The sequence below is a fragment of the Aythya ferina genome (assembly GCF_964211825.1).
Source record: "Aythya ferina genome assembly, chromosome: 18".
Taxonomy (NCBI): Eukaryota; Metazoa; Chordata; class Aves; order Anseriformes; family Anatidae; genus Aythya; species Aythya ferina.
In genome coordinates this window covers 1,478,956-2,582,009 of record NC_140317.1, presented here as the reverse complement: position 1 = coordinate 2,582,009, position 1,103,054 = coordinate 1,478,956, and the positions used below count along the sequence as shown (strand labels likewise).

Here is a 1,103,054-nt window from a genome sequence, read left to right as displayed (position 1 = left end):
CTATATTTTCTCCTGCAAAATGTTTGCTGTAGGGCAGGCAGGCTAGAAAGCTCTGTGTGCGATATGCGGTTTGCTTTGAGCAGAGCAGGCTGACACGCAGCAGCTCCCCTCCGTACTGAGCGGGGACTGGCAGGTGGGTTCAGCCTCCACCGGGACCTGCAGCAGTGCAGGTACAAAACCACCCAAACACCCAAGGCACTGCTCCACGGTAAAACTGTTAAATGCCATGATTCAGTTGTGTGCTTCTTGGCAGAAAGAATGGCTTAATTTGGATGGGTGCAAATGCAGCAGAACAAAAAATAATGCAGATTAGCCCAGAAAATGTGTTCATATTCTGGACGTTGGACATGTTGTCAAAGTGTCATCGGGGTGAAAAAGTGGATGTTACATGGCATAGCTACAAAATATGCATGGACACTCCTGACTTCATTTGCTCCTGTATTCCAAAGAAGGCTACCCTACATTATTAAGCTATTTCCACAGGAAAGTTACTTTTCTGAGCACTACATCACAGGGACCAGGACGAGAGGAACACAATGACCTTGCAGCAATGTTCTGATCTCAATGTGCAAAACCATCAGAAGTGAAATGGGAGCTCGGTCTGCTGGGAACGCCCTAGCACAGCTGAAGAAACCTTGCTGGGGCTGGCAGGAACACCTGCACCAAAGGAACAGATAAACACGGTGCATTTTGGGGCACTAGTGGCTATATCCCGATTTTGTGGAGCTGGAAGATGTGGGGTGCAGAAAGTGGGTTTTTGATCTGGGGAGGCAAATTCCTGTTCATAGCTTGTTGAGGATCTGTGGGGACACACAAGGGGTAGAGGTATCTGGCTCATTCAGTAAAATGTTTTGTTCAGAAAGACTTGTGTCGATGTTGTGGGGCTTTGGGAAGGCACAGTGCAGTAACTGTAGGACAAACAGCAGCAGTGTTTGACCTGCAGAGTTTTAGCGGTGCAGAAGTAGCCATTCCACAAATAGGAGAGAGTCCACCCTTCACAAAGGACTTGCTGCCATTTTTAGGGCTAGCCTCTTCCCATCACAACCACCCACTGCCCAGCTCCGAGCTGCTGTCCCTGGGCTCTGGGGACAGACCTGTCCTAGGACCCCCGGCTCTGTGCCCACCCAAGAAAACTCCCCTCAGGGCTGAGCCAAGGGTCTGGGCAGCCTGTGAAGCTGTTTGGGAGCCAGAATAAGCAAATCTGTCCCCAAATAATCAGCTCTGACCTTTAGCTCCGATCTTTCCCCTGCAGCTGCCCTTCTGCTGCCCATGGATGGAGGCTTTGGGTGTGCTGACCTCCCCCTTGCTGCTTGCAGCTGATGCAGCCTCGGTGGACACCAGCGTGTTCCCAGCGGCTGTTGGCCCTGGCACCCATGGCAGGCACTGGGAGCTGCTGGACATTATTTCAGTAGGAAAACTGAGCTGACTGAGAAACATCTGCCTCCAGGTCCCATCTGGGGAAGAACACAGTGAAGTTTGTTCCTCTTGAGTCTAGGCCAGTACTACTCAAATGAAAAATGGTCTTTTTTTCTTGCTGCTTTTACCTTTGTTAACAAAACTGGAGCAGCAATGAAAACACAAGGTTCCTGGAACCCCGATGGAGAGGGAAACCAGTCGGTGTTATGGCAGTGACTAAACACTGCCCAGAGCAAAGGGAGAGCAGCTGGGTTGAGCTGGGACAGTGAAACCACTGCCCTGCTAGGGCAGGGACATTGCAGCGAGCAACGTGCAGCGAGCAATGCTCCTTGAAAACAACAAACATGCCTTTAAAATAGCTAATGGGAGCAGAGACAGCTCCTCACCTACGTTACAGAAATGTCTTCTGGGCACAATGGACACAATTGACACCAGCCTGGTGTGGGATTTTCTTTGGGACTGGCACCAGAAAGTGGCTCTGCAGAGGTTTCCTACCTCGATGGAGTCTGCCCAGGACAGCCCGAGACGTTCATTTCATACAGGACCTGTGAAAGGCTGGGGAGCTGAAGCACTGAGCTTCTTGTTGGGAATTTTCCTCCCCGCTGAGTCAGAATAGAGTCGTGAAAAGGAATTTGATCTTCTTAAGCCGATGTTAGGCAAAGATCGGACCTGGGCAGAGAGGGCGGGGATGGAGGGCACACGGCTGCGTGGGGCCAGGGCAGGCAGAACCGAGGGTACCCCAGCTGCCTTGGGAGCAGGGTTGTTCACACACACACACATATCCCCAGAGCTTCTGAGCCACCTAATAACTCCCTTCATCAAATGATTTACTCCTCTCCAGCATTTGCTTTGGAGGGATGAGGGGGCTTTTGGGGCTCAGCTCTGTTTGTAGTGGTGGCAGTGCCGTGCAGGCTGTTTCAGCAGTGCAGGTGATGGGGCTGCTGCCTATCTCTGTGTGTTTCAAAATAATAAAGAAATAAAGGTTCCAGAAAGCATCCTGTTCCCTCAGGCACAGTCACAGCGTGGTGGGGGATCTGCAGGACTGAGCCAGCAGGGTCTGTCCTTGGGGCTGAGCAGCGGGCATCATGCAGATGGCCAGGGGGACTGCGAGCACACACCTTCCTTAAGCAGAACGCCCTCTTGTCACATGAGGGGTACAACGGGTGCCAGGGGACTCCCCAGACCCCAAACCACTTCTGCACGGAGAGGCTGCCGGGAGCAGCGGTGTCCCCACATGTGGGGCTCGGTGTGGTGAGGGCACGTCACCCAAAGGACAGCAAGACACGGCTTTTTGCTGAGCCTTACCCAGAACGCTTCGCAGTGTTCGCTCTCTTTTTGGCAGCCATCCTAACCCAATTATAATTAAGTATGTATTAAGCTGGATGAAGTGGCCTTCGAGTGGCTATAACCTTTTAATAGGGGAACCTGCGGAAAGGCAGTGGGGTGGGCTTCTCTGGCCGGGCAGCGAGGCACGGGGTCAGCCCCAGCTGCAGGGGCTGGGGAAGGGGCTCTGAGCAGCCTTCGCCTGCCTGCATCGGCCTCCGGGGAAGCAGAGCCTTGCTGATGGGCCCGCAGCCTCCCAAACCCACCCGGCATTCCTCCTGTCCAAAGGTAGGTGGGTGGCTGTGTTCTGGCCTCAGTTTCCCCAGGTGCTCAGCAGGGCAGTGATGTTTGTGCTCTGGGTAAAGCTCTGCTGCCCGTGGCAGGAAAGGCTGCTATATGCCAGCTGGTCACACTCCCCAGCCCTGCCCCCAGATGCCTTAGTAACAAGGGGTGAGAAGAGAGAAAAGCTCATTTTTCTGACCCATCCCTGCCCTCTTTGGCATCAATATATAAATATTTTTAATTTTTAAAATTAAATGTTTTAAAAAAATATTTTTATAAACTATTTTTCAGTGTTCATTGTGTGCTAGAGAAAAGTAAATCCTGTCCTCCCAGAACACTGCCTGGTTTTGATTCAGCCAGAGAACAACCTTATCTGAGGGGTCCTGCCTGTCCCTGTCCCCAGCCCACAGGTGGCCCAAGGATGCACACAGATCCCTCAGAGGACAAATTCCAGCTGTCTCCAGCTCACTGCTACCAAACACTGCACCAGGGTCTCACTGCTCCCTCCTGTCCCTGACACTGGTCTCCTGGTCACTTGGAGGTGTCCCCAGGTGTGTGGGCACAGACACAGAAAAATATGACTTCTGTGAGATTCGATACACGGCGTCGGCTGTTCCTGTGCTGCCCCAAAATGCATAGATGAAGGTGCACATCTCTGCACCACCTGAGACCCGGAGAGCACAAAGAGTGACACAGCCACCCCTGCTGGCCTCCCGCTGACTGCAAGGCTTGGATTTACACTCATGTTAAAACATACGAATTTGCAAATCCGAGCCGAGAAATGCCAATGGATTTCCCAAGCACGGAGCAGCTTTAAAATAAATGAGAATTAGAGCACCAGGGTGAAACCCACCCCTGGGGGAAGTGGAGTTAATTGAAGTTTAAAGATTTATGCAGGGCAGAGAGGCCGAGGGGGTCTCCTGCCCGGGGGAGGAGTGAGGGTCCTGCACTTGGTCCTCGCCCAGGGCTGCCCCCTGCACCTCCCCTTCTCCACCCTCCTGCCCCGTCCTCCCCGTGGGGGGACCCAGGGGCTGCTCCGGGGCTTTGCCGGGTTGCCTGCACCAGCCCTTGGCAGAGATACCTTACCAGTATAAAAAGCTCCCAACAGCTATGCGTTGCCTTGCAATGCGGTTTTTCAGCCTGGGAGAAATGTTGAATAGCGTTTCCTCCAGCTGACAAACAGGTCTTTTGTTCCTTCTCAATTTGGGGGACAAAAGGCCGCTCATGTTGCACCTTCCCCACCCTCCTGACTTGCTTTGCACCTGCCCCTGGGGCCTGAAAGGGAAAGGTTTAACATCCCAACAAACCTCCTGGGAGAGGACGGCTCCCAGCGACACCTTCCCGGCTGCGCATATCTGCCTTTCCCCACCCCGGCCGCTGGGCACTGCCACCTTCAGGGGCTGTGCTGGCTGCCTGCCCTGTCCCCGGCCCCATCCCTGTCCCCTTCCCCATCCCCTGCCTTTCCTCACTTCCCTCCCCGGAGTTTCTGAAGCCTGGGGCTGGTGAAGAGGAGCAGCCTTCGGTGGGTACCTCCGAAAGAACAGGGAGGTGCCGTTGCCATCACACTTTGCTCCCCAAGCCCCCAGCACCCTTTCATCCGCAAAATGCCAAACATTAAATACACGGCCGAAACATGTTTGAGTGAGCGAGGTTTCAGCAGCAGCTCAGGTGCATCATCTGGAGGGGAGCTAGAAGGGCTCGCTGCCCGCAGGTTTCCCCGGGGCACGTCCTCAGGACACTGTCACCAGCAGTCCCCTGCCTCCCGCAGCCCCTGCGTGCTCCCAGCCGCTCAGGTCGAGCCCTCCCCAAACCTTTGCAGAAATCCCCTCCAGCTGGTGTTGGCAGCTACTTTGTCCTTCCAGGAGGAGCGGGATGACCCCAAAACCTTTCCCATCCCGGGCAGCAGCGACCTCAGATGCCTCGGTGCCGCGCGTCCCCGGCTGCAGCCCGCGGCTCCCGGCCCGGCGCCACCGCTGTCACCACGGGCCCTGCTGCCACCTGCCGGGCACCCAGCGCCCAGCTCGGGGAGCAGAACGGCTGGGGAGCCCCGGGAGCCCCTGTCCCCAAAGGCTGGGCTGGCAGAAAGGCTTTGCCACCAGTTGTGGGGAGGGGCAGGAACCACCCGCGGCTCCTGCCTGCAGCTCTGATGTTCCGGCTTTGATGCCTCGCTCGTCCATCACAAAATGCGGCTTGAAAATGTGCCTCTCCCGTAGGGTGGCGGAGAGGACGGCAGCACCCCAAAGCTGCCCCCGGCCACTGCGCAGGGAGGGGGGCACGGCTGGGTGGCACCGCCTGGGGACCTGGTGGCCCCGGGTGGCAGCCAGGGCTCCTGGCACAGCGTGCTGGGGGCTCAGGGCTGCCTTCGCCTGCTGCCACCTCCACGTCTGACCGGGGGCTGCTGAGGGCTCCCCCCGACTCCCCCCAGCCCCGGAGCAGCACACTGCACTGCCAAAGGAGCACCCAGAGGACTTCTGCAGCCCCACGGTGACCCGGAGCGAGGTCAGCTGGGTATGGCCGCGGCTCCAGCCGCAGTGCCCGGAGCGTGTTCCCAAATCCAGGCTTTGGCACCCGAAGGCACCGATCGCTGCGGAGGGGCTCGGCGGGAGAGGGGATGCTCCAACACCGGGGTGCTGCGGGCTCAGGGGTGGCCGTGATAAAGCTCACAGTGCACGCAGCTGCCCTGGCACCCCACACCTCTCCTCCGTGCTGACCCCATGAAGCTGCTGGAGGCAGAGCCCCCCCGGGTGGGTGCTGTCCGGGGGTGCAGGACCCCGGGTGGGTGCTGTCCGGGGTCGCAGGGCGCACCCCCGGGTGTTGCTCAGCATCCAGCGCTGCAGTTCTGCGGCAGGACGCAGGGTGGAAGCCTCAGCCCGTGCAAAGCCAGCCCTCTGCCAGCCCCCGGCCTTCCCAGGGCTCTGCCCCTTTCCCCTGCCCCCTCCCAGGGGCCAGGAACAGCCCTGCTGCAAAGCCCTGGGGAAGCGGGCATGGGAGGAAGCTCCGAAAGGTCAGGAATAAAAAGGTCAGGTTCCAGCTTGGGGAGAAAGTTTTGGGCTGGGATAAGGCCGGCTTTCTGCATGCAAGGGAACTTCTTACAGGAGCGTCTTGCCCCAAGGGGTCGTGAAGTGAATCCCAGAGGCAGCAGCTTAGCAGGCACAGCCCGGTGTTGGAGCAGCTGAGCATCTTTACCTGCAAAATGGCAAACATCCAAAGTGAGTGGTGAGGAATGGCAGGGAAAGATTGTGCAAAGCAATCTGCTCAGCTCCACGCCATGGAAAGCATGGTCCCTCAAGGTCCAGCTGTCTCCCCTCGGTTTCCGTGTCAGCCCTGATTTCTGCACCCCTTTGTTTGTAGGAAAGGAGGACCCCATCCTGTTCCACGCCTCTGTCATTCTGTGCCAGCTGCAAACCTGGTCCTATAAAGAGCACGGGCCACTTGTGTAACAGTGCACAGCTCACCTGCAAACCCCAACCACGGTGTGATGTGGCTGTGGGGGCAGCAGGGTGTGTGTGTGTGTGTGTGTGTCTCCTTTGCTCATAATCATCCCTGCGATTGTTAATATCACGGTGGGGAAGATGTTTGATTTCCTGCATCAGACTCCTTCCCAGATTGTTCCCCGGGTCTTCCTTCTCCCTGTGACAAGCATGGAGGGCTTCTAGCAAGCACCAGGTTGGCTTTGGGTGTGCTGAAGCCAGAGACTGAAATGGAAATGGTCCCGAGGGCTGCAGGAGGGCCAGGATCAGACCTTCTCTGTGGAAGAAGGGACTGGAGGTGGAAGGGAGTCAGGGTTTAGCAGGGGTTTGCTCCAGATACCCCACGCCCTGACTTAGCACACAAAGTCCACCTGCACAGGGCAGGAGAGTGTGGGTCAGACAAAGTTTGAGTGGAAAGCACGAATGCTGAGCGCTCTCTGGGGCCCTCCACCCCCAGCCCCAAACCTTCAGCTCTTCACAGGATCAGGTTGTTTAAGGTCACATTTTCACCTCCTGCACGGAAGGCAGAAGGGGAAGGTCTGGGGTCAGGTCTGCCGCCACCAAAGCCTATGGCCCATTTTCGTTTCTCAAGGGTCAGATTCAGGTGGTGTTGAGCAATCTTTCAGTATCCTTTAAATTGCACCAGAGAAATGAAAAACACAAGTCGTGGGAGGAACCAGAGAGAAAAAGCAGGTTCCCTTTTTGCTGGATCCTGCTTCCCCTTCCCTCTGAAGCTGTGCAGGCAGCGGGCAGAGGCCTGGGGTGCTGAGCTGGGGCTGTGGGGCTCTGTCATTGTGGGAACGGGCAGAGAAGGAAGCAATGGGCGCACCGAGAGCCTCTGCAGCCACGGGCAGAGCAGCCCCGGGTGCATCTCTGGGAGATGTGAATGGATCCTAAGGAGATGTGAGCACATCCCTGGGAGATGAGAACACAGGTCTGGGAGATGTGAACATATCCTAAAGAGATGTGAGCACAGCCTCAGGGGATGTGCTGGCTGCAGTCTGCAGCTGTTGGACCGTGTTCATGGTCAACTTCAGCTTGATGACTTTGTGGCCTTTTTTTGGAGCTAAATTTTTGCATTTCCAATGTGTGGTTGGGCCTGAATCCATCAAGAACACCCCAGCACCTCTCTGGCTGAGAGGACATCCCATCCCATAGCCGGCTTTGCTCCCTGCCCTGGTCATTCCCTGGCTAACATTCAGCTGAGCCCTGCCCTGATGCAGCCCAGGAGCTGCCACCAGGCTCCAGTGCCGTTTCTGTGCTGGTGTGACCCATGCAAGGATGATGTGCCAGTACCTCCTGCACTGGGCTGGGGTGGATTTGGGGTGGGGGAGAGGCTTCAGGGCAGATGTGGGACAGCATGGGGGAATTTGAGGTGGCGAAGGGAGATCACAGCCTGCACGGGGAGAGTTTCTGTCTGCAGAGGTGCTGCCCGGGGTGAGGGGACATTCCACCGGGCTTCCTGCAAAGGGTCAGCGGGGCCAGGGACACAGGCGTGCAAAAACCCAGTGGAAAGCTGCTGCAGGAAGGGGGAAGCCTGTTTGGGACATTCGGGCAATTCCCAGCTCCTGAGCTTGCTGCTCTCCCCTCACTGAGACGCAGGGACCCCTAAGCTGGGACGTGGACGAGCTGGGCGATGCATCTGTGTGATGGGGGGCAAATCCCTGGGCAGACAGGGGCTGTGGAAGGAGATTCCTCCCCTCTGCCTGCTGCGGCACTGGCTCAAGCCACCTGTAGCTGTCACTGCACCCACAGAGCTCCTTGTCCCTGAGGTCCCCATGCTGCTGTCCTCTGGGCAAAAGGGAAGCACTGCTGTGGGGTGGGGGGGCACAGGGGCACGCAGGCACAAGAAAAAAACATCTTTGAAAAGGGGCATTTGCAGAGAGTGTCATTAATTGCTTCGTTTGTAACTTCGTGTTGAAACCTGTGCTGGTCTTGCTGCAGAAGTGGAGGTGGAGAACAGAGTTTGTTAGTGCCCCAACAAAAAGCTCAGCAACTGGGCTTGCCCCACAAGATCTTTTTCCACCTAGATTTGAAGCATTTTTATCAATAGGACAATCCCAACTGAACTAATCGCTCTGACTGGCAGCCATCAAGAATAAACATGCTGAGATGTAGCCTGTAACTACAGTATTCTAAGCAGAAACCGATACTGCAATATTTGAGACAGAAAAACTGCCTTCCAGGAATTTCTCACACTGGTCTGGAAATGCTCCACGCAGCTCAGCCTGAGCTGGCAGCGCATGGTGGATTCAGGGAAGCACATCCCTGCCTGCTGGGAGTGTGTCGGGCAGAGAGGGGTGGGATGATCAGCCAAATTTCCAAGCACCCCTGCCAGCTAGGGGAGAGCCCATTTTGAGCAGGCAGGTGGTGTCTTGGGGTTGGTTTGGAGGAGGAGGAATGAAACTAGAAGCTGGTAAAAGGAGATTTGGGTTTGTGAATTCACATTGCTGGAAATGAGAAAGGATTTGATGGAAGGAGACTGACTGGGGACTCTCACAGGGAGTGTTTACAGCCCACTGCCCCTCACACACCCCAGTCCCTTTGCATGTGTCGGAAACCTGATTTGCTTAGAAATGTTCGCTATGGAAATCACTTTCTATCACCAAAGAGGTTTTGTGCGGCAATTACTCTGCTGGAGGAAGTATTCCATTCCAGCCAGGAGCTTCCACGAGTTGCTTTGGAGTCACTTGTGGAAAGTTTAAGCCTAAATACTTTTATCTTTGAGTCTTGTATCTGCTCTTGAGCATCCTTTGGAGCAGAGGTGGTGTCCTGTGGATGTCTGGAAGTGGAGAGGTTGCCGGGTCCCCAGGCGGCACCCAGGCAGCAGCGCGACGGTGGCAAACCTCCACCTGGAGACCCGGGTGTGATCACCAGATCTCTGCTCCCTGAATTGATTTGCATGGGCGGGGGCTTTTCTGTCGCCTTCGCTGGAACTCAGTGTGGTACCGAGAACCCACATCTCTAGCTATTGGTGTAGTCAGAGCGCGGCCTCAGCCACCCCGTCCTGAACCCTGGAGCATGGCACAGGTGTCCCCAGGGTCTCCTGACCTCAAATTAGAAAAACTCAGTGATAAGGAGGAGCACAGTGCTCAGGTCCCTCTGGAGCCCTTTCCCCCAGGTGGCTGCTCCAGCCCGGTGGCCACCACACTGCTGTTTGTCATCCTTGTCACTGTGCACTGCAGCAGAGGCAGGGCACGGCGCCTCCCTGCACTGCTCCGCTTCCTTCCGCCCGGCACGAGCCCCCTGAGTCACCAGTTTTGGTAACTTCCTCATGCTGCGTGCCCCGAGGAGCAAAACAAGCCGATGACGGCATGCACAGTGCATGGGGTGGGACCCGGAGGGACAGGGGGGACGCGTGGCAGCCCCAACAGCCTGAGCAGTGCGGCCTCTGCTGATCTTGCCTTCTGCCATCCCGATTCCTCTGGCTTGGGGATAAGCATGAAGGGATGGGGCTGAAATGTGGAGGTGGGATTGGAGCAGAAGGGATGCCAGAGGTCAGATTGGCATCCCCAAAATTGACACCGGCCTGGTGCCCAGCAGCCTTTCCCCACCCGACTGCCACCCTTCCCAATCCTGTCCTCGCAGAGGCAGCAGTGCAGGGCGCTGCACCGCTCCCACCTCCCCTGCTCCACCTGGGTGCTGTGCTTTGTGAGGCAGGTGGCACGGTGGCAGACACCAGACTTTCCCCTCTCTGTTATTTTTGCCGAATTTCTTCCGAATTGCCAGGGCGGCTCAGCTGGCGAAGGCCGAGCTCTGTCCCCTCACCGCAGGGTTTCACCCGGTGCGAGCCCCAGGGTGCTGCAGGGCGCGGGTGGCATCGGGGGCTCAGGGCACGGCGTCCCACGAGACGTTGTACCGGGGATCAGCACTTATGGGGGATTTTGGCTCTGACTCTGGTTGCTTTTTTTAAAATTCACTGGAATCTCACTGCGAAACCCACATCTATTTCAGTGCCCGAGCGGTTTTCGAGTCTCAGAGCATCCGTAGCAGCGGTCACTCTCTTCTGAAAAACGAAAACCCGCAAGGAAACCCAGAGCTGGATCCTTGCTGCTGCCCACAACATCAGCTGGGCTGGATCCGGCCCCGTGCAGCAGAGACACCGTCGGAAAGACATCGGGGGAGAGCATTGCCTGTGGTCAATGCTGGCACGGGCCCTTTCTTAGGAGCTCCCTTGAAGACACCAAGGAAAGGCCGCTTCCAGGTGCCACCAGAGCAGCAAGCAGCATCGTGTCCCCAGCCTGCTGTCACCCAGCCCAGCCATGGGTGGCTTCACAGTAATGGGGAGGTGCCGAGGGATTCTCCAGCAGGGAAAAGGGGATGAGCAGGGAGGGAAGGAGAACAGGGTCAGATAGGGTGGAGGAGTGGAGGGGTGGAGGGATGGGGCAGCAGAGAGGTGGATGGAGGGACAGCTGTAGGGAGGGAGGGAGGGATGGAGGGAGGTATGGAGAGATAGAGGGAGGGATGGAGAGATGAAGGGAGGGATGGATGGAGGGATGGATAGAGGGGGATGGAGAAGTGGATGACTGGAGGGAGAGAAAGGGACTGATGGAGGCAAGGGGAGGTGGATGAATTAATGGCTGGATGGTTTGGTGGGTGGATGGATGGAAGAATGAGGTGTCAGAATGGCAGATGGATGAAGGGATGGATAGATGGGTGAAAGGAAGGAGAAGGTTATGAAGGGAGCAGTAGATGAATAGAAGAACAGATGAATGGAAGAGAAAGGGGGGGGACAGAGTGGCTGGGTGGATGGATGGATGGAGGGATGGAGGAGTGGATGGAGGGGTGGATGGATGGATGGATGGATGGATGGATGGATGGATGGATGGATGGATGGATGGATGGATGGAGGGATGGATGGAGGAGTGGATGGAGGGATGGATGGATGGAGGGATGGACGGACGGACGGACGGAGGGGTGGGTGGCTGAGCGGTCGGATAGTTGGATGGAGGGGGCGGTGTGCGGGTGGAGGAAGCGGCGGCCGGGCGGGCGGAGGTGCGGGCGGGGCCGGGGCCGGCCGGGCCACACGTGCGGGGCGGGTCCCGCCGCCGGCCCCTCCCGCCCGCCCGCCCGGTGCCGCCGGTGCCGCCCGCGGGGAGCGCAGCGCAGCGGAGCCCGGCGGGGAGCCCGAGGATGGGCAGGGAGCGACGGCGGCAGCCGCCCTCCAGGTGGGGACCCCCGGGGCCGGGAGCGGGGGCGCTGCAGCCCCCCGGGGGCGGGGGGGGTGTCGGTGTAACCGGAGGGGGCCGTGCCCCCTGCGTGTGACCGGGAGCAGGTTGTAACCGGGGGACTCTGTCCGCCTGGTGGCTCTAGGGGGGCGTCCTTGTAACAGGGGTGTCCGTGTAACTGAGGGGTCGGTGGGTGCTGGGGGTGTGTGTGTGTGATATGGGGGGGTGAGGGGGCTTCTAAGTGGGGTGCTCAAATAAATGCGTGGGGGCAATGATCCCCCATGGAACTGGAGACCCCCCGTCAGCTGGGAGGGGTGTGTGTGCCCTGGGAGAGGCCCTCTGGCTGACGCCGCAGGGGGGTTCCCTGAGGTCTCTGCAACCCCAGGGAGGACCCTGCACCCGTTGGTGGGGGTCACCCTATGGCCCCAGGGTGGGGGTCCCCTTGCAGCCTGGGAAGGGTGCACCCCCCACCTTGCCTCTATCTGGCTCCCTTGGCAGCCTGTGAGGGTCCGTGGCCAGGAGCAGCTTGTTGTGCCTGCTGGTGGGGACGGGGCCCCACTGCCGTGACTCATTTCTGGACTGCGTGCTCTTGTTTTTCTCCTGCTGCCCCACAGAGCTGCTGCCTGGGGCCCAGGTGTGGAGCTCGGCCCCCAGGGACCACCCCACAGCTCATGGGTCCCCGGGAAATCCCAGGGGCTCTCCAGCACCCGGCTGGAGTTTTGGCAGAGTCTCTGGCGGGGGTGGCAGTGAGTCACCTGGTGTCACCGGGAGCTCCCCCTGCCAGGCTGGAAGGACCTAGTGCCCTCAGGTCACTTGCTGCTCCTCGCACCCTCAGGACTCCAGCGTCCCCTCAGCCCAGCAGGGCAGCGATGTGACCCTGGCAGGGCTTTGCTGTGGCAACAGGATGTGGTTTGGGATGTGACAAGCCCAGCGGCATGTCATCCCTCCGGCACTGGTGTCCGGACACGCGCCAGCCCCGAGATGTCCTCGTGCTGCTTTCCACACTGGCCTGTGCTGATGCTCGTGCCCAGGAAGGAGCATTTTGGTCAGGTGTTTCCAGGGCCTTGTTGTGCCACCAGCGGTCCCCATTTAGTGGCCAGCACTGACCAGGGGGCGCACGGATCCATTCTGGCCTCCTGCTCTGCTCACTTCTGCAGCAACCTCCACAAAAAGATGTTTAGCTGCTTTGGATGGTGTAAGCCCTAGGGGAGGAAAAGGCCAGGCTGACTCAAATCACTAACGAAAGCGGGAGAAAAGAGATTTCAGACCTTTGTTTTCATGTTTATTAAAATCTCACTGTTGCCCCAGCACCCGTTAGCTTTGCTGGTAGCTTGTTTTCGGTGCTGATGTTGCTACTCTGAATGCAGCGAAAACATGCTCAGGCAGCTGCAGGCTGCTGCTGCTTATCCTGTTGTTGAAGGGGCTGAGGCTAAGCAGCTGCAATTTATTTAGGTTTTCGATGTGTAGTAATTTTCTAAATCTTGGTTAGATGCAGAGGCTGCAGACTCCAGGGATGTGCAGGATGTCAGTGTTTTGGTTTTTGTGTGTGTGTGCTGGGGATGGGTCTGCTTGGCTGTTTCATGCTCATAGCAAAAAAATTGGATGGAGTTGCAAATTGTTTCCACAACACAATCGCGAAGTGTTTTGGAACTGCGGGTGTTGCTCAGATTAGAGCATAAACCTAGAAAGATGAGAGGATAAAGGGCGAGAGCCTAGCAGCAGTGGTTGCAGCTGTTGCATCCCTCGGTTACAGCAACTGCAGGAGGTTGGAGGGCGACAGCCGGGGCGCATCCTCTGGAGCTGGGCTGGAGGGTGCCCTGCAGGTGTCCGGGCAGTGCAAAGCACAGTTTGCAGCACTGTGAGCTGAAGGTGTGCGTGGTCCAGGGCTGGGTTAGCCTTGTGCTGCGGTCCTGCCGGCAGGCAGCGGGGATGCTCGCTGCTCCTTGCTGCACTCTCCTGCAGCTCCACAGCCCGACAGGGGCAGGAGGAAGAGGGGACGGCTGAAGTGCTGGAGATGATTTGCAGAGGGAGAAGCTGTCACAGCAGGGTGGATGAGTTTGGGGTAGGGGCTCTTCACTAGTGCTGCGGGCTCTGGTGCTGTAGGATGGTGCAGCTGGCAAGACCCTTCCCCCCCACCACCCCTGCAGATCAGGGCACCCCAATTTGGGGAAAAGCAAACCAAAACTGTCACCTCGTGCCTTTTGCTGAACGTGAAAATCAAGATGTGAGTTTTGTACCGAGAAAGAAGAACTGAATCCAGATGAAAGCACTGGAGAGAAGTGCTGTACACTGCCCCAGCAGAGTATGCTGCCCACACCACAGTGGCCCTCAGGGCTGAGGGATGTGGTGGTGGCTTTGCCGTCAGCACGATGCTCCAGCCGTGATGGGGACCAGGCTGTGACACCCTTGTAATGATGCAGGGACTGCTGCAGGCTTGCCATGCCGTAGCTCACCTGGGACAGTTTCAACTTCTCTTTTTGGGTGACCACTGAGCTGTTCCTGCTTCGGGGCTGCCTGTTTTTGCTTTATTATTTTGCAAGTGGAAAATGTGCATGAATTATCTGGGGGAGAGCTGCTCAGGTGAGTGCCCCAAGGATGGTTTTGAGTGAGGAGAGTCTCCTGCTGTTTCTAAACTCCTCTTGTCTCTGCTTTGAACTTGCCCTGGGCAGTAAGTAAGGGTAAGTTCCCTATGGAAACTGTGCCCCCCACAGGCATTGCATCATAGCCCAACGCTTTGCAACTGTGCTCACCTGACAGGGAGGTGTTTGGGGCTGGAAATGTCATTCCTGATTGCAGTGGAGAAAGATGTGACCTGTGAATGTGACCCAGGTTCTGCTGCTCATGCTCTTTCTCTGCTCTTCTGCTTCCCTAAGAGGCTCAATATTGCGGGACTCCTGGCATGGCTGGAGGTGGTGTGGGGTCACCTTTGTCCCCTCTCCATTGCCAGCCCTGTCATTGCAAGGTGCCCACCCACCCAAAGCCATCACTGGAGGTCTCCAGAAACCACCCAGGACTGTGTTCTTCCCATGTTGTGTGCATCCAAGTGGGGGTTTGCTCTCCTGTAGGCACAGCTGGTTATGGAGTCAACGTGCCACGGGCACGATGCACACGAGGGTGCGGGCAGGACCCTCCACCAGCACCCACGCTGGCACCGAGCCCTCTCCAGCTGCCTGGGTGGGAGCTTGGGGAGAAGCTCAGTGCCCTTCTCAGCATGGGGACTGAAACCCCCTGAAAACCGGTGTTCCCTTCCTTATGATCTCGTCTTTGGCCGCCAATTAACACAACGTGAGAACTTGTCTCCCCAGTGACATGTCTGTATGACTCCTCGGATGCGTTAATTGCAGGGTTTTCAGCAGCCGGAGCGCGATGAAATGGTAATTGTTGTGCTTGTGCGCCGTGCGGTAACGAAAAGACGCGGCTCTTTGGCAAAGCTTAATTAGGAAATAGGGACACTGTCAGGAATGGCTCTGCGATGCGATTTTCCTAATGAAAGCTACTGAATAGGCAGCCTTGTAATGAAGAACAGGCTCATGAGGGGTACTGCCAATTGCTCTTCTCTAGTGTTAATTTTGTATTTCCTCCCCATTGTTTCTAATACCCTCTTGGAAAAGCTTGTAGATAAAATGCTTTATTTTCTTACGGCTCGTATCCTGTTTGGCAAGCCGTGATTATAGCGTGTGCATCTGGAATACATGAGTGGACAGGCGTGAGCTCCTTCAGACCCGTTCATCTCTGATTTCAAGCCCTGCCATTGAAGGAAAAGGAAAAAAAAAGCCACCTCGGCTTGCGGTTGGGTGATCTGCTCCCTCGCTGCGGCCTGGCCGTGCTGCAGGAGCTGGAGATGCTCGGCTGCTTTTGCAGAAGGCAACAGGAGGAGAGCTGGCTCCGAGGGGTGCGAAGGCAGCCCGATGCTGCGGGCGTTTGGCGGGGTTTCATGTTCGAGGCTTGCCTGTTTTCGGCTCAGATGTGCTCCCCTCTCAAGTGTGATTGCTGTATTTAACCTGCCCCATCTGAGAGTTCACCCAGGTTCCAGTCTCCTGCTGGTAAGAAAGAGCCCAGTGGCCGGATCCTGCCTGGGACAGCTGCGTGGTTCAGCGCCCCCACCTGCACTGTGCCCTTCCCGTAACGGGGCCGGGCGAGCCGCCGGGTGCTGGAGCAGGCTCCAGCACTGCCTCCCAGCTGTGCTGAGCAGTGAAAAGTGCTGCAGATGGTTTTGGCCGACAGATGTGAGCACAACCCCACTGCTGAGTTAAAAGCAGAATTAGAAAATGCTACCTGGCTGGATGATGCTGCGGGGCTGTGACAATTCTTAATGACTCCATGCTGTTGGGAACCATTCCTGGCTCAATGGGAATGGGGCTTGGTTTTCCCTCAAATGCTTTGCTTCTTTGCTTGAAATTCCGGTAGTGCTTGGGGTGAGAGCAGCTCCTGAAGTGCTGCTGGTCCTCATTTTGGGTGGCGATAAGCAGAAGTGAACAACTCATGTGACGAGGGCGCCTGGGAATGCAGGGCGTGCTGGAGCATTGTCCCCCCGCAGTCATGATGTCAGCTTTGAGCCTGATCTTGTGACTGTCTTTAGCAGTGCTGTGATAGGGAATCTGTCTCCCTTTTTATCTTGTGTCGGAGGGTTTGGGGCTGTAACATCAAGGCATTTAAAATATTCATCCTAAAGCCGTGTTAATGTTCAAACACAGCACGTGGGTGTACGTCTGGTGTGTGCACGCTTAGGAAGGACAGTGTTGTCTTGAACTTGCAAAAGTGTTTTTCATCCCTTCCACAAAGGCCTATTCTTTTTTTTTTTTTTTTTTTTTTTTGTCTCAAATTAGGATGAAATATTTCCCCTTTCAGCTGCTTCCCCCAACGCTGTGTCTATTTAAACCCTCGGCTCAGAGGCTTCTCTGCAAACAAGCTCTCGTCCTTTCAGGTGGCATTTCCCTTTTCTCATTGTTTCTGGCAATCTGTACATGTGAAACTTCACAAATGTTTCTTCATTCTTGGTGTCCTTGTGTTGATAAACCTTGCAAATCGGTGCACGCATGTGGCTGTGCGTATGCACTGGTTACGGTGGTGCACGGGGCGCGGGTGCTTGGTGTGTGACTGAGCGGTCTCCAGCCCTGCAGACCCAGCCTTGGGTGACCTCACTGCTGCTCCTTGGACATGGCTGAGTCCTGCTCATCTCAGAGGCCTTCTGCTTGAGGTTTGCCTCCCTGGATCAATTAGCTGGATTGCAATCCATCCCATCAAGCCTGAAGTCCCCAAAGGACTGCTCTTTAGATGCAAATTACTCTCAGGCTGATCTGGTCTGAATGCTGGGGGGTGTTTGATCCTTTAGGGAACTTGGGCAGAGTCAAGAAGTGTCCGTGTGGGTCTAAGTCCATGTTTGCTGGGCACGCAGCACACCTGGAGCCTGGGGACCTTGTTCGTGGTGGCCCCTGAGCTGCTGGCTCACAGCACTGGGCACTGGTGGGTGTTCAACAGCCTCCCACCGGGGGTCTCTAACCAGGACGCCATCACCAGCTGTAGGATGATGCTGTGGGGTGAGGGGGGAAGCCTTTGGCTCTGTGGAAACTGTGCTTAGGAGTCTCCATCAAGCCACTTCCCAGGAACTCAGCTCCTTGTGAAGAGCTGGCATGAGGGCTGTGCAATACCACCACCCATCCTGGGAGGAACCAAGGGCTGGAAGGCATTCAGGATGCATGTGCCATGTGAGTTTGTGCACCTTTTGCTCCTGTGGTGTGTCACTGGGAGGATCTGGTGACTTGTCCTGCACGTCAGAGCTGGTCAGGGCTGTGCCTACCTGGCTGGAGGCGATTTGGGGATGGATGGGGTTCTCTGTGCCACTTGTGGTGGCACGTCACCTTCAAATACATTCAGTGAGCCAGGGAGAAGGGATACAGAGTGTTGGATAGGGCCTTCATGTGGTGAAGAGGATTCCTCTTGGCTTGTCTTCTCCATGGCTTTTTGGGCTGGTGAAGATGTTGCTCTGGTGGCCATACTAGGCCAGACCAAAGGATGGTCCAGCTCAGGGTTCTGCCCTCAGCGAGGGAGAGCTCAGGGTCTTGGAGCTCACCCACCACTGCGGGACTGCCAGAAGAGCTCTGGTCCCAGCACCTTCCCTTTGTGCAGCCCTTCCTTCTCCAGACCTTCAGGGTTTGGTACATCTGGGGTGCTGTGGTGCCTTCCAGCAGAGCTTGGGCCTGCTTCTTCCCAGAGGTGAACACAAGGCTTGGAAAGGCTTCATGCCACGGGCTTGTCACTTCTCCCTACAATGGAAAATGCAGAAGCTGCTGCAGTATTTCAGTGTTTTAAGGTGCTTGAAGATGCTTGGGGCTGAACAGCATGGTGGGGCTGGCATCCTGCTGTCGGCTGGACACCCAGTCCTCCATGGTCTATCCCCTCACCTGGAGATTCCCTTCCTTCTCGTGACTGTGATGGTGCTGCAGTTGTATCGGTGGTTCCTCTGGTCAAAGTGGGGCTCAGACCTGTCCCTGAGCTTCGGAAGTGAGTGTCAGTCACTGCCTCGCTGCCCCAGGCTGATGGGGAACGGCCAAACCTGTCCTCACTGTCATCTGTCTTTTGTGGAGCTGGAGCCAGCGGTGCTGGAAGCAAATCTGAAGTTTTTGGGCAACCAAGCCAGGGACTGAAAAGGCTCCTGGGTTCCCAGCAGGGCCTCCACAATGGCAGGAAGTAACTTCTAAAGCTTCCTTTGGATACACAGGGCCTTGGGGGAAAGATTTACTTGCTTGTTTATGCTGTAAGTTAATCTATTTAGTGGGCTTGGCATTAAAGCTCACAAAAAGCCCTCTGAAATGGTCACGCTGCTTGTGTGTAGTGCTTTGTCTCTCACTTGCTTTGTTTCACAGCTGGAGTAGTTAAGCAGAGAGGGAGCCAATTGAAATCTCACGTGTAAACTTGTTTTTCCAAATAGGCTGAAGAAATTAGCATCGTCTCTCGCTGTGGCACAGGGGGAAGGCAGTGTGGGGCAGAGGTTGGGGTCTCCACCATGGGGGACTCCTGGTTGTGTGGGCTCTGCTGCTTGACTCAGCTGGGGGATGGGGAAGGTCCTGGACCCGGCTGGGGATAAAGATGCTTTTGGAATGGGAAAAGGTATGCAAAAGGAACCCCCCCAGAAATACTGAGCTGTTACTCAGTGTAGCAGAGTAATGTAATGGTTATTTGGGGGTGGACAAGAAGTCTTAGGAAGAGTTTGGAGAGGCAGAAGAAAGTGCCGAGTCAGTGGAACAATGAATAGCTGATGGTGATTTTTTGTGATAAGGCGGTATCACTGTTTCCACTTGTTTGATGCTATTCTAAATGTGATAGTGCACCCACATGTAACCTTCCACAGGAAAAGTGTTTGTTTTCCCCAAGGGTCATGCCTGAAAAAGTCCCACGTGCCCAGTGGCGGCCCAAGGCAGCACGTGGGACACTTGGGGTTGGGGCTCATGCCCAGAGGTAGCCAGCACCAGGCTCCCTTCCAGGCTGGAGATGTGGTTGCATGGTTTTGGGAGGGTCTCTTTGTTAGGTATGGGAGCACCTGGAGTCTTGTCCCCTCTGCCCCATGTGAGTGGCCCCCAGAACCCTCCCAAAGGGACCTGTTGCATTGTCCCACCGGCTTGCAGCCACACCAGTGAGCGTCGGGTAGAACGGAACCGCTTGATACTCTGAGTCGTGTTCTTCCCTTCCTTCTTGGCAAGGGCAGCTTGGGTCACCACCTTTTTTTGTGGGAAGCACCTTTTTCCTCTAAATTCTGCATTTGGTGATTTTTTCCCTCCCCCAGTTGTCTCCTGTGACACACAGACACGGCTTTCCCAACTCCCACATCCCCACAGAGCAGCCTCGGTGCTCCCAAGGTGCACACTGCCAGTACTCAGTGCCCAGCCAGGCTCTGCTGAAGACCATCGCTGTCTCCAACCTAAATCTTCCTGGGGCTTCACTTGTCACCGAGCTTGTAATCGGCTGTGGTGTTGGGTGAAACTTCAGCCTTCACTCTCAGGATAAGGGGTGATAGGAACTAAAATTAACTCTTGCATCATGTGGTGAGGGGTTTTCATAATCAATGCCAGGAACAAGCACGTTTCATCTCTGAGGAGTGAGTATGTCTAACTGGCCTTTTCTTACTCAGATCAGATCTGTGTAATTTCTGCTGATTTTTAATGAGAAGAAGAAGCTTCTCTTACCCTGGCTGAGTTCTGCCAAGCCCATGCAGTCTTTTGAGTGGTCGTGGGTGGGGCTGTGGTTGCTGATGTCCTGGCCCAGCCATCTGTGCCTGGCAGAGTCTGGGCAAGGGCAGCGTTCGGGTACCAGGGAGGTGCAGGTGCTGCAGGTGGCAGAGCTGCTACTGCCAGCACATGCAAGAGGAGAGGTCAGTTTGGCTTCTGAGAGAGAAGCTCGAGGTGCTGACATCCACTGGCCTTGGTCTGGTGTTTTGGATGGTGAGGAAAGCGTTGACAGAGAAGAGATAAAAGGAAGCATAGAATAAAGCTGGATTTTTTTTTATTTTTTTTTAATTTTTTTTAAGGAAGTTATTTTTTGGTGTTGCGATGTATTTTACAATGGTGAAATCCAAGAAATTCCACAGATTTCTGGGTCCTCACCTGCCTAGGGGCAGGAGGATTGAAAAGGTGATGGGGACGGAAGGCTGCAAGACTGTCAGGGCCACTGGGCGTCTCTCCCTGGCCTCGGGCAGGGGCCACTTGGCTCATGTCACTTGATTCAAGACTGTTGCTGCTTTTTCTGCCCTTAAGAACATGGGTATAGACTATTCTCCTCCTCTTTACAGCAGCCTTTTTTGTGATTGCATTTATCCCATTTTCCGCTCCCAGCAGGGCATGTTTTCTCCCTGTCCTGCAATCTGAAGCTTGTCTTTCAGCATCTCCAGGAGTGGGACTTTTGCAGTTTCCTTCAGAAATCACTGCAAGAAGTAATTGACCTAATTCAAAGAACAGCGGGGAGACATGTTGCTCCCTATGCTTCTCACTTCCCAAAAGCTTGAGACTCAAGCAGTTCATGAGCACTTTTACAAGAGCTGAAAATAATGGAATATGGAGATGAAGGGTACAGCCCATGGTTCAAGCTGGAGATAAAGGCAGCGTCTTGCCAGTGGTAAGAATATCTCTGATTGAAAGGACCTGCCATGAGTCACTGAGGTTGCATAAAGAGAAGTGTCTTTTAGGAGAAAGGGGGAAGGCACCATCAGAACTGTTCTCGGTGATGGTTCGGTGGGACTAATTTAGAGATTCTTATTTTTCGGCATCAAAATACATCATGTCTTCACAGGGGTAGCAAGTGGAATTCCCCCATTATCTGTTTGTCAAGAATGCACGAGATCCTGTCTTGAAAAGTGGTAATTGCAAAAAAGAACATTTTAAAAATAAGCCAGGAGGAAGTCTCAGTTTGCAGAATAGTTGGTAGGGAGGTCAGCAGACAATTCTGCACTGGACACTGTCTCACTTTTGTGGTTTCAGTTTCCCGTCAGCATTACTGCTGGAGTCAGGGCCTGATGGGACTCTGGTCTCCATGCCCTGTTCACATCGCTAACTTTGCAGTGAGGGAATTGCTTGCTTACAGAAAGTTCCAGGATAATCTGTGAGTGTCTTCAGCATGTATGAGTCTGCCATGCATCTCAGGCTATTTATGTTTCTGAAGGAAATGCATAGTTGCTCTCAAGTGCAGGCCTGAACATGGAAGCAGCAAACCTCCAATTGACTGGTCTGAGCCCTGGTCAAGACGCAAAGTCGGTACAAAATGCTGCAATCCTCCCTCAATTGAATTCTGTCTCTGGGAGATCCCTTGGCTTCCTAAAGCTACTGCTGGTCTGCTCAGTGTCCAGTGTTAAGGAGTTTGGGTGCTGTGCCCCCACTGCAAATTGAAGATGCCCAGAGGGCTGAAACCAGCACCCACATCTGTGGCTGCTGTTCTTGTGCCTCCCATCAGCTCCCCTGAGACCCCAGGGCTGGAAAAGGGCTCTCCTTTATTTCTACCTCATGTTTTCACTTGCTGCCAGCACTGCTGATGGGGAAGGTGGTAGTGATGCTGTGAAACCAGCTAGTACTTGCTTCTGTGATCATATTTATCTTAACTAGCTGAGAATTGCCCAGAAGCTGCTGGCAATGCCTTCAGCCCTGCCAGCTCTGAGGCTGCTAGTCTACATTCAGGTTTTGGGTGTCTGCTGTGACTTTCTCACTACCAGCGTGTTCCTCTGGGTGTGTCCTGGTGTGGCAGCTATCTGCACCTGCCTGCGAACTCAGCCCACATCCAGCTCTTGCACCATGTTCTGCAGTACGCTATACTGTGGTATCTCTGGTAAAGCTTAGGAAGAGATGTTTTTTTCTGCTCCATAAAGTGGAAATAAACTCTTGGTGCAGCTCCCTGGAGCTGGAGTCAGTTACATGGTGATGAGAAGCTCATCACCAGGAGACGTGGTGGTTTCACTCTGAAATCACTAAAATTTTGCTGCGGTTCCATTTTGTACACTTACAGGGTAGCCCCACCAGATTAATTTTTTAACTTAAAAAATGACTGAACCTTGAGAAGAGGAGTGAGCCTTGTGTGGTGACAGCCCCACAGGGCAGTGCTCCCCTGTGATCCCCTCGTGGCAACTGGGTGCTGGAGCCTTCCTTGCTCCTCTGCTGTGGGTTCAGACCCTGCTTGTGTCAGTCAGCCTGGGAGGTCGAGGAACAGACTACATCTGTCGCTCTGGGAGAGGTGGATGGAGGCTTGGTTGCAGCACGGTTCAGATCTCTTAAACAGCCCCAGGGAGGGCTCCGATTGGCCCTGCCATGGCTGATGGGGCTTCTGCTACTGACTTCAGCAACATCTCGTGGCTCTGGCTGAAAGCTAATGCATCCTTGGGTGGAAACCACACCTCTGCTGCCTTGTGCCATGCATGCAGCCTCTTGGTGTTTGTGACTATCTGTTGCTAGCCTTCACGTGTTCCAAATAATTTTGCATTTATTTGCTCTTATTTGTCTGTGCTTTCTGTATTCTAATGCAGTTCATCAGTGAAATGGCTCCATTAAATGGACCATAAGCAGTTGGAGGCCTGGAGGTCTTGAACAGACAAAGTCACTTGCAGAAACATTGGCTTCTGCTTTTATTTGTTATGAATCAAGTTTGGGGGTGAAAGAAGTGAAAGCTAAACTGAGTGGCTCTACTGCAATTTCCATGTTCCCATTATTGCGTTGTCTGAGGTTGTTACAGGCTCTGAAACATTTGGTCATGCAACTGCTGGGTAAGGAAGGAAGTGTGGTTATTCCTGCTTTGCATGTGGGAAACAGCTTTGGGGAACAAGGATGGGAGTCATCTTGCATAAGGATGCTTGCCTAAAAACGTGGGCTTCTAATGTACCTTATTCTGCTGGCTGCCCATGGAGGGGTTCAAGCTGGATGGGATGAGCTGACGTCTACATCAGGTGCTCTCACTGTCTGTAGATGTTTCTTTGCTTAGAAATTCACCTTATTTTTGTACAGGTGAAGTTGGAGGAGATGAATCCTACCCCTGGGGTGGACTCGGTGTTACTTCAGAGTTTTATAGTAGAGCAGATAGTAGATGTGGATTCTCCAAAGTCACCAGATGATCTTCTTTCTTTTTTTTTATTTTTTTTTTTCTCAGTTGTCTTGCTTCATGCCTTGGATTCCATTGTTTTTTGACTGGATGGTAATCCTGAAGTCATCAGCTTTAAATACCTTGATGGAAGAAACAAGACACCGAGAGTTTTTGCTGATCTTCCTTGCCTTGATATGTTGGTTGTGCAGCAGGTTCATAAAGGTATTATTCATGGCTTTCTTTGTTCACTGTGTGCTTCAGTGTGTTGGTAAGAGCCTTTATGGGGCTGCCAGCAGGGCTGCTGGTGTTCAGAGAAGAAGGTGGAAACAGCTCTGGCAGAAAGGGAGCAGCTGTCCATAGGAATAAACCACTTCTGGACCTGACCTAGCCATCAGCCAGCTCTGGGTGGCTTAATGTCATCTGAATCCTTGTCATGGTCAAGCATTTTATGAGCAAATAATGTCACAGTTGCCTGTTTTGATGGTGGTGAGTATTGACTCAGTCTTGCATCGCACAGCAGTTCTCTGTTGCAGCAGCTGTGCTATGGGGATTTTTTGGAGGAGAACCAAGCTATCCTACTCAATCCACTCTTCTAGCAGGGTTGTCCTGCCCAGTGGTGGTGAGACCTGTGTGCTACCTTTTCCTAGTCCAATGCTCTGAGGTTGCAGCTGGTTATCGCAGCTGATGGTCTCAGTGCAGGCAGCGGGGATGCGCAGGAGGTCCTGTCTTGGCCTGAGTTACTCTAACGCTTCCTTGCCAGTAACTTTTACCTGGTGGAGGAAGCTTGGGAAGAAGAGAGGGTGGGGAGGGTGAAGTCAGGCTATGAACTTCTTGAGGAACCGTCAAAATAGCTGAGGAAAGTGAATCTGTCCATCTGTATTACTGATCAATGTAAAACTCCCTAGTCCTAACTAGCCGTGAAGGCGATGGCTCCAGCTCTCAGATTTAAGGTACCCCAGGCATCCAAAAGGCTGAAGCTGTGTATGTCTGCTGGGGAGTGTGAGTGGCTGCTGGTACTAAAACATAAACATGTTTCCATAGTGGTTTATCCCGAGGAGAGCAAATGTTGACCACCCGTTATTTTTTTATTATTATTATTATTTTTTACCTGAGCCATCAGACTGATGCATTATGGTTTAGTAATCCCATGAATTTCTTTCTAGTGACTGATTCAACATGGCCAAGGAGCACCCATTGAGTTTTGCAGTCCTTGAGGATTTGGGACATCTGAGAAATTAAATTTGCTAATGTTTGTTTGCGGGAAATGTGAACCTCTATGCTCGGAACTCTTCAAGACTTTAGATCTTGTGATGGCTCTCGTATGTCCTGTTTTCTCAGTAACTCCCAAGGAAGTGTAAATTATGGATGTTGCTTTGTGACCTTGTGACAGTCAGTATGTGCCTCTCTGCTAATTAATGCACTGTAATTCCTGTGCCAGCAGATATTACCTCTAAAAATATCTAGAGGTGCCTCTCTGGTGATAAGGTTACAGCAGTAAGTTTAAAGCAGGGAATATGTTAAGCCTTCTCTTTCTGTGCTGTAGGAAGCTTCTGATGCTGGGGCTTAGCAAACTCTTTCAGAGAAGGGAGACGGGGGATTTTGTCCTCTAAAGATGATGATTCTGTTGTTGTCAGCAGACCCTCAAATTCTTATGACTGTAATGAGTCTTCTCCATATAACTGTTGGAGTGATCCTTGGATCTGCTAACCAGATTAAAGGAAAGACCTAAGCTTTGTGGGAGGTGTGTGTGTATCCTGCCCTTGGCACCTCCCCTGAGCAAGTGGGTGGAAACCCCGGAGATAAGCGGAGGCAGGAGTCTTGCCTTCAGGTGTCTGTCAGTGGTGGTTGGTTTGTCTCTTTCCTGGGGATTGTGTGAGCCCAACCAAGCAGTGCGTGCTGCAGTTTTGGGGGAGTTTTGCAGTTTTGGACACTCTCTGGGTGTCAGTGCACAGACCTGGGCTGCAGCCTTCCCGTGTGGTTCTGGGCCCGGCCTCTCCGCTGCCCAGCCGCACACCCGCCTTGGCGTCCTCCAGCCTAGCAAGTGCCAAGGGGCAGCGCAGTTACTTCTGTCTGGGTCATTTGCCTGTGGTCTTTGTTTTCATATTTTGTTAAAAGCCTTTGTTCGGCTTCCTGGAACTGCCAGGCCCAAACCAGAGGTCTTTGCATGCTAACAGCCGCACAGCTTGCTGGCGTGGCGTGGCGGGTGCCACGTGTGGCTCTCGGATGTGGCAGGAGACTGAAATCATTGTCCAGAGTAGGAAATGGTGGCACAACTTCCCCCGGCGCCACAGCACTTCTCCTTTTGGCACCAGCGAGCGCAGGAAGGTGAAGTAAGAAGATCTCCGTAGAAAATGCAGAAGTGTGGGTTGCTCTTGGAAACCATCTCGATGTGTGAGCCCCGAGCTTCAGCCGGCGGGGAGGGGAATGTTTTTGTGCCGAGGGGTTCAGCCGCACGCCTTGCGGCTTCCTCTTCAGACGGGAAGTCTGCTCAGTGCGTAATGAGAGCTGGGGGCCGGGTGGGCTGCAGCCGCGACAGCCTTTGCTCTGGAGAGCTGCTCTCGGCAGTTCTTCCGCCCTTGGAGACTGGAAGTCCGTCTCCTTGCTTGTGCTGGGCTTGCTTAGATGTCAGCCCGGCTTGTGGCCCATCGCTTGGTCCCATGGGGTTACTTCTGCTGCTGGAGGAGGGACAGGGAACATCCGCACATGGACTATGCTTGTTTGGATGCCGGTGGCTGCTGCTGGGGAAGAACTGAGGCTGCTGGGGTTTTGGCTGGAATTTTCTTTGACCTCATTTGATTAGCAGGTCCTACGTGCTCAGTGGTAGGGAGAAAACACCACAGGGAAAGTAGCTTATGCAAAAATACATAAAGCCAACACATTTCCAGATACACAAATGACTTCCCAAGGCCACAGGGCAGATCCTGCAGTAGACCCCGAGCATCATCCACAAAATCCTTGAGAACGACTCAGCTGTGGCATAAGGCAGCTGGTAGGGCGTATGGGGCCATTGGAAGAAAGTTGTTGTGAACACGTTGGGGAAAGCAGACATGTTTAGGGGCGTGCTGTGGCTGAAGATAACTGAGGGTAAGTCACTGCGCTGCTGTGGGTTTCTGGTCCATGCACAGCCACAGAGGACCTGTCCTCCTCCACGCCAGGCATGAGTGCCACCACCATGGAAGCACCAGGGGTTTGTGGGGCTGGGTGGAGGAAGAGCATGTGTCCCTGCTGAGGAGAGAGTGGGCTTTGCATCCTTAACCCCAGCCCTGCTACTGGAGCATTATGATGTTGTTTGGGGTTAGGAGGGGCTGGAAGGAAAGCTGTGCACTGGAAGTGCTGTCTGTAGATCAGGTGCCATCACTAGGGATGTGTCTGTGCCTGCTGGCAGGGAGGGCAGGCAGAGGGACTGTCTGTGAGTCCAGCACCATGGCTGGTACAGGACCTGGTGGTCTCTTCCAGGTCTACCAGGGGCCTGCCCTAACACCTTGGGTGAGTCACTTTTTCTTCTCTCAGCTCTTCTCAACCCTTATTCTTACCAAGAGCATGCTGGCCCAGCAAGTCTGAATGTTCAGGGCCCTGTCATGGTCTGCCACCAGCATTTCTGCTGAGGGATGTGAAGGGGGACAATGTACTGCAGACAGTGCCAGGCTGCAGGTTGTCCTAGTGAGGATATGTTATTCCTCTAACTTGTGCTTTTCCTACTTGAGCTTCTTTGCAAGAGAAGGACTGGACTCGATAGGAGATTACGGACCATGTAGATACACATACACTGGATATGTTTGTGATCTCAGTTAGAAGAGTCTGGCCAGTCCTGCCAGTATCATGGACGCCATCCAACATGCAAAAAGCCCTGATCTTGATCAGCTGCTGCTGGAGGACTGAGGCACCCATAGGGCTGATCTGCTTGGCTCCAAGCTGAAATGGTCGAGCCCAGGCCATGGGCTGGAATGTTAGATTAGGGCAGATCACAGAGTACTTTCAGTTTTTGCCTCTTTCAGGGTTGCTAGCTTGAGAAGGCATGGTTCGGCTCCTATCACTTGCTTGGTTGGGTTGTGAATCTCAAGCCAAGACCTGACTGCAGCTTTGTCTGAGAGGTAAGGGTAAGCTCCAGCACGTGGAGCACCTCTCTGGTAATGTTTGAACTTGAACTGGAGCTTTTGTCCTTGAAAATCAAAGCACAACCAGCAGAGCCACCTCCAACCCATCGTGACAGAGAAGTCCATGCGAGTGCTGCTGCAGGAGTGTCTGCAGAGCCAGGTTTCTCAGCTCTCGGTGCAGCCACAGCACTGTTTATGCTGAGCTGCTGTTGTGGGTTTTGGTTTGCAAATAGGCAGAGCAGTCCAAATAAACACTTTTTTTTTGGATTGTTTAGGCATTCCTTTTCAGTGTGCAGATTACTGCTGAAACTGCTGACCTTCTAAGAGAATGTCTTCATTTTTGACAATATGAAAGGTATTGGTCTTAAGAATAAGTGTTGCCCGATCATTGGGTCACTTTGATAGCAGCAGATAGATTTAAACCCAAATCTCTGGTATCCTCATAGGCAGCTTAGTTTGCAAGCTATTCTGTCCTTGCTGGGGATGCTGCAATGGTGATGAGAGGACCTATGAGTAGAGAACATCACAGAGATGGAGCAAAGGTTTTGTTTGACACCAAAGCTTTCAGTGGTGGTGTGGGGAAAGGTTTCATGCATACAGGGCTGAGCTTTCTTCCCAAAGGCAGGAGGCAGATGCGTGAAAGTGCCCGCAGAGGTGGTGCAGCCTGGAGCCTGTCCTGTCTATCCACCTCAGGCGAGCTCCTGCCTGCCAGGGGATGGCTGATACAGAGTGAGAAGCACTCCCAGCCTGGGGCTGTTTGAAAGCTCAAGGTTTCAAAGGTATTTTCTTCCCCGGCTCTAATTTTAACAGCCACACTTGGGATAAGCGCTTTGAAGCCTTAATTGCAATTATGAATCTTCCTCTGTTCCCAGGTTTCCCCTAATTGGCTTCCTGTGAGAATTTACAAAGCTGGTAAAAACAAAACCGCTGTTTTTGTGAGGGAGTTGGTGGCGTGAGATTCCTGAGCCCAAATAAACCGCGGCTCAGCTGGGACTTCTGCGCTGCGACGCGGTGCTGTAAGCAGACCCGCAGCCAGACGCTCACAACAGTGGCATTATACAAAGCGTAAGCTGATTTACATGCTTGCATTTGGAAAGTGCTAATCTATTTGGATTTTTTTTTCCTCCTCTTTTTTTCCTTTCACCCTTCTCTAATCTTCTGCGATCCCTGCCAGGTTCCCAGCTCCTTTGGCTGGAATAGGGCCCCAGCTAAATCCTTTATCTGTCTATTTGGCAACGCTGGGTGAAGTAGTTAGCAAACGAATGACACTTTTTTTCTTTTTTTTTTTCTTTTTTTTTCTTTTTTTTTTTTTTTCCTGGCTCATTAATTAGATTTACAGAGCTGAGTGGCTGCTGCAATAGTCTGGGCAATGCAGTTCTCTATTTTGTTTCTTAGGAATTTGGATTTTAAAAAACAGCTTTGAGGCAGTTCTGGTGCTAGCGGTCGGACCTGCAGCTCCCCTGTGTGTGCTGCTGTTGAGAATGTGTCCCTCTCACGTGCAGCTTAATTTCTCTGATTTGCTGCTGCCCGAGCTGTTCTGATTGTGCATCATCGATTTTACTGCTGGAGAGGTTCGAGGATGGGTATCTGGGTGCTGTGCTTCTGAGGTGTCCATGGCAGGATATCTTGATTAAGGCAAGTGGTTCTTGTGGGTTAGAAATAACATCTGTGAAATTATATATATACATATATATATATTTAATATGCTTTTTGATATGGCCTGTTTTGCCAGCCTTACCTGCCAGGGTCATAAATGGGATTGGGAAGGCTACATCAGGAATTAAAAATAAGGGGATGGAAGGAGAATAATGCTGCCACCTCCATCTGCTGGCGCTTCGCACATGGGCTGTCAGGGCTTGCTGCAGTGGGGGCCTTGCCTCTGCATTCAGAGAAGGAAACTGAGGCCCAGAGAGGTCACTCGCCATGCCATGGCACCGGGGCTCTTGGTTTCTATTGCGGGCTTTCGGTTCCTTTTGTAACCACCAGACACTGTCTTTTCTCGGGTCGAGGGCTGAGCGGTCTGGCAGGGAGGCGAGTGCTGGGGTCTCGGTTGCTGATGCCCAGTGCTGGGGCACCCCGCAGGTGCTGACTGATGCTTGTGATGCTGCTGGTTCTCTCATCCCATTTATAAATGGGCATTTGGGATATGCAGAGCCACTTGGCTTGTGTTGGGGAGCAGGAGGTGGGTCTCTGCAGAGGAGGGTGATCTTGTGCATTGCCCACAGTGATGGAGGCTCAGCACAGCTTCCATCACTGGGGTCCACATCGGGGGTCTGCCCCACCATCTGGTTTCACCTTTCTGGTTGTTTAGGGGACATTGCATCCCCTGTCACTGGCTGGGAGCAGCGGGGTGAAGCGCAGCGAAGCCCCTGCTCATGGAGAGCAGGTCAGTGCTTTTAGCACAGGCTTCCTGATGTGACCACAGTGTAAACTTTTATTGCGTAGTGTCCAACGGGAGGCAAATATTCAAAAGCTCTGGAGGGAGGAGGATGCTCGGCAATTTTTGAAAGTCATGGTGGGTGCCAGCTTCAGTGGACACAAACAGGCTGCTGGGGCTGTCAGCGTTGCTGCCTCGAGGGAGGCGCTGGCTTTGCTGCATCCCTCAGCTGCTGGATCCACGTCGCTGCTGTGGGGACCAGGGATGGCTGTAGGCAAACCGGGCCATGGACACTGTGTGTGCTCTGCTCTCCTTATGCTGTCTGCTAACTTGGCCCAAAGTGGGATGGATTTTGCCTCGGTCGATGCAAAAATCAAAGCCCTAGGGTGATGTGGGCCAAGCGCTGCTTGTGCTTGTGAAAAGGATGGCAGCATTTAGAAGCAGAGAAGTGCAGTTGCTAGAAGGAGTTCTGTAGGCAAAGAGTTGAGGGGGAGGGCAGAAATAGCTGCAAAATGTTAAAAAAAAAAAAAAGCTGTGACCAAAAGCAATTTGCACTCAACCCACTTGAGAGTTGCCCTCCCAGAAAAGTAGATGCTTATCTGCCCAGCCCAAGGGACCCACCGCTGCTGGGGTAAATTGCCTGCTAATCTCTGCTAAAGGCAGAGCGATCAGGCTAACTAATTAGGCAGGTATTTACACTTTCCCAATTAAATGTGGGGAGTGGAGCCTATTCCCAAGGGAACACAGACTTCCCAGGGAGGTGCCTGGATCAGTGTGCTGGGTCTTTTGATCCCTCCCAGGAGCCGGCAGATGTGAGACATGACTGTCTAAACCAGAGACCTGCTAATTTCGAGACAACGTTTGGAAGTTAAAAGCAAAGAAACCACTTAGGGTTTCCCTGGAGGTAAGACGGAAGGAGGAATAAGTAGCTGCTGGCCAGGGAGCACTGAGGAGGAAAACCAAAGGTCTTTTTCTGAGCCCTGTCCCAGCAGAGCAGAGTGGCCTCGCTTTGCTGAACTTGTGCTGTTTCATTATTAGTGGTAGTACTGATTTTCAATGTTATTATTTCATATATTGAAAGAATACATTATTCATCTGCATCATTGCAATATATTATTATTACTTTCAAAAAATACTATTTAGGCACTTTTTGTAAACAAGAAACCATCTTCAAGTGACCGCCTCAATTAATGTGTCCTGAGCAGTGAATGTCGTAGATAAAATAGGGTGAAAAAGCTGAGAAAAGCCCAGAATGAATGCAGCGGCCACATTTTGTAGCAGCTTTCAGAGGGTGAAATGTGCTGGGTTAAGTTGGTGCCAGGACACCAGTGTGGTTCTTGTCCTGCCACTGCCTTCCTGTGTCACCTGGGCAAAGTCACTTTGCCTTCCCCATTGGCCTCGGTTCCTATCACCATGTGGCTAGCAGCATGTTTTTCTTCCTTGAAGTAGTGGTTTGAGAATAAGGGTGTCCAGATCTGGTGCTGAGGGAAGGTGGGGGGTGAAGGTTGTGGTTCTGGTTGATCTGGGTGCAGGGTCCTGTTGGAGGCTCTGCCCAGACCAGTGCCCATGGCTCTGATGCAGCATCCCAGTTTCAGCTGCTCCATTGGATGGCTGTGGCAAAAGGACACGGAGGTAGGAATGGAGCAACAGACAATGGAAAGGGTCAGGTATGAGGCTGAGAGGGAGCTGAAAGCTGGTTCAGGGTGCAGGATGGAGCTGGGGGACCTGCAGGTTGAAGCCAAGGTCAGAGTTGTTGGAGCCAGGCAGGGACTGCGTGGAAAGGAGTGCAAACAGGCCACTTTGGGGGCTCAGTCCTCATTTGCTAAAAATACAGCTTCTGGTAGCCTGCCCCAGCAGGATGTCTGCTTGTGAACTGCAGCTGGAGCACAGCTCGCTCCCATCTGTGCTTGTGGCTTGGGGCTGGCGAGGGCTCGTTCTTACAGTGACCCATTGGTGCTGCTGCGCGGGGTGCAGTTGGCCTCATCCTATACCGGGCTGCCCCAAATGGGCTCCAAGCTCTCCTCAGACCCCCTGGGGTAGGGGATGTGGCTGGCCCTGCCCAAGGGCATCAGCGCTGTGATGGGAGCAAGGGGGAAGCAAGGGTGTCCCAATTGTGTCAGTGCCCCATATCCTTCAGGAGCCCTGTTGTCTCTGAGGGCTGATGGGTTTTTCTGGCCTGCCGTGGCCCCAAACCAAGGAGCATCAAATCCCCAAGCTGCCCGTGGGTCACCTCTTGGACTGATGTCTGTTGTCTCGGTGAGAGAAGGATCCTGGCAGTGAGCCCACCAGGTACATGAGCAAGAAGTCTTGGGGTCCAAGACTTCTTGGCACCCACCTCCTGGTGAAGCCATCATTCCTGTCCACCTTGTGCTTGGGACTGGGGAAAGCTCTGCCAAGTGGGTGCAGGTGCCCAGCACCAGCTGGCCCTGTGCCAGCTCCGCGATGTCCTCGGAGAAACCTACAATGAGGATTTGGATCTCAGTTTGCAGATTGGCTCCTCAGCCCTGAATACATGCTGCTGACTAATCCCATCATCGCTTGGACTGGTCTCCCAGTATGCAGAGCTGGTGGATTCATCCTAGGAGAGGTGTCCCTGCTGATAGCCCTGTATCTGGGAGGGCTCTGCCTTCACACAGTGAGCTCTGGAGTTAATCTCCGCTCCAGTTCAGCTTATAAGCAAATGTGGGGGTCAATGTGCTCATGGCTTGCTTTGGGGCTGGGGTCTCTGTCCTTTTATTAGGTAAGAAAATGAATTGGTTTGTACTTCAAAGCAAGCCTGTGTCATTCAGACCAGGTATTGCCATTGCACCACAATTTTAGAACAAAGAAAGAAAACAGAGACAAAACTAAAAACAGGAACCAGCAGATAAACAATCCACCCGTGCCGCTGGCGCTGAGCTGAGCCGAGCTCCTTCCTGCTCTCAGCCATCTGGCAGGTCAGCCGCGGCGCTCAGGGCTTTGCTGGACTTGCGGAGCCAGGCGCTCCCGGTCAGCCCTTCCCAGAGGGGCAGCCAGCTGGGAAATGATTGAAAGTCTTTTCCATTCATAAAACAAAATAATATTCTCCAGGGTGCGAGCGGAGCACCTGGCTCTCCTCGTCTGAGCATGCCCAGGTGGGATGCTGCAAGTTCACGCTCTGGTTCCTCCTGCCTGTGTCGTGGGGCTGACACCAGGGTTTCCATACAGGGGGTGGTTGGTGAGCCCCTGAGCTGCAGGAGTGGGGTCAGGGCTTTGGGCTGCGGCTGTCTTGGGGTGCTGGGGAGGGGGAGCTGGCACAGGAGCGTCTTTGGTGGCAGGCACCTGCCGGGTGCCAGTGCCCCCACCCGGTGTCATTGGAAATCGGTGTGGGGCTGGTCCCCGGGAGAGCTGCCTTAGTGCGGGCTTGTTCACGGCAATGAGAACCTAAATACTAGTGTGTGGAGGAAAATGTCAGAAATGAGAAGTTTCATTCATTTCTGGCTTGATTTTTACTTTCTGAATCACAGTCAGATGAGTGCAAGCGCTGTTTCGAAATGATGGGTTGAAAGGTTTTGTTCTGAGTCTTTGAGACCCCCTCCACTCCTTGCCTTTCGCACCCTCAAGCAGATGAGTTTTGCTGAAATTCAGACCAGTTCACTGAGGAATTTGCTCACCTTGAAACAGTTTATCTGATTACTTTGTTCTCTTTGCCAAGTTTCTTGCAACCCTGTTGTTGCTTCCATGGTGATTTAATTTGTTTTTGTTAAACCTAACCCTAAGCAGCATCCCTGTGATCGTTGGGGCTGGTCCTAAGGCCGCCTGTCGTGGTGACTCGCAGTTGGTACCCAACTCCCAGAGCACATACAGGCTCACTTCTATAACGTGATCCCTGCTCCTGGCGCTGCAAAACATATCTGAGACTTTGCCAGCTCAGCAACAGCAGATCCCAGGGTAAAAGACAGCAAAGGTGTGTGGTATCAGGACTGATTGCTCCTGTGTTTTCCCATGGAGCCTTCCTCTCCAAGTCTGAAATGAAAAGTGGTGGTGGTTTGGAGGTGATGTTTGCACCTCTGGATTTTATTTTCCTGGAGCTCACAGCCTCTGCACCCCATAAGCCTTAGCCTTAAGCTCTGGCTGCTAATACAGGTAATCCTGGGAATGGAATTTGGGAAATCCTGTTAAATAATTCCCATTGCAGCAATGCAAAGGGCTCAGATGGAGATATCTGTGCAGGGCTGACACGTCTTAAGCATTTCTCAGCTTCCTGTTGGCTTTCTCTTCTATCGGGTGTACTTAGTGGCAGCTGAGCAGCGCAAAGCTGTACCGGAGGGAGCTGGGATAACAAACCACTTGTGATAACCACCGAAAAGCTCCGGTACTGCAGGATCCACGGCCCAAAACCCAGTTGCCCTACTTCAACGGAGGCTCAAAATACTTCTCCCCCGCCACCCAGGCAGCCTCTCCTCCTCCCCCAGCTCTGCAGGAGGCCACGCGTGCGCAGCGGAGCTGCGGTGGCCGTGCAGACCTGCACCCGTGGGTAACCTGCTTTCCACGACCGCGCCGCCTGTGCTTTCTATGCACGGGGACCTGCCCGCGGTGTATTTCTTTTTTTGGAGTTGCTGCTCAGGGCTACGTGATGCTGAGTGCCGCCAGCTCCCACGTCACACACCACACACGTGTGTGTGGAGGTTCGTGGTTGTGATGTTCCTCCCTTTCTCCCCCTCCCTTCGGTCTTGCTCTTGCTGTGTTTACCTCCCTGGTGCGGTCAGTCACTCTTCCCTGAGAGCAAAGCGGGGCTGGACAAGTTGCACTGAGCGGTAAAATGTCAGTCCTGCCTGGTGTTCTGTGGAGTCCCTGCCTGGACCTGTAATTCTTCCCTGCCCTTGGTTCCCCTGCCCGGCCCTTGGCACGTGGTGCTCTGTATCTTCAAGTTTTAGCTGCTGTATGATGTCCCAGATGCTTTTCCCAATGGGTTTGCTGTTGCAGACAAAATACTAGATGCAAAATTGATGACTGCAGGCTACTTATTACAGGGAAGAGGCAATTTTCCTGGTTCTCTCTCTCTCCTGAATGTTTTTTTCTCACCACCATTGGGGACAATGCTTCATCTCTCGGTTTCACTGGTGTTTCTCATCTCCTTTCTAAGCTGGGGACCTTTCCCCTCTGACCAGAGATGTTTCCTTTTGCTGTGCACTGGTGTGCTGTGTCCATGGGCCAGGTCAGCAGCCTGGCAGGAGGAGCGGCTGCAGAAGTGGCCGACGTGCAGCTGCGGAGTGGCGCTTGGCTCTGGAGCATCTCATGGTCTGCTGCTTGGGGAAGCTCCCTGTGCCCTGGCTGCAGACAGTCAGATGAGCACCACCGAGCCTTCCCATGGAGCCGTTTTCTTTTGCAGATGTGTATAGTGAATTAATTTGGGCTTCATTCTGCAAAGAAGCCATCTGTGGTCTGAGTCCATGGCTGGGCTCATCCAGCCCAGCTCTGCCTAGCTGCTAGGGGTGATGCCTTGGAGCACCCAGTGGAGAGGAGCCGTGGGACCAAGGGAACGCCTCCGATGCCCCTCGGCTGGGCCGAGCAGCCCCCGGGCAGCCAGGTAAACAGCTCACAGAGGTGTCTGAACTGAGCTGTCTGCACTTTGCCAAGATGAATCACATCTCACATTTCATTTTCTCGTGCTGGGCTGAGCCCCCCCTCCCCACGCTGCTGCAAGGCGCTGCCCTGGCCCCCAGCCCTGCAGGACCCCTGCTGCCTGCTGCAGGGCTGCCCATGTCTGCATGGACCTGAGGCCTGGGTGCTGCTTCGTCCCCTTTGTGTTACCTTCTGGAGGTGCTCTTTGATATTAAAAGGACGCCGAAACCGCTTTTGCACGTTAGGTGCTTTCCCTGCTCTGTGGTGGGAGTCTCTCGTTCAGCCCCGTTCTCAGGCATGGTGAGAACAAGGAGTGAGCTCTACGTCTTAGTAAGCTTTCCAGTTCTCACGAGTGCTGGTGTAAATGAGCCCCTGCAGTTCAGCAAGACAACGTTACCCTTGTGTTTGAGGAGTACTCAAGTCCCAAGGTGTCCATGCTGCTGTATGCTGAACAGGCTGCTAGGCTGGTAATAACTCAAATCTTAATTTCTTACTGCTGCAAAGCATTTCTTGCTGCTTCATCTGCTCCATTCCTGTTGTGAAGTGTCCCTCAACGTGGTGATCCTTCCTGACAGATGCTGTTTTCATTCTAGATGCAGATTTTCTGGTACCACAAGTTTTATCTTCTGCTTTAAGATGAAAACACCAAAATCCTCTTTCCCGTTTCACTTCCAAATACCATGGTTTTCTCAGAATCCTGTGTTACGTGGAAATCCCACAACAATTTTAAAGTCACCAGTTCATATAATGTCTTGTCACTTATCTGTTGCATTCAGACTCTAGATGTGCTGCTCCAGCTATCCCAGAGCAGGGGTAAACTGCTGTGAAAATCTTCTTCCAGAGCAGATCAAGGCACAGATTGCCTCAGATGCTGCTGGGATCTCCCATCCTTCCAATATCCAATTAAATTAATATCCAGTAAACCCAATATCCAATTCACCTGTTGGTGGTTTTGCTCCTGTGAAAAACCACCCTGGTCTTGATGTCTCTGCCACCAGCATGCAGTCAGAACTCTGTTCGAATTTCTCTCCTTGGCATGTTGCTCCCTGCACGCATACTCGCCACCAGACCCCTGAGTCTGCCTTGATCCTTGGAGCTGCTCTGCTCTTTTTGCTCACTGGTGCCCTGAAGGCAAGTCTTCCCAGCCCCAGTTGTGTTGGGTCCCCCCTCAGCCTGCTTCCCAGCCCCGTACCGGGTGATCCTGTCCCGTGCCTTTTCCTGACAGCCTGAGTCATTTACCCCTAAATCCTGCTCTGGATGTGCCTAGCTCACCCATTGATAAGGTTTTTGTGTCCCACTTTGGAGCAGGGTATGCGTGAGCTGGCCACGTGCCTGTACCCCTCTCCTGTGCTCCCTGTCAAACCAGATGGAGAAAGGTGACAGAGCTGGGCTTGTGCAGACAGCATTAAATTACAGGTTTTTGCTTCAGATTCTCCTTCCTGTCCTTGGAGAAGATCCTTAATTTCTAGTGTCTTCCATTGCTCCCTCCTCACCCCAAGAAAAGGGTGGGGGGGATAACAACATTGTCTTCCCTGTTGTTGTATGATTGCATGATGGTCTTTTGCTATGTGCAAGTGCAGCAGACAGCATCATGGGGTCTTGGTGTGTTTCATGTTTGTAGTGTGCCCTTGCTCCATGGATAAGGAGAGAGGGGACAGTCCTTTAGGGTGCAGGACTGGGTTGATGCTACCGCCGACTTCTCAAGAAATCAAAGCTAAGGGAATTTTTTCAGCAGTGTACTTCATTCTCAAGCCTGCACCTTTACTTGGCAGCTAGAGAGGTGGTGCTCTTAGCAAGCTGATGTGGTGTGGGTGGGTGAGGAGATTCACGGATGAGATGATGGGCAGAGATGTGGGCACTGACACCCAAGCAGATCTCTCTTGCATTTGCCCTCTGTGGCTTCATCAGTGGTTGGTTTGGGTTGGTTCTTCAATGCCAGGGTTCAGGAAGGGCTCGCGCTGGGTTTTGACAGCCAGTTTTCGGAATAGCTTCTCCATTGCATAGAATCACAGGGTGCTTTGGGATGGAAGGGACCTTAAAGCCCCCCTGGTTCCAGCCCCTGCCCCCAGCCCAGGCTGTCCCTAGCCCCATCCGGCCTGGCCTTGGGCACTGCCAGGGATGGGGCACCCACAGCTCCTGGGGCAGCCTGCGCCAGTGCCCCACTGCTCTTATTTCACTTCTCTGCTGCCTGCATCTCTTGATTTAAGGAGTGGAGGCTCCCTGGAGGTGGGGTTTTGCAGTCCACATAGTGAAGGTCAATCATGGTCCCTGCCATGTCTTGGGGTGCTCTTACTCCTTGGGGTAAGAGCAGCGTTCGTCCTCGCTCAGCAGGACAGGAACCCGTGGGCCTGTAAAGAAATAATGCGGTGCCGGGTTGTTTGTGCGGTATGTTCTCCTTTGCGAGCACCCTGAAAGGATGTTTGTCAAACCAGTTGCCTCCTGGATCTTTTGATACGCTGCCTTTGTGTGGTTTGAACGAGCACCTTATCACCTTCATCTCCCTGCTCTTTGATGCACAGCACTCACTTCAGCAGTAAACAGATTATGGTTGAAGCTTGAATCTTAAATATTGCAGGTTCCTCACCCCTTTGCCTTATTTTCTACAAAGACTTCCTCCAGCTGCTCCCGTTCTCGGCTCTGAGTTTCTATCTTTGGCTGCTGTACAGGCGTAGAGGAGGCAATAAAATCTTGCAAGCTAAGGATAGTTAAAACCAAGATTTCAATGTAATCTAAGAAAACCAGACACTTTCGCTGGAGGAGCAGGTGCCATGCGTGCTCTTGTTCCACTGCGCGGCACAGCAGTGGCTCCTCCACTGTTTTGGGGATGCATCTCCTGGGGGTCCTGTGCCGTTCTGCTCCCCACTGCCTGCTTTGGTTGAGCCGTGGAGGAGGTGGGAAGTTGACATATTGCTTGAGGGAGGTGACGACCTTGCCTGAAGTCCCTGCTGATGTGCTTGCATGAGGACCTTGACCTGAGAAACAGCTCTGGTTCAAAAACAACTGCTTTAATTCCCAGTTAAGTGGTTTTCCTTCTATTGCAATATCAGCCCAAGCTCCTTTTTTCTTTTTTTTTTCTCCTTTTTTTTTTTTTTAATCAGAATTATTGCCCTTTTGTCCCTGGTGCCCTAAGCCCTACTGCAGCAGCGAGCCAAGATGCTAACAAATGGGTTAGCATCTCCACAAAACAAATCATGTCTGTCCTCCCACCCGCTGCCATTGCCAGCGGACCTGGGCAGCGTGTTTACAGGCTGGTCCCGTGGGTGAAGGGGCTTGTTTTTCCTCTCCCGTTTCCTGCCCGGGATGCTCGGCCAACGGCCTCAAAACAATCGGGGCAGGAAAGGGCGTTCTCCTGCCGTGAAGGTACCCGGGGGCTTTCTCTGGTGCAGGCGGAGCGGGGCCGTGCTTCCCTGCTGCAGGTTTCCCTCCAGGAAGGTAAAGGATTCTCAGCCAGGTCCTTTCCTGTCCATAGGCGTCTTGAGGAGATGCTGCTGGGATTTGCTGTCATGGAAGGGGAAATCTCAACTTATTTCCTGGTTGCCTGTGTTTCCTCTCTTCAGGAGGTGGATTAGGGCCAGCAGGATGCTGGCTGGGGTGGTGCCTCCCCAGGGCATCGCACTGGAGCTGGGCAGGGGTTTTCCCTGCTGGTGGGGTGGCAGTGGATGGTGTCCCCAGAGGGATGGTCTAATTTCCATCACTGCTTGGCTTGGGAGCACCAACACGAGACTTGATCTTTGAGCTTTTTCCCTCTGGTCCCATCTAATGATGGTGTCATGGGCTCGACCATGACAGGAGGAGATCAGAGTTCTTTGGATGCTGGATTTAGGACTCATGCGGACTTAACACAGAACAGAACAGCAGATGTGTGACTCCCAGTTGATGTTCTCACCTGCCCTGTCCAGATCATGTGGACTAAGGGTGGTGGCCTTGGTGATCATCTCGATTTGCCTGCTGCATGCAGAGAGGCCCTGTGCACCTGGGGCAGCATCATCCTGGGTGTGAGGGAGATGAGGGGCTTTCGTTTGCTCTGACACTGAGCAAGAGGGAAGCTGAGAAAGGGAAAGGTCTGAGAGCAGTGAAAGCGAGCAGAGTGACCAGAAAAATACTTAGATTGACTGATTTTTCATATGCTTTGAAAACTTCAGGATTTTGGAACACTTCCTGCCTCAAAGCAGGACAACTGAAAATTAAAACACAATGATCAGCAAACTTCCCTCTTTATGGCAAGAGATAAATGTTTACCCATTCAATGTTGGTTGACAGGAACAATGTAATTTATCTGCCCACCTTTATAACTGTGACAAATAGAAGAAAATATCCCAGTTGGAAACCTTCCAAAGATCTCACACCCGTACAATGTGCTGCATCAATTTCACAAATTCTCCGAGATACTTTGTCCTGTGCCTGTGGCATTGCTAAAATTGTTGACCATTTGCCCAAAACAAGATAAAACCTTGAAGCAAATTGGTTTCAAGAATCCCATGTTCTGCCGGAAGTCAGAGGGCTTAAATGTTGTCACGGCTGTGGCTGGACACGGGTGATGTTACCAGCAGGATGTGAGGCTAACTGGAGTGAGCCTTGCTGTCCGCCTGCCTCATCCCACAGAGGTCACCTCCTGCACTGGATCCATGCTGCTGTGGTTGCTGGTTCCGCTCTCGGTCTCTGTCAGTTCCTGCTGCCAGCTCCGTCGGGGCAGCCCACGGATGCTCCCTGCTGACGCTGTCATTCCTGCATGGCAGTGATGGCGAGGAAGGTGCTTGCTGGGAGGTGCCGTGGCAGGGGTTTGTCTCGGCTAACCAGCCACGTGTATGGACAGTAGTGATGTGAGGCAGGGGACTCAGTCCAGATGAGGTCTGGCTATCTTGTTTGAAGACGTCCAGCCCTTTCTGACTGTGCTTTTGCGGCAGGAGGATGCTGCGGAGGATCAGGAACATGCCTGGAGGGCTGAAGATTTGTCTTCTCTGATATCTGTGCCACAAATCACAGAGGAACAGCGGAAAAACTGCTTAGCTTTTCCAAACATTGGCTTCTCTGCCCTCTTAAATGGGGACTATATGTCTTGTACAGTGCTTGGAGGCTGCTTTTAAGGTGTAAATTTATGGGAGAAAGGAAAGAAATCTCATCTTAGGGGACATCCAGGGCTTGAAGCCCCACAGCTGATCTTGTAGGGCAGTGTCCAACACGAGCGATGTGTGGTGGGACAAAGCCCTTCTGCCCGCTTTGCCCAGGTCCTGCCAAGGCTGTGCAGAGTGGGAGCAGCAACCTGACCTTGCTTTTCCACGTGCAGGAGCAGGGCTGAGGGCAATGCTCAGTGTTTGCCTGGGGCTGTTCTTCGCAGCTGCAGTGGTGTCCCCTCTATCCCTGCTCCTCAGAGCAGCACCTCTGGGTGCTTCACGTGGGGACCGTGTTATGCTGTCTGCAGAGTTGCTGTCAGCGGGCGTGTGACAGTCCAGTGTCAGAAAGCTTCTCATCATCTGCTTTTTTGGCTTCAATTTGTCCCCAGACCTCTTCTCTCTTCCCTGGGTGGTTCTTAGGCTCTCTCTTGAGTGTGCTTGGCACCTGGTAAGAAGGCAAGGGAACCCACATCCTTAGCAACGTGCTGCTCTGCCTGGAAATATGCAGCCAGACGTGGTCCTGTCCTCTCCACCTGCATCAAGTCATCGAGTCCCTCACATCAGCTGGCCAGCCTGTGGTTTTGACAAAGATGCAAAGATTTAACAGTTCTGCTGCTGAGAGTCCGGATGGAGGGAGATGGAGAGAGGACAGTTGTTTATTTTTTTTTTCCCCCCAAAGTTGGTCATCACTTAAACACCCTCACAAAACATTGATCGAAAAACGTTGACCTCAGCTGATGTTGTTACCTAGTGCTTGTAAGTTTTTTGACAGAGGTCTGTGGAAAGTCTGATTACGTCCAGAACTGTCCCCTGCCTTGTCATTTTGCTCAGTGTGGGCGGAAAGGAAGGGAGAGTCTGGGGAATAAACAGCAGAGGTTGAAAAGTTCCTGCTTGGTTGTGGTGGGCGCAGAATCCTCTCCCATGAAAGATGCTTCCATAAGCACTGCCTGGGGAGAGGAGGTTTAGATCCATGTGTGGTCCATAGCACAGCAAGGAAAAGAAAACAAAGGCTCTGTGTGTTCTCTGGTGTGAGAGTTGTGATGATATCTTTGTCATATTTTGTCCTTAAATTCCCTGCTTGCTCTGTGCAGGGATACCAGAAACACCGTGAAGGGGCGGCTGGGCTGGTGCAGGGCTCACTCCTAGTGCACGTCGAGGAGCGCGCTCCCCTCCAAGGACCGAGCTGTGCTCTAAAGCAAGCTGACGTGCAGGGAGGTGTATTTTTGTGAGCTGGGTGTTGTAAAGGGTGCTTATGAGTCATTGCTGTGCTCTTAGTCACTGCTTTCCTCTTGCCACAAGTCATGACTAAGATGCTGATGTGCAGATTCGCCACTCATTCAGTCCTCGGCACAGGGGCAGAGCATCTTGCAGGCGCTCCTCGTACTGACGCTGTGGATGTACAAAACTTTTGAGGACCGTAATAACAGGCTGTGGCAGCAGCAGGCAAGGCAAGGCAGGAGCCCATGGGCCTCTTCGGGGCAAAGGAGAGAGCTTGCATTTAGCAGGTCAGAAGTTCCTCAGGGGTTTGCTTTTACCTGTTTGGAGCTGCTGGTGGCTTCTCTCTGGTGTAGGGAGGGATGAGTGGTGGGGCTGAGCCTGCCTTGGCTCTTCGGGAGTCCCAGCAGCTGGGCATGGCTTTACAGAGCCCTTTCAGGGGAATTGCTGGGAACTGGGAATGGGTCAAGGTGGCTGTGGAGGTGCTTCCTCCAGCAGGGGACCAGCTGGGGACCGGGTAGAGCCTCTGCTGGGATCACAGTGACAGTCGTTCCTGCCAGGGAGGAGCTGGGAGCTGTGATGGGCACGGCCACTGCTGGCTGCTGGGCATCATGCATCGACTAGATAAGCAGAAAACGAAGTGTCTTGGGGTAGGTTTGGGAAATGCACGAGCATGTGGCAGAAGTAAAGGAGTGTGCTGGTCAGGATGAAGGTAAAGGTTTCCTTGGAAAGTGTTTTTTATATTATCGGTAGGTTTTATTTCTTCTTCCTGGGTTATTTTCATACACTTCTGTTGCCTCTAACCAAGAGGCAAAGTGTCTGTGGGATGAGCCCGTCTCTGTGCACTGGGGGAGGGGAGGTGCCTGTCCTGGGGTCTCTGAGGATGCTGGGGATGGCACTTCAGGGAGCAAGGGACTCTCCCTTGGGCACCAATTTGCTTCTGGTTTGGGCACAGCTAGGAAGTACATGTTCTGGGCAAGGGGCCCTTCTTTTCCTGGTGTCCCAGACAGATGCATTTGAACTGGGTGGAAAGGATAAAATCTTGCCTGCAACACAGCCTCTCCAGGCTGAGGTTTGGGCTGGCACCCTGAGCCATGGAGGGGAGGTGGGACAGCGCCGTGTTGTGAAAGGGGCGCAGCTGGGCACGCAATCTGTGCTTTCACAATGTCCTCGGATGCTGAGGCTGAGGTGCCCTCGGTGTTTTCCTGCATTGCCCCATGGCCATGGGGACATTTTCTTGACGTTGGCTGAGCAGCAGCAATGTCACAGTGCTGGGGACTTTCCTGGCTCTTCTGGCAGGTATGAGGCCGGCACCTGGGGGTGCCTTTGTGGCTGCCACCTGTGGCCACCAGAGCCACCAAGGGTGCTCCGTGCGTTATGCAGGCAGGGGAAGCTCGGGGTCTGCCATCACTTTTTCCACCCAAGCCCATTGCAAGGTGCTGCAGCTGTAAACTCTTGCGGTGTTATCTTTGATGGAGGCTAACCCAAGATTACCTCCTTGCCACAGCCACGTAAGTGAGACTTGATCTGTCCCGCAGACGGAAGCTGTGAGACAGCAGATATGCCTGCACTGGGTCTGGATGGGTGCCGTGGTCCTACAGCCTCTTGTGATCGGGCCATGGATGTGTGCACCCACTTTTCTTTGCCAAGGCTGAGAGGGACTGGGAGAGAAGATGCCAGCTAGCAAAGGGAGCTGTGGGGTTAGAAAAGGTGACAGGAGGCAGTAACAGAGATGTTTTACCAGGACTGTCTTGTCTGTGCTACAGCAGTGTGACAGTGCTGTCTTCTTTGCACTTAGCTAAGGGCCTGGTATGCTAACTTTCTTCCTTCTCTTTCCTTAGGAGATGAATTAAAATGCAGCACACCACGTGCACAGAGGACAGGATCTACCACGCGCTGGAAAGATGTCTACACGGGCTTAGCAGAGATGCTGTCTCCAGCAGATGGGCTGGTAGGTGACATGTTGGCCATGAGCCTGACCCCCTGACAGCCTTGCTGGGGTCAGACTTTTCTGTCTGTGCCTGATTTGCCCTCTCATTGCCAAGCTACCTGGGTAGAAGAGACCTGCAGGTGCTGCTGGAGGCTTGGAGGCCTTTTCTCCCCTCCAGCACACAAACTTAGAGGTGGGATCCAACCCATTCCATTTCCTGAGCCTCTTACTGCAGAGGAAGACGTACCCAGTTGCTGAGCAAGTTGTGTTAGGTCTTACGTAGATAAAGACTGAGCAGAGGAGTCATGTGTCTTGCCAGTTGTCCATGTGTGAGCTGGAAAGAGGAGTTGTCTTCGCTCACCATGAAGAAAGAGTCCTTTGTGTAATCAGCCAGACGTGCCTTGCTTTGATGTATAAAGACCTCACAACCTCTGGGTGTATCTCTGCTGCATTGTCAGAAGCAAGTGTCAAGATATTGTTATCAGCTTTGTTTGAATCTGGCTTAGATACTGTGGTGGCCATAAAGACATGAGCTGTGGAAGGGCTGTGGAAGGCTTCGAGTTGGCAGTGTGAGGGCAGAGCAGTAACGAGCAGAAGTCATTCCTACACCTGACACTTTGACTTCTCATACGTGCGCTTTTAGGCTTCAGTTAAATCACTCCCTTATCCTTTTGTGGCTGAAAGAAATGAATCTGAGGGGCTGTCAAATCCAAATTTATTTTTTTTCTGTGTAGTTCTTCTGCTCTGGAGTTCACCCCCTCTGTTTTTCCATTGACAGTCAAGAAAGAGGTGACAACCATCTCCTGTCTGCTGAATCCTGGAGTGATGCCTCTGGCCATGCCCATTTCCTCACACCCCAGAGCAATGCCAGCTCCCTGTGCTGTAACGATGCCCCAGGGCATGGTTCATGCAGTTATCATCAGCCTTCCTGGGTCCTTCTGGTCCCCACATTCTGGGATTCAGTCCCCAAAGCATGTCCTACATTGCTGGCTCCTGGAAGAGTGACCGTACCTTTGGCACCACTAGCATGTGTCTGAAGGAGTCCCTCTGGCCAAGTGGCTCACTGTGCTGCGCAAAACTCACCTCTTCCTGCAATTATAATTAATCAGCCTCTGTGTCACTCACAAGCTCTGCCTTTCAGTAATCCCAGCCCCTTGGCATTGCTTTAGGTAGCCTCGAAAAAACGACTTTGTAATGTTTCCAGCTCATCAGCAGAGATGGGTCTGAGGTGGTGGCCGTGGGCTCTGCTGGACGCAGCTGTGCTGCCCGGGGGCTCCTCATCGCTAGTGCTTTCCCCCACCTTTCCGCACACTGATTTTCCCTTTGTGTGGGTTTTGTGGAGTTTAGTGGGGTGATCTGGAATTCCTGGGTGAATCTCAGGCGCTTTTCACACCAGAAAGTTCCCTTTCATCAGCCGTGCTTGTGTTGTGCCAAAAATCTTGAGTGTGACCGGTGAGCCCAGTTGCTGCAGTCATCAGATTCAATGCTTCCAGCTCTGCTGTGTCCCAGCCCGGGCACTTTTGCTGGGCAGCCCCCAGGGCAGCGTTTCATGGTTGATGCTTTCAGTGCTCTTCCGTGTGGGCTGGTTTTTAAAGCCTTTGCTTTGAAGAGCTGCTGCTTCACATCCTACCCCCTTGTAATCGGAATAGGAAGCATTTTGTTATCTCAATAACATGTGATTTAGGGAAAGCAGAGCATAATGCACAGATATCACCACACCCCTTAATAGCATATCCTATTTCTTTTCAAAAACAGAGTGGAAATGTTTTTATGTTCATGTCTTTGGTGTTTTACAAGCATTACAGTTTTATTACTGTGGTCCTGTGTCAGACGCAGGCTGCTATTTATGGCAGGGTTCTGTTCCTCGTATGGTTGGTGAATCTCTCCATCTTGTTCTTAGCTGTGCAGAAGCCTTCTCCTTTCTCATTTTCAACTTCTTATATCACTTCTGTTTCCCAGTGTATTTGCTTTCCCCTCCTTTTCCCCATTTCCATGCACCAAAATAATGCACTCCAGATTGCAGCTCTTTGGGCTGGAACCCAGCTGGAATTTTGTTCATTTTTCAATTATTTGAGGCTTTGTTTTTATACGATAACTTTATAGAAGGTTGCTCTGGAGCGGGTGAGTAATCACTTCCGATGTGGCATTTTTCCCCTGCATGAGTGACTGAATTGCGGAGGTTTGTGAAGTCAGTGAAGGGGAGAAGTGAGAGTGCCTTGGCCATCACAAGTTTATATCCCAGAGGCCGCAGTGGGCTCTGGGGTCTAAATTGACCATCTTTCCTGAACTGCAGCCATCATGAGAGGAACAAAATAGAAAAGAGCTAGGAAAGGTGATGTGCTTTTCCTCATGGAGATCTGCTTTGGGAGGTCTGGTTGCTTTCTTCCACATTGCTTGAGATGTTAGTAAAATCCAAACATGCTAAAGGAAGAAAAATATTTTCTTGTTCAGTAGAGAGCAATGAAACAGAGTGGTTTTGGTGGAGGAGAGTGCTGGGGCTGGCTGCCTTAGGGGATCAGTGGGGTGAGAAGGGCTGCAGGAGCTGGGGAGGTGCTGGGGAGGCCGTAGGGCAGCCCAGTGCCCCAGAGGTCCTGGGGATAGGAGGATGCTGTTGTGTCTCTGTTGTGGGGCTGCATGGAGCCGGGAAGGAGGAAGGATGCTGGTGAGGAAGGTTGGAGAAAGGATGAAGGTCACTGGTGTGCTGGAGAGCCAGAGAAATGTTCAGTGGTATGTTTGTGGGCTTAGGGAGTTTGGTCTGCTCAGCTCGAATAAAAGGATGCTTAAGACACTGCTTGATTGCAGTCATCCAAATGTCTGCATGGGGAATGCAGTCTGGTGTGGGGATGCTCCAGGTTAGCAACCGAGTAGCGACCTTGCAAATTTCAGCCACTGAATTGCTTTCAGCAGCCTTGTGGTGGGCTGTCGGGCTTGGATCTCTGCCTTCCCATCCTCTGCCTTGTCTGGGTAGAAGCACCACTCGTGGATCCTGCCCGGGGAGGTGCCACGGTGCCCTGCTTGTGTGGCTCTAAGCAGCTGCCAGGCAATGGGGGCTGCAAACTGCGCCCCAGTGCAGCCTGGGGAGCTTTATCAGACCCCTGCCCCTTCCCCGGGGGGATGCTGTGCCTGTGGGGATGTGCTCTGTGCACCTCGAACCCACCCACGTCCTCCAGCTGCTACTGGAATTTTTCCATCCCTCGTGGCTGTCCATTGCAGAAAATCAGCTTAATCTGGTAGAAAGAACAGGAGTGGGTCTGAGGGAGGGAAGAAATAGAGATTTCTGCTTTTCACCCCTCCAAGTGCGTCACTTCTGACGGCATCAGGAGCCGCTCACTGGGATGCTCGCCCCTCGCACTGTGGGCGAAGGCAGCTCGGGCACGTACTATTTCTCCTTTTCTTCTTTCTTTCTTTTTTTTTTCCGATTTGACAGTCACCCCCTCTAAAAAGTGGCAGAGGGGAAACGGTGGCTGCTGAGGTCAGGAAGGAGTCGCTGCGGGAGGCGGGCGGCTCGCGGCAATTCTCAGAAGAGAAATCGTGAAGCCTCATCCTTCCGAGGCCGCCCACGGGGACGCTGCTCCCGACCTCCGGCACGCTGCCGGCCGTGCCGATAGCGATCGAAGACCCAGCTCGCCCGCGGTGCTGCCTCTGCTCCCCTCGGGTCCCCGTTCCCAGCATTTCCTTTGGGTTTTCCTCTCCCAAAGGGAGATTTTTCTCAGGGTCTGCGTAGGGTTAAGCACGGGTCAGTGCTTTGGGTCTGCATGTTGGAGCCCCAGCACAGCTCCAGGCTGCACTGTGCTCCGGGGTGCCTGTGGAGCTGGTGCATAAATCCAGCTCTTTCTCCGTACACAGTGGAAAACCAACAGTGCTGGTTTGCTGTTCTGCAGCAAAACTTGGCAGGCTGAGCGTGAGGGCGGGTGGATGTAAGCAGAGTTTAGCTGTGGGGCTGCTGCCCTGCTGGGGGGTCCTTGGTGCTTCGTGGCCCAAATTGATTTAGGGTCTGGAAGGTGAAGTCCTGGGTTGTGCCCCCTGCACAAGGTGCATCAATAAAAGCTGACCTGGCCCCCACCAGTGCTTGGCCAACCCGTCTGAGTGGAGGTCATGGGGAGCAGGGCTCCAGGTACACTCCTGAGCTACATCTTCCCCACAGACCCAGGGCCTCCCTTGCATCTCACAGCGAGAAAAGTGCTTTTGGGGAATTCAAGAGCAAGTGCCATGTCCAGGAAAGTCTGGTTCAAGCTTTCTGTGTGCCCTCGGTGCGCATTCTCCCCTTGTCTGCAGTGAGCCATTTGCTGGGCTGCGCTGAGATGGGTGAGCAGCTGCAAATAAAACCTTCTGGATGTGGTTTCCACCTAGCCACAGCCTTTCCCTGGCCTGGAAATAAACCCAGTGCTGCCCTGCAGTTTGTAGAAGTTCCCAGCACCCAGCTGTGTCCTGGCTGGTCACCGGGCACCTGTAGGAAGATGGAGATGACACTTGCAGAGCAGTGGCTTGTGCACTGTTAATGTCACCGGGGACCCATAAACATGAGAAGCATCACCTTCAATGGCCAAATAACCTTTTTGGTCTGGATACAGGGGAGAACTCCGCTCCCAGTGCTTGGAAAATAGGTGCTCATGAACTGGGCTGTGCACAGAGGGAAGGGAATTCCCACCCAGCTCAGGGTCCCATGTCCTGACCAATGCCCAGCGGTGCCAGCACTTTGCTTTGCTGCGCGGTCTTTGTTTATTGTGTCCAGGATTTCCGAGCTGCATGTTGTGCTGGAGAATATTTTTAGCGAGGATGCAGCTGTTTTGGTGTGTCTTTGGTTAATGCTGCATCGCCCAGCTTAGGAGCTGGGCTCCTGGCGGCCTGCTGCCTCCCAGCACTGGTTTGCTTTGCTGTGGGTAATCCCAGTGCCTTTCTAGGACTGTGAGTCAAACAGAAATTCCTCTGCTCATAGCAGTGTTATTTAAATAAATCTTGCTGCATCTTCATGCTTTAGCTCAGATTTCCTTTAGAACACACAGAAATGGGTCAGAGGCCTCAGCCCTGAATCATATTCGTAAGCTGCTTCCCTGCAGCCCTCCTCTTGCCCCTGCTGCCTTCCCATCCCTCCCAGCGCATCCACTGTGCATTTGCCCCAGCAACTCTGCAGGGAAGGAGCCCAGCACCTCTCCCTCCGCCCCGCTGGGCACCGAGCAGCAGTGAGCCGTCACCGCCGCTTCCTCCTGCCTCGCTAGAAGCGAGAGGAAGGAAGGAGCCCGCGCCTTGCTCGGGCTATTTGTGCTCGTGGTCGCACTCGCGCAGGAAGCGGCGTGCTCCTCAGCTGGTGATGCACCGAGATGCACTTTGGCTCTGCTGGGCTGGGGTTGGGCTCTTCTGTGCACAGCAGCTTGAAATAACCCCCAAAACCTCCCTGCTGAAGCAGGAGTGGGTGTTTGAAGGTGTTCTGTGAGCCCAGCCACTGCTTGCTGAGGTCAGCAAAGCTCCCAATGGCTCTAACCACTTCTGCCGGGACAGTTGCTTGCGTGAGCTCACTGCTGCTGGAGCTTTACCTGGAGGATGCTGCACTCTAGGACAGCGTTGACTTATCTGAGCGCATGTGTTGCTTGTCTTACCATCAGCCTTCTTCCAGCTGCACTACGGCAGACCTCTGCTGCTTTAAATTCCCCATTTCACATCTAGTTAAGTGTATAAAGGTAATTTTACGGCATGAATTTGTAGCTTCTGCAGCTTGGGAATAACAGGACAACATGGCCTGTAGGTTTGTGAAGGAACACCCTGTCCCCTTGCCAGCTAATGGGGTTGTCTCTTCCTTGTTAGCTCCAAAGCTACGGGCAACGCATGTGTGTTGGTGTTTGTTATGTTTCTCTGCCCCTGCATAGACCATGCAAGTGAAAAATGGCTGCATTTGTATTTGTTTTCCCTGATCACTAACCTGGCTTCCCTGCAGCGAGAGAGACTTGTTTTTTCTTGGTTTTGCTTTCTGTTGACTGAGTTTGGAAAAGCCTTGATGCCAGCACCCCAAATCATGCCGTGGCTGGTGCTGAGCCGAGCAATGTCTGCACAGTGTCTGCTCCTGCTGCTAACATCCATGGAGAAATGGGCCAGGAGAGATGCAGACAAGGACCCTTCCAGATGTTGATATGTTAGGTGTTGGAGATTTCTCCATAACTTCCCTCCATGGGACTGTGTGCGGTGCCTGGGTCCACAAGGAGGATGGGGAGGATGCTGTTCCCTCCTCTGTCTGCAGACCCTGACCCCCTCTAAGCCAGCGAGCAGCCCCTCCTACAGGACACACGGTCAGGATGAAGGAGCTGCCCGGTGCCTTCATGCAGATCGTTTCCTCTAAACCATCTGGGAGGGCTGGAGGTGGCCCCCACCACCAGGAAAAGCCACAGCTTTGGGGAGCGCCTTGGGCCATTGTCACCAGCGGGGTCCCGGCACGTGTCTGAGGAGGGAGGCCGAGGAGGTTCAGCCAGCTGGGGTGAAGGACCCTCCATCCCTTTGAAGTTCTCCTCTTTCAATATCTGGCTAACCCGGAGGGGTTTTAATATATTTCATGACAGTTTGGAGGCATTGAGGAGGTGGAATAAATGCTGGGCAGGCTTAGCAATGATGCTGATGTGTTCAGCAGCTGCAGTGCTGCTGTTGTGAGCTCTGACTGTGCATCTCCAGGGCCTGGAGGAGCCAGTCAGTGGGATGGGCATCACTCCTTGGCTGTGATGCAGCTGGAGGGGCTGGTTTATGCGTGATGGGGACCTGAATTTTGTGTTTGGTGCACTGGGCAACAAGAGCACTGAGATGCATGTTAAAAAGTGATGCTGCTGTGATAAGCACCATTTGCAGAGCTTTAATCTGTCCAGATCAACGGTGCAAGGTTAATTTTCCTCTGTAGCAATATGACCCAGGTATATTCTCCCTGATCCCTTCCCACTGCTCATCCCTCCTGTGGGTGCTTTGGACTGGGCTGTGGGTCACCGTGCTCTGCTTCCCTTGCAGCGGGGCTGTGCCTGAACTGCTGGAGCCTGCAGGAGCTGGTGAGCCGGGATGCTGGCAACTACCTCATCCTGGTGGAGAAAATCCTCTGCAAGGCCAAGGAGGTGAGTTGGGGGCTGCTGGCTTTGGAGCAGAGCTTTGCAGAGCTTGGTGGGTGATTTGGGTTTGGGTCAAAGCATCATTAGAGCTCAGGATGTGCCCCAAAGTGATGGTGACAGCCACCTTATGCATCCCACCAGATTTTAGCACGTGGGAATGGACAGAAAAGCAGCCAGCTCCCATATCTGCTCTTCAGGCAGCGCTGCAGGTCCTTGGGGAAGGGTTTGGGTTTCTGCAAGCACTGTTCAGCGCCGTGCCTTCTTCAGAGCTCCCCAGCAAGCCTGGAGCTGCTGGTCCGGATCAGAGCAAACCAAAGGCTTCCCCTTGTTTTTGATGGAAACTTTGCCACTGCTCTGCCTGCAGAGCAAGGGACAGAGTCAGGGCACTGGGGACAGCAGGCAGGGTCTGCACCGATCAGCATGGCATGGTCAAGCAAAACGGGGAGGAGAAGCATCAGTGGGGCCGATTGTATTGGCTGCCGTGCCCCATCACGAGCAGGAGAAGCTCGGAGCTGCTGCGGGGATGACCCGGGAGGAATCCCTTGATGTGGAAGGAAGCAGCGGTGTTTGCTGCAGCCTGGGATTCATGTGATGGGGTAAATGCTGCCTTTCATTTTGGGGGAAAGAAAGGCTGCCTAGCTAATACGTTAATATGATTACTGCTATTCTGTTTAATCTTTTTTTTTTTTTTTTTTTTTTTTAATGGCTTGGATTGATCTTGTTGTGGATGACGTTTTATTACGTTAGGGTTTATTTATGTAAGGGTTTATTGGACTTTGTGCTGTGCTCATAAACAAGGGGAGACAGTGTCCACAAGCCTGCTCTTGAGCCATCACCACGTTCCCTGGTGAAATAATCCTGCTGGCTAATTACTGGCAGAGGTTGGGACAGAAATGCACGCTTGGCATCATTCTTTGCCATGCCCTTGCAGTGGCTGGGCTGCCTGACCACCACCCCAAACTGTCTCCTTTGAGCTGCTTCCATGAAATTTCGTGTAACTCTGTGAGGATGGAGAGCATGGGAGGGCTGGGAGCTCAACTGAAAGCTGCTTCTGGAGGCTAAAGGCAGCATGTGCTGATCTGCCCCTCACATCTGTGAGGGTTACTGGTGCCTTAGGGGTTACTTTCTCATGGACACAAGCGGTCTCCATCTGTTGAAGATGGCGACACGATGGTGTGGGTCAGGGTGCTCAGATTCACAGTGTTGGGGAGCCTTCTGACACCACTCCAAGGATGCTTTTGGGCAATGCTCACGGTGAGCAGCCTGGCTCATCCTTCCCCCTTTGCACTGTTTCCTACAGGTGCAGGAGAAGTGCTACTACGACCTTGTGATGCCCCTGGCTCTGCTTTTCTACTACGCGGTCCTCTGTGTAAGTCTGCTGCACATAGCATCGCCCTGGCCCCGTGGGACAGCCACGGGTGCCTTCCATCTGAAAGGTCCCAGCCTGCTTTGATCAGCTCATCCCCAAAAAGGTCCTGTGCAAAGCTGCAGGGAGCAGGAGCAGGCAACCGCTGCACAAGCTGAGAGAGATGAAAAGATGTGCTTCAGTGTTTTTAATCATTGCGTTTAAAGACGGGTCAATGAGAACGGGAGACAATATCTCTCTGCAGAGAAGCAAACTCTTTTCGTTACCCTTTATACTCGGGCAAAATGTGTGGACAATGCTAATGAAAAAGAGTAGAGCATTCACAGGAAATTGTTTTTTATTATTATTATTATTAGCACAATGCATCATTATCCCGAGGAAACCACTGCTGCCAGATCTTGCAAAAGCACAGGCTTTAACACGAGTCATCTGTATGGATCTGTGGCTGTTAAAAATAAATGGATGTACAGGCTGTGGCGCGTGAGCCTGAGCCCAGAGCCTGGGGAGGTGCAGAGAGGAAGAAGCTGTTTCAGGGCTGTGCCCAGTGGGACGCTTTGGCTTTTCCTTGGAAGAGGATGGGATGTCATGGGGTGAACCCCTGCTCCTGTCTGCTTCTCCTCCCCCCATTCCAGCCTAGCCTCCTCTCCCCAATACCCCCAGTTTTTATGCAGGGCTCCAGCCCCGGGTCCTTGCTCCCTTCCTCACCAGCTCTCCCTGTCCCCACAGGCTCCCTACATCCCACCAGGCTCCGAGCTGCTCCTGAAAGCCGCCAGCATCTACCACAGCTTCCTCACCTGGCCCGTGCCCTACTGCGACATCTTCCGTGAGCTGCTCACCTTCATCAGTGATGAGCTCAAGGCCCCGGGTAAGCGCTCCTGACCCACCAAAGGGCTCCTGTGTGCTGCTGGTCCTGTGTCCCAAAAATCCCCCATCTCACACGGGGTGCAACCAGGTTTCTCCAGAGGAGTGCAGCAGGATGCTGGGGATGTGTTTTTTTTTGGGGCTGCCTTGTGTGTGAGGCAGCAGGAGCATCCCAAGGACTCTCAGCTCAGGACTGATATGGATTAGCAAAGATCGTGGCTGTCTGCTGGCTGCCTTTCAGTCTGGTGGGTCTTCTGCACGGCCAAGCACGTGCCGCCTGCTTCCGCCGAGCCCTGGCCTTTGCTCGAGACGCTCAGCGGCATAGCTGGGGTGATAACAGTGGGTCCATTCATCGGCATCAAGGTGGCAGAAGCCCTTGAGCCTGCCGTGGCGTGGAGGTTTCCATAGGGCTGCCGACTCCCCGGCTGTGTCCTTGCAGCCGAGACGCTGCCTTGTGGTGCGGCTTTGGGCACATTATCGGCAGCAGCAGTGCTCCTCTTAATTAAGCGCCCCTTGTAGATGTCCTGTTGTTCCCAATGGAGCAGCTCTTCCAATTATTTCGCAAAAGCCTTTTCTCCTAATCTGCCCATCTTTCCATGGCTCGTGGGGAGCTGTTACTGCACAGAGCAGATTTCAGCCCTGTTTAATCCTGCATGGGGCTGTGATCTGCTCTCAGCAGGGCTGGGGAAGGCGCAGAAGGGCACAGGGGCTGCGGCTGAGCCTGGTGTGATACTTCCACATGCCCTTGAACCAGGCAGCTGGTTTGGAGAGCCCCGATGGGAACAAATGCAAGGCTCCTGTCCGTGCAAAGCCACAAGGGGCACGTTGTCTTCATGGGTTAATCTTTTAATGAGCCAAGGGGAGATAGGGATGGGCGCCCTCCATTAACCCACTCTTTGCAAGTTTCTAAGGAGACCCCAGCCACCACGGGAGGTCTGCCTGGGTCACCGTGCTGTGCCCAGCCTCCAGCTCGGAGCTGCAGGGCTGGTGTGGGTGTGGGGATGCTCGTCCCATGCTGCTGCAGCCACGGACTTTCCCAGTTCCTTCCTGGTCACTTATTGCTGTGACATCGGTTCGGGCCCTGTTTGAAAGGCCTCTGGGAAAGCCCCAGCACTGGGGATGTTGCTACATCCTGCTCTTGTGCTGTCACCGGTGCCCAGGGCTGCAGAGCTGGGGACTTTGGTCCGAAGGCTTTTCCCCTCCTACAAACAAATGGGATTCCCCTGCCTCTGCCAAAAGATGCTGCGTGGGAGGTGTTGGTGTGTGGGGCTGGGGAGCCCAGGGCCGCCCCTCACCATGGCCTCTGACCCCGCTGGAGCCAAGAACAGTGAAAATGGGTCCTGTGCTGGAAGGCTGCCTGGGACTTCCTGCACAGCCTCTGTGACTTGCCGTGAGGCTGAAGCAACAGCGTTTTATTGAGATGGGAGTAAATATTAACTGAGAACGAGCTGCTGTCAATATTTGCCAAGAATGCAATAGCTTTTATCTGCAAACTGGGCTGATGTCTCTCGAGGGTGGTTAACGCAGCTGTGCTTGGAGGGAGCCAGCAGGGATCCCCATGGGGGCTGCCCCCACCCCATGGGTGCTGCTCTGGGGCTGGTGAGCAGTACCTGGGGTGGGGTCATGGCTGCCTGCCATGCGCAGGGTGCTGGGGCTACCTGATGCTGCAGGATCGTCCCCAGGTTTCCCTTCTGCTGCTTGGGGGTGGGATGGGCTTTGCTGTTGTCCCCCCATCACAGGGACTGCGGCTCCAGGTCCAGCAGATGTCACCCTGCAGAGTGCAGGAGTCTGAGACCTGCTGTCTGTAGGTGACATCCAGGGCATGGAGGGGCTAAAGCAAATGGCAGAAGCTGCTAAATATCCCCAGCGTGATCCAAACTAGATCCCACATCAGGGCGGGGTGGAAGGGGCTGGGGATGGAGCAGCTCTGCCATCCTGTCCTCTGGTTCCTCTTCTGTCGCTCCCTTGCTCCTGGGCTCACCCCCCTTGCACGCTGGCCATGCCTTGTCCCCAGCGGGGCTTTTGGTGCTGCCACTCCTGCTCCAGGCTATGGTTCAGCTGGGTCAGGACAGCTTCAGGAGACAACACCAACGTGCTCATAAGGCAGGGCAGCCTGTGGTGCCCCCATTGCTCACGTCCTCTGCTCTCTCCCCCAGGGATTTCCTTCCAGAGGCTGGTGAGGACGGAGCAGGGGCTGTCCGTGAAGAACTCCCAGAGCTCCACTGTGTAAGTCAGGCACTGCTGGCCTCACTCTGTCTTATCTACACTGTTCTGTGCTTTTGCTGCAGCACTTCAGGAGCAGCAACAGGGTTGCAGTGAGCAGCATCCCCCAAATTGTGGTGGGCACTGGGTAAAAGACCTTAGAGAGCAGAGCTGAACTGAAGGAAGGGCTGGGGAGTGTGACTGTGGCATTTCCACAGCTGCAGGTGAAGGTCTGTGGGCATCAAATGTTGGTTATCACCGAGCAGGGATGCAGAGCTGGGTGCAGACAGGTACGGAAGGCAGAAGCTGGAGCCACCAGCCTGAGGTGAGACAGGAGCAAGCCCACCCCAGTGCAGTGCAAGGCTTGTGGGTTCAGACACACTTTGCACCTTACTCGAGGGCTGAACCTTTCTTCCTGCCAGGGCACCTCATTTGTAAATAGGAAAATGAGCCCTGGTGGTGCGTGCCCGTCCTGGCTGCAGGGCCACTGCGTCACAGCCACCTCTGCTCGGGGCAGGACAGCTCTCCTGCTGCTCTGGCTTCTCCCCGCACGCTGCACAGCTCCGGGTCTGTGCCAGCATCCCACCCAGCCGTGTGGGTGCTGCTGTGCTGCTTTCCCAGTCCAGCTGCCCCGCTCTGTACCAGCACGGGTGCAGGCACCCGTGGCTTGCAGCGAGATGTCTGTATTTGCATAAAACCCTGAAAACCTGGCACAAAGCTGCACACAACTGAACCTTGGGTTTTTTTTTTTGAAAGCTTGGCCCCTCTACATGAGCTTTCTAGAACCAAACACAACTGAGCCCATCCTTAATTCAGAGCTGTGTTCACTCAGTTAGGAGCACTGTTCACGTCTATAAACCTAAGCGTGTATCTGTGTGGTCTCCAGGCTATGGGCTTGGGAATTTAAAGCCTGCTGGTGTTCATGTGGCCATCCAGAATAAAATTCCCTTTGCAGCTGAAGGCTGTGGCTCTGATCTCCAACAAGGGCAGAGCGGGCATCGTTAGGGGCGGCAAAGCAGGAGGAGGTGAGCTCTGGGTGGAAGGGCTTCCCCTCACAGCCTCACGTGTTTTCCTCCAGAAGCTCTTACCAAGGACATCGTGGCTGGTACCTGCACCATCTCACTGCTGCAGTCCTTCAGATAGCTTAAAGCTTGGCAGCACCTTAAAGCTCAGCAGGGATGCTCCGAGGTTCACCCTGAAAGGGAAGATATTTTGGGGGCCCCTCGCATTTTCTGCTCCTACCTCCTTCATCACACATGCTGGATGTCTACTTAGGTCGACCAGCAGCTGGGCTGGAGCCTTTCCAGGGCTGACCGAACAACCGTCGGGCTGGCAATATTGCAGGAGAAGTGGTGCCAGGGGTGCACGCAGCAGCAGGACGGAGCATGCCCACCCTTCCCTGCGCCCAGCAGCAGGGCTCTGGCACCCCTGCGCCACCCCAGCTGCAGCTGATGCGAGGGGACGCTGCCATCTAGCGTGACTTTCTGCAGGGCGCTGTGCCACCAGCAGCCTGCCTGCCCGTCTAACTTCTGTCCCCGTGTCCCCAGGACTGTGCTGCTGCTGAACCGCTCCGAGGTGCAGAGCGAGTTCCTCTCCATCGCCGAGAAGCTGAGCGGCACGGAGCCCCCGCGGCACGCCACGCTCGTCCTGCTGCTGGAGCACCTCTACCAGGCCACCTTCGGCACCCGCTGCGACCTCGACAGCCTGCGCCGCCTCCTGAAGGTGGGCACAGCCTTCCCCTTCTCTTCTCGGGGTAGACCTCAGGTCTAGGCTCCAGTTTTGTTTTCCTGGCCCTAACTGGGGAGGGAAAGAACCTCCCCCCTTGGTTGAAATGCAGCAAAAACTTGCTCCGACCAGAGAAACGCTTTGCTTTGGTGTCTGTGGGAGGTGAACGCTTGTGGTGAAACCCTTTAGGTGTGTTCCAGTACATGTGAAGCGAAGAGGGAGGTGCTCGTTCTTTCCCCCTGGTTTGTAGTGACAGGATGCATGGGAAGGGCTCAAAGCTGCATCAGGGGAGGTTTCAAGACAGCAGAAAAAACTGCTTTACCGAGAGGGTCAGACACTGCAGCAGGCTTCCTAGAGAAGTGGTTGATGCCCCGTGCCTGGCTGCGTGTAAGGAGAGTAAGAGGTATTTGGTCAATGCTCTTAATGGCAAGTGTTAACTTTGAGTCAGCCCCAAAGCAGTCTGTAGAAGTGATGATCTTTGTAGGTCCCTTCCAACTGGAACTTTCTGTTCTGTTTTTTCTTTTTTTTTTTTTTTTCATTTGTATAAGATCTGGAGGAATTTGAGTGGGTAGCAGAGGGAGAGAAGAGATTTAGTCATTTCAACTCGGTGACCTTCCCCAAAGACCCGTGCTCCCCTCCCTGGAGGTGCCCCCTTCATCTCAGCCTCTGCTCTCGCCCCAGGCCAAGCCACTGGAGGAGCTCTCCGAGGTCTACGCCAGCGCTGCAGAAGCCCAGGAGATCGCGGCCGCCAGTGGTGACCCTGCGCTGGCCCGGGAGCGGCTGCAGTGTGTGCTGCGGGACCTCGCCGGGGCGGCCGCCCTTCCTGCCATCGCGGGTGAGGAGCCCCCGCGCCCCCCTTGCCGCCGGGTTTGGTGCCAGCTCAGCACCAGCCGTGGGCTCCCCTGCACTGGGAGCTGTGCTTTGAAGTGCGAAATCCTGTTTTGTGCAAAGCTGCGACCGAGCACAGCAGTAAGAGGGAAAAAAAAAAAAAAAAAAAGCCCAGGCCCTATTTCATAACCACGTGATGAGCCCTATTTTTTTTCTCATCTTTCATTAAAACAACAACAAAAGCCATCTCCAGCCTTTGTGGGTGAGATGAGAACATTCAATCAGAAACTGGCTGCAGCAGCGATGCCTGCCGGTGGCTCTTAGAGGTGTGAAACATCCTCGTGTCCCCGCTGCGTGACTGCATGGGACAGCGATGGTGTGCTGCTTGGCATGACCTGGGCTGTGCAAATCAGCTGCTGGGGTGGGCAGCATCTCCCCCGGGACCGCTGCAGGCCTCCTGTGCTGTGCTAGCAGTACGGGGAGTGTTCCCACAGGCTGACTCCTCTCCTCTCCTCTCCTCTCCTCTCTCCCCAGGGGATGCTCAGCCCCGCAGGCTCCAGCCCATCCCCATCCCTGCCGCCCGCTGCTACACTTACAGCTGGGACCAGGATAACTTTGGTAAGCAGAGAGGGGCCCCCTCCCCCTGTAGGAAGCTCCCCTGCGAGGAGTAAAATGTGACAAAAAGTCTCCCTGCGGAGGGGCTTTGCGTCCCAAGATCCCTTGGATGTTGCAGCTCTCTGGGGTGCCCAAGGAGGGGGTTCTGGCCGAGCAGGAGGTTTTGCCGTGCTCTCAGCCCAACCACAGCAGTTTTGCAGGGGAAGTGCGGCTTCCCCTTCTGCTGAGCTGGTCTCTCTGGCTTCCCCATTCCTGGAAGACCTCTTCTGGTCCCAGGAAAGTTGAGCATCTGTTGCCCACTGGCCTCAGCAAGCTGAACCTGCTCTCTGGCTTGGGCTCTGCTGCCTCCCTAATCATTCGTTTGGGCTTTGACTATCAAAGCACCTGAACTCCTTGCCTCTCTTCTGTTCTCTGGTTAAACCCAGGTCGGATTCAGGGTGGGACGGAAGCAAAGCCCCAACTGCTGTTTGCTTTTTGAGAACCCAAACAGAACCTGACCTCAGACAAGTTTTGTTTTGTCATCAAATAATAAGCAATATAATAATAAAAATAAGCATGTTATGAAAATCTAAAAATGCTCAGGGGTAGGTTTTTTGGTCCTTAGTTTGAATCCATGTGGGATTAAAGAGAGTGCTGGCCATGCTGCCGGAGGGTCCTTGTCTGGGGTGTCCAGTTTCCAACAGAGCCCATGCCAGACCTGATCTCCCTCCTGTGCCTTTCAGACGTCCTCAACGATGTCCTCAGCAAGGAGTGCAACTTTGTCGAACCTGTGGCCTCAGAGAATGAGGAGGATGAGGAGGAGGAGGAGGAGGAGGAAGAGGACGTGGAAACGGACGGCTGTTCCCCAGAGCGGGACTCGCTGCTTTCCCCCATCTCCACCATTTCCAAAGACTCCATGTACTCGGCGCTGGCAGAAGAGGGACCTAAGCACTCACGCATGTCCCTCTTCACTGCTTCCAAAGACTCCATCTCAGAGCTGACGGTGGTCTCCAGAAAGTCCTTGCGCTCTTTTGTCTCCAGCCTGAAGGACTGCATGGACAGTGGGTACGCAGAGGACAGTGACGAGAGCTCCCTGGACATGGTTGGGCGGCCGGAGCTGAAGGTGGAGAAGCCCCACCACAAATACAGACACACGCTGACCAACAAGATCTACAAACTGTTCAAAAGCAAAAGCCAGCTGGTCCTGAGGAGGGACCTGAAGGGCTGCCCGGACACGGGCTCGCTCCCACTGCGTCGTGCCGAGAGCCTGTGCCACCCCCAGGCCAAGCACCGTGTGCCAGCGCGCTCCCGGCGCGCTCACTCGCTGCCGCAGCACGTCCTGAGCCAGCGGCTGCAGGCGCTGCACGCCCCGCGGCTCCTCAGCCTGCCCCGACGGCCCTTCCTCAGCTACGACGAGGACGCCAAGGTGTCCACCCTGCGCGTGGTGGTCTTCGGCTCCGACCGCATCTCAGGGAAAGTGGCCCGAGCCTACAGCAACCTCAGGTGAGCTGGGTGGCACGGGGACCTGGCTGCAGGTATTCAGCCCTTGATGTCCCACTGGTGGGGTCACCAGAGTCCTGGCTTTGGGGTCACTGCTGCCTTCGAGCAGGGCTCCCTGGTGCTGAGATGCGGCAGGGGACATCCAGCTGCCCTTGTCTGGAGGTGGAAGTGATGGGAATGCTTCCTGCCAGGTGGCACTGCCATTAAGTCAGCGAGGCACAGGGATGTCCTTGTCCACGTGCCATGCGCTTTCATGTTCCTTCCATTGCTGCCTTGCTCTGGAAGGGGACAGGATCCCCCAGATGCCACTGGGGTCTAATTCTGCACATCACCTCCTGCCTTGCTGGGATGTGCCAGAGGACTTTGCTCACCCAGCCCTCTCCCATGTTCTCCTAGGCTGAAGGAGAGCACCTGTCCCACACTGACAAGGTACTTCAAGCTGCAATTCTTCTACATCCCCGTGAAGAGGAGCTGCCTGGCTCCAGTGGCCCCGCTGACACATCCTCCCCCATCCCCAGGGGACCTGCAGCTCCGGGCTTCGGCACAGGCAGTAGGTGTCCTGCCCACCGCTGGGCTTGTGGTGCCACCAGCACTCTGCTCATCCCACCAGCAGGCCAGGCAGGGGGAGCGCTGGGGGCTCCTCCACCAGCCCCAAGCGATGGGAGAGGAGCATGGGGGGCACAGGGTGACCCCGCTGTGTCTGGTTTCAGGAGTCCACCTTGGCTGGGGTGGAGAGCAGCACCAACGACATCTCCCACTACATCGGCATGTTGGACCCATGGTACGAGAGGAACATTCTTGGGCTGATGAACCTGCCCATGGACGTCCTGTGTCAGGTATGTGCGTATTGGGTGGTAGGGCCTGGTGTCCCCCTTCCTGGTGTCCCCCTTCCCCGAGGAACAGCCCCGTCTGCTTAGCACGGTGCCACCACGTGGTGGCCTGAACCTGTACAGCAGGCTGCGCTCCGTGGGCATGGGATGGAGATGGAGATGGGTGGCTCTGGTGGCCAGGAGGAGGGCTTCCATCTCCAGGGGGTGGGATGGGCAGTTGGTGGTGCTGGGCTGTGGGTGCCACAAACACCATCAGGGTTGTGACTCGCCCCTCACCGCAGTCTGCCAAGCCGGAGGCTGAGCCCCAGGGGGACTCGCGGGAGCAGCTGCCCATCCTGGCCGACATGATCCTCTACTACTGCCGCTTCGCCACGCGCCCCGTCCTGCTGCAGCTCTACCAGACAGAGGTAAGCAAAGGGGCTCAGCACGGGGGAAAGTGTCTTCTGCCTGTGTCACCAATGTGGGGCCCACCTGGGGGGAGGATGTGGGTATGGTACAGCCACCTTGTGCTGGTGAGGCTGAGCTTGGTCTCCTCGTATTCTCCTGGGGACCTTTGCACGTGAGCTCACAGCGCTTTGGCTGGTGCTGCTGGCTCAGGAATCAAGAGTGCAGGTCCTGCTCAGACAGTTCTTAACTGACACGAGCAGTTTTCCATCCAAACACCATTCCCCACCATGCAAGAGGGACTCCTGGCAGTGCTGACAGGTCATTAATGTTGCTGGAAGTCTCTGCTTTCCAGCCAAGCCCCTCCACAAAGCCCATTCTGCATACCTGCTGTATGCCCAGAGGGAAAATTTTCACTTGCACCACTTCTGCAGTGGTGGCTTTGGCGGCCCACTTGCTGGTGGTCTGTTAAAACAGCCTGAGGTGTAGCTAGAGGCGAGTGCCACCCAAGGCAGTGGTTGAAAAGCATATTTTGAAAGCCCAAAGGATTTGCCCATTTTCTGCAGAAAGGAGCAAGAGGGGCAGGTTGCACCCCCCAGCTCCATGTCTTTGTGAGGTCTCCTCACCACCACATCTCCTTCATCTCTCTTTTCCCCCGGGCAGCTCACCTTCATAGGGGGGGAAAAGATGACTGAAGTCTTCATCCACTCCCTCGAGCTGGGCCACTCGGCGGCCACGCGGGCCATCAAGGCTTCAGGTCTGTAACTCATGTTCTGTGCGCCGCTGCAGCCTCGGGGTGGGAGTCTGCAAGCTGCTGGGCTGGGTGAGGACTGCCGGGGGACTGGAGGGAGTGTGCCCAGGGGCTTTGGCACCACACATGGGTTGCAAGAGGGGTCTGAACCCAGGCTGCAATGTGAGCAAAGATGCAGATGTGTTTTCACAAGTCTGGAGTTGAACGATCATGGTTTCTGTGCTCCTCTTCAGGAGCGAAGCTGTGGCAGTGCCTTGCTCTTTTTACTTCTCTTAACTCTCCAGGTGTATTAGCTGTAAAGCAATTTCAAACCTTTTTTTTTTTTTTTTTTTTTTTTTTTCCCTGCTCATCAGCACCTGGCCAAGTGCAGCTCTTCATCTTTTATTTGTCGTGCTTTTTGTTGTTTATGCTTTGTCCAAAAGCATCATTTATCCCTTGTTCTATTTCCTTAGCTTATTGGGCAAAACAATGTTTGTGTGTGTGCTTGGAGCCTTCCTGCAAGAGAGATCATGTGCTTTTAAACTAGAAATTTATAAAATTATTACAGATAGAAGTGATGACAGAAGCATCTGCTTGCAGTGCGGTCTTCAGCTCTCTTGTGGGTACCAAGGGTGGCATGCTGCCTGGTGCAGCTCACAGAGACATCTCATGGCCGACCACCATACTGCATTCAAACACACTGCTTGATATTGTTAACCAACTGCTTTTCTGTGAGCTTGCCTTGTCTTTCTGAACAGAGCTCATAAAATATCCTCCACATAAAGTGTCACCACCCTACTGTCCCAAAATACAGACTTGGCCAGGACCTCTTCCCAATAACTCATGAAACCACCGATCTTTTCTGACTTTGAGTTTTCCTTTGGTTTTCTGGCAGCACACTACTTAACATCTGCAAAAAATTATCCAGGAAAAAAATGTTAGTAAGTGTTGGGCACAGTATTTCAAGGCTAATTTAATGTGGGCACAAATATGCCCTGAAAAACAGGAGCTGGGTTAGCAATGCAGCCTTTTATTGCTTTGTGTATTCCCTGGAGCACTGACCCTGCTGCACTGGCTTAGCCAGCACTGCTTTCAGTTTGCAGAGCTGTTTGTTGTGCTTTGTGCTGTAACTTCTGCACTGGAATAATTGCTTTCTGGCAGCTTTTAAGCCACCTTTTTCTTTGTTGCTCTGTAGCTGTGTTCAGCAAACCAGGATTTTTCCCTTCCTGTACGTACCGAGTGTGCTGCTGTATCAGTAGCCCTCTGAAAACTGGGGAGAAAAGTCCGCCGAGTGACATTTGCTCCTTGTTTGTACAGGTCCGGGCAGCAAAAGGCTGGGCATAGATGGAGACAGAGAGGCAATCCCACTAACACTACAGATCGCCTACAGCAAGGTGAGTGCCCGGGACTTGCGCAAGGACAAATGTGGCAGAAAACCAGTTAAGTGCTACCCAAACGTGTCTCAGCTGGGGCTGACAGAGACAGACACTGAGAATGTGCTGAAGGAGTCCTAATCCAAGCCTGGGGGATTGGAGCAACCTAATTGTCTACTTACTGGCTAATTGGAGGTGGCTTTCCAATCCTGAGAAGCCTGGTCAAATAGGGAATGTGCAGCCAGCTCTCATAGACTGGACACGTACTGGCTGCCAGTTTACACTGGTAGACTCCCAGGGAGCAATCTCTTGCTGATCACAGCAGTCTTTTTTTTTTTTTTTTTTTTTTTGTTCCCTCTGCAATTACTTAATGTTAACTCTGGACAATTTCTGTAATGCTAAGGTTAAAAGAATTTTAATGCCTACTCAAACTTTGTGCAGCCCCAGGTAAAAACAGATCAGGGCTAGCCCAGCCAAAGGGTTGGGTTGGGAGGTAGGGTGGCAGCCTGGAGCCCAGCATCTCACAGGCTTCGTTTGGTCCCTGCAGACAGCTGTCAGTGGAAGAAGTCACTGGAACGATGTTGAGAAGGTCTGCACATCCGTCAACCTCAGCAAAGCCTGCAAGAAGTACGAGGAGCTAGGTGGGTAGAGCTGGTCTTGGTGGCTTTGTGTAGGAAGCAATGGGAGGGACAGACAGAGACAGAGGACAGATGAGAGCCACGCTGGATCTTCCAGCCAGAGCACAGCAGGAATGTGTGCATGCAGAAAATATGTGGGAGATGCCCGGTGTTCCCCGGGGCATAAGATGCTGTTCTCCTTGGCTCTCCTTAGCGCCATGTCAGGGTTGAAGGATGTTTGGTTTCTCATTATCCTGAAGCTTCCAGCCGGGAAATCTTTTGTTGTGTTGGGCTGTCCATCAGAGAGGAGTCTATTGCTAAATCAAGTCAGACCGAGGGAGGGAGTGCTTGTCCTGCCACCACAGCTGTGCCCTGCAGCCAGCTGTCAGGCACTCACAGGGCTGCTGCTGCAGCTTGGTTTCCTTCCTGCACTTGGAGATAGCTGCCTGCCACATGGGTTTGTTTCATCGTTTCTTTTTTATTTTTTTAAGTTCTGGTTCCCAATGGGCTATGAATAAAGCTTTGAGCCTTTTAAAGGCAGCAAGGCTTTCATCTCTTAGTGTGCTGATTTAGAAGCAATATCTGTTTATTCTTGCTTGAGCTCTGCTGTTCTAGCAGACACCCAGTTCTGAGTAAACTGAGGATTTTTTTTAATTCCTCTTTCTTTGTGCACTTTATGTGCGACAGATGTATATCTGTGAGCAGAGCAGTCAGGGAAAATGACTAAAAAAATCTACCAAATAAGCTACCAAACAGCTCCTACGTGCCCTGTGGAGCTCAACCTAAACTTCTGTCCCTCCTCTTGGTGCTTCATCCTCGAAGCCATACAAACAATCTCAGAAAAACTCCAGCAGGATTTAATTGCTCATCTCCTCTGTGTATTTTGAGTTGGGCATTTCTGTGCTAGTTCAGAAGCTTCACTTGCACTGCCAGTGTGGTGGGTTTGTTTCAGGGCATGGGCAGAAGCTCCCAGTCTAGGGAGAGGCTTCCTTTTCATGAACCTCCTTCCTTACAGAAGAAACCTGGTCTCCTGCTCATCTCTGTCAGTTTTCACACTCAGCAGTTTGACCACAGGATGTCACTGTAATTCCAGACATGAAAAAGCATCTCCAAGGGGCCTGTAGGAAGGGCCATAGTGGGAGACCTAGAGTTTCCTCATCATGATGGGGCAATGGCTTTTCTCATGTTTAGTTGCTAAGATAGCTAAATGTTCTTTGCTGCTATGTTTGGAAGATTACCTCTGTCTGATTGCTTTCTTACCATGTGGCTTTTCATGGGTGAGGGAAAGCTACAAGCATGCTGTATTTTCCTGCAAGTGGGGCCCTGCTGGGAGCCATTGGCTCTGGGATGCTTTGATGGGCAGAGGGACTGCCTGGGTACCCACCAGAAGCCTTGAGTGATAACAGTTTGCTTTTTGTTACAGCCTCAAAGACAGAGTGTCTCAACTTGACCATGACAGAGGTGGTTAAAAGGCAAAACTCCAAATCCAAAAAAAGTTTCAATCAGGTAACTCAAGTCATGGTGCTTTTACATTTGGTAACAAAAGGTCAGCCTGGCCCAGCTGGGAGGGAGACAGGGTGGGAGATGGAGTTTGTGACCTGGGGAGCAGTCAGTAACTCCTTGGGGGATCCTGTTGGCCACCAGTTTTGAGGTGCCCTGCACAGGGGTAAAGTACAGATCCTGGCAGCTCCTTCACTTGGACTCACTTTCTCTCAGCAGCTCAGCGTGTCCCAGATAAAAGTAGACAAGGTGCAGATTATTGGTGTCCAGTCCTCCTTTGCCGTGTGCCTGGACCAGGATGAGCAGAAGATCCTGCAGAGTGTGACCCGGTAAGATCTGCAATGTGGCAGGCTGCCTGATGCAGTCAGCATTCCCAGGATGGCGCACCCTCTGTGTGAGGACTTATTTTCAAAGTATGGGTGGCCAAGAGAGGGGACAAGGTCCTGAGCACCGTGATGTGTTTATGCCAGATGCCCAAGCTGGTGTGTCATAGCTTCAAGCTCTGCAGTGCAGCTGAGCTCAGGTGGGATGGCTGGTCCTGCTCAGATCCTAGTAATATTTCACCTTTTATGACTGCCACCATTTAAATGGTGGTCCCCAGTCAGCTGGTCAACTCCATGAAGACAGATAGTTCAGCAAGACAGGGGAAAGTCATGTAAATTGAATGAGGTACCTGGAGAGCACTGAGTGTGTGAGCAGAGCCTTCAGCTCCTAAACCTCATTGGGATCCTCCATCACCTTTAACATACCCATTGCAAAAGGACCCCATGATCTTCATGGGTGAGACTGGGGTAGATGGAGCAAGAATTGTACATTTGTTTGTTTATCCATCAGTCATGTCCCCAGGGCACCAAGCTGGCTTGCTGAGGATGGGATTTGGAAACTCACTGGAGGCAACATGTTTCTGTGGGCACAAAGAGATCCAACCAGCAGATCCACTGGTCTTAAAAACGTGCAAGCGTTCTAATTTCTCCCTCAGGGGGAGCAGAGCTCTGCAAAGTTATGCCGCCTAAAATGGAAAGAGATTTCAGATGTTACTTCTTAAATGTCTTAAATAGGAACTTTTCTTTAGGAGCTTAACTTGTTTGTTGTGTAACCCAAGGGACTAATGTGATAGTTTAGTGCAAGAAATGCAACAGGAGCTATTGCCACTTCTCCAGAACAGGGGGGATGCAAAAGTTCTCATTTTCCCTAACGAGTTTCAGAAAATACCCTGTGTGGTTACTTCTCCTCTAGATCCCAATCAGAGCTAGCATATAGGACCTGAACTCTGGGCACTGTAACTCCAGTCCTGCACTGATTAAAGATTGCACTGATTCCCGTTTGTTTGCAAAGTTTCTGCTGCACCCCAAGACCCTGGTTCTCAACCACACACCTTGCTTACATCTTGGTTTCTTTTTATTCCCTTGCAGGTGTGAGATCTCTGTGTGCTACAAACCCCGGGACAGCGATTCCCTTGCACTGAGCAGGTCCTCTTTGACTCCCCAGGACCCCTCCGAATTTCATTCTCTCCTGTGTTTACCCATTTCCACCTTCAGTGGAGCACTGCCGTAGAAGAACTGTGCCCTCTCAAGATCAGACTCGCATCCAACACTGAAATAGCTGCAGGAAAGGGAAGCTGACTCTCCCCTTTAGAGCTGGATACCCAGCCATTCTTGCCCAAGACATCCTGCAGTCTGAAGTGTTCACCTGCTGACTGAGCTGCTCCTGGCCTGGGCTTGGTCCATCCTTCGGAAATGGGAACATTGGTGTCAGGTTCTGGTACTGCTCAGGATTCCTTGGGAGAAAGGTGGCTTCCTTGAGATCTCCACCTGGTTCAGCAGACTGCCAACATTGGGATTGAGAGAGAGGCAAGGACAATGACATTTTCCTGCCAGCAAATGGTGCTGTGGCTGCACTTGACAGTGACTTCAAAGTCATTGTGATCTTGGGCAAGCTGGTATGTGGGGGGGACGCGTTCTGGAGTGTGGATGTCCTTGGGGGTAGCTGGCCTTCTGTGCATGTGGATTTGACCACCCAAACAGTGTCCTGATGACTTTTCACCCGTAACAAGTCAGAGATGCTTGGGGTAGTTCTTTGGGGATAGGGACAGGTTTTCTCAGGGTTTGCTTTGAATTATGAGTGATGGGCATCTTGAAGAGAAACAGCACAAAGCAGAACAACCCAGCTGGGGCCAAAAAGAGCCCAGCAAGGGTTGTAGACTGCTGCTTGTGTCCCAGTGAATCCAGTGCAATAGGCTGTTCCGGGGCATGGGTGGCTTGTCGTGCATATGTGTGTTTACTGTAAATCCAGGACCTGCAGGAGATGAACTTCCAATCTCTGCAGAATTTCAGAGTTCATCCGAGAGGGAGAAGGACTCCCTGTTCAGGCTGTGTTCTTGCATCCTGCTCACCAGCACTGAATGCAAGAGACATCCCAGAGGCTGAACGCTCAATAGTTGCTTGAGATAGAGCAGGAACCATGCTCACACTCATAGGAGGGAGGGAGGTACTGGGAAAACCACTAGGATTGCCATAAGCTCACCTGACTGGGTGGCTTTGGTAGAGAAGAACCCAGCACCAAAAACACTAGTGACACTTGCAAGCAATGATAGTATTTGAGATCCCTTCTTCCCTGCAAAGAGAGGTTCCCCCCCTCTTCCTTCTCTCTGCAAGTCTGTAGGTACAGAAAGGTGCAATAGTTGGGTGTATTTAAAGGTATTCTGACCCCAGGATCAATAAATGAGGCTGGAAAAGCCTTGCCTGGTTTCATAGCCCTCAGGGTTTCTCATTTAGTTGTTGGTCATTGCACTAAAGATGGCTGGCAGAAGAGCATGCTGCCTGCTGCAGGGTACAAGGATCCTAATGCCAAGGATGTGCTCCCTGGGATGCATCTGGAAGGGACCCTCTGTGCTGCTGGAGCTGCAGGACTTGGCCATGGTGAGATCAGCTACGTATGGGTCCCTTGCTCCTCCAGAAAATGGGGCTTGGCCAGCTCTTAGCACTAGTTAGAAATGAGGCTGGGCTCTGTCCCCGAGGGCCATTGGCACGACAGCAGGGTCCCCTTGGTGGTGACCACGTTGAAGGTTGAATCTGCCAGGGAAAGGGCCAAAGTCCCCGGGCACTTCAGTTGCTTTGGAGGAGCATGGGCTAGGCTTGTTTGCTGTATTCCTCCGCTTCCCTGCTGGAAGGGGTTTGGGGATCCCTCCGATCGGACTGCTGATCCTGGCCCTGCTGTTTGCTGGACCCGATTCCTGCCCCCTGCCTCTGCTGTTGCCCAGGCACAGCTGGCAAACATCTGGGGTTGGGAAGGTGCCAGCTGGCTCTGCATGTCCTCAGCAGGTTGGGATGCAACTTCTGCTGCTGACCAGAGAGTGAGACAGGAACATGCTCCTGAGGCCTCTGTGCTTCATCCTCCTACCTGAACAGGCCATCCCAAGGATGGTGTTGCCTTGTGGACTCCCAGGAAAGACCTCATGCAAGGCCAGGCATCACTGGAAGGTGTGCAGGTGCTCTGGCCCCCCGTGTGGTGCAAATGCATCTTGGACTCCAGGCAAGGACCCCCCTTCCCTGGCCCTGCAGTGACTCTGGGAGCACCCGTCCTCTCCTACATGGAGCTGTGACCTTGCTCACAGCAGGGACACCAAGCCACTGCTGGGTGATGTGGAAAAGCATGCTGAGGTCGCTGCTGGGCATCTCTCCTGCACATCACTAAGTCCAGTAGGCTCAAGGGATCAGAAACAGACTTGAATAGCTATTTCCACCCACTTGGAAAAAGTTTTCCCATTGATTTAATTCCCAGACAGGTTTGTGTGCATCATTTCAAACGGGGCTGAAATTTGACAGCTGTTTTATTTTCTGTTGTTGTTATTCAATACATTAAAATAGCACCTTATCCTGTCAAAACATTTCTATTTGTGATCTTGATATCCGTGGCTAAATATACCCCTGCCGCTGTTAATGATACAAACCTCTTTGGTTTCAGCTGGCCCTACAGAAATACTAGAGAAGAGAGTTTCCACACACTGGGGAGGAAAAACAAGCACAGGCTCTAGGGACTCGTAATCCTGGCTCATTTTTTGACCTCTGATGCTTTCTGGAAATGAAAAGAAGGAAGTCGGAGGTTCCTTCAGGCCATCCTTGTACATACGTGCAGCCTCACCAAAACTGTGTCATGTCTGTGCTGATCTGTAAAATACTGTTCAAAGAACTTTTAACGTAATTGTAAGATATTAAATGTTGATTTATTTCGAGTACAAGTACGGTGTTTGTGTCGAGTAATTCCCAGTGCAGAAGACATGGCTCCCATCTCCACACGGAGGGCAGGGTGCACCTGGTCGTTTGCAGAGCAGTTGACCCGAGAGCAGGAAAAAGCTCATAAAGTCACTGGTTCGTTAACCTGGTCCCAGAGGGCATGACACGGTGACCTGCAGCGGCTAATTGAGCTCCTGTTTTGCCAGTAAAAAAACATTTTTGATGCTGCAAATCCCAAACTAGCTTTATGTTGAATTAAGGAGGAAAGCTGGCAGAGCCTGTGCGCGCAAGGTGAGGTCTGTGCATAGCTGTTCCTCCTAGGAGGCTCCCTGGCCTCCTCTGGGTCGCTCTGCAGAGGCACAAGAGCTGTTCTGTGGCCAGGCCCCGTGGGCAATGTCCCTGTGGGCATCGTCCCTGTGGGCAGGGTTTGCCCAGCAGTGGGATATTGGGTTTATTGCAGAGCCCTTCTGCATCTTTGGGGATGCAGGCTTTGCAGATGAAGCCGCTGCTGCTGGCAGAGCTCTGAAAAACAAAGTGGCACTCACAAATGTCCTGCTGTCTCAGGAGTCACCCTTCCCTTCCTGGGACAGTCAAGGAGAGAGGCTTAGTTGGTAGGGGTGAGGGCCAGTGTGTTGTATGTGCATAAACAACCAGGGAGAAGTCATTTAGGAACAGATAAGAATAACTTCTGCTGATCAGCACTTTGCTATGAATTACCTTTTTTTTTTTTTTTTTTTTTTTTTCCCACTGATTAGAGAACAGCAAAAGGTGTTCGTTTATTCATTTTTTTTAAATCAAAAAGTAAAAAGACAAGGGTCACTTGAAAAGGCAAATTGAATTCAAACAGGAAATAATTTGTTTTCCAAACTGGAGTAATAATCTGCTTTTATTTGTTCTCAACAACAGCAACAAAAAGCCCAAACCCTAAGCCACAAATTCCTTTTTCTGTTCCTTCCTTTTTAAAGAAGAAAAAATGGAAAGAGGAACAAGCATGTTTAAAACCACAGCAAAAAGTTCTTTGTTCTAAGCAAGTTCATTATGAGAAGTTTGGGATCAGGGTCCAACTCTGATCCTTGTAGCGTCACACAGCTGGGGGGGTTGGTTTTGTACGTACAAAAGATTTGGCAAACAGCTTCTGATGAAATAACCAAAGTTGGATTTTCCAGACTATTTAACAAACCTGGTTTTGCCTTTTGTAGACAGGTTCAAATCAGTCCAAAGGTGTTTTCTGTGACTCTTGCAGCATCACAGCTGAGCTGGCCTGTGGTCCAACTGGAAGACAGTGGGTAAGGTGCATTTGGTGTTTTAGCCTGGGAACATGGACTTACGCTCACTCCCTAAATGAGATAGATTATACCAAAACTGTGCCTCGGGGTTTTGGTTTGTGTTAGTTCATCAAGGTGCATTGGCAGCTTGAGCTGATGTCCCTACTCAGAGAGTGGTTGTCATCTCATGGTCACCTCAGCTGAAGCTGCTGTGCAGGATGTGCTCCACTGGCGGTGAGCTGGGACATGGTGAAGGGGTCTGGGAACACACGGTGAGTTAACTTCTCATCACCCTCCATCCTCTGGTCCTTCTCCAATGGCACGTTGTGCACAGGTGCTCCTTATCGTTACCCGTGCGACCCCCCAGGTTTTCCCCCCAGCACTCCATGATGCCCGCATCAGGCACCTGCATGTCACAGCAGCCGGTTGAGAGCCACGTCTGCTGCCCCAGGGCCACCGGGGCTCAGCGCTGGCTGGAAGCAGAGCAGAAAGGATGCTGGCAATGTCAGGCTGCTCAGTGTCCAGCCAACATTTGGATAGCTTCAGGGATGGAGATGTTATCTAGAGCACGAAGTAGAGAGCAGCATTAGCCAACACTCGGCTGAGAAGGGTTTCTTGACTGGGTGTTTCTCAGCTGGTGGCTGATAAGCAATACAGAGTGAATTAGTATCAGTAGGCAGGAATGAGCCTGCCTGTGTTGGAACCACTATTACACAGATTAAGATATGCCCCTGAACAGTTGAAAACACAGGTGCCATCCTCTTTTGGCAGATGTGGGCAATCAAACCTCCTGTGCTCTAAGCAGGCCATCAGCAGATTGTCTGAATAGACACATTGCTGTAGGACATTGGGAATGCTCCCACACTGTGACGGTCTTATCCTGAAGCATCCTGGGTGAAGGAAAAATACATTTATTCCAAAATACTGTGTTGGTTCAAGCTGGTTTTCCTTAGCTCTATGGGCACGTTGGGCAACAAGTCTGTTTGCAAAGCTCCTGTGGTCTATCGGGGGTGAGCAGAGGTCTGCTCACGATCCAGGCTGCCTGCAGAACCCAGAGCCTGTACCTGGGCTTGGTGTGCTAGCACAGAAGTGGCTCAGGCACCGGGGTGGTGGCCACAGGCCATGGTGCTTGGGTGTGGGGACACGCCCATAGGCGTGTGCAGCTCAGCACCTCTAATCCCTTCCTCATGCTCATCGAGTTGTTTGTTGGAAGTGCCCGGGGAAACCTTCCTCTTGTTCTTTTGCTTCCTGGTAGACAAATGTGCGATGCCATAGGTGGCATCTGCAGTGCCCCCGGCATGAGGCCAGCAGCTGGGGGGTGACACGGGATGAGGAAACCCACAGGGACCTTGGGACTTGGGTGGTGGGGTCTAAACTGGGATGTTTCTAAGGGCTCTTTTACAAGGAGGTATTTCAGAGGTGCTCGCCTGCTCTCTCAGCTGTAAGGAGAAATAGCAGAGAGCAGAGTCAGGCTTCCTGGCAGCTCTGTCCTTGCATGCCATTAGGGAGGGGAGGGGGGAGGAGGATAAACGTGCCCAGGCTGTCTCCTCGGGTAGAGGTCACAGCCCCAGCAGCGCTGTCCCCTCCTGCATCTCGAGTTACCCTCAGCCCTGCACCCCAAGCTGGGCTCGCTGCCACCTGAGCCTCTTGTGACGGCTGGCTCCATCCTCCACTGGGACAGTCCTGGGCAGCGGGAGGGTCTGCCTGACCCAGAGGGGTTTCTTGAGATAATTCAGCAACTTCTAAGAGGAAAAAGGAGAAGACAAAGAAAATCCAGGGCATGTCTTCTGCCAAGCTCCCTGCCCTGGTTCCCTTCTGGGGCTGCGAGCTCCTGTGCTGGCAGAGCAGGTGGTTTCTAGTGCTCGTGATTCAGCTTTATGCTTTCAGGCAGTTGTGAAGTAGAACAGATTGGAAGTTTTCTGCAAATTTCACTCATTTCTGAAGGACTTTGGCCACTGCCAGTGACTGACTCCCTGTTTGCCTCGGGACAGACCTTTGCTCAGGACTAGCAAGAGCAAAGGTGGGCAAGCGAAGCGCTGGTGGCTGCAGGAGGCTGTTTCTCTCTCCTGGTGATGCCTGCTGCTCCAGTGTCCTTATCTTATTATGCTAATTAATGATCAATTAAAAGTTAACAAGGCTCCCTGTGCCTGTACAAGGAACAGTTTTCCTGGCAGGGAAAATTCACTTGAGAAGAGTACCAGTGTGCTGGCAATGGAAAGCTGCACAATGAGCCATACGTTCAGGTGCAGCACATGTCCTACATAGGCCTGTGGGCCTGTGCCGGTCAGTGCTGACAGTGTGAGGAATGGGGTGGGCTTTTCTGTGCCAGTCCCACACCCTTCTTCAACCAGTGTTCACCTCTGTGCCCCTGTAGTCCCTTCTCCTCTCCGCACACATCTCTGCCGCAGCCCTCGCAGAAAGCCCCATGAAGGCTGGAGGGTTGCAGCCAGAGCAAACACGTCTCAGGACTGAAATCTAAACCAAAACAAGCATGAAGAATATTTTGTGGTGCTTACCCAGCCCTTGGCTAACCCAAGCAGGGTCTGACGGCATGAAATCTTCTGGGCAGCAATGGGCCAGTGCAATGCAGCGTGTTTAGCCGGCGTTTCCACATGTGGAGAGGTGCACGGGCAGGGCCGCTCCGACCCCCTCTGTGCTCGCCAGGATGGGTCCTGCTTCTGGATGTGTCCCCTCTTCTGCGTCAGTGCTTGTGTCTGATCACCCCATGGACGAAAGAATTCAGTTCTTGCTGAATCAGTCTCCTGTTGGCTTAGGAAGCTGAAAGGCTCACGGAAAGGTCCAGGCCTGGCGCAGCTGGGGAGTGTGCACCCCGGGAGGTTGCACAAACATTGTCATTGCTGCTGAGACGTGAGTCAGCTCAGCACACCTTGCCCATACCCTGATGTTTGCAGCATCTTTCAAGGAGGGATCTGTGGCCTGCAGGCTGAGACATCACTCCTGTAATCAGAAACCAGCAGATGGATCTGTCAGGAGTCCCAGGGCTCTGGGTTCTCTGCTCTCACGTCTACTGGGAGACCTCTACTGACCATGGGCTCTGCCCCATCTCCCAGGAGTGGGCCATGGGGCGCTGCTCCTCTGCACCCATAGGCACTGGCAGGTTGCTGACTCATGGGAAAGAACAAGACCCTGAATCACTGCGGCTTTTCCTGTATAATGGTGTGTTTTTTCCTGTTGTTGGTTTCTGTGTTGACTTACTGTCAACTGTGGGCCAGGTTAAACCACCTGAGAACAGGACACTCTTGTGAGAGGCTCCTAGAAGAAACTGTAAAAAGTTCAGTCCATTGAGAGTTTTCCTGCCCAGGAGCCCATCTGAAATGTCATCCTAAAGGTGTTTAAATTTTTGCTGCTCTTTTATGGGTAGTTTTAACGGTGCACTGGGCACTTCCATCAGCAGGAAGCAATGGGGTAGCTCCAGCTTTGCCGAGTCTCCAGCAGCCAGTCCCCAGGAGATTGGGCAAGGGACAAAGGAAGGGATGTGTCCTGTCTCTGCATGCTATAAGAGCACCATCAGGACCCCTTCCTGCTGCAGCCTGGGTGGCCAAGAGGCGTGTGGCTCTGAGATGGGGCGCAGTAGAAAGGGCACGAACAATCTGGGTACAGGAGAGATAGAGCCATGGCAGAGATTCCTCCTCTGTTTAACTTCACAGCCATCACAAAAGGACGGATGTGCTAATCTTTGGTGGGAAGCCAGCTTCTGCCCATCAGAAGGAGCCATCTGTGCGTTATCATACAGCTCGAGCCTGTGTGCAACTGAGGCGCTTCGAGCAGTTGTGCCGGTCCCTCAGGCCAAAGACTGCCCGGACAGGGAGGGGTGAAGCCTTCAGAAACTGGAGGGACGCTGGTGTTTGTGCTGCTGGCTCTGCTTCCTCACTGAAGGAAGTGCAGGAGAGGCACTTGTCCTGAGCAGAACTGCTCAATTAAAGATGCTTTGGTAAGGAACAGTGCCTGGGTGGAGATGTCTGGCTTTTACCTCAACTCTACTTGTTCCTGGTAGCCATCAGTAAATGCATGACTGTTTTTGTGTGACCAAGCTGAAGCCTTCCCGCAGCCTTCCCATGCTGTCCTCTGCTCCTGGGGAGCTCAGGATCAATGACCTCCATTGCAGTGAGTGAGCAGCCCTCTGGGCTGCGTGCTGGGGACTGGAGCTAACTGGTGCCCCCAGTCCCATTCCAGCTTGACCATGGTGGCCGGGCTGAGCGGTGGTGTCCCCCTTCCCACGGCCATTGGGGTTGGAGGATCAGGGAGGGCCAACGCTGCCCTCCGTCCCCCCGTTCTCCAGCACGGAGATTGGTGGCCATGTGGACGTGAAGCTGGAGCTGTGCTGGAGGCGGGTGGCCACAGGGTGCCTGCAGCCCGTAACTGATGCTCCGTGCTGACGGGCAGAGTGGGCGTGGGTAACGGCTGCTGGTCGGTGACCATAAACCATGGCGAAAAGCAGGCTGTGACACTTCTGTCTTTCTCGTTTTCTGTTAGGATGTGTTTACAAATAGTTTAAGACAGTGGGAGAGATGCTTTCTGAATGCTCCCAGTATGACTGGTGTGTCTGAATGTGCAAGCGGTGGGGCTCTGGTTAGCATGCGCTGAGCCATGTTAGTCACCCCAACGCCTTCCAATACCCCTGGTGCATGCAACCGTGCCAGGAAATCCTCATAGCTGTACTGCTTATCTCTGCCTATCGTTGCATCACTGCCGTAACACACACGCGTTCGACCTGCGTGTACGTACGTACGGGTATGATATATCTGCTGTGATATAAACGACACATCCAGCACAGATGTGGGCAGGTGGGTGGGAGTTCACCCACCCACCGCAGATTTGTAAAATGTCTACATGCTTTGTATGGTTAAAAAAAGAAAGTTTAGATGTGTGTGGGTCTGTGTGTAGCGTGAATCTTTCTTACTTAAGAGATCCACCCTGCCTGAGCATGTTATTAAAGTACAACAAACAGGGCAACATGGGCAGGGTTTGGGTGTTGACTTATGGCCGTGCAGAGCAGGGAGCTGCACGTGCACACACATGCTCTCACTGCAGAGTTTCTCTTTCAGTAGGCATGTGAAAAACAAAGCAAAACAAAACCTCTGCAGCCTGTTGCTCTGCCCCCAGCCAGGCCGTGCCAACACGTGCAGCCCCCGACCGTGAACGTTTTGCCCCGGTGCATGCAGCTCCCCCCGCAGCGGGGTGAGGATGGGGGGCTGCGTTCACCCTGAGGCACCCACTGCCCCCGGAGGCTACCCAGCAGGAACTGCTGCATCCCGAGGGTGCTGCATTGTTCCCATGGCCGAGGGGAAGGTGAATTTGGGCTGCCAGCAGCTGGAGGGGACTGAAGAACTGGGACATGACCTCCAAATAGAGGCTGCATCATTGCACTGTGGGGTGCAAGAAAGAGGAGATTCAGCTATTCCTCCCAAATTATTATTATTATTGTTGTTATTATTACTATTATTATTTTCAATTGTCTTTTTTTTTTTTTTTTTTTTTTTTTTCCTTGGGAATTTCAAAGCTACATTTGTGATGTTTTTTCATTTCACCTCTGTGGTTTTTGACCATCTTTCTTCTTTCCAGAGCTCTCCATCCCTGGCTTTAAAAAGCTCCAATATATAAAATCCCCAAAGTGATGGGCAATAGGAAGAAGATGCCTGCCAGTGAGGAGATGGGAAGAGAAAAAAGAAAACAACAAAGTAATTTGTCATGTTGTAATGCACATCAGACAAATCTGGCATTGCTCATTGTGGTGTCCCTGTATAAGAAACGCTGGGCTGGGCTGTGAAGCAGAGGCTGACCCAACAGAGATGTGTTGGTGCCAGCAAGGGGAATCCAGTGGGGAAATTCTTCAGGACCACAAAATTAGGAGAGAGCAGGTGGTATCAGCATGCACTTTTACTTCTGCAGGCAGCACCTTTCTGTATCTGATGGTGTCAGCGATTCCTCGCTCCCATTGGGTGACACCAGCAGGTCTCCCCATGTCTCACCCGAGAGGACAATGCCCCTTGCCCCACCCTACAAGTGCAGATGATCCCACTGTAGAGGAAAGAGGATGTGCAGTGCTGGACCCATTCATCAAGCTCCTTGCTCACCTGCCATGAGAAAGAAGGACATGGCTAAGGCAAGCAGGTGAGAAATAGCAGACACGGGATGCTGAAAGGTGTCGGAAGGGTGATGTTGGAAGTGCCAAAGCTGTTTTGGAGTGAGTTGCGAGGAGCCCAGCTGGGAGCTGCAGGCTTCTGTATGACTGTCAGCTGCAGGGCTAAGTGGACCCAGGTGGGCTAAGTGCTGTAAATCACCTGAGATGAAGAAATTCCTGCTCAGGTGTTTTCCGAATGAGCCACGGGATCCCTCTTGTGGGGACTTTCAGGAATGGGTGGGGAATAAATGAGGTTGAGACTGGAGGACAAGTGAAGGACCAACTTCACCAGGGGGAAAGGAGCTGGAGAGCTTTCACCTTAATTCACCTGCTGGGAAAATGTCAATGCAAACACATCAACTTTTTGCACAGACCTGGGAACAAAGGGAAATGAGGGATTGGTGGTGCTGCCTGTAAGGGAGCCAGGAAAACACAGACGTGGCGCAGCCACCTCAGGCTGGGTGGGAGAGTGGTGCCCATGGCCTGAGCAAGGTGTCATTGCCAGGCTGGGGGACGGAGGATGGAGACACAGGGCTTGTGCCACCTCTGTGGCTTTCTGGTGTGATCATTGATGAGAAGGAGCAGAAAACATCCGAGTTATCCTCCCAGGTGAGGCTGAGCAGAGGAAGATGGTGACTACACTGGAGAATCATGATTTAAAGTGAACTGAGCTGACACCATTTTTTTTTAATTTTATTTTTAACCTACCCATAGGATGCTGTTCAATGGAGACAAGCACCAAGTTTCTCCTTGGGGCAAGAGTGGCACCTACACTGGTGTGGCCGGGGAGGTGGTGGTTCTGCTGGGAAGGTCACGGGCTGGCTCCAAGCTGCTTGGTCCCCCCAGGGAGTGAAAGGCCACCAGGCTTGGCCAGAGGAGCACCACGGGCATGAAGCAGCCGTGCCCACCCTCCTTCCTCCAAGAGCTGCCAACTGATGGACACAGTGGTCTCCGAGGCGAGGTGTGATGTTCAGACCCAGCTGGAGAGGGCCGCGGGGGATGTTGCCAGGATTGCTCAGGCCAGGCAGGGTGAGCAGGCAGAGCTGCTCATTGTGCTCGCGTGGGCATTGGTGCTGGATGGCTTCTGGGGCCTGACCTGGGGTTAAGCAATAACCTGCCCCCTTCTCTGCCTCACCCAGTGGGCTGGAAGCTGCAGCGGTGTTTCGAAAGCCCTGCTCGTGCTGCCTTAAACACCTCCGTAAGAGCAGCGCTGCTGCCTGGCTTATCAGCTCGCTGAGTGAATTGGAACAGAGTGGCTGTGATTAAAAAGTGCTATTTCCTGCTGCATGCTATCGCTGGCAGAGCTGACAAGCTCGAGGATTTGATCTTGTTCCAGAACTGTCACCTTGGCACCCCCAGGAGAGCTGTAATTTCTGGGAAGAATCTGCTGGGAGGTGTGGGCAGCGGAAATGTACAGCCCTTGGCTTGTGGGCACGCAGCACTTAAGATCTGGACAAAAAGCCATCCCGTGTGGTTTCAAGCAGCTGATCTCTTCCGCAAAACAGGCAGTTACTGGCTGTGCACCCAGCCCAGTGGCACGAGGCAGCTGCAGCACCCAAACCCATCTCCTCCTCAAAACGTCCTGCTCACAAGCAGTGGTCTTTACCAGCGGTGGCTTCTCCATTGCTGGCACTGCTGGGTACATGCCCAACACGTTGGATGGTGAGATGGAAAGGAAAAGCTTGCTGATTTCTTATCAGCTGCCTGCTCAAGCTTATCACAATCATTTTGCTTGGATTTTCAAACCCATAATTAACCTGTAGGTGAGCAGTTGTCTCTCCTGTTGCTATTATCTTTATCAGATAAGGCAGTTTCTACCCTTGCAGGGCATGCCATGAGGCTTCTCAGATGTGAAAAGTCCATGGTTCATTATTGTCTTGTACTTGCTTCTGTTTTCTTACCATGGACTTTTTCAAGACCTTAAAAAAAAAAAAAAAAAAAAAAAAAAAAGTTGTTGAAGATGACTTAGTTTGGACAAATCAAAAAGGCAAAGGTAAGGACCACAAAACTGGCAGTTTGCTTGGCTTCCCCTGTCCCCAAATACCCCTATCCTCATTAGAATCAGGCTGAAAAACAGAGACATTACACGAACATATCAGTTGGTCTGTGACCTGCTCCCTTATAAACTGGAAGAAAAGCATCCCTTGACTAAAGCGTTGGCGATTCGGACATCTGCCAGTGGAGCTTTCCCTGCAGGCTGGGTGGTTTGGGAGGAGCAGTGCTCAGACAGCGTCCTTTTCTTTGTGCAAATACCTTTGCTTCCCTCAGAAACCCAGTTGGCTCTCTAGGTCTGTTATTATAGCAGCCACATAATGATAGAAAATTGAAGTGGGGAAAACTAAGCTGTCCCTGAATAGAAAGCAGGGCAGGAGGAGAGGTGCCCAGAGCTCCCATTTGACCAGGGAAGCTGCTTTGTGCTTAAACTGGGTGTGAAGCAGGAACCAAGATGGGAACCAGACAGCAACAGGGAGGAGAAGCGGCTCCATCCCCAGCGGCCCCAGCACCGCTGCTGGAGGTGGGCGCAGGGCCCTGCTGCAGCTGCAAGCACTGGAGCATGACGGCCGGCACGGAGAGGGTCCCACCAGCGTGTCACGGCCCGCTGGGTGTGCAGCACCGTGCCCATTGTGCAGCACCATGCCCCTGGGCTGTGCAGCACCATGCCCGCCGGCAGCAAGCTGCTGTTGCTGGCATGGTTTCATGTGTTGGCGGCTGTCCCAGCGCAAGAGAAGCAGGCTGTGTGCTGTTCCCCCAGCAGGAAAGCCCCAGGCTGGGCAGCAAGTTCCCCTCCGGGCTGGAAAACCCCTTTTGAATTAGTGCTTCAGGTGAGTTCTTTGTATTTGTTTTAGCTGGAAAGATTTCTTCTACAAAAGGAGGATTCAGGGATTCAGAAAGCATTTTGTATCCCAAGCATGCACAGAACTGTATAGGCACAGCCCTTTATGGTGCTCCTACAACGCCTGTAAATCCCCAAGGATGGTGTTGTGGGACAAACAGCTGTTTTGTAGTGGGTCTGTGCTGTTTGCCACACAAGAAGTTCTCTCTCTTCTCTCTCTCCTTCTTTTGGTTGTTTCCTCTTGTTTTTTGTTTGTTTGTTTGTTTTGTTTTGTTTTTTGAGCTAAATGAATTTTGGGTCAGGATCCCAGTGATGATGACATTGAGGAGGCTGCTTGGTGTGCATGGCAGAAATGGGGCAAGGGGAAAGCCAAGCTCATGGCATCCTTCTGCTGTAGCTGTGTGGTGAGAGAGGGTCTGACAGCAATGAACATATGTCAGGGGTGAAGGTTTGGGTCCTTCAGAGGCTGACTGGGAGGGAAGGGGTGAAAATGTCCAGCAGCAATGGGAGATCCTGGCCTTGAAAGGTGCCTGTGGAGCATCACCAAAGCAGGAGCACATCCAAGGAAGGGGTGCAAGGAACCCGGTGCCAGCCTTTGCCCCTCCTGTGATAGTGCATGGGGCTAATCCCATCATGGTGTCAGTGTGCTGGCTTCAACCCTCTCTTTGCTTTGCAATTTGCATGGAAACATTTTTTGTATGGACACTTCTGCCTGCAGTAGGGGTTCCTGCATGCTGGGGACCTCCTGCTGGAGGACAGATGCAATGTGGTGTCAGGACATAGAGACAGGCATGGGAAAATAAGGTATTGAACAGCACTGCCCAAACCTCAGCCATAGCATGCTGAAGCTCATCTTGATCCTAGTAGGGAAAACCCTTTGCAAACAGGACCCCACATTCACATGCCACTGCTGTGCTGCCCATGGGGCTGCTGGCACTGCCCCTGCCACGGCCACCAGGACACGTCCGTGGGTCCTTCATCAATGGGAGCGAGTGTGGACGAAGCCAAGAGAGGGGAAATGTGGGTGTTATCACCCAGTGCTGTGTGTGGCTGCTGCTTCCCTGGAGCCTTCCTGCCTGTGGGGTTGTGCGGGGCGGCGAGCCCCTGCTGTGGAGATGCCTTGGCACCAGAGTGACCAGTGGGGACTGGAAGCAAATTGCGCCGACAGCCAGCCGAACGGCCACCTCCTGCCTTTCCCTCCAGGCCAAGAAGGAAGTAGGTTATTTTTAAACCAGGGGCCCAGGTATGTAACTGTACCTAATGCTTTTTCTCATGTAAAAGAAGATGGGAAGTGATACGGTGTCGGCTGCTGTTCCCACGCTCCCTCTCGCAGCACGTTCCCCCACCCGAAGCCCTTACCCCAAAGAAGCTCAGGGCCTCAAGCATCGCTGCAGGTGACACTTGGGGGCTGAACTCACGAACTGGGCCCCAGACATGAGCGGGGGCAGCCCTTGTTGAGGCTTTCCCCAGCTGAGCTGATGCAAATGTGCAAATGGGCTGCAGTCCTAGCAGAGCCTGGGGCCCCGCAGCAGCCCCAAGCAGCCTCACCTGGGGCCTCCCCCCCCTGCACGGCCCCATTTCGGCTCAGCTCAGCTGCTGCAGCCCCGCCACCGAGTCACGAGTGGTGACAACGTGACGCCCCGCTGAGCACAACCAGACCTGCTCTGGCCAAGGACGCTGCCAACGCAATGATGAATTTCCCCGTGACCCCTTCCCCGGAGGGGCCGGGTGTCCCCTGCCCTGTCCGTGTCCCCGTGCTGGCACCGGGCAGCCAGGGGCTGCTGGGGGCACCCGTCCCCACGGCGGGGGCTTTGTGCAAAAAGCAGATGTGCACGGCGTGCTCCTGGCTGCAAGAGCTGGCAGGGGCACAAAACTTCGTGCTGGAGCTGGAAAAGCCTCCCGCTTGGACAGACTCCTCCTTGTCTCTGTAGCAACCCTGTTTATTTCCCGGCACGGGGTGTGCAGCGTCAGGCACTCTCGCTGCCCGGGCTGGGAGGCGGCAGCCTCCACGCCAGGAGGCCCGAGCCCTGGCTAGGCTGCTCCCCAGCAGCCCGACCTGCACGGCTGGTTTTTGGGGATTAGGGCAGGGCAGGGCTGGAGCCTTCTTCCACCCGCTCCTGCACGTCCAGAGAGTGCTGGGTGAGCGCGACCCACGCGGTGACAGCTTTCTCATTAAGGGGCTTCTGTTTGAAAGAGGAAGTTGTCTTGAAATAACTCCAGCGCTTCCCTTTTCACTTTGCAGACTTTGAAGCGTGCAGCCGCCCCGGCGCTGCCCCTGCACCCTGGGCAGAGCGGAGCCCCTGATGGCTGCCCCTGGACCCTGCTGTGCCCCTCCGTGCTGGATGCGACCCCGGGTGCACGCCTGATGCTCCCGCTGCCTGCCCCACCAAGCAGGTAGGGTCTGGATGGAGAGCATCGGGTGGCTCTGCGTGCACGAAATGCTGTGCTCGCCCTCCTGCCCTGTCCCTCTGCTGCTCCTCTGGGAGACCCCCGCTGCTCTGCTGCTCCCTGAGGAGGTCTGCTGTGCCGTGCTTTTACTGGGCAGCAGTGTGTATGTCAGAGGTTGGAAGTGTGCATGTGTGTGTGTGTGTGTGTGTGTGTGTGAACGCTGCATCCCCCCGCATCTTCCCTGGAAGACCCTGGGAAGCGATTGAACAGAGTTGGTGTGGTTTTCCTGCCTGGGGCAAGCAAGGGGAGGGGGGCACAGATGGTGCTGGAGAAGGGGAACCTGCTGCTTATCTGCAGGAAAGGAGAATTTGTGCAAGCTCGCCCTGCCAGCCAGCATGATCCTGGTGGGAGGCAGCGTTTGCCCTGGAGCCTGTCCCCTGAGGCTGCCGGCACCCCGGGACAGTCCCGGGTGGGCTTGGTGTTGGTGGTGCTCTTGCTCCGGCACTCATCCGAGCCCCCCATACACCCTCCTGGCAGCCGCTCAGCCCAGATGGAGCAGCTTACATCACCGATCTGGGGCCGTTTCAACGCTAGCTCATGCTTATTCATTTTGCTCTGTGCGAAACGGCTCCCTCCCAGTTGCGAGGACCGGAGCTGCTCCCGGCTGTCACCCACTGGCGGCCGCACTCCGGCTGCTGCTTGCGGGTGGCTCGCGCCGCGCTGGCTGTTCGTGTAGTCGTGTGGCCGCCCGCCTGCCCCTGCCTTTGGCCCGCTGCCTCAGACCTCCCCTGGGGGCCCCGAGCGCTGCGGCGGTGACATGGCAATACACGGTGATGGCAGCGGTGATAACGCGGAGAGCGCAGCAGCCCCAGCTGGAAAGGAAACTAAAAAGTGAAGTGCTGGGGGCTTGGGTTTCTAAAACAAAGCAGATGAGTGAGCTGTGTACATGAGGCAGGTTTTAGCTCTTCCTCTGCATCTTCTGGCAGCATCCTTTGGCTGCCTGTGAGGCACCAGGCCCGAGCGGCCTCCTGGAGATGCTGTTGCCCTCCCAGGGGAGCTCTCTGGGTGTCCATCCAGCCCAGTGGCCACGTTTCTTTTGTGCCCCTTGGCTATGCCTGAAGGAAACAATTTTGTCTGGGCATCAAGGGCTGATTGATCACCTCTGAGGCTTGCACAAGCTTTTCCATGGGTGCGTCTGGTGCTCTGATCCTGCAATAAGTGCGTGGCTTCCAAGACTCTCAACCAGTATCCAAGTTCCTCTGTGGATGGCCCAAATCCACGGGACATTATTCAGCCTTTACAGCTGAGCATCCAGAGGCATGTCCTACATCCACAATGGTAGAAAATACGTGTCATTCTGGGGAAATATATGTCATGAATCTGTTCTAACTATGCAGCTTTCTCCCAGGTTTGATCAGAGGAAAGAGCTTGGTGCCACAAAGCCTCTGGGCTGTCCTGGTGAGACCTGGGCTCGCTGCTTCACAGGGCTCTGCCCTGCAGCCCCTGCCTCCAGCCCTGAGGTGCTGGGCCTCCAGCGGCTGGCATGGAGCTATCCTAACATTAAGTGGTTTGGGGCTGCTATAAACTTCATCTGGGATTGTGCTTCCACCCCAGCACATCCAACTGGCTGTTGGGATGGGGGCTGCAACAGCATCCCTCCCCAGCAGTCCTGTGTGCCCAGCCTCGGGGGGATTTGAAACAGAGGAGCTCTGATTGTCACAAGAGATGACAGCTGCTCTTCTCTTTTGGAGGGAGCTGGCCCAAGGAGCCTCTTGGCTTGGTTGTGCTCAGCCTTACCAATGCTGACCACGTCACCTACCCAGAAGCGGGGGCTCTCAGGACTTTCTTCCAGTTACTTTCTTGGTTTTTGAGTTTTGCTGGTGCTAATGGCTGTGCTGAAGGCAGATGCCGTGTTGGCTGAGTCACGTTGTTCTATTTTGAGGTGTGACATGCCTCGAAGACAGCACCGTCCATCAAACGTGGTTTGGGCAGGAGCTCTCCAAGGGAGCTGTTGCTGTGAGTGAGCTGTGCCCCATGGGTTTGGGTTGTTCAGTCCGGAGTGGCCTTACCGAGGGATGTTCATGGTCCTGCTGAAAGCAGGGGGTTCTGCTGTTGGATGTACCATTTAATTATGTACCATAATTACACCTCATTGGTGGGCTTGCCCTCATGGTTCCTCATTATATGCTTGCCTCTTCCTTGCTCTCTGTGTCAACCCTGTGCCAGGAGGCTGTTTCCTGCTGCCAGGGCAATGCCAAAAGCACCCCATAGCCCTGTCCTCCACTGATACGGGGCAAAGGTGCCATCCCCACCATGCTGCTGTCACTCTGGCTCTGGTCACCCTGCCCTGGTGGCCCCCCAAAGCCCCATGCAACCATTCCACCCCCCTGCAGCCCCAGCAGCTGCTTGTGCTGCACCACAGGATGCTGAATGTGCCCTGAAACTGCTGCTAAAGCCCCAGATGCCTTAGTAAGGGGTCTTAGCAAATCTTTAGCAAGGATTTGCTGTCAACATGCAGCTGCTTTATCCCAGCTGGTGATACAGCGTGTCTGTAGGGTGAAGGGACTGTGCCGTGTATTTTATTTCCCCCTCAGGCTGTCAGCACTTGCCTGGGCTGTTTGTGCGAGCAAACCTGGCAGCGGTTTTCAGAAAGCGTTTATTTTTTCCCTCCGATTGTTTTTCCAAAGCCGACTCCGGGAATGGAAAGAGAGATGCTAAATCTAAAAAGCTGATGCTTCCGGAAAACTCGTTTCTTCCCTTAGAAAGAATGAAACGTGACGTTGGCGAGGAAGTCTCCAAAGAGCCGTTAGTGTCCAGGAAGCCGCTCCACTTCCACGCCAGCTTTAGCAAAGGGACTTGGGGCTCGTTTCATCCTGACGGGCAGATGAATATCCGCAGTGGTGTGGGCTGTGAAAGTGTTTTGTTACTGAAGAGTGTCCCTCTCGCGCCCTCGCTCCACGGGCATGAGCCTCCTGTCAGGGACGCGCCTGCCGGAGCAGCCGGCAAGGAACTGGTGCAGCACAGTGTTGCTGGAAAGCAGAGGCTGAGCTCGAGACATCTTTCCTTGGCAGGGAGAGCCCAAGGGAGAGCATCTGGTTTCGTATCAGAGCTGCCTGAAACCACGAGCCCTGCCAGGTTTTGGAGCAGAAACTGAAAATGGGTCTGGAAGGCATCATGCGTGGTCCCCCTGCTTCTTCTGCAGGTCTCCTCCGCCCCAGCAGCCTGTTTGAGTGGGGACAGAAATAAGGCTCCTCAACAGACTCTCCCAGGTGATTTTTATGTTTTTTTTTTTTTTTTTTTTTTTTTTTTTTTTTTTTTGAGTTTCATAATGAGAGTTTGGCTTAGTTTTCATTTTAAATGTGGCACATTGCGCTCAGGTGGTTGGTGTAAGGTGAAATGGAGCTTGCCCTCAGTGTTCATCCTTGGCCATAGGTCGGGTCCTTGGTGGGGCCTGGAGCTGTTGTTACCCAGATGGTAAGGGGGTGCAGGCTGGATTTGGCTGCTAAAAGCAGCCACTCCCCTGGCAGGTGGACATGGTCTAAGAGGAGGGCACAACCAGGAGGGCAGAGCTGCTCTGATGGACAGCACCGGGAGCTCTTACCGTGGCATCGGGTTGGCCCGGTGTCGGTGGTGACCCTGGGTCCCAGAGGAGCAATTACACGGTATTTTGGGGCTGTCAGCCACACTCCGAGCAGCCCAGGGGATGTGATGTCAAATGGGCAGGTCGCCTTGGGGTAAACGTCCCGCTCGGAGCTGCCTCCAGCTCCCGCAAGAGAAAACCGCCTTTGGCTCACGTTCGATCCTCCTGCTCCAGCCGCTCTCGCCAGAGCTGGAAGGAAACCCGGGCTGGGAGCCGCCCCAGTGCGAGTGCTGTGTAACGTTAGACTTTTGGAGGTGCTGCTTCCATAAGCGAGCTGGCCTGGAGCCACCTGCGGGGAGCAGGGGGAGGGCAGTGTGAGGGGTGACGGGTGCTGCTCTGCCCCGCAGGACGTCTGCCACCGCATGGCACCATGCCGCGGGTGATCCCGTGCCTCCCCCCCAGCTCCGCACCTGCTGTTTCTCCCTTCAGGACGCCCCTGTGCAGCACAGCTCACTCGCTGCTGCCGATGGTATTTGCATGATTTTTCCTTGCTCTGGCTCCTTTGGGGTGTCTGCTGTAGGATCAGGAAGGGCTGGTGGCTGGCAGTGGGACGGGGAGAAGGGAGAGGAGGAGCGTGTCCAGGGAACAGCTTTCCATAACCTGCTCCTGGGCAATACATGGGTTTTTCTTTTCAAGTGTCTGTCATTGAGCTGATAAACTGGCACAGGAAACCTCAGACATACCCGTGTAGTGAATTTGTAACCAAATACAGGGCTTCAGAAGGCGTGGAGAGACAGTCTTTGGAGCGGGACTAAATATATCTCGGAGAGAGCAAGCGTGTGTGCATGAGCTATGCTTACCCTGCTTCGTCACTGGTGTCCTTGGGCAAGCTGGGAGAGGGGACATCCCCCAGCACTGGGCATGGTCAGCAGGTGTCCAGGCAGTGATGCTCAGGACCCCAGCCAAGGTGTGCTGGGCAGTGGAGGATGCTCGTGTGTGAGGGCAGGATGGAGCGACTGAGCTTCACACCTGGCTTTGGGTTTTCTTCCATGGTTTTAGGTATTTCTGCCTCACTCCTTCTGTGTCTTGTGTTTCACATAGTCTAGGAGGTTGTGTTTTTAGCAATTTCTGCCATCCTTTGACAGTCTGAGCAGCAAGTCTTTTGGGGATCTTGGGCATCCCGGTGTGGAAGGTCACCAGGGGATGGCCGCTTCCCTGAGTGTGGTGGGGGCTGAGACGACTCACATGGATGGACAATTTTCCATCCATCTGCCATGGCATTTCCAACCCCACCCCAGGCAGTGCTGCATGGGCTGGGGGAGCTGGGCTGCTGCAGGGTGAGACGTGGCCTCCTGGGGCTGAGCTCTGGTCCTGGTTGGGCCAGATTCCCCTGTCATTCGTGGAGGCACTTGGGTGCTTGTTGGCAATATGTTGGCAGCTCTTCCAAAACCCCTGGCAGCCTTGGTGGTGGCACCATGACTGTGTCACGCCGTGCTCCAAGGCTCGCTGCTCAGGGCTTTGAGGAGCCTGGTGGGCAGGGGGTGCTCCACCACAGGTAGCATGGTGCTGAGCCCAGACCTGGGCCCTTTGGGACCATAGGTGACACGTCCTGACACTCACAGGGACACTAACTCATGTTATAACTGAAACGATCCATCCTGGGCTATCTCAGTGGTGCGTGGAGGGTGGGCTGATGGATGCTGAGGAACAGGCTCTGCTCACACTTTCTCTGCCACCCTGGTAGCTTAGAAAAGGAAGACGTAAAGACCTTTAACCTGTGATCTTATCTGTGTGTTTCTGGGGTGAATTGTGTTTTCGCTGCCAAGATCTTCATTTTCATGAATATAGACAGATGCTGTCCATAACTACCTCCAGCTCCTGGGAGAGGTGGCTTTGGAGTCACGCAGGTTTTATCACTAAAAGCCTCATGGCTATTGAGAACCGAAAGGAGGAATGTGGCTTCCCTTCTTCGTTCCCTTTCTCTTATTTTTTTTTTCCTGTAAATGAAATAAAATACAGCTGATGCCTTGGGTATTTTAAGAATTGCAGAGAGGAAGCAGGGAACTGCAGCTCTGCAAAGAAGTGGGATGAGTGCAGAGAAGCCTCTGGTCTTGCTGAGCTGGCAGACAGCAAAATAACCAGTTACGGGATGAAATGTGTCTCGTGTCTGCTGCAGGGAAGAGAAGAGATGCATGGGGAGGAGGGGGACAGAAAGCGGAGGAGTGGTGTGGTTCAGGGAACTGAGCAGCTTCTGCCTCTCGCCAACACTTTTGCAGGGCCAGCGTTTACGCCCCGTGCTGCCGTATTTCCCCTTGGCTCCGTTCTCGTCTCCCCACCATCGTGTGTGCTGGCTGGGGCCTCTGAGCCCTTCCTGTTTTGGGGTAGAAAGCTTGTGGTCACCAGTGAGCAGCAGGCTCTGACACATGCACGCAGAGCAGAAGCGAGCCCCGGCAGGGTTCAACGTGGGCTGCCGGTGCCGGAGCTTAGGACTGCTGCTTCACTGCTAGCTCCTGCCTGCATTGCCACCTCCTCCTCGCCATGAGCCTGCTGGGACCATCCTGTGCCCTGCGGTGACGCCGGGAGCTGGAAGGACGCAAGGGAAGGTGAGTGCAGCCCGGAGCGAGGTTGGGGATGCTCTTTCCTTGTGTGGTCCCCCCGCTCGCAGCGCAGCGGGGAAGACGTGGGGTGGGCATGGGGTGGGAGGTATGTTCCTAGCCTTCTGGGAGGCGTGTGGCCCTGTCTCTTGCGGGCTTGAGGTAGTCTACCAGGTGTTTTTTTTCCTGAGAAATGGAAAAAATACCTGCTTGTATAGACACAGGGGCCAGCAGCAGTCCCGTGCTGCTGGGTCTTGGGATGTGGCACCGTTGTTTCTGAGGGCCCCCTGGCTGAGAATGTCCCTGTGTGAGATGCTGGGCCAGCCTGGGAGAGGGGACCTGGGTCAGAGAGGGGCTGCGGCACATCTCAGACACATCGCTGTGCCAGCTCTCCCCACTCAGCACCAGGGCTCACAGCATATGTGGATCAGGGCTTGATGGGCACAGAGGTGGCTGTCACCAGGGCCTTCAGCCCCACTGGCGTCTCCTTCCCAGGGGTCTGAAGGTCTTTGCTCCCTGCCAAGCTGAGCTCAGCTGGCGGTGCCGTGGCCATCTGGCACAGACCAGCCTGGCTTCATTAATGTCACCTGGGCAGCAGCCTCCAGCTGCACGGCTGAGGGAACGGGGATGTGGCTTTGGCAGCCAAAAGCTCTTCTGAAGGACGGCTGAGCCAGTGCACTGTGTCTACAGAGGCCAGCATCTCCGGCATTCCCCGTCAGCTGTGTTTGCTTTGTGCAGGCAAACGGAGGTGTCTCCCTGCTGCTGCTCCAAGCAACAGCTCGGGCTCTGGTCTGAGAGCACTCTGCACAAGGCTGAATTAGCCCTGGTTGCAGCACAGCCTCCTGCAGCTTAAAGCCCTCCTCACCATGCCGCTGGGCTCGGCTTTGTGCTTGTTGCTGCCAGGGAAGCCCTAGTGAAGCCCAGGAGGGGAGGTGGGAGCGTGCCCACCCGCGGGCTGCTGCCGTCCATCTCCTGCCATCTCCAGCCCCACCTCCCCTCCCAGGGGGAACCGGGCTGACCCCAACCTTTCTCACCAGCCTGCTTCTACCCATCTCCTTTTGTGCCTTGTACAAAATTTGTCCTCCTGATGGACTCTGAATATGCCGGGGAGTATTTTGGGGAATTTTATATTGAATTTTCTTGGGAGACTTGAGTCCTTGGAGCAGGCAGGCAGGCTGCTGGCCCCATCTCAGGTCTTTGCAGACAGCGAGGAGCACCAGCACTTCTTAAGCAAGCAGGCGACTGAGAAGCAAAGTTTCTAGGGCCTGGAGCAGCTCACACCACCCCGAGTCCTTTTCTAAATCTGGAAAGCGAGCGCCGGTGCGCTGGTTCCCTCCCACGTGTGGGTAGGTAGGATGCGGATGTGGAAAACCACCGACACAATTAGCAGCCGCCTGCCTTTCGCTTCGGCAGACGCCTCTGCTGGCCCTGAAGAGCTTGGCATGCACCCAGCCCCATGAGGGGACTTTTTCCCCACAGGAAATATCCCTTTGAGAGCCACGTGCTGACCAGCCCACCAGTGATGTGTGGTGCTGGGCAAGGAAGGGATTAGGGCATCCCTCGCTCCTGTAGCCAGTGGCTGGGGATGGTACTGCTGTCGAGGAGATAAACACAGCCAAGAGGAAGCCCTGAGCACGACGACACCCCTGAAATAGGGCAGCACCAAGGCAACCCTGAGGTGTTAGATTCTCCTTGGCAGCCTCCTCGTCCCCTTGCTGCCACCCCAGCAGTATCTGGCCATGCTGTCCCAGGAGGTGGCAGGAGATTGGGGATGCAGGGCTGGCACCAGGTTGGGTGCTAAGGGTGTGCCGCAGGAAGGAAAACCCTGCGGGCATTCCCACCACTCACCCACAGGAAAGAAATGGTTTTATGGGCTTTGTTTTTTCCCCCTGCCCCATCACATGTTCTGGGTCTGCAGACGGGGGTGTTGGTCTCAGAAGAAACCACACGTCCATCCCCACAGTGATGTCCACGTGCTGCAGAGATGCAACTCCCAGGTCAGCATCAGCTGAGCTGGGGGGTTGGAATCACCCCCTGCTCCCTGCCCTGCACTGAGCCATGTAAGGAGAGGCAGGGGTCTCCTGTCATTAGCCCCTGGGCTGCAGCAGTCCCTGTCCTTGCCTCCCTTGTCCTCTCTGCCTTCAGTTGCTCGAGGCTGGGAGCTGCCCAGCGGGTGGTGGAAATCTGCAGTGGTGGCTTGGAGCCAGCCCCAGAAATAAAGTCCCGGCAGCTCTGGGGTGGGTGCTGAAAGCTTCACTTTCTTCAGGAAGCTTTTAGTGAGCATCTGGGAGCAGCTGAGAGCAGGATGCTCTTGGGCACGAGTTGTGTGTGGTTGGGAGAGTTCCTGCAAGTGTTTGTCCATCTCCTGCTACACTTGCTGGGCTGGGTGGGGGATATGTACAGATTTAGGGCCTAAATGGGCAGAGATAGATCTTAAATCTATAAATTAAATGGAGAGATTCCTAGATAGAGCAAAGACATGAGCAGGAGTGTGGGCTGGTGGTCTGACTATGCTTGGAGGGGCACAGAGGACTGATGGGGTCCTATGGGTGGGGAGAGGGTGGTTGTGGGGACGCTGCTGTGCCGTGGGCACTGGGTGGCCGTGTCACAGGCAGATCTCCCTTCCTTCCTCCTCCGCTTTCTTTTTCCTCTTTCTTTGGAGAGAACAATGCTCGATGGCAAGGGAAGCCGTCTGGCTCCGGGCTGGCTTCCCTCTGGAGTGTAACTGGCTTCTGGGCTTTCCTCAGGTTTTGTTTCTCTAGGTGCTGGATAGGGATGGGATAGGGATGGCAGATCAAGGCAATAAATTAGAAACCTCATGGAAGTTCAGCTTCTCTTCTTTATTTATTTTTATTCCTTTTGGACTTCACATTTTGGTCTCAGTTTGATTTAACCTGAATATTTCTTCGTAAATCCTGGGGAGGAGAGGACTCCTGCTGCTGCCCTGCCTGGCGATGCCCATCCGTGGGGGCCTCTTGCTGTGGGTCCCGAGCACTTGGGTGGGTTCAGCTCCGAGCCGAACCTTTCTGCCCCAGAAACCCCAACCTGGGGCTTGTCCTCGGGACTCTGCCTCACAATGTGCTCCTGCCATCCCCGCCGCCTGCCCCAGCTGACATTGTCCTGTGGTTCTGCAGGCGAGACACCGGACCTGAGGCCATGCCCGAGCAGAGTGAGCAGCAGCCGTGCACTCGCCCATCGTTGCAGCCGTGCCCGTGCCCTGCTGCAGCCCCGGCCCGGCCATGGAGAGCACAGGTGGGTGATGCTGCTGCACGAATCCTTCCCCACCCCATTCCCTCCTCTGCCCCAACAGCCCCAAGAAAATACCTGGCTATCTAACGAGGACTGATTGTTGCTGGGCAGAGCGATACCATGGGGCCCTGCACTTAAACCCTGATGGGAAAATGGCAATTGTGACATGAAACACCTGAGGAATGGTCAAAAGATTTGCTGTAGAGTGCCACCAGGTCTGGTAACCAGCCAAAGTCAGATTTTAAAGCAATCTCACATTTTGTTATCAGTATATCAATACTGAAATGTTTTATTCCACTTACAAGCCACTGCTGGCTGTTGCTGGTGGGCTGAGAGCATTTTTAGATCAAAGTGCCCCATGTTTGTGTTGGAAGGGGTGTTCTGACGCTTCGCTCCCCACCAAGAGACCTCAGCATATCACGGCTGCAGTTGCTTTGATTTACAAAAAGAGGACACAGTATTTATACCAATGCTCAGGAAAAACTTCCCGTAGTCATTAAAAATATACAGAAATGAAAAGAATGGGAAGTTTCATGTAGTCCATTACAGTGTGTAATCCCTCAGTGCAAAAACAATGAACACAGTAGTGAAAAGGAGGAGCTTTACCAAATCACTGCAGGGAAAACAAAAAGGAGAGAAAATGCAGATTTCTAAAGTAAAACTTTAACATTTCCTCAAATAACACTTCCAGAATGAGAAAGATCCCATTTCAAAGGACGCTTCTGCACTGTAACTGTACTGTGTGGGTACGATGGCACGAAGTATGCTGGCCAAGATGGGATTTTCCTCATGCACACACACAGCTTCAGCAGCACAAGATGAATAATTCTGAACCCAAACGTGTGGTTGTCTTCTAACACAGCCTAGACTGCAGTCACAGCAGTAAGTGCTCCTCTGCAGAAGTTTGGATTCCATGGATCCCCTGCACCAACATCCCTAATGGGGTGTGCTTCCCTGGGTAAATAGGATATTTTGGCTGTTGGGCTGTGTGGTGCTCAGGAATGAGCCATTCCCAATACTTTAAAGTTTGCATTTCCCAGTCCAGTTTCATCCAGGGCTTGTGCCTGGTGCCCTTGGTCAGCATCTTGTTGGAACCTTGTCATTGTAGCCTTGGGCTTGGGGAGGGCACGAGTGGCTTGTCATCGGTCTGGCCATGCTGTCTGCATGGGAGCTGGGGCTGAGGGGGCAGCAAGGATGCTAGGGTGGGCTAAAGGCTCCTGCCTCCCTCCTGTGCATCGCTGGCAGGGATGCTGGCAGCCCTGGGGTGCCACTTGATGCTGCTGAGAGATGCAATAGGAAGAGACAAAAAACATGTCTGGTTCTTGCATCAAACCTGCCCCGAGATGGGGTAAGGGTCTGCATGGGACAAGGGGGCAGATGCTCAGAGCTGCCCCATCTGCTGCAGGATCATGTCCCTGCCCGTGGGAGCCTCAGGTTTTGGCTCTCTGGAGATGCCTCTTGCAGCCCCTGTGTGGCTGAGTCTCCGGCTGAGCTGTGAAATCCTCCCAGGGTTTTCTCCTTGTAGCTCCCAACCCATCTCCCTCAGGAGAGGGGTTACCATGAATACTGAGGTCCTGCCCTGGATCAGGCCATGTTCTGGGTGCTCCAGCCTGTAGGCATCACCTGATAATAGCTGACTGTATAAAGAGTTTCTTACTACAAAGCAGCAAAAGTCCTTTTGTTATGGGGGAAGAGAACCCAGAGCAAGCAGGGTCACACAGCCCGGCCATGGTGGAATAAAGGGATCTTGCATCTCCAGGCTGATCCCCAGCGTGCCTTCAGGGCTGGCTTTTATTTCACAGCTGCAATGTTCCAGCGCTGACACATGAACTCCCTCCCGATCACATGTCCCCACCCCACAGCCGAGTCATGCCCCAAATCGGCTCTGAGGTTGTCAGATTTATTTTTGGACGAGAGCAGGATGCTGCTCGGCTCTGACGTGCACAGAGCGGGTGGCAGTCACTGGGCTCGGACCCTGCCTCGGGGTGCTCCAGGCCCATGGGTGGCAGCTGTGGGCTGGGAGAAACTGCGAGAGCCGGGTGGTGGGTGAGGGTGAGGCCGAGTCCACGTGCTGCCAAAAAGCAGAGGTGTTTCTGCTCTTGCACAGTGCCAAGCTGTGGTTTTCTGCCTTTAGCTTGTATATTTAATGTGCAATTTTGTAATTCAACAAAGGGAGAGGGATTCTGCAGAGCCTGTGCAGAGCAGTCCCCTGCAGAGTGTCTGTGCCACCATGTCCCTCCGGTAGGGCTTTGCTCCCCGGTATGGCTCCATGGGCCACCGGTCCGTGGGGTGGCACTTGTCCCCCTGGCTCCAGTGGCCCTGGGGAGGGCTCTGACCTGTTGCCATCAGGGCTCGGCCAGGTCTGAAGCCTGCTGCTATACCCATCCTGAGATATGTGCACTCAAACCAGTGTCATTCCCCTTGGTTGACCTGGGTGCCGGTGTCCCAGAGGTGCCACCCAGGCCACTCACGTCCTCTTTGTCCCTGCAGAGGTGGAGTCGGACATCCTGCGCCGTGTCCGCACGCTGCTGCGAGAGCTGGACGGCCACCACCCCTCCTGCCAGCATGACCGAGGTGAGGTCCTGGGGACAGCACCGCTGCCACCCGCCCTGCGCACCGGGCACTGTGTGGTCCCCCCTCAGATGACACCAGGGGACACGAGGTGACCTCCGGTTCCTCTGCCCCTTCCAACCTGCTCTTAGAGGTGCCAAATGTTTGCCAACTTACTGGTGCCTCCATGCACCAACGCCGGTGTTTTCCATCCCTCCTCCACATGGTTCCTCACTCTCACCTCAGGCAGGGGTCCAGCACTGGGGCAGGACACGAAATGTCAGAGCCTGGGGCTCTGTTCCCTGCTCTGACACCAACTCACCCTGCAGCCCCTTCCAGCTCGCTGATACCGGAGTTTCCCAGTCCCACCCTGCGGGGCTATTGCTTTGCCACACATGGCTCAGCTCCGTGCTAGGGAGCCAGCTGAGATCCCTGCATCACCGTAGGGGAGAATAAAACTCTACTTGACCCAGCAATTGGACTGCTACAGCTCGAGGAACTTAATTGATTTTGAAAAAATGATTTTACTTGGAGCACACAGGATATTTTAGTGTTAATTAAATCTGATTTTTTTTTTTTTTTTTGTCTGGAATGAGCCTCGACAAGTCTGCAGGGCTGAAAAGCTTTGTGGTCCTTGTTCTGAGCGCTTGGGGTCGGCAGCCAGACCGTGGCTCAGGTGCTGCATGCTGGGACCAGCAGGAACCCCAGATCCCTGGGGCAGGCAGTGAAAGCAAGCAGGGAGGGAACAGAAAAGAGACTTGATGTCATTTAGTCCATTTTCATGCCTTGCTATTCTCCAGCTCCCCAGTCCCAGTTTTTTTGGGATGCTCTCCCAAGCATTTGCTGGTGCTTGACATCAATGCTGCATCCAGAGTGAGGGCAGCGGTGTGACATGTCCCTGCAGAGGGTCACTGAATGAAGCAGAGGGTGGAGAAGCCTGGGTTAGCTGTGAGAGTGATCCCAGTGGTGGTTTCTGCAGCAGCAGTGCCTGGGTCACCCTATTCCCCTACCACACGCGGCTCCTTGCCCATCGTCCTCTGCAGGGCAGCCTCACCTCTTGTTTTTCCTTTCTCAGGGATGCTGCGATGGACATTGCACAAAAAAATTGACCAGAATCCCAGTAGTAGCTCCATCCTGGTCAGGATCTTGGTGAAAGAGTTGGAAAGGGTGAGTGCCACCTCACACCGAATGTCCCTCGGGAGGTGGTCTCACCTCCCCTGCGGGGCTGTCTCCATCCTGGGGCATCCCTGGCCTGATGATCCCCCAGGTAAAGGGTTTTTAGTGAGTTTAGGGTTTTTGGAGTCTGGCTGGGGACTGTGGCTCACAGCCACAGGCAGACGGTGTTTGCAGCTTGCAGATTGCACAGCACAAAATGCTTCCGACCGCCCCCAGGTCCCCCGCAACCCCCTGGGCCAGCCGTGGCCTCAGGTACAGTGGAAATTTCTCCTCCCTGCCACTCGTTTCCTTCCGAGCGCTGTCAGATCAGAGCCGTCCAGCCCCGTATCCTGTCCCGAGAGCACCTGACGGAAACTGGGCGATGCATTTTTTGATTCATTGACTCGTCTCACTTTCTGAACTCGGGTGAACCTTTTGTACCCGCAGCAACCTGCGGTGACCAGCTTTGTGGTTGGATGTGATGCGATGTGACGTGATGAGCTCGCACCTTTTCTTCACAAGCACACCTCAGTTCTTCCGGTGCTGAGAGGAAGAGCCCACTTCCCCCAGTCCTCCCCAAGTGTGGGGACACATCCCCTGCCCTCCCCAAGCAAGGAGCCCCCTGCACCCCTACTGTCAAGTGGCTTTTGCACATCCAGGTAGACAGGAATGCCCACATCACCCTTGGCTAGCGATGCAGGAATTCCCCTGGTGGGGCTGAGGTCTGCTTTCCCCTGCAAAAGTCATCTCAGCCCCTCCCTGCTATGCTTTTATCCCTCTGCAGCTCTTATTTTTGTGTGCCCAGGAGGGATGTCAGGCCTCCTGGTCTGTAACTCCCTTTGTGTCCCTGAAGCTCCCGGAAATCAGTGCCATGTTATTTTTTTTTCAGCCTGCTGGTACTGCAGCAGCTCTGAGCAGGCAGTAGCAACCACCGATAACAATTCAGAAATTTCATGCTTGAGCTCTTCTGGGGCTCTGCCCGGAGATCAGCTGGGTTCAGCAATTCAGTATTACTCATTTCATTGATCGTTTCAAAAGCTTTGCTGCCATCGGTTCAATTTAACTCGGACCCATCAGCACATCATCCCTGAAAAGAGGTGCAGAGGGAGGCTCCCTGGGCACCAGCAGCAGCACAGTGAGGAGCTGCAAGCTCTGCGATGCCTTTCTGTCTGTCCAGCAGGGCTACAGGAGTGAGGGAGAGCATCCAGCCCGAGGCACCTTCCTGCTGAAGTAGCCCCATTTCCATTAGTGCAAAACAAAACTTGATAAGGCATTGCCCCCTCCCTGGCAATGAGGGTCTGTGATGTTTTTGGGGTGGAAATCCCTCTGTGAGGTTTATCTGGGGCTGCTCCTGCTGTTGGAGTGGTGCTAGAGCCGGGCCAGGCTGTGGGCACGTCCTGCTGGCTTCCCACAGCCTGGGACAGGGATGCAGGAGCAGCTCTCCTCCTGCTCTGGTTCCACACCCACCAAACTCAACAGGGGCTTTTCCCAGGGATTTTGTATTTCCACATGGATTTTGGCATCAGAAAGGCACTCCCCAGTGAGCTCAGTTAGAAACTTTTGTTCTCCCTCTCCCACCACGGGTGCTGTGCCTGCTCTTGGTGGTCCATCACACACCCATAGCAGCTCATGGCCAACTCAGGCAGCCCACCAGGCAGGACCTGACCACCCCAGGGACACCCTGCCCTCCCTGATGGCCCATGGAGAGACCCCAGACCTCACCCTGGTGCTGGGAGCATCCCCCTGCACCCAGCACATCCCAGGGCCCACGGTAGATGCCCCAGCACTGACTGTGCCTTTTGGTCCTGCAGGCAGAGCGAGGCGACTACCGACATTATATCATCCCCCTGCTGCACACGCTGATGTACACCCTGATAAAGGTAACTGCTCACGGGCTTCACTGGGACAGAATCCCGGGGAATCAGAAAAATGCACGTCCACAGCCCTATGGTGGGTACTGCTGGAGGCTTCCAGACCATGGCAGTGCCTGGAGCTGCTTTGCAGATTGCATTTCAGCCCAGGCTGAATGTGGTGTAGCTCTGCACCCCGTGGTCTGTTGGGGGGAGAGCACTCTTCGGGGTCTTTGCCTGTGGCATCTCCTTACCTGCCCCTTTCTTGCCGCAGGCTCCCTGTATCTCCGATGAGCTCTGCAGCAGAGTGTATGACTTCTGCAAGAAGCTGCTCACCCTGCCCAAGCCTTTCTGCACCATTGGTTTGGACTACGCTGTCAGGCTGAAGATGGAAAGGGCAGCACCGGGTACGATGGCTTCCCTGCTCTGCCCCCAGGTCTGGGGGTTTTCCTTTGTCTAATGCAACCAGCCATGGCAGGGATTTCTGCATGGGACTAGCCAAACACCTGGGGTCTGCAGGATATGCTTGTGTGGGAGGGTTCCCCTCTCCTGATTTCAGGTGGTTATTGGCAGAAAACCTCCCTCTGAGAGCACCACTGAAATCAAGTGGGGTTCCTGGGAGCCTGAACCCAACTGCATCACCCTCACTGCTGCTCCCTGCTACCTCCGGAGCTCCGAGGTCCCCCCCAGCAGAGGTTTAACCCAGCTAAGAAAATAACTTATCTGGGGAGCACCAGGAGGCTCATGAGAAGGTTACACACTGCATTGGGTGCCTGAGCACAGTGGGGTGGGTGTGGACCCTTGGGTTATCCCCACCCCAGGGCCAGGTGAGGGTGAAGCACATCACTGCCCACTCTGAAATGTGTCGTGCCCTTCGTATCCTTCATGTCCTCCGTGCCCAGCGCTGTCCCCCGATGTGGCCCCAAGGCTGTGGCTGGAGCCGGACTCTTCCTCCCACTCCCGGCCCCCTCCTGAGCTCATAATCCACTAAACAAAGGAAGGGAAATACAGGAAATTATCCCTGAATAGAAGGGCTTTTCTTTTTCTGTAGCACAGCCTATCTTCGTCCTTGACTATTTTTAACCTGGGGCCTGGCTCTCAGCTCTCGGCTCTCACCTCGGCTCCCCAGTGCTGGGTGCTGTTGTTCTGCCTCTACTCTGACTCCTGCCTCTTGGTCTTCTCACCTTCACTAGGTATGCTCTACCAAAGAATGGTGATTTCCGAGCAAAGTCTAAAAAGCAACCCGTACCCTTACCAGGAAAAGTGAGTAGCATCTCTTCAAAGGTGTTGTGCCTTCTATCTCTTCTATTGCCTCACTGCTCTGTAGTGAGTCCGTCCCTTTCCTGCACCCTGGGTCCCTGTTGGATGCAGACGCTGCATACAGACTGCATGGCAGGAGGCAGTCACAGGGTATGCAATTTGGAGGCATCCAAACAAGCTTTGTGCTGGGAGGAGCACGTTCCTCCTACCTGCCCCTGTTTATTTCCGTGGCCCTGGGAGGCATGCGGGGAGGGAGTATGTGCCGTGCCCCTTCTCAGCGTGGGCAGAGGTGTGAGCTGCATGCACCAGCCCCAGTGTCAGTAACGGGGAGTTCTCATCTCACCCCATCTCACCTCCTCGTCCCCCTCTGTTCCCACCCACCCACTCCACACAGGATTTTCATCTTTGCTGACCCAGAGCTGCTCTCCGAAGCCATCTGCAACGCGCTGGTCACCGACACGCAGGCGGCTCAGCTCTCCCAGAGCCCGCGGGTGTGCATGTGCTATGTAATCATCCACGCCATGCAGGCGGCCCTGGGCGAGGGATGCGACCTCAGCGGCTTGAGGATGAGCCTCCAGGTAAGCAGCAGCACCAGCACGGCACCACGTATGGTTTTCTAACAACCCCACTCTTGCTGGGCACTTTGGAGCAGGGAATTGCTCATGGCAAGTGGGGAAACTGCCCCTGGCACCTGGGTGCTGGTCTCCATCCCGAATACCCCCAGTGTTACTTGCTGGGCTGGGCAAGGTGAGGTGGCTGGGCAAGCAGAGGTGGAAATAAACTAAAAACCCTTTGAAATATGAAATAATTGCTGCAGCAAGAGCCAAAGGTCTTGAATCTTCAGGTTTGCACAGCAAAGCTGGGCTCTGGAGCTGAAACATGGGCTCATCTGTGAGCCCATCTTCACAGGGTGCATTTGCCCCCTCCTGACACCCTACCTGAGGAGCATCTCCTCTTTTCACACCTCTGGGCTTTAACAGCATCTCTGTGACAGGACATGCCCATGAGCGAGGTCGAGCACTGGTTCCAGCAAGTGGTGGCAGCTGTCGAGTGCGCAGGAAGCGAAGCGAGTGTGGACCGCGAACAGCACGTGGAGAGGCTGGAGAAGATTTACTGTGCCCTCCTTGGCTCCTTGCCACCAGGTGAGGCCCCTGCCCTGCTGCCTGTCCCCACCATTGTCCTGTTGTCCATCCCCAGCCCCCTCTGTTCCAACTTCAGCAGCAGCCATCACTGGGACCAGTCCTTGCAACCTGGCTCTGCGTTGCAGCCCCATGTTGGGGATGGGGTTCAACAGTCACAGCTCTGTCATTTGCAAAGGGAGCTGTGGGAACTCCCTGTCAGCCAGGGCTGTTTGATCTGCAGTGCTCTGCTGGTGTAAGGTGCCTCCTGGCATGATCCAGCCTGGGGACACACCACTCCCTAAAACCTTGCACGGATGTGGAGGGCAGCGGTGCTGCCTCCTGCCCCCACAACAGCAGCGCTCTGTCCGAGCGCGGTGACACGGGGGCCACACAGACTGTGACAAACATCCCCATGTGCCCTGGCTGTTCCTGGTGCAAGGTCCTTATGTCCTCCTCATCTCCCCAGAAAAAGCCAGAGGCTGTCCCACAGCTCAGAGACAGGAGCAGCAGACAGCGGTGCAGGAGAGGAGCAGGACCATCTCCTTTCAGTCTCACTGCTTCTCGCAGAGCCCTAATGGGGCAGAAACAGCCAGCAGTGGTGGGGTCAGAGGGTCCCTTCATCTCAGCTGAGATCACCAGGAAAGCTCCTGCCACCTGGGTTGGAGGCTCAGTACTAGAAAAGGCATTCTTTATTCTGCAGTCCCTCTGCTGTCTGCAGCAAAGCAAGGTCCTTCAATTGCCCGTGCCTCAGTTTCCTCATCTTCACTTCTCCCTTCCCCCAGATGTGAAGGTGCTTTCTCCTGGCACTCAGAGGGCTGGGATGACATCCTCAGGTCTGCCCAAGGGGTGACCAGGGTGGGAGAACCCCAAGGGCCATGACAACCAGTGGCTAAAGCAGAGCCCTGGTGAGGGTTTGTGCATGGCCTGTTCCCATGTGTTACGAGCACCCTTTTTTCCCCCAGGTGATTCTCCCCTGGGGAGGCTGCAGGACATCCCTCTGCCCAACCCCAACATCAGCTTCCACCTCTGGAAGGAAGATGACCAGCTCTGTGAGTGGGGCATCAGGGCTGGATCGGGGGAGCTGGGGGAAAAGGGATGAAGGAGACAAGTGGGGCACCCCTGTGAGATACCCTCAGAGCACCTAACGTGATGCTGAGCTGTTCATGGTGGAGTGGGAAATGAGGCTGAAGGGGGGATTTGGACCAGCTGTGGTTGGTGTGAGAAGAGGGAAGCTGGGGCAGGACGAGGACTCAGCCTGGGTCTGGCTGCATTTCCCTCCCTGAGCTCCCTTCTGCCCACAGGGAAGGAGCTGGTGCTGTTTATCCGCCCGCTGTCGCAGAGCTGCGAGCCCGACCGTCTGAGCCAGGACCTGGACAACTTCGAGATCCAGGACATCATTTCGGAGTGCGAGTGCTGCGAGCAGACGCGCTTCTCCGTGCTCTCCACCGACAGCGGCATTGAGCGGGACCTGCCGCTGGCGGCCGAGGAGCCCTTCGCCCCGTGCAGCGCCGACACGGAGCAATCCCGGCTCCAGAGGAAGGGCGGCATTAAGAAGAAGCCATCCCCGCTGGAGAGCATGGCCTTCCTGCAGACCGGCTGCAATGGCCCCGGGGCGAAGCCGGCGGCCAAGGCGCAGAAGAGGACGGGCGTCCCCGCCAAGCCCCCGGCCCCGCTCCAGAGGCTTCACACTGCGCGCGTCGTGCTGCTGGGGGACGACCGGCTCCTGGGGCGCCTGGCCCAAGCCTACCACTCCTTGAGGTGCCTGGCTGGTGGCCATGGGGGAATGGGGTGGGGGCTTCGCTCTGTTGCAGCAGTCAGGGTGGCCGGGGATGGGGTTGGGCTCCAGCACTGCCTGGGACAGGATGGGAGCTGGGTATTTTGCACCCAAGTGCATCCATCATGGAGTGAGTCACAGAATGGGTTGGGTTGGAAGGGACCTTCAAGGGTCAGCCATCCAACTCCCTGCTATGGGTAGGGGAATCTCACAAGGTTGCTCAAAGCTGCTTCTAACCCAGCTTTGAACAGCTTCAGGGATGGGGCACCCACAGGTTCTCTGGGCAGCCTGTGCCAGGGCCTCACCACCCCTATGGTGGAAAAACATTGTCACTGGCTGCACTGCCCAAATGATGACATGGGGAGTTTTTCCCCTCTGTGCATGAAATGGATTAAAAAAAAAAAAAAAAAAAAAAAAAAAAAAAAGAACAAAGCAATAAAACAAGACAAGATATTTTCCAATGCACAAGGGGAGAACCCTAAATGAAAGCTCCTGGCCCAGGCTGGGGCTGGGCTGCGGTGCAGAGCTGGACACGAAGGGGTGGCTGGTCCCAGCCCAGAGCCCACCCATGGGACACCCCTTTCCCCATCATCTGCCCCAGGAGGATTTGAGAAGCTGGGGGCTTTTCTGCCACCTGTTGCACTGGGCCCAGGAGGCGAGCGAGGACGGTGCTTGCTTGTGTTGCAGAGCTGCTGTCGGGAGCCGTTTTCCTCCCCCTTCACCTCTGAGACATGGCTATTTCTTCTTTCCATGTCAAGGAAGCGAGAAACGCGGCGTGTGTTCCTGACTCCGAGGCTGAACCTGCAGTTCTACTACATCCCGGTCGTGACGGGGCAGCCGAGCGCGCCGACAGCTGCGGTGAGTCCAGTCCTCCGGCTGCCAGGAGCTGCTGTTTTTTCTGGAGCAGGAACAGGAGGCTGCCAGGATTCACACCGGTGAACACCTGGTTCCTAAAAACAAGGAGGGTGGGAGCCAAGGTGGAGCAGCTGGGCTGGGCTTGCAGGCTGCCTTTGGGCATCCATCAGCCTGGGAGATGTTTGGGTCGCTCCAGCCACCCGCAGGGGTGATAACTCACAGCCCAGACAGGGTAGGAAGTTCTGTCATGCTCCAGCTGTGCCCAGTTTTTGGGGGATAAAAGGAGCTTTGGCAAAGGGACTGGTGCTCATCTAACCTCCCAGGCTCTCAGAGGAAGCGGTCGCCTCTTTCTGAGAGCTTTGCCTGCTTGGTGGGGCCCCAGCTTTGGTTTTGCAAGTGACCACATTGCAGTTTATCTTGGGCAAACTTTGAGCTTTGAGACAGTCTTACTTATTACGATATTTGAAGGAGGCCCAGAGCTGGCTGTGGGTCCTAATGGATTTGCCATTATAAAAATGAGTATTTCTTCTTTTAATTCTTCACTGATTTTCTGTTCTTGAGCACCTGCTGAGTGAGTGCTGCAGAAAATGCTTTGCCATCTTCTTTGGATCAAGCAGAAAAGGGGGTCACAAGTGGACGGCTGCCCACGGGCAATTTGCTTCCCCTCTGCCTCCTAGCATGGTTTCCCCAGGAAAAGCCCCCGTTTCTGTGGCTTCAGGTATTTTGAGCTGTGGTTGTGCCCTGAGCTGTGCATTTCTCCCGCAGACCCATGCTGCTGCCGGCCCCGAGGAGCTCTGCGAAGTGGCCGGGTACCTGGGCAGAGCCGACCCCTGGTATGAGAGCAACATCAACACACTGTGCCACATGATCCCCAAGCTGGCCACCATGGTACGAGGAAACCTCCCCACTTCCACAGTGCTGCCTGAGCCTGGCCCCTTCCCCAAGCCCCTGTGGCACCCAGGGATGAGCTCCTGCTTGCAGAGCCCTTATGGTGCAAGTGGCTGACTGCCCCAGCCCACAAGCCCCATTTGCTGCGATGTGTTTTTTTGGTCAAGGGACAGGAAATGGCAGATTTCAAGAAAGCAAATGTAAATGAGGCTTTTGCTGAAATACCCCAGCTATCATTTCCTGGCAGTTTGAGCCACCATCGATAACCTGCAGAAAAGGCTGGCAGTCAGGTGCAAGCCTTTGCCTCTTCCATTGACTTTGGCTAAGTTGCGGCAGAACAGCTACGCTCATGGCTCAGTAATTAGTAGGAAGGTGTGCGGGTTTGTGGCAGTGTTTTTACGAAGTGAACGTGGCTGATCCACTGCATGATTTTCCCCCAGCCTTCCTCTCCGAGCAAGCATCTTGTGACTGATCTCTTCATCACCGATGTGATCGCCTACTATGTCCGCATGGGTGCCCAGCCCGTCTGCTTCCAGGTCTATGCAGTGAAGGTGGGTGCCCCATCTCTGGTGCTGCCCCATGGCCCTGCAAGGCTTCTTCCCCATTGCTGGAAGTGCTCTGCAAAGCCCCTGGGGTCTTTGGGCAGCTCTGGGCCTGGATCTCTGTGCCCCCCCAGTCCTTCAGCTCCTTGCCAAGCTCCCAGGTCCGGTGGCTCCACGTAGCACAGCTCAGCTGGAGTCAGTGATCCTGGGAAGGCTATTTCAGGATTGTGAAGGTCAGCAAAGCAAACCATAAAATCACCCCACACACCCATATGTTTCCTGCTCTGCTCGACATGGGTTTGCTGAGGAGCTCTGTGCCTCCTGATGCTTTGGATGCTGTGGTCAAACAGGAGTTTTCAGGGTGGCTTTTCTAAAATCTTGCTATACCTTGTAGGGGCTTTGCAGGGTTTCCTGAAATGCTGTCTTTCTTTGTTTCCTGCCAGCTTTTCTCTGAAATGGTATCAGAGTGAGACCTGGCACTTGTTACGAGAGCAAAGAACTACTCTATTTGGTCATGAAATACTAACCCCCCATCTCTGGCAGTTTTCCCCCGTCAAAGCTTAAGGTGACACCAATGCACATATCTCCTTTTAATCTAACTGTGGCCAACCCAGTGAGCTATTGCACCAAAGGAGCAGCAATTGCACGGGCAAATTGGCACATGGCTTGCAAAGAGCTGGAAGAGCTTTGGGAATTACTGGTAGAGCATCACCCAGACTTGATCTAATAACATGTAACTTATAAACACCTGGAGTGCCTGGTCCTCAGCTTGTGTGGCGGGGGATTTTGTTCTCTCTCTGAATATTTTTCTACTCATTTCTCCTCCATGACAGAAATCAAGAGCAAGTGAGAGAGTGGGTGACTCAAGCAGGGGAAGAGGAACTGACTCCAGATGTGGTTTTCAGATAGAGGCACCTAAACTACCCTGCTGTCATACAGGGTATGATTCTGGAAGCGCTGAGCCTGTTTTGCCTTTTTAGTTAAGACCACGCTGTTCCTCTTCAGCTGCAGAGAACTTTCTTGGAAGTGAGGGTCAAGCCCCACAAGAGCTGGATGTAAGCAGAAGCTCTCCAGGACATAATCTCTATATTTTCTCAAAACAAGCCCATGAAAAGAAAAATAACACATAGGTCTTAAGTGACCAGTTGATTTAGGTGTATTAGAGAGAAATTACGTGCCTTGAAGCTAAGCCAGAGTCTGTGGTCAGGCTGCCCTTGACGTGGGTTGCCTCTGGGTGCATGGCTGGGGACAGACTCATCCGTGAGTGTGCAGTGACACCCAGTGGCAAGGGACACTGCCCATGGCTCTGCCCACTGCCTTGTGCCCTGGCAAGGTCTGCCATGCTCCTGGGCTTCAGAAATCAGATCTCTCCATCCCATATTCCCCTGGCTGCCATGGGGAGGTCATAGATTCCCTTTCACACCTGTGTGCTCTGGAGAACCTTCTCATGTCACGACCGCAGTGTGATGTCACAGGGTGACTGAGGACAAGGTGTTCTTAAGAGTTTTTCCTCTCTTTTAGGTTTTCTTCAATGACCCAGCACTGGAGCCAGCTGAGGACGTCTTCCTCACCGAGCTGTGTGCCCAGGTGCAAGACAGCATCTCCCACAGAGGTGTGTGTTTCCTCCTCGTGGAGCCCCACAGCTGGGACTGCCACCCTGGGGGGGTTTCACCTGCCCCAGCTCCCTTCCACCCAATCCTCAGCCTGCAGAAAGCAAGGCCATGCCATGGGGCCATGGGGCAGCAGCCCTCATTCCTCAATGAGCAGGAGGTTCCCTCAACTCCTCTGTCTCCTTCCTGGGCAAGTGATGCCAGTCTAAATGAGACATCTTGTGGTCACTGGCTCCTGGTCAACCAGGTTTTACAGGGGAGACTTTGGTTGGATCCAGGACCCCCTGAGGTTGGACCAACATTTTATTCTGGCTGAAAGAACAAGCTGATAGCTTTAAAAACATCCCCCTTTCCAGATATTTTCCCTGTTAGAAATCCTGCTTTCTTGAGTTGCCAGTGATGGGACAAGGGCTCTTGAAGGCTGGTCGCATCCAACACCCCAGTCTGATCCAGTGGATGCTGGGCACAGACCCTATACTGAGTCCGTGGATCTCACTCACTGGACCTTTTGAGGGCACAGAGCCCAGCTGCTGTAGGCAAGGACTGGGGCTGGTGTGCCCACCTGCAGCTGCTGTGTGACGGAGGGATGGCTCGTCCCACGGGAGGACCACTCTCCTCTGGCTGCAGACAGGTGGGATGAGAGAAACCTCAGTTCAGAGAAACCTGGTTCCTCCCTTGCAGAGTTAAACCTGACCAAGAAGAAAACAACCCTGGAGGGCCCTGGCATAGATCTTGCAGTAACATACAAGAAGGTAAGTGGGGCTTTGGGCAGCCCAACACACCACTGCCCACACAGCTGGCACAGATCTCCCCAGAGCAGTGATCAGGCCCTCCTCCTGTCCCCTGGAACTGCACTCTGGGGGAGGACAGAGAGGTCCCGATGAACTTTAAAAGTCTGTTAGCTAACCCTGTATTTGTGACAAACTGTCTCAACGCTCCCCAGGTACAACCGCTGAATTAACAGAGCCTTTCCTGCAGGTTGTGGTGAGTGAGCGGGCAAAGGAGGTGTCGGCGTCCCTGCGCTCCACAGGCCTCGTGATGAAGGCCATCCCTGCCGATGAGGCTGAAGGTGGGTTCCTCCGGCTTAGGAGCATGTGAAGGAGGTTTGCTGAGTTTTCTGGTGCTCCACAGAGTAAATCTGACCATAGTACTTAGTGCCAATTGTGCCTGGGCAATGGGGTTAAATCTGTGACGTACAAATGCTGGTGTCACCATGGCCTGTGGTCGTGTTTTCTCATGAATGCCGTGCATGGAGCTCCATGTAACCCGGGGTTCTGCTTAACCGTAATCTGGTCTTGGCAGCACCTTCCTCTTGCTGCAGCCTTCCTCTTTCACCTTGCCTGAAGCACAGCCTTTGAGGTTTCACCCTGAGCATGACCCCATGCAAACCCCTGCCCACAGAGCTTGCTGGAGTCCTCCTCTTCTGCCAGCACATCCCATGGCCCTCTCCCAGGCAACCTGATATGGGATGAGGCTTCATCCCCGTTTGAAGCTGAGATTGTGCCACTGTTCAAGGCTAACACACTGCTTCTGTTGCAGATCTGTTGTGTCTGAATGTGAACGTCACTGAAATCATTAAGATCAACAACTTGTCGGGACGATCATTTTCAGTAAGTAGCTGTGGATGCTCCTGGCCCTGGAGGGGTCAGCCTTATGGAAAGTTCTTATTGCAATGGGAAAGGGGGAGCTCTCCATGGGGATAGGAAGGTTCTGGGGCCATCCTGCGCTGAGAAGGTTTTCCATGGAAAAGTCCAGTTTTTCAAGTGAAAGCCCCAGGCACTGTCCCTGCTGCTTGATACCACATCAAATTATGTGGACACCCTGAAGGACTGAACTGTCACCGGGATTCTGTGACCCAAGGGACAAAGCGGAGAAAAAAGGCTTAGCCCCAGACATCATGACCCTGCTTGGGTAGGGGAGGGGATCTGTAGTTCTGAGATCAACCCCATTAGCTCCACAGCTCCAGCAGCAGAGTCCTCTCCAGACCACTTGTGTCAGCCACTTCGGGGCCCACCAGAACCGAGGCTGTTGGGGAAATGCTGTACCAAAGCATAAAAGGGAAGCAGGAATGTCAGTGAATCTAATCAGCACCTCAGAGAAATAGATATGCAAGAGGTAGGACTGAAAAACAGGGCTCCTGTCCCTCTTGTTTTACGTGAGATGAGACGCTGTCCTGTGGGGGTGTGTCTCTGCAGTTTGGGTTGCAATATTATTGTATTATTGTGCCTTGGACATTTGGAGTTGCCCTGGAGCCTTCAGTTTCTCAGCTGGTGTTTCCAGATAGCCAGAACTCTTTTGCTTGTTTTCACTCGGCTTTTGGAGACACCATGGTGCTGTGGCCCACTCTGCCCACCAAGGTACACCAAGGCCCAGGAGAACTGGCCAGGTGTCCTGTGAGACACCCCAAGCCTTGCAACCTCTGCAGAGTTTGCCAGTTTGCGAAGTCTGCCCTTGCAAGCTTTGGCCAGGTTGTGATGTCAGAAAGTGGAAGAGAGAGACACTTCTATCTTTAATCAGCTACCTGAGGTTAAAACCGAAAGAGAAAGGCATCATTTATCCCTTTCATACCCAGCATGCACACACCACCAGTCACCGCGTGGCACAGGGCCTGGAAGTGAAGCACTCACTGGGCTCTTCCTCCTTTCTCAATCCAGGCTGTGGCAAACAGGTTGAAAACACGCGATATCAAAATCAGAAGCACGGAGCAGAGGCCCTTCACAGTGTGCCTGGACAAGGACAGCAGAAGAACCTACAGGAATGTGATCAGGTGAGGATGCCCCATGTCCCAGGCTCTGCACACCTCACCCATTAACTTGCATCCCTCCCAGGAAGAAGGGCTTCCAATGTGGAAGAGCTCTTCCCCATGGAGTCCTAGTCCTAATGGGTATATATCTGATAAAAGACCTATAGGTAAATACATTGCTTTTCCAGGGAAAGCAGGGCAGAGTGGTGCTCTCCTACCTTTGCATTTTGGGGTGGTAATGTAAAAAAAAAAAAAAAAAAGGATTCTTCTACTTTAAGTAAGGCGCTGTCATTAAGATGGTAGAAGGAAAGGTAGATCCGAGATCTTAGATCTTCTAAATTGTTTTGTGGAGCTGATGCTCTCTACACTGACTGCAGTCCTCACTGGGGTATCTCAAGCATATGAAGGTGTGGGGAGAGTTCAGTCCTGCTAAAAGGGCAGGGATTGCTGTGGCTATAGTGGTGGCAGTGACATATGATGTGCTGGAAGTGAACAGTCAGGGTTTGTGGTTCGTGTTTCATAAGCCATGTGGGGCATAGGTAAAATGTGAGTTTCTGAGAACTGAAGTGAGCCAGGCTAAGGCCACTGGTTTTGTGGTAAATGCTAATATACAGCAGCTCATCTTCCCAGCCAAAACCAGTCTGAAAGCACAAAAGCAGCTGTGTCTCAGCACAACAGCCCTCCTCTGCAGGCAGCAGAGAGACTTGAGGTTTAGTCTGAGTTCAGACTCTGGCCCTCAAGGGCAGGTTCGCATGAGTGGTAAATGTGTTCTTGTACTCTTGCAGCGTGGAAGTGTCGCCCTGCCTAGAGCCCAGCTACTGCTTGCAAAAGACAAGGACAATGAAATCCAGCGTGCACGAAGCAGAGGATGTGGGCCTTGTGAAATACATGCCCAAGTCTCTGCTGTTGCCCATCAACACGTTTGCAGGCATCATCCAATGAAGCAAATGAGAAAAAGATGATGTGAAAGATGTGACATCTGGGTCCTCAAAGAAGAGATGGAAAAAGAAAACACACTAAGAAGCCACCAACAGTGATTTTACGACCATAATGGTGTTTCTAGAGCTGCAAAGGCAGAGGTGGAGAGGGCTCAAGGAGGACAGCTGCATGCTGGTGAATGGCAGTGGTGACCACAGCCAAGGACCCCTGTCCAGGGGCAGAGCTTTCCTGAAGAGCTGAGGTTTTCAGCCTTTTGCACAAGTCAGGAAAAACCTTTGAGCTTTTTCATTTCAGGAAAATGACTGAGGAAAATACAGCTCAGGTGATGGTGTGTGCTGTGTTGTGGATCAAAGAGCAGTTGCTATTAGTAATATTTATTATGGTGGTATCTCCTGCCCTGGCAGACGATCAGGGATTGTTTTGCTGGGTTCTGCACAGCAAACTCAGTTCTGGCACAGGATGATGTATTTGGGCAAACCGGCAATTGCTCCCCTGACTCAACCAGGAAACCTCGCTGCAAGCCCGACCACAACTGGGAGTGTGTGTGCATGTGTGTGAGACTTCCAATGCAGGAAGCCAGTGGGAAACCTGCTGTTGGTTCAGAGGGGCTATAGAAGATAAAGACAGATGGTGTGAAACAGGGATGTGGGAAATCTAGTGCAATATTTGACGGTGCTGAACTGGACTAGAACTGCTCAGGTTGCCGAGATTTTGCTCTGAGAAGCAACCTCCTGCGATCGATGGAGAAGCAGAACACCTGGAAGACTTCTCTGTTCCTTTCCTCTGCTGCTATCATGGTGTAGAAACCCTCCCCTCATTTGCAGATGGGCTCCACCTAACCCACTTTTATGGATGGTCATGTCAGAGGCCTTGTCTTCATTCTAGCTTGTGGATGACTGAAATAATGGAAGAAACGAGGTGTGTATTTATTGACTCTCTGAATGCGGTCTGAGGTATCTGGGGTGTCTCCAGGGAATCTTCCAGAAATTCATGTTGGAAGGGATTTGGGATCAGTCCTTCTATGACACTATCATTTTTTACTGTCTCAGCTCCCAGATAACTCCTTACCTGGGTTGCCTTCACTCAGAGGTGCTTGCTTGGATCTCCCGCCCAAAGGAAGTGTCCTTTGGCTTTGTCTGTGTGTGTAGCAGCTCCTCCAGCTCTGCCTGTCACCCATGGGAAGTCCCTGAGGCCAGCTCTGCAAGTATGAGGTGGTGCTCTGTTAGCCCTGATGGCTTGTGCCAGCCGGAGAAATGCTGGTGTGGGCTCAGTTCCTGTAGCCAACCAGGAGTCAAACTAGTTTAAGGCTGTGGTGACCAAGGGCAGACAGGAACCTCCTGAGGACAGCTCAGTTCCTCCTTGGGAAAGATGCTGAAGGTGAGAGAAGAGCCAGCTTCAGCAGGGGGAGTCCCAGCCAGCAACGACATGGGGGATACTGGGAAACGCTCCCCCCGAGCCATTTCACCCATGCCTGGAGCAAGGTGTCCACCGCTACCCAGGTGTCTGGAGATCCTTCCCCTGACCCCCCACAGTGGAATCCCCCCACTGCTGTCCCTCAGGCTCACCTTGGCACAGGAGGCGTTTTGCCTCTTGTTCCCGAGCTCAGGGTTTATTCACTCTCATTTTGAATGCCCCATGCAGACCCAAATCAGCACTGAAATACATTACTGGGAGTAAAGCAAGTCCAAAGCTGTGGGTGGGTGATGGGTTAAATAGCAGTGTAAAGCACCTCCAGGTCCCCAAAAGTATTAAATCACCAAACCAGCACAAACAGCTGAAAGATCATGTTGGGCAACAGCAACATTGTCATTTCCAGTCCCCAGCCTTAGCATCCCCCTGCAGGAGTCACAAACCCGCAAGAAGATCTCAGCAACTGCAGCTCTTCAGTACTGTTTTCTGCCTCCACTCACTCACAAATCAAGAATTGTTGGTGCTCACCAATTCCAGGCTTAGTCAGCAAGCATTTTGGCCCTGAAGGAAACTGAATTTGTAGAGGAGGCTCGGGAACAAGTCAAGAAACACGTTCTTGCACCAACCATCTTCCTCCATGAGCTGCTGCATATGCTAGCTTTGGGCTTAAGGGGGTGGCAGTGGCTCTTCACACCTCCGCTCCCTTGGGGCTTCATTTTTTTGGGGGGGTCACACACCCCTGGCATGCCTGGCTACTACTTACAAAGCCATGAGACCATACTTTGGGTTGGAGCTTGGTCTGCGGTGTCCAGAGTTGACTCTGTACCGTTGTAAATGATGTAGATGGATTATAAGTTATTTGTACAGGTGTCAGAGATGGTCTGTATCAGAAGGTGCGATCCTTTTAATGGCGATTGAAAAAAATTAATATATATATATATATATATAAAAGCACAGCAGAACTGGACAGAATTGTTGGTGTTTATTTTTTATATTTGCATACAGCTGGGGTGAGTGAGGAAAAAGTTGGTAAAAACTACCAAAAAAGAATAAAAGGACCTTTGGACCCCTATGACTGATGTCTTCTCCTCCCCACCCTGGCACTTCCTGCTGTGTAGGTAAATGCTTCATTTCCATAGTGATCTTTTGTGAAGGGACAGTGTCGTGGTTTAACCCGACCGGCAGCTAAACACCACGCAGCCGTTCGCTCACCCTCCCCCCTCCCTCTCTGGGACGGGGGAGAGAAATGGAAAGTGAAGCCCGTGAGTTGAGATAAAGACAGTTTAATAAGACAGGAAAAAAAAAAAATAACAAAATAATAATAACAATAATAATAATGATGATACAATGGTGATAATACGAAAGTAATAATAGTATGTACAAACAAGTGATGCACAATGCAATTGCTCACCACCCGCTGACCGATGCCCAGCCTAACCCCGAGCAGTCCGGCCCCCTCCCCCCGGCTAGCCACCCCTATATATTGTTTAGCATGACGTCAGATGGTATGGAATACCCCTTTGGCTAGTTTGGGTCACCTGTCCTGGGTCTGTCCCCTCCCAGCTCTTACTGCACCCCCCAGCCTGCCTGTTGGCAGGACAGAGCAAAGGCTGAGATGTCCTTGGCTTAGTATAAGCACTGCTCTGCAACAATTAAAGCATCGGGGTGTTATCAGCACTCTTCTCATTCTAAGCCAAAACACAGCATTCCACCAGCTACTAGGAAGAAAATTAATTCTGTGCTAACTGAAACCAGGACATCTATCCACCCCTTATTCCATACCATTTATGTCATGCTCAGGTTACACTCTTTTCCATACATTCTAATTAGTCACCTATAGTAATCATGGTAGTGATAACATACAGTATAATATACTATTTAACATGGTGCAATTCAGTTCATGGGCTATTCTCACCCAGTATTAAATCTCCTTGAGGTACACACCGGACCTCTCTGTTCTTTTGCATCACCCACCAAGTATATCCAGGTCCCTGAGCGAAAACAGTTCCACGAATAGGTTTGCCTTTTCCTGAGGCAGGAGTAGCCCAGACTGTTTTACCCAGCATATTTTTTACATGCACTACAGGAACTTTATCCCCATCTACAGTACGTAACAGGTTTGATTGGGCAGGTCCAGCTCGGTTGGTAGATCCCCTAGTATTGACTAACCAGGTGGCCTTTGCCAAATGCGTATCCCAGTTTTTGAACATCCCAGCGCCCATTGCTTTCAAGGTAGTCTTTAACAGGCCATTGTATCGTTCAACTTTCCCGGAGGCTGGTGCATGATAGGGGATGTGATACACCCATTCAATACCATGTTCTTTGGCCCAAGTGTCTATAAGGTTGTTTCGGAAGTGAGTCCCATTGTCTGATTCTATTCTTTCTGGGGTGCCATGTCGCCATAGGACTTGCTTTTCAAGGCCCAGGATGGTGTTCCGGGCGGTAGCATGAGGCACAGGATATGTTTCCAGCCATCCGGTGGTTGCTTCCACCATTGTAAGTACGTGGCGCTTGCCATTGCGAGTTTGAGGGAGTGTGATGTAATCAATCTGCCAGGCCTCTCCATATTTATCTTTCAGCCATCGTCCTCCATACCAAAGAGGCTTTGACCGTTTGGCTTGCTTGATTGCAGCACATGTTTCACAGTCATGAATAACCTGTGCTATAGCGTCCATGGTCAAGTCCACCCCTCGATCACGAGCCCATCTGTATGTTGCATCTCTACCTTGATGGCCTGAGGTGTCATGGGCCCATCGGGCTATAAATAATTCACCTTTATGCTGCCAATCCAGGTCCACCTGAGCTACTTCAATCTTAGCAGCCTGATCCACCTGCTGGTTGTTTTGATGTTCTTCAGTAGCCCGATTCTTGGGCACATGAGCATCTACGTGGCGTACTTTCACAGCCAGGTTCTCTACCCGAGCAGCAATATCTTGCCACAATGCAGCAGCCCAGATAGGTTTGCCCCTACGCTGCCAGTTGTTTTGCTTCCATTGCTGTAACCATCCCCACAGGGCATTTGCTACCATCCATGAATCGGTGTAGAGATAGAGAACTGGCCATTTTTCTCGTTCAGCAATGTCTAAAGCCAGCTGAATGGCTTTCACTTCTGCAAACTGACTCGATTCACCTTCTCCCTCAGCAGCTTCTGCAACTCGTCGCGTAGGACTCCATACAGCAGCCTTCCATCTCCGATGCTTCCCCACAATACGACAGGACCCATCAGTGAACAGGGCATATTTCTTTTCATTCTCTGGCAACTGGTTGTACAGTGGGGCTTCTTCAGCACGACCCACCTCCTCCTCTGATGATATCCCAAAGTATTTGCCTTCTGGCCAGTCCATGATCACTTCCAATATTCCTGGGCGACTGGGGTTTCCTATTCAAGCCCGCTGAGTAATCAGTGCAACCCACTTGCTCCATGTAGCATCAGTTGCATGATGCGTAGAGGGGACCCTTCCCTTGAACATCCAGCCTAGTACCGGTAATCGGGGTGCTAGGAGGAGCTGCGCTTCAGTACCGACCACCTCCGAAGCAGATCGAACTCCTTCATATGCTGCCAATATCTCCTTTTCAGTTGGAGTATAGCGGGCCTCAGATCCTCTGTATCCCCGACTCCAAAACCCCAGAGGCCGACCTCGAGTTTCCCCAGGTTCTTTCTGCCAGAGGCTCCAGGTGGGGCCGTTCTCCCCGGCTGCAGTGTAGAGCACATTCTTTACATCTGGTCCTGTTCGAACTGGCCCAAGGGCTACTGCATGGACTATTTCCTGCTTGATTTGTTCAAAGGCTTGTCGTTGTTCAGGGCCCCATTCAAACTCATTCTTCTTACGAGTTACTTGGTAGAGTGGGTTTACAATCAGACTGTAATTTGGGATGTGCATTCTCCAAAACCCCACAACACCTAGGAAAGTCTGTGTTTCTTTTTTGTTAGTTGGTGGAGACATAGCTGTTATTTTGTTGATCACATCCATTGGGATTTGACGACGTCCATCTTGCCATTTTATTCCTAAAAACTGGATCTCCCGTGCAGGTCCTTTGACTTTATTTTGTTTTATGGCAAAACCGGCTTTCAGAAGGATTTGGACTATTTTCTTCCCTTTCTCGAAAACTTCCTCTGCTGTGTCACCCCACACAATAATGTCATCGATGTACTGCAGGTGTTCAGGAGCTTCCCCCTGCTCTAGTGCAGACTGGATCAGCCCATGGCAAATGGTAGGGCTGTGTTTCCACCCCTGGGGCAGCCTATTCCAAGTATATTGGACTCCCCTCCAAGTGAAGGCAAATTGTGGCCTGCACTCTGCTGCTAGAGGGATGGAGAAAAATGCATTAGCGATATCAATTGTGGCGTACCACTTGGCTGCCTTCGATTCAAGTTCATACTGAAGTTCCAGCATGTCCGGCACTGCAGCACTCAGTGGTGGCGTGACTTCGTTCAGGCCGCGATAGTCCACTGTTAGTCTCCACTCGCCATTAGACTTTCGCACTGGCCATATGGGACTATTGAAAGGTGAATGAGTCTTGCTGATCACTCCTTGGCTCTCCAATTGACGAATTAGCTTATGGATGGGAATCAGGGAGTCTCGGTTGGTGCGATATTGCCGCCGGTGCACAGTTGTGGTAGCAATTGGCACTTGCTGTTCTTCGACCCTCAGCAACCCCACAACAGAGGGGTCCTCTGAGAGACCAGGCAAGGTAGATAATTGTTTAATGCCCTCTGTCTCTAAGGCAGCAATACCAAAAGCCCACCGGAACCCTTTTGGGTCCTTGCAGTATCCTCTTCTAAGATAGTCTATGCCAAGGATACATGGAGCATCCGGACCAGTCACAATGCGGTGCTTTTCCCACTCATTCCCAGTCAGACTCACTTCAGCCTCCAATACAGTCAACTGCTGAGATCCCCCTGTCACTCCACAAATATAGATGGGCTCTGGTCCTTTATAGCTCGATGGCATTATAGTACATTGTGCACCGGTGTCTACTAAAGCCTTATACTTCTGTGCGCGTGATGTGCCAGGCCATCGAATCCACACAGTCCAATAAACTCGATTGTCCCTTTCCTCCCCCTGGCTGGAGGCAGGGCCCCCCTAATCCTGGTCAGAATCTTCCTCGTTTCTGTGTTTGAAGGACTGTCTGCTGGAAGTTGGAGCAGCAAACTTTTCGGAGAATCCCTTTTTCCTGATTGTTTTCTTTTGCAACTCACGTACCCGTGCCTCTAGGGTCGCGGTAGATTTTCCATCCCACTTTCTCATGTCCTCTCCATGGTCTCGTAAGTAAAACCACAGGGTGGCACGGGGTGAGTACCCACCATATCGTCTTCCTTGTGTGGGTGAACGCCTACCCCTGACAGCTGAGACACTGCTTTGTACAGGTGCGAAGGAGAATAATCTCTCTTCAAGTTGGTGAACCTTTTCAGAAAGTTTCTCCCAAGTGTTCTCCTTTGGTCGGTGGGCACTGGTTGGTTCAGGTGGGGAGGACAATAGATTCTCTTCAAGTTGGTGAACCTTTTCAGAAAGTTTCTCCACAGCTGAGACGCAGGCCTGTAAGGAAGAGGAGAGACTTTCTTCGTACTGCCGGAGTTGTTTAGCCGCTTCACCCACTGTGGGTTCCTCATCCTCTTTCCAGGCCATTATTGCCAATGAGCTGGCATATGATGATGGTGCACTCCGTACAAACTTCCGCCACATGGGTCGTGTACACTTGACTTCATCTGGATCTGTGGATGTTTGTTTGAGGTCTGGATCCTCATAAATCACTTCCCGTACGGCTAATTCCCTCAGGTACTGGATTCCCTTCTCCATAGTGGTCCACTTGCCTGGTAGACATAAAATATCTTCCTTGAAGGGATACCTTTCCCTCACAGCTGAGAGGAGACGCCTCCAGAGGCTGGTGGGTCGTGCTCCATCTGCAATTGCTTTGTCAATGCCGGCGTCTCGAGCAAGGGATCCCAGCCGCTTGGCTTCCCTGCCGTCTAATTCCACACAATTGGCTCCAGAGTCCCAGCACCGGAGCAGCCAGGTGACAAGCTGCTCACCTATACAGCGACCAAAATCTTTTCGCACATCTCGTAGCTCGCGCTCGTTTAGGCTTCGGGTAGTTACTGTTGCTCTTTCGGCATCCTCATCTTCCTCCTCCTGAATCCTTGACGGCCCAGCGTCGTCATCATCTTCGTCATCTCTATACTTAGTTTTGGCAGAAGCCTTACCTGGATTGGCAGAAGACTCTCTGCGTTCTAAACGACTTGAATTTCTATACCATATTTTCACCTTCTCTACAGGGGCAGCTTGCACTGCTACTGCTTGTTTCTCTGACTTTGTTACAGGGTCTGCCACAGGGGTTGGAATGCCCTCTGCAGGGTCAACTTGCACTGCTACAGCTCGTTTCTCTGACACGGCCACAGGAGCTGGAGCGGCTACAGGAGCTGGAGTTGGAGCTGGAGCAGTTGCAGGAGCTGGGACTGGAGCAGCAGTAGGAGCTGGAGCTGGAGCGGCTTCAGGAGCTGGAGCTGGAGCGGCTTCAGGAGCTGGGACTGGAGCAGTTGCAGGAACTGGGACTGGAGTAGCGGCCGGAGCTGGAACTGGAGCGACTGCAGGAACTGGGACTGGAGCAGCTGCAGGAGCTGGAGCTGGAGCAGCTTCAGGAGCTGGGACTGGAGCAGTTGCAGGAGCTGGAGCTGGAGCGGCTGCAGGAGCTGGGACTGGAGCGGCTGCAGGAGCTGGGACTGGAGCGGCTGCAGGAGCTGGGACTGGAGCGGCTGCAGGAGCTGGGACTGGAGCGGCTGCAGAATCCACCGTAGGGGTCACAGTGGCCGTTGGATCTGTCACAGGGTTTGGAGTGGCCGCAGGGTCTGTCACTAAGTTGACAGCAGTATCAATGGCAGCTCGATAGGCATGAGCCAGGCCCCAGCACGTTACAATGATTTGTGTTACTTTGGAACTGCCAGAATCATTACACCTTTTTTTCAAGCATTCTGCCAGTTTTTGAGGATTTTGCCATTGTTCAGGGGTGAATTTCCAACACACTGGGGGTGCCAACTGCTCTAGATGCCTGCCCATATCCACCCATACTCCCTGCCACCCACAACTATACTGCCTCCGGGCAGATCTCCGGATGAGCTTCATAAGTAGTTGTTTAACTTTAAGCAGAATCTGAAGTGCATTCATGAGGCAGAACAACAAGACTATGGTATTCTGAGTATTCCAGAAATATTCAATATCTTGGAGAGCTATTGTGACAAGCTCAGGGGATAAGAGGGTGGTGAAGGAGGAAGGCAGAGTGACCCAGGAGGATACAGGGGTGGTGAAGGAGAAAGGGAGAGTAAGCAAGTAAGGAAAAATATCCTCCCCTTTCCCCTCCACAGATTGACTCTCTAATGGAGAAAAACAATAGGTATAATTGCTAATAGTTCCCAAGATGCTGTTTCCAAAGTACAGAGTCCACGATGTTACTGAGTATAAATACCAAGTTAGAGTCATGACCAGATATCTTATCGTCTCATAAGCCATTGCTATAACACTTAGTACCATAATGGTCTGAAACCAGGGCCCGGAGAGGAGAAACAACACTACAGAGAGCAAATACGGAAAATAATGTACTATAATACTCAATTTGGAAAACAGGCGCAGCAGAGTTGTGATTAAAGCAATCAGCATCATGACAAGTGACTATTAAGCAGGTCTAATCCTTACACCAATTTTAGTTTAACACACTCTGATCAGATCTGCCGTTATCTCAACCTTTCGGGCCCCACGTTGGGCGCCAAAAAGACTGTCGTGGTTTAACCCGACCGGCAGCTAAACACCACGCAGCCGTTCGCTCACCCTCCCCCCTCCCTCTCTGGGACGGGGGAGAGAAATGGAAAGTGAAGCCCGTGAGTTGAGATAAAGACAGTTTAATAAGACAGGAAAAAAAAAAATAACAAAATAATAATAACAATAATAATAATGATGATACAATGGTGATAATACGAAAGTAATAATAGTATGTACAAACAAGTGATGCACAATGCAATTGCTCACCACCCGCTGACCGATGCCCAGCCTAACCCCGAGCAGTCCGGCCCCCTCCCCCCGGCTAGCCACCCCTATATATTGTTTAGCATGACGTCAGATGGTATGGAATACCCCTTTGGCTAGTTTGGGTCACCTGTCCTGGGTCTGTCCCCTCCCAGCTCTTACTGCACCCCCCAGCCTGCCCGTTGGCAGGACAGAGCAAAGGCTGAGATGTCCTTGGCTTAGTATAAGCACTGCTCTGCAACAATTAAAGCATCGGGGTGTTATCAGCACTCTTCTCATTCTAAGCCAAAACACAGCATTCCACCAGCTACTAGGAAGAAAATTAATTCTGTGCTAACTGAAACCAGGACAGACAGGCAGAAATGGAAAAAATGCAGAAATTTGGAAGCAGGAGTCTGTATCCCCCATGCTGGCTGCCCCTTGACTCCCAGCTGTGCTGCCGTAGTCTGTCCCCACAGCCCGGCCCCCTCCAGCTCTGTTTCCCCCAGTCTGAAACACCGCCCTTCCCCAAGCATCCTCCAAATCCCTTGTACTGATCACCGCTGCTTGTTGATAAAGCGGAAAACAATTCATCAGCTTGTGTCAATGAATTAGCTCTGCGGTGAAAAAGCCTTTCACAGGTAGTTTTATTCACCCCTGGAAATCGCAGGCAGCTAATGCAGCTCACAGAGCTCCTTAGCACAGGGGCATTGTTCTGGTCTCCCCTGTGCCCTGGGAGCTGCCAGCTCTGGGACAGCTTCGTCTTCTGCACAGGGGCTGGGCGAAATGCCTGGAGGAACGTGGCAGTTTCTCAAGGGGATAAGGGGGGACATAACTGCCTGGCGGCTTTTGGGGTTGTGGCAGCTCTGTCTTCATCTCTTTGCACGCCCAGCATGATGCTGAGAAGATGCAAAGCTGTCTCCGGTGGGACGATGGGTGACACCAAGATGGCTTGCCTGGAGCCTGTGTGTGTCCTGGCGCGGTGGCCTGCTGTGTCACCCCATCGTCCCAGCTGTGTCACACTGAGGCTGGCTCCCAGCGTGAGTCACTGCCTCCTCCTCCTGCATAAACCCACAGCAGCCTGGGCAGCCAGCAGCACTTGCAGGTGCCAGCTGCCTGAGCTCTGCATCCTGACCAACCTCCTCCTTCCATCACTGCTTTGGACAACCCCAAAACACCCACTGGCTACAAACCATTCAACGCTTTGTGAAAAGGATAAAAAACATCTTTTTTCCAAGAGCATTCTGCACCAAAATGAAAAACTTTGGAGGCAGAATGAACCCAGCAACAAGAAATCCCAGTATAGATCACTTTATATACAGAAAGGAACCCCACAGCTGACTGAGGGGGAGGAGGATGCTGTGCAGGCACCATTAACAGTGGATGGATGTGTCTTCATCGCATGGCCTCCCTGCAGCACTGCTGGAAGGTGCCAGGAGTAAATCAGCCCTAACAGCAGTGTTCACAGCCCTATCCATCCATAATTCGTATCCCACTGGGGTGATTTCGGAAGCTCACTGCTCAGGCAGCTCTTTCCCCTTTTGGCCACACTGTGACCCCCCCCACCCCTGCCTCCCTGGGGGTGCCGTCTCCTCCCCTTGCCTGCGTAGGACTAAATCTGTGTCCTAAACTGAACCTGCTGGCTCCAGGAATGTCCTCAAGCTGCCTTACCTGTCCCCTTAAACTCAACAGCACACAGATTTCATCACCTTGGCAAAATTGCTTGTAAATGAAAATTTGCTGGGCTGCACTCATGAAGAGATCTGTGTCAGAACTTGAATGGGGCTGGGGACAAACCCCAGTCCTTAGGGGCCTTTCAGCTGTCATCAAAAGCTGTTGTTAGTTTAGTAGCTGCTTCCCGGGTCACAGGGCTACAACATCCCGTTGCAGAGAGATCCGTTTTAGTGACATCTCCCTGAAGTTTTACAAACCAACTGCAAAACCCGGAGTATTTGTCTAAATACATATTGGATGTGTAACATGCAAGTGGCATCGTGGTCTCTCACCCTGCTGTGTCCTGGATTTGGTAGAAAGTTGTGCATAATCTCTTTCTGTGCATGCATTGATTACAGATTATCTGCACATCAAATGCTTTCAGTGTAATTAGCTCCCCTTTCTCTGGCACAAATCCACTAGGCCATGCAGAATAACCTACCAGAGTGACTATAGATAGACTTGTCCTCGAGCCAAGAATAGCTGGAACTCTTCATTAAGTCGCTGCTTTCTCCCAGGAATTCAAACTCAAGTTGGGAACGATTTTAGTGTCAAGAATTTATCCCAGCCTTATTACCATACAATACCTCAGGAACTCTAATTACGCGTTAGTAGTGTTCGTAGCTGCAGTGCTGTGTGAGCAGCACACCCCGGAGCCCTGCGCACAACCACGAGACGGGTGCTGCAAAAATATCTGCGATGCTTTAAAATGCTGTGGCTCCTTCGGCCAGAAGTGACAGCCTTCGTTTGGGGCCAATTAAGGGGATTGCATGTGCTCTCTCTATCTGATTCCATGAAAAATCAGGCGGTGTGGTTCAATCACCACGGGGAGAAGCCTTGCAGGGAGGGGTGGTGCCAGCTGTGTGGCCCCCATGGGGGCATCCCCAGAGCCCCGACCTCCCTGGTTCCCCTGGCCAGAGGTGTTCAGAGCTGTTCAGCCACCACAGACACAAGCAGTGAGCATTTAAGATACAGCCCAAGGCTTTGTTTCAGTGTAATAATAATAATTACTAATTTATTATTACTATTATTAAACTAAACAGCACATTTTGTCCCGATTCAGGGAAGGATTGTATTTATACAGTTCAAAATATGTTCTGAATTGCCAACCATTATGGAGGTGAGTGAGGCAGAGGGCTCATTTGCCGAAGAAATTGCACCAGTTTGATTAAATTAGCCTCCGCTGTACTTTCTGCCGTTTGTGTGTGAGGACTGTACAACACGGGTGACTCAGTTTCTTCTCTGGTGGTCACAGACTCTGCAAGCCCCAAGGGTAAGGAGGGAGATGGACTTGAACTGGTCTGTGTGAGACAGCTTCACCCCGAGCTGGGCTTGCTGAAGTAAGCAGGTGCCAGGCATTTGATGTCACTGGGAATAAGAAGCAGCACAGAAGAACCAAATTGCCTTTGGGGAAAAGATGGTGTGTTTTCAGCCACATCAGTTGTTACTTTTGCATTACTTTGTAACAACTGGCCAAAAAATTTGGTGTTGAAACTTCTGTTTCTGTAAGTTTTATTCTTAAACAGCAAATTGTAAGGCAAAAAGTGATTATAAAATAATGTTTTATAATGTTTTTACTGTTTGCCTACTTGACAGTGAACATTAGCACGTTTCAGATGCTTGTATAGAAATCCTTTTTCTTTTTTAGCCTCTTGGTGTCAGTCCAAGGTCTAGGCTGGGCTGTGCACTTCTCCTCTGAATTCAATTTGATTTAATTATGCTCAGGTGGAAAACCATCATTAGTGCTGGGGAACGTGTTGTGCACAATGACAGTCTTTGTAGATCGTGCAGTTCAAATTCCACATGGATCAATACTCTGTGAGATGTTTCAATGGGTCCAAATAAAGCAGTTGTAGTAGGTGAGGCATCATTTGCCAACAAATGCCAAAGGTCTCTTTGCTTTTAGTGGCACGATGTGCAGGAGCGGCAGGTGGTTCTGTGTACGGCTGCTGCAGATGGATGGGAACCCAAGCAACTCACTGAACTAAACACTTATCTTGCATTCTTTTATTTTTGTTCCCAAGTTACAAGGAAGCTACTAAAGTCACAGATTCTGTCTTTCTGGCAGTTATTTTATGCCAGGATATTGCAAATCTTCCCTTCAACTCCCATCCATGTGCATCTCACGTCCGCAATTGATTTACGTAGCGTGGCTCTCTTGGAATATGGAATCAGGTGAAGCTCAGTGGGCACCAATCTCTAAATGTTCGTTTTTCTTGTGGATCTGATTAGAATAGTAAGATCCTCTCCAGCATTCTCCAAAGGCATCTGTAATTCAACAGCAACCACAGCGTGCTGCTTCATGGACTGTACTGAAACCTGTCCAGATGAATTTACACCTATTTTTTGTAATGAGTCTTTTCCCTAAATTGTAGCTAGATATCGTCCATTTACAGTAAGTCCATTTAGGTGTAATTTAACAAGATCAGGAGAGCGATGTTTTTGAGAGCTGTGGAGTTATTCTGCATGTTCTGCATCTTAAAAGTGAGAGCTCCTGAGTGGTCTTTTCTTCCACGATGGATCTTAATGCCTCTAGGGCATGGTTGTGCTGCTGTGGGTGCCCCTAGTAAAAGTGCTCCTCATTTTGGCTACCTCTGAAGTACAGGCAAGACATTACCAGTCTGATTTGAACTCTTGGGTGAATTATGATTGCAGCACAATACAGGAATTCTGTGCCTGTAAAATATGGGTCCCATTTACACACCTCAAAGTATCAGGCAGCTCCCGACCATTGCTGGGGTGAACACTAGCTAGTGCTAATGTAGGGAAAAAAAAAAGGATTTTCTCATGAAATATCTTGGCACTCTCAGCTTGACATCTGTATTGCTGCATTTATCAAGAGGGAGCCAAAGCAGAGGAATCTCTGCTCTCTCTGCTAACTTAGATTGTACATTTCTCTGTGAACAGATACATTTTTTGTGCATGGTTTCTCCCTGGGGCCACTGGTTTTGCTGTGATATAAATTACTTTTCCGGCCAAAGGCAATTTTTTTTTACTTGAAATTGGGTGTGTTGACACCATAAAACTGTGAACCCAGACATACAGCTGAGTATGAGGCAACTTTAAAATTAAGCTTTGCTTCACCTTTAATATTTAGAATCCCTGCCTGAAGAAACCAAGCTACAGAAAAAGTAGTTATCTCATACTGACCTTATCAGTACAACAGACTGGGAAGTTGTTGGTACCAGGGCTTTGGTTTTGAAACTTTGAAAACATTTCTAGCTCTCATCAGGTTGAAAGGTCAAAACTACGGAGGTAATTACAACGCTCAGAATAGGAGGCTTGTTCTAACATGGTTTTTTATCAGCAGCAAAAGGAATTTTGAGCCAGGAAACACAATCACGTGCTGAAACGATTTTAATAGTCAAAGCATGAACTGAGAAATGTGAACATGAATTTTTGACAAATCCTACAGAAAATAAGCTCATTAAAAAACTCCAGACCAGTTATTCTGACAAGATATGGATGCTGCCCTGAAGCATTAGGCATTCAGGTCTTCGGGACCTACCTGAGGAGGTGCTTTCTCGAGAGGTGACAAATTGAAATTCTAAGCTTCCTTTTATCATCAAGATGTGCCTAATTAAGCTGGCAGTGAAGGGCCTTGCTCACATCACTTGGAAGCGTTTTTGAATACTCTGACTTTCTTGCACATGCTTTAAAGGTACCTGCTGTTTGCTGCTACCTGCTCAGGTTGTTTGAGGGGCTTCAACAGACCTGGTCCAGCCCAGCTTTCTCCAAGCTGCAGTTTCATGCTCTTTGTATTTGCCAGCACCTGGCCAGGGTCTGGGAGGTTGTATTACTGTTTCCTGATAGTGGACAATATTCTATTCCAAAAAATTACAATGAATGTGCACTTTCTGTTATGTAGGCATTTGATTTCCACAGAAGTAACTGTGTGCAGGGAAATATTTTGTGTTTTTAAGAAATATTCTGCTAGTGCCTTGAAAGTATTGCTGTCAGCAATGCTCCCCTTATGTAGACCAATGTGAAAATCAGCTCAGGATCCATTAAAACTTCTTTGCTGTGGATTTGAGGATGTAGAGCCTCTTCTGCATTTTCTCTGCAAAATGGATTTGTATGTAATGACTGCATTCAATACAGCAGACCGAGTAGTGTGCATTAATTGGATCACAACTCTGTGCATGACTCTGGACTGCTAAATGTAATCCCATGTTTTTATGGAGAGTAAAGCAAGCACATAGAGTGCTTTAAATTTAAAGTGCAGACCACAGCAGATCTGGCTACTCATGGCGAAGGTAATCCTGTAGAAAATTTGACTGAAGAATCGGTTAAAATATTTACATATCCATTTTCACTGCATTGTGGAGTAATCAAAACAAGACGAGTCACTTCAGATCTGAGTTCATAATTGCAGCAACAGTGGATGCTCATCAATTAATGAGCTGAGGAACAATCAGCTGGTGGGCTATTCTTACCTTTGGCATGAAATAACAAAACCACAAAATTCAGTGGCTATATATGTGCAGGAAAAAAATTATCTCTGAGTTCAGCTTTGCCTGTTTGAGTGGGAGCCTAAGTTAAAAATGACAGCCATACATAGATCAGAAAACTCTGGGTATTCCTAGACAATTCATTCGAATCACAAAACTCAGTCTGTTTCAAAAAACACTGTTTCATCTCCTGCCAGGGTTACACAGGTTCATGGCTTCATGGCTTGGCACTGCTCCTGCCCGAGAGCTGCTCCTGCATTTGCAAACAGTGGCTGGAGCAAGGTGCTGCTGTGCTTCCCCTGCTCTGAGGCACTGCTGCTGCCTTCCTCGCTCAGAGCAGCAGCTCCCACGTCCTTGGCTCATGCATAGACTCTGGATTTTTGTCTCCTTGCTTTGCTGCTGGGTTTATATGCCACAGTTCGCCTCAGTGAATGAGGCACTGCCTCCCTTGCAAGTGTTTTGTTTTAAAGTACTGGAGTGGAACAAAGCTAAACAGCTCTGACTGCATGGAGCAGAACACAGTTCTCTGGTTTTTGCACTTGGGAATTCCAAGATTTGGCTCAGTTTATAACAGTGGCAGCAAGGACTAGCTCAGCAGCCTGTTTCACTTGGGGGGAGCAGTTCGACAGGAGGATGCTGCAAGGTTCTGAGAGCAGGTACTGCAACACAGGCTTTTGTTTGCAGGACGTGATATTTTGGACCCATCCCTTATGTTGCCATGCTTCTATTTTGCTCACTGGCAGCTCATTTTACTGCAGCCTGGGCTGCTCCCTGGCCCAGCAACTTTGTGTTTTCCCAGGGTGAAGGAATCCCCTCCCTGAGCCCAGCTACACCTCTTGCCTTGGACCCTGCTCCTGGGGACATCAGTGCCAGCTGCAGGCACGTCCTGGCAGAGCAATGTGTACAAGCAGAGGGCCTGTGCCCCCTCTATGTGCTTTGGGCAAGGTGGTGCTTATCTGGGTGTCATCGCGGAGGACTGCAGGTTGTGGATCCCTCCCAAATGGAGCGGTTGCTTCTGCTGTCAAGAGTCCCAGTGAATGGCATTCAATCCAGCTGACTACTGGCACCACCAAACACAAACACAAAACAGTTTTCTTTCACATTTTTATTGGTGATTTGGATGAGGGGGTGGAGGACACCCTTAGTAAGCTGGCAGATGACACCAAGTGACAGTTGCTTGGGGAGACAGTTGGAAAGGAGCTGGGCAGAAAGGTGCCCTGGGGGTGCCGGTGCACAGCCAAGAAGGCCAGCGTGACCCCAGCTGGCCTCAGGACCAGCACAGCCAGCGGGGCAGGGAAGGGTTTGTGCCCTCATGCACAGCACCGGTGAGCCTGCACCTTGAGCACCGTGTTCAGATTTGGGCCCCTCAGCGCCAGAAGGGCACAGAGCTGCTTGAGCCTGGGCAGAGGAGAGTGGTGCAGCCATGAAGGGGCTGGCAGAGAGGAGCTGGGGAGAGCCACTGGTGGAACTGGGGCGGCTCGGTCTGGAGAGGAGGCTGAGGGCAGGCCTCCGCGCCCAATGCAGCTGCCCTACAGGAGGCTGCAGGTGCGTGCCGGTCTCTTTTCTCAGGTGGCAGGTGATGGGAAGAGAGGCCATGGCATCAAGCTGTGCCGGGGTGGGTTACATTGGATATCAGGAAGGATTCCCTGACCTCAGTGCCAGGGAAGCTCATGGAGCAGATCCTCCTGAGAATCATCATGCAGCACTTGCAGGGCAAGCAGGCGATCAGGCCCAGTCAGCATGGGTTTATGAAAGGCAGATCCTGCTTGACGAACCTGATCTCCTTCTATGACAAAGTGACGCGCTGGATGGACGAGGGAAAGGCTGTGGATGTGGTCTACCTTGACTTCAGCAAGGCTTTTGACACCGTCTCCCACAGCATTCTCCTCAAGAAACTGGCTGCTCTTGGCTTGGACTGGCGCACGCTTCGTTGGGTTAGAAACTGGCTGGATAGCCGGGCCCAAAGAGTCGTGGTGAATGGAGTCAAGTCCAGTTGGAGGCCAGTCACTAGTGGCGTCCCCCAGGGCTCGGTGCTGGGGCCGGTCCTCTTTAATATCTTCATCGATGATCTGGACGAGGGCATCGAGTGCACCCTCAGTAAGTTCGCAGATGACACCAAGTTAGGTGCGTGTGTCGATCTGCTTGAGGGTAGGAAAGCTCTGCAGGAGGATCTGGATAGGCTGCACCGATGGGCTGAGGTCAACTGCATGAAGTTCAACAAGGCCAAGTGCCGGGTCCTGCACCTGGGGCGCAATAACCCCAAGCAGAGCTACAGACTGGGAGAGGAATGGTTGGAGAGCTGCCAGGCAGAGAAGGACCTGGGAGTGATGGTGGATAGTCGGCTGAATATGAGCCAGCAGTGTGCTCAGGTGGCCAAGAAGGCCAACGGCATCCTGGCTTGTATCAGAAACAGTGTGACCAGCAGGGCTAGGGAGGTGATCGTCCCCCTGTACTCAGCTCTGGTGAGGCCGCACCTCGAGTACTGTGTTCAGTTTTGGGCCCCTCGCTACAAGAAGGACATCGAGGTGCTTGAGCGGGTGCAGAGAAGGGCGACGAAGCTGGTGAGGGGCCTGGAGAACAAGTCCTACGAGGAGCGGCTGAGGGAGCTGGGCTTGTTCAGCCTGGAGAAGAGGAGGCTCAGGGGCGACCTTATCGCTCTTTTTAGGTACCTCAAGGGAGGCTGTAACGAGGTGGGGGTTGGTCTGTTCTCCCACGTGCCTGGCGACAGGGTGAGGGGGAATGGGCTTAAGTTGAGCCAGGGGAGTTTTAGGTTAGATGTTAGGAAGAACTTCTTCACTGAAAGGGTTGTGAGGCACTGGAACAGGCTGCCCAGGGAAGTGGTGGAGTCCCCATCCCTGGAAGTCTTCAAAAGACGTTTAGATGTAGAGCTTAGGGATATGGTTTAGTGGGGACTGTTAGCGTTAGGTCAGAGGTTGGACTCGATGATCTTGAGGTCTCTTCCAACCTAGAAATTCTGTGATTCTGTGATTTCTTCATGGACAGCATGGGCAAGCACTGGAAGGGGCTGCCCAGGGAGGTGGTGAGGTTCCCATCCCTGGAGGTATTTACAAGACGTGGTGTAGTGCTGGGACGTGGTAGGTCAGGCTGATGGTTGACCTGACAACCCTGAAGGCCTTTTCCAACCTAGGTGGTTTCATGACAGTATGACCAGCATGAAGCCCTACAAGCAGAAAGGTTTTAAGTCCATGCCAATTCCCCAACGTCCCAGCAGTTCCAGGCTGGGACAAGGCACTGAGGCGGTGACACTTGTCCTTGCGGCATCCCACAGAAGAGCTCCATGGCAGGAGAGGAGGAGCAGCTCACAGCCACGATCCCCGTTCCAGTGGGTGCTGCCAACAAACCTTTGACTTCCAGACCATCGCGTATTTTTGAACGTTTTTTAAACACTTTGCTGTTCTGTTTTTCCCCAGGGGGCAGTTACTCTTGGTGCAAAGTGCAGCTGCCCATGCCCACCTCCTCGCCCTGCTTTTAGGGGCCCGACTGAACCCCGCATCCCCCCGCAGCACGCCCCATGCCGGCTCTGCACCCCCACATCCCCATTCCTGGCAGGAGCCCCAAGCCCGGGGGGGCTCCCGCGGGGCAGCACCTCCCAGCCCCACTGCTGTGACCGGGGGGCGGGGGGGGAGGCTAATTTTATTATTTTATCCTTTATTTCATTATTTTACGTGCTGTTTGCGAGGCGGGAAGGGGAGAGGGGGAGCACATGAAGGACGAAAGCGGGGCCGAGGAGCGGGGCCGGGGGGGGCCGGGGCCGGGGGGGCGGCGGCGGCCGGCAGGGGGCGCGGCGGCCCCGGCGGAGCGGAGCGGATCGGGGGGGAGCGGCGGGAGCCCCCCCGGCCCCGCCCGGCGGAGCGGAGCGGGCAGGGCAGGGCCGGGCAGGGCCGCGCCGTGCTGCGGCATGGAGGGGACGCGGACCCCCCCCCGCTACGGATCGCTCGAGTCCACCCGCTGGCCGCAGCCAGGTGAGCTCCAAACTTTGCCCCGGGTGGCTCCGGTGCTGTCCCCCCGCCACCCCTCCGGTTCTCCCCCCCCTCCATCCTCCCCACGGACTCGGGTACCGGAGCCCCGCGGGGCGCCCGCAGCGGTAGCGGCCCCAAGGGGAGCCGGGCACGGGCCGGGGGAGCCCCCGGGGAGCCCCCGGGAATGGGGCAGGGACGGGGGGACGGGGTGCATGGGGAGGGAGGGAAGGGGCGGCTGGGGGAGAAGGGGTGGACAGCAGGGGATGGAAGGAGGGAGGATGGAGGGGAGAGAGGGTGGAGGGACCGAGGGCTGGCTGGAGGGGAGGAAGGATGGAGGGAGGAATGAGCCCCCCCCGGCTGATGCTGCCCAGAGAGGTGCAGAGCCGCCCTGGTCGGCAGGCTGGGTGCCCACGCTGCCCTTCGCTGCCTTTTCCCATTCTGACCAGTTCCTCCAGAATGAAACGGGGTGGGCCTGGGGGGGGTGGGGGGTCTGACCAGGGGGATCACCCAAATCATAGGACCTGGCCTTGGGGTGGGAGGTGATATCCCCCACACCTGGGCTGTGGGCACCCTGGGGAAAGGAGGCTCCTGCAGCCGGGTCGTCCTTCCAGCTGTAGTCCTACCCTATGGATAGCACAACCTCTGCCCTTCCCCGTCCCTTTCTGCTCCCCGTTAGCCCCTTGCACCCAGCAGGATGGGGACAAGCAGCCAGAAAGTCATGGAGGGAGGCACGGAGCAAACTCCAGCACCTTGCTTGATGCTGCTGTGGGGTTGTTGCCCGTGAAGCTGCTCGGCTCCACAGGGAGCTACCTGAAGTGTCCATCGTTCTCCTTTGTGCCTTCCAGAGCAGTAATATTTATCCCCACCATCTCCCCCTGCCTGAGAAGAGTGTCTGGGTGAGGGCGTGCAGGGGTCTGAGCTTGTCCCGCAGGACTGGGGTGCTCGGCCGTGCACTGCAGGTTCTTGAGGTTCGTGTCCCTCTGCTGGGCACCCCAGGGGACAAGCACTGTGCCACCTCTGTAAATGCTGCCCCAGAGCCGGGCAGCATGTTGTGGTTGCTCTTGTTATCAGACTTGCGGAGCAAGGGCTGGTGGTGGTGAGCTGAATGCCTCCTGCCCACGCTGCTTTCTATGGCAGGGAAAAACCCACAGCTGAGTTAAAGGCCTCTTGGGATGTGGCCCAGGTAAAGGGCCCTGACCCCCCTCCTTGGGGCACTGTCGATCAGTCGCCCAACTTTAATCATCGCTCACAACTCAACCCTGAACTGGCTGCTGCTGTGACTCATCCCAGACTTGCTGCTGGCTGTCTAAATGTTTTCACCAAAGCCATACGGAGTGAAAGTCTCCAGCTATTATACTCCTCATTAACGATACTCTCTTCCCCTGGGCCATGCGTGATGATCAGAGCATCCCCAAGTTGAGATCAAAGCTTTCTCCCCTTACTGGGTTTCCCAGCTGGAAATGCTGCCTGTCGGGGCGCTTTGCTTGGGCAGCGTGGGGCAGATTTCTGTGTGTGGGGCAGATTTCTGTGTGGGGGGCAGATTTCTGTATGTGGGGCAGATTTCCATGCCTGGTGCCACTGCCGCCTGTGCAGCTGTGGGAGCAAAGGGGCCCTGGGCAGCGTGGCTGCACATGTGGTCATCCTGCTGCCTCCCTGAAGGGACACTCAGACTGTAAGCTTGGACACAGGTTTAATGAACGCCTCTGCTATAGCCCCTACTTGGTGCCAGGCACTTAGAAATGGGTGTTAGAAACCCATTCTCAGCTTGGCAAAACCACCTCTGGGGACGTCTTTGGCCCAGCTGTCTGCAGGATGTGCTGGGTTTTACTCCCTTGTGAGCTCTGAGTGTCCACGCTTCCATCTGTGATGGCTTTGTGGAGTCGCTGCCATCACACAGGCTGCGCGGGGAGCTGTGGTGTGGCCTGTGCCTGTAGCTGGGGGGCTCAGGGATGTGGGATCCCCTGCGTCTGCCTGGAGGAAGCATCTCCTGCACTCGCAGAGAAGATCCATGTAATTCCTATGTATTCGTCACAGACTTACCTCATCACATGGAATCACAGAGGAATTTGGATCAGGAGGGAGCTCTGGAGATCTCGAGCCCAACTCCCAAGGATGAGATCCCTTGACCTCTCCAGTCCCAGTTCTTGTTTCCTGAAGGGAAAATGTTTTCCTGCAATCTAACTGGAACCTCCAGTGTTCCAGCTTGTGTTCATCATCTCTTGCCTGATCTTCGCACACCTCCAAAAGGAGTCTGACTCCCTCTTCTCTGCTTCCTCCCATTAGGTAGCTGAGGACAGCCATGAGATCCCCCTTCACCTTTTCTCCTTCGGGTTGAGCAAACCTGCTTCTGTCAGCCTCTCCTTGCCCATCTTGTGCTCCTGTCCCTGCCCTTGCTCAGATGTTCAGCTCTTGGCAAGACTGCCTGTGGTCCTGGGCAGATGCTGGTGGATGGAAGGGGTCTCCACCAGCAAGTTAATCCTATCAGCATCCTGTAGGATAGGGCATCCTATCAGTAGCCCTCGGGTTGCTGTCTGTACGGATTCACTGGTTTCTCATGAGGGTTGATGGATGTTTTTCGTGCAGAGGATTAGCTCTGTTTTCCATTGCCCAGGTGTTTCTGCACCCCACAGTGTCTCCGGTCCTGCTTCCCAAGCCCTTGTGTTTTCTTGGTGCCAATCAACGTGAAGGATTGGCTGATGTTGGGCAGGGTCTCACCCTTACCAAAAACCCCAGCAGCAGCAGCGTGGGGTTTCTGATCCCGAAGACTTTCTCCATTCTTCACTGAAAACAGAAGGGGTAAGGAGGAGGTGCCTGTGACAGATTTTAAGGAAGCAGAGGGAAGCGTTGGGGGCTGGTGGAGGCCCGAACAACAGTGGCAGAAGGGTGCTCCTGCCAGGGGGCTGTGTCCATTTTGCAGGAGCTCTCACCTGGGGCTACCCTTGCTCCTAAATTAAGCAGCTCCAGGCACACCACTCCCTGCTTAGAGCTCTTCTCCAGGACGTACTGCTCCGGTGAGATCTTCCCTGCCGTGCTGAGGACACGTCTTGCCTTAGGGACACTGAGTGCCCTGTCCCAACCACACCACCAAGGGGAGCTTCCAGCTCAAATCCTGCAACCATTGCTCTGCTGCATGGCATAGACCTGTCCCTTGTCCCCACCCCGTGTGTCACTCCTGACCTGCAGCCTCCGCTGTCCTGCAGAAAGGTGGCTGCGGGGTGCATGAGGGCAGCTCCTCCTGCGCAGTGTGTCCCCAGCCACGCTGAATTCCCTGTTGTTGATGCAAACCCACCCTGAGCCGAGCCAGCAGCTCTCTCACCCCTGTGGGCAGCTGCCTGTGGGCTGACATTGCCCACCACTGCCTCCTCCTTCCTTCGTGTACACAGGCGAGGATTCGCTCCCGCAGCTGGGATGGCTGCGGCTAATGAGGTTCTGGGATGAGAAGGGAGAAGGAGCGATGCTGACACCTGTTTCAAGCCATTGTGCTCACTGTTGTGGGTGGGAAGCAGCTGGCTGATGACCTGAGCCAGGTACTTCTGCCACCAGTGATCAGAGCTGTGCTGGGTGAGTCCCCCACCCACCCAGGCCAGCAGTGACAGGAGCTCCCCCGAGCCCACCCCTGTGCTCCAAGCAGGGCTCAGATCTGTCCTCGGCTAATGAGAGCTGCAGTCAGCTTGTGTCTTTGTTTACTGGAGCATCTGTAAAACAAACAGCCTCGTCATTTCAGCCTGGTCACTGAAGGGACACTTGGAGCAATGCAGCTTTTTCCTGACAGGTCTAGAGCCGCACTGAAGTGTAGGCAGCACCCCAGGGAGCGGCTCCTTCAAGTGCACGGTGGCCGTTCTGTCTGCACCCTGGGGTGTGTTACCTGCTTGTCTGCTGCCTTCTGCAGGGAGGTGTGAGCAGGGCACATATACAGAGAGGTGTGAGCAGGGCACACCTGCAGGGAGGTGCGAGCACTGCCCCCAGCCCCCTGCCCATGGCCAGGTGCAGCAGCGAGGCGCTGCGGGGTGGCAGTGCAGCAGGATGCTCGGGATGGGAGCTCAGCATCCCGGTCCCCTAGCAACCGAGGTCCTGTCCCCTAGCAACAGCAGCCCGGTCCTGCAGCAACCGCATCCCTGGTCCCGTAGCAACCCCAGTCCGGTCCCCTAGCAACCCCTTCAGGCCGATGGAAAGCAGGCTGGGGGCTTGAGGGGGGGTCCTGGGCTTGTTTGCAGCAGAGGCAAGAGCTGATGGGAGGCAGCACATCCAGCCTCACGTTGTGTCCAGCCCACATTTCCCTTGATCTGTCCTGAGCGGGCGCTGGCTCCTAGGAGCATCTTGAGAGTTCAGGATGGGGAACGACTGAGGATTCGGCATGCTGGTGTTGGCTGAAAGGGTCCTGGATGGCTGCTGGGGAGGGAGGCATTCTCCGAGTAATCCTCATTAGTTTCTAAGCCAGAAAGAGAGGAGAACTATTCCCCAAACCAGTCATGGTAACCTAAACTACTCATATTGCTGCTCTTAAACCTTCTCCACCAGCAGCCTTGGAAACATGCCTCACTCTGGGAACAATTTCTCCAGCAGTTTTAAGTGATGAGCAGAGGACCAGTGAGTGCGGGGTGCTTTGCCTTGTGCCTTTGTACTGATCTCTTCCTGCCCTGCATGGGCAAAGTCCCAGGGCTGCAGAAAGGCAAAGTCTCATAGCAGAGATGTGTGCACTGTGGAGATCCAAAGGAAGCACAATTTTCCCCTGATGTGTGTGATTGTTAACGTTGTCTCATAGCCTGGCTTTGCTGTAGCTGCTGACCCCCCCCCCCCCAACCTGTGCTGCGCGTACATCACAGGAGAGCCAGATTAGCCTGCGTGTGATGAATGCACTGCTGCACGTCACTGATAACAAGCTCGCTGACATGATGCTGAGAGCCAGACTGGCAGGGAGCAGGGAGCTGGCCTTCTCTATCCCATAAAACAGGCTGGGGGTTGCTGCAGGCTGTGCAGGCTTGTAGGCACTGTGTGAATCAGTGGGACATCAGTGGGACATGGGTGGAGGCAGAGCTGGTGGTCAGAGCAGGATGATGCCTGCTGGACTCTCATCCTGCCCATTCCCCCGGCTTGCCACCACGCTCTTCTGAAATACGAGAGCCTCTTTTTCCCATATTTTGCTGTGATGTTTTTGGCTCTTGTCCTGAGTCAATGACATACCCTTTTCCTGACTGTTTCCCCAAGTGGGTTTCCCAAAGTACTCTTTCCATGAATGTGTCGGGCTCTTTCCTCTTGCAGCAGCAACCTGGAAAAGAACTTAAAACTGCACACGCTTACTGGTGATGCTGTCTGGTGTTTGCAGGGGGTCTGGGAAACGCCATCATCCTCAGCACCTTAAATGTCAGCTGATGGCTGATGTGGCTCCATTTTCCTTTACAGAGGATGAAATTGTTTCCATGGCCGACTCCACCACCACCATCGATGACATCGAAGGGGAACTCTTCAAAATCGAGAGGATCAGGGAGATCCTGGTGAGGAGGGAGTCGGAGCTGAGATACATGTGAGTGCTGGGAGCCAGCCTGTTTCTATGCAAACAGAGTTGATGGCATGGGTTTAACCAAGCTAAAACATGCCCATATTCCACCATGAGCACCCCATCTTCTCAGCAGGTTCATGCTCAGCTCTTGGGCTGGGATTGGGAAGGGCCCTGAGGTTTGGTGTCTCATTGCTGCTCTCTGGAGATACTGCTTTGCCCCAGCACGCAGATCTCTGGCTGTTGAACAGCCATGTGGCTGCAGTTTTCCGTCCCCACGCTGCAACGTTACGCATCCTCCCAGCTCTGATGTGTCTGGACCAGCCTCAGTCCCTCGTTCCCAGCACAGCCTTTGCAGCTAGATGTGGGGGGAAGGGTTTTCTCCAGGGCTCAGGGCTGTAGTCAAAACAGTTTTGGAGTAAAATTCTGAATGCCTTTCATATTTAAGGCAATCAATAGTCACTGTGCTGCAGTGACTGAGGGTGATGAAGAACATTTTCTCAGGATATATATTGGGATCTGCTGTGGTGTGGGAGGAGAAGGACTGACTTACCCATGCTCCAGATTACAATGGCACAATGGTCTCCACTGAGTTCTTCCCTTTTGGAGTATCAGCACGGAGAATTTGGGTGCACAGAGTGCCAAGATCAAAGTGGCACAAAAAGAATCACAGAATCTTAGAATATCCAGAGTTGGAAGAGACCCACAAGGATCATCGAGTCCAACTTCTGGCCCCACACAGGTCTACCCAAAAATTCAGACCGCATGGCTGAGAGCACAGTCCAAACGCTTCTTGAACTCTGACAGGCTTGGTGCCGTGACTACGTCCCTGGGGAGCCTGTTCCAGTGTGCGACCACCCTCTCAGTGAAGAACCTCTTCCTGATGTCCAGCCTAAAGCTCCCCTGCCTCAGCTTGCCACCATTCCCACAGGTCCTGTGACTTGTGATTAAGGAGAATAGATCGGCGCCTGTCCCTCCACTCCTCCTCGTGAGGAAGCTGTAGGCCGCGATGAGGTCTCCCCTCAGCCGCCTCTTCTCCAGGTTGAACAGGCCCAGTGCCCTCAGCCGCTCCTCATACATCTTCCCCTCTAGGCCCTTCACCATCTTAGTTGCCCTCCTCTGGACACTCTGCAGCAGTTCAATGTCCTTTTTGTACTGTGGTGCCCAGAACTGCACACAGTGCTCAAGGTGAGGCCACACCAGAGTAGAGCGGGACAATCACCTCCCTCGACCGACTAGCGATGCTGTGCTTGATGCACCTGAGGATATGGTTGGCCCTCCTGGCTGCCAGGGCACACTGCTGGCTCATATTCAACTTGCTGCCAACCACAACCCCCAGATCCCCCTCTGCGGGGCTGCTCTCTAGTGTCTCATCGCCCAGTCTGTACAGCCGGGGTTGCCCCGTCCTTGGTGCAGGACCCGGCACTTGCCTTTGTTAAACTTCATGTGGTTGGTGATCACCCAGCTCTCCAATCTCTCTGGATCTCTCTGCAAGGCCTTTCCACCCTCAACAGTGTCAACAACTCCAAGTTCAGTGTCATCAGCAAATTTGCTCAGAACACCTTCTAGTCCTACATCCAAATTGTTTATAAAAACATTGAAGATGACTGGTCCTAAAATGGAGCCTTGGGGGACCCCACTGGTGACAGGCTGCCCATTTACCACAACCCTTTGAGCCCTGCCTGTCAGCCAGCTGTTCACCCATCGTATGATGTTTTTATCTGGCTATATGCTGGACATTTTGTCCAGTAGGATCTTATGAGAAACTGTGTCAAGAGCTTTACTGAAAAGGCAGAAATAAAGCCAGTTTGATGCAGAGGGATGGCCACAAGAGAAAAGCTCATGAAGCAAAGCTGCGGCAAAGCTGCACAGCCCCTCTGGGGCCGCTGGGGTCTGCAGTCCTGACTCTGGCTTAGTGGGCAGAGGCAACTGGGAGGCAGCTGAGAAAAAAAGCAAAGATCCAAGGGGCTGGAAGGCTCACTGCAACATGAGATAAACAGGTGGCGCTCCCAGCACAGCTCTGCATATCATGCGCATGGTTTCCAGCTTGCAAAGACCTGCATGCCATCAGCGAGAGGCAAAGCAGGGTGCTTGGCCAAGACGCCTCTGAGCCAGAAACATAATGAGGGACATACCCTGGGTCAGCTCAGAGCTGCAGAAAGCTGGGTCAGACCCATGGAAATGGGGCTCCCAGCTCCCTGCACTGCCCTAGGGCAACCCTCAAAGTCCTGGTGTGGGCGAAGAGGGAACATGCCATGCACGTGGAAGTGAGATGTTATCTGTCGGCCTCATTAAAATCTCAATGACCCAAATCAAAATTCAACAAGCAGTTATAATTTGAATTGCGATGATACTAGCATTCATGGTCTGAATTGATTATGCTTTTTAATATCACTACCTTGCTACAGTCAGCCCAGTCCTGAGCTCCCGTGCGGTCAGGTCAGCCGCAAACCTGTGATTTTTTAATGGTAATTGGAAAAAAAAAAAAAAAAAAGTATTTACTGGGCTACAGTACTTGACATGCTGCTATTTTAACATGTTTGGGTCTCCACTGGTGCCTGCACCACAGGGATGACAGGAGCCTGGCAGTGCCCATGTAAACCCGCTGCCTGCAGTAGCTGTGAGCTGGACTGTGGTCTCATGGCTCAGATTTGGAGTGATGACCTCTGTGAGGGATCAGCACAGTTCGTCCCAAATCTATTGCTGAAACGGATTTTTGGAAGTCATAAAAAGTGAAGTACTTAAATGCTTTCCATGGCAACCAGTACCTAAATCTCACGGGTGCTGTCAAAACTCACAGCTCTTGGTTTTCTGTATCCCATTATTTGTTTTCTATGTCCTTGGGTGGGTACGGCTGCAAAATTCATCACTGGGAAGTTTTTGGAGGCACCAGAATTGCATGTCTGAGCAGCTGGGAGTCACTGCCAGGGACAAGGGAACTCCCAGGCCTGGCTTCTGCATGGTGGGTTTAGACAGGATGGGGCTGTGGGGCTGCAGTGGGGCTTATTTTACCAATGGGGGAAAAAATAGGATCAGTTGGACTGTAGGTCTCAGGGAAATGGACATCTCCGTTGATGTGCCACCAAGCGGAGATGTGACTTGTCTGGTCAGTCCATAGGGACTGGTGTTTTCTTCTTGCTGGAGATGTCAACCTAAAATATTACAACATTTCTGTGTTTAATATTTAATGTTCAATATTTACAACATGTCTGTGCTGTGGAAAACAATGACACTCCTGGCATTTCTCCCGTTACAGGGCAAAAGAAAGGTCTGAATTTCCTACGAGAGGTGCAGCTTCACTCCTTACCTGCTCTGTGCAGAAGTGACCTGCTCTGATCCCAGAGCCAGGCAGGGCAGCACGGCCGTGGCTGATGCTGCAACATTATCTCAGGTGGCAGAAATAATCCCAACTCCAGCAGCAGCCTCCTGGGTGCTTGCCTTTGCAATCTCTCCCAGGTTTTATTGAAATGACAATTTTTATTACCACCCATTCATTACTTTTATTATAAGTTTTCAAATGATTTAATTCAATTTTAATTTTGATATTTCAGTTATCATTTGACTCTTTATTTTAATTTTAATAAGTCTATCACCGTTGATCAGCCAGTTGCCCATGTGTCCTGTGCAGCCCTCCTGCTCGTGCTCTTTGCAGAAGCTCAGGGCTCAGCCACCAAGGCACGAGGAGCAGGTGATACAAGGACAGACAGAGCTCCCTCTTCTCCCTGCACAGCTGCCAGCCGTTGGCATTGGTGGACCTGCGCAGTGCAGTCTGCAAACAAGTGAAGACACTGTCAGATGGAGCAAGGGAATAACAGAGCCAAGAGGAAAGACTTCCTCCGCCTGGGATGTTCTCCTCCTACAGCGATATCACACGGGGTCCCTCTTCATCAGTCTGTTCGTTTTCCTTTCTCTAATTAATATTTCTGGTGTCCTCGGCACAGCTGACAAATCTGCAGCTTCGAGTAGCTCTAGCGTGACTCATCCCAGATGGGTGGACGGCGTGACTCAGTGGAAGGGCCGGCAGGATTACCGAAGTTGCAGGCAGGGCTTTTAATAACAAAGGCACATCTGTTCAAGGTGGCACCAGCTCGTGAGTCGACTGTGTATTATCTGTAGACACAGATCATGTTTTAGGGTTTCTCATCACTCACAGATGTGGAGCTTGCTAAAAATATCAGCTGAGTTCTTCCAGGTTGGATGCTTTGCCATGCACCCTGCACAGCATCCATGGAGTGAGTTTTCCTGCCTTCAGGTCTTGGGTGACCTTGGGAAGCTCATGTCAAGATGCTGGAGTGCTTGGTAGGGCTCAGGAGGACGTACAGAGTCTCTATCAAGGTTAAAAAAAAAAAAGGGGGGTTTCTGATTCCTTGATTTCAAATGAGCCAGTGGCCCAAATCCCCTGAGTAGGGTTCTCTGTTTCCTGGGTGCCTCAGTGCCATTGGAGAGTGTCCCAAACCCTTCAAACTGAGGCATTAAAGTTCACTGTGACCAGACATCATCATTCCTCGGTCTTGTCCAAGTGGGGCTTTAGTGAGGGCACAAGCATGTGATATTTTTGTGATAAATCAATGAGTAAATTGGGTTAAGCCTTCTCCACTAGCTGCACTCACACCGGTGCACCTTTGGGGGTGGCTGAGCATCTATGGTGCTTCCTCCTCCCCGGGCATCACCACACTGCCCCAGCACGGTGTGTGCCACCCTGCTGCTGACACTTGAGCTAAGCTCAGTGCCGCCTTGGGCTTGTCCTTCTTGGTGTCTTGCTGCTGCCGTGAGATGGTTTCATTGCCCACGGCTTCAGCAGGCACCTTTTCTCCTGTTGAAATGACCTTGCTCCTCAGCAGGCACCTGCAAAGTTTGCACACTTTTCCCCTGTGTTGTATTTCATTTTTCTGACTCTTTTTTTCATTTCTGCAGAAAGCTGGTATTAAAAGTGTCAGACTTTTCTTGGTGGTGGCAGTTTCTCTTTGCTTTTAGATTTTGCTATTTAAGGATTTTTTTTTTTTTTGAGAAGAAACACAACTGCTATTGCATGTGCCAGGTTTTAATAAGGTATCATTGTCATTAGAGTGACAAAACTTTTGCTTTGCCAACAGCCGGTGACACAACCCATTTAGCTGCAAAAGCTGCTCTGAGATGAAGTGGCTGCCGATTCCCAAGGGAAGGCAGGTAGATCTGTGCTCCCCACCGTGGGCACTGAGGGCATGTGCTGGGTTTTGCTCTGGACATTTTACACCTTTCCTCTCCCAGCGTTTCCCTCAGTGGTTTCATTTGTGTCTCTGCAGGATGGATGACATTCAGCTTTGCAAAGAAATCAGCCGGCTGAAAAAGGAGCTTCAAAAACTGATAGCCCTTCCAGGTAAGGCTTTGTAGAACTTCAAAGAGCTGCACCCTGCCTCTGCACTCAGCAGAAAGATTGCCATGAAATCCAAAAAGCTCTTCACCATGTCCCCCCTTGGGACGCTCCCAGAGATGCTGCGGCTGCAGGCAGAGCATGAGCAGCAGGAACTTGGCTCCTTTGGTGTGACCCAAGGTCTTTCTCGGGACAGGGAGACCTCGTGCAGGCCTAAGCTGACAGCAGAGGAAACAGAAGGGGAAGAAATACAAGTCCTCTGAGGAGCAGCGTGGGTCTGGTAGAGGGGGAAGACAGGGAAGGGTTGAGTTAGGTTCCAGTGAATGGTGGGACCTGCTGCGTCCACTGAGAACATGGCTTGGGTGAGTTAAGGGGAGAAGCAGGGGACATTGTGAGACCACACCTTGGAGGCAGCGGGATGAGAGAGACCTTCAGAGGCCTCAAGAGCATGGAAAACAATGAATTGGTGCTATGACCATGTCAGAGATGTCTGTCAGCAGCAGGGCAGAGGGCAGCATCTGCCAGGACAGGGCTCCTGGTTGCAGCCATGGTAAGATGGGTGCTGGGTGTCCCTGTCACAACCAGACCTGCCCTTCTGTGGCCAAATCTTAGCTCTCTAAAGGATCCCCTTCAGCCAAAATACTTTAATGAAAGCACACACCAAACAACTCCAGGTTCGAATGAGAAAGAACAAGAAGGGCTTCCTCACACACTTGCCATCACTGCTCATCAAGCTGTGCCTCCTCCTTGGACATCCCCATTCAGCCCCAGGAAGGACTCTGGCTGTGTTTTCAGGACCAGGTGGGAGTCAGGTCCCTGCTTACTCGTACTCATGTGAGCCTTAAGATCCGGACCTCGGTTACTTCCACCACAGGTACCTCGCTGAAGATGCTGTGCTGAGACCACGGAGTGGGTAGCAGGGGGCGATGCCTGGGCCCAGCTGTGCACATCTGCTCTCCAGAGCAGCTCAGCTCAGCAGGTCTGCGCCCGAGGTTATCCCCAAGCCAAGGGTGGCAGAGACCTTTTCTGCTGCCATAGTGTCGCTGTGCTGTGTGTGCTTGTGAAACACCAGACTGAGGCAGGTTAGAGCCCAACTGCTGCTTAATATGCAGGTCTTTGTCAGATTAATATAACCTGGCCACATCAGAGGGAGGTTCAGGCTTGGGCGGGGGAGGATTCTGCCATGAAGACAGGAGCTGCATGAGAAATGTAGACCCACATCTCATAGGGATTTTTAATTCAAACAGCTTCTAGTTTGTAAATTAAGGCATGACTTAAATGGTGGCTTAGGAACAGAGTTAAACTTGTTTTCTGAAGATTGAGGAATGTGGCTGGCTTTTCTTCATCTGCTTTGGTCTTTAATTTCATGTCTTTTCATTGTTCCCAGATTCAGCTGAAGCAGGAATGCTGCTTACATGAGGGATGCTTTTTTTGCCTTCTTTATAACTTGGCTCAAATCAGGCCGTGCTGGAAAAATCCTGCAAATTGCCTGCTTTGTGAGACTGTAGCAGCAGATCATTCATAAAAATGGGTGTTGAGGTTTGGTTCAGAGAAGGATTCAAAGACGTCAGTGCTTACTCAGAGCTCATCCAGACCTGTGGCATGAAATCTCACCAGACCAAAGTGCCTTTAATAATTCAGAGAGATACCGTGGTCATGATGGACTCTGACATCAGCAGGTTGGAAAAAAAGGTGCAGTGTTTGTACAGTGGGTTAACTCTGATGTGCTGTAACTCAGGAATGGAGACTGCTAACTAACTCCAACTAAGCCGTTATGTTTGTGGCCAGCCTGATGATTCTGATTTTCACGGCAGCCTAATGACACTGTGCTTTAATTCCCAGCAGACAGGTGGGAGCTGCTGCAGGAGGCTGTGGCAATGGCCCTGTGACTTTCCATTAACTCTTCATGGAGAAAGACCCATGTCTGTGTCCCAGATCAGCTTTTTCTGCCGGGGAGCTCAAGCTCACTCCCTGCACAAAACCACAATTGGAGGAGAAGCCTTTGTTTTCTGGGGGTGTTCCTAACAGCATGATGATAATGAATTCCTTCTACTCAGACCCCCACAGCAGCACCTCCCAGCAATTCATAGCAGACTTTAAACTACAAATCAATACACAGTTTACGTAACTGCTGAGACCCTGCTGACAGGGTTTGCTCCATACTGAGAATTTTGCTGCATTTTTATTTAGCTGAAGAAAAACTGGAGATTGATCCATCGTGTGCTGGATTGATTTTGGAGCTGGCCGCTGAATTCAGAAATGGTGTTAAATAGCTGCAGCGCAGACAGTCACAATTTCCTCCCAAGGTAGCTCTCCGTTTAGATCTAACACTCCTCTATCTTATAGAATCATAGAGTGGTTTGGGTTAGAAGGAACCTTTAAAGGCCATCTAGCCCAATCCCCAAGGATCTCCACGTATCCTGCTTACCAGTATGTACCAATTTATATGGAACATGACATCACAGTGATGTGAGAGTTTCCTGGGTCTTCACTAATTCACTGCCCAAAGATACGTGGCACAAGTGCTTGAGTTAGGTCAGTGTGGGTGTGCAGGTGACAACCAGGGCTAGTACATTCAAAATAGCCTGGCAGACACTTGCAGTCATCCTTGTCATTGGGGGTGGATGGAGCCCATGTAGGCTGACAATGTTTTGAAAGGTCAGATGCACTGGGTAAGATCACAGGGACAGTGCTCAGCAGGGAATAAGGCTATGAAAAGCAGTGGATTGTGTTTGTTTTCATGTCTTTCTCTATACAGGATGGTGGTGCAACATGTTCCCAGAGCATATGGGCATTGCTGATAATTCCCCCCTTCTGTTTTTGAGTCACTTGGATCCCTGGCTGTTTTCTCAAGGACCTGGCTGAGTGGACATGGTTGGGTGTTCTGGCATGGGAAGTGCGGGTTAGGCACATCCTGGCAGAAGGATGATACCTGAATCTGACATTTTTGAGCACCTTGGGACCAGGTGTCCACCCTCTTCAGCAGTGACACCTAGAGAGCCATGGTGTCCCACCAGTGAGGCGACTTTGCTTAGCAACCCTTTCTCTGTTTTGCGAAGCTCCCAGTTGCATCTAGCAATGCTCATCCCCATGGAGTTTTGGTGAGAAACTCAAAATTCAAAGTTTGATCACACCAGACCCAGGTGGTTTGAGATGAGGTTGTCGCTTATTTAGCAGCCTGTATCTGGGTCCAGGCACTTTGTGTTGGATTTTTCCCCTGCTGTTATATCTGTTTCCAAGTGGGGCAGAGCAAGCTTGGCCTTGGCACGGGAGTGTTGACCCCTGCTGTTGTGTAAAATATGCTCCTTGTGCTGCAGAGACCGAGAAGTCCAACGAGGAGAAGCAGAAGGAGGAGGAGCTGGTGCAGCAGATACACAAGCTGGTGGAAACTCGGGATTTTCTGGTGGACGATGTGGAGTTTGAGAGGCTCAGGTAGCTGGGTACAATTTATTCCTTGCAATGAGGACAGTGCAATCTGTCCTTAGATCGGCGTTATGCTTTGCCAGATGCCTCGCTGCTCCTTTCCCAGGTACTAATCAATCTCTTTATCACAGGGAGAGAGAAGAAGACAAGGAAATGGCAGAATTCCTGCAAAATAAGCTCTCCAAAAGCTACCTCCAGAAAGCAAGTAGGTGGCTGATGAGTTTTATTCCTCCCATTGAACCTCCCTGCCAGTTTCTCCCTTCTTTAAGCACTTTGTTCACAAGAGTTCATTGTTCTTTGTGGGGCGAGCTTACCTGGAGGCTGTCTGTTGGTGGAGGAGGGTGTGGGGAAATGGCAAGTTTGGGGTGCTGGTGCTTGAGATCATATTGTGGAAGCATCACAAATCAGTAGATGCTGTGCTTCCGTTTACCCTCCTGGCACTTCTCAGCCAGCATGGCCTATGAGGACTAGGACAAGTGGGTGTCCTTTCATGGTTCATGTACTTCATCTGACCTTTTTGAACCATCCTCTTCCATTTCATCACAGTTAGCTGAGGTCACAAGTCACGGTATCCATCCAGCCGTCCTCTCTTCATGGCCTTTGGTGGCAGGCCAGCCTTCCCTGTGCCTCCATCAGTGCTGGAGGAACACCTCCCCAGCGTGGTGGGTATCTCCTGCCCCGGGTCCCTGTGCCTCTGCGTGAGGAGGGGCAGCACCACAGCCCTGAGAGGAGCTCTCAGAAGAAGCAATGGGCCTGTGCTCTTGTCAGCGAGCAGACACCAACCCTAAAGGTAACAATGCCTCTCTCCATAGCTCCTGTCAAAGAGAAGAAAATGACTTCCAGAGGGCAGCAAACCTCCGCCCCGTATATGACCAAGACAGGCCTCACACTGCTCAAGGAGTGCTGTGGCTTCACCTGCTCCATCATGTAGCCAGTCCCCAGCTCCTCTGCACAGGACATGACCGTGGTAGTGTTCGCCTCCTGGGCTGGGTGACAGGGGTTCCCTGGAGTACTGGGGCTGCCTGTACAGGGTGGGTGAGCGCTGATATATGGGACACAGAGCTCCTGGCACAGCAGGAATGGGGTGCGAGGGACCACCAGGCTGCAGCCCATGGGGCTGGAAGGGAGGCAGCAGTGGTGATGGCTGGAAGGAGGCCGAGGAGATGGAGGGAAGCATGAAGGGAATAATGTGGTTGCAACCCTTGGTTTCCTATTTCTTTCATTTTCTCCCCAGGTCTCCAGCCAGAGTCCACTACCTGCTGTCCTCCGAGAGTTTCAACCTCCTGTCATTATTCATGCTTCCCACTGCAGCACCGCCACTGAAGAGACTTTCCAAGTAGGCTGGTGCAAGCTTGAATGATGGCATGTCTCCTTGGTGCCACGTCAATGGTCGTCTCCTCCATGACATCAACTGAATCCCACCTGAGCTCAGCTTGGCAGAGGTGTGTGCAGCAGTGAGCCCACGACAAAGAGGTTCTGCACCTGCCGGTGTAATAAAACAAGCACTTGGAGCTAACGTTTGGAGAACATCGTGCTCCACCATCCAAGAGAAGCTGTTGCCACAGATCTCATCCTTGGCCTTGTACCTTGTACCAGCTTGTGAGTCTCTGTGGGATGGTTCCTAAGGACTCTTTGTGGGGAATGTCTCTGGTCTGGGTTTTGTTGCATTTGCCTTGATGTTATTGCCAAGTCCCCTATGGCTCTGGGTAGATCTGTGGGAAGTGGGAAGGGCATTGCCTGGGGCCGGCTGAATGAAGGGCTAATTCTTGTGATGCTTTCACCTGAGCACAGATGTAGTGTGTTGAACTACAGGCAGATGATCTGCTTTCTCCACCTCGCTATTACTGGGTTCAGTTTCAGCTCCAAGGAAAAAGAGGAAATCAGAGAAAAAGAGGAAAGGAGACAAAATCAGAAGAACAGAGCAACATGCAAAGGAAGATGAATCCAAATGGGAGACTAGAAATGTGGCAGGGAAGGTTGAGAGAGCAGGTGAGAGACACCCTCAATGCCAAGAGGGCACTCGGCCCTGCCCTCCAGTGCCCATCCAGTGCCCCCAGGCTTAGCACCATGAGCTGGACCTAAGTCCTATGTGAAAGGCTCACAGCACCCCGAGGTCACCCAGTGTTTCAGTCCTGCTGTCCCCTCTGAGCATCCCCATGTGGAGATGGCACAGACAGAACTGCTACACCCACTGCAGCAGGACAGGGGCTCTCCTCACAGGCTGTGGAGGCCTCTCACATCTCGAGCCCTGCCTGCCCTGTAGGGTGGTGTCGTGTCACTGGGTGGCCCGGGGTGGCCTCCCCTTTGGGTGGCTGCCCAGGAGCTTGTGCTGCCCTCTGGCGAAAGTGCTGAGGCCTTCAGCTCAGCCCTGCTGCAGCTTGCCGGTGGGCCTGGAGGTGGTGGGTGCCTCTGCCTGGCCCAGGGCCCGGCGTGCCCATGTCAGAGAGGTTGCAGCCCACCTGTCTCTTCTCATTGCACCTGAAAGCACATTCATCCCTATAAAACCATGCAGGTGGGACCCTTCCTGGTGCAATGTCACAAGCAGGTCCAAGTTCCTCCTGCATTTCTCTATCAGCACTGCCAGAAATCCCAGTTCTCTAACCTTTGAAAGGGGGTTTCCACTCACTTGTCCTTCCTGAGCAATCTTCTCTCCATGTGGTTCTTACCAGCAGCAATGAAAGTCCACGAGCTCTTAAGCAATCCCTCTGCACACTCACAGGCCGGGGTGCAGGGCCCCAGCAGGCTGTCACTGTACCTGGTCACCTCTAGCAAACTTGACCCCACTTTGGTTCAGGTCTCCTCTGAGCTGACCTCAATGGTCTCAGTCTGAAGCCTGCTTACATTTTGTGCTGCTTATTGTTAACGACCTACTGCACCCCTTGCCGGTTCCTGGTGTTCCCCTTGCTTTGGGGAGGCTCCACTGCAGGCTGGAGGGAGCGCCCCATGGAGCTTCCCTCCACTTTGCCAGCTGGGTGTAACAACACGAGGTACCTCCGCACCGCAATACACGGCTGGGGCTGTTGCTCAAGCAGCAGTGACAGGCCAGCAGCAGTAGCATCCAGCCTGGAGCTGGTGGGACAGATTGGGCCTCTCTACTCTTCCAGACACTGTCCCGTGGCTGCTGTGCCTGGCGGTGCTGCAGCCAGGCGTGGAGCGATGTGGGTGCTCGCTGAGACCCACACAGACCCGGGGCTCAGGGCCTACAAGACCCCTCGCACTGTGCTCACCTTCCCCAGGCCTTGGGAAGGGTGAATTCCTGAGCCAGGATGTTTTGTTGGGCCAAGAGGGAGCCAAAGGCCGGGAAGGGCCCTTGATCCACTGCTTGGTCCCCAAATTCATCACTACCTCCACCCCTCCAGGCCCCAGGAGCCAGACTTCAGCTGGTGTGCAGTGCTTGGGCAGGCAGGGAGGATGGCCAGGAAGGAGATGGGGAGGATCCCGACCTGTTTTGCTCTGTGTTTGCCGGCTGTGTTTGTGTGGCTGGTTGTGGAACAGAAGGCAGGCTGCTGTCCTGGTCATATGATCCTATTTGGCCTGTGTTTTACCTGATGGCAAAGGTGCGCAGCACACGGGAGCGACACTCGTTCATGTGCATTGACTTCAACTAATAAATGTCTGTTGGAAGCTTGGTTTGTAAATATCTTCTCCTGCTTGAGGCCTTGGCAGAGATACGTCAGGCAGTGCTGCAGCAGGGCAGTTGGAGTGGAACAGAAAGAAGGTCCCGAAAAATCAGGCTGGGTTTTGGAGCTCCCTGGTATTTTACGAGGACAGAGCAGCCCATGCCACAGCAGTAAGATACCTGACCCTTCCCTTTCTGGCTGGTGACCTAACATTCACTTTTGGGTCAGGCTGAAAAGTCCTTGGAAAGGCAGGAGACTTCCTTTCTGGGTGAATATCCTCACATTTCTGTGAGCACTCAGAACTCTGCACTGGGTTAATATCCTTTAGCACTCAGAGCTCTTCATGGGTTTGGTGTATTTATTCATTTATTCACTGACACAGGTCTCCTGTCCTCGCCAAGCCTCAGTGGTACCATTTGTGGGTGGCTTGTGGCACATCAAGTGTCTTCTACACGTGATGCTTGGGTCAACGGATCTCTGAAGGGATCTGGTTGCACCAGCTTTCCTCCTGGCCCCCAGCTTGATCCCTCCTGCCTCCCCCCCAGGGTGCTCTCTGGAAGAGGAGAGCGCCTGCAAACTGTAGGTTCTCATGGATTTTGGTGTTGCGTGTCCTCAGTGAGTCAAGAAGAGGAGAAGCACCTTGTGGTGGCCGTGCTGGGGAGGTGGGAGAGGGGCTGGGTGGGAGCAGAGAGCAGGACAGCCTCTGTGCATTGCTGCAGATGCGTAGCACCAGGGAAGCTCAGGGTCATCCACGGACACAATGTGTGCTTTGGTGCCAGCGACTGCTGAGAGGGGGCCAGGCAGCTCCCGCACCCACACCCTCTCTTGGATCAGGCAGCTGAAAACCGTATGTGCAGAAACAATGCTCTAATTTGTGTTTAATGACTTTCATGTCTGCCACCTGGCACCCGCTGGTTCTTGGCGTGCCAAGTCCTGGGTGAGTGCTAATTAGGGGGTTAACAAGCCAGTAACATCCTCTGAAGTCATGGCTGAGGACAGCAGTCGCTGCTAGCACAGGGCCGTGTCCCTGCCTCCTTGCAGAGTGCCTAAGGGGAGGCAGCAGCCTGCAGGTGAGAGCACCAGGAGGTGACAGTGCCCCTCTGTACGGCCGTGTCGGAGCACATCGTGTCCTTCGGGCTGACGGTGGCAGCAGGCGTTTCTGCTGCTCGGGGGCACAAGCCCCTCCAGTGGAGATCCCACTGTCAGCGGTGGGACAGGAGCAGTGGGGACCAGCATCTCAAGCTCTTGCCCACGCTGATGGAATAGCAGGCTGCTCCAGGGGAAATGTTGACAGAGTCCAGATTAAACCAGTAACAACATTGCAATGTGCTGGGGATTTTCCATCAACAAGAGGCAAAACAGACTGTGAATTTAGCCAATACTTTAATCATCTCTTCTCTGTGCCAAGAGAAATCTTACAAAAACAAAACAAAACAAAACAAAAAAACCCACTACCTAAATCCAAAAAAATACAACGCAAACAAACCCAAACCCTGCAATTCTCCAAGAAAAGGCAGGGTATTAATACAAAAAAACCTGTTTATTATACACAGCATCACAGAACTTAAACCCTGATACCTGATTAGGTAATTTTAGTCTCTGCTTCCATTTCCCACGGCATTGTGAGTCACGTTGCTTTTGCTTCACCCCCCACAAGAACGCAGATGGGGCTGGTAGGAGTGCATCTCTGATGTTCAGCACGCTGTGCTTGGGGAGCAGCTCCTGCCACCTCCTTCACTGGTGCTGAGGTGCACAAGCCAGCAGGATGGCTCCAGCGGAAGGAGAAGGGGAGCACAGGGGATGGTGCAGGGAACCCTGCCAGCTCTGATGGTCCCCTCTGTGGAGCCGGACTTAGGATTTAGGACTAGTGCAGCTCCAGCATGGTATCTTCTGAAACCTTACAAATACTGAGAGCAGAGCTTGTCTTTTTGCTAGGCTGGGAATGCCTGGACTGGCTTTGCCTTGGTGTAGCTGAAAGGATTTCCTCCCCTTCCAGATCCTCAGGGAAAGAGCAGAGGAAGGATGAGTTTCCCAGGCTGGAGCAGCCAGTGCCTGTCCCCCACACCCATGTGTTCCCTGATTCCCCTTCCAGGCAAGTTCATCCAAGGATCCCTTCATTCCAGCCGTGGCAGCATCAGCGCACACCTGAGGTACCACCTTATGCCCCTAGCCCCGGGGGCACCATCTCTTGCCAGGGCTTATTGAAGAGGTGTCTTTGGGGGCTCCTGGTCATGAGAGGAGAGGTGAGGATCTCAGGTTATTTGGATCTCTGGCAGTCATCCAGGGCTTAATAGCCTGGCCACAGCCCCTCCAGCAGACCCATCTGTACAGAGACTGAGTCATTTGGGGCTGGAAAGTAAAAAGGTGCTGTTGTGGGAGTCACACATCTCCGAGTGCTGCTGGCTAGGAAGACCACCAGGCATGGCTCAAGCAGGCATCAAACCTCCTCTGGAGTGCTCAGGGAAATACCTGAGCCTCCTGTCATGCCTCAGCTTTGTCCCACCACCCTGCTCATGACAAAAACCTCCAACAGGTCTCTGGGGGTAGCTCCTTTCCCCTGCTGTGCCCACAGGTGGGGCTCCCTGGGCAGGTTCCTCACTCCTCTAGCTTGTCTGCAGCCCCCGTAGTGCACAGCCTGACCTTGTCTCTTTACAGGAGCTTTCTCAGCCATTCAGAAGATCACAGGCTGTGTCTGAGGAGCAACACCATCTCTCTGGCTCTACGGAGGAAGGAGAGGAGAGGAGGAGGGACCTGGTCAGATCGGTGGCTCTTGTTCTCTTTCTTTCCTTGTGCTGAAGGTTCCTCCAAAGAGCTCAGCTCAGGCATGCAGATACAGGACAAGTCACTGAACAGCCCAGCACTCAGTGTCCAAAGAACTTCAGGAGAGCAGGTCCATCCACCTTTGCTCTCCATATGCCCAGCCTGGAACCAGCCATACCCGCAGGCCACCATGTGCAGAGTGGCAGGCTCAGAGCTGCAGCCCCCCATTGGCCTGGACACAACCACTCCTCTCCTAACTAATGGCACCAGTGAGATGCGTTAAAGTGGGCTAGGTGGTGGCTGTGGGTGGAAGGAGAGGGGACAGCTGGGTCACCTCTCAGGGTGGGTATAAATGCTTCTGGTCCCTTTGGCTGTATCACTGCCAAGAGGAGATGCAAGGACACAAGCACACAACTTCATCTCTGCTGGGATGAATCATGAGCTGACTTTTCCAGTGCAGGCAGCAGCTTTTTACATTGTCACCAGTGCCTTTACGAGACATTTGCCAACCTCTGGGCCTCTTGAGGGTATCAGCAAGATGTGCTCTCCTGCCTGTTTTTATCTCTCCCTTTGGCTGCTGGGTGCTTGGCCTCACAGAAGAGCAAGAAAGGCCAGGACATGAGGCAGTGCAAGATGAGGAGATGCTGCTGACTGGGCTGAAGGCTCTCAGATTCAGCCCTGGCAAGGAGAGCTGCTATCCAGGGAAGTTTCCCGCAGAGCAGATTGCCACGGTCTCCACAAGACCCAGCCGGAGGTGAGCTCTGGATCTCCTCATGCAAACAAAAAGGAAGATGTTTGCTTCCCATTGAGAAATCGATTTTCACTGGCCTCAAGTGCTCTGCATGGCTGGCTTCCCAAGGCAAGCTCTGCAGTCCCAGCCAGGGGAAGGTTTCTGCTTGCTGGAGAGGCCTGGGCATGGCAGCGGGCAGGGGCTGCCCTGTTAAGGGTTTGCAGGACTTGCAGGTTCCTTGCACTGCAGACCCGCAGCCCCAGTTACCAAACCAAAGGCCTCCCACTGTGCTCACCCCACCTCTGCTCAATCCCTCCCCGAGCACCCCTTGGGACACTGCAGTCCCTAAGTCATGCTCCACTCTGCTGAGGTGACAAGTAACTGCCCCTTGGTACACATACACCAAGCAGAAGAGAGCCCAGGCCACGGTGCTGGTTTCACAATGACTTTGGTAGGACGTTGATCTGTGCTCCTGCCACAGGAAGGACTCTGCAGACTTCAGCACAGTGGGGCTGTGTTAACGGCAGGGCTCTCAGTGCACCCATGGGCTCTGCAGCCTCTTTCCCCATCCCAGGGTTCTGGTTGCCTGTGCTCAAGGCCAGCCCTGGTGTGGGACAGCCATGTAACCTGGGATCAGACTGCTGGAAAAACAGATGAGGTGTGAGGTGATGTGTGGAGCCTTCACTGGAGATTCCCCCACCTTGCCTGGGAGCTGCATTTACATTTAGGCCCTTGCCCTTGGTCTTTGGCTTGCCTGTGCCTGTCTGATTCTCATCTCAACTTGCCAACTTGGCTTTCTGGCTTGATCTTGGACCTGCCTCATCCCAACAGAAAAGCCTGTTAATTGTTGGCCTTCAGCTGTGAACCTCTCCTGCTTTTGCTCACCTTCCATGCGGCACCATCCTGTTGGTGAGATACTCTCCTGCCTGCCTTGCTGTCACCTTCACTGCTTCCCTTGAGGAGCAGCCCACTCTCCTGCTCTTGCTCCACCCTGACAGTTATTATCCCCATTTTACAGAATGAACATAATAAAATCATTAAAGTGTGGGCACATCGTGGCTGCATAAAGTTGTAACATCTTTTACTTTTCCTTGCCAGCTGAAATGCAAACTGCCACTCACCTCCCACCGCTCCGGTGATCCGCTCAGAAGAACACCGGGCACGTCTTGGCCCACACTGCATTTACACGTCAAGGCTTCAGAAATAAATGAGCTCTCTTTTCACATATAGCAGCTAAGAAGCAATTACTACCCTTGCCTCTGCAATGGAGGCTTTCGCTGTTGTGTTTTCTCCTGCATGCTGCACAAGGGCATCTTCTGCAGCTGGATGGTAGCTCTCTAAGCTCCACTTGGCCCAACATGGGGCTGAGCTCAAGAGGTCTGAGAGAAATTGGGTTCCTGTATTGATCCTGTTAGTGTACCCAGTGAGCAGCCAAATGCTTCCTGCAATGCCTTTGGTTGGTTTGTCCTTCACCTGTAACTATTCTCCATGCTTTTCCTAACGGAAGTGTGGGGATGAGTTCTGGCAGATAGTGCATGGCTGTGCAGAGAAATCTGCATCCATGCATGTGCTGGGTGTGGTGGCTCTGAAGTTCTCCTGAAGCACAGTCCCACATGCCGCTGTGATGTCCCTCTTGCATATCTCAGAGCTTAAGGTGGGTGGTATGTCCAAATGTGAACACCAATCCCTAGCTGAGCCTGTATGCTGATACCCCAGCCTGCTCTTGCTGTCTTGCATGTTTTGCTGGGACGTTGTGTCCTGCAACCAGATTCCCATCTGCTGGACAAGGCATCATATTTACCCCTGGGCTGAAGCTGTGGGATGGAGTTGATCTGATGGTTCCAACCCTCCCAAGAAATGGAGGCATATTAAAACACATTGCTATTTTTAATAGAATGAAAAGGTCTCAGTGACTACAGGAAAGAAGAACCAGAAAGGTATGAAGCTTCATTGGCATAACCTATGGTGGAGTCTACAAGATCCGTGGGGCCCTCTGTCCTCTTGCCCTCCCACCCTTCTGGGACTTTGCTGGCAGACCAGGTCAGGGTGGCACATCCCTTATAGTTCTGTAGCCTTAGCTGCTTGTTGGTGTTTCTGTATGTCCTTCCTTTTCACCTCCAGAGAGATGTCTCTGAGGTCTTGGATGAATTGCTGAACCTAGGGTGAGGAGGAGAGATGGGAGAGCTCAGTGCTGGGGGGTGTCCTGCAGGGATGGGAACAGTAGGCCCTTTGCTGGCCCTTTCAGAAAGCAAATTCTGCTGACCAGGCTGAGCAGGAGGAGAAGGCCTTTACCTTGCTGGATCTGCACCACCAGAATGGGCTTTTGGGGGTGAGTCTGAGTTCAGGGCAGAACTGAATGGATCAGACCTTGGCCATGGTTGATCTGCACCCCCTGCCTGGCCTGCCTCCTTGTGCCCCAAAGGGCCCACACCCTTCTGGGCCTCTGTGGACAAGACAGGCCTTCCTGAGGTCCCCTGCCCAAGAGGTGAAAAGGGAGGAACCTGCTGGGCACCTGGAATTCCCTGGGCTCTCCCCTCCCTCGGGCAGCTGAGGGTTATTGCTGCTCCTCTTTCTGGGCAGGGAGAAAGGGTCTGGGTTGGCTCTACCATGTTCAGCTGCATGTGGTTGTCATCCGCTGGCACGCTCAGGCTTCTTTTCATCTGCTTGCAGATGCAGTAGAAGAGGTTGAGAATGGCCATCCTGATGGTCCCCAGCTCCAGGGTTCTCTGGGTAGCTATCTTCTGAATGTGGGCCCAGCGAGACTCCTGAGGGAAGAGGAGATGGGCAGCATGTGGATGTACCCCACAAAGACACTGCTTGTAGGGGACCCTGACTTGGAGATCTCAACTTTCACACTCATCTGGTTTGCTAGGGAGACCATGAACTTGCTGAAGGTGGTTCAGCTCAGGTGATATAAGCTGACTGAGGAACCACCACAGCTGCTCCTTGCCCCAGGAGCTTCTCCATCTCAGCCAGCCCCTGCAGTCCTCATCTGGTGGGTCTCACCCCATTTGCAGTCCCCACAGCAGGGCACCCTGAGAGCAGCACATCCCACTGCTGCCCTCCCAGCCAGGCTCTGCCCCATGGGACGCAGCTCCTGGAGCACGAGATATCCAGTAGGGGGATTTGGGGAGGCCCCCTCAGAGCGATGCAGGTGGAGCTGAGGGCTTTTTTGTGCTCTGAGAGGGGACTACACATCGATGTGCCTCATTACAGCCCATTTTACCACAGGTCAGGTCATTTTTGGTCTGTGTAAGGAGGGAGGAGAAGGGATGAGCCCTGATGGGCAGATGCTGTGTGAAGCATGAAAACAAATAGGAATAAAAGCCAGAAAAACTGATTTAATTTCAAGTCCTGAGCCACGAGCACTGGAGACCACTAGATGTGCCACACTGAAGCCCCACCGTGAGGATGCTACTGCAAGGAATGGTGACTGGAGGTGGGTATGACCAGGTCAGGTAAACCTGAGCAATATGTGGCAGAGCATGCCTGGGTTTTGTGCCAAGCAGAGCTCCCCAAAGGCTGGCTCACTTTTCTCTGCTGGCTGAACTCAGTGTGAGTTCAAGCAAGGGCTGAAAGATTGTGATGTATTGTTATAACCCCTGATGTAACCTGCCCCAGACCTGGCCTGGCTTTCTTCAGTCTACAGCCCCCTGGAGGGATGAAGCCCCATTACAAGGGGCCTTGCCATGATCCTATGGCTTTGGGATGAGCCATCAGCTGGTCCTGACACAGCCAGGCCTTGGAGATCTTCCCCTGCCCACCTCACGTTTCCTCACCCAGGTGAGGACATCACTGTGAGCCTCATCAAAGCGCAGTTTGAGCTGAGCCAGCTCGTTGTTGTACTTCAGGATCTCTTCTTCTTTCTCTTCAGTGTACTGGGCCAGGAGCTCCTTGGCTTGCTCAGATGCTTCCCTGCGCCCCCGTTCTGCCTGCAGCAGGTCTTTGTTCATCCTCATCAGCGTCTTGTAGCGCCAAATGACTTTCTGGATCTCCTCAAACTGCAGAACAGGGCTTACTAAACTGCAGGGGTTAGTAACCCCCTGCCCTCCCCTCACTGTGAGCAGCAACACATCCCTGGTATGAGAACTTCCCACTGTGCCAGTCCTAGAACTGCCACGTGTGCTATTGCACCTCTCCCCCAGGAGAGCAGTGCTCTGATAAAACACAAAGCACTCCTGCAACTGCCTGCGCCGAGCCACCTGGGCATGGGCAGGGGCCAGCTGGGGTTTCAGGAGTATGGGCAGTACATGGAGGGGTGCCCAGGCACCCCTGAAAGGGCAGATCCCATTTGCAGGCAACCTCTTCCCAGCCCATTTGAGGTCTCTGGGTTTGACCACTGCTATGATTTCCTTGGGCGTGTCTTATCTCTTTTAGGTCTGATGCCCGTGGAAGGCCCCCCCTCTTCTCACCCTCCCCCCTGAAACCATGAGCTATCTTCCTCATGGCCAAGCTCACGTGCGAGGTCTTCACCACATCCTCCAGGTACTTGCTGAAGATGGAGTACTTCTGCACTCTGTCACTGAGTTTCTGGTGCTTATTTTTCAGGGCTTCCAATTCCTTCTTAGCTCTCAAAAGCTCACTCTGCTTTTGCATCTTCATCTCTCTTTCCCTCCTGGCTTTCTTTAGAGCTTGGGTTCGCATCTTATCATTTTCCTGTTGGTGTATCCTCCACCAGCACCCACACACACATAGGGAAAGAAGGAGCTGGGTCACTCAACAGCACTGGCCCCAGTGACCTTCCCAGAGGAGAGCCCAGCGCTGGGGCACCCCTGGGAGCACCCTCACTCCCCATTTAACAAGGCCATCTCTCAGCACTGACACTTTGGGCTCGGAGACAACCACCTGGAATGGCACTCCAATTTTCAGACCTACTGGTATGTGTCCCTGGGTGCCAACAGTGGGGACAGGCTGAGACCCTTCTGGGGGTTGCTCAGGGCCCTCAGGGCATCCCCCTGGTGCACAGTGAGCTGCCTCCTGCACCAGCCCTGCCAGGGCTTTCCATGTCTGTGGTGCAAAGCCCTGAGCTGCCCTGGTTCCCCTGCCCCCCTAGACCTGTTCTTCACACCTCCAGCCTTAATGGAGATGTGGGCAGACAGCGGTGCCCCCAGGATCTCTTCCCGAGGGAGGACAGGAGCTGGTGGTGCAGCCCGGGGTGGTGCTGGCTGAGCTGAGAAGGGGCAGCTGTACCTGTAGGACCCTCCTAGATTTCTTCATGTAAGCTTTCAGCTGAGCCTCCTTGATCTGCAGGTCCCTCCACTGGCAGGCGATGGCTTCCATCCTCTCCCTGAAGGCCTGGCAGGACCAGAGAGCACTGCATGGCTTCTGTGCCTGCAGCCTGTGTGCTGCCACCCTCCAAGAGACCACCAGCCAGCCCAGCCACCACCAGGACCCTGCCGTCCTTCTCACCTCCTCCTTCTCCTCTAGAGTCTTTTGCATCTGTTGGGCTTGTTTCTTCTTCTCCTGGAGGCGGATAAATGGACACAGAGAGTCCTCCTCCGTCAGTCTGAGTTTCCTGCAGCAGAAATTTTCGCTGAGGTGAACGCTGGGCTCAGCACCTCGGTGGGGTTTGCCCTGCCCTGCCCTGCCCTGCCCTGCCCCGGACCCGTCTCAGGTCTGGCCCAGCAGCGTGGGTCTGCCAGGACCAGAGGGGATCCCACGGAGGGAGCAAGGGGGTGTTACAGGGAGGAACAGGGCTGGGGAGGGAGGCACAAGGGAGAGCGAGGTGGTGATGAGGAGGAGAGATGAGTTTGCAGTGGTGGAGATAAGGGATGGGAGTGCGCCATGGGGGGCAGGAGGGGTGGAGGAGGCAGGGGAAGAGGATGGGGCAGGGTGGAGGAGATGCCTCACTTCAGCAGGGTCAGGAGATTCTGCCTGTACTGCACGCTGAAGTAGGCCGGCAGGTCCTCACTGCCTGTGTCAGCCATTGCTCCAGCCACCAGCAGCTCCCGGGGAGCCTCCTGGTGCAGCTTGGCCCTGAGGCACAGCCCTGCCAGCCCACGGGCTCAGCGGTGTGCAGGAGACACCCCCAGGTAGGGCATGGACTGGGGGGCTCCTGCCTCTGCTCCCCCAGGGCCTTCCCTTTCCCCCTCTGTGCTGGTGGCCGCTGGCTGCTGGTGGCCGGTTGGCCCAGAACAGCTTCCAGGGGCAGTTGGAAGGTGTGTGGGCAGTTACACGGCAACCGAATTGGGGCTTTTTGTTACAAACCTGGAATTACTGTCAGGCAAACATCACCCTGTGCTCACTACAGACCAGTAAGCTGGGGGAGGGCTGCCAGATCTGCCCCCTTTAAGCAGCAAGAAGAGGGATGGTGCAGGTGGGGACCACTAGGGATCCTCCCTGGGAAGGTGCTCCCTCCATGGACTGGAGGAGCTGGTGGTCCCCAGAAGAGCAAGGGACCCTGCAGGGTGAGTAACCAGGAGGGGAGTCCCAGCACACCCAGCTTCACTGCTGCAGAAGTGGCAGTGATCTGCTCCATCACACAAAAAGAGCTGCAGAGCCATGCGTGTCCTCATCCTCCTGCACCTGAGCTGTGCTCTCTGAAGTAAAACATAAAATAAATAAATAAATAAATAAATAAAGTAAAATAAAATAATAATAATAATAATTAAAAAAATAAAGACACCACAATTTTGGAGAGAGCAGTCTGAGGCAGGTGCTGGGCACTATGATCAGCAACTGAGGCAGTTAAAGTTCATTATCATTATGCATAACTGGAGACAGACATTTCCAAGGGGAAGCACTGGCTGACTTCCCAGCCTCACTGCGATTCCCCCATACGTGACACTGTCACATGCATGACAGGCAGGATCCGGGGAGCAGGCACTGCCACCAGCCACCCTCCTGCCTGAAGGCACGTCTATCACCGAGGGCTGCCCCGAGCCTTTGGATTCACGTATTTAGTTGTGCCCTTGGAGCTGCTGATCTTCCAGAGCACGAGGAGAAATTGCAGCCCACTATGAAGTGAGACGGCTGGCTGAGTGCAGGACTGGTACCTCCAGAAGATGTGGGGGGAGATGCCCCGTGTTCCACAGGTGATGTCTGCTGGGTGAGCCCACCTTGCACACCCTCTCCTGAGCACCCAGCTGTCCCGGGGGGTGCCAGAAGGGCCATGGAAAGCTGCCCCATGCCAGCTGTGAGATGGGAGCTCACACGTTTCATCCAGAAGATGCCAGCCCAATGCCTGTCCTGCAGGAGCTGTGATAGCCAATGCTTTGTCCTGTCCTGATGGGAAATCCTGAGCTGGGTCCTCTCCCCACCCTCAGGGAAGGCGTTTCACTGCAGTGCAAGTGCCTGCAGACAGCTTTTTTTTTTTTTTTTTTTTTTTTTTTTTTTTTTTAATGTTCCTAATCACTGATTGCCGCTTTTATCCTCACACCGAGGTTTTATCTTTGACAAACGCTTTCCTCCTCAATAGGCTATGCATTAAAAAAGAGTTTCTTCCTATTATGCTCTCCATAGCAACTGCATCAGCTTGCCATGAATAAATTACCCCTGACTTGACATCCCTTATTAGAATATAGAAAATGCCATTTCTGAGTCATAGCTACCCAGTAGGAACCTTCTCTCTTGATCCCTTAGGTACGTCCCCCATTTTTTACTCTTTGAAGGAAACTATTTTTTTTTCTTTTAAATTTCCTGTGCTCCTGAAGACTCTGGAGTTGAAGCCTGATGGGAAGCTGACAGACTTTCCCTTCCAACCATCAGAGCTCCCATTAAAAATCGCTTTTGGTGATTCCTCCAAATCACACCAAGTTCTGTATCAGCATGACTTTGAATGACTACATCTCTCCATAGCACATTTCCCCAGTTCTTATGTCCCCAAGGGATGCGCTGAAGGGAGGAGATGACCCTCCAGGGGGAGCGTCCCTATGCCTTGGGGACACAGACACCTCGGGGATGCTCGGATACGGCTCTCCACCAACTGCTCCTCCCTGGACAACTCCAATTAGCCAAAAGCACTTGAATTCTCCCCGGGACCGTTGTGAACACAGCCCAGGAGAGGGAGCACTTACTAAACAAGTGTGCAGTCCCCGCAGCATCCCAGTCCTGCCCCGTTCCCCTGCCTCAGCACTGCCGGCAGCCTTCCCGAGGGTGGCAGGAGCCCGGCCCTGGGGCACAGCCCCTCCTCGGCCCCTGCCCGGCCATGTGCACGCAGCTGGTGCTGGTGGCAAGGCAGGATGAATTTGCTGATCTATAAGGGAAGGGGTGGGGGAGCCTGACTCACCGCTCAGCGCCTCTCCCCACGCCACTTTGCTCCCCTGCTACCTTTTCTGAGTCATCCGGCACAGCAGGATTTCGGCTTAACCCTGCAAAGCCAGGGCTGTCGGAGGTGCCCATCTCCCCTGGGAACATCAGTGCTTCTTCCACAGGCTGGGCTCTGCTCTGCAGAGCAGAGGTTCTCCATCCCTAGGGTTTGTGGGCACTGATTTGTCCCAACATCTGCATCTGCACCCCAACCCGGGGGCAGCTCGGGGTGCACCTCCCATGCCACAGGCTGGGAGGAGGCGCAGGCTTGGGGGCTGATGCAAGAAGCAGCAGGAGACAGAGCTAAGAAGTGGTTTCCAAACAGCAAGCTCTGCACCTGCTTGCAAGCCAGCACACCCTAAAACTGACGTAGTCATTTCCAGGCACCTGCAAGACAGTGCAGGCTGATGGGAGAGCACAGGGCAGCCATCAGACAGATGTCTGGACATGGAAAACCCTTCCTGGCTGCTGTTTCTCCCACCTGGAGCAGGGTGAGCCTTTCTGATGCAGTTTCAGCTTCCAGCATCCATCCTGGCCCCAAACCAGCCTTTGTGGTGTCTGCAGGGCAGCCACTGTGGGTGGCCCTCTGAAGGTGACAGCAAGTCAGGAGCACCAGCACTGCCAGTGGGGTTGTGTCATTGCAGGCTATGTCCTCATTACATCAGGGTTTCACTGCTGGTCCCTGTGTGTTTATGTAGGGACTTCTAAGCCCTGAGCTCCTGGAGTCATGGGATTATACAAGACTATTCAATCTCCATGAAACAGAAGTTCCCAGTTAAAGAACACCCCACTGGAAGCTCACAACCCCAAGGGTTTCTGTGTGCATCAGGCTCTGCTGTCAGGACAGCAATCTGTCCAGCTCCCCTCTTGCAATGTCACCTCTGTTCTCATTTAGCTGGGTTGCAAAACTTAAACATACTGCTGAACCACTGATGGAACTGCACCTGGGTGTGTAGGCTTAAATGGACAGAGTTGTTCTGCACCTCCCTGCCGTGCCTGCTGCTTCAGCTGCTGGTCCCATCCCAGCCTGGTTCGGCCTGTGCAGGATGCAGAAGGCAGCAAAGCCAGGAGATGGAGAATATTTGCTGTGAGCTCTCAGCACAAGGGAACAGCAGCCTGGATATTTAGGTGAAGAAGGGAGAAAGGGAACGCTGTTTCCTGCTGCAGAAGGCCAATTCAACACAGGCATCTGGGGATGTTTCCATTTTAAGACTTCATTTGCTGAACACATCTTTATCGCAAGTGAATGAGACCAAAAAGGACAGCTTGCTCGTTTGTGTACAGAGAGCCCCATGAATCAAAAAAATAAGGACGATGCAGCAGGGACGAGAAGCAAACTATGACTCAGTGTCCAGACACCCCCGCGGCAGCAGCGAGCGCTGGACCATGTTAAGATGGGTTTATTCACTTGCTGTGTGACGCCTGGCAGAGCGGGCTGGCTCTGCTTCCAGCCTCTAGATATTGCCTCTTCTCCCAGGCAGGTGCCACTGCCCCTTCCCGGGTGTTTCTGGGCAGCAAACTGCCCCTTACCCTTGTTCAGTTCAAGCTGGAGTCTGGGTTGTGTCTGCAAATGGCAAGTGTTAAGGGTAATTATCCAAAGTCATGGTAGATGTCTTCAGTGGAGACATCCCCATGGGACAGGGCACCCCAGGGTCCCTTGGTAGCTGATGAGGGGGTAAGCACTGCCAGGGAATAACCCTTCTGATGCCCAAATCACTTTCTGGAAGTTTCTGCTTCCCTCCATGGCCTACCCAGGGCACCTACCATGACCAGTGACACATCCCATTCGGCCACCTCGAGCACCCTGGCTGGGCCCTGCAGCCCCTCACTTGACCTGGCACCTGCTTTATTGTTGGGTTCAGCCCCAAAGTGTCCGAGTTCATCTTTTGTGGTGCAAGTCATCTCCAGCCCAGAAGCACCAAGTGCATGGTTGTTTCCCAGGGAAGCTCTGACAAGTGCAGACAGCATTGCGGCAGCATCAGGAATGCAGAGGGAGCATCGCTGTGAAAAGAAAGGGTCTCCTTTTTGTCTTAGAAGAGTTTTGCCTGGGTGAGTCAAGTCCTGGCCATAGCACCAGCCTGAGGCAGTTCTCAGGCTGCCCATGATGGGGACAGGGATGGTGATCTGATCCTGAATGTTCTGGGCAGAGAGACCCAGCATGAATCGATCCCCCGGCTCCCACACTGTTCTCCAGCACATCAAATTGCTGCAGAGATAAAGAATTTCTGTGCTCTTGCATCAGTCAAAGCTGCCTTTCCTACCATGGCTGCTGGGAAGGCCTTGCCCTCCTCTCTTCCCCATCAGAGGTTTGGTCACAGTTCCACAGGAGCTCAGATGCTCAGCAGGATAACTGCAAGCCCCAGGTTCTCGGATCCCTTGGGCTGGGTTCAGCTCTCAGGTAACCAAGAGGAGCTCAAAGCTTTTTCCAAGCATTCAGCCCTGGGTTCATTCTTTCTCTGGGGCTTTGAAAACTTTCCTGCCAGGCCTGGTGGCACCAGAGCACACCTGACTCCACTGAGCCTCAGAGGAGATGTGGGCACAGGTGGGACTGCGAGGGGCCGGTGAGCACCCCTCAGAGCACAGAGGTGCTGGCAGGAGGAGGAATTGAGCCCTGGTGTGGGCAGAGCCCAGGGACAGCCACAGCGGGGTGCCTGTGCCCGTGTCCTGGCAAGGCCCGGAGCTGAGATACGTGAAGTCCCTCTGGGGATGCTCAAAGCATGGAAGAAGGCTCAGGCTCCTCGCAGTGTGCAGAGCCACCTGGCCCTCGGTGCTGCAGCACGGCTCAGACCCCGAAGCAGAGCAGCTCTGTCCTGAATCACGTCGCCTAACCCCAGATGTGCAGGGCAGGATGTTTCCCTGAGCCATGAGGCTCCGCTGGTGCTCCCAGTTGCTGAGGAGGGCACATTTTTGTGTGCAGCTGGGGCTCTTCTGAGTGCTGACAAAGCAAGCTACGTGGTCAGTCAGCAAAGCCCTGTCTATGGTGTTGCCTCATCCTCCGTTGCAGCCCATATAGGCCTGTCTCTGTCCCACCATGCAGGACATAAACCCCTGGGGAGGATGCAGTGGTATGAGAGCTGCTTGCGGGCTGGGGTCACCTCTGGGAAGGGGATGCTCAGGACCTGACACCTGCCAGGAGGCCAGGCTTTCCCCACAAATCCCTACAATGGTGCAGAAGCCTTCTCAGGTCCTTTCATGCTGCTCTATAGTTGTGCACCGGATCCCTTCTCACTCCTCAACACAAATCCTGCTGAAATCAGTCCCAAGTGAATGACAGACGGGCTTCAGAATTAGACCCTGCAAATGCCCGGTTTTGCCCAGTTCTGTTTTTAGGCACTGCAGACTCCTCTTCACCCTGTGACCCCCCGAGCACCTCCCTGCACACACACAGGCAGTGCTGCCATCCCCAGGATGTGTCCACATCACCTCCAGACCTGCATTTCTCACCCTGAGTGCTTGCAACCCCATAAAGCCCAGATGCACACATACTCGTGCATTACAGCTGCACCATCCAAACCAGGAGAGAAAATATAGCCCAGAAACACAGGGCCAGCCCCAGCAGGCTCCTCTGAGCTCTCTCTGCAGCCAAACCAGGTTTTGATGGATGTGTTAAGCTGCCATAATCCATCTGTGATTCTCCTGCAGACACAGCCCAGCCCCTCGCTCTCAGCTGCTCATTCCCAGCCCTTCACACCCCCACGCTGGCACAAGTGTCTGGGTGGCCCTGACCTGGGACTGGCTGCCTGGAAAACAGCATGGCCAAAGTAAAAGAGCAGCTCTAGAGCCCATAGAGCACTCGCATGGATGAAGATTGTGCCCAGGAATGGGGCAGTGCTTGCAGAAGGGCAGGAGATGGCTCGTGCCCCAGTGGGTGTGCTTCAGGCTGCTGCCTCCAGCCTGGAGATCTGCCCCAAGCAGGGCTGACGCTGGGGCTGGGCTTCCCATGTGCTCTTTGGCCATGCCTGGCAGCCCAACGTGCTGATACAGCTCGCAGCATCACTTCTTCCTTTCTGCCGGGTCATCAGGCCTGAAAAGCAAGGACACGGGATTCATTGGGAGTGAACTGATCCGTTTAGAAACCATTTAATAATTCCTCCTGACTTGGCCCAATGTCACTCTGGTGATGTGTTCGTGGTCCCTCTCCTTTTTCTGGCCAGATTTTCTTCTTTTCATCATGCCCACTTTGAAGCATCCCCATGAGCTCCCCCAAAATGAGTACATCCCATGCACCCACCTGGTCTTTAATCCTACCTCTTCTCTTCTGCCTGTTTTCTCTCCTCCCCTTTCATTAACTCTCTGGTCACGTCTGGATTTCTATGAGGATTAAAGCTAAAAAAAGAAACCACCAAACTCTTCTGCATTCCCCACATCCCCCTCTCTTAGTTCTCCTTCCCCACTGAGCAGCGAGCTGAAGCTCTTCTTCATCTTCCTCCCTGCAGGCGTTCTTCCTCCTGCCTGCGGTGCCCCTGCATGCTGCAGCCTCTGCTCTTCCCTCACATCCCCCTCGCTTTGCTACCCCTCCACATTCAGATTTGCTCGTGTGCAGATCTTTTCTCATGTCTGAGGGCTTGTGCAGCCCTCTGGCACCTCTCCCAGCGCATCCTTCCGTGCTGCGATCACTTCCCCTGGCAATGAGCTGAGGTCCTGCTCAGCACTGCCACCTCTCCTGCCCTCCTTGCCCCCCAGACCTCTTCCAGGAGTGTCCCGGAGGGCTGATGCCCACCCGTTTCTCTGCTGTCTGTATGCCACAGCTCTTGTCCTTGGTTTTGTATCCTCACATTTCAGATGAAATTTGCCTGTGTACCTTTCCCCTGCTCAGCCCTTATTTAAGCTGAAAATGATGAGTGAAGAGCTCTGATTTGGATGTGGCACCTTTTTTTTTCTTTTTTCCACCCAAACTGGCCCCATCCACACCCTCTCCCTCTCAGCAAGGTGCAGCAGGGCTGGTACAGAGGACAGGGAAAGCTGTGTGCATCCAGCTCCTCACCACGGCGCCACAACAGTGAGCAGGTGATGCCATCCCCAGGCTCGGGGAAAAATAGCAGAGGCTTTGAGCAGCGAGGAGGAGACGGGAGCCGAGGCGCACACCCAGGGGCAGTGGGCACTGAGGGTGAGGAACCAGCTCTACTTTCCACAGCTGTCTCCTCCAGCACACAGCCCTGGGGCTCAGCACCCCCATGTACTCTGCAGAGGGAGCAGTGCCGATCTACGGTGACATACAGCTCCTCCTGCACCAGCTGGCCCAGGCTTGTGCCCTCCCAGCACATACTGGTATGTCACTGGGAGCCCCGAACCTCCCAAATCTCTCTGCAGAGCCTCCTCTCTGCCACGCTGCAGGTGGAGGTGTGACCTGCAGGGCTTTGTGCTGCCCTGCAGATGGAGAGGGCAGGTGGGCTGATGCGTGGTGGTCCACGGCGCTCAGGGGACACATGGATGCCCAGGCTGAGCCAGCAGATGGGTTTCACGCACAGATCTGGGCTCTCAGAGCCTGGCAGGGAAGAATGTGTCCCAAATCAGGCAGTTTGGATGTCTTCAAGTGGTGTGAAGCGAGCTCTGAGCCATATGGACGAAGCTCAGCTGAGGGGGCCGCTGGGCAAAGGCAGCTCCGTCCTTCCCTTGGTGGAGCTGAGGGAACTGGGGGCAGAGCAGGACACCGGGTCTGAGAGAGGGCTGCAGCCCTCCCTGTCCCTTTTCTTCCCCTCCTCCACTTCTGCTGAGCCCCCAGACCTCGTCCCCTCCCAGGGACCTTGGCAGTGAGGTGGCCAGGCTGCCCCTGGGGTTTTGGAGGCCCCATGAAGGGCTCGGGGCCAAACCTATAAACCAGGGCTGGGATCCCCGGGCACTGGGGCCTCTTCTCCCCCCTGGTTCCTCACCCCATACTGCAAGGTGATTTATCCATCCCCTCCTTTCTTGCTCTTCATCCCCACATCCTGTCCCAAAAGCAGTTGCCACCAAACCCCACAATGCCACAAAAATGAACTGGGAAAGGGGGGAGCCAGGAGGCTCCCATGGAGCTGGGAGCTCAGTGCATGGTCTATGGGGAGAGCCTCCTTGGGAAGGGATGGAGACCTCTTATCTCAGAAAAGTTCACCCACCAGGTACCTGCACTTGTGTAATTCCCTGTGTGAGGGCAGCACAGCAACACCCCTGCAGGGGCTGTCACAGACCTTCTGGGGCGTTTAACGGGGGAAGGACCCCCAGGGCGGGGTGATGGGGGTTTCCTCCTGTCTGGTCCTTTTTTGCAATCTGTACAGCTGGAAGTCTATTAAGGCAGCTTTATGGGAACTCACGCTGAGAGCTCAGATTAATTATCTGGCAGCATTGCTAATGAACTCTGTTGTGATGAGATGTGCTGGGAAATGCACAACTCGGAGGGCTTTGGGAAGGGGGGTGTGGTGGTGGGCACAGTCCCCCTCCAGCCAGGCTGTGTCCTCGTGCACAGCCGTATCTGTTTGCTCCACCAGGGCAGCCGCAGCCACATTCCCCTGTTTGTCTCCCCTCCATCCCATCCATCTCCTGAGATCCTGCGGCAACCAGCTCAGACAGCCTGGGAGCATTTCCCTGCTCTCTGGCCCTGTGGTGCTGTAGCTTGGAGGCCAGGCTGAGGCTGGGGCTGCTCCCACCACTCCCTGGGTGGCAGCAAAAGGGGTCTGGGAGCATGAAGGATTCCTTCAGGCTCCTGTCTTGTCCTCTGGGAAGAGCTGGGAGCCAGGAACCTCACACCAGGAACTTCACCTGTCCCATTTGCTCCCATTTCCAGCCCAGGTCTCCGTGGCAGGGACCTAGGACACCATCAGCTCCCGGGTAGAAACTTGTCTGACTTTAAGAGCACCTGAAGTTTGCAGGCTGCCCCTTTCTCACTTCCAAATTTGCACCCCACTGGTGTTATCGAAGCAGTGCTCCCCCCAGGGTCACCTTCTCTGTACAGATGTTTGGCAAAAGACAAGTTTCATTTGCACCAACAGTGTTGTACTTCTGCCTCAGGACAGGAAAGATGCCAGAAAAGCCCCAGGAGCAAAGCAGCATGCCGGGTGCTGGCAGGCACACAGCTGTCCCTGCTCTCCTTCCCCTTGTCCCCCAGGCCGTGAGGCTGGGACAGGCTCCATCAGCAGCCCAGGTCCATGGGTGCCTGTCCCATCTGAGCATCCGTGGGGTAGAGAGACAGACTGCAGCTCGTGGGCAGGTAACCCACAGCCCATGGAGCCTGGATGCCAGCTGATGGCACGGGGCTGGTCTGGGCTCTGCAATGAGTTTCCTGCCCTTCTGAGCCCCAGCAGGCTCGGGACTGAGGTCCCACAGGGCTGTGAGGACTCCAAGCCTCCTCTGTTGGCCGCCTCCACGTTTCAGATCCTCACACTCATAAATAACCCGGGGCCACACTCGGAACCACGGGGCAGGCTCCCGGCCAGGGGCTCCCCGCAGCTCCCCGGCTCCTTCCCTCCTTGGCCGCTCTCCGCTGGAAGGACGGACGTGTCTGGGAGATGTGAGCGCTTGAAGTCCTGCCCGAAAACAAAACGTTTCCCATGCTAGGGAGCCAAAAGAGACAAAATGGCCAGTGCTGAGCGCTGGTCCTTAGCCTGACAGGAAGGGGAAGGCAGGGGAGCACCCAGCCTGGCCAGCATGCCAGAAGCCACATGGATGCAGGCAAGCTGGGAGAGCTGGGAGGAGGAACTGGTGCCCAGTCCATGCCCAGTGTCCCATCCCAAGGCACATCCTCCACATCCCAGCTGTTCGTTGCAGGAGCTGCTCTAGTCCAAGCTGGGGACAGCAGGATTTGGGGGGCGGTGTCTCCCACCCCATGGAAAGCAAGGGATGAGGCAGCAACCCAACTGCTGCCTGTGCTGGGGAAGGGCAAATAGGTCGGGGGGCAGCAGGGCAGGCACGGGGGGTGGGCATGGACGTGCCTCAGAGCTGCTGCCACCACCCTGCAGGAGATGCTGAGCCCTGCCAGCAGGCAGGGATGTGCTCCAGAGCCCCAGGTCTCACTGGGGTGGCATCCCAAGGAGATGGCCACCACCATGAGGAGCCCTGGGAAGCACCACGGGCACCCCTGGAGGGGTCTGTGCCCCCTGGGGGAGGCTAAGGGAAGGCAAGGAGGTCCCGTCCCACAGAGTTCAGCGTGTCCCCTGAATCACAGCAAGGAAATTCGAACTATGCTCAGGGCAGAAGAGTTCAGAACAAGCCCAAGTCCCCAGCCAGCCATAAAAGTCTGGCCAAGATGAGGCAATGCAAAAAACTCATCATTCAGGCAAGCAACAGACCCCGAGAGGAGCACAGCAGCTCGTGGGGATGGTGTCAGCTCACCTCTGCCTCCAGGGTGAGGCTGGGGTCTCTGGCAGTGGGTCTGCATCAGGTCCCAGTGGGCAGCACAGGCAGCGAGGATCTCTGGGCACTGCTCAGCACCACCAAGGTTAGGATAAGGCCAAGGGAAGAGTGGGGGCCTGACCTGCTCCGCTGAGCTCTGGAAGACGCCGAGATGCAGCTGGCATCTCCCCTCCAACTTCTCCAACCTCCAACCTCCCCTCCAACTTCTGCTGAGACCAGGAGGGATGTGGAGCCCTGGGCTGATGCTGTCTGCATGCTGCTTTGGCTTCCAACCCCCAGGTTTGCTGGAGGGGCTACAGGGGACATATCCCCAGGACACCCTGATCTTGGTGAAGGCTCTCAGGTGGAGCAAGAGGCGGCAAAGAGCTTGGCAAACCCAAGCTGAGGAGCAGGGCTAGGCACCAAGGCAACCCAATGTTGAAATGAAATCCCCCAAGCCCTCTGAATCCTTCAAGCAAGCCATAAAGCTGGCCAGGGAGGGACCTGCCTAGGAGCAAAGGGCAGAGGAGCACATTTCGTGTCTCCTTACCCGTAGATAGGGAAGCGAGTGCTGCCTGGTGCCCCTGCCCCTGGTAGCAGGGTGACCTCTGCCCCCCCACCAGGAGGCTGCACACGCCGGGTGCGACCTTGCAAGAGAAGGCTGAAGGAAACCAAGCCAACCTTTCTCCAGGCACACGGGCTGCCAGGGCCTGTCCGGGAGGTCAGAAGCAGAAGGAAGCCAGGAATTCAGAAGAAGAATGTATTTGTTGTTTGCTTTTTGGGTAATGTGTTCTGGGTTGTGGCTAAATCCTGCTTCCAAAGTGCTGAGCCTGTTGTGAGAGCTGGGAGTGACCCACGGACGCAGGCAGGGGAAAACCCACAGCACATTCCTTTCTCTCCTGGGCAGGCAGCTCCGTGCCCCTTCTGCTCAGCTTTCCAAACCAGGAGAAAAATTGCTCCAGGGACGCTGGTTGGACACAGCAGCCCCAGGATGTGGAGCCCCAGAAGGCCCCAGAAGGTCCCAGCAGGTCCCCCATACTGGGGAGCAGCTCCCCAGCTGGAGCAGAGCCCATTCCTTCCCAAGACATCACAGCCCCGAGCCCGAGCTCCTCAGATCCCACTTTCAGCAGACTCCAACTGATCTGGGGAGCCCACCGGGAGGCACAGAGCCCGCTCCCCAAGTCTCAGAGGTGCTGAGCCCTGGCACAAGCAAAACCAGTGCTGCTGGGGCTGGGAGCATGCACCGAGGGTGAGCAGGAGCAGAAGGAGCCAGACGGATGTTTCTGAGTGGGAATACTGCTTACAAGTGTGCACGAATGCTGTTGCTTCCCAAGGGACCCCAGCAGTGACATTTACTGCACTTCTTTGGAAGGGGCCCAGACAGGCAGGAGGATGGGATCCAGTGCAAGGTCCCCGCAGGCAGGCTGCGGGGCTGCAAGGCCCCAGGGAGGAGGAGAGCCGAGCCCATGTCCCACAGCCTCACCTGGCACCAGGTCACCCCCAGAGCGGCAGCCCAGAGAGATGTGAAATTTCTGTTTTGGAAGGGGATCATTCGAGGGGGCTCAGACCCAGCCATGAACCCAACGTGGCCATTGCAACCCACCACGTCTGCAGGACACGGAAGGGGCCCTGTGGGGCTGTGGCATCCCCACGGCACTTCTCGTCCTCACTGGGAGGTCCTGGCGGAGAGGGGAGCAGAGACCTGGGTTCAGGACCTGCTGCTGCGGTGCTGCCGCCCTGCTTCTGGCACGTCCCGCCACGAGAAACCAGGTTTGTGTTTGCAGCCGGCCTTTCCCCAGGGACACCCGCCACAGTGTGCAGCCCCCATTGTCCCCGTGCCCCCCGCAGGAGCAGGGCAGCCCCACGGCTCCCCCCCGCCTGTCCTGGGGAAGCACCGGGGGAGCAGGCATGGGCAGCAGCCGCTTCCCGGCAGCGCTCGGGGCCGTGCGCCCCACTCACCTCGCGCTGCCAGGCCTCTCGCTGTAAATCAGAGGATTTCCCCAGCGCAGCACTCCCTCTGCCAGACCGCAGCTCTCGCCTTTGTCTCTCCTTCCTGACTTCCTCCCTCCCGTTCTCTTTGCCTTTGCTCCGGAGTTGAACCCCCTTTTTGTCAGGGTGCGTTGGCAGAGCCCCGACCCATCGCTGCGTGTGTGTTTGCTTGGCCCTGGGTGGGATACGAAGGCAGGAGCCAAATCCATGCCCACCAGCACGGAGAGCTGGCTCTGAGCAAGCAGCTCCAGCAACAGTGGCTAAATTGTCCAGTGTTGGCTTCCATCCTCACACATTTTTCACCTCCTGTGGTTTTGAGGCATTTGGGGCATCCTCCGTGTCCAGCCTGGTGTGTCTGCAGTGCCAGGGGAGGGCGCTGGTCACTGCCCTGCTGCCGGGCAGGACAGACGGACAGCAGAGAGGGCTGGGGATCACAGGGCTGCCCACACCTTGGGTGGTAAAGGAGCGATGTAGGGCGCAATCCCAAAGTCACTTGGAGCAAATTCAAGGGGTTTGCAGCCCCACAGCAGTGCTGCAGCCCGCGGTGCTCCCACCAAGTGGGAAGGGTGCCAGGGCAGGGCTATCATCCAGGGACAGGGCAGTGAGGGGCAGTCCTGTATCCCGGCCAGGGCCTGCAGGGACAGAGAGGGGCAGGGAGATGAGGCACAACATGGAGGGCAACAGAGGCAAGCTCCTCTGTGCCTAACCATGGCCTGAAGCTGTCCTCTGACCACCCAACGCGTCTCCCCTGGGACTGCTGAGTCTGCCCTGCTCGCGGTACCTGTCCTGTGTCCTCCTGGGGCTGGGGCACAGAGAGGTGGCACTGGGTCCATCGGTGACAAGCCAGCCTTCCCTTGGGCCTCAGGAGAATTTAGCTGGGGCTGTGCAGGGCTGAACCCGAGTCACTTCTGTCTGCAGGGGTTGAACTTCCCTCCGTGCCTCCACGCTAGGAGGAAGGGAGTTCATCACAAAACAGCTCAGGCAGCAATCCTCGCTGAGGAGCCGTACCCAGAACCTGTCCCGGCATGGCAACACATGAGACATCAGAGCAAATTCTCGCTCCTGGCGCCGTGCGTTGCACAAAGAGCTGTGGTCAGCCCCGGCAGGACCTGGCCATGCCCGGACACCGCCCGCCCCAGGGGTCTGTCGCTGGGGACAGGAACCAGAGTCAGGAAGGCAATGGATGCTGCTCGAGGGGCGTGAGGAGGAAATCAGGAGCTGAAAAGTATCAGCTCTGAGCCTACCACTTTGCTAGCAGTGAGGCGTGCGGATAAGGACAGACACAGCTCCCTGCAGCTCCATCAGGCCAGGCTCTGCAGGCTGCACGGCAGGGACCCAATGCCACCACGTGCCCAGGTTGGTGCCGAAGGTGCTGTGACAGCAGCCAGCCAACCTGCTGACCAAGATCCCTCCCATGAGAAGGAACAGAGAGAGATGTCTCCTGGCACTGCATTTTGTTTTCCTCCCTGGGGAGGGCTCTGACACAGCGTGACAGGAACCAGAAACCTGGCTCCTCGCCGCTCGCTCTGCCCAGCTCCAGCCCAGCTCCAGGCGCCGTGCTCAGCAGAGGGTTTCTGCTCGTCCATCCACCCCTGCTCACTGACTGGTGGTATCCCGGCCAGGAGGTGGCTCACAGGTGCCCTGGACTTCCATGCTTTGTCCTCTTGGGGTGGGTTGGCCCAGCCTGGGCACTCTGACCCAGGTCACACTGTGCAGCAGCCGACGTGTCCGTGAGGGTGTCTGCTGCCACCCTCCCCTCCCCTGGGGCTGCAGGTGCCTGGTCCCCCTGCCCAGCTCACCGCTGTTCCTTGGGGGCTGACAGAAAGGGGCTTTCCTTCGCTACAGCTCTGCAGCCTGCAGAGCCCGAGGCGCTGAGGAGGGGCCCTGTGCAATGAGTTGGGTGGTCGTGGTGGTGGGACCCTTCAGCAGAGGGGAAAATCCACCACAGGCTCCAGAACTGCTTCAGACTGCTGGAAGGCTGACAAGATGGGAAAGGAAAAGGAGCTGCAGGCTAAGAGGGAGTGTTGGGTTTTCACTATTAAATTGCAAAGCAAAGCAAAATTCAGTGTTTCCACTCCATTTAGTGTCCTGCTCATTTGTCATTGCAAACTGAGATGAAAAATAGGATTATTTTTTTTTTTCTGCAAGACTTTTCCCACATTCCCCTTTAGAGAACACTGGTGATATTGCACTGGTTAAAAGTTAACTACCTCAGATGCCCTTCCTCAGGAGACGGCTGCTGAGTGGCCCATGCTATGGTCCCTTCCTTGTGATCCTGTGGTCCCCAAGAGGCTCCACACGTGTAATTGAGACATGTTCAGAAACTGAAGAGCATCTTCTTACCTCCCTGGTAATTGCTGTCCTCTGCTGGGCACTTGTGGGGCCACTTCCCAATTCGTGTGTGCAGTTTGGGGGCCCAGGAGCAGCCCTGACAAGCTGGATTAGGCTGAGAGGTGGCTGGGGACCTGGAGCACAGGGCCCGTGAGGACAGGCTGGGAGACCTGAGTTTGTTCAGCCTGAAGAGAAGGTGGCGGGGGATTTACAGCTAACATTCATCTCCATCCATGCAGATATCCTGAACGCAGACTTCAGCCAGCCGGACTGTGTTGACCCCACTCAGAGCAGGGGTTGGACCAGAGGTCCTCTGGACATCAAGTCTTGCATTTAAAGAGGACTAGCCATGGGGCCTTGCTCAGGGCAGCACTAAAAGGACTTGGCTGCCTACCCACCTCCGTGGCCCGTGAGCCTCAGAGATCCCAGGCCCTGCCGGAGGAGCTGCCACCAACAGCCCTGGGGTGGGAGAGCCCAGACTGCCTGGGGGTCTGGGCCCACCTGCCCCGGTCAGAGTCTGGCTAGGCTGAGCTGCATCTCCTGAGAAGATTCTGGTCCTGAGACTGGAAAAATAGCTGAATCTGTTCACATAACTCATCCTAGAGGAAAGGGATCAGCATCCAGGAGGCCCACTTGGCAGTTACCTAGCTACTGGGCTATAGGATGGCTGTAGGAAGGCTGTAGGAAGGCTGTAGGAAGGGCTATAGAAAACCCTTATATATATCTGCTTCCTAAACAGCTTTTAACCAGAAGAGGCATCAACACCAGACTCCAGGGGTCCAGGCGTCCAGGCTGTGGGGACAGAGGGCCGTCAGGCAGAGAAGGAAAAGGCAGAGACTCAACAGGGGTGGGCGCTGAGCAGGGTTACATCCTCCCGTCCTGCTCCCACCTGGGCTCTTCCTGCCTCCCCGCAGAGCACCACATCCTGCACGTCCCCATCCCTCACCGGGAGGCTCACTCCCATCACGGCCCGGGCAGCCCAGCTCGTGGCAGCCTTTGGGCTCAGCTTTGCTCCCTGGGTCTGCCCATGGACAGGCACCAACCCCAAGGGGCTGGGACAGTCCCTGCCCGCACACATCCCATGTACTGGAGGTCGGCTGCTGCCTCTGGCTGCAGGATTGAAGCCCCAATGCGCAGCGTCGTGGTGGGAACCACTTTTAGCCAGCAAATGGCTCTTTGCAGATGCAGAGAGACAGGAAACATCTGGATTGTCATAGCTGGCAGGTTCTCCGTAAACACAGGATACGTTCATTAAACAGCCAATTTCCCTTCCCTGCCTGCGGTGGGTGCCAAGAAGGCCCTTGCCGAGGTGGGGCGAGCCCCAGTGTGGTCTCCCCTTCAGCACCGCACACCTCCAAGGGCAGGGGGCAGGTTTGGGGGGGGGGGGCAGGGATTGGGGTGCCCCCAGTGACCCAGCTCTCAGCTCCACCGTATCCAGAATTTGGCAAGGATGGGCTCTGCAGATGTCTCCTGGAGGGGGACATGGTTGGTGATGTGCCGTGGGTGACCACCAGGGCAGATGGACAGAGGTCCCCATTGCTCCTGCGTGGTCTCATCTCCTGGTGGCCCACACACCAAACCCTCAGCACTGCCTGGTTTGTACAGCCTTTCCAAAAAGGAGGGCAGATTCTGGTGCAACCACCCACAGCCCAGCCTGAAACACCACCCCAGGAGAAGGCACAGTGTTGGCTTCCTTCTCTGGTCTTGTTTTGGTCTTTGAGGGAGCAGAAAAGGATTCCAGCACTGAGCACCATAATAGTTTCAGCAAGACCCAGCAGAGAGTTATTGCTATCTTTAATACCAGTGGGGAGAATTTTTTATGGAAACTTCATGGTTAGGGGTCGATGGGATAAGGGAGTTGAACCTGGAAGTTTTAGTGAACTCTTCACGTCTCAGCCCCTGCTTTCCCCAGTGTTCCTGTAAGATGTGCAAATGGCTGAAAGGACTCCTGAAGGAGTCATTCAGGACAAAGCAAGGCTGGTGCACGCATCAAGCACAGCACTGTGGCACCACACCTTTGCCTTCCCTGGGTCGGGTTTCCCCCACAGTTCCTCGCAGCGGTCCCTGAGGATGCTCCAAATTGGATCTCCTGGCCCTGGAGGGTCTGCAGAGGGGAGATGCAGCAGAGGGGTGGCTGCCTGGCAGGTGTGGTTCGCCCTCTTTGGAGATAAATGGAGGACTCTTAGTGCTAAGCTAAATTAACCTTGAAAAATTCATGTCACAACTGACTGCAGCAATTAGTTGCTTTTAATGAGCTGCTTCACCCAGGCTGATGTGCGAAGGTCCTGGAGGAAATCAGCATTTTCTGCACATGTCCCGACGGCTGGTGGCTGATAGGAGCTGGCAGCCCCCTCCCGCTTCCCGGTCAGGAATTCCCACGTTTCAACTTTTGCACACAGATTTGTAAGCACAAGCTCTGCGATGAAGGCTCCTGAGTCTTCATTTCTGGTGCAGCAGTGATTTTCAGGAGAAAGGCAAAGACATTAATTTATTAACAGATGCTAGGGAAGGACGAAGCGTGGCAGCATTTATTGTCAGATCCCACCTACTGCACTGTCCCAGGATGTCTGCCCTGCTGGGATGTTTCTCTCTGCTGGCCAGCCCAGCTGAGGCGCTGAAATAAAGCAGCAGCCTTGGTTCTGGAGGTAGGAGGGGCACCAGGTGTTGCTGGCTCTGTCTGGGGGCCCTGCAGAAGACATCTGCCTAACCCATTGCCCTTGCTTCCATTCCTGTGCTCTGCTCTCCCCCAGCAAGAGGAATGCAATGCACGGGCATGTTTAGGGCCATGCAATGGTTTGGGGTTCCCTGGGGAAGCCAAGCTGTCCTGCCACCCTCTCAGGGGGCCATCATGTGGGCGAGCTGCAAGCACCCCCAACCTTCCTCCCTCCTGCAGGGGTTGGTGCCCCAGTGTTGCCTTTTCGGGGAATTCAAGAGCCCACACAGCTCCTGGCGAAGCTCCATGGCTCGTCTAAACCCGCTTGCAGGCTGAGGAGCCGCTCTGACAGCTGCTGGACCAGATGTCTGGCTCGTCTTCCCCCGCCTGGCTCTGCAGGTCGCTGCTCCCACGTTGCATCTCCCTGCCTGCTCTCGGCACCCCATCAGGGGCCCCGTGCTGCTCCTTGAAGTTCACCTCTATCTCCCGCAGACTCCCTGGGAGGCACGGCTGCTCTGAACCAAACCCTCTGTCCGAACCTGCCTCGGCTCCAGTCCCTGCCCTGAGTCCTGGTGCTCGGCTTTGGGCTCAGACACGCAGCAGCAGTGCTGCTAGGTGCCACATGTGCCTTGGAGCGGCGAGATTTGCTCTCACAAAAGCACTGAATAACCCCCTGTCTTGCATTTTGCTGTTCACAGATCCCGGTTGGAATAAATTTCTAGAGATTCCTCTGAATATAGTGTAAAGTAAACATGAATAAATCTAATATGGAATTCTTCTAAGTGTAACCACGCCTGGTGCATGCCCTCTGTTTGGCACACAGACTCCTAGTTTTCTGTTTTAAAAGTTATAACCCCATAAAACATCTCCTGTACCAAAGATACAAAACAGATTAATATCTACCCATTAGCCATTGGAAGAACACAAATGTTTTCTTTTCTTTTTCCCAGCGCAGCTCAGAGAAACCCCTGCTCATGCCTGCACCTAGGACAGTGGGTCTGGTGCGAGCTGACACCTACCTCAACACCCCGCAGCAGCAGATTTCTCTATCCCTACCAGACACTCCACGAGCAGAGAGGGTGTGAGTGGGTAAGGACTGTAGAAGAAGGCTTTTCACAAGCAGTGAGACTGCCCCCATCCCCAGGGTGTACATCCCTGGGGTCAGGAGGCCACTGCAGCACAGCCTGAGGGTGACAGCACCACATTTTGGGGGGAGCTGCTTCCTAAAGTCACCCTCTAGCCGCTGTCTAATAACCTTGGAAGTAGTGGCACCAAACCCAGATTCCTCAAGCATGGGGCAAACCTGGATGTAATTGAGCCTTGGAATCTGCTGCGGTGTCAGATTTTAGTGCCAGAAGTGTCAGAGAAACAAGAAGAGCTGTGGCAGGATGTTGTATGTTTTTGCTGTGATTCAGCAAGCCGCATGCAAAAAAAATAAAAATCTGTGCAACAACTTGAGATTCACCAAGCCAAACTCCAACCCATTTGTTTCTCAAAAGCTTTGTCATTTCCTGGACAGTGTCATTAGAGGGGATTGAAGTGTTCAAGGCTTGCTCCAAATGTGGCAGATGTTGCAACGCACCCTGGAGCTCTTTCTAAGTACGCACGTGCTTTGCAAGCAGAGCACTCCAAAAAAGGGCAAATCCTTCTAGGTTTGGCATTATTTTCTCAGATTTACTTTTTGGGAGTTGCTTACCACACCTGAGATGGAGCACCCAGGTCTGAATATCACCAATGTCCCCCACCAGGCTCTGGAGACCTCTCTGCCCCTGTGCCTCGACACCCCCAGACCTACATTTCCCCTGCTCCTGTCCCGAAGTGCTCCTGGACTGGAACCAGCAGCTCTGGGTCAAGCCAAGGCTTGGTCCGGCACGGCCCCGGCAGGCCTGGCTTGCCTTAAGTCTAGGGAGGAGCCGGGACTGGCGGAGACCTGCTGGTGCCTTACACACGCACACAGACGGGGCATGGCGGAAATCCCTGCCCCGTATCCCCACAGAGTCAGAGCCTGCCCCAAGGTTCTGGGCTGCCAATCCCTTCTCCAGCCTCCCGGGGTGCAGCACGGTGGGGACCCCCTGGCCCATCCCCACCTTGGCTCCACCAGCCCTACTGCTCAGACCCCACGGGCCTCCCACAAGCCCAGGACAGGGCTCTGTCCCCAAATAACCTGTGGGGTGCCGGTTTTCTTCTGTGGCTTTTCGGTGCCTGGCAAGGGGGCTGAGCACGCTGAAGGTTTTCTCTTGGTGGCAGCCCAAGCGTGGGTCTCTCCCCCTTCACACATTTTCTTGCAAGAATAAAACTCTTTTTTTTTTTTTTTTTTTTTTTTTTTTTGGCATTTTAATGTCTCTGTTGAGACTAGTAGGAAGTGGTCAGCATATTCTAGCTGACTGGAGACAGCAAACAGGCGGGCAGAGAGACAGCAGGACAGTTTAAGCCTCTGTGATAGAAGTGTTTGCTGCAAACACTAGCAAAGCAATCCCATCCCCCCTTACTGAAGTTCTTTTTTTCTGGATTTTGCATTTTACTGCAAGAAAATAATATTAATTCTGAGTTACCTTCTTTTAAACCAAATTGGAAACATTTATTTTTGTATTAAATAATCCAGGTGAACTTCCCCCACTTTAACTCTTCTCTGAAGACACAATTAAGAGCAAGTGACAGAAACAGTCTTTCCTGTAAAACTGGAGTAAATAAACTAAACATTTTCTTTAGAATTGTTTGCATTGTCAAAACTGGAATAATTAAACCCAAATGGAAGTGAAATGTATCTTTGATGAGAAAGTGTTACAGGAATCAGATAAAAGATTTTGAGGCCACGTTTGAAACCCCATGTTCATCTCAATGGATCTGTGACTGGAGCTGGTACGTGGCTGCCTGCCAGCAGGCTCGTGCAGCCCCCAAATCCCATGGCCCCATCTAAATCCAAGCCATAAACATTTGGGGGAAATATCCGTTCTGTTTTCTGAAAAGCCCAGTGCACTGGTGAATGTTGAACAGACACTAATGACAATAAATATGGCTTTATATATGATTTAGACTTTAAGCTCCTGGAGGTAGAGTACGTTTCCTATTCAGGGAGTTTAGGACCAGGAAAAGGCAGTGAACCCCTTTACCTTCTGTATATGCTCATTTTGATCCATATTCAGCCTGCAGCTTCTCTCCTGGGTAAATCACACCCTCAGCAAGGTCTGCAGAGTGGGGGACACCCTGAGGTGGAGCATCTGCCCCTGGTCCAGCCAGCTGTGACCAAGCCCCGTGTCCTGGGAAATCCACCAGGGCTTCAGCTACCAGCAGAGCCTTCCCCAGGGCTGCCCCATGACCTGGGGACAAGACCCACACCAAGGCTTGCTCCATGGACCCTTCATTAGTGAGGTGGAGCTCGTTATCAGTGGGTCCAGCCCAGCAGGAGGTATGAGGAGCATCCAGCTGGGACGGGTGCAGCTCCGTGGGGTGGGTGTCTGCCTGGCGGCACCCTGTGACTCAGGGGCTTGCAGCGTCTCGACTGATACAACGGAGAGGATGAAAGGTGAATCTCGGGTGAATTCCTCCCACAGCAAATTTGTCCCAAGCTGGAGACCCACCTGCTCCATCCCTCTGGAGTGAGCCCCTCCTAAACAGCCTCCTCCTGCATTGCCCCAGGCTCTCCCACCCACATTTCTGCTTGGAGTGGCCCTCACCCAGGCACCAGGACATTGCTCCAGCTATGGATACACGTGTTTGTCCTGGGATTACCCGAAGATGTCTAGCCCAAGTCTCCTGGATGCCTGAAGGACCACAAGACTTCTCCTCTCCTTGGCGCACCCCAGGCTCTCCTGGGGCAGGCAGCTCCATGATGTGTTTCTTTGTCTCTGCTGCATCCCTGTCTGCCTTCCTGAAGGCCCATGCCTGATCCAGCAGGATCTCACCTGCCTGGCATGGGTCACTGCTTTCTGGTGCAGGCTCCTGCTCTGACACCACTCGGGAGGGCCCAGGTCTGTGAAGGTCTTTGGCCCCTTGCAGATGGGAGCAGGAAACAGGCAAAGCTTCTGCTCCTGGCACAGCACAAACCTTACGCAGGTTTAGTTCCCTGCATGACTCTGGAGGCCACGACCATTGCTAAGGCTCTGCTGAAGCCGATTTCTCTGCAGGCACAGAGGAAAACCTGGGAAGGTCACCCCCAAAACTGTAGAGATGGCTTCAGGGCCACCCTGGTGCATGCAGGAGGCTGGGTGCTGCTCCAGGTGGCTGTCCATGGCTGTTCCTGCTGTCACCGGGTGCAGAGCACAGCCTGTGACATCTCAGACACTGGTCTCCACTGGTGTGACAGATCCAACAGCAACAGCTGAGTGACACAGGGACGGTCACAGCAGAAAGCAGCACCGGGCTGCAAGTCTGCAGTGACCCACTGTCCGTCCCTGTGGGGCCTGGAGTGCCATAGCGGGAAGAAGGGAAAGCACAAAGGAGCTGCGGAGATGTCTGACCCCACAGAGGCCCCAAGCAAAGAGAGTGGGATGGGGTGGGGTGGGGTGAGATGGGATAGGGTGGGGTAGGACAGGGTGGGATGGGATCGTGTGTGATGGCCCAGGAGCATGCTGAGGACATCAACAAGGGGCTCTGGCTGTGCCTGGGTTATGCAGCCAGAGATAAGCCCCCTCCGGTATGCTGACTCCAGATAACTCCCACCATGCGTGCTCCATCAGCATCTCCTCCTGCCTGCAGAGCCCCAAGCACATTCCTTGGGGTTTAATCAGCTGGGTGATGGGGGCAGGTTCCCAGGGCAGGGATAGGAGAGAGGAGAGGAGAGGAGAGGAGAGGAGAGGAGAGGAGAGGAGAGGAGAGGAGAGGAGAGGAGAGGAGAGGAGAGGAGAGGAGAGGAGAGGAGAGGAGAGGAGAGGAGAGGAGAGGAGAGGAGAGGAGAGGAGAGGAGAGGAGAGGAGAGGAGAGGAGAGGAGAGGAGAGGAGAGGAGAGGAGAGGAGAGGAGAGGAGAGGAAGATGACTGCTCTGGGAGCAGAGGAGCCAAGCTGTTTTAGGTACTCTGCATGGCCCTGGTTGGGTTATTTATAAGGTCTGAGGTCAGGATCTCTGGATCGAAACTCACTCATTTCTGCTGCATGTGCTAAGGGCTGCAGGGCTCCAGGGCCCTGAGATCAGCTTCCAAATACAGCCCGGTCCCCGCAGGCACCGAGCCACCCCGCCGGCCCGGCGCACGTCCCTGCTGCTCCCAGGGCTTGTACAAACGCTGCCCACTCCCCCTTGCCGGGAGAAGGCAGGTGTGGGGTGAGACGAGGCAGAACACAAACATCACGGTAATGCTGGCTGGTGCTAATCAAAAGCTGGTGTTGCACAGCCCGGCCTGCAAACATTGCTGGGGATCTGTGGGAAAAATGGGAGCCGCGCGGCAATTCGCGCCCCAGCTGCTGCCTTATCTGCTGGAAACGTTATCTCGTGCAAACTGGAGCTGGAGCTATTTTTTTTTCCAGCTGAGTAAAAATGTGTCAGTTTTATATTTATATATGAGGCCACAATCCCATGGGAAATTAATTTGCCCAACGGCAGAAATTCTGTCATCATGGGCATCAGTCAGTCTGGGAATGGGGATCTCCAAACCAGGGCTTGAAATTGGGGGAACAGCTTAAAATAATAACCATGGGAGGATGCAGAATAGTGAGCAATTTATGAGTTCCTTCCTAAATGTAAATGTATTTAAGGTGCATTTTGTCCCCACAGCCACCCCAGGCATCCATAGCAAACTGGAAACCTCCCTGGAGACACCCTCGGCTGCGCATCCCCAGGCACATCCCTGCAGAAAAGGGTGCAAGGCACAGGAAAAGCCAAATCCTCACCTCTGCACGGGGCTGGGGCAAGCCGGTCCCCAAACCCTGCCTCCTCCCTAGACATTCAAAGAGTTTTCTCCTTGTTCTTGTCCTTGAGACAGTAAAGAGCATGGGCTGTCGGGAAGGGAAGGGAAGGGAAGGGAAGGGAAGGGAAGGGAAGGGAAGGGAAGGGAAGGGAAGGGAAGGGAAGGGAAGGGAAGGGAAGGGAAGGGAAGGGAAGGGAAGGGAAGGGAAGGGAAGGGAAGGGAAGGGAAGGGAAGGGAAGGGAAGGGAAGGGAAGGGAAGGGAAGGGAAGGGAAGGACCAGTTCTGTGACAAAAATGGGAAAGACAACTTCTCCCCAGACCCATGTCCCCATGCAGGACCATGCCCTATCACTGCCTTCCTCTACTTTCCTGCTTTGGTAGTTCTTTCTTCAAAACCACAAGCTTCCTCTAAGCCTGCAAATGTTGCTGGGAGCTTTTATCCTTCCCTCTCTGCTCCATCCTGCATTGTGAGCCTGTATTTACAGACCTCACTGCGGCCGTGCAGAGTGCACAGGCTGGGCTCAGGCACTATTATCTAGCCAGTTAATAATGCAGCTGAATCCCTGAGGTTTAATGAATAAATCCAGGCTGTTTTCTCATGGAGACACTCCCACCATTGAGAGTACCCAAAGTGAGTTGGCGGCAGCCTGATTTATGGCCAAAAAACAACACGGCCACGCCAAATGCTTTTTCTTCCCCTCTTTTTTTTTTTTTTTTTTGGGGGGGGGGAAGCCATTCTCAGGGACTGGCACAGAGGGAGATGCTCCTGCAAATAGTGGGGTTTGGTTGGACCCAGAAGTTTGAGTTTCACACGGTAAATGGAGACCGGCAGCAGCGCAATCCCGAGCAGCTCCAAGGCTGACGTAAGAGCAGCCCTGGAGCTGGCTTGCTCACCACATACCTAATTTTCCCATATAAGGCCAAGGAGAGCAATAACTCTCCTGGCAAGTAGATCAATAAAAACAGATGGTGGGCTTACAATTAGAGATTAAGCACATACCAATCCAGAACAAACAGGCCATAAATCATACGTGAAGGAGGGTATTTATAGTTTAGATCACATTCCTTAATTAATTCAAAATGGCCCAGAAAAGAAAATAATACAAAACTGCTCTTTTCTGCTTTGTTCTTGCCTTGGTTTTGCAAAGCTGCATTCTTTTCTTGGTGGGGGGGTGAGAAGGGGATGGGGCAGCCCCGGGAGCTGCGGCTCTGGGAGGAACCTGGCCGATGGCAGGAGGGCTGCAGAGCAGCACAAGGTGTGCAGGGAGAGGGCTGGAGCACGGCCAAGCCCTGAATTTACCTGCACACCTTGGGTTTGCATACATGCACCTCAGAGCCAGGTTGATCACTGGTGGGACATGATGATGGATCCATGGGAGGAGGCTGCAGCAGCTCCAGGGGCATTGCCATGGTTGTCGTGCTCTCAAGCCATAAGTAGGGATGTCCTGAAGGACAATACAAGAGATCATCCATTAGTACAAGTCCTGCTAACAGGGCTTTTGATCTTTACAGCAATTAATGAGCCCATTTTGCATTTCATTTCAATAGTTTTATACAGAAATTAGTCCACTAAATTAGTTTGCACTACAAAATGATAACAAACACCTTGCTCTGGAGGGGAGTGCTAAGCTGGAGGCAAGCAAACAGGACAGAAAAGAAATGCCAGCCAAAAGGGTATCAGCTCTGAAAATATACCTGCAGATGAAGGGTCCCAGGCTTTCTGAAGCACCTCTGTATTCCAGTCCAGACCTCCAGGATAGTTTGTAAGTATTAATTTTAGTGTGAATGAGGTGCCCAAACCCCTCCAGCAGTCCAGGCTTCAGCAGCCATGTCCTGCAACTTGTGCTCTTAGCTCCAAAATCATGCAGCTGTCTTAGAAGTCTCCTTTGCACCCTCCTCCCTTGTGCAGGGACTGCCGGGGGGCACTGTGCCCATTCCACGATGTAAATGATGGCTTTGCAGATTGCACAGGCACCAAGATATTTGCATTCTTGCCACAGCTCTTCATTTCACAGGTTTTGTGGGGGTTTTGTGGACTCAAGGATACAAGGTGTGATCCCAGCCATGACACCTTCTCGAGATAGCCATCATGCAGGCATTGACTGACAAGCAAGCCTAATCAGCGTGATAAGAGCTCATTAGCTGCCCGCTATCAAAACCAATCTGATGACAGCCGAGGATGGCGTCATGAATCAGGAGTCCCGATCAGGAGGCTGTGGTGGGGCTCTGCACGCCGCCTGTGGGACGTGGGTGGCAGCCCTGCAACCGCCCAGCGCATTGCCAGACAAGTGGGGCCTCGGTGGGGTGGGCGGCAGGTGACATCGGGTCCGCTGGAGGTGACACTGTTGGTCACACAGTTGTTGGTCTGGGTGGGCTGCACAGACAAGAGGTTCTGTCACTGGGCAGGGCGTGGATCCCCAAACCATCGCTGGGGCTGTTTCGTTGGCAGCCCAGCTGCAAGGACCATGATCTTCACTGGGCAATAATTAATTTACCAGCAGTATAGAACTGTAGAATGTCCTGAGGCTGGAGGGACCCACAAGGATCATCGAGTCTAACTCCTGGCTCCACACAGAACCACCCAGAAACCAACCCCTGTGTTTGGGAGCTTTGTCCAAACACTTCTTGAACTCCATCAGGCTTGGTGTTGTGACCTCTATCCTGGGCAGCCTGTCCCAGTGCCCGACCACCTCTGGGTGCAGAATTCCCAGGTCCCGTTCTGGGGGCTGCTCTCCAGCCTCTCAGTCCCCAAGCTGTACATACAGCTGGGGCTGCCCCATTCCAGGTGCAGAATCTGGCACTTGCTCTTGTTAAACTTCATGCTGCCCATGATTGCCCAGCCCTCTAATTTGTCAAGATTTCTCTGCAAGGCCCCTCTTCCCTCAAGGGAGCCAACAGCTCCTTTTAATTTATCATGATCTACAAACTTACCTAATAAAACATTCAAGTCCCGTGTCCAGACCATTTATAAGGCTGTAACCTGTGTACCACCAAGTCCATGAGCTGGCTTCACTTTCTGGGGCTCTCTTCCAGCCAAGACAGGACCCATAACTGCCACTGTTGTCCTGGCCCTGCTGCTTATAGGGCATTTGACCCTGCTGTGTCTCCAGCTTCCCCATCAGCACAGCCACCACTGCACATCTCACACACACCTCAGTGATCAACTTTTCCCATGAAATACACCAAAAGATGCCTTTGTGTTTTTGCTGGATGGATGTGGAAGGAAGCATCCCCTTAAAAACTCTTTTGGGGGAAATGGTTTAACATTGTTTTTGTTTTGTTTTTGTTTTTGCTCTTACCAAACCGAAAAACATTTTTGCCTTTCTTCTGTACCCTGAACCATGTCTCCATCATTTCCATTCTTCTATCCAAAGTAAAAATATGTTGATATTTTTACAGAGAATTCACAAAATTTTGACCTACCAGAGGAGATTTTTCCCCTGACCAGCTGTGACAATTCCCTGTGACCACTGAGTCAGGTGTTCAGAGGCACAAAGTCCTTTTAACCCTGAAGGAAAAGCAGACCCTGGTTGTGCTTGGTGCTGGGAACCGCCTCTGACAGATGAGCTGAGGAAGATCATGAAGCATTTTGTAACAGGAAAGAAATGCCACAGGAGGTGCCCACAATTTAGCAGGGTGCCACACTCCGGAGCTGGACCGGGTCTGCTGAGACCCGGCAGAAATGGGTCTGCCTACTGGGAGACGTCCATAGGATCTGCCTGGGGTGATCAGAGGGATGGTGCCTCCTGGCTCTTTGCAAGCTGCTGACATCCCAGCCCCAGCCCTGCTGCCTGCAGAGGTGGGGAGCTGCATAGTGAGGAGCTGTCGGCAATCCCCTCCAGGCAATATTTGGCAATTCCTGGCACTGGGGATGCAGACGGGCACAGCACCCAGGGGCTGTATCTCCTCCTGCATCCCTGGAGTGATAGGGGCTGTGGTCCTGCTTCTGTGCTGGACTTGCTCCCTGTGAGCAGGTGAACATCCCCATTTTCAGCCCCCTCCACCTCCACAGAAGTCCCCTGTGTTGCTTTCACATGGGCAAACCACAGATGGAAATGCCTCCCATCCCATTTCCATTAGTCACAGCTGGGCAGTCTCCACCATTTTGGGCATCTGCAGCTCACAAGCCCAGCCCAACACTTCCCCTGGGGACTTCTGGCAAGGAAAGGATGTTCTCAGTGGTGTCCTGGACCCACAGCAGGTGGGATGGCTCGTGCTGGGGAAGATCCAGACCACAGTGGAGAAAACAAATGCCCAGAGCTGTTGTTTTTGCCCATGACTCTTCCTGCTGTGACAATCATCCCAGTGGCACATGATATCCCTGAACCTTTGCAAGATCTGGGCTATATTTGCAGTCCCAGCAGCATGGTCCACTCTATCCTGAGGTGCAGCAGATCCTATCTGTCTGCTTTCATCTGCTATTAAATCACTCCAGGAATCCTCCTCTAGCAGTTAGGCAGCCTCCTCCTCCCTTCTGGAAAACAACAAAAAAGCTGTTTTGTCAGTAAATGAGATAAAAATCTTCCCTTCATCTAGATTCAAGGAGAAGCTAATCAAAATATTTTCACAAACCTCACAATACTGCACTTGCCAGGGTTTTTGTGGTGTCCTGATTGCAGCAGGTTCCCCTTGAGCACTGCCCCAGCCCTGGGAAGGAAAAACTGCAGCCCCCAGTGCCCAGGGACATCTCCCATTGTCCCCATGGCCGTGTCCCTGAGCTCACCATCACCATGAGGTGCAACTGTCAAGCAGCCGAAAGCCTTGCCCACCTGTGGGTGCGGGGCTGGGGAACAAGTTCACTTGCTCATCTGGCTGAGCTAGAGCAATTAAAAGAAAAGCAGGTTAAAACCTGCCGTTCTGCACAGCACCGGACAGGAGACAGCGTCTCAGGTGAACCCAGCCGTGGTCTGCCCGGTCCCATGCTGCCCACCCAGCTGTGGCTCTGCTCTTGCACATCCCTTGCCCTGCCGAGCCGCTGCCCATCCTGTCTGGGGCATGTGGGTACCAGCAGCCAGCCCCTGCCTGGGTGGGTGTTGAAATTGTGCATTGCAGCATCCCACGGGTTGGCACCCGGGCGTTTCTTCCACCTCTGTTCACACAGTGAGATTCAGAGTGATGCAAAGAGGCACGTCTCAGCCAGTGCCGCTGAAAGTTAGTATTCCCTGTGTCCCAGGTTGTGAACAATGCTCGTGTAACAGACCCACAATCATATCAGGCTCAGAGGACTGGGCAATGCCCAAGGGACATCCCCGTCACATGGATCTGCTCATCCCCCCCGGGCTACCAGCCTCCCTGCAGTTCAGCAGCTCTCCTGCCACCCCCTCTCCTCCCACCATACCCATCAGCTCTGTGTCTACCCTGCTTCACCCCACCAAACCCAGCAGGTCTCTGTCTATCCTGCTTCATCCATAGCCAGCATTCCACCCCAGATGCTATGCTCCATCCTACCTTGTCCTACCCACACATTCAGCTACTGTCTCCAGCCGTGGTTGCTGCCAGAGACTTTCCTGGATGAAATGCCCCTGGTGGCCCCTTCTTCTCAGATTAGCAGAAGATCTTGGTAGTTTTCTGGGTCACCCCTTGCAGAATTGAAGGCAGGCTGCCTCCTGCAGCACCCTCAGGGCAAACATAATTGTCCCCAGGCAGACACAACCAGAGAAGTTCACCAAGCCATGGCAGGATGACCGAGATGAGGCCGAGATCTTGTCGTGCTTTAATTGACAGCTCACACACCTCCAAGCCCCCTTGGCACCAGGTTCTGATAACATCACCAGCAGATGGGAGCTGCCTTCCCTGGTACCGCTGTGTACTTTCACCGTACAGACTGCTGCCTGCCTCCTCACTTTGCATCCGTTTATGAGGCTGCGGTAATGAGGATGGGATGTTATGTTTCCATTTCCACCTTTCACTGCAATTTGCTTAAATGTATTAGCACTGACGTGTGGCCCAGCCCCTGCCTGGCCAGGTGAGCCACATCCGCCAGAAATGCATTTCATTTGCATCCTCAGTAGCTGTGGTGGATCTGGGAAGGCTGCTTTAGACACCCGAGAATAAGGATCTATGACAGAGTCATATTTTTCATTTGTTTTTCTAAACAGTATAAAGAAATCTGTGCTGCTTTGCTCCTGGAGATAATACACTTTTCCTGTGTATTGTTACAGGCTATTTTCCTTCATGTACTCTATTTTTGGCACATGCAATAAGCCCTAACATCCTCCCCTATCTCTATGTTCACTGGAGTCCAGTTTGAAACATTTCTGCCCTTTATCTTTGCTTTTCCAGTGCTGAAGTGATACCATATATCCTTTAGACTTTATTTTTGTCTTATGAATCACCAACCTTTAACCAGGATCCTACTGGCTATAAAGAACCCCCGTTCAACAACAAACAGAGCAGGGGCAATACCGCAGCGACTCCCCGCAGTCTCCTCTCCAGCAGTAGCTCTGGCAGCAGTTTGCATCCTGCCGGAGTCTAGACAAGCCTGTTTGATCCAGCAGAGAAGTATGAGTTCAAGCTCTGGACTTTGCTCCCACACATTTTTATCAAATACTCTCGAGGTGCATTTGAAACCTCTAAATCTTCCCGTTAACAGCCCATTTGCAGATGGAAAAGGTATTTCTGCAGTCTTGCGGGGGCCATTTGTCAAGCAGGATTCACTAATATTGGCTTCCTGTAAACAAAGGTGTCAAATATTTGTGCCAATTTCTCCTCCTATGGAAATGTTGATGCTCCAGCACCACACTGCTCTCTGGGTTCAACTGTGGCAGAGATGGGTATCGGCGTCCTGGGGTCTCACTGACTGGTGGCCTGGGGAGGCATTTGGAAAATACCCAACTCTTGGGCAGCTCAGCTCTGCCATCATTCCTGCTGGAAATTGCGAGCTTCACCACCAAAGCCTGGTCTAGGGGTGGCAGAGGACTTTCCCTCCATGCAGACCTGAAAAGAGACCCCCGGGGGCTGCTCTTGCTGTTCCTTGCATGCTGAGCTTGTTGGGGTCCCTGGTTCCTAAGTGGGAACCTCTGCGCATGGGGTTCCTGCCCTGCACCAGGCTCCTGGTGCTTGGCAGTGGGCCACTGGCATCTTCACGGTCCAGGAGATGTCCTCCATCCTTGCATCTCTTTGCAGTTTTGTGCTTGTCTTTTGTCTCCTGGGGAATAAGACACATTTACCATACTGTGTGGGCAGGCTGAGCCTCGTGCCTGTTGCATGCCTGTGTGATACAAGCCACTGGGCTGGGGACATGGTTCCCAACACCACTCACACTCTTGAGGCTCTCTGTACCCCATGCCTTCTGCATCTTGTTGTAATAAACTCTCACTCAGGCCCTTTATTTCCATTATAGATTATTTATTCCATCATCTTTTGTTGTTGTTGTTGTGTTTTATTTATATATTTTATTTTTGATTGATACTCAGCCCAGTAGTTCTGGCTGCTTCAGAGTGCCTAAGACCCATGAATCGTGTTCCTCTACTGCTTCTTTCCAACTGAAAACGTCACCTGCATAAAGTGAAATGCCCCCAACCCCATTAAAAATGGTTTTATTTTACTCTGCAGCCCCCTGGTGCTGCCTGCCACCCAAATGGCAGTGAGGTCATTGTATCCTGAAGGAGAGCTCTTTGCTTGTAAGCTCGCTCCTGTTTTTCCAAGCCTACCTGCCAGAGCCCTGCTAATGCACACAACGTAAAAATACTTGGCATAAGTCACCTCTCCCAGAATTTTTCCCCTTGAAAGCAGTGGAAATATTCCTCCTACATACGCAGTGCATAGGGTCTGGGTGTGAGTTGTGTCAGACGCTTTCCCGCAGTGATCAGCGCACACCTCCACCCCTGTGTGGGCGTCCAGAGTGATGTGATGCCTGGCTCTTCTCTTAGCCCTTCTATGGGGACAGGCTGGGGCCCCACTGGGCTTTTCCAGCTCCTTGCAAAGAGATGGGTGTTTCTCTGGCTGGGAGAAGACATCTTCAGGCTCCTCCTCTACCACCCTGGCCTCCTCTCCCTCCAGCTAGCAGTTGTTCTGCTAAGGAGTCTTTGCCCCTTGCACTTTTTGCTTACTTGCAGGTACCTCACAATACTCTCAGTTGTGTATTTTTCTGTTTGTAGCTACTTTTATGCTCAGATTGCACAACTTCTCCTCCACGGGGATGAATCTTTAATGGCAAATCTAATGTTTCCCACATGCCTACATGTGTGCCTTTCAGTTCGCCACCTTGGAGTCTAACTTACGGATAAAAAATGTCTTGACTGCAGACAGCCTGCTGGTCTGCTTGTCCTCCTCACCACAGCCCACATCCCCAAGGATTTCCCAAGCTAGAGGATGCACTGTCTGTGTTGACACAGCCCTAAAAAGCAACGGGGTCCCAAGTAACTCCTAGATGTGCATGAGCTTTGTTTGTTGTGTCCCAGGTGGCCTGGGTGCAGAGATGGCAGAGCTTTCTGCCTTTGGTCCCCATCCCTGCAGTGCTGGGGCCGCACTCACTGCCAGACTGGCACGAGCCCCACAGCTGGAGGGCTTGGTGTGGACCAGGTTTCTTTGCTTACCCAAAGCCAGCTCTGGAATTTTCACCCCCTGTCTCTGTTGCAGTTTGGTGTTGTGCTGAGGACTTGGTTTGCCTCCTTGCCAAATGGCACAACTGGCTCTCAGCTGCAGCCTGGTCCTCACCTCCTTGCATCTGCTGCTCTGAAAGTATCTCCCCTGGTCTCATGCACCTGCTGAGCTAAGGATACCTGAGACTGCTCCAATAGCTTCGTTGTGACTCAGTGAAGAGTCACATGAAAGCTGTGAAGTGTCAAGTGCTGAAACCTCGCTGCCCCACCTCTCCCTCCCCAGTGGCCTCCATAGCCTGCAGCTGCAGGGGGAAGCACTGCTAAAAGTGCTTCCCACTGAACTGGGAAGGGACCTCTGGGTCCATCTGGTCCAAACCCCTGCTCAAGCAGGGACACCCAGAGCAGGGTGCCCAGGACCAAGCCCAGATGGCTTTTGGAGATCTCTGAGGAGGTATTATTAAACTGCTCCCCTCCTACTCCAAGTGCTAAGACCCCAATGGAGGCTCAGCAGTCCAGGCTCACCAGGGCTGTGGCAGAGACCTGCTTGGGTCTGGTGGCTCTGCTCTGATGCATCCAGAGAGCACCTCCTGCAGCTCTGGGCAGTCCCACATGAGGAGCGAGGCTCTGTGCATGGGTCTCTCTGCACCACAAACACAGCAGGAGCAGCCTGGCAGCCCCCCAGGGCTTGGTGGGCATCCCAGACCTGCTGGGGTGCGGTGCTCATTACGTGGACATCCCTACCGCAATGCAGCTCTGTTCCACCCGCTCGTGGGGCTCAGACCCAACACCTCCATGCCCCTTGGCCACAGCTGCAGAGCAGAGGGCCTCCAGGCCTTGCCCTGCTCACTTCAGAGCACAGCAGATCAGCTGGACCTACTCCAGCAGCATCGCTGCCCCTTGGCAGAGGGTTTCGGTGCAGATTCCCAGACTCGCGATGAAATCACCCATCAAAAGGCAAGCAGCGGTGCTCCCGCCAGACATCTGCTGTGGGCTGCTGGGGAAGGAGCTGGGAAAATAAACACATCATCCTGCACACGTCTCCTGTGGCTGGGAGGATGAAACCAAACCCGTCCTCGTGGCCCCAGCTATGAGCTAGGTCGGCTCAGCTCCTGGGCCATCAAACACACACGTGTCCCCAGTTAGCAGGTAAGAGATTCACCTCCCAGGCAGGGACTTCCAAGACCACAGGCAGAACCTGCCTGGCCAAATTTTGAACGTATCCAAAACAGGAGGTTGTTATGGGCTGGGTAGAAGCAGGATGGGGAAGGAGAGAGGAATTCAGGAGAAATACCTGGTGAGGATGGCCAAAAAAAAAAAAAAACACAGAGCACAGGGAGATGAAGGGGAGAAAGAAAAAAAAAAAAAAAAAGAGGGCGAAGGAGTTACAAGATCTGACCCAGCACCATGAGGACACCCCTCCTGGCAAGGCCCAGGGCAGGTGAGACAGCTCCCTGCTGCCTGTGCCTGGCCCCTTGGCATGGAGAACCCAGGACAGCACCGCAGCAGGATGCAGGCAGAGCCTTGGCACGGCTCCTGGCAGCACCGGGGCCAGGAGCACGGTCACTGCCCCCTGCAGCCACTGTCACAGCAGTGACGTGACCAGGGAAGGCTCAGTCCCCGTGTGAAGTCCCATGGGATGCTTTCTGCCAGGATACTGGGGGGGTGGTGGGGTCTGTGAGCAGAGGGACAGAGACAGCACAGGGCAAACCCCAGGAATAAAGAGGAAAAAACACTTCCTGGGGTGCTCCTTCCCTGTGAAAATGGGGTTGCTCCTCTCATCCCAGCGTAGCATTCAGACTCCAGCTCTGCCCCTGCTGTCCCCTCTGCACAAAGGCCACCCAGCTCCTAGCACCCACCACATCCCACGATGTCTCTTTGTTCCAGGAAGAGTTTCATCTTCTGGAAGACACGAGTCAGCTCCTTAATGTATTACAAGGTAACAAGCTTGGACAAAGCAGCTTCAAGTTTCCCCCCAGGGGGATTCAGCGAAAGCTGTGATTTATCACGTTCTGCATGCAGCACTTCCCCAGGCCGAGCGCCAGCCCCAAACCATGCTAAAAATGTTCCTCCTGCCGTGGTTGCTGACCTGAGTGTGACTCAGGGAGCGGGGGGAGGACTGCAGCGTCTCGCAGGGGTTTTATCCCTTCATGCAGGAACCCTTTGGAAATATCCATCACCCCTCTGAGGCACTGGAACACTGCTGCTGCTTTAGAGGACAAAAGGAGTTAAGGATGATAAAGTGATTGTGTGTGCTCACACTGGCATGGGTTCAGGAATTATGGGGGCCCCAATTCTGAAGAAGGAGATAAGTTTTGAGGATTTTGCTGCCATTCCCAAAGGTCTTCCAGTAACAGAGTACTCCCAACAAGGCAGAGAGCAAGAATCTGTTTGTGTTTGCAAACCAGAGAGCTGTCTGAAATCCCTGCCATTGCTTCCAGATATTTTTCTTGCTGATCCTGTACTTGTTGCAGAGCTCCCAGGATGCACTTGTGATCACAGTGAAATGTGCTAATTACTTACCGGGAACTGGTTATGTTTAGGATCATGAATTTATGCTTCAGGGTCCTTTCAAGTTAACTGTAACAGCCTCTATTAATCCTTTATTCACAGTGAGCCAATCTGGGTGGAAACAAGCAGAGAAGAAGAGGATCTGGGACTCTCGGGTTCAGTTCCTTGCTCTTCAGCTCAGTCCCTGACCCTAGGCACTGCTTGGCAGAAGAAGGCAGGCCTGGTGGTGAAGATGCTAAACCGGGCTTTAGGAGATCTGCAGCCAGTTCCAGGCTTTGTGGCAGATTCTCTGATGACTTTAAGTGAGTCTCCCAAGCCACCATCCCAGTCCCAGGGCACGCAGAAGGAGCAGGTGCCTGCAGCATCTCCAGGGTCGGGATGTCGTCTCCTGTTGGGTGAGGTGAGCACTCTGCATCCCTGGCAGTAGGGTGGGGGGCCTGTGCCCAGCCAAGGGGCCCAGCACCGAGTGCCCACTGCGTGCCCACCCCCGGCACGGATGCCCTTTGGTTGAACATCCCATGTCCTGGCCATGGGAGGCAGAGCAGCACTGAGCTGCTGGAGCTCTCCCAGGGCTGCCACAAGGAGGAGATGATGTGGGTTTATGGCTTTATGGGCAGCACATTCCCAGTGCCCAAGCAGTGGCCGGTACTGGTGAGAAGGTCTCGGCCATCTCCAGCTGCACAACCACAAATCCGCATGTTCTGCCTCGGTCCCAGCCCATGCTGGGGCTGCAGCGTGCAAGCAGATCAGCCAGCAGGCTCGTCCCACATTAAAGCTGCTGCAAGTAAAACCAGAAAATACAGTTGTCTCGCCAGCAACCGACAAGGCAACGGCCAAACCAGCCAAGCGGGATGGAAACCGGTCAGGTAGCACCGCTCAGCCCAGTTTGGCTGGGCTGGGAGCAAGGCAACGGGCAGGTTCAGGAACCACTCATCAGGATCCTTCCAGATGCCTCCATTTGCACACCCAAAAGTCGCTTTCGAAGGCATCGACTATGGCCAAGGAGGAATGTGGGCGGCCTCTCACTGCTGGCCCCAGTGGAACCGACCACAGTCCTGGGGACACAGAAAGGCAAGGCTCCTCCACCTGAGAGCTGCCTGAGGTGGTGGTTAGATGTGATGGAGGAGTGGGTTTGGCTTGCTGGGCTGCACGATGAGGGGTAGGAGGAATCCGCTGTGCCCTAGATAAGGACTGGGGCGCACACAGGAGTGTTGGTGTAAATGACATTACTTGCAGGGCCTGCTCAAGCTCCACTTGGCTAAAGACCTTTTCCCCTTTTGGTGGGCAATGACTTGAATTCAATTATTTGCTCCTTCAGCTCTTCTGTGGTGACTTCTGCAATAGGAGCGATGCCATCGGAGACATTCCTCCTGGACTGGAGGTCTGGAGAACTCAGAAACACCCCCCAGAGTGGAGGGAGGCTGCCGTCCTCCACTGCAGGAGCTAAGAGCCCCCGGCTGAGATAGCAGAAGCCAACCATGGGAAAAATGCATGTGTGGTTTGTCCTCTGAGAGCTGGTGGACCTGGGGAACTCCTTGCCAAAGGAAGCTGTGGCTGAAGAAGGTCTTAATGGATTCAAGGAGACTGAACAGATGCTTGAGAAAGAGATCTGGTGAGATCTGCCAAACCAACAAACCACATGAGGCTCAGGAAATCTTGTGTGCTGAAAGAATCTGGAGGCCGGGAGAGTATCTAGGGAACCAACTGTATCTGCTCAACCTAATCTTACTCTTCCCCAGTCACTTATGGCTGCTGTTCCTATTGGATTTCACCCAAGGCTTGGGTGTCAGCTCCTCCAGCAATTATGAAATCCTCTTCTTTTCCCTGGAGTCTTCAGAAAGGAAAAAATATGTGATTATGGAAGATGACCAAGAGAGAGAGAAATCAAATGATAAAAACTCTTAAACTGGGGACATGGGGTGGGGGACACCAAGCTAAGCAGCCCCCAGGCTACATACCCCCTGAAAAGGCTCTGCTTGGAGATGTGGTGGGAGAGGGATGGAAATGGGTCCCACTGTCAGCGGGACTGTCCTGTGGAGCTGCCTCCTGCTCCAGGAAAAGGTCACCTTGGCTGGGGCTGCAGAGGCAGAGAATCACAGAATCACAGAATCATCTAGGTTGGAGGAGAACTCGGGTCCAATGGCACAGTGGGTGTAAGTAAGAAGGTGCAAAGAGCTGCCAGAACCTCATCAAGAGGCTCAGGAGGAGCCAGACCATGGCTGAAGACAAGCAATGGGCAAAACAGATATTTGGTCTAAACCAATAGGAAGTTCAGGAGCTAAAAATCCTCCCACATCTTCAATTATATCAGCAAAAAAAAAGCAACTTGGACCTTCTTTTTCTCAACTAAACACATGGCAAGATCGTGTCAAAAATATTTTCCCAGCCTGCCCGTGTCCTCCTGCAGAGATGGGTGTGCGAGGAGCCCCAGCCAGGCCCCAGCAGCAGGGCTGGGAGGCATGAGCCCTGACCCCAAGCTCACTCCCTGCTGCGGGGAGCGTGCAGGGCTCGGCTGAGAGCAAGGCGCTGGGTCCTGTCCCGAGAACCTCCAGCATGGTGGCAGGGACCTCAGGCAGAGAGCTGAAGCTCCACCAAAGCAGGCCTGCAAGCATCCAAGATGTGTTGGATGTGAACTCTTTCATCCTTAATTTATTTTGTTAGTGTGTGACCGTGGCATAATGGGAACCACCCATGAAAATCCCTCCTTCCCCTTTAATCATTAGGGGGCTACTCAACAAAGAGTGCTGTGACCTGTAACGTATTACAGCAAAAAAAAAACAAAACAACAACAAACAAACACAATAACAGACATCTGGACACAATCAGCCCCATGCAGCCATCAAGGCTGGGGAGTGGGACCCACTTGTCCCAGTGCCCTGGGCAGGAGCAGCACTGAAGGCAGAAGGGGCAGATCCCAGACTTGGGTCCGCAGCCTTCCCCCAGACTGTCTGCCAAGATATCAAGCAGTCAGAAACAGGAGTTTAATGCAATGACAGCACCGTGCGATGCTGGGCTGGGTGCAGGATGCACACACAGACATGGGGCCCCTGACCCCGGTGATTCGGGATGGTTACTTTTTCTCCTTGAGGGATAATTTCACCTCTTGGTCTTTTTTGTTTTTACAAAATCTGAAACCTGGAACACTTTCTGTAAAAGGAAACAAAGGCAAAAATATCCTGGTTTGGGGACAAAGTTATTTCCAGTGGAAAAGGTTTTGCTCTACTCTTGCCTGGAGGAAATTGCAGACACGGCATAACTGGAGGGAACGTGCTGATGGGGAGCAATGGGTGGGAGGTGGAAATATCCCCATCCAGCTGCAAATACCCTCAACCAGGGATCCTGGCTCCACCTCTGTGGCCACGTCCTGGACCAGAGAGATGGTGGAGTGAGCCGTGCTCCTTGGTCCCGTGGTGACTCGGTCTCCTGCCCTCAGCTGCAGGAGCTGGGAAAGCTCTCGAGAGCCGTCCCCCAGCCCTGCAGAGGAAATCGGCCCTGTCCAGCCACCCGGGGCTTGCTGACGGATGATTCTTGTTTCTGACTTGGCTGCCACCGCAGGACCATCTGCTGCTGTGTGGTGTCCTGGCTGGGGGCTGACCTGCTGGAGAGCAGCTCTGCAGAGAGGGACCTGGCCGTCCTGGTGGACAGCAGGCAGACCGGGAGGGAGGCAGCATGTGCCCTTGTGGCCAAGAAGGCTGAGGGGATGCTGGGCTGCATTCGGAAGTGTGTTGCCAGCAGCTCAAGGGAGGTGATCTTCCCCAGCTGCTCGGCCCTGCTGAGGCCACACGTGGAGCATTGTGCCCAGTTCTGGGCTCCCCAGTACCAGAGGGACATAGAAGTACTGGAGCGAGTTTGGAGGAGGGCTCCTAAGACGATGAGAGGACTGGGAGGGTGACAGAGCACTACAACAGGCTGCCCAGAGAGGTTGTGGAGTCTCCTTCTCCAGAGATATTTAAAACCCACCTGGGTGCCATCCTGTGCAAGGTGCTGTAGGTGATCCTGCTTTGCAGGGGTTGGGACTGGAAGATCTTCAGAGGTCCCTTCCAACCCTGCCCATTCTGGGGTTTGATGCCTCTGTGACCCTGCAGGCCTGGCTAGGAGGAGGCCAACGCTGTCACTGAAGCATGAGGCTTGGAGTCCTCAGCCACCAGCCAAGAGATGGGCCAGGGTGAAGCACGGCCAGGCCGTGCTCAGGCTGAAGGGTCCCATCCTGGGAGCCGAGCACAGCAGGGGGCTCAGCTGGGAGGGGGATCCATGGCATGGGGCTGGGGATGGAGCAGCCAGGCTGGGGGAGGCTGCAGACAGATGCTGGTGGGTGGCCACCATAATGCTGAGAACCCACGGAGGCTCCAGCGCAGGGTATCCAGGACCCCTCTTGCCCGGGTGGTCTCGCTAACCACAGGCACTCAAATAATCACCAGTTCAGCGTAAAAATAAACAGGAGCATCTCGACTATCCAGGCCTTCAGGGCACACCCGATTCGTATTTTGAAGATGGTTTCTTCAAAGGGCTTTTTGCTGGGAGAGAGGAGAGGTCCGTGGCACCACAGTATTTCCCTGCAGAGTGGATGATTGTCCCAGCGCGGGTCAGCAGGGCAAGGGGTTGTCACCACCTGCACACGGTCCTCAGCACGGAGCATCTCCTGACATGCCCGCGGTGCTCAGTCCCCGCTGTTGCCCTGGGATGACCCCAGAGGGGCCGGCAGTACCGAGCCACAGGCTGCAGCTGGCCCAGCCCCGCTTATCCCCAGAGGCCACCTCGGAGGCGAAGTGATGGTTGGGCTGATAGGGACGTGCTGAGCGAGCAGTCAGGGTGCGGGGCAGGTGGTGCCCTGCTCTGACTCATCCCCAGCCAGGCTCACATCGATGTTCCACCAAGGCTACACAGCCAAGCTCACCGCAGTCACTGCTGGCACTGGAGAAAGGCAGGATTCAGCCCCATGATCCTGTCCCAGGGGTGAAATGCAGCCTGGATCCAGCTGTTCCCTCTGCCACTGCGTGCACCAAGCCAGAGAGGAGCCACCAGCCCCTCTCCCTCCCGGCCCAAGAATGGGGCTGGAGCATGCTATAAAACACACACAAACATTTGCCTTCGAGGCTTTCTACCCTTTACCCACCCGCCCTGAAATTACCACCATGAACACAACTTTTTCCAGCAGCAGAAAAAGTTGTTGCTTTGCTCCAGCAGCTGGAGCGAAGCAGCATCCCTCAGAGCAGCCTCCGGAGCCGCGCTGCTTCACACCCACCGGCAGCACGGCCGTGGGGCCCTGTTTCTGGGGCGCAGCGGGGCTCTGCACTGTGGCACAGCGCCTTAGAGATGTTCAAGGAACTTTTTAAGTGCTGGGATGGGACGAGCTAATGGTTGGGAGTCAGGTCCAGCGGGCACCTGGGGAAAGGCAAAAAAAGAAACAAAATCATTGTCCTGCAAAGGTATTTGTGCAGGCTGCCGATGTGTGCTCCCAGCTATGGGATGAGGGGAAGGATGGCTTAGATGCATCCAGCAGCACAGCGCGTGTGTGAGACGGAGAGATTTCTCATTAAAAGCAATCTTTTCCAAGCTACTTTGCCCTGAGATATCAGGTTTAACAGATTTCATAGAAATGGAGAACTGAAATTCTTGAGGCAGCTTGGGCAGTCATAACAAATGTATATGTTACATGCACAGAACGGAATTAAGCTGGAGTTACAGGGAAGCTCAGATATCAGTAGTCTGGGGTGAATAATATTACAAGTTCATTGCTATTAACCTAAGCCCAAATACTATAAATCCAGGAAATTCGGAGCTGAGGTTAAGCGTCAGGGAATTTCAGGCATGCCAGGAATGCAGCGATCCGGCACAGAACACCTGTAGTGCAACCAGGGAGGGGAGAAATGAAGGGGGTTACATCTAACCCAGCCCAAGTGGGCGTGCGGCTCCCCAGTGTCACCACGGAGCAGCGAAAGCACCTCCAGCTATGCAGAGAAAAGTGGGGGGGCATGGTTGTGAATTAACAAATGCATTTGCACACAGCTCCCGTGCATGATTTTGGGTGGTTTGGCCTGCCTGCACATGTTCCTCCTGCTGCACGTGCAGACTTTGGTTATTCTTAAGCAGAAGTCAGGATATTTTAAAAGAACCAGAGAGCCAGGGGACTAAAAAGAAGGAAAATTGAATTTTTGTGCCTATGAAGGGAAGGCTGGAAATGTGAGCAGTTTGGCTGAGTTTGCAGAGAGCCAAACCAAAGCACGTGGCTTCAGACCGGGTGGATCCGCGCCCTTTCCCTCCCACCTTCCAGCCAGGGATGCTGCCTGGATGCTCCTGCAGCAGGGGCGCATCTGGCCACAGCAGAGCTGGCAAAGCGGGGACCAGCCCAGTAAAAACCAGTGGGAACTGGGGCCAGGCAGCTCCCTTGGGAGGCTGAGACCGGAGGCTGGTTGCGAATGGGAAATCCCAGCTCTGCTCCAGGCTCCTGCTGAGCTGCTTATTGTGGGGCACTGCCCAAATGTGCTGGGACCCCGAAGTGATGCCAGAAGGGCTCGGTCAGGGCTGCAGACACAGCGCCCACCATCAGCACGCGATGTGGGGGCTTCGCTCGAGGCCACCTCTCTCTTCCAGCTGTCACTCGCTGTTTGCATCCAGTCCCTGCACCCGTGCAGCACCCCGGGAAGCCTTGGACTGTCGATTAATCCCCCGCGACAGCTCGCTGCGGGATGCAGGAGCGTTAACCCCCCCGGTGCTGGCGGCAGGCGCGCAGGGGTTAAGCAGGCAGAGCCGTGCAGTGGTTAATCAGATCGGAATCCGGTTTAATTGCAGGTTGCCGTCAATCCTTGATGCCTGCTCTTACAAAGTGATGGAAAATGACAAATATTTATCCCTGCTGTGGCAGCAGCCCTTTATCTTCCCACACTGTCATCAGGCTTTTCCAGCCTGGCTTTCGGTAGGGAGCGTGTGAGCAGATACTATATAAGGGTAAAAGCTGGTTTGGGCAGCTGTCAGCGTTTGCATTTGCTGCATTCCTGGGAGGAGAGGCTGGGGGAGGAGGTGTGAGGTGAGAGGTAGCTCCTGGGCACCCAGGTGCTGCTGGAAGGGGACCCGCAGGTCCAGGGAGCAGGGCAGCAGCGGGACCCTTGGTGGGCAAAAAATGAGGGGTACGTGGGACCCTGGCCAGGGGAAAGGGGTGCACCTGGTGTTAGGTGCCCCTTCACGGCCCTTTTAGCTGCCTTCTTTGGAGAACCTGGGCTGGGAGCTGTGAAAGCATCTCCTGCTGGGCAGGACCTGCCTGGCCATCACCAGATCATGGCTATTCCAAGCTTCCAGGAAAAGGGTTACTTCAAAAAAATAATAATTAATAAATAAAAAAAGGAGAAGAAAAAGAAAGGAGGATTATTTGAAATCTCTCCCTTCACCAGATGCCTTCGAGGGAGGGCATTTTTAAGTACTGGAAACAAATAAATCGGGTGCTCCTGCTAGGCTGCCCAGCAGTCCTTTGTCTGTGACGCAGCTCATCAGCCTTGTGCTGCTCATGCATTACCTTGCTACCGTGGGCAGCGATATGATCCCAAGCGGGTTTGTCTCCCAGACATCCTGCAATCTCTCACCTCCCGTCAGGCTCTGCTTTCTTTCCTCCACAGCCATCTCTGTTTTGGGTGGCCGCCAGCATTAAACGCTACCAGAAGGGCTGGCGGGCGCTCAGCCCGGACTCGCTGCAGGTCCCAGTCGGCTGGGGGTGAGGGCTGGCTTCGTGGGGACCCCAACAGATAATTTACATTAAAAAGGGAGGAAAGAGGGGATAGAACCCTACAGAAAAATGGAATTCCTGAGAAGGATGTGTTTATTAAACCCCTCCATCAACGGCACCTCCCGTAGTGAACCAATAGCCCTGTCCCCTGCAGCATGGGCTGCCACTGTTGAAAGCAGCCCTGCTAATTGCACGGGCGTGCTGGTGGCTTGGTTATCCCACGTGTGCTCAAGCTGGGGGTAGGGGGTTCTTTATGCACCCTGAAATAGTGACTTTGCCCCCTGGGGTCACTCCATTCCCCAGCTGAATTTGGGGGATGTCCTTCAATTCCCTCAGCTCTTCTCAGCTCTTCCGTCCTCTTTGGTGGCTGCACCACGCAGAGCCATCGTTTCTCCGTGAGCACTATTTAAACACAGTGCCTGTGAGAGCACAGTCCCCCCGTGCTGACTTCCACGTGATTCTACCCTAAAAAATCTCTTAACTCCACCAAGCTCTCCTGGAGGCACAGCAGCACCGGTGGAGGTTGTCTGAGCAGAAAAAAATGCAAAAAAGGGGTATTTTATTTCTCCCAGAATAAGGTTTAGTTTCCCCCCAGTGACGAGACCTGCTGGTGCTGGAATAATAACACGCATATAAAATCACAGCTAAGGAAGAATAAATAAATAAAGCAATGGAAACAAAATAAATAAAAAGAGCTACTAAAAGAGGTGAGGATTTGATCAGCCTCCTCAAACCCTAGGGTGTAAATACAGCGCCCGCAGGGACGTACTGTGTTTCCAGGCTGCATGGAGCTGGCTGGGCTCAGCAGGCTGGTGCCGTTGGGTTACGGGGACACTTCTAAGCTGGTTGCAGATGGCTGAGTGCAACCGCTGGGTACTTGCAACCGCTGCTGTGCTGCCGTGCCATGAGTTGCACCAGGGGCTGCGCCCGGTCGGCTGAACCCAGCAGGGTTCCTCCTGCAGTGAGAGCAGGCCTTCCTGCGGTGCCTTCCAGCAAAGTCAAACAAGACCAAGGTTAACATCCAGGATAATTAATAGCTGCGTGTTTGTTTTACAAACAACCCTTTCAGATGCTCAGACCAATCTCATGCATCTTAAACAGATGAGAAAAGGCACTAGTCCAATTAAATATAGAATCATCGCATCATTTGCAAATCACCTTTATCTTCTTCCTGAGGCTCTATAAAGGATTGCCACCGTGGTGCTTGGCCTCTCTCTGCACTGGTGAGCTGGGAGCAATTTCTGAGGAATGCCCACCAGCCCCTGGTTTCTCCATGCCCCGACAAAAGCTGCACCCACACTGAGGTGGGAAATGGGAATGCTGCCTGCAGGGGAGCAGGACGATGACCACGGGAGTGGGCAGTGATCACTGGAATGAAGAGATGATGATGGGAATGGGGCAATGATCACAGGAATAAGGAGATGATCATGGGAATAGGAAGAGGACTGGGGAAATAGGGACATGATCAAGGGAACAAGGTGATGCTCCTGGGAAGGAAACGGGAAGATGAGCAGGGGAACAAGGCGGTTCTCCTGGCAGTGGAGTGATGACCACGTAGGAAGAGCCCTACGTTCTGTGATGCTCTGCCCTTTCACCCCTGACACCCCATGGGACCAGGCCCACAGCAGTGGTGGTTTTGTACCTCTGGGCACCATTTCTGTGGTACCCAAACCCTTCAGGCCCTTCCCTCTGCTTGTCTGCTGCCCTTCCTCTGCAGTACCACATTTTCTGAGCTCACAACAGGGCCTCTCAGAGGGCGGGCAAGCAAGGGGGGTATTTTAAAACTCAAACCAAGACTGCACACAAGCTGAGTTGCCCCTGCTGAGGTGGACAAGTGCCTTGGGTGCTCTGCTCCGTCCCTTAGCTGATGCTGAGCCCTCCTGCAGGGCATGGGGCAGGCTGGGTCTGTCCCCACTCAGCCCGGGCACATGGCTTCAGGTTGCCATCTGGGGACGCCTGCACTGCAGGGACAAGCCACACCAGTGATCGCCGTGGCCTTAATAGTGCTGTGAAGACTCATTTTCCCTCTGGGGCCAGGGGAAATGCTGGTGCCCAGCAGATGCTGGAGCTGGCCTCCAGCAGGGCAATGTGCTGCACAGCCCTGCCAGGGGTAACTGCTCCTGGCCCTACTCATCCTCACCCAGCTGAGGGATTTCGGAGCAGGGACTGGTTCTCCCGTCCTTCTGCCCAGCGCAGGGAAGGGGTTGGCACATGGCCGAATGGCTCCCAAGTCAATGACCAGCTGATAGCTGAGTATTGGCTCGCTAATTAAACTGGTAGGGTTCAGTCAGTCATTAAATTGGATTGAATTAAATTGAATTAGATCGTGGCTGGGGGCTAGCATCCCAGGGTGAGCCTGGCTGCCAGGGCTGCGCTGGGAGCTCCCTGCACAGCGTATCCGACAGAGCCGGCGTGCTGGAGGCCTGAGGTTTGCTGCAGTACGGATGTGGTGGAGGACTGCCAACTACTTCCCCTGGCAGGAACATCCCCCGGGAATAACGCATCTCCCAGCCCGTGCTCTGGGCTCAGCTGCTGGGTTTCCAGGGGAGGGGGCTTCCCCGCTGGCCCTGAGCCTCCTGCTGGGAAGCCAAAGATGAAAGAGGCACCGGGGAGGACTGTGAGGAGGAGGACTGTGAGGACCAGCTGGATTGTAAAGGCCAGGTCTTTGACTATGATATGGTAAGAACAAACTGCATACGATAATGATAACGGAAGGAGAGCGCCTTTTCCCCCTTCCAGGCACCTTGTGCCTTGCAGAGTGGTGAACTGGCTGAGGAAAGATCCTTCCTGCCCGTAGGACCCAGAAGCAATGCATCAGCATGACCTGAAAGGACTACTTGCAGCAGAAGATGAAACCTCCACACACTGGGTCTGCCTCAGCCCCTGCTGGATGCAGGAGGTGAGGGTGGCTGGGATGTGCTCCCCTGGCCCTGCCTCTGTGAGGTTCTGCTGAGAGAGCTGGGCAGCATATCCTGCCCGCCCTGGAGCTCCTGTTTCACAGCAGAAGATGCGATTTGTACCCTGCAAGAAGCACTTACACGTCCATGCTGGAGCACGGCTCCCTTGCCTGCAAGGGGTGAAACCCTTGAGGCCACCCAAGTATGCCTGGGGCCACGCTCCCAGCTGGGCTGTCCCCAGGCACTGCCCCAAGCCTCGAGGATGGCAAAGGCACCGCTGAGCCCAAGGGTGCTCCTGCAGCCTGACAGAGAGCAGTGGCAGGAGCTGCTGAGCAGGACAAACATCTCCTGACTGCCTGTCCCCAACACTCGCATGTATTTGGGTCCTTTCATGGACACCTGGGTGCCGGCCCAGAGGGCGAGAATAATTTATTTGAAGACAGGAGAAAGGCCAGGGTGCCAGGACGCTCATGCGAGCAGGCAGCAGCTCCGCTATAAAAGGCCCCGCGATCGCCTTCCAGACTGGTGATTCAACAAATGCAAAAGTAATATTCAAGCTGCCTGCTGTGCCAACTGCTGGCTGTCGGCGGCAATAAAAATGCCATAAATCAGCTCCAATTAAAGGCAGGAGGCTCCGGCTGAAGCCGGGAAACTCCCCGACACGCCGAAATCGCCAAGGCAAACCCTGCACGCCGTTACTTGCCGCTTGCAGTGGGCGATGGTGCAGCACTGCAGCTCTTTGGGTTTCACAGGGTTAGGAGAGTTGGAAGAGACCATGCCTGAACAGAAGGCAGGATTTGGGAATGCTTTCTGGGAATGCTCTTCCACAGTTTTCCAAGGAGATGCAAGCTCCTGGGGTCAGGTCTGGAGGAGGGGAAGTTGCTACTATCTGCCGAGAGTGCTGATGGTCCCATGGGACCTTCTGGCGAGCCCCCTGGCCCCAAGGAGCCCACCCCTCCTGGCACAGCAGGGAGGCTGCCCGAGAGCAATATTCACCTCTGAAACAGTCCCAAGGCTCTCAAGCAGCCATCAAATCTCTCCTTGGCAGGTCCGTCAGATGCCAACCCCACCTTGCTTTTTGGCCGTTTGCTCCTCAGAGAGGGCCCTGGAGAGTTTTTCTCCTTCGGGGTGTGTTGGGGCGTCTGACAATCCCAAGAGGGTGGGTGGGAGGCCGGGTGTGGAGCTGGGACGTGCGAGGGCAGGCTTGGTTTCCAGCGTGGGTCCCATCCTGCCTGCCCTTCCCCTGCCTGAAGCCCAGGGGTGCCCATGCAGCCGAGGGCAGCCCCGTCCCGATGTCCCCACGACTCTCGGCATCTCACTGCCCCACCACGGACACGAGGTCACTGCGAGCCCTGCACAGAAAGGCTGATTTTGTCCTGACTCTGCTCCTCCACTTTCATGGAGGAGGGCTTTCACTGAGGGCACTGGATGTGCCCCAATATGAACTTTTTACTTTTTTGTGTGTGTTTGTTTCTTTCTTTGCTGATCCTTTTTTGGGGTAAAAACGAATGGTTTTAGTTACATCTTGTCTAGAAAAAAGCACTTGGAATGGAAGTTCTGGTCCCAGCAGCAGGATTTGTCCCCTTCAGAGCGGCCAAGGGCCATCTTCTACCCCCCAGCTCTGTTCCCCTGCAAGGGTTTCAGTACTGTGAATTATTTCAGGGGCAGCCACCTGACGTCTGCCCAGCTCTTGGCCAGCCCAAACCTTGGGCCATGTGGGGAAATCACGTTCCTCGGCAGCACTGCCATATGTGACAGATCTTAAAACCACTGCTGGGTTTGCTCAGCTACAGCTGTGCATTTGTTTCATATCAGAAAATGTTCTGGCACCATGGGTGGAGGGGTAGGTGGGACAGGGGATGGACAACCAGGGGATAAATAAGATTTCCAGTGGGGGTAGCCAAGGTGGCTGCTGTACGGGTGCAAAGGCAGGAGCCCTGCCTATGGGCAATGGAGACAGTGCACGCTGCAAACAAACAAACAAATGCCACATCCAAAATATGCAGAGGGGGATCTTCCTCATCCCGTGAGAGCTGTGTGGCGTGCTCATCCTGCTGGCAGCTGAGCACCTAATCTTGCACTTGGGCTGGGTTCTGGATGAGGCAGATCTCCCCTGCTCAATGTGCCCTTCACAAGTGGATCTCTGGGAAAACACCATTTTCTTTTGGGATTTTGAAATCTACAAAGGGATGGCTGGGTTGGAGTGGTTGATCTTCTGAGGTCTGTTCCAGCTTGAAGTGCCCTATGACCCTGTGATGCCTGAGAAAATTTCCTTCTGGCCTTTCCACTATCTAACAGCTGAATCATTCTCCCTTAAAAACAGTACAGCAAACGAGAAGTGCTTCAGCGATGCAAACTGGTGTAAACTGGGAGGAATCGCAAGCTCCCAGCTGGCCAGCTGGGCAGGGGCAGCTCCCCAGCCCTGCAGCACGCGGCTTTCCTGGGGACAATTTCCGATCTCAGGGCGTGGTGAGCCAGGCGGGGGAGGAAAGATCTCGCAGACAAGTTCCTGCTTCGAGGGGAACGGGAGGTTCAGATTTCGGGCTGTTTTTCGCAGAGGCTTGTGAATGAGCTCTCCTTTTCCTTGAGGGAAGAGAAATGCATGCCAAACCCTGTGAGGAGGGTGGAAGGCATGGCTATGAAAATCCTGTTCTACCTTCCCAGCCTCTTCTCCTTGCCAGGGCGTTGGATGGAGGAAAAGGGAAGGAAGAGGGAAAGCAAGGAGCAGGCGAGCACAGGTCCTGGTGTGTGGCCGGGTCTCACTCCTTGCAGGGTCGCAACAGGTTGATCCAAGCCAGATCCCATCCCATGTCCTCTGCGTTGTCCCTTTCTGGCGCAGAGGCCAGCTGCCTTTCTGCAGAGCATCCCGTGTCCAACACGTTCCTCAGCACACAGCCCACGGCTGTCAGGGGCTCGCAGGGAGGGAACGCAGACCTTTCGCTCTGCTGCTCGGATCTTGACTCAGCTGCTGCAGAGGTGGCTATTTTTGCTGATCTGACATCAGGTTCACAGCAGCCTGCCCAACGATCTGTTTTGCAATCCCCCTTTGTGAGTAAGAAGCAGACTTTCCATTCCTGATTTAGCTAACTTTTTAAACTATCCAGGGCTAAAATATATGATGGGTGAGACAATGAAGCTCATATTTGGTGCTGATCCCTGCGAGGCCCGGGAGAACACCTCCTGTTTCAGAACGTTTCCTATTGACATGGGAGATAAAAAAAAGGCATGGTCCTGGATGGCAGCATGCTTCAAGAAATAAGTCTAACCTCATGTTATTGTAATTTATGACATCTCGGAAGGCTTTGAAACTCAAGCATTAAGCATGAGGCTTAAATTTCCAATTCTTTTCAAGCTTCTGCCATAGAAATGCTTACTATAAAGTCATTTCATTGTGGAATAATTTTTCTTTTATTCCTACACTTCTCTGTGTTTTGATCCCATGCAACAAAGCAGCCGTTTTTTTTACATGAGCAATTCTGCCTTTCCCTCGTGCCTTCTTTCTGAAGGTGTCAAAGCACATTATGCATCAAAAGTGCTCTCACCTCTGAAATGGCCAAGGTGAGAACGAAGCCTCTTCCTTTGCACAGTGAGCGAGGGCAGGGGAAGGCACCGTGCTGCCTGGAGTCACAGCAAGCCAGGATTTGAATTAGAAACCAGATCCACATGAATGTGGTCCACGTGTCCCCTTGTCACCGCTAAGCACAGGCCAGGTCTGTGCATACAAAACTCCTGTATTTAAATCCTTCATTCCGGCTCGGTAATGTTCGGTACTTGAAGTTACCGAGAATGATTTGACCCAGAAAGACGCTGAAGTGTCCTGCTTAGCAGACACATGGGCTCCTGAGGGAGGCCAGAGCTGGCTCCGTAAATCTTGGAGATGCGCCCAAAACCTGCCGCAGTCAGAAAGCAGGGCAGGCAGGGAGGGCGCCGGCCTCTGCAGGAAGCAGAGACGTCAAATAGTCCAGGGACAAGAGTTGTTGGCTTGTGTGTGGATGCCGGTAGGGACACGGGGCCGAGCAAACAGCTGCTGCGCGTCGGTTATGTGTTTTCTCCTTGCAGAAGTTTGTTCCCCCAGCAATGTGAGCACCCATCTCCCCTAATGGAAATTAGCTTCTCGGTACATGCCAACAGCCGTAAAACCTCTACATTAAAAGTGAGTGAAAAGCATTTTTCCCTAAATCCTCCACATTGTCTCAAAAATCTCTAGCATTCCCTTAGACTTAAGTGGTATTTGTTTACCTGCTTTGGTTCCAGCTCTGGAAACACCCTGGGCAACATGCTTGGCTTTAAGCATGTGAATGCCCTAGTAGCAACAGTATCATTAGTCTCATGTTTAAAGGTAGGGAAACAATTTTGGGATTAGGAAATAGCTGAGTTCCTATTTCAAACAAAAGGGTTTTTTTCTTTTTTTCTTTTTTTTTTTTTTTTTTTTTTTTCCTTTTCTTTTCTGCTCTTTCCAACCTCCCAGGGAAGATAAAAATATCATCTTTCCTTCCATGGGTTAAAAACATTCAGTGGATTTGGGGAATTCCTTCCTAACACTGGTCTGGATAAAAATAATTGTGTGATAAAAATAATAACTTAATGCTATAACCCTGACATGCTCCATGTGGCATCTATGGGATCCTCAAAGATTTTCCGTGGAAATCATTTTCTAAAAGAAACTAAAGTCTTCAGTGGCTTGTCACTAGAAAAGCGTTTTCTGCGTGATGCTTCTGTTTTTCCTTTACAAGATGTTGGATGCCTAAAAATGGAAGTTCTGTGACTGAAGCAGGACGTGTGGGTGCCGCGTGCCCAGCGCCTCCCATGCTGCGGCCCGAGCTGCCCCAAAGGCGGTGGGGACCGGCACCCACCACCGCCCCGAAATGTGCTGCCGTGTGAGCGGGCGGCTCTCCCGCGGGGAGCAAAGCACCCGTTGGGATGCTCCATCACAAAGAGAGGCTGGCCCTGCTCGGTGAACGCCGGCCGAGCATCTCGTGGAGGCCTGCTGGCCGAGCAGGGGGTGGCGGCAGGTCCTGTGGGGTGCCCTGTGCCAAACGCCTGTGTGGGAGCGATGGGTGTCTGCACGGCGCTGGGCTGTGGCCGCACGGGGCAGCTCGCCACGCAGCTCCGCCGTGCCGGCCTCGGGAGTGGCAAGGCGAGAAACAGCCGGGGAGTAACCAGTTCAGCCTTTCGGCTTTCATCTACCTGCGTTTGCGAGTCAACACCCTTATTTTTCTGTGAAACAGGATGTACGAGACCTCCCACTGCAATGGTAATTAAGAGGGAGACTTTCATATAAATCCAGGTGCCAGGAGTTGCGCAGGAGCTGATTTGTGTGCTGAGACGAGCAGAGATGACCGAAAGATTTCCCGTTCTGTGCCAAGAGCCTGGCTCCCCACGGCTCCTCGTGGCTCCCCTCACTGCCTCCCTTTCTGCCCCAGACACCCAGTCGCACCCATCGGCACGTGCTGCTCCGGGACGGTTCCACAGCCCCGGTTCCTGCCCAGGGCTGACACCCTGCCTGCCCTCCCCGCTTGCTGCCCTGGCCAGGGCGATGTGCCACAGATCCCCACACAGAGCTCAGCTCCTGGGCTGCTCACGAGTGCGTTGGGTCTGCGCGGGGCAGCGGGGCTGCAGCTGGGCCGATGGAGCCCTGTGGTGCTGGGAGCAGAGCCCCTGCCCTGTGCCTGGTCCGGGGCACCTCGCGCAGCCCCACGCCGTGCACGGAGCCGAGGCTCTGAGCTCTCGGCCTCGAGTCGCAGGGCCCAGCCCAGAGCCCGCAGCGGTCACCGAAGGCTCTGGGCGCCCACGGCCTCGGTGCCGTCCCAGGGGCGCTGCCACCGCCTTTTGTTTCCTGACACAGTTTTCGGCTCGCCCGCTTCGCCCAGAGTAGAGCTCAGGGATATGGTTTAGTGGGGACTGTTAGCGTTAGGTCAGAGGTTGGACTCGATGGTCTTGAGGTCTCTTCCAACCTAGAAATTCTGTGATTCTGTGATTCTGTGATGAGGGCAAAAAAAAAACCGGGACCGGGCTTCGGGAGGCGGGGGCAGGGCCGGGGGATTCTGCACAGGGGAGCGGCGGGACCACGAGGGCTGGGAACGGCCCCGGGACCTGAAAGTGCCGGAGTGGAGATGCGGGGTGCGGGGTGCGGGGCACCCTGCGGGGCGGCGGGGCCGTGCGGGGCCCTCCTGAGGGGGAGGCGCGCGCCCGCCCCGCGCTGCGGCACCGCGCCCCCCACCCCCCCGCTCCGCTGCAGCGTCGGGAGCGCGCCGCGCCCCCCGCCGGGCGTGCTGCAGCGCGGGGCGGGGCGCCGTCCTGACAGACGCGGCGTTCGCCCAGTGAGAGGCGAGCCTCCGGCCGAGCGGCCAATCAGTAGGGGGGGGACGGTGCGAAGCGGGGGGGGCGGGGCTCGGAGGGTAAGCGTGTGGAGGTTGCTATGGCCGTAACCGCGGAGCGGCCGCGCGGCGGGCCAATGGGAGGCGGCGCCGCGCCGGACGGACGGGCGCGGCGCCCAATGGGAGCGCGGCGGCGGCGGGGGGCGGCGGCGGCGGCGGCGGGCGGGGGGCGGCGGGCTCGGTGTGGCGCTAAAGGCGCGCGGCGGGCGGGGGCGGGGCGGCGCGGGGCTGAGCGGCGGCGGCGGCGGGAGGCGCTGCTCAGGTGAGGGCGAGGCGGCGGCCGGGGGGGGCTCGGAGCGGCCCCCGGGCTCCGCAGAGGGGACCCCGAGCTCCCGAGGCGGCCCCGGGGAGCGGGGCTGAGGCGGCGGCGGCGGTGGGGCCGCCACACAAAGCCCCCGTTGTGCGGGCCGCGCCCCGCTGCGGGCAGGGGAAGGGGCGGGCGGCGGTGGCCATTTTCTGCCGCCCGCAGCCCCCGGACGCGCTCCGCGATCGTGGCCGACGGGGCCGGGCCCTGCACCGGAGAGGGGTGGGGGTGGGGGGGCGCTGCGGGACCCGCCGCTTTGTTCCGCTGAGCCCGGCGGGTTCCCGGTTATTTATTTATTTATTTATTTATTTATTCATTTTTTGTGTCTTTTTCTCCTTCTCCGGGGAATGCCGGGTGCCTGCGCGATGAATGCGCGAGGCTGCGGCTGGGCGCTATTGTGAGGGGCACGGCCCGGGGAGGGGGAGGGGGGCGTTAAACAGGGGGGGAGGGAGAAAATGGGGGGGGGGGGGCTGCAATTAAACACTGCGGGAATGATGAGGGGGCTGCGATTAAAGCACGGGGGGAAAACGATTGGGGGGGGGCTGTGTGCGATTGAAAAACGAGGAGGGAAAATGCGGGGGGGGGGCGGCTCTGCAATTAAAACCCGAGGGGTAATTGATTGCCGGGGGGGGCTGTGCTGTCCGAGCCCCGGGGAGGTGCCCGATGCAGCGCAGAGCTGCTGTGGGGCCAGGCCGTGCCCCCAGCCCCGCCGCTCGGGCTGTCACCCGCCTGTCCCCGCCAGGTCCCGCTCAGCGCCCTGCAGGAGGACGGGGCCGGGCTGGGAACAAAGCCGTCCCCGGAGAGGTGTCCCCGGCAAGGGGAGCAGCCCCAGGAAGGGGAGCAGCGCTGCTTGGTCTGCACTGGACCCCCAGTGGTAATCCAGCACAGGGGAGGCGAGCGGCTTTGTGAGCTGGGGTAGGAGGCTCACATGTAATAGCGGTGGGCTTCTCGTGGCTTTCCTTGACTGATTTCTAGCTGCTCCTGGCCAAGAAGCCCATTTATTGCTTATGGGGTCCCTTTAGCATTTTCCTTTTTCTCTCCGAGGCTCCTCTGAAATACTTTAAATGTTGAGTCATCACCTCTTGATTTGAATTAAGCAGTCTGTAGTAAACGGTCTGCTCCTCAAACCTCTGGAGGATTCAATGACTTCATGCTTACTTTACATTAAAGTTGGACAACGTAACAATCCTCCTTGCCATAGATGGAGACACAACTATTGTATTTAATTACACGTTCTTCTGAGGGCGGGCATGTTGCAAAACTTCCAACAGTGCGCATACCGTAGCATGAAAGATGACAAACGCGGTTTGCGAAATCTCCCTTGCTTTTGAAGCTAACCTCTAGGTTACCTGCTGGAAGAGGTTACCATTTGCTAATGGGACATTCTCCAGCAGAAAGGATCTAGTGTGTGAATAAGCAAGATTTTAATGACCTGGGCAGAAGGTGTCTGGCTCGACCTTGTTGCTCTCGGGGTGGTTACAGATAAAACTGCCGAGTCTGGGAGTCCTGGATGTGCTGGGGTTATTAAGGAAGGATGCAGTTGCCTCTTCCTGATAGGTGCAGATTGGTAAAATGAGTGCACGTGAGCCCTTGTCAGCAGCTTTTCATTCACCTTCAAATTACCCGTGAAGCTGCTGGAAAATCTAACTTTGGTAGTCCTTGTGCCTTGCCTCAAGGTAAACCTGAGAGCTAGAGATGTTGTTTGGAACACGGCAATGTCAGTGTTCACAACTGCCAACAGAAGCAGGCTGTGAAAGTACAAAGTCTTATGTCTTTAGGATGAAAATGAGCAAGGCTTAGCTAGCTGGGAGGCTTGTGGAACCCCCAGGTGTCTATGAAGTGCTCATCTGTAGCTGGAAGTTGGCTTTTACAAAGTAAACGTTCTGTTATCTCACGTGCTGTAGATCACTGTGATTAGCTGTGCGCTGAACACTCCAATGTTCACTGTTTAGTGGAATTTGTGCTGACTGGCTAGCTTATGTTAAAATTGATACTCTTCTTTCTTTAAGCACCGAAGGCAAGTGTGTATTTTTCTTTTTTATGGTTCCCACTTCAATTGCAACGTACGCCAGCTAGGAAGAGATGGCTGGGTTCAGTTTAAACTGTTTTTCCTGCAGTGGATCTTTGGGTTAAATATGGAAGACCACTTTCAATGTATACAGCAGTTTGATTGTTCAGAAGGCCCCTGTGTATGCAGGGGCTTCCAGGTGCACGGCACCTTCTTCATACCATGGAAGACCTCCACAGTGTGTGGTCATCCGAGGGGAGATGCAGGTGTTGGTGACGGAGCATCTAATTGAGGGCAAAGCTCCATTCCTCAGTAGGAGCCTGGTGTATAACGTGCTTCTTGCTTTTCTCCTTTCCAATTTGCAGGGTAACTGGTAGCGGACACCTTCACTTCCCACAATGGCACAGAGATCGGGACAGGAAGATCCGGAGAGATACCTCTTTGTGGACAGGGCTGTAATTTACAACCCTGCCACCCAGGCTGATTGGACTGCTAAAAAGTTGGTGTGGATTCCTTCGGAGCGCCACGGTTTTGAGGCAGCCAGCATCAAGGAGGAAAAGGGGGATGAAGTGTTGGTTGAACTGGCAGAGAACGGAAAGAAAGCACTAGTGAATAAAGATGATATTCAGAAGATGAATCCCCCCAAGTTCTCTAAAGTGGAAGACATGGCAGAATTAACCTGTTTAAATGAAGCCTCTGTATTGCATAATTTAAAGGATCGGTATTACTCTGGGCTCATCTATGTAAGTACTAATTACTAGATTCATTACGGTTGCTAATTCAGCTAAACCTTATCTGATTCCCATTCCTTTACTTATTTGAAATGGAGGAAGTGGGTCTTGGCTCTGATTTTGATAACGTAAATACTTTGTGTCCTTCGCATTTAGATTAGTCCAGGGTCTTTTTCTGTGCTGTGTACAGGTCAGGAACTCTGTTGTCATAAAACAAATAATAAAAATTTCTCCTATGGAAATAATTCTGCAAGCATCTTTCAAAAATAGAATGCTAAATGGCAACTCTGGGTGCTTAGCTCATGCCGCTCATTAGAGTGCTTGCCTCAGACATGCTTAACTGATACAGTGAATAGTATCAAATGGCTTGTTTGAACTGAGGGCAGATTACAAAACCTAACTTTGCTGAATTACTGCCGTTTAATTGCTCATATGAATAAGCATGTATCTTGTTTTAACTTGCTGTGCATTAAAAATGCTAATAAGAGGCTATGCTATTACTTAAAAGTTGAAGTTGGAAAGTGCTAGGAATGCAAAATGTCTCTTTGGAATCTAATATCAACTTAGTGGGCCAGGAAAGAATGTGTTCAAGTGCTTAAAATAAACCAATAAGATAAAGCTTTATTTTTCAGTGGTTTTGAAGCGCTCGTTGGAACATCTGGTTTATTGCTATCGTTCTATCGAGTCAGAAATCACAAAGCCATTGATGCTGCTTTTGACCCCGTTCCTTCCTTGAACAATGTTGAATGAGTGTCTGTGGCACACAGCTAAGAGTAGCTCCTTGTCTCTTGGCAAACCACTTGCATAGTGACTTGTTGAGTCAGAGTATCACTGAGAGCTTCAAGTAGACTTTCTATCTTAAAAGAAGCTGCAACATCTGCTTAAATACTTGGCTCATTTTAATAAACACTTGTTCTAAAGCTTAAATCCATCTTATTTAGTTCCTCTAGTTAGTTGGCTTGTTTCCCCTTTCTGTCCAGGTTCTAGTCGGGTATGTCTTCTGCTTGACTCTTGGTAATATCTGGATGTAATAAAAAATCATACGCGACTTCAAAATATTATTCGTACCTGTGCTTCTGTGTTAGTTTCCTATGTGGGCTTCTGTTTTTTACTATTTCAAAGTCTTCCACCGAGAACCTTACAGTACAGCTCAGCAAAAAATACTTCTGGAAACCGCCCTGCAAGCTTATAAGTAAACTAAATGGCTAATTAGTGAGGACTGGATTGAAAATTAGAAGTAAACAAGTTGATAGTTCAAGTCGTGAGTGTACGTGTGAATCACAGTGCTGGCTATGAAATGCTGATTACGATACTTGTATCAGTGTAATGAGAGTTAAAACCTGCAGACTTTAAATGCCAAAGCAAGCTTTAATCTAAGGACTCCGCACAGGAAGCGTAGCCACAGATACTTCTGGAGGATGGCGCTGAGCACCGGTCGCTCTTCTGTATACACAGGTGTTACACTGCTGGGACACTTTGGACCACTGACAAGTTAAAACACTCTCTGTCTTGGCGGGAGGCTGGCTTATCATACATGTGGAGTTCCAGTGATACCATACAGGTGGCTCACCGCTGTGTCCCCCCACTCCGCTTCCCAAAAAGGTGCTCTGTGTTTTCACGCTCTCAGTGCTGAGGCAGGCTCTAAAACTTGGTTCCCTGGCACCGAGCAGCTGCTGTCACATAGGAGGATTACTGCATCAGTGTGTTACTCATGACCTCCCCGCCCCCAGGCTGGAAGAAGTTGGTTGGGATCAAGAAGCTAATGGATTTGTTGGCCTTAACTGGAGGTCTGAGTTCCAGCGGTGTTGCTGGAGGATGCCGCTATTACCAAGAATAGTTACGGCTTGTTTGCAGTTAAACCCCCACTTACTTTGGGGGTGTGTGTGCAGGGGAAATCAGTTGTGAGCACTGTTGGAGTAGAAGCTGAATATTGGCAAAGATCGATAGGCCAGAGAGAAATCTCATCGGCAGTTGGAGCTGATGAGAGTGCTAGCAGGGTTCTGGTTCTTATCTCCATCAGAGATCCCTCAACTCCTTCAGCCTTGAACTGTTGCTGCTGCCTGTGTAACCCCCTGATGTAGGCTCGGTATGGAGAGCCAGAGCTAATGGGGCCAGTGAAGTGCACTATGGCCAGCCCTCCATGGCGAGGGGCAGCTGAAGGCATGTTTGTGTTTCCAGATAACTAATAACCAAACTGGGATCTTTCATTTTGGTGCTGACCGTGAACAGTTAAGGTATAGAAACCACATCAGATTCACCATCTCCTAATTGTTCATAGGCAGCTCACAGTGTTGCCTTTCTAGGAAGCAGAAGGTGTTGACTGAAGTAGACACCCGTTTCCTTTCAGTCCCTAGAAAGGAAACAGGAGCTGGGGAATTTGGCCAGCTGTCTAGTCATCTGTCTGCAACCTACCTTGTCAAGATGAGACTGCTGGAGGACCAGGAGGACTGACTAAAGCTGGCTCACGCCAGTCGGCATGACCTGACCGGTGGTGCCCATCTCATTGGCAAGAGTTCCAAGTGACATCTAACAAGGGGCGGTGAGGAGCTCTGGCACTTCTGATAGCTGCCACGTGCCGTGACCATGGCCTCTGAGTTGTGTTCGTGGTGTGCTGGGGGAGATGGATACAAATGGAGAACGGGAAGGCCAGTGGCTTGCCAAAGGTTGTACACGCTTGGTTCTTTATTTCTTTCTCATCTCCTCATGACAGCACAGAGGATGAAAGGAAGCAGGACTTGTACAGCAAATGCTGGGCAGAAAGGTTGGAGTATCAACGTTGGTGATTGCAGTTCTGCTTAGGAGATGAAATGACGTCATTTCTTGCTCCATTTTTAACATCACCTACTCAGTTTCTTGCTGTAAGGTTTATTTTCAGCATAGCTGAAGAATCTTAAAGCACCTTTCCTAGAGAATGTGTACTATTTCGGCAAATTATTCTGAAGTATACTACATATCATCACCCCGAGGAGGGGCGGATCTGTCCTTACAGCCCCTTGTGCTTGGACTTTTTCCTTCTCAACCCGCTGATGACTCAGCACAATGCTGCCCAGTCTCCCAAATGATCTGTGCTCATGTTTAAGAGGTTTGGTCGTTGTGAAGTGCGAGTGTTGGTTCTGTGGAGGTAGAGCCTCCAGCACACTTCTTCATTCCTGCTGCATTTGGTGGCAGTTTTCACTCTGGTTATTGTAGGTGATTTTTTCCAGACTTTGTGCTAGGGATATCAGCATTTCTTATGGCAAGGATGTATCACTTGATCACTGATATTCTTTGGTGTGTAATTAGTAATATTCTTAAGAGCAGTCAGAATCTGGAGGTATTCATTGTAAGGTGCCCAGGAGGACTACCGAAAGGCTGGGGATTATTCTGAACGTTTGGCGTGAGTATGGCTTTGCTCAGGTTAGTCTTGTGGTCATTTTTCAATATCCTCTTGCCTGATGAGCTGAGGTCTAGATGCATTTCTGGGGGTGTTGCTGTAAGAAAGGGGCGTCATAAGTTCTGGTTCACTCACTCAAGCTGCAGACCTTGGTGACCATCTTTATTTTTACGAGACCTGGGTGTAAGATGCCCCTGTGAAGGCTTCCAGGTGTCAGCCCTAGATTGTAGTTTGTGGTGAAGCTGCATCAGGTAGACAGGGTCTTTAAATCAGACCACAAAACGGAGGCACCCCCTGGATTTTAAGGGTCCATCAGCCACGAATGCTGTGCCATTCTCCGGACCACCTGCCTTAATGCTCTGTGGCAAGCTGCGAGGTTGCTTGCCGTGTCACTGCATCATGAGGTTCCCTGGGGGCCAGCTTCCAAACTCACAGCCCAACCCTGTGTGTGAACGTGGGAGGTGGGTGCTGAGCTGTGGGCTGCCACGAATGGCTCGGGTGGTGTGGTGTCACTTGGCTGTTTTGGGGCCGGGGGGCTGAAGTCTGGCTGAAGCAGTGGCTTTGGGAGCTGTAGCTGTCATCTCCAGCTGAATCCCTGGGGTGAAGGGAGGCGTTAGAAATGGGCCTCTCGTTTTGGTGGGAAGGGATGGGGCTGGCAGGAGAGGTCACCAAGAAGGAAGGATTTTGTCAGAAAGCAAAGTGCTGGGGAGAGATGCTGCACTTCACGGTACGGAAGGGCAGAAACTTTGCTGCTTTGATGGAGAGCTACAAATAAGGTCTGAAGGCTGCAAAGGAGCCCCTGGTGTAGGAGGAAGCATTTTCTCCATCTTGTTTCTCTGAGCATTTTGCTATCAGCAACATCACGGTCTATTCAGGAAGGTTATACATAGACGTGTCAGTTATGTTCAAAATTAGGTTTCTATGTGAAGTTTGCTACCCAAGTTGACTCACAGGGCTGGTCTGAAGGAAAGAACTGAGGGAATATATTTACTGTTTTCTTCTCTCTGCACTTGGAAGAGAAAGAAGTTGGTTTGATGGCTACTTACTGTGCGATTCAATCATTTGTTTTCACTTCAGAGCAATTTTTTTTCTAAGCTCTGGATTGCAGTACACTTCTAGGGATGCTACACTGCTCCTAGGACTCTGAACAGAGGGCAAGAGTGTTCCCGGTCACTAAATGTCTCGGTGCTTTGTTAGGCAGTGTTCTGGATGCAACTTACTTAGTATCTTGAATTAAGTCACTTCAGCTTTTCAGATGGTCAAAATGCAGCTGGCTGCCAGGATCAGGAATGCAAATACCTTATTTCTGCTGAATGGAAGGTGAGCTGTTCTCAATGTTGCAGGCGCTGGCAGTGGTTGAAAAGAAAGAGCTAATGACTTACGATTTCTAAGATGGGGGCAGGAGGTAGGTGAAACTAAAGCTCTGCTTTTGTGTCAGTACTTCCATTTTGATGGAAAATGGAAGGGCCTTCCTTGCCTTCTTAAGCATGTTTCAAGTGTTCGTGTGTTAATAAATACCGTGTGAATGGAAAAAGAGCCCCATGCCCATCTTGTGAACGAGCATTTTGTTAAAGCAAAATGGATTTCTTTCTAAATACACCTGCAAACACTAATAGCATGGATCCTGCGTGGGCTTGGCACAGCTTCCTGCCTTTCCAGGAGAGGAGAAAGCTGAGGGAAATGTCTGAGCACATGACTGCATTTTAATGGTCTTGATGGATAAATGCCATCTAATATCTGAAAAGCTCCTGGAAAGGTGGGTAATTGTCTACCCGGGGCTCTGTAAAAGTTCCGGAGTTTGATTTTTGTGGTCTGATTGAAGGAAGATGCAACAGGACCAAAAGTCTCTTGCTTGTGCAGTCAGAGGTTCGTGCTCCTGTCCCCACTAAGATGGGATGAAGGCATTGCTCACTTAAACACGGAGTCTATAAAGCCTAAAAGATGCTGAGTTCGTTACAAATCTATTCCAAAACGTGTTGCTCCCTGGGTTCCACCCTAGTCCCAGCTCTCCTGGGTGAGGAGGTCCTTGCCCACAGTTGTCTCTGGGGCTTTGGGATTCCCCCGTAAGTCACTGCTGAACCACTGAACAGCTTCCTGACCTTGCTCAGACAAAAGGATTAAAATGAACTTAATAAAAGTCCTCCAACACTTGACTCCTCTTCAGCCTGTGTCAGTGTCTGTCCCACCTCTTGCCCTGGTGTCCCTGGGGGATGTTTCCTGGCTGCTGGCAGTAAGGGAGCCTGTGACTGAGATGCAGAGAGCCCAGACCTGGCCCTGGGAAGGCTCGGTGGGGACGTGTGGCTGAGGCTGCCTGCACTGCAGGTGAGGTTGAGTTGGAGACGAGCGGTTTTGCTGCTGTTTGAAGAACAGAAGGCTGGGGAAGCGGTGTTGGGGAAAGGGTTAGATCCAACTCTGAAATCTTCCACAATTGAACTATGGATTTTTACCACCCACCCCTCAGTTTTATTTTAGCAAAGACTCTTCCAGAAGGGTTGGAAAATGTTTGTGTGGCTCTGAGAGCCTGGAGAGCTTTACAGGGAGAGCAGTAATTAGCAGCATGTGCCCACTGGTTTATTCCTACCAGCAAAGAAGAAAATGTGCTTGCTGCTGTGCAGTTGCAAATACTTCAGCAGATATTTTTGATAATTACAACTATTATTTCTGTAATTGGTCTCTAGCCATGTGCTACTTCCATTTTTTTTGCTGTACTTTCTATTTTATTGAGGCAGAAGGGGGGACGAGTGAGAATTACACTGCAGCCCCCAGTTCCAGGGCCTGCTGTGGGTGGAAGGTCTCATCAGACCGTGCTTGAGGAGCAGTCTGTAACTGGTTTCTTCTCTTACGCTCCTATTCCTGTGAGGCCAGAGCATAACCTAGAACAATCTGTGTTGTTATATAAGCTTCTAATTGCTTTAATTTTTGTGCTGGTCCAGCTGGGAGTGCTTCACATTACCACATATTGCAGACTGGTAGTAACAGAGCCTGCAAGAATCTGGGTTTGTAACTGGCTTCAGCTTCTCCTCAACACAAACCAGTTGCTGGCTCTGGTACCTCATAGGCTCTGGTACCTCATATAATGCAGCAGAAACACCAGGGTTCAAATTCTAAGTGCTACTTAGACTTCAGACCTTGTTTTTAGGTTAATTCTGACTTTTGGAACATGATCAAGTTGAAAGAGTTCAGTGTAGCTTTCCCTTTGCTAGAAAAATCTAAGGGATTTCTAGGGGATACGTTCATATTCCTTTTTGCCCCTGGGCAAGAAGAGGTACAAAGAAGTGCATGTTCTTGTCAGATATTCTCTGCTTCTATTAAAAATGGTGGCTTAGCAGCCTGAAAGGGTGCAACAATTTGGTTCCTGGTCTCCTGTTTAAGCGCCCAGCTGAAGGAGCACACGGTGCTGAGGACACCCCGTCAGGCCATGGGTCTGCATCAGCACACCCGGGTAGCCCGTGCCAAACTTCTGCGGGGCAGTCGGGCTCCAGAAGGCCGTACAGAAGCCTTGTGAAGGGATATTAATACCCCTCTGGCCCGGGTGCAGCCCGGGATCATGTTTGCCCTCGTAGTGGTGGTGTGGCTGAAGCAGCCGCGGTCGCACAGCGTCAGCCTCAGGGAGGGGGAGCTGCCTGAGCGGGAGCACAGCCCGCACTGCTGCCTTAAACCTTGTTCTGTCTTTGAACAAATCACCTGGAGCCTATAAACGTGACAGCACAGCACTGAATGCCCTGGCTGCAGGGCTAGCTGTAGGGAACAGCTGTAGAGAAGTCTCCTCTGCAGTTTGGGCTGTGCTTCTGCTTTACTGGCTTGTGTACGGGCTGTGCTCCGTCCCTTTCTCATCCCCTGAAGCACGGGACTTGCAGTTCAGCTGCCCTCAGTAGCAGCCTGTGGCTGTTGCTCCCCATCGAGCTGCAGCCTCTGTCACAGCGGAGGCTCCCCCTGCCCTCAGCACCCCCTCACCCCTGCTGGCATCCCTGACCCTACTCGTTGGGTGCCCACAGGGCTGGTTTATTTTTAGCCATATGGGCCTGTTTGTACGGAGATGGCTGGGGTAGTTCTGGGGTTCCAGGTTGCTGACAGTGCTGGGGAGCACAGCCTTGGGGTGGTGATGGGGCTGTGGGGCTGGGACAACCATGTGGCCTCCCCAGCCCTGTGGGGAGGAGCGCGGGATCTGTCTGAGCTGCTGTGCATGGTGGAGGTGTTCTTCCCCGGGCTGCAGCCTTTGGCTTTCCTCCCCCGTGAGACTGAAGAGCTGCCTCCCCTTCTGTGCAGCTTGAATTCAGGCTGGAGAGCTGTATCATTGGGGTGGGGGGCGGTACGTGAGAAAACTGCCAGGTTTGGAGGGTTTAGTAGGGCTTGGAGTGTGACAGGCACCTCTGTAACCTTAGGAGGGGTGACTGGGCAAGAATGATGTTATGGCAGTGCGACTTCCCAGTCTGGAGAATGGGCTGTACAGCCTGTACATGGGGTGCAGTTCTTTTCTAGGTAAGAAACTGGAGGTTCACAGGTCCATACTGCAGTTAACTAACCGTAGGAGATGCCTAGATGCTTATTTCACCTTGGTTATGTATGTAGCCATAGAGTAACTCTGGCGTTTCCTGTATTTGAAGAACTGCAGGTAAATGTTGAGCCTCAGCTGAATTGATTCTTACAAATCAAAAAAATGACCCGCATCTTGCTGATGCGCTCTGAAATGACTCTTCAAAGAGGCTTTTTGATATTGCAGCAGAAGCTGCCGCCTGAACAGTTGCAATAGCGTCCTCCTTGGTGCAAGAACTGCGGCCCACACGAGTGCATCTCCTCCTCGGGCTGCTTGCTGCTAGCAGCGTGCTGTCGTTTTCAAACAGGCCTCTGCAAGGAAGCTGAACTCCGCGGTCTGGGATAGCTTACCAAGATCTAAATTACTAAATGATATACTACTGGATAAAAGCTTGTAAGCATCTGGAAATATTCAAATGCCACAATTAGTGTCCTGAAGGAGAGTTTGTATAACAAAGCTCTGTCAGAGCACTGCTTCACTATTTGTCTCTGGAGCCTTGCCTGGAGCGCGCGCATTCCAACGTGCCGAGCTGCTGCTGGTTGCTGTTTGCATCCTGTCCCTCTGCAAAGCAGAAGTGTCTTTCAAACTGTTAGCTTGGTTGCAGCTGATTGCCTGATCCTGAGCCGAAGAAGGATCAGCACACAGACCTATCCCATCTGCTGAAACCTCCCATCTGGTTCTTTGTCCAGACTGGCTGCTCTTCACTGCTTGATTCTCGCTGCAGCTCAGGTTCCTGGCGGTCCAGGCAGAGTCCAGGTACTGCAGGGCAGGGAGGAGGCTCAGGGCATCGCTACCCCACCTGTGTGTTAGAGCTTTGGGCACCTGTAAGCAGCTGCCTGGTGGAATTCAGTAAGCAGGGTGTTTTTTTCAGTGGCTGATCACTGAGAACCTTTTCAAGGTGTGTTAACCAATCTCAACTTTCTCATGCCTTCAGCTTGCGTGTGGGAAGCCCATACCTTTTCTTTTTGTGTTTTCAGACTTACTGCCTTATAATAATGCCCTGTGAAACTTGCTGTTACAAAATAGCTGTATAAAATACTTGGTGCCATTTGTCTCCCTCCCAGTGAAATTTGACTCAATAAAAGCAACGCCCTCCCTTCTCCCACTGTGCTTCTATTGCCTAGCAAACCAAGAAAGCTGTGTTGCCTTTTGGAATAGGTGACAGGAAATTTGGGACCCTTGTAGGAGATCTTGGTTCCATCTTTCCTTGAATGAATGAAGACTTGATAGTATAGTGATGTTTTGACAAAAGCGTGACTCTAAATTCTGCAGGGAAATGGCTGGAGAGCAAACCAAGTGACAAATATGCAGGAAATCAGGATGCTGGAGTTAAAGATGCTGCATGTGAAAGAGCTCTGTCATGGTAAAGACTTCAGTGGTCAGTGGTAAAAGCCTGTTCTCTGGGCCTCAAATAAATGAACCTCAGAATTGATGAAACTCGCAAGTGGTTCATTTGCTTATTGCCATCGCTCCAGGTTCACTGATCCATCCAGTTTCTGTACCGGGACATAGTCTAGAAAGGCTGCTGGGTTAGGTATCGTTGACAGAGCTCTGAAGAGTAGTTGAGCTTGCTTTTATAAACCACGTTCCATATGTACGTGAACAATGGTAACGCTCCTTGCGATGGAGAAACTTGTTTCTCCATCCAGAAGCTAAAGCAAGCTGGGAGAGGAGCCGTCAGGTGGGTGTTCCTTCCCTAGCACTTCTTCTTTCAAACACTCTTAACATTTTTGTTCTTTTTATTTACAAGGTCACTTTGTTCACATCTGGGGCAGGGCAGTGATACTGGAAAACTTCCTTATGAATATAAAAGGACCAAAGCAACTAATCATGCTTCAGATGACTTTGGAGAGAACAGAGGTGTGACTCTGGGAGCCCTGGTGGCGCAGTGAGTGCGGATCCCACAGCCTAACCATCAGTTACTGCCCAAGGGCCGGCAGCCTCGGTAGGATGTAGCCTGCCGGGGTAAACTGCCAGCCTGTGATGCTGCCTGGGGAAAAAGAGTAGGGCTCAGGAGTGCTGCTGGGTGAAAGGGTCTGGAGTCCTCCTGGAGGAGGGAGGGCCCCTGGCTCATGTGAATTCATGCTGCTGTGGTGGCCAGAGGATGTGCTGGGACAGAACTGGGAGCTGGCTCTGGCTGGATGAATTCTTGCTCATGAGCAGGCCTCGTCTGGAGGCAGCAGGAAGCGAGCCTCTGTCATCAGGCGAGGCCGTAGTGGAGAAGCAGGGCATAGCTGGAGCTGGTGATCGCTGGGTGGCTTGATGAATGCGTGCCTCTTCTAGCTATCCTTATTTGAAGGCTAGAATGAAAATCAGGTTTGTGATTTTTTGATGTCTTCAAGCCACTGGTGCTGCTTGTGGCTGAATGTGGGTGACCTCCTCTGAGCCCAGCAGGGAGGATGGCTGCTGGGAACAGGCTCCGTATCGATCAGTTCCCAACTCAGCTGTACCAGGCTATTGAAACAGCCGTGCTGCCTTCCTCCGCCCTTATGATATCACCAGTAGCCACGAATGAGACTGGTCGGGAAGCTCGTTCCGTTACTGACCAATCCATTCTTGACACTTGCTCTCCATAAAGAGAAAGTGCCAGCTCCGTGAGTTACTGCAAGAGCACCGGGGCTGGCAGGAGGGGCGGCTGTAGGATTGTGTACTTGGGAGGGAGGCCAGGGAGGAACTGCCCTCCCCAGCAGGCCCACGCTTACCTTGAGTTAATGACTGATAAGTTGTTCTTTGTGCTTGGGTCAGTTGAACTGATAACATCTGTTCCCTTTCTCTTGAGAAATAAATGTTATTACCAAAGATGTCTGGCTGGGTAAGGTGCTGCAGTGCTTATCGTCCAGCAGATCTGACCAAAGCAGAGAGATTCCTTTCCAGTACGGGCATTTGACGTAAGATCAAATTCTTTTTCTTTATTGATAGCTCCTGACTCAACTCAGATCACCTGCTGTCTCTCTTTCCAGGATCCCTTTATGTGCAGAATGAACAGGTTCCTTTTCTTCCAGATAAAATCAAATACATACATTATAAAAATAAATTGGGAATTTAAAATTCTTTGTTCATACAAATGTACCAGAAAGAAAAATTCACAAATCAACAAATGTAGGAAGAATCTTGAGTTACTGCTCCGTGCTGTGCAGGCCCCCAGCAGCTGGTAATGCTGCCTGGCTGTCTCTGTTCCTCCCTCCTCTGAGACTGCAAGGCAGGAGAAAGTCTTTGTGGCCCCCAGAAGGATGCTCACTGCTTCTGTCAAAAGAAAGCTGCTCTCTTGCTAACATTCCTCCAGTAGTAAAGGTGTGAATGGTATTAATGGCTAAAGTAACACTGCCAAAACTTGCTTGATTTTTCCTTTCATTTAAAAGAAGAAAAAAACAACCAAACAAAAACAAAACAAAACAATGGATTTAGAAGAGATGGGAGCCACTAGTGCTTTGGGTGCCTTGGCACTTTTGGGTGCTCAGGGTGACACCATGACTGAATTATTTGTTGGTATAGCTCAAGGCTGTCTTGCTGTGACCTTACCTTTGACACTTAGTAAAGCCCACACAGCTGGACCAGATTCAGCTGGAACTCCTAGTTGACAAAATGAGTGGTTTGCTGTATGTTTTTCTTCCATCCCTATATAATAAGTATCAGCAGCTTTATAGGTATATGTGTGTACATATCACATACACGATAACTTCTGTAGAGCAGCGATTGAACCGTTCTCCAGTTATCTTTGATACTTAATTCTTACAGAAATGTGGTGCTTTAAGTATCGCTTGCAATGTGTGCTGAATTTTATAAAAATTGATTTTTTTTGGTGTAAACAGAAATCCCTCGATAAGAGGACATTACTCTTTGAATTCAAAACTTGTTCTTTAATCTCTTGATGATAGAGCACTCCTGATAGTGTTAAAGTTAGTACTGACCAGAAAGCAGGTTATGAAACGCTGCCCGCAGTGCCAGCTGCCAGGCTATCCATCACCTGGGAGAGGGAGGTGATGCCTCCAGGAGGAGCTTGCTTTGGGATTGAGAGAGACCGAGCAGAAACGAGATGCAATAATAACAGGAAAAAAGTAGGACAGCAGAAATAATTGGCTTTTTCCTTATCTAAGTTATTTACTAGAATAATTACTACTTAGTGCAAATAAGGGTTTGCTACTTGCAGAAGGTCTCTGTTCTCTGTTCTTATCCACCACTGGCAGTGCCAGCTGAAATGTTTATGAAGAATATGTCGTCTTTCTACTTCTTGAAGTCTGGTCTTCCACACGTTATATTTCAATGTAATATGTATTTCTTTAACATTGTGAAAAATTTTAAGATATTTAGTAGTTGACTTTTTTTTCCCCCTCCATACAGTGTGATGCAGAGAATGTCTGGCCCCTGTTGTAAGCTCCTTATCTTTGTTTAATTTAAAAATTCATACAAGAAGATTATTGGAAAAATCAAGAATATTGATTCCTCCAAATATGAAAACTGTGAACAGGCATTTTACTGAAAGAGCTGAACATCAAAAGATGTTCATACTTCTGGAACTTTGCAGGTGGAAGGGAGACTTAAATATCGGTAGGAAAGAGATCATATGCTCTACTTTATAATTATCCACGTTTATAATCTATAAATTACTCTTTATGCAGGTAAAGAGCCTTTTAAGGGACCTAGAAACCAATAACTTGAATATAGCTTGTACTTAAAGTTGGTTAACAACATGGACCTTAATTATGTTGTAAGATAAATGTTATAACCTGTGAAAAAGTGTCTTGCTCTTTACGGTTTTATTTCAGTACTGTATTTACTAACAAAGCCCCTTTTTTTTTTCTTTTTTTTAAGACCTATTCAGGGCTGTTCTGCGTAGTTATAAATCCTTACAAGAACCTTCCGATTTATTCAGAAAACATCATCGAGATGTACAGGGGGAAGAAGCGCCATGAAATGCCACCGCACATTTATGCGATATCAGAATCTGCATACAGATGCATGCTGCAAGGTAAGACTGGACGATGTTAATTCGTTGATTGCTCTGAACTCCTTAATGTACCTAAAATTCCTGAACTTTGTTTGCCAGCTGTGTATTAGCTTCTAACACAATCAGAATTTCTTGTAGTATTCTAAGGAAAAGAAAATGCTTTCTACCTAGAACCTTAACCTTTCAGAATAGGAATAACTTGGAGCCTGACCCCTGTTGGCATGCTCCTCTGGCTTCCTGAGGCACAGAAGCAAACTGATGCTAATAGGAAGTGTACTGTGCCAGCTGGGGGCACTGGAAGTTGTAAGAGAAATTCTTTCTCCTACAAGGAAAAGAGATAAGATTGATGTCAAGAGCTGTTAGTGCGCTCTCTTTGAAGTTTGAATGAAGTAAGAATGAAAAAGTGCGACTGGAAAAGGGAAAGCTAAAGTCTTAACATCTTGTTTCTATACTCCTGGAAAAATGTTGACATTTTGGCCCCTGACAGAACTAATCCAAAGTGACAATGAAACGGTGTGTTTTGAGTTCAAAGAAAGGTCAGTCAAATGCCTAATCCTGAAGATTTTTTTCTCCAAGCGGTATGGGTTTCATCCATAGTATAACAGTGTAACGTTACGATGGGCACACACTTTGGGTGGAAACTGAGAATTCTGACACTTACGTGAATGTGTTGAAACAAAAACACGCTGGCCTTGTGCAGTTGCTCTTCTGATACAGTGTATGGTGGAAACACAGCTGACACCGTCCTGTATCGGTTCATAGTTGGCTCTGGGGGTGGCTGTCTGTGCTTGGGATACTGAGCTGAAGACATCTGCATGCAGAATCTAGAAAAAACGTGTGTAATGAAGATGCAGGCCTGAAAAATCTGCTGTGTTGTGCTGTAGGCCCGTTACAGGCATCCTGGGAGTGGGTTAAAAGCTCTTTTATTCAGACAAACTAAGAAACTGCTTCTGCTACCAGGTTAACAAACCATTAATATGTAACAGCTTTTAGACAGATATTTCCTGTCTTTAAATAAATTGTATTAAGCCTTTGTTTCTTAGTTGTGCCCCTGTTTGTAGGGCTGCTTAATAAGAAACTGTCAGTTGTGTTTTTGCTGGGTGCTGAGCCCTTTTTTCATCCTAGGAACATCTCTGCCATCACCACTGAGAGGGGAGATGAGGGGGCACAGGCAAGCCACAGAAGAGCAGCAAACTGGGGTGGCCCAGATTGTCATGCTTCTTAACGAATATTTTGGGCTGGGTTTTACGTTATGCTGTGGGAGAAAAATGACGGCCTCTTGACCAGAACAGCCCAACAGCTCAGGTCAGAGGATCCCTAGAAGTACACATTTGTGACAGAACAGAACAAACTTTAAAGGTCATCTTAATGAGTTCATCCATTCCTCAAAACTCGGTTTGTGGATAAGGGCTTCCCAACCCAGAAGCACAGTGTCTTTTGAAATTAACTTATGCTGTACTAGATCAGTACTGACTTATATCTCTGGAGATCTTGCCATGTGATGTCTGGAGATCTTGCTATGTGTACAAATTTTACAGGTTTTGGAAGGTGAAGCAAAACTTCTTTTGCATACCTTGGGTTAAAATCTTGTTTTCTTTCCACACTGATACAAAGGATTTTATATTTTGTATCGGCTCTATTCACATCTTTCTACACTTGCTTTCTTATTGATTTTGGTAGTGTGAATTGTTTTCAATAGGAAAAAATGAGAATGTAGATTGGAATAAAAATAGCTGGAAACAATGCAACAGAAGCGTTTTATTATAGAATAATTTCTTCAAGGTTAACTAAATCTGTGTTTCTGGTGTCCTTCACCTGTTTGGAGCTGTTCCCTGTTTATTTTAGAAAGCGGTTGAGATCAGCCAGGGAACTTTCCGTTGATGGCTTGCCTTCGCAGCTGCTTTGCTAAGGATAAGTAAAAGCTCTGGAATAGACGTTAGCAATTCTACATTTGGCAAACGTTTTACTTAGCAAACTGTTCTTGCCTGATTGGGTTAGTTTGGAAGAAGAGACCTCCAGAGGAGGGGAAAAAGAATGCTTCTGTTTTTTTTTTTTTTCTAATGGACTTGGTGAAACTGTTTACAGACATTGCTTTACTTTGGAGGAAGGTGGGGTGCAGAGTTCTTCTGGACGTGTTTGCCTGAAGTATGAGACACATTGCTGATTATATTGGTGATTTCTCTGGCTTCCTGTATTCTTGTGAAGCAGTGATGAGTGATGATGATGAGACTACCTTGTGAATATTTAAAGTGGGATAAGTGGGAAGAGAGGTGTGGCACTACCATGCTCACTACTGGTCCTTCATTGCTTGCAGAGACTCTTGATGGGAGCTGGTGCAGAGGAACAAAGCAGCACTTGAGGGAACAGAATTTAAGGCTTCAGATAATGGAAAAATTACACTTGCAATTATAACAGTGGAGGTTATTTGGAGCATCAAATAATACTTGTCTTAACAGTAGGAGATTATTACAATATTCAACTTAATTTCTGTTTATCAGTTGCAGCACAAGGTCAAGTACTCAATGTACCAATAATTTGGTAGGGAGAGCTGGATTTTCCCTGCCAGCCAAGGATTTAACACAATGCAGTGTCCTTCATCTTCCAACTTTTTCTTATCTTTTGCTAGACTCTCCTAAATAGACTCTCCTAAATAAATGAAACAGAAAACTTGTGTAGGAAAATTTTGGCTAGTAGAAATAAGTATCTAACCAAGAACTAGCTGTTTTAATCTTGATGCTTCAGATTAAGTCATCAACAGTCTCTACTAACAAAGCTTTACTTGAAGCATAATCCTTGACAAAGATGCTTTTTCTGGGAACTTACTAACATGTGCTTATGGAACTTTCTCTACAGTTCACATCCATGTTAGTACACATAATTGCTTTGGGAGATGGGATAGTAGAGGGAGAGCAGGTTGGAGGTAGAGTTCTTATTCCAGTTAGATTGCAAATCATTATTTTGCTATTAAAGCATATTTTAGTTTCTTTTGATATGGGCGACTACTGTGTTTCCAGTATTTGACTTCTAGAACTTAATTAGTAGGATTCAGAACTGAGATTGAAACCATAGGAATGCAATTTCTTTAGATAATATGACCATACCCTTACAGAAATACCTTAACCATTAATTTGGTTGTTGGCTGCATTTTCCTGGCCTGCTCAGTGGTATTTTGTTCAGTATAATCATGTTTACTTTCCTTGTATTCATAACTACTAATTCTGTAGGTATTTGAGATGTGTTTACACTGATTACCAGGATACCTGGACCTGAGCTCTGTGTCTAAACACCCTGACTTCTTAAAAGGCAGTTTTTCTGTGCTGGTAGTCAAGGGCAGAAAGTAAGCTTGCTCATGCTGGGGCAATTAAGGCTTTCATGCCTTTAATTCAGAGCCCAGATGATTAGAGATGAACTTCAAGTTTCTGCTAATCTGAACCTTTGTATGTTTAAGACAATATTAGGGCTTACCCTAAAGCAGAAATCTTTATTTTGTTTATGAAAACAAAAAGGCTGTTGGTCAGCAGAAACAGAACTGGTGCATCTGAATAGTTACTCATCGTAAATGGTGCTGGGAATGCTCCATTTTGTTAAACTAGTGATACAAAGCTCGCCTGAAAGGGCTGTATGGGAGCACTGCTGGCTGCCAGTCATCAAACTGCTGCTCTGTTCTTGTCCCCTGGAAGAATTTCCTGCCGAGGACCTTCAGCACTGCAGGCATCCCAGGTCAGCTCTCATCTTGCCCTTCAGTGAGGAGGAGAATGGGCTGGAATCTGTTCTGGTATTTGTTAAGCAGGGAGGACAAAGGGTGGGGAGGGGAAAGAGCCAGAGAAACAGAATGTATTGAGGAAGCCCAGTTTCTCATTTCTGAGAGCAAATAGTGTTCTGTGGGGAGATGTATCACATTAGTGTTAGCTGTCACAAGAAGGAATGGGGTAGAAAATTGTTTTTAATGGCTGTGTTGCAGATGGACAGCTCAGCGGTGGTGCAGCCATGATGCGCGAAGGATTTGAGACAAACTTTGCAAAGCAAAGCAAACCTCCAGGGACTCCTTCATCTCCGAAGCACTGACTGCTCTGCAAGCGAGCCTTGCAGTAAAGATCGAGTGTGAACAGTCTGTTAGTACCAAGCAAGACTTCGGGTGCATTCAGATGATGACAGTCAGGATTTCCCTGCTGGAAAGGGCTCATTACCTGCTGTCCTGACCTCAGAAGGCAACACGCAATGTAGCTTTACATACTGGGTTTCCCCTCTCTCTCCCCTAGTAATTATTTTTCAAAGTAGTGTGGTAGTAGGCTAAGTGTTACGCAGGTGGTTTAGTGGATTTCTCCCATGCTTTCTCTTCATTTTCCTAATGTTATGTTGGAGCAGTGAGCGCACATAACCCAGGGGCTTCTAGGCACACTGAATTGTTTAGCCCTAGACAGAAATCCTGTGCGTTTATGCATAGGGTTGGAGTAGGCATGTTTCACAAAAGAATCCCAGACAGCTTCTCAAAGCTGCTGGATAGTTGACATGGTCATAAGGAACTGGTGTCCTAATCCCTGTGACAACATTGACCTTAATTCTGTTTGGTAATACAATTTGCAAGACTTGCTGATGTTCTTCTGTACTGCTGAAAATGACAGGCAATGAGAAGCAAACATTTTGACAGGGACTAGGATTTTCACTAAAAATCTGATTTAGTATGGCTGAGCGTTCCCTTAGGACTGCCTTTTTCTGACTGACAATGGAGGCTTGACCCGATCGTGTGAAAGCAGCACTAACCTAAGTGGTAAAAGCACTAGAGAAAACTTGGCTTTCTCTTCTCCCCCTGTGCTTCTAGAGGAAGTATGGCAGTGTTTTATTAGGCCTCTTTATTCATTGACTCTTAAAAATGCTTTGGAGGAAATACTAAGGGAAGTTTGTTTGCTTTCGGTTGCCAAAGACCAGCTTGCCTACTGATATTACTCTTGTATAATTATACTTAGTCTCTCCTTTTTATCCTGTTTCCCCGAGGACGTCTTGATGAAGCACTAAATTAGCGCTGATATTTTAGGACTGCCTTTAATCCTGTTCCAGGGAAGGTTTATCGGAAACTGCGTAATACGTGAAGTGAACACTTGGTGTTGGACAAGCTGGCGCTGCCTGCAGGTGCAGTGTTTCTCTCCGTAAAACACCAGATTGACTTACATTTTTAAGTAATCTTGACTGAAGTCCTTCCTTTGGGGAACTGTTTTTTTTTTTTTTTTTTAAACAGAAGAAAATAATGTAAACTAAAGGGTGGCAACCCTTTTCTGTAAAGGACTACTAAATATTCAAATGGCAGGGGAAAAGATTGCTATGAGATTAAGGAGCCTGGGAGCCATGACTAGCATTCTCATGTGAAGAGCACATAAAACCTGTTATATGTGCAATTAATATTCTTGGTATTTTCATAATAAATACTCTGACTTCTCAAAAGATTCCCCGAAGCTTTTTAACTACTCGCAAAGTGCAGGGTGGCAGTTTCAGCAGAACCATCTGCTTGGTAAGTGCAATGTGAAGGATTTGCAGGTCTCTTCATTGTTACGCTGATTTGTGTTTTCATTTTGTCTAATCAGGCTGGAACGGAATATGAATGCTTAGGTGACAATAACACAAAAATCAGGATTGCTTTGTATGCCAAATGGGATGTGATGCGCAATGGTTTTAATGGCTGGAAGGAGGGAAGGAGAATCTTAAAGGAAGAAATCAAGTAGAATAACTGAAATCCATCATGCTGAAACAGTCTTCCGCCTCATTATTTCTGAGGTTGAAGCAAAATGAGAAATGCTTGTCAGCCAGACTCATTGAGCAGTGCTTCATCTTTCTCTCCACTCTTCTGTTCCTTGGTGCCTGTCTACTTCAGTGACTCTGAGGTTATTTTGATAGCTTCATGCCTTATTAGACCATCTCTGACTGATAGCAATAGCAATCATTTATTGAACAAACTCAGCTAAGCTTATTTTCTAGGATGAGACTGTATCACCACAGTCTTGGCTTTTTTCAATGTTATTTCTGTTTGAGAAGCTTTCAGTAGGGCAGCACTTCGGACAGCAGTTCCTAACCTTTCTTTGTGTCAGAATGTGTTTGGAGCCCTGCTCTAATTGTTGTTCAACTTCAGGGTTACAAACTTAATTAGGCATAATGGTATTTACAATAAACTACTCTTTTCTTAACCCTCAGTTGCTTAGAAGCATTACTTGGAGTGGTTAACTTAATTTGCGTGTGCGCAACTTCAAGAAGTAACTTTTGCATACTTAAAAATGAGACAGGAGTGACAAAGGTTACGTGAGCGTTCTCAGTTCCTTCAATTCTTAATTTCTTCAGTGCCTGGTGGCTTCCCCTGCTTTGGAGAAAGCAGCAGGTTAGCCAGTTCCAGTGTCCTTTTAGTCCATCATCTGACCAAATGATAACTTGATGATGTACTGTGTAAGCTGACCTCAAAACTGATTTGTGACTCTGATAGCCTACAGACAGGAATTCAAGACCAAGTGCATTTAACTTTTGAAATCATTCATGAGATGAATGATTAACCCTGGCTGCACGTACAGACTGGGCGATGAGACGCTGGAGAGCAGCCTAGAAGAGAGGGATCTGGGGGTCGTGGTAGACAGCAAGTTGAACATGAGCCAGCAGTGTGCCCTGGCAGCCAGGAGGGCCAACTGTGTCCTGGGGTGCATCAAGCACGGCATCGCTAGTAGGTCAAGGGAGGTGATTGTCCCGCTCTACTCTGCGCTGGTGCGGCCTCACCTCGAGTACTGTGTGCAGTTCTGGGCACCACAGTATAAAAAGGACATGAAACTGTTGGAGAGTGTCCAGAGGAGGGCTACGAAGATGGTGAAAGGCCTTGAGGGGAAGACGTACGAAGAACGGCTGAGGTCACTGGGCCTGTTCAGCCTGGAGAAGAGGAGGCTGAGGGGAGACCTCATCACAGTCTACAACTTCCTCGTAAGGGGGTGTCGAGAGGCAGGAGACCTTTTCTCCATTAACACCAGTGACAGAACCCGCGGGAACGGGGTTAAGCTGAGGCAGGGGAAATTTAGGCTGGACGTCAGGAGGGGGTTCTTCACAGAGAGGGTGGTTGCACACTGGAACAGGCTCCCCAGGGAAGTGGTCACTGCACCGAGCCTGTCTGAATTTAAGAAGAGATTGGACTGTGCACTTAGGCACATGGTCTGAACTTTTGGGTAGACCTGTGCGGTGTCAAGAGTTGGACTTGATGATCCTTAAGGGTCCCTTCCAACTCAGGATATTCTATGATTCTATGAATCATTTCGTGCCGTTACTCAACCAGCACCTTCTGTTAGAACCCTGTTCCACAGTTCTCCTTCAGTTTAAACTCCACTTATTTCTAGGTAGTTGTGAAATTAAAAAATTCCTTTCTGCTTGTCTATTTGGTTTTATCCTTTAGATGCCATACTTGCTCCTTGTGCAAAACTCATAACTGTGCTCTGATCTTGAGAGCGCGTTGCGGTGTCACAGCGCTGCTAGGCGATGCGTGGCTCCACACAGTCGCTGGTTTTTGTCACTCACATCTGTGTTCCCCTGGAGTGTTGAACTAAGAGTTGAGCTCCGCTGTAACTGCTGCCAATATCAACTGCAGGAGCTCCTCTGCCCTCCTGCTACTACATTTCTTTGCTGTGTTCTGGTGAGGAAACAAGTAGGAGCAAATGGAGAGAAGTGGTGAGGGGCTGGTGGTGTGCTGCTCTTCGTTGTCAGTACTCCAAGGCTCATGTCACCAACATGGTTATCAATGTGCATCTCAGTGCAAGCTTCTGGTGCTTTTCTAGCTTCGTAACCAGGAGCAGTAGTATCATCTAGGATCCTTTTGCTTGTCTGCCCTTGATGCTTTCAGGTATTTGGCTGCTTAGATACTCCTGGCAGCCTTGGTGCATTTTCTTCAGTGGCTCAGAGTTGCAAGGTGTTTTGCATGTGAATGGAAGGCTTTCAGAATGGCTTTCCAAATACTGGGGGCAATAGGATTCTTTTTATTCCAGGGCTTTTTTTTTTTTTCTGGGGGTGCTGGTAAGGCCATCAGCTGACGTGTGGAAGGAAAATTCAGAGAATTTTTAGAAAAAAGAGAAATTCAGAAAAAAAGAGAAAGCAAAGCAATCCTAGCTCTGTCTTTGCTAGTAAAGAACTTGGGGAAGTTCTCAGGCTGGGAAGTTTTTCTGTTTTTTGTTTTAGAAAGATGATGTCAGAATCATCCTGAAGTTGCAGGGTTAGTAAACAGCAAAATGATGGCAGTGCACTGCAGGAACCAGGTTCTCCATGTCGGAGGTAGCGGCTGCACACAAACACGTGGCACGCAGCTGCCGTGCTACCGAAGCACCCGGATGGTAGCCACGGGTCACGGTCTCGGAGATTCCTTTTCAGATGCAGGAACCTGAAGAGCAGCACGTGTCATCTGCCAAACGTGTTGGTGGAAGCTGCTCCAAAGTATAAATCCAGCCTTTGCAGGAACATATACGTGTACAAAGGCCCAGTCTGGCTTTTCTAAGGAGACATCATGCCTCTCAAACGTGCTGACCTGTGAGTGGGTCTGCGTGGACAAGAGGTCATCTAACATCACGTTATGTAGCTTTTCAGAAGTAGCTTGCTAATGATCCTTACAACAGGCTTGTGGGTAACTGCAATGTGGGGAAAGGCCACAGCATACGTGAAGGACTGGCTAAAGACCACCCAGTCCTATTCACTCTTTTCTGCTTTCTATGGCTTGGCGGAGTCACTGCTGAAAATCCCATGGAACATCTGCTTGTGTTCGTGCTCCTTACTTACTTTTTTTTTTTCCTCTGGAAAAAGAGAAGGGGTTCTGTGATGAACCTTGGCTTTTATTTATTTTTGGGGTAGCGAAAATAAGTGCCCAGTGTGAAGGACTGTATCTCAGAGCTTACAGTATTCAAGTGGCACATGGGTTGTACTGCGAGGTATAAGCTTACCTTAGCGATGTTACTGCTTGGAGCTGTTACTGCTTTAGTAGGAGCTCTTGGATGAACCAGAGCTGTAGCAATCTAAATTCATTGGTCAGCAATAGTTAAATCTCAGGTAGAGAATGGGATCAAACCAGGGAATGCTGTGCCCTAAACTTGAATACGTGTGCATCTTTGGTGCTTTGTGCAGCTCTGGCCTTTCACTGTCCTGGGAGGAGAGGAAATAAGACGGGAAAACATTCAAAGAACAACTCGAGTTATCAAAATTGCATTCAGCATGGGAATGATAACTGAGGTCAGAAAAAACAAGTCTAAATCTGAAATGGCACAGGGAGAGGGAACCATGATCGTGCCTCCCACCCATCTCTTCCTATGCAAGAACAAAGGGTCATTAATTGAAATTCACAAGCGACATGTACAAAACAACAAAAGCAATCTTTAAACAGCATAGCTAAACCACGGTAGTGTGTGCCTCAAGATACAGTGGCTGCTGAAAACCTGTGCTTGTCAAAAAAGCAATTTGAAGAATTCATAAACTTAGAGCCTGAGGCTGACGGATCAGGAAGCTGCAGGAGAATGTGCTGGCTACTGGGAAAGTGTTCTGGGAAAACATCCTTACCTGCTCATTTTGGTCGTACATCCCAGCTTCCACCCGCTGTTGGAGTACGACACTGATACGGTCCTGCTCTATCTGCCTAGATCAGGAGGCTCACCTGTAACCTGCAGACAGAAGGGCCTGAGGTCGGGGTGTAACAACTGCCCGCGCCTGCCTAAGGCTGGTGGCTCTGGAGCACGGTGGGTGAGCGGGTGTCCTGCTGAGCAGTGTCTGGTGGGGCAGGAGGCTGCTCGCAGCTGGCTCCAAGAGCTGGCGAGGCTGTCAGAAGCTGTATTGCAGTTCTTAGCTCTATGGCACCACATTAAACTCAGTTACTTGTTCTTGGGGTCTTTCCTTAAGTATTATTTCTCACTACACTGAAGTGTTAAACTGGCCATGAAGAGGCAACTGGTGAAATGGCATTTTCTTTCTTTAAATAGTTCTTCGTGATTGCATTCAACATCTCAAAGGAAATAGATCTAAAAGATGAGGTGGTGGTTCTATTTGCCTTTACAAAAAGCATAGGGAAGTGTTGTCTTCATCATGGGGATGAAATCAGAGTTGTCAAAAATTATTACAGTGTTTATCAATTTTTCTTATCCTTGTTTTTTTTCATTTCCCTTTCTTATTGAAGACTAATGCTGGAAGAAGGGGCATTAGGTGCTGGAACTGTGAAGAGAAAAGCTGTAGCTGAAGGGGAAATGCTGTTCCTTACCCCTCTTCATGGTCTTCATAGGGGTGTACTGGCAGACTTCTTTTCCCCTCTTCGTTGCACATCAGATTTTTAGGTGGAAGCGGTGTTAGGCTACGTAAGCAGCATTCAAAGTTATTTTGTGAACAGTTAATGAGCACTTCTGATAGGGAAATTAAAAAATACTTAGCAGCAGATACAGAAAACTGTCAGATGAATGTTAATCCTCTATTCTTCCAGAAGCAGCTGTTTGCATCAGGTCTGTGTGCTCGAGGGGGAGAGAGCGAGGGAAGGTTTTGAGACTTTGCCCCCAGTGACTACCGTAAGGAACAGGCGGTGCTCGTGTGTAGTCAGTAGTTGAGGAAGAAGTGCCTGCACACATGCATGTGAGTAAAAGCTCTTCTGGCCATAAGGAAATGAGCATCTTGGGAGTTGTTTCATCTGAAGGCAGGATTTAGATCATGAAACTTCAAGTTGTTGAGGTGAAGAAGTTTGAGAACTTGCTGATGATGTAGGTGGGAGGAGCAGGGTAAGTGTGGTGTTTGTTTTCAGCTTCTGGCTTTCTTTAAAAACTATCAAAACTTAGGCTTCAAGGAAATTTGTTTAGAACACAAGAAAGCAGCCTTAACTTGTGTCCTTTGAGGAAAGGATGCCAATATTTGGCATTAAAGACTACCCACCCACCCCTTACGATGTTAATTGGTGAGAAAAGCAACAAATCGCTGCAGGACACTCGTGAGTGGTTGCCCTCTACCCTTCTGTACCTAGAAGATACCCTTTAAGCACCGCAGTGCTGGGGCTGGCATCTCAAGCTTTTGTCTCTTGAAATTCTTTGCAGGACAGTAACCGTGGCTCGTACAAGTTGCTTAGGACAACATTTTGGAATTCGGTAGTGTTTGGTGGTTCAGAGTTACAACAACTTCATTGCTGGAGAATGGAGATGTGGGAGGCCTGTGCACCAGGCCTGGGACTTGGGATGGTTTCAGTGAAACCCATTCCTCAAAGGGCCAAGGACAAAAAGCCGAACTGCTGGCCACGTTGTGTTCAAGTCGAAAAGCCTGGCCATGTCCTGTGATCACACTTGCTATTTTCCCGAACTTGTAGAGTTCAGGCAGAATGAAATAGCTTAGGAAGAGCCCACTAGAGTGTGTTGGTTCGTAGCCAGTTTTGTTAAGTGGTTTGTGCCTGCTTAATTGTTTGGGAGGGAGAGGAGCAGAAGTAAATTAGCGAGCCTAAATGATAGATATGACTGCTCGAGGACCTCCCTGAATCATTGTTTCGGTTGACAATGTAACCTTTGTCTAGACAAAATTGTACTACATGGGAAACAACGATTTAAGCAGGGTTGATGGAGATTAGAAACCACTGCTATGCTGAGTACTCTACAGTCTAAATAAACCTTTTCCAGCTTGTGGTTGCCAACTACTACTAATCTTATGTTACTTCTAAGCAGTATGCAAATATAACTGAAAAGCAAGCACTGGGATGACCTGAGTCGGAGATTTAGGAGTTGCTCATTTCTACTGGGAAAGCTCATGGGGAGCCGCAGATCAGGCTGGGAACTGTTCATCTGTATCATCTGGGGAGCAATAAGCATAAACAAGTCCTTGCAGCTCTAGCTGGGGCAGTTTAGGAACTTGCTGCCTTACGGATCGTTAGTGCCCTTCAGCGAAGTTGCGTTAAACCCTGGTGTGAGAACCAGTCGTTGGCTTTGCCGGGGTTTCAGCGACAGGAGTTGCTCTGGCTGGCCTGACAGGCACACAGCGCAGTGCTGGGAGCGCTCTCCCAGCCGAATTGTGGTGCTGCTGTGCCGCTGGTACTGGCAGGGCCTTCCCCTGGGCCGTCCCGCAGCGTGCTCAGCCCGCGGCGCTGTGCTGCATCCCTCGCCTTCCTGCAGGCTGAAGGCTGCTGTGGTTCTCTGCTCGCCTCCTGACCTGCCGCAGCTGCCCTGCTCAAACACCTGAATAAACCCGGCGTTACCTTGCAGGCTGGGGGGGTTGTAAGTGTTACAAATCCATAGCTGCTTGAATGGCTTTGTTAGGGAAGAAACGTCTTGTCTCGTAATTTCTCTTCACAGATGTAGCAAATCTGTTCTCATCTCTAAGCTAGGCTTACCAGGCTTCCCCTGGAGTGCTAAATAAAGCAAGGGAGAGACTGACAGTGAAGGCATAATGCTTGAGCTTCTTCAGACTTAGAAAATGATTTTTATTCTTTCTGTCTCGTCCACACTATCTGGTGTATAATGGAGAATCAACCCACGGTTTCATTAAGTGGGCAGGATGTAGTCTGACAGCTATTTGTTTTCTCCTTTTATGCTGATTAAGCCCTGGCTAGCAAATCTGAAAACAAATGCCACATTTTTTCTTTAGGAATTTGGGTAATTTCAAGCTAATGTTGCCAATGCCTAACACTCGACTTCTAAAATAGCCTCAATTCATAGCTTGCTTCATTCTTCCAGGATTTGAGGATGCTGTGTTAGGTTGGCTGTTTGTGCAGCAGCCTGGGCTATCTGGGGTGAGGAATAATGAGTGTGGTCATGAACTCGGCTGCAGACGTGCGAGAAATTCTTGTCTGCAGCGTATGGTTTGCCATAAACAAGTTGTAGGGTAAACCATGGCTGGGTTTGACTGACCTCTACCATGCTTCATTTAATAATAATTAACTCGAGGTACTTAGCAGTCAGTCAGCAAGCAAAACCGAAGCGTGGCTGTTGTGATTTATCTCAGACCTCGCCTCCTCTAGAGTAGGGGATAGAACCATGGTTCTTCATGGCATTTTTTTTGAACTTCACAAATTATAGGAACACCTATGTGGTTTCTTTATCAGTGTGCCTGTCCCCGTAGTGATGAGGTGCTTTCTCAGCCCTTCATGAAAGGTTTGGATCTATTTGGAGCATGCCTTGGCATAAGTGTATGAAGAACACTGGAGGCCAGACAGCTCCTGGTCTGTCAAACGTGGTTTGTGGCAGTTCCCTGCGTAAGCTGCCTGGCTTGTAGGCAGAGGAAATGTAGCAGACACAGTCTCCCTGTCTTGTATCGTGTTGTGTGGGAAATTCTAGGTAAACAGCCACGGTTGGGAATTAGTAATTGATTTAAATACAACAGCACTGTGCACTCCTGTCTTTGAAGTGGACGGCACGGGGCTGGAGGACGAGGTAGGGTGTAATTCTTTGTGGACTGGTGTCTGGGCCACTCCGGGGCTTTTCCAGTGAGTTGTGTGGAAAAAGTGGGAGTGCTGATGAAACTAAACTATTAAGTATTATTATTCTAAATCTTAAAGCCACTGGATAACATCGAGGAGTGGGAGTGCATCTGAATTTGATCTTCTGGCATAAACTGCAGCATTACACATTTTAGGACAATTGAGAGAAACTTGCAGAAATTCTTAATAGTTTCAAAGCAATTTGACTTAAAAGAACTTTCAAAATATGAATAAGCCAATGGTGACAAGAAGGAAAAAAGTAAATGTAGTTTCAGGGTGCAATAAGGGAGATACTTTTTCCCCTAAAGATAAGGGTGCAGGTGCCCTTGATCACTGTTGATCTCCAGCAGTTCCTTCCAGCTTGTAGAAGAATAGTGCAACTGCCCTAGCTGCCTTTCTTGAAGATGGCTGTGATGTATCCCTGTGTCACCTGAAACCTCCTGAAGAGAGACAGTAACCTCCCAGAGATGTGGTCCAGCACCCTGAGCACTGGGTCGGGTCCTTCGGGCACGTGCAGGCTCAGGTTCCTGAAGTTGGTAATGGCTGATTAAATTTAGGTGCTATAGTTGTAGTGTCAGCTTCATAGTGTTAGCAAATTACATGCTTTCTAAAACATTCACTTGCATGCTTAATGGGTTACTGTTGGCAAAATACTGACTGTGTTCCTATAAGCTGCCTTTGTCTCTGTGGAGTTGCAGAACATACACCAAAGGACGATGACTAAGCTGTACGTAGCAAGGCTATTGCACAACTGAAGGTAGAGGTGAAATGTAGGATAAGCAGTGCTATGGCAGGAATCTCATGGGGAGCAGAAGCGTCGGGTATATTTGGTCTGCAGTAAGGTAGGTCCTCAGCAAACAAACTTGTGCCTGTCAGTCTTCCTGTTATGCTCTGGAGATGTTTGTTGCAAGTCGCTTCGTAGTGTTAAGTGTTTGGTAGTTTATGGAGTAACTAGGCAACATTTTAAAGATCAACACAAAATATACAGTCATGCTTCATCTCTGTAACCAGATCTTTTTCCATGCTTATCAGTCTAGTGGGACTTTTCTTGATTTTAAAAAAGTTATTCAAAGCTTGAAGTCCAAGAATGGCAAATTGTCAGACCACCTGTCTCCTTTATAATTTTGTGGCTTTTATTCACAGGATTGGGTCATACTCTGCAGCAAAATCTGTGCTGATGGGAAGGTCTCTTTCCTGGAGGCAGTGACCCATTTTCACAAAACTTGTCAGGAATTCAACTTTTAAATCTCTTTGAATTGACTGATATCTGAGCCTGTTAACCTACAGTAGAGGACAAATATCTGTAGAGCTTCCAAGCCCAACAACATCCACAACAAACAAAGGAATTAGCAAGGTTATCGAGCTCCTCTTGGTTTGGCTACTACACGTGAATATTAAGTGCTGTCTAAAAATAAAGCCCTCTGTTCCCCCTACACCACCACCCCTTTTGGGGAAGATAACAATTTGTCCCACTGGAATAAATCGCAGAAGTCCCTCTCCTCCCCGCCAAACAAAGCAGCAGCCTCTTTAGTTATGCCTGCTACAGAGTCGAGGCTGGCCTTTGCTCACTGCTGGGCAGGTATTTGATGCTGTGGAGAAATAAACGGGGAGGAGTGTCAGAATGGGTGATTTGGAGGAGTCTTGGTGTTGAGGGATGGCCCTCAGTGTAACCGCAGATGAGAAGGGTGCCCTCTGACCTCCTCCACTGGCAGGAACAGCAGGGAGGGGTGTGTAGTCCCCCATAGCTCTGTCTTTAACCTGTCTTGGGAAAGCAGGTTAAAACTCCTATTTGTCCTTTTTCTAACTAACCTTTTTATCTCGGCACGCTTTTTTTCCCCATGTTCCTACCAAGGTGTTCTTAACCTAGATGCTCGTAAGTGGAGAGGGAGGCGCCAGTCTCTGCTCCCTGGTGACCACGACGGGACACAGGGGAGCGGCCCAGTGCTGTGCTGGGGGCTCAGGCTGGGCCTTAGGAAAAACTCATTTTCCATCAGGGTGGCCAAACACTGGGACAGGCGTCCTAGTGAGGTGCCCGATTCTCCATGCTGTCCGTGAGGGCTCTGGGGCAATTCCCTTGTTAATACCCTGAACTTCTGGTTAGCCCGAAGAGGTCAGGCAGGTGGACCAGATGATCTTTGTGGGCCCTTTCCAACTGAACCGTTCTCATCTAAATAAAGACCAGATGCAGAAGGGAAGGTGCTTATAGAAAGTGTGGGGTGCTTCTGAGAAGGTGCATGTTTGTATGAAAGCTACAGCATTTCGTGGTGACAGCAAATCATACCAAAGTAAGGAGCTCCATGAAATCTGAAAGCAGGTAATGCAGCTGTGGAGCTGGTTTGATAAGCCTGTCTTCTTGTTAATAGGGTAGCTCACAAACTGGGCTTTTTAGTAGCGCTTTTCTTGTTCACTATGTGGGGTAGCCCTGAATGATTTTTCATTCATTCAGAATCAGATCGAGGTGGTGGATCTGGGTGGTGGCTGTATCTTGATGTAGTAAGGGGTAACCAGAGCAAAGGCAGTTGTAGAGGGCGGGCATCTGTTTCCTTGCAAGCTGCTCTGTGGTAACATTTCTGTGCCTGCAGTGCTACTGCCTTTAGTTTTGCTACGAAACGTGAAGACAGATTCATCCTTTTCTGTGTGCTTATCTTCTACCAATTTATGAATGGCTGTAGTGTGACCAAAGCAGAACCAAGACAAGCTTTTAAGAAAAGCTGCTTTGTTAAAATACAGCCATTCCTTTGTAGGCGGGCTCTATAGCTTTGAGCTATGACTTTTCTGAACATCCTGCCTGAACCAATTACCCAACAAATGTATTTAATGTACATCTGGAATCTTCCCCAGAGTTAACAGGGGTTTTGTTAGGTCTGGTCTGTTATGGGGGGAAAGTTCTTCTATGGTTTGGAGGGAGGGAAGAGGAGGAGTAAAACATGCTTGTGTTCTAACAGTCGAAACTTATTTTACATATTTTCATGGTGATGTAAACACCAGGATCTATTCTTACGAGACACTCAAGCAGGAAAATGTGGCAACTTTTCCAACGAGGTTTGTTTGAGGAGCTGCCAGCTGTCCCCACAGGAGTGTACTCTGGGGAGATGTGAAGTAGGTTTAAGAGGGTATAGGAGAAAAAAAGCTTTCAGAGCTGCAATTCTGCTTGTCTTTGTTTTCTGGTGATTCTCCTTGGCCTCTCTTTGAGGAGTCCAGCAGCCTGCACCGGGGAGGAGGCTCTGGCTGGGCAGTAGCAGGTGGTAGCACAGCGCCTGGCTCCTGCCCTGGGGCGTGAGTTTCCTCTGGGTGGGGGGGAGAGGAGAGCAAATGGTGAGCGGTGCTTCAGTGCCCGATACCTCCAGCTTCTAAATGTGTAAGTGGGTAGCTTAAGCTGATCTAGGGATTAGCTGTTCCCAAAAGAAAGGCCAAACATCACCACATCTCACTTATGCTAGCTACTCTTTTTTCCATTTTTATATAATTTTTCCGATAGGATTAGTTCCCTGCTGGTGTGAGTCCCTGATCTGCTGACCATAGGCCAGGCGACCACCCTCGCCAGCTCAAAGGATGCAGCAGGAACACGTGCTTGGGACGGGGGAGATGACACCTTCAGGTGGCAGAAGCCATTGGGTTGGGGACTGTCTGCAGCTCACCCAAGCCAGGGAATGGGCTTCTGTGGGGGCTTTAGGGTGACCAGAGCGTGGGCTGCTGCTGGAAAGGGGGGTTCTTGGGCTTTTTGTACGTGACTTCCAGTGACGGTGTGGCAGTGGTATAAACTGGATGCTCAGGGTGCTGGGCTGGTTGAAAATGAAACTTCGTTAGCTGGATCAGCTGCTGGCACTAGCAGGGCTTGCCTCTGTGCAGTTGGTTGCTGCTTCAAAGGGGGCATGGGATGGGGAAACGGGGCAGGGGAAGAAGCGACACCGGTTGCAGCTCAAGTTGATCAACAGCCCTGGGGAACTTTAGCCTAAGGTTAGCGCCAGATTGTGTTTCTTTTTTGCTTCCTAATTCTGCCCATTTTAGAAGAACTCATTACTCGGTAGAAAGCTTACTTCTCAAGCAGAAAATTGAACTTTTTTTTAATTCTTACTTAGACTGCACAATTTTGGGACTTTTTTCCAAATTTGAATTGCACAGGTGTACTATAATATTTTTAATGTTAATCTTTGTAATTTGAAGACCCTGAGAAATATTTACATCCCAGCTGTATCCCTCCAAAGTGAAGCAACAGGTTCCAATGGGACTTCCTTGTTCCTTTAATAACGAAGGGTTGGTCTTAGGGTCGCGCTGAATGGAGGTGAGAGGGGGTGCAGGGGCTGGGCTGCTACCACTCGCTTGTCTCTGTGCCTGTGTTTGCCTGAGCCAAACTGAGTGGTTGTGTTGGGTGAGCACCTCTGAGCAGCGAGCTGGGATGCCTTAGCGTGTGGCCATGGCTGCTCGGGGACAGGGCTGTGCTGGCGTGGCAGGGAGGCGCATGGGGTGCCCTTTTCCTGGAGACTGGAAGCTGCTCGTTTGTCCCAGCCTTCGGGTGAACGTCCTGGGTCCTGCGGGGTACCCTGCAGGATGTTTGTGCTGGTGCAAGAAATGGTGTTACTGAAGCTGTCTTAGAGGTGCTTCCCCCGGCACAAACGGTGTGCTAGAGCACGTGCTGGAGGTGTAAAGCACTTGTCGTGACTTTGCCCGGAGTATCCTCATCGTGGACCGAAGCATCCTCACCTGCTCCTGCAGAGCAAGAGAGACAGCTAATGCCGTGCTTACCGATACTTGTCATGGGACTGACTGACTTGTGTTTCCTAGGTCAGCTGCTATGAAGGCTGGCAACGCAGATAGTCTAATCTGGTCTGCTTTTTACTCCTGAAACTTGCTTATAAACCCCACGGGATTTTTTGGTCTAGTCTTTACATATTTCTGCAGCTCTGTCTCATGAGGCATGTTATCATACAAAGGCCCAGTTAGTTCTGGGACTGTTTTTAAGAATCACAACACTTATGTGGAGATGTTTTCATAATATTTTCATGTTTCCATGAACAACCACCTCAAAATTCTGTGACATTTAAAAAACAAAATTAAAACTATTAGAATTATTGCAAGGGTTGGCAGATTTTTTTTTTTTAAGACTCAGACACATTCTGTCATAATAATCTGTTTAATGGGCTCACTGTTGCACTTCAAGTTGAAATTGAATGAAAAAAGCAGTCTTTTAAAAATACTGAGATGTGTGTCCAACATGAGAAGTGCAGTTCTTCTCGCCATCCCAGATGATGAATGTCCCAGCAGTGACCGAGGAGGGCTGAGCTCTGGGACACAGGCTAGCAGACGTGGCCCGTGCTCTGGGGATGCTTTAGGAAAGGGCCCAGCTGCTTTGAAAACAAGACCCCGAATTGTTTTGTCTGGGGAGGAAAAAAATCAAAGCAAATAAACTGTAAATCACTCTTCCCCGTTAGTCCTTTTGCCAGAATGTTGTCCAGAGCGGATCCAGAGCGATGGGCTCTCCTCTGGGACACAACTCAGCTGCTGAACCAGGCGGCATCCTGAGCCCCCGGCTGTAACGCCCTCACTGCCCTTGGGTGCTGGATGCAGCTCTGGCCATTACCATGAGCAATCAGAGCTTGGAGCTTGTGGCTGTCTGTCTTTCTCTACTTCCACCTTAATGGCTTGTGACTTTCAGAGTCCAGATGGAGACAGTAAAACAGATTTGCAGTAACAAATTGGAATACCCACTGCCTTCCTTAAGACCTGTGCCAACTCAGGCTCCTCGATGTAGAAAATGGAAAGGTTTTCTGCACTTGCTGAAGTTCCTGGTAATGATAAAATACCTACAGCTGTCTGGACTTTCAGACACGCTTCAGGACAAATGGGGTTGGAAAATTCATTTATACAGTGCCTTGCATGCTGTGGAGCACAAGCTTCGTGTGGTGAACTGACAGGCAAAATGGGGGATAACGCAGAGCACTAACACATGCTGCTGCTTTCTACTGAACTACTTCTGTTTTTGAGGCAAATGTTATCTGTGTTCTTAGCATTTTAAGAAGTAATAAACTAAAGAGCTGATGTTTAGAAGAGGTTTTATTATTTGACAAATTGCATTGGCCTAGCTGCAGTGACAAAATTGCAGAAAAGTTCTTTTTGGGGAGTCAAAAGGGAAAATTGAATTGTCGCTTTAGAAAATGTCTCTGAATATTAAAGCAAGAAATACCAACTTTGCACTCATGGTACCAACTTGGCATTTGTTCAGCTGTTTCTTCTAAAAGAAAAAATAACTTGTGTTGTCCTATGATATCTTGATTTTGCTGCCATACGGTGTTGCCTGTGAAGTTTGCAAGTCAGGGTTAGCTGTGAGTCAGGGTTAGCTACCCCTGGAATCGGGTCAGGGTCAGAAAGTTGCTCTCTCTTCAGCTTGCCCTGACAGCTGGCTGCGTGGTGTGAGTACTGGAGTTCTGTGCTTTGTCTCCTGCTGCTACCAAGAAGCAATTTCTGACTGGGCTTGCAAGACCAGCTGCCCTAAATCAAAGCCAGAAGAATGAAAACCTTTTCAGGCTATGCTCTGAGCATTTCTGCTGTTGTACTTCCCCTGCTTTTGCCTACTGTCAGCTCTTAGTTCCTGCACTCAGAGGCTTTGCCCTTCCTTTTTGGTGAGCCTGGGCAGAGCTGCTGTGCATCACAGGTGGAGGAGGTCTGGTACCGTCCCTGCAGCATCATTGGGAATACTTTGAATCTTACTGTCTTGCCCACTTTCACTTAAGTGACTTGTGTTCTCTGCTGAAGCATCACCCCAGACCGTTTGGGTGTTAGTTGTCTGCACAGTGGCTCAGGGGGATCGCTGGTATTTCTTGCCACTTCTGAACAAGCAGGTACGAGGGGTTCAAAGCGCAGCTGTGTGCATTTTCACACTTCCCCTGGGAAAGCACCTTATGCTTTCCTTCGTACTTGACATTAAAATGAAGCCTAAAACTTGCCAGTGGTGCAGTCCGCAAGCCCCCGCTTTAGCTCGCTGTAACAACATGCAGTAGCATCTCCCTGCTTTGAAGGATGTGAATTCAAGGACTTTAAAACTTCCTATTCACAGACTAATTAAAAGAGCAATGTTTTGCTGAGACTAGGTCTTTTTTTTTTTTTTTTTTGTTCTGCCTGCCTTTTTTAGGTGCTTTGTCGATATAAATGTAGCTGTTTGATCTAATGCAGTTTGGAGCTGGAAAAGGGATCTCAGCTCTCTCCCCCCACCAGCTGAAGTTTTGGGGCAGTTGTGTCCTGATGTGTTTTAGGGCACGGAGTCAGCTGGCCACAAATCGGACCAAAACCCAGCACGGTCCAGCCTGCTCTCCTGCTCACCTCTGGGCTGCCTGATGCTGACCTGAGCACTGGCACAGCTGGAGGAGGAAACCAGGACGTGACAGCCCCTCTGTTTGCTGTGCACCCACTGCCTGTGCCCATCTCAGCCCCAACCCCGGCCTCGTCCCTGCACCAGCAGCCCTGCTGGGCTGTGCCGAAACTCCACGGCTGCTGCAAGCCTGCTCTGGGGCTGCACCAGCACTTCTCAAATCCCAGGTGCTCAGCAGGCAGCGTCAGGGAGGGAAGTGCAGGTCACTTGCTGGCTTTTACATGCTGGTGAGGGTTGAAATTCTACTTCAGCACTGATCTTACACAGCAGTGGTAGGAGCTCGGCTCGCTTCGTGCGTAGGGTGACCGCAAAGCTCTGCAGTAGCTCACGGCACGGGTTAGCAATAGCTTCTCTGGACCCAGTTAGAAGTGATGTAAAAATGGTTTACATTACTCTGCTTACCTGAAGTGTACGTATGTATGAATATAGGGCTGTTTCAGAGCTGTTAAGCATGTTGGAGAGATGCCTTGTAGCAACTGAAGCTATTTGTTGTATTGGGTGTGGAATCTGTGTCCTAGAAGGAATTATGGTCATCGTGTTGCCTGTCGCTCCCTCCCTGTGCTCCGCCACAGCTCATGTTTGAGGAAAACGGGTGGTGGGCAGCAGGGAGTCTAATATGTAGACCCAAGATTTACATTTCAACAAATCAAAGCTTGATTTTGCTCATTGTAATGCAATCCATTACAAATGACCGATCAGGAAACAAAGTGTGTGAAGTCCTTAGTTTGCAGGAGGCAATTGTGCTCTTCCTGGTGTAAGTGACAAAGAGCTGAAAACATAAAAGCAGCAGGAACTTTGTGATGCAAATTTATGAAAAAAGTTGAAGCAGGGGAAGAGGGCACCTCTATCTGAGATGTTTTACTTTCTGCAGGTATACTTGAATGTTTTGATTATATAACTTTTAACATGCAGTGTATGATGAAATAGGTTCTGTACATACCCCGTAATTATGAAATACCTCTTCTAGGGTATAACTGACCTTCAGGCATTCTTTTCAAAGGTCGTAAGCGCAGCAGTGGGAGTCACAAAAGTGCTGAGCCACACCGTGTTGTGGAGTTAACTCTGTTCAGTGTTTCTCTGGATGTCCTTTTGACGAGCCTGTAATGAATAAGCTAGATCATGGAAGCACTTCAGGCGTGCATGTTAATTAAAAAGAATGAAAAGCACTAGAGGAAAGCTCTTGCTTGCTTGAGATGTTCCTCCTATTTCCAAGTAGTCATTTCTGGTCATTAGTATTGCGTACATGAAACTGTTTTGCCTCTTGCTTAATGCTTAGTATTTGAAATTCTTTATTCAATGAATTTCAGATGAGACAATAAAAGATGTAGGGTCAGCTTTGTCTGAAAATGTTTAAAAAGTACTGTGTGTTATTAAATTTAATAGAAGATTTTTGTTTCATGACATGTGGCAGGACTTCTGTGAATGTCTAAGGTGATGCTGGCTGGGGTGTGTGTGTGAGAGCTTAAATAATTAAGGGATATTATTAAAACTAGTGTGAGAGTGCCCTTAGAATTGTTAAGCTAAGAAGCTAAATTATCTAAATACTCCTTCCAAAGAAACTGTCTTATAAATTAAGGGATAACAGACACAGACCTATAACCATGTTCATTCTTGTTTTTGCAGACCGTGAGGACCAATCAATTCTCTGCACGTAAGTAAATGCTTATTTTCTTTGGGGCATTTTGGGAAATTCTTGTTGTCAAAGGGGAAGGTCTCAAGTTCCTGGGGGTCTTTGATACAGCTATGGTAATCCCAGTCCTGTCTTTAATCTTGTCAGGCAGTGACTAATGGTTAATGATGTAGCGTGAAGTCATGTTTTATGCGGGGAAATACTCTTTTAATAATGTAGTTCACCTTATGGAAGGCTTTATAGGCTTATGTGGCATTTAAGAACTGTAGTTTAAAAATGTCAGTTGAGATCTGAATCAGAAATAATCTTTAAAATGTACGTATCTGTCTGAAATACTGTATTATATCTACTCTGTGTAGCCCCTCAGGGGGACATGAATCAAAGTTGGTCTAGAAACCCTGCTGAGCAACTGCATAGCCTTGGATCTGCTTCAGACAAGAGAGCTCTGAACAAGCTGACACTCAGTTTCCTTCCTGCCTCCTCTGTGTGTGCCTGGGTCTGCCCCATCCAGGAGCAGATTTCTTGCTTCAGCCCAAGCTTCCTGGGGATCTGGAAACGAAGCGGTGCACGAGTCAAAGCAGCCTGAGTGCGTGTTCTGCTCATGCCGCCACAGAGCCTGTCTGTTGTTGGGCTACTGTTAGGAGGGGCGATCCGATGTCCTCCCCCTTCCTATGCAAGCTGTGTGTTTCTGCTGCCTATCTGGTTAGCCCTGGGAGTTGGCACTCAGCGTAAGCCGGTTTGGGGAGCTCAGCTAGCAGAAAGCCGACCTTGGCACAGAATGCTGCTTTGGGGTCTGCAGGCCTGCACCCTGTGCAAAGCGCAGAGCTGGGGAAGTGCCATCGCTGGTCCCGGCCTGGTGGCTGGGCTGCTTTGTGAGAGCCCACCCGGAGTACTGTGCTCAGCTCGGGGACCCCGCTATAAGAAAGGCATGGACCTGTTCAAGTGAGTCCAGAGGAGGCCACGAGGATGCTCGGAGGCTGGAGCACCTCTCCTGTGGGGACAGACTGAGGGAGCCGGGGCTGTTCGGCCTGGGGAAGAGAAGGCTCCAGGGGTCACCTCACAGCGGCCTGCCCGTGCCTGAAGGGGGCTGCAGGAGTGCTGGGGAGAGACTCTGTGTCAGGGGTGTGGTGGTAGGACAGCGGGTAATGTCTTTAAGCTAAAAAAGGGGAGATTCAGGTTAGATATTTGGAAGAAATTCTTTACTCAGAGGGCGATGAAGCCCTGCTGCAGGCTGCCCAGAGGAGCTGTGGGTGCCCCATCCCTGGCAGTGCCCAAGGCCAGGCTGGATGGGGCTGGTGGGAGGTGTCCTTGCCCGTGGCAGGGACTGGAATTAGATGGGCTTTAAGGTCCCCTTGTCTAGGTCTCCGGTCCCTGCCCTTAGTGGCATTGTGTTAACTACTTTATGTGCAATGTACAAAACAGCTCTGAAAGCAGGGATAACATCCCAGAGTGAAAAAGGCTTTGTCTTCTGAGTTTGTGGATGTGCTAGCATGTGCTTGCCTCACGTGAACTCTTTTGAAGTAGCTTCATGTTTTTTTCTGTGTATGCATGAGCTTTGTACTCTTCAACATGGTCAGCCAAGGTTGGAGTGGCAGTGCTACAGGATTTAGTGCAGGTCTGATGTGTTTGTGTATAGATCAGAAAGCCTTTAAGATATATTGTTTTCAGGTTTTTTGTTACCTCACCTATAGGGTTAATGTAAGCTCTTGATCTTTCTGGGCTGAAAAGGCAGTTGGATCCTGTTTTATATCTGGAGCAGCACTTCAACGTGGAATATTTGGAGCTTGTGACAGGTTCCATGTCTTGGCTACCAGGCAGTTGGTAAGCTGCTTAGTTGCACATGCATTTGCAGAGAGGAATACAAATGATGAGGAGGGGACACGCTTTCTTATGGCCAGACCTCAGGAGAGTGTGACCACATCTTCTGAAGCCTGGAGCTGCTGGGGACTGCTCTGAAAGCTGCCATAAGATCCTTGGAGACGGTCCCACTTCTGTCAACTATTTGTTAACAAATTTACTATTCCATCTAAAATCCCAGAAGCAGTGCTAAGAAGCAATGGACAGTAGATCTCATAAGGATTCCAACACTGTTCTCGAATCATATTGCAAAATGTGGTATTGAAACTGTTATTACCATGACTCTGGACAAGTTTTGCTACCTATAATTTGCTGTCTCGGATGTACCAATGTTAAGGACTAAACTTAGCAGAAGTGTGGCAGTGTCTGACAGAAGCTGAGATTCTGAGCAACAAATTCCAGGCTCTGTTGGCTGCCTTGTTTTTTTTAACTTGCATTTTCTCATTGAAGTGCTTACGCAGCAGCATGAAGAACCACTTACTGTGTATTACAAAGAAATACAAGTTCCTTCAGTAATGTGGACAGGTCTGTGCCCTCAGCATTATGAAGGTAAGGTACCTTACCTCCAAACTTGACCTGTAGGACCAAATAACATCCAATCAAGGTCTTGCCTTGTGAGAATGTGAAGACACATCAGTTGTTAGGCTCCAAGGGTTCTGCGCTCTCGAAGTTGACCACCTCAGCTTTACCGGCCCAGGAGTCCTTGCTGATGCAACACTGTTATCACCGCTTGGATGCTGACTGTAGAAAAGCATCCTAGGTATTACCACATTGCTCTTCAGGTTAACTTTTCTCTTGAAACACAGTTGCCTTGGTGCTTCTCTCCAAATTGGATACAGACCTGAAAAGCAGCACATCAAAAGCAACTGCATTCTCTTGCACAGGTCTTTTTGAACAAATTGGTGTGAAGACGGCTGTCTACTGTTCCTAAGCAGGTTTCCCCATGGGCTTCATGGCAGAGCCATATTCTTTTGTCAGGTTTGCATTATAAACTCATTACTTGACACCCGGTCAGCTGGGATGTTAAATGACCTCCAGCAAGGCTGTGGCAAACTTGTTTGTGTAGTAGACCAAAAGGATGCCTAATGCACTTTGCTCAAGGCTGAGCTAGTGTCCAGGACTCCTCTCTATTGCGTTGCTGCTTCTGTGGTGAAAAGGCGAACTGGACATTTTCCTTCCACGCCACTGGTTTTACAGGTCTTAGACTAAGGCAGGCATAAATAAGGTGAAAGGAGTGTGTCTTAACTGCACTGGAGGTGGTTTCAGAAACTTCTTTGGCAGTTCATAAAAGGCTTGATGTCTTCTAATCCCAGACTTGTTGTCTCAGGACGTCATTCATCTGATTGACCCCAATCTTCAGTAGAGCTGAAAACCTTCAGAATATTTTTTTCTCTTCCCCAGTAGCAGTAATTCAAAGGAGTATTTCAAGCTAGCTGTGAGAAAGGAAACATCACAGAATCATAGAATGGTTTGTATTAGAAGGAACCCTGAACACCATCTAATTTCCAGCCCCTGCCATGGGTAGGGTCCCTTCCCAGCAGTCCAGGTTTCCCCCAGACCCATCCAGCCTTGGGCACTGCCAGGGATGGGGCAGCCAGTGCTTCACACTTTCTGAGAAAGGAATTTCTTCCTCATATCTAATCTAAATCTCCCCTCCTTAAGCTTAAAGCCATTACCCCCTGTCCTATCCCCACACCCCCCGACACACAGTCCCTCCCCAGCTCTCTTGCATCCCCCTTCAGGCACTGGCAGGCCGCTGTGAGGTCTCCCTGGGGCCTTCTCCTCTCCAGGCCGAACATCCTTCAATTTGTGCGTGCAGGTGAGTGGGGAGTTGCAGTGTGCCTGCCACGCTCATCTCTCCTGTTGCCTTGGCTGTAACTGCCTTTCTGTACAGCCTGGAGAGAGATCTCTCCTCGTACTCGGTGAAGGTCTCCCTGGTTAATATCTTCATTGATCTCTTCCTACCTCTAGTTGGTCAAGTTTCCTGGTTTTACAACTTGCTGAGAATCACCTTAATTTAGTTTTCCCAAGAGGATTGTGCTGAAGAATAGCCTGTCTCATTGAAATGCTCATCTAAATGCAGCGTGTGGAATAGGCTAGACTGATGGAGAGTTCTTCAGGCATGCCTCTCATTATATCCTGCTGTTCTGGAGGTAATGGGATTACCTGAAGGTTTCCTGTCCCAACCTAATCACATGCTGACGTTCCCTGAGGAGCTTGAGGTCTGTCATGCCCAAAAGATGAGTTTTGCATAAACTGGTGATATTAAAAATTACTAATCCCTTCTCAAAGTTGAATCTAACACCAGGAATGGAAAAAACTACTGCTGCTTTCTCTGGATGCTTGTGTCAGCAGAACATCATGTCCTTTACCTGGCATGGAGGCTGCCTCTTTAGGAGGGTGTTACTCACCGCCAGCTGGTGTGGCTGTCACTCAGTTCTCCCACCCAGACTTGCTGACATAAATGAATTTTTGGTCTTGGTGTGGAAACGAGTTGCCTTAGAACATAAAACAACACTTCTTCTCTTCCTCTTTTTTTTTTTTTTTTTTTGCTATTGTTCTCTCTCCCTTCTTTTCATTTGTTTGCCCATTCTCCATCTTTAAGGAACCAAATGCAGACAGTGGTTCCAGTAACTTCATGTTCCTTCTAGCCTGTAAGTACCCTGTAAGCCTGTATTAACCCTGTGTCCATAAGAAGTCAATTACAGAGAAGTGCTAACTTTACACTGTGCCCACACCGAAATGACAAAATAGACAGTGAGGTAAGATGTGACATTGCAATGAGAAGCTGTGCAGGCTTTTCTCTTTGAGAAGCTTCATCTGCTGGACTCCTGGTACGATTTGATGTTTGTCTTTGATTACTGTTCTCTGTTAATGTTAAATAGGAGCACGTGTCAGGCTGCTGGAGGCTGATGATCAAGATGAAGAAACTTTTGTTATGGCATATTAGAATATGAGAAATATCCAAATGTCTCCTGGATTTGTTCTCTTTAGCTGCAAGGTGGCTTCTGGAAATTCAAACATGCAAACATGCCGTACTGCACTTTTTAAGCAAATAGATTCTAAATTTGAGAATCTTACTACAAGCTTATGGTATTCTCAAAACTGAGACTAGGTTTGATAAACAGTCATTTAGCAGATGCTTGCAGCCATACAAGGATATCTAATCTGAATTGGCTTCAGTAGGAGTGGTGGGGCGTGGAGGGAATAGAGGCTGCTTATTAAAGGACAACAGCAGCAAATACCAAGCATTTTTGTATACAACCTCTGGCCAGAGTCCAGCTTGTAACATTCCCTAGACAACTGGTGTTGAGATGATGAGAAGCATCTAAAGGGGAATGGAGAGGCTGTAAAGCAGCCTTGTGAATAGTAAAGCCAATTAATACTCCTCTGTGCTAGCCCAAACTATCACTTAGACCTCTTCGTTACAGAAAATTAGCCAAGTAATTAAAGCGTTCTTTTAATTACAGGTCTCAACTGTAAATATCTGTTTATAACTGGCAGAAGACTTGCTCAGTTGCATCTGGGAATAAGTCCCTTCTGTTCTTCGCAGCCGTTGCTGTGAGGAGGACAAAGGCCTGTTGTTGGGGCTCTCACTTACGCAGTTACTTTCTCCTACAAACAACTTAAGTGCATGCAGCCGTGCTTTGGTGCCGAAGTGGCCACTTGGTGTGAATCGAAGCAGTGCTGCCTGCAGAACTGCGCAGCAGGTCGGGTTCCTGGTAATTGTGGAATCAGTCCCCAAGGAGAACTTGCCCAGGTGCCAAGGTGGGGGTGCCGTGTCTCCTTCTGCCAGGTGTTCAGCTCCTATAGGGCCTCCTGCCCCCAGGTTACCGTATTGTCCCAGGGCCTCCTGCTGATCAGCAGTGACAAAGACTGATCCTCCTGGGGCAAGGGAAAGGTCTGAGTCCCAGCATGGAAAAATACGGGCTTGTTTGGCTAGTTTTCAGTATTTTAAATCACTGAGAGGTGATCTGTAATAGGGTAGATTAGACAAACTTAATCAGATCACCCCTATATATTGCAGATGCTTATCTTCACAAACCTTGTTCCTGTGCAGTAGGGACTGTGTGTATGGGCAACAAGATGAGGAAGTCTTTCACAATTTCAAAGCTTTCTTTGTACCAGTGTGTGTCCTGTCCTATGTGAGTGCCAGAGCTACATCTCAGGTCCTGCATAGCCCCTGCTCTGCAGGGGAAATCACTGACTCACAGTGGGATGTCAGCAACTTTAAACTACTGCAAGTGTCCAGCAAACAGAAATTGCCACTGTAGGCAGAGGTGGTGGTGTAGCCTTGTCCTGCCGTCCTGAGAGTGCTGCCCCTGTACAAGATGTGTAGCTGGCAGTAAGAGGAGCAATTGTTTCAGTGCTGTTCTCCTTCGGAACAGTGCTTCTGTTAGGGTAGGTCTTCCACAGGCAGGCATTTGACCTGCTGATACAATAAAAGTTGTCCCTATAGGTGAGCCATGTGGGACAAGCACAGTGCTCTCCTGGAAGTCAGACCTTGCCTCCCATGCCTGGATGTTGCCTCTTTGCTTTGTGACCTTTGAGTCATCTCCCACTGTGTTCGTTTTGCATGTGCTCAGATGGTAATCTGCTCAGCAGAGGAAATGCCTTCTGCTGTGCGAGAGTTAGGTTGGAGTAGCTTGGGGAAAAAAGGTGCAGCTGGCTGAGAAGTCAGTCGGTAATTCTTGCTAACCAAATTGTAGCTGAGATGAATTTGCCTGAAGAATACTTTCCTTTATTGAAAAATGACACTGTAGGTTCACATCCAGTGAATTTAAAATCATGTAGAAACTTTAAAGTGTTCTTGCTAGCTAAGGTTTTCCTACTTTACATGTGCTTGAAGCTTATTCAAAGCAGAAGCTTTGCTGCTGTGGGGAATGGTGCTTTAACTCCAGATAATGCAAAAATTTGCCTGTGACCCTCAGACTTCATTTGACCTGTCTCTAACGTAGTTTGTATGAAGGGAGAGAGCTTTCAATCAGTTAATGGAATAAGCTCATACATCCAACTTGAGCCTAGTGCTAAAGATGGCTTGCTTGGCTGATTCCACCTGGTGTGCTTGGCATATTCCATAGATGGAGCTGAGATGTGAATTCAGTCTCATTTTTTTTTCTGTTAGTAATGGAATTGAAACCAAAATAAGGGGTGAAATTATAACCTACTGCAATCGTTAGCAAAGTTGCCTTTGACTGAAGTAAGGCTAGGATCTCAGCCAAGGGTTTCCAGTGTTTAATTTATGGTAACATATTAATTGAGTTGTATTAAAACAAGGCTTTGAAAAAGTTAATCTTTAGCTTCATGATACCGTTTCCATTTCCATAAATATTGTACATTGTGTTACTAGAAGTTTACCTTTTTTGGGCAGGTTGATAGAGGTAGAAGATCTTAATTTATTTTTTATAACTCATGTGTTTGCCCTCCTGGGAAAGAACTAAAGCGTGAAGATGTCCTTATGCCTATAAATGAAGAGGACTTTATCCTAAATCTTCTAATTCTTTTAGAATATATGGCAGCAAAACTATCTAGCTCTGTATCCTGCAGGAAATATTTGGCATACTTGTAAGCTCTAGGGAGAGGAGAACTAGGATGATAGCATCCATTAGTATTGCTTTTGAATGAGAACTTGCATAAAGACCTCTAAAAAATCTCTATTAGATTTAAGGACTTTTAGCAAAAGGAATGTATTGCAAGCTTTTGACCTTCCTGTGCCACACGAAGCTGTGCTGGTGTGTGTGCCAGAAAAGCCTCTTGATTAGTGGACTCCTCTAAAGCTGGGTGCTGCCCTTTAGGAGGCTAACATCTGGACTGTATTTACTGTGCATTTTCTTTTCACTGGATGTGTCAGGGTAGGTTTTCATCTTTAAAATTTAATAAACTGTTTCTGTAACTTAACAGAAAAGATTATTTATCTAGTTTTAAAGTCACAGCTAGCAATGTGTTCCCAAGCTCTGATGACAATAAAAACAAATTGTATTGGTTTAAAATGTAAATGTATGTTTTGTTGTACTTATTTTCTTACTTCTGTTACCTGCTGGAGTAGTTCTAGCATTAAGAGTATTTTAATATACACTTAGAAACAGGCAATACTGCTTTTATTATCACTTGTAGTCATGAGTTATGTTAATATGAGCATTACACTGAAGGAGAAACTAGAAATAAAGACAAATTGGGAAGCAAGAATGGGCATCAGAAGTATGTTTTCTGCTTATTGATCTTCATGTTTCTCTGTTACAATTTTCTATGTAACAAACATAGGGACCTGGTAGAAATGGGATTTTTCACTTAATTAAAAAAAAAAAAGTGTATTTCCCCTTGTAGTGGTCCCAAAGTACACCCAGTTTGTGTAGCATACTGATGGTATCTTGGCAAAAAGGAAGCCCAGTTATTCATTAGCTAATTCTTGGAGTGGTTATCTATGTAACCAGCTCTCCAGGTTATACATTCCACGTTTATTTTCCATGCATCGAGCAAAGCTGGTGTAGCTAATGCGTTTTGAGGGGCCTGTCTTCTGCTCCTGCAAGTTTTTCAATAGTCAAGTATTTGTGACTTCTGCATTTTTCTTCTTGTGTTCTTTTCCAATTATATCCATTTTCTCATGAGGAAAACCAGAACAACAATGGTTTGACAGGACGAGGTGGGTGCTTCTGAGCTGCAGATGCCACCAGTACGATCTGGTGCCCTGGGTAACCTCCGGTATGGCAGACTGCAGTCCGGTAACTGGGGCTGGGGTCGCATCCCATAACCTGTCTGCACAATCGTTTCGTTCAGTGCTCTCAGCTAATGGTGTCTTCCACAAAACCTGGTCGTTGTCCTTCCAGGTCAAACACATCAAACACCACCAGAACTTCATGCCTAAACTAGGGGCTGCTAGGAACTGAGCACCTGAATAAGTGCAGGCGAGCTGCAAAGCTGGCACACGGTGTGGTGAGGGAAGGCATTAGGAAGACTGCAAAAGAAAGTGCTTGAATTCCCCCCAGCGAATTCACACTTCTCTTTCAGAATCGTAGCTGAGAAGCTTGGAAGCACGTGCAATGTATCCTTGCCACATTTCTGGAGTAGTTGGTTTCCGAACATTAACTTGAACAACCACTGAACGACAGAAGAACTTCCCCTCTCCCATTGCAGCCCCACATAATGAAATGCTTTTCAGTTTTGTGTCCTTAGCACTGCCGGTGGCAGGCTCCATCTTGTGTGGAATGGGCTTCAGCAGGACTGAAATGCCGTTAAAACGTGGCTACATGAGACCTGGCAGTCCCCTTGTGTGGATTTATTTAATGGACTGTATTTAACCAGGTCTAGGTTAAAAAAGACTTGTGCCATCGTTTGTGGTCGCTGTGACAGCAGTGGTCAGACCTCTGCCTGTACCATCGAGGCAGCTCATTGCTCTGAGTTTGGGATGCCCCTTACGTAAATCTGGCACTAAATTCTGTCCAACAATCTGCTTTCAGTCGCCTTTGTCTTAGTGTTCCACATCTGCAGTCCCTATTGATCTGTGTGCTGTGCCACTGCCCTAACTCACCTGGTGCTGAAGATGTAGCCCCATGACGGTAAATGTATTTGGGGCTCGCTAAGAGTGAGGTGAGCAGTGCAAAGAGGCTGGAGGTTTAAAATATTTTACTGGGGTCTGGAACTGGCTTCTAGAGATGCTAAGCGTTTCCATCAGCCCAGTAATCCTCATAACCGGGTCCTGGAATATAAGATACACTAACTGTTTAATAATTTAAATATATATCCGCACTGTGAAAAAAATAATCTGTCTCAGTCTTTGTGATCAAGGCAAAGAACAAGTCTGTTTCTCATTACTTACGGTAATGTATGAATCCAGGCATACAGTCAGAAGCTTTTAATCAAACTAATGTTGTATATTGTATCAACATCCTAATGCCGAGGAGATCTTTAGGATGTAGAAGGTATTTTAAACAAATACTTTGCAGTTCCCTGCCACACCACTGCTTTTGGATTTAGATGGTTACTGGGGTTCTGTTGCGTAGTCTAAGCCATAAATGGAATGAAATGAGGTTGTTTTAAACAAAGAATTGATATACTGTTGAAAATTAACTTTGAGGAAAATGTTTAAAATGTTTTCCAGAGGTGAATCTGGTGCCGGGAAGACTGAAAACACTAAGAAGGTTATTCAATACCTTGCTCATGTTGCTTCCTCCCATAAAGGAAGAAAGGACCATAATATTCCTGTAAGTTGGGAAATCTTTTGTTTTTTTCTATTACTCTTTTGGTAAACTGCCATTTCTGCTTGGAAAAAAAACAAAACCTTTTGAATCAAAGATAAGCTGTAATATAATCCCAGTAATTTTGTTCACCTATTATTTTCCCTTTATTAGTGGCTAAAATGAGTGGTTATGTCAAAACTTCCAGTTAATGTTAGCTGTTTAACTGCTTTTGTGAGATTATGGGCTTTTTGCAAGAATTGTAACTAGAAACAGTATCGAAACTTTGCTACCTCTACTTTGTTTTCAAAAAAAACTTCATTAACTCTGGTGATTCCTGGTGGATTTATTTCCCATTACATGCAGCTTTTAGTACTAGCACATGTGAACAGAATTTGTTCTTTCAAAACTTAACTTGGGGAAAATCAAGTTTAAAAATTGCCATAGATCTTCTATATCTAGAAGTCAGCAGCTAATGAAAAGCTTGGCTTTATTGCATCACAAACATGCAAACTTGTTTTTAAGTTGGAGAATCTTGTTTTCTTTTTTTTTCCTGTAGCAAATCACTAACTGATCTATGCAGAGCTTTATGTAAATTTGTTGCTAATCTCTTCCAGAATTTGCACTGAATTGTTAGCAATTCACAAAACATGAATGGGTTGAAATGTCTGTTACTATGAGGACTTGGAACACTTAGCAGCGGAGTATTTATTTAACTTTACTACAAGCAAGTAGCTAGCTCCAGTCAGTGCTGGTGTATGCCTGCTTTTTCTCCAGGAGTACCGCAGGCATCTGTGGTGGTTGGAAGCTCTCAGGCTGCATCTTCTGGCTTAGCAGAGACATCTGTAACTTCTATTGTGTATGGCATGTAGTGTTAAGGTGCTCAGTGGAGTCATAGACTTGTTCGGTGTGTCAGGACTCAGACTCCTGGAGAAACAGGAGATGACTTTTGACCAATTTGTGAAGAAAAGAAAACCAAGAATTTAAGGGGGAGAGGAAGAAAACTGCTCTGCAGGCAGACTTGGAGAAATCTAGCTGAACGAATGGAGGGAACATCAGTCTTTAACTGAAAGCAAATAACGTGACCCTATATATTGCTTATTGAAAGTGTTGCTTCTTTGTTACACAGGGGAGATGAAAAGTAGTATTTCTCAATGTACATCATGCAGTCTGAGTGGGCTGCAGGTTGTGCCTACAGCAGTCACAGGCCTTAAAAAGAAGTTTCTTACAATGGAGCATCAGCAGCGTTGGGCATGTGTGCATGGCATTGCATGGAGAGGACGAGGCTCTGCAGAAAGCTATTCAGAAAGCTATCCATCAGACTTGATTTTCTGCATAGGTTCTGGTTCATGGATATTACTGGTTTTCCGCTGCATAACTTTTAACAAAACCAGCAGCACCTTCTTCAGTTTCTACACGAGTAAGATTGCCCACAGCTTTCTGGGGGAAAGTGAATTACGCAGTGTGGGTTTGTAGCAACTACTCTTAAAGCAACTACTCTTAAATATTCTACTGATAGAATATCTTGGGATATTAGATATGCTAGATACCTAATTAGATATCTCAGGATGCCTCCATTTGAAAGAGTTCCAGAAGTCTCTCGTCCAGGTGCTTTTCAGAATGGGTCTCTCTTCAAAGTCAGATTACATTGCTCAAGACCTGGCTGAGCAGAGGATTTTGAAAATCTCAAGGGATGAAGATTACGTGACCTCTCCAGGAGCCTAACCACTTGAAGCTCTCTTTCTGAATGTCTAAAACGTACTGGATATTTCTTTGGCCTTTTTTGTGCTGTATTTCCACAAGCGCTTGGTGCCAGTACACTAGCCAGGAGAAGCACCCTTCCTGAGCTTTGTCAGCACAGCAATTCCTGTGGCTGCTTGCTGGGCCTGGGAGCTGATGCAGGCTCAGGCTGCTGTTCTCAAAGTCAGCCTGGCTTTAACTGAAACTTGTTTTCTCCATTGTGCATATTTTGTGGCTGATATGAGGTGAGGGGATGGAAAGAGAGGAAAGTTGGGGTAGAAAATGTCAGGGAGGGGAAGGATGAGTTGTCTTTTTTAATGCAGTGTTGGCAAATTCAGTTTAAACCCCTGGCTGAGCTGCAACTTAATTCTGTACTTAGCAGTGCCATCAAATAGGGCAGTGGTGCTCATCTCAAGAGTTTAGGAGATGGTTGTTGCAATCGGCTGCTCTGTGAGCCATTGATGACTGGCATGATGGAGACTGGAAGAGTTTCATTCTTTGTAAAAGGCAGCTTAGGCACAAAAAGGAACGGGTTAGTGTCCTGAATGAAAGTTTGGTGCTCTGATCATGCACTTCATTCACTGCAGTGCCACAGTAAGCACCAAGTTAAGCAAATACTTACGGAGAAATGCAGATTGTTTAACCAAACCAGCCTTGAAAATACAAAGGAGTCTTCCTTTTTCTGTATCGATTTGTTTTAATTTATGGCAGACAAAGAATGTCCAACCTCCCCAACTAACTCTGAAAAGCTAAGTAGTGCCAGAACTGCAGTTAGATGTGCAGTCCTTGTTCCTTTTTATGTATTCACCAGCAGGCTGTAGAGGGCTGGTGGTGATCTGTAACACCATTCTGTACAGCATTTGTCTTCTGCTAAATAGCCTTGTTAGACTGCTAGTCATGGATTTATTTTTATCCATCCTGATAAATAATTATTGCTGACTTGTATTAATGATACTTCTAAATGCTGCAAATGCTGCATGGATTTTTTTCAGAAGCATTTTGCATACTGATGAATGAATAATTATTTTCCCAACACTATTCTGAAGGTGAGGGTGGATTTTATGCCCGTTTTGCCTGATGGACCGTTGTTAAGCTGTTAGAAAAAATGTAGCTGACAGTTTGACGCCTCAGGCCACGGCCAGAGTAGCACTGGTGTTCTGCCATGTCCCAGCCACTCACCAAGTGCAATTTTGAGAAGACCAGGTTGTGAAAGGCTTGGCTTATGCAAGGAGCATCACAAAGGAGCTGTGCCTGTCCCATGGAGGACAATGTTGTCACCTGGGGCATTCAGCTACTTGTCCGTGAGACTTTATCTTCCCGACAGTGCTCTCTCCTCTCCTGCCAGCTAGTAGCGGTGTGCCCACAGATGAGTCCTGCCAAGCCCCTGGCATGTCACACTCAGGCAGGGTGCGGTGGGAAGGGAGTCAGTACCACACTGTAACCACGGGGAGAGGAAAATACTGTGCTGAACAGCCTTAAAACTGCAGCTTCCCAACTCAGTGCTGGAGTCCATAGCCACGCTGTCTCTCTCATTCTCTGCTCAAGATTCTGTCCTGGGTGCTGTGCTAGGAAGTGAGGGTGGGAGGTGATGTAGATGACGGGCAGTGTTATTGTGGGACTCAGCAGAGCAAGGTGAGGCTAGGCTAGCCCCTTAAATTAGGAAGAGAGTCTAGGCTTTCTAGGGCCAGCTAACGGATGGGAGGCAGCTGTACGTGCACTGAGTTATGAGCATGGCCTCATCTACAGATTGAAGGTGGGAGGAAAGTGAGCCTGAATCCTTGCCCAGGGCATGCTTGATTGAGCTTGGGAAAGGGCACGTGTACAATCCCCTTGGTGTGGAGCAAGGGAGAGAAGCTGGCAGGTGTTTGTTTAAATCACTGAAAGCTTTAGCTTCACATCCCACAAGTCTGAGCTCTAAAGAATTCGGGTGAGTGGGATGTTATGAACTTTGCAGGTAAAGCTGAAAGTTTTGCTGGCAGAGAGCATACCATGGTTTATTCCGTGGTTATGGTGCTGGGTGTGGAGCAGCCTTACAAAGATGAGCATCGTGCCATGGCTTTGGCATCTCAGACCAAAGGTGACCCTGCTGGCATTAGTTGGTCTGCTCAGCTGCCCCCTGTTCCTGGGCCACAGACAGTGCTGCCTTCGCTCTCGTTTGCCTTCTGTAGGCCCAGGAGGTGGGGGAAAAAGTATGTTTGGAGGAAGAGAGCAAGGACAGGTAACTGGTGAGCTTGGGGAGGAGGCTGATCTGTCTGGAGAGGAGTTTGGACAGATTAAGCAAGGAGACGTGGAGGGAAACGAGTTCTTGTGAGCTCATCACTTGCCTGTATACTGAGGTGGGAATAAGAAAGGAATGAAATTGTGGTGTTGAAGGAGCGTGTTACAGAGCTGCTTTAGTGTGGTTAAATAGCAAGCCTTAATTCAGGCTCTTGGGTTCTGCTTTAGTTTGCAAACAGGTTTCGGATAGGGAGGAAAGTCGGTGCAAAATAGACGAAAAGCACCAAAATGCACACCTGACCTGGCACAAGAAGTGCTGGCTGTCGCTTGCTGCCCACGGTGGTCATTAACTGGTGTGTGCTGCTGGGGAATGGGCTGTGCTTGTAGGCTGCGGAGGGGCCTGGACCCTCTTCGTGGTCAGATAGGTGAGAGCAGCAGGTAACAGACGGACTGCCAGGACTGAAAGCAAGCAGCTAAGTTCTATGAAAACCGTATCCAGCCATCGCTGACTCCATTTCCACTCATCTGAACCAGAGCTAGACAATGCCAGGATGAAAAGAATTAGACTTTTTTTGTTTTTTTCCCCTGCACCAAAGCCCTCCCACCCCACAAGACCTCTATTTTCACAAAAATCCAGCTTGCATGATGGTGCTGCTTTAAGTTTCAGAAACGACTATAAATACTTTCAGGTTTGTGACTGCATTTATTTGCCTCTGCAGCTGAAATGCTAAATGGTTTAATTCCTTTTATTAAATTCAAAGAGATGAAACTGGTTTTGAAGTACTGGATAGTACTGGTAGGCCAGTTCAGGCTGAAACTTCTCCTAGTGAGGATTTCCCAGATGGGCTTTAACTGCCCTAATTTAAGTGCCGGGGAGTTGATCTGGTGCTGCTCAGCTCTACTCCTGGCGAGGGCAGAAACAGAGACCCTGAGAGAGCAGCTATCTGCTCTGAACATGGGTAAATGAAATGCCTCCTGGGTGTACCTGTCCTCTTCCACTGAGTGCAGCTCTAGTCTCCTGCCGGAGCAGCTAACCTTATTTTTAGCTACCTTAGCTGTTTTCCAAGCGGGCATGATTCAGCTCTGCTGAATTCACCCTGCTTAGCTGAACGAGCCAAACCGTTGCCAGCTGCTTTGAGGACCTCTCTCCAATTCTGTTACTTTGTGCTAAAACAGTTCTAGAGCTTTAAAATAATAGGCATAGAGGAAGTGTGCATTTGGCTTGGTATGAAAATCTCTTCCCCATATTTCATGGCATTTTCCCCATAGGCTCTGAGATGTGAAGCTCAAGATTGGAAAGCTTGCAGACAGGGGAATGGAAGTAATGATGGGATTGAAAATCTGAGCACTTCTGCAGAAACTCTGTTGAATTTTGAGGGCTTTTATTTTATTTTCCATCTGTACCCTTCTTCCTGGCAAAATTTGTAGGTTTTCAGTTTAAGATCTTGCTTCTTATGTGGATGGTCACTCCTGAAAGAAAGAAACGAGACTTCTGTCTATTGTAAGCTTTTGCAGTTGTGAAGTTCATGTTGTACAGCACAGAAAGAAAACCTCAGGCTCCTTCAGGATGGCTTTCCTCCTAGGTTCTGTCATAACCTGCATGGTATTTTTGAAGAATAATCATCTTATCCATACCAAACTACCTTGCAAGGGCTAAGACTGGAGAAAGTTACTTAGTGTTGTGGGTTTCTTTGTTATTTGGCAAAAATGTGGAAAACCGTGTGAAACTAATAATGCTGTCGCCCTTTTTCCATGTTACTCAAGGTCCATCTGTCATCTTGTATTTTATTTGGAATTAGTTCTTTGCATAAACACAGGTTTTAGCATTTTGCGCATGCAATGACAAGTGAATAACTTTCTAAAATTAAATAAGCTTCTATGAAGTGAGTTTATAGTTAAACTAAACCTACTGACATTAATAATTTGGGATGTAACTTGCAGCTGGAATGCTTGCTTGCTAACATATGCGTTTGTTTGTTTGCAATGAACAGCCCGAATCACCTAAACCCGTGAAACATCAGGCAAGTGTTTTTCTTTATGCTTCTAAAGTTTTGTAGGTGAACTTAATACATCATTTCTACTATTTTCTGTCCATTTGTATTTACCTGTATAAGCTTCCCCACATACTTTATTCAGCTAATAGTAAATTTAGTAACTATTTAACTGGTTTTGTAAGAGAATGGGCTGCTGAAGAGCACAGAGGCTCCTCAGCACCGCCGAGCACTCCCACCCACCGGTGGGGGCTCTGCTCCTCTCAGCTGAACTCCTCTAGCAGGCTCTGCGTCAATGTGCTGCTGAGAGTACAAAACTTCTTAATGCTAAGTAACCTACTAAATAAATGGTAAGGATCAATGGAAGTGACAAAATACTTCTGGTTAACATATGATTTTGCCTGAATGTTTTTATAGCTGCTTGGGTAACCAGAGAAAGACTTTATTCTCAAGTGTGTAAGGCTTGGTGCAACCACTCACCTGAAATCGGGCATCTCCCCTGACCTACCGAGGTGATGCTTATTCACTGTTGCTGCCTGAATTAGCGTTTCCTTGTTGGAGCTTCAGCTGCACTTAGCTCCAGCCAGCCCATGGGCGAGCAGCTAATGCTACCTGCTCCCCAGTCCTAGCCCACAGGCAGCAGGAATCACAGCGCTGCTGGGGCATAAAGGGGCACAAAGAGGAGGGCTGGGTGGAAGCTGAGGGTAAGACTGTGGAAAGAGATGAACAATTTGTTCCCACATGTTATGCAAGGTACACGTTCCAGTCTCTAACCTGAGGTGGTAAGTGATGCCTTTTTGTCACGGGCACAAGCCTTTACATAGAGATAAAGCTTTGCAAGAGCTCCGTGTGGTGTAACCAAGGCCTGGTAACTCAAGAAGCTGCCACGAGTCAGTTCAGCTGATTGTATTCCTCCCCTTGCATTTTCTGAAAGCTGGCTGTGGTGCAACTTGCAGTGGGGAGGGGGGAGGAAAGAAACTGTGGTTTATTGGAGACACAAGTCCCATGGACAGCTGTGATGCCTTTGCTAGTGTGTGGTAACTTGCTAAGCCTCTGTAACCCAATCATGTGTGTGAGCCCCCATGGTCTCATTTTCAGAAGTTACAGACATTCTTAGTATTTAACCTAATCCTTCCTCCATCCAAACCTCAGACAGTTCTAAGTTTTTCTGTTGTTTTTTTGCTAAAGAATTTCTCTGTTCCAAAAATAAATGAAAGAATTGAGTTTAACCCTCCTTTTGCTTAGAATTAGCCTGCCAGGGTTGAGATACGCTGCTTGTTGCCAAACATTTGAAATGTGTCAGTGGAAACATGCTAATCCAGAAGTGTTGATATTGCATAAACCATAATCATTAACATTTCTGTTTCGATGTCATTTTGAACTACAGAGTGGATCCCTGTTGTATGTGAGTAGCATGTAGTTTCCCTGCCTCACCCAGGCTTCACAATGAACCGAGTCACTGGGATGCTGGTTTTTCTGAAACTGAGACAATAAGCTCTCCTTATCTTGCCATTGCCCTGCATGAAATGTTGCATGACTTCACTTTTTCCACAATGTTGCGATACTGCTTTTTCCAAGTTCTGGTTAGATGCCTATGCTGGAGATATGCCTACAGGCCAATATTAAACTCTTTCCAAAGCACTAAATGCTTCTTCAAATCTTCTTCAAAAAGGTTTTTGAGTGTAAACCAATCTATCTAGAGATGAAAACTACGAAATCCATTTTAAAATTCCCACCACTATTCTTCTCTGAAGCTGTTCTGTGCTGCGCGAGAGGTTTGCTCTTAGATGGCCATGTGAAGTCTGCCTGTGAACAACTGCAGCGGCTCGCTAGGCTGTGATCGCTGCTTGTCCTCACTGTTTTCACCCACGTCTGAGGACACAACTGAATGTTTTCTTCAGATCCCATGGGATGCACATAGATGTGCTCTTAAGAGCTCTTTATTCAGTTGCAGAACTCGAGTGCAATTATTTTATGACTTGCTGCAGAAGTTCCCGTGCACGAAGCTGCATTACTGTTGTGGTGCACAGAGGCACTTCAGAGCTTGGCATCGAGTGCCTGGAGTGCGCTGCTTGCATGCAGCACCGTGATGCTCTTCAGTGGAGCTGCATTCTGAAGTCAGTGTGCTTTCTTTTCCAGAATAGCTAGAATTTGAAATGTAAGCTGTGACATGCTTGCTGCGTTTAATATACGTAATGTGGCTTATTTCAAGCTGTGTACAGCATGGTAAGCAAGCGTCCCACTTCTCGTTTAGTGTCTGAACAGGAGCTGGTCGTGTGGCTGGGAGAGGGGACGGGTGGAGTGGTGTCAGCAAATGCTTTTTTTTTTTTTTTTGTAAAAAAAAAAAAAAAAAAAAAAAAAGGCTGCCTTTGCACAGCAGCCTTTTGAATTGCAGATGTCCATATAGCGGCTATAAGTGATTTAGTTTTCCTCCAGTTGTGATTTTTTTTTTTTTTTTTTTTTTTTACAGTCCTTAGGAGCTCTTTTAAATAGATAAAGGTGGTAGACCTGACCTGTGGTGTGTAGGCACGCCTGTGGTGTGTGGCCTGACTAGCGGTGTGTTCAGGGCTGAGATGAACACATCCATTTCTTCTTTAGTTACTGTAGAGTTCAGAGAATTTGTAGTCCCAAAGGGAATACGTTTGGATGTAGACAAGCTTTGGGCAGATAGCCTGAGGTCCCATTAGAGAATGAGCAGCCATTTGTTTGCAGGAGGACTTGAAATATATTTGAATATAAAAATAAAAGTCTCTTTCAGGTGTTAACTAGTGACTTTTTAAAATTCCTATGTAAGAATTGACCTCGTGGAAGTCTCAAGAGACTTACTTCCATTTGTAATTGCTCAGTGTGCGGTCTTCATCCATGCTATAAATAATTGGAAAAAGCAGGTTTATGAACACAAACTTCATTTTTTTAAACTACATTCCAGAGACATACCGCTTCATTTTTTTTTTCTTAAACCATCCCTCAGAGCAGGAAAGCAATATCATATTTTCCTATGTGCATACATGCCTCTTGGGCTCATGGAAGCAGCACAGACGGTTTTTGTTACCAGACCTCTTCATGCACAGCAGTTGTAAAAGCTGTTGTGCAATTTCCTTAAGATAAGTACTTTGATTTCCACATCCATTGGCCTGAACTTAAGGAAGCATTAAAAAAAATGCATTAAAGCTGCTGAGCAATTTTGGCTGAATTGGGCAATTTGTAAATGATCTTTGTGTTCGGCGTTGCTGGGTTCCCATTATGCCATTGCGGTGTACTTTTCAGGTGCATTCACTTTAGGTCAGATGTTGCAACGACATGAATGTAAAGCTGATGGAAAATGAGCACTTTGCTGATTTAGAAGTTGATATAAAAAAACATGAGTAGGTTGTCAAATCACTAACGAGACGGTATATGAGTCACCTTGCACTAAAATCTTAGAAGTTAAATTTAATTTTATTTCTCTCAAGCACATGAAGTCTGTGCCTACTTTCATTAGCCCTAAATGTGAATTTTGTTTTCCACGTTCAATGATTTGTGACATCCATTGACCCCTGTTTGGTCACCTCTGTGTGTGTGTACGTGTGTGTGTGTGCGCTCTTAAATGACAACACAAAACACATTCTTCACTGGTTGGAAGAGACTATTGGCAGATCTAGCAGTGAGGGGGAAGGATGGTAACCTCCTTCTGAAGATGGTATCACTGCCACAACCTGGGTAAAATGACTGTCAGGAAGAAGCAGATTATAGGAAGCCTTCATCACATGAGCACTGTGTTTATGTCCATTCGCTTCTCTGTTTGTATGGTTTTTAGGGGGAGCTGGAGCGTCAGCTTCTTCAGGCAAATCCCATTCTGGAATCCTTCGGGAATGCAAAGACGGTGAAAAACGACAACTCCTCCCGCTTTGTGAGTTACTCCTTTTCTATTTACAGTCTGTAAATCTGGATTACTGTTCATGGAGATACTCCTTTTTAGGAGCTTAAGTAGTATCAGAAGTTTTCTTTGCTCTTTCCTCAGTGACTTCAGGTTTGGTTATAAGGCTGTCTGCATTGTGTTGCAGTCACTGAAGATGCATCCTCGTTGGCTTTTGGCAAAACTTGCTTTAATTTTATCTAGTTTCCAACCTCCACTATCCTTGAAATGATAATAGCATTAGTAACATAATGAATGCAACTATGCTGTCAATATAAACTGTGGTTTGCATTCGCAAATTACTGCTGTATGTCTATAAAGGGTGAAGGAATAGAGCATCTCTAGGATTTGGCTAAATAAATAGCTCTCCTGTCAATAGCTGTGACTGTATCAACTGATTTAGAGAGAATATCCACAATTAAAATAAAGCACCAAACTTACATATAAAAACACTTCTAAATCTCGGTGTGCTTCTGACCCCTTTGCTGAAGAGAAGCCAGAAAGACAGCGTGACTTGACGTCAAGGTGTAGGGCATTCTCACACAGTAGGTTGAGTTTTGTTGGGTCAGTGCCTCGTTTTGTTGGAAGTAACTCTGTGTTCCATTGTTCTGAAACCAGTAGTGGAATTTGGGATAAATAGCTATTTAACACTTAAAAAAAAAAAAAAAAATTCCCTTAAGAAAAAAAAAGCAGTCTCCTATTTTCAGGGGAAAGAGGCTTTTAGTACTGCTTTATAACTGTGTGGGAGGCTTTAAGTCTTTTTTTTTTTTTTTTTTTTTTTTTTTTGCAAGAACTGAACTTAAATTTACAGAACAAATGAAAGATTTCTTGGCTGCCTTTATGTTTCGACGGTTGCTTGGATTTATTTGTATGAACTCAGCTCAAGCGATAAGGACTCTGGAAAGTTGCATGATTAAATCCTTCAGATTTATCAATCAAGGAGGGAGAGCAGAGTACTGTAGAAATTCAACTTCAGTAACTTTTTATAGCCACATTACTTAAACTACTGGCTGATGCTCATATAAGTTGCATTAGTATTCATAATATCAACAGGTTTCACTGTGCAATAATTCTTTATTCCGTTTCTCGAATCCATCAATTATTGTACTAATTTAATGAAGATACTTTTTTCCTGCAAGATGTTAGCATCTGCTCTGCGTTATGTTGAAGCCTGCATTGCCATCATGAACATGATCACTCAGATGGCTCCAGCTCTATTTTTATAAAGGAGCAAGTATAATGCATTCCAGATGGTGTGTCTTTATGCAAATAAAAAAAAAAAATTTGACTTAAAAAATGTCTTCCCACAAAGTGAGAACTGCTGTTGTTCAGCACACACAGGCTTAACAGTCTTTACTGTGCAGCGTGAAGAGGCCAGGCTGTGCCCTGTTTGCTGATAATGCCCGGTAACACTGAAATAAGGCTAGTGTTCAGTCACTTTTTTCCCCTCACCTCTACAAAATGCTTGTATTTCCTGTGCTTCAGGAAATAAAGCCAGGAGCTTGCAGTGGATAGGGAAGTTTTGGAATATGGACCTGACAAGACAAATGCTGCTTCCCTTCCTACACAGTTTAAAAAAGGCCGTGTACTTCAGTGCTCTAAGGGTAGTGTAAACAGGATCCCGTTGGAGACTAATGGTGGTCATTAGCTGAGAGATTAAAGACTTCAGAGCAAGGTTTGCCTGTGCTCATTGAAAGGGCATATTCATATTTCACTCTCAGGAAGATGAGCTAGGTCAGTGAGCTCTCTAGTATCGGCTTCAGTGGTTACTGAGCTTGGAGGCTGAGGAGGTCCCCGTCCCCTGGGGGCATCTGCCTTAACGGGCTGTGTTGCCTCTGTGTTTCATTCGTGGGGCTGGGGGCTCGGCAGCAGCAATGTAATAACTTTGAAGTGTGAAACAGAGTAGAGCAGTTCTGAATTATACCGGAGTTACACCAGGCTAGACCTTATGTAGTGCTTCGTGCTTGCTCTCACACAAGACATGACAACCCAAGCTGTGTCACTCTGAGAGGTATCTCTGTGACCCATGGTGGGAAAAGCTGCCAGCTGCCTTGCTGGACATGCAGGTACTGACGTGTGGTATATCGAGCTTATTGGCTGAATTTCAGCAAAATGATGGTTTTATCTGTGTAACAGTTACAACTGTAGCTTTCAGGATGGTTACTGAACAAAAAATACAGTGCTTTAGTTCAAAGTTGAGCTTAGAGCATTCTGTTTCTTCATACCCAGAAATCTGTGTTCAAGTGCCTGGTCTCTTATCGGGTGTGCTTGAAAACAAGCCCCGATCTTTCCAGCAGTTGTTTCAGTGCCACTGACTTTCCAACCAAACTGCACATTAAGCAGTAGGGTTGTAAGCATTGAAGCCAATGTGAAATACTCCAACAGTTTTCCTAAATCTTGGAGAAATCCCTGAGCTGAGGGTGTGCAACTGAGTCAGAGCAGTTGCTGTGCTCTGAGGCCGAGTCGAGGTAAGGCTGGCTTGGGTGTTCCTTTCTCTGGGTGCCCTGGCCTGGCTGGGGAGAGAAGCACAGTCAGTCTTGCACACACAAACCTTTTTGGTATGAATGGGCCACCAGGGAACCAAGAGGTCAAAGGTGTTCTGGTAAGTGATGGTTTGAATGATTGCGGTGACTTGTTCAGGTGTTATAATTCTGCAGCATGGCAGTGCACTGCAGAAACACTTAGTGGGTCAGGCCATTGCTGGAATACATCTATTCTCCACATTGTAGAGCAGAATATTTAATATGGAAATCCGTAGTACATTCCCTGAGTGAAAGGGTTCTGCCAAACAGGAATTCTCTTTAACATACTAGTAGCAATAATCTGTCAGACTTGAGATATGGGAGGCCCTGGATAATGATTTCAAGAAAGCTTTCAAAAGGGCTCCACAGAAGATATTAGTAGGTGACTTTGAGCAGATATCATCAAAAGAAGCATTCAGCTGGCTGTTAGCAAATTGCTGTGATACTCCCTGAGCTCCAAAACCTGTTTCTGTGTAGATAAGACTCTAGAAGTTGGATGTGATGAAAATGGAGATCCTGGTGTGGTTGCAGAATATTCCCACTGGTTTCTTCAGACACTTGCATCCAGGGAAATACTTACCAGTTTCATGAGCACAGACACTAGAAGTGGTCCAAATCCAAGCCAGAACCAGTGGGGAACATTTGTGGCAAGCGACAAACCAGGCTGGGAAACTGAAATAGCTTGAAACTGATTAGTTTCAACTCTGAGACCCAGTACCATGTGTTCACTTGCAACCAGTTTCTTCCCAAAAGCCAGTGTGTGGGGGAAGTATGCTCTGTATTTTCTCCTTTGTGGGGAAAAGGAGATGTGTGTGGAAGAAAGGGGTGCGTTGTCTCTCTAGGTCCCTTCTTTACCACCACTAGACAAGAGACCGTGGAGGTAGCAGGCAGCCCAGTCCTGGGGCAGGGAGTAGAGTCGTGATGTAGGCAGCGTGTGGAGATTTGGGATTGTTGCAGGTAGAGCAAATGCGGGCGTGCCTGAGGATGTTGGTGTTCGATAGAAACGTGCACACTGAAACTCTCAGCGTTGCTCTACTGTCACTTAACGTGTTCTGTCAGTGTGAGAGCCCTGGTGCGTTGGTCTTCAGAAGGTGTTTGAATGCAGAGTGATGCGTTCCACTGACGTGACGAGTGCGCTGAATGGAGATTTCATTTGAACTTGTGTGAAATGCTTATTACCCAATGTGCAGGTTGCATTGTTTTCATACAGACAGCTGAGTTGTCGTAATGAAAAAATAAGTACTTACAGAAATCTTTTTTCTTTGCAGGGCAAGTTCATTAGGATTAACTTTGATGTTACTGGTTATATTGTCGGGGCCAACATTGAGACATGTATCCTCCTTCGTGCTATGTCAGTGTGAAATGCAAGTTTCAAATGTTTTTTTTAACCCTTGAATTTGTTGGAATGTAGTGAAAGGTTACCATATTTCTGGATTCCATTGACAATGTCTCTCTTTTGTTTCAAAATAAGTGCTTGAATGTCATAAAGCCAGCATGCTTCCTCAGGCTTAGAAATTGGATATACCAACGCTTAGCACTCTGAAATCTGCTGCAATTTTAGGCTAGACTTAAAAACAGGGTTTGTCAAAGGAATTATTTCAAGTGTGCTTGCTCTACATACGTTATCGTTTTGGAGGGATGCCAGTAAAAATACACTTTCCTAGCTGGAACCGCTGTACTGTGCCGAAGGCTGCCGCTCAGCGCTGCAGGAGCAGCTCTCCGCCAGGATGGAGATGGTGCTCAGCAATGAGTGACGGCGCTGGAGGTGCTGTCCTGCCCATCACCTTCTGGTTTCACGGGGCTTCTGGATACCAGGGAGGTTTGGCGACACAAGGCTTACTACCAATTAATGCTGAAGCCTAATTCAGTTGTAGTTCTAAGGTCCATTTTTATGTGTGATTGCATAAGAACAAGTAAAAACACTTATCCTGAAAGCCTTCTCTAAAGTTGTTTTCTAAGAATGTGTAAACTTTCCTAGTCTGTTTAGCTGCTTCTCTGTGGGGAATAGAAACAGGGTGGCCATAAAGTTATGAAATGAAGAGCCTTGGTAAACAATATCTTGTGAGTATTAATCATAAACATTGATGCAATTAAGCTTTCATTCTGTGCCTGTGAGTTAAACTGCTTCATTTTTAAGGATAGTGTGTGTGTTTGGTACTGTCATAAAATATAAAAATTTCCCAATAAGGCTGGGAAAAACCTGCAGTTATTCAAAATGTGCTTTAATGTTGAACAATTTTTTTTCAGTTTGGTGCTTAGGGACAGGAACGAGGGCAATTCTTGCTTTTATGAAAGTTTCGAATAGTTTTGTCCAGAGGTTTATTAGAACAGGAGGACTTATCTTTTAGGGAATTCTTTCTTCATCACAAGAACTTGCCCTTGTGTCATTTCAAATAGTGGTCCCACATTCGTTTTACAATATGGAATATCAAGACATGAACATTTAAATAACACAACAGCTTGTTGCAGCTTACTAGAGACTATCAGCTGCACAAATTTGAGTTTGGAAACTTTTTAAAGGCAATGAAGAATAGTCTATTAAAAAAAAAACAACGTACTTGAAAGAAATGCTGAATGCACTAGAAAGAGTACTTTAGTGTTCAGCAGCTGCTGGGTTTTTGTACTTCGAGTAGGACTCAAGTCCTAATAGAAGAATGATTGAAAAAGAATGAGACCAGCTCCCCCTCCCACTTAGGTCTCAGTGATCCCTTACAGACATCAGCTGCGTGTGGCGGGGAAATGTAGACAGAATCCAAGAAACGAGTTTGCTGGAATTAAATGTGGGCTTCTGTCTGTCTGAATTTGAAATCCCTCATTTCAAGTTACTGAAAGTTTGTATTGGATGTAGTCCTGTCATTAGTATTAGAGTTCCTTTTGGTCCTTATGTAATTATATAGGCTGCTTTGAGTTCTGTGTGCACTGGGTGGCTTTTTTTACCCCAAATTTTAGAGCATCCTTGACTCTAGCTGTAATCAGACTTGTTGGAGAAGTCTCGTGCTGTTCGTCAGGCTAAGGATGAGCGGACATTTCATATCTTCTATCAATTGCTAGCTGGAGCAGGAGAACACCTCAAGTGTAAGTTAAGAATCTCACTGTTTAAATCTGTTGCATTTGTGTGCTGAGTTTGTTATTCTAGTGTTAACGCAGTTGAGTTTGAACTATTGTTTGGTATTGAAACAGCGAGCTTTAAAAGAAGAAAGAAATGAAAAGCCAGGTGGTTTGATTTTGAAGTAACTTCTGTGTTTTGTCAAGTATGCTGTCAAACAACTGTTGCATTTCAAGCAAACGGCTACTACTTGACAAAGTCTTGTTTGGGCAGGCTGGTGTCTTCAGTCTCTGGCCAGGAATCGCTGGACTGAAACGGCAGTGTGCTCCCAGCTGATTAATAACAAATCTGGTTGGCAGTGCCTTCAGACTAGGGAGAATAGCAGCCATTTTGTCAGTACATAATGAAACCATGAGGTTCGCCCTTTGCAGTACTGTGCTGGTTATCTTCTACCCTTTTCTCCTGGTAACTGGGGATTCCTGCTAGGCTGTGATAAGTGAAAATGTTTGAAGGTACAGACTTCAGAGAACTGACCCACTTTTTGTCCTGTGTTAAATAAACTTGCATTTAGCATCCTTGATGTGTTTATCATCAATACCCAACTCCACTTCTGCTTGTGTCTGTTACCTTCAATAGACTTCCAATAGAGATGCTTGTTTTAGGGTACTTTAAATAGGGATTTATTATGCTAGACCTGAGTCAGGTAATGTTCTTTTTACAGGCATAATACATTAAAGAGCTAATGTGGGATGCTTCAGGTAGGTGTTCTGGGAATCTGGCTTCAGCTTTTAGGGTATATTCATGTTTTTAGTTTTAAAAGAATGAATTACTAAGCTGGTATGATGGCTTGTAGCCATAGTTGAGGAACTGATTTGTAAAGCATAGGCTGTATGTTTAGTGAAAACGGTGTGCAGGTGGGTGTGAACAGCAGTTCCTTAGCTTGTTTTTCTTCCTCTTCTCCTTTCCCCCAAATACAGCTGATCTGCTGCTTGAAGGATTTAACAATTACAGATTTTTATCTAATGGCTACATCCCCATTCCTGGGCAACAAGACAAGGATAACTTTCAGGAGACTATGGAAGCAATGCATATCATGGGATTTTCACACGATGAGATCTTGTGTAAGTTAAGCCTCTTAGATTGTTAAAGTGTACTTTTTGTCCTGTACATGTGTGTACACACTTGCAAATTTAGTCAACAGATTTAACGTTGTTTCAGTGTCTTGACAGCCTGCATAAATGTTAACGTAAGCTTACAGCTGAGTTAAAGCCATTTGCCTAAAATGTGTGATATAAAACTATTTCCTTTCTGAACTTGTGCTTCAAGTTTGGAAGGAAAATGATGTAAGTAACTGAAGAAAAATTTGCTAAGTTGAACTCTCTTCAATTAAACTGGTGTATATGTCTCTTGTTAACACAGCAATGCTGAAAGTGGTGTCTTCAGTGCTACAGTTTGGGAATATTTCCTTTAAGAAGGAGAGAAATACCGATCAAGCCTCTATGCCAGAGAATACTGGTAAGTTGGTCACGCTTTTACGGCTTCCTTTAACTTGAGCTGCAGTTTTCTTCCTATCGTTTGTTTAGTGCTTATCTTTGAGTACAGAGCAGCCTTCTGAGCTTCCTTGTTAAAATTTTGTGGAAAAAAGGTGCCATGATTGCAATGGTAGTAGCCAACAGGTAATTATTAAAACTCGCATCTTCCATTCTCATAATGCAGACAAATTCAGATATCCATCAACAGAAATGATGCCGTTTTCATTGCTTCTAAACTTTAAGTATTTCAGTTGTAGTCCTGTTTATTGCTATCTACAAAGACTTAAGCACTAGGAAAAAGTGCATGCTTAAATCCATTTGTTTTCTTTGGTTCCTGACAGCAGTTTTCTTGCCAATGATAAGAACCCTGGAGCCAAGCACAACTTCCATAGTGAAATGGCTGAACATAAGAATGCTGTATTTCAGAAAACCTGATTTCTGAAGTGGTGTGGTAGTGTGACTAAAATTTATCAGTATCCTAAATGCAATGCAATCAGCATTTTGAGGAGTTCTTTCTTTCTTCACTAAAATAGCTGATGAAGCAGTTCTCAGATCTTGAATTTAGTACTTCAGTTGTGGCCTTTTAAAGGCTGTCATGGAAAGTCAGCTTTGAGAACTGACCTCAGTGCACGGAGCAGTAAGAATCATTCATGAGACCTGCTGCACATGCACGAATCAAATTCTTGTCTGTCTTGTTTGATAATTGCCCTAAATTGCTGTGTGTGCGTACTGCTTGCAGTGTCCAAAACTTTTGTGATTTCCCAGGGCAGTGACCTGCTGCTCCAGCGAGCAGGTATGGATTAAAGCTCGACAATCACTGACTGGACATTTGGCTTGCAGTTGTCATTTGGGGTTTTGCAGGGAGGAAGAAAGCTTGGGTGGGGGACTGGGTTTTGGGGCTTTTAGTGTCAGCTGAGGCAGTTCAAAGGAGTATGTTTCCATTTAAAAGGTGGAATGTATAAAAGATATAAATGCCTCTTACTTTCTGACTATCTTCACTTTTGTTTTATTACTGTTGTTTTTGGACATAGAATTCTAAAGGATAAGTATATCTATATAGATATATAGTAGACCTATATCTCTATCTGTATATCTATATCCAATAGTGTGCTATTGAATATAGAATTTTAAATAAAGTGAAGATGCTGAAAAGATCAAATTGCAGTTAAGGCATGTTGCTGTTCTGCATTTAAAATCTAATCTACTAGGTTATCTGGTTATATTTTTTACCATATCTTTTTGAAGATACTGAATAAAACTGATCTTCATCAGCTTGTCATCTGTATTGTCACATCTCACTGATGGGTTTTCCTAGTATACTACAGAGAAATAAGTGTCATGACAGTGACGAGTTTAGAGGTGTGTCTGAAATAGGGCAGATTTGTCTCCCCATAGACAGGAAGGAATTCGTGTGGGTAGTAAAGGTGTGAACCTAAACAATGTGGATGAAAAAAAGGAAATAGTTAAAGACCCATTTCAAGTATAAACATAAGAGATAGCAAAAAGTTCATATAGTAGTCCTGGAGGAAGGGGGGAGGGAAGCTGTTTTTACAGAACCAATTCACACTTGTCAGGTTTAGAAGCCTTTCTTCTGAAAGGTTCATAAACAATTTCATAAGGTTTGTACTTGAACTACGATACAAGCTTTTCCAGCATCTTTGCCTTATCCAGAAATTAAAACTGAAGTTGGATAGCCAGGGCTTGCTACAATCAGTAGACAGTTAAGTGGACATTCCTCAGCTGTAAGTGAACAAGACAAGTTGTATGTTGTTTTTGGTGCAACATTGATCAAGAGTAAAAAAAAAAAAAAAAAAAAAAAAAGAAACAATCCTACATGTCAGTGATGGAAATTGCACAGAGCTTTTAAATGGTCTGACTGAAGGAGGGAAACCAAGTGAGTGAAGTAGCATGGCTCGGTGTTGTCTGCCTTTCTGGGCTGCAATTGCACACGCTGCCAGCTCATGTGGAGCTTCTCATCCACCAACACCCCCAGGTCCCTCTCCCCAGGGCTTCTTTCAGTCCATTCCCTGCCCAGCCTAGATTTGTGCTTGGGATTGCCCCAGCCCAACGCAGCACCTTGCCCTTGGCCTTGCTGAACCTCACGAGGTCTGCACAGGCCCACCTCCCAGCCTGCCCAGGCCCCTCATGACGGCAGCCTTCCCTCCAGCACATCGACCGCACCACGCAGCTCAGTGGCATCAGCAGACTTGCTGAGGGTGCACTCAGTTCCCCTGTCCATATCCCTGACAAAGATATTAAACAGTGCCGGTCCCAGTGCTGACCCCGAGGAACACCACTCATTACTGATCTCCACCTGGACACTGAGCCACTGACCGCAGCTCTGAGTGCAACCATCCAGCCAGTTACTTACCCACCCAGTGCTCCGTCCGTCACATCCATGCGGCTCCAATTTAGAGACAAGTGTATCATGGGGGACAGGGTCAAATGCCTTGCACAAGTCCAGGAGGGTGATGTCAGTTGCTTTTCCCTTATCCGCCAGTGCTGTAACCCTGTTGTAGCAGGCCACCAAATTTGTCAGGTGTGCTCTGCCCTTAGTGAAGTCCAGTTGGCTGCCACCAGTATGGCTTCACTAAGGGCAGGTCGTGCCTGACAAGTGCTCGTGTACGTAGCTAAAGTGAAAGGAATAATCAGTTGATGCCATGCTAACTTCACTGATGCAGCTACGTTTTGATGTACGAGCCATTGTAATGAAGGTATAGCAGAGAGAATTGCAGACTTTAAAACCAAGTAGTAGCATTTTGAATACCATACAAAAACATCCTCTGCTTTTATGTTGGTATTATCTTTTTTAATGTAGGTTTATAAAAAAAAATTTTATTTCAACAGTAAAACAATGAGCTGCTAGACTAGAAAGCTAGAAGGTTGAAATACTTACTGAATACAGTGTGGAAAGCTTCCTGCTAAAGGGCAGCACTTACCCAGACCTAAAAATATCTTTAGCGTCACTTTCATTTTTAGAAATTTGGAATCATAAGCACCTAGCCTATTGGAAAGGTTATTTGGAAAAAGGGGTTGATGCAGTGAGAATATCTGATGAGGGTGTGTGTAATGCATAATTTCAAACAATGAACCAGGACACCAGGAGAATTCAAGCTGTCTAAAAGTGAGCTGCTGTTATTCTAAGCAATTTAACACATGGGTTTATAATATTTTGTATAAACAGGGTATTCTGCTATAGTCTATAATACGAGCATTCATAGCATTATGCTGCCATACCTGCCTAAACTGAAGCACAGGTTTTTAAGGAACCTTTAATGTGATAGAGTTGACGTGTGACACCATGCTGTGCTTTTTTTTTTTTTGGAGGTGAGAAAATGCTCCCAGTAAAGTAATAAAATGAAGACCTGTGTGTGGGCAATAGGCTGCTGCATGACCTCCTTGTAACTTTGTGAAATGTAGCATTTTCCACATTCCCTTAAAGAAGTTCAGTGGGTACTTCTGTAGACATTTGCGTCAGCTTTTGGGATGAAGTCCCACAGACACAGGCTTTGCAGTAGGGTAGGTCTGTCCACAAGAGAAGTGCATCTTCCTGACAGCTATTTTGAATAGCTGTTAAATTTTTCAGTTGGTGCATGAATGCCTTTGTCAGTAGCATGTTTCACCCGTGTTGCTAGCTGCTGTGGAGGATTTAAGCACTTACATTTATTACTTCAATTTCCAGTTGCACAGAAACTCTGCCATCTACTGGGAATGAACGTGATGGAGTTCACCCGGGCCATACTGACACCACGCATCAAAGTCGGCAGAGATTACGTTCAGAAAGCCCAGACCAAAGAACAAGTAAGTTGTGGTGCTTTAAAGATGAAACAGTACCTCATCCTGATTCCTCCTTAATAAGAAAAGGTGGGATTAAATGTTTACTGCCACTAACGTTTGCTGTCCTCACTAAACATCCTTTAAGTGGTAAAAGTCAGTGGTAGAGTAAAAGAAACTTCCTTTTCCTTAGCCTTCTGTTGGTTTTATCCTTTCATGTAGTTATACATACTAAATGCATAGAGCCTTTGTTTTTATGGTACTGTTTAGAAACACATGACCATAACATCAAGCTGCATACTGTTTCGTCTGCTTGTTTTCTTTCCCCAGGGGTATTAACGCCATTGAACTTCTTTTGTTGCTCAGTTATTTTTGATAACATCCATGTCCATGTTCTTTTGATGACTTTTCCAGAGTAAATAAACTTTCCTGTTTGCATTTTCAGGCAGACTTTGCAGTGGAAGCTTTGGCAAAGGCCACCTATGAACGCCTCTTCCGCTGGCTTGTTCACCGCATTAACAAAGCTTTGGACAGGACCAAACGACAGGGAGCGTCTTTTATTGGAATTCTGGATATTGCTGGATTTGAGATCTTTGAGGTACTTTAAAACACTGATCAGATTTTTCTTTTCCTCTCCATGTTATTGTGCATTCAGGATTAACTGTAGTGCTACTAAACTCATGCATGTTTCAAGGCTGCAGAAGGGTTTTGGAGTTTGTAGCACATGAATGCTTTGACAACCCTGAATTACAGTGCCAAAAAATCAAACAGTGAACCGTTCTCTGATATGTGATATTTCTACAACAATTATGTTTCCCTATTACGTGCTAGTTCAGTATAGGTACCAGGGAACATAAGAGACTGAATAATCCTTTTTCCACTTTTCTTTACAATGTCCTTGAATGTTGCAGGGCTTTCAGGGAATTTCCTTACAAGGTCAAATTTTTGACTTCCAAATGTGGTAAATCCTGCCACTGAATTATTCTTGCTTACGAATGTTATTTTTGTAGTTGAACTCCTTTGAGCAACTCTGCATTAACTACACCAATGAGAAGCTTCAGCAGTTATTCAACCACACGATGTTTATCCTGGAGCAAGAGGAGTACCAACGAGAGGGTATAGAGTGGAATTTCATTGACTTTGGACTGGATCTGCAGCCTTGCATTGACTTGATCGAAAGACCTGTGAGTTTGTGCATTAATAATACTCTAAGGAGAAGGGGTTCGTCTCAAGCGTTTGTCTTACAGACTGTAGGACTGTACAGAGATTTCTTGCAAAGCTATTGTGGAAACAGTTAACTTGAATGCTGAATTCCAAGGCCTAAAATGCCATGTATTAATAAAAAGGATTTATCCTTAAGGGATTTTGACCCGGTGTTAGGGTAAAACACTCTGCTGAAGATATTAAGCAACTATTTTTATACCTTTTCCCTTGTACTAACGAAGTCTTTAGTCCTTCCACTTTCATATTAAACCGTGGCAGTGCATTATAGGAGCTGTAGTGTGGTGATTTAGTAAGAAAGCTTTTCAAGTCTTAAGGTAAAACTTTGAAATCAATAGAAAAAATTCTGAAACCCCATTTAGGATAAACTTTCTTGCAAATCTGCCTTTTGAATAGGACAGTAATATTTTAAAGGTGGTGTTATCACTGCACTTTGATATTCTGGCTGCTCAATATATGGAAGCTGAAAAAGACTTCAAAGCAGTACGAACAGCTGGTTTCAGGAAGGGACTGGGAGAACTGAGGATCATAATTCCTGGAAGGTTCTCTTTGTACGTCAGAAGTATGCTGTCAAAGTTATTTTATGACTGTTTAATTAAAACTAGAGCATTGCAGTTACTGCTCTGTACATTCATCTGTGCGTACTCTAGAGTACCCAAAGTTGGCAGTGCCAATGATGCTGTGCATCCTGAAGAGCAGAACAGACACACTCTGGCATTGGTGGTTTTTTGTTACTGCAACACAAGAAAACAACCAAACAAAAGGGAAATCTTATTTCAGTTATCAAAATGTTGCATTTTGAGAGTGGAACTTAAAATTCTGTCTCCTTGGAAGGTAAAATCTCTGCCAAAAAGACTGGAGGCTTCAGAATGGGGGTGTTCTCAATATGCAGATGGTTTAAGTGAATATTCTAAAATGCATTAAAGTACTTTTTTTTTTAAAGGAAAGGTCAGCATAGTCTTAATTGTTCAGCAAATGAAGTATGTGATGCTATGTAGTAGGCAAATATAAACATCTTCAAATGTTTAATTTCTGAGTTCATTAGAAACTTTTGAAATACAAATCTTTATGAACTATTTTTCCATTCTGTTCCTGTGTATATTGGTCTGTCTTCCCTGAGGAAAATGATTGTCAAACAATTCTACAGCTGTACAATGCTAGTGTTGCTTGTTCCCTACTTCATTCTAAGAATAAACAAACCCTCTAATGGAGTAGTATATGAAACTGCTGGCTGCTGAAGTTAAGCCTGCTGAATCCCTCTGGATGCTGCTACTGCATATCAACACAAGGCTTGGCAAGGGAAGGCCTCATGGCTGCCACAGTAGTATCAAGTGGCTGGGAGGGATAATTGTCTTCAGTTTTGCCAACATTAAAGCATGACAGTAACTACTGTGGAAACCTGGGTGAGCTGCTGCATAGGTATGTGCTGTAGAAATGTTTGGAAGGAAACTCTGGAGGTCATCTATTACAGTCTCGTCTGAAAGCAAGGCTTCAGGCAGTACTAGGTCAGCTCTATCAGAGTCCATATACATTGGAATGAATTGGTTTGAACCAGTCAAAATGCCTTCATGGAACTGAATTCCCCCACAGTTTGCTTTAATTTATATCAAACTAGAATCAACTTTTTATTGTGGCATTCAATTACATGTTTTGAATACAAAATATTATGAAATATATGCATATTAAATAGTAACACAAATAAAATACATCTGAATTTCAGGCAAATCCTCCTGGTGTGTTAGCATTACTGGATGAAGAATGCTGGTTCCCTAAAGCTACTGACAAAACATTTGTGGAAAAATTGGTCCAAGAGCAAGGAACCCACTCCAAATTCCAAAAGCCAAGACAGCTCAAGGACAAAGCAGACTTCTGCATTATTCATTATGCAGGGAAGGTAAGAGTTAAATATTAGATACTTGGTTAGAAACATTGGTTTAAGAAAAGTATTATGAGGTGCGAAGCTACCAAATTTAGAAGTACTTGTGCAAGAAGATGGCCTGGTTTTGTTTTTTTGGACATGCGGGAGTGCTCTGATGGAACTCTTGTTACCAAATAGCAGACAGAAGTTAAAAATAATAATATTAAAATAAGTAAATATTTCAATTCCCTGAAATTTTGTTGTCAGGTCTTAGAGGTGAGTTTTTTCAGGGCTTACTAGAGTGGTCTATTCTGAGTATGTTTCCAAGTTGATAATGCATAAGTAGGACTATGTCAGTACTATCTTGTTCAACTTTATTCCCTCAGTTCAACACAAGACTGTTTGTTCCCTTCTATAGCTAAACTGATATCTTTTCACCTTTACTGTTAATTCAACCTTCATTTTTCTGCTGAGGGGCAGAGCGTGGATGCAATGTAAACTGGTCCATGAAGCAGCCATGTAGTCCTTGTCAGCATTTTGTAGACATTTCATGATCACCAAGTCTATTCTGTAGGGTCATGCTATGTAACCAGTTTCATAAATAGCTAAACTTAATCCTAGTACCATTTCTTGAAGAGCTGGGTGATCACCAACCACATGAAGTTTAACAAAGGCAAGTGCCGGGTCCTCCACCAAGGACGGGGCAACTGTGGCTGTACGTACAGACTGAGTGATGAGATGCTAGAGAGCAGCCCCGCAGAGAGGGATCTGGGGGTTGTGGTTGGCAGCAAGTTGAATATGAGCCAGCAGTGTGCCCTGGCAGCCAGGAGGGCCAACCGTACCCTGGGGTGCATCAAGCACTGCATCACCAGTCGGTCGAGGGAGGTGATTGTCCCACTCTACTCTGGTGTGGCCTCACCTCGAGCACTGTGTGCAGTTCTGGGCACCACAGTACAAAAAGGACATTGAACTGTTGGAGAGTGTCCAGAGTAGGGCAACTAAGATGGTGAAGGGCCTAGAGGGGAAGATGTATGAGGAGCGGCTGAGGGCACGGGGCCTGTTCAGCCTGGAGAAGAGGAGTCTGTTCGAGTCTGTTCGAGTCTGTTCTCCTTTAATTTCAAATATTATTAATGTTATCTATTCATTAATGTTTGGTGGTGCCAATTAGATAATTGTAGCAAAATAAAATAAATGTGTTGCTTCAATATTTAAAATAGTAACTTTAGAAATAGTCAATCACTGTTGCTACAGTTAATAGTAAATTAGCTGTGAAACAAAAGATTACCTTTAGGTAATCAAAATGAAGTAAAACATCTTGGTACCAGAGTACAAAGAAGTAATTGTTTGGCAGCAGCCAGCCATTCTTCAGAACATTGCAGGCATTTCTGTGATGCTGACTCTGCATTGACTTACCTTCTTCTGACAGAAAGTGCTTTTCAGTTACCAGTCGGAGCGTGTATGTCCTTCAAAAGTGAAATCCTTGTAAAATATCTTTCTGCAAAAAAGACTAGGATGCTCTCATCTGATTTTAGATGGTGGGAGTATTTGAATTTGGCTTGCCTTCCAAAGTCCTTATTTAGAAATAGCTACCTTTTGGTCTTGTTGAAGCAAAACCATGCTACCCAGAGGTTGTTAGATTTTTATTTTTTAGGGCTCTCTTTTGCATTGTGATGAAGTCCATGTTGGTAGCATGGAATTTGCAACTGCTGAGCTATAGTTTCATGGCAAAACCACAGAACTGTTTCTTTCAAAGATAAGATCTCTCCTTGTTTTGTTTATAGAACAAAAATGTTTACGTAGATCTGTTATAGTGAAACTAAAAATTTATTTTTTCAGCACGTTCTCAGTTTAACTTAGGCATTTATGTACAGTAATTAAGGTCTGTGTCGGAGTTCTTTCTACATCTTCACAGCAAACAGCAGAGCCTTATTTTGTCAATACTGCCAAGCTGAGAAATGTATGCTAGCTACTAGTAAGCAAAAAGTCAGATGAAGTTTAAATTAAATTCATTATTATTTACTTTTACTCTTTCAATAGATCAATACATTTTAGTGGTACTTTGAAGTACTCTAAGGAGAGACAACTAAGTTCTGCCAAGCGAATATTTAAAAGAATGGGAGAAGAGTTATCAGTATACTGTTTCGAAAGCTTATTTTTAAAGCTAGAAAATCTAAAATTAAGGCTGGTAGTATATTGTGACCGTTTGCAATTTGTCTGCTCTAAAGGTAGACTACAAGGCAGATGAGTGGTTGATGAAGAACATGGACCCCCTGAATGACAACGTGGCTACACTCTTGCACCAGTCTTCTGACAAATTTGTTGCAGAACTTTGGAAAGATGGTAAGAGGTCATGCTCTGAGTACAGAAGTTGTTGTAGATTTCTCCTTGCTGGATTAGTTATCTTTTTGTGCCTGTTCTGTCCTCACTTCCACCTCTTCATTATAAATATCTACAGTGTTTTCTCTATGGTTTAGTACCAAAAATACAAGAGGGAAGCTGCGTTGCTCTTAGTATGGTCCTTTGCACATGTACCATTTCTGAGTAGCTGCTTCTCATATTCATTATTTGAACTGATAACTCACCTACTACTTGTTAACCTGTGTCAAATTTTATCTGTAGAATTATGTCTAAAATTCTTGACATGCTGCACTGAAGTCCTGAATATAAACAGCTGCTTCTTACATGAGCAGTACAGTGCAGGGGTGGGTGGGTGACACCCTGGAAAACTTATTTCCTGAAATAAAACTCATTAACAGCTAAACCAGTGCTTATATATTCCATATTAAAATCAAATGCAATATTTTGCCTACTGAACTGCACATTGCTGTTTAACCAGTTTTACCTGCACGTCAACAAATTTTTTTCCCAAAATGCTCCAAGAAGCAGAAATAACCAAATAACTACTAAGCAGGGACTGTTACAGTTTTTAACATCACAGTATATTAATATCAGTATATTTACATGTCATAGTGCATAAAGCCTGTACTTTCTTACTCCAGGAAAAATTCCAGCTTGTGATACAGGTGTTGCTGTAGGTTAATACAGAGTTTCCATCTTCTCAGGAGTACTTACTTGGCTCAGCTGCAGAGAGCTGTTACAATGAATATATTAAGAACTCTTTGGTTGGGGATCTGCTCCTTTCCTTTTGATTACATGTGTAGAAATGAAAGTGGTTTGATCCAAATATTCAAAACCTGCTTCCACAGATAATTGAAATATGCATGGAATATGTTGTGGCCTAATGGCCTTTGTAGCACAGTTAAGTCTGCTTGCAATTGATAAACCTGTTCTGTATACTAACTGAAGTGTCTTGTGTGTCTGCTCTTCTGTCTTTCTGTTTTTGCTGTTTCTCTGCCTTAGAGATTCAGAATATTCAGAGAGCCTGTTTCTATGACAATATTACTGGTCTTCATGATCCACCAGGTGAATGGATATAAAAACCATAGGCCTCCTAAAGGCAGGGCTGTTGTATCTACAGGAAAACCATTTTTGCTCGTAGGCTTGCATGAACTTTTTCATTTCATGCTAAATTTAGGTATACCTCCACAAGGCAAATGTTCTGAGTGCATACCTATTCAGTTGCTGCTGCATACATATAGCATCTATATTATGCATTGCATTTAAGCATTGCAGATGAAAAGGTTTGTTGCTTCCTAGTTCCAGAATTGCTTCTTAAATGATAATTCTGGTAGCTCTAAGTATTTGAGACAATGCATAAGCTTTATAACACTATCAAGCTTCTTTCTGCAGTCCAACATTGACAAAACTCTGGATATTTTAGAATGTAGGTATGGTTTTTGAGAAGGGGAGGTGAAGAATCTATGAAAACTATCAGAAATGCTGCAGTCTTGTTAGTGGAGTATATAAAATAAATTTCTCCTTGACTTATCAGAGTCGTTCTATTTAAAAACATGTTTAATATTTCCCCTTGTAGAAATTGCATGCTTTTATTAAGGTATTAAAATTAAACCACTTACTTAGGTATTTTGAAGAAGTTTTAGATATTTTTATCCAACCTCTTCATCCTCCCCTTCTTCCTCTCCAAGTTTTGAAATGTGTGTGTGAAGCTTGTGCCTTCAACCTTTGCAATTTTTACTTGAAACCTGCTATTCTCGATATACTACATACTTCAGGCTGCAAGTGCTGTTTACTTAAAAATAATAATAATAATAATAATTACTGAGTGTGAGTTCAGAAGTTTTAGCCAATAGGTAATTTCATTCATGCTGTTCAGTGACTGCTCTTAACCTACAGGGAAGACATATGAACTTTAATATTGATTATTTCAATATAAATAACCTTAATATAGTTGGAGGACAGAGGGGAGCAAAAGACAAATCAAAAAGACACAAATCAAAATCGATTTATTCACAACATTGTAAAACTGTACGCGGTCTTAGAGATGCCAGATGCCAAAACGGAATGATGTCCAGTCGTTAGTGGTGTCTGTTGGGTATGTGCTGTTACATTCATCTTCTGTAAGATGAATTTCTATCCCCTTTCTTCTGTAGAACTCAATTAAAAAAACTATAGCTTCTGTAAACTTCCAGTAATTTCTATCCCCCTTCTTCTGTAGAACTCAATTCTGCTCCAAAATAAATATTTGGGATATGCACTTATGAACAACTTGCTACAGACTTATTCTTCTAACTCTAATAAGCCACATAGATTCTTGCATTTAAAACTGTGTGTGGAGGATCTGGGCTCTGCTCTGTACTACATGAGACTTGCAAGTGGTTATTCAAACTTGTTGCCCTGTATTTTTCTGCTTTTAATCTTCCTGTTTTGTATAGACTTTTGAAAGCCATGTGAGTACAAGTATGAAATAAAATACTGACACTTTCTGATTCTTTATATACAAAACTAATTCTGGTAGCGTTTCCCTTTGCTTTCATGTAATTGAATGTGAAGATAACATTACAAAAACAAATTACATATAATCTCTTGATTTCATGGAGAACCAATGCATGCTGTGTATTTATTCAGTACTAAGAAGTACCAGCTATTATTAAGATGTAAGCCACCTTATTCCATGTTTAAGCAAGCTGTTTAAATAACTGTTGACATGCACGTGGAATCACAGTCTTGTTCATGTTTTTGGCGTAAGGGTCTTAATGATGACAGTCAGATTTGGAATGCGTGCTTCTAAAGAAGAAGCCAGGGAGATCCTTACCCAAAATGTTTCAAAATTAAACAAAACCTTTCTCTATTCTGATGCTTTGTGGCAGCTTTGAAGTGCATGGGTGTGCAGTTTTCCTGTTTTGAAAACCCTCTTTTGGTGAAGGGGAAATCTCCACAGATTTATATACAACTTGAAAGAATTATTCAAAATCTCTGACTAGCAAAAGTTGGGCAAATACTTTTTCCCCTCTTGTCACTGAAGTAATACTATTTCCAACTCTTCTGTAAATCATTGTCCTCAAACAAATTTGAGCATTCAGTAAAACTCATACTTCACCTATATGATTGTCATAAGTGGCTCTTCATTTTAAACAAATATGAACAGATAACTAATTCCAAATGTTCAACTCAAATATTTCATATTGTAAGAATACGAAGAATTGCCAGTTTCAAGGCAACTGTCTTTCTTAAAAGTTTACTTAAAGAAAATGGCTTTACTGGTCATGTAGAACTGCAAGTAAAGAGCTAGATACTTTAGTAGGTTCCTACTAAAGCTACACTACTCTGCTGTTTAAGTTTGTGGCTTCTGGTTCCACTGCTTCTGCACAGCGTCCCTAGTACCTGCTGACTGCCTTGCCTACTGATGGCATCTTCTGTCATTTGTTCCACAAAGCTTTTGCTGCTGCACTATTGCTCTTCTTTCTGTGCATCTTTATACCAGACAAATATTAAGGTTCACTTATTTACTTTCTCTTGTCCTTCCCAGTGGATCGTATTGTCGGTCTGGATCAGGTCACTGGAATAACAGAGACTGCTTTTGGCTCTGCATACAAGACCAAGAAGGGCATGTTTCGTACTGTTGGGCAACTGTACAAAGAGTCTCTCACCAAGCTGATGGCAACGCTCCGAAACACTAATCCCAATTTTGTTCGCTGCATCATTCCAAACCATGAAAAGAGGGTATGTGCTACAGACTACTCCCTGAATTCTTTCTCCTTATTAATAAGAATATTTATGTGCACTTTAAATTATGCATGCTGTCTGGGTATTCACTTTGAAATTCGAAGGCAGGTGTTGCAAAGCTTTCACACAGACCAATATACTTTGTGCTACCTGATCTAGTAGTTGCTTTGGGTAACTTGATCTAGTGGAAGGTCTCCCTGCCTATGGCAGCAGGGTTGGAACTAGGTGGTCCTTAATGTCCTGTCTAGCCCAAACCATTCTATGAATGTCTTCTCAGTATTCCCAAGCGCACCCTGGATTTAGACAGTTGATTTTGTAGAGAGTATCTTGAAAAATTTAAACTGCAATTTTTCATGATTGCAAATTAAAAATTTAAAAATCATGTTTTTGTTTGTCCAGGCTGGAAAATTGGATCCACACCTAGTTCTAGATCAGCTTCGTTGCAATGGTGTTTTGGAAGGAATAAGGATTTGTCGACAAGGATTTCCAAACAGGATAGTCTTCCAGGAATTTAGACAGAGGTAACAATGTGCATAGTCTCTTGAGGTTTTTATTTTTGAGGTGAAGTTTCTTGTTAAATTATTGGAAGAAAAAAAAACCAACAACAAACACAAGTAGAACAAAATCCATATCAGTGTGTGATGTCTTGAGGGGGTTTGAACTCAAAGCAGTTAAATGCTTAGTTTATCCAAAAGAGAATGAGGAAGGGAAAGCAACCTAAAATGGACTTCTGGAAAAGCTTTCTGGAGGAACAACTTAGTCATGCACTTGGTGGTAATACCTGTATGGGTTTATAAAAATAAAGATTACTGGTAAATATACAGACTTTTTTTTATTTGACTTTAAGGTATGAGATCCTTACTCCCAATGCAATTCCAAAAGGTTTTATGGATGGTAAGCAAGCCTGTGAGCGAATGGTAAGTATTTATGCCTAAATATTGTTAAAACACTGAAAAGTTAAAACAAAAAATGTCCTTTTCTTGACGTAAAAGCCATATACTTGTCTATCCATGTAGATCAGAGCCTTAGAGCTGGACCCCAACTTATACAGAATTGGACAGAGCAAGATATTTTTCCGAGCTGGTGTCTTGGCACACTTAGAAGAAGAACGAGATCTGAAGATCACAGACATTATCATCTTCTTCCAGGCAGTCTGCAGAGGATACCTGGCTAGAAAGTATGTGTGCTTTTATGACTGGATCTGCTTTTGATTACAAGTCTCTTTGATAGGTAGCTAGGCTTCAAAACTTCTATCTAAGGACAGACTTTTCTTAAGAAAGTATGTTGCCTGAAATATTGTAGTTGTGTCCAAGGGAAAGAGGTAAGTCTCCACCTACTAATTCTAATAAGACTTTGTACCTTCATTCCATAACAATATCTGCTTTTCTAGGTCTTGGCTTTATGACACATGGAGCAGTTTACTTCAATATAGCTAATGATTGCAAAAAATCTCTCCTGCTCCATCATAAGTTCTCAGAAGTACTCTGGAAAACTATTTTTTGAAACAAAGGGGGGCGGTTCACTGTCTAATCCATCCTGATTTTTATCAATTTGAGGAAAAAGTCTTAACAAATAGCATTGGTAAAATGGAATCCAGCTCTTGCCTATAACCCCAAGCAGAGCTACAGGCTGGGAGAGGAATGGTTGGAAAGCTGCCAGGCAGAGAAGGACCTGGGAGTGATGGTGGACAGTCGGCTGAATATGAGCCAGCAGTGTGCTCAGGTGGCCAAGAAGGCCAACGGCATCCTGGCTTGTATCAGGAACAGCGTGACCAGCAGGGCTAGGGAGGTGATCGTCCCCCTGTACTCAGCTCTGGTGAGGCCGCACCTCGAGTACTGTGTTCAGTTTTGGGCCCCTCGCTACAAGAAGGACATCGAGGTGCTTGAGCGGGTGCAGAGAAGGGCGACGAAGCTGGTGAGGGGCCTGGAGAACAAGTCCTACGAGGAGCGGCTGAGGGAGCTGGGCTTGTTCAGCCTGGAGAAGAGGAGGCTCAGGGGCGACCTTATCGCTCTCTATAGGTACCTCAAGGGAGGCTGTAGCGAGGTGGGGGTTGGTCTGTTCTCCCACGTGCCTGGTGACAGGACGAGGGGGAATGGGCTTAAGTTGAGCCAGGGGAGTTTTAGGTTAGATGTTAGGAAGAACTTCTTTACTGAAAGGGTTGTGAGGCATTGGAACAGGCTGCCCAGGGAAGTGGTGGAGTCACCATCCCTGGAAGTCTTCAAAAGACGCTTAGATGTAGAGCTTAGGGATATGGTTTAGTGGAGGGCTGTTAGCGTTAGGTTGGAGGTTGGACTCGATGACCTTGAGGTCTCTTCCAACCTAGAAAATTCTGTGATTCTGTGATTCTGTGATTGACTTATGATTAAGTCAATATAGTCATTAAAACTTTAAATAAATAAATAATGGTCTGCAAGTGCTCTAGAGTTGGGTAACCTTCGTAAAAAAATCAAAAACACAGATGTGTGCATAGCTGTTCTTAACATGAAATGTTTTGCTCTTTCTGTCTTCAGGGCCTTTGCAAAGAAACAGCAGCAACTGAGTGCACTGAAAATCCTGCAGAGGAATTGTGCTGCATATTTAAAGCTTAGGCACTGGCAGTGGTGGAGAGTCTTCACAAAGGTTTGTTATATTCTGTTATTTTCTTTGACTTTTGTAAATAGGTCAATCCGATTTCTCACTTGTTCATTTCAAAATTTTGCAGGTGAAGCCCCTTCTTCAGGTGACTCGTCAAGAAGAAGAACTTCAAGCCAAAGATGAAGAACTAATGAAAGTGAAAGAAAAACAGACAAAAGTAGAAGCAGAACTTGAGGAAATGGAAAGGAAACATCAACAGGTTTGTGCTGCAAATCAACTTTTTAATATGTGAAATGTGTTGCACTATATCCTGTGTTGAGGGAGGTGTGTAGGAGAGGCCTCTGATCAAAATACTGTTTTTGTCAGATGAGTTAACTGCCTTCACGCTTGGCTAAAAACAGGAAAATAAAAGTTGAGCATTCCTTCAGGAACGTGGAGATACTGTAGTAAAGGAAAAAGAAAAAAAAGGCAAAATAATAGTTCTGTTAGCGTTCCCTGGCTTTGAAAGAACCTCAGTAGCAGCAGCATTTTACTCTTCAGTTATGCTTTCAGGGTGGGATATTTCCATGCTGTGTCAGGGGGACATGGGGAAAAAATGTTGAACGGGCAAAACATAAATGAATTTATAGTAAGACTGGTACCAATTTGAAGAACAGCTGAAAATGTGTCAATACAGACAGATTTGTATTTGTCACTGTGGTAGTTGAGACATGATAGAACTGTGATGGATATCTAGAATGGAAAAATTTTAATTCCTATTCTTGAGATTACACTGCGAGAGGTAATGTTTCAGTTCTGTTCCAGTGACTGCAAGAGCCAGCCTCCCTCCAGCTACCTATGACACTGCTCTGCTACTGTGCAAGGATGAGGGATGGTTCCAGCAAACAGGCACTTCCCTCATCTTTTTGTTGCTTGTAGAACAGTGCAAGTAGGGCAGCTGCCCTGGTGGGGTCTGTTCCTTAAACTGGGCGAGGCAGTTGAGTGATTGTTGCTGTAGCTGTGTTCCTGGAGTTGGGGTCTTCCGGTCTGCTGATAAAGCCCTGTGATAAGTTTCCACTTTTGGATGTGAACCAGGTAGTCTAGAATTGGAACAGAACTTAGTATTTAGAGAACTTTTTGTAGTTGTCCTATGTGTGTAGTTTCACAAGAGACTTCAAAACATCAAGCTTTCACTGCTTTACAACTTTGTACTACTTGTCTAATATTTGCAGCTTCTAGAAGAGAAAAACATTCTTGCAGAGCAGCTGCAGGCTGAGACGGAGCTCTTTGCAGAAGCTGAGGAGATGAGGGCTCGCTTGGCTGCCAAAAAACAAGAGCTGGAAGAAATTCTCCATGACTTGGAGTCCAGGGTAGAGGAGGAGGAAGAAAGAAATCAAATATTGCAGAATGAGAAAAAGAAAATGCAGGGCCATATTCAGGTATGTTTCTTGGTGTCTTGAAATGGAAAAGCATGCAAACAAAACAGTAAAAGGTAGGAAAGCTTACCACCTCCCCAGCAAGGAGGAAGTCAGTTCCTTAGCACCACATATGGAATAAAAAACAATAAATCAAATTAATTTATCTTATTGTGTTCAGTGTGTTTAGATTTCTGTGGGTTCCAAAGGTGTGAGGTTGAGGAAAGAAGAAGAAAAGCCAAAATGCACTGTTCTATCTTTTGTGTATTCAGATAGAGGACTAAGGCAGCAAGCACTTCTGAGTGGGCAGGAATCTGGAATACCTGCATGGGTCTTACCTGCTTTCTTCAAGAGACTGATGGGATAATATCGGTTGTGGATGCCCCAGCCCTGGAGGTGTTCAAGACCAGGTTGGATGAGGCCCTGGGCATCCAAGGGTGGCATCCCTGCCCATGGCAGAGGGGGTGGAACTAGGTGATCTTTAAGGTCCCTTCTAACCCAAGCTGTTCTATGATTCTATAAGAAAACGTTTTTTGATTTAAATCCAGTGATTATCATGAAGAATATTCCTCCTTTGAATTTTCATGAAACAAATTAATCTCCTTTGAGGTGTTTTCTGTGAAGACTTCAGGTGCTTCCTTTTGAACACCTGAAGACCTTAAAATCCTTATGGGTTCAGGGGATCCATAACTTTACTATTTTTCAAAATGCTAATAGTACTTGAAGGGGAGATAAATCCCACAGCTTGTGATGACTTTTAATAAGTATTGATGAATGAAGAGAAACACAATAAATTGATACTTTTCTGCTAGTATTTAAGTATCTGTGCCAGTCTCTCTGAAATTGTTCAGCTGTAATGTTGAGCTCTAGACTACAGGAATTCAGTCTTCTGATTTCAGTGTGAGTCTCTTCCCAGACGACTGCACTGTTATACCTGAGGCCCTATTCAAATGCAGTGTGTTAGGAAGTATTTGACATAAAACCCAATCTAACTTGTTTGTCATTAGGTAGTGCTGGGTCTAATTTCCCTCTGTGGTGGATTTTTATTTTTATGTGCAAAATCAGGAAGGTGAAAGACTGTAGCGGAGTGAGTATGTATTTCCAAGACAGCATGCTTCAGCCAAATCTAAAATACAGAGTACAAAAAAAAAATTTCATGTGTGTCACATGGCCCTTAATTTCATTACCAGTTTTTTAGATTCATTTACAATATCAATAAAATAAAAGTATTTTTTTAGTTTTATTTAGGGCAACTGGCTCTTCAAAATAAGTTTTCCACCCAGCAAAAGAATAAAATGTTGACACGTAGATAACCTGGAAAATACACACATGCACTTGCCTTTCTTCCCAGGACCTAGAGGAACAGCTTGATGAGGAGGAGGGAGCTAGACAGAAGTTGCAGCTTGAAAAAGTGACAGCTGAAGCTAAAATCAAGAAGATGGAAGAAGAGATCCTACTGTTGGAGGACCAAAATTCCAAATTTTTGAAGGTGAGACCAGTATGCATGGGTGGAGATTCTGCTCATAAGTGTTAGTAGTGCAAGTGATGGTTCTCAAAACGTTTGAAGCTGCTGCTATCTTACCGTTAGAGTTCCTACGTTGAAGACTTGTGGGGTTTGAACAGGCTGAAGCTAAGAGACTTGGAGTTTTTCAGAAATGACCTTTAAAAGGGTGGCATTTGCCATGTGTTCTTAATGGTTTCATGAGTCTTCTAATCTAAGAGCTTTAAATGTTTTGTCGTAGCTACAATTGTTCTTTGCTAGCCATACAGGTGCTACCATTATTTTCTCTGATCTATACAGATGCTCTTGGATGACAAGTGAAAGTGACCTGGTTTTCCAAAAGTGTGCAGTAAATGCCGTACAAAAACATGCCTGAAATTCCAAATCTCTCATTCCTGGGAAAACAAATGTTCGTGTTTCTATACTGTTCAAATTGATCCCTAAGATTGATGGGTCAGTCACATGAAATAAAATGTATTAATACAATGTATATGAGACCTCTATATGGATTTCATACATTCAGTTATTCGTGCTGTTTAGAGACTCCTTGAGTCATCTTTTGGAAGTTATTCTCTACATACACCCCTGCCCTTTCTTGTAACTAGGAAAAGAAGCTGATGGAGGATCGAATTGCTGAATGTACTTCTCAGCTGGCTGAAGAAGAAGAAAAGGCCAAAAACTTGGCCAAACTCAAGAACAAACAAGAGATGATGATCACCGATCTAGAAGGTTTGTTCTTACTACATTTGCCTATTAACAACTGGGAGGTCACACCAGAGAGGATGGATCACCTGTCACAGTGTATGCAGTGTCTGTCCCAGTCTGCTAAACATACCCTTACATGTGGATACCTTAATAGCTGTTATTTGTTATCTATCTTGTCAGATACTGTGCTTTTTCAAGGCTTGTTGCATCTGGCTGCTCCATCTTACTCTTCTTTAACTTGTTTTTCAGTTTTGAGATTGTTTTAGTTAGATGCATTCTGAAATTCATGATGTTAAAGTCAAACATCTGCCTTGTGGAATTGCTACAGTTTTCTAAATAACATACTAGGCAAATATATTTCTGAAATAGTGTTACTAGCCAAAACATACTAGAAGCCTAAGCAAATCTGAATTGTTTTGTTAATGTTTTGTGTATCAAAAATAGTTTAATTTCTCTGTCTGTTTGTTCTGGATTATTTAGCTATGTTGTCACAGGCTAAACCTGCCCTATATGTAACCCTTCTTGATTAAAAAAAAAAAAAAGTTGAACATAGCTATTACACAATGTGAAGAAACTGCCAAGTCAAAGCTGTAAAATATAAGGCAAAATTGCTCTTTGTGTCCTAATTTGGAAATAGTTTTTAACTAACTTTATTATGGCATGGCTTACTACATCTTTTAAAACGGTTGTGCTTATGGGAAGCATAGCAAAGCTTAATTTTCTGTTATAAGTAAGTATTGAACTAATAGGGATAGTAGAGGATTGATGTGCCTTTTCTTTAAAAATCATTCGGAGACCATAAGGTGAGCATAAGTAAAGCTTGTTAACTGGAAAAAAATGCTTGAGTAGTTGTTTGCTCAAATCAAGATTAATGTTTTTGAAGATATTTGACAGATGGGTTTGGTTATGGTGCCATTCCAAGACATATTTTGGATGACCAAAAAAATGGAAATTAAAGCTTAACTATAAGGCATGCAATTCATTGGCTAGTGAAACACTGTAGGATAATATTTACTGTTGGAGATGGTTCAAGAAGCCCTTAAGCTTTCTCTGCTAGGGTCTTGGCACTGTTAGGCACTGAAATTTGGACCAAAAAATAATTCAGTTTACTGTGAACTTTCTCAGTTACAAAACTGGGTCTTGTGACAATGTTCTATCTAAAGCTCCTGAGAACTGTAATGTGAAAACAGAAGGGAAAGTGCAATTTTTTTGGTCAAGAATTGTTTAGAGAGACTATTAATCTTTTTTTCTGGAAAATCCTAAATTGCCTTGGGTGGCACTAAGAGGTGGTTCTTGAGCATGGCTCTCTTTCTGTATAGAATATGAGGTCTTAATCCAGGATGTAAAAGAAATGTGTACACAGAAGACCCACAAAATATTGACTAAGTCTAATAATTTATGATAATATATGTAGAATTGTGTTAATACTATGCTAAGAACTAGTGATTTGGCAAAACCTTCCTGTTGCTTCAGTTTATTAACATACCTAGCCATTAGCAAACTGCTAAACAATGCAGTTAGGAACTATCTTGTTCAGACAACAGGCAGATAAACTAAATGCATTGTATTGCTATGGCACTAATCAGTGGATGTCTTTCACAAAGAAATGCCTCAGGGCAAGAGTATATCAGTTAGAAAAGCAAATTACTTAAAGGGTCACAAACCTTGCTAAATACCAATGTGATGTGACTTAATGGCACAGATGTTTCCAAAAACTGTGATTGTCCAAGTTTTCTTAAATCTGTATTATTTTCCAGTAGACCTTTTGGAGTCTTGCCTAGCCCTTCAAAAACTATGCAAACTGTAATTTTTTCCAAGCCTTAGCCAATCTTCATTTTTGAATCTGTATGTCCATTATCATCTGTCCTAACAGCTCAAGCTGTCCTTCTCTTAGATTCTATTCCTTATTTTCTGTCAAGATTAAGTTGTTTCTGTTCCCCTCAAACTTTCCTTCTCTGGAGTTGTCAACTTTTTTCTTAATTTTCTATGTCGTGAAGCTCTGCTTCGTTATTTCAGTTTTCCCTGTCGGCCTTCCAGTTACAGACTGAAGAAAGAATTGACACAGTATAAACTAAACTTCCACCCTTCCTGCCACCCCATTCCCCTGCCCACGAACGGTCTGAGGGTAATTGGAGAAAAAAACAACACTGATAAATCTATGTCACTTTCCTAGAGCGCTTAAAAAAGGAGGAGAAGACCCGTCAAGAATTGGAAAAAGCTAAAAGAAAACTTGATGGTGAAACAACAGACCTACAGGACCAAATAGCTGAGCTGCAAGCCCAGATTGAAGAACTGAAGATCCAGCTGGCCAAGAAAGAAGAAGAGCTGCAGGCTGCTCTTGCTAGGTAAGGGCACCAGAGGGCTTATGACTACAGAAATGTGGTGGAAAGCTACTCTACCAGACTGCTTTTCAGTTGTATAGAACAGGGAATATTAACACAAGCCAGTTCGTATTTGTGCTAGGGCATCTGTAGCCATCCATGTGCTGTGAGTGGACGTGGCAAAAAATGAATTTAGTGTTTTATCTGTGTCCTTGCTCTACAAAGCTGAAAAAAAAAAAAAAAGTATACTTGTGAAACTAGCATTGGGTTATGCAATAACTAGCATAAGCTTTTTAGTCTCCAGAGTTCAGGCTTAAGAGAGAAAAACATGAGATTGTCAGTGAGTTGTCTTAATGGTCAGAGTATTTCCAGTGATTGGGATAAATTACCAAGACTTGTGCAGTAGCCTTTCTCTCACATAAAAAATAGAAAGGGTGTTTCTATTATATTGAATAATGATCTGTTATTTTGTAGAAAGAAAATTCTATAAACAGGGTACATTTTTGGAACAGTATTTAGTGGCATCTACAAAACTGGAATACTTGGATGTTAACTTGAAAGGTTGATGATTCTTACAGTGCATATTGAGGCACTGTGCTTGTCAAGACTTTAAGAAAACTGCTATTGTGCTGTTATTCTACCTAAAAAGTTTTACAAAGTCTTTTTTTTTTTTTCTAAACTGTCATTTGTGTATATAATTAAAACCAGACTGTTATGAGAATAGATTTGAGGTTAAAAAATATTAACTGCTGTGCCCCCTTTTTAACAGAGGTGATGAAGAAGCAGTTCAGAAAAACAATGCACTGAAAGTGATAAGGGAGTTGCAGGCTCAAATTGCGGAACTCCAGGAGGATCTTGAATCTGAGAAGGCATCACGAAACAAGGCAGAAAAGCAGAAAAGAGATCTAAGTGAAGAGTTGGAGGCTTTAAAAACTGAACTGGAAGATACCTTGGATACCACTGCAGCACAGCAAGAGCTGAGGTAGGGTCATACACCTGTCTAAGGCACTAATAAAACTAATCTTTAATTTACCAAAGACTAAAATGTTGATTTTATTTTTATTTTTTATAATACTTGATGCTTGCTCTAGGACAAAGCGTGAGCAGGAGGTGGCTGAGCTGAAGAAAGCAATTGAAGAGGAAACCAAGAACCATGAAGCACAGATCCAGGAAATCAGGCAGAGACATGCTACTGCCTTGGAAGAGCTCTCTGAACAGCTCGAACAGGCCAAAAGAGTAAGCAGAAAATGAATTACAGAAATGTATTGTTCTGCCTCAGGATTTTACATAAGTAATGTAACTGTTCTAGTCCCTTCCACTGACATCTGCAGAGCTAAGTTGTCTTTCTCTTTCCATATGTTACTGTTGTAATTGAATCAAATACATCACACATGTAACTATTAGACACTCTTGGCATCTGTCTGAAAAGTCTTCATTAGACTTGGAAACAGTGCACCTAGAGATAAAAGTCACGTGGGAATTATCCAGCTGGCCACATGCTTATTTGATGAAAAGCAGTTCTCAGCGTGAGAGAATAGCAGAATGCTTCCGAATATGGTAATTATAGCATCAGGACTGACATATAACCAAGTAAAGTGCAGGTAGTGTAATCCAGATACTCTTAACTTAGCACATGTCCTGTGAACTCCAGTAGTAGATGTCTGTGGAGTGTCTTGCCTATTTGGGCAGCTGTAATGTCTTCCCTGGTAACCAGAGCAGGTAGGAGGAGGCACCACCTTGTTACTGCACTCAGGCTACACTAGTAAGAATAATGCTGCCTGAGTGTCTTGTTCCAATACTGACAAAAAATAAATAAATCTTTAGGCAATTATAGTAATGGCTGTTCACAAATTTATTCGTGGACAATTCGTATATTGTAGTAATATTTTTATGTAGGGACTTCCTTTAAATACTGAGAAATGTAGCAGTTAATGCTGAGGAACATTAACTTTTTCACCTGAAAATTTTTTCACCTGAAGATCTCATGCATATACTCTCTTCTTGTTCATTAAATGTCGTCAATAACAGTATGAAAAGATGGAAGAATACCCCACAATTTTAAACAAAGGTCCTCTGAGATGGTGTCAGTTTTGGTGATATAGTAGGAACGGGACTTAAAGTAATTGGCATAAGAGATATTTCAAAAGATTTTTGACAAATGTCAGAGCAGTGGTAAAAAGTGCTTTGTTATGCACTTCCAGGCTGCTATGCCTACTAAAATCAGGGCAGCTTTAGTTAATATCTTTCCCTTTATTTCTGTGAGATGAGCCATGCTGATCTGTTAATGGGCACATTCCTTCCTACTTACAGTGTTACTCCGTCATTTTACAGCACTGATGTCCCAGTTCTTGTCATGGAAGTGTCTTCTGGTGCTTGCTGATACCTGTGGTGTCTGCAGGTGGATTAACGTGCTTTAACTTGTCTTTGGCTAACATACACGGAATCTCACATGGCGACACTTTAAACACTCTGCTTGCAACGTGCCAAGCTCTTGTTTTATCTTCAAACTTGTAAACCAGATTTGCTGGACTGAATATATTTTTTAGCAGAAGACGTTATTGATGTGTAACAGTGTTGAATTTCTTTCTTTTTGTCTTTCCTAGTTCAAAGCAAATCTTGAAAAAAACAAGCAAGGCCTAGAGTCTGACAACAAGGAGTTGGCCTGTGAAGTGAAGGTATTGCAGCAGGTCAAGGCAGAGTCTGAGCATAAGAGGAAGAAGCTTGATGCTCAGGTACAAGAACTAACTGCTAAGGTCACTGAAGGTGAAAGACTGAGGGTGGAGCTGGCGGAGAAAGCTAACAAGCTGCAGGTAAGGCTTTATGAAAGTCCTAAACTGCTGAAAAATGGGCAAGAAAGTAAAAGCCTCAAATGTATACAGAAATTACTAGGAAAAATATCTTTCAAAGATGCAGTTATGTTTACAGGAGCTGGGCTTGTAGCTGCCATGGGAGGTGACCTCAGTCATGCACTTGTGTGTACTCGAGTGGTGGTGTGCATCAGAAGCAGACAGCCCAAAAACTCAGTCTTAATGTCATGGCTGTCCCACTGTGAGAATTATGGTGATTTTTAAGTATATGGCTTCCCATCCTGGAGACCAAATCCTACAGGAGGTTCTGTATAGTCCCACTGCTGATACCTAGCCTTCAGGTTTTTGGCTGGGATATAGGGTTGAGAAGATTAAGCTGAGCTCTTCCATAGTTGTGAGCAAAATGTGCTGATGATGGCCATGGATTTTGTTCTGTGCTTCAAAGTTGAGAACTTGACAGATACAGATTGTAAGGCCCATCCTTTTGGGGAAAAGGAGGAAACGAGCAAAAAGGAGCCAGGACTGACTTTTGAACTATGGCAATGAGTGCTTTAACTCAACCTAAAGCACTTCAGAAAGGGGATGGCCTAGTTCTTCTCAGAGGAAGATTTCACACAGTCTCTCACAATATCCCATAAGTAGCATAGCCTAAAATAACAAGACTTGGCACCTGGCAGTAACCTTTGCGCTGATGCTTTAAACCCAGCTGCCACCATGATAATCCCTGAATCCATGATCCCGTAAGGTATATGGCCCTATAATTAAAGATAGCATTTAACTCTGAATGCAGGTATTGGCATGCAGATAATAGAACAACGTGCTCTGCTAAATGGCGTGCCTGCCATGTTATACTACTGAAGTTCAGGTTTGACTTCCAACTTTGTTTCTAGTCAATCTTCTATATTTTTAGCTGGTGGTATCTATCCCTCTGCTGGGATCTAATGTTGTCTTGCCATGCTTGGGATTTGTTGAGTTTTGTTTTCTGAAGCTCCAGCTCCCAATGGGATGTAGGATTTGCTGTGAGTCAGCTGCGTGGTGTTACCTTTATACTGCTTGCTTTACAGAATGAATTGGATAATGTCTCAAGTCTCCTGGAGGAAGCAGAGAAGAAAGGCATCAAGTTTGCCAAGGATGCAGCTAGTTTGGAATCGCAGCTTCAGGATACACAGGTGTGTGTGCAGTGCAGCTTGAAATTTGTTCTTAGGCTTTGTTCCTCATTGAAATGCTAACTGCATGGCAGCAAATACACTTCCATGGTTCTGAAAATCCCCTGGGTAGAATCTGTATGTCCCATTGAAGTCTAGTGAAATGTGATGTATAATGACTTTTCAGTTATGTATGGAGCCAATTTTGCACAATCTAAGATTCTGTACTTGATAGACTGTAGCTTTTCAGTTTCTCTTTTATTTTTGTCTGTGGAAGATAAGTATTAAGTCAGGAAAAACCTTTTGAAGCAGAAGGTTGTAATGTAAGTAAATAAGGTCCTTGGGGTATATGAAAGGTATGAGAGACAATACTGTTGTTTACTTGCAGCTTAAGTTCTTAAAACTACCACTTTTTTATTTTATTTTAAATATTTCACCTTTATTCATGTAGTCATTGCTCAAATACACTTTTGTTATGTATAAAAATGCTGATAGTGATTCCTAGAATAGCGCTAATCGTAATTATTAGCATAGGGATCTGTGAGGAACAGGATTAGGGGTTGGGGGGAGGTTGTTATAGCTTTCATTAATTTCTGTTATGACAGAAGTTCACATTGCCAAATTACAATTATCTTTAAACTGACCTCTATGTTTATGCAATGCAGAAAACTTGGAAGCATACTACCATTGCAGTATTTACTGCTGTATTTTCTTCCTAGGTGTGATTTTTAAACAGGTACTCTGATTTGTCCTAAAGAAGATAAGTAAACTTTGAAAGTGACTTCTGTGTTCATTCATTTTTATTTTTTTTTTAAGTATCATCTGTGAACTTCTAGAACGCAGTGGTATGGATTCCCTAATCAAAAATGTCTTAAGTTTGTTTGCCCAGAACAAATGAGTACTTTCTTGGAAAGCCAAACTGCAGGTGCTTTTCATAAGCATGTCTCTGTACAAAAATATCGCAAGAAAATAATTAAACATGAAACTCTTATGGAGTAATAGAAGGCGTTATTCTAAAGCCAGGATCAACCAAACTGAGTTTTGAATGTGCTTGTTCATGTAACAGGAGCTTCTCCAGGAAGAAACCCGCCAGAAACTCAACCTGAGCAGTAGGATTAGGCAGCTGGAAGAGGAGAAGAACAACCTGCAAGAGCAGCAGGAAGAGGAGGAGGAGGCCAGAAAGAACTTGGAAAAACAAATGTTAGCCTTGCAGTCGCAGGTAAGTGGTTGTAAATGGCACGACTTCTGCAAGGCCTGTACGTTCCAGGTGAGATGGAACTGGTGCCCCAAACCTCTTGGAGAAATGTCATCTTAAGTTGCTAAGCCACTATCCAATTTGCTAAGCTGCAATCCATCATATCTGAAAAGCTGTGGTGGTCAGGTGAAGCCCCAGAGAAAGCCAACCATATCATGGGCTGCATGAAAAAGCAACATGGCCAGCAGGTTGAGGGAGGGGATTGTCTCCATCTACTCCATCATTTGGACCCCACCTGTAGAGCTGCATTCAGCTCTGGGGCTCCAGTGTAAGAAGCACGTGGACATAGAACAGGTCCAGAGGAGGGTCACGAGGATGATCAGAGAGGGCTGGAGCACATCTCCTATGAAGAGTGAAGCTGTGCAAGAGTTGGGGTCGTTCAGCCTGGAGAAGAGAAGGCTCTGGGGAGACCTCACAGCGGTCTTCCAGTGCCTAAAGAGGGCTGCAGGAAAGCTGGGGAGAGATTTTGTCAGGGAATGGAGTGATAGGACAGGGGGTGATGGCTTTAGATTAGATACAAGGAAGAGACTATTTACTCAGAGGGCAGTGAGTCCCTGGCCCAGGCTGCCCCGAGGCGCTGTGGGTGCCCCATCTCTGACAGTGCCAAGGCCAGGCTGGATGGGACTGGGGGCAGCCAGTTGTTGGTGTAGTGGAAGGTGTCCCTGCCCATGGCAGGGCAGTTGGAACTAAATGATCTTTAAAGATCTCTTTCAACTCAAGCTACTCTATGATTCTGTTACCTAAACTTCATGTTGTTTAGTATGCTGCTAGTTCACAATTCTTGTGCTGCTTCTGGTTTTGTACTTTGGACCTGATGCTCTTGTTTGATGCTTTTGTTTCCTTCTCATGATGTACTAAGTATCTTTTTCTTTTGATAAACTTCAGTTAGCTGATGCTAAGAAAAAGGTAGATGATGACTTGGGAACCATAGAAGGCTTGGAGGAAAATAAGAAGAAATTACTGAAGGATATGGAATCCTTAAGCCAGCGCCTCGAAGAGAAGGCAATGGCTTATGACAAACTCGAAAAGACAAAGAACCGCCTGCAGCAAGAGCTGGATGACTTGATGGTGGATCTAGATCATCAGCGCCAGATTGTCTCTAATTTGGAGAAAAAGCAGAAGAAGTTTGATCAGGTAATCTTGTTTCCTGTCATCTTGCTACTTTGTATGAATTTTTTAAACGGCATCTTGTTTATATTTACAGTACTCATTTATGTAGTAACTATAGAAGGATCCAGCTAGAAGAGTTCTGTTACTGGTAAATTTGATGTGCGCAGTTTGGCCCTTGCTATGAGAAGGCACTTATGATTTCAGTGAGCTAAATTTCATGTTAGAGTCTTGTTAGATTAAGAAATAAGCTCTTTATATATATATATATATATATAAAAAAAAAAAAACAAACCTATATTAGGAACAAAATCTTGACTTAAAAAGCATTATTGTAATTCCTTGTGATAGACTAAGAAAGGATGTGAAGACCAAAAGATCAGAATAATGTAAAACTTACATAGTCTTGAATAGTAGCTTCCTTTCCTCATCTCATCCCAGAACAGCTTTAGTTGTTTCCTTACTAGCACTTTGATAAAGTCCTAAGAGGCCAGCAAGCTTCTGAAGGCCAGTTAAGCTTTGAGCATTAACCATTTGATTGACTAAAACACAAGGCGGAAAGGACCTGATTATAATATTTGAGATAAATTAATTTATTTCTTACGTTCAGATGCTGGCAGAAGAGAAGAATATTTCTGCCAGGTATGCAGAAGAAAGAGATCGTGCTGAAGCAGAGGCAAGGGAGAAGGAAACCAAAGCACTGTCTCTGGCTCGAGCCTTGGAAGAAGCCCTTGAAGCTAAGGAAGAATTTGAGAGACAGAACAAACAGTTGCGTGCAGATATGGAGGACTTAATGAGCTCTAAAGATGATGTGGGCAAAAATGTAAGTATTTTTCCACACCTTATTTTTGTTATATACTGCATGGGGAATAACACAGTAAAACTCTCTAATGAGAGAAGTATGTTTGACACTAAATTAGAATTTCCATTTTTTGAAGCTGATATATAACTCAAGGTACTGGAGAGGTGAGTACTTAAAATATGGGGTTGGGGTAGTCATTCAGGCTTAATTACCATTATCTCTTGAAAAGATGTGAAGGATGTGCAGAGTAGAAAGTTCTGGCCAAATGACTTGTGGCACTGGAGATAGATTTAAGAGCTTATTTCACTACTACTTTTTCTTTGTCACGTAGACTGTCACACTAACTGCACAGCTCATCTGTCTAATAAATTGCATAGGTTTTTGCTGGGTTCTCTAATACAGACTTAAAAAAGCTGCTCTGCCTGTTCTGATTTGGTGTCAGACTTAGCATGCAAAGCATAGTGTACTGTGTTCATGTAATGCTTTATTTTGCTGTACTAAGTGCTTTTGTTGAGATACCTGAAGGAGAGGGTCTGATAAATGTTTGTGGCTTAGGTCCATGAGCTGGAGAAATCCAAGCGGACTTTAGAGCAACAAGTTGAAGAGATGAGAACTCAGCTTGAAGAACTGGAAGATGAACTGCAGGCCACAGAGGATGCTAAGCTTCGTTTGGAAGTGAACATGCAAGCTATGAAAGCCCAGTTTGAGAGAGATCTGCAAGCCAGAGATGAGCAGAATGAAGAGAAAAAGAGGATGCTGGTTAAACAAGTATGTCTATTTTACTGCACTTCCTAGAGGGAAGGGTGTGAGGTTCTTTTGCAAAAGCTCTGGCTTTGGTGATAACTTTCTACTAGAAAAATAAAACTATTTGCTTAAAGATCCCATCCCATAGAAGTCCCTAGCATTGATCTTCACAAATAATAAAATTGTCTTGTTGAGGACTGGCCACTGTCAACTGTTAGCCTCGGAGTCTTCTACTGAGGGACCTTGCAAGGCAAATGGTTTCTGGTGTCCTAACCAAAAGCACTCAATGTGCAAGCAGAGTCTTTGCTATTGCTGCAATACAGGTGTATTCCAAGGTCACTGGTATGTCATTTGGACTTTCAAGCCCATCCTGTTTGGTATAGAGTAACAAATCTGTGGATCCTGACCTAGACTGAAGGACTGTAAGTGAACTGCTTCCTAAATAACAACACTGGAAAAGATTTCAGATTTTCCAGGCTTAAAACCTCTAGAAACATGAGGCAGATCCAAAGACTCAAGAAATGCCTTTAAAATTTCATATTTTAAGAGATGTTTCTAATTAAATTCTTCTAAAGCTTTGTAAAGTAAAACAACAGTATTTCAATATTTATCACAAGAAAACAAGAACTTAGTTACTGAAAAATTAGGAATTATCAATGTAAAGATCTTGTAGAAACAAACACAAGCGTTGGAAGGCTTTTAAAGTTTTACAGTGCAAAATTGACACTTACTGGCATAGGATGAGAACAGAAACCTTGACCTAACATGAGGAGGGAAGCTTAATTCAGGGATTAAAAATACATTATTTCATGTTGGTAACCTGTGTAATAATGGCATTTTGTGTAAGTCTTATTTTTGCATACGTTTGGCTTAGTTCTTGTTGACTAGCTGCTCAGCTACTTTGCTTTTCTGTTTTGTTTTGGGGAAAAAAAATAGTGTACAGAATGCTAGTAGCACTGCTGTTTCTAAGAGAATTACTTCATTTTTTTCCTGGAGGAAAATGAGGTGATTCTACTTATTTTCCTTTTAGTCGCTCAATCAGAATTAGTGACATCTGCCCCAGAGTGAAACCTAAATGTGAATAGAAGCACTGGGCAAAGAGGTGATCACTAAATAGCTAAACGGATGAAATAGGAATGCTTCAGACACTGAGTTATTGTCACAGTTTTCTCTTCTGTCAGTTCAGAGATCTATGCTTCCAATTTGTGGATTTGTTTTTGCCATCTGCAGTGCCTTCTCCTGTAGATTACCTTCTGCATTCTCTTGGTCACTCAATCAAGTAATGCTCATTCTGCTCTACAAAAGCCTTTTGGATTTTCAGACCGTTTGCTAAGATTTCATGTTTATTCCATTCCTGGGATGGAGCCTAAGTGTCTTGATTTCACAGGTGCGAGAGTTGGAGGCAGAACTGGAAGATGAGCGCAAGCAGAGGGCTCTTGCTGTGGCAGCCAAAAAGAAAATGGAGATGGATCTGAAAGACCTGGAAGGTCAGATAGAAGCTGCAAATAAGGCTCGAGATGAAGCAATCAAACAGCTACGTAAGCTCCAGGTAAGTACAGCTAATCAACTGAGCTGCTTTGTCCCCTGGTGGCAATCTGTCAAGGGTGATGCCTTCAAACTGCAAATGTATCTAATGGAAAGCAAGAGGAGTATCTGGCTCAACTGTGCTGGCATGTGTCAGAGAGTATCTGGCCTGAATTCATCACCGGTTCAAAATTCCTCTCATCCTTTTGTTGGTAAGGAGTTAAGGTTGTCCCCGATGTATTGTTATTCAATAGTCAACTTTTTGTTTCAACACTTTGCATAAAGATTCACTGAGTATTGCTTTACAGACTGCATTTCTTACATTGTGTGTCTTTGAATTTACTGATTTGGGCTCAGCTCTTCCTGACTGCTGCTTCCTAAAATGAACATGTTAAGGCATTTTCAGCCAAAATGCTTTAAGAGAATAAGGAGTAACTTTCAGTTGCTTTAAAAAAGTCTGCAAGAAGCCCATTCTTTTCTGTTTGGCAAGAGAATGCAGCCCATGTGTTGAGGATTTGTTTTCCATTCCCAGGAAAATGTTGAGCATTCGGTAGAGTTCCATTTTACCAAAGACGTTCAGTGCCATGACCCAAAGCTTGTAAGGCATATGGCAAATTAAATTGCCTTTCTGCCCTGTCCTCTCTATTTCTTGTCAATCCAAGCAAGTGAAGACAGTTCCTGAACTGAGTTCAGGCTCTGGATGAGGAACTGAGTCCAGGCTCTGGATGAGGAGAGGCTAGGTTAAAGCAAGAGGTAGTGGTCCATGAACGATATTGTACTCCTCTACTCCAAAAGAACAGGTCAGATAGAGAGCTGAGCTGTGTACACTTTCATAAAAATCAAATCACTTAAAATAAGTGATTTTTTGCTCAGTGGTATTCCAGAGATGCAAGTACAATTTAAATGCAGTTTCCCTCCAACTTTTATACTCTTTTAGCATCTTAAGTCAAACTTGTGAAAATTGATGCACACTGAGATCTTAACAGTGTGTATTAATTGGAAGCTAAGCATGTGCTACTAGGTTATATGTACAAAATGGTGAATTGCTACTTCTGGACTGAGAGTAAAGTCTTAGCTTGCATACTTGCAATAAGCTTTTTCAATCAATTAAAGTATATAGATTTTTTTTTCCAAGTCATTCCAAGCTTCACCTTGGAATTCCAACTTCCACAAGTTTCATGCATGATTTCAGTTGAGCAGCTCTTTATTTGAGGTCTTTTCTCTACAAGAAATATACCAAATAATTGAGGTAAAGCCCTGTAATGAGATTTCTGACAAAGAATGAGTGATGCAGAGATAAGAAAATTAAGTTTTACTGTAAAAGTAACTGAAAAACGCATTTAAGTGGAATGAAGTTACTTTGAGGGGGGAGGCCTTTCCTCTTTAGGAGATAAGAAGCTACAGAGCTACGAATCTCATGGTTGTCTTAATGCAACATGGCTGTGGTTTTCTTCCAACTACAGGCTCAAATGAAAGACTACCAGCGGGAGCTGGAAGAAGCCCGTGCATCCAGAGATGAGATCTTTGCACAGTCCAAAGAGAGTGAGAAGAAGCTCAAAGGTCTTGAAGCAGAAATACTCCAGCTCCAAGAGGTGAGATTGAAATCCATGATTTTTTTTTTCTTGATAAGAGTACGAGGAAGATTAGGAGGGGGAAACAGAAGTAAAAATCTATACTGGTAAGCTGAAGAGAAATAAGAGACAGCAGACCTTTCTCTTCCAATCCCCTCACCCTGCTTCCTGCACCAGATCTTCAGTGAGCTTATGGCTAAAAAGGAATTGTTCCAGTAGCCTCCAGTTCATTTCTCTGGTCCACATGAAAGCTTTTCTACTGCTTAAATAGACTTGATACCTCACAAAACATGCAAGGTGGTTCAAAAGTCTATAAAGGGTGTGGTGTACAGTGTCAGTACTGAAACTGATGACTGAAAATACTAAAACCTGAGAATCTCTCCTCAGTGGCCATTTAATTCTGCAGAGGCTTGTCACTGTCATCTTGGTTCTTCATCCCTCCCTTACAGGCATGTGTTCCCTCACTGTTGGCAATCTGTGTAAGAGCTCTAAGACTTGCTCTGCATCGCTTATCCATCATTATCTCCTTGTTCTGCCACAAGGTCAAACATTAGCAAAATTTCCTTATATGACTTTGCTTTGAACTTCAGTTTGTAGCTAATACAGGACATACACAAAAAAAGAGGCAATCACAGATTTCACTACTTTAAGCCTTTACAGGTGGCCTACAACTTAAGGGAACTGCTTCATGCGTTATTCTCTTTTGTGGACTTCAAATTTGTCAGTCTTGCACTTGCAATGCATTTAGTTATGCTTCTTAGCAAGTGCCGGGGTGTTTCTTCCACACGATATAGTTGATAATACAAGATTCAGTGCTGTTTTCACTATTGTGCTCTAATTTTCTGTATTTTTCTTACTTTCATGCTATGTACTCTGGAGGTGTAAGACCCTAAATAACTAAATTCAGTGCTCATTTTGCATTAAATATGTTTATATTAGAGCACGTGACAATGTTTTTTTTCTTACTGTTTAGGCCTTGAGCATCGCTAACTACTTTCTGCAAGGAACACACTTGTAATACAGTATGAATAATACTGAAGTGGTTTTAGAAAGGATGAGTGAAGCATTATCTTAAATACTGTCGGTGTTCACCATTTGGGGATGGAAAAAGTAAATCCACTGCAGTCATATGGCAGTTAAGGGGGAAGAAACTTCATGATGATGTGGCTGGTTGTTACCAGCTAGCTTCAACAGCTGCTGCTCCTGCCTATCTATTAGAAGACTTCAGGGATATTGCATATCACAGCATCTCCCAGAAGTTGTTGTGAGGCTAAATTGATTAAGTGTTGCAGGATTTCTGAGATGTATAACAGGTCCTTCCTGAAACCTTTGCAGGAGTTTGCTGCGTCTGAAAGAGCCCGTCGTCATGCTGAGCAAGAAAGGGATGAGTTGGCTGATGAGATTGCAAACAGTGCTTCAGGAAAGTGAGTCATCAAATGTATTAATTGCACATCTGAAGAACTGTGGGCACCAGCAGCTGTGGCTCTCAATAGCCTGCTTGCAAATTCTGTATTAATCTGTCCTTATGAAAAACTCCCTTGTTACGAAGGGAATTGCCAAATTGCTTCTTGTGACACTTGCGATGCCTAGATTATCAGAAGTAAACTGGCTAGTTGCTTTGTATCGAATCTGAATGTGTCTTGACCCAAATACTTCCTTTCTAGGTCAGCGCTGCTGGATGAGAAGCGCCGGCTGGAAGCTCGTATTGCACAGTTGGAGGAAGAGCTTGAGGAAGAGCAGAGCAACATGGAGCTTCTCAATGAGCGCTTCCGAAAGACCACCCTGCAGGTGTGAATCTGTGGTGTTGTGCTTCAATGTGTGGTTAAGTGTGGGCTCTGACTAGCACCAAATGATCTATTTTCCTTTTCCTCTGGAAGGTTGACACACTTAATTCTGAGCTAGCTGGAGAGCGGAGTGCTGCCCAGAAGAGTGAAAATGCACGGCAGCAGCTGGAAAGGCAGAACAAAGAGCTGAAAGCCAAGCTTCAGGAACTGGAGGGATCTGTGAAGTCGAAGTTCAAGGCAACAATTTCTACTCTAGAAGCCAAGATTGTTCAGCTAGAAGAACAGCTTGAACAGGAAGCAAAGTAAGGAAAAAAAAATCTGTTTGCATTGTTTCCTCTGTCAGTAGAATCTCTGAAACCTCTGTGCCTTAAGTTATTGTACGGCTGAGATGCAAGCTTAAAATGCAAGCATTAGGTTTCATTATTTAGAAACCTACTGTCCAAGGGACAAACTTCAATGAGATGGTTGAAAAGTGACTGGGGTTCATGCTTTCAGAATCTGTGCTCTTTAACTTAAATTCCTGAATTAATTTGTGAAGTTAAACAGGTGCTTGTTCTGACAGGTAGTCTCAGGATCCACGGGGTGCTGAAGAAGTTTCTTGAGATAAAACATCCCCTTGGGATACTGGTCTCTTTGGCTTGACAGCTTAGATAAGTTGAGATATTCTGAAAATAAGGACCACAAAGATGCTGAAGGGACTGGAGGGGCATCTTTCCTGTGGGGAAAGACTGAGAGCTGGGGCTGCTCAGCCTGGAGAAGGAGGCTCAGGGTGCTCTGATCAATGTGTGCAAATACCTTGGGGGGGATGCAGAGAAGAGGGAACCAGGCTCTTGACAGTGGTGCCCAGGGACAGGATGAGAGGCATCGGGCACAAACTGAAATGCAGGAGGTTCCATCTGAACATCAGGAGGCACTTCTGACTGGGGGTGACCAAGCCCTGGCAAAGGCTGTCCAGAGGTGGTGCAGTCTCCTCCCTGGAGATCTTCAAAAGCTGCCAGGATGTGGTGCTGGGCAAGCAGCTCTGGGGTGGCCCTGCTGGAGCAGAGGATTGCACCAGGCGACCTCCAGAGGTCCCTCCTAGCCTCAGCCATTCTGTGAGATGCCACCAGTGCTCTGCAGGTCTGCTTTCCACTGAGAGTGCTCCCATGTCTGTTCTTTCCATCTCAGTCCTTGGAGGACTGTTTTTTGCTAGCTCATCCTAGAAAGACTGAAAGGAGACTTATATCACCATCTCCATTCCTTCTGGCTCTGGCAGAGGACCATGTTATTGGTCAGCAATAATCCTAAAGCTGCTCTGTTGAAACATTGTGAAGAAGCACTTTGCAGTCCCTCCTTCTAGCCTGCAAACCATACTTGTACTGCTTCCGTGCTAGTACTTTGCTTTTAAAGCTGCCTCCCAGCTAAGCCCCAGGATATTAAAACTGAAGTCAGTGCTGTTAACGGTGATGGGCTTGTTAAGAGGGCTTAAGCGTTAGTTGCACAACGTCCACTGTTCTGGAAAGTACAGATCTCCTGCTTCCAGCCTCCATGTACTGAAACAAATTGTGGCTTTTGATTATTCTAGGGAAAGAGCAGCTGCTAACAAATTGGTGCGCCGCACAGAGAAGAAATTGAAAGAAGTCTTCATGCAGGTGGAAGATGAACGTCGACATGCAGATCAGTACAAGGAGCAGGTAGGTGGAGTGGCTTAGCTTTGGATGTTTGTTTCTCAGAAAAGACAGAAAACTTTGAGCAGAGGAGCGCTGTTAAGAAGTGCTTTAATGAAATCACCTGAGGGAATTCTAGCCTTGATGACTAAACTGCTAGAGTAGTTCCTTGTTGGCTCCCAGCAGTCAAAATCTCCCTGTGTTAGCTCTGTTGTGACGATCTGTTAGGCATCCTGGTCTCCTGGACCCAGGAGCTCTATGGTGTTTCCAGGAATCCAGACTGGAGTCTGTAGTGAGGTGTCATATCCAGCAGGGGTGGCTGGGGAGACAAGGCTGGTAGCTCACCTCTTCGACCTCTCAAGTTGCAGGGTTGCAGCTGCTGAATTCAATCCCGATGACCTGGTTTTGTATTTTAGATGGAAAAGGCAAATGCCAGAATGAAGCAGCTCAAGCGCCAGCTGGAGGAGGCTGAGGAGGAAGCCACACGTGCAAATGCTTCACGACGTAAGCTTCAGCGTGAGCTGGACGATGCCACTGAGGCCAACGAGGGCCTGAGTCGGGAAGTCAGCACCCTGAAAAACAGGCTAAGGTGAGTGGTGCCAGCACCAGCAGGCAGGGGTTTGTCTGGGCCCCTGTGTGCCCATAATGTGTCTCCTGACCATCCAGCTGTGGGACTGCAGAAGCAGACCCAGGGGATGGGGCCAAATGGAATCTGCTGGAAATGGCTGCCTGAGCCTGACGATACCAAGGAAGTGGCCAGGCCACAAGAATGTTCCTGACAGCTCCTGAGCCTGAGCTCTTTGAAGCTGAAACAGGCAGATTCCCCTGGGGCTGGTGGTTCAATCCAGCAGTGGGTCAATATGCCAGAGACGAGACAGGCCTGTCAGGCTTTGCCAGTGGCAAGCACCCATACCCTTTTTGCTGGCCCACCCTGTGGTTCAGCACCTTCTTTGAGAGCAGGTCTTTGAGATCAACATTTGTAGCGAGTGCAGAGGGGGTCAAAGGAGGTGGTGCTAGCACAGGACAAAAACCATCCTGAGATGCAGAGAGCAGCTGAGGAGACAGGAGGGTGCAGTGCAGCACTTCACAAGCAAGCAGTTGTGTTTGTTTTTTTTGTTTTTTTTTTTTTAAAGAGCCCGCCCTGTCTAGTACTTGGTCAGTGCGTGGTGCTCACACAGACGACATTTTTAGTTACTTGGGACTTCCTAAATTAAAGTGGTATAAACTAAGAAATCCTGGAGTAGCAGCGTGTGTTTGACTGCAGCATGATGACCACTCTCAGAGAGGGGTGGTTTCAAAACACCTCTCCTGGAACTTGTGGTGTGATGTTCCCTTGCAGTGCAGCAGGGAGCTCTTTTGGGGCAGCCACCAGCACCGTGGTGCTGGCTGTGAATGGGAGGTGATGTCTGCAGCCGCATTCTGCTTGTTGTTTGCAGGAGGGGGGGCCCCATCACCTTTTCCTCGAGCCGATCCGGGAGGCGCCAGCTGCACATCGAAGGGGCCTCCTTAGAGCTCTCAGATGACGACGCGGAGAGCAAAGGCAGTGACGTGAACGAAGCGCAGCCAGCCCCCGCTGAGTAGAGCCCCTCACACCATTTGCATGCAGAGACCTTTTACACAGTAGTCGGCAGAACGAGGAGGACTTTCCTGACCACCAAACTGCCTTGTGGCCCTAAATCTGCCTTACAAAATGTCGGCATGCTACAAGGTTACTTATCATAGGTCAACTATGTCTTAAGGCTCTCCAGCCTCACCATACTGTACCCTGCTTCAGATATAGGTACAACTGCTTTTTTATATATAGTAAACAAAATGGGATCGTCTCTGTTCAGTGCATCTATTTTCCAGATACTCATTGTAAAGCCATTTTATAAAGCATCATGTGAAGGATGAAACTTTTTTTTATCAATACAGAAACTTCATTCCCAGAGGGTAGGTGGTTGGGACAGGCCCATTGTCATGACTATGCATGCTTTGTTGTACGGACAACATCCTTCCATTTCTTCTGTGCTCAGACGGCCTTGGCTGTGTTGAGTCTGTTGGATCATTGAAGACCAAACTGCACCTGCATCTTTCTTTTCTCCTAATTGTTGTGATCAGCACACAATCAGTGAGTGAACTGTGAAAAGGCGTTGGGAAGTGTTAGAGGGAAATGTAGGGATGAATGAGTAGTGTCCATTTTTTAACCTGCAATATCATTTTGAAGTGTTCTCAGCACCTGCTTCATCAGTTAGTGTTCATGCAGTACAGGCAAACTGAAATAGCGTCACCGTTCCTCTCTGTACAGTACTTCTGCGTTCGTAGTGTCCTGCTATTACCATGCCCAACAGATCTGTATATATATTAAGGCTAGTATAATGTGAACACCAGTGGAAAATAAGCATACAACACAGGCAAAATAATTTATTAACTTATGGCTGAGTAGTTGTCAGGACATGGAGCCGAGGGGCTGCACCGTGAGACCGTGGCCAGCCTGTGCCGAGGGCAGCGGCGCCGCCTGTGCGGGGCTCCCGCGGAGTCTGTGGTTTACAGGGGCTCGGAGATGGATGTTGCCTGCCTACGAGTTAACATGCCAGTGGATGTGAATCCTTTTTTTTTTGTTGTTGTTGTTGTTTTTTTTTTTTTAATTTTGAACAGTATTACAGCGAGTAGTTAGCATTCTTTTTGTTTAAATAGCTGAAAAACTGACATTACAGAAAGTGCCTTAGACACTACAGTACTAAGACAATGTTACATATAATTTGCCTATATAACAATGATTTAATGTATTAATTTTGACTGTGCTTCATATCATGTACCTCTCTAGTCCAAGTGGTATTATTGATATTAGTGACAATGAATCAGTGTTAACTAGGAAACTTCCTCTGCCACATGCTCAAAAGACATGGATTTCCTTTTTTTGGTTAAAAGCTTTAACATCTGTCGCAAAGGTTTTGTTGTGTGTGTTTGGATATTTTTAATCAAACTGGCTGTTGACCACCAGGCATCTGACTGCAAATATCTTGTTTTCTTGTATACCCATATTTCTAGACAATGATTTTTGTAAGACAATAAATTTATTCATTATAGATGTGGCCGCCTGCTCTGTTTACTTACAGGAAGAGCTATCTCCTGAGGCTGGCATAGACCTTAATAAATAAGAATATGACTGGAAGCTGCCTTTTCCCTTCTTAGTGTTTTGTGGTTTTTTGTTTGTTTGTTTGCTTTGTTTTTTTTTTTTTTTCCCTCAAATACAGTGTAAGTTACCAGTCAGGCCTGAGCCTTTGCCCTTGAACCTTAAATGGCAGTGCAGAGCTGGAGCAGAGGAGTTCTGACCCCACCTGCTCATTTTCTACACCATGGCACAGGCACAACGCCTTCCTCTGAGCCCCATTGTGATTTTGAACAACGTCTGCTCTCTTTACTATTTCCTTGACAGATGAAGTTTCTGTTTGTGGAAGCGGTGTGGTGCCTTTTACCCTCCCTCAGCCCTGGTCTGGTGGCCGGAGGCAGCAGGCTCCAGGCAGGGCTGATCTCTGCAACCTGGTTCGGGCTGGGGGGAGGCTGTGGGCTGGGTCTGCTGGAGGTGCAGAAACCAGGGCAGGGGCTGGGCCTGTTCCATGAAGGGGAGTTGGGGGCATTTGGGAATGTGGGCCCACATCTGGGGCCCAACCCCTCTCTGGTGGTTCCAGGCATGAGGGGCTCTGGCCTCAGGACCCCTCCTGTGCCTCCACCAGGGCTGTACCTGCTGCTGCTCGTCCTGCTGGCAGGGAAGGGCTTTGCCACCCTCCGCAGTCTTCTCAGCACTGCAGGGTTGTGCCTTTGTCCCTTCCATCGTCCACATGTCACAGCTGCCTCCCTGCAGTGTGCAGAGCACTCAGGATCCACGTGCGAGTAGTTTTTGGGGCTTTCTAAGGGATGGCTGGGGGGGTGACTGCCTGCGACAAAGGTGTCTGGGTCTGTCCCTGCGCCTCAAGGGGGCGGGTGCCTCTCCCTACCTCCACTCATGGGGCACAGGGCAGGGACTGGGGCTGCTGGTACCAGCCGGGAGCAAGAGCAGTGCCCCTGGGGCATGTGTGGGGCTGGCCTGGGCAGCAGCAGGAGGGCCTGGGGGCTCTCAGGGGCTGTCCCAGGAGCACCGGGGCTGAAGCCGTGCCCAGGCCTGTGAGAGCAGCTGTGCCCATGGGGTGCTGCTGGAGGCAGCGCTGGCACAGCCCTGGAGGGGGTGCACGGAGCCAAACGCTGGAGGCTGCACCTGGAGGCCTCAGCCATGTCCCCAGGCACAGCTACATGACAAAATACAGCCACGGCCACCTTTTCTGCAAAATCCACAGATTCCACATTAAAAGAACTTTATTTCTGGAAGATTACTTGCTCAGCTTTGTCACGTTGCTGTTTTTAAACTGCATCACTATCCGTGTCACCTCGGTGGTATGGTACACTGTCCTATTGAAACATGCCATATAGATTTTGAATAAATAAAGCTACAAAGCCCAAGTTATGTACAAAGATCTTAGGCAAAGATATTATGTTTACAAACCTATGTACAATAAAACAAATGTAAACAGTCAAATGCAGCAGAGGATGCACAGGAAAGGATCATACAAGCCCTAACAGCAACGAGTGATGTTCCCACCGCCCTTTCGCTGGGGGCAATGTGTTTTTTTCTCAGCGCTTGTAAATAAACAAACTTAGAGCTGCAGAGCCAACGGAATGTGATGGACCAAACTGGGAAGATCTTTTTAACCTACTGATCAAACCCCAGCTGGGCTTGCTGGTTCATTTTTGAAATCCACCAACTCTGAGGCACATAGACAGAGAACTCGCACAAATACATTGCTTGAAAGACCCACAAGGTACACAGTCGCCCAAAACTGTCACAGAAGCCTGCAAGTGACACTGTAAAATCCAGTCATATATTACACAGATCTGAACATGGTTTCGATGGTTATGGGGTCCTGGGAGGGGGCATGTCATGGGCAGGGCAGCCCATGGGCTTAGCGGCTTCCTAAGGAGCTGAGTGTCTCTGTGTGGAGGCAGGGAAGGCTTGATGCAGGGGGCGGCTTCCCAGGGCTGGGGGCGTTGGGGCGCAGGCACCCCACAGACCCCAGCTCCTGGCAGCAGCCCCTCGGTGCTGCCCCGCTGCCCGATGGGGCTCAGGGCTGGGCCTGGGCCAGGTGGCCACAGGGCTGCTGCCACCCCTCTCCTTGCCCAGCCCCAGCCCCAGCCCCAGCCCCAGCCCCAGCCCCCCACTGCTGGGGCTGCACAGGCAGGGCTGGGGCTGCGCTCCTCCTCCCCTGCCCACACTGGGGCTTGGCTGGAGGCAGACACACAGCAGCTGCACCCTGCACAGCCACAGTTTATTAAGCTACAGTAACTCAGTTACAGACCCAGACCTGATCCCCAGATGCAGATGTCTTGCCACCTCCCTCACCTTACCCCACATCTCCTTTGAGAGGTTGGAGCCTGCTGGGGAGGAGAGCAGCTGCGTGGGTAACTGGCAGGATCGTGAAGGGGGCAGGCAGCGAGATGGGTGGCCTTTAAGAAAAGCAGCAAGTGTTTCTGTCACGCCAAACCTAACTTAGAGAAGAGATAAAGTGGCAGGTCAAGGAGCACCTGGCCGAGGTTTTGCAGCCCCTGAAACAGAGCACTACGTGGCTCAGCTTGTGCGACACGGCGTGGGGCCAAGTCAGAACATGTCCACTACAGCAACAGGAGGAAGTTAACTATTAACAAGATGCGAGGGGCTGTGAGCACAGGGCTTCCTCCAGCAGCAGCCAGGCAGGGACTGCTGCACACCACAGGGCAGGTCGTGTTCCAGCAGGGCGGGAATGGGGAGGAAACTGAAGCAGTTCTTCTCTTGGTGGGCTGAGAAAAGCATCCGCAAGTCCAAACACAACCTCGCGCTGACTCATACGCTCAGGGGGAGCATGCCAGGTGCTGATGAAGGTCTGGAGGCTCCCAGTCCAGGGGAACCTTGATCAAAGCCGTTTACTGCCCTGAGAAGAAACAAGAGACAGGCAGGTGAGTGACAAGCAACCCCAGGAGCTAGTCCCGTTCACCCCACCCACCACCAGGAACTGGAAGACAGACCCACCGCCTTCCTCCTCAGCCCCCTCACAGCCCCCTCCCCGAGACACAACAGGGACAGGGCAGGGGCTGCAGGGGGAGCCGGGGGGCCCCAGCCTCAGGGGTACGCCTGCACTGCGGGCCTGGTCCCCCCACAGCTCCCCTTCCCCGGGGGGCTGCCAGCTGCAGCCACTGCCAGGCACAGAGGGGCACGGTCAGGGGCAGCTGCAGGGCCAGCTCCAGCCAAGCCCCCGCGTCCATCACAGATGGCTCTACGCAGGCTCTTGTAAAGCAGACAGGGAAGGAGGTACGTGTAGATACACACACATACGGGTGTCCACACGCAGCTACAGAGCAGCCACACAGGGGAGAAGGGCTCTGCGAGGGCCAGCTGCAGATGCTGCAGCACAGCAGAGGCTGGGGGGCAGCCGGGGCTCCCCTGCAAACCCCCAAATCCCCAGGAGCCCAGGGCTCCCCCCTCCCAGAGCTGCTGTGGGAGGTAAAGCACGCAGAGCCTAAAGCACGCAGAGCCTGCTCCCTGCGGGCTGGGAGAGGAGCACCTGGCTACAACAGCTTCTCACTCCCTACGTGGCTGACACTGACATCTTCTCTAATTAGGCTCAACTCACAGCACCTGGAGCTCCACCATCACCACAGCCTCACGGCCAAGGAGCAGTTCAGTTCTTTCCCTCCCTCTGCCAGGACAGCTCGCCCACCCCTGGCTGCCCTGGAGCGAGCCCCTCACCCCTTGTGTGCTGCCAGCCCCAAGTGGGAACAAAAGGAAGCTGGAGGGCTCTGGGAGGAGGCAGAAGCAGCTGACCTGGGAGCTACCTGCTCTGAGGCCTCGGGCTGCACCCAGGGCAGTGCTCAGAGGAGCACAGCCTGGTGACCTGCCAGCAGTTCACATGAGCAGGGCCTCGGGGCTGGGACAGGCTCACGACTGGCCCCAGGACAGACGGCTGTGGGTTCCACACAGCACTGGTCCCGTGCTGCTCACACTCACCGCTGACCCTACACCTCCCAGGTCTGGGCTGTACAGACCCTGCCAACAAACCCAGAAGCAGCTGCTGTTGTGTTGGACAATTACAGAACCCTTCTGGAAGGGTTGAAGGATGAAGAGCTCAACTGCACTCTCGCAAGCAAGGTCAGATTCCCAAGATAACCTGGGGCTGTGCTGCAGGGGCTGTGCTGCTTCCCACACCAGTGCTAAAGCAGGGAGAAAACACCTTTTCCATCTCCTCCCCACTAAGCTTGAAATTTTGAGCATTACTTTGATACATTTCAGAGACAAATGCCTCCAGGAGCGCCTGCAGCAAAACACTGGAGGAGGCTTAGGGGCAGACGCATTTTGCTAACTGATTTGAGTGAAGGGGCAGGAAGCCAACCTCCTCCCGACATGACTCTGCAAATTACTTATCAGCTAGAAAGCTGCTCTGCCAACTAGACAGGGGAGAAACAAAAAACAAATAGGATTAAAATGTGGTAGTTTGCTTCCTTTTGAACAGAAAACTGATGTTGAATAGCAGCAGCATGGAGGGGTCATGTCTGGCGAGTCACGTTAAACCAAAGCTCTGCAGGTTCGTCATGGTTCCCTGGGCAAAACCCAGAGCCCTTCTCGTGACACACAGACGCTGTCCTGCTGTGCCCTTGCTCCATGTGCTGTGTGCCCTGCCCAGGATGAGGTGGGACAGAAGTGATGGCCGTGTCCTCACAAGGCAGCCATCAGCTGCACCACGGCATGAAGCCGAGGGCAGCGCACACAGCGGGGGCTGCATCCCCACGGGGCCCCAGCTGCACTTGCTGCCCCGCACTGCCTGAGGGATGCGTTTGAATTAAATCCCAACACCTGGCATTTGTGCATGGCACTACACCAGAGACCGGCCAAGCCAAGCAGCATCCACTTCTGGTATTGCTACTTTTGGGGCACTGGCTGCTCCCAAACAGGGTTTCACCCTGTGGGGAAGACTCTGCTGCAGCCACCCCCACCCAACAGACCTGTCCGTGCAGGCAGCTTCACCTCTGAAGGACTCTGGGCACGTCTAGCCCTCCCCAGCTCCTGCTCTGAGGCTCATTTGGCAGCGTGGGCCCTTTTCAGTCTCCCAGAGGTACACAGACAAGGCCAGAAGCCACGAAGCCATCGGGCACTCTGCACAGACACCACACAGCTGTGAAGGGACCCAACCTAAATCACCGGCATTACAAATAATATCCTGAAGCCTCAGACAAAAGGGAGAACGATCCCCGATCCCCATCTCAGAGCCGGGGGCAGCAAGGGGATGAATGCTGCAGCCCCAGTGCTGTGCAGCATCCCCCATGCTGGGGCAGAGGCCTGTGGGCACCCCCAGCCTGCCCAGGCACTGCCTGCAGCTCCTGCCCTCGCGGAGCGCCCTGCTGCCTGATGCACTGGGGAGAGGCCAGGGACTCCCTTCTGTGTCCTGACCTCACTCTCCAAAGTGGGACCAACACCCTATAACCTATCTTTACAGAAAAGCTGTTTTGCTGTTTCAGGCAGGTGTGATGTGGATTTGCTGGCAGCAGTGCGATGAGAAGTGGTGAGCATGAGGACATCGGTCACGTGAAGAGGTGCCAGCACTGTCCAAGATGGGGAGTGCTCACAGCACTACGATGCACAAGGGAGACAAGCAGGCTCTCTGATGAAGATGGAGAAGATTAAAACCTTGTTTAGAAGCTTTGTGAGGTTTCCCCATGATTTGCTAATTAAAAGAATATCAAGACAGAGCAGAGCGCTCGTTCGCGGCAGCAGCTTCTCCCAGGATGAGCTCCCAGTGAACCCGCACTGTTCCTTGTGTACTGCTCGCCCAGACTTGCCCTCGGTGCAGAAACAAAGATCAAGCAGCAGCTTTGAATCGCAGGAAGCCAGTTCAGTAAGTGGGGCACAGAAAAAGGCTCTGAACAGTATCAGCAAATGAGGGGATGCTGAAAGCTGGCATTATGGCTCAGTTTATAGATGTTTTACCAGCCATGGACTTCTGTTGTTAACAAAAATGCACAAAAGAAATAAGTTAGCATTACTGCAGTTAGAAACAAAGGAAAATAAGTTAAGCAGAGCAACTCTTAAAGAAAACTGTAGTGTGGTGGATGACTACTGACCAACGAGAACAACTTGGGAAGGGAGGTCTTGTACTCAGTCTCTGGGACAAAATCCTCCACCATGACACACCCAGAGCCGGGAGGAACACGCACATCGCTCCATGCTCGCCGCTCCATCCAGGCTGACACACACATGGAGTGACCGCACACAGAGCTGGTGCTGCCAGGCAGCCCAGGGACCTGCCCTGGGTGATAAATCCCAGCCAGGTCGCTCGCTTCCTGCTGCCAGCACTTTCCCCAGTCGCTCAGACCCGACCCAACACCCTGCAGTGCCTGCCCGGTGCTCCTGCTCAGGGCCCCTCAGGTCAGGCTCTGGTGCTTCCACCTGCTCTCTGTCCTGTGATTACTCAAGACAGACTTTTACTCACTGATCTGTATTTCGAGATGTATTTTGTATTTAGCACAATGTCTCTGGAAGTCCATCAACCCGTAAGTATCACACAGAACCTCACCAGCAGATTGTCTCACAGCTGAACAACCCAGCCCAGGGAATACACCGATGTGGTCAAAGCACACTTGGAGCCCAGCTTATCAAGGAGCACGAGGAGGAGGTTCCCAGGCAGAGCAGTGCTTTAGCTTTACACCAGTGCCCTGGGGTCCTGCTCCCACTGCCAGCAGGGCAGGGGGCTCACAGCCCTGCTCCTGCCCTCCCCCTGCTCCGCAGAGCCCTGTGCAGCACCTTGGTGCCTGCCTGCTTTGCCATGACCACAGCTACGGCAGCTGAGCAGCAGCCAGCCAATGTCCAATGCAGTGCTGAAGGAAGAACATGACCAAAGGGCAAAATTCACAAAGTTTCAAAATGAAGATTTCACCAGTATTTCAAAATTCACTAAGTTAGCAGCAATGCTTTGTCCCATATCTCTGATGTGTCTGGTTCAGTCAGAAGCATGCAAGTATTGAAGAAATATTAAACCAAGAAAGCAAGCAGCACTCAGTCTTATAGTTGCAACTGGTCACAGCACCAGAGAAGTTTATCTAAAGTAAGGAGAAACAGAGATTACAGCCTCAGGCTTTGCTCATTGCCTATTAGTTCATAACGCTAGAACTACGTCATGCAGTTAGCACAACCACCAACGCTGCACCTCCAAGCACCAGAGTTAAAACGCATGCAGCTTATCATGTAAATGAATTCATTTACCCATGACCAAGGTGGGGAATATGACCTTTTCACGCCTAGTGGAGAAAAATTGAAACAGTTTATGCACACACTACAGACATTCTTGGGCATAACCCTGGATGCAAGCAGCGGGGAAAAGCAGGGGTGCTGAACCAACCCTCGCCTGCTCTCTGCTGTGACCCCTGCGTAAGGACGCTGCTCTGCACAGGCAGGGGGGGATCCCTCTTCAGTGACCACCAGCACCCCCACCACGCTCCAGTGCTGAAGTGCATGACCCAAATAAAAGCTTGGAGCACCTTACGGGATGTGGATTTACTCAGCTGCACCTGGTGTACCCACATTTAAGAAGGTTTCCTCTTTTCCTGGGATTTTTTTTCTTTTGAAAGGAAGACTAGGGAACAGCAAGAAGACCCAGTTCCTTTCTGATGTATTACAATCAGGGCTGGGGACATCAAGCAGAAGCACTTTTCGCATTTAAACTTTAGCTTGCTTTTTTTTTTTTTTAATAGGGTATTTCTGTGAATCTACTGGGCTAAGAATAAACACCAACTGCAATGACTCTGACGTGCCGGAGGAGCAGGGTAGAGGCCAACAAGCAGTTCGTGCCCCAAGGAACAAACACCCGGTCTTGGCTCGCTGCTGTCCCAGCTCAGCTGTTCTAGTGCCAGGCCTCTGCAGAACCCATCAAGGTCAGAACCATTTTATTCCCCAACTGGATCAAAGTTCGTAACAATTAAGAACAATCACAACGATTACAATTACAAGAAGCAAGCATCTATTGGAGAATGTTCTCAGGTGCTGTTCTGCTGGGTCCTGGTGCCTGTGCAGAAAGATCATGTTCCTAAAGGAACGACTCTGGAGGAAACTGATCTTATGCTACACTTGGTAGAGCACGGAAAAAGAAGAAAAGCAGTAGGTAAGTCCTGCCTCCTCCAGTTCTCCAGCAAAGCTCACTTGCAAGCCCAGCTATTCTCCAAACATCCCCCAAAGTGACGCTGAAGTAACTGCTCCTATCCTTGCTCCCACCACACCATCTCCTGCACGTTGAGCTTCCTGCTCAGCTCTACTCAGCAAGCAGAGAGCAGGTGTTTGAGGAGAGATGGAGGTTCATCGAACATCTTAACCAACAAAATGGGAAAGTAAATGGAAGTGTAATGACGTGACTGAATTACCTCTGTCACAATCCCACCACCCAGCAACTGGCTGTTCATAAGGCAGCAGCTGCAGATTGGACCGGGTCTACGAGCACACGTGGCTGATTCAGGCTCCAGCGACAATTTGGGGCAGGGAGGAGAGTACAGGGGCTGGAGAGAAAGGAGGAGAAGAGGGGAGAAGAAAGGGCACTCCTCAGCTCAGCCCCTCGTGCCCAGCCGCTGTGACGTGCAGGGGACCAGGCACCACCAGCAGGCAGGCACGGTGGGGCCGAGCTCACCGCAGTGAGGGCTCTGTCCAGGTACTGGTGCAGACAGAATTATTCAGGCTTTACACGGGAACGGTGCAGTGTGCGTGCAGCACAGACACCGCATCACCCCCAGACCACGAGAGAGGCAGGAAGACAAAGCGAGGGGAAGGGGCAAGCCCCTGACCCCAGCAGCACATACGAGAGGAAGAGAGAGAGAGGATAGAGCCCAGCAAGGGTCTCACAACTTGCAGGTGTGCACAGTCATTTCCATGCACTTTTCTAGCCTGCTAACATCCTCCGAGTGTGCTGTAGAAGTGCTCTACCAATAGGCTGCCTTCCTAAGCCTTTTTCAGCTCCAGCCTGCTCTGAGCTGCAGGCAGCCAGCCCAGGTAACAACTGTGATGACAATCTGGATAATTAAAAGTGACCCCCACCCCAAGCAGCAATCAGCTTATTTGTCACACCACAACTCAATATAGCCATGCTGCCTGTTAAGAACAGCTCTAATCTCCCCCTAGCACTATCCTGACAGCTTGCACACGAAATGAAGCCTGCATTGAAAGTGTGAGCACTGCTGTGGGGGATGCGTGGACCCCGGTCAGCCTCCCAGTATGCAGACAACCCTGACGTCTGTCCAATTTGCAAATGACAACGACCTTGTTAAGTATCTGAACACTTCCTTTCCAAAAGCAACAAAAAACAGTTGCTCTAAGAACTCTGTATGCCAGTTTCTAAGCAGCAGCTTGCCCTGCTACCCACATAGCAACATGATTCAGCTCACAGGAGAAGAATTGCAGAAGCCCAGCTTGACTGTTGTCTATATGGCACTCTTTAGGTTGCTAACAGCTCATTTAATGCTCTAAAATAAATTCTAGATTGAGGGTGTGCTGAAAATCAGCATTAAAATTGAACTGGCTTAGGGTTTAACAAGGAAGACTAGCACCACGGAGGGAGCATGCAGGGTGTTTAGCCCGGTGACACCCAGCACAGGTTTCAGTATCACCGAGTAGCACCGGAGGAGCGCTCGGCTGCACGTCCTGCCCTGCAGTGCTGCTCACCCAACCACAGGGACGGGGAACGTCCTCCTGCTGAACCACTTCCCCATACGAAGGGAAGTCACGTGAGAGTGGTTTTTCCTGTGAAAGCAGTTTCTGGCCCCCCGGCTGATGCGCAACACAGCCGGGAGGAGTACAGCTGCCCCTTCCATCAGCCAGAATTACACAATCAGTGACATTTTCTTTTCCACTAGTAGAGGGGGAAGTAAAAAGAGGGCCCCACCCTCCAAGCGAGCCTGTGCTGCCCACACTAAGCTGTTCGTACCGAGGGAATCTCCAGAGTTGTGGTTAAGGTACTCCCCACGCACCAGTAGCTATGGCAACTCCACCACTATTTCCTTGAGATCCTTCTGAAGGCCGTGGTGTCCCCACCAGCTGAGAGATGAGGCAGCAGAGGGGCAGAACTGGTGCTGACACCCTACCAGCTGAGAGGTCACACATTTGCTTTTCTCTTTACCTTACCTAAGTCTACATTATCCTTGCTTCTCTGTCCCCTTGAGAATTTGGCTCCACAAATTATTTGTCTTATTGGATGAAAGCTGCGGTGGGCTAAAAACAAGCCCAAAAAACCCTCCTGCTTCACACAGCATCCTGAAACACACTCCCCCCTCCTTTAGTGTAAAAATAAACCCTGACTTACCCTTTGTCGAAGAAGGAAGTATGTCCTGGATGAGGGTACTTTGCACCATTGCTGTTTATCATGCTGCTGTTAACATTCCCTGAAATATAGGATTTCCGTGATGCCTGGTCCTTTGCAAAATTTCTGCAAGCAGCTAATTTGGATTCTAAGGCCTGTGAAAGGAGAAAAAGTAGGATTAAGAAAAATGTTTTGCTGCTCAAGTTCAGGCTTTGACATGACCACAGATCATCATGATCTGTGTGATCACCCCAACGTAACCATCTTTGGCAAAAACTGAACTAAATGGGAACAAAGCTGTCATTTTCTGTCATCTGTCCATAATTGAAACCCACACAATGAGATGCTGATGCTGACTGCCAGGCACATTTTGCTTCCATCAGGGCTAGGATTTTATAACATATCAACTCCCATTTAGGTACCAAATGTAAAAAGGTAACTTGGCAGAAGTTACTGAAACCTCTTGCTTTAAGAACTTGAGTGAGGCTGGCGTAAACTAACCAGAGGACTCAGAGAACCAAAAGCAGAATCATCAAGTTTTGGGAGTGACCGTACATTTGGAAAATTGGAATTTTTCCCAGGACAATGTCTTCTGGCATTTCTTTCTTAATCATTGTCTGAAAAACATGGCTAGTTTCTTAATCCTCCCTGATAATCTTCGGCAGAAGAGGTGCTACTGACACAGCATAAGACAGCAGCAGAAACAAAGGCAGCTAAGCCCATCCTCAGGGTTTCTACCTCATCTCTACTACTTCCAAGCTACCCTGGAAAGATCTTTTTCCCCCTATGCAAGGTAACAGACCTTAACAGACCTGCCTCATCCACTGACTCCTGGCAGGAAGGAGACCCAAATCCTGATTCTCTCCTCCACTTCAGTACATCACCTGCCCTTTCTGTCATTTATCACAAACCGAGGTTTAACTTGGTAAGACTGTCTGGTTCAGCAGAAAAACCTTGCAATTATTTGCTATTTCCACCCTGCACGTGTATGAATTCCCACACTCGCAGGCACATGGAGACAAAATTTCAACTCCATAGTATATGGGGCTGTGTCAGATTCCATTCAGTAAAGTACTCCATTAATAACTTACTGACGTACTAAGAGAAAGGGAATACTAACATCTTCTTCTAGAAACCCCTTTAATCTTCCTTAGTGACTATATATAAAGATACCTATCTATCTCTTGGTCTCAAAGCATCTTTCTACTGGAAATATCCAGTGTGATCTGCATCAAGTAATTTGCTGTCTCACAAGCAAACAAGAAAGCTGAAGGGAACTTCTTGGAGAGAAAGGGAGTCTGAGGCATGGGAGAAGGTATCCTGCGTGTAGCCAGCCCAAAGAAATCCTGAACATCCTATAATTATTACTAAACAAATGCATGAGCTGGAATTCTGCATCACTAGCAGAGCGTGTGTTTAAGAGTAGGCTGGGAAAGAAGCATGCTTATTTGGCATTTCCTGTCCTTGCAGAGTAATCACACAGGATTGTGATTAAGCTCCCTAAATCCCCTGCAGACTCTTACTCACAATGATCCCATTTTAAACATGCCACTCCATAACTCTGAGTCGTCCTGTTGCCCTTTCAAACCAACTTTGAGCTCACTGGCTCCAAATGTAAGCAAAGATGTCATTTTTAGCTCAAACTTTGCTAGAACTATCTTGACTGCAGCTATTTCTGTTTTCCTCATTAACCAGAAGGGAGAGAGGAAAGCCAGCCCTGAAGGCTAGGCACCGAGGCTACCCGTGTTTCCACTCGAAACACTAACCACTGTGGCACTTCAAACAAGCTTCTCATAACTCAAAAGTCACGTCTTCATTCAACTGGAAAGCCTGGCATCCTAAGCAACACCGTAACAGATGTTTAAACCACTTCTTCCCTGCTTAGAGTTGTAATCCCTTTAAAGGCTCACACATTTCACTTCCCGTTTAACTACATAGGGGGAACATTTGGCTTTCTCCTGATTTATTTTTTCCCTTTCTTACCCAAAGGGCTCTTTTCTAAAATTTATTTCATTTTTCAGCAACACTTGCAGATCTCCTCAGGCACAAGAAGAAACAGTGACAGTCTGATTTCAGCTCACCTGCTGTGACATAAAACAACTATGCAGTGGACACCCCAAGTCTGAGGTTCAGTTCTGAGCCCTGGTCTCATTACAGAGAAAGCTGCAGGACCCATTTGAAATATGCACAAGTGCCTGATGATGTCTAGCCCAATGTACCAAAACATTGAAGGTTCTTTTTACTCCAAGTAAAAATTTCATCAATAAATCTGGCATCAGAACTTCAGCAAACCTGCTCTACCAATCAAGATACTTAAAAATATATATATTATTACATACTAAACACTAAATGTGGATGATTTGGAAGAGAGACATTGGAAACTACAGCATGAACTCAACATGGGCCACAGCCATCTTTAATTTGCTTACAAGGATGAGAGCTCAGTGATATCAGCACAGAGCTAGAGATACTTCAGTACAGAGCACTCACCCCCACTTTCCGTAAGAGATCTCCCACAATGTTGAGTGCAGATATTCTAGCTGAAGGAGTAAGAGGGCTGGTACCAAATCCGTTTGGAATAGCTGCAAACAAACATGTTTGATTATGTGAGTTGCTATGTGCCTTGCTCCTCCTCCACAGTTCAATTTTTAAAATAACTTCAGTATAAAAGGGTAAATCCAAAATCCTACTGCAGGCTCTTCATACAGTTACTCCATGGTAACACAGGCTGCATAACCACTAGCCATGGAAAGAATAAAAGCTTAATTCCTGTTCACTGCCTCCTTTTCCATTAGACCTACATGCAGAGTTCATGCACTCTGCATCTGCAAGGCTTCTGCCTGCAATCTATCTAATCCAACCAGAGCTTCCCTTGGAATCTACTCTAATTTAGAAAATAAATGTCATAATCCTTGTGATTGTCCAGAGCCTTCCAGATGGGAAGAGGACTGGACTAACATCCTACTGCCTCACAGAGAAAACAGCACCCCTGAACGCAACTGTGGTAACAAAGGCAGTCTAGACTATCACAATTACTACCCACGATTTACCCACCACTGCTACCCTGCACTTAAGCTGAAATATCAGTCACTGCACTGCCCTGCAACCCCAAACGTGCTCTACTGCAGGCACCTACTGCAGAGTACAGTCCCTACCACCCCAAAGCAGTAGCTCAGCTTCTGAATCTTTCTTTTCCATAGCATTTGCTCATGACACTCAGTAAGCAGGCCTGATGCTGGCCCATGATTTAAAAATGCAATTTTTAAATTACATTTATGTAATGCCTGTTGGATCCACATGTACCATGTTTACTTAAACATGTGGATCATATACCACATGATCCGCATGTTTACTTAAAGTTTACTAACAAGGACCTGGTCTGAAACTATTTTTGACAAGCAGAGCATAATCTCAAACAACTAGGCACAGCTTCTAGGAACTCTACCTTTTGGGGAAGGAAAACTATTTTCTGATCCTTTTCCAACAGGTGTAGCTGGCAAGGAGAGAGACGCCTGGACAGCTGAATCCATCTTTTCACAGTCTAGAGTCGGAGAACTAGGTGCAGACTTTCGGGTGACTTCTTGTTGCCTTTCCCGTACCGCAAGCTCTTGCCGCAAGTCTGAAGTTGGAAGAAGGAAAATACAAAAACCACACATTATATTAGCAACAGATTTCTCTAACATGCTAATCGTTTTTTGAGAGGGGAAGAGGGAATACTTTGTAACAACCAAACACCAATTCACTGTTGCTGGATTTCTCCAGCAAAGACCCCCATCTCAAATCAGACAGCTCAATACCAGCACCTCCCATTACAGCTGGATGTAAGGAGGCAGCAGAGATCCCCCAGCCCAGAGAGCTGCACGGCCCCAGAGGGCACAGCAGGTGACTTGACCTCAGCATTCTTCCCCACTTGTAGTTTGGTTCCATGGAAAGTGTGCTTCGAAATACTTAGCTGGTTACAAATGCCTGCTGAACTGCATTCAGCTTCTGCTCAAATAGAAGCTGGGAAAACAGATTAATGACCTAGTTTTGTGTTTCTTGTGTTATTTCTCCAGTTAATTCACAGGACTGCACACCAGCCAGAGACAGTCAAAGGGCTGTATCCAGTGTTTCTTGACTCCTCAGCAAATGAAAGAGCAGGCTGAAGAAGCCAGTAGTCCAAACGAAAGAGAATCACAGAATACTCTGAGCTGGAACTGACCCACAAGGATCAAGTCTGTTGTACAATATGGCTTTTAAGTTATCCTGAATTTTTAGGAAAGATTTTGAGGAAAACAGCACAACTGAAATGAAATCCGATTTGGATTCCTAGAAGAGTATTTGTGGCTGTTCAATCAGAAATGTTATATTTGACTTTGATACCATATCTGTTCTTTTAGTGCCTAGCATTCCTGCTTGCTTACATGGGAATAACATGCAACTTTTCTATTCCAACAAACGCTAAAAATTTGCAAAGAACTCATCCAAGACAGAGGATGTCTCATGTGATGATTCCCCCAGTGTTCTAGAAAATAATCCCCTAGGTTTTGCTGTCTTCTCCAGTATTATTGCCCTAACCCTAGACTGCAATACATACATATCTTCAGAAAATTCTTAATCTCCCTTTTCACATTTATTATAAATAAAACTGTTTTCAATAGTGGCTTTCAATTTGTGAGGCACAAACTTGCTCCAAAGAGGCTCACGAAGAACACCAACACAGAAATCCCAGCCTACTGTCAAGTGTATGGCCTTACAGTCAGATTGTTGTTTTCATTGAGGAATTGTTTTAGAGAGCTTCACTTTGGAATGAACATTGAAAACACTAAACTACTGCAATGGAAGGCTTTTGAGCAGATTGTCCCATTAGAGAAGTCGTGTTCCCCAACCATTAAAAAAATAGAATACAAATAAAGTTTCCCCCATGTCCTCTATGTGAAACACACCAGGGAATTCCCAGCTTGATTATAACCCAGAAGACTATCTTAACATCTCTGATCCTACAGGTCTAACCACAGTCTTTACTGGAATATCTTTAATATGCCAGGTGATTTCCAACAGATTTAGAAAGTACACAGTAGACAGAATTTTTAAAGATAGTTGTTTGCCATTAGTCATGCATTTTCCTGTCATCTCCTGTATTTTCCGTTCCTATACAAGGCACAAAACCACAGACAGTGGGATCTTTTGGAACACAGTACTCAACTCTGTTAGATCTGCGAAACAGTTTTTTTTCTGGTCACATTGGTTAAAAATTCTGAATGAATCTGATATTAATTCAGCCCTACATGAAGATTTTATTTTTTTGCTCTTAGCTACAGTGAACATACAAAGAATAGAGAAAATACTGTTAGTAAGCAAATCCCAATGCTTACATTACAATACCAGTTTGAGTGTCATTACATGAGCCTTTCTATAAACACAAGCTTTGGATGCTACACGTCTCTGTTAGCAAGCCAACAATGTCCCAAGACACAGAAGTAATCAAGAAAGCCATACCTCTCGCTTCATCCTTTAATCGCTGTACAGAAACTAGCAAAGATTCCTTGTCATCCAGTTCACTTTCTAAAAACGCATTTCTCTCAATGGCCTGGTTCAGCCTTTGTTCAAAGTCCTCCAATGAAACTATTGTTGCCCTAGAAACAAAATCCAGAATATTAGGTTCTTTGGCTCAACTAACATAAAAGTGTATTCAAAAACATAATAGAGGAAAAATGTTAGCAGGGTCTACATTCAAGTTAGTCATCTGAAAGCTATGGAAATGCTTCTCTGAAAGGACTAAAACTCCAGAGAAGCCAGGGATTGAGATGAAAAGAACACGATAGCATCTGGCTCTCTGAGATGTACCAAAGAGCTGGAAAAGAGCCAGTCTAGCGCACCTTGCTCCATTCTTCCCAAGCCATTCCGCAAAGCCATATATTTTATCAGTGAGTCACCTCAGGAAAAACAGGCAACAGCCCAGAAAGCAGGGCACTGGGATATTCGTTCCATGATTTCAGTGGGACAACTCATATGTGTCAAAAGTTAGTCATGAGGTTAAGAGCCTTGTGGAAACAGGGCCTCAGCTCTTAGATCTTTTTGCCAGATAGCCGGAGGCTCATTCCTGGTCCTACTGAATCAATGGCAAAATTCCCATTCAGCAAAACGGAAGCATGATCGACTCCAAAACTGGGCGTTTCTAACAGCAGCCTGTTCATTTTGTGCACTTACACAGGCCACATTTGTTCCCCACAGTCATTAAGCTGTTATGCAAGGAACAGGAGACTCCTTTGGCCTGTTCAATTTAAAAGGGACTATGTAAAGCACTAGCTTCTTACTTCAAAGGGGCTTTGAGCTACAAGGATCACAAATACAAGTCACCCAGCTGGTAGTATCAAAACCAGTGCACTGGCCTAGCTTGCTCTGAGCCTTCTTGTACTGCTCAGTTCTTACATGAGCATGAAGCATTTTAGGCTTTCCCACTAGCTTTTCTTGATGTAATATAACACTACCAGCTGACGGAGGTAAACTCCAGGAGTAAAGTTGCACTGTACAAAGAATCAAGCATTTTTTTAAACCATGTGCTTTTTTTTTTCCTCTTTAGAGAAATAAAGTGATGAATCTGAATAACAAGGAAAAGATCTAGTGAATACTTTAAGGAAATCAGAGGACTGCAGCCTTCACCTCTTTGCACGTTCCAAGTCATCGTTGGCCTGTTCCAACTCCCTCACATACTTATGTAGCTGATCTTTAATGGCCCTTGTCTGGCTCAGGTCATCCTCTAACAACGACACTTGCTTGTAGCTTTGTGCATACTGGTGCTCCAGTTTCTCCTGAAAGAAAGAGAAGTAGTGAGATAAACATCAGTAGCATACATTCTCCAAATTATCAGCGGTAAAACTGGGCAAACAAAGTGAAATACTAGCTGCAGTCTGCTGATCTGGGATTACTGGTAACACACAACAAAAAGCGTAAAGGCAGAAGGAACATACTCTGAACATCAATACTGGACACAGGATAAAATGACAAACACCACATTGTGCATTGACTTCTCATCACAACCCAGCTGGCTGTTCAGAGATGCATCCCTGCATCTGTTCCTAACAGCCTGCACTGACAGCTGCTCTGATGCCTCAAACATCTAGAAAAACAGAAATCTAACTGCACAGCCTCCCCTTCAGTGCCTCTCTCCCCTGACAATAGCCACACTGTTACCAGAACGCATCTGATGTCTCCATTACAAATGAGAGCCACTGAAATCTGTTACAAAACCTCCAGGTCCACAAGCTTATCTTTGAGATACTGGAAGAATCAAGTCTCAAACACACTCTCACCAGCTCCAGAGGGTACAGACAGGGTCTTATGGAAGAACTACTGACCTTAAAAAACACATACTGGCCTTACAGACATAACCAGGACTGGATATGTGAACAAGTAATCCCCAAAACCCTATTTCCATTAGGTAAGTTTTCCAACCTTTGCCTTCAATAAACTAATCTGAGGTTACCAGAAAATATACTTTTCAAGACCCTGAAAGAATTTGTTAACACAGAGGGGTTAATTAAAATGCACCATCTGAACACACACATCCTTATGCAGTTCCTGTCTTCACAGATATGGCTGTTAAGAATTAGGAATAAATCTCTCAAAGATGTGCACAAATCACCCATCTTCAGCTTTCTTTAAGGTCTCATAAAACCAAGGAGACGTTCTGGAAAAAAAAATAAAAAATTGCAAAGAAAGATGACAACGCAATGGCCTGACAAAACATACTTGTGTTGTCCACCCTGTTGCTATGCTGATGTTGCCTGGGTAAATAATAAAGCTACCACTTGGCAAAGCCTAGAGAATTCAAATAAACGAGCACAAACTCAATGACAAGAGTTTAATGATGTGAACAAGAAAAATTCCTCCAGAAATTTCTCTGGTAGGTTGCTGCCTTATTTGGAGCACATACTGGAGATCCTCAAGACGGGATCTTAAACAGATGACTCCTTTACTTCATTTGGATATTCAGTGGCCAAGAACAGAACAGACAACCTAAAATAATATCCAAGACATATCTGTAGGAGAGGCAATGCCATTACAGACAAGACCTACCTTTAATGTTTCCACTTCATATTTCAGTCTTTGGTTATCTGCTTGCAAATCCCTATTCCTCTGCTCGGCTTGCACTAGCTGTGCCTCCAACTCAGCTTCTAATTCTCTGCTTCCCTCCTGAAATTCAGCCAGCTCTTCTCGAGCTTCCTGGAAGCTGTAAGGAGACAGTTTTGTCAATCGAAAATGCAGCACCTCTCAAGTTAAGACAAAGTCCATGGCTCGTTAAAAACAATCAGCTGAAAAAACACGAGTTTTAAAGTACTTAAGCGTCATCCACAGACCTCTGCAGGGGAAAATGAAAAACAGGGAATAGAGAAATCACATTAAGTTTAGCTATAAAAGGAAATTCACTCCCTAACATCAAAAAAACCCTCAAACAGCTACATTAAATACATGTGCAAATACAACCTTATCAAGGCTATTTCCAGGAATCACAGAACCTGATGAATACTTTGAACTCCCCTAGCTTTCAGTCTAGCAGACTTGACAGAGTCACCAAATAAAGTGAGTTTGTAACCTGATCTGGTCAGACACTAACAGAATGAGTTACTGTATTTCTGCACTACCTGGAAATTTAATGTTGCTGAAAAGCATTAAGCTTTGAATCTTAGGGTTACTTAAGCACTTTGGAAGGAAGCCAGCACTTACTAACCTTGTACCACTGCAAGGTATTAAATTGCTAAAAGCAGCCACTCCGCATACTTCACTTATTAATTTTTCATCTTTACCAAACGTCATAGCTCAGCTCCTAGCAAGCTGCAGAGAAAACTAACAAACTTTAGGAAACTACATACCCATTGGCATTAAAGGGAGACTTTTCTGACACCCAAGAACAGCCCAGGAAACCCCACATGTGAAGGGGCCTGCCCTTCAGATTCCCACTCCCATCCCCATCCCCAGGAAAAAAAAAAAAAACAGCCAAACAAAAAAGCAACTTGCACGTTGGGCTCTTTGGGCTTGAGAGAGGTTTCACTTCTATTGCACACAGGTAACACTGAGTGCAAGAAAAGCCTTCCAAAGAGAACAAAAGCTGGGAGCCTACAGTCATTTTTTGTAACCAAAAAGCCTCGTGCCCCCTTAAAACACACAGTGGCACAAACACAGGCTGGACGATGAAGTACAGTGCATTTCAATAAATGGCAGCAGCCACCAAAACAGTCACTTTTTATACCAGTAACTAAACTGCAAGAAGCCCAAGGGACCAGTAATGATATCATCAAGCCCAAAGGCAGCTACTTGCAATAAAATGTCAAGTTACTACTCAAAGCAGCACTTTAATTATACAAATATGCACATGATAGCAAAAGGGGCTCTTCTCTTGCTCAAACATGCCCAAAACATAGCCTTGAATTCCTGGCATGGTAGCACTAAGGAACACTGCGCTTCCACAAGGATGGGAACGTAAAAGCTGGATTTAAAGCTGGAAATAAAGAGCTCTTTTTTAAACAGACACCTAATACTCATTTTGGTAAAATCTTGCAGAGAAACAGATTAAGCCACATTCTGATCATCAAGAACTATCTGCAAACCTACAACAGTACCTTTGTTTGTACTTCAAGGAAAGCTCTTTCCAATACGCGGTTTCCTCCTTTGGACTTGAAAAAGTTGGGATTTCTTCACTGTCCATGATCAGTAGGTCCCTGCAGGGCACAAACACAAGAATGTGCTCAGGATAGGCAGACAGGCCCCGAAACTGCTGCTGGGCTTCATGGCATGGCCTGGCAACAGCATCCAGGCTTGGCACTGGCCAGCAGGATGTTAATGATCATCACTCAGCAGAGACCTGCCGCAAGTAATGAAATATCATCCGGCTTCGGGAAAGGCTTGTGCAGCAGCCTGAAATGAGACCAAAATTGTCGGCTGCGTGCTGTAGCTGTCACTGAAGCATTAGCTAATGCCACGTGCTCATTTAGGACCACCACTGGTAAGGACATTGAAGTTTACAGCTATCACAGTTTCCACTTCCATTTGGAAAATGTTCTAAGAGGTTCTGCCTGCTGCCCTTCCTGTTATGGCAGCAGAGACACGAAACAAGCAAGCCCAAACGCTCTGAGGTCAACAGCCAAGGAGCTGTGCTGTGGGCATTAAAACTCGATTTACTCTTCCCAGGTTGAGCCCAAGCTCATTTCTGCTTCCGTACCAATGAGGCAGGTGCCAGCAGCCACCCTGAGACTCTCTGTGCCCTCCCCAGCCACCCTAAAACAGCTCTCCCCAAGCCCCATGCCCCCCAAGGCCAGCAGCTCCTGCCAGGGATGTCTCCGGGTGGGTGGCAGCCGCGCTCTGCAGTGCAGGAGCTGCCCCCGGGGTGTCACGCAGACATTTGGGAGCTCTCTCCGAGCTCCCACGCAAGGCAGTCATTTCTCTCCCCCCTCTCCAACACCCAAGACTCCAGCTCGGTTATGAATTCCCAGAAAATAAAGGAATAAGCTGAAACCAACCTCTTTGCTATGGCAGAGGCTTCAGACAGCGCTTGCTCCAAGCTCACGCTGGCAGATTAGCCAGTAACAGCTGACCCGTGAGTCCCAGCCTTCCCTCTGACAGCCATCAATAGCCACTGCTGTCCCTCCAGGCCCAGCCGTGTCACACTGACACGTCCTGCATCGCCGTGACCCACATTTCAGCCACACAGAAGTGGGACAGAATGCCCCAGCGCTTTCATCAGAGGGCAGCCAGGCTCATTCCCCAGCCTGGTCCTTAGCTCACAAAGCGCGGCACAGCCGCTCTTCAGCCGGGACCGCAGCTGCCACCACCCAGGGCACGGGACCAAACTCACCCTGCGGGTGCTCGGCACCTCAGAAGCACCCCGACTGCCTCCCTGTGCTTCCTGCACCCCACGCTGCTGTCAGGTCCGAGCTGGCCATCATCAGCCAGGCCCCCACGCCGCTGACACCTGACCGTGTTTCCTCTCCTACAATGCCCTGAACTGAGCACAGCACACGTGAGGCACCGCCAGCCCTCCCGGCACATGTCTGTCCAGTCCTGCTGTCCCTCCAGACAAACATGTCTTTGGCGTACGTGCTTCAGCTGCTGCACCTGTTGGCAAGGCAGTTTAATGGTAACCCAGGAACAAACGGCGCCCCGTGCAAAGTGCCTGTTTACGGTGGATGCGGAGCCCGTGAATCACCTCCCGAGCCGCCAGGGTTTCACAGCCGGCTGCAGCAAGGCGAGCAGACGTTGCTGTGGCTCAGGCACACGTCAGGCAGCTCCTGGGCTGCTACGCTGATTTGGGGGAAGAGAAAGCGATGAGCAGTTTGCCTTGGTTACCACTGTGTGCTGTCCGTAACACCAGTCCCACACGGATCACACTGGAACCACTTCAGTACAAGTCTCCGGACCTTCCCCTCAGTCTCTCCAAGAGGGCCAGCTGAGAGCACAGAGCAGCAAGAAGCACGTTTTCCCCAAAACAACACCTGAGGTGTAGCGCTGAACGGGGTCAGCTCCCAGTGCTCCGGAGGAGCCCTTCTGAAGACGTAACCCACCAGGAAGCCCCACGTCAGCAAAATTCAGGATGCGTTGAGAAGAAAGCTAGCATGAGGAAGCGCCTTGCATCATTTCCTAGAAGCAGGCGCCACAAGGCGCGCCTGGGCCCAGGACTGCTTCCTGCTGCGAGGGTGGGGAGGGCAGAACATGGGGGTTTCCACCCCTCATCCAAGCACCACTTCCCTGGAGACACCAAAGGGAGGAGACTCGCCCTGCGGTACCCCAAAGCCGGCAGCACCCCTCGTCCTTCACCACTGAGGTCTCAGAGAGGGACGGCGCCGACCTTCCCAGGCCTGTCTGCGGCCCCTGACACATTTTTTAGGCGGTGGCAGCTCGCACCCACCCCTGCTCAGGGTCCTTCCTCGTGCCCAGCTGTCAGCCCTGATTTTTCACCTGCCTCCTGCCCTGCAGAAACACCTCCCTCAGATGCCAACATGCTAAGCTCTAGCACCCACAGCCTGGTTTGCATGCACGATGCTGTAGCTCTTGCTTTCTCTCACGTGCACGAGGCCAAGAGCAAGCTAAGAGCACACACACTACACAAACACGGCAGCTTGGGGCCAGAACACTGCACTGAGCATCAGGAGGGGCAGGCAGCTTCACGGTGCAGAAAGCAGCCCCCCAGCACCACCAGGGCACGAGCGCCCAGCCTGAGGCACGGACGCGTGGGACGGCATCACCCACGGCGTGCCAGGGGCTGGACAAGGACGGCTTTGCTGCTGCACGGCGCCAGCTGCCCGGCTCGGGGCTTTGTGCGAGGGGCTGAGCCGCAGCACGCCGAGCCCTTCCCATTCCCGGGCTCCGTGCAGACGTGGCGCTGCCAGAATCGAGCCTTTGACAAAGAACACTGAGGCTTTCAGGACATGGACAAGACAATGCAGCAGCGTCTTCCAGGGAAAATGAGAGCAGGCTTCTGGTGATGCCCACTCGGCATTCATTACAACAGCTCAGCATTCATGCAGCGCCCTGGGAAAGCTCGGGCACGCGGGCATAGCTCCAGGTCCGAGCAGCACTAAAACAAGAGCTGTGTTCAAAGCACCGTGGCTGCTTTCAAGCCCCCAGTACGCAGTCACTGGGACCGAGTAACTCTCCTCTTAAAATGGAACAACTTTTCGATGCTGTGATTGTACACACACACACACACACAAAAAAAAAACAAAAACAAAACAAAACTGCAGCTTGTAGGTTAAGGACTTCTCTAACTGCATCTTTTTCTTTTTTAAGATGGGACAAACGTGGTTTCCTCACCTCCAGAAGCATCCTGCCAAGTGGGATGCTCAGTATTTTCTGAGCCCCACATGTGCCAGAACAAACTGAACTACCAGCTAGACAGTACTTTCCTCAAGGACATTAATGGACCTTGCATTCAAGGCCAAACTGAAATCTTCAAGGAGCCACCTCTCAGCTGAGCCATTAAAACACAAACACAGCACCTTAAAAAAAGCTGCCCGGGCTCCCCATGTGACTGGAGGCTGCAGCTCGGGCTTGGATCAGATGTCAGAGCACAACACAAGGCTCCACACCCAGCGCAGTGCTTGGACTCCTCTCTGCCCCTTCCCACAGCTCAGAAGCTGCTGCTCCGACCCTCAGCTCATCACAAGCTACAGAAGCACATCCAAAGTGACTCAGAGCCGTGCTCAGACGCAGCTGTGATCACCCAGCACTTCCAGAGAGCACTCACCGAGGAGAGGGGAGGCACAGCAACGTCACCGAACACACCAAGCTGCGGTAAAAGGCGTCCCACATCCACGCTTCACTTCCTGACCCACCACCAAATGTGGCACAACCACCAAGTGACCTTTGGAACTGAGCAAATACCCACCTAAAATAGGACCTGGCAGAAATCCTGCCAAGGTCACATCCGGCCTCCAGCTCCCTAGGCTGTCAGAGCCCTGGAGGGGCCGGGTGCCTGCCCCTTGGTGCCGGGAAGGGCTCTGCCAGGAAGCGTCGCTGGGGCCCAGCAGGCAAACCCAGGTCTTCCACCTCTTCCCATCATCTCAGAAAAACAGAAGAAAACTTGTTTCTGCCATTTCTGGTTGTCAAATCCCAGGAACCAAGAGGTAACCCCCGAGCTGGCAAAACTCTGGATTTGTTTATTTTATCTCAAACCCAATTTTGGACTTAAAGCACGGCTGGGCACCTGAGCACTCCAGAAAAAAAAAAGAAAACACAAACTTGTGTTGTCTTTCACTTATAAGAATATAGAAAACAAGCAAACAAACAAAAGCCGTGGATTAGGTTTCTCCAATCAATTTGGGCTTGTTTTTCTCATCCTGAAATAGGAGCTGGAGGCATTTTCATACGCGTGTTGGAAGGCTGCCTGCTTCCATCTCTGCTTCGGAAAGCAAACCTCTGTCTTTTCCTGCAGTACTATTTTTGAACTGAATGTTCTCTGGTGAACCACAACAAATGCCTCCTTGCCTCTTACAACAGCAGCAGATGAGCTTTCGGGAGGAAAAAAGAAGTCAGAGAGCACAGCGTCAGCACAGCACTCCCTCCCTGGCCGTAACCATCAGTCCTGCCTTTCCAAGGTGGGCAGCACGGCAGGCAGGAGAGGACCAAACCTACCCGCAGGATCCTCAAGCCAGGCTCAGGATAGAAGCCTCTGGAACAGCCAGACACCGTCCAGTAAAGCCTTTTCATCCTGACAGCCACTGTGGAATCAGCCTTATTGATGTACTACAGCCAGCCTGTTTTGCACACATGGCCAAGGCTTGCACACCTGGCAAACAGGATACCTGCTGGGGGAGGCAGGGACATCCACCCCCCACCCCCCTAAAGCAAAACCAAACCAATGTTGCCACATTAGCCAGCCCTGCGATGCAAGCAGGGAAAACAGAAGGAAGGCACTAATATGGGAAGCCTCTTTTCAGAAATCCAGCTACAACTACCAAAGGCATCAGAATTTCCTGTTAAAACCATTGTTTCCTTCACACACCTGGCAGTGTCAGACAACCTGCCTCTGCTTGCTCCCAGCAGCACCACCGAAGCATCTCCTGCCCAGAAGCAACAGCCTCACCCGAGAGTTTAAGGCAAACACAAAGAGCCTGTGACAGAAGCCGGCAGAAGTCCCTGGAGCCTCCCCATTATCTCAGCAATTAATGCCATCCCCATGATGAAATTCCCTGGAAAGGCAGTGGCCAGAGGGCTACGATGCTTTTGGTCACTGTCAAACAATGAGTGACTGGGAAGCTTGAAGGGAAGAGCACTTGGCGCAGGTTTCTCCTAAGGTGAGGCAATCCTCTGTTGCCTTTTAAATCCCTTACAATCCGGCAGTGCCAGGGAGGGAAAACCTTTCTGAAAAAGGCCACCCAGACACAGGTCACAGGCTGGCCATAAGCAGAGGGACTCAGGTCCCTTCAGCAAACACTCAACGAGATGAAAGTTTTAAAGAAATCGCCGAGCTGTGCTGTGATCGGGGCAGTGAAGCTCAGCGGGCTGTCCCCGCAGAAGGCCCCTCTGGGGGTACAGCCCTACTGGGGAAACCACACTGCTGGCAGCGGCTCGTCCTGCCCCAGGGCGGGCACAATGCAGTGGTGAAAACGCACTTTGCTTGAACGCACGTCAATTTTATCTCGATTACGTTCACGGGGACACAAACATCTGAACACTGTGCGGCTCTCCTTTTTTAGTCCAACTCCCCCCACTTCTCCAAAATACCCGTAAGAGGCTGAAGGCACACGGAGTGCTTCGCTCCCTGCTTTCTGGCAGCCTCGTGCCAGCCGCCTCCAGTGCCAGCTCTCCCCGTGGCACCAAGGTCACAGCCCCACCACCAGCCCCATGTTCTCCCTCCCCGGCAGCGGGGCTGTCACCTCACACAGCCGCAGCTCCACACGAGGAGGAAAGGAGGGTTCGAGCCCCGGGAGCCGGGGAGGAAGCTAAACCCGCACGGACACACACCCGCACCTCTGTACCCTCGGTAAGGGGCAGGACCCAACACAGCCAGAGACACCCCGAGGGCCCCGGGCACTGCCCGTGCCACTGCGCCCCCCCCGCCTGCCGCCACCCGCGCCGAGCCCGGCAGGCCCCGGGGGGCAGGGGCAGGGCAGGGGCAGCCCCTTCGGGACCCCCCCCCCCCCCGTTCCGTCCCCTCAGGGGGCCTGGGGGGGGGGGGGGGGGGGGCAGCGGCTCGCGCAGGGCGGTGGCCGCGCAGCCCGGCCGGTCCCGACAGACGCGCGCTGCGCCCAATAGCAGGCCGCGGAGCCGCGCCGCCGGCCAATCGCGCGCGCGGGGGGGCGGGACGTGCCCCGTTGTCAGTTGGCAGCCAATCGGCGGGGCCGCGCCGGGCGCCCCAGGGCCCCGGACTCAGCCCCGCAGCCCCCGGCCGAGCCCCGCAGCTCGCCCCGCAGCTCCCCCCCCCCCCCCGCTCCCCGTCGCTCCCCGTCGCCCCCCGGCCCTTGTCCCGGCCCTTGTCCCGGCCCCGCCGCTCACCGGGGCGCATCGCCCGCCGCAGCCGCCCGGCCTCGGAACCGCCTGATCCGGGCACCGCGGGGCGGGGCCACGTTATTACGCGCGGCGGGGGGCGGGGCGAGGCGGGGGCGGGGCTACGGCGCGAGTGGGCGGGGCTACGGGGCGAGGGGCGGGGCTGCGAGGGGCGGGGCGGAGGGGTGGGGGCACGGCTCGGGGAGGGGGCGCAGGGGGGGTGCAGGCCCCCGGGGGCTGCGGGTGTGCTGGGAGGGGCCTGGGGCGGGCTGGGGCCCGTCGGGCTGTGAAGGGAGTGGGGTGCCCCCATGTGTCCCAAGAGCTGGCCGGGTGCCTGCACTGAGCGCTGGGGCAGGGCGGGGGGGGGCTGCTGTTCCCCAGGGGTGGCTGGGCACAGCGCGTCTTCTGACACACACAGAGTCACAGAGTCACAGAATTTCTAGGTTGGAAGAGACCTCAAGGTCACCGAGTCCAACCTCTGACCTAGCGCTAGCAGTCCCCACTAAACCATATCCCTGAGCTCTACATCTAAACGTCTTTTGAAGACCTCCGGGGATGGAGACTCCACCACTTCCCTGGGGGGTTTTAAGAGCCGCCGTGCTGTTACTCCCCCTGAGAGACACTGCCAGTGGCACAGGTAGCCCCAGGGACTGCATTTGGGGGGAGCGGCTTGTCCAGACAGGAGCATGTAGGCTGGGGGGGAGAGGGGCCAAGGGGGCAGAGCTGGGAGCAGCCCGCAGCAGGGACAGGCCCCCAGAGGGGCACACGGGGCCGTCAGCATCTCCCCTACCTCTGTGCCTTCCTGCTACCGCCAGCACCGATCCCATTTCCCACTGTAAGGAATTTCCCATTCCTCATAGAGCCAAAGCAGCCAGGTTCTGGGTTCTGCAGAGCCTTAGGGCGAAGGAGGCTTTGGGAAAGGAGAAGCCAGGACGGGGTGCCTGCCCTGGGCTGCGCTGGGTGGCACCAGCGAAGCCTGCTTGTGGCTCTGGAGCTGTGAGCGTTTACCCACGGGGATGTGGGCTGAGGACCAGCAGCTCATTGTACCCAGAGCCCTTGGGAGCTCTGCGGTCATCCCCATCCAAATGCCACACCAACGACGGTGGCAGTGTTTCATCCTTGTAACCCAGTGGGTTGAATCGTGGCCCTCTGAAGCCATCACCAAATGGATCTGGGCACCAGGCTGGCAGGAGGTGGCTCTGGTGGGGATGGGGCCGTGCACCCCCAGCAGGGGCAGCAGGAGGGGGCTGGCGAGGAGGCAGGGATGGGGAGGGATGGGTTGGGGAAGGGAGCAGGGATGGGGCTGGGAGGGACATGGGAGGGTATGCAGGGAGGGGGGGGCTGGGGGGCTGCAGGGTGTGCAGGTCAATACAGGAGGGTGGTGTCAGAGGTGCCTGGCATCTAGGAGGGCTTTAGGGGTCCCCAGGTGATGGCTCGGGGGGAACGTGGCAGTGCAATGGCTCTGGGAGGGAGGCTGCAGGGACAACAGCCCAGGCACAGCCCTCGGTGCCCCTGCCCAGCCCCTCCAGCAAGGTTTTGCCATCGGGGCAGCTCTGTCACGGGGCTCGGTGACAGCATTTCCCCAGCAGCAGCTCACTTGGCACAGCCGTGCCCAGCACCCTGCAGAGTGGTGCAGCCACACGCCGGGCAGAGCATCCCAGCCCCATGCTCCATGGGTCGGCCAGGGCAAAGGGCTGATGCTACCGAGGGGTTTCTTGCTGCATAAAGGCAGAGACACTTAATTTTTCCTCATTTTACACCCCCCGCCCCGAGCTGGTTGCATACATTCACACAGAGGCTTTTTTAGATGAAAGCTGCTACTTTTACTGGCTAATCTGAGTGCTGCCATTGGTGCCTGGGCGATATTTGCCCAATTGTTTCTTTTGACAGACTTTGCCAGCAGTTCCTGAAAAAAGCTGTTCACAGCTCTGCCTGCCTACTGAACGCTCGGCTGCCCCCCAGTGATGATTTTTCTTCTTGATTTTTGCCCTGCTGCTCACTGGGTGCAGGGGTTACCCCTTGTGCACCCCACATCTTTCGGCACCCATCTTCCTGGGGGTCCCTGGGTGGGGATGGTCCAGGAGATGCAGGAAATGTCTCCAGAGCTCAGCCCTGGTCACCCTTCCCTTGCTGGGCACCTTGGTTTGGATGCGTAAACCCAGGCACGGCAGGGTGGGGAGGATGCCCTTGAAGCTGAGCATCGCATCTCAACAGCCCCCCGGGTGTCTGGTGGGCAGGCTGCCAGGCAGCCCTGGTTGGCAGAGCAGCTCTGCACGCACACGCTCCCTTTGCAGCACTATGTGGTCATAAATCCCAGGAAAAATCATTAAATTAACCCAGATCATGAGCACCGCCATAAGTGAATATCAAATGCTCCTTTTACTGAGCCTGTTTTTCCTTGTGCTGCTCCGAGGCGTGTGTTGCAGCAGGAGCTGGAGGCTGACCTGTTCTGGCTCCTGTTAAACTGCCCCGCTGCTACCCCAGCCCGCTGGGAGCTGGGGCTTGGAGGAAAATATCAAACTGCAGCAGTCCGGCAGGTAAAACCACAGAGAATAACTTGTTTTGGTACAGGACCCCAAAACCCAAGCCCTGACAGCCTGTTCTGCTGACATTGCAGGGTGTCTGTGCCTTGTCTTCCAAAACATGGCTCAAAGGAACTGACAGCAAAAAAGGGGTGAGCATCTGAGGCGGGGTGTCCCTGGCACCTTGTTGCCTTGCCTGGCTCTCTACCACACTCGCTCCTACCTGTGCCAGCAGCCAACGTACAAGGGATGAGGTTTCAAACCTTGGGTGCATCCCAGACTCCTGCAATGGCCCCGTTGAAGCCTCCCATGCCAGAAGCAAGGGGAAAATCCACCTTTGCTGGCCATGCTGAGCCAGAGGATTTGATGACAGGTTCAGCAACCTGCTCCCCACTCCAGCCCCATTCCCAGGAAGGACCTGCCCATCCTTGGGCTTGCAGGACGCCCAAGCCCCTCTGCCCTGACCACTCCAGCCCCGGCTGAGCAGATGCTGCCTTCTCCCCCTGAGTGTCTTCCCACTTGCTTCAAAGCCGTGTGGTTTCTCTATTACATGGGAGATGCTGTGGATTAGCATTGCAGTGGCACCTCCTCCCCTTAACCATCTCCCCAGGGCACTGGGATGGGAGGTGAGGTGGGACCAGGGCAGGGAGGGGATGCTGGAGAGATGGGGAGGCAGAGGGGACGTGGGCTGACACCCCATTCAGGCCTTGCTCTGAGGACTGGGCCCAGGGAAAGCCAGCTTCTGGTGCTCTTGCATCTGTTTGTGGTAGCAAATAATTCACCAATACCTATTTGTTTCTGACTTTTGGGGCAAATGGTGGCACAGCCTGTGTCCCTTGTGTCCATATGAGCCAAGCCTGCCCTGCAAAGCAGGGACCAAGCCCAGGTGTGCAGTGGGAACTGGCACAGCCCCGGCACTGTCCCAGTCCCCATGGGGATGGGGCTGTCTTTGGGATGGGGACTAAAGACGGGGTCTGTGCAGCTCAAGGGAAAAAAAAAGCCTTCAAGGAGCCTCTGGAGACCACAGTTGCCCTACAAGGTTTGGAAAAACCCTATGTGCCCAGGGGCACATAGCAAAGCTTAGCAAAGCAGGCAGCATCTCAGCAGATCCGCACCCTGGTGCGAAAAGAGGAATCGGAGAGGGGCTCGGGGAGGCTCCAGCTGTTCCTCGGTGCCGACAAGCATCTCTCACTCCGAAGGGCCAGACCCAGGATGCCCCCGTCCCACCCAGCCGTGGCACCGCCGGCTCCGGGCCCCGCCGCTCCGCAGGTGCGGGCTCGGGGCTGCTCCGCGCAGCCGGGGCTGGATTTTGGGAGGCAGCCAAAGCACACACGAGAGCACCACCTCCTGGGCAAGGCACAGAGCGCCGAGGAGGCCGCTGATGCAAGGGCTCCTGCTGCTGCTTCTGGGGCCTCGGGCGTGCTCCCCTGAGCCTCTCCCCAGGCTGGGAACATCTCCGCAGGCTAAAACCAAACGCGGGTTTACTTCTCCCCTCTTAACCTCGGCTCCTTCTCGCTGATGCCAACCACTTGCTGTGCTTGAGAGTCGCCTGGGAAGAGGTGGAAAGAGAAGGGGCTGAGCAGAACCTCCTGTAAAGCCTCAGACCAGCAGGTTGAGATCTGAACATGAAATACAAACCATAGTAAAATGCTGAGTAAAACTTCCCAAACTGGATGTCAATTATAGATGTGGGCACAATTATTCCTCCTTCTCCAACTGAAGACTTCACCTGGCTGAGTGGCAAAGCTCCCTGTGTGCATCTTGCCACCAAGAATAAATTGGGATTTTTCTCACCGGGATCCTGGCCCCAGCTGAGCAAATGGGTAGGGAAACACCTGGGCTCATTGGAGACTTCCCTGTTCCATTGGTTAGAAGCTGCAGCATGGGCTTGACATGGAAGTGCTGAGACCTATGGCACCAAACTCACACAGAGATCAATCTTTTGTCTATAAGTGTGCTTTGAAGATAAGCAATTTTATGTAGCTATATATAATAGCTTTGTGCCTCCCGTCTGCCTGGTGGTTGGGAGTAGGAAGTCTGGGTGATGCTAGTGAAGATTTGCAGCATCCTTTCATCCCTGTAAAAAGCTGCAAAGATCTGCCCTGAATCTGTCACCACTGCAGGGAGGGGACGTCGGCTACCCCAACCCCACAGCCAGGGCTGTGTCCCCTCCTGGGTCAGCAATGTCCCTTGTCTGCGGGGAGCAGGTCCTGGGCAGAGCAGCTCTGGCTGTGATCATGGGCCAGGAGCTGAGCCTGGAGCCACCTCCTCACCTGGAAAAGGCATCCTGGACCTGGCTTTGTCCCTGGACCTGGTCACTTGTCCTTCAGGCACCGTCAGACCAAACCCTGTCACCCAGCAGAGACGCGGCTGCACGTGGAAGTGGGGCAAAGGCACCGGGAACGGCCGTGACCGGGAGAGGACGAAACTGCTGACAAAGCCGGGGCCGCGATACACCAAAATCCCTTTGATTTCAGCGAGGCCAAAGCTGCCGAGGGAGGCAGACTTGTTTTTCCAGTGCCTATGTATAGTGCTGTGAGCTCATAGTTTCCGATGGTGGAGAGTATCCGAACTATGGAAGCAGGAATTTCCACCCCGCCACCGTGCCGGCTGGGAAGCTGCAGGTGGGGGCAGCGCGGCCTCCCCGCATCCATGGGCACTGCCCCTGTCACTTCTCCCCCTGCAGCGCCCCGGTGGGTGCGAACAGCCCCAAGGAGATCAGGCGGGACAGGGGTGCACACCCCAAAGGTGCCTGTGGGACCCCTGCCCTGGTTCAGTCTGGAGAGCTTTCAGCCTCCACCAGCCCGAGAAATTTGGGGTAGCGAGGGGAGTGGCTCTGTCCCCGACCTGCACAGCAGAGGGGATGGGGATGGTGTGCTCCGGATCTCCCTACAGCTTGCGATGGGATTTCATGGCACGAGGTCCCCTGGGCACGACCCCCAGCAGAGGCACCCTCTGCAGAGGCTAGATGCATTTTGGCAGCTGTCCCATGGCACAGCATGGCACGGTGAGGCTGCACCCTCCCTTTTGCTTCCAGAAACCATCCCCGTGTTGTAACCACTGCGCCCACGGGTGACTGATACTGCTGCCCACGCCTGCCACCCGCTGCCCTGCCAGGGCGTGAAACTGTCCCTGCTCCCATTGCAGCGACTCTGGGGATCCATTGATGGTTTTTTTAGGTGCAAGGGGTGCATTAATGTGCTCATCCACCCCTTTTCTGATTGTCCCATAGCTCCTGGAGTGCCTTGGGCACCTTCCTGAGGTTGGAAGGGTGCAGGACCAGGGATGGTTGTGCAGAGCCTCTCTGCCCCCAGGCAGGACCCCTGCTTGTTGTCCAGGTTTCTCCTGAACCACAGTGGAGGCTGCAGGTCCCCAGGGCATTTGGGTCCCTTGAAGCCAGTTTGGCCACCCTGCGGCCACCAGCTGGTCTGGGGAGGCTGGGAAGAATTGAGGTGGTGACAGGAACCATCCACCCTCCAAACGCTTTTTGGGAGGCTTTGGAGGGAAGATGCCTCTCGGCTCCTTGCCTGGGTGTCAGGTGAGGAATGACAGCACCCCAGGACAAGGGGCAGGGCCACAGAAAACCTCTCTCTGGGTTTCCAGCTCTCATGTGGCCAAGCTGTGACTCATTGCCAAGTGCAGGGGTCCCACCTACCCCAAATCTGCAGCAGCTGATGCTGGAAACCACCAGGCAGGCGTGAGGTGCCAGTGGCTCTAGTGTCTGCTCCTCTGTGAGCTTTTGGGGCTGCCCCCAGCCATGCTGGGGTTTGGGTGAGCAGCCAGCAATGTGGCTGGGGACCAGCATCCCCTCCACCCCCTGTTCCAGCAGAGTTTGATCACATCACACAAAGGCAAGCAGGCAGGACCGTGCCGCCCAGCCCTGCCTCCGACGCCTGACGCTGGCTCCTCACCCACTCCCTGGTGAGGATCAGGGCTTTAAAACCCAAACGAGTTCCTCCACATTCACTCCCCGGGAGCTGCCCTGTCCCCGCTCCTGCTTTTACGCAACGTGCCCGCATGAAACGCGCGGCCGCCAGCTCCGTGTTATATAGGCGTCCTGGTCCCCGTCCCGGCTGCTGCTCGGCGCTGGGGACAGTGGTAGAGTGCATGGAGAAGACCCTGCCCAGGTGCCCTGCAGCAGGTAGGGGGGCTCCGGGGCACAGGGTGCGGGTCTCCTGTGGTTCTTTAGGGAGCATCAAGTCCCTAAATCGGAGAGGAGTTGGGGCTTCCTCCTTTTGAGCAGGGAGGGGATGGCTTCTTGTGTCTGCGTGGCCAGCCCGGTGCTGGGGGTGGCTGCTGGGCTCTGAGCGGGGCTGCGCTGCCCTTCTCTCCAGCAGCAGGGGGGATGACAAAAGCTCCAGAAATATCTGTGAGGACACCCATGGGTGCAATCAGGCTTGCAAAATTGGGTACAGATTGTGCTGGGTCTGAAAGCACTGCTGGGGCTGGAAAGTTGCCTGCTTTATGGAGCTCCAGCTGCTGAACCACTCTAGGAGAAGGGAGCTGAGCATCCCTCCTTCACCTTTTCTCCCTCTCCCTGTCCCTCCCCTGACCCCATGCTCCCTGCCCTCAGAAGCACCTGGGTTTCCTTTGGACCCAGCCCACGCAGGGGTCTCAGGACCAAGGTGGCCCTGGTGGCCCTGCACTCCCTGGTGCCCGAGGCCAGGGCAGGGGCCGCGTGAGGTGTCGGGGCCGGGCTGTGCCCTGCCCGCGCTGACTAACAGCAGACGCCACTCTTGGTGCTCGCAGCCCGCACCGTGCTCCAGCAGTGGCCTGGACACTGGGCTGGGATGTCCCTGGAGGGAGCCTGGTGTGGGGCTCGCTGCCTGGCCCCACGCGCTCCATCCTCACCTCCCTGCCCCACCTGCCCATCCTCCCAGCTCCTCCACATCCCCTGGGGTGGGAGCATCTCCTTTCCTCGTCAGGCTTCTCTGTGAGATGGGAGCTGACAGCAGAGCACAGAGGCACTGGTGCCACGCACTGAGCTTGCTCTGCCTGCAGCAGGGTGGGTGCAGCCCCGTCCAGGGGCTCTCACCTTTTCCCTTTTCCCATGGAGTTTTGCAGCTGGGGCTTGTTGCTCCTGGTAGGTCCAGAGCTGAGGTCCTCCCGTCATCCCTCTCCTGCACAAGGTTCCAAACAAGGGGGTTTAATACCCCTAAAAATTCCCTGCCTCATGGGGACCGTGCCTCAATGCCACCCGCACAGATGTGAGAGGTGAGAGGGTGAGGGCAAGAGAGCAGAAAGGAGAAGAGGTGGAGGAGAGATGGAGCATGCCAACCATTGCACCCCAGACCTTATTAACCTTATCAACCCCCCGCATCCTTCCTCGCAGCTGGGGAGCACCCAGGGATGTCAGAGACCTCGTCCAGCAAGGAGGCTCCCCCAGCCGAGTGCCCGGTCTGCTACGAGAAGTTCCAGCCGCTGGAGCACACGCACCGCAGGCTCAGCTGCGGGCACACCTTCTGCCATGACTGCCTGGTGAAGTGCCTGCTCTCCGCCAAGCTGGACGGCCAGGTGCAGAGCAGCATCATCTGCCCCGTCTGCCGCTCCGTGACTTTCCTCAGCAAGAAGAAGGCTCTTTGGCCCAGCAACCTGCTGGCGCTGGAAATGCCCCTGTCACCTTCCTCCTTGTCCCAGCTGGCCAAACTGGAGCCCAGCAACACCTTGGTGGTGCCCAGCCACTTTGTGATGCCGGTGCAGAGCTTCGACCGGTGCCGCGGCATGGGGAGCAGCCCCGGGGACTCACAGGGAGAGCTGGCACGGGAAGCCCACATCTTCGTCATCAGCAGCCACGGGATGCCGCTGGTGGACACGGACTGCTCCTCCCTGGGGAGGAGAAGCCTGGCCGAAACACGCAGCACCGTGTCCTCCAGCTCGGCCCTGGGCGTGAAGTGCTGTCAGTCGCCCATCGCCCTGGCCGTGCTCCTCATCCTGACCGTGGCCATGCTGGCGGCCGTGCTCCCTTGGCTGCTGCTGGTGAAGAGGGACTCGTAGCGGGGATGGGACCGGCTTGGCTGCTGCAGGGCTGCCACTGACGCCGGGGCTGGCACCTCCTGGAAAATAGCCCTGGTGGGAGCTCAGAAGCAGCTCCAGGGGAAGCTCTTCCATCTGGCCAGGGACTTCTGGGTGTTTCTGAAGATCTCTGGGTGCTCACATGCTGGATTTTTTGCCTTTTGGCTAAAACATGGCTTCTCAAGCCCTGTTGGTGGATTTTTCTGGCATTTTAGTGGCACAATGGGGCAGGAAGGGACCCATCTCGCTGCCCACGCAGTCCCAGCCGTGCCCTGCTCTTAGGTTCCCAGAGTGGGGGCCATGCTCCTGCTGCCACTGTGTCCCTTCTGCTCTGGGCGTGCAGGGACAGGCAGCAGGGCAGGGGGCGAAGCCAGGTCTAGGCTGTGCCAGGAGCAGGTTTGGGAATCCCACCCTGCTCCCCATGGTGTGGGCATCGGGGATGTGCAGCTGAGGTTTGGGAATTTCTGTGCCCTGTCTAAAGGAAGGGCGAGCGGGGGCTGCTGTTCACCCCCTGCCAGAGCTGCCAGGGGTGACGGGGACTTTCTCCTGCCACTCTCCCCCCGTGGCTGGGCACCCCAGTACTGCCTTTGCACCCTCACCACCACCTTTGTCCTCCTGACCCAGTGCCCAGCCCCATGGGCGCTGCTGGTCTCACTCATTTTGGAATGTGCCCCGAGGACCTTGGTGCTTTGGGACTGCCTGACCCCTTTGGAGCAGGAGCAGGGTGTCCCTCACTGTCACCTGCAGGAGGTGGCGGCAGGCAGGAGGGTGGCACATGGTGATCCCCGTGCTCCCTAAGTGAGATTCCCACTGCCTGGATGGGCATCAGGTGGCCAGAGTGCCACCGAGACAGCTTTGGGATCATCCAGGACATTTCATGGGGACAAATAAAACCGACCTGGGGCTGGAAATGCTGCTTGATGGGAAAGGATCAAGGCAGCCCATGGCCCACTGCTGGGCAGAGCCAGGACATCATTCATCCACCCCCGTGCCTCAGTTTCTCCACCTGCGCGCTGACCCCTGCACGAAGCACTGGGCGATGACCTGAGGAAAAAGTGCTTGAGACACTGCACTGGAATGGAAATCCTATTTCATAACAAATAATGACCTGACAATAACGCGCCTATGCCTCATCGTTTAATAATTACCCTTGTTATGACGCCATGTGTCGGGGGAATTACTGGAGGGTGCCAGGGAGCCACCCCTTTATAGGGGCTGCCCGGAGGTGGGCAGGCGTGGAGGAGCCCAATTCTGGCTGCTGCTGCTGGAGTCTCGGGGATGCTTGCCAAGGGGGTGGCAAAGAGACCCAGCAGCAGCTCTGGGGTGCGGAGGGACATCCTGGGATGCGTTGGGGTGACAGCAGGGCAGAGGGGACCAGGAGGTGCCACCAGCAGGGACAGGCAGTGCCGTGGGCCTTGGCTGGGAGTCCGGGGGCATCCCCCATTTCGGGCAGGAGGTTGCCACAGGGTGGCACTGCTTGGCCAGGGATGGGTGCCGGGGCCGGCGTGGTGGCAGGAGCAGCCCTGGGTGGCGGCACCCTGCGCCTCCAGCCCCTGCCTTGGTGGGCGAGGGTCACGGAGCCCCCCGGGAAGACCTGCGGCCAGCACACCCCAGCGAACCAGGGCCCAGGGGGCTGCGTGCGTCTGGGAGGGTGATCCCAGCCCCGTCCTGTGCGGATGGAGAAGGTGCCAGCATCCTGTTTGCTCGTTGTTCGTGCTGATGGCTGGAGCCAGACCTTCCTGAGCCCTGTCCGGCTGCAGGTCCCTGGGGGAGGTCTGGCTCTCCTCACACCACAGCCCCCAGCAGGGGCATGGCAGGGCTCTGAGGCCGTTTCCAGCTCGGCACTGAGCCGCCTGGGGCTTCAGCTCCTTGTGATGAGCTGACCATTTCAGGGACAGGCGCAGCTCGGGGCCGTGCATCGGGTTCCCTGCAAATGTTCCGGCCCCCCAGCACATCACCTGCCGTGGGGACACTTGTGTAGTCCTGCCTTGCCCCTGCCATGTCCCTCAGCAGACACCAGCACTGCTCTGTGGGCGGTCAGTCACCCACTCATGTCCAAATTCTCCGGGCAGCGTCTCCTTGCAGAGTTACTGCAGGCTCCTGGCACACCGCTGGTGCTTGCGATTCAGAGTGGGAGCTGCTGGAGATCCCTGGGGTTGCCCTGGGGGCCCTGGCTCCATCCCAACCCCTTCCCCTTTCCCCCCTTTTTGTTGCTGGAGAGGGCTGGGATGTCCCGTCCCTTGTTCCCTGGTGACACGGGGGCCCTGTCCCCTGCCACAGCCCAGAGGCTGTGGTTTTCACGAGCAACCCCAAGCTGCCCAAGGCAGGAGCCCATTAGGGCAATTATTTTCTAAGTGCATCCGGGAGGGAGCTAATGACTCTCCTGCAGATAAGGAAGGCCAGCATGCATGCACACAAAATTAAAGGTCAGCTAACAAAAGGGGCAGAGACATGTCCTCCAGGCAGCTCTGGTGGGCAGGGGCTTTGTAGGACCCTGCCATGAGGACGAAGGGCTCACGTGATGGGGCAGGATGCCAGGAGCTCTGATGCTGGTCTGGGACTGCTCTGCAAGCATGTGACAAGAAATAAAGCCCAGCTTGGGCTGGACTGGGGTAGATTGTGGGCATTTGGGGCACTGGGAGAGTGTCTGTGCAAGTGTGTCTGTGTGTCCTCATGTCCAGCAGGCAGCTGGCTGTGCTCAAGATGCAGTTGGATGTGCTTCACTATCAGTGCACAGGTTTCCATGCCTGTTTTCATGCCTTGTATTTTATTTCAAGCAGGTGCCGATGTATGTGCATGCCTCAGTAAAGGTTTCCAGAGACACTTGAACTGAAGTGAGTGTCTGGGCACCTTCCCCCCACCAGTCCTGGGGCTGTGGCACCAGCTGTCCCCACAGAAGGACATCTGGCTGTGCGTGATGTGGAGCCTGCTTGTGCTTTTAAAGGAAGTCAAAGTCCCCTCTTCACTGTCCTGCTCTGCGTGGGTCAGCTTGGGGTATCCCTTCCCTCCGGACCCTGTGGTGCCCACAGCTTCACGTGCTCCAGCAGCACACCTGCCCAGCCTGGTGGGGATGGAGCTCTCCTACACCCTGGTCCTGGGCAGGGAGATGGGGGTGGAGGTGCCAGTGGACCCCAGGAGCTGGTGTGTCAGAGGCTTTTCCCCTTCTCTGTGGTAGGAGAGGTCCCCAGGCCATGTCCCTTCCCAGGAGCCCTGCAGCTTGGCTGTGGGCTGGATGAGCACAGAGACAGGGCCCCGACTCGATGAGCAGCACTGGAAGGGCATCGCTCTTGGGGTGACCACCTGGCACTGGTGGCATTCCCGGTGCCAGACCTCAGCCTGCTCGCAGTGGGCACCAACTCCTGCCGTGGGTGCATGGCTCTATCCATGCTGGGTACCCCAAAAGCTGCCTTTCCCACTCACCCATGGCAATGAGGTGCACCAGGCTATGTGACCCCGACCCAGCAGCCCCGCTTCAGGCAGGATGCTTCGACGTGCACCGCCGGGTATTGCTACTGTCTGGGCAGGCAGCCTGGCCTGGGGACCTGCCCTGGGCGCCAGCTGGCTAGGAAAGGGGTGGGGATGTGTGTGCCAGCTCAGTGATTTGATCAGCATGGCCATCTGGAGCAGGCTCGGATCTCCTGCTGCAGGTTTCAGAAGCCTGTTGAGAAAGGACTCAGGCACAGCTGCTGTCTGCCCAGGCAGGCGCTCCTGAGGATGCCTCTGACACAGAGAAGGAGGGTGAACAGGTCCTTTCCAACAACACGTCCTCTGCCCTCCTGAAAGAAAACTCTCCTGCACATCCATAACTCCTGTAGGACCACCAGCACAGTCACCACGAGCACAAGGGCTTAATGCTCTCTTTTTAGGAGAGGGAACAAAAACCACGCCAGGGCTGATGGGTTTCTCCCAGGCAGGGAGGAGTGATCCACGGGCAGAGCCCTGCTCTGAACTAGAACAGCTGGGTGAGGAGTGCGTGGTGATGGGGGGGTGTTAGGTGGGTGGTGGGGCTCCAGGTCAGTGCGAGAAGGGCACTGGCTGGAGGTGGGCACAGGCTGGAGGTGTGCCTGTGGGGAAAACAGGTCGTGGGGGGAGACTGGCAGAGTAGTGCTTGTCCACATTTCTCCATGCTGTGTGGACAGCAGAGAAAGTGGGCATGAGGATGACAGACAGGACTCTGTAAGGTGACCTGAGCCTTCCCACGGCACTGTGGCCCTCACAGATCCCCTTTTGGTTAGCTGGCACCCTGAACTGTGCATACACCAGGGCTGTGCTTGCAGCCCTGCCAGCTGGTGTGGGATGTCCACATGGAAAGGGTGGGTGGGAGTCCCAGGAAACCCTGGCCAGTGTTGCAAAGAGGCAGGGCCTGAGAAGCCATCAGGCTGGCAGGCAGTCCTGATGCATTTAAGACATTCTCCTGCACAATGTCCAGCCATTAGCTTTGCCATTCCTGGCCCACCTTCCACCAGTGACCCCATGGAGTCATCTGACCCTGCAGGTGGATGTGGTGTGCAGCAGCCAGTGCAGCATGATGCTAGCTGCTCTGCGTTACCCGGGGTGCTGCTGGTCCCAGTGTTTCCCAAGTCGTCTCCTTCTCTTCCTCTGCCTAAAATTGCTGGCTTGGCAACCCGCCATCAGTTTCCAGCGTGGACAGGATGCGAGGAAGATCCCTGGCAGCTCTGGTGTGTGATTTCCCAGGCTGGAGGGCACGCGCTGCCCTTCCCACGCCAGTAGCTCAAGGTCTTTTCCTGGTGGCAGCAGGGCTGTGTACTCTGGGTAATGGCTGCATAATGCATCATTAGCAAGAGAAGGTGGTGCTTTCATGGCTCAGAGATGGGAGAGGTGGGAATTGTGCAGGGCCCAGGAGTGCTTACTGGCCAGACACGTCAGCAGGCTCCATTAGGAGCCAGCCTCTGAGAGCCCTGGCTGCATCAGCTGAAATCTTGGCATGAATAATTGAGAAGAAGGCTCCTCTGAACTTCCTCTCCTTCCCTGCACCCAGCCCATGAAGGCTGGAGTGGGGCTGGCCTGGGTTGTCCAACTGGTGTGGGACATGGACATGGTGACACTGGCCCAGACGGGTGTCCCCATGCCACGGTCTCTCCAGCCAAGATCTTCTCAGCTCCATCTCCAAAAACACAGCAGTCACCTTTTCACTTCTTCCACCTGTGCATATGGGGCATGGCCCCGGGCTGGGCTCCTCTTCTGGAGCCTTGCAGAAGAGTGGGGTTCTCCAAACCTAAAATGGGCCTGGCAGTGCACGAGGTTGCTCAGCTGGTGTCCCCCTGACACATAAATGCTCATGGCTACAGTAGCTCACCGGGACCAGGTGCCCATGCCCTGCTGAAGGTCTGATTGCTTTCCTGTGACAGCCATTCACAGCCCTATTTTGTCAAAAACTTAGCAACCGGACACAAAAGGCACCAAAAGCCCGAAACACCTTCAGATCCCGGCACAAGCAGGGATGGGTGATGTTGCAGCAGGGGTGCTCGGGGTGCTGTAGGGCTGGTGCTAGGCTCCCTGCTCCCTCTGCACAGACAGATCCTGGAGCAAGCATGCAGAAGCCCTTACCCTGCTCTGGGCAGCTGGGCTCATCAGACATCACATGCTGATAAACACGTGTGTGTGACGGGAAGGTCTAATGTTAATCTAGTTGGCTCTAAGATGTGGAGCCTCCAGGAAAACTTCTCCTTACCTGCTCAGATCCACCAGGAGTTGGAGCTGCTGGGCACTGATACAGGGCAGGATTGCAGGCAGCTGCTGGGAAATCAGGGATGTCCAGAGACCCTGGGGAGAACATCCTTGGGCTGTTCCCAGCCAGGCCCCAGAGCTGCAGCGAGCCCCAGGGAAGCAGAGGGATGCCAGCTTTGCACAAGGGCTGCTCTCACCAGGAGATGCTCTTTAGCTTTATCCCAGCCCCTGGGTGAGATCCTCTGGCTGCTGGTCACAGCCACTTCTCACCCATCTCACTAATGACTGCAGAACTTTCAAACGAGCACCAATTAGCTTCTGGCCAGCACTCCTGTGCTGATCCATTTGGAAGCCAGCCAGGGCTCAGGCAGGCATTAATGGAGCTCAGCTCATTAGTGGAGGCTGGGAAGAGGAACAGGGCTGGGCTGTGGGCTGGGAGGGGTGGCAAGACTCAGGGGATGCTGTGCTGCTCCCTGGGCAGGATGGCACATCCATCCCATCCCAGGGACTCTGGAGGATGTAAGGGTGTATCTGCTTCTGCTGGCAGCTGCCTTTTCCCTTCCTGATGACAAACAAGCAGGATCATGCTTCCCATCCTGTAAGTATGACCACAACCAGGCCTGAAGGGCAGCTGAGGGCTGTGTTGTCCCAGCATGTGGCTCCAGGTTGAGGTTCTGCCTCTGCCTGAGAGGGGACGAGAGATCTGGGCTCAGCCCAGCCATGCGCTTTCTCTGGCTCCTGTCGAGCATGTGAATGTTGCTGGACATTAGGAAAAGCACACACTTTTCTTCTGCCCTGAACCTGAGGGGAGGTCTGGAGGGCTCAGCTGAAGCCGAGAGTCTCATCTAGAGGCTCTTCAACAGCTCAGCCCTTGTCAGCTGCTTGAAGGGACATTGCCTGTCCAGGAAGATGGGACAGGCAGCAGCAGTGTTTGTGGCTGCACGTGCTGCATGCCCTGAGCGTGACCGAAACCAGCATCTGCCTGCAGCAGCCCTGGGTGGGGACAGAAGCGAGCCTGCGAGTTGCAAGGCGGTGCCCAGCCCCGGGAGCTCAGCGAGATGGCATGAGGGCGATGATGGCACGAGAGCAATGTCAGCACCAGGCTGGCACGTGGAGGGAGGAGGCATTGCTCTGCCTGCTGCTTCCCACCCTGCAAACCTCCTGCTGGGCAGCTGCAGAAGGCAGGGGGCTGGGGGGGCTTAAATCCCAGTTTGGATCCCGCAGCTGTGCGGGGAGGGGCAGGGCTCACTGCAGGGTGCTGTGTGGTGAGGGAGACCCAGCTCCTCCAGCACACCCAAACCCCGCTGCAACCCCCCTGCACCCGTCTGCACCTATCTGAGGGTCCTGGTCCTCGCCTTGGGTCTCCTTCCCACAGTCCATTCTGCTGTCCTGCCTCTGAGCAGAGCTGGCTGTGCCCACGGGTGAAGCACAGATTTAGCCAAATTGCTGCCTAGGGGCTGGGTCCTTGCTTGATCAGCCACGGGTGGGTGTCAGCTTCAGGCTGGTGGGATGCCCAGGAAGGTCGGCTCCTGCCCTGGGCAGAAGGCACTTGCTCAGAGCTGGTGTCCCAGTGGTACTGCCTGGGGTCACTGTCTGTGATCTGACAGCAGCTGATTCTGAAACGTCTCGGCCCCTGGAGTCACGGGGATTTGTAAGAATCATGGGAGCCCTCTTAACGTGAGCTTATATTTGAAGGAAAAAGGATGTGCCCCGCCCCTCCGTGACTGCAAATGCAGAAAAACCAGCAGTGACACGGTGACTATTTTTATAATGTACTTCCTTTTTTTTTTTTTTTTTTTTAAATAAAAAATCTTACTTGCACAGGAGGGGGTCTCCCTATATTGCCTGAGAAGGATTAATGCTGCTGCTGTTTGCTACTGATGTTCTGTCTCTATCTGGCATATTCTACACATTTTCCAGCTCTCACTCTCCCCTGTGTAGCAGCCACCCGTGGGCAGAGTTACCACAGCCAGAAGTTCCCCCTTTACCCCACCACAAAAAAACAAAAGGCTTTGAAAAGGAAGGCAGCAACTTTAATGAAAATGGTCCAGGCAGGTAACACCAAAACCCTTCCTCCAGAGCAGAGCAGAGTGCTGCAGAACACCCTGCACAGGCTCTGGTCCATTTCATGTCCCCAGGACACAGCCTCACACCCTGCTCAAAGTGGTTGATGCCACCCCTTGCTATGGGGATGCTCTGGGCCACGTTCTGGGGTGATAGGAGGTGGTGCCAGTTCTACCTGGGGCAGGATCAGGCCCCCAGAACACCTGAGTTTCCTACGTCAGTTCCTTGGATGCTTTGAGGCTGTGGTGTGCAGCACGTCCATGGGCTTGAGCAGGAGCCTTCCTGCCCAGGGAGGGCATACGGGGTGGTTCAGTGGCTGCAGGGCTACCAGTTGCTGAGATGCCAGCCCTGACATCAGGCTCATGAGCCCCAGGAACTGGGGGCAGAGAACTGCTGGGTTCTCCCAGACCACGAGTTCCCATGATGACAGCTTGCCCATGAGCCCTACTGCAACTGCTGTTGGCCCAAGGAGATAAGTAATAAGGCTGACATGGACAGCAAGGGCCTGATAGTACCCGTAAAGCATTATTTGGTCCAAGCTGCTTTCTAGGCAGTGGTGAAGGTGGGCATCCTCCCCTCAACCCTCCTGTGGAGACTTGAGTGTCCTGTTCCCTGTGTGCACCCCCTGGCAGCTCTCTGACTGGGCAAGAAATAGCTGATGGAGCCGGGCTGAGTGCAAGCAGCATGTGTGCAAACAGCACCTCCATCACCCATGGGAGCCTGTGGAGGTCTTTCTGAAGTGGTGGGGAATATCTCTCCTGCAGCACGTCAGTACAGCTCTGCTCTGAGCCTCTGACAGACGAGTCCCAACGAGTGCCCTGTCCAGCGGTGTCCAGAGGGAAGGGCTGACGGGAGCACCAAACTTCACCTCGGAGGGGAAGTCACAATGGAATAAAGCTTGGTAATGACTGAAACCAGATGTCTGTAATGGAAAGTGCTGAACAACTCATTGGTGGGTGTTACGAGTGTTTCCATCCTGCACAAAGTCTCTGTGGACTGTATCAGGAACATAGGAGGAAGGAGACGCAGACCTTTTGGTTCCCTCCCACCTGAGAGCTGTGCTTTGAGTCAGCAGGGAGCTTGTTTCGGTGTTGAGCCACCACCAGTTTGACAGATGAAGCACTAAATCCTTTCCTACCTCTGTAGCTCCAGTAGACCTTTAAACAGAGACATTCTGAGCATTTCAGTAAGTGCCGTTTAGAAAGTGCCTGAGAGCTTGCTGAGATTAGCTGAAATGTATCTTAGACCTCCACCCAGCCATCAGCTGGATTTTGTTTAGGAAATCCTCTGTCCTGCTGAATTTTGTCGTCTCCCTCTCCCAGTGGGTGCACACATGTACAGACGAGGTCCCAAAGCTGCACATCGGATCTGCACCTCAGGCCAGCCCCCCAGCAGCGAGCCCTGCTGAGCCTGCTCTTCACATCCACACGGAGAGCTTGGCAGCCCTGGTCCTGCCTGCCGGCCGGATCCTGCCAATCCTCACCTGGCCCCTGCCAGCACAGCTTGCAGTCGTTCTGCTGCCACCAGGTTGCTCCTGTTGGGCTCTGGCCGTGGGTCGCAGTGAGCATGGTGTGTGCAGGGGGGATGTGAAGGCACCGTGCGGGGTGGCTGCGCTTCTCATGCCCAGGGTGGTATCGACGCACCCGGCAGACCCACATAGTGCATCTCTGTGCATTTTCAGTGGCAGGTTTGCAATAGAAGACCATGTGTAAGGGTGGTGGGACGGAGTCCTAGTTTGGTGCTACTCCTCTCCATCTGCTCATTCCTATTCCTCATATTCTGGTCATCTTCTGTTCCTTATAACAGATAACAAAAAGAGATGTTAATAATTTAAAAAAGCCTGCTGATACCTGAGAAATTCAGGATCTATCCAATTAGGACATGTAAAATTAAAACTCTGGATCTCAAGGGACCATTGACTACCAGCCCTATCAGCTCTGGAAGTACCAGCAGACTTCTGCCTGAGTGACAACCAGGATGTCCCTGGGCTCACAAGGGCAGCCAAGCCAGTTTGACCTGGGCACTGTGATACTCAGGACCAAACTAGATAAGGGTACAAATAGGGCTGCTAATATTTGGTCACAAAAGGAGTTTTTCTTCTGGAGGATCCAGACAAACCACCACAACCATGACATCAGAGGGGTTGATGTGCCCCCCCACTGCCACCAAGGTGCAGAGGAGGGAAGAGCAAGGCTGTGATACAGGGGCCAAGCCTACTGGGAGCATGTACAAGCCACGGATGAGGACTCCTGGCATGCACTTGTGTAACATTTTGGGGTTAAACCAGCAGGCAGGAAGAGCCAGAGGCTGCTTGTTTTGGTGAGGAGCAGTCCACATCAGGGGGGTAACCATGGGAGCACAGGAGGAGGGCTGCTGGTCCCCAGTGCCCTGCACACACGGGCACCGAGCCCCAGGCTGCGACCCCCTCCAGCAAACAGCGAGAACAAAACCACAAAAACCCCAGGCTGGGAGATAAGCTCATGGCTCAATAGGGCCCTGGACTCAGGCCAGCTCTCCTGGTGCTGCACAGAACGGAGCCTCCAAGGGACAGGGATGTGCAGATGCTTCCATCGTGCCTGTCCTCCCCTTGGTGAGGCCGGCCCAGCTGCAGACCTGCAGGGGCTGAGTATGCCAGCCAGAGTGCCCTGGGGACAGGGGAAGAGGGGTGTCCCTGTGTCCCTGGGGTGGAAAGGGACATCAGAGACTGGTGCTAGGGCATGCAGGCTCTTGGGTGCCCGCCATGGGAGAGGATAGGACAAGGAAGGTACCAAAGGTGGGAGAAAGCCCTCGGTGCCCTGCTGTGGGCACGCCATGAGAGGCAGGATTTTCTGCTGGTAGCTGTGCCTGGCTGATTGCTGCTGCCCAGAGGTGGGAGCCCTGAAGGCACCAAGCCCTGGCTGTGCCCGTGCCCCTCCAGAGGCTGCCCAGAGGAGGAGAAGGGCACTGGAGGCACCTCGCACACCCACAGGTGTGGGGACACGCTTGTGATTTGTGCCCCAGACAAGGAATGGTGCCCACCCTGCCCAGAGCCAAGCACACTGGCGAGCATCAGAGAGCAGACAAATTGCAGAGGGGAAAATGGACGAGCAGGTCACACCCCATGGGGACCACCGCCTCCCAGGGGTCTTCACGAGCCTGGCAGTCGTGGTAGTGGGGACAGGTGGTGACGGGGACCTTGCACCCATTTCCACGGGGTGTTGTCCCCAGGCAACGTGACGAGACCTGCACCCAACAAGGGACAGACATTGAATGGTGACAAAGCCTCGGCCAGGCTTTGTGGCTGGATCGAACAGGCTTAGCATTCGCAATTAAAAATCCCAGAGCAAATAAAGGAGGGTGTTGTTAACCGCTGCCCTTCCTCATGTATAGCTGCAGTATCCAACTAATGCTTGTTACAGGCTCTTATCTGGAGGCGCATCAAGGAAATACTTGAAGGAGGTAGTCCAGTGGCACCTGGGTGGAAGGTAAAACTGAGGTGCTGGCCGGGGCATCCCATCAAGTGCAAGGGCTGTGAAACACCGTGACCCGGGCTTCAGCTTCCCCACCATGGGGAGTGCAGGAAACATTGGGGCTGCCTCTTGCAGTCACTGCCCTCAGGATGAGAAATGCTGAAAATCAGTAAATAAAAACTTTTATCACTAACTGTGAGTGGCTTTATCTGCACAAAATCATGTGAGCAAATATCTCCTTGGAGGCTGATGGTTGGGGATCTCATCATTTGGCAATCTTCCTCCTGCACTGTGTTTGGTCTGTGTGTGCCTGGCTGAGATGTCAGGGCCAAAGGGAAGTGAGTCTGGTCCCAGCGCACCTGCAGTGGGGGCATCACCCTCGTCTCTGCCTCCTCTTTGTCTCACACATTGCTATAAAACCTTTAGGTCCTCGGGGCGAGGTTGGCTCTGGGGTGTCCTGCCATCATCATCATGTGGCATACAGCTCCAAGCACTGCAGGACTGCTAGTAATTAATTCAATCTAATTGGCTCCAGCAGCCACACCGGCTTGTTGGTGAGGAGGAACATCCCCTTGGGACACCAGGAAGGAGGCAGGACACCATCTGCAGCGGTGCTCACTCAACACATGGACGTTTCCACCTCTGTTGGGTTCTGCAGTGAAGTTATTGCTCGCAGGTGAGGCCAGAACTGAACCCTTTGCAGCAGCTCCCGGCCAACCTGGAGGTTTCTACATTACCTCCATGGGGCTGATCTTCAGCATGGGCCCAGCGCCACACCGCCTGATCTTTGTGCCCACTGGAGAACAAAGTCTGGGGCAGCCTGATGTTACAAGAGTGTAATCTCAAAGCCAGTGCTCAAACATGGCACTTTGTACCCAGTTTCCGTGTGTTCAGCATTCGTCACCAGGCTGTGTGTTGTACCAGTGCTGTGGTGACATGACCTTCCCTTGGCTTTTCCCCATTGCCTTACTGGGAACGCACCCCCCTCTGGAGGAGCCTCGGGCAGCCCTGGAGCTCACGGCAGTGTCACACGGGTGTGCGGAGCTGAGCTTGGCCCCGGGACCATCGGACATGCTCCTGCCCCTGTTTGCTTGCTCATGCCCAACTTGCACAGAGGTCTCAGTGTGGGTCTGCGTCATTCTCAGTGACTTTCTCTATTTGCCCAGGCTGCAATTATCTCTGTGAGGCTGCTGGCACTGCCCGTCCCTTGGCCACTAAGAGCTGTCACGAGACAGCTGTGGCTCTCCAGGACCCACAGCTCACAGCATGGTCTGTGACCGGTGAATGTAGCAAATAAACCCCAGGTACAAACCCCACTCCCGGTTTCCACCCAAGCCACCTTCCCCAGACTCATTTGCACAGGCTCCTCTCATCAGACTCCTGCCCATCATTAATCCACCCCAGAGCATTTTACATGTAATGTTGCTCCTGAAGCATGGCTATCACTGACAGGTCCGGCTGCCCTGCCAAGACCTTGGCGCTCCCCACAAGACCTTGGCACTCCCCACAGCTAGCGAAGCGTCCCTGTGCGTGCCGAGCTGCAGGTACCTGTCCCCCGGGGGTCCGTCTGGGCGGGCAGTGCTGCAGGGAACAGCAGACCCTTCCTTTTGGCCTTTTGGGATGCTCTTCACCAGGTGAATGATGCATTGGAGCTTGTTGGCAGGTCAGAATGCTCTCCCAAGTGCGAGTTTCCATTTTGGCTTTGCCGGCACCATGAATCAGTGAAATCCCAGCTCCCTAAAGGGTACCTCGATGTTGAATGTGTACCAGAAGACCCAGAAGACGAGGCTGAAGGCGAGCAGCAGTGACCCCATGTAGATTAAGAAGTCCCAGTAGCTTAGAGGAGCAAAAATCCCCACCAGGAGGAGGATCAGGCCGACCACGTCGCACAGCAGGGCCAGCAGCAGGATGGCAGCGCAGCGCCCAGCCAGCCCGCGGAGGGCCATGGTGCAGCCCCCGGCGCCAGCAGCATCCCGCGGTCCCTCCCTGCAGCCCGGCGCTGCCAGGAGGAAGTACAAATGTCACAACACACCTTGCAGAACAATCGGGAGGGAGCGCACGACACGGCTTTAACTGTTTCGTGGCCCTGCTGTCACTGCCTTCACTTCTCCCAGAGAAGATCTCAGCACTTCCCTCGCTTTTTGGGGAAACTGAAGCAGCGGGGCTTTGTCCGGAGAGTCAGAAATACATCTCCCTTGCAACATCTCCAGAAAGCAGGTCTTGCTGGAAAGCTAGAAATCAAACAGCCTGTGTCATCGCCCATCCCCAGAACGAGAACCGTCAAGGCAGTGACGTGTCGCTGCATCAGGCAGGACTTCCCAGAGCTCCCAGCTTGTCTCGTTGCAGCTGGTGTTGCTTGGTGCAATCCCAGACTGATGCTCCCTGCTCCCCCTTTGCCGTGTAACACTGGGCGCATCTTTCTCCCCTGTCCATGCCTGCTTGGCAAGCAGGGAGGGGCTGGGAGTGGCGGAGGCTCCTGGGAGCCCTCGACTCTGGAAAGAAAAGCCCAGGGCATGACCACTGCAGGTGGTAGCCACCCACCCATCTCTCAGCCACCCTGAGGCTGTGAAACCTCGAGACAGGACCCTTGGGTGCAAGGCTGGCGTCAGGGACAGGCTGGTGGCCAGAGGGACGGGGACACCACCTGCCTGGCCCCAGGTACTCTGCAAACCACAGCGTGAGCTGCTCTGCCTGCTCCAGGAGGCATTTCATTTATTTATTTATTTATTTATTTTCCTTCTCATCTCAGAACAACGATGGCTTTTGAATATGCAAATAAATAACTGCTCTCTTCTTTGTGCATTGTCCCCCTCCAGGGCCTGGGGCAGGATCTGCTCCTTGCCAGCCCTGGATCAGTCACCCAGGGGCTGGCAGGAGGTGCTGGGGCACAGCTGCTTTCAGGACCTAAGCACCCTGTTTTCAGGAGCCAGATACATTTCCTGTGGTCTTTCAGTGGGCTACTGTGATAATGGAGATGGACAGAGGATGGAAGAGAGGTTTTGCAGCCTGGTTTAGCTGCATTTTGATGAACCTGCTGGAAGTTTAGCACTGGCCCTAGTCACAGTTTTTCTATGAGAGCCCTGTCTCTCTGTTCACCCTCTGGAGGGACCTGCTCATTGTCTTCCCTTCTCTCCCACAGATGTATCCATGTATTCAGTTCCCATTTCTTTTTTTTTCTTTTCCTTCCCCCCCACCCACACAAGGCTTTACCATTTGTTTGCTGAATTTCAGAGAGCTCTTCCATTAAACAGACAGTTTTTATCATGGGACAACCCCTGAAGATGCCTTGAGACTTTTCTGTCCCTTCTAGCCTGCCTTTCTCCAGCCTCTGATCCCAACAGACATCAGCCACAGGGGACAGGGCATGACCCCAGGAGTCCCCTCAGACCAGCGACATCCTCCAGAGCAAGCAGCTCAGTGAAGACAGATCTGATGCAAGGAGCTCGAGTCAGCCCTGGCCTGTCTAGCCCCGTGCTACAAAAGGCTGGTGCCACCTTGATCTCATCAGGTCAGACCAAGAAGCCTTCTCCTCTTTCTTGTCTTGGGTATGAAAAAAAGTCCAAGAAAACTCATGGAGCTCATTGAAAGCCTGAAACAGGAACAGCTGACCCCACTCCAAGCGTGGAATGCCTCTGGCACCTCCGATCCCTCTGGAGGAGATGCTGTGTGGTGGGGTGGCCTGTCCCATGCCTCCAGACTCCCCAGAGGCTTGCTCTGAGGCCTGGGCAGCTTTTATCACTCAGTCAAGGCTTCCTTCAGGCCCTAAAGCGACAGGTGGTGGGCCGGTTTCAGCCCTCAGAGGAGGAGAAGGAGGAGGTGGGCTCAGAGCTGGCTGGGGCTCACGCACCCAAATGTCTCAGTGTGGGGAGGTGCAGGGGGCGATGGAGGCTACTGATGGGAGATTTCAGCAGTGCCAGCTCTCCCCTCTCTGTTTTCCTCCTGGCTTTGATAAGCCAAACATTGCACAACACATTGGGGGATACCAAAGGTCCAGCTTGGATTTGCTCTGCAGGAGGAAGGTTTTTCATCTGGGTGCATTTCAGTGGTGCTGAGCTATGCCAAGCAGTGTGTGACAGCAGCGATTTGCCCATGATAGCACTTAAGGAAATGCGACACACTAAATAAAGTCACTCCCCTGGGCTGGGAAGGAGCCCAAAGGTTTCCAGAAGTTCATTCACCTCCAATTAACAGCTCAGAAAACTGCACCAGCTGCATTTTGTTCCCAAGGCATTAAATAAAAAAATAAAAAACAGACAGCGCTGCCTACCTCTTCTGCCTTTTTCTAGCCCAGTTCTGCTGTAGCTGGAAAGATGATATTGGAGGAAAACGCTCGCTCCCGGAGCTGGCCCAAAACAGGTTTGCAGAAGTATGTGGCAGGAGCAAACCAGTTCTCCAAAGGGAGCAGCGAGCGCGGCTTCCCCCGGTTACACACAGTGCGAATTTGAGCAGGAGAATGGAAGTGCTCTGACAAAATCTTTGCCTAACAGGTGTCAGTCAATATTTGTTTAACTACAACATGGGGACAGAAATCCTTAAAAATGGGCACGGAGGGGCTGCTTTCCTCAAGGCTGGCCCCTGTGACAGATTCAGCAGGCGAGAGCTGGCTCAGACCTGGACGCTGAGACCCAGTTGAAGGGACAGCTCACCCACTGCTCCTCCGGGACCTGATGCAAGCAGAGATGGAACTAACGTCGCTGCCTTATCCCAAACCCAAGCACTGTGCAAACCTTGGTGTCGGCCATGGGCATAGCAGCCAAAGGTGGGACCCTCGGGGGCTGTCCAGACATGGGCACAGACCAGACCCAGCGTTCTACACCCTCAGACCCTGCAGATCCGCCCAGGGCTGGGGGAGAACCCACAGAAGAACCAGAAAGGGTCTGGAGCCCTTTCCCAGCAAGCACGGGGGTAACCAAGCTCCCACCTCCCACCTGTGCTGTGAGCACCAGGTGAAGCCAGGGAAGGCTGGTGGCACCGGCACAGGGAGGGGCTGCAGCTCTTCCCAGCGTGGAGTTAAACTGGGAGCCTTCAGGGCCGGTCTCTGCTCCAGTGCCTCAGCCCCTCAAGCCAGGGTACCTCCGAGTCTTCACACACCTGAGCAAGGCAGGGAACCTGCGAACACAGAACTCAGCCCCATCTGACCATCCTGGGAGCACGGCCAAACTGATTGCAGATTGCATCCCTCTTGTCCATCCCATCCTTTAAATCCCCAGCTCAGTGCTGCCATCATGCAAGACCTAAGCCTGCACATTCCCATCTCCCTCCCCGTTTTATGCCTTTGCCAGGAACAGCCTTGGGGGCCTGACCATCACCGTTTCTGCCTGCATCCAGCAAGGACTTTCTGAGCTGGTTTCAGCTCTGCAAACAGTTTGCCCTTCCCACACCTGTGCTCAGCTCTACACTTGTTGAGGACAAAGGAAATGAAAGCACTTTATAATAAAATAATTATTTCCACCCAGAGAAGACAGGCAGCAGGGTGGTCAGGAGCCAAACCCAGCTGAGACCTCCAAGGGCTTTGCCCAGAATCAGTGCCGTGGGTTAATTCTGTGCAGGATTAAGAAGGGTAGAGGAGGGAAAAGCTTGGGCATGAGCCAGGCTATCTTCATGGCAGGGAGGCAGAGCCGTGTCCCAGCCGATGCTGAAGAGCTGCACCACAGCCCCCACAGCACCCTTGCTGCAGTCCCATAGCCCTGACCCAGGGTCTCCCCAAGCAGCACATCCCAGTTTCTTCAGGAAACATTTTGATATTGATCCTCCCACCCCCAGCAGCTTCCATCCCTTGTCACAGGTGGGTCCCTAGAAGATGACCCCACATCTGCCAGCTGTAGAAACGCCCCAAGGATCTGGCTTTAACCCATACAGGTCCTGCAGAGATCAGCATCACCAGGGCATCGCCACCCAGCTCCTGGGATGAGGCATGGGTGGAAGAGCTGAATTTCTTGGTCTCTGCTGCCTTGCTCTTCCAGGACCTCCCCAGGCAAGGTGTCTTGGTGTGACACGGACCAGCACAGCTCTGACCGGCATGGCTCCGACTGGCAGAGGCACGTTATGGAGTGGCACAGCACGGCACAGCATTGACCGACAAGAACCAGCACGGCATCACACGGCACAGCACAGGCACGGACTTGACTTGGCACGGACCAGCCCCAGCCCCAGTCCCCAGCCCTCAGCCCCAGCACATGGGGCTGGGGGGGCACTTCCAGGCCCGGCTTTTCACTGCCTGCGGCCCCTGGCCTGGCGGCGGGGTGGCTGCCCTGTGGCGCTGGCTGCAACCTGCTACCCCGGCTGAGTTAAAGAAAGTTAAAAAAAAAAAAAAAAAAAAAAAGGAAAAAAGAAAAAACAGCACTGCTTATGTTGCTGCAACACCAGAGACTCCGGGTAACTCACAGCCCAATGTGGCTGCAGGGCCTGAAAACCCTCGGTCACGGCTGCATCAGGCCGATGACCGGATTTATTGCCTCTGTCTGCGTCAGCCTCCGCCTGCGTCAGCCTCCCCTGGCCTCAGCCTCCCCTGGCCTCAGCCTCCTCTCGCCTCCCTCTGCAGGCCGAAGGGGCGCAGCCAGGCTGGGCTGGCTCACATCCACCTCTCGCAGCACGTGTGTCCAAGCTGGTGTGACAGCTGTCATGCTCCAAGTGCCGAGATCTGGGATTTTTTTGCCAGCGGGAGTTTTCTGGGAGGTTGCAGCTCACCCAGCAGGATGCTGCCTGCACCCCGGGCTGTGAGGAAGCAGCAGGAACACCTCAGGATGCCCATGGAGGCCAGTAGCACATTGAGGCATCAGCCGGCCCAGCTAGAAAGGGGCTGGGAGCTTGGAGGTGCAGGAGAACCACTTCCTCCTTGACCTGCTTGGCAGACACGATGAATTTTGCTGTGGATTTCTTTTCTTTTCGTTTCTTTTTTTTTTTTTTTTTTTATAGAACAGGGGAAGCAGATTGCAGCAAATCTAGCTGTAGTAAGAGATGGACATAATTGCATTTGTAGCTAACCTGATATTTCCCTTAAAACATGGTGGGGCTTTTTGGTCTGATCCAAAGCATCCCAGCAGGATTCAAACAGGCTTCAGCGGGGGTGGAGAGGAATAGTGGGGAGCAGTGAGACCCACTTTGGGGGTGCATGGGAACGACCCAAAGGAACAAACTGCCCTGTTGTCAGGTCCAGGGTCCTTCCAGCCCAGTGCTGTCTCCAGCAGTGTCAGGAGATGCTATTTGGGGATGGCCATGATGCTATAGGGTTGTCCCTTTGTATTTACTGTCTTGTGGGATCTGCTGTCCATAACCCTGCTTTGAGCCCGCAGACACCTCCTGGTTCCGCAGCCTCCCATGCATGGCAGCGGGACATGGAAGTTCTCTGGTCCCACAGCACAGAGGCAGGATTTCACTTTGTGGAAGCCCTGTGGGGTTTGGCTGGGCCACAGAAGGGTGACACAGCATTACGTGTCAGCTCCTAACAAAACCCTCGAGAGCAGCCTCCAGCCTTGCCTGCACCTCCTTCTCCTTAAGTCGCTCCCACCCAGCCTCTCTCAGCTGAAGACGACCATGCATTTCCAGGGCTGGGAGCAGTTTGCATTGTGTGCACAAATCCACCCAGCCTCCCAGGAGCAATCAGGCACTTATACTTCATGCAGCAAAGAGGAGAGCTGGACTACCGTCTGCCTCTAGAGCTTCAAGTTGTTAATTTAGCTCTCCCTTCAATTAATATTTTGTCCCTTTACCCCAGTGACCCCCTACAGATCTGGGTAGCAATTGCTAGGACGCATGGGATGAATGCCCCCTCCTTAGGAGCTTTGCTGATCCCTGGGCTGTTGCTTTCATCCTCACCTGGGCAGGCTCTGTCCTCTTGCTGTCTCCTTCCCGTGCCACCCACGCTCCCCTCTCACACCTCACGAGAGGTGTCTGCCAAGCAAACCCACAGACCTGAAACCCTCACCCAGGGCACGTGGCCAGCACTGAGCAAACCTGCAGCTCCAGTTCCTTCATCTTCCCCCCCGCTGTCCCTACCTGGTGGCCCCTCAAGGCCACAGCATCCCCCATCACTCACCTGATACTGCAGCTTTCCCTCCAGCATTAGCTATGAAACACCACACATGAGACCACAGAAGCAAGGTGAAAGTCCCTTGGGATATTTTGCTTTAATTAAATTGAATATTCACGTTATAAATGGTCAGCTTGGAATCCCATTACATTTGTGATCTCAGTGACTTCTTATTAACACTTCACTGACCTCCTTGGTTGTGAGACATGGAGGACAGGACCCCCTGCTCCATCTGCCTGCACAGTTTGGTGCTTCGAGTCCTCCTTTCACATCCCTTTGGGCAGCAAGCCTGGCCAAACAGCCTCTGGCTGCCCAGCAGAGCTATTTGCAGCTGAGGCCATCCCAGGTGCCTCCTCCAGCCTGGGCAGCGCCCGGCACCAGACCTGCAGGCTGGAGCCAGACGGGGAATGGGATGTCCCTCGGGTTGCTCTGTGATTTCTTCCTTGCAAGCCCTGCCATTTGTCTCTTTTTCCAACTGCTGCTAATCCTCGAGCAGCAGCTTGAGGTGAGCTGCTTCTGCCCACTGCAGCTGAATCAATAGAGACTTCAGCCTTGTGCCAAGCCAGGGCTGAAAAAAATAGCAGTGCACCACGCAGTGGGATGAATGGCTGAAGAATGAACAGAGGTTTGCTGGGTCCAGTGCCAGACCACGCACCTCCAACACCCCATTCACAACCTGGCACCAGCTGGCTGGGGATGGACGCATCTACACCGCCCAGGAAATGCAGTCTTGGGTGAAAGGACGTGTGTTCCTCGAGTACCCATCACCCAGCTGTGCCAGCAGCCAGCTGCCTCTGTGCTGTCCCCTTGCAGGCCTTGGGGCTCTCCAGGCACTGGCCCACCTGGATCACATCCTGGAGGGAGCCCAACATCCTAGCTCAATCAGGTCACTTGAATGCTTTGGGCCCTGGGTGCCCCCAAGGCTATATCTGCAGGCAGAAATGCTGAAGTGGCACTGTTTTAAGGGAGTTCAGCCAGAGGTGGCCAGGAGGTTAAATAATTCCACATGGTGAGTCAGATCTGAGCCCTGAGCACAGTTCCCACAGCTCCAGCTTCATGGTCCTTGACTGCAGTAAGCATATCTCCCTTTTATCTGACCGTCTGGGCTCCTGACGGCCTGCAGCAGCAGGATCTGTTATCCTCCCCCCTTTTGCTGCATGTCTTGATGTTATCCAGAGCTCCCAGCATCTCCGGCTATCGCCTCTGCCTCGCTTCAACTCTGCCGGACGCAACATCTGAGATGATGGAAAGTTGTTCAGGCTGCGTTGATACCTACTATCCTAATTCAATACAAAATATTGTAGAGTTTGCTGTACCTCTTTTCCACACTGTCCTTCTCAAACTTCATTGCCAGGAATCTCCCACTGCTTTAACAGGCCTGATCCGTGGGAGAGGGTGGGAACGCTCTGTGGAGGTAGATGGTGGCACCACCTGAACTTTGATCCCCAGATTAGAGGACTTGGAGGGATTGTGACAGCCCGTGGCTTCAGGATGTCGCATATCCTGAAAGTCCAAACTGATCTGAAGAAGTGGTCAAAACAGGAGGAGTAGAGCATGTTGGCTCTATTAGTGCTAAACAGTGGTCTGGAGCAAACTCTGCCTTGGCTCTAAGCTGCTGGAAGGTGGAGACAAACCTGGAGAAGGGTCTCTGTCTGCATGCCCTATTCGTGGGACTCTTCTCTAGCATTCCCTGGGAACTGTTGGTGGAAGTGTGGCACAGAGTTACAGAAACCTACAGGCTTACAAAAGCTTCTCATTAGCAGTTACTGGAGATTATCAGGCCCTGGCTATCTGTCAAATACATTGCAAATTCTCTCGGAGCACCCCTGCTGGCTTTTCTGCCTCCCATGGCATTGGAAGAGCAACCTGGCTGCCTCAGCTTTATGGTGGAAATGCAGACTGCAAAGAGCACCTCGGTGGGGTCTCCTCTGCTGTGTTCCTCTTCTGCTTCTGGTCAACACCAAGCCATGTCCTGCCCACCCTTGGGGGTGCTGAGTCCTCACCCCACCATGGGAGTCAGGGCACCCGAGCCTTAGCTTGCTGAGCTGGGGACCTGGCCAGAGGTGCAGACCTGATAGGGGCTGCTGTGGGATCCAGGATGGATCAGCTCTTTGGTAAAAAAAGCAGATTCCTGCCCAGAGTTAGGAGCTGGTTGATGTTGTGGACCCATTTATGTCAACCCAGGTTTTGCTGTCCAGACAGAGACCAGTTCTTCAGACTGAGAATTAGCATTTCAAATTTCTCTTCTAAGGCCTGCTGAAAATATGAAATTAAAGCAAAAACCATGCAGATCCTTGCTTTCCTTGGTGAATTGCCTCAGAGCACACATTTATTAGGACAGAAATACAAAGTGGTGGAGAAAGGAACTCTTTTGCTTGCTTGTAGTCCAGTTCTGGGCTCATGGAAGAGCCAAAGCTCAGGTTTTGGGTGGCTCTGGCAGAGAGCATCAGCACAACCGGAGAGAAGCTGCAAAACAACTTAGTCCCTTCAGGCCTGGGGGAACAGCCTTGCTTAAACACCTTCTGCAAAGGGGAGCTAAAACATTCTGCTAGTGGTGCTGCTCCTCACCTTGACCCTGTAGAGGAATAAATACGTGTGAACACCACACCCCGAGCCAGAAGTGAGCTCTAGTTAACAGCCGTGTCTTGGCCAGCTGTCATAATAGATCCACATGTGGGAACTGTAGGCCATGAACATCACATCTGCTCTGCTCTGGTGACGTGCGTTGTCCATTTCGGTGGCCTCCTCTGATACAAAGTGTTGTGGCACCGCCTTGTCCCGATGCCCCTCTCCGTGGCTCTGGGTGAGCGGCCTTGGGCCCGCCGCTGTGTAGGTGTGGCGTGCCGACTGCAGGCAGCAGTGCTCACACTGGGCTTCACCCCCGTGGCGGGGCTGGCCGGCTCCAGGATGCAGAGTGCTCTGACCTGCCATGCTGGGCTAGGCCGCCGCGTCCCACTCTCTTCTTTCTGGGATTCCTTGGGTAAAAGGCAAAGTTTGCTTACACACCGGGCACCTGTACAGTGTGTTCCGCCTGTAGGGAAGAGACTGTCTGGGGTAAATTCCTATAGGAGGGTACAAAAGCATGTTTCTTTTTATGCCTAATCAGTGGAGGAGGGTGGAGGGGAGGGAGCCTTCCTGGGAAGGCCATGGGCTGTCCTCAGCGGTTGAAGAAGAAGGACTTGAGGCTCTGCAGAAACTGTGACTTCTGTCTCTGCTTCTGCTTCTTCCGGATGATGGGGATCCAGACTAAGCCACAAACAAGGAGCATCAGTCCCATGGACAGAAAAGCCGGGCCACACATTTTGTAAACATTTTTGTTCTTGATTTGGATGCAAGACAGGCTGGTGATGACCATCCCGAAGAGGAAGACGGCTGCTCCGACAGACACAACAATGACAGGCTTGTGGTATATTTCCCACTTGCTCCGGGACGCGCTGGTCCAGACAGACTCGCTGCGGGAGCTGATGCAGAGGGTGCTGGCCGTGTTGCTGGTCAGCAGCTCCTTGGACGGAGGGGACTTCTCACTCCCATCAGGGCTCTTGGGGGGGTTTTCCATGGTGACAGGGTCTGAGGAGGAGACCTGAGATGGAAAGAAGAAAGAGCAGTGCAGGACTACTGCTGGAGGGTGGACTGAGTGCTTTCCACCAAGTCATTAATCAGTAGCATGGCCTCTGGCCAAGTCAAATGAAAGTGGAGAACAATTTGGGAGTTGATACAGGGGGAGGAGAGCACCACGCCTATCTGAGCAGTTAAATGAGGAATAAGCAACTGAGTCCTGCAGGTAGGCAGGACTGAGGGTACCTGCAGGAGTCCTATTGCCCACCCATGGGTCCCAGGACAGATATGTCTGTTCCCCAGCTTCCAGCTCCCACAGAGACGCAGTGGTGGGATGAAGGTATCTCTGGAGCTGTTTTCCCTCCCAGATCCCCACTTACACCTCAGCACCTTGTGGCATGGTCATCTGGAGGAGAGGAGGCTCTGGGGAGACCTTATTGCACCTTTTCAACTTATAAAGTGGACTTACAGAAAAGACAGAGAAAGGCTTTTTACCAGGGCCTGTGGTGGCAGGACAAGGGGAAATAATTCTAAACTTGAAAGAGGGCAGATTTGGACAGGGAATAAAGAAGAAATTTTTCACCATGAAAAATGTGCTGTGGCACAGGTTGCCCAGAGAAGCTGTGGATGCCAGATCCCTGGAGGTGTTCAAATTCAGATTGGATGGGGCTTTGGGCAACCTGGTCTGTTTGGAGGTGTCCCTGCACATGGCAGGGGGTTGGAATTAGATGATTTTTAAGATCCCTTCCAACCAAAACCACTTTGTGAATCCATGCTCTCTTCCCCTTGCATATGGAGAAACTGAGGCAGGGATTCACCACATCAGGACCACACAGCGGAGACCTTGAGGCACCTTCCTGGGGGCTGAGCACCTGCTTTAGACCCCTGGAGTTGGCTGTTCCTCACTGCCACATACAGCTTGGACCTGTCAACTCTGTGCCCTTGGCACAGGAGCATTTCCTTGCTAAGTACCCAGAAAGGGAGGCAGGGAAGCTCCCATCACACTGTACATATTTTCCCAGCTCTGTGAGGGCTCACAACTTGCACTGAAATGCTGCGCTTTGCGGTGGTGGGGTCAGAGATGTGGCTGCCTCAGGGGCAATGCTCTGCATTGTTTTTTCACCTACTCGAGGAGGAAATGCATTTTCCCAGAAACAGCATGCCTTTAGCACACAGAAACCATTATGGTAAATTGGAAACAGTGTGCATTATGTTAACCACCATTTCCTCGGGGCTCTGCAGAGGAAAACAGGGCATGAAGCTTGCTGGGGAGTGCTCACCAGCCTGCAGGGCCCTGCACACTGCTGAGCGGCCCTGCAGGGATGAACCTACCAAGCTCAGCTCTTCCTGGGTACCATGCGAGCTTTGAGCCTGGCACTGATCCAGACCTGCTCAGGCCCTTGTTTGGCACAGCAGGCTGGGTGTTTTCCTGCCTGTCAGACGGCTCACAAGAGGATGCACAACATGGGTGATGCTGGCCTGGGTTTGCGTCCCGCTTTGGCTGCAGCGAGGTGTAGAGGAGATGAGCACAGAGCCTGGTGCCTCCAGCTCATTTCTCACTGCTGCTGATCAATGCCAGGGCTTGCACCGCGTCATGGCAGCTGCATGGAGCTGCAAAGCTTCTCCAGAGGCACAGTCATAAGGAAACCCATCCCTACCTGGGCCATGCTGGGCCCAGTGCCCACCTAGGGATACCGGTGGCTGGGTGCCAGCCAGCACCTCCCTTGTCTTTCACCCAAGTTGCCTGCCCAGATTTCTGGTTTATTCTGATGCAATTTGTCAGTTTATCTGCCTGCCAAAGCACTGGAGCACTGTTGCAGAAATGTAGCCCTGGTGGTACCGATGCATTTTGTGCTATTTCAGGTTTGCTTAACTTGGGACAACAAACAAACAAACAAAAAAGACAATCACAGTGGGCACAGTTTGCGCCCCTCCCATCTGCAGCTTTCCCCCTTCTCTGTTGAATCAGGAGACGCAAGGGCACAGCAGAAGACACCGCCCCCTATACATCAGCAACAGCGCTCCATCAGGGGGGATCAAGCACTTGATGAGTCTGGCCACAGTAGCAAGCCCTGGTTTCCCCATTTCTCCTCCTTTTGAGCTGCTGATTCTCTCTGCAAGCCGGTGCAAAGCCTTATCATAGATGTCATTTTGATAGGTACTACCATGTTAGATACAACATGCTCCTGTCAGCGTCTGTGATGCAGCTCACTTCATACTCTTATAAACTGAGGGTCTAAGCTGCCACAGGGTCCCAAGACAAAAATACTGAGAGCAATGGGGCACATCTTCCTGCAGTGTCCTGGGGACAAAGCAAGGCAGGTTCTGCACGGACCAAAACATGCCCAGAAGTCAGCCCAGCCCTCCGAAAACATCCCCAGTTGCAGTTCTGCAGAGAAGTGCCCAGATTCTATGTAACTGTTCGGCTGGAGTGCGCAGCCTGTGCACCAGCCTCCTTGCTCTTCTAATCCAAAGCTGAGCTTTGGCAAGGCTCTTCTTGAAATTTTGTCCTAGGCAGCCATGGCATTTCTTGTCTTTCTCCTTCTAGCATCTGTTGTGGAGAGGTTTTATGATCAAGGCACAGTACAATTTTAATTTGGCTTTGTAGCTGGAAATTTGCTCTCTCCCCTGGAGCGGTGCCCACGTCTCTTATCTCAGCAGCCTAATGCAGCCCGCCCTGCCCAGCTTCCAGTCACCCTGTTCCCCGCTTGTCTCTCTGCTGCTGCCCTGCCTCTGCCTCTACACTGAGCTCTGCAGAGAGCCTTCCTCTCCGCTTTGTGGAGTGTTAATGTGGACTCCTGCAGAAACCATCTTCTTCCTTCCTGTCTTGCATTTGCACTAGAGTGGATTTTTCTCTTTTATTTTCTGGTGTAACCATTCCTCTCACCACAATTCCCAGATGCTGATTGTTTTTCTAGCACTTCCCAGCAGAGAGTGATTTTTTGATCACACTCTTCTCCACATTTGGTCTTTTTCCTCTAATTTAGGTACTCTGCTTCATATTTCTGTTTGTGTTTTTGCATGAGGCTCTACATATTTCTCCCCTGTTAGCTAGGGAAGGATTTCACTCCCTGCAAGTAGCTGAGAATTTGTTACCAGCTCTGCATGTGTCTGCAGCTCTTGGAAGAGCTAATGTGATTTCAGCTCCTACTCTGCCCATGCTCCATCCTTAATTCATCACAGATGTGCTCATACTTGAAGATGCAATGCTTATACTGAGCGGCCAGGCAGCATAATGCTATCAGGTTTCCCCCACATTTTTAATAATTATTGTTGTAAGGAGAGTGTCAGCAGATGACCAGTTGCTGGCTTGAAAATGCCTCCAGAGCATGTATCAGATATCATGTCTGGGCTGCTGCTGCTGCTGCTGCTGCCTCTGAAGCCTTGGGAAACTGTTGGTGGTGGAGCTAAAGGACAAGCCTCGTGTGTTGTTGTTTCTCCTCCTTTTGCTTTTCCAGTGCTTTGTATGCAGATGCTCGGTGTTTGAGCAGGGGGCTCAGATGGAGCACACCTGCTGGTGGTGCTAAGGACCCGAGTGCCAAAGCAGCGCAAGAGGTGCTTGGGCACATCCTGGACTTTGTGGGCATCTCACGGTGGTGCTGGGGAGGGAGCCTGTGACTGAGCAGGGCACCCCAACCCTCTGTCCCCCATTTCTCTGCCCACCCATCTGTGGAGGGGCCTCCACACCCACCAGCACCCAGCAGCAACAGCTCTCATCTGGGTGGCCAAAGCGAGGGACCACACGGGGACCTGCCTGGGGACCACCGATACACTCAGGAGGAACATGATGGGATCACGGGCAATCTGTCCTTCTCAAACAAGCGTCACCAGCCTCACACAGCCAGAGGCAGGAGGTGGCCTCATGAAATGCTGAGATGGATCCCCAAGAGCCTTGATGAACCATCTCATTACAGGTGATTTAATTTGCCTGTTAGTCTGTGTTCTTACAGGGGCAGCAGTCAGGACTGTCTGCAGCCATGGGCACCAGAAATCCTTTAGGTGCCTCGAAGTCTGAGACCAGTGCATATGTCCCCAGGCTCTGGGGGCCCAAACAATCTACAGATGTGGCCAGAGTTGTGCTACACCTGGTGACACAGCCCGGTCTGAAGGCCCTGCTCCTGTCCATGGGCTTGTGCCCTCCTGGCAATACAAGGGCTAGATTTACTTCTCCAAATCTTCAGCCTTTTTCTATGGGGAGGCAGCTGTGATTCTCTGGGAACTTCCTATATGCTCCCCTTATCTCCTTGCAGCACCCAATTTCTGCCACTTTGCACAGCCGAGAACACCACAGCTTCCCCAGCTGGGAGAGGAACCACCTCACCCAGGGCTTGGTGCCCACCTCCACCTGACCTGTCCTCTTGGGCAGCCCTCTCAGCACCCCCAGGTGAAGCTGATCTCCATCCCAGGGCTAAACAAGAGCCGGGAGCACCGGTGGTGTGGGTGAGCGTGGCACTGCCTGGGGCTGGGGGTGATGCTGCTGTGCGCAGGGCAGTGCTGAGGGGCTGTAGCACGAGGGGGTTCTGCCCAGACTTTTGCCACACAAATCACTGGGGAATAAGTTAAGGATTTTGCAAACCACCTGCTAAGTTTTGTTGGAAATCCAAGTTTCTCTGTGGATATATTTTTGCCATCCTCTTTTGTCAGGATGCCTCCACAAAGAAGGTGTCCCACCCCACCGCTGGTGGCACCAGTACCACAGCTGGGTTTGGGTGAATGGTAGCTCTGGTCAGATGGAAATTACCCGAACACAGATGTGCTCATCCTTCTCTTACCCATCCCTGACTGTGATTTGAAATCCAGATACGGCCACACCAAAGCCACGGGCTGTCCCACTGAGAGTTTCCCCCAGACCTCGCATTGCCCCACGGCTCTCTGGGGTTTCCCTTGCCTTGGGGAAATGGTATCAACAGGTCCTCTGCTGAGCCTTGGGGTGAGACCCAAAGGGTTTGTTTGTCCTTCAACCAGGAGAAGTCTCCTGCCTGCCTCCCCAGTGGGTGGCCAGCAAAGTCCTCACTGGTGAGTCACAAGTGGGAGGAAGCCAAGCCATAGGGGAACTGATGAAAACTGGGAAAGGTTTTTTGGGCATAGCTTTTCCTGATGCTCTGGGGTACCTCTGTCTGACTCTTCACTGAATCCTGCTCTACCCTCAGTACAGACCCCGCAGATGAGAGCCGTGGGTCCATGTTTGCCAGGAGAAGGGATTAGCCACATTAGGGAACCCATGTGGGATGGAGGGGTGGGGGGCAAGAAGGCTGCCAGAATGATGGGCACATGCATGCTCTTTGCAGAAACCTGGTCTTGAGATGCCTTGCCCAGGTCAAATTTAATTCAGAGTGGCTGTCAACCAGGTCCAGAGTTAATCAGAGCAAGGTGCATATCCAGTGAGCCAGCGTGCCCAAGTTCCCCTAAAAATGAGAAAGGTGGGCGCTGCAGGACCCCCATGGCCGGGAATCCTAGAGGAGCACTCAGCAGAGGACATAGGAGGGTGTTGGGTGGGACAGGGACCCCAGGGGAGGGACCGAGCGCCACTTACCATGTTGTGCCTTGCTGGTCCCAGCCGGCTGCACCAAGCATCCCCTGGGTGCGTGGGTGGGAACCCAGCTGCCAGGGGGCTTGCAGGGAGTGGTAACGAGGGATGGATCCTGCTGGGCTGAGCCGGCTCTGCGCTGGGAGAGGAAGGAGCTGTGTCAGCACAAAGCACAGTGCTAGGGCCCCATCCTCTCTCCTGTCATCCCCACGACCCCACTGGGGCTGGTGCTGGCCACGTGGGCAGCGTCCCTGTGGAGAGGCAAGCTCTGCTCTGCAACCAGGGCTGGAGAAATAAGGCAAGGTGTCAGGGGGACTGCACGCCGCCTACAAGCCCCGCCGCATCCTGGATGTAAACTGAGCCGGAGCCAGCGTCCATTTGCTGGTGTAGTGGATCTGGGTTGGGCCCAGCCTCCAGCATCCCTTGGGAGCAGCTTTTCGGCATCACCCAGGGTTTGGACAGTTCCACCAACATGATCAGGCTCTCGATGAGTGAAGAGCATCTGCAAGCCCTTTTTCGGGACTCAGCAAGAAGATGACCCCAGCCTCACTGTGCTGCATCCCCTTGCCCTTTCCACCACCCCCAGAACCAAACTCATGGAAATCCACCCTACTTACGTGGCTGCCCGCCCCACCGGCAGCAGGACAGGCTGCAGCTGAAGGTCCTGCTCTCCTAACCCATGCTCACTTCCAGCCCCGCATCCCTCCGGATGTTGTCTACCAGGCTCTGTTGAGTGTAATGAGCATATCCCAGCTCTGATGAGCTCACCAGCCCATCAGGATATCGTTTAACTCTTTGTTTCCCTGCCTTGGGCTCCTGCGAGGCTGACTTCTCGGCAGCTTGCCTGGCAGGACTTGATGAAAGGCCGTGGCTTGGAGGCAATCCAGCGGAGTGGCAGGAGGAGCAGGGTAGGTTGGGGGCTGGAACAGGGCTGGGGCTTGCTGACTTGGACTTTGGTCATCAGAAAGTCCCTGAAGTCTCTCCAGGCTGTGATTTCTGCAATTCCCATGCAGGGGATGGTAGCCAGTGTCTGCAAAACAATTTGGGGCTCTTGTTGAGACATTTGATGGATGCAAGATATTAGCAGCTAGCTATAAATTAACATCCTGAGCCCATTACAAGGAAGGGGATGGAACGCAAATCCACAACCACACTTTAAAACCCTCTTACATCAGCGTACTTGCTGCAGGAAAGGGTTCCAGACTGACACAGACATTGCTGGTGGCCAGGACTGGGCTCCAGCATCGGTGGCCAACGCCAAGGGCTGCTCGTTGGCTCAGTGCAGTAGCAGCACCCAGAGCTGCACTAGGGTCACGGGCAGGGAGCAGGAGGGCGGGATGGGGGGGCAGTCATGGAGATATGGGGATGGACAGGCCTTGTGCAGGCAGTGGGATGGGTGCAGAGCACCCCAGGGCAGTGCATGGGGCTGGAAGGGGAGGAGGAGGGTCCAGAGGGTTTTGTGGTTGCAGGCAGAAGAAAAGCGTCTCAGTGGGGCGTGGGGAGCTCTGGCAGGAAAATCAGTGAGTTTGTGTCAAGATGAGGTCCCTCAGCTTGGCTCTGAGCAGACCTTTAGCCAGGGGTGGTTAGGCATGGGCCGGATTTGGACCCTTTCAACGAGGAGCAGTGGTCTCACAGGCTGGGGCAGGGGCAGAAGCAGAGAGGGACAGAGGCGGGACGAGATCAGCATCCTGCTCTGTGCTCTGCTAGGGCTGCCCTCACCTCCTGATGGGAGGCGGCTGTGTTAGCGGAGCGCAGGGGCCAAGCCCCGGGGAATAGGGTGGCTCCATGGCGTGCTGACCTGAGAACCGTGCCAAGGCAGCCTGCCCAAGGCACGGGGGTGTCCTTTAGGGCCGGGCTGTGTCCCGAGGGCTGGGTGAGCGGGGTGCCCCCACCTTCGTCCCTCCTGCAGCCGCAGCGGTTGCAGATCAGCGGAGGGGGGGGGACCCTCCGCTCCCGCAGCCCGGCCGGGCTCCGCGTGGGCTGTCCCGGCCGCTGGCCCCCGCCGCAGCCTCCTCCGTGGGCACCTGCTGCCCCCTCGCGGGGCCGCGGGGACACGGACCCGGCTGTCCCCGAGCTGCCCCCGAGCTGTCCCCGAGCCCGGCGGGCCCCCCCCCACGCGTGGACGGGTGCACAGGAGGGGGCGACAGGGCCCGGGGGTGTCGGGATGCGGCTCCTCAGGTGCCACCACCCCGCGGTGACAGCGGAGCAAAGCACGGGCACCGCCTCGGCTCCTGGACGGGGCAGGTCCCCCTGTCCCCAGACACCCCAGCAGAGAGGCAGCAGAACCCCTGGGTCACGGAGGGCAGGATGGGCACGGCGGCACGAAAGCTCCTCATGTAGCCTGACCGGGTGTCACTGGGTGGGGAGGGCAGCCAGCCCTTCCCAGCCCGAGGTTTGACTTTCACCTTCCAGCCGTGGTGCTGGCAGCCGGGCCGTGCCTCTTGTTCTGCTGCTGGTGCTGCTGCTTGATGGGGAGCTCTGCACCCTGCCTGAGGGGGCTCCTCCTGTCCTCAGAGGCCACGTTCACCACCATGGACGTGGCGATGGAGAGACTCCTGCCCCTCGGCACCCACCACTCTCCTCTGCTCCTTCCCATGCTGATGTGATCTCTTTCAGTAGGCAAAGGTGTCCTGGGCTCCTGAGGCCTCCATGGCACAAACTCACTGCCCCAAAAATGGGTAGGGACATTCACCCAAGCAGTGAACAAGATCGGTCCCATGGGCTCCTAGCGGGGGTCTCAGGCCCAGGACTCACAAGGATCCAGGACAACCAGCTGCAGGCATTCAAAGGAGACAGTGGAAGCAAATAGGGAACAAAACAGGTCTCTTCATCTTCTACAGCACCAGAGTGGGATGTGAGTGACAGGAGACCAAACCTCCTGTCCTAGCCTCAGGGATGTGCATGGGCACTGGGGCACCTGTCCCCAGACACCCCTTCCTCAAAGCAGCAGCTGCCCCTGAGCAGTGCTCCTGGGCTCCAGGAGGCCAACCCTGGGGTCTGTGAGACCGATGGGGAGACAGGCAGGAAGGCACATCGCTGCTCATGCCATGCAAAAGTCACTTTATTTGGGTTAAATAGATAAAAACAAGGGTCTTTCTCCATGGGAGAGAGCAGGGACCTGGGCAGGTGCCTGGGAAAGAGAAGGGAAGGGAAGGGAAGGGAAGGGAAGGGAAGGGAAGGGAAGGGAAGGGAAGGGAAGGGAAGGGAAGGGAAGGGAAGGGAAGGGAAGGGAAGGGAAGGGAAGGGAAGGGAAGGGAAGGGAAGGGAAGGGAAGGGAAGGGAAGGGAAGGGAAGGGAAGGGAAGGGAAGGGAAGGGAAGGGAAGGGAAGGGAAGGGAAGGAAAGGAAAGGAAAGGAAAGGAAAGGAAAGGAAAGGAAAGGAAAGGAAAGGAAAGGAAAGGAAAGGAAAGGAAAGGAAAGGAAAGGAAAGGAAAGGAAAGGAGCTATGCTCTTCTTGTGTCCCATCTGGGGTGACAGGTGGGGTGCCCCACCTCTGTCCCCACAGCTCTGCCCGCAATCGGAGGCCACTTTCCCAGGGGCTGCTGCAGGGTCCGGCCAGGCAGAGGACGACATCCCAGCTCTGGGGAGGAGCGGGGCTGCGAGCTCGGTCCCTGCAGCAGTAGGTGGTGCTGTCGGCCTGCTGGGATGGGGCTGCTGCATCCTTGTCCAAAAGCAGCTGAAATCTAACCCGGCATCTCGGGAGTGCTGCGCCCAGTACGGGGCTCTGGCAGGGGAACCTGCACCCCAAAAAGCCTTTTCCATCCCCTCTTCCCCTCTCCGCGCTAATTGCTCTATCAAAGCCTGTGCTGCAGCTGGCAGGCACTGCTCCTGCAGGGCTCTGCTGTGCAGGCTGCCCTGTGCTGGGCCAGCATCCCCACCCCAAGTGTGCTGGGACACAGCATCCCTCTCCCAGGTGCTTGCCTCATGGCACATGGAGCTTGTGCGTCCCAAGACGAGGTGACAAAGGTGGCCCCAAGCAAGCCCAGCAGCAGCCGGTGTCCCAGCTGCACATCACCTCCTTCCCTGGGGTGCAACTGAGACCTTCCCTCCAGCGGCGGCACATGCAGCAGCGTGCTCAGCAAGGCTGGGGCACTGATTTCCCTGCCCCTGCACAGGTCTCCTGAGGTGCACAGAGAGTTTTGACCCATTTTTTTCCTGTTTTGGCTGTGGAGATAATACTGCACAAATCACATTTTGGTGTTGAAAAAATGTTAAACTTGAACAGTGAGACAAAGCAAACCAACATTTTAAGCCAAGCTACAGTGGGAAGTCTAAAAGGTCAATTAAAAATTCAGTCCCATAATGTTAAAGGCACATTTTTCCATACGTCCCCATCGAGGCCAGGAGAGCCAGCTCAGTGGTCCTCTGGGAGATGTTTCTGCTCATCACTAACAGCAGAAAGCCAGCAGAAGAAGGGCTCATGGTCAGCTTAGTCATCTGCTTCACCCTGTTTTACCAGCACCCAGAGCTGAGGGTCCCCAGACTGCTGCCCTGGGAGCAGGCAGCCAAGTGAGGGGCAGCAAGGGACAGGTCCTCGAGCTGCACAGGGACGAGAGGGGCTGGTAAGCAGGTGTTTCATTCAGCACTAGTTACCACTGAGGATTTGAAGAGACAATACGTATCATGGCATTTTTCTACTACCATTCCTCCTGTGCTGTGGTTTTATGTGGGCTATGCCCTGAACAATTGTAGAATGGGGGAAAAGAAGATACGAAGGAAGATAACTGGGAACAGTGCTGGCCTGCAGTGCCTCTGGAGACCATGGCCAACAAAAAGGGATGTCCAAGGGGATCTGTGTGGTAATCTGCAAAACAGCAAACCGAGCCTGAGGCCACTTTCTTTCTAATTTCCCTGCTCTCAGGGTCCTGCGGCAGCTCCAGCCCATATCCCCAGCCCCTGCATTGATGAATACCAGCTTTCCTACAGATCCAGGGTGGGAAACGTTGAGGTTGAAGGGATTGGGGTACAAAAGAGGCCATGAAGCACCTTGAGATCTCCAGCTCACTGGAGTCACCATCCTCCGTGGCAGCGTGGGGCAGATGCACAGAGATGCTCAGGATTTCACTCCTGGACTGGCTGCAGGGACTTGATCAGGGTGGAGGAGAAGGGTCCATACTTTGAGTACTTTTGCCCTTGCTCATGGAGGCCAGGGAGGCCTCAGCACCTCTCAGCCCATGCTGGCTGCTCGGGCTCCCACCCAAGTCCCAGCCCAGCATGGGCCGTGCCTCCAGCTTTAGTGCAAGCAGAGCGGTGATGTGAGTGAGCCCCTGCTGATATATGGCAGGATGTCACATTTTCCAGGTTTGGCATCTCAGATTTGTACTAGGGTCCTTCACTAGCTGACAGGGAAATGTTCTTTATGTTTGAATTACTATGGGGGGATAGATAACAACTCCATAATTAGGTTTGCACCTTTGAAATCTTATATTTCTCTTGCAGCTTGAATATTTATGCAATCACTGAGCTTAGTGCGTCCCAGTTCTCCACATTATTTATTTATTTATGTTCAACAAGGCCATAGTTGTTAAATCACAATGTTTTTCAAAAAAAAAAAAAAAAAAAAAAAAAAAAAAAGAAAAAAACATCCCAAGCCCAGAAGTGTTTTTCCTTCTTTCCTCCAAGCTTCAAGCTCTTACCTTGAATCCTTTCTAGGTAGAAGCCCTGGAGAACTGTTACCTTCCTTTTTGTAATGTGTCTTAAAAATGTATAGAATTTGTTTCTCTAAAAGAAAAAAGCTTGTCCAAAATGGGAGCTGGGGACTTCTTGCTGAGCAGTCCCATCTCCTACAGTGACCTCTGTAACAGATTCCAGCAGCACCAGTTACCACCGTGGGTCTGGATCTCAGACATTGGGCTGCAGAGGAGCTGGGGAGTGAAGATCTTTGCCCTGATCCACATCTCCTGGGCAATAGCACAAATACAGCAGAATGATAGACTGGAGAGTCCTGAGACAGTGCTCATGCTTGGTAGGAGAATATGAGGCTTTCTCTTCTCCTCTGATACTACATGACCTGGTTCCCGGGAGAAAAGGCAGGGGGATGTGCTCCAGGGAGCTCTTGAAAGCCAGAGTAGATGATCAGTGCAGGGAGTCTGTGACCAACAATGAAAGGAGGAGGACCATCAGCTGCATGGGCACCAGGACAGATATAGTCAGGGGAGAGGGATGGGCTCGCTTGGTCTGCATCTGGCAGAAGCAGCTCTAACCACGGCTGAATAAGGCTCTGTCTCCATGGCAGAGAGTGGGACACAGCAACAGAGAAACTCCAGCCACAGTGCCATGATGTTTCTGAAGCTTCCCAAACAGGCCTGTCCTTCAGGGATCCTTGGTCCCCCACCTGCCCTGTCCCCTATGGCAGGAGGCTCGCGTAGTCCCACTCACTGGCTTGGACCTCTCCTGCTCTGCTGTGACTGTCTGTGCAGGGCATGCAGCAAGCGGCTGGAGAAATTGAGGGCATTACTGGCTGGGAGGATTTCTGTTTGGAAATACTTCGTACATGGATTAGGGATTAAAATAAATTTATGAGACAATTGCCCACTTCAATTAGACAAGGACATTAAAACATATTTACCCATGGCTTGCTCTTAGCTGCTAAGTGGGCTGCAGAAGGACATGGCTTCTTCAAAGTGTCTCATGTATTTATCTTTTTAATCGCTTTTTTAAGCATACATGGTTTATTGCTTTATTGATTGAACAGAGCTTTGAATAATCAATATGGCTTTAAGAATTCACTGAGAATGACAGAATTGCAATTAAGTAGAGTATGTGGAGAGAGTGTTAACCCATCTCATTAATTAATGAGGTCACTTTTTCAAGTGTTTCATAGGAGCCGTTGGGAAGAAGGTGGCAATTTATTGTAGTCCCTGGAGGTGTTTTTCTCCTTCCTTCTGCACGGTTATCTCAGACTCCCTGCTCTGTGCTGATGACCTTCATGTGTCCTCCTACAGCGTCTTTGTGCAATGCAGGGCAGGACCAGGGCCAAGAGGAATCACAGCCTGTCCCAGGGCCAGGGCCTTCTGCTTCGTGCCTGCTGCATCCCTGGCCCTGGGGAGGGATCTTGGGGATGGAGCCAGCTCCATGTCCTCGCCCTTCTGAGGCTGGGACAGGCAGCAGCTGCTGGGAGTCTGCTGGGTGTACGTGGGCTGTGGCCTCAAATGGGCTCCAACAGTTTGGGTTGTGCGAGTAGCTTGTTTGAAGCAGCCTGCCCCGCTCTGGGTCCCACAGATCTGCCCAGAAAGAAGCTCTGGGGACCATTTCTTACCCGCTGTTGACAACACTCCGCATCCATTCGCAAGCCCTTTGCAGATGGAAACTTGGGGAAAAACACATGTGCCTGCACCTTGAGCCAGCTGAGCATTTAGGAAAAAGAGATTTATGTTTATACTTACAAATAAAACACCTATTATGTCTCTGCTTGCACTTTGCAGTATGTGAATTGTTCAGGTAAGAGGAAAACTGTTGACAGCTCACAGAAAGGTTTCCAGAGTATGAGCACTTCAGATATTCAGTGTTTGCTTGTCTGAATATCCTTATCTGAACATCATCATTCATCTTTCCCTTATATACAGAGCTTTGGTCCCCACCTTCTAATAAGAAGCCAAAAAAGTGCTATTTTAGGCTTTCTCAGTGAATTGTTTGTGATTAAAGAGACCAGTTGGGAATAGCCTTGGAAGTTGAGAAGTCTCCACATGAAATATTGAGCAATTCTTAAGACAGAAAACTTTGCTGAGGTATTTGTGGCACAGAAATGGGACTGGTCTAAGCATGACAATTAAAAGGAGGCACAGAAAGCAGGCTCAGGAGGAGAAAATGGTTTCAGCAGGGCCAGGCTGAGATGGACAAAATCTCTGGGTCAAGTTAGGCACTCGCCTTCATGCTGGGGCTTCATGCTGCAGCAGTCCTTCAGTGATGGTGACTGTAGGAAAGGGCTCGGGAAGTGCCTCTAGATTGTGGTGACATGCAGCTTCAGATTTTAAAAAGGAAATTCGTCTTGGTGGAAAATGGATTTTGAAAAACCTAGTTTGAAAAAAAATTTTTTGTTGTTGTTTTTTTTGTTTTGTTTGTTTTTTTTTCCTTTCCCCCAAACAAACAAATAAATAAATAAATATATAGGTGTGTTTTATGGAAATATCACCCTGGTCAAAACAGCTATTTTTCTTATTAAACTTGATGCCCCATGCTAGCATTGCTGCGCTGAGAGCTTCCTGCAACGTGAGCTCCACCTCTCCAAGCTGAGTGAAACCTGCACTGCATCTCCAGGGATGTCAAAGGCAAAGCCCTCTGTGAACAGGGACTGCAAAATGTAACTCGTACTGGCACTGCATTTGGGGGAACTATGTAAGAAATCTCTTGACGACTTGAATGCAGTGAGGTTTCATTCAACCCTGACCTTGCCATTCCCATGAATGCCCTGGGGTGGTCTGAGTGCATCCGGATGGAGACCCAGGAAGCCTGAAATCCTTCTTGCAATAAGACCTCCAGCAGCAATGTAGTGGGGTAGACCACAGGGCCACCTCACCCAGAGTCAGCAGCAGACAAAAGCAGATGCTTTTGTGGGTATAATACAGCAGCAAGCAGAAAAGCTAGTCCCCAACCTTGCAGGAAACCTCAGCTCATCATGCATGACCTGGATAGGACCATTTTGTGCATAAGGCAGACTTTAGTCTGTACTCAAAGACCTACTTTATGCCAAGTTTTTGTACAGGAAAAAAACATCTCCATGAGTGGTGTGCCCTTCTTAACCTGGCACCTCATTCGGCTTCAGCAAATGCGGGATCCTTGTGAATCCTGTGCGCCTGGAGCTACTGTCCAAGTATCCTGGGTCCCTTCACAAGGCTCCAGGAGCTTTTCTGGAGAAGCCAGACCCACCATGCACTGCACAGTGCTTCTGGACCACTCACTGCCAGCTGCAGAATTACTCAGATCCAGCCCAGGCCCTACCTTGGACATCTCTGCAAGCAGATGGCACCCAGTGGCTCTAGGGACAATCGCTTGTAGGACACAGTTACATCAGAGCAACCACAATTTATTTTCCTCCGATGTCTTCCTCTCCCCAGGCAGTGGGACTGATGTAACCAGGCCAATTTCTACTGCTTGGCAGACTGACATAATTAAAACAAGAGAGCTGCCGCATGTTGACACACTTTTAAAAGGGAAGGGCTGGTGAGAACCTAAGCGACAATGACAAAAATATTTATGTGAATATTTTATTTATTAAAATTCCTCCTGAATGATTCTAAGTCCCTGATATTTATTGATGGCCACCTGAGGATTAACTAAATGCAATGAAGATTTTTGCATATATATTGTGCAGGCACACACTTCTTCCATTTGAGTGTCAAGATGGGTGATAAATAGCATGTATTAAATCCATAGTGGTCGTGAAGAATCAATCCATCTCCTCTGGGAAATTAGCTGTGTCAAGGAAGGCAACGCCGAGGGAAAGGCAAGCAGCAGGCATACCTGGGGATGGACAAGGGCTCCTGTCATATTGATCCGTGGAGGAGCTGCTTTGTGGCCAGGAGAGGGGCTGCCTGGAGCAGAGTGAGAGCTGGTTCTGCTGGGATTAGATGTGGAGCCATGTGATTTCAGCTAAGCTTTGTCATGAAAGCTGAAGCAGAGACATAAATACCTGATCCTTGGTGTGACTGCTGGCTGTGTGCCATCTATTGCAAGGCTGGACAATCCAGTGTGACACATCTCACCCAACCTGAGTGATGGGACTTATTTTCTCATTGAGATGTCAAGTGTAGGAACCTCCACTTGGGCCGTGTGATCCTAGATGGAGCAATACAGTTGTTGAATCTGGATGAACATTTCCTCTGTGTGTACATGACTGAATCTGCTCTGCTGTACTCCAGGCTCCTTTCAGGTCTTTTCTCAGCAAGCTTTGTCTTTCCCTAATAAAGACTATAGCAATTTCATGATCTGTTTTCCAAGTTTCAGATCTGCCATGTAAATAACTGTTTTATCATTTCAGATTTCCATTTCTCCATGATTGTTCCCCATTTTTCTAGCAAGCATCAACGAGAATCATGTGGAAACAAAAAGCAGGTCAGTGGGACAAATTAATTCTCTCTGTCCTCTATGCTAAGACTTTATGACAAATGGCTAATCATCTTTGATTCCTCTGGTACTCCTGGTAATAACATTAGCCACGATCAACTCATTTAGCTCATCTGAGGATTTAATATCTAATTCAACAGCACATAAGAAGAGAGCAGGCAGCAATGTTCAGGGAGCTGTAACCCTTTTTCATGTGCTTGCACTTTTTAAAAACAGCTTACAATGACCTTTTGAAATTAATTTATCAGTTGTGAGAATCTGCTAGACCTCAGTCATAAGGTTTTTGCCTCAGGGTCTCTGCAGATGAGTAACAGCATCTCCTGCTTTCCAGTAAAGGGCAGAGCAAAGAACCTTGCTTGCTGCCCTAGAAAAGTCTGTCTGGGCTCAGCCAGCCTCCTCCCCCTTGTTCATCATGTGTGGAGCAGGATGAGACCAGGTGTCTGCCCATCACTACAAGTTTCCTAACCTCCCAGGGGCTGCAAAACCTTTAATTTCTCCTTGTCTTGGTCTACCACAGAGGAGGTCCCGTGGTGCTGTGCCCATTTCCCACTCAGCCCAGGGAGGCGCACGGTGGGGCCGTGATCTGCAGGCTGCACCAGGCATGCCGTGGCGGAGGATAACGCTAAGCCTATTTGAGCTCCAAATGGCTCCATTGTATCTGGTTTACATAAGAAGCTATAAATATTCATTCCTGCTCTCCCGCTTGCTTGTTTTCCTTGTTTGCATTTTTAATTGTTGTGGCAGCTGTGGCATTTTTAAATTCAGTGGTGAGATCTGTGTGGCTGGAACGTGCTGGGAGGATGTCTGACACGAGTCCCTTCAAGCTGGGAAGCAGCTCCCAGCATGGCCACATCGTGTATGTTGCCCTTGGGCTTCAAGAGCAGAAGGATCTGGCAGAGCAGAAGGAATGGGGTCAGTCAGTGGCTTCCTTTGGTATGTCTGGCCCTGTCTAGCTCTCTCATTACAGCATCTTTTCTCTTATTTGGACAGAAAGAATGGTGTGAAGTGCCTTCCTTGGCTAGTTTCAGAGCCAGGAGCCTTCACGTGCTGGGCTTTAAGAGTGCTTGGCTTTGCCAGGCAGCTCTGGTTGGTAGCAGGAGCACCCTGCCCTGCTGCCAGCAGAGCTCAGTGGTCCATGAGGCAGCTGCAGGGCTCGCCCAGCCCCTGGGGTGGGCATGAGCTGCAGGGCTCAAAGTAGAGCCCCAGCTGGCTTTGGGTCTGGGGCGGGGAGAAGCAAGGTGACGACCTTGATTTTTTAATTATTTCAGTCTGACATAGGCTTGCACAAGACTCCTGCACACCTGAGTACTGCATAAGGGAAAGGCTCGGGTCTGTCCTGGGACCAGCAGATAGATCCTGATCCTGGCTTTGTCCTTGTTTGTGGGGACTCGTAGAAGCTGCTTCCACACTCTGCAAGCACAGGCAGGAGCCTTCTCCGAGGGAAGGGACCACCACAGGGACTGGCATTGAGAGGCCCACGTGGGTGTGTAAAATCACAGCGGTGATAGGGATTTGTTTGAGAATGGTGTTAATAGCGATATCTTTCATAATTAAGACATCAATTAAACACTTGAAAATTAGGCGGAAATATCAAATAGCGCATTAACTGGAAAATTTCCAACCAGTATAATCCTATGGCCCTGTGATGGGTGGGTTAATTATCCCTCATTAAATGGAGCTGAAATCAATGTCAGCATCTCGCTATTATTTCACTTTCTCAAAGGGGAGGAGAGTTTCTTGTCTCAAATTTTCTGCCTGCTGTACCTGAGGTGGGCAGGTCAGGCTCCCAGGCACTGAACCACATGTGCCCAATGCCCCCCTCTTTCCCCACTGCCCAGCACTGCCCAGCCTTTGGAGCTGTGAATTCTGTCCCTGAGGGACAAGAGAAAGAGCTTGAGGTCCCATCATGCTCATGGGAAAGTCAGATCTGGAGAAATGGCATGAGGGGCCAAACTCCCAAATGCCCATGAGTTGCATCACTGAGGTCTGCACCCACATCCCTCCTGTAGCCCCTGGCTTCTTCCCTTTACAGCAGTCCCTGTAGATCATGGTCTTGCTCTGGCATGGTCTGGGTACTGTAGGTCACCAAATCAGTCCCTTTCATTGATGGGACCACCCCAAGTGAGTCCCTGATTGAATATCATACACGAAAACCACAGCACACCTAGGCTGGAGCTGGAGGCTTTCTCTCATGTTCCCAGCCTGACTGTCTCTCTGGCAGTGAAACAGGGAGCCTGTGTTAATCAGCACTCAGCTTTTAGTAATTACATTATTTATTGTAATATGAAAACAGAATAATAATGATAATCACAAAAAGGAATTAGCCTGGCCAGAATGAGGCTGTTAATTTTGCTGTGTCAGGTTGAACAGGATCACTTTCTGGAGCATTTTTCTTGGAATGGTTCTGCCTTGTCTAAACTCACTTATTAAAAGCTGGCTGCGCTGCCCCTGCTAAGCCAATGTCTCAAGGTCAACAGCAAATGTCCCTCTATGGGGAGTGCAGTAACACAGGGCCCGAGGTCAACGGATGAATAAACACACCTTTCTCTTATTATAAATCTCTTTTATCCCATCTGCTCTGAATGCAGCTACCTTCCTTTGGCTCCAATCTGCAATTTATATGGCAGTGTTTTCACTGCTGGAGGAATCGATACACCTGGACAAGACTTGAAATCAGCAGGATCCAGCACTGGCCAGAGGAGAAGGATGGAATTTATTCAGGAGGTGAACTCCCACACTTTGTCTGAAAACTAAAATTGTTTAGAAGAGCTCTGGGGACACACGCCCCAGGGTCATGGAGACCCACATTGGGTTTGCTGGAGCCCAGCTCCCATCCCACTTACCTTTGCCATTTTTCTTGTGGGTCTTCAAAAGAAATTAGCTCTGAGCTCAAATTCTCCCTGATTAGCCCCAGGTTGCAGTGCCTTTCCTTTGAGTCTGTATGAGATACTGAGTTAGTAAGAAAAAAAAAAAAAAAAAGACATCTATGTCTGGAGGTGGGAAACACAAAGCTTTCTATGTCCTTTCAGGCAGAGATACAGTGCCCCGTAGCTGTGGCTTCCACCTGAGGCAGTTTTCAAGCTCTAATGAAATCCTCCTCTCCCTCTGAGCAGAAGACATTAAAAACAAACAAGCAAATCTTAGATAACTTGAAGGTGGCATTTCCGATGTTGTCACCTCTGGTGATTTTAATTGCAAGTTCTGAGATGCTGGGATTTTCTTTCAGTCCTGGTACCATGTGACAGTGATCAGGCTCTGCTTCATTTTTAAGAAGTGGGGTAGAAAATGTAATCTGTGAATGCTCTGAAACCAGAACAATCACCTGGAGTGGTCTAAAATGGAGTTTCTTCCCATACATAATTTTGGAAACTGTAGAATCCTCAGTTTTCTGCAGTATCTAGATGTCCATGCTCTAAGATTAAAGTTTTCAGACAAATACTTCAGGTTTTAATAAGGACTGTAATTTCATTTTATCTTTTAATTGCAGACTTCCAGTATGCAGTTTTATAACTCCAGCTAAAGACTCGGGGTTGGAAAGGATCTTGGCATGGTGTGGTCCAGACCTTTTGTAGAAAGCAAGGGCACATGGGTGTTGGCTTTCATAGCAGGCAGAATTGGGCAGTTAAGCAGGGCTTAACTAACTGATTAAATCTCATCATTATCATGGTATTTGTATTTAAATGTGGACAGGGGCTGTTTCTCTCTACACGTGACAGTGATGACCAAGATGTGTGCGCTGCTGCCCTGCCAGGCCAGGAGAGCTCCTCCTGATGCACCCACAGCTTGGCTGTGCCATCTTGACAGGCATGGGACTCTCTCAGCGCAAACTTCTCACTATCATGAATAGTCCTTGCTCTCCTTTTGCTTGAGACTTTCTGTTGAATGATCCAACAACTAACCTTGATGATGGAGAGCCTCTCACCTACCAAAAGGCATGTGGAAATTACATGCAAAAGGCCTTCCTGATCCACTTTCTTTTTACCCTCCTTCACTATCCAGGTTCATGAAGTCATTGTTTAGTAGAGAGGATCTGTATGAAGAGCTACCAGTCTTCAAATGATGACAATTTATCTTCTAAATTGAAAGAAGCCATGTAAATAAACTGCAGAGGCCTCTTGCCTGTGAGGTTAGCTGTGCAGAGAATGAAATGCAGCCAGCCTTCACTGGGAAATTGTCTTGCCTTGAATCTTGGCTAAAAAGGAGTCAGATTCCAAATGTTGCTGCTTTCCCAGTTAGTCTCCCAGTTAGTCTTTGGGCAGTGTAGCTCCACAGTAATGGGTTAAACGTGTCCCCTGACCGGACTGCAGGAACATTAGGATTAGTGCCGCACCCAGGTAGCGCCATACTCTCACCCCCATGCATGGTGATCTTCTGCTTCATACACGGGGAACCCTCAGCTCTCCCAAGCCTATTCCAAAGGTAGGACAGGGTTTCCAGCAGGACTTTCAGAGGATCCTGAACACAGCACAGCTGGTATCTAATGATCTGGGTAAGCCTGTGAAGTGCAAGCAGGCAGTGAGCCATGGAGCGGAGACTTTAGTTCACTCCATGGTTTGGTTCACACTGTGTGGTTTGCGATGAATGTGATGGGGTTGGGGCAGAACCCAATTCCTCCTAACCTGTCCCTCTCCTGAGCACCAGACTTGGTCTGGGCTGCAGCCAGCGCAGTCACCACGACGGGGAGGTGTCTGTGGCACTGAGGCCTTGCACAGGGCAGGAAGCATGTCTGGGATCCCTCGCTTCTGCCCTCCCTTCCCCACCTCATAGGTGAAGTCTGAAGGGATGTTTATACTCCTGCAAGGGACAGGTTACCGTCTTCCAGGGAGGACCACAGCCCAGTACTGCCCAGCTCCAACCTCTCCTGAGGGCAGAAACCAGCAGAGCAGAGGTCTGGCCATGGGGCAATGGGCTGCAGGTGCAAAGGGGTGGTGGGGCCAAGCCAACCCTCCCTTGCTAGGGGCCAGCAGATGACCCAAGCCCTGGAGAGGAATGGGGTCCAATGTGCTGTTCTTAGCTCTGCTGGATAATTTAGCAAAGATGGTCTGTTTGCCCAGAGCTGGCTGTTAGCCCATGCAACCATGCAAAGCAGAGTTGTTGTCGTGGGGGTGAGCCCTGTAGCAAAAAGCCTTGTGTTTCAGCAGGGGTAGTGAAGCACAGCAAGCTCTGTGCTTTCTGACTGTGCATGCAGAGAGCAGAGCTTCTTCAGTTAAACAAAACCAGTTAAAATTCATTTTATCCTAGCTGCCATTTGGGGGTAGTTAGTGAATCATACTTCAACCCAAATGAATGTTATGTCCCCACATGGTAAACAGGAGCACACATTATCTTTGCAGTGATGAGTCCTAGACAGACCACAACAAAATTGATTTTTCTTGAACCGAGCTTTGCTTGCTGTAAGGGAAGTTATAGTGCATAGATCTTGGGACTGGCAAAGTGGGAGCCGACATTAGGCTCTTCTACTTGCGATCCCTCATTGGTATCACAAAGCCAAGTGTGAAGCAGGTCGGAGGAATCTGGCAGAGTTTCTGACAAGACAGATGGACCTCTGGGAGAGCACAGCAGGGTCACTGGATAAGGATCAACGTTATGGATGTTGCTGGTTCTCTAAGAAAACAATTTTCCCTCAACTCTCCAGATTTGAGGATTCATGAATCAAGTCACGTCAGCCTCCTCAGTCTTTACTTCTATCTAGCTATCCACCCCAGTGCGATGAGAGGCAATTGTCAAAGTCTGGGCAATGGCTTCAGTTCCAACCCCATCAGCAACTTCACAACAATTTCTCCCTACCAGCATTAATCACAGAAACGGTAAAATGCAGCATAATGCAAAGCACTGACCTGGGTTTGGAAATGCATAGTCTGAAAACACAAGTGGTGTGATCTCCCTGCCTTCCTGATAGTCTGGGCTCATCAGAAGGGAATAAAAACCTATTTTACTGTGTAACAATATTTAGCAGCCCAAGTTCAGAGCTGAAGGTGAAGCAAAGAGATTTTGGACTGAAGTCCTTCAAAAATACAGGGATGGCAGTAGAATTATAATTAGCACTTCTTTTTCTGAAATAAAAGCAAAAGTTTTTTTCTAAATTTTAAATATGCAAAGGTGCACTGTTGTCTTTGAAAATCTAACAGATCTGATGCATTTTAGTTGTTGACAATTCCATTGGACATTTGAATGGCCAAGCTACTACATTTCCACAAAAACTCGCACCTAGATTTCAGACATACTTTTGAGAAGCTCTACATCTCCCAGGCAAATTTATTCAGGCTTTTAAGACCCTTTTCTTTGTGTTCCTTGCATTGCAGTGTGTGCGGTTTGTTCTGATAAATCTAGTAGTAACTCTTTGGTGGGGACATGGATATCCTGTGTCCTGTACCAATGTGAAAGGCCAGTGCTGAAATGCAGACATTATCCACTGTCAGCGCTGTGGTTGCTCGTGCCTACTAGACTGATGCTAGCGCAAGGTGGAGGTTGCATGATTATAGGGTAGAAGTAGTCCTGATGTCTGCAGCCCAATTATTTCTAAGATGCATATCTGCTGCCCTAGATTGATCCGTGCTGCTTGCACAGTGAGGCACTGCTATTTGAACACAGTGGGATGGAAGCAGTGGAAAAACTGCTGGGTTATTATTAGATTTATCTCTTAGTCCTGAGCAGCAGGTGGGGAAGGGAAGGGGACAGCTTATTTTAAAGAGATGGAAAATCCCTTGTTCTGGGAGGTAAATCTGAGGAGGGAAAACAAAACAGCATTTCTCCTCTTGGGAGAAGAAAAAGCTTCAGGCCTGCAAAAAGCCCGCAGAGAAGAGAGATTGGCGGTGTCATCCTTTAGGCGAGTGAAGCACTGATGAGATGAGACATCTCATTCTAGCCAGGTTGGGAACTGCTGCTGGTCTGGACCTACATCCCACGGCAAACACCAGGACATGCCAGGCTGTTCGGAAGGTACACTGCCTCCTGCATGAGATGAGCATCAGAGTTCCCTTCCAGCCTAAGCCATTCTGTGATTCTGTGAATCTGTGAAATGTCCTTGTGCTGTGGCCACTTCTGAGAACTGTTTTCTGGTTTTCAGTCACCCACCATGTAGTTAACACAATGTAATTGCCTATAAACCCGGCTCCTCATCGGAAAGGTTTCTTTGCTAATAGAACATAGTGCTTGTGGCTGGGCACCGGGAGAGCAGGGCTGAGCTGTGGAGTCCACTTACGCACTCCTGCGAGCTCAGCAAGACACGCTAAGAAATAACCCTGAGCCTTGGAGTGGCTGGAAGAAAAGGGTGAGAGTTTTAATGAAATGCACGTCACCCATTTCAGATGGAACAGAAAGGCCCCCCAGGGATTAATTGTATGCAAACCACAAAAGAATGGCCATTAATTTTCTCCCAGCTCATAACATACAATTTTCCACTAATATAAAAGCTTTAATAAGACTACCCATAACCTTTATGCGTTCAGTAGCGGTCCTGGAAATTGCAATTATCTTGTGCTCACCACAGAATGTGTAATCCCATCAATAGGAAAAATGTCATCTCGTGAAAAGGTTCCCAGCCGAAAGCCATCATTACTGTATCGTACAATTTGTTTGGCTGTGGTTACTGCACAGCTATGATCACCTTGGGCATGGGTTAGGACTCGGAAAGGGGGCTTTAATGCTCTCCTAATGGAGTCACTGCACAGAGGCTGGCCGTAGCCGTGTGTGTCGCTGCGTTTTGGGCAGGTTGTGGCTCTGGCCCCAGGGCGGTGTTGTCTGAAGGAGAAATTTTGGTAGCCCCGCTGCTGAATTGACTCATTGAAGGCCATTTTTCTCACCTCCTGCCTGGCTTTCCTGGGCAGATGGCAAAGCAGCACGCTGTCCTGTCGCTCCGTCTCACTAGGTGGAGATCTTTAGTTGTCCACTGCGCCGGGCTTTGTTTAGCAGTCTGCAATCAAGATCTGCTGAGAAACTCGGCTGTAGATTTTCAGATGATGCTTCAGATCTTTAATTTTCCCCTGGGATATACAGCTCCCTTTGCCGAGGACATATGGGCTGCCAGGAAATAGGTCTTTTTGTGGTTCCACATTTAGAACAGTCCGTGTCGGATTTTTATCATTTATTGACTGAAGAGAATGGAAACACTTGAAAGGAGATTTGCCTAACAAACTAATGAAAAGGAAACAAGAGCATAAACAATGAGCAAGGGCAGCTCTCTGCTGCCAACTCAGGGGCTTCAGAGCCACCCTTACCTAGCAGGATGAAAACTCAGCACAGCCCCTCTTAAGTTGAGCTGCTCCAAGTTTTACCACGTTATCTTGAATGGAATTTTGCTCCTGAGCATATAGCTTGCTTAAACCAGCCCTCAGCAAATAAAGTGGTACACACACTCTTATTTTTTTAGAGAAAGATGGGGAGCTCACATTGGCAGGACCAGCAGGATTAAGCATCACTCTGTTTCAAATTTCTAGCTAGCAATAGCAAAGAAAAATGAGATCCCATGGGTGGAAGGTCAATGTTTTTCAACAGTAACTCTCTCCACTGCAGCCAGTAATTAATCAGGAGGCTGGCTGAACCCCGAGTTTGTTGTTGGAAGTTGAATATTAATTTGCCCAGTTGAATATTAATTTGGATGCACACTGCAGGGTGTCATAGATTTGACAATAAAATTTCTGGTAAAACAAAATGATAAGTGACAGAAAGGTGACAAGGATGGGGTAGCCACACGGGGCAGGTTTATGGACTTTTGTTTAGAAGTTCCTGTGGAAAAAATGGATGAAAAAGGGAAGATTCATTGAAAAGAAGTATTTTTTATTTTTGCCACAAGGGAGCATTAGGAAGTATCTAGATCTTAACTTGAAAACAAAGATGTTCTGCTGGAAGCTTGTATCTTTTCAGAAATGTTTTAGAAACATTTAAGCTCAGGGGCAAATCTGTTCAACTGATTGCTAAAAACTCTTCAAGCTGTTTTCTTTTTTTTCTTTTTTTTTTTTTTTTTAACTGAAAAATGTCACACAGAGGGATATTTTTCTAGTAAGTGTTAGCAAAATGCTTTTGAGTAGATCATTGCAGCCTGCAACTGGGCAACTTGCATTGTGAGGTCCTGTTTCATCTCTTCATCTGTTTCTGAAGTATCTGCACAATGGGTGGCTCTGTTTTTAACTCAGGAAAGCTAAAATATCAGTAGGTAAGAAAGGCAAACAAGAGCAGAATTGTTGGATGGTGGCTGTGGGGATGATGGAAGGTTGATCCTAGAGTTGAGATGGTAGGTCTTCATTGGAGAAGGATGCGGAAATGCTGCAAAGCTAGAATGTGGAGGAGGAGGGAAGAAGGTGGCAGTGCAGAGGAAATGTGGTGCCGGGGTGGGAGCAGAGTGGCAGGGAGCTGGGTCTGGGCATGGCTCTGATCTGTGACGAGGCTGCCTGCTGGATCTTGGAATGGCAAAACTTGTTTTGAATATTTCTCAGCATGGGAAAAAGGGTGTACTTTTCAAAGAAAGCAGTATTTGGGGAGATTTTCTTCTTTGTAGGAAATCAGAGCAAGCTCCCAAAAAGGTTGTCCTTTTCCTTTCCCCCCTTCTCCTTTTTCATTTTCTTTTTTATTTGTCTTTTTGCCTTTACCTTCTTTCTTTCTTTCTTTCTTTCTTTCTTTCTTTCTTTCTTTCTTTCTTTCTTTCTTTCTTTCTTTCTTTCTTTCTTTCTTTCTTTCTTTCTTTCTTTCTTTCTTTCTCTTTCTCTCTTTCTTTCCTTCCTTCCTTCCTTCCTTCCTTCCTTCCTTCCTTCCTTCCTTCCTTCCTTCCTTCCTTCCTTCCTTCCTTCCTTCCTTCCTTCCTTCCTTCCTTCCTTCCTTCCTTCCTTCCTTCCTTCCTCCCTCCCTCCCTCCCTCCCTCCCTCCCTCCCTCCCTCCCTCTCTTCCTCTCTTCCTCTCTTCCTTTCACATTCCCTCCTGGGATCAGCTGTGATGCTTGCATTGCAATACTTAGATGAGGCAAGCACATCTCTGCTCTTTGCAACCATTTCTGTCAGAAAGACTGATGGACACATGCAAATGAGGACAGAGAAATTACTTTGTGCCACAGATTTGTAAAAGGAACTGATTCTCAAAGACCCTGACTTCTGAAAATGCAGGGTGGGCAATGGGTGGGAGGGTGATGGATATCTATATTTTCAAAGCAGTAAGAAGAAAATAGGGACGTGTAACAACTCATTATGGGGACAAAAATGAATTCTCAGTTTCCTTGTGCTGGGTTTGATGTGTGTAGCTAAATGTGGGGAAGAGATTAGGCTCTCCAGTAATTACATTTCCAGCTGCACTGAGTGTCTGGAGCACCATGTGGCCTCTGGGGAGAGACCCTGCTCCTTCTGAGGGTCCTTCCTCCCCAGTACCTTCAACAAAGGAAACCTTTACATAGCCAGATTTTCTCTTTAGAAAATCTCTCATCTCTCATCTGCCCATCTTTTTTCCAGTGACTGCAGGGGGAGCCTTGACACAAAGATTAGGACGGACATCTAACTTTCAGAGTTAAAATGGGTGAAAGAAATTATCACTTTTGATGGAAATCTGTGAATTAAGCCTTAGGTGGGAGATTTTTAAATGCTCTCCAGGAATCTGTAGTACAGTCACTAGCCAACAGGCTGGTACTTTGCTACTCATAGTAGAGCTTCACCAAGATAAGGAGGGTGAAGGTTTTTACCTTGCTCTGAAAACAAGCTAATAGATGCCTCAGAACACCTTTAAGTTGTCAAAGCTAGGGAACAAAACCTGAGCAAGAGGCCACCTGGTATGCAGCTTCCAACAGCCCACAGCCTGAGAGTTCATGTAGGAGCATTTGATGGGAGACAAAGAGAGAGAGTGTGACCTATTTCTAGGGTTACTAATTTCTAAACATTTTCTGTCATCTTGGTAGCAGATGTCTTGTGCTAATCTGTGAAGATGATGTGTCTTTGTTGCTCCCACCAACCTGGCTCCCTGTTTCTGGTTGGGCCTATGGAGACCATATCCTAACTAATGAGAACCTGACCGAAGCTCCAAGAAGGAACAAACCCAGTTTGGGTTTAAGATCCCAGCTGGTTTCCACCAAAAGAGATGATTAGGGGGATGTACAGATTCAGACTGTGAGAACAGAACCTGTTCGGTCTTGGGAAGAGAAGGAGAAAGGTAGAGAGAGATCTTATTGCTGCCTTCATCTCCCATGGGAAGATGTAGAGAAGACAGACACAGATTCTTGGAGGTACATGGAGTTTGGCTAAGAGGCAAGAGGAAATAGTTACAACACAGCAAACACTGATTAAACATTCAGAAAAATATTTTTCTGAGTATTAGCTGTGGGGGTGGTCAGACACTGGAGCAGGGGTCTGGTATGTCTGTGGGATCTTCGTACTTAAAGATATTCAAAACTCACCTATGCTAGGCCATGAGAAACCTGCTCTAATTGAGAAATCTGCTCCGTCTGCACAATCTCTGTTTTGATGATTTTCATCTTGCCAGCACTTAGCAGAGGGCAAACATGAGAAGGAGCAAGAGAAGGGGTTTATGCCTGGATGCCAGAAGAGGCTGTTTATCAGTCAGGCTGGGGTATCCTGTCCTTCAGAGGCTCCACAAATATGCCATTCAAAGCAGATACTTTTAGTGAAATGTGCAGAAGGGAAGATGAACCTGACACACCAAGGTGAGTCTTTGAATGACTTATTGTCACAGACTGGCAGATGCAAGGCAGGGTGAGCAGTGCCTCTTCAGGGCAATATATTTTAACCGAAAACATTTTTGGATTAAAAACAGCAGTTAATCATATGGAAAAGTTAGACTCAATAAGAAATTGGGCTTTTCTGGAAAGAATACACTTTAGAAATCCCTGGTGAATACACTCATGCTTCCTGAACTACTGAAGATGCAGCAAACCCCAGGATCCAACAAAGGGCATATTTTCCTTGTTCTCAGCTGACTTCAATATAAGCTACAGGGAAGTGGAAGAGGTTTTGGCGCTGGTCCCACAGCAGGACATTATGGCAGCCAGAAAGATGTAAAGCCCCCCAGGTCCTGCTGCCCAGCATCCCACAGGGCTATACCTTTAAGAACTAATTTGTCTGTTATGGAGGCTTTGCTTTTCTCCCCCAAACCAGCAGGCTGCATTCACTTAGTGGACAAGGTCCTGAAGTCCCACTCCAGTGCCTCTAGAAAAGCTCTTCAGGAATTCCCGGTGTAAAGCCTTTACTCTGGCCTTTACCCTTAAAAGCATCTCCTTGTTAATCCCCCAGTTTGCTGCAGAATGGGGCCTTGGACAAAGATTTCTCCATTGCACTGCACACGAACAGCTCTCAGGGCACTGTCTGCACACAGGATGGTGCTCTCTGAAAAAATGGCATTTGCATTATGCACCTGGCTGGGAGGTGGCGGCGTCTTGCAGCAGGACTTGCAGAGGTGGCTCCTGACAGCACGGGTACTCAGACCGGGACTGTGGGGCCCATCAGGAGAGGCAGGAGGGGTGCAGCAGGGAGGTGGCCTGCAAGGGGATGTTGCAGGTCTCTGGGGATTTGTGGTTTTTGACTTGCTCAGTGACAGAAGTGTTACCATGATCCACGCGCAGCACAAAATGTCCTGCACTAACAATCTGCTGTTATCCTTTCACCGTGGCTGAGAACTGAATACTTCAGTCATGCAGCTGACCCATTTGCACAGGAGACTTCCCCAGCCTGCTTCCCGGGCTATTCCGAGGTACATTTCTCTGCAGCTGAACAAGAAAACGCTTCTCCAGTGTGATTTGCATGAGTACACCCCCAAGAGCCACAGCAGAGCAGACCCTCACCTCCCAGCTGCCACTGACTGGGATCCACTGGTTTGCCTGCCCAGGAACAGCCCAGGTGACAGGACAGGAGAGATCCAAGGTCCCAGGAACCAGCACTTCCCAGATCTGGAGGTCTGACCATTCCAGCGATGGTGAAGTTCATCTCTGTCGTGGTTTAACCCGGCCAGCAGCTAAACACCACACAGCCATTCGCTCACCCTCCTCTCTCCCTCTCTGGGATGGGGGAGAGAAATGGGAAAGTGAAGCCCGTGAGTTGAGATAAAGACAGTTTAATAAGACAGGAAAATAATAGTAACAATAATAATAATAACAATAATAATAATAATAATAACAATGATGATAATAGTACTACTAATAATAATGTATACAAAACAAGTGATGCACAATTCAATTGCTCACCACCCGCTGAGCAATGCCCAGCCTAACCCCGAGCAGTCCGGTGCCCCTCCCCTGGCTGGCCACCCCTATATATTGTTTAGCATGATGTCAGATGCTATGGAATACCCCTTTGGCTAGTTTGGGTCACCTGTCCTGGGTCTGTCCCCTCCCAGCTCTTGCTGCACCCCCAGCCTGCCCGTTGGCAGGACAGAGCAAGACGCTGAGACGTCCTTGGCTTGGTATAAGCATTGCTCTGCAACAATTAAAACATCGGGGTGTTATCAGTACTCTTCTCATCCTAAGCCAAAACACAGCATTCTACCAGCTACTAGGAGGAAAATTAATTCTGTTCTAACTGAAACCAGGACATCTATCCACCCCTTATTCCATACTATTTATGTCATGCTCAGGATACATTTTTTCCCATACATTCTAATTAGTCACCATTTTCATCTAGGGTATATAGTAGTCATGGTAGTGATGACATACAGTATTATATAGTAATTAACATGATACAATTCAATTCATGGGCTATTCTTACCCAGTATTAAGTCCCCTTGAGGTACACACTGGACCTCTCCATTCTTTTGCATTCCCCACCAAGTGTATCCAGGTCCCTGAGCAAAAGCAATTCCACAAATGGGTTTGCCTTTTCCTGAGGCAGGAGTAGCCCAGACTGTTTTACCCAGCATGTTTCTTACATGCACTACAGGAACTTTATCCCCTTCTACAGTACGGAACAGGTTTGATTGGGCAGGTCCAGCTTGGTTGGCAGATCCCCTAGTATTGACTAACCAGGTGGCCTTTGCCAAATCTCCAGGAGCTGACTGGCCTGAGGGCTCAGCCCTATTTTTGTCCATGTTGTGGCTGCATTAGCAAATGTTCTGCCACAGATTCCCAGTGCCACCATGGAGGTGCTGCCTCCAGCTCTGCTCAGCTGGCACTGGAGTGGGGAGCATGCTGAGATCAGCGTGTTCCCACCTCCAGGACATCAGTGGGTGTCTGCAAGGTCCTGTGATGTCAGCTGGGGTTGAAGGGGTGCAGTTCTCTTCCCTGTCTCTCCTCTCACTCTGGGGACCCACATCTCCACATCCTTGCAGCTGAGGACAGTCACCTCATTACTGAAGCACAGAGACAACACTGGAGTGGTGGCTGAAATTTATCATTCAACATCATGATGGGGTGGTGCAGCTGTTCCCCACTACTTTTTCTCATCTCACAAAATTCATGTATGAATGACAGTTTTGGCTTCCCCCAAGGAAAAAGAGTGTGGAGGAATGGTGTTTCTCTTGCAGAAATTGGGAATTCAGCCCTGGGGTGGAGCACTGGTTGTCCAGACCCACTACCAGCAACATCTGTCTCTGCTGCAACCCAGGGCTTTGAGTTTCAATGTGCAGCAAAGCCTAGTGACCTGCCACAATCCTGCAGGAAAGTGGCACCAGGCATGGGGGCAATTAACAGCTGGGCCCACTTCTATAAATTGCCCACCACAGTCAACAATCCCCATCACTGAGGAGTAACCTGATGTCTTCAGATGCTGTGATTCTTGCCAGGATTAATTTTCTGGTTGGCAGAGAAGGCCAACGTCAGAAGCTTTTGCCAGGAACAGTGGAGAACAATTCCTGGGGTGGTCGATCTGTTATTCAAGTCAGCACTATTGTCACAGGTGGTGAAGAAAGCAATTAGGCTGCAAACACAACAAAATAGAATGGAGACTGAGATCCTAGCAACAAGACCAGGAAAGGACAGAGCTGCCTTGCCTGGCCATGATGACTACATCTTTCTTCCTAACCCTGCAGCACAATAAAACTCACCCCAAACTGGTGCAGGCTTCCATGTTGATAGGGGTTGGGGCAGTTTCTGTGAATGTAGAAGTTTCCAGTTATGAACAAGACTGGGTCTGGAAGGAATTTTTTTTTTTTTTTTTTTTTCATTCACAATCCTTCTGCTTCCTATTGCTTTATAAAGTAGCTATTGCTGCTGTCACAGTCCCATGCAGCTGGAGGTCTCAGCAGGTGCAGAGCTCCACTGAAGTTCTTCCTGGCTGGAGAGGAGCGGATCAGGGCTGGATATTGTGGAGAGATCAAATCTCAAGGTGCAGTACTAGGATGCAGAGACTGCAGCCAGGCGTCTTTCACAAAAGCCCCATGTGGTTCTTGCCATCCATTGTACACATGTGCACACCAGGTCTGTGCCATATACCTGAGCACATCCTTGCAATAGATGGCACTGGACACTGCAGTGGGTTGTGTCCGCTCCCATTCAGCAGTTCTGTGGGGACTGGCTCACCACACAGAGGAGGGACTTTCCTTCCCAATGATGAAAAGACCAAGCCAGGACTGCATCTGAGCTCAGCTTTGCTGAGAGCCAACTACCTCAAAATGTTTAGGGTATAAAGCAAAACCCAACCAAGTAATGATGAGCAGAAGCTCTCTTGCTCTGAGTCCCACATGCAAGGCTTGATGTAAGTCTGAATCCAGGACTTAGTGAAGCTTGTGAGCTATCTGCAGTCTGGGTGGAGCAGCCGTCTTCCAATCCAGTGTGTCACCTTGACCCTGCATCTTCTCCCATCCCTTGTCCTTGCTATTTCCTTACCTGCTTCCTATGGGCTTGTGACCCAGATGATGAGGCCACTGGGATCCATTTCCCCCTTCTTTCTACTATCCAGGTAGATATTATCTCCTGGCCAAGGACAAAGCATGCAGCTTCTTTGGCTAACCTCAGAGCTTAAGACATCTGTACAGCATAACTTTTCTGTGACACCCAAAATCTCCAAAAAAACAAGATGTGAACAGGAAGCAAGGCTGAGACAGCTGCCTAGTATTCCTAGTATTGGATCTGGTCTCCTGTCTACTCTTTCTTTATCAGCCATCATATGAATTTCTGTCTGTGTCTTCTTCTTCCTTTTCATTCATGAAGAAAATGGTGTTGTAAGTAATTCCTTGTAAAGGGCGGTATGGCTAATGGTAGCTTTGGGTGTAAAACAAGGAAAATATGAGTCAGCAACATGTCTTGCATCTGTGATGGCCAATTGCCTTCTGGGCTGCATTAGGAAGAATTAGCAAGAAGGTTGAGGGAGGTGATAATTTACTTCTATTTAGCACTTTTAAAATTACATTTGAAGTGCTGTGGTTAGTTTGGGGGCTGGAGCTCGTGATGGTTGTGCTGAGACACAAGAACAGGCTGAAAGAGCTGCATTTGCTTGGTGTCAAGAAGAAAAGGCTGAGGGAGATGTTACTGCTGTCGCCAACACCTTAAGGGCAACCACAAAAAAGCAGAGCCTGACTCTTGGTGGTGGTCCATTGCAAAACTGTAAGAGGCAAAAGACACAGCAAAGAGGAGTGACTAAATATGAGGAAAAACAAAAAATTTGAAGTGAAGGACATGGAGCCCTGGAGCAAAGGCACAGTGATGCTGCTAATGCTGTCCTTGGATACTTGGAACTTGACTGGATGAAGCCCTGAGCAACCTGCTCTGACTTTGAAGGCACCCCTTCTCAGAACAGGGGCTGGACTGGAGGCCTCTGGCAGTCCATCCTGACATGAATTATTCTATGAATCTGTGATTTTCAGGCTGTCTGAAGAAAAAAGAATTATGCTGGAAAAATGATCCCAGCAGGGGCGAGTTTGCTTAGCCACTAATCAGAAAGGAATTGCTTTCCTAGTGTACTATCGTAGCTTTACACACTTAATCTGCATCTTTGCTGCAGGAGATGGGAAAATAACTGATTCATTCATAGAGGAAATTCAATTAGGCAGCAGACCCAGCCTCATGAATACTTAAAGGGCTGGAGATGTGCTGTGAAGGGCACTGGTTGGCTGGCTGTGCAGAAAATCCCTCATAAGTCTTTACTACAACTTTATGAGGTAGGGAGCAGCTCAGCACTGAAGAACTAGACTTGATTTCCCCTAGGAAAGGGGGAAGAGCCTGTGACCCACTCTGGGGCTGGGGTGGTGAGAAGATGGGGTCTGAGGTTGGACCACACATTTAGCCCAACCATGGGTGTTAAAGCAGGGTTTCTAGCAGGAAAATCTCCCCGAGCTGGCTATACCCACAGACATGGTTTGCTTGTGTGATAGTACTTGCTTGGTGAGAACAGTGCTCATGCAGATCCTGGCTGCTGCTCCCAGTCACTCCTGGACCTTATATATTCCCATGCTGTAACCTCTTATGTCACACCCCAACCTTCCTGCTGTGTAGGTTCAGGGGACAGGAGGGAGCCCAGGTTTGAAGATGGAGATGGGTTGAGCTGGTCCACATCAGCAGAGCCACAGAAAATACTTCACCCAACTGCTTCCTAACAGATGAACGTCAGCCTCCAGCTCCCCACTGAACAGGGTTGTATGGATGGATGGTGCATAGTGCAGCTTAAACCCTAGCAGGCCAGACAAGGTGAGATGCAACCAGTGCCTGTTGGCCCCATTGGAGCAAAGTGCTTGTCACATGCCACTGGTAGGGCAGAGACTCTCAGTAGCTCTTGTTTCTCCTTCACTTCCTCTTTTGAAACTGAAATTTATTTTTTTTCCTGAACATCTCACTTTCTACTACACAAGCATAGCAGAGCAGAAACTACCCAGAGGAGGCAAAATGGCAGCTCTTCTGAAGGACAACACATCAGACTGCCCAGTACGCTCCTGCCAGCTCCAGCTCCTCTGACCTAGCCATGCTGAAAACACATGGACCCAGTGTCCCCTACAAGCAGTTTGGGAGAGCCCCTCACAGCTGGTACAGCATGCATGGGTCACAGCCAGAGCTTGGTGAGCTGTGCTGCCAGAGCTGACACAGGGCTACTTCTCAGACAGGAATTTGCAAGTGTAAAGTCCTGGCTTAGGCTTTGCTATCGGTGACACATCCAGAAATATTGTCACCACACGGTGGTAATCAGCCCAGGGTGATGGCTTCTTCCCAGCTGCTTGTGCACCCCCAGCCTCCATACTGGCAGGGCTGCAGGAGAAGCAGAAAAGTCCTTGGTTCCGCATAAGTACTGCTCTGCAATAGCTAAAACATTGGGGTGTTATCATCACTATTTTCACAAAAAAAAGTCCAAAAAGCAGCATAGTATGAACCTCTAAGAAGAAAGTTAACTGTATTCCAGCCAAAACCAAGACAATGCACCATCTTGTGCCATGAACTGCCATGGTTTCAGTTTTATTCAGTAAATCAAGCACATATTTATCAGGCTTCTGGGTGACTTTACTCATCAGTATGCATGATTTTCAGGTCACAAAGATCTGTTGCATGGCAGAAAACAGCTAATGAAGCATTACTTTATTCTTCTGGGGCTTAGGCACTGGTGGTGCAGGTACAGGAAGACAGTACCACAGCAACCAAATGATCTTCCCAGTGCCTCTGTTTACCTTTCCCCATGATCTGTCCATAGCAGTTTTCAGCCCTTCCTCACTTACAATTCCAGAGGTGTGTGCTCCAGTCAGTGTCACTAATGCTTTCTGCATGTGTTTCTTTTGCTGTTATTCTTGTTTTGGTTTGGTTTGTTCATGATTCTCCCAAAGGAACTACATGAAAATCTGTATCTGCGCACATAGCTATGTCCACACTGATCCGTATCTGTATAGGATGATAATATAGCCTTGCATCAGTGTCAGGTGTGACCAGTGATCCATCCTGCACAGCCCACTGTCTCTGAAAGGCTTCTGCAGGACATAAGGACAGGCCCAGCATGAGGTGAAACTTTCCCAGAGCACCTTCCCAGTCTCCTTAGTCAGAGTACAAGGCTTGTTCCACAGTCTGGACTTGCCCTAGTTCTTGCACAAATGAGATTTGCTCTCAGCAAGGAAGACCCCATCATTCTGGAAGAGCAGAGCTGTCTGCTTGAATCCTTGTCCCAGCAATCTGTGAGATTTAGAGCTTGACATGACAAAGTTCAAATTAGCTGTCATGTTTTTCCCCAGAACTGCCATGGTGCATGAAGTCCTGACTATGTTGCTCATTCAGACACACCTGTAGAGCTGTCTGTCAAGATCTAGCTTTCGAGACGAATCCTTTGGGATGGAAGATGTGGAATAATATCATTATTATGTATCTGATTCTGATGTTAAAATCAAGTGCCTTGGTGCATTGGAGAATTTCACTGTATAGGTCTTTGAAGAATAATCTGCAGGGTAAATCCCTCTCCAGCTGAAATCTAGGATGAATAGACAAATGCTGTCCTTAGCTGGAGCAGGGAATGTCTAGGAAATGGACCTTGAAGAAGTGAAATAAGTAAATGCAGCAGTTTCTACTGCTGTGCAGCTGCTGAAGCAGTGAAAGACAGAGAAATATGAAGGACAGGCTACCGTAACATATGAGCTCTGTCAACAAAAGAAATGTCATGTCAGCCTTGGATGAACACACTCAAATCAACAATGGACATTGGATTGACTCAGCTGGTGTCAGGATGTCCTATAAAGAGATGGATGACTTCAGAGGAAGAATTTCTCAATCCATTTATATGAAGGATTCACTTCTAAATTCAAAAGGAGGTTCAGAGCAGAATTGCTTTAAAATTTATAACCCAGCATCTGTATCTCTTTTGTTTCTCTGGTGAAGCAAGAGTCAGGAAGGTGAAATATTCCCAGAGGATGGCTGGACCTCACACCATTGCTCAGACCCTCCACATTCAACAGCCCTCCTACAGCTGGGACCCATAATTCTTATCTCTTCCTGTCCCTGGTTGAGCCAACATAATCCAGAGCAAGATCATCATTCTGTTACAGGCTTGGACTCCAGATAATTATGCTAGGGTCATAGGCTTTGAGAGATGCAAGTATCTTCTGTCTAGGATGGCTTGCTTGTCCTAAAGGCATCCTAGAGGCAGGAAAAAAAACATTTCTGTTGTCAAGCTGGGGAAGGTGGATGAGGAATTGCCACCTCTCCAAGACCCTTTCAGATTTCATATGTGCTCTTTCTTCTTTTCCAAGTTTGCAGGGCACCAGAATTACTTTTTCACTCTTCCACTGGTATAAATTAGCATTAATACACTAAAGGTAACTGGCTGAGCTCATGTGGCATTTAGACACCTAGTGACATTCCTTTGGTCCCTGTTAAGCCTTTTGAGGCATGGGCTTGGCATAATCCCTGAGATGCCCAAGTCCCCATTGCTACATATGTGCATGGCGACCAAGGACCCAGCAACATTCAGAGCTGCTTGAAGCCTTATTCCTACCTTACCCCTACTTCATCTTTCTCTGCCTGTGGTGGCTTGATCAGGTCAGAGCTTACAGCACATGAGGTAGCCACCAAATGTGGTCACAGGAGTGAAGGCAGTCAGTAGGGCTTTCCTCTGAAACGGGTGAGACCTTGCTTCATGTCCTTGTCAGTATCTAGCCTCGAGAAGGTCTGGGGTAGTTGCATTCTCCTGCTATCCGTTTTCATGGGATAATTAGTGCTTACTGGGTAGAGGGAAGGTGCTCCATGTGCTAGCTAAGTGCAGCTTGAGAGTGATGTAGGAGAAGAGGCAAGGCAAGGAGAGGCAAGGCACACCTGGGCTTTTGACCTTTCCTGATGAATATACTGTTTGTGAGTGGAACTGCTCCACCCTCTTGTTCACTGAGCTTCTCTTCTAGCAGACAACCCTGGACCATTTATTTTCAGTCCCTTATTTACCATCTGTGATCTCAGCACAACCTGATGTGAGATCAGCAGCCCCTTGTCTTCTGGCCACATCCAGTTTTCCTGACTTTATTTTTTTGCAAGTGATCACATGGCAAATACCACGCTGGACTTTGATGTCCTCAGGAAACTCGTGGTGTAGATCCTTTTCCAGCAAATGCTGAGTACTGTCCCCTGCCATTTCTGCCTGCTTGGTTTGATGTGTTAGCCTAAATCCTGATGTCTCTGACCTCACAAGCAGAATTTCAGGTCGCTCTCGAATGACCTTTTTGTCCAAGGATGAATTTAAATAGGGCTGGTCAAAATCACTCTCAGAATCAGTAATGCTTTGTGAATTTGTCAGGCTTTCAGGTTCTTAACATCTGCCTAGGAGCTCAGTGAGTTAAATCAGATTCAGAAGATGTCAGCAAGCTCACTGACGTACAAGAGAAATCAGGAGGGCAGAGCTGCAGAATGTTGGAGGGGGGGAACAGAATTTGAAAGGACCTCAGCAAAAGACAGATATTGACCAAGAATGGGCTGTTTTTCAGTTTGCTGTAGGAAATGATTTGAGGCTTCCGAGCCAGTATGAACACAAGTCAGGAAGGCCACACTGTGGGGCTCTCTCCTGTTCCCCAACCCATGCTGGGGCAGTGCAGACCATTTCTGCGGGTGAGTGTTGTGCCAGCAGGCTCAGCTCGTGCTCTGGCCTCCACCTGCAGACACTGCTCAGCTGCTAGTCAGGCTCCTTCTCCTGCTCTGCTCTTCAGGTCTCTGCTGATCTGGGCCTCCCCCAAAGCTGCACAGCACTGACACTGCTCCGGCGGTGGGTAGGGCTCTGACACAGAAGGAAGCTTGGCTGCAGGTTGCAGCAGCAGGGGAATGGCTCTTCTGTCACCTGTGAATCACCAGAACTTCATGGATGGGGAAGAATAAGAAGTCATGACATCTCTGAAGGTATCTCTATTAGTTCCTTGTCACCTGTCATGGTTACAGCTGGCTAAAAACCTGGAACTTTGTAATATATTTCATTTTTGTTTTCTCTGAGGATAGGGAGAGCTGGTAGCTGTCCGTGACCCCGCAGGGACCTGCCACCCAGAACACCAGCCGGCCCCAAATGCTCAGCCTTTGCCTTCCAGGCTGTTTCATTAAAAGGGGTGATGAGGGGGCTATGCTAACCCATTAAATCCAAGGATGAGGTGTCTGGGTGTACGTTACCCCCCCCGTCTCTGCAGCTTGCCTTTACAGTTGGTGATTCCTCCCCTGCACCAGGTGTGTTCTGGGGGTCTGGTCCCCCATGACAGGAAGAAACCAGAGCTGACCCACTCCAGATCAGAGCAGAGAATTTTGTTACTGTGCAGTTGCTCCCCATCTTGGTGGATAAGTACTCAGGGAGTGTCAGGGGAAGACATGCAGAGGACGTGGTGTGGAGGCTGTGTTGGCTATGGGCTTCTCTGCCTGGGCTCTCTCACTTCCATCTTTCTTCTCCAAGGGTTCAATGGTGCAGTGAAGAAAGGAAGCACAGACAGCAGCTACACAAGTGAAAAAAATAAAATAATGATTATAAAGCCAGGAATGTTGATGGCAATTAATATATGTTAGAAGTTGCGAACTGAAGATAACTGTCAAGCTGATGCATCTGGGAAAATCAGTGACTGGCACAACAAAGGGATAATAAAGCATACATTTTGAAGTATATCATAAAATAAACCTGTTCTGAATTTGGTAAGAAGCGAGGTGAATAGTACATGAGGATGATGAACTATTTTCTGGTACCTTGACAACTAAAGATGATGTTAAACAGCATTTGTCATCAGTGAAAATATTTATATCAGCAAGCTTAGAAAACTTTTACTCAGGGGACTTGAAAGAGTTGTCTTCCTTGGCTAAGAGCATGAATTGCCAATAGGCCTAGAAATGCTGGAGACACCATTCAAGGTAAGAAGAGCACTACTGGTCTGCCAAAACTGCAGCTGGGCAAATGCCTGTGGGCTTGAGAGATGGATGCCAGTCATACAAACACCATAAAAAGTGAGATGGGATTCTGTCAAGAATGAAAATGAGTATATTTAACACCAGTAAACAACCTTAGAGAAAGTAGGTCTCATCTGACTAACCTGATTTTTTTCTTCTTCTTCCTTTTTTTTTTTTTTTTAACAATACACAGATTTCATTGGTAATGATATCTACAGAGGTGTGATAAAGATAGATATTTCATGACACTGTGATGGAAAATGAGCTGTCCCCACAATAAGTAAAGCTCAAGCCACGGAAATGAGGGATCCAGCACCCTCTGAAGAATGATGTTGAGAGATGAGTCTCACCAGAAGGAGATATTTCTCATGGGGTTCCAAAGGAGACTGGATTTACTGCATGTTTGAAGGACTTTATTTCAAGCTATTTAGTGGAGATATAGCTGTAAGAGTTAAAAGACTGCATGAGGAAACAGATCTCTGGTTCCCATCCCAGCTTGGCCACAAGATTTGTTAAAACATTAGGCAAATAACATCAATTTGCTGTGCTTTAGTTTTGCTGGCTGTACACCAGGAATATGTCTGAATAGGAAAGGGGAAGATTAATGTCCATATATCCCTGGCCTGGGATATGGTATGCTCCACAGCATGGAAAATGAAAGTAGAGTTATATACGTTCCGTTCATTCCTGCTGGATGAAAATGCATCCCAATCCAACCCATGGGCAGCAGGAATGTTTGCTTCATCCTTGGCCACTTGGCCATCTTTCTTAACTGTTGGTCTTAAGAGAGGACTCACTCTCAGATCATGGATTTACATAAAATACATCCTATGCACCTTTTACCATTATTTTTTATTATTATTATTTTTTGCATGTTCCTTCTGTTGAAGGAACTGAAGATATCACTTATAGCTATGTCCTGCTTTAGGATCCAGGCTAGGGCTGGCCTCCTTTAGGCAGAAGTATGCAGTGACTTGATGAGAAGCAAGTGACTTTTCTCTTTCCCCTTTGACATTGTTTATTTGTCACTCAAGGTTGTAAAAGTTTCAGCTCAAGAGACCTTTTATTATACATTATTTTCTTTTCCAATTTTTCAAATCACTCACAAGAACACACCATGACTCTGTATTTGCCATCAATGTTTATGCAATCTATCAGACTCCTGCCAAACATACAATATTTTACTAGGTTATCAGCCCCGGTTCTAAGGGTGCTTTCCCAAAATCCAATAATACCAAACTAAATTACCAACTTCTCAAAGGACCTTTTTAAGAAAGTGCTTCCATTTCCCACCTATCCATTAAACTATATTTCCCTGGGTTTGGAGCCCAAAGCTTCAAACCAAACTACTGCATAGCAGGTGTTGTCAAGACAGCCCACTGCTGTCTGCTGCCTCCCACAACCATGTCTAGCATTGCTTATCTCACAGATACATCATGTATACACTAAATGACATATATAGCAATGACATTCCCTATTAACTCCAATTCTAACTATTTGGAAGAGTAACACAGAGCCACTTTGTCATTTATCTTGGTATAACTAAAGCAATCTGGCCTGATCACACAGCTGAAGTGTTTGGAGCCTGTTTACCTGCGTATATCACAATTTAGAGTTAGTTCTACCTTTTCTTTCTGCATGGTTTGTAGCAGTATCAAAACCCATTTTTGCATTTCCTTTGTAGTATTTGTCTCTTCTCCAAGGCTTTGACTTCTCCTTTATCATGATAATATTTTTCCTTAGTTCTGCTTTTTCTTTATCTCCCTTCTTTCTTGTTTTGAGAGTCTTGTGTCCTTAGCAGTAAAATTTCTGTCTGAGAGACCTAGGGCAGGACTCATCCAACAGATTTAGACATCTTCAGTGCAAATATTTACTTCTGAGCTAGTCCATATTCCCTTTATAGTTGACAGAAGCTCTAGGTATTTTAATGCACCTTCATCTCATCCTTAGGTAGGCGTCTACGTTATGGCAGATGAATCATGCTCCAGAAGTGTCTCTTCTCTCCTCTGGCTGTCAGGGGAGTCGAGGGTGACTAGCTCAGATGTTGTTTTCTACAACGAGGTGACAAGAGTCCCACTCTGTGCAGGAAACATTCTCAGCCCTGAAATGAATGTTCTGCTTCCCCAAACTATTATGAAATTATCATCATAGCATTCAGTTTTACCTCTAAGTCAGCTTGTAGACTCACACAACGATTTTCTCATTGTTTGATTTGAATTTTACATCTCTTCAGTCTGACTAGGCTTTCTCATCACTGGTTTTAGCATTTTCAGTTGCAGCAGGAAGCCCTACATCATTGGCTAGTGTTGAAATAAAACATAAAGCATGACATCCCGATCACTGGATTAATGAAAGGTTTCTGCATATAATTTTGTTCTTTCCCTTATCCTTTGTACTTTCTTTCTGCTTTGGTGTTTTCATTCCTTTAGGCTTTTGTAAAACAATAGCATTTTTTGCAGTTACTATGCCTCTGTCCAAAAGCTGGCACTGTGTAAACTATTGTGTTATTTATTATTATTAACATATATATATTTGATGTGTACAGTCCTGCCTTCAGCTTGTCACAAGCTTCTCTAATTCTTTGTTGCTGTTCTGTCCTGGGGATATGGTCTTTTGATGTGCTCTGCACACTCCTTCCGTTTTGATAACTCAGTCACCTGCAGCTTCTTCATCTTCTCCCCCTCCCCACCCCATAAAATAAATAAATAAATAAATAAATCCATAAGATGATTTGACATTTTCTCGCGACCTGTTAACTCAGTTTTGTTAAGTTTAAGTGAAGCTTCAGTTTTCTGGAGTTGCATTCCCATGTTCAACCGCAGCTCAAATTCAGAACTCCAAAAGGATAGGAACCACTGCAGCTCTTTACAATCCTTGCACTGCCTCATATGACACATCAGTCTTAGTGCTCTTCAGCCAACATCATTGCTTTTTTTTCCAGTATCTCCAAGAATTGCCATGAAAAGTTGAACTTTTATTTGATTGCGTTCATTACCTGACACATTGCAGGAGAGCATTAGCTGTGTTTGTACCCTTGGCTTCTCCACTGTGCTCTTCTCTCACCATTCTTCCACTATAGTGTTTCAAGGTGCACTTTAATACTTTTACCTCCTTCCCATGCCACACTGAGGTATGAGGTGAGGGTTAAGAAATTAAATCAAGCAGAACTGTGAGGAATTTGTGAGGGATCAAGAAGTTCCTTTATGATGCTCTGTCAGGACAATTGCTCTGCTTGACATTGGTAGGAGACTTTGACATGGAAGAGTGTGTTTCAGCATCCTGGGGAACCAGTTGCCTCTACACAGCAGAAAGAAGGAAATCATTTGCCGTGAGAAAGATTAGGGTTTGTTGTCTTCAATAATTAAATCAAAAACAACCTTTTTTTTTTTTTTCTTTAAATTTTGGTCAGTAATTGCTAGAACATGTTAATAAATATTGTCAGGCTGTTAAGTCTTGCACTTCATACTACTACCAAGAATGGAACATTTTCTTTATGTATATTTATTTAAGCAGTTATATAGCTTAACACACATTTATCAGGCTGACGAATGCTATTCACATTAAATTATGCATCTTTAATTGATAATTTGTGTTAAGCTCACTTGAATAGAAATTAAAATTCAATTAAAATGCATTAAACTAGTATTATAAAATGATCTTGGAATTAACAGGATACAGGGAAAAATCTGTCTAAACTTGGTCTGCATTTAAAATGGATTTATCAAACATTGCTGCATTGTTTGTGGTGATGCGGTGAGAGAGTTTCTGGTTGCCATATTCTTCAACACTTGAGAACTAGAAGAAGGTCTTCCTCAGGCACCTACATTCTTCTGCAGAGAAGCTTTTTTTCTTTCTTGATAATCACAGTCATCTTTGCCTGCTCTGGGCAGTATTTTGAAAGCTTAGCATGCCCAGCCCTCACTGGGATATACTCCTTTCTTCAATGACTTTAGAAAAGCTCTTACTGACTCCTCAGGTCCTTGGCTGCAGGGATTTATTGTGAATTTTGTTAAAAAAAATAATATTGTATTAAGTTATAATTACACCTTATGGTTATCTGTCATAATTCTACTTTCCTTTTCAGTTGCTTTTAAAAGGTTATCTTTTTTTTTTTTTTTTTTTAATGTAGATTTTCTTCCAACATGCAACATTCAGAGAGTGGAGTTCATTCACCCAAAATTAACACATGAGAAGGTAGGGAAAAAGACTTAGGACTACTGTACAGGCATTCCCTGTGGTCACTGGCAGGAGGCAGACTTCCCTTGGGCTGGTGTGTCCCATCCTATGGCAGACATGGGAGGTAGGTAAGTGGGCAACAGTTTCCCAGACAGGGTGGACACATCCTTCTGCTGGCTTTGGGGTGCCACAGATTCTGGGAGTTGGGGACGGATGCTTGGCTCAGTGAGGAGCTGGCCGTGGTGCAGCAGGTTGTAGGACTGGTCTCGCAGCTGGCACCAAATAGTTGTTGATGCAGTTATTGTGATGTGCTGGGTCAGATGCTATGACCAGCTTCACTGCTGCTGACTCCACCATTCACATGAAGCTGAGGTGATCCTCCCCAGCTGCTCGGCCCTGCTGAGGCCACACGTGGAGCATTGTGCCCAGTTCTGGGCTCCCCAGTACCAGAAGTACTGGAGCAAGTTCAGAGAAGGGCTCCTAAGATGATGAGAGGACTGGAGCGCCTGTCGCACAAGGACAGGCTGAGAGAACTGTGCCTGTTTAGCCTGGAGAAGAGGAGACTGAGGGGAGATCTCAGTAACATATATATAGATACCCGAGGAGAGGGTGTTGAGAGCATGGGGTCAGTCTCTTTTCAGTTGTGCCCAGTGACAGAACGAGAGGCAACGGGCACAAACTGAAGCACAGGGGGTTCTGGCTCAGCGTGAGGGGGCACTTCTTTACTGGGAGGGTGACAGAGCACTGGAACAGGCTGCTCAGAGAGGGTGTGGAGTCTCCTTCTCTGGAGATATTCAAAACCCACCTGGGTGCCATCCTGTGCAAGGTGCTGTAGGTGATCCTGCTCTGCAGGAGGGTTGGACTGGATGATCTTCAGAGGTCCCTTCCAACCCTGCCCATTCTGAGGTTCTGTGAGAGCCTTTGTCAGTGACCGTATGTGGGTTTGGCTGGTTGAATAAGAGAAATGCTCAGGCCAAAAAGCCATTTCAGGAGGTTCTTGTTTCCTGTGCCAAAGGACAGACCTCCCTCCAGCCTGCTGCTGCAGCTCCAGGCATCAGGCTGCAGGCTCTGCATGGCTTGGAGGTTTTTGTATGAGTTTCCTTTCATGCACAGTGACTGAGACATGTCAGGGTTGGCACTGGCATTGTGCTACCTAATGAACAGTGAGTAGAGCTTTTTAATTCAATGTTATAAACTGATAGCAAATGCTAGCATGCAGAGCAGGGTATGTTTGGCCAAATGTAAAAATCCAGCAGCATCACTTCACCCATAAACAGGCTACAGCAACCTGGCACAAAGCACCTGCTGAGGTGGAAAGGACTCTGTTACACATGACAGACCCTGCAAGAGTTCTGTTGTAGAAAGTGTCCCCACTTGCAAGAGATGGGAGGAAATGAAGTACTTGGTCCAGAATTACTGAGCTCTTTAAGCAGACTTTCCTTTGCACGAAAATCCCAATGCTTTCATCTAAACCTACTCAAAAAGGTCTGTAGATTTTGGTGTAAGAGGATTTATTTCTTGGTAACACCTTCCACTTTTCACTTTCCACATTCAGTTGGATTTCAAAGGAAGAAAAGGTTTTGAAAGAGATACCAAGTAATTCTATTGGATAATTTTGGTGATAACTAGATGATAATGTCTTTCCCTCAGTGTAACAACTTGTGCTGTTTATGAAATGAGAAGCCTCTTCAAAGATGTCAATTTGGGAACATTTTGTAATGAAGATGAATATTTGTATAATAAAATCAGTGTATCTGTGTCCTGAGAGATAGATACTTAATATATTGAGTTTATCAAGGTCACTTAATGCTGCAATTGCTCTCTAAAATAAAGAGCCATGTAAGTGTAAGCATTAGTTATATTAATTGGGGAATTAGTTAGTTATCTGACAGTGCTTAAACAATTTTCTTACCAAACTCAGAAAGACCAGAGAAACCTCTGCAAAGATAATTAAGATGAGACAATGCCTCCTTTAATGATCATACATGATTTAGACTTTCTTTAAGAATTAATTGTGCTCAGAAAAAAAAATATTTTGAAAGCTGGTGGACTGAGTACATAACACAAGGACTAAAAAGCAGAACGTCAATTGCCTGTAAAGATCTGACAGAACTGGAGGGAGATGTCAGAAAACAGCATGAGCGTGTGGAAAAAGCCCCACTTTAAAGACATACCATGGAATACCTGCAGAAAATTCTTAGGAGACAGTTCCAGAAATTGCAGTGAGGCAAAGGAAATGGTGGTAGGAGGCAGCTGTAATGATTGCTTTGGGGAAGCAGCCTCCTGTGAGATGACAAGCAAGGACCTGAACCTCTCTGAAGCCCCATGCAGCAAACTCCTGGGCATCCCTTGGCCTCTGGGCTGGGTGTTGCATCCTCCCCAGCCCCGCCAGCCAGGTGGCTGCTGCCAGGAGCTGGGGAGCTGGGAGGAGGCAGGATTTGGCCATGGGATGAATTTGACCTCCTGCACTTTTCAGCTTCAGGGCCAGGAGTAAGAGGTCACTTCTGGGGGATTTAGGACATTTTGCTTGCAGCAATTTCATTGGGATGCTAGGATTTGTGGTTTTAGTAGCTCCCAGTTGACACCAAGCTGGGAGGGAGCTGGGCTTGTGTAGCGTAGTGGTGGGGAGCCCATGAGGGGATCTAGCAGCACTGCTGCACTGCTCAAGGTGTGCCCATAGCAAGGACAGGGGCACAAGGATGGGACAGGAGGTGGTGGTTAGAGATGGCAGCCATAAGGGTGGGAATGGGTCATTTAGATTATCTCCATCCCTGGCAGATCTCCAGATCTTGCTACACATATCCATGACTGCCTGACCTAACATGACTGTCCTGCTCAAAGTGGGATGCTGGACTGGAGACCTCCAGCAGTCCCTGCACATTGAGACTTCCATGTTTCTATAATCCTTCCATGAGCATTGAAATAATCTGTCTACCCTCAGAGCATCCTTTCCAAGATGGAAAGGCTCACCACACTCCTTTACACTACTTGTAAACCAGATTTTGAGCAAATCTTCACACCTCTGGAGAGAAATGGAAAGATTTCTGCATCTCTTCAACATCCAGAAGCACCAAGGCACAGAAGGATGAAGATTGTATGTCCAAACAGTGATGGATCCAGGGACAGAAACCAGGAGTCCTGTCTTCCTTGGGAGACAAACCCCAGCCAGCAAAAAACAGGATCCAAGAGACCTGTCTTTCAACCAATGCACCATAAGTTGAATTTTGTTCATCAGATTTCACATCACAATAAATTTATCTCTAATTAATTACAGTCCAGCAACCTCTTCATGAAATCACTAAAAAATATGACATGGGTCAGACCTTTGCTCAAAGGTCCTGGTGACTATGAACTTTGGCTCTGCATCTTCCTTCCTCATGTGTTTATAAAGACCCCCAGAGCTCCTGGAAGGGCAGGAGAGAGCCTGGCATCCAAGGTTGCACGAGTCCCTGTTGCGGGACGGCGGCATCCCCTCCCCAGGGGACACCAGGTGAAGAGCATAATGGGGTAGGCATGTTCTGTAATGAAGAGGCAGTTTGTGGTGTCTGATAAGAACTACTTTACAACGGAGCATAATCTACTGTAACACTTTATTATGCCTAATGCAATGGGAGAGTAAACAGGGCTGACGAGAATTAAAATCAATTGCATTCTCTTCTCAATAGCGATATCAGTTTGTCGGTAATTACTTGTTTGTTGTCTTCATTGTGAATCTGAACAATTCCAAGGTTGTTAATGCTCCGAGAGAGAAAATGAAATTACATATTCAATTTATTCTACGCAGAAACAAATTACCAGGAAGAAAAGAGGGGATTTATTTGCATTCCCGTGGTGGAGTTGGTGACATCCTCCGTGATGGAGCTGCCTCGCTGCTGTGTCCCCGGGGAATCGGTGGTCCCCACACAGCCGTGTTGGGCTCTTGGCTGGATCAGGGCTCTGGCCAGGAGCTTTGCTGGTGCCCGGCCTTTGGGAGCTGCCTGGAACTGGAGCCCACATTCCTTGTCCCTTCTCTGCATGGAGGAGAGGACACCTGGGGGTCCCTGCTAGGGTAGCATTGCTCTCTGGCACAGAGTGGTGAAACTGACTATGCTGAAGTCACAGTCATCTGGACTTTCACCCACCTGTGCTTTGTGATGCTCAGGGCATCCCAAACCCATTCTCCATTACACCAGTGCCACCAGATCTACCTGGTTTTCCATGGGCATGAATGGATTGGGATACAGGGACAAGGGAGACGGTTTCTGCAATAAAGTATGTGAATTAGTTTAAGCTCTTTACTGCAGGAAATGATATCTTTACCCAGTTAATTTTTACAATGCTTAAATTTGTATTTCTTCATATCTAACTTAAATATTAATGATGCTTTGCATTTCTAGTGTCTTTCATCTGGTGATCTTAAATGTACCTCTGAAAGAAAAAGTGGTTGGTGGTGTGGAGATTTTTAGAATGTCTTACAGATACTGAAATGCAACAAATCACCAGAAGAACCTGCTTCCACTCCAAAGCACAGAGGCTGCATTTTACCCTCTTTGTGCCGAGGTCCAGCCTCAACGAGCCTGTCCTATGGTCTGATGAGCAATGCAGAACAGGACATCTCAGCTGGGGAGGGCAGAGCGCTTCAATGACACCTCTTCTAATTAAATATGGATGTTATTTGAGCTGGGATGTAATTAAGTAAGACACGCCGTGAAAAAGTGTCTCTTCCAGAGAGAAGGTCACTTGTTTGATGGCCAGAAGCAGGAAGTTGGTCTGTAAGGAGGATCAGGACAGCCTTGAGCTTGTCAGTGTACAGAGCAGTACAAGACAGTGATGGAGGGGGATATATATTCCTCTGGGAGGGGGGAAAAGAGTCAATATGTCATACAGCTGGGGGAAGGAGCTGGACACGAACATGCACAGGGCAGAGGGATGGTGAGAACATTCCTTAGGAGCAGTGACAAGGAATGAACTTATGCAACATGTATAGAGGAGATAGGAAGAAGGTGATCCCAGGCTTTTGGGACCTCTTGATGGTTGTGGTTGCAATTTGGGCCCTCTCTGGGTGCAAAGACTTGCAGTGGCTGATGCTCCATAGACCAGCAGGGAGCCTAGTCAGTTGCTCACATTGATTCAGGCACAGGACCAATGAGACTCCAGCAAGCGGCACAGCCCTCAGAGCCCACAGAGATTCAAGTGGCTGCTAAAGCAAGGCAGCTGCTGTGCATTGAGTCTGCTCCAGGCCCAGGGAAAATGACAAAACGGGAACATTTGCCAGAAAAGAATGCAGAACTAAGTGGGGAAAATGCATTTTAATGAAATGCAAATATGTTTCCCAGCATCTAGGAGGGAAGTAAAAGCATAAATAAATAAATGAAAACCAGGAGCAAGCATTTGGCACCAGGCTTCAAACTCTGCTTAAAGGGACCATCCCAGCCCAAGCTGCCTGGGCACATCCCTGCCTCTCCTCCTGCCACCGCACCTCGCAGGGCATTGCAGGAAAGGAGCGAGCACTGTTGCTGGCTTTGCAGGCTGTTAGGTCTGCTGCCAGCACTGCGCTGCTGGGGACTCTTTCTAGCCCAGCTGTGCTTGGACAGCTCTAGTGCTTAACTTCAGTCTAGCTCAGGTGAATCTTACAGGTGGAGGAAAAGCCAAAATACTTTCTCTCTTAGAGTGCATTTAGACAGAGACCCTGCCAACGCTACTCACCCCAGGTCCGAGTGAGCCCTTCTCTGTTTTCATGGTAAGGGCTTAGTACATTTTCCCCCCACTGTGCCTTTCCCAGAACAGCTTGGCAGGCAACTCCTCAGGTGAACCCATCCATCCCCTTCTCTCCTTTATGTGTCTTTAGCCTCTTTATATCTCTGGACAGGAGATGGGCTCACATAGTGCCTGTGCCTCTGAGCTAAGCCATAACTCAGCTGCACTGCAGCGAGGGATGCTGCTGTCCCCACTGCTACTGTCCCACTGCCACTGACCCCACAGCTGCTGTGTCTCCCTCCCCCCACCTCGCCTGCTCCCTGCTCTCCTGTCCCCAGCCAGGAGCACAACAGGTCAGTGGAAGCAGCAATCCTCCCCTGCAGCCTGGCACAGCTCCTGTGCAAACGTTTTGCCTCTTCTGCCCTAATTCAGCTCTGCTGCAAACCCCATGAGGCATCTATCTGGAACTTTAGGCCCAAATAACTTTGCAAGTGTTGTTTTCCTGAGCAACATTATTCTCATTTAAGACTACCCTGTGTGCATAAAAATCTCTCTTAATGATTTCCCCGTCAGCTGTTTCTTTTCAAGACCTTTTTCTCCTTCCTAGAAATGCGTGACACACTATGGAAATTATGTAAAGCTCCTGCGCTCTGTGGCTATGAATAGTGGTTTCTATTCTGTGGTGGTTTATATTTGGGTTTTATAATCACACTCATATTTTAAGTTTAACCAAGGCAAAATTTCTCTAACAAGGGCAGCAAACAAAGGAAAGGAGTTTAAGCTGAGCAAACGAGCGCAGGAGTGTATCCTTCACTTTCTTAATGCTTTCCTGCTTCAAATTATTCCCTGCGCGTTCCATTTATACAACGTATACAAATGATTTGTAGGAGTTATTCACCCTCGAAACATAATAACACAGCAGGGCTGTGTCACTTGTAGCTCCGTTCCTGCTCGTTTCAGAGCAGCCACGCGCTTTTGTGTGGAACTCTTGCCCATTTGTTCTTTATTAAAAAGAAAATTAGCATGAAACCCAGCTCTCCGCTTAATAGTCTCCAAAGCTGCCTAGCAAATGCTTTTGTTAAACCAATACAAATCTCTGCTGTAATTCCGCTCTCCTAAATGGAAGAAGTGCACAGAGTAGATTTAAATGTTGGCCGTGACTGGCGACAAAACAAGGTAGCTGTGCTTGAAGCCGTGCGTTATTGGCATGACGCAAGACCTGAGCTAATGGGAGCAGGAGGGAAGCAAGGGCTGGGACTGGAAAATAGCATCTTCCAGAGCATGGTCTTTTTATTTAGGCTATTGGGATTTTCTGTGTGGGCAGTGGGCCTTGTATGGCACTTGAGAAGGGATTTGCCAGCCCTATTGCAATCATAACTGTTCTCCAGCAAACCAGCTGGCATATTGGTTACTCCCTTCCTTAGATATCTACAAGTCCAGGCTAAAAGTTCATCGGGTTGTGGTCACCAGAAGACAGAAACTTCAGGCAGGCTTTCTGCAACGGCAAAAGCTGGCCAAGGAGAACAGAGCACCAGTCTCTGAGCTAAAGCTGCTCCAAGGATGCCAGACTACCTTGGGTTATTTGATGTGGAAAGCAGTTTGTGATGCTCTGGAAAGGCATGGACTGTGTGGCCATGGGAGCTTCTCATCCAGGTTTGCCATAATCACTGACAGAATAGAAATGATCAGTACTTTTTGAATCCTAAATAAATTTTTTCTACACAAATCTTGTACGACAGAGAGAAAGTGCCTGCTTCAAACCATTTGCTTGTTTTTTTTTTGTTTTGTTTTGGTTTGTTTTCTATGAATTTCAATTCTGTAAGGAACTGGTTTGTGAAAGAACAATTTAATGGAAAACTACTTAGATCAAGCTTTTCTTCACTTTTTGTCATAAAAAAAAACAAATCAAAATAAGAAAAAGAACTTTGTTGTTGTTGTTGTTGTTTTCTTTTTCTTTTTCTTGAGAGAAGCTGGAACCAAATGTGATTTTGTTGTGCTTTTTCCAACAGTTTTGGTCAGAAAGGGACAAGCTGTCTTCATTACAAGTGAAAGTTTCAGCTGGGCCTTGGGAAGGCTTAGTCATTTTAACAATACTTTTACAAGGATACGTCTCCCAGGCCCTAATTCTGCATATTAATGCTGACAGAAGACAAAGTGCCTTGGCACATTTAACCTGTCTCTCATGCTTTATACTTGGATTCCCAGCTGCTACATGGTCAGATAAATCACTTTGAAAGTCAGTGCCCAGACAGGTTTTCTGTCTCCCTCTTGCCTCGATACAAAATTGACCGTGGATCTTTGAAAACCCATTTTGGAAGGTCAGACGTAGCTATTCCTCATTCCTCCTCCCTGGTATAAGTACAACCCTTGCCCTAAGACAAGACCTTGGAGGTCAAGTGTTGTCCCTGACTCGTCTGCCTCTGCCACCTCCTGGACTTGGAATGTTGGCCTTGGCTCTACCGAGTGCTAAGGTCTGCATGCATTGACAGATGGAGGGACTGTACCCAGGCAGATGGAGAGCAGGAATGTGGGAGTTAATGGAGGAAAAACAAGGGCCAATGTGGTAGATAAGGGCTGATACAAGGGTATGATGCCCAGGAACATCCTTTTTGACAGTGATTCAGAAAACCCAGGTCTTTGGGTAAACAGAATAAAAGAAACAAACAAACAAACAAATAAATAAACACCCTTCAACTGGTCCAGAATCATGATGTGAAACTGGAGACGCAGCCTTAAGGGAAACATAACCTAGTCCATGCCTGCTTCGTTGTCCTTCCCCCCACAAAATCACTGCTCTGCCCCATGATGCACAACTCACATCCAGCCCAGCTGCTTCTTTGGTGGTGACTCGTCCTAGGGGCAGATTTTGACATGTGGTAAAGATGAGATGAGTTACTATGTGAAGACTCAGCGGTGAGGGTTAGAAATGGAGAGTCAGGATGGGACAAGTCTCCTCTCCCTTCTGCTAGCATGCAAGGAGCTGAGTGATCCCATCTGCTGCCCGTCCTGCAGCTGTCCCCAAAACCTAGTACCCAGCTGTGTTGGGGCCCTGCATGTGAACAGGGAATGGAGCAGAGAATGCTGTCACTCAAGAGCCACGGAGCACATTTTGTAAGGAGGTATGTCATAATTCAGCAGAGGAAAGGAACCAGCAGTTGCCTTAACGATGTGTTAATTACATGAGTGTCACCATTCCCCGTCAAAAGCACCTAATCAGGGGAGAATGCTGAATACATGTTTTTAGATGCCTCATTATGTGGCTTGCATAGAGCTCAGTGAGCCTTAATGAATGGATTTATTAGATGGAGGGAGCCTGCAAGTCCCAGGTCTGCCCATGGCACTCCGCAGAGGATGGGGACAGCAGGAACCTGGGTAGACCAACCTCTGCCAAGGCGACTTCTCTAATCCAGACCCTCATCTGTGGTGCCCACAGCTCAGCTACTGCAGATGTGACAAGAGCATGGGTGATACATATGGACATGGGCATGGCAGGCCATGGGTAGCTTCATTTCTCTTTTGGACTGAAATTCTTCTAGCTGGTTGCTTCTGTCTGAATACACATGGCCCATCAGGGGTGACACTGCAGTTTCAAGCTGGGGTCTGCCTGTGACCCTGTCAGCAGCTGCCCGTGACCCTGTCCCACCTGAAGCCGTGGAAGTGCTGAGTGACCAGCACACAAACCGGATCATGCTGTGTGCAGGAAGGCGCTGTTGCAGGAATACAAGGACATGAAAATTCACTGCTACCACTTACTCTGCTGGCTGCGGTCACTGCAGGCCAGGCTGGGATTTCTGAACCATCGCCTGGCAGCCTGTCCACCATAAGAGAGACCAGTCACATCCAGACCTGCCTAACGCACGTTAAGGTCCCACCTGCCCCTGTCTTCGCAGCAGCTCTCTGAGCTGTCCCACCTGCAATGGGACCAAACTTTCAGTAACCTGCCCATTTATCGGTACTTACTGATGTCAGACCACAAGGGCAGACAATGTCCCCTGTGTCCCTTCACAACAGGCAGGGGAGTTCCCAGCAATGACCACTGTCAGGTAGTGAAAAATGTTATCACTGAGCACATTTCTGCTCATTATTTCCATGTTTTTTGTACTGCACCAGATGGATCTTCATTAAGGTGAATATAAGTTTTAGGTTGAACCAGCTTTCTTTTCTAAAACCACTCTTCTAGCAACCCTGGCAGTTTTATTGAGGTTTACAGGAAAATGACCAAGAAATATAATGGCCAAATCAAGATATCTGTAACCAGACAATTTCCTGCTCTTGAAAGTCTGTGCAAGTGGGAAGCAGATTACAAGTGGCTCTGAGTTAGGTTGAGAGACCTGGTTAAGGAGCACAAATCACAGCTGGATGGGTAACCCTTGGTGTGCCCATGGTCCATCACCTGGCTCAGTCTCAGGATGAGGAACCCCAGGACACTGGGAGATTGCAGGAGGCTGTCTGCTGAAGGTCCGTGGCTAACAGCTGGGAGGGGCAGACAGTTTGTACAGGACTTCCTGGGAATTTAATCTGACCTGGAAAACATCCATGTCAAGTCCCAGGTAAGACTGTCTGGGAAGAAGGAGGAAGAGCTGCTGCCTGCTATGCATGGTGTTCCCCAGTTCACGTGGACACTTGGAAATGGTTTGAGGGCTCCTGAGAGGAGGTGGCTGGGCTGGGAGCAGCCTGAGACATGGGGACCCCTGGAGGTTGAAGGTCCAAGAGCAGCTCAGGCCTGAGATTGACTCCCAAGTCCTGATACCTGCAGCCTCAGCCTGGACGTGCCCTTCTGGTCCAGGCCAGGTGGCCTGAAAAACACCTTTCCCTGTCTTTTGCCAGGGAAAAGGTTCATGCCAGGGAGTCCCCTTCCCCTCCTGAGTAGGCAGGGACACCTGTGTGGCCTAGAGTGACAGTGAAGTGACAGCCACAGCCCTGCTGTGGGAGCACCCTCAGATTTATTATTTGCAGGAGCAGAGGCTGAACTGATGCACGGCCCCTTGGAGCTGATGCAAGGAAAGCCAAGAGGACAAGACACCAAGTATTCTCCTTGCATGTATGAGAAGATCAGCTGGTAAAGACACCAAATGGTCTCCTGCTGCAGGCACTGTGTCATCAAAAGACACCAAGTCCCACTCCTTGGACTGCAGAGCAGCGAAGCTCTGTCCTTCAGCGAGTGGTGGGGCTGGCTCTTCCCTGCAGGAGCGTGTTCTTGCAGCCCCTATCACACTAATTGCAAACCAACCTGGCTGCGTAGCCTCCTGGTGGGTTTTCAATCCCCTTCTGAGCTGCTGCAGGTTTTGTTTCCCTTCAGGATCCTTTGGCAGCCCTGTTATTTTGTGCTCTGCATGTGTCATTCTTTATAAGCTGGAACTGCTCAGTGCTGGGATAGAGGCTGATAAATGCTGAGGAGAAAGAGATTTGGAATACCTCTCTTTTTTTTTTTTTTTTTTTTTCTTTTTTCCATTTTTCTCTTTAAGTGTCAAATCTTGTACTGTTCCAGACTTCCTTTCTGCAGCCCAGTTTCCTCTCTGGAAGCATCTGCTGAGGCAAAAAGGAAAGCTCTGAGTACAGAGAACAGGACAGAGTAGATGTCTCTCTGTAATGAACTGTGTCCTTTGAGTCAGGAAGCTCTCACCCTGAGGTTTGTGGACATGGGCCTCACAGACCCACTCTATTAGCATATAGTTGCTGTTAGCCCAGGGCAAGACTTGTCAGCTGTGTTAGAGGAGGGGAACGCATTGTCCTGCTCTCTGGAGGCTCCATGCTGGACAGTTCCACCTGGATGGCCTGTCAATTGCTCAGCTCCTGGGCATGTTCAACTCAGCTCCCCCCTTCAGACCAGGATTCACTCCAGGAAGGCCCCAGGTGTGACACAAACATGTGCAATCCCATTCCTACCTTGTTCCAAGGCTAAGCCAGAAACCTCCTGCCCCATCTCCTGTGGTGGTGGCAGACTAGGTTTTGCTCAGACATGCAGTCAGGTTCCTCTTTGGAGCCATCACACAGAACAGCAACGCAGACAGACACTGAGTGGGAAATAAAGGAGAGCAAAGAATGCCAGAGGCATCTTCTTTGCTTTTTTGGAAGCTTTGATTATTTGGATGCCTGTCTGTTCCCAGCACAGGACCAGAAGAGATCAGGCCATATCCTCTGCCTTCTCTTATGTGATATTAGTTCTGCACCTCCTCTTTCCTGCCACATTTCTCTCTAAGCACAGTGCTAAAACCTCACAGGCCATGAAAAGTCATCATTTGAAATCACCTTATTATACATGTAAAATTCATTCTGATCTGAGATGTGCATAGCCCATGTGTGCTGTACCCCAGTGGTGACATGGGGTAGGGAAGCTTGGTTGGGGAGCTCCTTGCCATCAACATGCCTGACCTAAGAAGAATCCTTCCAGGGATCTTCTCACAGGTGTAACAGATCTTTTTATGCTTGCTGTTATTTTTCTGCCTCTCTGTAATCCCAGTAAAGTTTCTCCACTGGAGGGGTGAAGGTGTTTGGAAGCAAGCAATTTTTGTTTCTCTGGCTGCAGAGAGAAGCTGAGCTGCTTATCGAGCTCAGCATCTTTCCATCCCCATGGGGAATCTCCTTTTCTATCCATGCTTCAGATTCAGTTGGCTTGCTGTCAACTCTGGAGTTTAAATCTTCTTTGCTTTTCCATACTGATGGGTGTCAAGTCACGCATAAGCACAGGAGTTGCCCCCATGATTGCATCTTTTGGTTCTGGTTTCCTTCTCATTAATTGTCTCTTCATTTTATTGGCCCATTTAGCCCCATCTCAGTAAAGAAGAAAAGACTTTGAACAGGGTGCTGACTAAATACTTCTGGATCTTGCACCTTTGCCTGCTTTGTTTTCATCCCATTGCATGAAAGGATCAAAAGAGAACAAGTTTAATCATGGAAGATGACAGCAACAATGCTGAAAGCGCTGGGAATGTTACCACAGAGGCACAACCTCGCTCAGGAAGCTGTAAACATCCCTTTCAACTCCTAAAATAATGAAGGTGCCTGCCACCTTTTTGTCCTCTTTGATCTTTGCCATCAGCTTTGGCTCTGTGGGTGACAGCGGGTGATGTGAGCAGTGCCAGAGGGTGCAGCATGGGGAAGGCAGGAGCCCGTGTCCTGCTGTGGGCTCCCCCTCTCCATCCCTGCAGAGCAGGGCCTTTCCCTGCATCGAGGTGAGGACCCTGAGCCATGGCTGGGCACTGTCACCGCAATCTCTGGAGACCCAGCAGGGCTGGAGGGTGACTCCAGACTGCTGTCCCCATCCAGACAGGATGCATGGGGCTCTGCTAGAGGAGCCACTTGCAGGCAGCAATACAAATAGTTCAGAGGACTCCACAAAAAGCCTTCAACAAGCCTCAAACTTTGCTCCCTGAAGCAAAACAGGCAGCGAATGAATTTTCACGAGCCCACGAGCTACCATGGGACAGAGCTGGCAGCAGTGCAAGGTGCTGGCAGTGGTGAGGATGATTGTTAACTACCAGCTGTTCATCTACAGGTGGAAATTTCTTTCTGCTGTATGCTGACTATACAACCCAGTGCTGATCTAAGGGGAAGCTCCCTCTGGGAATATAAAAAGCCCCAGCTCTGCTTACCCATCCTTGCAAATCCCAGCAGCAGCGTGGGAAGAAGGAGCAGGAAGCATTGCATACTCCTCTTGAGAGAAATCACTAGTTTTTGCTAAAAGGGAACAACTCTCATCTCCATCGAGCAGGATTCAGCCCTGCATGCCTCCAGGTGAGATATTTGCGAGCTCATTAGCAAAGCCCTGAGGTCTAGCTAATAAGTGCTGCTTGCTGTTCCAGCATGGGAAATCAGGCTGCCTTTCTAGGCAGATACCTTTATTAAATCAATCTGTGACCTTCGGGACACTTAGGCAGACACTGGCTTCCACTCTCTGTGCACAGCAGAAGTGGGTGTCTGCTAATCGCTGCCCTCCTGGGTCCTCACATCGAGGGTTATAATTTTTCCCCACATTTAGGAGTAGTTACAGGGGGGCTGAGCTGTGAACTCCATGCCCAGAGTGCCAAAAGGGAAAAGGCTTTGGTCTCTCTCAGGTATTTCTGACAAATCTAACAGCTGTACTACTCCAGCAATAGTGGGGGTGATTGGAACTCAGCTGGGAGGTCCGGGCATGCTTCAGCTGGTGAGAGTCCTTGTCTTGGGTGGAACCCTCCCTGCGATTCAGGGCATGATTCTGTCAAGATAGCATCGGTGTCTGTAGAGCTCAGCTGGTGCTTGAGTGTTGCACGCAGATAGATCAGGTGGGTTTGTAGGGGCTGGTTTATAGGGAGCAGGGCAGAGGGGTGAATGCTCCAGGAGCAGGATGGGAGGTGGGGGCTTTCTGCAGGCCCCAAGGAGCAGAGCACAGGGGAGGGAAACACTGACATGATTAAGGGAGATGCTACACCACTTTTCATCCACCCAGCATCTGTTTTAATGTTCTGGCTGGCTTGATTGAAAACAGTAACCCTTCACACCCTGGCCCCCTGCCAGCTGTGTCTTTCCAAGAGCTGCTGCTTCTGCATCTGGCTGCCAGGGGAGAGATCGCATTGCCTCCAATCACCTCAGCCATTCACCACTAAATGACATCAGGCATGGCATGCATGGCTGGCTTCCTCCAGTCATCCTCCAGTTTAGCACTAAAAGCTTGGATTTGACTGCAGATGACATGGCTTTTTTCCTCGCCTTGCTGCTGAGCTGATCATGTCTCTTTGTGACTCAGTTTCCCCACTGCAGATTAATTTCACTTCCTTTGGTAGCACATTGATAGCCACTGCAGAAAGTGCCACACATGGACAAGGGGTCACTATTCTGCTACGGAGATTTAGATAACTGGTCAAAAATGTATCACTCTGCCAGGAAAACAAACCCACTCTATTTCTCTTTCACAAAGTCCAGATTCTCTAAATTTATTGTGGGAGGATTATTATTATTTATTATTACCTATTATTAGCTATTATTATCAATTATTTATCATTATTAATCATTTGCCATTATTATTACTTATTGTTATTATTATTGATTATTATTTATTATTATTATTTAGAGAAAGCTTTTTACATTTTATTTTAAGTATCAAAAAATTATTGGTTTTCCCCATTTTGCAAATTTTCTTTCTCCTTGTTCTAATTTTCTGCAGAATTTTGCCAGTACTGGATGGCTGGCAGACATGGGCAGTTTCAAAGCTCTCTTGTCATTCTGCTATTATGCAACAGTGAGGGTTTGGAAAAGAAAAAGGGGGAAAAATAGAAAGACACTTTCTGCTGGCAGAGTAAATGGTTGAGGAAAAGATATAAAAGATATAACTTCAAACAAATGTAGAATTAAAAATAAATCTAACAACTTTGTTCACTTTCCAGAAGTATTGAAAAATATGTCCTCAAGAATGGTGTCCTCCATCAGATCAAAACCCTCTGCAGCTCACAGAAGACCCTTTGCAGCTTTCAAAATCTGTGATTTTGAAAGATGTAAAAATATTTATTTGAGAAAGCTTCTTGTCCCGATGTCTTGGTTTGCGTATTGTGTCTGCATGTAGGTGCAAATGGCAGCCTCTAGAACAACCACAAGAACTAGCTCCAACTACATTGAACAGGGTATTTTCTTTCTCTTTTTTCTTATTTGCCCTCTACTATGTCCTTCTGGAACTTTTACTTTTGGGGCTGAAACACCGTATTTAGGGGAAAAGGGTGCATTCAGAAAAGAACAACATTGGATCCAAAGCATTCAGGGCAAGTGGTCAGAGCAGAATCCTTCTTTTGTAAGCTGTCAGGGTGACAGGTCTGGATGACAGGGTGACAGATCCTGCTGTCTGTCCCCATCAGGGCGCTGTGCTAGAGCCTTCTGTGCTGTGGGGCTCAGCGCTGGGCTGGTGGTCCTGCCGTGGGTGGGCGGCACTGTGCCTCCGTGCAGGGATCACTGTGCCTGCTTCAGGCAGTGGTGGTCTGGGACTGAGTCCTCCTGGAGATGTCACACCACAGCATTGCTCTGGACCTTGTGGCACATCCTGAACAAGATGCACAAGAGGGGCCCCGTGTCCCCCGTCCCACAGGAGTGTATCCCCAGCCAGCGTGTCCCACGGTGCAGGTGCTGGTCAGTGCGCAGCACTGTGCATAGGAAACCTCACAGTCACGCTAGTGAGACTCTCCTAACACTGAATTGTCAACACTTATCTTAACCATCATGTTATTACCACTCCTCCTCTTCAGTACTCATGAAAACCACCATAATAATTTTAAGAGCATCTTACTTAGCCCACGAGTGACCTTGAGGCAGGACTCTGCTGCATGCATTCCGTACACAGCCAATGGTTTTGTATCCAGCTCATACCACACCTCTAGCAATTTTGTGGAAACTGCAAACTCTAAAGCAGATAAAAATATGCCTTTGTAGGTTATAAAATGCCACATCCAACAATTTTTTCTCCTCTAGAAAATGGACAATGAATGAACAGTGTTCTTGATAGGACATGAAAAAAGAAGGTGGCAGCTGGACTATTGAGGGGGAGTAAATGACAGAGTGCAGCATATCCCAGGCTTTCATCCAGCGTCAGCAGTTGTCTTCTGGCAGGGACCAGGGAGATGCCCATGCCTCCACGGGAGGCTAAGGTCTCCTTGGCAGGGTGGTGCCTACAGTGGCTCCTGGAGCACCACTGCAGGCCTCCCCACTGCGCCCTGGAGCTCTGTGCTGCTGGGACTGAGGCTTTTCCTGCAAAACTTCCTGTACTTGATAAAGTTAGGTCCACACTTCTGCTGATTCTGAACCCCTTATTCCTCCACCCCTGTGGCTGCTGAAGTCAGTGTGCCTGTTTTAGCACTATGTTGAGTCTCCAGTTGTTTCCAGCTCAGTGGGGTGAGGGTTTCCATCCACTTCCACAGCTTCTTTCCATTTTTAGTTGCACATGGTACAGGTCTATGTATCTGCTGCAACAACCCCTCCTGGGGAGCTACACTTCTGACGAGCTCAGAGCAGCCACAAAACCCCATGGTACCCACTGGTGAACCTCACAGCCACTTCTTGCAGGAGCAGATCTGTTTCTGGTCCATTCAGTGGTGCACCAGCCCCATCCCAGCTTTTCCCTGCTTGGCAGCTAGCTCACATTGCTATTGCTTCATGAAAAATTTTCTTTCTGGGAGCTGCTGCCTCCAACAGTGGCTACACCAGCTGCTTCCCCATTCTCCTCCTGCTTTACCAGGAGCTGTTTGGCACTGTCTGTCGCTCTGCAGATATCTGCTGCTGTAGTTAATGCTAAGTTTCCACAATTATCTAACTCTCCATGAATGCCCCTCACAACGTGTTTATGGACACTGGAAAAGGCTTGTTTCTGTTTTTTGATTTTTTTTTTTTTTTGGCAGAACCTCCATTCCCACTAAGTAACCAAAATGCGGGTGGCACCATGTGGCAGGCGAGTGGTTTATAAAGGGCAAGGTCTGCAGTTCTGTGCATCTTGTGACTCGTTTCAAGTCTATTTACAATCTCATATTACAGCTGGGTATGAGGAAAAACTGCTTTATAATACCTTTCCCAGGAGTGATCTCCACCACACTGATGTTTTTTAGTTGCTCTTCTTCCAGCATATGCCAACACACAGAAATGCTCTAGTTTTGGTTGCTTTCCCTTAAAATCTGCAGCCCATCTTTGCTCACACCCCTTTTTTCTTTCTCTGTTTCTGGTGCCCTGCACGGTTTTTATTGCCAGCTGTGCACTGAGACTCTCTCTGTTCACCGCCATCAGACAGCTCCCAGAGCAGCAGAAACAGGGCAGGCTGTTGGTTGACTGCCCTGTTCTCTGGTCCCGCTTCTCACGCAATTTCTTCTGTCCCACGAAGTGTGGAGCCAGGAGACTCACCCAGCACTGCTTTTTGTGGTACCCCTCACCAGAGTGCCTGTCCCAGCCCTGCTCTGCCTTCTCAGCTCACCTGTGCAGTTGACCTGCTGCCTTCTGGCAATGAAGCTTCATTTCTTTCCTCTGGCAATGTTTAATTAACCTCACTAACCCATCAGTATACAGCCTCACCTCGGTTCCCACAGCACTTGATATATGTTAGATGCAGCGAGAGGATGCTCCATCATCACAGCTTTCCTCTCCTGAGCAGGAGCCCAGAGGACACAGAGCGCTCTGTGCTGGGGCTGCGGGGCTGCAGGGGACAGCACATCCTCTGCCCCTGGGCATTTGCTGTGGGGACAGCTGTGAATTTGTGTTGCTGCTGCTGCCCTTTGGTGGTAAGAGGATGGTTGGACCAGATGAATTTGGAGGTCTTTTCCAACCTTAAGGACTCTGTGATTCTCCCTGCCTATGAGTGCAATGGGACCTGGCAGACTGAGAGCCTTCCCCCCACCTTTCCCAGCTCCCCGGCATTCAGGGATGGATGATTTATCCTCTCATGATTATCTCAAACCCGGTGCCACCACCATCCAGAGAAACAACAAATGCAACCCCTCCTCTCTGATCCTGCTGTCGCACCTCAGGTCACTTCACCAGAGGAGCCCTGTGTGGTGTAAAACATCTCCCTGCTTGCCCAGTGCCCGTGGAAGGGCTGTGGAAGGAAAGAAGAGCCACGGCTCCGAGACGGGAGAAATGCTCGGCTGTAGCAGATCATGCTCCTTGTGCAATGAGTTCTCTCATATTTTATTTTAAATTAAAACAATGCTTAACCCTGATAAATTGTGATTTAAGCTTATAAGAAAATAGACTCAGGAATAAATAGCTTGCTCCAGCGTGAAATTGAATAAATCCGAGTTGAATCGCAGAGTGTTACTTACAGAATAACAGTAAATGATGTGTGTGGTTTATTGTTAAACAAGAGCAGAGCTCTGGAAATGAGGTTAAAAGGAAAGCTGTCAAGGGTGTATTTTGCAGCTCTTTTCCAGGAAAAAAAAAAAAAAAAAAAAAAAAAAAAGAGAGAGAGAGAAAATAAAGAAAAAGAAAGAAAACTGTTAAAGAGGAATTTTCACTTATTGATTGGAAGTAACTCGTAGCAAGGCAAAAACTAGCAATATCAAGAAGGTGAGGGAGTCAAGGGGCATGATCAGGTTAAAAAAAAAAAAAAAAAGGAAAGAAAAAAGACAAACCTGCAGAGACAGAGATAATTCCAGCTTCTCAAAATATTTGCAAGATTTATGACATATATGTGACCTCTCTCCATCCTTTCTGGTGCTACAGGTCCCCTTGAAGAACAGATTTTCTGAAGCACTTAGCACCGGAGAGCCACCAACATGGAGGGAAGGGGAAAACAAGAACTTGTGGGTGCTGAGTAGGTCTTGGAGCGTGAGCAGCCACGTGGGAAGTGATGTGGGGACTGTTGGCACCATGTGCCTTCAAATACAGCCCCTGAAAAACAACTGGGCTGCTGAACCCTCCCCTCACCTTGCTAGCTCTGTGCTGGGTGGGTATCAAGAAGAAAGCCTTCCTGCTCTCTCCAGCAACCAGCATGCTGGCTCTTGACACTGCCTGGTCAATAAATCAGCTCTGAGGTTTCTTGATATTGTAGCAGCTGGGATGTGAGTAGTTGTAAGAATCTCATAGGAGTTTTCCAACACTATTTTGCATCTTTTCTCCCTGCTGAGGAGCAGCTGAATGCCAGCCCTGCCTGCCAGAGCTGGAGGAGAGCCCTTCCTCGCCTGCACTGGGATGTTCCTCTGGTAGGGGAGCTACAGTGAAGTCAGTAAGAGCTGCATCAAACAGCTCACACACCTGGGGAGCTGTTCCCTATGGGCAGTGCTGACAAGGTCTCGCTGCCTGCATGAACAGGAGGTTAGACCAGGGAGACGTGGGGGTAACTGCTCATGATAGTCAGAGCTCCCACTGCCAGAGACTGGAGCATCCCTGCATGGGAGCACAGGCATGGACCTCGCCTGCTCTGTAGAGGACACATCTGGGGAATCTGCCCCTCGTCAGGTGGGTGTATGGGCAGGAGAGGGAAGGCATTCTGGAGGAAGCATCTCCCACCACCCGGGCAGTGCAGTCCATTTCAGTCTCTGCATCATGGCTCTCTGCTTATGAAGTTTGAACTTGGAGGAGAAAAAGAACTGGGTACTGGATGTCCCACATCTTAGTACTGGAAACTTGTACCGCAGCTTTGATTCCTGGAAAAGTAATTAAGGAGAGTAGCACCTGGAAAATACATGGAGGTGAGTAATAGCCAGCCTTGATTGTCAAAAGCAAATCATATGAAACCCTTCTAATTTATTTCCCTAAGAAGGCAACTGATCTGTGGGCAACACAAAAGCAATAGATAATATCTGATGCTGTGGCTGCTGTGGCACTTTTAACTCTCTCAGTCATTAAATTCCCATAAACAAGCTGAAGAAATATGTCTGAGATGAATTTACCACATGGTGACACAGAACTGGGCAGACAACCAGGCTTAGAGAGCAACTACCGACAGCTTTTTTTCAGCCTGAGACAGCTTACACATAAGGCCTTCTCCAAGCATGTTCACCATCCTCATTTATGAGCTTCCATCATCATGGAAGAGAAGATATTCAAGTTCCCTGTGTTCGAATATGGCCTGAGGTGGCAAAGGACTGAAAAGAACTTTAAATGAACTTGACACTGAGGAAACAACCAAAAAACAGTCTGAAGTTCAGTAAGGATGGTGCAAAGCACTCCTTTTAGGTGGAATCTAGCTGGAGGAGAAGACCACTGCTCTGGCCACCAGGTGCAGCTGGGGGACCATGCCCAGCTCGGGGAGCTGCACAGTGAGACGATCACAGTAACCCAACAGCATCCACAGATAAAAGCCAAAGATGATCAGAAACCTAAAATCCTGGAGTAGTCACATTCATTGGGGTTGCTCAACTTTGGGAAAGAGAAGACAGTTGTATACTCAGCTTGGAAAAGGCTGCTGTGAAGGTGGGCCTTGTGCCAAGAAATGGTGGCCAATAAATGTTTGTCTAATGGTACAATCAGCATTGCACCAGATGAACTGCATGAGGAGGGTCTAAGCTAAGTCATCAAGGAGAAGCTAGGCAAGAGGTAGAGCTGGTTTTACTTTGGGAAAGGTGTGGAGCAGACAGTTAAGGTCCGTGAGATCCTTCACAACCTTGTGGGTCTGTTTTTTGGTACAAAAGAATAGACAGCATCCCTGCTGACAGCATCCCTTGTTGGCTCCAGGCAGGGAAACACAGGAAGAGCCTTTGGCCGTTTTTGGTGTCTTTTGCACTCTGCAAACACCATGTGCCCCGAAGCCCATTTCACAGCTGTGTTACCCCTCTACAACAGAGAATGGAGACAAATCCTCAAGTCCATCTGGAAGTGCTGCCAGGACAGCCCCACAGTGAATTACCTGGTCCTATTGTCCCAAGGTCCCCAGGAGCTGGAGGATGGCAACTCCTTGCCAAGGGCTGAGTCCCTGTGGCCAGCTGGGGAAGTGTTACAGAGCACTCATCCCTTCCCAGCTGCAGCTCTTACAGGAAAGAATGATAACGCTCATGGTATTTTCTACTCCTTCAGACAAGGCTGGACACCTGCTATGCAGAGTCATCTAGAAGCTGTTTGTAATTACTTCGCCATGTTGGGCACTGACCTATAAAACTGATGGCATTCACCTGTCATGCAGTGAAAGCTTGGCCACACGCTGCTTCCAATGTGACTGAAAACACCTCTTTCTGTCTATCCCCACTTGTGCCTCATGTGCTGTTCACACTGTGAATGCCCACCAAAGTGTTACCAGTAGGTCTATTTAAAATTTGGGTAAGCCTTGCTCTCCTGTCCTGCCTAACCCCACTGTGATGCATGTGTTTCCTTCTTGCCAGCTTTGCTGTTTGAAGTGGCCTCCTGGGTCATTCTGCTTTTTCACCCCTTGGTTATACTTGTTTCTACTTCCCCTGCTCACATCATTGCCTTTAGGTAAAATCTGTACTTCAGGCAATGGTGTAAGCACAGAAATTGCTAGCTGTCCAGCTTGGCTCCTCTGAAATATAGCTGGTAGCTATCTGCAGGGGAAGATAACAATTTTCTTACCATATTCTCTCATAACTATGAACCAGCCTTATGCTGAATCTTCCCTGAAAATTGCTCTCCTGAGTTTTAGCAAAAATGCAACAAAAATACATCCTGGGCAGTGAGAGATGCTTCAGAAATTTCTCTATGGGTACATTTGTGCCCAGGAGACAAATTTAGGTAGGGCTGCCCACCTACTCTGGGCCCTGGAGTGCAGAGGGGGTCATCTCCATGTTCATGGCACTTCAATGATTTCATGTCAAGGCTAGAAGTGGTCAGGAGAGAAAAAATTGTGGTTTATATCTCTTTATTCGACCCAATTAAGCCTGTGTTTTCCCATGACAGTATCATCTTCCCCATCTTTGAGAGTGCTACGACACCCCTTCAAGCAGCTTGGGCTCTGGTTCCCAGTATCTGCCCAGAGGGAAGATTTGTTAGTACTCCTGGAGCTTGGAGAGGATTACATTTCACTAAAATCAACAGGACCAGGGTACTGATGTGGTAGTAATACCTGCTCCAAAAAGCTCTTGGATGCTCTACAGCTTCCATGACTCCAGTCTGTGCCATTCACAGCAGAGCAGAGCCTTAAGAGCACGAGGCATTTTGCATTGTCCAGGATGCTGTCTTCATTGCTGCTGAGCAAACTCAAGCAGTGAGTATGTTTGGAGTTAATTGCTTGCTGTTTGCAAACTAGCCGATGAGTGTTTAATTAGTTTCCTTAATTTAGACATGATCATCTAAATCTAAGGGAGAGTCATTGAAAAGATTTCTACAGCTAGGGACTTGGAGTAATTCATTCAGTATTGGTACTTCCTTTCATAATTTTTAACTGCATACATCATTGTCTTTGTTTGGGTTTTGAGGCTCAGAAAAAAAAAAAAAAAAAAAAAAAAAAAAAACTTCTTCCAATTGATCTGTGAATCTTCTGTTTACCCTCAACAACCACAGCAGCAGTGACTAAGCGTCCTGATTTGCTGCTTGAAGTCTTGGCTCAGCACTGCTCTCTGATGAGGTATAAGGAGAAGCAAAACAACTCTCACTGACTCTCTAGCATTTAGGGTCACCTCTACAGAGCAACCAGCCTTTGGCAGGCAGCAGCCGAGCAGGTAAGATGCAGTATGTCCAAGCATTCAGCATCAACCACATCTGTGGGCTTTCCACTTGTGAAAAATCCAACTTCAGGCTCATCACAGTCACTGAAAGTCTCAACAAAGATTATACTGAATATCTCTATTCCCCAGATAAATCCAACTTTGAAGTCAAGGTAGGGCATCCTTAGGGAGATCTGCCTGTGCTCAGGGACACACCTTTTCTTGCCTCTCTGGGATATGGTCACATTCACATTTTAAGCTTTCAGAAAGTGAATTGTGCTCACACTAAACAGTCATTTGCTAGTGACTGAACTGCCCTAGTGCCACCTGCTCTGGCCATGCTCCAGCCCCTACAAGTCAACGGCAGGTTCTCCTGATTGACCTATCAAACCTCAAAGCCATTAAAAGACCTTTAACAGATGTGTGATCTATTACTGACAGGAGTCAATGTAAAGACTGATGCTAGTGTTTTCTGGAGCAGGTCCTAAAACACTTATTATTTTAAAGCATCCATGCAATCTAGAAGCAGAAAAAAATGGAGAGAATAACTACAAAGCCAGCCTGCTTGGGAAGTCGGTGCTGTCAGTGCTCAGCTGTCAGTCATGGGTAGATGAAGAATGGGAACTATCAGGAGGAAAAGCAGGGCTGAAGCCAAACACTCATTTAAGATAAAAAATGTGCAGTTTTGTAGCGAGAAAAACTAAGATCCTTGCAGTTTGGCACTAGCTCTACCATTCTCTCCACAGTATCGAAGTCTTCCTGACCTTTGCTGAATACAGGATGTCTTCTTGGGATGGAAAGCCAGCATCTGCATTATGTATGTAAAGGGGGTAGAGCTGGGAGGGACCTGCATGACCAACCTGTCTGACCTCCTGTGCAGGCAAAATAGGACTGTCCAGCTTCAGGGATGATGAGAATATGTCCCAGGTGTTGCTGTCTCACTTACTGACACCATTACATGGTGAAATCACACGACATCTTCACTCAGGTGAATGACATAAGATGTTTATCATTGTACTCCCTCTCAGCAAGTGACAGAGGTCATGAGTGGAACAGCAAAGTGAGCTGAGACTTCAGGGAGTGAAAATGGTACAGCTGGACAGCCTCCGGGGCTGTCACTGTGTCAAGGGCAGTGCTTGATTGACTCTAAGTCTTGCAACAGCAGCTGGAAGAGGGGCTCAGCAAGCCCCAGCTCAGCAAAGCATGACGTGCTCAGGACTCCAGATGGACCTCAGCCTCCTTGGAAGTAGGTCGGTGACAGGCCACCTAAGCAGAGATGCCTAATGCCTCTTGAGGTGCTCTAGGCCATCCTGCCTGTCCTCCAGCTGTCTTTCCAGAAAGACAGTCTCCTGAACATACTGTGTCAGATCTGCCCTGAGCAGATGTCTTGCTCACCCCAAGATTCCTGAAATGGGACTGGACCTGTTTTGTTTATGGCATTACAGGAGAATCAGTCTTGAATTTTGAGTGAAGCAGATGCTTCGCTTGAAATCACCTGCAGATCAAAATGGTTCTTCTGTGTATTCAGCCTTTGTAAACTGTACCATCTTACCAGCAGAGCTCCTCAGGGTTGCTCTAGGCTCATTCTTTCTTTTTATTTTATTTTTTCTCTTTAAGCATACTAGGAGCTGAGTGCTGTGAGGTGGAAGCTGAAATCAGAGCACTTCCTTTTCTGTAGTTACAGTGATCTTGGACATCTCATGTAACCTGTCTGTACTTTGGGTCCCAACAACAAGGCTGGAGATAAAGAAATGCAAGACTTCCCTACTTCATATGCTTGAACTGTTATGAAGCTCTTGTAGGACCTTTCCACTAGCTGTTGGAAATGTGCAAATCCAGTTCATTAATGGAGATATTCACCTTAGCTCTGCACAAGGTTGTTGTTCATTAGTTGACAAAAACAAATTGAGAAGCATTAGTTGAGCAAATGTTTGATCAGCTTTGTTGGCCATTTCCACCACCAGTAGGTGATACACCTTGTGTTGGCCAGAGGCTTGTAGGACATTCCTAACATCCTAAGCTGGATGGAAATGACAGCTAGAAACTTTATGAACTCTCATCTCGGGGATAATTTACTTTCTGATCATGTTACAGCAAAACCCACCACCCACTGGCAGAGGCATTTCCTCTCTTCTATCATATTGTGAGTGTCTCTCGTGTCTGAGAAACATAAATATGATGTAAAACACCTTTTTTTGAGACATGCAGCACTTTGTAAAGGAACAATGTGTGTGCACGCACAGATCACAGCAAGACATTACATTCTGCACTGCAGTCTGGCCCACGGCAGCAGATGAGACAGTGTCTTGGTGGTGCAGCTGAAGTGGGAATTTCAAACAGCAGGGAAGCTGGAGAACAGAGCAAATAGCTTTGCAAAAGTCCCAAGTCTGAATAAGCAACCTTATGAGTCTTCAAAATGAACAGAAGGGAAGTGGATTGTCTGCAAGATGTGCAGTGACAACATTGTTTGCATTTCGCTGTCTTCTAGGAAGTATTATCATTTTACTAGTTAGCGCTTCTCAAAAGGACAACTCACACATTTACTATTTGAATGAGCCATTGCTGTCATATCCACCTAAGCTGCCAGTGTTGTTGCTAAAAGATTTTACTTATGTATTTTGCCTTATGTGCTAGAGCATTTCTGAGTAGACAGCCCTGAATTTGATCTATGTACATTAACTTAGAAATAATCATAAATAGCCCTAGAAATACGGTGGATTTCATTCCCATGAATAAATGGAAGATCTCGGCCAGATCATAGTAGACTGGTAGTCCAGCCAAGAGGCTCAGGTGGCCCTGCTCTTGTGCAGAGCTCCTCCACATCCAGGTGCAGCAGCTGAATACAGCCGCATCACTCAAGCAACTTGTTTGTGCATGACCCTGTTGTACATGTCACATTCAACCCAGACCAGGAGACTCATTACTGAAACAGGATCCTACAATAATAACTTCCTACTTCGGTCATAAATATTTAGGGATTCATCCTTGTCTGGTAAGTAATTTTTCTGTAAATTGACCTTGACAGACCACACTGAGTCAGTGCAATATAGCATCATAAAGAGGACAGCACACCATGTATATTGGAAATCAAGAGCTTTGTTAAATATGATACAGACATTTCATTAAAGCAAGTCAGATACACAATCCTGCAGAGGTAATGCAACTAACTTCACAAACTTAGGCATTGAGTCTCTGCATTTTTGCTGAGTCCTGATTCAGGCTCCCAGACACATTTTCAGAACGGAGTCCTCCCTGAGAAGCTGACCCAACAGAGGTAAGATAGATACCAGAAGAAGCCTACAGGTGGACATCTAGACACAGACACCCTGATCTGGAGCTGAATCTTACTCTGCATGATGACATGTCAGATAGCCATAAGAAGGGGGATTGAACCCCTTGATGTCTGCTGGATTCAGTTTATAACATCTTAGCCCATGACTGTATTTCTGGGATTGATGCTGATATGCATGGTCTGTGCCTGCAGCTCCCTCCTTTACCCCTGGCCTTCCACAGGACTGCAGAATCCAGAACAACAGTTTGCAGCAAATTGTGTTCAAGATGAGTTTATCCCCTTGCTAGTCATTTGCAATGCTAATCTTGATGGAGTGCATACACCAATAATGGGCAGTTAATGGGCTGTCTAAACTTGCTTAGGTCTCTTTCAAGGATGAGGTTTGCAGTAATAACAAAAGCTGAAGCACTTCACAGGGTTAGAGGCAGGGACAGTTTGCCAAGTCATACTCTTTCCTCATTGAGAAATAAGGAATAGTATAATCTTTAAAAAACTCTTGGCTCTTACTACTCAGTTTCTTAGAACTTAGGTTGAAGACAGCAGCATGCCCTGCTTTGATTTTATTACTCTTCCTTCCTGTTGGCTTGCCTGGAGATTTTGTTTTTTGTTGTCCTGTCAAGAAAAAATGTAAATGAGGCAGTATTGAGTTTGCTTCGTTGTTTGCACAGCTCAACACAGGTTTTTGGCACAGATACCACAAGGCACATGTTTCCCCTTGATTCATTTCTCTTGTATTTAATAATCCTGCCCAGCTTTCTAACTTAGGAGGTTCAGTAGCTGGTGGAGCTCTCTAATTCCTATATCTTAAGAATGAATCAGTAAAAAATAAAATAATAATAAAAAAGTATATATATATAACACACACATACAAACACACACGCACACATATATATGTATAACTTTTCAGATGTAGGGGACCCTTCCCAAAAAATACCTCTCTCCAGTGTTCAGTTTCCTCTCTGGCTGATTTGATGGTGAGTTTCAAAAAAGGATAAAACTGAAAATCTGTCCTGACAGCAATAAGACAGACATTTTATGCCCAAACACATTAAGACACTCCACTACAGAAACAGCAATTAAGAACCAAGTCCCTTTGATGTGATGTACAACAGCAAATCCTGAAGCTGCAGATAGGAAGACGGAAGACCTGCTTGCTAGTAAATAAAATCAAGGTGGGTGACAGGAAGAAAGATAAGGCAGAAGGAACCCACCATGGGCACTGCAACTAATGTCAACTGCCTGGCGAGCAGCAGGACACTGGGACGGCAGCAGAGCACTAGGCCGCAGCGGTGGGGTGGCTTCGGCAGGGTCCTCTGGGGGGCTGAGATGGGGCCAGGTCCATCTCCGGGGGGCTCCCCTCTGCCCGCTGCCTGTGCTGCCCCTGAAGAGATGAACAAGCCGTCTCCTCTGGTGGCTAAGTCCAGCAGGGCTGCTCACACGCAGACTGCTTCTGCCTGGAAAAAAAGAGGGTTTCAGGGGAATGGCTGCCAGGGGGAAGCACTCGGGAGAGGTCCTGAGCAAAGGTTGGTTTAAGAAGAGCAGGGAGGAAGCCCGGAGAAGGGGGACAGTAGGAGAAACTGTTCTTTGTAGAAACCCAGCACCACTTACTGACCTTCACCCTGCTAGAAATCCTCCTGAAACATCACCCTGGGGCACAGGGAGAGGCACAGAGGCTGGCTTATGCAAGGCCTGAGTTCTCCAAGGAAACATCAGACTGAGCCGAGCCATTTTGGCTGGGAGACCTCAGGATTTCCAGGGGAGTCAGTGTACCCCAGGTGGGTTTCGTGGCTGATGCTGTGTGACTTGAGAATCACAGCCACTTAAGATGAGCTAAAAGAGCAGCCACTATCTGTTTGCCTGTCACAATGGCTTATTGATTTACTGTGCCAAAAACTCAGCAAGTATTACAGGGGAGACATGAGAAAATATCCCTCTTAAAAGAAAAAATGGGAGGGGGGAGGGAAGAAAGAGGCAAGAGAGTGCCTTTCTCCCAGTTGTAAACTGTAACTGCTCTTCACTGTCACTTGCCTACTTAAGAAGTTATTAATCCCATTAAATAGCAAATAAAGACAGTATCTGCCAAAGGATATGAGCCGCTAATACACTGTAATAACTAATTACAGTCACCCATTTATTTTCACTTCACTTTAAATTAAGTGTCTGGGCTACTTAATTGTGTACAGCAACTCCCTCCCTGCATGAGCAAATGTACCAGGCAGAGCACAGTCCTGATGCTGGGAGCATGGGGTGCTGAGAGCCTCCAGCGCTAATTGCCTGGAGAGACTTCACCAAATTAACTGCAAATGGTTGTTTAAAGCCCTTGAAATTTCCTTCGCCTCTGTTCTGAGCAGCCATGGAAAACAAGATTTGGAAGTGTGAAGGAGGCTGGGGAGCAGCTTTGAGATGTATACACAGGGGGATTGCTTGGTTTTAAGAAGTCCCTGCTGGCGTCAACAGATGGACCCGAGGTGCTTCTGGTTTGTCAGGATGATTCAAAGCTCACAAAAGATGCTGTCAGCTGCTGGGATACTTCCTCTCCCTCCTGGGTGAATCTGTGCTGGAGAAGCTTTGGGTAACAGCTGCTTACAGTGTAGGGAGGAAGACAGCCCCATTAAACACTGCCCACCATCCCTTTTCCAGGGGTTATTTAATCACAGAATGGTTTGGTTTGGAAAGGACCTTCATCATCTAATTCCACTGCCTCTGCCACGGGCAGGGACTCCTACCACTAGACGAGGCTGCTGAATTTCATCAGAAACCAGTTTTTTTTTCCCATCAGAGGTGAGAAGGGAAGATCTGACCTTGCTGCCAGGCTCCTCAGGGGACGGACAGCCCATAATTGCCCTGACTGCCTTCACCTGTAACATCGATGATCTGGACGAGGGCATCGAGTGCACCCTCAGTAAGTTCGCAGATGACACCAAGTTAGGTGCGTGTGTCGATCTGCTTGAGGGTAGGAAAGCTCTGCAGGAGGATCTGGATAGGCTGCACCGATGGGCTGAGGTCAACTGCATGAAGTTCAACAAGGCCAAGTGCCGGGTCCTGCACCTGGGGCGCAATAACCCCAAGCAGAGCTACAGGCTGGGAGAGGAATGGTTGGAGAGCTGCCAGGCAGAGAAGGACCTGGGAGTGATGGTTGATAGTCGGCTGAATATGAGCCAGCAGTGTGCTCAGGTGGCCAAGAAGCCCAACAGCATCCTGGCTTGTATCAGAAACAGTGTGGCCAGCAGGGCTAGGGAGGTGATCGTCCCCCTGTACTCGGCTCTGGTGAGGCCGCACCTCGAGTACTGTGTTCAGTTTTGGGCCCCTCGCTACAAGAAGGACATCGAGGTGCTTGAGCGGGTGCAGAGAAGGGCGACGAAGCTGGTGAGGGGCCTGGAGAACAAGTCCTACGAGGAGCGGCTGAGGGAGCTGGGCTTGTTCAGCCTGGAGAAGAGGAGGCTCAGGGGTGACCTTATCGCTCTCTATGGGTACCTCAAGGGAGGCTGTAGCGAGGTGGGGGTTGGCCTGTTCTCCCACGTGCCTGGTGACAGGACGAGGGGGAATGGGCTTAAGTTGAGCCAGGGGAGTTTTAGGTTAGATGTTAGGAAGAACTTCTTCACTGAAAGGGTTGTGAGGCACTGGAACAGGCTGCCCAGGGAAGTGGTGGAGTCACCATCCCTGGAAGTCTTCAAAAGACGTTTAGATGTAGAGCTTAGGGAAATGGTTTAGTGGGGACTGTTAGCGTTAGGACAGAGGTTGGACTCGATGATCTTGAGGTCTCTTCCAACCTAGAAAATTCTGTGATTCTGTGATCTGCCCTTGCATGTCTATTGGCCTAGAAGAACCCGTGAAGCTCAGCCTGAACCATGCCATGGGTAAGTTTGTGCCCAGTCTGGTTCTTAGATGATTGCTGATGGGGCTTCATGGGGTGACCCTGGAGCTGTTCTTGTCATCCTGAACTTATCTGATGGTCACTGGTTCCTCTGACAAATGTGCACTAGTGCACATTGCTGAGGGACCTGCTAATTCTTCTTGGAGCTTCTCCTGTAAATCAACCTTTCCGTATCCTTACCTTCTGCTAGCAAAATCAGACAAAGCTATTTCCTTAAGAGGGTTATGTTGGTACACTGGACAAAGTCCCAGTTCCCAGGTAAGCAAATGCTTTTGTCGTATTTCTTTCTTATTTATAGAGAATACATTTCCCAGCTAATCTGCAGCACCATGTAAAATAGAGATGTTTCTCAATACATCTACCAGTGCAGGAAGACTGCTGTTCCCTGGAGACACCGGCAGTACCCACCACACACCCTGTCCAGACCTGGCTTCTCATCAGTGCAGTTTCAGGAATGGAAACTTCCTGAATTAATAGAAACAGAAGAGGGGTGAAGCTAGCAGTGCATCACCCAGGTGTACATGTGATGCTTGCTGGGGGAGCTCTCCTACCTTGCTCTGCTCCTGCCTTTAGTGCAGCGCTGTGCGAGCAGCATGACATCTAGGGTGGAGATGGCCACCCCTAAAGGAGCAGAGATCCTTTCTGCTTCCTATTTACCTTCAAATCACCCTGAACTCATGGCAAAAGTTAGTGTAGAGATAAAATGTACTGAAAAAGTCCAAATATAGGTAACCCAGTTACAATACGATAGCAGAGTTCTGAGAAGTTTCGTCCTCCATCAGGCAACTTTCAAGCTGTCAGAACATTTAACCAATGTCACCCTGGGGGATCTGGCTTTTATGCAAGAACTCTTCTTCCTGAAATTTCCTCTGAAAAAAAAAAAAGTTGATAGAGGCTTGGAATATGTATAATCTTCATACACAGCCTCCCTTAAAGCCCTCCTCCTGTCGTCCCCAAGGGTCTCTGTGAATGATTCAGCCTGAAGCTCATTCTTCAAGGTGCTCAGAGCTCTTGAACATGGAACATCCTTATGGCGGGGGGAAAGGGAGATCTCCTGTGGTGTAGATGTCTGTGGTGCAGATGTCTGAGCACATTGTCTTTCACTCCCTTTAGAGTCACAGGAGAGTTGTGGGCATTTCTAGATTGTGATTGATTTGATTTATAAAGGGAAGTGGGGGTATTGGTTTGTATGCCAAGATCTGCACCATGACTGGGTGAATTCCAGCCTTGCATTTCATAGAGAGTGCTTTGACAAGTGCACTACTCACCTACATCAAAACAGTGATGTGATGAGAACTAGTCTTTCTGGGGTGATAGCAGATTTGGTGTGCGTTACCTCTAATCTGAGTTCTGAGGAACACCATGGTAACATTCCTGGTCAAGATCAAGCTTGTTTTTTTCCCCCCACTATAACTTATGTCACAAAGCATTAGCTTTCTACAAGTCCTAAATCATGTGTTATGTCTAAATGGGGAAAACAGAAAAGAGCATAAGCTCTGGCAAGATAAATGTAAAATCATAATAAGGCAGGCCAAGAAATATTTCTAGGAACAACTTGCTAACAGTGTAAAAACTACTAATAAATCCTTTTGAAACACATCAGCAGCAGGAAGACTGCCAGAGAGTCTACAAGGCCAGTAAATGAGTGAGGCATGAAAGGAGCAGCTCAAGGAAGATAAGGTGAGAGCAGAAAAGCTAAATGAATTCTTCATATTGATGTTTGCAGTGGAGGAGCTTAGGGAAATTCTATCCATGGAACTCTTCTTTATGGGATATAAATTGGAGGAACTGTCTCAAATTAATGAAATGAAAAGTTACAAAACCCCATTGGGTTTTGGAAGTGGCAGGTTTGCGGATAAATATGATAAAAAGTAAAGACCTCTGTGTAACATTTATTGGGGGACATGTTTCACAGACATATTAGTGCTCTTTAAAGGAGCAGAGGAGCAAGTGTGATTTGATCAACATGGTGTTCATGGATTATCCAAAACCTTTTAACTAGATCAAGCAGAACTAGGCAATAGAACTAGGAATAGAACTAGGAAAATATACAGAAGAGGAATAAGGATGTTCAAAAGTATACCTCCCAGGTATATATCTCTACAGGGGGAACGAAGAAACTGAAGGGAACTCTTCCATCAGGAAAAACAATGTCCTAGGAGGTACAAGAATGCCCCTCTAGACTGTAAGTGGCATGCAACAGGAGAATAGTACATTATAAGATTATTTTTTAAAACCTCAAACCAAGAAAGAATCATTAATATATGTAACTAATGTAATTAATATGTAACATACATCGGCCACAAGAAAGAATCATTAATATATGTAACTAATGTAATTAATATGTAACATACATCGGCCAGTTTAAAGTAAAAATAAGGAAGTATGTTTTCATTCAAGTTATAATTAAACTGTGGAATGATTACTGCAAGGTGTCGTGGATATCAAAATTGTGCAGGAATTCATGAAGCTATTAAAAACAAACAAACAAACCCACACTATGAAGACATGTTAAGTAGTGATATAAAATCTCTCATTTATAAGCTCCCTGAGCTACAGACTGGAAGCAAAGAGGAAGACAGAGAAGGACACGTCTCATACTTGTACTTAAGTTTGCACTCTGATTCTTTCTAGACAGAGGACACAAGGTTGATGTACCCTTCTTCTCATCCAAGGTATACCTCTTTTCTCCTTGTCTTGCTCCAGACCTCTGACAGCTGAGTCGACGAATGTCAACTGAGCATGCAGGATCCACTGTCTTGGAAACCAGCCCTTAAAGCTGCCTCTTCAAAATAAGTGTGCAGAATTTGTTTTAGGAACATTAAATGAGTTCAGTTTGCTGGAAAACTGCAGAATTTGTTCATTAGTCCAACACAGCAACAGCTGGCAATGGTCATGACATCCACCAAAGATATGTAACAAGTAACCATCAACTTCTTCATGTGGATTATGTATCTGAGGATCAATAGAGACTTTCTGACCTTTCTGTTCCACATGCTGGCCACCATCGGTGGCAGCTTTCCCAGTTTTGTGTATTAGATCCACAATGCATCCAATGGCCTGATTTTCTTCTGTAAAGATCACTTTGATCTCATAGCAATCATTGCAGCTCCAATCTGAACAGCTGAGCCAAATTTTATGTGATAAGACCTGTGCAGAAGTATGTGCTTTAACCTGTCCTGTGATATTCCCTGTCTCTGGCATTGTGATTATGAAATCTACAAATGTTTCCTGCTGCTTCCCATGGCAGATTAGAATCCTCCAGTGAAGTCTGAATGCCATGGACAGAAGTGAAGTTTTACACAAGAGCTCAGTCAGTTGGAGGTGGGTTCAGGGTGTTTGTGAAGAAAAACTGGGACTTCTGATTTAGTTCTGAGTTCTTCTGAGAAAGGGAAATCAATATTCTAGCCATGTGCAGCAGTTTCAGTATGACTGAAATAAACTACAGTTTGACCCTCTTTTTCATCCGTTTTAAAATATAATCCACTGACAGGTGTCTTTGAAAATAAACAGTGGAATGATGAAAGCTAAAATTCAGCATGGCTAGAGCCTTCTGGTGGGTAGATGCTGTGATATGAGTGTTTATATTCACTTTGCCTACATGAGTGAAAGGGAATGCTACATTGCAGTGGTTGCAGAACAATTCTGTGCTTCAGAGGTTCAAAATTATTTTGTGCTTATTTAATTTTTATTTATTTATTTATTTATTTATGTTGTTGTTAGGTGCTGTAGCTTTCCTGCAAGGTCCTGAGCTTTGTTTTCCACTATATAAAGCACCTCCACCTCGCACTTGTCCTGAACTTGTCTCTTACTAGCTTCATCTGATGACCCCAAGCTCCTAAACCACAAAGAAATCAGTTCTTGTCCATTTCCTCTCGGTACCTCTGGATTTTGGAGCCATCTAATGCAGCTGACACTTTTACAGCTACTTTTGTGTTATAGATTTGGAAGCCATTCTGCATCTTTCATTTTCCCTGTTGCTCCTTGAACACCTTCAAATTCTGCTATAATCTTTCTGATTTACATGATATTAAATTATTACATCAATACAAGAGCTCTCTCCCATGACACAGTAGCCAACACAGAGCTCGCCATTTTACATAGGAAGTTAGGATCATTTTTTTTCATCAAGCAGATGACTCTACAAAGATTTACACAGAATTTTAGCAGCCCTTTCACTGACCAGTTTTGAAATCCTTCTGTAATTCTGCCTGTTCAGCTTTTGCTCCTTACACTGAAAAAACACTGTCATCAGCAAATTTTACTTTAATATTCACCTGTTTTTCCAGGCTGTATAACAACATATCTGTGAATACTGTGAGGGATGAGGGACCAAACCCAGATTTCATAAAATTTATGTGGAAATCAGGGTTTAGCACCTAGAAACAGGGCTATCTGAGCAAAAGTGGAAAAATTTATCATTTACATCCCATTCCCAATAAAGCCCTACTAAATCTAAGTGAGGAAAGACTCAGAGCTGGTATAGTAACGCACAGATTCAGTGACAATAGGGACAAGCATCCTGGCCTAGATTTGAACCTTTTGCAAGAGACAGCAATGTTCTCCGCCTTTCCCATTCGTTCAGCCTATATCCTGGTTATTCTGACAGTCTTTGTTTGGCTGCATTTGATAACTGTTATTTCACATTCAAAAACTTAATTTGATATATTTCATGTGTGTAAAAGTGGAACATTTCATTAAAATCTATCTCTGGTACGGAGGGTTTGAAACAAACAGTCAGTGGGATGTTACAGGAATCAATTACTTTCCTCTGTCAATGAGGACAGAGCAGGGAGCTTTGTGGGTTTGGTCTGTGATGGTGACAATTCACAACAAGGTTATGAAAACCCCTCCAGCTGGCTTCTGCCATGAAGCAAGTTGTCAGTGGAGGATTTAGAGACATGTGAAGCTCAAAAAGTGGAGCTGATTGAAAACTGGGAAGTTTTCCCAGGGGAAATTTCTAAGTGAGACAAAATTGTCAAATGCTCTGCATTTAAGTTTCCAGGCAACAGCTGGAAACTAAACCAGCATTTTCCTTTTGCAATAGGATGTTCTTTAGCTGTGTTTTCAAACTGAAAAGTTCAATTTTTGTGTTGCTTGCTCTATGTTTCCCTTGGTGAGAAAGCCACAGAAACAACTGGGGAAAGACACTTAAAGAAATAACAGCTTTTTCCCTCATAAAAAGAAATGTTCTCAATAACTTCTCAACCCGTTTGTACTTCTGGGGTCCTGTTATTTAATCTCTGCAAGAAGGGCTTTCTCCATGTAGTTTCAGAAAGTAGAGGCATCCTCTCTCAGTTTCTGGATGCAAAAAGCAGAATGGAAGATCTGGAGAAAAAGAAAAAATCCATGAAAGATTTTGCTTGTTTTCTACCCACTAGCATTTTCAAATTAAAGTACATAGAATGGAAATTTTCATTAGTCACAGTTTCTGGAGAAATGGTTATTAATAAATCCCCCAAACTGGAACAACAACAACAAAACAACCAACAGAAACCATTTCATACAAATAAAATCAAGTCTATACAAGGAGCTGGGTCTGTAAAAGCAGAGGGAAGCCTAGCAGAGCATGCCTTTGACGACAAGTTCTGGTCATTAATTGCTGATGCTGTCAAACTCTGGGAAGTGTTGGCACCCAACCCTGAGCCCCAATGCCAGGGAGTAGGTCTAGGCTGGATCAGCTGTGTTTGTTCAAGAATTGATCTTCTGGGTCTGGAGCTGAACAAAGACAATAACAGACCATGGTTAACCCACCAAAGTGTTGTCACATCACTTGTCCCAGCCCCATCTTCCCTTCCTGCCACCTTCAGTGCCTCACAGGCATATTCTGACACCTCTGCTCTCCATCCTCCAGCTCTTCACATCTCCTGCTCTGTTTTGGTCTTTCCAAGGCTTCATGCACCTCCCCTGCCTCAGTTTCCTCTACTACTCCACCCTGCCCAATGTGCCAGTGTGCTCCCCCCTCTGCCACAAGACACACTAACTCCTGCAGGCTGCTTTCCTTTCTTTGCCCTACTCCCCAGCTCTCTCCCTGCCACAGCTAATACCTGTACGCTGAGTCCTGTCCTCTCTCCCACCCTTTACCTTCCCCCAATGGACTGTGCCTTTGGAAGACAGCATATTTTTCTCCCCCAGATATGTGTATGGGCTCACTGGCCCTGCGTACCTTTTGCTGGTGATGGTACAAGCCAGGGCACGTGTGCATGTTCTGCTCTCACACTTCAGTTGCTGGACACATGTTGACCACAGCATGGTGTCTTCAGCCAACAGTGATGTCCTTGGGACATTTACTCATTTAAGTGCAGGGTTTGATGTCTAGCTCAGAGGGGTTTCTAATGTTTTCTTTCTGGATTAAGTATTCAGCTCTAATAGCTGCAGAAAAATTACTAACTCCAAGCTTGACAGTATCACCCTGGGACTGTAATTATGATGTTCAGAAACAAAGCAGTCGGCAGCACAAACTGCTGTGATACTGTGCTTTGCTTGTCCCTGTCAGGTCTGCTGCTGCTGTAACTTAGATGGTGCTAACTGGGCCACACCGGGGAGAATCCACCCTGTGCCAATGGCCTGCGTGAAGCAGCATCCTCACAAAGCTGTGTCAGGGACATTTCTGGTAATGCAGGTGCTACATACCCAGAGACCACCACCATCCTGTGCACAGAGACATTGATGCAGTTGTCCTAGGACAGCAGATCTTTCCTGTGGCTTGACGAGGATATGGCTGGATCTCTTCTTTTTCAGAACTGCATAGTTCACCACGCTCTTGGGACTATAAACTCTGCTTGCCCTGTAGGAAGAGTTAATCTTGCAAGAGTTATGTGGGATTTAGCAGAGATTATCCCAAAAAGTGGAGAATAGAGAATGACTTCCCTTAGCTTTCGTAGGTCAAGCTCTCTGCCAATGAAACCAGTGGGGCTTGGGATCCCAGTCACCTCCCGTGGATGTAAACCTTCATCATCCTGGAATCATTTAGGCTGGAAGAGACCTCTTGATATCATCAACTCAATTCTCCCCCACTGCCCGAGCAGGGCCAGCTACAGCAGGCTGCATGGGACTGCCTCCAGTTGGGTTTTGAATGTCTCCACAGGTGGACTGTACAGTCTCTCTGGGAAACCTCTTCCAGCGTTCAGCCACCCTCACAGTAAAGCAGATTATTTGACTGCATTCATATAAAATTGATGTGTTTGTATTTGTGCCTGTTGTCTTTTTTCCTGTCAGTGGGCATCACTGCAGAGGCTGGCTCCCACTTCCTCATTGTCTTCCATCTAGCATTTATGCACACTGGAACTGAACACATGCAAATGTGCTCCTGAACTGTCTCTTCTCCAAGATGAACAACCTCAACTCTCTAGTCTCTCCCTATATGAAAGATGCTCTCGTCCCTTGATCATCTTTATGACCCTGGGCCTATTCAAAAAAAATCATCTCACCAAAGCTGCTAAGCTCTTTTCTGAACCCAAATAAAGAGGAAGAAGGGTCATATGAAAACCCTTTGTGCTCAGTGAAAACCATCTATCACCTCCCATTTCAGTCATCTTTCCCTGGTCAGTTCACCAGGTAACTGGCGCAGGGCATTGTGCTGTGATTTTCTCTCCAGGCTCTGGCTTGGGATCTCTTTGTTCTCTTGCAGGGGAGCATATAACTGGATGCTTCCCAGTCCTTTTCTTTTAACACCTTTGTCTGTAAAGAGGTTGGAGATTTGAGATCCTACTGATCTGCAAATAATAGTTCATTATTATTCCCCAAGCTCAGAAGAAGCTTCAGTGAAAAATAAACATTATGCTGAAGTCAGGGAAAAAGTCTGCTCATCTACCAAATGTGAAAGTAATCCTCCTGTTCCTCTGATCATCCTCTGGTTATCCCAGTTCTCTTCCTCAGGTGCTCAGCTTCTGGAGCTGCTTGTCTTTGTGCAAGCCTGATGTCCCTTTTCCTCCAGCAGATCATTCTCTACCTCATGTTCCCCCACTGTATCTTTATTCAAGTTGTATTTTCTGAGAACAGATGTGCATTCCTGGAGAAGTGATGATTCTCCTCTCTTTGGATTTGCAAAGATTCATCCACCAGCTGAAGCACAAAGAAGCCCCTGGAACGGTGTGGGAACCCAGGGTTCTCTTTCCAAATAGTAATCTGAAAATGCCAGTCCTCAGAAAGGTTCCTTCCAATGATGGTACACTGTGTTCTACCAGAAACAAATGGCCTGGTGCTACTTCATGCCCTTGACACGATCCTATGCCCCCTCTCTGTCATTTAAGGAGAATTGCAACAGCACCTCCCCGTTCAATCCTCCTTGGAGTTATTTGCTGCGTATGAAAACAAAAAGCAAGAATTCTGCAAGACATTAATTTGATTCAGTTTTGAATGTCCCTTTGGGACTGCAATTAGCTGGTTCTCTCCCTTATGCGCTGATGCAGCACCCCATTCTGACTCCTCTTCTGCCTAATGAGGACAAGTGCCCTGTGGCCCCCCGAATATTTGCTGTGCACTGTCAGAGGGAGATGTCCAAGCATGAGGAGGGGTGGTTTGTGTCGGTGTGGGAAACAGCATGAGCAGATAAACAAAGCAAATTATGCTTGCTCTGAGGGGAGCACATTTCCCTCAAGGCCTTGAACAGCCTCTCAACAGGGCCCAGAGCCAAGGGCCAGGATTATTTGCCTTTCCTAAGACTTATTTTCACAAAGAATTATATACCCCAGTGGTTCCAGTGGTGGGGACTGGTCACACTGTGAGCAGTCCCCTCTGGTCCCATGTTCCTTCATCCCCACAGTGCATAATGCTCTGTGCAGTGCTAATGAGCCTCCATTTAACTGAGCGGTATTTGTTTCTTAATTTGTGAATGTTGTTGTTCTTCCCTCCTTTAACGGTCACTGGAACTGTTAATTTTTTGTAATATGGCTTGTCCTACAGTCAGTGCAAATGGCACAAGATCTCCCAACATTCATGTTTCCATCCCAGGTCCCTGGGTTCACTCATGAGGTGGAAACAAATGTACCAAATGCCATATAACAGACTGTATTTCCAAGGCTCTGTTCCCCACGCTGTTTCCCTGCTGTTCCATTTCCCTCTTCCACTTCAGCCATTCACAGTCTCTCCCCAGACCAAGCAGTTTTGGCCCTGATGGCATCTTTCTCCAGAGCTAGCTCAGCCCTCTGGACTGTGCTGTCAGACCAAATAAAGATGAACTTTGCCTTCAAACAAAAGGCAAAGCACTTTGTCTTCATTTTTGTATAACTCCTTGGCTTAATCACATCACACTTCCACAGATGGAGTTGATACCTCTCCCAAACAGCGTAACACAAAATAAAACCAGTAATAAAAATAACTGGCCTAATCTTGTTCCTGCTGGCAGTGCTGGTAAAGAGATAATTTTGTTGTTGTTGCTTGTGATAGATGCTCTGATCCTGCAGTGATGGCTGACTACAGGATCTGCGTATCTAGAAATGTAAATGGGCTGACACCATCATAGGCAGCAGTCTTCAGCTCCCTCCTGCTGCATTCACTCCTGCTTCGAGTCACGATGTTTCTCAGCATCTCTGGACAGGTGGGACATGGCAGGAGGCCAATTCCCCTCATTGCCACTGTCCAAGGGGTTTCCTGGGGCAGGAGGGTACCTTTCCCACATCCTGGCCCTGTGTGATTGTTCCACGTGCTCTGTCTGTCCTGGCCCGCTGGTGGGATAGGGGAGTCCTCTCCTGCATGCTGGGTGCTGGGAGAAGCTGGTGTCCTCCAAAGTGGGGCAGCCTGGGGGGGTCCTCTGCTGAGCCAGAGTCAGCTTCTGCTGGGACATTCCTGCAGTATAAAGTAAATAGTATGTTTGCCTGGTGTTTTCAGGTCTGTGCTGTTTTATAAACACCCTGACTTTGAGTTATAAGTGATCAATGAACCCTTCAAAAATGCAGTCGTTTGAATTCCCGAGTGGCATGAATGCAAACGTGTGCCTACAAGAGCACAGCTTCTGAGCTGAGATGTGAGCAGTGACCCCTGGGGAAGCCTGGCACAACCACCCCGTGTGCAGCCCACCTCTAGGGCCAGGACCGAGCCCTGCAGTGGCCAATGTGCTCGGACATGGGCTGCACTCACAGTGCCATCATCTCCAATGCCAGCACAGCAGACTTAGAAAGGGCTAAAAGAAAACTCCCCCTCTGCACATTCACCATGGCTTATTCATAAACTCTATAGCCTGGAATTTAGGGAGGGATAAACAAAGGTGTCTACTTCAGGTGGAAATCCATCATCTTCTGTTTACTTACTTGTAGCAGGTAAAACAAACACCAGAAGCAGGTGACTCCATAGAGCAGGCTGGTGGTCAGGAAGAACAAGTCGAGGGATTTTCCTACAGCCACACAGCAGGACTGTGTCACAGAGGTCCCCAAACCTTCCGTGTGTGTGTGTGTGTGTGTGTCTGTTTTCTGTCTCCTTCAAGGACAGATATTGAAAGGCTGTGTGATTAAACTAATGAGGTCTGGAAAAGTAGATACCAAATCCTGGCTGGGAGCGTTGTATCAAGCACTGAGGCTTGATGGATAATGGATGGGAAAACATCCCTTTGCTCTGAATAAGGGGGATTTCTGTTTAAACATCAGCTTCCTGAGAAAAGCTGACATTTTTCACATTAATTTCATCAGTGGAAACAGCATTTTTTGGTGACCAGTGCAAAGAGATACAAATCTTTAAACAAGTACTGACAGTCTGTGAAGTAGAGGAATTAAAGCCCTGGATTCCATACTCATGTTATTGTAGGAGGAACTCCTCTTTTATTGATTTAGAGTCATTTTTATGGGATTGCCTGTCTTTCATAGCTTCACAGAGAAACCTGGAAATGACATAAATTTAACCCAAAAAAATCATAATCACAAAAAGACTAAGACACCAGATATGCAAAAATATATGTGTGTTTATAAAATACCTATAAACAAATATATATATTTATGTATGTTTTAAGTAACCTTAGAACTTCAGAGCAAATCTAGACATTTCAGGAGGAAATGCACTCATGATCTACAGGGTCTGTGAGGAATAGTACTGGCTTCTGTTTCAAATAGCACAGTGTAGAAGAACAAAAAATGTTTTGTTGCTGTTTTCTAATCTTTTCTCTCTCTCTTTTTTTTTTTTTTTTTTTTTTCTTCTTAGCTTCTATTTTCTGTGCAGGTCACACCAGAGGCAATTCTTTCCCTGGGGCTTGTCTAATGGCTATCCTCATGGCCTGCCTGCCTTTGTTACCTGGCCCAGCAGTGTAATCAGAGCAGGCTCCACAGATGTACCAGCCATTGGAATTAATACTCTGTCACATAAAAGGGTCGCAGCAAGCATGGGGATGTTATTCTTCTCAGTGACAGGGAGAGCAAGGCCTTTTGTGGAATCATAACATTGCACAGTGTTCAGAAAAATAAATGCAGGGTTTTCTGCCAGGTTCACCTGAGGCTGCTGAGCTCCACTCAGAGACAAGCTTTTCCCCCATCCATGAATATGCAGCAGTGCTGGAGCCAAAGGTCCTTCTCGTCTGTGAACAAGTACCTAATCTCTCTGAAGGCTCAAAACATCACTCCTCTTCTGCTTAATCCTCTGTCCTCCTGGCAGAAAAAAGCTCCAGCCACAAGAAATGGCTGGAATAGCTGATGGGAGAAGCTTGCATGACCTTGGTGAGAAACAGAGCAGGATAACTCTGCCTGCTCTGGCATCCCTGCCCTGCTCCTGGACACCTCTGCCTCCCCAGCTGACCCCAGGGTGTGGACTTGCTGTTCCCTTTCCACCAGCCTAAGAGAAATTCTGCTCACTCATAAGTTTTCATGCCTACATTACAGCATTGGTATTATTGCTATCTTTTAGTGTGACAGTCCCCATAGACAAGATAAAATCAATCCGTAGCCAGGAGCTCTCTTGAGCTCAGCACAAAATCTGTTAAAAGATTCAGCGTGGGGGGGCTGGGGCTGTGTTCTCCCAGCCTCACATGGCTGTGTCCCATGGCCACTGGTGGTCAAAACAGCTGATAAAGGGCAGCATGCTCTGGGGAGCTGAGGGGATGAGGTCTGATGGGAAGTGTTCAGTCCTTAGAGAGTGATGGTAAGGAGGTGAACTCAGGTTGACTTCCAAGGCAATGAGTTTGCTCAACGGTATTGCAAAGAAATTTCAAGAAATCTGATCACACTTAACCATAATATCAAGCAAAACAGCTTTAGGATTGGAACAACTGTGCATTGACAAGCTGTGCTTATTACAGTGAGTCAGAGTAATGCACTTGAGATAAAATATATTTGCCTCATGGCAGCAGGTACTAAACTTCTGGGAAACTGAGTGATTCATAGCCCTGAATCCTCTTGAGGATGATAACAATCTTTGGTGTAACAGAGCCCTCTTTAGAAGTTAGTCTGCTCTTTAATTGTCGTCCCTGGCAAAAGTATTCAAAGACAAATACAGACACCTTTTTAGCTGAAAATGTTATGGGCCTTTAAATAGCAATGAAGATGAATAAGGCAAGGCTGCTGGCTTTATTGGGCTTATATTCTGCATTTAGAAACAAAAATCCTGAGCCATGGAAAATTGGTAAATATCTCGCACCCTGTAACGTGCAGCAGAATCAGGTTGGCAGCCAGCTCACTTTGCATCTGAAGAGCTGCAGCTGAGCTTCAGCAGAGCCAGGCAGATCCTCGGAACCAGCAGGCTCCTCGAGGACAACCTTTGCCCTCAGGCTGTGAGTTTTAGCCGTCTGGGCAAGCTGCCCTTATAGACCAGAAGGGCAAAAGCGCAAGCAGAGGCTCACAGCTCAGAGCATCTTGGTGATATGCCAGGGAAAATGTCATGGACCAGACTCTCTCCTGAACTGAGCAGGGCTGGATGCATCGGCCAGGGCTTGGGGCAGGACGTCAGCATTGCACAGCTTCAACAGTGGCAGTGGAACCACAGACCCCCTTTCCTCTTCCAGTAAACCCGAGCGTGTGATATCCAGACTGACACTTTGGTCCTTACCTCTTCATCAGGGTCTGGTTCAGTGAGAAGTGGCCACCAGCCTGTGTGCAAGGCTTAGGCACCACTCCACTTGTGTACAATCCTTCGGCTTTATCCCCACATCCCTGACCATTCACTCACACTGGGAAGTGATAGGCGATCCATGGATCCAAGTGGCGGAAAAAGCTCTGCTGACACGAGGTGAAGATTGAGCCCTGGGGTCTGGGGCTAGTCCTGGGGCTGTGGATTGCTGTGTGTAAAGGGAAAACCCAACCTATATCAAGCTGATGTTGGCCTAAAAGCTGTGAGCAGTGCACTCACCTAGGAATGGCAGAGAGGAGCTCGTGGGCCTCCCTGGGTGGCAGGAGCAAACAGGCACATATCCAGGCTCTGGGCTATCCATGATAAAAGCAGCTTCAACCCAGAAGCTGAAAAGTGGTGTGAGCAGGGAGCTGAACCCACCTTATCAGTGAGGTTCATTACCACAGGCTCTGTGCTCTTCTCACAAGTTTGCACAGCTTCAGGGGCATGGCAAGTCCCAGATACTGACACCTCAACTGTCTTTGAAGCTGATAGCTGTCTATTTTCATAGTCTTTGCCTCCTTTCCCTGTACTCCATTTGCAACATTCTCTTTTATCATCTCCCCTGTGCCTTCAGACAGACAGCAGTGTGCATTTAAGCAAGGCAAGAAAACTGCACACTGGCTGCAGACTGCACAGTCCGTTCACACACATGGGAACAGAGGCATGGGATGGCACACCAGGCTTAGGAGATCTCCACATTCACCACGTCAGCACAAGGCAGACCTTCAGAATCCCACAGCCCTTCTTGTGTGACTCCCATCAAACTGAGGAGCTCAATTTCAGCCCCAGAGTGACCCACAACACTGCAAGGATAGGGGAGGGAGCAGGTACATAGAAGCTTAGGGACAGTTTGGTCCAGTAGTCTGGGACTGAACACACTAAACAAGGAAGTGTTGAGTGCTAATTAAACCAGAAACTATGCAAATTCTTATAATGTAAGTTCTTCCCATCTAACTGAGCAGCCTGGAAGTCTGCAGAAAGAAAAAGGATCCTACAATGGCTAAATCATGATCTGAAGGGTATGGTGGGTTTATCTTTGGACTCTAAGGGATGCTTACACACTCCATAGTTTCAGTGTATCAGTTAGGTAAAGAAATACTGGTTCCAGAGTAAAAAATACTGTTCTTGAGCCTATGAAATAGGGCTGGTCTCTGAAATGTGATGTGACTTTCATTTCTCGGGGTTTTAGGACACTTTCTGCACTATTACCTCTGCAAGTCTTCTCAGGACACAGCTGCAAAGAGGGAATTTTAGCTATTGTGATGTAGAAAGCCAATGCGACCTTGGACAAGCGAACTGTGGATGATGGGGTGGTGTCAAGAGGAGAACATGGGACCCACATCTGGTACTCCAAACTTAAAACCTTGGATCTCTGAAGGAAGGAGAGCAGAGCTGTAGGGCTCCACTGGTCCAGGACATGAAGGTCAAACACTAGCAGGTGGCTCAAATTCAGACATTTTTACTTATTATTTTTAATTTTTGACTTCAAGACAAATTCATCTGGTTGTGGCCACTGCCTACATCTTGGAGGGAAAGCAAGAACAAGAATTACACAGGACAAGCTGGAATTTCCCTGCTCCCTGCTGCTTGAGGCACACAGCAGCAGCTGCTGGGAACATCTTTGCTACGGACAGAGCCAGTGGGGGGAATTGTAATTTCCCCGTAGGCTCAGTTTTGCTGAAAAACCCTTCTTCCTCTTTCCACTCCCAACTTCTCCCCAAAAGACACTGTAGGCTGTGAAAATGATGAGGACAATAAAATGTGTTGCTTAATTATCCTGTATAGGAGTTGATATAATTCCAGCCCACGAGCACAGAGTGCACAGCCTCCCGTGTCCCATAGATTAACACAGTGTGCATTACATTCGCTGCGGAAAAGATTAGGGAATCAAGGGAGATGGAGGGGGCAGCTTTTATTTAATCTAATGGTTGTTCTATCCGATTTCCTGCAGGCTCTTTTGATTTTCAGTAAGCAGGCAATAGAGATCAGCTGGGTTTTTAAAGACTTGTCGACACAACTCCTGATAAATAAAGATGAGATGCAACAAGCAAGTATTCTCTGTGAAACAAAGCAGATGATACCCTGAGACCATTTGGCCAGGGGCACAGAAGTGGGTAGAGTATGACAAGGAAGAATTAACATGCAGAGCCTGGAATCTAATATTTCCAACCATAATAAGCATCAGGAAGATTGTGAAGAGCTGTAGAAAATCAGTTTACAATGCAAACCCAGCAAGGATGCAAGCTTTCCACTCCAGGGTAAGTGTGCTCATGTCTTTTAGGGGAACTGTTTGGCGGCCTCCTACTCCCCTCTGTGTCACCAGGGGAGCCCCCAGGGGCAGGTCCTGCATCAGTTCAGCTTGTGCAAGAGTATGCACAAAAGCTAAGTAGCAACAGCAGTGTGGAGAGCTGGGTTAGATATCTAAATGCATAAGACTACAGTACACTGATAAGTTCTTGACATGCAGCGTGAGTAGCTGATGTACGAGAGGGACAATTCTAATCAGAATGTGGTGAACGGCTCACAGTTCCCATCCAAGCCAGGAGCTGGAGGGAGGGAAGCAGCAGGATGCCAGGACCAAACACTGAATATAAACATTCACCTGCTCGAGGAGGGTCCAGAACTAAGCTTTCTCCACTCCTTGAGGTGTCTATGTTCAGAGTGCACTTCTCCAGAACTGGTCTCTGTTTGCTTTTGGCCCCTACAAGGGCATTTGGCTCTGATGGATGCTGGCAGGGCCTTTCTCTTGGAGAGGGGCAGGTCATTTTGAAAGCTCACTGGCCAGGCAGGAAGGATCTGTCTGCTCCATGTTGGCCTGAAATCCATGAGACATCTGTTATACGAGGAGTTATACCTATATCTTATATCTTATCAGACTTTCCAAATCACATACACATTCTTGTGGGCAACTTCTCAGTCCCATTATTCCTGTTGTGCCAGTCCTTTGCAAGGTTTTCACCACTGATGTGATTGTCCTCTATGCCTCCAGAAGATATCTCTTGCTGGGCTCCTGTCTCTTATTAAAGAGACCGACATTTCTCTGTAATTTTGCATTGTTCTGTGACTCTCTGTCACCAGGTTACTAAAGTTTCTTGCCCCATGCATGTGTGGGAGACCTCTCATTAAACACAACTTCTGAGGGGACTCACCTCTGTTCCTGTGCTGGCAGGGGTCTGACAAGCATTTCGTGTAACACGATAGGTTTCAGAACAAAGGGCCATCCCAATCATTCCTGTTTGTCCCAGGGTTCTTGCCACCATTATCCCTAGCAGCACTGAAGACCTGTAAAACTGGACCTTTAAAACACAAGCACCCTGCTGAGGATCTGCCCCTGCAGCATCAGTTTGTGGTGCTGTTCCACTTGCAGGCAGTCCAAGATGTTCCCCTGCAGAAGTCTTCTGAAGTGCTCTGTTTGCTTGCTCATTTGTTTGGGAAGAGTTAAACAATATGACAGCACCTACAAAAGTCTGGGGACAATGACAACTTCAAGATTTTTTCACAAGTGTGACATCTGGGGATTGGGATGGCTGCAGACAGCCCCAGGCCCCTGTGGTCTCTGCCAGATCCATGCAGTGTGGGGTGTCAGGGTCACCCCAGCTGGCCCAGCCTGGCAAATGAACTCAGCAGATTTTGCCGCAGCTCTTGAAAACATTCCTGCTTCAGCTGCCTGCCCTGTCCCTCCACTGTCCCTGCAGCACGGGGTGGGCTGGACATCCACTGCTGCAGGCACTTCAGCCTGGCACTTAGAGCAAACTTGCTTTGATCAGCAGCTTCATCAAGTAGGTTGAGGTGAATCAGGGTCATTGCGGTGTGGATGCACCTCTCTTTCCTTCCATCCGCTTTGCTCCACCAAGCGCTGGCTCATGGCAGTGCAGTGGGGCAGATAGCTGCACCACGACATCTGTAACGACCTCTGATACAGCTCATGGAGGGGTGTGGAGAGCTCTGCAGTTAAGGCACTACGACAGGGTAGGCAAATAAAGACCATCTAGAGACAGACAGGGATATAAACGAACAGGGAAGAAGGAAAAAGAAACTCTGAAAAGCATTCTGGAGCAGACAGAGCTAGGTAATGGCAAGACAGATAAAGAGTTTCACACACTGAACACCTGACACACAGAAGGAGACTGGTAATAACTCCAGCTCTTCTCACACTGCCTCTGTGCAACCTCTGTTCACTCTCCAAAGGCATTTAGCCTTTCCACTGAACACCCCTCCCCTATCCACTGCAGGACATAAGTGAATGGCAGTCAGAGATTTCCACTGACTGGTCTTGTAGGCATTGTGCTGAGGTGGGAATCCACAAGTGATGGGTCAGCCATGGACAGGTTTGGCATTATACACTGTACTTTGTAATTATCGGGGCTGCGTTTAAACTTCTTCTAAGGGCCAAGGGAACAATTTTTGATTTATGAAATAATATCTTTTCCTTTTCTAAAGTAAATATTTGGTGTTTGCTAAGGTTGGCTCTAATTCTTATCTTGCTGCAGGGTAAGTTCTGTAATAATGTCACTGTGTTTGCGATAACAGACAATAGCTTTGTTATAAACTATGGGAATTCAAGTACCAACCAGTGTTGCAGCAGAGATTCTCCAAGGAGAGGGACACGGGAAATGACTACTGTTTATTACTGCTGGAACATTAGCAGCAGCTAGGTTAGGTCACCTAAAGACTTCTGTGCTAGATGCGTTCTAACTGCTCATAACTTCTCAAAGCTTTGCAATTTTCAGCTTCTCATCATTTTTTCTTTATGTTTGCTCTTAGCTGATTCAACTTTTTTTTTTTTTTTTTTTTTTTTTTATCAGAGATAAAAAATGTTTTATTATGTTATGTTTTTTCTTATGAAAAAACATAACTTTTGCAACCAGACTAATAAAGCACGGTTGATTGACTGCCACCGGTCAGCAGAACACTGCTGTGCCACATTGATGGAAGGAATCATGTACCTACTTCTTGGAGACCCTTCCATTTTCAGCAAATACTCTACTGTGTCAAGACCACAGAACTGGCCCTTTATTCTCTGTTCCAGGTGTACTTTACAAAGCATGTGCTTGCTAAAGGAGTCACACTGCCGTGTGAAGGATGCAAGAGCTATGGGAAAACAGCATGATTGTGTCCTCTATTTGGAGTAGGAGCTACATTGTCAGGGATTTCATTGAGAAGCTGGCATCTCTAGACAGGAGAATGAAAGTCCCATCAGATCCAAATTTATCCCTAGATCAAGAAAATGTTCAGGATTACCTTGGTGGAGTTTATTGCTTCCCTCCTTGCTGAAGGAGATGAATTGTTATGACTGAGGCAGAAAAGGAGCTTTGTATGAGGACTAAAATGACAGCTCTTGAAGAGCAAGGGGGCGAGAAGGATATTGAAGCTGCAATAGCAGAGTGCAGTCACCTGTAAGTGAGATGTCAGGATAAGCTTGGTTGGTGACCTCAGTTTCTATAGTGCTATCCATTGGCTCTGTTAATAGTTGAGTCCTTCACTTCTGCTCTTCTTGGTTTGACTGGTAAGACTGAACAAGCCCCTGGTTCAACTAATTTGTTCATATCTCCTAGTGCCTCCAGCTCTCACATAGCAGTTCAGCCGGGCAGCAAAGTCCAGGCAGGCCTGAGGAGCAATACAGACCCAAATGACACCCTGTTTGCTGAGAGAATCATTGCAGACATCCACTGGGAGTCCCACAGTGCCTTGGTGCAATCATGGAGGGCTGCAAGACGTGGTAAGCTCAGACTAGTCCCTGCTGCTGTTCAGACACTCCTCTTTTTTACTTTCCTTTAAAAATTACTACATTTTTTCATCTTTTCCTCATTTCAAGTCTCTTCTCTCTCTTTCTCTCTCTGTTTCTCTTATCATCACAGGAAAAAAAAAAAAAAAAAACACACTTAAGCAGAGTGTGATCTAAGGATGCAAGAAGGCAGAGGAACACTTGACAAAGTTTCCTTCTGGCTTTGCCTGTATTACAACAGCGCTTAGCTCTTTCATTGTCTTTCAGTGTCTTTCATTGGGTGATGTCAAAGTACTTCACAGGCACTGTGCAGTCACTGCCGTGACTGTGCCAAGGCTGGATGAATCCACTGTGAGCCCAATTGGAAATGTACCATTCTTTTTACTTTCTGAGGGCAGCTCCAGCCTTCATCTTATCTTTCATGTCTGGGCTCAGCCCAGAGGAGAGTGCTTTGTTTATATGAGTAAGTGCTGAATTGCACAGGCTATTTTTGAGTTATGGTTATCTGAGAAAGCATTCTGCTTTTCAGTTTCTTGGAAACCAGCTATAAAGCTTTTATGCCGTTGTTGCTTATATATCAAGAAAATGCCCTGAAGCAGAGGCTTCCAACTCATAGTCACTCATCTTCAGGAAGAACTTACAGATGATGTTATTTTGCCATGTTGAAATTGATAGACTTTTTGCTATTTTGGAGGATCTACTTAAAAAGCTGGAAATGAAAACATGCCCATGTTATATGAACATCTGGGCAAACTGTTGTGACTGAGATTATTAATGTATGCTGTCCCTCTCCACTAATTAATATCTTTGAAAAGCTCACAACTTGCTTATTTATGCTTAAGATTTGAAGAATGCTGCTGCCTTTTTCAAAAAACAAAACAAAAACAAACAAAAAACAAAAGTCACTCATGTCATGGTGATAGCGGATCCTACTCATTGCAACAGCTTTCAGAACAGGGTTTACAGTTTTATTGAATTCAATAGGCTGTGGTCTCTGCAGGAGGTATTACGTCAGTGTTTAACTCCTTACCAGATGCCAGAGACCATGACTGGTGTTCACATAGCATAACTGTATTTCTGGAATATCTTCAACAAAGAGAGATCTGTGTAGCCTGAGGAGCCTAGGTGTTTCCTCTGTGGAATATTTGTTATATGGAGAATTAAAACGCACTGTAAAAAGATGATATGAGCAAAGGAAATCCAAAGAAGAGAGAGCTTTTGAAAATATCCCTCTGCCTGGAGTGGGGAACAAAGAAGATAAGCATGGACCAACCCACATCTTTGAGAAGCACTTTGCTGTTGGGTTTGAAGACCTACTGCTACAAGCTGGAAGTGATGTAAAGGAAAAGGACTGTACATAGTAGCATCATGTCCTATGTTGGGCCTGCCCCAGCCAACAGCATTGGACCTTCTAGCCCTTGCTTTTGGACCAGAGGTCTAGTATACAAATCTTCCCCTGCCAATGGCTGTGACTGTACACCGAGAAATGCCAGAAGGAACAGGGATATTTGCCAGTGCTACTGATGCTTAAATTAAAAGGAATAGCAGGAGGCATTGGTTCTGGAATTGCTTATTTTGTCAGATTGTTTTGCAATGACTGTACCATGCACATAGTTATTAATAGTCTAATGACATCTCCACCTTCTGCTTTTCCCCTTTTGCAATAGCACAGGGTTGAATGCCAAAGTCTTGACTTTCCCCAGGAGGTAATTTCATACTTGCACATGCCTTTGGCTGGATTTGTGTTGCACTATCAGTTCTCTCCCTCCTGATATGACAGGGTGGGTTTTAGGTAAGCCAGGCTGCAGCAACGTTGTCCCCCTACTCTCCCAGAGAACACCTGCACTCTGTCTTTTCAGTCTCTGTGGTGCTAAACCATCACCTTCTGCCTTTGACAGTCCCCATGTAGCCTCTCTCTGGTCCCTGTGTTCCTTCTACCTTAGACCTGAGAAGCAATGGCAGGAAGCAAAGGGTGGCAGAAGTTGTGCAGAGGCACCTGATGTGCTCAGCAGGTACAGACACTGCGGGATGTACCTCATGGGCACCTTGCAGGGTGACATGAAGCCACACACACAAGTTTCATGTTGGCATCAGCACAGAATGTTTCTGCATGCAAACGCTTTTCTGCAGCATCATCTCCTATAGTGTTGTATGTGGGTTCAGGGAGGCCAGCCACAACCACAACTCATAACTGCATGGTTTCCTTCCCACTGTGAAGTTTTCTTTCCTATCTCTGTCAGATCCAAGTTGGTGCTGTTCAGAGGGGACAGCCCTGATCAGCCAGGGGAACCTGGGGCTGATCACGTATCTGACATATTGTTGTGCCTCTTGGAGAAGCGTGGGAAGAAGGACCTCCCTTAAAAATGTAATAAGAAGTGAGCTCAGTGCTATATTGCTTTGTCCTGCGTGAAACAACCAGCTAAGAGACTATCAGGCTTTGTGTGCTGTGGGTTTAATCCCCAGGCCTTGTACTTGCAAGGATACCACGTCCAGGCCTTGTATCTGTGCCTGTATCTTGTTCCACAGGTCATGGTGGATGCAGCATTTCAGCATTTCCAGACAGTGGGGTGCCCTCAGCTCTTTCTTTTTACTGCACACATGGGCATGCTCAGAGCAGGACAGGACTGCATGCATATCCTTCTGGTCTCTGCACAGTTTATTTCCATGGAAACTGAAGGAAAACCTGTCTGAATGAAAGAAAAAATAGGCTAACATGGATAGAGGATCCCCATGATCCCAATTAAGTGTACTGTGGACAGAGGCAACAGGAGAAGCCTTTAACCCAGTGCCCACTGTTTGCAATACCATAGGCTGGCCAACCAGTGTCTGAAGTTGCTCACACCCAAGCTATGGGCACCTGAACCATCACAGAGGAGCAGGAAAACAAAGCAGGGATACAGTGCTGCTTCTACTGACTTTGATAAGGTCCTTCCCAGAATATAAATGTTTTTCAGCAAAAAATCCATCTTATTTCTTTGTGTGTTAACGCAAGGCTTGGGGTTCTCTGCTCCTTTAGTCACCAGGAAATAATAGCTCAGTTGTTTTTACTGTGTTTTCAGCTTGGTCTCATGTGCCCAGGTCTGCCTGGTGTTGAAACAGTTGAAGGCTGGGACTCCATTTACTTTTTTTTCTGCAAGAGACTAGGAAGACCTGGCCAGGTAATTAACAGCATGTCTCAGGATTTTGGAAGGAACCGATAGGTTTCTTCTGCATCGAAAGTATGTGGCATCCCATTGCAAACAATACATTAAGTCTTAATTCTTCTATCAGTGCAGGTGATGCTGATCTGGACTTTACTTTTGCTGGGCAAAGCCTGGACAATTTTATTTGTTGCTCATTGTCTGGCATGTACTTTCATCACACTGTGATAAAATATGGACCTAGTATAGTCTGGAGAGAATGCTCTCTGTCCATTCAAGAGCCCTAAAAAGTGATTATCAGCTTTCAAAGAGGACAAAAATTAGCCAAATAGCAAATCCTGGTTTTGTTGCCATCTCAATCTGTTTAATGCATTCCAAAGAATTAATGAAAAGTGATTTGTAAACAACAGAGTATCTTATGGGGTGGGTTGATAGTACATGTGGAGAGGTTCTCAGCCACCATACACTGTCAGCTTCAGTGCCAGTAACCGCCACTAAAAGGTGCCTCCAGTTCAGGAAAGAGGGCAGCTCCAATCTTCTTTGCTTTTACACCAGGCCAACGCACTGGCTTCATGGACTTTTTTGAATTTATGTTGGAGATCAAGGTCTTCCTCTGTGATAGAAAACTGTGGGACATCGGCAGACCAAGGGCTGAGGCACACAGAGATCATTGGGTCTGCATGTCCCCAGAGACTCCTTGGAGCACAGTCAGAAGTGGATGAAGACATTATAGTGTAAAACAGGTTATTTCTTTGCATTGCAGATCACAGGTGAATGTACCTAAACCTTGTACCTTGGACAGCTGTGGGAGCAGTCTGAGCCCACCAAACCTGGCATCAATGCAAAACAAATCTGCAATAGTGAGTCCAGACCCTAATGAGGATACACAACCCCATGCTGGCTGGCTGGACCAGGCCCTTCCCTGCCTCCATCCCACTGTCGGTCAGAGCAATCTGTACTTTATTCTCAGGACTGGTCTCCAGAGGCTCCTTCCCTTAATCCATTTCAAGCCACAGTGCATGCAAGTTATCTCTGTACCTTCTTTTGATGTTGTCCCTTCAAACACCAAAATGGCTGTGGCCAGAGGGCTGACACTGACCTGGATCCATCCAGAGGAGAAACTGCTGAGCAAGCCCCAAGTTGAAAAGGTTTGAAACCTTCCCAGCCTCCCCTGTCTTTCTGATCTCAGCCTCCCCTATGCCAGAGGCACTCACAGCACGGGCCTTTCCTGCTGCTGCTAGTCTTTCCTTTCTTCTTTCTGTCTTGGAAGCAGCAGCCTTTCACACTGCCTTGTTCTGTCTGAAGCCCTTGTGATCAGCAAAAGTCAGAAATAGCTGTGCTAAGGCCCCCTGAGACACAGCTAGGCTCACAGAGCCATTGGGAGGAGAAGCAGAGCCCACTTTTTTGATGGATGCAAAATACCTTTGCTCTGTATGCACCAAAAGAGACCTTCGCATCATGTACATGAGGAGTTGTGCACAGTTTTTTCAGACAGGAAAACCCAACAGATGCTCCTATTCAGCAGAAAGCCACTGAGTCCTTCACGTGGGTACTCTGATGGCATGTTCAGAAACACCCTGCTCACCTGGTGCTGCCTGACCTTTCCACTGCTTGGCCCTGTGCTGTGCACAGCTCCAGAGTCACTGAGTGGTTGAGGCCAGACACAAGGACTGGATGTGATGGCCATGTCCAGTCAGGTTTTCAGTATCTCCTGGGGTCAGTGCAATGTAAAACATAATTAAAAAGAAACAAACCAGAGGAAAACATGACAGAAAAAGTCAATAATTATTTCCCCCCCCAAAAAATAAATATTTATATATATATATATATTGTAACACTATAGAACTGTGAGCTAATGTTACACTCAAAAGAAAATCAAAATTGTTAAAGGAATAGGGATTCATCCCAAAGAGCCAATTGTCTTCGACTCTACATTCAGTATTCTATTATGGGGGAAAAGCACATCACACATATATAATGTATAAATACATATATATATATATATGCAAATATATAATATAAAAGCATATACATAAAAAATAAATTCTAATTTAAGTAAGAAATACAACTAAGTGACTCAAAACTATCCTCACTGCAAGGTGTCTCTGCAGGGCAGATGGTGACTTTCTTAATCATATTTAGTCTTCTTTTAATGGCAATGGTAAAGGTTACTGCTTGTATTTTATATCAACTCATTTTGCTTAAAATGCAGGTAGGAATGATTGTCTTGAAATTGCTTTAAAACAGCAGCTATTGGAGGACTGGGGAAAGAATAATCTCTCTTTTCACAAAATACGCATTTTCCAGGTTAAACATCAAATTAACACTGAAATATCTCTCTGCTGGAAGTGGCCTCCTGCTGCAGCCTTGTGCCAGGACCTGGCCTGGCCATGGGCCTGAACTGCAGAGGAGGCAGCACCCCAGTGCGCCCAATGCCCTCCAGGAGGCCGTGGGGATGGGGAACACCACTGCTGATCCAGGAGTTGCCCTCTTGGGGCTGGGCTGGGACAAGGAGCCTGCAGGTGTGGGGGAGGCTCAGCATCTCTGAGCTGCACCAGTGTCTGCGGGCAGTTCTACTTCTCTCATGCCATGTAAAAGCTTCTCTAAGAAGGGCCTTCCATCTTTAGGACTGCCCCAGTACCTCCCTCATTGAATGCTTTCCTCCATGTGCCTGGTACGTCTTTGCCATCCTCCTATTCACTGCAGTAGTTGGCGTGCCCACATCTGTGCCCTTAGCCCCGGCCCCGGGGAGGTGGAAGGAGCACACTGCATGGTCCATCTTTGATTCCTCAGCTGAAAGGTTTCCAGGGCAGAGGCTCCAGAGGACCATGGAAAGCCCTTGGGAACCTCCAGCTTTGGAAGGACGGTGAAGTGGTGTCATGGGTGTACAGTGGTCATAGAGTGCTGCAAGTTCAGTCCCTGTTAAGCACTGCAGCCAAAGGGAAGCTCAGCACCATCCTGCCTCCTCATCTGGGTTCTGCACTACCTCCATGCAGCAAAGCAGGGTTATTTTTCTTCCTCCTCTGTGTGCGGAGTCAATGCTCCTACTAGTCCTGGGGTCTCAGGATCTCCAGCCACTATTCCACATCACAGCAGAGACCTACACAGACAAATTGCAGCAGTGGCAGAGCAGCTGAGAGGCCAGCCAGAGGCGGTGTTCCCTGGGCATCCCTGTATGTAGGAACACCAACACGACAACTCACAGCACCAATTACAGGCTTTGAAAAGTGATTGGGCATCCTGCCTGTCAGGAGCATGGCATGAGTTCAGGCCCTGAACTTCCCAGCCTCATCGACCACAGTGCTCAGTGACTGACAGCACTTAGAGCAGCAAAGCTATAGCACAGCCAGCTTTGGCCTGAGAGCCGTTCAACAGAAGCCAAGGGGACAGCCTTCTCCCAGCCGTGCTGGGAACCCACTGGCATTATTTCCCAAGGACCAGTGCAGAAGACAGATCATAACAGGAACCCCAGGCAGGATCCCATGGGAGCTGGGCAGCAGACATCTATCTTCTGCATGAGGGTCCCCAGTCCCTACCTTGAAAAGTCTGCGTTTGAAAATTCCATTATGCCAAGCTGCATCGTTAGGCACTACTAACATCCTAGCTCTCTTAATAAGTACATTGTGCTCAGAGTCCTGTGGCTGTACCTGGAGTGAGCTTTGAAAGCCCAGAATGCCACTCGTCTGTGGCTGGGCCCTGACTTTGTGAACCCGTGGGCTGTGAGGGGCTGGTGGGGCGGTAGCGGTCAGTGAGCCCCAGGGCCTGCTGCCCTTTGCTCCAACAGAGCCTTTTGCTCTGAGGTCAGGTATCTGGGGGGAAATTATCAGAGAATCATGGAATCCCAGAACGGTTTTGTTTGGAAGGGACCTTAAAGCCCATCTAATTCTGAATCCTTGCCATGGGCAGGGCCCCCTGCCTCCAGCCCAGGCTGCCCCCAGCCTCATCCAGCCTGGCCTTGGGCACTGCCAGGGATGGGGCACCCACAGCTCCTGGGGCAGCCTGTGCCAGGGTCTCACCGCCTCCTGAGTGAAAAAATTCTTCCTCATATCTAATCATAAATACCCTCTTTACATATGCTTGTAAAAAGACCCTCCTCAACTTTCTTGCAGCCCCCTTTAGGCACTGGGAGGCCACTGTGGGGTCTGCCCAGAGCCTTCTCTTCCCCAGGCTGAACAACCCCAGCTCCCTCAGCCTGCCATCACAGATGTGCCCCCGTCCTCTGAGCGTGTGTTTCCTTGAGCAATTAGTTCTGGAATGACTAAAGACATTTCCCAAACAGTCCAGCCATGACCCTGGGCCTGGAGCTGGGAGCAGGAGGAAGCCTGGAGCCCCAGGCTGTGGTAGAATTATTTGTCATGTAAAGAAGATGGCAAGTGGAACTTGTAACCAGCCAAGGGTGAGGAGGGGATGTGCAGGGGCTCTGCAGGGAGGATGGAGAGGACTGGAGCATGGAGGCAGATAGCCCTGGTAGGGCAGAGCACAGTCAAAAACAATGAGCTGGGCAGAGAAATCATAAAATTGTTTAAGAAATTTAAAAAAGTTGTGGAATCTTATTTTTCTCCTCACCCTTCCGGGTGCACATAAAACCAAGCTTCAAACTGTCCCTGCTGCTCTGAGAGCTGGAAATGTCTGGTTTCTGCCCACAGGGACTGCTGTGATTCTCAGGCAGCTCTTCCTTTCAGCAGCTGTGAGCTTTAAGGATCGTCCTAAAAACCACAGGGCTCATGATAAAAGCTTTGCTTCAGATTTTATCATGTACCAGCAAGAGCTCTGCTTCCAGGCCACTGTCACAGTGACAGTCAGGAGGGGTTATCAGCACAAAGCGCCAGTGTTCGCTTCCTTGCAGAGGGACATTATTGTAATGAGAAAATAAGAGATTTCAGCCCAGCTGAGCTCTCAGCCTATATTACCTCAGGCAGAGAAGAACGTCTTTAATATCATCAGTAGAATATGAGTCATCAGTTTTGTTTTTAAAGAAAAAAATATTCCACTTTGTATTTTATCACGAGGAGAGAAATAGGTTGAAAGGTAATTGGATCCTGTTGCTTCCTAAACAGCTAAATATTTACATATAGGCTGGGCTATTAATCATGGCCCCATATGGCAGGAAAGCTTGCCATAGCACTCTGGGGAAAACTGCTGTGCGCAAGTGTGTTTGTCTCACAAATGTCTCCCTGACAGCTTCACTTTCATCACAATCAGCTGTGACACCATAATTACAGATTTGGGGAGGTTTTCAGCCTCCAAGTGATTGATTGTTTGATACACACAATTTAGAAGATAGATGTTCCTATTTAAATTAACTACTTAGCAAGGGAACTGGCTACGCAGGAAAAAAAGTGGAAGTAGTAGGTGACCGTGCCAATGTCCAGGATAAAGCCCACAAATGATTTCTAACCCTCTCTCTTCCCAGGGCCTCTGGGCAGGTGTGATAGTAGACCCTTAAGTGTGGCTGCTGCATGTTCAACCTCTCACCTCTTCTCTCTAGCTTGCTGGTGGCCCAGCAACTTCTTCAGCTGACCACTTGACCCTGCTGCTCATGGGCATTTCCAGATTCTGGATCCCTGAAAAAAACTCATGTTAAGTGACCAAAAGAAGAGATCTTGTCTGCTGTAGTTATTACTGGCCACTGATTTATTGCTTTTGACTTGCAGCAGCACTGATCCCTGCTACCTTCAGCATGAGCTGCCCTTGTTCCATTGGCAGTAAATCCTAGGGAGGGACAGGATGGATGCAGTTTCTTTCCATTTGCTCTGTGTTTACCAGCTGTCAGTTTTACAGAACTATTGCATTCAAGGTTGTCTTCTCCTGTGTCAGGACTGACCGTTTTTTATGTCCTCTTCTGTGTATCCTAGTAATTCATCCTTGCTCCTTCTGCCTTTTTCCATGAAGTCCTGTATTTACAGCATCTCTCTTTTGCTCAGGGGATGGGGGGTGGGACAGGCTGGGAAGGTAAGGGGAATTGTCCTTTATGTGAGAGAGCAGGAGGTGTGATGGAACTCTGCCCTGGATGGATGTTGTTCCCATCAGAGCACTGATGGGTCAGGCCTGGAAGCCAGAGCAATGTGGATGCTTGTGCACACACACTCTGTGCATGCTGATTTTGTGTGTTTGACCATGCTGGCCAGCCCGCTGATGTTTGCTGGAGGGAGATGTTGGGTTTGACCAGTTCAGTAATTACAAATTGATAGTAAATATAAATTGATATTAAGAAGCCAGACTGAGATGAGTGTCAAAAAGAGCTGCTGGTCAGCTCTTTCCACTCTAGACAGCTGTTTGGAAGGTCTGGATGTTGTCACAGGCTGTCTATTGCTCCTGAAAAGAGCTGCTTGAACAAAACCAAAAGCTGTTTGTTTGTTTGTTTGTTTGTTTTTAATTATTATTATTATTTTTAAAATCTGCATGTGTGCTCTTCCATCCCTGCAGCATCTCTTTACTGAAGCAAACAGAAATCCCTGGCCTGCAGTAACGTCACATTTCCCACTGAGAGCCACACGACACTCCTTGTTCTCTTCCAGAGGACTGTGATCACTGGGACAAACCATTTAGCTCCTTCTTGTGCTCTCTCATTCTCTTCAGGAGTCTTTTCTTTCTTGGATCTTGCTCTTTCAGATCTGTGAATTTTGTGCTGCTTCCTTCACAGTGGCCCCCCTGAGGGAGAAAGGATGGAGGATATGATGTTCCATACCAAGCAGCTTCTCACAGCTTGGCTCATGATTACTAAGGAGCTGTGCTTATTCCTCATCCAAATCATTTGTGCAGCCCTGGCAGTAACTGTATAGCCATGGAAAGAGCCAAGGTGACCAGTTAGCTGAGATCACAGCTTTCTAGTGCCTCCATGGTTTAGTGACACAGCCAGGGCCAGTATAATCCTAAATTCCATGAGTAACATCTGTTCAGGGATTAAATTGTGGTTGAATGCAATATGCCAATTGTATATATGAATAGACTTTATTATTATTATTATTATTGTTGTTGTTATTATTATTATTATTGTTTTAAATCAGGAAAGATAGCATGGCAAAGGTCAGACTTCTGTTTTCAGTCCCGGGCGTTTTCCAGGCCCCGCTTTCACCCAGGTCTGCCTCAGGTGTGTGCTACCAATGTGACTGGGGCTGAAAGGCTCTTCCTTTCTCCTCTCCATTTCCTTCTGTGAGATCTCACCCGCATCCACCCCACACACACTTGGTAATGAAGTGCCCCATAAACCCCTCTTTCTTCACCCACAGGTGAACAGGCAGTCCTGACAAACCTTGACACTTCTTCAGATTTGACGTTGCAAGTTGCTCCCAGGCTGGCCTGGAGGACACCTTCTTCCACCCAAGAACCCAATGCAACCTAAATGAATGGGAGGGCTCCTGCAGTTTGTGTTGCACTACATTTTAACCCAATTCATGAATTAATATATTTGTGGACAAGGAAATACAGACATGACATAAAAGCTCTTTTACTTCAGCATGTTCTTTTCAGGACTAATTAAAGACAGACACTTTTAGCATCTTATATTAGCAAATCCCTTCCTTAACTGTTTTAATTTTATTGATTAGGTACAAAGTCTTGTGAAATCTACTTTGCAGGCCATTTAATATGAAATAAAATTAGTAGCTAGTATTTATATTCTGAATGAGCTATTCATGGAACCTTTCCCAGAATGCAAAGAGGAGGAAAAGAGGGAGGCATTTAACCTTCCTTGCATGTAATGCTATTCTGAAATTTGAATGGTAAATTTTAATTAAGCTAGATGGATAGCAGAAATGATTCTCAAAAGCTAATGAAAATTTATTTTTACAGAATTCTTTTTTTTTTTTTTTTTTTTCTGCAGCAGGATGGACAGGTGCAGCTGGCAGGTTTGGCTGATGGTAAAAGTCCTCTGCTCTCTGAAATTGCTGATCTGCTGTAGCTGAGGGTGTCAAGGAGATCCACTTCACCTGCACTGTGCATGAGCACTTGGGAAGCCTCTCCAATGAAGCAATCTCCTCTGACTCCAGCAAGGTCTGGATCAAGCCAGGGAGGTGTTTGCTGTGTTTCTGGCCAACCAGACTGTGTTAACGAAGCTGAAATTAAAGTGTCAGGCATCAGAGACTGCAGGCAGGACTTCTTTATGCACCTGATTGCACCTCAATTTGTGTCAAGGAAAAGAGTTCAATATAGCAGTCGAGTAGCTCTCTTTAGGAGTCCCCACCCTTGGTAATGGCACAAACCCAAAAGTTACTTCTCCAGTGTTGTTGTCCTAAGCCTAAATATTATTTTGTGGTTAAAACAGGAAGTTGTATGGAACCTGAGAGATATTATTTGGGTCTTCGTTCCTATACCAGATCAGCGCAGACAGCAGCAGGGATGCTCTCAGGCCATTTAGACCCAGCATGTTGATTTTTTGTGTGATGACAGGATTTCTAAAAGGTTCCATCCAGTGTTCCCCTTGTGCCATGAGCCATACAAGCACACATAAAGGTCTGTAATCTAAGCAGGTGAATGATGTCCGGGGAACGAGAAGCTAATACACAACCAACAGCACATCAGAGGAAGAACCAATGGAGGAATTACAGTCTGTGTCCCATGGTCTCTGCCTCTGCACAGCGGTGTTGATGCCGTACCACATGCACTCAGGACTGATGACAAGAAGGTGAAAGCCTGCAGCACTGCTTGCACACACTCTGCTTTTCTTCCTTGCACCAACAACCCTGCTTTAGGGCCCTGTTTCTCTCCTGCACGTCGCTCCAAACCTCTGCTGATTTAGTAAGGAGGTTACCTCCTTCCTGAGCCTCTCGTACCAGGCAGCAATGTTTCCATTTCCATAGTAGAGCATTGCACCTTATGGCCACGTTTTTGAAGCCTGTGGGCATGACTTTCACGTCTCTTCAGCACCATATGCCTCCTTTGGTACTTAATTTTGTATTCTTAAGTCCAGAGTCTTCAGTGAAGCTACTTTGGATTTACATCATTTTAGAGCAGAGGAAAGTGAGGAAGGTGAAGCCCAGTCATTTATGACTGCTTCACAGATCTTATAGAATTGTCTTTGTAATTAGATGCTGAAGTAGACCCTGTTTGTTAACAGGCATGGAAACTGCTTTTTTTTCCCAAGTTATCTGGAGGTCTCAAAATGTAGATAGGGATTAGCAGGATTTTCAGTGTTTCACCCTGCATAAATACCAGATATACTCAGAAATAGCTTCGCAGTGCTATCAGACTGTCATTTTGCAGTTGCAAGGGTCAGTTTGAGAAACTGAGTGCATATCATCTGTAAAAAAGTTACCATGTTGTATGCATGTGGATGTGTGTATAAAACAGTTTTTTTACCTTTATGCATTAATCTAATGTGAGAAGAGTTATTAAGTATCTCTACTAAGGGACAGCATTTGTAAGGCAAATAGACATTCCTAGGCTGAAATTTGCAATAAGCTTTGAGCTCAATTTATCTTCTGGCTGGCAGAATATAGCTTTTTTTTTTTTTTTCCCAGTAAAAATTGCAGTGAGACAGTAACAAATATGTGTATATATATATATAAACCTCAAGGCAAATACAATTTTGTGTTGGTAATATTTGTACTTGACAGACCTAATGCTTTGGTAGCCTTTTCCTTGACCCCTTTAGATGGCATAGCCAAAAATAGTTAAAAATATGATTTATGATGAGTCCTGTACAACTTTCCTGGGTGTATGCCAGAGTTGCATTTGGAAAAAACAAAACAAAACAAAACAAAACAACAAAAAACAACCCTAACCAAACAACAACAACAAAAAAAACACAGCTCCTGGGAGTCCCTGTGCTACCTGTCCCCAGTCTGTATCCTGAGTGTATGAGGGACTTGCTCTCATGCTGTTTGATACAGGATGCTCATCTCCAGCATTGAAGACAAGCAGACAACTTCCCAAGCAGGATGTCTTTGCAGCAGTGGTATCCCTTCCAGCATCAAAGTACAGACCAAGATAAGAGCTGGAAGTATTTGGTACCAAAGGAAAATGCCATGAATGAGACTGTACCAGGCCAGGGCCAGACTTTCAAGGCCACATTTAAGGGCTAACATATAAATCTGCAGCCTGAATTTCAGTTCCTGGATTTGCCTTCTGGCTCCTGCATGTCCCTCTCTGCCTTGGATCTATAAAATGGAGATGGTATTAATTCCTGGCCATAGCAGTGTGTTAGGAGAATATACATGTATCTATTGATGACTACAAAGTGTTCAGGTAACTATGGCAACAGCGTGGCAGTTACCTTGGGTGGATATTCTGCCTTTTCGTGTCTTGCAAGAGAAGTCAGACACAGTGCTCAAAGCCTCTCCCCACGCGCGGTGCTGACTCATCAGAAGCTGCCAGCCGCTCATCCCTTGAATTATTTTGAGGAGGTTGCTTATGTTTGGATTGAAGCAATGGAGGAAATTTTTCAAAAACACCTTGCTTTATTGCTTGCTGGACAGATTATGCCCAGCATCACGGCTTTAACTTGGAAACAGTCCATTATGCTTTATGGCTATAGAAAAATAAAGCTGAGATATAAAATTTATTGCCATGAGATAATGAACTGCAGGGATGAACGTTCAGTGTAACACTTCTCTCTGCAACGTGCAGCTCTCACTCAGTGATTGTCCTACCCACCTTTTTGCAGTTTGTTTATATGATAAGGATGCCCTGAGCCTCCCTGGTAATACACCAGCATTTTCATTTAATCAAAACAATTTAATCCACTACAGAAAGAAGCTAAGGCAGGCAGAGGAGAAATTGATCCATGGAGAACAGCAATGAAGAACAGCAATGTCATGAAGAAGGAAATCTTATCTAAACTCGGGGGAAATATGGGTGGTTGCTTTTTGTTATATTGCTAGCTGGAAGGCTTTGCAGTGATAGGCTGGGACAGGCTGCACCCGCTCTCTGTATGCACCCCTGGAAGGTGTCTGCAGCATCCAGTGCAGGCGCAGGAGCTGTGGAAGTGCCTGGAAGAGCCCCTGGAAAGGCAAAGAGCTTGCAGAGGATGAGCCAGGCACTGGCAATGCTGTCACCTGGCTGGGCACCATCCCTGCTGGGGCTGCAAGGAGTGGTGACATCTGTCCCTCTGTCTAGGCACCAACCCTGTCCTCAGCGAGTGAAGGGGACAAAAGTCCCAGCAGCTCAGGTGGCTTTGTTCCCTTCTCTCGCCTTTCTGATGAGAGAGATGAGTAAAACCCAGTATGTGTCAGCCTTTGTATTTGAATTAAAGACCTAGTCAGATCTAGGTTGTCCTTGGAGAGGAGAGAGATTGCACACACTTATGAACCAGGGTAAGTGCCCACTCTCCATGCCTTTGCAAAACTAACTAGCCAAACCAACCAACCAACCAACCAAACAAACAAACAAACAACAACAACAACAAAACAATCTAAAAAAATATTGTTCTACTATATATATATATTTTTTTTTCTGTCTAATGCTTTGGAGCTGCAGGCAGAGCAGTTAAAAAACATTGATGTGAAGCCCATCCTTTCTTTTCCTTCACCTGAGCCCTGCACTCCCTAAGAAGTTTCTTTCCCGATGGATTCCCTCTGGCACAGCCAGCGCTCTGCAAGCCAAGTACGCTTCCCCTCTTGCCAAGGACACTTGTCCAGCAGCATCATTTAAGGAGACTCTGCTGGCTTCCAGCCAGGGATACAGTATCACTGATGGCTTCAGCTGATGACTTGCTTTTCTCACGGATGGCAGGGCTTCCATCAGAGCATCTTCGTTTTTCATTGCAGATTCAGGGAGATGAGCTGAAATTTTCCAAAATGATTTAGGAACCTTTCATTCTACTTTCAGAACCCAGTGAGGTCTAATAAATATGTCTCGAAGTGAAGGCATCTTGAACATCTTTCCCTGTGTTAACACCCTATAAAACCATTTCAGAGGTTCCCTAAGTGTTTTAGAAGCATAGCTCCCCTTAACTTTGGATGAAATGAATATTTTCACAGACTTAACAGAAAGCCAGACTCCAGGCACTGATTTCACTCAAACCTGCATCAAGCCATAACCTTCCCTGGACATGAGTCCAGATTGGTCATAACCCAGGAGCAGCCCCAGACCTTTGTGTTTGACTGAAGTGAAATGAAAGTGGGTGTAACTGATACAAAGCTGCTGGAAACCATGCCTCTTAGGGCCCCTTCCAGCTTTCTGCAGGGAGAAAAAAAAATAGAGAGAGAGAGAGAGAGAGAGAGAGAGAAAGAGAAAGAGAAAGAGAAAGAGAAAGAGAAAGAGAAAGAGAAAGAGAAAGAGAAAGAGAAAGAGAAAGAGAAAGAGAAAGAGAAAGAGAAAGAGAAAGAAAGAGAAAGAGAAAGAGAAAGAGAAAGAGAAAGAGAAAGAGAAAGAGAAAGAGAAAGAGAAAGAGAAAGAGAAAGAGAAAGAGAAAGAGAAAGAGAAAGAGAAAGAGAAAGAGAAAGAGAAAGAGAAAGAGAAAGAGAAAGAGAAAGAGAAAGAGAAAGAAAGGAAGAGAAAGAGAGGGAGAGAGAGAAAGGAAGAAAGGAAGGAAGAAAGGAAGGAAGGAAGGAAGGAAGGCAGGAAGGAAGGAAGGAAGGAAGAAAGGAAGTTAGTTCCCTGATCGCAGAGCAAGTCATCTTCAGCATTTACAGCCCAGGTCACCCTCACTCCTCAGTGGTACCCAGGGTTTGAAACACCCCAGCTGGTAAGTGCTCTGCTCTCCTCTTACTGATGGCTCATCTCTTGGTAGATGACTTGTCGCACTAAACTTGCTGGAATGGACAAGGCAAGATCTCAAATCAGTGTGCTTGGAGAGCATGCACTACCCAGCGATGTGTTTGTAAGCAGGAATAAATAAATCTTCCCAGCCCCTCACTGCCAGTAATTGTTGAACGCAGTACCAGGGCAGCCTGAGGAGCCAAGACCCCACTTGAAGGTCGATGACTGCTTCAGAGTTATGCACTTCTTCACTTAGTCATCCCAGCTGACAGACTCATGGTGTGCCAGACCAGCCCAGGTACAGAAGGTGACCACAACACCTAGGCCTGGGAACAGGTCCCACGAGGGAACGTGTTACAAGGAACCTATTAGAAAGAGACTTTTCTGGGGAAATGGGACCTCTGTGGCAGGGTACCGGATGTTCATGTTCCTGCCAGCTGGAAGTCAATGAATGAAAATATTCCACTCAGCATGACCATGAGCTAGTGGCAAACTGGACAGTTCAGGTCTTGCTCCAGGAGGCAGGTTTGACTCCAATACTGCAGTGCAGCTAACATTGCCCTGATTCGCTGTGGGCTTCCTTGTGTGCAGGGGCACCTCTCAAACGGAAGGAGCTCCTGTGCACTCTTTGCACCATCCCTCTCTTTAATCATTTTCAAAGTTTGGCACTAGCCCAGTAAAAGTCTGGAGAGAAGTCTGGTGACAAAGCAGCCCTCCAGAAACCAACACATTTTGTCTGTTTCCAAGGGAGCGGGTTTGCTCTTTGATCTGGTGGCTCCAAGGGGAAGGGAAGGGCCTCTCACATCTTGTTAAATGCTTTATTCACACACATGTAATTAAGATATCCTGTATCTACAACTCGGCATGCCTTTAATTAGAGACATTTCAGCATTAGAAGTGCTGGCAGAAACAGATAATGGTGTTGCCTTTGCGCACTGCCAGGAGACAAAACCGACCACAGGAAAAGACAATTTCCCCGTAAATTAACTGTGTGCTCTGCTGTGCCATTTTCTTCTCTGTCCCCCATGAGGCTGATGGAAAGGAGATGAAATGAGACCACTGCTGTCCAGAAGTTCTTGCCAAGTTCACAGAATGCGAGAGCAGCTGTGGCACGTGGGAGGCACAAAGACACGCACAGCTAGGTGTCCATTTTAACACAGCTGGTGGTGGACAGGGCAAAAGAGCCCAGCTGAGGACATTCAGGGCCCTGCCTAGCCTCTGAAAAGACTTAGCATGGTGCAGTGGCTTTGTCCCAGGCCACCCCACACTTCCAGCCCCATGTCTAAATCTGGTCCATGTACTGCAGGACAAGAGAAAATCCTTCATTTTCTACTGTGTGTTGTTTGATACCCTCTGTGCCTCAGGCTTAGTGCCACCCATGGCCCTGGTTTTGGAACACAGACATAGATGCCCACAGCAGGTATATAAGGCCAAGAACACTTCCCTCCAAAAACAGAGATCCTACTGCTGGAGCCATCTCAGACTGTTAATCTCTTGTGCAGTTCAGGATGATTCCCCTGTGTTGCCCCCATCACCAGCAGTTGATAGGAACTCCAAAGGCTGGCAAAAGTTGTTCAAGCCTAAGGCAAAGTAAGGTGTTCAGGTGACAATGATCAGTGATGACTCAAGGGGAAAGGACGGCAAACTGTCCAAACCCACTTTCTCATGCCCTGGAGCAGTGCAGTCAAATGTACGGCTCCATCCAACCTCACCCACAAGGTCATGGGTCTTCATGGCCCTGCTCAGGGTGAGATGGGGAAGAGAAAATCTCTTGATTACAGAACTTCACTGGTCTCTGTCTAACAATGTGTACAGGGAGAAGCCTCCAACAGCTGAGGGCACAGATCTTGTTTGAGAAGCTAAAGGCCAGCTGAGAAAAGTGGCAAGCTGAAGCCAAGGAAACTCAGACTAGAAACTAGCTGATTGTATTTAGCCATTGCAACTCCATGACTAAGGATGGGGATTTCCTCAAAACCCACACATTTCTCAACCATTTTCCAGTGTCTTTCTGAGTACTCCTCCATCCTTCCAACACAGGCAGTGACTTTGATGAAGAAATCTCAGGATATAGTTTCCTAGTCTGTGTTATCAAAAAAAAAGCTCAGCATAGAAATAATACTACAATGGTCCTTTCTTCACCATCACCTCTCAGATTATTCTTGCCCCTCTCTTTCATTTCAGAACAGTTGCTTTGCTGCTACTAGACTGTGATCCCAGAGGATTACAGAGGCGATTCATGAAATAGGAACAGGGCACTGATATTATCTGTGGGCTACGCACATTTTGATTTAAGTGCAATGTTGGGCATTTCTCATACTCAGGGGTTGATTTAGGGGAAAGATACTAAACTGAGCAATAAAGGAAACTGCCACTCGAGAAATCTATTTTTTTTTTTTTCTTTTCATTATTTTATCTTTATGTGTGAGTGAGGATTATTCTCTGCCAAAATGGCCACCCTCCCTTTCCTCAGCAAGGAGAAGAGTGCTTTGCTTTCAGTGTTTAGTTATTTTTAACAATAATGCAGAAGATTGTCTTCTCTACTGAATAGTATCTAGCTACCAGCTCTTTGCCATTTCCTGAACGTGCACAGAAGTGGTGCAGCTTGGCAGCAGGGAGCAAAGCTCCAGAGGAGCCCCATGGTACTGGCAGAGCCCTGCCCTGCCTTGGTGGGACAGGCAGGAGGAGAGGGCAGGAGGCACGGCCAGGAGGAGTCAGCAACACCAGCAAGTGCTGGGATCTGCTTGGGGGAGCCAGGAGCAGGCACGCAGCTTGTAAAAATTGTGGCTTTGCCTGAGCAATGCAGATTTTACTGAAAACCAAAAGGTATCACAGAGTTTTGAACTGGGAGGAGGACTGTGGGGAAAAACACAAACAAACAAACAAACAAAGCAAACTTCTTCTCCCTTGCAATGGCAGAGACAATAGGGTGGCCTGCTGGCTGCAGGTGGGCAGTTTTTTAAAACAGAGCAAAGCTTCTCTAACTTCAGGAGCTTTTTATCCTAATCTATGTTCATATAACACATTTTTTTCTAAGCTCAAGAGGCATTTTGCTATTTTTGTGCTCTGTTAAGAGAAAGGTGTGGACAGATCTATCTCAAGTCTGTTATCTACTTGGAGTCTTGCTTCATGGTGCAAGCATCTCATCTGACATCCAACATCAGCTCTGTTGACATCGTCTTCGGCTGTTCTCATCCAGACTCACTTTCAGCCAGCAGAGAAAACAGCACTTCTGCTTTACTGCTTAATGTCTCTCATCTGCCAAAGAACTCTTTATTTTGAATGACTACAGGAGAGTCTGAAAGACATAGATTTTAATGGGAACCTATAGCTTAAAATACATCCAGAACAAAAGGAGGTGGCAGACTTACCAGGACAAAGGAATTCCCTGTGGGCTACAGATAGCACAAACCGTGACAAAAACACTCAACAGTCAGAGTCAATAACTGAAAATTAATACCAATCTATGGCACAGATATAAGTGAAGGAATAAACAAACAAACAAACAAAAAAGTTTTTATGAGCTTCAACTCAAGAGAAATTTGGAGAATCACAGAATCACAGAATGTTAGGGATTGGAAAGGACCTTGAAAGATCATCCAGTCCAATCCCCCAAGAAGACTGGGAGAAGTATGGGAGATTTTGATTTTGGACTTCCTATAAGCAAGAAAGTGGTTTGACAAATGATTCTAAATTTCCCAAAAGACTCTCTTAATTAATTTTGAATCATAAACCAATTAACATATTTTTCACTAAATATACATACAATTAATTTTACTAAGCATCCATACAATTAATTTTGTACTCAGAGATGATGTATGGTAGGTGGGGAAAGGAAAAGAAAAAAACTATCTGGATTTATTATAGGTAAGGAGGAAATTGATTTATGAAAATCATAACACAGAATGTGATGAATGCCCTTTCAGGTGCAAACCTCAGCTCTATTTTAGTAGCAGAGTCAGCACCAGTGTGAAAATTGGCCACTTGTTTCTGGTTTTAAGAGGGGTGAGTGGGTAAACTCCACTCCAGTCCTACCAGGTCCCAGTCGTGGGTCCAGGCAGGATCTAGACCCTTCCAGGAAGATGTTCTTAGCAATGAGTTGGGTCACAGACAGGAGAGGCAATCTGCCTTCCATCTCTGCTCATGTTCAAACTTTCTTGTCCAGCAGACCTCATCAGGGCCTGGGGGAAGACAGGGTGTCAGAAATCCATCTCAGCAGCCAAACAGGTGGGCTGGAAAACATCTGTTTGTAATGAAAAGACTGGTTTAACTTTGTCATTTTAATCAAAATACCAATTTGGGGAAAGTGCTCTGAGTCAATACTTCTAAATGAAACATTTTGTTCAGAGGTGACATTCAGAACAACTTTGCCTTTGAAGAGAGAAAAAAAAAAGTTTGCATTTCTGTTTTGCCAAAACAAAGCATATTCTCAGGGAATATTCTCTTGCTTTGTGCTTTTACATGTCTTGTTATTCTGTGGTTATAAAACCCCTCAGACAATGAATTTTACGTCTGCTCCAATATTTCTCCAATGTTATCTAACCCTATGGGTCCTGTTCTGCCCATACATAAACCTTATGCCATTCCCACACTGCATAAACTTTCACAAAAGGTTTAGTGGGCTACAGATTCCCTTACAGAGATTTCAAAAATCGTTATCATCTGGGTGTGATCTTCCTCTAACTGCTCACCTTATGGAAATGGGATGCTGGGTGCTTCTGACCCATGGACGGTGCCTGAGCACATCTCAGAGGTCTCCAGTGAACTTACCCCAGGAAGGATTCAGAGTTTGGAAACCTAAGTTTCCCCCTGAAAATGCTTTCTCTCTTATCAGGGAGAAGACAGCTCTGCTCTGGCTGTGTGAGCTTATTTTGCCCCTTCCACCTCAAAAGGTTTTTTGAGGCCTGCAGCACCTCAGCTCATGAGGAGATAACTTTGTCTTGTTGTTTTCCTTTAAACTTTAGATCTAGAAAAGGGTGTACTCTTGCTCAAAATATTCCCTAGTTTCAGGTGGAACTTCCAGTGTTCATTCTACAGCCTAATAATACTCCAAGTGGTGTTGCTAAACATGAGAGACTTGTTTCTCCCTGGAGATCAAAGCTACACCAGCTCAAATGTGCTGTGTAGCATTGCTGCAGGGGCTGGCTGGAGAATCATTATGCTGGAAAGCCTTTTCACTAAGATTTGTTCCCAAATGGCTCAGTACACCAGGCTATCTGTGAGCTGATGAAGTCCCTCTGAGTTTGAAGATGAAGGAAAAGACACCCAGGTAAGAGGATTCTTCTCTTTGGGTCTCATCTCTCGGAGGTTTCAGGTGACCTTCCCAGGAACCCCCATTGATAATTTGTCTGCATCATCCTCTTTCTTCCTCTGATGGACTGGTGTTTATTTTCTTATCTTTTTAGCCTGAGCAGGGAGAACTGGAAGATGCTGGAAGCAAAAGTTCATGTCTGCCAGGTCATTAGGAAACCAATCAAAGAGGGGATGAATCTTTGGGTGACGATTTTCACTGACATCAGAGAAGAGGGCATGGTCTTGCTGCCTATTCAAACAGTTCAAAGAGTTCTTCATATGGAGGAAGGAGGACTAAATACGAGGATTGGGAAGAAAAGAAAAAAAAAAAAAAGAAAGAAAGAAAAAGATCAAATAAGCTTTAAACACCTGGATGTGTGTGATCTCAGATGCTGTCTGACAATAACATGTTATTGCTCATCATTATTGCAAGACAGCATTAAAACTGGTCTAGGACTTTAATTATACATTTCAGGACCACGATATGTTGCTATTTCTTCTGCATGTAGGAAACAAAGAAAAAAAAAAGTGAATTTCTGTGTTTATAATAATGATTTGGAGGAGAGTGAAAAGATCCCCAAGTTGCAGTTTACCACAGTTCCTGCTTTGAGGTCTCATAAGCCTAACCCCACCCAAACACACTGTGCTCTGGACTTAGCACTGAAATTGCTATAAGCTGGTATTTTAGTGGGACTTCCTAGATGTTTAGAGAAGGCTATAAGAAAGTGAGCACTAAACAGATCATAAAGAGAAACTTCTGTTAGCAAAGGAGAAGAAATGGGAACTTTTAGCCCTGGTACAGCATGGGGTACAGCAGAGCTGCAGATCACTGCGACAAAGCTCTCTTTATGCAGAAACCTTGCACAGAACCTGGGCCAGCATGTCCCACAGCTTCTGCACGGAGAGAGGAATGTCACTGCCAGAAGGAAGCTGGAAATCTCGAGTTCTCTCTACAATCTTTGCCCCTCTTTGGGAATGATGGGGTGTGGGGCTGTATCCCCACATTGCTCCTGGGCACAGGGGATGTGATGCATTGATTCAGAGGGTGGTGGGCTGTTGCGCAGAAGGGATGGTGGCCAGGTGGGCAGTGTGGCACAGAGGGGATGCTCAGCACTGGCAATGCTGGATGTGTGCCTGGGCACAAGGCCCACGGGAGAAGTGGCACTGCGACAAGCCACTCTTCCTCCCATCACTTCTCCACCTCTGAACATCTTTCCATTGGTCATCCATAAAGGATCCTCAGCTTCGGCCACTCCTTCTCTGCCCAGGCTCCTCTCCCACAGTCCCAGCCCATCACCCTGCTGCAAATCACCATGGGAAGTGTTTTTAAACTCTTTTCTACAGGCAAGATGACTGGGCTATTTGTGATAGGCATCAAAGACAGGCATCCTTTAAAGGGACTCCTCTGCCCTTCCTCTGGCTGCAGCAAGGGACTGGGGCAACTAGCTCTCACTCTGGGATGCTAAGAGACAGCAGGGATGAATCCTGCCTCTGCTGCTGCTTTTGTTTGTGACTTGTCACTGTTACTGTTTGTTTCTGTGGGAATTGCCTCACTTACTCTAAATAATTTAGAATTTTGTACACAAAAACTAATCAAGAACCCAAATTATCTCCTTTTTAAGCATGGGAAGATATGCAGAATCAGCCTGAAATCATTTCAAAAATAATAAAGGCAGATTCAGTGAGAGACCAAAAATCATAGCGGGTACAGCTGTGAGCTGGTCTAGGTTTATCTCAGCTAGTGAAAAGCAGACAAAAGGTACTGGTATGTTGAGTATTTCGTTTTTTAAACAAACTCCTTGGTTGCATGCAGATTTGGAAAAAGAATGAATATTCTGCTTCAGCAGCTGAACCCCCCCCCCCAAAAAAAAAAAAAAAATCAGAAGAAAAATGGCACATGTCACACTGAAACAAAATTGGTGCTGTTTCTTTTTAAGCGAGACAAACACTGCCTTTAAAAACACTATTTTTAGTCCACTCAAATTTACCATTGACATGAAATGTTCATCTTCTTTGCAGAACCTAACCCTCCTACTAGATCTTTTTACTTCAGTGGGGGGTCAAATTCCAGAACATTTCTTGTCACTTTGAAATGTAGTTTGCCTCTGAATTTTTGCTTTCTGGTACTTTCAGTGTTTGTTAAAATGAAGTCTGAACATAGCTTTAGAGGGTCTGGGTTACTGTGACCTCAGTCCCCAAATGCCTCCACCTCTGTGCTCGTATGGGCTCATCAGAGCAGCACAGTGCAAGTTTTCCCAGCTTGGCTTTTATTTAAAATCCAGAATGAAGCCTATTGCTGTGAACTCACTGCTGTTCTTGGATAAAAGCCCCATCCTGCTGTGGGGAGCAGGCAGAGCAGGGTCACAGCAACCTGGAAGAGCAGGGTACATGTCTCCAGCTGGGCACTGTGCCCCATGGTGAGCAGATGTATTTGGGAGGGAGGTGGTGACAAATTGAGTTTTCTCTGACATGCCAATTGTCTGAATTATGTGTCCCTCCACCAGAATGCAGCCTGTAATCACAGCAATTATACATGACTATCATTAATAATTGCATTTCACTTCAATCAATTTTTACTAAAATATAGCCATTGTGCCAGGTTTCAGTTAATTTTTCCTATATGTGTGTCTCAGGCATTTGCAATATTCTTGTGTGAAGATCAGTCAGGACAAATGACAGGATAACATGCTACATTTCTTGGGGGAGCCAATTTTTAATTAATTGTTATTCATAAACTAATTATTGGATTTACAAATGAGTTCTCAGGAAATTCATTTAGCCCTTAGAAGCTGCATGTCAGCCATTTGCAGAAGGATATGAGTCTGCTTTTCTTCGTAGGAGTGTAAATCCATGTCTTGAAATGCAAAATTGCTTTTTCCCTGGAGCTCTGGGGTGCTGGCCAAGGTCATCCACCGTCCTCCCTGTGCTGGCATTTGTCCTGCCTCAAACTTGGTTTAAAAGCAGTTTTGAGAGACAATTTCCTTATAGACCTGAATAAAGAGGTGAAAATATATCTGTAAGAATAGATGTTCAGGAGCATCTCCAGGAGAAAGCTGGCATGTGATACCTCCAGGAAGCTGAGAAAAATGTACATTTGCTTTAGCTTTTATTTCTTTTCATTGCTGCACACCCAGCCAGCACACAGCAGTCAAGTCTCCTTTCCCTCTGAGCAGCAGTGTGTCCATAGGGATGTGCACACAACTTTCCGCATGCAGCTGCTGCCTTGCATCCCCGTGCCACCCTGTGCACTAGCACCTGAGTAACGCAAGAGTCTGAGCAAAGAAGGGAAAGGAGAAGTGAGCTTCCACTCCCTCCTGAGAACAGACATCCTGGGATTAATAGTTATTGGCTGCTATTTCTCTTCATTGCTGGAAGGATCTTATTTAAAAGGCCCTGAAGATGAATGTTCTTCTGCAGAGAGTTGCAAGAAGGGTCCTCTGTGAGCTGCTGGTGCTGCTGCTCCCAAAGCTGGGAGAGCACTGCCAAGCATCTCGTCTCTGCTTGCAGGATTGGCTTTAAAGCATGGGGGGCCGTGGTCTACCTCTGCCAGTTCTGCCACCCTTGATCCCTGGACCACCTGGACCACCTGTTCTCTGGAGAAGTGGGAGATCTCCCTGGAGCTGCTCCAGATGTTGCACGAGGACACGTTGCCCTTTGCTTTGCCCCTCATCCTGGCTGCAGTGGACAGTTGTGCAGAAGCTCCTGTCTTCTTTCCAGGTTGTTGCAAAAAGTCAGTGGCCAGGGGGAGGAACAGAGGAGACATCTGCACAGCTCCAGGGCCAAGGGCAGAGTGGAGGGCCTGGGGCCATGCTGAGCAGCTTGGCTGTTCCTCCTTCTCCCTTCAGGAGCGCTCAGAGAAGTGCTGCTCACCATCTGCAGCAGCTCCTCTCCCTGGCTGGTCCCCAGGAGGAGCGAGAGGGGTCAAGGGCAGCCTTGATGGTATTTTATCCAGCTTGGCCTGACACTCTGCAAATTCCCAGAGTTTCCATTTTCAGGTCCAGCAGGGACCAAGATGTCACCGTGAGCCACACTGATCTTTGAGAGAGCTCAGCTGATGGCAGTCTGTGATGGGGAAAGACATACCTGTGACAGCAGGAGTGCAGGGTTAGCAGGAGCTGCACAGAGGAGGAACATGCTAAGCAAGAAGCTACTCCAAAGGAGAAACAGGCCCATCTCCTACCGTAAGGCAGTGCTGTCTCAGTGGAGAGACAGTGGTGCACTAAACATTGTACCTACAATAAGAGGACTTACGGGGGCCCAAGCCTTTTTTATTTTCATGCAGAAGTTGGGCAAAATGAGCTGAAGTTTGGCTCCGAGGGAAGAGGATGTAGCACAGATGCCCTGGAAAGCCACTGCTGATGTTCTGATTGCTAACAAGGGTTGTTGCACAGGAGCTGTGGTCTCACTCTTCAATCTGTTCTTGGCTCAGGAGCATTGCTTCATTGCAATATAGCTTGCTGCTCCTGTGTCGAGTGCTACGTTATGGCAAACTCAGGTGAATCTGCAGTCTGGGATGTCGCCTGCATTACAGCAGATTGTCTGAGCTGCAGGCAGTTCCTTAGGAATGGTCATTACCAAGTGCAAAAGGATCTCTCATGGAGTGCAGGAAGAAATTTGTGAATATTAAATGGATGAGAGGAGGAAGAGACATCCCCTGGTGAGTGCTGATGACCATGTAGATCTTTCACCAGCAGGTTTTTTTTTTGTTTGTTTGTTTGTTTGTTTGTTTGTTTTTCCAGCACTTTTGTCTGGCCACCACAAACTGTGCCAGGACCAGGACTCAGCTGTGAGCCTGCTCCTCAGAACCCCAGCTGGGTCTTCTCATCCCATCCCCTCTAACCTACACCCTCTATTGTCCTACTGGTGTCTGCATGAGCATCAGAAAAACAGAGAAGGGAACTGTGAATAGAGACACAACAACCACTCCTTCCTCTAAGGATGATTTTCTGATTAAAATTTTTTTTTATTATTATTATTATTATCTGGGCTCTAGGTGCCAAGTGAATCCTCATGTGGGCAGGAGGTTGCCCTAGTGAATCTTGCCATGAAACTGTCTCCTTTTAGCTCATCTGTGGTGTGCTTTTCTGTTGAGCAGCCTGTCCTCAGTCAGGAGTATTAATTGTTTTCAAATACATAAGATGTTTGTGTTGTTCTTGCCGGAGGTGCTAGTCAGTTTTATTAAGTACTGTCAATGCCTGGCTGTGTGTTAATGCAGACATGCTTCTGACTTGTGGTTTGTAACTGAGGGGTTTTGAAGGTGTGACTCTGCCTGAAACCCTGAAGAAAGGAGGTTATTTGAAATGCCATTATCTCATGGCCATGTCACCTTTCATCCCTGCACTGTATTTGGAAAGTCAAACATGCCAGCATGGATAATCTGAAGAGAGTTTTTCAAAGCCCTCCCAGACAAAACAGATAGACAGATGTCAGAGGTTCTATTACAAGGAAAATCTTGGTTCAAACTGAAATCAAAAGTTGCTATGAGTGCTCCTAAAATGAATGAAAAATGTTCTTGTTTATCCTACTGAAGTTTGCAGAAGCAGCAAAAATCTGTGTACATTGAAAACCTTGGTGATTTGTCAGCTATCACGAAACCAACCACTTAATGGATGGGAGGGCAGAGTATTTTTAATCAAGTCCTTCAGATGTTAAGAGGAGGGAAATGCTGATTTTGGTGTCCCTTTGGAATTAATTTGGGGTCCAGCCGCTCTGCTTCTGGTCCAGGAGGTGGCTGCTCAGCTCCCAGGCCCCTTCTGGCAGCCTATGCGTTTCCTTGCCATGTGTTGCAGATCCAAGAGGCAAATGGGATGCCAGCAAGAAGTGAGGCTGGCAGCTTCCCTGCAAGAGGCCTGCCTTCCCGCTCTCCCCCCTCCCCCCCGAATAGGAAAGGTGTCAGAAACTAAGCACGGGCTTAATTCCCCCCTGTTTTGACTGCAGAAGCTGGAGCTGTGACTCCACCTGCAGTAATTTCCATGTTCCCGGGATGCCCATAGCAGCTGTATTTGGAGGATGGTCTTGGTTTGATGCAACAGCTACACCACAGCACACAGATTGCATCACTTTGGAAATACTGCAATGGTACTGTGTCAGGTCTGTTTTCGGGATGCTATGTTCAGTTCTAGATCCCTTGTCTCAGCTGTGATGCATCAGAAAGGAGCAGCAGTCAGTCATGGGTGAAAGACAGAGCCCAGGTTTGGGGCAGCAGTAGAAGAGGGGACGATCGATCTGATGGCACTGCACTGCCTGGGGTGCCAGGGGGCAGGACGGGGGGTGAAATCCTGCTTAGACCACACAGACATGGACTTCTCCTTCCCCTGACTCAGGCTTGGGGTGACATATGAGAAGCTGATGGTAGGACACCATGATACCCTGATACCAGCGACATGTCTCTAGTGTGACTCACTGTCACTAGATTTCTTCAAGGCCACAGTTTAGCAGAATTTTACAACACAAAGTGACAATCATCACATTACACACAACTCTTCATCCACTCCTCATCGCCTCCATCATGCTGGGGACACCCTGTGTGTTAACCAGCAAACATAATGCAGAGGAAACATCTGAGTGATGAGTGGCCCCAAATTCCTCGGTTTGTTGAGTATGTACCAGGCAGAGTCATGTAGCACTCATGGCTTTGAATTTGCTCTTCCATCTTCTGAAACTCAAGACAGAGCTACAAGATCTCTTGCAGACTGCACAAGAAGGGCCTCAAGTGCACTCCGATCCCTGAGCCATTTTCCACTGCAAGGAAAACATCCCACTGCACTCTGCAGGGCTTGGAGCAACCTTTCGGCAGTGTTCACCTCCCCTGCCCATGTGTGCAGTGGGACCTGGTACAATCTGACCCACCCCTGTAAGAAAATCTGGGGCAAGTCTGCCCTGTCTCAGGGAAATTCCCAAATATTTGATCCTTTAGAAGGTGAAACAAGGACTTTTCCTCCCTGGCTGTTCTGTTTTTTCTGCACACCCAAACCCACCTGCTGGCCCAGACCTGAGCCCTCCCTGCAATGTCACCGCACTGCCAGCTGTGGTTGAATCAGCTCAGTGCATACCAAGGTGTTTGGGAACAAGGGATTCATGGGCACGATGAAGGCACAAGTCTAGCAGCATCAACCTCTTTTTTCTGGGGAAACCAGGCGGGAGAACCAAACTCTTTCCCTCCTCTCTCTTCATATTACTGCTCCCCTCCCTACTCCTGTAATGCTGACCTGAAAGTTGTCCTGCACATTTACATGGTAAAAGGAGATGACATTCCTAGTCCCTCTAGAAAGCTCCCCAAAAGGGACCAAATTGTCAGCGGCTTGAGATGAGAACCCAAGAACCTGCAGAGCCCAGCACTGGGCATGGATTAACTGCAGTATCTTAGGATAAGTGACTGGAAAACCCTTAAGTATTTATTTTTCTTTCAAGAATATTCCTCTCTGAATAAAACTGCTTTTCTTTAACAGATACACGTTTTAATTTCAGCCTCAATGCCTCACACTTCAAATAAAAGAAAAAGATTTTTTCATAGTAAACTTTCTGTAGTTTCTGAGGTGGAAAGGAAAACAGCTGAACAGAAGTGTGTATGACAGCAAAAATGCACAAAACCTCTGAAGACATTCACCAGTGAGACTGCCTGTCTCCGCCAGCCCTGTGCCTATGTTAGCATACTCATTCCTTGCCTTGATGCTCTCTTAACTCATACCCGTTGGAGGCTGTTTCCCAGACAAATCTAGTATCTGGTCCCTGCAAAGGGACAAAGCCAACTTTTTTTTTTTTTTTTTTTCTTTTTTTCTCATGTTTAATTGTTCCCAATCTTCATCCACAAATAGAGAAATATTCAAGAGCTTCTTTGGTGAGTCTTGGTGAGTCTTTTCTGTTTGTCCCCAGACAAGTTAACGTTTGTTTCAAAGGGGCTAGGCCATGCTGCCTGTCTGGCCCATAGAAGGTGTGCTTCTGCAGATTAAAAAAAAAAAAAAAAAAGAGTTGGTGAACCTTTAGGGTTAACTCAAACTGCAAGATGACCCCACACTGAAACTCATACAGCCCTGATTGTTCTTTGGCTTTATAACTGTGATTAGATTGAGACCCCAAGATTGTATTGATTTTGGCTGTTAGTAGAGTTGTCATTAGGTTAAAAGTGGCTTGAGTAATGGAGGGGGGCAGAGCTGGCTGCCGCCTCCCAGCACAGTTCAAGTAACTGAATTTTGGAAAAGGGCATTAGCTGTTGCCTACAAAAGGCAGGGCTAAATTGCACCCACCTGTCTTCAAGGAGAGGTACCAGTGCTGAATGCACTGAGCATGAGTTGCTCCTCACTCATGCAGGAATGCTTTGCTGCAGAACTGGAGATGTTCACCTAAGCCCAGCCTCTCTCCATCCCAGAGCTGGGGCAGGGTGGGTGACTCTGCAGCAGCATTGCCCCGAGGGGCAGGAATAGTGGCTGGGGCAGGTGGCCATCTGGGGAGAGTGGGCTTACAATGACGGAGGTGCAAGTCTGATTCCTTAGCCTGCCCTAGATATACAAAATGCAGAGCCCCCCCACCAGCATAGCAGTGGGCAAGGCAGGTGAGTGAGAGGAAGGACACAGGCAGGCCGGTGACCTGCAGTGCTGCACTAGCATCCTTTACAACCCTCCAAAGGAGAGGGCTGTTGTCTTCATCCTGACCATGAAGATCTTCCAAGCAAACATTTTGGACTGGTCACCAAGATGAGCATTACCTCTGGTAGCAATGTAGGGGATTTACAAAAGGGATGTAAATAACTTCCCATTTTCTTCATGGAATTCAAAGGATGAACAGCAACAGCAGAAAAAAGAAATACACAGTAAAAACAACTCATTCCAATTGACCTTGCTGGTTTTCCTTCGTTCCTACAACAATAATTTATAGCCAGATTTCAAAACAAAATTGTGAGTCTGGAAAATATTGAAATGAAAGTATTTGCCTTTAACTTGGGTTGTTTCTTCTCTCTCGCTCTCTTTCTTTCTGCTTTTTTTTTTTTTTTTTTTTTTTTTTTTTTTTTTTCCCCAGCTGAAACTATTTACTTATTCACAAAAAGTTCTGAAATGGCATTTTTTGAGAACATCAACTATTTGTCACAGGGAAAATAAAAAGAGACCCAAAATCACCCGGCTGTGTGTCTCACATTCTACCATTCACCCCCTACCCGAGCTTGTCCAGTCTTTGGCAGCTTTTCTCTTAAAAAGTAAAAAATGGCTATCACACATGGTATCTGCAGCCAAGTCCCTTATTTCATCTTTTAGCCTATGAGTCATGCAGTTTGCTTCCCAGGTTGTGGGGTTTGTTTTGAAGCAGGACTTCAGGGAAGGGGTGACCGAGGTCATCCCACTGGGCAAGTCTTCCTTCACCCTGTGTTTCTGGGGCATCATTAACTACAGAACTGGAACCTGTGGTTGATTGTCACCTTTTCCAAATATACCTGATGCTAAACCTGCCCCCCAAACTAATTTCTGCCTCCAAGGGTTTGAGGAGCCTGGTGATGAATGCCAAAATACTCTAGCCCATCATTATCCACTGCTGTTCTTGCAATAAAGAAATAATTGATAAGCTGAAAGAAAGCCAGAAGGGAAACAATCTTGGACTCTCTGCTGGTGTCTTTAACTCCTTGAGGCACTGCCATAGAATGGGATCATTCTCCCCTGCTGCATAATGCCATACCAAGAAAAGAACAGCTGTTAAAATGGATATATATATATATTAAATATCTGATCTAAATATTGCAGTACTGAGGGACTGAGGGAACAAGCCCCCTGATACTGCCCTGCTTTGTTGTCTTAAGAACCCGAGAAATGCCTACTCTGGCTAAGCAGCAGGGCTTGGCATACAGGGTCTGGGTCCATGCTGACGTGGTGTGAAGGTCGCTCCTCTTGCTGTAGGCAGCTCCACTGAAAACAGATAGACCTGGAATCTCACAGAGGGTTTTATTTATTTATTTATTTTTATTTTTTTATTTAGCACCTGTCTCAGTGTCACCACAGTAGTTAGGAAGGTATGTATAGCAACATAGAGTCAGAACACATTGCAGATGAAAGTGAGCAGAATTAGAAAAGATGGATGAAAATGCATATGCAAATGAAGCTTTCAGCCTTGTCAAGAAACTCACCACGGCACTCATTTATTACTTTATTAAGACAGCAGATGGCAAACTGCTAATGAATGTGAAAGACATTAAGGATTTTTATAAACAAACAGAAAGATGCTAGAAGTACTGTGAAGAACTCCTGGGTTTGGCAGCAGAGCCATACAGACACTCGGGTAAACCCCCTGTGGTAGGCAGGAATGGAGGTGGGGCTGCAAAAGCTCTAATGAAGAAGACCCCTGGAGGTGTTCACTTGTGATCTGTGCCCTTCTGGGTGTGAAGAGGAGCAGGGAAGAGGCTGAGATCAAGCACAGACCTGCTAGGAAGAGTAAGGCAAACCAGACGTGGGGCTTGAGCCAGCCCTTCTTCCTAAACCAGCCAAGGTATTTTGGAGGTCATGAGCCATGCCAAGAGTTTGATTGCAGGTGAAATATGGGCCTCAGGGAGCTCTACTCTGTGCTTTTCCCACCACAGCAGAGACTGAGCAGAGAAGCAGAGACATGAACTCTGTGAACAGTGTCCCCAAAGGCATCCCATCCCGAAGGGCATCAACAAAGCTAGAGGAGGGCATGACTTCCTGGCTCCTGGTCCTGCAGCCAAGCCCAGCAGGTCCCTCCTGAGGCATTTCCAGTTCCAGGTGACTGTGCTGGGCCAGGATTGCTCCTCAGGATGGCTGCTCATTACTGATTTTCAGATGCAAACATTTAAAGTTATTGGTATATTATGCACCTATTCTCTATGTAAGGAAAATTATGAAATCTTCTAGTTTACTATTCAGATTTTCCTCCTTTAACCTTTTGCTCCATTAGTTGAACACCAGCTTCCATGACCAGTTTATACAAAGGGGTACGATGGACCTTGTGCAGACTAAAGAGCACTATAACTCTGCACGGAAATCTGCCATAGATTTCCTTCCTGGAGAAGATGATCCATAAAGTCTTCAGAAATAAGAATCCTATCCTTTTCAGCTGCTGCTAAAATCAGAAACATAGACAGGTAATTTCAGCCAATTGAAACTTCCCTATTCAGACGATTGCCCCAGGGGAGGTTGGATGGCTTTATAGCCAATTCAATTTGGACTCCATAATAGGTATAACAGGTCTCAAAATACTGATCTAAAGGAAAGAAGAATTTCACAGATTTCACAGATGCCCTTTCCCTGTGACAATGCATCTTTAAGCAACTTGTGAGGGCTGAGATGCTCAGAAGCGTCACGGAAGAGTTTGTATGATTTTCCCCTATGACTTTTAAGACTCTTCATAGCATCGTGATGAATCATAGAATCATAGAATAACCCGAGTTGGAAGGGACCCATGAGGATCATCGAGTCCAAGACAGAGCACCTTTTGTTCTGGTACCAGCAACACTGGTACCGTAACAAAAATAAAAAGAAGAGAATGATCAGAATTAGTAAAATTATGAGTCAAAAAAAAAAAAAAAACACAAACCAACCAACCAACCAAACAAAAAAACACAATTACAGAAACTGCAAGAATAAATGAGATAAAGATTACACTAACAATAACTGACTCCTTTGTTTAAGAGCAAAAAATGCTACGTTAACTTGGTAACTACACACCCAATACACCTCCTTAGGAGGAACGGTTCCAAACAGAAAGCAGAGACCTGTAGCACATTTGCAACATTACCTGTTTATACAGATGTCCACAAAGGATCTGATTGCCAAGGCTTTCTTCCCAGTCCATGGAGACATATACGCACATTCAGGGCAAAAAGAGAGCCTTTTCTTCCAGAACATTGAAAAGGAGCCTGGAGAAACTCACGCAAAGTGGTGTTCCTCAGGGGTCAGCACTGGGACTGGCACTGTTTAATATCTTTGTCAGGGATATGGACAGGGGAACTGAGTGCACCCTCAGCAAGTCTGCTGATGCCACTGAGCTGCGTGGTGCGGTCGATGTGCTGGAGGGAAGGCTGCCGTCATGAGGGGCCTGGGCAGGCTGGGAGGTGGGCCTGTGCGGACCTCATGAGGTTCAGAAAAGCCAAGGGCAAGGTGCTGCGTTGGGCTGGGGCAATCCCAAGCACAAATCTAGGCTGGGCAGGGAATGGGCTGAGAGCAGCCCTGAGGAGAGGGACCTGGGGGTGTTGGTGGATGAGAAGCTCCACATGAGCTGGCAGCGTGTGCAATTGCAGCCCAGAAACTGCACCCTGGGCTGCCCCCAGCAGCGTGGCAGCAGGGCGAGGAGGGGATTGTCCCCCTCTGCTGTGCTCTCGTCAGACCCCACCTGGGGCCTTGAGCTCAGCTCCAGGCCCCCAGCACCAGAAGAACGTGGAGCTGTTAGAAGGAGTCCAGAGGACGTCACGAGGATGCTCAGAGGCTGGAGCACCTCTCCTGTGGGGACAGACTAAGGGAGCCGGGGCTGTTCGGCCTGGGGAAGAGAAGGCTCCAGGGGTCACCTCACAGCGGCCTGCCCGTGCCTGAAGGGGGCTGCAGGAGTGCTGGGGAGAGACTCTGTGTCAGGGGTGTGGTGGTAGGACAGCGGGTAATATCTTTAAGCTAAAAAAGGGGAGATTCAGGTTAGATATTTGGAAGAAATTCTTTACTCAGAGGGCGATGAAGCCCTGCTGCAGGCTGCCCAGAGGAGCTGTGGGTGCCCCATCCCTGGCAGTGCCCTAGGCCAGGCTGGATAGACCTTGGAGCAACCTAGGCTGGAACCAGATGGTCTTTAAGGTCCCTTCCAACCCTCCCAAACCATTCTCTGATTCTATGCTGATGGTGCTCAGAGAGGAATATTAGCCAGGAGAGATGAGGTGTACAAACTCAGGAGCTGGTGTAGTAAAGCTGGGAGAAAATTGCAGTGAGAGGATTCACATGCTTTCCAGTCCTCTATGCAAATTGGAAATGAAAAAGTAATTCCATAACCAGTCATTGAGTATCTAGGGAAGATAGGGAGACAAGCAGGATGAGAATTAGGTCTTTCATGCACTGTAGTAAGCTGATCTGACGTCTCATTGCTGGAGTTGACACTTATTACTGGAAATCTCAGCTTGTTTTTTACCATCAATGAGTCTTCTCTCATAATTTCCTCAGATTTCTTCCTGTCATGTCACTTCAATATTTCTTTGAAATAAAGACAGCCTTGTAAATAAACGATAGCCAAGATGCTTCCCAGTGAGATAAGACAAGCCCTGTCAGGAAAAGAAATGAGGTTTTGGTGCAGTCAACAAGAAGCACGTCTTTTGTTGCGATTGCTAACTAAGTGTAATTAACTTCCTGATGAGGTGCAGGATCTTAAGAACTGATTGGAGTTATAGACTAATAATTATTCATGAGAAATTAAAAGACACTAGTTACAGGGAACTGAATGCATTAATTTTCTTTTTCTTTCTTTCTTTCTTTTTTTTTTTTTTTCAGAGTTCACTGAAGCAAACACATCTGTGAGGCAAGGCTACAGATGAATTGTCAGTCTGCTTCTGGGCATGGCTCTGGAGGGGAGGAGAGGGAAACCACCTTCCTTAATTTCTCCCTAAATCTAGCCTCAGGGAACTGTCAGGCTCTGGAGGGAGAACAATGCAGATCCCCAAGTGTCAGAAATTTCTTCTGAATGTCCTACTCAAGAAAAGAGATTGTACAGAGGTTGGAAGGTGAATCCTGTGGGCGTTTCAGGGTTCTCCAAACTCTCCATAGCCCTCTCCATCCTGAAGCTGTGACTTCCCAGACACACACACTGCCTACAAACACAGGTAACTGATCTTTGCAGGGGTAATTCCTTCTCCTCCCTGAGATATCCTGTCATCTCTCAGGATGTCACTGTGCACAGAGATTGGGAACGATGGGTGGAGACAACAACAAACCCAGCTTTACTGGGATGACCAGCCACATACTCTGCAGACACAAAACTGCTCTGGAAAAGACAATCACTGCAAGTATCACAGCCTTCTCCAGTGAATACAGATGATCATCAACCCTTGCTCTGTTTTCCACACAAGTGTCCTCAATGGTAACCATGCTGGAAGTGCTCCATCAGTGGCCCCCTTTATATGATGCACACAAGTCATGTACCACACTTAGGGAGGAATTTTGGCTCAAAGCTTACAGCATACCCTGGGCATGCAAGTCTTGCAGGAGACAGCAGCTCTTCTCTGTTCTGAGCAGGAAAATAACCAAAGCTTATTTTATCTTTCAGCATCAGTAGCTTCTCCTTTGATCCAGAACCAGTAAGTCTGAATTGCCACTAAACTGGGAAACTACGGCCCTGGCACAGAGAGATGGCTTGCTCACATCTCCTGGTTTTAGAGGATTACAGCATTGTTGGGAATTCCCTGCACTTGGCCTTAATTACAACATTGCAAATTAAAGGCTAATCAGCAGCAGCATGCCAAATTCTCCAGGACTCCTGTAGCTCCAAACAGATCCAGACGCATCTGAACTGTCTGTACTTGTTCCTTGCAAAAGAGTCTGCCTGCTTATTATTTAGCTGTTGCCAGAGAAACCCAGGCCAAAGACAGCCTTTTGGGCAGGAGTCTAGCAGGAGCCCTGGCCAGTGCTGGGGCTGAATTCCCTGGCAGCATCGCGGCACCCACCGCATGTTGCTCTGTGCCACTGTCATTTTGACAAGCCTTCTGGCAGCTCCAGGTGTTTATGTGAAGTGTCAGATGTAAAAAGAAAGCACTAATTTGGAAGATACTGACCTAACAATGCAGTCAGGGTGTTTCTGGTGCTCAGGTCACGCACCCAGGGAAATGAGTCAACTGAGAAGAAGAAAATGTTTGTACACAACAGACCAGAGCTGGGTCTTTGAGGGATGAAGTGGTTGGGTAGGCACCCAGCTCTCCAGCTGCATCCCATACGTCATGAACTTATTATAAAGGGCACCTGACAATGAGACAGAAGCCAAGGCTTCCTGGCACTTCCAGTCCTGGGCCAGCTTGTTGGGAATACAAGAGAACAGGTAGGTAGGGCTGGGGACAAGGACTCCTTCCCCATAAGAACAGGTCCATACTCTGGTTGTTCCTCCATGGGTGAGAACCTGCCATGCTGCTCCATACAGAACACACTCGTGCACACACACACTCCTTAGTTCTTGCAGGACAGGCTTTTAATCACAGTCCAGCAGAAAGTGTGTCAGTCTAAACCCATGCAACCTGCTTTTGGGTGAACAGCCTTGCTCTGTGCTAGGTGGCTCCAGTTAGACACACAAACATCACCGCACAAGGAAGCCTTGAGAGGTATTGAGAAGCAGTTGTGTAAACCAGCTGTAAGGAGTCTTCTGCTTCATTCTTGCAGTGCCAGGGATGTCTGTTTAATGCTCCCTGCTCTGCTTACCAGACAAGAAAAAACAGATGAGAAAAAAAAAAAAAAAAAAAAAAAAAAAAGGAATAAAAAATAAAATAAATCAAAAGCAACTGTCAACACTTCAACATTTTGCTTTCATTAGGGTGACTGAGGAGCCCCAGTGCTGCAAGAGACACTTGCTCCTGTTATGTAAAAAGCCAGAGGAGCCTGAAGAACTATTTCATATGTCTTCCTTTATCGTCTCAATGGCAGCCTTCCCCTTCAGGGTCTGGCAAGGTGCACATCACACCGCAACACCAGTCGCTGAGTTTCACATCCACCTCTTGCAGATTGGAGGCTCCTCACAGCTGCCCCCCCACAGCCAATCATGACAGCCCAGCTCCAGTGAATGCACGAACCAGGATGTGATAGCAGGGACAAGCAAAACAAGCAAACAAACAGGAAGATGAGAAATAATCCTGGAGACTGTCCTCCCTGAGGTGACTTGTCCCCACTCTGCTGGTCTCCCCAGCTGCCAGTCTGCTCTGGGGCCTGGCATCACAAAAGTCTTCTTGTTCCTCCCATTGCCACCTCCTTCTCTTGGTTCTGCCATGCATATTGCCTCTAAGGTGACCAGAGATAACTGTGCTAGTAGCAAAGCACAGTACTTGTCCTTCCATGACATCTCTTTCATTTACCTCTAGCATTGCAGATCGTGGTGTTTGAAAACTGTGCTATCAGAAATCCCCTCTGGTTACTATGGCCCAGCTTTTTGCTGTGATGCCTCCTGTCCTGCCAATGGTAACGCTGTTTCTGGCATCACTCATGCCAGCTTACAGTGCTGTATGCCGTATTCCTTCCTCCTTCCCTCTGAATGCAGGTGAAGATGTTGAATTCATGCCCCAGAGCCCATCTGCCCACCTGACATTCAGGCAAGCACACCTGGAAAGTCTGGGTCCACTTCAGAAAGAACTAAATAGCATTATTGTTCTCAATTTTGAAGGCAGAAGGTAAATGGAGATATGGTGACACTGAATATATAAAGTAAATGTGTTTAGTTTTGCCAGACTGCTTGATAAAGAAACACTAATAAAAAAACTGAACAAGCAGGAAATTCAATTCCAGTCTCATCATATTCTATAGAGATGTATTGAACTGGCATTTCTATAAATTGAAAAATATTTTTGTCACCAGAGAAGTAAATCTATATAGCTAGAACAAAGTGCTGGAAATGTGAAATTTATGAAAACCAGAATGAAAACAGAGAAGAAACTCGTGTGCTGTTTTGTCTTACCCAAACCATGTCACAGAATGTGGTGGGCAGAGCCAGACAGCTATTAAACTGAGATCAAGTGTGAGCAGGTCATGGGATTGCTGTGACTGTTGGTGGTGTTAAGGTAAAACCTACTTGGAATGATTTACTTATGGCTTGATAGATAATTTTAGCCCAGGTAGGAGTGTCTGTTAGTTCCCTCTTTTCAGGACACAGGACCAAAGGCTATATGACAGAGACGTGCACATTCTTGGCATTCTTCTCCACACAGCTCCCCAAACCAGGATTCACTTTGTCCTGGGAGGTCCAGGTTCAGACCCCATGGGGTGAGTGAAGGGCACTCAGAAGGCAAGGGCAGGACCTGGCTTTAAGGCCAGCATGTCCCAGACAGCTTTCTGGGGCAGGAAGATGTGACACTGGAGGATGGGGGCACCCCATATTTCTCTGGTGCAGCAGGTGGAGCTAGCTGGAACCCCTGATAGCACTTCAAGAACTCCTGCATCCCATGCCTGTCCGTTCCTTGGTTCTGGGCAAGCTTGTACTGAGCTGACCCACCTGGCTATGCATGAAGGGACTGCAAAGTTAGTGAATGATGCCCTTGTGAGTGACCTCTGTCATCCATGGCTGACATTTCTACCCAAGCAGACTTTGCATCAAACAGGGGTTCCTCTAAGAACTCACTCCATCTTCTTGGCATCTATCAGCCTCTGGGTGTAGAAATCTCATATCTTGCTGGGAGTCAGAGACATAGTTGCCTTCCTTCAGCCGTCCATGTATTTTGCAGCAAAGTGTTACAAACACCATCAGTTCATGAACCAGTCCATCTGCAGGCAGGGTGCTTGCCCAAGTCCTCCTCTCTCCCTTTCACTTCCTTCCTTGCAGTTGTCATTTCTTCATCTTCTTCTTTATGGACGATTTGGATTCCTTCTCAAAAGCTTCCAAGGAGGAAGACAGATTCTTACCCACCTTTTACTTTCTCTGCTTCTTATGTAGCTATGCTTTCCCATCATGCGTTTGTTCTTTGAGAGATATTTCTAATCATACAATCACAGAATCAAAAACTATCCCAAGTTGGAAGGGACCCAGAAAGATAATCAAGTCCAATTCCTTCATTAAGTCCTACTTCTAAGGGCCTTTGCATTCCCTTTGACCCCTTCCTATGTTTTGTTTCCCCATTTTTATCTCTTACTTCTTCCTTTGCCTGTCTAATTCATAGATCTTGCTCTGAGAAAAATGCCCATATCTGTTCCCTTTTACACCCACTGAATTCCATGGCTCCATTGAGACATGTCTCAGAAACCAGGGAATCACAGACATACCCTACATCACAACTGACTCAGATTCAATGATAGAAAACTAGACAGCAATTTTTAGCAAAGAGACTGTCTATGCAACCCAAGCAGAGAATGGACTGTCAGTTTTCTCCAGGAGTCTCTCAGCACCTTGGTATATCAGGGTCTTCTCACAGAACTGCTTGCAGTGCATAGCTTTAGTTGATAAACTAAACGAATTTCCTTGGGCTGATTCAATCTGCCATTATCTTCACCTTGAAGACCAACTTTGAATCAGCAACTGATGTACAAATAAATCTGAGGAGTCCCACACTTGGTTTCATGTAGTCCTGTTTGGATTCTGTTTCCACTTCCTTCTGCTTGATCTTGACATACCAACTGAAACTGCTGTGAAAACTGCTTGGCACTAGGGAAAGTTTTCACATCCTGCCCAGTCATTGAGGTGAGACCGAGAGATGAAACTTAACAGCTAAATTAAATCTGATCTTTATGGTAGAAACAAACAAGATCTAATGAGCACCTCAGCAGTCCCATCACACAGTCCTGTCCCTTGCATTTGTGTCGACGAAGGCTGCTGATGCCACTGGCAGAAACGTGAGAAAAATCATTCAGACATGAGTGCAGTGTATAAACAAAAGTGTCTTTCTCCTTCATGAACTAATTCCTTTAAAGCTTATGCATGAAGTATAAAGTTGAATTTGAGTTAACAGAGCATTACAGGAATAGTGACAAGGGAACTGGTCCTCTGCAAAGAATACATAAACCAGATCCATCACTCATTGGATTCTGCCTTGGGGTCTTCACAAATTCTTTTAATTTCTGTCCAGCATCCATTCTTTTGCAGAGAAGAGATGTCTTTCCAAAACTCACTATTAATTAACTGATATATCCCAAAGCATTTTCTGTGGTCCCACAAGCTTTAAATCAATGCAACATCAAGGACTACACTGTTCATCATGGGTCTTTTAGGTAATAGATAAAAGGAGCATAAAGAAACATCTATTTTTCTATCTACTTTAGAAAATCTTGGTAGGTTAAGGACATGGTCTGGCAATATTTTAACTGTTTACCTTCAGGATTCTTCACCTCATGTATTCCCAAAAACGTTACTAGTGCCAACTGGACTAACTAGTGTAACTTTGGATGATGGTTCTCAGAAGAGACCGTGGGCACTAAGAAAGATAACCAGTGCTTTGCAAGGAAGAATTGTATGTGTGATACCTTTCTGGCTAGGTTTCATGCTTTAATCTTCATTTGAACATCAGCTTGGGTAATATTCTTCTAGAGCTGATAAGCCCTCTCACCTAAAAATACTTACTTGCACTGCATTCATCCAGCAAACCTGGCAAGGGGTACAAGGAAAAGATGCATTTTCCCTATCTATTATCCTGAAGAGCAGCTTTTTTGTTTCCCACCACCCCACCCCACCCACCAGGAGAAACACTAAAAATACCAAACCCAGATCTGATGGTGCCTTTAGCAACTTCTAAAAGGGAGCTTTTCCAGATTGTCTCATTCCTCCTGAATTCTTCCCCTGTAGGGGTTGGACCAACATCTTAATAAACGACACTCAGCAGAAGCCACACTGTGTGAAAACTAGGTATAGGACAGGTCTTAGATGATAAGGCCTCAGTCTATGCAACCATATAGTGAAAAACAGCAGGGAATACTCAGTGCAGAATACAGCTCTTTACCCCTAAATAGGTGACCCAAACCCAGCACAAACAGCACCTCTACTAATACCATAACACAGATTTGCACATGGGATTTATTTCTAGCTGTTGCTTCCTGACAGGTCAGGGTCCAACATATGGATTTTGGGAGCCTTTCAGTAACTGCCTGAGTTTGGTTACCCCTGTTCAACAGGCTCTGCACCTTTGCACTGCTGCTGCCCTGATGCATTGTGCTGCATTTGTGAGGGCACCAGCACCACAGCCTGTGTGGTGGAGCAGATGTTCTTTCAACCCTACCTTTGTACTCCTGTGCTACCCTCCTCGCACAGTCTCTCTGCAGGTCAGCACTGACAGGGATGTCCCCATGGGTCCCATCTTATGAAGCCCCCTGTGGGAGTCACTTCCTGATGAACCATTTGTATCTGTTTCTATAGGGTGCTTCCAACACAGTTCCCACATTTATCTTTTCCCTGTCTAGATGTAACTGTGCTCTGTGGGGATAGAAAACGATGGACAACTGCATCCTTCATGTATTTTAACTTCAGAGTGCTCTCAGTAACTCCAAGAGGCAAACCAAGGTCTGATGTCTGCTGGGGTGACTCTGGGACAGCTCTGTGTCAGTGCCAAACAGCCTAGGTGATGCAGGATGTGGTGAAAGTTACCAGATCAGCCCCAGAAAGGCTGCTGGTACAAGGCAGCAACGAGACAAGGGGAACAGTCATTTCTGATGTGAGTTTGTGCTCCTTTCTGGGCCTTCCGCTGATGGTATTTGTACTTGAACCAAACTACATCAGCCTGATGACAGATTATCTCTACTGTGATGATCGTTGAAGGAAATCAAAGTGCATAACTTTTCTTCAAAACACCTGGAGAAATGGACCCGATCAGCTCCATGGACCTACCTCCCTGTCCTCTAAGCCCTACTGGTTTCCTGGGGTGAAAAAAAGAACATTTTATGGCTTTCTATAAAGACATAAGTGAGTGTGTCAGGGCACACTGCTAGCAGAGAAGGCAATGCTGGCTACTCTTCTTGGTGCCATTGAAACCTGCCTAAATTCCTTGATAATGCTGGAGCTATGGGTATCAAATGACTTGAAAGTTCAAAGGAGTCCAACGGTGCTGTTTGGTGTTTGGGTCCCTTTTTCAGGCTTTCAAGCCTCTTATAACAATGCATGAGAAGGAAAACTACAGGAACTCTCAGACTCCAAGGCTTACAGGCAAGAAGACGCTTAATCTAATTGAAAACTGAGCCCCATTTGAGGTCTGCATAGTATAAAGAACAACTTGTAACCCATGGTTCTATGGTTGCACTCTCATGCCTCCAAGTGGGGCAGCTCTGTGACATCTGCTTAGGGAAATCCCATCCCAGAGTCAGTCCACAGAACCAGCCAAGAATCTGGGAAAGTTCACTAAAGCAAGCAAGGACAACATGTCTGCCGCTAGGAGAAGTCTGGAAGATCACTCTTCCACACCCAGATGAGCTAGCTCAGCATTCATACCAGCCAGCTCTGCTTGGAGGGGAAAGGAAAGAAAGCAATTAGTGAGGAAATAAATGAGGAAAAAAAAAAAAAAAAGAGGAAAACAAAAACAACACAAGAATATTTTGCCACAAAGGTGATGAAGTGAGTACCTAATAGTTCTGCAAAATGACAGACCAGATCTCCACGAAAAGCACAAAAATGGTCTCAGATATAAGCACTTGCAGCGCAGGAGAGGATGGGAATGTGAATAAATTTATTTTGCTTTTGTCCATGCTGTGATTGTGTTTAGACGGGTACTCAATAACCATTTTTCATATTTTTTTCTATCATCTACCAATCCTCTGCCCTCAGTTCACTGGAGTCATCCCATATAAGGTGGGTGGTAGCACTGCTGACTCTTATCTGGGCAAGAGATACCTCTTGAAGACTCACGCTGTTCCAATGATGGGTAGGAAAGAAACAGACATCTTTGACAGAATTTAGTCTCATGATTTCTTTCATCATTTGCATTATTCCATGGAGCAACAAAAAATGGTGTTTTAAGTGGCACTGCTCCTTTATCATCCCGACTGTCACTTGCCAGAAAATTCAGAAAGCCAATGTAGAGCTTGAGGTTATTAAGAAACCTCACTGAAGCATGTTCCTCACTCCTCTTACTCAGATAACTACTACTATTCTCATCCAACTGGTCAAGCCTGACTCAAAGAGTGGTGAACAGAACAGTGGCTGATGTCCCTTTGCAGCCCTTCCTGGATCTCCCTCATTTGCAAGGCAGTGCTGGGACCTGGGCTGCCTGTCCAGGAGTCAGTGGGACAGGCTGCCTTGGTGACCAGCAGGTCTGACACATACCCCTGTTGGCTTTGCTGTCAGTGGGGTCTGGTGCTTACAGAACCTCGTGCATGAAGGAGCCTTGTTGCATGGTGCTCTCCAAGCTGGGGCTTAAGTCCTGTTCCAGACTCTTTTTCTGCAGGATTGATCTTCTTCCCATGATCCAAGAACCTTTAGGCTTTGACAAATTGCTAACAGCACTGGCAGCCTATTCCACTTTGGGGGACTGGATAAAACCACCCTTAAAGCAGGGGATAAATCAATAGGATGGGATAGGGCAAAGGTGGGAATAAAAGTAATTGGGCAATCATAAGGCTGGTAGTGAGACAAACAGATTTCCCAGAGGAGCTAGCCAAGAGTAATACGTATCTAGGCTTACAAAAGAGCTTCTGTAAGTCAAAATAACAGATGTGGTCATGAATATAGCCTTTGTCAATGCAGTATAATTGGGATGTTCAATGGCTTCATGAAAATGTGTTGAGTCCTAATTGCTATAGCACCTGCATTCCTCAACTAGCACAAAGCTCCAAACCTTCAAGGAGATCATAAAAGAGCTGAAAGTTTCCTGGCTTGCAGACAACTGCATTTTTTCAGCTCCCCTTGCAAACTGCCCAGTGACAGCTTGGACCAACCCCAGCAAGTCCACTTGGCAACTGTTCCCTATTTTGCTGCGGGAAGCAAGCAGGAGATGACACAGGCTCCAGCAAAATGAGTACAGAGGTTGATTTTTTCTTCTTCTTGTTGGTCAAGTTGGCAGTTCCTTGGGCAGGACTCTTAGAGTAGTGGAAATGAAGTGAAATGATTTTGCCTTAGAGAGTCCGTGTCTCCATGGGTTCCTTCAGTCAGTAGGGACTGAAAACTCCCTTCCTGTATGTGGTGGTTTTACTGTGCTGGGCAGCTAAACCCCACAACCGCTCTCTCACTCCCCCTCTTTAGATGAGGAGGGGAAGAAGTAAAGCAAAGAACAACTCACAGGTTGAGATAAGGATAATTTAATTAAAGGGAAATAATAATAATAAATAAATTATATAAAAATATATAAAATATAAAAATATATAAAATATAAAAATATAATATATATATATAAAAATATAAATAATAATAAATAAAGATTATTATCTAAACAATTTAACTAAAGGGAAATAAAAAGGGAAGGGGGAAAAGGGAGGGGGAAAGGGAAAATAAAAAAAAAAAAGGAGGAAAACAAACAAATAAAACAAATGAAGGCTATGTGGAAGTGCAGAGGAAAGAAATTACTCTCTACTTCCCACAAATGAGCGATGATTGACCACATCCTTGAAGCAGGGCCTCAACGCACGTAGCCGGTGTTCAGGAGGAGGACTGATGTTTTCACAACGAGAGCCCACCCCTCCCCTCTTCTTCCTGTTTCCACCTTTTCTTGCTGAGTGTGACATCACATGGTATAGAATATCCCTTTGGTTGGTTTAGGTCAGCTGCCCTGGTGATGTTTCTCTTCTCACTTTTTGCCCACCCCCTAGGAGGGTTAGAGAGAGGCCTGATGCTGTGCCAGCACTGCTGCAGTAGACACAACACTGGTGTGATAACACTGCTGTTCCAACTACAAGTGCAGAGTACAGCACTGTATGGGCTTCTGCAGGGAAAGTTAACATTCCAGCCAGACCCGGTACACTATATTACCTCCTTTTCTGCTGCAGTGCTTCCAAGCACCTCTTGCAATCACTCAGAATCACACAGGAGTGATTCTTAGAGAGCTCCTGGTGTGTGAAAGTGTCCCAGGTGCCTTGAGTTTAATCAGGCCACAATTCTTCTTACTCCTAAGCTCAGCAATACTCTGCAAGTGATGCTCCAAAACAACAGCTTTCACACTGAGTACCACAAGGTCAAACTCACCCTGTGGCTCATGGTTCCAACCAAATGCCATTTTGCAGCTAGAAGACCCCATCATGCTCATAACCTATCAGTAGTGCTCAGGGTGGCATGCTGCTAATATAAATGATACATCCCCTCACACCATGCCACCAACCCTGCTGTCATCTCATGGCTAGGTGTGTGTACATCACAGGTCTTCCCACTCCCCAGGGCTGAGGGGTTTGGTGACTTGTTCAAGAGGATGTCCTGAAACCCCAGCTCCTGAAGCACCAGCTCAGTCCTTCCCGTTTTCACGCACATGACAGATGGAATGATGTACTTGCTGGACTTTGATCTCTGTTTTCTCTCTGTGTTTCCTCCTAGATCTTCCCTTCTTTCCAGCAAATTGAAAGAGAACTTTCCCTTATGGCAAAGAACTTTTCAAGGAGATCTTTCACTTCACAGTATCTGTGGATCTCTACTTCAGCCACATATCTTTTTTGCCTACATCTCTGGACTGTCCTCTGCTGCCCTTCACACTCGCTGTTTCTCCAGCCATGTGACACTCATTATTTCTGAATGCAAAAAAATAAGAAAGACAAAAAATTCTTTCAAGTTGCGGAGGCTGGGCTGTCTTGTCATTAATCTGTGGGGAAAACAAAGGAAAACAAAATAAAGAAGAAGAAGCAATCACTAAAAACATCTCCTCCCTGAGCAGTTTGAAAGGGACGGAGCTCCTCTGTGATGTTGGCAATACCATGCAGCTCTGCAGGAGAAACACAGTGATCTGCATTGGAGGTTTGTAGAGGTGCAAGCAGCAAAGAAAAAATGATCTTGCTTTAACGAATTACCTTAAAATTCACCTGTTGTAATCTCCTCTAATGAGTTACTTCTCCTTCACAGAGTTAGGGTTGCAGACAGTGTTTCAGCTCTTGGTTCATCCTGTAAGCAAAGTAAAATGAGCTTAAAAGTATTTACAATGTGGGTTTCCTTATGAAAGCAGATGTTCCATCTTACTAGAGCTGCCCCTGCAATGGGTACCAATCCCACCAGCACACTGCAGTGCCCATGAGGAGATCCCATTAGGAATCAGACCCCAGAGCTCTGCCCACACCCTTCGCCCTGTCACACTGCTGTTTGCTAAAGGCCATCGATGGCGATGTGGTGGGGATGTGGCAGAGGATGCTGCTGAAGATGTGACTGTGAAGCACTGCGGTGGGGGTGCCAGCACATGCTACCCTGCTTTGGGACAGGATGAAATGTGCATGCCAGCTGACTGATTCTGCTGCAACATGCCCCTGAGCTGATACTGGCATGACTGCCTAGGAAAGGGATTGTGTTAGCACCACTCCTGTGGCCTAGGCCAGCTGGGCTGTCAGTCTCAAAGGCTCTTCCTCATAGAAATGCACCTTCAGAGTTAAGACTTGTGCCAACTGTTAGCAGGGCTACATCTTGCTTTCAGCCTTGAAACCATACCAATACGTATGGTCCTGAATGCTCCTGAATTCAGTGTCCCATGCATGTCCAGCTGGGAGAAATTTACTGAGTCTTTAAGACTCTCCCTAAGCCTTTTCTGTTATAACTGCTTTCACGATCCAAAGTATTTGCCAAGCATACTGTGCATAACATTCTCCCCACACTCCCACAGACTTCCATTTCACTCCAAGCTATGCTAACCCATAGCTCTTCGTGCAGTCATCAAGTTTCAGTTGTATTTTATTTATCATAGGCTTACACTTCAAAATTCAACCTTTTAGTATCTTGTGAGGTGATCTCTTGAGAAGGCAGTGCTTCTTCCTTGCCACATAAACATGGTTGCCTACAGGCTATACAGAAATAGTCTTCCAAATCTTTAGCCTTTTCCACTTCTATCAGCTTTGATTTCTTGTAATCCCGTGTCCGGCCACTGAGACATACCTGGTGGGTTCTTGGTTTTGTTCTAATTCTCTGAGTGAAGAAAGCATATCTGAGAACACCATCACTCTAAGCAGGAACAGGGAAATACCTGTGAACTGTCCCAATGTAATCAGGAACTGTTCTGGAAACATGATATGACGGATTGCCCAACTGAAGTGCCTCTACACCAATGCACACAGCTTGGGAAACAAGCAAGAGGGGAAATTCAGTGGTGAGGCACTGGAACGGGTTGCCCAGGGGTTGTGGATGCCACATCCCTGGAGGTGTTCAAGGCCAGGTTAGATGAGGCCCTGGGCAACCTGATCTAGTGGGTGGTGGACCTGAACATGACAGAAGGCTGGAACTGGATGACCTTCCCTTCCAACCCGAGTCATTCTGTTCTATGATAAATAATGGCAGTCTGGAGGCCATCCATTAGCCCTTTAGCTTCTCACTCACCTTGGTGTCCCCAGCTTTTCATGGACACTTGACATAGGCATCTGCCCACCAGGAAGGCCTTTGTACCTGCTGCTCTGCTGGTGCTGTTGCTCTGGTAGAGATGAATCTTTCTCCACTCAGGAGCTGAGCATCTCCAGTATAGCTGCTTTTCTTGGCAGTGGCTCCATCTCCACCTCTCCACACTAAAGAAGGTGGTTTCTTCACAGTGAAAGAGAGGATTTTGCCCAAGAGTGCCCCAAGGCTCAACTTCTTGTAATGAGCAGACAGATGAATCCCCAGAGTCATTGCAGAGAGCTGAGACCAGGTTGTGGAGCAACCAAGGGACATGTGATGCTGAGCCAACAACCAGGATGGAGAAAAAAACGGGCCACTCAGTCCTCTGAGCCTTCATGGCAGGTCACCAGGTTCTCTGTATAGAGGGAATGGGGACAAAGGGCTTCTTTGAGGGGTTCTGTAGCCCCAGGAGCATGGCCAATTTGTTGGCACCCTTATATTTGTGCTTCCCATCCTTGCTTCAGGACTCAGAGGGGCTAATGCCCCACTTCAGTCCAGGAAGACACTTTCAGCATGCTTTTCTAGTTGATTTAATTCCTCTGACACTATCATGTCTCCATGACACCTGCATCGTTTATAAAACTCCTCCCTGCCTGCCAGGGGACAGAAGTTATTATTGAGGGTCTTGAAGGTTATGCCACCCTCCCACTAAGCCTCTGCGAAATAATTGAGGAGCCCTTGGTGTTCAGCTCCATGGTTTCCTCTTGAATGACACTCAATGTCAAGGCAGGGCTTACAGGCTTACAAGAAACAGCTTTTGTCTGGTCTCGCTGCTCCCTAGCCCTTTGCAAATCTTTCTGGAGATTTCCTTCAGGTACAGTTCTGCTTCTTAAACATTTTAAACCAGAATATTTAGCAAAGATAAGGCTTAAGCAGTCTCCCTGCATCTCTCTGTCTCAGTTGGGCTGCTTGATGGGCTTCAGTACACTGAAGGCTGATAACAGCAGCCTGCCTTGGAGAGCCTGGGTCTACATCCAGACTTAGAAGCTCAGCAAAGTCAGGGGGGCATAGCAGCCCAAAGTGTCTGATCAGAAGCATGCTTCATGGCACAGTTTAGAGCTGTACTAACCAGAATGCCTCGGGGGTTAGCGTGGACCAGGGACCATTTTCATGGAGTTCTGGGGAAACAGCTACCTTTTTGCAGAGTTTGGCTGTATGGCTGTACTAGCTATCTTGCACCAAAGTCAGGACTGGAAAGAATCCTTGGGGTGTTTAGTCTAAAACACTCAGACCATGGTTACCTCTGAGAGAAGCAGTTCTGAACGGTTAAAGTGTTAGTCATTAGTTGTCCTCCCTCTATTATGGGGGAGGTATACAGGGACCTAAGAAATCTGTAAATACACAGGGAGAGTGTGCTGCAGCATCAGGTCTTCCAAATTCCTAACCCAATTACATGCCAAAACAAAACAAAACAAAAACAAACAAACAAGCAAACAAACAAACAAAAAACCACCAAAAAACAAAAAACAAGATCTCAACGATGTAATGCAAAACAAAGCCAACAGGGTTATTGCATAGCTCCATGCAATATGTCCTTTGTATTTTGACTGCTGTCAGCATGGTCTGTATACAAGATAAATTAAATTCTTTTTTTTTTTTTTTTTTTAAACAAATTGTAGAGTACTGTTTCTCCACTTTTAGCATTTGTTTTATTAAAAATGACTCTCTATATTAATGTCTATACATATAACTTACATTTATATACAAATAAATGAATAAATGAATAAATAAATAAACCTATATATATACTAGACTCCCCCACCACCATGGGCACAGTTTCATTAAAATGGGTCTTCATATGTCAACCACTATTTACATTATTTCGGTGACATGAGAGTTTTCCATACAAATTTTATTGCAACTGTACAGCTCATGAAAATTTCCAGAAAAAAGGGTGAAAGGACACAAAAAAATGGGCATTGGTGGTTGTTAGCAGGAAAGGGTCCTACACAGACAACAACGGACCTCTGGAAGGCTGGGCAGATGAGCGATGGGTAGCAGAGTGTTTGTTTCAGGGTATGTGAACATGCCCCGCACTGCAGAGCGAGCCCAAAGCAGGGAGGGGATTCCCCCTGGATTCATTTAGGCTTGGCTGCCAGGATTAGTTTCTGAAATGTAGTTGGGCACATAAGGATGCAAATAAGCACCCAGTAGGAATTTTAAAAGCACATAATCCCTAGCAATTTTGTGGGAGGAAGGCACCTGAATACAGATAAGAATCTAGCTTTAGGTGCCTAGCCTTTTACAGAATAAATCTCAATAGATGCCTACCTACTCTGTTAGATACCTACACATATTTTTCTTCCTTGGAACCAGTTTAAACAGGAGACTCTGCTAATCCACAGAGATGCAATTTCAGTTTCTCAAGGCCTCCTGGCAGGCAGCAGCACCAGGAGGGAAACCTTGAAGTTTCTGTAAAGCAGCACCCCCTGTGATTGCTGTGAAGAGTCTGTCTCTGCTGAAGGCGTAGTAACAGACTGCTACGGCACCAGCTGAATGCTCTGGCATTGTAATAGTCAAATTATATGCAAAATGCATGCATAGTCATTACTCATTAATTAATTTAAATAATTGACTACTTCAGAAGTATGTATGATCTGTCTCTTCTGCAGCTGCTTCATTTGGCTGATCTATTGTTCTGTGGACACATATTAGAAATGTTTGTGAAAAGCACAAAATATTTAGCTTGTGAGTACTGCGTAAGTAAATATTCTTTTTATCCAAGTACTCCAGAAGCAATTAATTAACACCATATCCTCAAAGAAGAGAGCCTTTCATAAATCATTGTCAGTAAAACAACCTGGTCTGGTTGCTGGGGAAAAAAAAAAAAAAAAAAAAAAAAAAGAAAAGTTCTATTTGCACAACCGTGGACAAGTCTAAAGCAAGAACTGCCCAGCTGAGTGAGGAGCCTGCCACCTAGCAAACTCAAGCAGAAATTGTGAGAAGGGAGCAGTGCCTATGGCCTTGAATGCTCATACCCCATGCTGGCAATGCCCTAAGGGATGTGTGACACTGTGGCACTGCCATCCATGGTAGGATCCAGGGCTATGCCATGCCAAGCCCCATCAGGAGAGCACGGTCACCTCTGCTGGACACAGCACTTGGAGCCAGCCCCTTTTGTGATGCAGAATCTTCAGAAGACTTCCTGCTTTTCCAGGAGATCCTCTCCTTTTCTTCCTCCATCTGGGCTTTGCAGATGTTTTACTGTTGCCAACCACCAAGGAGACTTCAGCATCCTTGTTTTCTCCCTGAAGTAACCAGAAATAGTGTTAGCCTGATTATTGACGGAAGTCTTTTCTGGGCTGGTAGCCCATCTTCACCTGGACAGTGGAGATGGGCCCTTGACCAGCATGGAGATCTCTCCTGACCCTAAGTTAGATCTAAACTTGGTGTCACAAACTTCCTTCTCCTCCTTTTTTTTTTTTTTTTTCTTTTTTTTTTCTTTTTTTTTCTTTTTTTTTTTTCTTTTTTTTTTTTTTTCCCCTTTTTCCCTTAGTGGCCAGATGAGGACTTCTGGATGTCAGTAATTTCTCTTTTAATGCTGACTCTTCTTCTGACCCACACTATGCTCTCATCCAGGCCACTGTGAATGTCTTCTCTACTGTGGGTGCCTTGCTTTTAGCAAGGGTACAGCAGAGGCTAGACCATGCTAGAAGATTTTCAGAAGAATGACACTGATTTGGAGGAAGGCTAAATGACCATAATTAAGATTATCATGTTTTGGTTTTGTTTTTCTCACTTCCCTTTTATCATCCCAACTATAATGTGATTCTATGATTTTCATCCTATCTTTGCAGATGGAGGCAAGTCTTTGTTCCTTGGTAATACCAGAGCCCTTCTTGACTGCAGAAGGAATCTATCTATTGCAAACACAATAAACCTTAGCACAACACTTCCAAACATCATGGGGAGAGACACTGAGCAAGAACATGATCGCAGATCTAGTGAAGTTACTAGTGGGAAGAAGATACCAACTGTAGTCACCAAAACAAGAAAGGAAGAATATCTTTTCCAAGCAAATAACAACCTGCAAAGGAGAATATTGCAGTCTCTGAGGAGATTCAATGTGTATTTTAGAATCAGATTTGGGAATCCAGCCATCTGTCCAAATATTGAAATACATCAGCCATTTCAAGTGGGAGTTCATCAAGCAAAAACATCCAAGGGAGCTCCCACGCCTGCTGTGTTACTGGGCTTGGGCTACAGCCAAACACCATTGACACAGTTTTCTTGCTCTTGCATCTTAACTTTTTTTTTTTTTTTTGGCTGCAAATCACCTCTGAGTGTGTGCAAAATCTATCTGCCAGTTTGGCAAAGTCACGTGTCCTATGAAAGTACTACAGGTGCTAGTAGGATTTTTCATGTGTGGATGGAGACAGGAGAATGCTGCCTGGCCACATGGAGACTCATTGCTCCCTTAAACATCCCTTGAAGAAGGGACCCAGCAATGGCTTTCTCTGCACCACTCTTCTGTGTTTCCTTTGTTTCCTTTTGGACCTTCATCAGCAAGTTTTTTTTTTTTTTTTCTTTTTTCTTTTTTCTTTTTCTTTCTGCAAATATTGTGGTTATTTCAAGGTAAGGAGAATAATTAAACAAGGCTAGGGAGAAAAGCTGGTACAGACACCTCTGTGAGAGGGCTCAGCAGTGGACAAAGTGGTTGCATTTGCTGCACCAGTGTTTAGAAAGCACAGTTCTGCTCTGGAGAGGACATTTGCCTCCCATCTGGATCCATGCTTTCAAACAGGGCTACTGCTGGTACTATTTTCCACAAGCTTTGAGCCAGAAACTGGGCAATTTTTACAGGGCAGCACAGATCTGCAGTCTTCAGGCATTGCAGGAGACAGAAGAGCCAGGCCAGAAGCAGTACGGGTAGAGATGCCCGAAATATTGCCACAGCCATGAAGGGGCTGATTCAGCCCAGACTAAGGAGTGCTGGCTGAGCAGCTTCCAGGTGCAGGGAGGAGTGCTGCTGTCCCCAGCAGAAGGCAAAGGATGAACAAGATCAATGCCCACAGGACACAGATGCAACATGAAAACTTCTGCGAGTGATGGGATTTCCACCGGGTCTAGTGCCTGTCTTCAAAGCAACTCAGTCTACCCTGGGAATGAGAGCGCCCTGGCTCCCTTCGTATGGCTGTGTTCCAAGTCCTTGAGTTGCCAGAAGGCATGGAGGGCTGCATCTGCCTTGTACTCCCCAGGCATGGCTGCTGTGCTGTGACACAGCCCAGAGAAAGTGGGCAATCTCATGCTGATTTGACTCATGACTTTTGATCTCCAGCATTGTGATTTCAGGAGATGTTTTTGGTCAAAGCCACACTTTGGATGGTTTTGTAGGATATCCTGAATAACTACAGATGAGAAAATGAAGCCTGGGACCTAAATGTTCCTGTACTTTGAGTAAAAAAAAAAAAAAGTTTATGTGTCATCTATCCCATCCCAAAGTGTCCAATCATCTGCTAGGCTAGCATAGTTCTGTTCCAAATCCCTGGGCAGATTCAGGGGCAGAAGCAAAGCAGCACATGGCAGACCTGGGAAGTCTTCTTTGCAGAGAGCTCTGGTAAAGAAGTCATCCAAGAATTTGTGAAGGCAAATGAGACAGGGGGTGAAATCTGTATATCATGCAGTTGGTAAGAATGCACATTGTTTCTCTGAAAAAATAGCTGCCACATCAGGAGGCTACCACCTGAGGCTTTCCAAGTATTACTTCCAAGAGAGATTGCTCTGCAGCTGGGACTAATTCCAGCAATTTAACTTGCATGGACAAACCCAGTCTCTCCAAGAGAACCATGTCCTCTAGTTGTAAATCAGGTGTGTCCTGCTGTGTTGAAACACTGTGCCCCCTCTAAACCTCCCAACAGCAGTGCTGTAACTGGTATGGAGACAAGTGGATCCCCTTGAATATCTTCTCTCCATGGTGGGCCCAGGGTAAAGCCATGTAACAAGGTCCCTTGGTGGGTCACTGCAGGCCGACCTGCTCTGCTGGGTGCGGGAAGTCACAGAGGTGAAGAATGACCGTGGTGCCCCACCACCCACCACAAGGTGCAAAGCAGAGCCAGTACCAAGGGTGGGAGAAGGCTGTTCAGTGGGGGAGCTGCCAGCTGCACTGATCCCTGTGTGGAAACCCAAACACTAGTCTTTATGTGCAGGCCCTCTTTGAACAGTCAGAATAAGTTCCTGAGGAACTTCCTGGCTTCCTATAGGCTGACCCCATCCTGTGTATGGACAAGGTTCACTGAAATATATTCCCAAATTGCTTTTCCACATGTCCCTGCTCAACAGTACTCACTCTTCTTTCCTGCATCCTCCCAACTTGGCTTTTTTTTAAAAGCTTTTTTTTTTTTTTTTTCTTTTTTTACTCGGGGGATTTAGAAAGTTTATAACACATTAAATCTCTCTGTAATCTCATAAATATAAATGACAATATTGTGAAGAATGAAAAAAGGTGCAGAGAAATCAGAATAATTAAATCTGGGACTTCTAATACTTAATGAGTCCCTTTGTCTCAGGCTGTGATTAGGAAGCCATCACTTGCTGCATTTTCTCTGATGGAGAACTGCAGATGAGAAAACTGATATGCCCTCAATGCTAGATTTGTGCAGCACCAAACACCAGATGAACTGCATATACTGAAGGCTTGGGTAAGGTTTGACTAGGGCATGCTGGAAGAGTAGCAGATGAGCTTCCAGTTTCACAGCTATGGGGAACATCTGGCAACAGATAAGCAACAGCAGGATCTGGCAAATTATTTCATCTACTGATTTAATCAGCATTTGGAAAGCCTCTGTGCACCAATATTTCTCCCCTGTGTCTTGTCTCTTTTTAATATAGAAAATCTTCAGTGTAGCACAGACTTGAAACAGCTCACTCTGGGAGGAATAGTCTGTCCTCATAGGTGTTTGGGATCAGCTAGACAAAGCCACAGCTGATCTGATCAGATATTGGAGACTGCCCTGCTCTGCGAGGCAGAGTGGACTGAAGACTTCCAGAGGTCCCTTTCCACCTGCACTTATACAAATACTTTATTTCCTTCTCCTCACAGACTTCTAAAGGAGAAGCTAAACCAGGCTGATGTGTCTTGGCTGTAGCATCTCACCTTTGTGGTTATCTTGATCCTGTAAGGTGCTGTGTGTTTCCTCTGGTCTGAATCAGGCTTCTGTAGCATTCGAGAGGCATCCATAGCTTGACTCTGCCCTCTCTGTCCTCTGTTTCTTGTTCTAATACAGAGAAGTTGTCAGATTTTCTTTTTGGGTTTGTCCTTCTGACTCTGGAAACTTGCATAGAAATGGAACAAAAAGCCAGGCATGCCTCTGCTCTCTGCATAAGGCAGGATCAGAGTTTTCCACGGAAAACATGGAGAAATGTTTCTGAAGCAGAAAACAGACACGATAGTTCCTCCATTCAGTGTTCTCTTGACATGTCACAATTTTCTAGCAGCATCTATTTAGAGGAACAAGGCTCCAGGTACAACCACTAGCCATCTGAGGTGGAGGTAGGATCTCAGTCTGGCTCCAGCTGCAAATAGCAAAGGACCTGTCCCTATCCTTACCCCTAACCAAACTGAAGATGGAATCACCTACTGCACTCAGTCAACCAGGTGAGAGCCTTTGCCCAGACACTGGTCAGTCCTCAGCAGTCTTAACCTGCACCTCTCACATTCCCCAAAAGCAGGACAGCTGCTGAGCCTTCTGGGACTTCTTGGGGTACATCGTGAGATGATTTACCACCGGGATGAAGGTACGTGGCCAGGGACAGGCCCTTCTCAGAATGTCCTTAGGCAGTAGTGGGCAGGGCAACAACTTCAGCAGAGGTCGGTGCAACAATATCAATAGTGGTCAGTCCAAGAACGTCAGCAGTGGCCAGCCCAACAGTGCCAGCAGTGGTCAGTCCGACCACGCATGTGGAGGTTCTTCACAGGCTCCAGGCAAGCAATGTTCTCTGAATTTCAGCAAGAGAGTGCATTTCTCTCTCTCCCATGTCCAGACTGTTTCAGCAGCCCTAGCCAGGAAGGTGGTGCACAGCCTGACTTGTAGATCTGGGGCTTTGGCTTTACACCCCTTGAGGGTGGAGGAAATTCAGCACATTTGCGTGGAGTGACCAAAGCCAAGACCTGAGTGCAGTTTGCTGTTTTGGGATGGGCTTTCAGTAGCAGTATCCCAACGACATAATTTTAGGTAGTTCAGATTTGTGTGTTTCGTCTGAGCTGCTATTTCTCAGCTTCCTTTAAAAAAAAAAAAAAAAAGAAAAGAAAAAAAGAAGGCAGCAGGAGAACAATTCAAATGAGGGGCTTTTTACTCTGTTATATGTGCATAGGCAGTTCAATGAATCTCTGGTTCTGTATAAGCAGTATCTCTATAACACAGGTTAACTGGACCTCTCTAGACATATCGCCAGAGAAATTGACCTTCCTCTGTTGATTTTATGTACTTCTGGCAGCCAGATTCACCCATACTTTTCCAGCAAGGGTAGAGAAAATAGATACAGGGTTAAGTATTAAGGGTAGAAGATCTAGATTGCACAAATACTTATGAAATGAAACCTTGACAATGAGCTGCATCTCATAAACAGAAGTATTTACTTCATGGGACAATTGCTTTATAGAATAAATTGCTAGAATACTTTTCCATCCAATTACACCCCAAAACACGGTGGGATGCTTTGGGTAATCATGATCAAATACCACCAAGCTGTCTTATAACATTAAAGAAAATATCTGATTGCCAGAAATCCATTACTGAGTAGACATCTGTGCACTGAACTCAAACCATGAGATTATTATTCATTTTTTTTTTCAGACTGGTTCTCTGTAATATGCCTACTCATACTACTGTACAAACACAAGATTTGCATTAATTTATGAAGTTCTGCAGCTTTTGATACTGTACATTAATTAAAAATGATTTGTTCTCAACAGAAGAAGAAAGTTTCACAGGAATTTACAAAGAACTTTCTGCAGTTTCAGGAAGAGATGTAGGGGCTCTGGTTTGGGGTAGGCTGGGACATCGTGGGGAGGCACTGGGAGCCCATGGCACCACTGCCTGTCATGAGCAGGTGAACACTGATACAACTTGCATGGGGGTCACTCAAAACTACCTCTCTGATAAGCAGTGCTACATTTAGTAGGCTGATACTGTGCTCAAATAGCATGCAAAGCTACTTAAGCAGTCTATCTTTGACCACAAAAAATATGTGTCTGTTGCTCACTGACATGCCAGATATGTGATGCTCCCTTGCTTCTGGAAGAGGTCCCAATTTATTCTCTGTTTCCCTTGGAAATGACAGGTTTCCCTACAGCTTCTTAAAGGATTATGGTAAAAAATAATCTGTCCTTTGTGATGGTTATGAATAGTCAAATGTAATATCAAGGACTCAGAACCAGCATTGTTAATCTAAACCATCTCTAACTGAAAGCATCTGAGCAGAGGCTCAGATGAGTTTCTGGAGAAAGAAATAGTTTCTCCTTTTAAATACTCTGGCTGGAGATGCAAGTCTGTATGAGCCTCAAAGGCAACCTGTTGCTCGCAGTACAATCTCTTTGAAGCTGTATGTGGCACTGACAGGCATTAAGGGGTCTTACCTGGAAGGACAGGGATAAACTAGAACAAGTAGATACTGATGAGACCAAGCAGACAGCTCCCCAGCAGAAGACAGCTTCAGCAATACCTGGCTATGGGAACATGTAACCAGAGGAAGTTCATTCTATGTTAACAGCAAGGTCAGGGGAAGAATTAGAGCAACGTTCAAAAGAAATTCATATTCCTAGCTGTTTGTCATCCTGACTAACTCATTCATTTCAAGCAGTCCTTCTTTTTGTATGAATTGTATGTGTCTGCAATCAGCAGGACTTGGAAGACTCTGAAACTCAATTTTACACCAAAAGGAAAAAACAAAAAACAAAAAAAAAAAAAAGAAAAAAATAATTTAAAAAAAAGAACAAAAAAAAAGAAAAGAAAAAAAAAAAGAAAAAAAGATAAAAGAAAAAAATATAAAAGAAAAAAAGAAAAAATAAAAAAATAAGAAAAAAGAAAGAAAAAATAAATTAGAGAAAAGGTGGGTGGATAGGAGGTGGACAAGTTTTTTTTAAAAATGTCAGCATGTCAAAAACAGATGTCAACAGAACCAAGAATAAGCATGGAGCTGCTGACCCAAGTCAGGTCCCAAGCGCCCCTCTCCCTTTCTAGCTACGTTAAACCAAAACATCATGCTTGATCTTTCCCTCTGCCCTGTGTGGAGAGACAGAGAGGAGGCCCTGGAGTCACAAGCTGAACCACATGAGCAGAGGAAAAGGAAGAGACTGCTGTTCGTATAGTTGTCCCACAGGACATGGTGATCTATAAATATTCATTTCATGATAGGTGCTTATGCAAATAGCCCTGACTCCACAGAGTAATTTATCCTTGGAAATAGAGTTCTTGTTACTCATTCCACACTATTTTCCCTTTAAAAGAGATTCCCTCATCTGGTACATCACATGCCTAGTCTCTCTCCAGGAATTACCAGCAGAGAAAAGCCCATCACACCCACCTGCCTTGTGAGTGATGATCACTTCCTCACTGCTCACCCCGCTGCTTTTTGTAATTCTCTTGCTTCAATCTGAAGAGATCCAGAGAGTATGTAAGGTTTAGACCTAAATTCCAAACCTGAATGTTCTTGGTGGTAACTTTGGTTGTCCTGGTGCTGCTCAGTGACATTCCTGCACACCTCTGCCCTCCACCTTCATCTGCTCTCTAGTTTATTGCAGCAAAACCAAGCTCCCAGCAAGAAGCTATAGGGGTGCTCCCAGCCTCTCTCTGTCCTATGTATTGGCACTGAGCACAGAGGGTCAGATGCACACTGAAGGTGGTGGGTGGGTGGGAGGTAGGGTGGACACCCTCAGGAGAGGGACCTTTGCTACCAGACCTTCTCACTACAAATCTCCTGGGGTGCAGGACAAGCAACTTCTCCAGCTCCTGCTCTGGCAATGTCTCAGGAAGAGAGCTGGGCTGGGAGGAGGCACACCTCAGGTTATCAAGGGCTTTGCTTGTTGAGTAGAAAAGCTTCTGCATTCTCCCCAGAGAGCAGAGAACACGGCTCCAAGAACGCAGCTCCTGCACACTGCCCCTGTGTTAGAGCCTCCCCCTGCCTTCCCCTGCAGCTCTGTGGGGAGGTGACGGCCAGCACTAACCACTGCACGGTGGGGGACATGCACTGTGAAGGTCAGCTCAGCAACCAGAAGGCACAGCCCAAGCCACTAAATGATGAAGGACTCCATATGAGGCAAGGACAACTTTGAAAACCCTCCTGGGCTTTGCATTGACAGCGTGCTCTTAGGAAACCCTGAACACCTCGCTGCTTGCTTCTGGCTGTAGCGAGCAAGATGTCAATTGAACTCGGCAGCACTAATATTAGACAGGGTGGGGGTGGGGGTTCGGTGCTCATCAGCCCTGAACAGATCCAGTGAACAAATATGTTAATTTAAAAAATGCAAGCAGTGTGCAGTAAAGATTTGTGGAGCTCATTAATGTTTGAAAACAGCTTTGACATCCGTGTGTTCTGTTCAGCTGAGACTTCGCTGCTCAGCGCCTGGGAAAGAAAATGTAGCAAGTGAAAGGCTTTCAGATGTTCCCAGAGAGCCCGTGCTCGGGAGCAGGATCACCCCTGCCTCATTGCAAAAACTCTGGGACTTCCTCCCACAGCTTTGACAAATGTCTCTAATGCAGTCGTTAATAGTAGGTTCTTGCAAAGTACTGTGAAATTGCATTTGATGTTACTGAGCAGCCCAAAGAGCAATTACCTTCAACATAATGTGTCTGACTCAGATTTTATGATGAAAATATAGTTTTAGTGACAGAAATATTCACTTAATTACTCCCTATGCACATAGGTGTTGCCATTCATGTTTGTCCAAGTCCACATCACTGGCAATTAGCATCTACCACCAAAGTTACCAGCAATAGCTATTTTATGATCACAAAAGGGATGGATTTCCACCCTCTTCACAAATGACTGTGGTTCACACAGAGTGTGTTTCACTTCTTGCAGATAGCCACACAGAGGCCAAATTTTTGTAAATAAGTGAGTAGGTCATGTCAACAGTATGAGCTGTTGTCTGTGTGGAGGACAGCTTATTACAGGTTTATATTTACCTGTCTAAAAGCAGATCCTCATTAGGCTACAGACAACACAACATCCTGCCATCAACTGTTTGGTACAATCTGTGCAGTGTAATTAGACAAGTCCTGGAGAGGAAACAAAAAATGCCAAGGGGAAGTGCCCAAGATTTCAGTTTGTGGCCCAGCTGGAAATCCTGCCATAAAGAGATCTGTAGGAATTTGTCAGGAATGAGCCATTTCAGAGAAGCAGGTGATTCTGCCACAGTTCCAGCCAGATAGGAGCATGTCCCACAGCCGTGCTCGGTGGTGCTGTCCTGCAGGCGGCCAGCCCTGAGGCCCAGCAGACCTAGAGCTTCCAACCACCATGCTGCGTGCCTGCCAGCCTGGGGTCTGTTTTGCTATGCCCACAGCTTAGAATTGTGAAATGATCATAATGATAAGAGTGACACTTGCATCATTCCTTGTGAAACAGTATGGAATGGGTTTTCCATGGACCTGAGCTTGAGACACTGCAGTTCTCATACTCCAGCCTCTTGCTCCACAAATGCAGCAGCACTGGCCAGGTACTGTCCCCACATGGGGAGGACAGCTCACAGGAGAGGAACACATACAACTTTTAATCTGTGTATGGTTTAAGGATGCTTTATTTTCACAGGAGAAAAGGCCACATTATTCTTTCATAGAACACACCACTCCCAAGTATTTCAGTCACAACTCATTGCACTTTGTGGTTTTCAGTCAATATGAAACATATTCACACTCCCAAGACAGAAGATACTGTATTACTTTGTCATTGTGACCAGATATTCCAAATCTGTCCTGGGATTGTTTTACTAGTTTGGCTAAGTACCTTCTGGGAGCTGTAGTTTGAACACGTGAGGCACAGACCTTGCTATGGGGTCAGATCCATCACTGGGTGGATCACAAGGCTCCAACAATGTTGTGATTCCCATGATGTGCAGAGTCTCTGCTTCAGCGCAATTTATCATGGCAAATGCAGAGTGATAAGACTGCCAGCCTCAGAGGAGAGTTTCAGAGCCACCAGTAGTAGCATACCTTTAGTTATTTGTCATTCCAGGAAGCCACTGCTTGACTCCACATGGAGGTGTACCAAAGACCTCCCCCCAAAAAGGAAATATTTTGAGTTGAGTTGAAACAACAGGGAAAAAAATAATAACAATAAGAAGATAAAAGTTTAATTATGTGCTTCTAAGAAGAGAAAATCAAAACACTCTTCAGCCTTCTGAAAAGAAATTCCTTCCAGATGCATTGTAGGAATTAGACAGAGTAATTTCTAGGGACACCACCAGGCCAGTTTCATGTATGATGGATCTTAATGATGGGATTTTGTGTGTGACTGGATGGCACAGAAACAATGCAGGGATGAGAAAGTATCAAGTACCAGAACAGAAGACAGAGAAAACTTGTTACTGTGGGAGAAATGAGCATGGGGTGCAGCTGAGTGATACCGCTAACTTGTCGTAACCTTATTTTCAGGATTTCATCACTGGAAGCTGTCACACTTCCCCACACTATTTCAAGTGAAGTTCACTTTTCTGGAATATTATTGATAGAGGAGAGGGTAACCCTCCTGTGAATCTTCACTCCTGTCACTGTGTGAAGGAAAATCTCACAGTACAAGAGGAAGGCAGAGCAAATGATGTGTGAGAAAATGTATTTCCACACAAGAGAGATTTCCCTGTAAATAGGATCTTGCTAAGCAACATAGGCTCTGCAGAACATGTCAGCTTGTGCACTGGGAGGTGCTAATAGCTTCTTGTATAGCATGGAGAACTTTTGGCTGATGAGGGCCTGAGAGAATTTGGCAAAGGCTGGTCTATGTTGCCTGTGAGACCTCTATAGAGTGGGATCTGATGGACCTAAAGTCACAACACAGTAGAAGGCTATCAGAGAGACTGTATGTAACCTATTCAGCAGAACTGTGCTATGGGACACCCTCATCCTGCATCTATCCATCAATATAAAATGAATGAAACAAAACCAAACCCCTGGCCAAAACCCACTGTCCAGAGAGGCTTTTTTGTTATTTTGTTTTGTTTTGTTTTGTTTTTCTTTGCTTTGTTTTGTTTTGTCTCAGGGTTTTGAGCCACATTCTGTTGCATTTCAGGTGTATTTTATTTCCCGCAGGTGATAGCCATTGTCTTTGGGCTCAGGAGGTACAGTTCCGGTGATGCTGCTCTTCTGACAAGAGCAGCTCTCACTGCATTGCTCTGGTCTTCGGTGTCCAAGCCTACAGACAGACAGCAAGAGACCTGTATCTCTGCAGAGCATAGCCCCATCCTCCCACAGTGGATCTGGCTTTGCCAAGGAGCACCTCTGCTGGGCTGTCTCACTCTGTCAGCATCCCCTGAGCCAGCATGGGAATCAGAGGCAATTTTCTGACCCTGATAGTAACTCATTTAGTCTGTGGATTTGGCTTGAATTTTTAGGCCAAAACTGTGCACAAAGATGAGTGAGTGAAAACATCAGTAGCACTGGGGGAGCTGGATTTGGCCTTGCTGCTTTCTGTCAGTACTGAGCTCCTCAGAGAAGCCTTCTGTTTCTGTGATCACTTCCAGAAATTATTCATCACAAACTAAGACAGGCAACTAAGGCTGGATGAAGGGTTCTTCCTATAGCAGAGAGAAGAACTAAATTACTTCAGGACCTCCTAAAATAATTCACATCCTTTTTAGGTATCTGTGTTTAGTAAGACGTGGTTGAAAACAACAGTACTTTAGCCCAGAGAAGTTCTTCTGTGTGCTGTTGTATGTTACTCAGGATGAGGAGAAAGATGATCCCTAACTGAAGAGCTTTGGAGCAGCAGCAGTGTGATGTCAGTGGGAGACAGAGCTGGTCCATGAACCATGGTGGAGCAGGGTTCACTGTCTGTGCACAGTGCACATGGTGAGACACAGCCACGGTGGCTACACCATGCTGTAAGGATCTTGCCCCACCACTCTGCTGACAGTCTCATTGAACATTTCCACTTCCATCTTCAGTGAGTCTTTGGTGAAATTGTTTTGGTATTGTCTCCTGACAGCTGGTTTCATGTCAGGCTGTTGGCTGCCATTCACTACAACCAAAATCACTCTGTTAGAGTGCTCCCAGGGGTAGTGCTGGGTGAGCACTACCAGAGGTGGTGAGACCAGAGACTACCCCCAGCACCTAGCACCAGACTTTACAAAGCATGTCTTCAGTTGGACAGATATCCTGGAGACCCTCTGTGGGCACTGGAAAGTGCTTCCCAGGGAGCAATTCATCTGTCTCAAAGGAATACTTTACTTGAGGGAGCCGCCAGGACCCGGCAGTACTTGAGGGAGCCGCCAGGACCCGGCAGCCCTCGTGAGGGAGGCTGACGAGGCGAAGGCGGAGCCAGCAGCGTCAGCGGCGGGCTATTTAAATCGGGACCCACCGCCATTTCACTGCCATTTGTCGAGGCGATCGGCTCCGGGGCAGACGCGTTCTGCAGTGGAGCGGGGGATCGGGCCAGGCAGGGCTAATTTTTTCCGGCATCGAGCCTACTTGAGGGAGCCGCCAGGACCCGGCAGCCCTCGTGAGGGAGGCTGACGAGGCGAAGGCGGAGCCAGCAGTGCCCCCTCCCCAGCCATTCAAAAGCAGCCCTTAGGGAGCGCGAGCGACCAGGAGCGCGGCGAACAGGGCGGGCAAACAGAAGGGCGTGGTGCGGCAGAAGGGCGTGGCGCGGCAGAAGGGCGTGGCGCGGCAGTTCGCGCAGGCAGGGCGCGCAGGAAGGGCAGAGCGCTCCCCCTACACACAAACAACACCTCGTTAACAACAGCCGTAACTAGGCGATAATGGTCGCCACCAGGCACGGCGCGCTCTCCAGAAAGTCGGTACACACGCAGACCGACTACCCGTTAAAAAATGCCGCAGTTCAGGTCACCGGATGCAAGGAGTGTCTGAGCCTGTTGCTGTCATCGGCGGGAGGCAGAGAAACTGCGTGCGTGAGGTGCGAGCAGGTGGATGATCTGGTCCGCATGGTGGCGGAGCTCAAGGAGGAGGTGGAGAGGTTGAGGGCCATCAGGGAGTGTGAGCGGGAGATAGACTTCTGGAGTAACTCCCTGCAGGGCCTCAAGGGGAGGTGCCGAGGTGAGACTCCCCAAATGGGGGCGGACCCCCTGCCCTGTCCCCGTCGGGCAGAGGGAGGGGATCTGGGAGCTGAGGAGGAATGGAAACAGGTCCCTGCTCGACATCGCAGGCGATGCTCTCCCCTTCCGGCCCCACCTTCCCAGGTGCCCTTACACAACAGGTTTGAGGCCCTAGAGATTGAGAGGTCGGTGTGTGAGGAAGAGGTAGCAAATGTTCCCAGGAGGATGCCTGGGGCGAGGAGGTCGACTCCGCGCCTCAGGACTGCCTCCACCAAGAAAGACAGGAGGGTTATTGTTGTTGGTGACTCGATTCTTAGGGGAACAGAGGGCCCTATTTGTCGGCCTGACCCTACCCGTAGGGAAGTCTGCTGTCTCCCTGGGGCCAGGGTCAGGGACGTTGCCAGGAAGCTTCCTAACCTGGTACGCCCCTCTGACTATTACCCCCTTTTGATAGTCCAGGCGGGCAGTGATAACATCGAAGAGAGAAGCCTCAAGGCTATCAAAAGGGACTTTAGGGGAATGGGTCGGTTAGTGGATGGAGCGGGAGTGCAGGTGGTGTTTTCGTCCATCACTATGGTGGCAGGGAGGGGTTCAGAGAGGACACGGAAAGCCCACCTGTTAAACACGTGGCTCCGGGGCTGGTGCCAACGCAGAAATCTTGGTTTTTTTGATCATGGGGCACTACTCAGCACCTGGCCTGATGGCCGCAGACGGGTCCCTATCTTTTAGGGGAAAAAGGATCCTGGGCCAGGAACTGGCAGGGCTCATTGAGAGGGCTTTAAACTAGGTAGGAAGGGGGATGGGGCTGAGGCTAGGATTGTTGGGGCTGTGCCAGGGGGAACAATGGCAAGGCCGGAGGATAAGGCAATGGCCCAGCTGAAGTGCATCTACACCAATGCACGCAGCATGGGTAACAAACAGGAGGAGCTGGAAGCCATCGTGCGGCAGGCAGGCTACGACTTGGTTGCCATCACGGAGACGTGGTGGGACCAGTCTCATGACTGGAGTGCTGCAATGCCTGGCTATAAGCTCTATAGAAGGGACAGGCAGCATAGAAGGGGTGGTGGTGTGGCTCTCTATATTAGAGAGTCTTTCGAGGCTGTAGAACTCGAGGTTGGGAATGACAAGGTCGAGTCCCTTTGGGTTAGGATCGGCAGGGACAACAAGGCTAGTGTCCTGGTCGGGGTCTGCTATAGACCGCCGAACCAGGATGATGAGACGGATGAGGAATTCTACAGGCAGCTGACAGAGGTTGCAAAATCATCAGCTCTTGTACTCGTGGGGGACTTCAACTTCCCTGACATATCCTGGAAGCACAACACAGCCCTGAGAAAGCAGTCTAGGAGGTTTCTGGAGAGCGTGGAAGATAGCTTCCTGACGCAGCTGGTTAGTGAGCCTACCAGGGGAGGTGCCCCGCTAGACCTTCTCTTCACAAACAGAGAAGGACTGGTGGAGGACGTGATCGTCGGGAGCTGTCTAGGGCAGAGTGACCACGCAATGGTGGAGTTCACTATTCTTGGCGAGGCCAGGAAGGGGACCAGTAAAACCGCTGTATTGGACTTTCGGAGGGCTGACTTTGAGCTGCTCAGGACATTGGTTGGTGGAGTCCCTTGGGAGGCGGTTCTGAAGGGCAGAGGGGTCCAGGAAGGCTGGGCGCTCTTCAAGAGGGAAGTCTTAATGGCGCAGGAACGGTCTGTTCCCACGTGCCCAAAGACGAGCTGGCGGGGAAGAAGACCGGCCTGGCTCAACAGAGAATTGTGGCTTGATCTTAGGAGGAAAAAGAGGGTTTATAAGCTTTGGAAAAGTGGGCAGGCCACTAAGGAGGACTTTAAAGAAGTAGCGAGGCTGTGCAGGGACAAAATTAGGAAGGCCAAAGCTCATCTGGAGCTCAATCTGGCTACTGCCGTTAAAGATAACAAAAAACGTTTCTATAAATACATCAACACAAAAAGGAGGACTAAGGAGAATCTCCATCCTTTACTGGATGCGGGGGGAAACTTAGTTACAAGAGATGAGGAAAAGGCGGAGGTGCTCAATGCCTTCTTTGCCTCAGTCTTTAGCGGCAATACCGGATGTTCTCTGGATACCCAGTACCCTGAGCTGGTGGAAGGGGATGGGGAGCAGGATGTGGCCCTCATTATCCATGAAGAACTGGTTGGTGACCTGCTACGGCACTTAGATGTGCACAAGTCGATGGGGCCGGATGGGATCCACCCAAGGGTACTGAGGGAACTGGCAGAGGAGCTGGCCAAGCCACTGTCCATCATTTATCAACAGTCCTGGCTATCGGGGGAGGTCCCAATCGACTGGCGGCTAGCAAATGTGACGCCCATCTACAAGAAGGGCCGGAGGGCAGACCCGGGAAACTACAGGCCTGTCAGTTTGACCTCAGTGCCAGGAAAGCTCATGGAGCAGATCCTCCTGAGAGTCATCATGCAGCACTTGAAGGGGAAGCAGGCGATCAGGCCCAGTCAGCATGGCTTTATGAAAGGCAGGTCATGCCTGACGAACCTGATCTCCTTCTATGACAAAGTGACGCACTGGGTGGATGAGGGAAAGGCTGTGGATGTGGTCTACCTTGACTTCAGCAAGGCTTTTGACACTGTTTCCCACAGCATTCTCCTCAAGAAACTGGCTGCTCTTGGCTTGGACTGGCGCACGCTTCGTTGGGTTAGAAACTGGCTGGATAGCCGGGCCCAAAGAGTCGTGGTGAATGGAGTCAAGTCCAGTTGGAGGCCAGTCACTAGTGGCGTCCCCCAGGGCTCGGTGCTGGGGCCGGTCCTCTTTAATATCTTCATCGATGATCTGGACGAGGGCATCGAGTGCACCCTCAGTAAGTTCGCAGATGACACCAAGTTAGGTGCGTGTGTCGATCTGCTTGAGGGTAGGAAAGCTCTGCAGGAGGATCTGGATAGGCTGCACCGATGGGCTGAGGTCAACTGCATGAAGTTTAACAAGGCCAAGTGCCGGGTCCTGCACCTGGGGCGCAATAACCCCAAGCAGAGCTACAGACTGGGAGATGAGTGGTTGGAGAGCTGCCTGGCAGAGAAGGACCTGGGAGTGATGGTGGATAGTCGGCTGAATATGAGCCAGCAGTGTGCTCAGGTGGCCAAGAAGGCCAACGGCATCCTGGCTTGTATCAGGAACAGTGTGACCAGCAGGGCTAGGGAGGTGATCGTCCCCCTGTACTCAGCTCTGGTGAGGCCGCACCTCGAGTACTGTGTTCAGTTTTGGGCCCCTCGCTACAAGAAGGACATCGAGGTGCTTGAGCGGGTGCAGAGAAGGGCGACGAAGCTGGTGAGGGGCCTGGAGAACAAGTCCTACGAGGAGCGGCTGAGGGAGCTGGGCTTGTTCAGCCTGGAGAAGAGGAGGCTCAGGGGTGACCTTATCGCTCTTTTTAGGTACCTCAAGGGAGGCTGTAGCGAGGTGGGGGTTGGCCTGTTCTCCCACGTGCCTGGTGACAGGACGAGGGGGAATGGGCTTAAGTTGAGCCAGGGGAGTTTTAGGTTAGATATTAGGAAGAACTTCTTCACTGAAAGGGTTGTGAGGCACTGGAACAGGCTGCCCAGGGAAGTGGTGGAGTCACCATCCCTGGAAGTCTTCAAAAGACGTTTAGATGGAGAGCTTAGGGATATGGTTTAGTGGAGGGCTGTTAGCGTTAGGTTGGAGGTTGGACTCGATGACCTTGAGGTCTCTTCCAACCTAGGAAATTCTGTGATTCTGTGAATCACACCCCAGGAGGCTTATTTGTCTCTGCTGACCTTAAAGGCTGGTTCAGGAGGGTTTAATGCTGAATTTTACTTCTGCTTGCAAGCAATATTTATTCTCAGACTGACTCGTTTCCTGTTGCTAGGCTTTTTGGTGTAGATTCTGTGTCATTGTTCAAAAAGGAGGAGAATTTACATCCAGTGTTGCTCACTGCCCAGCGCTGAGTGGTCAGATGGCTTTATCTCTGCAAGGTGCAGGTGCTGAGGTCTCTTTGAACAGATTTGCACACAGGCTGTGTGACCTTTACTATAGTCCAAATCACATGTGTAATGAAAAAAAGCTCTGCTTGAATCAGAACATGAATTAAAAAAAAAAGGGGGGGGGGGACGGGACTTAACAACACACTAATTTAAGATTGATTCCATGCAGCCATGCCCACACTGAAACTCCCAGCACTGCATGCATTCCTGGATATCACCCAACCACCCAAATATCTGCAGTTCTAACTTTCATTTGCAAAACTGATGGAACAACAGGCTTGCTTTTTAAACACCATGTCCATCTACCAGGAGGTGAAAGGTGTTCAGACTGCAGCTCTTCCATACAAGTAGGTGCAGAAAAGACCCACGGTTCCTGCTTGGATTTAGGTGCTGAAGAGAGAGGTACAGGACTGTGAAGGTCCGGTACAACAGCATGTGCAAGCTGTTTGCCAAAACAAGAGCAGTTTTGGAGGCAGAAACTGAAGGTGCATTGCTCTTAGGCAGGCTGTGAGCTGCTCTGTGAAAGTTAGCCTCTGGCCTGAATAAGAGTAATAGTAACAATTAATAATAGAATGCTTGAATTATTGATAGCAGTAATTAATAATTGAATAACTAAATTCTAGGCAGTACTACAGGGGCTCTTGTCACTGTAACTCAAAGTACTTTGCAAAAGTTAGAAAATTCATGTCAGTATATTTTGTCAAAGGCAAAACCAAAGTAAAACAGAGTTTCCCCATACAAACACTGTGGACATTTTCCTGAGAGGGATCTGGCAGGAAAGCCCCCGGGAGCATGGTGATGGTGCCATGCTCTTAGGAATACCTTGCTCCTCAGGAGCCTCCTACCAGCACAGGGCCTCCACGGACATGTCCAGGCTGGTGCATGGCCAAAAGCAGGGTGGCTACAGACAATGAGGGATTTCTGGGCCTGTGATATACAGCCAGGGCTGGGCTGGGACCCCTGCTCCCATCTGCCATCTGCTTAAAGGAGGAGGCAGTGGAGATAGCAGGACACACGTTGGATCTCCTTTTCTCCTTTTCCTTATTTTCTGGTCTCATGGACCAGAAAATATCACCCTTAATTTCACCTTCATCTAACTTCTTTGTTGGTCAAATAATTTCTTTCCAAGAAACATGGTCCTCACATCAGGTGGAAAGGAGAAGGAGAATCTGACACACCATGGTGGTTCTGGCTTCTTGGTTTTTTTGCCTATTCTTGGGGTAACACAGCTGGAGAACCAGTCCAGTGTGTCTGGAGGACATGAACATCCTCAGACCTGCTCTTCACACAGAGTATAAGATCATCAGGTGCCTACTCCTGTTTCAGGAGCTTCCTACAAGTTAAGAATCACACAGTAAATCAGATTTAATGATGAAACTTTCCATTTAAATCACTTGGTCCAAATTTTAGCTCTCTCTCAGACCTTTGTTCTTCCTCGATCCCTGTTAGTGTCCTTTGGATTAAGGCAGAAGACAATCTCTTAGGTAGTGCCTTTTTCATATTGTGCCAGTTAAGCTCATTTTCACTTTCTCATTAGAAAATGTCTCAGCTCCAAAGCATCTCAAAGTGTCTCTCCACCATCTGTAACTGCTCACTGTTCCTCTCATTTGTGCAATGGTTCTCTCTCTCTTTTCATGCAAGGTTTTGACTGCTTCTTTTGTGATTTCCAAGAGCTAGGATGTAAATAAGGACATTTATTTTCCACCACAGACAAACTTCTGTTTTGAGCGGTAACATTCATAAGGACAGACAGTGGCTGTTAAAGCCATTTTACTTTCTTTATGAATATCAAAAGACTCCCATTCACCTTGAGTTTTGACACTCCTGATATACACTGCTATTTAGAATTAAACTCACATTACCAGCAAAGAAACAGAGGGCTAAAGGGGGGATTTCTAGATACATATATAAGTACACTTCACTTTTTCACGTCAAAATAAAGGACTTTTAGAAAATAATGCAAACAATTCTTTCTGTAGCACAGAGATTTGTACTGCCCTTGGTCAGTCCCTACTGGCTCTCCCCCAGGCCTCAAGAAGGACTTGCTCCATAACCATCCCAAGGATCGAGGTAAGGCTGAATGACCTGGAGTTCCCTAGCTCCTTTCTGAAGATGGGTACAAGGTTTGCCTTTCCCCAGTTGTCATGAACCTCCTCCAGTTACAATGACCTTTCAAAAATGTTAGAAATTCACAAGGACAAAACCCAGGTCCATCCAGATGCATCCTATCCAGTTCAAAGTACTTATGCCTGCCTTAAGTGCTCTCTAACTCTGTATTCCCCAACTGGGGGTACTACTTCATTCCCAGAGACTCTGCTAGCAGCTGGGCTGTGCTGAGCAACGGGTTTGTCAGGGACATTGACACGTGCCTAACAGCTTGACTGGGATATGACCACACCGCTTGACCTTCTCTCAAATGCCACAAACTATTTCTAACCATAAGAAGCCCTGCCCATGCATCACCTTTCAGAGACAACTCAAACATGACCAATTTTTTCTGGAAGCCACCAAATATCACTAGACTTCCAGAAGGTGAGTCCTGCAGCACCCAAATTAACAATGTGGTGGTTCAGCAAAGTGCAGGGAAGACTGTGGGAATGACCAGGTGAAGTCAACCACTGTTTAACACAGCTGAATAACACAGCTCCTGGCATTCCTCATCACTGGCACTCACTTGTACATCTACTGATGTTCACTTGAACCACAGCATGGGTATGGGATGTTTTAAAATCAGTCTGCATCTGGGTCAAAGGCATGAAATGAGTTTGGGAGAGTCTGCAAATTTTACTTGATTAGTAAGAAAGAACAATGTCTTCAGAAACATTCTTCCCACTGTCTCCACCTCTCTTCTACCACCTCCGTTTTGGCTCATTACAAAACGTGGAATTAATTGGTTGCCAGAACAACAGATATTTTGCCATCTGCTGATTAGCACTTCAGTGTCTTTTGGACAGCAGGCAGGGGTACTGGTGGGCCTGAAGTGCTGCTTGGGCTGAAGGCTGCTTCAGGTTTAAATCAGAGTTATAACCCAGACTGTTTCTCTTTAGGTTGCAGCCTGGTGCCACCTTGAAATACACCTTCTTCAAAGTGTAGCATAACTATGCACCTCTATCCATCAGTCTGGTGCTTCCAAGAAGTCCTCAGATCTGAGTGAGAAGAAAAAAACTGAGAAGGGTTGGTAGGAAGGGACCTTCCCATGAAACAGGACTACTGCAGGATCATCTGGATATTGCTGTTTTTGGATCAGGTCCCCCTGGCTTTGTCTAACTAAGTCTTGAAAGCCTCCAGAGACGGATTCCACAGCCTCTTTGCATTACCTCTTGCAGTGTTGCCTGACATTGCAGAGAAAATGATTTTCCTAACGTCCAGTCTGACTGTAAGTGCCTCAGCTGTAAAGTGGCTTCAGCCCCTTTTCCTGATGTCCACCACTCTTAAGGAGGTTGATTTCATTGCAGAAAATTAGATCAGCCCTTCCAGCTGCAGAGACTGAAGACCCCATCTTCAGTATCGTTACAACTAACAACCTTTGGTGATGAGCCAAGTCCGCTCAAGGGCTCCAGCCTCAAAGCACAGACAATTCCTCCTGCAGTGTCTTGGAGAGAACAGCTCTGTGCATGCAAACCTGGCCGGGCCTCCGGTGCAGTAGTGAAGAGGATTATTATCTAACTTCTGCTTAGGATCCCTCCAGACACGCTTTTATGGCACTGTATTGACTTGAAGCAAGGTGTCTTTTTTCACTAAATCAGTGTGTAAACCTGTAAAGTGGCTTCTGCATACATACATATAGACTTCCCACTTGTCTGGTTTTGACACCCTCTGCATTACAAAGGACATTTTAGTAACTGCACAAAAAGAAGCAGAGAGAGCTGTTCACAGTCATCTAAGGGATAAACACCAAAGCAAATAATTGAACCTCTGTCACACTGCTTGTCACCTTAACCTGCTAAAACCAAGGTGAGCTGACTTTCTGCAGCTAAACTGATCCTTCCGACTCCCATGACAGCTTATGGGTGGATGAGGGAAAGGCTGTCGATGTGGTCTACCTTGACTTCAGCAAGGCTTTTGACACCGTCTCCCACAGCATTCTCCTCAAGAAAACTGGCTGCTCTTGGCTTGGACTGGCGCACACTTCGTTGGGTTAGGAACTGGCTGGATAGCTGGGCCCAAAGAGTCGTGGTGAATGGAGTCAAGTCCAGTTGGAGGCCAGTCACTAGTGGCGTCCCCCAGGGCTTGGTGCTGGGGCCGGTCCTCTTTAATATCTTCATCGATGATCTGGACGAGGGCATCGAGTGCACCCTCAGTAAGTTTGCAGATGACACCAAGTTAGGTGCGTGTGTCAATCTGCTTGAGGGTAGGAAAGCTCTGCAGGAGGATCTGGATAGGCTGCACCGATGGGCTGAGGTCAACTGCATGAAGTTCAACAAGGCCAAGTGCCGGGTCCTGCACCTGGGGCGCAATAACCCCAAGCAGAGCTACAGACTGGGAGAGGAATGGTTGGAGAGCTGCCAGGCAGAGAAGGACCTGGGAGTGATGGTGGATAGTCAGCTGAATATGAGCCAGCAGTGTGCTCAGGTGGCCAAGAAGGCCAACGGCATCCTGGCTTGTATCAGAAACAGTGTGGCCAGCAGGGCTAGGGAGGTGATTGTCCCCCTGCACTCAGCTCTGGTGAGGCCGCACCTCGAGTACTGTGTTCAGTTTTGGGCCCCTCGCTACAAGAAGGACATCGAGGTGCTTGAGCGGGTGCAGAGAAGGGCGACGAAGCTGGTGAGGGGCCTAGAGAACAAGTCCTACGAGGAGCGGCTGAGGGAGCTGGGCTTGTTCAGCCTGGAGAAAAGGAGGCTCAGGGGCGACCTTATTGCTCTCTATAGGTATCTCAAGGGAGGCTGTAGCGAGGTGGGGGTTGGCCTGTTCTCCCACGTGCCTGGTGACAGGACGAGGGGGAATGGGCTTAAGTTGCACCAGGGGAGTTTTAGGTTAGATGTTAGGAAGAACTTCTTTACTGAAAGGGTTGTTAGACTTTAGAACAGGCTGCCCAGGGAAGTGGTGGAGTCACCATCCCTGGAAGTCTTCAAAAGATGTTTAGATGTAGAGCTTAGGGATATGGTTTAGTGGGGACTGTTAGTGTTAGGTCACAGGTTGGATTCGATGATCTTGAGGTCTCTTCCAACCTAGAAATTCTGTGATTCTGTGATTCCTGCTCTGTGCTCACATGGGAAATATTAATTCTCCAGGCTTGACTAGCTCCTGTCATTAGAAACTGCCTTTCCCTCTCTGCCTTTCATCTTTAGGCTCATTGACCAGTGTAACATCTTGTCCACTTCACCTGGCAGCAGCAAACTTCTCAGTTCCCCCTGTGCAAACCCTACCTGCTCAGCAGATTTGTTCTGGAACATACCTGACTTCAAAGAGCTGCTTGATATGATCCCTTCACTGTCTACAGGGAGGATATTAAAGCACACTGTTACATTCAAAATGTCATTATGAGCAGAAATAAATACATCTTAAATATAGGGGAAATAATTTATTGTTAGTAAAACTGATGTGTCAGTAGTATAATAGTCCAAATTACCTAATAATTATGGAAAAGTTTCCTGAATAAAATAGCTAAACTTGTTACACAAAAATCTCCCTAACACCTATCTTTGTACTCTGTGGTTATGTTCACCCTTTCTGTGTCCCTCAGGATCCTCAGAAGACCTCCAGGGGAGATGGTGGCAAGTTTTTGTCATCCAGGATCCTCCATCAAGAGGAGCACAATGCTCATGGTGAGGGTATCTTGCTCTTCACTTTTAGGTCTATTTTTACACCCACCTGCAAATAGTTCCAGGGAATCTTCTGTTGTCAGCCAGACCAAGTACCAGGGATCATCAGTGATGGAGTAACGGCTCTGGTCTCACAGAGAGCTGCTGCCACATAAATGTATATGGTGGTGTTCTTCGGTAGCTTTAGCAGGCTGAGAGTGTGACTTTCCTAGAACCAGTGATTCAGGTTGGCCCTGTAGTCTGTGGAGAGTGCTACAGTCTGACAGTGTTCAGAAACCCTTCTAGGCATTTCTCTGAGGACTATCACAGCTCTGGGAGCAGCTCTGAGCAAAATCAAAGACTTTGGTGTTGTTCAGTGACGTTCACACCCCATTGGGCTGAGGCTGTGAGCACACCCAGAGGGAGCAGGTCACCATCGAGCCCACTTCAACACAGTGACCAGCACCATGCCTCACCTCCACTGACCGCAAGTGTCCCATCCATTCCTTGTCTGTGACCAGCCCCTGCCAGTGCAGGGGGTAGTCACACCAGCAAGTACCCAGGGCAGTGCTGGAGAGACAAACAGCACCCACCAGTTTGCCTTTGCCTCTGGGAAATCAGGTTTCCCATGTATAGAGCAGGACAAACAGCCCCTCTTTGCTGGTGCTTCTCAGTGTCAATGAGACACAGGTATCACCAGGTCACATCAGGTGTGCGGTCACCCTAGCTCTACCTTTTCAATCTGCAGACAGCAGATGCTTTCTGCTCCCTCCAAAACAGATGTTTCTGCCACAATTTCTGTCATGCTTCTGTACGCAGCCTGACCCACAGATAGCTGGTGAAATAAAAGCTCTGAAAGGCACGGGGAGGAGGAGGATTTGCACAAAGCTTTTTTCTCGGTGTGTAACTCCTGTTCAGCTCATACATTGCTCGTGGGCAGATTGTTATTCTCTCACATCTATGAAATAACTCAGTGCAGAGTTTCTGTGAATAATTTCCCAGCTGCAGGTGCTCAACAGTCTGTTAGAGGGGAACATCCCTTGTACAAAACCCAAGTTGTTCTGGTTGGATGCTGCTCATGTGGCATGTTTTTGTATCTCAAGACGATGGCCTTAAAGCACATAGGTGCTTCCTTGCTGAAAAGACAGTAGAGACTGATGGATCATCCCTAAAAAACATCTTTTAAAGAGAAATCCCCTCCTCCAGTCTTTCATAGAAGGCAGACAGTAAGAAGTTCACCGTAAGGCATCTTGTTCTGCATCTGATCCATCTTCTACAGGAAAAGGGTTTGGTCTTCTGGACACCACAGACACAGTATTGAATTATAATTAGTAGCAACAAAGTCACTGACAGTGTGCTGGAGTGAACCTGTTCTTCGCTGCAGGTAAGAAGGGCTTGGGAAGCCCAGATCCTGCACCCATGTAGCTGTGTGGCTTCCTTGTGACCTATCCAGGAGCTTCTGCTCTTTGCACATGAAGGCCACTGTGTCAGGAAGATAGCAGGTCATGTAATGGGGGCCAGCGTTCATGTTTAGTCCGAGCCCTGGTGCAAATTGGGCTTATGCCTCTACCTATAGTTCCTAAATGGGATTTATAGGCTGTTGTGTCTGTGGCACCAGGGAACAATTAGCTTGCTTTAGTGCAGTGGCAAGTGCAGAAAAAGACTGAAGAAAGAAGGGAATAATTTCTTTGGAAAGGAGTTATAAAGATATTAAGCATTTTAAAGCCCTTGTTTTTGAATGACTAGGTCTTTCAAAATATTCATGCCCATAAGATGTGTTATTGCCACAACTCAACAAGGCTGTATGAGTTAATATCATAAGCGCACGCAGGGCATGGTACTGAGTGCTGCTCTGTGGGTAGTTAAAACAACAACAACAACAACAACAACAACAACAAAAAGAATTTCCTTGAGTCGTCAGAGACCTTTCAGTAAGGAAACTCAGAGCCAACTAGCAGATGGAGGGCCACAATCATTTGTCTGGAATTAATCCCGGTGAAGATCATGCCCCAGACTCAGCAGGGAAGCAGCGACAGCTGCAGCACCAAAACCTGCTGGGCTCCAGCAACTCTCAGTCAAGGGCAGAATTGGCTTTGTATTTTCTTTTAATTATTGTTCTACATGAGGTTTCAGCCTGGCTGCTTCCACTGAGAAGAGGATGCTCCAGGTAACAGAACTGCATGCTGCTCCTTGGAGCATCTCAACCCATGGCAGTGAAGTAGACGGGTGAATGCCGGGGCTGTATAGGCTGGAAATCCTAGTGAGTCTGCAGACAAATAAGAATATTTATATCCACAGTCCAGACTCCGTGTTTTGAGAGTGTTCTCAGGTACCTAAATCTCAGTGAGCAAGAAATGCCAGTGTTTTCCCAGCTCTGTTTGTTCCTTGGAGTGATGGTATGTCAGTATGTGGTGCCTGAGATCTAACTTGACTTGACCTTAAATCCCAGTTCCATTCCTTGTGTTTCTCATGTAGGCTGTAAAGGCTGCTATGCCTTTTGCAGCAGGCTACACAGGCTGTGGCTTGGTGATGAAGGGCTCTGAGGAAGGTTCCAGCCTATAGACAATCCCATAATGTCCCTGTTCTCTGTTTATCCTCACCCTGTGCTGCAGCTCTTATCTCCCGCCAGGTCCACAAAGCTGTTGCTAGGCCTGTCCTTGGCCTTTAGCTGGAGACATGACCAACATTAATAAAACCTGCAAAGCCTTGCTAATCAAGTAAAATTAGATGAGTTCACTTCTTGGTTTCAGCACAATCTCCCAAGCAGTTGTGTTGGCACTGACAATGAGCAGTGACGGCGATGTCACTGCTGCCAGTGTCCATACCATCAAGCCATGGCCACAGTGAATGAACAGTGAGAATAAAAGCCACCTGTGCCTGTTTGCTAGCTGGGTCTCTCATGCACATTCAGTTCCTGTTGGCATCACATCCCAGGAAAAATGAATATTTGCACTCTGAGGGCACAGGCAGACAGCATAAACAGCCAGAGCCTGCTCTTCTAGACAGGGTAATGGCTTGGGATGCTGGTGCTAGTGCTGGTGTATACTGGATTCCTCTGTTATGCTTCAAACCTTTACCTGCAGCTACATTCCATTTTGTAGCCCTACTTCACAGAAATTCTGCATTCTCCTCCAAGGGTTTGATGTTAACTATCCAAGTGCAGGCCAATAGCTTCAAGGAAGGAGGGTCTTGGACACAAAAAGCCAGGGGCTGTGAGATCACGGCCTGGCCAGTTCCACCAGGTGGGTACTCCCAGATGTGTGCCAGGGAGGAGTCCACTGTGCAGCCATTATGTTAGACCATCATCCCTGGTGCACCAGATGAAAGGGCATGGCTGCACGCTTTGCTTTGGAAAGTTCAAACCTTTTGCTTTGCTAGAAAGGTGACTCCAGGCAGGCTGTTTGCCATCAGTAGGTATCCATATGTTCACATGCATGGAGGCAGCACTAAGCTGTATCCCAATGTCTCCTGGCTACAAAGGGAAGAACGAAACACAACCCTTTACCTGGAATTGGGCTTTGATCAGCTCTGTCCTGAAAGACAAAGCCACTGAAGTCTGGATGGATAGTAGGCTGTAGGTCATTATCCAAAACTCTGACCATGGGTGAATAAAGATTGCACGCATCCAACAGACATTCAGTGACAGTCAGGAACTGATTCTGTTTCTCTCTGCTGAAGGGTCTTTATGTGCACAGGGAACATTTGTTGCCTCCAGGTACCCCTCTGCATGCAGCCCACGTGTCTTGTCCCACTGTCTTGTCTTGTTCCACCTCTGTGCCTGCTCCAGATTTCCCTCCCAAACAGCGAGCTTGGTTTCTACCATAGGAGAACAGATGAAGTCCCCTTTGGAAGCCTCTGGCCTTCTGGCATTTTGCTTTTCCAGAATTAGTCTCCAAATAACTATGGTATTTTTGCAATCTGTCTGAAAGCAATTAGTAAACAGGAAAGAAAGGTGAAATTCATCAAATAAATTAATCATTATTAAAAAGAAAATCAGTTGGTGCAAGCAATTACCGTGAAAAGTCAGGTCTGCTTCAGCTGGGTGTATTTTTGGAGATGTGCTGGCCTGTCTTGACACAGCCATCTGTAGGGTCTGCCTCTGCATGAGGTCTTGGGGGACTTTGCACAGGCTCCAGAGAGAAGGAAAAAGCTGCCCCGAATTCTTCCAGAGTTGCAATCTGCTACAAAGTTCCATCTATTATCAGGGAGAGCAGATGTGAAAGCCCTGAATGACATCTCTAATGGGTCCTGTTGTTAGTGTCTCATTTCTGGCTTCAAGAAAGGCAATTGGATTCTGGAGTCTCTGGGAGTGATGGATAAATGACAAGCAATTTCATGAGCTAGAACTGCATTGATGTGAAAGCGAGAAGCTAATTGAATTATATGCTTGTCAGGAATCTTTTTTGCTGCACTGTCAGGATTGTTCAGAGATACAGGCTGCTTTGCACAGAGGCAAGTCACAGCTGCAAAGAAACCAGCTTTCCTCTCTGTCCTGGTGATGACAGGACCACCTGTGACAGCAGTGCTCCTCCAGACCACCACAAATCCAAGAACAATATTGGGTCCCCAGGTCTTCAGAACAATGTTTATTGAAATCTTCATTAAACACCTTGTCTCCCTTCCAAATCTGAGGGATGCTCCCACTGTCTGGGGCAGTGGATCAAGAAGGAAGAGCAAGGCTTCTCACAGTGGCACATGGTGGGAGAATGAGAAGCTGCAGACAAGCTGAGATGAGACATTCCAACAGGATGTAACAAAAACTCCACCCTAGGAACATTACAAGGATTAAGAGTGGTAGCCCAGAGAGTTTCTGCAGTCTCTCTCCTTAGATGTTTTCAAGACCAGACCGGGTCACATCCTGAGTTATCTGGTCTGTTCTTAGAGCTGACCCTTGACTGAGGAGGAAATCAGACTAGAGAGCTCCCAAGATCCTTTCCCCCTTGAGTTATCTGATGATCCTATTATTTGGGAACCAGATCCACTTTCAATGACACCAGTACCAAAAATCTTCTCTCGTCTTTTAGTACAGAGGTTAATTCTGTGAAATTAATATTACAAAATATACAAAATGATCTAAATTCATGGCACTATGCCATTCTGGAAGGAAGTGCTGGGGAAAAAAATCAATGGAAATGCTGTTATCAAGTCTATTTTGGTCCCACACTAAGAAAATGGTGACTCTTAGCAAAGTTGCACCCAACTTACCCATGTAGCTTAGTGAATTTGGCACCAGGCTGGTTATCACTAACTATCCTTCGATGGGGAATTGGTACATGCAGGACATTAGAATAACTGCTCTGTCTGTAACTGGTGTCATCTTGTTTTGTTAGAGACTATGAATTCAGTCCTTGCTGTTTATTTCAAAATGCAAAATAAAATCCACACTAAATCAAATGGAGCCTTGGCACTTTGTCCTAGGTGGTTCTGGCCAAAGAGTGCCTTTTATGCATTTCTACATTCATCCCCTGTGACAGTCTCAGAGGAGTCTGACCACAAGGTGGTCGGTGATGGATCCCCTCCCTGAAGACACAGAAACCAAAGACCTGGTGGAAATTATGCTCCAGATGTCCTTTTGGCCTGGCCTGATAGAGGGTTGTTTCTCTGCTAGAAAAGAAAGCAGGAAAAATCCAATCAGTGTGTTGGAGTGGGTGTAGGGCCCTGCTATCCGAATCTTGGCCTGGTCTGTCCCAAGGAAGAGTGTGTCATGCAAAGGCAGCTGCCAGAAGGTGACAACCAGTGTAGTGAGGGAGAAGCTCTGAGCCCACTGAAGTTCACAAAGATCCTCTCTGGTTAATATATTCACCAATGGAGGCTGAATGGTGCTCTGGCTTCCTGAAGCCAGAACACTGCAGCACTCAGGGTTCAGGGTGCTGCAGGTTGGGACTGGTCCCTCTGTGCCCCAGGTGACACAGCAGGACTCAAGTCCCTCTTGGGGACACTATTAGCAATAGGATGTCACTGCCCAGCAGTAACGTGGGGCCACCCCTATCTTCTCTCACTTGACGGAGAGCAGAACATTTGGGCTGTAGGCACAGGAAATCCAGTTACCCACACTGTCAGGTGGCAGTGGGTGTGCATTCAGCAAGAGAAAGGTCAAGTGGAGCCCTCAGTGAAGGTATAAAAGCAGTTTGGATGCAAGTGGAACAAATATTTTTCTGTGTTCCGAAGTCTGGTGCAGTGGAAGGTGAACATCAGAAGAAAGGTCCCCAGGACACTGGTGTGCTGTGAGCTGACATGGTCAGACAGAAAATGCCTTGCTGCCATGGAGATGGAAGTCCAGGGACATGAGGAGATCTTGGTGGCTTCAGGGTTTTTGGTTCCATCCAGCTGTGAAATCTGCTGAATTAGACTTTTTTTCATTGTCTCCATTCTTTGAGAGGGCATTCAGAGGATGGATTGGGCCAATGTCAGAAGGATCAAGAGGGCTCCATTAGTGTGAAGGTCTTTATTGATTAAAGGATTTAATCTTGACTTTTTAGATGTTTGTTTTTTTTCTGGTTGTAATCAATTTTAATTAAAATGTCTTTGTAGATTTTTCATCAGGTGGCTTTGTCATTTGGGTTTCGGGATGCTTTGTATTTTCTGATATTTAATCAGTTCTGTTCACAGGCATTTTTTTTTCCCTTTAAGATTACCTTCACAATGAGCTGTGCTGTTCAGAAAAATACAAGATTATTAAACAAACAGGGATCTCGGGGGACAAAAGAAACACCACAGCTGCTGGCTATCATTTTCAAAGTACGCATTTCCCATTGCAGCTCATTGGAAATGCAGCATGGGCTGAAACTCATCACTATCATTTAAGGCATACAATATGCAGCAGAGAAATTGAAGCCATTGATGCAGACAGACTCAGCAAAAAGAGGGGCATTGAAGTAGTCCACGTGTATTTGGAACCCTCCTCTGATTCACAGGTTTGATTTCCAGTTCTGTGTGGGGACACTAGCAAGTGCTTTCCCCATTCTCTGGACTCAGCCAGAGAGGACAGAACCAATGCACCGTGGCTGTGGTCAACCCTGTCACGGTACTTGGAAAACTCCTAGTTCTGGAAATCAGTTCAACCCAGCCCCAGGCATGGTGTCACTTCAAAAGCACATCACCATGGTGTAGGTTCCTGCTTCCCAGAAAGGATCCTGCTTCTTTTCTTTAAGTAAAAAAACATCTGAAATAACTGTTAACACTGTCTTAGCAGAATCAGGATAGTTGTACAAGGGCAGCTCTGAGGAGACTGTGGGAAGGGACTGGGCACTTTGCAGAGGGATGCAGTGCGACAGTGTCTACAGAAAAACAGGAGGGAAAGTAAAAAGCAAAGACTGGGGGAGCTTGGGAAAGAGGGCAACGTCAGAGGAGCAGTCCCTGCACTCCAACACCACTTTTTTAGTGTTTGGCTACATCCACTGCCTCTGTACGTCAGGGGCTGCACAGAGCCAGCAGTGATGGTACACTCAGTGAATGTGACAGGATCCACTCCCCAGGCACACAAGAACCGTGCAAGTAACACAGGAATTAGGTTCCCTGTGTCTGTGGGCTCCCAAGGTAACATTTCCATTTTGCTTTCAGACTCTGTGACCTGGGGGAGTTCAGGCACTGGTTTGGGGGATGCTCACACCTCTGCCGTGCAGCACGTGTGAGGCGAAGCACCATGAGCTGTGCCCACACCTTCCCGTGGCCCCTGGCACATGCTTACACAGCACAGGGATGATCTGGGGACTTCCTTGCTGGTCCCCTTGTTTTGGAGCTGAAAGGAGTCTCTGAGACCTGTTAAGGTGACTTTTTTAATGAAACTTCTGGTGTTTAAAAGTGCAGGCCCTGACCCTGCTTGCTTGCTTTTTTCCATTCTCTGCCATTACAGTGAAATCAGATTGTACTGTTTCATTTTAACTCCCTTCCCAACCCAGCAGCTCAGCATAGCCACTGATTACATGACTGCATTTTTTTAACAGGATGAAAACCTTTTCTATTCATAAACCATATGGGCTTTGTTTGGCTTTGTTTAACAAAGCTTAAATTTGAAGCTGCAGACTATTCGGTGCCTTCCCACAGCATACGCAGGCAGCACATGTCCCTTGCTGACAACACAAGCAGATCAGATATTATTTGCCAAGAGATTATTCATCCAATATGCCTGTTATTCACAGTGCAGTTTTCCTATTATTCATCAAATTTTACCAGCCTACCAGCTAAATTCTCAAACCTAGCAAACCTTACTGCTCTCTAACATCAAAGTGAACCAGCCCAGCTCCACATATCACCTGTGCTCTGGGAAAGGAGGTGTCTGAGCCACTGACAGCTCCACCAGATCACTGGAGACTTCCATGGTAGGTTCCAGAAGGCTAACTGTGTTGTAACAGCCCTGTCCCCATCACTTTTCTTGCACCCTCACCCTGGTGATAAAGAAGCAGTGCTGTTGATGAACACGAGCTCAGAAGTGTGGGTGCCATAAGGTGCCCCCGTCGTGGACCATTACCCATGCTGTTCCCCTCATTGGCATTGGGTTCAGGTGTGATCCAACTGCTGCAGAAGGCATGCTTAGTGTTGGGACCCTGGGGACATGGAGGGGAGAAGCTCTTTGCAGCTTGTCTTGGAAGCAAGCAGTCATATTCCAGATGCTTCATGTCATTTCTTTCATAAAATATTACAGGGTATTAAACCTAACCTGATTTCCTGGGTTAAAGCACTTGTCTGGCAGTGGTTATTTTATTAATGCTTTATTTTTACATCTTAATTCTTAGATTTATTTCTTGATTCATTTAGGAGCACAATTGTCATGCAGTTAATGAAATAAGTAATATTTTCTCATTCCAAGAAATCTCATTAAGCTAATTAGCATGCTCCACTGGCAGATGAGTTTGATTATACTCTATTAAATGTGTATGTTATTTATTTCTTTGCTTGCCAGGCCCTGTCTCCTCCTTCCCTATCTGAGGTTGAGGAAGGAATAAAGCCAGGACCTGTCACCCCTGCCCAGTGTAACAGGCAGGCTGGCCACTGCCACCCAGGGCAGGGGAAACTTTCTGCATTGAGGGGCAAGCAGCTCCACTCCTGTGAGAGGCCACTGCTGGAGCCCATCTCAGAAACTCCCCCTATTTAATGTGAGAGACAGAAGAGACATGGCTCAGTGTCACCTTGTCGTGGTTCCGCTCGAGTGGGCAGCCGAGCTCCACCACAGCCGCTCTCTCACACCCCCTCCTCAAAGAGGAATGGGGAGAAAATATGTGAAAAGGGCTCAAGGATTGAGATAAGGACGAGAAAATCACGCAGTAATTATTGTAACGGGCAAAACAGACTCGGCATAAGGAGATAGTAAGATTTATTGCCTATTACTAACAAGCGAGAGAAGTGAGAAAACAAAGGAAAAAGCAAACCAAAAGCACCTTCCCCCCCATCCACCCTCTTCTACCTCCTCCCCCTGAGCGGCGCAGGGGAACGGGGGAATGGGGGTTATGGTCAGTCTCCAGCACTTCTTCTCTGCCGCTCCTTCTCAGTCACTCTCGTCCCCTGTGCTGTGGGGTCCCACCCACGGGATGCAGTCCTTGATGAACTGATCCGGCGTGGGCTTCCCACAGGCAGCAGCTCTTCCAGAACTGCTCCAGATATGGGTCCGTACCATGGGGTCCATCCCTCAGGAGAAAACTGCTCCAACCGGGCTCCCCTACGGGCAGCAGCTCCTGCCAGGTCACCTGCTCCTGCGTGGGCTCCTCTCCACGGGCTACAGGTCCGGCCCGGAATCTGCTCCGGCAGGGGTCTTCCACAGGCGGCAGCCTCCGTCGGTGCAGGGCCACCTGCTCCACCGTGGTCTCCTCCACGGGCTGCAGCGTGGAACCCTGCTCCACCGTGGTACTCCATGGGCTGCAGGGGGACATCCTGCTTCACCATGGTCCTCACCACAGGCCACAGGGGACTTCTGCTCCGGCGCCTGGAGCACCTCTCCCCCTCCCTCATACACTGACCTTGGCACGTGCAAGGCTGTTCTCTCACTCCTGGCTGCTGTCTGGCGCAGCGTTTTTTTCTCTGTCTTAAATATGCTCTCACAGAGGCGCAAACAACATCGCTTATTGGCTCAGATCTGGAAAACAATGGGGCCCTTCCCAAACATGGGGCAGCTTCTAGATCTTTCTCACAGAAACCACCCCTATAGCCCCCTGCTACCAAAACCTTGCCACGTAAACCCACTACACACCTGTCCAGCTCCATCCCATCTTTTCATATCCATGTCTGGTGCCACAGGTCCAAAGCAGGTGACAAATACTCTCCAGGGTCTTTACACTGTGAGAATATTTGGTCCAGTGCCACGTCTGATGGAAAGAACTGTTTGTGCCTGTCCTTCCCTGTAGGTCTATGCATAAACCAGCACCAAATGAAGTGGAAATATGTTGTTAAACTATGCAAAACCTCGTCTAGACACACTCATTTCGCTTTGATTATGATTCAGCTGAGATCGGTTACTGACAGAGTGATATTAAATCAAAAAGAAAAAAAAATACCTGTATGCTGCTTCCTCCATCTGTAAATCGAAGCCAATGAATTAATTATGACAACCACTCATGGAGGGCTCAGGACATCCTGAAATTTCATTCTGAGCCTCAGCTTCCCAAAGACCAGTTTGCAAAGAGGGTTGCAGGAGCTGAGCTGAGTTTCAGTTCATTTATTCTGGTAAACTGCAACTGTGTCACAGAATGAGGAAAACCTGCAGTGACCCCTGCAACAGGTCTGAGCTGAGCTCTGATTTGACCTTACAAGTTCAGCAATTAGACCCACCTCTAACACCAAACAGAAGACAAACTGATGGGCACACTGGGATTCTGGTCAGGGTTTGGGTCTCTCTGTGGCATGTGGAGGTGCAGAAATGTCTGTGGGTTTGGGAACAGAGCTGGGTGTCATTTACAACATCTCAAAGCAGGAAGGATTGTAAGGCTCCAGCATCCATGTGCAGGAGGTCCAGCTCTGTACCTGGGTGGCTTTGTGTCTGTTGCTGTGTCACACACAGGGAAGGATGATAACTAATGATATAAGAAAAGACATTGAAGAAAACCCAGAGACTGGGGTGCTCAGGGAAGAGCACACAACCTCATTCCTAGAGGAGTCCAAGTATTACTATTCTTCTGGACCCGGTGTTTTCTAGCAGAAAGGAAAGAAAGCAAGGCAGAAAACTGTATTTCCACCACATTACTGGGAGGTGTGACCAAAACCTTTACATAGCTACCATGAGAATGGCTTTAAGGTCTCTTACACTCCCACTGAGAAAGATTACAGCTCAAATCCTTTTTGCAAGACAGTCTGAAATTCCCTGTGCTGGTTTTCAGAAAAATCAGTGAAAGACCTGCTGAACACCAGCAGCCCAGGACAGCTGCCTGCATTATCTCTGCATCCTCTCTGCATCCAGAGCCCCTCTGATTCCAGAGCATCCTTTGACAGTGTTTTAAGTCATGGGATCACAGCAGGCTGAAGTTGGAAAATATTAGTTGTGCCTATGAAAATGATCAGCCCCTTGGTTTCATATGAACTCATACAGCATTGTTTAATGGGAGATGATTGCCTGTTTTTGCTGTCCCACACCCATCATCGTGACCGTGGCTCCTGGTCATCAGTCCTGCAACCACTTTGGTCCCTGTGCAGCACAGACCATGGCATGTACAAGGCGAGGTCTTTCTGAAAGCCCAGTCCAACAGAGAAAGTGGGGATTCGGTAGAGAGCAGCTCCTGACAGGTAGCAACCAGCTGTTTGACAGGATTCTGAACTGGTTTGATACAAACCAGCACAGTGTGAATAAAGAAATGAAACATTCTGATATAGGTAAAATATTCTACCCCTCAACCCATACAGAAAATACTACCTTCTCAGAAAATAAATAAATAAATAAATAAATAAATGAAAATAACTATTGGAAAAAGGACAAACACATCTCCCAGGGGAAAATCATTTGACATGAAATTCCTGAGCAGATCTTGCAAGAGGCTTCAGAGACTCCAGCCAAGGAAACGCAATGTGCTCCAAAGCCATATGCAGCGCAAGCTCACACTAGTTGACACCATCATCCTGCTCTTCACCGATAAATGCTTTACTTTTACTGCTAGCCATTCCCATTGGAACATGTGCCAGCATCTGTTGCTGGATTTTCAGTCCTGCATTAAGGAGCATAATGGGCTTAATGCTTTCATACCAGGAAAAAAAAAAAAAAAAAAAAAAAAAAAAAAAAAAAAAAGAAGTGATAACATAGAGCATTTCATCATGTGGTAAAGTGGAATGCGGGTGCCCATTGAGCCTTCTGATGGGAATGGTGAAGGAGCAGAGGATGAGGGTCCCTTCATTCCATGCTAGGAAAAATGCTTGCCAAGGGGTTTCATAATTAACTTGTTTCTCAGTGCAGGTGGTGATTGCACCATGCAGCTAACTTGTGAGGCCAGATGGAAACCACATGTGATTTGCTCCCAACCAGAACACGTTCCTCCCTTTGGGTTTCATTAAAAAGTGAGTGATGTTCCTGCAGGCGATCAGTGTGGAGAGTAATGAGGCCCCAAGGAAGACATTTCCTGCAGGGCAATTTTTTTTAATTTTTTTTTTAAGCTGAAGCTCAGGGTTTTCCATTTATCATGATACTAAAAAGAGCTCTCGATTCCTTGTGACATGCTCTAACAGGATTGCTGGTACTGAAGCATGGAGACCTGTGCAAGACATCTGAAAAGGAAAGGATTGCTCAGGCAGGACTATAAAGAAAGGACATTGGAAGGTTCTTCTAGAGTATATATTAGTATTTACACCTTACTTCTTGTCTGGACTAGTTTGTGTCTAAATTTCAGGTCCTGGTTCTTGTCACGCTCACATACACTGAAGAGAAGGGTCTGTCATCCTCTTTCGGGAAATAGTTGCTCACACTTGGGGAGCCAGGGACTGGTGTTCACAGGCAAATTCCTGAGAACAAAGTTACTGCTTTGCTCTAGCCCAGAACAGCAAGTCCAGGATGGCTGCCACAGTGCACACAATGAACAGTGCCTTTTGGAGCCATAGAACCACAGAATCACTTCAGCGCATCCCTTAGTGCTATGTCCTCATCTCTTACACAACCCCAGGGATGGGGCCTCAACCACCTCCATGGGCAGCCCATTCCAATGCTTGACCACCCTCTCTGTGGGCACATTCTTCCTTGTTTCCAATCTAAACCTCCCCTGGCACAACCTGAGGCTGTTTCCTCATGTTCTGCCACTTGTCACTGGGTTCCCACAGTTGGATTCATTGATTTCTTCACCAGCAATGATTTGAGCTGCAAGGCCCATGTTTCTGGTGACTTTCAACAGAGTATCAACATTAACAGTACATAAGGGTGTTGGAGGAAGAATCTGCCAGTATTCGTATTTCCAGCTCAGAACAGAAGATGGAGTGAAATATGCAAAATACAAAGAGGAAAAAAAAAAAAAAAAAAAAAAAAAAAAAAAACGATTTTTTTAGGATAGTTCATAGAAATGGAACGTGGAAACGTGGAAAAGGGAACATGGAAAATGTTGCCCTTCAGATGCAAGTCTCAGCCATTAGCCATAAATGCTGTTATGGAGAGGTCCAGCGTTAGCATTAGACCAGGATGTAAAAGGTTTGGTCAAAATTGTCATTGTCTGTTGTGAGAATCTATAAAAGGATGAAGCAGGCTGACTGAAGGTAGGTAAGATGGAGCACATATGACCTTCAGCCAGGCATCACTTTTGCTATGAGCCTTCCAGACAGAGGAGTGAGCCATGTACCTGAGGGCAGGTCACAGCTGCGGTGTATGCCACCACTGGGAGCATGGGCTGCCCATCTGTCAGTGAGCTGGCCCTAGGGTGGAACAGGCGAAGTGTAGCAGCGATGAACACAGGTCACACATCAGGGTGGGTGTCTTGCATGTCCTGGTCAGGGGGATACATGTATCCCTCAGAGAACCATGTTATCTTATATGAAAATTCTCTTCTGATTCAATGGATTTTTGGCAGAAAAGCTTCTATTCTTTTAAAATCTTTTATTATATTGGAGCTATGCAGAGGGCAGTATTAATGAGGGGCTGTGCCTATCTTATTACATGAGGCACTGAGATGCTTCCCACTATAGTGCTGACCATGGTGAGTCCTTGCAGGGCTGAGGTGGAAGCTCTGTTTACTCTGATACACGCTCCATCATCATCTGTCATTAATTAATCTACCGTTACTGTAAAGCGTTAGTGATCCTTGCCCTGCCAAAATGCATTTCTCCCTCAGCTACTCTTTAGCCAGTGCAAGCAGAATCATATTGGCATGGTGATTAAGGATTATGAAGAGGAGACATTATCATCTCTGAATAATTTAATGAATACACACTTAACATGAATTGTAGCTGTAAAATCAGGCTGGCTGCATGTCGGGAAAGAATTCTTTGTTATCACATTTATGGCTTCTTTACTGCTGTATGATAGCTCCAGGTAGGGTTATCATAAAGGCTTAAAAATATTATCATAATTCACAACCAAAAAGTGTCGTTAATGCAGATTTAGTAACACTATTCCTGTGATGCTTTCTGGCTGTTCAGATACAGACTTCTGAAAATAGAATTAATGCTCCCCAGACCGCCACCTCTCAGGCCTCCCAGCTCCTGGACAGGGATGCAGCTGGAGCTTTGAGACTGGACGTGATACAAAGCACAACCAGCTAGGGTTCTGCAAGGCATTCATTTTACAGATCATTGATCAAACCAAAACCAATTGTGCTGATAAATAATTATTCCTAGACCAGCCAAAGCAACACAAATCCAAATAATTTTTTTCTTTTCTAAGAGATGAAGGAGAGGCGGGGGAATGGGGGGGGGGGAGGGGGGGGAAGAGGTTGGGAAGAGAATCCTGTCTGTCATGTCTGTGGGTTAGCCAAGATATTTGTCTCATCTGGAATGAAACAGTGCATTTAGGTTTTGCTTTTAAAATCTCAGAACTCAGTCTGTTTTGCAGACTGGATCAGTTCAGTTTCTCATGGTCTCTTGATGCTGGGAGCATCTGTAGGTGGTGAAGCAAGGCACGGTCCAGTGAGAGGCACTGGGATATAGGCCAGTGGCATGGAGCACCCTGTTGAGGTCCAGTGCCTTGTGCAGACTGGTGACACTGGACTAATTTCTACTGCCAGTAAACAGCCTCAAAGAGAACTGCTGCCACAGTGAGGACGTGTTGTGAGACTGTCACTTTATGCCTTAGTGCCATCTCCCAGCAGGACCACCCTCATTTGCAGAGAGAGCTGTGATACCTCTCAGGTAAAGCTAGACAACCTCACCATGTTTTCCTTCAAAGAATGTGTTCCCTTTGAACATCAGATTTTTCTATGGGCAATGAGTTCTTGAAATCCAGCTCAGGTTACATCAATACACAGCTCAAACTGCTCTCAAATGATGCAGCACGCTATGTGTCCGGGCATGTCAAACAACTCCTCTAACATCTGCGTTCCAGTCCTCACCAGTAAAGCAGACCATCTTTCTGACACTCCACATGGTGCCATATGGCATAAAAGGAAACCAGAACTCAGATTCCAAGTAAGAATGTATCCTAATTTAGCCATGTTCATGATGTTTGTTCCCAAAGCTAAATTCAAATAGTTGACAATTCCACCCACCCCTCTTATCCGTCCTGCCCCACTTTGTAGACAATCCACACAGCCAAATTTGCTTCCAGTTTTCCCAAGCTGCTGATTTTTTTTTTTCTTTTTGATCTGCCTATTTCTAGTTTTGTATATGCTAACAACTGTTTTCTTCTTGTCCACCTCATCAAAGCAAAACCCCAAATGTGAGGCTCATCTTCTTCAAAACCTTCTCCCCATGGATGGCCCCAGATGGTGTCTGACAATGAGCAGCAACTTTCCTTCATCCTTTTTATACATGTGAATCCCTGAAGGTGACTGGGAAAATCAGGAGCTGCTGCCAGCAAGCACTTCCTATGCATAATAAAGCACACAGGAGGCAAGGAGGTTTTTTCTGTAAGCATTGTCATGGAGTCCTCAGCACTGCTTGTGTGCAGCGGGCAGGAAAGCTGACAGCTCAGTGGCTCTGGAAATATTTTTCTTGATTAGCAATACAGAAAGTATTTATTGCTGGGCTGTGCCCAGCGCTGTGTGTCAGTGAGGACACACAAGGCTGTTGTTAGCACTAGGCAGTTATCTGCCACAGGGATCTGCCTCATATGCTGTTAATGCACGGGAATGCATGTTCAGCTCAGCTGCTACTAAGAAGGGGCAGATACCGGGGCTGTCCACCCAGACACAGTTGTAGCAGTCCCGCCCCTGAGGCATATTATAATAAATAAATAAATAAAAATTCTCTCTTCTCCTTCTCTTGTGGCTCTGGTGGAGCCCAGGCTTTGCCCCGAGTTTGTGCCTTCAACAGACCCAGCACTGAACAAAAGCTCCAGGACCGCCTTTCCTACTGTCTCAGTAAACATCTTACTGAGGAAGGATAGTCCTGAAAAGGTGTGGAAGTATCTGCTTCCTTTACCCTACAGCTTTGGGATTCTCCTCTGTATCCAGGCAGAAAGTCAAAAGCCTCTCCGAAAAGGTTTTGGAGAGCAAGAAACAGCTCAGACATTCTTCAGGATGGACTGTAGTGACAGTCTTTTGAGGGATGTGGCCAAAGATAGCAGCTGGATATTGTATAAAGCTTCCTGCAGATCAAGAATAGTAGCTGAGGGCCCTGCTTCAGCCCTTCTGGTGTCTCTCAGTAGAATAGCAAATACCTTTACTTCTCTTAAGATAAATAAAGACTTAAGAATACAAGACTTAAAAGCTGTTTCCCTTCTACATTTCCTTGCAATGAGTCTGCTCACACTCTAGTTAGAAATTCTCACCAGTTGGCTCTGGGATGCGATTTCTCCATTTTGACTGTCAGTTGGCTGGATGATTGTCAGTGTCCTGGTTATTCAGCATGACCTGTGCTCACTCTGGTGCCACTCCTCAGAGATGACAGTGGCCTCTTGTCCAGCTGGCATGCATGGCTGGGGAACACATCCACCGCCAGCTCGCACGGAGGTGCCACTGCTTGCACAGAAAAATGAATGAACTCATGAGGAAAATTAACAATTACCCCATGATGTCTTCCTTATGTCTCTGCTTCAGAGCTCTCTCCATCTGACACATGGCTTGCTTGCTGTACTAGGAAAAAGTGGCTGTCTCAGTGCTCCAGCCAGTCATCACAGCACATGCACAGACACCAGCTCTCTGAAGAACCCTGCCTGGACCCCATACAAAGCAGCAGTGGACACAATAACATCAGGTTTGTACAACTCCCCAAGAGCTGGATTTTCTTCTTACTTGACATCTCAGTTTATTAAAGTCTCTGTTCAGCAAAGGCTGCAGCAGGTTGCTCTGTATTAAGCATGAACAAAGGGACAGGTCCACAGTGACAGCAGTACATGCAGGAGTTCTGTTGTGGTGTGAAACCCTGTGGCTTTCAAACTGCATGGCTGCAGCCCAAAAGAAACAAGCTGGAGGAAATTCTCACGTGAAGGAACCCCACGCAATGTGACTAGCAAGATTTAATGGCCCAGGCAAAGAGCTGGATGAACTCGGTTGGATATCAATGTCTTTAAGGTGCCCAATCTGAGGAGTACCTTCCTGAAAACCTCGATGAAATGCCTGATAACATTCAAGGGCTTGTTTGATATAATTCTTTCTTTGATTTGGGAAATCATTCAGAACTGTCAAAACCTGAGAGAAAGGTTGATCCTAACCAAATCTGCTTGAGTCTAGGTAGTCCAAAGCTTGAGAACATCCTGCTCCTCATTCCAAGCCATTGGGTAATGAAGACATGTTGTGTACCTCCTCCTCCACAGCCAGACTAGAAATACTCACAATCCTATGAGACAGCCATAGACCAGACCATTCCACTGATCCTTCTGGGAACTTCGGGAGGACTGAGCTTAGGATCAGCAGATGATCAAAAGCCAAGGTCAGATGGAAATGTGGTTTTGCATTTTGCACACACTTAAAGAACCTGAGCCTACAATTTTGATTTGGATCTCTTCCAAGTGCTTACTGGAATGAGAAAACCTTTAGAGATTCTTCCATCACTAATAGGTTTTCAAGTGAATTAACATGAACTCAAGGAACAAAGATACTATATTCATAAAACTTAATAGCCCTTGTAATTAAAAATACAGAGATATATATTTAAAAAAAAAAAAAAAAAAAAAAGAAAAAGAAAAAGAAAAAAGAGAAAAAGAGTACCTATATAAGTGAACGTGTTGCTCTAAGTAGTTTGTCTGAATCAAACACTGATGCCAGCAGTTTAGCTCCACTGACTTAAACACACTTAATGTGCAGTACCTGAGGGTTTGCTCTGCTGTGCCCTCAGGTACACCACAAAGCAGCTGCAGAACCTTGACAATGGCTGGATAGGTGCAGACTAAACCCAGACACATCCTCTGCAGCCAGCAGCTCTCTGGACCTTGCTGTCAGCCTGCATTTCTGCAGCAGGCCATGACAAATGGAAGTCCCAAGTGGACAGCCACCTGATACCCTGGCCTTTACTGTCCCCCAGCTACCATGGAAGGAGCTCAGGACATCTATGCAATGACTGTACTTTCCCCTGTTTCCCTAACCACATTAATTGAGTAGGAAGGAAAATTTTATCTAATATACATTTCAATTACAACTTATTATTGAGTTGGACTCAATGATCCTTGTGGGTCCCTCCAACTCTGAATATTCTATGATTCTATGATTATTATTAACATTCATCAATATTTTTCCTCCATAAATAATCTTCACAAATTTTTTCCTTACATTTTTCAAAGCTTGAGCAGTTATGCAACTTCCGTGAGTCTCTGACAGGTAATTATGCTGTGCTTTCATATTTATTGCAATAGGAAATAGATAATCAGATCTGCCTTTCTTGAGCATTTTGTAATGAAAAGCAGAGCTGCAGATAGATACTATTGCTTAGGGACTGCTGAAGTACAGAGTGCCTGTGCCATTTTCTCCAGTACTGGTCAGACACAAACTGCCTGTGAAGTTTTCATCTCTCTTTGTAGAAGGATGGTGCTCTGGCAGCCAGGGGTAGAACCTTGGTACCAATGAATATTCACTCAAAGGTCGTAGCTCATGATGGATTCATTTCTCTCACCATATCTGGAGTGAACAGAGAGGCTTTGCACAAGGCAGAGCTGTGGAATGCCTTGTTTTGAGAAGCTGTGTCCTTAGCTCTCGGGTTCCACTGCTGCTGTTTAATGAAAGCCCGGTATCAGGGATGGCTGACAGCAGAGGGGATGGGCACAGGGACCTGCAGGGGTCTCACCGCGGGATATAGAATATCAGATGGGGCTGTTCGGCCTGGAGAAGAGAAGGCCCCGGGGAGACCTCACAGCAGTCTGCCAGTGCCTGAAGGGGGATGCAGGAGAGCTGGCGAGGGACTCTGTGTCAGGGGGGTGTGGGGATAGGACAGGGGGTAATGGCTTTAACTAAAAGAGGGGAGATTTAGATTAGATATGAGGAAGAAATTCTTTACTCAAAGGGCAGTGAGGCCCTGGCTCAGGCTGCCCCAGGAGCTGTGGGTGCCCCATCCCTGGCAGTGCCCAAGGCCAGGCTGGATGGGGCTGGGGGCAGCCATGGCTGGGGGCAGGGAGCCCTGCCCATGGCAAGGAGTCAGAATTAGATGGGCTTTATGGTCCCTTCCAACACAAACCTTTTCATGATTCTACGATAGTATCACACCAGCATATCCAGCCACTTTATTCTTTTATTGAAATGTACCCTAGTGCCATGGTTAAATGAGAAGCTGGGACACACACAGACTTTTCTCTGGCCCTTTTCTCCTGTCATTAGCAGAGCCTGTCACAACTATTTAGGCAGCATGAGTTTCCATCACAAACTCACCATTTTATTGAAGTGGAATATTTGTGGTAACATCTCCATTCCCTTGACATTTGATAGGAGGAGGGAAAAATGACTTTCTGCTTTCATTTCAATACTGACAATTTTTCTTTTTTTTTTTTTTTTTTTTTTTTTTTGGCTTTCCACTTAAATATGAGCTTATATCACCATAAACTATATCTCAATGCTGTCAAAAGAAAATGTTTACATCTTGATGAAGGAAGAAATTTCAATTAGGCCTAGTAGAAACATTTGACAAAACACATTCCCATGAAAACATACTGCTTAGTTGAAAGCCAGAATATTCTGTGTATGCATATTGGCTTTAACATAGTTTTGGCAGTGAGTTTCTGAGTTTCAAGGTTCCCTTAGTGAAGAAACTCAAATTGAAACCCCTCTTTTCTACTTTCCAAATAAATATTCAAGCAATTGTGAATACCCAAAGCTTTAGATTTTTTTTTTCCCTTTCATTACAAAGACAAAAATTTTGAAGCACAGAACATTATCTCATAGAACAGTTACTCATTAGCTGTATTTAATTTCTCTGTTATTGAAACAAGGCAATTTGTCTCAGTTTGCAATCAGTGTTTGTCTCAGTGCAATCTATGTTCAGAGAGGAGAAGCAATGTCACTACACTTTTTAGCTGCTGCTGCTGTGCTGTTACCCTAAGTGAGTGAGGAGAAAGGTGTCAGGGCCAATTTGCTGGCTGGAGAGTCCCAGACCTGTTTTTGCACTGGTCTGTTACTGGTCAGCTGGAAGCTGCTTTCATTTTCTGTGGTCCCTGCCTGTAAAACACAGCAGCATGGAAAGGAGGAGCATGTGACTATCGGGTGCAATACAGGCGCTTGGAAAGAGCAGACTGATTCATGTCCCCTTCAGGGAAGAAGCTTCATGGGAACAACCATAGCACAAAAGCCCCACTTGAAGATGCATCCTTCAAACCTGCAATACAGACCCAAGTTTGCAACACTTTCAGGAGAGTGGGAATCATAGGTCACATTCCCCAAAACGTGTAATCAGAAAATCTCTTTTTCCTGCTTCCAAAGAGATCAGCATTGCCTGACTCTGCCAGCCTGCTCTTGCTTTCCACCTCATCAGATACAGGGAAGTGCTGTGTTCCCAGGGCTGCCACAACTGCCTCCTCTCCCTCTTTTCCATCCCAGTTCTAAGTGTGAGAGAAGGATGCAATGAAAAACATCTAATAGATGCCGAAAGGCCTTTCAAAGATGAGCAAATAACCAAGCCCTTTATATTCAACTTACAAAACTTTTGAAGATAGGAAAACAAACAAACAAACAAAATTGAAGCAACAAATGAAAAATCATGCACAGAGGAGGAAAGTGTGTCCAGAACTCAGTAGCTCTGAATTACTTTTAAGATTGATGTTGTTTCACAGCCAAGCTCCCCTGTGAGCTTCCAAGCCTCCTGTTCATGCATGGTGCTGCCACCCTGGGCTAAAGGAGCAGGTAATGGCACTCAGAGCCCATGCAGAGGCATGGGGGTCCTCAGCTCCTCTATCCCAAGATGAAGCAGTGAGATAGCTGTGTGACTGCACTGCCAAGGCAGGCTGTCCAGCTCCCTGTCTCCTGCAAGAATCCTGACTGTATCAGAATGGGGACATTTTGGACTTTTGCTCCAAGGGCTGTCAAGTCATGGCTTTTTCCAGCATCCTTTCAGGACAACCTCATGGAAAGTCATTTTTTTTTTTTCAACAGGGAACATGTATGTCACTGGATTGAAATGAGAAGCCAGAGGAGGAGAAACAGAGACGGGATTTACTGTCACCATCTGAGCAGGAGTGCAAATGTGTCTGTAACATGCTATGAGAGGCCAGACAAGCAGGGAAAGCAGAAAGTTTGTCCATGTATCCCAGGCTAACATCCTGGCAGAGTTCCCAGAGTATCCCAGGCTAACATCCTGGCATACCTGACTGAGACAGGGAATGGAAACTATAAGTGATCGCCAGAAACTAGAAAGAGTAGAAACATCTTTTGTCTTCAAACTTAAAAACAATTTCTAATTCAAAAATAAAATAATAATAATAATAATAATAATAATAATAAAAGCTGTTTCACAGCAGTGACTGCAGTACTTTCAAATTCAGTATCTTTTTAGGAGCAAAAAAAACAGTAAGGTCTGCTACAGTGTAAATGCTGTATTTCAGATACGAGAGAGACATAAAAATAATGAAATTTGTTTAGAAGAAACTGAAAAGAAAAGCTTAAGGATAAATAAATCAATTAGAAGAATGAAAATTGTTTAAGGTGTGTGGAAGGCTCAAAGGAAACTTATATCACTTACCAGGTAGAACAAAAACTGCAGGATGGACAGAGATTAAGTTTTCAAAGACAAGGAAGTAGCAGAGCTCTTGCAAGAGCCAAGAAAGAGACCTAGAGGAACAACTCACTAAAGGCATGATAAACTACTAATTAATTCATTTTAAATTCATGAAGAACAGAAAAGCAGTCAGAAAATATAGCACCAATAGCTGACCAAAGTGTTAATACAGCTACAAAGAGAAAGGCACAGCAGAGAAGCTAAATGAAGGTGTTTAGAGATGTGATACCTGTCTTGATGTCAGATGATACAGAGGAACAGTTTCAGACCTCTGGGTCTGCAGAAGGACCTTTTGAAAGATTCAATAAGATGAATAGTAATAGACAGGTGAAGCAGGAAGAATTTACCTAACAAATTACAGAATTACTAACCATGGAGTGGAGCATCCCGCAAAAAAGTCTCCTTGGTATAAGTGGAAAAGTCAGTAATAAACACTATATCATTTATTTCAAAATTGTATGGCCCAAATGTGGGAACCTGCAGATCAGTACACTTGATCTCCTCCACAAGACATCAGTAGAGATGATAACAGAATTAGCAGAGAAGTGATAAACATGGTATGATGAATAAGGGCTTCAATGCAGACAAATCTTCTGGAGGGCTTGGGAGGAATCAATGAATAATCGAACAAGAGCCAGGATTTTCAAGAAACTTTTAACAAGCTGCTTCACTGAAGCAATGGGATAAGAGGGAAATCCCTCGCATGGACTAAGAACTCATTAAAAGAGGAAGCAATGGGCTGGAATAAATGAAAGGCAGTCCCAGGGCTCTGTGCAGTGACTTGGACTTTTCAGCATATTCATAACTGCTCTGGAGAAGGGACTATATAATAAGGGGCCATAGCCTGCAGATACCTTATTATTCATGGGAATAGAAAGGAAAATTGGCTGAAAGCAGTTGTAGAAGGACCTCGTTGTACTGAATGACTGTGCAATAAAGTAGCATGTGAAATTCAGGTAGCTGCATAGAAAGTCTTGCAGTGGGAGAAAAGCAAGCTTAACTTCACATGTGAAGTGATGGGCTTCAAACTACCTCCCATCACCAAGCAAGGACAGCTAAAAGTCAGAGATGAACACCTCAGAGATCCACAGTGGGCCAAAAAATATACTGAATAAGAACTATCCAGAAAGAAAGCTCTGAAGAGAGAAAACACAGATTTCTATTGCACACATCAAGAACACTCCCCCATTTCAGCCCATACGTCTAATTGCCTGGTCACAAAAAGGCATGGAAGAAGTGGAAATAGTTCAGAAAAAAGAGCAAGGATGAGCCGAAGGGATCCACATTGGTAGCTTGGGTCAAACAAACTAGGATTTTAACAATATATGACAGAGAGGGAAAGTGGAAGAGATCTAGAAAGTAAGGAGGCATATGCATAATCTGAAGAAGAAAGTATCATAGTTTCTCAGCCTGAAACTGTGCTGTCTTCAAATTAAATGACCAGGTAGCATGTTCATAACAAGGAAGGAATTGATTCTTCGTGTAGGTGTAATGAACTCTAGGAATGCTTACTTCAGGATGTCATGGATACTAACATTTCATGTATTTAACCCATGTGTTTATTTTAGCCATTTTCAGAACATGATAAAATCCTTGAAGGATTCTTGGAAACAAAATCTTGCAGGACTTTAATCACAAAGACCGACTTCAGGAGTTTCTCAGTCTCACTTCACTGGAAGCTGACCATAAGAAGTGAAGCATGGCTGGCTGCTTTCTCCCTTCCTCCACTTCTCTGTAATACCATCTAGCAAATGTGTTTGGGGACAGCATACTAGACTAAGTTGAATTTCTTTCTGAATCACTTTGATGAGTTTTGTCTTCAAAGAGCACGGTAAAGGTAGGAGATGATCCCTGTGGCTCAGTGCTGGACTCCAGCAAAGGCATGTGCACATCCTCTGCAGCACTGGCCCCAAGTCCACGGCTGCCAGGGGGGCTCTGGCAGGCCCCTGGTGCCTACAAAAGATATCCATCTCTACCCACAAAAACTCCTTCCTTGGGCCTGGGCCGAACCTTTTTATGTACCTACTATGTTGCAGCTCAAGTGCCAGATTCATGACTTCTGAAGTTGAAGCACCCCTCATCCTCCTCACTGGTGAGCGGGAACAGAGAATGAAGTTGTGTGCTCTGAACTGGGCTGTGCTCACCAAACAAACAGCACCAGAACTATCTGATCGACATCTTCCAGAGAGACTGGAGCTGTCAACAGCCCAACAGCTCAGAGCTCACTCTGAACTACATGAGGAGCCACAATGAGGAGCCTCTGGAAACCAGACACATGCACAGCACTGAGAAGGCCCCAGAGTCAGAAATATTCACAGGGCACATGGGCTGGTGTCCAAGAGAAGCCCATGTACAACACCTATCAGAAACTGCCTGGCTTCAGCAACTCTTTTTCAACTGGTGAATGTCTGGAAAAGAGTTCTAGTTTTTGGAGAAGAGTGATAGTTTTTTATTAAGTGTAGTCTCAACACAAAGCTCCTGACATGAAACATGGCTTCTTTCTAGGCTGCCCATGTGTGTTTGTGTGGAACAACTGAAGATCTGATAGAAGCAGACCACAGCAGCTCTGACTGACAGCAGGGAAGAACTGATTCAGCAGGGCTATTCTTAAATTAGCGGGCATTGGAGCCAGCTCGATACTCCATCTATCTCATTTATCTGGGAAGGCTCTCTTCTTAATAGGTCATTTGCCCATTTTAGCAAGAAAAGCATCAAATTTATGCTGTGGTGTGTGGTTTCTTCTGGATGACCACCACACAGTAGTGAGAACCTCAGTAAATCACATTTCCATTTCATTGGGCAAGGCAGCTTTTTGGGTATGATAATCACCTTGTTCCTCCCACGCAGCATGTTTACAGGGCTTGGAAGAGCTTTGGGGGAGACGCAGCAATGTAACCTTGAGGCATGCCATGGAGGCAGTGCCCAGAGCTCTGCTTGCTGAAGGCACTGCCATTCACATCATGCTTTCATTTAAGAGGAGACAAAGTTCACATGCAGGGGATTGTGTGGAGCAGTCTGGACATGTGACAGCAGCAAAAACCAGGTAGCTGGAGATCTGGTAGCTGGGAGTTAAGTCCCAATGGATTCAGTCTAGAAACAAGCTCCAATGAGGCTAATGAAGCAGCCAAACTCTTGGGATAGGCAGGCAATAAATCACGTTTCACTTGAAATCCTTTTAAAGCAAAACAGTGGAGGCTCTAATTGTGGTGAAGACATGACTGTGTGAGTCTGGCCATGTGTGCAGGTCAGGTGGGATAACCCAAGTTGTGTCTCCTCACCCACCATTGCTGTTCCCTGTGCTGTGAGGTGCCTGCATGCTCAGGATGCTGCGGGTAGAGCCGGCACCGAAAGCTGAGCAGTCCCAGCACCTACTCAGTGACAAGTGTCCCTTCTGCTCTGGTGCTCATGTGCTGCCTGATTGCCTGGGTTCCTCTGTTTCCATCTGCTAAGTTGCCATCCTATAAACCCAAAAGGATGTACACCTTCTGAAAATCTCTTGTTATTCCAGTCTTTCCTGTTGCCTGGCCCTGTGACTTGCAGACCTATTCTCCACACCTGAGCCAGCCTGAACTGCCTTTCAGTGCCGGACTCTGTCTCACCCAGCTGCAGGATCCACAGACTGAGCCCCTTAACAGTCCAGCGTGCCCCATCTGCAGCCAACAGCAAACAGAATGAGGAAAGCAAGAAGAAGCCAAAGAGGTTTTCAACCAGGTTTCAAGGAGAGGGGTCGATAGGCCAGGATAATGAGCAGAGGGATGGAGTACAATCCTCTTCATATTTCTGGGGTCATTCTCTCAACTGGTACCACAGCAACAGGAGAAAATCATTCTCTCTTCAGTGCCTCCATTTTCAAAAAATAACTAAGGGTCCAGAAACCTGAGGTCTGCTTTAACACAGACAAGTTGTAAAGCAGTGAGCAAGTGTTCCTCACCTGCTGGCTTACGATCTGGACGAGGGCATCGAGTGCACCCTCAGTAAGTTCGCAGATGACACCAAGTTAGGTGCGTGTGTCGATCTGCTTGAGGGTAGGAAAGCTCTGCAGGAGGATCTGGATAGGCTGCACCGATGGGCTGAGGTCAACTGCATGAAGTTTAACAAGGCCAAGTGCCGGGTCCTGCACCTGGGGCGCAATAACCCCAAGCAGAGCTACAGGCTGGGAGAGGAATGGTTGGAAAGCTGCCAGGCAGAGAAGGACCTGGGAGTGATGGTGGATAGTCGGCTGAATATGAGCCAGCAGTGTGCTCAGGTGGCCAAGAAGGCCAACGGCATCCTGGCTTGTATTAGGAACAGCGTGACCAGCAGGGCTAGGGAGGTGATCGTCCCCCTGTACTCAGCTCTGGTGAGGCCGCACCTCGAGTACTGTGTTCAGTTTTGGGCCCCTCGCTACAAGAAGGACATCGAGGTGCTTGAGCGGGTGCAGAGAAGGGCGACGAAGCTGGTGAGGGGCCTGGAGAACAAGTCCTACGAGGAGCGGCTGAGGGAGCTGGGCTTGTTCAGCCTGGAGAAGAGGAGGCTCAGGGGTGACCTTATCGCTCTTTTTAGGTACCTCAAGGGAGGCTGTAGCGAGGTGGGGGTTGGCCTGTTCTCCCACGTGCCTGGTGACAGGACGAGGGGGAATGGGCTTAAGTTGAGCCAGGGGAGTTTTAGGTTAGATGTTAGGAAGAACTTCTTTACAGAAAGGGTTGTGAGGCATTGGAACAGGCTGCCCAGGGAAGTGGTGGAGTCACCATCCCTGGAAGTCTTCAAAAGACGCTTAGATGTAGAGCTTAGGGATATGGTTTAGTGGAGGGCTGTTAGCGTTAGGTTGGAGGTTGGACTCGATGACCTTGAGGTCTCTTCCAACCTAGAAAATTCTGTGATTCTGTGATTCTGTGAGCTGTGGCCTGAGTACGTGGGGCTGGACCCCCATCCTTTGTCTGCCAAGGAACAAGGGAGCACTGATCTGAACAACATTAATGACTACAATGTTGGCAGCTCTTTCTTACAGAAGTTTTGCATTAGCTCCCAGGGCAGCACTCTGGCATGGAGTAACAAGATGTTTGCATATGGAAATGGGGGCAAAGGAGCAGAAAGGGCATTTCCTCTCTCTAGAGCAGCAGTGGTGCTGACTGTACTGTTCTCATCTCTATCTGGCACTTGCTGCTCAGGAGGGAAGATAAAAACACAGAAAGCGTGCGTAAAGAGCCATAACAGAATGTGACTGCTGGACAAAAAGTGCTAGAGTAATGGGAAGTGTTTATTCTGTCTTGCTTTTAGAAAATAGATTGAAAGCTGTCTTGATGAAGGATAAAGTTACCTTATGGAGAGAAAACACTGAGTGCTAATGGACTTTTTTGTCTTGAAATGAAAGGCAAAGCCTGAATCCATGCCTGGAAACTAAAGCCAGGCAAATTCAAACTGAAAGCTGGGCATAGCGCCTCAGCAGCAAGAGTGACAAGGCACAAGGGTGAACAAACCACAGATGGAGGAGGATATTCTCCTTCAAATCCTGGTGGACCACCATCTTCTCCAGGTTAGAGATTCCCTAGGCTGCAGAGCCCCTTCAGTCTAATCTCTGGGCGCTACCCAGCAGGATTTCCCAAGCAGGGTGCTGTCTGGTAGGAAGACATTGGTTATCACCCCTGACAAGAACACTGAGCTGGGATCCAGGACTCCTGTTTGTTTGTTTGTTTGTTTTGTTTTGTTTTGATTGTTGGTAGTTTTCATCTTGTTTTGTTTTCTGCTAGAGGATTTTCTACCTGCAATCAGCATTTGGCAACCCCAAATCCACCCAACGACCCAGTGCCCCTGTGGGACAGGGATAGCAGTGTGCCCTGCTCTGTCCTCAGGCTCCCTTTCTGGGTAATGGGACAGACTTGTTCCTGATCTTGGTCACTAAGTTCTCATTCATATATCAAGCATCCGTTCTTTTGAGGTGATGGAAATATAGCAGACATTTGGTATGTGAAATAAGAGCTTCTCCAGCTCTGATGGCTGGAGTTGGACCCCAAACACTTTTCTGTTTGGGCAGTAGTTCACAGCAACCCACATCCACTTGCATCCCCACGGTCTCTCTGGTTGCTGGCTCCAAGAAAGCCCAACCCAGAGGATGCTCACAGCTTGCTTTGCAAATGGACTTCTAGCTCTTCTCACTGCCATCACTTGGGCTGCTCCTGCTCTCTGTGCTCCCCGTGCACCAGAAGCAGAGCTCCTTGCACCAGGGGACTCTCACTGCCCCTTGCATCACCCAGGCCAGGGACTGATGGAGACCAGGGTGCCTGCTAGCAGTTCTAGATGTAGGAGCTGGGAGAAACAGGATCTAGTTTCCTCCAGGCAAAAAAAAAAAAAAGGTGAGTGAAAGTTCCTGAGGATGGCCTTGGGAGGGCAGTTTGAACAAACCAGAGTTTCCGGAAATGTTGGCATGGAGACAAAAAATTCCTGCACAAGAAGACAGATGATCTTTTTGGTATGTCTGGGAAGAGAACAAGCAGAAAGGAAGTTTCAGGAGGAATGTGAAGACTCCCTGGTGTTATGGTCAGACTGTGCAAGAGAAGCATGGTACTTATGTGCCTGTCACCAGAGACCTGCAGTCCAGCCTAGACAAGCATTTGACAGCAGTGACCCTTGTAGGGCCTGTCTCATCCTACCCTCATGACCTGCAGCACTTCCAAACTGGCAATTAATAATCACCACCCAGCTGTCCCTGTGCAGAGCAAAACATCTCATGACAGCTGTCACCAGGCAAGGCACCGAAGAAAATAATACAAAACCTCAAAACAGAGGAGAGCCTTCAGTGGAAACTTCTGGACCACAGTAAGCAGCAGCAGCAGCAGGAGGGAGGTCTGTCCTTTGGCACAAGAAACAGAAAACTCCTGAAATGGCTTTCATGTCCCAGACATTTTGCTCACTCAACCGGCCAAACCCACGGGCAGACGCTGCCAGGGTCTTGGCTCCATTTGGCTGGTTGAGTCAACAGAGGTGAACCAGGTCTTATGTGGGGTCAGCACGAGCACCCTGCACAGCTCTGTCTGGGCCCCTTCCCCGCCTGCGCCTCTGTCCCCTCCCCACCAGCAGCTCTGTCCTCTCTTCAGGGCTGCTCTGATGGGGATGCCATCCCCTGGGAGGTGGCAAAAGGAGAGGAGCTCTGAATTGCAGAGGGACTCCACCATCAGGCCAGCCCCCGGGGACAAGGCTGGCCTGGGGACAAACGGACGTGTCCAGACAGCGTGGGGGACAGCCGGTGCTGAGCACTCTGCTGTGTGCTTTGAGAGTGATGGTTTGGGTGCCTGTTGGTGTTTTTATGTTGCTGTTTCCAGGAAAGTTTATACCTAAGTCCATTTCTCAAATGTCTCCAGTCCTTGCTACAGCATCCATCCACAGATCCATAAATACTCTCCCATGGGACTTCTGTTCTTCAGCTCAGGATTGAGTTCAAAAGCTTAAGAAGAAGGAGCATGCATGAGACATCCCAACAAAAGCGACACAGACAGAGTGGGATGAACTCTTCTGCAATCCCAGTGATGCTCAGTGCTGGGAGCAGAGAGGACTTGTGGCCAAGAGAATAATGTGGTTTGGCATAACCATGAAAACATGGTGCTTGTTGCAAGGCACAGGTTTGTTTGGATTTGGTGCTAACATCTCACATCACTCTGTCCCTGTCTGTCAGTGTCTGTCATAAGCAATGCCTTCTGGGTCTTTCTCACAGCGACACAGGACTGACATTTCTGATCTTAAATCACTGTTTGCAACTGATTATTTTTTTCCCTCTGCATTAGCACCTCCATACCAGACTGTGGGAACTGCTACTTGAGGGCTTGCAGTAGCCCATCTCTTCTAGCACAGCATCTTGCTATTCACTCTTCACTGCAAAGGTGGCACTAAGAGCTCATTTTCTTGCTGTCCTCTCCTAGCTCAACAGAGACTGGATTTTATCCACTCCCCCCCTCCCCCCCTTATTTAGCCCAGTAAGAGACTCAGGAGGAGTCATCCATTGTGCTTGTTAGGGATGGGAAACCATCCTTCCATCCTGCAGCAAGACCATGTGCCTTAATGATTCCCTAGCTAGTTCAGGGCATGTTCTGCATAATGAAATCAAGTTGCTGGAATGCTCTGCATACACATGCACATACAATTTCATTAGCTGTCAGGCATAAAATGGCAACATGCCCTCAAAAAACACAAAACTTGGAACCCTAAAAGCAAGAGAGTATCTTTCAGTTGTGCATTAGGAACTCCCCAGATGTCTGAATCGCGCTTCCTTGCCCTTCATGGCCAAGGAGATGCCTTGCATCTGAGTTTAAACATCTTCTGACCCTTGAGATCTCTCTGAGGTTCTGAAGAAATTCTGTACTGTACCAGCAGTACCAGCAGGTCTGGGGCTGAGCAGTGCTGTTTGCCTGGGGTTTCAGCTGTGTTTTGAATGTCTGCTATGGGAGGTGAGGGAGAGAGGGGTGAGCTGAGATACCCCAAACTCCAGCATGTTGGTACTGGACCACCGCAGACAGACACCACACACGTTGTCTCCTGCACCTCCTGGGACCTGCTCTGAAGCTCTGTTCCTTGCCCACAGTTCTTGCCTGGGCTACGCTGTGGGTACTTCACTGATCCCCAACCTGCTCAGCTGCCTTACAGGCTTGACCCTGCACCTCCCTCACTACCAGGGACTTGTCCAGCAGTCCCTGGGCTCTTGGTCAACCCTGGTTCCTGTCCCCAGGTGGGCTCAGTCACCTGGACATTGCAAGACAACACCCTGCTCCTGCCTTCCTGCCCACTGTCACCTCAGTGTCCCTTCCCCGGCAGCACCCACTCAGTGCACAGATGGCAGAAGGGAGGCAGAGGAGGCTGTGTGCTTTCTCCCAGCTGGCAGGGCAGGAGGACACAGATTTTCTGCAGCTTTTTCCCAGATTGCAGCTTACCCCAGCTCAGGCAGCTGCAAGGGAGACCGGGAAGAAACGTGCCTCCTCCTGTCTGCCTGGGGGAAACCTCCCAGCCACGACGGTGGGCGGCTCTTGCAGATGGACCCTGTGCTGTGCTGTCCTTGCCAGCGCCAGCTGGGAAGCAGTCCTCTGCACAGATTTCTTGTGGGAAAGCCTCCCGCATGCTGAATGAGGCAGAGGGACCTGGGGAAAATGAGTACAGCAGTCATGTGAAATGCCAGGGAGACCCTTGCCAGGCTGTACACTCATGGCAGCGCCCAGCCTGTGCTTTGCATGCGAGAGGTGACTTTGCAGGGATCTTCTACTCTTTTAATACAACTTTCTTTGTGCATAATAACAAATAGCATGGGAGTGAGGTAAACATTCACTTGGTTACAGTATTTATGACCATTATTTACGGCAGCTCTGCACAGCCACAAGGAGACAGCATGTGTGACAGATGCATAGTGCTTTCCACTGTGCTTTGTCAACAGTAAACTTACTTTTGAATTATGTGTTTTTCCTGCAGGAGACCGAGCGATTCGTATTTGTTTCAGTCCATGTTAACCTTCAGTGGCCTCTGCCCAGAACACACACAGGAACCTGCAGCTGTCAATTGTGTCCTTTTCCTGCAGCGAAGCTGTGGTTAATTAGTCCAGAGCTAACCCCCTGCCCTACTTTGGAAGTGACATTTACTCCTCAAGTTTCTTTGGCTGCTGATCTTTAGCTCTAATTAATTTCCATGCTGCTCACAACAGCCTGAGCTCCATGCAGCGGCTGCTGGTTGCCATTGTTGGGGGAGCCTTTGCCACCCGCTGTGCCCTTCCTGCACAGCAAAGATACAGCCATCCTCTGTCCTTCCCATAATAGATGTGCTGTTAATTGGCCTGACTCCCCCTGCCACTTTACAAAAATTTTTCTTCCTCATCTGCAAAGCTTTAAGCAACGGCAAATGTTAATGGACAATTGACAAAACAACAGGAGTTTCCTGCAGGATGCTGCTCAGACAGAACCTACTGCTGACTAACAGAGTCAGGTAGCGCCCACTGAACACAGGGAACTTGCCTACACTTCCCGATCTGACAGAGAAATACCAAAAACTCATCAGTCATGGATGCTTTTAATTGCTGAACATGTCAGAACAAGGCAGTAATGACCGTGTTGCTGCTACACATCTCAGGACAACTCAGCTGGGATAACTAAGGGACTGACAAGAAAAATCCCCTGTAGTAGAGGGCATACCCTGGAGAGGATCCCAGACCTTCAAAAGTCGAATCGAGTGATTCATCCAAGAGCGTGCACTGCCTGGCTTTAAAGCTCTCTGCAGTGTTTGGTACTGTTATCATGTCCTGAAGATAAAAAAGCAGGGAAATCAAATTTCCAGCAAAGGGAAATGAATGTTCCTCCTCTAAAAGAGCCTGAGCTCCCTACGTCAAACCCATCAGTACTTATTTTACTGGCTGCAGATGTACTTTTGCCATGCATGCGTGGCCCTCTATTTGTCTGTCTTGCAGGTGTGGTGGTTTACATTTTATAGATGGTTGGAGATATTTTATGGGGAAGGAGAGGGAATCTCCCACAAATTTTGAACAGTGGATGAACCGAAACACCCACTAAATCATCTGTAAAGCATGAGAGAAGTGTGCAGTGAACGCTCTCACAAATCTATGGGGCTGTCATGCTCCACCACGGTGAATGCATCATGTGTTTAGTTAGCAGTTATGCTTTTGTTTCTGCGTGCTGCATCTCTAAATCTCACCTGTATCTCTAAGACGTTCCTGGATTTCCAGCTGCCTTGAGCCTGTGGAACCCCTAAAACTGGGGAGGAGCAAGCCCTGTGTAGGCAGGAGGCCACTGCCTAGAGGGTTGCTTCTCTCCTGTTGGCTGCAGCTGTTGGCTTTATGCATGTGTGAGTCTTAATTACCTCCCGGAGTGCTACTAAATGGGGATTTGTGCAACTAGCTCCAATACCCACTGATGAATGGGTAACAGAGGAGCAGGGGCCATCTCCTGCAGCACAGCCTGGTGGAGCTCTGGTGGGTCATGGCTCTCATGCTGGTATCCTACTTTCAAGATTTCATCAGCTTCAAGGCCCAGGGAGGGAAGATTCCCCATCTTGCTGCAGGTTTCAGCTGGTGACAGGTGTGCCAAGTGGCCAACCAGCTGTCCCCAGTCTCAGCTGTGCCTCAGGGGCTTGAACCTGAGCAGCTCCCAGATGGGCAGTTGTTCAGAGAAGTTTTTTGTCTCTAAAAGCAGCACATTCAGAACACTTGAAATCACTCAGTTGTACCGGGCAGGTTTGTCAAACAACTGTATCAATGAAATAATATGTACACATATATATTGCTTAAAGCTATATGTTTTTCCTGACAAAAGTTTCCTAAATCAATTATTTGTTCAAAAATCAAGTTAAAAAAAAAATAAAAAAAAAATCCAGGAACGTTTCTGGAGATCCCAGGTTTTAAATGGCCTGATATTAGAGCATAGAAGATTCTTATTCAATAACCAGCAGACCAAAGAGCAGTTCACTTACAGCTGTACTGCAAACTAACTACCCTGCATCCTGCAGCCCAGACCTAGGCCCAAGGACAGCAAGAGGAAGGACAGCAGGACCTCTCCCATGGGAAACAGCTCCAAGCAGAGGGATGAAATGAAAGTTGGGATCTCTTCTCCCCAATCCTCCAACATCTCTAGCCCCTTTGACAAACCAGCTTACCCCAGAGGTGTGAGATCTGTCACCGTAGGTGTCTGCATCACTGTGCCGCAAAGTGGGGCTGGAACAGTAGCCAGGCCAGCTTCCAGCACCGAGTAAAAGCTCCCTGAGCCATGGCAGGCATGTGGGCTTCTCCCACCGCACGCTCCTGCAGTGAGGAGCAGACGGGCAGGCTCTGTTGCGCTGACTCCCGCACTGCCGAGCCAGCCTGCAGCCATTCTTTTTACTGCTGATGCTGCTTCCTATGGAAACAATTTAGTGCTAATAAGCTCCATTTATAATAGTAAGAAATGGTTCGGTGGAATAATTGTCACTAAATACCATTCAAGGCTTTGTTGCTTTTCCTGCATGTTGCTAATTATTCTGCATCTGAAATAGCACCCAGAGAAACCACTGAATGCCAGTGAATATGGTTCTCAGCACTCAAAGAGGCTGAGGCAGGGTATGATTAGAAATATCAAGGCCTCAATCCACCAGACAATGCCTTCTTTACTGTATCTCTTTCTACAAAATCACAGCCTTTGCAAAAGCTGGGGAAATGCAATGTCCTCCACTGAACCTGGGGACCCCACCAATGATTTAGAAGCAAGCTCCTGGCAGTGCTGCAGGATGGAAAGCTGTGTGGACAAACTGATCCTCTGTCAAATGCTAGAGCAGGAGCGGGAATGAGAAGGGAGGGCCTCCTGGGCCAAGGATGTCACAGTAGGGGACATCATGGCTCAGATCCTGTAACCTTGCAGAGTTCCATGGTGAAGAGTCCCAGGCAGGAACAGACGCACCGTCCTTGGCACTGAACTGATGTCCTTCTCCAAAACCCACTTGGCAGCGCCATCATGTGCTCTGTAAGCCAAGCAGACAGGCACTGACCCTCTGAGCCGGAGACAGCAGGATAACTGCTGGTCCACTCCCTGTTGCTTAGAAAGCATGGGGTGAGGACCCAGGCACCCCTCTCCTAAGCCCCCCTCCAGGAGAAAGGCAGCCCCATCCTTTACAACTCATCAGCAGTAAATCAACCTCAGGGTCTTCACCGACAGCATCAGATCTGCAGCCAGCCTCTGATCGCAGAGCTCAGCTCAGAAGCTGAAGTTCCCGTGCAGTAGATGAGGTTGCTATCAAATAGAAAGGAGCACACTTTTCCCCAACTTGCTTCATAATGTGGTACCATTCTGCAGCACAAAATGCTAATTTGATTTGACTGACCTATCAACAAGCCAAACAAAAGAAAATTAGGCTTACTAGTTTGAATCTGTGCCAATAAGAAACACACTGACCAGTTGTGTCATTCCTGAAACTCCTAACAGTTTGTCTCCATGGTGGAGCCAGCTAGGTCTGTGTAAAAATAAAAATAGAGGAACACTGGTGTGTCTCATACCCAGACTGTAGCTTGGTTAGTCCTAAAATCCCATGGTAAATGTATGATTGCTTTATGATCAATACTTGCCCTGCATCTCAAGCTGAATATTGCTGTTACAAGCATACCACTCATTTTTTGGCTTTTAGTCTCCTTTGCAGATAGCGGATTAAAATGTCCTTTCACTCTTCCAGCCCAGAACTAACTGCAAAGGGACAATCCCTCTTCCCACATGTAACAGTGTAACTACAAATGAGGTTTGCACTGAAGGAATTCAGACTTCCGCAACATAAACATCTTTTCACACGCCAGCCACACCAAGTTCCAGCTAAATATTGTCAGTCCATCCTACTGAGCTGTTTTCTTAATTACTCCAGCTGCTTTGGAAAGCTCTGAAGAGCCTTTGAGGAGTCCTGAAGAGCTTCACCTAGGGCAAGCATCATGAGCTGAGGAATGCCTGGCCATTGGCAACCACTGGTACAGAGCTCCAGGAACACCCAGCCCCATCACATGTGGGCACCCAAAATTAAAGAAAAAAACAGCCCAGAATACCTTGCAGAGCCCAGACAGACTGAATTTCTCAGTTTCAGCAGCAGCAGTGTGTGACAGCAGACTGATGGCGGAAGGCCCCACGGTGGGGCTGCTGCTGCTGTGCCCAGTGGTGAGAGCCCTGAAGGTCCTGAGGCAGAGCCTGGCTGCGAGGCTGAGCACCAGCTGCGTCTGGGTGGGGAGAGCTCCAGGAGAGCACCCAGGAGCACATTTTGCTCACTCCCAACCCAAGCAAAGCAAGGTCCTCACTGTCACTGCCCAGCACTGGGCAGCTGCAGCTCCTCACACTGCCTGCAAATCAAGGAAAATTGGTGATTATTCAACAACTGTGAGCATGTCCCCAAACATCCTTCCTGCTCGTGTCCAGCACCTCCTTGCTCAGGTACTATCAATATTTTAGCTTCTTATATATATATATATATCATTGGGTTTTCATTGTTTGTTTGTTTTTCTGTTTGTGCCTTTGCTTGTTTTAATTTAACATGTGGGTACAAGCAGAAGTTTGGTAAACTCTGAGAGTGTTTTGGCTTTTCAGTGCAGGCTTGCTTCAAAATAACATTTTGCAAAAGAGATTTATGTAATTAGCACAAAGTGGATGCATACCTTATCAGGGCCTATGAGAAGTGAAAACTGAGACTGCTGTGAATTTCCCAGTGCTGACATTTTGAACAGAAGCATTCGTTCAGAGGCAATTAAAAAATTGCAAGTAAACTGTACAAAGTTGCTGTAAACTCTTAAATTATAACCTTTAAAAAGATGATTAAATGATTTCCTTTTGAATTGCAACTGGTATTCCACTTCATTTAATTCATTTATCAATAGGCCACAATCAGTATCCGTGTCATGTGTTTCACATAGAGATATCACTTCATTTTCTCTCCATGTGAGATTTTTGCAATCACACCACTTTTTAATGTTCAGTTTGCTATATATGGATATTGGGCACTGAGTAACAGCATGAGTGCAGATCCGCAAAGGACAGTTCCAGGCATCAAGGCACACCTCATTCATCTGATAGCATGCAGAAAATAAGAGATTTCTACTGTGATCTTTACCAGCTGGGTTTCACTTCAGAGCATGCATGGTAGCTAAATTCTTCTCATCACATCTGCAGTCACCTAATTTCAGACCTTTTCCCAGAAAAACAGAAGTTACTGCTTTAGAAACAGGGCTTGCTGGGGACCTGTCATCTCTTTGAAGACAACACATAAGCAGTGGGAGCTTGGTAGGGGTGTTTTGCAGGAGTCCAAAGAAACATTGTCTTTGCTGTCTACCCACATGGATGTTTTCCATTCCTCTCTGGCTGTTTTCTGCACTCCAGGCTTAAACAAACCCACGATCTCTGCAAGGCTGACAAAACCAGCAGCACTGGGATTATGGGACTCTGAATCCCAGGTGTTTCCTGTTTGTACCTTCAGTAGTGCTGGATTTAAAAAGCAGCATAGCAAGCAGGAGCAAATACCTTCCTGTAAGCAAGGGGAACATCCAGCTCCCTAGTGTGGCACTGGAGTGTGGCTTGCATAAAGCCTTGGTGGAGGAGTTGGGTGCTGAGTGGGATCCCAGGGGGTGAAGGAAAGGGGGAAGCCCCAGCGCTGAACACACACCCAGCATTTAGGGGTGTAGCTGGATGGGTAGCTTGCTGAGAGCTGCGCAAGAAGTTTGATCAGCACTGGACCTCTTCAAGAAAGAGCTGAAGCAGTGCAGCTCTCAGATCACACCAGGGGTTCCCTCTCCTTCTCCTGGGAGCTGTTTTTTAAGCTGGGGCTCTCATGACCCCAACTTGACAGGTCCTGGCTTGACCTTGGACTTTCCCGATCACTGGAGGCTTGCCTGGGGATCAACACACTGGCTGATCCCAAATGCTCTCTCCAGACCTGATGATGGCCCCAGATTGCTGACAACCTCACAACTCACCCCCAGCCCCTGCTAGTCACTATGGCCTTTGTCTGATCATCGGGACTCTTGGCTGAACCCACCTGCTGGTGATCTCCCACCCACAGGAGGAAGCCCTGGAAGCCCTGCTGTGAAGCTTAGTTTTCTTCTGAACTGTGTTGCATGTTGGCAGAATATTTTCCCCGTACAGGCCATCTGCACTGAAGCCAGCTCCTCCAGCACAATCACCGTGTGGCTAGCCCAAGACTGATGCACACACTGCTGGGAACCACACTTGGTCATCATGGCCTTTTGGTCTATGGCCCCCATCCTACAAGCCAGGGAGCACCATACAGCTAGAACACACCCCAGTCTGTCCCTCACAGGTGACATGTCCCTCATGGGCTGCCCGCTTCTAGGACTGAACTAACGCAATGGATCTTGAGATCTGGAAATTAAAATCTGAGTCTTGTACGTCCCCCACAGGGCCAAGGGGACTTATCCCGTCAGTCCCTCAGGCACAGCTGATTTGAGCAGGGCTTAAGGTTTAATTCTCACCTAGGTTGTCAAAAGTGTTTGCCATTTGAGTCACAGGCTCTTATCAGTTTAAGGAGCTGAGAAACCAGGTCTTGGCCTAGCTTCATTGTGCACTTACCGGCGAGGAAAGAGATCACTTCGAAGTTGTAGCCATGTATCACTATGGTAACCTCATAATTGACATTTCTGGGGTATTATAGAGTCTGAAAGTCATAAACTTAATGAAAGTATGTTTTTATTGCACTTCAGCTTCATCTCTGATTAAATCAAATTTGCATAATGGAAAGTTATTACATTTCCATGTTTCTAATTCCCCCCCCCCCCTTTTTTTTTCTCCTTTTCACTTCTTTTGCCAAGCGCGTCTAAGGCTTTGTTTATGGTGCAGGCTGTTGAAGGTCGCCTAAGCCATGCTTGTGCTGAGAAATGTTTTTAATAATTTGTGTCAGAGGAGCCCAGGAAGTGAACCCCTGAGAACTGGCTACACTGTGGCTCTTTGAAATGTCTCTCTTTCTTCCCCATAATGAGAGAGCTGCAGCGCCTGTACATTATTAAGTGGTTGTTGCAAGAGAGAGGTGCTGGAAGCACTGTGAAAGGTAATTTATCAAGGAGAGATGAAGCATATTGCTCTTCCCCAGCCTTGCCCTCATGCCACCTTTGCAAAACATTTTAAGCAGCATGTATGTTTTTATTTTCAATAAACAAAAGCTCACATCTCTGCCAGCAAGTAAATGATAACGTGTTCCTTGAAGGATTGAGTGACGACTGCTCCTAAATGTAGGTTAAGCAGAACAGCCCTGGGGGAAGATTTCTTTTCCTTGTCTTCCCCAGGACCATGGAGCAAAGTGCTCTGCACACCAGGTGTGCTCTGCACACAAACCAGGCACTGCACAGGTCCCCATTGTCACAGGGGACTTGCACCAGCTGACTTGCTGAGTCCCTTACTTTTGTTTTCTTCACAAGTGGCTTCACAATGGCTCTCATTACCGCAAGACATGAGCTGGATTCATGCAGGCTACAAGAGTCTGATGGGTCCATTTCAAATCTGGTTCTCCAAGTGAGGTCACAGAGCCTGTGTGGGTGAACGCAGAGAGCCCCAGCTCTGTGCTGGGCTGTGGCCATGGCAGAATTTGTCCATCATCCACAGCTGATGCAGAAGGGTGGGATGGAGGGCAGGGGTCCATGGTGTTCAGGTGGAGCCTGACAGGTCTCCTGACTCCCACCTCTCGAGGTAGTCACAACCCTATCCGTGTGCTGCTGAACAGAGCCACGCCTGAGCAGGAAGCAGCACCTCTGAGCAGAACCATTCCACAGGATGGGACTGGAGCTGACAAAGAGCTTTTGGCTGCAGGACCATTCCTTAATGGTCTGTTAAGGATTCATCTCTGCCCTGGCACTTGGGGACCAGGCATCCTGCGACCCATCAGCACGCTCCCATCACAGAGATCATAGAAGCACGGAATGTCTTGGGTTGGAAGGGACCTTAAAGATCATCTATTTCCAACCCCCCCATCATGTTCAGGGCCACCTCCCACCAGATCAGATTGCTCAGGGCCTCATCTAAACTGGTCTTGAACACCTCCAGGGATGGGGCACCCACAGCCTCTCCTGGCAAACTGTTCCAGTGCCTCACCACACTCTGAGTGAAGAAAATAGGGATCCATATCATATTTGTTGCTACCACCAGTGACATTCTGAATGTTGCACTGTTCTCCACTGCACTTCAGGAGGACACAAGGAATTGGGAGAAGGACATTTTGACCTCTCGGGACCTAAAGCTAAATTCATGCTTTTCTTTCCCAACCAGTCTTTTGCTTCGAAGGCAAGAAGAAGCACCAGGAACAGGTGAGTTTGAAGGAGACATAAAGCTAACCACCAGCCAAGCATCAGCAGCTCCTTCACTCTCATTAGTGTCTTACACACAGGAGAGCCCTGTCTCAGGGCTTATATGAAGGTCTGTGAGTCTCAAAGCCTGGGACACATCATACAGGGCTTCACCTCCTGAGCACCTTCTTGTCCAACCCTTTGGCTTTCCTTCCATGCAGCACAGAGCACAGACAGTGCCTTCACTGTATCGTCTCCGCTCCTGTTGTGACACAACTTCTTGCAAGCTTTCCCGCAGAAACCTTCATCTCTAGAGAATTTTACTGAGCCATTTGCTCTAGGGCTGAATGCAATTAGCAGGTCAAATGCCTGAGATGCAGCAAGAAAAGCATGTTTGCAGATGTCCAAGTCAATGAGCTGCACTCACTCAGTGCCACTTGGTCCCAGGCGATGCCTGATCCTAAGCAGGTAAGCTGAGGTCCCGAGCTCTGACACATGGCCTAGCAAATGTTGTCATCACTGCCACAGCCGAATGCTTCCTGACAGGTCTTTATTTGCTGTCACCATAGGTGAGGCCCTTTTTAGTGCCATTTTGGAGATAACTGCTCTTCCCTGAAGAGGAAAGCTGCAGGAGGTCCCCTGGGTGTCCCAGAATTTGTAACTCTGCTGCTGTGCTATTAACAAAGGGCATGCTGGTTTCTGTTCATGTGCAGATCCCTTGGGCTTTGTGCAGGCATGAAGGAGCTCAGGGAATGATGCCCTTCAGGCCAAAGCAAGCCCTGTACTCACCTCACCCACCCACTGGTGGAGGGCAAGGAGCCCCTGGGCCAGCTTCTCTGCTGCTGGGCCACGAACCGCGAGCTGTGCTCGCCACCCACATTCCCCACCCTGCTCTCCCCTTTCTCCTCATGCTGCTCCCCTCCCCATAAATCCTGAAACACACTTTTCTAGGAGTCTTGATGTCTGCCATTCTCCTGCAAAACGCCTGTGCATAGGTGACATTTACACACCATAGTTGGACAAGCTGCTTGCAGCAAGGTCTCAGCACTTGGACATGGTGGTTTTTCATTTCCCTACCTCATTGGAAACTGCAGATATTTAGGGCTTGACAGTTTAGCTGGAATCTACACATGTACTTTTATATTGCTCAGATGTATTTTTCTATTGCTTGGTGAAAAGCAAGCTTCTTTGGGTTTTCTTTTCATTATTCTTTTTTTTTTTTTTTTTTTTTTTTTTTTTTTCCCTGAGAAAACAGACTATCTGTTAAAAAATGCATCTGGATTTTTTTTTTTTTTTTTTTTTAACGGAATTATTTTGACAGTCTTCAACAAGAAGTGATAAAAACTGCACTCAGGGATTATGGGCAATGGAGCTGGCAACTTTAATGAAAATAAACAGGCAAACAGGCATTTCCACCAACCTTTAGCTAAAGACCTGTCCTAGAGGGAGGGAGGAAGGAAGAAAGCCACATTGTAGAAATGGGCAGGTAAAAGGCTGTTTAATCATTTGGCAGGTCATCCCCGAGGAACAATGAGTGGACATTACAGAGCCTGTAAGTCTGGCATGGGAACAAACAAACGATGTTTGCAGCAAGGACCTGGTCTGAGACAAATCTCACCCTCCTGGTATGGGACAGGGACCTATCCAAGGACCAGGAACATTTTTCCAAGGACTAGGTGAGTGAGAGCTAAAAATCCCTGCACTATTAAATCTTTATCATTGAGTCTAGTACTTTCAAAGCATTTCTCAGAAGTTACATACTTGTTACCTTTTTAATGCTTTACTTGGTACTGAACTATGTTTGCTTTTTACGCTATAGGTTAAAATGATAAAAGGTTGCTTAACTGTTCTGGTTAAAAATGAATCATCAAAGGCTGGGCTCCTTGACATCAAAGTTAGACCAGCACACTTTACTCTTCCCTCTCTTAGGCACTTGAGGAGCAGTGATACAGTGTCAGTGAAAACAAAACAAAACAACCAAACAAACAAAAACACAGAAAGACTTCATCTGCATGGTAGAAGATGACTTCATCCATCACCATCATGCTTGCAAGACAGTGGCAGGACCTCAGCAAAGCACTCAGTGTCCCTGCAGACAAGTCTTTTGGCACACTGGAAAATCGCTGCTCCTTTTCTGTATGCACATGATCTGATTTCACCTTACTTCTGAGCTGATTTCTGTATGTGTCCCTTCTAGGGAGGGAGGTTAAAGGGTTAAAAAGGCTTGTGTGGTCATTTGCTGAATGAACTGAGATAGAGAGGGATTGAGCACACTCTTTGCCAAATGCCACCCAGGCAGCATCTGGAAAGGCAGGCAGCAGAGGAGTTGTTACTGGTGACCACAGCACGCTTTGTAGTGCATCTGCAAGCATACATGGCAGGAATATTTTGCTGCATGTATGTAGTGAGAGGGAGTGGAAAGGGAACCTTCTGGGTGCTGCCAGAAATGTGCTTGGTTGCCTTCAAGCAGAGAAGGTCCAGCTATAAAACACCAACCCCTTGGAGAACGCCCAAGTCAATGTTCTTTTCTCACAGGACAGAAGAAAGAAAAAAAATATGTTTGTTTTCTGTGCAATTTCCAGCCTCTGATCCAAAGCACAGAAGCATTTGAATTACTCAAAGACTAAGTCTTCAGTGTTTTTAATCTTAACAAAACGAAACCTTTTCTCTCCAGCTCAGTCTCAGAAATAGCTACTGTGCTTGGACGAAATGCTGCAGAATGGTTCAGTCTGTGCCAGATCCCCAGCATGGAAATCACTTGCCCCAAAGGTTCAAGACTGGTGGAGGAGCAAGGAGCTGAGTGTAGGGTCATGTAACTGGAAGCACTGGCAGCCTCTAAAAGTCCAGTCTTACTGGTCTTCCCCTCAATATCAGTGTGCTTCCAGTTCAGTGCATGGAGTGTCCTGCTGCATGGGGACCAGCCCCGAGGGATGCTTTTTGTCTTGGGTGGGGGCAAATTCAGGCTTGTTATGGGATTTGACAGACTCCAAACCCTGAACACCTTCACCTTCACCATTGCACCATTGTCTTGTGAGGATCCCATGGGGAGAAACCCACTTTCAAGGGGAGCCCATCCAAAGCACAGTGAAGGGAGGGAGAAAGCTGGGGGGAAGCAGCCTGCCTGGCAGGCAACCAGGGCTGGCTGGCTGCAAGCAGGGTGGGTGCAGCTCCGTGTCTGAGCCCCAGGAAGGCTCACGGGTGGCTCAGCCAAGGGCATCTCTGGGTGGTGGCCCTTGGCCAGCCCATGGTGTTTACTGACAGCCTTGGACCCCATGTGGACCTCCACAGTTGGTGGTGCTGGGCAAGTTGTGTCACCAGCCCAGGGTCAAGCAGGAGGCAGATGTCCTGCCTGGGGCAGGTGACCCCATGTTGTAGAAGATGGTCTAGCCTTTATCTGGCCAAGCCATCAAGCTTGGAGGGGAAGGGGATGGATCCTTGTACTCCTGCTTGCATCAGGACATTGTGGGGTGATTTTCCCCCAAGTAGACACTACAGACATGGAGATCATCTGGAAATCCCAAGCCAAATGCAACAGAGAAGGTAAGGGGCAAAGAGGATGAGGAAATCCCATAGAGGGGAAGAACAAAGCAGAGATATGGCCAAGGGATAAACTTAGTGGAGACATTTGGACCTGTCCAGAGAGGACAGACAGCCTTCCCCTCGAGGGCATCATCGTACTAACCCTGTGGGCAGCTGTGCATCAGAGGCATCCCACCCAGCCCTTTGGGGGACAGCACAGCTGAAGAGTGCAGCAGAGCCTTGCTGAGGGCATGGTGGGAATAGCAAATGAACCCTGCCTGCTGGCATCCCCTCTCCTGACCATTAACAGCCTCATTTCTCCCTCAACAAGGCAGCATGTGGAGTGCAGAGGCACGGCCTCTCCTGGGGACAGTGTGCCTGATCCCAGCCTTGCCCCCGCTTAATGAGGAGCTGAGGACCATGAAGCAGCAGTAAATGATGTGCCGTGGGGCCGCACCAGCGGGGCAGGCTGCTGCTTGCTCACAGCAGAGCATGACAGCACTTGCTTCGGTCATAAAAATGAAAATCAATAAAACCGGAGCAGTGAAAAACCAAGGCTCATGCTTGGCAGAGCAGGACAAATCAGGCATTGGATTGACACTCCAGGGGGACAGGGCAGCTTTACTGGTCAGGTGTTAATGATCCCACTGAGCTCTGCAGAGGACTGGAGCTGGGGTTATTGTTCCCTTGGCAAGCACTGGTGTCTGCTGCCTGGAGAATGACAGCACTGGCGAGACTGGCTGCAGCACCAGGGTCAGCAAGGAGACACCAGCCCCAAGGAATCAAAGTAACACACAGCCTGGGCTCACCACAAGGAGGTCGAAGTCCTTGTCCCGTGGCAGAACTGGTCCCTTGGAAAGGGCTTGGGCAGAGCCCACTACCACTGAACTCTCGGGCAGCAGCATCACTTCCATCCCAGCCCTGGGAGGCAGCAGGAGGGATGACCACACTGCCAAGAGCACTGCTTGGATCATTTCTCAGCCAGTCCCACCAAGGGTCTGAGCTCTGTCCACTAGGGGAAATGATATTTCATCATCCATCCAGATCCCCCATAGATAACAGAAAATCCAAACTGCCATTGCCCTGCCTGGCCCAACCCCTTTCTTATACCCCTGGGCAACTGATCACCATTTCTTATAGATTTTTCTAATGATGATGGTAGAAGACCTAAAAACTGGTCAAAATGCCTGCCACTTCTGTAAGTGCCACTCTCAGTGAGGTGAGGGTCAAGAGCTTTTCTCAAAATCCGTGTTTCCATTTGATCCTACTCAGGATGCTCTGACCACTGACACAGACCTGGAGCAAATGGGCAGCTGGAAGCAGGGGACAGGGATGTGATGCTGCTGACACAGCACTGTGGCTCTGGAGCAGCACCTGGCACACTTCAAGTTTCAGAGATCTGAACTGAGTCAGAAGTATGACATGAAAATGCAAAGCCAGGAGGAGGATTCAAACACCAGAACAGGGCAGGCTCATGCAGTGGTGATGTTGTGCTGTGTTCCTTTTGCTGCGGTGCCAGGAGAGTGTAGACCTCCTGCAGAACTCATTTCATGTTACATGGCATTTTGTGCAGACCCACAGACACCCAGGGTATCTCAGACAGTGCCAGACACGTCTTTGGGTGATTGGATCCAACCCCAGCATTCTGATTGCTTTCTGTCATTACTGAGTGATTTGACAAGCTCACCATCTCCCACAGAGCCTCTCAATAACATGCATTATGGGAAGAAGCAACCATCCCAGAGCTGGTCACTTTTAAGGCAAACCATGTAGCTTCCCAGAAGTGTAAACCTATTCCTGTAGCCCATGCAAGGCTCAGCATCATGGTGCTAAAGCACCTTTTGTGCCAGTGACCAGGAAATCACCCCTTACATCCCTTACATCAGACCAATTTTATGGTAAAGTATAAAGAAAAAAACATGCCCACTGTGCTCCAAGTCCTAGGAAGGAAGAGAAGTGATTCAGACACAGATTTACATAGATAAAAAGCAGCTTCTTTCACACACTCACCAAGATGAGAGGCAGTCACAGAACTTCAGTCACAATTGTGATCCACCAGGACTGAGCAGTAGATGAAGTTGGTCTCATTGTGCTGGAAATGCCTTTGGAGTTGTTAAAATGCTCTGCTGGCTGTTTGGGGTGGGATTCAGCACCCCCATCTGAGGGTGTCCATGGCTGTCTGAGACATCTGCACGGGGTGAGCAGCTGGGACATGGCACCACCAGGAAGACCGATGCCTTTCTCAGATGATGACAGGAGGATCTTTGCTGTTCTTGCCTGCAATGACACCAGTCCCTCCTGCTTGGTTAAAATATTACAAACACACATGCACCAGAAAACTGGCACTGAAACCAGTGAAAAAGAAATGGAAAAATCCAAGAAAACTTGGATTATTCTAAAATAGATACTTCTTCATTCCAACATGACAAAAAGCAAGCTTTTGATACCCTTCCAGAAACAAACCTTCTGTCCTTCTCCACACTCCATCTTAGAGATGTCCTACCCAGAACCATGCTCGGTGCCTGGCAAAGCCAGGAGCAATGGGCAAGTCTCCGGCTGGACACTTTGGTGAGATCTGGGCAACCATTGCCAGCTGCCTGAGTCAGGAACAGGTTAATTTCTGTGCAGCTGAAGGAATTTGGACTAAAGCCTTTGTGTCACCAAAGAAGCTCTTTTAAATCCAGATTTCTTCTGTAAATTTTTTAAATGATGCTTTAAGAGTTAAACAAAACACTGGCTACTGCCCTTTAAACAGAAGTGACCTTTATCGTGATTTTTTTTCCCCCTAGGTATGAGCTAGTGTCTTTTAAAGTCATTTTATTGTTCTTAAGGTTTGGAAACTGAGTATTTGGAGTGTGGGGTTTTAAAAAGATCCAGCAAGCAGAAATCCAATATTGACCAGAGGCCAGATTACCTGGGCTGGGATTCCTTTGCATGCCCCCAGAAGCCATGCAAACTTCACTGGGGTAAGGGGGGAGGGATGTGGAGAGATGACACTGCCAGTGAGACTGTCTGTGAGAGGCTAACAAGGAGTTTTATGAAGAAGATCTGATACGGATTCACTGTCCCCAGATCCTGGGGATCCCATTCCCATTATCTCTACAAACCCCAGAGTCCTCTGGATCTTTCCCAAGTGATGCCATCCCACAACACCAGATGGGAACAGGGGCTGGTCAATTCTGTGGGCTCCTGCATGGGGTAAAAGGTAAAAATAGGATCCTTACCAAAGCCCACCTAGCTCCCACACAGAGGGCGCTGAGACCTTCTCAGCATCAGTTCTCTGTCAATAGCTGACACCCAGACCTTGGTCTTTCCAGCCATGTCCCTCCTGCACGATCCAGAGAAGTGATTGCAATGTTCACTATTTGCAGGGCTGCCTAGTCATATGGACTCTCCTAGTTTTGCAGAACTGTAGGATTTATTCTCTACAGCCATGTGGTGCACACACATTTAATGTACAGCCACACAGAAGATATGTCATAGTCCACCTTGGTCAAAAACCTCATGCAGAAATCGTGTGGGGGTTATTTAATTTCAGCCAGGTCTTTTCAAGCAGCTTGTGAGCTGTTGGTCACTTCTGCTCTGCCCTGCCCTGTTACCACCCCTGGCATCACTTGGGCTTTTCTAAGAAAACCATAGGTATTTGGTAGGACTACACATCCCTGCAACCACCTTGCTGCTAGGAAAGGCATCAGATCAATGGCACATGTGTGGCACATCCCAAAAACATGATGCCAGGAAAGACCCCCAGTCCTTCTGGTCCCGTGGTGCAGGACACTGGGACACCTTGTCCTGCTGGTCCTTTGGTTTTGCCTCTGAGTGAAGTTATATTAGCTCAGTGAGCATGTGCCTGAGCAGCAGACAGGGGGCACAGCCACAAGAAGTCCACCTTAGGTCATTGGCACAGTGTCCTCATCTACCGAGGGGTCTGTGCTCTATTTGCAGTGCTTTAAGATACAGGGTTTGAAAGCACTTTCCTGCAATGTGCAGTGCAAAGCCTCCTCCAGCTGCTGTAGGGCCAACACACCACATGGGGCATCTCTGGGGGCATCTCCATGGCTGATTGCTCACTGGAGGGACAAAACCACAGCATCAGTCACAGGCAAAAGAACAATGTGAAAAGGCATGTTATACAGCTGGTCATGGAGGAAAACAGGCACTTCCAAGGACAACAGCCACTTCGCAGGCAGGGGAGGCATTTGCCTGTGAGAGTGCAGTGAAGAGCAGAGCTGTCCAAAGGAGACAAGGAAACCCTTGCTGGGGTGGGATGGGTGCCCAGCATCAGCTGCTCTCTCCCTGCTGTCCTGCTGGGCTTGGAACAGGTCCAAGGCACCTGGACCACACTGCAACCAGGAGATGAAAGGCAAAGAGTGTGTGAAGCACCAGATAGGTGTGATGGAGAGGGACCAAACACTGGAGAGCTCTAGCAGGAAGGAAAGAAGTAATCCTTTGGCTGCTTGACAGAGGCCTGCCAATCTTGCAGTAAGCAATGTTTGCAGCCTTCAGCACTGGTTAGGATTGTCCCAGAGAATCAGGTTTCTATTAGAAAATTCCCATTTTTCTGCCTTTTGATCAGAACATGAGCCTGGATGCTGTTTGCTGAGGGCAAGCTTTTGCCTTCACCATGAAGGAACGTTACCCAGAGAGCTGAGCTGGATGGTGGAGCAGATACCCTTAATGCAGCAAATATTTATGTACCCAAATATGAAAATCTTCAGGAGCCTGGGGAGTCTCACACCAGCACACTGTAACATGGCATACTGTAGCCTGCAGGAAGATGCTAGAATCAGGGATGAACACCGCAAAACTGGCCAAAAATTCCATTTAGGGAGTAGGTCCAATCTGGATACCAATGGGATTTGTTAGCATAAACCTTACAGCATCCAATTCTTCCCAGATCAGGGAAGGAAAGTCCTTGAGACATCAAAGCTATGTGCATGGGGGACAATATTCCCTGCTCAGCTCCACCATCGCAGGCAGCAGGAGGGCATCGGGGCAGCTTGGCACCCTGGTGGGAAAAGCTGGCACCGGGCGGCAGCAGTGGCCTCACAGATGCTGCCAGGTACCCGAGCACATCCCCGCTCCCCAGCGTGCGTGGTGCAGGAGCAGCTTGCCGCTCTCACGGACTTTAGGGGCATTTCTGAGCGTGCCTCAGTTTCCCCCCTGCTTTCTGAGGAGGCACCCGGCGGCTGCGACCGCGCTGCCGAGGGATGAGGAGCAGGGGGAGCAGCGAGGGGGCACCGTGACGGTGGCTGAGCACGGAGAGATGCTGGCCCGGGGCTGGGCAGGGGGGACCGGCAGGTGGCCGAGCCATGCCGTGCCGTGCGGTACCGTGCATTACCGGGCGGTGCTGTGCCATTTGGTATCATACATCACCGTGCTGCACCGTGCCGTGCCGTGCCGTGCCGTGCTCCGCGCCGCCCGGCGGTCCGTCCCTGCCCTCTAGCGGTGCCGCCGCCCGGTTCCAGCCCCCCTGGACCACCCGGCTGCTCCCTTGCCCCTCGCGCTGCCCCCGCTCCTCCTCCCGCTCCGACCAGCGCTCAGAGGGGCCGCGAGGGGCTGATCCTGCCGCCGGGCCGGGGGCGACCACCGGGGCTCGGGGGGGCCAGGCCGGGGCCGGCAGAGGGGCGCTGAGCTCGGGTCCGTGGCGGCTCTTGGCACAGCCCCGGCCCGGGGCAGAGAGAAAAGCCCCCGAGAGGACAGGGGATGAGAAGCAAGAAGAGGTGAGCGGGTCTCAAAGACCAGGAACGGGCGTCTTACCTGCTCACCCCAAAACGCTGGGCATCATCCACTGACTTTACCAGCCTTCGCATGGTAGGTACAAACGGTGGGGCCCTGACCCCCAGCTTTGGAGGTCTGAAAGCTGTATTCATCCTCACCTGGCCATGCCCTTCACTCTGCAGACACCTGCCAGGCACAGGCAGCTCCAGGGGGAGTCTGAGCCCGGCAGCAGAGGCTTGCAGACAGATGGATGGGGCTAAAAGCACCTTCCCTCACCCGTCGAGGGAGTCCTGGAGACCTGCTTCAGCTCCACGGGCTGCTCCACTGCCCCAGTACTGCAGAGGATCAGGGCTGGGGCTGAACAAAGCCAACAGGCCAAGATATATCAAAGACCTTTGGTGGGGGGAGGATGCTCCTTTCTGGTCTGCTCCTTTCTACTGTGAATGTGCTAGAGAATTTCTACTTGTGGACCCATCTGTGGGTCACGCTGCAGCATCTCACAGTGGTGTCTTGTGCTCTCCAGTTTCCCTGGGCCTGACAATGGAAAGGACTTGCAGAGAAGGGAGGATCCACTCCAGGTGTGCTCCAACACATGGAGCAGAGTTGCCAGAATTTGGACAAGTCATCATTTTTTTTCCTATCAAAACAAGAATTTAGACAAATGTTGGAGTAGTCCTGCTGCTGAGAATGACAGCAAAAGCCACAGCACCAGCATTTCCCTGGCAGACAGGTCTGAAAGAGGAGCTTGGGGAAATAATGGCTGAGCCTTGTTTTCAAAGAGGGCATACCTCAGGAATTCAGATCAGAGTTTTCCCCCCTCAAACCCATCTGCTGAAAGAAATAGGAAAGGGTCAGGACAATAAGTTTCATTCAAGAACAAGTGTTTCCTGGGCTGACTGTGTTATGCAGATAACCACAGTGCTGCCAGCACTTGTATATGCCACAAAGCCTGGCTGGGAGTGGACTGGGACTGGAAGTGGTGTGAATATATCTGAGCTGTACACAGTCTTCCTGTAAGGAGAGGTACTTTCAAAGATAAATGAATCTGGTTTGTTAAAATATACAGTGAAATCAAAGAGGAGCCAGAAGGAGGTACAAAATAGATCATAGAGATATGGAGGAACAGCTGGAGTAAATTAAGTTCGGTAATTGGAGCAGGATAAGGTAGGTGAGCAGCAAAGCTGGAAGGAGCTATTCTTAGTGCAAGCATTTACCCATCAACAAACGCAACCTTCCTTTTTGCTAGTGCCTGGACTCTGTGCAGTTTGCCATTTGGCCAAACCTGCTCATTATTCAAAACTGGTGGTGGCACTGGTGTGGGCACATAGGGCCATGGCTGGGAGGCTCTTGGAGTGTGATGGGGAAGGGGATGCAGGGAGAGCATGGCTCTCCTGGCACCGTGCTCTGCAGGAGGCAACTGCCCCATTGCTGGGGTGTGTTTCGTGCTGGGAGGACAGGGTTAACCTTGCTTTGGATCCCAAATGGCTGGGGGGGATCCTGCAATGTCATCTACATTTTTTTTCCTTTGTGTGGTTAAGCTCATGGTACATTTTCCAGCACCTGGACTGTAATACAACCTCATCAAGCAGGATGGTAGCCTTGTCAGAGCCTCCAGCTCCTGGGAGCTGTCCCAGAGGCAACCGCTGCCCACCCAGGGCTGGCTGCACCCCAGGGTGCTGCTTGGAGCAGGGGGTCCCATGGCTCAGCTGCTTTGTACCTGGTGCCAGCCAATCTGCCTGGGGGAAGGTGGGGAGCTGGGGGCAAAGCCCCTGGGGCAAGGTAGACAGGTGGCTTTGCCCTGAGCACACGGGGAGCCTGCCACCCCTCCTGCCAGGGCCATGGGCATTGGATGCCCAGCAGCGAGGAGGACACAGGTCATGCCAAGGGAGCAGGACCTGTTTCTGCAGCTCCACCAGACCCCACTCCAGACACAGGTCATCAGCTTGGGAGACACGAAGAGCACAGCTGTCCCAGTGGTGCCAGGTGCCATTTTCAGCTGGCATCACCTCTGCATGTGGTGGTATTAAGTTTTCCAAACATTTCCTGGTGTTGCGAGTGACATCCTTGAGGGACCATGCCAAGGAGCACTTACCCTTGGGTGACGTGTCATGGTTAATTTGCATCGCTGTTTTGCTGTGGCAGGATGGCACAAGCTGCCCTGGTACTGCGGTGGCTGCACATTAGGATGTGTTTGTTACCTGAGCACAGAGCATCTGTTAGTGTCTGCAACAAAATTCAGCAGTGTCAGTCCTCTGAGTAGAGCCACTGATTCAGATGGAACAACCATTCAGGTCAGTTAAGTCTCCTCCATTAGAAAATGTCAATTAATATAAATTGTCAGAATGAAATACCACGCTCCAGCCTCTTCTTATTCCTCAACTGCAGAAGAAAATCCCAGCAAGCAATTTAGAGTAAATACCTTTATTAAACACTTACATGAAACAGTTAGGATTATAACACATCTGTAAACAGGGGAACAAACACGTTGATACAATCTCGTAACAGAACAAAACGTGCTGAGGGGACAAATCCATCTGTGTAGAAAAGGCAGCTCTCTAGCAAAGAACTGATAAGTAAATAGTAATAAGAAGGACCAATTCATAAATACGGAGGCCTTGAAACACTGGCGATGTGAGCAAAGTGCAGGGAGCTGCTGGGGACAGAGCCCCAAGGGGCCACCACATGTGTGGACACGGGATGGGAGGGAGCCTCCGGCCAGCACAGCAGCACCTGCCTTGTCCTCGCTGCCCCAACGCCACGCTGTCCCCAGGCGGGAGGGGATGGGGACACCCCCCATGACCACCTCACAAAGCCCTCAGCCCGACGGGTGCATCCATCCATGAACAGCGGCACCCACTTGAATGCTGCGGTACCCCAGAAGGATGAAGGAGCATGTGTCAGCCTGGTGGCATAGAGAAGGTCAAAGCAGCCATATCGGGGAGCAGAGAGCTGTGCTGGTAATCGCTAACCAAGAGGGGACAATTGGGAGTAAATAGCTAAGGTCGGATCCCCCACTGTTTGAAGGAGCAGGGCTGAATCGAGCTCCAGCTCTGCATCTTAACCAACCAGAGGCACGAGAAAAGCTCTGCTGCTTCCTCCCCACCTCTACAGTCCATGATGCTCAGGCATTCCCATGCTCAGCACTGCTTGCCCAGAACTGAAGAGGGGCCTGTGCTAAGAAGCCAGATCCTCCCCTGGGCTGCATCACCTTGATTCACTCCTTGCCCCTTCACGAAGCTATTTTTGCTGGAAGTGGGAAAGTATGGTGCAGGGAGATGAGGTGTTTGGGGCTGTGTTCAGGCAAAGCTAGAGATACCAAACCTTGTCTCTCCAGATCCCAGCTCCAGGCATTTCCCAGCTGCTAAGCCTGGATACACTCACCTTACCCCAGCAATGCTCTTCTCTTGTAATTTGCACCTGTCCCAGCAACTCTCCCTCCTGGGAAGGAGAGAGAGGGCACAGCTACTGCTGGACGGAGTCTGAGCTCCTGACTTGAGACTTCCATAGGAAGGAGCTCCAGGTACTCTGGGCACAGGGACGAGGCTCCTGAGTGTCACATCTGGCTTTTCTTTCCTCAGCTAAATTTCACCCAGACATAAGCTGCTTAATATCCAGTAGAGGTGCATCATCATGCCCTTGGTCCTGACCAGCAGCAGCATCAATATGTGGTCACCATGTCTCTGGAGCCTTCAGCTGAGGCCTCCCCAGCAAGATCTTTGTTGTCCCAACAATGCTGTAAGGAGAGCAAGAGGCATCGCCTGCGGGCTAAAGAGGGCTCTGGCCTTCAGCAAGGAGCTGGGGTAGTGAGGCTCATCCTGCACATTTTGTCCCACCCAGGACAGTCTCTGATCCAGTAGTGGAGCTTAAAAGAGGATCTTTAATGCTAAACACAAATGGGAAGCTGGGCAGGAGCAGGTGTGTGAGCTCAGAGCTCCCCTCCGCGCATCCCTCAGCCCACTCCCCCAGTCCCAGGTGGATGGCAGCAGAGGAAGGGACAAGCTGCCAGCATACAAATGTGAACAAATTAATTTCATAAATCAATTTACTACCTCTCCTGTTCCCCAGAGAACCCCTGCAAAATTAATGCATCTCCTTAAAACATAAATAAAGAAAAAAATGCAGGCAGCCTGGTGTGAGTCTGAGGGTTGGGGATAAATGGTGGAGGAGAAAAAGCATCCTGGGACTCGGAGCAGAAATTTAAATGCACATTTTTTGGTTTGTTTTGTTTGAGAAAAGTAAGGATAAAGAGACCGTCATTATCATGGAGTCAAAAAAACTAGAAAAGATCTATTGGTTGTGCATCGTGTGAGACGTGGCTGGTTACTTTTGGGGTGGGTAAGGAGATTGTTCTTCTGACAAGGAAAGAAAAGCATTGCCATTGCTGGTAGCATTTTGTCTCAGAAGTCGTCCCACAGTTGATCACTCCATCATGGTGAAGATTTACTCCGAGAGCTTTGGTGTTGTATAACACTTACTAGCAGTTTTTCTCTGCTTGTTAAGAGTACGAGGAGTGGGCAATGTCTATCAACACTTCTTATCCACCCTTAGCTTGAGTAAAGCTTTGCTATTTTTCCAGAAAAAGGATTTGTCAAAGAGGTCATAGCTTTATTACTGCAACTGATAGACTGGAAACAAATGGTCAATCACTCAGATGAAGAAGACTTTCATCTGTGACATGGGGCTTGTCAGGCCTGGGAGATGAGCACTGAAGCTCCAGGAGCAAAGGTGCACTGGCAAAGATTTATCTCAGAACATTGTGTCTAATGGCCTGTTCTCTCCATCCCCTTGTCGGGTCTCATTAAGAAGAACTAACAGCCTAAGGAAATTCTCATCCAAAGAACTTAATTAAGGTGGTGTTAGGGTTGTGAGCACCTAGAAATCATTTGCTATCTGCAAGTCTGGCTTTCAATTAACAGTGAATGAGAGAGAGGGGCACAGAGATGTGCAAGAGCACAGCTGCAGGAGACTTTGCTTCTGGGCTGGCCCAGAGGCCTTCTGCTGAACCCTGGGTCAAGCAGAAAAGGCTTTGGGCATGGAGTGACCCCGGGGTGAAGGCTCCCATCTCTCCAGGGGAAAGAGTCCCACTGTGGTTCTCAGGTAGTCCCAGCCCCGCTCAAAGCCAGTGTCAGAATGTCCCTTTGTGTCACTGGAGGAAAGGGCGCTCACTGCATAAAGACTGCAAGCCCTCTGCAGGTGCTCAGCCTACCTCTCAAGCAGGACATCCCCTGGCTGTAAGTCAGACCAGCCCATTAGAGAGCTATGGTCCTCTGTGCAGAGGCCAGCTGCACTTCCTAGGATTCAGGCAGTGTGCATGATAGCCCCAGGCTAGCATCCCACCGTGGGTTTGCCTGATAGCCTTTCAAACCCACTTATATTTCTTGTGGCAATGAGTTCCCCACTTACACCATGTTCAAGACATGCTAATTTGGAGCCTGACATGTTTTGTTTGTTTGTTTGGTTGGTTGGTTTGTTTTGTTTTGTTTTCCCCTGTCAGCTTTGAGTTAAATTGCAAACCTTAGGACACCAATTTGCAATTCCAGTGCAAAGCAGCCACCTTTCTCTTATAGATACAGAGGTTGGACCTGGGTCTCTGAATCACCACACAGGTGGGAAGGATTCCTGTGTGCTGCCGTTTGCAGCCTGCTCAAGAGAAAAAAATAGTTCTTTATCACTTTTGGGCAAGGGCTGTGTTGAGCTGCTTGCACCATGCTTGCAAGAGATGAGATTGAGCTTCGTTTGGCAGGTCAGATGTATCCACACCAGCGTGCTCCAAATTACAAGCCATGAAACCTGGAATCTTTCCAACTAGAAATGGCAAATGCTACTGGGTCAGCCAGAGCCTTGTCCCCAGGCAGAAGAAGGGCTCCACATGTCAGAGGATCGTTTGGTGGGAGGAAAGCTCTGCTGCAAAGACCTTTCCTCCAAGTCCCCCAAGAAGCTCCACCATGTCTGCTAGCAGGGCTTGCCAGCACACTGCAGTCCCAACCCCACAAGTCTTGACTATTCTTTTGACTACCACTTTTCATGATTTTTGGTAATCTGCAGTTTTGCTGCTGTAGAGATCAGCAGAGCTCCACCAGCTCCATACAGCTCTCCTGGTTCACAGCGGCTACCACCCAGCTGCCGTTTTGACCTTCCCCATCCCCACTGGCGGGTGGGTGTCTGGAAGTGATACCAAGTGGGGTGATGCTGGTGAGACAAGCAAAGCTCCCATAAAACCTCGATTCCCACCTCCTCCTACTTTGTTTGGGAAACATCAAAATGCCTTGGAAAGTTTCTGAAGTTGCTTGGAACTCAGATCTTGCCCTCAGACAAAAAAAAAAAGGGCTTCTTTGTTGTTGTAAAAACAGGCGGACTGGGAAGACATTTTGACCCCTTTTCTGAGAAACCAAGTTGCAGAAAATGCCTCTGCAGCCCTACAAAGGAGAACAAGTTTTTCCTTTTGTGATTTCATACTCAAGTTTCATCAGATTCATGCGAGAAGGGGTGTTAAACCCAGAGTCTTGGCAAGACTCCCGCGCAGGTAATTACAATTCAGCTGACCTAAATTTCTCCCCCAATGTCAATTGAATGCATTTTTCTTTTTTGCTTCCTTCTCTTCAGTGAAGTGAAAGTGTCCTAAGCAGTGTGCACTCTTCTTCGTACTGCTCTCTTTCCAGAGCTGGGCACATGTGGTGAGAGACAGAACGATCTCCACTGTTCCCAAGGCTGCGATGCTACACTCAATGGTCTTCTAAAGCTGCTACAGGGGGGCAGAGGACAGTTATGAGATGAAGGCTGTGAAGCTGTAACCCACCCGCATTTCACCAAGACAAAATCCAGCCCAACCTGCCTGGAGACATCAGCCCCCATGCACAGGGCATCTTCTCTGCAAGTAAGAATGCAGGTGGGCAAAAATCCTTAGTATGGATTCATGCTTTGTGATACTGCTAATAACAGGAAAGTAGAAGGTGGTGAAGGAGAGGAGAGGAGAGGAGAGGAGAGGAGAGGAGAGGAGAGGAGAGGAGAGGAGAGGAGAGGAGAGGAGAGGAGAGGAGAGGAGAGGAGAGGAGAGGAGAGGAGAGGAGAGGAGAGGAGAGGAGAGGAGAGGAGAGGAGAGGAGAGGAGAGGAGAGGAGAGGAGAGGAGAGGAGAGGAGAGGAGAGGAGAGGAGAGGAGAGGAGAGGAGAGGAGAGGAGAGGAGAGGAGAGGAGAGGAGAGGAGAGGAGAGGAGAGGAGAGGAGAGGAGAGGAGAGGAGAGTTTCTGGCAGACCAGTTTCTGCCACCACCTCACAGCAATGCAGCAGCCTGTGAAAAGCAGGATTTAGGGTCTCTGTTCAGGTGCCAGCTGGCAGTGCCCAACTCACAGTGAATATTCCCACTCCTGGCACCTGTGATCCTCGCCAGCAGCACAGAGAGAAGCTGGGGGTGTGTGTTCCTGTACGTATGTCCCAGGGACATACCCATGCCTCCAGCCCATGGACATGCAGTCTCCATTTCACCTGAGAGGGAGAAGGAGCTGGGACAGGGGTACATGAGGTTCTTATTCTCCATTTACTCTCCAGGGAAAAAAAGTGCCCTAGGACATCCAGAATACAATTCACCAAACCCCTCCAGAGGCAGCTCTTTTCCTGCAGTGACTCAGGGCGATGCTGGCTCTCAGCACAGACCTGTAGATGCCTGAGCTGGCTCCGGGGAGCTGGGTTGTGTGAAGATGGCTGTGCTGGGAGATGTGCCTTTCTCTGCAGCTCCCCGCTCCCCACCCACATCACACGTGTGTGTATCCTCGCTTGTGTATGCATCACAAACCACCTGGTAAGCCCCAAATTAGTTCTGTCCCCTTTGATGTGCTTAAGGCATCATGACTGGCATTTGGGTTATCCACCCACTTACAGCCCCTCAGCCCCTCAGAGGGTACAGGCAGAAGCCCTTGGTGCACATTGCTTGCCTCACCATTCCTGGAAATAACCCCAGCTTGCAACACTGCCTGCCATAGTGACAAAATAAACAAAACAAACAAAACAAAACAAAACAAAACAAAACAAAACAAAACAAAACAAAACAAAACAAATAAAATAAAATAAAATAAAATAAAATAAAATAAAATAAAATAAAATAAAATAAAATAAAATAAAAGTTCTTTGTTTGTGACACTGTAAAATCAGAGCCCCGAACCTGACTTCTGAATTTCACGCAGTTCAAAACATTCCAGTGAAGTGAAAATATCCAGAGCATTTCTTTGGGGGCATAGGCAATAGGCAAGCAGTTCCCCATGAAAAAATTCTCCCAGCACAACTGTCTTCTCCCCACCTGCAGTAGATGCCCACAATGGGATAAACTAGAGGGAACAGACAGCTTTTTCTCAGAAGAAGTGTTTGTCCTTGGAGATGACATTTGGGAATGGCTTTTCTGCAGACCCTTCAGTGACTGCACCCCTGTTTGCACCAGCTGAAGCTGCCTGAAGGGCTCTGGGGTCTCCTTGGTCCACCTTCCACAGCAACAGAATCAGGAGCCCTACAAGAAATGAGGTCTGGACTAGTCCAGCAGGAACTAGGCTCATGCGGGAAAGCAAACGTAGAAGGTGCCCAGGGTGGCCCTGACCTTCCTCTGAAAACCAAAAGGGAGTGTGCTGCTTGTACCTGGCATCCAGGATGCTCTGCAGACACATGCAGCCTGAACAGGCCCAGGGGAGAGGCAGAGCTGGCTGCATAATGTCATAGGAGGCCAGTGGTGTGGGGAAGCAGTGTGGGGAAGAAGCCTTTTCTCCCAAATGCTTTTCTAGTAGTCTCAGAGTCTCTAACTGAGTCTGCTGACACCTTATAAAAATAAACAGCCCTGAAGAGACAAGCAAGCTACTGGCTACCAGGTGGCTTCCAGCCACCCCACACCCACTCTGCCATATGTCACACAGGGACCTGAAAGCAGCATCTCTGTGCTGTCAGGAAAGGAGTTAAAACAACCAGTATGAAGGACCGTGGGCTCACTTCTCGCACAAAGCCGCTGGGAAAACTTGCAGGGCTGGTGCAGACCGCGAGGCTTTGCAAAGACTCACCCGGGGCCAGAGCTGGAGGAGTGCAGCATCTGTGGTGTCTGCTGTCTCACTGAAGGTTTTGCATTTTTAAAGGCTTCCTCCTCCAGCAGAATGAGGAATTCCCAGGCACTGTTTGGCTGTGCAGCTGGGGCTGCAGCCCCTCTGCCTGGTGAGGACACCCTGGGCCCTCAGCACCAGGCACCCTGCGGGGCCCTGCACAGCATTGCTGCAGCAGGGACATGAAGCTGCTTGTTCTCACACTCTCCATCAGTAACTACTCCCTGCTGGCTCTGGAGCTGGCTCTGAGTGCAGGACTGTTGGCTTCCCAAGGGGGTCATGCTCTGGGTGCCCCATTGTTATCCAGGGCTGAAAGCAAGGTGGGGACCAAGCATGGTCAGTGCTGCTGGCAAGCAGTGCAGCAAGGACACAGAAGCACGATTGTCTCTGCCTTGTCCCACTGTCCTGTGCCTCAGGAGTGCTGTGCAGTGGCCTACTGAATGCCCCCTCTGGTTTTCAGCTCCCACGCTGATCTTCTACTTGTTGTCCTCTGTTCTGGCTACCAGCCTCCACCTGCTTGTGCTGCCTGGGGGTGGCAGAGACCTCCTTAGGCTGGACACTGTTGAAGAGAGCCCCATACCCCCTACAGGCTAAATATACACTTTTCTTGAGCAATCTTTTAGGAAACACGTTTCTGCTGCTGTACTCCACCAGTGCTGCTTTCTACTAAGTGCATTGCTGACTCTCATCTGCCGCAGTGAATTCAAGATTTTCTTGATCCCTGCTTGTGATGTCCTGCATGTATTTGCAAGGGCCACCCTTCATGCTCCCCTGTGCTGCTCTTTGATGTTCCTGCTCACTCCCCTGCATGCCCCTTTCTCCTGAACAGGGAGATGCTGGCTGATCGAGGGAGCTGCTGTGTTTAAGTGTCTCCATCGCTCATTGCTTTATTGTGTGTGTGAGCTGAGAGCAGGCAGGTCACAGTTTTGTAGATTTGCAGTGAACATGATTTGTGTCAGAGCAGGGGTCAGTGGCATTCAAGAGCTGCTGTCTCTTCTTTCTTACCTTGCCAAGAGTGGGAGCAGTATCGCTGTGTGCATGCCCTGCCTCTCCTCCTGCTCCACATGGGCAATGCTCCTCCTAAGCAGCCCAATCCTTCTTTCTATCTGGAGGGACTCTGGACTTGCCTCAATGCAAGTGCCCATAGGTTTTGGTTTTCTTGTCCTTGCCATTACCTGTAGGCATACATTCAACTGATGCTACATGTGTGGCAGCCCAGAGTCCTGCACTCTTGCTGTAATATCTGGCTTTGCATCATGAAGATTCAGCTGGTGCAAATAAAGCAGCTCGATCTCTGCCTCTGCAACCCTACCAAAACCACAGAGGGATGCACCAGAGGCCAAACTGCAAATTCCACTGAGCTTCACATCTGGGATATAACCAAAGCTCTATTTTCCAGGAGAAAAAAAAAATAAATCTGCAGAGTCCTTCTGTTCAGAGGCTCACCTCCCCTTTTTTTACAAGCCTGAGAAATTCGGTCAAGCCCTGTGCTAGTTCTCGGCAGTCGGCAGCATGGCGCACAGAGGAGGACAGGCACTGCCTGCACCAGCTCCTCCCTGCCCATCTGCAGGGAAGGGAAATGGGGCTGTGGCTTTCTACATGCATGTAAGCTACAGGCCAGGGGATATTTCAGTGCTCAAGAACTGAATTGAAAATGTTCTTTCTGTCTTTTCTGTAATTGCATCAATGAAATAAATGTAAATAGGAATTTTAATAAAAGTATAACAGTAACCAGATCTAATCTCTAACCTTTTGAAATATAAAGAGGCTGTTTTATCTGCTAGGCAGCACAATCTTTCCCAGCAGCAATGGGAATTTGTGGGAGTTAAATTAACTGAGGCAGTGTTCCCCTCTTGCTCGTTGAATGTAAGCAAAACATATTGAGGATTATTGCAAACGGAGAATTAATAAAATCTGAGTGGGGAAGTTCCAAAGTCCAAGCAAGTTTGCTAACCATTCCCCACGCACAGGCAGACACGCACGGGGAGCAGCCTGCCTCTCACACAAGCTGGTTCTCTGCTCGGCTGCTTCCACTGAGGAAGAGGGAAAGCAGCCTGAGGATCCTACAGAAGGGCTTTGCACTGTGAACAAGGCAGCTGATGGAGTGATTATTCTTTGAGATCTCAGGAAGGTTGCAAAAAGCTTTCCAGAGCCTGTGTTTCTTTGCCCTCTAGCCCTGAATATATAGGTGTCTCCATCACATCTTATGGTCTGCCCACTGTGCTGCAAATGTGGGACATGTCCGTTGATTCTCCAGTGCCTCACAGCAATGACCTTTTGAAAATGAGGTGCAAACATGGCTTGGGGTCCTGGCGGTGTCCTTCTGCTGACAGACTCCTGGATTTGCATGGCTTTTGCAAACCAAGCTGGAGCAAAACCAGCACAACCCAGATCTGCTACAGCTGGGGAGTTAGGCAGGGGAGAGCATCTTCTATGTAAGACAGCTAGAAATGCTAAACACAAGGCCAGGGAGGGGAAGTGCCTTTGTCCTGCAGAGCAGCAGGGCTGGCAGCAGCCAGCCACCCTGGTGCAGAGGACCAAACAGAGCAGAGCAGAGCAATTCATCAAACACCTTTGCTCTCCCTGTGCTATTAGAGTGTGTTTGACCAGTTCCATCAACAGCTGTATGCTGTTGGCCATGCAATTGATGAATCCTTCACCTTTCCATGTTGCTTTTCTGTTACTCCAGGATCTGGATTCCATTAGTTGCCATCAGGTTTTTCTCTCTCAACCCTCTCTTCTCAGACAGCACTTGCCAGGTGGCTTCTGAGGACTAAACCACAGCCCAAACTTACACCGTCCGGAGCATGCACCTCTGACTGATGCTCACTAAATTTGTTCAGTATGTGGGTGAGTTGTCACAGCTGTGCAGCTACTTTGAAGTGAGACAGAGTTTGGCAAAAATGTCTTTGAACCATGGGAGTATTCCCAGAAACACCACCACAGCATCCCGGCATTGTAGGTCTTTGATTTGTGCTCATTTCTCCAGGCTCACTTCCTGTGCAGGGAATGAAAGGGAACTTTCAATAAAAACCTTGTATGCCTGTGCCACACACATCCCCACACAACAATACAACAGACTTTCATTTCGTTCCTTCCCAGACACAGTTTCTGGTGGAAGCAGCCTGGCTGGCTGATGCATTTTGGCGTCCCCATGTCCCACATGCTCCGTCCCCTGCCCAGCTCTCCCGCACGCTGCCGCACGGCTGGGGACGATGCCTGCCCTCTCCTGGACTGCTCTGAGAGCTGTTGTGCTGGCTGCCGGCAGCAGCAATCCACTCCCAGCGTGTGCCTTTGGCTGCTTTACCAACAGAAGTAGCAGCAGCAGAAAGATTTAAAGAAAAAGCTTCTGTCACACCCCGAGATGGGGCAAAGGCACCCTGCCTAAGCAGCAGCACCTGCCTCCAGCACAGCAGCCCTGGTCCCCCACCAGCCCTGCTCCGCCATTTGGCGCTGCTCATGTGCTGGGTAAATATTTCCCACGCCTGCCATGTGAGCCATGCTCGCATCCCTGACTTTTCTGAATTTTGAAAGCTTGGGGCTTGGCTTTTTTCAGTCTCACTCACAGCCCTAGAAAATATCCTAATTTCAGAGTGCTCCGGGTTCTGTTCAAAAAACCTTTTGATGCCACCAATTTTTCAGCTATTTACCTGGCCTATGAATGACTGGGAAGAACTGGGGATTTTAGGAAAGATGTACAGTACAATTCATCTGCAAAGAGAAATAGAGGGCCTTACAGAGGGGCAGGATGTGTCACATGGACTGAAGGCACTGCCATGGCTGGGTAACGCATTTGCCTGATGCAGTGATCTCCCCTACTGACACGCCAGCTGCAAAGAGGGGGATTGAACACCAGACAGGCTGTTCTCCTGGGCAGCTGACTGTCTTTTATCAGGTCACTGTGCAAGCACTGTGCTGGCTGTTGTGCTGCTCGACCTTATGCAAAAATGCAAGGCAGTGTGCCTTTTGCCAGCCCATCCCGCATCCCCTATTGCTGCCACCGTTCAATGTGCCCTGGAATGCTTCCTTGCCTCAGCTTATGAGTGACTGTCAGGCCAGAAAAGCTTTGCAGAGCCTTAGATCTGGAGGTGTCTCATTCTTTGCTTCTCCATGGCCTCACTACCATTATCCTGTTCAGAGGGAGTGATGAGAAGACCCCAGGAGAAGCCCTGCCAGGGAAAGTATTATATTACTTCCCATATGAAAGCTGGGTGGCACCCCACCAACAACAGGGAAATCCCCCAGGACAGACTCCAGGTCCTTCAGCTCCTCCAGTGCACCTTGACATAGGGAGCAGGCTCCAGGAGACAGCTGTGGCCTGGGTAAGGCTGCTTCTGCTTGACACCAAGGCCCAGGTGAGGCTGCTTCTCCTTGACACCAAGCCCAGCTCTCCAGCCGCCAGGCAGCAGGAATTGCCTCTAGCCTTGGTGCAGGGAAGGGAGGCAATCCTCCAGCACAGGCTATTGCTGCAGCTGCACCACGGATGGGGTTTGGGCCAGCATCTCTGCCCCTGCTCTCCTGAGGGCTCTGACTCAGCCACAGGGCACAGCGGGATGGGAATAGCCCCAGTAGTCGCTGTCCGTGTGACACTCACTGTAACAGCCTCAGACTTTGTTTTCTCAGAACGTGAGTTTCTCCTTAAAGAGCAATTGCAAATCCATGCAGCACAGCCTCCCTCTGTCTCTGTGTCCTGACTACAAAGCAAGCCTGAGAGGCTCAGCATAAAACACAAGAATCCAATTCTTTTGACAAGCTGTGGACTCCATTTTAGCAGCCTTCTAGTCCCACAATACCTACAGCCTGGCCTACTTTTGCTAAACAACTGCTCTGTTTTCTATCCTATCCCATCCTATCCTATCCTATGCTATCCTATCCTATCCCATCCCATCCCATCCCATCCCATCCCATCCCATCCCATCCCATCCCATCCCATCCCATCCCATTTCCTGTCTGTAGGATCTTATGCTGCACCCGCTACTGTAACTTCTTTGGATGCTCAAGTAATAAGCAGAGTGCCTGTCCCCTCTTCAGGAAATACACACACAATTAAGCATCTTATTTGGTACATTTTGTTTTGTTTTCTGTGTTTATGTTAATGAAGATCCCCGGGCAGGTGGGTGGTTGTTCTGGGTACCCAGCTACCCATGTAGGAAGAGAGACTCCTTACTGATCACAAGTGATAGTCTGAACTGTCACTTCTGTGATTGATAAACTAGAAGAAGCAAAGAATGGAGTGGGAATCCTGACCTACAGACGATGCACACTAGTTGTGCAGCCTCCGAACAGGCTGAACTCTCTCTGTGAACTATTCAACTGCTTCCCTCTGCTCAGCATTAGCTTCGCTTGCTCAAGTTCAGCTGAATCACCTCTTCATCCCTCACAGGCTTTTGAACATCTTTTCCAAACGAGAGGAATTCCTTCCCTGACAGAAACACTGGCTGTAGCAGTCAAGTGTTCAGGTAATGTTTAAGATGCAGCAGTTGGTGCCTAGGGTGTGACTTTACCTCTTGTGAGTTGATGCACTTTCAAGGTTTCCATTGAAGTATAGGAATGCAGAGGAGCTGCTGAACGGTGACCTTCTAAGCACCCCTCAGCTAGGGTGATGCTGTCAGAGGAGCTGGCAGGCAGCTGTCTCCAGGATAAATGTTCACCATGGTTGGTGGGAACTCATAGCTGTGCAAATGGTTGGTAATAATGCAAAGCTTTCTGAAACACAAGTGACAGCAGAAAAGAAGGCTGCTGGGAAATGCTCCTTGTCTGCTCCATGGCCACAGAGGCAGCTGTGAGTAATTTGTTGTGTTCAGCTTGCACGTCCCAACTGATACTGTATGACCCCTGTGGTCTGGCTTCCACCCTCTTTGTTCATTCAGCATAGATATCAGAAAACCAAAGACACCAATACATGCTGTTTAGGTCCAGAGGCTGAGCAACTGAACCTAATCACTCAAATTGATGACTTTCTGTTCTGTGAATGAAGGAGTATAAGCAGAATTTTCCGGGTCCCAAAAGTCTTCAGGATTACAACAAAACAATGGATTTTTCTTATGTGCTAGCAGCTGGGAGTACCCTACCCACAGCTCTCCTGAGATGCTGTCAGAGCCTGTGCTGTCACTGGAGCCCTGGGTGAGGGGGGTATGGCCACAGGGCTTGCTGAGCTCCAGGCCAGGAGACCATCTCAGACAGGATGCTATCTGAGGCCTGTGATAATCAACACCAAAGTTAATAACTCTCATTCTGAGTTATCATCTGCTTCCAGCCCACGGCTAGATAATGATTGTGCAAGGTGCTGAATATGTTCAATCTGGTTCCTTCCATCTGCTTCTTTGCTGACCAGGACAGTTTCTCCTGGCTCAGATGGGTTGGTGATGAAGCGTATTGAGCTGTAGGGTGATCTGAGTGGAAGAACAACTGCGAGGACTGCCAGATCCAATGGCAGAGTCAGATCTGTTGGACGTTGATGGAGCAGTGACCTGCTAGGTGCTGAGAAAAGCAGGAGGAGTCTGCCCTTGTGTTAGCAAGGGAGGCTGGTGCCACAGTGGCAAAGGAAATAACAGCAACATTAATGATGTGAAAGAAAGCTTGCAGGTTTCCCTCCCATGCACATGTAGCAGGGTAAAGGAAGCTAACCACCAGTACCCAATATGGGGCAAGACCTGCATCCATCAACTATCTGCTACCACTCGGCTGGCACATTGTCCTCAACAGGCTGACAAAGACCCAGCCTGTGGCAAAGACCCAGTCTGCAGTGACAAAAACAGAAAGCCCACGCAGGTTGTAATGTCTTTCTGTTGCATGGCAGATACCCGTAAGGGACAAGAAGCCCATGGCGAAGCTTCTGCATTCTCATCTGTATGCCTGGATCCTCAGGGGATGCCACACATTGCAGTGAGTAGTGGGAGAGACTCCCTTGGGCTAAATTTTCTGTTACCACCAAGAAGGCATCACAAGATTTCACAAAGCACAGACACACTGCTGGGTGAATTCCCTCCAGGTGAAGCAAGGGACAGCAGGATTGACCTCAGAGCTGTCTCTCTGCACACAGAGGAAGGAGCAAAATGCCTCTGGCACCCCTACACCAGTGTTGCCATGCAAGTGTATTTTAGAGGAGTTCAAACCAGGAGAAAAAGCAGCAGAAAATGACCATGTGAACTGTGCAGGCATTGGCATTGTCCCTGTCCAGGCCACAGGACATTAGTGGAGGAACCTCATGGATCTTGGTTGGTAAGCTTTGAGTCAGAGTTTCTTCCATAAGGAGAAGACACCAAGCCTACTTCTGCCCACCTGATAACAGGCCTTTGGGTCTGCAGAGGAGCAGTGGTAAGAGAACCTTCTGGAGCCTTCTCTGTAAGCAGACCTGGAGGAATAATGAAGAATCAGGCATTTGCTGGAGAAGTTTCTTTGCGTCTGTTGGTCCACATGGACATTTCAAGTGAGTGCACTGATGAGCTGCTGAGCCAAAGCTCTGGCTGGTACCAACTCTGGAAGCCATCCTGGGAGTGCTCAGCTGTTCGGGCTGGTGGCACCTCCTGCTGCTGACACCATCACAAGCAGCAGCAGCATCTTCATACCCCAGGTGGCACAGGTGGGTTCCTGCCACCCTGTACATATCTGCCAATGGCCCTGCAGTCACTTCTCCAGTCTTGCTGAGACAGAAAACAGAGGCTTGAGTGCTGAGAATGCCCCAAAAACAGGCACACACATCACTGCTGTGTGGCATCACGAGCCTGCGGCATCCACTGCCACAGTGGCTGGCTGGATAGGAAGAAGGAGAAAGAAGATGTTCCCACTGGTAAAGATAACCACAGTTCCCCAAACTATACAAAACCATATAAAACACAGAATTCTCTTAGGCTTCAGGGAATAAAACACCTGCTAGAGACTGATGACATGCCCCTTTTTCTGAGCTAGTTTCTTGACATTTCCTTAGGAGGCTGCTCAGGACACTGCAGAAGGAGTGGATCCCATCTGGTACTGCCCATTTTGCTTCATGACCCCTGCCCCCTCAACGTCCACCGTCACTGCTTTTGCTCCCCTCACATTTTCCTGTATCATTTCCATTCACTGCCTGTCCTGTCTGTGGGACTAGGCAGCCTTCTGCTTAAAACAGATGTGGGATCCACCCTATACCTCTGCTACAGTCATAAAAGAAGCCCACTTTGAGTCAAGCAAGAAAGAATTCAGCTTTGTAGAAATAATCCCCCAAACTCCTATTATTAGCTTTTTGTAGCTGCATTAATTTTAGAAGAAAAATTAGGTCCAAAGTGCTGAGCTCATTTTAATAAAGATTCACGGTCACAATTTAATCCCCTGACGAGGAAGAATCAGCTTTTGAGCACATCAGACTCATTACAAACTCCTCACAAAGTCATCAGAGTCCGACAAGTGGTGGCAGGGAAAACAGGCTAAAGGTGAACGAGCCTGTGCACGGATTAGATTAAACAGAAGTTACTGGACCTGCACTTCCCTTCGCTGCCAGCAGCCGCGGGATTTCCAGGAGAGAGATGAAAGCACCCAGGAAAGAAGATAAACAAGCCAACAGCTCTGAAACAGGCACGCTGATAAAAACAACGGGGGAGGATGGAACTTGAGACAAACCAGAAAGTGCTGGAGATTTCGCAGTGTTTTCCAGGTGGAGATGGAGCCAGGGAGCAGGGTGGTGACTGGAGTGCCCTGTCCTGGGCTTCTCGTCACTGCTGTCGTGGGTCGGTGTGGGGCAGGGTCCCTTCTGCTGCATGCATCTCAGCCACTGTCCTTCCCTTCTGCAGCCAGAAACGAGCTGCAAGCCCCAGGAAAGCCCCAGACACCCGATATCGCACCTCAGTGATTTCCTTCCACATTTGCTTTAGCTCTTTCCATCCCATTATTTTGGCTCAGGGCAAGGCAACAGGATCACAAAGATCTGTGGAGACTTTGTCCTTCATTAGCACGCTTATTGGTGGTGATAAATGGAGCGGGAGGAAGCAGAGGCACCTGGGTGTTTCATCATGGCCTCGCTCCGACACAGCCCAAGCAGCATCACAGGATAGGGAGCCCAGACATCAGCCAGCACTGGAGTTCTGTGCAGGCACACTAAAAAAGGCGAGTCTCTGACCCAAAATATTCTGTAGGGCAGAATACTTAACACTTGGTGCTCTTCTCCAGGTGATACCATTTTGCTAGGCATTTTCTATGTCACTGTAACAGTCAGCATAAAGATAGAGGAGTCTTGAGACAGTTTATGTCTCAAGAACTGTGAATCTGGACTCCCTTAGGCAGGCAGCCTTGCCCACGTGGGAGAGGATGCTGGGTTTCCTCTGGTGGCGACTCCCCTCCCCAGAGCAGTGCCTCTGCACAGACCTCAGTACCTGTGCAAGGGTGCAGGAAACAACCCGATGAGAGGAAGATGCAGATTTGTCCATCCCGACCTCACGCACCTTGCAAAGCACCCACCTTAGAGAGGCAGGGGCAGGACACGGAGTTTCAAGGCTGCTCTAGGCTAAAGATCCTTGCCATGGTGATTTTAATGAAGCCATGCCGGGGAGCTGGAAGACCTATAATGTCTGGAGATGGCCTCCCAGTAGGAGCCAAACCTGCTGCTTCCTCCTCAGAGAACAAGTAGGAAGGAGTCTGGTTTGCAGCCTTTAACATAAGGTTTTGTGGTATACCAAAATAGGAGCATTGTCCCCAGAGGGAGGACAGATGAGCTGGGCTCACAGCATGCGGGGTTCAGAAAGGCACCAGTGTTAAACCAGCTCACACTGATGCTCACCTGGGTGGTGACATGCCACATGGGTCTCAGGCTGCCTCCTCCTGCCTCCCTTGAGTTCGGGGTCAGCTGCTGCTGAGGTCTGGGCACCCCAAGCTGTAATTTACCAGCGTGACCTGGGCATGTCTGCAAAGTCCAGTGCTCCTATGGTAGAGCGGGTCTTCTCGAGGAAGAAAGAGACAGTCTGATTTCCCCAGTCATCCCCGGCACCGGAGCAGATCGAGATGGCAGAGCTAAAGCTTTCCTTGCCAACCTCACAGCCTGTGGGCTCTCCTAAGGGAGTTTCCGGCTGCGAGCTGTGGGGATTTAAACCTATGTTTAATGAGTCACAGTGTGTGAGGTACAGGGGAGGAGACTTTTCAGGGGTGGTTTCTCCAGTTCTCCTTCTCCCCCTACATCACCCTCCCCATGTTCCCGAAAGCCGCTTGTCTGCAGCTGCGGGGCATCACTTCAGCTCCATCTGCGTGCACTCCTCTTTGCTGTGATTCCTCTCTGTCCTCTGTGTGTCCTTACAGCTGGCAGTGCCTTGTATGTCTTCAGGAAATGTTTGTAAAGGCTTTAGTGTAGTTTGCAGTGGGACATGGGGGAAGCACCAGTACTTTGAGGAAATTCTGGCGTGGGGGCCCAGCAGCTCACAGCACTGAAATCGCCTGTGCTTGCAGGAAGCTTGCTCAAAGATACCTTAAACAAACCGGTGGTGGCTATGCCTGGATCACTCTGGACACAGATCGCCCATTACTAGCCCATCTGAAGGCACCCCCAATCACCCTGGAAAGGAATTGGTTCAGAGACGTGGGGAGTGCATTGGCCAGGTTGAGGGATGCCTTCTCCTTTGCCCTGAGGGAAACAGCTGAGCCTGCACAGCAGGGAACTGGGACACAGCTGGACTGGGTGCAGGCTGGTGTAGCAATTGCTGTGAAGCCTGGGGAGGCATCTCCCTGCACAGGGGGTGGCAGGGCCAAGGGGCAACGCCTGGCAGCACTGGGTTCTGCTGTGGGCACTGCCCTGGGACAGAGACCTTCAGAAGAGGTGATGGAGCTCTGCCCCTGAGCTGCCTGGGGCAGTCCTGCTCGGAAACCCGGGCTCCAACAGCCCCGGCAGCCCATGCCTGTCTGCAGGGCTCCGCGCAAACAACCTGTACACATTTATAGGGCCTGCTCAAACACACCGAGGGGACACACATCCCATGCACTCCAACAGAGAATGTAACCATGCGTCTGTCCCCAGGGTCCCTAAAACCCATACACACCTACAGGGTCTACGTAGCCCTCAAACTTTTGCAGGGACCACCGCGTTCCCTGCCTGCACTTCTGCGGACTGTAACCTCACACCTGAACGCCCAGCGCACACACTTGGAGGGGCACACGGACTGCACACCTACACCCCCTGCACGCCCCTCCGGGCACCGCCGTCCCGTGCACACCCACGGGGACCGCACAGCCCGGCGGGGCCGTGTCCCCCCCACCCCCCCCCCAGCCCTCCGAGCCCACGGGCACCGCGCACGGCCCCGCGGGGGCACGGCAACCCATCCCGCACCCGGGGCCGGCGGCGGAGGTGTGTGTGTGGGGCTGCACGGTGCCCCGGGCGGGTCGGGGGGCTCGGGGGGGGCTCGGACCCGGCCCGTCGGCGTGCGGTGACGCCGGCCCGGAGTGATGTAAGGAACGGGCTTGGCGCCGGTGGGCGGGCTTAATCCGGAGCGGCTCGGCACGGCTCGGCTCGGCACTGAGCGCGGGCAGCCCGCCTGCTGCTCGCGGCCGCGCTGCGGTCCCGCTCCGGCATGGTAAGGCCGTGGGCGGGGGGCGGGCGGGGGCGGGCCGGGCTGCCCGGGGCGCGGCGCGCTCTGACCCTCTCCCCGTCTCTCGCAGCCCCTCGCCGGAGCAGCGCCGGCCCGCCCGGGACCCCGCCGCCTCCAGCCGCGCCCCGCCGGGCTCCGCCGGGCTCCGCCGGCATGAAGCGCCCGGCGCCGGGCGGCCGCCGCTGAGGAGCCCCCCGCGGCAGCGGCAGCGGCGCCCCCGCGCCCCATGGGGCAGCGCCGCGGCCGCTGAGCCCCGCGCCCCCCCCCGCCCGCCGCCGCCCCCCGGCCGCCCCCCGCCGCCGCCGCCGCCGCCGCCGCCCCCCGGCCCCCTCCTCGCCCCGCCATGGGGCCGCGGCACCTGCTGCCGCTGCTGCTCCTGCTGCTGCTCGCCCTGCAGCTCCCGGCACCGCCGCCGGCCGCGCAGGCGGCCGGGCCCCCCCGCGCCAAGGGCAACCGGACCCAGGGGGCGGCGGCGCCGCGGCGGACCCCCAGGCCGGGCAAGGAGCTGCTCAACCAGACGCTGGCGGGCCCGGCGGCGGCCGCCCCCACGGCGCTGCCCGGGCGCGGTAAGGGCAGGACGCCCCCCGGCGGCGGGGGCGGCGGCGGGGGCTCGGCCCCGGCGCACGAGACGTGCTGGGGGTACTACGACGTGAGCGGGCAGTGGGACAAGGAGTTCGAGTGCAACAACAGCCAGACGGGCTTCCGCTACTGCTGCGGCACCTGCTTCTACCGCTTCTGCTGCAACAAGCGCGCCGAGAAGCTCAACCAGAGCCTGTGCCGCAACTACAAGAGCCCTGAGTGGGCCCACCCCACCACCGCCAGCGGCGCGCTGCCCGCCGACGGCAGCAACGGCGCCGACGGGGACGCCGACAAGTACGATCCGGACAAGGACAGCACCAACGCCACCGTCTACATCTCGTGCGGGGCCATCGCCTTCGTGCTCATCGCCGGCGTCTTCGCCAAGGTGGCCTACGACAAGGCGCGGCGCCCGCCCCGGGAGATGAACATACACAGGTGCGATGCCGTCCTCCCCCCACCGCCGCCTCGGGACACCCCTTTGCCCGAAGGTTCCCCCGCTGTGCTGCCTGCCCAAGAGTTTTCCCTTTGCTCTGTCTGGCTAAGGGTTCCCCCATTGCATTGCCCGTTCCACTGTTCCTCCTCTCAGCCAGCAGACCGAGGTCTTCCCATCTGCACAGCCTGTCAAAGAGTTTCTCCTTTGCCCCACCAGTCCAAGCATTTCCCCTTTGAGCCAGGTGTTCCCCTTTTGCACTGGCTGTCCGAGGGTTCCCCAGCAGCACTACCTGTCCAAGGGGCACCCCTCCAAACTATGTGTCCAAGGCTTTGACTCATGGCCACCGCCTGGCCATGAGTTTACCCCTTGCGCCACCCTTCCAAGCATTTCTGCTTTCCATGGGTTGTCTAAGGGCTCCCCTTTTGCCCCTCGTGGCCGGGTGATTTTCCATGGCACTGTCGCTTTCGAGGGCCTCCCCTTGAGCCACTCACCCCAAGTTTTCCTGGTTGCGTGGGCTGTCTGAGAGTTCCCTCTTGGCACCACCCAACAAGGGATTTTCCCTTTCACCATCCATCCAGGGCCCCCTCCCTTGGTGCTGTCTGTCCAGGCACCACCTCTCCCCTTGACCCATTCCTCCCGACCCCCTTCAGCTTCAATCCCAGGGACCCGTCCCGGTGCCCCCTCAGCGCCCCCCAGCAGGGGGGCACTTTCCCTTGCCCTCCGCCACCCCCTTCAGCACCACCACTGCTGGCCCCAGGGGGCGCTCCTGGGGTCCCCAACCCCACAGGTCACACCCTGTCGGCCTGAGGAGCAGCACCCCTGGGGCAGCCGGGGAGAAGTTGAGGAAACGTGCAGGCAGTTGCTCTGCGTCCTTCCACCAAGTGTCTTTTGCCAGGCAGCCCCAGGGCGATTAGGGAAAGCAGTGGTAGCAGGGAGTGTGCTTTTTCTTCCATTGTTTTTTTTTTTCTCTCTCTCTTTTTCCCCTTTAAATCAGATAACTCAAGCTCATAGTCCTTTCTGTCTGACTGCTAGGGAATTAGTTTGATATCCTTTTCTCGTTGCTGTTTTAACATTTTTAATAAGAGAAAACTCTTTTGATGTGTCAGAGAAAAGCTTGTTTAAAAGCAAAAGCTCAGGCTTCCATGATACTTCTTTTGGACAAGCACATGTACGTTCTCAGCTCACATTCAAGTCCCTTCAAATGGTGCGTACTTCTAGTGTGCTGGGAATCCAGGAGGTTCCCATGTTTGAACATAAATTGTCAAGGAGCTTCTTTATAAGAACAGCTGTGAGCACATCAGTGAGAAAAGTCCGTGCATCTTGCAGATGATGTTCCATAGAAATTATTTTAATTAAGAACTTTTAATCAAAACAAGTAAAACCTTGGATCATATTTTTGAGACTGAACTTCAAATGCAGTCAACATAGTCTTAGGGGAAGAATTTTAGCTTTTTATACTGAAAAAAGAGGTGAATGACGCAGTTTTCATTTATTTGGGAAGATGTGTTTTATTTAGACTCCTTGCTTTATAAGCCTACACACACGGGGGTGCCGGCTGGTGTAAATTGCTGTTTCCTCAGCAAAGCCAAAAAGTAGTGCTGCTTTATACTTGCTGAGGGTTTGGCCCATGTATTCCACCACAAACCCCATCACTGCAAGAAAATAACATTGCAATGTTAGAAATATTGTAATAACTCTTTGGTCACTTATGTCTGTGCAGGTCCTGAAAACAGCATAGTCAGAAAATGGGCTCTTTAAAGTATTTTATTAACAAGGGCTAGTTCCCCAACTGTCCAGCACATTTGGCTTCAAGGCAACTTTGCCTGTGCATTATCTTCACACTAAATTTGGAGATCTGACTTGCCTGTCCATATATTACTTTTGCTCTAGCTCCAGTGAGCTATGGGGTTGGCTCCTTTGAAATCAGAGACAGTGTTGCCAGACTTGTCTGAATTATTCCTGATGTTTTCATTTCTTTGATGCTTGCTTTTCTTTATTTAGATAAGTTCTGGTGAAATGATTCACCTCTGTGTAGAAGTATGAATGGCAGATTGAGTGCTTGGAAAGCTTGACTTTCAGTGCATTTTAAGGAATTGATTGACTTCTATAATACGGTAGCTGGTAAAAGATTATACCTTTCAGAGCTGTGTTACCTGAACTTGATCAACATTGCACGATGGTTTAAATATTATGAAGTGCATTTCCAGCAGACAGGGTCTGCACTATCTGAGGAATAATGCTATCTGTGCTCTAAGCAGAATGTAAATGTGTGGAGTGGAATGGTTTGTCTTTGTTTGCTTCTGAGAACTGCTGCTGCTGAGTAACAGGGAAAGAGAAAACCAGAATGTAGTCAGGTATTTATATCTGTTTGAGGCTGTGTCAATTGGAGTTAAGTGTACCATCCAGAATAATTCACGGTAGGGATGACACGTGCGTTAAATCTCCGTGTGCATCCTACCAAAACCTTTGGAATGAGGAGAGCAAGAGTTTAAGCAGAAATCCTCGCTGTCCTGGAAAGAGCCCATTGCGAACAGTATCCTACACGTGGGGAAGATTAAGCAAGACCCCCCTGCACTTCAGCATAAGCAAGATCCTGCTTTAAATTTCATTTCATCGTAAATGGTCGGTTAGCAGAGCTGTGTGTAGATGCTGTTTCTCTGCTATCTTCTCATCCAGCTTTTACAGAAAATCCTTATTAACTCCATTAGAATGAATGTTTTGATGGAGGCAGGGCTCATTTTTCTGTCTTTTAATAGAAAGGAGGGTTTACAAATCCACGGGAGAACCATCACTCTCATGTGGAATGAAAGGCTGACTGTGTGCTGCGATATGCGTGTGCATTTCAGAGCTGAAGATCCGGTCCTGCTTTCAGGCACCACCATGCACCTTTAAAGCAGAGGCGCTGCTGTGATCCCGGGCAGAGCAGCGCCAGGAACTGATACTTAGGTTCATTTTTAAGAGCAGTAAGTGGAAGTGCTTTGGAAAACAGGAGCTAAAATATTCATATTTTACGGAAACACTTGGAACATTTTAAACACAGCTGATTTTTTAATGATTATAGGATCTTAATGATTATAGGATCAGCCTGGCCATATGTGACTGCCTCTTGTCTGGATCTTGCTCTGGAGTTACACAGCCGGAACTGATGCATGCTGGGCTCCAGAGAGAAATTGGGGCTGATTTCTGAGAGTTATACCGAGCAATGCTTTGTCTGCTCTTAATCTCTGATTGCGGGTTTGTTTTCATCAGTTTGTCAGTTGTTTTTTCTCAAGCATTTCTTAAGTAAGCAGACTATTTGGTTTATTTTCAGTGCAGGAACGAGTTAGGGAATCTTGTGCAGTGAATGAGGAATATCAGCTATTTGTTTTCAAAGCTGGTTATGTTCTGTAGCAAGGAGGGGTGACCCAGAATATTTTCCTCCCATGGTCATGACCCTAAATCCCCGCGCTACAGTACATAAATAATTCACTGTTAGTACTATCGCTCTGTGACCCCTATTTAGCCCTCAGCAGCAGGAACCATTGCACTCATTGCTCAGTTAGGAATGCACAAATTGGAAAACTGTTTATAGTTTACAGCTAGGGTTGGAAATGTTACTGATAGCTTGCCGCATGGACAGCCGAAGCCTTTGCTTGTGAGCCAGAGAGAGCTAGTAGCAGTGGTGGCCCCGGGGCGGCGGTGGAAGCCCAGCTGTTCTTGCGTAGCTGTGAGAAGCAGCGCTGGGATTTTTCCCAGCAAATGAGCTCTGTGCTCTGCTAAAAGGCCACTCACTGGCTCCATCCAAGCACGGCGTGTGTGCGATGAATGTTTTGGCTTTTGAAAGGGAGAAGGGACACAGGCGCCTTCTGCTCGGAGTGCTTCGCAGTCCCCTGCTCCCAGGGCGTCTTTGTTGCTGCAAAGAGGAAAGATATTTGTGCTCCTCTTTTCTTCAGTCCCTGCCCGCGCATCCTCCGCTCTGTGAATAACAACAGTGACTGTCTCTATAAATGAACATCCTTTTCCCAAGTAGGCCTTGGTTGTTAAATTGATCAGTTTCTTGCCACTCCGCAGCTCTGAATTTCAACAGGAACTGGAGGCAATGGATCTGTTTGTCCACAGACCCAGGAACGTGGTGTGCACAGTTTTGCACAAAGCTTAAATACAGGAGGTTTTCTCTTCCTGTAGGGTGCCCCTCACCATGGCTCTCGGACCCTGTGGTTGCCAGAGGAGTCACTGGAGGGTAGCTGGTTTCAGCCCTCTTTATGAACAGCGGAGCTTGTCACAGTTACCTGTCTCTTGACTTAGTTTTGTGAATCACGATCACAGCTGGCTCATCCAGCTCTCCTCTCCACTGCCATACGTTGCTTGAGCCAAGCAATCAAACCTTGTACCTCCCCAGGGCAGGGTGAGTGCTGCGAGCACATGTCTGGCCATGGGGATTGCACGGAAAAAAATATTTCTGTGATTCTGTCATTATTTTATTTTTTTTTCCTGCTGATTTTATACTCTGCTTATTTTTACTCTGCTCTGTCTCATTCAACCGACTTGCTCACATCCCTTTCAGCTGCTCCTTGCTCTGCTTTGTATCCTTTGTTCCTGATGTTTCTGAGTCTCGGTCATGTTGTCTCAGAGCAGGTGCCCATGACTAGTCCTGCTTCTGGCCAGCACTGCCTTGTGTAGCTGCTGTAGTTCCCGGCAGGGAGAAGCCCCGAGCCTTCTGCTGTTTGACAGTGATGGGCTGCCCCTTCCCAGTGAGCCCAGCCAGGGCAGGATATGTGCACCTATGTGTGGTGTACCTGGACAACCCCTCTTTTCTTTTGCTTCACTTATACGTACTGGGGAAACCTTGGTCTGAAGCTCTGGTCACCGTTTGGTAACTGGGCTGTGCCATGCTTTCCACATGAAATCTGCTTTGGAAAGCCTTTGGTAACAGCACAGAGACTCTGGCTGCCCCTGAGTTTTCTCCTTTCTTTTTGAACTTCTCCCATTAAGAGAGGCTGCTTTCAAAAACCATGCTCCCTCCATTGAATCCTTTCAGCGTCTCTCATGTATTTGATATTTTTCTGCTTTCTAATTAACTTCCTCTATTAGTAACCCTCCATCACAAGGTGCCAAGGGAATCCATCCCAGCTCTGAACTCGTTTTCTTTTAGTCTCATATCCTTAACTACCAGTTGATCTCTGTGTCTTTGGAGATCACAAGCCTTTTAAAACTTATGTTTCACATAAGAAGATCTAAACCCTATCAGGAAAACCAGATCATGGTGGTTTCTTTGCCTGCCTTTGCCCCTACTCACATGGGCAATCTGTATTTGCTTAGATCTGGGTGCTCTGTATTGTGCTGAGGTCTCAAGTATCTCATTACCCAGGCAGATAAGCCTGAAATTCTTTCACAGTAAATAATTTGCTGGGCTTTAGCCCTTGCCCCAGTCCCCTTTGCTGCAATGATAGGGATTTTTAGAGAAAGTAGAGTCTGCATCAGTAAATTTAAAGTCCTTTAGTTGTACCTACAACATAGGCTTTGGTGCAAAATAGATGCCTTGTGCAGGAAACTGCTTCTGTGTGCAGAACAACTTGGCTTGTCTTTCAAAGTGCTGCACATCCACCAAGTGCTCTCGCTGGCTTTGTGCATGCAGACACAAGAGCACAAGCAATAGCACACTGTAAAACTGTATGAGGCCTAATTCCTGTAGTTCTTTATCATTCTGGAATACCTGCTCTTTTTATTTTACCTTCTTTCTCCAACTAGGGCAAGTGCTGAGTTCCTTTTCTGTACAACAGCACCGCTCCCAGCACTTTCCAGCACCCAAGCCTGCTTTCCCTGGCACGCCGCTTCACCAGGCTCTTCCTTGTGCTCTGGATAAAGCCAGGGAAGGCTGGCACCAAGTCAGAAAGCTTCAATTTTTACTTTTTAATGACAAAAGCTTTGCATAACAGTCTTTCTCTTTGGACCCAATGTGTCACTTCTCAAAGGTTTTCATGCTATCTGTTGTTTAGTGATTGTAGCAAATTCCTTGCCCACGTCACAATAAGAGCTGGACTTAATCAACGTGTATATTAATGCTAGAGCTGTAAACTGCTTGAGTAATGTGTTCAGTTTAAGCACTGCTGCCATTTAATAACCTAGATACAGAATGAAGAACCTGTCCCAAAGACAGGAGCTTTATTTTCCTGTTGCTGATTTCATCTCACATTTAAAGACAGGAGCTCACAGCGAAACTTGTGTTCTTGTTTCAGTATAACTCCTATGCCTCTTCTGTTTCAGCAGAAGGGTATGTTCGACGTACCTACCTCCATACAGTGGATGCATATCCATAATGTAATTACATCACTTCTGTGTTAGCTTTGAGTTCACCAGGAATACTTCCAGCCTCATTCTTTTGTCATAAACAGGAATAAGGATCCGGCCCCTAGCATGTCTGTAGTTTTCAGTGATTTTTTTAATTAAAGATGGACTAAATTCCAGGAGCTTCATAGATAGTGGTTTTTCAGAAGACATCTGACTTTTCCTTCTTACATTTATTTTTAAGAAAGAAAACTTCCTTAGCTTTACTGAGTGCAGGAACAATGCTTTGCTCTTGGGTGTCCTCATGCTTAAACCTTTTTCCTTCTTAATGCCACGTGTGTGTTCATCCATTCCTGTGCACATACATACACTCACAGACATACTCAGGCATCCTCTGTGTGCCCCCTTGAGTACTGCAAATGACCATTTCCAGAGTTCCTCCCCAGAAACCCTTCTCAGAAGTTGCAGGTATTTTCACTTCTCAGTGCAGAGACCAGTTATCTCTTTTGCTGACCTGGGACTTGTGTGTCTATAGCATGCTGCCCAGCACCTGCACCTTCAGAAGCAGTGTCTGAAGGGGCAGAATCACTTTCAGCCCTCCAGGTCTGCATCTCCAGGGTTTGTTGGCAGCAGCATCCCCATGTGTCCCTCCATTTATTGCTCTGCAGTGGTTTCTCAGGCACTGCTGTGTAATCAGTAAATGCCTCATCCTTCTGGTGGCAAGATCAAAGATCACCCATCGTTTGCAGGTGATCTGGCTCCTAGCTGGACAAATCACCTCTCACAGCCTAGCTGCCTTTTTTTTTTTCTGGGTTAGTAAGAGGGCACAGGGGAGTCTTTAACCTCACTCTTTTTTTTAAGGACTTTATACTGAAATCCTGGCCATGCTGAAGTCGATTGGAGTTCTGCCACAAACCCCATCACAGCTATGCTTTTAGCAGGCTTTTAGCTTAGCCAGACATTGCTCTTTTTGTTGTGCTCTGCCAGATCCATTTGGTCATTCTTTTTCTATTCTTCCCCAAATTCACAGGGACTGGGAATAGGCAATTCTGTTTTCTAACACCCCCCTCCTTGCCCACACGTGAGGAAGTCAGATCCCCAAGAGAGAGGATTTTCATAAGGCACTTGACTGAATTTGTGAGTGTACAACCTGCACTACTGAAAACAGTCAATTCCTTTTCCTGTCCACCGTCTGCAGAGTTCTCTACTCCAATCTGATTTCCCACAGATGACATCCTGGCCTTTTGGAGTTGCCAGCAAAGCTCCCCATCTCTTCAGTAGAAGGGAGACCTGTGTCCATGCTCACACTATCAGTTGGTGCTGGGAACCCGTGGATATTTGGAAAACAGGACACCACTTTCTAAAAATACTGTGGTGAAGGACAGCACTCCTCCAGCCTGCTGTTACCTCACTGGTAATGAAGACAGGAGGTTAAATTTCTTGGCGGGGTTGGTGAATAGGCAGAGTGTGCTTAAGCAAGCTGATCCTCTGCAGCCCCTGCAAGTTTTTCTTCCCTCTAGCCGTGAGGTCTTCAGCCTCTGTAGATGAGCGTTGCGTCTGCACCATACTCCCTCCTCTTTTCCCCTTCTGCTGGCTGATGTCTGTCTAGCTGAGGCAGGGGCTGTTCTTCCTTCTGCAGATCAGAGTCTCTACCAAATAATATATCTTACTTTATTATAGTCATCCAGGAAGCGATGCCACACTTCAGGACACTGTTAGTTAAAGGGTTTGACATGCACTTTCCATGATGACAAGTATCCCCAAGATTAGGTAAAATAAGGCAGATAGCAGGGCAGGTTCTATTCTGTCTCTCAGAGCTCATTTCAGAGGCAAATGCCGAAGTGTTGCAAACTCACCTCTTAAAGCAACCATTCCTTCCTGTTTCAGCTTTTTGCTTCTCCCTGTCTACCTAGGACCTGTTTTTTTTTTTTTTTTTTTATTTTATTTTATTTTATTTCCCCCCCCCCCCCCTCTCTCCATTCCAAAAGGAGAGGGTTGTATGTGCACTGGAGGTAGCCCGTCAAATGCAATCCTTCTCTCTTATCTTCATGGTGCTGTCCCTGGGGCTCTGACATGAGTTCTGCATTTCCACAGATCCATCCTGCAAAAACCCGACCAGCAGCCAAGGGTAGCCGGGATGTGTGTGTTCACGTGGAGCGTCCTTGGCTAGTGGACAGGGCACTCGGCTGGGAAACTGGGGGCTGTGGTCCCAGCCCTGTCCCAAGCTTCCTCAGTGATCTCAAGCAAATCCTTTCTCCTTCAGTGCACAGAACACTGGAGAGCAAGGAATTCCTCCCCAGGGGTGCAGGAGACAAGCAAATCACCACACCAGTGTTGCTGAAGCCAGGAAGCTGTGGTGGTGCTGCCTGTGCAAGATGGGAGGATTTCGATGTTTCTGTAGGACCTGGCTCTCAGCCTGGGCCTGCTCTCAGTGCCATTGCCCAGCCTGAGGAGACACCACTGGAGTTGTTGTTTTAGGGTGGGTCCAGAAGGATCGGGATCTGCCTCCTACAGGGAATTCCCTCTGCTGTGTTTTGAGCCTATTTCGTTGTGGGGTCATGGGTCTGCATCCTCCTGTGGGATAGTCCGGGTTGGCTGCATGAACTTCACAAAATCACTGAGGCTGGAGATGCTTCTGGGAGATTTAGTACAGACCTAAAGCAGGGCCAGCTGCAGGAGGTTGCCTACAGCCAGGGCCAGTTGGGTTTTGAATGTCACCAGGGACAGAGACTCGGACAGGCTGGGAAACGTGTTTCAGTGTTTTGTCACCCTTAGCACAAAACAGTATTCCTTGTGTGTGAATGGAGTTTCCTGTACTTCAGTTTGTGTGCATTACCTCAGTCACGGGGCACAGCTGAGAAGAGCCTGGCTCCTCCTTTACACCCTCAGTCTGGGTTGTTGGCACACATTGATGAAGGCCCCGAACCTTCTCCAGACTGAACAGGCCCAGCTCGCGCAGCCTCTTGCCCATGTAGGAGGTGCTTTAAGCCCTTCCCTGGTTTTGTGAGCCTTCACTGGACCTGCTTGAGGATGTCCATGGCGAGCCCAGCACTGGATGCAGACCTCCAGGTGTGTCTCACCAGAGCTGAGTAGAGAAGGATCATCTCCCTTCAGCCTGCAGAAGCTTTATTGGCAATTTACTTCCCTGTTGCGCAAAGAGGATCCTCTGTCCCAGCCCACATCAGTATCCTCTACATATCTGCTAGACCCTACCTGTTCTTCAACGTGGTTACTTCCTGTCTGTTTCCTACATTTTACCACCCTTTCTCCTCACTTTCTCCTTGTTCTGTTTTCTTTCTGTTTCATCACCCCCTGCCATTGCCCCTCTCCCAGCTTGCCCTCGCTCTTTTCTCTTTTTGTCTGCTGATTGCATCCTTCAGCATCAAGGTCCTAGCTAACACCCAACCTTGCTGCCCTCCTGCTTACACCATCCCCTTTGTCTCTTTGAATTTCCAACAAGCCGTTTTTTCCCCTTTTGAAAATGGCCACAACTGTTTGTCTGCACTAGGGTCCTTGTGTTTGTCCCACTGTGTTTCTCCCCTAAGAACTAGTCTGAAGTTACACAAGCTCCTTACCTGGGATGTCTTACAAGACATCACTGGGTCTGCTTCTGCATTGCTAGTCCAGCACTGGTCTGGGATAACATCCCTGATGTCAGTACCTCTGTTCTGGGTTTACATGGAAAGAAGCTTTAGTGTTTTCACTTAATAGAGGTTAATGAAAATGCTGTTGTAAATTGCTATCTCAGGATATGATTGCACAGTTACGCAGCTCAGGCCACTCCACCTGCTGCCACAGGTAACACATTCTAGCAAGTGAGGTTTGTCTCCCTGAGATAAAATCAGTGTCATAGAATGATTTCTGGAGTGCCTTATAGCCTGGGGCAGGTGAGTAGGATGCTGTTGACATCAGTGAGACTAATTTCACCCAAATGGCTGCACATGCAAGACCCAAATATTTCCAGAGACTTTATTACCCTGCTTGAAGCTTTACCCTGAAGCTTTTTCAGTGGATGATTAGATAGGTGTACCTGAAAAGCTCATGCTGACCAAATCCTTCCTCAGTAAGCATGACTGACCTTCCACCAGTGTGGGATTCAGCCCTCTGTGCTTTATGGAAATCAACTGGATCACACACAGAGATGTGATTGAATTGGCAAGGAACTAACCAGTTTGATCCAAGTTTGACTCTCACCTCCACCTTTAATGTTTTGTTCTGCTGGTGTTGAACAGTGTATTTTCCTTCATAAACATTAAAGAAGAGGACTAAGAGTTAGCAATCAGGACACACAACTGTGTCCTGACTGGTGTGCTCAGAGATGTATACCTTTGGCACGGTTGAACTCACATTATTTTAGTGCCATACACTCACGAGCTATGCCTTGCTTTTGATGGTTGTGTTCAATTTATCTTACGTGTAGCCTGACATAGCAGACATCACTTTCCTGAGTATTGACTGTGATAACCTCAGTGCTCCTGAGGGTAACAGTCTCCTCCCTGCCATGTGGCTGGCACCTGGCTAGAAAGCATTTTCTTGTCATGTTCTGACCAACACCTAACCCAGAGAGTAGCTCTTGTTGCGCCTTCAGGAGGAAAAACAAAGAAGGGGAAAACTCATTTTTAGCATGTGAGCTGTGCTTGTGCTGGTGCTGAGGACCAGTGGGTTCAGGTCCTGTCTGTTACCAAGCAGAGCTTTATGGGGAATTGATCGCAAACTGGAATATTACCCAGACATGTGGTTTGCCCTCGTGGAGGGCAGCAGGTTCAGGGTTTGCCTCTCAGGTAGATAGAGTCTGAGAGGATGGCTGGCTCCAGTCCTACCAAAACATAGTCCCTTTAATTGACTCAATTATTTTTAGTGAATGGAGGCAAACTGTCTGCACTTGAGGCAAGAAAGCTAGTTCTTAGGACTGTATCAAACCCCAGTCAGAGATCAATAATGGTAGGAGAAGAGACAACAGAGTCAGAAGGAAAAAGGTGACCTGCAGTGTGAGGTGTGAATTCAGCATTATAGCAGAATTTAGGTTGGAAGGGATCTCTGGAGGTCCCTCGTCCTGCCATCTACTTAAAGCAAGGCCAACTGCAATGCTAGATGAGATAGTTCAGGGTCTTATCCAGATGAATTTGAAAATCGCCAAGCATGAAAATCCCTCAGCCTCTCTGGTTCCCCATTTCAGTGTTTTACAACCCCACCGTGGCTTTGTTTTAATTTATAAGTAAATAGAGGTTCCCTTACTGCAACCTGTGCTACTTTCCTCTTGTCATTTTGCTGTGCACCTCCAAAAGAGTTTGGTTCCGTTTTCTCCACAGCTCTCCATTAGAGGTCTGCAGATCCTCTCTTAGCCTGTTCTTGTCAGGTTAAGCAAACTCAGCTCCCGGGAGCACTGGCCTGTGCTCTGCCATCTCCATCCCACCATACTTCGAACTCCATTTCCACGTCTTTGAGTTTCCTGTACTGCTTCTGCGTTCCTCACCTTACACAGCCCCTTCTGAATGACCTGTTCTTTCTTGCCCAGCTGGCTGTTATTATATTAAGCTAAGTGGTATATAGTGTTTTAGTGCTATCCACGCTGTCATCGTCCTCTGTGCTCTAAGTGATTGTACTCTCGACACTAAGAGTGTCTTCTGCAAGTGCTCAAAATGAGCCCAAGCCTCTATGGGCTAGTAAATAATGGTCCTAACACAATCCGTGTGATTGAAAAATGACTCTTAGCATTTCTGAACTGCACATACCATTAAATGGTCATCTGATGCTTAATTTATCTTGGAGATATATACTAAGGGCTCAGTTCTGCCAACCTACTGTCTTTAGAAAATGTGTTGTCTCCAAAGGGGTGTATTGGATCCTGGTGCCAAATAGACCTTATTAACTTCCCACATCCTCCCCAGTCAGCAAGATCAGTACTACAGTGGGGAGGTATTTACCTAGAAAAGCCATTGGGTCTATCTACTGGTGGCTGAATGGATCCTCTCCTCAGGAGGGAACCGTGCAGTACCATGTGGGGCAGGGATTTGTGCTCTGATGTGCCTGCACATGACAACATTTTTACTCCATATGTATTGTGTGTGTGCATGTATACACATCATGTAAGTGGGTATAGCCTCTATGCCCTCTGTACAAACAGTAAATAATCAAATAACATTAAAAAATATTCTTATGCTGTACAGGGTGGGTGTGAACTAATGTATTCCTGCTCTGGAGCCTCTGAGGTCTTTCAAGAGGTTCTTCTGTAGATCACATTAGTGTTGCAATTCATTATGTACAAGGATGGCAGTCTGTAAAGGAAATGATTTGGAAAATGGAATGGACTCAGGTCCCAAACTATTTCTCATATAAAAGACCAAAAATATGGCATTTAAGAAATGCGAGGAGGTATGAGCAACACCATCATCATTCTCATCAATATGCAATGAAGGAATTTCTCCTCCTTACATCTTTCTTGGTACCCGAGGTGACATTAGGCAGATTCCTTCTACCAAGAGAAAGGAACCTTTCAAACTCCATCATCTTTAAAATGCTGCTGTCCCTTATAATCCACACGAGCCACCCCTTTTCCTATGGCTCGAGAGATAGCTTGTGGCTGCACTAAGAAAATCAGTGCATTTCACGCTGTAATTGTTCCACTGTGTTCGTGATATTCACACAGGAAAAAACCTTTGAGTCTCCACTCATCCAAGGGGAAAACATTGGATGCAGCTGAATTCTGTGACATTTCTTTTCATGGAGAATAGCAGTGAGACCTCAGAACCGTTAAAGAAGCCTCTAATGGACCAAAAGCTAAAGATAGGCTAATGGCTGTATTGACATTAACCCATGAAAATATTTTTAGTCCTTTTCTTATGGACTGCTGGTTCTCTTTTAAGAAACCCACTCCTATCACTGCTGTGTATTGACCTTCTAGCAGAAAAAGTCTTGAAATTTGGTGTGGGCACGGCGGTTTTGGAGAAACCTTTATAAGCTCACAGTGTCAGAGTCTTAGGTCTCTGGTGAGTTCCATGGTGACTCTTTGTGAAGGGCTGTGTGCTGTGGAGAGCAGTCCATGTGCACTCTTGCTGACGGCAAAGACAGTGATGGAGAGATGACATTACCCTGGGGTGAAGTAAATTAGGAAACAATAACTAGGCAAACCTGCAAATACATGCAGTAGACACATGAACAGAAAAAAAAAAAAAAAGAAAGAAACAAAACAAACAAAAAACCAACAAACACTGAGCTTTTAAGCTATATTTTTTGTTGCCTTTTTTTTTTTTTTTTTTTTTTTTTTTTTTTCTTATGGTAGAAACCCATGTACTGATGGTTTTATACAGTGACTGTGGAAGTGAAAATGCTGAATGCCATTCTGGCTGCTTTGTGAAAATGTTTTTTTTTTCTTTTTTTTCCTCTCTCCCCAGGGCTCTGGCTGACATCTTAAGGCAGCAGGGGCCAATCCCAATAGCACACTGTGAAAGAGAGACTATCTCGGCCATAGATACCTCCCCCAAAGAAAACACCCCAGTCAGGACATCTTCCAAAAACCATTACACCCCTGTGCGCACCTCCAAAAGTAACCCAGGTAAGTGCTGCTTTCCTGCTCTCTTTTCTGAGGTGGTTGTGCCAGTGGCATGTTAGAAGTCAGCAGAACATCACACTTTACCATAGCAGATTTTGAAAACTCAAATTAGGATAATAAATGCATTTAAGAGGCAATCAGATAGAGCAGAGCAGTGCAGGGATCAATGGTGATGATTCTTTAAGGTTTTTGCTGAACAGAGTAGCTGTTTTCTCTAGGCATTTTAAAAATTCAGAATCAGTGAGGTATAAATTCAGCTCGTACTAAAATGCTTGCATTAAGCTCAGAACATTGTGTATTTCCAACCAAACACACATGCTATAAAGCATAATTGGGCTCTCTGCACACAGCAGCTGGAAAGGAAGAAATCTACCTAATGGAGGCCACCTTTTTCACTCAGGTGAACTGTAGGCTTGTGCCAAGAGCAAAGTGTGGAAGGTGACCTAGATGGTATCCCAGGAGCTAAAGGACACCAGCTTGCCTTGGCCATGGAATTGGGACACACAAATGTTTTTCTGTTTTCTGCTTTTGGGGAACTTGCTCAAATCACTTGACTGTTCTTTGCTTTGATTTCCCCAGAGGAATAAGGATGCAAGCCTCTTAGGTAAAGATATTACTCTGATTGGTTTAATGCTTCATATATCAATAATTGTCAAAACAATACCTTGATGGTTGCTGACCATCTTTGTTAAGTAGGATGTAGCAGGATTCCCATCACTTCTCATCTTTCAGTTGCAACTGGATGTGTGCCTTAAAGATATGCCCTCATTCAGTCACAAGCTGTTCGGCCTCACACAGAAGTTTCTGGGTGGCATTTCCTGGCCTGTGCCACCCAGCGATCAGAGGAGGTTTTGCTAATAGTCCCTTCTGGGGAAGCTTCTGAAGGAAGCCAGCAGGAGCTCTGGCTGCTCCACAACCTGCAGGACTCAACGTGCTCCCCTCTTTGTGGAAAGTGCCCATGACTGAGGGTAGTGGCTGTTACCACTACCTTGTTGTGATGACTATTAAAAAAGTTTTGCTGCAATGTGCCACCACCCTATGGAGACGGAACCAGGTGACCGTGTTCTCATGGAGGCTCCTTTACTGCTGGGAACAAAATAATTTCCCTGAGAAGTCAGCAGTCTTTTCTCTCTGATTTTTTGCACAGCGGCCAGTGAACCCTATAATTTTATTTATTTATTTATTTATTCATTTATTTATTATGCTAAAGAATTATACCTCTGAAATAAAATGCTGGGCTGGAGAATGGTGTGGTGAGTCGTCTGGAAGAGGAAGGTGATTTTGCAAATCTGCTGGCTCATGAGAGGCTCTGTGATGCTGCCCCTGGATAGAAACATGAGAAATAAGGGTACATGGCCAGGGAACAGCTACAGGCTCCATCAGAGAGCAACTCTGACATAAGCCCTACAATGAGGTGAACCCCTTTCAAAAGCCCTCCTGTCTTTTCCCATTGGCACCAGTGGAGTAATGGGCAACAGTTAGGGCAGGCAAACCCTGAACAGTGATGAAATTCCTTGCTTGCAGCATCAGAGACCAGCTGAATACTGGGAGCCTGAATTAAATGTCACATTTATGCACTGCCAAAGCTGACAAAAAGGCAAATGGGAAGGTTTGTGAAAGGAATACCTAATTGAAGTATCCTTCTCGGGTGCCTTTCAGAAGCCAATGGCTCCAATGGATGCTCTCAGGACTTTCTACTAAAGTAATGGATGCAAGGACCAGAGCATGGGTGCCATGAGTGGGGTGCTAGTACAAATATTCACGAATCCATCTCGAGAGGAGAGGGACTTCACTTCCAGCACAGCCAGTGGCAGCTGTCGGGGCAGTCAGTCACGGCTGCCTGGGGCAGCCAGTTGGACCAAACGTCGCACTGAGCCCTGGCCAAAGCTGGGAAAGGAAAACTTGCTCTTGTAGTTTGCCCAAAAGAACTTGTTCCTGGCTCAGTTGTGTCCGTTATTAACATGTCCTCATATATCATATGAGACAGAAAGCTAATCACTTACAAAAGATTATGAGCTCATAAAACAGCTATACAGTTAATGCTTTTTTATATTGTTTCATTTGCAAAATAGGGCAGTGCTCCATTCTCACTGTACTTGGTTGCTCAGATTATTGCAGGAATCAGGATGAGTGAATGCTAAAATCTTTAAGGTTGGGAAGGAAGTAAAAGTTGGAGAACAAAACTGGGTTATATCACACTCAGTTGGAATAAAGCTGGTAAGCCCCAGTATAGAAGTGTAAGAGGGCTCACTATCTGTCTTTCCTTTTTGAAAACACGAAAAAAAATAAAAGAGGGGATTGAGGGAAAGCTGAGGGGGAAAAGGAGGCAGTAGCATGTAGTAGTGGGAACCAGGCTAAGCACTGCTCACTGGTGCTGTAAATTGTCTTGAGAAGACCACAGCTGCAGCATTTTGCAGTGGGGTCTGAAGCATCAGCTCTACTGGCTGTGGTTTGTCTCAGGTCCCCAGAGTATGAGAGGTTAAGCAACCAGAAAGGACTACAGTAGTTGCACACAGACCGAGATTGAGTTTTTTATTTGTTTTACTTGGAACTTTTGTTTCTAAACTTAAAACTAGAAGGGCACCCTTAAGTCTTGCTAAATAAACCATGGCTTCATTTTTCCATCAGGCTGGTTCGGTGTCAGTGAACAAAATGATTGTGGGTGACAGTGACAAATTGAGGTGGTCCGTGGCTGAGGCAGCAGAGTCCAAACACAGCAGTGTGAGCAGGTGCTGCTGAGGGCTTGCCTGCGGTACATAGCTCGCTGGGTGCTGCTTGGTGTTTCCTGATGTATGGAGAGGTGCCCGTTTCCCACCTGCAACTGCTGCTCCTCCAGCAAGCACTCAGACAGCCCTCAGGGAGTCACAGCAGCAGATCACAGGGTGGGAGCTTCCTCTGGTAGCCCGCTGGACTGTGGTCACTGTCTCCAGCTGCTGCAAGTGGCCAAAGGAGAGCTGAAGACCAGAGCAGACACAGAGAGGAGTCCTCAGTACATTCACCTGGGCACTGCGCAGCAGGGGCTTTAAAGCTGTCAGAGCTCCACGGCAGATGGGAGGGCCTGGTGTTGGGTTTGGTCTGCACTTCACTGTTAAGCTTTGAGACAGAGGAACTCAGGTCTACCTAAAACTTTTTGAAGGGGAAAGAAAAAAAGTAGGTCTCTTTGTCCTAGACATGGGGACAATTACCATCCTTCAGGTAAGGACACTGATTTTCAAGAAAGCTTCACCCTGTCACCTTAGAGCTGCTGCTTTCCCCAGCTGGTGTGGGGGCTGGCTGTTCATCAGAAAGAGAATACATTTCTGCTTGGTGGCTCCATGTGCATGAAGGGCATCACCCCAGGAATTCTTGCACCTTCTGCTTTCCCCTGAGAATCAATCTTAAATCCTTCAGGGATGGCAGGGGACAGTTCACACCCTGAACACTGAGATGTCCCACTGACATTTCTGTTCATGGCTTTCACACAGTGCTGCTGTTTTGATACAGGTAGGTTCTTTGCAGATAAGAAAAGCCAAAGTGTGTGCATACAGATTGCTTGGGTCAGAGCACACCTCTCCAGCTGTGCACCACCTAATTGGTATGAGCTACAGCGCTCTCTGTAGACAGGAACATTCCCTCAGCCCACACAGACCTCTTGTTAGTTCACTGTTTGCTATTGTGAGTAACAGGTATAATATGATGAGTCTGAGATTACAGGAAATCCATCTCACCTAGCTATCTATTGGCATTTTTAATGTCTCCATCATAGTAGCAACTTTAGGCCTGTCAGAAGGAGAACTATGTTAACTCTCTCCCTGGCCGTCACCTCTCCTGACACCTGCTGTGAAGGTTAGTGCCATCCATTTGCCAGTGGATGGCCAGCAAGCATGGACGGGAATGAGGAGGGGTGGGAGAAAGGTCAGTAGTTTCTGTGGGCTTGGAAAACGTCATACATTAGCAGCAATGCAGAGACAGGAGCTTTCGGCTCTTGTCTCTGTGTTTGGCACAAGGGGCAGAGGTCATACCAGAGGCAATCCTTCTGCATTGTCCACAGTCAGCTGGTGTGCCAGGAAAGACGTGGGCAGTTCCTGTGACAGTGATGCTGCCCTTAGCATTTGTAGAAAAATCACGACTAGATTCTCAGCTCAGACCGCTACCTCCAATGCCGTTAAGGTTTTGAAGGTCTTCTGAAAGTCAGATGCAAGGAGATGGTTTGCTTTCAACCCAAAATGTGGCTGAGCAAAGGACCTGCAGTATTCAGCCCCTGCAAAAGTTGTCTGACAGGAGTTTTCTGACTGCCATGGTGGTGGAGGGGCAGCCAGCTCAGGACTAACCATCACTCAGAGAGCGACCTCATTCCTCCCCTCCAAAACAGGACCAAACCACAAAAGACTCCAAGTAAAACTTTGACCCTGGTCTTTGGCTGGTGTAAATCAGTGTGGTACTGTTGTGGCGATGGGACATGGGCTTGGTTTAAGTAAAGCCCTGTGGCTCTGTGGCTCAGGGAGGCAGGCTTATGGCCCAGACTCCCAGCTGGCACAAACCTATGATGCTCTGGGGCAGTGTATGGTGTGAACTGGACCTTTTCTTCTCCCGGTCTCCTTCTGGCTCTTCCATTCTGTCTCTTCTTCATACAATTCACTTCGACAGTATTGCAAGCCTTAGGAAAGGGGATACTGGGGACCGTTAGACCGTTATGTGGGAAGCTCTGTGGGAGGAGGATATCTCCAGATGTGTTCAGGACAAGGTTGTCCTTGATGCCACTGTGCAATGCTTTCAGTAATGAAGGTCTCCAAAGCAGAGCACCTACCCAACCATGAGGCAGGTAGGTAAAATCTGTGCCTGGACTTATGCTGCTTCTCACTACATCCAGGATCAGGAGGCTGCAAAAACAATGGCAAAACTCCTTCTTTTTTGTGCTTGGAGAAAAGAATTTGGCCTACTTTTATATTCTTTTATTCTGTAAATTCTCAGCATACCACATTGCCTCACCAACAGAATATGCTGAGTTTGGTCTGAAACCAGCCCCAGACATGCAGGTGAAGAGACGACCTCTGGGGTAGGCTGAGATAATTTGCCAGTGCACAAAATCTTCTATTCACCTGCTGTAGGGATGGGGGTGCCTGCAGGTGTGAAGAACAGCCTATTGACAGGATTACCACTTTCAGTGCAGCAAACAACACAGGCTAACACTCTGATTAGCCTGATATATCTGGGGAAGGCTTTTAATAAGCCATTTGAGTCAGGATGTTCCAGAGATGTACATATTCAAAGTGCTGTTTTCAGCAGTGCCTTCCACCCAGAGGCATACTCTGAGCTTGTTCTGAATGTGAACAAATGCAGGGGAGGCCTTTAATCTTTATGGAAATTGTAGCTAACATTTCTAGCCAAACATAGGCACAGCAGCACGGGGAGTGCATCCGTCCTCCTTATCGCATAGGAGAGGAGATCATAGCAGCTGGCCATGCCCTCCCCAGCCTGCACGTGGGTCAGCACACACACTGGGCCTTTTGTAAGGCCAGGGTAAGCCAAGGTTCAGGTCTCCTCCAGGTTATCCATGTCTTGTCCCTGTCCATCCTCCTTCCTTCCCTTCCCTCCTCTCCCCCAAGTCTCCTGGCCTCTGCTTTGAATTGCTTCCTTTATTCATGCAGCAAATTCTCCAGCTTCTCCCAAAAATCCCCAGCAACTATTTGAATTAATTTACCAAAGATCAGCGTAGAAATGTATGTCGAAGGCGTTCAAATTCCCTGCTGCTTCACAGTTTGTGTTGTCATTTACAGCTGTTCAGGGGAATACAAAGCAGGTGTAAAATGATCCCCCAGTCCCTGCAGTAGCATTTTACAGCCCGTGCTCTGTTGTAAAGCTAGTTACGGTGCAGGGGGGTAAAGAATTAGGGAAACAACTTGGAAAACACCCAGAGAGTTCCAGGAACAGGGTTTTTCTTTTCACTGTATTCCTAAAGAGAGAAACAGGACAAACTCTGAAACCTCTAGGATCTCTGGAAGATAAAGTGGCTGAAAGCCACTCAATCTGTTTTTCCTCCAAGCACATCTCTGTTATGGTAATCACAATCCTTCCCACACCTTTCCCACCTAGGAAAATCCCAAATAGCTTAATGCACTTCCTGAACAGACAGAAAATGTCAGATTTTTCTGTCTCAGAGCGTTTTGACTTATTCAGTGTCCTGGCATCCAGAAAACCATTGCTAAACGGGAAAGAAAGTTGTCCAGAAGAGAGTGGGGAGAGGTGGGTGCAGCTGGAATTGGGGCAGGATAGCTAAAATAAGACACAGTCAAAAAAATTAAATAAGACATCTCCTTTGGTGTGAGGAGCTGGGCTCCTCACTTATTTAGGACCTACGTTAGACTGTACGGTGTCAGATAATACAGGTATTCACTTATCCCAGCTGTGCCAGAGCAGCTGATGTCGTCCCATCCTCCGTGGCATTGCCAATCTCTGCCTGGGAGATGGGAATGCAGAGCACGGAGAGGCTAACAGCTTAGTTCAAAAGATATTTGGTTTTACATCTTCCCTTGACTTCAAAATAAATGCTTAAAACCTTGCAAATACCTGTTGCTGTGTCATTTGTGCCCCAGGACCTATCAGCCTGAGAGGGGACAAGTGCTGCTGATCCCTCCAGCCCTGCTCTGAATGCATGGGGCACATGGCCTCGTGGCACGGGTGTGGACCTGGCTCCTTCAGTCCTGCATCCCGCTACCAGCGAGAGCTGTTATCCTCGTGCTGGAGAGCAAGCACCTTGTCCCTGAGTATTTGTAATTCAAGAAACAGAAGAGAAGGGATGGGTCAGAAAGTCAGGTGAACCAGTGACAAAGCTATCTCCTGTGAGCTCAATTCCCCTGATTTCAGATGGATTTTTTAAACTAGTCACTAATTCTTTGCTTATCTTGTTTTCTGGACATCTTCCTTATCCCCTGCTGCCAGTGTTTAGGGCCTGGAGCTGTGGGGATGTTCAGCCATGGGCAGTGTAAAGGTTTAGTACATGCTGCCCACTAATGACGACATTAAAGCCTGTGGTCCCAGTGCCCTCCACAGCCATGCAGCCTCCGTCCCTCCCTGCACGAGGCTGGGACTGCTGCCTCCAGCTATTGATTTAGTCTGTTCTCCTGAGTGTTTCACTGAGCTGTGAAGTTTTAGAGAAATTGGTGAAAAAAAGAACCTTGGGGAAAACTCCACCCCACTAACAAGCCCCATGAGACAGCAAAATATCCCCACTGCATATATATTGTGCAGTGAGCTTACTGGAGAATAAAAAGCAACAACATTTACAACAGTTTCTTGTGTCTCGCATCCAAATATTTGCTGTGACTGATGTCAGGGTTTCAGGCATCAAAACAGCTAACAAGTGACAAAATTTAAAAATTTGCAAAAAAAAAAAAAAGTCTCCACTGTGGAGAAAAACATGGGTAGGTGGAATGTGTGTGTATGTACATACATATAAATATAATGTCTTGATACTCGCATGAGCCACATAGCCATGACAGAGTAGCAACATTCAGAGCTGCAGAATAAATACTAGGCCCCTGGTAAAAGTGTTTTGGTGGAATTTAGCATTCATTGAGCAGAGTGCAGTCCCAGAGCCACAAGGCCAGGCACGGCAGTGCTTATCATCCGCAGCGATATCTAGAAATGCTAGGTTACTATGGGAACAGCATCTCTTTTTTAAGAGCAACTAATACAAGTTGTGAGCAGGAGAGAGGATTAAGCATATAGATTTACTTTGAAATAAAGCCTCACAGTGAAACTCAGCCTGCTGAAAGCAAGACAACCACATGGAGAAAGGACAAACTTACTGAAACAGGCTTTTCTGGCATCAGTGTGCAAAGAGCATCCTGTGGGCTGATGCCAGGGCCCTGCACGGTGCAGGAGATGGAGGGATCATGGGGATGTGCTGCGCCTGGCCTGGGCCATGCACCTGCTTGCTGCACACACACTGTGTATCCCTCCTTCCCAGCACCGGCCTTCGGGTTTTGTATCAGTTTTACTGAATTTATGAGCAAATCCTGGGGTTCAGTGAGGCACAGGAGTGATGCAGTAACACCGACTACAGGTAGTGAGGAAAGAGTTACTGGAGGATGGAGGCTGAGTGTGTAGGGGGTCCACGCGGTACATTTGGATGCTTTCCTAATTCCTTGGTCTGTACAGCTGGATTGGGGATAGCAAATGAATACCCTTCTCAAACAACACAAAAGCAGACATGGAAACAGTTATGGAGTGTGACATCTCAGGTGGGACAGTGGTTCATGTCCTCATCTTGTGTTACTCAGAGATATGGGCAAGGATCAAAAGCAGAGGGGTGTTCAAGCAGGTACGTGGCACAGCATGTAACTGAGAGGAGTGCTAGAGGTGTTGTGAGACAAGCTAGGACAGATGTTCCTTCTCCTGGAGATCCAGGGGTGTCTGAGCTGAAGTTGCCATCTGCCAGCTAGCACTCAGCTGCTGCCCAGCTCAGGTCATGCATTGGAGGATGCAGTAGGCGAGAGGGTCCTGCTCCTGCTCAGGCTTTGACTGAGCCCTATCCTGGTTCTTGATTTGAACCTGCAGGCTTCCCCATTCTTCCCCCACACTCCAGTTTCACAGGCAGTTGAGTCACCTTATGGCTCTTCTGGTGCTGAGCAGGGGGCTCCATCCGTGCCTGCTGCCCTGGGTGCTGGCTACAGCACGTCATATCCTTCTGTCTGCTTAGCTCATCAACCCAGCAAAACCAGCTCAGGAAGAGGCCTTCCAACACTTGATGAGGTGCAGGAGTGCAGTCAGGAGCAGTGCTGTGCAGGATCGTCCTGCTTCGGCAGCGCTGAGTTTGTCACCACCGAGCTGTGTCCCATGTAAATGTAGCCATGAGGAAGAGTTTCAGAGGTTGCCTGTGAGCAAGGATGCAGGAGAACCTGTGCTTAGATGCTCTGGCAGCTTGGTGCAGCTGGGATTCAGTACCAGCACCTCCAAGGCTACCTTTGCTTGGAGATGAAGTGGGCCGAGTCACCAGCTGAGGTTCAGGCCACTCGGTTTGGGATTTTCCAGAACTCATTTTTGACCCCATGGAAGTATTTCATAATCAAAACCCTTCTGCTTGCAGTTAGGGTGTTTTAGTTTTAAACTTCTCGGTATTTTCCATGGGGAAAAAAACAACTAAGCCTCTGTCTAACCATCTCTCTGCCCTGAGCTGTCCCGCAGCGCTGCTGAGCACTGTGAAAGGGTAAAATTGTTTCTGCAGCAGGTTCGCTTCTCCCTGTCTGCCTCCATGTGTAGTGCTGGATCAATTATTGTTTGTAAAATGCATTAGATCTTCAGATGAAAGGCAGAAACACAATGTTTTCTTCCATTAATCAGAGCAGTTTAGAGAAAACATCAATTTAAAATGTTAAAGCCAATTTGCAACTTGTATTGACAACAATTAAATTGGCCTCCAGAAGATAATGCAACTGGTCGCTTTTGACACTGTGAGGAATGAAATCTTTATAAGGACTTTCTGTGTGTTGAGCTTCCCCCCATTTTGTGATTGCTGATCCTATCACACTCTATATAAACAGAGGTGAGGTGCTGGAAGCAATACTCTAATTAAGAATGTACCATAATCACTTAACTCTCCTACCCCTCTTATTGACCCCCTGCCCAAATATTACAACTCAATATATGCTCCGCTTTCATTCCTTTCAGCTTCCTTTGTTTTGGCACCCAGCTGACTTCACTGAGTTAAAAATTACACACAAATGTACTGAAGCAAAGCTTCACCTCTTTATCCCTGGTGTTAGTGCTAGAGGCTGTGGTCTCCGCAGGTCAGCACTGGCCACAGCCTCTGTGAAGACTGCTGGTACTGGCACTACAAGGCCATAGGAACTCCTACAGCCTTGCCATGGAAGTCTCTCAGCTCAGCATACAGAGCTGTGAGAATTAGGGTGATACTGGGGAAGTCACAGTTAACTTTCCATACATCACTGTTTGAGTAGGTATTGAAGAGCTTATCTGATGTTCATAAATGAAAGTTTCTGAGACCTTTCTTAGGGAAAGCGGGAGCATCTCCAGCAGACGGTATTGCTCAGGACCCTGAAAAACTAGTTGATTTGTGGTTTTAGTCATTGAAATACTCAGACGTTTAGCCAGGTATCTCTTATCGCCCTGTCTCAAGCTCTGCTTGGCCAGAGTGATGAAATGAGAAGTCTGCAGGGCTGCCTCCCTGTTTCTTTCAGCTGTGCTTCTCTACATGAGGCAGCTTGACTTCTCCTTCGCAAGGCTCACGTCTTTGGGTATTCCCACCTTCTGCGATACATGAGGGGTGTTTTCTGGTGTCTTTCAGCAGGAGACTGTTTCTAGACTGAACAACAGCAGGAAGGTTTGGCTTATATAGAGGATCTGGAGGCAGCTTTTGTCTGCAAACAGCATTGGTGCAATTCCCTGTTCCTTCTGGCATGCCAGCCATGTGTGTGCAGCTTGGAGATTCAGTGCATCTTGCCTCCTTTTCCTCTGCTCTGAAGCATATTACCCTTGAACAATTTTACTTGTTACAGGTAGCTGGAAGGACTCCCATGTGGCTGTTTATATGAGCATACCTAAGAGGGAATGATCCCCTTCTCCATAAAAGGGCAAATCAAACTACTCTCTGATTGATTTAAAATATTTGAGCAGGAAGAAAAAAGGAGTACATCTGTCACAATCTTACTTACCATCAGGGAAGTTAATGGAAAGATTCCTTTTGACTCTCCTGGGCTTTGGACAAGGCTTATGCTGCAACATTAGCAAATAATGTAGTTCACATCTCATCAAATCCTTCCCAGGAAAATAATTCTAATGCATGTGGATGGCCTTTTGCAGCTTCCTCCTCAGATCTGTCCCTGGTTTGTCAGCTGTGCCAACACATCTATCTTCCAGTGTTAAATCACTTATGTGGATAGCTGTTGCTCTTTAAAACAAAAACCATGGAAGATGCTCATTTGCTGCCAGTCACAGATCAGTGCTCCAGTGCTCGGAATAACCACACTGAAAATGCAGTAAGATAAATATTAATTCCCAGGCATGAGTCTTTTTACCCAATATCTCCAAGCTGCAGGAACGCAACCTCTCATTTCACATCTCTCCTCAGTGGATCCACCTTTTTTCCTACTGAGAAAGCATTTCTCAGCAACCTCCGTGGGCTGGGTGCAGCTATACTGTCTACATCGTGCTTACCAGAAGAATCTGAAATCCAGATCAGACCTGGGGCCATGTGCCGGATCCCTGTACTGTTCCCATAGGCAACCTGCACTCAAAATTCAGGTATCTATACATCCCATCTTCCTCGTAGCAAGCAGTGCTGTGGTCCTTATATAGGATAGCTTTGGGGAACTTAGCAAGGAATTAGCCCTTGTGTTGGCTGGAGGGTGAAGGAAGGTGTTGAGATGTGTCCATGCTGTAGATGTAATGTAATATTAAGCCTACTGAAATTCTGCAGGCTGCTGGAAATCATTGACAGTGAGTATGGCAGCATGGCATCCAGGTTGCCCAGCTCAGCAGAAAAAATATTTCTATTAAATGCTACTTAAATATTAATATATTCAGTGGTCAGGAAGCAGGGCAGTGGATGGGAAGTCGAAAGGGCTCTTTATGCTCAGGGTGCCATCGGGGAGCTCCAGCTGTGGCCATCTCAGCTGTGTCCCACAGCTACCTTGCGGCTGAGCATTGTGGATCTGAGAGCTTTTCACCCGACGTTTCCAGGTTTCTGGCTACCCTTGTTGCATCACTTTGGTGCCTGGTCCCAGAACCTCACAGCACAGGGTTAGCTGCTGTCCTCCTCCTGCTGAGGCCACTTGCTCCGGGTGGGTCACCCTCCTTGATAAGCATCTGAGAAGTACAAAGATGATCACAGAGGACTTCAGGTGTGACTTGGCTGGAAAAGCTAAGGTGGAGGAGGAGCCCTAGTGTCTAACCTTTCCTTTTTGTCCTCAGCATCCTGCTGTGCACCAGCCCCTGGGCAGCACCAGGACCTGGGTTAATGTCTCCACTAACTCCATTTGCTTCCATTCTGCACTCACCTAGCATGGTTCTGAGTGTGCTTGCCGTTCAAAGGATTCAGGTAGGCAAGGACAGATTTTGATCATCATTGACTGTTCTTATGGGAGAGCTGAGGGGCTAGACAAGTTGCCACAAGTTGTTGTGATGCCATCTGACATACAAGAGAGGGATTGCATGGCACTTTGGCTGCCAATAAACACAAAAATGGCATGTTTGTGGAAAAAGTTGCTTTGTGAAAAAAGCCTCCCTGTCACTTTCCCTTAAATATTGCTAGCATAGAGACCACAGGAGGTCCCTTCCCATGGGAGGAAATTCTTCACTGACAGAGCGGAGAGGCCCTGGCACAGGCTGCCCCAGGAGCCGTGGGTGCCCCATCCCTGGCAGTGCCCAAGGCCAGGCTGGATGGGGCTGGGGGAAGCCTGGGCTGGGGGCAGGGGACCCTGCCCATGGCAGGGGCTGGAACCAGGGGGGCTTTAAGGTCCCTTCTGACCCAAAGCACCCTGTGATTTTATGAAAATATTGCACATAATTTCTCAGTTTCAGTACATAGAGCAGAGTTGATTGTCCCTTTCTGATATGCCATATGAGACAGCGAAGTACCCTGATGAGGTTTGCATTATCATACCATTCGAGGAAAAGTGTGGTTTTGGGTATTTTGTGCTGTCCACAAAAATCACACCTGGTTATGGTCACGTCTGACACCAGACAACTATTAGATTACTTTGGCAGATTTCTAAGTCCTTCAGGTTGGATAGTTTTAGTCTTAGAATTTGAGGAAATTCTAGTTTTTCCAGCATTCAGATTTTGAGCTCTTTAGTCCATTGGCATCCCAGACAATCTCCCTATTTTATCTTTCTTTTTGTCCTCTGAAGTCACATTACACCCATATTTCAGTTCGAGTCTATTGAGAAGGTCTGTATTATGAAACCAAGCCCCAGTCCCAGGCAGCATAACCTCTGGTGTGCCTCCCGGCTGATGGAGAAATGTGTGAGCTGTTGCATCCAGAAATAACTGGGCTTTCCTGTTATCAGTACCGTTATTTCTCTGGTCTGGAGGTGGGAGTTAAACTCTCCCACAGTGACGCACTTCTCAGTGGTATATGACTGAGAACATTACAAAGATTTCTATTGAAACCTGTGTCCCACTGTGCAAGTTTGTAGCAGGCTTCAGGTCCTACAGTAAGCTCCTTTTCAACATCTCCATAATTAATTCACCCATGGATTTTTTAGAAAACTTTTTTTTTTTCTTTTTAAACCCAGGCTAGCAATTTTTATTTATTTGAGCAGATTTTGTTCTATCCAAGCTGTCAAACTGAATTATCCCTCCCCACCTGGAACTCAGTGCCACTTATGCCTTTCTTTCTGTCTCTCCTGAGGAGTGCATGACTTTTTGTGCCTGATTTCACAGTTGCATTGCTGCTGCAGACTTTCTGGTAACCCTGCAGTGTCCAGTTGCATGTCCTGTACCAGGTTATGCTTCCTTTCATCCCAGGCTCCAGGCAAAGCCATTTGTGTCACTCAATCCTGACTGTACCCCATAGTTTTCCAGCTCTGGCATGCTTCTAGTAGTGCTTATCTAATCACATTTCTCTCAGGAGCCTCTTCATCTCCTATTTGTGCACTCCACATTTCGCTGCTACTTCCTTATGTGCTGTTGTGCCAGCTCCTCTGTCTGTCTCTGTTTCTCTAAACATTTCACATGGATGCAGTGTGAAAGACCAACACTTTGCACAGGGTGCCCAGGATCTTCCGCCAGGATCTCAGGGGCTGAGCATCATACTCAGGATTAATATGACCAGAGAACAAGAGGCACAAGTGCCCAAGGAAGGCCAAGCAAGGAACCCCAGCCCCAGGGATCTGCAGTCTTTTCCAGGTAGCATGGTTGTTCCGGGTCAGCACAGCACACTGTTGCTGTTAGCTTGTGTGGTTTAGGAGCCAGAGGAGCAAGGGATTAGTGCTGAAGATCTAGTTCCTTCTCTGTAGGAGAACCCCATGATCTTGTGACATGTGGTTCTTCCGTGCTTGGATGTCTTCAGTATTCATGAGTTCAATGCAAAGAGCTCCTTCCCTTCCCTTGGCACCAAGGGACATCACGTGGCGGCTTGGGGAGTGCTGGTTTCTGCACAGAAGTACAAACGTTGCTCTTTTAACTCCAGTTCTTGCCTTTCTGTGCTCACTCCATGCACAGATGTCCACGTGTGTCCAGGTTTGCAGGCATATGTGCTTCTTTGGGAGCTGGCAGACCCCAGCTGTCTGGTCACTCGGGTCGGGATTTGCACAGATGTGGTCCCAGTGTTGCATCACGTTGCTGGGTGACACCTGTGAACATCGGTTTAACATAATTGTCAGAATGATACTTGGTGGAGCTAATGAAATATTTACCTTTGAGCAGCTGTAAGATCATTAATGTTTCACTGTCTGCTGCCAGCCAGCCCTTCGCGATTTACAGTGTTGAATTGTTTATGAGGCTAATTGCACTGCCCTTCATAAATCAGGCACTCAGGCTTTTCTGGGGCACTTTCAATTAGCAAAAATTCTCTGCCCTGTTGGTGAGGGCATCCATGACAAGAAGCCAGGAGACGGAGGCTGGCACGACCGATAACCTCCCATGAGCACGATGGAAGCTCAGAGCCCCGTGGAAGTGTGATGCTGCAGACAGGCTCTCAGCTCCCTGCAGCTTGGAAGCACTGCTTGCATTCAGAGGTGGCTCCTTTCATACCTGCACTGATGTCTTGGCACCTCAGGTGTTGCATGGCGTGCAAGTGCCTGGCTGAGGCATGCTGGCTTAGCTCTGGGTAGTCAGGAGAATGGGGCAAAGTCCAGGCACTGTCACACCTATGGAGAACATGAGTCCTCACCAGGAGAAGGATAACTTGGAATGAGAGTGTGGTTCTTCCTCTCAAGAAGTCCAGCATTACATTAAAGACCACAGCTATGTTCAGTCTTACATGCATTTCTTTCTCTCTAGTTTAATAGGTTTGGGGATTTTTTTGTTTTGTTTCGCTTTTGCTCTTAGCATTTTGTGGGTGAATTATGTCATAAAAGACAACATCCTTCTTACCTTTATAGTGGGAGAGGTTCAAATCTAGAATTGTCCTTAGTTTTTGGGACAGTATCCCCAACTTTGTTTGAGAGAGCTGTCTCCTAGACAAGTGGTATGCATGATGCAGAGATTTCACCTGTGCTAGAGTAAAAAGAGGTTTTGCACCGAAAAATGTTTTATTTTGGCTTATGCTATCTGATGTCTTCACTCCACCTTTGCTGGGTGGATTTAAATACAGAGTGGGGACCAAGAGAACTCACACACTCCAAAAGAAACAGGACACCAAGAGTCTTTTCAGATTTTCTCAGAATTTGTGAATCTCAGGCATAGTGTTGGTGATGCTGTGCTTGGAAAACTGTCCCCAAAGGTGAAACACAGTGATTGTGAGTAACGTGTTTGGGGCATGTAAGTTTATATAAGAATAGAACAAGGAACTAAGAGGATGGACAGAATTTTCTAATAAAACTTCTATTCAGGTAATGAAGGTCTGGGTTCTTTAAAACAAAGGAAGCAAAATTTGCAGGCAGAGATTGCTAGAGAACTATGGCAATGTGTATTTTCAAAACACGAGGATACTAGAGGAACTATACTAAAACTATTGGCAAGTGGCTTGATGAAAACTGCACTAATGCTTGCTGCAGTGGTGGGGACAGGAGATTTCCATGTGGTGGGGCTCCCTGAAACTAAAGATTCAGTGACGTGTTGTATGGAACTATCAGTGAAATGGTAAAAAGTAAGTGGGACTTGATAGTATGCACTGAAGGGATGTTGAAGCAGAGCTGCTGTGTTACTCTGAGGTTTGGTCTAACCATTTAATCAGCCTCTGTGCTGTATGAGTGGAAAGTGGCAAATGCAACGCTCATCTTTAGAAAGTCTTTAGAGACGATGCTGGGAATGTGAAAGATGTGCTGGTAGAGCAGATGCACTGTGAGGGATTACAGTAAAATGAGCCAGAAGAGTCGAGATGGCTTTTGTGAAAGGAAAGCACACATTATGAGTCTGCTGTCGCTCTGTGAAGGAATCGACTGACAGGTGGATGGATGTGATTCTGTCAAAGCAGTGCAGTCATTTTCAGTCATTTTCCTTCAGAAATAGTCAGTGAGGTCTTTCATCAACAATGCTTGAAAATACCATGGGACAGGAGGAAAGGTCTTCTCAAGAATTAATAGGAGATTAAAGGATAGAAAACAATGATTGAGAACAGTCAGGTTTCACACAGGGTGAATGTTATTGGAGTCCTAGAAGATCTGTTTTGGGACATGTGCTGTTCGATGCACTTTTGAATGATCTAGAAAACATGTGCAGTGAGGTGACAAAAGGTTGTGTGTGATGTGGGTTTATTCTGAACTCTCAGATCTGAAGCTAACAGCATGGACTTAACTGTATGGAGACAATCGCCTATCAGAAAGATTTCCAACAAGAGAGAGACGGAGACCATCCGGCTGGTCCACTGGACAGGGATGCTGACCACCTAGCTAGAGATTTGTGCCTCGGTAGTACCCTCTTCATCTTTGTATTTAGTTGTTCAAAATAAAAAGCCTTGCAGAAACTGTATTCTGTATTTGCAGTGTTTCAGACTGTCCAAGTCTCTGACTGATGTCACCTCTCCGAGAATCAGGATGATTTCTATCAACCAGGTTTCCTCCAAGACCTCTGGGTGCTGTAGCTGATGGTCAGGTCTGTACAGGGACTTGTGGCACCTTATTGGACACAATGAGCTCCAGGATGACTGAGCAACATGGCTCATGAATCAGTCCTCATAGGTGTGCGTTGCAGAATCCCCAATGCATGCAGCACCCCTAAGGGCACTCTTGGTCAGACAGTTTGCACTTCTGTCATGGCTTGGACCACAGCCCTGTTTCCTGGGCCTCCCCAATGGCCCTTCAAGGCAGCCAGCTCTGCAGATGCTCAGGGAAGCAGCTCCTGATTAGGAAACAGACATTGCTCTCCTTGACCTATTTGCTCATTACCTTCCATAAATGTGATTTTGATTAAGGAATTTTCCTAAGTAATTACGATGACATTAGCAATTCAGCCAAACAGAAAATAGTCCTGCAAGCAAGGTGGCATGGTATCTGCCCTGAAGGCCAGTTTGCTGACTGCCAAGGGACAGTCAGGGACAGGGAGCAAACACCAGCACCGTGGGTAGGTGAGGGAGGTGGGCAAGACTTTGTCCTGCCCACGAGGACACAGGGTCCCCCAGGTCACACACCAGGTCTGTGGGCAGCTTCTGCTGTTTCCCATCGCGGCTCCCTGCAGCTAGGGCAAGGTTCTGCCACGAGCTGCAAATTCAGGGGTTAAAACTACATTTGCTTCCAGTTGCTTGTTAAAATTAAAATGACTGCTGAGCTCTTGTTTTGCACAGCAGGAAAGAAAGATAATACAGCCCTTATGATGAACAGGCTGAATCCGAGGAACTGATTCAGTGGTGGCTGCCACACCTCCCGGCCTGGGACACAAGGAACAAACTTGGTGTCCCACCACTGCCTGTAGCCCCTGTCCCGAGGCAGAGTCCATCTCACAGACCAAGCAGCTGATCAGACTCAAGCTGCTAAAGCAGCCCCCACTCTACAAGCTGGCCTCAGCATCCCTCCACATATGGCATTGCCATGATTTTACTGAGCCACCACGTACTTTCTTGTTAAGACTTTGCCACTGGGGAACTCTGCCAGCATTTTTCCTGACAGGAAATGACCAAAATCATGTGCAAATCTGGCCCAGGACTAGCAAAGGACAGGCTCAGCATGACTCAGCCCAAGAAGACTGTTTTCCTCGAATAAAACTGCTTGACAAAGGGGCCAAAGCTGAGCTCACATTCAAGAGAGTCAGAAAAATAATGGTGTCACCTTTAAGATCAAAGCGCCTGGCTGAATTCCTCCGTATGAGAGTAACTACCTAGTAAACAAAGCCAGCACTCGCTTTCTGCAAGCATCTGCCTTAGCCTTCAGCAGCTTTCTAATGCAATTCTGGGGGAGTGCTGCCAAACAAAAAGGGACTTGTTCCAGGGCTTCGGCAGTGAAAATATAAATATCCCTCTTGTTAATTTTGGGTGCCATAATCCATCAGTGGCTGTCTTGTGCAATTTAACTCCGTGACGTCTCCTGACAGCATGGGCAGTAAAGCATTCCCTTGCTAATGTAGAATAGGCAGGTGCCAGGGCATTTTGTTCAGCTGCCCATTGTGCTGAACAGAAGCAACCAGGGCTGGTGGAACAGTTCTGGTGCAGAGCACAGGCACCTGGGAGGTGGTGGCTAACCAGTGCAGTCACTAATCACTAACCATTAATTGGTACAGTGTATGATTGGAGGTGCAAATGGTGACAAGGACAGCATGTGAGGAGCTCTAAGGCCTTTGTGATGGCCATGGCCTGATGGCTGGGCACAGGGGTCTAGAAAAGGGGCTGTAAACATGGAGCCTGGCTTGCAGTGTGCAGCTGTACCACATGTTAATGGTTAACAGTTGGACTTCAGAGATCTTTTCTAACCTAAACAGTTCTATGATTCTGTGTTCTCCTCAAGTGAATCTTGCAGAAGACCTGGTTAACATTGCATCAGGTGGTTTCAAAGTGTGATACCACTCTCATTCAGTTTGGGATGACATGGGGTGGGCTGGCATAGCTTGCTGCACTGCAAAGGGGGAAGATCCCAACACGTGAGACGAAAGGGACTCCACTGCATGGAGAGAGAGCTTGAAGTTTGGCTTCTGAAGCAAAGGCAAGGCTGTGCGGTTGCTCACAGCAATTCACCAGCCTGGGCTTTTGACAGTTTGGGTGTAGAACAACAGATAGAACTCTTGTGAGATCTGCAGAGATCTCAAATCTGGTGCTGCAATCCCACGTTCTGGCACCCGGCTTAATGGATGTGAGCCCTTCTGTGTCCATATCCTAGGGCTGCGTCTCAGGAAGGGAAAGAGAGAGGCAAAGACAGAATAGCTGTGTCAAGTCACTCCTCTTCAGATTGTTTTCCAGCCCAGAAAGAGCCTGCAGGTCTGGGGGAAGAGTGCCTGTGGGTCCTGCAGATAAGCCAGGAGCCATAGGGTGCCTGTCCTCCAGAGCCCTGCTGAAGTTACTGCAGTTGGCAGTATCAAGCTTAGCACGTTGGCCCTTCGCAGCCAGGCAGGACACCTCCCAGGTCTGGTCTCCTTCAAACACCCCTGAAGTGCTAGACTCCTCCATGTGTCCGCACACAGGGATTTACTAGTATTTTATTTTAGTGTGGGTATAAGACTCTGATCTGTCAGTTCTCTCCAGCCTCTTCATTCAGCAGCAGCATATGATAAAGCACTTCCAGGAAGCTTCTCCACTCCTTTCTCTTCTTCTCAGTGCCTTTTAACTTACAATTGCTTTCCTAATTTTTTATTCACTGTAATTCTATTTATAATATCACTCTTGCATTGTAGGCTTGACTGTGGATGTTTGTTCTCTTTTGTTTCTGCTTAGCCATTTCCAGCCCATTCTGGACGGCTCTACAGACACCTCTAACCCTTGTGGAGCAGCTAATGTCAAGTATGAAATGTGTTCAAGGTGTCAGTGATGCATTCAGCCTATTAAACTTATGGTCACAAGTGTGTTACCAGCTCTCCATTGTGATTCACACTGCACATTCACATTAGCAGCTGAAATACACAGCAGGCCTGGCAGCAAGTTGCACCTCCCACAGTTGTAAAGTGGGATTCCGTAGCGATCTCTGTTGTGGGACCCTTGAAACAGGGCCCCCTGGCAGTCTGCACAGTGTTGGCTGTGCCATGATCACCCATTGCTTGTCAGTACAATCTCTCATGGTAAAGGATTGGAGCTATCTTCAAGGGTTGGTTGCAGAGCAAAGTCAAGTAATTCAGGGAAACATGGAAATATACCATCTAATAATCAATTAAAAAAAAAGTCTGATAACCAGGACCAAAAAAAAGTCTGATAAAACAGGACCAACTTCTGTGTTAGTCCAAAGCCATTTTCAAAGCAGTATTAACTTTCTTTCCAGAATAACCATGCCTTGCTTGTAAGTGCTGGTTTTAGTGTTTTTTAAGTACTTGATGGAGAGAATCAAAATCCATGATTTATTTGCAGATGGGGAAACTGAGTCAGGAGGCGGTACAGACCGTTTCCATGAATTCAGTGAGCCATCATGAAGCCAAGAAAGAAACAGATGACAGGTCTTCTGAGTCCTGTGTTGATGTCTGTCTTGTAGAAGATGTTGCATTCAGAAGGAGTGTGCTTAACTATGTGCTTGGATCGAGGGCTTGAGGGGTAAGGTTTATTGCTCATGGGTGAGTGGTGGTGAGTGACCAGGATGATGAAAACACTGTTCAGGGCAACTTCCTTCAGAAAAGAAGAATTCATTTTCAGGTCCTTTTGCAGTAGCTTGGGTAGAGGAAGAAGTGAGAAGTGCCATGGAAGAGTTTGGGCAATGACGTCAGGAGGCACTTGATGCTCAAGGAGCTCCACCATTACCAGAGAAATAGGTTTACTAGAAGGGATGAGTATAGAAAGGTGCACTAGCAGCTGTCTGCTGAGTTGGAAACAGGGACAAGAACATGGTCAAGGGCAGCTGCTGGTCAAGACAAAAGGGAATGGGAAGATGCAAAAATAAAACTAGGGAGATAGTCAGAAGGGTCCCAAATGTAACCTAATACAGATGCCATGGGAAAATGAGTGGATGATAGGATTCCAAATGCTGTTGAGTATTTGAGCATTACGTCCCCTCTCAAATTGATGTAAGAAAAGAGCAAGATACTTCAGCACTTCGGTGAACTTCAACAGGCACCTATCTACATCTTTAGGCATTTGAAATACCTGCGAGAGCTTTCCCCAGTCTTTCCTGATGTCATCAGGATTTTTCCCATAAGTACTGATTTTTCTTTCTTAATTGGGGCTCCATTTGAGATGTGAGAGTTTTTGAAGATGTTGTTCCTAACTTCCTTGCTTCCAAGTAAAAGCAGAAACAAGAAGTGACTATGTTTAGTGTGTGAAATAGGACAACTTGTATCCTTAGACTGTCAATTCCCATTTATTTACTCACAATTATAAACAGAGCTGTTCATAAATATTAATAAGGAAGCTCCCAAAGCCCAACTGAGAAAATAAGTATTATCACCATTTACCAGTTGTCAGACTGAAGCGCAGGAGGTGGCACAACTTGTCCAAAGAGACCAAGCAGGCTAACATCATAACTGAGTCCAGGCTGTCAGCTTTCCTTCTGTTACAGCCATCACTGATGCATCCCTTCCATCATCACTCCTACGCTTAGCGGTGCCTCCAACCACTGTGCTCACATGGGTGAGCATTCAAACACTTTCTTCATAGCACTGTTTTTAACCACCACACCCCTTGTAGGAAAAGTTTGAAGAATCTTGGGTTCGGCGGACGTGGAACATGTCAGTCTTGTTCCAGCCAACACACAAAAGTTAAGTGAGTAAAGTTTTTCCTAGTAATGTCTCAGAGCAGCAGACATCCCTCAAGGCCCTGTGATGCTTGGGTCTTCAGCCAAAGGCTGAGAACCACCTCTCGCATCTAGAGACTCTCACATCCAAGAGTCACCTCTAAGACTGCACAGGTCACCAGAGCTCCTGGTGAATTGGAGGGAAGTTGGAGGAGGTTTTATCTGAGCTACCTGGAAATTAATATGTTCTTTTCTTTCCACTGAATATAGAAAGGAGTGGCCAGGGGAGGACTTACGTGTCTGGAGAGCTAAGTTAGGGCAAATGAATGTTATCTGTAGGAAACTGAAGCTTTATTTTGTCTGTAAATAAAATGGGAGATTTAATTTTCAGCTAAAGAGCTTTCTTGCTCCTTTCTGTGCCAGGCACACAGAGCCATTACACAACTCAGACAAGGAGATGCTGCGGGTTGTATGGCCCAACAGCTCTCACAACGCTCTTTTAGGAGTTAAATTGTGCCCCGAAGGTATCCCAGCTTCTTGCCATCCAAGTATTCCTATTTAGCTCAGCCAGAATCTTGTCTTCTGCTCAGGAGAACAAGGGCTTCTCCCTCACAAGGCCCGTCCCCCTGTTCTCCTAGAGGTGGATGCAGCTGGAGCTTGTGGCAGTGGGGAAAATCCTGGAGCACCGACAGCCCAGGCATGGTCGGGGAGCTGAGCAATGCAGCGAGGTTTTGCCACAGGGCACAACAGGAGGTGCAAGGAGAACTTTCCACCCAGGCACATCTGCAGTTTCTAATTTGTTCTACCAGAGGCACCCACAGCAGCTGGCATCTGTCAAGCTATGGCATTCAATTGGAAATGATAAACCGCTCCTGCCTTCCTTGAGGGCTAGATCTTTAGCATATGGATGGCTGGTCAGAGGGCTCACTTGCCTCACTTGTAGCCCCTTCAGAGCTGGGTTAGATCACTCATCATGGCAGGTGACATTAGACCACAAGGGCAAGACCTATTATAATTCTCCCTTTCTCAATGCTTGGGATGAACTGTGAGGATCCCTTCAGAAATGCAACACAACTTGTGACTCTCCTTTCATGTTGACATTTGACGATCTTTTGGAAATTGTCAGGTGTCTTTCTGGACTTCAGAAGAGGGTTGTGTTGCATTTTGAGCAGCCTGGACCATAGCAAAAAAAGCCCAGAGGTGCAGAGGTGACTCGGTGTTCACATTTTCACATGTGTGGGGTGCCTGTGGATTTCAGTGTGCAAGATACATATAGAACTGGAGGAAATAAAGAAATATTGCAAACAGAGCTGATCCTGCTTGTGAATCTGAGGGACATGCAGTGCTGGAATAGGTTGCTGGAAGAAACTCCCAGTGTCTTGTAAAAATGTCCACTGCTTCCGAAAACAGGAGGAAAGATGATCTCTGTGTCTGATTTAAAAAATAAGCCCAGTGCTTTAGGCATGACCATTGTATTTTTTGACGCCTACAAAAATACATACTCAAAGCCTGCTTCTACTAGCATGAAAATGAAAATCTCTGGCAGCTTGATCTTCTGACCAGCCACCCTCCTTCCACAGCTAGAGAGCTCAGGATAAGAATAGGAGAGCTTTTGGTTTGGTGTGTGACACTTCCTATGGTCTCTTGCCCCTGCTCAGTTCTCTCTCTTACCATGCACCTTTCCCAGCTGTGAGCTGTGAGATGTCCCTTCCCCCTGCAGGATCAGCGCAGTCTTTAACCTGAACGGATAGTGCTGCTCCTGCTGTTAAGGGGCTTTGGCTAAATTATGCCTGTCTCTTTCTCTTTCCTGTCTTCATTTCTTCTTCATTTCTCCCTTCTCATGTTCCTTACCATTCCTCCTGTGTTTTTCCATGTCCTTCCTTCTGTCTTCCCTGCTGCTTCCTGGCTGTATGTTAGAAAGGAGAGGAAGGAATCATCCAGATCCACTGTTTGACCTGTTGAGATCAAGCCTAAAAAGTCAGTGAAACTTCCTGACATTTTTGATGATCTGGGTCTGAAGCTGGAGAAAGGGGGGAAGCAAGAGGGAGTAGAGAACAGAAATCCTGTGTTTCAGCACAGGCAGGATGGCAGCATGGTGCCAGCCCCGTTGGAATTGAGCCTGGTGACAGTGACACTGGGGTAACCTAAGCAGCAGCAGTAGTTCACCCTCCATCCGTGCCTCCTTGGGGCCAGGCCGTTCAGGGCTCATTGCCTATCTTGAAACCAATTCCTGGAAGCAGTGTGCCCAACGAGCTCCAGAAGCTTTGTCGCTGGGAAGAGAATATTTTTTTCATTAGTGTATGTGAACAGCACACTTTATTACTGGCTGATATTCATTAAAGGACTAAGGCTCCCCAAAGACTCGTTTCCTTCCTCCTGCAGTAGCAGGGGTGGAGAACGTGCTGGGGTGGAGTGATCGCTGCTCAGCATGTTGCAGCGGCTGCAGCGTGCAGGGGAGGAGGCTGCCCACACTTCTCTGCTGCTTCTTTGCTTTTAAGATGCAATCATTGCGGTGTTGGCGCCGTAGCTGGAGCTCTAATTATTTCATGCTTTGGGGGCTGATCAATGGCTTGCACCAAGTGCATATCAGTATGGTGGGGCCTGATCCCGCAAAACGCCAGGTGCTTTCTGGTATGTGCAAGCCAGGCTCCGTCCCTGGTCTCTCATTTACGGCTGAGCAGCATTCACGTATGAAGTCCTGGATTCCCCACTTTCATGTCTTTCCTTCCCTTCAAGTAACATACAGAAATGAAGAGACACAAATTTTGACTCATGTTTTACTCTGACAATGGCCGGTTTCTCCCTCACAGGAAGGTGGAAAGCCTCCCCATGGGAGACGGGACATAATCTGCCTTCCTTCATAGGAGGATCATCCCACTCTCCTGGAGTTAAGAGTTTATAAAACATAAGCTATACTATTCTTCTAAAGTTGTTGGTTAGCTTTAACTGTTATCAGGGTACTCTGGGACCCCAAGGGCAGTTTTCCTTGGTATTTTATGTTTGTTGCAATCTCCAAATCCCAGCTGTGAAGCACTGTGACATATCTTTGCTGGCTCCTACCCTTTGGGTTAGACCAGAGGATGAGTCTCTCTAAAAGCAGCAGGATTTTTTAATATATATATTTCTCTCTCTCTCTGTCTCTCTTTTTTTTTTTTTTTTTTATTCTCAATTTCTTTCTTGTGTTTTCTTTTGAACACACTGATGTGTTTATCATTGACATTCTCCAAATGAAAAACACAAGGTTTCCTGCACCAAAAAACTTGTGACTTCAACAACCATGCATCTAAAAAAGATTACACAAATAATGGAAGTCCAGGCTGAAATGTTTGATTCTCATGATAGATTCTCTGTGGTTTTTGTTTTTGTTTTTGTTTTTTTTTCGTGATGGTGTGGCAGTACATTTTTGTGTAATTTCAACCCCAGTTTCCATCCAGCTTTGCCTGAGATCTCCAAAGCAAAAATTTTGTGCTGAATTAAAGACCTAGGTCTTCTTGACGTCTTCTGGTTCCTTTTTCCTTGTGGGTCAGGCACTGAAAAGCTGATCTCACACGTCTTCAGCAGCTATATGTCATTTAAACCCACTGCAGATGCAGAAACACCAGTCTCCAAATGTGTTTCAGTTTGCTCATGCTGCCTGTTATCTGAGCACAGAGGTATGTTGACTTGGGATGACACAGTCTGGGTGTAGTTGCACAGCACCCTCTGCTGGGATTTGTCTTTGACCTTCATCCAGGTATGGAGGAAGGTCACCATACAGGGCTGTGGTCCCTCTGAAGAGGCTGCCTGCCTGCATACTGCTTCTCTCCTGCTTTGGGCATCCAGATGCAGACAACTGTAAAATGTGAGGAACTGAATTTGCTGTGTGTGCTGTAGGAGCACAGAAAAATCACAATAGTGCACTGTGTAGAAAAAACAGCAGTGGGAACTAGTGAAGGGACACAAATTACCATAGTCCACCTGAGAAATCTTTGTTCTGCTCCTAAAACATGCCATAACACTAGTGAAAAAATTCCCAAACCAAACTGAAATCTAAATTGCTTTCCCTTACACAGCTTGCTCATGTATTTCACTACATAGTCACTGTAACTCACCTTTGTGAAAGCTACTGGCAGAACAGGTCAGGCACAAGTGTGATGTTTGACCTCGATCACAAGGGATTGGTCATTATCATCACCCTGTCAGGGTTGTGTCAGAATTGCTATGTTCATGAGGTCAACAGCCATAAAATTATAAAACTAGTAAAGAAACAAACAAATAAACCAAACAAAAACAGTCAACCAACCAACCAAAAACCTTTGGGAACAGCAGAACAAACGTAATACTCACGCTAGACAGTTTAATATACCACTAGCAATCAATGTCAAATAATTCTTTTCAGGCTTCCCAATTTGCCATGTTCTCCCCAGTTCATTCCTTCCTTCCTTTCCGGAAGTTCAATGCAAGTTCATTACATTCAAATCTCATGCACATGTTTAGGAAACTTATAAATACTGGAAAAGATTGAACTGCTGCATGCTGGGGGGTAAAATCAGCGACCATTTCCATTCCAACCAAAGAATTTAAAAGCCAATTAATCTGTACCATATAGTGAAAAACAGTATAGGTTGTGTTTTGCTCTCAGGAAGCTGATGCTTGGTATTGTCATTCTTGCTTTTTAACTCAGAATCACAGTTCAACGTGCAGTCCAATGGCCCATACACAGCTGCAGTTGACTGGAAGGGACCTGAGATCCAACTGTGTCAAAAGAAGTCAGAAAATTTCTTCTTGCTTTATTTCGTGTTCCTTACCATTATATTCACATGGGATCAAGCTCTCACAGAGCATCTCTTTTTGCTCCTGAGCATAGGGAGGACTCACATAGGCCGTGCCCCAGCTGGCAGAACAGGGCTGTACAGCAGCACTGAGTGCAGTCAGACCTTCAAGTCTAAAGAGCTCAGTGCTTCTGAGCAGATCCAGCAGCCTGGTGCATCAGTGGGCAGGATAATACCAGGCACACCCCCCTATGCAGACTGTATGGGTACCACCAGCTGGCTGCAAACAGAGATAGTGGGTGAGTTGTGAAGCACCTCATGTTCATGGCTGTTTTCATAGCAGCTTTTAATCCTTTCTCATATAAATCTGCAAGCATTTGCTGCACACTCTCCTGGACCATGTGGTGTTTAGCTCAGCAGGTGGAATAGCTTTGACCTCTCTGTTGGTTAGGTTGGTATATGTGTGGGAACATCCAGACCTGTGTATGCCTGGGCTTGTTGCCATTTCAGCAGAGAAGTAGGACAGCAACTCCTCTCCCCATGTCCTGCTGGTTGGGATGGCAGCAGCATTGTAGCTGCAGCAGCATAAACCTCCTGAAGTCTGGTGGTAGCTGGGAGAGAGTTTAACGATAATGATAAGGTATTTTGGGGAGATAGGTTTGCAGTAGGATGGGCTCTGAGTGACCCCCTCGATGGGACAACCATCATCGCTGACAGTCAGACAGTCTGACTCAGTGGCTGCCCTGATAGTTTTGAGACAAATCATTCAGGCAGGAACATGTTTGCTGTATGCTACAGAAGAGCTGATGTTCTGCTCAGGGGTCCTCACTCAGCAGGGAAGTCCTATACTCTGCCACTAAGGTGCTTGTTAACATGGGGGCTCTTCTCACCCACCTCCAGCTAATGATCATTAAGCAGGACAGGGACGAGGAGTTCCAACATGGCAGATGGGGTCTCAAAGTACTGAGCATAGTCTCATGAGCTTCCTTGTCACTTTCCGTGGAGCTGGCATATCCTGTGGTACCAGAGCAATAGCTGGGAGCAAAGCCAGCTTCTGCACTGCTTCCCCTGGCCCCTTGCTGCTGGATTCCCAGCTGAGAGTATGTTCAGCATTCCTAAGGAGAACAAGGCTTTGACAGTTTTCTTCCATTTTCAGTTATTTTAAGACTCACCCTGATGGGGATGCTAGGGTAGGAATGTGTAGCCCACAGGACCATCTCCAGGAGAGCCTTGCACATTCACCCCTTTCTGCATCCAACAGTACACTTTCACAGGAGGGTCCCACCAGTTTGGGAGCAGGAGGCACATCCTCTGTCACCTTTCTGACCAGTTTTCCTTTAAGGTCACAACTTTGACTGTCCTTGGATTAGTGCAGTGCTCCAGGAATCTGCAGCCACCCTTGCCCTAGGAAACTGTCTTTTGCTGATGGGGGTTATGACCTTGGGTTCCTTTGGCTTTCTGGACATCCTGGTCCCAAGACCACCTCTCTCCCCACTGTTTTGGAACCCATCTCCATAAGGGATCTGATGGTACAGGATGCCTGAGTATCCCTGCTATTCAAGTACCTTGAAATGCAGCGTGAGCCTGGAAGACTCTGTACTTTGTGCTTTTTAAAGCCTGGTGGGTGCTCAAAGTATCAGTGAATACCTTCAGTTGTGTGACTTTTAGCATTTCCCAAGAGTCTAACAGAACAGCTTCTTGTGATCAGGCATTCTCATTTGTCCTGTTTCTTTCTATCCACTCTCTTCTTCACTTTGCTATTTTTTCCTTAGCTACCCTTCATGCAATTCCACTGCTTTTCTCTGAATAAGTGTTACTCCTATACCATGAAGCAGAGAAGGTCATTGCTGTGGTGACCAGACACTGGTGCATTGTTCAGTTTTGCTGAATATCTCTTGAAAGTTGAACCTAAGGGCCCCTAGTCCTGAATTTCCTTCACTTTAAGCACCTCAGGAAACTCAGTTCTCCCACTGAGAACTGGGGTATGAGGTCCAGGGCTTCCTGAGCTCTGGGTCAAGCTAGCCCTGGCAGAGATCAGGAGCAAATATCTTTGTGTTCAGCTCCATGTGCGAGCCTTCCCTGGCATTCTCCTTTCCCTGCTGTGGAAGCACACAGCTCCCAAGGGGATAAGAGAGCATCAGAAACAAGATCCTCTGCACAAGGCCAAGGGTGAGGTTCAGACCTAATTCCATTGAAACGGTATCTGAGACAGATCCAGACAACTTTAGTAATACACATCTGACCCTTGCAAAGGCAGTCAGCTGTCAAAGAATGTTTATCTCTACCTAAAAGTTCCTGCTGAAGAACAATCTCTTGTTAGTGTTCTCCCTCCAGCTGTGAAAAAGCAGCCTCTACCTTCCCTTCTGCTAATACCCTTGAAGCAAGTATACAGTGTGATCAGCCCTCCCTTTGCCCTTAATCACCTTCTCCCAGCCTATATAATTAAATTCCATCAGGTATTGCATTCAATTTTTCAGGAGCACACAAAGAACAAAAGCCAGTTCGGTTGCAGGCGAACATAACAAATTAATTAGAAGGGGAATATTAGGCCCTCTCTAAATTAGATCAGCAAATCTCCAGCAGAAGTAGCATAGCTTGACTGGCTATGATGCTGTTCACTTCCCGAGCAGCTGCTCAGCTCCACAGATTGTGCATAGCTTTCAGACTGGCAGCGTCACTAGAAAGTGGATTAGGCTTGGAGCAACCTATGCTAAAAGTCATTCCAGGGCACAAATCAAAGTGCAACTCTGGGAGTTGGTGGCCTTCTGCCTCTCATTAACGAGGGTACAAGATGTGTCATGAGACTGCTTCACTGTACTGGGGGAATGTCTCCCTGTCATATCTCTGCCTGCCTAACCCCAATAAAAGAGGATGTTACCTGATTGTGGAGCCCAGCACAGTGCTATTTACTGACATTCCTCCTAGCTACGGAGATCTTTATGAATAAGCACTGGAATTATCATATAAAACCAGATCAGATACCCAGAAGCAACTCTTTATAAGCATTTAAACAAGTAAACAGACAGCACTGGTGCAACTTATTGCTAGCTCTAGTAATCTGCAATTTTGGGGAATTACAACATGTCCTCCTGCTCCGCAGGGAGAGGAGCATGCAGATTGCAACATGAGCTAAGGGACCGGCGCTCCACGCAGAGAGCTGTGTGTGTCCTGTGCTCCTGATCCATTGTGAGCACCAGCACAAGCACAGCGTTTCTGTGTCTCCGCTCACGAGTGACACATGGCCCTTTCCATGCTGACACGTTATGAAGAGGTTTGAAAAACCGCAACAGTCTCATGTACCCTGCCCTCACTCCTGGTAGAAACGCCTGGTTGTTAAGGGGCCTGCAACTCGACCAAAGTCTCACTTCTCCCCATCTGCCCTGGTGGAAGGTACCTGCTGAGTTTGTGAGCTGCTGCATGTGTCTGCACTGGGAAGCCCTGGATGCACAGGCAAGTGCTGGAGACGTGCCCAGGTGGCCTCCTCCTGTGCAGCTGGACGTACCCATGGTCCTGCGCCTTCAGTGCAACATTACTGATGACAGGAGCTCAGCAGGAGGGGGGAACGCCAACGGAGGAGACATTAATGAACAGGCAACCGCTAATGAATGATGCCTGTATCGAGTCCTCTGGCTTGATCTCCTTCTGTTACAAAGAAAATAAAGTGGAGACAGACAAGACTCATGTCAGAACCGTATTAGAGCAGGAATCCAAAGGAGTTTGCTGTCCTCCTTGTGTATCATGTACCATATCATTTGCCACTCTATTTGCACCCAACCTGTTTTCTTCCACAGCTTTAAAAGTGTGACTGAATTTAGAAAAGATCCAGGACAAACCCTGATTTGAGTTCCCTATAGCCATACCATGAATGGGGCAGATTAAGGGTCGTATAAGAGGATTGCTTAATACCAGTGAGATGATCAGCTCTGGGGTTTGATATGAGAAGACAGGATGGGGCTTAGATAGCAGAGCATCTCTGAGAGGCAGTGCTGTGGTTTAACTCCAGCAGGCAGCTCTGTACCTCACAGCCCCAGGCAGGGCGGGGGACAGAAGTGGAAAGATAAAGGTGCGAGAACTCACGGGCTGAGATACAGACAGTTTGCTAGGTAAAGCAAAAGCCACAAATGCAAGCAAAGCAAAATGGGGAATTAATTTGCCACTTCCCATCTGCAGGCAGGTATTCAGCCACTTCCAGGAAAGCAGGGCTCATTACGCATAACAGTTTCTTGGGAAGGCAAACATCCCCCACTGCCTCCTTCTTTACCCCAGCTGTTATGGCTGAGCATGATGCCATGTGGTATGGGACGTCCCAGCTGGGTCCTGCCTGTGTCCCCTCCCAGCTTGCCCAGCCCCTCGCTGTCAGAGCAGCAGGAGAAGCACAGAAGTTCTTGGCTCTGTGTAAGCACTTCTGCGCAGCAGCTAAAACATCAGTGTGTTATCAGCATTATTTTCAATGAAGTCCAAACACAGCATGCATTTTTCTCTCTCAGAGAAAATTAACTCTATCCCAGCCAAAACCATAACAGATAGTCTGCTCACATTAGCAGAGAGCACCTGAAGCCATTTTCCTCTTCTCGTTTAACAGTGGAGTGCTTCATCACTTATGCCATTTGGTCAACCACCTTGGTCAACCTCATCAATTTCCTTCACTTCCCTTTCCACGAAAATTCCCTAGTAACTTGTATGCTGCTGCATCTTTCAGATGAAGGTTTTCTCTCATTAACCAAGAAAAATAAACCTTTTCTTTAATGCCAAATTCTCATTATTTAATAATCTTTGTCTTTACATCCTCTGCCCTTTCTGTTCACACTGATAGGACCAGGCCCCTCAGAAAGTCACGAAGGCTATGACATACATAGTTATTTCATCTCCTTTTATCCCATCTCACAGAGATTTCCTGAGATAATGTAGTGTAAGGACTCAGCTTTTCAGAGTTAACTGAGGCAGCAGCAGCTGCATTCCCATTAACTGCCTTACCCAGAAGGAAAAATAAGTCGTTATCACCGTTTTCCCCTGAAACTCATTGTACAAGTATGCAGGCTGCAGCGTGCGCCGTGTATTTCCAAAAATTCTGTTTGTTGAGAAATAGCCTCATAAGCCAAGTGCATTTGGGGATGGTTCCGAAGTTTTGTAGCTTCCCTATTCAAAATGTTTTTTGTAAATGCAATCATTTCAAGCATTTCTGGAATTAATATCTTCATACCAAATTAAAATTGCTGATTTAAAATCAGTTAAGCATGCAGGCGTAAACCAATTTCACCTAGCTATCTCGAGAGATGTTATTTGGAAATACAGGGCCAAAGCTGCAGAAGTCCCTGCAAAACAAAATTCCAAAGCAACACTAAGAAGTCTTGCAGTTTGATTCAGAGATCATGTCACCTCTTATCCTCTGGAGACTTTCCATTTTCAGTGTAGTTTGATAACAACATATTCATCTCCTTAGCAGAAGTATGTTGCTCTAGTGCATAGTTCTTGACATAATTTCTGAGCACCTGTTGTAACAGAGCAGTAACTCTTCCCTGCTGCTTCCCTTTCAGAAGTCAGATTACAGAGCACTGGAAAAGCACTCGACGTTCCCCTTGGGTTACTCTTCTGTGTATGTAGTTGCTGCTGCTCCCTTGGGAAGGTCGAAAAAGTGTTGTTGAGGAAAGAGGTTCAGTAGGAAATGCAGAAACAGGAGCGGCCATGAGTGCATGCCTGGGCTCAGGAGTGGGGGTGCCCACTGTAATTTTCAAATGGAAATGGGTAAAACCATCCACATTGTAGAGTAAGTGGGGAGGTCCAGCTCTGCCATGTTCATACCTTGGACACTGAACACAGGCCCAAATCCTCTAGAGAGGGAATGGGAGAAGCACATTATATAAATTATTTACTAATAATGCAGGAGCAGGGGCTCTGGATCAGACTAGGGCCCTGAATCAGGGGAGCTCCTGTGCATCACCTTCTCTGTGAACCCATGCTCATTCACCAGTACGGGTGTCACCATCAGTCCTCCATTATTCCTAATTTCTATGTGAATTCTCAGTGCATGTGAGTTGTCCGTGGGAAGCAGAGGTTCAGTCCTTTCTCATGGCACAACAAAAAGGTCTGAGTCATGAGCAACTCCAGCAACCAGGTCACTTGAGGTACCCTGGGTTGCCTGCAGTTACCTGAGATCACCCAGAGCTAACTGTAACAGCTGTACCTCTGTTGGCCATCTCGAGTAAAAGCAGAGCACCAGATGCATTGTGTGGATCTAAGGTTTCTTAACAACATCAATTTATTGTGAGAAGCTTAAAGGTCTAGTAATTTCAGTGCTGCACAGGCACAGACTAAAAGCCAACATAGCTTTGACCAAGAAACCTAGTCCCATATGTAAACTTGTCTCAGCAGGAGAAGCCTGTAGATCTGACTGCAAGTAAGAAATCAGGCTTCCACATAAGGAGAGCATGCTGGACCCTGTGCTACATTGCCTAAGATGTTTTAGCAGTGGAAACAACCAGCAAAGTATGAGCAAGTGGTGAAGCATAGTGGTGTGCTATGAGCAGAGCATAGCATGGGGCTGGGGCTGGTGGGACAAGCCTCCTTCGGCTCACCACTGCTGGGGAGAACTCAAGAGCCATGAAATATAACACTGTTACGGGGAAAGCAGCCAAGATATTCATGAGATAATTAATTAAGGTGGTTTCTGTAAATGTGTCATCCAAAAGATTTTATGTGCGTCTAAGCTGGCATTTTCTCTGGCTTCAAACTTCTGAATTTCTTCCATACTCATCTGGGAATTAGCACTGGGAGAAAGAAAACAGATTTATGGTGATGCTTCATGGTTGCAGTGTTACACACAAAATCCTGCACAGCCCACAGGAGATCACATCACCTCGTATGTGGAGTTGAATTTGTATGGTGAGTTAATTAACGTCTTAGCACTCTAATCAAAGCACAGCTAACAGTTACAACAATACTAGCACTCGTAGTTCGAATTAATACAGAAAGGCTTATTTATAATGCCCTTAAAACGAATACATAAAACATACTAGTCACAGAATCCCAGAAGGGTTTGGGTTGGAAGGGACCTTAAAGCCCCCCTGGTTCCAGCCCCTGCCATGGGCAGGGTCCCCTGCCCCCAGCCCAGGCTGCCCCCATCCGGCCTGGCCTTGGGCACTGCCAGGGATGGGGCACCCACAGCTCCTGGGGCAGCCTGCGCCAGGGCCTGAAGTTCACCCGGGGTCTCACCTCCATGTCTCTCTGCTGGGCTTTTTGGTTTTTGGCACCAGGGAGCGGCCCAGTTTTGTTGGGCTGTTGCCACAGGCTGGTTGCAGAGCGGGGTCAGCCCAGGGTAGGTGATAGCCTAGCCCTTGCATTGCTTCCACAGCTGAAACAAGCCAAAAACAGCCCAGGTGAGCCCAGGCCACCCCAAGACCCTGCACTGCTGGTACAAAGCCTGGGGATTCACTGGTAGCAGCAAAAGGCTCGCTAATTGGGCTGCACCTGCAGCAGCTCTTGGACACTGAAGGGCAGCCCCCTGTGAGCCATGGCGCTGCCACTGGCTCTGACGGCTCCATGGCATGGGAAAGATGCCAAGGAGCTGATGGCTCCTTGTTGATGTATTCTCCACTTTGTGCTCTGTCACACCCAGCAACTGTGCCCTGGAAACTTCTGCCAGGGTAGTGCCATCCTTCCTTCCTTCCTCCCTCCCTCCCTCCCTCCCTCCCTCCCTCCCTCCCTCCCTTCCTTCCTTCCTTCCTTCCTTCCTTCCTTCCTTCCTTCCTTTCTTTCTCTCTCTCTCTCTCTCTTTCTCTCTTTCTCTCTCTCTTTCTCTCTTTCTCTCTTTCTTTCTCTCTTTCTCTTTCTCTTTCTCTTTCTCTTTCTCTTTCTCTTTCTCTTTCTCTTTCTCTTTCTCTTTCTCTTTCTCTTTCTCTTTCTCTTTCTCTTTCTCTTTCTCTTTCTCTTTCTCTTTCTCTTTCTCTCTTTCTCTCCTTTCTTTCAGCAAGGAAGAGGCAAAGTCTCCAGTGCTGCATGGCAGGGATGAAAATTAAAGATCTTGTTTCTGAGAGCTGGGAGAATGGGCTAACCACTTAACTAGATAAAGCCATACGCACGTTGCAGTGCAAACCTGCAGCCTTTAATCATGACTGATATTCTCAGTATAAAATACTTTAAATCAACCCATAGTAATTGTTTCCTTGCTAGAGAATTCAGCAGGCTTATAAAACAGTCCTTGGTCTCTATTATGTTTCCCTGAGAGGGTATTATATGCTAAGTATGAATGCGTGAGTATGGGGGATATGTGAACTGATTGATGACCTGGTTTGGAAAAAAAAACAACACAACAAAAACACACAACTTTTTCTCCCCCTCCTGAGTCATACAAAACTTGATCTGCCTCTGCATCCCTGGCTGTACAATTAAAGGGTGTGATTAAAGACACAGAAGAAAGATTAAGGGCTGCTTCATCATTAGGTTGTGACAGCGTGAGCCGTGAGGATCCCCCTGATGAGTGGAAGCCCCCTGCTCTGCTCAGGTCTGCTCTGATGCCAGCCCTGCGCAGAGCCGAGAACGTAGGGATGTAGCAGGATGGCACAGGTCCCCCTGGTACCAGTGGGAACGATGGATTTGCACTTGTGCTGGGTGCTGACATGTCTGAAACTCCTCTGAATGGGAGCTCCAAGCCTGCCGGGTTGCTCACAGGCTTATTAGTGGCTTTCTTGTGCTCAGTGGGCAAGGGCTGCAAGTTGTCTATGGAGATATTAGTCGGTCTGGATGTGCTTGTGCTTTCACTGAGCTGTATGCTACTGGGCACATGGAGGAAAGAGGTCCTTATTTCCGCAGGGGAAAAGGCTCAGTGTCCCTTTCCCTCCTTCTTCCTTTCCATGTCAGAGGGAGCAGCTCTAGCACAGGGTCTGGGGAGCACTGACAGCTGGGCACCCTGTGGTTTGGGTGAGCCCCTTGACCCTGGTGGACCTGTCCCATCCATTGGGTCACTTCTGCTTGCTGTACTGCAGATGAAAGGACTGCCCTGCTTGGCTTTAGGGGGCTTGAATGTTTGCTCTTTGTGGAGCTTCAGAGCATGATTCATGGCATGGCCATGTACAGCTGTGTGGTGCTGAGAAGCACACCACAGGGAGCTGAGCCGTCTCCTGCACAAACCAGAAGCTTCAGCAGGCTTGTCTGCTAACCAGCATGTACATTCGGAGTCTTTGAGAGGTGCTCTGTTTTATTCTCCTATCAATTTGATCCTTTCTCTTTGAAAGTGTCTTATTTAGACATCTCAGCAGAATATGAGCTCATCATTGTATTTCTGTCACCTCTGGTGCATGTTGCTGGTGAGACTCTCCAGCACTGCAGTCCTGTGTTTTGCTTTCACAGATTTCATTTTTTAAGTTAACAGAATAGTAAAAATTGATATTTTCTGAAACCTCATACAGCTTGTTATGGCTTCCAGGGAGATTGCAAAATCAAGGACAACTGCTGTACTTAACAGAGTAAACAATTAACAAAATGAGATATTGCCTTGATCACTTATCGGGAAATCTAGTACTGCTTTTATCTTTACTTCAACATCTTTTCCAATGCCAGACAAATACAACAGCACGACCTGGACTCATGCAGTTTGCTGCACTGGATTTGGCCACCTGGTCTGCTGTGCAGTAAATGGGCATATTTTTGGCATGGCTGCTGTTTGGGACTGACACATACCCCATGCCAGGGAATTGTTCCCCATTCTTGTGATGTTGTGGGAAGTCTTCCAGTGCGCGTCATTTTCCATAAAGCCCAATTCCTGGCCAATAATTTTATTTGAGAGCTCCAGTGTTCAGTTGTCAATAGTAAGCTTTTACCTTTCATTGTTGGGAAGAAGGCAGGAAGATGTGATGCTCTCTGAAAGCTGATAAGCCAGAAGCCAAAAAAAAAAAAAAAAAAAAAAAGAGGAAAAACAAGGATCTCCCAATTTTGAAGTCATCCTAAGCTGAATGATCCTTTCCTTCTGTTTGGAACCAGAAGTTCCCCCTTGGCTTGTGAGTGATCCTGGGCTGACCTTACACTGTGTTTTCACTCGACCAGCCCCCATAGGACCTGCAGGCATCACAGAGACCCTCACCTTGAAGACCATGGGGCTGAGGACAGTTAATTTAAGCAGGGTCAGTTGCTGTCTTCAGTGGTGATGGAGAACAAGAGGGGTGATGCAGGGACAGGGGATTAGCATGAGGGAAGGGGAGGAGAAGGAGGAGGTAGCAGTGGTTTTGAAAGAGGGTAAACTTGTGGATAGGGTTATTTTATCGATACAGGGCAAGTACAACTCTCATTACCCCACCAGTGTAATTTAGGTAAGGAGTATCAGTAAGGCATAGAAAACTCCATTATTCCCTGTACTGATCTGGACTACATTTTGTCCAGGCCATGGCTACACGATGCTGACAGCTCATCCTAACTACAACTGAACTCTTCCCAGTTGCTTTTTCCATATGTTTGCACTTTCAGAGTAGACACAGTGATCCCAGAACTATGGAATTAAACTAGAAAAAACACACTGCGGTGGCCCTGACCATGCTTTCTTCTCACAAGTGTGAGAGGTGCCAGCTGGCTTCTCTTTGCTTGCTTTTTTAGTAAGAAAATGGTGATGTTTCTGTGACGTCCCTTGGGTGTCCTTTCTTATTATTGTAATCTTTGTTAATCTGCACCCCATGCTGCAGTAAAATATCATGGTGCCTGACCTGACTGCAAATGTGTCCATCAGTGTAGCCCACAGCTGTGTCTAACACCCCCGACTTCCACAGGCACTTACCTCCAATTGAGAAGGTTTGTGCACTTACAGGCTGCCCCCTGTGGCTCCCCAGCCTCAAAAAGAGAATCTGGGGGTCTACAGCTGTGCCTTCAGAGCTTTCAGAGACTTTTGTGTTTAATGAATGGGACAGACAGATGTGCATGATGCGGAGCTGTCTGTCCTATGCTCAGCAAACACCTTACAGTCATTTTGTCTGCTCACATCATTTGTCTCACTCTGCTGATTTGTGCAAAACAGCTCCAGAAGAAGCACTCCAGCAGAAAGGAGCAGCTCAGAAACGGGTAGGCTGTGGGTCTTCCCCCCCAAAAAAACATATTTTTTCCTCACAGAGATCACAGAATCACAGAATAACCTAGGTTGGAAGAGACCTCCAAGATCACCTAGTCCAACCTCTGACCTAACGCTAACTAGTCCTCCACTAAACCATATCACTAAGCTCTACATCTAAACATCTTTTGAAGACCTCCAGGGATGGTGACTTGACCACTTCCCTGGGCAGCCCATTCCAATGCCTAACAACCCTTTCTGTAAAGAAGTTTTTCCTAATATCCAACCTAAACCTCCCCTGGCACAACTTTAGCCCATTCCCCTCCCCCACCCCAAAAAAAAAAAAAAAAGTACTCACACAACCCCTGAGAATCGGCAAGAGCTGTTTATTGCCGGCACATCTTGCAGGTAAGCCTGCAGGATGTCCATGGTGTTTGGTGGCTCTAAGCTAATGAGTAGGGGGCTTGCTGGGCACTCCTGCGATGCTGCTGGTGCTCTCGGATGGCAGAGCACAAAGACATGTTGAAGAGTCCCAGGTCTCTTCTGGCCGAGATGGATCCACTTCCATCCGTTCCTCCACATGTGGTGGATCCAGCTGCATGGGCTCCACTGTGTTTGGCAGAAGGCTAAGCCAGTCTTTGCCTGGGACTGCCCAAACAGGATGCCTTCCATCCAGAATGTTTTCTGGCCAGGGTGCCAAACCAGGGGGTCGTCCAGTTCCACACTTTGGTCCCATGCCACCATCAGCTTGATTTTCATGCATGGGTCCGATGCTGCCTTTTGTCTTACGGCCATTACTGGGTCGCGCACTGTTCTCTGGACTATGGGCACACCTCTGCTCCCAGTGGCTGTCTGCCTGATGTTCCTGACTTTGCCCCATGTCACCGTTGCTCCTATGGTAAAGCTCCTATGGTAAAGGCCTGGAAGATGCCCTCACGTGGACAAGGAGGAGGGTTGGGGGGCGGAGGGCCCCTTTTCTGGGGCTGGCTTCCCCGGGCAATTTGGCTTGCCAGAGAAAAAGGCTGCCCCTCGGCCACAGGGACTGCCCTGCACTTCCCATCCTGTGCCCTGGGTTTATTAACACTGGTTTTTAGGTAATTTCATTCTATTCTTTATGGAAAAGAACAGAAGCAAGGTGCGTCTTCAGCCCTAATTCCCATGTGTGCTTTGTGCTCCAAGTGAAGAATTTCTTCCTCACGTCACATCTAAGCCAAATTTCCCCTCCATTTTTTCAAAGCCATTATTCCTGGTTCCATGGCTACACTCCCTGGTAGAGTTCCTCTCCAGCTTTCTTCTAGGCCACTTACGTGGTAAGGTTAGGTGGCAAAAATGCAGGACCTAGCAAATTGCAGCCTTTTCTACCTTGTTCCACACATTCCACATGACGTTTTCCAGCTCAGGCTCTAGCCTCTCATCAGTGTAACACAGAATCATTAAGGCTGAAAAAGACCTTCAGGATCATCTGGTCCTACCCCTCCCCCCCCCAATGTCACCCTCTAAACCATGTCCCTAAGCACCATGTCCAACCTCCCCTTAACACCCCCAGGGACAGTGATGCCACCACTTCCCTGGCCAACCCATTCCAATGCCTGACTGCTCATTCTGAAAAGAAATGTCTCCTACTTGTTTTAATTGTTGCAGAGCAGTGCTTACACTGTGTCAGGGACTTTTCAGCTTCTCACACATTGCCCTGCCAGCGAGGAGGCTGGAGGTGCGGCAGGAGCTGGGAGGGGACAGAAGCAGGACAGCTGACCCCAACTGGCCAAAGGGATATTCCATATCATGCTGGACAATTAATGTGGGGTGGCTGGCTGGGGGATGGGAGATCTATCTAATGATAAAGTTTCTGCTGAGGTGCTGAGGTGCTGGGACTCCTCTCTGGATGTAGTTTAATTCCAAGGAAACCTTGGGGCGGGGATGAGGTCAGAATCCCAGTGTGTATCATCTGAAAGGCTGTCCACGACAGCCCCTGTCTGCCTTTCTCTGGGTGATGTAATCCATGCTCAATAATACCATTTCTGAAAGGTGGATAACAGCATTTTAGTTCAGCTCTAATAATTCTGTTAAATTGGAGCCAGGCTTGTAATTGCTGTTTGTGACTGAGTTTGTTCCATATGTGTGTTATGCAGGATGCAGTTGCAATGAAATGTTCCCTCTTTGAGCTGTATGCCCTAAAGAATATGTCTTTGTTGCATGGCAGGCACAACGCTCACCCACTCTCTGTCTCTGATGTATGTTATAACCAAAAGAGAGGAAAAAAAAATCATGTTTCTCCTTGTTTCAAATTCTTTTGGAAATTTTAAGTTGTGTAAGTCCTCATTTGCTTTAGTAACACACTGCCTTGCTGGACTCCAGGTCATTTCTTTTAATGAAAAAGCCTGCAAGCCCATGTGCGTCTGAGAGTTTACATGCAGTAGAGTGCACGGATATGAGAGTGAGTGAGACCAGGGGGCAAGAGAGCAAGAAAAGCCTCTTCCAGGCAGTCAGACACAGTGCTCTGAAGCAGCATTTATATTTCATCCTAGTCCTAAGAAATAGATCTTATGGATGCAAAATCTCCCCAGAAATACTGTATTGGAAGATAGCATGCTCCATCCTGTGAGATCAGGTAGGTGGGTGGTTGTGTCGCTTTGGAAGTAGGGCATGCTGTGAGGCTCTGTCGTGATCAAATCTGGCTCCTGCTCAGGTCTCCCTGTTCAGTGATCAGCTGGTGCTTTGCAGGCCGGGGAGCTCCCCTTGTGAATGTGGGGCAGAGGCACAGGGAGGGGATGCAGCTGCCCAGCCGGCCGGCTCAGGGCTGGTCGGGTGATGGTGATGCTAGATGTGACCCTCGGTGGCTACCAACAAGCCCTGGAGAGAGATAACACCAGCTAGCTGGGTAGGACACCTGGGTGTGGAAAACCGGCAGACAGAAGCTAATTCCACCGAAAGCAGGAGCTGTAAAAGAGGGAAGGTGTGCTGGGAGCCTGAGAGCATGAATGTGCAGGTCTGGGCTGCCCCGCCTCACTCATGACACTGATCTGCTGCTCTGTCTCTGCCTGACTGCTCTGACTTCTCTTAGTTCTCAGGTGGTGGGTTTCAGCTCCCGGTAGCTGCAGGCTTGTCCCAGGGAAATGCACCATCAAAAGGCAGCTTTGCTGTGATGTGCTTTCACGTCAGGGAGGAAGGAGAGCAACGTGAACACTGCCTGTGGACAGCAGGTACAAGAGAGCCACCAAACTGTCCCCACCCCATTTCCGCAGCAGATCTAGCCCAGGGTTCTCCATGTGCCCGCACACCCGGGGTCCCACAGCAGCTCCATGCCTCCACCTGGCCCTGCTGAGCAGCCCATGGCTGACAACCTTCAGCTCCAGGATGGGCTTGCTGGGTTTCAGAGAGGTCCTTTCTGTCTGGAATGGCAGGGTTTTCTTGGATGGGTGATGGTTAGCAATAAAAATATCTCAGATGTCTGAAATTAATTAAAAATAGACCCATTTACACTTGTTTTGCCAGGAATCAGAGCATTTTTAGCTCTCACTATAAGGCAAAGACCCACCTTCAGCCTACTAAAAATGAGCACCTTGGTTAAGCTCCCTTTTAGCCCATGGGACAGTCATCTCTATCAGCAGTTCAGCTCAGCTCATGGCTGTAACCACATTTGGAAGGCGCAGACCCTCCCAGTGACCATGGAAAGATGCCCAGCCCCTAGGTGAGCACACAAACACAACTAAAGGAGGAAGGAGGAAGACATCCCCAACAAAGAATGAAACGGATGTTCTCTGGTTGAGTGTAGCCCTGTCAGCACCTACCCTGTCCTGCAGCCCTGAGTCCTTTGCTTGAGGTCTTTCAGCTCTGCTGTGGCTCCTGGACACATACAGAGATGGTAAGGTATGGAGGAGCATTCAGGTTCAATGTCAAGAGGTGATGAAAAAGTCCACTTGAATAACAGGTCCTGAGTACGACACACCAGCAGCCCCCACAGTACTCCTGAACGTAAAAACTTGGTACCAGCACTTCTATATGGTGAGGGCAGGAGAAATGATCACAAACGAGCAGGAATAAAGAACCATGTAAAACAAACGTAGCATGCTATAATGTACCCATAAAAAGGAAAAACTTGTGCTACTTGAAGTCTACAGGTTTGAATTTCTCATGGGAAAACATGACTCCTGTTCAAATGCTAATAGGTTGTTATCACAGGAATCTTTTAATTTAACTATTATGTAGCGTAAGAAGAGGCAGAGCAAGGTTCAGAGAGCAAAAGGCTTATGAATGATCTTAAATCTGCCAGTAAATGTTTGCTTTTTTTTTTTAATATACTTTGCCTTCTTGATCTCTGACTTAAACAGATCCTCCAAAGGGATATAAAAAGAGAGCCCTGGTTTCAGCTAGAGGTAACAGAACACGTTTATATGTTTCTTTTATCCTTGTTAAAAACTGCAAAGTTATGACACTGATAAAGTGACAATCACCTGAGTAGCTGGCCCTGAGAGCGTACAATTTGATGGAATAAGAGGAAAAATTGGCTTACTAGAAAGAAAAAAGGCAGCACATTTTAGAAAAGAGAGAAAAAAAAAAAAAAGAAAAAAGAAAAAAGAAAAAAAAAAAAAAGAATTGGGCACTGCAACCACAAACCACCTCTGCAGGCTTCTCAGGGCAAGAACAAATTTTGCATAAAGCAAGAATAGCTTCCAGGGATTCAGAGGCAAATGTCTGCCATCCTCTTCCAGGAACACAGCAGGCAGGGTTTGCAGGAGCTGGGTAGGAAGACGAGAACAAGAGACCAGACCAAATTCTCTCCTGTGAAAGCAGAAAACCCTTATTTTTTTCCTAGAAACATTTCTCAGCCAATTTATGGATGGATGCCTGCACATTTGAAGGCTTTTGCTACCATCTTGCATTGCTATAAATACAAGAAAACTGTCTCTCTGGTAACTCTCCCAACCCTGTAGACACACTTCGTGTGTGTTTTGAGAAGTTTGGGAGCACTTGACTGACCTTGACCAGCAAAACTATGTGAGGAAAGGGAGTGGGATGCTTTTTCTATTAGATAGGAACAAACATTTTTTCAGAAGGATCTCCAACGTGGTCCGAGGATCTCCAACGTGTTCCTGTGATCACAAAGGCTGTGCTGGCCTCTCCTGGCCAGAGGGTTGCTGGTGTCCTCCCCAGGTTAGGAGCAGGGTTTGCAGCCTGCCCAGTCTATTGCAGGGCAGGCTGGTGGCACAGTTTAGACCCTGAGAAGGTGCTCACCTTGAGCCCACCCGTATGCAAGGGGGACTCTGCTGACAGGGGTAGTGGTCTGTAAAGTCAGCAGGAGTTGCCAAGGCACTGTGATGGGAATCGCTGGCAAAAAGGGAAAGAAGACTTTGCAGAGTATTGAGGTTTCAAAGTCTCTGTGCATTTTAGTTTTCACAATGTTCCCAGAAAGCCTGAAAATGTGTGAGAACACACGGCATTCAGTCTGTGTTTGAAAAATAGTAAAGGGCTGTAGCATCTGTCAGAGGCAACATGAGCCAGCCAGAACATGGCCCTGGGCTGCATTTCCACCTGGTTCCATGATGCCCATTTTGCCCTCCCCACTGCCTCCTGACTCAGCTCTCCTGCTCGGGTGCCGTGTGCTGGACCATCTGCCCTGCTCCCAGCCACCATGGCTTGGAGGAACAGTGATGCATCGCCAGCTCGTGCAGAAAGGCACACAGAAGATGGAGGCTTGTTAGGGAGGGAGCTGCATTCCCAGCCCCTGCGGCTGCTTTGCTTCCTGCCCCTGGCACCTATCTTATCTTTGCCTCTTTCTAAAATAAAAGGAATAGCAAAATTAACAACATGAAAAAGGGAGGAGATGATAAAGAGTATCTGGAAAATTATCTATGTCCTCATTTCAGAGCTTTGCATGGTAACAGGGAGGCAGAAGGCCTTTTTCCTTATTAATATATCAGAACATTAAAAAGCTGGATGTCTCCTGAACAGTTGATAGTACTCTGTTGTGATGGACTGAGAGAGCTCCTAGGAAGTGTTCTGCAGAAGACTATCGCACTTGAGAAATTATCAGTGGATGTTGTTCAAGGACCAGAGCAAATAAATCAAAGCTAAAAGACAAAGTCTGCTGTCATACTGTTAATGGGCACTTTGGTCCAGCCTGGACAAAAGAGATACTTGCAACTTCACTTTTGTGCTGAGAAAAACTCCAGCAGCAGTGAACAAATGCTGTCAAGGGCCTGGCTGGAATCAGGATTAGTCAAAGCCGCATCTCATCTGATGTCTTTTAGCTTCTCACTCTTGAAGGCCTGAGTGAGTCCAGTTCCTTGGGAATGCTGATACTAGCAAACCCGAATACAAAGCACAGATGGTCAAATTCCCTGGAATTTGGGGTGTTTGGTTTAATATTGTTTATTTGGTTCCCCTGTCAGAATCTGTTCATGACTTGGCAGCACCAAAATACTCGTCTTATTCTTCATAAGTCTTTGTCCATATGGGAATTAGGGTTTGCTACTGCAGCTGTTATGTACTTCTGTAGCCTCTGCTTACCATTAATAAAGCAACCATGTGGTCAGGCCTTGGAACTCTTAGAAAGGGTGACAGCAGGGCTACACAGAATATATTTGTATATATATAAAACTTGAATAAAGTTGTTTGTTTTGCTTTGTTTTTGTTTTTGTTTTTTCCCTTGGCAGGTCACTATGGAAAGGATATTTATCGAAGTGGAGGGCCAGATCTCCATAATTTCATCTCCTCCGGGTTTGTCACGTTAGGACGAGGACACACGAAGGGTACAGTGGAAACAATTTTTTGCTAAATAAAAAAGATTCTTTTAAATAAATAAATAAATAAAAAGCTATAACTCAGAAGCTGGGTTCTAAGTGCTATGAGATAACAGTATTGGACTGCACTCGGTAGATTTAGTCTAGCAAATATTGCTGCAGGTAAAATACTGTGCTCCTGGCAGAACCTTTTAAATTCTAGCAAGGGAGACGGTGGGAGAGTGTAGAGTCGGACAGCCAGACTGCAGACTCCACTCTGACTTTGCAGTTCAACAATTTATACTGCTTTGTGTTTTCTTGGGTGCATGGATACAAACCACCATTGTGCTGCTGTACTTTTAAAGGGGAAGGGAAGGAGTGTAATGCCGTCCACGGGCAGGCAGTAACAGTTCAAGAGTGTGTTTCTGGATTTCTTTTAATTTCTGGGCTTTTTTTGGGATGGGGTATTATGAATATTTTATAAAGTTATTTTTTTTTAGGTCCAAAACATATATTTTATGTGTTCATATAATCTGTGATATAATGTACAAACATGAAAACACAAAAATATACATATACTGCTCTGTGTATGTTCTGTGTATATGTACTGTATATATGATATATGTTGAGAGACAGTTGTAGCTATATTAGATAAGTAACCGTATATCCCAGGAGTTGTGGTGACACAAAAGCTGTGATATTTGACTCGAAGTAGCTGGTCACCAGAACCCCAGATGAATGTTCATTTATGACGTTGTTGCCTGTTTGGTGAGTTTTTATAGTGTACAGTGAGACTATGTTGGGAGCATCTTTCTGTTCACACCCGCACCCTGACTGAGTCACAGTGGTGCACTGGCAGTGGGTTGCGACACTGGGATTGCAAGCATGTGCCATGCCAGTATGCATCTGGTTTTGTGTCCTGATGACTTCTGAGACTGTTGTACATTTCTATAGACACAATGTATGTGGAGATACCTATATAGACACAATGTACTGTATGTGGAGATGTGTCCATGTGCCTGGTTGAATGCACCTGTGTTGTTTCCGTGGATGACCATGACTCACGAGTTATTAAACGACCTTTATTTTCTTACATTTCCTGCACTTTTTCAAAATTACCACGAGTGTCATCCAAAGCAGTGTTGGTCCTGTAGAACTGTCAGAGAAGAAACAAATATATGTATATTGTCTGTGTATGTCTGTGTGTGCTTAAATAAAGTTTACTGAGGCTGAGGCAGCACCCGTGGGACTTGTAATACAATACCTGGCAATTCCAGCCTGGCACTGCACCGGTGGAAGGAAAGCAGAGAAAACCACCAACAACCTTCAGGTGGGCGGGGAACTAAAGTGGTTCAAGGAAAGACTCATGGATGGCGTGTCACACGAAATTTCCCTTTCTCCTCCCCACCAAAAAGAAGTTTTACAGTCATGTCCTAACACATTAGGCCTGGCTGTATTTAGGATGAGGTAGAAAGTGTACCCAGGAGAGGCACAGTCTACAGAGTGTCCTGATGGCCTTCATCAAGATCATGGGTAACCTTGGGCAGAGCCTTGCAATCCACCTCCTTGTCTCAGACGTTTGAGTTATCTTCAAGCAGTTTTATGTACAACATACTTTTTTCCAGTACCTTCTCAGATAAAAATAAAACCTGCTTTCCTTCTTTAACTGAAAAAGGCTTGGGGGGGTTGTTCTTCCTTAGATGGGCCAGTGGGTTTCACACCTTTCCCACTGGCTTTGCTGGAAAAACCACAGAGCACATTTCCTATCCTTGGGAAGATGGGAGAATGGGCAACAGGAGTCCAGATTGTTTGTGTGCCACCTCTCTGAACAGCCATCAGATAGGGTGGTGTTTTCCACCCTATCTGATAAAAGTGTATATAAGGCTTTTAGTTGAAGAAATTCAAATAGTTGGGCTGCTAATGGACCTAAAATAATGTATTGCCCTTTGAATGTACTTCTAAGTTACCTGCAAATTCATGTTTTGTTTGAACAATGCTTAGTGTTAACTTTTAACTTCATAATGGTAAATTCACATGTCCATGCATGATTGGTGCAAGTAATTAATGTGCACACATTCTGCAGGCAAACTGCCTTGTTTGCTTGTGTAGATTTGTCTGTGTTTGCAATCTGATTTGATTGCCTATTTGTTCTGTGAACGTAGGGCCTTTGGCTTTAGCAAGTGACTTAGGGTCTCTGTCATTATGTTTGTACCCTATATCATTTGATTATTTCAGGAAGTATTACAAGATAGATTCCCTGTGTTCTGTTTGAGCTGGCAGTGCAGGTGTACATGTAGACGGGAAAGATGAGTGCTCCAGCAAGGGATACACTCCTGAGCTTTAGCTGAACTACTTCATGCTCAGATTTCATCTTATTTCAGTTCCAATGCATGAATTAAAGTCTCCACCTCAGCTACTATTAGCCAAATAACCTCATCCTATGTTGTCATTACACCACTATGGAATGGCTTTCTGCTTTTAGATTGAACAAAGCCAATGAAGTTTATCTCAATATTTCTTTGCACTGGGAGACACATTTTTGGTGTTTTCTCAACTGTCTTCTGCCATGGCAGGACTCCAAGTGCTGAGTAATATTTAAAGGCTAGTCTATTTTGGGCGGAAGACAAAGATGTGAGACATGCCAAACTACCATGGATACCAAATCAGCATATTCACATGTCTGACATCCACAGGCTCTTGCAAGATTGTGATTTATGGTTCTTATATGACATTCCACTGGGCGATGCATCACTGTCTGGCATTTAAGTCTATATAGTCACTACATAGCGAGTTCTTCAAACCACAGTAAAGGCCTTCAGTGTCAGTCTGTCACGATGATCTAGAAATAAATCCAAAATCCATAGAAGGTCTCCATGGTGAGACACACAGCTGGGTTAATTTCATCAAACTTTAGGTAGCTAGAAGTTGGATGTTTTATTAGACACACCTGGGAGAAACTGGCACCTCTAAATGAGTGTTCACTGACTAGGCACCAGACACTTGTTCCCATCTACTTGTAGTTGCTACGATAGACATAGTTACTAGTGCTCTGTTTGCTGTGGGAGTTGCTATGAGAGTTCAGTGCTCCAATGAAACAAGCAGGAGCTCTGTAGATGGGATATTCCTCTGTGCACTAACCTAATTAAAAAACAAACAAACAAACAAACAAAACAAAACAAAACACCTTTTTCAACATATTCTCTGGCTGAGATTCCTGCTAATATCAGATGTGCCAGGTTGAGCCTACCCCAAAAAGACCATACTCACAGTCCTGCCAGGGCTTTGCTCAGTCACACAAACTGGTATAGAAATTTTTCCAGGCACAAAAAACATGGGGCAAGCAGCCACGAGGATATTGAACCACAGTGAGTCAACATGTCTAGAAGAATAGTAAATTCACTCCAGATCAACATTGTTGAGTTTTCAGGTTAAAAAAAAAAAAAAAAAAAAAAAAAAAGTAGGTTTGATTTGATTTTGATTTTTGACTTTTGATTTTCACTACTAGCCTCAGACCCTCAAAATTATTTCAGAATTTGAGTTGGGCTCCTTGTATTTCACCAATCTTTGCCAACAGCAGAAATTCACTGAGCTCACTTCATATCTAAACAACTTGTTTTCCTGGTAACACTGCAATGGTGTTAAATACAGTGAAGCTTTTGCAGGAAAAGTTAAACTGAGCACTGGGTGGTCAGGAAACGGTGAGGAACATGGGATTTTAGACTTCGCTACTGCAGACCCATATAATAGAGAAATGGGAAAATAATAGGGAAATCTGCTAGTTTCTTGTAAGTTTATGCTAGATCCTTGAGGAGGTGCAGAGGTAGGGGAGCAGCTTGAAAACCATGTGTGAAAAGTTCAGGAAGAACCAAGTGTCCTTCCTCACAGCTTTCCCAATACTACTTTCTGAAATGGGACATCTTACCTTTGGTTCAGGGCTGCAAGTCTTTATTGGTCCAGGATTTGCTGGGAGATGTGCTGGGAGTTGAGGCATCTATCTGTAGCAATCTTTTTTCTTGAAGTATCCCACTAGAATTGGCACCAAAGATGTTCTCCACTAGTGTCAGTAGGCAGGAAAAAAAATTGAACCATATACCCAAGACAGTATGATATGGTTGTTAGAAACTGACTACACTGCTGCTGCCATCTCTTCGGAGCATCCTGCGGTGTGGGAATTGTGAAAAATATGTTGGTGTAGAGCCTGGTGACTGAGCAATAACAACTACCCACAGTTAGGTTGTATCTTGTGATACTTGGTGCAAATAAGGCAAGATTTACAACCTGAACATGGTTTTTACTGGCTGCTGCTTCTGTTCTCACTGTCCTGAAGCATCGTTGGTACCTCATGTATTCGCAGCATGGCCCAGGGGACTGTTTTGGTACCATCATGTGAGGTACAGCTGTCCAGTCTGAGACAGGTTTGGCTTAGCATGTGCCTGGAGTGTAGAAATATGGTACCTGTCCTTTAACAGGACCTTACATCCACCCCAGCCATAGCATCACCCTTTGCCATCTCCTGATAAATATCGTACTCCCAGTTACCTGAAACAATGCACAGAAATGCACAGGCAGAAGGGAGAATGAGAGGTCTACTGTTGTTGGCTTCTGGCTTTTTCGCAGGCAGTATCGCCCTCAAATCAGCATTTTTCTTCTTCATATGCAAGAGGAGTAAATTGATCTTCATTTAGTCCTGCCTTAGAAAATGTTCACCTTTCCCTCCCAGACCATGTGTAGGTGAAAGAGTTGTTCTAAGGAATGACAGACCACATTTCCCCTGGTGTCAGAGCAGTGGAAGATGGGTTCTTCCATCTTATCAAACCACAGGGGTTTGAGGTTTGGAAGCTGTAGGGGTTTGTGAGAGTGAGAAGAGACAAGGTAATGACAGGGTGGGAGAGAGAGCTGATAGGCTTGAGGTGGCATCTGAGTCTCATGGCTGCTCCTCACTTGCTTGCCTGCCCGTGGGCTCTGTTTAGCACAAGCTGAGGGAGGTGTCTTGCCACCATCTGTGACAGTGCATGGCCAGACCTTCAGTTTGCTGGGGAGCACCCTGCAGCCTCCTGGGGATTCAGATCACTCTGGGGATTCCACTGTGCTCTCACAGTAACCCAGTGTGCCTGTACCAGGAGATGGAGGGCCTGATGCCAATGGGGTCATCACACAGGTTTATTGCAAGACAAATTTATAGAAGAAAGCAGCAGCTTGATCTTTCTGACAACTTAACATTTGTTTTGTTATGAGGGATCCTCCTACAAACATGAAAGAGGACAATGCAGCTCCAGATCATACTTAGCAACCAAGATCTTCCCAAGCTGCTTTGATGTCTCAGCCAGCTGAGGTGGGCGGCAGCTCCACTTCTTTTCTTCTGCCCTCACAGCTCCGGAGCTTTCCCAGCTTCCACTGCAGGGTGGTTGGGGTGGTTGCCCAAGACAGCATTGCCAAGTTTGTGTGAGTGTGGCTCGTAGAAAAGCATGTTGACAATGATAGGGCTTTGGAATGTCCCGTGTCAGTATGAGGATCAGATCATTTTTTTCCTGAGATGTCTTGATCTACCCATCCATTGTACTGCCTCATTTGCACATTCTTTCCACCTTCATTGGTTTTCTGTGAGCTGAAGAATATCTGACAGGCTCTGTATTTTATAAATGACATGTCTGTATGCAAACTAATCTTTATGCAGACACCTCAGTGGATTTATAACATTCAGCATGCTGTGAGCTCTGCATAGACCCTAGACGTGATACAATGTGGTGAAATGGGATCGAGTATTTATACTTGTTGGCACTACATCCCCCCTTTTACACACACTTCTGTTCCTTTTGGAGACCCCGGCATACAAAAAGCTGAGCTCCTTTTAAAAGCAGCAGCTCAGAAAGCAGTTTTACTGGTTCATTTGCATGTAAATATGATTGGGGGTGGGGGGGAGAGGGGAAGGGCAGGGAGAGAGAAGAGATTTATTAATGTAATTACCATTAGCAGTTTGAGGATTCTGACTCCTTTCTCTCCAGCACAGTCCTGGTTCCCTGCTGTTGTAGATGTTTCCCTGTTGTCCGGTGTTAACAGCCTCACATTTCAGTTTCTTTCCTGGTTCATACCCTTAATTTTTTTTATTTGGGGGTCTTGGCTTACATCTGTTGCAACTCAGCATTGGCCTGATGCAGCTTCAAAACATGCAGTGAATCAGCTGCAGAGCGGAATTTACAGCCTCACTCCATTATTAGTAATCTACATATGCAGTACATTCATTAAAATAGTGGAAAAGAGAAGTTTAAGGGTCATTTTTTCATGCCTGCATCTGTAACACATGATGAATAGATTATGCAAAAATTGAGGGCTAGGTATGTTGAGTCCTTTTTCTCATTAAACACTTGTTATACATGTCATATCAATGGAAAGATGTCAAGCCAGAGCCCGCAGCATCCCAGTGAATCATTTTATGGTCATCCTGGATAATATCTAATGATTTTGATGGTTTCTTGCAGTGCATGTGCTAAAGATCACTTGCATTCTGATTCCGGATTAATTTCAGCTATTGCATATTCTGACACTTAATTGTATTGACTTGAAAATAGGATCATAGGGATATGGAAACTGCTGCACGGCTATGCAGAAAGATTCCATTACGCAATAGGGCATTTCAATCCGCTCTGAATTATTTAGCCGACTCCAGACACAACCATCCATTTCTCAGCAGAGTCTGGACAGCTCTCTTTTTTATAGCCCTCTGAATATCTGGGTGGGAGGAGGGTGAGAGGTCGTGGAAACCATACCAATGCCTTCAGCAGTTATACAGCATGCCACATGTGTAGACCAGGAATGGGATGAACATAAGCCGAGCCAGATCAATCCCTGGGGTCACCTTCTGCCCTGTGCCTTGAAATGAATAAGGTGAGGGGTTCATACCCTTCTGTCTTCCAATCAACTGGCCACAAACTGAGCTTAAAGCACAACCTAGGGAGACTTTTGGAAAAGGGCTTTCCAAGCTAGTGTCTCCCACTCTATGAGCAATGAGAAGGAGGAGGATTGGCAGATAATCTGAGAGCCTTCCTCAAGTTTATTGAGGAAGCAGCAGAAAAATGACCACAAGCAGGGCAGGAAGCTAATATGTCACTGCTAAGCCAGGAAATTCAGCTTGCTATGGCAAGAAGCCCACAGCTGCTCCATAGCCAGCAATTAAATGGAGTCTGCTTCCTGCACCAACAGCAAAAACTTCCCCTGCAGGCAGTCTCACTGGTTCACATGAAGAGAATCTCATCATGTGGAGATCATGTCGCTCACCACCTCAGCCTGTTGATGGCATTTTCAACTTGACCTCATGAAACATGCTTCCTGGAGAACACAGATAGGACTGGCGCAGGAAGAAAGGATGCTAGCCAGGATGGGTTGCCTCTTCTTTCTCTCTGAGTGAACATTAAACCAAAATGTTGTGTTTGAACCACCCTGCCACCTTAGGTTTCCATGGTAATTTTAAAGAACCGAAGCTATCTCTAAACTCATTCTGCTCCTGTAGTTAGTGAATCATTTTCCTGCCCACTTCCTTGTCCTGCATACTCCATTGTGGCCAGCACTCCGCTGAGTGCCCATGGATGGTTTTCAATAGTGTAGTGTTCCAGAATAGATTTCTCTTCTTTCTTCTATCTGCTAACAGTGTATCAAAATAAATTGCAATAGCTGAGAGGAGAAGAAAAATGCCCTGCCTATTATTGGATGCCCTTTCATAGAGTCTGTCAAGTCTTTGCAACATTTTGGCAGGTACCTTTGAATGCTGAGCTGAAGGCTGGTGAAAAGCTGCCAGTTACAGCCCAGCTATCTATGAAACAGGGAGCTTCAGCTGCATGCCCCAAACATCTCTTTGAAGATTTGTTTTCTATATCTATTTTCAAGAATTGATTTATAAAAAAAATAAATATGATTTGCTGCTGCAATGTTACTGAGCATCTTAGGCTGGTTATCTCTATACAGAGGGATTTTAAGTGAAATTAGGAATCACAATTGCATTTGGAATACTGTTTCTTTAGCATGTCACCATTCAATCTTAAATGTGTTTAAGGATTGTAAATAAGGAATTTAAATATTATGAAAAAAATGGTGATTCATAGGTGAAAATGGGGGACTCAGCAGGTCAATCTCTAATTTTGAAGCAGTTGTGTCCTCAGAACAGCCAAATCCCACAGTCAGAGTTCAGCAGGTGAAGAGCTTGGGCATGTCCAAAAATTTACTGCTACAGCAAAGCTAGTATATTATATAAAGTTTATCTTCGTAAGTCTCGTGGAAGAAAAATTGGCTCATTATATTAGAAGTGTTTTTGAACACACAAGCCGTAGATTTACTTTCCAGATTTGCTTTCCGTGTTCAGTACTCATGGGAAAATTATTTGATCCCAGGAGCTTCAGTTTACCTTCCATAGTCTGTATAAAACTGCGGACAGTTGTAGGGACTTCATACGGTGACTGCCACAAATGTAATTGCAGACAGTCTTTGAGAGACAGACTTCTATTATTTATTGACTTTTCTACTCTTGGAAACAGATTAATCTCTATCTCTTGATGGTGTGGGGACCTGTGGCCATGACTGTTTCATGTTGTGTTGAACCTTTCTTTAACATCCATCCTGACCCTCCCCTATCCCAGCTCCATGCCATTCCCTCGGGTCCTGTCGCTGTCCCCAGAGAGCAGAGCTCAGTGCCTGCCCCTCCTCTCCCTATGAGGGAGCTGCAGGCCGCCATGAGGCCTCCCCTTGGCCTGCTCTGCTCTGGGCTGAACAAACCCAGGGACCTCAGCTGCTCCTCATATGTCTTCCCCTCTAGATCCCTCACTGTCTTCTTAGCCTTGCTTTGGACACTCTCGTACAGTTTTAAGTCCTTATTTTGTGGTGCCCAAAACTGTACACAGTGCTCAAGGTATTAGTGCTGGTGGCATTTGTCACTGAGCTGTTAATCTTCCATTCATGGGACTGCAAGGTCTGAATTGAAGCCAGATGATTCCTGCTCTCTCTGGCTTAAAGTCAGGCTTGTACTCTCAGCTAGGCAACAAAATCCTTCTCTAATCAGTGGAGAGAGCCTGGGCATTTCATCTATCCTGATGCCACAGGCTGAGATCATTGACAGGACCTGTATGGCTGTCACTCTGCTTCTGTGCTTTGCAGTGTGCCAGGATGCGACGTGGGTTGCTGTAAGCCATGGGCTAGTGGGAGAGAGTGCTCACAAGTGGGTGGCCTGTGCTGTCATAGGTTGGTATAGCAGATGCTGAAGGAAGTGAGAAGAAGTTTTCACAGTGAAGCCCAGGTCTGAGAAATCAGAATCTTATTTTTCCCCTAGGGGAGACACTTATCTCTGGAACATACATAAAAGTTCTTGTTTTACCTGGAAGATATTTCTCAATGTTGAGTTACTTTTTGTGCATTCATGGGGAGACCAGTCTCAGCAATTTCCCACCTGCCAGAGCAGCATTGCTGTGATTCAGTTTAGGTTTTGAAACCAGGTTGTGGCATACCTTTGTTATAGACAGGGGAAGTTTGTGGAGCGCAAAATTTGCTCCTGTTCTCTATGAAAAAAGTGCAGAGGTCCTGAGGAACAGCAAGGTGATGGGATCAAGGGCACTACATTGTTTGTAACTGTTTTGAGGCTGGACTGAATTCACTTTCCCTTTGGCAAGAAGACTGGTAAGAACTGCTTCTGCTGCCACCAAGGCAGGCAGAGGGCAGTTACCTTAACGTTCCACGGTCCTCTCAGGACTTAAAGAGGAACAGAAGCCTCCATCCATAATTTACAGAAGGTGGGGATGACTTGCTACATGGAGTTTTGTAGGTGGTGGTAGGGCCAACAGGTTCTCCAAGAAAACCTAAGAGAAGGACAAATGATAATGGGGAAGGGCTGTGGGCTGAGGGATGGGGCAGACTTTTCTTTTTAATTAGACTTTCCAAAGCAAGCCCTGCAATCTTTTTTCTGCCTCTTTTCATAAACCATCAAGTGCTATAAAAGTTACGGTCTGTTGAGAAGAACACAGTCATAGGGCTGACCAGAGATGTTGGAAAGGAGATGATGGGTTGTACTGAGCCCCCCAGCAGCTGCATCAGAAAGCATCCCTTTTGGAGGGCTGAGACCCTTCCCACTGCTCAACTCCTGACTGTTGCTGGGACAGCTGCTTCCTTTCTGAAAGTGTCTCCATTTCTTCTCAGAACTGGAACAGTCCCATTCTGTCATCCATGCTCTTCAAGGTACTGGTTTAAAACTCCCATGGGTCTTGAAATCCTTCAGGCAGTGTCCATCACACTGCTGAACGCAGATGACCATAATCACTTACCATAGTGCTGTACCCTCGTTTTCTCGTATGAAGGCAGCCATGATGATTTCTCTAAAGGATTTCCTAGATGAGGGCATCATTTCCATGCATTGCCTTGAGGATGCTGCTGGTGCTGTCATGGAGTAAAACTGCCAGAACCCAGGTCTGCAGCAGTTTCTAAGACTGGTGGTTAGATTGAACCCAATATTTTTTGTCTGACAGGTGAAAAGCGAGAAGCAGCTCTTTTTTGCTGACTTTCTTTCTGGATTATCGGCTGCAGAACAGAGAGCAGTGTTTCAGCTGGAGGCAAATGATGAGACAGTCCCTGTAGAAACGAGGTGCATGGAACAGGAAGCATTTGAGCAGGAACAGATCTATTCATGACAATTTTTCTGAGTCTTGGATAGTTCTAGCAGTAAATGAATGAATAAAGAAGCTGGGATTTTGCCAGTAATTCATATAGCTGACATACAGTTTCTGGACCGCAGCCTAGTTCCTCAACCAAAGAGCAGATTCCAAGCACACTTTCTGCTAATGATTGGTATTTTTGAATCGATTTCAATGGCATTGGCTTGGATCTGCAGTAGAAAATACACTCGTGTGTGCCAGTGCAGACCTTACCACATTGCTGTTGCACACCTGCCCCATTCTCCATCTTGAGAAAATCATGAGTTTGTTTTCCTGAGATGCATTTTTCCCTCTGAGCAAGGAATGAGTTAAAGGCATGTTAGAGTCTTTTTATTTTTCTTTAAATGTGTTTGAACAAAATGTGCTCAAACTGTGAACAAAAAGGAGTTTAGTAGACAGGCTGAAAATTGATCCCTGGCTCTAAGAGTCAAACTGGATTTGACTAATATATGTTCAAATTCTGTGGGCAAGGCATAAGGAGTTTGAGGGCCTTACCCTCAACTGTGATAAGAAAAGTGCTAGTGCAGACAGCAAGATACAGATGTGCTGAGCAAAAATCCTCATCCTGCACTGTCATATTTCTGAGATCTGCTCATTATGTGGGCCCATATCTGTACACGCAGCTCACAGATTTCTCTCTAGAAATGCAAACCTTTAAAATTTTATTAAAGTACTATACTCTTATCTGTTCTTCTTATGTCATTACCCCGCCTCTATTGTTTAAAATACAACGTTTTATTCTAAAGTATATGCTACTGTCATTAATTCAAGATATGCTCAGATACCAAGAGCATACTGTCTATAAAAGGCATGTCGTCATACTCATTTTAAACTGAGAAACTAAAAATAAAGCTAGTTCAAATATAGGTGATAAGAATAACCTAAGACTCATGTTAGGAAGTATAATATGAATGAATACCTAAAGGTGCCTGACAGATCGTGTGCTTGGAAAGAACATTGGGTAAAAGTCTGGAAAGTAGATTTGGGACAGAGAAATCAGTTTGGTGACTACTATGCATCCTCTCTCTCTGCATAGCACCTGAAAGGCATCGAATTAAAAATGCTCAATTCAGCACAGCTAGCAAGAAATTCTGTTTGATTCAGTGTAAACATTAGCGTGTAGATCACACTGTCATAAGATGCTGTTGAGATAAGAGGGTGCAGGCACAAAACACAGACTGTGATATTTGTGCAGTTATTGAAATAGGCAAAGTTACTGTAAGTGTCAGAAGAATGTGGTCCCAATATCTATGTCTGAGGTTTAAGTGCCTCAAACTATGGGGGCTGGGGGAAACCTGCTGAAGTTTGTGCTGTCCCAAATGTGTCTGTGGCAGGAGCTCATCTTGTAAAACAGTTCATACGGTCTACCCACAAAGCTCCAGAAATACCCTCAATTCACTCCTGTTTGGCATGACCTGAGTGAAGAATAAGAGGACACTCCAGCCTAGGAGAGCAAGAACGGACCAACGTCTGCATGGGAGGAGGTTGCATCCAAGTCACTGGGTCACGTTTGCAGATAGCACAAGGTGGGGGGCCCTTGCTGACCCTCACTGCTCTGCTCTGGCCTCTGGGCACTGCAGAGGGGATGCAGTTTTGATGCTGTGCTTGGTGGCACCTCAGCCCTTCTTGGGGTTTCTTGGCCTGCTTGCTTCTCAGGGTCCTGGTCAAGGTTCCCCCAGGTTATGGAACATCCAGCTTCATGCTGTTCCCCAGATGAGGTGGGACTTTCAGCCTCCTGAATGCTTCTACTGCTGCATGAAAAATGAGCACAAGCTAAACAGACCTGCTGAAGTTGTTGAGCTGACCTCAGTCTAAGTTCTTGGTGGGTCTTTGATAGCCTAGAGCCTTAACAGGGAGGTTTACTCTGCAGACTCCAAACTATCAAGAGCAGGCTTCACCAGCTGCACTGTGCCTGGGCAAGTTCAGGGCTTGCACAAAACACCATCAAGTGAATCTAAGTAAAAGCACAAATAAAAGATGAGAAGAAAAAGGCGAATGTGTGGCCTACCCTCCAGTGCCGTATAAGAAGGCAGCCCAAAGGGATGCGTGCTCTTGAATGCACAAAGCCCCAGTAATTTGTCTTGCATCTTAACCCCTGCTCCCTGACTCCAGGCTGGCTGCAGATGAATACAAGACCACCTTGTTGGGGGCACGGCAGTCACAGGGGACCAGGCTGCTCCCTTCCCTCCCCTGCCCTACAAACACAAAGCAGAGCACAAGGCAGGTCCTGCCAGCAGCTTGGCAGCCTCCAGCACGGTCTGCGTCTTGTAGTAAAGACACTGTGTAAAACGCTCCTGTGTAAAACACACACATGGCCCCATGTCTCCACATCTCACTGCTTGAGCAAACTTCTCTGGCTCGTCAGGACAGCACCTGGTAGTAAGGCATTGTCAGTTCAGACTCTTCTTTTGGTGAGTGATTGGAGTCCCTTCTGTTCCTCCAGATGCAACACAAGGTTTCTGGAAAATCTTGAGCCTCTGGTCTTATTTCTTAGGATCTCTGAAGTGGCTGGTGATCCTTTTGAAATTTTTCATGTGCAAATTGCAGGGACACGGACCCTGACTGTGTAGGGAATGCAGACAGCCACAGCTAGCACGCGTCAGGAAGCCACGAGGACAGCACGTTTGCTCCACAGTCTCCATCATGGTCTCCATCATTGATCTCCCATTGATCCTGCCACCAAGGAGAGCTCTTCCTCTTGCTGTCAGGAGTATCATGCACTATGATGTTCATGCTCATTATGGAGCTTTCACCCCTTAGATGTGAACAAAGATTTGAATAGAGCAAGTGAAAACCTAATAGATAGCTGCTGTTGGATTTTCTAAACAAGCCCTTCAGAGCTGCTGGCTTCTTTTTCATATGCAGATAAGAAGGAAGTACCTTGAAATATTTAGGCTGATCTGCAGAAGAGGCACTGAACAGGGGATGGCAACTGTAATAGAGAAAATTTTAACCATTTGCAAAGCATTTTCCTGAATGAATATTGCCCAAGAAACTCACCAAATAAATTGGAATTGCTAACTTAATTTTGAAACTGGGGAACCAGAGACAGGGACAAGACAGGAACGTGGATCCAACTTGATGCAAAGATCAGGAAAAAAGTTTGGTGGGAAGAAGCAGGAGACTGAGTGATAGGAGACACAGTGACTGTGTCTACCTGGAACAGTGGCATTAGCCATGCCCACCACACAGCTGAGGTGGCTTTCAGATTGTATCAGAAAGGTGTTCAGATCTGCAGCATCCTTAAGATGGCCCAGGCAGCACAGATGAGACAGTTGTGGACCTGTTCAGGCTGTCTTTGTGCCTAAACATAGGCTTTTCTTCAGGAGAACACTGACGTACCTATTGCCTTCCAGGACACTCTCATCAAGAAAGCTTTCAGTCACAGATCTCTGTGCATTGAGAGCCGTACTGGTGAAGCTGAGATTAGACAATAGTGACTTTATGCCTGTGGAGTCTACAGAAAATCTTCAGGAACATCTGAGGGGAAATAAAAAAGCAAAAGCAGTGTTCATTTTTCTTCTTCAGGTTCCCTCTCATCATCCTGCAGTATGGGGGCTGGCTATAGTGTGAGAGAAAATTCCCAGCAGAAACCTGATGTCTGCACAAATGTTGATTCAGACACAGTTATCAGCAGAAATTTAGCAGCATCAATATTTTCCTCTCAATTTGCAGCACTGCAGGATCCTTGTGGCAGAGCTCTGATTTTTGGTCCCTTTGGTCCACTGGCTTCAGTGGGACTAGGACCCCTGCCAGGTTATGTTGCTGGCAAGGAGAAAAGCCTACATTTGTCCGTGCATGATTACTCACATGGATTTCCTGGGCATGTGTGATTTCCCAAGCAGCAGATTTTTTTTTTTTTTTTTTTTTTTTTTTTTTTTTTGAAACAGGTGGTAAAGACAAAGTAGATTCAGTGTGGCATCTCCATCTGACTTCACTGCTCAGTCTTCCTTGGTACTGCCTGGGGAGAAGGAGGCCCTGCTGTGTAGCACATCCTGTATCACACGTCCAGAGTAGCCCAAAGGAGCTTCATTGTAATTGTGCATAACTTCTCCCCTGACTACCAGGGTGACTGCCTCAAGAAGAGACCTCACTGATACACCCGCTTTGAGGATCCCCACCCTAAATGCTCAGTACTGGCATTGCACAGATACCCTGGGACAGAAGCCTCCAGCCCTCAGGATCGATATGGGCCATCCACTGGCTTTTATTACTGAAGAACAAGGAAGGAAGAAAAACAAACAAAGAAAACCAACAAAAAAAACCAAAACCTGGTGCCTTTGAGCTATTATTTAATCCTTTCTAGATAAGAAATCACCCACAGGAAGTGCAGGAACCACTGAGCAGCTTCTATTTATCTACTGTTTAAGGAAGATTAATTCAATCTGGAGCAGGCATAAATCCATGGTACAAAGAGGGTTTGCTGGGTAGCAGTGGTCCTGTCAAACAAGATGACAATACAGGAGTTTAGCTTGCTTAGCTCAGAAAAGGAAAGCTGGGAGATATGGGAACGTCCTGCACAAACACAGCAGCGGCTTAATAGCTGAGAGGGAAAATCACGTGTAAATTAGAGCAATATCAGCACAAAGACAAGTAGGTGAGGATTGGTATGAATAATTTTAGTTCAAGAGGTTTCAAGGTCAAAGCTGTGCAGTTCTCTGAGAGTCAGACAGTTAGCATATTGGTACAAGCTGGGACAAGCATGCCAGCTCTGCAGCATGGAGCTTGGTCAGTCCATGAAAGAACCATATGTACCAACATTCCGGTATCAAGGCTCAGAGGATGACAACCTTCCAGTTCTGGTTCCCTTTTTGTAGCTTAGGAGCATGATGAGGTAGTTTGGAGACCAGCAGGGACAATGTTTCTGTAATAACCCTGTGCTAGCATGCAGAATGCCCGATGGGAGTAGAATAAAGGACAATTTCCCAGAGAAGGACAGATTATTTGAGTCTTTATAGCTTTGTTCTGAAAGGACAAATAATATCCCCCATGAAAGAGCTGCTGTACCTCTGAGTACATCAGCTTCTGACTGCTCTTTTTCATGAGAGTTGTGTCTATTCGCAGCCTTATTCTGCAGAAGCTGAAAGCATCAGAAGTAAAGCAGAGCAGGCTATTGCTTTCTTCTCATCTGCCCACTGGTTTTCTTGACAAGATAGGGCCCCTGCTTCAAACATTAGGCCTCTAGGCCTCTCCAAAGAGGACACACTTTAGTCCACCCTGCTTTCTCAGGTGGCCCAGTGCCTTGCAAAGCTCATAATAACTTTTGAGTCTTCTATATCGGGCATGTAGATGGGATTCATATCATCCTGCTCATAGCATCTAAAAATTGGGCTCTCGGTCTAAGCTGATCATGTAGGCTCTCAGAAGGTCTGGGGGAGAGCTAGGCATCTCTTCAGGGGATCTGAAGATGTCTTAGGACATCTCTGTCCTAAGATAGATGTATTTCTCTGAAGAAATAACAGCCCAGATGATTAACAAGACTATGTGTACAATCTTTACAGTTAAAACCAGGGATTTTGAGTGTACTTGAAGATTTCAGCCCAGCAGGGCAGCTGGGATGGACATTTTTCCCTGTGTGCTCTTTTGTGTCAGCACAAGCACTGGTGTGACCACACAATGGGCCAGATTGGAGACTTCAAGTGTGATTACACCAACCCTACAGTGGTTTGAGCCCAAAGAAGTTCACTATGTGTCCTCTTGAATGCTTCCCTGGCTCAAGGACAAGTAAGGCAAGGACAAAACTGGCAAGGGCAAGGGAGGAGTGATGGGACTGTTTCAGCAGCATTGGTCCTTAAAGCAAGTATGAAACTCCAGCACCAGGTGAAGCCCACTTTGTAGCATCTCAACACAGTGCATCACAGTTAAAGAGCATGGCATTACAGAAAGACTAGCCTGGATTTGTCGCTGGCATCGCTTTTTGAGATTTGTGTTATGAAGTACAAGAGCTCTGGCCAACACAAGCTGTATTTATCTTGCTTGTATTGATCCTTGCTGTGCCACAGTAATTTCTTGTCTTTAAGGATTCTAGGGTGTTTTAATGGAAGTCTTCACTGATACGGGGGAGAAAGGGAACAGCAAAATCCCTGGTTGCTATGTGAAAGCAGGGAATTTTGATTTGGGAAACCAGCAGGCTACAGCCACCCAGAGAATGGGGCTTTGTCAGGTGCTGATGGTGGAGCACTGGAGGCTGAGATTACTTTATCTGCATGTCCCCATGAGCTGTTCTCACAGAATAATGGCTTTTCCCAAAAGCACCATCACTTGCTTTCTAATACAGAGAGGGAGAGCTAAAACACTGCAATCCAGCAGTCGCACAAATGGTGCACAAAGTCGTGCTCCATTCAGGCTCAGTGGCAGTGGTGCATTTGGAGGAGCCCACTTAGGATCTTTTTTTCTCTGGCATGCTTTTTCCATAAGAAAATACAATACAAGCATAACTGGAGGCAGATTTGTCTGAACTGTAAGGATTTGAACATGCCTGTACTTCCCACCATCTCCTTTAAGTCTGCTAATGCTATCACATTGAGGCCGCATGCAGATTTACAAACCATATGCTGCTAAATTAGTCTCACCACCCAGTGTGAGAAAAGTTCAGAAGAAACCCAGGATTCTGTTTTGCATATCTACAACACAGAGCTGAGCCCTTTGATGGACTCCTCTTATGGCCAGGAACTGTGAATATTCAAGATGTCAATAAAAAAAAAAAAAAAAAAGTCTGAAAAAAAAAAAAAACAACAGAAAACTTGTCCCATCACCACAAAGAGCAATGCTGTTTCCCTAGCATGACAACAAACATAAGTATCACTTTCTGAATAGGATGAGGCCAGGATAGGCATTTATCCCATCATGAACTGTCCTGGACAGGTGGTAACAAGGGCAAATGGGCTCCAACTTCGTAGACAAGAGGGAGACACATTTTACAAGCTTTGGCCACCATTGTGCTGCTTTGGACCATGGAGGCAAGAGCAAAGGCAAATATTGGGATGAACTGGCCAAGACTGAGCTGCAGGCTTTGTCTTAGTTGGAAATATTATTTTTATTTTTTTTTTGTCACCAGGGAAACAGAAGCAGAAATGACAAATGCTTTCAATTTGTCAACATTTTCCATGGATATTTTTGGTCTTCTGGTGAAAAACAAAGCGTAGATATGTCTCAGTTTAAAATTATCCAATTTACTTTCCAAACTGAAGGTAGAAATGTGGTCAGAGGGCTGAAGGCATAACAGAGGTTCCTTCAGTGCCCCTGCCACTTGGGACCACCATCTCTGTGGGCTCCTTGGCTGGACTCCATCTGTGAGTAACCATCACAGTCACCACCTCATGTCACATCCTGGAGGTGTCATCTGGTAGGGTACCATGACCCAGAAGGGAGAACAGGAACATGAAACACCTCAGCTGCAACTGAGTTCTTCACTAAAGACAAATTCTAATTTAAAACAGTTTTAGTTTCCAGCACAACTTTGAATACTGATGTCTATAAAATGGGTTCCTTTGTGGGGAAAAGTGTGGGGTTTGGTGAAAGAATATGTTTTCTACATAGTTTTAAGAGGAAAAATACAGACTTTGCTTCCTGTAAAACTCTCTCAGCACAATCTTTTGATTTGTGAAGTTAATCTGGAAGAAATCCTCGGAAGTGAATTGAGGAGCTGCGACCTGCCTGGACTTTCCTTAGCTAAGAGCCATGTCTCTGGAGATTAGGTTTGGCTGGGCTGATAAATCCTGCTGAGATTTCTATGCAAGTGCCTTGTGGAGAGCAAAGCTCTTTGATTATCCTGTTGCTATTCGTCAAATGCAAAGGACCATGTAAAAAAAAAAAATTCATCCTTCAGAATTGCTATATTTTCCCTCTCCTTTTGATGTTTGAGAAGAAAATAGCCCCGTGAAGCAACTTGATTTCTTCAGAGCTATTAACAAATCTTCCAGGGTCCCAGGGTGACATAACAGGTCTGGTCTGACTCATTCCGTTTAACAGTGTCTCCTTCCAGCCAGAAATAGCTCTGTGTGCAGCCATAAAAAACGTGAATCAATTAATGTCTTTTATTAACTAGAAATGCAGATAAATCCCCTGAATTAGGCAAAGGCATTTTGCTGGCTGCTGTTCCTTCTCCCTCCCCATTCTCTGTATCTGGCTTCTTTTTTAAAAGATCTTTTTGGAAGTTGACTCCAGGTTCATGTGGACATTTTTGCAGCTGAATCTCAGACATTCTGGCTTGTAGAAAGATATGTCAGGGGGGTGGTGGATCCTGCTCCAGGAGATCATTAGCGTGCTGGGAGAATAAGGAATTTAAAAAGTGTCTTGGCCAGGGAGCACTAAGTTAAATAGGAGCGTAGGCTGGACTGGGAGAATGAGGCAGAGGTAATGGCTTCACATTGAGTATGTGGGTGTATAGTACATGGGGAACTCAATGAAAATGTATCCTATGCACATACGTTAGTGGTATTTATATTAAAGAAAGAAGCACGCTCTGGTCCTGGCTTAGCTGTGACTGCAGCCGCCTCCCTTGCTGTGATCCAATGAGCCAGATCTTAGCACCTATGTCCTGGGAGCTGAAGGATTTTCACTTTCTCTTCCACTCTGGCCAATGCATTGTGTTCCTGCATCCCATTGCCCCATGGCCACGCTGTGTCCCACTCCAGCAGGGACAGTCACCAGTGATCGCTCAGTTTCAGGAATTTCCCTTTGAACCCAGTGAGCACAAGCTCAAGAAGAAGCACAAGCTTGGGAATGCTCTTCTGAGTTCGGGCTGTACTTCTGGGTTTAGTATTCATCGTTTAATACTTAAAGGAGGCCTGAAAGTATCAGTCAGCATCCGTATTTTCATTGCATCTTCTTATGCAATAGTCAAACATCATCTCCAAGAGTTCGCAAGGGCATTTTAGCACCCATGCCTTTTGCTAAGCTCGATGCCAGTGACTGTCCATATATACACATAAGGCTTAGTCCAAAATCCTGCTTACTGCTATTTTTAAAGGGAGAGAAAAAACACCTTATCTAAATAATCTCTACATGAAAATAGGTATATGAGTCAGAACACACGTTGAGAAGCAGGAAGGAAAGGCTTTAAATAATAGGATTCATTCAGCTAAACCATCTAATCACCCCTGAAAGTGAAAGATTAGTTAAAACAAAGGACTTATTATCTAGGAAAGTAAAAAGGGAATCTGATTTTTTTTCACGTCCTCACACAGGGAGTACAGGGAGTCTGCGTTTCATTATATGCCAACCCAAAGGGCTTCAATAGCCCCCGCGGTGGAAACAGAACTACAACAATTTATGAATGCCTGCATAAATATCTCCCTGCACCATTGCTTCAGTTTAACCTGCTTGCCAGAATAACTGGAGAGGGAGCAGAAGAGAAAGCTCGATCCACACTTGTGTCTGGGAGCACATGAATAAAATCAGTGCAATCCTCAAAAAGTGGCTCATTGTAAGGATTTTAAATCAAATGCAAACAGGCTACACTGCACTGTGCATGGGCAGAAAGGGAAGTTCTAGGCAGGGGAATCTTTATAAAGGTTTTATGTTACTCCTTAAAAGAACAAAATACCTGCTGTGCGACAAAAATATGATAGTCAAGTAAAATTATTTTTAATTAAAAACAAACACTCAAACCTGACTATTGCTAATAGTTTGCTCTGTTTTAATAGATTGAATTTTCTCTCTGACCTTTTCATTCAAACTTGTGATTTAGTCTGGTACATTTTCAAATGATGAATATGAATTGCTTGAACCTTCCACGTTCATTTATAATCTGCCCATGCTAAAGATGTTACTGTAGCCTCTGATCTATGCTGACACTCAGTGGAAAAAACAGATTTTTTTTTTTTTCCTCAAGCATATGAACTTTGAGAACAGTGGGATGCTGTGTAACTGAGAGGTAGGAGGAAGGAAAGAGGAGAAAGAAAGATGATACTACTAACAATCTGTCTGCAGTGCTGAAATACAGCCTTCCTCTGCTTCAGTGTCTGAAAATTCCATATAGCTGTGCAAAAGCTAGTTTGATTACCCCCTTCACAGGTAGAGGAGCAGACACAGAGAAGTAAGGACATGTATCCACAGCTGTATAGCTCAGTGGTAGGGCTGGGACTGGAGACCTGCTTGACTTTCATGCACTGATACAAGATGAAGGCAAACAGCACAAAATATTATGGAGAAGAGGTGAACACCAATGGGGATATCAAGCTGCCAGTACCATCCATGTGCAACATCTTTTCCTTTGATTTGGTTGTTCAGCTTGCCAAATCAAGAGTTCCAGCAAGCAGCAAGCTGCATCCTTTTTTTTTTTTTTTTTTTTAACTTATGCGCCCTAACACTGCATTCAGAAAGAGATATTGTTGTAATTATTGTTACTGTTGTTCTTATTACTACTACTACTATTGTCACAAAGATAAGGATGCTGTCTCTTCTGGTTGGGCAGGTGGCAAGACATAGCTGAGAAAGTGGTATTTGGTTTGAGAAAATTCTGTTTCTTCTTCTTTCGGGGAAAGAGACAATTAATAGTCATACTTGCATTTAGTCAGTAGATCTGGATAACATCCACTTAATGTGTTAACAGAGTTAGCTAATAAGTATTCCACACTTCCACCAACTCAATTGAAAAGCCTTGGAGAACAGCAAGGTATAGGAAGCAGTCACTTGTAGTACCAGTGTTTGAGAGAGGGACAAACGGTTGTCCTGGCAGTGGTTGTCTGGTAAGTCTGATTTAATCCTCAGCACTCGCTTCATTATTACAAGCAGAAGTATCAATGACAGGGGTCATTAACCAGAATTTACAGAAAAAAAAAATGGTGGAAAACTGAGGTTCGTAAAGAAGGTAAAGAAAATCCTTAGAGGACAAAGAAAGAAGAGCTTCAGAGAGCAATTCCATCCACCAGATACATGCTCTGCTGATAAAATAGTAGATCTGTGGCACAACAAGGTGTAAATGCAGCATTTTCCCTCTCCTGGGGTAAAGAGCGGCCATAAAACCCATCAATACTTGAGACGTCTGCCCACCTCAAACTGTGATCAGAACCAGTCCTGCTCTGTCTTGATTTCGGTTAAATGTTGCTGAATATTTCAGTGTTGTGAAATCCTTCACACAATTAATTCAGATTGTCTTGGAGATGAGTGCTGACTGGGCAAGAGCAAAAACTGGGCAAAAGACTGCAATAATGATATACTGCAGCATTTCAGATAGCAGAAGGAGCAGTAACAGAGTGCTAAAAAGGGCCAGCATTTGCTCCCGTCTCTCCTCACTCTTCTATTAACCATCCCACAGTGAGCAGGCCACGTGTTAATTGCATCCACACCAAAGGCTAGGATCAAAAATTTGACTTTGGCGTCGTGACAGGGGTAAATAGTGAGGAAGTCTCCTTTCTCAGCATGCTTTCCCCACGCTTCAAAGGATCCTGGGAAAGCCTGGATTTCCTCAAGGAATTTTCTCTGGTGGATAGACAAGGTCCTTTGCCACGTAAAGGGAGAGGCAGGACCTGGCACTGGAGCTGCTGTGGGCAAGGCTTAGCCTTGGAGCAATTTTCCTCCCAACTGTAGGACTCTGAGGGTGCCTCAGGCATTTGGTTCAGATGCTAAAGCTGCTAAAGTGTCATCCCCTTCATGCCCTGTAGAAAGGCATGGCCTGGGCATCTGGCTGCCCTGGTAACACCAGGATCAGACGTGGATTTAGTGGAGAAGGCTACACCTGTAAGCCATTTGCCAAGTGTCTTCAACTTAGTAAGTGCACCTGTGCCCAAGAGCCTGGGCACAGTGCTGGAAAACTTCTGTTTTGTGTGGTTTCCAGCACAGAGCTGGGGCAAGAGCTGGGCAGGCAGATCACAATAGCTGCTGTCAGCAGGACTTCTGCTACCAGCAGAGCCATACCCTCTCCTGTGCAGCAGGGAAAAATTGCAATCAAAAAAAAGTCGATAAACCCTTTATTTGCTCCCAAGTGAGACAGCCATGTTCTCAGTGACAGTGTTGGGCAGATGAAGACCAGGAGAAGGCCAAGCAAAAGTGAGAACATACCATGTGTCTTGCACAGCGAGGGTGGTAGAAAACTTGTGTTTAGTGGTGCTGATGGGAATCTGGACCCCTCTTCATCCTAAAAATCTTTGCAGAAGATATCAGGAGCTCAAGTGGCACTCAGAAAAGCTTCTAAGCAAAACACAGTCTCCAGAACACTTGGAGAGATAATCAGCACCATTTCAGGGCAAAGGAAATGTCAATAGGGCTGAGGCCTTATGTCCTCCAGCTGTTTGACCCCTGTTCAGAAATAATATTTTGTGGAGAAGGCACCCAGCTCTTTAGTGACACAGAATAGGCCTTGTGGCTCACAGGGCAGAAAAGATTGAGTATCACTGATATAATTACAGAAGGGAAAGAAAAGCGGCAGCTTACAAATTGTAGTTAGCCTCTCATTAGTATGGTTGAGTGATGACTGTATAAATGAGTAGGGCTTATTTAACAATAAATGTCATTTTTAAATAGCATATAGAATGATACAGGCAAATGTAATCAGGAAGTACATTACATTAGGAAAAAAAAAAAAACATTTGGGCTGAAAAGAAGGAAAATAAAGATTTGCTGGTGGCTGCTGTAGGCGAAAGCAGTGTGGAAGCATTTAGAAAGATTTCTGCTATTTGGATTCTAGTGGTATCACTGGCAATCAGGGTGTTTGAATCCCCTAGACAGCGCTGGAATTGCTAGCCTTTAATCCAGTTTGATATAAGGAAAATTATTGGGGCTGCCCTATTTTAGTGGAGGGGAAAGGAAATGTGTAGTATTGATGTTGTAACCACCTTTGAGGGACCAAAGGGACTAAATAAGCATCATCCGGATGGGACTGCCAGAGTACCCCTGTGACTAGCCGGATGAGTGATGAGTCTGAGCTGAGGACCTGTGGCAGCAACCACACATGACGCAACAGTTCGAGCTGGAATTATATATCTAGTCCTCCTCCATGGGGCTTTGGCTAATTGGCATGAATGAGAGCTAAAGATGACATTAACAATTCCATGAGATGGCTAACAAAGACGTTCCACTTTATAGATTTCTCAGCTCAGTGTCACTTAGCTACGTGACTACCTGCAAAGCTGTACAGATGAAAATCCATCCTGAGTTGTACAGGAGTTGTAACACTCTGCATTAGGCTTTCAGCAGAACCTGCATTACCTGACTGTAGCCATGTGTTTAGTGAAACCTGTGAAAAAAAATCAGTAGTCATGTGCAATTTGGACCACAGGCAACAGCAGGACCTCATGGCTGGGCGATGCTGCAGAGGAGGATGGGCAGCTACAGAATTATATCCTTGGGGTGAGACAGGCATCCAAAGGCCTTCTGCCCTTCCTACAAGCAGTGTCTCAAGGCAAGACAACCTGCTCCCATGCATCCTGTATGAAAATATGAAAGAACAAAAGAAAACCCTTACACATAGCCCATACCCATCAGACACCATGCTTTGGTGTCTGAACCACACAAGCCCAACAGCAGAGCACAGCAGGACTTCAGCTCACCTCAAACAGCTTTTGAAGATGTAGTTGTGAAAGTCCATGTATGTACTCATTGGTGCACTCTGCATGAAGCACACTAGTGGCATGTGCTGGCCTTTATTTTGGATTGCAGGCACAACACAACTTACCGTACACACAAAGAGACTCACAGCACTGTTAAAGAAATCATTGTGTCCCCGGAGTTGGTCATGGCTTCACAGGTAGTGTGGGAGGTTCTTCTCCTTTATCTCATCTTCAGAAACATCAAATACCTAGGCTTAAAGGCAATAAATACAGTTGGGTCAAACCACTAACTTTTCTTAGACATTAGGTAACTCAAAGTGCAAAGAACATCTGGCTGCATTTTGAGAGCACTATTGAAAATTTTACAAGGTGCTTTTTAGTGACTCAGGAGCTGTCAGCATTTCACTTTAATTGAATTTAATGGCTAAATTAACATTATTTCTATTAATATCATAATTCAAAATGAGCAATAAGATGACAGCCAGGATAGTTTAAAAGCCAAGAGGCATGGAGGGCACTGCTGCATCAGGGTAAGGCAGCCTGGTCACCTGCATTCCCTTCTACTTCCACCTGGAGAAGATGCTGAAATGGGGCTATATATACATCGAATAGGGCACCCCATTCGATGCCAGCTGCCATCTTCACTGACAATTTAAGCAAAAGTTAGAAGAAGAGAATGAGCAGTAGCCTTAGTGACCTTCTTCTCTTGTAATTGAGGTTTTTCTGTTCTTTTATGAAACGACCAGCCTGGAAACTTGTAATTACTACTAACTTCCCTCAAAATGAAAAGAATTGCCAAACTAAAACCTTAGTCCTGCAAATATAATTACTGACTAAAAAAGTCCTAGAGAAGCCAGAATCATGAGGGTATGGGAAGTCCTGTCATCATCTGAAGACTTTCCTGGTGGTCTTACTTCCTTGATCTCACACAAAGAACCAGATAATTTTCACGCTTCCTTTTGATCCCTCAAAGATGGGGAAACTTTCACAACACCTTTATTTTGCAACAGAACAGTCATCCCCGGAACCTAAAGCAATTCTATTTGAGCTCTTCGTTCCCCCTCCCCCAACACCCAGTGTGGAAAAGGCAGGTTACTGCAGGAGGCTGGCAAAGCCCTTTGTTGGGCTGGCTGAGCATAAGAAGGGGCAATGAAAGCAGATAATGGCTAAAAACTTTTATTGCATGTTTAAATGCAAAGGAGAGATATCAGCAACCTTCAGCAGTGCTGGGAATTTGTGTGAACTGTCAATATTCAGCATGGGAACTCACATGTAGCTGGTTCCTGAAAACAAAATCTGAATCTAGAGTTTCCTTAAAGCCATCTGGATGTGCTCCTTGTTGACAGCAACGTGCTCCTTGTGGTCAGGGCATATCACCTCAGCTTTTAAAAGCAGCCATCATCAGACGCTTTCAGTCTCCATTGCAAAACCCAGCAAAGGTGCACAGAGTCTTGACCATGTCATTTTTTTCACCCCCAAATTGCTGCATTAAAAAAAGTCATGTTCCCAGTTCCTAGCAAGAATGACAGAACTGAGGTAACTCTGAGTTGGGCTCATTTACATGTACATATTCCAATTGAGATTTCATGCGATTGCACAGAGCTCTGGACTCATCATGAGCACAATATAGATGCTATATCTGATTGGGTACCTGCTCAGTATGTCATTAAGCTCTCCGTGTATTCATGGTGCCAGGCATGCTTTACTGCATATTGTCCATGGTCTGCACTGAATACAGAAATATCAGTTTCCTCATCACCTTTTCTAAGATGATCAGAGCATATTAATTCTGTCATGGTATTTTTCATTTCATTTTCTTTCACACCATTTTTAAGGGAAGGTGTGGTATATTTATTACAACCAGGTAGCTCTGCTCAGATTAAAGCCAAAGTGGTCAGTATAGACAATTTACTAATCCTAAATTAGATATTTTTACTCTCATGTACTCCTGACTCTTTTATCAAATAAGTTATCTTCACCAACTCCTTTCTGTATTCTGTCAAATATTGCAGTTCATGAACAAAATACTTCTGCTTGTAGCATTTTATAGCACTTGTATGCACAATCTCATTGCCTTCAGCTGTAGGTATGAGAGCAGAATGTTTCCGTAGCTCTGCTCCTGGAATTTCAGACCCATTTTACAGTTCAGTGGAACACTAAGAAGTAGTAGCAAAGGAGTGCCCTATAGTGCCCCTATAGAGCCCCTATAGTGCCCTACCCCACGTGCTCTTCAAACTGCAGGTCTTCAAACCCCTGCTTCAAAATAAAAAAGTGAAGTTATTAAAATACAGGCAAACCCTTTCCTTGCTATTTTTTACGTGGTAAATGATTAAACATCTTTCAGGGGAAATAATAACAATAATAAGTATGAATAAGAAAATTAAGAATGAGAATGAGAATGAGAATAAAAGAAGAAAATCAACCCTGAGGAATGCATTTAACATGGAGAGGTTTGGCCCAATGGATTCAAGTTTTCAAAGTCATTATTAATTGGAAACTGGTTCTAACAATAGAAAATGCTGGGAAAACTTACATTTAGACCTTGACCATCATGACTGGGGAAATAGGCTCTTCAAGTATTCTCATCTAGCACATAGAGAAGCGTGGGGCTATATGGAGTGGTTTCTCACAAATATTTTGTGCCATGGGTTGAATTTTGAACTGCAGTATTTCTCAGTCCATTATATTATTTGCTCTGAATGGCACTGAATTCTGTTTCTCCACATTTGGCTAATATATACGTGAACTGCATAGATTTCTTGCAAGTAGCAGGGATTTTTGAAGCACATGCAGCCGTAACTTGGCAGTATTGATACACTTTGTAAACTCTTTATCGAGGCCTGGGTGGTTCATTCTTTTGGAGTTGCAATCCTCCAAAAAAAAAAGTTTAAACCGTGACCTGAAAATACAGCTTAAAAACAAAATAAAAACATCCAAGAAGCTGAACCACTAGCCAAATGTGGGCTGGAAGGAGAACCTGAAAACAACCAGTTCTCAGGGTTGTATGAGACAAGGATGTATACAACAAACAAACAAAACCCATAAAACATGAGGTGGTGTAGCTGGTTAATACAGTGTGGTCAAGGCTCTGTGATAGGTCAAGCAGACCTCTCCCTGCTGGGTACATGCTTGCATGGTGTAGGATTCTTTTTTTTGAGGGGCAGGAGAGGTTGACTGGGTGAATCTTTTGGAGGATCCCTGGCTTGGCTACGTCTGACGGCAGCATTTATTTTTGTGTTGTCATAGCTTTTTGTGGCTCCAGTTGCATACCTGGGCATGGCTGTCTGTACCCTCTGTGATCTTATTTGACAACTTCCTTTAAGCTGGTAGAGACAAGGTAATTAAACCTGAATTCATTGCTAACCTATGCATCAAAATGCTGTCCTTGGATCCAGTTCTACTCCCCGAGGGTTACTTGAGATACTGCTTGAGTAGTCTGAATCATGATCTCGTCAGAGACAATAAGATGCTGAAGACAGTTCTTAAGTGCTTGGTTTAAGCTCCTGTCAGGGAATCCATCCAATGACATAACTAATACATTCTCAATTTACAGAGGCATCATTTTATTTAGTCTCAGAGTTAGCCTTGCTTCATAGTAATTTGGGGTCAACCCAATGTAAAATTGAGGAAAAACATATAGATGTCAAAATTATAGGATTGCAAAGGAGGTTGACAGTAATGAACAATCCCAGTTAGACCACATCAATTATTCAGAAATACATGTGTGCACACACTCACAAAAGGAATACAGCTTTCTGAATAAAACCACAAAGCCAGAAAACACGGGGAAGAAAACCAGTAAAATAGGAACAAGTTCAGAATTTTAAAATTCAAAATACACATTTGGAGGAAAAAAATATTTTTCATCTGAATCTAATTTTGCTGTTGGATGAAAAAATGCCTACTCATAGTGTTTCCTATATGATACATTATTTTATTACCCAGGCTACCAGTGAAGCCCTTCTCTAGAGAGGTTCAGCATACGCTGTTAGTTTACCCCAAATTCTCTCTTCTTGTGCAGACAGGGAGGAAAGGAGCTATCAGAAATACCAACATAGATTCAGTAAGTTTAGCTGTTAATGGTCTTCAAAGACAGACTATAAGTCTTTAACGGATTGGTCTGAAGTCAGTGGAGTTCACTTGACACAGAACAGATGAGGGGGAAAAGGCTAAGGAAAATCTCTGCTGTGCACCCACATGTGCATCTGCTTTACAATAAGTACTGGGCAATGGGCTACTTAATGGAGGAGTCACACATGAATTAAGATTCATGCCTGCTTTGTGGAGGACAAATGCATTTTTGCCTGCATGGGGTACAGTCCAGCTGATTTTATGTCCCATTCTCTGCTCAGGGAGCTATCACACTGACCCTATGTGAGTTTCTTTTGGTAAGAATGATTCAAAACCTAAAAAAGAAAAAAAAATAAAGAAATCTACAGGTCATGGCTATACTAGCTTTATTCTTGATGCCTAGTGAGGTTTGCACAGGGAAAGCTGCTGGTGACAGATGCTTCACAGCCATGTCAGAAAAGAATCCATGCAAGTGCAACACCGATGCTGCTCCACCAGTCATGTCCACTAATGACAGTGGCACTTGGCAGTGAAGCACCGTCACGGCCTTGGTGAGGAGACAATTCCACCTCCAGCAATTCCCATTTTGTCCAGTGAAGTGCAAGTGCTAAAACAAGATTTTGGAGGGTCTGGACTGGAGAAAAAAGTGCCATATCCCCACCCCATACAGTTAACTGAATGCACCTTACTGTCTTCTCTTGAAAGGATAGTAAGGGGCAGCTTGAGAATGCTGTAGGTCACCAGGTAGAGTCCTCTGGAGCACTCTAATGGTCTCCAGTATTTTAAGAGAATCAATTTTCAGTTGAAAATCTTAATTAAAATAACAGGAATAAAGCCATGGCTGGGCGTGACTTGCACAGGAGGATATCCCTAGCTGGCACTTCTTTGTGTTCCAGTAGTTCAGCATGAATTGCAAAGCAGCTCATAGCCTCTCCAGAAGGGGAAATATCTCAGGAGACTTCCCATTGCTGTTCTCTGTTTTGGGTGATATCATAGCATGCCAACACAGGAGCAGACAAATTATTACTGTTATTCCAGTTTGCACAAGAGCAAGAGGTATTTCAGAAAGCTTCTCTCAATTCCAGACTTCCCAGCTGTGCCAGTTTACTGCCTGTGTCAGTGGTCAACAGTGTTCACAGATCAATAGCGGAATATTTTATCTATTCACAACAGAAAGCTTAGGAGATATTCCTCAAAAGAAACCAGAATGGCTGATCACTGTACTTATTTAAATAAGGCATTGTTTGTAATTATTGTTACCGTAGATTAACGGTACTTCAGTAGGATCTACAGAGTCCAAGTAAGATCAGTGTAGTATAGCTGCAGTAAAAAATAGTTGTTTCCCAAAACACTGACAATTTAAATATAGATGACAAAGTGTTATTACACCCAATGTAAACGTGGCCATCTGAAGCCCTAAGAATCTGAATTGCCAAAAATAAGGCATGTGGTCTAAGTTCAGACATGCCTGTGTCTGATAAATGAGCTTGGAAGTGCCTATTTCTCTGCACTACAACCAGAGAACCTTAAATTACTGCTTTAGATTGGACTCCTCATTGTCAGAAAGGCAACGTGGGCAGAGAAGTGCTTCCCAGATGGCCCATTTTAGTCACCCACACCTCTGATTCAGACTCAGCTTCTCACCCCATCTCCAGGTCACTAGCTCACTGTCCTGACCTGTAATACTAAATATACGACAGCGCCCTGAGACGTTCAGGGACAAGCTGTACCCGGACGGAACCTCCACAGCCACCAGCTCCTCTCCGGGGCTCCTCGCACATGGACAATGTGACCAGTTACATTTGGACACACTCCCCAGCTGAACCTGACCTCTGATCAGGTCTGTCGAACACAGTGGGATAATTATAACTAATAACAGGACTATAATTATTGTTATTATCATATTACTAGTGTTACTTCTTGTTCCATCATACAATTTTCATCTTATTATTATGCTACTTATGATTTGGTCATTATTCATATAATAAAGCCAGATGCTCTGACTTGCTTCAGAGCTTCATCCTGCTGGATGTTGTAGTGTCCCCTGTGAAAAGTCAGTCCTCACCCTGAAGCACTTAAAAATCTAATTAGAAAAGACATAGCATTATCTTCATCTATCAGCAGCTTCAGTAGTGAATCTGTGCTTTTCAGGACAACCAAGGTCACTTTAGTAGACTTGCTGAAGAATTGTTTGGACTCTCAATGTTTGTGATGCCTGTGCCAGTGCCAGCTCCTACATAGCTCTAGAAGCAACCGTATTTCAACCTTGCTTTGCTAATTCATCTCAAACCACATATGTGCAGACCTGCCTCACTTATTTTTTTATGCTATACACATTATCTCCTCAAGAGATGTATGATTTCACATAGAAAAAAAAAAAAATTAAAAAATCCCAAGCAGCAAATAAATGGCTTCATCCACTGCTGGGGAAGGAAGGCTGCTGGTGGTACCACGGTTGCTGAGAACGGCTGGAGCATGGGGCGATGCAAAGCCACCCATGGGCATTTCATGTCCAGGTGGAGGCCTGTTATGAGCAATGTCTCTCAGGGGTCTGTCTTGGGACTGGTGCTTTTCAATATCTTCATGAATGATATAGACGATGAGGTTGAGTGCACCCTCAGCAAGTTTGCAGATGACACAAAGCTGCTGCGGTTGATACCAAAGAAGGAAGGAATGCCATCCAAAGGGACCTGGACAGGCCAGAGAAGTGGGCCCACATGAACCTAATGAGGTTCAACCAGTCTAAGTTGAACCTCAGTTAAACCAGTGCAACCAGTGCTGCACCTGGGGCGGGACAATCCTGGGTATGATCACAGGCTGGAAGGAGAACTCACTGAGAGCAGCCCTGCAGAGAAGGACTTGGGGGTTCTGATGGATGAAAGGCTTGACATGATCCAGCAGTGCCTGCGGCCCAGAAGGCCAACAAAAAAAGTGTGACCAGCAGGTTGAGGGAGGTGATTATCCCCCTCTACTCTGCACTGGTGAGGGCCCACTTGGAGTCTTGCATCCAGGTCTGGGGCCCCCAGCACAAGAAGGATGTGGGGCTGTTAGAGCAGGTCCAGAGGAGGGCCACAAAGATGATCAAGGAGCTGGAGCACCTATCCTATGAAGAAAGGCTGAGAGAGCTGGGGGTGTTCAACATGAAGAAGAGAAGGCTCCAGGGTGTCCTCATCGCAGCCTTTCAACACTTAAAGGGGAATTATAAAAAGGATGGAGGAGAACTCTCTACTTGGGTTGATAACAATATGGCAAAGGAGAGTGGTCTTAAACTAAAAGAGGACAGATATAGATTAGATTTTAGGAAGAAACTCTTCACTGTAAGGGTGGTGAGGCACTGGAACACGTTGCCCAGAGAAGTTGTGGATTCCCATCCCTGGAGGTGTTCAAGGCCAGGCTGGATGGGGCCTTGGCCAACGTGATCTAGTGGGTGGCCTGTGGCAGGGGTTTGGAACTGGGTAATCTTTAAGGTCCCTTCTAACCTGAACCATGCTATGATTCTATGATCCCTCCCAGCAAGGGTTCCCCCTGCAATGAAGATGCAGAAAACTCCTAGGCCCCCTTTTTCATTTCTCCACATCTAGATTTAATAAATCCAATGTGGCTAGAACACCAAAATTAGAGCCTTTGTTTATTTTGCTGCTTTCCATCTTTTCAAAAAGGTCAAATGTTTAAAATGATGTATGAGCCATGAGCTACAATGCTTATTTATGGCTCTTGCAATGCTTTCCCCAGAACTGGGAAACAGTGGACATTCGCAATCAATTAGACTTCTCTGAACAGCCCTGTCCCTGGTTTCATTAGGAGGTTGTCACAAAGTTATTTCAAAACCTTGCTCAAGTAAATTGGCTGCAAGCAGAGACTGCTCAGTCTGCTGCTGCCTGACACTCAGCTCCAAGGAGCAAAGCTACAGAAAGGATTTGTTTCACCTCAATATTAAATTGTGACATGCAGTAAGACTGCTAAAACACCATCTATGAGAAATCTGTGATTACTGCTGAAAGTATCACATGTAAATACCTGCTGCATGGCTTTGCAATGTGAGGACCTGATGGAAGACTGTAAAAAGGGTATCGTTCAGTTGTAATGTCACTTACAGCTTACCTTTTGGGACAAAATATGCTGATCTGGCAATATTGATATTCCAGCACATCACTCTGGTGTGAGATTCTGTTAACCCTATTCCTGATTTTTTCCCACTGAGGTCAGCAATGCCATTGCTACTAGTTTCAGTGAGAGAAGAATTAGGCTGAAGTTTTCAAACATTCCATCTAATTCTAAATCCCAACCCTTTTGGAGGACAACTAGTGTATAGAGAAGCTGTTTGCATTCTAATGAAACACAGAATGAATTAGGGCTCCCTGAAATCCATATACATTCTAAAATTCTGCCCCTTCCTATTGCAGCAGAATCCCTTGGAGAGTGACAACATTTTTAACCAGTTAAGCAAAAAATAATGAATGAAAAAAATAATGAATGAAAAAAAAATAGCTGAAACAGAAATTTTGAGGATTTAAAAAACATCCATATATTTAAAGGTTGTTTGTTTGTTTCTTTTTGAATGAACTTGAAGTGTATTATGAAATGCATTTGGTATGTGTATGCTGAGAGATACATGTACACTTTTTAAATTTTGATCAAAGTAACCTCCTCAAAATATTCCACAAGTGTTTTAAAATGTCAGTCAACTAGGTCAGAAACTTGGTCCTTCAAAAATGAAAATTCAGAAAATTTTGTTGGCCTGTAGCTCCAAAGGCCAACAGCGATATCCTGAGAACAGCTGCCAGCTGCCAGGTTTGCTATCTGGGTCATCCATCTGCAGTGACACATTTCAGAATGTCAGCTTTTTGACATTGTTGGTAAAACCCTGGGAGGAGTTTGAGCACATCTCTGCAGTCCAGGTTCCAATCCTTCTCGGAGCATGATGGGGATTAGGTGCTCCTGGGACAGGTGTAGATGGACAATCAGAACCCACTACCAAGAGATACTTCTTCATAAACCCCTACCTTTCCCTTTGCTGTGGAAAGTCATTCCTCTTTTGATTGCTGGGGTAGCAGTGAATGTCCATCAACTGGTTTTAATTTGATATTAAATCTTGCTCTTCTCTAAATTCCTCCTTGCAAAGAGGGCATTTCATGTAATCTTGCAAAGAGTGCATTTCATGTAATCTTTCTGTCAGTTCTCCAAAATTCATTTTCCTGTATTTCAGGGAGGGGGAAAAAACAAACAAATAAACAAACTAAAACTAAAAATAAAAATTTGGTGGGGACTTGATAAGAAGACAGGAACCAGACTGTTACTTGGTTTCTTGGTTTCCCTTTGCAGTCAGAGGAAGAATGTTTATTTCTCCTGCCTCAGGACTATTATTTTAACAATGAAAATTTTAGCTGATGAAAATTGAAATGGCCCTTCTATGTGAAAACTCCATTTTTTCTTACATAGGGAAAACACATCTGAATTGATCATACTGAGAAATCTTTAGCTTCCTATGGAGAGATGCAGGCCAGCTGAGTCAGAATTCCTACAGGTTTTCAAGTTTCTCCATTCAGCATTTCCAGAGGAGCAGATTACCTAATTCTGCCCCTCCTTCAGAAATGGATCTGGCACAGGCCACTGTCCTCCCATTATGCCAGTTCTGACTGTCCTACATGGAAGCGAACAGATTCTTGGAAGCAAGCAAGGTTGTAGAGCTTGTCAGTGGGTGATGCTCTTCAAACTCCTTTCCCTAGAGTTTCTGTAAGTGCCTCCTTGCCCAGGCCTGGGAAGATGGAGCAGCCAAGACCGTGATATTTGCCTGTTCTACAGCTGTTCAAAAGCCCCAGCCTTACTGAAGTTTGAGGGTTGGCTTAGGATGGTACACAGGCAGATGTGAAAGATCAAGTTACCGAGTAACAAAGAGTGAATCTTCTTCCCCTAAAATTAGGGGAAGATTTGCCAGTAACTCCATCTGTACTCTGTCTGTCTTCCAGGCAATCTTCTGGATTCTCCTAGAGAGGTTTTAGAGAATATGGCCCATGAAGTGAAGTTGTCTTTGTAAGAGAAGTCAGGGCATGCCAAGAAGTGTTTGCTGCTTGACATTTGCTCCTTATTTCTCCATTCACTTTAGCACTCAAGGGAGTGAGGTCGTCTCACTTAACCTGTGCCATCCAGAAGTCACCCAGACTCCTCACTAGTCACTGAGAGTAAACTGCCTCAAATAACTGTACAAAATGCACAGAGTGAACTGTTTGCAGGAATCTCAGGGCACAACTGTGGCAGCAGCCATACAATAAATGTCTCTTCATGTCCCAGTCAGACCTGCCATGAGACTTGAAGGAGGGATGGTAAGTTTTGTCGTTTCCTAGGTGCATTATGTACTGTATGCATGGCTGGAGCCTCAAAACTCAATCAATGTGTTCCTACCAAATGTGTTCCTGTAACACTGCTCATGAAAGTGCCCTGCTTTCTTATTTTGAAATTGTTGTTCTGGCCCCACTTTCACACCAAAATACCTGCTGGTCCTAGTCAGAATCAAATGTCCTGAAATGCCCTGTCTTCACATCTGTGTCTTCCTGCAGGTATGTAGGCTATGTCCAGATAAAGCTGCTCAGAGCTGGAGGGCAGTGACCAGTTACTAGCTTATCCACTGTTCCCTACTTGCTATAGGCAAATGTGGCTTGTTGGACTTCAGAAAAAGTCTGCTTGTGCCAGACATTCTCAGTCTCACCACAGACCTGCGTGTTGCCCGTTGTACAACCCAGGAGAGGGAATGGGTCTGGCTGGCTGGGATAGAGCCCCTGATGGGAAGGTACCTGGAGGCTCCCACATTACAGTTAGCAATCAAAGTGGCGGATGGACTTGTAGCAGCAGAACTAGGTAACAAAGTGGTATTTGCCAGGGTAACTAGATAGGTGGGTGGATGGAGGGATGAACCAGCATCCCATCTCCCTGTAACTTCCATATGTCTGCTGTGCTTGCTGATGGGAACACAAGGCACAGCAAATATCCCTTGTCCAGATCTAAGAAAGGAGATGATGTACTCAGCTCCTACAGATTTCACAAGACCAGGAGCCTCAAGGGCTCTGTAAGTTACAGAATCTGCACTTTGTGGCAGCTTTTGCTGCAGGAGATCTTTTATGCAACCCAATGGCATGTGAGTCTTACATGCTGCAGTGAGCAGAAGATCCTTCAGCAGGTCCACATGAAACAACAGATGAGATCTCCTTGGATCTTCTTTCTCTACCAGTATGACCACAAGCACCCATTTTCTGCATTTCCCAGGGTTAGCAAGAGTATTCAGTAACACACTGGCAGCACTGAAACTGTCTATACCTTCTCTTTTAGTTTCTTGTCTTTCACTTAGGGTGAATGCCTCAGTGAAAGTGCCCCAGATCCAACAGAGTCATGTGGCTCAGGCTTTTTTTGCTGTTATTGCTGCTTTCAAGTGGAAAATTGATATAATAGCAGTTCTTTCTCAACACACAGCAGTCTGCACATTTGTACAATGTTCTTTGAGGACGATCAGCATCCACTGGCATAGAAAAGTGACAGATGCTGTCTGCAAATAATGAGCTGAAGCCGTTTCCTTTAGAAGGGAACTTAAGCAAAGTCCCTTTGAGTCTGAAAAGCCAGTGAGGTTCCAATGTGGCATCAGAAGCTGCTCATAAGCCTCTGCCGGAATGGACATATTCTGTTAGCTCCTATGGCATAATTATGTTTAAACTGTTTCTCTTATACAGACTCCTCTGGAGAGAGAAAACAACCAATTACTTATTTACTGAGTATTTTCTACCAGGGACAAGCATGAGAAAGAATGAAGCTTATGGCTTCTTGTTTTGATCCCTGCAGTGATCCAAATATCATCTGCATGAGTTACAGTGTCAAGGTGCAGCTGTACGATGCCTAACCACATGGTACATTTATCACGTGCCTTTGTGATCCTCATCTTTTCTCTTTCCATCTCACATGAAAATCATTTTAATCATCTAGGCCATTAAGGAGTCTCACACTTGTGACACTGAAAGAAGACCACAGAGATGTTCCCTCCTGAGACATTGATTCTGTCTCTGCTTAGTGTTTTCATCTAATGCAGACACTGCCATGTGCCAGGGGCGGCTTTTCCAGATGTAGCAGTATCAGGTATTGGAAGTCATCCCATTACTTCCTAGTGCTACAAGGAGTAAGTCCAAATTACTGAAAAAAACGAAGGACTCAAAGCTTCACAGACAGACATTTTCAAAACGTGTTAGTGAAACAGATGCACCGATTTCCTTTAAGTCTGAAAATCCACTTTCTTTCGATCATAAAGCATATATTTCACAGTTTCATAATTTGTGGTATTGCCATAGTCCCAAATCCTGATAGCAGAATCAGATATTTTGCTCTGTGAGCCTTTAGCTCTTGAGGTCTCTGAAAGAGAGAGACAGTACTTGTAGTACCAAGCGCTTTCCGTGTTTATGTAAATAACTGAAATTACCAAAAGTTACCAAATGCCTGGGGTTTCTTCACAGCAAAGCTAGCTCTTGATTTGCTATCAGTCTTATTAGAGGGTTTGGAAAAATCTATAAGAATTGATTTTCTTCTAGCATGACCTGTTCTCATGAGCTCCTTTACTAGTGGAAGTCCAAGCAAATCCAAAGTATGAAGCTGTACTTTACCACACATTAGATGGTATGAATAATGGAAGCTGCATGGCACGGCTTAATAAATCAGCACACAAACAGATCAAAATAATGAGATACCATCCTTTAAGGAAGGAAGTAGAGCTAAGGCACAACCTCAGTCTTAATTCTCATTTTCTAATGTATAGAATCATAGATTTTAGGTTGGAAAAGATCATCAAGTCCAACTGTTAACTTTTTATTTCTAAAAGTATAATTTCCAAAACTTCCTGTGGTATTTCTCCCAGGATTCATCTTGTGGCATTTCTCCCTGGATTCATTTTACCTCTTTACCTTTCATCTCTCTACGCTTTTCTTTCTGAGCATCTATCAATGAAAAACATGTGGCCTCATTTAGAAATGTGCGATGTTATGGTAAATTAATCAATACCAACATTGTTCATAGATTCTATAGATAAAACAAATTAAAAAAAAAAAAAAAAGGAATCGTGTATTCTCTTAGAATAGTAATTCCCTCTGGACTACAGCTTAGTAGATGACCTGATCCTACAGACAGCAATAGCAGTGGGTTTGAGCAGTTGTAAAGAGCAAGTACTTTTGATCTGTGAATGAATGCGGAGGTGTGTAAGGCACTAGCAAACTACAGAACTGCCCTTCCTGTCTGCTGCCTCTCCTGGCTTCCCCCTTCTCCTGAAATCCCCAGTGACTGCTGCAGAATCCATCTGTAGCACTGAGACTGGTCACTTATAAATGACAAATCAAATGAGAGCTCTGCTCACAGAACATTGTATTAACATAAGCTGCAGTCTGGTTGCATTTAAAATCTTCCAGCTCTGGACCTGAATGCTGAACATCCTTTTTATTCAGATTTGGGTGGTTGTTTTTTGTTAGCTTGAGTTCTGCATTGTTCAAGGAACTGTACCCTGTGAGTCGGAAAACCCTGTCATAAAAAAGATAATCATATAGTGATAGGAAAGGACAATAATACTGCGGAGCCTAAAAGGAAAAATATCCCCAGTCCCAGACAGACACACCAGGTAAAATTCATCTTGCTGCCCCAGCTGTTGGGTAGTTAGTTGCTTGAGTTGGGTAGGCAGCCTATATGGTTGATGGGGAAAAATGAGCACTTCTGAGAAAGAAATAATGCCATCCTGGGTCTAGAGTTGCTGAGGTGAAAACACTGTCTCATTCAATAGAGACACAGCTGTGAGCACTAAGGAACTGACAAGTAAATACAAAAGAAAAAAAAAAAAAAAAAAAGGAAAGAAATGACCATAACAAGGTGAGGTTTCAACTGTCATCACATAGAAGTGCTGGAATGGAGACAGACTCCAGGTCTTGAGAACAGCATCCAACTCCTTAAATATAAAGCTATTTTCCTCTTCCTGCAATCTCTGTTATTATCCTCCTTCATTTTTTTGTCACAAATGAAAAAGATATCTCATAGCCACAGCTAACCCTAGAACCACAAGGACAGAGAAGGGCATCCAAGAAAAGGGTATTTTGTGCCCATAGAGTCAGACAATGCCTTCCAGAGCAGCTGTGTGGAGTCCTTAGGACCTGGACACACAGCTCATACGTTTTCCCTAGAAGAAAACCATATGAACCCGTTTGAAAATAGAATCAGGCTGATGCAGAGACAGAAGACTGTTCAACATTTATTTTGGTGGTAGAAAGGAGCAGAAACTTTGGTTAAGGTTGCAAGGAGGTCAGCAGGGCATGGGTAACCAGCTACAAGGCACCCTTGTAGGCAGACAGCCAGATCAAAATCCTGGAGGAGAATTCTGCTGCTGCAGATGGAAGGTCAAAGGAGGAGCTGCAGAAGCCTGTGGAGCTCTGAGAAAAGGCTCTGAGGACATGGCAGGGGATGAGGGCTTAGCCACAGCCTTTGGCATGGAGAATGTGACACAGTGCATTGTCTTGTTTTGTTGTTATCTCTATTTTTATGTTTCTAAAGAAAGGCTTGGGGACCAGGCAGCAGCAGTGCTGTCACGGGAAGCATGGTTTTCCTTCTCCATCTCTGCACAGTTTCACAGATGTACGAGCAAAAGGGAACCTTGGGAAGGTGCTTCCCATGGGAAAAGCTGGTGAGCCCCCTCTGGGGGCTGGCTCTCCCTGCACTGCCCTTCCTCCTTGGGGCTGTGGCACTGAGAGAGAGGGGCTTGGTGCTTTCAGCCACCAGCAGGCCGAGGACCTCCTTTCTGGTGGGTCTCCAAGTGAACATGTCCTGCTGCTGCCCCCCATCCCTCCTCCCCCCGTTAAGGTGCCTCTCAGACTCTTAAATCGGTTCCCAGAGGACCATCCGTGCTCAGGGACAATTTGAGGTCACCGCCTCCATCTGCAAAGATCTGGCTTCCAGATTCGGGGAGGTGGATGGGTCACAGGCCCGGGAGTATCCCCAAGGGCTCCTGGAGCAGGGAAGGGAGCTGGCGAGCTGGCAGTGAGCACCCAATGTGCAAACCCGAGGGCATTTGTGCTGAGACAAAAAACAGCATGAAGAGGCAGACAAAATGGTGAGGGTTACATTGCCCAGCACCCCCAGCTCTCCTGCCAGCGCCCCTGCCCACACCGGCCTCAGCATTGCTCCGTGCCCACACGCTGCAGCCAGCCCCGTGCCGCTGCCTTCCCTGCCTGCAGCGCTTGCCCTGCCTGTGCGGAGGCCTCGTTCTGCCTAATTGCACGGAGAAGAACGAATGTGAAATGCTGTCTTACCTTGCGCACCACCTGCTTTGTTAGTCGTGCAGCAGAGCCTGAGGGAAGCAGAGGGTTTGGATGTTTGGGCCCTTCAGGCAGCTCTGGCGTCCTGATGCTCCCTGCAGCACTGCCACAGCTTCTCTGCCTCTGTGCAGCAGGTTTCAGGCACACAGCAAATGCGTTTGCTGGACAGAGTCCACCATCTAGAAAACACAGTCACCGTGAGCAACATCAGAGCAGCACAGGTGATGCTAGGACAAGCAGGGTTTCTCCCTAGGCATAAAACCCACCCGATCCAGGCTCCTTTGCTTGCTCCTCATTATCTTGTGTCTGACTGCAGCAGAGCCCTTGTAAGACTGCTGCCAGAACAGCTGGTTGCCAGCGATGTACGGAGTGATCGATATGTTTGGCTTTTCATGTTCATCCATCGTGTGAATCTGCTTTCATGCTTTCATTATGTGAACGAGGATTGAAGGCAGCTCTGAACTTTGCTCTCGTGCCATTTACTGCCTTTGGCCTGAATCCAGAGTCCACACAGCTCCCTGCTGCTCACCTGGCTCTCTACAAAGCAGGGTTAATTACTCCTACTCCTCCCCATCACCAAAAAATAAATAAAAGTGCCGGTTTTAGAATCTGAGAAATCTGCCCAGTGCAGCCAGGCAATCTCCTCCACAGACAGACAAGGCTCTGGAGTGAAAGCCAGAGGAAAAACAGAGCTCCCAGTTTATTTACTACCTCCTGGCACACATCCATGCCCAGCTTTTTTTATACCACTTCCCGGGCTTTGCAGCCTGGAGAACAAGACGCAGCTTTGCCTTAGCTATCAACACACCAGTGGCTACCAGCAGCATTTCTTGCTGCTCCAGCAACAGCGCACCCAGGACCCTGCTGTGCTGAGATTTGTATCTGCATGTGTGCAGCTCATGGCTGTAAAGACAATTTGCAATCTGTAAATACAGGAGAGAGTGTGTGTGTGTGTGTGTGTGTGTGTGGTGGGGTGGCTAAGAGACTTTATTTAATCCACGCAGCATTGCAAAAAGTGCTTTTATGGGTTTCTGAGCTATCATGGGGAGGAAAGCTGATGGCAGAGGGATATTTCTGAGCAGGGAAATCTGTGGAGGTTTCTGGATAATGGAAGGAGAGAAAGGCTGTTCTGGGGGTACTGATGGACAAGGACCAGTTTTCCTAGATGTAGCCCAAGGACCAGAGCAAGCAGTGCTTTAGAAAAAGCCTTCAATCCCTGGGATGAGTAATTTTTCTTTAACCCTTTTCTCCTTTTGGCAGAAGGGAAAATACAATCCTAATGCTTTTTAACACTAGAATGCAATTCTAAAAGGGTTTTAGGAACAATTAAAACAAACAAACCACAAAACAAAACAAAAACTCCCAAATGTAAAGCCAGTTTCATTAAGGACCTGACTCTAGCCTTTCCCCAGAACAGGCAGTCTTGGGTACTGGTCCTGCTAGAAGTGTAACCTCCATCTAGCCACTGGTCAAGTTTTCCAGGCTTTCCACCATGTCCCCTTCAAACTGTCACCCAAAGGGTTTTTCCTGCTTTGAAGAAGCCTGCTTTCCCTTTGGAAGCATTAGAGGAATAATGGGGCTCCCACCTGTCCACCCTCCTCTCCACCTTCCTCTCTTTTGGTTCTCAGGGCTGCCCAGATGTCCATGCTGCCTGTGATGGTGCAGAAAGGGTCAGTGCCATCAGGTGACAGTCCCAAATGGCAAAAGGTCCTCACTTCTGTGCCACATTCCCCAAATGGTCATGAGAAGTAGTAGAGGGAGTTATTTTTGTACTACTCACGTTAATTATTCCAAGTCAAGATGGCAAAGACACAGCATTTTATGGTGGACTTTTTAATTGGGTTGTGATTGAGGTTAACAACGTAACATTCAAATCAGTTACCATAATAAACAAAATAAAGAGTCAGGGGGCTGGAAGGAAACAAAGCTAATTAAAATAATCAGCTTGACTTTGATGGGAACTGGCCTGGATCCTGCAGCACATGTTGAGGCTCAATGCTGTAAGCACCATCCACAGCCTGGCCGTGGGTGTGTGTTGCATTAGCAGGAACAGTGACAGAGCCAAAGCGCAGGAAGGCGCATTCACGTGTCAGCTTGCTTCTTGCACTGTTTTCATTCCCTTGCATTTACTTCTTTACCAGGAACAAGGAAAAAATAGCCCTGAAGCTCTTTTCAAAGAGTCTCAGACAGCATCTAAGTGATGTATCTGCTGTCTTGTAAGAGCAGCCTCCAGGCCAAGTTAGGTGGTCAAGTATGGCCAAAGACCATGCACCCTGTTGCCCTCCAGAGCATCTTTGCAGTGACCTGGAGGTGACCCAGAGGGAAACTGCACATGGAATGGCCCATGGACATCTGCCTTCATCCATCCTGCCTGGCCTTGAAATCACAGAATCACAGAATGGCTCGGGTTGGAAGGGACCTCAAAGATCATCCAGTTCCAACCCCCTGCCACAGGCAGGGATGCCACCCACTAGATCAGGTTGGCCAAGGCCTTGTCCAACCTTGTCTTGAACACCTCCAGGGATGGGGCATCCACAGCCTCTCTGGGCAACCTGTTCCAGTGCCTCACCACCCTCTGAGTGAAGAATTTCTGCCTAACCTCTAATCTAAATCTCGCCTCTTTTAGTTTAAAACCATTCCCCCTTGTACTGTCATTGTCTGATGAAGCAAAAAGTTGCTCTCTATCTTTTTTATAAGCCCCCTCCTGCACAACAGCAGCTGTAACATCCACCGAGGCCTTGGTAGTGTGCCTCGCCTTGACAGCCATTATTAGGGCAATGTAGAGCATTCTTAAGAACTAGTCCAAAAACATTAACATATTTATTAGTAATGCCCTAATTTGAAGGGATACTGAGTTCTCTTAGGTATGAGTAGTTCTTAATTATAATGCAACAGGAAAATACATTAGGGAATAGAATCAAACTTTCAATTAATGTCATTTTTATCCAGGAACACTAGTTGAGTTTTTTTTTTTTTTTCTCTTTTTTTGATCTCTCTCTTTTTTTTTTCTTTTTTTTTCTTTTTTTCCTGTAACAAGGATGTGAAAACATTTGCTAATTTCCAGCTATTATAGTTACTTCTATGAAATAATGTGATCTCCTATTTGCTTATAAGAAAACATTTTCTGTATTCACTCTGACTCTGAGCTGCTCTATGTGTATAAGTAAATTGAGATGCAGACTGCCTGCACATGTAAAGAGGAGTCTTTTCTTATGCAGAATAGCAACACATTTTACCAGTCCCATGGTGAATATCTAGCATTATTTCTGGGGTTTATTTAACCTAGTCACTAATATCAGTGTGCATGAGTCTTAGCATTGTGGCTGAGCAAAAAGCCAAGTGTTGTCTCTTGCTGACTGTTACACAAATATTTTGTTCAGTCTTTGAAATGCTCACCTCACTTCTTGTTCCAAATATTTTACTTTCAATTTCATTTTCAGTCTCAAAGCAAAAAGTCCTTGAAATAAAAGAGTCTTCAGGTGCCAGGCATGAATTGCATATCACTGAAAATTAATTGAATCATCCACTTCCAGACTCACTTGGTGGTGGGCTTGGTTTTCTTTGTGATCTGTGAACATTTTGTTCGGATTTGAAGTGTGGTTCTGCTCTGTTGCTTATATATCTAAGAGGACCATCCACTTGTGTCCCTAACCTACATGCAACAGGAAACCTGATCTTTAGCTGCAAACAACCAACCCAGCGATGTTCTGTGTCTTTGTGCAAGCTCTGAATTGATGTCTTTTGATATAGATCAGGTAGATCAGCTTAATCTCACATCTCCGGTGTTAGCTTCTAGCTCTTCTGATGTGCTTCTCATGTAGCTATCTCAGTGGCCATTGACAGATGTCACAGGGAGGGTGCCCACTTGCTGGGAGTTCTTACCAGTCTCATGGAGTAGATATTTAAACCCTGTAGAAAGGATTGAAAAAGGATCTTAGGATCACTCTCTGCTCATGATTCTCCCATTGAATGAAAGAGCTGTGTTGAAGTTGTCCAAAATGATTTTGAAGAGGTAGGAAAACTGCGTTGTGCAAACCTATTTTAATAGAGAGAAATGGCAGTGGTCAGGAAAAACAGTCTGATATACTGGGGTTGGGTAGAAGAGCAATAAGAAAAATATTTCATTTTGTCAGTTTTGAAAAACAATCAAATTTTTAATTTGAAATGTTTCAATCCTAGCTTAGTTTCAGTCTTCTGAAGAGAAAAATCCATAAGAGTTTCATTTGACCTTAGCCATTTTTAATGTTTTTTATTTGTTTGTTTGTTCCTGATGGAAAAAGAAAAGAAAAGAAAAGAAAAGAAAAGAAAAGAAAAGAAAAGAAAAGAAAAGAAAAGAAAAGAAAAGAAAAGAAAAGAGAAGAGAAGAGAAGAGAAGAGAAGAGAAGAGAAGAGAAGAGAAGAGAAGAGAAGAGAAGAGAAGAGAAAAGAAAAGAAAAGAAAAGAAAAGAAAAGAAAAGAAAAGAAAAGAAAAGAAAAGAAAAGAAAAGAAAAGAAAAGATGACTGCAAACTAGTTTTCCTGTTGATTTTTTCCTAAATTTCTCCAGTGGTAAAAGAAAATAAAATCCACTGTTCAAAAATCCCTCTTCTTTAGACCCATTATGTTAGTGAGGAGGGTTGCCAGAGGCCATGTGATAAATGGGAAGAGAGTATGAATTTGAGGCAGCATCCCCGAAGGCAAGGCTCATGCTATAAACCAGGGACAAAGGTTTCTGTGAGAAACCTCTTTTTTTGAAGAAACCTCTTGATCTCTAAGCCTGGAGTTCAGCTGTCAGACTCATCACTGTTTCACACTGATGCCATTAGAATGAGTTCAGAACAGCAGCAACCAGAATTGCTTTGACCTTGACAGAGTGTTCCTTGACCCAGTGGATAAAGAAAACGAAATGTCAGGGAGGAAATGTCACATCAGCCTTTGAGGAAGGTGATGCAAGAGGGATGGATAGGTTGCTATGGGCACATCACTCCAAGCCCACACCTGTGTCCTGAGATATTGAGGTCCCTGGGACTGGGATGGTGCAGTCGCATCACTCCAAGGTCTTGGACCCTCAAGATGTGGTCACCCTGCAGGACTAGGGACAGAGGCTTGCCTTTCTCTCTCAGTGCCTTTCTCTTGCCCTTCATCTTATACCCAGCAGCTCTTCCTCCTGAAGCTCTTCATGGAAGCCTGTTCCAGGGTTTTGTTCCTTTGATGGCTGAAAACTTCTTTCAATTTTCCAGTCTGAATTTATTCATGGTTAGTGTATACTTCTTGTTCTTGTGCCAAGTTTGTCTGTTAGATCTTCTCCCTCCCCAGCATTTTCCCTGCCCACGTTTATTTATAGAAAGTTTTTTTTTTTTTTTTTTTTTTCTCGGAGCCCTCTCAGTTCCAGCTTATTTTTCCAAAACCTGAATTTTGGACAATTGTCCAGTCTTCCTCTCTGTCTGTCTTTTATGGTGGGGGACCTCATCTCTCCTTGGACTTCTGGGGTTCATTTATACAAGCCTGGGTCAGGAAGGAGTACGTCACAAGCTTGTTTTTCTTGGTGAGACTTAAAAGTGCCTTTCAGCTGTCTCTGAGCCCTATGTTTTTCTTGTCAGTTTAATATGCTTAGTAATAACACCTACCACTTTTATATGTCACACTCTGCACTCCTTAGACAACTACACATTGACTGGCAAAGCAACACAAAGAAATTGAATTTAACCAGAAAGGAGAAATGTTGCTTTCTTAAATAACCTTTGCCTCTTCCAGGTACTTTTGCAGGTCACAGGATTAGATGCCTTGGTGACTCACAGCTCTCCTGCCTGGCAATTATTAGTCTGTGGAGCTCAAAGCAATTACCAAAGCTTTAAACAAACCTTTTCTGGGTGCAGAAACCTCAGTGACACTATTAGCATCTTGCCAGTGAATCGGGAGTGAAAGTCTGCTGGAATTGCTGCTGGGGAATGCACAGTAAGGCTGGTAAAAATACCATTTGCTTGAAGTGGGAAAATATAAATAGACATTTTAATATAACTCAATAATACATATCTTCAATGATACTTTACAGACAAGGAGGATAATATATTGTAATAATATAATAACAGTTCCTGTGAAAAGAGTATTTTTGGACGAAAAGTGGGAAAAATCCTGTTTTGAGAACTGAAAAAATGTTTCAAGTTTTCAAAACATAAAACCTACTAGGAGGATGTTTCAAAAAGAATTCAGTTCTTCAAGGGAAATATTTGTTCCTTTTGAAAAGATGATTTCCCTTCAAAAACTATTTTTGGTGAGCCCTGTTCTGATGGCTCTATCTGAAAGAAAAGCCAAAGGGCACTTGAAATGAGGAACTGTGGCTGATCCCAAACACCGCACAATCTATCAGAGTGTTTCCGTTTAAAGTGATCTTTGAATATGTTCCCAATGGTATTTAATGTTAAACTGCATCAGCTGCACATATAAATGGAGCTACATCTTTGACACATCCATAGCTGTGCACTGTATCTCCTCAGCTTGGCATCTCTGGGACGTAGACCATATTTTCCTTGGTTTGGTAAGTGCAAGAGTCTTGAAAGCCTTGGGTTTTTGCTGGAAATGGAGGGTTGGGGAGAGTTTGGGATTCAGAGGGAACCTGAGCTGCAAATGTGGGGGCTTCCAGCACTAGAGCAGGAGAATGAGGTGAAAGCTCAGTCTTCACCAGTGTCACCCAGGAAGTCAGAGGAAGGGCTGAGGATACATCCTAGCTCTCTCCTCCCCACTAACTCAGCCAGCACTGGCTTGTATCAAAGGAGGTTATGATATTTGGGTTTTTTCAGCCTAGAGAAAGGGAGGCTCTGGGGGAACCTTACTACAGCCTTAAAAGGGACTTACTAGACAGACAGGAGGAGACTCTTTAACAAGGTTTATGGTAATAGCACAGGGGGTAACTTTTTTAAACTAAAGAAGGGTAGATTTGGATTATACATGTATGTAAGGAAGAAATTCTTTACTGTAGTGATGGTTGGATACTGGCACAGGCTACCCACAAGAAGCAGTGGATGCCCCATCCCTGGTAGTGCTCAAGGCCAGGCTGGATGGGGCTTGAAGCAACCTGGTCTGGTGGAAGGTGCCCCTGCCCATGGCAGGGAGGTTGGAACTAAATGATCTTTAAAGTCCCTTCCAACTAAAACCTGATTATGTGATTCTATTTAGCATAACAATTTAAGTATGAAATGTGGACAGATGTCACAGGCTGCACATACCGAGCAGAACGAGGGAAGGTGCTCACTGAAAATGTCTTCTTTTTGCAGCAAAGCCTGTACAGCTAGTGAGGAAGTTTTCTGTGACATCACAGTGGGCTAACCATGTAGGATGCAAATTGGCACACAGATAAGCATCCTTAATTACTACTTACCTTGTACATGTCATATTTTGTGAAATGGTAGGTAAAATGTATCATCCTAGCTAAGCTAGAAGAATACTGTGAGTTGTTAGCACAGAGATTTTAATACTCAACTAATTAAAAAAAGTCATCTCTCAGTCCTAGGGGATTAGATTGCTTTTTTTTTATGGAGGCTCGAGGTATCACACCATTTTCAGATGATGCAGTTTACCTGACCTATTTGGTGACTCCATATTAATGTTTCTTTGTGATGGATTCACAATATAGCTTCATTATTAAAGACTTCAGAACAAGATTTATTATGATCTTGGTTCTTTCCATTCATTATTTTTTCCTTCTTGTTTGAAAGTGCGTCAGGACACTGGGCGCTTTTCTTGTGTCTCCCAGTAAACTCTGAGTTGCTCTGGAGAAAATTTAGGGGTTTGACCTATCTGTTTCACAATTTACTGTGTTGCAAAGTGGGTGCAGAGATAAACTACTGAAAGGTTTCGAGGCTTACGTGATTCATCTAAGCACACAAAGCACCAGAGATGAAGCAGACTAGTGAGTTTTCAGCTGGTACATATTGTTATTCATGGTCATCTGTCTTCTTGCAGCTCTGATCCCAAATCCACTGCATTTAGTGCAACGACTAGTGCAACGACTCCCACTGACTGCAGTTGGCCTTTGTTCCTTTTAGAAGTTTCAAAGGCACTGAGTACACTGGGCACCCAGCTGTCACTGAGAGCAAGGGGAAGGGGGGGTATTCATTAATCCTCATTTGTAACTTAAAGGAAAACCTATAAAATCCCCGAGCTGAGGCATTTCTTTCAGTAGTAAGTTTTTTCAGTCAAGAGTTTGTTTAGAGAGAATTATGTATTAGAAACACTGCAACACTCATCCCTTTTTTTTTTTTTTTTTTTTTTTTCTTTTTATTCCTAGAAGAAACCATTATAGGGGAAACTGCAGACAGATTTCCATACTTGTCTTGAAAGTTTAGAAGCCAGCCCAAAGCTGACTGCCTGTACTGTTTAATTGATTGCCAGAGGCTGAACACCCTTAATGTATCAGTATTAAATAAACAGATGTAAAAACTAACCAGAGACTTTAGCTTCTGTTGAGCTTTGAGATAATGATGAAAGTTTATTGACTCTGAGGGTAATACCAATGGAGTTACTGTTACACTTCAATAGCTATGGCAAGGCCTTTCATAGGACACTGGGAAAGCTACTAGATATTTTGATGCCTCAGTTGTAGCTTAGCTTTCCTAGAGACCTGCTAACTGCATACATGCTTGGTTTGCTCCAATGGGAGCCTGTCTTTAGATAAAACACTGGCCCCTGTTTTCCACCAGCACAAAGTCCAGCTTGCAGGTCTAAGAAGCAAATATTTCAGGTGAAAACTCCATCACTGTCATAGCCTGAGTACAGACAGGCAGGAGAGATGTTAGACAGGGCTAACAGTGCCACATGCAACATGGATTTCCTGAGCAGAAAGTGTTCTCTGCAGTGTCTAGGTCATTCCTGGCATCAAAACACCTCTCCTACAGTAGACAAAGCTATTTTTCCAGTGCAGAGCTGTCCCTGTGTGTAATGCATGGGGAATAAGAACCCTCTCTATCACTGGACACAGAAGATTTATCTAGGAGAGGAGGTGGCCCTGAAACACCATCACTGCAGTAATTAATTGGCTTCTGCTGTAAAGCACAGCAGAAACATTTTGAGAGACATTATCTGCTGTCCTGCTTGAATTAAGAATTCATAAGGGCACAAATCATTCCACAGGCTTTGTTTTGCTTTAAGTTATACTGTATACAAATTATCTGAGAAGAGAAGCTGATTAATGACAGAGAAAGAGAGAGCCCAGCAGACAATACATCTCCTCTCTATCTAATCTCTTCTACCTTCCAGTCTGCCCGCCTGTGAGCAGGACAGTGTGGTGGAGAGCAAACCACATACTCCATCTCCTGCCCCAGGCCCCTTTTCTGTTTCTCTGTGTCTCACCAGGGTTATGATAAATACACACTTCTGTAAAAAGCTTTTGGTTCTGAGGCCAGAGGAAAGCAGCTGTCATCCTCAGAAGTATCTCTGTTGCGTTCAGAACCTCCATCATGGCAGAAGGCTACTTTACCATGTCCTTATCACCTCCCATTTGCACCAAGTATTCATTGGATTGTCAAGGAGGAAGATGGATGTGAATAGCTTGTCAGTATCCTGCAATCTGTTAGATAACTAAGTTTTTCCTTGTCTACCTTTTTAAGACTTCGGATCCTGTGCCAGCTTTCCAAGCCTGGTGGTACTGGTTAGTGTGAGCTGCAGCAGTGAATGGGACAGAGGTGGCATGGGAGTGAGACGTGCATGTACAAGATGTGCTAAATTCTTCACTGAAGTAGTTACAAGGCCAAACAAATCATCACGGCCTCATTAGACAGACTGGAATGTGGTTTGCATCCCCCAGACAGATCAAGCACAGCTGAATGTCAGCTGCATCTTTCTTCAGATGCAGAATGTCTTTTGCATTCTCCCTCATTGCTTCTTCCAACATGTCCCCAAAGGGAGGCAATGTGAACAGTTTTCCCTGGAGGCTTGCACAAGCAGGCTAGGGACCTATTTTTGATGTATATCCTTCCCTTCAAAAGGAGGTTCCACAGAGGTTGGAGCTGTTGGCTATAGCTGCAGCTGCAGCTGAAGGTGTCAGTCACTGGTACAGCATATTCACAGCCCAGACCACCCCCAGACCCTCTGCCGGTTGGTAGTGTGGCCAGCTAATAAGCCCAAGCCATGGATGAGCACTGTTACAGACTGTATTTCTGTGCTCACTCTTGTCCAGTGGTGTTGTAGCATCCGCCATGAGCCAGGGAAGCTGTCAGGGATCTGCCTTTCCTGGACGAGCCTCAGATATCCGTAAAGTTCCTAAGCCAGCCTCCTTTGCCAGCCTGCAAGGAAGCAGCGCCAGCTGTGAGTGTACAACAAAGCAAGGGCAGGCAGAAAGCGTGCCTGGCAGCCACTGCAGCTTCCCCTGCCCTGGGTTTGGCCTGAAGATGCAGACTTGCAGAGCTGTAACTGCTCTAAACAGAGGAGTGGGCCACAGCATCTTTGGTCTGTAAGAGAGGGACAGAGCCTGTGGATGCCGGAAAGGAGCTCGCAGCCCCTAGGTGAGAAGCAAAGCCCTTCCAGACTGCTCACAGAAGCACCTGATATGGCCAGAGGGAGCAGAAAGCTACAACCTGGCTGTTACAACCTGTCCACCAGCATCCTTGGAGCTCCATGGGCCACTTGCAGGTGGAGGGATGAGTACTACGGGATCAGGGCTTGGACTGTGCCTTGGGGTTGAGGATGGGGATATAACCCTGTGCTGGTGTTGGCTGGGGACAGAGCTCTGGGACAGGACAGTGTTACGGTGAATAGTGCAATTCTGTTTATTTTACGGGAAGTAACTTCAATGTGTGTCTTTTTGTTTGTTTGTTTACTAAAGAAGCCTTTCAAGCACAGGAACAACAAATTTTTACTTTATACAGCATTTGAACTTTTTATTGATTTTAGTTTTAGGCTGACACCAGTTTGTTTTCTCTGCCCACAAGCAAAACCTTTTTTAGGGGAAAAAAAAATGATCTGAGGGAAATTTTAAAATGGCTTCTCCTTTTTATTCTAAATTGGAATGAAAGCAAATTTCAGACTGGTGGGATAACCATTTAAATGGCAACCCCAGAGCCCTCCCAATCCCACAATAACTGTCACCCTTCATTTACCACAAAAAACGGGGGAAATAAATATGACCAGAAGCAATTCCGCCCATTGTTTAACAGGTTCCTCTGCCTTCTGAGGTATTTAAGTCCAGGCTAAACAGATGTGTCAGGATTAACACAGGTAGGGTCAATGCCTCCTAGCAGGAAGGTGAAATAGATGACCTCTTGAGAGCTATCCCAGATATTTTCCTGAGTCATCACCAATGACTTAACCTATTACAGCACAGGGCACCAAGTTAAGATCACTGATTACAGCAGCATCGGCTTCCTGATGGTCTCATATGCCATGACCCAGTCTGGCTTGGTTTATCTTGTGAGGATCAGCAGGATCACAGAGCACAATGTGCTCTGGCTACAGAATGATCTATGGAGCATCAACTCAAGTTAAATTAAGCTCACAAAATAAGCTTTTCAGTGGGAATGGAACAGAACTGCAGAGACTGGAATTAGACTTGACCAAAAGTGTCAAGGGAAGATGCAGGCTGAACCAGAGCTTATTCGCAGAACTTAAAATGAAATCACAACTTGCCTCTTTTCTGAGCTGTCACTGGGATCTGAGCTGGAGCCTTTGACCCACAAACTATGAATGCAATTTGCCACCACTCTAGGTACCTGGAGAGACCAAAATTGGGGATATCAGTATGCAGTAAAAAATCAAAGCAATAAATCTGCTAACAAATAAGAGTTGCAAGAATAATTGATTCTGAAAGAGGAACACAGCAAACAAAGCTCAACACCTTTATTTATACTGAACATCCTTACTTCCAAAAAAGACTATCTGGAGGCTTATGAAAACCAAAGAGTGAGGGGAGATAAACCTCACTCAAGACCCTGATTTCATATCTTTAAAGGTAGGTGAGGTTTGGGGCAGAATCTGGACCGACATGTAGAGAGGGCTGGTTGCTGATGCAGAACAAGAGGAGAAGGTGGAGGAGGACAAGAATGAGAAGGACAAATGAGGAGGAGGGAGGGCACAAGACCTCCAGCAACCCTGAGGTGGAGAAGTGCCAAGCCACAATACAGCCAGAGAGACACCCCAGGAAGGTGGGAACTTGGCAGGGAGAGAGGTGAAGTAGCAGACAGTGCCAGAAGACAGATGTAGTGTGTTAGACCACCTTTATTCCCACGTATATGCTGGTACAGGTATTGCCAATAGAAATACTGTGGTAAGGGAAGAACACCTCAACAGCTATGTAAAGACCTCAAAACCTCCCCAAATGTGCCCAAATGGCTCTGCAATCTGCCTGCTCTCTGGCTTTGTAGGCATCTGCCTACCCTAGACTTTGGAGTGACCACAGACTTACATATTATTGTTCAGACATACTATGGAATGAATATAATTAAAAGCAAAGAAATTGAATCATGTCCAATCTAATGGGGAAAATACAGCTGCTAGTCTTCATATGGGGTAGCTGAATTTACTACAGAAAAGAAAGAACGAATGTGATCTTTGCTGCTCAGATGCAGTAACTGAAAGACCACAAGGGAAGCCAAAGTTGGATATTAGCTCTCTGATTTAAAATTAAAACAATTGATCAATTGTCCTCACTAGAATTAACAGCAAAACAAATAGGGCTGCAGTGTAAAACTGAAAATCATTGTCTTGATCTGGCCAAATCCAAATGTCCAGGGTCTCTTAGGATTCTTGTGGATATTTATTATGGTTGAATGAATTGTATTTTTTGGTACATAAAATACAGATATTAGGCAGTTGAAAAGTAAAAGTCGTTCTGAAAATGAGCACTTTTTTACTGTATGCATTAGAAGGTTTCAGAGCTGGTCAAACTATGTGCAGCAAACGGCATGCTCAGAAATGGGCTGCAGTGCCTATAAAGAAGTTCAAATTTCAGTCAGCATTTTATGCAGCAATTACAATTAAAGAAAGTGCATCTTCTCTGATCTAGGTGGGGAAAACAGCTGCTCTTAGTGATCAGCATGATCAGCCACTCATTAGCTTCTGTTTAAGCTGTGGCGGCAGAAGTGTTGTGTTTCCATTTCTCTTCCTTGATTCCTTTGAGAGTGTCTGCTTATTAGTAAGCACAGGCATGTTACCATGAGCAGAGACAACCAGTGTGTGCTTCCCAAATCCCACCTGCACAGCAAATGCCTCAGTGATGTCCATGAGCATGTTTTCTAGGGGAAGCTTTGTGTAATTCTCCCAGAGATATCTTTTGTGAGATGCAATCCAGCATCCCAGTGCACAGGTGGACCAGGAAGAGTGCAGACAGTTTGGGAACTGTGGACATGATAAGGACAAAAGCGATGTGGAAGAGATTAATCTACTGCTCTGCCCTACTCCTCTGGGGCCTCCAGACTCATTCCTCTATAAAGTGACTTGGGAGCCTGACCTGAGAACTGGTGCATTCAACACAACAAATTAGGATGCAGACAAAAACCTCACTCAGGTTTTGCAAAGAGATAGAGACAGGTTTAAGGGCACATATAACTTCACAGCTTGCTGTGAAGTGTGTGATTAATTTGTACTTGAAGGTCTCATTGTAGGTAAGGATCTCTGTAGGAGCTGGTGTAACTCTCTGAGGTTCCAGCATCAGTAGTTCTCTGGGATCCCAAGTCCCTCCCAGGGCACCTTATGATCATGGTCAACGGTCATCCTTCCAAGTGTAATGGAGGTAGACTATCCAGATTTTCAGTTTTGGTATCTTCTGCTGTTCCTTTCCTTGTGAAAAGCAGAAGGCTTGTAAAAATGGAGTAATCTGGAATTTCTGCTTCATTCTTTATAGTTTCATTGCTGAAGGTGAAATATTCCGGCTTGGCACTGCCAGGCTGTTTGTACAGTTGCTGGTCTTGGGATTCTGACAGTGTTTGTCCCTCTTGTAGGCTGAAGCATCTGGGCACAGCCCTTTACAGACACCCCCACTTGGGGAGATGCTGCACCCACATGTGGTTCTCACAAAACATATATAAGTGTATACAAAGAATCCCACAAAACATGCAGCTTGTTGGAGATATTGCACCAAAATGCCTTCTGAAGTGAACAGCAAATGGAAACCTCATGGTAAGGTTTGGGTTCAGTAAAATAAAGGGCAGTGCCGTGTATCTGCTCTGCATTTGAATTAAGCCAGATAACAAGGAATTAATGACCCAGAACCCAGGCTTATTACAGTGTCCCGCCTTGGTTATTGCTCTGTGCAATTTTCCTGTTGTATTTAATCTCTTCTTGGACACTGATACATCCTCAAAGCCTGCACAGTTAAACAGGGTGTTTAACCACGACACACTGTTTAACTGTTTAACTGCACAGTTAAACAGTGTGTCGTGGTTCTTCCTGGGGCTGCCAGGACTGCAGGTGCTGCCTCCGGATCGTGTCCCCAGAGGGGGCTGCAGAACAGGACTTTGCACAACTGTAGTGATATGCCAGAATGGGGTTCCTGCTCGCTGGAAAGCAGTCAGCTGGTCACTTTCAGTTGGAAGTCTTTTGTTTTATGTGTAACAATATATTTTGTTTCCAATTCAAGATTTTTCTTTAAATGACAATTGAAAGATGTTTCCTAGTGAGCTAGTTCTGAATGAAAATATAAATGATTTCCCTTGAAAGATGTCAAAATGAAACATTTCATCTGGAGTGGATGGAATTGCTTGTTTGCTTTTCTTTTTCTTAAACAGATAGTTCAGCAAAACTAAGATGAGTTAATAAAATATTTCAGATTTCAACACATTTTTTGCAAAAAAAATGCAAACACTTGTAAAATGCTGCAGATATCCAGGACCCTGCCAGCTCCACTACATTTAACAGAGCTGCTCTCTAGGGCTTTTTAATATCCTGAACAGGTTTTCTCCTTTCTGTTCTTCAACTCCATAACTCCTATTCCTGTGCTGCCCCTCAGAGCTCCTTCTTGGTGGTTTATTAGAACTGCAAGGGTGGGATTTCAGACCTGCAGAGAAATGGACATAGCAGTTGCCTGGGTGCACATGGGGGATGTTTTGTTTTGAGTCCAATGAAGAATTATGAGATACAGCAGATGTGGGAGTCATGGTCTGTGTCTATGGCTATGTACTCCCAGCAGAGGGAAGGGGATCATTCTCATAGCAGTATAAATCAGGAATTTCTCCTTAGCAGGCAGTGATTTTACACTTGTGTAATCCTTAAAGTTAGTGAGACTGGAAACAAATTCAGGGAGTGGTTTCTGAAAATCTATTTCTTCTTCTTCATATTGTTTGATCACCTGCAAGAGGGAGGAAATGAAGTGCAAGAGCAGTTCTAAAATGATGGTGAAATATCAGGTACATTAGGGGAATTCTTCTCATGTGGTCTGTCATCTTGCCTCTGTTATGAAGTGGCAGGTACCTGCCAGTGCCATCAGGCTGGGAACAGGAAGCAGCATGGCACAATTTTGTTGCTCAGTCCATCCACCCAGGTGAAGCATCCCACCTCTCTCCCCCCCAGTTCCTTCTGTCCACAGGAACAGATTTGGCTGTCATGGTATAGCTGGAACAAGAGTCCAGTCACATCAATTGAATAATTTATCTTTTTTTCTCATTTCTTGAACATTATTTGTGCTGCACTTGTACCTCTGTACTGCCACCCCAGTCTCATCCTAAATAAACAGCCTTTCTCCAGTTACTATTTCCACCATTGGTATCAGTTTTGCTACAGCTGCACCAAAATTTGGTATATCTGATAGGTATTCTTGGCTTTATATGATGTCTGGACCATTGCATTCAAGAGAAAGAGATCTCTGCTTGCAATACCTAAAATGCTGTAGCTTTGCTGGTGTCAGGACAGCTGTTTTGAAAGAATATATGGATTTGATTTAAAGGTTTCTTCTGATGGAGACTCAACACCATACCCAGATGACTTCTTTCAGCTGTGAGTCTCCATCACTTATGTATATTTACACCTCCTTCACTTGCATATGCATACACCACACTTGTAGAAATGTGTCTGGTTTCAGGTTCCAGAGGCTTCTGTGTCACCTTTTTATACTTGACAAAGGTGTTTTCCCACTACTGGTATCTTTTCAGTTTAGAAATCTGTGGACTATATTTGATTCACAGTAGTTCTTTTGCTTTGATTAATTAAATTAGCTCAAGTTCCTCACTAGAAGTGTGTCTTGCAGGCTGTTGTGTGCCCTCAGAGCGGGTGGCACTGCTGTGTGTCCTCCAAACCTAGAGACCAGTGCACATCAGGACGTGCGGCCCAGGGCCCTCTGCAAAGGAAGGAATAGATGAGGATGAGTACTGAGCAGGAGATAAATGTATGATTCCAACTCATTTTGCATCTGGATCTTCTTGGTAATATCAACAAACTTTTCTGTGGCTCTCATGTGACTCTTCTGTTATCAACGAAACCCCTAGGGTACTCAGAGAAATTCTGTAATTTCTGGTATTTAAGTTTAATTTATGAGGAGAATAACCTGGTTTGGGATATAAAATGTGAAGAAAAAATACTTGTTTACTTAAATCTATTTAGTTTTTCTCTTATTTGCCTAAATGGAAAGGACAGCAGTGTTATATAGCACCTTTTAAACACCTGGGACTTGTGGAAGAGCTGAGTTCACATTTGGTTGGCTGCTGAGCCCAAATGTCCTCTCCTCAGCACCAGGTTATGAAGGAAGACTCTATGTCCTACCAACACCTTCTCTTTGAAACACAAATCTTCCTTCCAGATTTCTTGTGGAGAATACACATACCTTCTTGACAGCTCAGGTATTGACATCCTGCCTGGTTAGATACGTGAGCGCAGGAAGAAGCAGCAGCTGGGCAGAGCCCCAGGCAGGTGCATGAGGTGTGCCGTGGCTGGTTAGGCTGTGTGTGGCTTCCTACAGTGTATTACCTCTGTGCAAACACAGGAGTTACTGACCTCCCCTCTTCTGCTTTGGCACTTCTGTAAGCAAAATGCTATACCTGCGTGTAGGGAGTGGAAAGTAAATAAATAAACCACCTGTCACAAAATAAATGAAAATCCTGCAGGGTTGTAGCAGGACATGCACAGCGTGACAGAGAGCTGAATGTACAGTAAACTCCTGTATTCCTGAACCCTCAGGCAACATCTTTCTGAACAACTTGCATCAATAGGCTTCAGGCAAGAGCATGCTAACACCTGTACTGTGAATGTACCCCGTTATGTATCGCCAAAGGCCATTCTAGAAGTTGACACATGCACCTGCACGCATTTGTGGAATTTAAAATCACAGACAGAGCTGTGTCACAAACATCATTATGGGCAAAAGGAGCTCAGAATTCATCATTTCAATTAATGTTTTGACAGTATAGTTGTCCAAATTGTCTAAGTAGAATAGGAAAGCCACCTTAATAAAACAGTAAAACCTGTTATACGGAAGCTCCCAGGTAACTCTGTCCTCTGGGGTTGTACTTAGCCTCTCCATCTCCTTCTGGATCCTAAAATCAACAGTTCCCTCCTTCCCAAAAAAAGGAGGAGAGGTTGCAAGAAGTCATTGGCATCAGTCCTTCAATGGACAGAGTTTGGTGTTGATGGTGGCTGTTTCTCCCTCTTTGATTTGGGTCTGCTTCTGGCTATTTTTGTGCATTTTCTTGTGATAACCTGCTTCCTCCTTGTCCAAACACCCAGCTAAAGCCTGAAAGTTGCCCCAGCCCTGATAACACAAAGGGCTGTTCTTTGTCGCCAGGAGCTACCTGGCTTTGTCAAGCCATTGCCGTAGACTGGTCCCAGAGCAGAGGAAATCTAGAGTAAATCCCAGTTCCTGCATTGTTATCACAGCTAGAATAAGCCAAAACAGCTCAGGCAGGTGGAAATCCAGAATAATGCTGAGACCCTGTGCTGTAAGTTCAAAAGAAAGCCTGTTGGCTTCCACTGGTAATAGAAAAAATAAAATAAAATCATATTTACTAGGCTACCAGTTAGGAACAGCTAACAGAAGTTGCTCTGTAACTCAAGATAATTGGTATCTTTGCTTAATATGGTCTTTAGGTGCACTCTAAGCCTGTGTAGCCAACTGCCTACAGAGCTTTTATTCTGCCAAGCACTGCTTAGGGAAGAACACATTCAACACCACTTCTGTGGTCTGGGTACAAAGGCCATTGTGGGCAAGTAGGCTAAGAAGAGCTCAAAGAATTGGGATTATAGGTAGTGGTATGGTGAAGAAGCTGCAATTTGAAAAGGGAATGCTATAGAAAAGAGAACTGAGAGGTATAGGGAAAATAGCAAATAAATTGGCTGTTTCATACAGTGGACCAATGCTGTCTGTCCCTAGCATGACCTAAGTGCTTCTGTCCCATAGGGAAAACAAGTTTATTTGTTGCTCACATCTTTAATGTTTTTTTGATTCATTTTATTTGCTGAATTCACATCCAAAAGCACTATGTTTGGTGTCACATGAGGAGGAAAAAAAAAAAAGGCAAACATACAGCTGGAGGTTCCCATCCCAGGCTAGTATGTAGTACAATAAGGAGGTTTCTGAGGCACATCATCTTGAGGAGAATTTTGTCTATATCATGCATCAGTGAGCTGCAGTGAGAAAAATATTCACGGTGGTGAATTGACATAATTCCAGGAAGAAAACCTTGTAAAAAATCTGAACATTCCTCCATTGTTTATTACTCATTTGACTGAGTTATCCTGCATTCTATTTGCTCTGCAGTATCATGCTGCAACACTAAGCAACCAGATGGAGATAGGGAAAACTTCTCTTAGAACTACAATAGACAAAAGAGATTTAAGGCTTCTATGCCCGAAGTGCAATACAGATGAGCTGGTATCTGCTTGTGGAGACCAACTGTAAAGTCTAGGCGACCTCCTGATGTCAAAGAGGACAATCCATCTAGCAAGGTTAAAGGACTGGATTTAGATTAATTCAAGATCTTGTCCAATAAGATAAAGCAGTATAGTGAAGGTAAATATTTGCAGCTTTATTTGCTGTGAGATTAATGTAATTGGTTTGGATTCCTTCACATCCTCCAGCCTCTTCATAAACACTGCACACTGTTAAATGCTGCAATAATGAAGGCATTTTGTCTTCATCATACTGGAGGGCAAGAAGCAGGGGAGAGCTATTCTTGCAAAATATTAGCCCAGTTTTGCAGACCCCAGAGGATCTATTAATTTAGGTTAGAGGCTCTGCATCTAAGCCAGGGCTGAGCTTGGTGAGCATGTGAAAGGTTTCCATAGTTCCACATCCATCTCCTTCCTTCCTTTCTTTTTCTTTCTTTCTTTATCTTTCTTTTTCTTTCTATTTTCTTTCTTTCTTTCTTTCTTTCTTTCTTTCTTTCTTTCTTTCTTTCTTTCTTTCTTTCTTTCTTTCTTTCTTTCTTTTTCTTTCTTTCTTTCTTTCTTTCTTTCTTTCTTTCTTTCTTTCTTTCTTTCTTTCTTTCCTTCTTTCCTTCTTTCCTTCCTTCCTTCCTTCCTTCCTTCCTTCTTTCTTTCTTTTCTTCCTTCCTTCCTTCCTTCCTTCCTTCCTTCCTTCCTTCCTTCCTTCCTTCCTTCCTTCCTTCCTTCCTTCCTTCCTTCTCTCTCTCTCTCTTTCTCCCTCTCTTTCTCTATCTGTCTGCCTGTCTATATGTCTTTTTTTTTGTACAGCCAACACAGAATGTGGGCACAGAGCAACCAAAAGTATCAGAATTTTGTCTGGATCACCCGCCCAAGGGCTGCCAAGTAGGGCTTTAGACTGCTAGGAAAATTCCACTGTTATCTGGCAACATTGCTGTGAGTTACTGCATGCAGAAATCCTGACAGTTGTCTGTCAGATAATAAGTGTAGGAACTGATCTTAAGGAATTGGGAGATAAAAGGGAATGAGGAAAGGAGAGTTTCGTCCTAGTCGGGTTCCAGTCACCAATGCAGTTCTGTCTCTATTCTCTCTCCATGGGAGAGGAGAACATGGCTTCCCTGGTAGAAACTCAAGATAAACTCAGCATCTCTTCAAGATAACTACTATTTCTTAGTAGCCATCTCACTCCGGCCAGCCACAGCATCACAGCACCACTGGGGCTGGAGGCAGCTGTGCAGACTACTTGGTCCCATACCATTGATCCTACTGAAGGTTTCCCAGGACTGTGTCCAGCTGTGGGGAGGGGGGAGGGTGAATGACATGGGGATGACAAAACAACTTTTTTTGTATGTTTGAGTAGAATTTCCTGTATTTTGGTTTGTGTTCATTTTCTCTCGACCTTCCACTGAGCACCACTGAGAAGAGCCTGGGTCCATCCTCTTTAATAGCCCCATCCCTGCTGAATCACTCCAGCCACAGGGCATCAGTCCTTCCTTCTCTCTGGCCAGGTTCTCCCCTGTCAGTTTCCTCTAATGCAGGCAGAAATGGACTTTGGCTCCATTATTCAGAAAGTTTGGCTTTCCACCCATTCCCTGTCCTCCTAGTGCTGGCCATTAGAAACACAGATGGACAATGACAAACAGAACAGAGAGCAGCTCGCTTTCACTGTGCAAGCTGCTGGCAGCAGCTTGGCGTTCAGGAAAATGAAGCCCAGCCTCTAAGTATAGCTGGTTTCTGAGTACATAGCCAAACTATGGTCTGTGCGGGTATTGATAGGCATGAGTCCCAAACTGGCTGTTATTGGAACCATCTTGGTGATCAGAAAAGTGAATCTGTCCCAGTTTGTGCAAAATCAATTAAAATCTGCATGACTCCAACAAAGTCCAGCTACTGGAACCTGCTTTTGTTTCCTCAGCCCATCATGACAGTCCCTAATTACTTGCTTCTTGTTTTTTTTATACCATCCATTCAATGTCTGCTTCAGTGCTCAGAGACTGTGAAGCACTTTGGGGACTGTTTTAAATATTCAATTGTCTGTCTCGATGCTCTGTGGTTTACTTTCCAACCTGGAGACATTCATTAGTGGGGTGCTTCACTGGAATTCATACATATTCTATGATTATTGTTACCAAAACGACAGCATCCACATTGGCTTGTACAACAATAACGACACATGGCTTGATGAGCTCTTAAGCAGGTCCCAACTGCAGATATTGATTAGGCGGCTTTGGCTTAGCTACCAAAGAGTAACAAAAATTGTTTATTACAAATATCCTATGCTGCAACAGCAATGATTCACATCACACAGGAAGCTATCATACAAAAGAAATGTAGATATTGCTCAGATTTTCCTCTACACTGAGTGTGTGAGAGCCAAGCATGGGGCATGGGAGCCCATGGGCTGGAGGGCACGTTGCCACACCATGGGGGTCTCAAAGGGGAAGGTGAGTGTGGTGAGCTAAGCTGGGGGAAGCACTGGTGCATAGGAGCACCACTATTCAATGGCCCCATCAAACATTGCCACACTACGTTTTATGTGGCAACACTTTTCTATGCTGTAGCTGACCAGATTTTGTCTTTCTGAATTCTGACCTGGTCAGGGGACCTGAGCACCTGGAAGGACTCTATAGTTTCAGGAGAGACTGGATGGGATGATTTAGTGACCAAAATAACCACCAGGGAACATTGTGTTTGTGGTGCTTTCAGTACTGTCCCTTCTGATGACAAGGAGGTAAATGAGGGTTAGTGAGAGAGGCACTACTGTTATAGGATTACTCACTCTGAGCAGTGCCCCACCCCTCCATATGCACTCAGTGCATGATGGTTATGTCTTGTCATCAGCCTTGCTCATACAGACTTGGCACTTTAGCTCTTTCTTCATCTCTAAAAGTCTTCACTTCAACCCATAAGTGAATGTCAAGTCATAATCAACACATCACTATTTGTATAAGCTTGCTGTAGGTGACTGTCTCCTGACTGTAATGTAGATCACATACATATATGCCAGAATGTGAGCATAAGCTAATTTCAGGTTTGTGATTTCTCTATAGAAATCACCATCAAATTTAGATCTGTTGCTGTTAGCACAAACCACCCACCCAGAGACCTGAGTTTTCCTGGAGCATTACAGAAAGCATTTCCTTTTTTTTAAACTCACCAATTATCCTGCTTCCTTGTAGCACTGGTGTGCTACACCAAGGTTGCTCCTTGGTGAGAAAACTGCTGTAGGCCTACCCAGTACCATCCAGTACTGTATCTCCCTCGGACAGAAGATTAGAAAAAAAGTGCAAAACTCATGAAAGCACAGAATGATTTTTCCTCTGTCTCTACACTCCTCTTACAACTCCCAGTAATTAGATGTTCAGGGATTTCCACACCTAACATTGTATGTGGGCTATTGCTTTTGCCTGACTAATCTGTTTTTTTTTTTTTTTGGTTGGTTTTGGTTTTGTCTTTTTTTTTTTTCCTGCACATATTAATGAGATTCACAGATTAACTAGTCACTACATGAACAAATCCTTCATTCTGTGTTCTTTAAAGTTTCTGAAATGGTAATTTCCTTGGGTGGCCTCTCATGCCTGCATTTTGACAAAATGTGAATAATCTGTCTTCACTTCCTCCTTTGTTATTCACAATTTCAGAGACCCTGCATTCCTGCTTCCCCAGGGTGAGCCCATGTAGAGAACTTCTTGCAATGTAGCTTCCCAATCAAACCTATAAATCACCATTGACATAACATTAGAGTTGAAGAACATCTGTTATCTGCTAATGCCAACAGTGAGTCAGAAAATAGAGATATGTGGACTACAGAGACAAAGGAGCTGAGATTTAAAGTAAAGAGGACTGAAACATAGCTGAAACCTTTGATAGCAACCCAGCCTAGTGCCTTGCTGTGTAGCCTGGTAGATCCAGCTCTGAGTTTGTGAAGGGCTCTCTGTTGGACATAGATATGTTCTGATAATTGAAGGAACCAGTTCTGATCACCAGCTTCCTGTCTGTGTATCTTCAGTGATTTAATGCCAGCCCTGCTTATTATAACAGCATGTCATCAGGTCTGGTCCTGCTCACCTGGGGGTCTGCTCAGCACCGAGTGAATTACATTAACCAAACCCCTGCTGATACCTCCTGGGAGTAAGTGCTGGGACCTGTTTTCAGGATGCAAGCTTAGTTTCTAATGGATGCATTTACACAAAACAGTCCCTGCGTGGCCATCACTGATGAGCAGGGTCTTCAATATTGTAAATAGTTCTGCCCTGCCCACACTAATGACCACTTGTCTACCAATGAAAGTCATTAAGAGATGCTGCGGACCCTAAGACCTGTCGGCTCTGCAGGTGTAAAGAAGTAGAAGCCTTGGCTAAGGTGATGGTTCCTGAAGGGTGCCGGATCAGCCCCAACTGTGGAGGAGGCTGGAAAGGAGATTACAGGGATTAGGAAGGAGGTAGAGGATGTTTAACACCACACGTCCTCAGGATGCTTCCTGAGATACTTCTGAACTTCCACGGTGAGCACTATTCCCTGTGCGTGCTGTATGCTGTGAGCATGGCCAGTGCTGGATTCACTAGGTTCATCCTGGGATGGCAAACAGCCTATCTACTAATGCCACCGAGAGCTGTGTATTCAGTAAGGAAGAGGCTAAAGGAACAGTGTAAAGCCCCTGTTTGTTTCTCTGTCTCACACTCTGGAGCCTTTCCATTATGTCAGTAGGGAACATTGCTCAAAGAAGTCAGGTGAACAACTAGCTGCTGTTTCTGCAAAGACAACATTTCTGGCCAGTCTGGTGAAAATCTCCTCTTCACAATTTCCTTTACATCATCTCTTTCTTCATTTGCCTAGTACAGCAGTACCTTAGCAGAATGCTTGGCAGAGCATCATCCCCAAAAGCTCCATGAACTCTAGGGAACAGGAGCTGCATTCATGACAGAAGCATTCAAGCAATCCCAAAAGCCCAGGCCAAGGAAGATGTTTGTGCTTCAGGAAGAAGGCATGGTGCAGGTGTCCCACTACTTTTGCAGCACTATCTTGCAATCATTTTTCAATGGGATTCTTCCTGCCTCTGTGGGCTGAGCCACTACAGCTCCAGAAAAGCAAGCGCTGAAGAGATCTGGGCATCTCTGATCACACTGTTAGGGTCTGCCAGCGGACTCACCTAGTCCCACAGATGCAGAAGATATGGGTGGGGGAAGGAGGAAGGGCACTCGGCTACAAAGCAGCAGATGCAGCTGGTGGTGTACAAATAGCACTCATGACATGAGTGCACAGAGCCCAATATGTTACATCTGCTGAGCTTTCTCTCAGCACTGCCCTTCAAAAAGTCACAGAATTCACCCACAGGGGTGGCAGCTGCCCAAAACCCTGATGATCCTGGAATAATAAAACAGTTGTGTTGGAAGAGTCTTTACAGATCATCTAATTCCAACCCCCTGCCATGGGCAGGGACACCTCTCACCAGACCAGGTTGCTCCCAGTCCCATTCAGCCTGGCCTTGGGCACTGCCAGGAATGGGGCACCCACAGCTCCTCATGGCAGCCTGCACCAGGGCCTCACCAGACTCATTGTAAAGAAGTTCTTCCTAATATCCAATCTAAATTTATCTTTTTTTAGCTCGTTCTAACAGTTCCATGTCCTTCTTGTGCTGAGGCCCCAGAGCTGAGCTCAGTGCTGCTGATGGGGTCTGATGAGAGCAGAGCAGAGCAGAGGGGGACAGTCGCTTCCTTGCCCTGCTGGCCATGCCATTTTTGATGGAGCCCAGGATACGGGTGGTTTTCTGGGCTGCAAGCACACACTACCGGCTCAGGTCAAGCTTCTCATCCACCAAAACCCCAGGTCCCTCTCCTCAGGGCTGCTCTCAGTCCATTCTCTGCCCAGTCAGTATTTGTGCTTCAGATTGCCCTGGCCCAATGCAGCACCTTGCCCTTGGTAGGCTACATGGAAAGGCAAGGAAGGTGTCTACACTTACTCATCCGGTTCTGAGTCTTCAAAGCTAAAAGGAGATGTTTGTATTTGTGTTAGGAAGCGGTTCCTCTCCAAAGCAGGGAAAAGCAGTAGCATAGGCAGGATTTCCTGAAAGGGAACGCCTGATTATTTGAAAGTCATCAGTGGTGGCAGAAGGGAGCTGGGCTGTCTCTGAGAGGAAGGTGAGGGCAGCGCTGGCTGCGGCATGCAGCCTGCAGTGGAGATGACCAGAGCACCTGGTTTAGCATGCAGCCAGCATACCCACTGCAGGCACTGGCTGCTGGCTGCAGCATCTGTTGGACGTAGCCAGCGCCAGGCAGCAGGTTCTGGAGGCCTCCTCCAAGGCAGAAAGCTGGGGATATTAATTCTGGAGCTTGTACCATGCAGCACCAGCAGACCCAAAGTGCTGCATGGTACAAAAGCATCAAGCAAAGATCTGCAGGAATTCCCAAGGGAGGAGAAGGAGCACTACAGCTCTTGTTCACCCTGTCCCTTCTGACAGTTTGCACCTCCAGATGTCCCTTCCAACCTGACACATTCTCTGGTTTGCTCTGATTCTGTGATATGGACACAAAGAACCTCCTGTGCCTACTTCTGGCCATGCCTAATTGCATGCTTTCTCTTTGTCTGAAGGAAGGCACTGCTTTTCCTGACAATTTCGCTCTTTTGTTTTGTCCTTCCTGGGCCATAACTGTTTTTAAATTGTTCCTTTCCCTGGTGGATGCCACTGTAAATCAGCAGGACCCTGATTTTCTTGCATTCTTACTGAAACTCCCTGCCTTCACGTTGTCTGCTGTCATCTCCTGGGGTTCTGCTTGCTCCAAACATGCCTAGGACAGCACAGTCCTAGGCTGAGTTTGCTTTCTCTTGTCTTGCGAAGTACTCACATTCCTCCCATTACTGTCCTGGCTTCCTGAAGCTGGGATGCTGGGGATTCAATAGGAGATTCAGCAAATTTAATATGAGTAGCTAGCAAAACACTTAATTCACTCCCTAAGATATTGTAGCTGAAGTCACTGGAGTCACTCAAAGTGGTAACACTTTCCTTTCTAAAGGGAAACCAGCATATGATCTATTTAGTAATGTCTTTATCATTCTTTAATTGCTGCTTTTGTTTTTAAACAAAAAAAATAAGCATGAAAAGAAGCTAAGAAAAGTATATATTTACATAAAAGTAATTCAGATACATGAATGAAAGGAAATGAACCAATTTAACAGGCAGGAAAGGTTAAAGATGATTACATGCTTTATAATCTATGCAATCTCTCTGCAACACTCTTCATTCTAGACTGTGGTTACTGTAACATAAATAGCCTCATATTTCAGGCCGTTCCTTTTAAATCAGTAAAAAAAAGTGTTTTTAATGCATTAGGCAGAGAACGATGATGTTTAAGGAAATGGATTGATGCCGGGGAGCAGTGCACACCTGGCTTTTTTGCATGCTGTGTAGAAATGTCCCCCAACCGTTTTTGAGACCTGGAGAGCAGCAGGCTGAAATTTTCACTCATGCTAACAAAGCTATAGTGTTCCTCCTCATACCGCTGTGGCCTCAGCAACAAAAGCTGCTATGAAACTGGAATGCTTTATTAACCGAGTATGGATCAGATGAAATCCTACGTGGGCCCTCTCCAATTGTTCTTACCAGCTGAGCCCAGAGGCGATGCATGCAGGAGAATTGCTGCAGTCTGTAGCTCCCAAGGGTCCCACCTGGCACTGGGCTGGGCACTGGCCCTATGAGACATAACGACCTGAAGAACAGGTAGTCCAAATGCACAGCTGGTGGGGAGAAACACAGGCACAGGGAAAGCTGGAGAAACCCAAACCAAACTTTCCAGTGGAAGAAATAAGACTTCAGTCACTCAGATCTTTGACCTCGGCATCTCACAGTGGTTCTGCATGGCAACTCCTTCTTCCTTCTCACTTTCCCCATCACAGCTTTCCCTAGTTTCCCTCCTTAATCAAGTCTTTGGTGTTCTTCCAGGCTGCTTGTAGTAATGTTTTAGCCAGTGTTCAAGAGCAGAAGGCTTATCCATCTTTTTTCTTGTCTTCAGATCCTCATTTAGGATCTCAGTCCTCAGGAGCCTGGCTGCCAACCTGATCCTCTACTGTTCCACAGATCTCTGAGTCAGAGGACACCTCCTGGACACAAGGACCAGAGTCCACACTGTGGAGCCAGCACAAAGCTTGCATTGCTTTGATGTGACTGTCCACCCAAGTCCTTGAGTCTCTCTGGAGAAAGGTCTTTTGATCCTGTGGTGGTCTTCCAAGCAATACTGTCCCAAGGCTGCCCCTTTCCTGGGCCTGCAGTCACTGTCCAGTCCCATCTGCTCTGCCACTCCAAGGAATGAGATGTGCACATTCGTATTTTCTTCTTGTGTTAATGGCAGATTAATGAATCCATTCCCACTCCTCTCAGGGGACATCATAAATGTTTGCAAAGCAGTTCAGAGAGCTCACCACCACATGTTCATGCACCTCGCTTCATTCTGTGAAATTTTCTGTTTTGTGAATGCCTCAGGCATTCTCCATACTACTTAACCTCAAAACAGAGCAAATGGCAATGGCCCTCTGAAATTCAGGCTTTTCTTTCAGTGGAGAGCAGTTCACACATTTCAGATATGAAATTTCAAAAATGCACATGCTTTAGTAGTACATTGAAAAACATGAATGAAAAGCGACACATTGGAGCTTCAAAATAGCCTGGGGTGAGATTTTTCTGATGAGGAGGAGGGATTGCGAAAAAAAAAGAAGGATAATTTTAATGCACAACCCGAGATAGAACTGGCTGCCTTTTTATGTCAAGAACTGATCATCCTGTTTTTGAAACAGTTCCTTTTTTTAATCTACATGAAGGAGTCCCAGCGAGGGAGGACTGTCATTGCACTATTCTCTTTTGCATGTTTCTCACAAATCTGTGCTATGAGTGTGTAGGTGCCACTGCAGTCAATAGGAAAAGAAACTGAGAATTTGGTGTTGAAAGCACAAGTCAGCATGACTAAGAAGAAATCCCCCTGAGGCCCCAGGAAATAGGAGTCATTCCTTCTTTGTGGAAGTCAATCACTATGAGGAGGCAAATGTCATAGACCCAGATGGAAAGCTTCAAGAAGGTCATTTGTGATGTGCTAGGAACAATAGTCAGAGCACTGTTCTCATTCAGTCACAGGACTAAAACTGTACTCTATTTACTAGGAAATGTCCATTTTCTGCACATTCCCATGGCCTGAATGTGCAGGCTGGCTCAGTGTTCCTTCCCCAGAGATGCCTGGCTGCCCAGCTCCTGGCTCCCATTCCTCCAGCCATCCTGGTGGTGGCTTTGAAAATCCCAAAAGTTCAGTTGTTCACAAGTTGTGTTTGTGTTTTTCCAAAGAGGATTCAGTGTGATTTTGAGTGCAACGGAAGGAAATGATTAATGGGCAGATTTCTTTTCCAGCATGCCTAAGAACAAGGCATGCAAGGAAGGGTGATCTGTGAGCAGAGAGGTCTTGCCCTAGCACCTGCCAGCAGGAAGGTTAGGAGTGCCAAGGACAGAGGTAAGATGGACAGTAAAAAAAATGTAGAAGTAGACTAAGACAATCTTGTGCATGCTTCCAAGGACTGTCCCCTCGCTTGAAAGCAGCATTCAGGACCCTTCCAGGATCCAGGGTGATCAGTTCACCTGATGTTAGGAGATGCCTGATGGGTACGTAGAGCTGAGAACTGACACGTCCATACCCTGGGTGCTCTGGGTGAGCTATGACCAGGGCTTCACTGCAGGACAGACCTTGGTGTGCAGCAAGTGAGACTGATTTTATACACCCAGCCTACCCAACACCCAGCAGCTCCTGCCTCAGGACAATTCTGTTGCTGACTGCAGGACACAACCCTGGACTAGCACTAGACTTGAACTGCTAAACAGCTGGAAACACAGGCCTGTCACTTTGGTATAGTGGCGTGCAAGTCATTAGCAAGTCGAATGGCACAATCAAATGACAGCAAGGCAAAAATCCAATGAAAAGGTAGTTAAAAATATTATTAATTGATGACACAAAGCCCAGGGAGTGCATTAAGCTATGGGTGTCCTGCAGAAGATCATTTAAGCAGACAGAAAAAAAGACAGCAGTAGTACAAACCACTGCAAGTGGTTAAATTATAGAGCAAGCCAAAGAGTTGACATGATTGATTAATCTCTATCAGAACATCAAGAAACTATGAAACAAACACACTCTGGTAGGCTTTATCTCCCAAGTGACCAGCAGAAGTGTCAGGTTTGTTTGCAGTTATCTGGAAGGTGGTTTGTATGCAGCCAGGGTAGCAGCACAGTTAGCCATCCATGCAGAATGCTTTCTAACGTATGCATCTGATGCTGCAGGCTGGAGATGAAGACAGTCTGAGGCCTGAGGATAGAGCTCTTCTGCAGCTACGTGCTCAGGAAGTGCTGGAGCTGCTGCATCTTAGCATGATGAATGCAGATCTGAATTTCTAGAGCACCAGAGATTTCAATGGGAAGCAAAGGGGACAATGCAGTTTCCCCAGGGCAACTCTTTATTAGAATCCTGCCATCACTGGTGACACATTCAATAGCTTAGCAGCAAGAGACAGATACTTAGAGAAACAGATAATCTCATGGAAAACAAGCAAAATTCTGACTTGTATCCTGTTCTTAGATGCTGTACTGCCTCGCCCCACTCCAGCTGTGCAGAGGAGCTGCCAAGTCCTCTTCTCCAGCCGCTTTGCACGTCTGCTCTTCTGCCCTTGGAGGGCTTGCTGATGGGGAAAGCCTGGGCTCAGCCTGAAGCCCATCTGCCTGCAAGTCCTGTATGTCCTGGATCCAGGCAGTGTTTGGGTTCTCCTAAGCAGGATGGGCCATGGATCACACAGCTGTGTGGGCGCTGGGCATGTGAAAGTCTGGATCAGGTGAAATGGGTGAACACAGGCTTGGTATCAAGCTCCGAAGTGATTTGTGGGGCAGAGAGGGAGCACTTCCAGGCACACTGAAGTTCAAAGCATATTCTGGAAGTTCCTTGAGTGGTCCAGTGGGTTGCAGTGGGTCTTGTCCTGTCTATCCGCTCCAACCCTGACACATTTGCTCCTGGCACTGCCACACCAGTATCACACCTCTGGATACTTATTACATTAGGCTGGTGAGAAGAGAGGTCTTGGAAATAAAACTGATGCAGAGCTAATTTGGGGGAATTTTCTGAACAAGCATGCTATGTGTAGAATGACAATGGCAGGAAGAAGGTTTTGAGACCTTGTAGGCAGTGAGAAAGATATCATTGCTCTGTACAGACTGTACAAATTCTTCTGCTTGGGTTATTCTCCCTGCGGCCTGTCATTGTTCCCAGCCAGTCCCAGAGGGTGAGAAAGGATGCTCCTCTCTACCAAGTTGGCAGGAGGAGCTGTAATGATCCAGTGTAGCACCAGGGACTCTGCAAAGGACAGTGTTTTGTAGTCTACCCTGCTGCAGAGCAGAGCTGGGAGGCATAGTTACGCAGACTGGAAGTACTGGCTTCTTCTTTGAGGGGAGTCTTGCCATGAGGACCTCACCAGGTAATTTTCCCCAGCAGAATAATCTCTGTTGAAAAACTAATCTGAATTACAGTGAAATCTCACTGTGTCGTCTAAGTGATTACCTAGTGAGACCGATCACATCAATGCCAATTATGTTCAATGAGTAGGAAGCTGCCAATGGGAGGGCACAAACCAAAGCAATCTTGCACTGTAATAAGTGATGTGTCTGTTCTTCCTGATGAGTCAGAACAGAGAGGGGAAGCACAGCAACCCCCCCTCCCAACCCTCCCCATCTCTCCCAGGTCTTGGGAATGACAAGTTATATCCTAGAATCCCAGTAAAATCCAGACAGACTCATGGCAATGTGCTGCCTTCTCTGGGGTGTCACCCAGAGCACAGCAACAGTGAATTAACCAGATCAGATTTGGAGACTTTGTGTAGTTCAGATAACATCTTTGTGTGTGGATTGCTTTCACTCCAAGCAGCAGCACTATGATTGTCTTAATTAGTTCAGAGCTGGAAGTAAATACCTTGTCTGATCTGCAAAGACTTGCTGGACATTTGGGAGTCAGAGCTGGATCTTGGTTCTGGTATTACACTGAGGTCTCATTACAGGTGGCCCAATCTCAAACAAGTAGATGAGGCCTTTGGTGTTACTCATTGGACTGGTCTCCTGTATTGCCCATGTCTGGCAGATCACACTAAGCCAAGTCCCAGCTGAAATATGTCTTCTTGGAGAGGGGTATATGTTCATGTTCAGACAGCAAAGAGTTGCTAGAAACACACACACACACACCAAGGAAAGATGGAAGATCCTGCCAACTTTGAAAAAGATGGGGAAGAAAATGTAAGAGTGGAGTTCATGCACTTCAAGAGTGGAATTATCTGCAGGTACAGAAAAGCAAGAGACCTGGTCTTTGTTGAAATTCTCAGAGCAATTCCCCTTTCCTGATGCAAGCCCACACACCCCAGGAAGAGGTTGGCAGAACCCAGCTGACAAGCTGAGGGGGGGACGAGCTCTTCAGCACATAGACTTTTAGGAGAATGTTTGATTTCTCCATCAAGGTGAGATGCTCCACTCCTCCCAGTCTCAGCTTATATTTAGCTAGCAGGCACAGAGCTATTATTTTCTATCCTACAACCTTATTTTATTTTTGTCCATGGAGGCAAGGCTTCTGTACTTCCATTTGTATGTATGCTCTTAGCTTTGTTCCACTTCTCCAGACCTTTACTTATTTGGGTCTGGCTCCATATACCAAGAGTAAAACATTTATTTATGGAATAAGTCATTTTCGAATTTGATCTTGCTAATTATTACCTTCATTACGGCTCAGTCCTGAGGGAATGCTTGAGGTTTTGAGAGCTTTCTCATCAAATTGTTCCAAAGCTCATTTTGAGGTTCGTTAAAACATGCAAAGATCTTTCATCTTTATATATCTTCTGAAACTGCTAATGCTCTTAAATGAAATAGGACTCTCATGCAAAAAATGCATCATGACACCAAATATAGTAGGTGGGTCTTCCAATAAAGAAATGAAGAGGGTGGTAATTTATTTTTTTTTATGAATAAACTTTTTCAGAGTAGGTAAAGAAAATGAAGTGAAAAAAAAAGTTCTGTGTGTTCAGCAGAGAGCAAAATTAGCTTGTGGACTAAGATAAAGAGTGAACATGTTGGAAAAGGTCTCAAAAGGCTGGCTTAAAACTCTAAGGATTGCCGTACAAAATCACAACTCTGACAAAAAATCACCAGCACTCTACCCAGTTCCAGGAGGATCAGAAGTCTGTGCAATGGGCTGGTGAAGGAAACATGCCATAAAGGAGTATTTCAGCTATATTTCAGGTCACATTCCTACATAAAATACTGGTTGACCCACTGGGGGTGCAAAGTTGGGAACCAAATTTGTTTCTTTCCAAGTACATTCTGCACATCACCAGTTATTTAATAGCTTGCATATCTGTAGCCATAAGGGAATCATGACCATATTTTTCCTTTTAATTTACAAGATTGTTTGCACACTGGGATGCCAGATGGCCTGAACTTTAAGTTAGGCGATAATGAAGTCAAATACCAGCCTCCCATCCTGAGAGGAGGAATGAAAATCCCTCTGAATAGACAGCTTCTTGCTGAGTGCTCACAAACATCTTTGTGCAGGGTATAAAGCCTCTGCAGGGGTAGCAGTCATACCAGCAGGTTAAAACATCTCTCCAGTCCTCCCTTAACTGTAACTCCAGGCTCTATCAGAGAGCAGCAGCTGCAGACCCTCCATACTTGCTATGAGATGTGAAGTCCATTTGATACACAGTTCTGGATCCCCAAATCTTAATCCCAGTCAGTATCTCTCTCTGCCCCTTCCCACTAGGACCTTCACATAGTCAGAGAATCACAGAATAGTTTGGGTTGGAAGGGACCTTAAAGATCTTCTAATTCTGACTCCCTGCCTTGGCAGGGACACCTCCCACCAGACCAGGTTGCTCCAAGCCCCATCCAGCCTGGCCTTGAACACTTCCAGGGATGGGGAACCCACAGCTCCTCTGGGCAATTTCTCTTCTTTTTTTCTGTGAGGTGCTCAGAAACTTGCCTTTGTGGCCAAGCTGACCCTGTTCGTGGCGACCTTAATGTGAGGCTGGGGCAGTCAGAGCCAAAGGTCCTGAAGACTTTTCCCTGCAGGTGTGAATTTTGTCACAATGGAGATTTGTTTAAACTGAGACAATAAAATTCAGAAGTTGCATCATGCTAGTGGTGGTCAACAGAGGGAGTGAGAAGCATCACTTTTAGGGCAGATAAGTCACTGCAGGAAGGTTTGTTCCTGTGAACTTAGGAGGAGCCAAGATAGGTAGTTCAGATACAGATATCTGTGCCATCATCACACAGAGAGAGAAGATCCTTAGATCGTAAGATACCTTACGATCACTATAAACTGTAGTTTTTCACACACCTGAAACACTATGCATGTAATTGGTTTTAAAGAAGTCATCAGCCTCAAAAAGGTAATGTCGAACCCACTGAGGCAGTCTAGACCCACAGTACATGTGCTCCTCCAAGCTGGACTGAAGTTTAACTGAGCTGGATGGTTCAGGCCAGGGCACAACATGACCTACCAAGAGATGTGCTGGGTCAGTCTCAAAGAGCATCGCTGACAGTAAGGAAATGAAAGTTGGTCTCCCGAAGCCAAATTGCTAGAGTGCTGTACCCAAAACACTTTACTACTATTTTATGCCGCAAATCTTTTCTCTGCCTTCAACAAAGCATTGCTAAGTGACTGTCATTACAATACAGAAGGGTAACAGTCTTCAGGTTTGTCCTATGTTCCTATCCTTTTCCTTCTATAATGCTGCAGTTACGATTTGGTTTTCAGCAGTTTTCAGTGCTCTCTATGGGGAAATGATCGGCACTAATTGATAAAATGCTTTCATTTACTTGGTGACAGAATTATTAGAAGCTGATAATTGATGGAATGATATCACACAGCTTTTTTTTTCCATGATCACATTAATTATATATCCCTCCTGCTTTCTTGTCTGTGGCACTGTTGCTTCCATTCATGCTCATTTAACTAGATCGTGCATTTCATTAGAAAACAATGATGTATGATTATATATAGGAAGAAACCCAGCCAAAAATAGTAGCCCGAGTTTCACAATTTAACATTAGGAAGGCAATCATTTTTACAGTGTATTTTGGAGAAGAGGAATATTTACTTAATTTATTCAATAAAAGGCTGGTCCACAGTCCATTGAACTCCAGAAGCCATCCTGTCAATTCAGTGTGCTGTGGATCTGCATATTAATGAGGTCATCACAGTGGAAGGGGCGTCAGCAGGAGTTTTATAGCTCCTCAAGCTCTTTTTATTAATAATTAAGTAATGTTCAGTCTTAGGAAGACACCCCATGGAACATGAAGGATTTATTCTAGAGGACATGGCTTTGGAAAAGGGGGCTGTGTGAGGGTTGGGAGAGCACTTGTTAGAAGTCTTAGCTAGCACTTATTTTTTCTAGAAATGAAATTAGAGTGTCAATTGAGATTCCACAAAGAGAAAATTGCTTGCATGCTGTTTATGATGAGCTTTGTCCATGAACTCATTTTAATCATTAGTGTAACATGTCACAAGTAGGATGTGGTCCTACCCTGCTCTGCTGATGTTCTCTCCCTTTGCAAGTTCCATGTTACCACTCCACCAGTCAGTGCTAAGAGGAGATGTGTTCTTGTTTTGTAACATACACTCAGTGACATAGACCTCTGTGTACGGGCAGACATTCATAGCTCCTTTGCAGCTGCTACTCACTCTACCTCCAGTCCTAATGCCAGCAGACCTGGGTAACTATGATCCCAGTCCTGATCTGACCTGGTCTGGACTGCTGTCATTTCTGCTTTTTATATCCCATCCTCCCTGTCCTAAAAGTAGGATGAAAGCTTTGAGATGTCTTGTTCTATGCAGTCTGATAGAATGTGCCTGTGGGAGAAAAGAGGCTGTGCTGCAGCAGGCGCCGGACGCCTTGCTGATGGGTAGCAGAGGAACCTTTCACTTGGAAATGTTAAAAGACCTGAAGGTTGCTGACATAAGCTATTAGGGTTATCTCTTCCTCCCTGCACAGCTGTAGTCCTGCTGCCTGCTGCAGAATGTGGTACCCAATTCTGATTTGCATGTGAGAAAGACAGATGTGCAATTAATTCATGCTAACTGGGGAATTGAGCCCACCAGACCTCACAGGTACAGGAGAGTACAGAAGCTGTGTTCTGCAGGAAACACCTTCTTTCCTAACTGAAGGAAGAAACCAGAGGCATTTGTCATGGTCTGGCAGAGGAGGCACAGGATGGTCCTGCTCTGAATTTCTGTGCCTCCAGTGGCTGCCATTCACTCCACGGACTTCTGCCCCACTAGTCCCTTAGGAAGACAAATCCCATCACTCATTTTGTTAGACATGAAAAACAAGACATGTTCCTGTGGAGAAGAGCAGTCCTGAGGGATTGTGGTGCCCTTAGATACATCATGCTGCCCAGAGCCACAGGAAAGTTTTAAACCGGCATGTGAAACCCCTGTACAAAAGTCAAGGGGAGAACAGTGCTGGGTTCAAGACTACTGGAGATAAAGGCTTGAGTAAGAAACCAAGGCTTGGGGATTCTCTTTCAGGATGTAGCTGTTTTCTGGACAGCATTTTTAACCACTCACTTCATTAAAAAAGAGAACAGATAACATTTTATGTGAAGCTCTTGTCACTGCAAAGACTACAAAGCTCCTGCAATGCCAGTCGGAACCTTGCTTTCTACCTCACTCCTGAGAGTGAGTTATACCCACTGCCATTACCCAGGGAGGTCACGTCTTATGAGGGAAATAACTGTAGCCCAGCAGAATTCAGGGGAATGCTTTAGTAAATTAGGTGATATTTACAAAAAACACAGGTGTGTCTTTCTCCACAAGGCAAATGTAAGTGTACTGGATTTATGGAGTTGCCATATGGTTACTGTTGTGCAACAAACAGCAGATTTTAGCTGTGAATGTTGCTTCCATTAAAGCTTTTTGCTGCTGGACCATAAGAACAATGGTCTTAGCTCCCAGTAATTTTGGAGGAAGCAGAGCTCCTTACCACACAAGCGTAGCAGCACTCCCACCTAGAACACACCCCAAAGGGAGGAGAAAATGCAGCTGAAGACTGCAGGGAAGGGAAGCACTGAAAATTCTCCAGCCCCTTCTTGGCCTGCTATCTGCGTGTTGCTTTCTCTGCCTCTGGGAGATCTTATTGAGGAGTTCCCTAAATCTGGTGTGCTTTTGGTCTCAGTTCTTAGAAGGCAAAGATCACAGTTTTTATCTTTGATCTTGTCCTTCACTTAAAAAGTACAAAAAAAATAGTTTCTGGAGTTTGTGGCTAGGAAAAAAATGAGCCATAAAAGCATTAAAAGGCTTCCTGCATAGCCATGAGAGAATCAGTTTGGGATAAAACCAAGGAGAAGGGAGCTATGGTGGTCTTAAGTTACTCCCCAAAAAACTTAGAAAGAGTATTTCACACTCAGATGATGTTAGAAATTAAGCCATGGTTTGAACCTTTTTCCATTGCCTCCAATATGTATTCAGAAAATTAAAGAAACACTCAAACTGTCTCCAAGCTTTGGGACAGCTGTTGAAGGTCTCTGCAAAGGCCAGGATGACCATCAGTAGCTGCAAGGCACAGTACGCTGCCTGTATTCAGTCATGGCCCCACCAGCCTGCAGAGGCAGGAAACACAGCTGTGCCATCTCAGCTCACTGGTCAAATGGGAAAGTGATGTAAAATCATTGACAGACATAATGACTTGCATTAGCTGTGGAGATTGTTTTTGTTTTCACTTTCTTACACAAAAACAGCCAAATTAAGCAAATTTTAAAAATTAAAGCACTTCATTTTGAAGATGTCAAGGGAAAATGCTCCATTGTCTGAAATGAGGAAAAAAAGCCAACAACTAGTTGTGTTGTTTTTTGTTTTGTTTTGTTTTGCTTTGTTTTGTTTTAATCCCAGATGGAACAAACCTAATGAGTTCACTGTGAGGATGGATGTAGGCAGCCTAAACTTGCTTCTTTGGCAAATGAAAGATCTACTTCCTCTTCCTTTTTATTTATTTATTTTTCCACTGCAGTTAATTCTGCCCTAAATCCACCTCCATCCTGTCTGCACTTCTTAAAAATCGCAGACCCTCCCAACTTGAGCACCAAGCTCTGCTGCATGCATTTGCCTCATCCAGAGCAAAATATTACAGAGACCATTGTCTCAGTCCCAACTCCCTTTATGCCCTCGGGATAACTGATTAAACTGTTCCTACAGCTGCTGCACACTATAGGGTCTAATCCTGCTCGTGCTGTTGAGGAGGGAAAAACACAGACTCAGAAAACGATAGCAGTGGAGACACCTTGAAATCTCAAGTTTCTTGGAGTGGTAGCAACACACGCCTTTAATTGTGTGTGAATAGGTCATTATGCAAACTGCAGATGGTGCTTCCTAAGCCAGCCTTTCTCAGGAAGGACTGGACTGGGTTGTCCACTATAGGGACAGCTTTGCTGCTGCACTGTCATGATCACATTTCCAAAGTCCCCAAGTATTTGTAGCACAATGTGGAATAGCCCTCTCTACTCCGAACACTAGGCAATTTGCTGAGTTTGCTAGGCGTGTTCACAAACGACTGTAGCATTGCTAATCCATTTACTGCTCGCTGCCATGCCAAGACTAACACTTCATTAGAAGCGAGGAACAAAACATGCCTCCTTATATGCAGTCACTGTAAGCTGCACTGATTTTGCATGCTGTATCGTATTATGCATGCCATCCTGTTAACTTGATTTAGCGTAAGTAAAAAATTTGTATAAAGCAGAAATTAAACCCAAATCCTAGTATACGGTTTCTCCCTTCTAGCTGTGCTACCAGTTTCCCCTTCAACCATACTTCATCATGCACTCCCGTCATGACCTTTGCTAGTTTTAACCACTTTTCCTTCCCTGGGTCTGGCTCACTGGTCTGCAGTTACAAATGTTCAGCTAATATATTGCGTGTAGCTGTGGCTACAAATTAGAAGAGGTGCTCAGCAGCTGTAACAGTGCAGTTTAGCAGTGCTATGTCTTTAAATTACATATCCAGCAGCTCTTATATCTCTACTGCTTGAATATAGCCGTGATGATGTGCGTCAAGGATTGCTTCTGGGAACAGCAAAGGTTCCCATGTGTGGATTCATGATGGGGAGCAGGGGAATGATAAAAGAAAAAAATAATGAGAAAGGCAAAATAAGAAGAGGTGTGTGGTACTGCATATACATCCCAAGGATGGCAGTCCTGGAGGTGCGATGCTGGACTGGAAGCAGGAGTGGGTGCAAAGCTGTTGGGAGGGAGCTAGGGGATTTGCAGTTCCCCCTGCACTCAGTCTTCACCCTCTTCAATCTACAGGTTCTTTAAAATAAGAGCAGCTCTGAGTACACAGAGCCCAAGCACAAAGGATCATCTAGGGGTACCTATTCATAAGATTAAGGAATTAAATACATTCAGTAAAACAATACTTCTATTGCCAACATTTTGCTAGTCTTCTGGCTTGGGAGCAAACACGTTGCCTTCTTTGCAATGGGAACAAGGACTCCGCTGACGGTTGTCAGTGACATATGAGACAGGACATATGCTTTCCCCCAGCATTTGGAAACATCTGTGGTTCTGAGAGCCATGGGACAGGGCAGGAAACCCACAGTGGTAAAGGGCACTGTAGAGAAGAGAAAGGAAGCAGTGTTACAAGGAATTGAAATAAATCCTTTGGCTCAAGCCGAGCTGCCATGAGCTCTAGTGTCAGGCAGAACTGCTGAGATATTGCTAAAAATACAGAGGAAGAGATAGAAAACTGTGTCTGGAAAAATCTCCCCCTGAGGGATGAGGGAGGTGGGAGTTGGCCTCTAAAGGTGAGCACTGACTGAGAGTCCAGCTGGAACGTATGATTCAAAGGTGCCCTGCGTGGGAAACAATGATCAGAGGGATGGTGTCTGTGCAGGGAGTGGAGCACCTGGGAAGATCTGGTGTAGTCACAGAGAAGCCCTATTATTGACCTTTCTTACTGAAGCATTGGAGAAATATCAGTGTCCACCCCTGCCAAGGATGTAATCAGGGCAAAGAAATGGACTGGTCTCCTCACAAAGGCAGAAGCAATCCCAGCTGAGTCCCTGCTGGTGGACACCTTCTGCAGCTCTGCCTCCCAACAAGGGGCAGCAATGGCATTTGTTCAAGGGCTGTCAGAGCATGCAGAGATTGCATCAGGATTAACTCTGTCTGCAGCCAGTGCTCTAGTATGGTCAGAAACCTGGTGGGTCTTTGGGCCAAAGGTGTTTTATGTTTCAGCAGAACAGGTCACTGGGTGTTCCTTGAATGTTTTAATCCACATTTCAGAAAATGACCTTTCCTTTTTATCTGCTTGTATGCTTCTACTGTCACTGACACAAAGGTCACAATCTTGTCAGAGGCCATAGAGATATCCTGCAGAAATGGATCTAGATAGTGTAATATTAAAATGCAGTTGTATGTGATGCATTTGTTTCCTTCACCTGGAATAATTAGTTTTGTTTTGTTTTTGGTTTTGTTTTGTTTTGTTAGCATGTTTAAGACATAATGCCTTGGGAGAGGTTTCTAGATCTAAGAATAAATGTTTGGTCTCCTAGAGCCAATGTGTTTGGCAATGAAATAAAGCCAAAGGTTTGTGTGCTTCATGGAGAAAGAAGCACATCACAGAGCTAAGGCACAACGGAGCAGAGATTTGTATCAAGAAGATACAGCAGCATTGCGTTGAGAAGCTTTTACAAATGACTTTCCTCCCAGGAATGCCACACATCAGTCACTCTGACTCAGGGTTTATGGGTTGTGTACTGCTCCATCGTTATGAAACAGATTACAAAGTCTAAAGCTGAGCACTCACAACAAGTGTCAGGGAGGCAGATTCTCCATTATTTATTGCCTGTATTTCACAAGGTGCCAGCAGCCCTGAAGATGCAGTAGGACCTCGTGATAGGAGCAGTAGGAGCAGGCTTCCTCCCTCAGGGGTGTTCACAGGGTACAGGCATCATCTTGTAACCAGCTTACAGGCCAAGCATAAGAGACAGCAGATGGGTATAGAAAGCTGGAAATATTAACACGTGTGAATTATATTAAGGTATTTTGCACAGGTACAAGCGTGTCTATTGCACAGATTATGATGTGGACTTTGGTGGACTGATAGTGTGCACCTACAGGTACACTATCCCCAAAGGGATGAGAGATGAGAGGCTGTAAGTGCCAAAGTCTGTAAATGAAAATGAACCATCTCATGTTCTGCTTGGTGTGTGTTCACTCTGATTCACATTGTGTCTTCACCACTTTGGACTGCAAAAAACTTTCATTACAGTCTGTGCTGCTGTGTTTGGGATGCTTTATGTGTCATCACAGTGCAATTATTACCTGCCACAATAGCAATGGCATGATATTGACTGGAATAATCCTGTGTTGATTCAGCTTGAGATGCTCAAAAAGGTGTGATGAGTGGTGCAGGAAATGTCACATCACTTCTGTCCCTTCTTTCCTAACAGCTGCAGTGAACGTCCAGCTTGGTCCTGGATGTCATGTTAGACTGCTGAGAAGGTGATGACTAAAATGCTTAGGGCTAGGTAAAGTCTATAGGGCTCATGCTGGGTAGAAAGTCAAACCAGGAAAAATGGAAGCAGTAAAAAAGGATTGTGCATATTTTCAGTATTGCTTACTCCAGCATTAAAACATCAAAAAATTGTTGTCCAAAACACATGGAATTTTGAAAGACACTTTTTTTTTTTTTTTTTCTATGTAATGCTGCTAAATTTCTGTATAGTGTGTGTTAATCTTCTCTTTCCAGACAGCAGAACTGAAAACTTCTATTTGTTAATAAAGCTGGATTACATGGAGTCGAGAAACTGGAGTATTAAAAAGCAGCAGCAAATAATGCTACTTTTCATTGGGTAGAATCATTGGATTCAATTCCTTTTTTTTTTATTTTTATTTTTTAATTGAACTATAGAGCTACTTGACTGCGATAGGTTGTGCCACAGTCCTTGTACCTGGCAATGTCCAACTGAGCTTACTTAAAAGCTGAGAAAACATTTTAACTAGACAGTCTCAGAACTACCTATTATGCTTTTTTTTTTTTTATTATTGAAACTTATACTTCATCACTCACAAGAGACATGAAAAATCAATTTCACAAGACTTATTTTTTAAAGCAACATGTAATTGCTTGCAAATGGGGACTTAGACCAGAAGTGCCTCCTTCAATTATACAGTGACAGTATTACAGAATTAGAACACAACGTATATTACTTTCTTGACAAATCAATAAAAAATAAATAAACAGCAGCAGACTGGTCCCATGCTTATTCCAAGTCCACTCCCAGAATGAAGTTTTATTGGTCTTATAAAAACTAAGTTTATATTATGGCATTTTAATTAGAGCAGAGCATCCAATGCTGCTGTGTATTTATGTAAATTGTTGGATTCTGTAGACAGGACAGCCAGGTTGGAATCACTGCTTTTGCTGGTACTTGCCATAGTTATAGAGAGGTGCTTTCTTCTGAGTTTGGCTTCTGAGAAAAGATGAGACAGGAAGGTAGAGCTGGATGTGAAGACTGGATAAGGAATGCTGAGATTTTGATGTGTGTGTGTTCTTCCTTTCTGAAAAGAGAAGATAAAGGATGTATAAAAATATTCACTGTGACTGATAACAGAAATTTGGGACATACCTTGCAACATTTCCATTTCACTTTCAATCTTAAAAGATATTTATTTCACTTTTAGTATGACTATAAATGAAATTTTGAAACAAATGTCATTTAGAATAAGATCACCTTTTTCAGAATCTGAAGAGATGTTTAAAGAGTTTATTATTGTTTGCCATTAAATGTACAGATTTGTCAAAAATCTCTTTTCTCATAAATACTTATTGTTTCAAGGAACCATCATGTGACACCTCTAACAAATGTTGAGAAAAGAACATTGAGGAGTATCACTGAAATGTTAAAAATAAATATGATACAATAGCTATATATATTGTATGCTTTATCCAGAATTTGAACCAAAACAATTGGTTCAAATAAACAATTCTAGATCCTTGAAAGAGTCTGCTCAACTCAACTGGAAATTTATTTTTGTTACCATAGAAAATAAAATTTCTAGTTATAGCCCTGCAACTATACCTAGACTATTTTATCATAGTAGAAAATCATAGAATATAGAGTTGGATGAAAAGATGTGTTCATAGCACATTAATAGACAAGTATTTAGTTTAGTATTACAGCCACAATGTAGTTCAGAACATCCAAGCGCCTAGTAAGAAAGAAGACTCTTGTGGCAAACCCAGGGAATCCAGATAGTAGGATCATTTGTCCAAAATAAACATTTTAACTGCAAGCAGCCATCTAAGATTTTTCATTGATTTTGTAGAGAATAAATTAGGAAAGGACTCTGGAAAATAGGTATTTCCGTGAACATCAGTGATTTCTCTTCCTCTGCAGTGTCAGGCACTTGCAGGGTCAATCCCATCTGCTGCTCCAGGCTTGTAGATGTCAGAAAGGATTATTATTATTATTATTATTATTATTATTATTATTATTATTATTATTATTTCCCATTGGGACAAGAAGGAGAATGGGTGTGGAGCAAAGATGTGACTGGACCGACGGTCTGGTGGTGAAGAGGGTCCTGATGTTTTTTCAATGTGTGAATAGCCCCAGAAATACCAGTAAGTCTCTTCCAGGATTTTTAAATGGCAAATGATCAGATTTACTGAGTTCAACCCAATGTGCTGTCAAATTTAGGCTCTTTACATTTGGAAAGGTCAATTGGTTGTGTCCCAGCCCAACTTCTTCTCTTGATCCAACACTGAAGGCTATGTTGCACACGAAGAGAGCAGGAGTGTCTGGTTGTGAGTGGGAGGCTCAGTGCAGCCATAAAGGCTTCCTCTGCAGCCACCCTGGCAAGTCTCAGCCAGGACAGCCTGTTTGGACCGGAGGGTGAGGGCACAAGACACAGGATAGTCCAGACAAGGGCCAGGACCAAGGCAAATCCAGCAGTTCCTACAGAATGACATCAGGAGCATATGCTTCCCCCAGATGCTCCCAGGTCCCTGTTTTAGCTTTGCTGCGGGAAACATCTAGCAGAGTTTGTGTCCCATTTTGGAGCCTGTCTGCCCTTGGCACACTTTGAGCCTACCTGCTCTGAGGCAGCAGCAGGGACTTTCTGCTGCCCAGAAACGTTCCCCTGAAGGATGCAGCTGGGACAGGTCTGCAGTTTCTTCCTTTGTATCAATTGCATCCCCCATCAAGTGAGACAGATCCGTTTGCCAACAAACTCCTTCAGTCTGTCAGCATCAAATGATGCTGAAAACAGCCACCAACCACACAGAATTACTCCTGCACCTGCAGTTTCTATTGTTTTTAGTGGGTGCTGGAAATGCTCAAGCACGCCTTCGCCCAGCCTATTTCAATACCTCTTGTAGCAACACCCCTCCACACACTGGGAGCCATCCAGCAGTGATAAGAGCCTGTTCTTGAAACTAGGTTTTTTCTAAAGTGGCTTCTCCTCTAAGCACTTTGTCTTCCTCCCTCCTGCAATGAAAGTTGCCTTTCAGGCCAGTTGCATAACAGCCAAGGTGCAGATTTAAATGTACAAACGACTAGACAGGCAGAGTGGAAATCTCACAATATTTGATTAACCTGAATTATTTGCTTTCATAAACAAGTAGGTTCTAAAGATCTCTCCAGGACTGCAAATGATTTTGGCAATTATCTCAGAGAGATAATTACAGATTTCAAAGGAGGATGCTTTAACAGGGATAAGGGAGGATTCAAGGTGACCTACTGCAGTAATCCACCATGAAGATTAGGGAGGAAGACATCAAAAGGAGCTGAGTTTATTGATGCAATTTCTATTAACAGGATTAGTGGTGATAGCAGAAGAAAACTGCCCCAGACAAGAGCTGTTTCTTTTTAGAGACCAGGAAACTACAATTGTATTCATCAACCTGGAACCAATAATTTCTGTAGGCACCTCCACCTAGGTGAAAGGCTGGTACCCCAGTTCAGTCCTCCTCTCACCAGAGAAAATCTGCTTGCCCTGAGGCTGAGGTGGAGTGCTCTTGCTGAGGTTAAGAAAGAATGAGCTGTGTTGCAAGCCATTACTCTTGCTAAAAGACCCTGGCCCAGGAGCTGTGAGAGTGAGCCTTGGCACTGTCACGGTCCCCTCCAGCAGCAGGGAGCCCTCCTGGTCCACTCCTCCTGTCTGGCCCTTTCAGAAGATGCAGAGGTTCAAACACAGGGGGCCTGTCTGGGACAGGAGTTACTTTAGTACATGTTCTCTAGTAGGAGAACAAGAAAGATGCAGACGTTGCTGTAAAACCTAGGTGAAAGTTTTACAGAAAAAAAAAAAAGGTAGGTTGTGCATCATTTTCTTGCGTAAATTTTGTTAGCTATTTTCAAGTGCTCAGTACCTGGGTCTTAATGATGCTCAGGAAAAATAAAATTTAAAAAAAGAAGAAGAAGAAAAGGAAGAAAAAGAAGAAGAGGAAGTAGAAGAAGAAGAAGAAGAAGAAGAGGAAGTAGAAGAAGAAGAAGAAGAAGAAGAAGAAGAAGAAGAAGAGGAGGAGGAGGAGGAGGAGAAAAAACAAATTCTTTTTCTGATCCACATTCATGTAGACGAGTTTTATTTTTCCTTCTTTTTTTTGGCTGTGAGACTGTTCACAAGTCATGAGATGGAGGAGTGCTTGCTACCTAGCTCTGTTTTATTTATCCCGCCAATAAGGTGGTCTGAGAGAGTCTTCATGTGGAAAAGATGTTGTGAACATCTTTTTATAACGGAGCTTGCTGTTATGTCTTGGAAATACAAGTTTGATTGGATTCCTGGATTGCCCCTTCCCAGGTCTGTTCCTGATGAGATAATGAAGTGCCACATATCAAACAAGGTACAATCAAGTATCCACCGTGCCTTGGCTTCCTGATAAATGCTTAATAGTAAAACTCTTCCAAACAATGACTAGAACTATAATTTATTTCAGTCTAGGATATTAAGTTTTTACCAATAATTGCATTTTTCCCCCTAGGATTCTTGAAAATGTCTGATAAAACACATGATTCATGCTTGGTTTGGGGTATGATCCCTCAGAGTAACCACTGGTTTGAAGTAAGAGGGATATTGAGTTGTGCTCAGAGAACCTCTGATTAAATTTCCAGATTCAGAGCTGGAATATGAATGATAGATGGCAAAGAATAAATATGTCATGATGGGAAGTGGGCAATACATTTCCAGCATAGCTTTATGTAGATAAAAATTGAATTTTTAACTAATGAAAATTTTCACAAACTGGGGAAAAATACTATTGAAAATTACTTGGTTTACTTATTTTCTATTCTATAGAATACATGTATATTCAATTCTATTCTATATTCTATTCTATGTATTCAATTTTCTATATTTCTCTCTTCTCTTCTCTTCTCTTCTCTTCTCTTCTCTTCTCTTCTCTTCTCTTCTCTTCTCTTCTCTTCTCTTCTCTTCTCTTCTCTTCTCTTCTCTTTTCTTCTCTTTTCTTCTCTTTTCTTTTCTTTTCTTTTCTTTTCTTTTCTTTTCTTTTCTTTTCTTTTCTTTTCTTTTCTTTTCTTTTCTTTTCTTTCCAATATTCCCCGAAGGAAATTCAGTTCTTGAAGGGGGAAAAAAACATGTCTCTCTCTTTCTAGCTTCTATCCCCATGATGCAGAATTCTGGTTTAGACTGCTTGGCCAATTAGCCCCAGATAAATTCTGTCACGGTAAAAACAGATTCAAAATTCCCAACCACCCCTAACTTCAAATTTTCAAGAAAATGTTCATTTGGTATTAAAAAAAATAATAATAAACGAGACAGGTTTTTTTTCTTAAGATAGCATGAATATTAAGCAGAGACCATAATGGCCATGGGCTGGTGGTGTAGTTGGCTGAGATGAGCTTGCTGCTTTATCTGAACTGCATCTGGTGAATGGTAGATGTGATATTAACAGACCTGTAATCTGCTCCCCAGTAGAAGGCAAGGTCCAGAGCCCCTTTGGGTTGATGCCTTATATCTGATGAGTTGTGTGTCCTACAAGTGCTGTACCAGCCAGATGTGGAATATTTGGTGGCAGGGACTCAGAGGGGTCAAGGTGCAGAAATGGTACATGCAATACCTTCCACTCACCATAGTGTTTCCCATCTGCAAGGTCACTGAGGACCAAGGAAATCTTGGAAATTACGAACAGAGGACATGTGTCAAAGACTTCTCTTTCACACGTCATCTCTCTCTGGGAGGCAGCTGCTGGCAGTCCCACAGACTGACCTCCTTCAGCATCACACAGGGCTTGTGGCCTCCTGGACAGCTTTTCTGGCCCCTTGGCATTTCCTTTGGGAATCAGAGCACATGCTTCTCAAGGAGGTCTAGAGATTTAGGTTCAGGTTTTTAGATTTGTCACAGTAAAGTGCTGAGGATGGAAATAGGGATGTGCTCAGGATGTTCCTACACAGTACGAAAAAAGGGATTCAAAAGAGCTCTGCAGAGATCTCTTGATTCCTGCCATGCCCAGGAAAGTGTGATGGGTTGGGTGTTCCCCAGCTCCAGGAGCACCAGGCCATGTCAGGAGAGCAGTAGGTTATTCAGCTCAGGGCTCCCTGTAGGCAGTCAGCAGTGGCATAATGCCAGAAAGGAGCTGTGCAGAGTGAGGATGCTGTGTGCAGGTGCCTCAGCAGCAGCTCAGGAAGGAAGGCTACTACTGGTGAGAGAGGACACGTTTGTGAGTCTGGCCAACGTCCAAGAAGCAACATAGATGAGAGCAGCATATCCTCACAACTTCAGAACTCACCATGTTCTGTTCTGAAGGGTCTGAACGTCTCTGTCTTGCACAAGAACTAGGAGAACCTACACCTAAGCAAGCATGGGAAGTGCCTCCATGCATACACCAAACCAGTCAGCTTAGAAGACAGATACTTCAGTGTGCTGCAGTATCAACGCCAGCTGCAGAATGGATTTGTCCTCGAGCAGCAAACAGAGGTGCTGAGAACCTCATACCCACCTCGTGTCTCTCACCTGCTATGCTGCCCAGGCTGGCCGAGGAGCACTTAAAAGTTGTCCCATTGCAAAAGCTGTATGAGACCACCTGGCTTCAGCATAGAGCAGGTTCACACCATTTGGAGTCATTTTCTCACCCCAGTTACCTTGCTGGCCTCCCACACCCCTTCCCAGACCCAGCACAGAGCTGACTCCCTCACACTGATGTGTAACACACTGAATAATTGATGATCTGGTTTGCTGACTGAACTGAAAAACTGATTTTTTGGGTCAATTCAAAATGAATTTTTTTTATTTTATTTTTATTTTTTTACCTCTCTCTTCCTCCCTTAAACCAAGATCTGAAAAAGAAACCCACAGACAAGCATATTTATGAGTGAATTAAACATTTCATTTTAAAATTTAGTTAAAGCTCTTTCCTATGTCCTCTTAGGTCAAAACAGTCAGAAGAGGAACAAAGGCAGAATAGCAAGAGATAGGAAATAAATGGGCTATGTCCCTGAAACCTGCAGTTCTGTGCTTGGCTACCCACAGCCTGGGCTTACGCTATGTGACCTTATCAGGTATGCAGTGTCCTAGAAAACTGAGAGCAAAACTGAGCTACAACAACATTCTTCACGCTGGCTTAAAGACCTTTGCAAAGTCTTGTGAAAGTGGCCTAACCTGCTATGGTCTCATTAAACTGGAGATGAAAGAAAAGTTAAAAAAATACATGAATAAAATAAAAAATTATGTAGAGAATAGATGAATGAAGCCAGCCCACCAGAGAGGGACAGACATCAGGAGTTTTGGGATATATCCAGGGCTGCTGAGGGCATGACTGACCAAACTGTGTTGAGGAAAATCTCTGATCATGCTCCTGATTTTCTGTTAAAGTAAGAATTTTTTTACAAAGGTAAGGAAAAAGAGGTGTCTTGAAGGTGATGCCCTGTGTCACACCTGCAGGGATAAGGGAGAAGCAGCAGTAGTTAGCACAGCAATGGCTCTGCCTTAAGGATTCTTCACCTCTTTATATAAGGATGTCATGCATCAGCAAGCAGCTGCATGAATAGTCCCAGATAAAATACAGAAAATCTCCTACCTCTCATGGACCACAGCTCTGTGGTGGCAGGTCTGTGAACCTGCGCAGCTTCTAGCCCCCTTTGACTGCTCTGCTGCAGCTCAAGCTGCCCAGAAAGGGGGGGAGCAACAGGAGAGAGGAGGAGAGAGAGGATGGGAGGGGGGTGGACACAGGAAATGTTGGTTTATTTTTGAAAAGCTGAACATGAGAAAGTTTTTCTTGAAAGATATTTTCTGTGCAAAAAAGTAACACTTTTTGTGATACTTTTTGTCACAAAATTGAAATCAGAAGTATGGACATAGGAAAGCCTGAAAGGGGAAAGTATCTGTTATCTTTATGGAAATGTTCGTGGTCCCAGCTTGCTTCTTCACTTACTCCTGCTTCTACAAGGGCTGAAGGAGTGGGTCCTGGCATGCCAGGTCTTCCGGCAGGATGATGAGATCAGCGATGTACTGCTCTTCTGTCTGGAGTTAGCAAGCACGACCAACCAGGATGAGATGGTGAGAACCATCTAACACACCATCACTTGTCCATTCAATGCCCTGTTCAGTTCCTTCCATATTACATGGACTGAAGGAAATAAAGAGGCTGCTTGTAGGTAATGCAGGGCTTCTTGTTCACTCCAGGCTGCAATCAACTGGGAGGGAGCTCATGGTGGCCCATCTCTTCTATGACTGTGGAAAGGACCCATGCACACAGTTTCCACCAGGGATTTTTTCTGACACAGAAAACATAATGCTTGCTTCTGCAAAGAAGGGTTGAAAGTGATGTGCTTCTTTCTCTGTAAAACAAGAAAAGCTCTAAGCTCAGATCAGATGTGAACTAAGAACTAAAGATATTAAAATAAAGTAAAATAAAGGAGAAAGCTTTTGTAACCGATACAAAAATAAAATTTGCAAAACTCAGTAAACTATTATTTATATTACATTATTGACAGTCCTGCTGAATTTGGTATAGCACAAATATATCATGAAAGGCCTGCTTGATTTTAGACCTTAAGATTTCTGCTGCATAAGAACCTGGGAATATTGTCCCCTGAATCATGATATAATGACATAAATATCGACAATTGTTGAGGGAAACATCAAGGTTTATTGACCAAGGAGCAGTAGCTACCTAGGTTTACAGAAGTAGGAGGCACACCAAATCATGCTTCGTGAGACAGGCTATCAATATGGACTTTTATCACTTACCTTAGCTGGAAACATCTGCCTCAAGATTTCATGTGCAGAGAGCTGATCTCCTCTCCCAAGGCAGCTTGCTTACAGGTGGAGCTGCTCTGGCCATGGCCAAGCCCATTCACTTTCACTGACTCATATGGCCACGCTCACAGGCAGACCATTTTTATGAGGGTAGCCAAGACAAAAGATTTTCCGAGGAAATTCTTCTGTGGACATTTTCCACACAAACCACCTAATGCAGAAAAGAATTAAGTCTGAAAAAGGAAAAGCCATGCACATTCAAACTCCCCTGTGTGTGCACACTATAGTCAAAATGGCAATTAGGAAATTCCTGAGCAACATTTGGTCTAGCAGACCACATCCCATTTTATACGTGTGTTTTTCAAATGTAGCGTGTATATATTCACATACCTATTTATATGCTGCTTTGAGGAGCTTATATAAGCTCCACTTCACTCTTTGCCTATGTGTGCACACAGGCAATATTTCTGGGTCATAATCTGTTATCTTCCAGAACACAAGCCAACCACCAATAACCGATGCAGTTCAAAGAGAACATTTTCCCCGGGCACTTCATTTGATAATTATCCACCATGGGGTTTCTCATCTGTTATTGGCTCCTGTTTGGACAGGAGGCTGAGCTGCAGAGAGTCCTGTTGTGATCAGGTCTGGTGATTTCAGTTATCGGAGGTCATACATGATTACCTTTCCTGAAGCCTTTCTTGTTCCCAGGAGACTGTAAGCAGATGTTTGCACTTGTTGCCACTTTTCAGGCAGTCACAACTCAGGATTTTTCTATTCTGTGCAACAGTGGGATTTACATTGTACCATTCCTCAAAGCTTCCTGCATCCTTCAGCCATCCAGATGCTCACCTGCATTTCCTGAATGTCAGAATATCAGTCTGCTGGGAGCTTCCTGTCTGGCATTTCTCCCTTTCTACAGAGGTAGAACTGAATTCAAACATGAGGTGACACAGCAAATGAGGTCTCTTTCACTTTGCATACCTGGTTATGGAGCTACCTGAACACATATACAACTTTATGAAATACCAAGTGTGGAAACTCTCACAATGTCAGATATTTCATTTCCACCCACAGCCCCTGATGATGGGCTAGTCACTATGGAAACTCTCCCAGCCTCCTTCCTTCACCCTCCATTATAGATTGTCACTACTTAGTGGCCAGTGATGGCAGACATCCCATGCAGAGATGTTCAAGAAGATGACCCAGGAGGTCTGGGGTTACTGAAGCAGAAAAACAGAGGAAACTTGCATGCCAGGCTTCCTGAGGATGCACCACTATCTCACTGATACTTGTAGCACACATCCATCCTCATTTCAAGAGAAAAACATCTCCTGGCTTAATGCAAATTCAGGGAGGGCAATGAATATTCAACAACCTCGAAAAAGGAAAGAGGGAAGCACTATGAAATTTCAAGCTGAATATTAAGCAATAATTCCTATTAATTAAAATTAGACTTCAAGGACTTGAACAGAGATTGTAGTCAGCAGTAGTTAGATGGAAGCAAATGAATATTTAGCATCTCTTATTCCTAGGATTCAAATACTCATTGAGCTGTGTAATATTCTGACTTTATACTGTCCAGAGTAGCAGTTTGAACTTAAAATATAATATGAGAATTGTACAGAAAGTGACAGAAACAGTCCCATTATTGCTAGCATATATGTTGGCAGATGTACTGCTTTGTTGTAGCAAAACATATAAAGGCCCCAGAATTGCCTGTTAGTTTTTAGAATGTTCTCCTGTTAGGTTTGTTCATTATCAGAGTTCTTATTTTTCTTTTGTGATGCCATGGTGACTAATTTGGCAAATGACTGGGCTTTTCTCTACCTTCATTGGTCATAGTCTAGGGAGAAAGAACAACAGCATAAAGGGTCACTCTTAAAATAGGGCCAATGCTTAGGAAAGTCCTGGATAACATTTAAATGTGTGTTTAAGTACCAGGCAAAAAAAGTACACACACACAAAAACAAACAAACAAGCAAAACCAGCAAATTCTCGTTAATGATAATCCAAATGGCATTGAGCTGCTGTGTTCATTATCACCAAGCTCTGAACATCAGCACAGATTGGGCTCAGAGACAATCTCAGCTTCGGAATTTCTGGTGTACAGTATTACTTTGTTTGCTATTAATATTGTTTTTATTTATTTACTTACTTTTTTATAACTTCATCACATGAATTGATATTATTATTTTCCACACTAGGTGTTAACTGTAATATGAAATCTGTTACCAATGACTACATAATGTACAGGAAAGACCCATCAGTGAGGACAGATTTAAACTTCTTTTGTTGAAATTTCTTCTTGTACCACATATTTATAAATTTGCATAAATAAGTAGAAACTCTGCAACACAGTAGATCATGCCTTTCCTAGTTACACTGGTGTGATCAAGTAATTCAACTGGTGAAAAACTCACTCTCCTTCAGAACTTGTTTTTAATATATCAGGAAATTACTTTATATAGAAAAGTTGGTTTGTCCTTTAATCAGAACAGAAATCTGGAGGTCCAGCTTGCTATTGATGTTGTTTAGCCTGTAGAAAGTTATAAAATATTCAAAGTTTCCTTGCTTTAACTATAATTTTGGGAGGCATTCATATTTACCCCACAGCCACCATGAAGTATAGCTCAAAGTTCACTCCAAGGATCCAGCAGGGTATGTCCTTAAACTGAAAGAATTTTAGTAAAACACTTTTAGATGGTTCAGTGGATAACAGTCTTGTAATTCTAGTCAGCAAGACATGGGCCAAAGCACTCTTTACTCCCATAGACTAAGTGACATCTCAAAAGTGAGGCAAAGGTTGTGCATTAAGGCTTCTGCTGAACTGGGCATGTCTTGAAGGTGTGCAAACATCAGATGTCAGCTTCCTCCACTGCAATCTCAAAAAGACTTCACCTGCTTGGCCTGGGATGGTACCTTGGTGCTGGCTGACAGCCCTTGAGGAGAGATGAGCATTGAACATGGCATAGAATAAAAGCAGAATGAATCAGACAGGGGAACCTCCTTGCATATTTCTCTTTTTCTCAAATGTCGCCAAACTAGATCTCAAGCATGGAATTAATGTGATGACCCGGTACCGAATTCACATTTACTTCCATCAGAACAGTCAAGGTCAGCTCCAGCTCAGCCACAAATCACGTGCAGTACCCATAGCACAGGGCCACATCCCAGAGCTCTGTAAAGTCTTTGACAACACGACCAAAATACCGCTCACGGTGTTTAACCTTTGCCCACGCTTGGGTTTGAAAATTTGTCTACACCAGTGTTTTAACAAGTTAGTAATAAAGGATTAATTAGCATTCCAGGGGTAATGCAGGGTCCCTCTCTTGCAGTGAAAGCCTCTGACAGTTTTGTATTCTCAAGTTACTTACTGTGGAATGGCCCCATATCTCAACGGCTCTCATTAAACATAGCCTCCCCTTAAAAAAATTTCTCTTCCTGTGGTGAGCCACAAGCAAATATTGTAGCTCTGTTTAAGTAGTTTGTGTCCCCCATCATTGGCCATTCAGTTTCAGTGACACAGAGCTCTCTGTTTAAGTGTTCCCATCCAGGGGACAAACCAGGTAATCCACCCGGCAATGGCTGCAGCCAAAGAGCTGCTGTTAGAGCTTGCTAAAAGATACACGTCCAGCCCCTGAACTTGTCTGCTGCAACTCCCACTCAGTCTGCAAAGGCAAAGCATCTTGAAAGCTTTTGTGAGCTGGGTAAGATCAAAGAAATTTGGTTGCATAAATCATATTTCTGGAATACTAAACTGGAATAGCATTATAAATGGACAGAAATGTAAATGAGGGAAGTTGAACAATTTCCCCTAACGTACCCATCTCACCCTCAACCCACCTCAGCCACCAATTGGGTTGGCAAGGACAGCTCTTGTTTTGGCAAAAGTGCACGGCAGGGGGGGTGCAGTGCTAGGGCTGGGCTGAGATGGAGTCCTGCTCACTGGGGCTGCAGATGGGCTTGCAGCCCACTTTTCAGCCCTTGCTGGGACTGAAATATGCATTAACACACAGCTGTTCTGCTGGAGAAGGTGACCCCACTGCACAGAGCCATGGATCTGATGATGTTTAATGCATTGAACTGTTGTTATCAAGGTGGGTGATCCTTGCCATGGACTCAGCACCAGCCAGACACATCTGGAGAGCTGGGTCCAGTTATGAGCTCCCCAGCAGAAGAGACATAAGAATATCCTATAATGAGTCCAGAACAGGGCAAAGGAGACGACAAAGTATCTGTTCTATGGGGAGAGGCTGAAAGATCTGGGACTGCTCAGCCTGGAGGAGGCTCAGCAGGGTCATATCAGTGTGCGTGTCAATGCCTGGTGGGAGGGCATAAAGTCAGATCCAGACTTGTCCTAGCTTTATCCAGTGCCAGGATGAAAGGCAATGGGCACAAACTGAAGTACAGGAAATTCAGTGATAGGAAAATACATTTACTCTTAATGTGACTAAACACTGCAACAGGAGTGTGTTTATGGTGTGTAATGTTGTGGAGTCTCCATCCTTGGAGATATTGAAAACCCAGCTGGCCATGGTTCTGGGCAACCTGCTCTAGCTCTAGCTGAACCTGCTTTGGGAAGGGAGCTGGGACTGATCTCCAGAGGTGCCTCCAACCACTGTGATTCTGTGATTCTGTGTTTCTGTGATGCTTCTAACTGTTATTTGGGCTGCAGGTTTTTTTGGGGCAGTGGTTGATATTGAAATTTCTCATTTATCTAAAGCTCTGTGCTTCCAGTAAAATAAACCTAATCTCATGCTAGGAGAAATGCCCTGGCACAGTGGAAAATAACTTCTCATTCAATCCTTATTGCTGCACTTCATAGTTCTTTGGAAAGGATACGAATTCACTGGCATGGTTGAACTGTGCTCTGCATCCATTTCTGACTATAACAGACAACAATAGTGCAATTTCTACAAGACTAAAACAAATATTAACTCAAGAGCTCCTTTAGATTGGTATTTCAAGTTGATAATATAAAAGTCACAGAGCTGAGCAGGAGGTTACAAGCAAAAGCTCAGTATTATTAATCCCAGATGTAGCACCAATGTTTTATCTGTCAAATCACTTCATAGTACTATTTTGAATATCTCTTGGAAGCTAAAAATGCCTCAAGCAAATATAAGTCATTAACTTGTACATAATAAAAAAAATAAAATAATAATAATAAAATAAATAAATTAAAACTCAGTTATCTGCTTAAAAAATTAGTCTGTCTTTTATTAGTTCTAAAGGGACCAAAAGAGTTTTTCTAAGCATGCAGACGCTGGTGTGTGGGCATCAGCTGAAACCATGGAGCATAGATCTCTGCTGTCAACTAGCCCCTTTGTAGGCAGTTTGGCTAACCATTTGTATAAAATAAGTTTACTCCAAACTCCTTGCTGTATCAGGGTTGCTCTGCATATTTCTTAGAGTCCCCAATCAGACCAGACTCTGCCCTTCCATGAAATTATTCTTCTGAAACAAGACAAAACCAAGAGTTTTCAGGACCAAGAACATGGAGATGGGAGCAGGGGGAAGGGAGATCAGCCAGGGCTTCCATTACATCTGATGCATCTAGGAGATGTAGTTGCACTGAGGTAAGAATATCTTGAACACTTCCAGCCAGAACATCCTGAACACTTCCAGCAATGCAGCCCAACCAGCAGCCGTCCTCTCCGTTCGGTCCCGTGCTCAGACCCACGGGACCGAACCTCCACATTACCTATGGAAGGTGAAAGCCCTTACAACAAGACTGGAAATACTGCCTCTGCTCAAGCCTCAGCTCTCTCCTTCCCTCTGATTTTTGACTAGAAATTCCATCTAGGTGCCAAGACATTTTTCCCAATTAAGAATGTGTTGACACTGGTACATTCCCACGAGCAGCATTAGTTTGAAGACATCTATGCTTTTTGAGGAAAACCTGTTTCTGGAAAAGTTCACTTCCCTGCTGTGATCTTGCAATGTTCTGTGAGCCATCTGGGTGACATTTCCTCCCACCTGCTGGGCCAGCACCAGGCTTTTCCTTCTCTTACCTGTACCTCCAACTTTCAGTCCTTGCACCCATCCCTGGCCAGAAGGTGCTTTGCACCTCTGCAAGGTGCTAGATCCTGCTCCCGTGTTAGAGCATGCAGCAGCATGCAAGGTGACACATGCCCTGTTGGACCAGGGCTTCTATTTAATTTGTCTTCCACAGTCTCACTGATAATGATCTGCATACAAAGACTCATTAAGAGGGCAACACACGATTTGCCCACATTAGGGAAATGAGAGCAGAATTGCTGTGTGTCAGTTACATTTGCATAGTCTGTGAGATCATTTTACATTTAATTCAAATTCCTACTGAGGACATGTATGGATCTGCAGAAATGCAAATACATTCCCTTTTCTTTTCTACAAGGGTGACCTTGCGAACTCAAAGCTTCCTAGAGCAAATATTAATGTTGTTACAATTGGACACCCCAGTGGAACTGTCTGAATGGGAAAAGGGTAACTGAGAAGTGGAGATCACCTTTCATCTCTGGTGTAAGGACAGAAATCTCTTAAAAACAGTGAAATATAAAAAACAGAACACGAAATCGAAACACCTCTTGCAGTGTCCAAACTGCCCATTGAGAGGCTCTAATATGCTTGAGTCTTGAGGGATCTTGCAAGCAAGAGCTTGACAATTTCCCTGACCCCATGACCAATTTGCACTAGACCATGTTCCTCAGTGGCACAGTCACTGAAACAAAATCCCACCTCAATTCCACCAGCAGGACAGAAAGAAAAAATGAGAAGAAAGAGGAGCCAGTTTGGCTTCAGAGGGACAGAGTGAAAGACTCAAACATATTTTAAGGTAATAATTGAAGTTAACACCTAAAGCAGATGAAAGACGGAAATCACACTTCTGCTCTGAGCACACACTGTACGGTGGGTAAAATTCATATATATCGTGCTGCAATGTTGTTGATTCCAACAGATATGTTTTACATGTTCAAATATACTAGGGCTGATTTGAGCCTAGTTTGTCCTGGCTGATCCAGAGGACAATCTTCAAGGCTTGGGAAGGAGCAGCATGGTCTGATTTCTTGGTGTGGTACAGGACTCAGTATCATTCAGATTTATCTGTACTGTGATTGCATGCAAATCTCTGTCAAATTTTTGTCAAAGTGTTTTCAGCACCCAAGCTAAGAGGCTAGGTTCCCCCTGCTCTTTGAATACTTCATGGAAATAGAGACATTGCCAGATGGCTATTCTCCCAGCCTAACTTCACCAATATATACACCAACATACTCAGGGAATTTGATAGGCATAATTTTTAAGCCAACGCTGTGATTTTGAGGATACATTTCCCGCTATTTAAATGTCACACAATAGTTTTCAGATAGATGGTGTCTGCATGAGTCATATCCTTTCCCACTTGTTTGGTGATGCAGAGGCAGGTTACACCAGAACTGGGAAAAGTACTACCAGATGTTCTACCCAAATATGCAAGGTGATGATAACTTGGGAGAGAAAAGGAGGCAAAAGTGCTTGCAGCTCACGGGATCTATCAATCTCCCTCAGAGCATCAGAAGACACCAGACCATTGGGTTTTGCCTTTGAAGTCATGCAGTCCCTTCCAGTGCACTTAATATAGCCAAGAGACTGGAAATTAACCACTTGCAGTAAGACTCAGAGGGAAGTCCTTTGTGCTTTGTGCTCTAGGAGAACATGTCCATGTGCCCAGAAGAAACAAGGTACAATGAAAAAATCACTGCTGTGATACCATGACCTGATACACTCAGACCTTTTATGGTGGGAGAAATATGGGTAATATTCTCACAGCCCAACTGCATCCTGGGCTGCATCAAAAGAAGCGTGACCAGCAGGTTGAGGGAGGTGATTGTCTCCCTCTGCTCTGCCCTGGTGAGGGCCCACTTGGAGCACTGCATCCAGGTCTGGGGCCCCCAGCACAAGAAGGATGTGGGGCTGTTAGAGCAGGTTCAGAGGAGGGCCACAAAGATGATCAAGAGGCTGGAGCACCTCTACTATGGAGAAAGGCTGAGAGAGCTGGGGATATTAAGCCTGCAGAAGAGAAGGCTCTGGGGAGGCCTCGTTGCGACCTTACAATACTTAGAGGGTTCCTATAAAAAAGATGGGGAAGGATTCTTTACTCTGGTAGATAATGATAGAACAAAGAGGAATGGTCTTAAACTAAAAGAGGAGAGATTTAGATTAGACATTAGGAGGAAATTTTTCACTGCAGGGGTGGTGAGGCACTGGAACAGGTTGTCCAGAGAAGCTGTGGATTCTCCATCCCTGGATGTTATCAAGTCCAGTCTGGATGAGCAATGTGATATAGTGGATGGCATCTCTGCCCATGGCAGGGGGCATGGAACTGGGTGATCTTTAAGGTCCCTTCCAACCCAAGCCATTCTATTATTCTATAAATATTCTGAGGACAGCTACCCTGCCTTTCAAGGGTGAAAGCAAAATGGTGGGTTGTTACATGCTGTAAAAATAATTATTTTGTATATATCTGTCCGTATTTTTCCCTGACAGCTTTATCATGAGCTAGGAGTGGTTTTGAGATCTTTCAGAATCAAAGACAAAATCTAAGTTACCCAAGTACAATTCTCCACCCAAAAGCAGACCTTTAAAGCAATGGGATTTGGTCTGGTGTCCAAGCCTTGGTGGGCTGGGGAAGCAGAGCAGGGCTCTTTTCTGCAGGATCATGTATATGATGTTTTCTACCCTGAGATGATTGGGTGATCAGCATGGGTCTAAAGGTCCCCATCTGCCAATGGATCTATAGGAACATTGGTTCTGCCTCAGTTTGCTGGCTGTAGCAGGGAGCGGTAATAACCAGTTCCTAGCGTCATGGCAGTGCACACAAAGACAGAGAGCTGACTGTGCTGACTGACCTGCCCATCCCTAAAAAGGTGCTGGTGGTTTTCTTTTGTTTTTTCCTCTAGCTTCACTTAAACCAATGATTCAGTGTGTTCCTTGCTGCTAAACCCACACAGTACCAGCATCCCATTATCTGCCTCAAGAAATTATTTTTGATCAGCATTGATTCATGTTTGACAGAATTGTCACCTACAGTATTGTTCATCAAGTTATTTTCTCCAGGTACTAGTAATGGAGTGACTCTTATTTCTCCTGTCAGTTAGCAAGGCCCCAAAGTTAGTTGCAGTGTTCTGCTATTTCCTAAAGCCTTAGCCTTTTCTTTCACACCTGCATTTACAATACTGGTGCTCTCTGTTCTCACTTTCCTGAGCTGAGGGCCAGTGAATCCTGCATTCAGCCTTACTCTTCTACTGTTTGGGGCTTATCATAGAATCATAGAATCATAGAATACCCTGAGTTGGAAGGGACCCTTAAGGATCATCAAGTCCAACTCTTGACATCGCACAGGTCTACCCAAAAGTTCAGACCATGTGACTAAGTGCACAGTCCAATCTCTTCTTAAATTCAGACAGGCTCGGTGCAGTGACCACTTCCCTGGGGAGCCTGTTCCAGTGTGCAACCACCCTCTCTGTGAAGAACCCCCTCCTGACGTCCAGCCTAAATTTCCCCTGCCTCAGCTTAACCCCGTTCCCGCGGGTCCTGTCACTAGTGTTAATGGAGAAAAGGTCTCCTGCCTCTCGACACCCCCTTACGAGGAAGTTGTAGACTGTGATGAGGTCTCCCCTCAGCCTCCTCTTCTCCAGGCTGAACAGGCCCAGTGACCTCAGCCGTTCTTCGTACGTCTTCCCCTCAAGGCCTTTCACCATCTTCGTAGCCCTCCTCTGGACACTTTCCAACAGTTTCATGTCCTTTCTATACTGTGGTGCCCAGAACTGCACACAATACTCGAGGTGAGGCCGCACCAGCGCAGAGTAGAGCGGGACAATCACCTCCCTTGACCTACCAGCGATGCCGTGCTTGATGCACCCCAGGACACGATTGGCCCTCCTGGCTGCCAGGGCACACTGCTGGCTCATATTCAACTTGCTGTCTACCACGACCCCCAGATCCCTCTCTTCTAGGCTGCTCTCCAGCGTCTCATCGCCCAGTCTGTACATGCAGCCAGGGTTTCCCCGTCCCAGGTGCAGGACCCGGCACTTGCTCTTATTGAACTTCATGAGGCTGGTGATCGCCCAGCTCTTCAACCTGTCCAGATCCCTCTGTAAGGCCTTTATGCCCTCATTTGAGTCCACAACTCCTCCAAGTTTGGTGTCATCAGCAAACTTGCTCAAAATACCCTCTATTCCTACATCCAGATCGTTTATAAAAATATTGAAAAGTACCGGCCCTAAAATGGAGCCTTGAGGGACCCCACTGGTGACCGCCCGCCAGCCTGACGCAGCCCCATTTACCATAACCCTTTGGGCCCTGCCCGTTAGCCAATTGCTCACCCATCGTATGATGTTTTTATTTAGCTGTATGGTGGACATTTTGTCCAGTAGGATCCTATGGGAAACCGTGTCAAAAGCCTTGCTGAAGTCCAAAAAAATCACATCAGCTGGTTTCCCTTGGTCCACCATACGGGTGATCTTATCATAAAAGATCTTATCATAAAATTATCTTATGATAAGATCTTATGATCTTATTATGATCTTATCATAAAATTATCCCCCACTTCTTGTCAGCAGCAGGTTCCTCCCTCCTTCAAGTCATTTAACTCCAGGTTGTTTAAACTAGATTTTTGGGCAGCACCAAGAGCATCATTCTCCTTTTCCTAGAAATGTCGACACTCCAAAATGACCCTCCAATCTGCATATGAATGAAGGCAAATAGTAATGTTTAGTCTTAGGGTTTTGTCATTGGTGGTGGTTTGATTTGGCTTGTGGCTGTTTTTTTTTATTATTTGTGTTTTTGTTGTTGTTGTTTTGTTTTGTTTTGTTTTGTTTTTAATGAAAAAATGTGTTTTCTACCAGAAAATAGTTCATACTAAGAGGTTCAACCAATTTTGCTTGAAAAACCTATTCCCCCAGCTCTGGTTCCAAAGCAATGATCAAGGAAGCATCAGCTCTCCTGTTACTGCTTCTGGCTTATTCCAGCACCTGTGCAAATCAGGGGGCAGCTACCAAACCAGCTCCACAGCACTGGTTTTAAACTAGTGAATGTGGGAAGAAGCCAAGTACTGTACTGGACTCTCTTTGGAAGAGTTCAGAGAAAAGCAAGGACAGAGGGAGGTGACATAGATGACAAACTGACAATGAATGAGAAAATTTATCCTAGTTAGCCAAAAGCCCAGTCTGGGAAACAATGAAGAACAGCCAGTGCACAGCTCCCTACATCGTGTAAGGATCTCTCCCTCCTGGAGTCCTAGGAACTGCAGGAACACAATGGCTGCACCTCCGGTGCATCGTGCACCATCAGGAGGGAGATGTGTCCTTCCCCTTCCATACTAGCTCACGGAACATGTGGCACCAACCTGCTTGTGTCTTCCTGAGAACCTTGTGGGACAATGCCATGCTGTACCCTCACAGAGCTCTGCACCACCATTTAGGGCTATGAAGGAAGATGACCAAGGGAGTGGAGAGGCTCGTACAGAAAAGAAAATCCAGAGAGAGGTGTTACTGGGACTGCTAAGTAAGAACGAGGACAAGAAAATAAATCAAATCCTCTATTTCTCACCCCAGTCTTACACACTTCTATCTTTTCTCTCTCTCATCTTTGCATTTCTACCATAGTGAACATCCTAGCAGCCATGATTTCCCAAGGACTGGTAGATCCTTTATCTTTTGAGACATTTTCTATCAGCTTGTCTGTAGAACCACAGGAGTGCTTGGTCGGGCATCAGCCTACTATTGATTATGTAGAAATTAGAATAGTTTTCTTTGTCTTTAACTCATTAATTTGATGGGACAGATGTGTGGTAGGGCAAAAGAGGAGCTCCTTCCTTTGTGGGGCACATAGTAGCTGGGTATGGAGCCCTGGAGCCCTGGCTCATCAGCTCACACTCCTCAGACCCTCAGATAAGCATAAGAATTGAGATAGATTTTAACTAATGCTTTCAAGATTTCTTTACTTTTTTTTTTTTTTCTTTCTTTTCTTTTTTTTTTTTTTTTTTTTGAGAGAACTACCTAGGTGTATGTATGTGTTGGTGACATGTTAAAAGTGGGTATTTTAACACTGATTCATAAAAGAGAAGTAGTCTGAGAAGTAGTCCTTGATCTGAAGACTTCTGGTGTCCTCTCCCATTGAACCAGCTCCCTGGCACAAATGCCCCCTTCAAATTTCTTCTTAGTACAATCAACTGATTACCTTACCCTATCTGCTGATACTCTGAGTGTTTTTGCTTAGGGGGCTCACAGCAGCTTTGTCATAATCTGGTTAAAAAATGAGAAATACAACAATGAATAATGCCAGGGAAATGTTCATTTGCATACCTTGGCCAGATCCTTGATGAATCTTGTATCCGAAGGGTTTGTGGATTAACTGAAAGAGTTTAAAATTTCTTAACAAAATAATGGTTTGTCCTACCAAGAAGATTCAATAATATGTATGCTGCTGGGATTCTGCTGTTAATATGGGTTAAATACTGACATAAGATGTGATGATAGAGTAAGAAAAAAAAAAAACACAACAGATTTATTCTCTTACATAAATCTCTAAAGCTGTTCATGTTAACTTTAACTTGATGGAAACTTTGTATGTGTGGAAAGCATATCCACAGCTCCCAAGAGAAAGCCCAGTCATTTTCAAATCAAACAGATAAAGGACATGCTGTCACTTAGCTCAGGGAGTAGTGACAGAAGACAAGAAAGTGCCTGCAGATATTTATTTGAACTGCTGTATTAAATTTCATTCATTGTACTTACGACAACATCTTTCCTTAGATGTTCAGGTGTTCTCGTTACCTGCCTTTTATTAGATGAAGTTACAGGGAGCTAGTTTTCAGACTTTGTTTTTGAGTACTAGCAATAGAAACTAGACAATGAGAAGTCCGGCACTTAAAAACACACAGAAGTGTGTTGCTGAGCTTCAGGTACCACATACTTATAAAAACTTGGTTCATGTGCAATTTGGAACTGATGCACCAGGAGGTGTGTGCAAACAACCACAATGAAATAACACAGCTCTTCCTCTGAATTTAAACCAGTCAGCCATGAAGTGAGTGAAAATTGTGAATATTAGAATTGAATAATTTACTGATTTGAGAAAATTGGGCTTTGTTTCATAATGAAATCAGGGATTCAGACAGCACTGAATTTACTGAATATAAAGCTGGCACACGCATATCAGGCATGCTGAGATGACAGATCTAATAAATTGTTTCTCTAATAGCTAAACCCAAGCAAAGAGAGGAAAAAGAGCTCATCTCAGGAAAGCAATATGGGCAATAAAGTCTTGAGATGCTCCTTCCCTGGAGGTTTTCATTTTGGGGCTAGAAAAAATACAAAGTTCACCTGATGTAGCTACAGCTGCACAGTAATTGGCAGTGATCAGGATTTGAATGATCACAACCAAACATTAGGAATTTGTTCAATGTTCCCGATTTCCCAGTCCAGTCTGTCAGGAGCCAAGGTGCCTACTGCAGTCAGCAGATAAAAATGGGTCCTTCCTAAGCACAATTCATCTTATCTAAGATCTGAATTGCCTTCTGGAGGGGGCTGTAGAAAGAACAAAGACTTAAGTTTTTTATACAGCTAATATTAGGTGATATGTATCCCATCTGAGTCTCTTTGCAGCTGTGCAGTATTTACTGAAGGAATGTGCTGAGAGAAGAATTTTTCCCAGGTTTTACTCTACATTCTCATATTGGGAGCTCAGCAGACTCCTTTGCAATGTCCCAGCTGTTTGCGATAGGAGGTTAATCTTTTAATGAGATTTTAGAAGACTTTATTGCTAGTTTTATGTAAGGAGTCCAGAATCCCAGTGTCAGGATCTTAATAAATAAGGTTTGTTGGTCTAGGGAATTCCACAGATCGGGAGCAAAAATTACAAGAGAATTTAGTCATAGATTAGGCACTCTAATAGTCAGGAGCTTACTCTCCTGTACAGTCAGTGAAGAGAAAGAAGCTCCTTTATTTGGCAATTCAGATCTCAAATATAGCCTATTTTCTGTTGCTTCAGCAACTCCTATAGTGTAGTAAGCCTTGATCTCCATCTTCATAGCAGAGACATTGGAAGTAAAACCAATATTCACATTTTTCCATTACACCGTTATCATATGGAACAAATGAGTTCTATGTAACAATAAAATCATGTTTATTAAATGCTATTAATCAGCTGTAAGACCCATAGTAGCTTACTGCTACATGCAGAATTAAGTTTTACATGTAGATGTAAGATTACCTGGAAGTATGTATTATCTGCTAGCTGTAACTAATGGATAACTTGTGAAGATCTTGAGAATACAAATTCTTCATGGAGTATCTTCAATTTTCTCTGATTGTTTTTCACTGAGCCTTATGTTTTCAGGTGAAATGGGAATTGCAAGAAAAGCATATTCCTTCTCCAGCTGCAGAGATCTGAAAGTTGCTAGCAACGCATAGTTCTTTTTTTACAGAAAATAACTTTTTTTTTTTTTTTTTTTTTTTTTTTATTAGCAGGCCATTTCTATACCAATAAGTAAAAAGAAATTCAGGTGAGAGGGAATGAGATGAAAAAAATGAAAGTTCCATTTTTCAAAATAAACTATGCATTGAAATCAGTCATTGTATTTAAACTCCTGAATATTTGCTATAAGGTGGAGGTGAGTAAAAGTCAAGGATGGTTTCATTAGGAATACAGTACTAAAAGGCAACGACCCAGTAGGATCCCAGTTGGCTAAATAGAAAGCAGCTGCTGAATTCTCTGTCTAAACTCTGACTTGGTAGTTTATCGCACTTACTATACTTTCTAGGAATTGCTGTCTGGAAAAGGGAATTTCCCTGGCAGCAAAGCTGGTTTTCTGGGCACCTGCAAATGAGAATCTAGGAGCAATGTGCTCATACAAGATGCATCCCTTGGAGCAGTCTGCCCTCCATGTATACTGTCTCTCACTCTGTTCAGTGATTCCAGCTTTTATGTGGAACAATACCACCCACCCTTCTGTCTTGACATGATCTTGCAGAATATATTGGCCTGAACTGAAATATGATTATTCCCGATGAACTGTTTGTTGTGTTTCCAGCCATCTTTGCTGAATTTCTGCCTATGTTTCTGGCCTCATTTGATCCTTGAATATTATTTCTCATCCTTTCTCATGTTTGGATTACCTCTCCATGCAGCTCATCTATGAATTTAATTAATGGGTGGTTGCAGTGTTATGGCAATAATAGATACAATATGACATAACATATTCAGTCCTGCATGCACACAGCTTTATCCGTTACTGTCCCTTCCTGTCCTTTCCTTGCAGCCCTTGATCCATTATTCAGAGCTTTTAACATTGCCTATGGATTATTTCTATTGCAGTTGTGAGTGGTTACCTTAAATGCCCTCACCAACTTGCTCCAGGCAGTCCCCCATGCAGCACACTGGATCTCCAGGCATGGCTGGGGCTCGATCCCACCCTGCTCCCTGAGACCCCCGTACCACAAAGGTGGGCTGTGCAGGGCAGGACACCCAAACCTGAAGCTCTGCAGCACTCAGAATTGCAGGGCCTGCAATGAGTTTTGATCAAGCTCCTTAATCACCTGTTAAAGCAGAATGCTTAACTGATGGCAATTCTGGAATGTTTCTCGTCCAATTGCAAATGTCAAGATTGCAACAGATGGGAAAAGCACCTCCATAATTTCTGAGTCCCAAGCTGAGAAAACCAGAGTTACCTTTCAAATATTCATCTTTAGAAGAAGCACAGTGAACACCCCCAGATTCCCACTTCTTTCCTCATGGTTTCCTCATGGCATCTTTTTTTTTTTTTTTTTTTTTTTTTTTTTCCCCTTGTTTTCTTCCTTGTGCTTTCCAGGAGATTATAACAGAGGTTGACAAAGTGCTAATCTTGCTGAGGATTACGCACAAGGAATCTCTATTGATTTTCTTTTTTTCTTTTACGGAAATAATAAAAGCCTGCATTGCAGGGTTTCAGAAGCTGCTGGGGATGATAAGGCACTTTTTTTCTAACATTAACTTTAAGGTTTTTGCTTGCATAAAACATTGATTTATTAGAGAATCTGCAAATAATGCACTTAGCAGAAAACGTTATAACTGGAAATCCTCATTAGTGTACATAATAGCTGAGAAATAATAATACAAGGAGAGGAATGTTATTATTGTTATTTTTATATAGTGCTGTAAGTTTATACAGTGCTATACAAACTGTGCATGTACTCCCTCAGACATTTACTGTTCAGTGTGGTGTGTATGTCCTGCTGGGTAAATATTTGATTTCTAGCAAGTGGATCTTATGCTGTAGTAATTCCATTTTTTTCCCATTGCATTTGCATGAGAGTTGCACCGGTTTAAACAGAAAATCCACCCCACAGCTAGTAATTACTATGGCTGGACAGGAGAGATTGCAGTGCTGGATCTAGAAGAAAGAGATTATTTCACAAGTATTTGGCAGAAGTGCTTCACACTGCGTGGATCAGAGGCACAAACTCATTATACTCAAAGTCTTTAAGAATTATATGAAACAGTACTGTGAAACCTATGGCTTTGGACCATTAATTTATAAGTGTACCCATAGTTTCACATATTGATATTGCAACCTGGAAATCATAGAACCATAGAATGGTTTGGGTTGGAAGGGACCTAAAAGATCATCTAATGCCAACCCCTAGCCATGAGCAAGGACACATTCCACTAGATCAGGTTGCTCAAAGCCCCATCCAACCTGACCTGAGTGAATAACTCCAACCAGTGTCTCAGAACCCAAACCTGAAATCTTTTCACTGAACATGGGGAAAGCTGTGACAAAATGACAGAGTGTTTATGGAGGACAGATAAGGAAGGAGAACACAAGGGGACTTTGGTCACCTAGCATAGCCCTGGCTGTGCATGCTGGAAGGGGTGTCCTGGCAGTGCTGGTCACTGGAAACAAAAATGAATTCAGGAAAAAGGGGAAGGGCATTTCCCCAAGCAGCAGAAAGCTGTGGTTGAAGTGTGTCATGACAAGCCATCTTGCCAGGTTCATTGGGACAGACAGCATGCTGTAGTCTCTGAAAGGAACCTAAAGACACCTGTCAGCTTGGCTCTTTCAAAACTCAAAAGACATGGGGAAGGAAGGATGTTCCCCTGTCAGTGGGTGCAGCATGGATGGGTACATCAGTAAATCCCAGCAGTGAGCACTGAGAGGCATAACACTGAATATTTACTAGGCAAAATAACAAATCCTTAGCATCCCAATGAGGGGCATTGCCAGATGTGGAGGACACCTTCATCTCTCAGAAAAATTGTCTGGTATGTCCTTCATACCCTGATAGAAGGTTTTGCAACAGGCAAATCCTCCTTTCACCTCCCTACCTCAGGAAATGGACAGAACCTGGAATAGCAAGGAAAATCAGAGATTTGTCGAGAATAAATTGCAAAGATGGGGACTATGACCACCAGCTCCTGTTAGCCCACCTCCTCAGACAGCCCTGGGACATTATGTCCTGCTTGTTATTTCTTATTTAGATTTTTCCAGAATAAACATGAGAGTTTCTGCACTCAATCCATGAACCTGTGAAGAGCTTTGAAACCAGCTGGATCACAAGCTCTATCCTTTTTTTTTTTTTGTCACCAATCTTTTCCCAACAAAATCTGGACAAGAAAACAGTGAAATAGGCTTAACTCTTACTGTCCTCTACTTCCTTTTCAGAACAAGCATAGGTGACTGGGCTTCAGAAAGCCGTAGAATGGAACAATTTCAGGTCGTTTCTCTCCTGAGAGGCACATTTTCAAAGTAAGGGCTTGCTCTGAAAAGTACCCTGTCACTAAAGCACAGCTCGTTTCCCTGCTCGTTGCAGAAGGAACCCGTCTATTATTTCACCAGTGTATCCAGTGCAGGTGGGGAGTAGCTCATTCTTGGGGCACTGGAGATGATGACAGCATGGCCAGCTGGGACTGCCATGTGCCAGATTGCCAGTGACTTTGCTTAAGAGGAAAATGGGAGATGGGCAACCATCTCTCCTCTTCTGTGGGGAAGTAAAGGTGTCCTGCAGGACATTGTTTTTGTAGGGCTGGTGTATTTTCATCGTCCTTCTGTGAAGGCAGGACCTCTAACAAAGATATGGTAGTATGTAGTACTATGACCAGTCAATCTATCCTGGATGGAGAGGGAGTTAAAACGCACTGATGAACCGCAGAACTCTTTCAAGGACTGTAACTGTCATGATGATGGTTCATGTCCCCAAATTGTCTGATCTGTTTCTGAACACCATACGACATTGTGAGTGTAAAATTAAGGGCATGATCTCTCCCTCTCTAGAGTGCCAGCTGTTAGATCTGTAGCTGCAAGGTATACCACTCCGTAAGTTTTTATTTCTCCTCTTTTACTTTTAATTAAAAGAATCCCAGCCGCCACCAGAAAACACCTTGTCAATTGGAAGCTGAGAAAGTCATGCATATTTAGAGATCTTGGGATGTTTAACATACAGGCAGTCATTTCCCCAGTGATTTTGGCATCTGTTCCATCAGATGTTTCTTTGTAGCAGACTCCAAATCATATAGTTTAAATGAGATATTCGAAATGTCTGCATTGTGTCTTTTGCTCAAAATAAATAAATAAACAAACAAACAAATAAATAAATAAATACATAAAAAAAATATTTCTCTAGAATGACAAAAAACTAAGAGCAAAAGCTCACACTAGTAATCCTGCTTCAGCTGTTGTCATTCTCTTTTAACTTCCCATTAATTAGGTTTCTTTCCTGTCAGTAGTTCCAGAGGCTGAGTACACCCAGTTGAAAGTCACATTTGCCATAGTGAACAGTGTGGTGTTGGAATTCAACATTTAGCTTTCAAGGGAACTTTTCCAACTATTTCAGCAGGATAATAATCAGCAGATTATTGTAAGAGATTTGCTGTTTACAGCTAGAATTGCTCACCAGTTTCAAAACTAATAATTGTGATATCTATCACTACAGTTATAAGGCAGTCGCAATGGTTACTCCAAGAGAAGTTGTCCATCCAAAGTATTTCTGAAGCAGTTAACCTTCAGTATGTGAAATATATAAGAAAGCTACTGCTATGGAAACATTATTGGAGCTATTTATTACTAGAGTTAAATGTAGATACCACTTTAAACTGAGCCTCATGCCCCAAAATTTATAATGTACTTAAATAAATAGATCCCACTTACCTGAAACTCTTGAATTCAAATTAATTCCAAATGAAATCAGTACATAAAATCTGTTTCTTGTGGAGACTCAGAAGAGAAACGTAATTTCCCTCTTGATTTCAACACAGGGCTTTGTGCTGTGAGTCCCAGAAAGACAGCTATCCACCGTGTTTAGACCTTTATAAACCATCATGGCTCCTTTACATCTCTTCCAATGTATGGAATAAATGACCATATTGAGTTCATATCACCTACCCAGATAATACAGCATTTCACTAAGAAATGAGATGTTCCCACTTATGAAAAGATGTATTGGCTTAAACATGGGGAGCTCTGGCCATCCACACAAGCTGAAGAGCTACCCAATGGCTAGGATCTAAGACTTCAGCCACCTCCTGCCATGATCAGGAGACGGGCACTTCTGGAGAATGATGCATCATTTTAAGGTTGTCTCTGTTGTATTCTGGAAATGACTTTCTTTCTCCTTTTACTGCAGGAGGAGCACAGAAACCTAGCTTAAGACATCCAACTTTAAGTTGACTAAAAGATATTGGGATGAACCCCACACAGTGTCTGACAGATAAGTCAGTACATGCCTGCTTTTCTCATAACAGGACAGGTTTAGGAAGACCCAAGAACAAGAAATGTGCTACAGGAAATGCAGCTTCAGATGTTTTAGATCATGCCTAACACTGGGATCAACTCAAAACTTCAGTGTCATTCCATGTTTTCCCAATACATATTTTTCCTTGGAAAAAGATGAAAGTATGCTTAAAGATAAAATTTGCATATTAGGAAAGGATTTGAAACTAAGCTACGTCTTCTCATTCTGGTAGTTATTACAGTCTACTTTTAAAAAAGGTGTCTGTTCATAGAATCATAGAATGGTTTGTGTTAGAAGAGACTTTAAAGACCCTTTGGCATGGGCAGAGACTTCTTCCACTACACCATGTTGCTCCAGCCCCATCCAACCTGGCCTTGAACACTTCTAGGGATGGAGCACCCACAGCTCCTCTGGGCAACCCATGCCAGTGCTTCACCACCCTCATTATAAATAATTTCTTCCTCATATCTAATCTAAATCTCCTCTCTTTTAGTTTAAAGCCATTACCCCCTGTCCTATCAGTACACCCTCTGATAAAAAGTCCCTCCCCAGCTTCCCTGCAGCCCCCTTTAGGCACTGGCAGGCCACTGTGAGGTCTGCTCAGAGCCTTCTCTTCTCCAGACTGAACAACTCCAGCTCCCTCTGCCTGTCTTCATAGGATAGGTGCTCCAGCCCCTTGATGATTTTTGTAGACCTCCTCTAGACTTGTTCTAATACTTCCATGTCCTTCTTTGTGCTGGGGGCTCCAGAGCCCAGTGCAGGGCTCCAGGTGGGGTCTGACAAGAGCAGAGCAGAGGGGGACAATCCCCTCCCTTGCCATGCTGCCACACTGCTGTTGGTGCAGCCCAAGTTACAGTTGGCTTTCTGGACCGCATGCATACATTTCTGGCTCCTGTCAAGCTTCTCATCCACCAGCACCCCCAGATCCTTCTTCTCAGGGCTACTTCCAGCCTATATTTGTGCTTGGGGCTGACCCAGCCCAGCTACAGGACCTTGCACTTGGCCTTGTTAAACCTCATGAGGCTTGCACAGGCACATCTCTCAAGCCTGACCTGGTCTTTTGGGACTCCTAAGCCTGTCAAGGTCCCTCTGGAATTTGACTTCCCATTCAGACATACAGCTACAGTAGAACAATGTAATTGCACACACAAGCATCCCTAACCACTGAGACAATGGGCAGACCCAGCTCACCTATGTTATTATTAAGGTTCCAGTTGTGTAATTCATACCGAGATTCCCTGAGCTCTTTCTGTCATTGGAGTTAGCAAGGGTGTTCTAGTTAGAACTTGCCAACACGAGTACAAGAATTGCATATTCTAGCCATAAATAAAAGTCAGTCTTCTGGCTGTATTTTTTTACTTGAGACCTAGTCTCTAATCTGACATTACATTGAATTTCTAGAACACTTTGAATATAAAAGCAGTCTGAGGGCAAATCTTAAAAAGGGATGATAGGGAGGGGAAAGAAGTGTATCACAAATACTCTAACACCCCTTCCGGGTCCCGTTTTGTCAGTCTTTCCATAGATAAATCAAAAAGACCACCAAGATGCCAACATATCTCTTGGTTGTATTATTTTAAGATGGATTTGTACCAAATACCCAAATAAATTGACTTTTAAGTCAACTGTGCAGATGGTTGCATAATGTTATTGACATTTAAAGAGAGTCAGAATTTTCTGTTCATTAAAAGTATTAAGGAAATCATTCTCCCATTTAATATCCCTTTAACAGTCTGATTTATTTTTCTAATGTATTCTGCTAGCAAGTGCCAATACATCAGCATTTTTCCTTGAAGTCAAAGCTTGGAAGGGTGAAATCTTCCAGATAATTGATGGATCATTAAAAGTCATTATGAAGAAGAGGACAAAGTGGAGTCATGCTGGAATAATGCAATACTAAAAGTATTCTGGACCCATTCTGAAGATGCAGCCAAAAGCACTGGAGAGCTTGGTCCTATCTGATATTTATCCACTAAAACATCATCTCTTATCACTTCATCAAGACTCATCTTACATGACCAAAACATCTCACTAAAAATCTGAATTGTCTTTTGGAGACAATTTTAATCCTTAATTGACTGCATAGGGAAATGGTGTTCCCACTGCAAGAACGGTTGCTTACTGAAGAGCTTGGGTCCTTAGCTGATGATGTGAGAATACTCCAGGAATTTATCTCCCAGACCAACCACTTCATCACCTTAACTAACCAGTGTGAAGGAATAGATGTCTGACATAAGCACCTCTTAACTCACAGTTCCAGCTTCTCAGAAAACTTAGTAGCATGCATACATGGACTACACTCTGCTCACATTACAAGGAACTTCTAAACTTTTGCTTTAGTGTCATTAGCCTTTCATTTGCTGTGTGGTGCCCATATATCCCTTGGCACACTTCAAGCTTGTACTAAAGAAACTCACTGAAGAAACTGGTTTTTTTTTGTATGTGCATTCTAATGATCTAAAATGCATCATTCTTCTAGCAGCCACTAGCCTACTTTTGAAAAAATAATAAAACAATAATATTAAAAAAAAAAAAAAAAAAAAAAGGAAAAGGAGCAAATTCTTGGAGCTAGCAGAAAAGCGAAAAAAGCTAGGGAAAATGACAAGGTAACTTAATAGCACTAAAAGCAGAGCTGCTATAGCTGACCAGAGCTGTAATGTGATCTTTCACAAAACGTACCAGATCTGATGTCACACACAGGACTACATTCCATATAATTTCATATCATTCAAAACTAAACAAAGCAAAAAAAAAAAAAAAAAAAACCAACACCTAGTTCTGATGAATTCCATCTATTTTCTCAATGTAATTAATTGAATCTTAGCAAAGGGATAGCAACAATTATCCTACTTCTCTGGAAAGAATAAAGGTGGTAGCTGTGTCTTCTATGATATTCACAATAAACTGTAGTGAAGATGTGCTCCTCACAGCCTTGTGTGAAACAAAAGAGTTTTGTTGACTGGAGACACTGGGGATCCATATGAACATCTACGGTGATCTTTTGCACAACCAGGCCATACACTTCACCATGTGATCCATGCATCTTTCTTTCTTCTGCTAGCTGAGCTAGAGCATTTGATTTAATAAGAGACAGCCAGATCTTTGCTAAGGGCCTGAGAAAGGGAAAAAAGCCTCCACGGTGTCCTTTGAGAAGCCACTCCTTTTATCATTTGATATATCCATTACTTAATATCTTGTGACTAATTTCATCCTTTGGCTGAAGAATATTCAAACATATATTCATTTTCCATGAACCCAGTATGAATTTAGATCACCAGAGTAATGCATATGGTAACTGAGATTAACTCCCTGAGAAGGCTGGGCAGATATATTTTTGGTGGCGTAAGACAGAGATAAGAGCTTTCCCTTTCCAATCTAGGTTGCAGTTTCTCCTATAGCTGGGTTGTATGAATTAGGGTTCTTATGCAGGGCTTTTAGTTCAGGTTAAGTAACCCAAACTGGGAGGAAGGGTCAGCCTTTTCTGTACTTAAATGGCCATATTCCATTTTACAAAGTAAAAATAAGGGAGCTTATTTTGGGGTTGATCTGAAGGACTCCTTGATGGTGGCTGCTGCAATCAGAGCTGGACTTGGCAAGGCAGTGGGGAACCTCTGGCCTTTCCCAGGCTTTTACTTTCATTCTAAATTCCTAATGAAATCTGTTTTTCCAGTGATGTTTATTAGTTACCTGGCAAGTCAAGGAATATTTTGTGCCATGAATAAATTCCTTTTATACTTCTTGGAATTATTGACATGATTCCTGAAGTAAAATTTGCATTTAAGATTGTTTCTTCCAGAAATGGCTGGGGTTGAATGGTACATGTTTATCACTTTTAAATCAAAGCATGTGGGGTGGCTCACCCTTAGCCAGCTTCATTACTGTTCTCATTACAGGATTTCCTACAAAGGTCACATTTAACTACTAAAAATAAATCCACAGCCCAAAAAACAATTGTTATTCACCAAACAGTTTGAGAAAATATAGGCTACTCCTGTATTAAAAGTACAGATCCAGGTCACTGAGCTGACCTACTTAGGGGATATTTTAGGGCTTCCCAAAAGATTTCACGTCCTCCAAATGTCAATCTTATTTCAGTTCACACATCAGTATAAGTCTTCTTACTTCAGAGGAGACTGCTATTTAAATGTAGATTTTATCAAAGTTTAACCAGCTTAACATTTCTTATGAACAACTCATAGAAAGTTGAGATGAATTTGACTCCGGTGTTTAACAGCAATAACTTGATTAAAACTTAGTATTTTGGTCCCAGATCATATGACTGATTCAGACCTTGGTCCCTTGGACTGAGTTTGTAATTCCATCAAAACTAGAGAAAACTTGGTATGTGAGCAGAGTCAGACCTCTCTTTTTAGATGCTGTTGTTAGTGTTCTGATAGGAAGCACTTTCTGAACTCAGACAAGGGATAAGACTCAAGGAGGAACCTGATTTTCAACCTAATTTTCTAGCTTGTGACTAGGGTGTTAAAAGCCACAAACAGAAATCAGGAAGTCACAAGAGAATTGAAAAAGAACCCTTCTTCCAGCAAGGAGCAAAGACAGAAACAACACAGGAGGACCAAGGTTTAGGTCTCCCTCTTCAACATTTCTTGCCAGCTGCCCCAGGCAAGTGCCTGCTCTGTGCATTGGTTTCTATGCATCCTGTCCTGAAATGTTGTGCAGAAAGTCTGGCACTTCACATGGGGTAGATAAGGTAGCAGGTACTAGGTATTCTCTCCTCTAAAAGCCTAGCTCACATGAAAAACAAGAAAACTGCTCCAAGTTGAGTGGACCTTAACAAACTTGACAAAACAAAACAAACAGAATCCCAGAATGGGCAGGGTTGGAAGGGACCTCTGAAGATCACCCAGTCCAACCCCTCGCAAAGCAGGATCACCTACAGCACCTTGCACAGGATGGCACCCAGGCAGGTTTTGAATATCTCCAGAGAAGGAGATTCCACATCCTCTCCGGGCAGCCTGTTGTAGTGCTCTGTCACCCTCCCAGTAAAGTGCCCCCTCATACTGAGCTGGAACCCCCTGTGCTTCAGTTTGTGCCTGTTGCCTCTCATTCTGTTGCTGGGCACAACTGAAAAGAGACTGGCCCCATCCTCTCGACACCCTCCCCTCAGGTATCTATATATACGTTACTGAGATCTCCCCTCAATCTCCTCTTCTCCAGGCTAAACAGGCCCAGTTCTCTCAGCCTGTCCTTGTGCAACAGGCACTCCAGTCCTCTCATCATCTTAGGAGCCCTCCTCCAAACTCGCTCCGGTACTTCTATGTCCCTCTGGTACTGGGGAGCCCAGAACTGGGCACAATGCTCCACGTGTGGCCTCAGCAGGGCTGAGCAGCTGGGGAAGATCACCTCCCTTGAGCTGCTGGCAACACTCTTCCAAATGCAGCCCAGCATCCTCTCAGCCTTCTTGGCCACAAGGGCACATGCTGCCTCCCTCCTGGTCTGCCTGCTGTCCACCAGGATGGACCAGTCCCTCTCTGCAGAGCTGCTCTCCAGCAGGTCATTCCCAGCCTGTAATGGTGCTTGGGGTTATTCCTCCCTAGGTGCAGGACCCTGCAGTTGCCCTTGTTGAACTTCATGAGGTTCCTCTCGGCCCAACTCTCCAGCCCATCAACATCCCTCTGAATGGTGCACAGCCCTCTGGGCTGTCAGCCAGTCCTCTGGGCTTTGTGTCATCAGCAGACTTGCTGAGGGTACACTCTGTTGCATCATCCAGGTTGTTGATGAGTAAGTTGAACAAGACTGAACCCAGTACTGACTCCTGGGGGACACTCATCTAGGCCATGTTTCCTGAAACCAAACCAAACCGAACCAAACCAACCAACCAACCAAACAAACAAAACACAACTAGAAAACCTTATTAAAAAAAAAATAATAATCCAAAATTCCAATATTTGAAGTAACTCTGATCAAGATGATTTTAAAAACTCCTCCAATCTTCACAGCACATTTTTAAGTGCTACCAAAATCTGATCTTGTATACCCCACTTCCCCTGTCTTACAGCAGGAAGAATAAATCTATCCCTCCTCCTTCCTCATGATGGGAGCTAAGGACACAGGTGCAGATAAACTTAGCTGGAGCAGAGACTCCATTAGGAGGATTACTTTACTCATTCTAGCAATGGCCTTCATGGGGAACAGAGGAACCTAGACAAAATCTCTGATCAGGTGAGGTAGCTCCCACCCCAGAGCTCTGCCCATCTTTACTCCCCCTGCACAATTATCAGACCCACTCTGGGCACACAGACTCTGCCTTATGCTGATCATTCTCAGAGACTGCAACCTGCCTCCTTGCCTCACAAATGTGCTTCTCAGCACTACCAAGACTACATTTTCCCTTTTTGAAATACCTTGTCTCTTTATTGTGTTCTGTGCCCCATGAAGAGCGAGGACTCCTACACTGAAAACTCAGATTTCTGAGTTCTGACAACATGCTTCCTAGTGACAATTAATGTATTGTTGTTTGAAGTATCTTTTTGATTAAACAAAGGTTTATGGGAGAGCATGCAGGAGCAAGTAGAATCAGGTGGCAGTTTAAAGTGTGCAGGACACATCACTTGTAGGTGAACTGCCTACTGGAGCCTGCCAAAGAATTATCTCCTGATGGGAGGGAAACATAGCACAGCCATGATATCACAAGGGATTCTAATTAGCTAGTGACATTACTAGAGCAAGACCATTACACCCAGCCTTGTACATTTCAGTCTAATCACATCTTCAGATGGAGTAATACTTTAATATGCCTTAAGCTGGAATTGATTTTTTTTTCATACACCAGGAATTAAAATCATGGCAAAAATGGATGGAAATTACTTAGCAGTTATCAAGAATTAAGGAAAATCTTTTATTATTAATCAAAGTGGATTTATATATATATATATTAGTATTGAGCAGCTATAATATGTTTTGCCCTGTTTATTAACCAAGTTCAGCTGAGGATCAGACTCTTGGAATGGCTGTCACTGGAGATGTCTGTTGTTTGCTATTGTATGACTGTTTATCTGCTTGCATCAGAACAACCCTCTGATGGATAAGTTGCCTTCCAGTGCTTTCAATTTGTGTAACAGCATGGTGCATCATGATGCCATTAACACTGAACAAAAGAAATCTATTAATAGAGAGGTCTGGATGGTCAATAACTCCTCAGCATGTATGCATGGTAAACACTCAAGATGCCCATACTAGTCATAGTTTGCTATGCTTCAGGTCTCTGGAGATTACTTTCAGAAGATCAGATACCTTTACATAACCTGCTACCACTGCAGAAGTCTCCCTGCAGCCATTCATCAGTCTCAAACACAGCATCTCAGCAGTTCAGTATCAACAGGCACCCTGCAGCCTCCCCTTCAGTGCTTAGTGGGTCCAGTGATCTTTCTGTTCACAGGGTGAAAGTGTTTCCTAGTGTCTGTCAGGGCATATTTAGTGCAAGCAATGTTCTGCCTGTAGTCTATTCATCCTTGTCCCTCTTCAATTCTACCTAGATGCTTCTCTTAAGACATTTTGCAGTCTCTTGTGCTGCACATTTGGCCCGAGCTCTTTCACTGTTTCCATGGCATGTGCCCCTACACCTAGTAGTTTGTTATGTTTGTTTTTGTCATTGTTGTTTTTAAACCTCCTTGATCTCAATTCATTATCAGTTCTGCCTTCCTCCCAGCCTTGCCAGTATTTAAACATTAAACATTTAAACATTAAACAAAACTGTCTTCTCTGGCCATCCTCCACAGAGCAATCCTCCCAGGCATCACCACTGTCTCTGGTCTTCCCCAAATTCACAGACAGCCACAGCCCTTTTCCATTGCACCATCTAGATCCATGCAGAGAGTACCTGGAGTTATTTTACTCCTCCTCAGATCCCCTAAGTTTTTCTTTAAAACAGGTATTTTTCCACTTCACTCATGACTGCCTTTCCCATAAGAGACACACGCTATCCCATGGGTACTGTGTCACAATCAAGAAGCTTAATATAAATCCACACAAAACAGACGCAGTTCACCAATACCCAAAAACTCTTATTATCTTTCTGGGGCTCCCCACACCTAACCACTTTGCCTGAGAAGAAGGTCTGATATGGATTCCCATGTCTGCACTCTACCACACGGCTGCTCTATGGGCGCTCCATCCCTTAACTCTTCCAGCATAGCCTATTAAGAATTCTGTCTGGTTTGTACTCACTGCCGGTGAATGTTTCTTGGAAAGATAGGGACCAAAACATGTTTTTACGTAAGGCCACCTGCTTCAACAGGCTTTGCACTCATATCGTGGTATTTCCTGCATGACTCATGCCAAAGCAGCTGCTGATGTAAAACTTTAATTGTAGCCACTTAGAAATTATAAAGCTCCCTGCCTGCTATCACAGTATTCTGATAATTAATCTTTATTAGTAATTAGTGTTGAGGTGATTTCAGACCTGTGAAGTCAACTTTCACAGCCACTTTGATGGAGAAAGCGCTGAGTAGCCTGGTAGATGTACTACATGGCCCGTGAACCTCTGACTCAAATGCACCACTTTGCATGCACCGCTTTGCATGGTCCTGCAAAGACCAGATCACAATCTAGAGCCAGGTCTTCCTGCAGCCTATATTTTGGCAGGGTCTTTACTTGCTGTTTATCACAGCTGGATGACTTTTTTCTACTTGGACTTGTCATTCAACATGAACTTTTTGGAAAGACCTGGATATCGGCTTTGCTGGGGAAGTGAGTAAGTCTGGGGTTTAAACAGACTGGGGAGTCACAGCTATAACTGATCTGGATGTTTAAGGATGCTTACAGTTATAAGGTACAAGGAGATGCAAAATAATATTTACAACAGCACCTAAGAAAGCTATTGTCTAATGACAATAAAAATCAATGGATTAGTTGGAATATGTTTCACATTGTTGAGTCACTGGATGAGAAGAGAACGGTATCTCTTGGATCAAGAGTCTGGAATCAGTGGCCTGGATGCTATTCCTGCTAGGGTCTAGAATATTTCATACCTTCTTCCTGTTTTCCAGCAAAATTGATTTTTCTCAGTCTTTACACAGCAGCTTCAGCAGGAGGCCTGGAGACAATACATGCTCATTGTATGATCTGATGGTTATGGTGGATCTGGGTGACCAAGTGGGCAGGAGAAATCAGCCCCTTGTTCTGAATTACCTGTTGCATGGAGTTGTCTACAAGCCTTAGGCATGCTTAAATGGAATATTTTTGATATAAACCTACTGTGACCAAAGGTGATCTTTGTATTATCTGCATATGTTTTACCCTTGCTCAAGGGCTAATAAAAAAAAAATAAAAATCTGCAGGTTGCTTTGCTATTCTTATCAGTCAGGCTGTTAGGAGATATATCTGAGATGTGGAATATGGTACTTGTTTTTCTCATCCGTTTCTCCAGCGCCACCCCCTATCCCATCAAATTTATTTCTGTTTTCTTAACTCTTTCTTCTGCAACCTCATGTCAAAATAAATACAGTATTTCAGATGGCTTCTCATGAAAATTATGGCCATGTAGAGAGTGTCAATAACAGATAATGGCTTTCTATGCATTTCTGAAAATGATATTGGCCTCTTTTGATTCTCTTTCACACTAGAAACTTTATTGCAAACTTAATCAGATGTTTTGAAAAATACTGAAGTAGTGTAAATAGAGATTGACAGAAAAAATATCTTGGCATAAATAGAGCTGCAAAAGTATGTCAATGAAGAAAGCAAGCTTAGATGGCTTGAATAGAACATTATCAAACCTCAGGAATAAGAAGCTGTTTCCCTCATGTTCTGTCAGAAACATCCTGGGAATACAGGTTCATGTATTTGGTTCAGCAAAATTTTCTGTTTTGTTGGTCCTGTATGTGTCATTCAGCACTGGTACTTCATCTGCTTCCATCAGTGGCTAGTTGCCCTTCCAAGAGGAAGGAGAGGTGCTAAGAGGGGAGATAAATGGTAGAGATCTTGGAGGACAGAGGTTCCCTCCTAAGAACTATCAAGAATTTGTGCAGTGTAGTTTGAAAAATTACAAAAATTACTCATATCTGACTGAGATTAATTAGAACCTAACTATCATCAATTTGCCATGTAAGTAATGGTATTGCAAATAACGGATACACCTGTTGTATGTCAGGTCCCTCCTCACTCCTGTTTTTGAGCACAACCGTTTGACAAGGGTTGATTGGATTATATCAGTCATCCCAGCATACTCTCCCTCTCTTGTACTTCTTCTTATACATCTGCTTTAACAAACTGTGATATATCTACAGAAATCATGGTGCTGTGTATGATATGCCCTGACAGCCAGCCAAGATAAAGGATATATGGGGGGATTTGCCACTGAGCACTTATTAATTGTTGTTATCTATCTGAAATCAGGTGAATACCCCAGACAGTATCCCAGGACACCACATCTTTTCAGCCACTCCCTGAATAAAGATTACCTGAACGTTTGACATAAGAAATAACAACACTTTCAAATGGCATTGCTGGAGAGGAAAAAAGCTCAGGAAGTCCTATAATTCCCTTTGCTCAGAGACAGTGGTTTTCAAGTACCAAGGGAAACAAATGGGACAGAAAGACAACTTAGGGACACCATGCCAAAGTCAGGCTGACTTGTGGGTCCTCATGGTCCTGCCCTGTATCACTGGTGAAGGGCTCTTGTCTTGCAGCAGCAATAGTTGAACATCACCTGCTGATGCTGATGTTTAGGTGTAACTGCTCACTATCTGATTTCTTTAGTCTCCTCTTTGCTTGTGCCCTGCCCATTCCTCAGACCTCATCTGCCTGTTGTCTGCTATAGCTTTTAAGGTATTTAATTCTGTAGCGTGTTTGATCCCATCTACTGGCTTCTGGAATGAGTGGTGTGAAAGTATTGCAAAAGTTGCATCATGGCTGTAGGTTAAGACTCTAGATACTCACTGCTCATTGGGAACTGGCAAGTATCCAGCACTGCTTGGGCCTAGGAGCAGTCTGGCACTGAATTCATGCAATTAGCCTTAGCAAAAGGACCTTCTGTCTCCTGAAGCTGAGCTGTAGGTGTGTGCTTTTATATGCTGCACCAGGTGGAGCCAATGACTCAGGACAGTTTTTACCCTGGTACTGTCTGGATTCATTGCTTTGTAGGTGGTCATGGGAAGTCTGTACTCTGTGTTAGAAGTGCTAAGCACACAGTACCCCGCTCTAGTTATACTGGCCAGTACATGGCCAACAACCTTCTTGTTTTGCTGTAGGAGAGACCAATCATTTAGATTAGTATTGAGAAAGGTTTTGAAGAAAAATCTGGGGAAAAAAAATAAATCAATAAAATTGTGAGAAAGTGATAGCCTGGAGATCCAATCTCAGAGCCATCAGTCTAAGCTTCAGTTAGACCAGATGTCAAGGATAACGGGAAGTAACAGATTCCCACTGAAACATTTGTGTATACGGTACTTATTCTTGTTCAGAAGTCAGAAGATTTTAATTAGGTTGAGCTGTGTCTAACACCTTCTATTCAGTGACAGCCTGGCGAGTGAAAATTCAAAGAGAAGGTATTAGAAGAAAGACAGAAGAAACGTGTAACAGCAGAAACAACAAAATATTGATGGGCTTACAGTGCTTACCCAGATCTTAGATTATGGTGTCCATCTTATGGCAGGTACTCATAAGCACCAACAAGAAATAAAAAGGCAGTGATAATAATTGTTTCTGTGAGTCACCAAAGGATTCTGAGGAAGATGCAAGGCAGCCCAGCCAACCAATCCAAATTGAACCTGGGTAACTCAAGCTCTGCTGCAAATATACCAGTAAAATAAAGCCTTGCAGAAGAATGCAAACAATTAGCTGATGCACCAGCATTTCATTGGACACTTTAGAGCTGTACAAACTTTTGCAGAATCTAGAAAACTTGACTGTCTATCACAGCGCCACTGTCTATTTAAAAGGAAAGGAAAGAAGGGAATGTTTTGTAGAGAGAACTCAGAAAATACTTCTCTCTTCAGTGGTCATCCCAGATGCTATAATTCTGGACGGACCCCTGAGGAAACCAGTCTTGTGTTGGAAGACTTTATTTCAGGGTCTGTCTCTCAAGTCTGACAGCAGTGACTCCCTCAGGACTGTATCTCCAAATCCTTGTCTCCAGGGTAACCAGTGATGCGAGGGCTCTAATAGTGTCTGTGAGAAAAAGGACATGAAAGTCCAGGAGGCCGAGTCTAGCCAGAGGTGCTGAGCAGGGAACCTAAGGGAGAAATAGGCATGTCTGTCTGCTTCATTGCAGCTTGTGTCAATTACCATGAGCATCTACCAGGAACAGATATTGTTTTGTTAATACTGCATATTACTGTTGCCAGAATGATTTTTTTTCTCTGAATTTCTGGTTAGCAAGATGTTAGTTCAGTCAGAAACCAATTTTCAAAAACAACACTTCCTGTGAAGTGTAAATCCTGGGTGTGTGGCTGCTCTTCCTGAAGACTTACAGACAAGATCACTGCACGTTTTGTTGTGATCAAGAATTTCTGGACCTCAGCTCTGTGTTTTGCTTTCTGTCTCGTCTGTGCATCTGTCGGTCTCTGTCAAATTCAAATGCTATTCTTTCTCATAAATGGAGCTGAGGCTTCTGCCTCAAATCTTAAGGAAATTATGATTACTTGGAATTTGTCGGGTACCAGTGTAGGAGTGAACCAACCAAGTTGTTGCAAAGTCCATATCAAGCTTGCTTACTAAGTGGTTCTTCTGAAAGGTACAAAGGGTCACAGTACCTCTGGGAAGGAGGGATGGAGTTTGGCCAAGAGGGAGAGATTCCTGTCTCTGGATGGAGATAAGAGGGCTCAGAGCCTCCCCACCACCTGGCCTGCATCCCAGCAGCTCCTTCCAGGGACAGACAGTTGTCATCAAGTTCTTTGTCTCTCCAGGGATATAGAAAGGTTCTTGCTTGATACCTTCTCTTACTCAGAATATATCTTGTGCACAGCAGGGAACAAATTCAGAGATTTATTTTTTTTTTATTTATTTTTAAACGTCCTGTTAGTTTTCCAGGCAGCTCTTCCACTGTCTTCTGCAGAGTAAAATGAATGTCTCAGTGTTGAAGTGTCTGCTTCAGTGGTGCTTTCTGACCTCAGCTGACTTGTATCTTCCAGCTTATAGAAAACAGGCTGAAATTTATGCCTGACCTAAAAGCAGATGTTTTCAGGCTGTTGAGCAAACAGATGCATTCTGCTTCTAGTCACAGGTGGGGTGAAAGGTGAAGTGACCCTTCAAGGGTACCAGAGTGTCCAGGGCTTGCTGAATCTGCACTAGGGATCTTCAGAAATATTGCCCTTGTGCTAAACTAGTTGCATGGAGAAGGAGCTTCTGCCTCTTACTAATGAACTCGATTCTCACCTTCATTTTGTATTGGGGCAGTAAAAATAGGAGTAGAGAGGAAAGAGCTAACCTGCAGGAGAAAGCATCCCAGGGCTGCTTCTCTGGGTAATGCAGCAGTAGATGTCTGTCAGAAGTCTGTCACTACATACCTGGAGCAGCCCAGGAGGGAGAGAGAGAGACAGCGGATGTGAATATATCAACAGCCACCACACAGCAGAGCAACACCAAGCAAAATATCCTCCAGTTCTGTTCCAGACCTGGCTTTGTTTTAGGCAGGTGAAACAAAATCTTCCCTGTGATGACACTGCATGTGGTAAGCTTTGACATCTCCAGCTGCATGATTCCACCCGCTGGACTTGGTTTTCAGAGCCATGCATCAGAGGATCGAAGACTTGCTGCTCGAGGCCAGCTGGGCTGTGGTGTGCAGGAGGTCATTGCTGTCTGCTTTTGGTCCTGTAACACAGGACCAGGCAGACGTTAGCTTTTACTCCACTGAGTGGAAAATGCCGCCGCATGGAGTTGTTGAAATGGGAGCAGTGTCTGGGCAGCTTTATGTTCTGAATAAGAGAACATGAGATGCAGTGTTGAAGTATTGAAGTTTAAAGCATAGGGTAAACAAGTCTATCTTATGATGTGGGAGCTCAGTCATTGCTCTTGAAACAGATGTCTTGAGGAAAGCATTAATCCTATCTCAGAAATGCTCTCTGCCTGGAGTCTTGGGGACTCATCCCAGCCATTCTCTTCTGAAAAATCATTGAGGAGGCCTTAAGTCTTCTCAATGACAGTAAAGAGAGAACCCCTCTTCTTTCTCACATCAGACTTCCCCTCGCCTGGCCTGCTGCATTTCTACAAGAAGGATATGATGACTGTATTGGCCTTACGTGCCAAGGGTTTGGTGGTGAGGGGCTGAAGGGGGGACCTCTGTCAGCAGAGCCCAGCAGCTGCCCCGTGTCAGACCAGAGCCAGCTCCAGCTGGCTCCAAAAGGGACCTGCCACCCAGAGCCAGTGGAGGAGCCCTCAGTGGAGCAGGTGGACGTGGCCTGGAGGAGGCTGTGGCCCATGGAGAGCCCCCACAGGAGCAGGCCCCGGGCTGGAGCTGCAGCCATGGAGAGGAACCCACGCAGGAGCAGGGGGTCTGGGGGGAGCTGCCACCCGTGGGGGACCTGTGCTGCAGCAGTTTGCTCCTGGAGGATGGACTCCATGGCACAGAGCTGTGTTGGAGCAGTACTTGAAGAGAACGGGGCAGTTTGTAGTTTCTCACTGTTCTAGTCTGTTAGCCATAGGCAATAAATTATACTAAGTTCCCTACCCTGAGTCTGTTTTGCCCATGACAATAACTGGTGGGTGAACTCCCTGTCCTTATCCCAAACTTTGAGCTCTTCTATTTTTATCCTCTCCTTCCTTAGAAAGGGAGCAGGGGGAGTGAGAACAGTTGTGGTGTAGTTTAGCTGCCTATCATAGTAAAACCACCCCAGTAATTCAGCTTAGTCGCTTAGTGACACAAATTGTCCCTGTGATACTTGTCAGCAGGTGCCTCTCAGGAGCCCTCCTAAGACCTGCAGCTGATGATAAGCAGACTTCTAGATGTTCCTTGAAGCTTGGCAAGAAATGTTCCAATGTACTGAATTTTCCTTATTCTTTCTAGATTCCAACAGCCCGAGAATTTACCTGTAGGTGGGGGTTAATATTTTTTGGACAAATGTACTTTCTCCAGCTGTACTTGCTCAAAACAGCTAGCAAGTTTAATATGAAATCTTGCATGAGGTTCTGTATTAAAAAGACGATGTAGCTTCTGGTTACAGAATTGAAAGTACAGTTGTAAAAGACCAAATAATAAGAAAAAAATGCAATTTTAGAGCCCTCCTCTACTCAAACTGCTTTTCCTACTCTCCCTGGGATTCTGCAAATGAAATCAGAGTGATAGGAGGCCTCTTCTCTGCCCAGTTATATTCATGGTTTATTTGCTGCTGTAGAATGCAAATGAAGTTTCAAAGTATGTTGGAAGAGCTGCCTCTCTTCTCTTTGAGGGAATCTGGCTGGGCTTCAGCTTGTTGTGAATTCTTGGTGTCTGAGACTGCAGACGAAGCATCGTTAAGCTTCTCTGAAATGAATTTCCTTTGATGTTTAAAAGGTTTTGAGAAACGTTGACTCCTTGTTTCTGTTCACGTTTTTTCCCTTAGGGAGGCAACTGGTTTGTAGCCATATCTGCTTACCTTGTGAAATCCTCTGGATTCAGCACCATGTACCAGCTATATATATGTCATAAATATGCCAATGGGCTTTGTTTTTTCACGAGCCCACACGTTGCACATTTACCAAAGCAGATGCTGAATCCAAGGATGGATTGATCCGCCTGCCACATACATTTGCTGTCAGCTGCCAGGACACAACCAGGACAGGCCTTTGGGCTGCAAAGAACTTGTTTAGGTGATGCCATTGCACATGGGGATGCCATTGCAGACACTTGTGCAGAGATGCCATTGCAGGTGCGGATTCTATTCCAGATGCAAATAATCACAAATTTCACACATTTGTTGGAAAATTAATTGCCAAGATTGGTTTCTTAGGACTCTGACCTGTGCAGCTCCCTGAATGCTCTCCCCAGGGCGTGCAAGTAGGACTCCTTGCTGAGCCTCTGCGCCAAATCCAACCAGCATTTCCAAAGAGACTAACATAAATCTATATTGGAAAATTGCTCTAAATCTAGAGGATTTCTTGAGCTCTGTAGAACAATTGTGTAATGATGAAAGAGCTTTTAAACCCTCCAAATTTGGTGTGCTTTTTTTTTTTTTTTCTTCCTGTTTCTGTGGTTCTGTGGCCATAAAATGAAATGTTTTATTCACATCCATATTCCCATGGGTAAAGTTTCTGTAATAAAAGATGCCACAAATGAAACTCTAACGCTAGGACTGGATTAGAGCATTTTGTCATTAAACTGCTTAGAATTGTTTTCAGTCTTCTCCTTTAACTTGGATAAATTAGTTCATCATTAGTTTCCACAGTGAGATTTCCATTTTCTTTTCATTGTATTTGATACCAAAGTTCTGCAAAGCAGCATTCCTAGTAAGATACTGTATCAGGAAGGATACATACTGTATCCCCAAACAGGGTTGCCTCTCATTTCTGAACCAAAGTATGTCAGAACAATTTCAGAGAAAAAAAGATGTTGCTTCTGTTATTAGGCATGCATATCTCATTTAATATCAATGTCAAAAAGTATTAATATATCAAAAAATATTCTGACATGGCAAATATATTCTTGTTTTGGCATTTGTGATTTAAAATAGTTCTGAGAAGTCCATTACACTGAAATGTTTGCCTTGCTCAGCAATAGAGGAGAGGCAAAATATGCTAACTGGCTTTCCAGCACTGCAGCAAGCATCCAGTTGTGCTCTTGTGATGGGAGGACTGGTCTAACCTTCAGTTTTCTTGCAAGTCACCTCTGAAACCTTGTCTGAAGACTGTGGCAGTACAAATAATCTCTCCCCCCCCCGCTACCCCCGACCATGTCACTCATGTCTATAACAACAGACAACAAAGGTCAGCCAGAAGAATTGAATCCAGGTCATTGCTTGGTTGACCTCTTCAAAAAACTGTGCTGGAGGCTCTTTGTTAAATGTTCTCTTCTCTAGGTGTTCTCCTGCAGTGGTGGTGCTCAGCCCATCACTGATAATCATTGCTGCCTCCAATGCTCTCCTCTGCTCTTTCACCTTTTCACTCTCTATTCAACAAAACAAATTACTCAGAGGCAGAGGTTCATCTAGACCAATTCCAAGTATTTACTTGAAGTGTCTCATTTAGGAGCATGTTGTGTGTGAGGCTCATAGGCTCCCTCTTTAGTCAATGAAGAGAAATTGGCACTTTCAGGAGAACAATGAATTGAGTCTGCAGATTTCCATCAATCCTGGCCCAAGCAAAAATCAAAAGGTACAAAGGGCCACTTAGTTTGGTCTACCAGGGCTACCACTGCCGGGCACAACCGGAAATCTCTTTCCACGTGTCTGTGTCTAGACTCAAGTATGTCTAGACTCAAGTCTCTGCTCCTCAGATTTATTCCTCTGTTAGCTTCACAAGAGCATTGACATGAGTAGAGGAGTGGTCCAGGTGCCAGCCCAAGGTTCCAGGCTGGATTCTGTTTTTCAGTTTACAGACATTAGATAACCTTCAGCATCTGCCCCTGTGTAGGTGGAGGTGGCAGTAGCACCAAAGGAGGATGAGGATTGATGTAAGTACATCAGAGGCTGTACCTGCTGATTCCACCTCTGAGGTCACAATGGGGGTACAGTGGCATGGCTGTACATATTTACTGCACAGTGAGGACACAAGCGAGGTAAGATGTCACAGCTGAGCATCCAAGAGCAGAGGAGCTGGAGGAAGTCAGCTGGCATGCAGAAGCCTGTGTGAAAGTGCTTTATCATTCAGCACCCTTCCCATGTCAGCCAATCCCAGTGACAGGTGAAGAAGCTAGGTAAGAAAGAAAGGTATTTTCAGTCAGAATTTACAGGACTACAGGGAGGAGTAGCTGGATTGTTTTATACACTATTAAACTATAAATCCCCAAGGTAATTCAGCTGAGTGGAGGAATCCTGATGCCTACTTGAAAGCTTGAAACTGCCCAAAGACCTAATGGGATTGTTTGGCTTAGATGGGAAACATGCTTTTTGTGATCATGATGTAAAGGGGATCCATGTCTGCCCAGCACCAAGCGGGCTGGGAGCACCCTGAGCACCGGAGCAGTTGGTCTGGAGCAGGACGGTCGGCGCTGGTCTGACGCTTGGCAGCAGCATACAATCTGGGATGAAGGTGACCTTCACACTCAGCCTGTTAAATGTTGTTGGTCTTAAGGGGGATAGTCACTCTGTGGAGGAGCACTCATATTTTTATGACAGCCAGTGCTTTCAGATGTATCCTGCCCTTGAAATTAACTCTTTATTGTTGGATTTACTGACTTATACCTGTGCAATTCCTTTGTCCTCATTTATGTGACAGTGAGTCATGCCTTTCTTCCCATCCTTAGCTTCTGTGTAACTTTGATAAAGAAGAATGCCTCTGTTTTGGTCATGTGAAAGCAATCATCCCATCAAGTAGTTAGGAAGTCTCATGGGTGACCCAGGCTTGGACATATCCAGTCTGAGGGTATCTAATGCTCGGGAGAGGTGTCCTACTAGCACCCCACAGGGAATCCTTAGAAACAGAGTAGGCAAGTGGGGCTGAAACACAGAGGAAAGAGACGAAAAAGTGTATAATCATCCCATCAACGTTGCATGTGGTTAGAAATGGACACCTATCCTTGGCCAAATTTGTGCTTTTGGTCCTCAGCCGTGAACCCTCTCCTCAGAGAGATGCTGAGAATGCTCCTGTGGGCTCAGTGGCTTCAGCACAAATGATGTCTGAGCTGTCTGTTAACTGTGATGTGCAATGGGTCAGCAGGGGTGGAAACCAAGCAACCTTCAGGATTATCACTGTGTGAACAGTGGCCCTCCACTATATGGCCTTAATATCCAGTGGGGAAAGAACACTTGAACATGCTGGAGAATTTAGACCTTTGTCTCCATGAGGAAAACAGCTCATTGGTCATTTGTTCATTTAAACACACAACAGGCCATTAGGTATCTGGATGCAGCTTTAATGGAGCAACTGTGTGAGCTGGGAAGATACGGCCCACAGCAGAAGCCAAATGTTGCATTGATTGAAGACATAAATAATAAAAGTCCCTGGAAGATTGATAATGATACTGAACAGAAAATTTTACCTGGTGGTATAATTTTCAATCAGTAGCCAAAACTGTGCACTGTAGCCCAGTTTCCAGTTATGCTTTTAGCATATATTTATTAATGTTAATTAGCGCAAGTTGTTCAAATGTATCTGCTAAAAGGCAGTATCAGCATATCTTATACTGATGCATTTCCCAAGGAGGATTTAATGCAGTACCTGAGAATAGTCGTGCTGGTTCAGTAATGAGATCTTTATTATTCTAATAATTATCATGGACATGAATAATATTTTACACTTAGAAAGAAAAGTTATTCTGAAAGGATTCCCAAAGACTCCAATCCTCTTCATTTCTACAGTGCATCCTAAAAAGTCCAGTAGCTCAGACCACTGAGGCTGCATGCTGCATGACATCCTTAGAGCTAATGGACCTCAGGACACCTTGCAGCTGACCAGTGCCCCTTAAAAGGCCTATGTAGGAAAAGGACTTTTTATTGTCATTCTGGCAGGTATTTTTCAAGAATGTAGGGCCTACTGGGAATCATTATAAAATTGTTTATCTGCTTCATGTTCTCCTTTCAGTTTGAGTAAGTTTGTGGGGTCTTTGCATGTTTGGCACTCCATAATATATGACATATTAGGATATGATAAGTACTCATAGGGAGTAATCTGAGGTTTTTTCTTCAAAGGAACCATCTTCCTCATCTTACCAAAATTTTCTGCTCCTTCCTTAAGCCCCCTTTTGTGGAGAGGAGAGCAGGAAGGATACAATGTGTGCACATAGTTACACAGCATGAGGACCAGCAAGCAAAAATGTTTGGGAGTGAGAGTGTGGTTCTGCATTTAATCTGTGGCTGAACCATGCACTTACTGTGACACCAGGAAAGGTGTCAAAGACCGGAATGAGTAATTATATTCCTCTGCTGTGTTTTGTCGAGGCCATCCCTGGATCACAGTGTGCAGCTTTGGGTTCCCAAGTTCAGGAAGGAGGTAGAAGAACTCAGAAATTTCCAGCAGACAGTAGGATAGTCTGGGGCCTGGTGTACCTGGACCTCAAATAGATGCGGAGGGTGCTGGACTTGTTTCCCTGGGAGGGTTATGCAGCCAGAGAGGTCTCTTAGAAAGGCAACAGATTCTCCATCCTTGGAGGTGTTCAAGACTTGGCTAGACAAATCCACAACCCACTCAATCTTCACTGGGGTTGTGAAGAGTTTTTACTACAATGTCAGTAATAATGAGATGGCTTGGTCCAAGTATGAACTGTGTTTTAAAGACCTTCCCTCGATTGCATACAGCTTGTCACAAGGATGTCTTTGCTAACAGGATCAGCAATAACAGAGCAAGCGCTGACAGCAACATTGGAAGTGGCACCGCTTGCTTTCTTAGGCAGTTCTGGTATTGTGCCTTGGGCAAATCACCCTTGTTCCTGTGCATATTCTCCAGCATTTTGTCAAGTCCTGTTTTAAATAATTGGATTTCCACCACCCTTCATAAATATCGTATTAAGCAGTCTTAGAGCTTTTCTTAGAAACCTTTTCCTGATGTACAATCCCCATTTTCCAATATCAGTCTCACCTTTTAACTTCAGGCTGTCCCTCATCAGACTACACTAAACAATTTTGCTCCTCAACCAGCTGTTTAATCACTGTTTGGCCAAGCTATGCATAATTTAGTTCCTTTAATCTTTCCTATTTAGCTTGTCATTCAGTCATTTTGTGGCTGTTTTGAATGCCCTCTGCTTTTTCTATGACCTTGTGCTGCCAATATACCCAGATCTGTTGCTGCACAGGATTTTTGCTTTCTGTGTTGTCTGCAAAACTATAGGGCTATCCTTTCATGTGGCCTGTATGCAGATTTGTGTCAAATTTGCCATCCCCTTCTACTCCAAGATTTGCTTATCCATAATCACAGCACATTTTCCCTTCCTAACAAGTATTTGTAACCTTGAACTTCAAAGTTCTTGAAATATTTTCCCAAGCACATTTCCTTTCTCAGGCTGCCCGTACTTCTTTGAGTGAGCAACAGACATTCATTCAGTTATAGACATAGACATGTCGTTTATAAAAATCGTAGCCTTCTTATTGAACCTTTTGGATAAAGCATATACAAGTATAGACCTACCCCTTCTGGCTATTCTTATATCTTCTGATACATGGGAAGAGAAATATCTAACAGAAAAAGTTAAGTTGTGATCTAATCCATCTTGGCTGAATTTCCCTGGTTAAGATGGATAAGAATATGAAAATTAAGAAAGGCTTGTTGAACCTTTCAAAGAGTTTCAGACCCTTAAACACAGACTTTAACAAGTATGTGTCATGTTAAGGAGTGTAGCTGATTAACCGTTATGGGCCCGGTCGGATTCAGGGTACTAAGCCAGTCGGACATTCACGAACAACGCATTAACCGTCTGGGGGTGTGGTTGGATTCAGAACACTGAACTATCATGGATAACCACCCTTACTCTCGTTGCACTTAATGAGAGCTATCACAATGCAATCAAGTATGGTTTATTACAGCAACAGATAGTCAGGTTCTTTTGGATTGCCAGCGACAGTGACTGTCTGCAAAGCAAGCTAGCATGCATGAAATACACAGGTGTTACAGGTGCACAGCCTAGAAATGAACGCGTTAAAAAGATCAAAGACTCTAGAGAGACTTATAAGCAAGTATTCAGATCTCACCCAAAGGCGTCCCAATGTGGCGGGAAGAGAGGCTCAGCCCGTCAACTGATCCCAGGAGTCAGGAGGTCCTCAGGATGGTGTTTTCCCTCAGGATGGTATCTCCCCTGACGGTGGTATCTTCCCTGACATCCCCTCTCTCTTGGGCCAATCTATATTATTTTCTATCTTTTAGGTAGCGCTTGAGTGACTCTAGTCAAGCATATCTTAGTTATGATTGGTGAAAAGTTCTCCCGTCTCCGTTTAAAGTAATAGGCTCCGAGAAATTCAGGGCGCATGCTCAGTGAGGGGTGGTCGCACCTTGGAGATGGGTAGCTTTTGGGATGGAGGTGTGTTTTGGTATTATAATGATATTATAATGAGCAAAAAAGTACACTAGGGTACAGCATTTGTCAAAACATGACAGGTCTTTGGCTCAGGGTGGCAAAAAGTGCAGCTTTGTGCACAAGAACAATCGAGTCCCCACCTGGTTACAGAGCCTAGACGTGGTGTCTCCACTCCACTCTACGCTCCGTGCTGTTCCTTAGGGCTAGCACACCAAGTTTCCCCAGCGCGATAGCATCTAAGGTCGGGAGTCCAGGCAATGCTCAGATTATGCCCTACCCTGAAAGCTTCTTCAATGCTGTACCTTTTCCTTAAAAAATGTGCATGTTAGTTTTATTTTCCTAGTTACTTCAGGCAATTACACTACAGTATGCTAAAGCAGATTTCTATGAGGATATCTGGGAAGCTACCCTGCCACACTGGGCTTTCACTTGGGAGAATTCTGAAAATAAGGATATGAAGACTTCCTTTATACATTCGTAACAAAAACAGAAAAGCAAAGTTATTACTCCTGCAGCAAGACGGTCCACTTGAAGAGCACAGGAAAGGACTGAATGCTGCTTGGAAAGTGACAGGAACCTAACGTCTGTGCCATGGAACATGACTTTGTCTTACACTGGTTTGTGCAATCAGGATGTCAGGAATGCAAGTGTATGTAGAACATGAAGAATGAGAAGGGCATGTTAACATGTGAGCCAAGAGGAATAAACTCTTGCAGACAGAGCTTAACATTGAATCCCCAGCCAGAGAGAATGGCTCCTTGTGTTTCAACCTCCTCGTGCTTTGCTGCATTGTGATGCTGTTGCTCCCAACGACTGAACCCTGAACTCCAAGACTGATCCCAGGTCACCAGAGTACCTCCTATCCTTCTGCCTGTCTTGCTTTGTGGAAGCGTCCACACACTTCCCCAACAAACATCAGCTGCTGTGACGGCTCCAAAGCCTGGTAAAGATGTCAGACAGCCCACTCAGCAAGGCCCCAGCTCCACCCCATGCTGAAAGGACTGAAACAGCTCCACAGTAAATGCAAACATCTAATGGAAAGTAATTACCATCTGCTGCTTTCCAAAGCAACACATCCGAATTACCAATTGGGAAATAATTACAGCCCACAACCCTCCATCACAAGGGCCTCAGCTTCCTTCTTGAATCTGCATAACTTCCCAATTCTTTTCTAACTGCAGCACTGCTACAGGTGCTGACACATCTCTCACCTTCCTGTGGTTGCTGAAATGCACTAAACATCAGAAAAATATTTGTTGAAAGTAAATAATGAGACCCATCCTGGGACAGCTTCTCTTGTATAAGCCAGGGGCATTTCACCAGCATTTCATGATACTTACCCCTTAAGCGAGTATTTGAAGAACTGATTTCAAAATCTAAAGCAAAGAAAGGAAGCTAGTTACTTGCAATAGGGCCCTCTAGGGCATGAGTTCTGCCACACAGATCACAGCACCAGATCCTCTGCAAAAAGATCTATGCATATCTGCCCATGCGATATACCAACCTGAAAGCCCTGCATTAAATTTATGTGAATATACATTAAAAATGATCTCCTTTGGTTTGCATTTGCCTTCCTCTTCTTTCAGGCTGGCAGCAAATGGTGCACGCAGTGCTCCCTCCCTACCAGTCCTGCTGTGTGCACTGGGGCATTCAGTTCTGCAGAACTGCAGCCATCCACAGCATTTCTTGAGCGGCATTCAGCTCATCCCACAGCAGCACAACAGGGCTGATTTCATTGTGTTGGAGCCTCCCTAATAGCTGGCTGTATATCAAAAGGGAGGTGGAGAGGAGCAGCTTCTGATCTGTGCGCTGATAATAGAATGACTAGTGAAGCCTTACTTAGATTCTTGCTCTGTTCCCTGGCTAAGGACTTCATTAGCCCACAGTTAAGGGTGTAAATATCTGGCAGTTGCTTGTATCCTGAGGCTTTTAACCCTCATGAGAGCACTGTGTTTTTCTTGCACGTGTCCCTATGTTAACAAGCCCAAATTGCCAGGGAGGCTGGAAAAGTCCCTCAGAGAGAATAGATGCAGAAGAGAGGACCTTTGCACTGCAGATTTCTTTCCCACTTGATAAGCAAGTTACACTGTTCAATGTCCAGTCTTTAAAAGGTTTCTTTCTGGATGCATAGTTTGGACAGAATTATTCTCTGTAAAACCATAAGCAATGGGAAAGTATCTTTATCTGCTGACTGAAGAGAGAAGACCTAAGTCATTTTCTGTATGATGGAGAAGTGGAGTTAAATTGCCAAAGTCCCATCAGTTTCCCAGAATGAGGCTAATCTGGTCAGATGAAGTTCTCAGAAGCCAGAACTGCCATTTATGTCTTTTGCTAAAAGTTGGGCCTTTTTCTTTCTTTCTTTTTTTTTTTTTTCTTTTTCTTTTTCCATGGCCTCCAGGGTGTGGTAAAGCTAAGGTTGAGCCATCTTTTGCATTCTCACATCCTTGTATGTGTTGCTTTCAATTTATAGACCCTGGACAGTAGTAATGATTTGAGGTAATATTAGTGTTCAGAAGAATGATAGAAACTAGGAAGGAGGATCAGGCAAACAATACTCCTGAGTGGTAACTCTAAAAGGCCAAATACAAACTAACCTGGAGGAAGTCAAAGACTGAAAACAGAGACAGGATGATAAAGTTTACATAGAAATCTGAGCAAATGATGGCAGGTGGTAGAAATGACTACAAGAAAGTCAAATTTTGCAGACATGAGGTGATCAGGAGAACTTGGAGACCATGTAGCAGAGGAAGAGGCCAGATGCTGGAATAGAAACATCTCTGGAAAAAAAAAAAAAATAGATTTGCTGCAGCAATGAATATGCAAAAGAAATCAGCACAAATGCAAATTAGGTATCTGTGGAGAGGGAAGAAGCACCCCAGCCTGTAAAAATAAAAGAGGACAGTAGAAGTAACAAGAGTTAGAGTCCAAGAAAAACAGAGGACAGAGTACATGGAAAATGAAACAGAAAAGCAGAAATGAAAATGTTCTCGAAAAGCAGAGGATTGGAAACACACAAAGAACAATAGAAAGGTCTGTGTGGTTGGGGAGTCCTCATTGAGTACTTCCAGAGGGACTTTCACTAGAATAAATCAGGCTGGAAGGCATATCATGTAGATATGGCATTGAAAAGTATTGGTGAGTGTAAAAAAGTTACCACTGGTTACATTTCTTATTGAGACAAATACTGCTGCATTTCTGAGTAACTTTCTGTGGGATTTGTAGGATCTCCTGAGACATAGCAGGGAAACAATGACAAAATAATCAGTAAAAGATAGCTTCAATATTGGTGCTAAAAGAAAGGCTTTGGGGTGTTCATTCTCTGGAAGGAACTCAGATGAAAATACTCCTGACAGATGGGCTCCACCTGAGGAGAAAGCTGGTCTGACTGAGGAAAAATGAGGGGAGAAATCTGGGAGATGCTCATGCATTCGCAATGCATGGTAATGACGAATAGTAAAGCAGGAGAAGGAAAGTCAGGTAATGAAAGCAGAAATTTCAATGAGTAAAGTGTGGAGGTAAAATTATTAATATTTAATATTTGAGAGGTCTAGGTAAGAATTTTTCCTAACTAAAAGAATGTTCCTTTCAACTAAAAAATAGCGTTATGTCATTGTTTCCATTCCCCCATTCCTGAGCTAAGATGTACTGGATATGCCTCTCCTTCAGGCTCCACCAAGAGCCGGCACCTCGATATTGTCACATTATCCAGCTGTCTGATTCCTTCTTAGAGCTGTGGCATTTAACAAGGTACTTAAGGAGTTCTTGGCCTAGTTAAAATGATTGTCTGGAGTCCATCCGTCCCAAGGATGGATCCTGACTTTGTTAGCATTGGAATGATTGATTTTCCTCACTTCTTTTTTTCTGAAACAGTATAGAAATCAGGTCTCTGCAATCACTAAGCAGGGAACAAGGGAGCGGAGGGGGAGGTGATGTCTGAATGTTCTCTCATGTAGGAATGGATTTGAATACTAGCATGGGAACAGCAGCAGCAACCACAACAACCATGAGAAAGAAACATAGCTACTGTAAAGATGTGAAATTGGACTTGGTAGAGTTAACCAACATGTAGAATTAGTTTTTTGGACTGGTTCTTGGGTATGTAGGGGGGGAGAACTATATGAGTTAGCTAGTAATATGATAGACGAGAAAGAAAAGCAAGGAGATCACACTGATGAAAGTTTGTCATTGTCATTCCTAATATGGGAATGAATGGTAGAAGAAATCATATCAGAGAAGTGTTTATAATGAGTTGAAAGCTTGCAGGATCAAGCATGGATAGGGTAAACATTAATGGAGTGTTAGTGGAGGAATTTTGTCAACATGGGTGACTTTAATTTCATAGATAATAATTTACAGAACCAGAACAACTCACAGTTGCAAATGTCTGGTGCCTTAGACATGATAATTACCATGTTTCTTTACCAAATAATCACTCTGTAAGCAAGAAGCAATACTTACACTGAGGGATTGCAAGACATTACAAATGGCTGTTAGAATAAAATAACTTTGGGTGGAATGATAATAAAAGGTTTCAACTGAAATTAAATAATAGTGAAAAGGATGGAATTTGGGGTAAAGCTTTTCAGTTGAAAAGGGAAAATTCTCATAAACTCAGGGAAGTGTTGAGCAAGACCTGAAGAGTTTGAGGACCTCAGTTCAGAAACATCAGGTTTCAAATTCCAGGTGTAAAACAATTAGAAGACTGTACCCAAGCAAAGTTTGCAGGGAAGGCAGCTCCACAATTAACTGAATTTTAAAATGGCAGATTAGGAGTAAGCAGAACCTGGAAGGGAGGAGAACAACTTATTCTGCAAGCAATGCAAAGAGGGAAGCGTGATTGCTCACAGATGTTTTCTGTTTCCTGTTGCCCATCTACAGAAAAAAGATCATAAAACAACCAAAATTCCAACGTCAAAATTTTAAACACAGTCTCCCATACCAGTTATCCCCACTGGGAAAGAGTCTCCACAAGTTGTGGTAGCCTGAAGGTACACACATGCTTTTTCACAGGCAGAGCATGGCAAAACAGCATGTATGGACTGACAGCAAGGCAGCTGCCAAACAGAATATATAACAGCAGAAAGATGCTTATTTTTCTCTAGGTGGAGACACTCATTTGAATATCTCTCATCTACTCAGCTGCCAATATTTTGCATTAGGGTCTCATTAGGGTCTTAATGATCATAGGTGATTCTACTGTCCTTTCAGGTGGGGCTGAAATTTGGTCTTGGGTATGAACTTGGGAAACCATACTAAAAAAAAATAATCAGCAAAATAGTACATCTTAGTGGTCAAGAAGCATAGTGATAAAGGCAGAACAGTCAAGTGTCAAAGTGAGTTATGTACTAAACCAGAGAAAAAAGCTCTTTGGTTGTATAAATGAAATGAGGATAAGGAAAGAATAAGTGAGGCAACCGTGAAATGAAAGGGAGGCCAAATTAAAGCCAGACTTAGTATGTCTCCAAAAGAAAAGGAGGACCTGGTTACCATTTTATATTATGTGGTTGTTTACAAGGATATCAGAAGCAGGGTGGGCAGAAAGAACACAAGTATAGAGAGAGAGCATTTATTACCAAGCAGAGGTAATACTCCAGGAGCTGAGGCACACCTCCAAGGGGTACCAGAGATTTCATCACAGGTTCTGAAACAAACATTAGCACAGAAGACTCAGGGATTGTTAATCTTCCACATCAGGCCAGCTACTACATGTTTGGAGAATGGGAGTTTGTTATTGGATCTCCTACTCATCCCCAGATCTTAGGTGAATCATCCTTGAACATTTTCCTTAAAGGAAGCTTTCCTAAATAGACAAAAACATCTTTCAAACAAGCTAAGCTGGGGTTCATCTGAACAGCAACTGGAGGAGACAGGTCCTTTCTGTCTGAGCTAGGTGGTCCAATTGCCTGAAAGAAGTGGCAAATGTTGCACAGTCCCTCTTGGGCTTGTGTCTTGGTGCCACCTCTGAGGTCTGTCTGTGTGCCTGTTTCCAGATTTTGAGCAGCCCCTGCCACCCAGCCTACCAGAAACTCCTCTCAGCTATACCTCACCAGCTGTCCCCAGAGAGGTTTCACCTCCCCTGCTGACCCTGAGCCCTGCAGCCAGGAGGGAGCAGGGAGTGCTCCCCACCTGGTTGTATCCTTGCTGGGGACAAAACAGAAGCCATCTGCCGTGGACGTGAGGTCTCAATACAAAAGAGCAAACAACCTGATCTGGAGCCTGAACGATGAACTCAGCTTAATGCAAGCCTTAAAACAGATTTGCAAGGAAGAAGTAATTAAAAGCATGGATATAAGTGGGAAATGGGCTAGAACGAAGCAAGGCTTTATCCAAAGGAGATTGTGGCAGGCTAATCCGATATCTTTCTCTGATAAGGTAATGGAGTTTTCAGACAAAGGAAACATGTTAGATACCATCTTTGTGGACTCTAAGAAGGCATTTGATATGGTGTCACATGAGGAACTGATTAGCGATGCTAGAGAAAATAAGGATTACAGAAGAATTATAAGGGAAGGGAGGAACTGCATAGACAAGACAGCAAGAGGTTGTGTTGAAAGGGAGAAGTCAGGAAAGAAGTTACATCAAGGGTTTGTCTTTAAGTACAATCCTATTTAATATTTTCATTGAAGGTCTCAATACAAATGTCAGGCGCAAATTACACATGTTGGGGGAGCATTGTCAATACAGCCACAATTCGGACAATGGGAAGAGGCATACAATCGAAGAGAAGAGAAATCGAAATGGGAAGAAACATTAAAAAAAAAAAAAAAAAGGAACATACATGTTTGTGGATATGTTTAGGATTAGAGTAAGGTGTTCCTGGCCACCAAAGCAGTGAGAATTTGGAAGAGTATTTCCATAGGAAGTGTAAGTGGGAAAGTCACTGTTGTAGTGGATCTTTCCAACCTAATGAAAGCCTACACTGCTTGTAGCTGTAACAGAAGCGTCTCGGTGACCAGGAGTCTTTAGCCCATCATAACTTCTGCCTCTCACTTACAGAGAGACAAGCTGATTTCCAGGAAGGTAAAACATCATTTTGCTGAAGATGTATCAGAAACGAATGGATTATTCACTTAGCTAACTGCCAAGCTTTGTGTCAGACTCCTTTTTTGTCCTGTTCCACAGGTGTGTTAGACTTGGGGTGGGAGTTACAGTGTTATTGGCAATTACCTGAGGTGCTTCATTTCTGTAATCTCTTAAAAACAGGAGAGTAAGTGTTTGCCCTCTGCAGGGCAAATTAAGCTTACTCTTACTCCTTTCAAATTCTTCTTTCCCTTTCCTCCATGGGAGAGAAAAAAATTCTTTTTCAGAAGTATTTAATCCTAAACATCTTTTGAAACCTGTATGAGTGGGTGTCCTGTGTCCTTATCTCTCCCATTACAGTCCATTTACTGGACAGATTACATTTCCCGTAGCATACTGTGGCTGATGCAGTGCCTTTTGCTCTGCTCCTGACAATGGAAATATAATTCCAATGTATGTAAAAACTTCAGAATGGAAAAAAAGTTGCCATCTGGAATTGTGCATATGATGGAAATCCAGGTTTTTCTCACATTTGACATGTTTAGGATTTTCATTCTGCCCTATGTACATGAGAATCACTTCAGCAGTGGATCCTGGACATGTTGCTCCACTGTCTAGTCTGGGTGTGAATCCAGTCTCATCCTGACTATATCTCGCAAACTCAATTGGGCACATATACTCTTCATACGCTGTTTTCTCTACAGAAAACACACAGGCCTGTCTGGAAAGGTATCTACAGTAAACCCCAGCAGCCCCTGGAGTGAGTTCTGCACGGCCCCTTGGCAGGTTCAATAGTCATCTGGAACAACAAAGCAACAGGGAGAGTGGGTGAAGCCAGTTCCCATTCCTCTGAGTTTATCAGCCACTAAGTGCAGGCTGCCCTGTATGTAGGAAGCATTTGACCATTGTAGATATCTCCAAGTCAATCTCACCAGGATCTCTTCAGAGTCCTGAAAGAAATAGGCATTCCTATGGTACAATTCATCTCACACATCTGAACACAGTGCTTCCCATTCCTCCTCCTGCCTGCAAAGGGAGCCTGAGTGGATTAGCTCAGAGGGACACATCTGCATCAGAGGTGTCAGAAAGCACAGTTTTGGAAGTCTGGGTTCATTTCACCCAACTTTCAAGTGTCGTGATGCTGAAAGAGCCTCTCATCGGAAAAAGGTCAGTTCCCTTATCCCTCCTTACACATCATCTTTTCATATCTATTTAACATCAGCCACTTGAAAAGCTATTATTCCAGCATGTTCTGTGGTGAAATGGATGAAGTGCTTTTCTCCCCCACATGCTGTGACCTCTGTGATGGTTGTGAATAAAACTAATGACAATAAATTACAGAGGTGTTGCTGGATATTGCCAGAGGAGTGATAAAATGTGATGACAGTTAATAGAGCATGTTTAAGAGACACAAGGCAACTGTTGTCTACCTAGAGACACACAAATGCATTTGTAAATAGAGAGAAGTGACATTCCAGTGCTCAGGCCTATATTGCTCAAAAGCTCCCAGTGGCTTTTACCTCTAACATCTCTGGTGCTCCACCTCATAGGGCATCTGCTGCACCACCTTTGGATGTGGAGCTGCAAATAACACCCTAATTCATCTGCAGCTCTCCATACTGTGTCAAGTGTGTGTGACACATACTAGTGCAGGATACAGGTGTCTTGATCTGTATTGTTCTGATGGGTTGTAATTAATTGTCTTTATCAAAAAAATAAGTGTGCCTTGCCCCAGTGGACAACCTGGCAGGCTAAGCCCTCAGCCAACCTGAAGAAGGTTATATTCATCCATGCTTAGTTCTGCAGTGGACCCATTTGTAAGCTGATATCCCTTCCACAGGTCTGGCTACTGGGTGGCTCAGTTCAGAAGTGCTGGCACAAGTGGCCACTCCAGGTCATTACAAAGATCCCTCAAGCCCATTACCCATAAGCTGACAGCTGAAGCTAAGGAAAGGTGGGAACAAGGCACATCCAGGATGGCATGGTGCACAGAGATGCCCAACTCTTCCAGCCACCACAACCATGGGGAGCTTTCTGCTCGCCTTCACACCATGCCAGCTCAGCCAGGCCCTACACATCATCTGTCTCCAGTCTTTGTCACATTCTCTGCACAGGTTCCTGTCTTGTCAAAGTCCCAAGTGCTCCAGCTGTTGCTCTGACCTCTTTCCAATAAGGCTGAAGCACCTTCCTGTCACTGAAACTGTCCCACAAGCCTGTGGTTTCCTCTGTGAGAAAACCTGTTAACACTCATTACCCTGTCCTCATCCCACAAAGCAATGACAGACTCCCTGCCTGACCAGGGAAATGCCATCTCTCACCTTAGTTTACTCCCTGGTCCTTTAATGCAAGGTAACTCTCGTTAATATCCTGCCTTTATAATCACTGCACTTGTAATGCACCTTTCAAACTGAAACCCCACCAAATAATGCCATAGTTAACCTGAGGCTAAACACACCACAGCAAACACTCCTCACTCCCTCTACAGCTTCCCCTCTGTAATCCTATGGGATCCCTTGTTCATAGTCCCTATGCTTCTGCTCCTCCAGTGTCCTGTCCCCTCTGTGAGATAGGGATGTGTCTGCTGCTTCATTGGTCTGTCTGTAATCACTTTACAGCCACACTAAGAAGGTTTTCTGTTGGTTATATATTTATTATTATTATTATTTTTTGGTCTCAAGGTCCAAGGATGCTGGAGACTAATGTAGACACTAACCTAGGCAGCTCAGCTTTCTTCTTGGCCCAGGGCTCTCTAGCAAGTCCTCAGTGTTGAAGAATACCTGTTCTTCCTCTTACCATCCTAGCAGCACTAAGTATCAATACAAAAGCTCTCTCTTTGCTGTAAGACTGTTCAGTGCTGCAGCCAGCACTTGGTCTGGGACATGGAGTGTTCATGCAGGAACCAGGCAATCATTGTGGCTAACTTGAGTAATAAATGATCTCTGTTCAAGATTTGCCACAGCAAAGGCCCCTGCATGAGCTTAGATGATGTTGTTCTACAGCTACAAAGTTGCAACAGACCTTTTCCACAGTAAAAGGCAGAACTACCCACTCAGACATGCCACAGTCTACCAAATGAGTAGTGGTACAGTCTAAACCTAGTGCAATTTTAGTGCTCATGTGCCAGGCTGCAGAGGTGGCAATAAATTAATGTCAGGCCATTCTTAAAAGCACTGATGGTAGACATCAATGTATAAGGTTTCTGCCTGTCACAAAGGGCCTGGGACTTCCATACCACATTGCTCTCCACGCGTTTAGCAGTGTGTGTGGCTGCTATTAAGGAAACAGTGCTTATCCCTAATGTGGTGGTTTTACTTGGGTGGGTGGCCGAGCTCCACCACAACTGCTCTCTCACTCCCCCCCCTCAAAGAGGAACAAAGAGAAAATACAATGAAAAGGGCTCAAGGGTTGAGATAAGAACAGGGATATCATGCAGTAATTATTGTAATGGGCAAAACAGATTCAGCATAGGGAGGTAATAAGATTTATTACCTATTACTAACAAGCTAGAGAAATGAGAAACAAAGGAAAGAAACCAAAAGCACCTTCTCCCCCATCTGTCCTCTTCCAGGCAGCGCAGAGGAATGAGGGAAAGGGGGTTATGGTCAGTCTATAGCACTTCTTAACATATAGCGCTTCTTCACTACACCTAGAAATTTTGGTCTGGGTGAGTGCAGTCAGTCAGAGGGCAGATTCTTTATGGGGAGCCATTGCAGGGCCTGACCTGGAGTGGGGAAACCTGTGTTGTGTAATAGGAGAGGGTGTGTCAGCTGAGAAGGTGGGTGGAAGAGTTGCAGCTCAATAAAACTGCCTAGTAAAGCTCTGTCCAGTGTAAGAATTTTCAAATACATTCTTCCAAGTCTTCTGGGATAGCCTGGGAATATAAAGGCAATGAGGCAGTGGCTAAAGCTACACTGAAAACAACTACTTAGGAAAGAATGAGGATCAGTCAGATAAAGAAAAAATTATCTCAATAGATAACGCTCAACCAAAAAGCTGCACTTGTAGCTCAGAACCTAAATAGAAGGCCTCTGCATCCTGCCTGTGCAGCCATGAGGTGTCCCACAGAAACAGTCTCAGGATGACCGGTACCTCACCTCTACATCTCCGTCATAGAATCACAGAAACACAGAATCATTAGTATTGGAAAAGACCTCCAAGGTCATCTAGTCCAACCATCACCCTACTACCAATATCACCCTCTAAACCATGTCCCTAAGCACCAGGTCCAGCCTTTCCTTGAACACCCCCAGGAACGGTAACTCCACCACCTCCCTGGGCAACTCGTTCCAATGCCTGACTGCTCTTTCTGGGAAGAAATGTCTCCTAGTTTCCAACCTAAACCTCCCCTGTCACAACTTGAGGCCATTCCCTCATTCTGTCCCAGAAGTTTAAACACCTCTGAGCTCCTCCAGTCTCTGGGATTGCTGCCCATGAGAAAGGGCTCTTGTAGGCAAATGTGGAGGAGCAGAGCCTCTGATTGTACCACAGGAGCCCCAGGTTAGCCCAGATGTAGGCTATGGTGGTTGAGGGTGTTGGTAGGTGAACTGCTTTGTGCTGCACAAATGTCAAGCCAAATGTGCTCCTGCCTTAATAACCTGTCTGCTGGAAGAAGACCCTTGTGTCCCTCCGTAAATCAGCTCAGTACTGAGGAGTACTGAGGCACAGATGGTCTCCTTGGCACTGAATTCAGATGACTTTTTTTTCTGATGGCTAACAGTGGCACGAACTTCCTTATCTCATTGCCACATATTGTGGTCATGCTGGGTCTGTTTGGTATGAGGTATTTCCGCAGTAACAGGGATACTGTGAATATACTTCTGTCACAAGCATAGAGTCTTGGTAGAAGAATCATGAGAAGACAACGAGACAACATTTGGATGCTCTTGGCAAAAAGTGAAGAATAGATGTTTTTATGGGCTTCTGTCTTTTTGCTTTTCTGCAAGAAACTCAGCACTGCCATGGTCTAAGTGAGACTGAACAATCTCCTGCTGACAGATTGTTGCTCTGGTTCGGTTTGTCAGAGCATGAACAAACCCTGTTTGTGGAGACGAGGTGATCATGGGCTGTGTTTTTAGAGTCTGCTCTGAGTGTGCTCAGCAGGCATCAAGGACAACAAAGCTGGGAATCTGGAAAAGAGGCCCATAGGCAAGTCACCTTTACTACTGATCCCACACTAGGCTGAAGTGTAAAGTACAGGTGTCTGTCTGATCTCTTAGCAAACCCAGGCCATTCTGAGGCCTCATACTTACTCTTGTTCCTGCCAAACTCTCTGGATGTGCTAGGACCTCAAGTGCCTCTGCTTTTCTCACTGGTTAGAAACTGTTCCCTCAGTCCCTGCACCCTCTCCAGGAACACTTGGATTGTTGAGCCCAGACAACTGGTCTCCTTTAAGCAAGGGTTGCTCCAGCCCATTCTCCTCTGTGGTCTGGTCAAAACTGTAGTCTCAGATGCCTTATACAGCTGGACTTCCTTGAGGAACTAACTGCCTTTAAGCTTACTCCAAAACTGAGGTCAATTTATTTCCATCACTATCAACTTACTGTTCTTATCTCTTCCACCCTTTTGCCAAATTGTCCTTAGGAAGGACAACATTGTTGGAGCTATTCTTGAAGCTGAGGAACTTGAGAGTTTCAGCACAGTAGCCAGGAAATGCTGTGTAGATCACAGCTGGAGACCAAGCAAGGTGGCTGTGGTGGTGAGAGGTGAAGCAGATCCCACAGAAAAGCATCTCAAAACTTGTCCTGCTTGCTCTGTGAGTCTGAGAGCAACTGCAGATAAGAAGAGTCTGGCTGCATCCCACTCCTGAACAGGAACAGGATAAGAAGGAAGGGTAAATAAAGCACAGCAGCACTCATCTCACATTCCAAATAGCAGCAGCCCAGAGGCTGTGATTGCTAATTAAACAATATCTCCCATGCAATGCAGGCAATGAGGGTGACATTTACCTCTTGTAGGCTATAAATATCCAGCCATAAGCAAACATTTCTAATCAGTGATTACGGGTGAGATTATTTTCCCTGACGTTATAAGTGATTGTTTGTTTATGCAGAGTTAATGGGCAAGATCATGCTGGAGGTGCTGGCCAAGGATTCAGAAATCGTGTCTGCATCAGTGCCTTGGCACCATGCTGAACTAGGTCACCATGCTTAGGAGGGCATTTCAGACCCTCCAGCACAAGATCCAGACCTTGTTTTTAAGATCTGTAAGTAGAGTGGCAATGGTTCCAACTCAGGGAGCAGTAGTTCAATGTGGAAAGGGTGGCTGTGCATGCTCGCTTTGCTTCAGAGGTTGCTTCCTCAGCCAGGCTTGAATGCCTGGAGGCCATGGCCTTGCTGTGGAGGGGGCAGTGCATGGGGACATTGCCTGCACGCCTGGCTGGGTGCAGCCCCCCTCTCAGGTGGGGTGAAGGCAGCCATGGTGTGCTATTGGGATAACTGCTGGACAGAGCAGACCTTTGGCGAGTTCATGTGCAACCCATCCAGAATCAGAGCCCATGACAAGTGGCAAGCTCTTCTGCTGTTGCAGGCTGCTGTGTAAAGGCTGGATATGGAGTGTGAAAGCAGTGGGGGCAGTGAATATGTTCACATCAGCCCTTAGCTGTTGTTACAGCCATCTGGGGAGGGGGAGCATTTTCCCTGTACCAGCCTTTTCCACTCTAGGGACACTTACAGGCTCCCCACACCACCCACTGTCTTGTATAGCAGCACAGGGCAGGGTAATCCGAAGGGTCTGCCTGAGCAAACTCCTGCATAGTGACAAACACTGCCAACAGCCCTGCAAGGGATGTGGGGAGATACAGAGATGTGCCTGCTGTAATGATTTGTGACAGCTCCCTTCTTACTTCAGGGAGTGAAACACACCAGCGTGTGGAAGCAAATATAGCAAAACAAGCTTGGAGAGCTGGGACCAAATGGAGCTAGGGGAACTCCTGTGCCAACAGTGTCTTTGCTGGTGTGTCTATATTTTTTTTAGTATGTTTTTCCCTCCTAAAAATAAAGGGAAGCTGGAGGGACTGAGACAAAGGCCTGTTCAGAGACAGGACTATAACTGCTGGGCTTATCTCTGCTGGCAAAAGTGCCTTGCATGCTCACCCTGCTGTAGCCTTGATGTTGAACCAGCAAAGCAGCTGCTGGATGCAGCACTCACAAACAGTTTCCAGGCTGTTCGCATGCTTAGCACTACAGTATCCATCATGTATCTCACTTACTGAGACTGGAAGGTTCTAACTGAACAGTGCTTAGCACACTGGTGTCTGGTGTTGGCTGGTTGCTCTTTCCACTACCATGCAAATGTACTAACGAATACCTGTTTCACTGCACATAGCAAACAGTGGCATATCTCACAGATGACCACTCATCCACAAAAGTAATGGTTGTTTTTAGATAACTGATCATCTTGGTGCTGGTGCTGCTGACAAAAAATGTTGTTGTCAAAGCAGGTATCTCATGATGCCACTGGGTAGAGTTTCAGAAACCCAGACCAGTTGCCTCCTGTCTACAAGCACCTGGGAAGATCTGCTCTTTACGTTCCTCCTCTCAGGGACCTTGCTGATTGCAGGAGCCTTGAGGCATTCCTCTTGCAGCAAAGATTTCCTACCGATCATGAGATAACTCAACTATCATGATATTAGGGCTGCTGGATTTCTTGGACAAGTCCACTAATTCACAATGTCCTCCAGCACATAAACAGATGAGAAGAAGAGCTTTAATTTCAGGATTAGATATCCTAAATAAAACAACAGTTACTAAGATGGAAGCTTGAAATTCGGATGCAAGTTGTTTTTCTCTGTATTGTTGCTTGCATGTAGCTTGAGTTAGCTGTGCTGAGAAAGTTTGTGTCCTTGCCGGGTTGTTCACACTTCATGGGGCTGCTGGACCATTCCCCACAGCTAGAAACAGGTGCCTCTTTATGCCTCTACAGTTCCAGTGGCTTGGGTATGCACTGAGCTGTTCAAAACATTTCTAGAACTACTGTTTGTTGGAAGCTGAATTCACAGCAAAGTGAAATTCACCATAAAAAGTGTCTGCTCCCCAGGGAACATGCCAAGGCTTTTCCTGAAAACAGAATGCCTCCAGAATCAAAGCATTTCTGGTTCCTTGCCAAATCGCATGGCCATGGACTTCTGCAATATGCTCAGTTAGAGGGAGAAATCAGAGTACCACTGCAGAAGGTGTTCAACCAGAAAGCCCTCATAAAAACCCATAGCTGCAGCTGTACCTACCATAAAGTGCCACCGCACTATTCAGAACCAAGTTTTGTAAGAGGTTCCTTGAGTTCCAAGAAAGCTGTGGGATTACATAGAAAAGAAACTGTGAGGGTGAGAGGGATTTTGGTAGTGGTAGATTCAGCTGAAAAAGAAGCTGCCTTATCACTTCGTGGTTGCAGATAAATGCTATGACTGTAGGTGAACATGGAAAGCTGCCACAAAGGGTTGTCCTTCTGCATAAACCATGAGCCACATGCTTGCTGCTTTTGCCAAGCCATTAGTCATTTAACAACCACATGTATCAGTACAGGCTGGGGAATGACCTGCTGGAGAGCAGCTCTGAGGAGAAGAACCTGGGGGTCCTGGTGGACGACAGGTTGGCCATGAGCCAGCAGTGTGCCCTGGTGGCCAAGAGGGCCAATGGGATCCTGGCGTGCATTAAAAGGAGCGTGGTCAGCAGGTGAGGGAGGTGATCCTCCCCCTCTACTCTGCCCTGGTCAGGCCTCACCTGGCCTGTGACCAGTTCTGGGCTCCCCGGTACAAGAAAGACAGGGATCTCCTGGAAAGAGTCCAGTGGAGGGCCACAAAGATGATCCGGGGCCTGGAGCATCTTCCCTGTGAGGAAAGGCTGAGAGACCTGGGTCTGTTCAGCCTGGAGAAGACTGAGAGGGGATCTCGTCATTGTGTATAAATACCTGAGGTGTGGGAGACAGAGGGATTTGGCCAACCTCTTTTCAGTGGTTTGTGGGGACAGGACAAGGGGTAGTGGCCACAAGATAGAGCACAGGAAGTTCCACACCAACATGTGAAAGAACTTCTTCACAGTGAGGGTGACGGAGCACTGGGACAGGCTGCCCAGGGAGGTTGTGGAGTCTCCTTCTCTGGAGATATTCAAGGCCCATCTGGACGCCTACCTGGGCAACCTGCTCTGAGGAACCTGCTTTGGCAGGGGGGTTGGACCCGATGATCTTTCAAGGTCCCTTCCAACCCCTTCAATTCTGTGATTCTGTGATTAGCATTAGTCATTTTGCCAGATGTTCTTCTCTTAGGGTCATTTCTTCTCAGTTCTTCCTTGGGGTCACAGTGGGGCCTCCAACAGTTTAAAGGGCACCAGGGCATCTAGGGGGTTTCAAAAACACCAGAATCTAATAAATATCTGCTCCAATGTGGGAGTCTGCAATATGTGTTGCCAGATATGGATTTACTTACCATCAACCATTCTCTCTTCTCTCTTCTGTACAGTCAACCAGCATTTGTTTCTGTGATAGGCCACTCATCTTGCGATGACATTAGACAAGCCAAGGAGGGTTACCTTTGAACACCATCAGTACACAGGACGCTGGGAACCAATTGTACTCCACCTTTCCAGACTCTTCTGGGTTCTGGCTACAGAAACAACATATATATTGATGCAAAGTAACATTGCTTACTGCTTTATTTCCTAAGTCAGTGTCTCCATCACAAGAGTTATTTCCTTGATCAGTCAGTGACTAGCACTACTGTTAAAGAGGTAATGAGAAGATAAATTGTGCAAGGCAGCTGACAGCAAGAGCATGAAATTATGTCTCTGAGGCTTGTTGTCCGCAGGGAAAGAGGCCCTCGTGGCTGGGGCTGATTGCAATCCTAATTGGGTTTGTAGGAGTGAAGGGATTGCCCTCACAAGATCATCCTTTCGTTGCCCACCAGGGCAGAATTGAGGCTGTAAGGAAGTTCAGTAAATTGATCTCTGCTAGAAAGTGCAATTCAAGAGGTCCAAGAAAATATGAGGGCAAGGAGGAAGGGAGAGAGCTCTACACACAGCTGAGCACTGGCTCAGTTTTACACACAGAGCTGATGTCTGTCTGGGTTTTATCACACTGAATGAGAACCCCAGAAATCAGTTTCCGTTTGATGTTGGTTGTGAGACAAAATGAGCAGGACTGGGCTACAGACTCCTGGGAGATTGCTGGTGGCACTCTCTTAAGGTTTTAGAAGATGGCATATCCAGGAAAGTTACAGGTGTGACTGTACACCTATCCCCTGAAGACAAAGATCTCTCACTGAAGGCTGTCTGGTTCCCGTCTGTTCAAATCCATGGGTTAGGTCCAGCTTGCACCTAGTGCTCCGTGCTAGGCAACAGAGTATTTAAACTAATCCAGGGATGTGAATAGGCCATGAAGGGTGTCTATGGGACTGCCCAGCTCTAGATACAGTGCTGCACCAGTAAAACAAATCTGGTACCAAATACATAAGGAAAACAGAGAGGTGATGCTGGTGTTATATATGGAGTGGTAATTCGTGTCAAGAAAATGGTTGATATTTATAAAGAAGGGGGAGATTTGGGAATGTGGCCATGGGGGTTGGAAAGCCCTGTGGTTGAGATAACATTAGACTCTTAACGACGAGGCCATCAGGAATATAAAAGAGTTTAGAGGGAACAAAGAAGGATTCAGGAGGTGATTCAGGAGACTCCATGCAGTCTCCAGTTTCTTGTTCTCCAGCTGGTTCTCTTGTTCTCCACCCGTTAAGGCATGGATGTTTCTGGGTGTTTGCTGTTGTTGTTACATGCAAAGTTGTTTGACCAATGGAAAGTTGTTTTGAAAAGAACTGCTGTGGAGAGAAGGGTATAAGAGGGGAGCCTGCCCTCAAGATAAAAAAGGCAACACGGTGAAGTTACTTCGATAAAGAAGCAGGAAAAAGGAGTGAAAAGGAATGGAAAATGGAGACTTGTTAGTAATCAAGAAAAGGAATGGAAAATGGAGACTGTTAAGTTATGGAACTTAAAGGATTGCTTGTTACCTTTCCTGATTGTATGTATGTATAGGCATACTTGGGTTTAGTATGTAAAGCAATGTTCTGTATATTTAGAATGTTTGATGTTTGTGTGTGCGTGTTGGTGGAGCATAGACTGCCCGCACACCCAGCGCTGTTTACTTGTCTTTTATACCTTTAATAGCTTTTATACCTTTTATACCTTTTAGAAATATTTGTTTTATAAATATTACAAAATTCAGATTGAGTTGAGACCTCATTTATAACACTGGCCACACAGTTCTGAGAAGCCCACAGCACAGGTGAAGATTTTGTTAGTAGCAGTGTGCAATAATACTGATGGGGACCAAGTGCTGTTGCCGGGCTCTGCCATCAGCCTGAGTGCTGCAAAGCACTGTCTGGTTTCCCTGCTAATGATTTATCTAGAAAGGGGCATGCACAGAAGAGCAGCAGAGACTTCATAGAGAGACTGCATTAGGAGCTTTAAAATATTGATGCCTCTGTGCTCCACACAAACCATCCTTCCTCCACCCCCAGGAGAGGAAGCGCAGCTCGGGGGGGTTATTTGTGAGCTGGAGCCTCCTCAGCACTGGCAGTCAGGAGATGCAACTCGCTGGGTCACAGCGTGCAGTGAAAAGAGCTTTTGATGCAAGAGATTTGATGCAAGAGAGGTAGACAGGAGCAGGACAAGGCTGTGGCTGACAGATGAGAAATGTCATGGGACTTGGAAGCACAGAGCTTGTCGGGGAGCTGCTCCTCCAACCCTGGCGGGCTGACAGGGGCTTCCCCAGAGCTGCTCGTCACTGCTGTGAGAGGGCACGCTCGTGTGAGTCTGCTGAGCAGGGCTGGCAGTGGTGGCACAGCTCTGTGATTGTGGCTAGGAGCTCATGTTAGTGATGATGAGGGAAAAGAGATGAAACATGCCCAAAGATGCTTCTCTGTGCAAGCTGCTGCCTTTGATACAGAGAAGAGCCTGTCAGTGCAGGGTCAGTGCAGGTTATATGAGTTCTAGCACAATGTGCTCTATGCAGGAAGATGGTCGTGCATGGAAACACCAGCACCACCAGTGAAATACCCCCTGAGCCTGCTAGGAGGTCAGCTGGATACAGAAGGGTTGTTCTGAGCCCCATGAAATGCTGTACAAAGTCAGAAGAGCGAGACACAGGACTGCCTTGTGATTAAATGGAATGCTCTGAAATGGTGCTTACTGTCTTCATGCCATGCACCAAGTCCAGACAGGTCCACACTCTTGGGACAGAGCTGCCTGTGTCTTGATTCAGCAAGCAGTCTCAACAACTGGCTCTTCTGTCCTCCAAACACATCAAGCTTCAGTTCAGAAAGGCAGGGAGAGCAAGCTTTGTTACGAACTGCATATTATCTCAGGTTCCCTTCACAGGAACCTTCAGGTTCAGACCTTCAGAGGCTTCAAAGCAAACATTCAGTGGGGCTGCTGCTTTATGATTTCCTTCAGGATGTGGTGGGACTTTTCTCCTGCATCCCAGACCCTGAATCAGGCCCAGATAGTGTTGTGTGGATGTTCAGCATCTGTTGGGATGGGTTGTCATGGCTTTGGGCCATGTCCTGACAAGAGAGGACTTTCTGCTCTTCAGGATGCCTCTCCTGAAGACTTTCCCAGCACAGCAGAGCTCTTGAGCAAGCACAGCTCCCTGTTATGGTTCCTGCAGGATAAAAAGCAAGCAGGGAAGTATTTAAGACTCCCTGAAAATTCATGATCCCATGATCCCATGCTCTGCCCCACTCTTGCTTCCCCTCTGCCCTCTCAGGCCATCCTTGAGGGTGGCAGGGTTGAACAAAGCCCCTGTGCTCATTCACATGCCAAGTGCCACGGTGGGGCTGCAGCAAAAGTGTTGGTCTGCCTGGGGCTCGTAACAGAAAGGTGAGTGAGCCTGCCAGCAGGAAGGTGGGGAGGAAGCAGGGGTTGCCAGAAAGCTGTTTGCAACTCCCTAAGGCACGAAGAGGTGCTTCCTACACCCTGTCCCTGCTGACAGAGGGTGCTGATGGTGGGGCTTGCAGGCCGCCTCCTCTCCTCTTCGCTGCCCTCACAGCAGCACTGCAGACATTGCAGAGATGCTGCCACAGCTGTCATGTCATGGCAGCTGCAGAGTCCTCAGGTCCAGCCCCACCACATGAATAACAACACTTTTGAGGACATCCTGGTACAGCAGCAGGGTTAGCTCATCCCTGGCCCCAAGGGCAGGCAATGCTTCAGTCTCCAGCAGAGACACATCTGATGGCACTGGATGGTGGCCATAGCTGGAAGCGCACAAGGTGCATATGGAAGTGCCTCATCCTGCAGGCTGGTCTGTCTGTGACACATAGGTGGCAGAGCTGGAGCAAGAAGGCAGCACGTGACAGCATCTAACCCAGCCCTAGGGATGCAGCACAAGGGCTAGGAGCTGGGGGAAGGGTGGGCTGTGAATAAGGTGGGGAAGGGGAGATCTGGGGCTGCAGAGAGAGGGATGCACTCTTGCCAAGTCATTCTTCCTCCAGCCCTGGGGCTCGTTCAAGGATTTCATACCTGGTTGTGTTCAGCTCTCTCCATGCTCCTCAGCCAGGCCACAGCAGCACAGAAAGGCCAGCTGGGGCCACCCACCACCATACGAGATGCAGAGAAGCTGAGGCACCGAAGGGTTCCTGGCAAAAAGACCCATAAGGAAGAAGCCACATCTGATGTGCTGGGCATTGCCCCATACTCATGGGCATTGCCACAAGCTGGAAGCTCTTTGGGAGTCACTCCAAAGTGCTTTGGCCTCTGCTTCTTTACTCAGCATCCTGCAGTGTCACTGCTGGCTCTGGCAGAGGGACCCCAACTCCTGTGCACCAGCACACCAGCAGCCCTTTCTGGGTGTCTGGAGTCAGTGGTCGCTGAGTCACAGAATCACACAGAATCACAGAATTTTCTAGGTTGGAAGAGACCTCAAGAGAGTCCTTCATATATATAATTAAATATATATATATTAATAAATATGTAGATGTATATAAGTGTATATGTATATTTAACCTGTGCTCCTGCAGAAAGGACTGAGGCTGAGGCTGCTGGGGATGTGTTTACCCCTCAAACACTAGGCAAATTTCAAACCAGAATAGAGCCAGATATGAAGGAATCAATGCATCAGCAACCATTAGATTTAATTGTCCACCAGATGATTTCCTGCTGCAAGGTGGGAGCAGCCCCAGGCAGGACTAGGAGCTGGGGGCAGAGCTTACTTTCAGCCACTGTTCCTGTGTCATTGCTGCAGGCTTCTGCTGGGGGGCCTCTGGCACTAGGTAACTCCTCTTCCATGAAGGGAGGAAAAGCAAATTTTGGAAAACTCAAATATTTCACAGAATGCTTGTTCTGTGCCCTGGCCTCGGAGAGTTCTTGTGAATATGAATAGTTTCATCTGGCAGCCTTGAGCTGGGCCACTGAATGCTTAGGCAGCTACCTGTGGCAGTGCAGGTCAAGGAGCAGCAAAAAGCAAAGCTTTCTAATCACAAGATCTCCTGTGATGACCTGGCTGGTGGCACTTGTGGCAGAGGGCTGGAATGGATGACTGAGGGCACAAAGCTCATATGTTGCAAAGACGACTCAGAGCCCTGTGGTCAGGGACAGCAGTTTTTATTTGCCTGGATCTGCAGCATGCAATTTATTTATTATTATTATTAACCTTGTAACATTAACAACAGATCGTGATCTGGCTTGATGCTGTGTTCGCAAGCTGCATGTAGCTTACCAGGCAGCAGGCTGGACTTGTGCCATTTACAGCAGCCTCAAAGCCAGATGCCATTACTGCAGCGTTTTCCCAAGCTGGTGGTGATGAGCTAAGCACTGTGGAGCCTCTCTGAAGATGAGCACCTTCTCTTACCTCTCCCACAAGCCATTCTTCTACCACCACAGCATGCTGAGTCCCAATCCGCAGACCCTTTTCCCCAAAGAATTCTGACCTCTTCCAAGCCCCAATACAAAAGCAGCTACCAAACCCTCTCTATCAAGAAAATCACTCATGCTGTTAATTCTGCCCTCCACTTTCCACTAAGGAGTCCCAGCATAAGGCCCAGCCCCCCAACCCTTGGTGAGTGTGCAGGGTGTGTTAGCCCACCCTTTGTATTGCCTCCCAGCCACATCACCTCCCTGCTCCACCCTGCAGCTCACAGCTTAGCCCACCAGCCATGCCCAAACCAGCAAGCCTGACCTCCCCAGGAAATTATGTTTTTGCCCTAAATATTTCTGCCATACTTCCTGCAGCCCGCTTCTCTGCTCTTCTCCCTGTTGCCTGCAGTCCCTGTTATACTGTCTGTATGGCTTCTGGAGGAAGGAGCTCTTTTGCACAGTGGGATAGAGATGCGTGCAGGGGGAGGAGAGCAAGAGGTGAGACAAAGACTAGATGAGATTTTTTTTCTGGACCTTCTTATGCACTCAGGTTGTGTTTCTGCATTAGAAACTTTTCTCTTGAGCATCATTCATAGAGTGTGACTTGCAAGTGCCGCTTGTAGTCCCTATCATGCTGCTGTCTCCCAAGAGTCTGGGGAGTTGCCATCTGTGTAGACATCTCTGCAGTTGTGTCCAGGAGCAAACTGTACTTGTGGTTACTACAATCCTACTCATCCATTTTTAGCATTGTCATGAATTGTTGAACGGCTGCAGCGTTCCACCCTAAAGCAGCTGTTTGGTGGTGGGTGTTAAAGATTTAGAGCAACATTTTTTCAAGTGTGCTAAAATTCTTTGTAAAATGCCATGTTCATTCACTGTTCATCAGCTCCTGCCACGCTAACGTGTCTGAACCTCTGGCCGTGCCGAGCTGTGCTGTGTTGCGGGGAAGCAGTGCAGCATTGTATCCCCAGCACCACACTGCTACAGCATGGGGGGTGGGGTGGGGGGTGGGGAAGGATCATCTCAGCAAAAGGACCGTGTTTTCATCACCTGTTCTTATTACTGCCAGACCCAGCCTTTGCATTCTTATCAGGAGCTAATGAATCACGATTCATTGCTTCCCTCGCAGAATGCAAAATATCCAGGGGAGAAGAAATAGGAATAATCCCAAGTCCAGCACAAGGGTTTGTTCTCCTCCTGCCTCCTGCAAGCAACACCAAGAGGTGCTGGTGTTCACCATGTGATTGATTTGTGTGCTTGGGGGATGCCACCCCTGTGGCACTCATCTGTCCCAGCCTCAAAGGATTGCCTGAGGCCAGTACCCTGCATTGCAGGCAGCTGTCTCTTATCTTCTTGCCTTCTCCCACTGTAAAGGTATCGTCACCTTTCTTACCTCTTTTCCTCTTACCTGGTGGCTTTCAGAGCCAGGATCCATGGCTGATTCAGGTTCTTCTCCTATTGTCCAGCCAAAATGTGTTCATGACCAGATTAGATCCATTTGGTCTTGTAACAGCTCCTCTCTTGTTGCTCCTTACACAACAAGAGACATTCAAGTGACAAATTTAAATCTTACCTTTAGATCTTTTTACCCAAACCCAGGTAAAATCCACAACATTTGAAGTCAAGAGTTAATTGACTTAAAAAAAAAAAAGTACTTTATATCCACAACAAGAACATCAGGGCTGTTTTCCATTAATTAATAGTAATTATTAACACAACTTACAGAATAGCTAATTAAATAATTAGAGGGATGTCTGGTCAGTCACCATGCTTTGCAGTGCTCTTCCCCCATTCCTCATGTGTCTGGGACTGACACCACAGCTTCCTCCGTGGAAGCTGATCCCTGCTACACAGGGGTTTCGGGCACAGAGGAGGGCTGCCGTGAAATGAAAACTGACTTTCTGATAATTGCATGTTGTCCTGCCAAGAGGAAGTTTGCAAAGGGATGCTGCCTCGTTTTCTCTTGTATCCCTCCCACCTGCCATCAGCACCCAGCAGGGAGCTGGTCTCTCCCGAGGGAAGCTGTGAAAGCTGCCAGGCTGCTGGCAAAGCCAAGGGCAGCAGAAAGAGCCAGGTGGAATGGAAATAGTGAACCTTACTAGCTATGTGTGTTCAGATGGGGACGGGTGAGAGAGATTCCCAAACCACAGTGAGTCACTGCTGGTGTCTCTCAGAGCAAATAAGCCTGACCAAAATATTAAATGGAAAACAAAAACAAAAACAAAAACAATAACAATAACAACAACAAAGGAAAAATAAAACAACAAACACTGGTGACATTTTAAGCAAAGAGGAACTAGAAGATGCAAAATATGTGAATGCGGAGGGTTGTCTGTGATTCCAGGTACTGTCAGAAAATCCTTTTCTTCCAACCTGTGCAAGACAGGCAGCAGTGCTGGCGGTCTGGGGACACGCGGGTCCTGGGGTGGGCCTGCACCCCAGCAGGGCAGGGCAGGGGGTCCATGAGAGATCTGGCAGGAGGAGTGCTGAGATCAGACCATCAATGAACTCTCCCTGATGGAAGAAGCAAAGCACCTACATGAGCTCTTCTGAGTTGTGCTCCTGTGTACCAGAGTGCAGAGGTTTCTCCTCCAAATGCACATGAAAGCAGAGCCTGGTGCAGGGCTGCCCGTCCCAGGGGCTTCAGGGGGGTGAAGGTGGTGAGGAGAGGGTTCACGGAATCACAGAATCATCTAGGTTGGAAGAGACCTCCAAGAGCACCGAGTCCAACCTCTGACCTAACACTAACCAGTCCTCCACTAAACCATATCACTAAGCTCTACATCTTTTAAAGACCTCCAAGGATGGTGACTGAACCACTTCCCTGGGCAGCCCATTCCAATGCCTAACAACCGTTTCAGTAAAGAAGTTCTTCCTAATATCCAACCTAAACCTGCCCTGGCACAACTTTAGCCCATTCCCCCTCATCCTGTCACCAGGCATATGGGAGAACAGACCAACCCCCACCTCGCTACAGCCTCCTTTAAGGTACCTGTAGAGCGTGATAAGGTCACCCCTGAGCCTCCTCTTCTCCAGGCTGAACAATCCCAGCTCCCTCAGCCGCTCCTCATAGGACTTGTTCACCAGGCCCCTCACCAGCTTCGTTGCCCTTCTCTGGACTCTCTCGAGCACCTCCATGTCCTTCTTGTAGTGAGGGGCCCAAAACTGAACATAGTACTTGAGGTGCAGCCTCACCAGAGCCGAGTAAAGGGGGACCATTTCTTCCTTAGCCCTGCTGGCCACACTGTTTCTTATACAAACCAGGATGTCGTTGGCCTTCTTGGCCACCTGAGCATACTGCTGGCTCATATTCAGCCAACTATCAACCATCAGTCCCAGGTCCTTCTCTGCCAGGCAGCTTTCCAACCACTCATCTCCCAGCCTGTAGCTCTGCTTGGGGTTGTTGCACTCCAGGTGCAGGACCCAGCACTTGGCCTTGTTGAACTTCATACAGTTGGCCTGTCCTCAGAGCCCCCTGTTTGCTTTTATGCAGGCTGCTACAGTCCCCTCCTGGCTTCTGGGGCTGCAGCTGAGGGCTGTGGGGCTGCTCTGCCTGGAGTGCCCCTGAGGAACATCTGCAGGGCATTCAATGCACTTAGCTCTGGGGCCTGCCACTGATCCCCAGAATCAGGGAAGTGACTTGTGGTTTGCTTTGCAAAGCACAATGAGTTTTATGGGTGACAAGTAGCCACAGTAGTGTCATGTGAATGTCCCAGGAAGGTAGCCATGGGTTTGTACTGAAGCTGCTCTCAGCAGCTGGGCTGAAAGCCTGCTCCAAAACGAGCCCGGAAAACTCCTGAGCAGGTGGGGAGCGGCTCCGAAAGCCCAGCTACACCCCCTGTACTACATGTCAGCTCAGCTCTGGGATAGCCCACCGATTTTGCAATTCTTATCAAGTACTTACTTCTGTACAATCCTTGGAAGGCCTTTTTTCCCATGGCACACCCAGTGCATGGCATTGCCAAGTCCTTTCCCCAGACACGTGCCCTAAGCCAGCAGCCGAGTGGGGGCACGTGGCGGAGCGCAGCACGCAGCAGGAGGAGCTGGTCCGAACTCTGTGCAAAGCTGTTGTCAGCCACATTGAGACCTGGCCATGGGACACAATCTCAGCCGAGATGTTGTGTTTGTGACAGCCAAGTGCACCAAGGCACCCATTCTAGAGGAGGGGCTGATCTCAACCTGCAGAGCTCCACGCAGCCTGGATTTACAGCCCAGGGACTCACAACGCCTAGTGCAACAAGTGCAGCCTCAGCCCTGCCTTCCACCCCCTTTGTGTAATGCTGGCACAGAGCCATGGTCAGTAAACTGTGGGCCTCACCCAGCTCTGAAAGGAAAATTTTTGGCCAATCTGTGCCCCATTCCAGTTTCTCCATACCCTGGCCCAGCAGCAGGGAGGCAGGGGGGAAGGAGCTGGCAGTGCCACCAGCTTTCTCTAGGCAGGGAGAATCCACGTTGACTCTTGGCTGCTCTGCTTTTCTTTCTCTCAACGTGTCAATGACTTTCACAAGATAAATGGTAGACGTTGTCAGCATAGGACAGGTTCTCATCCTTTGTGTGCTGAAGGATCTCCAGCATTTCTCCAAGCAGATGTATTTCTCCAGTGGATTTGTTTTTCCTACATTTAGAGCTGAAGTTGGAGGTGGTCTGGGTAAAAGATACCAGCATGAATACATACAACACTAAGCAAAAATGCCATTTGAGGAAAGGAGAGCACATGCACGAAATAGCAAAATGGTCACATGAAATGAGGCTGAGTTTGCATTTGGTAGAATTTCCCAAGCCTGATTTTGGAGAAATGTATCTCTTCTTCCAAAGTGAAATGCTCCCAAAAAGAGCCTCAGAAAAGAACCTGCCAGGAGGAAAGTTGCTTCCAACTTAGCTGTTAACCAGTTCATTTAAGAGGGCTTATTTGGCAGGTACTTGACACACTGCTAGCCTCATGAACAAAATGTTTTTGACAGCATTAAATTGGTGTCATAAAATACCAGGTGTGAGGAAGTCAAGTGTTTCCTGAAGATGCCAGGTTAAGTGACGCTGACCAACCAGCACACCGACTTTCAAATGTTTTGCAGAAGGAAAGAAGCTAGATTTCTGAGCTCTGAGATAGAAGAGGATCGTGTCGGCCAGGGGATGGGAGAAGAGTCTCAGAGGAACTTGACAGTAGGTCTGGTGGACCCATGGTTCTGATACCAGTTGTGTGTCAGTATCTCAGTGACATCCACCTAATTGTGAAGGTGTTGCCCATAACCAGGACAGCTGTGCAAAAGAGAGGATAATGTCATCCAGACTGTACTGGAACACATACACGTGTTAAATGGCATACTGCATGGTCAGTGCCAAAGTAATGTCCCCATAGGGCACCCCCTCTTCATACTGCCTACACTGAGCACCCCACTTTTCCCTTTAAGAATTGTTTCACACACCCATGTTTTTCAAGACGTGTAATGTCAACAAAGATCTGTGGTACCAACAAAGTGTTTGGCTCTATGTTTCCTGGTTGAAAATGGTTGTTCAAAATTCTATATAGAGACTTCAGATAAAATCCCTTCCTGCTCAGGTTTCTCCTCCTTTGCTGCCCAGAAGCTAGGTCTCTGGTCTAGAAGTCCCTCCCCAGTAGGTTTTGCAGCTCATATCTTGGTTCAGAGGGAGCCACCTTCCCCAAGGGATGTGCTTTGCACCTGGACTTCACACTCTGCTGTATGTCAGCACCATCTGGACAACAACACACCACAGCATCTAAGGGCAAAGCAGACAGAGAGTAAAACAGAAAAAAATATTTTCTGCATTGGGAAAATGTCCTGCACATTATAATTGTATCCTGCAGGAAGCACTTTGCTATTCAGTAGAGCACTTTGCTATTCAGAGGAGTATTTCCTATTCCTCTTCCTTTTCCCAGCTTCTCAATCCAAAAACTAGTTAAGGGATTTCCCCAAAGTGCTGGTGGATTTTCAGAGTCAACAGGGAGAAGGAGAGATGTCTGCATGTCTACAGCTTGAGTTAGTGATCTGCTTTGGATCTTAGACAAGGAGAAGTATGGCCCATCTCTGCAGACTGTGAAAGGAGCCCAGGCCTGCATAGGGCAGACAGACACATTTGGACATAAATTTCACTCCAGCTGTCTGCTCAGCATTACTCTGGGCAAGTGTGCTTTCACTTAAATTCCACCCTTAAATCACTGCATGCTGAATTTTTAAGTGAATGCTGTGGAGAGGCTTACCCATGGTGGAGGCAATGTAGTCTGCGTGGTTTTGCAGCCATGAAGCAGAACTTCCCCAGTCCTACCATCCCAACACAGCTTGCTTGACTACTTTTGTAGTTCATCTCTCTCCCCATTTTCTCTGTCTTCTTTACTATCCATGCTCTCCAAGGACAACCCACACAATAAACAGTGTAATTAATTTCTTGGCATCCCATGTCTCAGCATTATTTTACCCAAAGGCTGCAGACACAACTGCTTGCCACCTTCAGAAGGCTTCAGTCAGGCTGTGTTATGTCATCTGAAATGCCTTGGTCAGCTGAGGCCAGATTTTCCGTAGTTACAGGGTGGTCCTTGAGCAGTATTTGAACTAGAGGAATTTGTAGTTCTCCAGAAAATGGAGATGTGAGGCTCAGAAAAACTATCTAGCTTGGACAAATATATTTTTTCTTATTGAAATTTGTAATCTTTACTCTGAAGACATGGACCACATGCTTATTGAAGTTTTGTTCCTCTAGTAGCTTCACATTTGGTCCAGAATTACCTAAGCAAACCAGTCCCTTTGCCTTGATCCCTTCAATCTGACAAAAATAACATTTGCCTCTGAGAGGCACAGCAGCACCCTCTTTCCCATCTCCAGCTGCTCAGTCTTACCTCCAACTTTTGTATTTTTGTGCAGAAAATGGGATCAGGAAATTGATCGATTTCCTGCAAGATTATACTAGATCATATACATGTATACACTAGCACAGGCACTAGAGAGATGGAAGTGTGTGGCTAAGTGCTGAGGAAGGAGCACAATCACCTTCTTCAGTAGTATCATGCACTTATATCCAATTAATATGACCACAGAACTGCTTTGCTTGGCCTTGATGAACTTGGTACAAATAAAAAATAAAACAACAAAAAAGCTATGTTCCAGTAAGCATAGCTGAGCATCAAATTTGATAACATAAGTATTCCCATGGAAGGCAGAGAATGAGTAACTAGATAGAAATTGCTTTACCTACAGGAGAGTAGTTCATACTGCTATAAATATTATACTCTGCCATATTGCTAGGTTTCAATGCAAAAATGTAGTAAATATTGCATAAGTTATCAGGGGATTTTCAGTATTACATCCACCCATGTTAAAGAAACTGAAAATGAGATCTGAAAACAAATCTGAGGTTGGATTAAAAACCCCAGGTTCAAAATAAATAAAAGTTGAGTTCTTCTGTTTGCCTTCAGGGCCTCCAAGGAGTAATGTGCTATTGCTTCCTCTCCTTTAACAAACAAGGAGGAGATGATCTCCTTTTAATGAAAAGACAGATGAAATTTCTATCTAATCAAAGGACCTGAGGCTTTAAATACTTATCATAAAAAACTACACTTCTGCTAAAATTGGGATAGTTTGACAAAAAAAAAAAAAAAAAAGCATTTGTTTTACATGATGCTCATCTTCTATGGAGAGATACCAGGATGCCACCAAAAAAAAAAGTAGTGTAAAGACAAACTAACAATTTCATCATTACATCAGTGCTAGTTTTAAAACTATTACTTCAGTAGTTAAAATAGGGTTTCCAAACATAAGACTTATTTGAGCAAAACTAAGAATACAGTGAATTCTGTAACTTACTGGCAGTATAAACAGATTCATTATTTAGAAATATTTCAGTGTGCCAAGCAATTTGGTACACTGAAATCCAGTCAGGTTTCCTTCACTGGATGGACTCTAAGTTTTGAGTTCAGCTGATACCAGCTGTACACAGAGCTCGCACTCAGCCCCTGCTTCTGTGCTTCTACTTCCCCAAAAAGGAAAGCGAGTTCTATGAAGCACATCCAGATCTTCTCATTTTAAATGACTTTTTTTCCCTTTAACATTAATCATCCAATTTTCCCAACATCTAAGTCTCTCTGAGACTTACAAATATACCAAAAATAATAATAATCATTGAAAAAATAGTAGTTCATCATTTCAGCTGTTTTTGAGTAAGCCAAGCAGAAAATTTCTAATTAGAGCATATGGAAAAGGGCTTTTTAATTAAATATTTATTTTTTAAAAATTAAAATAACAAGCATGCATAAAATATCCAAAGATCTGTGCTTCATAGGAGGAATGTCGTACTGCTGGCGGTCAGAGTTAATACAGCTGTCCTCAGCTATTTCAAACAGTGCATGTCACCCTCTCCCACATCCAATCTGATGGAAAGGAAACACTGCAAGAAGAGAACAGATGATTAATAGCAAAAAGCTAGATTTTGATGCTGGCATATACAGATATTTCTACAGGAGTTCTATTTTGAAAGACACCATTTAATGTGACTCCAGTTAGACTTAAGCAGATGCTTAAAGTTAACCATCTGCTTAATTGCTGTTAGGATTAGGGATGGATTTAAATAGAGCTTTTAGTTCTTTAACATAGTGCCACTTTCTTTTTGCCATAATAAAGCATTTATGCCTATGGTTCATTTTAAGTGTTTCATTAGGTCTAGTGACTTAACTTACATGCTTGAAGTTAAGAATATGATCAGTGTTAGATTGTTTCAGGGTCTTAATTGTCTGTATAGTGCTGGCCCAAAGCAATGCTCAGCACTTAACAAGCATGCAAACAAGTCCAGCTTCTGGGAGCAGAAAATGCCAGAAATCAGCAAAAGGAAGAAATAAACTTCAAACAATCATGACACAAATGTTCTTGTTCCTGGCCCCTAGCAGAGAACTGTGCAATATAATGAGAAAGTCCCTGCTTCACTGTCCAGGCACATTCAGGCTGACTGTGTCTCACTGGCAGACTGACAGCAAGTGAATTTCTGTGTCTTCAGTGTGATTTAAAATCAGTTGATGAGTTAAGAATCTGATTTCCTATAGCATCATCTTGATAATAAGAAGGTACATTTCCCACTCCCAGGCCAGAGCGGAGGCTGGAAGGACCATGCCCACATTCTGGTGCAAGCTCACAGCCCACCCTCCTTGCTGTGGTCTGTGGGCATCTTCCTCTAAGGCTACAGGAAAAGTATCTGCCCCAAGCTATTGAGGGGGAAATAGAAACTGAGACCAGGAAATTAATTAGGTGCTGAAAATGAACTGACTTCACATCTGGGCTTGGAGGAAGAGCATTTTTTCTCAAGGAGTTTCAGTCTGTTTTGATTTTCCATCTGGGTGGCTGGACATAATAAGTGATTTTACAAGAAGAGTTCCCTGCCTCTAAACCAAGCTCAGGGACCCATAAAGAGGGGTTTTCCTCCCTTGAGTTTTCTCCCAGTTTGAGTGTCAAATTCACTTAGGAATAAAATTTCAATCTGCAATTTCACTCCATATAAAGGAATTGGATTAGTTACTATCCTTTATGTGCCTGGCTAGTCAGGAGACAGTCCTATGTGGGGTACCTTTTTGCTTCTGGAGCTAGAAGTTCCTTTTCCCCTAATTTTCTGAGTATTTTTGCATGTGAGGTTAGGCACACTGCAAATTCACCAGCCACCACACTGGCTCTCTTCTCTGCCCCATGATGCTGTGGATGCCATTGAACTCCAGCAGCCTCCTGGCTCCACTGCTCTTTAAATCCCTTTTCCTGAGAGCTAAACCCCAAACTGGTGTTTGCTTTTCTACCTGACCCAGGGAGTTAGAGCACAAGGGTGTGTTAGAGCATCTCATGGGGTTTCTGTTTTTCTAGCCCATGACATAAGATACAGGGCCACTGGACACTCTTGCAGGGGAGCATGGACTGCATCACTGACTGCATACCTGTTTTGAGGAAACCCCATTTGGTTGCATGGGAATCCAATTTTTTTTTTTTTTTTTTTTTTTTTTTTTTTTTTTCTGTCAAGAAGCTGTTACTAGTGAATTATGCCTGGAGTGTAACAAGCAAGGAGGCCTCTGGCTTTGGCTTTCTGCTAAGTAGTCTGTATGTTCTGTGTAAAGGGAGAGCGGGATGGGAAGGTCAGGCTTCCCTGGTCTGTTCCCTAAAGTGCAGCACTGAATAGGGTATTAGCTTTCTGCTCTCATAGTGAGAGTGCAGTCCAACCCCACTGGAGAGCCCTTCCTGTAGTGATTTCATCCTCACTTTTTGGTTCCCTTGGTACCTCATGAAAGAGGGAAAACATGGGGAGGACTTTGTGTTCCCTTTCCTGCCAATACCATAGGGTTAAAAACAACCATGTATTTCTTCCAAAGGTATTAGCATAATTCTTTCTCCACTCTGAATGTGCAATAGTTGGCTGTGTTCCACATAAGATTGCATTTAACTAATTCTGCTGTAGAGACCCATACTATTTATATCCTCCAAAATCAACTTCATCTTCAGAAATGCCTTTTAAAGGACACTTTTTTTCTTTTCTTTTTCTTTTTCTTTTTCTTTTTCTTTTTCTTTTTCTTTTTCTTTTTCTTTTTCTTTTTCTTTTTCTTTTTCTTTTTCTTTTTCTTTTTCTTTTTCTTCTTTCTCTTTCTCTTTTTCTTTTTTTTATTTTTTCCTGTCTGACCATATGTTTTCACTGTGATCTGCGTATTTTAGATGTGTTTCCAAAGGTTAGCATCCAGGACTGCTCCCCCCAGATGCTGTTTGTGCATTGCTATCTAATATTAGTCATGCAGCCTGTTCAGCTGTTTGATTTTTGAGAAACCCAGTCCATATTTATCTAATTACTTTGTGTTTGGAGAGTCGGTGAGAAGTTCTCAAATGCAGAAGAGATCACAGGCACTGACTGTCAACACCAACTAAATTTGTACAGTGCAGTTTCCCTCCAGCCATGCAGAGCTTTCTGTCCCAGAAAGAAGGTCCCTGTTCTCTTTCTCTTCATCTGGATTTCTTATGTTAATTTCCCCATTTCTTTTTCCTGATTTATGCTGGAACATGCAAGAAATGGCAGCCTTAAATATACAATAAATAAACAAATAAACAAATAAAATCAAAGAAAATCAGAGCAAATAAAGTCTGAAATGCTACAGAGAGATTTTAAACTCTAGATTAATCCTGAGTTCAAACGTACCCATTTTGGAGGGTTTATTGTCACTATTGCTTTCTAAATACAGAGGCATGGCTGCTGAAAAATTCCTGTGCAGGACAGGTCTCTTTTCCAGAGTCTCCTGCTGGTGAGTCTAGTTAGCATTGGAAAAAGCTGCACTATTTGATCTTATATTCCATTGTGTACCTGGAGGAAAAACATTTCTTCATCAAGAAAACAGCTTTCTCCAAAGATGCTTCAAAAGGTATCTGTTTCCTTGGAGAGAGATACTTGAAACTGTGTAACCTTTATCTTCAACACAGTGTTCTTTTAAAATATCAGTTTAGCCAAGACTGAGATTTTTTTTTTTTGATAGTTTTATTTTTCTGTAGGTGTATTTTTTAACTCTAGTTGCTTTAAAACAAAAGTTGTGTTTTCCTCATAAAGAGGTCTTCCAGAGAGTTTTCTTTTGCAGTTTGGCACTGATGGTTTTGAAAGAGTCAGTTAATATCTACACAAATGCACCATGAAGGAGAGATGTACTTGTGTGTAGGGAGTTCAGGGGTGGGTATAGCTTTCATGGTATGCGTTGCATCACTAGATTTAAGACACGTGTAGGAGGAAGAAATTCTAATGTGATTGAGAGTGTGAGTTCTGAGTGCTTTCAACAGACAGATGTTTTTGTGAGCAAACTTGAAGCTCCATTGTATGAGACAGTCCTTCTCACACTACCATTGTTTGCTCAGATGTTTGTGGGAGAAGGATCATTTTTCACAAAGGATTATCTTCCACCTGTTTTTGGTGTACCCACCAGGCTGTGTGATTTTTCTCAAGTGGTCTTCTTACTGTTCATTTAAGTCTCCGTTTCCTTTAACCTTGAAGTAATGAAAGAACAATACTGGTTATTGTGAAGAAGTTACAGCCTCCATACACAGCCCTACCTGTCGCAAAGCCAAGGAAAGGAGAACATTTCAAAGGAAGTGAGATGTCCCCTGTACCCACATATGCTTTGTTATTCTGCATGAGGACCACCTCTAACCATGGTTGTCCAAGCACTTCAGCCTCCAGACTTGATGATTGCACCCATCTGCCTTCGAATCATGCATTTCTGATACGTTTTACCCTCAGTTCCCCCCATGCAATCAACTATTCCTGCCAATGCTGACAGGCTCCAGAAGTGTGCATAGAAAGTCAGACATAAAGGATTAAAGCTGCAATATGTGATCTTTGGTAGCCAAAATAAGATCTTTCTGGGAAGACAGTTCTGGTACTTACAGGTGTTTGAGTCTTCCAGTTTGGACTGTGCACTGAGCATGGGGCAAAACCCATCATAGGTGCTTTATACAGGTATATGTATAAAGCATATGCACTCTCACATTATGTCCCTGTAGAGATACATACACACGTACATAAAAAACCTGCTGATAAGAAACTGTAACCAGATCAACAGTAGAATCTTAGCTTCCCATCAGTAACTTGCTCTTACAGCAAGTACTTCATCTGGGTTGACCTGGGTTCTGCCATTTCTTTCCTTCGCTCGTTAGACTAGACTCTTCATGTGTCCACATAAAAGTAACTTCAGTTTCAAAAGACTTCACCTTCCATTGCAAAAAGAAGAGGTCAAAAAGTAGCTAATGGCTGAGATGAAGTTTCCAGTGAAATCTTAGTTCATACAGTCTTTACGCACAAGATGGATTTTTTTTTTTTTCCCAGAAGAAATATCTGCCTTGAGTTCTGTTTGGACAGGGTAGCTCTGGGCATTAGTCTCTACCATATAGTGGAGCAGGAGCACCAAGACATGAGAAGCAGGCACCACCTGACAACTGGGCAGGGTAAGCACTTGGCTGGCTTCTCTCTTGCCACCAGTGAGGAGGCTGCAGTCAAGCCACCGCACAAATCCTGCTGGCAAGTCTGAAGTAGCCAAAGGAGTGAGAAACACTTGCCTGCTGCCTGACCCTGCTATGTGAGCTAACCACAGAGCCAGGCTGGCAGCAAAGGCTCCTTGTGCCCTCAGAGATGCTGCTGAGGGGACAGGCAGTAGGTGACCTTCTGTCGGAGGATGCTGGGGAGGCTCTGCCAATGTGGGCCTGCCTCCTGGGAGCAGCCTGGAGGAAGCTGAGCCATTCAGTTAATCAGAGCCTCTGCACATCACTTTGGTTTCTTGTTGCTGAAGTTTCCAACACCTGCAAGATGTTCAGAGGTGCTAAGCTCCATCGAGCTTCCACAGCTGTAACTAGTGGGATGTGCTCTCACTGCTGTGATGATGGGGCTGGGGGAGGAGAGTAACCATCCTGGGATGGAGCTGGGTTGGGGGGAGCATTTCCAGCTTCTCCATCCTCCCTGTGCTGCTGCATGGCCTCAGGAAGTGCTTTCACCTGCATTCTTCATTTTCCCCACATGTAAACCAGAAATGGTTGCACCTGCCTTACCTTCCCCACAAAAGTGATATGATTAATTAGCATCTTAGTTATGCTTGCAAAATCCTAATAAAAATCCCCAGTATGATCTGCAAAATTTGACCTGTCTGTTCCATGGGGGTTCCTCAAAGTAATAAAATTTTGCAGATGCAGGTACAATTGCTCTCTTGCTCAGCTTAAATCTGGGGCTAACAGAGCCCACCCTACCTGTAATGAGAGTATAGAGACATTTGTGAGACTTAGATGAGAACTAGAGGGAAGCCTGTATGGAAAATAACAGTTTCCATAATCAGTGCAGTATTTGGATGGCGTGGGATACTAAAGAACAGGACCATTCACTACTTAATGAGGATTAAAATAACTCTTGAATAGCTGCCTTATTCCCTGAGCATCCTGTTCAATGAATGAGTCATAGGATTACAGTTGAAAAATAGGCTGGAATGGTGGAACAAAAACCTGACTTAATGAAGATCAAATTAAAGGTTTGTGGACAGCTTTTAATCTGGCATCTCCAGTCCCTTTAACAACTGATGTTCTGAGTTCACTAGTAGCTTAATTTTTGTTTTTGACTCTTGTGTCCATTGCTACAGTCCCTTTTTTGGGTGTCAGTGTGGGTATCGTTAGCCAGGTGCAGAAACACTGCAAGGCTGAATATCCATAATATAAAAGTATAAGGTGAGTAGTTATTGGCTAAAGTACATGAAAGACAGCTGGGTTTTAATGAGTATTAGGCTTAGCATCTGTATGCTCGTCACCCTGGTAAGGCACCACAGAGTCCTGGCTGGGCAGGTCTCCCTCAGGAGGAGACCAAGGGCTCAGCCTCCGCCAGCTCCCTGGGACAGTCCCCAGTGCTGGGAGATGCCCTCTGCCACCATCCTGTCTGATCTGAACTGATGGGAGAAGGCTTCCTGTAGAGAAGGGTCGCTGTCTTCTCTCCTCACCCAGGCACGCTGCTCAGTTTTGCCTGACCAGCATGGCAGCAGTTGAAGGACATCGGTTCAGGTGGTACACCCTTGACCACAAATTGTGAAAAAAAAAAAAAAAAAGAAGCCCAATGGGGACAGGCAGATAATAAACTGGTAGCTTTGTGCCACAGGCATTTACATTCTCATCATCACTTCTTGGTCTGCTTTCTTCATTGCCTTGGGGGTCTCCATCTCTTTCAGTTCCTAAAGTCTGTAGTCTTTTGCTGCATTTATGTACTCTGGAAGATTAGCTCTTGAAGGGGATTTTCGTTTCATTAATGCAGATGGCAAACAGTTATCTTGTCATCAGAAAAATAAACTGCTTGTTATGTTCTTTGCTGAATATCTCAGCTGGAGAATAAGGCCGAAGGTAGGCAAACGCTGAGGCTGCTGAAAAGACCAGAGGGGCAGAATGCAAGAAAGTGTATTTCATAGGGGAATGGCTTCTGTTGAGTCCATTTCTTTGGTCCTGTCAAATATAGATTTCAGAGCAGTTCCCACTGCTTTAATAACTACTGCAAAACTAACACAAATTATTGCATGACTTTCAGAGCTATCATATATCTGTTATATAGCTGGCATATATTAAAAATATCCTTCCTTTGCTGTTTTTATAAGGGACTTTATTAGGGAAGACAGACCAGAAAATACAGCAATTTCTTTCCATATTCTGACACTTGCTATTTTTTCCATTGGAGATCACAATAAATCAAGTTTTTATTAACAATAAACACACATAAAATCCCTGAGACGGAAAAAAATGTACCCTAGAGTAGAGTAAAACAAAGTAGCAAAGGAAAGGTTACTTATACAAAGGCCCTTACACAAAAAGAATTGTTTCTTAAGAGCATCTTCTAGATAAGAAATACAATGGGAATTCTTTGGGGTATATTTAAAGTTTTCTTCACCAGGTACTCAGAATTTTACACCTTGAGGCAGACAATTGACTTTGCAGTTTATGCTGCAAATTAGAGCTGTCAAACCTGACCACAGGAAGAAGAGATCCTCTCAATGCTGAGATCGATACCTCCGCAGACAAAGACCCACCTCTGAGAAGAAGGGTGTGAGGGGCTATTCAGTCTATCCCGCCCTGGAGCTGACCCAGGGTGTGCTGATTTCACATGGCCATTAGAGATGCTTTCAGGTCCCCAGGGGTCTGATCCTGATCTGCTCTGGGCACTTACAGTGCCCATTGCCCATAGATATCTGAGGGAGTTCATATTGTCCCATCACCAAAGTCGCTCAGCTACTTCTTTTGTTGTTTTGGTGACCATAAAGCATTCTGCATATTCAGTGGGAAAATTACAGCTTCATGTTTTATCATCCACAGTAAAGAAGACATTTGCATTTCTTCAAATCAATCATTGGATGCCACAGCTGACACCAGACTAAGTCTTTTAAAAAATGCAATGCACTCTCAGCAAAATCTGGGAGATTATTAATTGAGAAATCTCTCCTCTCCATCTGGAGATGCTGGCTGGGGACACTGAGGAAAGGATCTTGGGAAAGTCTGGGGAGCACCTGAACCCCTCTCATGTGCCCATACCCACACCTCTCTGAGGCCTGACTCCAAGCCCAGCAGAAACCCCCTTCCTGCAGGAGACACCTGGCCTGGCCACGGGGAGCTGCCAGCCCACCTCAGTGTCACCTCCGCAGGGAGACCTGGAGAAACAGGAGGAAGGGAGGAGGATAAGAGACAATGAGAGCTTTGTGACAGTGCACAAGATTATCTGATGCCCTTAGCACTGAATGACGGCCTGCCTCAGAAGAAGCTCTCCCCTTTTCAGCGTCCAAGATGTCACTGCCACGGGCAGAATTTGGGTGCTGGGGCCTGTCCCCAGCAGTGCTGGCACTGATGGTGGCAGGGGTATGAGGTGGGCAGCACAGCTGGGGACTGGACATGCTGTGCACATTGTGTTGACGGTGGGGCCACTTCTCTGGGGTGGCTGCATAGGGCCTCCTGCAGGGACATGACCAGGCAGGAGAGGTCAGGGCAGGCTGCTTTGTGGCTGGTCCCATGGTTGTCTAAGTTAATGCAGGTGCTTATGACTGGGTCCTACCTGGTAGCATTAAGCCTTCTGGAGGGCTCGGACAGGCTGGTACCTGCAGCAGAAAGGCCACCTGAGCAAGGCAGCCAGGCCACCTAGACAGGCCCTCGTCCCCTGGCACCTGCAGACTTCTCTTTCTCCCTCCTAAAGACTTGGTCTTTTCCTCACCTCAGAGGGACACAGCCTTCTCTTGACCTGTGTCACACTTCTCCTGCACCATCCCTCATGCAGGCCCAGCATCCCATCCTTCCTGCTCCATCTTCCCTTCTCCTGTCATTAACGCCCCCACCACAGTCCCATCCCCACATGGCTTCTAGTTCCCAGAGCAGCGGTTATAGGATTCACGTGTAGACCACAGACACAGTCTTGTAGGATGCAGCATTTTTCTCTGTCCTAACTGTATGAGCCCATTTTCTTTGCAAAGAAACTTGAAACCCTTACAGCCCCGTCTGTCCATGTGGCTTCTCCCAGATTCCCAAGGCTCTGGGACCACAGGTTTTCTTTCCCACTGTAAAATGCCTCTTTCTTTCTGCTGGTTATTGTATCTGATCACTCCTCCAGCTGTGCTCAGAAATTTTGCATTGTGGTCTGGCAATTCAGAGCACTATGAATCCTTTATTTCCCTAATGGAGTTTCCTAGTAAATAGCTTTGAACTCAGATCCTTGTCTCTACAATAGATATGCTTCTGCCTAACTGGCATTTCACAATTAACAGCATTATCTTGTTAAACCTGAAGAGGTGTAGGAAGGCTCGGCCATCATTTTAAAGCATTTTATTGCTTAGAAAGTGTTTACAATAGGCTACAGAAACTGTAAATGAAGACAAGTACTGCATTCAGATGCCTGATTAGCTCAGCCATATGAAAATGCCAATAATTCAGGATAAGACTATTTTGGATGCAATTTCTTAAACAGTAACCTAAGAGCATGTGAGATTTTTCAGAGCAAATATGGGAGGGAAGGGGAGGGGAGGGGAGGGGAGGGGAATGGAGGGGAGGGGAGGGGAGGGGAGGGGAGGGGAGGGGAGGGGAGGGGAGGGGAGGGGAGGGGAGGGGAGGGGAGGGGAGGGGAGGGGAGGGGAGGGGAGGGGAGGGGAGGGAATTAGGGTGAAATAGAAAGCTGAGTCACAAGACCATGGCTCCTACTCATGCTGATATAGTCATACTGTCCTCAGTGAAGACATATCTTGCCCCAGGAGTGAGGTTGCCAGAGGAAGTCACTGCTTTGGAGTACTCTGTGTCTCGAGGAGAGAGAAAACTGTTGTTTCCCTTCTGGAATAGTTAATGTGCTAAAGTTTTGCCAGTTACTGTTTTAAATGCTCACATTTCAAATGCGTGTCTCCATCATCTCTGTGTAGCCTTTTATCTGTCAACTCCTCTAGCATGAGCAGCATTAGTAGAGAATAGGACAAACAGTTTGTATCTTTGGATGTTTTTAGCAATTTGATTTGAAAAATAGCTTTGCCATAGCCATGCTGGAAGTCCTTGCTGTCCTTAACTACACTGCATAACTGCAGCCCTATGCCTGGCTGAAATCCAGAAGAACTAGCATAGGTACCACAGGCTGCTATACAAAGCACATGGAAGTATGGAGACCTCCTGGGGATGTATCTCACTTTTTAAGGAGAGAAATGGTTGTGTAGAAATTTTCATGCTCAGTGAAGTTACCAGGTGAAAATGTCAAGGACAGGTCATCATAAAATACAATAGGCTCATTACTCAGTACTTAGTTTGAACCTTTCAAAAATAGATTTAATAATTCAATTAAATAATTTAAAGTAATAAATGATGGATGAAATAACTGGTAAAATACATAATGAATACGAAGTTGAACATGATCCCATGACGCACTCTTGTGGCAAAGAAGGCCACCAGCATCCCGGGTGGCATTAGGAGAAGCACAGCAAGTCGAGGTGGGTGATCCTGCCCCTCTGCTCAGCACTGGCGAGACACATCTGGAGTGCTGGGTCCAGTGGTGGGGTCCACAGCACAGGGGAGAGAGACATTCTAGAGAGGCTCCAGAGTAGGACCACAAAAATGTTTGAGAAATTGGAACATCTGTTGTATAGGAAGAGATTGAGAGAGCTCAGACTATTCAGTCAGGAGAAAAGAAGTCTTGGGGAGGATCTAATCAATGTGTATTGATACCTGATGGGACAAATAAAGAAAACAGCCAAGCTCTTTCACTGGGGCCCACTGATAGGACAAGAGGCAATGGTCACAAACTGGAATACAGAAAATTCCAATTAAATCTAAGAAAAAAACTTTCTTACTATGATGGTGGTGGAGCACTGGAAATACTTTCCATCAGTGGAGATATTCAAAATCTCCACTGATTGGCCAAATTGCTGGCCAAATTGCTGGCCAAATTCTGGCCAATGCTGCTCTAGCTGACCCTGCTTTGATTAGGCGGTTGACCAGATGATCTCCAGAGACGTCTCCAGTCTCAGCAATTCTGTGATTCTATGAACTCAGGAACAGAAAAACAGCTGTAAGAGAGAAGCAGTTGCTATCAGGGCACAGACACCCCTGATGCACACTGAGCAGAATGGCTGCCTTTGCAACCAAAGACCCTACAAATTCTGCATAGAGGAGACTGCTCTAAAGTTGTGTATCTGGCAGTCTCAGCAACCCAGCTGCTGGCTGTATTGACTAAACACCACTGAAATGGCAATATCCAGAACACATTTGTGCCTGACAGTTTCATGAACTGACTATAACTGAAGTCTGGCCCAGACTTTATCTCTAAAGCTTTTCAGAAGCACAAAATATTTAGACTATCTAAGAGAATAATCAAGTTGCTGATTGACAAGTCTCATGATCTAGAAATATCTACTTTTGGAGGAGTTTTCTAATAATAAATTGTTTTCTTACTCTGGCCAAAAAATATGAAAGATCTAATAGGAGTTGAAGACAGATGATTGAGAACTAAAGTATATAATGTTTTTTGGTAGCAAAGTCTAAAAATACTGCAGTTATTTCTTTTAAGTATCTGTCAGACTTACCATCATGTAAAGTCTTTTAAAACTGTATTACCAAAAGCATTTGTTTGAACTCCAGAAAACGTTAAAACATAATGTAGAAATTAGTGAGCAGAATTCTGTGCCATACTTGCTGGAAACTGGATGACAAGTATCCTAGCTGATCCCAAACCTCTGAAAGTCCCTCCAGACTGAGAGGGATTCCAGAAATATCAAAGAGTTAAATTTATGCCGTTCATCTTCTGCTTCTGTTTTCACATTAAAGTGAAAGGAGGCAGTATGGAGGAACAGAAACAAAATCACAAGCAATGACTGCAGAATTTTTGCTTGCTAAAAGTAACCGTCAATGGAAGATCAAAAGGAAAATTCTGTCTTAGGAGATCTGTCGGCCACTTACTGAAGGACTCTTTAAATGCCTGTGGGAACCTGACCTCCTTTCAAGGTTTGCTCATAACATACTGCTAGCCAGGCTAATAATTTCTAAGCTTCACTGGCAGTGTATTTGATAAGTATCTATTTTCTAGATGGAGATGCTAAGTAAGTTAAGGTACGTAGTCTGTTGACATCCAATAATAATAATAATAATAATAATAATCTCTGGTTTTAACTCTGGCTGTACACAGACATTCAGTATGTTGTGCAAGGAGATGAATTTCCAGTGAGATAAAGTAGCAGACAAATCATGTCAAGCTGTTCTTTTAATTATTATTATTATTACTGTGCTTTTTTATCCAGGGAGAAATAGCTTGTATGAGGGACTGTGACTCTAGCTAGGTTTTCAGTTATTTGTGGGAAAGTAATGTGAGACTAATTTGAGAAACATGGTGCTAATGAACCTCGATAGGGTAGATGCCATAATGGCTGACTAACCATAAAAAGTGAGTAAATATCAGTAGAAAGATGAACTGATGTGTTTCTGCATTCAGTCTTTTTGTTACTGGTGGAAAGGGAATTTGCTTATTAAATTTACAGATGATATAAAGCTCGGATGACCATAAGTCTATTAGAGGATGGGATTGGAATTTAAAATACTCTTTAAAAACTCGAGAAATAGACTGAAAATAAATTGATTAAATGGAGAAAAATGCTATGCATTGGACTGAAACAAGAAAACTAAAAAACTTTGTATTTGTTGAACAAATGGACAAGTTGCAGTTCTTTTGAAAAGCAGGAAAAGCATAATGAATCATAAACTTGATATGAACCAGGAATTTTGCATCATTATGGAAAAGGAAAATACCATACAAGTTTGTGTGAACAAGAGTAGAGCACTTGGAAAAATCCACACATTCCACTTTGTACTAGTAAGGTCTCCTCCCACAAACATGTCCCAGGCTGGGCACAAGGCTGGAGAAGGATCTAGTTTAATCATAAAGCATGCAGGGTACTAGGATGGAAACAATCAAAGGCAAAGCAAATTTTATAGGGAAGCATACAGGAAGTTATGTAATTTAGCTTGAAGAATAAAGTTAAGGGAACACAAAATAACAACTTTGGCATAAAAAAACTATTGCAGAAAGAACAGGGATTTTCTCCGTGGTCCTGGTAAACAGGAAGAAGAAATTGATCTAAAAAGCAGTAAGAAAGTTATTATGAAACAGGTCTCCTGGGGGCAAAGTGAAATATCCATGAGAGGTTCTCAAGAATAGCAGATTAGACATTAGGCATAAGATGTAAAATCCTTGAAATCTTTTCCCCCTACTTTAATACAATCCCCATACCAAACAAAAAAGTACTGGACAAAGACACTTAATTCTTTATTGAATGTTTTTCTGGAAACTTTATCTGGACAGTTACTAATCACTAAGGTAGCAGTCAAGCTGCCTTTGACTGCTTCCCTCCTACTTTTCAGCATGATGCATTTAATATGAATCCACCAGGTCTTGTGGTAGTCTCAGCTCTCAGGGGAGAGAGAGCTGCAGCCCAGGTGCAGCTGTTGAACTCTTCCTCCTGCATTATGAAGCTACTTACTTGATCCTTCCCTAGACTCTACGTGACATTGCTATCGTGTAAGGTTGTGGTCTCAGTGGGAGAGTCTGTTACCTGTGTAGCTGGTGGTAATGTCCTGGAAAGCTTCATGTGGGATGGAGGAGGAGTGGAGCTGGGGCTGTGAGGTTCCAGCAGCTCCCAGGAAGACACCACTGATATTGGTTTGTTCCTGGCTGGGCATGCTTCTTACCTTTACAGACAACTCTAATTTGCAGGCTCAGCAGAAGGGGAGCAGTTTGCTATTATCATGTTCTTCTTGCATCTGGAATTTTAAGCGAACTACATAACAGAAACTTCTGCTTTCTTAAGCATTTTCTTCTTTCTTTAATCATGCTGAGATTTCCTGTGAATACTGTGAGCTGTAATTATCATCTGTAGATCAGTGGGTTTGCTAAGCTGTTTCTTAAAGGGATCTTTTTTTTTTTTTTCTCTGTGAATTTCAGATGACCAAGAACAAAATTATAATCACCTGATACTAAACAGTGCCACCCAGACACCTACACATGGTAAGAGAAAACAAAGAGCAAAATTACACTTGTTGTAACTTTCCTCTGCCAGCCAGTAATATTTACTGGTATCAAAGCATGTTTAATGTTAATGGAATGGTTCCTATGGCAATGATGCATGAATGATGTATTCCATTAACATTAAACATAGGACCATATTTTACATTAGAGCACACAATTAAATATGGCCCGATCTTTTATAGCTTTACCTATCAACCTTGTGGTTTCCCTTGTCTGGTTGTTCCTTTCTCACTTTCACATCAGCAAAGTTCTGTGAGATTTAACCATCCAAATGATAACCAAAGAAAAGTCGATCTTGTCAGCCAAGCCCCTCAACTCATAGTGCTGCTTGTGCATTTTTTTAAGATAGGTTAGAAGGACAGTGAATATGGGGTAGGGGCTCTTAAACTGGCATGATTTTGGTATCATAATATGTGGCCAGAATTTGTGTTAGCTCTACCTTAGCTCCCTCCTTGCTTTGATTGCCTTGGCTCAAGATTAGTAGTCAGGTGTGGGCAGCATGTCCCTTCCAGCATCGTAGCAATCACAGACCACCCAGTCAAACCACCTGCCTCTTCCCAGCTCCATCCAAACCCAAACCAGTCGCTGGTTCCCACTGCCGCTGTGCAATCAGTGCAACTTCTGAGTGCACCCCAGCCCTCTGTGCTCTCTTCCCTATTCACCTCGTGCCTTGTCTGGGTCTCCTCCTTGTTTTTCCCTGCACCCTTCACCCTGTGAATGTGAGATATTCCTCCAGCACTTGCAGCTGGAACCTCCTCTCTGCTAAGGAACAAGTAAATGATGAGTAGATCTCATCCTAATAGGTATTGATTCTCTCTACCTGTTGCTCTGAATTGCTGTATTTGTTGCTCTTTGTGTTCTGGCATTTTTTGTTTTTTAACTCTTGAACTTCGTCTCGACAAATACTAGGGAACAGATTTATTGTGAAAGTCATGTGTGCTTGAATAGGAACTTCCACAATTTGTTGCAAAAAAGGGTTGGAGCCTTAAAAAAGTCTCCTCAAAGTTTTGGTCTTTTCCTTTCCTACTGGGTGGGTCTTGCTGCTGCTCAGTCTGCATGTTACCTTCAGTTGTAAGACTAATTATTTTTTTTTCCTATCTCCCAAAGCCACAGGGGAAACATCAGCTTTAGATCTTGCAGTAACATAGAAATATTTATTGAACATGATTTGAAGGCCTCAAACACTCTCAAACTACCTTTTTAAATATTTTTTTTTCTCTCTCTTTTTTCTTTTTCTTTTTTGTTTTCTTTTAATATTTACTACTTTCATGAGAAAAGTAATTGGAATGGAATTGTAATGTCTTCTTTCTGTATGCTACCACCTGTTCTTCACATCCACAATGGCCTGGGATTCCAGATCTACCCCAAAAGACACAGATAAGCCCAGTTTACCTGTGTCTGTGATCTGTGTGCAGAGGTTTTAACATAGCTCACCCACCAGATCCCTATTGCATTCAATAATTCAAAGTAACAATGTGCTAGAACAGTTAAACTTCCTTCTGAACCTGACAGATGCTTTTCTTTTTTATCTACTTGAGAGACAAAACCAAAGCAGAAGTGTTCATGATCTTGGATTAGAAACTCTTTTTTTTTTTTTTTTTTTCTTTTTTTCCCTCCACTACTGTGCCTTAAAAATTGATGGCTTTAAACTAAACAAGGGGAGATTAGAGGTTAGGAAGAAAATCTTCACTCAGACAGTGATGAGGCACTGGAACAGATTGCCCAGAGAGGCTGTGGATGCCCCATTCCTGGAATTGTTCAAGGCCAGGTTGGACAAGACCCTGGGAAACCTGATCTAGTGGGTGGCATCCCTGCCCATGTCAGGGAGTTGGATCTGTGTTATCTTTAAGGTCCCTTCCAACCCAAGTCATTCAATGGTTCTATGGTTTTAAACAGTTTGGTCATACAAAGCAATTTGAACGATCTGACTACAAATAACTGTATGATTCAGTCGTATTTGGTTCCTCCCCCTCACTCCACCCCACCCCGTGTCTGCAGGATGCAGTTGGCCTGGTATACATGTATATGATGGGGAGAGTGGATTGTTGCAAACTGGAATACCTATCAGGATGAAAACTCAGATCCTCTGGGCTGGTGATCCTATCCTCACCATCCCAGCAACTTTGTGGTTCCTTACTTTCTCCCATTATTCCCATTACATTGCCTCTCCAAAGTCATATAACCCTGGCAATAATCAGAGGAGGCTCTCAACATATGATAGATGTGGTGCCCAGGGCTCTGCAAGGGACCTCCTCGTCTAGGAGGGATGAAAGCCAAGCTCCCTGAGCTCTCCTTTCCCCACACCTAACCAGCCAGCCTTTTGCAGATGTAGAGCAAATGGCACCAGACCATTGTCCTCCCCAATGGTCTTGGGAATCATAACAGGATCTAAGTAGAGAGGAATGATCCAGATGTGCTGTTGCAGTGGAGCATCTGTTCCACCAAACAGTGTTTTGGAAGCAGCTTTCTGTACCTCTGTCTACAACTCAGTCTTTGTTCAGCTGAGACAGTTGGAGGATGGCAAACACCAGTTTCCATGGACTGGTATTTCCTGGTGGCCCATGCTCTGCTGCCTGCAGATGTCACTGTGACAAGCCCTCTCTGAATGCACACAAAGCTTATCAGCACCATATGCAAACACTCCCTTGTATTACTGCGGCAGTTTTTTTTCCTGCAAATAAACAAACTGAAATAAAATAAAGTAAATCCATGTCCATGAGGCCCAAGGGAGGAAAAAAAAAAAAAAGAAAGAAAAAAAAAAAGGAAAGAAGAAATAAAAAAAAGGCAAATTTGGCATGAGTTACATGAGCTGTTCACGTTCAACATCAGGTTCCCAGAGGTAAAAGGGTCTCAGTTTTAACTTGGCTTGTGGTTGTGCCACACAGCTTCTCAGTGCAAGGGTATGCCCATCACAGTGGGTCATGCAGCCATGAGATCATGGCGTGATTATACCAAATTCTTCTGATGCAGGAAGGAATAACCACTAATTAATGAGGGGATCGTATATAATCTTTTCTGTCAGGCTGCTATCATTTAATTAACCTAGTGCTGTTTGCAGCTCAGCCAATGCAGGGTGAGATGAAAGTCTCCCTTTTCCTGCTGCCTGGCCAGCAAAAAGCATTTGCAGAGAGGTGACACGTTTGTGCTGTCCTGTAGAACGTGGCAAGTTCGGGAAGACACTTTCCAGTGAAGACCATGATGAATAACCAGAGGCAGGTGGGTCTGTCAGCTCATGGTCTGCCACACCAGGATTTCATTTCCGCTGTTGCTGAGGACTCTGAACTCCCCATTGTGACTTTCAGCAACTCACCTCTGAAAGAAGGCTGTTGGCTTTCTTTCTGGTGTGGGTCTGTTCATGTACCTAATTAATTCCTGGGGCACTGAACATCCCATTACAGAAATTTCTATGGGCCTTTGGCGACCTCAGTCTAAATTCTGCTTTCAGTAACCTTCAGGCCTCAGTTCCACTGAAATCAGAAGTTTAATGTTGGTTCCCTTAGCTCTAAACTTCAGCTCTAGACATTAGCTGCATATTTTAGCTCCAAATAGAGAATTCCACACCTGCTTCTGGAATACTGGGTATTTTGTATACAAAAGGTGAATGTGAGTGCTCAAGAACTCATTTCTATGTGCAACTAAATTTTGCGTGTGAAATGCAGGTACACCTTTTGATATGTTAATTTATTTTGTTTATCTACTTAGTCTTTATACAAAACAAGTACATACAAAATATTCCCTTATAAAAAAATTAAAATATGAAAAAATAGAAGATAGGTGTACAGAACTGAAGCAGTATAACATTAGCTATGACAAATATATATTGACTGCCTGGGTTCAGTTTCTGTAAAGCTTATTACTTTATTTTTTACTGCTACTTAAGTTTAATCTCATTATATTTAGTGCATATTTAATTACACTAAACCGCCAAAAGCCTTGTATAAACATTTTTATGTCTATATAAATAACAAGGAAATTGCTAAATAATATAGTTAGTAGGAAGTTCACGTTATAAGTTTTATGTCAGTTCGTTTGAAAATCATCTCAAAAAAATACTTAGTAAAACCAAAAACCATAAGCAACAAATGGCTTCACTTTGAGTTTTTAATTTGGTCAAGTGTTTCTCCACAGGTAATGTCTGGGTTTACTCTGACAGAGGTGAATTCAATTCTATAGCAGTACCCATTTGAACTTTAAACAAACTCCTATGCACACATGCATGTATGTGAGCCTCTCATTTATAACCCTCCCTTCCTTCCTCCCTCCCTCCCCTCCTCCCTCCCCTCCCTCCCTCCCTCCCTCCCTTCCTTCCTTCCTTCCTTCCTTCCTTCCTTCCTTCCTTCCTCCCTTTTTTTCCCTTTTTTTCCCTTTTTTTCCCTTTTTTCTTTTTCCTTTTTTTCCTTTCTTTCCCTTCTCTTCATTTCAAACATTCAGGACATCTTCCTTCCCACACAGTAACAGGACTTTGGGGGATATATTGCTATAATAATTCTTGCATCAATTTTCTAACATCAGACCAGAAGCTTTGATTTGGGACAATCCCAGAGGATATGAAAATGGTTCCCTATACTGTCACATCTCCTCCAGCAATTTGTTGAGAGTTCTATGTCTATTGTGTTTAAGATACTGTTTACAAAATCATAACAATTAAGGACTGTTTAAATTAGATTTATCCCCAGCAGAAATATATGTGAGGAAATTAAAGATAATCAGATCTTCAGTATATAACCTACGTAACAAGTACACACATTATGTTCACTGCACTTTCTGCAAAGCAGCAGGGCTTTAATGATGGAGATATCAGTGGCAATCAGTGATTCAACCACCTTGTGCACAAACTTTGCAAAGCAAAGTACACAGAGATTGGTGTGTTGTGGTACAGTTCCAGTTACACTCTCATGAGGCAGACTGGAGCCAAGTGTTTGGTGAATGAAGCTCACCATTCACCTGCCTTGACCTGGAAATTTACTGGTAATGTTCTTCAGTGCAGAGCCAGCCTCAGCACAAGGGGTGTATTTGTTTCACTTGGGTTGTGGGTGCATTTGAGTCACGCGACAAGCCTCTGATAATGTGTGCTGACCTTCCTCTAGTCAATAGAGGACAGAGAACAACCTAGGGACAGAGCACAGACAGAGGTTTTCAATGACAGCTTCCTTTACAGACTTCAGCATTGAAGCAACTGGTCTTTGCTTTTTAGACTAAATATTTCTTGCGTTCAGATGAAGGAATCACTGTTTTCATGGCCTTGTTATGGAGGGACTAAAACAGGGTCCCAGCTCTGTGTGCAGCCCCCCGGCGGAGCATGGATGCCTCAACATGCAGATAGATGCTGTTCTGACACCCTTGATGTGGCCCGTGGCCCATGGCCCACCCAGATGTGCCCCTGTGTCTCCATTCTCACCTGTGGGAGGACCCTGAGAAGCTTCTCTTTATGACAATACCACTGGAAAGCAAAGGGCTACATGAACTGGATAGCTCTGACACTGGCCTCAGGCTCTTCTTACAGAAGCAGAAGACCCTGAACCGTAATTGAGGCAAAACAGTGTCTTTATCCTGAGTGGACATGAGTGGAAAATAAATTAATTAATTAATAAAAAAGTTCTGGAGGTAAAACAACAGCATCATAAATATCAGAGCATGCAGAATTGCTGAGCCCAATGGCTCTTTACTATTTGCATTGCTAGGAATGCTGTTGGTGTAGAGCTCCCTGTGACACAGCCAGAAGGTTGTGGTGCTCCCTGCATCACCCCCAGCCCACCAGAGGCTTGTTCCTTGCCCTAGTCCCAAAGGGCTGAAAGGACAGCTTAACCCCAGTTAAGCCACCCAGGGTGGATGATTTGTGTCTCTCAGTGGCTAGAGCTAATACCAACTTACTTACTTTTCTGGACTGCTCCCAGGATCACACCTGATGTCTTTGCCTCTTCGAGTCTGCTTCCCCTCCCTGCAGGTTCAAGCTTTGAGCAGGAGGCACTTGAGAGGTTGAAGGAGTTAACAGGCTGATGTTTTCCAACTGCAGTCTCAAATTCAGCAGGAATGAGTCCTGGTTCCAGCAGTACACGCTTCTATGTTCTGGCTGCTCTCATGCCAGAGCCATGAGTTGTTTTCTGCATCCCTGTAAAAAGATAACCAGCCTAGGGAGAAGTGAAAGTGTCTTTTTCTGTGATTGCTAAGTGTAATCATAATTTCTGAAGTTTTTCCTTTTGTTTTAGTTGGCAATATTATTCCTGTCACTCTGTGTTGTGGTGTGTAACTATGCTATGCCCTGTTAAGCACAGTGTGCTCAGAAGCATCATGTCAATAGTCCCTGGGTGATATAATTCAGCTATATCATTAAATCATGTGCATACGTTGTAACATGTAGGGGCATCTTGCAGTGTGCTAGTATAGCTCACCCTCTTTGCTTCTTAACCCTTTCACCTGCTGTTCTGTACTCAGCCCTGAAAGACCTAATCCAAAAGTCATCCTGATATGCAGAGGTGTTTTATTTTCTACTAACTGAATTTTAAACCCCACATCTCCAACTCCTATAAACAAGGACAGCTATTCACTGGAGAGCTGCTGATTTACACCACAGAGGATCTGAGCTGGAAATGTATAAACTCTTTGAGATTCTTTGTGAGACATGCAAAAGACTATTAATAACAGTATTTATAACACACACACACACACACACACACACAAAAAAAAAGTGTGAAAACACTTATAGCTCCCTCCAAAAAAGCTGAAGATACAACTTGTAAATTTTAATTCCAGTGTGTGAACATCAGCTCTGTGCCTGCTATAGCAGCGTGTCATTCCCAGGATGGCTCAGGCGGTGCTAAGTCTTGGCACAGAAGGCTACCAAACATCATTAGCAACTAACAGATTTTCTTGAGGAATGTGTCCCTTTGTAAGAGCTTGCATCCAAATCAGAGAAGACTTTGTGTCTGAGCTTTCAAATGGCTGAGCAGAAGGCAGTGCTGGGGGAGCAGTGTGTGCTTTGACAGAGGACTGAAGCTAGGATGAGCTGAAGCTGAGCAGCAGAAGGCTTGGTTGTATCAGCTTCTCCTGGGTGACATTGTTTGGTTTCTCTGGGTGAATGTTTTAAAAGGCATCTGTTGAAATGTCTTGCAAAATTCACACAACATATGTGCAGACTCATATGCAAATATGGAGCACATCCTTTTTGCCACTTGAGCTTTGTTTAAAATTTTGCCATAAATTCACTTTTTTTTTTTTTTTTTTTTGTCTTGGTTATCATCTGCTCCTGTCCTCATACATGAAAGTTTCCGTTCCACATGTAAACAGACTTTGAAAGAAACTGTCTTCAAAGAATAAGGACAGAGCAAGACACTTCACAGACTTCAGGTCTGGTCTCCACCACACAAGCTTTAAAAATCCTGAGACTGCTTCTCAGCCCTGTGCTTGCACACAATTTGCAAAGTGATGAAAGTACAATGAGTATCTCCCTGAAATGAGAGCAATTTTCTTTCCTTCATAGTTTATAAAGTAATGGGGCATATGCATAAAGCAGAAGCGTGAATTCATAACATCCACTCAGAGGCCAGCTGCAATTGCCATCCCTAGTGCATGGAGGGAAGTGCTGAAGCCTCCTAAAATCCATGCAGGTGACATGCCAGCCCTTGTAAAGGCCACTGCAGGAGAGGTGCTCCTCTGGCAGTCCCGCAGTGCCGCAGTGCTCATGGTTCCTCAGGAGCAGAGCTCTCTGCACTGTCACAGCTCCCATCTGCTGTAGGGTGGCACCTTCTCAAGTCTTCCTCTAAGACCGTGATCCAAGTGGTACAGGGGAGCCTTTCTGAGTCTGGTCCATGAGTCCACTGGTTTTCATGGAAGTACAACAGGGTTTGGACTGTCTCAACAGTTCTGGCCCATGAAGCAGAAGAAATGCACTGTTCTTGCTTGGTAGGTCCCCAAGAAGAAAGATTAGAGCTTCAAAGGCCAAGTCTTTGTCCACAAAGATGCTTGCTCCCTTCCTGAACTTACTGTGCCAATGTTATGCAGCCTTGTGTGTTTGGCAGTGCTGTCCCATGTCACCAGCCCTGCCTGTGGCTGGAGCAATGCAGCACTCTGGCAGCAGCAATGTGAAACTGCTGATGCTCAGCAGAAGAGGAAATTCTGCAGGGTTGAGCCCTCTCCTGCTGAATTAATCAGAGAGACACTTTCTGAATTTTAAGATGTTGCATTGGCTGTAAAAAGGTGCGGTTGCTTCGATGCTGTAGCAAAAGGGAATCTTGAAACCAGTAGAAATGAGGTTGCTGGGTAATGTTCCCATTTCTGTAGTGCACTATGCACTGGGTGAGCTTCATTTCATCCATGTTCCTCTGCAAATAGCTTTGCAAGTTTGCTCAGACATGAAATGGGATGTGGCTGCAGGATGGAGGTGAGGCAAACATGGTCTAATACTGACTTTCAAAGGTAAATCCAGTAACCATAGCACATTGTCCATCTTCCAGTGGGCATCTCCCATTGCCCAGAACATAGAACTGAACTGGAATGAGTGGGAATGATGGGGAACAGAGCAGCGTGCCACCTCATCTGTCTTGCAGGAAATGGGGAGATCTCCCTATTTACATCTTGTTAATTAACTATGTCTTGCACCTTCCATAGAAGTCAATAAGCACTACAAATGAAAAAGAGTGACCAAAGGAAATTGTGACTTAAATACATTGCAGGAGTGATGAACTACTAAGAAACTTCTGCTGAACTGTTCCCAGAATTTAAACTGCACAAGATGTTTCTCCTTACTAGAGCTTCTCAGGCCTCTGATCTTTCCCTCAAACTACATTATGCAAAAGACATCTGAAATTATCTTTGGTCATTTCAGTTTATTACTTATTTTACTGAATGATAAGTAGTGAATTTCAAGGTGACTTCTAATTTGCCAAAATCAAAATGATCAGTTCCTGACTGACTGGATGGAAAAAGCAGCAAGAAGATGCAGTGATTCTGCACAAGCCCATCAGAGAAATGTGTGGCACTTAATTTCATACACCTCATGCAAGCAGTCAATTAATGCTCCTGTTTTGGCACTGAACACAATACATATGACTGGGCTTATTTCAGCTTGCCCAAATGTCCATGCAAAATAGAGATTATATACAGGTTCTGGCCGTAAAAATTGCAGAGATCTTACCCCAGGCTCCTTGCCACACAAACACTAATAGGAGTGGAGATATAGTTTCCATGCTGATATAGTCTCTGTTGACTGGATAATATCTAATCAATTGTTTCCCCCTCCCTGATGAATATGATGCATTTCCTAATCCTGCAGTCAGTCTGCGAGACATGCATTGAAGTCATCAGAAGAAAAATAATGCTCTCAGAGAGATGACACATTAGCTATATGCTCAATTGGGGTTATGTTCTTTTTACCAGGTAATAACTATTCCAGGAGTAGAGTCCTGCTCTCTAGCTCAAATAAGGCTCCAGGCAGGACCCAGGCAGCAGGGGAGGAGATGGTACAACTCCTGAAAAAAAAAATAATAAAATAATAATAATAATAATAATAATAATAATAATAATAATAATAATAATAATTGTGGGAAACAGTTGTGTTTGGGGCAGAAGCTGTGCTTTAATTTCCACCAGTCCATAGATCAGGAGAGACAGAGGGTCTTCAGGCACGAGTGAGTACTGAGCACATGTTGCATTGCTCTTCATGAGCACCCTTTTGAAGAGTGGCAGGCAGGCGTGAAACCAAGCCTTAGGCATTCTGCTGCTCCTCAGCTGCATCAGAACATTTTGTCCTTTGATTTATATCATCACAGCACACTTGGAGTGGCCACCTCTTTGGTCTTTTGACCCAGCTAGTGCAACCCCATCACTGCTACAAGCCCACACAGAGCCCCTTCAATGACCCTGTAGCCTTTTCTAGCTTTGCTCCCAACAATATCAGCTCTTGCTATTTTTAATACTCTTATCTCTGCCTACTTTAATATTTGAACACCTGGGAGTTATAAATGCTTTACCTCAACAGGCCTCTGTCCCTCAGCTGAGCTGATGAAAGACTTTTTTCCATCCAGCTTGCAGCAAAGGGACATGATTTCAGTTACGAGGCAAACTCTGCAGATTGCCTGGACTTCGCTCTTAACATTGTAGTTCAGTGCTAATATTTATTGGCAGTGCCCTTGGCATTAGCATCCTGACAGAGGATGTTTTGACATGGGCTGGGGACTCCCTCAGTGACCAACAAAGTGGAAAAAGTAGAGGAGGGCGTCCTCCAACCCTGCTTCCTCACCTCAGGAACCTCTCCAGGCCTTGCCTCATCTTGTGACTGCACCTAGATGAGCTCAGCTCTGCTTCATGCTTCCCATGTGCAGGGGATCATGGCCACCCTAGGGCCCACCAGATCTCTGGGGCTGTGGACTGGACTTTGTACAGGAGCTTCCAGGTTCAAAGCACAGGCCAGAAATCTGGCATGATGAGAGAGCAACTTGATTATCAGCCCAAATTAAAATGAACCCACAGACACATTTCTGTGGCTTTGAGGAACATATAACTTGCTTGGGTGAAGGTAGGTGATGGTGTCTGAACTTGTACAAGATGCGCTGGGGTTGGTCCCACCACACTGTGGTGCAGCCCTGCAGGATACATGACCCACCGTCCAGCAGCCCCTGGGAGGAGGGCTGCTCTGTCTGTCTGGGGGCTGTCAAGATGGCAGTTTGCTTCTCTCCATAATTGCTGTGGGAAAGGAAACAGATTCACAGGACCCATTTTTTACCAGTCTGTGGGTACCAAGCTGAATTATGCCCAAAAGCCTGTTGCTGAGGCTCGCTCAGATATAGCTCTCCTCCCTAGCCAGATCTGTGGGGATGGCTCACCTCTCATCTTGTTTTGGTGCATGCTGTGGACGTGTCTTTCTCTCTTTTGTTGTTTTTTTTTTTGTTTGTTTGTTTGTTTTGTTTTGTTTTACAGACAAGCCACGAATGAACAACATCCTTACTTCTGCCACTGAACCTTATGATCTGTCCTTCTCCCGGTCCTTCCAGAACCTCTCTCACCTCCCACCATCCTACGAGTCTGCTGTCAAGACAAACCCAAGTAAATATTCTTCTCTGAAGAGACTAAGTAGGTGCCAGCTCATTTCATTTCCTTTGTATCTCATTTGCTCATCAGCCGCGGTGGGAACAACTTTAAGACAACAATCTTCCTCCCTCTGTTGTTGCACTGCCCAAGTTGGCATCTCTGGTAATGATTCTCCCAACTGTCACTTCCCATCAAGGAAGCGTAGAGAGAAAAAGTCCCTTCATTACCATGAGAGCACATGTGGTTATTTGCTTACTGGCCCCCTCACAGGGCTGCCTCATATCCTCTACCTCATATCTGCTCCTGGTGGAGTCACCTGAGAATCCTTTTTCTTTGTGGCGGAGCCAAGATGAGCCAGGCTGGCTGTGTCTCCACCAGCCAAGCTCGCCTCGGTGCTCACCATCTGCACAAGCAGCTGAAACCAGGTGACAAACCTAGGCCAAAGAAAAGCTGCTGAAATGGCTGAGAACATCCATTTCTGTAGGAGCACCTCTGCCTTTCCTGAGCAGTGCTGAAACCCACCATGTGTCATGGTGTGTGTGTCCAGAGCCGGTCCTGACCCACACCGTACACTGGTTGATGGTACATTTCTGATGTCTTGGAGTGTTGCTCTCTGCCCTGTTCACACCAGTTAGTATCTGTTCTTTCTTGCTGTTTTAAGTATTGCATTGTTCTGACAACTTTTCTGTAATGCTCCAGCACAACACTGTTGCTGATGGGAAATCTCTTCAGAAAGTCATGGAATTCTCTTCAGTTTGGTGGGATTTTGAAATAAGTGATATTTTTTGATGAAAAACCCTCTCTCCAGACTGAGACATCAAGTTTTTATTATGTTTCCAAGGACATTTTTGGGTGCAGTCAGGTATTTATACTGCTTATTTTGAAAAATTACTTAGGTGTATCTATACTTGCGATAGTTTCATTGAAGGTAGGTGGGGATGACAAGTAGATCTTACTTCCTTAGTCTGTATAAAATTTACATTCCCAATTCAGCCAGATAACAGAGACACACAAAATTAAGCAGCTGAGAAGCCCTTGGACTATCCATGACATAACATTTGGAGCTCTCTCTCCCAAACCATAAACATTTTCCCCTCCCTGCATCCTTGAGGTGAGCTGTCCATGTTCTTGCACAGTTTTGATGATATTACCTGATAATGGGAAACTCTTGAAATCATGACATTGAAACATTACTGATTTAAAATGTTGCTAATTTGAGGTGATGACTCATTTTAATTTCTCAGATGAAATTGCATTAAAATGTATCTTTTGAAAAGCCCCCCAAATGTTCTTTTATTTGCAATTGGTTTGCAATGCTTGGGATTACCTGGAATAAATACTTCCAGTTCAGAGGCTGGACAAGTTCTTGACATTATTGGGAAGAAGTTAGGGAAGCGCCCACCAGGAACTGCACCAATGACTGCTCTTGTTGTGATGAAGCGAATGATCAGCCCATGATTCATCCATTGTGCTACGTGTTGTGCATAGATTGAAAGTCATTGAAAGCTCCTTGAGTAAAGGATATTGATGTAGCTCACTGAAACATTAAAAAACAACAAATGTGTGCTAACTGAAACTCCTACATCTTTCACAGCCAACATCTGGCAATGTATATTCGATTTGAACATTACTCTCTACCCACTCCTACCATGCTTACCTGACTCACGCTGAATATAAATTCACTCAAACCAAGTAATGCCACCCATGAACTGGTCATTACCTTGCTAAATGTCTGGCCCATGGGGTCTGGAAAATTTTGTTTTGCAGCTGAAGAAAGGATAGTTCCATCCATGTCCAACCTGCCCCTCAGTGTGTCACAGAAGAAGGGAATATGTATTGTCCTCCAGCACTGTTTTCTAGATATTTGTATAAAAAGATTAAAACAGGCTTGTGTTAAGGTACCAAGCTCAAATGCCTTCAAGAATGTGCTGAGCAGAGTCCGCCTTCCTCTCCCGAGGCATTCCTGACCCTCTGGGCAATTATATCTCTGTCTCCATTCAGGGGACACCTGGCAGTCAACACAAACCTAAGAATATGAGAGTTCATCTCTAGCCATCGGCTATGGAAGATATGTGGGGTTCATTCACCCCTTTACCTTTTCAGCATCATCAGCCCTAAAAGGAAATCCCTGCATTATACAAGGGAAAGAGAAGTTATTTTCCCATCACTGTCAGGTCTAGACCAGTCCATCACCTTGCAAAGAGCTTGACAAATGCTAAACCAACAGCCTCACACTATATGTTTAGGTAACTAAATAAAAACTTTCAGCTCTGAAAGAGCTAAGCACTCCATGCTCCCACTGGGCTTTCATAGACTCAGCACCTCTAGGATAACTGAATCATGTTCTTATATCTGGTCTTCTCCAGAGCCAAAGGAAAATAAGAAGCCACACTTTCCCTTCCAAAATGACAGCAACATCATTTTCTTAGTGCATATGTAGGAGCTAAAGACAACAGAAAGTCTGTGGGAACAACAACAACAGCAAAAAAGTCTGGGCTTTGCAAATGAATTATTACATTTGAATTTTTCATATTTAAAATACTTTGTTTCTAGTGAACTGCCTTCCATGCTTAGAAAAAATGAATTGTTCTGAAAAAATCAATAGCAAATATAATATTTCTATTTGAATCAAACAAAATGCATTAGATACTCTTAAAATCTGTGTTTCAGCTAATTGTCTGGGTTTCTTCAGGCTTTCCAGACAGTTAAAGGTCACTTGTTTTCCCACAGTTAGCAGAGGCAAGTAGGAGAAGACAGTTTCTGCCCAAGAACATCTGAACTGAATAATCAAGGAGTCTCCAGGAACAAAGACTTATTTACTATCTCCTTGCTAGAGATGAGGAGCCAGAGCTCAGTGAGGCTATGGTCAGATCTACCTCACCCTATTTTATCCTGCAGTAATCAGGCATCTTGTCTCTGTTTCATCCAGGCACCTCTATAACCAGTGAAGGACAGTCATATCCACGTTAGAAGGTGCCAGTCTCTCATTCGCTCCTGAGTTGCTCTGGCAAACTTACCTAGCCTGTTGCTGGATAACAAGCCTGATTTTTGATGCCTAGAACTTAATGAAGTATTTCCCAGTCTAGGAGACTCATCTAAGTGATTTGTGCAACAAGGAAACACAGCTGCTTCACAGCACAGACACCTGGAGACCCAGCTGGGGGGTGCTACCAGTAGAGCCAGGCTGGAGGATCTCTGAGGGCCTCTCCACGGGATGCTCTGTGCCAACTTTGCCCTCACCCTGCTGGGCTTGTGCAGGGGAAGAGCAGTGGTGCATGGGGTGTGGGATCATGCAGCCAAGCAAGAGCATCCATGTTAATTCTGCCCTACCCAGCACCCCAGGGAAAAGCTGCTTCCAAACAAGTGGGAAAGGTCACTCAGAATGGAAGCTGATGTTTTCAGGCATATTAAGCCACTCGGAATGGGCTGAAGAATCATCACAAATGACTAGGCAGCTTGAAACTGTTAAAGCCAATTGAAACAGGAGAGACAAGTCCGAAGAGGGAATACACTGGAATTGCTAAGAAAGAAAAGCAGAGAAGTACCTTTGAGAAAAACAAAAAAATTGCTCTGATGATCTTGCTTACAGACATGCACATGTTTTAGTCATGCTAACTTACAGCCATGAGAATAAAAACCATCCTTAGCTTTTCCACACTCTCTTCCTAGAACTCCACCAATGTACCTCATCTCCCTGATTACAGAATCACAGAATCACAGAATTTCTAGGTTGGAAGAGACCTCAAGATCATCGAGTCCAACCTCTGACCTAACGCTAGCAGTCCCCACTAAACCATATCCCTAAGCTCTACATCTAAACGTCTTTTGAAGACTTCCAGGGATGGTGACTCCACCACTTCCCTGGGCAGCCCATTCCAATGCCTCACAACCCTTTCAGTGAAGAAGTTCTTCCTAACATCTAACCTAAAACTCCCCTGGCTCAACTTAAGCCCATTCCCCCTTGTCCTGTCACCAGGCACGTGGGAGAACAGACCAACCCCCACCTCGTTACAGCCTCCCTTGAGGTACCTATAGAGAGCGATAAGGTCGCCCCTGAGTCTCCTCTTCTCCAGGCTGAACAAGCCCAGCTCCCTCAGCCGCTCCTCGTAGGACTTGTTCTCCAGGCCCCTCACCAGCTTCGTCGCCCTTCTCTGCACCCGCTCAAGCACCTCGATGTCCTTCTTGTAGCGAGGGGCCCAAAACTGAACACAGTACTCGAGGTGCGGCCTCACCAGAGCTGAGTACAGGGGGACGATCACCTCCCTAGCCCTGCTGGTCACACTGTTCCTGATACAAGCCAGGATGCCGTTGGCCTTCTTGGCCACCTGAGCACACTGCTGGCTCATATTCAGCCGACTATCCACCATCACTCCCAGGTCCTTCTCTGCCTGGCAGCTCTCCAACCATTCCTCTCCCGGCCTATAGCTCTGCTTGGGGTTATTGCGCCCCAGGTGCAGGACCCGGCACTTGGCCTTGTTAAACTTCATGCAGTTGACCTCAGCCCATCGGTGCAGCCTATCCAGATCCTCCTGCAGAGCTTTCCTACCCTCAAGCAGATCGACACATGCGCATAGCTTGGTGTCATCTGCAAACTTACTGAGGGTGCACTCAATGCCCTCGTCCAGATCATAGATGAAGATATTAAAGAGGACCGGCCCCAGCACCGAGCCCTGGGGGACGCCACTAGTGACTGGCCTCCAACTGGACTTGACTCCATTCACCACGACTCTTTGGGCCCGGCTATCCAGCCAGTTTCTAACCCAACGAAGCGTGCGCCAGTCCAAGCCTAGGGCAGCCAGTTTCTTGAGGAGAATGCTGTGGGAGACGGTGTCAAAAGCCTTGCTGAAGTCAAGGTAGACCACATCCACAGCCTTTCCCTCATCCACCCAGCGCGTCACTTTGTCATAGAAGGAGATCAGGTTCGTCAAGCAGGACCTGCCTTTCATAAACCCATGCTGACTGGGCCTGATCGCCTGCTTGCCCTGCAAGTGCTGCGTGATGACTCTCAGGAGGATCTGCTCCATGAGCTTCCCTGACACTGAGGTCAAACTGACAGGCCTGTAATTTCCCGGGTCTGCCCTCCGGCCCTTCTTGTAGATGGGCATCACATTTGCTAGCCGCCAGTCAACTGGGACCTCCCCCGATAGCCAGGACTGCTGATAAATGATGGATAGTGGCTTGGCCAGCTCCTCTGCCAGTTCTCTCAGTACCCTTGGGTGGATCCCATCCGGCCCCATCGACTTGTGCACATCTAAGTGCCGTAGCAGGTCACCAACCAGTTCTTCATGGATAGTGAGGGCCACATCCTGCTCCCCATCCCCTTCCACCAGCTCAGGGTACTGAGTATCCAGAGAACAACCGGTATTGCCGCTAAAGACTGAGGCAAAGAAGGCATTGAGCACCTCCGCCTTTTCCTCATCTCTTGTAACTAAGTTTCCCCCCGCATCCAGTAAAGGATGGAGATTCTCCTTAGTCCTCCTTTTTGTGTTGATGTATTTATAGAAACATTTTTTGTTATCTTTAACGGCAGTAGCCAGATTGAGCTCCAGATGAGCTTTAGCCTTCCTAATTTTGTCCCTGCACAGCCTCGCTACATCCTTAAAGTCCTCCCTAGTGGCCTGCCCATTTTTCCAAAGCTTATAAACCCTCTTTTTTCTCCTAAGATCAAGCCACAATTCTCTGTTGAGCCAGGCCGGTCTTCTTCCCCGCCAGCTCATCTTTGGGCACTTGGGGACAGACCGTTCCTGCGCCATTAAGATTTCCCTCTTGAAGAGCGCCCAGCCTTCCTGGACCCCTCTGCCCTTCAGAACCGCCTCCCAAGGGACTCCACCAACTAGTGTCCTGAGCAGCTCAAAGTCAGCCCTCCGAAAGTCCAATACAGCGGTTTTACTGGTCCCCTTCCTGGCCTCGCCAAGAATAGTGAACTCCACCATTGCGTGGTCACTCTGCCCAAGACAGCTCCTGACAATCACATCCTCCACCAGTCCTTCTCTGTTTGTGAAGAGAAGGTCTAGCGGGGCACCACCCCTGGTAGGTTCACTAACCAGCTGCGTCAGGAAGCTATCTTCCACGCTCTCCAGAAACCTCCTAGACTGCTTTCTCAGGGCTGTGTTGTGCTTCCAGGATATGTCAGGGAAGTTGAAGTCCCCCACGAGTACAAGAGCTGACGATTTTGCAACTTGTGTCAGCTGCCTGTAGAGTTCCTCATCCGTCTCCTCATCCTGGTTCGGCGGTCTATAGCAGACCCCGACCAGGACACTAGCCTTGTTGTCCCTGCCGATCCTAACCCAAAGGGACTCGACCTTGTCGTTCCCAACCTCGAGTTCTACAACCTCAAAAGACTCTCTAATATAGAGAGCCACCCCACCACCCCTTCTGTGCTGCCTGTCCCTTCTATAGAGCTTATAGCCAGACATTGCAGCACTCCAGTCATGAGACTGGTCCCACCACGTCTCCGTGATGGCAACCAAGTCGTAGCCTGCCTGCCGCACGATGGCTTCCAGCTCCTCCTGTTTGTTACCCATGCTGCGTGCATTGGTGTAGATGCACTTCAGCTGGGCCATTGCCTTATCCTTCGGCCTTGCCATCGTTCCCCCTGGCACAGCCCCAACAATCCTAGCTTCAGCCCCATCCCCCTTCCTACCTAGTTTAAAGCCCTCTCAATGAGCCCTGCCAGCTCCTGGCCCAGGATCCTTTTTCCCCTAAAAGATAGGGACCCGTCTGCGGCCATCAGGCCAGGTGCTGAGTAAAGTGCCCCATGATCAAAAAAAACAAGATTTCTGCGTTGGCACCAGCCCCGGAGCCACGTGTTTAACAGGTGGGCTTTCCGTGTCCTCTCTGAACCCCTCCCTGCCACCGTAGGGATGGATGAAAACACCACCTGCACTCCCGCTCCATCCACTAACCGACCCAGTCCCCTAAAGTCTCTTTTGATAGCCCTCAGGCTTCTCTCTTCGATGTTGTCACTGCCCGCCTGGACTATCAAAAGAGGGTAATAGTCAGAGGGGCGTACCAGGTTGGGAAGCTAAGATTAGTGTTGGAGGAGCTCTGCTCTGCCTTACTGCGATGGGTTTGTCTCACTCATCTTAGACATATTGAGGTGAGACATATGAGGAAGAACACTCATTTAGGCATTCCCTCTAAATAAGAGAAGCAAAACAAAAACAACAACAACAACAACAAAACAACCCTCTTGGCCAAGTCAGCTCATCCTAAAGCCAAGTCAAGATGAAGCACTCAAACATTTCTGAAGTTTGATGAGACCAACCCTGGTCAATGTTCCAAAGATTAACAAAGGGGGAAAGAATGGGAAGGGGGAAAAAATGTCTAGAAAATGTAATTTCTAGTAATTCCACTTCCAAGCATTTGAAAAACATGAGTAAAGTCCCACAAATATAATACTGATTTTGAAAGAGGAAGAGGAAGAGGAAGAGGAAGAGGAAGAGGAAGAGAAGAGAAGAGAAGAGAAGAGAAGAGAAGAGAAGAGAAGAGAAGAGAAGAGAAGAGAAGAGAAGAGAAGAGAAAAGAAAAGAAAAGAAAAGAAAAGAAAAGAAAAGAAAAGAAAAGAAAAGAAAAGAAAAGAAAAGAAAAGAAAAGAAAAGAAAAGAAAAGAAAAGAAAAGAAAAGAAAAAGAATTAAAAAAAAAAAAGAGAGAGAGAGAGAAAACTCACTGTTAATCAATAGACCAGTGATTTACTTTTGTCTACTCATCATTGCTGTCCTTTAGAAATCCACTCAGGATACGTTTTTGAATTTTAAGCACATCCATGAGGGAGAAACTTGTTTGATTGCAGTTTTATTTTGGCTAAAATTAAAAATGTCAGTTATCACATGAGCATCAATAAAATGATAAGGGATAGCACTATGAATGCCTCATTATCCCTGTGAACTTTCTGGTGCAACAAGGAAGAGATGAAACAGACTAGCAGGTTTCAGGTCTTGGAGACATTTGGGTTTCAGCAGACAAATATAAACAGACATCAGCAGTTCCACCACCACCCATGGGGTGAAGCACCTGGAGCCTTGGAACTCAGAAGCCTGGAGGTGTGCTTGTTTCACTGCTCTTCACTGCAGTAGAAAAGTTGCCACAGAGCTTCCTCCTTGGCACAAAGGCACTCATGTGACACAATGCACCCAACCCCTCCTCAAACTCTGCTCTCCATCACCAGTCCAGTGCTGCTCAGCTGGCACTACCTTTCAGAGACAGCAGCCTGTTAAATGTCTGCTTTGTGCCTGCTTAAGCCAGCTAGCATGGAGTTTGTGGCTTTGATTCCTCTGAGATGGAGATGTGAAGTTTGTCTGCACCTGAAAATGTTTCTGGAATATGTAGAACATGTAGATGTGCCAACATCTACATGTGTCTCTCAGCAGCAAAGAAGGAGACAGCCTGCATGAGCCTCAGAACACCTTTAAAATGAAATCAGGTCCCTGAATGGGTTAGCCACTGCTAGTAAAAGGCCATGGAGACTTCTACACTGCTTACAGAGATGGAAAATGGAAGGAAAGGATATATTTTTATGTTTCTAATTGGCTTTTTTTTTTTTTTTTTTTTTTTTTTTTCAGAGTGTAGACCATGCTGCATTTTTTACCTAAATTAGCAAGGAACAACTTTGAACCACTTTTAATCAGCTGATTCTGCCACCTCACTAACAGAATCAAACTGCTGCAAACGTCACTTAAACTGGTTTAGCTCCTGCTGGCAATTACCACAGCCAGGTGTGAGCATCCAAGCACATCTCCATTTGGGATGTTCTCTGCTTTAATTACATCTATTTAGAGTCACTTGGGCAAATCCAGCAGCAGTTCTCTCTTCCAGAGCAGAGGCCAAGTGCCAAAGTGCTAATTGCTCAGCTCCTATTCTGCAACCAGCCTTACACATCATTATCAAGTCTGTGCACATTAAGTGTACGCAAGTCTATCTATGGCCACATGATAGAAAACAGATATCTAAAATTCCTGTGGCCATATCAAAATTCCCCAGTCCTTCTCAGGCTTCATATAAGGTGATTTTGAAAGGACAAGTCATTTGATTCCAGGGGAGCTGCTATCTGACCTTTGCAACAAGATTCCTCCAAGAAGTTTTTGATGGCAAAAAGCAACTCATTTCTACAATATATACTCTAGTAAGCAAAGCTAATTCATGGCAAGCATGCCAACAGAGGAGTGCTCTGGGTAATCTTCATACCCTGGCAATTAGTAGGTTGTAAAGAAGAGCTTGACTGAAACGATGGTGCTAACAGGGCATGCATTTCAGCACACATATTCTCAGTTTGTATTTTTGGATGCTGAGATAAGACCAACCATTCTCTTCACGAACCTTCTAGGGTATTTGGAATATTTGGAGAAACATGAATAACGGCAGCCGGGGGCATGAAAGAGAGCGCTGAGCATGTGGGAGAGGAAAGGAGGAGACCAGTGCGTGAGAGCATCCATCACAGGCTGCTTAAAGCACTCTGAGTTCCTCCTGAAGAGCTTAAGACACTAATTTTAAACTGTTCTCTTGTGAGCTAACTTTTGGGGTGTTGTCAACACTTGGTCTTGTATCATAAGGCATTGGCATTTCCTCAGATAACTGCCTCGTGGGACAACTAGCCAATTCCTCATCCAATGTAATGTCTAAAACCTATAGATCTATGTCCGTGTCAGAGTAAACAGAGCAATTTCCTCACCAAATTCCTATTTAACTACTAGGTATTTTGAATGTCTACATAGACTGTAAGCATTTGAGGACACAGGGTCTGGACCCACCATCCCCTCAGAGCCATGTCTCAGGACAAGGTGCTGTCCCATGAGAGGATCATCTACTTCGCACACCCCATGGTTGCCTAGACTGTCTTGCAGCAGAGATTTGCAATTTTTATCACTTGAGCAACCTCAGCAACACCACACATAATTTTTTCCTCCTCCTCTATCTGATACTTTCCCATCTTACATCACCTACATCAATGGAGTGAAATACTAAAGCTGAGAAAAGGGGTTATTTTTTATTATCTTTATGATATATCTGTATTGTATTTATCTTATAGGCAAAAGACTTTGCAAATGAATTTTATGACAGGTACTAGGAGCTGTGTGTGGCCTATAGGAGATGAGGTCTTTGCCCATCAACACTTGGCTCGAGATTGATAATGAAAGGGTATATTGGATCATGCGCGTTCTCAACTCTGTAGTACCTGTGCTAAGCAGCTCCCATTAGGTCACTTTGCAAGAGATCTTGCTCTCTCTGTAAGGTGGAGAACTTCACTTTACCTTTGTGTGGGGAAGCTTCGTGCATCCTGCAGTCACAGGCACATCATAGCAGTCCACAAGCTGCACTGGCTTTGAAGCCCAGCAACTGTTGATTAATCTTACATATCTTACCTGCTTATGGCATATGAACATCAGTTAGTTTTACCAGAAAGTTGGGTTGTTTGTTTTTTGTTTTTTTTTTTTTTTTGCTTCATCTTCAAATTGCAAGTTGCTTGAGTCAGAGTCAGGTTATTCCATCTGCTCTGGGATTAAAGTGATATGTTGGGATATATCTGCAACACATGACATCCTCATATGTTTGAAATACAAAAAGATGATGCTGTGTGTCTGTGTCTATGTGCTGAGTTATCATTATCCTAAGCAACAAAGATATAGTTTAAGACAGAGAAGAAGCAAAATGAGCAAGAAACTTTTCATGAGATAAATTCTACAATATCAAGCAAAATATCTGGAAAAACTGGAAAATAAAATCTCAGACAGATGATTCAATGTCTTAGAGAGAGCCCACCACAGCTACTTTTCTTTTTTATTTAAAAACAGACATTTAAAATGCAATGACATCAGTTAGGGATGCCACAGCACATCTACATCTGAGGCCAAAAACGAGGCATGAGTTTCCCCAAATGGGAAACTTGGCTGCTCCAGCTCACCTTCCCTATGCTTCCTTTGTATTGCAAAGGTGATGTTGGATAACTTCGCCATGACTTGCTGTTTGTTTAAATCGTGTCGTACCAAGATCTGTACTCAGCAACGCATGGAGTCTGTTGTGTCATGGTGTGGGAAGGTGTGATGCATCACACAGGGAATAGCATCTGTCTCCATGCATTTGGAGCTGTCTCTGTTTGCCATAAGCCCATGGCCACACAACAATGCAGGGCTGGTGCCTCTCTGACAGGCAGCATCCTGACGTGGATGTCCATGCCCAGGTCCAGCTGCTGGAGACAGTCCTCAGGAGGCTTCTCCACGGCTGTGTGAAGCACACAGCCTGTGGGACATGGCTCTGACATTTCTAACTGTTCCCCTTCTTTTCCCACAGCTGACAAAGAGGCTGATGAGTATTACATGAGGAGGAGACACCTGCCTGACCTGGCAGCCCGGGGCACGCTCCCTATCAACGTCATCAAAATGTCTCAGCAGACCAACCACAGGGAGAGGCCCCGCCGTCCCATCAGGGCCATGTCCCAGGACAGGGTGCTGTCCCCTGAGAGGATCATGCCCGAGGAGTTTAGCATGTCCTATGAACGGATCCTCTCAGATGAACAGCTTCTGTCCGCCGAGCGCCTCCACTCCCAAGACCCCCTGCTCTCCCCAGAGCGGTCGGGATACCCTGAGCAGTCAATGTCACGGGCATTGTCACACACAGACGTCTTTGTTTCCACACCCGTCTTGGATCGCTACAGGATGACAAAAATGCACTCCCATCCCAGTGCCTCAAATAACTTGTACAATACCTTAGGTATGAACCCAACTTCCGCCAAGCGCCAAGCATTCGCCTCCCGACGGCACAACACAGTAGAGCAGCTGCATTATATTCCAGGACACCACCATCACTACCGTACAGCGAGCAAAACAGAGGTGACTGTTTGATATCATGACCTCGAGCATTGTAGATATTCAGTAAGGACTGGGGTGGCCACCTCACCCCATACTGCAGTGGCCTTATAGGCCAAGATAACCTCTAATAACTCAGTGTCTGAAAAGACTTCTCTGACAGTCCCACCCATATTGTTGTTTTTAAAGCCACCCCTACATTGATGACATAAGGAGAACCCAACCAAACTGAAGTTAGTGAGGGATAATGGAGGAAATTTCCTGACATGCATCAGTTTCTGTCAAAGAAAGCCATAGTAGTAGATGGCTCCTTCCAAGGGCTCACCTGCATTATCTGATTATTTTTATCAATTTAGGACTTTTCAATTGCTACAAGTAGAACCAGTCTCATGCAGCCTGTGACGGGGAGGAGAAAATGCAGCACCCCATCCTGGTAGGAAGGGGCCCTGTTCTCATCCCTCATGCCAGCCATCAAGCTACCTTTCAGTAGCAAGTAGGTAAGCTTCTGGCTGCTGGGGATCACCTCCAGACAGCTCGGTATCAGCCAGCACCCATCCATCTGGTCTTCCTCACCCTTGGAGCAAATTCAAGGGAAGACTTTGCTAGGGGACTGGCAGATCTAGGGACAAGAATAGCCTGGCTGAGAAATAACAATTTAGTTTATATTAAATATGCTCATAAGATAAAAATATACTAGTGCCTACAAATCGCCTGCTCTCTCAGTGTAGGAAGTAGTGGGGTTGATGTGTTCAATAAGCACAAATATACTGAAATGCTTGTTAGACCCTTTCTCCACATTCTAGTATCTCAGTGTCTCCAACATGTAAATAGGAAGGAAGAACAGGCTCTCTCTTTCTTCAGCTTCTTGCCACTGCTGAGCCTACAGCACCAGAATTTGTTCAGCTTCATGCTGCTGACCTGTACTGGGGGAAGCCCTGACTCCACGAAAACCCCTGCCAGGAAAGCCTATCGTGGTTTTCAGTGAGCCTGGGTTTCTCCACAAGAGTTTCTTTTCCTGACAGTATTTTCCAGTGGCCCAGTTCCCCTGTTGCTAGACATATTTCCTCCTCTCAGTTGCAACTTAGAACTCTGTATGTAGCAAATCTCTTTCTGTCCCTTAGCAGAAACACAAAGCTGAGGGTGTCTGTCTACCAAAAAGTAGGCCGGTAATTTTCTGTGATTGTCTTACTAGGTAATGGCCCAGGAAAGAAACCTTCCAAATTCCAATTCCACTGAATCCCAATCCTAGCCATGCAGTTACATTTCATGCATATAAATTATATATCCAGCATAATTATAATAAATGGGCATGTTGTATATCTGATATAATGGTAATTAGATACTGTATATTTGTAAAATCTTTAAAAAATAGACTCATGGGTCCAGAATTTGTGAGGATTTTATCTCTGGCTTTCTATACAGCTTGAGATCTGATTTGTTTATTTATTTATCTATCTATTTATTTATTTATTTTCTTCATTTTTGCTCCTATCAAATTCTGTAGAACCAACTCACACTAGAATGCACTTCTTTGGCCAGGAAAGGATCTCAGAGGCCCCCCAGACCCAGCGCTGTAACTGCAGTAGTGCCGGACACTATCCAGCACTCACTGTCCCTGGTGTGAACTCAAAGCACCACCACATGCAACACACACACACACACACACCCCTGCACCCAACCAAAATGACAGGCACGCTCCCTCCTTGGGGTGAAAAGATGACTGACTTTAGGTTGCAAACACATTCCCATATGGTACTTTTCACATTCTGCTTACCCACATTGAGGCTTCTCCTACTTGACTCTTTACTAAACTCCATTTAAATTATCTCTGTTCTCCACCCCTCAAATACTTCCCACCTCCTGGCCTTAATGCTGTTCCCAGCTCAATACTACATACAAGGATTGTGGGTTGTTGTGAATTTGACTCTCACGTGGCAGCTGATGATGCAGCACCTGCATCTTCTGGTGCAGGGTAGGCACGAGGAGCATGCTGTCTACTCCAGGTGGAATTTAGAGAGGCCACAGAGGGGGAGCCAAGCTGACTTTCACTGTGCTGCAGTTTTCAAAAGGGATCCAAGGCCCTTCTCTTTCCCACACCATCCTGGGGTTGCTGCTCCTAGTTCATGGACTTTCTTCTGCCCCACCTGATGGAGACTGTGTTCAGAATAGAATTCATCTGAGAGGAGTACTGGGGCTTTGTTTGACGGAAACTGAGATGGGAAGGAACAAATAAGTGTCTCCATGGTCCAGATGGTCAATAACATGCAGCATTGGGCAAAACTGTTCTGGGCAACAGACAAATTTATCTGTGGATCAGGATAGAAGTTCAATAGCATGGGAGGGACAAGAGAGAAAAGGCTCACACCTCATCTCCTGACCTTTCCTTTGATGGACACTCCTCTCCCCAACTTCCTTCAAGCTCCTCAGCTCAGTCACTGGCTATTTCTTCACAGAATGCAAATCCCTGTGAAAACGCTGCCTTTGGTGACTTTCCTGCAACGTGAAATTCATGACTGATTTGAAGAGAAGTGCACACTACTGATGGGGAGGCAGTCCTTACTGAGATTCTGGGGCCTTTCCAGTCAATTTTGGACCATACAAAGCCAGGGTCTTCTCTGCAAGTAGGGAAATGAGAACACTGTGGGAGAGGAGAGTCCAATCTAAACTCTCCAGGAGCTGAGGTGGCAGGGACAGAGGAGCAGAGTGACCATGTGAGGCCACGGGTAGGTGAACGCTCCTCTCTTTCCACTTCCATGGCTGTATGTCTCAAGCTCTAGTCCTTGTCTAAGTGTTCAGTTTGTGAGCTAAGAAGCTGCGGGACCAGATGCAAATATGGAAAATTTTCACTCGAGTAGCCCATGCAGATACTATGCTGTGCTCCAGGACCTCAGAGCCTTCTCTTATACTGACTAACATCACAAGCCCTCTGATAACTTGTCTTATTGGGCAATAATCCTCCAAAGAAATCGTGGCCCTTTTTCCTCACCTCTTCCACCTACACAACAGTCTCAAGCAGATGTGTCCCATGAGAACCATTAAAAAAAAAAAAAAAAAAAAATTCTAGGCCAAATCTCTTCAGGGACTCTGTCACTACCACGCAAAATTTTCAGCAATTTCTTTGAGAAGGCACCATGGCCTGGATGACTGCAATTTGTTTCTGGGCACTGTGTGTTCCCATGGCTTGAGCTGTGTGCTAGAATGTATTGCTATCTAGAGTTGTAGCATTTCAGCACACAGAGGTGTTCATCATTTTTAACTTATTGCTCATTCTGAGAGTTTGTCACTGAAAAGACCCTTGGGCCAGGACTGGAAGTCAAGGTCCACAGCCTGGTCCCTAGCACTTCCATTTTCTGTGGTCAACACATGATGATAATAGCAACTATTCCTATTCCGCAGAGACATTATGAGGGTTCGTTCCATGATGTCTGTGAAGTGCTTTGAGACCCTCTCACAACAGACACTGTAGAAAAGCAAAGCATTTTTATTATTATTTGTCATCATTGTCCTGCCACATCATGTCTGATGTGTTGCAATCCGGTGTCTACCTGGAAAGAGAGTGCTGGGTAGGGGGATGCAGCTCCCCAGACTTCCCACTGCTTTCCTTCTGGTCATGGTCCCACTGGCAGGCAGCAGCTCTTAAGGATGCTGTTACCTGCACTGTGATTTTTCTGCTTTCTTCTTCTCTTGTCTGAGTCACCATCTCATTCTGCACTCAGGAGGAAAGCAGAAAGCAGTCACATTCCTCTGTACAGTAAAATATAATCTGCCTTGATTAACCTAATGTACTATGAAGAATTGATCTGTCTTTTTCTCCAACTCACAGGTGGAAACACACATCTGTGGAGCATCCAGTTCCCAGAGTGCATGTGCAGGGACTGGGGGAGGGTGATGTAGAAAAGTTTATATTATTTCCTACAAACTGATAATTATTTGCATTCCCCAAGCAGCAACACCTAATAGTGAGCTGCAATGGGTTTTATACAATTATCTCATTAATACAGATACATGTATGTATATGTGTATATACATAAATACTCATATATATATATACATACTGTAAAATGTCATTAGATTCCAAATGACCCTGTACGAATTTAAGCTTCCAAAATTTATTGACTCACTCTTTGAAATGTGGAAAACTATTTTTAATGAACCATGCGGATCACCACACGGAACAGAAATTTTGTCATAAAAGACTTCTAATGACAGTGAATTGTGTTTTACGGAAAAATGAAATATTTTTCAATGTTTTAATGTTCCTTTTATAAACGATGCTCTGTTACTGGGGGATGGGTGTGGGTGGGTGGGTGGGTGAAACAATTACTTGGAAATAAGCCCTCCTTTCCTGGCCTAGATTTAATTTCTGCTTACTGTTTTGCTAACCTGGCCGGCTGCAAAGCTAATCCCATGCATCTGGGCTTCCTGCATGTATATTTCTGTTCTTGTGTCTATCAGAAGCTTTCCCACCAGAAGTCTGCAAGAGCCTGGCATCAAGTTTTTGTAAGAGATGGGTAGTTCCTGGTAGCTGGGAAGATTTCTTCATCTTCTTCCACAACAAACAAAACCATCGTGAAACAGGGTAACTTTAATTGTATTTGAAGTAAGTGTTCTAATTTGTGATCAATTTGCCATCTGCAGTTCATGTGATGGAGAAGTAGCTTGTCTTAGGTTTGTTTCAAATTTAATGCTTGGTCCAGAAGGAGGTACTCTGCTGAAATATATTTAACACATACAGATTTCATGATCAGGTGTATTTCAGTTGAGTAAAAGTTAGTAAGGGGAAATATATGAAAAGGGGGCTTAAATATTTTCATAAAATGTGTTGTTAGCAATAAGCCTGTGCTGGGGTTGTTTCTTAGAGAACAACCACTTCTGTGTTGTGTGTCTGTAAGTGGATGGTGGAAGGTGTTGTTCCCAGCCTCTCTTAGCTGGTTCAAGGCTGCAAGAATGTGCCCTCACTGAGCACAAAACCCCAGCCGTGAAAACCAACCTACGCTTCACTTGCTGGGGGCAAGGGGAGAATCAGACCCGTGCTGTGAACATGTTGGAATAAATCTGGAAGCCAAATCTGAGCAGCGAGCGAGGTGATATCCCACGTCTCCACCATGACCCGACAGGAGGTCTCCACCAGAGGAGACGTGCATTGCCCCAATCCCCACCCTCCGCCCATGTGCTTCGTATCCACTCCCAGCCTTCCATCTGTAAACCTGCTAGACATTTTTGTAGCAAGAATCTCTTGGCTCTGAGAAAGACACTTCTTACTGTAATATTTTTAGTTTGGGGGACAATATTTCCTAAGAGGGGTTAAGTGGATATTTTTGTGCTTTAGCCCAGTTTATGGATTCCATGTTTATTATACAGTAGTACTGAAGAGGAAGTACATTTGTATCTGTAACTTTGCACAGACTCTTGGTTAACCATTAAACAAGCTTCAAGATGAGCAGTATTTGACTGTTTTTCTCTGTATTATTCTTGTTGTTATACTTACCTGTAAAAGCACATTCTGTATGTACTGTAAACAAAAATATTATCAGTTTAGTAAAATTTAGAGTCTTAAGGATTTTTCCACTTTTGTCAGTAACAAATATTTATGGATTCAAAAATAAAGGCAATTTCAACATATAAATTGTTTCCTTTTTGATACCTATTGGGGAAAAATAAAAGGCCATTTTCTTGGCAGCCTTCCCAACATTTGTAACCAGCGTTTGAAAGGTAGATATCTTTATGTCTGTGTGTATTTAAATAGCATCTATTAAAACAAAAGCTACAAGGTCTGGAAGAGTCATTATTTTTATGTATTTATTTATTGCATTTCATCATTATGCCAGGAAATAGCAGAGTGAAGAAGCAAGATATTATTACAAGTTGTAAAATTTTGTCGCTCAAGCCTATAAGATTTTATTTTAAAATTGGCCTCCTTTAATTTTACATTGGCAAGCCGTGATTCACTATCCATCTAAAAGGCTGTACTGCAAAGTCAGTGAAGTGTCCCATAGCACTGGAGGCTTCAAAGAGGACTTTCCTTTCACTCTTGGCAGCTTGGCACACGTAGGAGTTTCTTCATCACTCATCCACGGTATGAGCAGTGCCAGTGAAGCCAGAGTGTGTTCCTCACTAAACATCCCTCATCATGGGGGAGGTGACAAGAGTTACCATGGGGGGGCAACTGCACTTTCACCTCCGCCAGCTCTGAGTTTGGGGTTTCTGGGAAACATGGCAGTGTTTTTCTTTTTCTTTTTCTTTTTTCTTTTTTTTTTTTTTGAGGAGATGTCAGATTTTGTGTTTTAATTTTAATATTAATTTGCCTTGAGCATTATGCAAATTTGCTTATATGTTGAAAAAAAAAAAAATGATATCTGGTAATTGGGAAGGATTGCTGGAAATGGAAATTGTTGAGGCATCAGAAGGCTTTCACAGCACCCCACTGGGATAGGCTGAAGGAGGGCAGGTACCACAGCGGGGCTTCACTCCCAGCATGGAGCCCCAGCAGCCTGTCCCTGTGCTGCCAGGCTCTGGGAGAAGCTCTCCTCATCTGCTGGTGCCAGATTGCCCTGTCTCTGCCACCTTGCAGACCTTATGGGCCAAGGTATGAAGCTCGAAAGGGTGCTGAGCCCCAGGGATCCTTCCCCACCACCTCCTCAGTATGGTGCAGAGGTTACCCCATCACCACCCCTCACCTGCAAAGCTCTTCCTCAGGCTTTCCCCATAGCTTTCTGTTCCTTTGATGTTCCACTTAAACATATGAAACAAGGTTTGGGCTGTAACACACCACTGCCCTCAAGAGAAGACAAGCATTTCCCAGGGCAGGTCTGGTGAGAAGATGGGGCCCCTTTCTGCTCCTCTGGCTGGGATTGTGCTGGGGATCACCTGTCTCCACAAAAGCAGAGCTCAAAGTCAGCAAAGCATAATCAGCACTTCCTAAGAAACACACAAACCCAGCAGAGTTAATTAAAAAGCATTTTAAAGGGAGAAGTTTCATTTTGCCTGGCGGTTCTATTCATAATTACCCAACCCTTTGTAGTACTAATAAGTGGGGAGGGAGCAATGGGGAATTAGCTAATTTCTTCACTTCCCATAAAAGGTATTGAAGAGAACAGCAGGATTTATGGCATTGAGAACCAATGATGACTGAGATGAAGCTGGAGCCAATTCTTGCCTCAAAGGACAATAAAACCTGCTGATTCCAATTCCTGTAATAATTGATTTCAGTTCTATGGTGAGGACCTTAAGCTCTGATATCCAGCCGTCTTTGCTGGCCCCACTAGGTGATCTCCACAGGATCCCTGTTGGTGGTCAGAGGGGCATCTCCATGGGCATGGGCAACCTGGCAGCATCCCAGATGAGGTCTCTGCCAGACTGTTCCTGCCACACAGGGTCTGACTGTGTGACTGGAGGGATTCTGATGGGTGGCATGGAGAGTGCCTGGCCTGATCCAGTGCAGGCCATCACAGACTGCCCTGTTCCAGGTCACTTGGCAGGGTCCTCCTGGGCTGTGTGGAGGGATGCAGCGGTCCCTGTGGGCACACACCCACGTACACAGCCAGGGTGTGGCACAATTCACTCCCACTTTCTGTGGATGAAGGTGTGGTGATGAAGACTCTGCTTTGTGTCTCTGGAGATCAGTGCACAGAGGAGAGCTGGCAGGGCAGGGGCGTGCTGAGCAGGTGTCCTCTCTGAGGACTGAGGCAGTGGAGCACAGAAAGAGCAAGACTAGCCATGGGCAGAGAAACCATCTAAGAAAAGGCCTTTACCTGGTAGGCCTTGTGGATGGGCATGATGGGGGTCAGCTAGGGAACAACAGGGTTGGATTTTGCCAGCAGTCTCTTCTGTGTAGTGGAGATGGCTTAGTTACAGGTCACTTCAACAGCAAGACCATGATGCCACCTCCTTGTGTGGCTGTTGGCACAGAGCACAGCCAGGGCTCCAGGGAGTTAAACTGAATACCAAAGCAGCAACTTGTCCCTCTGGGGAGGGTAAGATCCAGAGCCAGAATGGACAGTCCTCTCCTTGAAGGGAAAAATACAGAAATGTTGCTGGGAACCCACAAAGGTGGTGGAGTAGTCTGATGGAGGACAAGAGTCTGGGTGGGAGGAATGGCCAGCCCAATAAGCCTCATCTTCCCAGGAGCTATCCCACCACCCCTGGCTACAGCACAACAGATGGTGATGTTTCCCAGAACCTAAGGATTAGCCCTGCTCTCAGTTGCCTTGTAAAGACGTTGAAAACGGATGACGAATAAAAGGACTGCAAGATAATTAACACCTGTCAGTATGGGACTGAGAAAATAGATCTTGTCAAAGACACTTGAAATCATTCTCTAATATTAAAATTTGGTCTGTCAAGGATGCAATACACTTAGTTTTTCCTCAGTATTGGATAATGTGCTACTTGACAATCTGATTAAGATTTTATCACTGCACATTATTGAGAAAGCTGATGTTAAATGGGTGCAGCAGCAGGGATCTGGCAGATCTCAGATTGGGTTTCAGTGGGGTTTACCCTCTGAAGAGCTGTTGCAAGTGGTATTTGGCAAGGCTTAGCATAACACCATACACTGTTCAACACTGAGCTCAGCAACCCAGAAATAAAGGTAAAATCATTGCTACTAAAAGTTGCAAGAGACACAGAGGGGTTTGGAAGCAAAGATCAACAAAAGAGGAAAGTTCTGATGCAAGGGTATTCTGAGTCCTTTGAACAAAAAGTGCCAGAATACAGTAAAAGAAGTCAGCCCTCCAGGAACTGGAGCAGGACTCCTGGGACGGATACAGATGTCTTAGTGGAGAAAGAGTCAAACTCAAAACTGAACGGGGAAATGCTCTTCAGTGAGGTTTTTACAAAGATCAGCATTTTAGTTCATAGCAAGAGGCTGAGAGGTGGCTTGATCACTAAGTGAAAACACTTTTAGGGAATGAAAATTGTAAGATACTAAGGAGCTCTTTTATCCAGCATCAGAAAAATCAGCTGGTAAGACCTGAAGCCAGATGGACTATCACTGGAACAAATTAACAAGAAAAGAGAAGTTTCTAAGTATGTGTGATTTCAAAAACTGAGTTGTTTTCTGAAAAGCAAGTCTGCTTTAGCAACCCCAAGTTCCTTGGTTGGGTGCTGGGTATTCATTATAATTATAATGTTCATTATAAGGCATTGAGACCAGATGGGTGATGTTTCTTGATGTAATAAATGCTATGTGGCTGCTAAGACTTATTGCTTCAGTAATTCTTTGAACAACAAATCATCTTTCTCTCAGCTATTTTCATAGACAAAACCCACAATTTGGTGAGCACTTCTGTTCTGTGAGTTGAAGTTCACTTCAAGCCTGGATGTGCTTTCTGCCCATGAAGGAGGGATCTGTTTCCACAGGGCATTTCCTCCCAGGCACTAGCGCACTTCCAGGCATTTAATAATGAATGGAGATTTGCAAGAGCCTCCAGGAGCATTACGATTCCCTGCAGAGCAGAGAGGACATCAGAAGGAGAGACCTTCGGAAATGACTCACCCCAGTCATACAGTGAGTCAGGAGCAGCCTGGGAATACGCCCCAGTGCCCCATCTCCCTCCTTGTCGAAATGCCAGGTAGCAGCTCGAGCTTTGGGAAGCACTGTTTGTTTTAATTTGAACTTCAGGCTGCTGACTGAATTCTGCATCTGCCAAAAAAGCAGTGCTCTTCAGTTCAGTTCAGTTGCTGTAGGAGAGGGATATCCATCAGGGGACAGAGGACAGATCTGGATGATTTGCAGCACGTGTCCATTTCAATATCCAAGCATGGCCAGGAAGTCCTTTTTGCTCATCTTCTTGGTGTCTCTCTTTGCTTGCCATAAGACTGCATCAGAGTAGAAGTCATCTCAGGGATGACTAAATTGTCTTTCAGAACATTTGGTGCCAAACTGCTGCCTCAGAACTCTTTGGGGGCCAGATCTGCTCAGAGATTTTGTAGGGTTTATACGTTGGACTGAGGTGCCTGCTGTGATCAAAACTGCTTGGCTGCAACAAAGCTCAGGAGCTACCTCAGTCTTTTCAGGCCAGGATTCATCTAACCCTGATGCAGTAACTGAAAGTTAGATGTCCTACGGCAAGGTAAAAGAGTTGCCTAATACCAGTTGCCCTTTGGGCTGCCCAAAGAGGGATTACTTTGGATTGAAGAATTTATTTTTAGCTTATTTAAGAAGTGAGTGCCTGCTGCATTGCTCAGATTTCCACCAGCAAAGTTCCCCGGACAGCAGACTCTTGCTGCGTGCTTTACCCAGGCCCTCCAGATCCCAAAGAATCCCCCAGCAAGGCGTGTTTTTTCTCCTGCTCCTCATGCCACCTCTGTTCCATCAAACTGCCCTCAAACCACTGGGACTCAGGTTATCTAACCCTTACCAGTGACTTCACCTATCTTCTGTGTTAGTGGCAGCATTACGAGACCAAAGGAGCCTGGGAGAAGAGCTGTTGTAGGGGCAGCACGGACTTATTTGGCCACCTTCAGTCTTTGCAATACCTGGAACCACTGGCAGCGATCAAGCACATGGGAGCACTCAGCTCAGTCAGAACGTTGGGATTTTCAGGCTCAACTCTGTGATAAGAAGTCAGGAGAATCTGTGCTGCCGTTGTATCTGTGCTGCCACAGCTAGCAGAGCTCCATCTGGGGAGTCCCCCAAGGAGACGTATTGCACAGAGGTTTCTATTCTGGGCTCTAGTGGGAAATGGAAGAAGAATAACTGGGCTGAGGACTTTGATAAATCAAGTAACTCAAGGAAAAAAAAAATGCAGATAACTAGGAGAAGCTGTTTGCAGCACTCCTAAATCATCTTCCATGCCTGTGTTTTGATCCTTGCATGCAACTAGAGACTGACTTAGCCCAACAGGGAGCTCACAGTGGAGCATGCAAGCAGGGAAACATGCACTGCCATGTTTATGAAGTGTTTGCTTTAGTGGTCAAGAGAGGAGGGAGAAACCTGCCCATGCAGGGCAGGTCTGTCACTGGCCAAATACAAGTGAGCAGGCACAGGGAGGAGATGCACTACCAGCAGCTCAGTGTCCACACAGAACCACAGCAAACAGCACCATGGCAAGATGCTACTTAATGGAAATAAATAATCCTTTTTACTCCTGCTCTGCCTTAAAAAAATTAGCTATGAAGACAAATCATTCTCCTTCCCTCTGCCATCAGAACCTGTCAGCACCAAAGAAAACTTTGCTCAAAGACTTTAAAGCTTCCACTATTGGCCAAAGCCCCTTGTGATCAGATGAGATTCTGATGCCTGAACTGTCCCTCTGCCCCATAGCCACTGGTCAGAGATGCCTTTGTACTGGGTTTATGTGGCAAGATTTTGGCAGCAGGGGCCTGCATGGGTGGCCTCTGTGGAGAAGAGTCCAGAAATTGACCCATGTCAAATAGGACGGCATAAATAATAATCATTCATAGGACATAAATAATGTCCCGTCCAGGTCACAGGACATAACTAATGTCCAGGTCCTGTGACTATTTCTTTCACCACCAACCTGAATAGTGTTCTCTGATGGAAGAAATGCCGTCCCTTGTTGTCTCCTTGCTCTCCGAGCAGCCTGGCGTTCACAGCAGACAAGACAAATTCCTAGTCCTGGTCCTGAGAAAGGATGCTTTCTTTATTGCCTGTTTCACATCTCCTACTCTCATTTCCAAGAGCCTCTTTAATTGCGTTCATCACCAGAATACATCAGGCTGTATAAAGGTAAGTTTATCTCCAGACACCCAGATGAAGGGCCAATGTCTTCTTATTGTACAAAGACTTAAGGCTTGGAAAGGTAATAGCATTTGTGTTGGTGCATTCTCAAGAGCCAGGTTTATAAAAGGAACTTGTTTGGGAAAATTTACCATCATAGAGCATCTTTGGGACGTAAAGGAAGAGTCTCAGCTGCATTTATGAATTTCTGCGAATCAAGTACTATCGTGTCTGGAAAATAAGGCCCAAAATCAGTGTTGTCTTTTGTGCATGATTTCCCAGGCAGCACATGGAGACACAGGCACCAAACTTCCAGCCATCGACCAGCAACACTGCCCATGACCCCATCAGCCAAAAGCTCTTCCATACTCCATTCCGAAAACTCCTTCCAAATTTGATGTAGGGCTCTATAGGTAGTAGTGTCCCTTCAGCACCCAGCTCTGGCATGTTCCTGGAGAAGATCTGTTCTGTTCAGTGCATGAGATGGAAACACATGAAAAAAGGAATCTGCACTCTGTAATGGACTACACAGCTGTTTTTGTTGTTGTTGTTGTTGTTTGTTTTGTTTTGTTTTTATTTTTTGGTTTGGTTTGGTTTTGGGGAGGGTGTGTTGGTATTTACTAATTGATTTAGGGTTTCACCTTGCATTTGGTGCTAGGACATCTCGTGCAAACTTGTGGAATTGCCTCGGGTTAGTTGTTTTTAATAAACACTCAGTAAAATACAATTCCGGCTTCTTCTCCCAGGCCTCCCCTATCTTTCTCATGTCATACTCCAGACAGACACCCACCAACTCCTAGCAGCTTTGCCCAACTCATCCCAGTTCCTCTCCTGTCCCAGTCTGAACACACTTCACTGCTTCCGTGTAAGACATCTTTCAGACACTACTGAGCAATTTTTTGTTTGTTTTTGTTTTTTGTTTTATGAAGGCATATAAAATCATCTGAATGTGAGTGAATGTTCATAGGAATAGGCATTCTTAGGCATTGGGGCTGTTTGGACAAACCCATTAGTTCCCAGCCCCAAAGTTCACACATCTAAATATTTTCAAATAGCTTTCAGAATTTTGTCCAGGATTTTTTCAGTTTGATGCAGAATCTTTCCTAAAAAATGTCACCCTGAGTAAAGTTTACCAAAATTATAAACCTCTGGGAAGAGGGTCTCCTCCCCTGGGACACGCTGAGCAGCCAGAACCATGTGCCTCCCACCAGCCCTGACTGCCATGACAGCATGCACATATCTTCACAGGGAGTGTGGCAGACAAAGCACTTACCAAAAGGAACTGAGGTAGTACCAAAACCTGTGATATATCTGGTGCAAAATATAATCTAATTAGTAACAAAAAGTTCACATTACTTACCCAGAAGCTATCCTTCTATCAAGAAGCCACTGCTCTCTTTCAATTACTGTGTTGTCAATTATGATAACTGCAAGAATTCTTGTTATAACATCCCCCTTTGATATGTGGTTGCTCTGCTCCATCTCCTTTGAAGCTCATTATTTTTATTAAGATGAATTTAGGATTAATTCTGGCTGTAATTCTCTAAAAGGAAAAGTATGAGGCAGGTGGGCTGGTGCTAACCTGTTTTATTGTGCACAGATCTGATTTTAGGTCAGGGCTGAAGGCAAATTCACTCCTGGCTTTGCATACTACGCAGTACAACCAAGGACTTCAGAAAAAGAGAAGTACAGTTCTCACAAAGTTTTAACTGTGCCCTTTTTGAGTGTAGAGAGCAGTAGAAAAATAGTCCAAGCAGCAGGCTACCTAGAACAACCACTTTGGCAATATAGCCCCTCGTACAGTCTGCAAAGAAGGATGCATGAAAATTTATATCCTGTATATGTGACAGGAGGTTGGATAGAACTCCAGACACTTTATTATTCACAAGTCTCTATTTTAATATTTTGAGTAGAATATTATTTTTGTTTTGGCAGAGCTGTCCTTTAGATCAGCTGATGATGAGAATAGAAACACCTCCAAAATACACCCAGCATTTATTTCTGAGCATTTTCCTTTTTCCCTGAATGGCGGAAAACCCTGCTCAGCTCATCCCTGTACTCCCTAGGAGGCTGATGGTGCTGCAATCCCCCAGTGCCTGTGGGAGGATTGAGAGGATGCCATACTGGACATGCAGAGAGACCAGTGAAAGCTCCTAAAAGCTTGCTAGCATTTCTTCAGGGACCTCTAGGCCACAGCTCAGCAGGGATTTGCAGCCTGTGTTCTTGGAGAGATGGGCCATGTGAGACCACAAACTGTAGACCTACCCCAGAGATCTGCTCTCAGCTCTGCCTGTTCAACCCGAAGCAGCCACAGCTCTCCCATTTTCTGCAGGCCACCTGCAGCCAGGCCTATTTATGCCTTCATCCCCTTCCCCTGGGGTGGGTACTATGTATGATTCATTGTCAGTATTGCTGGACATCAGGCAAAAAGAAGGAAATTCACCTGATTATGGGCAGAGGTCACCTTGTTTTCCATCTCCATGTCCCATCTCATCCTCAGCAAAAAAAATGAATTTACAGGCAGAATTTATGTCTTTTTGAGCAAAAGACAAAGATTTCTTGCTGGAGATGTGCCCCATGGCCTCTGATCTAAGTGAGAGATGTCTGCCAATAGTGAACTTCTGCAGACCCAGGTCTTTCATTATGTAGGGCTAACGCACAAAGGAGGAGAAGGTCTCAGGGGACAGCTCTTAAAACGGACCAGGACAAGTTCCTCTGCTCCTACATATGGAGGGCCATTGGTTTCTCTTGCCAAAAAGCAATGCCTCTTCACGAAAGCCCTGGGCTGGTGGTAGCTCCCCACAGCCTGCTGTCCACCAGTGGGAACCACCAGAGGGTGAGAGCTGCCAGCCACAGGTACCCCTGTGCTCACCCTGCTGCAAAGCACCCTCCTCCTGCAGCAGGAGATGCAGCAGCCCCCATGCCTTGTCCTCGGTGTTCATATGAAGCCATTGACTCACCTCTTCCTATGTGTTTGGTGGCCTTGCCACAGTGTCACTGATGTCACCAGGCATGTTGCAGGTTGTTGTTGGTTTTCGACGTTTTCTGTATGCAACTGGTGAGTCCGGGGTAATTGCTATGACTGATAGCAGGAGAGCATGCTAGTGCTCATTAGAGACAAATTGAGCTGCCTGCTGTGAGCAAAATAAAGAGGCATTTACCCAGACTTTCTTAGCGGTTGTGTTTACACAGAAACATCCCCCTGTCTGTGGAATTGAAGAGATGCTCTTACCTGAGCCTCCAAAGACCAGGTGGAAAAAGGAGGACTGCATGGGGAGGCTGAACATGGGTGGTGTGGTATCCCTGTTCTACTTATGTTGGAAAAGCTCAGCCTGGGGACATGCATAGTGTTAAATATGAAAGAATCAGCTAACTGTGCTGGAAAAGCTTTACCACAAGGGGAATCTGGCAGCCAGCTTGGATTCTGGTTTAATCTTCTCCACTCCCCCTAGGCTGGTGCTTGCTGGAACCAGGTGTACTGCAGCTTGGTCACGTCTGCTCACCCTGTCCCACCAGGCTGGGCTGTTTCTCTGTCCACAAAGGACAGCCAGCTCAGTGCTACCTTTATCTGCAGGTGAGTGGATGGGAAGACATGACACCTTTTCTTCAAATGGATGGGGAGAGGAACCAAACATCTCAGGAAACAGCTGGGTTCAGCAGCTCATCAGGCTGGACATTTCTCATCTGCTTCCAGGGCAGACAGTTGCTGCGGACTTTGCAAGGTAGAGACTGGGCAAAGTTAGGGTCCTGCTTTGCTGCTTTCTGCCCTGCATGCCAGCAGAGCTCCCATCCCTCTGGCATGTGCCTGACTACTTGAAGAATAGGGGGAACCAGAGAGCTCCTGCAGCCTGCAGCATGCTGGATGGGACTTGCCATTGATGGACTATGGTCAGGAGTGGCAACCGCTCATCCTCAAGGTATGCCAGGCTGCATTGGACATGCTGCCCTATTTACTGGCCCAGTTATGAGCACTGAAGGTGCCAAATCATGATTTTCACCCACCCCTGTTAAAGTTTGAAGATATTATTCCAAGGCAGCTTGCTATCAGGTAATTGGACAGATCAAGGAGCTCAAGAAATGGATTTAGTCAAATGCTGGATTATGTGATTTAATCCACCTTCCATGTCACGTCTTTTTTCCAAGGTAAATTCAAATTAGCACCTGTTGGACAGCCTATTAGTCAATGTCCTGGATCTAGTACATTGGAATTCAAAGGATTTCCATTTAAAAGGAGTCGATTTCTCATTGTCTCAGGAGCAGGCAGCCACCTCCTTCGTTGTTAATTAACAAACCCACTATACAGCAACAACATGCAGTCATACCTGATTCAGGCTGGGACATCCTTCTGCGAAAACTTGCTAAAAACTTGATCAGTTTTAGAAAATAAGTCAGTGCACGTTCATCTCTATGTGCACAAAGCCTACAGGAAAGAAGTGGGGAGGATGTGCTAGAGGATCAGCTCCAAATATTGTGGGATGTGGTTATGACCAAGGTAGGGAAAAAGCTCTGGGAAAGCCACCATCTCACCTTCTTCCAGCCTGCACCCCTCTCTGCTCTCCTTGTAGAATCAGATGCAAATCCCAGCTCAGGAAGTGTACGGGTCAGTGGAGCTGGAAAAATGGTCCAGGAAAGGATCACACTCCCCATCCCTTGTCCTTTCCTCCAGCTGCTGCCGCTGCAGCATGCCAGCCGGCTGTGGCTTGACACAAGGAGGTCATTTGTGCTGACATGCTGGGAGGTGATGGGGCACTGGAGGGGACCACAGCAAAGGCTGTAGGGGGCTGCACGTCCTCCTGCACAAAAGGCACACCACAGCAGTGGCTGGCAGCAGTGTCTGCCCTGCTCCTCTGCAGTCACAGCTCTGAGTGAGCTGCCAGCTCCTCCACTCTGCAAGACAAGGGCTGACAGCAAGCAGGATCAAACCCAGGCCACTGGTTTTAAAGCTGATCAACACAGCCAAGATACAGCCTCCATTTCATATATAAACACAGATATATACTTAAAGGTAAGCTGCCCAGTGTGACTGCAGAGAGCTCTGGCACGGCTTCACAGCTGATGCAGCCATGACCAAAGCTGATCCTCAAAGCCCCAGCACTGACCTGGATTTAGGGTTCAGAGCAGCACTGCAGCTCCACGTGGCTCAGCAGCAAGACAGCTAACACTGCTCTTAGATATAGGAACAGAGGAGAGGGCTGGGGCAGGGAGGTGACTTTGTCTTCTGGAGATGACTATGCTGAGGCCAGCCACACACATTGGAGGAATGATAAAAAGTGTGAGAGTGCAAAAAAAAGAGCCATAAAGTGTTCTGAGGACAGGAGAGGACACTTTGAAGTAAAGGGTTTAAAAACTTGATCTGTTTAGCTAATTGAAGAGAGACTTGAAAGGCAATGTGCTCGCAACAAATAAGTAACTTAATGAGGAAAAACATCAAGTTCTGAAAGGCTCTGCAGTACACTGGGAAAGACAACAGGACTGATATCTGGTAGCTGAAGCCAGGTATAGACCGACTAGAAATAAAAGTTGCAGATTTTACCAGAGACAATGGTACAGGAGCAAGCACCATCAGAAGTGGTGAACTCTCCCTGTCAGTTTTTTCAAGGTGCCACTTCTGGAAAAGATGTGTCTTTGGCCTGGTGTGATTTCACCCACCGCACTGCTGTCTGCAGGAGCCCTAGCTACAGCCTGCAGTGGCAGTCAGTCCCTGCAGCACTGCGAAGGCATCACCAGTTCTTAAGTGGTCTTTGCAGAGAGACGTGTTTGCTCATCACCTCTTGCTAACTCACCACCTTCTCTGGGAGTCCATCCACAAATTTTCCTGACTGGTCTTTACAAGGAAATGTTATAACATGAGTAAATTTTCTGTGTTTTTTCAGTTCTCCAGGTTTAACTAATAAAACAATCGTCCAGGAAGACTGAAAGCATTTGATTGCTATCTTCTTTGAAGATGAGCACAGGCAATGGTTTTCCTTGAGCTGTTCTCCACTGGGAAGGACTCAGTTGCCTTTTGATTTCCCAGACAACCCTTTTGGCTACCATGATATCTTAAAAAAAAAAAAAAAACATAAAAATATTTTGTACATATATATTTATGTATAACACAGCAAAAAGACAGAAAGGTTTAGCATAGATTTGAGGATGGGGCCACAAGGACTATTTGGAGGAACCCTTACTACTTGACATTATGATCAGCTTATCATAAGCCCATGGATGAGTGGGTGTGGATGGGTGATATGTGGTGGCCAGGGTAATGAGGAAGTTGTTTTCATGCCTCTCATATAACAGCAATTCTGGCTTATTCTTTAGACACAGATTTAACCTTAAATCAGACAATCCTCTGCATGCATGTGAAGACTGAAGGGGAAGAGATGGCCCCTGACAAAGCAATTCTCCAATCTCATCCCCTGTCAGTGTTAATAGAGCTTTTTTATTGTTATCCACCCATCAACCCATGCCAATTATTCTATTCTTCAGCCTACTGGCACTGCTCCCAGATGCAGAGGTCCTCTGAAGTCAAGTATATCCCAGACAGCAATCAAATGTCTCGTTAATTTGCAGTGATGCCTTTCGTTTCTTCTCCCACGCACCATCACCTGCGCAGGCAGCCTGACACTTTGCCCCAGCAGTTCTCTGACACATGTCCCCAGTCCCTGCTCCTCAGTCCCACCAACCTGGCTAGGTTGACACCAGATGCTGTTGTTGTCATAACCCATCCCAGATGTTCCTAAACCAAACAGGCTAGGGACAAATGACTACTAAGACCAAACACATAAAGCAGGAGGTCTGGCTGGTACAGAGAGAGGAGCAGGATCAGGCCCGCAGGCAGGCAAGGCAAGCGTGTTGGCTGTTGACCACGAGGTGCTGCTGGCTCCAGCGCAATCTCCCAGCAGAGTCAGAACTGGTTCTTCTAGGGAGTGCTGAAATACCTTCCCTCAGGAGCCAATTCACCCTTAGGGTTCATGCTAAGGCCACAGAGGACAGAGTGCAGTGTGCATGATCAAGAGAGAGATGGTTTCATCTCTGGAAACGGCCCTGTGGTGACCTGTCTCCAAGGAAGGGGAGCAGAAGAGAAGACAATCACTTTGCTCTCCTTACACCTGCAGGGACAGGGACATCTCAGCTCTGTGCCTGAGGTTACTGCCGGGCTAGTAACCAAACACATTGTAATGTAAAAGCATCAGCTCTCAGGTATCCTTGTCCAAAACTGAGATGCTCCCAGTTAACTGCTATGCTCTGAGCATCTCTTCCAATGCTGACATGTAGGTCTGCTGCCAGCACTGAACTGCTCCCCTTCTGCAGTTAGGGCACCCTGGGATTGCAGTTCCTGGTGGAGTCCTTCCTCCCAAAACCCACCCCCTCACTCTGCATTTCCCAAACCGAAATTTTATTAGCATATTATACATCAATAAATGAAATGCCTCCTGTGGACTAAGTCTATTACGTCTGAGCAGATACCTTTGTCAGCCCAACCAGTAATTGCATCATTTGTTTGTGTGACAGACCTATGCCCTCTAAAGCCTTGTAAACTTGCAATAATCACATTGCTGGCATTTCATTCAGCATCAGAGGGACTGCATATGGCCTTTCATTCATGCTCCCTTCCTAAGCACCTCATCTAGCTGGGTCATCACAGGTGGCCATTTCATTATGTTCACAAATTGTGGGGCCTTTGGAAATTCCCATGTTTTTGAGGGCAGCTCAAAAGTGAACATTGCTGGGTGGGCAATAGCCCCAGATCTTCTAGGGAGAGCCACAGGAAAACCAACTGAGTGCATTGATCCCAGAAGATACTAACACCTCTGCTTACTTCCCTTACTGATTTCTTACATCTCACAGTTTGGTTTGTGAAGGTTTGCTTTTCCTCTGTTTCACTGCATTGCATTCAGATTTGTTTGCAGTTGCTAATGCCATCCATTCACTGTGATCTTACACCTGCCTTTCTGCTTGTGGAATTGCTTCCAAATAACTTTCCTTAAAGAATTTTTAGTTTTCTGTCCATTTTCTTTTTGCCTTTACATTTTTCTATTCATAATTTTTCTCAGTTTGGGGAACTCAGTCCTTCTGAAGAACAGTTAATTGATTTCCAGGCCTGACAACTCTTTCCACACCATAATTAGATTCATATTCATGTTCCCTCATGCCCCGTGCGATGTCTCTTGTGTTGGAAAGTGAAGGCCAGACCTTGTGGGGATTCCAGCTTGCTGCTCATGACCTCCCTCATATTTCCTGGGCAGGACATGCCATGCAACCCCTCTCCCCTCCCCCTGCTCCGTCAGCATCAAGGAGCCCTGTGCAGGAGGATCTTGTGGAGCAGAGCACAATGCGCAGGTTGGGGCATGAGTGGTAGGAGAGGGGCGCTGCCTCACCCCATTTAAGGAACATATGGAAGGAATCTGCTAACAGCAAGATGGTTTTGTGATGAATATCTGGCAGATCCCATGCTCTCAGCCTGGTGCATGCATGAGCTGAGCTTCTAATGACGTGAAAGCAGCCACAAGTCGCTTATCAGAGCTGTTAAAGGGAGGTGCAGAGGGAAGGGCCCTCAGCTCTCCCCAGAAATGTGTCAGGTAAAAGCAGGCTTTGGAGCCTTGGGGACCCCAAGATCTTCCAGGATCAGTGCATGGAGAGCATCTTCCTCCTCAGCATCATGCCCTGCTGTGGCAGCGCAGGCCATGGGAAGGAGGACACTGCATGCTGGGCGATGCTCTCGACGGGATGGTGTGCTGTGCCATGCACCGAGCTGCTTGGCATGGGCTCTGAGCTAACACCGAGGGGACCTGTGTGGTGGTGGGGCCTTTGCAGGTGCTCTCTGCTGTCCCAAGCTACCTCAGTAGCTTTTCATGAAAACTGCAGCTCAGAGTCCAGCAAGAGCACCTCAAGGGGTGGACCTGTCACATCCAGCACCCTGTCACATTGGCACTGAGGGTGAGAAAGAGGCCATGGGCATCCTGTGTGACCCCATCTTACAGTATTGCCATAGGTGCGTATGGGGGGTATCCCATGGGGCCACCCCCCTTCTCTGGTGCTCAGGACCTGGTGTGACAGGACAAGATGGGACAGACTCCTGGAGAGTAGACTTGGACTGTGCGGGATCCTAGCCTGCATCGGGAGGAGTGTGGACAGCAGGTTGAGAGGTGATCTTCTCTCTACACAGCTCTGGTGAGGCCACACCTGGAATACAGTGTGCAGTTCTGGGCTCCCTGGCACCAGAGGGATGTAGAACAGACCCCAGAGGGTCCAGTGTAGAGCCACGAAGCTGATTAAGGGATTGGAGCATCTGTTCTATAGGTAAACTGGGCCTGTTTAGCCTAGAGAAGAGGAGAATGAGAGGGGATCTCATCAGCCTCTATAAATACCCGAGGGGACAACATAAAAAGGCTGGGGCATGGGGAGCAGGGGACACGGTTGGAGATGGCTTCCCTGGCACTCCCTACCCCCAGACCTTCCCTGGGGAGGGGATTCCTCAGCTGGGAAGGGTCTGGGGAAAGGTCAGCGTCTGTCTGCACTCCTGCCATCCCAAAGCGTGGCTCCTTCAGGGCAATTAATTAAGGCAAGCAGCAAACTCGAGTCTGCTGGCGACCAGTCCCTGGGCCACTGGGGATCAGCAGTGGAGCAGGCAGAGCTCTCCCCAGTGACACATGCCCTGACAGCCCGGAGCCCTGGGGCCTGTGAACCCTCCAATATTTTGGTAGCTGGCATCCCCGCCACCTTCCAGCCTTGCGTCTGGTGCAGAGGCCAGGAGCGGGGCCCTGTTGCATTTGCTGCTCATCACGTGAATAGCCCCACTCAGCTGCTGGAGGCCTGATCCGTACCAGCCCGGAGGCTGGCATGGGAGTGTGAATGTCCAGGTCTGCATGAGGAGGGACAAATCCTGTCTGTGCTGTTCAATTCATCCCAGCTTCCCATGTAAATACACCTATCAAGAGACTAATGACATCGGCTTGCACCAGGTTCCTTGGGTGGAGGCATCTCCACGTGCTTACCACCAGTATCTTCAGCCAACCCCAGTCTGAGCAGACCTCCCTTCTTCCGCAGGCAGCCATCATATCCATCCATGTATCAAATACCTTTCCGAAGGGAGGTAAACTCACTCCGTGTTGTGAGTACCTCTGATACCTCTGATAGTAATTTATTTCTCATTTTCTAATCATTTTCTTCCTATCTGTCGCTTCTTCCCACTAATAGCATTACAGTAATTAATTGAAATGCTTTTTAAGTAGACAGGACACAGGCAACATGTAGGCAATGTCATAACAATCCAGTTCCATAAATAGCACATGGTAATGGCAGAAGGGAAAGTGGTTTCCAAAAGAAAAAGCTGGTTTTGTTCCGATTTATCCTGCCTCTGCTGTGAGAGAGTGAACAGCCACATCCAGACGGCTAATCTGTCAGGCAGCAGCTAACAAAACTTATTTCCCTTCAACAATTATGCATTCACTGTATAATGTGCTAAGACCCTGTGAACTCTGCCTGTCTCTTACAATCATTTCTCCATTTATCCAATCCCACATGTACCGTGGGTGTTGATGACTTTCCAGCACGAGGCTGCAGTGGAGATCTCTGCTAAGCACAGCCGACAGCACACCATGCGGCTCAGCTATGCCTCCAGCTGAGACGCCGGGTGCCGCACTGTGGTCTGGAGCATCCCCCTGCTTGCCCAGCTCAGAGGTAAGTCCACATTTGCTGGCCTGGACCAAACCTCGATCATGGACATTTTTCCTTGTGAACCTTTCATCAGACCTTACACAACACTGCAAAGGTTCTGGTTTCTACAAGGCAGCATTTTCAACAGTGAATCTAGGAACCCTGAAACAGCCCTTCCCCAACACTGGAGGTGTTGCAGACACCAGAGATACAAAAGCACTCAGTTCCCCCTGTCCTAGCTCCTGCCACACTCTTTGGAGTATTGAGCCAAGATACTGAATGCAGATTTGGGCTTTATTCTCACGTCTTTTGACACCAATTGGAATGAATGATGTAAATGTCCTAAAGGAAAACTTTGTGAAGTCTGTGCATAGATAAGCAGGCTGAAAAGCTCTAACAAAGTATGTAAAGCCTTAAATAATCCTTCTGCACTAACAGGCACACTAGCACTCAAATTAGAAGGGCTGCTCATGACTCCATGAATGTCTTCTGCAGTCTAAAAGCTTTTTAAATGAGGTGCACAACTATTAACAAGGTAAATATATTTGTAGATTTGTTTGGGCAATTACAGTCATTTAAGAAACAATGCATAATAATGGACATGAATCTAATAAGCCATTGCTAATTAAATGTATTAATGCCACTTTATAAAATGAATGTGTCTAGCTGATACATTAAAGCTGGTTTTGTTCTGTAAATAATTGAGCAGTAATACGTGCAGAATTTGAATCACTGGGCATTGCCCGTGCCTCTTAATAGTCACAATAAATTTGCCCCAGTGCAACCAATCTACTGACCACCAGCCAGGTTTTCCTTTCACATGTTGAGCCTTCATTTTCCTTCGCTCTGCGAGAAATGGTTGCAGTAGAATGGAGTTGGTTAACCTCAACATTTTGGGCACCATTACAAAGCATTTGTGAAGACTTTACTTTGAAATGTGTACTGCTGATTATAATTTGTAGCAGGTACAACACTCTCAGGCTATGGAAAAGCCTTTTCACTGTCCCAGGAGAGCTCATTCAATTTTGGCTGATATGAAGTGTTCAATAGCACAATTTTCCTTCTTTTACTTTTACTCCTTCTTTCCCCTTGGAAAATGTCAGCAGTCTGGAGTTAACTAATTGACCACAGACTCTTTGAGAAGCCAGCACCAAACCAGCCCCACAGGGCTCTGTGAGCTGCAGAGAGGCTCAGAATAGGTGAGAGCTTTATTGGGCTGCCCTGGGCATCCAGTGCCACATGAAATCGTAGGATGCAGGACCTGGCTGAAATGGGACAGGACAAAAGGGTGGGAGTTTGTACTCAGCTGTAAGAAATCTCAGCATCTCCACCAGACCTGGCGTCTCTTGGGCATTTCAACAGACCTTGATCTCATGATGAGATTGCAAAGATGGGTTAGATGTCTCGCTACATGAGCCACTTCCTGCTGGCTGCAAAGGATGCCCAGAGACCAGCTCAGACTGAGACACTTACTTTTTCAGTGCCCAAAGTCAGGGCACGTGAATGTTGTACTGAGATGCCAGATAGTGAGCAGCCCAGCACTCAAGGGGCAATAGTCCACATAGGGTTTGCATTCAAAGCTTCCTGCTGATGTAAAAGGGGTGAAATTTGGGAGAGTGTGAATAAAAGTACTATTATCTTTTTTTGGTCTTGTTATTCCTTATTAAAAAATGAGGTGTGATTCCTGTGTCAGGAGAAGCCTTAGATGTGCACCAGTCCTGTGGACTCCTCTGAATTTTCCCTCTTGCCCTTGTAGGATGAAGAACGGTGCCCACCCCAACACCAATCAAGACACTGCCAAGGATAGTGTCATTTGTTGTCTCTGTGGATCGGCATGAAGCACAAAGAGGTGACAAAAACTGCTTTAACACCAGGCAGGGTTTTAGTGCTGAACAGGAACTGGGACCATTGGACTCTGAGGCCATTAGCCATGGTGATGGGTGAAACTCTGCAGCCCCATGGTGATGGTCCGGCAGCCCCATGACGCTGGGGTGCATAAGTCTGTGTGCACCCAGGCTTTACCTCACACCTCAGATTCAGAGTTCAGAAGTGACCTGCCCTGATGGGGCCCTGTCTTCAGACCTTCTTCAGCAAGGGACAACCCTGCAGGATGCCATGCTGAAGCCAAAGCAAAATCCTACTGCCCCAGGCTCTGCCCTGATACATGTCCCACAGAGACATACAGCTTCCTCCAGCCAGACAGGTGGCACCATCTGAAATCCCCATGTCCTGCCATGAGGGGCTGAGCATTTGCTTCCCATGAGAAGGTGCCACCCCACCACACAGCCACTGGCTGATGACCATTGCTAGCTCACTTCATGGCTTCTGCTGGTGCTCAGCAGCTCTGCCAAAGGCCAGGTCTTACCCTCATTTTGTTATGTGGGTTCTCTGAGAGGACACGAGCAGAAGCAGCCACAATCCAGCTGGTGAGGAGTGATGAGAGACATCATCTAGGTATGAAAGAAAAGCCAGCCTGAAAAAACACAACCAGTTTCTGCATAAGGAGCCCTGATCCTCACTGCCCAGCCTCTCGCTAAACACCAGGCCTTCGAAGCAGCGATTTGCCATTCAGAGGGTGGTGTGTGAGCACCACAGGGGCTGCAGGGCTCCTCTGCCTTCAGGAGCAAATCTCTGCACACAAGAGGGGCTGTGCCAGCCCTGGTGACAGGGTCCTTCGCAGCTCAGCCCTATTCCTCTTGACCACAGGTGGGCAGGAAGGTGTACGCTGGAAACGCCAAGCAGGCAGCTGTCTTGGAAGAGCTCACGGACAGAAAAAGTTCACCTTTGACTGATGCACTACTCCTAATGAATAGCTTGGCCAGCTGTATTTAATTGCCTGTTTTAGGCAGATATGGTTGGAAAATCTCATGCCTGTCAGATTTTTTTCTCCTCCCCTAAAGCACCAAATTATTCACTCTCCTGTTGTAGCATTTTGCAGCCAACTCTTTCCCGTGATGATTTTCAAAGGATGAAGAATGAGCACCCTGGTGACATTTCTAGTATCTATAAATATCTCCCCACTACCCTGTCTGCCCAACTGGTGAATTATGCAGGAAGATATATATAATAAAACAATCGGATCCATTTTGTTGTCAACATCCCATTCTTCTTCAGCTGGCAGGAGAACAGCCCAGGCTGTTGCTCTGGAAAGAGCAAGCAGTGCCTGAGGAATTGGTGGACTTATCCTTCCCTTCAGGTATGGGGACAACTGGAGGGCAATACTGAGCAGGCTATGGTATGTTGGAAAAAGGAAGAGGGGGCACTGAAAGAGAGAAAACATGAAATTTTTGACAGTAACAGACTCCGGAATGGAGGAAATCCTATGGAACAGTGCGAAGCCTGTGGCAGAAGGAGTTGTCAAGAAATATCAAAGAAGGACTAACCAAGCAATGTTATCTGGAGCACAATGCACTGCTGTTCTGCAGTTCTGCTCCTGCTTTTACGTGTTCAATTCAGCAGTGCTCTGTGCATCTATACGTACTATATGGTCAAATACATGGAGAATTTAATGCACTCAACTTGCAAAGCTCTTGATTTTAACTTAAATTAGCAGGAATTTGATTTAATTTGATAGCTCTCCCACTAACAGACATCTTCTAGCAAGACAGTGGACATCTGGATTAGTCTACAGAACTGGCTACGTCATTTACAGGTTAAGTGCACTTTTAAAATAGGCAGCTTTGACAGCTCACTCCCTTGTATTACATATCTGCAGATGTCTTTTGCTAAGCCGTAACTTGCTGCCTGACAACTAAACAAAGTTCTTGCCAGAAAGTGTCCTCATCTAACCTTGCCCTAGAAGGTCAGTGTTCTCCAGAACTGCAAAGACAAGGATTTTGCATCTCTGCAATCCCTCAGGAAGACATCTGCTACACTGTTCAGCCCAAGACAGTTACTGTGGAGCTCCCACAAAACTAGAGAACCTCACCCTCCTACATCACTCTGGGTAGAAAGCAGATGCCCTGGATTGGTATGGGATGCCCCCATCAGTGTGAGCTGAGGCCACCTAAAAGCCTTTGATATGAGTTTGGTATGAGGCTGTGAGGAACCCAGTGCTGCCCACCAAACATGAAGCCTGCGGCAGCCTCTGCACATCTAGCCCTTGGCTGGCTCCACAACCACAGGAAGCCCTTCAGGAGTGGCAAGATGCAAGTAAGGGGGGTTGAAGACTACCAAACATAGATCAGCTCCTTGGCAGCAAGTTGAATCATCCTTTTCTTCATCTCCCAGCGTAGGGCTCTCCACAAGACCCAGATGAACTGGAAGCTGGATGAGCCCTTGTGAGCATCCATAACTGACTGGCACACAGGCAGGCAGAGCTACCAAGGCCACGGGAGCCCTTCCCAGCAGACCAGTATGACATGTGGTGACAGCAGAGGACCATGCTACACACCCCTGCTTCCCTGCACTGCAACACGTGGTCAGCGGGGAACATCAGCACTGTTGCTTCCTGGCTTTTGGCTTTCTGATCATTGGGGGTTTCACACTTACCCACTTCTTTAGGATGCTCTGGCCGAGGAAGCTGTCTGATGAAACCTCTGATTTAAAGACCTCTCTGGAGACCGTTCACTGTAGAGTCCTCAGGTGATGCTGGTAAGCTCCTGCTCACTGAGATGAAGCACTGGGCTCAGCCCAGGCTTTGGAGGAGATTTTCACAGGATTCCTGAAATGAATCTTCAGGGAGGGCATGATGCCATATGGCAGGTTAGAGTTGTATCAGTAAGATACAGCAAACAATGCCAGATACCTGCATCAAGCTCAGAGAGGGCAGTGACCCCACTGATGAAAAACCCATGGCTACATGCATGGTGAGGGGCAGCAGGATACCATATACCAGATGAGGAGGAGAAACAGCAAAGAGCAGAGGCAGGGTCTTGTGCTATGCCACAAAGCACTGCAGACTGCAGGGAGAGCGCAGCACAGCTCCAGGTCCCCAGGCAACCCTAACTCCCCATGTCCCAGCTCCTGCAGACCAAAAAGCACTGTATGCCTGGCTCATTGAGGTAATGCACAGCCCATCATCCCTCTTTGGAACTCATCAGTTCTCACCCACTCCATTCACATTTACAAGTGCAACTATCCAAACAGTTGCATTTGTCCCACCTGTTACTGCACACGCTCTCCACACAATAAGTAAATGTGTCATACTGGTCTCCAGGCAGTACTAGGCCAGGAACAATGATTTTTATTAGTAATTTTCTATCATTACGAAATACTCTTCTTAAATAAGCCCCGTGCTGCATTTTTACTGTTGATTATATTAATCACATTAGATATTAATACTATTTTCAATGGTTCTAAAGTTTACATGAATATTAGCAAGAAACAGAACATATCCACCACAGCTGCTGGGTTCAACATTACACTTATGAGAAAGAAACATTCACATACAGAAAAGAACAAGATGTAAAGAATTTCACACATCACTGAACTACCTATGATTCTGACGAAATTACTTTTGAATCATGAAAGAGAAATGAACTTTAATTTCAGATTTGAGCTTAACACTCTCTGGGTATGGAAAATCTGGGTGTGGGTTTGGATCTTCCAGCACAGCAGTGCAGGAACCAAGGGACATTGGTTTACAGCAGTCAAGAATCTGGTCCAAGTGTCTGTACCTCTCTCAGCTCCTTGCTTACTCTATTTAGGCCAAGAGGTCACTACTCAGAGAGATGGAGCTTGGGTTTAGTCTAAGCAAAGCTGTGTTTTCGTCTGAGAAAGAAATTGCTAGGGATTTTAAATGAGGCACTCTGCTGGTGAGCCTAGATCTGTAGCAGCAACGCCACACCAGCGAGCACCCACTTGGAAGGATTTTCTCTAGTTTTAAGGTTAAAAGTCCACACATAAGTTGGCCCTCTCTGGCGTGTTTTGTAGACAGGACATGGGTACACACTACGGGTATCTTGCTTGTCAGCTGGAATGGCTTTGATGAAAATGACAGGCATGGCCGGGGTTAGTTCCTTGAGCCTGGCATCGGTGATTATCCCAGCCTACAAAGGAAAGAAGAGGTCTTAGTTAGATTGCCAAAACCTCCATCTGCTGTACCCCAATACACATGATCACCTGTAGTGTTTATACAGGCTGGCCTTACAGGGCAAGTGCAAACATCTCCCCTGAGATCAAGGGGTTGGATAAGTCTATCTGAGGTAAGGAGGGCCTGGATCAAACACCTGCCTATTTCTTCAGATGTCTCCCTCAAATGTAGCTTATTCCAAGGGGACTGGTACAAGCTGATACCCGCTGTCCCCAGGTGCCCAAACCCACATGTGCCTGAGAAGAAATCTGTGAGGGAACAATGCTCCTGTCCATGTCTTTGTCCAGCTCCTGATCTCCTGTCTACATCTACATCTAGCCTAGAAGTCCTGCCTATGTCCAGGGCCATCACATTAGTTCTATACCCAGCTCTTACTCAGGGTTTTGCCAGACCAGAACCACTTCACAGGGAGTGAGGGCCACCTAAGTCCTAGAAGAAAGCTGGAGAGGGACTCTGTGTCAGGGGATGTAGTGACAGGACAAGGGGTAGTGGCTTTAAACTAAAAGAGGGTGGATTTAGATAAGACATAAGGAAGAAATTCTTTACTATGAGGGTGGTGAGGCCCTGGCACAGGCTGCCCCAGGAGCTGTGGGTGCCCCATCCCTGGCAGCGCCCAAGGCCAGACTGGATGGGGCAGGGGGCCCTGCCTATGGCAAGTGAATTGGAACAGAATGGTCTTTAAGGTTCCTTCCAGCATAAACCATTCTGTGATTCTGTGAACATTGTTTGTGCTAGGACCAACAGTGGACACCTGAGCAGGGCTCAGGCTGGAGAACAACACTCCCCTGAGAAGAGCATAAAAGACATCAAGTGTACCACCATAGCACCACGCTTTGAGCATGACCTCGGATAGCCTGTCTACTGTGTACTGACTGCAGAAAATGTTTGCAGGGCCCCAAAAGGTACCATGGGCTTGTTTCCAGTCTCAAAGTTGCTCTCATGAGCACAGGGGATTCAGGTGGCTTATGCCTGAGAGAATATAATCTCAAACTAACAAGCCCACATTATCCTCTCCAAAGCAATGCTCTGTCTCAGCAGGCTGCCTGACCTGGGAGAAAGATGGGATGCTGTCAGGGCAAGAAATCAACGGCTTGTTTCGCTAACTCAGGTCTCTCCAGCAACTTGTGTTTCTCTTTCTGACACTAAAATGCACTCCACATCAATCAAGTTCCAGGAAAGCCTGCAAAATTGCCTAATGGAGGCTAGAGAGAGCAAATGAAAACAAATATGGAAAAGGAAATAAAACTTCTCAGTGCTAAAGAAATTGCTTCTCTCTACAGCTTAGCTTCACATATCATTATTATTTCAAATGCTCTTAGATCAGAGTTGTGGGATGAGATTCAACCTTTCTAATAGTTTGCTTAGTTCTGCAAATGAGTGAAGAAAAATAATCCCTCTTGCAATACATCTTGGTTTAATTGTACTAATACCATCTGTTACACTAAGCTAACGATAAACCCAACTCTGATTTAGGATTTTGTATTTCCAATGTGCTGAACAAACATTAAATAATTCTTATAATACCTTGCATAGGAGCTATTTATCAAACATTATGATGTTCTCTTTTTAAATCCATATCTTTCATCTCTGAGATCAGATTTTGATCAGATCTCTCTCTCTTTTTTTTTTTTTTTAAACTGATAATAATTCAAATCAAATTTCCAATATATATTTTACCTATTTCTAGGTTAACAAGATCTGATATCTCCTAGAGGTATCTCTATGGGACATATCATTGTGTTATGTCTGGGCTGATTTGCATTTGCATTTTTTATCGCTTGCACAATCAAAATTAATTCCACTCTGAAAGGAATTTTTTCTAACCACTGTCACAGCACACCCAGTAAAAAGCCACTGTTCTGTGCTCAGAGAGCTCTAGGCTGCAGATCCTAAAGTAGTCTTCACTTCTGTTTGTCTTGGCTTCTCAACAGTCACTCTGAAGAGTGGAGATAATACATTGCCACATGCCAAAGGACACAAAGCAGCTGTCACAAGCCAGAGATGATGACAAATGGGCCCAAGTACAAATGCATTGAGCCAACATCCCTTTCCACTCAACTGTATTTTGGGTGTTACAAGCATGGGCACATCTTATTTAGGGTCTGTTGTCTTAAGAACCTTTTTGCGTGGCTTGGTTGCCTTTCAGCTAGAGTTGGATCTGTTTGCAGGGCAGGGGGCTGATACTGCCAGCTGGGCGTGCTGGGTCTGTCTGGGATGGAGTTAACTTTCCCAAGTAAAATCACCACAGTAAAACCACCACACTGGGGCTGGTGATCCAGCCAGCAGCGCAGCCAGAACATCACTCCAAGGTGGTCCAGAGACATCTCCATCTTCAGCTGGAGATGGGGAATGAGAAGAGCTGTCCATAGTGTATGCAGTGGAGAAACCCTAATGGTGTTCTGTCCACCACCGCCAAATGAGAGATGAATTGTTAATTCTGACTAGTTTCAGAATTGAGGTACAGATGGAAAAGTATTTGCCAAATTATGCATTTTTCAAAAACAACTGTAAATGAGAGGCCAGCTGCTCACAGCACAATTTGCAGGTGTCCCCTCCATGGCTGCATTGTATGTTTATCGCTAGAGACCCCAGCTTCAATCAAATCCCACTCTGGCTCTCGCAGCTCACAAATACATGGCATTACTGACAGTTGACATCTGCAGGCAAAGGCTTCATGTCACATTCCATTCCACCTCCCCCCCCCCCCCCCCCAAAAAAAAGAAATTTCAGTCTCTGTTGCATGAGATTTGATGTACCATAGACTCAGCAGAAGGATGTGGCAAGCTGAGATGGTCAGGGATCACAGCACTGGGTATACCAGGGCTGGGCTGCACACTGATGCTGTTTTCATCTATACTAGCTTCTGGGAAGCACATGAGATAAAAAAATGAGTGATATGCAACTGTTCCCAAAGATACTGAGCTACCTGAACCACCAAATAAATGTGTGCTCTTATTGTTCCTCACCACACAGATCTGTCCCTTCTAAGCCTCTCCACTGGTTGAAGGCTGGTGCTTTGCATAGGATTAGCTTTATAAAGTACATTGAAGCTCTAGGTGGTGTGCCATGAAAAATACAGACAGTATCAAGCCACTGCTCAGCACTCCATGCACGCCTTCCAAGGACAAGGCAGTGTGTTGTCTATACACTGCAAAACTCTGTGGGGCACAAAACCCACCTCTCCCCTTGTCCTACCATGCTCCAGTGCCCTTGGTGAGTAGCAGGGCACACACCTGGCATCAAACGCTTCAGCCCTGGGAGTGAGAAAGCCAGGAATCAGTCAGCAGTCTCACAGTCCTGAGACAAAATGTCTCATAGTGTTACCAGTCAAACCGTGTCTTGCTGAGCTCCACTGACTTTTACAGTGCTACAGCAACAGATCATTTGGACCCAAAATAACCTGCTTGGTTTCATTTCATTTAATAGCAGCCTGCAGTTTTGTAATGAATGTTTTATAAATTTAAGACACCCAAGGGCAAACATAAATGTTTAAATAAATAGAAAAATGTGAGTAGGAGAACACAGGAGGAATTCTCTCCCTTTTGGAAGCAAAAACTAAATGTGAAATATTATTTTTAAAGTGGAGGTATTCCCCAGAGGAGTTCTTCTAAACATGACCTGCCATTCTTATCAGAGGATTAATTGGAAGAAGTATACAACTCAAAATAACTGTGCAGCTGTTTTAATAATTTTTCATCCATTCATGTATACTGGTGCTCACTGGATTACAGGTAAAACGAATAGTTCCACTGGGTAGAAATGATATTTTGGTGTGAGCAGCAACATATGAAAATATTCTTTTTCTTTCTGAAATAAATTGAAGCATGATACCCAGAGACTATGAATGGTTCTATAAATGTAATTGCTTGGCATCTTTCAATCAAAAGGAAAACGTAACCAGAAAAATACATTTACTGAAGTCTAGGTTGTCTCTGAAAAGAAACTGCACTGCTGAATGTAGTCACCCATACAAGATACTGGAGGGAGCAGAGGAGAGAAGCCACACGTACCCCCAAAAGATTTCTGGCTTCACACCACCAAAACCTCTCACTCTTTACTTCCATTACCACCTGGGAAAAGGCAAAACTAGGCGGAACTCAGCCATTTTCTAGTAATGGTGGCAATGATGGTAACAGAAAACATAACAGCAATCACTGGAATTTGTTTTTACTGGAACATTTGACACGCAAGAACAGCACTTTTTAAAAACCCTCTCTATTCTGCTGTGTCCAGCTGATTTTTATCACCTTAAAATGTTCATTCTTGAGGGCAAGTGAAATCCAGTGTTCCCTGTAGCAGGGGTTTGTGACCTCCAAGTGCTACAAGGGTGTTTTTTTGTTTGTTTTTGTACGGCAGCCACACCAAAGGTTTAGGAAAGGAACAGGCAGGGAACTGTAGGGGCTTGGTAAATGGACTGGGCTTCTGCAGTGACTTCTGCTGTCAGCAAAGACAAATCCAACATAGGAGGAGATCTGACCTTACAACCATGTGAGACCTTTACAGCAACCTTTTGACAAGGTCCTTGCCAATGTTTCTCACTGTCTGTGGCTCCTCAGACCCAGCATACACGTTGGATCCCAGAGAAGAAATGGCCTGGAGCTTTGCCTTTCCCAAGGGTTGCAATAAAATGTGCAGGATACATCAGTCAGTGAGTTCTATGCTTTGCCTAACTTTCTGTCCTTCATGGAAAATTACTGCAGGGAGAGAGTTGAAAAATAAATTGAGAGTATTAGAGTTGAATTGTGAGGTCAGGATGGGATATGGTATATAACAGGAGTGGTCCCTCTAGTCAGCATCTTACCACCAAGCCCAACAAGAGATAAAGGTTAAGGCTCTGAAGAGCTGCCCCTGAAAGAAAAACCTCCTCCTTTGAGAGGGCAAACTTGACACAGATAAGTAAGTTCTGGGTGACCCACTTTGATCACCCTTCACTCCCTTGCAGATCAGTGGCAGCAGAAGCATTACGCTGGCTGCCCAGAAGAAGAGCTGCATGAATCACTGTCGTTTAATTCTCACGCATAGCACAAATTGGGATTCGTGGTACCAACAGACGAGGCAGCTCACAGGACCAAGCCCAGTGGGGATTTGTCAGACTAATGGCTCTCGCTCTGCAAACTTAACTCCTAACAGCTGACAACTGTCAGAAGGAATGACAGGGACAAGTGTGCTCCTTTGGGATGCTGCAGCACGAGGTGCTCTGTAAGAGCAGTGCTGACAGCTACACGGACAGGAAATAGCAAGTGAGCAGGCTTCCCTTCATGTTCCTGGTTGGTGAGTACGGCTTTCACCCTGGCTGCCCCGAAGCTAGCTGCTATGGCCAAAGGGCATTGGGCCACATCCAGAAAGGGGAAGAAGAGCAAGGGCCACCCACTCTTGCTGTCTGTTTGTCGAGAACTTGCCTCCCCCACACCACACTGGGCCGTCAGCATGAGTCTGCCTTGGCCATACAGGTTAGACCTCCGTGCAAGCTTTATTTGCCATCCTAAGGGGATGACTGAAGGATGTCATTCACTTTTGGTCACAAGCCCTATCTATGCAGATGACAGCATGCACCATTCAACAGCGGAGGGACTGTGGTCTGGTGTTGGCACATACCACCCATTTAGCTCTGGAGATATGAAGAGGTAGGATCAGGACCTCTCAGGGTCCTCTCCTTTCTCCTCACTGCTGCTAAGCAGAGGACAGAGTAGTGACACAGTAAAAGTCTGTCATGTAACTTTCGAAGGCAGCAGTAGCAAACTGGGGTTGTTTTGTCTGCAGAAGAGGAGGCTCAGGGGAGACCTTATTGCTCTCTACAAGTACCTGAAAGGAAGGTGTGGGGAGCTGGGGGTCAGCCTCTTCTGGCAGGTAACTAGTGATAGGACCAGAGGGAATGGCCTCAAGTAGTGCCAAGGGCAGTTTAGGTTGGAGATTAGAAGACATTTCTTCTCAGAAAGAGCAGTCAGGCATTGGGACAGGTTGCCCAGGGAGGTGGTGGCATCACCCTCCCTGGGAGTGTTCAAGGAAAGGTTGGACGTGGTGCTTTGGGACATGGTTTAGTGGGTGACATTGGTAATAAGGGGACAGTTGGACCAGATGATCTTGGAGGTCTTTTCCAACCTTAATGATTGCATGATTCACAACCATGCAAACGTGCAGAGGCTATACAATTCTGAGAGGACCCCACATTATGTGTCTTTCCTAACACCTTGAGTACCAGAAGCTGTTTATGTACTCTGTCAGTGTCACTGAGGTTGAGATTCACCTTGCAGAAACCAAATGTCAGTCCAAGTTGGCCAGCCTGAAATCCCTTCATAGCCACAGAACAGGCCACTCCTAAGTGGTGATCCATCTGACCATCCTGGATCCCTACCCAAGGCTGCAGAGAGATCCAGTTCTTTCCCACCTCTATAGAAGCAGGTCAAACTTCTACTTTAGATGTGTGACTGTCTGGGCTGGGAAGTTTCACAGAGCACAGTGCCAAGTAATAAGGGCATAAAGTCTGTGATTCCTCTTGTAACACAACAGCCTTGGGAGCTCACCTGTGCATCCCAGCGTGCACCCTCCATGAACAACCCGTAGACATAAGCCCCTTCCCGAGGAGGACTGGCAAAATCTTCCCGGTTCTTCTTCGTCACATCACACTGCAAGGTCATCTTGTCCAAAGGCCACTCATTCTTTCGCGCTGTGGACTGCATGATAGCTGTCAGGAAAGACTGGGGATTGAAGAACCCAGCAAGCCACACTGCAGAGGGTAAAGAAAAGTCTCCTGTCCAGGTCTCCAGCTCCTTGATGCGAGTGAGGAGGTCAGCAAACCACATACCCAGGCTGGCCGTGGAAGGATAGGCCTTCTTTATCCAGGACTCTGGCACCGTGTCCAAGAAGAGGGCATTCTGTAAGTTCTCCATGTCACTTGTCATGGTCAACTCTCCCTGAGTAAGAGAGGGCACAGTTAGCAGCAGCAACTGTTTAACTGAACAAAGCTGCTTGACAGCAGAGGCTGAGCAAGGAAGCATAGAAGAGCACTGCACCCTACAATGTCACCAGTGTTCGCGTACTGTGAATGTCTTCATGCGTTCTGGGTTTTCATGAATACCACCAACTGCAGCCTAATACTCCTACAGTCTTATCACCCCTACTGTAAAACTATTACTTGGAGGAAAAGCGATGTAGGAGTGACAGTGAGCATGACTGTCCTTCAGCTGCCCCAGTGTTACTTCTGTTTTTTTCTCATTGACTGAAGATCTTTATAGGGCAGATTTTCAGAGGCACAAAGCTGTTCCCACCAACGCTACCAGAGCAGGGCATTGGGATCTCTGATAACCTACTCCAAATTGTCCAAATGTTTGTTACACCAAGTCTTTTCTGCTTCCTCTCCTCCACTTCCCCTCACTCCCCTCCTCCTTTAATACTCTGCAGTGCAAGTCTTTCTTTTTGACTTCGCGTGTTGCCTGCAAATATAATCACAGGTTCTTTCACAGCAGGGAAACACACAACAAATTAAGATATGATTCAGCCAAGTGGGATAGAGAGACTTGGCTTTTCCTCTACCCAGCAGTTAATTATTAAAGCTTTTAGAAATCTGCATCAGTTTGGCCCAAACAGGAGAAGAGCTGGAACATCAATTCATGGTCAAAAAAAGCGGTTCTGCATAACAGCATCCCCCTTGAACTTCTGGTTCTCTGCAGCAGGGCCCCTGCTAGTTGAAAATCAAAAAAATTCCTGTTGTATCCATCTGAAATTACCTTAAGTCTAAGCAAGAGATGTCTGAATGGCACTGATGCTGGAAGTGCAGCTGACAGAGGCTGATAAGAGATGCAGCAGCCTGTGCAGTAGTTTGCACAGAGGGGCACACAGAGAGGGCTCACAAACTGCCGGGGGGGCGGCATACACTGGTGGTGACAGGCCAAGGGGAACGGTCCTCAGCACAGGAAATTCCACTGAAACACAAGTACAAACTTTTTTTACTGTGAGGGTGCTCAAACACAGGTACAGATTGTCCAGAGAGGTTGTGGAGTCTCCATCCTTGGAGATACTGGTAATCCAACTGGGCATGGTCCTGGGCAACCTGCTCCAGTTGACCCTGCCTTGAGCGGGGCTGTGGGGAATTGGACTTAATCTCCAGAGCAACTGATCTGTGATTCTGTGACACTCAGACCAGCCAGATTGCAAAAACAGAACTTGCAACTGCGGGCTCAGCTGCTACTGGCTCACAGTGCCCTGAACAATTTAACACTTTGCATGCCCCATGCTGAGATGGCAGGGCACAATGCACCGTAGCAGTTCAGAGACGATGTTGATCGCTGGTGTCCATTATAAATACTTACTCTTGTCCCCTTATCATTTTGCCAAAATTTATCTGACTTATAATTTCTCTTTCCCTCAGGCTCAGTGTTTTTGGAATGATTAACTGAACTCAGTTGTGCCATTGCTGAGAATGAGGGCGAGGGAATTGGGTTAGTCTATTCACATTAACAAATTCCAACTGTTCTTTCACAGGACTCCAGTGCCTCCAGCCATGAGGTCAGCAGAGGTGCCCTTTGCAGGGGCAGGGAAATTTATGAAGCTTTAGCAAAAGTTGAAATCCTTTTAAAGCAACCCGACAAATGTTTAGCAAAGCTTGTCAGAGTCCAGCAGTTAGAAAATCTTTGCAGCTTATTCCTACACTGACTGTGCTGCTTCCCCGCCAAGCTCTGATCTGCAGATTGCACTGACAGGCTTCAGCAGTCAAGATCACAGCTAAGACCCAGCCAGACCACAGGAATGCAGTAACAAGCGTCCTTATTGATGGCCCTGGCAGTCACAAATGGAGGCAGGCTAGGTGCTGGGTGATCAAGACTCAGGGCATGCTGGCGCTCCCAGGTTAGCAAGCATTTTTCTTAAGGTATGTATAGCATGATGAGATCAGAGACACCCAAGATCGTGACCGAACTTGTCATCCCCAGAGCTAACCACACTGCAAACGTAACACACAGAGGTGCTGGATGACAGCTTAAACAAAGGACTGAGCACACATCTGTGCAGGCACTGTGCCTTGTCAATGGGAGGAAGGACATCAGCTGAATTCAGGCACCAGGAATATCCATGTTGGCTTTTTAAACTAGACTTGGAATATTTATCTTTTGTTTTCCCCCATAAAAATTTCTAAATTTCAACTATAAAATTATAGTTTTTTGGCAACTGGCAATAAGTGCTTCAGTTAGGGCATATCAAGAAGCAAGGGCGGTACTTCAGTGGGCTGTGTCTCCCCAGCACCCACCAACTCAAATCAGAGCTGAGAGCACTTCTGCACTGCCTTCAGGTCTGGAAGCCACCACGGGCCCAGGACCTCCCTTCAGAGTTGCTCTCCACAATCCGTGGCTTCCCGTGCACAAATCCCCTCCCTGGGAATTGTGCATCTCTCAACAGGCTGGACTGACACAAGGGATTATTAAGCCTCTGCTCTAAAGATGATTCGTTAAAAGCAAGCAACTCAACCTGCAGGGTTTCCCCATGGAGAACAGATTTCCAGTGGACAGAGAAAACCACGTGTACAGAGGTTTTAAGATGGTCTTTTTTTTTAATGCTCTTGAAGCTAGATGTGACAAATGAGGTTAAATGAATGGCTTGGTGGAAGCAGGACAGTTTGGTAGTCCTAAACCAAGCAGAACAGCTCTAACTGCCTTTCAAAATGCACACCAGCCTCCCTGGTTTCATAAAGCTACTCAACATCTTTGTGTGAGCAGGAATCAGGTAAGTGTCTGCCAGTAACTCACCTCACCATTTCTATTCAATGATTTTATATTTGTAGGGAATCTTAAAATGGCAGGTTACCTGGTAAAAGGTCTTCAAAGCCCTGAGTAATTCCAAGCACAAAGGTTAAACACCCTTGAGAACGATCTCTCATTTTGGTATTTGCTATGCAGCTGCACAGAAATATAAAGGCAGTGCATGCTCCATGCATTTCCCCTCAGGTACCTGAGTTTTTTCACTTTATAACACATTTGAAGAAAATTTAGTGACCTGCAATTAAAGCTTACACAACAGAAAAGCACGGCCATATCCAATCAGAGGAGCTGGTAGATTGTCAAAATGATTTGACCTCAGCTGGGAACAGTTATCATGGTTTTGTTATTTAACAATTTCTGTCGGCACACAAACTCTGAAGTCACATTTTGGTTCCTTCCTCATTCGTATCACATAGGTCATCATCACATGTCTCAGGAGAACATAGTTCCCTATTCAATAGGCTGGTGTCAGGTTAAAACTATGGCAGGACCAGACAGAAATTGTCTGATGGGCAAAGTACTGCAGTGGTCACAGGAGGACACTGAGAACCATGGGATCTTCTGGCATGGACAGTCAGAAGCATTATTCACTCCTGGAAAGGTTTTGAAGCTGGTAAAAATATTGTAAAATGTGTGCAGTCAGATAGATTGATTTAAAAACATAATCCTCGTGATCATATATCCTGTCTAGTTTTACTTTCAGGAAACAAATGAATTACCAAATGTAATTCTCAGGGAGGCTTGAGAAAAGCAATTTTCAAAGCCTGCGCATTCAAGCATACTTGCTGGAATCTCCTGCAGGGGTTCAAAGCATCTATAGCCACTCTCTCATAGAGTTGCCCAAACACAATTATGCATACATTTGCATTTCAGATGCTGAATACTAAAGTGCATCTGGAATGATTCAAGCTTTTTTTTTTTTTTCCCCAAACACTGGGTGTAATTTTCGTTAAAGACACCCTTGAAGGAAATCCTAATCATCCTGCAGACATTCCCTCAAGATGAGCAGACTATTGTCACATATTGTTTTCTCAGTTAAGGTTATTTTCACTTGATACAGCAAAACACTCCCCCCAGTTAGCCTTACGAAATTTGGTCTTACTGTATCTTTTTACAATATTTATTATCCTAATGGAGGCTTAGCCTTCACTGAAGTTGCAAAATCTGCTCACAGAAATGATACTGGGTACAACATTAGCATGCAAGTGTTTCAGCCCAGCCACTGGTCTCACTGAAGTCATCCAGAAAAAAGGGCTTTGAAATGCAACGTCAGTTATTTTTGATGGCTACCAGGCTATTGCAATTTCTCTCCCTCTTACTGGGATGTCTCCTATTTTTGGACCAAACAATCACTTTCCGTTACATAAACACAATGAATTATTCAAAAATTCAAATTAGCCATGACATTTCCAAATTGCCTTCTTTTAGCAGATAGTCTGTTAAAAACAATAGGACTTGCTTCCTCTGTGTTTTATTTATTCTCTTCTGAGATCCATGGCTCCTGTTATGTAAACTCTCCTCCTCTGAGTGCTGTCAGTCAAGATTCCCAATCCAGAAGATTAACGTGCATTAATGGTTCTCGTAGGAGCTGCTCTCAGAAGGAACAATTAAAGAATGATTTCTCTTCCAAACCGAGCATGAGAGCTAGCTGCCAAGCTGGGACAGCACCGCTGCCTACAGGAGGAGCCAGCAGCAGTGGCCCCGGCCATTGCGAGACACCCAAGGCACGGGAAGGGCCCCTTGAGTGATGCTGGGCAGTGGCACAGGCCCTGTACAGCACCTGACTCAGTCTGAAGGGACCCAAAGCAATCTCTGTGTACAGGCACAGAAGGATCACCTGCTGGCTGTATCTAAGACCCTTCAGTTTCTTCAGCTCACACAAGATTAAGAAATGTTAACACGAACATGTGTATTTACTCTGAGTAGTCCTGAAGTCCTGGCCTTTTGGTCTCTGAATCCCACTGTAGGCACTGTGGCTGTTGTAGTCATTAGAGGTGCCTTTTCTGAAGATGCTATTTCAATTCCTTGCCATGATTTGTGGCAGGGCTTTGGGAAGAAATTTGCCCCTTCTATTATTGCCTGATTTCCACGGTACATATTGCCTGTGGTTTATTTAGGCCCCTGCTTCCACTCATTCTCCCTACCAATGTTAAATAAGTTACTCTTCTCCATGTTAAATCTAATCATTACACTTTGTCCAAGTTACAATTATAGCTTGTTTGGGGCTCAAGGACTGAAACATTAAATCACTTCTTTCCATCTGTCTCAGGAAAAAAGAATTTTCACTGCCTCATGCTAGAAAATAAAGGAAATCTGTTTGTAATAACAGACTACATAAATATTAGCCTATTTCAAAATGGACTGAACATACTGGGCCATCACCAAGCGGTTATGGTATGTCTGTCTCTTCAATCAAGACAAGAAGCATCAGCAGCGAACACAGTGCAGAAGTGCCTGCACTAGCACTGGTCTGAGCTGCTGGATTCTCAGTGCACAGCACAATGAGGCTGGGATTTAGGAGCAGCCTAATCCTCTCCTTGAGCTGCAAACACCTAAAATCCCAGAGCCAACCCCTAGCACCTCTGTGTGTGCACTGCAGATATACCATTTGAAGATCTTTCTTCAAAGGTGCCCTCAGAAGACTGTTGGGGCTGTCATTCAGTCTCAAGACAGGTCCTCCTCACTCGCCTGCCAGCCCTGTCTATGGTGTCAGGACAAAGTAGTTGCAGGTTCTTCAAGCATGGTGACTCCCATGCTATGCAGAGCACTTTTGTGAGCTGAGTTTTGGCAGAATGGGATGACAACCTGCCATTTGGAAAATGATGGAACAGGGAGTGCCCAGAGACTGATGTCCTTAGTTGCTGCCTCACACCATGAAACTGCCCAGAGAGCAAGTTTGCGGCGATGATGAGGAGGAGGCATCAGGGTAGCGCTGAAGCCACCAGCTTTGTACCACGACCTCCAGGCATGTCCCTTTCTAAGGGATGTGCAGCAAACACAGTCACTGTGAAGAGTCTTTTGAGATGACAAAGTGAAGAAGGAAAGTTGCTTCAAGCTCATAGGGCTGGCCAGGCAGGTCAGTGCAGCCTGATCTATGCCCATTTATTACTGAATATGAAGTTAACAGCCTCTTATATTTTGTGTCAACATCTGCCTGGGAGGGAATTCAGAAGATGGCTTCCCCTACCATCAGATACAACCTCAAAGCACAACCCTCTTTTGCATCCTGTTGAACCCAGAAGCTTGCATACAACCTGGCATGTCCTGCCAGCCCCAGAGCCCTTCACTGTTCTCTGTAAGCAATGGCCAAAGCCACTGCCCAGAAGGACACAGATATAATTTTTCTGTATCAGTCTGGTTTCTTATCAGGGTGGAGAAGTAACTGTGCATGAAGCAATCATAGACAGTATCTCCATAAGGGAGGCCAGCTCCTGACTCTTCTATTTGCAATTGACTCGTACCCAGCAAAGGGAGTTTTAGCCTTTCCAAAGCTCTTGATTTTTATTTTTATTTTTATTTTTATTATTTTTGCCTTTTTTTCTCACAGCTCTGGATATTCTTGCATCCTTACACATGACCAATCTTTCCTTTGATTTCAGCCTTTAATGAGACCTTGCTACAAACTCCCCCCTATTAACAGGATGTTTTGTGAAAAGGTACGATATTTTGGCTAAGTTTTAAATAGGCTGCTTCTCAATTTCTGAGAGAACTACTGTTGCTGTGCTACAGTATCAGGAAGTGCCTGAAGCCATCATTATTATGTATATCTTTAACCCCATCCAAAGCCTGTGCTCATGGCTTGGGGACAATGTGCTGTTTGAAATGCATCTGTGAATCTTTTCCCATGGAGTCAAGTTGGTTTTGCAGCTAGCAGTGCTGTATACAGACTGTGACCCGTTTTATTCCCTGAGCACCTTTTCATCATCAAGATTTTAACGATGTTGTGGTTGCAGGCATACAGAGCTCCTACCTTCAGCCCTAGGTCCAGTTCCTTGAGAGAGCGCTTTATTTCACTGGTGAGGATGTTCATGCGTTCACATTCCTGGAAGGCAACTACAACATATGGTGTCCTCTCCTCCACTTTTGCCATCAGTTCTGCAATGTTAAACTCATCTATCAGCTTCTCTAGCATCTCATCCAGAAGAGCTTTCACCTGTGTGCCAGAAAGAGAAGAGAGAGGGATGTTAGTGAATGGCCAACGGGGCTTTCTCAACTGACAGCTGTCTGAACATGGGATGAAAACTCCATCTGCCAGTTCCTGTCTCCAAAAACAATCAGTGTCAGCTGCCCTGGGCATTGCACCTTTCAAAGAGCTTGCCCCATCCTATTAAAATTCAAATGCTTACAAAAGTTAATGTCAGATGAGAAGTTTTCAAAATGATGGCTTAAAAATGTCAGTGTGACATGTAACATTCTGCTTTCTTCTCAAGTCTCAGGTCTGTACTCGTACTTCTTCTAAGGTCAGACTCAATGCAGGCAGACTGAGGGGGCTACAGACTCAGCTGAGCTGTGGGACAATCTGAGCCCATAAGCTGTTTTTCTGTGGTATATTGATAGAGAGGTGATTTTATAAAATTGGATTTTAAGCTGAATTTGGCATTCTGAACTAACAGATCTATGGAATAAAGGTGTAATAAAACAAAGTTATTTTGCGTTGGAAACAGTGCCTTATACCTCTAAATACTAAACAGGGAAAACAATGCAACAAGATGCCTCTAGTACCTAAACAATAAATACAACAGGAAAGTCCTTTCTGGTTAACAATAAGACATGAAGCCCCTAATCTTCATGGGATCATTGTTTATGTACAATATTTTACATTTCTACTCTTACATTATTAAGATACAAAGGTTCATGTGGACCACTGAGCAATTCGGTATGGAAGTCTCTCACACTGTTTCCTCAAGGACTTTTCAGGAGCGTGCTACACACAGTTACGGTTCCAACGGTTTTCACATACAAAAGCTGGTGTGTGGCTGACAATGACAGCTGCCAGCCAGTGGCAGAGGCACCCCCTGGGTAATTTCTTTGCCATGCCCACTGGCATTCATATTTCGGACTCTGTACTCCTATTTCTTCCCATTGCTGCTCTCCAAACTCTCCACACACGTCAGACATTATGAAGAATTGGCAATGTGTAGGCTGTTATTGCAACCAGCAAGGTTGCTGAAGCTAAAGCTCAGCTGGAAAAGCTCTTGAGCTGCACCTGAGGTGCAATATAGAAATACTCTGCAATTTGAAATTTCCCTGCAAATCTCTTTGGCTCTCACTTTATCACAGCAATAATGGCTCATTTTCTGTAATGTGGCCTCAGAAACTTGTGGGAGTAACTGGACTTGTCAGAGCTTTGGGAAAAAAAAGACAGCTTCCCAGCCATTTCACTGCAAGATCTCTAAAACTGCCTCAGCCAAACAAGGGGCTGAAAATCCTCAAAAGGATAAGCTAAGACACAACTCCTTCCTCACTCTCTTGGAAGGACTGAGTGAAAGGGGTATGGCCAGTGCCAGCTATACCTCAGGAAATGAGAGAGATCACCTCCAGGAGAACATTAGTTGTGGGAGCATCCCCAGGCAGGAGGCAGTGCAGTGGGGCAAGACCCACCTTGCTTCCAGGCTGCTTTTCTTCTGTGATCATGAAGCCCCTGAGGGCAACTTGACTGTCTCCAGGGGACTGCAGCATAGCCCTGCCCTGTGATATCCTCCACTGGCTGGATCACCCACTGATAATTCTGCTTCTCTGGCCAAGGACTCAAATTGGAATTAAATGACAAAAAGGGTTGGGATAGGAGGAAAGATATTCACATTTGCTATCTTTGAGCATCTCCTTTGACCTCGCTACCTCTGGATTATTCCCTTTACCTCAAACTCCTGCATGGACTGAACATGCCCACCACTTCTGAGTAGCCGTTAGGCAAGGTCTGTAAGTTCCCCAGCAGCATACCAAGCCAAAGGAAACATGTGAAACCACAAACTTCACATAAGTTTCCTATTAGCCATTAATTAATTTGCAGCACTTGATACAGAAGTCTTAAGTCCGCAGAAATAAAAAACTGAGCAAGTGTTGTCTGGTTTCAGATCCTCTTATGAATGCTTGGGCTAGATTTTAATGAGCTGTGAGTTTCAAGAGGAAGAGCTGAGATCAGTCTGATACATGGGCATAGTAAATGAGTTAAGTTAGAAGTAAGGAATTACAAGGCCCCTGGGAGCTCTGGAGCTGGGTGGGACCTGGTGGCAGCAGTAAGTGATGGGCTGAGCACTGGGTGGCACATTGCACCCAGCAGACAGTGCGCATGGGAGCCCATCGGTATGCCAGTCACAGCCTGGTGCACAGGGACTGATGGCTCAGAGACAGGGGAGGCCACAGAGGTTTATTTGCAACGTCGTCATGGGATGATAATGAAGGCACTGCAGTTCAGGGGGTAATTAAAAGCCACTGTCCTATTACTGACAATACTCCAATTACATCCCACCATGATGATGTTCTGCATAATATGAGGCTGACGGTTTTAGACACTTGGTTTGTATCTGGCAAAAACAGAACACGTCATAATAAGCAGTTGTGAGTCCAACCTGAGCTAGACAGGGCTGCTTAGGTGTGAGAACAGCTATCAAAATTCAACAGCCCCTTTCTCTACTGCTCTCACCGTTTCTTCCTTGGTCACTACTCCTCCTTCACCCATGCTGCTGTCCCGGGGCTGCATCTCTAACACGATGCGGAAGAGCTTCTCCGAGGTCTGGGTAAGGAAGCCAATCTCGGCATTGGGATGGAGGCCATACAGATAAGGAGACTCTGGTGGTAAGCTGTCGTCTATGTACTGTATGGAGAAATGCAGGCTTAGGTTAGATACACAACCCAGGACGCTTTGCCTTCAGAGCTCAGGGTGCTAAAATTTATCACCCACCCAAGAAAGTAAGCCCAGGCTGATACAACACTGCTCACGGTTTGAACATCAGAGCACCAATGAGACAAAGGAGGCTACGGAAAAAAAAGAACTGCTTTTACTCCTACCATGAGGATTTGGTAATTGCTAAAGTTTGGCTTGGCTGCCTATCTCAGGCCTGGATCTTCTCTAGCAATTATCTGCTGTTCGTTTCAGCATCAATACTCCAAAATCCCTTGTGGGAATTTAGCTTCCAGGAGTTAATTTTTATGAACAAAACCAGCCTAATATGCCTGTCCCTGCTGCTGCATTTGTGTACAAAGAACAGATGAGATCAGTAAGTAGATCAACAAGACCCTTAACTGTTTCGCATCAAAACTGATGATAAAAGGAGTTTGAAAGGGCCATTTTAGCAAACAGTATGTGGATGTAATTTTCCAGGAGCCCCGCTCAAGTCTCAAGAACCAATACAGTTGTTCTATTCATGCATGAACAGAATGGACCCGTGATGAAGTAGTAAATTACCATTAGACTTGGTTCATCCAAGGGAATGCTGAAACATCTACAGAAACAGCACATAATGGGAAATAACAGGAGGTATGCTGAAACACTGCAGTCCTATTCACTGCCTCCTAAAACAGATTATCGGGCAGTTATAGAAAACATTACACTTATGTGTATAAATAATGACAGAGAACAAAAAGTTTACCTGATGATAGCCATTATAGTCCATGCTCCCCGGGAGGGGGAATCCTGGAGCAAGGAAGAGCTCTCCCTCCAGCATTTCTGGCTTAATAAATTCTTCCAAATAGGTTTTGCAAAGTCGCCTGTCCCAGTCATCTGTAATGTGACCTCCGTACATAATCTCACCAAAGAGGTAGCGTAAATCATCATATGGGACCTGAAGAATAAAGCAGGAGGGCATGAAAGAGTTCAGGCAGCCTGAGCCCCACCAGCAGCATCGTTGAGCTACAGGCTGCAGCTCTATGTATCGACCTGCACAGTGAGTGCTCCCATTGCACTATTTCAGTTTTCTAAGTAAACAAACATTAGGCAGTAGTTAAATCCTGCCCAGGAAAAACTGGATCACAGCATAGACTTCATGCAGTTTCCCACTGAAATGCAAATGTATTCTAAATTCTGTTAAATCAAAGACCACTATGTATTTCCAGTGAATGAAGACTACAGGCACTATTTGATATGATTTACAAGCTGCTGCAGATGTGAGCAGCATTGTTTCCTACCTCACCAGCAGAGATATACCAGACTGTGATGTTATAAAAACAAAGATATGAGGGAAAAGGCATTCATGGAAAATTCCCAGTAGTTTCAGCACAAGCCAGCCCATCACTGGCCGTTAAAAGCCACCAAAGAGCCCCTACTGATTCACCCACCTTTGAGCTGGCCTCCAGATAATTGTACAGCACATTAACAGAGATAGTGAGGTCTCCAGTGTTGAAGGGATAGGAACGGTTCCAGCCTTGGGGGCCAAATTTGCGCCTCTCTGCCACCACGGCATGGAAATAACAGAGGACAAACAGGATGCTCTTGAACTCATTCTCCCGGGTGCACATCTCCAGAGTGTCCTGCAATACAGGCAGAGAGGCAGGGCTGTGTCAGTCTATGCCACCTCCCAAGTATCAGACTTCAGACAGGGGTGAATTGATTTGCCCTATCAGTTCATTTCTGCTTAACTACACATTCCCTCATTCTCTGAGACAGTGAGTTTGCATTGCAAATTTATTGGCAAATTCCAATGCATCGTTTCCAAATTCATGTTTTCCTTTCCACCTTTGTATGAGGAAGACATCCCTGACAGGCAGGAGGGGAAGGAAAGGTGCCCTCACTCAGCACCAGCATGTGCCCCACATCCCATGCAGGGAGATGGAGAGAGGCACCACAGACAGGAGCAGCAGCCCAAGGCAAGGCTCTTGCTGGGGAGGACTACATCTGGAAGAACCAAGTTCCTTCCTGCCCCTTGGGTACAAAAGGTTTCCTTGGATAAGCATTCCTCTGAGCTGCAGGGCTGAGGCAGCAGGGAACTCTCCCAGAAGGGTTGCACTCGATGCTCTGCACCCAGCCAGCCTGGCTGCACGCTGCAGCAATGGATTTGCTGACAGCACGACCTCATGCATTGCACCAAGGCAGGGATGGGAGGAACTGCCAAAGATCCAAGCAGGGAGGATCAAATGCTTGGGAAAATAAAATAAATCACCACCATTCACAAAACCCACAAATGCATCCCTTTAAAGTCAGCACAGAATCTGGGGTTTCCTTGCCCAACTTCCAGGCTATGCTTGAAGTCTGAATACCTACACACACACAAACGAGTGGGCACAATTGTGACGGCAGAGGTGAAGGGGAGGAAGCCTGAGTCATTTCATCAGTGAAAATGCACAGAGGGAACCAGTCTCTAAAGAGCTCAGGTCGCACTGATAGAGAACCTGGGCAGCTGTGCCTCTCCCTAGTGTATGAGCATCACTGCCATGGGACAGCAGAGCAAAAAAATGAAGATCTGGAGGTGCACGCACAGCATGAGGCTGAAGCTCTGCTCTCACAGATGGATCTACAACCCCTTTCTGTGGCTGAAGCATGGTGGAGGCTTGCATGGCTCCTGGTGTTGGCAGGAGCAGCAGATCCCCTGCCCCACAGGAGGAGGGTGATGGGACATCCCACAGCCAGCAACACAAATCTTCCCAGAACTGGGCAACGAATGTGTTAGGAAGGACTTGCCTACACTTCCACCCACGTCACTGCAAGCCCTCCCCAGGAGCTGCGTGTCCACAATGCCTGACCTCTACAGCTAAGCCTGGGGCTGAGCAAGGAGGGAGCAGCTGCACCAGCCCCTCCATCCTCCTTGCCAGGAACAGTCCCTGTAGCTCCACTCTGTTACGTGACAAAGACCACAAAGGACACCTGTGTGACTTCTCTTCATTACCTTCACCTAAAAAAATCTGTTACATTAGACCTCTAACCAGCTGTTAGAGACCCCTGTTCGGGGTCTCTGCTGAACAAGGGGAAACAGTTGCTGCAAAACACGTAGGACGTTGGCTAACTGCATAAAAGGACCAAGAACTGCCCAAGCACTATTTTCCCCTTGAAGCCCCCTTAATTATCACCAACCCAATGAAGAACAGGTACAAATATGCACTGAGTGCCTCTCCCATTACAGAAAACACCTCTGAACTTCAAGGAGAGCTTGCTTGAATGAAAACCAAGTATGAACCCATCTCAGGCTCATTCGGTCTCTCTATTTCGTTGTGCATTTTTATTTCAGCTACAAAGCAGAACAATATTCCCCACACACAATAATGGACCTTCTTTGCGGCTTTCAGCTAAAAGTTAAATTTGAACATCTATTCTGTACAAAGCAGAGAAATGAAGTGTAAAGGAGCCCCACCTACTCACTCCAGGATTTGTGAGAAAAGACATTTTATAATACTCCAGCAATTTAGAAAATGCTAATTACTATCTGATTGAAACGAGCAGAGGCAGGATGAAAATGTTACTTTGGGTGAAGGTTCTCCCCTCCCTTACTCTTCAGGATATTTTGTGAAGTTCAGGATGATGAACTACAGTAGATAAAAATGGAATAATCTTCTCTGACTGTGGACATCAATCCTTGTGCTGTGGCTTCCAGCCTCACCTCCTCAGAGAGGGCAGCTCCTGAACTTGAGATCCCCCTGTACCCATGTGCAAAAAAAGGTTGTTCCCATTTCCCTGCCCCATGGACCTGTGCCTGGGGTCCAGCACAGACTGTGGCTGTTCCAGCCTGGTTCCAAATAACACGGAGGGAAAGAATCATTCTGCAAGATGCGCCCTGTGTGCTTCTGGAGCAGCCATCTGCAGAATGGAGAGGTTACAGTAAGTGTGGTCCTAGTGCCACGAAGAAGCAGTCTGAGGGGTGAGAATGCCTTCAGGCCCTTCTGGTGGCTGTGGGATTAACAGATAGGGTCTTGCTGTGAGAACTCAGCATGCCAAGACAGTGGTGATGTGCGAATGAAGGTAATGGGCAGTCAGGGCAGCTGAGTGCAATGGTCTGTGTCTTTACTAAAGGTATCACCATAAAAGCGAGCAGTTAGCACTTAGCCCTTTGGCTCATGCAGAAAATGGGGTGGGCAGAAGTGCAGCAGTGATGCACGACAGCTCCAGCACCTCCTGGCAGGCCAGGATGATCCTGGGGAGGCACTACGCTGCACTGGGAGCATTCCTGTGCCATCATTATATACATTGATCCCTGCCCCTGCAGTCACCAAGAGAAGAATATTCACCCATCACTTTCACAAGCTTCATTTCTGTGTCCCCTGCACAGGAGACTGCTGCAGTCCAGCAGCAAGGAGCAGGGACGGTGGCCATTGCAATGGGAATGTGGGTATATGATAAATGTGGGCTGCATGTGATAAAAGCAACAAACAACCTACCATCGGCTACTCTCCTCATGGGACACCAATACTCAAGACAGACTACTTTATCCTCATCTGGAAAAGCAAGCCCTCCTTGCAGAGAGACTGCAGCGCTAGATCACAGTAGTTGTGATGTCAGTGAGGTTTTGAGCAGAATGGGCCTTGAGGCACACAGGGCAAAGTCCCCCTGAACTGCTCAAAGAGTGATCTGGGATGCATTGCATCAGCAGCGTCAGATCTCTAACCCCAGTTAACCAGCAGGGCAAAATGCAAGGTTTAAGCTGGTCTCCTCTCCATGTTGCTGAGTGATAGATGACAGTTGTAATACATCACTCAGCAGCCCAAAATGGAGTGACACAAATACAGAAGTCAAGTCAAATCATGACAAAAGTTTCTCCCAAATGCTGTATTCAGAAGTTTGAGTCTGTAAAAACAAAAAAAAAAAACAAAAAAAAAAAAAAAGAACAGTCTTTTTAAGAATTATATATTGATGATAAAATGAGTGAATTGGACAGAAATCTGGCTGTGAACATCTGCGAGAATGTGACCATTCAGGATTTCTCCCTTGGAAAATGAGTGCTGGGAAAGAGATCTGGAGAACAGAGAAGGGCTTGATGGACCTGGAGACTATGAGATGTAAAGGGACTCACACCCTCTCAGCCTGGGACTGGTGAAGTCCCCACGTGTCACAGCTCTAGCAGCTCCAAGCTGCTCCACCACTGATGGGATGTCCCCGCTGCCCCTCCTACCTGGGTGAAGTTGTCAAGGGCTTTGTGCAGGTTCGCGTGCATCCCGGTTGGGGGCTCATTGGTGATTTTGATAGAGTTCTCCAGGATGCCCTGGGGAATGATGTGGCTGTCCGGGGAGGGTGCTGGCTCCGCACTAATGAAGACACGGAAATCTTGGTGGCTGCTCTCACTGTGCTGCTCCAGCTTCTTCTCCAAAGAACTCAGCCACTTGGCCACCAGGTGGATGTTCTGGCAGGGACAAAGGGGACACGGCTTCATCAGTCCCCCCTGCTGACACCCACATTAATCGGGCACCAAATCCATCACACAAATGAATGGCACCCACCAAGCCTAAGCACTGGAAGTTGATACTTGCCCCAAGAATTACACCTGTGTGTAATTCACAGACCCAAATATCCTGGCACATTACTTTTAAATTCACAGTGGTCAATATAAATAACCAGCAATTAAGCAAGCCATTCATGGGTTGTTTGTGTTCTCAGGGCTGACAATCTCCTGTTCATTACAGTTACGTACGGCTGATGAAGTAATGTTACTGCCCCAGACGTTTGTTCATTTTTAACAGAGTATCAGTGAGGGCCATCAATACCAGTAAATGCAAGTTAGTGGGAAAAAGTCAAGCTGGTGGTTTTGCAAAGACCTTTAACATAAAATATTTAATTATTCATGCAACTAGGTACACATATCTGTCAGAAAATTAAGCAGTATTATGCAGAGATCAGAAAATTAATGCAGACTTGCCTCACTTTTCCAGCTATAGTCCTATATAATTTTCTAAAATTCCAGGCAATAAAATAGCTTTTCTTACACTAGGAACAGGACAGATCACCTACAGCAGGGGTTCTTGGTCTAAAACCACCATAATTTTAAAGTTAGATGTGCAATCCAAGCTGGCTCTGCTAACAGGCACTGTGGAAGGTGACTTATCCCATCCAGAGACAGGACAAGGAACTTCCTAAACTTAAAAAGCAGATGCCAAAAAGATAAACTGCTTGCAGGTGGCAAGGAAATTACACTAAGAAACCATATTAGAGACTTAGAATAAATATATATCACCTATAACAAGGATCAGAAAGGAGCTCTCATAGTTAAATAGCAGAGTAATGGAGACTATTAAGAGTAAAATGACATTCTTCAGAAAAAGGAAATCATGTCCAAATGAGAAAAACAGAAAAGAGCACAAAATCCAGTCATGGTAAGGCTGAAAACGATTTTAAAAAGCAATCTTCTGAAAACAATAAAAAACAATAATAAAACCTTCTCCAGGCACAAGAAACTTACCACAGAGCCTATAAAACTAAAAGATGATCAAGGTGTATAGGGAGTGCCCAAGAAAGGCAAGGCCACCACAAAACAGCTCATATTTGGAGGAATATTCACTGCAGACTTTGGGGAGGGTATCCTGTTTTATAGCCTATTTTACAGGGGCAGAATCACTCACATGCTGAGGTTGGAGGTCATCCATCCAAACCTCCTGCGCAGAGCAGGGTCAGACAGAGCTGGCTGCCCAGAACTGTGTACAGATAGGTCTTTGAATAACTCCAAGGACTGAGCCTCCACAACCTCTCTGGGCAACTTTTCAACCACCCTAACAGTAAAAATAAATATAAATTATTATATTTAAGGAAAAATTCCTCTCTTTCAATTGTGCCAATTGCCTCTTGCTCTTTCATTGGGCACCACTATGAACAGCCTGGCTCCATCTTCTGTACTCCCTCTGGCAAAAGGTATTTAAACCAACTGACAAACCCCTCTGAGCTAATTCATTTTGAGGCTAAATAATCCCAGCTCTCTCAGACTTTCCTCATATGACAGATGCTCCAGTCCCTTAATCACCAGAAAGACTCTTAAATTGAAGCAGCAGATGAAGAGTTTTTAGGACAAATTAATAATCTAATAATAACAATTTACTAGGACCAGATGGTAGCCACCCTAAAGAAACTCAGATGTGGAAGTGGTCCATTACTGCTCAGTGGGCACTAGACAAACTGGTAGGAGCCTTAATAAGCAGTGAATCAACACAAAAATGGTGTGAATTAGAGAAAACGAGAAACTTAAGACTTCCAACCCATTTTAGGTTGCTAACAGGGGGATGCCCAAATTTAAGCGTGTCACCATATGTGATTGCTGGAAAGGCAGAGGTATCTCCAGAAGGTCACCACACCAGCTTCAGGAATCACTCAGGAAGGTGGAAGAATTGCCTCCATGGGGCCAGTGTCTCTCCATGTTTGTACCTTAATCCAAATAGAATATTTATCTTTCACTTAACAATTTTATTGCAGCTAAGGGAGAAGGTCTCAGAGACAAGCAACCAATTAAGGCATAGGAAACAGGCTGGGAAGCTACTCACAGGGTTTGAACTGCTCACCATATTCAAAAACCACCTGAAAGAGTGAATGATTAGTGAGCTGACAAAATTAGTCATAAGACAAACTAATTCCAGGTAGTAAAAACCAAACCTGATGGCAAAGAAGTGCAAAAGTGTGCCATCATTCTAAATGACTGGCTATGATATGGCAGAAGAAATTCAGTGTTGATAGATGCAGTAATGCATGCAGAAAATCAACCCTAGATATTTATATGTGTAAACAATGACAGGTTCAGAATTAGCTATTACCACTCAGAGATCTCAGAGTCCTTATGGTTATTCTCTGCAAATAACAATTCAATGCTTAGCAGTGCGACAGCAATCAAATGTCAGCAAAGAAACAGCAAATAAACTGGAAACATTATTATGTCACTCCATAAATCCATGGCAGGCCTTCATCTTGGATGCAATACCCAGTTCTCATTTCTCTGTCCCCAGAAAGATATAGCTTCCATTCAACAAGCCACAAAATTGACATGGACTTGCCAACTTGGAGAGAGAGATCAGGGTGGAGGTGATGAATGAAGGATAATAATGTAGGCATGAACAGAGCAGTACATTCTTATATGATGCATAACTAAATTGAGAATTCATTGTATCAGGGTTTTGTGGAGGTTGAGAGAATCTGGAATGAAGCTGAGCTTTGATTAACAGCAAGACACATCACTGCGTGCTTACCCTATTCATACATCCTTTCCCTCAGCATCTGGGCCTGCCTTCTGACGGGCAGGGAGTTGGGCTGTCTGCCCCAGCACGGTGCTTTTATGGACTGATGGCACAGAAGAGCACTGAGGGAGCTCCCTCATGAAAACACAAAAACTTTTGTTCTGGAGGTTTCGGTTGCCTCTCACAGTCTGCTTGTGGAGAGATTCCATCCAGGACTGAGGAAGAGGATGAGCAGCTGCAGAGAAGGAAAGGCTGAGGTGCTTTGGGCACGGTTTGGGATGGGAGTGGTGGCTATGGTCACAGACTGTTAGCAGGGATGGGTCAGCACTCAGAGCTGTTCCATGAGACACAAAGGACCAGATGGCGATGCATCTCTCCAGAGGAGCTGTGAGTGCCTCAGGAGATAAGAAATCTGGCTAAAAACTCAGTCACATCTGGAATCGGCACCCCTTGCATATCAGTGACTGTCCTTGCATGTTCACCACGTCCTTGTCAAGTCTTGGGTGCAAAACCCAGTGTCACTTTTGTAGAGGGATCTGGTTAAGGACTGGTATATTTCCAATTGGTATCTCAATCATACTTTTTTTTTTTCCCCCCTATATATACATAAATATATATATGTTGTTATGGTGAAGTCTGACTTCTTGACCCCTGATAGTGACTACAGTACACATGGATGCTCATCCTGGCTGTGCACACACCACAACCCAGCTATACAACAGTGCAGCCAGTGGGCTGTCCCTACCTTCTGCACAGAGCAACTCCCTTCTCAGCTATCACGAAGAACTCTGGTCTGTTCTTGGTGACACAAGCACATCTTCAGTACAAGCTGCTGCTTCACAGTGGCTTTCTGCTTCTGGATCTGTACCAATTTTCAAGGGTACTGGAAATGGGCACTCCTGAGCACAGATGTCTGGAGCTGAACTAATCATCTGACCAGGGCATCATAGAGAAGGTGGGTCATCTTATCCTAACCCAGATGCAAGCACTAAATCATAAAGTGACAGAGTAAGTGTGGTTTCAAAACCACAACGTCTTCTAAAAATGTGCACTTAACTAATTCCATTTTCTTTCTCTCTGTGGGGCTGGGTACAAAGTCCACCAAGATATCAGGGAAAATTCCTACGCTGTCTCCCTGCCCAAGTCCTCCACATTTTAGATGTTATAACCAACTCCCTGGTACCTTCAGTTTTGCCCTTTTTGCCCAAGATTTTATGAGGTTGCTTTGATGCCATACAACTTGCCATACAACTCCTTTTGATGCCATAAATTGCCATACAACTCCTGCCACAAGTCAGCCTCAGGCTCTGACAAGGCAACTGCTTCACACATGGATACCTTGCACACCCAGTCCTGCTGCCCCAAAGCTGATTCACGTGACTGGGAGCAACATTTCTTCTTTAAAACTGCACCCTAAATCCTTTCAGGGAAGGAGACTGAATGTAGTCTCCTTCCCTGAAAGGATTTAGGGTTGTGCTGCTGTTATATGGGTTAAATGGAGTCTAAGGCATGGGAGCAAATGAGAAGATGCCTGAACAAAGCAACCCTGTTCTGGGGAAGAGACACTCCAGTGTAAAACACCAACTATATGAACAGCATCAGGCAAAATGCAATTATATATGACCGTTAACACACCAGTGCTTGTCTGAGGTATTTAGAATTTCAAGAGATGAGGTAATTGCCAGGGTCCAGGCAACCAACTCAGTCTAGAAGTTCAAGAATAAAGCGGGAATGGACCAAAGTGTTTTAAACAGCTACAGAGATTTAGTAATTTAAGGGAACAGCTCAACAGAAAAGCATAAGAAAAACTGTGCATTAAGTATCAGTTTAATCACAGACTATATACCTGAGCCTGCTTTCATCTTTAATTGGCAGTTTCTTCCTACATCTGCTTTTGTGGTGTTAGATGGCTGAAAAATAATTGCTTTAGCTTGTGTTGACATGACACCAATGACCATTATTTGTCAGCATCACTGCCTTCAGTATCACAGACAACTTAAGAAACACTTCTAAAAATAATCAAAGCATTTACATATTATCCTTTTGTGATAGAATGGATGGAAAAGAATATATGCAGCAAAACATGAGTTGATACTAAGAATTCATGATTTGATCAAATGAATACTTAAGCAAGAAGCAGACATAAATAAACATACAGCTCAAAAAAAATATACTAAAAGGACAGACATGCTGTGGAGAAAATTCACAGGTTTGAAGGAAACCTTTCAAATTAATTCTCAGCAGTCAGATAACACAACTTGACAGAACATGACTAATGACAACATACGCGGTCATAATAATTGAATGTTATGTTAATTATCAATAATGACACAAAATAGGCAACGCTTCCTTAATACCAATCACAGTTGAACTACTGAAGAAACACCTCCCCATGCTTGCTTTGCATGCTTGCTTTGAAACCTGCCTCCTGATGGTTTCATAGGCTGCCTCTAGCTCTTCCTTGGGAGAAAGAGGAGATAATTAAGCCCTGTCCACTTTTCTGTGGCTCAGGGCTTCATACACTGTCAATATTATCTCCCTAAAGCACACTGTGTAGTTTACACTGCAACAGTTTTTGTGTACTCCTGATTCCAGAAGACCTCCAAAAGACACATTTTATGCAGGACAAAGCAAGTTAATTCATTGCTTTATTGATTTTTTTTCTTTTATATTTTTTTTCTTTACTGTGTTTTGAGGTCTGTGAAAAGAGCTGTTGTGTAAAAGACAACTCCCCAGCATCTCCACTTTGTCACAGCTCATGGCTCAGTCTTGGCTGCAGGTAAAACTGGGTTACAATTCATGGGCACATTACCTTTCTTTATGAATGGAAAGATAAAGAAGCAGGTGGGAGCCAAATCCTGCCAAAAGCAAACAGCTGATAAGAGGGTAAAAAAAGGAACCTGAAATATCTTCCTGTGCACACTGACCATTACCATCTCACCCTCTGTTATTTCCCTACTTTGCATCACAGAGTATGAGACAGAGAGCAAGTACCAGAGAAAGAGGGTCCACGGGCAGGGCTGGGGGGTATGTGCAGATAGACGGGAACACCAGAGGCTTTTCTTTCATTGGGAATGCACTTCCAAGCACCTCTGTGTGCTTGTACTTCACAAGGCAGAACGTGTATCACAGGACGCAAGTGTTGCTGTGGTAACCATCAGAAATAGCAGCACATACATACAAACCACAGACACTCCACAGCACACTCCTTTTGCTGACAGTTGCTGGAGACCCTGCATGTTCCTGAGAGGGGCTCTCTCCTTCACGCCTTATCTCCAATCACCTCCCGGAGCAGGGGGGATTAGTTGTGTTTACAATGCCTCATTCCCTTACGAGATGCTCTCAGAAAATTGTCACAGATTTAACAGTAAATCTGAAAGCTAGGTTTGGCAGTTCAGAGACAGCCCCAGCACTTCCATCTCCCTGCTCATGGTGGGCTGTAAAACAGGATGGGGAGGGGGCACTGTGGGTCTGCTCCCCTGGACATGCTTCCTCTCAGTGGTGGTGTGGGGTTCCACCACACAACAAGGTGCAGGAACAGCTCCATCCTCCTTCAGCCAGCCCTACGATCCTGTGAGTGCTGCTACAGGACTCAGAGACCAAAATGGATGAGCACGCACACTCCATTTCCGAGCCACCACCACCATCTGCTTACAGGTCTCTGAGGCCAAGCTATTTCTGAGCAACAAGCTGGGCTGTAGTTCGACAGAGAGGCCACCCCAGAGCTCCAGAAGAACCCCACCTCTGAGCATGCTGTCCATTGTGTCACTGCAGGCCCTACGATGATCCCCGCCATTTTACTTGGGCTGGGCAAACTAAGTAGCTTAATGTCATCTACAAAGAGTGACTTCTCAATCCTTGTGGGTCCCTTCCAATTCAGGCTATTCTATGATTCAGTGGTTTCAGTGTTTTGGTACCTATGATTCTCTGCTCACCATCTTAGCCACTAAGCAATGATGAGCAGCTCAGCTTTTGCTGCACTGGAAACTATACAGCTATTCCCACCTTTTGTTTATGGATGCATCTCCTCTACATTTTGTGGCATGATTTCACCAGTACAGACACAAAAGCGATACTGGCCTAGCTATAAAGGGACTGGCAATGTTGAGTCAAGCCAGTCCAGGTATGAGAGGGCTCTTTACAACTCTGCTAACACTCAGGATCTTGGCTGGGCCAACACTGGCTGTACTAAAGCTGTGTTATGTAACCTCACTGCTCTCATATTTGTTTAAGCCTCACCTGCTGTGGCTGCAGCTCCAAATGAGAACCTGACCCTTTTCTGCTACAGTAGTAAAAATAAGCTGATCTGTGACCCTTCCACTAAACACGGTACAGAGAATGCAAATGCAATTTGGGAAAGGGAACAGAAGAAAATAAAAATATTTTTAAAAATAAATAAATAAAACCACAAAAAACAGTGACTGGCCTGAAAATTTAGAGCACTTCCAGGATACCTGCAAGCACCTGAGTGTTGTTAGACCAGTTTTTTGAATGAAACTGCATTCTGCAGTTTCTTTTAGCACAGACATGTCTAAATGTTGAAGATAGTAAATGAAATGTGCATAAGATCATTCCTGGGCCTAATGTCAACACAACTGCCCCTTTCTACACTACTGACCCATTTTACACTCCAAAACAGGCTGGGTTATATCTGAGATGTCTACTGGGAATGATCGCTGGCCTATCCTTACTCCTGAACTGTCAGGGAGAGACCCAGCCGTTTTCATCCACAACCAGGAGCAGAACCTGCGCTGACAATGAGATAGGAGAGACAGCTGAGGTTCAGCCTGGCGAATGTCTCCTGGCACTGCTGAGCTGACAAGTACAGGCATCACCTAGGGGTGATGGCAGATAGGACTGAAAAATTCATGTACAAAGGCAAACACAAGAAGGAAGTAAATGGTGACTGAATGACTGAATGGAGCATAACAGGGGATCTAAAGAGAGGCTCGTAGGACCCAGAAGAGATACAGGGCCAGCTGGACTCAGCAGTCCATGGTCAGACCAGAGAGCTTGTTCAAGAGAGAAATGATGGCAAGGCACTGCCCTTCTGAAGAGGGGTATTGAAATCATTTCTGCAATGGCAGCTGCCAGCTTGCGTATCTCCTGGCCCCTGTTCAGGATGTTTCTTTTTTTTTGATCAGCAACAGAAAAATAGAGATAACATGGATCCACTTGTATTTTGACAGAATGTGGCACAATTTAAGGCTTGAGAAGGCATTTGAGTTTGTCCTCACCCCTCCTCCAACCACTCTAATGCTTCAGTCTTGGTTTGAACCCCACAGTCCAGAACTCAGGTCTGGACCTCAACCCAAATACAGACATTAGTGGAAGGAGAAACTACTTGGATTTGCCAAGCCTGAGAGCAAATGAGCATGAACTACAGAAAACCTGGACTGATCTTGATTCCCCAAAGTTTTAAAGACAGTGATGGAGGTTATCTCACCAAAATTCATTTGATAAAAGATTTAAAGATAGGTAGTGAAGAGCAGATAGAATGCACAGCAAAGAAAAATGGGTATTTCTCCTTTCATGTACACCTAGGAATGAAAAGATACTGTAGCTGGAAGGCAAAGTAGTCTTTTTCTTTACTGAAGCAGAGGCTTAGTGCCAAATGCTTTTGTGAGCCTAGAACGGACAATATGTCTGTTACAGGACAGTATATATCTCTTGCTTGAAGCTAAGTTTGGTGGTGAAGCGCACAGAAAAAGGCTCCATTGTGTTTATGATGCAGTAAGAAGTGCTGTGCCAACGTCTGGATCTCATACGGTTTTGCTCTAGGAGCTCACTATTATTCAATTTAGTACATGAAGCTGACTCAGTGAAGCAACAACCTATGAAAATGGGAAGATGCTCAAGAATTAAATTAACATGATTGCAAAGAGAGGGAAATGACATTTCAGCTAATGGATGAAGACTACAATTAAATTGGGAATATCTAATGTCTGAATTCTTCCCTGCATCATTTCATTCAGATCTACAGCTGTAAACATGTAAACAAATTTACTGTTTCTTTGCCATTAGGCTGAAAAACATCATTTGGTGATTTTGATGGTCACTGCCCTGGCAAAAAGCTTCAAAATAGGGCTAGAGAGGGAAACCCAGCAGACACAGCTTATGCCAGCACATACTTAGTGCTCCTTGATGTGCAGAGCTCTTTTCTCCCTACACAAATGAGACTGCATGCACCAGAGACCTGACTTTCACAACCCCAATCACTTTTCCTTCTCTGTGACAATCAGGTCCAACAGAGAACCTCCCTTCATCAGCTCCTCAGTCACCTCTGTGAGGACATTTTCACCAAAGCCCTCCATAATCCTCCTGTGCCCTGCTGTGTGGCCCCTCCAGCAGTTATTAGGGTGGCTGAAACCCCCTGTGAGGAGCATCTCAGCTTCCTGAAGTGTTCTCTTCCACCCTAGAGAGAAGAACAGAAGATATTTCCTACCTAGGAGTGGCGTGTAAGGCAGGTTAGAATAATCACTCCTCAGGTGCCCACAGCTATTGACAAGAACTCTGCTTGCAACAAGCTCATCATATAGAAACAGGCTTATTATTCCCCCACCTGTGGGAGAGCGTGGCCATGGGGGTCGACAAGCCCCATGGTTGGTGATAACATCAGACTCTTAACCATGAGGCCATCAGGAATGTAAAGAGTTTAGAGGGAACAAAGAAGGATGATTCAGGAGACACCTTGCCATCTGGGGTTGCTGTTCTCTGGCCATTAAGGCATGGAAGTTGCTGGGTGTTTGCCGGGGCAAAGTTGGAAAAGTACTGCTGTGGGGCAAATAGTATAGGAAGGGAGCCTGTCCTCCAGATGGGAATGCAACAAGGAAGAATGAAGATATGCCCATCAATATGAAAGATGAAGTTAGGTCTCAGTAAGAGAGAGCTAATGTTATGTCATCAATAAAGAAGTAGCAGGTTACTGATCCTGAAAGAACCCTGGTGTCCGAGTGATCACTACACCACACCCACTTAGTGGAGGCATAATAAATTCATGACCTGACATGATTTCCCTCCCTGGTATCGCCTACCTTCATCAGTCACTAGGATGAGCAGTGACACTACGATGTGTCACATCACACACATCAGGACAGCAGGGAAAACAGGAAATCAGACATACAACATCCATGCCAAGACCCCACCAGTAAACTTACTAAACACCCTCTTGAGAACAGTTAAGGCTTTGCTACCACACCTGTGGGGAGACTCTAGGGGCCTTCACTGCTCAGACAGCAGGATAATTTTCCACTTCCAGTTCCTACCTGCTTTTTTCACGTCAGGGATTTCTCCTACCTGAAGCAGCTCTTTTCCCCTTTGCTATAGTCCTGAGCACACAACTTTGCTCTGTTCTGCTAAATTTCATCCTGTTTGGACTACTCCAGGCCTATAGTCTTCCCCAGCTGTCCTGCATCACATTTCAATCTTCATCTGTATTGACAATACTTCTCTTAATAATATACCAGTGCAAATCCATTAACACTTTTTTTTTTTTTTTTGAGCCAAGGCGATGTCTTAAGTGAGACTAGTCCCTTGACTATTCTTTGGGAGTTCTGCTGGCAACATTTAACTTCTACAGCTTTGCTGATACACTCCTGGGTGGCACCTGCAGCTTTACTACAGCTCTCATTAATTAGAGCTGCTGCACTTCAGAGAATCACAGAACAAAACTGGAAGAGACCTCTGGAGGTAATCTGGTCCAACCTTCCTGGCTCAAGGAGGGTCAGCAAGTTTATTTCCTCTTAAAAGTCAGTGAGCTTTGCAGTGCAAACTATCTGATAGGCCTGATCTATCTTCAGCAAATTCCTAATACAACTGTTACTGTTACTTATATTTCTTACTTATTTTGCCCTTCAAAGTTTGTTCTGAAACTTTGCATATTACTGAGTTAAGACCAGTCTGCTCCAGTAATTTGTCTGTTTTAGAAATATATGCTAAATAATCCGTTATTTTCTAGTCAGATGGCAGCCTCTGATTTGACAGATTCATTACAAAAGCTTGCAATGGATTCATAGTTTCTTCCACCGCTGTTTAAATATTCTGGGATACAGATTATCCAGCCCTCTGAGTTGAACACATTATTCTCTTTGATCTGATTTTCCTCCTACTTTTAATAAATCTTGTTTTCAAGAAAAGTATGTTTGTGTGGGTGTTTTGAACATCAAGCCCTCAAGGACACAAAGTCTTCTAACCCTGGAAGAGAACTGTCACCGAGACTCCCTCAGCCAAAACATTCCAAGCAGGGACCAGAGAGTCACAAGTGACTTGGGAATATGCTGTTAGAGGAATGGCACGGATCTGGATGCTGGGCCTGCTGGTAGCAGGGCTCATCTTCCACAGAGCTGCACCACAGGAGATAGGAGATTGTTCAACTGTGCATGGGGTTTTACATGAGCTGGAAAGATGTCAGCTGCAGAGGGCAGAGCCCTGCTGGACCTTGGTCTATCTCCTAGCAGTGGTACCTGGCTGCTGCCTACCTCCAAGTTCACAGAACTTGCCATAAGGAACAAATTGACAATTAGCTCTATCTCCCCTTTAAAACTGAACGCTACCCCTCTTCCAATGCATGGAAGGCTTTGGAGAGGAAGGTGGTACCTGGTGTATGTGTAAAACTGCATGTAACACCAAGTGCTACAGGCCTGGGGCTCCTGCACCATCCTTTCCTAGGACAATGCCCTAATGAGGTCTGTTTTCCCACCAATCCAGCCCTACGGACATAGCTGGGAAGGTAGGAAACATGAAGGAACCAAGGGATTGGTGCATATGAAGGATGCCCAAGAGGTGACAACCCTCTGCCCAGACGAGCCCCAGTGCTGCAGCAAGGAGACACTGCACATGGCAGCACAGTTTAGTTGGGACCCGCACTGCTCACAGTGGTCACAGTGCTGCAGTTGCCAGGCACCCCTCACATATTTCAGAGAAACTCAGGCAAGAGAACAGGCTGTAAACAAATGCTCAGTCCAACTGCCAGATCTCCTCCTGCTTGAATATGCTTCCTGTGTGACACCCAGGACCCCCAGGTCTCTGCACAATCTGCTAGAGATGCTCCATGTAAGCACATCCACCTCTCAGAGAAGTCCTGTGTGAACCTGCAGGAGGGGAAGTGCTTTTCTCTGCCCAAGCTGGCTATCCCCTTCCAAGTGACATATCACAAGCCTTTGTGAAATGAGCTGGTTTCCATCACCCAAAAGTCTGCATGTAACTCCATCTCACACCTTAAAAAGTAAGAAAAAAGAGAGTTTCTTTTTCCTTGGGGCAAAAGAAATATATAGCATTTGGAAACTCTTAAAAAGAAAACCTGTTTTCTCAGTAAATGACCTGCAAGTGTATCCCACAGCTTGTAACATGACAGATCCTGCATTTCTCACAACCTTATTAATAAGAATACAAACACTATTTACATTTTCTTCCAACCCAAGAGAAACATTAAGGTGGTGGTGGAGGGGCAAGATACTAATATGCGCATTTATTCACACTTACCTGTTTTTTTCCTGATGTTCTTCATGGATTTTCAGCATGCCAAAGCAGTGGGATTTCATGCTTGACAAAATCTGCTTTAAAAGCTTTTTGTTTTGCTTTGTTGTTTGTTTGTTTGTTTGTTTTGTCTCATTTTCTTACCCATGGAGATGAAGACCGTTTCAACTGCTGTTAACAGACCTTAGCTACCTAACAAGAGACCAAACCTTTGCTGGCTACTGCCTGCTGGGCACTAGCAGAGAGCTATGGCCCAAAAAGAGCACACTAAAGCTGGCCAGCATGCTTCTGGTAGATTTTTCTTAGAAGATGATATCAATTTGTCAAAACTGAAACTTAGAGGCCAAGGGCTAGCTTTGGTTTCTGTACCTTTTTTTTTTTTTTTTTTTAAGACGTTTTGAAATGGTCACTCAGCCTGTACTGGAGATATTTAGTGAAAGTGATTTCCAGTGATGGGAATTAAACACCTTCAGGAGTGGGGTGAGTCAACAGATGTGCACCCTCCTCAGGTTCCTTTCTGCACCTCAGCTCTCCCACCCATACAGCCACAACTCTTGCCACACAGTCTGAATGCAGACTTAGAAACTGTTCTTGCTGCTTCAGAATCAACTTTTTCTGCTGCCTCTATCTTGTAATGATCAAGGAACATGTTAACCAGGTATGGTGTAGCTGCTTGACAGCCCCAGAGATCAGTTCTGTAGTGAAACTTGCTGCAGAGGGTAACCTCCTAATTTGCCTCCTATGATGCTGGTTTCCTTTCGGCGGGTAACACTGGCCAGTCATTACAATTCATAAAGAATCAGTCCCACATCAGCAGCCCTTCCTGACGTAAGAACAGTGATCCTGCTACTGCAAAACAGTAAGACCTTCCCATCTGTTTCAATGTCGCTTAATAACTGATTCCCACAAACATAATTCCCTGACTCTGTATTACTCATAGTACTTGACTATCATTATTTCTGGTTCCAATCAAAGACCGGTAATGAACTACATGCGTAAAAGCCATTTAGGTGAGCATATCAAGCGTTTGTCTTGGAAAGCGTATGTATGGGTTTATATGAGACAGCAAGTTCAGTGGTTATCAGGGGAGCTTTACTCCATGTTACCTGAAGAGTTGATCAGTGGACAATAAAGTGCAGAAGTGAACCTAACAGCTGAACAATTTGTTGTCTGCTCAACAGCAAATGGGAAGCCTGGATGTAGCTGTCCTGTGGGTGGCATACAGCCTCCAAACAATGAGTTTGATTAACGTGGGTAAAATTACCCTGACTGCCTCTTGAGATCTGCTCTGTCCCACTCTCTTATTATTATTGTGATGACTTATAAATTCTGGGGCATTTTTTGTATATCGAGTTGTCTGTGTCGTTCCAGGTCCTGTGTAACTGATCTACAAACACTCCTGAAGCTGTAAGGTATCTGTCATCAAAAGCCTCAAAGGAAAGACCTTGTCAAATAAACTGCCATATGGCAAATATTTGCCATGATCCACCTATGACTGAAATGACAGGATCCCCCTTCGTGGGATTCTCATTCATTCCTGCTGTGATGAGTTTGGATACTGATTTATCAATATCTGGAGTGGTCAGCATTTCAGCCTCAAAAAAAACATTTGTTCAACCTTGCAAAAAAGTTTGCCCAGAGGGCCATCTGATTTCAGATGGATTTCTGCTGACCACAAAAGAGTTGAGACCAACCCGCCCAATTTAGGGGATACCTACTTAGCACCTCAGGTTGCTCTCCCTTCCCTTTTCCTCATTTTACATAAAGATCAAAGCCTTGGAAAGAAATGGGGACATGAAGTGAAATACAGCGGCACAATCTGGAGTGGAGCAGCTTGGCCCTTCTGTGTGACAGGTAAGATCCATTGCCCTGTTGTCACTCCACAGGCCTAACCAACAACACCAAAGGCAGAAACTGGAGAGAAATGGCACTGCCTGCCTCAAACACTCGCTTGATGTTCCCAAGTCTGTCCTGAGAGTGAACCAACACACGACACCCATCTCCCCGTGGGGCCCTGCCTGGATTGCTCAGAAGGTTGGTGACTATGAAAACATGAAGAAAGAGCTCTGATCTCTGTTTTTAATCAGCCTTGTCTACATTACTTTCTGCTAAACCAATCACAATATTATACTAGGATGTCTATGTGTATGAATTTTTTTCAGTTTTGTGACCACAGCAGAGAAAATCCCAGGTGACTGACTGACCCCAGTGAGACCCGGTGCTGGCATCCAGCAGCCTGTCCTCACTGCCACTGCCATGCCTCCTGAATTTGCGTTATGCAGTATTTGCTTCAAAACCTGCTAGCAGCCAGCTGCATTAAACTCCTCTGTCAGCTCCCAGGGGAGCCTGTCTGCTCTGTGCCACTGGAGATAGTCACACTTGGCAGGTGTTTCTGGAAAGCCAGTTAGCTCGACCATCAAAATCCTTCTTTCATACAAATCTCATTTCTGCAGCTCTTCTGATTTCACATTCAGGGTCCACTGAGACCTTTTACTGATTGCTTTGCCTACCAGAGATATGAATGGGTGAAACAAAAACACTGAGGCCCATACTACTCATCTGCTAGTACTGAATCAACAGACATGGACACTAAGTTAAAAGAGATCCTATATAGCAAATATTCCCCATTAGAGGGGAACAAAAAAAAAAAAAAAAAAAAAAAAAAGTTAACGTTGCAGTACTGAATGGAAGACATTTTATAAAGCTGCTTAGTTTTACCACCATCTCAAGTGCGGAGGCTAGCATTGCAGCTGTCTATGTTAAAAGCCCTGGAAAAGCTCAGAATTGTCTACCTTGGAGGAAGCTTGCAGCAAGAGCATGAAGAAAGATCAAAATATCAGTGGCATTTAATTCAAAAACCAAAATCAGGCCCATAGGCTCATACCAGGACTCCAAGCATTGTCTTAACCTAAACCTTATACAAACAATTCAGTGATAATAAATGTTTATAAAATCCATATCAAGGAAATCAAGGGGATTCCCAAGACCTGCAAAGAAAGCTAGCATCACTGACTGCATATTAGCAAACCAAAGCACTCACGGAATAAGTGACTTTGGAGAGCACGTGGTGAAGACAGAACTCCCCTCGCACCCTAAGACTTGGCAACATTTTGCTGAGTTCTGAAGACGGCTTTAAGCATCTACCTGTTTTGGGATGCATAATGACAACACCTCCACTGCAGATAGCCTCTGCCTTTCCTGCGGCAGAGCACATATTCTTTTTGCTCATTTAAATACATAGCAGGTTTTGAGTGGTCAAAAGAGAACCATCTAACAGCTCTCAGGAAACGTTCTTAATGTATTTGTGGAGCAAATAAAACCACAGTCAAGGGTAGCACAGCCTTCTCTCAGAGGACTCCCTTCAACTACACACTCCATAGAGGGCTCAAGAGCAAGAGAACCAAGATGACAAAGTCTGATAAAAACAGATAACAGCAAGAAACAGGTGGAAACTGGCAGTTTTGAACATGCAGATAATGTCTTGTCCCATCTCCCACCAGACAGGAATGATAGCCTGCCCTTGTTAATTTGATCAGCACCAGGAAACATGAGAAGATGGCAAAACTGTTTCCAAAGACACCGTACCTGAAGGATGACCCAGTGACCCTCCTTTGCAGCCAGATCTAGAGCTTGTTCAGCAACTACCTCTTGACCTTGTCCAAGGGAGACATTGTGGAAATTCCTGTTGTTAAACGTATAACCAAGTTTTTTCCCTGAAAAAAACAAACAAACAAACAAACAAACAAACAAACAAAGAATGTTCAGCACTTTTTAACTGGAATGGCATGCAGCACAGCCAAGCTCAGGCAGCAGCAGCCTGGCTGAGTTCAGCCTTATCTAAAACCCTCACAGAAGAGCTATCACGCTTCTTACAAGAGTTATCTTGTCTCTCACACACTCCTTGCCAAAGCACTGAAAACAGCAGTGGCTTCTTCCAAACTACTTTTAATTACTGAGCAGCATCAATACAAAGGTACATTATTACAAAGTGCCTCTTGTTTAAAGAACACTATTCCCCTGAAACCTTGTATAAAAACGTATTTTACAGTGGTAGAAATTAAAATAGAATCATAGAATCATAGAATATCCTGAGTTGGAAGGGACCCTTAAGGATCATCAGGTCCAACTCTTGACACCGCACAGGTCTACCCAAAAGTTCAGGCCATGTGACTAAGTGCACAGTCCAATCTCTTCTTAAATTCAGACAGGCTCGGTGCAGTGACCACTTCCCTGGGGAGCCTGTTCCAGTGTGCAACCACCCTCTCTCTGTGAAGAACCCCCTCCTGATGTCAAGCCTAAATTTCCCCTGCCTCAGCTTAACCCCATTCCGACGGGTCCTGTCACTGGTGTTAATGGAGAAAAGGTCTCCTGCCTCTCGACACCCCCTTACGAGGAAGTTGTAGACTGTGATGAGGTCTCCCCTCAGCCTCCTCTTCTCCAGGAAGAAGTAATTTCCTACTGATTAAATAGTCTTTTAACAAGATATCATTCAGTGGGGAAATGTGCCATGTGAATGTATGCTCAAACCAGCAGTGAGGTTAAGAACCCTTTTGGTCTTGAGCAGGCAGCAGAAACAAAATCTGTGTGAAAGTCTTGTGACCTAGACCAAGGCTTCCTGGTTTCTCAAATTTAAGAATCAGCCACCCCTCTGTTTTCATCTTGGATTTTGGCTGTGTAGAGATGCCACCAGTTGTACTGCTATGTTTGTAGGAAGGCCCATGGCTGGCAGGCTGCAGCAGATCCCATCAGAAAGGGTGCTCCAGGACCTGCAGGACCATTGGAGACCACCTCATTCACCAGGGCCCACACAGTGCACAGTGGGAACCCCAAAGACCATATCTTTTAATATACTGCTCTGTAGGAAAGATTGCAACTATTTAGTGTCTTTTTATTTTGTCCCTGATGCTCCTCTGGGCTCCTCCTTTGGAGGATGAGCACTGCGTTGTGCTCCCGCAGGGAAGCAACCCCACAAACATCCATGCTGGCACCGTGCAGTGCGGCAGGATGCATTCAGCACAGCCAGGGAGCCCCCATGTGCTGTTCTCTTGGTGTTGCCTACACATATTTCTACAGGCAGACAGCATACGCACCCTTAATTCCTGCTGAAAGCAGATAAGTTTTATAGTAAAACAAGGAAAAGATTCGTCTAACAAGACTGAGGATGCAGCTCGTGGTACAAGATTGGAAACAGATGGGGATATACATAAATATCCAAACCCTTCCATTTGCTCAGGTTTTCTGCTTAGCCTTACTACAGAAAAACCCATAGGACACAGCATTACCCATATTTGAGAACTTCCAATTTTCTTTCTCACCATCTCTGGTTGCTACCAACATTGAGAGCTGCTGATCCACTCCTCACAGAGTAACTCTGCCCTCAGGACTCATCCTTTCAAGAAGGGATGGGGAAAATTTACAGAAGGTAGGTACTGCTCTAAACCAGGTGGTTAATAATGTAAATAAAACACAGTTTTTATTTCCCCATCATGGATAGGAACAGACTTCAGAGGGACACACAGTGAGCCTTCACTGGCTGCCTCACAAAAGACAATGCCAGACTTCCTCCTTGCTGGAGGGGAGAGGAGAGAGCACAGTGCAGGTAGACTGTCCTCAGCAGGGTCACAGGAAGCTTTCCGAGACCAACAGTGTTTGCTTCAGGGTCCTCCCCATATTGCAAAGGAAAGGCCCCATGAGAGGGCAGCATCTGGAAGAAGTCATCTTCCATTCAAAAGACTTATCAAGTCAGACATGCACTTTAATAAAACTTAATGAAGGACAGAGAAAATACTGAATAATAAATCTGGACCAAACCCCAGCGAGGCAGACTTGAAGGCTAGTGTAGCTGCACTGAAGCAATAGTTTCAATTTGTTTATTTTTTTTTTCACTTACACTTGCTGTAACTTTTCTAGCTGACTAACCCCAGGTGCTCAACTACACATATCTTTACAATTCCGATTAAACCACTCATGGCTGGCTTTTAGTGCTCGATCTCCCGCACAAGAAAATATCACAGGAGAGACAAGATCACCAATGTGGCTCCAATGGGAAGCCAGGCACAAGACAACACCTTCCTCATGGAGTCCCCTTCAATTTACAGTAATGAGACCTGATATCAGGGCAGAAAGAGATCAAAATACAATGCAAAGCCCAGGAGCTGCCCATGACCAAATACCACGATCTAGCCTGGGATTGACTTGGACATTATTAGGGAGGACCCAGAACATGCATAACAGAGAGGAAAATGAACCCACAGCTCAGGAAGGAAGTCGTCAGCCACCTCTCATCTGAATGATGGTTTAGTTCTGTGTTACTGGTGACTCTGCTGGGGCTGCCAGCCCTGCTGAGGTTTAGTCTAGAGACCTGCCTGCTGAAAACTGGCCAACAGCTCTGCTGATTGTCTGATAAGTAATTCATACAGTTTAGATGTACGTTAGCACTGGGGCTTGACCACAAGCAATGGTCTTAGAGATGTGGGTATTACATGACTGGAAAAGGAGAAAGGGAGAAAAGACATCTGATGAACACAGTGGCAACCTGGAGCAGCCCTAAAGCAATACCCAAGGGTATCTGGCCCTCTGCTCCAGAAGGATGGAGCTCCTCTGCTGCAACAGTCTCAAAAGAAGTGACTGCAGTGACCTAAATTTGGCAGTGGTCCAGCAAGAAGCTGACCCCATTTCCTGATGTACTGTAATTGCCATGTTCAGGCTGAAAATCATAATGCATCCACAGTGGAGCTGAGACCTGAAGCAAAAGTCTGTATGTTGGTAGCTTCAGAGCACAGGCACTGACTACAGCACTTGATGTTCCACAACAATCACTGGCTTCTCAAACAAGGCAACTCAGCGATGCCACTTTGGCTATGAAGCCAGCTGACAGCACTACATCATAACATCCACACCAAAAACAAGTCAGGAAGGATGGGATTAAAAAACAGAAACTCTGCCACTAACCAGCAGAATGTTACAGGGAGCTGTTGCTTATTTTTAGCTATCTGACAGCATATTAGATATCTCTGATGTAAGTTATAGGTTGTGTACAAGACCAACTCAGAGATTGTTGCTGTGTGAACCACACTGGGAACCTCAGAACTGCAGGAAAGAGACAAGTTTAAATCAAACTTTAGATAAAAATCCAAAAGTCTTTAAAAAAAAAAAAAAAAAAAAAAAGAGAAAAATCACATAGTCTCACAATTATCTGTTATTTACCAGATTACTCCATTATACACAAACAGATGAGAAAAAAAATAAAAAATAAATAAAAATAAAATGTCATGCCAAGATAATTATGCAGAAGATAAAACACAATTCTGTGGTATGCTTACAGACATGATTTATTTACCTTGTTTCTCCACATCCTTCAGTGGGTCAACTCCTGGAGACAGGATAAAAAACATTGGGGTTGCAGGTCCTGATTCCTCAAAGGATGTTGCAAAATCCAGGGGTCTCCCTACCACATATTTACTGCCAAGCTTTTCTTCTACAAAATCTCTGCCGGAAAGAAAAAGAATTTTTCTAGTCTACTATTGTTCAGGAAAGAAAGATTCCCCTGCAAATAATTAATTCATTTTAATTTTGCTGATTCAAACAAATCAAATTTCATGAAAAAAAATGGGTATAAAATCATTTTAGAGAGGGTCTGCAGAGTGGGCTCTGGGACCTCTCACTATCAACATTTGGTACGTTTAACAGATGTAAAATGACACATGGCACACAAGTATCTGACAAATAACAAAATGATATGGACAAACAGTGGGACCTACCCACCCAGCACTGTGTGAAGAAGTTCAATACAGTTCAGTACTGGCTTGGTTCTGACACAGATATCACAGGGGAGAAGAAATAGTTAAGTTAATGTATAGAAAACTGCTGCATACTTTGTAATCCATACAGCATTTGAGAGGCAACAGCATTACTTCAGATGTATCACCAAAAGCCACAAAAAGTCTATGTGATTTAGAAAATTACTTTGTTCTGGAAGGATAAAAGGGAAGAGCTCTAAGAATATCCAGCACATGCAGCTTAGCCTCTGCATGAGAACTGCAAGGAAAAATACAACTGAGCATCAGGAGCTGCCTAAACAGTAGGCAGCATATCGAGAACGTTCAGGGTGAATTTCCATGGGGTGAGCTTACCAAAAATCACTGCTTTACAAAAAGATGACACAGTGAACATTGATTCAAAGGAAGAGGCATTATATTCAAACCCCAGGAAGGAGCAGTTGCTTTTATAGCAAAGGTGCATGACTAAAGCCTTTTGAAAACCTCAGTACTAGGGGAACAAAAACATCGACCAGTTTTCAACTGGGGGATGATACCAGAATAAGGCAGCCAAATTCTTTCTAAGAGACCTGAGAGACTCCTTCAAGGACTAGTGAAAGGCAGTTGGAATACAAATGCCAAAGGGATTGCAAAAGAAAGAAATTCCAATTTGTTTGGTACCTCTTAAAAGTAGATTTACCTGGTTTGGGGACAGATTTGCTAAAGAGCTGCTGGAGAGCTTCAGTCCACAAAAATCTAATGAAGTTCATGAGATACAAAGTCACAACATTCTTGTTCTACATCAGACCTTGGCTCCATGAAAGCCTTGATGTCCACAGCTAATGCATTCATAGGGGTGGTCCACAGTATAAGCAGTAGGACTTGTGAAATGGTACCAGAAAAAAAGAAAAAGCGTCCTGTTTAGACATGTGAGTGGCTTGCAGCTTCTCTGCATTATATTAAGTCATGGCTGACAGATCCTTTAGCTGAGGAGTCTGTTTAAGTACATAACTGTGGCAGAAGGTGCCAGTTGCTAGAGTCCGTAGTCATACAGCATTGTTTCAAAGGTCCATCCCTCAGGGCAGGACTTGAAGAGAGCTAACTTTGACCTCTTGAGGGACCTAACTGGAAGAATCTCCTGGGCCAGGGCCCTAGAGGGAAAGGGGTCCAGGAGAGTTGGCTAACATTCAAGCACCACTTCCTCCACGCTCAGGATCAGTGCATCCCTACAAGAAAGAAGTCAAGCCAGGGGTGCAGGAGACTTGCATGGATGGGCAAGGAGCTCTTGGGAAAACTTAAACAGAAGAAAAAAGTGTACATGATGTGAAAGAAGAGACAGATTCCTTGGATGGAATATAGGAACATTGTCAGAGAATGCAGGGATGCAGTGAAAGCCAAGGCCCAGTTACAATTAAATTTAGCAAGACACATCAAGGATAACAAGAAGGGCTTCTTCAAATACATCAGCAGCAAAAGGAAGACTAAGAAAAATATGGGTGCACTGCTAAATGAGGCGGGTGCCTCTATGATGGCGGATACAGAGAAGGCAGTCACTGAATGCCTTCTTTGCTTCAGTCTTCACTGCTAAGGCTAGTCCCCATGTACTACCAAGTCTGGAAATGAGAGAAAGCCTGGAGAGAGGAAGACTTTCGGCTAGTTGAAGAGGATTGGGTTAGAGGTTATTTAGGCAAGCTAGACACCCACAGATCTATGGGCCCCAATGCGATGCACCTGAGGGTGCTGAGGGAACTGGTGAGCCTCTCTCTATCATCTTTAAAATGTCCTGGAGAATAAAAGAGGTGCCTGAGGAGTGGAAGAAAGCCAACATTAATCCAGTCTTCAAGAAGAAAGGCCCAGGCTACTACAGGCCAGTCAGCCTTACCTCTATCCCTGGAAAGGTGATGGAGCAGCTCATCCTTGAGGCCACCTCTAAGTATGTGGAGGAAAAGATCAGGAGCAGTCAACACAGATTCATCAAGGGGAAGTTAGTATTTAACCAACCTGATAGCCTTCTGCAATGAGATGATTTGCTGGATGGATGAGGGGAGAACAGTGGATATTGTATACCTTGACTTCAGCAAGGCTTTCAACACTGTCTCCCATAACATCCTCCTGGGCAAGCTCCAGAAGTGTGGGATCCATGAGTGGACATTGGGATGTAATGAGAACTGGATGGGTGGCAGAGCTCAGAGGGTTGTGCTCACAGTGCCAAATCTAGTTGGAGGCCAGTGGTTATTGGTGCCCCCCAGGGGTCAGTACTGGGTCCAGTGTTGTTGAATTTATTCATCAACAACCTGGATGAAGGGACAGAGTGCACTCTCCGCAAGTTTACAGATGACACAAAAAGCTGGGAGGAGTGGCTGACATAGCAGATGCCTGTGTAGCTGTTCAGAGGGATCTGGACAGGCTGGAGATTTGGGCAGAGAGGAACCTCATGAGGTTCAACACAGACAAGTACAGGGTCCTGCACCTGGGGGGGGGACAACCCCACGCACCAGTACAGGCTGGGGGCTGACCTGTTGGAGAGCAGCTCTGAGGAGAGGGACCTGAGGGTAGTAGTGGACAACAAGTTAACCATGAGCCAGCAGTGTGCCCTGGTGGCCAAGAAGGCCAATGGGCTCCTAGCCTGCATTACGAGGAGTGTGGAAAGCAGGTTGAGAGAGGTGATCCTCCCCTCTATTTAGCCATGGTGAGGCCACACCTGGAGTACTGTGTGCATTTCTGGGCTCCCCAGTACAAGAGGCACGTAGAACATCTAGAGAGAGTACAGTGAAGAGCCACAAAGATGATTAAGGGATTGGAGCATCTGTCCTATAGGTGAGCCGGGCCTGTTTAGCCTAGAGAAGATGGGATGGAGAGGGGATCTCATATATTCCTACAAATACCTGAGGGGACAACATAAAGAGGCTGGGGCCAAACTCTTCTCAGTGGTGGCCAGTGATAGGACAAGGGGTAACAGGTATAAACTGAACTACAGGAGGTTTCATCACCATATGAGGGAGAACTTCTCTACAGTTTGGGTGACAGAGCACTGGAACAGGCTGCCCAGAGAGGTTGTGGAGTCTCCTTCTTTGGAGATACTCAAAACCCATCTGGATGCCATCCTGCTCAATATGCTCTAGGTGATCCTGCTTGAGCAGGGGGGTTGGACTAGGTGACCTCTGGAGGTCCCTTCCAACCTCAACCATTCTGTGATTCTGTGAAATTATACCCTGCCAGCTGCTGGACTGATCTAGCCTCATTGTGCATGTGGAAGCATGGTAGCACAAGCTGTTGCAACAAGCCCCTTGCTGATGTTCTTCAGTAAGACTGAAGTGTGAAATAGGTCTTTGCACTTGGAATTCCTTCTTGAGAAAGTTAAAGTTCTTGGTGATGGACAGTAGAGCACTGACCTCACCTGCAGAGTCAGTCAGGATAAGAGTGGTTTCTCCTGATGGTTCCTTAAGCCTAGAGAATAAAACACCCTATGCTAATATCCCCATGGACCTGCTATGCAGAGTGACTGAAAAATCTAACTTTCAAGGCAGGTAAATGCAAGGTGTAGGGAGGATGGTAACCATCTTACTTGAGATACCAAATGCTTTCTAGACCATCTGCATGATGCTGGTACATATGACATAAGACACAAAAGGTCTTAAACCTTTCTGAACAGCAGTTGGCGATGAAGTAGGAATATTCTAGGGTATCTAAAATGACCCTATTCACCTATGATTAGGATACTGAATTCTTCCTTCACTCCTTAACAACATTTAAGCTCTTGTCAAGCACCTATCTCAGAGAGATAGGAAGGTTACAACTATACTTGTAGTGAAGTTCATTGATCATCAGTAAGGAATTTAATGCAAACAGATTTACAGATATCCTCACTGATACATAGAAGGAAAAGATCTGCAAGTTGCGAACTGAAAAACAACTAGTGGCATCCAACTATACTGCAGAAGAAACTCTCAGTGAGTTTTTGACTCAATGAATTTGAGTCAAAAACTCAATGAATTTGTTAAGACCCATGATGTTGAAGTGCTACTGGCTAAACCAGGAATGTTGAGGCTGAAATCCTCAGGGTGAGAGTATGCAGCTCTCCAGCACATTGCTTGAAGGGTTTCCCACTCTTTGAAGAGTCACAGACTCAATACAATTTTGAAGACAATTAGGAAAGAGGGATGTCAGATGACTATTAGCATTCTGTGTGGTACCTATCATGGATGCTGACTATTAAATTCAATCCAAAAACCTCTTTGCTTTCCTACATCAGACTACGAGAAGTTACAGACTGACGTGAAAAGGACAGATGAATACACATGTGTTTTTTAGAGAGTTGAATTTCTTAGGAGCATCAGATTTCCTCTCTAAGGGAACAATATCTGCTTTAGCAAGACTGCTGGCTGAAGAGAGGATTGCGGGGTATGATACTTTTAAGGAGAAATCAGGAAATCAAAGGCATTTTGACTGTCATTATTACCACTAATAGTTTCGCATTTGCTTTGGGGATATGAGGTTTGCTTGCCTAAACAAAAGCTCTTCCTAGGCCATTAGGGACTACTTTCTGACCATGTTGTATTTCAAGAAGAATTTTAGTCACAAACATCTACGAAGTCTTGGGGAAGGCATTGTAAACTGTTACTGTTTGAACGTGTTTATGTTCTACCCTACTTCCATGTAAGAAACAAACAATAAAACCACCCCATATTTATAGTTCTTGTGCAAACAAAAAAGCTTGACATAGCTCTAAAAATATCCAGCCAAGCTTTAGAATGTGGATTCTCTTACCTTTTCACAAAAGTATAAAAGAAATTGAAATTTTATGTTCTGGTTATTTTTGAGCTGTAAGAGTACCACTATTTTGACTGAAAGAAATGAATTAAACTTGCTGAAACAAAATATGCACTTAAAAGCTCAGAAAGACAAAAGCTTATTCTACTCAAGCTAAATAAGAAAAGGAAAAGCAGTGTTTTCAGCTGAGTGAACACATGGATAGTCCAGCCCTAGAAGAGTAACTAATGAAAAAGAAGATGGTTTAGAATGGCATAATTATGATAAATTATAGCATTTGATTGAATAAAATATAATAACACTGACCATAATGAAACTTCACTCGAAGTCTTGACTGCATTTTTCTGTGCATTTTAAAGCACAAACAGAAATGTAGCTCATGCACTGAGTAATACAATCTGCTACGTGCACCTGTATATGCACACATTCCAGATGGTGGAGCAATATAAACTATTTGAGAGGCAGTGGCATAAGAGGCATTGTAAAAATGTCAGATCATAGACTACCAGGACAGAGAAGGAGAAAAAAAGTCCTAATGGAGTGAAAGACCTTTAGTTTCTCCTGGAACAAGCATATTGCTTTTGCATATGTTCACAAAGTTTAGACTCGCCTAGTTACCTTTAATACATAATTCACACCTACAACTTTCAGAACTAGCATCACATAAATTTTGAATTTTATAGAAAGAAAGAAAGAAACAAACAAACACCTCTATGAGATTTCCCTTTACTTCTGCACTTTATTCTTGCTCCTAAGGAACAACAGCCATAAACAATCTAGTAACTAATATTGACCTTAACGAATTCTAGAAGTTGCATTGATTATAAAAAGACTCTAGTGCATGTGTAATGCCTGTATGATGGTGCTCGTTGCTGGCTTTGCATTTCTGCTCTTTACTCAGTGCTAGTTATACTGCTTCCGTCACCGCTGGCAATATCAGGGTTAGATCTCCTGAAGCAAGAAATTTCAATTAAATGAAGTGTTGACTCTGACTCTTGCAGAGTTCAGAGACAACTCATTCAATCAAGACCCCTTTATAGTAAACCATTTTGCCGAACTCATATCCATAAGAAATAAATCTAAACATATTCCTGAATTACTCCTGTTCCCTAGAAAACACCGACCCAACGTTGCCTGATAAGCAAGAGCATTACAGAGCCAGTGAAGAAGCGCCCCTACCTGACTGCGTAGGTCATGCGGTCAGGACGGATAGCTCTCATTATGCACAGGCGCTGCAGAGCTGACTTGTTCTTCCATTCCTGGGGAAACTTCTCCTTTTCAGGACACTCAGATTCAACAAACTTCTTCCACCGTTTTGCAGAACCCTCAATATCCCGATCCAAGTTTCTGAATTCTTCCATAGATGAGAGAGCCTAGAAAATTCAAGGAAGGTCTTCAGAAAAACAGTCCTATATGTCCTTGAACTTGAACTGTTTTTCTAACACTACTGGCTGCTCATGCTTTCCTCTATCAGAAAGGCCATAGTTGGAGCCTAGGAACCACAACCAGAACCCCACAAAGATCAGATTTTGTCCTTTCTCCTTTTCCCTGCTCTGTTGTCAGCACATTGTCACAGTAACAGATATCAACATGGGTGATTTGCAAGGCCACAGCAAAGGGGGACTGGGGACAGTTTCATACTTGTGGAAGGTACATGCTCTGAGGGGTTTTTTGCCACCTGCATCTTCTGAACTGAAGCACGTCTCAAGGCTGCCCACAGAGTGTCAGCTCTAAAATCATGCTGCACCTAACACAGATTCCCTGAGGCTTCCACCCACATAACTGCGAGGACCTTCTCCTGCCAATGAAGCCACAACTGCATCCAGGTCTTCTCCCCTGCAGCGCAGGCACGGTGACATGGGAGTTTGGAAGGGACAACACAGGAAAATCTGGCGTCATCCACAATGCAGCTTTCCATAACCCAAAGTGAGAGGAAATCTGCTCTCCTTGTTTCAAAACCAGAACTCAACAATCTCAGGTAGCCAGCACGTGGTACTATGAGTTATCCCAGAAATGAGCGATTTGAATGTGGGCTGGAAACCGTGAGCCCACCTCTGACAGGAGAGCACACTGCTGGCATTCCCATGAGCTGCAAGTCTGTAAATAGTCTCCCTGCTGCTTCAACAGAAGGCATTGCGCAGCAAAACCACAACTGATGGTAAAACCTGCCTTTGGGTCTGGGGTGCTGTCTGCATAGCTTGGTGCATGCACTGTGAGAAACTACAAAACTGGGACTTCGCCATGCAGCTGAGCAACCACAGACCCACAAATCTCATTAAATGCAAACTGTAAATCCAAGAATTATAGAATTGTTTAGGTTGGAAAAGACCTCTAAGATATAGCCCAATGGGCAGGTGATGCCTTTGTATAGACATGCTTTGTATAAACACATGTAAACTACTGTGCCAGTGTAAGATCACTGGGTTCTTCATGTCCCAAATACAAAGTCTAGCTTCTTGGTGCTACAGGCCTGTAGCAGAAACAGGTAGCTGAGGAACATCCGGAGGTGATGTACAGCTGAGCAATGAAGTGCCTAAATGATAATTACAATGAAAATGTAGCTAGAGTTTTTTCTTTTTTTTTAATGTTCCTGCCACTGTAAAGAAGTGGTGTCTATAAATATTACGCAGAGAAGTAAAGAATCCAAATTATCTTTCATACAAGTGGTAGCAAAACATATTGCACTACTTGTAAGGTTCTTTTGGATTTCAAGCAAAATTCTCGCTGAAACAAACATCTTCAGCATATTTTGCATAATCTAAAGCTGCAAGCAGTTGAACATGAAGAGGAAAAGACAAGTGGTGTATAAAAGACAGTGAATGAGCTATTTGCTATAGAAACAGAAGGACATGCTCAGAGCAAAGCAGAAACTTCTTGATGGGCAGAGGTGTTCCGCACCATTAATGCTCCAGCTCACATCCCATACAGCTCTGCTACAGAAAGCAGTCAAGAAAGCGCCTTGAAAAATGCTGGTGTCATACCTTGTTCAGATCAACTGAAAAAATACACATTTTTCAAAGGGCTTTGAAAGTCAAGCAAATGCCTTGACAGAACCGCTGAGAGATTGCCTTGGATATGATGCTGTTGCAAATAAGGCAGAAGACACTGCAGGCCACTCTGCTGGAATGGAAGGAAAGCCATACTGTCCCTCTGGAAAGGCTTCCCAATGAGAGTAGGAGAGCAGGGTTAAACTTTGGTCTTTCTAACAGACTGAGTTTACTTAGAACCATGCTTCAACCTGGACAGTGAACCAGGGGAAAAAGCACATCAAATAGGCTCCTTATAATGAATGAGTTCATGCTTTCAGCAGTGAGAACACCAGTAGATGATGGAGAGAAAGAGGTCACAAGGTTGATCCCCGTCAGTGCCACTGACACAGAACATTTGCTGAATATTACACTCATAGCATAACAGATGCAATGGTTGGAAAAATCTTCAGGAGGTTTCCAGTCTAACCTCATGCTGGGAGCCATGGTACCAAAATGCTGAACCATGGTACCAAAATGCTGAACTCTAAAATGGAGCCTCCTCAGCCCCTCTGGGTGTTCTGTTGTAGAGCTGCACTACCCTCTTGGCAAAGATTATGTCAAATCTGAACCACCCTAGCTGCAATCTGTGACAGTTGAAACTTTTATTACATTCACTGCAACTAACAAGGAGAGCTTGGCTCAGTCATCCCTCAGCTGTCCTAACAGAAGCTGTAGGCTGCTATGATGCTGCTGCATGGTTGTCTTCTTCAACCTATACAAGACACTCTATCTTTCTTCACAGGTCAAGTGCTCAAGGACCAGAGTCAGAGCTATAGGCACAGATTTACTTGTAGATATTTCTATACATGCTTCTGGAACAAGTCAAGCCTTGACCAAAGTCATCATTTCATCGGTAACTCTACAAAAAAAAGATGAGAGCAGAGCACATGCAATACCACTCAATAGCTGCAGAATGGACTGACTTCGTCTCCATGCCAAACTGCCAGGGACACTGAGAACTGTGTGAAGAAGGGTGTGAGCAAAGTAGTGACTCAACAGATGTTGCTTCCAAGAGTGGATTATTTGTGATGTGGAGAAATTTCAGCAGCAGAAGCCATTGCTCTAAAATCAGAGCCACATCTTGCTTTCTGTGGAAAACTGGAAACCAGTATACAGAACATGAGAAACTGAAATTCACTGGAGCAACACCGTACATTCTGATCTGCCAAGTGTCTTGTCCTTGCAGTGATAAATATATTTGATGCACCTCTCCTACCTGCGCACAAAACAGTAATAAATGCTGAATTCAGTGGATTCATCAGTGCAAGTGCTTATATAAAACATTTTAACATTGTTGACTTTTGAAGTGAGTTACTTAAAATATCACTTCAGAACTTTGGCTGCTGCTGCTGCTTCGAGAATTCTCTTAGTGATGTTAACAAGGGAGACTCTGAAAAACTGCTTTCTTCTTACAGAATGACAGACATGTAATCAGAGATGATAGTCTCCCTCTCTCCCTGAACAACATGTTGCAGAATTAAGAAAGCTCTAATTGCAAGTATAAAGTCTCTATTATATAAATTAACACTAAAATTTTCATTAGTCAACAATTTTAATTGCATTTATTAGGACTGATGGTATTAATAAGATATGTTACTATTTAAAAGCTGCAGCAGTGAAAGCTATCTCAATCAGTAATCTTTCTGTGAATATTAATTGCTTTTCAATACCTGCTGAGATATTTTCCAAGAATCTTAGACCAACAATAATATATCACTGTTTCCAAGCAGCAGGAGGTAAAGCAGGAACATAGATAGGGACAGATCAACCTGTGTAGTAAGGCTATTTTTGTCAACATAATGAAGAATAAATTTGTCAATTAAAGTTGTCATGGAAATGAAGAGAGACAAAAAACATTGACCAAAATAAAATATGAGCAAAAGGACTGGAGGGCTCTAGTTCTCGTCTATGCAACCCACATTATAATCATCTCTGATGGCTGGAAACAGGAGGGTCTTTGGTTTATATCACAAAATAAGACTTTGCCAGCAAAACAGGGCTTCTCACACTATGTCAAAGCACGGATTGTTGTTCTCTCTGAGTGATTTTTCATTCACTGAATCACAGACAATTTGCTTTATCACTTCAGTTTGCTTTGACAGTTTCTCCTCTAAGTCAGAACCAACTTTAAATTGGAGCTGAAATGTCAGCAGTTCCATGAAGTTCACAAACTCACAAATGTAAACCCACTCTTTTCCCCCAAGCTTGTAGGGAATACAGTGAGTATCAGCCATCATCTTGGAGAAGGAAACCCTAGTTACCACAGCACAAGAGTTGCTGATGTGCACTCCTTGAGAGAATCAACCAGAGGCCAAAAGGAAAAGGGAAAGAGCCTGAAGACAAGGACATGACAATGTCTCAGAAGGACAAGGAGAGGTCCTAGGCAGATGGGCACAATGAGATGAGGTACTCATCTCACCCTCACTGCTTGCTGCCTCCAGAGGCTGAATCTCCAGTGGAAAGAACAGCTTCTTAGGCCTGGTATCATTGCTGCCACATGCAATTTATCTTCTATTGCCAGATATACAGCAACAAGCTTTTGTAAATCTATTAGAGAAAGCACATATACTCTTATCACAAAAAGACAGTTCTTCTAAGGACACTACACAGTCGAAACTGGTCCCAAGTTTAGACACTGCTTCATAACATTTTATTTAATCTAAATCAAAAAGAGATTATCTCTTTGTTTTCTTCCCACTGGCACTAAAAGAAAACATTTTAAAGACTTTATTATATATATACTATTTCCATAATTTAAAATATCCTACCCCAGCATCATCTAGCTCTATTCTTAACAGCTCTGGGGCAAGCCTAGCCAAAGCAGCTCCTCATTACCATGCTCTGCTCCACCATAACTAACATGGAAAGTAATGCTTTGCTAAGTAATACAGATGCTAGGTTAGGTTTGCTATCCAGGTTAGGAGTGCTTCCAAAATGAGAATTAGGATTAGATTCAAAGCCTACTAACGCTGCAGTAATTTAAAGCATTCTAGCTGGGCAGCTGTCCCCACAGCTTGGCTGCGCATGTTGGAGCTATGTTCCAGCAACCTGCCTGGGAGACACAGTGCTCCCAGGGAGGAACAGGGAAGTCCCATCACAACTCAACATCCTAGGCTATCTGTCTGTACATGGCATTGTATAGTTTGGAGAAGTTTATGTGTGAAATTTGCAATGGGGTTAAAGCAGAGTGGCTGCATGAATGTATGACACTTGGAAACAACTTCATTTGTTTTCAATACATCCTCTGAAGGTCTTCCGTTGTCCACCCACACTGTAAATTATGCTTATATAAGTAAATATTCATAATTTCTTTTCTTCATTTCCTGTGGGTGGCTCACATCTCCTTAGGAATACCAGCATCCTCACAGCTGGAGAAAGAGAGCTCCTGGAAGAAGTCAAACCTGCATCTGGCTCAAACTGATAGATTGGATCATTCAGGAAGGAGACATATAGGCAGATGAATTACTCCATCTGAATACTACTGTTAACTAGGAGAATTAATGTAGAAAATGATGGATTATTTCCATCTTTCCAAGACTAGGTTTTTGCTTGTATTATTCATTCACTGAAGGTGTTGTTCTCTGTTTAGCTACACTACCTGCATTATTCAACTCATGAGGAAATCTCTTCTGAAGGTAAAAATAAAGACATGATGGTTTTGTCAAACTTCAATCACAAGCTATCTATGCCAGTCCTTCACTGTCCTCTGTCACACATTTTCCAAATGTCCAGTGGGAATCTTTTGAGCAGTACTTTGAGATGTCTCTTGCTCTATCTTCGACTTATTTATAAAACTGATTGCTCTCTTCCCTTCAGAGAAGCCTTTTTGAAGATTGTACCCTCAGTCTTCAGGCCGTCAGACATAACTCCTCCTTTTCTCCTCCTCAATCTCTCCTCACAGTCATGTTCTCATGACACTTCTCACTGCTTGCCTCTGTTTCCAGAATCTACACATCCTTCGGGAAATGCAATATGCAAAGATCAAACCAGACTTGTCCAGGGCAGAGGCCTGGACAACTCTGAGTGAAGTGGTGAGTGTGTCCCCACGACTCTGTTGGACTATATTCATTGCACAAGGGCGTTCCTATTCAGGTACTGGTGATAGTGAGGTGCACTGTGGTGCACACAGTGGGGATGGTTCTCAGATCATCAGTGCCTCCGCAGAAGGCCATCTTATTATGTTCTTCTTGGTGTTACCAGCAGGGTTCCAGAGATGGCTCTAGAGATGTCAGAGGTCAGCTGAACTATGCCTCAGACACTTAGTGCCTCAACACTGCCACGCAAAGGAAACAGTTATGAGCTGTACCATGTTACAGAAATAAGGAGCTCAAACAGAACCTTTACAGAAGATGTAGATTTGAACAGATGAACTTATAAAGAGGAGCCATATCCCAGCCATCTCCCTTCATTGCCCTTCTAAACACATCTTACATACCTAGGCACAATATTTTGGGTCCAAAGTGGGATGACTGCTTGCACTCCCTTCATTGTTAGCAGAGCTCTGCTCTCTGCAGCCACTTTTGGGACCACAGCTTACTCGAATCTTTTCAGGAGTGCACTGCAACTGATTTTTTTTCCTATCTTTCAAGCAAAGCAATATGACATTAAAAATACACAATGTCTACATATATATATATATAATATATTTTATATATATAAATATATATATATATGATATCTAAAAGATATCTTTTCCATTCCATTTAGAGGGAGCAAGGAATTTACCATTCAAAATGACCAACTAACGGCAGGCTCCAAGTCATGGCAGGGTGCACTGCAATTGAAGGACATGGCCATAGAGACATCCAGAAAAACTCAATTTCCACTCTGCAATCAAACCAACAAAGTACGTCTTTAAATATTTGATGAGATCAAAATCTCTGCTGTATCTCAGATAAATATCACATGATTAGCCAGCAGGTTAAAAAAGAAAAGGAAACAAAAGACAGAAGGATCTCAAGTAGTATTCTGAGATGCTGTGAATATTTCTCTGAGACTTGACTGCTGGTGAGGACAGATGAATGTCCTTAAGAAACTTACAGATGAGAGCAGATAAATGCACATTGGAGTGTCATAATCAATGTTTTCTATCAAAGATGCACTAAAAGGCTGTACATCTAAAGAACTGAGTTAACTGAGTTAATGGAAGAGATTTAATTAAGACTATGATTCTCTAGCATAATAATAATTTTGAATGTACACAGAAAGCTGTGAGCTGCAAGTCTTTCATATCTGACCAGCCTGATCAAAGGACCTTGCTTATGTGAAAAGAACACAATATATGCAGCAGTCTGTATCACAATGAATCTTTGACGAGAATGAAAAATTTCAGGGTCTGAAAACTGTATAAAGTGAATGTTGGAAGAGCATTTTCTGTTCTTTTGTCAGGAAAATCCAGTTTTCTTAAATGTAAAATATATGATATGGCATTTTTTCTCATAAGCCACACACAAAATCTTATCATCCACATTCTGCAAAATTATAAATATGGAGTTAATACACTACTTTGTCTACTGCTGTTCTCCTCCTCGAAAGCTGAATTCAGTATTTAGAGCTCATTATTCAACATCACGTTATTAAACAATGCCTTTTCAGTAGCGTTTTCATATCTACATAATGAAAATTCTTCCTCTTCAGAAAAAGAGGGGGGAAATGATTGGGATGAAGAAGTAATCCAAGTTGGCCAGGTGTATTCTTGCTGTTTATTAACTAGCTTCACTTATCCTATGGGACACATCTGCATTCAGCAATGAGAACGCACTGCAGAAAATATCACAAAGAAAATCAGACTTGGGAAATGTTCGTTTATGTAATGGAGATCCAGTGCTGCCTCTATCCAGCCTGAGGGAACAGGCTGTCAAGGCAGGAGCCAAATGCACACACAGTTAATCACAGGCAATGGTTCTACAGGAGGCACAAGGCCATGGGGTCAATGTGGACATGGCTCCACAGGAAGGGAGCACAAAGGGAGCTGGAGCATGGGAGAAGTTTGCAGCACAGAGCATTGGGAGACACAGAGAAATCCATTCACCAACACTGAGCTAATCTCAGTGGCCTGAGACCCACCCCAATCTCCTAAAAAGGGCTAGTTGCAGCCAAGGCAACCACAAAAGCAAGGGCCACATTGACACACAGAACCTGATGATGCCATTTCTGTATCCATGCTCAGAGCAGAACCATGGCATGAGCTGACTGCCTTCTGGACAGATGAAGAGCAGCTCTACATGCTGCTCTGGGTTGAAGGGACCCCAGTGCATCATTTCAGACAATCCTCATCTCCTATACAGGTAACAATACCTTCAGCTTCAGGTTGTACACAGAGGAAATTGAGTTTCCCTCCGTGGAAATCTTCAAAAGCCACCTGAACATGGTTCTGGGCAGCCTGGTCTAGGTGGCCCTGCCTGTGCAGGGAGTTGGACCAGATGACCTCCAGAGGTCCCTTCCATCCTCATCATTCCGTGATTCCATGATCTTTTGGCACTGGAGATTTTCCAACAAAGGAAGGGAGAAAAAATGGGGAAAAACCTACAAAGGACCACCTCTACACTGATTCTGTTTTAAGTTCAATCTTAAAAAAAAAAAAAAAAAAGGGGGGGGGGGGGAAGAAAAAGTGGTCCCTTGCACACATTTCTGGCCTGATGCCCTATGCAGTTCAAGCAGTAGCAGCATTGTATCGTTGTGGTCTAAGGTGTGGCTATACATTTACACATAAAAGTGACCAACAGTCAGAAGAAACAGACAAGCATGCACGCAGAGAAGAAAACTTCTTCAGAAGTACCAACAGAAACCACAACTTTCAAGCTAAGAACAGGGAACACAGCAGGTGAAGCAATTATATTGAGTTGTAATAAAGGAAATTGAAAAAAGAGAGAAAACGTCAGTAAAAGAATACTTCTGACTTCTCAAGAGATCACTATTAAATACCCACAATAGTGGTAACTGAAACAACCAACACTATGGAACACGTAAGTCAAGGACTCAGGAAAGGTACTAGATTTACTCAGTGGCGTAGTTTTCTCCCTATCCTGCTCTTAACTAACCCTTCCACAAGCCAGAGGCAGTATTTGCACCGAGGCTGGCAGCTGTGTCCTCTGCTAACCTCTCCCCTTACTCCAGAGCTAACAAATGTGCCTCCACAAGGGCTCCACAGGAATTATCTTCTCCCATAAAGGCTGACTAAGGAACTGAATTGAGTTAAGCTCAGAGCAGCTTTTTCTCAACCTGTACTAAGTTTGAATTCAGTTCCTGTGCCAGGCTTAAGAAAGCACTAAAAAGCTTGTAACTTACCTATTTTTCCAAGAATATCAGCAGATCTAATAAAAAATATTACCTTTCCCTAAAAACTGAGCCCTTCTAGACAGGTACATGGATTTCTTCATTCAGTAGTAAATATTGAGCTTCCCTGGCACAAATGTTACAGCACACAGCTCTGGGAAACTTTTTGCTGAACTTAAAAGAAGCTGGAAGATAAAACCATAAATGTGTGTCAACTGAGCAAGTATCATGAGCTGAAAACAGCTGCACAACTGCAGAGCACTATTAGCCTGTATATATTATTAATCAAACAACAATAAGAAATAATCTGCTAAGTTACACAAGGCTGTTTGTATGCCGAGAGTCCTCAACATTTAATGAGGTTTTCTTTGAGGTTAATGTGCCCAAAATTGGAGGCACAGAATGGGCCACAAATATCAATATTCATTTCTTTTGGCACAGCTATCTTGGCCTGATACCTCTGGCAAATGCAGTGTTTTGTGCAGGAGCATTTTCAATGTTCCTCTGAAAAAATTATACAGAATGCTAAATTCCACTTCAAATTTGAAATATGAATCTGAAATGTATTTTGCTCAAGCTTTGTTGAAGAAACAATTTATTACAGCACTTAATCTTTCTGATAAAAGAAAAGGAGATTTTAGCCTGCTAATAAGCTGTATAGAAGCCATGACTAATTAACCTAATTATAGCAGTCTGTGACAAAATGTGATTGTACTAAAACTATGCCTCAAGTAGCTGGAGTTGCCAAAAACTCAAAGGCTAATAAAACAACACACATTAATAGAACATAAACACTAATAAAGTTGACATCAGCTGTATTATTTATAGTAGAATCAATATTGCAAACAATCATCACAAAAGACAATCTGAAGAGTATTCAGTAGCCGATAATGAAGAATTCATTATCCAGAAATCCTGAAATATGTTAAGTTAGGGCAGATTATTGACCAGTGGCTGCAGCTCCTCGAGATGTGCAGTTCACGGGGACAGCAGATGCACAGTGAGGTTAGAGACATCTCATTCTTGGAGCCCTCCTGGACGCATTCACATCCTGCCATCTTACAGCTCAGCAAAAGGGTGCACAGAGCAGCTTCTTCTTGGTATTGCGCAGTTTCCATCTCAATCACAAACCCCAAGAGACTCAAAAGGAGAGAGGAAGCTGAGTGGGAAGGGCTTACCTCAAAGAAAACCAGTTACTGCAATTCAGCTTCAGGCGGCAGTCCACTTCTATGCTCCCTCTACATTTCTACGTGTCTCACAATAATTCTCCAGCAATCCCCATACACACAGCGACTGAGTGATAGCTACCCAACACCACATCAATTTCGGATGGATGGGCGAAAGATAGTGGAGTGCAGGCTGCTGCTGGCAATAAAGCTGGGGCATGCAGCTAATGGAAAAGAAGACAACCTTGTGCAGTGATGCACTGACACTGTTTGAGCTCTGATGAGTATGAGCTCCTTACCACTGGTCTCATGGCCAGGTCAGACACAGTATGCTGTGCACTTCAATGCTCTTTCTCCTGGATATGTCAAATACACAAGAATGGCAAGAATTAAGTCTGAAGAATGAATGATAGGGAGTTGATGTTCCTTCTGGTGTTTATAAGCCTGAGCTGACTGTACCAACGTCATCACAGTAGTGAGGCAGTTGCAGCAATCATGATGGAGCACAGGGGTACATGAAAGGCCGTTATACCCATGTGTGGAATGGAGCTGGCTGGCACAGAAAGCATCATCTCACGAAGCAGAAAACTCACTGCAAATAGAGAAGGTGTCTGCATGGAGAGTGTTTCACCTTCAGGCAGGGTTGATAAAGGCATCCTTGTGCACTACGAGTATAATGTTTTCTATGATGCACCAAAGGATCTCCAAAAGGAGAATCAGAGCCTGATACCTGTGCAATATATGGTGGAAGTAAGTTCACCTTCCAGAAGAAGCTTGTAAGACTGAAGTAGAAAGAAGCTTTGCAGTGCAGAACCCTTTCAGTCAGTAAAGAATTCCAGCTCAGAAGGACTTGAGGAACTGAAATGCAGAGTTCATGATTTATATCCCCATGCTAAACATGAGCAGGGACAGAGCAGAGTTTAGAAAGCCTGACATTTCAAACAATAACATGTATGTGCAGGTACGATCTATAAACACCACACAGTCCAAAGAAAAAATACGCTATTGCTAAGCATGGGCTTAGTGGCTGAGCTTCCCTAATTATGTGTGTTAACCTTAAGTGTTCATTTAATTTGTCTTCCAGGGGATAACAAAAAGAAAGCTGCTGCTGTCTAAACAGCAAAGCACCAATAGTAAACAAAAGGTGATTAAAGAAAAGGGCGTAGATTTTTATTTTTTTTTAAATCCTCCATTATTATGGAAATACATCTTTGAGAGGATGAACAGGGCTAGTTAGTTTAGCAAGAAGTTACAAATTTATTTTATGGCTGAAAATGTGATAGTGACATTTTCAGGATGAGCTAGGTTGCTTCTGTTTGCAGAATGAGGAAGAGGCTCCACCTTCACTGCTGGTGAAGAGGTAGAGATGGTAATTCCTGGTCAGAGCAGAGATGTTTGGCATGAATATTTCCTCACCATCATTTGAAATCTCTGTGGGTGACCTGGACTAGCAGCATCAACTCCATTTGATTTCCGAACTGTTGCCTGAACTTAGAGTTCTGTCTCTGGGTTACCTTAAAAGAAGGTGTTTGCCAAGCAAAGCACAGCCGAGCATAGCCTTGACTAGGACATGTGGCACCACAAGCCAGGACTTCTGCAAAACTCTGGTTAGCCACCAGAAGTTGTATGAACAGGAAAATAATATCAGAGATGTCTTGGACCTTAAGACCTTGTCTGGTCATCCTCCAGGAACTAGACACACTCTCAGTGTGTTAGAAGGGAAAGGAAGGGAAATGCCAATGTCCCAGAAGAAATTTTAAGAACTATTCTGATGAAACCAGGATGTCTTTCCTCCCCACTTCACAGAACCACAGAAATGTCCCATAAAAGCAGCATGTTATAAATAAAATTGATTCTTAAATCCCAGCAGGTGCCAGAGAATGATCAGCTGTCACAATAAAACAAAGGTACAATCTCAGGCAAGGTGTGAACAAACACGTGTAACTTGAAAAATATTCCTATCCCTTCCATAAAACAAATCATGCCCTGCTGAATCAGGTCCAAATCCAGCACAATTCACATCTGTTGAAAAACGGGTGCAAAGTTGGGGTAATGCACACCTCTCTAGGATGCTCTTCCTCAGCTCTCGCTCCAAAACACATGGCAGTTGTTAGACTGCCTCACTGCCACGATAGCATTTTTTGTAGGTCTATCACCTGGCACTGCTCTGTCCTAGGACATCTCTGCAGATGGTCATATATGCCTTTAAGTCTCACCTCCTCCAACATACAGTGAAAATGTCAATGTCCTTTACAATCTGTAACCACAACACCCAGAGGACATTCTCATTCCCATCTTACAGAGAGAAAAGCCTAAATCTCAATGGGAAAAATCACCTTCTCGGAGACACACATCAGGAGTAGAGTCACAAAGAGCCCACAAAATTGATCTTTTACCTTAAAGTATATTTTACCCAACTGTAGGTACCTACAGAACTCTCAATTTCTGTGGCATTTTTGTGCTGCTTCTTATACATGGTCAGAACTTTGCTCACCCAGTGCTATAAGGTCTGATCTGACGGCTGCTGAAAGGCCCTCAGAAGAGACACGGGATGCTGATTTCACACAGCTCAGATGAAAGGTACCTTGATTCCTCCCCAGGAGTAATTAGACAGGAACTCCACAGGGCTTGTGACCCTGGTCTGTGCTGGGTATCTTAGTAGGAAATCCAGTTCTAGTGCGTTGATTTCTTTACTCATCAGAAGTATCTGTAATTTCAAACAAACAAGATATCCTTGAGCAGTCAGGATACAAAGCAGTGACGTACTCTATCAGATTAGTTATTCAACTCAAGTAGCTGTCAAATGCTCAGCTAAAAAGTACACAGTGCCCAATATTAGAGGGGTGTGATGAAACAAACCCTACAGATGCTTTGGGTTTCCCCAAAAGAGAACCCAGAATAATCATAAAGACAGGCAACTTAAGAAGGTCAATATATAGGAAAACTACATGTATGTGGCAAAAGCTGTAGTTTAGGTTCACACTGCTGGCAGAGACACGGGTTGGAGGATGTGCTGCAGTCCCTGTACTTGATATCTGCAGCTAAATAACAGATAACTCCTGCAAGGAACCACAGCATGTATCCCTAGGGTAGCATCCCTTGCTACTAAGGTCTTGCCCATCTCTCACCATCTTGTTCAATTTTGAAAGTAACAGGAGACATACTCCAGTATGAGAGAGTGCTAACAGAAGCCTCACACTACGTGCACCAAGAGAATAAGCAGGTCCCTGAGATCTCAGACAACAGAGAGCTGGAGAGCATCTGGCCATTCAGCTACTCCCAGTGTTTTTAGCACCAATGGTGTCTCTGGGGAACACGTGGAGTAAGACTGCCAGAAAAATACTTGAGGTAATTCTGGAGAGCCCTGTGGGTTCATGATCCCAGCTGGAACTGCCATTCCAAGTGTACTGACAGACTGCCGAAATGCCAGAGACAAAGTCCAAAAATCCTGAACAGTTTCTGGGAGGAGAAAGAGCAGTGCTGGAATGGTGAGTTTCTCATTTCACTGTCACAAATGCTAGGCTGTACCTCATTATTGCCTACAGGGCAATGGCTTCAGAAGCATGCCTGGCATCTCCTCCACCAACGATGGTAATGAGCTACTCAGTTCAATAGCCAGCTACTTTTTTATACTGGAGAATCCTGGGTCTCATTATCTAACTGTAACTGTGAATGGTGGTTTTCCTGATGTGCTGAAGTGATTCCTTAACTATTTTCAAAGCATGATGTAGTGATGTGTGCTACTTATATAATATATATAATACTTATTATATAAGTATTATATATATAATGCTTATTAATAAATTATTTAAATTTATTCAAATATATTTGAAAACGTAGGTGTCTTTTGGTTCAGAATTAAGCCTGACTGTAAAAAATAAGTTGACCCTTAACACGCAGACAATTAATTCAATATACCATTAGTTCCATTCATATATATATATTTACCTTTTCTTTTACACACAGTATTTTGCTATGTAGAATTAAAAAAAAGATCATGGCAATCACTGGCAGACCTGTGCAGTATTTGTGCAGCTCAAATTTGGTTCATGTCTGCATTCTACATGTTGAGGCATTTAAGTAGTCATTCACTGCACAAACTTAGTAACAACTTCATAACATAATGCCAAGAGCTGTTTACTGTCTGAATTTGATTTCAGCACAGAGGTATACAAATGTCTCCTTGCTCAAATTGTAGACTAAAAATTATAGTATTACGCTAGACAAAAAAAAAAAAAAAATAGCAGCTATGTAACATGCATTTCTTTTGGCAAAAATAATCAGACTCAAAGACCAGCTTCCTTTTCTGTTCTTCAGGCTCTGCAAGCAGGTATGTCTCTCTCAAACAACCGTTTGTCAGTGTAATGCAAATCAAACACAGCATCTGTGACTGTTATCAGCAAGACAGGCAGAGAAGGAAATCAGTTCCACAACCCTTGTATTTGCTGCTTTGATGCTGAAGGCCATGGCTGTAACGGTGCGGGCCTTCTCCACATGCTGTTATCTTTGCCAGTAAAATAATTCATTGCATACAAATGGCATACAACAGTGGTGTTTACCTGGAATGTGACTTGAGCAGTGTAGGTCAATTTATCACACTCAAACAGCCCTCGGGTCGTGTACTGGAACACGGAGAAGGTAATGCTGTCAATGAGGTTCAGCACTCGCACTTTGAGGTTCTCATCTGGAGGTGCCCTCTCCATGGCTTTCTGGAACACAATCCTGAATGCCTAGGTGAGGAGACAGAAAGACCACAATGGCTTCCAGACGCTCTTTATGTGGATTACCTGAAGTGCTGCAATAAGTGAAGCCAACTCAGACACTTGATCTCTGCAGCCCACCCACCCAGCAGTACAGTCCACAGCCTCAGGAGGCAGGTGAAACATCCACAGACCAGTCTCTGTGTCTGCTTGTAGGTGCTTTTTCGTGAACATACAGACAGACATCGATGACAAACCCCATGACACTGTGATTGCTTGGGCTTAATAAAGTAGTGTGGAGACAGGCAGACTGAATTAAGACACAATGAGTATAGAAAACATTTCTCAGACCAAGTACATTCTCTCGGAGTGATTACACACCCCACTTTCTCTACAAACATTGAGCCAAAGATACTGGTGTTCCCAGAGGGAAGCATACCTCTCATTTCAGAAACATTGTTGGAACTTAGAAAAAGCAATTCCCATACATACAAAAATGTCCAAGGAGTATTTTACTGCCTGGATTCAACTAAGGACTGGGTAAAAAGGGCAGGCAGGGCTTCACCATATGGAAGTGGGATTAATCAACCAGCAAATTCCCCTTGGGAGTGGGTGCATGCATCAACAAGGATGCTATTATATAAGATACTAAGGATTCTTGCAAAAACATTCTGATCTAAATTTATTTTTTAAAAATAACACAATAAATAAATAATAATAAAAAAAAAAAGACTTAAAAAAAAGACTTAAAAACTTCCAGAACAGACTGAAGAAAATCCATTTGCAAATTATCAGGCAACACTAGAGAAAAAAAAAAAAAAAAAAAAAAAAGAAAAAAAAAAGAAAAAGAAAAAGCCTATATCCTGATTAGCAATGCAAAGACTTGATACACTGGGACAAAGTTAATAGGAAATAACCAGGCCAATACAAATTAATAACACCAACCAGGCGAGTCACGGCTATGTTGACAGCATTATGTTTAGGGCTCTACAAAGGAAGAATGATGCCTCAACAAATTAAAGTAACATTGATACCTACTGCATTATTAAGTAACTGCAGAATGGATTTTCCTACTTACATTTCTTTAAAGCGTTAAAACATGCTGTGGAGTCACATATAAATCTCATGTTTGCTAATTTATAATGGGCTTTTAGCTGTGTTGTAAGTATTTTTAAAATCATCTCTGTGTATCTTTACACAATGCTTTATGATCTGTCATCAAAATTTATTAGATAAAAACATTTCACCAAATAATTATCTATGTATTTATACACATTACTAATGTTAACTGGAAAACATAAAACAAACAAAATACAGATGAGGTAGATTAAAGGTGAAACTTCAGACACTCCTGTATCTGCCATGTATATGTAGAAAATTAATCTTTCAAAGGGCACCCTTGCATGAAAGATACATACATTTTCCTGGGAAATGTATTTCAGCATATGAGTTGTAGATAATGAAAAGAAAAGCTTCTTTGTGGATGTGGCTCAAAATATTGTATTCTCTCAATTACTTTTTCCAGGTCACTTGGCAATGTAAGAAACCATTTAGAAGTAGTACTAGATTACAATGCCATCTCATTTAACCCTCCATTCCCCAAAATACCTTTCTCCTGTAACAAAAAATGTTTTCCATGCATTAAAACATTAAAAATGGAACTCTTCAATAAATACCCAGAAGCTCTGCTGGCCAGAACCATTTTTACTGCAGCAGGTCCTTAGAAGCTGTGCAGGGGCCAAGACAGCCCCACTGTCTTGGGCAGCACAAACAGGACACAGAAAGAGGGGTTCTGCCTAAGAAGCTTCCAGGATAAAGGAGATAGTTTGAGAGAAGCCTCCCTCCCCACCAGCCAAGGAGCAGAAAACAACTGATCAAGTGAAGCTCAGACATGAACCAAAGACAGGAGCTATGAATTCATCACTGGGCATATATTTCACTCTAAAGATCTTGCTCCTCCTTTGCAGCAAGTGGAGTCTCAGCCCACTCATACTTGCCATAAAGGGGAAAGCCAATATCTCAAAGCTAACCAAGAAACTTGGAAACACGACCATTCCCACAAAAGCTGCTGCCTTCCCGCTAGGCTTTGCTGCCACACAGCGAGTAGGAAGTTCAGCCCCATCACTAGGACCAGTGATAATTACATTGCCATCAACTTGTCATGTTGGAAATCTTCTCCAGGTGTTCGAGCAGAAACAGCTCCAGGCTAGAACGTTCTCCAAAGGAGAGACACCATTTCCAGCTCTGTACGTAATGTGTCCATACACTACAGAGTGATACTTTGCTGAGCAGAGGATATTCTAGGTTAATAGGACAGAAAAAGAGAAAGAAAAAAAAAAAAAGGCCTTTGGAGCACAGCCCCTTTGGCTATGTCTGTTCTCCATATATTTTAGGAGCACAGACAGGGCAAGAAGTGGCCTCTCTCCCAACATCATCCCCATTGGGTGTCCATACTGACACCACAGGCATGCCTGCAGTTAAGCCTGCCAGCTGTTAAGATGCCCAAAAATCCCATCTGGATTTCTAGTCTAAGATCCTTGTAGGAAAGGTTGGAGTCCTCCTCTTCTGTCTGATGACTGGATGACATTGTGAGAAGAGCAAGAACACAGCCCATGTGAGGGCTCCTCCAAACTGTAGCTAAGCATGCGTGTGGGCTCGCACTGACAGGTGGTGAGCATTCAGGTCACGTACATATTATCTATACCAACCATACACAGATACTAGCCCCAAGTCTGGGGTCACACCATGCTGTTGACTATCTTAAAGGTTTTGGCAACTGTACCATAGGAAGCTTTTAGGCTCCTTAGCCCCAGCTGTTTGAGCTCTTCTTGTCTCGGACAGATGGAAGTGGGCATGATTTGCCTTTTGTACAAAAGGTGGCAATAAATCCCTGGTGTTGTGGTTGCAGCAGGACAGGACTGTGTTTAGAGAGAGAATTGATGATTTAATACTGTGTCATTTGGAAAGTCAGGACTGTTTCAAGATCAAGATCTTGAATAATTGCTAAGGGTTGCAGCAATTCTCATTAACTTATGAAATACCTGCACAGACATTATGACCCTCATGACATCACAGATACAGAATTAAATGCAAATATAAAGCAAAGATTAACTGAGGGAGAAAGTGACTCCAAACGCTGTGCAAAATCTCTGTGCATAAATATATAAAATACACAGAAAAAAAAAAAAAAGTACTTTATTGGCTCTTTCCCAAGATGATCTTTTTCAAATCCATTGCTCATCTTGATCTGCCAGGACAAAAAGTCTGTGCATATGGAGGAGATAACAAATGGCTTGTAGAGTTCTACTTTGCAAAAAACTTGAATTTTTAGTAATAAAGGCTGTTAATGCACCTCTAAGTCAGACTGTGACTTTTCACTGTGACTATGACTTCAGTTCACTTGCTTACAAAGAAACCAAGGAAAAGAAAGAAAAGCTAATTAAGGCTGATCCAACCTGATCTCAATCTAACCACCTGAGGTGGAGATGACCAGCAAATGGAGAGTCAAATACAGATGCCAGCCCACACGCAATATGTAGCACAATCGTACCTTTTCCTTCAACACTCATGCTGCTCATCACTGGGTCTTGCAGGCTTACTGATAAAACACTATTTCTACCACCATGGGCAGAGATAAATGCGCTCTGCTCATCATTTTCAAGAATTATCAGACAAACTTTTCCCAGTAATTACTTAACACTCTTACAACATGTATTAATAATAATATAGGTAGACTTCTAAATATTTTTTTTTCATAAAACCAAAGGAGCAGAAGGAATTGGATTAGATTACCTTCTTATTCAAATTACCCTCATAGCTCAAATACCCTCAAGAGAAAACGTTTATGCTTGGTAAGAGAAGGAAGGAGCTCAGCTGCCTTCTGCTGCCATGGGAGCAGGGACAGTACCTTCAGAGAAAACTGGTACATGGGATGGATGGCATGGAGGTCATTCATGGTGAAGTACAACAGAGAGGCCCGTGCGGCTGCAGGCCTGTAGTGCTCCCTTGCCTCATTAATCTTGGCTTCAGTCACCTTTGACTCCTGGACCTGGAAGGAAAACACAGAGCAAAACTATGGTGAAAACATCCTTGCACATTGAGTGAACATGCAGATCAAGGGAAGGTTGTTATCTGCCACAAAGACACTAGGTCAAGAAGTGGGCAACTGGCATGCGGTCTCTGCTCTCCAGAGCATGGTGCATCAGGCTCGAGCCATTTGCTTCTAGCAACCACCTTCCTCTGGTATATTCTCCATTTATCTGCATTTATACTCACATTGTCCAGTCCTCTGCTTCCCCAAGCCCCCCCTCCAGAGTTCTCACTACAGTTCCTGTTCTTCACTAACTGGAATTATTTTCATCATCAATGAGCTTCTCCTGCTAATTGTCCCCTCCTGTGCAAATCATTAATAACACAGGGCTGAACAGACAGTGCTTCTCTTGAGATGATTTCCCCCAAGGCTGAGAACTGCTACAATTTAATGGCTATTTGCTGCCTTTCTTCTCCAGCATCTAATGCACCCCTGCCTGGATGGTCAGGTGTCAGCACAGCTGCTGTGATGGATATGGTGAAAATCCTTTTGGCAGATACATCACTCTTCTAACATCTCGGTCCTGTTCATTCTTTTAATCCACTTCAGCATCATAAAGTGACATCCTTGATTCTCTTGGGGATTATTTTAGGCTCAGACTACATACAGTCATAAGTGTCTTTCAGCGCTGATCCAACTAGCTCAGCGAACCATTCAGTGGGGATGTGGCAGAAAGGGGCTCAAGCATATGTGGTACAAACCTGCAGAGCACAACACAGCCCCCAGAGAAATGCACACTGCTGGGACTCTCTCTGCCATGATCTGAGCACAACAAACCTTCCCAATGAAGCTCTGACTGAGCCTTAACCTGTTATGTGCAACCAACACATGTTGGGATCTATGGGATTAGTCTGTTTGCACGTCCCTGAAAGCAATGATGGGCTGTAGAATCTCAAAAAAAAAAAAAAAAAAAAAAAAAAAAAAAAAAAAAAAAAAGCATCTGCAAAGTTTGCAGCAACAAACACCTGCATGGGCCATGAACAGACCTAATGCACCCATACATGTCAGATGAGCTTTCCTCATCCCCATGCCCTCTCTGGTAGCACTTACATCTCTTCACTGTCTACACAGGGAGGCCAGGGTCTATCCTTGACTTAGCCAACTTTCAGTTGTACTACCCACAAAATGCTTACTAAATCTAATAGCATAAAAGCCAAAGGTGGGGAAGACAGTTGCTCTTCATAAACATAGTGGGGAGAATTGGTATAGGAAAGAAAATACTGGCTGAACATTATTTTGTGTAGACAAACCAAGAACAGAGTAGGGGTTGACTTGAGAAGCAGAGTTCTAACATTGTCCTGAGATTGCTTTCCATGTGGGTACCAAAATCATAAAAAACAAATCCAAAGTCCAACATCCATCCCCATCGCCACAGTGTTGGCAGTGACCAACATTTCAGCCTCATCTTGTTCAGAAGCTGAACCATCTCAAGAACACTTTCTTCAATAAGGAGATGCCAACCTTGCCATACCAAAACATCCCTTCAACATGCCCTTTGAGCATACCATCCTTAGGAAGCTGGATGCATATGATGTTCCATAAAGAGCTAGCAGAAATCATTCAATTTTTTCATGTGGAGGCAGTTCCAGCCTGACCTGAGCACATGGGTAACCTATCCAGGCAGCAAGGACCCATGGGCTGGAGGACAAGTGCAGGCTGTGAAGACGAAAGGACTGGGGAGGGCAGCAGCTGAGGATGGTCTGACAGAAGTCCTATTGCAATCCTGTCATGACAACATTTCTCAAATTCCCTTAGCATCAGGGCAAAACCACCATTTAACTATCCCCATGTGGCCAGCAAGGTGACCCAGGTAAATGACAACACTGACAGTGCACAGCCATTGCACCAGCTGATTTACACCCTAAGGAACGGATGGGTATGAAATACTCAAGTTCTTGCAGATTTACTTGAGATCACAAGCTCTACAGACTCTAGTCCCCTGTCAGTACTAAAATGCAACCTAACTGAAGAAGTATGATGTATTCAGAATTATGCTGGAGCAGTTTAAAGCTGCCTTGCTACAGTGTGTAAATTTTATCATTTTTACATCAGGTATTGCCATTTTCTCTTGGTCTTAAATAGTCCATTTAACATACAAAAGCTCCAAAGAATTAAATAGCTTAAAGCTGGCCAGAATGGAGAGCACTTCAATTTATACCACTTTCTATTTACTACTCAGCAGAAGTCATACAGACCAGCATAGCAAAGAGGCTATGTTTCACCCACAAATCCTTAACGATAACATCATACACATTTTTCTCTGGGCTATCACTGTCTTTTTACCTTTTCTTCAATTTCTGCTGCTGTCTGTTTAGTGATCTCCAAGTTTTCCACCAGTGCTGTGTCTCCCAGGAAGTTCCCAGATGCCGATGACAGTCGAGAGAGCAGGTTGTCCTCTAATGTTTTCAAGGTGATTTTGAATCCATTCTGTTGCTTCGTGAGATCTGACTGCAAATAACCAGTGCAGAAAGTTTTAGCCACAAAACATGCAGTAAAGCAAGGATTAACCACCTTCACAGGGATAGGCTTCTAAGTAATCATTGCCACAGTCCAATATTGATTATTCCTGCTCTCTATGATTCTTGGGTATGGGGAGAGCTCTGAGGATCACTCCACACCTAATGTATCATTGATTCAGAGAAATCCTGAACAGCACAGAAAGCATCAGGAGAACTGAGCCCTTCCACTGGAAAAGTATTAAAGTGCTGGAAATGAAACAAGAGGAAAAGACATGCAGCCAATTCAGACATTCTCAAACACACATCCTGCAGCTCTTTCTTAAAAGGACTTATTTATTAGGCATAATTCAGCCTGGATAGTCCCTATGGAGCAAGCCCACATACTAACATAGCTGCTACTCACCCCCCTGTGAAGCTCTGCATACCCCACTTCAAGTCAACACCAGTCCCAACGGCAGTGAGAACTGAGGGGCTGAAAGCAGATGGTGAAACAATAGCAGGCTCACTAGGGCACAGAGATGAGCACAACTCATCTCAGGGTCGGAACTGAGAGCAAAGTCACAGTCTTGCTCATTGCTGCTCCCAGCTGGACCCTGGCCTCAAGACCTCACAGCCCATCAGCTAGATGTGCTAAAAGTTGTACATGCTGGGGGAGGCCCCACAAAAAAAGGGTTTGCAAAGTTAATGCGAAGATAGCCAAGCAGAAACAGACAATCAGCAATCATCTTGCCTCAAGGGCAGACCTTTTGAATTCTACCAAAAATTGCTCCTATTTCTGTGAAATAATTCTCCCTTGGCTCTCCCCAGCTACTTGTTCCATTTCCCTCTTCTGTAGAAACACCAGTGATTAACACTGTTCATAGTGGAAATAAAAACTCATCTGGCTTCTTTTTGAAATGGTCCTCCAGAACAGAGTCTGTTCTATGAAATGTGACTGCACTATTCTACATGTTTGCTGAACTTCAAGTGCATTATATTATTTCACTATGGGGTCCTATTGCAAATGCCTGTTTTTAATGGCATGACAGAAGACACCCCATAGCAAAGTCATGCATCTAGTTTGGATGCTGAAGTTATAAGCCTGGTGACTATCCCCTACAAAAATAAAGTCAACCACTAACACACTGTTATATAATACTCTGTCAAAGAGTAGTGTTTTAAGTCCAGACACTGTGTTTAAGTGACACAATGAAGTGATTCAAACAACTTGCAAAATAATGTTTTAAAGGCCTTCAGAAATTAGCCAGCTCCATGAAGTAGCAGAGGTGGTGCATGTGCAGCGCATATGGAATGGGTCACATCAACTGTCCCATGGTAGATTCAGTGGCATGAACCAAGAGATTTAATCCTCCAAAGACTCTTTCTGGAAAACCTACCCAACCTTCCAACCACCCACAGGGGCTGAAAGATTGCCAGAAATGGTAAATGTATCCCCATGCCTCTTCCAGTCCCACAAAAGGGAGGCACTAGTATTTGCTCTGTTGTCAGAGGTTTTCAAAGAGATTAACCAACTCTTTCATTAATAAGTAATCTTTCAATATTTGGGCTGAAATTTCATATACTTGCTGCACACACTCATTCTATGTTAATGTCAAGCCAAGTATTCAGCAGACTGTGCACTGAAGCATGCCGTTTATTGGTATTTCAGCTATAAATGGCTGTTCTTAAAGGCCTGTTCCTTAGGCATTACACACAGGAGTTTGAACATGGTGGTAAATATTTCACAAGTCTTGAAACAGAAAACTAACATGGCTAATTTTGTACGTTCCTGTCACTCAAGCATAGCATGCCTTGAAAAATAACATTTTGCAAGCTATTATTCCAGACCACAGACTGTAAGCCCTGCAGTTCTTAATGAGGACGTGTGTGACTTTTGCTCCAATAGCTTGTAATCACCATGCAATTTCTGAAAAGCACCCTTAGAAGGGCACACAATGCTGTATTTCCCACAACAGCCTGCATCTGTTGCAGCTTTATACTGCTATTGTTTTCAGAAGTAGCAAGGTCATCATTTCTTATTTCTGCAGTGGAGCTCATTATCTGTTATTTCACAGTTGATACATAACAGTGCTAATTCAGGGAAACAGGTTATTCTAAAACCCTTTAAAATCTTGCTTCATGGAAAAAAAAAAAAAAAAAAGGCCTACGGGCAGTTTGGCAGGACTCATTACCAGCACCATCCCAGGTCAGATACTAGACTGCAGTGAGCCACAGCAGCCACCTGTCCTATCTGCTGGGTTTACTCTATTATCTTAACATCACAAACCAGAGAAAAAACAAACCATTCAACCAAAACAAAGCAAACAAAACCCTTGTATTTTCAATCCACTTGTAAAGAGCTCTTTTTCTTCCTGAATTTCCCAGCAAGCCATGTGACCAGGATGGTGGACTGCTGCAGTACACCTGCAGACCTGACAGGGAAGGTCTCAGGACCTGTAGTTGCTTGCCTTGGCCTGAATTGGTTTCAGTTCCTTTGAGCCATGGTTGTCTCAAAGCCAGCTCCCTACTCCCTTAACCTGTTTTAGCCTGGCTTTAATTCAGAGTCACAGCATGCAGTTATTCTGCACAGCCTGAACTGCCTCTAGAACAAAAACGTGGCAGAGTACAAATGTGCCATGGTATCTGAGGTTTCAGACTCTGCGTACCCATTGTAGCAGGCGTGCAATGCTGTGAATGAGATAAAGCCAGTTCAAAGGTAAGAAGGAACAAAAAGACTGAATAATGAAGAAAGAGATTCCATAAGCAGACTCTCTCAAGAAAACACGCATAAAGTGTCGGTGTTACTGTAATTGGACTAATAATCTTGGACATGCTTTTGAGGGATCAGGCATGCTGACACCGGATGGGGCACAGCTGTCCAGGAGGGCGAAGAGAGTTCTGGGCAGTAAGCTGGCTGGGCTTATCAGGAGGGCTTTAAACTAGATGTGGTGAGGGAAGGGGATGCAGCTCTGAGTGAAGAAAGCATACCTGAGAACACTATCACTCTAAGTAACGGCAGGGAAATACTTGTGAACTGTCCCATTGCAATCAGGCAGGGTTCTAGAAACGCAATACGACTGATTGCCCAGCTGAAATGCCTCTACACCAATGCACGCATCATAGGAAACAAGCAAGAGGAACTGGAAACCATGGTGCAATTAGACAAATATGACCTGATTACTATCACCTGATTACTATCACTATCAACATGGTGGGATGGATCACATAATTGGAACATTTGAATAGAGGGCTACAAGCTCTTAAGAAGGGATAGACAGGGAAGGAAGTGAGGGGGGTGTTGGCCTCTACGCCAGGGAAGGAATTGATTGGGAAGAGTTGCCTTTGAGAAACAGCCACAGGCAGGTTGAGAGCTTATGGGTGAGAGTTAAGGACCACACCAATAAAGGACAGCTTGCGTTCAGGGTCTACCACAGACCGCCTGATCAAGAGAAGCCTGTGGACAAGGCATTCTTGCTTCAACTACAAGAAGCATCACACTCACACGCTCTCATCCTGATGGGGGACTTCAACCACTTGGATGTCTGCTGGGAAAACTACACAGCAGGCTGTGAGCAATCCAGAAGATTCCTGGAGTGTGTTGAGGATAACTTCCAGGTCCAGGTACTAGACAAACCAACCAGAGGAGAAGTGTTACTTTACCTGGTGCTCACCAACATGGAAGAGCTCATTAAAGAGGTCAAGACTGGAGGCAGTCTGAGCCGCAGTGACCATGGTTGAGTTTGCGATCTTGAGGAATACAGACCTGGCAAAGTCAGGGCTTCCAAAGAGCAAACTTCAAGCTGTTTAAAGACCTAGTAGCTGAGATCCCCTGGAACACTGTCCTTAGGGACAAAGGAGCTGAGCAGAGCTGGAGACTCTTTAAGGATGTTTTCCTTAGAGCACAAGAATTCTCCATCCCCCTGCATAAAAAAGAGGGCAGAGAGGGCAGACAACTGGGACGGCTGAGCAAGGACCTGCTGGTCAAACTGAGGTGCAAGAAGAAAATGCACAGGCAGTGGAAGCAGGGACATGTGGCCTGGGAAGAGTACAGGGATGCGGTCCAGATATGCAAGGATGGGATCAGGAAAGCCAAGGCACAGATGGAACAGAGCTTGGCAAGGGATGCAAAGAATAACAGCAAGGGATTCTGTAGGTACATTGCTCAGAAAAGAAAGGCCAAGGAGAGTGTACCCCCTCTGATGGATGCGAAGAGTGAACTGGCAGTGACAGACTTGGAGAAGGCTGAAGTACTCAACAACTTCTTTGCCTCAGTCTTCACTGCCAGTCAGGCTTCCCATGTCATTCATTTTCCTGAACCCATAGATGGAGGTTGGGGGAGCAAAGTCCTGCCCACTGTAAGTGAAGAGCAGGTTGGAGACCACCTATTTGAAAAGTCCTACAATGAAAAGTTTCTACAATGGAGTGACTGCATCAGTTGACAAAGGACGACCGGTCTACCTGCACTTCTGCAAGGCCTTTCACATGGTCCCTCATGACATCCTGGTCTCCAAAATGGAGAGAAATAGATTTTATGGGTGGACCATTCAGTGGACAAGGAGTTGGCTTGAAGGTCACACCCAGACAGTGGTGGTCAATGGCTCTATGTCCAGGTGGAGGCCAGTGACGAGTGGTGTCCCTCAGGGGTCTGTCCTGGGACTGGTACTGTTTAATATCTTCATCAGTGACACAGACAGTGGGATCGAGTGCACTCTCAGCAAGTTTGCAGATGACACCAAGCTGAGTGGTGCAGTTGATACAACAGAAGGAAGGAATGCCATCCAAAGGGACATGGACAGGCCAGAGAAGTGGGCCCACATGAAACTAATGAGGTTCAACAAGTCCAGTGCAATGTGTTGCACGTGAGTCAGAGCAATCCCAGATGTGAGCACAGACTAGAAGAAGAATTCACTGAGACCAGCCCTGCAGAGAAGGACTTGGGGGTTCTGGTGGATGAAAGGCTTGACATGATCCAGCATTAGCAGTATGCACCCGCAGCCCAGAAGGCCAACTGCATCCCAGGCTGCATCAACAGAGGGGTGAGCAGCAGGGGAAGGAGGTGATTGTCCCCCTCTGCTCTGCCCTGGTGAGGCCCCACCTGGAGTAGTGTGTCCAGGTCTCGGGCCCCCAGCACAAGAAGGATGTGGGGCTGTTAGAATGGGTCCAGAGAAGGGCCACAAAGATGATCAAGGGGCTGGAGCCCCTTGATCATGAAGAAAGGCTGAGAGAGCTGGGGCTGTTCAGCCTGCAGAAGAGAAGGCTCTGGGGTGACCTCATCACAACTTTCCAGTACTTGAAGGGGGCTTATAAAAAAGCTGGAGAGTGACTCTTTGCTCAACCAGATATTGACAGGATGAGGGGGAATGGTTTTAAACTAAAAGAAGGGAGATCTAGATTAGAGCCCATGGTAGGGGGGTTGGAACTAGGTGATCTTTAATGTCCTTTCCAACCCAAGCCATTCTATGATTCTATGATGATTCTATTAAGTTGATCATTTTATTAACAATAAATTCTGGTCTCCATGTGTAAGGTTGCTCCATAAGGAGATTTTGAGAACAGCATCTACTGCACAGGTCTGTAGGAGCCACCTCCATCTGCCCATGCGTCAGAGCCTTCCCCAGCTGCCAAATCCATCCCTGTTGTCCCAGGGAATAAAGAACTGCTAAGAGCACACCTTGAGAAGTGGCCTCTACTTTGGGGAATCCGGCAATACAAACATGTTTTCAAGGATCTCCCCACAGCTATCAGACAGCAGCCCCAGTGGTTTTGTCCATGTTAGTAAATGAAATAGAGGCAGAAGAAGAGAATCAGAGGGGGTAAAAAAAAAAAAAAAAAGTCTTAAATATTCCTACAGAAAAGGAAAATTGCATCCCACACTAATCTACATCTATTTAGTGTTAATGAAGCCCCAAATCCCCTGGAGCTGGAGGCATGGCTGACACCCAGGGATAGGTTTCCATGCTCTTGTGTCCAACCTTCCTCTTCCACGGCGCACACATCCTGAAGAAGCAAGGACTCCAAAAGATACGATGCTCATTTCACATCATTTTCACTGCTCCCTAATACACAGTTCTTTTATAGCAAGGGAGGAAGTGCTGCAGATAACAAATTTCCAGAGCCTAATAGTGGATTTGATGACTGCACATGATATTGAATTTGTCTTTCTTATTGTGACAACAGCCATTAACAGCAGCACTGCTGAGGCTAAGAGGAATGGTCCTAAATGTACCAGCAGTTAACGACACTGCTGTGCTACCCATGGTCAGCCCACACAGCCCCCTTCTGTGCAAATCAGCAAAAGCAAGTGCCCGCACACAGCCTGTGCATGACAGCGATGAGCGAGTGCCAGGGTGCCTGATGGAGATGCTCTGGGTCCCTCATGGTCCCAGCAAGATAACCACGGATTACACATTAAATCAGTTCATTACGTACTTTTTATGCCATCTTTTGGCTCGTTAGCACATGAGTCTGTTTCAAACGAAATGCATCATTAAGACTGCACAGCTAACGTGTTTTAGAATCTCATTAAATGAAAAGATTATTACAAAACTGGCCTGGCCTGACTGAATGTGTGCAGTAAATTTATTCTCACCCTCAGTAAATATTTAGTATTATACATATCCATTATATTGCTAAATGTGCTGTTAGCAAAAAAGCTTTTATTCAAAAAGTTATATTGAAACTGAAGACATACTTATTAAAACAAAAACAAAGAAGGGAGAGAAAGAGGAAGAAGGAAAGGGAGAGGGAGAGAGGGGGAGGGAGAGGGAGAGAATATTTTGGCCAATTACAAGACAGTGGGAAGAAGAACCAGAACAGAAAAAAAAATAGTTACCAGCCTCACAATATTTACAGTGGGAGTCTGGTGCCATAAAAGGATAAAATTAAGTGAGATTAATTCCACAGATACTATTTTGGAGGTAAAGTCTAGAGAAAAATGACATAATGAGAATCTCAGTTACCAATTACAAGAGGAATAGGATGAGATATTGTTACCCAAATTTTTTGAGGGGAAAAAAAAAAAAAAAATACTTGAAATTCCAGTTTAAGTATTCCCAAAATGCCAAGAAAACAAGAAGTTGAAGAAAAAATCCTCATCCGAGGGAAATCTCTTGATTTTACAGAGAGCTCTGTGATCTCTACACCTTTGCACATGAAATGCTATTTGTTTTAAAATAGCTGAATTTAATAAAAAATAAAAAATTACTGCCTCCTAGTGCAAGCTCCCAGCTACTGACCTTGAGCTCCTCCAAGTCTGGCCTCTCCATGCTGACCACTGCTGCAAGCAGCTGGTCCTCCAAGCCATCCCGTGTGACGGTGAAGTTGATGAGGGTGCACTGTGCCTGCAGCTCAGGTTGGAAATGTGGGTTTGCTAGCTTTGTGTGGAGGATGAGACGGAAAGCAGGGTTGTATTCACATTCTTTGTCCCCGATCTTAATGTACCTGAAATTACAGCAGGAGAATGAGCTCACATCTCTTCCAGGATGTTTCACCCAAATACAAATGGTGGTATCAGCCAATGGAATCTACCAGCAATGGGACTTTGCACACAGCAATCACTTTTAAAGCAGAAAGTATTTGAAATTGGACCCACTTGAAACACTCCTGATTTGGGATAAAAACCCCACAGTCCTGCCCCTGAATTTTGGCCTCTCTTTGAGAAGACTCACAGTTTCCAGCATTGGGGTGGTCAGTATGTGCCAGAAACCTTCCTTGCTTTGTATGGAGACCATATTCTGCCTATGGCTGGCATTACATGGAAGAAAAGCCTCCCAGCATTGAGATTCTAACTGGCGTCAGATAAAATTGTCTTGTATGTGGGCTTGAGCCAAGCTGGCTGATCACACTGAGCTTGAGCAGTGAAGCTGGGTTCAGAGAGCAGCTTGGTGCCATTCCTGGGAGGTAACATCGCTTGGGAAAACTCAGCTTTCTCTTGTTCCACCCAGTCTAAAACTCAGAGAGCAGGGAGGCTGAACCCCAGGAACTGAGGTGTTCTGAACCCAGGTTTGACAACACACATGGGAAACAGAGGAAAAGGGAAACTGGACATGTATGAGGGCAACAGTGATGCTTTCAGGGATGCAGCTGGGCTGTAATGGAAACAGTGGTGTCACCACAGGAATTTGAATACACTTTCCTGTCAAACATCAGGTGACTACGTCTCTTCTTGAGCACCTCTATTGCTTTTACAGCTGGGAAAATGAGGCAGAGAGAGATCACACAGCACAAGCAGTTCATGGCAGTGTCCAGGAGTGCCCTGATTCTAAGAAGCCTTCCTGTGCCAGGACTACCAAAGGCCATCCGTGTGTTCTACCAAAAAGCACTGGGACTTGAACTGGTCCTGGAAAACTTTAAACTCACAGTTAAGTATGGAAACAATCCTCAAGGAACTTAAGGAATGGAAGATCCAGCACTTAGCCAGGATTTTGTTTTTTACTTCTGAAAGCTAGAAGCAGGACTGCAGTTGGGTTGCTGCAGGAGGCACGGACTTGGAGAAGCCCAAGCAACATGCATCCTTCTAAAGGCAGGTGACTTTGCTCTGCAAAAACTGGAGAAACAGCATCAAAAGAGTCCCTGATCCAACTTTAGCTCTGAGCACAAGGTTTTATTGGTTGCCTTTGAGCACATTCTAAAAATGTGCTCATTTTGCACAAAAATGTTAATCCCTTGCTGCCCCTCTCTCTGAACTCCTCCAGGCTGGAGGATGACCAGTGACTGCCCTGAAGAACTTGCCCTCATTAAGGAACACTTATATATTCCTAATGCTTACATCTGTAGCTGTAATCCTAAATGATTTAGTGTTTGCTAAAATCCAAGGTTACTTTTTCTTCACAACAGCAATAGCTATTTTAGTAATAGTTCAGGACCAGGATAGCCAATTACAGACACCAAAGTCGTTATACAAAAGGTCTCACTTTTACATGAGGTTTCAATGGCACTGTCCAGCTAAAGGAAAAAGCCAGGTTTATTTCAAAGCCATGCTTTGACTGAATTGCCTGTGAATGCCTGATTTAAAATGCTCTCACTTCTGAAGGGAGGATGTTAGTGCTGCCATAGATGAGCACACAATTTGAGGTCAGAAAAGGAGAGCACAACAGCACAAAGATCCCAAACACCATGATGGAAGCACACATGCCATTAAGCCTTCCAGAAGCTCACCTTCCCTTCTTGATCATTTCTCTCCCCAGTAATGGCCCCAAAACTGGATCCACAGATTCCTCCAGGTTTTCAATCAAAACCTGTTCTCCCGTAGCCAGGGCTCGTTCCATCGTGTCCAGATACCTGTGGGAGACAGTGCTGGCATCCGTCATGGTGAGGCTGGATGCGATGCTTCGCAACAATGAGGCCGTGAAGGGGACAGAGGGGGGCTCTGCACTGCGAAAGCAGCTATGTGCACATGCCAGAACTTGCTAGAGAGGAAGAGGGGCAGGATGGTGTCAATACGCGGTATGGAAAGGGGCAGAGTCTTGGCCGAGAGAATGGGATTTCAGGTCTCCCAGGGACAAGCAGTAACAACTGCATCTTCTTTCTCAAGGGAAGAGCATGGGCAGCAGAGAACAGAAAAGGCTCAGACTGCTTTGTTTTTATCAAACACTTTGTTTTCCCCCAGAATCTACTGGTGCAGTTAACCTCACATAACAGCTAGGAAGAAGAGCAGGTTGCAGTTCCATTGTGCACAGGGTTTAAGGACATATTTAGGACAGTGTGACTATCATTTAATTCTTCCTTCCTCACAAGGAAACTGGGCTCCTCTTCACAGTGCCTAACTGCTGGTCAGGGATGCTCTGCACTGTGAAGGGCCACACACTTGTGCTCGCTCCTTTGTGGCTGCTCTGCACTTCACGCAACTTACTTCTCTGCAAAGAGGAGAGCAGGACCCTGGGCAGGCAGGGAGGGTGCTCACCAACTGCTGCTACCCCATCAAAGGAACCACTCAGCTAATTCCACTGGCTAAAACATCAGTACCTCACACAAAACCCCCCCTCTCAGAGTACCCTCTAGCTGGTATGCAGTCAGGAGGGGAAAAAGATGTTCTATGTTTGTACTGATGCCTGTAATGGCAGCATATAAATGTTAAGGAGTCTATTTCTCCTGTTCCAACCTGGAGGTTTGTAGCTAGGTGTCTCCTCTGGCATCCTTACTTTTCCCCAAGCTCCTTTGAAAAACTGCAAGGTATGGTGACCTGGTTGGCCAGGAAACAGAAATTTGCTTCTATAAAACAATACATGTATATCCATTTCCAAATGTATTGTCAGCCCACATGAGAGCAAAACTAATAACTTGTTATTTTCTATGAGGAAAGCAGAATAGGCACCACTGAAAGAACTTGAGCAACCCCAAGACATTGTGAGACATCAGATCAGACTCCAATGCAGGCAGAGCCAAACATCCCCGAATCTGCATGAACCTGCAAGCACTGAGCTCTCAAGCCACTCTCACCTATTGCCAATGCCTTGTTCTGTACATAAATTTTATATATATATATATATATATATATATATAAAAGTCTCAGGGCTCATTTCCAAGCAGGAATGTAACTCTGGGTCTGTTCCTTCCAGCTGGGAGTCCTTACTAGTGGGTAGAAATCAGTGCGACTTGATATAGCAGAAAACAGTGTTCTGACCAGAGATAAGCGCCAGGAGTGGAAAAGCCTTCCCACAAACTATCTGGGCAGAACAAGGCAGAGGTGTCGTGAAGAAAACCTCCTAGCTGGTGCCAACATGGGAGTAGAGTTAGCCCATGTGGATCTCAGGGAACAGAAAGCCTCAAGCCAGTTTCACCCTCTCCCTTCTTCCAGGAGCTCCACTCATCTGCCTGGGGAAAAGAGTCAGGACACAACACAGCATGAAGGTACGGGAGGACTGTGTTACATAGAGCTCAGCCTCCAGCACGTCGCTCTTTTCGTTCTCTGTTTCAGAAGAGTTTCTATGGTAACTTGGCCAAGCACTAAACAGCCCCTCTATTTAATGAGGAATCTCTATCATTTTGGTAATGAATAAGCAGCTCATGCACAAATACATTTAAGGGTTTTCCTCAGTGTAATTGGCTCTGATGGCTGCAGTTAAACATATGCTCTTCATCAAATACGACAGGCAGATAGCCATTAAAAGATACTGTGATGAGATAAAACTGATGTTTACCCCTTCTGCCCAATTCGGATCACTCGGAGGTCTTCACCATACTTGTTTTTGATCCATTTACTACCCTGCAACTGGGGATCCACCATGAGGGGCCAGCGTTCGCAGTTCGTGAGGATGGTGGCATTTTCAGTGGACATGCGGTCAGCTGGCAGCCCCTCGTTCTGCCAAGCTGCTATGTCAGCATCATCTGTCAACATGGTCAGAGGATCTAGGGATGGAGTTACAGGGATGGGCACCTGGCAGGAAAGGAGAAACACGTAAGTACAAGGTGGAGAGTACTGCTTGCAATATACTCCAGAGATGAGCAAACAACAATTTAAGCAAAGTTAGCCTAATTAAGAATTGAGAAGTCTTATTTATCAGTGGCTTGCCATTCTACAGGGTAGTTTTGATCTAGTGTTGTTGCCACTCCTGTTGTGAATGAGCATAAATTATGCATGGATCCCAAAGATTTTGCCTGCAGAGTACTGAGAGCCCCAAACGGCTGCAGCCGCACTGAGCAAGATCAGACCACACTCTGCTGTGTACAAGCTCTCTGAGATGACAGCTTGGAAGAATATAATTAACACCCTCATCAGCCTGCTGTTGTGTTGCAAAATGGCATCAGCAGTTCTAGAAACACTTCTCTGACATGGGAGGCCACTTCTGGGTGTGACAACCAGAAAGTTATCTGTGCCAGTCATCTGAACAGAAAGGGTCTTTAATTTTCACATGGAAATACAGGCAACTTCTGTGAAATTTCTAAGCATCAAGAGAGGCCATTTTTGGAACAACACTTCCTTTCTTAACCAAGCTTTTTTTTTTTTTTTTTTTTTTTTTTTTTTTTAAGAAAGCAGGATGATTATTATTTTTTTTCTCTCACATTCTGACTTGCCGATTTTCTTGGCTTTTTGATTTGGGCATCACTGCCAGTTGTGACCTTGTTTAAAAGCCTGTTGGCATTTCACCAGGATTTATAACATCCAGTTAGGTAATGATGTGCAAAAGCTCAATCCTGCTAGAGACAGAGCGCTTGCATTTACTTATGTATGAAGTACTTGGTAGAAATTAGTGAAATATTAAGCAAACCTGAAGCATGATGGTTTCCATCTGGTCAAAACAGCAAGACATGTTTGAAACCAGCTGAGAGGCATGACCAGAATGAATAGAGCTCATGTCCTACACGAAGTACCATCTGGAGTTTTTCCAAGCCTACCAAAGAGCTGGCAGTGAGCTCTGCCTGCTCCAAGCAGTCCCTTTTCCATACTATATCTCTCTTTCTTGGCTATGCCTGACTCCTGTAAAAATTGGCAACTGGGCTCCACATTTGAGGTGCTGCACAGGGACTTCTCCTCTATCCATGGGAGAATGGATGGGTCAAGGAGACTTGCATGGGTCAAGGAGACCACAATGTCTTTCCCAGAGAGGAGTGAATTAAGCATGGCTATGACTTGCTTCACAGTGCAGCTTGGTGGGACCTCACTTAGGAGACCCCGTATGGACAACAGAGCTTGTGGCCATATCATGCACAGTAACGACTGCTTTTCAGAGAAAGCAGGGCTTACTTTTAACTGGTGCAAATATGGCTTCCAGATTCCATCCAGGAGTTCTTGCCGGTATTTCTTGGTGAAGTATCCCAGGTAGGAGACAAAGGCTGTAATCAGTAAGACATCTCCACACAAGGTGCTCTGTTGCTGTTTGAAGTCCTTCACAACTTCAGCCCATCTCACATTCTCAGAGGCAAGTCCTCCAACCTACAATTTGCCAGGTCAAATTGATCATTATAGTTGTTCTGTAAGTAATACCTAAGGATCTGGCCACATTCATATTTTGTCCCTGACTTCAAACATCATTTCCTAAAGTTTAAAACCTGGATGTGAAATACCCAACAATTATTTTGCTAAAACCCTCCTGTTCTATGAAAGGCTGGTCCTGCTAATGAGTCTCATCTACCTGCTCCAGACCTCCTCTAAAGTCATCGAGGGAAGATGCATTCCTTCCTCAGCAGGAATTAATACAACAATTTTTGTGGGAGCCCATCAACTGTTAATTGCCTCAGCATTACACCCTCTCTCACTCAGAGGCTCCCCTCCAACAGCCACAAACTTCAGCTATTTCACACCGTTTATTATGACCTCTGCTAGGTGGCATTTTGCCTTTACAATCACAAACCCCTTAGGTCTACATTTTCCTTTCCCTTAAGACCCCATACAGAAAACACTTGCTCAGGGACACTTTTCATGAGCGTCCAATGGAAAAGCCATCCAACTGGGGGTTTACCAGTATTGAGGAAGCTATGGTATCTCCCTGCAAAATGAGGCATCTCTACATGCACAGCCAATTTCTTTGACCACTGGCATTTTTTGGGTCCCTTGTTCACCAAATCATGTGATTAGAAGAGATCCTGACCCTATTTTATATTTATTTTTTATAGACGACTTCAGCTCTAGCAATTAAGAAACACAGCCTGGAAAAAAGAATGTAATGTATCCTTCAGGTTCGCAAGCCATAAGAACCCAACAGAGTTTTAAATTGGCATTATGGATTTTGAGATCAAGAATGCTGAAGCTTATGGCCAAATTCACAATCACCCTCTTGATGTCAGGATGATCTGGAAATATGCATCTAATTTAAACATTCCACCCTAATCACGTCTCTGCCACCAACCAGGGCCACCCAGCATTTTCTATTTTTCTTCTTTGGTCTATAGTTCACACAAGCTTAGGATTCTTTTTATTTCTTGTTTTTCTTTAAAACTCCTCTAGATCTTTGTCTTTGCAAACCACCCCATGTAAAGGGGTGGTTCCCTCCTCCTAGCTCATTAATAAGATGTTAAATAGGGCCAGCTCTAACACAAATCCCTGTAAGTGTTATCACTTTGAATAACCTATTCCCCTAAATTAGTTTGTTCCTGATATGCAGAACACAGGTCCTCAGGAGGGCTGATACCACCACTATCTTTGCCTTAATAGCCACTGATGATTTATTTCTTCATGATTTAGTCTAAGGTGCCATGGATGCCAACCAGCCTCCAGGTACCTTCAGCATCTTGCAGCCAGGAATCACAGTTTAGCTATGCTTTCTGTTAAAAAGTGCATCCTTTTATGTGCTGTCTGACCTTTTCAATTGCTGAAATCTGTTCTCACAGTGGAAAAACACTGAACAATCACGCCTGCTTCACCCTCTCCATACCACTCATGGTTTCAAGCCCTTGATATCCCCTCTGCTGTCTCCTTTTGAGGTTGAAGAGCTTTAAGTCTATTCAATAATTCCTCATACAGAAGCCTTTTGATTGTCCTTGCAATCTTTATCTTTACTGAATGATGTAATCTTTATCCTCCAGTTTCTTTTTATCATTACCTTCTCTGCACCATTTCCAATTCTACTACATCCTTTCAGGTATGGCAGAGGGGGTGGAGGTACAGCTGCATATTCAAGATTTATTTGGAATGGATTTATATAGCAAGATTGTGACTTTTTTTTTTTCCTGTTTTGTTCTTTTCCTAATAAATACTAACATTCAATTTCAGCTTTGGTTTGGGGTTTGTTAATTTAATTTCTTTTTCCTCTGGGAGCACAGAGCTCACACGCTCAAAGAACTCTAACTCCATCGTTTTATTCCTGAATGATAATAACTAGCTCAGCATCACTTACAGGGCATGTAAAGTAAAAACTAATTTTTCCAACATGCATGACTTTACATTTGTGTGCTCTGCATTTCATACCTCCATCATGGGTATCGTTTTTACAATTTTTCATAGTCTTCATCTCTACTGTATTCATATTACTGAGAAACTGCAACCTGCTTAGACACCACCTCTTCCAGATCGTTTAATCATAAATGATCTGATGAACAACAAGATCTAACAGAAACCTGCAAAAATGCCCCTGGTGGCCTTCCTGCCTTAACAAATCCAACCATCTCTGAGAATCCAGTGAAAACTGCCTTCTAAGCAGTTTTCTACCCTTTGAGGAGCAGAAGGAGGGGCTACTAATTTTCTTTGTCCCATTATACTTCAGAGCCATCCATAAGGCTGCTCCAGCTGAGTTCCTCTTTCATCATCATGACTCACCATCCTGCTCACAAAGATGAGGTTTCCCCAGTGCCTTTCACTATCTCAGTGTGTGCTGGTAAACCCTTGGACTTGCCTAGTATCCCCCTAAACTTGACTAATAAGCCTAGTCTTAATACATTTCCTAAATGTATTAAAACCATATTAGTCTTCCTTGGGGCTACTTGCAGGCCAAAGCCTGAATGAGTAGATTCACTTGGTCCTTGTGAATGCTGGCCAATGATCTTTTGGTTTAGAGACAAACGTGTTATAATTCCATAATTACACAACTGCATCATGTATTACTTGATTTCATCCTATTCCTACAGTTCCCATACCAAGGCCATCCAATTATTTCAACTCTAATCATGCTTCTTCATCTGTCGGATTTTCCATTTCTATTTTCTCAGTCTTATTGTCTTACCACATGCAGCCATGTTCACTGAAATGGAGCATACAAAACCTGGAAAATATCAGGCATCAGGCAGCGTGGGATGTGCCTGCCCTGCTCCTCTTCTGTGCTGGACATTTGCTGGAATCCAGCCGAAGCTGAACACACCTCGGTCTCAGCCCACTTAACATTTCTTATGTAATCCTACTTGTTGAAAAAGAAGCAAAGCAGTACTTTTAAGGTAGAATCATAGCTAGATTATCCTTAATCTTAACTCCAGTTAACAGTGCATAGAAGTCTACTTTCTCCATCTTTCTTTTGCAGTTTTTAAAGGTGAAGTACCTCTAGATCCTTCCTCCAGTCTCCTTGAGGTAAATTCCCATGGCTCTCCATCTCTAAGAAGACTAAGTCATCATTATTTGATCTTCTAACACTTGTAGACTCTCTATATACTCCTAATTATTTTCTTGAGGTGATTTTTTACCTATTCATATCCTGGCCATCTTCATTAAGTCTCGGTCCTTGCTTAGATTACACCCTACTGCCAGTTTTAATCTCTTTAAGAAATCCCAGGTGTCTTCCTTATCAGATCCTAGAAATTATTTGAATTCTCTTCATCTCATTTGATGACCTTTTGCTCTTTAGTAATGAGGAACAGTGAACAATCATTCCCTATTCTAATTCTCCATACTATTCATGATTTTATTGGCTTCTGTCACATCCATCACTACACGGTCTCTTTTCCAAAATGAAGAGTCCTAATCTATTTCCTCTCTTTGAATATGGAAGCAGATACATACATCACTGTACCTTCTCTAGGTTACCTACTGTGTTCTGATGGGTTAACCTAATTGTGTTCAGCATGCCAGATGGAGGTACACCACAGATTTGGACTGATAGAATAATTATTTAACTTTAGCTTCCCAATTTTTCCTACCAATTTCTAACACTCAGTCTGCCTTGCTGCCTCCAGACATGTACTGCACTGCTGTTTCTGAGAACTCTCTGCAAGAACTCCAAGAGCTCTTATGTGAGTGATAATAGTGCAATTAAGACCTATCAATGTAAATGCATGATTAGGGTTCATTTTCCCTGCATGCAATACTTTGCATTTGTCATCACCAAATTTCATCTGCCACATTAGCATGTATCAAATTACAAACACCACCAGCAGCCATCCTCCATTTTCTTATCCATAGATCCCTAGACATTCCCTCGTCCCTGTCCCTTGGATCCTGGAGCATCTTCCCTAGGTCATCTACAGTTCACAAAATGCAAAACTCAAATTAAGGCACTTTGGAAGTTCAGCTTGTCTTGTCTTCACCTGCTTCATTTTTCAATCCAAAGCAACTACTACCTGTGTTTAGTTAGCTGTATTCTTCATGAAGACTCAAATATGTTTTTTTCAAAGTCTGGGAGCTTAATTCCTGCCCAGTTACATAGTGATAAATCTAGGATTTCAAATAAATGGCACATTAGTAAGGGTTGTCGGGATCTATTCCAAGATCAGAGCCAGAGATGAGACAAAAGAAGGAATGCATTGCACAACAGTAAGCTGGGATGTTCCTTATATACACTGCAAAATTGATCCATTTTTGACAGCTGGAGTAGCAAGCTGTGCTTTCTAACCAGGTCTTTAAAAACAGTTAGTGGCATTGGCATCAACATAACTTGTTCATCTGCACTTAGAGCTGTGTTCAGTGCTCCCTGGCTACAATCCCTGCTAGCAGCTCCTCACAGAGCAGCTCCATCCTGTAACCAGAAAAGGTGCCCAGCACTTCAAGGAGCCCCAGGGAGTCTCTGTGGGAAGCACTGCCCTGGTGGTTCCCACACCAAGAGGGCTGTAAAGTCTTTCTATCTCTTCAAGCTTTTCTCTGGCTCGGTTGTGTTGGGTAAAGAGGGCTGGGAAGGAGGGAGCACAGAGAGATCATTTATGGGCCTTAGCTGCAGCATTAGGAGAGCATCACTCACACCTCTTTCCAAATCTTTGCATTTGGAGACATTGCAGCAGCACACACTGAACAGGACAAATATCTGATTTTGTTTTGTTTTGTTTGCTGTTGCATTCTTTTTTAGGCTATACCTTCATTGGAGCAACAAGAGACTCTTTGTGGTGGGGTATGAGTGTGTGTGCGTGTATTCATCTTCTGGCATGCCATAAACAAAACTATAATGCAAACAATCTAATCCCAGCCCATCTTTCTGTGCTTTATAAAAGCCCGGGATTGACAGTGGCTACTCCAGATTCTTCGTCTCTTATCACCATTTGTGACTGTCAGAGTGAAAAAATTACCCAGCACTGTGAGACTGATGTTTGCCAGCTAGAGACCAACAGTAAACATGCTGTTTTCTCCAGCAGAACCATGGGCACTGCCCAGCACTCATCTTCCTCAGCACTGCAAAGACTGCCACTCATGTGATGCTCCAGTTTTACATGATCCTAGAGGCAGAAATAGAGATTTGCTTCCACCTGGCTCTGCTTTTTCGCTAATGATGAAAGAAAAAGAGAGTTTCAACCTGATGCTGGGGGAAGGAGAGCACACTCTGGCACCAGCTGGGGGTGGAAGACAATGACATTAGCAAACTATGGAGAAAATGAAGTTTAGCTCATCGCAGTTATGCATGCAGCTTGACAAAGGTCTCCATGCTTCCAAATGCAGAGCAAAACCACTTTCCAAGTCCATTTCCCCAAGCATCACCCCTGTGAGCACAGGAGGACGTGACAAATTGTGGTCCCCGCCACAGCAATGTACCGCACTTGAACAGAAGCCCAAATTCAATCTAAATGAAAATGGCTTAGAAACGTCAGCAGGGACTAGAAGGGCTGAAAAATAACAATCACATTTAAAAGTAGAAAGCCTAAATTCCAGCAATGTTCTCTATCTACCCCCAAATCAAAATATCCTCATCTACACTGATGCACAGATCAAGCCCCACACTAATGAATCCTCATTTTTCCTTTCACTGTTTCGTTTGCTTCTCTGGAAGTATCCTCAATGAAAGACTTGAAACCCAATCACCTAAACAGTCTTGTTTGGTAAATGAGAGACTGAAAGAACCACGGGAATGATCAGTGTCACTTCCTGGTGACCAGATCGGGCTATATGGTGGTTTTACCCATTCACACAACAACAAAGAGGAACAGGATGGAAAAAGAAGTTTGTGCTTAACTGTTTCCTGATTGATTGAACAATTTCAAGATCTTGAAGTTTGCAATTGCAGGTTTCCCAAAGCCTTGACAGCAAAAGGATTCCTCCCAAAACCAGCCACCAGAGCAACCAGAGCCTTTCAAGGGGAAAGAAAAAGGAAGGATTTGATGACACATTTTAAACTGTTATGTGAAATAAATCATCAAACCTGTACCTGAAGAATGACAGCCATGCCCAGTTATTTGCCAATGAAGGACAGAGTCCAGCACCAGCAAAGCACTTGTACAAGCTCTGCTTTTATGCAGGTGCTGACCCTGAGCCTGTGAGCAGTCCCAGTTAATTAGTGAGGTAACGAACACACTCAAAGGCAAATATAAAAAAAAAGGCTGTAGCTTCACTGAGACTATACTACCCATGCTACAAACCCCATGCTATCAGACCAGGGACAGACACGTACATCATAGCAAAAACCTCAACTGCAGCCACAGAAAGGTTGTCTAAAATTTATTCCAATGTCTTATCTTGATTTCAGATCAAAAGCTTTCTTTTAAAGGAACTTATGAAACCTTAAAAATCACTGAGCAACATACAGTACAAGTGACAACCTATCGTGTTAAAATATTTGCTCATTTTGGTTTTTCAAGGACAATTTTACTAATATAGCTAAAGCCTCAAAAAGAAACACGCAGTTTTTCCTCATCAAAATACCACAGTTGCACCTCAATGAAGACTTGCATTTTAAGCCAAAAATTCACATGCTAAGCATGCACCTTTATGAAATCAGGCTCTGTTTGATACAGTGGTACTAATCAAGGTGAAACTAAGCTGTATTCAGTGTAAAACATACACACATATACATATATATTTATGTGAAAAGAACTGAAACCACCATTTCTGTTTCTTTTTCACAAAACATTTTCTTCTTGTACTTTGTGTTTACCAACCCCTACATGACTCAGAGCCACAATCTACCTCTGCATCACATTAAACAGGATTTTGTTAGGCTGTGGAAAGACACAGGGAAATACTCATCCTGCAAAATGCCCCCAGAAATACACGCGTCTTTTTCAAATAGAAAAGCTACTTTCCTGTTTTAATTAAAGGTTCTGGAAGCATTCAGTGCGATTTAACCTGAAGAACATGAAAGCATAAAACTCCTTCTATGGTTGCATAAAAGAGATCTAAATCAGTGTAGGAAGGGACTTACCTGCTGTTTGTCTTTGACCCTTTATATCTGAGTACATCTTAGTCCTGACTATTAGTCTGCAAAGCAGCCAGTTGTGCTACAGCAGTGCTGCAATCCCACTTTCCAACAAGGCACACGGAGATTAAAGACAAAAGTATTTTTTTTCTTATTTTGTTATTTTGTTTTTTAAAGTTTCCCAGTATCAGAGCATGCAGGAAGGTGAGTGTGTGCAGTTTCCTGGTAGCATTTGATGCCCCACTAAATGCAGTATTTTTCATGTGCCCACAAAAAAAACACCCAAAATCTAAACAGCTCTGAAAATCTAGGCTAAAGCAATTTGCTGAAGGTCACTTAGGAAGGTCTGAGAGCAGGAAATGGAGGACTGAGCACAGCTCTCCATGTCCAAGGCAATAAGCTTAAACCATTTGTCTATCTTTTCTTCTTATCGCTGCATGCTGTGTCGGGACAGATGACTACAAGTTACAGCCTAGCACAGCCACAATCTGGTAAAACAAGCAGAGAAATCTGCATCCAGCAACGCTTCTAGAAATACCTTTGTCTTCTAAACTGCCACCAGCCCAACCAGCAGAGGCAGCTTCTACAAGAGAGACTAAGAGCAACTTCCACCTTCCATCCCTGACCACATGCTGACCAGGCAGGATGCTCTCCTGAAGGTGCAGGTGTAGTCTTGCAAGAGTGGTTTCAACGTAACATCTGCCCTGCTCCTGGGAGAAAGGACAAGCCCAGCATCAGCTACAAAGGCCAGGCAACACAGCTTCCAGGATGGGGCCATGCATGGCAGGGACTCTGCCCACACCCCAGGCTCCGAGATGCGTGGCAGCTGTGCGCAGGCCGCACACCACGCCAGGCAGGTGCCTCACGTGCCAGCTGCCACAGCAGGGAGGAATTGCACCAAGTGAGGCTGTACTCACAGCAGTGCCTGCCTACCTGCAGCTTCGCTGTAGATCGGGTGAGTCAGATGTTTTAAAAGCATTAAAAGCATGGTGCCCTCCACTGAGATAATGTCAGTGGTGCCTTTGTGTGCCAGTTCTGGGCTTGAGTTGGCAGAGCCAGCTGCTCAAAGCAGCTCCAGCCCCTCCGCCCCCCGTACTGTTTCCCACCACCCCATTTCATTGCACATGGGAGAGTTGGCTTGCTCCAAATGGCTGCTGGGGAAGCCAAAATACAAAGCACTATGGGCAGTTGCAGCAGCCATTCTCTCTCATCTGTGAAACAGTGACAAGGGCATTGCCCCAGCAGAAGACCAGGAGGCTGCGTGTTCTGAAGATACAACAGGCTGTGATGCACCCCGATGGACTGATAACGGAGACATGCATCTTTTTCAGAGCTTTTCACTTTTTGCTTTTTGTCACTTTAAAACCTGCAAAGCTACTTGTATACCAGCTTTGTCTTTATTATACGATCTTCTGGTCATATAGTTTTGGTCCCATCAGTATTTGATCATGCAATTAAATAACAGAAAGCAGATGAGAGCTGTGAAGAGAGCATAGCCAGCCTCTTTAAACACATGCAGTGCCTACCCCGATGTATGAAAACAGCCAAAGCAAAATCATTTTCATTACTAAAAACTTGCTGCTCTGCAGGAAATGTAATATATTCCATAAAAATTAGAGGATGTAATGTACTGTGCACATGGCTGGCATCTCAGCAGCACCTGACACCTCCCATTCATGCCATTACCATTCCATCTGCTGACACTCACCAGCCGATTTGCAAGGGTGATGGTACATGCAGTAGCTTCAGCTTCTTGCTGACATTTGAGTTTGTCTGAAGTGGCCTTCTCAAACTTGGCTGTGAGCTTTCCCAGGTTCTCATTGAGGCGCTGCATAGGAGGAAAAGGAGAAAACAACAGCACAGTTTTAAGGAAACCCCTTCTCAAGACCCAATTCAACCTGAAGGCAAGATGAGCCAAGCTCCACAATGCTGCATGCTATATGGCACCTGGGATGAAGCTCAGAGCAGCAACATGCTGAGCAATTTCACGTGCTTGTAGCCCACCTCATCTGCAGGGAACAGAAACAAAGAACACAAAAAGGCAGTTTATCTGGGGCTCTGCCCTGATGTGAATTTGAACTGGGAAAGATAGGCCAAGCGGTCCTGATAACCAAGTACCGATGGCCAACACTACAGATGAGAAACAAGTAGGCCAGCTAAGAAAACAGTTGTGTTTCCTGATGCTTCAGCCACCTTGGCCTCAGTCCAAGGCTCTGCTGATTCCTCAAGCTGTTGCTTAAAACCCCAAGGGGCTCTTTGAATAACTTAACTAGAGATATGCTGGAGCCACCTCCAAGCTGCACTTCCTGCACACTGTTTTGCTCTTCCAGAGGAACCCAAGCTGGGTCACAGCATTAGGTGGGACCTTCACACATGCAGGTGAGCTGCAAAGGGCTTCAGGGCTGGGATGGGGCAGAAAGAGCCCAAACCACCCATGCTAGCAAAAGAGAGACTATTGCTTGGACAGACCTGCTTACACTTTGGTCTTAAACAAGTCAACAGCTCCCACAAGTACTTGGAGCATTCCACTTTTGATAAGAGAAATAGAAGTAATAATTGATCTTATCTATAGCCAGTGCAAACTGTTTTAGGCTAACTGTCTGTAAATCACTTTAACACTGTCCAAGCTATGTACTAGAAACAAACTTGAAAATGAAAAGGATTATATTAGGGATATCTGCAGCTCTCCTGTATCTTGAAAAACACAAAACAGTCTTCTCAAACTGCCTTGGAATTCATAACACAAAATGTTTGTATCTTGGCATTCATATGAATATATGTGCATACTTTTATATATATATTCGAATATATATATATATATATAAAATCTATATAAAACCCCATTAAAGATGTATGATCTGATAAAGAGCAGAACCCACCTGCAGTACCCCAGCCTAGTACACATTGATATATCAGTGATATATCTGATATATTTCACACCACAGCTGCCAGCATGCATCTTGCTCCTGCACTCCCCCTCCCCAGATTCATACCAACCTTATTTCCCAAGCAAACAAAGGAGAGAGGAAGGTACTTAGTGTTTTGGATGATCAGAATAGTTTCATTTAATACTAAAGGTGGGTATATTGGCACCTCCGTGTCTCTTTCTAAGCAGGTATGAATCATCATCACGTCAGTGAAGCTACCCAAGATATCCCAGCTTGATATTCAAGCTTATACCTCCATATCCACCCCCACGCAATGAGCAGATTTTGCCCATCTGCAAATGCGGGATAACTCACATAAAAGAGTCAGCTTTGCAAGTATGTGCCAGTGGAGTACCACCAAATCCCCTTAGATTGCCATTCTTTTCTTTTCTTTTCTTTTTTTTTTTTTTTTTTTTTAACCAAAATCCTACTTCTTTAAAGGGGAAAAAAAAAAAAAAAAAAAAAAAAAAAAGAAGGAAAAAAAAAAAAGCCCAGGTATTAAAAGCTTTGGAAATAAACAACATAATGGGATGTCATTGGTTCCCCAGCATCGTATTTCACATCTGAGATGGGAAGATGAGAGTCTAAAGACCTCTAAATCCATCCCTGCTCAGGTGCTGCACATGCCCTTCTTTATCTGCAGCATGAAGAGACTACCAGAGAGCTCTGTAGATTTTAAAAAATATTTTTAATTAAAAGGGCAGTAAACATTTAAAGAATAAGCAGCCCTAGGAGGTATTAAGAAAGTCAGCTATATTCTAACATGAAGATGTGCTAGGAGAAGAGGTGCATATTCAGTGAGCTTTGAGGGACTGTGTTGCCCCCGCCAGGGGGACATTGCAAGGTCACGTAACTTACTGTAAGACACAAAGCTGGCAGCCGTGCCACGTCAGACAGCTGATAACAAACTTTTGTTTCAAAAGGGGATTCTGCATGACCTGTGGTGCCAGTATGAAAGCACAGCCCCAGAGGATCCATCCATGACCAAGAGGGATCCCAGACCCACGGCACCCTAAGAAGTCACATTCTGGAGCACAAGTGAGTGCTGCTCGTGGCAGAAGGGAGCTGGAGAGCAGCAGGTCATGGAAAGATGCTGCTCTGCTGCCCAAGAGACAGGTTAGCAGGATGCCCTCGTGCTGGTTTCCACACTTTGCTATTGGTAGATATAGAACAGGGGGAGAAAAGGAGTATGGTTTTGAACATCTTATGTGGGAATGGATGGAGACTATTCTCCACAGAAATTCACTTTTAATCATGCAGTAATTTAATCTATTCAGATTCTTTTTTTTTTTTTTTTCCTTAAGTAGCAAAAATCTAAGTAAGAATAATACAAAGATATGCTGACAGAGAGCCATGCCGTGACAAATTATTAGACTCTACTGGAGCAGTCGTCATCCTGCAGAACGTGCCCGTCACCAGGAACTGTGCTGCCATGGGAGCCAGCCTCCAGTTCCTGTTTTTCTGCCCCTGTGCATCACACGGGGAACACATACTGGTTTGAGATAACGAGTTTTCTGAGGGCTCACAATTAGAGGCAAATTACATTTTAAAAATTAGGTAGGAATAATAAGAATTAATATCTAGCCTTTTCTGTTAGGGTACAAGCATGATTGGAGCAAAACAGATGAAACACAGAAAGTAGCAATAAAAGGAAGGTAAAAGACCTAAAATCTACCAAATCTTTGGATCTACCCTTTTAAAAATACATGAGTGTGGAGAAGCAGCTTTCTCCAAAGCAAAGGATTTCTCCCCAGAGCAGTGACTTGCATGCGTCCCACTAAGGGGTGAGCCCATCCCACAGCTTGCCTTGCTTTTCCAAACTTACGGCAATTTTGGCCTTGATGCTGGCCAGCTTGTCCTGGGCAGCCGCCAGCTCCGCGTTGGCTTTGCTCAAAGCCTGCCGCTTCGGCTCCACTTCACAGTACACTTCATGAAAGCGTACGATGTTCACCACCCAAGAGCAGAGGCCAGCTGCAGCATAGGACTTGGTGGTCACAAATTCCGGTTTAAACTTAGGATCTTGTAAATAGGGCTGGAGGGCTTTGAGGCAGTTCTCATGGATGTTCTCCTTGTCGAACTTGATCAAAGAGTCCAGGAACCCATCCACCCTGGCCATGGCAGCTTTTGCTGCCTTCCAGCTCCTGTCCTTGGGAATCTTTCCTCCTGGGGCCATCAGCACCATCACAGCAGCCGTGACATTGCTGACAGCCGGAGGTGGTGACCCGAAGGACCTCAGCTCTGTCAGATTCTTCTGAAAAGGGAAAACAAGGTTTTTAGACAAAAATGAATGGGATTTCTTTTTGTTTCGCTGCTAATAGAGTCAGGCTCCCAAGCTATTGATCTGATAGACTGGGTTTTGCTTGGCATTAACACTAATGTCTCTAAATCACCACCGTGCATGTTTATAACATGTGCTTGTCTCCCACATCCAGCTCTTAGTATCTCACCCAACACAAGCACAGCACAGTTTTCCTCCAGAAATTCCCAACCTTTGCCTGGGTCCTGCCCCTCCGCCCAGAGCAACTCAGCCAGGGCTCTAGAGAAAGGAGTTTTATGCACTCTCAGTAGAGTGGGATCAGGAAAAGAAAAACCTTTCCAAATAACCTCTACATAACAGCCTCCAGCCCCTCCAAAACTGCCTCACAGAGCTTCCCCTTGGGCTCAGCTACTCCCAATGCCAGAGACACCCATGCGCTCAGTTTGCGTGCATCCATCATCATATGCATTATGTTTGCATGGATCCACTGGATCCATCATCCAGCCTGAATTTAGGCCCTTTAACCAAGAGCCTTCACCAGGACAGCAGTCAGTGCTGTGAACAGGCAGTGCACCTGAAGAGAGAGCTGTTTGTCTCTCAGATAGGATCGGTTGATCCCTGGGGCACACTTGTGCTGTCAACACAGGTGGTTTTACCAAGACCCTAACGTCAAGCAGGGCAGATCTTAACCTAAGCATAAAACTCAGCTGATACTTAAAATCCTCTCTGTGCATACACAAGTTAAATTTTCTGTAGGAAAAAGCAGTACAGGTAAATCAGCTGCTCTCAGACGCCATGCTATATTGAAACAAGGATAATGGCTGTGTCAACACCAGTTTAGGAAATATCTATCCATGAACTTCTATAGTCCCTATTTCTACCACTCAATAGCTTTTACTCCGTATTCTCTGTTCTGTATTTTCTGAAGTTCATCAGCTTCACTCTGAAACAAGTTTGGTTTCTTTGAGCATTCATTTTTGGGATAAAGGTGTCTGCTAGGAAGCTGTTACCAAATGTGGTCTTTGCTTGCTGTTAGCTTTTGTTAATAATCAAGCTGATAGAGACAGACCCCTGGGAGCCATGTACATTTGCAGTATAAAATGTCCGTAATTAACATGCTCAGTGACATGGAGCTGACTGTGAGCAGAGAGGAGCACATCTGAAAGCCCTTCTCCATCCCATCCCCTGCCCAGTTTGGCCAGGACCAGGGCCACAATGGGTTGTGCTGCTTAGGGTAGCTGGGAGGGCTCTGACATCAGCCCTTGGTTCAACAACCTGTAGCTCACTGTAAGTGGGATGCTGTACTGGTACCGCTCCTTTTTCACTAAGAAGTGAGTGCTCTGTCACAGGACAATTCAATAAATTGCTCTGAATTATTCTTCCACACATTGGAGCATCTCTGGGATAGGAACCAGACCTAGTCTGTGAGGATGCTTGCACTTAGTGCTGCCTGCTTCAGAAACACCAACTGCTGTGGCATCCCTGAATGCCTCTGGATCATCTCAGGGGATATTCCTTGAAGGCAACAGTGCAGGAGGGTCACTGCTTTAGATACCGTCACTCTCTTTGACTCATTGTCTCCTGTGCAGAAACCGTACAGTGCTGGCCAAGCAGCATGGGCTGCCCACCTGCCTCTGCAGGACAGCTGCTACCTCCTCTTGGAGAACTGCTCCATGCCAAACACTTACCCACAGCAGGGGAAGGCAGTCCCCAAGTTGGTGTGCTGTGATTTCCCCCCTCAAAAGGAGAACGAGATGCCAAAATGCCAGATCTGTGGAGTCCCACGTCCTGCATTCTAGGGCCCAGGGGATGTGGATACTGAGAAAGAGCCGAGGCACCTTCATGGGGGAGCAAACAGCACTCCAAGAAATAAAAGGGCATTTTTGTCTCTAAAACCTGTTTTCCCAAGTTTTCTAACATAGTATATCTGGGTCTGCATTTTTGACTTTTGGATTACTGTCCAAATAAGATGGTTTAGATAATTAGGGAGAAACTATACATACACACATGAATATTGATAATTATTCACGTCAGCAAGCAGGTCAAGCTCTTTGATGCATCTCAGATCAGCAGGTAAAGGAGTTCATGTCTTCCAATGCCCTGCTAACACTGCTTTACAGGTCTCTAGAAAAATCCCAGCATCTCCCTAATCTGTGCCTAATGAGATATTCTACAGCTCCAACATGAAACCAAGACTAATGAGGAGGCAAACATTTTCCCTTTGTACAGTCTTTTCCCTTCCAGGAATGAGAGCCAAAACAACACATCTTCGCTGCAAAGCCACGTCTTTTTTGAAAGGTAATCACTTTGAAAACACACTTCTAATGACTTCCTTTCTTCCCCTCCAAAAAGGCTATGACTGAGCCATGATTTGAGGCATGATTGAGACATTATGATCTGATTTTTACATGGTGCATGGCCACTTTTCTGCCTTGTGTGCAGTGGGAGTTTGCTGCTCTAGATGCTGTGCACACTGCAGACAGAAGACAAATGGCAGAGACGTGTCTCTGGGGCACATTTCAGCGTAGGGCTACAAACAGGCATTCCTGGAGCACTCTTGAAGTAAAAAACATTCCAAGGTACCAAAAGCCTTCCTTAAATCACTGGCTTTGGGACCGCTCTGACTGCAGGGGACTACCTCCTGGTTACTGATATCCCCAAGGGCTTCTTCCCTTGGAGTGGTTTAAGAAGCATTTGGACTGTGCACTTAGTCACATGCTCTGAATTTTTGGGTAGACCTGTGTGGTGCCAGGAGCTGGACCCAATGATCCTTGTAGGTCCCTTCCAATGCCAATAGTAGACATACTATGATTCTGTGGTCTTGCCTGCAGCAACGTCTGGCTCTACCAAGAGATTGCCTGCCCAGGACAGTGTGCTGCCCTGCCCAGAGGCACTGTTGAATACCACAACACATCTCAGCACCTCGGTGCTGGACATACCCAAACAGGGAATGAATGAGACTTCACTGCCAGCACTTCTTGTACCAAGCGAGATCAGCATTGTGGTTGTCAGCTCCCGCTGTGCACTTGCATAGAAATACCCAGAGTGAACAGTGCCGATTCTCTCTCTTGCACCAAAACAAAACATCACAGACAACAACACCAGGCCTGCTCACCCACCAGCAGACAGACGTGTTAGGTACATGCAGGCTGTCCTGGTGATGCACGGTTTTGCAAACTTCAGCACTGCTGGTCCTGGCACCTCCGCGCTGACCAATGTGATGCCCCAAAACTTGAGCCAGAGGATGGCAGCGACAGCCCCCACTGCAGAGGGGAAGGAGGAACTGGCTTTCCATGTGAGCCTTTGCCCTACCTTGTTGAGGGTGTTCAGAGCGGCCTGGGCAGCCTCCAGGGCAGGCTCAGCTTTGGCCAGGTCCTCTTCACAGTCCTTCTGTTTCTGCTCAACCTCTTGGGTGATGAGCGCCACTTTCTGCTCCTCCTCATCAGCGACTGCCTTCTCCCTGCTCACTTTCTCCGTCTCCATGCCCACCACATGGATCAGCTTGTCAGCATCATCGTTCTTCTGCTTCAGCTCCGCTTCTTGGGCTGCCAACTTGGCCTTCAGGTCATCCACCTGGAGAAAAGAAATGTGTGTACACAAATGCTCAAAATCGTGCTCCCCACCCTGCTCAGCAGCATGGGCTCACACTCAAGTGGGGCTGAGCAGCACAGAGGGCCCATTTATAAAGCGAGCAATGCCCTGGGCACACAGAAAAGCAGTGTTTCTAGCCATCAGCAGGACACTGCAATTCTCCTTTGCTCCAGGTTGCTCAGGTAAGGGGCACTGAGAACGTGCATGGTGCACACACTGCAGCAGCCTGCAAGCAGCAAGGAACCCAGTAAGAAAGAAAGCAGCACCAGCAGGATGAGCTGCTAAGGGATGCTGACTCAGACCAGCTTGTTGCCTCTGCTTGGGAACAGGACAAAGGTACAAGGGCAAAGCAAGCACCGCTTTTAGCAGGATCCACTGAGGAAAATGGAAGACTTCAGGTTAGGTGTTCCTGGAATTATTTTTGCACAACACAGGAGCTCCACTAGATACTTGCAGCAAGCTGCTCTTGTTAAAAAGCCAAACACAGGCAATTTTCACCCATCTTTCAACACAAGATCTGATGTTACATTGCATACCCCATAGAGGAGGCATTCCTTTGCGATGTTTTGCAATGAGACAATACATGCTACAATCCATCCACGTTTTCTTTTCTCAACCTCAACACCAGTGAACAGAGCAAGCAGTGTTTGCTGTGTGCTGGGTTTGAGGAGCCATGCACCAGGAGCCAGTGCTCCCCGAGCCCCCTGCTCACTCCACGTGCACCCTGCCCCACACTCACCGAGTGGCTGCTCATACCCTGCAGGGCAGCTGCCCCCTCCAGAGATGGCTGAAGTGCCACACAGTGGGGATGCTCACACTGGCTCTCATTTAAGGACAGAAGCTTTATCTCTAAAACCAACTGTTTCCTCTCCAAATTTTGACTGTTTCAATAATTTTACAAAGCCTCTGTGCAGACTGCGGAGTCTTTCACTGTCCTGTGGTTGAGCTCATAAAGGATTGTTTATAGCTTTTGGGTACATCTTTACCATGTAAAAGCACTACAAGGAAAGTCAGACGTTTGCTTTTGTTGATAATTCTGTTTTTATATAAGACGTGAGAGAACAATTCGACAGCCACATAAACTGAGGCTATTGACGTTCATCATCAGTTTCGAGTGGAAAGCGGTTTCTTTGGAATCTCATTGTGCTCCTGCACTGCACACTGCATTTCCATCTCCTGCTGCCCAGTGCTACAATGCTGTTTTAACCAGCACAAAGACACGCCTGTAAATCCAAATGGCTCCAGGCTCACAGGAGCATGTAATCCCTTCAGTCAGCAAACAGAGAGCAACCTCTTGTGCAGCTCTAAGTCTTCTGAGATTGCAGGAAATTGAAGTGGGAGGCTTTGCTGATTGTAGATCTGGCTTGTGACCTTCTGCCCCAAATCAGTTATCATGTGCGGAATGCACATACGAACGGCAGCTCTATGGGTTTACACGACCAGGACAAGACAAACAAGGGATTAAAACCCACTAGCTCCCAACAGCTCTACAAAAGGAACAGATGTAAACTCAGTCCCCAGCACAGCCTGTGAGAACAGTCTGACAAAACCCGCTTTCAGCCAAGCACATATTGTTGGGATTAAAAAAGAGCAGGAAATTCAGTTAGGGCTCTGCCTGAAAGAAATCCTAATGTCTGGACGCACAGAAGTGTGTGCTACAGAGAAGGCATCCGCCCAGCTGGTTTGGGTTACATGTTAAATTCCCAGCAGAACAGTTCTGGTTGGAGCTGTGACATTAACCTGGGGCTCTGCTGAACCATTAGAGCTCATCACATCTAGGGGACGTTTGGTGACCTGAAGCCTTCCTTACCTACAGCAACATAAGTGAATGTGTTAAGTAAATCTTTTTTTTTTTTTTTTAACCAATGAGGCTAAAGCTCAAATGCAGTTGAGCAGGGACAATTTCAGTGTTTGTGCAGTGGATAGAAAGAATCAGCAATACCTAAATAATCAAACTCACTGTCCTCAGTAAGTTCCTGGGGGTAGTGCCAGGAACACAAACTGATGACCTTACTCCTCCAGTTTCACCCCTTCAGCACAGCAGACAAGTTTCACTTCAAACTAAAGCAAACAGTCTGTCACATCCATTTTTCCCCTTCTGCATATCCTACTGCTCATATGTGGGCACTCTGCTGGGAGACCTCATGTCTTTACCTTCAGGAAGGCACAGGCACAGCAGAAGCCATAATTGTGCTCCTGTCGCTGGCACATGGAGCCATCCTCAGCAGAGCTCTGTTAGCAACAGAAGCGTGAAAAGTTCTCCTCTGTCTACAGAGCTCACAGTAACAGAAGGTACCAAACTTCCCACCTCTCACACCAAGAAGGACCTTCTATCCAAAAAGCTCTTGTACATAGAGATAAGTTGGGGTAGGGGTTGTTTGTTTGGGACGGAAAACCCAGAAGCCTGTCATATTTTCAGCCATTAAACTAGGTTTCCAAACCCAGAAGTGGCCAAGCCTGACCATCACTAACATCTACGATCTAGGGATGTGCAGAAAACCTTCCCAGCATAGCTCCCGTCTTCTGCCCTCTCACAGCCCAGAACTTCACCAGCAGTCACACAGCCTCACTTCTTGCACTGACAACCCCATACCCCTAGTCCACTCTGCCACAAAAATACAGAAATGTTATAAACCATTCAGATTTGGAGCAGGTCAGCTCCAGGTCAATCCTTTGAGCATACTTCTAGGTTGTTCTTCTCTGGTCATGTTGGAGTCAGCTCCATGGTGCTCCTGCCTGGGGCTACCAGCAAAGCCCAGAAAGGAACGTGATGCACAAAACAGCACAATACAAATGGAGAACAGCATGGAAAATACCATGTCACTTAGTACCTCTTCTTTGGAGCTGGTGCTCAGATGAAGAAGATGAAGACTGATGGAGACAAATAAGAGGTATAAAAGAGCCATTCTGGAGACCGAAGCCAAGAATCCCTATTCATCTGGTCTCAGTGCAAAGGAAACAGTGAATACTCAATGGGATGGGAAGGCTGAAAATCAGAAACACAGTCTGCAAGACAGAGCCTAGGAAGGCACTAAAAGGCACAGGGGCAAGGGTGCACATGGTCTGGGCATCTGACATGTAGCCACAGGCATGTACAACGGGGCCTCCGGGGCCACAGGGTGAGAAGCAGCTCCACACAGAGTAGCAGGAAGAGACTATTTTATGTCCTGAACAAGAGCACAGGGCTGGGCATTCACACATCTTCAAAGGCACAGGCCGTTACATCAAACAGTGGAGCAGCCATAGGACACACTTTATGAATAAAAACTCAGACATGTTGCAGAAGATTCATTGCCACATCCAGGGGAGGTAAGACAAACACTGCTGACTTTTCCAGTGTCTACCAGCACTGGTGAAAGCAGAAGATTCCTTTCGAGTAACACATGGCTGGTAAGCAGGAGAAAGCAAGAATTACAAGAGAGCAACTACAAATGGAGATGAAGGTGGCATGGAAAATCACATCAGATGATCATCCCAAAGCAAAGAGAGATCACTACTACCCTCCTTCCCAGAGGCAGCATCGGGATAATAACCAGACCAAGGTGTAAGCAGACAGATCCAGCATGTGCCTTAGCACACAGACTACCATCACTGGCCAGAAAATGTCAGTATTCAGCCTCAAACTGTGGTAAGAAATGTGAAAAACCTGCGAGCGGCTTCCTGAGTCCTGGACAGTTGCTGATAAGCAATTAGTAATGTGAGGTAGAAAGGGAAAGAACAAAGCAAACGATATATTCAAGGGTAATATACCGTGACTCCAACAGGGAAGGAAGAAGTACTTGCCTACCACCAGGACAGAATAAGAGGAATTATTAAAGAACAGAAAACCTGGAGGGCAGACTCCCAGAAGATTCATTTTATCTGATTGTCCCTGCCTTGTTTCAAGAACAGAAAATACATCACAAAGGTCAGCAATTAATTGATAGAGCAAGCAAGACTTGAATCTGGAATCCAGATTTGCAATATTAACTGAAGTCATTCTCAAAATTACTCAGCAATGGGCTCTGAGCAGAGCATTGACCTCTTCAGAGTGAACACCACTGAAAAACAAATGACTCATCGTGTAAACCTTCCCAAATCTATTATGTCCTAATAACTGGAAGCCATCTTCTGTTTTTCTGTGTACTGAGAAGGACAGCCACTATCTTCAGGGAAAGATGGTTAGGCTAACAAGCTAATGAAAAACACTTCCTCTGAAGAAAAAATGGAAGAAAAGTAGAAGACCAAATGTCAAAAGGAAAAAAAAAAATGGAACTGGGGGGGAAGAGTAGAAGGAAGGGGAGAGGTTATTCTGAAACTAGAATGGCTAAGTCAAAAAGTGTTCTGCATGTGTCCCCATGCTGAGGCCACACTGAACTGTCTATAAAAATGCAAACAACTCATAACTAGCTCCTCACTGGCACCCAAGCACCAGGAGCTTGGGGAATGCTGCCAATGGGACTGCTAGTCCTCTGGCCTGAGGCACAGCCAGGTCACACCCAGATATCAAAATCCTCCTTCATTGCGTGGAAAACACAAACCCACAGCATACCACTTCTAAGCACCACCAGCACACCTGAGCTCCTAGCCCAACCATTTCCATGTTTGAATGCTAAAATTCAGACACTTAAATCCACATTCAAGACCAAACTTTCTGGTAAGATTTCCAGTAACATTAAACATCCACACTCTGGTTTCAAATCAACAGCAGTTTTGACTGTCACACACATCTGATAATTTAGGTGTTTAATTTTAGGCCCCCTGTGCTAATTTTAGATACAAATTTGACATATTTGTCCTGACTGCTCTGCATTTTAATCAACTTCACAAGCTGTCTTTCTCCAACCAGACGTGAACTTTGTATTCTTTTACCCTTTTTGCAACAGCAAAACCTCCAAGAGAGAAGCCCCACAGGTGCTGTGGCTTCTCATCTCACCCCCCATCCACCACTGCTCAGCACCTATGTTGTGGCTTGTCAGGAAACCCTTGTCAATGCAACGTCCCTGTGAAGGTAAGCCTGAAGAACACAGGAAGGTCCCCACATTCGGCCAACACTCCTGGGCCTTGTTCCCTCTCTAAAGGCCAGGTTCCCATCAGGTGCTCTCAACAGAGAACAGAACCCATCTTGCTCACCACTGTGCTATCATCAAAAACAGAAGCACCACACACGGTAGTGCAATTATTTGCCTCCAAGGGTAAGGTAGATGAAAGGTCTGCTTTGCAGGGAGGGCCTGTGCTTTCAGCTCGGGCTGGCTTCACTAGATACAATGGGAGGTCTCCAATAATTAATGTTCAACCTCAGCTGCCTTCTTTCAAAGGAGGTACTAAAACCTGCAGAGGGGACATGAAACATGCCTGCTGCCCTCCTGTGTCCTCAAAGACCTGCCTTGCACCATGAAGAAAGCAACTGTTTGATGTGAGATGTGGGCTATGGGAGTCAAGAGGTACTAATAAAGCCCCCATATCAATTTCTAGTAAGGCATCTATCCTGTTAAGTGTGACAGACTTGATTTATGCCACCAGAGCACATATGAAAGAAGTCAAACCTGCTAGTCCTTCATTCACATCAACCTCTGCATTTCATTGAAGCAGCTTCAGGAGAGGCCCATTTGCCACAGTAGGAGCTTGTAAGTGAACATTTTTAAGAGTTAATAGAATATGAAATGAAGAGAAAATGGGAGTTTAGCAACAGATGTAGACAGCAAAGCTCTGAAAGGCTGTTTGAGTCACTGAAGAGAGGTTGTGAAATACTCAGAACAACATCTAGTCGTTAGAAGCGCGCCAGTGATGCTTTCAGCAGGGGATTTCAGGACGGCTAATCTACATTTCAGACATGCACTGGCTTTCCTTCAAGACAGATAACATAACACAAGGAAAAATGAACATTACCTTTATTTTAAAAGGACGCTTTATTTAATATAAAATACATGAATCTTACCAAAGTTATTTAGATTTCTTGGATGGAACTCCAAAAATAAATGATCTTCCTGTATTTTATAAGCTATTTTGTCACTGCAGCTGAAATACAACCATGTAAAGAAGATGTATGCATCCAGCTGTATCCCTATATCATTTTATTTTCTGTGATCTTTTATTTAAGATTAGCACCACCCAAGTAGCAGATATGACACATACATCTCTTCCCTTCTTTCCAGTACAGAACTTCTTCTCCAGGAATCCAGTTCAAGCCAGTCTAGAGCCAGATCTAGCACAAATTTTACATGCTGTACAGCATCAGCCTGTCAAGCTCTCCTTTGGACCAAACAAGAAAAACCAGCAGTGTTTAACCAACAGGGTTTTCTCACCTGGGCAGAAGTGCTGTTGAGCTTCTCCAGGCCATTCTCCAGTCGCTCCATTTTTGCTGTTAAATCCCTGCCCTTTTTCAGTAGCAAATTCTGATAGAGCTTGATTTGCTCAAGGAATGACTTGGGAGTGGTGTAGTTATATCGCCGTTCATTGCTCAGATACAATCGGGATATCTCATTGACAGTCATGTGAGCATAGGCCATGAATTTGCTTATTGAATCTTTCACTGAAGCCTGAAAGTAAGATGAGAGGACAAGGAGAAAATATTTTACACAGAACAACTGTACATAGTACAGACCTGCGCCATATATAAAGGAATTTATTAACGTTTTATACTGCTGCAGAAAAATCTAGGGCATAACAGATCTGAGTTGATCCCTTTTCATTTGTTATCTCTAAAATAACTTCAGCTGCTCATGTTCTTTATACCTCTTTTTGTATCTTTTTATCTCTTACTTTATCTTATACCAAGCAATTTTTCTAGCATTCAACTCTATAAAATAACACCCTTTTATGTAGAACTTCGGGCTTTTCTTCTGTATAAATAGGTAAAGTGCACACATAAAAAGAAACACTATAGACTTTATTCTTCCAAAATTCTGTCCCCCAAAAATAAACAGAATTGCATCTCCATTAGTCCAGTAGCAGGTTCTCATCAATAAGAACTTGACATCCTTTTACCCTTGAGAATTACAGACTCTCGGATACGCATGTGGAGAGAAAAGCATTTGTTCCCTGGAATAATCAGAACCATTGGGTTATTTTCTGCACTGATTTGTAAGCTGCCTTTCTTGCTAGCAAGGCAATCATCTCGCTGACAATACCATAAGTGTATAAATACACGTGAGCTTGGTGGCTGTGGCCCTGCTTCTGCTAAGGTCCATGCTACTCTCTGAAACACCTGGCCCATATTTCACAAACTTTGCTCAATTAAATTTAACATAGTATGATGCTGCCAGCAATTCCTCTACAAAGTCATCCAGATGTCCTGGATGAAAGCCTGTGGGCAAGGAAGGCAGGCAGAGCATCCTTTGCAATACTCTCCTCATCTTACAGTGCACCGCCTGCACTAAACGGAGGGATGCGGCCGCACCTGGCAGCCACGAGCACCACACAGCCATGCCAACACCTGCACCCTGCAGACGAGCTCAAAGCCAGGCACAGTGCAGGCACCTCTGGTTGAGGGCCAGGCGAGATGCTCACCTCCACAGCCTCTGTCTCATGCAGGAAACGGAGGCTGACGGACTCAAGGGCTTCCCGTGGCCACTCCTGGAACCAGTCTATCGCCGTGCAGCTCACGATGGCGGGGAACCTCCTGCTGCGCACTCGCAGCTTGCTGCCAACAGGCGAAAAACACAGTGCGACCTGAGGAGCCCAGAGAAAGGAGAAGCTGAGAAGGCACGGCTGGGAGCAGAGGCCCAGCTCCAGGCACACAGCCCAGCCCGGGCTCCTCCAACCATTTCCAAAGGGAGACCTCACGCCAGCACCTAAGGGTACAGTAACCTCGATCCTTGAGCGCTTGCACTTTATGCCAGCGAGCCTGGCGTTGAAAAGGCGTAGTCTAGCAGTAAACACATTTTTTTTTCTCTGCAATAAAAACAAGCAGTGGCATTAAGTGCTGCTATGGTCAAAAGCAGCAGCCTGGCACACTTCCAACGCTGCAGCCAGGGTTTTGTATAACCACTCTTCACCACCATAGCAGTGACACAAAGCTTCGCCCGGCAGGGAACAAGCATCCAGATCAAATTGGTGCAACAAGGAATTAAAGTGAATGGATCTAAATTCTCCTGGCAGGACCACGGTTTTGAGGCAGGTCTGCATGGATCATTTCCCCAATAGCCAGCTCTGAAAAGGTCTAATGTGGCTCAAACTCAAAGTCTGTTTTTATCAAGCTTATTTATTTATCTACCTTTTTATTATTATTATTATTATTATTTTTAATAGGGAAAAATCAAAGTGGAATGGAAGTAAAAGCATTTGGGAATGTGTTTTCCCTGCATTTCCACACAGCAGACCTTTTGTTTTCCAGGCTTTTTTTTTTCAGCCCAACAACTGGTAAAAGCTTCTGTGTTGCAGTAAACTGCAGAGCCTTGGGGTCTCCGCAAAATACCTTTTTCATTACTCTGGGGCCTGGCCAAGGGCTTGTTCCCTCCTCTGCTCAGCACCCTCCCAGCCCTGAACTTTTTTTCGGTCTTCTCTGTGTTCTGCATCCTTCCCTCTTCCACCTGCCTCTCCCTGCAGACTGGTCCTTCCTTCCCCTGCTGCCTTGATCCCAGGAAGGCACCACCTCTCCCTTTTCCAGAGGCAGCATTCTTGCCTAGGGTGTGAAGTTAGGACAAGGCAACTTGCCTTTCCTCTCTGCTGCCCACCACCAGCTTTAACAGCAAAGTAAGTCACAAGGACCAGAATCTGCCACCACCATCCACCACGAGCCTTTTCCTATAAGCCCCCTCTTGTTGGATTTACGGGCTCTGCTAAACAGGCACAAACAAGGACATGGGCAGGTTTACACCACACAGTGAAGTAGCAGTATCTGAGCAAAAGCCAGTGTGGAAAGCAGCATAATTCACCCCTCTCCAGCTCATCAGCCCTGGCTGCACAGCCTCGTGAGTGCCATGGGGCAGGCTGCCATCGACTTGGACATCTCTATAAGGCGTCAACAACACCTTCAACATGGGCCAAAAACACTTTTTAAGAAGCTATGAAAGCCAGCCTATAACACAACCACTTTCACTTCCATCTCAAAAGATGCAGCTGGACTCAGAAGTGCTGCTCCTCTGACAGAGTCACTGTGTGCTCACACACGGGACAATCATGTAGAAAACCTTCCTACACCTTCAAGCATAAGCCTCAGGCACCTCTGTGCTGCTCTCTGAGGGCCAGGCAAGCTTCAGGAAAACACCCATGCACAAAAGCCCTCTTCTGCACCTGCACTGCTCTCCCAAGACAATGAGGCAGAAGGTTTACTGGTGCTAATGCTCCATCAGGCCAAGTCCCACTGCTGTGCTGCTCCCTGAGGATCAGCACACCCTGGGCCAGCAATGGCTTGATCAGCTTTCTGCACAATGCACGATGCTGTCATGAAATGCTGGAGACAATAAACAGCACTTCCCATCCATCTGCTCTAAATGCCATTAAGGAGAAGGGCAGACAAGGAAAACAGATCAGCCTAAAGGAAATCACATCCACACTGTCCTTCCAGTGTACCTGAACAGCCAAGGGAAATACATCCAGAGAGGGGCAGACAACAACCACTGTGCTAGAAGAGCAACAAAACAGCCTTGGTACCTGTCAGAAATTCTCCTTCACACTGGCAGGAGGAGGAGGAGGACTGGATTCCTTCCCTCTCCTGCACTGTGGCATGATCCCCAAATCTTCCCCCAAAGCTCAGTTTTCCACCTGTTCCCTATGCTAAACATGGACCTACTTACGTCAAAAGTGGAACAGGCCACCCCACCTCAGTGAACATGTGCCACCAACACAAACCAAACACTAGGAAGAAGGACCTGTCTTCACTAAGGAAAGGTCAAGTCATCTCTCATCACCCACCTTGACTCTCTCGTCTGGGACCCGGCAGACTGAGAGCAGCCCTGAGGGCAAACACCTGGGGCTGTTGGTGGATGAGAAGTTCCACATGAGCCAGCAATGTGCACTTGCAGCCCAGAAAGCCAACTGCACCCTGGGCTGTACCTCAGCAGGTTGGCAGCAGGGCAAGGAGGGGATTGTCTACCTCTGCTCTGCTCTCATCAGGCCCCACCTGGAGCCCTGCGCTCAGCTCCAGGCCCCCAGCACAAGAAGGACGTGGAGCTGTTAGAATGAGGCCAGAGGATGTCACGAAGATGATCAATGGGCTGGAGCACCTCCCCTATAAAGACAAACTGAGGGATTTGGGGTTGTTCAGCCTAGAGAAGAGAAGGCTCTGGGGAGACCTCACAGCGGCCTGCCAGTGCCTAAAGTGGGCTGCAGGAAAGCTGAGGAAGGACTCTGTGTCAGGGCGCATAGTGATAGGACAAGGGGAAATAGCTTTAAACTAAAAGAGAGTAGGTTTAGACATAACTGAAACAATCTTTACTGTGAGGGTGGTGAGGCCCCGTTCCAGGCTACCCAGAGAAGCCGTGGGTGCCCCATCCCTGGAGGTGTTCAAGGCCAGGCTGGATGTGTCCTGGAGCAATCTGGTCTGGTGGGAGGTGGGTTTGGAACTAGATGATCTTTAAGGTCCCTTCTATGAACCATTCTATGATTCTATGAAAAGTATCAAAATTGTCTTAGGATGTTTGGACATATATATATAAGGCCTTTATAAGGCTGGGAATATGGTCTGCAATCAAAGAAATCCTGAATGCATGTCATGCCCACTCAGTTCCCAGAGCTCTGGTTTTAAGATAATGTTTTCTAAATTATTCTGGCTATGGATTGTCAACAACTTGAAGATGGATTCCCTGTGCAACTTATCCTAGCAGCAAGACTCAGTCCTGATGCACCCCAGCTGAACCCCCAGTGCATTACTTTGAAAATGGAAAGGCTGGTTCTGCTCAGCTCTTGAAAGAGAAAACTTGCAACTCCCATAGCGCTGTCTAAAGCCCGAAAGGTGATGACTACAGACAGTGATTTTTATGCTTCAGTACTTGCTGAGAGAATCACAACACAAACAGGCAGAAAAGCCTTCAGGCTGCAGGCTGATGTCCCTAAAACATAGCCCAAAGGACTGCCAGCCCGTGCCCCTGCACTGAGGTCGATGGCAAGGACCCAAACTCCCCCAGCCACTGTCTCACCTTCAGCTGTCGTCGAACACGCTCTATAAAGAACTTCCAGCAAGTGTCCCTGGAGTCCACCAGGCCCTGGCCTTTGACTTCATTCCTCACACTATTGATGATGTTTTCAACTTCATCGTCTGGGAAGAGGTCGGGGATTTCACCTATGAGAAGAGGGTACAATTTGGTTTGCTGGCCTGGATTTTGCTGCTGTCTTAGAGCAAAGTGGAACAGGTGCCTCCCTTCCCACAGAAAAGCCACCGCAACAGGCACCCAAGAGCCCCAGCAGCAGGGAGGTGGCACAGAAGGTCATTCTGCTAAAAAATAAACACTTGCGAGAGCCAACTTTCTTATAAAAGCCCAGGGTAAGCAAACATAGAAGAGAGTCAAACTATAGAAAGTCTTTTTTTTTTTTTTTTTTCTGATTTACGGTGCTAATTTGATTACAGAAAAATCAAATACCTAATATGCTTTGTGTGATAATTAAATCATTTTAGTTTTGCAAATGAATTTGATACGTGTACAGTCTGCAGCTGTTCAATGACATTTCCATAGCTTTCAAATAACTCCCAGGGCACTAAAACTTTCTAAAATATGAACTTTTAGAAAATTTTCAAAAACTTTTTAGAAACCTTTCAAAAATTTCTACAAGCTAACTGTTATACAACTGATTGCCAAAAACATGCCCAACCAAGTTGGTGTTTTTTATTTGTTTGTTTTTTTCTTCCCTTGGGGTTTCTTAGTTTATCACCTATTTGCTTCCTTTCTGGCATCTGATTTAATTGAAATCATCATTATTGAATGAGATACATCAATATGAGCACAAATCAAGCTAGGAAAATATACTAATAGAAATCTGCTGATTCCTAATAAAAATATGTATTTTCTTCTGGTTTCTTAAGGGATGATAAGTGAAACAAGAAAGAAAAAACAAACATGCAGATAAAAGGAGAGCAGCAATAAGCCAGCTCAGTCAGCACACACTGTATGGCTCCAGCTCATGTCATCGAGAGGCAGGGTCCCTGCATGGCCACCTCCTCAGTCTGGCTCCAAGTCTGTGCTGCTGCCTTGGACACTGAACCTTCCAGCCTGTCCCCATTTCCCCACAAAACAAACACAGAAAAAGCACAATGCCTTTCAAAGGAGCTGTAAGATGACCTTGACATCCCAACGTAAGGCTGTCCTGCCCCTTGGCTGCAGAACACTGCAGAGCTTTATGAGATGCTCATGTCACCTACAGTAGGCAATGAAGACAGCGGGAGCTACTTGCCACCCTCCGCAGCATCCTGTCATTACACCTGGTTATGAATTCATCACAGTCAGGACTTGTTTGCTGCTCAAACCATCTGGCCAATTTATAGCCACATATGTCAACTCTGGAGTTACAAACTAACGCTCTCCTGTGCTGTCAACTCTCCACCCTGTACCATCCATGGAGGTCACCTGAACCAGCTGGTATCTTCCCACTCCAGCTCATAAATAAGGCAACAAGTGGCACATAGTTATAGCAGTGATTTACCAGGGAGTCTGGGGAATAATCCCTCTCTGGGTTACCTCACACTATCACAGTGACACCTCTGCATGCTCCCCCATGCATGGGGACTTCCCACATGCACACACTCATGCCATATTCTGCATGGAAACAAGGCGTTTGCATGGAGACAGACTGTTCTGCAATTGTTCGGGCAACCAGCAACTGAAAAACTTAGATGCATCCAGAAAAAAATGAAGAGGAAAAGGACTGGAACAGGATAAGCAGCCACATGGCACCCACAGACATGGTTATCTGGTGGCTATGCATCATCCACTGACTCACAGATACTCCAGTCAAATGTTCTAGCCAGAAGCAATCTTATTTTATCAGACAACTAGCATGTGGATGCACAGTCAAACTTCTGTTGATATGTTCCTTTGACTCTGTCCTCAGTTGCCATAGCACAACAGACATCACTTAACATCCACAGGCAGCATACCATAGAAGTACGGGAAAAACTAGGTATAAGACTGCAGAGAAAGAAAAAAATCAACCTGATAGAGCGCATGCTCACTGAGGAGACCTGAGTGTTAATTCTACTCTAGAATTTGACTCAACTTGCTTCATATATTGCCCTTCAGCATATTCCAGAGTGCTAGATAAACTACCATGAGCAAATCCACTTTGAAAAAGGGGAGAGGAGAAATAAAAACAGCACAAGACTTACCTGATGCCAAAAAGTCATTTACCAGCACCAAGAACTGCTCGTCAGCCACTTGCATGTCAGTCATTAGGAACACGGTGCCTATGTTCTTCACACCGGCTTTCAGGTACAGGTTCGCCAGGTCTGCCTGGAGGTTGAAAAGCAAGCAGACTTCAGGGTTGCACCTGCCTCCTGCAAAGCGTGGGCTAGGCACCACACCCTCAACAGGTAGGATCAGAATCTTCCCATTACCCGCAAACAAAGCAATTGCAATTAATTATCATGAAAATGCATTTTGGACACCCTCCATCTTCAGGGCTGAGCCTTCCCAGGGACATGAGGGTGTCTGCTGCTATCATCCCTGCAAGGCTTATTACCAAGTAAGGCTGGACCGAGGCTAAGGCACCACATGAACTCGGGAGAGACAGCAGTGCTTGGAAATGTTGATCCTTGGTATCCCTGTGCTGTAGATCTCTCTGGTTTCACAAGTATACTAATAAACTAACTTATATTTTTTCTCAAGTGTTATAACATGTTTTTGTTCGTTTGTGAGGAAGAGACGAAGGTTCCTTGTACAAGCAAGGATTTTTCCAGTTGTGAATTTCTCCCACTCAAGATACAGAGATGTTAGCACAGCCTGCTCACCTGTAAAAGCTGTTACATTTCTAAGGGGATAGTGCCCTGCTAATGAAGGACACAGTTTTTGAAATCCAGGTTGCTTGTGAAATTGCAAAAACCACCATCATTCAGCTCAAAGTCCATCCTTTCCTTCCTGCATCTCTAAGCAGGACACAAGACATGCAAGGGTGCCTGAAATTGCACACCAACCACTACCCCAGGAACTTTTAGAAATTCAACAAGTACGCTTCTTCTAAAAGACTCATTTGTTAACTTTCATCACTAAGAAATTTGGATTAATTATAACAGCAGGAGGGGCCAACAGCAGGGTGATCTGTCACCATCTTGCTCTTCCATAGCTGAGGAAAAAAAAAAAAAAACACACTCCATCTTTCATAAATTCTTTGAAAAATGAATACAGAGAGACAGGAACATCAAATTACCTTCCACCTCCACAGAAAGAGTAGCACTGAGGTGCTTTTAAAACTTGTTTATTATTGTTGGGATTTATCTATATTTCTAGGTGGAAGTGCAGGTTTCCTAAATAAATAGGCAGGTAGGAGCTAGGAAATCCCATGAGTGGGCCTGAAAACAGAAGAGAGTTGAGAATACCCAACAGATGGTGGGACAGGCTTGTGCAATACAAACAACTTGCGTACAACCACAGGTCATCAAAACAAAAATGATGACACTACAGACACAGCCCTGCAATTGCTGTAGTATAAATACTGACTTTCCAAGTACTGCAGCTCATACCAAAGTCCCAAATTTAGAGTTCACACACACAGAATTGAAGGGGTTGGAAGGGACCTCAAGAGATCATCGGGTCCAACCCCCCTGCCAAAGCAGGTTCCTCAGAGCAGGTTGCCCAGGTAGGCATCCAGATGGGCCTTAAATATCTCCAGAGAAGGAGACTCTACAACCTCCCTGGGCAGCCTGTCCCAGTGCTCCGTCACCCTCACCGTGACGCATGTTGGTGTGGAACTTCCTGTGCTCTATCTTGTGGCCACTACCCCTTGTCCTGTCCCCACAAACCACTGAAAAGAGGTTGGCCAAATCCCTCTGTCTCCCACACCTCAGGTATTTACAAACATCGATGAGATCCCCTCTCAGTCTTGTCTTCTCCAGGCTGAACAGACCCAGGTCTCTCAGCCTTTCCTCACAGGGAAGATGCTCCAGGCCCCGGATCATCTTTGTGGCCCTCCACTGGACTCTTTCCAGGAGATCCCTGTCTTTCTTGTACCGGGGAGCCCAGAACTGATCACAGGCCAGGTGAGGCCTGACCAGGGCAGAGTAGAGGGGGAGGATCACCTCCCTCACCTGCTGGCCACGCTCCTTTTAATGCACGCCAGGATCCCATTGGCCCTCTTGGCAACGAGGGCACACAGCTGGCTTGTGGTCACCCTGTCATCCATCAGGACCCCCAGGTCCTTGTCCTCAGAGCCCCTCTCCAGCAGGTCATCCTCCAGCCTGTACTGATACTTCGGGTTGTTCCTTCCCAGGTGCAGGACTCTACACTTGCTCTTGTTAAACCTCATTTGGTTTCTTCCTGCCCATCTCTCCAGCCTGTCCAGGTCTCGCTGAATGGCAGCACAGCCTTCTGGCGTGTCAGCCACTCCTCCCAGCTTTGTGTCATCGGTGTACTTGCTGAGGGCAGACACTATTCCCTCATCAAGGTCGTCGATGAAGATGTTGAACAAGACCGGACCCAGCACCAACCCCTGGGGAACACCGCTAGTCACAGGTCTCCAGCCAGACTCTGCACTGCTGATCACCACCCTCTGAGCTCGGCCAGTCAGACAGTTCTCAACCCACCTTACTGTCCACTCCTCTATCCCACACTTTCTCAGCTTTCCTAGCAGGATGTCATGGGAAACAGTATCAAAAGCCTTGCTACAGTCAATGTAGATGACATCCACTGCTCTCCCCCCATCTACCCAGCTGGTGATGCCATCATAGAAGGCAATGAGGTTGGTCGAGCATGACTTCCCCTTGGTGAATCCATGCTTACTACTCCTCATAACCTTCTCTTCCAATTGCTTGGAGCTGGCATCCAGAATAAGCTGTTCCAACACCTTTCCAGGGAGAGAGGTGAGACTGACTAGCCTGTAGTTTCCTGGATCCTCCTTCTTGCCCTTGTTGAAGGCCAGAGTCACATTGGCTATCCTCCAGTCTTCAGACACCTCTTATGTTCTCCAGGACCTTTCAAAGATGATAGAGAGCGGTTTGGCAATCACTGCTGCCAACTCCCTTAGCACACGTGGATGCATCCCATCAGGACCCATGGATTTGTGTGCATTGAGTCCACTCAGACACTCCTGAACAACTCCCTTGTCAACAAGGGGGGAGATCTCCACTTCCCAGACTCTTTCTTCTCCCTCCAGGGTCAAGATAGTGACGTTTCAAAAACCTAATGCTGCTGACCAGGAAACCAAGAGCTGGAAGTGTGCAGGTAGAGGTGAGAGCCCCAGTCTGATGGCAGAAAAGGCCAGAACTAAGCAGTTCCTGTGTGCAGAACTGAGAAAAATTGTAAGCATCTGGGAAAGCCTGGGTTAAGGACAGGAAGACACCAGTTGTGCTCCAGGCCAATGGCACTTGCTACACTGAGACCTCCCATCCTGGCTGTGATGGGGATGGAACCCAAGATCCTGTCTCCCAGACAGAATGGACTGGAGTTATTGTGATTTTAATTTTTACAACATTTTTAAGGAGAGTTCTTTTGCCAGTAGACAATGTATTTCTAAACCATTTAAGTGATACTTTTAAATGTTGATTTATAACTCTTAAGCTCATTAGTCTGTGCATAAATATAAGCACACCACATATTCTCTATAGTGAGCCACCCACTGCCTACTCAGTCCTTCCCTTACCTAAAATGCCAGATGAAGAACTGAGTATGATTTGTGATCTCTACTTCTCTCTCCTGCTCCTTTTTCACCTCCAAATCACTCCACAACAGACACATATCAGCTAATTACTATGCCTTGTTTTAATTATAATCAATAATCTGAACTTTTCTGCTGCATTCTTAATATTGCCCACTGCCCACATGAAATCTTGGGCTGAAGCATTGTCAGTCCTGGTCAGCTCATAGGAACAGCTGAGGACTTCAGGTCAGCCCGTGTAAACACGCTTCAGCGAGATATTTTGCAAAGATTACTCCTCTCTGCAGTGCAATATCATGGCTGGAGCTTTTGCATCTTCACACCAGTGTTAATCGGTATTAAGCAGGACAAAGTTTTCAGGACAAATTCTGCTTTTTAATTCCTTTTCCCTACCTCAGCCTCAAAAGCCACCTACCTTTAGGTCAGGGATCCCATAGCCTTTCCTCAAAGTGATCTGGAAAACCTCCAGAGAGCTGATGAAGGCTGCCAGCCTGGTCAGGCTCTGCTTGCCACTTCCACCCACACCAACCAAGAGCGCATTTCCTCTGGGAGACTCCAGGATACGGTTGATGCGGCAACTAAATTGCAGCATACAAAATGTCTCATTAATATCAGTATTTTTCTTTTTTTCTCTGCCCGGTGCTTTTCTATATATATTTTATTCACTAAGAAATTGTATTCTGAATGGGATGAAAAATGTCACTCCAAGAGACATGTCAGCAATCAATCCTGATCTCCACTGAGACCTATATAAAGGACACGGCTGATGAAAAAATAGTTTGGTGGCAATTTGGACTCTGTCCAATTCTTATTCCACCTGCCAAGTCCTACTGGACAGAAATCATTTAAGATGAAGGCCTGGCCATCTTTGCAATAAGGAAAGGAAAGGAGAAGGAAATACATTACACAGATGTGCAAATGACTGAGAACAAAATTCAAGGATCTAATGCAACTCTCCACAGGTTTCCTTTCACAAAATGTTTAGGGTCCACATTCAGATGAGGGGGGTCCTGCTATGCAATAAAACCTATTTGTATATGTCTAAAATAACAACCAGCATGCAATACCTGCAACTCACAGCCCCAGTCACCCTCATGGTTTCAGAAGTGCCCTCCAAACACCAGCTAGAGAAGTAGTGCAGTATTTGTGCAGTACGTGTCAATGTGTCACGTGGGGAGATGAAGCTTCTGCACACCTCCAGCTCCATCAGCTATAACTACAGGTGCCTACAACTCTATGGAAGCAACCTATGCATATAAATGCTAAAATGAGATTATCAAGCCAGAAAATCCCCTTACACGTGGCACATGGCATCCTCAAATAGTACCAGGTTCATGGCAGCATTGACTTCATTGTAGTTGTCCATGGCTTCCACAAGGATCTGGTTGAGCTCTTCCCAGGTTGGAACAGGTCTATAGCTGGGTTCGCCAATGCCTTTAGCAAAATGGCAATAAACATTCATTCGCTTTGTCTGCTCTAAAGTCTCCTCAATGTCCTGTCAAAGAAACATATATATGCATGTTTAAATAAGCACCAGAAAAAACTCTGTAGCTCGATGCCATCTTTCCAAGTAAAATATCAGTGCTCCAGAAAATACCTTTATAGTTGTACCTGTGCATTGGAAAAGGCGGAAGAGAGGCAAGAGGGAAACGGAGGAAAGAAAAAAGCCCCAATATTGACATCCTTTGCTCACAACCTTTTGTGAGGCATAAAAATGCAACCCATTGCCATAAGAGAATGTGGCCACATGAAAAGACCTGCAGCAATTGCCATAACATTAGGCTATGCGTGGATGATGATAACATCTGGAGGAAAAAGAACTGTCTGCACTACTTATCACTTCAGTGATACCCATGTAATTCCTATAGTAGCACTGCTGCACCAGTCTAAAGGAAAGCACATCTAGAGCTTTCATTTGAAAGGTTATTCAGGAGAGAGGAAAAGCAGAGAGGCCTGCATAGCCCTTTTGCTCCTGTTGAAAGGGGATCTGACCCTTTTCCTGCTTTTGCCATGAGAGTCTCAAAGCACTTAAATAAAGCAATTAAATTAATTCACAGAGCCCAGATATCCTCTTCCCAACACCCTTATGGAATGCATCATTTACTTATATCACAACATCAGCAGTCCAGCATATGGTGCAGAAAATTTGCTCCTGGGCTCCCATCAAAAGCATTGCCCTCCAGGCAAGTGAGACCTGGGCAGGTCTCAAGTCAAGCTCTGTTCTCCCAAGGACCTTGACTGTGAGCGTGTTATGTTATTATCAGAGTCATGAACCTCAACACTTACATCATAGAATTTCTTCACCACCTCCAGCTGGATTTTATCAAAGGTACCATAATCCTTTTCTTCAACCATCTTATCACGGTACACCCGGTTTGACTCATGCAAGTAGAGCTTCACTAGGTCTTGGGGTTGCTTCAGACATTCAGGGGTAGAGAACAGAAGGCCCTGCGGGGAGCAGAAATAGTCAAAAAGAAACAAAACAAAACTAACAGAAACCCCCCAAAACCTGAGGGACCAACCCCAGCATCCAGGCTACCACAGTAAAACAGGGCTGCAGAACTACAAATGCAGAGCTATTACAGTGAACTGCCATCGAACTTCTGAGTAAGCCCCTACTTAACAGCCCCTAGAGAATGTGCACTTTATTACCCGAAATTTCCCAAAGCGGTTTATATTGGTTATATTCATTTTAATAATCCAGAACAGGATGCTCAGTGCAGCCTGGCTGTGTTGGTGATCCTGATCTCAGCATCCAAGAAGACGGAGAGCCAGCTGCCAGTCCAGACGTGGGTCCCTCTGCACCCTCACACCATGCTATGGGTGCTTTTTCAAGAGGAAAAATTCATTCAGAAATGTTAGTGGTGACGATTTTTTAAAAATCAATTAATTTTAATCAGGTGCATTCTGCCTACAGGAAATATTAGTTGCTGTCTGCTTATCACAGTATGTTTACCATGAACTCTATTAAAATGCATAAAAGAATTATATTTCAAAGAGGTGTCTCCTATAACTAAGCCTATTAACAGCACACAAGGCTTTCAACAGCATGAATTAAATAGACAGCTTTTATTTCTAACATCTAATTATTTATACATAAAATATAAAATGCATTAGAAGCAATGTAAAGCATTCCCTCTCGTTTCCACTGGCCCTTGGCTCAAATCATTTGGGTTTCATATTTGTCATTACAGCTGCCAAATTGTTATTTTATTTATTTCAGAAACAAAATGAGTGATAGAACTGCTGACAACTCGACAAGAGAAAGGGCTAAGGTGTAACCTCTCAGGTCCTAAACTGATTAAAATTAGGATTAAAAACACTCAGTCTCTCTAAAGACACTTCAAGCCACAAAAGATGTTGTGGTCTTTATGCAAGCACACATAAGGCTACTTAAGAGGGAAGAAAACCCACAGTTCAATAATCTTTAATGAATTTATTAATTTAATGGCCAAACATCTCCCCTTTCCTCATTTTGGAAACCAGTGCTGCCAGTCTCTTCCAGCACGACCAGCTGCAACCCCAAACTGCGATGGGGATGCTCTGCACACAAGGCTGAGCCTCCCCCAGGTGCCACAGAGCCTACAGCCGGGCCATGGTGGATGCGTGGTTGTGGGTCACTGTGTTTGTGCTGGATGTGGTGCCAACATGGTGTAAGAAAGGATAACCACTGTTTGCCATGCCAATGTAAGTTTTACCCATCTGGCCGCTGAGTCCTCAGCCAAACCTTTCAGCTCCTGCTCCTGAACAGAATGGCGAGAAAGTGGTTAGGAAGTCTTCCACCATGTGGAGACTTCTCTAGGCAACCATACCAAATATCCCAACATCCAAAATAAGACAGCAAAACAGCAGAACAGGCTTTTGCTCAGAGGACCAACTGTGCCATCAGGGTCTAAGGGCTCACCCAGCACCTTGCAAAGGAGTGCAGGGATGGGCTGCAGGGTAAGAGCCACCCTCCAGCTGAGACCGATCCCATGAGCATTTATTATGTGGTAATCCAGAAAGACAGGCTCCTCACAAGCTTAATAATCACCCCAGGAGATGATGCGCATTTGGCATGGAAACAGGAAATATGCTAATCATCCCAGCACGACTCATCTGCCATGTTTCTGTCAGGCATCACCATGCCCACCGCAGCTGAGGAGACAGGCTGGCACGGCTCTGCAGGGCAGGGCCTGACCCCCACCTGTGACTCGTCTCCTTCCACAATCTCCATGAAAAGAAGAGCAAACAGCATCCGTGATTCCTTCAGCCTGCCAGGGAACATGTCCTGTCCCTGGTGTGCTCTGTGTAATACACAATAAATGTTTGTTCATCGTCTTTTGTATTATAAAAACAAGGAGTTCTGTTTGAGGAACGGGAGTTGTGAAAACTCCCTGCTGAAGTAAGGAGCTGTATAATGCTTGGCTAGACACTATGAAAATTCTTTTGCTTAATGGAACAAAAAAGAGAACCCCCTCCCCTTCTCTCCTTCTGCATCTCAGTTGCCTCTTTTGTTCAAAGACCCTGCTGCAAAGCTCATGTAACCATCTCCTGATAAGTTGCTAAACTAGTGTATCAACTTCTTGCCTTCCTGTCTCACGCTGGGCCAACATGACCAAATAAAAAAAGAAGTTGAACCACAACGCCGAGGAAGACTACGGCCTTCATCTTCACGACCACCAGAGGGACAGAGACGACCCCCTAGCAACAGTGCGCGCAGTCGCAGAATATACCAGGATGTGCTGCGTAATCCCGGAATTAGCAAGATATAAAAAGGGACCCTGGCGGGGGTGAGGTGCGTGCCGTTGGCAGAGCCGAGCCTCCCCGGCTGCCCAGTGCTGTTTTGCTTGCTGTTGCTTACTCAATAAATTCCTTTCTATTCTTAATGCAATGCTCTCTGAAAATTAATTAAGGGGGCAACTTATAACACTCTGCACTCACCATGGCTGCTTTGAGGGAAGTGTTGAGGTATTTCTGCTACCCATCAAAGCTCTGCAAGCAGTGACAAGCATCGGTTAGCTTGTGCTTCACAACGTCAGCTCTTCTGGGCAGTTGGCCACCCAGGGCTGGGGCAGGACAATACCCACTGCAGCTCCACTAATGAGTGCAAGCACACACACTCATCTCAAACCCAGTGTTATCACCACCTTCCATCCAGGAATGGTCTCCAGAAACCATCTAGCACATTCACCCTCCAGACACCTCTCGAGTTGTAACCCCTCCACAACCATCAGTTTACCCAAAATTTCAGAAGCCTTCCTTGGTCTCAGAGGTATGCATGCTTCATCTTTACACGGAAATAGATTGCACATAGACAGCCTAAATAGAAGCAGAAGAGGGCTCTGCATGTACAGGACAACCTTGGGTAAGTCAAAGCAGTTGTTTGCGTATTCCTATTTAGGACACAATAAAACCCACATGCATAGGGAACCTGAATGTTTGATTTAAAATAAAAATAAAAGTATCAGCACCAGAGACATTTGAGCCATTCTTGCAAAACCCAGAAGACTACAACAGCTGTCAAGAAATCAGGGTGCAAATAAATGTAACATGAAGTCTAGACACTGTGTTTGCCAAGAGGTTAATTCTTTGCACTTCTTCAACTTTGCATCCTGTAAAGCTGCCTGCCAGCAGGGTGAATTGCTGCTAATATAGCAACCTGCAACCAAGAGAGGGGAGTGAAGCACCAGGAAGTGCAGCTCAGCCTCTGCCCGCTGGGCTTGGAGCTGGAGGCAGGGAAAGCACAGAGGTGAGTGTGAAGAGAGAGCTAACATGCTCCACGGATCAGAAGGTGACAAAGCACGAGTTCTCTCAGGTATGAAAAGGTAAAATAAATAAATAAATAAATAAATAAAAATTAAATTACTTTTTCCCTTTGCAACCTCAATAACGTTTAAAATAACAACTTGTGCAGCACAGTTACCCCTTTCCAGCCATCCTGCACTGTTGGGCTAAGCACCCTGCCCGCCTCCCTTCCTGCCATTACTCTTGGGGCTCCTGGGGCAGCCTCGGCACTGTCGTGTTACAGCTCTGACACGAAAACAGTGATGAACATGACATTAATAAAGAGGATGTTAGCCATCAATCCAGAGTCCTATTTAAAGGTACTGTACCAATTTCTAAGCATGTTAACCAGGGAGGACTGACAAACCCTAACCACCCCATTTTCACCTTATACTGTGATGCTGCATTTGATGGAATAATGCATAAGCACCCACTGGAGTCTGGATCTCTCCTAGGAATAGAAATGACAGAAGGCAAGACAGAAGGGGAGGGAAGCTCTGAAACCAGACCAGCTCAGAGCACACTGATAGACAAATGAGCATCTGAGATAGTTTGGCAAAGCAAAATTTTCAGCATCGCAAATGTGGGCCCAGATGACCAGATCCTGACCAAGCCCAAAGGTAAGTCAGGCCCACAGCTGTGCCAGCCTGAGGAACAACACAAAGGTGCCACCACCAACCCTGCACTGGTCTCACAGCCTCTGCTGTCTCCGCTCTCTGGCTACCACAGCATGCACCAGCAGACCATGTGTAAGGTGCATTTTGGTGCTCGTGAGGCTGAAGCTTCAGCAAATTCAGTTATGGGTATGTATGAAGATCCCTCCCTTGTGCCGAGGAGAGTGAAGTTTGCCAGCTGCTAGGGCCCGTGCAGAGGAGCTAGGCACGATGGAACCACCACTATCATCGTGCAGCCAGGCTGGGAGATGCCATCTCTTCTCAACTGCCGTGGATCTTAATGTGACATGCTCCTGGAAATCTTGTTGTAAATGGGAATAAAAAGCAAAATACAACCCTGCTGAGTCTATGATTATTTTAGAGATGACAGATATAATTTAGAGCATAATACCATGGTAACCCTTTCATATGTAAAGAAAGACAGCAACAAAGCTTCCTCTGGTGTGAGCCAGCAGGGAATATATTTTTAAAAAGCATAATCCACCACTCTGTCACTGCATAGACCTGTCTTCTTTAATCAAGGGTAAATTGCCTCAACCGTATCAATCAATTTAACTCTGCAGTGCAAGGTGGGACCCAGAGGCAAGAAAAGGCACCACAGAAAGGCAAGACAAAGCTTCAACCACAGCCGGGACCTGCTACATAGGGAAAGCTACAGGTAATGATGATGAACCCAAAGACTCATCAGGTTCAGTGATTTCCAGTCTCTCCTCACCCGGAATGGTTCAGGCAAGACATCCACATGGGCTTGGCTGATACAACACAGGAAGACACCCCAGAACCCAGATGGGATGCCCTGACATTTCAGAAAGCAACAGACACCCACACTGGGGCAACCAAGTGAAACCACACCTGTGCCCCTGGCTGAGGGAACTGGGCTGCACTCCCCAGCCTGGCATGAACCTAGTTATCCTCACAGTTCTGAAGCTGAGCGTTTCAATCTGGAGCCAGTTCCCTCCTTAGATCTGCACAGTGTCAATGTCTGACAGCAGAACAGTCATCTCAGACTCCTTTCACCACTGATGAAGAGGGTACTTCAGAACCAGAGTTCCTCTGAGCTCTTCCACTATTTTCTCCCAGGATGAGTTGAGCTTGATTGACACACAAAAATGCCCATTTCCCTCTGCTGACTAGCCAGGCAAAGAGGAATTCCACCTAAGATGCTCACATCCCAAGAAATGGACATTTCAGCTTAGTCAGGACAAATGTGAACTTTGCTTGGTGAAGTCAACCCACCACTCCCAGCCAAGCCTTCAACCCCTGGGTTTATAAGCAGCTCTTTTCCCTTCGGTTTCACAAAGTTTTATTTGCCTAGCCAGACCTCTGTGATATTCTGCTGTCATTTGTAGTGAATACCTTCTAGAGTCACCTACAGCTGAACCCTCGTACTAAGGAAAGCAGACATCAGCCTGATCAGAGCAGGCCAGGTGCTGGTGGGTGAAGAAGGGCAAACATGAAAGCAACAAGTTCCTGTATCTGTCTGTCAGAAGGAATTACTGCTGACTATTGCTTTTGGGTAGTCTTCCTTTTTGTGTGTGTGTGTGTGTGTAACACTGAAATGCATACTAGGTTCAAACTCATTCATTCTTCATTAGCTGCAACAATTAAGGTACAGGTTCTTTAAGCATTTTGTAATGAGACAATTAGCATAGGACTCCTTGTCATAAGAGCTGTCAGGCAGTTTTGACAAAGGGAATCAAGCTGGGCTTGCAAGGCCCTACTTAAATGTTTAGGTACTGTATTAATATCTAATATGGTATGATAATGACAGAGCCATTGGACAGATTGTAAATGGAGCTGTTGCTAACGACCTGTGCAGAACCTTCAATAACGAAGTACAGAGGCAGCACGTTCCAAGGGTTGACTCCTCCAGAGCTGCAATTTGCATATGTTTTGTGCCTTTAACAGTTATCATCGGCTGTGTGTATAATTACAGCATAGCTGGTATAACAGCAATCCCCAAACGCCTTTTATATATGCAGCTATTACACATTTTGTGTTTGATTGTTTGTCTGGGATTAAAAGGAATTTGAAAAAGGCATTACACACTGACCTACAAACTTCACATTCACTGATTCGCTCTCTTCCCAAAGGGTAAGGAAACTTGGATGACCCTGTTTTTCTTTATTAGTGGTAGGTTTTTATTTTGTTTTCAGATGTCATCACATCAAGGATTCTATGAAAACACAGACCAGATGGGTAGGCAGCAAGATGGGTGGAGAACTGGCTCAAAGGCCAATGTTGTTAAGTCTAACTGGAGGCCAGCTACCAGCAGTGTTCCTCAAGGGTTGGTACTGGGGCAATAACATCTTCTTCCGTGACCAGGGCAGTGGGACAGACCACACTCATCTGCAGATGGCACTGACTGAGCAGACAGGTTATTACCCCAAAGAGAGGGACCTTGACAGGCTGGAGAAAAGCTGTGGGAAGTTCAATCCATGGAAAAATGAGTTTGTTCAGGAAAGGGAAAAGGTAAAGGGGAATCTTACTGCCATGTATGATTACCTAGTGAGGTAGTCATAATGAGGAAGACTGAGCCTTATTTTTTTTGGAGGTACATGGCAAAAGGATTATAGGCAACAAGCACAAATTGCAGCAAAGGAAATTCTGATTAAAGTAAAGATATATAAGCTACACAACAGAGTGAGCTTAACAGTACAGCAAGAGCCAAGGAAGTTGTGTGATCTTCAGAGCCAGGAACTTTGAAGTTGGCCCTGCATGAGCAGGTGGCTGGACAAGAGACCTCCAAAGGTCATTTCAGAATTAAGTCTGTGAAGATATAATGAATGGAGCACATGGAAATGCACCCCCAGAATCCAGAACTTCTTTCACACTCACTTTCAGGAATAAAACTGTGTTCCAGCAGAGCTAAGCATGAAATCAGTAGATCTCAAAAAACTTAAAATACTTAAGGTAAGAAAATATCGAGAGCAAATACCATAACGAAGGACTTCAAGAAAAACAGAACTACCATCTAAATAAATACAAAATAAATACAAAACCAAGAAGCCAGATTCCCCTCCTCCAGCAGCTAAACTAAAAGCCACCTAAGCTCCTATCACTGTCCCTACCCCAGAGTCCTGGCATCTAGATGTGACAGGATGTTTTCAAATATCCCAAAACTTTAACACCTTTCAAACAGACCACAGTTTAAATTTTCCCATCTAAATGCTTCTTTTCTCTCTCTCTCTGCTTCTCAAAGCATAGGTTAACTAGAAACCAGGACTTTAAATGACCCACACCCAAAGCCACAGACTGGTGATGATTCCTCCTTCATACAATAGGGTTATTATTTTTTTCAAGTTCCTGTTCTTAGATTTCCATTGCTTATCATTCCTGCAACTCCAGCCTAACAGACCAGACCAGAAGGCACTGAGCCTTTATTACTTACTTAGTAAAATAAACATTAACAAGGACAGAACAAATTACAAACTGGGGTTGTACAACAGGCTGGGATGATTTGAACCTCTTAATTTTGCTGCTGACAACTTTCTCCAACTTTATTAATCAATCTTAAGCTCTAAAAGGCTCTTTGAACTCTCATACTGCTTCAAAGTATGAGATTTTAGAAAAAAAAATCTATCACTGTTAGAAGAAAACATTTCTAAAGCCAAACAACTGAGATTGGAAACTTCTACTTGGTTGAGAACTGGTGCTGGTGGTAATTCAGTTTCAGTAACTGTGATCTGACTTTCAACTGAGTTATTTATCAGCTCTTTAAATGTCATCCATCATGCATGTGCTGAGTACATGAACATTGAGAAAATATAAGGATGTGCCAGTATAGACTCACATGCGGTACTGGCCCCAGCCAGGGCAGCTGAGATAGTTACTGTTCCCCCGTCTGCATAGTCAGTAGCCCACTAAATATTCTCCACCTGCTTCAGTACAATAAAAACACTTCCCATAGCAGGGCAGGGCCATTAATGCCCCCACAAGTAGAACTGAGACTTACAAAGGCAAAACCAACTCCAGTGACAACTGCACTTACTTGGAAGATATTGGAGAAGTCTCTCAGGTTGAAAATGTAGTGGAACTTGATAGCCGTTGGCAGAAAAGTAGCAGCTACTCTCTGGTGCAGGCCCAGGGCCAGAGAGATCAGCTGCTGAGCTGATTTTTGCACAGCCCCTGAGAAATTCCCACTTGTCAGGTGCTGCATTAAGATGGTGCTGTAGATCCTGGACAAGGCATCCTGCCCAGGGATGGAGAGGGCGAAGACACAGAAGTGACGCTGAGGAAAAGAAAGGAAGAGATGGAAAAGTCAGAGAGCTGGGCAACCACCTCTCCATCAAAAGGCACTTGGGAACTTCCTGTCCACCCAGAACAAGGCCATTTCCAGATAAAAACTGGCAAGTGACTTCTTTCTTGCACTCTGAATGAGAGATTTTCAACTGCATTTCACAGCTATGAGGTGAGAAGTTCAGTCCATCTGATGGTCTCACCATCTGCCAATAGAGCCTAGACACTTCTCAAACACTGTGTTTCAGTGCTTCAAATTCAATAGACTTTACCTGAACCTTTGTTACAGCCCTATAAACCTAGCAGTAAAGGTGTTTATATTTAGCAGCCCATTTGGATTCACCTCCTCACTCTGAGCCTGCTTCCCTGAGCCTTGACTTTCCTGGCTTCATCTGATCTACCAAACACAGCCCCTGGCCTCTTCCCTGGCACTAAGGCTGCAGTCACACTTGGCATCCCAGAAAACCTCTCCCCTCTCAGAAAAGGATGGCCACAGCCACGCTGTGTGTTGGAAGGTGCCATCTCCCAGAATACCCCTTATTGATGTGGGACTCATTCCCCAGAGGAGGTGCCCATTTCCAGCCATGGGATGCTTCCTATTAACACCACAGAGCAGCTAAAAGGAACAATGGCTTAGGCTGACTCTAGTCATGAAGCTTCTCCAAGAAACTGTGATACTGCTGGAAAGTGCACTGTCCCTCTGCTTGCTGTTTGTGTCCCACAGTGGTCCACAGGAACCACTCAGTGGTTCATCCGCAGGCACAGGGCACAGCCAGGCTGCCTCCATCAGTCTCTGCCCCCTGTCACAGGCTGCCACTGACACCTCCTGCCTCAGAGGGAGGGTTAAATAACATCGGTACTGAATATTACCAATAAGGTCAAGTCTCTCGGCTCCCAAAAATCAATACGCTTGGTCATGTATCTTTTTTCCCTTTTTTTTCTTTTCTTTTTAATGAGAATATACTGCCAGCTCCATCAGAAATTTTAGAAACCAAAAGGATTTAATGAGCTATGCTCCAGAGGTAAATACTAGCTAATGAAGGCAAAATCTGTATGAACCAGAACACTGTCCCAAAAGTAGGTGCTAAGTTGGCTGGCAACCTGTGACTGCTTCCTCTGACGGAGCAGCAGAACGTGAGGAAAAACAATAAGGGAGCAAGATCTCTTACTACTATGATTTATGGTCACCCCACTGAAACATGCAATTCCTGCTGATAAAACAAAAGCAGCACCTGCCACTGGTTTTCCTCTGGCTTCATGCTTAAATAACCCACTGAAATAAAATCAGCAATGTGCCTGACCCTGAACAGGGCTTTACCTGCAGACGTGGGTTGATAGTGAAGCTGCCAGCAGTCGGGTTCATGCATGATACATACTGCACATTTGTGATCTCCTTCAGCGACAGCTTGGTCCTGTCGTACCTTTGGGCAAAACAAAAGCAGCAGCTGGGTGACTGCTGAAGTCCAGATTGGCTTCAGTGCTGCAATGAAGCTGGAGGTCCAACCCTGCACCTTGCCAAGGCAGCGTCCAGCCTTGTCCTGGGACACACAGGAGTCCTGCTCTCTTTTTGGAAATCTTTCAGCTTCAACAACCTGTAGCTAATATTTAGTAGCTGATAAGAAGTTCTGAGCAAAGCCCTTACGCGTGTGACATCCTATGGGCGCTGCTAAGACTGTGGGCTGAAAACCCAGACATGCCCAGGAGGGGCCACACTGCATCCTGTGTGCCACCAGCACTCTGACCTGTGCAATCAGCAGAAACGTCTCTCTGCCCCACTCCTGCTTCACCCACACCCATGGCCCCAAACTTCTGCCTGTCTCTATACCCAGGAAGTCCTGAATTTCTGCCTGTCTTCATACCAAGAAAGCTTTTGGTCAAGCTCAGGTGCACACATGGCTAAGAAGCTGGATGCTGCTGCACCTCCCTGCCCGGTATTCCCCATGTAGAGAGATGAGAATATTCCTGTCCCTCACAGCACTACCAGCTACCATGTAAAATGCACCCATCCCCTGCCCAAGTACCATTACTTCTTTTTCTTCAAATTACTTCTGCCTAGAAAACACTTGTTTGCTGCTGCCTGCCTGAAAACATCAGGTGTGCACAGCAGGGGCTCAGCAGGGAGGCTGCATCCCAGCAGAGGCCAGATCCACTGCCCTCCCCTGATCTCAGTGTTGCAGGGCATCAAAGCACAGCATCGCACTCCTCTTGTAGGCTCTGCATCAAGACCACAGCCCCAAAGCCTGCCAGGAGCAGAGCAAAGCACCTCTCAACCAGGCTGGGAGCAAGTGAGTTGCTTTGCTGGGGAAAAGGAAAAGACCTGAGTGTGTCCCCATCAGCCTCCAACCCCAGAAATATGAAATGGCAAAAGCAGGCCAGGAAGGGAGAACTGTACTTCAACTTCATCCCAAAGACTGGAGCTGAACAAAAAGTTCTTGGATGATGCAGCCCAAGCAGCCTCCTACCAGTGACCATAGTCCAGGTGCTGCCTGATGAGTGTATGGGGCTGCACTGTCCCATAAGGATCCACTTCTGGCATGTTCATGTCATCGATGAAATAGATGAGCTTCTTTGTACCCGGAGGGCCGTAATTTTTGCCAGCCTTTTTATCCAGAGGCTTCTCAAGCACACCTGTATGGAGGCAGAGATGCAAAGTTAAACTAACAGAGGGTTCATGTCAGAACAACAAAAAAAGGCTTCCCACCCCAGCTCCATGTTGTGCTGCGTGCAGCTGCATCATCCCCAAGGAGCCGAGCAGTGCACAGGATGGGAAGGACTGCTCTCACAGCAAAGGGGAAAGCCCCAGGCCCCCCGCAGCTGGCACAAGGAGAGATGGTTGCTGCTTTTTTCGGAGGAACAGTTGATCTTGGCGCAGGATGCTGTTCACCAGCAGGACAGTGGCTGCCCCTGAGCTGCATCTGCAGAGTTGCTGGGAGCCCTGCACAGGGCTGGCAGAGACCTTTGGGCAGCTTTTTGGTCCAAATCAACCCAAACCAGAAAGCTATGTTCCTTATTTCAAACAAAATATGGCAAGCTGTCGTGGTTCCGCTCGAGTGGGCAGCCGAGCTCCACCACAGCCGCTCTCTCACTCCCCCTCCTCAAAGAGGAATGGGGAGAAAATATGTGAAAAGGGCTCAAGGATTGAGATAAGGACGAGAAAATCACGCAATAATTATTGTAACGGGCAAAACAGACTCGGCATAAGGAGATAGTAAGATTTATTGCCTACAACTAACAAGCGAGAGAAGTGAGAAAACAAAGGAAAAAAAAACAAAAGCACCTTCCCCCCCCATCCACCCTCTTCCACCTCCTCCCCCCGAGCGGCGCAGGGGAACGGGGAATGGGGGTTATGGTCAGTCTACAGCACTTCTTCTCTGCCGCTCCTTCTCGGTCACTCTCGTCCCCTGTGCTGTGGGGTCCCACCCACGGGATGCAGTCCTTGATGAACTGATCTGGCGTGGGCTTCCCACAGGCAGCAGCTCTTCCAGAACTGCTCCAGATATGGGTCCGTACCACGGGGTCCATCCCTCAGGAGAAAACTGCTCCAACCTGGCTCCCCTACGGGCAGCAGCTCCTGCCAGATCACCTGCTCCTGCGTGGGCTCCTCTCCACGGGCTACAGGTCCGGCCCGGAATCTGCTCCGGCAGGGGTCTTCCACAGGCGGCAGCCTCCGTCAGTGCAGGGCCACCTGCTCCACCGTGGTCTCCTCCACGGGCTGCAGCGTGGAACCCTGCTCCACCGTGGTACTCCATGGGCTGCAGGGGGACATCCTGCTTCACCATGGTCCTCACCACAGGCCGCAGGGGACTTCTGCTCCGGCGCCTGGAGCACCTCTCCCCCTCCTTCCACACTGACCTTGGTGCAAGGCTGTTCTCCCACTCCCTTGACTCTCCCGGCTGCTGTGTGGCGCAGCGTTTTTTCCCTGTCTTAAATATGCTCTCACAGAGGCGCAAAACAACATTGCTTATTGGCTCGGATCTGGAAAACAATGGGGCCCTTCCCAAACATGGGGCAGCTTCTAGATCTTTCTCACAGAAACCACCCCTATGGCTCCCTGCTACCAAAACCTTGCCACGTAAACCCACTACATTCCACCCCTCGCCTCTGTTAAAAGCATATTTAAGACTACTCACAACATACTCTCACTTTACAATTATCACAACAACCTTCACAAAATTCACTTAAATCAAAACGAATTCACCACACCAAAATAAACATAACATCATCACAGCACCGACAAGGTGGACATTTTACACACACACCACCCCTCGTCCCTTCACCACACTAACATCTCACAGTTACTGCTTTCTTAAATTCTTCACAACTTGTACATTCCTAACAATCATCCTGCACATATTTTTGCCCGTTACTTCTACTAACTATCATCCTTATCTCAAATTCCTTGAGCCCCACGTTGGGCGCCAAAAAAGACTGTCGTGGTTCCGCTCGAGTGGGCAGCCGAGCTCCACCACAGCCGCTCTCTCACTCCCCCTCCTCAAAGAGGAATGGGGAGAAAATATGTGAAAAGGGCTCAAGGATTGAGATAAGGACGAGAAAATCACGCAATAATTATTGTAACGGGCAAAACAGACTCGGCATAAGGAGATAGTAAGATTTATTGCCTACAACTAACAAGCGAGAGAAGTGAGAAAACAAAGGAAAAAAAAACAAAAGCACCTTCCCCCCCCATCCACCCTCTTCCACCTCCTCCCCCCGAGCGGCGCAGGGGAACGGGGAATGGGGGTTATGGTCAGTCTACAGCACTTCTTCTCTGCCGCTCCTTCTCGGTCACTCTCGTCCCCTGTGCTGTGGGGTCCCACCCACGGGATGCAGTCCTTGATGAACTGATCCGGCGTGGGCTTCCCACAGGCAGCAGCTCTTCCAGAACTGCTCCAGATATGGGTCCGTACCACGGGGTCCATCCCTCAGGAGAAAACTGCTCCAACCTGGCTCCCCTACGGGCAGCAGCTCCTGCCAGATCACCTGCTCCTGCGTGGGCTCCTCTCCACGGGCTACAGGTCCGGCCCGGAATCTGCTCCGGCAGGGGTCTTCCACAGGCGGCAGCCTCCGTCAGTGCAGGGCCACCTGCTCCACCGTGGTCTCCTCCACGGGCTGCAGCGTGGAACCCTGCTCCACCGTGGTACTCCATGGGCTGCAGGGGGACATCCTGCTTCACCATGGTCCTCACCACAGGCCGCAGGGGACTTCTGCTCCGGCGCCTGGAGCACCTCTCCCCCTCCTTCCACACTGACCTTGGTGCAAGGCTGTTCTCCCACTCCCTTGACTCTCCCGGCTGCTGTGTGGCGCAGCGTTTTTTCCCTGTCTTAAATATGCTCTCACAGAGGCGCAAAACAACATTGCTTATTGGCTCGGATCTGGAAAACAATGGGGCCCTTCCCAAACATGGGGCAGCTTCTAGATCTTTCTCACAGAAACCACCCCTATGGCTCCCTGCTACCAAAACCTTGCCACGTAAACCCACTACACAAGCTAATAGCCTGCTACAAAAGAGATCTACTTCAGATCAAACAAAAGCAAGATTGAGACTCTGAATCCCTTCTGCATCATTTTTTAAACTAAATCTTACTGTCTGGGTTTATTCTGACCTATATCATGCCACTGGTTTTGTGAAAGTAGATGCATTTTCCCTCACTTAGGCAAAAGGAATCCATGATTTGAGGGGCAAATTCCTGGATATCATCAGGACAAATTAAATAATATGTTAATTTTATTAACCAAGGATGCACAAGTTCCCTGATGCCCTCCCCAGAAATACCCAAATCTCCAGATAATTTGACAAGACTGATTTCGAACATGAGCTGCCAAAATACCACCCCATTGTCAGTAGGGTCATGCACGAGGAAGGAAAAGGATGCAAAGAAAAGTTTCTTGTTTCAAAGTTTTGGAAGATTTTACTTTGTTTTAGCAGGAGGCTGAGGTTATATGTTGTAGATTATAAAACATAATGAATATTTACAACACCAGGCTGATATTTAATAAAAATCAACCTGTATTGCTGCGCATAATGCTTCACAGCTATTCATTCCAGCCTGAGCAACCTTTACTGACTAAGTGGAAAAACAAACAGAAGTTCTCTTCTGCTCAGATGTGATGGATTTTCTCCCATGAGCTGACTTCAAGAGCATCTTCAGTCTTGGGGGCTCACCGCTCTTTCAAAGATGGAGGCAGAATTTGTTTCATGTACACAAGACTGGGTTGTCAACAGACATATAGTGGCATGGTAAGTAGCATTTTTTGTAATTAGACCTGCAAACGTAAATGGGACTGGGAACTTTTATAAAACTCCCCTTGTTAAAACTGTGCATTTAATCATGTGCAGAAGTTATTAAGGGAGATTTATATTCTGTTTTTTTCAGACCATGAATTATATATATTTTAAATCACCACTTTTTTTTTTTTTACTGCTTCAGTGCGTTTCAGAGAGTTTTTCTTTCCCACTACTCAAAATTCAGCTGATTTCTTGTCACAGACAGTTGCTGTACAAAGGAATGAATTGTGCTAAGAAAAATGATGAATCTTGCCTCAGCAGAGTATCTCTCCCCCTTCAATAAAAACATAATATTTGAGATTTCTGGTAGCAGGTTAAATTAAGTGTTTCAAATAAGCATTTAATTTAAATTTAATTAGTCCTTAATTAACATATAAAATCAGCCTTTTTTGAGGTTAAACAAGTATGCAGGAGATTCATCACACTGAAATGTAATTACTGTGGATCAAGTGACATGTTCGTGAAAGTTGCATTTTAATTCAAAGCCATATCTCATAATAATAATAAAGTGTCCACGTCTCTTCCTCCGAGATCCTGATATACTCAAATTAGCACCTGAAAGAAACAGTCACTGCAAATGGGGCTTTGCTAGTGTAATTCCTCCTGCCTGCTGCCTGTTAACTGGGGGGGGGTCTTGCAATTTTCTACAGGCAGATCTGGAGCAGAAAGGATTTGAATCCCAGAAGCAAAGGAGGAAGGGTGCATGGAAGACGGGTCTGCATCTCCAGGGGGAGCAGAGGTCCAAGAGTGCACAAAGCAGACGGAGGAGTAGACCAAGTCCAGGCAAAACAGCTGAGAGTAGCAAACTTCAGAACAACAAATGCAATAGAGAGTGGCTTTTGGTCAAAACACAACAAAAAATCCCCCACATTGGCCCCAGACCATGGCGGAGGGGACGTCTGGTTCCGTTTGTCCCTATGGACATGGCTGTTTATGAGCCACAGGACCCATAAGGATGGTTTGAAGCATGTACCTGTGCTGTCCATAAAAGACCCATGCTCTGCTTCTTATAAATCTCTGCACCAACAGGCGCCTTGTCTAAGCAATTGTTGGCTTTAAGGTTTACCTTTTTTAAAGAGGAGAATAAAAAACAAACAAACAAACAAAAAAACTGCTTTGTACCCATGTTTTACAAATTTAAAGAGGTGCCTGCTGGGGCACAAAAAAAAAGCAGCCAACTGACAAACTGCACAAAAAAAGAACAAATTAACTCTAAAAAATGAGCAGTAGAGAAGCATGCCGAGCAGCATAAATCATGCTTCACAATGCTAATCTCATAGCCACGTCTTCGTTCCCAAGCAAGAGGACTTGCTCTTCTCTATAGAGAACGAAAGTGCCCGTCTCAGACCATAGCTCATGGCCACAGTAAATAGGGATGCACTGCCAGGTCTGTCTGTATAAATCACAGCACCTGCACACGCTTGCACCATCCGCACAGCAATAAATGAGCACACATTCCCCCACAGTGGCAGTCAGGTGGACAGATAGACAGCACAACCCATTTACCAACTCAAGGGCGTTTCATGGAGACCCCAGATTGAGAGAAAAGGAAAGAGGGGACCAGACAGGAGAAAAAGGAGGCTATTGTCCCTGCTCAGGGCTATGAGACTGGCCAAAAGGTGAGACAGCACCAAAAGCCAGCATCCCTGGCTTACAGCCTTGCATGTCTCCATTAGCACCATCCTCTTTGCTAACTGGGACGCAATTCCTGTCATTGCACCTTAAGGAATGTTTGGATACTAGCCAAGAATCTCACCCTATTCCCCTATTCTGCATGGGCATAATTGAAGCATCTTAAAGACACACTTCAAGTCAAGTACGAGCTGTGTGTTTTGTGAAATAGCAGCAGATTTAAGCACACACTTTGGCAAAACCCTGAACCAGTCATTGGTGTTCAGAATTCAAATCCGCATGTTCAAAAGTGTCATCTCCCACAAAACCAGGGGCCAGTGAGCTCAGGGTTTCACACTGTCAGCAGAGAGCACACAAACCACACAGGCAGCACACCTACAGGTTCCTCTCCAAGTGCCACAGTGAGTGCTCTGCTTCAAACCCCACTGGAATCATGAGAATTGGGTGCCCTGCCAGGCAGAAATCCCATGTCTCAGCTGTTGCCTCACCTTGCAGCATGGCAGAGGTGGTGTAGTAGTTAAACGGGACCTTCTTTACCATGTACACATCTGTGTCCAGAGAGGAGAGCTTGTCCCCCACCAGCACAGACTTCCCCATGCCCGCATTGCCCACCAGCATCACAGGGCGCTGGCGCTCCAGGAGCCTGTCCATGAAGTACCGCAGCCGGACCGTCTCAGTAGTGGGCACCAGGCAAGCCTGAGAGAGGAATAACAAGCAAGTGATTCCCATCACTGCCACAAATCCCACAGCCATGTTCTGGGGAGAAGAAAAATTGGGAAAGCCAGGGTGAGGAGACCCCTGTTTCTAGATCACACCAGGAAGGGGAATTATAAGCTTCTGCCAGCCATTACAATTAAACTGTCTGCAGAGATGAAACCTTGACAGCTGGATGCTGGCAGCAGCATCTGGATCTCCCCACAGACATTTTTCTAAAATGGTAACAATTTTTTTCAAGTCATCTGTTTCCATTGGCACGTCTAAAAGGAAGGAAAAGTGTAGCTGGCAAACACAATCCTCTACCTGCAGAAACTTTCTTTTTTCATCCAAATCATAAAAAACACCCCTATTTTCAGGTTGGCACAGAATGACAACATGGCGCCTTGGGGGCTTTGTCACTACGTTGTGTCACATCCCACTTCTTTCTGTGGGTCACACGCCTTGGCCAAATCTACCCCTCTGCCTGCACCCTGGCACCTGCTCCTGGGTCATTGGGGTGGATCTGAGCCTGCCCCTGATGTACATAGGTCATAACTGAAAGGCCATTGGAACACTACTCTTCACAGCCAAAACACAGCAAAGAAAACTGGATAATTAGTAGTACCTCATGCAGAAATCCATCCTTATTAAGAAATGTTTGACCTTTCATCATACTTCACCAGAACACCCGCTTACAACCACTAAAATGCATTAATTCCTTCCTGACAAAGCTACACACTGCTCACAAACCTGTAATGGCATTTCTGGATCAAATTCAAACTGGGGAATCAGTTTAGACCAAGGCTCAAACTTCTTTGTTTCGGGATCAATGTAAAAGTCGAAGACTGTTCCCTGAGAGGGAAACTTAATAGTCTTGAATTCTGCTACCCACCACTTGCTGAATTCCACTCTGTAGTCCACAAGCTGCAAAACAAGAGGGGACAAAAATATGTTAATCTCAAGATCAAGATTCTCCATCTCATCAGTGATGGAGAACGTTATCTGGTCTGAGTCTACCAAAGGGGGACCGGTCCTTAAAATATACTGTGGAATTTAATGATCTTAGTCTTTTTCCTATTCTTAAGCCTAATTTTTCATTTTCTCCACTTCTTCTCATCACTCCTTTTTATTCACCCAAATAATTCATCCTCTGTGTTGATCACTCTTGGTATGTCTGAGATTAAATGGATGGATCAATTTGAAATAGAGAAATACGTGCCTGTGACTAAACAGAGCACTTGATTGATTCTTGGTGCCTGCTTCTTCCAACAGACAAGGACACAACATCCGTCTACATCTGTGGTCATGGTTAGTCAAAGCATGCATACTAAAGCCTTTCCTCATAAATCATGTCAGTCTGTTAATACTTTGTTGTTGTCTTCTGGCATCTTTTCAAGCTATAGCTTTCTGGAGAAGCAGAATTGTACCACTACACAAAAACACCAGAGAGTGACCAGGCCCCTTCAGCTCTGCTGCATTTCTACCATGCTGCCCTGGAAGCATCTGCTGTCTCGGCTTTCCCCGCTATGTCTTTCTACGCAGGGAGATTTTGGAGCATCTGAAATTTTGCAAGAGTTGGGATGATGTTTTTGCTTTTGACAATGGTTCAGGACTTGCAAAATGTGCTTAGCTTCCCTTCTTGTTACTGATCTCCTGTATGATATTGTGCAAATCCCCATGCAAACAGTGGGTATTTCAGCATTCTGCCCTGAGGAGAAGCAGGAAGGGGAAGGAATGGAAAGTTGCTGTTAAAAAGATGTCTGTGAAATATTGGATGCAAAATTTAGTCAGTTTTAACAGTCTTCCTGGGGCATCCATGGGACTCTCCTCCCCATAGCCATGCAACGTGCTTTTCCAGGACAGAAACCCAACTGGGACTGCCAACACGCTGCCTGTAGACTGATAAGCCTCCATCAGGAAACACGGGTTTGAAATGAAATGAACAGTCACTGTAAAGTCCCCTGAGCTACCATCCACCAAAAAAAAAAGAGGATGTTAAAAACAGGTTATTAGTATCCCTGATTTTGCAGCCTCGTGCTATTCAGAGAGGTAGAATAACTTTAATTCTCCATTCTCCTGTTGTTCTAACTCCTCAGCACCAGTGATAGAGCAGCCTTCAGCTGAGGGACGTGCCTCAGTGCTAAAAGCCTTCTCATAAGGGTGCCCTCGCCCCTGCACATCCAAACTGCCTGCATCTGCACTGAGCTGCACTGCCTGCCTTCCCTCACAGAGCAGCTTGGTGGAGATGCTCCAGCCCTAGCTCCTTTGCCAGAACAGTCTTCAGATCAAACTGCTTCCTTAATAAAAACCCTATATGGATTTCCACTAATTCCAGAGCCTTGAAATGGCAAATCTATCATCTGTTTTTACACGGAGGCTCCGCTACCCACCAACAAGCGCGGAGAAGCGGGAAGCCTTCCAGACTCTTTATCCTGACATTTCAGCAGCAAAAGGTCAACACGAAGGGCACCTTCAATGGAGAGCAATAAACAGCTTTTATATTGGATCATTTTTCATCAGACTTCCCTTCATTCGGACTGCTGTATCCTTACACTCTCCGCTCTGACATTTACAGAGCATCAAAAGCAGCCCTGCATAGCCCAACCTCCAAGCCAAATCTCCCGGAGGGTTGCTGTGCCTGTGCACAGCTCCTCCTGCAACCCACACAAAGGTTGCAAGAGCGTGCTGCTTGATGGCCCACCAGGCCCTGACAGTGCAGAAATACCTGCAAACCATGCTGGGCCACACAGAGCGATGCCAGAGACTGATCCTGGGATGTAAAAGAGCTAGGCTGTGGGGAACATGGCACCCATCTGCCACACAACTGCGCTCCCACCAGCTTGCTGAAGGAGCCTTAAGCTCCCATGATTAGGCAGCAGTTGTACTGCTGGAGCAAGCAAAAGCAGTGCTTCCAGGTTTTGCTGTTTTCTTTTTAATCACTCTGCACTGACAACACTGAGGCTGATTATTTCCCAGCTGGCACATGGGAAATGGAGGGGTCAGGTCCGCCACAAGGACTGGGAAAGCTGGGCTCTCACAGCCATCAAGAGAACTTAAAGGGTCCAGGTAGGCACCAAGTCTAGCTCAGGCTGTGCTGCTTATAATTTTTGGATGTATCTGTTCCTTGCTATGAAGCAAACATGAGCAGTCCAGCAGGTGTTCCTGGCCACTGGTGAGGCACATGGAAAAAATACAAAGAGACCCTGTGAGAGCACTTGAGCAAAATCTGCAAATGGCAAGGCCTCTGCCCAAGCTGGGGTAAGAGCTTTGGTGTCAGATCCTTCCAGGGACCTCCCACATAGTCCAGGCAAAACAGGGGCCTGCTGAAGATCAGAATTCGACCTCTGAGCCCTCAATAGCAGTCCCCCAGCACTGAGGAGACCCCCACATCAGGATAACATGCTTTAGACTTAGGGATGAGGTGTTCTTTGATGAGGAGATACAATCACTTGACAGATTCCCAGAAGGGACTGGACAGACCCACAGTGAGCAGCTCGAGCAGATGCCCAACATAACTCTAGACACAGACATTGCAACTGCTCACATTGATCCCTCTGCCACTTGCTGACAACCTGGCACTCAAAGTCCAGGACTTCAGGTACCATGTGCGCTCTTAGACCCTTCTTTAGGTGCCTCACGTTTCTCCTGCTTGCTTCTGAACCAGTGACATTCAAATTCTCCAGCTTACAAAGCCATCCTGGAGGCAGCAAGGCCAGCAGAGGATGCAAAACCATCATTGAAGCATAGGCACAACACCATGGAACAGACCCAAAGGTGGCCCCAACACCAGCAGTGTCACAGTGGTGCTCGGACATGCAGCCCACCATCATCTTGTCCGTTATTACTGTTAACAGTGGGAAGCTGTAAAAAACAGCAGCTTTTCCAATTACTTGGAAATCAAGAGACAGCCAGGCTGCACCAAGCTGAGCCACGCAGCTGGGAAATGGGGCAGAACAGGGAGCCAGGGTGAAAATAAATCCCCCTTCATCCTTGCCTGCTTCCCCAGGGCAAGTCTATAGAATATCTCATGGTGTTCCCATAAGAAAGCCCCCACCAAAGCAGCTGTGCTCCAGCTCAGCAGGAAATGTCTGTGCTTGTCCCGCTTTTTGAGCAACAGTGTCTGACGAGGGGCTGAAAATGTGCAGTATTAAATGATGACCTTGAGAAAACTCAGTCTTATAATAACACCATCATTGAAGGGATCACACCCACCCCGTCTAAAGCAAGCTGATGGATTTGGAAGCTGACAGCTGTGATTAATCCATAGGATAGATGCACTGCGGGAAGCAGCATGGAGAGCAGTACCCTGTCTTACTCCACCTCTCAGACACCAGTGTACTTTGAATATTAAAGACTGGTGATACACGGCCTGATTAACCCTCCTGCACCAGGAAGATCTTGGTCTCTAGGCTGTGTCCTCAAGCACTGTAATCCTGGGTGTGGACATCAGTCCCTCAGTAGCTTGGCTGAGCCCAGCAGCTCACACCAGAACACACCAAACAGCCGGCTGCCCTGAGGGAGCTCACGGTGAGTGCCTGCAAACATCAACCCCAACCTCCCCGACAGCAGGAGAACTGGCTGTGCAGCTACTTTTCTGTATTAAAGTGAGACAAGGGAGACAAGAGGTCCTGACAAAGGTCAGAAGAGCCTTTGCCAGACCCTGAGAGACTCACAACCTCTAAAGAGGGACCCTTTTTCACATTTCGTGTATGATTTGCACAGATGCTCAACAGCCATATAACACTTCTGGCCAGATTGAAGACTTCAGTACCCAAAGGGCACCAAACTTTTGAGCTTCTCTAACAGCCCCACAGGCTCTCCAAGCAAAAAGATGCTCCAAGCAAAGAGTACATCAACTGTCTACTGTCTACTTCCACTTAAATGGACACCTGTAATTCCCATCCTGCCCCACTGACCACATCTCTTTCTTACACGCTTTTATCACAAATTGAGGACAACTGATTCCTGATGTAAACTTATTTTTAATAAAAGCCAGTGGTGGCAAAGCACCATCTGGTTTGTGTTGCATAATGTAATGCCTATCTGCACAATCTGATGATCAAGACTGCCCCACTGATATATTCATCTGATAAATCAGCCTTAATTTGATCACATTATACATATCCACATGCCTCTATAAATTAACTTCATGTTTCTCCCCAGTGAAACAAGTCTGAATAAGCAAACAACCCTCTGCCTTTATTGCTTGACCCCTCAGCCTTTCTGCTCTGGTGCTACACCTCAGATAATGAGGTCTTTTGCAAACTGAATTGTTGCATTCAGGTTTCTAGTTCATTATCATCTACATGCAAGAAGCTGACATTACTGATAAAGAACATTTTGGAAAGTACTAGGGAGGGAAGGAGGGAGGAAGGGAGGGAGGGAGGGAGGGAGGGAGGAAGGGAGGAAGGAAAAGAAGCCTGTTTAGAAGATTGCTGAAGCAGCAGCTTCCTTCTTACCTGGTCTTGAAACATCGATCCTCCAAAGGCCCAGACAGCAGCAAAGACAAAGTAAAGTTCATACAGCTCCTTGGGACAGTCAGGAGGTGTGTTCTCCTCTGTCAGAAGGCATTCAAGGAGGTAGCACAACATCTGAACCATGCTCTGCTCAGGAATGGGAATAATCTTCTTAAACCTAGACAAAGGAAATTGAAAGCACAGGAAATGTAATTGGGTCCAGATACACAGTCACTTACAACACAGGAAGACAAGCCTAGAAAATATTTTTTGGAATATTAGCATTTTACTTTTCTTCAGTGTGTGTCTTTTTCAGGGGTACAGAAATAAAGGGAACACCCATTCTCTTCCTTGGACCTGCTGGCACTGGTACATACACAAGTAATAACAGTAATCAGAAGTTTCAAGCATTTTAAAACTTTGATCCTCTTGAAAGAAGTAAAATGGAAGACTTGCTAAAGGCAATGATTTTCTGTGAACCCAACAAGTTCAAAAGCGGTCAAATAGAGGAGTAATAAAATAAACCCTTTCATCTTGCCATTTTACATTCATTTAAGCTACACTTACAGAATTCCAAACTAATATTGCAGCAGCACTGAAGTCTTCCATAAAGTAATTATAGCTATTTGAAAGGTTAGTTCTACAATTTCTGAATTAAGTAAGGTACCAAAATACTCAGCTCAGGGCTGTCTGCAGCTCTAATCCTATGGATTTCATGGTCTGACACAATGTTAAGCAACACAGTGGGAAATGTCCAGTGGACTTGCTGCCAACAGCTGCAACCAGCTTGGTCTCACAGGGAGCAGTTCCCTATTAAGGTGCCCAATTCCTATTTCCAAGGCCACTGTTTTCACTACATCAGACCCTTCTGAAACATCCTCATTGTGGTTGATAGCACCCATGTTCAACTGTATGCTTATTTTTTCTTTATTTTTGGTCGTGGTGCCTTTTTGTTGTTGCTGTTGTTTGTTTGTTTTTTAATGAAGGTGGAAGTTTGGGAAGCAGAGTATGGGAGAAGCTTCCTTACTCAGGTTTGTTGGGACTCTACTTTGGCCAGTCCCCATCACATTATGATTAAGAGAGCTGTCTCTCACAATAACCAAGAACTGCATTCTCTGGTGGCATCCCCTTGAAGCTAACTTAAGCCAAGGAGCATCAGGGCCTTTCCAAAATTCCAAATTCTTCATATACATTGGATTGGTGTCCAGCAGGCTGGATGTCTGCAAATACTGACTTCCTTTTTTTCAAATGCATCAGGAAAAGAAACTCAAGAGGTAACTGCTTCAAGAGCAATCCTATCCTCTCTCACAAACACCCATTTCTTCATTACCACTGAAGGATGGGGAGAAAAAAAAAAAGTGGGAAGAAGGAAAAAGGAGATCTGCTGTCTCTCAGCTTCCAAACAGCAGGCTGAAAACTTTACTTCAGCAATGGTCTAAAATTTCTACTGAAAAGTGATTTGTGGAGTGGACTTGGGTCAAGCCTGATACATCAGGAGACCAAGACAACTTCTCTTTAGGATCTCCTGGATTTACTTTCCAAGAGATGCAGCACTGACACAAGAAGTACAGGACCAATCAAAATCAGATGAAAACCAGACCCAGCCAACAAAGGAAGGACAGGAGTGTTTGCACCCAGACCTCACTTTGCAGTTTCTCTGCAGTTAAACCAGTGATGCTCAAGGCTCTAAGGGGCCATGAGGAAACCCTGCCACCCATGCCATGTGCCCCTCAGCCCCAGCACAGCACAGCTGGTCTGGACGGCAACAGGTGTCCCCCTGCTTTTGCTGGTGGAGATACAATCACTCTGCAGATGTTACCTTGTTCTAAGGGTGTCCAGACAAGGCGGGAGGTACTTATCAAACAAAATGGTCAGGTTGGCTCTTTCTGACTGTATCTCTCGCCTGTCAATCCAGCTGCTCACTGGAGGATTCCAGCCCAGATCTCCTGGGTTGATGTACAAGATCCCTTTAGACCCAGGGTAAAAGAAAAAAAAACATGAGGACACATCAGAGACCATTCCTTTCCTCCAGCAGAATTGCTCAGCAACTTTCACACAACCAGCTACACCCCACCCTGTCCACACAGGGCCCTGCACAACAGGAGCACTCTCTCAGCACTGCTGAAGCTGTCCTCAACAACAGTCAGAGAGCTCAGAGTAAATCTCCAAGATGATCACAGCTCCACGTATGTATGATGACAGAGTCCTCAGTTTGTCCATGTGCTTCTGGGACGTGCTCTGCCCACCAAAGGCAGGCGTGATCCCAGGTTGGGAACTTTCAGCAGGGACCAAGTTGCCCAACAAAAGACTGCTTAATGGCAACAGACCCTGCTTTCTTTATGCAGCATCCCTGACTGAAGCTCAGCCCAGGACTCACCTGCTCTGGACACGGTTGCTGGCGTGGCTGTGCGCAGGTGGCTGATCTCAAAGACCAGCCGCATCGTCGGGTTCAGTGGGATTCTCTCATTGCTTGCCAGGGTCAGCACCTGCACATGGCAGACAAACTGGCAGCTTAATCCTGAGATTAATGCATCCCGTGGGAAGAGGAATGAAAAGTGCTCAGTACTTTGCACTAAGGTTTGGTTGCTGTCAGCTCAGCTCCTCCAAGCAAAGCAACTAATTTCTAACAGGTAGTAGAATGATCCCTCTCTCTTCCACAGACCAGAATGAACAGCAGGGCTCCCTTAGGGTGGGAGAAAAGGTGCAGAATTATGACCCTATTCGCCATTTTTAAAGGGCCTGAAGTTATGACCAGGACATCTGTGGTTACTCAGGATACCAGTTCTACAGGAAAGGGAAATTCCCACGAAAGCATGCTTTGGGCTATTTTCCTCATGCACCATTTTATTTATGCAATATTTCTTTGTATATCTGAAGAAACATCACCATAATTGCGTTATTCTAGGAGGTGTTATTTTGGCATAGGCATTTTGGCATTGGCATTGCAACAGGCTGCCTAGGGAGGTTGTGGAGTCTCCTTCTCTGGAGATATTCAAGGCCTGTCTGGATGCCTACCTGGGCAGCCTGCTCTGAGGAACCTTCTTTGGCAGGGGGGTTGGACCCGATGATCTTTCGAGGTCCATTCCAACCCCTACAGTTCTGTGATTCTGTGATTTTTCCTAGGCTGAACCACACCATGCAGTCAAGGAATGTCCACTTCTTTAACTTATACTAATTACCTTATTATCATCCATCACTGTATTAAGAGACTCAATCCACATCGGATCAATATCCCCATCTAGTACCATCCACTTGGGACCATCATGTGTGATGTTGGCCAGCTCTCGCATGATTGATGAAAACAGTCCTGGGAAGATGACAAGAATATCATGATGAACAAATTTGCCACCTGCTCTAACATTTTTCTCTAGCATCCTACTAAAAACTATCATAATAAATGCGTTCCTCTTAAGCATTCAAAACTCTACGCACCTGTACATGTTTTAAGTAAGAAGCATTTCTATATCATGATATGGGTCTAGTTTGCTTTGAAGAAATCATTATGAAAATGACTGAAGGCCTATACATGAGCTTCATTCCTGCCAAGAATAAGGGGTATGAAAAGTGAAGAGTAGATACTCAGAAGCAGAAGGAGGTACAAATTACACAACACAGGGGAAGCCATCTGAATATGCCTTGGAATTTCTTTTAAGTGTTTTTTTGTGGCTCAAAGTATTTCAGGGAAATCAAGATGCATTAAATGCCAGGGCATGGCCTTAGTGAGATTGAGGGGAGAACAAGCATAGAATGACATTGAATGACAGAACAAAATGTCAGTAAAATCAAGGAGACAGAGCATACAGTGTCTCAAGGGCAGTAAATAATGAATGTTAAGAATAGCAAGGATGCTGGGAATAGAACAGCAGTACTGCAGAGAAAATAAAAACTCCACAAAATTATTGCTGTCCTCTACACGTGAAAATACCAGGGGAGATGCTGGTCTTCATGAAAAAACAATCAGGCAAAAAAAAAAAAAAAAAAAAAAAAAAAAAAAAAAAAAAAGCACCTCTCTCTTAGTGAATTGTAACAAGCCGTCTTCTTTTCTCCAGGGCAAGCTATTACTTTGTGATCCAGAATCCAGACCAGGAACGGCTAGTGGCATTATATGACCAAAGATAAAGCTTGCATAGAGCAAATGCAGAACAGCTCACCCAAAACAGGTATCTGATTTTGAGATCAAGTCAAAAAAAAAAAAAAAAAAAAACACCACAACATTTCACTGTGTCTGCCTCCACTCAGCTCCTCACATGTTAAGCATGTGCCTTGGAAACTGTCTCTGAATCTGCTCCAAGACCAATAGTATCAGAAACATCTACTGTCTCAGAGCATCAATGCTCCCCTCACATGCACCACAACAGCAGCAGAGAGAAAAGTGTCTCTCTTCTAACTTTGTGCATCCACACCACAAAGCTATCTTGGGGCTTAAAAGAGGAGCTTGGTTCTACAAAGAACACTTTTAGGATTCCCTTGTGGGACTTTTTACCAGCTAAGACGTACAACTTTTTCATCTCCCATTAATGAATGGAGTGATGGGATGACAGCATCATCTCTTGCTGGACTGTGGGAAAAGTCTCCTTGCTGCTATTTGACAAAAAGAAACAAAACTTTAAGGACTAGTTAACACAAAGATATTTGCCTTGAAACCTCAGGACAGAGCCATCTACACTGTTGTAGGCTAGAAAAGACTGGAAACCCGCCTTTAAAAGGTCCCTCCTGCTGTTCAGTACCGCAGTCCTCGATCTGCTGCTGCAGCCACTCTGCATAGTTCAGGCTGTCCCCCACACTCCCCTCTGTCATTTCTGATTTACGGTCCCTAATTACAATTAAAATGAAATTAACTCTGACACTAGAACAAATCAGGAGGGTCAGGTCAGGTCTGCAGTGGAGGCCAGGAGAGGTGGGCGGCAGTTCATCTCCTGGTGAGATTCTGTCCGAGGATGATTTACGGCAACGTCTTCCCTCACCTCCCCCACACCTCTGAAACCTACTACAAACGTACATCAAAGCTGCCTTTCCATATTAGACAGAGCCAAAAGTTTCACTCCAGATCTCCGTGACCTTTCAGGAAGTTTTAAATGTGCAACTTGTTTTCCTCAGGAGTGATCAGGATCAACAGATTGGCAAATTATGATGTACTGCAGAGATGAGAAAGCAATATTTGGTGGAAAATACTGTGGTGGAAAAGCGTCACTTTAAGGGCTTGTTGTGTTTGCTACCAGTGACAGTGATGGCACATGCTGGGGGACCCCAATGTACACCCCAGGGCAGAGGGGAACCCAGCACCTACCTCTCTTCTGTCGCTAGTCCAGCCCACTCCAAAAGACTGTCTGCCCCATTTAGGAGCTAGTAACTGTTGGTCTTCACAGACATGACATTTATCCTTAGGGCAATAGGATAAAGCAGGTTTATGCTACACTTCCCATTTGAAGATCAAATAGCTAAAACATCCTATAAATCCTTTCAACCACAAACTCTCATGTGGGTGTGAGCAGCAGAGAAGCAGGCTTTGAGACCTGTACACAAAGAACCAGTCATCTGGCTGCTGCTCAAACAGTTCATTTAAAAAAAAATAGTAATAATTCCTTCTTTTCCTACAGATTCAGGGATGAAAATACACTCACCATCTTTCCATTCTCTTGTTGCTGGGTTAATGATCCCAAAAAGCTCATCATTGGTGACTGCTTTAGGGTTGAGGTCTGTCCAGACAGGCCGTCGCTTCATTATCTGGTAAGTCCTGTGCAGAGATCTCATCACCTGGGACTTGCCTGTGCCTGCTTTACCCACCACAAAGACAGAGTGCCGGACTGTCAGCAGCTCCTCCAGCTGCACCACCTGAGAAAAACATGGCCAAATTTCATACAAATATGCCATATTACAGATCAGCTCTACAAAGCAGATCCCATTGGACTTTTAGTTTAGAGAGGTGTGACCAAGATGCACAAATCAATTTGGCCTTGAGTTTGGTATAGCCACTCTAATCACAATGGGTGAAAACTTCAGCCTGCAGTCAAACCTCCACCAGTATTTTCATCTCTCAGCCATTAGCTGACAAGGCTCTGCTCTCCAGAGGCCATGCTGTCATGAAGCTACAAGGGTTAGCCTCTTTGTAAACTCAGGGAGTGAGTCAGTGCTGTCTTTTGGCAGGCATGAATACATCAAAACCATCATAGTACACTGCGTCCTCCATCAAGGTCAGTCAGCAAGGAGAATATTGCACAGAGCTCTCTCTGTAGAAGCAAAGACGATTGAGAAAACCCATATGACCTGATGGAGATGTAGGTATGGCAGAAGATCGCTTGGTCTTACTTTGAGCACGAAGTTGTCCTCAGCCTGCAGTCGGAGGTCCAACACAGCCTGCCTCACAAAAGACTCAAAATTCAGGTCACGTTTCCGAGGCACATCCAACGCGGGGAAAAGATCCCCAATCAGCCCCATAAACACCGGTACATCATCAGTCACAATCTTGGGGATGTTGAAGTCACGAAGAGAGCGCATCAAAACTTGATCTTCAGGTCGCTCTGGGTCATCTCGCTTGAGGGAGCCAGCAACAACTAGCACTGACTTGATAGCCCGCAAGCCCCAGTCATAGTGATCCTACACAGGAGAAAAAGGAGGGATGAATTTATGCTTAGACAGCACACCACTGTGCGGGGGGAAGACCCAGCAGCTCCAAATGGCCAGACAAGCTGGCAAGGGAAATACATCCAAATCTGTTATTTGCATTGCAGCCAGAGATCTCCTCCAGCCTGAGTAACCTGATTTCCATTTCAGTAGCTGAGATTCCTGTCAGGGGCAGTATTAAAGAGTCAGACAGCTCAGCTGTTCCTACCACCATGTGGGCTCAGAGCTAGCAGTAAAAACAGCAGTAGGACGTACACTAAGCAAGAGCTAAGCAATTTGTTTCACCTAAATGACAACACAGCTAAAGTATGGCCAGCCAGACCCATGATAGCCCAAGCTGGATTTGCACAAGCTACCCAGGTGAAAGGCTTGTTAGTGAATTATGAGGTCCCAGATACCCAGGTTTCTCCACAAGATTACCACATTGGTCACATCAGGCTCCAGATGCAGCCCACTGAGCAGGGCCAGTGAGGTCATTGCTGAAAAAGGACCACGGAGAGGCATTAGAGATCCGAAGCCAACAAGCATCTCTTTATATTCCTGCTTTGTTAGCACCCTTCAGAGCACAACACAACACCTGACTGTTCCGAGTGACAGACCACAGTTTCCACCAAGCCCTCTGAGACAGAGCACAAAGTTTCTGTGACCAGGCACTTCCCCAGGCCTCATGCTGGCACAGCCACGGTCAAGTTTTCCACCTGGAGTCCCGATTCAGTTCTTCTCTGGACCCAGCTTCAATTTATACAAATGATGACAAAGAACGATCTAATTAGAGCTTTGCACTGAAAGCAACCCTACTTGGTCAACATCTGACAAGACAGGGAACCATGAGGCTGAACTCAGAGAGGGACAGACATCATAAAACCATCGCAGGAAGGAGAATCAATAGGAACTAACAGACTGGAAAGCAAAGGGTCAATGAACACTACCCCAAACATGGTATCATTTGAACCCCAAGAAAAATCTCTCACTGTAATACAGCTGGTCAAGTACTTACGTCCCTGCAGATCCCCTAGTAAAACAATTTGATCACAAACCTTCTCCCAGCTGCCAGCACAACCACAGCCATTAAAGAAAAGCTGAGAAGCTTGAGCCACAGAGCTGAAATGGCAAAGCACTTTGTTCCTGGTGACTTTGAAGATCAAGATGCTTCATTGAACTGTCCAGACACAGAAGTGGGCTCACCTGCTTGGACAGGAGCTCTTTGCAGAGCTGGTACAGAGTAATGAACTTCCTGGCTAATGCTCGGGCCTCAATGAATCCCTCAGCCACCAACATAATTTCACAGATCAGCTCAAAGTCTGGCACAACCATCGCGCATGGCCTAGAGACAGGAGAGAAAACAGTGCAGAACAAATATTTCTTGACTGCAGGTCTTCTAAGGAACAGGAACAATCAGCTGCCAATATTAGTGAGGACTTGTGTGGGCTTGAATTCAGAGGATACATGCAAAATATAAAGCCTACACTACAGGGTGTCCCTGCCCACAGCAGGGGGATTGGAACTAGATGACATTAATGTCCCTTCCAACCCAAACCACCCAATGATTCTCTAATTCTATACTGCTGCTTATGCCAATCCCTATGGCACAGGAGCTGCCTGTCCAGCTCTTGCTGGGTTTCTCTGAGCTCTGTTCTGAGCTGAAACATGAGCTTGCCTTTAAGTTCACGTGAAAACACCTGTGCAAGCACTGATGAAGGAAAAACACAGTACTCAGAAGAAAATACTATTGTTGAAGCCTCTCTATTAAAATGAATCAAGATTGCCTTTCCAGGCAACAGTCTTATCCTGCTGGATAGAATACCAAATGCTGGCAGCACTGCCTGAATCAGCAACAGTGAATTATATGTGTGATACCTGGGAAAGGACAAAAACGGTGGCCTGGCCAAGGAATTTACAGACTGACACAGACTGGGGCCTCTCCCCCACCTTATGCAAAGTCTTAGCACTGCTCCTGAAACAGGATGGGTCTCTCCCAGTACAGGTAGTGCTAGTGTGGGAGCTGGAGGGGAAGGGAAACGGGAGTGAGAGCCCTGTGCAGGCCCACCAACCACATGTCCAAGAAATTTGCTGCTAGGGAAATGGCTGTGAAAGCTCATGGAGAGACGTGTGGTAACAAAGCAAGTGGGATAATGAATCCCAGAGCAAAGCACACAGAAGATGTGGCCATCTGGGAATGTTGTTCCACAGTTAAGTGCAAGGGAAGCAAACAAATGATCATGCCCTGTCCAGCTGAAGGACCAAGGCTGTGCTTTCACCATATTCAGGTACAAAAAATGAGAGAAAAGGCGACAACAGCCTTTGTTTACTGCAAATGAGGAGCTGGTTTGCAGACATAAGAGGGCAGTGAATGTACAGCATTATCTTCCAGGACTACTCCTGTAAATCAGGTCATGCACGGACTTTACCATTGCAAGGGACACAGCTCACTTTCCCTGCCTCTGTATTCACAGACCCTGGCTTCTTGTGCAAGGTAGAAATCTGTGAATCCCCAATGCATTTCCCCACAAAAACAAACTCAAGCCTACAGTATTGGTGGACAGGAAAAGAGCAACTGACATCATCTTCCTGGAGTTGTGCAAAGCATTTGACACTGTCCCCCATGATACACCTGTCTCTAAATTGGAGACACATGGATTTTTTTGATGGAGCACTTGGTGGGTAAGGAATTGGCTGGATGGTCTCACTCAGAGAGTTGCAGTCAACAGCTCAATGTGCAGGTGGAGATCAGTAACAAGTGGTGTTCCTCAGGGGTCAGCACTGGGACCAGCACTGCTTAATATCTTTGTCAGGGATATGGACAGGGGAACTGAGTGCACCCTCAGCAAGTCTGCTGATGCCACTGAGCTGCGTGGTGCGGTCGATGTGCTGGAGGGAAGGGCTGCCGTCATGAGGGGCCTGGGCAGGCTGGGAGGTGGGCCTGTGCGGACCTCACGAGGTTCAGCAAGGCCAAGGACAAGGTCCTGGATCTGGGTCAGGGCAATCCCAAGCACAAATCCAGGCTGGGTGGAGAAGGACCTGGGGGTGTTGGTAGACGAGAAGCTCTACATGAGCCAGCAATGTGCTCATGCAGCCCAGAAAGCCAACTGCACCCTGGGCTGCATCAAAAGGAGCACTGCCAGTGTGGCAAAGGAAGGAATTGTCCCCCTCTGCTCTGCTCTCATCATACCCCACCTGGAGCCCTGCATTCAGCTCTGGGGCTCCCAGTATTAAAGGACATGGAAGTATTAGAACAAGTCAGAGGAGGCCCACAAAGATGATCATGGAGCTGGAGTACCTCTCCTATGAAGACAGGCTGAGGGAATTCAGGTTATTTAGCCTGAGAAAAGTCTTCTCTTTATGAGAAGAAAAGAATCCTGGGAGACTTTATAGTGGCCTTCCAGTACCTAAAGGATGCCTACAGGAAAGACGGAGAGGGACTTCTTGTCAGGAAGTGTGATAGGACAAGGTGTAATGTCTTTAAACTAAAAGAGGGCAGGTTTAGATTAGATGTAAGGAAGAAACTTTTTACTCTGAGGCACTGGAACAGGTAGCCCAGAGAAGCCCCATCTCTGGAGGTGTTCAAGGCTTGGAACAACCTCGTCTAGTGGAAGGGGTCCCTGCCCATGGCAGGGGGTTGAAATTAGATGATCTTTAAGGTCCCTTCCATCCCAAACCATTCTATGATTCTTCATCCCAAAAAAACAATTTTTTCCAGTCTTATGCTAGTCATGAAACCCAGACTCACCTAAATAGAGCTTTTAAATTCTCAGGTAGCTCAGTTCGCCCTGCATAACCAGGGTTCATGGTGATGAAAATACCTACTGAAGGTACTAAGTTAATGTCTTCTCCAAGAAAATTGAAGGATTTCTTCTTCTCCCTTATTGCATCCTGCACACTCTTTACCTAGGAACCAAGGCAAAATTTTAGTAGTTATTTTCAGGTATGAAAAAACACATCAGAAGACACATCAGAAGACAGTACTGCTTTCCTGACACTTGGCCCCATAACAGACAGGGCTTGTCACTGTTCCCCCCATCCTTCACCCCCACCCCTCTTTTTTTTTTTTTTTTAACCAACTCTATAAATCTTTATACACTGGAGTAAATCTGTGTGCCAGTATCAATCTCCCATCACAGTCAAAGCGGAGAGAACTGAAGAGTCTGGGCAAAGTGCAAAGGAGCTGCAAGAATCTGTACCATTGTTCCAAAAGGCACTGGGGAACATGGGTCCACATGAACAGCCCAGGAGTATAAAATGCCCCCAAAGCCACCTGCACCTCACCCAGGCTTTTGACATCAGCCACGACTTCTCAGCACATCTTATAGCAAAAACCTCACTAACAGCCAAGTCACGTCTTTCAACTTCCTTGCCTAGCAGGAGACCAGACACCAAGAAAAAAATGGGGCTGCCCACACCCCCACAACACAGCCAACACCCCAGCGCAGTCCCAAGAGTCTGACACAACACGGGCTCAACACTTCACCCTATTCCTCTGCCCCACACTCAGGTGTCTTCAGGGCATCCCAAAACCCTCCTGTGCCTGTCCTGCCCCTTGACTAAAATGCTAGGCCCAGAAAAGGAGCAGCATTTCCCAATAAACCTGGCCTCTTTACACCAAGCAAGCTTTATATCACTTGTTAAGATTTCGAGACATCAGATGCTTAATTTAAACCAAAACCACAAGGCAGAAGGCTTCCCCTGCTACCTTCGCCCACTAATATTATAATCTTTTTCATTTGCCTGATTGCAGTTTTGTTCTCATTCCTCACCTTCCAAAGAGATTGAGTTTATTAAAGCTAGATCATCTTTTGGCAAATAGAACTTTAGCAAGGGAGAAATCTATTTTCACCACTCTAACCTTACTAATGTTTGCTATCTTAAAGTTAAGCAATTAATTGATTATTTTTTTTTTCCTGTAAGGAACCATATCGACATTAGCTGCATGACTAAGACAGCCAATTAAACATCGCCATGGTTACACTCCTAATAGCAGCCAGGAGACACGATGATGGAATGACAGCCGTGCTGCTTTCTTCAGATGCGGTGCTCCAGCCAGGAGCGAGAGAATCATTAGCAGTTGAGTCATAGCTGGGCTTCTTTTGTTCAGCTTCCCCTTTTATTTTAAGATCCTCAAAGACTTTCTTTCAATGACAACTTTAAACTAGAATCTGATGGAAGAGAAATTGAGGGAAAGACACACAAACTCCTGTACCCGCCTGGAGCTTCTTTAGGATGTCACATAAGGTACTAATCAAGACTGAGAGGAAGATGAGAAGAGTGAAGAGTCCATAGAGGGGTTCAGAATGTCTCTGGATGAAACACCTACAAGAGTATAGAAACTTCTGGGTTCTAGATCTTTTTTCTGAAAAATTGAGTCCAAAAGGGAGTCTAGGAAGAATTCTGCACCTCAGTCAAACACTGGGATCCTAAAACCCTGCACTCAACTGACACTTGGGTCCAGAACTTAAATCTTTCATTATCCCAGTTTTTCACAATAAAGTTCCCTGAGGTTCAAAATTTTCAGTGCTGCCAATGTCAGAACTGTCTCATTCTGGACAGTGCAACCAAGCCCCCTCTCTCCACCCAAACTCTTGTTTGGAGTTTGGAAGCTACAGGTTATCCAGACAGCCTTTCTGCACACACATCCCTCCCTGGTGTTTTCAGAGGACATCAGTGTGATATAGGATCTGGACAACATCCAGACACAGCTCTCACCTTCGAAGCAAGTGCCAGGAGAAGCAGCAGGGCCTGCTCTCACCCTGATGCCCAGTGGTTTTTGCCACACTGTCCCAGATTTCAGCCCCTGCCAGAGGGGATTCACACTTGCAGTGCTTCCCCTCGATGCTCCTTCACCACTCACCGGGTACAAATGAGCAGCATGCAGAAAGCCTCTCCTCATACCATCCTTCCCTCCATGTAAAATAATTCCATATTTCCTCATTGGCCAGTAAGGGGAGGAGGAGGATGACGCAAAGTGCCAGAATACATATAAGCACAAGAGAACAGAACTCCCCAGCATGATGGGGAGGACAGTCTCCTTTTCGGACCCTCTCTCAGGGCTGCTTTATATGTGCTTTATATAGGACTCAACAATTAAATGAACTTAACAAGTTAAACTAAGAAGGAGACAAGAAACCATCCTTTAGGGAAAACTCCTCTGTATAACCACGTACAGATCAAGTAGCCCTCTCTGAATTTTAACTCCATAGTCTCAGTGTATCTGAGGCAAGCACATCAAGCAAGGCTGCAGATCTGCCGGGGGTTCCAATTCCTGAGTATCACCTGTCCCACATCAGCATGGGCATGCACCAAGATGCACCCATGGGGCTGCAGGCTTTCCTTCTAAGAACTGTGGCACTCAGCTGGGAATGCCCTCTGTACACATTTCATCATGCTCTCATGACAGATACTGAAATAAAACCTACATCCACATGAAAACAAAGGAGAACAGACTGCAGAGTCTTGGTGGCAGGTTAGCATGAATTTTGTTATCTTCGATATATTCCTATTTGTCACATATGATTCACAAGTTGTGCCTGACTGAAGGCCATAAGTAACCCCCAGGAAGTCCAGCAGATCATGGATTAGTCCCAAACATCCCCCTCTCCTCCATGAAAATTATTCCCTGCATGGCAGATTGAATAGCCATAACACAGTTCTCCCCCCTGAAATGATGTGCTACAATTATCTCACAGCATGTTAATGATACAAGTGTCTTCCTCAGGAAGACTATGTACAGAGCCACAGTGCATACTGATCTGGAAAAAGGTGCTATAAAGAATTGTCTCAACACAAATGCTATAATTGTAGGAAGGAGAAGAAGCAACAAAAATGTTTTCAGCATATTACTGCTACATTTTGTCAGTGCTGTAATATTCATGTGATTAATCTTGGGATATAATCCCTCACCTGCCTACACACCGAACTGTGAAACCAGCAAAACGCACTTTCCATATTTACTCTCACTGTGAAGAATACAACATGGCTCTGTCTTGTTTGCGGTTTTTTTTTGTTTGTTTGTTTGTTTTATGAGCATTTCTCCACTCACCTGTACAGCCACCACAGAAAGGACTTCAACTGAGATCCTGTTAAACTCATCAAAGCAGCCCCAGGCTCCTGTCTGGGAAAGGCCTTTGTAAATATTCCCACAAGACTGGAAAATAAAAATAAAAAAATACAAACTTACAAGAATGAAATTACAAATGGAAGCAACTCCAGAAGAAAGTAAATAAATAAATAAAGATTTTATTTCCCAGCCTGTTTATTTATAGCTATTTACAGTCTATTGTGAGTATTCAGAAAAGTGCATGGGAACAGCAGGCACAACTCAATTATAATATTTATAGCTCTGCACAGTTTGCCACTTGATTTGCTAATTGCACTTTCTCGATATATCTGTGCACTAGTTTCATTTAAAGGTCACCTGTGCTGAATTACTTATGGCCCTACTTCCTGGGAGAGCCCATAAGCTGAATAAAATATGATCTGAGGCTACCAAAATCACTGTACCATGCCAGACCAGCAGAGAGCAAAACTCAACCTGATGATCCAACATTCTGCAGTGACTGAAGTTTCAGCAGGCTTTCCCTTTATTCTGGCAAAGGATCCTGAAAAAGCCAGGCAAGGTTCCTTCTGATGCCAGGAACACGATAGGGAAAAATGACCAGGGCCAAGGTAGTAGCACAGCCTCAGTCTCAACTGAACAGGCCAAAATTTTTGAAGCATTTCAGATGAAAATCTAACTCCAAAAGGGAAGTGAAAGGTGTAATGAGGCAGAGATCACAGTTCAGGGTTCTGCCTCCCAAAGAACTGCATGCAAGTCTTAGAAAAGAAACGGGAAAAGAAGAAGGAGTTCAACAGAAAAGAACATAGCAGAGATCTGAGAAGAGGTGGTGGACCAGAGTGATCTCAGCTGGATTACTCTCAGTCCTTTGGTTTCATCAGGCCCCAAACATCCCCAGTCCAACGTAACAGCACTGTAGCAAAGGGGGGAGCAGTACCTTGTAGTCCATCTGCTCGGAGCAGTTAAACACGTACACCATGATGCCTAGGGCTCGCCCCAAATCTTTAGTAGTCTCTGTCTTGCCAGTGCCTGCAGGGCCTGCAGGTGCTCCGCTCATGGTCAGGTGCAGTGACTGCGTCAGGGTGATGTAACATCTTTCACAGCAAAAGGTGAAGGGAGAAAAGAACAAGACTGAGACTTGGTCCTACAGGTCACTGTTGGGGTGCAGAGCAATGGGACTGAGATAGTGCACCCAGGAGATCATTTGTTCTGCAAAGCAATACATGCGCAGAGTGCATGTGCAAGCTAAAGCTCCTCCTGTACCACCTCTGCCTGGTTCTGTTTTCTCTAAGAGAAACATCGTCTTCCACCACAGTCTGCTGATGGGTCTTCATGTCCAGACTTGAGCTTTCTTTGAAACCCCATTACGATCATTGATATTGGGCATATCCCACACAGCATGGGAAAAGGTTGGTTTTTCTGAAAGCTCTTCCTCTTGCTGTCCAGTGCTATCCAGCCCAGAGCATCCAATTCCCTGTGACTTGCAGAAATCTACTCAGACGGCCTAGTAATGGTCCCACACAACGCTGCAGCAAGCCCCAAAGCTCCTCTGTCATGCTGATGGCAGACACCAGGAAGGTGCCCACACAGACAGTGCCTGTACTCCCTGTATAATCCACAGAGTTGCAGTCAATATGGTCAAAACCTGATGATACACAGGGTCTTGGCTCAGCTGGCTAATACGGTTGGCCTGAGCCACCTGAGGTGCTCCTGGCCACTGAGATGTCACAGGGTGGGAAGATGTGACCCAGGGTCCACAGAAGACTTGAGTGTTTCTGGATTGACAGCTGGAAGACAGCTAGAACATTGCAGAGCATCTCAAATCACTCTAGGTGTCCCCATTGTGACAACTGAACCAAGCAGTAGGTGTCTACTTCAAGATAGGAAAAAAAGTTTTCTAGAACCACCAACTAAATAGCATGGACATCCCATGCAAAGGCAAACACCCACAGGTGAGCATCTTAATCTGTGAGATAATCCCACCCCAGTAACTGAGGCACAGATACCCTAGCAGGTACTACCATCAAATCACAAATCAGGTGAGAGTTAAAGCTCTGCCACCAGATTACTGGGACATGGAGAAAGAACAAAATGGACGTGGGTGTCAAATCTAAACCCATCCATGTTTGGCAACTGTGTCTGACTGCATGGCGAAGCCCAGCTGTGCCTGGGGACCTACCTGTCGGTCAGCGGAGTGATCACAAGCCGAGGGGTATTGCCAAGGTATTCGTAGGAGTAGAGGAACTGGGCGTCACAGATGTTGGCAAAGCAGTGACGCTCCTCGTCTGACCATCTGTGCCGGAGCTGCGACAGCCAAACAAACGCCTGCGCGTTGTCCACCTGCAACGCAACCACAAGCACCATCACAGGAAGGCCAGGGATGCCAAGAGCAGCACGTAAAGACTTCTGAAGAGGAGACTTCAGAAGCAGCAAGCTGTGAAGAGGATCTTATAAAGCAAACAGAGTAAGAGCAGGAGCAGAGGCTGTCTTGACGAGGAAGGGGCCGCAGACAGCACCAGGGAAACAGGCTGGGGACAGGAGACAAAGACGCCCATGGCCAGTGCTCTCTGCACAACTGGCAGTCAGGCCACCAGGAGATGGACAGTTTTACTGCAAACTGGGCCCAGGCACCACCAAGCCAAGCTGAGCCCCTGGAGCCAGAAGCTCTGTGAGCAGGCTGGCTGCCTCTGAGAGGACACATGGAGGCTGGGAGTGGAGCCAAAACCCAGTGCATGCAGGACCCTTTCCCATCCAGCTACAGGGCTAGACATTTGGCACAAAAGGTGTGCAGGACAAAGGGAGACCTGAAGGAGTCCCTGTGGCCCCACACCAGATCAAGAAGGCTACAAAACAGAAAGCCTGAATGCTTTTTCTGACCTTTTAAATCCATAACTGAGACCACATCCAGCAGCTTCCCAGCATGATGCCACTGCCAGCCAGCATGTGCCTGGGCACAAGGGCCTAGGGCCACTCTTTCACTCCTGGCATGAGTCTGTGGCAGTTATGAGCAGACCCTCTGTGTTGCAGGGTCCTGATGCAGAGCAGCACTGCATGGCTGACAGAGGCGTTCTGCCTCCTCACCATAAACGCTGCCAAAGTAAAATCAGCCCTCTATCTCCCACTGAGGCAGTGAGTTGAACGGCTTGTGGTTGGTCCATCCTTCCCTTAAACCCCACTCTAATAATGAGACCAGGACCATGCTGAGCTGCAAACACAAACCTTCTGCGCTATCATCTTTGCCACCACATCCCGAGCGTGGACATCAATGGTGCATATGGTCATGATTTTCTGCCTGTCACCCTTGGAGAGCTGCCCAATCAGCATGGTTACAAGGGTGTTCAGCTGGGTCACTTGCTTCTTGTGATATTCCTTCATTGCATTCTCGTAGCCTTCCTCCACCCTGGCAAAGGCAATCCCAACCTCGGTCGTCCACCAAATTTGGGTACAGGAAAGAGCCACCTAGGGAAAAGGGCTGACTCAGTATCAAGGAAAACAGCAGAACTTCCTTACATTTGAGTGTCTCATGGGGAGATCAAAGAAGAAGTATCCATGACATGAAAATAAATATTTTTGATACAGTATTCATAACAGACAGGATAACAGGGACCTGCCCTATGATATTCATTTAAAGCATATCAATGATACAGACATATTTAGCAGCTACTTATTTGTAAGTGAGCACCTTTTGCATGCCAGACACAGCAGACAAGGAAGAGCTGGATACCACGAGGCTGCCAAAGGTGCAAGTGAGTAGCTCTTTCCTCTCATTAGACCTCACGATTCATTTTCCTGTTGCACCTTTTTCCTTCGCTGGGCATATAAACTTCTCTTTGACTCACAGGGTGAAATAGCCACTGCTCAAGCCCATGAGATATGTAACCCAACCAAATGTGTATTTTACCTGCATGGGGATCAGCCTGGAAAATCCATCAGGAGATTGACAGGATAAAGGACAACTTAATCTCCATCCCTCCTGGACAGCACAGTGGACACCAGGAACACCCCCCACTCACAGCTAGAAGACATTTCTATAAGATGGGAAGGGCAGGACTGAAGGGGAAGCCCAGAGCTGCCTTTCCCATGCACCAGCCTGAGAAGAGGTGAACAGCAGCAGATACCTGGGCAGGGTAGTCAAAGAGCCACTGTTCCCTTGGCTTCTCCTCATAAGCTGATACAGCTTCCGTCATCTCATCTCTAACTGTAGCCCTCATGCTGTCCAGTACATGATTCAGCCAGACCTCAACCTGGAGAGGAGATAAAATCACAGTAACACATCTGCTTTTAAGCATTTTTGGCAATTAGTGAAGATACAGAATGGCACAAGCATCTCAACTCTTGAGTTAGCCATCCCTCAGCCTCATTCAGACTCAGTTGACTTAAATGATTCCATTACTACAGGATTGGCATGTGTAGACTCTAACAATGACAGGCAGATTTTACTTGAACTCCAGCTATAGAAGAAACCAAAATGAACTCCACCGATGAGTGGAACAGCATGTTCCACCTCCAGGCCATGAAAAGAATCACACCTAGGACGTGGGCACAATCTCCCAGCAGCAGAAAAAGCTGCTGCTGAACTAGCAAACAAGATTTCTTCTGAAATTAGTATTTCAAAGACTAAGTCCTCCCAGAGAAGATAGTATAAATTCAGCAAGCTCCATCTCTGTGGAGTTCAGTGACTGATACACACTCCAGCTTCCTGTAACAGTCCATGCAGAAAGGTGCAACTGCAGGAACACATTAGCTGAGCAATAATGGGATTCTTAAATTTCATATGACTGTGGACTGCAATGCCTATGCCTTACTTCAGTGAAAACCTAACCACAGTGAGGCTGTGGAGTAAGAAGGAGTAAAGTTACACAACCACCTCTTCCAGCCTTTGTCTCACAAAGGAAGAGTACTGAAGCTCTACCCCATCTTGGTGACAGAAGTCCAAATAAGGGGTGGGAGAGCAGACCCCACCAGACAGTTCTGATGCACAAGGTTTCCTTCTGACCTGCCCGCTGCAGTCACAGTGTCCGCTGAAGCTGACATATTCCTCCTCTCTGCTGTACATTCCCAGGCCAATCTTGGTTGGCTTTTGCTCAGAGTCCATCTGGAATTTCATCTTGGCCAGGTTGTCAAAGAGTTTGGAAAGATGACGTTGTACCTGCAAAAAGAATGTATAATTGAAAGAATTGTATAAAGTGATCAAGACAGGACAAGCAGAATGGCCATCATCATACACACTTTACAAGCAGAGTCATACTCAAAAAGCATGCTGTTGGATGTCTCGGTAGGACCACAACTTTTCATGCATGGCCAGGGTCACAAGCCTCTTGTTCCTCCTAACATCTACATCTATTTCTCCTTGATTTAGTAAGCAGACATGCCTTAATAAAACACATTTTTCCACTGAGAAATATCCCATTCAGCCCACACCTTTTAGGAAATCCCCATTTTGACCAAAAGAGCTCTTCCAGAAGGAAAAGAATAATTGAACCCTGTTCTGTTCACACCTGGTTAAGTTTGAAAAGTCAGCAGGGAGGGGCCAGAATTGCTGCTGTAGGCTCTCAGCATCAGCACTTGCCTTCTGAGAGCTGAGCAGATCACCAGCACTTCTTCCAGATCACTACCAAAGTAAATCGCTGCATGTCACACACCACTGCCAACAAAGGCAGGCTTCTCCTAGGGCTGTTGTTCTCCCAGCAAGGGTCAGCCCACAAAGCAGTCCCAGAGAGGAGATGCCTCTCTCAAGGACAGCCAGGGATGGGGAGATGGAGCCCAGGCAAACTCCCACAGGTGGGATGAGATGAGAACAGCCTGAGATGCCTGGTGTGCTGAAGCCTAATGTGCCAATGCTTTCAGAGAAAGATGGGTGGACTTATCCATTTAATTCTGACTCCCTGACTCACAAAAAATTACAGCACTCCCTCTTACAACCTGCAGGCTGACATATCTCAGTATTCTTCTTATGCATTTTCAAGCAGGGACAAATCCTGACTACTGATTACTTCCAGGAAGAAGCTGCCACTCACTAACTCCCAAGATAAACATCTCTCCTTTCAAATCTTAAATAAACCACAGAAAACTTTTCTTACATCTAGAAGTTTCTGCTCACACATCCCCACTACGCACTCCCATATGGGCCAGTCTGCACAGCTTCGAACATACTCCAGTACTTGCTATAATCCTGCCAAAGCAGCCCTGAATACACCTGAATCCACGCAAGTTCAATATCCAGTTCAAGAGAATAATAGCATTATGTATTTAATCCTCCTTTAGGAACGATCAGACTTTGAAACTACAGTGGAAAGGCTGAGAATGTATCCATGTATGATCCTACTTGACATTTACTTTGATGTTATTGCAAATAGATTCAAATAACAGAGAAAACACCAGGAATTTCTTCTTACCCCATGGAGCATTTTGACATAGTATCTTTTGTTTCCTGCATTTTTATTTTCCTCTCCATTTTAAGCATCAATCAACTATGTATTTGTGATGCTCTGAGGGCTGAAATTACCCAGCAGCAGAGGCAGATAATAAGCAGTGGTAAAGGCTAGTGAAAAACAGCAACATTTCCAAATGCATGTACAGACCCCTGCTCTGTGCATACATTCACATTCCTAATTAGATGGAAAGCATAGAGAAGGTGAGATTATCCACTACTGAAGGATGGAATAAAGTATTTATTTTGTATCCAACACTCTTCATTTGCTGCAAACATTTTGATCAGTTTGATAAACCAAGCTTGGGACAAATAATGCGTCCCAAGCAAGGCCAGACAGAACACAGCACTACCAGACAAAGTAGCTGAAGCTTCCTGACAGTGGCTCCCATAGCACTAATAATTAACCCTAACATCACTACACTCTGTATGGAAAAACTTATGCAGGTCTTCTCGAGACTGAATCCTCTGAATTATGCCCACTGTGGGAGAGGAGGAGTCTGTGCTTATCTGGGGAATGCTAGCAAGAACACAGTCAGGTCATTTCCTAAGGTTACAAGAAGTTATTCCACAGGCTGATCCAGAAACCAAAGTTTGACAGGAGGAATGGTGCACTGCAAGTGATTTCCCCGTACCTGGCATTCAGGCAGCATCCCCATGGCTGCATCCTTCAGGCTGGAGGAGGTAAGCTGCCTTGGTCAGAAAGACCAGAACTCCAGCACAGGAGGTCAGACACTACACCTGAGCCCAGAGGCATGCAGGTATGGACAGCAACCCAGGAGTTCTATTTGCTGGCCTTGGCCATGGCCACTCACTGTTCAGCCACCAGCTGTCTTGCCTCTTTGGTTTCATGCTCTTCCCTTCACCTCTAATGAGGACACCCCAAAAGGCCTTTGCACCCGGGAAAGGAAGAAGTGGCTGAATAGCAAATGCCTTTTCAGCCTGAAAAAGGGACCTCTCCAGGATGGCGTTAGCTGTCAACATTTCCACGTCTGAATGCCCAGTTTGCAGCTCTTTCAACAGCAGTTGAAGGGTGGCATCCCAGGTTCAAAGTCCAAGGTCAGCAACAAGTTTTGGCTGAGATCTTCAAGAACAAGGGTTTCTTCTAAGCTAACCGTATCCCAGCACAAACAGAAACAACAGTTTTACACCATCAGAAACATCAACAAGCTCTGCTGTGTGCAGTGCTTTCAGAACAACCCACAAGTATCACCAGGGCTACATCAGACAACGCAGTGTGCATTGACTTTCAGACAATCACAGAATATCCTGAGCTGGGACACAGAAGCATTAAGTCCAACTACTGTCCTCCCTGTCCCAGCTCCATGCCGTTCCCTCGGGTCCTGTTCCTGTCCCCTCCGCTCCCTGTGAGGGAGCTGCAGGCTGCCATGAGGCCTCCTCTCAGCCTGCTCTGCACTGAACAAACCCAGGGACTTCAGCCGCTCCTCATACATCTTCCCCTCTAGACCCCTCATCATCTTCGTAGCCCTCCTTTGGACATTCTCGTACAGCTTTATGCCTTATATGACAGATGACAGCTAGCTGTGAAATAATTATTAAACAAGTGAGCCAGGGTTAGGAAAAGCACTCAAAGGATAAGCTACAAGAGAGTTCCAGCATGGTGTCTTCCACTGTAACACTACTGGCAGTTGGAAAATGCAAAGGCGACACAGAGCAAGGCTTACCAGCTGCGGGTTGGTGCCATTGGAAAGAATATCCAATAAATCTGCAGAAGAAATGAAGTAAAATCTGGGAAAGGCCAACCTCTTCATGTCCAAATATTCAGCCAAAGCCTTCTCACACAGAGACAGCCTGAAGAAACAAAGCAGATGGATAAAACCCAGGACAGGCAGATAAATATCCCTTCGTATTTCATACTGCAATTTAGGTTATCAAGCAGATTCTCCCCTCCCATGGAGGAATGCAGACATGAGCTGAACCTGTGGCCTGGTCCTCTAAAGCACTTCCTTAACAGGACATCATAGCACCTGGAAACTCACAGACCTCTCCCTGCTACCAACAGTCAAACAGCCTAGGAGCCAGAGGAGCCTCACAAAAAAGCAAAAACAGAAGTGGAAGAAGCTGGAAAGCGTTTGCAGTCTGACTTGCTGTTTTAGACAAGCTCCTAATTTCCACAGGTGATTTCACACTGGGATAAAAGTCTCTATAACTGCTTTTATTCTAACAAGCTGTATTTTAAAGTCTTATTCAAACCTCGTCAGCTTTTTGTATTCATGAAGCCTGAAAGAAAATTTGTTCGCTCCAACCTAAAATAAATCTTTCAGTGTTTACATGCTAAACTGCTGCGGAGCTTACAAACTTCATAAATAACATGCAGCTAGTTTTCTGTGAGGAGCACTGACTTTATCTGATTAAAAAAGAAAAACCTTTGTTTTAAGAGGGTAGTTATTACCGACAAAATAGCTATCATATTAAGCTTTCAGTGTGTTCCAGGCAGACTAGCTCATATGTTAAGTGAGAAGCATATCCATCTCAGGACAGTAAGGTATTTCTCAGGGAGTCTAGCTATACCATGTGCCAAGGGTATACATGCAGAGATAATTTTGTAAATTAAAGAACATGGGCTCAGCTCTGCTGCAGATATTCCTGCCTGGACTGCTAAGCAGATATTTAAGACACTGTTTTTGGGGTGGCAGTAAAGGCCATGTGTTATTCAAACCTGCTGTATGCCTACCTTTGTATGTGTGCAAATCAATACGCTTCTCATCAATACGGATGAGAATTTGCATGTACACAAAGCCAGACTCCACTATGGGGGCTTCAGTGTGATGAATCACAAATAAAAGGACTCAAGAAAGATCAGAAGTGCTGTGACTTGTGAATGCAAACGACGCGGCACAGTCTAAGAAGAAAGCCTCAGAGCACAGGTTAAATTAACCTATTAGAGCTGATCCCAGTCTCTGACAAAAACCTGGGACCGAAGTTCTACCTACCTACTCTGAACGTCCTCCAGTTGTTGGGACAGACCTGGTTTATTAGTGGCCTCAACTACATTTGGGGTTTTCTGAGCTTCATAGGCCAGTTCTTTAAAATCAACATCAATACCTTCAAAGCGTTTGGAGTCCTAAAAAGCAACGCAGAAGGACATATTCATGGTAAAACACAAATTTTATGTTAAAAGACACCATCCTCTAGGTACTGTCTTTGCGCTGAAGGGAGAGATTCTCTTCAGAGTCCCTCCTGCTCAGTGCAGAAAGGGTCCCCTCCACCATTTCAGAAGGGATCTTCCACTCATGTACCCAAAACAAGCCTCCGATCAGACATTCTCCTTCTTGTCGCTATATCCCAAGGGGGTCGTGGATCAAGTGGCTGTGCAGAAGTCAGTGCTTAGGATCAACCATTTTCATGGGGTTGAATTCCCCTTTGAATGTCTGCTCATAATGGTTCTTCTCATATGTTCAGATAATATATCAAGCTTCCCTGGCCATAGCAGCAAGAGACCCTGCCTCAAGGGAAAGGCTACTGACTTCGCGGACGTTTACTCTTCCCCTCCTGGCACAGTGCAGGAGCCCCACTGCCCACCCCTGAAATGGAGATGGTGACTCTTGCAGAGCAGAGCCCTTCCTTGCCTTGAGCAGGGCCATGGAAACCCCATGCTGGCAGCAGAGGAACACACTTGCAAATATGCTCGATGCCTAGTGCCTGAATTTTTGGAGTTAAACAATGAAGAATAAGTAAAGCTATGTTCAAAATGATTCTGCTCTTCCCTTTCTCCCAAATCAGGCCACAAAAGAACTCCAACCTTTCTTGGTAGCACTTCCATGCTAACCTGTGTTCAGCCATGGTAGCAAAGTCCTGGCTGGAGGGTTGAACCCTCCACACAAGCCACGCAGGAGGCTCCAGACACGCATCCTGTGCTCGCTGGCACATTGTCCCCCAGCCCCGGGTGCACCCTGAGGGTGTTCAGCCTCCAGAAACACCAAGTTTCACCCTTTCTTCTAGAGAAGGGAAGAGGCTGCTGACCCATGCCACTAGCCAGGTGGGTATTGAGTTGCAGACAGCTGCCCAGTAGGATGCAGATTTAAATCGTGAAGCAATTTCATACATATCATCAGAAAGCTGTTGGATATTAACAGCTTGCTGACACATGGTACAGCCTTCATGGCTCTGATTTTTAGGACCTGTCTATACCACCCAGTAAGCACAGTGCACCCAAAGCAGTGAGAGGGACATTCCATGCAGACCAGGGCAAAGGGATGGAGACCCATTATCAGGGTGTCACTGGGCTGTGCACACCCTGCCTTAGGCTGCAGTCTCTGGGCTACAGCCAAGACCTGACAGTGTACACGGATGGAGACAGTGGGAACATGGTAACCTGCAGCTCACTCAAAGGCAGATCCCTCAGCATGGATGCAAGTGGTCCAGCAGGGCCAAAAAACAGCCTGGAGGATTTTCTCAATAATCAAAGGAACCTGGTATAAGGCTAGAAGATGGACTCCTAAAGACACCTCCAAGGAAATGACCAGCTGCTGAAGCAGGAGAGGGAGAGAGAACAGCTGCTGCCCCCTGTGCCATCACTAAAGGCATGGAAGGGGACGCTGCCAGAGCTGCTTGGTTCAGCTCTGTTTTGAGGACTCGCAACATTTGCATCATTACCCCAGTCCCCTCTCCTCAAGCAAACAGGGAACCTGCCTGCAGCACTGAACAAAGCCAGCAGCCTTGCACTCAGTCTCAAGTAACTCCGTGTTTGCTACACAGCAGTGGAGAGAAGAAAATCAGCTTCTCCGTATGGCTTAGGCACAACACGCAATAAGAAAACATCCCCAGGCAGCACTAGGGAAACTCCTGCAGCACTACAGGAGTCTCTGGAAACAGGGAGGCGGCAGGAGAAAAGTCCCACTTTGGGGAACGCAGCATTATAGACAACCCCATTTCACGCAGTGGAGGATCTCCTTCAACCCCTTACAAAGGGAAGAAATGAGACTTGGGCTTTCTTACCTCGGGAAGCTGCGTCCGTATATCTTCTGAGCCTATGAATATGCTCTCCAAGTGACACCATGTACGCTGTACTTCAAACCAGAGAGAAATGGCAGAGTCCGCAGTAGACAGCTTCCTCTGCCATGCAGACACTTCCTCCAAGAAAAAAGCAATATATTTGGATGTCATTAAATTCTGCAGCTGCACCTGGTTATCTTCTAAAGTTTCAATGAGTTCCTCATTTGACTTCAGCAATGGAACATTTGTCCGTGAGTGAGGCTCATACTGAAACTCCATGGTGCTCCATGTCATTTTTAGCTCCTTCAGGACCTTCTCCATACTCATTTCTCTCACTGCTTTGTCCACAATTCCACGAACCTCATCCTCAAAGTTATGCAGGTTGAGCTTCAGGAGATCAGCCAGCGTGGTGTCTGAGTCCATCACAAACTTCACGCCTGTCACCTGCATCAGTTGATTCCAGTGTCTCTCTCTAATAGCGGGATTTTGAAGTTCTGCCACAGCTTTTAAAGCCATCAGCATGTTCTTCACCCTGCTGTCCAGCCCAGTGAAAGCATCCCATGCCCTCATTTCCTTATCCAAATTCCGAATCTCTCTTGCAAACTTTCTGCATTCAAGATCCATGTTTTCCACATTAATATCCACCCATTTGGTGCTCTGCCAGTCATCAAGGCTAGTATTCACAACAGAGATCACATCCCAGAGCTCTTTGAGAAGATGTATCTCCTTTCTGCACTGCTTCAGTTGTTTATAATCTGGCACCATGACTTCAAACAGACCAGCTGATTCATATATCGAGGTCATGGCTGACTCCATTTGTTTAATCTCAATGTTCTTTGCATCCAGCAGTTGATAAGGCTTTTTGGTGTCAAACCTAAAAATAAATGTTATTGTAACAACTTCTAAAGAAAACATTAAACAAAGGGTGCCTCCAAGAGACAAAGCTGAGATGAAACACCTGTAGCACATGCTGATGGTGCTTCTACATGCCGGTACTGATGCCACCTTAAAGCAGTATTGCACACTCAGCATCTAAATCCAATCTTTTGCTAACTCTGGACAGTGTTCCCAGCAACACAAAACCCCAGGCATAACAGATACAACACTGTGAGAAGCTAGGAAATGTATGCAAAGGCTACAACGCGTGTCCTCAGGACACTCACAGATGACCCATCAAGCTTTTTTCCTTGGGGCTTCTGTGGTGTTAGAATTTGCCTGTACCTGAATGGTGCTTCTTTCCGAAATCGCTCTCTGAATCTGTGCTGCTCAACATCAAACACTGCACAGCTCTTGCGCAGAACTGTCATTTCGTTTGCCTGCAAAGGAGCCACATGCTGCTTCACAGCTATTGCCAGCTTCTTTATATTGTTCCATTTTTCTGGCAGCTCCTGCAAGCAAAATTTAAATGCTGGTAGGATGTATTCGAAACCTGATAGAAGACATATCTGATCTGTTTAAGAAGCAGAACTCTGGGGCAAATCCCTCCAACTTGTGTGTATAAAACCAGTACTAAATAGGACTGGTTTCTTTCCTGGGTCTGCAGCCAACAGCAAAGACTTTGGGTTTCTTTTAGTTCTGGATCACAGATGAGAAGACTAACAGAGACCCACCAACACTATGGAAAGAAGTAAAATAACCTGGAAGCAGCTCTGAGGCAGCAGAGATAGCCATGGAGTGGCTAGTCCCTCCAAAGGGGTCTTCTTCTGGCACTTTGCATTCAAGCCTCAGCAGAAACCACTATGGGTGAGCCACATGAACAAGGCAGGGCACACATGGCTAGCTGCTTCCTTGTCCTTCTCATCCAGACTACCAGCTCCAGCTCATCCGTGTCCCTAGCCACGGAGGGAGCAGTACTGAGAAGAACCTCCCTTTGTTTGTCCCACCACATATGGAAGCAAATCAGGCACTCAGCTACATGTTGCTGGCACTTGACAGAAAAAAAATAAAATTATTTTTTTATCACCTGCATCTGGAGGGAAAAGCAGAAAACCAGGGAATTGCTAAACCCCCCAGCTGCCATCCAAGCCTGCAGCAGAGAACAGGAGCCTTTGCTGCACAGGTGCACAAGGCAGCAACATCTCCCATAAAGGCCCTGCTTTCATTCTTGGATCCTGCCCAGACCCCTCTGCGCACAGCACTCAGTGACTACAGGGTATCTATCAGCATGTACCTGTGCACTTCTGTACTATAACATTGTCTTGAGTGTTTCCCAGCACTCATCCCCCATCTCACAGTCCTCTTCACTGACGCAAAAGGAATTCCCAAAAGAAAACTAATTCATCAGAGCCAGATCTGGAAATGTGTCAAAATACTTCCAGAACCTGTTCCTGGTTATGTCCTCTGAGTCAAGAAGATTTGGTGCTGCAGATCCAGTGGAAGACTTAAGTCCTCTGAGAACACAACTCCTCTGCCAACATTATCCTCCCCATCTCCACAGTTGCCAAGAATTGGCTTATTTAAAAATAATTATAATTCAACCTAATTAACAGATGTATTTGAAAATGCATTAATTTTTTCAAAAGTAATCGCTGGGAGTTGGAGCAGGCAATTCTATGTTTTTCATACATAACAAAAGGCTTAATCTCTGCTTTAAAAGAAAATCTCAATATAACTCCAAAATGTAGAGCTATTAAGGCACATCCCACAACAGCAAAACACTATCCACTGAGGCCCTCTAATGACTGGGAATGGGGTCTTAAATATTCCTGCAATATTCCTCAGACTCACAAGGTCTTTGACATCTGCTCCTTGGCAAATTTGCGTGTCCACCACAAGTTTTTACCCACCTCTAATTGCTTATAGACTTCCTCTGGCAGCTGTTGCTCATAAGTCTTCAGCAGTTCGATGGTTTGCTTCAGGGGTTCAAACATGGCATCAGTGACACTGTGCCTTTCTTTAACAGCCATGAGATGACCCATAATCTCCACCAAGCCATCATAATCTCCTTTTTCAACCTTTTTGCTCAACCCTTTATCGGCAATTTTTATGAACTCTTCAAGGTTATTCAAGCTATGTAATACAAAGCAGGAAAACACACAATGAAGGGGAGTTCGGGAAAGCTTCCACACCAGTTACACCCAGTTATTAATTTCATCCACTAATGGGCATAGTCAGCAGAGACATGATGGGCTCCTGGATCGTTGGTCTTTCCTAGCACAGCCACTCTTCTGTTCTCTAAACATTTTAAGTGCCTGCTTAAATTCTGTGGATGTTGCTGGGTGAATATGTATCCTTACATTCTTCACCTAATAAAGACTAAACTGCTGAGTCAAAGATTCTTAGCAAGAACCCCTAATTGCTTATTTTTAAAGTTACATAAATGCTCTTTGCATAGAAATTACCTTTCGGAATCGTGGTCCTGAAAAGAACATTTGTACTGGGATTACATGGCAAGAGTTATATAGCAGGGAGACTGCAGGGGGGGCCTCTGTCAGCAGAGCCCAGCAGCTGCCCCACATCAGATTAGAGCCAGCTCCAGCCGGCTCCAAAGGGACCTGCCACTGGTAAGAGCTGAGCCATGAGCGACGTTGGTTGGGCTTCTGGGAGTGCAGACTGAAGAAAGGGGAAAAAAACAACTGCTGCACAACAGCAGCTGGGAGAGTGAGGAGTCAGCAATGTGAGAACAAGCCTTGCAGCCCACAAGGTCAGTGCAGCAGGAATGCAGGAGACGCTCCAGACACGCAGCAGCAGTTCCCCCTCGGCCTGTGGAGAGGCCCCTGGTGGAGCAGGCTGTCCCCCTGCAGCCCATGGGTCCCACATGGAGCAGATCTCCACGCTGCAGCCCCCCCGTGGGTAGAGGAGCCCCTGGTGGAGCAGGTGGATGTGGCCTGGAGGAGGCTGCGGCCCATGGAGAGCCCCCACAGGAGTAGGCCCCAGGCTGGAGCTGCAGCCATGGAGAGGAACCCACGCAGGAGCAGGGGGTCTGGCGGGAGCTGCCACCCACCTGTGGGGGACCTGTACTGGAGCAGTTTGCTCCTGGGGGATGGACCCCATGGTACGGAGCCATGTGGGAGCAGTTCTTGAAGTGCTGCTGCCTGTGGGCAGCTCCCACAGGCTCAGTTCGGGAAGGACGGCATCCTGTGGGAGGGACCCCGCGTGGAGCAGGGGCAGAGAGAGGATGAAGCAGCAGCACAGACAAAATGTCATGGACTGACTGCAGCCCCAATTCCCCGTTCATCTGCACTGCCCAGGAAGAGTATGTAGAAGAGCGTGGATGGGGGGAAGGTGTTTGTAGTTTGCTTGTAGTTTCACACTACTCTAGCTTGTTAGTAATTAGATAATAAATTTTATTAATCTGCCTATGTTGAGTCTGTTTTGCCCATAATGGTAATTGGTGAGCAAACTCCCTGTTCTTATTTCAATCCCTGAGCCCTTTTCCATTGTATTTTTATCTCCCTCTTCCTTTGAGGAGGGAGAGAGTGGTGTTTAGCTATCCTTCAGGATGAAACCACCACAACAGAAGAGGTCATACCATCCACCAAATGCAACAATCTTTACTACTACACATGTCGGTAAATAATTCTTTGTAAGTAATCCAAGACCTATGGTATCCTTCAGTTGCAGCTACTCAAATATATCACCTGATGCATCATCTGGCACAAAGATGTAACAGAGCAGCTATTCAGACCAAGGAAACCATTACTTTCAATCTTGCTTCCAAAGCTCCCCCTTTTTTGTGACTTTCAAACTATCTCCCCATGACTACTAGATTAGATAGGCTGGATCAAGAGAAATGGATAAACAGACATACTACCTAAAACCACACAGTACGTCCCAGGAGAGTCTGCCTGTGGGATGTTAATGGTACCAAGTCCACATAACTCTTTCACTTTTACCCACTCAGTACCCAGCAGAGACCAGGGGACAGAAGATGCAGGGGATGTGATGAATTTTGTATACAGTATGGGCCCCCTACCCTTGCTCCTGTATTTGTTATCAGCGTGAAATGATAAAGCCCGGTCAAGACAAGAGACACCCGGTTCAATCAGCGCAGGTCCTGGGGAGGGGAGGCAGGAACGGCTTTTACCTGTGTGTGACATGGTCAATTAGATGCTGCTTGAATACCAAACTCCACCTTTTTATTACATTCAGCAAGGATGCCTTGATAGGTCGAGCATCGACTTTTAACCAGCTCTGGAAGATGCTGATGGGCTCAATGTGATTCACCTCTTCGTAAATCTTCTCATAGGAGTCAATCTGCTCTTTGAATTGCTGAAGCGTGGGAGGTGTCTCAGGGACCCCATCCTCTGCATGAGCCTCAATTTCTACAGCAGTGAGGATGTGTCCATAGAGAAGGAACTGGCGGAAGAACTCCTTTCTGTCATCACTGTAGAGGTAAGAGTAGTGGTCAAAGGCATTACGGTAATCGCAGCAGGCTGCCATCACAGCTTGCACACGTCCCATCAGGTCATGGCGCATGTCAGCCAGATCAGCCATGTCCTCCATGTCAGCCTAGGAGAGAAGAGGAGAGCTCAGTGACAGCAGTGCCTCCGTGCTGTCACAAGGCACAAGGGAGCTCCACAGCCACCAGACCTGGTAGTGGGGGAAGCCACTGTGCTTGGCCAGCCTGGGCACCAGCGATGAGATCCGGTAGATGTCATTGAGAAGACCTTCCACCATGTCATAGAAGCCATCATTTGTGCCAGGGTCCAGGGAGGGACGAAAAATCACATCTGGGATCACTAAATCCAGCTGCACCTCAAACACAGGAGCAAGTCCTGCCTTGGGATCTGGTAAGGAAGACCAGAGACATCAGCATCTTTTACAAGCAGACAAAAATGATCTTGGGCCACCACTAACATCCACCACAAAGCACACAGTGTGCTCCATCAGTACACAGGCAGATGTGATTGTAGACACCTGCTCACTGGGTCCTGTGACATTATGCCTGCAAACAGCCCAGAGGAGATGCTGGCAAACTAGCCGATGTTCTAGTACCTACAGGAGATCAGACTGGAGAACAGATTAGACAAAAATGATTTATGAACTGGAAAAAATGTTTTGGAGTGAAGCCTTAAAGAGACCAGGCTCTTCAGCTAATCAAAAGGGAGTTTGAGAGCTGAACAATTACAGTGCATAAGTACTTGCAAAGGAGAAAAACATCAGAAACCCAAGAGGCACTTTAGTTTATTGGAAAAAGGCATGAAAAAAACCCACAGTAACAGGAAACTGAAGCCAAATTCAAATGTGAAATTATGTGCATGTTGGTGACGAACTTGATTCAATTCTCCAACTCAGTGTGTCTTCACATCCAAGAGGGAAGCATTTCTGGGATGTGATTTAGCCAAACACAAGCTGCTCACAGCAGAGTTAGCATACCTCCACAGTGGCCTTAGGCAGGAGATCTGATACAGCTGACTCCTGAACCCACCTCTTCTCTTCACTGGACTGATGCTGGAAGACTGAGTTTTTCTTCCATGCCTTTCATTAGCAGAACCAGCTCATAAGACTGTCCACAAATGGAAGATGGTAAAACCCTGATGCCTTGTGCATAGGAAGGCAGGAGATGGGTGATGTCCAAGCTGGTAGTACAGACTTGGGATGAATCCTCGATTTTGTCTGTCCAATCCCTGCAAATGGTGCATTGTCCTCTCCATCCCTCCCCCCTGTGACCAGGAGACCCACCCTGTCTGGAGGCTGCCCCAGTGCTTGCTATTGACAGTACAAGAGGCACAGTAAAAACTCAGGAAGAAAAGAGCAACTCCTAGACACAAGGGAGAGTGCAGAATAGAAACAAGTAATAGAGACCTGACTTCTGCAATGCTTCTTCCTCCAGCTCCATTCAGTGCAACCCACCTCTGCTGTGCACAAAGGATTCAAAATGCTGCAATCCCAACAGAGACAGACAGAAAAGCCATCGCTTCCCTTCCCCTCCAGCACAACCCACTGACCCCAGCCACAAACTGCATTGCTCCCATTGCAAAGAAAAGCGAGAAACCTCCCTTACGCAAGACCACAGCACCATGACCAGAGGAGAGGGACCATCAGTTACCTGTATTTTCCAGGAGATACTTGAGTGAGCATTCAATGGCAGTAAAGAATCCGTCCAGGACTATCTCATCCACATAATCCACATAGGCCTTCCAGACATCAGATGCTGGGTCTGCAGTTAAGAGGCTCTGATTTTCCTGGAAGAAGACGAAGACACCTTCAAACACAGAAGGGCTGAGTCTGTCCTACAAGAGAGCTGCTCACAGCTGTGGACAAGTGCCAGTAAGCATGTGGATACTGGCCTCATGGACGGACTGGAAACCAGACAGATGTTACTACTAACATCTGACTAGACAGATGACTACTTACTTCTGCCACAGACTGCTTTGTAACCTGAAACAAATTAAATAACTGAAGGTAAAAACAAACTCAGTGCAGAAGAGACTTAGCAGCTCTGCAACATATTTTCCTCCTCCTTTGAAGTCCCAGAGGTCAAGGCTGCTTTGCACACCTGAGGCAGAGAGTGCTCAAGGGTCTAACAGGCTCATTTCAGTGCGTGAAAATCCAGCTCTGGGCATCTCTTTGTTACCTTGAGTGGACCAGGCCTTCACGGCAGACTGTTTACACCTCTGCCCTACAAACAGCCATCTTGAGAAGACCACAGAGCTTTTAAATTCAAGAAAGGGTTTCTTTAAAAACCTCAAAAACAGGGAAAGGTTGGGAGCAGAAGACAAAGGGTTTGCCAACAACCTCCCTCCTCAGCCCACTGTGCTCCCTTCATCCAGTTGAGCCAGGAAACTCAGGGTTTTCTGGGTCACAGCAGAGACCCATCCCCCCAGGGTTTCCTCCTTACATCCCCACGGGGCCAGGCTGTGTACCCACTTCCCTACCCATCTCAGCAGCCTCCCAGGTTCTGCTGTGATCAGGTCCCCTGCCCTGCCATATCCTCACTGTTGCTTCTCCTGCCCCTGCAAACAGTTCTGGCGGTGCCACCATGTGAGTGACGCCTGCCCTCCTGCCATCACCACAAGCCCATGCCCTCCTTGTCCCCCCCAAAGGAGGTGTCCTCATCTTATGGGTGGTAGGTGGAGGGGTCTGAGCCTGTTACAGGAGTGGCAGCAGAACAAAATCCTTGCCCCAGCTGACTGCAAAGATAAGGGCGTGAGAGGCCCAGGACTGACTGCAGACAGCAAGGCACAGTGAGCAGCAAGGGCTTGGTGTCCCAGGGAGGGTCAGCCAGCTCTCTCCAGAGTCCAAGGCCAGATGATGACCCTCAGGAGAGGGCCTCTCAGCCAAAGTGCTGTGCCCAACTTGCAAAGCACATCACACCAGGCAGGTGAGAAGCAGAGCTTTGGGGTTTCTCCTGCACTCCAAAGAAGACTCAGCAATGGCAGTGTCGCTGGAAAACCACACGATTTTGGGTAGCAGCTTTTCTCCCGTCACTTAGCTTTTCCCTGGATTGTCAGCATAACCTCCTGCTCCCTCAGTGGGAAAACAATTCTGAAACTGAAAGGTCAGCTGCAGCCAGCTGCCTTTGTATTTTCAGGTATATATTTTGGAGGGAGATTTGTCCTCTGACTGGGATCCCAAAGCCTGATGCGTGACTCCCCTCTAGCGGCTCCACGAGAGCTAGGGCTTGTTCACTGGGCTGCAGCTGCTATTGTTCCTGCCCTGAACTGGGTCTCCAGCAGTGCCCAGTCAGCACTACCACACCATCCAGTCACACCAGCTCACTCATCAATACTGTTGTTAATTAACACCGGCTAAATCTTGCAAAGGAGTTGAGAGTTAATTTTAAGTTGAAATAGGTCTGGACAATTTCAACAGAGCAGAGAGAGACACAGAGACTGTAATGAGACAACAAACCCCTGGGGATCACACCCACCCCTCACCTTCAGCAGTGAATGAATCCTTAGCCCTGACTCTCGGACCAGGCCGTAGCGCTTTTCCAGACGATCCTTACAGTCATCCAGGTTCAGCAGTGACTCCTTTTTACCATCTTTCCTCTCAAATATGGGTGACCCCCATGATCGCACGATGGTCTGGATTTCCTCAACATTGTTTTTGGCTTTCTGTGTCCTCCGCTCAAGGTCATGGACAGCATCCATCACCACATAGATGTGATCCCACACACCTGGCCAGAAATGAAATGACTGAGTGCGTTTTCAGAGCTGCTGGTACAACTTTTCACACACCATTAGACTTTTTGGCCTATGGTCTCGTGTATTTCTTACCCATCATTAATGCAGGACTTACCATCACAACTGACAGAGCAACTCCCTGCTCCAGGCTGCTGCCAGCTCTGTCCTACCTCAATAAGCCACAGCACAGTCACCAGGCTGTGCAATCCTGTCACCATCACTAGAGTAGGGACCTTGCACCCACAGCACGGTCCCAGGCACCAGTGAGGGTTGCGTTTAGATGCAGAGAACTTAGGGTAGGAAAATCCCTCTATCTGTGTTGTGCAATAGAGCTCCCTGGTTAAGATTCTTCAGCATAAGGTCTTCTGCTTTGCATGTTCCCAAGGGAAGACACTTGTTCATACCACAAGCCTGATGACAGAAATATATATTCCACCAGTGAGCAGTTTGCTTTCACCAAAAGGAAACAAATTGTCTTCCTCTGTTCTGCTTTGCAGTTAAAACTGATCAAGCAAGAACACTGGTTAAATCATGCCATAGTCATGCAGCTGCATGGACCTGCAGCTGCAGTATTTCAGCCTTCAGGAAAAGTTATCTAGGTGGCCCTGCCCCTTACTGGGACAAGCCAACCCCAGTCCCAAATGGCTGGACCATTGGTTCCACTCCCTGCACGACTGGGAGAAAGCAGCACCTTGGGTACACAGGCATGCAGCCACACAAGGGCTGCCTGGGCTGGCACAGGGTGGCCAGCACAAACAGGAAGCAGAGGTTTCAATCTCAGCCTTGCAAGCTCTTACAAACCCAAATTTGGTCCTCTCTAGACTGAACCTGAAGGGAGTAGAATCCCACCCACAACCCCAGCAGAGCAAGGCGACAGAAAAACAGCAGGTAAGCAGGGCGCTGCCCTTCATCTCCCCAGCACTGGTTCTGCTGCCATGCTGGGAACTGCAGCTGGGAACCAGGTGACAGATGTTGGGCACATGGAAGAATGTGATGAGACCCAAGGGTACTCATGTTCCCTAACACACAGCTAGCTCACCCTCCATCTTCCAGTTCAGTGTTTCCTCTGCCTCTTTCAGCCTCAGGTCAATATCCTGCAGCTCCCCCTGTATTAAAGGGTACTCAACCTCCAGGACTGTCTTCAGGATCTTGTTGTATCTGTTCACCATCAGCTCCAAGTTGGCCACCATCTGTCGGTACAATTCCTTGGAGGAATAGATTGCTGCAGCTGTTGGTGGGATGTCTCCCATCTGGCTGCCGGACAGGTAGCTCACCTCCCTCAGCACTGAAAACAGCTGGAAAACAAGACAGAGCTGAACACAAGACAATCCTCCCCATTTAACTGGCAGACGCTCTTCAATCATTTCTGAATGTTTTAGGATTTTTCTGTTGTTTCGTTCACAAATCTGCATGCTCTGAAAAGCACCCAGACACCTCATAATCTGTACTGTTTGTCTTCCTTTGATCTCTGCCTCTGATTTTCTTTCCTGCCAAAGACAGACAGCTTTGCTAACAACCAGGCAAGCAAAGCCATGCAGCCTCTAAAAGCCATGATGAACTCTGAATCTCTCAGCCATGCTCATCAATAGTCTTTCAGGGATATTTTGTCTGTGAGCAGAGCTTAGCAAACAGTTATCTTAGAAAAAGATAAGATGGACCAGACTCTGGGTCTGTTTTTTTTGCTGGGACTGACTGGCTTTAAAACATAAACAAATACCATGGCCCAAACCCAGCGACTCCTGTTTCAGTGTGTCCACCTTCCAGCAAAGCCTTCTGCTGCTGACCTCTCCTAGCCCAACCAAAAGCACTCAGTGCCACTGCATGTTTGAATAGTGATGGGCTACACTAAGAGGGTTTATTAAATTATAAACCCAGTATAAATGTATTCTTGCAACAAAAAGAACAGTGAGATCTTCCAGCATGATATATCACTTTTAAGACTAAAAATCTTCATTCAGTTTATTGGTAAAGTGCTCCTGGAACTGCACATGTTGAGAGGGCGACAAAAATTTGGCATGTTGTACAGGCAGCATCCAGGGTGAGGACCACTCCTGACTGTGGCTGAGCTTGGGGGGCAGCTCTCTAAAAATCACTCTCTTGTTAGGTTAGCAAATTGTGTCATCCCTTCCTTTGAAGGCATGGGGAAGAAATCACCCTCTGATCCCATTCTAGTAGTGCCCTTTAGTCCCAGTTCCCTGCCCTAATTTCAGACAGGAAAACTGGGAAGCTGCAGATATAAACAGAAGAAGGTGAAGCCATAAATCCATGGACTGAACAGCCAGGAGTCACTGCCCTGGGTGACCCCAGGGGCAGGAAGGGGTTCCTGAAATCTCCCCAGCACCATCTTACATTAGTCAAAATGTGACACCCAACAGAACTGGCCAAGACACATGGACAGCACACTTCCTGGGAAGTGAATTCATAATACACTTAGAGCATCTTCAGTACCAAAGTAACAACAGATGCAATGAGAAGAAGGAAAGCAGGGATGAAGAAGGGTGCAGAGGGCACTCTGGAAAGGGGGCTGAATGAGAATGGAGCGGGAGGAAAGGGAAACACAGGGGGCTGAGGGAACAAGATGGCAAGAGAGATGCAGCCAAGTTCTCCTCCTTTCTTCTTTGTACTGGAAGGTCTGGGACTTCCCCACCATGGGGCTGGACTTGTCTTCTCCTCACTCTCCTTCCTCCGTTGAAGGCAAGTTCTGGAAGACTCTTCCACACTGAAGGGGTGGAAAATACATTCTTCTAGGCAAAATGAGGTGCTCACATCTATTCTGAAGGGGATGAAGGGGCAGCTAAACAGACATCTGGGGCACTGGACAGTCCTCAGTGTGAAAAGATGAGAAGAGCAGTGCAGAAACACTCAAAGACTGCCACAAGGGCTGAGAGCAGGCATACTCAGCACATCACAGGCTCCAAATCCTCTCACCAGGTTGGAAAATATCCCCTGAGGCCATTTGGCTCCCACCTTAGCATGGAGCTTCCAAGGAAAAAGACAAATCCTTTGGCTAAGGGCAAAGCTTGAATGAGCTGTAAAACCTAAACATTTTAACTGCAGCATACCCCAGGAAACAGAAGTTTTTGATGCCAACATGTCCCTAGTCCCTAAGATTCCACCTCTCCCCATTAAATGGCATTTTTACATTTCACAGATCCTGGCTCCCACCAGGCCCCAGAGGCTCTTAGTCCACTACTGGTATCTGCCCTAGAAAAGGTCCATCCTACCTGAGCTCAAGACAGGGTTTTGAGAAACCCTAGGGGACAGAGAAAAGATCTTAAATCTATTCTAAGCCTCATGCACTGCAATAAAGGAAAACCAACAGGCACAATACTGCAGTAACAAAATAAATCCTTCATGGGGTATTTTATACCTGTCCAGGAAACCCAGAGTTCACATACACATAACATGAACCCTCCTCTGTAGATGATGCTCCAACAGTCTCCAAACCAGTAGCAAGTCTCATCTGAAGATGCCAACACCAGTTAAACATTGGGTACTCTGGGACTTTCTGTGACTGGTTGTCACTAGAATTTGCCCTGTTTATATCTTAATCCTGATAATTTATCAGGAGATAGAGCCCACAAAGAGGATGGTAAAATCATGTTACTTATCATAGAAGAGACTCCACAAATGTCAGCAGAACAGATCTGATGCCAATCCCACCAGATCTCACTTACATGACGGGGTACACTGAGAAAAAAACTGCACAGCAGGAAGACATGCCCACAGACAGGCAGGAATGGTAGCTGGCAGCAGTTTTTACCTGGGGATCAAAATTGACTGCGATCAGTTTGGTTTCTGGATCTCGTCGGATGAGTGGTTGAGCGAGGTTGTACTGTGATTTTTCAGAGACCGTCTGGGACCAGTCTACATACTGCTTTTCCTGATACCTGTAGGGGAAAAAAAGTAAAAAAAAAATAAAAAATCCACCATATAGCTACTGAGCCCACAGGATGTGTGTATAATTAAATGAAAGTCCATTTCTGAGGGCTGAAGAACATGCAGGATGGGAAAACTCATCCACACCATTCCCACAATTAACTTGATTCCAAAGACAAATACCCCAAACCAGTGACAGAGTCAAGTCAGGAGGATAAACACCCAAGTACCACTTTTAACAGATTGGGAGATATACTTGCTCATTTGGCCTGAAGTTAGATATTTTAACCTAACAGATAAACAACTACTGGGCATTTCCCAAGTGTCTATGCAGGACAGGTGCCTCAAACCATACAAATCCTGGGGGGTGGATGCAGTTGATCTCATTTCTCTTAGAGAAGGAGACCATCAGCCTCATGGAAATGCAGCACTTTTTGAAATCAGTGACACTTCTGGGGACTGAAACTGGGTCCTGCTTCCTTGCATGACTTGTACAGTACCAACCACCCAAACAACAAAGTCCCTTCTGAATCACGTTGTCACCTGAGTGCTCTGGGAAATGTCACCCAGAAAGCACCTCTGGTGAAGTCACCCAGGATCTCCCCTTCTGAAAGGCTGCACCACAACTATCAGCTTTTTTTTTTCCTTCCCCCCAGCTTTTTTTTTTTTTTTTTCCTTATTTTGATCATTAGGAACAGGGCTGCTTCCACCTGCCTGGTGTTCCCCAGGGGTCAGGTGTCTCAGCTCTCTTCACTGCTGACAGACAGCAGGCCCTGCAGAGATGTGTCCTCACTGGGGAGGTGGTCTCATCCCAAGGGAAAGCTCAAAGTGATCAGTCCAGATTTAATGTCAAAATTAAAGTCACTAAGTGAGGGACAATAAATCTACTTAGAGTTGTGGAAAATACGTATTACAGCCAGTGTGAATACATGCTGGGAATGGGCACAAGCAGCTCAGACTTCCAGTGAACTGCAGTTTTCTACCACAGCAGCTTCTACACCCAGCAGAATCTTGGACCAATGCTAGGCTGCACGGAACCCATTCTTTCCAAGAAAGTTTTACGTTACAATACATCACAGAAAGACTGTGGCATATAGCAAAAAGATTCCTCCTCCTCTCTCATCAGAAGACCTCTTCTGACTTAGAAAGGGACATCCCAGGCCTTGGGCTTGCAAACATGCTGGGAGGTGGGTTAGAGAACATTGTTTCATACAGCTACAGCCTGGCCTGCACCACCCCTTACCTGTCAAGCAGCTGGAGTATTTCTTCATACTTTTCTATCACCCTTCTTCCTTCAGCAGAGTCCAGGCAGCTGGTAGCACAACAAAAAAGCTCAGCGTTACTTTGCCCATGGAAACGTGTGTTTAGCTCTGTAAGACTGCAGTCTGTATTCACCCCCTCCCCGAGATCACCCTTCAATTTGTAGGGCAGACTGGGGACATTGCATTTCACCCCATCATATCACCAAAAATCAATTTGCTGCACAAAGAGTGCACTGGGGCTTGGGCAGCCTCTCTCGTGTGTTTGTATGGCAATCTGCAAAATAGGAACCACATACAGGGAGGAAGAAGAGATCAATACTACTGGAGGAACACTGGCCTCTTGAACATATCCAATGCTCCCAGCTTCACATACTGGGCTTACACAGAGTATGGCAACCCCTGTTTACCAAACAGCACTTCTTGAGTTTAAAGATTTGCGTCCCGTAAACCACAGGAGCGAGGAAGAGCAGAGACATCCCACAGCGTAGGAGTCAGGACACTAGCCACACTACCTAGGCTGTACAGATGCCTCCAAACCGAGGGAGGCAACCAGTCAAAGTAATTATTTTAAGAATTTTTCTACAGGTTCACCCACAATTTCCAACATTCCTGAAAATAGTTGCTGATTTTGGAGAATATTTTGACAAAAACTAAATCAGCTTAAAACCTAGCAAACTCCCAGTGAGCTCAAAGGACACTTTCTGTCTACTGCAAGTTCAGCTGAAAGCACAGGAAGAGCTCAAGAGGTCACCACTGGACAAGCAGTGATCAAGCCCCAGCAAAAATATCTTTCTTCTGTTTGAATCCTTCTCCAAGTTGTATTGCAGGAAACAGAATCATGTCACTCCTGCTGCACGCATGTTATTAACTGCTCTAAACAGAGGGAAGAAAATTAATGAAAAATGCAGGTCTGGGTCCTTCTTCTTGGTTTGTGAAATTTGCTATTCAGATTCAAACAGGATGTGATAACCTGGGCTCTGTGCTGAGGATGGTCCGAGGACCTATCTCATTGCATTGATGTCTGTATTATTGCAGAATAACAGTGCAGTTAAAGACACTTACATAATGGCAGCACACAGTGAGAGAAGGCTGCAAATATTGGACATTAATGGACATGGCTTATTTGGGTCAAGCACATTAAAAAAAAAAAAGTGGATCCATTTACTCAGAATCACCTCTAGCACAAGCAAAGCTATTGCTGTGAGCCACAAGGTTCAGTCCCTGGGGTGTCTTCAGTTTTCCTATGTCCGACACTGTTTTGCTTATGGCACTTTTATATGCTGTCTCATCAATGTTTAAATCTACAGGTGGTGTCATCAGGTGTGGTAGCTGGCAGATGCAAGTCTGGGGTCACATTTCTCCAAGAAGACCCACAAGAACAAACATTCGGGTGAAAAATATCCCAGCACTAGTTTCTTTCCTAGGTCTTGGGAGATTTCTCCCTTGTTTAACACTGAGCAAGTTGTCTTCTGCCAGTGCCCAGGTCACGTCCTCACGTATTCACCAACTTGAAACTCAGCTCTTTTGGCCTATCTTAAAAGAGTCCAGCCCAGCACCAGTTGAGCACCCAAGCAAAGGCGCTTCACAGCTTGGGCAATCCCAGAATCAGAGCTGGAAGCCCAGGACTGGATTGTTCCCAAGGAGGTGCTGGAACACACATGCAGTGGGGTTGCTGGGGAAAAGGTTCCAATATGTCTTTCAATTGTAACCTAGAACTATGCCTGAAAGCCGAAAAGTCCACGTAATACCCCACTGTGCCTCTTAACCACTTCCAAACAAATCCAGTTAATGAGTTCCTTAAAAAAAGATTGTAGGGAAGTTGAAAAGTGCCAGTACTATCATTTCACACCTCTTTGACCAAGAAATATTTCAGCTATAACCATCGAATAACATTCAACACAGAAAGAAAATCAGATTAATTAGAGAAAAGGTATCAAGATGGTCATAAAAGACTTAGCCAGACACGCACGGATGCGTGATGTGCCGGAAGCAACCAAACTGTGCCTGGATTCGTGCTCTCAGCTCCCGAGCCCAGCCCAGCGCTCCAGCTACCACCGGCATGTTCTTGTGCACAGGAGGGGATCCTGGGGGGGGCAGATTGAAATGATAGTTGTCTAAATACTGCATTTGTAACCTCAAAGATGAATGAAAAGCAACTCATCTACATAAAACCATGCTTACTTCCCAGCTTGCTCCCTTAAATCCCAGCATCTCATCCACTGATGAAGGTCTGCGACCAGGAAAGGACTCCTAGTGCCTCTGGACCTTGAATAAGGACCTGGGAACATCTCCAATCAATTGAGAAGCCCAGTAAACATTAGAAATGGAGCTGATACAGAGGCATCCTTTGCCTGGGATGCATTACCTGCTCCCCCCAACCACTGATTTAGGGATTTCTGACCAGGAGCTAGTTCTGACCATCTTGTCTCACATCCACTTAACACCCTGTCGTGTGAAGGGGTGTAGCCAATTAACTGTTACAGGTCCGGTCAGATTCCAGGTACTGAACTATCACAATCACAGATTCCCCAATAATGCAGTAACTATTATGGGTCTGGTCAGATTCACTAAATTAGCACGGTCACGGATTCACCAATAACATATAACCGCCCTTACTCTAGTTGCGTTCAGTGAGAACTATCACGGCTAGGAACAGTGCACAATTTATTACAGCAACAGGTACACAGGTTTGGATTGCCAGTGATAGTTACGGTCTGCAAAAGCAAGCTAGCATGCATGAAATACACAGGCGTGCAGCCTGGAAATTAACGTGTTAAAAAGGCTCAAAAACTCCATAGAGATTTCCAAGTTTCTGCGGAGACACACGGTATAACCAAAATCTCACGCAAAGGCATCCCAATGGGGGGAAAAGAGAGCCTCAGCCCGTCAAATGATCCCAGGAGTCAGGAGGTCCTCAGGATGGTGTATTCCCTCAGGATGGTATCTCCCCTAACGATGGTATCTTCCCTGACATCCCCTCTCTCTTAGTCCAATTTATATTATTTTCTATCTCTTAGGTGGAGCTTAAGTGCCTCTAGTCAAGCATATCTTAGTTATGATTGGTGAAAAGTTTTCCCATCTCTATTTAAAGGTATAGGCTTCGAGAAATTCAGGGCGCATGCTCAGTGAGGGGTGGTCGCACCTTGGAGGAAGGTAGCTTTAGAGATGGAGATGTGTTTTGGTATTATAATGATATTATAATGAGCAAAAGTACACTAGGGTACAGCATTTGTCAAAACATGACAGGTCCTTGGCTCAGGGTAGCAAAAAGTGAAGCTTATCAGTCTCGGTGTGCACAAGAACAATTGAGTCCCCACCTGGTACAGAGCCTAGCCATGGTGTCTCCACTCCACTCTATGCTCCGTACTGTTCCTCAGAGCTAGCACACCAGGTTCCCCCATCACGATAGCATCTAAGGTTGGAAGCCTAGGGAACGCTCAGGTAATGCAGCTACGCCCTACCCTGAAAGCCTCTTCAATGCTGTAAATTTTCTTTAAAATGTGAATGTCAGTTTTATTTTCCTAGTTACTTTAGGCAATTGCACCACACCCCCCTTAAATTAATCTCCTCATTCCTTTTGTTAACCTGTGCTAATTCCACCAATGTTGCCTCTTCTGGATCTTGTCTGCTTCCTGTACAAGCTTTCTGAGTTGAGTGAATGGTTTGTTACTCAAAAATCCATGCATAATCTAATAGAACCCTACCCATTCACTCCTGTTACAGCACACATGGGAAATACTAAACCTGGAGAAGGTTGATTAAACCTTTGGTTACGAACTCCCACTTGCATACTTTGTATTTACAGTATTGCAAGGGAAACACTGTAAATTCACATTGTGGAGCACATGAGTGGGTTTTCAAGCCCCATGGAGTGTTAAAGGCAGCACATAAATGTGGAGAGAAAACTCTTGTCACACCCTTGCTAGGGGAAAAACACAGCAGGTATCTTCACCCTGAGCTACATACCATGTATACACATACAAAAGGATATTCCTGCCCCCCAACAGACTATTTGCTTTAATACTAAGAACAGAGATTTCCCAGGCATTTCCATTTCCACCAGGAGATGTAGCAGCTGAAAATTTTTGCAGTGGTTTTCTGGTTTCCCTAGAAAATACAGATTATTTTCCCCCAAAAATTCATCTAAATCCAATTATCTATATAATCAAATTTACTCACCGAGCTCCAGCTCTGCCTGGATGTGCCTGGAGTAGATCAAACTAGCATCATTCAAAGCACTGTTGAACATGCTAATGAGGACAGAGTATTTGTCAGCAGTATCTGCAGCGATTACTGGCCGCTCCAAAAGGCTCCCATACATGTACAGCAACTGTGCAAGGAAAAGAAAGCAGGGGGAAAACAATCACAACCCTGATTTCTGCAGAGAAATCCACTGGGACTTCCTCACTAACCCAAGTGCTTCACTAATGTGCAACAAGGGGGCACATGGGAAGGGGAATTTCTTTTCTTTACCTATTCTCTCTTTTCTTTATTCTTTCCAGATAGCTCTCCCCTTATTACAGAGCTCACATTTTCTCTGCAGGTGAACCATATCCCAATTGTCATTTTTCAAACACTTCAAAATTTGTTATTTTCTCAAAAATAACCTGAGGATAAATACTATCATTTTCTACAATTGTTTCAACAAACACTTATGTTAAGGTTTTTCAGAAAATACCCATTTAGTTTTTCTGCAAGATTGATTCATTGGTAAATAAAATAGCCTTATTTCTAGAAAACCTGAGCTTCCAGAACTGAAATCTGAAATACACCTGTGTACTACTGCATTCAGCTCTGGAGCCCCCAGCATAAGAAGGGCACGGACCTATTAGAGTGAGTCCAGAGGAGGGCCACGAGGATGCTCAGAGGGCTGGAGAAACTCTTCTGTTTTGAGAGGCTGAGGGAGCTGGGGTTGTTCAGCCTGGAGAAAAGAAGGCTCCAGGGAGACCTCACAGTGCCCTTCCAGTGCCTAAAGGGAGCTGCAGGAAAGCTGGGGAGGGGCTCTATCAGGGGGTGTGGTGATAGAACAAGGAGTAATGGCTTTAAACTAAAAGAGGGTACGTTTAGATTACATATTAGGAAGAAATTCTTCTTGATGAGGGCAGTGAGACCCTGGCCCAGGCTGCCCAGAGGAGCTGTGGATGCCCCATCCCTGGAGGTGTTCAAGGCCAGGCTTGATGGGGCTGAAGCAACCTGGTCTGGTGGGAGGTGTCCCTGCCCACGGCAGGGGGGTTGGAACTAGATGATCTTTAAGGTCCCTTTCAACCCAAACCATTCTATGATGTTTGTATATTAACAGTAATACCCAATTCATAGCAGCATTTTTTACTAGAAAAAACTAGAAAAAGCATAATTCCTCCAACTCATGGACAGAAAAATAAAACTGGCAACTGAAAGCATGATTTGAACAATTTCTTAAACACTGAACAAAGCTCCATTTTGTCCGTCTTTATGGGAAGAGCACATATACTCCCAAAGCTTTCAGCAAACACCCTGCTAGCAGCTCTCTGGTTTAACAGTTTGTGAGGGACCTGTAAGCCTGAGTGTCACTGAGAAAAGCCCCAAAGTTACAAGCCTCATTGTCCCACTGTCAGCAAACACCAGCCCCATGTACCTGTAGGCACAGTACTACCTGCCCTCCTCATGCACAGCCTACCTGTAGGTTCCCTGATTTCCCTTCTACAAAATGGATGTGACATAAAAACCTTAAAGGCATGCTCCAAGTCCAAAGCATCATCAAAAGCCTGGATGAAAATAGTTGCCAGCCGCCGGTCGATGTCTTCTACTTTTTGCTGGAAATCAAAGGCATCTTGCTCAAAATCCTGTAGGAAGGCAGAACAGCAAGCCATGAAATGGCTGTGAAATGACACCATGAAGGTACCCAGAGATGTTGTGTAGTCTCCACCCTTGGGGATATTCAATCTTGGAAATACTAAACCTGACTGGACACAACCTTGCTCTAGCTGACCCTGCTTTGAGCAGGGTGTTGGACTAAGTGGTCTCCAGAGGTCCTTGCAACTTCAACAGTTCTGCTTCTGCAACCTCCATCATCTTCTGGCACTAATTTCCTTGCCCTGATTGTAATAAATCCTTTGAAGCTGAAGAGCAAAAGCTTGTTTGTTTGCTTGTTTTTCCTACAGGAAAAGAGCCTAAATCAAAGACTGGGTTTGACAAACTATGAGACTTCAGCATTTCTAATTTGGACAAAGTGGCTAAAAATTAGGCCATATGTCTTTTATCTAGAAGGACAAAATGCAAGGCAACAGCTTTTACTATTACCATCACTGAGCTTCAGCAAAACCAGATACCATGTTTTAGCTGAAAAAAAGAGGTAACAGAAGGTAGAAAACTCAGGCACTGAAAGAATGAGCTTGACAAAGAAGGCCAAGGGATCACCAAAATCAAGCCAGTCTTTGCAGAGCCATTGTTACCACTCCTTCCATGCCCTCCATCCTGAAAAAGGAGCAATGTGGGGCAAGCAGTTTCCCAGCAAAACCCAGCCAGCCAGCACTAGGGTTGTGCCTCCCACTGCAGAGATTTTACTGGGAACTACAGGGAGTGAAGTGCAAGCTGCCCATCACTGCACCAGACAGGCCCTGTCACTCTAGGTACAAGGCACTGGCCTTGCATCCCACTACCAGCATGCTCACCCTTCATCTCAGTACAAACCTGACCAAGTCAGAAGCCTGCTGGATTTTGCTCCAGGATTATCTTCCATTTGGACACCTACTGCCCCATGAGCAGCGTGGGACAGGAGCTCCTCACCACCAAGCTGCACTATGGCCATTTGTTTTAGCACTCCCTCCTCTGGCTTCATGTATAGCCCTAACCCTGTCCTGACAGCTAGATTTAGCAAACTGATCCCAGGGCAAATTGGACAACCAGAAGAAATCAGATACTCTGAGATCACAGGACAAAGACTCCTTCAGTAATGCCATTCCTATCCTTCCTTCATAGCCTACCCAGGCTATGCTGCTTGGTGTCAAGGCCAAGAGTAGGACCATAAGGGGGACAGCAGCTCACTTGCTGTACCCTGCTTGTATGACATGTGCTAGTGTGAGCATCTGGGATCTGCATGGCCACTGAGCCATGACTTTGAGGACTGGGAATATTCCAGAGGAGGGCGACGAAGATGGTGAAGGGCCTAGAGGGGAACAAGTATGAGGAGCGGCTGAGGTCACTTGGCCTGTTCAGCCCAGAAAAGAAGAGGCTGAGCGGAGACCTCATTGCGGCCTACAGCTTCCTCATGAGGGGGAGTGGAGGGACAGGCACCAATCTATTCTTAATCACCACTGATAGGACCCAAGCAAATGGCGTCAAGATGAGGCAGGAGAGGTTCAGGCTGGATATCAGGAAGAGGTTCTTCACCGAGACGGTTATCAGGCACTGGAACAGGCTCCCCAGGGAAGTAGTCACTGCACCAAGCCTGTCAGAATTTAAGAAGCATTTGGACTGTGCTCTTAGTCACATAGTCTAAAATTTTGGGTAGACCTGTGTGGTGCCAGGAGTTGGACTTGATGATCCTTGTGGGTCCCTTCCAACTTGGGATATTCTATGATTCTATGAACCTGCAAGAGCTCCCATATCTCTGCAGAAAAGGCCAGTGGCTCCCAGCGACAGTTTTCTCTGCAGTGACAGATCAGATCATACCAAAAGGAATGAAAAGGTGGGAAGATGATGGTAGGACAGCACATGGACTAAGGCTTCATCGCTGCTCTGAAAACACATACATGGTGTTGGTGTTCCTGCAGGCTGGTCCCACCTACCGTGTTGGTCAGGTCGAGACAGTCATAGGTTCGCTCTGCAAACACCTTGTATGCCTCCTGGAATTCCTCATACACATCCAGGACCTGCTGACTCAGGGCTTTCCCTTTAATCCCGCTGAACTCTATCTTTTCCAGCTTCATCAGGTCCAAGGCATTTGTCAGGAGGTCCTTCAAAGCCAGCAGACACACACAGGTTAAGATGATGACAAAGACAATGAGAACAGTTGTCACACCAGGGCGCTGCACTCGCTGTCATGCTGTGGGACCTCCCCAGGCAAACCACTGAGCAGCACAAGCAGGAAGGGGGGAGCTGGATCCTGCCCACCACAGGCACCGATGGCTGCACACAGCACATCCCGTTCTGGTGGGACCTGCAGCTGCCACTGGAAATACTGTGCCAACTGTGAAATTGCTTTTAAGAGTATTTAGGGGATACGTTCAAAATAACATGAGGCCCATCTCTACTGAGGTGGGTAGGAGGGACTTTTCCTTCCCATCCTCTGCAGCCCGGCTGGGCCTGACCCCCCCCCGCTGCCACCTCTCAGGATCCAGCCAAGGCAGAAGCACTGCCACCACTGAGTCCAGCTCGGTGGGGAAGCGAGGACTGGTTGGTGGTCTGCAGCCTCAGAGGACAAGCAGGAATGTGCTGATCTCAAGCACAGCGATGGACCTGCAGCCATCCAGAGCTCCAGGGACAGCCCTGAACACAGAGCTCAGCACCCCAAACAGGCAGCATTTGGCCAGTGGCTACGCCTTTTGGATGGGGCTGCCAAATGGGATGCAGCCTGTGGTCCGTAGCCTCCCATGCTACGCCAAGGCACCATCAGACTTCAGTGCCACCCTTGAGGCAGGAGCGGGGAGATGCCATGTGCTTACAGCTCCCACCAGGGCCAGGCTTATCGGGAATGGCTTCCAGACAAGGGAACAACTGCTTGCTGAACCAATTGCTGAATCCTCCTGCACTGCTGAGGGTAGGGTGCCAGCACAGAGCCACCCTAGCCAGGCAGCAGGCTTACAGAACATTAGCAGTGCAGAACAGCAAAATAATGTGGGAGAAAGAGCCCTTCTCTCTGCACATGTTCATGAGCTAACTATGCACCCATAACTGTAGCCTATACAAAATTTTGAAAATAAATGCATGTGTGCTATGTAGAAAAAGAACATCCATTTTAACAAACACTTCGTAAGGCAAAAGTAACAGATAGAACAGCTGCCCTTCACTTCATCTTACTAGGTTGCTTGAAAAGAAAAGAGGAGGAAACAGAGACAGAGAGAGGAGGAAGCCTTCCTCATTAACAGGCTAGTGTGTGTGATGCTGTTAATTATCATTTTACAGCTCACATCTCAGCACCCTCCAGATCCTCCACCTGACTGCACACGTCGCAGCCTTTCACTGTCCCTGGAGGTAAGGGACATCACGCCCCACTCTCTGCCACCACGGCAGTGCATGTGCACCTCAAACGCTCCGTAATGACTTTCTTCTGTAGCCCATTTTCGTAGTAACCAAGCAATGAGCCATCAGTGCCCCAGAGCCTTTGGAGAGTTACAGAGCATAATTAGTGTCACTCATATTGTTCTCATGATGACCTGCAGTTACTCCTATGTCTATTTATATTCATCTCTACACTGGCAAGCATAATTTGGTTTACTGCACAGCCAACCTTACTGGAAACCACTGTTATGAATAGTTTTAAAACAGTCATCAGTCATGGTGATTTTCAACACAGTTAATTCAATAATTCATAAAAATATACAGCTTGCTTCAGCCAGTAAAACCCTCTGTTCCACTACAGAGAACAAGAGAAGCAGAATAGCAGCCCAGATCTGCCTTTAAATAGGTAAATGGGAGCTGCAGCACCCCAGGTTGACAGATCATCGGGGTATGAAGGGATGACTTGTTGAGCACCGTGCCCCTGCTCCTCCCCGGGCCCATACAGCACAGCCAAGCGGTGCCCAGCCTTGAGGGGCATGCATGACCTCTCCCAGCCAGGCAAGACCCTGCTCTGGGGTGTCTGATAGCCGCAGGAGCACAGGGCCCAGAGACGGCACTGCTTGATCCACAGCCCTCAGTAATCCCCATTCCCTTGCCCCAGAGGGCAAGGGAAGTCCCACAGGGTTCTCCAGAAGAATAAACACACGTCCCAACATGAACAGAAGGACACAGCTGTGTAGCTCACTCATTCACTGAGCAGGGCAAGGTAAAGCAAGGTCCCAGACTTGCTGCTACAGAAGACCTATGAGCAGTAAGTAGCCTCATCCCCTGGCACCCAGTGAAGGTGTTAACAAGTGAATTCATGGCTATAGAACTCTTCTGAAGGCCTGAAATATCTTTCAGGACCAGATCCTCACCTCCACCATCCCCAGTCTCTTCAGGAAACTGTCCAGCCTTGAAAACACCATCGTGGTGTGGAAGTCCCACTCCTTCACTTCTTGGCCTGGTGCATAATATGTGTGAAGTTTTTCCCGTCTGTCCTCAAATGCCCCTTTGAATGCATTCAGGATGCTGAGCACCATTTGCACCTTGCCCAGGCTCTCTTCCATCTCCCCTTTTAGAAGGTCTTCTGGAGACAGGTATGCCAGGGCCTGGAACAGCAAAATCACACCCAAGAGATCACTTCTGCCATCCCATCAAACAGTCACTTCTTGAGCTGAACACGTTTCAAGTTAAACTTGGCTTAAAAAAATCATTTTGCCACAGATGGGTTGGGGAGAGGAAGAGAGCGGAGACATTATTTTAAAAACTGCCCTCTGGAAACAGCAGAGTGATGGCCACGCACCTGCTGGATGAGAAGATTGCAGATTTCCTGGAGCAGCACTACCAACCGCGCGGGTACGCTGTAGTGCTGGGAGGTGACCCAGGCCAAACACACCACGTGGAGCAGGGGGAGCAGGAGAGGCTTCACCTTGCTGAACTCAGCCTTCTCTATGGCCTCCAAATGGCGTCTGAGGGGCATCAGGTGCAGGTGAATGTCCCAGGCTTCAGTCAAAGCTGTGAAAAAGCAGAACTGGTGAATCCCACCCAGCTGTGGTGTGTCAGGTTATGGGCCAGAAAGCAAACCATCCCAGCAAGCACAACACATACTCAGATACCCATGCACTAAAAAATTTCTTGACCACTGCTCATCTGAGGCAATAATCAGGAAAGGAGACAAACTGACAGCACAGCAAGGGACAAGGCAACAAAGCCAGGTCTACAGCACCCATCTGGGGCCAGGCCACTTGAAGCAAGAGAACCACTGGGAGAAGCTGACCCAGCACTGTAAAGCAAAGCTGTCCAACAGCAAGTTAAGCTAAAGCTTTCAGCTACCCTGACATGAGTTGATTTGTACATCTGCGTGACTTTACCCTAAAGAATTATCCTACAGAGCAAACACGTGATCATTATGTAATTAAATCCATAGACAAACGAGAAGTGACAGAAGTATCTGAATGCATATAAAGATAACCCCAAAATCCAAGACGAAGAAGAAACCCCAACTAGCAGCACTGCCCTCCCAGCACGGATGCAAGGACGCAGACATAAGCCCTACCACCACACCAGCAGGGAGAGCACAGCACCAGGGAAAGGGACAGAGACTAAAAAGCTGATGCAAAGCTGAGGGTAGGAAAGCTCTGCAGGAGGATCTGGATAGGCTGGACCGATGGGCTGAGGTCAACTGCATGAAGTTTAACAAGGCCAAGTGCCGGGTCCTGCACCTGGGGTGCAATAACCCCAAGCAGAGCTACAGGCTGGGAGAGGAATGGTTGGAAAGCTGCCAGGCAGAGAAGGACCTGGGAGTGATGGTGGATAGTCGGCTGAATATGAGCCAGCAGTGTGCTCAGGTGGCCAAGAAGGCCAACGGCATCCTGGCTTGTATTAGGAACAGCGTGACCAGCAGGGCTAGGGAGGTGATCGTCCCCCTGTACTCAGCTCTGGTGAGGCCGCACCTCGAGTACTGTGTTCAGTTTTGGGCCCCTCGCTACAAGAAGGACATGGAGGTGCTTGAGCGGGTGCAGAGAAGGGCGACGAAGCTGGTGAGGGGCCTGGAGAACAAGTCCTACGAGGAGCGGCTGAGGGAGCTGGGCTTGTTCAGCCTGGAGAAGAGGAGGCTCAGGGGCGACCTTATCGCTCTTTTTAGGTACCTCAAGAGAGGCTGTAGCGAGGTGGGGGTTGGCCTGTTCTCCCACGTGCCTGGTGACAGGACGAGGGGGAATGGGTTTAAGTTGAGCCAGGGGAGTTTTAGGCTAGATGTTAGGAAGAACTTCTTCACTGAAAGGGTTGTGAGGCACTGGAACAGGCTGCCCAGGGAAGTGGTGGAGTCACCATCCTTGGAAGTCTTCAAAAGACGTTTAGATGTAGAGCTTAGGGATATGGTTTAGTGGAGGGCTGTTAGCGTTAGGTTGGAGGTTGGACTCGATGACCTTGAGGTCTCTTCCAACCTAGAAAATTCTGTGATTCTGTGATTCTGTGAAACAAATCTGATCTGTGTTGTAATGGGAATTCACACTTACAACCCAGATTATCCAGTTAGTATTGCTGTAGCTGTACTAAAATCTAATATTTGTTGTATTTTGATTAGACTCTTGAAGAATTAATTAACAATGAACTCTTGGTACAGAGGGTGCTTCTCTAGCCCAAATAACTTGTACAATGTGTAGTGTGACAAACATCCTTAATAGATTAAATGTTTCTATGTGAAGAAGTGAAGAACAGCATTATCTGCCATCATGAACACAGCTAGCAAAGCCTGAACGGCTGGGATGAAGATGGATGCAGAGGGTCATTCATGGAGAGCTACAGGGCATGGAGCAGTAGGACGACGTTGCTTCTCACTGCAGAGGGGAATTTGTAGTATTTCCTTTGGATGAACTTAACTCCCCTAAGCAAAGCGCACTGGAATAAAGATTGTGCTACTTTCATATAACTTCACGTTTAAGGCAGAAGTCTGCTTGATTAACGGGGAAAAATACGCTTCCTTCCTTACCAGACTTCTTATTAACAACAACAACAACAAAAAAAAGCCTTTAATTCCCTACACTAGAAAATGCAATTATTTCATTCTTTTGCTCAAAGCTCTCCTGTCTCACTGAATTGCGCCAGAATGGCAAAATAAAGAAAAGAAGATGGATCTGCTAGTGCACAACACCACCTACAGGCCATCCACACCACTCAGCTGCTTGCAACAATCTGAAAAGGTGGCAAGGAGAGCTGTGGGCTGGCCAGACCTTGTGCGCTCTAGGAGGACATTCTGGATGAGGACATAGCCAGACAGCTCACTGCATAAAGATCCTCTGTGCAGCTTCGCAGGGGAATTTAAGTAATTTTCAGACAGGGCACAAAACTGATGGCTCAGACATTCGCTGCATCATGGTTATAGAGGTTTTAGACACAGCTCAATCCCACCAAATGTCACTGGGGTGCCTTGAGCCACACACCAGGCTTCTCGGGGCAGAATAAGCAGAGCTGAGCAATCCTGCACAGCACAGCCTGCAGGGTCAGGGTGGGAGGCCATGCTCACCCCCGACACCTCCCGTGCAGACTGACACCACAAGACCTGGTGAAATCAGCTCTCAAGGTACACCGTGTTTCAGATCAGTTGAGGCTATTCCTGCTGCATTGCTGTGAATGCTTTATTATGACAGACTGAATTCCCAGATCTGCTCACCCTGACCTTTGGGAAAATTCTAGCTTAACAGACCAGTGATCAACCCTGTTCCAGTATGGAAAGAAACAAAACAAAACAAAACAAAACAAAACAAAACAAAACAAAACAAAACAAAACAAAACAAAACAAAACAAAACGTCAGAACAAGCACAAGCTGACCAGTTTCACGCCACAAAAAAGCAACAGGGCCAGCAATGTGGTTGCAGTCCCCATGGTCACAGTGACCTCCTAATGACCTCCTAATGGCCAGCACCATTACAAACATATTCAGCTTGAAACCTATTAAATCAGGATATAAGCAAAGGCCAGAAGTCAGCACAACTCATCCAGATAGGCTGAAGCTGCCCCAGTACCTCACCTGCTTCAACATCCATAAGCATAGACTTGAAGACTGGGAAGTAGCTGCTCTCAATTCTCTCTAGCACCTCCATCATGTTCCTGACCTTCCTTGTCGTCAGCTGGCTGTAAATGTACTCCAGGTCATCACACCTACGACACCCAAGACATGTTACAAGTCCGTATTGGGTCAGCATCAGCTGTCCACACAAACCATCCATTTCCCTGGCCCTAATTCCGGATCCCCTTCAGCTTGAGTCCCAATGCTGAATGAAATCAGTAAGAAGCTTCTGAAGGAGGCACGGACAAGCCCTGCGGGACAGACAGCTGGCACTGAGACCCACCATGCTGGCAGCTCCGCTACTGCTGAGAGAAGCCACCAGTTATTTCTGCAGGCATTAGTGAGAGATCTCCTGTGGGCTGGGTTTTGCCCTAAGTCAGCCCATATCAACACATCACAGATGTTTTCAAGGGCCCAAGGGAATTCCCTGCCCTGTCTCCTGAGCATCTAAAGCCCACTTTGATGGGAGAACAACAGCCAGCTAAGCTGCACCATTTCCAGAAGGCCCTTCACAAAGATGTCAAGTCAGCCCTTCTGACAGAGGTCTCTACCATCAGCAGAGTCTGCAGCCATGGATGGGTGCTCACACCTCACCCCTGCCAAGCACAGCTCAGCTGTGGGATTGAAACCCATCCACACTGCTGTGGCATGGAAAAGTTCTGCAGACTTTGCTGTAGGGGCCAGGGTCTCCTTGCAGCCATGGAGAGACAGCAATGTCCCAAACCCCCTCTCATCTGCGAGCACCAGATGCTCCTTTAGCCCCAGACATACTGCATGCCTGTGGATAAAAAACATACTCCCAGACTGGCTGAGAGGACTAGCATATTCCAGCCAGGAGAGGCTGAGCTCAGAAATCAGCTCTGCGTTTAAAACAAACAAACAAAAACATTGACAGGGCCTGTTAAAATCAGATTTTTTTAAAATAAAATATAGCTTCTGAGAAGGCTGCATTAGTCTTCACTACACACATTAGCGGTAGTAGCTACATTAGTCTGCCACTACCACAGGGCACAGCAACAAGCTCTTCTGGGGCACAGAACCAGATTTCTGTTTCTTAGGAGGTAAAATATCTTCTAGGCCTCAAAAATAAGTTTCTTGTGCAGAAAAAAAGAAGATAGATCCATCCAGGGAGGTGTCCATCAGCCCTTACTGCTGCAGCTGTTTCCTAGTGAACTGTGATGGTAAGAGCACTTACAAAACTGTTCCCTCAAGATGTGAAGGAGCCGGGGCTAGGGCTACGTTAGAATACAGCCAGCTGCCCCACGGTCCCTGAGACACTTTGCAGATTGCGATTATTTTATGTGTGGGAGCAATTTGCCTTGATTGAAGTCTTTACACGAACCCGAGGCAGCCTGCTCTTTTCAACTGGCAGAGCAGCTCTGTCTGCCACCAGCACGCCCTCCATCCACCTGCAGCCAGCACCAGAGCCCACCACGCTCCGGCCAGGCTGCCCGGGGTACCTGTGCTTCCAGAACTCCAGCTCCACCTCCGGGCTGGGGTTGCTGCCTTGCAGGAGAGGCTCTGAGGACTCTTTCTTCAGTGCTCTCTGGATCTGGTAGCTCCAGTCTATGATAGCTGACTCAGTGGCATGTACAAGGGATTTATCTATCAGCTCCAGGCTGCAAAATAACAGACCACCCAGTTAACTTTGCTTTCCACTTGTTTGTATTTATTACTCAGCTTTATCTGCTTCAAATGACCATGTGAGCAGCTGGATTTTACAGAATGGTCTAGCTTCAAATTTCAAAACCACAAAACCATCAAACAATTTTAAGATTTTGCCATTGCTTTAGTACAGGAACTACATCCTAGAGAAAATGAATGAAGCTCAACAGCAACCACAGCAGTATGTGCAGCAACACACTTTGATGAGCATGGTTTCATAAAAGAAACGGTGGAAGAGCCAGCCACCACCTCTCAGCACAGCCAGTCCCTGAAGCATCAGGTCCATTTGGGCTCCAGGTCCAGCCTGCAGAGCCATCCCCCCAGCAAGATGCTCTCTTCCTGTTGTTCTTCTCTTCCTGCTCAACCCACTCTCCTGCGCTGCCATGAATTCTCTCACTCTAGACGGGCTGGCACACTGCGGACAGTTCCCCTCACTGCCTTGGAAGCAGTAATGGCTCCTGCAATCCCACCTGCCCCACGTCCTGTCCTGAGTGATCAATCCCACCACACTAACACAACTCTTGAGGCCCCACAGGGTGCAAACATGTAGCCCAGGCACGGCAATGACACAATGTGCCAAGGGATCTGCCCCTGCCTGCAGTCCAGGCTTTGATACCTTGCCCTGGGCCAGGCTTACAACACTGCAGTGTCCAAAGTCCTTCCACCTCTGGCTTTGGGCACCAAGCTGGCTGCTCAGGGAACCAGGGTGGAAGTTTCCCCCCAGCTGCAATGCGAGCACCCTGCCTGACGTGTCAGCTAGCAAAGGATGGTGATTCCACAGCTGCTAGAGATACTGCAAGACAAAGACCAGCTGCACACAGGGCCCAGCCTTCCCAAGCTGTCCTGACCAGCCAGAAATGCTGGGGTGGTTTTCCTGGGGACTGTCCCTCAAGGACTGGAAGTGAACTTCAGAATTACTACAGCTACCAGGGAGGTTTAACCATGAACAGAGACAACTGAAATTATCAAAATGGCTCATCTACATCTTGAAGAGAACCACAAGAAATGTCATGGGTGTCTGCAAAACCACCCTACTTCTACAAGAGGATACATGCAACAGTTTCCATATCTTTGTATGGGACCATGAACAGTTTAGAAACTTGCAGGAAGTTGTAGATGTTTCTTCATGTACCTTTGAATAATAAATCTAGTTTTAAAGGGAGGCAGAATAGTTCTGACCAAGCAGGCGGCATGAATCATGAACAAGTGAGTCACATAACTTCTAGCAGTGCATTTGCGGGGCACGCTCTGGCAGACAGAAACCAAGGGGAATTTTAGCCAGGAGAGCACTGGCTTCCTGTTCAGTGGCAACAGCAAAGCAGCAGAGGTTTTGCCCACAGGGTTTATCCCATCGACCCAAGCAGTTTGTTGCTTTGCTGTGTACCCTTTGCTTTTGCACTTGCTGAGCTTCACCCGCCTGCCTATAGTGTTGCATGGTCCCCAGAGACAGAGGCCATGAACTAGAGAGCAGGTAAAGCAAAATACACCCATCCAGGCAGCTTGGATGAGCAGCAGATGATGGTGAGCAAGAAGAGCCACCACCATCGGTGAGGTCCAACGCATCAGCAGGAGATAACCCAGAGGAAAGCACGGGGCAATACTCACAATTTCTCGTGTTCCAGATCAATGTTCTCGATTCCCTCTGAGCCTGCTGGGAGAGGGAGCACGGTCCTGCCTTTTACTTGGCCAACCACCATGGAGACAGCATTTTTTAGGCTGTGGACATGATGTATAATGTCCTGTGACACCACTTGTGGCCAGCCCTGGTGGTTCTTATGGTTCGTCAGGATGGGCACAATCACCTGTAGCAGGAGTCATGAAAAAGCAATGGATAAAAAAGAGCTGCAGGAGACTGAAATGTCCCCAGGCCCTGAGGTCCCTGCTCAGCCAAGCTCAGAGACCTGAATTCCTTGCTGTCCCAAGCAGCTCGCTGCCTGTGTGAAACAAGGGCAGGTCAGAACAAAGGGATCTCTCCGCAGGCCCGCTTTGCTGCCAATCTAAGCTGTTGTCCAGATGAAACCCACCCATGAAACTTGCTGCCCTGGCTCCGACCAGGGTGTGTGAGAGCTTCCAGCTCCAGCAACCTCACACCTCTTGTGCATCATTGAGGATCACAAGGTTCAGCACCCTTACAGGTACTAATAAGAAAAAGCTGGTGTCCAGCACTCTTTGCGCTCCTTTACCAACCATGTTCACCTCCATCAACTGTCCCGGGGCTTCCCCTGCACCTGGAGGGCACAGGACAATCTGGCTTCCAGGACGGTATTTAAGAGCATCCGCCCAGCTATTTTGTTGGCCGTGCAAGGTGAGAACTGGGACAGTTCTGTGCTGTTCTCACAGAAAGCCAGCGGCACATGCTGATGTACCCGCATACTCCTACAGCTCCCCGACACAAGCAGGGCCAAAGGGCAGCAGCAAGCAGACAAAGCGAGCATCCCAGTCCTATAGCTGCTCAGGCTGTCTCAGCCCCCAAACCTGCAACTGGGGACAGCTCCAAGGGTTCACAGCCTGGCCGGGCTCTCATCCCCCTGCACACAATACCACCAGTGCTCGGGGCTCGCTCTGTTTCTCTGCCAGCAGGCCGGGCAGGGGCTCAGGCTTCAGGCTGCCCTTTGAGAGCAGCAGGGCTGACCCCAGCGTGCTGAAGGGGGAGCTCTCCCGGTACCCTCTGGGACCTTCTTCTTGGTGAGGGTTGCCTAGGTCCCCTTCCAAATTGCACCACAGGTCTTCAGCACAGGCTGCTTTTTAAGTTATTTTCCCAAGCTGTGGCCCAGTTAATGTGACTTTTGCCACTTCCAGGCTTTGTACCGGCAGCACAAGGTCTCAGGGTGACCTGGGCTCACCTGGGCTGGTTTTGGCTCATTCCCATTGTGGAAGCAATGCAGTGGCTGTCACGTACCCTGCAAACAGCCTGTGGCAACAGCCCAACAAAGCTGGGCCACCCCCGGTGCCAAACACCAGCCCCCGCGTTACCATGGGGAGGCTGCAGGAAGCAGCTGTAGCCAGGGCTGATGAGAGGGGAGCAGGCTGTGGTAAGAAAAGGTATAAAAATAGCTACAATTGGACCCAAAATTGAGACGGAACACCCCAGCACCACCATGGTACCATGCTGGGGCAGTCAGGATGCTGACGGCTCTTCATGCTCACCACTGGTACTGCTAACCCGGGGAAGACCGGCATCAGCCACCCCATGGCCAAAGGGACGCAGGAAGGGGGAGCTCAGCCCCAGGAACGTGGGCAGAGAGTGTGGAGCTCATATTCAACAGCTTTAACTACATTACTAGCAGGATTTTTCTCTATTACTTAAATCACATGGACTGCTCGTACTGGTATTATTGTAACGGGCATACTAGCTGTTTTATTTTCTTATTAGATTGTTAAAACACAAAGGGGACTCAGAACATGTCCCCAGCTCCACAGAGTGGAGGTGTGCTCCCTTTGGCCATGCCAAGGGTTTGTGTGTGACAGGTACAAAAGGTCACCTCAGCTGCGATCCACAGCTCAGCTCCCTACTGAATAAAGATGCAGTTTTGGTGTGCTGATGCCCTAAGTAACCCATGGGAAGTTTGGCACAGACTATTCCTTTGACCAAAGTCTTCTAAGACTGACCTAAAACCCCCAGTAAAAGGCTCCTTACAAGAAGCGCTCTGTGCAGCCTCAAAAAATTCAAGACCCTTTTCACCTTCTCACAGACCCCCCGTTCTGCTGACAACCGTTCTGTTTTCCTTTAAGTTTGAGCAGAAACTGGGACCAAACCCAGCCACGATCTGCTCCCTATGTAAATGCTGCATCCATCTGGAACAGCTGAGAGGAGAAGCCTGCAAACATGCCATCCAGGTGCACAATTCCATCTTATTGAAGGCAGCCAGAAAAACGGGATCGAACAGCATCTATTGAAGTGTTCCTACCCCAAAATCTCTCTGTAACAGATGGTGTTTACAACACATACCATACGCTACCTGCCACCATCTATAAACAAAACCGTGATACAAAAAAAACACTGTTTGTGTGGACTTACCGAGACCACAGAACTCATCAAATGCCTCAGAACAAAAGCTCCCTGTGCAAATAACGCGTTATCCCGCAAAATCAAAGACAGCCAGTGAGGCAGCCTGCTCTTGGGAACCCAGTCAGTCGGTCAGCATCTTACTACACCGACAGCATCACCAGAATTTCTCAGCACAAGCAGCTCCTTTACTTTTCCATTGCAGTGTCGCTGCAGAGACCCCTCTGGGTCAGGAGTTTGGTCCAGGCAACGTCACGTAGCTGAGCGACTCTTGGTGGGAACAGAGAGCGTTCACACCTCCCAAAGATCCCATAGGGAAAACATGAGCCCTTCGGCAGGCGCTGGACCGCAGGAGGCTCCGTCTGAACGCCTGGAAGCGCTTTTGGACCACGGGGGCGAGGGAGCAGGGGCAACCAGGGAGGCAGCAGGGCCTCCACCACCAGAGATCTCCCGAAGCCCGCTGCCGGTGTCCCCGCTGGCCGGAGCGGGGCTCGGACCCGAGGGTGCCTCCAGCCCCGCGACCGCACGGCGGTCCGGTCACCGCCACTCCGCGGGCCCACCGGGGACGAGGGCCGGGGCCGGGAGGCTCCGCCGAGCTCCGGACCCCCCGGGGGCCCGCGAGGGCAGCGCCGGGCCCCGCCGGCAGCCGCGGGGCCGCCCTCACCTCGTGCAGCAGGGCGGCCAGGTGCTGCAGGGCGTCGGCGGGCAGGTCCCCGCACAGCAGCGAGCCGGGCTCGGGGCGCCGCAGGAAGAAGAGCGCCTTGGGGCGGCCGGCGGCGGGCGGCGCCGGGGGGGGGGCCAGCAGCAGCTGCCCCCCGGGGCCGGGCCAGGCCAGCAGCGCCGGCCCCGCCGCCCCGGCCAGGAAGGCCCGCAGCTCGGCACGGCACAACCCGCGCTCCCAGCGCTCCGCCGGCCCCCGCAGGCCCCGCGCCGCGCAGCGCAGCAGCCACCGGGCGCGGGGGTCCGGGGCCTCCTCCTCGGCGCCCTCCGGGCCCTCCTCGGCGCCCTCCATGCGGCGGCTCCGGGCGGTGTTTGCGGGGAGGAGCCGCCGTTGCCCGGGGACGCGGCCGGGCCCCTAGCGGCCGGCCTCGCCCTCCGCGAAACCCTCGCGACTCCCCCGAGGGAAGGAGCCCTCCTCGCCTGGCTCCGGGCGCGTAACAAAAGCAACGAACGAGCCGTGGCAGAGCTCAAAGCAAATGAGGCGTCGAGTAGGTACGCGGTTTATTTCGGCACCGGGCCCACGCGGGGTAGCTCCCAAAGGCATGCACAACCCAGCGCAGCAGCTTGGCTACATGCAGTGAAGTTACATGCACAGGAAGTTTCCCAATACGCCTACACGTATTCATAACCTGTCCCCACTTTGTATTAAACTCGGCTCCAAGGAGTCGCTTCCATAAACTCCTCCTATCTGCACTCGTGCAGTACCGTCTGGTGGTGGTTGCCAGGGGCCGTGGGAATGAAGGCTGGTAACTCTTCTTCATCACCACTAGTTGACCCCCTGCCTTTGTACAGGCTCAGCTGCTCCTTGACTCTTGTCCAAACCAAGAGGTTGGTCTCAGCTGTTTTTTGAGACAGGTTCCCCATTTTTGTCAGGAAACATCCTCTGTGAGGGGGGCCCTGAGACTCCTTGTTTCAGTCAATTTTCACAGTAGTAAGCAGAGACACTCAGCAACATCTATTTTTAATGCAATTAAGCAAGCTCCCATTCTTCCATTCCTGGCTTTAATAATAACAATTGTTTTATTTAGAAATCATTAATGTGATTAAGCAAGCCCCCATTCTTCTATCCCTGGCTTCACAAAAGGCTCTGTGCTACTTCTGCGTGAAGCACAAGATCCAGGCAACCAACAGTGATCCTATTCACACCTGTGCAGTAACAAGTGGTTGCTCAGTCCTTGCTCATCACTGATCCCAGCTCACTGCTGTTCTTCACAGCCAAGCAGGAACTTTTTGTAGTACCCAGCTGCATCAATTACTATGTTTCCTCCTTAGACAAGCGTAATGTTAAAGCACAGCTAATCCACAGTAGATGCATTGCTGTCTGTGTATTTCCTACTGCCTTCAAATGAAGTCATAAGTCTTTTTTGTGTGCTATTATCATTTGCTGAGCACTTGGGGGCCTGGAGCCTTCAAGTTCCTTCTACAGATTCACTTGTTGAAAAAGCTGCGAATGCTGCTCCCCGCCTCCTCCACGGCATGTAATTAGAGCAGCAGGAGGAAGTCTGACCCAGAGAAAGCCTCAAAAGTACCCCCCTCTTAACCACAGACCTGTCCTATGTCAGCTTCCTTTGCCAGTTTTCCTGTCCCCTACATCCAGTACTGGATTCAAAAGCTGCCCCCAAGCACTACCCCCTTAAACTGTGAGGAACAAAGCTCTTCAATATAGGGTAAAAGAAGCAGGCATGATTTTTCTAACACAAAAACACAACCACAGCTGGCACAAGGCTCAGCAGGGTGGTATCTGTCTTTACACTTAAGCTGTAATGCAGCAACACTGAAATAAGGTCATTCTCTAGAACAAGTCAGGTAGTTCATAGCTCTCACCAAATCCTCATGAATCCAAGCAAAACACACACAAATGTATGATAGTGAATGGTTTATTCAGACTGTAAATAAAGGTTTTAGCAAACCATTCTGATGGGGGGGGAGGGGGCAGAAATCAACCAAGAAAACCAAACTGAAATGGGAACTCAGCAGCATTCAGATCCTTAAATCAACCTACATCTCTAAAAGCAATTAATCGGGTCCCATTTTACTGTGAAATTTCCTCCTACAGACTAGGTCCTGATATCTAGTTACATTACTCATATATCCAGAGACCTGCCCACCTTATTCTGCAGAACCCACAGCCCTTTGTGGTCTTCTCAGACCTGACCTTTTGAAGCTCCCCAGATTGTAACTGCTGCTGCTACATTACCAATAGTTTCTAGTATAAAACCAAAAAATAAAATAGTTTGGACAGAACTCTTGACTGAAAGACTTGGCGTGGACTGCTGAGACCCAGGAACAGGAGCAGCATGGATAGATACTGTTGCCACAAGGACTCCCAGCTGCTTACAGCATGCTTGGTAGCTTCAGCCCATGGAGATCCACTGAGCACACCCAGACGCTGAGGCCCGACCCTTTTCCTGTTGTATCTGCAGGCAGTCCTCGGCACCGCAAACTTCAGAGGCCTGCAGAGGACAGAGTGCCCCTTACAGAGCAGAGAATTCTCAACCTGTTTTCTTTCAGTTCACTGTTTTAAGCTTCTTGTTTGATACTTCCTGAGGGCTCTTGGCTTGTTTCCGTTTCTGGCATTGTGTTTCCTCATTCTCACCACCAGCCAGTTTGTCCAAGACTATCGCAGCCTCCTTCAGAAGGCGCTGCTCCCGTTTTTCCTTCCGCTCCTCCATTTCTACTATGTCATCTGCAAACAAAGCCTTCAGAGGTGGGATCAGCTTTGGGATAGTTGGAAAGTCACCAAAACGTACCTGAAATAAATTGGGCACAGGAGCAACTGTTTGAGAATTGCTTTTTTGCTTTCCTCCCCGCCCCTTTTGCCTGTTCAGCTGGCAGGACATTGCCCCTTCCTCTGTACAGCACCCAACACTTGAAGGTCTTCAGTTGCATGTACACTAGGCAGGCAGGTGATCATTTTCAACCCTGCAACAGCCGGGCCACCAATCCCACATACCAAGTTACTTATATTTTCCTCACAGGAAAGGATGTGCACATAGTACAGCTTTAACTGGCTAGTGAGCTATTTTCACTGTACTGAATGCAGTTGTACAAAAAGCAGCTCTACAAGGTTTAGGTTCCCGGATGTCTTTTGCAGAAAGTCATTAAGACAGCACATGAACTATGAAGGCAGCAGGACTCGAAGTGAAAATACCTTTTCAGCTGGCAGTAGCAAACAGAATAAAGGTGACATGAGGCAAATATCTAGAATGTTAAGAATGGACAAGAGCCATTAGCACCTGTCTTGAAGTGAAACTGCTCACTGTGTGCCACCCATTCTCTCCCATGTCAGGGACACCTCCTGACAGCTGTAAAAGGAGCTGTTTCACAGGAAACTGCTCTCAAAAGGATATAGTGTGTTAATACATCAGTAGAAATGGATAATTTAATTCATGAGCAGCCAGCTCCAAGTAGCACTGAAACCTTTCCCGCAGTATGGATCAAAGCTGTCAACTTACCCTCATATGATCAAATGCAATTCCAACCTTCTCACTGAAGTCTTCACTGAACAGTGGGATCTTGGCATACCTCTGGCTGAAGTGATTGAGCATGATGAACTCTGCATTCATCTTCATCCCAGTCTGAATTGCTTGGGAGGTTGTGCTGCAAAAGGAACAGAAACATGGCACCATGCACATCTGTGACACACGGGCTGGCTAATGCTGCCTCTCCAACAGGCCGCAGCAGGCTGTGTCTTGCATCTAAGGTCACATCTCACCAACAGCAAGCACTAGATATAACACCTGCTGGGCACAAGGTGTCCTGCTCTTGCACACAAGCCCAGGCACCTTTTCCTCTGACAACTTGCACAGGTGACAAGTCTCCCACTTGCAAATGACTCAAGAGTGCAGGAAAGACACAAATTAACTTGAAGCTTAATTGTTAAGTGATTTACAAACTGGGGACAAACTCTCATCACTGGGGTGGCAGCAAGTTCAGCTTACGTACAAAAAGCTGCTCTCAAGGCTCCCCACTTCTGCTAGGGGCAGCACTCGCACCACTAACTGAAAAGCCGTTTGAATTGTGCAGCTAGTTGACAGGGGTAGGTAACCTTTTGACCTGCTGAGCTTAGTCCTCAAATGCAATCAAGCAGAGAGCCTTTCCTTTGGGCCAGTCTATTTCTAGAGTTATTACTGTCCACTTAAAAGCTTTCCTGATTTCTCTTTGGGAATGTTCAGGAAAGCTGTGAGAGTACAACTGCTACAGCTAGCAACACGCCAGTCTTAGTGCTGAAGAGCTCTGCACACACCACAGCCTTGGGCCCTTCACCATCAGATCCGAGGTCTGTGCCCAGCTAAATGCTTTTACCTTCCTCACAGTGCTAAGACTGCAGAACACACCCCACCTGTGTGTTTTCTCTATAGCTTCTTTTTCCATGCCATCTTCCAGTGTTGCTTCATGGATCAGCAGAGTAGCATTTTTCCCTGTGTAAATAATTGTACATTCAATCTTCAGCTGAACACAAACTAGTTCCATTGCCTAAATAAGCCTGTGAAGTCTCATCTTCCACCCCCACACCCCTTAGCCCTTCACTCGGTTGCAGGCACAGCACTAAGGGCTGGGGGTGCCCACTTCGGCACTTCGGTTACTAAGTTCAAGGCCTTAATCAAATAAATTCTTCAGAGGGTTTTTGTCACCTACCCATTTTTACTAAGGCCATGCAGGGCATTGTGTCACCAGAATAGACTATTTTCCAGCCAGATTTGTGAATCATCGAACATGCAAAAGCATTTTTACAGTGCTGGACTTCACAAGTCTGAAACTGAACAAGAAACAAGCATTACACCTCAGGTCCCCTCTTGCCCCTTGTTGTAGCACCTGGCCTTGTCAGGTCATGAGCTTACCTCAGCCAAGTCATAGATCTCTAACAAAGAGCTGACGAACCCTTTGACTTTAGGTTTGATGTTCTCACAGCCTTTCACAAGAGACTGGGAAGTAACCATTCTGTGAGGGAGGGGAAAAAAGAGAACTAAGGACAGGTACAAAGAAAACCTGATCTCATCTTTGAGCAGCCTATTTCTCACAGAAGTTGTCTTCAGTGCCTTACAAACAAAATACTTCAGTTCACTTATGTGTTCTTGCCTTTGCTTTCACTATCCAGCACCCCAGTAACTTGTTCAAACACTTCTTCCCCACTGCTAAATTCCCTCCCTTTCAGGAATCCTTTTACACTTGTCCAACTCCCCTTTCCTAATCTGCATGCAAGTCTCTTAAGTAGCACAACAGAATAACAAACCCTACCCTCTCCTTTGCAAGTCACGCATCACAATCCTACACAGTGGAAGGAGTCAGAGCAGCCTTCAATGAAGCGATGACATCTCCCCACATACCACACAGAACACTCACTTGATGTCTCTGAGAATTTCTTCACAGTGGTTGTGGTACTCATATAGCCAAGGCATGATCTGTTCTGGTGCTACAAGGAACAGAGGGCTAAAAGCCTGACCAAGGGAGGCCTGGAAAAGCAGAGGCAGAAGGAAAATCAGTACTATGTATACACCAAATCACAGTGAAGAATTGCCTAGGGAAAAGATAGTGCTTTTCCACCAATAAGGGGAAGTTCCTTTCCCCTCACTCCAAAGCAAGTTTAGGAGCAGTGAAACAACAGCACAACTTACAAAAGCTCTCCGCCTCTCCATCAGGATGTTCATCAAGCCCTGCAAAGGTAAGAAAACAACAGAAAGCTATAAACGTCTGGTGCATAAGTAGTAACAGTGCTGCAGCAACTCATCCAGATGCAGTTTTTGGAAAATATACAGTCAGAAATACCTGACTACTGTTTTTCCAGTAACTACACCTAACTCAACTGCTGGAACACTATCACCACCTATGCCACAAGCTGATGACCAGCAGCCCACACAGAACACGTGCCTCTCAGCCTTTCTCAGTGCTATGTCTGCTCCCAAAAGAAAGGTGGAGGGCAGAAAGCCCCCAGCCAGCATCTCAGTCCCAGACTGGTTTCCAGACTGAAGACAGCAGACCAATGAACAGCTTGGCTTCATCAGGCCCAATCTCAAACAGACCAACTGGTCCTTCTGTGACAGTTTATTGCAAAGCACTGAAGGAAGTTGGGTTGGACACTGATTAAAAAAAAAAAAGTGTTTGGATGATCCTGGCAAGTCTACAGGGACCACTAACAGGAAGCAAAAGGGGATTAGAAACAGACATGCAGCAGTGGCTGGGGAGCACAGAGGGGAAACTGCAGCCCTTAGGAGCCGGGCAGCCTACAACATTAACTGCAGCTACACACATCCAAATCCCACACAGCAGAGCAGGCCAGCACACAGCCCCTTCTCCTTCCAAGGCATTAAACCTACCGAATGATGATCGGTATGCATGTGAGACACAAACACAGCTGCTATGTTACACAGCTTTTGGTCAACTTGGTCTCCATAGTGGCGACAGAGCTGTCCAAACGTTCCTTCCCCACAGTCCAAGAGCATGGATTGGGTAGAGCTGGCAAGACAAGCAAAGACATTTGGCAGTCATTGGATGAGTTCTGACCAGCGCCTATTCAGAGCGGGGGAATCTTTTGGGTTGGAGGTCAGAGAGTTCTCAGTGCTCTACCTCTATTGCTACTCCAGTCCTACTAGCCGAGGCTCTAGAAAGACTGCATAACTCATTCTGGTATTGTGTTGATGCTGAACACACTCTTACGGCAGGCAGCAAAATGAATGAAGGCATTAAGTGCTTGTCTTTACAAGTAGCTCTCAAGTCTTCCCCACCTACAGAGAGACAGGTGCCTGAAACAGAAGTCCTACAGACTCCACCATAGGGGCACTCGCCTTGTGTGTCATTGACACTGTTGTCAAAACAGCCCTTGGGCAACACCCTTGAGATACTGAGCCTCCCTGAGCAAAACACATGTGAAATCAGGATTTACCTAATATTTACCAGCGTGGAACTGACATTTCGGATTTTCATTGGAATTGCTGATCCTGTTCCCAAGAATACAATTTCGGGATAAGCATCCATTTTTTCTGCAGAAGACACACAGTAAGAATTTGTAAGCAGGTGTTATCCACATACTGCCTACTCAGACATGGTTCAGATCAACAGCACAGCATCTCCAGAGTCTATATGCCCAGTACATTCCTCTTTGCCTGGCTCAGCCTCTGGCTTTCTCAATGTATCAGAATTTACAAGGGAAGATAGGGCAGGTACTATCAAGAAAGCACAGCAGAACACATAGCTGCATATACCAAGGAAGGCACAGGAAGACTCTGCTCGCTGGAGAACACAGATCTGCTAATTCAAGAGGGACCTAGCTGCTGTTCCACAGTGCCCTAACTTTCTGGATGAGGATTCGGAGTGAGTCAGTGGTGCTGTACCATACCATAAAGCCTCACTACCACCAGTACAACTGAAATTCAGAGAATGCCTTACAAGGAGCTAGTTCTAGAGGAGGACATCTCCCAAACATATGGGCTTGCACTTTGACTGCTATGACGGCATTCAATGCAAGCAGTCACCACAAATAACACATGAGTGCTACAACTCGAATTGTCCCCAACAGTGCTTAATCCCCAAATCTAGCAGCTTTAGAACAACAGAAACAGAAGACTGCGTAACTCAACAGAAACAATCTGAGTTTGGGCTCAGCCTGAAATCTACACAGCTCCAGCAGGACTTTAGAGCACCTCTCGGGCAGCAGGAAAACTGAACATTCACAGCTCTGCTGGGCTCTAACGCACTGGTTCATCAAGACCTCCTACTTGTCATGACACTTAGCCAAGACAAGTTGCTGATCCTTACCTGGTACAGCAGGCAGGCTCTCTTTGCATTCCTTCACACGAGCCTGGAAGTCAGGGAGATCCAGGGCTTCAGCAACAAATGCATCATGATCACAGACAGTCACCGCATCTCTGAAAGAACAGGCCAGGTATCAGGATGGGGCATGGAATGGAACAACAACAACAAAAGAGCACCTTGCTCTGGAAGTAACTGTACCTTACAACAGCCTTACAACAAAGGGTCAAACGCTCTTTCCAGGTTTCATTTTGAGCAATGGCATATATTCATGAGTATGGCATGGGCCAGAAAGGCTTGGTTAGGCTGAGCCACCCCAGCAATATAATCATCCCACCAAACTGAAGGTGCTCATGTAAAAGCACTATGTTCCCCTGCACTGTCCAGGTCCAGAGGGCTGTCAGACACTAGAGGGCTCTGCAAAGCCCTGCATGGGAAGCGGGGAAACTCCTGGAAGAGCAATCCACAAAATCACACACAGCATGGTTGAGGCTGGCAGGGACCTCGAGATCAACTAGTCCAACACCCTTGCTCAAAAGCAGGGTCACCTAGAGCACGTTGCACAGCATCATAGCCAGGCAGCTTTTAAATATCTCCAGAGCAGGAGACTCCACTGCCTCTCTGGGCAACCTGTTCCAGTGCTCTGTAACCCTCACAGTAAAGATGTTTTCCCCCCCTCATATTCAGATGGAACTTCCTGTGTTTCAGTTTGTGCCCGTTGCTTCTCATCCTATGATTGGGCACCACTGAAAAGAGCCTGGCTCCGCTGTCTTGACACCATCCCTTAAGATACGTATACACATTGATAAAATCCCCTCTCAGCATTCTCTTCTCCAGACTAAACAGGCCTATCTCTCTCAGCCTTTCCTCATAAAAAATACATTCCATTTTCCTAACCATCTTCACTGGACAAGCTCCAGTACCTCCATGTCTCTCTCATACTGGGGAGCCCTGAACTAGATGCCGTACTCCAAGTGAGGCCTCAACAAGGCTGAGTAGAGAAGAAGGATCACTTCCCTCAACCTGCCGGCAACATTTTTCCTGATGTACCCAAGGATAACAGTAGCCTTCTTGGCCACAAGGACACAGTGCTGGCTCATGGAAAGGGCTCCAGGCACCAGTCAGAAGCTGGGGGGTCTTGTGTCCTCAGTCTGCATTATAGTGTATACAGTACAGCAGGCCTCCAAGTACCTTAAAAACAGAAACTTAAGCTCTTCTTTGTATCTGGGAACTCTTATTCTGCCTGAGAACCAGAAATTCGAGTCTAGACAGCTGCTGTTCTCTTGTATCATGTCCCTCTGCCCTCAAAAGCCTCATTCAACGGCTTTTCCTATTCATCCACAAAGCAAGCAACAATGTAAGAATCTGCATCTGTTTGACCACCTGCAGCTTTCAGCTGATACCAGGCTTTCTGGGTGTTCAAATGGTAGATTTTTCACCAGGCTTCCTGAACAATCTCTCTCTGCCACCATCTGCTCTGCAGAGCCACAGTTGGGTGCGCAGCACTTAAGATCAAAGCAGAGGACAGAGGCAGGCACATGAGGCTACCAGAGCAAGGGATGAAAACAATCCTCCAGAACCACTGGCCAGGTGATGTTTTCAGCAGTTCACTCATCCACGTCCTCATATACCTTTTCTTAGGCTTTCAGGGACTGGGACAAGAATCTGCAAATGATACCTACATATTGTCTTCCTTCAGCATACAGTAACATTGAAAACATGCCTCAAGCCACCACTCAAAAACTGGGAACCCACAAAGATTCCCACTGACCTCTGCCACTCCTGCTGGGGTCTGAACTGGTATTTCAAAAGGCACTCTCCTCGCACAATGGGCACACTACATACAGCCTCTTCTTCCTACAGAGAGAAGTGACATTAAACACATGCTTCACTCAGGGGAGAGGTACACAGGCAAGCAGGGCCTTGCCTACCTTGCTCTGGTAGGTGGTGAGCAGAGGGAAGATCTCTGGGTGGATGAGGTTCAGCTGGGTTTGGATCTTGTAGCTACGTGGGTTGTGCACTGCAGAGCACTTTTCATTGAGCACCAAGTGCTGAGTTCCAGGTCCAAATCTATAAGACAACGATAAAATATACAAAGTTTTAGCCCTGTGATGCTGATACCCAGCATCTAATCCTACTCTGGGAAGCACACACAACAGTGGCAATGCCCAACAATGACAAAGCCAAGTAGTCAGAAAGCCACGCACCTTTCCAGCCATTGCTGGTAACGGCTGTCCCGAAGCACTGATTCTGGAGTCATGTGAATAACCATGGCCACCTGGTTCTCAGGAAGCCCTTCCTGGTACCTGTAGCACATTCAAATACAGGAAGGATGGCTGAGCACTGATCCTTCATCACCCTGCTATCCCCCACCACTCCAGCCTTGGTACACCCCCCAGAAGAACGCAGACACAGATCTCAAGAGCACAGCCCAGGAGCTTGATGCTCCCTACCACAGTGGGCCCAAGGCTCCCTTCTGAGGGCTCAAGCCAGTTGTTCGCAGATACCTCCCCTCTTCCACGCAGGGCCTCTGCCCTCTTCCAGAAGCAACAACATAGGCAGAGCCTTTCAGAAGCCTAATGTGCCTCTGCACAAGCCCCACAGAGATGTTTGGTGTAGTCTAAGCATCCAGGCTCACCGCACAGGAAAGCAACATCTGCTCTGCTCCACAGCACTACATCAGTGCAATTTTCCTCATCTGAAGGGCCTGGTAAGACAGACCTGTCACAGTTACAGAACCCCACAGGTTCTGCACAGACATCTTCCCCCAAACACCTCAGGTCACCCAGCTCTGCTACCTTCGGAAGGTCTCGTTTTCACAGACAGCATCCACAAAGCCCTCGTGAGGACATTCCAGTACAATGAACACTGGGCCGGGATCAGTAGGGGTGCACAGTTCTTCAGGCGAGAGCTGCAAGCAGATACACAAAAACCACACCATGGTCAAGCTGTATAAGCTACCATTCATACACTGTCACATCAGGCTCAGCAGCTGTTCTACCAGCAAGCCCCAGCAGGTTGTCAAGACTCACAGAATCAGCTCTAAGCAGCCTCACTCCACATTTGGCAAACAAGCCAATGCAGTTCTTGTTCCCATTCTGCCCTCCCAATACACAGGTTTGCATTTTGCTGTGTCACGGGAAATCTTAGTTCTGGTCTTAGAACAGGCAATAAGCCATGTCAAGAATGGAATTTTAGCAGCTTCTACGTTCCCACTGCAGATTCAGATGCTATTAACAGCTTGCTCAAGAATCACAGAATTGAAGGGGTTGGAAGGGACCTCAAGAGATCATCGGGTCCAACCCCCCTGCCAAAGCAGGTTCCTCAGAGCAGGTTGCCCAGGTAGGCGTCCAGATGGGCCTTGAATATCTCCAGAGAAGGAGACTCCACAACCTCCCTGGGCAGCCTGTCCCAGTGCTCCGTCACCCTCACTGTGAAGAAGTTCTTTCGCATGTTGGTGTGGAACTTCCTGTGCTCTATCTTGTGGCCACTACCCCTTGTCCTGTCCCCACAAACCACTGAAAAGAGGTTGGCCAAATCCCTCTGTCTCCCACACCTCAGGTATTTACAAACATCGATGAGATCCTCTCAGTCTTGTCTTCTCCAGGCTGAACAGACCCAGGTCTCTCAGCCTTTCCTCACAGGGAAGATGCTCCAGGCCCCGGATCATCTTTGTGGCCCTCCACTGGACTCTTTCCAGGAGATCCCTGTCTTTCTTGTACCGGGGAGCCCAGAACTGGTCACAGGCCAGGTGAGGCCTGACCAGGGCAGAGTAGAGGGGGAGGATCACCTCCCTCACCTGCTGGCCACGCTCCTTTTAATGCACGCCAGGATCCCATTGGCCCTCTTGGCAACGAGGGCACACAGCTGGCTTGTGGTCACCCTGTCATCCATCAGGACCCCCAGGTCCTTGTCCTCAGAGCCCCTCTCCAGCAGGTCATCCTCCAGCCTGTACTGATACTTCGGGTTGTTCCTTCCCAGGTGCAGGACTCTACACTTGCTCTTGTTAAACCTCATTTGGTTTCTTCCTGCCCATCTCTCCAGCCTGTCCAGGTCTCGCTGAATGGCAGCACAGCCTTCTGGCGTGTCAGCCACTCCTCCCAGCTTTGTGTCATCGGTGTACTTGCTGAGGGCAGACACTATTCCCTCATCAAGGTCGTCGATGAAGATGTTGAACAAGACCGGACCCAGCACCAACCCCTGGGGAACACCGCTAGTCACAGGTCTCCAGCCAGACTCTGCACTGCTGATCACCACCCTCTGAGCTCGGCCAGTCAGCCAGTTCTCAACCCACCTTACTGTCCACTCCTCTATCCCACACTTTCTCAGCTTTCCTAGCAGGATGTCATTGGAGACAGTAACAAAGAGTATCAAAAAGAAAAGAGGCTCTGCAAAATTCTAATGACAAAGATATGTCAGTCCTATCCCCTAGGTTAGGATCTTCACTTACGGATCACCCATGACATGGACAGGGCAAACTCTGCCTCTCACTTCAAACTAACATCTGAGTAAGACCCTGCACACAGGAACCACTAAAAATCTGTGGTCTAAGAGCTGAAAAAAGAGTAAGGAGGCAACAACAGCTACACAAGCACTCAAACACCAAATTTAAAACATTCAGGGATCAACTCCACTCATTCACTCAAGGAGTCGGCTCTGAGGACTTGCGATGGAGAGGCTCAGAAGCCCTAACAAATTGCAGGCGTACATCCATAGCCACAAATGGACTTGTGTCAGAGCTACTTCTCTAATCACACCCCTGCGACAGCCCCAGTGTCACAGGAGCCACTTTCAGCAACAGCTTGGAGCTGAAAACAAGGGCCAGTCACCAGAAGTAGCCACTCAAAGCTCAGAAACAGCAGAAGAACAAACACATGAGCAGAGATGAGAGGGAATAAGCAGAAAACCATCACCCATCCTTGCCTTAACAACAAGGATTAAAAACCAGACAAACAAAACCCACCCACAACTGGAATTGCCCCAATGCCCACTTGTAACCAGTCTTTTTCTGGGGTATGCTGTGCCATCCTCCCGCCCTCACTGGAGCCCCAGGACGACACTAAACCATAGCAGAAAACACACATTCGTCTTACCTCCCTGCCTTCGAAAGTGATGCTCTCCCCATTTTTAAGAGCTGTAATTATGGGCAGAATGGCTGGAGTTCCCCTGAAAACAAGGCCACCGAAACTTTTAGCTTGGCACCATCAATATGCCTGGGCTTGCCCCATCCCACAGGCTGGGCTCCTGTACTTACACTGGCAGCCCCATCTCCTGTGCTTTAACTGCTAGAAATTTTCCCTTCCTTGGATGAATCTGAAAAACAACCACAGAAATTATGGGTAACATAAAAAACATTAAACATTGCCTGGAAATAAGATCCATGTTCTTCCAGTTTAGCTGTTTCCCCAGAAGCCAAGGGATTTTTTCATTTTTTCCCCCTTTTCCCTTCAATACCAGATCCTGAGAAACAAAGCCTTCCCCACTGTTAAGACAAGGGAAATCCAGTGTTCTATATGTACACCATTCTGGAGACACGAAACAGCGAGTTTTTAACAAATCATCTTCTAGACAAGAAGGTGGAGTAGTTTTATACAATGTTGCACAGACAGCAGTCTAACTTAGTCCCCAGAAGCTATCACCACACCTTTTGGTTCTCCAGGATCATCTTACTGCTTCTCCCTTCCTGTTTTAGTGATGCAAGTGGGACAGACTTCCCTAACGTAAGCATCAAACAAGAATGGAACTTGTATACTCTTAGTTGGCTGCTTTTTACAAAGTGCCACTGGAAAAAAAGTTTTCACTGGTTCCTACTCATACTATAGCTCCTCTGACCTTTGCAGAGTAGAACCACAAATACTTTTTGAAGCCCTGCATGGAAATACTACTGCCAAGTACATATATTTAGCAAGATAAAATATTGATCACGAGATCTCTATGGTCAAGCATACTTTACAAAGGAAAGCCATCACCAGATCAGGATGCCTGCTGGCACGTTTCTGTTCATCACCTGCAAAAGAAAGCAAAACTACTAAGTATCTTCAATGACTGCCACTTCCCTTAAAGCTAAGATGATTTTTTTTTTGCTGTAGCAATAACAGAAGCAACATCATCCAGCCAACTTGCAGCTATCAGCAAAGTGTTCCAAGCACCTAAGGCCAGAGAACCCACAGCCTTCAGGTACAAAATTAAAATAAATAAAACACAAGTTTGAAAATTTATCAATCCCAATATCCACTCATAATTATATTGCAAAGGCTGGAGCACCCACTCCAGCCAGGAGTAAATCACTGTCTAAGCACACCCCAGGTAGGAATCATGCCCTATTTCTAGGCCTTAATAGTTCTGCATCAAGTTCCAAATTACCAGAACTCAATTTGCTCATTGTAATTCTGCAGCTAAATTCCTCTACAGACCTCACTGCCACAAGACAAACAGCTTGGAGGACATATGACTGTTCTTAATTTGCTTTTATTTCAAGAAAGTTAAGAGTTTCCCATTGTTTTCACCTGTTTCCTTTGGGCTTTCTCTTCCTTTGCCCTCATCCAAGCTTGAATGTGCAGCTCTTGGAGATCCAGGCTCTGTGTCACCTTTTGGACAATTTTCACCTTGTGCTGATAATCCCGGACTCTGAGGAAACATACTTTCAGCATCTAGTGGTTTTCCTGTCCCAGATTGAAAAAAACAAGACAAATCACTCAAACAAATGAGACAAATAGGAAAAGCATGGACAGTATTTCCTCTTCCATGACATTCATGTTCAAACTGTACCAGAAGACAGTTTGACTGTCTCCCCCCAGTTTGACTTGCTCTTGCATGCACCAGCCTCGTAAACATCTGACAGCACCTGAAATCCTTCAGGTTCTCTCAAAACAGCTAGACTCTGTCAAAGTTATGTCTGTGCCCTAAGTATTGTAGCTTTCAGTAGTAAGAAAACTCAGCTGGCTAATAAAGCCAGATTCAGTCATGTTTCACATGCCATTCTTTACCCACAACAAAAGGAACAAAGGCTGACTCAGCATGTCTTCTTTCTTTGAAAGAGATCCTTCTGCTGAGGACATGTAAATTCATAAGCCTCTCCTTACTCAAGCTTGCTATTTGAATCACCTTAAGTACAATTACTGAACAAGTGCTTTTCCTGTCTGCCTACAGCATCACATGCTCACCTATAAGAGGTATTTGGTGGACTGTCATCGTCTCATCCTTATATTCCAGCTCTGTGTGCAACTGCATAGCTAGAAAGAGATCAGAAACAGTCACTGAGAAGTTCAAAAGAACATATTCATGCTCTACAAGAATATCAGAAAAGCGTATTTTCCTCTGTTAAATAAAACCTGCTGAATCTCTCCCTTTCCTTTCCCCACCCCACTGCAAAGATCAAAGAATAATTAAAGATCTTAAAAGTCCACTGACCACATTAACAGTCCTTAACACCATGGTAAACAAGCTCACTGGCAGACCCTGGGAGCAAACTGCCTTAACACTGCTTTAAACCTGAGTTCCATGAGCTAGTCTGGCAGACTGGCAGCTGCCTGCCAGAACCAGAGTTAGAAACACTTTTTTCTTCCAAGCAGTTCCTGGGATGGGTTTGGACACTGCATCAGATCAAAACTATTTAAAACCATCTTTGAATGGATGTAACTAGAGTCTTCATTCTGAAGTTGTTAACATTCAATGCAACTTTAGCTACAGCTGAAACAAAAAGTTACAAGCTTACGTTAGCTGCGCTCCCATGATGTACCTACCCAAATCCATTCTTTTAAGGGGTCCAGGAAAGAGCCGAATTGCTTTCAAGTAGTTTTGCTGGAAAAGAGACAGCGAGTCAGGAGGCCACCCCTCAGCAGTGCAAACTACAAGTACCACTTTCAGAAGTTAAAACTTACTTTCATGAAGCCAACGGATCAACACCCCTCAAGAGAAAACTGGCAGCATGCAGCCAGCCAGAAAGCACTGGGCAGGTGTCCCACCTCCAGTGGGCATCACCAGTTCAGATAAAGAAAAATGAAGACCCATTCCTCCCATCCCTTGAATCACCATTCCCTCCCACTAAATATTGAGAAGAAATTAAATAAGGAGGAAGACTGGAAAATTTCTGCTTAAGGCAATCATTACCAGCTTAATACCATGGCTTGGCTGGCTATCAGATACCAGCTTCCTATCAAAAGAGGACGTGGGGAGGAAGAGCAGTCAGGAAAACAAAGGATGCTCTTTTTTGTTCCTGAAATTTTCCAGGATACTAGCTGACAAGACAACTTTAGAAGAAGCCTGATGCTGTCTTCAGCGTAACTGAAGAGATTTGTTTTTTAAACCTTCCCAGCAGAGCCTTCAGACTGGCACTAAATCAGGCCGGCACCTTATACCTCTAAGATGATTCACCGATACCTCTAAGATGATTCACTGCCTTGACACCAGCTCTCCCAGTTGCAAAGTAAGCATCAATACGTGAAGGCTTTTCTCCCCTTTCTGCAAGCTTCCACTACTTACCAGCTTTGGTGGCCCTAGGAAAACACATCTTTGAAGCCCCATAGCCTTTAATGTGAGAATCATACCTAAAACACAGCAGAGAAACAGCTTTATCACAGACCCACTGACAGATCGTACCAGAAAGCTCCCTCTTGCTGCCAAGGAGCACTGGGCATCTTGTGAAGACCAGGCCCGAACCTGGATCCAAGCTCAATTCTGCCACAGCCTTGTGGAAGTTTCAATGAGTCACGTATCTCTGCAGACACAGACGATACCTACAAATCTTGAAAATACCCACGGATCTCGATAGCCATAACATCAGACAAGTTACCTGGGGAGTCCCTTAGCCTCCTACTTTTTTTGGGAGATTCCCAGCATCGTAGTGAACAAAATCCTAGACGATCTGCTCTAACCTCTGCCTCCTTTGAGAACAAGCACGGAGCAGAACCCTTCCACCATAAATCGGCCCGACTCGCGAAGGTCTCCGGGCTGGGCTGGCAGCGCCTGCTCACCGCAGCCCCTCGGGCCGGCAAACCCCGTGCGCTGGGCAGGCGGCGCCTCTCCCAGCGGGCGCCCCGCGCTCTGACCCCGCCGCAGGCGAAGGCGCCGCCGCCGGCCCCAGCCGTGCCCCCTCCCCCCCGGAGCCCCCCCGCCGCTCACCCGGCAGCCCGCCGACGTTGGCCCACGCCAGCCTGCTGAGGAAGACGCAGTCCAGGTGCGAGATCTTCAGCCTGCCGACACAGCGGGCGCTCAGCGGGGCCCGGCGCCGCCCGGCCCGGCCCGGCCCCGCACCCGCCGCGCCGCTCACCTGTGCTCCTGCATGGCCCGCTGCGCGCCCTCGCCGCAGTTGAAGAGGTACCTGCGGGGAGGCCGCCGTCAGCGCCGGCCGCCGCGCCCCCGCCCCGCCCCGCGCCGCCCCCGGCCCCGGCGCCGCGCTCACCGGTTGAACTCGGAGA

General features: G+C 47.4%; 11 protein-coding genes and 3 long non-coding RNA genes across 41 annotated transcripts in view; 7 read left to right on the top strand and 7 right to left on the bottom strand.

Moving 5' to 3' along the window:
• Positions 1 to 11,546: 11,546 nt before the first annotated feature.
• On the top strand, positions 11,547 to 69,336 carry PIK3R5 (phosphoinositide-3-kinase regulatory subunit 5). Of its 5 annotated transcripts, none has more exons than XM_084491789.1 (20): positions 11,560 to 11,659; positions 23,273 to 23,428; positions 43,428 to 43,537; positions 50,495 to 50,595; positions 51,890 to 51,958; positions 52,682 to 52,820; positions 54,973 to 55,042; positions 56,566 to 56,740; positions 57,425 to 57,578; positions 58,106 to 58,189; positions 58,909 to 59,668; positions 60,062 to 60,215; positions 60,376 to 60,501; positions 60,777 to 60,902; positions 61,543 to 61,636; positions 62,927 to 63,003; positions 63,530 to 63,623; positions 65,023 to 65,105; positions 65,319 to 65,428; positions 66,512 to 69,336. In XM_084491789.1, the coding sequence occupies exons 3-20, from the start codon at positions 43,441 to 43,443 to the stop codon at positions 66,651 to 66,653; spliced, it is 2,655 nt and encodes an 884-aa protein (XP_084347915.1). In that variant the 5' UTR covers positions 11,560 to 11,659; positions 23,273 to 23,428; positions 43,428 to 43,440; the 3' UTR covers positions 66,654 to 69,336. The 5 variants fall into 5 exon arrangements, with proteins under 5 accessions (XP_084347912.1, XP_084347915.1, XP_084347911.1 ...); XM_084491785.1 differs by having other exon boundaries at positions 65,316 to 65,428; XM_084491786.1 differs by lacking the exon at positions 23,273 to 23,428 and having other exon boundaries at positions 11,547 to 11,659; positions 65,316 to 65,428.
• A 10,186-nt stretch (positions 69,337 to 79,522) lies between these two features.
• PIK3R6 (phosphoinositide-3-kinase regulatory subunit 6) lies at positions 79,523 to 111,051 on the top strand. Of its 5 annotated transcripts, XM_084492365.1 has the most exons (23): positions 81,496 to 81,710; positions 81,814 to 81,965; positions 85,031 to 85,228; positions 87,816 to 88,142; positions 91,268 to 91,385; positions 93,873 to 93,956; positions 95,008 to 95,099; positions 96,899 to 96,967; positions 97,212 to 97,344; positions 98,131 to 98,200; positions 98,592 to 98,775; positions 99,192 to 99,339; positions 100,281 to 100,367; positions 100,620 to 101,076; positions 101,851 to 101,950; positions 102,713 to 102,835; positions 103,276 to 103,386; positions 104,899 to 104,989; positions 105,669 to 105,739; positions 105,966 to 106,056; positions 106,527 to 106,597; positions 107,642 to 107,754; positions 108,516 to 111,051. In XM_084492365.1, the coding sequence occupies exons 5-23, from the start codon at positions 91,373 to 91,375 to the stop codon at positions 108,670 to 108,672; spliced, it is 2,265 nt and encodes a 754-aa protein (XP_084348491.1). In that variant the 5' UTR covers positions 81,496 to 81,710; positions 81,814 to 81,965; positions 85,031 to 85,228; positions 87,816 to 88,142; positions 91,268 to 91,372; the 3' UTR covers positions 108,673 to 111,051. The 5 variants fall into 5 exon arrangements, with proteins under 5 accessions (XP_084348492.1, XP_084348491.1, XP_084348493.1 ...); XM_084492366.1 differs by lacking the exons at positions 81,496 to 81,710; positions 85,031 to 85,228 and adding an exon at positions 79,523 to 79,560; XM_084492367.1 differs by lacking the exon at positions 85,031 to 85,228 and having other exon boundaries at positions 88,047 to 88,142.
• A 17,034-nt stretch (positions 111,052 to 128,085) lies between these two features.
• On the top strand, positions 128,086 to 146,105 carry LOC311421070 (bMERB domain-containing protein 1-like). Of its 3 annotated transcripts, none has more exons than XR_014684679.1 (7): positions 128,086 to 128,217; positions 133,615 to 133,735; positions 138,991 to 139,064; positions 142,376 to 142,490; positions 142,613 to 142,686; positions 143,028 to 143,271; positions 143,716 to 146,105. XR_014684679.1 is itself a non-coding variant. In XM_084492598.1 (7 exons), the coding sequence occupies exons 1-6, from the start codon at positions 128,154 to 128,156 to the stop codon at positions 143,410 to 143,412; spliced, it is 567 nt and encodes a 188-aa protein (XP_084348724.1). In that variant the 5' UTR covers positions 128,086 to 128,153; the 3' UTR covers positions 143,413 to 143,445; positions 143,716 to 146,105. The 3 variants fall into 3 exon arrangements, 2 of the variants coding, with proteins under 2 accessions (XP_084348724.1, XP_084348723.1); XM_084492598.1 differs by lacking the exon at positions 143,028 to 143,271 and adding an exon at positions 143,294 to 143,445; XM_084492597.1 differs by lacking the exon at positions 143,028 to 143,271 and adding an exon at positions 143,294 to 143,448.
• A 5,544-nt stretch (positions 146,106 to 151,649) lies between these two features.
• Positions 151,650 to 155,518, bottom strand: CCDC42 (coiled-coil domain containing 42; the record flags this gene model as incomplete). The annotated part of the gene is made up of 7 exons (XM_084492584.1): positions 151,650 to 151,748; positions 152,198 to 152,356; positions 153,371 to 153,592; positions 154,050 to 154,247; positions 154,782 to 154,886; positions 155,001 to 155,106; positions 155,442 to 155,518. 7 exons carry the CDS (start codon positions 155,516 to 155,518, stop codon positions 151,650 to 151,652), a joined length of 966 nt encoding a protein of 321 aa, XP_084348710.1.
• Positions 155,519 to 207,204: 51,686 nt separating this feature from the next.
• Positions 207,205 to 311,231, top strand: MYH10 (myosin heavy chain 10). 2 transcript variants are annotated; one of them, XM_084491804.1, is made up of 42 exons: positions 207,205 to 207,249; positions 209,665 to 210,042; positions 222,747 to 222,903; positions 245,283 to 245,310; positions 255,242 to 255,344; positions 261,266 to 261,295; positions 265,062 to 265,154; positions 268,951 to 269,014; positions 270,659 to 270,757; positions 271,706 to 271,849; positions 272,148 to 272,243; positions 275,943 to 276,061; positions 276,480 to 276,632; positions 277,045 to 277,218; positions 278,976 to 279,149; positions 281,339 to 281,453; positions 285,001 to 285,194; positions 285,597 to 285,718; positions 286,045 to 286,114; positions 286,214 to 286,374; positions 287,708 to 287,816; positions 287,899 to 288,030; positions 288,983 to 289,189; positions 290,517 to 290,654; positions 291,272 to 291,395; positions 293,545 to 293,716; positions 294,462 to 294,674; positions 294,784 to 294,928; positions 296,296 to 296,502; positions 297,564 to 297,668; positions 298,711 to 298,863; positions 299,785 to 300,033; positions 300,617 to 300,829; positions 301,364 to 301,576; positions 302,940 to 303,101; positions 304,540 to 304,668; positions 305,983 to 306,071; positions 306,312 to 306,435; positions 306,525 to 306,733; positions 307,996 to 308,104; positions 308,494 to 308,666; positions 309,514 to 311,231. In XM_084491804.1, the coding sequence occupies exons 2-42, from the start codon at positions 209,698 to 209,700 to the stop codon at positions 309,656 to 309,658; spliced, it is 5,961 nt and encodes a 1,986-aa protein (XP_084347930.1). In that variant the 5' UTR covers positions 207,205 to 207,249; positions 209,665 to 209,697; the 3' UTR covers positions 309,659 to 311,231. The 2 variants fall into 2 exon arrangements, with proteins under 2 accessions (XP_084347930.1, XP_084347931.1); XM_084491805.1 differs by lacking the exon at positions 261,266 to 261,295.
• A 1,140-nt stretch (positions 311,232 to 312,371) lies between these two features.
• Positions 312,372 to 337,507, bottom strand: NDEL1 (nudE neurodevelopment protein 1 like 1). Of its 4 annotated transcripts, none has more exons than XM_084491808.1 (9): positions 337,417 to 337,507; positions 331,047 to 331,145; positions 329,506 to 329,659; positions 328,090 to 328,238; positions 326,926 to 327,062; positions 324,893 to 325,066; positions 323,938 to 324,029; positions 321,451 to 321,602; positions 312,372 to 314,055 (listed from the first exon to the last, which is right to left on the bottom strand). In XM_084491808.1, the coding sequence occupies exons 2-9, from the start codon at positions 331,130 to 331,132 to the stop codon at positions 313,968 to 313,970; spliced, it is 1,032 nt and encodes a 343-aa protein (XP_084347934.1). In that variant the 5' UTR covers positions 331,133 to 331,145; positions 337,417 to 337,507; the 3' UTR covers positions 312,372 to 313,967. The 4 variants fall into 4 exon arrangements, with proteins under 4 accessions (XP_084347934.1, XP_084347932.1, XP_084347935.1 ...); XM_084491806.1 differs by lacking the exon at positions 337,417 to 337,507 and adding an exon at positions 318,375 to 318,409; XM_084491809.1 differs by lacking the exon at positions 312,372 to 314,055 and adding an exon at positions 316,778 to 317,115.
• On the top strand, positions 316,628 to 325,914 carry LOC311420678. The gene is made up of 3 exons (XR_014684465.1): positions 316,628 to 317,010; positions 318,863 to 319,269; positions 325,503 to 325,914. It is a non-coding gene; the product is annotated as an uncharacterized lncRNA (long non-coding RNA).
• Positions 337,508 to 343,825: 6,318 nt separating the features above from the next.
• Positions 343,826 to 346,186, top strand: RNF222 (ring finger protein 222). The gene is made up of 2 exons (XM_084492363.1): positions 343,826 to 344,070; positions 345,262 to 346,186. Exons 1-2 carry the CDS (start codon positions 343,947 to 343,949, stop codon positions 345,921 to 345,923), a joined length of 786 nt encoding a protein of 261 aa, XP_084348489.1. The 5' UTR covers positions 343,826 to 343,946; the 3' UTR covers positions 345,924 to 346,186.
• Positions 346,187 to 353,640: 7,454 nt separating this feature from the next.
• Positions 353,641 to 359,166, bottom strand: LOC311420675. Its single transcript, XR_014684464.1, has 2 exons — positions 358,691 to 359,166; positions 353,641 to 355,489 (listed from the first exon to the last, which is right to left on the bottom strand). It is a non-coding gene; the product is annotated as an uncharacterized lncRNA (long non-coding RNA).
• A 6,072-nt stretch (positions 359,167 to 365,238) lies between these two features.
• Positions 365,239 to 375,510, bottom strand: PIRT (phosphoinositide interacting regulator of transient receptor potential channels). Of its 2 annotated transcripts, XM_084492214.1 has the most exons (3): positions 374,871 to 375,510; positions 374,260 to 374,392; positions 365,239 to 368,751 (listed from the first exon to the last, which is right to left on the bottom strand). In XM_084492214.1, the coding sequence occupies exons 2-3, from the start codon at positions 374,260 to 374,262 to the stop codon at positions 368,329 to 368,331; spliced, it is 426 nt and encodes a 141-aa protein (XP_084348340.1). In that variant the 5' UTR covers positions 374,263 to 374,392; positions 374,871 to 375,510; the 3' UTR covers positions 365,239 to 368,328. The 2 variants fall into 2 exon arrangements, with proteins under 2 accessions (XP_084348340.1, XP_084348339.1); XM_084492213.1 differs by having other exon boundaries at positions 374,260 to 375,510.
• Positions 375,511 to 602,481: 226,971 nt separating this feature from the next.
• SHISA6 (shisa family member 6) lies at positions 602,482 to 862,704 on the top strand. Of its 6 annotated transcripts, none has more exons than XM_084491780.1 (7): positions 602,486 to 602,631; positions 602,717 to 603,660; positions 617,314 to 617,474; positions 661,291 to 661,386; positions 835,506 to 835,568; positions 846,501 to 846,626; positions 857,896 to 862,704. In XM_084491780.1, the coding sequence occupies exons 2-7, from the start codon at positions 602,990 to 602,992 to the stop codon at positions 858,444 to 858,446; spliced, it is 1,668 nt and encodes a 555-aa protein (XP_084347906.1). In that variant the 5' UTR covers positions 602,486 to 602,631; positions 602,717 to 602,989; the 3' UTR covers positions 858,447 to 862,704. The 6 variants fall into 6 exon arrangements, with proteins under 6 accessions (XP_084347909.1, XP_084347910.1, XP_084347906.1 ...); XM_084491779.1 differs by having other exon boundaries at positions 602,488 to 602,631; positions 846,501 to 846,653; XM_084491783.1 differs by lacking the exon at positions 661,291 to 661,386 and having other exon boundaries at positions 602,482 to 602,631; positions 846,501 to 846,653.
• On the bottom strand, positions 684,991 to 701,346 carry LOC311420669. The gene is made up of 3 exons (XR_014684462.1): positions 701,181 to 701,346; positions 700,909 to 701,093; positions 684,991 to 685,781 (listed from the first exon to the last, which is right to left on the bottom strand). It is a non-coding gene; the product is annotated as an uncharacterized lncRNA (long non-coding RNA).
• Positions 862,705 to 885,899: 23,195 nt separating the features above from the next.
• Positions 885,900 to 1,085,960, bottom strand: DNAH9 (dynein axonemal heavy chain 9). Of its 8 annotated transcripts, none has more exons than XM_084491757.1 (69): positions 1,085,837 to 1,085,960; positions 1,082,772 to 1,082,968; positions 1,080,962 to 1,081,120; positions 1,079,463 to 1,079,593; positions 1,076,237 to 1,076,448; positions 1,075,809 to 1,076,042; positions 1,073,460 to 1,073,627; positions 1,071,399 to 1,071,515; positions 1,069,873 to 1,070,023; positions 1,067,663 to 1,067,777; positions 1,065,675 to 1,065,743; positions 1,064,316 to 1,064,442; positions 1,061,592 to 1,061,847; positions 1,060,304 to 1,060,545; positions 1,058,473 to 1,058,608; positions 1,057,014 to 1,057,210; positions 1,056,508 to 1,056,932; positions 1,054,268 to 1,054,490; positions 1,052,703 to 1,052,869; positions 1,051,485 to 1,052,355; positions 1,049,480 to 1,049,610; positions 1,048,211 to 1,048,337; positions 1,045,092 to 1,045,244; positions 1,044,214 to 1,044,339; positions 1,043,315 to 1,043,554; positions 1,042,275 to 1,042,435; positions 1,041,033 to 1,041,189; positions 1,040,081 to 1,040,185; positions 1,036,778 to 1,036,935; positions 1,034,236 to 1,034,374; positions 1,032,736 to 1,033,023; positions 1,032,051 to 1,032,261; positions 1,029,609 to 1,029,736; positions 1,028,807 to 1,028,915; positions 1,028,249 to 1,028,396; positions 1,026,433 to 1,026,607; positions 1,021,724 to 1,021,897; positions 1,020,766 to 1,020,973; positions 1,014,822 to 1,014,987; positions 1,013,678 to 1,013,780; positions 1,012,112 to 1,012,351; positions 1,003,967 to 1,004,128; positions 1,002,979 to 1,003,175; positions 1,002,096 to 1,002,258; positions 998,202 to 998,325; positions 996,022 to 996,164; positions 992,453 to 992,614; positions 991,249 to 991,482; positions 984,686 to 984,946; positions 980,942 to 981,367; positions 977,898 to 978,017; positions 968,962 to 969,150; positions 967,418 to 967,653; positions 965,436 to 965,558; positions 963,515 to 963,719; positions 956,125 to 956,289; positions 953,659 to 953,799; positions 949,611 to 949,781; positions 947,636 to 947,758; positions 934,761 to 934,954; positions 928,394 to 928,542; positions 924,640 to 924,767; positions 908,547 to 908,774; positions 904,789 to 904,980; positions 904,104 to 904,295; positions 903,158 to 903,328; positions 900,485 to 900,667; positions 893,290 to 893,679; positions 885,900 to 886,724 (listed from the first exon to the last, which is right to left on the bottom strand). In XM_084491757.1, exons 2-69 carry the CDS (start codon positions 1,082,861 to 1,082,863, stop codon positions 886,497 to 886,499), a joined length of 12,939 nt encoding a protein of 4,312 aa, XP_084347883.1. In that variant the 5' UTR covers positions 1,082,864 to 1,082,968; positions 1,085,837 to 1,085,960; the 3' UTR covers positions 885,900 to 886,496. The 8 variants fall into 8 exon arrangements, with proteins under 8 accessions (XP_084347883.1, XP_084347884.1, XP_084347888.1 ...); XM_084491758.1 differs by lacking the exon at positions 1,085,837 to 1,085,960 and adding an exon at positions 1,085,185 to 1,085,197; XM_084491762.1 differs by lacking the exon at positions 908,547 to 908,774.
• A 1,793-nt stretch (positions 1,085,961 to 1,087,753) lies between these two features.
• Positions 1,087,754 to 1,103,054, bottom strand: part of ELAC2 (elaC ribonuclease Z 2) — a 15,566-nt gene continuing 265 nt past the window's right edge. Inside the window, exons 1-24 of the mRNA XM_084492342.1 lie at positions 1,103,039 to 1,103,054; positions 1,102,907 to 1,102,957; positions 1,102,759 to 1,102,829; positions 1,102,120 to 1,102,184; positions 1,101,381 to 1,101,438; positions 1,100,802 to 1,100,870; positions 1,100,145 to 1,100,300; positions 1,099,587 to 1,099,645; positions 1,098,893 to 1,098,951; positions 1,098,732 to 1,098,804; positions 1,096,437 to 1,096,549; positions 1,095,846 to 1,095,944; positions 1,095,570 to 1,095,708; positions 1,095,410 to 1,095,495; positions 1,093,645 to 1,093,754; positions 1,092,773 to 1,092,869; positions 1,092,207 to 1,092,345; positions 1,091,508 to 1,091,546; positions 1,091,236 to 1,091,345; positions 1,090,734 to 1,090,833; positions 1,090,531 to 1,090,651; positions 1,090,235 to 1,090,313; positions 1,089,348 to 1,089,492; positions 1,087,754 to 1,088,642 (exon numbers count right to left, since the gene is read on the bottom strand). The exon at positions 1,103,039 to 1,103,054 is cut by the window's right edge and continues 265 nt beyond it. Of these exons, the coding sequence (XP_084348468.1) occupies positions 1,088,400 to 1,088,642; positions 1,089,348 to 1,089,492; positions 1,090,235 to 1,090,313; positions 1,090,531 to 1,090,651; positions 1,090,734 to 1,090,833; positions 1,091,236 to 1,091,345; positions 1,091,508 to 1,091,546; positions 1,092,207 to 1,092,345; positions 1,092,773 to 1,092,869; positions 1,093,645 to 1,093,754; positions 1,095,410 to 1,095,495; positions 1,095,570 to 1,095,708; positions 1,095,846 to 1,095,944; positions 1,096,437 to 1,096,549; positions 1,098,732 to 1,098,804; positions 1,098,893 to 1,098,951; positions 1,099,587 to 1,099,645; positions 1,100,145 to 1,100,300; positions 1,100,802 to 1,100,870; positions 1,101,381 to 1,101,438; positions 1,102,120 to 1,102,184; positions 1,102,759 to 1,102,829; positions 1,102,907 to 1,102,957; positions 1,103,039 to 1,103,054 (2,297 nt within the window). The 3' untranslated portion in view covers positions 1,087,754 to 1,088,399. The remainder of the gene's footprint in view (positions 1,088,643 to 1,089,347; positions 1,089,493 to 1,090,234; positions 1,090,314 to 1,090,530; positions 1,090,652 to 1,090,733; positions 1,090,834 to 1,091,235; positions 1,091,346 to 1,091,507; positions 1,091,547 to 1,092,206; positions 1,092,346 to 1,092,772; positions 1,092,870 to 1,093,644; positions 1,093,755 to 1,095,409; positions 1,095,496 to 1,095,569; positions 1,095,709 to 1,095,845; positions 1,095,945 to 1,096,436; positions 1,096,550 to 1,098,731; positions 1,098,805 to 1,098,892; positions 1,098,952 to 1,099,586; positions 1,099,646 to 1,100,144; positions 1,100,301 to 1,100,801; positions 1,100,871 to 1,101,380; positions 1,101,439 to 1,102,119; positions 1,102,185 to 1,102,758; positions 1,102,830 to 1,102,906; positions 1,102,958 to 1,103,038) is intronic.

What these genes read in the sequence shown, in the direction of transcription:
- PIK3R5 (XM_084491786.1), top strand. Translation starts at nt 43,441, where the DNA reads ATGCAGCACACCACGTGCACAGAGGACAGGATCTACCACGCGCTGGAA. An exon ending in CGAGCCTACAGCAACCTCAG is followed by an intron (nt 59,669 to 60,061) that starts GTGAGCTGGGTG and finishes ATGTTCTCCTAG; the next exon opens with GCTGAAGGAGAGCACCTGTC. An exon ending in TCCGGGCTTCGGCACAGGCA is followed by an intron (nt 60,216 to 60,375) that starts GTAGGTGTCCTG and finishes GTCTGGTTTCAG; the next exon opens with GAGTCCACCTTGGCTGGGGT.
- PIK3R6 (XM_084492366.1), top strand. An exon ending in TCCCCAAGCTGGCCACCATG is followed by an intron (nt 102,836 to 103,275) that starts GTACGAGGAAAC and finishes ATTTTCCCCCAG; the next exon opens with CCTTCCTCTCCGAGCAAGCA. An exon ending in CCCTGCCGATGAGGCTGAAG is followed by an intron (nt 106,057 to 106,526) that starts GTGGGTTCCTCC and finishes CTTCTGTTGCAG; the next exon opens with ATCTGTTGTGTCTGAATGTG.
- LOC311421070 (XM_084492598.1), top strand. Translation starts at nt 128,154, where the DNA reads ATGGAGGGGACGCGGACCCCCCCCCGCTACGGATCGCTCGAGTCCACC. An exon ending in CACCCGCTGGCCGCAGCCAG is followed by an intron (nt 128,218 to 133,614) that starts GTGAGCTCCAAA and finishes TTTCCTTTACAG; the next exon opens with AGGATGAAATTGTTTCCATG. An exon ending in GTGGAGTTTGAGAGGCTCAG is followed by an intron (nt 142,491 to 142,612) that starts GTAGCTGGGTAC and finishes TCTTTATCACAG; the next exon opens with GGAGAGAGAAGAAGACAAGG.
- MYH10 (XM_084491804.1), top strand. Translation starts at nt 209,698, where the DNA reads ATGGCACAGAGATCGGGACAGGAAGATCCGGAGAGATACCTCTTTGTG. An exon ending in CTAAACCCGTGAAACATCAG is followed by an intron (nt 261,296 to 265,061) that starts GCAAGTGTTTTT and finishes TATGGTTTTTAG; the next exon opens with GGGGAGCTGGAGCGTCAGCT. An exon ending in AGCTCGAACAGGCCAAAAGA is followed by an intron (nt 294,929 to 296,295) that starts GTAAGCAGAAAA and finishes TGTCTTTCCTAG; the next exon opens with TTCAAAGCAAATCTTGAAAA.
- NDEL1 (XM_084491807.1), bottom strand. Translation starts at nt 331,132, where the DNA reads ATGGACAGTGAAGAAATCCCAACTTTTTCAAGTCCAAAGGAGGAAACC. An exon ending in GACTTGGAACGTGCAAAGAG is followed by an intron (nt 327,063 to 328,089) that starts GTGAAGGCTGCA and finishes TTTTGTTTCTAG; the next exon opens with GGCAACAATAGTTTCATTGG. An exon ending in TAGTTTTCCTTCCCCAAAAG is followed by an intron (nt 324,030 to 324,892) that starts GTAGAGTTCCTA and finishes GTTTGTTTGCAG; the next exon opens with CTATTCCAAACGGATTTGGT.
- RNF222 (XM_084492363.1), top strand. Translation starts at nt 343,947, where the DNA reads ATGAAACGCGCGGCCGCCAGCTCCGTGTTATATAGGCGTCCTGGTCCC. An exon ending in GCCCAGGTGCCCTGCAGCAG is followed by an intron (nt 344,071 to 345,261) that starts GTAGGGGGGCTC and finishes CCTTCCTCGCAG; the next exon opens with CTGGGGAGCACCCAGGGATG.
- SHISA6 (XM_084491779.1), top strand. Translation starts at nt 602,990, where the DNA reads ATGGGGCCGCGGCACCTGCTGCCGCTGCTGCTCCTGCTGCTGCTCGCC. An exon ending in AGGACGAGGACACACGAAGG is followed by an intron (nt 661,387 to 835,505) that starts GTACAGTGGAAA and finishes TGTGAATTTCAG; the next exon opens with ATGACCAAGAACAAAATTAT. An exon ending in TTCTTCTCTGAAGAGACTAA is followed by an intron (nt 846,654 to 857,895) that starts GTAGGTGCCAGC and finishes CTTTTCCCACAG; the next exon opens with CTGACAAAGAGGCTGATGAG.
- DNAH9 (XM_084491757.1), bottom strand. Translation starts at nt 1,082,863, where the DNA reads ATGGTGGTTGGCCAAGTAAAAGGCAGGACCGTGCTCCCTCTCCCAGCA. An exon ending in CAGTGATGGATGATAATAAG is followed by an intron (nt 1,028,916 to 1,029,608) that starts GTAATTAGTATA and finishes TGCCATGTGCAG; the next exon opens with GTGCTGACCCTGGCAAGCAA. An exon ending in TCACCCTTGCAAATCGGCTG is followed by an intron (nt 969,151 to 977,897) that starts GTGAGTGTCAGC and finishes GGCAAATTGTAG; the next exon opens with GTTGGAGGACTTGCCTCTGA.